This window comes from Lissotriton vulgaris, chromosome 7, assembly GCF_964263255.1.
Source record: "Lissotriton vulgaris chromosome 7, aLisVul1.2, whole genome shotgun sequence".
Classification (NCBI taxonomy): Eukaryota; Metazoa; Chordata; class Amphibia; order Caudata; family Salamandridae; genus Lissotriton; species Lissotriton vulgaris.
Window position 1 is genome coordinate 1528819844 of NC_141695.1, and position 941471 is coordinate 1529761314.

At 45.5% G+C, this 941471-nt stretch overlaps 1 protein-coding gene across 1 annotated transcript; it reads right to left on the reverse strand.

Annotated features, from left to right (window-relative positions):
• Positions 1–141720: 141720 nt before the first annotated feature.
• On the reverse strand, positions 141721–640285 carry LOC147705940 (uncharacterized). The gene is made up of 5 exons (XM_086929000.1): positions 640157–640285; positions 474549–474690; positions 309889–309934; positions 142312–142398; positions 141721–142099 (listed from the first exon to the last, which is right to left on the reverse strand). Exons 1-5 carry the CDS (start codon positions 640274–640276, stop codon positions 142009–142011), a joined length of 486 nt encoding a protein of 161 aa, XP_086785126.1. The 5' UTR covers positions 640277–640285; the 3' UTR covers positions 141721–142008.
• Between the last annotated feature and the right edge of the window lie 301186 nt (positions 640286–941471).

The window sequence follows — 941471 nt, forward strand, 5'->3', positions numbered from 1 at the left end:
GTGGCATATCTCCCCTGTGTGTCCGTCCAAGTATGGTCTATTGCCAGGGGAAAGGTGCAGCGTATAAGTATTCCCACCCCTCTAGAGCTGGCCGTGAACCCAGAATGGGCCACTAATCTATATCGGCAATGATTTAGGGCTTTGCATGTGCTACCCACTAGATGTGTCTCCTGTAGTAGGATGACGTCTGGGGAAAGTTGTTTTATAAAATGTAGAACAATCTGTTGCTTACATTTGTACCCCATCTGATACACATTCCAGGACAGGAGCCTCAGTCTCATATCTTTCATCTTCACCATTTTGCCATGTGTTGGGTCTGTGTAATAATTCCCTCATTTTGTCCCTAGATTCCACTGTGGTAAGTTTGCTCCTCAGTGTTCTAACTGTCAGCCCTAAGACCTGTTTTGCAAGGCGAGTTACAACTCTTGTATTTTGTGCTTAATTTACCCTTAGTGCCATCAGACATATAAACTATACTAACAACAAGCAAATAACCCTCCTTCCTGCTTCCATGCAATCTGGGTTCAGAACTACCCGGTTCCCCAACTATGCAGAGCGCCTGTCGCCCCATCCCAAACTAGTCTACAGGAAGAAAAAGAAAAGGAGGGGTAGTTCCTACACCATTACATCACCGGCCCCCATCCTCCTACGCTGTATCACAGTGTGTGCAAAAATTGGTCCAGTATGAAAAAAGTATATTGTCCCGAAGCCGCTGCTTTAGTTTCGCCATCCAGGATACTTTGGGTCTGACTCTATCTGGCCTCCCAAGGGCAGTGACCCAACTCCTGATTGTTCCGTTTTGGAGAGTCAGTGTTCTGTATCCTCCAAGTGCACTGGTTCAGCTTTGGTTGCTCCACGACCATAATGGTCAAGTGCCTTTTTGTAGGGTTTCTCCCTACGTGTTCTGGGGCTGCATCCCACAACTAATCTTTAGCCATCGAGCCACTCTTGAACCATCTCAGGAGTTTAAAAAAAACAGATATTTTCTTTCCCCTAACCCCTGAGTCTCGCTGGAAATAGCATGGAGTATTTCACTCCTTTATCTCAGAGTATTTTCTTGACCTACAGAAAGGATCTGTGCTGTTTTTGATCCTTAAGTATGTGAAGTCCGAAAAGAATGTGATTGTACTGTTTTCATACTGAACCGGAGGGCCGCCTGTAGTATAGCATACCAATCCCTGAAATGTAACAGTCTGGCCAACAAAGGCCACGGAGGAAGCCCAGGTTGCGTATTGCCTCGCAGGGCCCTGTGTGCCATTTCAATCAAGAAAAAGTTAGACAGGCGCCCTTCGCTGCAGGTGGCACATCACAACTTCCTCCACAATGAAGTCTGCTGCTGGCCCCTTGACCTGCTATGGTACAACTATGATTCTGATATTGTTGCAGCGTGATCTCCCTTCATAGTCATCAAACTTCATCTCCAGAGCATGACTGGTGGCCTGCAATGTTGCAACTTGCTGTTTCAACATTTGGGATACAGGGATTTCCTTATACTCACCCACCAGGCATCCCCTAGCCACCTGGAGCTTGCCCTATATTACCCTGAAGACAACAGCTATGGTATTCTCTCTGTGGGGCTGTTCTTAGAGGCCCACCTGTGGGGTGACGGTGGCCTGACTCATTGACGTGTGCCGTGGTATGGATAGTTGTTCTCATCCCCGGAGGTGCAGCCGGACGTCTGCCGGCACTTAGACCTTGAGTTACACTGCTAGTCTACGGAGCGGGATCAAGAGAGGTGACTAAGTTGTGGACCTTAGACCCAGAAGTAACTTATCAACTGACTAGTCCAGATAGCCCTGCGCTTCCTGAACTCAAGTCAGGCCATCTGAATTACCTGGTCCCCCCATTACAGGTCATCATTAGGTAGATAGCTGATGTGGGCCTATACCTGCAACAGCTTAATCTACATAGGAGGGGCCACTTAGGCTAAACCAACCATCACATGTTGCCTCTTCCGCAGTGCTCTGATGTCCCCCAACAAGATGTGGTGAGCAAGCCTACCTCTGATGTGGGGTCTTGGGCTCTTCTCCCCACTTCGGCTGGAGGGTCTGGTCTGTGACCTCCACACCTTAGTCCTGCTCTGCATCCACCACCCCCACAGCCTGCCACACCCCTTGCTGCTGAAGTGCAACTTTCTGGTGAGGCCTGTGGTCTGCTGGGATCACCCCCTGAATATGCCTCACCCTAAGATAGGCAAAGTCCCGTCTCCCACCCCGGTAAAAGATAACCCTGTAACCTCTTTGTGTTTGAAGTCCAACTCCCCAAAGCTAATTGCACCTGACCCTCTAAGACCAGTGGCTGGTGGGGAACCATTCACAGGTCTGATCATGCAGGCTTTTTTGAGCTCATTCCTCCAGGAAATCAAGGCAGAAATTGAATCTCTCAAACAAGACTCAAAATCCTGCATACGGAAAATCTGATGAGATGTTACGGGGATCGGAGGTCATGTAGACGATCTTGAGTGCACAATGGTTGCGAAGGCATAGGATCACGAGAATCTGTGGCGCAGAATGGCAGAACCTGAAGACCAGCATATCAACCCACAGCTTAAGCCGGAGGACCTCGAAAATCGAAGACAATGTAATAACCTACAAATCAAGAGGGGGCCCTGCAGAGCAGGAGGTCAAGAAATTAGTTCCTCTACAGCTGATCTCCTGCAAACAGTTTGGGCAGATGATGACACCACTTCCCCAGCCCTCGACAGAGCCCATTGAGTTCCCCGACCCAGAGGGTGCCCTGACTTTGTCCCAGACATTCACACGCTAGTCCACTTTTTTTGTGGAGAAAGAAGCCATTCTACAGAAGGTGCTTGGAGTCACAGATCTATCCTACAACGGCTATTCAAACCAGATCTTCCAGGACAGGACATAGTCCCCATCTCCCTTCGAAGGCTAAAGGACAAACCAGTCAATAATAAGCTACGTAAACTCAAAATTAAATATCAATGTGGCTGTCCCTTCGTGCTGAACTTCACTGTGGATGGTAAGCATCAAGTTCTTTGCTCGCTGCGAGATGCAAATCAGCTTCTGCGCCTCTTGATGGACACTGGGGATGCAGAATTCCCCTTCCTGTAGGCCCGACGCACGGAGATTGTGCGGCCGGAATGATCCACTGTTGCACCTCCTAAACACAAGACACACGTCAATGGCCAGGCTTCTTTTAAGTAAAAGAGGATATCATCAATCATATCCGTACCCTGTTCAACTCTCACTGACCCACTCTCCTGCGCTAGGGGACTGAACCGTGCGACGCATATCGATGCCTACTCCCTTCTATCCCTATGGAGGCCTGGGCAAACTCAACGTCTTTGGACGCCCTATCTCACTGAGTTCCTACTACCCCGTGCACTCTGGTCCACTTGGTGTCCTCTTTACGTGATGTACCTTCAGACGAACTCCCAGACATCATCCACATGTTTCTTTCAATATATATAAGTGGCTGACAGCTGGTCATCCTTTTCATAATTCCTAGTGACTGGCTGCTGGAGGCAGAGACTACCTCATGGCTGCCTTTGACTGTTGCGTCCCCCCACAACTATAGTGTCTTCTAGAAGAGTGACTTCTTCATAATGGCTCTAGTTTTGACCTATGAGCTGTTCCAAGACGACATTGAACTATGCTGTCTCTGTTGGCCGCCTCTTGTTGATACTACAATTTCCCTCCCCTTCTCCCTCTCCTCCTCCCCTACGGTTCCCCAGAAGCAAGTGTAGTTCAGGAGATCCTTCAGAACTCCCTTGGCCCATTGTACATCTCAAAAGTGTCCCACCCAGCTAGACGTATGTGGTATACATCTAAAAACCTGTCCTCACCATTCACAATTCATCCACTCTTTAGTCCATTCACATTCTTCCCCACTGAGGCTTCTTCATTGCTGCCCCCATCATGATGACTGTGGCGCCTTCCATTACATTTCTCTCCCTTAATGTTAAGGGTCTCAACTCCCCTAATGAGAGACAACAGGTCTGTCGCTACCTATTCCTACAGGACCCTGACATTATATTTCTTTAAGAAAGCCACCTAGTCTCTGCTGACACGTGCCTCATGACACACCCCAAGTACCCAGGTCAATACTGGGCTTGTTCGCCATCTAAAACCACAGGGGTTGCGATATTGATGAAGGCTGGTCTGGGAGGGCGACCTCTTGGGTGGTCCGGGATGCTTAGGGCTGAAACCTGAAGATCCAAGTGCATCGGATCACACAGACCCGGACTCTCCTCAATCTCTACGTTAAGCAGTAAAAAATGTTATCTTGTTAAATTAGCCTCTACACTCATGCCATTTTGTATACCAGCCTTAATTTGTTTTTGTGCGGGTACTCTGGTGAAGTTAGAAGTTACGTGTTTACTGAAAGCTGGTTGTATTAATAAGGCTTGCGTGTCAGAATCAGCAGCCCTGCCCTACCGAAGGGCCTATTTGCACAGATGTCTAATTTGTTAGCCAACCAACGCCTGTTACCTCCCCTGCCTATCTACAAAGATGACGTGGGTAGGGGTTTATCAGGATTCAACAGTTCAGCATGTAAGTGTTGTGTAAGCATTATGTAAAAGATGCTAAATAGGGTTATGTAAAGTGTGATGTAACCATGACAAAGGGGTTTTTGGTGAAATCCTATGGTACCAAAAATGTATAAAAGGCAAGTCTCAGACTGTTCTAGTTTGTTCCCTCCCAGGCACTTGCAGTGTCTGAATGACGGAACCATCTCATGAGATATAGTAAACTTGTGTTTTGTCCCACTCCAGGGTCGGACCTCATTTATTGAACCCGTAGACAAGAGGGTGTCCCTGCACCAGTGAGATTGATAAGAATCTCGCTTCTACAATTGGTGCTCAATGTGGGGCCACATTGGGGGACATAGCTGACCAGAAGGAAGCGTTTCAATGGTACAGAAACACTATGGGACGCCCCACAGACTGAGACTTGTTCTCGCTGCCAACGTGGTTTGCAGCTTATTGACCTGACCTTTGTGGCTGCTGTGTGTTTCAACTGAGACTCTTTGGTTGGCATTTTGGAGGTGATCTATTGAGCCGAGGATCAGCAGGTGGGCGTTGGAGTACTGCGATCACGTAGGATCGAATTGGTTGTCTTTTTGGATTTCCGCCGCTGGGATCTTGTACGGATCTCGCTGCTTGGAGACGTGTGGGTGGGAGACCACATCCGATCCTTTGCTGACCTACAGCAACGTCATGCCCTTCTTCATTCCCAATTCTATAAATACCTACAACTCAGACATGCTCTCCGTGCACACATTCCATCCCCAACCACTCTGCCAGAATTCAGTCCCCTGGAAGCTCAGGTGATGATGGGAAACCTGAGGAGGGGGGGGGTGTCCCTAATATACCAGTCACTAGTGAACAACGGTCCTGCATCCCTGGACTGACTTCGGGAGTGATGGTAGGGGTGGGTGGGCCCTCTGGAGGAGGCGGACTGGCGCGGCGCCCTAATGGCACCTAAAACCCTTACTACGTCCTCTAAGTTATGCCTGGTCCAACTTTACTACCTCCACGTGGCGTATCTCACCCCCGGCGCGCCTCTTCCACGCCCGTATGTGATCCTCCACGGCATGTGCGCGATGCGATTCTGCTCCAGCAGATTTCAACTGAGACTCTTTGGTTGGCATTTTGGAGGTGATCTATTGAGCCGAGGATCGGCAGGTGGGCGTTGGAGTACTGCGATCACGTAGGATCGAATTGGTTGTCTTTTTGGATTTCCGCCGCTGGGATCTTGTACGGATCTCGCTGCTTGGAGACGTGTTGGTGGGAGACCACATCCGATCCTTTGCTGACCTACAGCAACGTCATGCCCTTCTTCATTCCCAATTCTATAAAAACCTACAACTCAGACATGCTCTCCGTGCACACATTCCATCCCCAACCACTCTGCCAGAATTCAGTCCCCTGGAAGCTCAAGTGATGATGGGAAACATGAGGATGGGGGGGGGTGTCCCTAATATACCAGTCACTAGTGAACAACGGTCCTGCATCCCTGGACCGACTTCGGGAGCGATGGGAGGGGTGGGTGGGCCCTCTGGAGGAGGCGGACTGGCGCGGCGCCCTAATGGCACCTAAAACCCTGACTACGTCCTCTAAGTTATGCCTGGTCCAACTTTACTACCTCCACGCGACGTATCTCACCCCCGGCGCATCTCTTCCACGACCGTATGTGATCCTCCACGGCATGTGCGCGATGCGATTCTGCTCCAGCAGATTTCTACCACATGGTGTGGCAATGCTCGGCTCTGGCGTCGTTCTGGCAGGGGGTGGAACTCGAGCTCACGCAGGCCCTGGGGTATGAGGTCCCCTAAGATCAGAGTTGTTTGCTGTTGGGGTTGTTCGACATCCTGGATGGCTCAAGGGCAGACAAGCGCATCCTGGGGACAGCTGTGGCGGTGGCAAAAAGAGACATAGCTGCGCTCTGGTCCCGGGCGGCGGCACCAACTGTGTAGTGATGGAGGAGGAAGGGTGGATTGGTGTGGTGTACAGGAGGAATCTCTCTTCGAGCCCCGGGGTTGCCCCCGAACTATTATGTAAAGTGTGGTACAAATGGTTCGGTTTACTACCAGTGTGAAGGCCCAAGTCTTATTGTGCAGTTATAATGTATGGGGATTATCAAACCCAATCAGGAGGGGACATCTTTGCCTTAGTCGATTGTGTATGAAGAGCTGTGTTTTAACTGTGATGCTTGCTTTGATGCCAATGAATTTGATTGTTCTTAAAAATTTCAATAAAATTGATGATCAAAAAAAAATTCATTTGCACAAATGCCTTTGACAGGTAGTGTGAGAATTTTTTCTCATATTTTGGTTTTGGTATAAGAGTCTCTTAATGCTATTGTTAAGAAGTATTTGGTAAACATGCCTGTTTTGAGCACTCTTCGTGCACTATGTTGTTGTTGCAACAGAAATAATGGTTTAGAAGAAAGACAGCCAGCACCTTTAGAAGGCACTCCGAATTATGTAATGTAAATCAAACATGGTATTTCTTCTATACTGTTCAGTGCATTGTGGAATAAATATACAGAAGCAGATGCTAGTTTACAGTGGCCACTTCATGGTACCTTTGATTCAAATAAATTTAAATTATAGGAGAGCAACTTTTTAAAAAGAAAAGTAGGCAGAGTATGTTCAATGCTTTAGCATTATGGAAAACATATATTAAACAGAAACAGATTAAAGAAGACAAAGAGAGGAAGAAAGCTGAAGAGCAGACTGTTGTGCAGAAGATTAAAGAGTTACAATTAAAAATACAAGAAGAAAGTGTAGAAAGTGATGGGAGATGATTTAAACTTCAATTGAGGAAGCCATATGTAGCTAAGGAAGAATCAGTGCCTAGGAGTTTAGAGGAGGAGGATTCAGAACTAGAAGAAATACTTTGCAGGCCAACCCCACCTCCTTATGTGCTAAACCCTGTTGGAAATAATGCAGTCCAGACGGCGCCTCCTCAGTTACCCCCAGTAGTTCAAATGTATCCTCCATTGCCTGCTGTCTCTGCTGCAAGCCCTCTCCTTGAAAGAAAGATTGGAGCCCGAGCACCTACAACTCCTAAACGATGCCATAGATCTACCCTTATGGAATTTGACTTAGTGGTATTATTGGTTAGGGCTTCTGAATGGGTTCGGGATGACGATGCACGATTGGATGAGGTTTTCACGACTTTAACACAATACCCACAAATGTAGGGAAAATAGCTAATGCACTGATAGAGGACTGGAGGACTAATATGGATGAGGAAGCCCCTCGTGAATTAATTAGGATATGTAAAAGGACAAATGAGGGAGCGCTGACCGCTGCTCCTATAAAACTAGCGGTAGAAGAGATATTCACTCAGAAAAGAAAGCTTAAGAGGCGCATGTCGCCCTCAGCTAAAGCTTTTCCTATGCAAGAAGCGACCCCTGTGCTTCAAGCATCCGTAGGTGACGGTCAGGGTGGAAATGCAGCTGGGTTCCTGATCCAATTGATTTATTCCCCTTGGAAGCAATCAGACGTATTAACCCTTAAAAATCCTTTACCTGACCCTAGAAAAAACCCCGAGTGCATTTTATGAGGAATTGAATGCTGCAGTGACTTCTTGTGTTATGACTTTAGTTGATATTGATATGTTATTCGGATTAATATTGCGTATGGTCCGCAAACAGGACCATGCAGCTTTTGGTGGTACTTGGGTGTAATTACAAGCGGCGTATATTGATAGGAAAGCGGGGGAGAAACCACCACAGCTTATATTAGATTTATCGAGTCACATCATTATTTATTTGTAAGAGATAGTGCCACTAAAGAAAATATCATGGGCAAAATTGGTAGCTTGCAAACAAGGGAAAGATGAGTCGGTCCCCAACTTTTTCACAAGGTTTGAAACGACATTTCATGATTACAGTGGTCAAGACACAACTTCTGATACAGGTCAACATTTATTTGTGGACAAATTTGTAGCCAACTTGTTACCTGAGATTTCGCAGAAATTACGAATAGCTGACAGTACGTGGGCTTCCTCTACTCCGCCAAAGATTTTGGACATGGCCCAGTATAATGAGAATGAAGTAAATGATGAAAAAGAAAAGAAAGAGGGTAAAACTAAGGAATTAAAAACTAAAATGTTGTTGCAACAGGTTTATGGGACACAGAGAGGTAGAGGTCGGGGAGTATTTAGGGCTGACCTACCAAGGAGGACTAATCAAGACTCTTGGACGTTTCGTTTGTTGGCACGGAATCAATGTGCATATTGTAAACTGGCCAGACATTGGCCATCCAACTACCCATAGCTTCACAAACAAGGTAGAGGTACGGGACGGGGAGTGACAAGGGGCCCTCAGCAGCATCCTGGTCCTAGTAAAAGACAGAATTATTTTGACAATCCTGCCCCAATGAAAGCCTATTATACTGATGATTTTAATGCATATGAAATCACAGGTGTGCATTTTAACTAGAACAACGTAGAACGAGGGGAGGGATCGGTTTCCATACCGATAGATCAGACAGTCCCATATGTTACTGCTGAAATATTGGGGAACTCGCAGAAGTTTCTAGTGGATACTGGGGCTACACGAAGTGTGCTTTCTAAAAAAACTGATCCCTGGCACTTCCTCGTCTGGCCATAATAACCTGTCCATAGGCTTTGCTGGAAAGCCTATTCCTAGTCCAGTGTCTAAACCCCTGGATCTTACTATTGGACCTCTTACTGTTGGTTCACTGTTTCTTATTGCACCAAATTGTCTTGACAATTTGCTGGGTCTCAACTTACTCAAGCATTTCCATGCATGCATCTATTGTTCACCAGATGGTGTATATGTTACGTTTAGTAAGCCGATGCGTAGTAAGCAGTATGTTATTGATGAAGTCTCACATGCATTATCCAATGTCCCGCCGTCTGTGTGGGCGAAGGGGGCGATACTGACGTGGGTTTATTATCTATTGAACCGGTGCATATTTGGGTTAAACAAAATGCTGTTTTGCCCCGCATACCACAGTATAAAATATCTTAGGAAGGTGAAAGCGCCTTAGTTCAGATCATAGAGGATCTAATTGTAAAAAGGGTAGTGGAAGAGACTGATAGCAATGTTTGTAACAGCCCTATTTTGCCTGTTTTAAAGTGTTTCATTTCTGAAGATCAAGAAAATGTTTATTGTTTTGTAATCGATTTGCATGAAATTAATAAAATAGTTTTGCCCCAGTTTCCTGCAGTTCCAGATATTACTACTTTATTGACAATGATTCAGCCCACGGCTTGTGTTTTCTCGGTAATTGACATCAAGATGCGTTCTTTTTCATTCCATTGCTCCCTTTAGCAGGTATTTCTTTCGTTTCTTTATTAAGGGGCAATCATTCCAATTCTGTCATGCTCCCCTGGGGTATACAGAAAGTCCAAGCATTTATAGTAAGGCCCTTAAACGTCAATTTGATACCTTGCAGTTACCCCCAGGCACTTCTTTGTTACAATATGTGGATGATCGACTGATCGCAGCTGACATCACTGAACTTTGTATTGAGGCTACCCTGCTTTTACTGACTCACCTTGCGAAATTGGGCCACAAAGTATTGAAAAATAAATTGCAGTTTTGTCGACCAGAGGTTACCTATATAAGGAGGGAAGGACACTGACTAAAGACAGAATTCAGGCTATCATACATACACCTATTCCTCAAACGCAAAAGGACGTTAGGGCATTGATTGTTATGGCGTCCTATTATCGTCATTGGTCCAAAATTTCTCATTATTAAACCCTTCTTGCCCTTACGACCAAATATACTTAGTTTCCCTTGCCTTGGTCTTTTGAGTGTCAGGATGCTTATCAGCAACTTTGAACAGCGTTATGTTCTGCACCTGTATTGGGAACACCGGATTATAAGAAACCATTTTCTCTTTAGGTACACGAACGAAAAGGTTGTGCATTGTCTGTCCTAACACAGCCACACGGGGACAAAAAAAGCCCATGTGCATACTTTTCTGCAGTTCTGGAGCCTGTGGTCACAGCACTCCCTGGTTGTCTGAAAGCTGTGGCTGCAACTGGAATTTCGATCAGACAATCAGCAGGACTTGTATTGGACCACAAATTGATTGTTTTTGTTCCCCACTCAGTCGATGCATTATTGAATCAAACTAAGACACACCATTTGATGAGTGCTCGTCCTACTGGATACAAACTCACTGTGTTAGCACCACACATTACTCTTAAACGATGACTAACCCTAAATCCTGCCACTTTGTTACCATTGCCTTCGAAAAGCCTAGTGATATACACAATTGTATTTTCACCACTGAAGAACAAACTAAGGGTGGAGTGAATCTTACTGATACTCCTTTGTCTGATGCCCAGGGTGAATTGTATAAAGAAGGGTCGTGCTTTAAATTGCCTGATAGCACCACAACAGCAGCCTACGCTATTACTACGCTGCACACAATTGTGGAGACGGCTCGAATCCCCTACAAGTCTGCACAAGCTGCCGAACTTATTGCACTCCTGAGAGCTTGTGAGGTTAGCCAAGGGTTGCTGTAAATATCTATACAGACAGTTAGTATGCCTTTGGAGTTGCAAATAACTTTGGACGCTTGTGGCAGGAAAGGAGGTTTCTGACGTCACACGGAACAAAGATCCAACATGGAGAATTAATTCAGAATTTATTGACTGCATTAACGTTACCAAAGCAGGTGGCTGTTGTTATGTGTGCCAGAAACCGGTCCCCGGGAGCTTGTTTCCTTCCCAGTGTAAGAATTGGCTTTTGTAGTTTGGTTTGCCCTGTTCCCATCATGCACTGGGACAGGAACAGACTAATTTGCATACAGCCAGGTTCTGAAACTGGGATGGTGCAGTGAGCTAAAAAACGGTGTTGGATCTAGCCCTGATCTCTTGACTGGGTGAGAGCTTTCTGCTTAATTCAGAGACTCTGTCCCTCACCACCCCTTGTTGTAAATATTTTTGTCCACCCTAAGCGTGGAAGGGTATTCTCAGATGTGAGACCCTTGCTCATTGCACCATCAGGATTCAAGCAAACCGGGCCGAAGACGGCTGTAATGCCAGAAACCGGTCCCCGGGAGCTTGTTTCCTTCCCAGTGTAAGAATTGGCTTTTGTAGTTTGGTTTGCCCTGTTCCCATCATGCACTGGGACAGGAACAGACTAATTTGCATACAGCCAGGTTCTGAAACTGGGATGGTGCAGTGAGCTAAAAAACGGTGTTGGATCTAGCCCTGATCTCTTGACTGGGTGAGAGCTTTCTGCTTAATTCAGAGACTCTGTCCCTCACCACCCCTTGTTGTAAATATTTTTGTCCACCCTAAGCGTGGAAGGGTATTCTCAGATGTGAGACCCTTGCTCATTGCACCATCAGGATTCAAGCAAACCGGGCCGAAGACGGCTGTAATGCCAGAAACCGGTCCCCGGGAGCTTGTTTCCTTCCCAGTGTAAGAATTGGCTTTTGTAGTTTGGTTTGCCATGTTCCCATCATGCACTGGGACAGGAACAGACTAATTTGCATACAGCCAGGTTTTGAAACTGGGATGGTGCAGTGAGCTAAAAAACGGTGTTGGATCTAGCCCTGATCTCTTGACTGGGTGAGAGCTTTCTGCTTAATTCAGAGACTCTGTCCCTCACCACCCCTTGTTGTAAATATTGTTGTTATGTGTAGCACACACCAGAAATTAGTAGATGATGTGGGAAGAGGCAATGCTTTTGCAGACAGTACTGCAAAAGAAACAGCAGGAAGCCAACAAGGAAAAATATATGTAATGTATTCCTCTGCAGAAAAATTTAGGGATATCAACAAAGAGATTTGAGAGATTCCACAGATGGCAACAAAGGAGGAAAAAGAACAATGGGAAAAGACAGGAATATTGGAAAGTGAAAATTGTTGGCGAAAAAAGCCGGATTGGGACAGGTGAAAATTGCCCAGTTCTTATGTATTAACGTTTGTCACTATAGCACATGGCCTAGCACATGTTAGCGCAAAAAGTATACCCACATAGTTAGAGCAAGTATGGGAACACCCAGATATAAGAAAAACAGCTGAGCATCATGTTAGACACTACATTATCTGTTTGCAACACAATCCAGGGAAGGGAGTGGCTACCCCAAGAGGAGGGTTCTCTCCACCTAGTGCACCATTTGAAGTCCTGCAGATGGATTTCATCGACCTAGAAAGCTGCAATAACCTTAGGTATGCCCTGATTATCATAAGTTCCTTCAGTAAGTGGGTGGAAGCATATCCTACATAAGATAATACTGCACTTACCAAAGCTAAGGTTCTTTTAAAAGAGTATTACCCTAGGTTTGGGATTTGTCGAATTTTATGGAGTGATAATGGACCTAATTTTATTGCACATGTTATTAAATTAATTACTGAGAGTTTGGGCATACGTCAGAAATTTCATGCTGCTAATCATCCACAATCTGCTGGGTTGGTGGAATGTTATAATGAGACTTTAAAGCTTAAATTAGCTAAAGTGCAGGACTTTATGGGGCTTTAGTGGCCTGCTGCTTTGCCATTAGCCCTCGTGTCCACACGAGCAATGGCACATAGCAAGTCCTGCCTTACACCTTATGAGGTGGTATTTAGAAGGCCAATGAATTTATTGGGTCCCCTACGTCCTAAGAAAATGAGAGAACTTGAGTACCCTATTTTGTTAGAGTACATGAAGGAGCTTACAGACAATGTCTCTTTGATTCATCAACAGGTGCGAGACTCACTTCCTGACAATTCTGAAGGTCCTGGGCACTTGTCACAACCCGGTGATTGGGTCCTGACCCGCAATTTCCAGCTTTTGAAGAACTTGGAGCCTCATTGGTGGGGGCCAGAACAAGTCCTCTTGGCAACGCGAACAGCAGTCCAAGTTACGAACAGAAAGAGTTGGATACACAGCTCACACTACAAAAAGTGCCAGCCAATCTGACTCAGATTACAGAAAACGAGAACGCAGGAATTGCATACAATATTCTCAGCAAAGAAGAAAAGACGGATCATTACTTTACCACACCTAAAGAATTGCTTTTTACTGATACAACGATAAGTGGAAGAGAGAGGTACAATATGAGACCTCGTGTTACCCACTAAACAGAGTGCTTTTAAAAAAAGGGTGCGGCGAGTCTGGTCCAGTTAGAGGGCCTACTTGGCAGGAGACTCTGTGCTGCAGAGGCGGCCGAACTAGGTTCAATGCAGTTTGTGGCGTGGATATTCTGAATCCGTGGAAGAACCCACATTTTTGAACTATGAATTGAGTGTGGCAAAATCATCTGTCTTGCAGTATTCGAATGGTGAGAATTCGAGGGTTTATGGTGCAGAAAACCCCTGACACTATTCGAGTGATTATCAATCTGCTCTGCTCAGGACTGGATGTGGAGTCAGAACTTTCCGCTTCTTGGCCAAGGAATCCGGTCAAGGGTAATATAGCCTTGGTCCAGAGCTTCAGTTCGCTGACATTTCCCCGACAGGATTTTATAGGGGACCTGAATTGCATCCTTTGAAAGAGGAAGTATATTTAACAATCCTTGAAGCTATAGGGGATGAATTAGTGGGCAATCTTTCTTGAGTACTTGTAATTTACTATAATGGCACTGCAAGCCTTCAACAAATGTTTGCTTTTCTCTTTATTTTTTAATTTGGACTTTGTTGAGGTGAATAAGTGTTGTTTAATTCAAATGTTTGTTTATCCTCTAAAATTCCCCATTGACTGGTACATGCATTGGACATAAACCATAGACTCTTTTTTTTAGAAGAAGAAAGAACATTTTGTGCAGCCTAGTTGAGGTACATTGTTGGTTTTTAGTCGCTTAATATGGAGGAAGAATGCAAGGATATTCAACACCTCAGGTCGTCGAGTGAGAAAAAACAAAAACGAATGTCCATCTGTTTAGCAACAAGTGTAATTAGTGTTATAGGAATTTGTGCATTAGCTTGGTTTGAACATGTGAAATTCCTTTGCATACGCTTGTACCCCCGACATCGTACCGTCCGAACATTACCATTTCACACTGTCACTGAAAGATGAAAAACATAGACTCTCCTAGAAGAACAATTAATTTATTCGAATGTTGCATTACACTCATAGCATTACTAACGTTTCTAATTGTTGGGTTTGCGGATTGTTACCTGCACACCAGGGTGCAGGGGGAACTCCTCTCGTTCCGCTCTCATTTTCCCACAATGGTTCTTGTTGTGCTTGGTTTGCACTTTTGTAGGTGGCAAAAACTAGGAATATTCTAGTACTGATGTAGGGGGTCTTAATAAGAAACTGAATACAGTATGTTATCCAGATGATGATGGTAATCTGAAAGCAAAGGGATCAGAATGAAAAACTGAGGAATATGCTAGAGGTACCGCTGCCACAAGATATGTCTTCACAGGGACACAAAGCAAATTAGAGAAAGGATTCCCTATTATAACAGTAACAGACACACGAGCTCCCCTATGTGTAAAAAGTTTTGGTCCCATTTTTGTAGGCAATAGTGATTGTAAGATTGTATTGACTATAACAGGTCCGGCTCTTAGTAGTTTTCTAGCATCCCATAATACATATTTTATTTGTGGGAATAAGGGTTATTTTTATCAAACTCCAGGATGGTAAGGGATATGTTATGTATTTTTCCTCCTCCCTTCTGTTTATTTAGCTCCAGCTTCTTATCATAAGACCGGTCTATTGCCTCTCAATCCTTTATTAACATGGACCAAGAGAATGATAGATATCAAAGCAGTGGATCAGACTGACACCTCACTGCAAGAATATGTTGACATAAACTTGGTATGTTTTTCTTCGTTGGGCCACCCCTTAACAGTAGGAACATACGAAGACTCACTGGAGTAGTTGAGGCAGTAGTTAATCAGACTACGACAGCTCTAGGTAACATCACTGAGCAACTCCAGGCGGCAAGGCTTGTAGTTTTGCAGAACCGTATGGTTCTAGATGTTATTCTTGTAGATCATGGAGGTGCATGCTGAATTGCTGTGTTTATATAGCAGATAACGCACCTTCAGTTTATCAGGCCATTTCTAAATTGCATAAGATAGCGGCCAAGATATACCAAGACACTGGAACAAGGACCTGGTCTAGTTGGTTTTGGGGCATTGTTATATCGTGGGGATGGAAATTACTTATTATTGCTGCATGTATAGTAGGTGCTATTCTAGGACTTGGCCCCTGTATTCAATGTATGCCTATCATATGTCTCCGCTGTACATCTTTGTGCATGTCCTGTATCCCTAAGAAAGTGGACATTCGTGATGCTAATAAGCAGCTTATGCTTCAGCAACAAATAGATGAATTTATGAAAAAAGATACAGAAAGCTTGTACGATGCAGATAGAACACCTTCGACTGTTGCAGTATAATGTTGATTTGGTTCTTTATTTTTTATGTATTCTGTATTTCCGAAGGTTTTTTTATGCATATGTTTAAAGAACATTCTTGATTGGACAAAATGTATTTAGCAGAGGTTAAAAGGAGGGACAGTTAAGCGGTAAAAAATTGTATCATGTTAAATTAGCCTCTGCTCCCATGCCATTTTGTATACCAGCCATATTTTGTGTTTCTGCTGGGAGTCTGATGAAGTTAGAAGTTACGTGTTCACTGAAAGCTGGTTGTATTGATAAGGCTCGCGTGTCAGAGTGAGCAGCCCTGCTCTACCGAAGTGTCTATGTCCACAGATGTCTAATCTGTTAGCCCACCAACGCCTGTATCCTCCCTTGACTACCTACAAAGATGACGTGGGTAGGTGTTTTTCAGGATTGAACAGTTCAGCATGTAAGCGTTTTGTAAGGAGTTGTGTAAGCCTTATGTAAACATGCTAAAGAGGGTTATGTAAAGTGTGATGTAACCATGACAATGGGGTTTTTGGTGAAATCCAATGGTACCCAAAATGTATACAGGGCAGGTCTCAGACTATTCTAGTTTGTTCCCTCTCAGGCACTTGCAGTGTCTGTATGACAGAGTTATCTCATGCGATATAATAAACTTGTGTTTGTCCCACTCCACTGTCAATCCTCATTTATTGAAATCATAGACAAGAGGGTGTCCCTGCACCAGTGAGATTGATAAGAATCTTGCTCCTACATCTATGCACCTAATCAAGCTCAGGGCCATCTCTGAGATCTCACCTAGGCGACCTGCTACGTGCCCTAGAAGAGGCAATTATCCTCTGGGGTGACTTCAATTTGGTATGGGACCCAAACTGGGATTGCAGTGCGCTTGAGTATCAGGGTACTGGTGCTGTGTTGGCGGCCCTCAAGAAAGCTATCACTGACCTGGAGATATTTCTACCCTGACACTAGGGACTACTCCGTCTCACATGTCCATTGCTCATACGTACGAATCAACTTGTTTTCTTTCTCTCTTTCTGATTTGCTCCTTAAAAACAGCTGAGATCTCTGCCATCTCTTTTTCGGGCCACGCCCATGTCGCTATAACCTTTCAGCTTCTAAACAGACACCATAGCACTCACCCTCATTGGCGTCTTCCACCCCACATCCTGCAAGACCCAGTGGATGTAGCGGGTATCCGAAGGGAGACTGAGGCCTTTTTTTATCACAAATGGCACTCCTGAACCACCACAATCCATTATATGGGATGCCTTCAAGGCAACCATTTGTGGAATTATCTCATCCATCTCCATAACCCGATCTCTGGAAGCCTGTCTTATTGAAACAAATCTATCTAAGGACATTAAGGCCCTGGAGCATAAAGATCACCAACAGCCCTCGAGTCAAAATAAAAAGCGCCTTGCTATGCTTCGGGCACTGTTGCGCCTACATCGCACTAACAAAGCGGAACGCTCCCTGCTGGCCCTTAAACAGAAACTCTATGTAGGGGGAACAAAGTGGGTCCCTGCCTGGCACGTCGCCTGTGGGCACAAGACACAAGAGCGCATATATCTAAAATTGAGGGGGCTGACAGCTCCTGGGCCTCCTCTGAACACGACCAGGGATCAGAATTTGTGAACTTCTACAAAGATCTATATGCTGATAACCCTCACACCCCAGAGGAGATCCTCTCTTTCCTTAACTCCTACCCCTGGAAATCACTTCGTTCTTACCATGCGCAACTTCTGGATGAGCCAATATCGCTGGATGAGCTGACAAGGGCATATAAAACAACTTCCAACAGGGAAAACCCCTGGACCGGATGGACTTACTGTTGCCTTCTATCGTACATTTCTCCTCAACTTCAAAGCTATCTCTTACACCTCTTCAAGGGCTCCTCTGAAGCCACAGCCTCACTCCCACTTTGTAATTGGCACGTGTGGTACTCATCCCAAATCCGGGAAAGGACCCCTCTCTCTGCACATCATACCAACCCATTGCGCTCCTGAACACTGCTGCGAAGATCTTCACTAAGATCCTTGCAAATCACCTTGAACCCTATCTACCTGGCATTATAGACCCAGATCAAGTGGGATTTATCTGTCACCGCCAAGGGGCGGACAACATATGCCGCATAGTCCATCTCATTGCAAAGGTTCAGCATAGAAACATTTCTGTTTGCCTGGTGTCACTGGATGCAGAGAAGGCGTTCGATTGGGTGGACTGGTACTTTTTAACGGGATGTGCTTCATAAGATCGGCCTGGGCCCGGCCATGATCTCTAAACTGATGGCCGCTTACACTTGACCATGCACGCAAATCAGTGTCAATGGGCGTCTCGCTCCCCCTATTTCTATGCAAAGGGGCACCCGGCAAGGTTGTCTGCTCTCTCCACTCTTCTTTGCCCTGGCATCGGAGCCTTTAGCAATCACAATACACCAATCGCCAGCCATTTCGGGTAACTCCTTTGGAGGCTATGGATACAATATATTCCTATTTGCTGACGATCTTCTCCTCTCGGCACTGACCTCGCTTCTCCACTCCTTCGAAGGAGCCTCGGGCTTCAAGATTAACATAGCCAAATCCCACGCCATAAAACTTACCCTACCTACTCTACAGGCCATGCTCCCTCTACACTGGGCTGTGCGATTGATAAGGTATCTAGGCCTCATCCTGACCCCCTCCCAGTCCTCCTGGAACCAAGCCAACTGGCCGGCCTGTAGACGTGACGTACGGGAAGATATACACTGGTGGAAAAATCTCCCTCTTTCGTGGTTGGGGGCGACTCTACACAGTTAAAATGTCCCTTCTTCCAAAAGTGCTCTATTTATTTCAAACCCTTCCCACCCCAATACCTCAAATGGATATTCAAGCTCTCCAACAAGATCTAACTGCCTTCATATGGGGCAAAGATCGCCTGCGCTTTTCAGAAATACTGCTTATGCTTCCCCGTGATCGTGGAGGACTGGCACATCCTAAACTGCTTGAATAATATTGGTCATGCCATCTCCACTATATTTCAGAATGAGTTGTTTGCAAGAGCAAAAAACATTGGTTTCACATGGACAGCGCGGTATACTGTAGGCCTCCATGAGACCTAGCTTGGCTTCCCAGAGCGGTCCGCCCCCTGTAGTGCATACATAGCTAGTCCCACGAAAACAGTTCTCGACATATGGGACAAACTCACGGTTTCTCGAGGCCTGATTATTCCCGTCTCCCAGAGGGAGAGTGCTGCACATTTGAAGCCTTATTTCATGGAAATATATTGAAAACTTTTGAGCAGTGTAAAAATTTGTTTCATATTGCAGGCACTTTGAGGATGCAATGCTACCAACTCCGTCACCGGCTGCTCTCCCCCAATTATGTGTAACTGCAACAAATGATGGACGGAATGCTGAACGATTCAACGCAATGTACAAATCAAAACGTGCCTGGGATGAAAAGAGGTGGCAAGAGCTCAAGGAAGCTAGTGCCCCTAAAAACTCTAAGTGTTTCTGGAGTATAATCAAGTGGGGTTGTGAAGGGCAACCAGAAAAGCCACAAAACTGGGTAGCCCAGGATGACTGAGTGGCTTATTTTAAACCCCAATACAAACTTACACACACACCCTTTTTGGAAGATGCATTTAACATTGGGGATGTAAATCTTGCTCTGGAATCTGTGCTTGCTGGTAGGGCACTGGGTATAGACGGTGGCCTGAGGTAGGTATATACTGCTATTAGCAAATGCAGTGGCCAAATGAGCACCTATCCCAGACTCATGGAATGTTGCGGAAATAATACCCGTTTACAAAAAGGGGGACAAGTCAGTCCCTGGTAATTACCGCCCAATCAGTCTGATAGACACAATGCAAAATATTCTAGGCAGAATGATCCTAAATAAAATACAGGAATGGGAGCTTGAGCAGAATATCCAATCGCATCTCCAGGCAGGATTCAGGGCTTGTATTAGCACTGTCGATCAAGTATTGCATTTTGCAATGCTTCATTGGAAGACATTGCAATTAGATAGGGGTAGTTTATACGCTGCCTTCATTGATTTAAGGGCAGCCTTTGACCTTGTTCCACGCTCCACACTGTGGTCGGTTTTACATGATTTGGGCATGCCCTGTGCCCTTCTTACACTAATTATGAGACTTCATGAGCACAATTTTGCACAGATTTGATGGGGTTCTCCAGGAAACGTTACCAGCCAGTTTCCAGTAGAGAGAGGGGTACGACGGGGCTTTTTTCCTAGCTCCCACCTTGTTTTCTCTATACATTAACGACGTAGCCAAATTAATGATTACAGCCAATATTGACGCCCTAATTTTAGCTGGGGCGAAAGTACCTATTTTAATGTTTGCAGATGATTGGCTAATTATTTCAAAGACCCCAAGTGGATTACAGAAAGCACTAGTCATCTTTGAAGAATTCTGTACCACACGAGGCCTTGAAGTAAATGTGTTAAAATCCAAATTCATGACTTTTAACCAGCATAAATCATTTAAGGGAAACCTTTCCATGAATAATTTACCACTTGAACAAGTGAGGGCATTTAGCAACCTGGGTGTTAATATTCAACATGATTTGCATTGGAACCAGCAGACTGAGTTGGCAACGCTTAAACATCACCAATTGGCTGGAGCATTGTGCTCTGAACATGCGAAATCATTAACCAAGCCAATTGCTCCTGTCCTCCGAGTCTATGATGCAAAGGTGGTTAGTTCAGCCCTCTATGACGTAGAGATCTGGGGATTTGAGAATCTAATAAAAATGGCTGTATCTGAGAACAGGTTTCTAGGGCTTGTATTAGCACTGTCGATCAAGTATTGCATTTTGCAATGCTTCATTGGAAGACATTGCAATTAGATAGGGGTAGTTTATACGCTGCCTTCATTGATTTAAGGGCAGCCTTTGACCTTGTTCCACGCTCCACACTGTGGTCGGTTTTACATGATTTGGGCCAAATGAGCACCTATCCCAGACTCATGGAATGTTGCGGAAATAATACCCGTTTACAAAAAGGGGGACAAGTCAGTCCCTGGTAATTACCGCCCAATCAGTCTGATAGACACAATGCAAAATATTCTAGGCAGAATGATCCTAAATAAAATACAGGAATGGGAGCTTGAGCAGAATATCCAATCGCATCTCCAGGCAGGATTCAGGGCTTGTATTAGCACTGTCGATCAAGTATTGCATTTTGCAATGCTTCATTGGAAGACATTGCAATTAGATAGGGGTAGTTTATACGCTGCCTTCATTGATTTAAGGGCAGCCTTTGACCTTGTTCCACGCTCCACACTGTGGTCGGTTTTACATGATTTGGGCATGCCCTGTGCCCTTCTTACACTAATTATGAGACTTCATGAGCACAATTTTGCACAGATTTGATGGGGTTCTCCAGGAAACGTTACCAGCCAGTTTCCAGTAGAGAGAGGGGTACGACGGGGCTTTTTTCCTAGCTCCCACCTTGTTTTCTCTATACATTAACGACGTAGCCAAATTAATGATTACAGCCAATATTGACGCCCTAATTTTAGCTGGGGCGAAAGTACCTATTTTAATGTTTGCAGATGATTGGCTAATTATTTCAAAGACCCCAAGTGGATTACAGAAAGCACTAGTCATCTTTGAAGAATTCTGTACCACACGAGGCCTTGAAGTAAATGTGTTAAAATCCAAATTCATGACTTTTAACCAGCATAAATCATTTAAGGGAAACCTTTCCATGAATAATTTACCACTTGAACAAGTGAGGGCATTTAGCAACCTGGGTGTTAATATTCAACATGATTTGCATTGGAACCAGCAGACTGAGTTGGCAACGCTTAAACATCACCAATTGGCTGGAGCATTGTGCTCTGAACATGCGAAATCATTAACCAAGCCAATTGCTCCTGTCCTCCGAGTCTATGATGCAAAGGTGGTTAGTTCAGCCCTCTATGACGTAGAGATCTGGGGATTTGAGAATCTAATAAAAATGGCTGTATCTGAGAACAGGTTTCTACGCAATCTTAATTTACCACAGAGTACTCCCTTCTGTCCCGATTTCTTTGATTTAGGAATGAGGCCAATTAAATCTATTGCAAATTTGCGTCCAGTATTATACTGGAGGCGCCTGTGGACAACTCCTGAATTAAGAATATTTGCCAGCGGCCTTACGGATATTATTAAATGTGATTCCTTTCATAAAATTAAATGGTTATCTGGTATTAGGGGGATTCTTGGAGAATTAGGAATGCAGGCGCTATGGGAGGATCCTCTTAATGCTAGGTTTTCATCCAAAACGTTTCTCGAAGACAAATACTGGGAGATGGTAGCATCCAAAACTTTTAGGACAAGTACCCCACTCTCGCTTACAGGGATCTTTCTTGATTTTAAAGATGTGACCGCCCTAGAAGCATACTGGGACGACATACCCAAGCCACTTGATAGAAAGCTCTATTTTCAGCTTAGAATTGGAAGCTTGCCAATTAGAGCATTTACATCGAGATGGTCCCATGGTGGAATGGTTACTTGTCCATGTTGTCCAGCTTCTATGGAATCAGTCACTCACATGTTATTTGGGTGTCCAGCATACTCTGCCCCACGCAGGGCATGGCTGTGACCAATGTGTAAGCTACTAGGCACCAGGAGTGGAATGGCAGCAGTTAGAATTATTTGTACAAGTACCAATCCTTTGGTTTACATATCAGTGGCAAAGTTTCTAGGGTGGTCCTGGACTCTAAGAAGTAAAATGATTAGTGGTTGACTTGGAAAGACTTGGGGGCATATTATCGAGACAGGCGATAAAATTATCGCAGTTTTAGCGGCAGAAAACTGCAGCTAAAACGGCGATAATGGGCTTGATAATATGCTCTATGGAATTCCAATTGAAGCCCATGTTAGATGTCCTTCACATCTAACATGGGCTTCAATTGGAATTCCATAGAGCATATTATCAAGCCCATTATGGCCGTTTTAGCTGCAGTTTTCTGCCGCTAAAACGGCGATAATTTTATCGCCTGTCTTGATAATATGCCCCTTGGTTTTTAATTATGTTTTGTAATAAATTAGGAATCATATATATCATGAAATTATCGTATCTGCAATTTTAAATCATGTAATTTTATACTGTATAATAGTATAAATGTATTTTTAATGTGTGCTTAAAAAATTATTTTTATCTTTTTATGACAAAATGTATGCATTCTGCTTTTATGACAATTGTCGAATAAAGCTTGCTTGACTGACTGACTGACTGACTGACTGACTGACTGGCTGAATGATTCAAACATTTTCCCCAGTCAAGAGATCTGGGTTAAATCCATTGTTCTTTTGCCCTCTACGCCACCCCAGTTTGGACCCAGCCATAATCAAATCAGTCTTGACCCTGTGCCTCATGGAACAGTCCAGACCGAACTGCCAAGCCAGGTCCTCCCTGGACTGGAAACAAGCATCCTGGGACCGGTTTTGGGGTATGTCACCCTTCATCAGCCAGGCTAGCTTGAATCCAGTGGCACAGTGAGCAAGGGACCCATGTCTGGGCATACCCATCCCACTTAGGGCAAAACGTGTAACTGCAACAAATGATGGACAGAATGCTGAATGATTCATACATTCTCCCCCAGTCAAGAGATCTATGTTCAATCCATCGTTCTTTTGCCCACTACGCCACCCCAGTTTGGAGCCAGCCATATGCACATCATTCTTGACCCAGTGCCTCATGGGAGCACTCCAGACCGAACTGCAAAGCCAGGTCCTCACCGGATCGGAAACAAGCATCTTGGGACCGGTTTCAGGGTATGTCACCCTTCATCAGCCAGGCTAGCTTGAATCCAGTGGCACAGTGAGCAAGAGACCCACGTCTAGGCATACCCATCCCACTTAGGGCGAAAAGTGTAACTGCAACAATTGATGGACCGAATGCTGAATGATTCAAAATTCTCCCCCAGTCAAGATATATGGGTTAAATCAATCGTTCTTTTGCCCACTATGCCAACCCAGTTTGGACACAGCTATATGCAAATCAGTCTTGACCTTGTGCCTCATGGGAACTGGAATGGCATGGTGAGCAAAACAAACAATGGATTTAGGCCCAGATCTGGGGTGAACGTATGACATTGTTCTGCATTCTGTCCATCAATTGTTCTTTTTGCATTTGTCACCCCAAGTGGGACGGGTTTGTCCAGACGTGGCTCCCTTGCTCTCCATGCCACTGGAGTCAAGCTATCCTGGCTGGTGAGTGCTGAAAGCCTGAAAACGGTCCTAGGATGCTTGTTTCCAGTCCAGGGAGGACCTGACCCGGCAGTTCGGCTGGACTGTTCCTATTGGACGCAGGGTCAAGACTGATTTGCATATGGCTAGTTCCAAACTGGAATGGCATGGTGAGCATAAAAACAATGGATTTAGGCCCCGGTCTCTGTACCGGGGTGAATATATGACATTGTTCTGCATTCTGTCCATCAATTGTTCTTTTTGCAGTTGTTACCCTGAGTGGGATGGTATGCCCAGACGTAGGTCCCGTGCTCTCGATGCCACTGGAGTCAAGCTATCGTGGCTGATATGGGCTTAACTCCTGAAACCGGTCCTAGGATGCTTGTTTCCAGTCCAGGGAGGACCTGGCATTGTAGTTCGGGCCGGACTGTTCCCATTGGGTGCAGGGTCAAGAATGATTTGCATACTGCTGGGTCCAAACGAAATGGCATGGTGAGCAAAAAAACAATGGATTTAGGCCCAGATCTCTGTACTGGGGTGAAAGTATGACATTGTTCTGCATTCTGTCCATCAATTGTTCTTTTTGCAGTTGTTACCCTGAGTGGGATGGTATGCCCAGACGTGGGTCCCGTGCTCTCGATGCCACTGGAGTCAAGCTATCCAGGCTGATGAGGACTGAAAGCCTGAAAACGGTCCAAGGATGCTTGTTTCCAGTCCAGGGATGACCTGGGCTGGCAGTTCGGGCTCGACCGTTCCCATTGGGTGCAGGGTCAAGACTGATTTGCATATGGCAGGGTCCAAACTGGAATTGCACGGTGAGCAAGAAAACAACGGATTTAGGCCCATATCTCTGTACTTGGGTGAATGTATGACATTGTTCTGCATTCTGTCCATCAATTGTTCTTTTTGCACTCCCTCCATTATGGGCAGGGAACGATCAGATGTCTCATCCATTTTAAAATCCTAGTTTGGGCCTTTGAGGGTTCACGAGGTCCAATCCCTCGCACTTATAAGGTTTTATAACACTTGCACCAGATCCAACCCCACACATACCAAAGGCAATGGAACACAGTTACTGGGGTGGACATGCCCCAACCTGGTGATTTTCTGGAAAGAAGTCCTCAGTCATATTAACGACACCTTGGGGTTTAGCATACTAAGCACCCCCATGGTGACCTTGCTAGGCATTAGGCCTTTGTGGTTGGTTGCCATGACCCATTCAGACTGGCGCCTCATTGCGCAGATGCTGGGGGCAGCAAAACAATCTATAGCCCTATAATGGAAAAACCCTCACCCATACCTATCTCAAAATGGTTTCTCCTTCTCTGGCATGTCATTGCTCTAGAAATACTACCTACCTGCCTTAATCTCACAGTCACGAAATTCACCCATACTTGGCAGCCGCTTATTCAGCATTTTTCTCGGATCGAGAATTCTCACTTTGCTCCCCTCGGCTGCGGCCTCTCCAGCTGTTTGAAGACTCTCTCCTGCCTTACATTAGAGGGGCTACCCAACTATCTCCACTGAATCATGACTCCGATGTGGCCTCTTATTCCTCCTAACCGTTCCACCTGACTCCCCTAACTATATTCTGAGCATACCCCACTTCCCCCCCACCCTATATCCCATGTTTTCGCTTTCCTTCCCTTAGATACCTGGTTTGCCAGATTGTTTTTCAAATTTGGCTCTCATCAGCAGACTTTCATAACTTTCCGCGTATGTTCAATCTGCCACACTGGTTTATAGCTGGATTCTCTGCCCAACTACACATCATGGCTTCCCTCACCCAAAGTCTTTATATGTCATATCTACCATATATTGTATACTTCCTACACAAAGGTATTGGATGAACTCCTACCCATACCCATAGCTCCATTCCCTTTGCCACTGTAGTGAACTGTCAATGCTGTAAGATTCAACCAGTGCGTTTTGCTATCTGTGATGACTATTGTTTGAAAAGTTTCTTTCTAATAAACATGTTTGAAATAAAAAGGTTTGTTGCAGCGGTGGCCGGCATGGCTCGCAGGTGGGGGGGCGGTGGGGGTCTTCGCGAGGTGGGGCCGCAGGGGAGGTCGCGGTGGTGCCACTCAGGGGGGCAAAATTTTAAAAAGATATAAACTTACCTCAAAGCCGGGTCCCGCATCGTCTCTGCTCCTGCTCTCCTGCCTCTGACAGGAACAGGAAGCAGGCAACCAGGCTCCTTCCCCTAAGCCAATCACAACGCTGCAGTGTGACACAGTGCTCAGTCAAGGGCTGGAGTGGTGGGGATGTTCTCCATGCATGCTGTATTGCAGCCTGCATGGAGAACAGTAAAGTGCCCATGACTGGTTTTGACTGCCCGAGATGGCCGACCAAACAGTCTTTGCGCACTTTGGAGTGGGCAAACCACTCCTCCCCTGCTCGGAGAGTAGAGCTTACCCGCTCACCCGCCCACTGCAAAGCAGCAGGACACGTCAGGAAGCATAAAATGACAATAACTTAAAGTTATTATCATTTTATGTTTCTATTCTTTACACTACTTGAAAGCAGTGAGGCTACGCTCCTCCGCCATAGCGGATGAGCCGACCCTGGTTGTAGTTTCCTTGGAATATAGATATTCAATTCCTGAAAATTGGCTGTTATGGCAAGATAGTATGTTCTTGTAGTGTAGCTGCCCTTAAGTGTTCCCAAAGGCCTGTAGGGGGCAGTTTTGTACAAAAGAAATGACTGATGATGTGATGACAGAACAGGGAGAAGAAATAGCCAGCATTCGTTGAAGGTGGCTGGTGAGGTTATTTATGGTACAGATTGCATGTAAGACAAACTGGTTAGTGCAGCACGGTAAACTTGTTTTCAAGGCCATATGGCTCTTAGGCAGAGCACAGTGACTTGTATGATGAGATGCATATTGTTCAAGCGTGTGCAATAATAGGAGCCTGCTGAATACTTAATTGAAATCTGTTTACAATACATTATTTCCTTTAGTAAAGATAAGTTATACTTCTCAGGCACAATGCAGTTGGAGCACAGGCCAACAAAACAAACATGGGACACAAAATGCTACTTCCTAAAGATGTGCTACAGATTCAGACGGGCAATAGAAAAGTCACTAGCCTCAAGAATACGTGTCTTACATGCATACGATTACCCCCATAAAGCTAAAAATTATATTTTCCTTTTAGAATGGATACTCTTCCTTCTAATTCACTGACTGCAAAATGGAAAATGGTAAATGGTCAAATGCGTGAGTGTCCTTTCTATCCTCCAGTTAAGGAAACTGAGGCTCACTTTTTAGGTCAAGCCTATTGGCAGCGCGCATGCGCTGCTTGCTCTGCGAGGCTGCTGTAGTAGAGTATGGTAGAGAAGCAGCGCCCACTCCCCACCCATACTTTTTATTGGCTTGTGTCATTGTCTTTCGCAAATTCTGCCTTTGGATTCGTTAATTGGCTGAGTAGTCCCTCCTTAGTACGGCCTTGTCATCATTTGTAACCTCCCATGGCATCTGGCCCTTTTACTTTGGTTGTTACACGGGACCTGTTATATAGTCTGTAAGCACTATTTACTTGATTGAGTTTCTCTTATTGCAGGCCGGACAGGCGCTGCTTCAGCTGAAACCGCTTGTGTTTTTTAAGCAGCACAGCTAAAACCTTAAGACAGGCGCCTGCTTTTAATCACTTTAATCCGGCATTAGCTTGTATTTGTTTCAAACCCTTCCCCAAGTAAATTGGATTTAGAAATGATTAGCAAATTAAGTCATGTGAATACCAGGTAGCAGCTAATCTTGTTCTAATGGGCTGAAGCTGAAAACAGCACAACTCTGTTACATGTCATCTGTACTAAAGCCACCTGACTGGTTGTTTTCAAAAGCCTGTTTTATTAATTCCACCAATAGCACCACCACCAATACCACCGCCACCAATACCACCGCCACAATACCACCACCAATACCACCACCACTATTACCACCACCATACTATCACCTATACCACCACCACCAATACCACCACCACCAATATCACTGCCACCAATCCCACCACCAATACCACCACCAATACTATCAACAATACCACCACCACCACCAATACCAACACCACCAATACCACCACCACCAATACACCCACCACCACCACTACCAATACCACCATCCATACCCACCACCACCACCAATACCACCACCACCAATTCCACCACCACCACCACCAATACCACCATTAATACCACCATCAATACCACCAATACCAATACCACCACCACCAATATAACTACCACCAATACCACCACGAATACCACACTACCAATACCACCACCACCAATACCACTACCACCACCAATACCACTAGCATCACCAACTCCACAACTAATACCACCAATGCCACCACCAATACCGTCACTACCAATACCACCACCAATACCACTGCTAATACCAATACCACCACCAATACCGCCAATATCACTAGGTAGCACATAATCCTAGTCTAATGGGCTTCAGATGACAACAGCACATCTGTGTTGCATGTCATCTGTAGTAAAGCCACCTGATGGGTTGTTTTCAAAAGCCTGTTTTATTAACACCACCAATACCATCGCCACCAATACCACCGCTACCAGCACCACCACCTCCACCACCACCAATGCCACCTCCACCAATATCACCACCATACTATTACCAATACAATTGGTATTGGTAATAGTATTACCATTTAAAAGTTGAACTGTGAAAGGCAACGGCCGTGCAGTGCAATATATTCTTACGTGACCCATAAATGAAAAATCAGTACAAGAAAATTGTAGCGAGAGGTGAGGATATACAACAGCCACATAGCTGGGACTATGGTGATAGGTAATGTAAGTGCAATAAGTAATGCTGATCGGAGCCAAAGTGAGTCCAAAAAGGGAGATACCGTCATGTCAGCTTAGTCAAATACTATACGAAACTACTCAAATGGTAGTCATAGGCATATTACTGCAGTGATGGATAAACATCAGGTAAAGAAACGGAGGCAATAGTGCTATACGGTTCATGCTATGTGGTTTACATAAATGCTGATGTACATATATGTTTTAAAATTGTAAAAATTGTGAATGCATGATAAAATATGGAATAACCAGAGGCAAGAGGGCGGACAGAAAACAAAGTGAATATGAAGGATGAAAATCGGTGCCGTGTGAAGGGAAGTGCTTAAACTAAGCCCATGGATGTTCCTGTGAGCTGAAGGTGCCATTCATTTTGCCACTGAAAATAACTTTGATCCATGGGCAATTGTACAGCGCCGGCGTACGCTAATCTAGTAATGCAGAGATATGAAGAGGAACACATATTGACTAACCCCCAATGGAAACCACACATAAAAGCTTACTTTAGATATATTGACGATATATTTATGTTGTGGAAAGGCACCCGTGAAGAAGTAGAAACGGCCCTTTCAAGATGGAATTTGATAGACGGGCGAATACAGTTCACCAGTGAAATTTTGGATACCCACATAGCCTTCTTGGATGTACTAGTTACTAGAACTGAGAATGGATTAAGAACAGATATCTATCAGAAAAAAACTGATGGGAACAACATGTTGCATTATAGCAGCTATCACCAATTATCATTGAAAACTCACTTACCGACATCACAGATGATGAGTGTGAAAAGGATTGTCTCAAACCCGATGATATCAAAACAGAGAATTACACAAATGGAAGAAAGGTTCAAACAGAGAGGGTATCCTCCAACAATCTTAGAGAATGCAAGAAAAAGATGTGAATCAAAGACACGGGATGAACTGCTAAAGACCAGACAAAAAACAGAGAACACCAGATCGGTGATAGTTTTGAAATTTTCAACAGCTAGCAAAATGTTCAAAAAGATCATCACCAAATACTGGCCCATGTTAGCCACAGAACCTGACTTTAAGAACTTGTTTGCACAACCACCGATTTTTGCATATACCAGAAATAGAAACTTAGGCGAAATACTTAAACAGAAGCCTAGAACGATAATAAATCCAAGGGGTACAATACCTTGCATGAACTACAATAACTTCAATGGTCTCATACGAGGGATCAAAATAAATCACCCAATGAAAGGACATACAATTAAGATTTACGTGACAGCTACACGCAATACAGAAAATGTAATTTATCTGTTAAAGTGCCCATGTGGCAAAGTATATGTGGGAAAAACTGAGAGAAAATTTAAGACAAGAATCAACAAACACAAGTCTAACATCAGAACCAAAAACACGAAGTCGACGGTTGCAACCCACTTCATGGAGGCAAAACATAACATATCCCAGTTAAGATTCCTCATATTAGAGGTAATTGGGATGGTTGAAGGAAGAGATAACAACAAATACCTGCTAAAACGAGAAAATTACTGGATGATGAGAATGCAATCGTGCAGCCCGAATGGTCTCAACAATAGCATAAAATATGCATGTTACTTATAAACAATTTCAGAATCGCTCTGTTCTGAGGAACTGTATAGTTGCAAAAAGAATTGTATTGTAATACTGGTTTCCATGATGAAATATTGATTTACAATGTACCCCAGGTGCCATATCAACATGTTCCTATCACATAATGATTATGAACTTGCACACATACAAACGTGTTTACGCTCTAATTCGGATGAATCAAGACTATGGGTATACAGGGGCGATTATTCACACCTAAGATGGCCGCCGTATAACACACACACATTAGTCCTTTCTCTAATCATGTGATTCTAGACATCGGGTAATTACGCTTAAATCGCGAGTGAAACATAGCTTCTACATAATAGTAACCAGAGCCACACTGAGACGCTGCCAGAAACTGCCAACAGTAATCAACATTGATGTTTTAGTACGTGCTTCTTTAGCGCATACGAGCGCGGGTACAAGATCGCGGTGAAAACTTTATTTTAAAAAAACACAAGCAGGATTGAGCATCACATTCTGATTTAAGTTGTGAGTCTAATGTTTATCCATCACACAGATTTTTTCCGGTTAATTTTCAACACGAGTAAAAGAACAGAAGACAATGAACTGGTGAGTATAACGTTCGAGTTCGTAACATGGACTAAGTAACACATACGCGTCGCGTTCATCACGTACAGATCAAACACATCATCAAGCTGGCACACAAATTTGATCACATGGGTTTTTGTTTATTCACTAAATGCACAAATTAAATACAATACAATTGAATGATTGAATGTATGTATAAAACAATGTGTAAATAATTGATAGTGTATATAAATAGTGTGTAATGATTCTATTGTAGAATTGCTCCTTGATGAAGAGCGACTAAGCTCGAAATGCATTGGAGTCTCATGAATAACTCAATGAATAATAATGCAAAAGAGGGAGAATCGAAATGAAAATAATTTCAATAAAATAAATCAATCAAAGAAATAATCAAATTTGATGTGATTCATTTTATAACCTCCACGGAGGCCAAGGAGAGTGCCCAAAGGGGGATGCAACCAAACAGTATTGGAAGCACAATTGTTCAAATCCAGGGAATAAGACATCAACGTACCCAATTTGTGGAATTCCAGGATAGCATAAACAGTGCAGTATCTGCAATACAGAGATGTATGGCCGGCATAAGAGCCCCCTCAAACAGTGCTGTCTCCCACCCACTAGCACCTGACCCTTCCTCTCTGCACCCTTCCTCTTTCCAAGACCATCCTCAAACCTCCATTTTCCACCAACCTCCTCCGGGCAAACAACCCCAACACCAGACTCCAGCAACATACTCACATCTCCACACAAAAATGCACACAAGCACACAGCTATGCATACAGACCCTCAAAACAAACAACAAAACCACCATCACCACAGACCCATCCAACACACAGAGACTCGCATACACCCAAGTTCAAGTTAGTTTTTATTGTTTGATTAATTAAAATCATTAGAATACCCCCCTGGTACAGTTAAAAGAGATACATAGGCGATAGCATTATCATTCTATAAAAATACACATAAATCTTTTGTTATAAAAATACACATCCATTTTTTGTTATAAAAATCCATAGCAATAAAATTCAAATATAAAGGGCCTTGCGTTAGCGTCTTTATAAAATTGGAACAACAGAGTTAACAAAATGTGAACCCCTTAAAGAGGGTGTTAATGTCATTTTACACAAATTTATTTTGGGTCTCCGTCTGCTTGCCGTAGAAGTCTACTAACTTCTTTCATGTATTTAACTCCTCGGCATGCCAGGCTGTATGACGTGCCCTCTAACCAGCGTATCACCGCTTGCCTGCTTGACCGAATGTTCTGGTCATTAAAAATTAATTTCAGGTACTGCTTCCTTTGGTTTTGGATGGCTGGACAGGCACATATTAGATGAATTAGGGTTTCTTTTTTGAAGCCACATAGACGGCAGGACTCTGAATTAAAGGCATTTTTCCACAGAGGGTATAAGTCCTTTGAGTCATGCACGCCCATTCAAAACTTTATAAAGCTCATTTTTAGCTGTGAGCTAAAATGGGTGGATAAGTATGCTTGTGGCTTTGAGAGACGGTAGGAGTTAATGACTGTCCACACATGCCGCCTCTTGTTGAGCGCCTTTTTGTTCTCCCACGAGGATTTCTTTTTGGCTGCGATGTTTACTATTTTGCCAAAGCTTCTTCTGTCCACCCCTTTATTCCATGCTATATGTAGATCCATCTGGTATACAACCGTTACAACGCAACTTTTACAACTACCTACCATTACAACGCAACTTTTACAACGCAAACTATTACAACACATTGCGCTGGGGGGCGCTCTAGGATAGGGAATAGGTTAATTTACTATCCAATAACCTTCCCTACTATCCACGGGGACTGGAGTTGGAATAGTAAATTAAACTATTCACTATCCAGCGCCTAAAAGCATTATGCGTTGTAATGGTATGCGTTGTAAAAACCGCGTTGTAAAGGTAGGCGTTGTAAAAGTATGCGTTGTAACGTCATACATCCATCCATCTCGGCCAGCGAGTCACTCAAAAAGCTTCCCCAGGAGTTATGAGTTTCCAACACCCCCTGGCGCTTAATTTTGTCCCAGCATAAGCTGTTCAGAGTGCCCGGGTCTGAGGAGCGAAATGTGTGACAAAGTTTGATAAAGCTGCTCATTCCCCGGAACTTCTGATGCTGGAGACCGAATTCCAATCTATCCTGGGAGGGCGAGAAACATTTTGGCAAGTCAAAGACTGCTTTGTAGATCTTTGTCTGCAGCTCGTTTATTAAGTGCGCTTCTTTGTCGCACGAAGGGGCCAAGCCATAGGATAAACTGGGCTGGATTTGGGCGGCCATTACTTTTAGCAAATGACAGTAGTTCGCGCAGTCAATTTATTTCCGTAATTTTTATTTTTTTAATTTATTTTGAAAGTTTTATAAAGCGCGAACAAGATCCTAGCGGATATCAGAGTGCTGTACATACAGTAAATGTTACTTAAACAGAAAACCAAAGCAGATCAGAAACATATGTACAAGGGAAATAGTAAAAGCAGCCTAGTTAGGTGTAACATCAAAGGAAAGAAAGTGTCTTGAGGGTTGGGGGCACATGTGCGGTTCGTCACAGTACTTCAGTAGGTTCAGTAGCATCATGTGAACTTGGCCATGAGGATGGCTTTAACTTCCTTTTTAAAAAAGGTAGTGGATGGGTTGAGTCTGGTTTCTGGGGGTAGGGCATTCCAAATTCTGGGTGCCATCCCAGAGAAGTATCTGTTATACGTTTTTTTCTTATGGAATTTTTGTGGTTTTAGTAGTAGTTTTGCTGCACTTCTTGAGGATCTGGGACCACCCAAGATCGTCAATTTATGTGCCAAATAGCTGAGTGACTTGTGATGCAAGGCTCTGTGTGTCATGCAGGCAATTTTCAGCTGGATTCTCGCCTCCAGGGGTAGCCAGTTCAAGGATTAAAGATCCGGGATATGTGGGAGGTACGTTTAGATCCAGTTATGAGTCTTGCTGCAGCGTTGATGGATGCTCTGAGTGGTGCAGTTGATGTTTTGGGTAGGCCACAGAGAGAGACACTCTGGGTATAACCAGGGCTTGTACTGCCTGTTTGAATTCATTGTGTGGTAAGTAGGGTTTCATTTTCTTCAAGGCGTTTATCTGAAAGTTGGCTCCCTTTGTAGCATTGCTGATATGTTTTTGCATGTTGAGGTAACTGTCCAGAGTGATTCCTAGTGATTTCACAGAGTCTACAATGGTAGGTTTAACGTTAAAAGCCGTAATATGTTTGATCCAATGTTGCATTTTGGGGATTTGAGCCGGGGGCGCTATTAGTAGGAATTCAGTCTTTAGGGCGTTCAGTTTGAGATGATTTTCTGCAAGCCAAGTTTGGGTGCTCCTAAGCGCTGTATTAAGTAGTTTGACGTCCTCTAGGGTGTGTATCTTGAGGTAGAGTTGAGTATCGTCGGCGTACATGTGGAATTGCCCGTTAGAGGCTTGTAGGATTTCAGTGAGCGGTTCTAGGAAGAGATTAAATAGTGTTGGGGATAGTGCGGATCCTTGTGGGACACCTAAAGATACTGGGACGGGTTTGGAGAGAGTGTTATTTACTTTGAATTGTTGTGTCCGATTTTGGAGAAATGAAGTGAACCAACTAAGTACTGTCCCAGACAAACCCATTCTGTGTTTCAAGAGGTCTAACAAGTTCTCATGTTTGACCGTATCAAAGGCAGATGAGAGATCCAGTAGGATGAGTAGGCAGGAGCTATTTTGGTCGAGTATTTGCAGTGCGTCGTCAATGATGTGTGTCATGGCTGATTCTGTGCTGTGGCCTGCACGGAAGCCTGATTGGTGATTGTTGAGAAGATAGAAGTGATCAATATGTTTCGTTAGCTGTAGGTGCACACATTTTTCCAGCAGCTTGGCTAAGGTGGGGATATTGGAGATAGGGCGATAGTTGGAAAAGTCCGTGGGGTCTGCCGTGGGCTTCTTTAGAATCGGTGAAACCTGACCTACTTTGAGGGTATCTGGAATGCATCCTTGTTGAAGAGAGCTGTTATGATCTTGGACCAAAGAGGTAAAAGCAGTGGAATAAGGTCTTTAACTGCGTTTGCTGAAAGCGGGTCAGAGAGGTGGTTGGCTGGTTTTTGCCTATGGCTTCTTCAGAGTAGGAGATAAATGATGACCAGGCTGCATTATTTTTTGGGTTGGGCTTTGAAAGGAGTTGGCATGGAGCGGTTTGGGGAACAGGGGGGGTTTGTGTATTGGGTCTTGCGTATAAGGATAGATCGTTTAGGAGGTCTTTCTTGATGGTGTCTGATTTCAAGGTAAAGAAGGTGGAGAATTCTTCACAGTTTGGCTGCCGGGATTGTAACTCTTGTGGACGATGAGGGGCCTCCTTAGTTTGAGTTTTGATCAGATCAAAGAGTTTTTTGGGACGATTTCTTGCCTGGTCAAGTTGAAGGCTGAAAAAGTTGGCTTTGGTGCGCTTGATCTTTCGGAAATATGTGTTTCTTTTTGTCCTGAAGATCTTGAGGTGGTTGGCGGATGGTATAGATCTCCAGTCCCGTTCCAATGTTCTGAGCGAACGCCTGTCCTCGTTGAGTATACCGTTGTACCAAGGTTTTGAGTCTTTCAAAGAGGTTCTTTTTAGTTGAAGAGGTGCCACCTCTTCTATTATCGATGTCATGGTAGAGAGGTAGTGGTTGGTGAGATCGTGTACTTTGGATGATCCTACGGGCGGCAGCAGAAGGTTGGGGCAGGAGGAAGGCAGGGAGTTGAGGTTGAGTTTTTTCAGGTCTCTTTTCCACACTTTAGGTCTTGTGGATTGCACTGAGTTCAATTTCACCTGTTCCTTAATGGTGAAAGTGATGATATGGTGGTCTGACCAGTCACATGGTTGGATCGATTCTAGCTGAATGGAGTCAAGTTTAGAGATTACCAAGTCCAGAATAGAACCTTTGTCGTGCGTTGGGCTGTTGCAGAATTGCGTTAAGACAAGGTCAATAAGGAAATTCTTGAGACTGTTTACTGCTGTATCATTAGGGTCGTCCCAATGGAGATTGAGGTCTCCAAGGAATATTTGGGTATTTTGTCGCCCTGTGTTTGCAGATACCATGTCCATGAAATGTTCAATGAAGGTGAGGTTTTCACCTGGTGGGTGATAGAGGATGTGCAGAGAACAGACAGGTTTGCCCTTGCTAGTGATGTTGAGGTACATGTATTCGCATGACTGGAAAGAAGGGGAAATGGCTCTGTTTACTGAGATACTCATATGATGTATGCAGGCTATACCTCCCCCGGACTTATCAGATCTGTCTCTATCTAGCCTGATGATGTTGTAATTAGGTGGGACTAAAATGTCAATGATTGGTGTGGAGGATTCTTTTAGCCAGGTTTCGGTTAACATTACCAGGTCTGGCTCATGTGTGAGGATGAGGTCAGCTATGTCTGCTGCGTGTCTGGCAGCCGATCTGCAGTTTAGGAGTATACATTTGAGTTTGGGCGTACTGATGGTTGAGGAAGGTTCCTGAGTCATAGAAATTCTTCTAAGTTTGTTGTTAATGACGCCTCTAGAGTTTGGTTTGCTGGTTCTATGGGGATTGGTGGCGATAGTAGGAATCAGCGATGAAGCCGGTGTGGTAGGCTTCATGGGGGCAGAGGCATATGAGTTCAACAGGGCGAGTAAATCACTCTCTGAAAGCGGATTGGTGCTTCCAATTGGCTGACATGAATTGTTGTAGAAAGGGATTGAGGGCCAATTGGGGTGGTAGGGATTCATGTTCGTTGTAGGTTGGATTCTGGACCAACTAGTTTTGGGATGTCTTGTTGCTCTAATTCCCCAAGGTTGTTTCGAGAGACGATCCTTGAGTTCTTGGAGTTCTTCTTTGATTTGATTCAATGAGACTATGATCTCATCAAATCTGTCATTTTGTGCAGGCAGACGAGTGGTAAGTGGCTGTGTTGTGGGTGTGGATATGGATGCGTGCAGTTGAGTCATGCCTGGTGTGAGGTTTGTTGTATGTGAGAGTGAGGATAGGAGGGGTTCAGCAAGTGGGAGTGGGAGTGTTGGGAGAGCTGTGTGAATGGCTACGAGTGAGGGATGGGTCTGTATTAAGGGTGTGGGAGTATGCTCAGGGTGCCGGCCTGGAGTGCAGGTAGGAGCCACTGTATGCAGGGGCAGTGATGGAGTTGCAGGTGTGAGTGGGTGTGTTACGGGGACAGTGGCGGAGGGTTGCAAGACTATTGGCAGTAATGGAGTTGCAGGTGTGGGTGTGTGTATTACGTGGGCTATGGGGGAGGGGGGCAAGACTGTTGGCAGTAATGGGGTTGCAGGTGTGTGTGTTACGTGGGCTATGGTGGAGGGAGGCAAGACTGTTAGGGCGTGTAGAGTTGTGAATGAGGGTAGGGGGGTTGTGGGAATGGCTGGTTGGGAGATGGGTATTGGCGTTTTGGTAGCTTCAGTTGAGATGGGTTGGGGTTCGGTGTGATAGATTGACGTGTGGAGGAGTAGGCGGGAGATAGGGGAGTATCAGAAAGGTCACAAGCGGGTAGAGATCGGGAAGGAGTAGCATTGTTGTCGGTAAGGATAGGGTGTGGGGTGTTAGCCGAGTGGGTGGCATGAGTGACTGTTTGGGGGTTAGACACTTGCTGTTTGATGAGTGGGAAGATGTTGTCTAAGAGGCTTAGATTGCGATCAGTAGATTGCAAGAGAATGGTACCATTATTATAGATGGTGACAGTTGCCGTCGCTTGGAAAAATTGGGATGGTGCGATAGAGATAACAAGACCATGGGAAATTTTTCTGGTGGCGGATACTGTAAAAAGAGTTAGAAAAGCATTTCTCCATTGCGTTCTTCGTTTCGTGTGGAAAATAATATCATTGGTTGTGTGTCCATTGCGAATTGAGAAATAGGGATCCGCTATGGGAGTCTCAGTATGACATTTTATGAGATTGTGTTTAAAGCGTTTGGCGGCATTCTTAGAGAGTTTGGAGGGGTAGGTGATGGTGTAAGTGTGTGTGCCTGTGAGCTCCATCATAGGCACTGAAAAGTTGGTGGGGTAGTGTGTGTGGGTTTCTGTTAGCAGTCTGTGTTATATTGTGTGAGGAAGGGCTAGGTGAGGGGGGTCAGGAAAAGGGTGACGGGTGGAGGTGGTGGAAGGTGTCAAATAAATAGGAGGATAGGTGCTACTCTGGGAGGGGGTATAACGGTGGAAAAATAGATGAAGAGAGAAAGGAGTATGAGTTCTATAGGTAAAAGGAGAATTGACAGCCAATGTGTGACTCAAAATCTAGTGAGCAAAAAGGATCAGCAGGCCAGGAAATAGAGAGATATTGTAGTGGTGGACTGAGACATAGAGAAATGGAAGGGGGGTCAGTAGGTGAGGCGTAGATTCAGGTATAGTAGTGGTGGACTGAGAAATAGAGTAATGGAAGGGAGGGTCAGTAGGTGAGGTGTAGATTCAGATATAGTAGTGGTAGACTGAGAAATAGAGTAATGGAAGGGGGGGTCAGTAGGTGAGGCGTGGATTAAAGGCGTAAAATGGGCAGTCTGACCTGTTATAGATCGTTAGTAGGTTCGTCTGACGTAGGGGACACGTAATATCCGTGTGTTGGAGCCCTTCCAAGATGGCCGCCTCATTTGTACCAGGACTCCTAATCAGTACAGTCCTATTTCTATTTCCATGATTCAATAATCTGTAAGCGTAAATCGGTGATTGTACCTTGGCTTTTAGTGCCAATTTATGTTTTTTATGAGTTGCCCCCTGCCCGATTATTACGGCCAGGTATTTATATGAGCTAAGTTCTTCAACATTTACCCCTCTGGCCGTCCATTTGAACTTGATTTTTTTACGGTCCACTAGGCGGACGATTTTTGTTTTCCCTTTATTTAGCTCCAGCTTTTTCTTGTACAAGTATACTACGAGATTATTTATTGATCTCTGTAAACCAATAGGGGTTTGGCTCAGCAAAACTATATCATCAGCACGTGGAATTGGACAGTTGTAGATCTCATTGAAGAGTGGGGTGAGGATGGAAGACCACAGCTCTGGGTTGTTCTTAAAAATTGCGTTGGGAATGCCGTTTGGCCCAGCCGCTCCCTCAGACTTTAGCTTCCGTATAAGTCCACCTAGCTCATTCGCATTATTCAGGGTGTTTGGCCCGTTGGTGCGTGACTCTGGTTGTGGTGAGCTACCTTCGACATGATCCGGGGGAGAGGGCTTGTATTTTTTTCTGGTCGAGATCTTGCCCGTGGTGCATTCCTTGGAGACCGTCTCTGCCTGATTATACAGGGATTGCACATGGGCAATCCATGTGTCTGCTCCAATTTCTGCTTCTGTTGCGGTGGTCCTAGACGTGAACTTCCAAACACAATATGAGTTTTGGGCCAGATGATAGTTTATTTATTATGCCCCAAGAAACGCTGCTATTGGGCTTTTTGCTAGCAGATAATAATTGCAGCCAGATGGACCCTTTATACACGGTTTTTGCTCTCCCCAGATTCCTCCTATAAGTGTGCCTTAATGCGTGGTGCTTCATTTTTTCTGCTTTTTGGCCCTTTTTTTCCGCTTGTAGTTGCAGTCGTACTTCTCTCGCAATCTCTCTTTTTTGATTCCTGAGGACTTGGTTGAACCATGGTTCGCTTCTGATAACTGTTGTTAGAGAGCGTCCTGGGGAGACTGGGAATTTTAGGACTAAAAACTGAGCCAGCTGTTCCCAGTTGTTGACGCAGTCGTGCTCTGGTAGGGGGCCTTGATTAACCAGGAAAGGCTTGACTGTCTCCTGAATGGTTTGGGGCGCCACTCCCTGCCATTTTAACTTGATCAGATTGAATTTTTCACGCGCTTGCAAAATAGAATCAATTTTTTGTGCACACTTGACTTTATTATTCACGTTCAGGATGAGCGGAAGGTGATCACTTTCCGCTCGTGGAATGATTTTAAGATTGTTGATTTGTGGAAGCAAGTTATTGCTGATAATTGTGAAATCAATCGTTGAGGAGACTTTTCTGCTTGAGTATGTTACGGCAGCTGGTATATCCCCCGGGGCGTTGCCATTCAGGATTGTCAGGTCGAGGGCTGCTAATTTGCACACTAGTTCTCTTGCTCCCTGAGTAGCTTTTCTTTTACTTCCCGGCTGAGTCTCTAGAAAGTTGCTGTTAAAGTCACCTGAGATCACTATTTGGCAGCTCTTGTGGCTTCTCTGCAATGATGTTAATAATTTAATTAGGGTTACATATTTTCCCTTCGGCTTTATTCTTTCGGGGTGGATGTAAACTTTGATTATTAGTAGTTGCCTCTTTGATTTATTGCTGCTTACTTTGGTCGCTTGGATCCAGTTGGCCTCCGTGTCTAGTTCTTCCATTGCCCAGTTCAGTTTTTGTGTAATGAATGTTGATAGGCCCCCTCTCGGATGTCCAAAACTTGAATGTCTTTCTGCCAGGCAATGATAGTCAATAAATCCTGGAATTGGGCTAGCAACGAAGTTCCAGGTTTCCTGCAGCAGGATTATGTCTTGTTGGGAGAAGAACAATACGGTTTCGTGATCCAGACCCATATCCTTAAATCCGTGCACATTCCATGAGCAGAAAAGGGGTTGGTGATGAACAGAGTGTCTGAATTAAGTAGACCACTCTTACCCAGTCCAAAGATCAGGGCTTGATCCATCACCGTTATTTAGCTCACTGCACCATCCCAGCTCAGAACCTGGCTATATGCAAATCAGTCTGTCCCTGGCCCAGTGCATCATGGGAACAGGGCAGACTAAACTACCAAGCCAATTCTTCACCAGAAAGGAGACAAGCTTCCGGGGACTGGTTTCTGGCATTTCAGCCGTCGTCGGCCCGGCTTGCTTGAATCCTGATGGTGCAGTGAGCAAGGGACTCATGTCTGAGTATACCCTGCCACACCTATAGTGGCCAAAAACGATTCAGAAAAGGGGGTGGTGATGAACAGAGTGTCTGAATTAAGCAGACCACTCTTACCCAGTCCAAAGATCAGGGCTTGATCCATCACCGTTATTTAGCTCACTGCACCATTCCAGCTCAGAACCTGGCTGTATGCAAATCAGTCTGTCCCTGGCCCAGTGCATCATGGGAACAAGGCAGACTAAACTACCAAGGCAATTCTTCACCAGAAAGGAGACAAGCTTCCGGGGACCGGTTTCTGGCATTTCAGCCGTCATCGGCCAGGCTTGCTTGAATCCTGATGGTGCAGTGAGCAAGGGACTCATGTCTGAGTATACCCTGCCACACCTATAGTGGCCAAAAACGATTCAGAAAAGGGGGTGGACATGAACAGAGTGTCTGAATTAAGCAGACCACTCTTACACAGTCCAAATATCAGGGCTTGATCCATCACCGTTGTTTAGCTCACTGCACCATCCCAGCTCAGAACCTGGCTATATGCAAATCAGTCTGTCCCTGGCCCAGTGCATCATGGGAACAGGGCAGACTAAACTACCAAGCCAATTCTTCACCAGAAAGGAGACAAGCTTCCGGGGACTGGTTTCTGGCATTTCAGCCGTCGTCGGCCCGGCTTGCTTGAATCCTGATGGTGCAGTGAGCAAGGGACTCATGTCTGAGTATACCCTGCCACACCTATAGTGGCCAAAAACGATTCAGAAAAGGGGGTGGACATGAACAGAGTGTCTGAATTAAGCAGACCACTCTTACACAGTCCAAATATCAGGGCTTGATCCATCACCGTTATTTAGCTCACTGCACCATCCCAGCTCAGAACCTGGCTATATGCAAATCAGTCTGTCCCTGGCCCAGTGCATCATGGGAACAGGGCAGACTAAACTACCAAGCCAATTCTTCACCAGAAAGGAGACAAGCTTCCGGGGACTGGTTTCTGGCATTTCAGCCGTCGTCGGCCCGGCTTGCTTGAATCCTGATGGTGCAGTGAGCAAGGGACTCATGTCTGAGTATACCCTGCCACACCTATAGTGGCCAAAAACGATTCAGAAAAGGGGGTGGTGATGAACAGAGTGTCTGAATTAAGCAGACCACTCTTACCCAGTCCAAAGATCAGGGCTTGATCCATCACCGTTATTTAGCTCACTGCACCATTCCAGCTCAGAACCTGGCTGTATGCAAATCAGTCTGTCCCTGGCCCAGTGCATCATGGGAACAAGGCAGACTAAACTACCAAGGCAATTCTTCACCAGAAAGGAGACAAGCTTCCGGGGACCGGTTTCTGGCATTTCAGCCGTCATCGGCCAGGCTTGCTTGAATCCTGATGGTGCAGTGAGCAAGGGACTCATGTCTGAGTATACCCTGCCACACCTATAGTGGCCAAAAACGATTCAGAAAAGGGGGTGGACATGAACAGAGTGTCTGAATTAAGCAGACCACTCTTACACAGTCCAAATATCAGGGCTTGATCCATCACCGTTGTTTAGCTCACTGCACCATCCCAGCTCAGAACCTGGCTATATGCAAATCAGTCTGTCCCTGGCCCAGTGCATCATGGGAACAGGGACGACTAAACTACCAAGCCAATTCTTCACCAGAAAGGAGACAAGCTTCCGGGGACCGGTTTCTGGCATTTCAGCTGTCGTCGGCCCGGCTTGCTTGAATCCTGATGGTGCAGTGAGCAAGGGACTCATGTCTGAGTATACCCTGCCACACCTATAGTGGCCAAAAACGATTCAGAAAGTGGGGTGGTGATGAACAGAGTGTCTGAATTAAGCAGACCACTCTTACCCAGTCCAAAGATCAGGGCTTGATCCATCACCGTTATTTAGCTCACTGCACCATCCCAGCTCAGAACCGGGCTATATGCAAATCAGTCTGTCCCTGGCCCAGTGCATCATGGGAACAGGGCAGACTAAACTACCAAGCCAATTCTTCACCAGAAAGGAGACAAGCTTCCGGGGACCGGTTTCTGGCATTTCAGCCGTCGACGGCCCGGCTTGCTTGAATCCTGATGGTGCAGTGAGCAAGGGACTCATGTCTGAGTATACCCTGCCACACCTATAGTGGCCAAAAACGATTCAGAAAAGGGGGTGGTGATGAACAGAGTGTCTGAATTAAGCAGACCACTTTACCCAGTCCAAAGATCGGGGCTTGATCCATCACCGTTATTTAGCTCACTGAACCATCCCAGCTCAGAACCTGGCTATATGCAAATCAGTCTGTCCCTGGCCCAGTGCATCATGGGAACAGGGCAGATTAAACTACCAAGCCAATTCTTCACCAGAAAGGAGACAAGCTTCCGGGGACCGGTTTCTGGCATTTCAGCCGTCGGTGGCCCGGCTTGCTTGAATCCTGATGGTGCAGTGAGCAAGGGACTCATGTCTGAGTATACCCTGCCACACCTATAGTGGCCAAAAACGATTCAGAAAAGGGGGTGGTGATGAACAGAGTGTCTGAATTAAGCAGACCACTCTTACCCAGTCCAAAGATCAGGGCTTGATCCATCACCGTTATTTAGCTCACTGCACCATCCCAGCTCAGAACCTGGCTATATGCAAATCAGTCTGTCCCTGGCCCAGTGCATCGTGGGAACAGGGCAGACTAAACTACCAAGCCAATTCTTCACCAGAAAGGAGACAAGCTTCCGGGGACCGGTTTCTGGCATTTCAGCCGTCGTCGGCCCGGCTTTCTTGAATCCTGATGGTGCAGTGACAAGGGACTCATGTCTGAGTATACCCTGCCACACCTATAGTGGCCAAAAACGATTCAGAAAAGGGGGTGGACATGAACAGAGTGTCTGAATTAAGCAGACCACTCTTACACAGTCCAAATATCAGGGCTTGATCCATCACCGTTGTTTAGCTCACTGCACCATCCCAGCTCAGAACCTGGCTATATGCAAATCAGTCTGTCCCTGGCCCAGTGCATCATGGGAACAGGGACGACTAAACTACCAAGCCAATTCTTCACCAGAAAGGAGACAAGCTTCCGGGGACCGGTTTCTGGCATTTCAGCTGTCGTCGGCCCGGCTTGCTTGAATCCTGATGGTGCAGTGAGCAAGGGACTCATGTCTGAGTATACCCTGCCACACCTATAGTGGCCAAAAACGATTCAGAAAGTGGGGTGGTGATGAACAGATTGTCTGAATTAAGCAGACCACTCTTACCCAGTCCAAAGATCAGGGCTTGATCCATCACCGTTATTTAGCTCACTGCACCATCCCAGCTCAGAACCGGGCTATATGCAAATCAGTCTGTCCCTGGCCCAGTGCATCATGGGAACAGGGCAGACTAAACTACCAAGCCAATTCTTCACCAGAAAGGAGACAAGCTTCCGGGGACCGGTTTCTGGCATTTCAGCCGTCGACGGCCCGGCTTGCTTGAATCCTGATGGTGCAGTGAGCAAGGGACTCATGTCTGAGTATACCCTGCCACACCTATAGTGGCCAAAAACGATTCAGAAAAGGGGGTGGTGATGAACAGAGTGTCTGAATTAAGCAGACCACTTTACCCAGTCCAAAGATCGGGGCTTGATCCATCACCGTTATTTAGCTCACTGAACCATCCCAGCTCAGAACCTGGCTATATGCAAATCAGTCTGTCCCTGGCCCAGTGCATCATGGGAACAGGGCAGATTAAACTACCAAGCCAATTCTTCACCAGAAAGGAGACAAGCTTCCGGGGACCGGTTTCTGGCATTTCAGCCGTCGGTGGCCCGGCTTGCTTGAATCCTGATGGTGCAGTGAGCAAGGGACTCATGTCTGAGTATACCCTGCCACACCTATAGTGGCCAAAAACGATTCAGAAAAGGGGGTGGTGATGAACAGAGTGTCTGAATTAAGCAGACCACTCTTACCCAGTCCAAAGATCAGGGCTTGATCCATCACCGTTATTTAGCTCACTGCACCATCCCAGCTCAGAACCTGGCTATATGCAAATCAGTCTGTCCCTGGCCCAGTGCATCGTGGGAACAGGGCAGACTAAACTACCAAGCCAATTCTTCACCAGAAAGGAGACAAGCTTCCGGGGACCGGTTTCTGGCATTTCAGCCGTCGTCGGCCCGGCTTTCTTGAATCCTGATGGTGCAGTGACAAGGGACTCATGTCTGAGTATACCCTGCCACACCTATAGTGGCCAAAAATGATTCAGAAAAGGGGGTGGTGATTAACAGAGTGTCTGAGTTAAGCAGACCACTCTTACCCAGTCCAAAGATCAGGGCTTGATCCATCTCCGTTATTTAGCTCACTGCACCATCCCAGCTCAGAACCTGGCTATATGCAAATCAGTCTGTCCCTGGCCCAGTGCATCATGGGAACAGGGCAGACTAAACTACCAAGCCAATTCTTCCCAGCTCAGAACCTGGCTATATGCAAATCAGTCTGTCCCTGGCCCAGTGCATCATGGGAACAGGGCAGATGTGAGTCCCTTGCTCATTGCACCATCAGGATTCAAGCAAGCCGGGCTGACGACGGCTGAAATGCCAGAAACCGGTCCCCGGAAGCTTGTTTCCTTCCCAGTATAAGAATTGGCTTGGTAGTTTGGTTTGCCCTGTTCCCATCATGCACTGGGACAGGAACAGACTAATTTGCATGTAGCCAGGTTCTGAGCTGGGATGGTGCAGTCAGCTAAAAACGGTGATGGATCAAGCCCTGATCTTTGGACTGGGTAAGAGTGGTCTGCTTAATTCAGACACTCTGTTCATCACCACCCCCTTTTCTGAATAATTTTGTCCACCATAAGCGTGGAAGGGTATACTCAGATGTGAGTCTCTTGCTCATTGCACCATTAGGATTCAAGCAAGCCGGGCCGACGACGGCTGAAATGTCAGAAACCGGTCCCCGGAAGCTTGTTTCCTTTCCCCCAGTATAAGAATTGGCTTGGTAGTTTGGTTTGCCCTGTTCCCATCATGCACTGGGACAGGAACAGACTAATTTGCATGTAGCCAGGTTCTGAGCTGGGATGGTGCAGTGAGCTAAAAAACGGCGATGGATCAAGCCCTGATCTTTGGACTGGGTAAGAGTGGTCTGCTTAATTCAGACACTCTGTTCATCACCACTCCCTTTTTTGAATCATTTTGTCCACCATAAGCGTGGAAGGGTATACTCAGATGTGAGTCCCTTGCTCATTGCCACATCAGGATTCAAGCAAGCCGGGCCGACGACGGCTGAAATGCCAGAAACCGGTCCCCGGAAGCTTGTTTCCTTCCCAGTATAGGAATTGGCTTGGTAGTTTTGTTTGCCCTGTTCCCATCATGCACTGGGACACGAACAGACTAATTTGCATGTAGCCAGGTTCTGAGCTGGGATGGTGCAGTGAGCTAAAAAACGGTGATGGATCAAGCCCTGATCTTTGGACTGGGTAAGAGTGGTCTGCTTAATTCAGACACTCTGTTCATCACCACCCCCTTTTCTGAATCATTTTGTCCACCATAAGCGTGGAAGGGTATACTCAGATGTGAGTCCCTTGCCGGGCCGACGACAGCTAAAATGTCAGAAACCGGTCCCCGGAAGCTTGTTTCCTTCCCAGTATTAGAATTGGCTTGGTAGTTTGGTTTGCCCTGTTCCCATCATGCACTGGGACAGGAACAGACTAATTTGCATGTAGCCAGGTTCTGAGCTGGGATCATGCAGTGAGCTAAAAAACGGTGATGGATCAAGCCCTGATCTTTGGACTGGGTAAGAGTGGTCTGCTTAATTCAGACACTCTGTTCATCACCACCCCCTTTTCTGAATCATTCCATGAGCAGAGCAAGACTGTACACGCGCCTTCCGCTGAGGGGGCCGACCCCCTTTCTGTTATTTCACTTTCCTTATCTTGGTTAGGAATGCTTATTGTTTAGTGCTCTGGGGATTCAAGACCAGTCCCTTTTTTCCTGTGAACTGCCCTCTGTTTTACCGGGGCTTCCTCTTGCGAAGTGCCTGTTCTGGCTGGAGGGAGCTACTTGTGAAGTGGAAAGTGCACCACGTACGCATGTGGGCTGACTTTTTCCCGAGCTATTCACTTCTTTTGAGTTTTTAAGGAGGGGATGCGGGTACCTAGGTTGTTGGTGAGCCTTTAACATGATTCCCCAAGCTCCAAACCTTCCAATCGTTGATAGTATTTTGTCCACCAGGTCCTTAGAGGACCAGGTTGTCAGGGTCTCTTTGACTCTCCTCCCGTTTGTTTCTATAAATGTCACTAATGTTAGGTCACACGAGTGGATTCTTTTTAATTGTGGGATTTCGTTGAACAGCCTCAGAAGGTTTCCTCTGTTTAATGTATCTTGTATTCTTTCTGTCGAATATTCCGGGATGAAGGTCAGTTTCCGTTCAAACTCGTCCGATTGAATTTGATCGTTGTACAAGAGGGGTTCAATTTCCTTTCTTCCACCTTCAAATGTTGAAATTAGTGAGATGTTTTGTCCACGTTGTGGATCATACTAGGAGATGTCTGTGGTTTGTGCCTCTGATCTCGATTTCGGTGTACCCGGGGTTTTTTGGACTGATTTCCCTATTTGCGATCCAATAGATCCTGGTTGAGGAACTTACAGTGACGATCCTTTCCCCTTATCGTTACAGCAATAGGTTTGGATACATTTTGAGGCTTTAGTGGAGTTTGTACCTCCGACGTATTCGATAGAAGAGGGTTCTGCTTTCCTGAATCTGACCCCTTGTTTATTACTTCTTGTTGAACATCGCATTGTTGCGTGCACGGGCCTTTGCGTAACCCCGGGATTCTGTTGCCCGTTGTGAGCAAGGTTTTTTTCCCTTCTCCCTCTCCTTTGTTAGATGATACTTTTCCACCTTGTTGCTGCACTACTGGGATGGCTTTTTGAGCTACTTTGTCCTCTCGGGGGAGGCTTCCTTCCCTTTGTGTGACTTGGGGAGAGTTTTGAAATGTGGCGGTTTGGCTGGAGCCCTGTTGCTTTGGGATGGGGGGCTGGATATCTTGAGGTTGGTCACTTCCATGGCGTGCCGACCAAGACGGGGGGAGTATTTTTTTTCTTTTCCCTAGGAGATTTTGCTGTAAATTTCGGAAACAGTTTTTCTGGGGCGGGGCTGGGCTGTTTTTTATATTTGTGCCGGGCCTTTCTTGCGAGCTTTCTTTCCCGTTTTGTTGGTTTAACTGCCACAACTACTGATTTGTGATTGTCCGCTGGATCATGTAGTTGAAGATCCATTGAGTTGAGTTGTGCGTCGGGCTCTGTTTTTGCTGATGCTTCGTTGGTCTCGTTTGATCCTTCCTTTATTACATTGATGTGGTTGGCTCTTGCCTTTTGATCAACGTTTTTCTTGGGGTTTGAGTACTGCTTGCTGTTTTATGGTTGTTTTACTGCCCCATGGATGTCTTTTAAAATTTCCCGGAGAGTTGCCAGTTTCTCAATTTTGGGGCCGCAGCAGCAGGTGGATAATTTATCGTTTATGTGACTTTGTTGATCCAAATTTTCTTTTTTTGTTAGTAGTGAGGTTATTAAATCTATTTTGCTGTTTACATCAGAGATTTGACTGGCGACAAGATTAATAAGATCGATTTGGACGTCCATTTTGTCTGACTGAAAGTTTAAAACCCTTATGGCTTGTTCCAGGGTATGGATCAGAGTTTGGGCCCATTGTAGGTTGGAGTAATCTTAGATGTGCTGCACCGGGACCTCCGACCCTAGGCTTGACCCACTCTCGGAGGAGATCGTTATTGGTGAGGAAAGGTTTGGTTGTTTAATTATTATGGAGCTATGACTGGCCTCCACTAGTTCTAGGAGCTTGAGATCTTTTTTGCCCCGTGGGCTTTGTGGTGTGGATGAGACCAGTTTGGATCTCCTTTGTGCCGTTCTTTTTCTTTGGCCCGGGCTTTGGAATTCATTATCCTTACAGTTAGTTTCTTGTGATTCCAGGATTTCTATCAAGTTAGAGTCGTTTATGTTAAAGAATGATTTACTGCTCGTTGCTTCCTTAGGAGCAGCGTTTGCTGCGGATTTAATTAGGTTTATTTTTTCCTCGCATACACCTATATATCCAACAGTAATCACTACATTCAGACTGACACTCACAAACACCAGCAACACACAGACACATGCAAAGTCTAACACACTTATACCAACACCCTAACCTAAAAAAAACACCCACACCCTCACCCAAACTCATACCCTCACCAAAACGCACACCATCACCCAAGCCCAAATCAAGAATCATACCCCAACCGAACCCCACCTCCTCACCCACACAACACACACCCACACATCTAAAACCACCACCAGATCTGATCCAACCAAAACAGACACATCCTCACCCTCAGAAAAACACACAACCTTCAATAAGCACAGCATGTGTCCCCGCACCCTCTACCTCCCAAATACCCACCACACCCACCCAACCTAGCCTTACTCTTCCCTCACAGACATGCATTCTTACTTTCAAAACCCTTAAAAAACCATTCCTCCTCCACAGTAAATATTTGAGGTGCCTGAGTTCTGCCAGCTCATGGAGTGAGGCAAGACCCTTTAGGAGAAGGAATTGTTTGTACTACCCATGGACATAGGAGGCAAAATTACATGGCAGGGGTGCTACTTTTTCAGAAATGTACAATAACAATTCTTAAAGAATAGTTTCAACTTAGGGCCAGTTACGACCTAGGGGCAAGATGGCAGCCGCAGCCGTGGCTGTGTGAATGACCAGTGCATTGCTTCCCCGTGGCTTCTCACCTGTAACGACCCATCCGACGTGTATGGCCTGAAAACGGGTTCTGGACTCGGTGCTGATTTCTCTCCGGTTTGAGGGGCGCTTATTTCGGGGCCCTCTTGAAGGGGATCCTGTGCTGTTCGTGTCTGGGACTGGCGTGGACTCGGTGTCCCTGGTTACTCTTCGAGGCTGCTTCTGCAAGGCAGGAGGGGAGCATAGCCGAATCCGCGTTTGGAGCGGAGCAACGTGGATCGTAGCAGCTGCAGCTGCTAAGGCTGTTTGTGAGGCTGAATAGTGGTTATGGCTCCGAAAGGGAGAGGCGCCCAAACCCGCGGCGCTGGTGCTGCCGCTGCAAGCTCAGCTGGTTGATATAATTGTTGGCCCTGGTTCCTTTGTGAGTAGGGTTTCCCTTGTTTTTCGTTGAAGCAAGCTCAGCTGGGGCAGCAACAACGGATGTCTGTGGAGCCGCCGCGGCACTCGTTTCAAATATGGATCCCTCCAAAGGCAGAGGCAGTGTAAATGGTGCTGTAAATGGCGCTGCTAGACGCCAGCAAATAGAGCAGCCTCGTGACTTCTTGGTTCCAGGTGAGCAAGTGTATATTGGGAACGTATCTAATTCCTCAATGCCTGAGATCATACATATGCAGCAAGATATGTCTGTTAAAAATCGCATTGCACCTGCAATTTTTAATGAAAGACCTGGACTAAAAGCTAAAGTATCTGTAGATCCGGGAGTGACTACTCAAAATTCCCCTCTTTTAAATCCTGTCTCCGTGGATAATACAGTATCAGATGCTGTGACAGATTAGTGCAACGCGGTAAATCCCGGGACAGGTGTGCTTGATAATAGTTTGGAGGCACTGAGTAGCTCTCCATCAACTGTGGACTCAGCGACATTTGCTAGTCTAAACATAGAAGGGATGGACTCTGCTGCGGATAAAGGATACGATAAAGCAAATGATGTTGAATCCGCTGACTCAGAGGGTACATTTTACTCTATGTCTGATCTATCAATAGTGTTTGAAAATGACAACGCTAGTACTATTGGTGACTGGAGGGATGAATGTGAAATACTGGATGATGATGATGATTTAGCGCAACCTTTGAATCAAGATACTGTGAGAAATGAACAAGAGTTTGATGAAAATTCCCCCCATGCGCTAATGACGCCTTTTGACCAGCCTAGATGGGACGGTACATCACCTGAGATGATTGGCCAGGCGGCAAAAATTCTGCTTAAATAATCCTGATGACGATGATTCAGTTACTTTGAGCATAATTTACAAGAGTATCATGGCCCATCGGGCTGAAAGAAAGGCAGAAAGCATTCGAACGTAAGGAGCAGTGCGGAAACTGTGGAATACTGTACGCCGGATGGCAAAATCCTATGCAGAAATAACCACTAGGGTAGTGGAGGCAGAAGAGCGCATCTCCGGCACAGAGGACTCTCTGGCTAAACAACAGTTGGCTATTAAAACTTTACAAAAGACCAAGGCGGATGTCGAGTGGAAGCTAACGGACTTGGAAAATTGTGCGAGACGCAATAATTTACGTGTCCTGGGTATACACGAGTCTAAAGAAGGACAGGATGTGAAAAAGTTCATTATTGAAGTATTTAAGGAGGCCTTCCCTGTAAATGTAAATGTATTGGCATTTATATAGCGCACTACTTACCCGTAGGGTCCCAAGGCGCTTCGACCGCTGCGAAACCCTTCCTGGCTTCCCTGAGAGATGGTCCCTTAATGGGTATCTCCAGGGTGAGACCAGGCATCCCCAGCGGTCTGGTGGGGCCGTTAGTGAAGATGAGGCAAGCTAATGCCCAGAGTTGCCGAGTGTGATCGCTGATCAGAGTGGGCACCGAGGCGAGAGAATGATCGAGTCCGCTGACCCTGGTCCAGAAACCTGCCGCGCCGGGAATCGAACCCTGGTCCCGGGCCGTCCTCTGCTCTCGGGTCTGCCGCCTCTAACCAGTGAGCCACACTACTTCACTTGACTTAAAAGACTGGAACTGGGAACAGGGGGATGTACAGCCTAGAGCAATTTTAATTTGCCTCGATAGTTATTTATTGCGCGAGGCAATTTACGATCTGGCGCGCCCAGACAGATGTCGCACTGGCAAAGGGTGTGAATTTTTTGTGCGTCCTGATTTCAGTCCATCCACTGTGCAACAAAGGTGGCAATTGAGGCAGCTATTTTCACCCTTTCAAGCCAAAGGTGGTCAGGCATTCCTCCCAAATACAGCCAAATTAAAAGTGATATACAAAGAACAAGTACGGCACTTTACATCAGAAATTTTGGCGCAAGACTTTCTGAAGACACTTGGCGGTCAATATTATTATTGTATCTGCTCTCTCATTGTGTAACATTCATTTTTCAAGTTTTTTTCCTTATCTTCCTGGTCTCTTCTTTGTTCTTTTTTTTTCTTTTTCCCTCTTCTGGAATGGTACCTGCTTAGTTACGAGCATAATACGAATATAATATTTGTTCGCAAGGGCAATGACCCAATCAGTTCTGAAGGCATATGAGTATAAATGTAATGCTTTGATCTTATACTTGACTGTATATATTATGTTTGCCTATTTAATTCCAGAAGAGGATTATGTCATATTTGAAGAGACTTATGGTGATGGTTGACGGGTGGTGGTCTCGTTGAGGGCCTCGGGGGGGGGGGCAATGCACAATCACTTCCATCACTGAGGACATGATCCTTATGCCCTGGTGTGGGTGGCGGGGGGGAAGGGGCAGGAGGGTGGGTTGTTGTGGGTAGGGGATGGTAGGGGGCAGGGGATAAAAATAAAATTAATACATGAGTACATTGTTCGTATTTTTTTGAAAGTTTGGCATGCTAGGCGTAGGTCTTTTTGCTATGGTGCTATGGCAGAGATGGATGGCAGTTAAGGGTTTCAGATTGGGTACACTGAATGTCAGGGGATTGAATCTTCTTAATAAAAGGCAGCAGGTTGCAAGGGAGCTGCAGATTCTTTGCTGTGATATCATTTGTCTTCAGGAGACGGATATAGTATGGGCTAAAGGGAAACTGCTAACAGAGTTGGGATATAATGTAGTGGCATGTACTAGGCAAGCTTGTACATCTCGCGGTGTTGCAATTCTGGCAAAAAACATTGGTAATACAGGCAGGATATTGACGGATGGACTAGGGATATGGGCAATAGCTGAATGTGTCATAGGGGCGTTAAAATTTACGATATGCTCCATATACGGTTCTAACTTAGATGAGGCTGCAATTCTAGTATTTCTCAATGTTGAGCTAGCGGCATGGTCAACTCCTGTAATTGTATGCAGTGTCCTAAATATACATTTGCCACCAAATTCATTGGGCAGTGACAGCTATAAGTACACTGGTAGGAAACCAAAAGTATTCAAGGCACTTCAGTTACTTACCTCTGCACATGGGTTGGCAGACTTGTGGACCTCACTCAGGGGTATTGATCCAGGATACACCTTTTTTTCCTCCCCTCACCAGAAGGTGGTGAGGCTGGATTATTTTTTCATTCCGCAACAGTTATTGAATGGTGCGTATATCTATGTCTATCCAAGGGTCACATCGGACCACGGTCCGGTCGTTTTAACAATATCTGGTATAGGGGTAGCTATTAAGCCTAGGGGGTTTTCTTTCGATCGCAAACTGCTTCTGGACCAAAAACTTCATACACATATGCAGGATTGGATCATTGATTTTTTTCGTAACAACAGGGGAAGCACTGAGACGTGATATGTTTGGGACACTTTTAAATCTGCTTTTAGGGGGGAGGTTTTTAGTTTTGGTCTGTATACTCAAAAACAGCTGGGGTTAAAACTGCAGGAATTATATCAGGGCCTTGTATTGGATGAAGAGAAGCTAGTGCAGGGTATACATGCAGGCATTGATATTGGAGATCTAACAACAGAAGTGGCCCACAGCAAGGCAAAAATAAATCTTCAATGGAGACAAGATGCTGCCCAAACATTTTTTATCAAGCGGCAGCTGAATTATGTGTATGGGGAGGCAAGTGGCAGGTGCCTGGCCCAAAAACTAAGATCTAAGGAAGCCGCCCAAAGAATTAATTCTATTATCGACTCTAACGGGCGCTCTGTTGAGAACAAGACAGGTATATTAGATGTATTTAAAGAATTCTATGAAACACTATATGATGGAGAACACTATGATAGTCAAAAAGGAGTAATACTTTTACAGCAATACTGTGAACAGGATCTTGGGGAGGAGGCCCCTATTACGATGTCTGAATTTGAGCAGGCTATAAATGGGTTAGCGATTGGAAAGGGGCCAGGGCCTGATAAACTTCTTCTAGAGATTTATAAAAGTTTTTGGGGCGTTTTAAAGGAGGATATGTTGGCGGTGTTCAGGCGAGCACAGATGGGCGTCTATTCTAAGTCATGGGATGAGGCCGGTATTGTGATGTTAAAAAAAAAAGATAAACCTGCCGATTGTGCGGCATCATACCGCCCTATATCTCTGCTGAACACGGATGGTAAAATGTATTAAAAAAATATGGCGACTAGGTTGGCGGTAGTGATTACTCCTCTGGTGTCAATAAAACAACATGGATTTATTCCTAATTGTGGAACAACAACCATGTTAACAGGGTAATAACCTTGCTCGATCATGCTAATGGTACTGGCGAAGAACTCTGCCTTCTTTTATTAGATGCCGAGAAGGCTTTTGATAGAGTTTCATGGGGCTTTTTATGGGCTGTGATGAGACGTCTTGGGTTTGGGCCACAGTTCATATTTGCTCTGCAGACGCTATAACGCCAACCAGTAGCCAGGATATGTACCATGGGGCTTGAATCTAAATTAGTGCCTATCAGGCGGGGAACTAGACAGGGGTGCCCCTGCTCCCCATTATTATTTTCACTATATATTGACCCATTTTTAAAGATGATTGAAAATAGTCCTCGGATTCAGTCAATATCTATACAGCAACAACAATACCTCGTCTTCGCATATGCTGATGATGTGGCCGTGGTATCCCCTAAACCAGCAGCAGCAATGCAGGAGATAGAACAGTTGGCAGCAGAGTACGGGGCAGTATCGGGCTATAAATTAAATACAGCCAAAACACAAATTTTATGTGTTAATGCTGGCTCATATACAGATCAAAGGGTCTCACAAGAGGTAACTTATTTGGGGGTGCGGATAAGGGCTTCTGCGTCCGCGCTGGTTGAGTCTAATTGGCGGAAGTTGATGACCGGGATCCGCAATCAACTGGATAAATGTGAATGTTTACACTTATCGCTGGTTGGTAGATGTAAAGTCTTAAAAATTATGATTTTCCACAAAATTTTGTATTTTTTTAGATGTGTACCCTTGGAGATACCTCGACCTAATTTAGTACAACTACAGTACTTGTGTAGGAGATATATATGGGCACGTGGAAAAGCGCGTAGAGCAATGCGCTACATGGTTCTACCTAGGGCTGTAGGTGGGTCGGCTGTCCCCGATTTTACCTTGTACTACTACGCGTGTATGTTACAACATATGAATATACTGCTTACTGGGGTGGGGCTGATAGACATAGCCGAATCGCCCTCTATATACTATATGTTGTTAGGCACTGAAGTAAAAAGCTGCCTGTTTTTTAATCTGGACTGGAGTTACTATAGGCGTACAAGATTTAAGGTTCTTACAGCTGCATACAAGGTGTGGAAAGCAATTAAGAGGACATACATGGGAGAAAAAGTCTCTTGGTATACCCCATTTACAGCCTCGATCTTCTTTCCTAGTGTATTTTGGGACTGGGTTGTGTATAACTGGCGGGCTAAAGGAATCACTGTGGTCGGTGACTTATTTACGGAAGATGGGCTAAAATCGTTTTATCAGCTTAGGGAGCAATATCTGCTCTCTCGTCGGATTTTATTTAAATATTTGCAAATCAGGGATTATCTGTTGAAAGCCCGCTTGAATATACAACCTAACCCTCTTATTGAAGTAAACAGAAAGGTGGCACGAATTGGTACACTATATACTCTCATGCTTGATACAATGCCTAATGATTTGGTAGTTCTTACTCATAAATGGGAGAATAGATTAGGATGCCACTGCATCTTACTGGAGACTTCAATTGAGCGAGCTGGACCACTATTTATGTCGGCAAATTTAGCTGCCCAACATTACAAGACTATTTTCTATCTGTATCTGACACCTGATAAAATTGCAAAATGGGGTGGGGATCAGGAGGGAAAATGCTTTCGCTGTGGGGCTCCAGCTGCTGATGTGGTACATATTTTTTATTCATGTGGGCAGTTACGGAGCTTATTTGAGCAGGTGGACAAGTTTTTAACTGTAATTGTGGGTGCACCTATACAGTTATCCCCCATGCAGATTTTGCTGGGGGTAGAGAGGGGTGTACTGGCGGATACAATTCCCAGTAATGCTGTCTATTTGATCTTTGAAGCCACAGCTGTGGTTAGGCTTTGTATAGCCTCTTGTTGGCTGCAAAAAGATGTACCATCATTTGATGCCTGGCGTGCAAGGTTCTTTGCTATGTTCAATATTGAGTATAGCCTATATGCTCTGAAAGGCAATCGGAAAAGAAAACTGTGGCAGCAAATCTGGGGTGCAGTTATGTCTTATTTGGATATGGACTTGTAAGTCCCTCTGATCTTTCTGTCACTAATATGATTTGTCCTATGTTTTGTCACTCTGATTGCTCATTCCATTTTTTCTTTTCTCCCTTGTACATAAATGTTGCTAAGTATTAACTGTATAGTCGGCTATGGATTTTGCTTCGATGTCATTGCTAATTTGTTTTATTTCATATGATTCTAAACCTCGCCTTTCTTCTGTTTGTTACTCATGTATTTGCAATAAAAATATTTAATAAAAAAAATAATAGTTTCAATAATGTTAATTTTAATTGTGAGAGAAGTATATCACAAATTATATTAATATTATCTATCTTTCAACATGGTTTGGTTTCTGTTTTTCACATATACAATGTAAAAATGTATTTAGTTTTATCACAGTAACAGATAAAATATATAGATATTTTGCTATGGAGTAAACATGATAATTATTAACATACTATTTTACATACCTTTAAATCTCATAAAGTGTTGATTTTAATAAATAAAGCATTTTGTAAAACACGAATATTGAAAGGTTAGATAAGTGCAAAAACAAGAAGATTTATCTCTGATAGACAATGTTTGACATTTTTTAAGATTACAATATATGTATCTATAAATATTTTTTCTATTATTTTAAATAATTAAATGGATTCAAAACTCCAACATGTGGTCACTATAACATAACTGGTGAAGCGTCCCCTCAGGGGAGTTGACCCCTCAGTGCACTGCTTCTGCTCTAAACTGGTGGAGTAATCCCAATTCAAAAATACTTTAAACCATAAGTGCTACTTGTCGAATTTATTTTATTCTTCTTAAATTCTTTTTCATTTTCCAGTTGTAGATACATAAGCTGTATTCTTTAGTTCCATAAACCAGGTATTGTACCATGGGTTGACTTGAAACTTGTGGTTCCAATTGGTCAATCCCAACGTATTTCGGGCTCTATGGGCCCTTCATCAGGAAAATATTCACAATCTGTATGAATGAAGCACGAAAACATAGCTGGGTTACCAACACTGGGCTGCCTAATATATTTGTTAATGTCTATTAGGAAAATTGAGGAAATTCCCAAGCATTCTTATGGCATGTTATTTAGTGGGAACACTGAAAAACCCCAAAAAAGAATCAAAAGAAGGGTGCGGAAATGCTGAGCTTTAAACAGAAGTGACGTTTTCCATGATGTGCCCCCTCGGGGCAATTGGAGACCGACGCTTATAATCTAGGCACTTAAAAATCTGAGAATATAAATCTTCGTGAATATGCATGCTGAAACATGCTTGTGCGTGCAAATAAAAACATGCTTTGTGGTTGTTATACTGTGCATTAAAGTTAGTACATCACTATATATAGTGTTTATTATTCCAGACCCAAACAGGTTTCCTAAGCTTTTATTTAGTGCAAGTTATACTGTATGGTGGTTCTGAGGTGACATACGAAGCGAGTGTGCCCAAGGAGAAAAACATGCTTCCTGACAATAAAAAAGGCATATACAAAAAAAACACCCGAAGGGTCGTCATGCAATGAGCCCGTACCTTGTGAAATATCGCCAACGCTTTCACTCAGATGCAAGTTGAAGGAACAATTTGTTCGGGAGATGCCGTGATTTTAACCACGTGCTCGGAGAGATGCTGAGATTTTACAAAATGCTGGTTAAGCCACTTCCGTGGTGATAGAAATGGAAAATGGACCAGCATGAAGTGTAGGTAGAGTGGCCGCCATCTTACAATGTGAAGTTAGTGCTAGACAAATGTTTATCATGTATCACAGTTCGAAAAACACCATATATAATGTGTAAAAGGGTGAATGAAGACAATAAAAACATTTTGCAATTCAAAAATGCCATATGTGAATGGATAAATAAAGACAATACGAAACATTATGCAATGCTAACCATTCTAAGTGATGGAAAGAAATGACCTGCGTGATCAGAAACGAGAGATGGGGCAAATGTAAATATACCTATGTGCTGATGAAAATGTTGGAGTGTCTGTGAGGACAATTTATGATAGAATGGTTTACAAGAGTAAAATAAAGAGTAATGGATTTTAAGTGTCTTTCCCGAAATAAGCCTGGGAAAGTTTTGTGGTGAATAGTGACACCAAGAAGAGTAAGCTGAAAAAGCTTAACTATTGAAGAGAAGAGTGTAGAACGATTGTGAAGCCTGATCAGTCTAGATGTAAAAAAACGGGAGTGTAGATTAAGACTCTAAGGTGAGACATGAAGCAAATAAAGTGGACTTGAAATTGCTCTAGCCATTTTGCAAGTCCTAGCCACTGAAAGGATAGACTATAAGCATAACGACAGCAAGGATATAATAGTAACATATCTTGGCTATGCAGTTTGAAAAAAAGGATTATAGAAGCAGCCATACTCCATCTGATCATTCAGTCCACTCGGATGTAGTGTGTCCAAAAGTTTAATCCTCTAGATTTCTCTTTGTAGAAGAGTGTTGGTGATGTTCATGCCCTCTCTGGGTGTTACAGATTCCAACACCAAGTAGCGTAGTTGTCTCACGTTGTGATGATGTGTCTGAAAGTGTGTGGCTACACGGGATTTTTGATCGGATGTCCATATGTTACATTTATGTTCATTTATTCTCACTTTGATTTTTCGTTCTGTCTTGCCTATGTAGGCTAATCCACACGGGCACTTAAGTATATAGATAATATTCACGCTGTTACATGTTGCTGTTGTGTGTAATCTGATGCTATGACCTCTTCTAGGATGAGTTATACAGTTTCCTGGAATTACATTATTGCAGTTATTGCAATTGTAGCAAGGGATGGTTCCCTTCTGGTAATTGAGTTCTGATGTTGGTTTTACAGTAGAAATGATGGCCTCAATGTTTTTGCTCCTTTCATATGCAAAAAAACGGTTGCTGACTGAATATTCTGTCAAAATCGTGTTCAGTGTGGAGCATAGGCTAATATTTTAAAATTAACTTCTTAAACGCTGTACTGGAGGTGGAGAATTTGGATACCATGACCATGCGTTCTCCTCTGTTGGGTTTGGTGTCTGGTTTTAAAAGCTGTTCACAGATCACTTGTGTCACCTCTTGTTCTGCTTCCCTTAATATTTCAGGTGGATAGTGTCTCTCCTCGAATCTTCTCATCATGGGCTGTATATTGTCAGTTAGTTTCTCTGGGTCTGATGTTATTCTTTTGACTCGCAGTAGTTGGGAGAATGGTAAATGTCATTTCAATGATGTCTGATGAGAGCTGTTGAAATGTAGTAAGTTATTATGGTCTGTAGACTTTATGTGCATGTTTGTTTCCAGCTTGTTCACTTTTCTGGTGATGTTCACATCCAAATAATGGATGGTGCTAGTGCTATACTCATGTGTAAATTAAATGCGTTCATCTACGGAGTTTAGATTTTCTACTGCCACGATTAATTCTCTTTCTGGACCCTTCCACAGTAAAAAGATTTTGTCTATAAATCTCACAAAGGTTATTTGATGTTCAGTCCAGATGGTGTTGGTTAGTATGTGGTTGATCTCAAATTTGTGCATTAAGAGATTCACATTGCTGGGAGCTGCACAATTAGCTCCGGTATAAAGTTAAATTGATCAACTCCAATAGAAAAATGTTAAGATCTTCGTCCCAATTGGTTCTGGCTATGAAGTATTCCATTGCTTCAATTCCTGCATTGTGTGGAATTGAGATGTAGAGCGCTTTCACATTAATATCCAGAGAAGAATCTCTTGTTCTGGCTCCAAGACATTTTGTTGCATTTTCTTAAGAAAGCCGGTGGTGTCTTTTAAATATGTAGTCATCTTTTGGACCAGGATTTGTAGATGTTTATCCAGATATTTTCCGATTGGGTAATGCAGGGATCCACTCATAGACACTATTGATCTGAACGGAGGTTTTGGTAAATTCTTGTGAATTTTCGGTACCATATAAAATGTTGGTGATCTCGGGAATGCTTGAATTAGATATCTCTTGTCCTTCTCAGTAATGGTGCCAGAGGTTTTTCAGAATTGAAGTGAACTCACTTGTGGTATTTACCTGTAATTTCATGTAGGTGGTAACATCATGTACATGTTATTGTACGCTTTGATAATAAAATGCTGCATCCATTATTAACAGCGCCCCTCTTTTGTCATCCATGGTGCATTTAATTGTGGAGTTGTTGGCTATTTTGGTTCGAATGCCTCTTTATTTCATGGTTAAATTATGGTGTTTTGACTTGTTTCTGTGTAAGTTGGGCAAATGGTGTTTGACGATGGCCTTAAAGGAGTCCAGAATTTTGTGGCTAACTAGAGCCATGATCATACTCTTGGGTTTCAGATCTTTCAGGGTATTTTCATCCTCAGTGGGTTGATGATTAACTACATTTGTGAAAAAATGTTTTAGGCGTAATATACACATGGACCTAAATAGGCTCACCTCCCATTCTAGAGGGTTTGTTTGGTATGTTGGAACGAACGAGGTGCCTTTCCTAAAGACCTCTTTTTTGATGTTGCTAAGTGGGGAAGCAGAGATATTGATAACCAAATCCTCAGTAATCATGTATTCTGACTGGTGACTCTCTTCTGAGATATTGGAGGGTCGCTGGGTTCCTGACTTGTGCTTACACCTCCTGGTGCGTCATTTTGTAGTGGGCCTTGCCCTAAAAAAGACCCACGTTGGGTGGTGGTAGCTATTGTGGTTTGAGTTGTTGGAGCTGGGGTGGAACCTCTCTTTCTTCTTGTAGCTATGCCACTATCGTAAGATGTTGTCTATGTATCAGAAGTCTTGTACGCTGGTCTATTTTGCCTGCGTTTCGCATATTCCTCTGCCCAACTATAAACCTCCCCGAGTTTATAATCGATAATGTCACGTTTGTATTTTCTGATCTTGCGTTCACTAATCTCTTGTGTGTGTTTATCCAATTGTTCATTGATGTCTGACTACTGTTCAGCTGACATTTTGGTCAAAAGCCCTTGTTTCAATTGATTGATTTCCCCACGGAGGTCCTCAATAGGTTGCGCTAGTTCTTCTACAATCAGCAGTATTAAATCAAGGGAGTATTTATTTAGAATAGCATACCATCTTTCTATGAGTCTTGGATTGTTCTTACATAGTGATGGTTTAAGTGCAATCCGTAATCCTTGTGGAATGTGTTGTGTCTGATGGTAATTGATCAGAGTCCTTGCATGGAGTTTCTGACTGATCTTTCTTTTTGTTAGATACAATAGTTGCTTCATGATGCTTTGGATAATTCTAGTGCTGGTTCCAGCGGTTGTGACTTCAGCTATCAGTGTTTATATTCTTTGTGCCTCATTTTCTGAGTAAGCAAATGTGTTTGCTCTGTTATCCGTTAAGTTTGAGATATCTTCATACAGCATGTTGGTTGAATGGGTGCTATGTACCTGGATCAGCTTAATGAAAATAGTGAATGCTGGTAAATGCACAACAATGTTCGAAGGCTTGGGGTGAACACACCCACATATCTAAAACCATCACCAGACCTGATCCTACCAAAACAGACACACCCTCAACCTCACAAAACACAAAAGCAACCGTTTGAGGACCGCCAGCCCTGCCACACTTTCACCTTCCACCAGCGGGGGAGAGGGGTCTACAGCCCCCACGCAGCAACACAAGCAGGGCTCCCGCAAGCCGCCATGTCACAGCCAGCGGCCGGAGGCACTTAAATCGCCACCAGGGCTCCCCCAGCGCAGGAGCCTAAAGCAGACGTTTTAGGACTGCCTGACGTGTCGCACATTTACCTTCCACCAGAGGGGGAGAGGGGACTACAGCCCCATGCTGCAACGCGAGCAGGGCTCCCACATCACAGCCAAAGCCCGGAGGCGCTTAAATCGCCGCCAGGGCTCCCGCAGCACGGGAGCCTAAAGCAGACATTTGAGGACTGCCAGACCTGCCGCACTTTCACCTTCCACCAGCGGGGGAGGGGTGACTACAGCCCCCACTCTGCAACGTGAGTAGGGCTCCCACGAACTGCCATGTCACAGCCTGTGCTCGGAGGCCCCTAAATCGCTGACAGGGCTCCCGCAGCGCGGGACGCACGCGGGCGTGCCCGGGCCACACCCGGGACAAGGGCGGGCCCGTCTGTGCCCGTTGGTGACCGAAGTAAGCCATGCTGGGCCACCCCTCTGACAGTCATCACTGTCCACAACATCCACCGGTGAGTGAGTGAGTGGAGTAAAGGCTGCAATTGCCCCTGTGTATCTTTTGTAATGGCTAAATCAATACCTAGCCCGCTTACCTCTGCCTCAGTCTCCATAGACAGTATGCTGGAGAGAGTCGTTATTATTGTCAGCACTGAAATAGAATTAACTGAGAGGCCTATGTCCCTGGGTCCACAATTCCTCAACTAACCCCCTTAGTTGCGGACGAAGACTATACCTCAGCAGATCCGGGAAGTAACCTGAGCCTCAATGTCAACAAATCAATTGAGGATCAAAGGGTGAATACAATTACTGCAAATAGCCTGCCACACATTAGCCATAAGGATATAGGTGAAAATGTGATTGACTCAGAAATTTCCGGGGCAAAAAGGAAAAGGAAGACAGCTAAGCCTATCTGCCCTAAGAGGAAACAGCCACCTCGCTTAAAACCACAGAATACCATCCTAAGTACATGGATTCAAGGCCCAGTGACTACTGCTGATATAGTGGCTGAAACAGTAACTGTTGAGTTCCCCTGTTGTTTTAAAGTCGACATCAATGCCTAACCATTTACCTCATACCCAAGCACAGACAGAGCCCACACTATCATTTTTAAAATAATTTTACTTTGGGAGACACTGCTATTGATATTATCGTAGACACTGTGTCTGAGCGTGTTAAGGAACTTGTCGACAGGAATTGTGCCTTACTGTGGAAGCGCCTGGATCGCTTAGAATCAGTTGTTAACAAGTACAGCTTGCATATTAATGTACCCAATTTGTCTGACAAATCACAGGTTCAAAAGGGACCGGTTTCCAGTATTCCTAACACTCAACAACCAATTTTAACTGCTGTGCAGCCTATGTTAACTGGGCCTCATGAGATTTGTACTTTTTCTGAGATTTCTGCCCATCATGGTAATAACTCACCTCCAGGTACTTCGAATATACCACAGCCACCTAGCCGACGAGCTGCCCCTATTCCCAGTACAGCCCCTGCAAATAATGTCAGCCAAACACAAAAGTCCCAGAATATGGTCACTGCACTGAGCAAAAATGATAGCAGGCCTGTTGACTCAAGAAAAGATGCCTTAAACTTACCAAATGAGGCCTGCCCTTATGTTTCAGCAGGGGTGCCCCATTTAAGGGAAAATCAGCCAGAGTCCTGGGATCAACTATGTAACAAGATCTTTAACTGGCTGGTAAAACATAAGGGGTTTAGTACGCAAAACATCAATGATATTCTGATGATGTGCAGGGTTGGCTGGGTTGGCCCCTCAAAAAAGAGTATTGAAGCAGACTGTGTCGTTAATTTCCGTCGGATGGCTCTGGTAAAATCTATACTAAGTGTAAGGGAGCATAATAACTCCTCACCTACTGATATTTGGTCATTGCCTCTTGGCTATTTTTACAAACCTAGTAATTTTGACAATTTACCAGTCACCTTTCCATTTTCATTACAAAACAGGTTTACCCCCCTCTCTGACCTAGACACACTGGATTGATTGCCCCCCATATCCCCACCCACTGAACTGGCTCTCACTACATTAGTATCAGCCCCCTTGGCAAGCGATGTCTCTGAGCTCTCCAATCATAACTGCAGGTATTAAGCTGGAATGTTGCCGGCTTGGCCTCTAAAGTAAACAACGAGGATTGAGTTAATGTGGTAAAAAATGTCGATATCTTAATGTTCCAGGAGACCTGGGCTACAGGGGATCTACACCTTGACGGTTTTCAGTGTTTCAACGTCTGTGCATCAGTTCCTGTACATGGGCGACCCTCGGTGGCCTATCTGTCTGGGTCAACACTTTATCAGGCGGGAGTATCAAAAATATTTCTACTAATAATCCAAACTTCCAAGCCTTGATTTATACACGGGGGTATCCATTTGTTTTATTAATTTCTATAATAATGTTTTTATAAATGTACCAAATACGATTATTGCTAGTCTTTTTAACTTTGTGACAAACATACAAATCCCACCCTAGCTGGAATTTGTCTGGGAGGAGATTTTAATGTTAAAATTTCAGGGGCGAATATATTAGATACCGTTCATGCACCACACATAAATTTGTGCAAAAGGGGGACGGAATTGTCTGATTATTTGTTAAATCATAATTTATTAAATGAATGGGCAGTTCAGCCATAAACCAAAATGATAACCATCTAATACCAATGTTTAGAGGTTGTGTCCGTGATACAAAAATCGATTATGTCTTTATATCAGCCACATTGGAAGATATTTTAGTTAGAGCGGAGGTCATACCCACTGTATTTGGGGATCATAATCTAATCTTGGCAACCTTTAGGGTTATTCCTAGAGCTAATTTTACTGTAGAATCAGGAGTACGCAATTTAATACCCTCGACTGACAATTTAAGAATTATCTGGAAAGATATCGACAATAGCACAGTGTTCATGAATATGGTAACATCCTATTGATCACTTATCGACACATGCTTGTCGCCTATGGATGTTAATCCTGAGGTAGTAGTAGCCTTTGTCCATCTATACACAGGCATTAAACAAATTATCTCAAAACCCATGACCTCTAATAATCACAATATCAAGTGGTTTAACGGCGATTGTTTGAGGGCCAATAGAGAGCTTTGTGCCGCCTTGGCATCAACACCAAGGGATGCAAGTCTTGTTAGATCACTGAGGAAATTATATAATTAAGTGGTTAAACAGAGGAAAGACGAGGTCCTAAAAGACCAATGGGATAATTTGGCCAGTGCAGCGCATCTAAATAATACAAAGGGGTTTTGGCAATCGGTCATAAATATAAAATCTATGGGCCACAATATAACCCCTCTGAGCTGTAATATAACAAGTGAAGCTTGGGTAGCTCATTTTTCCAAAATATATACAGCTCCTGCTCAAAACGAGTTTCATATAGATCTTCAAGCTGCTACACGAGTCCAGATATCCTTAATTGAAGTCGAGGATGCTATTGACCAAAGTTTAGGCAATAAGGCCCCTGGTCCAGATGGGCTCTATATCGATATTATTAAGTACAAACCAGATTTCTGGGCTCTGCTATTGCTTAATATTTTTAATAATTTAACAAACTCTCATATCCCTAGCACATGGTCATCTAGCATCATAGTTCCAATTTTTAAAAAAGGAGATAGGTCCAACCCTAGTTGCTACAGACCGATCTCCTGGATCGACAACACTTTAAAGGTACTCAGGCCGGTTTTATTTAATAAGATCAGGAGTTGGGCTGAGGACGAATGTATTTTGGATAAATGTCAGCTGGGGTTCAGAAGTAAGCTGGGAACTGTAGAACAATGCCCTAATTTAAATCTGATAATTGGTAAATATAGCATAGCTCATCAGTCCACAGTTTACCTGACCTTTATGGATCTTACCTCAGCATTCAATTTTGTAAATAGGGCACGTCTTTGGCAAAGTCTTTTAAAGTATGGGCTGGACGAGGCTTAAGTATATTTTTTGCCCTACTTACATAGGACTTGGGAGCCAGGGTAAGGATCAGTAGGGACGGGGCAGTATCAGAGAATATCTCGATTGGCAGAGGGGTCAGGCAGGGATGCGTACAGGGCCCTCTGCTTTTCATTTTATACATTAACGAGTTGAATAATGATCTGTCTAAATTGACTAAGGTCGTCCCAATGATCAATGGCAAAATGTTACCTGCTTTGTTGTACGTAGACGATGCGGTCCTAATGGGTCGCACACCCAATGCACTGCGCACTTTAGTTGGGGGCTTTGTGGATTTTATGAACATGCTGGACCTTTGCACACATTTTAAAAAATTGCTTTTAATGAGTTGCAGACCCCAAAAACATTCTGTAAATGTAATTCATTCTGGCTCTGAAAAACTGATATGCAAACGCACTTTTCCATATTCAGGCTTGATATTTTCAGATAATGGCTCCTGGGCTGCCCATCTGGCTCATAGCAGGAGTAAATTTTTAAAAACTAGCAACTCGATTTTGTGTCTAACACAACCAAGAAGAACTGAGGTAGTGCTTCCCCTGCTGAAAATATATAAAACTCAGTGCCTACCTACCGCAACATATGGAGCAGAAATCTGGGGTCATGTAAATTGTAATAATATTCAGGTAGAAGAAAACTGATTTTGTTGGAGAGTCTTGGGGGCACCAATAAGTTCTTCCTCTATTGTTTGCAACCATGAGTTAAAATTATCATTTATTGAGGATTATATTAGGGCCCGCCCAGTGATCCTCTGGATGAGAGTGTGACAAAATCCAGCAGCTATGCTAACCAGAGATATCATAGTTGATTGTCTTAACTGCAGCAAGGGTGGAGACATACCATGGTTGGCGGCTGTCAAGACCAGCCTGAGTATTGTACATTTGTCACATATTTTTACCGATCCAGGCAATATAGCAGGCATTAGTAAAAAGACTATTCAGGGGGCGTTGTACGCTTACTATGTCAACCTGAGACGTGAGCGTGAAATTCTGAAACCCTTGGTTGCCCGGTATATACGTTTGTTAGGCGGAGATGCCCCCCCCCACAAAATTTCCAGCTAGTTATCTCTTAAAGGCGATTAATCGCTGGGATCGAAGCTGGCTCTTTCGACTTAGGGCTGTCACCCTAAAATATTTACTTTGCTATCCCTTAGGCTTTAACTCTAATCTTGAGCAAATGCTTTGCCCTTGTGGTAACAGTGGCAGCCAATCCTTGTTACACTTCTTATTTTTGTGTGATTTTTATCAAGTATATAGTAAGCACCTGTTTATTCCCTATTTTAAGGAACATGATATTACCGATTTTACGGAAGCATACAGGGAGATCGTCATGCTCAATGGGGACAATTTAATATTCTGTGTCAGTACTTTCTTGAGACTGGCTGTTCGCTCCCGTGCCTCTATGAATACAGCAATAGTTTTGGTTGAATGCCTGGAATTTGAATTAATTTATATGTGGGCCGCAGAATTTTATTGTCATTATTATGTGTAAAAGTGTCCACTTTTAATATTTTTGCTGCTAAACTTGAAATATTGCACTTTTATTATCACTGAACTCTTAGCTACATTGTTGGCTTATGACTGATGTATGATTGATTTGTTGAACTGATTATTGCACTATGTATATAATTTTCTGTATCCATATTAATATGTTCATTGCACTTATTGATGTTTTTAATCTCTTATTTATGTATATATTGTCTTGGTTTTATTCTGTACTTTTATGGATATTCCTTTGTATTCGAATACAGACATTAATTGAATTGAATTGACAAAATACACAACCGTCAATAAGCACAGCATGTGTCCCCGCACCCTGTACCTCCCAAATACCCACTAAACCCACCCAATCTAGCCTTACTCTTCCCTCACAGACCTGCATTCTTACTTTCAAAACCCTTAAAAACCATCCCTCGGGCGAGGTCTCGCTACTGATGGAGTGAGACGCACGCCGTGAGAGCTCTAGGCCGCCTCCACTGCAATAAGCTATTTAAGTGGTCCTATGGCCTCGGGGTGCCTCAGCTGGGGGTTTCTGTGCAGCAGAGGCGATTACCCGGAGACCAGCTGCCCCTTTGAACCAGAATGCGGCGGGCGGTGGGTGCGGTGCCGGCGGGGAGGCGCCCTGGCCATGGAAGAAGTAGAAGCCATTTTTGAATCTTTGGCCCTGAACACTCCGGGGAGATTGGTTCTCCATCCAGGACCTGTGCCTGCCGCCAGTGAAGCTAGATAGAGAGGGACAAGATCCGCGGTGAAGGTATGAGGACATCGGCGCCGTGTTGCAGATCCTCGGAGGGGACCCCCTTCGCCGGTAGCCAGTGTGACCGCCATCTTGGGCCTACGCCATCCCCAACCTGTATGAGATATAAAAGGCGACAAGAATGCTCTGGTGAGGAGACCCCGTACCCGGCTGGGACTCAGGTGCTTTCCCGCTGACTTCACTGGAAGCCTCAAGCACCGCACTGAGGGAGACCCACAAGAGATACTCCCTGCTGGTACCCCGGCTGGCCGCCATCTTTGATTCCCACCGTACTGGCCAGTCCTGGAGCATGCACTTCATCTCCAGCACCCAGGCGACATCTACCTGCATATCACTGGACCCCAGGACCACCGGTTAACGCCGCCGGATACACTGGGCTTACCGCTGAAGAACATTAGGCGCTACCTGCTAGTGTCTCGACCGGGGACAGGACGCTGGGGGTTGCCGGATCAGACTGGGGCCTCCTAACTACTTCCACGCCACGCAGGAAAACACGCCTCTGTACTGGAGGCCTGGGGCAATGAACCGGGGATCGAAGCACATCTAGTCAACCTTTCCAAGATATCATGACCACGCGGCTCTCGCCTCTGTCTCGGACCTCTGCTGCCAGACTGTGGGATCTGTTATCCCGGCCCACTCACCCGCTGGGGCACCGCGATTGAGCTGACATAACCGGTGAGTGAAGTTGTGTGTTGTATCTGGATTGTTTCCTGGGGGAGGCAGGCTCATCATTCCTTGCCATCACAAGTGCCACTGTGGACTTGGGCAGCCCCCTGGGACACCTTAGAGGAGAGAGCCTCCGCTTGGCTCCACATCAGCTTCCGAGCCAGCTATCCAACCTGCTTGGGTGACCCTCCCTGTGTGTCCTGATGAAGGACTTGTGATCTCGAACACCTATTCTCCCAGTGGCCCATCCCTGCTCATACGTCAGTCTCTCCCAGGTGGCCTGCGGAACGCCTGGAGGGCTTGGTGGTGGTGCCCCTCAGTTGCCCACGCTTCACATAATTTTTTCTGGCCCTTGCCTCAACGGCCTTGTGTGCCTGCTCGCTAAATTAACCTGCTCGCCTCGTAATTGGATCTGAGACTACCCTTTTACATCTGGGCCCGTACACTTTGCATGACATTCTGAGGGGACATGACCCGCACGCGAACCGGGAAGAAGGACTCGGCACCCCCTAAAGATAACCCGGTCACAGCTCTGTGGAACAAGACAAGACCAGCCCCTGCAGCAGGTATGGCATCATCGACTGAGGGCCCCTCAGAGCCTGTCACTCAGACTTTCATGACCAACTTCATGCAAGAACTTAAATCCTAAATTGGCTCGCTTAGGACGGAGGTTCAGGCATGCATCAAAGAACTCAGAAGAGATGTGCCAAGGCTCGGCGGGGGAGTAGATGACATTGAGAGGGCAGTCAATGCCTGCTTGGAGGATCAGAAATGTCTATGGCAGCGCCTGACAACCCTGGAAGAACGACACAGAATTGCAGATCAAGCAAGAAGATTTGGAAAACAGTGGCTTCATCTCTTTTGGCCATATTACCACATTGTCCCCTTTATCTGAACTGCAAATAAAATATTTGTCAGTTTGATTTCACTTTCTCATCGCTCTCTGAAATTTCAAATTTCAAGGTGTATACCGTTTATTTTTTCTGGACATTTTTTTCCTCAATTTTTTGAGGTCATGAATCATGCTGTTGCAAAACGAATCCATGTTATCATGAAGCATAGTGGGAATTAATCTGGATTTGGGTCTAAAAGGTATATTTGCTCATTCTGTTCCCGCAAATACTCTCTGAATGCCGCCCTTGGTCAGATTTGTTAGCAAAGGTCTTTTAATAATTGAATATCTGAGACAACTAGATTACCAGTAGGAATATCTATTACTTGTTTCTTTTTCTTTTGCGTTTTGAAATATTTCGTCAATTTCAATTTTCGTGTAAACAAATCCAAGTCAATCCTAGTTTGTTCATAGTCAAATTCGGCCTGGGAACAGTAAGAGATGCCTGAACCAAAAATGTATTTGTCCTCAGATGTTAACGGTATATTAGATACGTGAATTACCGTTTTAGTTTTAATTATCTCTTGCTGTGGCTCTGAGTTGTTACCCCAGCCCGATTTTTACCTTCTTGCCCCTTGGCCACTGCGCCTCAACCTTTTCTTTGCTGTTGGGGTATGTGGTTTGTGTATCGTCCCAGCCTTAAAAAACGAAATTCATCTTGTACAGATGTTACTTGCCTGCCCCCGTCACCTGGGGCTTCATGGTCTGATTCATATACTATGTCTGAGCTCATATCACTGACTAATACTTCCTGTCACACTTAGTAATTTCCAATCTTTAAATATGAATGGTATCACACTTTCTGGCGAATGTGTAGAGCTTTTCTGGCTGTAATTCCCTCCTCGTACTTCTTGATGCAGACTTTCATATCCTTATGGAATTTCGCTAATACGTCTTTGTCAGTATGTAGATTCAATTTATAATTTAGTTCTTTGATTTTTGCTGCAGCTGCATCTCTATCAATAGACGCATATTTTATTGATAGTAGAATCATTCTCTTTGAGCTGTCTGTATTTAATTCAGCCCATTCTTTAATCAAATATGGGTGCGATTGTGATTCTAAGTACCCTGGGAACTCTCCCTGCTTCTACATACTAACCACCACGTTGAAATTTCAGTTTTTGTTGCTCTTTACAATTTGTTGCTCAGTTTATTGAACGATGCTTTACCCGTGTTAGTTGCAGATATTCTAGCAGAGGCAGAGTCACCTCTGTTTGCACTCCCTTCCTCTTTGATAACCCCTTTGGCTACTTGCAATCTTGCCTTAAATTCGTCATCCACCACATTAGTATTGTGCTAGATTCAAGCTAGGCCCAAACATAGCATACAGCTGAACCACCGCTCCGTGATCAGAACCCTCTGTACTTGCAGCGAGTATTTTGCGCACGCTGGCTCCCTTTAATAAGCTACATCAAACCTTGGAGGCAGGCCATGCTGCTGGAAATCTCTTCGAATTCCCTCGCAGCACGCTAACTCCAACAGCCGAAATGTCACGTTTTTTTTAAATATCTTTATTCGTTTTTTTGTTTTTTTTACATATTCAACCCCCCCACCCGACCCCTCCCCCCACCCTACAGACTTTTCCCACACCCGAACATAGACACAATATTAACTTGCATAATTCATCAAAACACCCCATAAAGTTCAAAGGTGCAGAGCAGTTCATCATATATGCAATACTGTTAAATCTACAAGTAAATAATTCTTACTAGGCAAACATTTCTCCTTGTGCAAAAGTCTACACAAAAGAAAAGGGACCATCTTTCCGTCCTAAGTGTGGCTTTGTATCCACTGCAGTAGTGGGTCCCACATCATGAAACCTCTTTTGTGTTTATTGCGCCCTTTTCTTTTATATATTGCCACCTCTAGGCTACAAGTTGCTAACAAATGGGCTCTCCATTGAGGGAATACCGGTGGATTTGGGTCTAGCCGGGCTGAAGCTATGCATAACCTTAAGACGACCATTGCCACAAAAATCAATCCTTGCATATGTTTCTGGCAGGTAATATTTGCTATGCCCAACAGTATTTCCTCTGTTGTGATACTTACTCCTGTTTTAAATATTTCTGATAAAAAACGTCGATTTCTGCTGTCAAATTTGACAATGCATTACACGAGACGAACATGTGCACAATAGCCTCCAACAGTGTGCAACGTGGACATGTTGTACCCTTTCCTGTCCCCTATTTAGCTATTTTATTCGGGGTGTAATACAATGAGAGAAAGGTTTATAAAATTGGGCTTGTAGTTTTATCGACATTAAGCAGGTCTGTGACAGTTCATAGGAGCAGAGGAGGTTTGGGGCGATACTCCTAATTTAGCCTGCCAGTTAACCATCTGTTTCTCCATATCATCCGGAAGCAGAGAGTTAAAAGACTCATATATCTCCCTGATAGTTAAGATACATTTTTTAGATAGGTTCTCTATAATTTGAATTGCTTTAAATTTTACCCTACCCCCCCTTTCTTTGTCAGAAAATCTCTCACCTGTAGGAATTTGAAAAAGTCCATGTGGTTAAGATCATAATCATTATATAATTCCTCAAAAGTCTTCAGCCCAACCAACGAATAAAAGAAACAGAAAATCTTGGAGAGATCATAATTTTTAAATATTGGAGTATAATGCGAGTATTGCCCAAGTTCCAGTAGTTTCGAGCGTTACCCCAAACCTTGTGTATGCCGGAAATGGTCTTGAATGTAACCTTCTTGAAGTAGCTGTCATTAACATGTCGCCAGAGGCATCCTTCACAGCCCCTTCCCTATTTTAGTTCTTTTGAAGTAGGTATATTATCGCTATTAGGCCTTGTAGAGAAGAGTACCACACAATATCTTAATACGGTAGCCCAGTAATATAATGAAAAAATTGGGCATTGCCAATCTCCCTCTATCTTTTGGTAGTGTAATGAATCTAAGGGCCCTACGTGGCCTCTGATATCCCCATATATACCTAGAGAACATAGACTCTATGGATTTAAACAGTTGAGTAGGACATTCCAAACAAATTGACCTAACAATATAAAAATCTAGGTAGAAAGAGCATTTTGACCACATGACACCGCCCCCTATGGTTAAATGTAAGGTATTCAGCTAGATCAGTTCTTTTTTTATGCGTTTTAATCAGTGGTTCCACATTATTACTAACTATATTTTCTACTGTTGCCATTATGCTAACCCCTAGATATGAGCTTTATCTGTGACTCTGACATCCCTCATCCTAATTTTGTCATTAAGAATAATCTGTGTTTTTCCTTGATTTAATTTATATCCGGAGACTGCTCCAAAACTCAGGGCCTCCTCTTCCTTAGCGTTTATTGCAGTAATAGGATTGCTGGGGAATAAAGGGATGCCATCCTCATATGCCAGTGTTTTTGCCTCATAGCCTTGTGCCCCAATTGGTGGTATTAGCATATTATTTTCTAGTCTGCGGATGAACGGGTCGCTATAAATTGCGAAAAGAAGAGGAGAGCAAGGGCACCCCTGCCTCGTCCCCCTAGTAATGATTATATTTTCCAATAATACCCCATTAATCATCACCCTGGCTACTGGTTCCACGTATAGCATTTGTATTGCTTTTATAAATCCATCACTAATCCCACTATGTGACATTGCAGCCCAAAGATATTTTCAGGAGACCCTATCGAAAGCTTTTTCAGCATTGAGTAATATAAGTGCCATAGGGTCTCATGTAACCTCCATAAATCAAAGATAGAAATTACCCTTTGGATGTGATCAATTGTAGAACTCCCGGGGATAAACTCGTACTGCTGGCCAGATACGATTTTATGTATGATTGGTGCCAGTCGGCTTGCTAATAGTTTGGAATATATTTTGGAATCTCCGTTTATTAACTTGATGGGGCGATAAGACCCACGTTTTATAGGATCTTTATTTTTTTTTTTTAAAAGACTACAATTTTAGCTGATGACCATGAGGCTGGTGGCCTCCCACCCTGAGAAATATGAACAAATGACTCATGTATTATTTCTTTTAGTTGGGATGAGAATTTAACATAAAACTCCGATGGGATTCCATCTATACCAGCTGCTTTCCCTATAGCTAGACTGTTCAAAGTGAGAAAGATCTCCTCCCAGTCTGGTAAATTATCTAAACTTTCTTGATCCTCTTTCTCAAATCTTGCTGCCGGAATATTTAGATTTAAATATGCCTCAGGTTTGCCCTGTTGATTCTCTACTTCTTCATACAAATCCTGATAAAATCGTTGAAATGCGGCTCTTATTTCGGAGGATTTAGTCTTTAGGCCCAATTCTGGATCCTTAATTTCTTTTACTATATTAGCTGAATTTTATTCTCGGGTGCGAACCCCCAGTTGGTGGCCCACTTGTTCATTCAGTTCATATATTTTCTCTTTATGTGTTGTTGCCTTTGCTACCGCTTTCTCCGTTAAAATATCGATAATATCATTTTTAGCAATCTCCACCTGACTTAATTCGCTATCAGTTACTCGCCCCTCCTGAGCAGCTTTAATCAGATCTCCCTCAGCCCTACCCAGATTGCGCTGTAAAGTCACCATCTTTTGTTTGGCCTCTTTGTTGGCGCTAAGAGAAAACTGCAGTGTCTCCCCTCTGAGACCCGCCTTTAGGGCATCCCAAACCACATCTATTGCTGTACTACCTAGATTATCCCCCAAGAATCCCGGGATCCATCCCTTCATATGATGACAAAATTTCTCATTACCCAACAATGCTCTTTCGAACGTCTATGAGCTTGACTTGGATTTATTTGCTCCATATTCTAGGTTCAACACTAGAGGATTGTGGTCCGATAAAAACACTTGGCAATTTTTCTATTATACTTGGAGACCTCAAGGAACTAGACATAAGCATATAGTCTAGCCGTGCATGCCGAGAATGCGGATAAGAGAAATATGTATATCCAGGATCCCCAGAGTGCTCTAATTGCCAGCCATCAATCAGCCCATATGACAGACACATGTTTTTCAGTACCTGGAAGACTTTGGTTTCCTACTTTGATATTTAAAGCCTGGGTCCGCAATCCAGTCCCCTGGCAAATTCAAATTGAGATCCCTACACACTATCAGAGGGAGAGTCCAGTGAGTCAGTTCATTAGCCACTCTAGACAGTACATCTGGGTCATCGCTAACATTACCATAGATAGTACTTTGAGTCAATTTACTTTATGCATTATCATAGTGGCATTCTGTGATTTCCCACTGTCCAAATTTATCAGCTAATGAACATGTAAATTGTAGACCACTCCCTTTTGCCAAGATTGCCGTCTCTCTGGCTCGCACCCCCTGTGTTGAAGCGGTAATGAGCCGATACCCTAGTGTTTTAAGCAGATATCGTTGCGAGCCCTCAATATGTGTCTCTTGTAGACATATGGTATTAGCCCCAGTCATCTGTAATCCAATAGCTACTTTCTGTCTTTTCTTTGTGTCGTTAAGCGCACATATATTAACAGTCAAAATTTTCAACCCAGCCATGATAGTACATGTTCACCCATCCATACTTAACTGTAATAGTATCCCTCACTTTAAGCCATGCTTGCCCTTCTCTGATATTTCTATTTTCGCTTTGACCCCAACGCTCTGCCCCTATCCAATACACCTTGTGTCTAAAAATCCCCATAGTCTTGCCATCCCTCCTTCCCACCTCCACCCCCCACCATTATCTAAGCCGCCAGGCTTAATCCTGAGCCTGTGTGATAGTGTCTGACCATCCTCACCCACTCTCCACACCCCCTTCCCTCAAATATACCCATCCTCTTCTTGAATATTCACCCGACTTACCCCTCAACCCAACTGCAACAAAAGAATAGCAAAATTACTCATCCCAATAGTACAAAATGTCAAATGGAACTATTGATTACTCTCAGGAGGTCCAGATTTCCCAGCAATGATCTCCTTCAGTGTTTGCTCAGCTTGTATCTCTGATGTAAAAAACAAGGTTCGTCCTTGCCAGATTACTTTCAGTTTTGCAGGGTTTTAGAGAAAAGCTACTGCACCTGCTTTTTGAAACAGTGTAATCAGCTGTCGGAGCCTCCAGCGACTTTCCGCTGTGGCATGCGCAAAATCCGGTTTAGCAAAAAATTAAAAGCTTTCCCAGTTTGTTTTTTAATAGGTCTTGCCAGGTCGAACACCGCCTGTCGCAGCAGAAAGTTTCCAAAATATTTCAAAATGACTCTAGGATATGACTGATCATTTCGAGGGCGCTTAGACATTGTCTTCGGGAATCTGTGCACAGGTTGAATATATTTGTCCCAGTCCCATTGTGCTAGTTCTGGAAACGCATTCTTGAACAGGTTGATGGTAAATGCACGGATATTGCTTCCTTCACTATTCTCGGGGATCCCTAGAATCCTTATATTATTCCGACGTTGGCGGTTTTCTGCCTCCTCCTCTTTCCACATAATGTCTTTTACCGAACTCTCCTGTAAGGCACCTGTGTTTTAAAGGCGTCGGCTGTGGTTCCCAGCACTTCTGTCCAATTTTCTACCATACTCGTTCTTTCCGCTATTTCAGTGCAGGTCTTCCCTATTTTGTGCACTGAGCCCTGTAGTTTTTTTGCAGCTACTGTTTTAACCTTGTTTTGAAATACACTTAACGATTGCAGGATTGTAGTTAATGTGGGTTTGGGTGTCTGCTCAGGGTCCCTATGGACCACCATGCCCCCTTGAAGTATTTTGTCTAAGCTCACTGAACCGTGTAAACCCAACAAGGAATGCGGCTGTGTGTCTGAATAGTCCCACCGAGCTCGCCCTCTTCCTCATTTCAGCCCCGCTTACAGGTGTTATTTTTCCCTTCCGAGAGCTTCTTTAATTTCCTGGACACCTTTCTGCCCCCCTGTTGGCTACAGTTACTTGTGGAGGTATCGGCACACCCGTCATCGCTGCTACCACTGTGCGATTCAATGGCATCCGAGTCGCAGGATTCTTCATTCAGCGAGAAAAAGTTCTCCATAAGATCGGGGGACAGGTAGCCCAACTCTGTGGTATCTAAAAGACCTTCATGTAACCCTTCTGCCAAAATGAGCGACAACTGACTTACTTTCTGTTCGCACCGAGGTCTTTCTCCTGTTTATCCGCCTCGATATTATCATTATTAGAATGAGTAGGCTGTGACAGGTTACTTTACTTACTTCTCTCCCTCTCTTGCTGAACAAATATGGGTGTATCATCCATACTCAGTACTGTATTCTCATTACTTGTCCCCCATGAGATTTTCATGTTGTTTGCATCAGTCAGGTTCTCTTGAGTCAACATCTGAATTTCACTAGTATTCTCAAAATTGACAAAGTCATTTGTCTATTTTTTCCTCTGTTCTCCCTCCTCCATACTCAAATCCTTTTTTGAAAACAGACTAGTAATAACAGTCTGTTTTTTCTCGATTCTCCTGCAGGTAGACTACTTGGGGCGAGGGACTTAGCATTTTTTCCATTATTAATTTTACTCTTCTTACCCATGCCTTGGCCGGACTTCTTCACTTCCATGTCCGATTTCGGGTCTGGTTCATGCCGCGCTAAAGAAGTATTCACCTGCATTGTTGCATTGTCAAATGCGTTTCGGCTTTCCCAGCCTTTATCACAAAACCAGCGTACACAAGAGCTTCCTATTTATACTCTTTGATTATCGACAACGAAAACGGGCTAATACTTAAAAAAAAAAGTGTGAACTTTAAGGTAGATACGGAACACAGGCTCATTACAACATACTCAAACAATAATGGAGCTTAGAGGGAATACGGAAAGGGTCGCCCTCCACTCACAGTCAATACTATACAATGAGACCCAATCCAAATGGCGAGTAAATCTATCAGTGACATAAGGGGGGTCCAATACATCCCACTCCCCACTACTCTCTTATCCACATTATAATGAGATAATGCACTGTGCTCTGCCTTGTTTAAAATATCTGTTCTCCAAGACAACCCAACAGAGCAAAGCTCTCAGAGTGACCCCAATCTTGGTTGTTCACAACAGTCCACACCACACATTGGACCTTACTCTAAATAGAGGAAAAATGTGCGAGAAGCAAGTGACCCCTCACGGAAACACCACCAAGCGGGGTAACTGGTATGAAATTTCCAGACAGGCCCCTGTCTCATCATCGGTGGTCACTCGCTCCTCGGGAAAATAAAGGTGATAGAAAAGAAGACGTGTCCAAAACAAACAACGTATAAAGTGCTACAGTGAAGTGCAGACAATTCTGCTAGTGACAAACACACACAAACATAATAGTAGAGTGCCTAAAACCACACACAACACACCAATCCCTTATCCACTTTTATTCGTAGGGTGGTGATTGCGTGCTCTTGAGTATTAAAAAGGCTGGTAGCTAGTCATGCATACCATTACCTACAGTGCCGACATGTTTCACTGCTGTATAGCGTAGAGCAGTTTCATCAGGGCTGCACTCAAGTGCTGCCACTTCACTCTTTTTGGACACTCAGTTCTGTAACGTGCTGTCAATGGAGAACAGGTACGTAGTTAAAAACATGTAGACTCAGGCTGGCCAGAGGTGTACTATGAAGGTATGTACCAAGAGGTAGTGTGAGGAATATTTACCCAGGAGCAGCAAAGCTTTGCATACCAGCCACTCCGGTATCAAACTGGGACCCTAGATACTCCAAGCGTGAGTGTGCCCCTTGATTTGTAAAAAATATTATATCTGCAAATTGGGAGAAACAAATACAAAGTTGTAGTTTTCCTTGTGCTGTTATGACATGTAGCACCTGATGGATATTACACCTATACTCGGGAATGAGCAACAAGTGACATACACGCTTAGCGCTGCTATTACACACTGCTGACAAGGGTTGTTCTACCTAGTGGAGTTCCATCACTAGGGTGCCAGTTGTAAATACCACAATGCAGCGCACCCACCTCAGCGGCCCCCACGTCAACAATAATGCAGCCAGAGCGAACTAGGACTTAACAATCACGATCGTGACCAACTTCCATCTGAGCATATGAGGCTACGCGGGGCCGGCGGGCTCGAGCATATAACATTTAGCCCAAGGAGCGAAAATCGAAAGCATACTTCCCTGGCGCTTGATTCAAAATCCGTCTCACCGTGACGATCTGGGAAGACGCCTTTCCTCAGCTGTGTCGGACGCCCACACCAGGAACACTGAAAAATGCAGCGCCGGTGCGACCACGCCCCTCGCGTCACATCACGTGATCGCGACTCCATGCGTGGAGGCCATCTTAGCCTAGTCAATGGGCTTGAATCACTATAGCGGTATACACTGATGCAGCCCTATTTAGGGGAAAAGATGCTATACCACTGCAACACTGCCCTGGTAAATGTACTGGGTATTAAAACTAGGAGGGTAGGGACATAATACTCCTGAATGTCAGAACTTCACCCCCATGTGTAAAAAGTGAAAAAGGACAAACTGATTACATCAACACTGCAACGCTGCCCTGGCAGCTGTATTAGGTATTAAAACTAGGAGGGCAGGGACATAATGCTCCTAAATGTCAGAACTTCACACCCATCTGTAAAAAGTGAAAAAGGACACACTGGTTACTTCAAATAGTCATTCAGCCAGTGAATTATATGCTGGATATAGACCTGTCACAATAGATCATATTGTATACAATTCACCCCCTTGAGCATATTGAAAGTAATGTAATGAGATCCAAAGTCACTCCAGAGTAACACAAAGTCAGGGAGAGTTGTGCTGGATAGGAACTAACCCTCAAGGGGCATCCAATATGGAGAGTCTAGGTTATGGGCACAGGGAGGGCAAATGTGCATGGAACCACTCCTAGATTAGACTGGGAGATAGTGAACCCAAGTTTGGCCAGGAGGCATGACCCGAAAGCATGGAGGGGGTCCCAGTGTGGAGCAACATAAGACCCAGGTTCACAGTTTAATCCTGTTCCATTCAATGATTTCGTTGAGCCCAACCCTATCAGTTTTCTCATTATAGATCCAGCGCGATTCTTTAGCCAACAAGATCTCATCAATGTTCTGGGGAGAGCCTGTGATCTTCTCAAGCACTGTCCACTGAAAGGTGTGTTTTTCAGTAGAACAGTGCTGAACAAGCTTTGTTGTTAATTTACCTGCTCTTATTGTGCTAAGATGTTCCTGTATGCGCACTTTGATCTTGCGTGAAGTCAGACCTATATACTGCAATCCACACTGGCACGTTAACCTGTATACCACTTGTGTGGAATTACAGTTACTAAACTGATTTTGAAACCACTCCTTCCCTGATTTGAGACTCATACTTTTGCTTTTCTTGGTGAGTGGACATACAGAGCATGTCCCACACGGAAAATGGCCTTTGGGTACAGAAGAATTTTGATCGGTTGGTGCCTGGGGGGCCCTTGAGTGTACCAGTTTATCCTTCAAATTGGTCGCCCTCTTAAATGCAAATCTCGGGGGTGGCATACGGAACTCGCTGTTAGACAGGATAGACCAATGCTTCCGGATGGACTGGCGAATTTTGGTGGCCATAGGGTCAAACGTCATGACCACAGGTATACAGTCGTCCCTTTTCTTGGTAGCCTTTTCTAGAAGAGCACTCCTGGGGGTGTTGAGAGCTCTCTTTTTGGCTTGTTTTACTACCTTCATAGGGTAGTTACTATTGGTCAACTTAGAGGTCAATACTTCAGATTGTTCCAAGAAGGTGCTGGTGTTAGAACAGTTACGTCTATACCTCAGGAACTGCCCTACAGGCAAGTTGTCCCTCAAAGCTCTTGGGTGAAAGGAATCGTACGAGAGCAAGGAATTCCTGTCTGTGGGTTTTTGATGTACAGAGGTGTTAATGGTGTCCATACTGTATTCAATATCACTTTTTACACATGGGGGTGAAGTTCTGACATTCAGGAGTATTATGTCCCTACCCTCCTAGTTTTAATACCCAGTACATTTACCAGGGCAGTGTTGCAGTGGTATAGCATCTTTTCCCCTAAATAGGGCTGCATCAGTGTATACCGCTATAGTGATTCAAGCCCATTGACTAGGCTAAGATGGCCGCCACGCATGGAGTCGCGATCACGTGATGTGACGCGAGGGGCGTGGTCGCACCGGCGCTGCATTCTTCAGTGTTCCTGGTGTGGGCGTCCGACACGGCTGAGGAAAGGCGTCTTCCCAGATCGTCACGGTGAGACGGATTTTGAATCAAGCGCCAGGGAAGTATGCTTTCGATTTTCGCTCCTTGGGCTAAATGTTATATGCTCGAGCCCGCCGGCCCCGCGTAGCCTCATATGCTCAGATGGAAGTTGGTCACGATCGTGATTGTTAAGTCCTAGTTCGCTCTGGCTGCATTATTGTTGACGTGGGGGACGCTGAGGTGGGTGCGCTGCATTGTGGTATTTACAACTGGCACCCTAGTGATGGAACTCCACTCGGTAGAACAACCCTTGTCAGCAGTGTGTAATAGCAGCGCTAAGCGTGTATGTCACTTGTTGCTCATTCCCGAGTATAGGTGTAATATCCATCAGGTGCTACATGTCATAACAGCACAAGGAAAACTACAACTTTGTATTTGTTTCTCCCAATTTGCAGATATAATATTTTTTACAAATCAAGGGGCACACTCACGCTTGGAGTATCTAGGGTCCCAGTTTGATACCGGAGTGGCTGGTATGCAAAGCTTTGCTGCTCCTGGGTAAATATTCCTCACACTACCTCTTGGTACATACCTTCATAGTACACCTCTGGCCAGCCTGAGTCTACATGTTTTTAACTACGTACCTGTTCTCCATTGACAGCACGTTACAGAACTGAGTGTCCAAAAAGAGTGAAGTGGCAGCACTTGAGTGCAGCCCTGATGAAACTGCTCTACGCTATACAGCAGTGAAACATGTCGGCACTGTAGGTAATGGTATGCATGACTAGCTACCAGCCTTTTTAATACTCAAGAGCACGCAATCACCACCCTACGAATAAAAGTGGATAAGGGATTGGTGTGTTGTGTGTGGTTTTAGGCACTCTACTATTATGTTTGTGTGTGTTTGTCACTAGCAGAATTGTCTGCACTTCACTGTAGCACTTTATACGTTGTTTGTTTTGGACACGTCTTCTTTTCTATCACCTTTATTTTCCCGAGGAGCGAGTGACCACCGATGATGAGACAGGGGCCTGTCTGGAAATTTCATACCAGTTACCCCGCTTGGTGGTGTTTCCGTGAGGGGTCACTTGCTTCTCGCACATTTTTCCTCTATTTAGAGTAAGGTCCAATGTGTGGTGTGGACTGTTGTGAACAACCAAGATTGGGGGCACTCTGAGAGCTTTGCTCTGTTGGGTTGTCTTGGAGAACAGATATTTTAAACAAGGCAGAGCACAGTGCATTATCTCATTATAATGTGGATAAGAGAGTAGTGGGGAGTGGGATGTATTGGACCCCCCTTATGTCACTGATAGATTTACTCGCCATTTGGATTGGGTCTCATTGTATAGTATTGACTGTGAGTGGAGGGCGACCCTTTCCGTATTCCCTCTAAGCTCCATTATTGTTTGAGTGCTTTATACGGCGGCTCAGCCGTGAGAGCTTAGCATCCCCCTACTTGGAGGATCAGCGTTTTTAAATTTACCTTACATGTGGACCCTGTGGTTGGTGAGGTGCTATACTACTGTAACAGGTTTTCTTCTGGGGAGTGTGTAGGGAATTGTGACCAAGAGTGACCTTATCTCTCTTGCCCTTCCTTATTTGGTGTAGGCCCCCACTTTTAAATGGATAAGAACTGTCTGGCCTTCACTGAGGAACAGATAGCGGCTATCCTAGCAGGCCCATCACTACTACCTGACAATCCATTACTTAGCAGCACTCCAGCTAGGGAAGAATGGGAGAAGCTTAGTACCCTGAAAAAGAGGCAGGTTAGGATTGCTTTACATGGGGCGCTTATGACTGAATACTATAATGCAGGCGCGGCCCCAGCTAGTCTCCTTGTAAGAATAGAACCCCGCATCTTCCTTGACGACAGCAGGTTTAGGCGAGATTGGAGCTTCATCGCTAACAAGTGTACTAGAGATTGGCTGATTTTGATTATCAGCACGGCCAAGCGGCTTAGTGAGGAACTATTGAAAGAAATACTGGAATTGGAAGAATCCATACAGAGGGACACCACACTGTTGGATACCAAAGAACAACTCCAAAGGATCCAGGAGGACCTTTCTGAATACAGAAACTATATGGTAACCCAAAAATTGAAAGGCCTCACTCGCAATCTTGAGAGATACACACATGAATGGGCTTTCCCCTATGTGAAGGACGAGTACTACACAGCTCCTCAGGAATCTCAGTCCTTTGGAGGAAGACAGAGGGGCCGAGGGGGCAGACAACAACCAAGACGGACCCCCAACCAGTGGACCTTCGACAACACGTCCAGTGAGGACGAGGAAGAAACACCTCAAGGCAATAGGGTGAGATTCCAACAACAGAATCAAACTAGTGAGGACTTGGGGGCACTCCTCAGGTCTTTTTTAGCCCAAGGCCAAAGAACAACCAATCGGGGAGGTGGTCAAGGAGGCGGAAGAGGCAGAGGAAATCACACCAATCAGCCGAACCAGCAACGCCAACAATGGCAGACGTTCTCGCCGAGGTTGACCCGCAGCAGAGGCAGGACCCAGAAGTAAGCGGCAACATCGTAGTGAATCTCTCCGATCATGTCCTGTCTGACAATGAAAAAAGAGTACTGAACAAAGGTTTGGGATTTATTCCTACTCCTACTCATGACGCATTCAAATGCAGAATTGAGTTTCAGGAAACTATGAGAAAAATTAAACTCAAAAAGTTTTTCAAAGATAAGCAAACATTAGAGAATACCACCTATACCTCTAATTTGAGAAATCCTTCCACTTTCTGCCCACCCACTTCTGCGGTAGGTCCAGAAATAGTGGTTTTTGAGTCCCTGGTCTTACAGGACATAGAAAAAATAGAAAACACGAAGAGACAGTTCCATCACAAAAACATGACTAAAGAAGACTGGGAAGCAGTTAAAAGCCTCCAAAATAATCACACGCTGACGATAAAATCGGCGGACAAGGGCGGTGCCATTGTCCTTCTTAATACCACTGATTACGAGGCCGAAGTACTACGCCTCCTGAGTGTCAGGACCAATTATGTACCGCTTAAAAAAGATCTGGTGGAAGAATTGTCAAAAACCATTCGCGACATGGTTGGGGTCGCTAAAGAAAGAAAATGGATTTCGGTTAAAGAGGCGGAGTTCCTTGTTAATACCAGCCCTAGGACTCCGTCATTTTACATCCTCCCAAAGATCCATAAGCCCACTCGTCCACCTCCGGGTCGCCCTATTGTGGCAGGTATTCAATCTATTCTGGAACCGCTATCTCAATACGCAGATTACTTTCTCAGAGAATCTGTAGTCACCCAGAAGTCCTTTGTCAAAGACACGACTGACATCTTAAAAGTACTTGAAGACATCCATTATGACCCTGCAAATGAATTCTTTGTCACCATTGACATCGAATCCCTGTACACTTGCATTCCCCAGGACGCGGCGCTGGTGGCAGCGGCCCGCGCCCTGGGTGACCAGGAATGGTTCTATGACACTACACAGACATTCGTGCTGCAGTGTATAGAGTTAGCCCTTACCAAGAACTATTTCTGCTACAAAGATCAGCTCTATCTTCAGGTGTCTGGCACCTCAATGGGGGCTACTATGGCACCCAGCATAGCTTGTATCTATGTGGGACAATTCGAGGAGCACGTCATCTATCATAACAACAACCCCTTCCAGAGCCAGATCCGGCTCTGGAAGAGATATATAGATGACGTGTTCTGCATCTGGTCAGGAACGGAGGAACACCTTTTGGAATTCCTTAACTGGCTGAATGCACAAGATGAGAACCTTAAGTTCACCTGGATATATGACAGACATAAAGCAGTGTACCTTGACCTCGATATTGAATACAGTATGGACACCATTAACACCTGTGTACATCAAAAACCCACAGACAGGAATTCCTTGCTCTCGTACGATTCCTTTCACCCAAGAGCTTTGAGGGACAACTTGCCTGAAGGGCAGTTCCTGAGGTATAGACGTAACTGTTCTAACACCAGCACCTTCTTGGAACAATCTGAAGTATTGACCTCTAAGTTGACCAATAGGAACTACCCTATGAAGGTAGTAAAACAAGCCAAAAAGAGAGCTCTCAACACCCCCAGGAGTGCTCTTCTAGAAAAGGCTACCAAGAAAAGGGACGACTGTATACCTGTGGTCATGACGTTTGACCCTATGGCCACCAAAATTCGCCAGTCCATCCGGAAGCATTGGTCTATCCTGTCTAACAGCGAGTTCCGTATGCCACCCCCGAGATTTGCATTTAAGAGGGCGACCAATTTGAAGGATAAACTGGTACACTCAAGGGCCCCCCAGGCACCAACCGATCAAAATTCTACTGTACCCAAAGGCCATTTTCCGTGTGGGACATGCTCTGTATGTCCACTCACCAAGAAAAGCAAAAGTGTGAGTCTCACATCAGGGAAGGAGTGGTTTCAAAATCAGTTTAGTAACTGTAATTCCACACAAGTGGTATACAGGTTAACGTGCCAGTGTGGATTGCAGTATATAGGTCTGACTTCACGCAAGATCAAAGTGCGCATACAGGAACATCTTTTTTTTTTTTTTTTTTTTTTTTTTTTTGGTGTAAGACATTTATTTCGAACAAATGAAAGAGAAGATGCACACTGCGTCACGCCAACAACCCGGAGGCAGGCCGCTATCAGGAAGTTCATACAGAGATTTCTGAGAAACAGACTAGAGTCCATCACCCAGCCGGGTGAAACATACAGATGTAAGCATGAAATACAATAAAATCTTGAGCGTATGCAGTACAACTTCAGCAAGTAAACGGTCTTACTTTTCGCACAGTGCCGCCGACATTTGAAAGATATTGAAAATCAATGAGGCCGCCCCTAAGTAAGTAGCGGTTAACCACCCGCAACAGCGGTTCATGAAAAGGATGTGTCTGTCAGCACCATTTTTCTCCCAACAGAACCCCCCAACAAGCCAAACCAAAAACTACAAACAGAGGTGCAAGTACATGGGAAAAACATCCACACAACATGTCAGTCCACAAAAAGGTCACATGGGCCAGCCTCAGGTCATGCAGATAAAGGGCCAGCTATATCCAGGGCGAGAGTGTAAAGTCATCTTGTCTGTTCACGTATAGGCGAGGGGCGGGTGGGGGGGCGGGGTCAAAGACTAGGACACAGGATTGCCAGTGGGGCGCGGGGGGCCAGGGACTCGATCCGGGTCAGTGTGGGCAGCAGTCGCATAGCGTGCGTCCGGGCAGGGCCTGTCAGTGTTAGCGCAGGACTGCGGGACCACCATAATTAACTTACGCATTGCGCACCTTCAGCCCATGTCGTCTGAAACACTCGTATCACGTGAGGTACCTGGGGTGTCTGAGCTCTTGCGCGCTGTGGTCCACTGTATAAACGGGCCCCATATGTCAGTGGGTCTGGAAGCGGTGGGCATGGTCTCCCAATAATGTGTCAATTGCGTGTGGCCGTAAGTCACGTCTCTGATCCAGCTCTCAAGAGAGGGGGGGGCCGGTCTGCCCCATTGCAGTGCGATCTGTCGCTTGGCATATAAAAGGAGTAATGCATGCAGTTTCCTGTCGCAGGGCTCAGTGTCCTTAACATACCCCAGCAGACCCAGCAGTGGGGACGGTGAGTCCTTCCTTCGGGTGATTTGATTAATGGCCGTGAAGACCTCTGACCAGTATGTAGTCAACCTGGGGCAGTTCCAGGCCATATGGATAAAGGACGCTTCTGCATCTCCAGCAAGAGGCATCCTCACGGATGCCCATTCGGTGTAATAGTGTCGGAGTGCGGTAATATCTGTGTAGGAATTTGAAGTGGATGAGCCGCAGACGATAATTTGGGGACAGGGCTGCGAGTTGCGTACAGCAATACTCCCATGCGTCGTCCGGCAGCTCGTCCCCCAGGTCCGTAGCCCAAGCGGTTTTGGCCGTGGCCACTGTCACTGGGGCCTGTTCCTGCATGCAATTATACAACCTGGATACCAGCTTTTTGGGGGAAGGCCGTGAAAGCAAGTTTTGGAGGGCGGCAAGTGTGTAGGGCTCCTCCGGGAAGCACGGCCCTATCTTCTTGCAAGACTCCCTAAGGGAATGATATAGCAATTTGTCAGTAAATGTGCAGGGTTGGTCGACTCCATCGGCAGGCATCTCGAAAAAAGTGCCATCTGGATATAAGTCAGCGAAGGTGAGAAGCCGAGTCCCAAGGATAGTGAGGACGTCACCTCTTGTTGTCAGACAAGGCAGCATCGGATTGCCCCTCAGGGGGACAGCTGGCGCATAGAGCAGGGAGAGACCGGCTCGCCTCTGAAGTTCGCGCCAGGACCAGCGGACCATTTCCACTGTGTCTACCTCACGCGACGGGCATGTAACTTTACCATACAATGCCACTCGTAATGGCAAGGGGGCGACCACGTCTAGTTCCACCGCCACATGCGGCTGGTAAGGGGTAGGAAATGCCCAGAAATGCAGGAACTGGGCTTGCGCACAGATTGCGTAGAGCTTCAAATCTGGGGCACGCAGGCCCCCTTGTCGTAGCGGAAGCGTGAGTAGGTCCCAGGAGACTCTGGCCTGACCTCCAGCCCACACCAGTTTAAGCAGCAGTGAGCGGACCCGGGCGTGGAAGTACGCTGTCATAGGCAGCGGCACGTTGACGAACAAGTACAAGAATTTGGGGAGGACCACCATTTTAGCCAATGCAATTCTCGCGACCAGGGACAGCGGTAGTCTATTCCTGGCCTCGACCTTCCCCTCCAACCAGTCCACCGCCCTACCGAAATTCAACGACCACAACTCCTGCACATCTCGGCTGATCCAGATGCCCAGATATTTGACAGCTTCCGTTTCCCATCTGAGGGGGTAGTCAGGGGCAGGGCGTTCAGTGCTCTCCGTCAGGGGGAAGGCCACTGACTTCGTCCAGTTAATGGATATCCCCGCCAGGCCCTCAAATCGTACAAATTCCCGGAGTAGCGGGCTCAGGTTATCTTTAGGATTCAGGACGTATAAGGTGACATCGTCCGCGTATAGCGAGATTAGTAAGCTTCTAGCACTAAATCCGATGCCCCTGGCGGTGTGGTGTTGTCTGACTCTGGCCGCCAGCGGCTCCATCGCAATCGCAAAAAGGAGCGGTGACAGAGGACAGCCCTGCCTAGTGCCTCGTGAAATACTGAATGGCTTGGAGACGAGACCATTAACGCTCACCCGGGCTCTTGGTTCCATGTAAAGGAGCTTTATCAGGGTCATGAAGTTCTGACTGAAGCCCATCCGCCTTAATACACTGAAGAGGTAGGGCCACTCTAATGAGTCGAAGGCTTTGGTGGCGTCCAGAAACACCACCGCCGCCTGTACTGACGGGTGTAAATAATGAAGGACCGAAAAGATCGTTCTGAGATTATGTGATGTCGCGCGGCCAGGGATGAAGCCTGATTGATCTGGGAGCGCTATCATAGGCAACATCGGCTGTAACCTATCTGCGATGACTTTCGCGTATATCTTAGCATCAACGTTTATAAGGGACAGGGGCCTATAGGAGTCTAGCTGCTGTTCATCTTTATCCGGCTTGAGGAGTGTGATAATTAGAGCTTCACGCATGGAGTCTGGAAGGGAATTCGATTCGAGAGCTTCGACAAATACAGAGTGTAGTTTCGGCGCTAGTTCAGTAATGTATGTTTTATAGAAGGAGGTGGTCAGGCCATCTGGGCCAGGAGCTTTATTGGCCGGCATACTCTTAATCACCTGGGCGATGTCTTGTACTGTGACAGTGAGGTCCATGTATTGTCTATGGTTGTTGTTGAACCATACGAGTGCTATGGAGTCAAGAAAGTCTCGCAGTGATGCCGGTGTAGTGGGTTGTCGTGAGGTGTACAGGGTAGCATAGAAGTCTGCGAAGGCGCCCAACACTGCCTCCTGGCCTATCACAAGGCGTCCGGTGGTATCATAAATAGTATGTATATAATTTGATTGTGCGCGGGGAGCAATCAGTCTGGCAAGGGTCCTGCTTGGTCTATCTCCTTCCCCATACCTGCGCGCTTCTGCTTGTTTCCCTAGAAACCTCACCTCCCGCTCCGCCTCCTCGTTAAAGGCCAGCAATTTGGTTTTTAGAGCGCCCGCAGTCTCCAACGACGGGTCAGAACTAAACGCAACATCTAGGGCTTTCAGTTCCCCCTCAATTTTAGCTAACTCATCCCTTATGGTACGCAGTACCCCTGCTTTGCGTGCTATACATTGACCCCTGATGACAGCTTTAAAGGCATCCCACACAATAGCCTCAGATGTGGCAGACCCAGCATTCTCAGCAAAGTAGTTATTGATGTCTTCTCTTATCTCTTCTACGAACACAGGGTCTGTGAGCACGTGTGGAGGAAGGCGCCATTGGAATGCCCTATGTGTAGCTCCTGGGGGGTGCAATTCCAACATACATGGAGCATGGTCTGACAATGATCTAGCCATGATATCAACATTCGATACCCATGTCGCACCTTCGGGAGACACCAACCAGAAGTCTAGCCGCGACCATGCATCCTTATGGTAGGTGTAACAGGTCCCCAATTTTGCTCCCGGGTTTCTAGCTCGCCACACATCAGACAGCAGTCCCTCACTCATAATATCAGATATCGCCTGACGCGCTCTAGTGTGCTGCGGCCTGCTTACGCCTCTGCGATCCATGTCATCATTCAACACAATGTTGAAGTCCCCTCCCAACACAACCGACTGACAGTCCAGTAACACAATTTTCGCCCAAACATTTCTGAAAAAATCAGGATCGTCCACATTGGGGCCATAGATTGCAGCTAGGACAATAGGTCGCCCCTGTAATGACCCATGAAGCAGGACATATCTACCCTCCTCATCCCGCACCTGGGAGTACTCCCGCCAATCCAACCCTGTACGAATGAGTATGGCGACTCCCCTCGCATAATTTGAATAGATGGAAGAATAAACATGCGCCCATCTGGAATTTTTCAATCGAGCTGAGGGGGCGACATTCAGATGGGTTTCTTGAAGGAAGCATACATCCACATTGTGTCTGGACAACATTCCATGCAGCAAACGGGCCTTCTTGAAGTCCCCAAGGCCCCTAATGTTCCAAGTCCAGAGTTTGATACCTCCCATTAAAGTACTCGACTGTAACCAGCCCCCACCACATATCCCCGCCCTTGAAGGCCCCTCAGGCACCCAGACGCCATAGTTGCAGACTCAGCACGCATATACACAGGCATGTGTAGTAGTACATTGCACCAAATACAAACAGAAACTCGCAACTTTTGAATATCCCCCGTCCACCCCCCTCCCTCAACAACCCCCCAATTAGGTCGTGACATATCCCAGAAGCATTCACGCAATGCGTGGAAGTACCCCAACATCAACAACAAAGGGAGGCACCCCATGAGGCGTGGTGCGCTCGGCAAACACCCCCGTATACACGGGGTGGCTACAGTCAAACTTTCAAGTTCCTGGGTCCTGACAGTGTCCCCCACCCCGTAATCCACAAGTGCCAAAGGCAACCAATGTCCCAGCGGAGGCGCGGAGGCTGCAGCAAAAGTTAGCGCAAAGGCGACTCAATGACTTACCCCAAATGAGTCAGTTCAGTAGGAGCATACCTTTGCGAGAGACCTGTCTAGGCCTTCCAACCCCAATGCAAAAAGTATATTGGCCACCGTGCAGGGTAAGCGTTGTAGAGGTTTCAGTCATTGTCACTGAGTTGCTCCGAAGCTTCCTCAAGTCTTGGCGATTTTCTCCTGGCTCCAGCACATATGTGTTTGGCGAACTTGAGGGCAGATTTGGCGTCAGTGAAGAAGTGAGAGGTGTTTTCGTGATGAACCTTCAGCTTCGCCGGGTATAGGAGAGAGTAGGGCACTCCAGCTTGCAGTAGGATCTTCTTTGCTGGTAGGAATTCCTTACGGGCCGCTTGCACCAGGGGGATGAAATCCGGGTAGAAGGAAATGTGATTTCCCTGATGCGTGATTTTACCCTTCTCTCTCGCCAAGCGTAGAATGACGTCTCTATCCTGGTAGTTGAGCAGTTTAGCCAGAATTGGGCGCGGTGGGGCGCCCACCGGGGGCTTTTTCCCAAGGGATCTGTGCGCCCTCTCCACCGTGAAAACCGGGGACAGATCCGGATCGAACAGTTCATGGAGGAGGTTCGACACAAACGATTCCATCTTCCCTGTGTTTGTAGTTTCTGGAACGCCCGTAATGCGAACGTTGGATCTTCTGGAACGTGCTTCCAAATCGTCCGATTTGGCGCGCAAGTTGTCAATTTCCCGCTCCAGCGTCGTGATGTGTCTCTTGGCCTGTTGCTGGAATTCACAACATTCAGTTTGTCTATTTTCGAGACAGTCCAGCCTCTTCTCGTGGGTGTCCACTTTCGTCTTCACGGTTTCGAGTTGCGCCGCCATATTATCAAGCTTGGCATCTATGCTCTTCAAGCTGGTTCTCACCTCCATGATGAGGGCCCCAAAATCTATGTCCGGGGCATCACCTTGCGATGACGCTGCGCCCCCATCCGGCTCCAACGTCGTGGTCTTCGGTGGTTTTCTATTGTCAAAGCTCAGTTTGGATTGTTTGGCGTCATTTTTCCCCATCTTCGCGATTAGAGTAATCCACCGGTCACGTAACGGGGCAGCACCTTACTTCGCCACAGCTACCAAGTGCCCTGCTTGCTTGTGGCTGCCCAGGCTGTGCCAGTGCGCGCTAGACGTGACTATGCCAACTCAGCATAGAATGTAATCCGCTTCAAGGACTGTTCTTGGTGCCCAGCGAGGGCCTCGGGCTGCCACGCGCGGCCAGGTCCTTCTCGTGGTTCAAAATGGCGGGCGCCTGCAGTGTAGTTGGGGACCCATCCGCACCTCCGAGAAAGAGCAGCCCAATGGTTCCAGGGGATCAGGGCGGCAAGGTGTCCCTCCAAGCGTGTGGTGCTGAGCCTTGACGAGTCTCAGAGCAGCGGGAGGGCCAGGCGCATCTATGCAACTGTATGGTCCACCTTTAAAAACCCGGCTCCGCCGCAGCACCCGCTCACCTCCGCTCCGGTCACTGCAATGTTGCAGATGGTGCAGGCGCGTCTTCTCCGTCCCCCACCGGGCTCCACTTATGTCAGCGCCGCCTCCGGCGGACGCAGGATCACTCCTCTGCGGCGCGGCAGCTCCTACCTAGCCGCGCCGGTCTCCGCCATCTCCCCGTAGCCTCACGCCAGGTGGAATCGTCGTCGGCTGCAGTGGGGGAACAGCTGCAAGACGCCTCCGGCAGTGCCTTTGGTAGTGGCGTGACAAGCTACCTCCGTAATATTTGCTCGATCTGCTGGGGCCTTTGCATCCGCGGCCCACAGTGTCTCGCGGCTCCCAGTAAGAGGCACTTCCGGTTGGGGACAGGACCGGCCCGCCGGCCGGCGAGAATGGAGTCCGTTCCCGCTTCCGAGGACAGCCGCCTCCGCGCTCCAAACTCGGGCTGGAGGATCACCCGGGTCTTAGGAGCAGAACCTCGAAGGAATGGGGGTCTGCAGTCGACAGGAACAGGATCATGTAAGGATTAATCGAAGTAGCCGGCGGAGCTCACTCAGAGAGCGGCCATCTCGCTGCTCGGCTAGCCACGCCCCCGCATACAGGAACATCTTAGCACAATAAGAGCAGGTAAATTAACAACAAAGCTTGTTCAGCACTGTTCTACTGAAAAACACACCTTTCAGTGGACAGTGCTTGAGAAGATCACAGGCTCTCCCCAGAACATTGATGAGATCTTGTTGGCTAAAGAATCGCGCTGGATCTATAATGAGAAAACTGATAGGGTTGGGCTCAACGAAATCATTGAATGGAACAGGATTAAACTGTGAACCTGGGTCTTATGTTGCTCCACACTGGGACCCCCTCCATGCTTTCGGGTCATGCCTCCTGGCCAAACTTGGGTTCACTATCTCCCAGTCTAATCTAGGAGTGGTTCCATGCACATTTGCCCTCCCTGTGCCCATAACCTAGACTCTCCATATTGGATGCCCCTTGAGGGTTAGTTCCTATCCAGCACAACTCTCCCTGACTTTGTGTTACTCTGGAGTGACTTTGGATCTCATTACATTACTTTCAATATGCTCAAGGGGGTGAATTGCATACAATATGATCTATTGTGACAGGTCTATATCCAGCATATAATTCACTGGCTGAATGACTATTTGAAGTAACCAGTGTGTCCTTTTTCACTTTTTACAGATGGGTGTGAAGTTCTGACATTTAGGAGCATTATGTCCCTGCCCTCCTAGTTTTAATACCTAATACAGCTGCCAGGGCAGCGTTGCAGTGTTGATGTAATCAGTTTGTCCTTTTTCACTTTTTACACATGGGGGTGAAGTTCTGACATTCAGGAGTATTATGTCCCTACCCTCCTAGTTTTAATACCCAGTACATTTACCAGGGCAGTGTTGCAGTGGTATAGCATCTTTTCCCCTAAATAGGGCTGCATCAGTGTATACCGCTATAGTGATTCAAGCCCATTGACTAGGCTAAGATGGCCGCCACGCATGGAGTCGCGATCACGTGATGTGACGCGAGGGGCGTGGTCGCACCGGCGCTGCATTCTTCAGTGTTCCTGGTGTGGGCGTCCGACACGGCTGAGGAAAGGCGTCTTCCCAGATCGTCACGGTGAGACGGATTTTGAATCAAGTGCCAGGGAAGTATGCTTTCGATTTTCGCTCCTTGGGCTAAATGTTATATGCTCGAGCCGGCCGGCCCCGCGTAGCCTCATATGCTCAGATGGAAGTTGGTCACGATCGTGATTGTTAAGTCCTAGTTCGCTCTGGCTGCATTATTGTTGACGTGGGGGCCGCTGAGGTGGGTGCGCTGCATTGTGGTATTTACAACTGGCACCCTAGTGATGGAACTCCACTAGGTAGAACAACCCTTGTCAGCAGTGTGTAATAGCAGCGCTAAGCGTGTATGTCACTTGTTGCTCATTCCCGAGTATAGGTGTAATATCCATCAGGTGCTACATGTCATAACAGCACAAGGAAAACTACAACTTTGTATTTGTTTCTCCCAATTTGCAGATATAATATTTTTTACAAATCAAGGGGCACACTCACGCTTGGAGTATCTAGGGTCCCAGTTTGATACCGGAGTGGCTGGTATGCAAAGCTTTGCTGCTCCTGGGTAAATATTCCTCACACTACCTCTTGGTACATACCTTCATAGTACACCTCTGGCCAGCCTGAGTCTACATGTTTTTAACTACGTACCTGTTCTCCATTGACAGCACGTTACAGAACTGAGTGTCCAAAAAGAGTGAAGTGGCAGCACTTGAGTGCAGCCCTGATGAAACTGCTCTACGCTATACAGCAGTGAAACATGTCGGCACTGTAGGTAATGGTATGCATGACTAGCTACCAGCCTTTTTAATACTCAAGAGCACGCAATCACCACCCTACGAATAAAAGTGGATAAGGGATTGGTGTGTTGTGTGTGGTTTTAGGCACTCTACTATTATGTTTGTGTGTGTTTGTCACTAGCAGAATTGTCTGCACTTCACTGTAGCACTTTATACGTTGTTTGTTTTGGACACGTCTTCTTTTCTATCACCTTTATTTTCCCGAGGAGCGAGTGACCACCGATGATGAGACAGGGGCCTGTCTGGAAATTTCATACCAGTTACCCCGCTTGGTGGTGTTTCCGTGAGGGGTCACTTGCTTCTCGCACATTTTTCCTCTATTTAGAGTAAGGTCAGGTTTTCAGGTTTTAAAGTCTTTATTTCGATTGATAAAAAATCATAAAAGACAATATTACAGCAATAATTAATGAACAATAAATACACATACATAAAAGGAATTAAATGGTTATAGACAATCCTGAAACAACAAATTCCCCAAAGGGTAATAAGAATACAGATAAATATCAAATAAATTCATTCTGTCCGGATTTAAGCTATTATTTTGCCCTGAGTATCCACGCCCAGCCCAGATATTTAGCAGTACAGACTGTGATGATTTCCAGTGTGTTAGTTTTTAGTACATGGATAGCCTCTGCTGATTTCCTTATGGGCAGGCTCTGAAAGAGAGGTTTTAGCCATTTGGCCCTTGGTTCATGATATTTGGGACAAGCAAACAGAAAATGGCCCTCGGTTTCCTTCTGGCCTGGGCACCATTTACATTGGTCCAAGGTGTTAGAGGACCAATTTTTCGTGAATGTATTCAACGGCAATGTGCCCACACGGAACTGGTGGAAAAGTTTCCTGTCTAGGGATTTGGTAATCGTGTCCCAATAATGTTCACGTATGGGATCCAGCTTGAAACAGAGAAACCTGCCAGTAAGACTAGTAGAACTGGAGGCATTTATTCTGTTTAAGCGAAGCGTGGCCCAGTACAATTCTTTGAATGCCAGTTTAGTTGGAAAAACATTAGCTGCTGGGGATAACCAAAGGTGCTCTAAACCCATATCCGTCAGGATGGTTTTAACCATTCGGAACCAGGGAATTTTTTCCGAACCACTAATTGCCCTTACTTCTACCACCCCATTTGCAAAAAGGGTAAGATCAGGCGAGGTCCAAAGGCGCCTCCAAAAGGCAACCAGTCGAAATCTGGCCAACTCATTAATTGGACGGCATCCCAAGTCCAAGCAAAGGGGGATAGAGGGGGACGACTGCGGCAAGCCAACAAGGTTGCGGAGGAACTTGCACTGTATTTTAAACAGACCCGTCAGATCCTTGTGGCCCCACAGATCTGCACCATATAGAATTGCAGGGTTGATTTTTGCGTCGTAAATTTTAAGGACTGGTGTGACTCGCTTTGTAATAGATTTCCTTTGCTCGCTGAGTAGGCAGCCAGTAAGTCGAGCAAGTTTAAGATGTTGAGCATCAACTTGTGATTTCCATTTCAGGCGACTATCTAGCATAACCCCCAAATATGTCATGTTCTCTACTTGGTCCAATTTAACTCCGCCCATACTAACTGTACTCCGGACAGGGTGGTTCTTGGTTAGCACCATGAATTTGGTTTTCCCAACATTCACCTTAAGGTCGCTGATGACACAGAACTCCTCGAAGCGGTCCAAGGCCCGCTGTAATCCGCTGCGTGTTCTGGAGAGGAGTAGAGTGTCATCAGCAAAGATGAGCATCGGGAATCGCTGTCCAGCCAGCATGGGGGCGTCAGTTGGGGTCATTTCAAAAATTTTTACGACTTGATCAATGAACAACAGGAAGAGAGTAGGTGCCAAAACACAGCCCTGGCGGACGCCACGGGTGACTGGGAAGGGTTCTGTTACCTGGCCCTGTCCACCCCATCTTACCCTGGCAAAGTTGTCCTTATGCAATTTGATTATCAGGTCAAGCAGTTCTGTTGGCATCCCTAAAGTCTTCAATACTCCCCACATTTTCTCCCTCGGTACGAGATCGAAGGCGGACTTCAGATCGATGAACGCTGCGTAGATGGTACCACCGCCAAGCAGCACCACCTTCCAGTAGATCAGACAAAATCTGAACACCTGGTCGATGGTGCTGGTTCCCGATCTGAAGCCCGCCTGCATTGGGGATAAGATGTTCTCCAACTCGATCCATCCCTGGACCCTGCCCAAGACCATGCGAGCAATGAGTTTTTGGATAGAGTCAATAAGACTAATCGGGCGATAATTACCCGGATCAGACCTATTGCCCTTTTTATAGATCGGGAGGATCTCCGCCCCCTTCCAAGATTTGGGTATGCCTGCACCTGCGGCTATGGAGTTTGCCACCATGACAATGTATGGTATACACAGGGTAGGGTTAGCTTTGAACAAGTCAGCAGGTATAAGGTCCATACCTGGCGCTTTCCCCCGCGTGGTACAATTTAGTGCAAGCTCAACCTCTCCTTCTGTGAAGATGACGATCTCACTATTTAGAGTAAGGTCCAATGTGTGGTGTGGACTGTTGTGAACAACCAAGATTGGGGTCACTCTGAGAGCTTTGCTCTGTTGGGTTGTCTTGGAGAACAGATATTTTAAACAAGGCAGAGCACAGTGCATTATCTCATTATAATGTGGATAAGAGAGTAGTGGGGAGTGGGATGTATTGGACCCCCCTTATGTCACTGATAGATTTACTCGCCATTTGGATTGGGTTCTGTTGAAACTGCCATATTTTGCAAACGATCCAGTGATTGAGTAGGACACTACTCCAAAACCCTCTATCACATAAAATAAGTCTAAAACCATGAGCGAAATATTGGTAAGAAACCAAGTCAGCACTCAAAGAAATACCAATTGGTTGAGACCTATGAAAGGTTTCAGGAAATGTTATAAATGCAAAGCCTGCTACCATGGGGTTAATCTGAAGGAATTCAACACAGAAATAAGAGAAAAATAGTGATTCCAAAAAGTTTACACTGCAAGTCAGATTATGCTGTATTATGCTTAGATGCCCATGTCCTAAGAGTTACACAGGAATACAAAACACCAGGTTCATAAACTCATCCTACAGCACATACAGGTTATAAACAATGAGGATGACCGCTATCCAGTAGCGAGACACTTTAGAGCTTATCATGATGGTAATTCTAGCCTGCTGTCATACAGTGTTCTAGACCAGGTATTGAATTCTCCCAGAGGGGGCAACAGGGAAACTAGATTGAGACAACTAGAAAGCAGATATATTGTGAAAATAGCCTGGTGGCCAGCTGAACTCCACCAATCTTGTCAGGAACCGTGCTATAACAGTGGATAAACACCTGTCTATGACATGCCAAGTTAACACTGTGGCATCCTCCTCCTTCTTTCATGCGCTATAACTCCTCAAGATCTTCAAGTGACTTCCCCTTGACACCCAGAGAACAGTCACCCCTAGCCTGATAACGAGCAAACTCAATTGTGGATGTACTCTCTATGTGGGCATCACAGCTCACCTTAGCAAGCATCTCTATGTCATTCAAAACGCTGCAGCTAGACTCACACTCACACTCCAACTCCCCCCCTGCACTCACAGCACCACATTACTCAAAAAGCTTCCCTGGCCCCTATTCACAAGCATGTGCACCTTAAATTTCTCACTCATACTTTCAAGGCTTTTCACACCCATGACCCCTTCCACCTGTAAAGCCATATCACGTTCCACACTCCGTCCAGAACTCTCTGCATGCCAGCCTTCTGCTAGTTCACAACCCCCACATCTACAGAGCCGGAGGGCGTACCTTTTTTGTACCTTGCTCCTAAAGCCCGGATCAACCCCCCTGCAAATCAGAGTTGCTAGCTCTGTCATTGAGTTTCGCAAGAAACTTAATACCTGTTTCCTCCACAAGATCACAGCAAGGTCTCGACATGTCTACTGCCACCAGGATAGACACCCACGCCCCTGGATGACATGCATCCCATACAAATACCTTTACATGACATAACAGTTGTGCACATGTACAACTGTTTATATATCATAGATCATAAGGTATTGAGTTCTTAGTCTTGTATGTGTGCCGAGGTGAACGAGCCTTGGCAGCGTTGATAGTGTTTGAGTCAGAATAGATGTCTGGATGTAATATGAATGGATCTTGGTGATTAAGGGTAATGATTGTAGTGTATTTTCTTTAGAATGTATGGTCTTCTGGACTGTGCAAATGGGTGATGGGTAGACATTGACTTAATTATATATTCTATTGGTTGTGTGGAACATTTGTGTTGAGCAAAAGTAGATGTTCCATGTCTTGTAACGAGGTATTTAGAAAGTCAATAGAGCATGCAAGAGTAGGCTTACTGGGAGCTTGCATGTGTGAGGTAGAGTGTTCTTAGTGTGTATTATTCCATCATGAGTCAATTAAGGAGCACATTAAGAGAAGTACTGAGGTTACATTAATACCTAACTCCAGGTAGGATGTTATATATATCTAATTTACTTAAGCTTGTACCCAAACTTGAACATAGTTAAATAAACATATTGAAGTGAAGCTTTCTATGTGTGGACAGTGAATACCAGTCTTTCATGCAGTTATGTAGTGAATCTGAGTATCCTGTACCCTTACAGAATATAAATCTGTGAGGCATTCAGAAACCTGTCTCCATAGAAGAGTCATTCTTATTCCTAGGTTTGTGACAGTTGACCGCAGAGCTTTGCCCTTTTTTCTCCCTTTTCTGCAGGACCACATTAATGCCTATATATTGAAGTGATCTGAAAATTGGAACATCTGGGAACATGACGAGGAAGGAGGAGCTAAAATACAGAATACTTTAATCTTCTTTCCATGTTATTTCATCTTTGTCATGCTGAAGGAAAAGAGATTGCACTTAGGGGCATGGGTAAACAATCAAAGGAGATGCTTTGTGCATGCAGTTATATCTCTGGATCATTAATAAAGTTTTTATGTCATCTAATAACTTAGATTGCAATGTTATTATTTGCTGATTTTGGTAATACCATCTCAAAGTCTCTCACAATCTAAAGGTATGTTTTCTTTTATGTATTTTAAGGTACCTAAATAACGGTAAGAAGTCAGCATTCTTTTGCATATCTTCATTATTTGTTAAGAAGGTACTGAAAGTAAAATATTCTCATCAAGCACTGCATGATGGATATGCAGAGAAATATTTGACGGAATCAGTAATATCATGCAGTTTGGTCTCCAGCATTGTTTCCAAGTATTTATATGCATAGTGTGGTGTCCTTTCCAGCTCTGTAGCATCCAAAATGAACACGCCCCATATTGAGGTCATAATTGAAGTCTTTATTCACCAGCGTACAACATTCAACTGAACTTCTCAATCTCCTAACTGTTAATGACCACACCATAACACCTTCCCAAAATGGTTACTCAATTCTCTTATTGAGTCTCCCCAGAACCACGTGGTCCTGGTGCTCATAGTCGTAAAACACTACATCCCCCCCTTGTTAAATAAAAATGTGTAAACAACAGCAGCATTTTATATTTCTTCGATACGTTGTGTAGATGCTTGCACTGTTCAGCCAGACCACATGGTTTGTGGTAGTTGAGATTCACCCTGAGTTGAGGCTGAGGGTACAGACGCTGATGTTTGATCTGGGCTGTCAGGTGTGGCAGCCTCATCTGGCATTACAGGGGACGATGAATGGCGAGATAGATGTATGAAATTTGACTAACCCCTGGTGATGGATCTTCCAGGACAATGTGCCGTTATCATATGTCCTTTGCACGTCAGAACTCTCAGATGTTTAACAGCAAATGGAGTATATGTTTTCTATTTCTGTTTCTGTTTGACAAGAACCCAGTCACCATTGTTGAAGATGACTTCCTAAGTTCTCCAACGTTGATCAGCATATGTCTTAATTTGGCATTTCCGAGCAGTGTCAGTGGCATGAACCTCGTCAGCAGTTCGAGTTCGTTCACTGGTCTACTGTGGTAGTTTGTTTCTTACAGCTCTCCCAAACAGCAAGGTGGCAGGACTCTCAAAAGTGCTGAAGTGGGGAGTCGAGCAAAAGGCAGGAAGTGCTTGACATAAAGCCTGACTCAGCTTGATTCCCTCCATCGATGTACCTTGAATGACTCTCTTTAGAGTGCCCATAAATCGTTCTACGACGTTGTTAGCTTGGGGTCACAAAGGTGTACTCTTTTAGTGCTTGACATTGAGTCTAGGTAAAAATTCCTTGAACTCCTTGCTATCGAATGGTGGGCCATTGTCAGATTGAAGGATGTTTGGGATGCCTGTGTTTCCTAGGGGCCCAAAGAAATCAATGGCTAATCTTTTCCATGCACAGAAAGATCAGACGTGTTTAGTTCATTCTGGGTCACTTTAAGGAAAGGCAGTTACTTAGGGGACACTCCGTTAGTTCCCTTTTAACTTGCTCACCCAAGCGCGCAACCAAACTCAATCTCTCAGGGCTCTTTTGGTGGTGACAATGTCACAATGTCCTTCATGAGTGAGTTCAATACCTTGCTGTCGGAGACTCTTGGGTATGACTATAAACACAATGCCTTCTTTATTGACAGACAATTCTTCATGTACATTCTTGCACTTTTGAAATTCATCACCTTCACTTAGAGGTCTAACAGTATGGGGGTCATTAGGATCGCGGACGGACTTGAGTCTGTCCCCGACCCCTGAGGAGGAGGAAACGTCCGGAGGGGCTGCAGTGTTCCCTCTGAGTAGATTAGGATGTGACCGCCAGGGTGGCGGTCACATCCTCTATCTTTAACATTGCGGCGGGTGCAGATTTGAGCTGCACCCGCCGCAAGCTTAAAAATGCATGCATTGCATTTGCATGCACAAAGCAGCAGGCACTGTGCAGTGCCTGCCGCTTTGTGCACGCAAATGCAGGGGGGTACCATAGGTACCCCCCATGTGCACCCCCCACCCCCCCTTCACCCAGGGGGCCCGCAACGGGCCCCCGAAGTGAAAGTCTGTAGGCTTTTCCACTGCGGAAAAGCCGCCATGGAAAAGCATGTATCTGATAGACACCGCCAGCCATGTTAGAGCTTTTCCGCCGCGGTCGGAAGGCGACTGCAGCGGAAAAGCTGCGGACGGAATTCCAGACTCACCAGCCATCCTAATTTGGCGGTGGGTCTTTGGAGGCTCCGCGGCGGTTTTTCCTCATGCCCCGGGCCGGCGGTGGCTTCCGCCGGCCCGGAGGATGTGGAAAAACCGCTATCATAATCGGCCCCTATGTCTCTACGACTGTGCTGAAATAATGTCTTTAAGAGCAAGCATGTCTTTATCAGCATTTGCAGGAGCAACAATCTGTTCAATGGATAAGGTTGCTGGTGTGCTGGACCTTACAATGAAGTTGATGTGCTCTTCAGCTGTTTTTGATAGCAAGCTGCACCAATGTAAGGGTACTCGTGAGCAGTAATCTGCAGGGTTTCTTGCCTGGCTTATGCACAATTATGTAGTCATACTCCTGTAAACACAAACCCCAGCTCTAAATCGAGGGGGCATCTTAGTTTTTGGGTTTCCTAATATGGTGAGCAGGGCTTGGTGGTCCATCAGAGTTGTGAAATGCTTTCCATAAAGAAACACATGAAAGTGTTCACAGGCCCACACCATTACCAGTGTCGCCTTTTCTGGCTTGGAATAGGCATGTTCTGTGTCAGATAGTCTTTTGCTAGCATACGCCGCAAAGTGTCTTGGAGCATTTGGATGTCCATTATACTGAGCAAGGTTTGCTGGTAGCCCTACAGGGCTATATGTCAATATCAAAAAGGACTAGCTATGTTGAGGGGGGGGACTCAAAGAAGTACGCGTGCCGGCAAACCAATTGGTTTGTTCATGAAGCCCTCACCCACCAACCTAGTTGGTGGCATGCTTCATCATCGGGCCCACCACAGTGACACCGAGTGTGTCCCAGGTGTGCTTCGATGCCAGTTTACTGCGGAGCTGGTATGTCCGCTGAGTGTGCAGTGTGGTGAGTGAGAAAGTGAAAGTTAAAAAGCTATACAGTGGGTCCCAGTACCCGAGGGTAAATGGATAAACTTTAATTACTGGGCCCCTGTTAGCTACTAAAAAGGCAAGCGGACGTGTTGGAGTGTGAATTATGACCTCCTGCGTCCTGTGTGGTCTACATGTTTCAGCCAGGCCTTTTTTAATTTAAAACTGGCTTTCCTCAGGACCAAGTGAGTATGTGATTAAGGTGCAAATAAATAAAGTTACTAAATTATAGTGAATGTGTTGTTTCTTGGCTATCTGTCGCACTCTCTAAGGTGCGTTATATGTTAGAGGGGGATTCCCTCTTGCTTTACTACACATAACATATACAGGACATAGACATACGTACAGGGTAGAGTCATATTAGCATGATATGATAATTTCCACATCATTTAGCCGACTTATGAGGTGGGTGACCGACCTATATACGGCTAGGGTGTGGTCATGTCAGGGACATGATGACCTGCGTGGGTTTTTATCTTAAAACCGATTGTAGTGGTGAGCTAAAACAGCGGATAGTAGCATGGTGAGGTACAGGTAAGTAAAAGTGCATTTATCCTCACACAGGCTATTTGCTGTAAAAAGCTTCCTTGGGTCACCTGGCAGTGAAAGAGACCCTGAAAAAAGGTTGTGAAAGTAATTGGTTACCTCCGACCTGTAGGGAGAAAGATATCAACAGCTTACCCCAGTCGTTGCAGTTATGAGCTGGCTTTACTCACGGAATTGCCGGTCTAGATCCTCCTTGGACCGGTCGTCCTTCTGCGGTGCCCGAAATGAGAAGAGGAGGCCCGCCGGGCGAGTTTAGGTAGCCCTGTTTATTGTTTTCACCTGGGTAAGTGTGGAAATAGAAGGAGGGATGCGCTCGCGCTAGATGCCTCGTCATTGCCATGGGGCGCATGCTCAGATGAGCAGTGTTTATCGCGCATGCGCATGGTGGGGTTCGAAAGACAAGGAGTGCCTCAGTGTCTGCGCATGTGCGCAGAAGTAATGGGAATCTTTTTGTATGTGCACAGGCGTAATAAGCGACTGTTGCTTGTAATGCTTGGGGGCACCAAGCTGTTCAAAAGGTAGCGCGGTTTGCGCTAGTAGCATTGGACAGTGGTATACCAAAGTACATTTATGTATATACAGCGAAATGGCTGTATGTTGGCTAGGGCGCAGATAAGGTCTACGAGATTATGAAGTAGCTTAGGTTGGGACACATTGTGAGAGGAAAAGGCCGGTTGGGACATATGACATAATGATCACATTTGGTGGTGGGGCCTCCGTAGGTATGGTTAGCCGATGGCTTGTACAAGGGTAGATTGTTCAGGAGTTTAGAGAATGCACAGACGCTGAGGCACTCCTTGTCTTTCGAACCCCACCATGCGCATGCACGATAAACACTGCTCATCTGAGCATGCGCCCCATGGCAATGACGAGGCATCTGGCGCGAGCGCATCCCTCCTTCTATTTCCACACTTACCCAGGTGAAAACAATAAACGGGGCTACTTAAACTTGCCCGGCGGGCCTCCTCTTCTCATTTCGGGCATCGCAGAAGGACGACAGGTCCAAGGAGGATCTAGACCGGCAATTCCGTGAGTAAAGCCAGCACACAACTGCAACGACTGGGGTAAGCTGTTGATATCTTTCTCCCTACAGGTCGGAGGTAACCAATTACTTTCACAACCTTTTTTCAGGGTCTCTTTCTCTGCCAGGTGACCCAAGGAAGCTTTTTACAGCAAATAGCCTGTGTGAGGATAAATTTACTTTTACTTACCTGTACCTCACCATGCTAATATCCGCAGTTTTAGCTCACCACTACAATCAGTTTTAAGATAAAAACCCACGCAGGTCATGTCCCTGACATGACCATACCTTAGCGGTATATAGGTCGGTCACCCACCTTATAAGTCGGCTAAATGATGTAGAAGTTATCTTATCATGCTAATATGACTCTACCCTGTACGTCTGTCTATGTCCTGTATATGTTATGTGTAGTAAAGCAAGAGGGAATCCCCCTCTAACATATAACGCACCTTAGAGAGTGCGACAGATAGCCAAGAAACAACACAATCAATATAATTTAGTAACTTTATTTATTTGCACCTTTATCACATACTCACTTGGTCCTGAGGAAAGCCAGTTTTAAATAAAAAAAGGCCTGGCTGAAAACTGTAGACCACACAGGACGCAGGAGGTCATAGTTCCCCTAAGAGTTTACCATATTTCAGATCTTCTGTTGCACGTCGTGTGAAGGGAATTGCCTGGAACTTTGCACAATTTACTTGAGGAAATCCTTAAATCTTCAGCTGCTTCAATTCACCCGAATTAATCTATTGGAAGACAATTTCTAACATCATTTCTCACTAAACATCATGTCAGAAACATCTAAAGAAGGCCTATTTCATGCCTTGTAGTACTGTTAAGCAGATGGTAGTACATTTTGAAGACACTCAACAAGGGTTGCATCTACTGCCTTCTCCCCTCTCACAGTCTAAAAAGCTGTAAAATATGATACTTTTTCTTTGAACAGAGAGGGTAGACTATTAATTTGTCTTCAGAAATTTAAAGTAAAGGAAACTCATGCTTCTGGGGATGAAAGTGAGGGTACCATAGAATCTACCAAAAAGTCTCAAAAAAAGAGACAGATCACAAGACCAACCAACAAGAACTCCCAAAAAGGTTTAAAAAAAAGTCACACCAGAGGCCCTTGAGATTTCAAAGCCCGCGACGACGGTGGCTCTGTTGATGGGGAAAAATACATTTAATATCAGAAAAAGCCAGTTAATGCCAGAAACCACCTTCAACGTCAACCACCAAGCCAATGATTGGATACTGAAGATTCAGATGGTGATGCCTGCTTTAACCCCGTCCAACGTTTCTTCATTTCAAGTATCAGGAGGAAGATGTGGACTATATGGAAGGCGAATATTCTCCTTCTCAGGCTGACACCTGAGAAACATGCAAAGTTAGATGTATTCAGTATCTCGAAAAAAAATGAGCCTTTCAAGCAAGAAGTACTGTACCACAAGGAGATGATGCAAGTCCCAAGAGCTTTTGCTAAAGACTTCAGGTTTATATTGCCTGATTATTGCAGAATGTTTCCAGAGCCTTCAAAAACCACATCACCAAAACAACCATATTTACAACAACAATCACTAGTTGTGTGGCCTCCTACTCCTCATACTGTTTCTTTTTCCCAAGTCCTAGATGGCAACTGTCACAAACTCCTAAATCAAGGACCACATTGCCACCAGCCGACAAAGATTCCCATTCTATTCTGATGATAAAAGGGAAGAGGGTGAAGGCTCAGAGTGTAACAGCTACTTATGACTTGTCTCTCCACTAGTTGCTGCCCATCCAGCTAATTCACTATGGGACAATATTGGTGGCTTTCATGAACTCTACGAAACGCATTCAAAACGTTTGACTTACCAATTCCAGTCAAAAAACCAGATGGTTTTTGTATGATTTTAAGGAGCCTTCATGAAAGTCTGTCAAAGCTTTCCTGATAGTTGATTTTAGCTAAAATGATTCAATGTAATTATTGAAAAATGCAGGTACAGTTTCTGAGGTTATCCCTCATATAAATAAAAATATAAAGCTCCTGATGATTCACATGCCTGCCTGATTATTTATCAATCAATCAATCAATCAATCAATCAAAGCATTTATATAGCGCACAACTCAACCGGAGGGCCTCAAGGCGCTTGGGGAGGGGGGGTCCACTACTGCTCGAACAGCCAGGTCTTGGGCTGTTTCCTGAAGGCGAGGTGGTCTTGGGTCAGGCGGAGGTGGGTCGGGAGGGAGTTCCAAGTCTTGGTGGCCAGGTAGGAGAAGGACCTTCCTCCTGTGGTGGCTCTTCGGATGCGGGCGACGGCGGCGAGGGCGTGCCTGGTTGATCGAAGCTGGCGTGTGGGATTGTAGAAGTTGAGGCGGCTGTTGAGGTATCTTGGGCCTTGGTTGTGTAAGGCTTTGTGTGCGTGGGTGAGGAGATGGAAGGTGATTCTCTTGTTGACCGGGAGCCAGTGCAGGTCTCTCAGGAGTCCGGAGATGTGGCTGTGTCGGGGAATGTCGAGGATGAGTCTTGCTGAGGCGTTCTGGATCCGCTGGAGTCTCTTCTGGAGTTTGGCAGTGGTTCCGGTGTAGAGGGAGTTGCCGTAGTCCAGTCGGCTGGTGACGAGGGCCTGGGTGACCGTCTTCCTGGTCTCGGTGGGGATCCATCGGAAGATCTTACGTAGCATGCGCAGGATGTTGAAGCACGACGAGGAGACGGTGTTGACTTGTCTGGTCATGGAGAGGGAGGAGTCCAGGATGAAGCCCAGGTTGCGTGCGTGGTCTGTTGGTTTGGGTGCGCTGCCCAGGGCGGAGGGCCACCAGGAGTCGTCCCAGGCGGAGGGCGAGGAGCCCAGGATGAGAACTTCTGTCTTGTCTGAGTTCAGTTTCAGGCGGCTGTTCATCATCCACATGGCTACGTCTGTCATCCCTTCGTGTAGGTTGGCTCTGGCGGTGGCGGGGTCGTTGGTGAGGGAGAGGATCAGCTGGGTGTCGTCGGCGTAGGAGATGATGTTGAGGTTGTGTTGACGTGCGATGGCCGCAAGGGGGCTCATGTAGACATTGAAGAGGGTGGGGCTGAGCGAGGAGCCTTGAGGAACGCTGCAGATGACTTTGGTGGCTTCTGATCTGAACGGGGGGAGGCGGACTCTCTGTGTCCTTCCGGCGAGGAAGGAGATGATCCATTCTAGTGCCTTCTCCTGGATTCCGACGTTGCTGAGGCGCTGCACTAGGGTGCGGTGGCAGACAGTGTCAAATGCCGCGGAGAGGTCCAGGAGGATGAGGACCGCTGTTTCACCGTTGTCGAGCAGGGCTCGGATGTCATCGGTGGCTGCGATGAGGGCGGTCTCGGTGCTGTGGTTGGCCCGGAAGCCAGACTGCGAGAGGTCGAGGGATCCGTTCGTCTCAAGGAAGGCAGCCAGCTGCTTGTTGACGGTCTTCTCAATGACTTTGGCCGGATCCTTGAATGCAGTTTTCTTGGTGGCGTGGATTAGTTGGTGGTGTTTTTGGGTGGCGAGCTTGAGGGTGGTCATGTTGTCTGGTGTTGGGTCTCTGCGCCAGGCTTTCTCGAGGGCTCGGCAGTTCTTCTTGGAGCTCTTGAGTTCGTGGATGAACCATGGGGCTTTCTTGCTGCCGGGTCTGCTAGGCGGGGTCCTCAGAGGGGCGAGGTCGTCTGCGCAGTTGCTGATCCACTTCGTGAGGTTGTTGGCAGCCTGGCTGGGGTTCGCTGCGCTGGTGGGAGGGTTCTGGCTCAGGGAAGCGGCGAGCTGGTCGGCTGTGATCTTGTTCCAGCTTCTGCATGCAACCTGTTGCTGGTGGTGGTGGATCATGGTCCTTCTGAAGCTGAAGTGAACGCAGCTGTGGTCGGTCCAGTGGAGTCCGGTGGCGTGGCTGAAGGCGATGTCCTTGCTGGATGAGAAGACGGGGTCGAGTGTGTGTCCGGCGTAGTGGGTGGGGGTGGTCACCAGCTGCTTGAGACAGAGGTTGGCGAGGTTGTCCAGAAGGGTGGTGGTGTTGCAATCGTTGTTGTTCTCCAGGTGGAAGTTGAGGTCCCCGAGGATGATGTAGTCAGCGGAGGGGAGGGCGTGTGGGCTGATGAAGTCGGCGATGTCTTCGCTGAATTGTGTGCGTGGTCCCGGGGGTCTGTAGATGAGGGTGCCTCTGAGGGTGGTCTTGGGGTCGGTGTGGATCTGGAAGTGCAGGTGTTCGGCGGTTTTGAGGGTGTCGTCGGTGTTGGTTGTGATGCGGATGGTGTTCCTGTGGATGATGGCGATGCCTCCTCCCGTCTGGTTGCAGCGGTCCCTCCGGGTGATCTTGTATCCATCCGGGATGGCGATGGCGATGTCGGGCACTGAGGAGGCATTCATCCAGGTTTCCGTGAGGAAGGCGACGTCTGGGGATGTGGTGTCGAGGAGGTTCCAGAGTTCGATGGCGTGTCTGTGGACGGAGCGGTGTTGAGCAGGATGCACTTCAGGTGGTTGCTGCTGGTGCTCGGCTTGGTGGGTGCTGGTGTAGTGCAGGTCCAGATGCAGGTGAACTTGCAGGAGTGGCAGCTGAAGGGTCCGTGGGTGCATCTCAGGGTGGCTCAGTAGCATCCTGGGAATCGGCCGGCGTTGAGTGCGTTGAGCTCGGTGGCGTCGTAGGTCTGGCGGGTGGGCTGGTGTCTGTGGGGACCAGGGGTTCGGGCGCTGGGTGCGGTCCAGGCGCGAACAGGCGCAGACGGGCTTACCTTTGGCGCACCTTCGGCGCTCAATCGGTGCTCCCGCTGCGCGCGTCCGCTGCAGAGTCGCTCTGGGGGCGTCATAAGTAAGGAGCCGGGAGGGCGGGTCAGCTGGGTGGCGGGAGCGGGGCGGCGAATGGGCTGGTGGTGGGCGGGGCCGCAGGGAGTCAGCGGCGGGAAATCTTGGCAGGCGGGCAGTTCAGCTGCGGCTGGGTCGCTCGGGAGGCAGAGGAGCGCAGCGGCGGTAAATCTGTGCAGGCGGGCGGCTCAGCTGCGGCTGGGTCGCTCGGGAGGCAGAGGAGGGCAGCGGCGGTAGATCTGTGCAGGCGGGCGGCTCAGCTGTGGCTGGGTCGCTCGGGAGGCAGAGGAAGGCTGCAGCAGGCGTCAGGAGCAGGAGGGGTGACCCGGCCTAGTAAAAGGCGCACTCCATGGCCATTGCAAGCTGGCCAGCGAAGATAGTGGAATCCATTCAACCTATACTCCACTCTGCCAGAGATGGATGGGAGGTGTTTAGACAACATAGGGTAAAGGTTTTCTGCCATGGCAGCAACCACAGTCAGACCGGCCAACTCCTTGGTGATCCCCAGGTGCTATGAGAGGCATATGTCATCAAATATCAGTACTTCTATTGGCCTTCTGCCAGAAAATGAGAAGGCTGAAGCAAAGAATAATCAGATTTGAATGATTGTGAAATGGATTTTGGCAGTGAAGCAAGCATCATCCGATTTGAATGATTGTGAAATGGATTTTGGCAAACGGCAGGTACAACTGTTCTTTTGCGCAAGGATGGTTGAAATCGACATTGTTTAAACCTGAGAAGTCCAAGGTAACATTTTAAACTTGCCGTATGATGGAGAGGCACTCTTGGGTAAGCATGTAGGTGATGCACTTCAATTGATCAATACTGACACCTAAACTGCAAGATTTCTCGGCATTCTCCAGCCTAGACTCCAGTCCTTTTGAGGTGCCAGAGGAAGAGGGCAATTGACTTTTAGACGGGGATATAAATCCTATAAAAATCAACGATATCAGCACCCTCAAAAGGGTTATTAGCAAAAATACCCTCAGCAGTAATACAGAGCTGTGCCATCAGCTGCTTATACAAAACAAGACTCACAGAAGAAATAAGGGCCTCAGAAAAAGACACTGGCGGTAGACAGTGACGTCATGGCAGCAGTCATAAAAACACCAATCTTGAACACTGTTGGGGGTCAAATTTCCAATTATTAGAAATGTGAGATTATAATTCCCACCACTGGTTCCCAGACTTTATAGCATATGGTCACATCTTGGAATTCATCAAAAAGCCTCCCCAGGCACCACCTCAAGGGAAATTCCATCTCCACCTCCTTTTTTTAAAGGGGACATTTTATCCATGCTAAACAAAGGAGCTATAGGAACAGTGCCCTTAGCACATAGAAATATGGGGTTCTATTCCCACTACTTCTAGTAAAGGAAACATCTGGAGAATGGAGACCAATTCTAGATCTGAGAAAAACTAAACAATTATCTCCTGATACAATCCTTTGCACAGTCACACTTCAAGACATCCTTCCACTTCTGAATCAGGGACGTTTTATGGCATCATTATATCTCCAAGATGTGTACTTTCATTTCCTCATACATCAAAGCACAGCACTGTCTAAGATTTGAAGTAGCTGGCAGCTATCACCAGTTCAAAGCTCTCCCATTTGGCCTACAATCACCCCTCATATTTTCACTGGCTGTCTCAACCCAGTAGCAGTGAATTTAAGAAAGGCAGGTCACCAGTTCTTTCAACCAAAGCTTGGCATTGACTCTTCATCTCTTTTTATTTAAGCCTTACTCTCAACAAACACAAATCTTCATTTAAACCATACTGGGCCATAGCACTTCTGATTGCCACTCTGTGAACTGTAAAAAAGTATCCGACTGTGCAAAGGCATTTTAAACAGATAAACATAGCAAACAGATAAAAAGAGAGAATTATGTTTATCATGCTTTCTTTTATTTCTGTTTTGCCACATATGAATGAGCCATCTTCAAGAAGAACTGGACAAACAATGGATACAAATCCAAGGCTTATTTGATGATATTGTTTATATCATTCCTCAAATAAAAACTATTCTGCCATGGTGAATTCAAGACACAAACCTTTCATCCGATATAACACTTCTTGCTCTGAATCCACCATTTTAAAAAAACTTTATTTTCAAGTTTTCAAGTTAATTTCGCAATAAGTCATATAGAACGGTGTCACAATGATACAACACCCAGCCACTGTATCTTTTTCCTCCAACAATTGCCCATGCTTAACATGCCCACCAGATAACATACAATAGAGATGTACAGTCATATGTCTACAGTGCCCCCAACTAGGATCGCAACACCAAACATCAATTAACATGTGATGTGGTCCGTACTTGACCATAGTCCAGGGCTTGCATTCTTCACAGTTATGAATGTGAAACTCCCTGATCATCACAGAACTCGTTATCTGTGTCTGCAGCATCCTGCAACCGAAGATATTCCTGCAGCGGCCCCCAAATATCTTTGGGTCTGAAGGCCAGTGGCAGCAGTTCAGGATACGTAGTAGTTTGTTCTTGACAATAGATTAAATCCGCCATCCACTCCTTAAATTTAATTGCACGACCCCTGCCCCACCTGCATGCCACCCTCTGTTTGGCTAGTAACAGTGAGATAGCAACAATCTTTCTATACTGTGTAGGTATCTGTGCCGTATAGCCCAGCTATGTTAGCAGCGGATCCTGTTCCAAGACTTGGCCAGTCATTGTGCCCAATGCTGCCATTACTTGCTCCCAGTATTCCCTTACAGTCGGACACTCCCACGCTAAATGGAGAAATCCTGCTCCTAGCTGCTTACACCGTGGTCACCTATCTGTATCTGTCATTTTGAACCGCAGTTTTTTGACCGGTTTATAATATAGTCTATGCAAATACTTATAACATATAACTCGCAACCTGCAGCTAGATGAGATTTGCCCTGTTTGCAGACAACAGTATCGCCATTGCTCATCAGAAATCTCCCGCTCTGAATCTTCACCCCAATGTGTTCGGGACTGACTCACTATTCCTGCCCTATGTGTACGGATGTTGTTGTATAACCCTGACACAAGGTGTTTCCCGTCTGAGAAGCCCAACATGTGGTGTAAGGGGAGAAGGTATACTGGTTCTTGGGGAAAATCAGGAAGAATAGACCGCATCCCCTACCTAAGCCAAATATTTAAGAATGTGTCTAAGGGCGTTGGTTGCACTCCCGACAAAAGATAGTCCAAGGAGCGGAACATTCCTTCGTGGAATAAATCCACCCAGGTGGTTACATGTGCATGCGCGCATAGACTCTGAAAGCCTTTCTTGTGTAGTAACAATAAGTCAGGATGATATGACAATGGGAGTTGAGGGGAATGAAGAAGAGGCACTTCAAGCAGCGTGGCAATCCAGCGCCAGGCATCCACCGTACCAGTGACAGTTGTAGGCGGTGTTGCCCGTGTGCTGGCAGGCCCGTGTATCACGCCAGTTAGTGGTACTGGAGCAGCAAGCCAATCTTCTACAGCTATCTGTGGCATGTAACACGGAGGGTACATCCAATAATAGGCATAGTATGCCCGTGCACTTAAAAAATAAATCTCAAAATCCGGAACATCAAACCCCCCTTGCTCATATGGCCTCGTTAGAGTCGACCAACTGAGTCTCGCCTGCCTCCCCCCGTCTGCATGGCCCTGCCGCAAGCATGGGCCAAAAATCTGTTCCGCTCGCGAAACTTACTGTTTTTCGGCTCCAAATTCACAATCCGAGAATCTTGCGAAATTGCTGAAAATTCACAAATTCTTGAGCGAAACAGATTTTTGGCCCATGCTTGCGGCAGGGCCATGCAGACGGTCAAGGCAGGCACCCCTGAGTGAAGCAACCTGATGAAGCATACCTAGGCTCTTTGACACAGACAGACAAAGCATATCTAATTGTATGCAGCAAGCAACATAGCCCCAATTTTACATGAACTGCTGTACTCTGTAATCTGCGTGGCATAACAGCACTACACTGCCTCGACCATTCAATACCACGACTAGACAGACATGTAGTTCTGCTGTAGTAGTTGTTGTAGACTGGTTTACCTGTTTGTCACACACAGATTGGCCATAGTTCTTCCCTAAACTGACGCTGATGATCCATCCATCCCAGTGAGTGACTGTAAAGAAAAAAGATAAAATATTTAATCAATCATCATGGTATATTGCCAAACAGTAAGTCCAAGGACATTTTGCATATTGGAAAATGAAACGATGTGGCCCCTGCAGTTGAAGTACTATTTGAATTAAACAAGGTAAAAAAAAGCAGAGTAGACTTGAGTTACATTTAGTGTGTGAAAGATTAAATAAGAACAGAAGACATATGATTCATTTCATGCACAACAAACAAACAGCAATTGCTTTCATCAGATCCAGACAGCCATTGATGGCCACTGCATGCCATCTTATTCTCATTATTCATTACCTCTTCTATTTTTTGTCCGCATCTTCTTCTGAAAGTGCGGGACCACAGGGCAGCCTCTCCTGTCAATTTCAGAAGTAACTGTCAGCAATCAGCAAGCATGTAGTCAGTAATTCCAGTCCCACTTGAGGGGACTCGTCTACGAGTACAAAGACAATGTTTCTTTATTCTGCGTAATCCAGCCATTTGCCTTGAGGAAAATGGATAGGGGGAGTCTGGAGGAGGAGGATAGAGGAGCATGATTGAGTTGTGAACTTGTGAACCTCAGGAATGCAGACTGCGGCACATTCAAATCAATAAGGAAAGAAGATGAAGACAGTGCTGCTGATGGACGTGTTGTAATTAGGTGATTAGAGTTTTGTTGTGGTAATAGTTGCAAAACAAAGAAAGACACACAGGAATAAAAGTGAATAAGGACGAAAAAAAAGGAAGTCATTTTCAGGCCACGGTGTCAGGGAAGTAGAGCTCGTCCTCAAACTCTATGAATTGAGACGGGAGTAGGTCAGCAAACAGAGAAGAACTTCCGTCACCTAAGTCGGTGTCCTCTTCTTCCTGCGTGCATTCACGTATTTTGTAATCTGGTGGTATGAAGTGCTGATTCATCTTGATCAGTGTTAACCTCTCCACATTTTTGGGCGAGAGGCAGGTCCTTTTAGAAGTTACAATGGCACCAGCTGCACTGAAAACATGTTCAGAAGACATGCTTGCGAGTGGGCAAGACAAATAATTTAGAGCCAGGTTGGTGATCAGTCGCCAATGAGGCCTTTTCCGATACCAATAGAGCAATAGGTTCTGATTAACAAAGACCTCTGTTGAGTCATCCAGATAGGCCTGCACCATAGACTGAAGGTTCTCCAGGGTTGCTCCTCTTTGCGTACCATATGTGGCCTTTGCATCACTGGAACAAGCAAACCCTTTATGGGTTTGCCAATCCGTTTCCGACAATATTATGGCTGGGCCTGGTGCAGGTGTGGATGATGATACGGTTGCTGGTGTCGTTAACGGCTGTGAGGGAAAGTGACTCCCTTCGGCCACAGATTCAGAAGTGGAACTTGACGCCAGATGGCCTGCTGATTCAGTTGTACTTCTGCCGGCTCCTTCAATTTTCTGCCGCTCTTTTTCAAACCGAGTGGCTGACACAGCTAGCCAATGTTTGTACTTTGAAACATCTGCTTCATCAAAAGGAATGAATGCTTTGCTGGCCACTGCCTTTTTGTACCGTGGATCCAGAATAGTGGCACAAATGTAATGTTGTTCTGTATGTATGTTTTTAAGCCTATCATTGTCAGCTAGGCGGCTTAATAACCTCTCCGCCAACTGATATGCGTCTTGCTTTTCAGCATCATCTCGGAACGTTGAAGACACCGCCTTCAGTTGGTGCTCTAGCATGCGCAACAATGGGATAGCTTTGCCCAAAGAACAGTCCTTCCTGCTGGCTTCACACGTGAAGACCTCAAAAGGATGAAGCATGTCGCCAGGCTTGCAACTACCTTCCATTCCTCCAACTCTAGCCTCATGTCTTTCATAGCAGATCCCAGTTTATAGACATACTCATTGATTACCCCCCACTGCTCAGACAGACTCTCAAGCATGTAAAAGGTTGAGTTCCAACGTGTTGCCACCTCCTGGATGAGTCCTTTGACTGGCAGTCTATGTTTATGTTGAATGCTCCTCAGCTTCTTCCGGGCCTTAAAAGAATGGCTGAAATGTGTGCAGATTCTTTGGCAGGTGGTCAGTAAATTGTTGACTGTGGTTTCTTTTTTCAAGAAATCTTGCACAACAATGTTAATACTGTGTGCCAAACACGGCACTCTGAAATAGTCACCTAGATAGACCTAGCCATCTTAACAGGGAGGGGTGTTTGTGTGCAGGAAACCATCACTACAACTCCCACCAGATCCCCTTGTCACACAGCTGAGCAGGACGGAGCACTACCCCCACCCAGAACCATGTGGAAGCCATTTAATTATACTCATCAAAATTACGGGTAGGTAGCCATCTTAACAGGGAGGGGTGTTTGTGTGCAGTGAGCCTGCACAACACCACCCCCCAGGTCTCCTTGTCCCACAGCTGAGCAGGATGGAGCACTCCCCATAAACATGTGGCTGCCATTTCATTGCATTCATCAAACTTACAGAGTTGATAGTTGGCCATCTTAACAGGGAGGGGGTTTTATAGGTGGGAAGCCTGCACTGCAATTTCCACCAGGCGTCCCTGTCCCACAGCTGAGCAAGATGGAGCACTCCCCACGCCCAGGACCATGTGGCAGCCATTTCATTGCACTCATCAAACTTACAGGTAGATAGCCATCTTAACAAGGAGGGGTGTTTGTCTGCAGGAAAGCCATCACTACAACTCCCACCAGGCCCCCTTGTCACACCTTTGAGCAGGATGGAGCACTACCCCCACCCAGAACCTTGTGGCAGCCATTTCATTGCACTCATCAAACATACAGGTAGGTAGCCATCCTAGCAGGGAGGGGTGTTTGTGTGCAAGAAGCCTGCATTACAACTTCCACCAGGCCCCCTTGTCCCACAGCTGAGCAGGATTGAGCACTCCCCACACCAAGAACCATGTGGCAACCATTTCATTGCACTCATCATATGTACAGGTAGGTAGCCATCTTAACAGGGAGGGGTGTTTGTGGGTGAGAAGCCTGCACTACAACTTCCACCAGGCCCCCTTGTCCCACAGCTGAGCAGGATGCAGCACTACTTTTGTCATAACCATTTGGCAGCCACTCTATCCACTAGCCATGTGTAACCTATTCCCTTCCTCTGCTCCACTTCACAGGGAAGTAACCTTCTGAATAGGGATGGGTGTGTGTGGGAAGGAAGCCATCATTACAACTCCTCTAGGCACCCTTGTACCACACCTAAGCAGGATGGAGCACTCCCCACACCCAGAAGCACGTGGCAGCCATTTCCTTCCACTGTGTCACCGAACATGTAGGTAGTCAGTGCATGCACCCTGCCATCCTTCTCAAAATGCATGTAGCCATATGACCACACCAGCACTCACATGTCATCCAACTTGGCATAGATCCAAAAGTCACATCAAGTGTGCAGACAGCTATGCTCACGTAACTGTCACAGAAATTAAACTTTGACTCACCAAGTCACATGTGGGAGAAATCCAGGGCCCAATCATGCACAGCACAGAATGCAATGTGTAAGTGCCATGGTGTCAGAGCATGAAAACCTATATGAACACAAAACATGCATCGTCAATGTGACAGAAAAGTAAAGTACATGATATGAAAAAGGTATGCATAACATTACAATGGCTAGGTCTTGCTTAGCTGAAATTGATTCCATGAAGAGCAAACAAAAAGGACGCATCACATAAAGTTGATGTGCCGCAAGTTGTTAGATGATGACATGTCCTTGTAATCACACAATCTGTACGAGGCACATAGTTTCAAGTTACATGTCACACAATTGACAAGTAATATATGTACCTCAACATCATGTAAAAATGCTCAGTATCTTGCAGCCATACCAAGTGATTGCAATGTAAAGTGTTTGGTGTATCAAATGTAACATCCAAAAGACTAAAACCAAGCTTGTGGAGTGCACGTCAATGACCACTGTTCAACAGGAGCTCCACAAGCAACTGCAGCAGAAAACACCACCAACCTGCAGAGCCTGTCCCTCCCCCCGGAACATGAACTCTTGAATGCAGACTCCCTACGTTTCTGGGATGAGGAGCAACAACCTGGCCCATCCAGACTGCCAGGGCGCACCATGTCTCAGGCCCTCATTGTCCCTACCACCACTATCACCACAGCAACAACAACAGCACTGAACTCTGCTACAACGACCTGTGCGGCCTCAACCACCACCACCAAATTCTCCCTGCCTCAGTGGTTACCAACACCACAACAAAATCAGAGGATGCCAGGGAGAGTATGCAGATGCGTGGAGTGCTGACGCCACAAGTACGGGTCAGCAGGGTAGGTGGATGGGCAACTTGGGGACAAATACAGGAGGACACTTAGACCGAAGCCCTGGCCACCATCACAAGAGTCCTGGGGGCATGTGAACATATGGTATCAAAGAGAGGAGTAAAGGGCTATTACTACTTGGTGATAAGTAGACCAAGTAGTCTACTTAGACCAAGTAGTCTATAAATAGACCAAGTAGTGTGCCCTTAAAGGATACGTATATGCAAAGATTGCTGTGCTGTTCCTAAAGGGAGAAGGAAGAGGAGATTAATACAGTCTGTGATGCGAATGGTAATGGAAGGGTAACGTGAGGTTAGCCGTATGGATGAAGTGCGGGTATGGGGCCAGAAAAGAATAGTAGATGTTGCGGAGTGAATTAAAATAAAGCTAGGGGTACTGGGAATGATTTATTCGGATGGTCCGCTGCTTTAATTAAAAACAGATTTCTGGAGGAGAGTGCTGGAATATTATGCTTCCAGAGATCCTCCAGATCTTATTATTGTCTGCAACGTCTACTATTCTATTCTGGCCCCATACCCGCACTTCATCCATACGGCTGTTGGAAAAAGATCTCCGCCAAAGAGCTCCTCTGTGAGGTGTTGCCCGTTGGGTATTGCACCGCCGACCCAACGAGGAGCAGGCCCAAATGATGAAGCATGACACCTGAAAGGGTGTGTGAGGGCATTAAATTCAACAAAATGGACCCCCAGGGTTAACGTCACGTTACCCTTCCATTACCATTCACATCACAGACTGTATTAATCTCCTCTCCTTCTCTCTTTAGGAACAGCACGGCAATCTTTGCATATAGGCATGTGAACATAACCAGGGTCAGGTTGTGGAAGAAGTGCATGAGCTCCGCCTGCTGCTGAGGTCCATGGACACACATATGGGCCAACTTTTGGACCTCACGGGCCAGCTTGTGGGTGTTCTGGGGGACAGACATGTGGCCCAAATGACAGCTCAACCCCCCTCCAGTGGCCAGCCTGCTGATACTCCCACAGTCTCACCTGCAGTCACGGAGAGGGGTTAGCAGCAACAAAATGACTCCTCAGACACCTCTGATCCTGCAGCAGAGGCCCCCCTGCCAAACGCACAAGGGGTGTCCAAGAAACACCAGGGAAGGAGCACGTGGCAATGCACCATCCAAACGCAAGTCGCTGAGCCAGCCATGATGGCACCTGTGTTCCCCATGACATTGACTTTGTTAACTATCCTTACCCAGTCAGTCAGTCAAAACACTTTATTCGATTAATTAAAATCATAAAAGGCACAAATTTCATGAAAGACGGTATACAATCATAATGTGAGGCAACAGTATTAAAAAACACAATTCATAAAAACTCTCAATATACAATCAGTCAGAGTTACATAAGTTTGGAAGTATCTTTGATCTAAGCCATACAGCTGCCACCAAAAAACTGGCCACACTAAACATAATGTGGGTGCTACTTAACAACTGTAAATATATAAGTGCAGGTCTAACCTGTGTAAAGCCTGCGTCTTTTAGAATTAGGAACAAATATTTTTTTTGAATGTCAGAATAAAACCCACAAAACATAATAAAGTGCAATGTGTCTTGATAAAAGGAATTATTACAATTACATGGCCTACTGCATTCTGGCTTACCCCAGGATCGGTAAAAACCCAAGGAGTAATGGATCAGGTTAAATCTAAATCTTATCAATAAAAATCTGTGATATGGTTTGGACACAATTCTTAAGTATGGTTCCAGCGAGGGGGACGATAGTAGCATAAAGTTCTCTCTAACCAGGGGTTTTGTAAGTTCCCGCTCCTCACGATCCAACTTTACCATATCTAATAAATATACTTAATCCAAATTACATCCTCCTTAGTAATGTGGGTTGGAGATGTATAAAGCTCCGGGCGCCCTATACGTAAGAACGACGTTCTTACGTACTCCATCCATGGTATCCGGGAAACATCACTTACAATGCAAGCATTACAACGCACTACCATTACATCGCAACCATTACAACGCAAACCATTACAACGCATTGCGCTGGGGGCGCTCTAGGATAGGGAATATATTTAATTTACTATCCAACACCTTCCCTACTATCCACGGGGACTGGAGTTGGAATAGTAAATTAAATAATTCACTATCCAGCGCCTAAAAGCACTATGCGTTGTAATGGTATGCGATGTAAAAACCGCGTTGTAACAGCAGGCTTTGTAATAGCCTGCGTTGTAAGGTCATAGATCCATGGTATCCTTTTGGCATTATCCATAGCAACGATGTCGTTAAGAATCAGATGATTTAGTGTGATTTCCTGGTTTAACCAGGTTTTAACCCAGCAAATCAGTGGGGCCAACTTCAATTTGTCTGTGACGTAACCCAGGCCAACCTCCGAATGTATTGAAAAAGTAGGGGTGGACTGAGGAACTGTAAGCAAATATCTCAGGAATCTATTTTCTACTGCTTAAATCTTATCCTGGGAAACATAACCCCACAATGAAGAGCCGTACGTAGCAATGGCCAAACATTTCGAGGTATAAACTCTCAACAGGGCCTCCATCGGTCGAGCCCCCAACCGTTTTGTGAAGCTCATTAGAGTTGAGGTGGACCTCGCAACGGAATTACTTTTGAGCTTAATTTGGGGGCCCCAGGTACCTTTATCGTCAAAGAGGACCCCTAGGTAACAAAAAACATTTACTCTCGATACCTCATTTCCATTACAAAAGAATGACTTAGTTTTAAGTCTTTTGCGATGTTTCCCCACCACCATGAAGTGAAATTTCTTGATGTTCACTTTCAGGTCTAATGAGATCATAAAAACTCCAAAAGAGTCCAGCCATCTCTGGAACCCCACGCCAGTGCGGGCCAGAAGGACGGCATTGTCCGCGTATAGGAGAACCGGAATAACAGATTCCCCTATACGCGGCACATCCACCCTAAGGTTTCCCAGGAACTTTTCCAGGCCATTAATGTAAATAGTGAAGAGGAGGGGGGCTAGGATACAGCCTTGCCTCACCCCCCTCTCAGACTTAAAAAGACTTGTGCGTCTCCCTTCCTGAGTGACCCTCACTGACGCTAAAAGGTCCTGATGAAGGGACGCTAACAAGCTTACTAACGGAGGGTAAATACCTAATTCCAGCAAGATCGACCATAACTTAGCCCTATTGACCAGATCGAAGGCCGAGGACAGGTCCATGAAGGCCATAAAAAGAGACCCGTCCTTCGCCGCCGTATATTTACTAATTAGAAGCTGGAGATTTAGGCACTGGTCTGAGGAAACAGAAATTTTATGTGGTCAATGTGTCCCCCCACTTGCACCCTATTCACGTACCTATGCCCCATGTATGTCCATGTTATCATGTAATTCCCTTCCCGTGCCTGTCATAATAATGCCCCTGCATTTCCGTCTAATGTTAGCATGTCAGTTGTTAGGCCTTCCATGAATGAAACATTAATTCTGCACTGAGGCCTACGTTGCCAATGCATTTACATGGTACACGTCTTTATATATCGAGAAGCACACGTTTTTGTGGCCCAGCCGAGCCAGGCCCTGAATTCAGGCTCCGAGCCTCTTCTGTCTCTGAAAGCTGCAGTTTAGGTATGCATCCCTGACCTCTCCCTCACTCCCTGCCCAGCCGAGAGGTGCCCGGCCTGGCCTGCCTGCCAAGACGGTGTTTTGCCTACAGTAATCTGCTCAGCCTCCGCAAAAACACATTCCAGTCTAGTGAAATAGGTAAACATTTTCCGCCTGCAGAGCATAGGGCCTAGCCTTCCTGTCTCCATGCAAGTGATTTACTGAACCCGTTGCCATAGTAGGCCCATGGCCCCACGCAATGCACGAAGAAATATATGCACACACTAGCATTTAGTGATGAACGGCTTCTGCTCGAGAGACCTTTACTTCAGACAATACATCCTCCAAACACAAGATATCAGATATGCCAAAGGTGCAGGTCGTTCTGACATCCCAGACTCCAGACTCCTCTACTAGTGCTAAAGTCAACCCCCCAGCTCTCCCCAGTTACACGTCAATTTCGTCATGATCAGTTGCGCGCACATGCAGGGTAAAGGTTTCTGCTGACCCTGCAGACCTCCTCTATGCTTCCACCCACCTATGACACTCCTATGACTCATCAAGTGAACACCCACGTGTACGCCTCCTTACACGTCTTCTTTTACGCCCATGTGTTCTTATCTCTCTCTTTTCACTTGCTCCGCCTGGAGTGTTCCGCCTACTGTATTCATTGCAATTATGTGGTTTTACTATATATAATGTGTGATGTTAATAAAACGTTAGATATCCCTTCCTGAACCTTAGTGGTGATGGAACCCGATTCTCATTGACTCGAGTCATTTGAATTAAAGCCCTTTTTGACTCGGACACCACGGACTCTGCCTCTCATTTTATGAGCTATCCTTATTTGTTATGAATGTATAGAAATTAAGTCCAGGTAATATTATTTACCACATAATTCTGGCGCCCGAACAGGGACGAGTCCCCTTCCCCACGCGCCGGCGATGTAAGCGCACAGCCCCCTGACCCCTTCTATAGCCGTGACGGACCCATTCTGTGCACATCCGCGGGTTTTCCTGCTAACTCCCCCAGGCCCACGGAGGAGACGGAGACTGCGACCAGGCATCCACACGAGGCGGTGAGGATTGCGGACTGTCCCGACCAGAGCCCAAGCCGAGAGAGCAAGGTCCGAGGTATCCCGAGGCCCACCTGTTTCCGAGGCGCATGCGCAGCAAGAAGCCGTAGCAGTCCAGTCCAGTATCGAGTTTCCGAGGCCTTCAGTTTTGCTTCCCGGTGAGTTCCGTTGTTGGGAACGCATATAGACGGGTTCAATTATTTGAGCCCGGTCAAGACGGGTCTGGGTACACAGATCCGATAAAGACGTGTCCATTTAGGTGGATGCGGTAATGACGTGTCTCTTTATGAGACCGGTATGACTGTACTGTTCTAACAGTGCATCCAGTATTGTATTTTGGGATTTTTAGAATTGTGTTATTCTATGTACTAGTTAGTATCTGTTCTTAATGTTTTAATGTTGTGGTATGAATGATTGTTTTCAGTCTATTATTGTGCTTATTGTGTTTTCGTTCAAACTAGTTCAAACATGCCGCTGTTTTCAAAATTACGTCAGATAGGAACCAGGAAAGGGATACTCGAAGAGGCAGTTCCCGTCCCGCCTAGGGACACTCCTGGACATTTTATGTACCACAAGCATGGCCTAGATGCCATACTGTACTTAGATTTATGGGTAGATTACACAAAGGATCTGGAAGAGAAATATAGATGGCCTGTCTCAGGGACATGGGATGCTGATTGCATCATGAGAGTAGAGGAAGCACTGTGGAAAAAGAAAGCTAGACAATCTCAGAAAGATGCCATAGAATTGTGGCGTAAAGAAGCGCATAGAAGAACAGAGAAAGAAATTCACAAAGCAGAGAGAAGTAGAGAAGCATCAGAAAAAGCCAAGGAAAAAGAGCTACAGGAGGAAGGTGAACGGGTTAAAGCAGAACAATTAGACAGACAAAGAAATGCCCTTATTAAAGGCATGTATCCCCTCCTCGCCGAGGGCCTACCTAAAGTGACCCCGGAAGTACCCAGTAACTTGCCGCCACCACTGATCCCGACTAAATTCCGTAGTCATAAACAGACCGCAGCGGACATTTTTCTTTCCTCCTATCTAGACGACGCAGCTCCAGAGTATGTAAATGAAAATGTTCCTCCTCCCAACCCTATCGTTCCTGTCAACCCTACTAATCCTCCTGCCACCATCCCTACCAATCCTTTTCGCCCAGCACCCGTAGTACAAGATCAACCCGCATTACCAGCGACAGTGCTGGCAGTAAAAGCCGATTCAAACCTAGGCGACTCAAGTTTAGGAGCCTCGGGAGGGGGGCCCTCTCGAGATATACTGCACACCCCACCACCAATAAAACTATCACTACGAGATTTAGCACTACAACACACGCCAAAACCAATGACATACGCAACCCTTAGACAGTCACTTACCGATTGTATATATGATCCAGTACCAGGCGAGGGCACAATGCTCATATACTCAATACGATTAAGACGCGTTGCAGACTATTTGATAACATTACCAGGCATGAAGGACCATTTAGACAGGATATATCACTTCATTAGAACGGGGGAGGGATCAGAAAGTATACATGAGGCCATGGCAAACAGAAAAGTGGAGCTTCAACGCATGCTCTTACAGTTTTTGGTTAATTGTTTGATCAGGGAACAAGACCAGCCAAATAAAGAAGTAACTAAAGGTATGACGAACTGGAGTGACAATATAGCTATTGGTAAACATGATACACAGAATAGAGTAGAATGCATGTACAGGAAAGTTCGTAAAGAAACTCTTGAAATACACAAGAAAGAACAGGCCGAGAAACAAGCTGAGGAAGAGGACGACGAAGTCTCAGAGGACGATGATATAGTAACAGAGGAAATAAATAAAATGAATTATGTAGGTAGGGCAAGACCGTTTGATAGACCCATACGCCTAGAATACAATAAACGTTCTCTCTCTCCCAAACTAGAACGATATTCCCTTGAACACCTATTCCAAGCTACCGAACATGCACTGAAAAAACGAGTAGGGAGTAGCGAACTTAGTACTATGCATGAACAGGAACTAGCCCGGTCAGCAGTTCAATGGGCTGGCAATTCTAACATATATAAGGATGATATAGTAGCGCAAACATTTTTGAGTCTTCCCCCAGAAGAACAGCGTTTAGCTGGTATTTACATGATTCAACATCTCATCACATTGTTCGAGAGTCCGAATTCTGATCCAGGTCCCTTGTATAAATTATTGGACGATTTACTCCTAGCAAGATGGAGAGGCCTAGGCACCGAATTAATTAATGTTATTCTAGATCAACGACATAAATACTTGACTTTCCTGACCCCACACATGATTCCTGTTCCACACCGAGAAAGAAAGACCTTTTACATAGACAGACAGAATCCCCTACGAGAGGTTCATCCCGTTAGAACTGACGCGGGTGTGCTTCAACGAGTATACGTTTACACACCCTTAACGAAAATGGAATTATTGGAAATTAAAAAATTACTGCCCTGTCATGATAAAGACCCGGCAGGGTTCCACCGTGAATTAAAGGACATGCTCCGCATGGGGGAGTACACATATGCTGATACGATTAAAATGTTGAAAGTACTGTTACCAGCAGGCATTTACGAAAAACTTAAAGAAAAAGAGTGGGAGGTGGGAGAGAAAAAGATTAACTGGGCAGAATTAGAAGACGAAGATAATACACGAACCCCTGGTACTGGTCTCGGGGATAAAGCTAAAGAATTACCCGAGCTATTGATACAGGTTTTGCCGAGATTATTGACTACTAAAAAGGAAGATTGGGATGCTATTTCAGCCTGCAAACAGAAACAAGATGAAGACACTAGTGATTTTTATTCTAGATTTGAAAAATGTTTTCTTATTAATAGTGGCCTGAAGACAAGTAGTGAATCATACCCACATCTTTTTGTGACCAAATTAGTAGAGAATTCCTTACCACAGATCAAAAATAGAGTACTGAAGGTTGAGAGTACCTGGCAAGCTAATAGCCCTTCCCAAATGTTACAAATGTTACAGTACCACCAGAACCGAATTAGAGAAGAACAGGAACACGAAAAGAGACGCATGAAAGACACGAAAATGAAAGTACTAGTTGCTCAATCAGTTCCAGCCGCTGATGGCCAGAAAAGGGGCGCTGCACCTGTCAAAGGGAACTGCAACTACTGTAAACAGCCAGGTCACTATATAAATGAATGTGCTGTCCTGAAACACAATATAGCTACAGGCAAGACGAAAGAAAGACCGCGTCCTCCTAGACAGGAACACATCCCGCAGAACACGCAAACTCCACAGAACGCTCAACAGACAGTAGCTGTACCCCAACCCATTGCTGCCACACAACATGTCACGCAACAAATGTACCAGTATGCACAGTCAGACTACCCAGATTATCAACCGTACTCATGAAACAGCCTAGAGAGGGAGGTTGGCTTGCCCCTTATTGAGGTTCCTGTAGATCAAGAGGGTCCCTATGTACATAGTCATGTATTGGGGAAAGACAGAAAATTTCTGATTGACACAGGGGCGAGCAGAACTACCATCAGTCATGACGAGGTCCCAGGGGCACCCCTCTCAGGCTCACGGAATATTTCCCTGGGATTTTCAGGAAAGCCTATTGTTAACGAAGTGTCAAAGCCAGTTTCCCTAGAAGTTGGTCCATTGTCCCGCACTACAGACTTGTTGCTTACGAAATCATGTCCAGAAAACTTGCTTGGTATAAAAACGTTGAAAGAACTAGGAGCAGTGATTTGTTGTTCTCCGGAAGGAGTGAGATTGTTTTTACGTGATTTTAAAGGACATTATGTATTGAGAGATTTTGACCCCAGACTTCAGAATGTACCACAGCATTTATGGGCGCAAGGTCCGACTGATGTAGGTTACATGCACATTACACCATACCGTGTCACACTCAAGCAAGGAGTTGTACTGCCACGAATCCGACAATACAAGTTACCACCTGAGGCTGTAGTAGCCTTACTGAAAATTGTTGACAAACTCATTGCACAAGGAGTGGTTGTAGAAACTGACTCCAATGTATGTAATTTCCCTATCATTCTGATTCTTAAACGAACTGACCCAAATGCACCACCGGTTTACAGATTAGTGATTGACCTCCGAGAATTGAACAAATGCATAATACCCCAGTACCCAGTGGTCCCAGACATTTCTTCACTATTGACTGCAATTGATTCCGAAGCGGCTGTCTTTACTGTAGTTGATCTCAAGAACGCCTTCTTTAGTGTCCCGATCCATCCGGAGAGCCAATACCTTTTCGGATTCTGTTTAAATGGCCGAAGCTTCAAATTTGCGAGAGCTCCTCAAGGGTTCACAGAAAGCCCTAGTATTTACAGTCAAGCATTGAAAAGACAACTAGACAGTATTCACATGCCTACTGACACTGCACTGCTCCAATACGTTGATGATCTTTTGATCACAGCACGGACAGAACGAGACTGCGAACGTGCATCACTGACAGTCTTATACTTCCTGGCAGAAAAGGGGCACAAAGTGTCCCCTTCAAAGCTGCAATTCTGTGCCCAGCAAGTTGTGTACCTTGGTCACTTGCTGTCCAAGGGTGGTAGACAGCTGACACCTGACCGCATTCAGTTAATTGCACATCTTCCACAGCCCAAGACACAAAAGGAAGTACGGGCCTTCATTGGCCTCACTTCTTACTGCAGACAATGGATTCCCCAGTACGCATATCTAGCCAAACCACTCATACAGTTGACATCACAGGAGGCAGCGACTTCGACTGTCCTCCCTTGGACAAGCACCTGTTTTAGCGACACCATGTTACAGCAAGCCTTTTACACTTTTTGTCACTGAACGCGATGGCACAGCATTATCTGTTCTCACACAAGATCAAGCAGGAAAACACAAGCCTTGTGCTTACTTTTCTAGTACATTGGATCCAGTGGCCCAGGCCCTGCCTGCGTGCCTAAAATCAGTTGCAGCAACAGCTCTAGCAATCAGACAAAGCGATTCCATCGTGTTAGGACATCCCCTGACAGTACATGTTCCACACTCAGTGGAAGTTCTCTTGAACAGGACACAGACACAACACTTGACCATAGCAAGACTGACAGGATATGAACTGACACTGTTCCAGCCACACATAGAGATCAGACGTTGCAATACTCTGAACCCTGCTACACTTTTACCCTTGAGCGCAGCAGACCATGCACCACATGACTGTGTGGAAGTCATTAACACAGTGACGAAACCAAGACAAGACTTGACAGACATTGCATTGCCCGACCCAGACCTGACACTTTATGTGGATGGTTCATGTATGAGAACAAGCACAGGAGAGTTAGTGGCCGCATATGCCGTGACCACTGATACTGAAGTCATAGAAACACGACAAATTGACACCTTGTCTGCCCAAGCAGCAGAGCTCATCGCTCTGACCCAAGCCTGTATACGAGCCAAGAACCTGAAAGTAAACATATATACAGATTCACAGTACGCATTCGGAGTCGTTCACGACTTTGGCGTCCCCTGGCAAGAGAGAGGTTTTCTGACCTCCCATGGAGCCAAAATACAGCATGGTCCCCTCATTCAAGCTCTGTTAGATGCAATACACTTGCCTACAGCAATAGCAATCATGAAGTGCAAAGCACATACGAAAGTCACTGACACTATTTCCCAGGGTAACGACCTGGCAGATCGAACAGCTAAACTTACAGCTCAGACTCAAACGGACATTCCAGCTGACACGACAAAGACTGATGTACCATCACTGACGAATTGCATGACAGTCAGGGATCCCTCACAAGATGTACTCGACATACAGACACATGCCACTCCAGACGAAATCAAGAAATGGACTGAACAAGGAGGGGTCCAGACAGATCAGGGATGGATGACAAAAGGCAAAGCCACATGGTTTCTCCCCAACTCCATGGTTCAAGTTATCATGAATACAGCACATAGTCCAGCACACTTAGGAGAAAAAGCCAGGTTAGACAGTATACAGAACATCTGGTTCAACAAGCATTTAAGTGCAGCAGCGAAACAGAAAGTGCGTACCTGCATGATCTGTTGTCAGTTCAATCCAAGCAAAGGCATTCCTGTGGAACAAGGTGGATTTCATCCTCCTGACCACCCTTTTGAAGTCCTCCAGATGGATTATATTCAGATGGACAGATTTCGTGGATTCAAGTATGTCCTCGTAGTTGTATGTGCCCTATCTAGATGGACAGAAGCGTACCCAGTCCCAGATTACACTGCTGTGACCACTGCCAAGCAGTTAGTCCGTGAATTCTTCCCGCGATACGGCTTGCCCCGTGTCGTGTACTCAGATAATGGACAGCCATTCTCTTCTGAATTGATGAAACAAGTATCTCTCCTGTTAGGGTACCAGTGGAAATTCCATTGCGTACGACATCCAGAGGCAGCTGGTCTCGTCGAGAGACACAATCAGACTCTCAAAACACAACTAGCGAAGGTCTGTGCAGAAAAAGGCGTGGATTGGATGGTAGCCTTGCCGGTTGCCCTCTTTTACATGCGTATGGTAGCTCATTCCAGAACCGGACTATCCCCGTACGAGGTGGTTTTTGGTAGACCGCCGAATATGTGGGGTACGCCTATGCCACGTAAAATTACCGATGTTGACAGTAATATGCTGACAGATTACCTGGCTTCCTTGATGTCTGCACTACTTTCTTGTCGTTCACAGGTTGCAGCTGCCTTCCCGGACAACACCCAGGTGAAGAGCCACAAAATCGTTCTGGGAGACCTGGTGTGTGTCCGAAATTTTGACCGTTCAAGCCCTCTGGAGCCCCGCTGGCGTGAGCCTAAATTGGTCTTGTTGACGACGAGGACTGCCGTCAAAGTCGAGGGACGCAAGGGATGGCTCCACGCCCATCATGTGAAACTTTTCCATGGACTTGGTTCGTTAAAGGATTCTGAGAACTGTTCCGACATTGACACTAAACTCCCTTTGCTAGAAAAGACTCCGCAACAGGAAAATAGACAGAAGTTACGGTCTAGTAAGTCAGACAGCGTTTAATTGTTTAAGTCCCCCTCGGGTGAAGCGGTTAGACAGGTTCCTGACATGTATAAGATCGTAGACCCAAATAGCCAGAGAGATAGACAGAAAAAAATGAAAGAAAAATACTGCAAAAACCTACGCAGTAGATGCATAGTAACTCTGATCATTATGTTTTTTTTAAGTATATCGATTATATGTATAAGCTTGACGCTACATGTTTTCTTTCCTCCTCTTGGTTCACATATGCATTCTTCTTTCAACGACACTGTAGAGCACACATTCAGTGACCTGCCACCCCATGAATTATCATATCGACTAGCACTGCGCAACAACACTTTCATCCGTATGTTACACCATTCTCACCAGACCAGCAATGTAACGAATTGCTGGGTATGCGGCCGACTCCCACCTTATCAGAAATTGAAGGGAGTTCTGCCCCACTTTCCTTATCCGTTTTCGCACAATGGTTCGTGCGGAGCATGGTTTGCTTTAATGTCATCACTAGACAGTAAGTCCACAGTTTCCCAGGGCGATTGGATATGGGGAGACCTGAATACAGTTATGAATAAAGCATGTTTTCCAGACGAAGACGGTCTTCCCCAAAGGAAAGGGACCGATCTAGAAAATGAAGTGTACGAATTAGGGAATTTTTCCCTTAACCTCATGATTCTGAACGTCCAGTCCGAGACCAATACAGATTCACCGTTTATTACAGTCTTACCAGTGAAAGGTGAATTATGCGTTAGGAAAAATGGTTCAGTGCACCTAGGACACAGTGATTGTAATACTGTGGTCGAATTCAGTGATAAAGGGAAGTCTACTTTCAAAGCTTCCCGCCATTCCTATTTCATTTGCGGTCAGACCGCTTATGTGCGTCTGCCCTTAGACTGGGGTGGAACGTGTTATATTGCGTTCCTACTGCCACCTGTTTTTCTAGCCCCATCCGATTATCATCGAAATCCCCAACTCGTACATGTAAGACACAAGAGGGAGATCGAGTCCCCAATTGTTGATCAGACTGAGACAGCGTGGGAGCAATATACAGATTTCAATAAAGGATTCTTTTTCTTCGTAGGTCCCGTCCAAAACAGTAAATTAATATGCAAATTAACCAGAACTTTGGAAGCAGTAGTGAATGAGACTACTTCTGCCTTAGGTAACCTGACCGAGGAGCAGTCTGCTATGAGACTTGTTGTTCTTCAAAACCGCCTTGGTCTTGACGTCATCCTGGCCGATAGGGGTGGAGCTTGTAGAGTGATCGGCTCCAGTTGTTGTGTTTTCATTCCTAATAACGCACCATCAGTATATGCAGCGATAACAAGGCTCCATAAGATAGCTCACCAGATACACCAGAATCCAGGCACCTGGACTTGGTCCGGTTGGCTCTGGAGTGTGATATCAGCCTGGGGATGGAAAGTGGTGTCCTTCCTAGGAATAATACTGCTCGTATTATTCAGTTGCTGTCTCTGTCTGCAATGTGGCCCAGCGATTTGCGGCTTGTGTGCCACTGCTTGTATTCCCCGTCCACGTTCACGTTCCCGTGCTCAAATGAAAAAAGACGAGCAAATGATGCTATATGAACAAATAGATGGTCTCATGAAAATAGATATATCCTAAAGGGCGCAGTAGGGGACAAGGAGGGAATGAGGAAACAGAAATTTTATGTGGTCAATGTGTCCCCCCACTCGCACCCTATTCACGTACCTATGCCCCATGTATGTCCATGTTATCATGTAATTCCCTTCCCGTGCCTGTCATAATAATGCCCCTGCATTTCCGTCTAATGTTAGCATGTCAGTTGTTAGGCCTTCCAAGAATGAAACATTAATTCTGCACTGAGGCCTACGTTGCCAATGCATTTACATGGTACACGTCTTTATATATCGAGAAGCACACGTTTTTGTGGCCCAGCCGAGCCAGGCCCTGAATTCAGGCTCCGAGCCTCTTCTGTCTCTGAAAGCTGCAGTGTAGGTATGCATCCCTGACCTCTCCCTCACTCCCTGCCCAGCCGAGAGGTGCCCGGCCTGGCCTGCCTGCCAAGACGGTGTTTTGCCTACAGTTATCTGCTCAGCCTCCGCAAAAACACATTCCAGTCTAGTGAAATAGGTAAACATTTTCCGCCTGCAGAGCATAGGGCCTAGCCTTCCTGTCTCCATGCAAGTGATTTACTGAACCCGTTGCCATAGTAGGCCCATGGCCCCACGCAATGCACGAAGAAATATATGCACACACTAGGATTTAGTGATGAACGGCTTCTGCTCGAGAGACCTTTACTTCAGACAATACATCCTCCAAACACAAGATATCAGATATGCCAAAGGTGCAGGTCGTTCTGACATCCCAGACTCCAGACTCCTCTACTAGTGCTAAAGTCAACCCCCCAGCTCTCCCCAGTTACACGTCAATTTCACGTCATGATCAGTTGCGCGCACATGCAGGGTAAAGGTTTCTGCTGACCCTGCAGACCTCCTCTATGCATCCACCCACCTATGACACTCCTATGACTCATCAAGTGAACACCCACGTGTACGCCTCCTTACACGCCTTCTTTTACGCCCATGTGTTCTTATCTCTCTCTTGTCACTTGCTCCGCCTGGAGTGTTCCGCCTACTGTATTCATTGCAATTATGTGGTTTTACTATATATAATGTGTGATGTTAATAAAACGTTAGATATCCCTTCCTGAACCTTAGTGGTGATGGAACCCGATTCTCATTGACTCAAGTCATTTGAATTAAAGCCCTTTTTGACTCGGACACCACGGACTCTGCCTCTCATTTTATGAGCTATCCTTATTTGTTATGAATGTATAGAAAATAAGTCCAGGTAATTTTATTTACCACAGGTCGAGGGTACCTCTCTTCTCTCTAAACCCAGATTGCAAGTTAGATAGGACACCACAACTATCTAAAGCTTCCCTAAGTTTATGGAGTAACACCCTGCCCAAGATCTTACCTGCAGAGTCTAACAGGGAAATGGGTTTATAACAGGAGGGATCCCCACGCTGACCCTTTTTAAAAATTGGTATAATGACTGAGGTTGCCCATGAGGCAGGGAACCTGTTGACACTAGAGGCATTAAACACATTTGTTAAAATCCTGGCCCACAATTTTGAAGAAGAGGCATATAAATCCGCCGGCACCCTGTTGAGGCCCGGAGCCTTATTTTTTGAGGATTCCTTTATTGCTCTCTCCACTTCCTCAACATCAAAGGTTAAGTGGGGCAAAGACTGCGACACAGGGAGAGTTCTAATTGGAGGACAAGATCCAGGAGAACCATAAATAATACTAAAATGGAGAAACCACTGTTCGTCACGGATGACACAATCCAGATGTGAACCATCCGAGGCCAAAAAAAATGGGTGATTAATGGTTGCCCAGAACTTCCCACTATCTCGAAGGACTTCGATTGAGAGAAGATTGTCCCACGCCTCCTTTTTTATTTCATTTTTGCGCCTGGCAATGGCTTGTTTGTAAACCCCCCTTAAATCGGCAATTACCTCCTTATCCCTGGGTCTAATTTTTAGTGCTTGGAGCAAAGACCTATGGGCCCTGGAACAGCTACCGTCAAACCATCTTACCTGATGCCTACATCTAGAGGTGTTGGTGGTAGTCAAGTCCTTAGAGATCTGTATATAGATTGCCTCAAAGGCACTGACTACCTCAGCTGTAGGTGAATTGATGTTGAGGCAAATAGCCAAGGGCACTTCGATTTTAACAAGTAAATCCTCTAAAAAGGTTGCAGGGACCACTCCTGACCACTTAAGCCTCCGTCCCTGGTCTGTCGTGATCAAAGGAGGACCGCTCTTATGGTAATGATGCTCAGAACCCAAAACCTCCCCTAGATCCAGCTCAAGGTACACCGGGTTATGGTCACTAAATGTTGACAAAACAACCTTGTAAGCACCGGCCTTAAATAAGGCCCCGGGAGACATAAAAATGTAGTCCATCCCTGACCCAGGATGACTGCCTTTAAAAGTGGCGACCCGCTCCTCTACTTCAATAAGGCTGGACTCATAGATATTAGTGGTAGCCAGGAATTCCTCTAAAGCCTCACCATGCCTTGTTTGCTCAAAATGAGAAGCCACCGCACATGTTGGCCCCTCATGTGCCTCATGGGCCCTTACGTAACACTCAGCACCACAAGGGTGAACATTAAAATCACCCATAAGATAAATCTCAAAACCAGTGTTTTGTTTTAAACTGTAATCTAAAATAAAGCTTTGCAAAGCAACCAAATGTTGGTTAAAATCGACACAATCTCTAGAATTATAAAAATGTATCAGTAATATTTTCAAAGAATTAGAGACAGTCCATTCAACAATAAGGGAATTGCGCAAACCTGATTACAACAGTCTTAGGGTTCCCTTCAGGTGTAAAGAAAAGAGGAATATTAGCCCACCTTTTGCACGTCCCACCAAGCCCTCGACAGCCGGTACAGAAAAGCTGGTATAGCCATCCATACAAGAGTTACTTGAAGAGTCCGAGGATTCCTGCATGGCAATTATATTGTGTTTGGCTATAAAGTCAAGCCAAATGGCATCTGACCTCTTGGATCTAATGCCAGCAACATTCCAGCTAATAAGTTTACAACTAACCGCAGCACCAAGGTTAGAGGGACTGGATAAAATTGGCTGAACCGGATCTACCAGTCAATCGTTTGCCTCCAGATCTGTCAGTGTGCTATAGCGATTATTCAAAATCATCATACTAGGTGCATGGGTAAAAGGACTGTTAGTGGGTAACTGACGATCAACAATTACTGGATCCTCCCTAGAAGTTTGACTCCCCGCTAAGGTGTACTGTGGGGGATTAGGATGTGATCTGGGAGTTAAGGGCATGGTTTTACAGGCAACACTTAAAGGGGTTCTATGTTTACCACAGGAATAAATATCCAGCGGCGTATAAAAATACCCCAAGGGAACTGGTCTAGTTCCTGAGTGGGCTATTTCTGACCCATCCCAAAACAGTCTATCAGCTATATCAGGGTTGTTAAAATTAACTATCACACAATCACCCACAGTCCGCTTCGGACGCCGCTCATTCCACCCTACCCTTCTCGCCATAATAATGTTGGAGGAAATATCCAGACCACCAATACTAAAATCTGAACACCAGGATCTGGCCTCCCTCATAAGGTCATCAGTTGATTCCGCCACACCAGCGCAGAGCGGAGGAACCCCTATAAAAACGGCCACCAACGGTGCAGCTTCCGGGGGAAGGTCAAGATTAACCGAACAACCCCTTACCTGCATCATGTCCGGTCGGGGGGCAGATCTAACTGACAACTAATCACCCGATGCGCGCTGCCTAGAGTAGGCCTACCAGATAGTTGCTGGTCGGTGTTGGAAAGTGGACCCAGGCTCCATTTCCTGTCCTTGGTACTACATATAGTCTGGGGACTTGTAGGATTCATAGAACCAAGTATGCCTCCTGCCCCCCCCCCACTCGCCCATGGTTGGAATGCTTAACCTGACTAGCCACCATTTGCTGTACACTACACTCCTTGATGAAAAGATCGATTTGGGTACATTTTTTAAGAAGGTCGGCGACACAAGCATTTAGAGTCTCAACATTGTCTTTGGCAATACCGACCAATATCGGTTCTAAGAGTGTGGTAAACAGTTCTTCCATTAACACCCCCAGATTATTAGCTGTTTGTCTGGCAGTATTTAATAAAACCTCTGGCATTTTTGCCGTTTAGCATTTTTCTTCTTGGCGCCCCTTGAATTCCCAGCAATGTAATGGGCGTTTGTCCCCAATTGTTCAGCGCCTTCCTGTATGGAATTGATAGGTTCAGGCACGCTAGAAGGGTTCTCCACAACCACCACAGGCTCCAAAGGAATACCGGGCACAATCGCAATGTCAGTACCATCACTGGATGGGGGAGGGGAAACCAAACCAAGTTCCTGCTCAGCGTTGTCGATCTCTTTTGTTAAAACCCCTCACTGCAGAGGACAGATAATAAATGATGGATTCCGATTTCCTTGCGACCTTAGCCTTCTTCCCCCCTTCCTCAATATTAGATAATTGTTTTTGCTTACCCATGTCGAGGCGTTAAAGGGATAGGCCGGACTCCTTCGGCCTCTGACGGCCACAGACGGCCTGCCCTTTGCCCGTGCTTAGCCCAGCGCACGCCCGCGCGCGTTCCGCGAGGCGCGGGTAAGGAAGTGATTTTATAACGCCAGTAATGAGGGGAGGCGGGGCTTTCTGCTGGTTGCAGCCCCTCGGTCTCCTGGTCCCCGAAGTCCTCTTGTGCCCCTCCACTGTGGCGATGCGTCTCCCGCGGAGCGGGAGGCGCGAGCAGTATTTGTGCAGGTACAGGTACTGGCAATGAGGGGAGGCGAGGCTGTCTGCTGGTTGCAGCCCCACGGTCTCCTGGTCCCTGAAGTCCTCTCGCGTCCCTCCACTGTGGCGATGCGTCTCCCGCGGAGCGGGAGGCACGAGTAGTATTTGTGCAGGTACAGGTGCTGGCAATGAGGGGAGGCGAGGCTGTCTGCTGGTTGCAGCCCCGCGGTTTCCTGGTCCCCGAAGTCCTCTTGTGCCCCTCCGCTGTGGCGATGCGTCTCCCAATGTTGATGGCAGTAGTCTGTTGGACTGTGTGACTACATAAATGTGATGACTACTCTATTTGTCTCCTTTACCATCACTAACAACCCTTAAATGCACTTACACAATTTTGTAAATAATCACTTCTCTGTCACAAATACGTATTGTCAATAAACACTCTTTACACACCTATGTCTTTGTGTCAGCTCCATGTTTATCACAGTATGTACAATGTCAACTCAAATTTCAATGTACCACACGCTCTGATTGTGACTAGGCATTGAGAGGGTGAATGAATCTAGAAAGCCACAAGAGAAGGACATTTACTTGTCAGATGATGCCATTACAGCTAGAACACATCACTAGTCATCAACATACAAAACCAGCACACATACCATTGAGCAACAAATCAACATAGACATGAGGTACCTGGATAAACATGCCCTGTGCCACACATATCAGCCATTAGCAGAGAGCCAACAACATCATAACAACGCACAAGGAAAAGGGGGGTCCCAGGGATATTTAGAGACCTGCCTTGGTTCGTATCCCCATACAACAGTTTTAACACACCAGAGAACCAGGGGTCTAAAAAGAGATGGATCTATTCATCCACTCAATAGGTGCTACTGTAATTGTATCAGTAGAGGATACAAAGATTCCTATGCAGCCTAAATACAAAGCACACGCTATTATCTGTGTGGTTTCTCATCACATGTAGGCATAAATAGGTTTTGATTGCATGCATGAGTAAGGTCATTGTGATATTGATTATCAGTGTTGTAGTTTTCTACACAACACAGACTGTTTATAATTGAATTCAATTCATATTTAATTGGTCACAGACTATCTTTATGTTCTGAAAGATAAACATAGCCCACAATAAAGAGGTTCCAATCTAAACTTCACTAGTGTACTGTCACAACTGAGGATGTTTCCTCCCCTCTGCTGCTTAGGGCATGAATAAATGACCAGTGAACTCTTCGCTGGTTTGTAGCTCCAGTGATGTCACCTTGGTGTTGTGTCTAGTGCTGAGCTGGAGCTAGCGCTCCCCTACTGGCACAAGAGAGCAATGTCAAAAGTTCACAGATCTAGCCTGACACCTGGAGATATGTAATAGGTTATGAATATGCTGGCAGATAGATTATGCACCAGAAACATAGTTATCAGAGGGAACCGATCCTCACCAGACCATCTCCATACCTGCAAAGAGGAATAGAGTTGGATTGACTCATTTGTTTTTTTCTGTCCCTCAATGCCAGTGATGATGTATACAGAAAATGCAGTCCATGGGCTGAGGCTCTCTGAGCCAAATAGTGAAGCAATTGCCTCCTTTCTGACCAACTATGCCACAACACTCCGCTTCTCTGCCTGGGCTATATGAGAATCAACTGGACTGCATGTTGGCCCGAGTGTGAGCATTATCACATTGAGTAATGCAGTTCCAGGGTCTCTAGAAGGACATGCACTTTTAAACTGGATTGCCATGGAAAGAGAGTTCACATGGAATAGGAGCCGACAATGAGTGTGTGGTGATGGGATTTATGATTGGTTGATCCTGGTTAACTTAATGCTGCAGACAGCAGTAAGGAGCAGTCCAGACGGGGCGTCTGTATAGTAGGCTCTAGCTATGTTTGCTCAGAAACACTCATGACCTTGATTTAATATCTGTCTAGTAGATTTAAGGCACCAGCTGTTGAGGTTGTTACCTCTGAATGGAGGAATCTCTGCTGGAAGCACCACCAAAGTGGTTTTCCTCCTCTCTTCTAATAGAATATGCAGATGGCTCTGAGGGAGAACTTTGACGATATGCTGAAGAGGGAACAATATCCGACCTCAGAGGGTCGTGAGGGCTCCAAAATTGTGAATGTCAAGACTGCTAGGCAGAGAATCACCACTATTCTGTGAGTTTCTCTGTTGGTGTTAGGATGGATTGGATGTTGACGGGAAGCAGGAAGATAGATAATACACTAGTCAATGTGTCCACCTGGGGGCGCACTGTTTGAGTAAATAATGTATGAAAGGTTCTGGACTGATTTGGATCCTAGATGTGTGAAGAGTGAGATCGCTCATTTTTTCAATCTTTAATGGGGCACATGAAAGGACTGCCTTCCACCCCTCCTGCCATTTTTCTGGTGATGTAATCATTCCCTCAACAAATTTTAGTTAGTTAGTTAGTTAGTTAATGACATTTGTTAAGCGCCTGGTTGCACAGAGAACAGTGCGTCCCCGCGCTGACACTCCCACCATCATCTCTTAAGCTTAGCTCACAGAGGATGAGCACTAGGGACAGGGGAGACTATGCAGATTATGTCTTGGGGAAGAGATGGGTTTTCAGCCTTTGTCTGAACCTGGTTTCAGACGGCTCCATCCTCAATTCGATGGGTAGGTCATTCCAGTCTTTACTGGCAAGGTGTCTAAAGGACCGTCCTCCCAACAAATCCTTGTCGAGCTGGAAATCTGTGTTGTGTGGATGCCAAAGGTGTAATCCTTCATATCTTTGTAGGCATATGATATTGTCTAGAAAATTTGCAAACCTGAAGTGTTTCCTGTAGGTAAATCTTGGGGGGTTTCAGGTCTTCTTCTGAACTGGGCCCTAAAGTCGAACAGACAATTTAGCATTATATTTATCTCAGTGAGGTGAACAATCTTAAGCACAGCATTTACATCATACTGGAGGCGTTGAAGTACAGGGTTGATCAGTGGTTACATCTTATAATATCCAGAGACGTTATAAGGCATGGTCAAAGTCGGCTCTGGCCCAGGGTCTCAGCCTTTCAGGGGGGCCCCTGATAGAGCCACTTTTGTGCTGTAGAGAGTCTTGCCCTGATAACATTGGATAATTCTTAAATTGTTTTAAATCCCTATTTCCTGTCATTTACTTGTAATATGGCTCATGTGTGAGGATTCTACTACAGGCAGTTTGCAAAGAAATGTTGTTTTTGTGTTTCGTGCAAAATCCCCTTACAAAGTTTCTTTTAGATCAAAACAGGACCTCACAAATGCGAAATGGGAGGGTGTAGCAAAGTCAAAGTCAAAGTCAAAAGATTTATATAGCGCGCTACATACCCGGAGGGTCTCAAGGCGCTTGAGGAAGGGTGGGGAGTTACTTGTCGAATATCCAAGTTTTAAGTTGCTTTCTGAATGCTAGATGGTTCTGAGTGAGACGGAGGTGAGTGGGGAGTGAGTTCCATGTTTTAGCTGCGAGATAGGAGAAGGATCTACCTCCCATGGTGGTTTTATTGATGCGAGGTACGGTAGCAAGGGCTTGGTTGGAGGATCGTAGCTGGCGGGAGGGGGTGTAGAATGATAGTCGTGTGTTGAGGCATTCGGGTCCAAGTTCGTAAAGTGCTTTGTGTGTGTGGGTTAGGAGTCGGAAAGTAATCCGCTTATTGACGGGGAGCCAGCGGAGGTTTTTCAGGTGACTAGAGATGTGGTCTTTACGCGGGATGTCTAGTATGAGTCTGGCTGATGCGTTCTGGATGCGTTGGAGTTTTTTCTGGAGCTTTGCGGTGATACCGGCGTATAGGGTGTTTCCGTAGTCCAGGCGGCTTGTAACCAGTGCATGGGTGACCGTTTTTCTGGTTTCGGTGGGGATCCAGCGAAAAAATTTTTGAGCATGCGAAGAATGTCAAAGCAAGATGATGAAACGGCGTTGACTTGTCTGTTCATAGAGAGTGAGGAGTCCAGGATGACGCCCAGGTTCCGTGCGTGGTCCGTCGGGATGGGTGCTTTTCCAAGGGCCTCTGGCCACCAAGAGTCATCCCAGGCGGGGGGAGGTACCTAAGATAAGGACTTCTGTTTTGTCTGAGTTCAGTTTCAGACGGCTGTGCTTCATCCACTCGGCTACTTCTTTCATTCCTTCATGTAGGTTGGTTTTGGCGGTGTTAGGGTCTTTGGTGAGTGATAGGATCAATTGAGTGTCATCTGCGTAGGAGATGATGTTGAGGTTGTGTTGGCGAGCGATGGCCGCAAGGGGGCTCATGTATACGTTGAAGAGGGTGGGACTGAGTGAGGACCCTTGGGGAACGCCGCAGATGACTTCAGAGGCCTCTGAGTTGAATGGTGGGAGGCGGACTCTCTGGGTTCTTCCAGTGAGGAACGAGGTGATCCATTCCAGTGCCTTTCCTTGGATTCCGATGTTTCTGAGGCGCTGTAGAAGGGTGCTATGGCAGACTGTGTCGAAGGCTGCGGAGAGGTCGAGGAGGATGAGGGCGACTGTGTCTCCATTGTCCAGAAGAGTACGAATGTCGTCTGTTGCTGCGATGAGGGCGGTTTCCGTGCTGTGTTTGGCTCGGAAGCCGGACTGTGAGGAGTCGAGGGATTTGTTGGTTTCGAGGAAGGTGGCGAGCTGGTTGTTGACGGCTTTCTTGATGACTTTGGCCGGGAATGGAAGGAGCAAGATGGGGCGGTAGTTTTTTAGTTCGGTGGGGTCCGCTGTGGGTTTTTTCAGAAGGGCGCTAAGTTCTGCGTGTTTCCAGCTTTCCGGGAAGGTGGCGGAGTTGAGGGAGCAGTTGATGACGTCTTGGAGGTGTGGTGCTATGATGGAGTCTGCTTTGTTAAAGATGTGGTGAGGGCAGGGGTCTGTGGGGGATCCTGAGTGGATGGAGTTCATCAGGCGGATGGTGTCCTCAGTGGAGATTGGGTGCCAGTCATTAAGGATGTTCAAGGGGGGGTGGGGGTCCTGCAGAAGGTTGGGTGGGTTGGTCTCCGGGTCGGTTGTCGAAGCTGTTGTGGATGTCTGCGATTTTGTTGTGGAAGAACAAAGCTAGGGAGTCGCAGAGGGCTTGAGAGGGGGTGATGTCGTTGGAGTTGGCTGAGGGGTTGGTAAATTCTTTGACGATGTTGAATAATTCCTTGCTGTTGTGGGCGTTGTTGTCTAGTCGGTCTTTGAATGCGGCTTTCTTGGCAGATCGGATTAGTTGGTGGTGTATGCGGGTGGCGTTTTTGCAGGCGTCCCTGGTGCTGGTGTTTGGGTCTTTTTTCCAGGCCTTCTCGAGGGAGCGACAGTTTCTTCGATTTCTTAAGATCATCGTTGAACCAGGAGGCGTTTTTGCTGCCTAGTTTGATTTGACGTTTTTTCAGCGGTGCTAGGATGTCGGCGGTGTTGGATAGCCATTGGGTGAGGTTAATGGCTGCTTGGTCGGGGTTTGAGGAGTGGGCAGGGGGGTTTTGAAGAAGCGATGAGGAGATCTGGTCGATGGTGATTTTGTTCCAGTTTCTTCGTAGAGTAGGTTGAGGATGGCTGTGAGTTGTGGTCTTATTGTAGATAAAGTGTACGCAGCTGTGGTCCGTCCAATGGAGAGTAGTGGTGTGACTGAAGGAGATATGTTTGCTGGAGGTGAAGATAGGGTCGAGTGTGTGACCTGCGATGTGGGTGGGCGTAGTGACAAGTTGTTTGAGTCCGAGGTTGGCGAGATTGTCCAGGAGGGAGGTGGCGTTGCTGTCATTGCTCTTTTCCAGGTGAAAGTTGAGGTCTCCCAGCAGAATGTATTCCTCGGAGGGGAGGGCGTGTGGGGTGATAAAGTCAGTGAGAACGTCGCTGAATTGTGCACGGGATCCTGGAGTCCGGTAGAGGAGGGTGCCTCTGAGTGTGGTCTTGGGGTCGGTGTGGATCTGGAAGTGGAGGTGTTCGGCGCTGGTAAGGTTGACGTCTGAGCTGGTTGAGATGCGGATGGAGTTCTTATGGACGATAGTGATGCCTCCTCCTATTTGGTCGGTGCGGTCCTTACGGATGATCTTGTATCCTTCCGGGATGGCAATGGTGATGTCTGGGGCTGATGAGGCGTTCATCCATGTTTCTGTTAGGAAGGCGACGTCGGGAGAAATGGTGTCTAGTAGGTTCCAGAGGTCGATGGCGTGTCTGTGGACTGAGCGGGTGTTGAGCAGGATGCATTTTAGGTGGTTGGGGTGAGATATCTGTTGTGTGATGGTGGATGAGGAGTTTTTCTTGGTGCCGTCGAACTTGCAGGAGAAGCATGTGAAGGGTCCATGGGTGTGTCCAGGAGCGGCTTGGGCGCAGTTGGAGAGTCGGCCGGGGTTAAGAGCTAGGAGGGTGGAGGCGTCGTAAGTAATGCGGGAGGGCTGGGCATTGCGTGGACCAGGGGGTCTGGCGCAGCGCACGGTCCAGGCGCGGACGGGCGTAGACGGGCTTACCTTTGGCGCACCTTCGGCGCGGCCGCAGCACGTGGACGCTGCGCGTTGGGACATCTGGCATTAATGGATAGTGGAGGGGGCGGAGCGTGGGAGGGGGAGCTGGGAGGCGGGAGCGAAGGGGGAGGGACGGGCTGCAGGCACAACAAAATGGACGGGGAGATAAACAACAACAGGACCGGGAAATGCGAGCTGGCGCTGGAACACGGGCACAATAGCAGTTTCAGTTAAGTGAAAGCAGTGCGCAGCTTTCCTAGATGCTATATGCAAATCAGGCTAAACAATGCGTATAAAACACAATTCACGTAGTAATCGCACTTTAAGCAGAGTAATGCTGAGCGCTACGCAGACAGAGCGGGTGCAGATCTAATTAGTGCAAAATCAATTATGCCAGAGGTGGGGGAGCAGCGCTACGATACCACAATCAGCGCTATGGATCCAGGAGGGAGGGTGGAGCGGCTGCCTCACACGGAGTCAGGCAAGTCACGGAGGTTCCTCAGCTGAGACGATCCTGGTATCTCGTGGGTGGGAGGGGGAGCTGGGAGGCGGGAGTGAAGGGGGAGGGACGGGCTGCAGGCACAACAAAATGGACGGGGAGATAAACAACAACAGGACCGGGAAATGCGAGCTGGCGATTATATGCAGTAGTATTTGTGAGATGAAGTGTTAAAATATTGAAAACATCGCTAATCCTGATTATTAGATATAAACACATTTAGAATTTAGACAAGAGGGCCTGTTCACTGTCAGTAGAGGGCATGAAAATGCTGAAACTGGAAAATACATTCAAAGCTATTCCGAACATGTCCCCCCAATAGGTTTGGCCCAGGGCACCCAAAACTCTTAGGATGTCCCTGACCATATCAATGGCTAACAAAATAAGAGCATTAGGCTGTGAATCTGGGCATTGGTGAAAGTCGGGGCTGGCTATAATGAAAGCAGCAACACAGAGATAAACACCCACTGCATATGTGGCCTAAATGGTAAATGTTGCCTCAAATAAACAAGCTTCAATACAACTGGAAACATGTTTTATTACCATCTTAAAGTAATGCATTTACTATAGTTTAAACACGGGTGCCGTACGAGTGGAAGGCTGGCTGAAACTGTGGCTGTTGCCTGTGTTCTTCAGGTTAAAAGCAAAATACCAAGAGGGATTAGGTCTCCAGGTCTAGTCAAAGCACAAACTAAAGTTCTGGGAAGGTGGGTAGGTGTGGAAAGGTGAGGGAACATGCGGGAAGCTTTGTCTCCAATTCTTGTACACAACGAAGACACAGCATTTCTTTCACCACAAAGATGGAGCTCAGACTGGTTTTCTGTTGAGTTTTCCCAACAATTCTTCAGCTTCCTGCACTCCCTGGTCCGCTGCCTGGACAAGAAGACTTTCCACTTCCCTAAAACACAAAACATGACTGGTCATGGACAATGCATGTGAGAGACTCATAATCAAAATGTTGTATCCCATGTAAGTTGGAACTGCCAGTTTGCTAGAAAAGCTGACATTATTATAGGATTTCAAAACCGTTCTGTTTTTTTGCTATTGCAAGCTAAGCATGTCAGAGGGCACTCTTCCACACTCCGTCACTGTTAGCGATTGCATACTTACATGTCGTTCTGTGGGAGAGAAGTGTTCCACAGTTTCCCCAAAGCAAGGTTGTAGGAGGCGTGTGGATGGCCCTGTTGTGAAGCCCGCCTATAATGAAAAAATGCCAGACATGTAGAGGATTATACTGTAATGGCACATGAATAGGCAAAAACGACATGGTGATTAAAAACGACGACCTCGTGCAGAAGATGAGATGGTTTTATACAATTCCAGGATAGTAATGGATAACTAGGAATACCCTAGTAATGGGCCCAGCAAAAGTTACACTATGGTTGAACAAAGGGCGGGTTAAGCTGTGTGAAGACAGCACAAGAGTCAAGTTATGTTGGAACAATAGTAGTGTTACACTGCTTTGAGGGTTTGAACCACAACATTTCTGGTGGAGCACACTGAACAATTCTCCCACATAACTACGAGTTCTTTCAAGGGATTTTGTTCTCTCAATCCCACAAACCCAAACCGCAGAATATAGACATATGAACATTATATTATCAGCCAGATCATTCAAAACATTTGCGAATCCTCCTTACAAAAGCAATGTATGAGGAATCAATATTGCAAAACGTAACAATATTGCTGGTACAAATATAACATGTTTCTCTGGCTGTCTTTTTTACCTTAATATCAATAGATAATATTATTATAATGTTGACATTATTGTGTGATAAAAAGGGTAAACTGCCATAAACGTACATACAGGGATACAAGAGAGGTGTGTTGTGTGCCTGATACTCCCTGATGGGTGGAATTTTACAGAAACATTGACAATGCCAGGATGGACATCTTACAATAGTAATTTAAAGATGGGTTTTGGAGTCATGCCAGGCAGTTCCTTTGGCCACACCTCGATATGCTCAGACATCTTATATTAACCAGCTATGTAAATGTTACAGAGTTACCTATAGCAATAATGTAGTTATGGTTACGGGGTTTCGTCCATCGGAAAAGTGTATATTTCCTCTTTAATACATTTGGCTCTATTTGACAAATCTACGGAATACTATACAAATAACACAGATAACATAAATAACATAGATGTTCCTATGGTTGACCCTGAAAGGTTTCATGTAGAGTGCCAATAACATTCCTTTTTTTATTTTATTTTTATTGTTCTTAGCCCAACAAACTGCAAACAATATCTCAAATTGATGTACATCAGATTCATCATCAAATAACAATGTCCAAATATTAGCTTTCAGGAGAGATAAGCTCATGATTCATAGTAGTCTCGAAAGGCACTCCAAATTTTAATACCCCGTCTCTTTTTCCTTGATCCTTTAATTGAAAATAAACTCCACTCCAAATTGTATAAACTCAGCATTTTAGCACGCCATTGATGAAAGTCCGGTGATTTTTCCTGTAACCATTCCCTAGCGATGCATAGACGTTCAACTGTCATCGCAAAGAAAAGAAAATGCAGATATTGAAAAAGTGTTTCCGTGTTATTGTTTTTTGAATTTTCCCTAACAACATCATTGCTGGAGAGATAACGACTGTTGTTTTAATCACTGAAGAGATACATTTTTCCAAGTGCTCAATAAATCCCTTCAACTTAACACAACTATAAAAAATATGTATCGCCCCAGCATCCTCATCACCACAACGGAAACATTTATCTTCATTTCCCGCTGCCCATTTTGCCAATCGCTTGGGCGTATAATATAAATCATATAGCGATTTAAAAAACGGAGCTTTCAGATTCGCAGACATGAGTGCCTCCTTTGACAAAATTAAAAGATCCTCTACATCAATCTCAAGATCTCCTAGAGATTCTCTCCATTTCAACAGCACTTTTTCTAGATCATCTTTCTTAGCAGAGACCAAGGATTGATAAATCACTCCAATTTTAACTGATCTACTAATTTCTTCAATGACTTAATGTTGAATTAAGTTCCCACCCCTTCGATTTAAATAATCCCGAATTTGTAGATATTTAAAGAAATACCATCTGGGCAGTGAATATTCATCCTTGATCTCTTCGAAAGATTTACACATCCCATTCTTATTAACAATATGTCCTAAAGTCTTAATGCCTTTCTGCTGACACTTATTAGGCATTACATCAGAAAAAATGCCTGGTAAGAGCCTATGCGCATTAAGCGGAGTATAATATGACACTCTTGATAAATCCATATTTTTCATGAACCATTTCCAGACCTTAAAAGCCCCCATGGTTACCTTGAACCTTGTTCGCTTGAAATAGCTCCCATCAATTTCTTTGACTAAAATATGCTTTGCATTTGTCCCTAACTGTATATCAAAAATATTTGACATGTTTGCATCATCACTTTCATTTACTCCTATTATCAGAACTTTCATTTTCAATAAAAAACAAGTTATGTAATAAAGAAAAAAATCAGGTACCCCATTCCTCCCCTTAGAGCTGGCAGCGTCATGTATTTCATTGCCCTTCTGGGTCTCCCAGGGCTCCATATAAATTTCCCACATTTAGATTGCAAGTCCTGTATTTTATCTTTAGTTATCTCTAAAGGTATAGATCTAAACAAATACAAAACCTTTGGCAGTATATTAATTTTTATCACATTTGATCGTCCAATAATGGTTAGATACAGCCTTTCCCATCTATCCAGAGATGACGTAATTTTTGCCATTAATGTATTCCAATTGACTTGCACTAGTTCCGTCACATTTGCCCTGATTAGAATTCCCAAATACATCACTTCTTTAACCACCCTACTATCTTGCCAAATAATCGTGTTAGAGCAGAGAATTTGGGTTTTTGTCTCATTCAATATATAGCCGGCTATAAGACCGAATACCTGTGCTAGTCGTTCAATTTCCTTAATTGCTGTTGCAGGATTAGTTGTTGTCACTGCAATGTCATCAGCATAAGCAAAAACTGAAAAATAATAATTCTGAACTTTGTAAGGGGGAATCAAAATGTTCTGACTCAATAGCTTGATTAAGGGGTTTATATAAAAAGCAAATAAAAGGGGGGAGCAAGGGCAACCTTGTCGTGTGCCAAGTGATATAATGACATTGTCAGAGAGTTGGCCCATAACTGATATTTTTGCGACAGGTTTTAAATACAAAGATTGTATTGCTCTAATAAATTTCACCGAATCCCATTTTTCTCATTAATTCCCAGAGGTACTCCCACTGCACACGATCAAACGCTTTTTCCGCGTCCAACAGAATCAGCGCTAGATCATTCTTATGTACTGAGGCAGTGTCAAATAAAGAAATGGCTTTGTTGACGTGTTCTACCGTCCCCTTCTGGGAATGAATCCATGTTGATGCTGTGATACTAAAGGGGTGATGCAATCAGACAGCCAATTGGCTAAGATTTTAGAGTATATTTTATTATCGGCATTTAACAGCGAGATCGGTCGATATGACCCAAAGCATTCTGGTGGTTTACCTTTTTTACAGAAGACTGCAATAGTAGTCTCTGCCCATGTTCTTGGGGGGTTTCCCACCTGAGCTTCTCTCACTGTTTTTAACAGTTATTTTTTAATATCCTGATAAAATTGTATATATATTTCACTGGGTAGTCTATCAGGGCCAGCAGCTTTACCTTTGGCTAAACTTTTAACAGCCCTATCCAGCTCCTCCTCTGTAATTGTGTCTTCTAGCCACTGTGAATCAGTTGAGTCCACCCTTGTTAAGCCTTCTGCTAGTATTGTATTCCAGTTTGGTCCCGGAACAGATGGTCCTTCATATAACTCAGAATAAAATTGTTGCAAAATCTTAAGTATCTCTTGTGGTGCCGATTGTACCACCCCTGCAGAATCTCTCATTTGAACAATATTTCTGGCCGACTCTTTAATACGTAGTTGAATCGCCAATTTTCTCCCAATTGCCTCTCCATATTCATGTTTATCCATTTTTGAAGAGAGAAATTTCCTAGCATTTTCCTCTGCCCAGATACCTGATATTTTAGCTTTATCCCTGGCAACTTTATCCTCCAATATGGTTAGACCTGCCCTCTTGTTGATTATCTCCTGCATTAGCTGTGTTTCAGAATGAATCAATTGCTCGTATAATCTATCTAACTCTTGTCTGGCTTTTTTTAAAATCCTACACGAAAAGCTGATGCATTCTCCCCGAAATCCAGCTTTAAAAGTGTCCCATATTATAGCCTGTGAACTGGATCCCTTATTCTCTTCAAAACATAATTTCATCCACTTCCTTATGTGTTCTCTAAACTCCACATTAAAGATTAATTTCCTGTCAAATGTGAAGCTAGTTTGTCTAGGTTTATTTAGCGCCATATCAATCTCTAGTAGTAACGGCGAATGATCAGATGAAATTCTAGGATATACAGAAATAGTTGCACCTGAGGTAATTGAGACAGGAGTAAAAAAATAGTCAAGTCTAACTAGTTTTTTGTGAGGGTAAGAATAAAACGTATACTCAGTGTCTTGTGGTCCTAATTGCCCCCACACATCCACCAACCCATGATCCTGCGCCAAACTTACCAACGCCTTGTATACTTTTTGGTTTATGGCCTTTATACTTAGCCAACCCTTCCTTCATAGCAGTATTAGTCAGATTTATGTTCATATCTCCACAAATCATTATAGGTTGGGCCCAAGTAGTTAACTCCATATTTATTTCCACTAAAGCCTCTGGGTCATCTAAATTTGAGCCATAAATATTACAAAGCGTTAGCTTCTTGCCTTCTACACTGATTTCCGCTATTGCCCATCTTCCCTTTTTGTCGGCCAAAGTTTTACCTATTGCTACAATGTTGCCTTTACACATAATAGCAACCCCCCTTTTCAAACTAGTTTGACCTGTAGCGATTGCAAGGGTATATCCTAGTGCTCTTAAGACGAATCTCTTAGACCAACGTAAATGCTTCTCCTGTAAGCATACTATGTGTGGTCCTATATATCTCAATTCAGCAGCAACAGTCCTGATACATTTAGAGAACAGATTTTTAATCGCCTAGTTGCCATTATCTTTTTTGAAAAAATCTGGGTAGGTACCCTTTTAATCTTATCTTTCGAGTTGTATTCAATATCCAAATCATTTCTAAACACTCACATACAACAAAAAACATAATAATCTATACCAGCGCTAAATCACAGATGGACTTCTCAATTTGCAGTTCACTGTACCCAAGAACTAATTATTCCCACGTTTCCTCCCTACACCTCCCCACTGTGCCACCCACAAACCCCTCCCCCAGCCAAGTGTCCCCTTCCCCCCTCCCCAACCCTTTATTGAGGCTTTAGGACTTATGGTCCTCTTGATGCGAGCTTGCCCCATTCTCCCTGCCTTCGCCCACGAACTTAGTACTTATTTTAAGAAAAGAAAACAACATGTGATACTCATATGCGTCGTCCTGCTGAAATGCGGCCTAAACCATAGACATCATTACCCGACTCTTAGATAATCCTCTAAAGATACAATATATTCATTATATATTCACTTCACTACATAAGCTTATACATTAACTAAGTCTAATTACATTGAGTCCAAAAAAGTCTTAGCTGCAAGTGATGTTGTAAAATAATGAGTACGCTCTTTATAAACAACTTTAATTTTTGCAGGAAACATAAGATAGACCTGAGCTCTCTTAGATTGAAAAACAGGTATAAGCTGTCGCAGTTGCCATCTCAAATCCACCGTTTGTTTACACAGATCCGGACTGACAAAATAATCACAATCAAGTGGCCTGATTTTCTTATCTGGCCTTGCATTCTTAAATACTTCCTCTCGTGCTAAGAAACTATTAAATGCCACTAATAAAGCTCTTGGTCTCTGATCGCGCTGTTCCGAATGGTTTGACTGTGTTCTGAAAGGAAACCGGTGCGCTCTTTAAACTTCCCGGTCCCAATCCCATCTGGTTGAATCTGGAAATGATTCTTTAAGAAGCTCGATTATAAAGCCTTGAGGATCTGACCCCTCTTTTCCTTCAGTAATTTGTAAAAACCGCAAATTATTTCTGCGAGCGCGATTTTCTAGGTCAATGACTTTCCAGTTAATCTCGTCTTTATGGGCCAGTTGTTCAGCTATGATCCTCTTCTGTTGCGTTACCTCGTCCTCTAAAGTCGATATGCGCGACTCAGCCTCAGTAACTCTGCCCAAAACTCTGAATGAGATTTAGCCAGACGCCTGACAGAATTTTGTAATTTTTTGCATGAGTTCTGCACTCTTAAACTATCTTGTCTATGCTCCTCTCTGTGTAGCATCATGGTCTTGTAAATAAGCTCAAGTGATATCTCTTCATCTGGCTCCTCTCCAGACAGTGAAGCAGCTCCTGTGCGATCATAGTGCCCATCCTGTGTCAGCCGCAGTCGATGTACAGTCTGTCCAGTCTGTCCAGTCTGTCCAGTCTGTCCATTCATTTGCTCAGACCCCCCCCTCTTCAGTCTCATAGCTACTATTAAAGCTTCCTTCAACCATACTCATCTGTACTGCATACTGTTGAGCAAGATCCTCAGTAGATGACATGGAGTGCTCTGAAAGAGAGTAAAAATCTGCAGAGTCTGTACTCTCAATGTATTTGACGGGGGTAGTACCAGCAGGGGGACCAGCGTTATCTACTGCCTCTTGAACCAAGCCTGTCTCTGCTGGCTCCATCGCATTCTCTTCAGGCAACCCTCCATCCTCGTCGTCATCATCATTTAACTGTGCCTCATTTAACAGCAAATTATCAGAGCCTCCTTGTGGCCCCTGCCCAGTCTCGATACGCTCTATCAAAGGCTCAACAGATTATACAGGCACAGAATCTTTACCAAAATCCTGACAGAGAATATGCTTTGTACCTTTTGAGAGCTCCTTATTTTTCATAGAATTAAAAAGTTCAGGTATACCTTTAGTCGCTTTTACAGTCTTAGACGTCTCATGTAGTACACTCTCCACCTCCTTCTCATGCAGTCGCGGATTACCTTTTCCAGCCCTTTCAAGTTCCTTGGCCGGTGCCTCCGCTCGATTAATGCCTTTGCTCGCAGTATTCCGCATAGGTGTTGCAGCAGCGTTGTCCGCTCCCGAATTCAGACGCTCTCCCTGTGTCTCAGCCCTGGGGACAGCCTGCCCCCGGCCCCTTCGGAGGCATTTCTTGAATATATGCCGATTCCGAGACACAAGCTGTGTCTCCGTTAGTGTTCTTACAGCTCAGCTCTCCGAACTCCGACACCCGCTCTGCGGCTGCCACAGGTGTGTCGTCTTACTGGGTGCGCCCACCGTAACCAGCGCAGCGCAGCCGCTGCGGTCTCCTCAATCCTGCTCCAGCCGCGTTCAACACTGATACCAAAGTTAAAATATCCGTTTGCCGTTCTTAGGTTTTCCGAGGCGGCTTTTGAATATAATCCTCCATCAATAATAGTAGCAGCGGCGATTTTATCCTTCCATCGGCTTTCTGACTCTCAGCCTCCCAGCTTTCAGCAGTCAGACGCCGAAGTTCATGAGGTCCGGCAGGAGCAGCTAGCTCACGCGACCGTTGAGGTCGCCATCTTGCCTCGAGTGCCAATAACATTCTAGTGGAAACCTATTACGGGTTCAGGCAAGGAGTCAGAAAAACTTATCAGTGTCTAAATATTTTACTGAAGATTGAAAGGTACAGTTGAAAGGTACAGCTTCTTACAGAAAGGCAGCATTCAAAGGGGGTTTATTGACCTATGCATGGCATTTGATTGCGTGAATAGAGCAAAACTGTAGAGCATCCCCAAGAAATCAGTGTAGAAGACGGCCTTCTGAGTCTACTTAAAATTATGCATAATAATCTTATGGCTGCAATAAGGAAAGGTGCCAATGATTAACACATTGATTCTTATCTCGGCTAGAAGAGCGGGACATGGTTACATTCAGGCACCTCTCCTGATCCCCTTCAACATTTTTGGACTCAGGCAACATATTCACAGTGAGTTACCTAAGAAGGGTATACCCAAAATGAGTCTCTGGGACCGGGGTGCAAGACAATACGTCGGGGCAATGGTCCCAAAAAAACAACCATACACTGTAAACAAATTCAAAACAAATATTCAAAATAGAACATAGAACACAAGGTATTTTGTTAGACAGTGTTTAATTCACACTGAGCAATGTTCTCTTGATGGAAATATTTACATATTATTATATCTGACAATGTCCCAAGTTGGGAGCACAGTGAGGGATGGGAGAAGGGAGGGTCCGGTAATGATGCTTCAGTGAGGGTAGGAAAATGATTGAAGGATAAAAGTGCCAATCAAAAGCAGTATGTTATTTACGATACACGAGGCTCATTCCTTTAGCCAATCAATCTCCCTTTCAATATAAACAATATGACGCCATGTTTACAACAGTTGCACAGTGTGAAATATCTCTTGATTGCTGGCTTGTGTAGTAAAATGTCGACGTTTCGACCCTATGGAGTTTTAGGTTGTTGCATCCCTTACGTCAGGGTCTTCCTCAGGACAAAAAATTGGGGATGGGGGGGTGATCATAATGCCTCTGCCCTCAGGCTAGGGGCGTATATGGGTGCGCTGGCTCCTGTGGCGAGAGAGTGACCAACGCACTTCCTATATTGAAAACTTTAAAAGGTATCTCCGGTTGTGCTGATGGAGCAAGGATTCGCACGTATAGCGCCTTGCTCGTATGCAAAACCCTTGTCTACACTGCATAATAATATTAACACCATTGTTCGTCATTTGTAAAGTTTTCCCCTACACGCGGGTGTCCCTAGGATGCTTGCTTGTTCGTCTTTTCACGTACTAACGAAGCTTGCACTGAAAATGGCTGCTTTGCCGCAATTCAGTCTGCGCATGCGTCGGTCATACCCATGTGATGTGACGCACTCGCATTCTGGAGGGATTCTGTGCTCATGCGCATTGATGCTAAATATGGCCGCTTGTCTCTCACCACGCTCTCTGCTTACTGCAGCAGCTTTCAGCCTATCTATTCTTTCGCATTAATCCTTAATGCTATAGTCATTATAAAAGTAAGGGTTGGTTATCTCATATCATGGTATACAGTGCGATCATTTTATGTATGATTTTAATTTGTTTTCGCTTACTTTTTATGTACCGCGTCTTTGTGGGCTGGGTATTCATGAGCGGAGCCATACTTGAAGCTCTGCTGGGCACCGTCACGTGACCGGAGAAAGTTCCAACTGCGCAGAAGCTAAACCTAGCCAGCTGGCTCCTGAAGCACAATGCGCCTGGGAACGTCGCTGGGAATACGGCGCCTCACCTTGGAAATAGCAATACTGTTGCTACCTATTGAAAACTGTCCTGTACTGCTGTATTCTATGCATGGGAACGTGAACCTGAGGGGCGGGTATTCAAAATTGCATATTAATCATGTGAAACTGAATTCTAGGAGGTGGTAAAGACCACACCACCTCTCCTGACCAATCACAATATGGGAAACTGTCACTTGCAACATTAGGGGGTGGTCTGAGGGTCCCCAAAATTGTATAATTACCCTAGTTTAGCTTAGGAAAATTGTCCGACTTGTCCGAGTAGCAGACCTGTCACTGACCCTACGATCTCAATAGGTGCTCATTCTGAAAGTGCTGCGGAGCACTTTGTCCATACTTTCCACAAACTCCCAAGGGGTGGAAAATCCTAAGTGCTGGCGAAGCACTTTGCTGGGGAATTCGAAAATCCAATCGGGGTTTCTGGCGGATTACTTGCAGGAGGGGGTAACGCAGGCGTTGCTGTCCGAAGCTGTGGGTGTTGGTCGTACCCTGGGAGGCCCAGTCCTTGATCCGAACCTGAGGGGTATCCTGTCCTTATTCTCCGTGAGCTGTACCTGCTCACAGTCTGGCATTCCTTTTCTGAGGGTCCCTGTCCCCGTCTTCCCAACTGACCCGTGGCCAGGGTTGGTCTTCAATCTGAATTAGGTAAATATAGATTGTGGGTTTGCGTATTTTTTTTCCTCTCTCTCTCTCTCTCTCTGATCTATTAAAACACTCTTACCTGTGTTATTGCCGTATTGCCATTGAACTTATATGTGCCTGAATTTTAGTTGGTTCCTTCTCTCCCCCTCTCCTTTAGAAATTCATTGATTTTATAAACCATAGCATGTTCCCGTTTTTCCCTTTCCTTTAGTGGATTGCAGTGAAAGTAGCAAGAATAATCTGAACACTTAGGTTAAGTACATGTTCTAGGTCCAATCCCATTCCTATGTTCTAGTATAACGTGGCGGTGAATAGTATGTGCTAAACTTCTCCCTGTAGTTTCCCATATATTCTAAATGGTCATATTGTTTGTGCAAGGTTACCTTTTGGTACTGATTTTGATGGTTGATATATTACTCTGTGTATCGCTTATTATTTTGGCTTCTTCAGTTTGAATTCTTATATAAAAACTCGAACTTAATCAGGTGTCTGTGGTCATTTTACAAAATTGTGGAAAGTATTTTACGGATTTCAAGGGGTATTGGATGTTAGGCCTGTCTACTTTTTCCTTAACAGCTCCAGGTCCGTCAAAGAATTGCGCCTGTGGTAAGTCGGGTGCATGGTAAGCAGAGGTAAATCCAAACCTGATTACTCCTAGCAGCGTGCAGGAGGAGAAATCCTCACCCAGTTTCACCCAAACGAAGTTAATGTGTTCTTCACGCCAAGGGCCCAGTGCGTGTTAAAGAATTGGTAACCCGGGTGACCTGGGGGAAACTGCGCGCTCTAGCAGTAATTTCTGGCTAGCAGAGGATGGTTTGGACTAGTTAGATTAGGTAGACAGGATAGTCATAAACAAACCGTGAATACAAAAACGTGCTGCTGATTGTTACTGTATTTTTACAATATTTTTGGAAATGTGTTTTTATATGTAAATGTTCATGAATTTGCATTACTGTTATAAATACTGCATGTTGAATTAACCCAGAATTGTTTGTAAATGTTCAGTGTAGTCTGAATCCCCGGGGAAGTATTTTAGCTAACGGTGAGTAGAATCCGGTTAGCTGTTGAAGTCACTAAGCTTGAGGTATTAGTGCAGGGTTAAGGATAACTGGAAGCACTAATTAGGACCTTTGTTTCTGGAGTGAATGATAGCTACGAGTCCATTATAAAACTTTCATTGCGATATCACCTAGTAAGGGTCGCATACGGAAGGAGTAGTAGGGTCTCCGAGGCTTGTCTGGTAAGTAAAATAGTTCGCTGGTGAAATCCTGGCTCAGTACATATCCCCGACTAAGGTGGATGAGCCAGAAGAATAACGGGTTCTATGTTACTAGTGTGAAGGGACAGGCAAAGAAGTCTATCCAGAGTGAATGAAAAGTAGACAGAAGTGGTTTACTAGTAGCGAAAGAAAAGTCTTTTCTCTTTTTAGAACACTCAGACATAGTGGCAAACGTTGCGTATTGTTAACTAAAACGTGCACTCGCACTTTAGAGAGAGTAAAAAGTTTCCGTTACCTTGTGAAGGCGGGAGTCGGTCGGAGAGCTGCTCTGACGTCACTTCGTGCCGCGCTGGTATTGGTCAGGACAGCGGGTGTGTAGTGAAGCTGAATTTGTGAAGGAGGGGTGAGTGCCGGAGCGTGAGACTTGTTCTCGTGAAAGGCCGCGCACCCATTGGTTAAGAATTTCTGTATTCACAGACCGGATTGGGTATTGTGAAATAAAAGTCGCGCTAGCATTGGAAGTACAAAAGTAAACAAAAGTGATCAAGCCGAGTTCAAAGAGAGTCCCGAAGATTATATGTGGTATCCAGATTTTATACCTCATCCCAAATACCTAGGATTTTATAAGGATCAGCTTAGACGAGGTAGACCGCACATGATGTATGGAATAAAGAGAAAATTGTCATTTTCGGATAAAGTAAAGAATTTTTTCAAAACTGACAAGCCCATTAGAACGAGAGAAGGTGTACTCATTCCCCCGCCAAATACCCCTGCCTCTTTTATGTTGTTTGATAAAGGGTATCATACTTGTGTCTGGCTAGAAAATTGGGCAAAGTATACTATAGATGATGGAGTCCTGGCATTCCCTGTTGAAGGTACATTTAATGGTCGGATCCTGTTTAACTTAAGGACCCGCATGAATGAATTACACCCTAGACCTAGGTTGACCCAGTACGAAGCTTTGGAGGAATGGGAGATTGAGGCTGCAGAGCGAGATAAACCCCGAATGGATAAAGGAGTGAGTAAGTGGTATCCCAGACTTCCAACGCCAACCAAAGAGCAGAAAATGAAACAGTGGAGGCAGTCTATGTTAACTGAAGGGCTATTCCCCATGATGGGAGTATTAGAGGAGAAGAGAGGAAAATGTAAAGCAAAAACCCATCACCTAGCACCTATGGGGGATGTAGAAGATGAACACCTGGAAGACTTGTTAATGAAGGATCCACCTCCCTATGTAGCGGAATCAGATTCGGTGCATTCTCAAAGTTCTGTAACCAATTACCCCCGGAGTAGGAGGGAAAGTGATACAGACAGGACAGCTACAAGCAGTAAACATAGTGAAAGGGATGAGTTTTGCAGACCTAAGTCCACAGTCCCGAATTATCAGCCGTTCGGGGAAAGTCCCCCTCGATTGGTTACCCCGACTGCTCCGAGTATTTATCCATCCTTAGTACCCCAGGTATTACATGGCAATACTGCTGAAAGGGGGTTGCAGGAAAAAGAGAGAGAAGTCCTCTGTAAACAACGAGAGGATTTAGCCAGAACCATTGCACAGATGCATCCCCATCCTGAGGCCTTGACCATTCCGGTAACTATTGGTCCAGCTATCCCAATGTATAAAAATGACCTGATTAGCCCCCTTCCTCCTGTCATCACCCCAATACTGCCTACTCCTAGCCTCCAGACCCCGAGGAAAGAAGTGTTCATAGATGAGGATCAGGAAAGTGAGTGTGAATCTGGAAGTTTAATGGATTTGCCCATAAGGGAGACGAGGACTAGTGTAGTAGGGACTAGAAGCCAGCCTAGACAAAAGGAAGTGGTGATCGAAAGTGCATCTGGAATTAGGAACGCCTCTTTAGTTTCCCCTGAAGAATTAGACAGGTGGACAAAGGAGATAGAGAAAGAGACCACTTCTCAACCTAAAACATTGGAAATATATAAATTAAGAATAGAAATAGAAGAAATGATGGCTGGGAACGTGGGAGTTGAGCGCCTGAGCTCGTATAATGAAGAAGAGTTACTATTCATCAGTAAAAATCTTACCAGGAGTGCTAGGGTGCTCCACGAAAAGATAATGGATGCCGCCACAGAAATGGGAGTTGATGTTAGTCGCTCCAAAGTTCTTCAGAAACCTTACAGAGTAGACTTCTCAGACAAAGATTTAGAAAGCCTGAATGTGCTGGGAAAACAGATCCAAGTAAAGGAATTGTTGAAAATCCTGCAGAAATGGGGCGAAGTGGGGAAATGGAGAACTAGGTGGGCAAAGAAAAAGGAAGGCAGCAGGGCTGGGTCAGTAACTTCAGAATTTGTATTAAAGGAAGTAACCCCAACAGAAAAATTGTGTCCCATGAGGGAGGTCCCGGGAGGAAAGTATGTCCATGTCCCTTGGTCCAGACAAGACATTGTGTCATTTACAAATGACTTCCCGAAATTACGTGAGAAACCAGTTGACTGGTACCGACAGGTAGAGCGTTTCATAAAAGTTCAGAAATGCCTGCTGAAAGACCTGGATGGGTTTTTCGATATTGTGGTCCCTGTAGATCTGTGGACAGAATGTAAAATAGAGATTGATTGGCCTAATGATGAATATCCCAGAGATGAGAGAACGGGAGCCCCTTCACCGGATGTAATGAGGAAATATGACCAGGTCATACAGTATCTTAAGAAAAAGGTGCCAGCCAAAGAGACAGATTGGACCCGAATAGATAGAACAACCCAAGAATGTGATGAGACAGTGCATTCATTTTACGAAAGGTTACTACAGGTATTCAAAACTTACAGTGGTATTGATAATGTAGACATGAAAGACATGACCCATTTCAGTTACAGATTTGTGCTAGGATTGAGGCCTGAAATATCACAATGGATTCGAGATAACAAAATCAGTTGGCAGGGAAAGCCCATAGATGATGTCCTGAAATATGCAAAATACTGCGAAGATGAAATCGAAAATAAAAAGAAAGCCCTCAAGGAGAAAGTGATGTGGGCACAGGTGAAATTAGCTGAACAGCAAGAAAAACAGTTAAGTAAAATGACTTCTGATAATAATGTTCAGAATACCAATTCTGGGGGGGGAGGAAAGCCCAGACCTAAAATGAGTCGTGAGGAGGCCATGAAAAAGTTTCCGTGCCATGGGTGCGGCCAGATGGGGCATTGGAGAGACGAGTGTCCACACCTACAGGCTGGTAATGCCCCTGTAAATGGTTTAAATCCGCAGGTGCCGAAAGAGGGGACAAGGAAAACCCAGCAACAGGTAAAATTACCTCCAGTACCTCGCGCTCCTAGACAGAATTTTAAGAGTCAGGGTCAGCAGAATGAGAGGGCGGAAGTATGGGAGGTTGAGAGTGAAAGAAATGCAGCCATTCCGCAGTACTTGCTAAGTGATACCTTCCTTTTTGAAGATCAAGATTGACGGGGCCTGAGAGGGGAGGATGAGGAGTGCGTGCTTGGCGCCTCCTTACCGGTAGACCAGACTGGACCATACATTGAAGGAAAGGTTGAAGGCAGAGATGTCACCTTTCTGTTGGACACTGGCGCTACCAGATCTACTGTAAGAACAGTGGATGTTCCTAACCTACCCCTCTCGGGAGAAGCAATCCAAGTAGTGGGAGTCTCAAATCAGATAATAAGTACCCCTGTAACTGAACCAATGGAGATTTCCATAGGAAATTTCAAGGAAATGCACAGATTTGTGGTCTGTGATTCCAGTCCTGTAAACCTACTGGGACGTGATTTGTTGTGCAAGATGCGTTGTACCATTTACTGCACACCAAATGGCGTTGAAATTCAGACCCCCGATGAAGATGGCCTGTACAAACTAATGTTGGTCAGACAAGATGCTGATATCAAGCCTTTGACAATTGAGGATTTACCTGAGGAACTCCAGCTAAGAGTAGTACCCGAAGTGTGGGATTTCACGGGAAAAGATGTAGGCCTGATGGCAAATGTGGACCCGGTTAAAATAGCAATAAAAACAAATGCTGTATACCCCAGAACAAGACAGTACAAAATGAGTGCAGAAGTGAAGGCAGGAGTAGCGATTGAAATAACGAGGCTGCTAGAAGCAGAAATAATAGAAGAAGTGTTGAGCAGCCCCTGTAATTCGCCTATCATTGGGATCAAAAAGCCTAGTGGGAAGTACCGGGTGGTGCAAGATTTGCGCAAGGTAAACCAAATTGTTGTGCCTTGCTGTCCTATTGTACCCAACCCTGCAGTAATACTCTACCAGATTCCTTGGAATGCCGAATGGTTCACTGTCATCGATCTGTGCCACGCATTCTTTTCCATCCCATTGCACCCTGAAAGCAAATTCCTTTTCAGTTTTGAATTCGACAGCCATATCTATGTCTGGAATCGTGTCCCCCAGGGGTACACTGAAAGTCCATCGATTTTCAACCAGATACTGAAAAAGTGCCTTGAATCCCTAGTACTGCCAAGAGAGTCTGTTTTGGTGCAGTACATAGATGACCTGTTAGTGGCATCTAAAACCCAGTCTGACTGTGTCACTGACACAATTGCCTTGCTGAATCACCTAGGAAAGGGAGGACATAAAGTGTCGCCTGACAAATTACAATTCTGTAAAAACTCAGTAAAATATCTGGGGCACCAGATAGAAAAGGGAATCAGGAAGGTCACTACCGAAAGGATCAAAATAATTAAGGCAATGGAACTGCCCACAACCCAGAAAGAGGTGAGAATGTTCTTGGGAGTTGTGGGTTACTGCAGGCAATGGATTGCAGGATTTGCGGCTCTAGCCCGACCCCTGATAAATATGACAAAGAAAGGAGTGGAAGACCCCGTCCATTGGGACAGTGAGAGTATGAATGCTTGGGTAACTCTGAGAAACTGTCTGTGTACCGCACCTGCATTGGGTATGCCTGAGTACAATAGACCCTTTGAACTGTTCTGTGACACCAGAGAAAATTGTGCTCTTTCAGTCCTGACCCAGGAGCACGGATCAGTCAGAAGGCCAGTCGCCTACTTTTCGGCCACCCTAGATCCAGTGGCGGCTGGACTGCCTGGCTGCTTAAAAGCCGTTGCTGCTACTTGCGTCAGTCTAGAACAGAGCGAGAGCATTGTCATGGGACATCCCGTCACTGTCTATGTTCCTCACTCTGTTGTCATCCTACTGACTAGAACTAGGACCCAGTACCTCACACCTAGTCGGCTGACTAAGTATGAGAGAATTTTGATTGGTGCTGAAAATATAACTATCTCCCGGTGCAATGTCCTAAATCCTGCGACACTGTTACCTGTCCCTCTGGATGCAGAATCGGATGAGGGTGGGGAACATAATTGCATTGATCTGACTGAATATAGCACCAAGCCCCGTCCTGACATTCGTGAAATAGCACTACGGGACGGGGATAAAACAATGTTTGTGGATGGCTCGTGTTTGAGACATGAGAGTGGGAGTCTGAGTGCTGCCTATGCTGTGGTTACTCTGACAGGAGTCGTCGAGGCATCTTACATGCGCGAGGTGAAATCTGCACAAGTGGCGGAGCTTATAGCGTTAACTCGAGCATGCAAGAGAGGAAAAAACAAAAGAATTACTGTTTACACCGACAGTCAGTACTGTTTCGGGGTTGTTCATGACTTCGGCCAATTGTGGTTGCAAAGAGAATTCATGACTTCCTCTGGCACACCTATCCGAAATGGGAAAGTAGTGCATAACTTACTGGAAGCTATCCAATTACCCAAAGAATTGGCTGTGGTCAAGTGTGCGGCTCACAGGTCTGGAAATGACGACGTGACTGCCGGTAATAGGTACGCTGACAAAATTGCACAGTTTTGTGCCCGACACCAGATGTCCCTACAAATTGCCCGGTGGGATGGAACCAGCTGCCAACTTATGTTGTTTGATAATGTGTCAACGTGGGAAGAATTAAGAGAGATACAACAAGCCACAGACAGGCAAGAAAAAGGCAGGTGGGCCGCAAAGGAATGCGAGTTGCGAGAAGATGGTGTGGTGGTAAATCCGGATGGGGTGCCTGTACTGCCTGATAGCTTGATCGACCCCATGGTCAGAATGATACATGAGCCAACACATATGGGAAGAGATGCGATGTGTCGGGTGTTTGAACAAGTGTTCTGCAATTCAAAGTTCAGGGACCAGGCGGACAGGTTTTGCCAGAGGTGCCTAGTGTGTCAGCAATTCAATGCAGGAAAGAAGACTGTAGTGAAACAGAGTACTATTGGAAAGGCAGTAGGTCCCTTCGTAAGAATACAGGCAGACTTCATAACCATGCCCAGATGCAACGGATACAGATATGTTTTAGTCATAGTTTGTCTATTCTCTAGGTGGGTGGAAGCATATCCAGCTAAGAAAAATGACGCTATCACCACAGCCAAGCTATTGCTCAGGGAGTTGATACCTAGGTATGGGATCCCAGAGACAATCGAAACGGACCAAGGTGGGCATTTTGCCAACGATGTCCTATTGGAACTCTGTAGGGCATTCAAAATGAAGCAAAGATTGCACTGCGCCTACCACCCAGAGGCTTCTGGGGTAGTGGAACAAATAAATGGCACTCTGAAGTCCAGACTGGGAAAAATGTGTGATTCCACAAAAATGAACTGGATAGAAGCTTTACCCCTGGTGTTGATGAGTTTGAGAAGTATCCCGAATCGAAAGACTGGCCTGAGTCCCCATGAAGTGTTGATGGGAAGAGTGATGCGCCAGGCATGGGTACCCGGAAACAAACTGCTAAGCATTTCTGATGATATGGTGCTAGAATACTGCAAGCAGTTGGGTGACCAAGTGCGTTCTCTCTCTCAGCAGATTGGAGAGACTGAAGACGAGTGGCCAAAGACTCCAGCACACAACCTGCAGCCAGGAGACTGGGTGGTGTTAAAGAAACACACCCGGAGCAGCTGCTTGAAGCCAAGGTGGGGAAAGCGACGACAAGTGATCCTCGTCACTACCACTGCTGTGAAGTGCGCTGGTGTACCGAAGTGGATCCACGCCAGCCACACAAAGCGGGTATCTGGAGAAAACGCGACTGGAGCTGAAGGCAGCACAGCTGAAGAGACCTCCGAGGAAGAGAGTCCGGAGCTAGCTGACATCGAACTGCCGAGCACAAGTCGAGACGTTGAATGGTATCCCGCCGACGAACCGGTTCATGATCCAATACGAACCCGGAAATATTCTTACTTAGACAGTGAGTGGGATAGTCCAGGTGAGTCAGAAATAGAAGAAGCAGGTCAGGTCAACGAAAGCCACAACACACCTGATCAGGACATAGGCCAAGTAGGGTCAGATCAAGATCTCGAGACTCCTCCTGAAACTCCGGAGCCGAGAAAGGGACAGTTAGAAATTAGAGCTGACGTTCATGCAGAAGAAAGCGAAGAGGTCGAAGAGCATGAACAGGAACAGATAGAACTAGATCAAAGTGCTCAGACAACGGAAACAACAGTAACAAAAAGTAAAAAGAAAGTGCGATTTGAATCTGAGCAGGGACAGATTAGCGACCAGGCAGAAGAAATAGACGAAAGACCTGGAACTAGTCAGACAGGCAGGAAAACAGAAGTGCCACAACAAAAAGTGAAAAGAGTGCACGAAGAAGGAGAAGTCTCCTCAACCACTGGGAGGCACGGAGGAAGAAGTACACCTCGATACGTCAAGAGACTAAGGCTCAGACTAAAAACAGTCGAAGAAAACGATAAAGACCGAAAAAGGGCTTTAAGTGAAAGGAGTGCAGCCCAAGGCAAATCGCTGAGAAAGAGCGACAGAATAAAGAAACAGAACCGACTGTATCGGAGCCCTGAGTGGACGTACTTTGTGTTGGAAGAGATTGACGAGCCTCACCACAGTGGCAACAGTGACCACGAGTCCATTGCTGATCGGAGTTCGGACGAAGACCCTCCTTAAGAGAGCCCGAAGTGAGCCTTTGGTGCAGAGAAACGAAGAGGGGTAGCAAAAGCCACCTGTAAGCTAAATATGTCTGATCCGAGTGTCTCTGGGAGATCCCGCTGTGGGTGTCTCAAAACCTGTTGTAAGATATGCTTGTGTAGTGTAGCTATGCTAATAGTAATGTGGATAGGACTAACAGTTTTTCTACCTTTTATGATAAGTAAGAATCCTAACTTGTCCCCTACTGAACCCGAAGTAGTAGATGTAGGGGTTGTACAGACTGCAGAAACACCACGAAGACTAGAAAGACGCGACAAAAGAGTAGGACTGACACACACACGACCTGATTTAGAAGCACCAGATGAGGATGGACTACACTTTCACAAAATGAAAAACAGGACGCATTTAAATGTTTTTGCTAACTTGTTAGTGCATTACGTAGAGGCTATGGAAATAGAGGACTGTTATGTCTGCATGAAGCTACCAACCTCAGTGGCTGAAGGCGTGACATACCACCATCTACCTTTGACCTATGGAATCTCCTGTAGTATATTAGCTAGCTTGTTCTATAGAAGCACCTTGCAGTACTATTATTCAAATGATGACGTAGTATTTTCTGAACTTCCTATTAGAGGACATTTGAACCGTGTACATACTACAAGTGACGTGACCCGCTATATGGGAGAATATTTCCTGACTATAGGTAACATAGACTTAGATCAAGCAAGAGAAGACAATCTGACCTGTTCACTGCAAGAGCAGGAAAAGATGTTTATAAAAATGGCAGACAGAAGGAGAGAAAAGTTTCAGAAGAAGGCAAATGACGAGAAGGATAGAATCCCTAGGTGGGCTGAGCACATGGATAACACCTCAGAAAGCGAAGCCAGTCCTGCCTTGTTGCTGGATTTTGAAGGAAAGGGGAAACTTTGTATTCATAGGGAAAGGACAGAGTACTATAACAATGTATTCATCGGTTCCAGCGAGTGTGAACATAATTATAAGGTAATTGGAGGTTGGGGTTTCAAAAATGGGTCAGAACCTGTGTTTCCCGGAATATATTATATATGTGGGAACAAGGCTTATTTCAAATTGCCGGATCACTGGTATGGAAGCTGCTACTTTGGCATTGTTTTCCCGAAAATATACCATGTGAACAATGCAGCTGGAAGCGATGATGAAACTAATGGCTTAGTGCGTAGTAGACGCGAAAGTGTAGGCGAAATTGTAGGTGATATTTTTAGTGCACTGATACCTGGAATGGGGGTAGTTCTGAACACCCATAGAATCTGCAAATTGTCTACAGTAGTGGACCGGTTATCAACGGACACTGCTGCTGGTTTCCTGCTGGTCAATACTGAAATGGTTGCGATCAGATCAATGGTTTTACAAAACCGTCTTGCCCTTGACACCCTATTAGCAAAAGAGGGCGGAGTCTGTAGAATGCTGAGAGCGCAACATTGTTGCACCTACATTCCTGATAAAAGTATTGAATTAAAACAATATGTGAGGAACATAACTAATTTGGAAAAGGAACTCAAACCATTGGAGGTTGACAGTGCCTGGACGAGACTGACTGGAGGTCTCTCCTCTATAGGTAGTTGGTTTACTAATCTAGGTAGAAATATTTTGTGGAAAATACTGATGCCAATAGTCATAATAGGTGTGATTGTATTGATCATTTTTATCTGCTGCAAATGTCAAAAGTGTAAAAAGAAATATACAGTCAATCCGAGGGGGGTGAAAAGAAACATTGATGAATTAGAATTAGAGGAGCTGAAGAGTGCAATTTATAAAAAGGCGAAAAATCACCACTCTCATAGGGAAGCTGAAAGAAAACTAAACAATAAGTTTATTGAAATCGAAATGGACGATATGAATGAATGAGAAAAGTTGGCATCTGTTTCCTTCATGTAGTGATGATAGTAAATATCATCAAAGAGGGGATTGATGGAGCAAGGATTCGCACGTATAGCGCCTTGCTCGTATGCAAAACCCTTGTCTACACTGCATAATAATATTAACACCATTGTTCGTCATTTGTAAAGTTTTCCCCTACACGCGGGTGTCCCTAGGATGCTTGCTTGTTCGTCTTTTCACGTACTAACGAAGCTTGCACTGAAAATGGCTGCTTTGCCGCAATTCAGTCTGCGCATGCGTCGGTCATACCCATGTGATGTGACGCACTCGCATTCTGGAGGGATTCTGTGCTCATGCGCATTGATGCTAAATATGGCCGCTTGTCTCTCACCACGCTCTCTGCTTACTGCAGCAGCTTTCAGCCTATCTATTCTTTCGCATTAATCCTTAATGCTATAGTCATTATAAAAGTAAGGGTTGGTTATCTCATATCATGGTATACAGTGCGATCATTTTATGTATGATTTTAATTTGTTTTCGCTTACTTTTTATGTACCGCGTCTTTGTGGGCTGGGTATTCATGAGCGGAGCCATACTTGAAGCTCTGCTGGGCACCGTCACGTGACCGGAGAAAGTTCCAACTGCGCAGAAGCTAAACCTAGCCAGCTGGCTCCTGAAGCACAATGCGCCTGGGAACGTCGCTGGGAATACGGCGCCTCACCTTGGAAATAGCAATACTGTTGCTACCTATTGAAAACTGTCCTGTACTGCTGTATTCTATGCATGGGAACGTGAACCTGAGGGGCGGGTATTCAAAATTGCATATTAATCATGTGAAACTGAATTCTAGGAGGTGGTAAAGACCACACCACCTCTCCTGACCAATCACAATATGGGAAACTGTCACTTGCAACATTAGGGGGTGGTCTGAGGGTCCCCAAAATTGTATAATTACCCTAGTTTAGCTTAGGAAAATTGTCCGACTTGTCCGAGTAGCAGACCTGTCACTGACCCTACGATCTCAATAGGTGCTCATTCTGAAAGTGCTGCGGAGCACTTTGTCCATACTTTCCACAAACTCCCAAGGGGTGGAAAATCCTAAGTGCTGGCGAAGCACTTTGCTGGGGAATTCGAAAATCCAATCGGGGTTTCTGGCGGATTACTTGCAGGAGGGGGTAACGCAGGCGTTGCTGTCCGAAGCTGTGGGTGTTGGTCGTACCCTGGGAGGCCCAGTCCTTGATCCGAACCTGAGGGGTATCCTGTCCTTATTCTCCGTGAGCTGTACCTGCTCACAGTCTGGCATTCCTTTTCTGAGGGTCCCTGTCCCCGTCTTCCCAACTGACCCGTGGCCAGGGTTGGTCTTCAATCTGAATTAGGTAAATATAGATTGTGGGTTTGCGTATTTTTTTTCCTCTCTCTCTCTCTCTCTCTGATCTATTAAAACACTCTTACCTGTGTTATTGCCGTATTGCCATTGAACTTATATGTGCCTGAATTTTAGTTGGTTCCTTCTCTCCCCCTCTCCTTTAGAAATTCATTGATTTTATAAACCATAGCATGTTCCCGTTTTTCCCTTTCCTTTAGTGGATTGCAGTGAAAGTAGCAAGAATAATCTGAACACTTAGGTTAAGTACATGTTCTAGGTCCAATCCCATTCCTATGTTCTAGTATAACGTGGCGGTGAATAGTATGTGCTAAACTTCTCCCTGTAGTTTCCCATATATTCTAAATGGTCATATTGTTTGTGCAAGGTTACCTTTTGGTACTGATTTTGATGGTTGATATATTACTCTGTGTATCGCTTATTATTTTGGCTTCTTCACTTTGAATTCTTATATAAAAACTCGAACTTAATCAGGTGTCTGTGGTCATTTTACAAAATTGTGGAAAGTATTTTACGGATTTCAAGGGGTATTGGATGTTAGGCCTGTCTACTTTTTCCTTAACAGCTCCAGGTCCGTCAAAGAATTGCGCCTGTGGTAAGTCGGGTGCATGGTAAGCAGAGGTAAATCCAAACCTGATTACTCCTAGCAGCGTGCAGGAGGAGAAATCCTCACCCAGTTTCACCCAAACGAAGTTAATGTGTTCTTCACGCCAAGGGCCCAGTGCGTGTTAAAGAATTGGTAACCCGGGTGACCTGGGGGAAACTGCGCGCTCTAGCAGTGCTGATAAAAGGAAGGGTCTTGGTACTCGGTAAATGAAGTATCTGATTAATGGACACGGGCCTCTCGGCTCCAATGCATCTTTATGTCCCTGCTCTTGATGAAAGCCTCCGTTCACGTAGAACTAGTTACCTCGAAATTTAAATTATGGGGTCAAATAGCGGCAGGGTGAAGAGGGCTAAGCACTTCCCCTATTAAAGGGTGGGTGACCCTCAATACCAAATTAGAAAGGGTATGGGAAGTGACTGAAAAACGTGTACGTTTTGTATGATTTACGACAATGTAGAACAGTTCATTTTTTCCCAAAGATTCCACAGAGCCATCTGGTCTTTTTGTGGAATGGACAAGTTCCTGAAGCTTGTAGTGAAGATTCAAAAGGCAAAAAAGAGAGTGATTTTGACAAAATGAATTCCTCCGATTGCTTTTTTCGAATATTAGTGTTAATGTTTCACTCTGTGATTGCTCACAATAAATTCCACTGTAATATTTGGTACTAATGTTTTATGGGGAGGGGGTCAATGTGAACTGCTATTGTTTTTAATAGCATTTGTAAATTCGAAACAATTAATTTTGCATTTTATTCTATGATATTTTATGTCGAAATAAAGTAATATAGCTTCTTCCACGAAGTACTTTTTTTTTGGTGATCCCAACATTGACCAGGTGCATGACTGAGCAGCATGCTGTTTTCTCCACAGAACCATCTGTTAGTTTCTATAGAAACAGGATTGAGTCCATGACTCATACCTATTCCATTGAAATGTGCGGCTGGAGTTCCATCCAAACAAGAAGATTGTCTTCCAACATTTTTTCTTCATTCCCATTCTATTGCAGCTGAAGCAATGTTACACTAACTTGATGCCAGGCACGAGCTGCAATTTTTTCTCCAAAAAATCATTGACCTGCATGCTATTCACCAACTATTTGAGACTTTTGGAGGCTATTAATCCAGCTAAGTAGCTCAAAAAGACCTACACAGCCAAATGCATAATGCCACGTATCTCCCATTACTAAACTTTGCATGGATTACAATTCCATCAGATGTCTGACACACTTCACCCGGGCTGAAACAGCATTTCTTTAGGCATACCTGACAGAGACTATTGTTGGTTGGATCATTGAAATATTTATATGATGGGACACCATTCTATATCATCCTTAGTTTAAAGCTGTATTCTTTATATAGGATTTCAAAAACGTGCTTAATTTGATTCTAAATATGTCCTTTAATGTCAACCCCTCTTTGATATTATAGTTATAATCTTCTCATACTCGACATGCCAATACTTTCAAACAATAAATAGATTTTTACAAGGGCTATCCAACATAAATATAGATCCATTCTTATAATGCATCTTTGCCAACATATGTTTTGAAAGACATTATGAGTTGCAGACATCACATTGATGTCTGGGGCTCGTAAGGTTATCATGCCATCATAATGATTAATATATTGTCTGAACAACAAGAACCAGTACCAGAGAGGAGTGAATGAATGAAAATATACTTGTAAGGAAAAACTGCTGCTTCATAAGAAGCGCCCTGGCACAGGAATGAAACCAGAAAGGTAAGAGAGACTCTAAGGTACACCGAACGGGGTGGTTTTCTGTTGGGTTTTGGACAGAATTTCACTTGGAATGCTGCAAAGGTACAGTGGCAATGAAGTCCAGATGTAATTGCACAACATGCTTTGAGAAAGCGGAAGGTCATATCAAGGATATTCTGTTGTCAGGAGCATAACTCTCTTTTTCTTAATTTGTTTTTTATTTTGCATAATGCTTATGATAGTGTACAAACATTAGAATTTACCGACATAGTGTTCATTTTTCCTCTTTTCCCCACCCCACTCACCCCAGGGGGCTAATATGAGTCTCTAGTTTATCTTCTTAACAGTCCTATCTAATCTCTTGAGCATTCATTCCCAATACAAACTCTGCAATATAACCAATCTTTTCTCCACTACTTTCCCCTAAGCAATTTAGCAATTTTTCTCTACCCATTTTGCTAATGGCGCCCATCTTTTTGCACCCTTTGTTTGTGTGCGGATCTCTTTTTTTGCGTAAACTGCTTTTTCTAAGTTATAGATTGCTAAAAAGCGGGAGAGCCACCGCTTAAAGGCTGGGGGGTTGGGGTCCAGGAACGCGGATGCTATACACCGTCGCAGAACCGCCATGGCTATAAACAGCAACTCTTGGCCCACATTCCCCTGTTCAGCTTCCGCTACCCCTAAAACAACCATGCTGGGAGATAGAAAGCAATCTATTCCAAGGGTTTGGTAATATCTTGTTTTATGTTTGTAAGCGTATTACAGGAAGAAGAAGTATGAATCAGAAGTGCCTGGTGTAAAGCACATTGGGGACAGTATGTCCCCTTTCCACTCCCCTATTTGGCTATCTTTTAAGTAGTGTAGTATAGTGAAAAACAGGTCTTATAATATTGTGCCCTTAACTGGGCCAGGATTAAGACCTTCCGTGCTATCTCAAATGAATGCTGAAATAAAGCCTCTGAAATACCAATTTTTTCTTTCCATTTTAATAACCACCGTTCCAGATAATCTTTCATCATAGCATTGAAAAGGTTATAGATGGTGCGTATGGAGAGATCCCTGTCTCCTAATAGTGTGTCAATTATACTATTTCTAGAAAAACCAATTGGTCCGCCTTCCGTCTTAAGTAAAAAATCCCTTACATGGAGATATTTTAAAAAAATCTCTCCACTCTACCTTAAAGATTTCTCTAAGACTTTCAAAAGAAACAACCTCTTCAACAGAAAAGAAGGACCCACATTTCAGCAGGCCCAGCTACCCCATCTTTTAATTATTTGATCCTTAAATATTCCAGGCAGATTTGGATTGTTTACTAATAGTGTGTAATAGTTCAGTCTACCAGTACCAATTGTTCTACGGACAGTTTTCTGGAATTTAAATCCCCCTGGTAATGTCTTAAATCTAATTTTTATATTGATTATCATTTAGGTAGCACCATACCCACCCCAAGCTTCTTCCCCTAATAAAATCTGAAGTTGTGTCAGGACTTCGCCAATGCGCCAACCGGAACCGGTCCGTTTCGCTTGCACTAATACCTGGTTATTTAAAGGTGTAGCAGCCCAATAGTGAAGTCTAAGGTTTGGTAAACCCCTCCCTCCTCTCTCCCTTGAAATTTAAAGGGCCTTTTTGGCTTGGCGTATGCCCATATAAATAGGGAAAAAATATCATCCATTTTTTCAGACATTTATTTGAAAATTCTAATGGGATTGCCCGCAAAAAATATAATATCTTAGAGAAAAAAAATATTTTTATAATATTGCATCTCCCAATAATAGATAAATGAAGATTATTTAACCTATACAAGTCCTGCTTGGTCCTAGCTCGTAGAGGTTCTATATTGTCTTTGACGATATCATCTATTTTTGCAGATATATGTCTCCCTAGATAAGTTGCCTTTTCTGTGATTCTGTGATCAATGATTGTTGTATTCTTATTAATCACTAACTGCTTATTGGAGTGATTAAGAGCCTATCCAGAAAGTTTCCCAAATCTATCTTTCTTTCTTTAAATTCTTTATTTGGGCTAAAATGCCATAAAAGACAGTGCATACATTACATTGCATTTCATTAGTAATTAAAAAAACATGTTACCACTTGAGTACATAAAACACGGTACATAAAAGATACAATTCAAGTCGGAGGATAATTTGAGCGGGAACATACATTCATAAAACATAGAATGGACCATCATGTCAATCCCAAGCAATCAGTTCAATTACAATTGATGCCCCATTTTTTTCCTTTGATAAAAGATAGAAAGTAAAAATCTACTGACACTAAATATTATATGTTGAGATGTGTTTGTTGTTAGGATTCTCAGAGCCTGTGAACATGACCTCAAGCCTAAAAGTAGGCATATTGGTTTAATCCACTTCTTTCTTGCCTGAACATAGAAAGGGCAGAAAAAGAGAATGTGCTGCTCGTTTTCGGTCTGGTTATGGTCACACATGGGGCAGATTTCATCCATTACTAGGGATGATGAGTCACGGTTCCTAGCCCAACGTGCCAAAGTAGTTTTAATTAATAAATTACCATACCGAAATTTTAAAAATAAAGTTTTGGCGAGTGGGGGCTCAATCTCGTCCATAAAGATCTCATAAAGGGGTTCATCCTTAAAGTTTAGAAACTTTGCAACTAAGGTACCACTGGTTGTAATACTTACAGTCCTACTTAATATGAAACTCCAAAAGGCCCTTTTTAGGATTAATTTGGGATTGGCAGGTAATTGCTCGGGATTCTCCCAAAAATGCTTCAATCCTATATTATTCAACCATGTCTTAATATGCCTTAGCCATGGGGTGGTACTCTGGCTATCGAGAGTCATGATTTCCTTCAACCCGTCTCTGTAGTCTTGAAGTTCGGGCACATGCCATAATCTCACCCACAGCATTAGAGGTCGAATCAAGACTTGGTGATCAGTCCTTTTGAAGTTTAGGTCAAGCTCCAGGGGAACTAGTGGGGTGCCTCTAGGGACCCTTACCAGACTACGCATAAAGTTATTATCTAGAACACTAAAAGTCTCCCTGGACCCAGGACCCCATATTTCAGCACCATAGAGGACGGATGATTGGACCTTAAATTTGAATAGTTCCATCACTGGGGACACCGCTTTACTAGTGCTCATACAAATCTATCTGCTTCCTCTTCTACTTCCTGAAGAGTGTTAATAGGATCAGAGGTTACAAGGGTGATATCATTAGCATATGCCAACACTTTCGTTTCCCAGCCATGTGTCACCATGGGTCTGATGGCCCTATTATTTTCTAGCCATCTTAAAAAGAAGTCGATATAAACCACAAATAGTAGGGGTGAGCTCGGACAGCCATGTTGGGTCCCTCTAGTTATGTCAAACGGCTCAGAGAGTGCGCCATTAATGCAGGCCCTGGCCACCAGCTGGTAATAGAGCCTTTTATTGGCCTGTAGTAACCCTTCTTTGATACCGACCCTTGACAGGACCCCCCATAAGAAATTCCAGGAGACCCTGCCAAAAGCCTTTTCAGTGTCAAGTAAAATTAGAGCCATTGGGTCATTAGATATTGCTGTGGCATCTATGAGTGCATTGATGCTTCTTATGTGATCAATAGTCCCACTTCCTGGAATGAATCCACGCTGATGCTCAGAACTACTTTATGTATAATAGACGCTATACGAGAAGCCAAGACTTTGGAGTAAATCTTGCTGTCGCTATTTATCAGTGTTATTGGTTTATATGAGCTGGGCTCACTCGCAGGTTTGTACTTTTTAAGAAAAATCACTATTTTTGCGGAAGACCAGGAGCTCGGTGGTCTACCCCCTCTGAATACATGGTTAAACAGCAAGGTCATGCAATCTTTGAGTTGCTGTGAACATTTTTTGAAGAATTCAGCAGGGATGCTATCCAGCCCTGTGGCTTTACCATAAGGCAGACTGTTAACACTTACTAATAATTATTATTTTTATTAGTGCTTTATTTCGATATCAAATGTCATAAAAGCATTCAATAAGAAAAAAACATCTCACAAGAGTGCAATTTCACAAAAATAATGCAAACGTAACCAAAACTTGAAGGGACACTAATTCTCAGCTAAAAAGTTAAAAGATTATCAAAATATGTGTAATAAAAACATCTTAAAAATCCATTTATAAAAAGCTGTATACAATTGCGTGAGTGACATTAAAAAATACAAAATATAGAGAATGCAAGCCCAACAGTCCAAACTTTTAAGCCCATCGGGGTGTCCAGCCCTCCTTGCTTGCCCCTAAGTGGTGCGAGGTTGGGCGAATTTCAAATGACTTGTAGGCTGATGTAAAGTGCAAGTGCAAAAATTAAGTTTAAGCAGAGAGTCAAGCTTAGATCTAAAGCTGGTGTACTACCTCTGCATCTCCTAAGGTGTAGTATTGGTCCCCCCTCGCAGGGCTATTTGTCTAACTATCCAGGCACAGCTATGAAACTTGACCACACCACACGCAAAAAGGGTTCTTGCGTCAGATTTCAAAATTCACAGAGCAACCTGATGGTTAAGCGTGCCCAGATGTTGGCAGATTGGTTTAAGCCATTTTAGCCTTACTGCTTTGTATGCTGGGCAAGCAAACTTAACATCAGCAACACATTCCAACGGGGCTCTGCAGCAGGGACAATCCTCTGTTGTCTGATAGGGTGGGTGCCATTTTTCAGTCAATGCATGGACAGGAAGCGTACTGAATCTAAAATGAGTGTACAGCATCCTATCTCTGGGTACCTGAATTGTGTCTAGGTATGACTCAAGACCTCTACTCAGTTTATGGAGGTAGAATTCCTCCGTTAATCTGCCCACAATTTGTTTGCTTCTTTCCTGGCTATCCTCCCACACACAATATATTAGTTGGAGTTCCAATTTACTGGGTGGGGTTTGCCTATCCCAGTACTCTCCAAGACCCATAGCTATCAGTGTTTTCCTGATGCTTGTTGTCCAGCTAATTCTATGGCTGATGTCTAGACTCATAACTTCGGTTAATGCTTCCGCATACTTAGAAAGTTCAGGGGCCCGTCTTAAGCGTCACCCAAAAGAGCAATGGGCGCAGATTGGCGATGTTTCTAATCAGCCTCCTGCCTATGTCTCACATCAAAGGTGATAAAGGGACATTACAAGGGAGCATGACCAAACCCCTCAAGAATTTAACAATATCTCAATCCAATCCGGGGTAGATTCTAGTTTTTGTTGATCCTCTGTCATGAATTGTTCTTCCGGAGTTGAATTCAGATAATCCTTCATTTCTCCCAGGATCTCCTTAGAAGTCGTCCTGATATAGCTTTTGATATTATAAGGAAAAAAGTGTCTCGAATACTATCTGGATCCGAAACTAGTCCTCGTATAGGATCCCTAATCTCCTTGCATTGTATTCTGTGAAGTCTTTTGTCTAACTCTCATAGTCAAGTGATGCCCCACCTGCTCACTACACACATTCCATACTGAAAGTCTATCGGCCCGTCTTTATCAATTGTTTCCATAATTCGTGATTTTGCCACTATCACCTTGGCCTGTGCCTCCTCCACCCCCCTCCCTTTTGAAGCGTTTTGACCAGATTCTATTTTGCTTGCGCTAACGCGACTTGAAAGTCGTAAGTTTGTTGTTGTTTTATTTTATTAAGATTCAGGGAGAATCTAAGGGTTTCTCCACTTATACCTGCTTACAGCGCATCCCAGACATTGTCAATTACTGCCCTGCCTAAACTTTCCCTTAAAAACAAGGGAATCCAGTTCCTCATATCTTTGCAGTAATCCTAGTTCAACAGAAGGGCTTGTTCAAAGCGGCAAAGTTTGGCCTGGGATCTAGATTCTTTTCCCTTCATTTCTATTAGTAAAGGGTTATGATCAGAGAGTATGCATGGGGCTTTTTCTATCTTACAATCATGGAGCAGGGAATAGGATACCAGCATAAAATCAATTCGGGCATGAACTTTGTGTGGATTAGAAAAAAAGTAAAGTCAAGATCGGAAGCATTTTGCCAATTCCATATATCGTTCAGCCCTTCATTTATACATATTGCCCGTAATGCTCAAAATACTTTAGGTTTCCTACCACTATATGTCCCCTTAGTTTCTGAGCTCAATTTCATACTGGGTGGTATATTTATGCTAAGTCAGCACAAAAAATTATCGGGAGCGGCCAGGCAGCAAGTTCACTATTTACCTGTTCAAATACCCCTGGGTCGTCGATGATACTATCATAGATTGAACAAATAGTTAACAATTCCCCAGTGGATACATGACAGTCTGTTATCACCCATCTTCCTGCTTGGTCAGCCACTGTTCAGGGAAATTGTAACGTAGCATTTGAGGACAAAATGGCCATCCCTCTTGTCCGTGTGTTTTGTGTTGTCCCTCCAACCACTCTATATCCTAGTGATTTCAAGAGGTACATTTGAGCCCCTTCTGTGTGAGTCTCCTGTATACACACTATGTCTGCCTTCAGTCAACGGGGCCCTATGGCAGTATGATGTCTTTTCTTAGGGTCATTCAAGCCATCAAAATTAATGGTGGCTTAATGTATCTTATCGATCAAAGGTACACAGAAAAACATAGTTATGGTCTTAGAAGATATCTCGCCCTCTTGCTGGCCCCCTTCCCTCCCTCAACCCCCCCACTGCTCCTTATACCCCCTCACACCTCCCACCACCTATAGCTGAGGTGACCTGGCTCGAACCTAGCAGTATGATGACATCTAAGCAATCGTGACCTCGTCGCTCCTCAGACCATCCCTCCTATATGCAGCAGGCATTAGCAGTACACCCTCAGCAAATCATTGTCTATTAAGAAAAGCCACAATATTAACTTTCTTCATATTGAAAGCAAACATAGCCATAAAGTGAGACGTAAACCCCTGCATTAGTGTTTGTGCTCTCTATCAGTCCTTACTCACTGAACAACTGGAAATCTCCTTCAAATAAGCTTGTGCTTGAATCTCTGACACAAACCTGAGGGTCACCCCCATAAAAACAATTTTTAGTCAGGCGGGGTTCTGTAGATAAACCTCAGCTCCAATCTGTTGAAATGAGGGGAAAAGCTGCCTCATTCTCCACCTCCTAAACATGGTGGCATGAGCGAAATCAGGCCTGGTGAAGAAGCTCACTACTTTAAATTCCTTTTTTCTGTTGGGCGGGCTAAATCATAAAGAGATATTTCTAATAAAATGTTTCCGAAGTATATCAGCATAGCTTGTGGTCATTCTGGGGAATTCGTTGGACGTTTTAAGAGCGCTAAGAGGAATCTGTGGGCTTGCTGAATCTCCTTGTCCCAGTTGTCCAATCGGGAAAGGCCCCCCTCAATAAAGAGACCATGTATCTTCTGGGATCACTTCCTTCTGCCCCATCAGGAATTCCTAGAAAGCGGAGATTGTTGCAGCGTTGCCTGTTTTCTGGTCTTCCATATTCCACATCAGGTCTTTTACTATTCCCTCATGCTCATCATTCTGGGTCTTCAAGGTGACAACATCCTTTTCAAGCATTTTGGCACTTGCTTCTACACAGGCCATTCTGTCTGCAATATCCGCACAGATTTTGCCAACTCTCCTAACAGTCCCCTGCAGTTTTTTTGCTACCAAACATGCCCTCCGGTTGTCCATCGTTACCGCCTCCTTGAAGCTTTTGATTGTTTGAAGTACCAATGATAAAGTGGGGTAATTCAGCTTTTCAGTGCTTGCCAACTCCCTGTAGTTCGTCCCTGTAGGATTCCCTTCAGATCCAATAGTTTGACCTGGTTTCGAGGATAGCTGTGAAGCTGAGTAATCCCATTTCAGATCCCAGAGACTGCCACAGTCAGATGTCTCACATAGATTTTTCCTTCTTTTTTTTGCTAGGGATTTTCTTTAGCCTTGAGCTGATGACAGAAGCTCTTATCCTGAGCTGCTATTCCAATCGCCTCCCTCTCCTTCACTAGAGGCTGATAAGCTTACATCAGAAATCTCTGAATTATCCGTTAGAGAGTAAAGTTTTTAGTGTATGTCAGGGGATCAGGTCCACGTTGGGGGGTATTCACTGTCTTGTTCACAGTTGCTCCCAAATCATTTTTGGATATTTTAACTCCATTCGGAAGCCCACAGCTAAGACATGTGTTAGCTAGATCCTCCACCACTAGAGAATGACCTGTGTCTGAGTTAGCCTGTGCACTGGAGGCAGTGGCGGTTTCTCCCCGAGGGCATCGGGGCTCCGCCCCCATTACAATCAACAAAAGTGCTCAATGCTTATATTTTATTTAATAAAGAAATACCAATTTTTGGTAGTTGTTGGACTTGGCTCTTATGGCAGGTTCACCCCTAATCTTTTTGCTTTTAATATGTGATCTGTGTTGATGATTTTTGGGTCTCTGCGCACTTTTTCCCTGTGTCCCAGAGTAAAGTGCGTGCGTGTAGTAGGCTGGCCTGCCCTCCCATAGGAATGCATGAGGAATGTCTGTGTCCATGTTAATTGCTGATGCGTGGGGAGTGCAGGCTCGAGTTTGGTATGTGCGAACTTGTGAGAGTGAATGCTTCGCAATGATGTATGTGGCATGATTGTGTCTTGTGTGAAAATGCCACTTCTATGAGTTGGCATATTAGTGTAAAATAAGCCTGGCATGTGATTGGCTGGATCTGGCTGGTGAGCCTGGCTCCAGGAAGTCTGGATGGGTCTGCCCGGTGGTGAGTGTGAGATTAGCATGCTGATGGCTTGGGAGGAGTGCACCTGGTTCCTGAATAGGGCTGGGCTTTCCCCACACAATGCTCGCTCTGCCCCCTGTGGTGCGACTGATGACCCTAGCCCTGCCAGTGAATAGAGTGAGGGGCTGAGCACATCAAGGATGCTCCAAAACCAGCTGTGACTGGTTTCTTCCCTCACCGTGTGACCAAGACAAAGGATTTAGTGTATAAAAATGGGGCTGTGTCCCCACACAAACTATTCTTTTCTGATCCTGCCAGAGGGGGCTGCTGCTGTTGCTGGGGCCAGGAGGACAACCACTTGGACTGTCTTCCTGCCTGGAGACCCAGTGAGCTGGCACTGGGCCCAGTCTTGCCCCCCTGCCTTGCTGCACTTTCCAGGAGGACTTTTGCTGGACTTGTGGCCTCTAAGCGCCTGGAAGCGCTTTATTTCTCCCCTAAGCGCTGGGAGCGCTTTATTTGTATTTCTAGCGCTGGGAGCGCTTTATTTTACTTCCATCGCTTAAGTGTGCTTTGTGTGCCCAGCCGGTGCCCACCCGGCATTTGCCCGAAAATTACGGAGCATAGCGAGTGCCTACCTCGCTTCATATTTGAATTTACGAGGGAGCCTACCCCTCGGATATTGATACCTCGCCTACAAGTGCCTGAAACGGGCCGCCACGCTGCCCTGACGACCCCGAAGTGGTTGGCCGGCCGGCCAATCCCTGCGCGGCCCGACGGGGAGACCCGCCCCGCAGCTTCGGGCGAGAAGGAGTTTCCGGCGGCCGTCCGGAGCCTAGCGAGGCTCCCCCGAGGAAGAGGAGCCCCGCCCGTGGCCCCAGCAGAGCTGCCGCCGCACAGGAGAGAGAGTCCCGGCATCCAGAGTGGAGAACTCCCGCCTACGCCCGGTGAGTGTAGGGGGCTCCATGCTGGAAGCCGCCTGGTTGGGTGAGCGGCCCGAGGGGCAGCGGGCCGCTCCCACGCTTGCAGGGGCAGTTGTTCCTTTCCGAGTCCCCGGAGGGGGGAACCCACTAAAGGCGGCATTTCTTTGTTGGAGCCAAGAGGCTCAGGGGGCACATCTTTGTGTTCGAGCCCCGAGCAGGCCTCCTACGTTGTCGGGGGCATCTTGTACTTCGAGTCCCCAGAGAGAGGACTCCAACGACGCCTGCATCTTGTAATTTAGAGCCCCGAGAGGCTCTTGGCTCATTTTGATGTTTCGAGTTCCCCGAGGAGGGACTCCACGAGTGGGATATTCTTTATTTTCAGCCTGCGAGGCTCCCAGCCCACAATTGTTTTAGAGCTCTGAAGCTCTTAACTGCCATCCTATTTGTTTTGCGCGCCCTTAGAGGCTCTCGGGGGACACAGTCAGTTGGTCACAGCCCCGCGGCTCCCACGCTGTGTTTCTCCCCATCATTGTTCTTGAGCCCACAAGGCTCCAACGTTGGCTCATCAGTATTTACAACTGCCCAGCACTTTGTGGGCAGTTGCCACGTTTAGGTTTGTGTTCTTTGCTGCCTGCTCTGCCTGCCCTGACATTTTGGACTAAGGGCATTTCAGCCCTTGCGAGGCCAGTTGGCTTGAGGGACAGTTCGAGTGTGGTGCTATGTGCACCCTGCGCATTTGTGATTTATTTGATTATGTGATTCCTGCGCAAATGTTCTACCTGCACCTCTGAATATGTTTTTAAGCCTCATGTGCAATGTGTTTTATGTTTCTTCCCCTTTGCTAAAAGTGACCTGCTTAGAGGATTGTTTTATGTTTCTTCCCCTTTGCTAAAAGTGACCTGCTTAGAGGATTGTTTATGTTTCATTACCTTTGCTAAATGTGACCTGCTTAGGGGATTGTTTTATGTTTCCTATAGGTCCGGATAATAAGGTCCTAGTTCCCTGCGTGATTTTCCTAAGGTGGTTAGGGTTGGGTAGGAGGTATTTACCCTTTACCATTGATTACTGGTTGTGTGCTACATTTACTATTTTGGTGCTACAGTCATTATATTTCTATGCCCCAAGTGTTATACCTACAAAGTATTATTACAACAAGTGCTAATTCTAAAAGTGCCTACCCCTGACAGTGGTCCATGTGGCCCTGTCCTGTACATAATCCCCTGTAAATTCTGCCCGTGTCTGTTGGCACATTGTAAAGTGTGTGCTTTATCTAATGTGTTTTTGCTATAATACAAAGGCTATTTTTTTATATAACCTTGTGTGGAGTTTCCTTTGTGGTGGTCCTTGGGTGTTGTTGCTGGGTGCGCGCGCAAATGCTTTACACATCGCCTCCGAGATTAGCCTTGCTGCTCGCGTCACATTACCTAGAGGGTGAGCAGGGGTTAACTTGTTGTGACTTAGAAATGGTGATCTCTGACTGACTTTGGTGCAAGCTTTAGCCAGCCAGGCGTCCCGTTTCTAACTGTAGTCTTCTAAATAATATATACACTTCACAGGGCACTGTCTGCCCCACTGGCACTCACCAATACCGCTGCTGTGACATTGGCCGTTGTGGAGTCTGGATGCATGTCATGTGACGTGACTGACTCCGTGCATGCTCCCAGACGGGCCCAAAGAAGCCTTGGTGTTTGCCGGCTGAGAACCTCACAGCCCTGAAGGTTGTGATGTCATCAGCTCAGCAAAGACCTGGGTTCAGGGTCCAGTCTCCACCCTCTTATGGTTAGCCAGGGCTTTTTAAAAACAAGCCCGGGATCACTAAGCCTCTACGTCAATCAAAGAGTGGAGAGCATTGACACCACACCATTTCCCAACTTGTTACAGGGCGTGGTGAAACCCACCCTGTGACGAGTTGGGAAAGGTGTTGCAGGCGGGAAGCCGAGGAGTCTTCGCAGACACGACCTATGACTGCTTTCCCTCAGTAAGTCTGCACTCTCCATTGTGATGGTGGAACTTACTGGAAGGAAGCAGGTTCAGGTTGCTGTCCGGACTAAAGTGAACTCAGGAGTTTACCAGCCCATGTAAGGCCCAATTGTTAAGAATTAAAGTATCCTATCCTCCATGTACACTACTTGTTGTTGGTTGTTCCGACAACATGGCTAGCCAGAAAAACATGTCTCTGGAGGCCTCGCCGTTTCCCGGTTTTCCTGCTGCTGAGGTATATTTAATTTACTCTGAAAAGCAGAGTCTTGCTTCTCTCTTATTCCATCTGCTGCTCTGAAGTAGTGTGCACGCTACATGTAAAGAGAATAGATGTATTTCATTATGGAGCCGAAACATCATGTTTTTGTCCAAATTAGGTCCTAGAGACACCCACTTGTTACATTAACGAGCCTCATTTTTCATGGCTGGTACACTGTTTTGTGTGAGTAACCCACTATTGCAAGGAAAGGTTTGGTATGGCGCTGCCATTTGTAAACCTACATTAAATCTCTTCTCTTGTAATGAAGCATGTCTTTATCGCCTGGTAACATTAGTGTAGCCTGCAGAAGTTGTCGCTTTTGTTGCACCAACGCAAAGAGTGTGTATCGATGTTACAGATGGCTATGCAGTCTTTCGTTGGAACACACGACCTTCCTCGGGTCCCAATGACCTGAACTACCAAAACACTGCAGTTTATATCAATAAGAATGAGGGGTGAGGTATAAAAGAGGGAGCAGGGACTGCCATTATTAACATTTAGCAAATACACGGGGATGCCAAGGCGTTTGTGACAGTAATAAAATGGTCATCTTCCTACTCATGGAGTAGATACACTACTATTGAAAGTGCTAAATAAAGGGTGAATACTAGCTGTAAAAGATTGGACGGCTAGGGTGTTGTTTTATTCTCAGGTTAAATGTTATTAGAAAGAGCATACAAATACATAAATAAATAATATAAAGTGAATTGAGGAGTCTGCATTTTAGGCCCCTCATGTGTCTTCATTACTTTTATATGTGCTTGCTTGCAATGTGCACATTATGTGCTTTGCATGTGCACTTGTGTTGCTTACCTTCACTCAGTGTGCGCACGCTTTTGTCTGTTTTTCTGAGTCTGTCTGTGAGTGACGCACATCAACCATCTGCATATTTCATTATAGGTTCGTAACTTGTCTGCGACGTACCATGTCCATTTGCAAGCAGCTTGTGTGACTTGTGTTCCGGAATAGTGAACTACTTGCCTAAAAAGCATGAATTTGCCTCGTCAGGGGTCGCAGGCGCTACATAAATACATTTACAATTTACAGTGTACAATTGTGTGCATCATGTAATGCTTGCCGCTGTGAGTGCTTAGTGGTAAGACAAAGTTATTGTAGGTAGCGTATCTGTATGTTGTATTTGCAGGGTGCATAACCTAAGACTAGGTAGAGATGGCTTGAATGTGTGCACAATTCATTTTTATGGAACAGGGCGATGGTAACTGCTTACTGTGTTTCAGTGTTTGTGTGGCCCTTTTCGAACAAGCTGTTTATACAATGTCGTTTTTACAGTACTTGGCCATTACATTTCACAGTTACGATGGCTGGGTTTGTGTATCATGCTGACAATGTTGGTGGGGTGCATATGAAGTGTGACCACAGAGTTTATTCGAAGGTGTAATATTTGTGTAAGCTTAAAAATGGCCTCGAGCGGAGTGTCCACAGGGGGAATTCTAGCTCTCCTCCTGGGTGTTATTGGTATGGACAAGGTAGCAGTTCCTTCTTCTTCATGCTGTCAGTGAATTTGTCACAAGATAAATCTATCTTTTGACTAGGTCTCGGCATGCAAAAGAGAAATATTTTTCATCTGAGGTATCACTGTATGTGCAAAAGGGAGCTCTTTCTCTCCTCGAGGGACTGAGTGTGTACTATAGACAAAGGAGCAGCGCCTATCCCAAAGAAGCTCTCTCTCTGCTCCAGACTCCACTGTGCGAAAAGTTGTAATGCCACTCCAAAGTGGAGAGTGTGACCGTGTCTGCATAAGATATCAGTTCTGGGCATAATCCTCCGTGCTCCCTATGCGTGTTTTTGCTTGCATTGCATGAGCAACTGTTTTTTATATTGCAGAAAACCATTACAAGTGTAACAGTGTGTTCACAAGTAAAAATGGGCAAATTATAACATCAGCATACGCAAAGATTGTCCTCTATAGCTCATAAAAATTGGCAATTTCTCAAATGATAAATAATTCAATTGTATTGCTTTACTAACCTTCCTGCTTAATCAAATTTGCTTTAAAATGCACCTTTTGTCCACTCTTTTTTCAAACTTTTCTCGAGGGGAGAACCCCCCCCCCGAACCCCCTGTAGGTTCTTTGGGCATCCTCGCTACGCTGGCTCACCGCAGTCAGGTACCACAATAAGTTTACGCCACACCACTTTCAAATGTCAACAGCCGCCACTGACTGGAGGTAAGTTCACCACACGGGGGTAGAAGTGATGCCAGCAACAGTTTTCTCTTCTCTCCCCTTTTTCAATTCAGCAGTCCTGATGAGAGTGTTCCACTTTGAACAGCTACACCAAAAAGGTTGAATATTAATGGTTGACAATTTGCTGTATCCCAAGAAGTTTTAAACAGACCTATTTTGATTGTTTCTATTTCATTCAGTTTATCCATGCTCTCTGTTTTTTCCCCCACTTTTTCCTTTCCTTTGCCGCCGCGCTTCTCAATCTTTTTGCGGCGATTTCAACTCGGTGCCTCTCTTTGTGCAAGGGGTTAACTTGCAGTGGCCAAGGATTGTTGGATATTCATAGCTTTGCCGGGTTTTCTATGCCGTCCTGACATGGCCCAGTCCAGGATACAATGTTTCCAATTACTTTGTTGATTCAAAAAAGGGGGTGGTGATGAACAGAGTGTCTGAATTGAGCAGACCACTCTTACCCAGTCCAAAGATCAGGGCTTGATCCATCACCGTTATTTATCTCACTGCCCCATCCCAGCTCAGAACCTGGCTATATGCAAATCAGTCTGTCCCTGGCCCAGTGCATCATGGGAACAGGGCAGACTAAACTACCAAGCAAATTCTTCACCAGAAAGGAAACAAGCTACCGGGGACCGGTTTCTGGCATTTCAGCCGTCTTCGGCCCGGCTTGCTTGAATCCTGATGGAGCAGTGAGAAAGGGACTCATGTCTGAGTATACCCTGCCACACCTATAGTGGCCAAAATCGATTCAAAAAAGGGGGTGGTGATGAACAGAGTGTCTGAATTGAGCAGACCACTCTTACCCAGTCCAAAGATCAGGGCTTGATCCATCACCGTTATTTATCTCACTGCCCCATCCCAGCTCAGAACCTGGCTATATGCAAATCAGTCTGTCCCTGGCCCAGTGCATCATGGGAACAGGGCAGACTAAACTACCAAGCCAATTCTTCACCAGAAAGGAAACAAGCTGTGAGACCCTTGCTCATTGCACCATCAGGATTCAAGCAAACCGGGCCGAAGACGGCTGTATTGCCAGAAACCGGTCCCCGGGAGCTTGTTTTCTTCCCAGTGTAAGAATTGGCTTTTGTAGTTTGGTTTGCCCTGTTCCCATCATGCACTGGGACAGGAACAGACTAATTTGCATACAGCCAGGTTCTGAAACTGGGATGGTGCAGTGAGCTAAAAAACGGTGTTGGATCTAGCCCTGATCTCTTGACTGGGTGAGAGTTTTCTGCTTAATTCAGAGACTCTGTCCCTCACCACCCCTTGTTGTAAATATTTTTGTCCACCCTAAGCGTGGAAGGGTATTCTCAGATGTGAGACCCTTGCTCATTGCACCATCAGGATTCAAGCAAACCGGGCCGAAGACGGCTGTAATGCCAGAAACCGGTCCCTGGGAGCTTGTTTCCTTCCCAGTGTAAGAATTGGCTTTTGTAGTTTGGTTTGCCCTGTTCCCATCATGCACTGGGACAGGAAGACTAATTTGCATACAGCCAGGTTCTGAAACTGGGATGGTGCAGTGAGCTAAAAAACGGTGTTGGATCTAGCCCTGATCTCTTGACTGGGTGAGAGTTTTCTGATTAATTCATAGACTCTGTCCCTCACCACCCCTTGTTGTAAATATTTTTGTCCACCCTAAGCGTGGAAGGGTATTCTCAGATGTGAGACCCTTGCTCATTGCACCATCAGGATTCAAGCAAACCGGGCCGAAGACGGCTGTAATGCCAGAAACCGGTCCCCGGGAGCTTGTTTCCTTCCCAGTGTAAGAATTGGCTTTTGTAGTTTGGTTTGCCCTGTTCCCATCATGCACTGGGACAGGAACAGACTAATTTGCATACAGCCAGGTTCTGAAACTGGGATGGTGCAGTGAGCTAAAAAACGGTGTTGGATCTAGCCCTGATCTCTTGACTGGGTGAGAGTTTTCTGCTTAATTCAGAGACTCTGTCCCTCACCACCCCTTGTTGTAAATATTTTTGTCCACCCTAAGCGTGGAAGGGTATTCTCAGATGTGAGACCCTTGCTCATTGCACCATCAGGATTCAAGCAAACCGGGCCGAAGACGGCTGTAATGCCAGAAACCGGTCCCCGGGAGCTTGTTTCCTTCCCAGTGTAAGAATTGGCTTTTGTAGTTTGGTTTGCCCTGTTCCCATCATGCACTGGGACAGGAACAGACTAATTTGCATACAGCCAGGTTCTGAAACTGGGATGGTGCAGTGAGCTAAAAAACGGTGTTGGATCTAGCCCTGATCTCTTGACTGGGTGAGAGTTTTCTGCTTAATTCAGAGACTCTGTCCCTCACCACCCCTTGTTGTAAATATTTTTGTCCACCCTAAGCGTGGAAGGGTATTCTCAGATGTGAGACCCTTGCTCATTGCACCATCAGGATTCAAGCAAACCGGGCCGAAGACGGCTGTAATGCCAGAAACCGGTCCCCGGGAGCTTGTTTCCTTCCCAGTGTAAGAATTGGCTTTTGTAGTTTGGTTTGCCCTGTTCCCATCATGCACTGGGACAGGAACAGACTAATTTGCATACAGCCAGGTTCTGAAACTGGGATGGTGCAGTGAGCTGAAAAACGGTGTTGGATCTAGCCCTGATCTCTTGACTGGGTGAGAGTTTTCTGCTTAATTCAGAGACTCTGTCCCTCACCACCCCTTGTTGTAAATATTTTTGTCCACCCTAAGCGTGGAAGGGTATTCTCAGATGTGAGACCCTTGCTCATTGCACCATCAGGATTCAAGCAAACCGGGCCGAAGATGGCTGTAATGCCAGAAACCGGTCCCCGGGAGCTTGTTTCCTTCCCAGTGTAAGAATTGGCTTTTGTAGTTTGGTTTGCCCTGTTCCCATCATGCACTGGGACAGGAACAGACTAATTTGCATACAGCCAGGTTCTGAAACTGGGATGGTGCAGTGAGCTAAAAAAACGGTGTTGGATCTAGCCCTGATCTCTTGACTGGGTGAGAGTTTTCTGCTTAATTCAGAGACTCTGTCCCTCACCACCCCTTGTTGTAAATATTTTTGTCCACCCTAAGCGTGGAAGGGTATTCTCAGATGTGAGACCCTTGCTCATTGCACCATCAGGATTCAAGCAAACCGGGCCGAAGACGGCTGTAATGCCAGAAACCGGTCCCCGGGAGCTTGTTTCCTTCCCAGTGTCCCAGTGTAAGAATTGGCTTTTGTAGTTTGGTTTGCCCTGTTCCCATCATGCATTGGGACAGGAACAGACTAATTTGCATACAGCCAGGTTCTGAAACTGGGATGGTGCAGTGAGCTAAAAAACGGTGTTGGATCTAGCCCTGATCTCTTGACTGGGTGAGAGTTTTCTGCTTAATTCAGAGACTCTGTCCCTCACCACCCCTTGTTGTAAATATTTTTGTCCACCCTAAGCGTGGAAGGGTATTCTCAGATGTGAGACCCTTGCTCAATGCACCATCAGGATTCAAGCAAACCGGGCCGAAGACGGCTGTAATGCCAGAAACCGGTCCCCGGGAGCTTGTTTCCTTCCCAGTGTTTGAATTGGCTTTTGTAGTTTGGTTTGCCCTGTTCCCATCATGCACTGGGACAGGAACAGACTAATTTGCATACAGCCAGGTTCTGAAACTGGGATGGTGCAGTGAGCTAAAAAACGGTGTTGGATCTAGCCCTGATCTCTTGACTGGGTGAGAGTTTTCTGCTTAATTCAGAGACTCTGTCCCTCACCACCCCTTGTTGTAAATATTTTTGTCCACCCTAAGCGTGGAAGGGTATTCTCAGATGTGAGACCCTTGCTCATTGCACCATCAGGATTCAAGCAAACCGGGCCGAAGACGGCTGTAATGCCAGAAACCGGTCCCCGGGAGCTTGTTTCCTTCCCAGTGTAAGAATTGGCTTTTGTAGTTTGGTTTGCCCTGTTCCCATCATGCACTGGGACAGGAACAGACTAATTTGCATACAGCCAGGTTCTGAAACTGGGATGGTGCAGTGAGCTAAAAAACGGTGTTGGATCTAGCCCTCATCTCTTGACTGGGTGAGAGTTTTCTGCTTAATTCAGAGACTCTGTCCCTCACCACCCCTTGTTGTAAATATCCAATTACTTTGTAGCAATACTAGAGAGAGTCTCCCCCTTCGTTGGTAGTGTCGGCTCCTCACTATGACTGTCAGCCGCCCCTGACCTTGTGTGTGCTCCTGCCGCAGGTCATCTGGGAGCACCAAAAACAGTGAAAGCCTGGAGCAGAAGGGGTGCCGTGTCAGGCCGCTGCAGGCCAGCAAGCACATAGAGGATCAATCAGGCTGCACAGGTGTCCGATGCTGCTTCGCCACGAAGATCCTCAGCGAGCACGGTTCAGAGACCACGGCGCCTTCAAGTCTAGGGTAAGCCAACAGAGGAATTTCCAACATTTCCAGCAATGCGTTGGGTGATTACTAGTCTGGGATTAGGAGTTCAGACCGGAGGAGCATCTCGAGCCAGAGGTTACTCGGACGCCATCTTCCTCCAGATGGTGATTAAAACCAGGGGCATGATTCTTTTCTAAACTAAATTTATGAGATGCTTACTTTGTGCTGAAAATAAAGGGAGATAATGAGTAGAAAACTGTGTTTCATATACCATTTGGGCATTTAGTATATTGTATAATTCCATTTGAGATGTGCAGTGCTCCTGCCATTTTTCACCGTTTAATGCTTTTGATATTGTCAAAAGTCTTAAATCAGCGTTCATTGCTCGATTTGGCTGACATTATGGTGTTTCAAAGACTTATGAAGAACATGTGAGTTTCATACTGATGGAGCAAGGATTTGCACGTTACGCGACTTGCTTGAATTCAAACCCCTCGCATAACATTAATATAGTAATCAACCTGTTTTGTTTATTAATTTTGCACTTTTACACTACACGCGGGTGTCCCAGAGAGGCTTGCCTATGTGTTTATTAATCCTAACTACGCTTGCAACTAATATGGTTGCTGCTATGCGGGATTTCAGTCTGCGCATGCGTCGGTCATACCCATGTGATGTGACGCACTCGTAGTTCTGGAGGGAACCTGTCGCTCATGCGCAGTACTGCTAATATGGCCGCTTTGTTCTAACATGCTCTTTGCTTGCCACCGCTGCTTTGGCTCAGCTGTTTATTTCTGCTTAACTCCTAATGCTATAGATATTATAAAGTAAAGGGTGCAGTGAAGTTAATCATGGTACACAGTGTATTGATTTTTTCTGTGTTTCTAAATTGTTTTCGCTTACTTTTCATGTAACATTCTCCGGGGGACTGGGAGGAGAGGCGCTACTCCATCTTGGAAGCCCATGTGTCACCAATCACGTGATGGGGGACAAAAGAGTCATACAGCAGTGGAACTCAGCCGAAGCTGAGATGCTCCTGTAAAGCTGACCTGTGCTCAGCGAGAAGATTCAAAGTCGTACCTGCTGTTGATACATTGTAATTGTTGTACTCTGTACGCTATTGTCTTCATATTCCTATGCCATGGGAACTGGAATGTAAGGGGTGGGTTCAAGAAACTGAATATTAATTGTGGGAACACCAAATTCTAGGAGGTGACAATGACCTAGCCACCTCTCTTGTCCAATCTGAAGTTGGGGATCATTTCACTTGCAACATTTGTGGGTGGTCTACTGACCCGAAAACAGTATAACTGGCCTAGGTTTAGCTAGGGAAATTGTCCGACTTGTCCGAATAGCCGACCTCTCACTGACCCTACGAACTCTATAGGTGATTGATACAGAGAGCTGCGGAGCACTCTGTCCGTAATTTCCACAAACTTAGTCTGGGGTGGAGGAACTTTTAAGTGCTGGCGAAGCACTTTGCTGGGAGATTCGAGAACCCAATCGGGGTTATTGGCAGATTCCTTGCAGAGAGGGCGTAGCGCAGGCGTTGCATCCAAAGCTGCAGGTGTTGGTCCTACCCTTCCGTGAGCCCAGTCTTGATCTAATCCTGGGGTGATCCTGTCCTGACTGTCCATGAGCTGTACCTGCTCGCCTACTGGCATTCCAAGTCCTTGAGGGTCCTTTCCCGCCTTTCCCAACTGACCTGTGGCCAGGGTTAGTTCTCATTCTGTCCTAGGTAAATATAAATTATATGTGGGTGTTCGTCCATCTAAATCTTTCTCTCCTATTTTTCCTAATAAAGCAATCTTGCCTGTGATTTATCTCTGACCTTTAAACTCTGACGAAAGTATTTCTTTCTAGCATGTTCCTTATCTTTCCCCTACCCTTAATTAAATGCTGAATTGTTTGCATATTTAGTTTGTTCCACTGTTACCCATCCTATAGAAATTGCATTTACTCTGAAGCATTTGTTTCCCAAAATCACTCAGTTTATTCCAATTAGCATTTAGTAGTATGTTCCCTTGTTCTTACCTATCCTTTAGAGATGAAATAGCATGTTCCTTCACATAGTATCCTTCTGAATATTAATGATTCTCACGCTCATTCATAGTTATATTGTGTTCCTGATCTTGGTTATAGATGTTCTTATCTGTGTAAATTTCATTCTCATGGCATATGACAATCTTTTATGATTTAGATAAAGCTTTTAAAAATTCCTGTGTTTGTGGTTATTACAAGGTTATACACAAAATATAAATGTATGTGGTATTAGTGTTATCTGCCTGAGCTTAAATTTAGCTCCTGATCCATTGTGGTCATAGGTACCTGTTCTCGAGGATTGGTAGGTCAGGTACACATGAAATATATAGAAAGTCAGAACCCCGAATTACTGATAGCGCTGTGAAGGTTACCTGATTCATGAAAAATTATTGATGGGCCCAATAAGCGTATATATTTGGTAAATGAAGGATCGGGTGACCTGCGCGCTCTATCAATACTATCAATACTTCAACAACACTAGATATCTGAATTTTAGAAGGAAGAAGCAGAGTATCTTTAGATTAGAATCAATGCCTCTAGTCTCTTTATGGTTCCAAAGAAAATGTCAGCCATTTTGGACTGGGCTCTACCGAATAATGTTAAGGAAACTGTAAGCATCCTTGGACTCACACATTTTTAGTATCAATTCATTATGAATTTTGCTAACAGATTACCATTGACATTGCCTTTGTTTTGAAAAAGACTGTGAAGAAATGTTAATCCTGGCCTCAGTTATCACGAAAGATTTTTATAATGTTTATACGGAGGTTTACTCAATATACAATATTACTTCATCGTACTACTTCGAAAATATTTGGGGTGAAAATAGACTCCACTGAAAAATTATGTGGGGTTGTCTTGCTGCAAGAAGATGAAGAGTAGTAACATCCTGTCTTTTATTTGTTCCATGTTTTATCAGAATCAGAAAGGAACTATTCAGTTCTTAAAAGAGAACTCTTAATTATGAAATGGCTTGTATTGAAGTGAAGCAATTGTTGATGGGAGCTTAAGAAGAATTTGAAGGGCGAGCTGTTCACTGGAATCTACAGTGTTTGTAAAGTCTTCAATGTAGTAATAGTTGTGAAGCTAATGGGCATTATTCTTTGATCAGTATGATTTCAGAGTCACCTGTATTCCTGGTTCAAAGAATGTTTTTGATGCTTTATCTTGTTATTATTGTGTACTATAAACTACTTATAATCAGCCAGTCATTTTTCTTCAACTAGAAGTTGGAATAGTTCAGTCGTTTTTAGATAAAGTCAAACTGTCTCCAGAACAAATGGATTTGCAGGAACTGGAAAGTCCTACAGCTAAAAACACCCCTGACTGACAAAATGTAATATTTGTCTTAGCCAACAGGACATTTTTGTTCCAATTAAAGAATTACAACTTGGGAGTTACGAAAGGTGTAATGACTCAGTCATTTCTGGTTATAGAAGAGTAAAGACCATTTTGGATTATGTTTTGCGATCTGCTCGGTGGCCAACTATTCAATCGGATGTTCAGGAAAATTTTCTTGCCTGTCCTATTTTTGCCCAACATAAATTTCTACATTCTAAACCCCTCGAGCAGGACCGCCCACTCTTCCTTTTTAGGTCTCGTTCGAGACCTATTGCTGCCAAGTTACTTGTCAACGGACGCAGAGAGGGTCACGAGCGGCGATTCAGGTCCGTGATCGCGCAGATTCTGGTCCGTGCACGCGCACCAGCCGCCACCACATGCACAGACGCACCAGCCGGCACCAGCCGCGCGCACACGCACCAGCTCACACACGCACCAGCTCACACACGCACCAGCCGCCCCTAGCCACGCACACACGCACCAGCTGCCCACACACGCACCAGCCGCCATGGCCGCGCACACACGCACCAGCCGCCCGAGCCTGTGCACGAGCCCCCAAGGCATTAAGTCTCACTCACCGGGTGTCATCTACTCCGCCTCCATTGACGTGGCACACACGGGGCTTCCCTCACTGGTGGGATCCCGCACTTGTATCCTTAGCCTCAGTCGCCACTTTTCTGCTGCCACCGCCGGGCTCCCCCTCCGGCATGGGAGCCCGGCGTCACCACGTCCATCTCGGCGAGTCACTTCGTGCACGAGCTTATGGCGGAAGTCCCGCCCCACAGCAAGCATGACGCTGCCGGACTTCCGGATTTCGCGCTAGTCGGGCCGGTGGCTTGCCAGGAACTCCAGCGATTTCCAGGTACTTGTTACTTTAGTGATGTGTAACCCAAGTGCATTTTAAAGATTTTGCCAAATGGGGAGTAGTTGACAGGGTTCAGATTGTGCTTTACAAACAATGCAGAAAATAAACTCTCTTGGGCGTGTCCCGCGTTTCCTTCATCCATCTGATGAACACGTAAAGCATTTAAACCCAGAATATAACAGGTCGCATTGCTCCCCGTTAATAAATAGCGTATTTCTGAGCTATCACAAGTCTATGAAGTCAGAAAGCCAGGAGTTGAAATACAATAATTCTATTCTTTTTATTGTTCATTTGTAACCCGCACATGCAGTTCGAACAACCGCCCAAAGTGCCTATGAAACGTCTCCAGGCGCTCTGCTCCGTGGCGATGGCGAAGGGTCAACATTCCATACCGTGTAATGTTCCTCTGGCTGGGATTCTTAAACCAAAGTGCAAACTGTTGCACAAGTACAGTTTTAAGGCACCAGCAACTGAAAGTAGAGACTAGAAACAGAAGCGAACTCGAATATAAGCAAAGAAACTAACGGAGTAACATATTAAAAAGGCAGAGTTAAACCTTTCTAGACAAAGGGAATCCCCATATTCCCCACAGAGGCTCTGATTCCGACTGTGTGGGGCTCCAGCTGTCTGTTGCTGCATCAGATAAATGCCAATACCGTGGGCTCTGTTATTTATCGGGTGCGATAAGTGGCACCTTTTGTCAGTTTCTTGGGAGCAACATGCAAAGTCTGGTGGTTACTGCATCAAAATCCTCATGGTACGGTACATACCGTACATTTTTCCAATGTTAAATTCCAGCAGGTGCTCCATTTGCAGCCCAGACTGACCCGAGAAAGTCAGCAGCCGGCAAGGCAGGACGGATGCGTCCCAGCTGGACTGTCGATCTGCCACGAGCCCTGCATGGCCCTATCCGCCCTCCACACACCCCCTTCTTTTTTGGAGCCAGCCTGCAGATGTGGAGTGAGCTCCTGGAGTCTGCAACCTTAAGGCTGCACGCTTCCGTCCTCGCTTCACCACTTTGTGCTACGGGCTCTGCCTGTGGACACGCAGCGTCGGATGCCTCTTCCCTCTTTCGCCTGCTCCAAAACATCATGTTAAATTTTTTTTTTTTAAACCCACACCAGCAAAACACAGCAGTGGAACAGCATTCTGCTCCACAGGACCAGACACACATTCCTAGTGTGCCTGATATGTCTGCTTACCATGGCAGTTCAGGTTTGATTTGGCCTCGCCGAGAGCAGTTTAGCCGGAGCTTCATAGGCAGTATGAGAAGTGCACTGGATGAAAGCAGGGCTCTAGGGCTCTCGTGACTCAGAGGCTTGTGGCGCTCGCTGTCTAGGAAAACGCTTTTTGAGATTTTGCTAATCACGATATTCCTTTGAAATCCGCTGAAGCACGTGATGGCTGCTATTTTTAACAAATGTGCTGCTATAAAATAAATTGTGGCCTCTAGTGTTTTTTTCTTTTACTACTGTGTGATATTAGTTGTGTGCGCCAAGGTTCAGGCACACAGCCGTCTCTTGCTGCATAAGTTGTGCACTGCACGGCAACCACGGCTTTAGCTGCCCTCATAGTCTCACATTTCCACCGGGATGTTAGGGCAGGCAGTTTTGCAAGAGGCATGCGGATACAGAACATTCGCTGACACCGTGTCCACAGGAGCAGTATGGGCATTCACTGGCTCTGTCTGATCTGGGGCTTAAAGGGTAAAGCGCTTTAGGGATGCTGGTGGTGTAGGGGTACAGCATTACATGGCCATATGCTTTAGAACTGTCCCTGATAACGTGAAACAGGTGCAGGTTGTGGAAGCTTAACATGACGTCATGGGCAGAGAACTTCGGACCCGGCCGTAGGTACAGGAGAAGGCTACAGAGGCTCGGCGTTGCACAGAGTGCCATGGGACCATGGCGAGGCTGCAGAGACTCCGCTTTTCCCAGTTAAATGGGTAGAAAGCGTTATCTGTGCATGCAAGCTGTTAGGGGAGTAATTTGGTGCGTAATTTGTGAAATAATAAGTGCCGGCCCCAGACCTTTTTGCTCGTATGCTGCTACCAGCGATGCACAGTTGTGCCGAAAATCAAAACTGCATAGTCATGATTTACCCTCATGCATATTGAATCCATCACAAGACACTCCATGCCCCATAAACACACTCCTGCACGTTCTTTTTCGCCCCTACTTTCTCACACTTTTTCTCTCTTTCTTTTGATCCCTTTAGCAGGGTGCGTGCTGTTCCAGCGAAGAGCAGTAGAGTTACTGCCGGGCACAGTGTTACATGGGCAACAAGCAGGCGCGCTACGTGTATAAAACTAGAACCACCATAGCTTCCAAGGTTTCAGATTGCTTATGGTGACATTTTCATAATTTCAGTGCACTCTTGAGTGACAATCCAATGATTTAGTGACACTTTCTCGTGAGCAAAACCAAGCAATGAAGACAGGAAAACATATAAGCCCTCAGGAGAGTAAGTATGAGGCACACATAGGTCACAGCCAGGCTGTATTATTTTAAAAAGACTTCAGCTTTCTCAACCCTATAAAAACGCTATAAAAATCATAAGCTGAGCAGTCTGCCCCGGTCCGGCACATTGCATGCTACCTGCCCAGCTCCGCAACTGGCACCAGATTACACCAGGAATAAGTCAATGCAATAGGTCTCGCATTTTCAAAATTTTGACCTATTGGTATTGTAAATTACAATGTCTTTTATCATTGCATGTTTGTTAAACACATACAAAAAAAACGTTCCCATTGCGGGCCATATTCAGATCATGCATTCATTCTATACGTACACTTACTTACACACCGCTTCACTGGCAGCCAACACATCAATTTTAAGTACACGGGAGCTGTGCTTTGTCTCAACGCAGGACCGCTTTCAAGTTAGGAAAACATGAGCCATGTTTTACGTAAAACCTCACCGAGCAGGGGCTCCCGCTGCAGGCAGACATCAGAAACAGACAATACTTTAGCCGCACTTTATTTTGAACTTTTGATCTGCACGGCTCAAACACCTTCATTTTAAAGAAATCTAACAAACTGAAATGCGAGTAACAGCCTTGAGGCACCTTTTCACAGCGTGATTTCAATACCTGGTGGGATCATTTCATGGGAGCATGTCAAGAGTCTAAAGCCCAAAGCGTGCACTGGGTAGCCATGTGTCATGCGTTGTCAGCACCTCAAGCGCTGCCCTTTGCTTTGCTAACAGGTCGTGAAAACTTGTTAACGCTGTGAACTGCAGATGACTTGTGCCTCCTTATTCTTTCTGCCATTTTTTGTTGTTCTCAATTTACTTCCGAAGTGTCTCTTAACACGTTATACAATAATAGACAACAACATAATGCTCCCTCCCACAAGTCTGCTCCTTTGCTGACCTCAGTGCCTTGACCCACGGGCCCTACGCAAGAGTGCACTTTTTAGCTGGCCTAGGTTTTATCTTGCCCAATTACAGCTGTGAAACCTCCCTAATTGACCATCATAATTATGAATTGCTTTCGGTCTTCGACAGTGACAGAAACCGACAGGGGGCAAATCACACTTCATGGTGAAAAGTGCAAACTTGTGCAGTGTTGTGTTACGAAATAGGATTTTTCTAATCATAACTGTTTTTTTCCCTCTGTGCAGGTGTGCCCTCTTAGCATGTGTCACAATTATTAGATTAAAACAGAGTTCTTAGCCGTTCTGTCCGCGCTTCATGTTTAAAAAACAACCCTATCCCAAAATGGTGAACAAAGAGAAATAACAAGAAACAAGCTCACCTCTACTTTCTTTGCGAAAGAAGGAGCTCAGCTCACACGTCTACCGAGAATGATACCTCCTCCCAGAACACAGTTTTTAAACAGTTCTGCAATATACTCAGGTAGCGTTTTCTTCTTTACTTTGTTATTCCTCTATGTATGGGGTTAAAACTCATTTGAAGTGTGTGTGCTTTGAAAACGGAGCTTATACTTGTACCTGATGAGACAATGATGGCTCTGCTTTAGTAAACAGGAAGTTGTGCCCCACCACCAGGAACGAGGGGCCAGCGTACGACATGCACATCATGGGCCAACTTTGACTTAACTGCTTCAGGTGCAGTATTATCAACTGGTCTGTGCAGATTTTATGTCACTTTTCGTCGGCAATTTTTGCATCCTTTTGGGTTTAACATCTTTTTTTGCCTACATATTGAGGGGTAGCTATTCCAGCAAGTGTTCTTCTAATATTGTTTCCCACCTAATCGCAGTGTTTGTCAAGTCCACTTTAAAAATGCTGCCTGATTCCCATTTACTCCTTCTATCTCAGTGTCAATGTTGCTGTTGCTTCTTTCTTTTTTCCTGCCTGTGCTGCTTCTTTCGTTTATCCTTCTCTCTGCTCACCTTCTCATTGTCTGTGTTAATTCTTCACCCCACCTCTCACTCAGCCATTGTTTGTGTTACCCCAACCATAAATTAAACAAGCATTTGCAATGCCTTGGGTCTTGTTGTGCCTTTCTGCCCTCTGCATCACCACAGTATCACTCAGCACCACCACAGTATCACTCAGCACCACCACAGTATCACTCAGCACCACCACATTATCACTCAGCACCACCACATTATCACTCCGCACCACCACATTATCACTCCGCACCACCACATTATCACTCCGCACCACCACATTATCACTCAGCACCACCACATTATCACTCAGCACCACCACATTATTACTCAGCACCATCACATTGTCATTCAGCACCATCACAACACCACTCAGCACCACCACAGCACCACCCAGCACCACCACAGCACCACTCAGCACCACCACAACATCACTCAGCAGCACCACTCAGCACCACCACAGCATCACTCAGCAGCACCACTCAGCACCACCACAGCACCACTGAGCACCACCACAGCATCACTCAGCACCACAACATCACCACTCAGCACTACCACAGCATCACTCAGCACTACCACAGCATCACTCAGCACCACCACAGCACCACCACAGCACCTCTCAGTACCACCACAGCCCCACTCAGCGCAACCACAGCATCACTCAGCGCAACCACAGCATCCCTCAGCACAACCACAGCATCCCTCAGCACAACCACAGCATCCCTCAGCACCACCACAGCATCACTCAGCACAACCACAGCACCACCACATTATCACTCAGCGCCACCACATTATCACTAAGCACCACCACAGCACCTCTCAGCACCACCACAGCATCACTCAGCACCACCACAGCATCACTTTTCACCACCACATCACTCAGCGCAACCACAGCATCACTCAGCGCAACCACAGCATCACTCAGCGCAACCACAGCATCACTCAGCACAACCACAGCATCACTGGTTCAAATATGTTCTCTCAACGTTTCAAGCTTTATTACAAATGTCACAAAAAGATGTTAATATTTCACTTCTGTTCTTGGATTTTCGTCACAATAAAATACAATGAACATAATCTTCACAAAAGTTATTTATAAAAGTTTAAGCTATTGCCATTATAAATTACAATCACTTTTATTTAAGTATTAATTATTTTAAAAAAATTAAAAGCCATTGTTATTTGTAATATCAATACATCTAAGTCACGTAAATAGAAAACATGTTGTATTACAAATGCTATAGGTGTCACATTTGCGAAAGTTTTAACTATTGGCATTGTAAATGACAAAGCTATTAATTTAGCTATTTTCAAAAACAACACATAAATTAAAAAATTGGCATTTACAAGACCAATAGCTCAAAATTTCCTAATGCGAGACCTATTGCATTGCAAATGCTTGTTTCTCTATGTTGGCTGCCTACATAGAGAAAATGGCCCGGGTGGTGCGCACTCCAATGTGCCTCACCAATCACAACGCTGCCATTGCAGCGTTGTGATTGGCGGAGGGGAGGGAGGGAGGCTTGCTTTCCGGATGACGAAGACGAGAGCTGCAGCCGGCCGGAATTGAAAAACGCAGGAGACAGAACCGATCCAGAATCTGGCGCGGGACGGTAAGTTTTATTTTATATTTGTTTTTCATTAAACCTCTCCCACTCCCCCCCCCCCCCCCAAGCTAGATACAATGATGTGCAGAATAATACAATTATCTCCAGGGCTGAATAGGACGGTGCCGGTGAGGCAGGGAGCAACTCGAAATGTGAAAAGGGGGTCTTTCTTTCTTTCTTCTTTTGCCGAACTTGAAGGTCAGCGTCCAGCAGCTGTGCAAGGCAAAGGGGAAAAGCAAACGCTGGACAGGCCTAAATAAAGACAACTAAAGGCGCTCAGAAGTAATGTTTCTTCCTCCCGGCCCTTCTCGTGCGCACGCACGCTCACTCACTGAGACAGCTTCTAGTAGCTATTATACAAGCACCTTTCCATAGGCAAAGCGCGGTGTGTTTTCCTTTGCCTCGCCTTGCATAGTGATCAAAACATAGATTTAGATAAAGCTATTCCCTAAAACAGCACCTTTAAGCCTTTTCTTGCTGCCGTCGGCCATTGGCTGACGGCAGCACTACCTCCCCAGTGCTGCCGTCGGCCAATGGCCGACGCGGCCCCGCCTGCGCACGAAAACGCCCGTACCGCGGCGGAATTACTGCCGCGGTTCACGGGTTAAAGGGAAAGATGAAACAGGCAGCCCAAGGTAGGAGAAAGTAAGAATTCTAATGACTGCAGCAGTTTATTTTAATGGTTGATTGATGCGGATCTGGTTTCTTTTTGCCATTGTCTCCCCCCCCCCCATTTCAACATTTTGCAGAGAAGTAAAAACCGATCTAATTATGCTTCACAGTGCTGCTGCATCGCTTAACGGGAAGCCTTTTACCAAATTGTGGTATTTGGGCCCCAGGCCCTCATACTAAGTAATAAGGTGACGCAGACACAGGTATTGTAGTTAGTTAACTGGCCACGAGCACGTGCACCCGGGCCCTTTATTAGCCGGGTCACGTCACTCGTGACGCAGGTGGTGGATGGATGTGGGGTGTGTGAGCCCACTCCCATAGGGGGAGTAGTTATTAAACCAGTGCCTGTCGAGACACTAGAACGTGTCTCGCAGGACACAGCATTCCTCCAAAACTTTAATGAAAATAAAAACACAATAGTTCAACCTGTAGGAATACCTAACAGTGAAATGTACACCACAAGGTCCCTCAGTTTCTCGAGCCCGGCATCCAGAAGACAGCAGACCAGGACTGGTGACTCAGACGGTAGCAGGACAATCTCGGTGGGCCCTCATCATTTAACCTGTGTGATTCAGGACACAATTGCTTGCTTGGAGACATCTGCTGCACTCTAGTAACATGCCGATTGAGGCATGCCCTTTGGTCCCAGGTGGGTTCCTTTTGCTGGCATTGAGGATGGTAGGTAGTGATTAACAACAGTTCATTAACTGGGTGCGCCAAGGTCATGGTAGGAGTCCATAGTGAAAGTTCAGTGGATTACTTCTGGATCTCCGGAAGTCTCTCTTAGGCTGTCTTGCTGTGTCCAGTGATGTACGTTGTTACAACGCATGTTTTTACCACGCATGCCTTTACAACACAGGTTTTTCAACGCAAGTCGTTACAACGACTTGCGTTGGGGGGTGCTGGATAGTGAATAGTTTAATTTACTATTCCAACTCCAGTCCCCGTGGATAGTAGGGAAGGTGTTGGATAGTAAATTTAACTATTACCTATCCTACAGCCCCCCAGCGCAATTCGTTGTAATGACTTGCGTGGAAAAACCTTCGTTGTAAAGGCACTGTGTGGTAAAAGTTGCGTTGTAAAGGATGTTTCCTGTGTCCAGTGACCTGTCTCCCGCCTGGCGAGGCCCTTCTTCGGGCTTGCCTCGGGACTGCTGATAAGCTGCGATTGGGGCTGCGTATGTGCCGGGTGGGGGCAGCCGCAAACCGCTGATGAGCCAGTAGCCAGTCTCTCGCACAAACCTCAAGTGTGTATGGGTCTTGGTCAGGACATGCTCTCTCTGCCGCAGTTCGGGTTAGCAGTTAGCCTCTGAGTTTTCTTGTCGGCTGGTTTGGCACTTGTGAAGGACTCCACCCCATGTGTCTTCGAGACGGTGTCAGTAGACGCACTTGATGAGGGCTGGCATGGTATAATTGCCAGCAGTGTGGTGAATCAGGACGATGGCGAGTGACGACTTGCCTTGATGGGCGTAGGCGTCTAGTCTGGAGTTGATCGCCTGAGGAAGGCATTGGCCAGGTACCTCTGTGTTCTCTGGTGAGGTACTTGCATTCGTGTACATGGACTTCTTGGACTTTGATGAGGGAGGAGTGATGAACGCGCTGAGGAACGTACGACTTGAGACTCGGTTCGCGCAGGCTGTGCAGCTTACTCTAGGACTCCAGCTGTGCAGTTGTCAGTTCCTTCTCGGGTTATCCCCCTCTTCCCTTTCTGTCGCTGTGTCAGGACTCACTCCTGTTGTAGCTTGGGTTTTCTTCATCGTCCGGCCCTGCCACTCACGACTTCCTCTTCTGACCTCAGCTGGTTGTCCGATTCTTGGTGTAGACCCTCCGGTCACACTCCCACGTTTCTTGCTGAGTGCAGTGTCATGGACTTGGCACTGATGATCTAGCTGCCATTGAACCTGGACGATAGGTGGTGATGGTTAACTAGGAGAGGAAGTTTCTGGATGGACGTCATAGCCACGTGACTGCCTCTTCTGAATCTTGTCTTGCACCTCTGGCATTTGCGGTCAGGAGCAGGGATGCCACTCGACTCCAACTGACGACCATTGGGCTGGACGGTCTCACTGTGAAGCGATGGGAGCAACGTGGTTTGCGCTTGCGGTGTCTTACGTGTGGTTCTCCCTTGGTGCTGTCGCTAGGGCCGTCGGTTCGCCGTGGTGGCTGTCTGGTGTCTTTGGAGGTGTTCTTGGCTTGTGTTTCTCTGAGTCCTTGTCCTTCTCCTTTTGTTGTCTTTGACGCACCTGCGTTTTTCCAGCTCTTCTGGGTGACACGATTTCCACTCTTCTTCTCCTCCGGGTGCAGTGACATGCACCATGTTCTAACAAGGCCAACTGGCCTATTAAGTTCAATGGTCTCCGGACCATACGGGCGAATCTTCAGTCGCTCTTCTCGGCTGCATGGCAGGCAGCCACTCATATTGGGTGCTCCTTCTTCAGGCAGTTTCTCAACGCTCCTACTCCTGGTGTTCCCTCTCCAGGGAATGACTTCCACAGGCAGTGGTGAGCTGTGGCGGCGGCTGCCCACGTGTGGTGTACGACTCTCCTCTTGTCAGCTTTGGGTCACTGACGACTCCTGCTTGCGGCATTGTGAGGGAAGATTCTGTGCTGCATTTGGCCCCTTCCGGGCTCCGTTGCTGTTGTGGAGATGTATGGAATTTCCATGCTGGTTCCAGCAGTGCTTCTTTCCTTTGGAGAGATCTCTTTCCCTCCTGGGCGTTCCCCTCTACTGACATTCTCCTGGGTGCACATGTCACGCACTTCGGACTGCGTGGCCTTTGCCTTTCCCTCTTCCGGCACTTGTCGTGCCTGCTTTTGTTCTTTGCGGTGGTGCTTGTTGACCACAGGAGCATATAATGCTCCTCTCACGTGTGGTGGTGTTGGGCCGCCGCTGATGGCACACTTTCTGCACCAGTCTTTTCTTGCACTTTTGGCAGGGGGTAGCCTCCCTTGAGCTATTGCTTGATCAGTGATTACCTTGCTGAGACGGATTCTTGTTGGCCTGGCTGCTGTGGACTTTTAGCCTCTCTTCTTTGGCTGGATGTTTCGTGGCGACGCCTGGGCAAGCTTTCTGCAGAGTGAGCAGTCTCTCTATGTCAACCTAACATGCAGTCCATGGGGCAGGTGGCACTATTCTGATCTGTCTATTGCTATGACGTCTTGACCATTGCTCAGTGTCTCCCACTCTGTCTTCTCCTTGTGAGTCTTCATGCTTCTGGTGGTCTGCGCAACCGCTCCGTTGTCTCTTCGAAGTTGCAGTGCTTCGGCGCGCTTCTGGCTGCGCTTTTTGTTTGCTTCCTTGGGCGCACTTGCTGCGCACTCTCTTGAGTCTTTTATTCCTGGATCTGTAGCCACTGTTCCTGTGCTGCTGCGCACTTGCTGGGTGCTAGGTTCCTGAATCACCGTAGTCTTTCTGGTAGTGCTCCTGCCTTTAACTGCTGCTGGCCACCAGGTACAGCTGCTCCTTCTGTCTCACTGTGTTCAGGGTTCCCTTCCAGTTGATACTCTTCTCGCTGTCGGTGGGTTCTGCAGCTTCCGAGCTGCCTTTTACCTTGGACGCTCTCCAGTGCTGTCTTGACAGGATGGGCTTGCTGCTCGTGCTCTGCTCACTGTACAGGTGCCACTGATTCTCTGTGTGCATAAATGCTTTGAATCTGCCTCCTTTGTGTATGCCTTTGTCTAGGCATCATCTGTGTGCACCATGCAATCTTGGTTGTGTGTCCAGCACTGCTGCACTTTATCCTGCAGTGCGGGTGCAGTACTGCTAAATGGCCGATAGGTGGCAGTGTAGCACCTATTTCAAAACCCCCGGCAGCTTCGTCCAGTCTGCCCTTTTTCCGCTTCAGGATGCACACGCCGTGCAGTACAGCTCCCTGAATATGCAGGCTCCATCCTTTTACACCCCCTCCATAGCAGTCCTGCTTCTCACTCTTTCAAAGGTAGGACCGCTTTCTTTTCAGTCTGTTTTGTGTTCATTGCTTTTACTCTATGACAGAGTGGGGGTCACGGAACGCCTAGATGCCACAGCAGGGGCCACATCACGACTCTGCGGTTAATGTCCACTTGCCATGTCGCTTTCATCCCCTCCTACACAGCCGACTCTCACGCCTGGTAGGCTGCGTGGGGTGTAACTTTCCTTTTGTGGCACATAAACGGCTGATGCGCTTTACCGGTGTAACTATTTTCACTGCCTGCAGCGCTCCGGTCAGCCAGAGCAGCTTCACCCACGCTCCGGGCCTGGTCGGGATGCTTACTTTGCTCGCACTTTAGGCGGGAGTGGGTGCACATCGTCCCTTGGTGCTCTCTGGCCCACGCGGCCTGCGGTAATTTGTCTACTCTCCGCCCCTCGCAGCAGGCCTTTTCCTCCCTGGGTTGCGCAGGGAGAGGGGAGGCGTTGGCGCTGCACTGATCGGCGACGGCCTCAGCACGCTCTGCCTTTCTCGCGGGCACCAGCCACGAACGCCTGTCCCTAGGGGCGGGGCACTACCACGGACAGCTGCTCCTCGGGACACGAGAACTCCAGCTTCACTACAGTGAGCGTCTCTTTTAAAACCTTCCCACCCCTAGCGGCAGGCCTTTTCTTTTGACGGCCCACGCGGGGGTGCTGGTGCCGCTCTACTCATCTCCTCCTCGTTACTCCCGCCAGCAGCAGCCTCTCCTTTCACACACTGCACGGGGTGGAGAATGGCTGCCGCTGAAGTCTGCCAGCTCCGTTCGGGGCACAGTTATTTTCTCTCGCGGGTTCGGGGAAGTGTGTGGTGGCTCTACGCTCCGTCCCTTTTGCCGCAGGCTCACCTTACACCTTCACGTTAAGGGCAGCTCCGTTGCGGCTGACACGGGTGGGCTCCGCTCGGCTTGCACTGGCGGTTATATGACGTTACCACGAATTCCGTTGCAACGCATGCCTTTTCCACGCATGCGTTACCACGGAATTCGTTTTCCCCTCATCATTTTTACCACGTCGCTCTTACGTCGTAAAGAGGAAACGGAAGTTTATTCCGCTTCCTCTCTTACGACGCTGTTTTCTTCGGCACGTCGGGCCGTTTTTTTATGGGGGGGGAGACCCCCCCAACCCCCCTTTTTAATCCTACGTTTTTTTTTTTTTCGTGGTAGAGACATCGTTGAAGGCATACGCGTTGGAAAGACGTTTACGTGGTAAGTGCCTCGTTGTAAACGTTACGCGTAGTACTGCCTTCGTTGTTAATGATGTTTCCCGCACTGGCTTGCACTTCTCCCCCGGCACTTCCTCGCAGGGGCAGCTCACAGCGGGCTCATGAGGTGCGGGATAGGCTCCCGGTCACCTCCTTATCTTCATACAGACCCAGGGCTCATCACAGGCCCCTCGGGCCTCCCGGCGGCCGGCACCGTTCACACAGGGGGGGGCGATACCACCCGGCAGCTCTCTCCCCCTTTTCATCTTCTGCTGGGCTGCAGCATGCACGGGCACAGCCCCCTCGTCGCCATTGTGGTATTTGGGCCCTAGGCCCTCATACTAAGCAATAAGGTGATGCAGACACAGGTACTGTAGTTAGTTAACTGGCCACGAGCACGTGCACCTGGGCCCATTTATTAGCCAGGTCACGTCACTCGTGACGCCGGTGGTGGATGGGTGTGGGGTGCGTGTGCCCACTCCCATAGGGGGAGTGGTTATTAAACCAGTGCCTGTTGAGACACTAGAACATGTCTCGCAGGACACAACACAAATGCAGAAAGAATATGAAAATGAATCATTTAAATGGAATCCACCCAGATGAATGGCAGCGCTGTTAATTATATGTTTAACTAACAAGCGTTTTCTGTGCGCCGGGGTTTGTAACAGAGATATGTTGCCCGGTGCTTTTAAGACAGTAAGGCACGCGTGGATGCTAGTGGTGGGTAATGGTGTCAGCCCTGTCTCCAGTCCATTTCGCAGTCGCACTTTGCAAATGACTCTTAGCGCGTGCGCATTGTGGTAGGGCCGCCTGAGGGGTAACCTGCACTGCAGAGCAACACCATAAGTGTACATGGTCAGGTCATGTGCGTACATGGGGCATTTATAGGGCTTTGGGGATGGGAGAGTGAAAGGATCTATGCAGATGGAAGACCGAAAGATAGTCTGTGGGGATGGGGCAAAAGCAGTGATGGTGACTGTGGTGACACAGTGAGTGCGTCGAAGACGGAGCAATAGAGACTTTAAGGATGGAGAGAGAGAAAGGGTATGTGAGGAAGAGGAGTGGAAAGGACTGTGAGGCTGGGAAAGGTTGTGACACGAGGATGAGAGAGAGCAGGGAGAGCTGTGGGGTTTTGAGAGTAGGTGAGTATAAGGGGTGAACTTGTGAAATAGATTTAGATGACCAGAAGTCACTTAAAGCCTGGCTTAGCATAATAAATGAGCACCCCAAGATATTAAACAAAAACACTGCAGCAGTAGAGCATGTGTGCTGTCACTGGTGTAACTGGTGCAGTGGTACCAGGGTCCATGAGTATGAGAGGTTTTGTTTTACGCCCTACTACTTTCAAAGTTCACCAGCCGCTACTGTACAAGAACAAAATCGCATCGCTTTTGACGAATTGACACTTTATGAACTCTATGTCAACTCCAGCTCAGAAATACCTATCAGGGAGGCCTTGAGACCCAGGCCCAAGATTCCTGATTGACAGGTCTCAGGTGGGGTGGCACGTAGCCGGCAGACAAATGCACAAAATCACAAGTCTATCTCAAAGATAGGTGCAGCGACACTATGGGAGATTTGCCCTAATAATTCACACATGGCAGGGGGGGGTACACACATTCCCAAACCACCATAACGTCAGATGCCAAATGAAGTTAGAAACACATAGCCAATCAGGACACAGCACACACAGTACATGCAGTGATCACGTGCACCATATGCCGGACTTCTGGACACAATACCTACTGGCCCCATTGTATCCACGCAAGGTCGAGGCCCACTTGCATTCCTCATCAAACAGTCAATTTATGGCTCCAAAGACAACATCTGACATTCCTTACCAAAAAAGGATCACCAGAACTATTTTATTGCCTTCAACAAAATGTATAAAAGCCATGGCTGATCAATTGTAAGTTGAGACAGTCCTCAGACCCTATGCCTGTACCTGTTCTCCTGGCCACACTGTTTAATTAAATGAACTGTTCCTGTTTTGCCAATCACCTCTTGTCTCTTGTTTTTCAAGGTATTTCATGTTCAAGCAACACAATGCTGTGAAGCCTAACCCTCCCTTAGGATAACATTGGAGATTCATTATTGCCCCAGTATTGGAACTTTCATAGATTCCCATGCTTTGTATCATTCCCCGTCGTCGGACTGGGAGTCTCGGTAATAAAAAATATCATAGTAGTAGGTACAAAAGAGAAAGGAAAGGCTTAGGCCTCATTCCCTTTTGTAACATATCAGCCTCTTTTTGTAAAAGAGACCAAACTCTAGGCGTCAGCCAATCAGAAGAGCCTCACCCTTAGAACCTTCCTGAAGGAACCTCAGAGCCTCAGATTTTCTACTGCACGTTGTGCTAGGGAGTCTCCATTGAGCTCTGCTCTATTTCTACTCTTTTGAACTCATTTATTTAGATATTTCTTCAGATTTTTCTTCAGATTCTTCAGGAAACACCTTTCTTCATCAAAATGGCTGAAGTTGAGAAGAAAAAAGCCCTTTTTAAACCCTGTTCCACCTGTGGTAAGAAGAGGCTGTTTGTGGAAGACAAACACAAGGATTGCATTTACTGCCTGTATCCTGATCACAAGGCAGAGGACTGTCGAATTTGCCGCACTCTCTCCACCAAGACCTTGAGAGATCGTGCTGGAAGGCTTCTGACATGGTTGCAGAGGCAGAAGGAGAGGAAACATGGAGTTTCCAGTGATGAGGAGGAATCAGTGTCCTGCGCTTCTTCTAAGAGGTCAGTGAAAAGGGGTAGAGGTTCCCCCTCTTCCTCTACTGGGCGCCCCTCTAAGGCTTCAAGGAAGACCCCCAGTGAGTCTGATGGCCGGGGTTCAGGAGGTTCCCCCCACCGCAGTGGGTCGGGCAAGACTGAATTGGTTACGCCTCCTAAGGGTGAGAAGACAGACCCAGCCTTCAAGAAACCCTCTTCACATTCTTCTGAGAGGAGTTCCAAGTCCTCTACGACGAAGACATCGTCGACGGTGGCTCCGTCGACGACGAAAATGAAGCCCAAGATCCAATTGGTTCCCTCGACGGGCTCGTCGACGGGAGCGTCGACGGCTAAGGCGCCGTCGTCGTCGAAGAAGACCTCGACGACTGCAGCGTCGACGGACAGTATGCCGACGACATCGTCGACGAAGGTGAAGACGTCGTCGACGAAGAAGCCGTCGACGGTGGTGGCGACGACGGCGATACCGACGACGACGTCGTCGACGACGGGCTCATCGACGACGACGCCGTCGACGATGGTGTCGACGACGGTGTCGACGACGGTCATGTCGTCGACGAGTGCTTCGACGACGACAACGATTTCAACATCGACGGCGAGCTCGTCGACGGTGGCGTCGACGACGACTTCCTCCATTCCTATCTCGTCGACGAGGATTTCACCGGCATCGACGGAGCAGCCTACAATATTGGCTGCAGAGAGGAGGGTGACGATTTCTCTTACAAGGATCACGCCTGAAATGACGTCCCCAAGGAGAGTGCCATCATTACCTCCCACACTGTTGCTAGATCAGGAGGACTCTGAGGGAGACGGTCAGGATGGCTTTGATTATGCGAATAGCCCTTCGCAACTACTCATTAAAAGTCAAGAAACTGACTCGGAGGAAGCATATGAACAGGGTGGCGGTTACTACCCACAAACTGATGAGCCAAGGGAATATGAATCACAGGGCATGGTTTCAGTCCCGACATCCTTCCTACATGACCTGCATAAGATGTTGCATGACTATAAATCCAAGGCTGAGCGCCCAGCTCCGAGAAGATCTATTCCATCAACTCCAGTTCGGGGCCACTCTTCAATTGTCCCACCTATGCACCCGGTGCAGTCTCCTCCTCAACCACAGCGGCCACTGCCCCAGACTCCTTCTGATCCAGCAGATGATCCGGATAGGGATCAGGATAATGACACAGATGTGTCTTCCGATAATCGTCCGGACTCAGATCAGGATGGAGATGAATACCATGATTACGTCCACCCGGATCAAGCATCGCCACACCAGGACCTAGGCGATTCTCCTCCTGCTGACATCGGTAGTTTTCACCAACTGATGGAACGGGCAGCCGGCCGATTTAAGTTGGTCTTGCCTGCGCAAACAACGGATTGTTTCTTGTATGACTTTAAAGACACTCACCGTAAGTCTACGAGGTCCATTCCGATTGTGGACCATATATGGGAGGAGGGGTTAAAGACCATGAAAAACCCAGCCACGGTAATCCCTGTGCTACCGCGCCTTGACAAGAAGTATAAAGCGCCGGAGGATGGACCGGCTGCCCTGACAGGTCATCCTAGGCCGGACTCTGTAATCTCACAGGCGGCGCAAAGGAAGTCACGGAACCCTTCGGCACCCTTAACGGCTCCTCCTGATAAGGATGGACGTCGGTTGGACAGCACAGGCAAGAGATTTTCATCCATCGCTGGCCTTCTGGTTCGCGCAGCCAATGCTTTGGCGATACTGGGACGATATGATCGCCAGTTGTGGTGCGATATAGCTCCTTATTTGGATCAACTTCCTCCAGAATCGGGACTGGAAGCCAAGAAGACCTTGCAAGAAGGTGAAGCGGTCTCCATGGAGATCATAGATTGTGCCATGGACATTGCCACTACGTCCTTCAGAGCTTTGGCAGGAGCGGCAGTGTTAAGGCGCCAGGGGTGGCTAAAAGCGACGTGGTTTAGACCAGAGATCCAAAATAAGGTCCTGGATCTTCCTTTTGATGGCGAGGCACTCTTCGGCAAACTAATCGACGACACCCTTCAGGAGATAAAAAAGGACACAGAGACGGCTAGATCGTTGGGAACGCTCCAGTACCGCAAAACTTCTTTTAGGGGCACGAGAGGCAGAGGTGGCACTTACAGGGGCGCATATCAACAACAGCGCTACTCTTCGACCAGCTCTGGATACCAACCAAATCGCCAATCCTACCAGCAGAGACAGGGCCAGTCCTCTGGTTATACACGGCCATACAATAAGGGCAAGCAGGCTGCCCGTGGACGGGACTCATCTAAACGCCAATAGCGGCCTCCTGGCTCTGCCTACTGTTCCCTCCTCCAAGAGATCATCAGTTGGAGGCAGGGTGTCAAAATTCCTTCTGAATTGGTCCCAAATTACATCGGACCGTTGGGTGCTCAACATAATCAAGCGAGGACATACTTTAGAGTTTACGGAAGTCCCTCCACCCAGACCCCCATCAGCCATACCATCGCGTCATCTTCATCTCCTACGGCTAGAGGTTCAACAGATGCTCCGCAAGGGAGCGGTAGAACCGGTCCCCTCGAGTCAACGGGGCCAGGGCTTCTACTCCAGGTTCTTCCTGGTGAGGAAAACGCGAGACAAATGGCGTCCCATCCTCGACCTCAGGGAGCTAAATGCCTATCTCATCTCCCTATCCTTCAGGATGGTATCCCTGCAGGATGTTTTGAAGATGATCAACCCGGGGGATTATATGGCCACACTCGACCTGGAGGACGCTTACTTCCATGTCCCAATTCACCCAGCGCACAGAAGGTTCCTACGCTTCACAGTAGCCAAGAGCCATTTTCAGTTCAGAGTCTTGCCATTCGGCCTTCGCTCTGCTCCAAGGATTTTTACGAAGGTGCTGGCACCTGTCGCAGCATTCCTGCGAAAACACCACTTCCAGGTCTTCCCCTACCTGGACGATTGGTTACTGAAGGCCCCAACCAAGACATTAGCGCAGGACGCGGTGCAGGCTTGCACCACTCTGTTTCACAATCTGCGTCTCACCTTGAACAGAGACAAGTCCACGCTGCTGCCGTCTCAGAGGGCTCGGTTCCTCGGAGCAATGCTGGATTCGCAGCTTTCCAAAGCCTATCCGACTCAAGAGAGGATTCAGAAACTGCAGACACTAGCAGGAAACCTTCAAAGAAAAAAGTGTCTTTCTGTACGCAGCTACAAGTCGCTGCTGGGGGTAATGTCACCCTGTATCCCCCTGATCCCGCACTGCAGGCTCCGGATGCGCCCCCTACAGGAGCAACTGGACCTTCAGTGGCAACAAGTGCACGGATCGTTCGACGACAAAGTGCTGGTCACTCGAGACATGCAAGATGCAGTGCGTTGGTGGTCAAATCAACAGAACTTATGCCGAGGTCTATCCTTCGCAAGCGTTCCATCGCCTCACGTACTGACGACGGATGCGTCACTGGAGGGATGGGGAGCCGTGATGCAGGACCTGCAGGTCAGCGGCCATTGGTCCCCAAGCGACCAAAAGTTACACATCAACCTGTTGGAGCTGAGAGCAATAAGGCTGGCCCTTCAAGCCTTTCTTCCGCGTCTCCGGGGTTCACAGGTGCTAGTCAGGACAGACAACACCACGGCTATGCATTATGTGAACAAGGAGGGAGGGACCAGATCACTTCCCTTGTCACGAGAGGCTCAACAGATTCTAGAATGGACGATTCTTCACGGAATTTCTCTGAGGGCGGAGCACTTACCAGGAGTGCTCAACGAAGGCGCAGACAGGCTGAGCAGACTCACCTCAGTCACTCACGAGTGGGAGCTGAAGCAACAGGTTCTGGATCTACTCTTTCAACAATGGGGCACACCAGAGGTGGACCTTTTTGCGACTCCAACCAACAGAAAGTGTCCAGCCTACGCCAGCAGGTTCCATCACCAAGGCTCGTTGGGCAATGCCCTGTCAATAGCCTGGACGGGGAGGTTCCTCTATGCATTTCCACCGATCCCCCTGCTTCCTCGACTCATCAGGAAGATGAAAACGGAACCATGCAAACTCATCCTAATAGCCCCGGCATGGCCAAGACAATTCTGGTACACCGAACTACATCTGCTATCGCTGGTACCTCCGATAATGCTAGAGGACGTTCCGGATCTCTTGGCAATGTCCGGAGGGCAGGTTTGGCATCCAGACCCAAGGTCGTTGCACCTGACCGCATGGCTCCTGACCAGCGAGAATACATGAATGTCCCACTTTCCACTGAGGTCAAAGACATCCTCTCTCAGGCGAGGGCTCCGTCCACGAACAAAACATACAGATTAAAGTGGAAGAGATTTTGTATTTGGTGCAATAAAGAAAAGATTGATCCTTTCATGTCACAACCTCATCAACTCCTGCCTTACCTGCTCTCGCTGGCTAAGTCTAATCTGTCCCATTCTACCATCAAGGTTCATTTAGCGGCGATTTCGAGATTCAGAAGGGCGGACTCGGGTCCTTCTTTGTGGTCTGCGAGAATTGTCAAGCAATTCCTCAAAGGTCTGTTCAGGGTTTATCCACCAGTGCGATCTCCTCCTCCAACGTGGCATCTGAACTTAGTCCTAGCTCAGCTAATGAAAAGACCTTTTGAACCAATTCACCGCTCAGACCTAAAGTTCTTATCGTGGAAGTTAGCTCTACTCTTGGCCCTCACGTCAGCGAGGCGAGTGGGGGAAATACAGGCCCTGACTATCCAAGAACCATTTTTGCAATTCAAAAAGAACACTACCATCTTAAGGACGAACCCAAAATTCATTCCAAAAGTCCCCACTGACTTTCATCTAAATGAACCAGTCATACTTAAAACATTTTTTCCGAACCCAGTCACTCCAGCAGAAAAGACATTGCACACTCTCGATTTGCAACGATGTCTGAAGTTCTACATAGACCGCACCAAGGACTTTAGGAAATCTTCGCAATTATTCATTGCCTTCGGCGGTCCAAACAAGGGTCTCCCTCTGTCCAAGCAGGGGATCTCGAGATGGATTTCAAGTGCCATTCTGCATTGCCACCAGTTAGCAGGAAAACCTCTGGTGGGCAGGATCCGCGCTCACTCGACAAGGTCGGTGGCTTCTTCTTCGGCCCTCTTTGCGGGGGTCCATGTCAAAGACATCTGCAGGGCTGCTACCTGGAGCAGCGTACACACGTTCACTAAGCATTATTGCTTAGAATCCTTGCAGCAGGATGATGCGGCTGTGGGCCAAGCTGTCCTGAGAAACCTCTTCAAGTGATGGGTGAGCTTTCCTTTCTATCCCACCTTCCAGGGGTGACACATTTTGTAATTTCTTGCTAATGTGATAATGTACTGCTTTACAAAATGTGTTTATGATGTTTTACTGCTTGCTATTCTGATACAAAGCATGGGAATCTATGAAAGTTCCAATACTGGGGCAAGAAAACAAGTTACTTACCTGTAACTTTGGTTCCCCAGTATTGGTAACTTTCATAGATTCCCATGCGCCCACCCACCTCCCCGGGGAAAGCTCAGCCTTCAGCAAGTATGGTGTCTAGCACTCTACGGCTACGAAAATCTGAGGCTCTGAGGTTCCTTCAGGAAGGTTCTAAGGGTGAGGCTCTTCTGATTGGCTGACGCCTAGAGTTTGGTCTCTTTTACAAAAAGAGGCTGATATGTTACAAAAGGGAATGAGGCCTAAGCCTTTCCTTTCTCTTTTGTACCTACTACTATGATATTTTTTATTACCGAGACTCCCAGTCCGACGACGGGGAATGATACAAAGCATGGGAATCTATGAAAGTTACCAATACTGGGGAACCAAAGTTACAGGTAAGTAACTTGTTTTCTTACATTTAATTAGCTGTAATTTCCATTCAGGATTAGGTAGCTATGTCATGTTTGGTGTCTTTGGAATTATAATGAAAAACTCCATTTAATGGTAAGGGCGGCTTTTTGATGACAATTTTGAAAATGTCACGTTTAAAAAGCTGGCCTTTTTCAGCCTTTAGCCTTTTTTGTGCCTGTAGCTTGTCTTGAGTTTCATGACTGGGCATAGCTGACAGGCCCTGATTTAGATCTTGGTGGACTGGTTACGTCACAACAACGGTGACAGATATCCCGTCGGCGGAAATATAAATCCCATTATATCCTATGGGATTTATATTTTGGCGGACGGAATGTCCGTCACCGTTATGAGAGAGTAACCTATCCACCAAGATTTAAATCAGGCCTTTAGACTTTGTAAATTCCTCACAGACAGTCACATAATAGATGGATTAAGTGTGCCTCAATGGGCCATCTGATGGCAGGATAGGGGGCAGAGCTGAGTGCAGCCCCATTTGCAACTGAATAGCGTGTGCTCTGCCGTTATACAATGAGCCAAACAACCTTGTATTGCAGCTAGCTTGGAGTCAGTGCAGGGGAAGTAGGCAATCTCCTGCACTTCAAAGGCACTGTCTAAAATCTTTTCCCACCTTCCAGTTTTAGAACACAAGGTATAAAAAAAGGGGACGTTAGACCCCAACTCTTCAGTAAACTTCTGGACCTTTTAATACTCTGCCAGGAAAAAGAACTGCTGTTCTGCTGAAGGACGGCAACTCTGCTTGACTGCTGCTCTGAAGGAATTGCTGCCCTGCTGTGCTGACCTGCTGCTCACTTGACTGGGTGAAAAGGACTGGACCTGCATCTCTTGTACCAAAACTTAGAACGGCTCCAAGGACTGGTTGGCTAGCCTTATGATCTAAAGCCTCAGGGACATAACAGACTTTTAACTACCTTGCACTTGCACCTGCACTTGGACTCTGCCATCTGTGAATCCACTCTGCCCAGGGGTGCCACCCCAATCCTGGGCCCTTGGAAGTGGGCCTAAAGTGCTTGCCAGCCAAACAGATGTATCTTCTTTGCTGCTGTGTTGCATCACCAAGCAGAACCGATGCATCTACATTGCAAAAACCTGCTTTGCCTCCACAGTCTTCAGAACTGATGCATCGCAGTGGCTGCATGGTGCATCCACAACCCAGGTCCTTGCATCTCCCATAGACGGCACCAAACTGCCTGCTGTGCACCACATCTCTGACCCCGGACTTTGCATCACACGCCCTGTCAATGGGATCCCCTGTGCTCACTACACCACTGGATTCAAGCTAGCCTGGCTGATGGAGGGTGATGCCCCGAAACTGGTCCCTGGATGCTTGTTTCCGGTCCAGGGAGGACCATAAGGAACAGGGTCAAGACTGATTTGCATATGGCTGGGCCCAAACTGGGGTGGTGTGGTGAGCAAAACAATGATGGATTAAACGCAGATCCTTGTGACTGGGGTGAATGTTTGCATTGTCCAGCATTCCGTCCATCAATTGTTTCTTTTGCACATGATGCAACAGGACCTCACATTGGAGTCACACCTCATCTCAGAACTGACACATTGCTTGAGCTGCAAGGCGCATCGTCTACGTGGATCTATGCATCGCTCCGCAACCAGGATTTAAGGTACTCTGTTCAGTGGCCTAACCAGGTCCTTGTAGTTGACCCGAGCTCCATCATGGTTGGCCTAAACTTTAGACTTTGTCTCAGTCTGGCATGACCAGATAATACCAGTTGGCGCTTTATGCTTTTTGGAGCTATTTTCACACAAAAAACTACCAAATTCAATATCCCTGGTTCTACTAATTTAATTTTTTTCACATTGCTCTTGTTTTATTAAATATGAGTTACTCTATTTTTCTAAATCTGTTATAGGCTCGTTTTGTGGCATGTCTTTTTACTGTTTTACAGTTTTAAGTGCTGCACAAATTCTTTACAGTTTAGCCTTACCGCTCTGTGCCAAGCTACTAAGGGTGTGAGCACAGGTTAACTTGGGTTTTGCTTGTGCCTTACCCTGACAAGGATTGCGGTTGATGCTTCACCAGGGCTTACATGCCAGTCAACCAACAACTAAGTTGCTTACAGTAGTGTTCATTGGACTTGTCTTCTTGCAGTGCCATACAGAAATGTTACACTACCACCCCACGTAAGAAATCTAAGACAAATTTGTGGTTAATTCTCACTGATTCCGATTTAGCTTTTTCTAATTTCTTTCTCTGACTGTTGCACATGAGACCACACCTGCAAGAATGGAGTTTGAGCTGGCAAACATGGATGTCTACAATGTGGCCAAGCTCCAGGAGTTCTGCAAGGAAAGAAAGCAGACTTCCTGCCAATAGCACCACCAGGAAGGTGGACATGGAAAAGGTGCTGAGGGCCTGGGCGAAGTCCACCAAACGCTGGTTGAACCACAGGAGAGGATTATGGGATGGAGGGCCCTGGAGAAAAAGAAAAAAATACTTGATTGCAGTGATGGAAATGCTGAGAATTTTAGAGATTACTGCATAAAGGTAGATAAAGTTCACCCGTACTGCTCTATCATTAAGCACATTTAGGAGCGGATTTGCCCTAACAAAGTAGATTGAACAGGGACCCAGCAAATTATGAAACATAAGGGCCAATTAGAGAGAGATTCATCCCACAACTAACCTGTGGAGGGGGGTAGGGAAAATGAATAAATGAAATTCTATTCAGTGGTTTTAACAAGGATCCAAATATAAGAACATAGTACACCCAAGACCATTTCCATGTAACTGCAACAACAGATTGCAGATATCTGTTGTCAAAAAAAGGGTTTGACCTGAAGAAGGTGGTATCTATCAAGTTTTATCCACGAAACGCTGCATTGACAACTCTATATTCTTATTGTGATATCTCTGTGTATTTATATGGTGGAAGTATGTAGACAACTTTACATGCTTAATGTGATATCTCTGTGTCTTTATGGTGAAACTATTTATGGAACTGTGTTAGAGCTGGCTAGTACAGCAGGTTTATCTCCAGAGATTTTGCTTTTTGGCCTTCTGTTTCTGACATGTTTTTGCTGGCTTTTATGACTCTGTTGTCCAGGCGGTCTTTGAAGGAGGCTCTTTTGGCAGATCAGATGAGGTGATGGTGTCGGCGGGTGGCGCTCTTGTGGGCTGCATAGCTGTCCGGTGTTCATTCACGGAGCCAGTTCTTCAGTTTTCGGCAGGTTCGCTTGGAGACCTGGAGGTCTTCTGTGAACCAGCTGGCTTTCTTGCTGGTGTGACTTTTGGAGGGTCTCTTGAACGGGGCGAGGGTGTTGGCGCAGTCATTGATCCATTGTCTGAAGTTGCGGGCGGCAGTGTCGGGGTCGGTGGGGTAGGTGGGTCGGCTCTGGGCGAGGGAGGTAGTTAGCTGTTTTTTGGTGACTTTGCTCCAGCACCGGCGAGGCATCTGTTGGGTGCTGTGGTGTGTGGTGGGCTTCATTAATGTGAAGAGGATGCAGCGGTGGTCGGTCCAGTAGAGTTCGGTGGTGTGGTTGAGGGAGACGTGGGGACTTGCGGAGAAGATGGGGTTGAACGTGTGGCTGGCGGTGTGGGTGGGTGTTGTGACGAGCTGTCTGAGTCCAAGGTTTGATAGGTTGTCAACCAAGGTGGTGGAGTTGGTGTCATTGTTGTTCTCAAGGTGGAAGTTCTGGTCACCGAGGAGGATGTAGTCCATTGAGGAGAGGGCGTGTGTGCTGACGAAGTTGGCGATGGAGTTGCTGAACTGTGGTCGGGGTCTGGGGGGTCTGTAGATGAGGGTTCCTCTAAGTCTGGTGTTGGGGTCGGTGTGGATCAGGAAGTGCAGGTGTTTGGCAGTGCTGAGTGTGTCATCTGTGTTGGTCGAGACTCGGAGAGTGTTCCTGTGAATGATGGCAATTCCTCCTCCTACTACATTGGTGCAGTTCCTGCAGGTGATCTTGTAGCCTTCTGGTACGGCTATGGTGATGTCGGGTGCCAAGGCGGGGCTCAGCCAGGTCTCCGTCAGGACGTCGACGTCTGGGGAGTTTGAGTCGAGTAGGTCCCAGAGTTCAACGGCGTGTTTGCGGGCAGAGCCGGTGTTGAGGAAGATGCATCTGTGGTAGTTGGGTTCTTTCCAGGTCGGCGGTTTGGCAAGGCGGATGCTGGAGAAGCTGCAGTTCTGGCAGGTAAAAGGTCCGTGGGTGCGTTTCAGGGTGGCCAGGAAGCAGGTGTGTGATTGTCCAGTGTTAAGTGCGTAGAGGGTGCTGGGGTCGTAGTGGTGATGGGCGTCTTGGCGGTGGGGGGGCCAGGGGTCTGGTGCTGGGCGCGGTCCAGGCTCTGGCGGGCACAGATGGGCTTGCCTTAGGCATGCCCGCTGCGTGCGTCCGCTGCATGGCTGCTGCGCGGCCTCCATATAAGGGGAGTTGGGAGGGAGGAGCAGCTGGGAGGCTGGAGCGGGGCGGCAAGTGGGAGAGCAGGGCGCCAGGCCACAGGGTCGTAGTGGCAAGAAGAGCGGGAAAGAACAGGTAAAAGATGGCCGGGGGGACAGAAGGCAAGTGGGGCACAAGATTAGCAGGATAGGAAAAGGGATTAGGCAGGCAACAACATCTATTTTTGGCTTTATAATAAACCTAACTTACCTTCCTAAATTGTCCTTAGATTATTATGTATCAATAATCAGGGTTTCTAAATTGACTGTGCTTTAATGATTTTCTCCCCTTTACACTTTCATCCTGCTAAAAAGATACAAAGAAGTGTGACTCTAGAGAGATTCTCCAGAGACAGGAATTGGCCCTTTCAGTGGGTAGCAGAGGAGGATTGTTAGCATATGAAGTAAGGGAAAAATCTAGGAGTAGTCTAGAATAGGTGAAGTCTAGATCGCCAAAAGCCCAAGTTAGAGCCAATGGTCTAGAACAGAAGGCGACAGAATCTGGTGGAATCCTATGAAGTCTGACGGTGTGGCGAGAGGACCGGAGGAAGGAGGAGTGAGTATTACCAGGATGTGTGTGGAATGCTATTTTGCAGTAATAGTTTGATTGGGCGAAGTCTTGTGGAGTCAGAGTGAGAGTCAAATGAATGTGGTTTTGGGTCGGACGTGACCCAATGATCCAGATTTGAGTTTTGGATTCCAGAGTGGCCTAAGATCCTGGGTTATTGAAAGGTGTAGAAGACACCGCAAATGTGATTGTCTGACAGGAGAATTGAGCAGTTGTCATGAGTTGTCAACTGTAGTGCCTCCTATGACATGGAACATTGTGTAAATGGGTCTTATGGGAATCGTTTAGTGGACCTTGTGTACAGGGGTTAACTATACTGAATCGGGTGATCCATGCTGGTTGAGGGTTACTGTGTGTGAATGTGCTTAAATGGGTGAATTCTATCAATCTTTTAGAGTGGCAGACAGTTACAGACTTAAGAGATTGTGTGAGTGAATGTGTACAGAGAGATTGTGAGGGAAGGTGAGCCGCCGTCAGGAGTGAGAGTGACATCAGGTTGTGCCACGCTCCAATATGCTGGTTGGTGTAATGCCACGTTGGGATTGGTTGGCGGTCAGCAAAAATATTCTGTGGCTGACAATACCATTTTGTTGTATAAATTAAACAAGTTTTGCTTTTTTGTGGGGAAAGTTCTGAAGAGTGTCAGAAATCATGCAATGTTTTAGGGTGTTGCTGGATTTGTTCATAGGTGATGAAGGGGTTGTTACTCAAGTGAGTGAAGAGGCACCACCCTAGGATACTCCAGCTTGTTAAATGGCAACAAAAGGTTGCCCTAATGCCATAATTTGGCTCTACAATTGGCATAAGATCACTGAAAATGAAGAGTAATTGTCTTTTCCACGCTTTGGGTCATTTAGGTAAGATGTAATACATCAACTTAGAGGGACGATGTATGCGATGCAAACCTTGCCCAGACCACACAGTTTGAGGCACTAGATGCATGGATGTGAGCAGCTCATGCTAGGCAGAGAGAGAAATACCAAGAGAGAAGGAAGAATACCATGAAGGTGTATCAGAATGCACAATGGGATGCTAGGCTTAAGAGGTGGAGAGTGATACCATCTAGGGAGAAAGGCTATATCCAGTGTTGGTTGGTTGAGGGTCACAAAAAAGTGAAACAGGGAAAAGCGCAAATGTGAGTGACAGCAGTGACAATGATGACAGCTTGTTGGATGGGTTGCTGGCTGAGCGTCCGCCACCTAACAGTTCAGAATCAGAAGAAGTTGGACGAAATCTTAAAAAGCATAGATAATGTGAGATGTGCATCAGCCCCAATGGCTCCTGATCCATGGGTCGTGCGGATGATAGCAACATAAAAAAGGGAGATAGGAGTATCTGTTTTAGGAGGTGTAGGATGGAGTGGTGACAACACTACTTCACGAGTGCCAGACACCCTTGCACTGCCAGTTACCATTGGACCTTTGGTCCTGTTTATGAACCAGGCTCAACAGGAAGCTTTAGCCAGAGACAATCTATACCTGTAGAAGGAACTCCTTTGGGTAAGACAGGGAATGTAAATGGGGGTTTTTGTCCTTTGGTACCTATGGAATCCACTTCCCCTTTAGCATCTACTGCCGACCCTTCCAGAGTACGAGTTGGTTTTAGCACTATAAGGTCTATGCCTATGGTAAGCACCAGTTCAAATCTGCAAATGTGGGAAACTCCTGTGAGAGGACGAAGTGGTTCGCCTCAAGAAGCAAGCACAAGTCAGAGAACCTCTGAGAACCAACACAAAATGGATGCTGCTGACCAGAGACACATTTCTGCCTTCCTGCTGCTGAGCCAAGCTCGAGCAGAGGAAGGCAGCACAATAGGCATCCTGTCACAGGGAGGTGTGGCCACCTCCTAGACAGGATTTAGTGTATTGCGGCAGGGTGGGTGCACTTCCAAAGTGCCTGAAAGTCCGCACCTGGGGAACATTTGGTGTCCCTGTGTATAGTCCAGCTCAAACCAGTTCTGGGAGCCGTTGGCTCTTGCTCTGGAGTGAAACTGGACAAAGGACTTCGGAGTAACCTCCCCTTCGTATTGACCCTCCCCTAGGAGGGTCCCTGAATATGTCCAACCCTCTCCTGTGGGTACGTAAGGGCTTACCTCACTGTAGGACTTTGGATTTGATGTGGACAATATTCATAAACAAGAAACCACTGACCTTCGACTGTCTGGACACTGGACTTTGCTGGGCTTCGACTGGGCCCGACTTCGTCTTCCTCCCTGTCCAAAGCATCGTCTGGGGTCTTGCACCATACAGGCTCTGTGCAGGACCTGTGGAGCATTAAGTGCAACTGAAGAATCTCCCTTGGAGTGAAGGAGTCACTCCCCTGAATTCTCAGGCACCGTAATGCAACTGACCGGTCTGCTGAACCTGAGCTCCTGCGGACTCCAAAGACTCCAGCAACACAGGAGGTGGGTTCCTGAGTTCCTATAGATTAAGCTGCCCTCTCGCCGAGGCCAATATCCCTTGTAAGGACCTCATAACCCAAACCCCTGTTCACCACTTACTTTTGCAAGTACATATACTTATTGGCGATTCCCGAGCTTGTGCACTGGGCTTCATGTAGTCCTGACCCTGAGTAGTATTTCCATCAAATAACTCCGGACTCCTCGCACAGAGTGCTCCATGGGCTGGTACTGTGTGATCTTGCTTGGGGTCTACTCGCGACTCCTGGTCATTCGACCTGTGGGTCCTCTTGAGGGTCATCTTGATTTCTACTGGGATTTCCTGGTTGCTCCAGACATGCCCTGACTCCTCATTACTTGGTGGGTCCTCTGGACCTTGCTTGTCCACATGTAACCTGCTTGACCTTCCTGCTTGGCTGGAAAATGCCAAGGCTTGTTGGTGCTCCAGCCAGACACTGACCCCTCAGCACTCAACATCCTTCGTGGAACAGCTCGTATCCGGCTTCTGGTGACATTTCCTGGACCCTGTGGCTGCAGAGTCAATCCCTTCTTCGCACCTGAAGCACCTGACATCGGTGAGCAGTCGTCTACGGAGCCCCTGGTTACCCTGAAGTGACACAGACTCTGTCCCCTCTGTTTTCAGGTTCCTTCCATCACAATTCCACACTGTCGTCCTTCCCGGCAGCAGCTCTTCTTTGAAACCCTCCATTGAAAATGACAGCGGTTTCCAACACCACTCCAGACCTATGCACCGGGCTCCTCTTGGATAGGTAACTCGGGTACTCTGGTATCCACAGGTGGGGTGGCTCTCCAACCTTCTAAGTTCCAAAGGGTCACCTCGAAGTCCACAGAGGAGGGTCCTTAAACTTTAAAATTGTAACCATGACTTCCCCATAGAATTGTACGGAGCCCCCCGGTCTTGTTAGCACACTGCACCCATCCTCCATGGGGTACCTTTCTATTCACCTTGGATGGTTCCTTTGGGTCCCAGTGATTCTATGTGTTCTAGACACAGTCTTGACACCAGTCATGGTTCTTATTCGACTATTGTAGTATATGGTTTGGTCTCCCCCTGGAGCCCACTGTACACTGTGCTACTTACATCTGTTTCTTTGCTGAAGTATTTTGTGTTTTATGTTGTGTGCTCATGTAGAGGAGACTAAGGCGTGTTATATAAATAAATACATATTTTCATAACTACTGTGTCGTTCTCCTTTCATTTGATTAAAACTAAAGGTGATATTCTGGGGAAAAAAGCTGCTTTACATTCCTTCAAGATTAAGCCTGAAGGCTGCTCTCCACAACTACCACTAGGATGGCTTTCTAAAGTTTATCTTTGGCCTCATATATCATACGGGTCGTTTGGACTGGGGCAAGGTGCCCACTTTAATTAGTGGACAGCATATACCAGGCCAACTTCTTACAATGATGAGAACCAAGACACAGTATTTGACCAATAATAGGTTGACAAGGTAGAGAAGGTGCTTCTCGTCACTAAGCGCTGTTCTATGTTTAATCTGCTACCTTGTTACCTATTCAAAGTGCTCATGGGGAAAATGTGAAAACCATGACTGCCTGGATGTTACTAAACTGTGTACGAAACCAAGGCGTGACATTGTCAATTAACTATTTTCTGATCCTGATCAAGTCCTTTTCGTTGATGGTTCATGCCTAAGAGACAATGAAGGAATTCTGAGAGCAGCGTTTGCTGTCTGTACATCTCCGGGAGTCGTTGAAGCTGCTTGGTTCAATGAGTACACTCTGCACAAGTGGCCAAAACCATTGCTTTGACATGCGCATGTCGAGTCTCTGAACAAATCCGAGTCACGATCTATACTAATAGCCAATATGGTTTTGGTGTGGTTCATAATTTCGGACAGCTATGGTCGCAGAGAGGGTTCTTAACATCAACTAGTTCTCCTAAGATAAATGGGGAGTATGTGAGAAAACTGTTGGATACATTACAACTGCTGAGGCAGTGGCTGTCATCAAGTGCGTGGCTCATGGAAGGGGGAATGATTTTGTGACTACGGGAAATCGGTATGCAGACGAAGTTGCACAGTACTGTGCCTTTAATGCATGTGTCTTTAATGAGGAATATACTTGTGAGAATACAAAGAAGACCAAACTCAACATGATGCTAGCAGCTGCTGACACATGGGATGGAGTGAGGGGTTTGCAAATTAAAGGTACAGAGGCGGAACAAGCGGGTTTGATCAGAGCAGGGTGTGAGAAGGGGAATGATGACATTTGGGTGTCAGCTGATTGCAGGGCAGTATTACCGGAATGTTTGTTGCACCCAATGGTGAAGCTCATTCATGGAGCAGCTCACATAGAAAGGGGTGCAATGGTAACATTTGTCAGGCAGACATGGTTCAATCTGAGGTTCCAAGTGATTGCAGAAGCTGTGTGTCATTGGTGCATCACTTGCCAAAAAATGAATAATGGGAAGAAGACTGTTGTTGCCTTAAGCCACATCGCAAGATCAGGGGATCATTTAATCTGATCCAAATAGATTTTGTGGAAATGCCTGAGAGTAATAGTTTGAGGTACATTTCGGTTGTCATGTCCAGGTTTTTTGGATGGGTCCAGGCTTACCCGACTCGAAGATGTGATAGCCTCACAGTAGCTACGTTTTTGCTGAGGGAACTCATCCCCAGATTTGGAATTCCAACTACATAGGAGTTGGATAGAGGCACAAATGTCCATAATGAAGTCAGGAAGTTACTGTGCATAGCTCTGAATGTGGATCAAAGACTACATTGTAGCTACAGGCCATAAGCATCTGGTTTGGTGGAGCAGATCATTGGTACCTTGAAATCGAGGTTGGCTAAAGTCTGTGCTCTGACATCTTTAAAGTGGACTGATGAGTTACCACTAGCTCTAACAAGTCTGCGCAGCAGCCCTGACAGGAGAACTGGGTTGACCTCACATGAAATACTCATAGGAGAGCAATGCGTTTTCCTGACATACCCATTAACGTGTTTGTGAACGTTTCAGATGATTTGGTACTTGACTACTGTGAAAGATTGGCTAATGTGGTGCATTCTGTATTTCATCAGGTTGAAGCAGCGACTACAGCGACATCAAAGGATCTCTGCCACGATTTGAACTTAGGAGATTTGGTCCTGATTAAGAGGCATGTGAGGAAAAGCTGTCTTGATTCTCCTTGGCTTGGTTCCCTACCAAGTGATACTGGTGACCATGACTGCCGTGAAGTGTGGCAGAGTGCCAAACTGGATCTATGCCTCTCATACATACAGAGTTTTAGGTCCCTCTGATGAAACATTTCCTCTACGAGAAGAGTTTTCAGCTGTGACTGAAAGGTCACAGAAGGGGACAAGCTAAGCTATAGAGGTATCTAAAGAGGCTGGGCACACATCCGGTGGATCTGAGGGGGTCGAGCTACACAAGACCATGGCATAGACTCTCAGGGAGACAGTATTGTTGAGAGTGACAAAGAGTCTTACTCAGTGGAAGGGACTGGTGTGACGAGAAGTTAGGTGTAGTTGAGGAATAAAGATGCTGCAAGTGAGACCTGGCCTGTGAGACACAGGAGGAAGAATCTGAGTCTCGCACCTGAGAGAGAGCTTGCACTGATAAGTGAGACTTTGGAGTCAGACTTGAGTGAGACCGAGCAGAACACAGAAAGTTCAAGGAGATTCAGGAGAGCTTGAGTGCCTTGCCAGAGGTATTCCTCTTCTGAGTGGACGTATCTGGTTGCAAATGCCAGGGATTTTGCTGCTGGCTGTCGAGACACTGCTGAGAGTTCCTGGGATTGAAGCAAATGGACTTCTATAGTTGACTGTTCCTTTCTCACCAAGGCTAAGTGATCTGCAGACTATGATTTTAGAAGACATCGTATTCTGAAGATTCGGTGCACCACAGTCTCATCAAGAGATCGCACCATTAAGTGCTGAAAAGTTACAAGTTATTGAGGAGATTGACTCTTACCAGAGAAGGAATGTGAATAGAGTTGTGAACTGAATTTAATCGTTTTGAAGAAGATAACCCAAGAGGGAGTGGAAGAAGAATACATTTAGGAATTCAATCTAGAGGAAAAAAAGAAAAAAAGAGCCAGGGACGTCTTCTGAACTTTGTAAATACTGCAAAGAAAGATTGTTGAGTAATAACTGTCCATGGCTTGAAAAGTTGCTCTAAGATTTTGTCACACATGGAGAGAAAATGAGAAAAGAGACTCTGTGCTATTCTACTCCTTGAAAAATGATCTCAGACATTCTAAAATGGAGTCTGGGAATTTTAATCGTAGGCACAAATGTTTTGTAGGTGTACTCATTGTATGGGTGATTGTAGTGATATCTGTAGTCATTATAGAGTCAGTTTTAAGTACACACGAAATTGAGCAGCAGGGAGTAGGAGTACATGGGACATCCACACTTACTACTGCCGTTCCAAAGGAGGGTATATCAGGATCAGAGAAAGGCTTAATAGAGCAAACTGGGTGCCACCTGCATGCAGATTTATCCATGGGAGATTATACCTTAAATGCTTATGCTAGATTGTTGTACAAATATGTAGACACTATAGATGTTAGAGATTGTTACATGTGCATGCAATTACCCACACCAGTAGAAGAGGGAATAACCTACCACCACTTACCCTTGATTTATGGCATTAATATGTTCTATGGAAAAGATCATTATGAGTACTACTTCTCAAACTATGACATGGTACTTTCAAAAATACCTGTATAAACATTTGAATAATGCCCAAAGGAGAGTAGAAAGATTGGAAAATTATTTCACACCAATCATGACATTAGACACTACTTATGAGCATAGACATAATTTAACTTGTATACTAACAGACATAGAAAATAAATGTATAGACCAGGTAAAAGATAGACGTAGGGCATTAGGTACTAACATTGATAACGAGGATAAGGACTTAGATTGGACCAAGGAGGAGATATCTCAAAAAGCTAAGGGAAGTTCTAGTCCAATATATTTAGATCGGCAACAGCAAGGAAAGCTTTGAATACGACAAGCTGAGAGTAGTTACAATTCGCTATTTGTAGGACACAGTGTGTGATCATATATATATATATATTTTTTTAAATTTATTTTATTATGAAAAAGCACCTCACAAAGTACAAATAATCGCTCGCCTACAACCCATCTCGGGCCGGCAATAGGTCTTCGTACATCAACAATGACATGTACCATGATACATTAACATCATAGAGTCCAATGTAAGCGCTCGCCGGAGGTCAGTTGAGGGAAACCCTCCTCTGTAGGCTTGTACCATCTGCAAAGTAGCGTGCATTTTGAATAAATGAACAAAGCAGTACATTTTTAGTTTTTCTCCCAACCAATCCCCAACCCCGTAAACACCCCCCTCCCCTTAACTGGTCCCTCATTTGTGCTCCCCGAGTAAGTCCTCAGGCGTCGCTATCACCTGTTGTATCTAGTGCGGCTTACCACTCCCCCTCAATCCAGAGTGCCTCCCCCCCATCTCACATCTTTAGGGATGGGGTATCTCCTACCGCCTATAGAGCGCTAGTTGTGCGGGAGAACACCCCGGGCAGGAGAATCAGGTGGCTCTTGCATGACACTCCCTCGTTCCTCCCCTTCTCCCTCCTCCGAGATATCCCCGTCCGGCTTGGAGGACAAGTAGGTCTGGTACAGCCCCCAAAAGTTCTTGGGGCGACTTCTGGGCGGAAGGAGCTCACTGTATGTTTCCGCCTGCGTGTTACAGTACATCATATCGCTAGCCCACTGCTTGAGTGTAGGTAATGGCCCCCTCATCCAGCATAATGCAACTACCCGCTTCGCAAGGAGCATCCCCATGCCCACCAGTTTCCTAACCGAAACGGGGATCGATTTCGTGTAACCCATTAGAGCAAGGGCTGGGTCCATTGCCAGGTCCAACTCCACTATAGTGCTCATTTCAGCGAATACGCCGGTCCAATACCTCTGGACCCCCGGACAGTTCCAGGCTAAGTGCAGGAAGTCCGCAACCTGTGCCCGGCACCTCTCGCAGTGTGGGGTGTCGCGAAGTCCGTACCTGTGGAGCCGTTCCGGTGTATGGTATACCCTTTGCAAAAATTTAAAGTGGACCAAACGGTGCCTCCCGTTCAGGGAAATGCGCCTAGTGGCCGCACAGCAGTAGGCCCACATGTCGTCATCGACGTGGGTGTCCAGGTCAGTCTGCCAGGCTAATCGCGCCCTCGTGTAGAGCAGGGCCGTGTGCTCGTGTCCTATCCCGTACAGCCTAGAGATCAGCTTCTTCGGAGATACGGTGTCTATAACATACATCAGTTCCGGGACTGCGGGGGGTTCCTCCATGTCAGGGCCCAGTAGTTCCAAGAGGGCGCTACGGACCCGATGGTACTGAAAGCATTAAAGCAATGTGGAGCTCTCCCTCCGATGCGAGATCTGTGCCCACGTCTTCACCTTGCCATTCACAAATAGGTCCCCCAAAGTGTGTGCACCTAGTTCGTGGAGGGCCCTATGGACACCCGGTTCCGCCAAGGTCGGCAGCCAGAGCGCCCATTGTATAGGCATGTTGGGAGCGTACATCAGCTCTTTGTTTTGCCTCTGCAAAATGGAATGCCATGCGTGGTTGGTGGACAGTAGGGAGTCCAGTACGCCAACCCTGCGGTCTTTGGGGCCACAAATGGTAGCAGGAAGTGGAGTAGGGTCTGCGAACAACCGTTCCAGGATCACGTGCGGAATGTCTTGGTTGCCATGAATCCAAGTGTGGAGGTGGGAGGCCTGCGCAATCCTGTAGTAGCGCTCCAGATCCGGGGCCGCTAATCCCCCCTGCTCATACGGTAATTGCAGTACCTTCCATTGCACCCTAGGTTGTTTCCCGGCCCACGCCAATCTCACCAGGAGTTTGTTTAGAGTTGCAAAGAAGGCTTTCGAGAGGACAATTGGAAGATTATTAAATAGGAATAGAAACCTCGGGAGAATGACCATTTTCATTAAGGCAACCCGTCCCATCAGAGACAACGGGAGCGTAATCCAGAGCTCAACATCATCCACGAGTTTGCTGTATGCAACCCCGTAGTTTTCCCTCAGCATGACGTCCGGGTCCGTGTGAAGCATAATGCCCAGATATCTTATCGGCTCAGTGGACCATTGGAGCGGGTAGTCCATCTCGAAGGGGACAGTGATTGGGGTCAGTGGGAAGGCGACTGACTTCGCCCAGTTAACCTTCAGTCCGGATAGCGCGCCAAACCTCACAACCTCCCTCAGTACCGATGCAAGATTATTGGCCGGGTCCCTGACATAAAGCAGGGTGTCGTCCGCATAAGTGGAAATACCTATCTTGTAGGTGGGGTAATTGATGGCTTCATACGAGTGGTATTCCCGAATCGCACACGCCAGTGGCTCCGCCACTAGGGCGTAGAGTAGCGGGGAAAGGGGGCACCCCTGTCTCGTGCCTCTGCTGATGGAGATCGGCTCCGAGACTGCATCACCCAGTCTGACTCTGGCTGTGGGCTGGTGATAAAGGGCGCCCAGCAGTTATGTTATGTTATGTTATGTTATTGGTTCTTGTAACACGCACAGCTGCCCCAGCAAAGGGGCGTCCTGGCGCCAGGAGAGATAAACACAACATCACAGAACGCAGCAAAGTCAGGAAAAATTAGTTAAAAAGAAAAGTTTTGATGGCACGTCTGAATAGCAGTAATAGCAGTTGGAGGAAGAGCTCTCCCAGCCCCAGCTTCTGCAGTACTTTGCGCATGAAGGGCCACTCCACAGAGTGAAAGGCCTTCTCCATGTCTAGAAAGACCGCAATGGCTTTGGTATCATGCCTATTATGCTGCTTGGCTCCCGTGACCGTGCGAATATTGTAAGTGAGGTTCCTAGCCGGGATGAACCCAGCCTGCTCCGGGGCTACCAACTCAGGCGCCACCAGTGCCAGCCTGGTCGCCAGCACTTTTGCGTAGAGTTTAGCGTCCACATTAAGAAGGGACAATGGGCGGTATGAGCCTGGCAGGTCGCTGGGCTTGCCAGGTTTAAGTATAGTGACAATAAGCGCCTCCCGCATAGAGAGTGGCATAGCGCCGTTTTCGCAAATTTCGTCAAAGAGGGTGGAGAGGTGGGGGAGCAACTTATCTTTGTACGCCTTGTAAAAGGCCACCGTCAGACCATCTATCCCGGGGGCACTGTCCGCTCTCATGGTGGCCAACGCATCAGATATCTCCTCGCAGTGGATAGGGGTCATCAGGAATTCCCTCTGCCAATTCTCAAGGAATGGCATCTTGATATAGCTAAGGTAATTGTCAATTTGATCCTCCACCCCCGAAATTTTAGTGGTGTATAGCTCCTCATAGAAACTCCTGAATTCCGCCAGAATGCGTGCCTCCTCCGTAAGTATCTCCCCTCCTGTGGTGCGCATTTCCGCAATTGTCTGTTTGCGCCTAGTGCCTTTCATAATCCTGGCAAGCAGTGCACCCGGGCGGTCACCCTCCCCATACGAGCGCGCCGTCGCATACTTTCCTAAATGTCGTACCTCCCTGTCCGCTTCCTCGTGGAACTCTTTCAAAAGTTCTTGCAAGGTGCCATCCCCAGGCAGGCTCGGGTCAAGGAGCTGTCGGCGTTCATAGTCTGCTATCTGCCCCTCCAAGAATTTCAGCCTGTTCCTAATTGCCTTGAGGACCCCGGAGTGCTTCGCCATGACCACCCCCCGTACATACACCTTGAATGTCTCCCAGATCGTCCCGAAGCTGTCCACTGAGCCCAGATTGGTGGCAAAGAAATTGTCTATGTCCTCTCCCAGGTCAGCCCTGAAAGCCTCATCCAGCAACGAGTAAGGTGGAAAACGCCACGTGAACGGCGGGATTCTCTGCTGGGGAGTGTGCAACTCCAACAGCACCGGTGAGTGGTCCGACAGAGTGCGGGGAAGCACACTGCAGCTCCTGACCATGGAAAACAGGGAGTGTGAGGCCAGCCAGTAGTCAATCCTGGTATGGATGTTGTGGTACGCTGAGTAGTGCGTGTACCCCCCCTTGGCGCTATGCCTTTCTCTCCATACATCTACCAGACCCAGCCTCAACATTTCTGCCTGCATGCGCTGCGCCGCCGCTGCAGGGCGCCTGGCAGGGCCCGCAGACCTATCTAGATCAGGGCTAAAGGTGAAATTGAAGTCCCCACCCCAAACCATATTACCAGCGGACCATTCAGTACAATGTTCCGCAACCGTTGCATAAAAGTCAGGGGAGTCATAGTTCGGGCCATAGACATTCATGACCAGTAGGTTGTGTCCCTTGCCTGTGCACTTGCTCAATACAAACCTCCCCTCCGGGTCCGCCTTCACCAGGGCAAGGGATAACTTAGTTTTCGGGTTAAGCCAGGTGAGGACCCCTCTGGCGTGTGTGGTAAAACCTGCGTAAGTGGAGTGTCCCTGGAGCCCCCTGTGTGTTAGCATCTTGCTGGTGTTGGGCAGATGTGTTTCCTGCAGCAGCGCCAAGTCTATGTGGTGTCTCTGTAGGTAGTGCAGCACCTTGCGGAGTTTCCGGTAATCATTTAATCCCCTCACATTCCAGGTGATAGCCCGGAGGGACTCCGAATCACGTAGTGAGTCTGCCTGTGTCGTGTCAGCCATTAACATTGAAAGAGGACATCAATTGTAGTGTGGTGACGGGGGCCACCCCCCTCCAGTAGCGGCAGCCGCCCACCCACCCCGCAGCACATAACATTTTAGAGCACATGTCGGACCTTTCCCCAAACATCCAAACATCCCCGAAGTCAGAACCCCCGTTGCCCCCCTCCGCCCACAGTCAACCAACCCCAACCTGGTGTGACCGAGATCCCTGCATTCACCCCCCCACCCATCTTCAAACTTCCCCAAGCAGTCTCAAGAAGAGCCGCAAGCACTATAAGCGCCAGGGCAGAGGTAGCCCACTCGATGTCCTAATCGACCACAGTCCGGTCGTTCCTTCTGCGCAATATCAATAGGCCGCCCCCACGCCAGCGCCCCCAATTGCTAGTGCGGCTGTAAGAAATGAGAGCAGTATAGTACCCGCCTTAACGGGCGTCCCCCCCCCCCTCCCGGCTCGCACCGACCCTCCCATGCGGCAGGGCCCCAGCAACACCACCCCGGGTCAGTCTAACAGTGTCATGGCAATCGCCGCCCTCCACCATAACCCGTGTGGCTTGTGCAGATCTCACCCGCAGCACCATGTCCAGAAGTCCGTTCACAGTAGTGATGCGCCCCGAGTGGGCTCCCCCCGGTCCAACCGACAAGGATTATCGCAGGGGCTAGAGTAGCCGAGCCTCCAGAGGACACCACTGCGCCCCCTCTCCTCGCTAGTCCTGCTCATCCAGGTCTTCATTGCCAGCACGCTCCTCCGCAGGCGCCGACCGGTCCTCTCGATGCTCCTTGATCCATTGCTTCAGGGATTTTTGCAGCTCCTTGGGGTCAGTGAAAAAATGCGAGTGGCCCTGCCTGTTGATGCGCAGCCGCGCCGGGTACAACATGGCATAGTCCAAGCCCAGGTCTCTGAGTTGCTGCTTGTAGGGGACGAATCGCCGTCTTTCCTCCTGTACCTTGGAGGTGAAGTCGGGGTATAACGAAATGTTCATCCCCTCGTACTGCAAATCCCCCTTCTCTCTAGCGGCACGGAGGGCAGTGTCCCTGTCCCTGTAGTTAAGGAGTTTTGCTATTATCGGTCTAGGGTTCGCACCCGGTGGAGGCCTCGGTCCCAGGGTGCGGTGAGCTCGTTCCACTATAAACATGGGGGAGAAGGTATCGTCCCCCAATAAAGTTTTAAGTAGTTTCTCAACAAATAGTTCCATTTTACCCGTTTGGGTCGACTCCGCCACACCCGTGACGCGGATGTTGGATCGCCTGGAGCGGGCCTCTAAGTCTTCGGATTTTTCCTGGATCACCTGGAGCAGCCTTCCAAACTGCTTGCGGTCAGCGTCCCATGTTGTTTGCGCCTCGTCCGCCTCCGTTAGCCTGCGCTCTGCCATGTCCAGCCTCTCTGCAGGCTTATCCACCCTCTCCGTCATTCGATCCATCCGGTACGCCAGGGCGTCAATCTTGGTGCCAATGGCCGCCATGCCCTCCTGTAGGCCCTTCTCCATCGTGTTGAGCATACCTTTAATCTCTGCGCACAGTGCGGAGCTCGGGTCTGCAGCTGCTCCCGGGGACTGGGCCGCCGGAGGGTCCGGCACCTTCTGTCTCCTCTGGTCAAACGATAGTTTCGTTTGCGTCCTGTCGCCCTTGCCCATCACTGCAGCGGATAGGGAGGCCAGTGTCCTCAGGCCTTATAGTGCCGATGGTCCCCCAATGGGACGGTGTGGGATCCTTCCCCGTGTGCAGGCCGGTACTGGAGGCCGTCCGCCCAGGTCCCTGTCGTGTTCAGGTCTGCCTGCCCAGCACTGCCACTGGCCGAGGCAGGCGCTCGTCTCTTTCACTCCCCCACAGGGTGCCTCGGTGCCAGGACACCCCCAGCCAGATTAAGGGTGCAAGGCTCGTGTAGGGGGTACACTATCACGAAGCCGCCCGCCGCTCCTCCAGGCTCCCTCCAAGCGGTCAGGCTGCCAGGCAGGTCTCTCCGGTAGGAGGTAATGGCGCCCGTGCCAATGCAGGGCCCCGCCGGCGCCACGTGTGCCCTCCCGGCGGGTCCGCCTTGCCGCCGGCGCTCGCTCGAGTCCCCCAAGTCCTTCGGGGTGTGCAGCTGCCGCAGCGGGAGTCCGCCGTGTGGTCCTGGTGCGCCGAAGGGGTCGCGGCTGCTGCCGGCCTCAGTGCACGCTCCTTAGCGGGACGTCTTCACCCAGGGGCCGCACGTCGGGTGACGCAGCCCGGCCTCGCGTCTCAGGACAGTGCGGGGATCCCGGCCTGGTCCGCAACTCTCCGGCCGGTAGTTTTTCTCCCAACCAATCCCCAACCCCGTAAACACCCCCCTCCCCTTAACTGGTCCCTCATTTGTGCTCCCCGAGTAAGTCCTCAGGCGTCGCTATCACCTGTTGTATCTAGTGCGGCTTACCACTCCCCCTCAATCCAGAGTGCCTCCCCCCCCCATCTCACATCTTTAGGGATGGGGTATCTCCTACCGCCTATAGAGCGCTAGTTGTGCGGGAGAACACCCCGGGCAGGAGAATCAGGTGGCTCTTGCATGACACTCCCTCGTTCCTCCCCTTCTCCCTCCTCCGAGATATCCCCGTCCGGCTTGGAGGACAAGTAGGTCTGGTACAGCCCCCAAAAGTTCTTGGGGCGACTTCTGGGCGGAAGGAGCTCACTGTATGTTTCCGCCTGCGTGTTACAGTACATCATATCGCTAGCCCACTGCTTGAGTGTAGGTAATGGCCCCCTCATCCAGCATAATGCAACTACCCGCTTCGCAAGGAGCATCCCCATGCCCACCAGTTTCCTAACCGAAACGGGGATCGATTTCGTGTAACCCATTAGAGCAAGGGCTGGGTCCATTGCCAGGTCCAACTCCACTATAGTGCTCATTTCAGCGAATACGCCGGTCCAATACCTCTGGACCCCCGGACAGTTCCAGGCTAAGTGCAGGAAGTCCGCAACCTGTGCCCGGCACCTCTCGCAGTGTGGGGTGTCGCGAAGTCCGTACCTGTGGAGCCGTTCCGGTGTATGGTATACCCTTTGCAAAAATTTAAAGTGGACCAAACGGTGCCTCCCGTTCAGGGAAATGCGCCTAGTGGCCGCACAGCAGTAGGCCCACATGTCGTCATCGACGTGGGTGTCCAGGTCAGTCTGCCAGGCTAATCGCGCCCTCGTGTAGAGCAGGGCCGTGTGCTCGTGTCCTATCCCGTACAGCTTAGAGATCAGCTTCTTCGGAGATACGGTGTCTATAACATACATCAGTTCCGGGACTGCGGGGGGTTCCTCCATGTCAGGGCCCAGTAGTTCCAAGAGGGCGCTACGGACCCGATGGTACTGAAAGCGTTGAAGCAATGTGGAGCTCTCCCTCCGATGCGAGATCTGTGCCCACGTCTTCACCTTGCCATTCACAAATAGGTCCCCCAAAGTGTGTGCACCTAGTTCGTGGAGGGCCCTATGGACACCCGGTTCCGCCAAGGTCGGCAGCCAGAGCGCCCATTGTATAGGCATGTTGGGAGCGTACATCAGCTCTTTGTTTTGCCTCTGCAAAATGGAATGCCATGCGTGGTTGGTGGACAGTAGGGAGTCCAGTACGCCAACCCTGCGGTCTTTGGGGCCACAAATGGTAGCAGGAAGTGGAGTAGGGTCTGCGAACAACCGTTCCAGGATCACGTGCGGAATGTCTTGGTTGCCATGAATCCAAGTGTGGAGGTAGGAGGCCTGCGCAATCCTGTAGTAGCGCTCCAGATCCGGGGCCGCTAATCCCCCTGCTCATACGGTAATTGCAGTACCTTCCATTGCACCCTAGGTTGTTTCCCGGCCCACGCCAATCTCACCAGGAGTTTGTTTAGAGTTGCAAAGAAGGCTTTCGAGAGGACAATTGGAAGATTATTAAATAGGAATAGAAACCTCGGGAGAATGACCATTTTCATTAAGGCAACCCGTCCCATCAGAGACAACGGGAGCTTAATCCAGAGCTCAACATCATCCACGAGTTTGCTGTATGCAACCCCGTAGTTTTCCCTCAGCATGACGTCCGGGTCCGTGTGAAGCATAATGCCCAGATATCTTATCGGCTCAGTGGACCATTGGAGCGGGTAGTCCATCTCGAAGGGGACAGTGATTGGGGTCAGTGGGAAGGCGACTGACTTCGCCCAGTTAACCTTCAGTCCGGATAGCGCGCCAAACCTCACAACCTCCCTCAGTACCGATGCAAGATTATTGGCCGGGTCCCTGACATAAAGCAGGGTGTTGTCCGCATAAGTGGAAATACCTATCTTGTAGGTGGGGTAATTGATGGCTTCATACGAGTGGTATTCCCGAATCGCACACGCCAGTGGCTCCGCCACTAGGGCGTAGAGTAGCGGGGAAAGGGGGCACCCCTGTCTCGTGCCTCTGCTGATGGAGATCGGCTCCGAGACTGCATCACCCAGTCTGACTCTGGCTGTGGGCTGGTGATAAAGGGCGCCCAGCAGTTGGAGGAAGAGCTCTCCCAGCCCCAGCTTCTGCAGTACTTTGCGCATGAAGGGCCACTCCACAGAGTCAAAGGCCTTCTCCATGTCTAGAAAGACCGCAATGGCTTTGGTATCATGCCTATTATGCTGCTTGGCTCCCTTGACCGAGCGAATATTGTAAGTGAGGTTCCTAGCCGGGATGAACCCAGCCTGCTCCGGGGCTACCAACTCAGGCGCCACCAGTGCCAGCCTGGTCGCCAGCACTTTTGCGTAGAGTTTAGCGTCCACATTAAGAAGGGACAATGGGCGGTATGAGCCTGGCAGGTCGCTGGGCTTGCCAGGTTTAAGTATAGTGACAATAAGCGCCTCCCGCATAGAGAGTGGCATAGCGCCGTTTTCGCAAATTTCGTCAAAGAGGGTGGAGAGGTGGGGGAGCAACTTATCTTTGTACGCCTTGTAAAAGGCCACCGTCAGACCATCTATCCCGGGGGCACTGTCCGCTCTCATGGTGGCCAACGCATCAGATATCTCCTCGCAGTGGATAGGGGTCATCAGGAATTCCCTCTGCCAATTCTCAAGGAATGGCATCTTGATATAGCTAAGGTAATTGTCAATTTGATCCTCCACCCCCGAAATTTTAGTGGTGTATAGCTCCTCATAGAAACTCCTGAATTCCGCCAGAATGCGTGCCTCCTCCGTAAGTATCTCCCCTCCTGTGGTGCGCATTTCCGCAATTGTCTGTTTGCGCCTAGTGCCTTTCATAATCCTGGCAAGCAGTGCACCCGGGCGGTCACCCTCCCCATACGAGCGCGCCGTCGCATACTTTCCTAAATGTCGTACCTCCCTGTCCGCTTCCTCGTGGAACTCTTTCAAAAGTTCTTGCAGGGTGCCATCCCCAGGCAGGCTCGGGTCAAGGAGCTGTCGGCGTTCATAGTCTGCTATCTGCCCCTCCAAGAATTTCAGCCTGTTCCTAATTGCCTTGAGGACCCCGGAGTGCTTCGCCATGACCACCCCCCGTACATACACCTTGAATGTCTCCCAGATCGTCCCGAAGCTGTCCACTGAGCCCAGATTGGTGGCAAAGAAATTGTCTATGTCCTCTCCCAGGTCAGCCCTGAAAGCCTCATCCAGCAACGAGTAAGGTGGAAAACGCCACGTGAACGGCGGGATTCTCTGCTGGGGAGTGTGCAACTCCAACAGCACCGGTGAGTGGTCCGACAGAGTGCGGGGAAGCACACTGCAGCTCCTGACCATGGAAAACAGGGAGTGTGAGGCCAGCCAGTAGTCAATCCTGGTATGGATGTTGTGGTACGCTGAGTAGTGCGTGTACCCCCCCTTGGCGCTATGCCTTTCTCTCCATACATCTACCAGACCCAGCCTCAACATTTCTGCCTGCATGCGCTGCGCCGCCGCTGCAGGGCGCCTGGCAGGGCCCGCAGACCTATCTAGATCAGGGCTAAAGGTGAAATTGAAGTCCCCACCCCAAACCATATTACCAGCGGACCATTCAGTACAATGTTCCGCAACCGTTGCATAAAAGTCAGGGGAGTCATAGTTCGGGCCATAGACATTCATGACCAGTAGGTTGTGTCCCTTGCCTGTGCACTTGCTCAATACAAACCTCCCCTCCGGGTCCGCCTTCACCAGGGCAAGGGATAACTTAGTTTTCGGGTTAAGCCAGGTGAGGACCCCTCTGGCGTGTGTGGTAAAACCTGCGTAAGTGGAGTGTCCCTGGAGCCCCCTGTGTGTTAGCATCTTGCTGGTGTTGGGCAGATGTGTTTCCTGCAGCAGCGCCAAGTCTATGTGGTGTCTCTGTAGGTAGTGCAGCACCTTGCGGAGTTTCCGGTAATCATTTAATCCCCTCACATTCCAGGTGATAGCCCGGAGGGACTCCGAATCACGTAGTGAGTCTGCCTGTGTCGTGTCAGCCATTAACATTGAAAGAGGACATCAATTGTAGTGTGGTGACGGGGGCCACCCCCCTCCAGTAGCGGCAGCCGCCCACCCACCCCGCAGCACATAACATTTTAGAGCACATGTCGGACCTTTCCCCAAACATCCCAAACATCCCCGAAGTCAGAACCCCCGTTGCCCCCCTCCGCCCACAGTCAACCAACCCCAACCTGGTGTGACCGAGATCCCTGCATTCACCCCCCCCACCCATCTTCAAACTTCCCCAAGCAGTCTCAAGAAGAGCCGCAAGCACTATAAGCGCCAGGGCAGAGGTAGCCCACTCGATGTCCTAATCGACCACAGTCCGGTCGTTCCTTCTGCGCAATATCAATAGGCCGCCCCCACGCCAGCGCCCCCAATTGCTAGTGCGGCTGTTAGAAATGAGAGCAGTATAGTACCCGCCTTAACGGGCGTCCCCCCCCCCCCCTCCCGGCTCGCACCGACCCTCCCATGCGGCAGGGCCCCAGCAACACCACCCCGGGTCAGTCTAACAGTGTCATGGCAATCGCCGCCCTCCACCATAACCCGTGTGGCTTGTGCAGATCTCACCCGCAGCACCATGTCCAGAAGTCCGTTCACAGTAGTGATGCGCCCCGAGTGGGCTCCCCCCGGTCCAACCGACAAGGATTATCGCAGGGGCTAGAGTAGCCGAGCCTCCAGAGGACACCACTGCGCCCCCTCTCCTCGCTAGTCCTGCTCATCCAGGTCTTCATTGCCAGAACGCTCCTCCGCAGGCGCCGACCGGTCCTCTCGATGCTCCTTGATCCATTGCTTCAGGGATTTTTGCAGCTCCTTGGGGTCAGTGAAAAAATGCGAGTGGCCCTGCCTGTTGATGCGCAGCCGCGCCGGGTACAACATGGCATAGTCCAAGCCCAGGTCTCTGAGTTGCTGCTTGTAGGGGACGAATCGCCGTCTTTCCTCCTGTACCTTGGAGGTGAAGTCAGGGTATAACGAAATGTTCATCCCCTCGTACTGCAAATCCCCCTTCTCTCTAGCGGCACGGAGGGCAGCGTCCCTGTCCCTGTAGTTAAGGAGTTTTGCTATTATCGGTCTAGGGTTCGCACCCGGTGGAGGCCTCGGTCCCAGGGTGCGGTGAGCTCGTTCCACTATAAACATGGGGGAGAAGGTATCGTCCCCCAATAAAGTTTTAAGTAGTTTCTCAACAAATAGTTCCATTTTACCCGTTTGGGTCGACTCCGCCACACCCGTGACGCGGATGTTGGATCGCCTGGAGCGGGCCTCTAAGTCTTCGGATTTTTCCTGGATCACCTGGAGCAGCCTTCCAAACTGCTTGCGGTCAGCGTCCCATGTTGTTTGCGCCTCCTCCGCCTCCGTTAGCCTGCGCTCTGCCATGTCCAGCCTCTCTGCAGGCTTATCCACCCTCTCCGTCATTCGATCCATCCGGTACGCGAGGGCGTCAATCTTGGTGCCAATGGCCGCCATGCCCTCCTGTAGGCCCTTCTCCATCGTGTTGAGCATACCTTTAATCTCTGCGCACAGTGCGGAGCTCGGGTCTGCAGCTGCTCCCGGGGACTGGGCCGCCGGAGGGTCCGGCACCTTCTGTCTCCTCTGGTCAAACGATAGTTTCGTTTGCGTCCTGTCGCCCTTGCCCATCACTGCAGCGGATAGGGAGGCCAGTGTCCTCAGGCCTTATAGTGCCGATGGTCCCCCAATGGGACGGTGTGGGATCCTTCCCCGTGTGCAGGCCGGTACTGGAGGCCGTCCGCCCAGGTCCCTGTCGTGTTCAGGTCTGCCTGCCCAGCACTGCCACTGGCCGAGGCAGGCGCTCGTCTCTTTCACTCCCCCACAGGGTGCCTCGGTGCCAGGACACCCCCAGCCAGATTAAGGGTGCAAGGCTCGTGTAGGGGGTACACTATCACGAAGCCGCCCGCCGCTCCTCCAGGCTCCCTCCAAGCGGTCAGGCTGCCAGGCAGGTCTCTCCGGTAGGAGGTAATGGCGCCCGTGCCAATGCAGGGCCCCGCCGGCGCCACGTGTGCCCTCCCGGCGGGTCCGCCTTGCCGCCGGCGCTCGCTCGAGTCCCCCAAGTCCTTCGGGGTGTGCAGCTGCCGCAGCGGGAGTCCGCCGTGTGGTCCTGGTGCGCCGAAGGGGTCGCGGCTGCTGCCGGCCTCAGTGCACGCTCCTTAGCGGGACGTCTTCACCCAGGGGCCGCACGTCGGGTGACGCAGCCCGGCCTCGCGTCTCAGGACAGTGCGGGGATCCCGGCCTGGTCCGCAACTCTCCGGCCGGTAGTTTTTCTCCCAACCAATCCCCAACCCCGTAAACACCCCCCTCCCCTTAACTGGTCCCTCATTTGTGCTCCCCGAGTAAGTCCTCAGGCGTCGCTATCACCTGTTGTATCTAGTGCGGCTTACCACTCCCCCTCAATCCAGAGTGCCTCCCCCCCCCATCTCACATCTTTAGGGATGGGGTATCTCCTACCGCCTATAGAGCGCTAGTTGTGCGGGAGAACACCCCGGGCAGGAGAATCAGGTGGCTCTTGCATGACACTCCCTCGTTCCTCCCCTTCTCCCTCCTCCGAGATATCCCCGTCCGGCTTGGAGGACAAGTAGGTCTGGTACAGCCCCCAAAAGTTCTTGGGGCGACTTCTGGGCAGAAGGAGCTCACTGTATGTTTCCGCCTGCGTGTTACAGTACATCATATCGCTAGCCCACTGCTTGAGTGTAGGTAATGGCCCCCTCATCCAGCATAATGCAACTACCCGCTTCGCAAGGAGCATCCCCATGCCCACCAGTTTCCTAACCGAAACGGGGATCGATTTCGTGTAACCCATTAGAGCAAGGGCTGGGTCCATTGCCAGGTCCAACTCCACTATAGTGCTCATTTCAGCGAATACGCCGGTCCAATACCTCTGGACCCCCGGACAGTTCCAGGCTAAGTGCAGGAAGTCCGCAACCTGTGCCCGGCACCTCTCGCAGTGTGGGGTGTCGCGAAGTCCGTACCTGTGGAGCCGTTCCGGTGTATGGTATACCCTTTGCAAAAATTTAAAGTGGACCAAACGGTGCCTCCCGTTCAGGGAAATGCGCCTAGTGGCCGCACAGCAGTAGGCCCACATGTCGTCATCGACGTGGGTGTCCAGGTCAGTCTGCCAGGCTAATCGCGCCCTCGTGTAGAGCAGGGCCGTGTGCTCGTGTCCTATCCCGTACAGCCTAGAGATCAGCTTCTTCGGAGATACGGTGTCTATAACATACATCAGTTCCGGGACTGCGGGGGGTTCCTCCATGTCAGGGCCCAGTAGTTCCAAGAGGGCGCTACGGACCCGATGGTACTGAAAGCGTTGAAGCAATGTGGAGCTCTCCCTCCGATGCGAGATCTGTGCCCACGTCTTCACCTTGCCATTCACAAATAGGTCCCCCAAAGTGTGTGCACCTAGTTCGTGGAGGGCCCTATGGACACCCGGTTCCGCCAAGGTCGGCAGCCAGAGCGCCCATTGTATAGGCATGTTGGGAGCGTACATCAGCTCTTTGTTTTGCCTCTGCAAAATGGAATGCCATGCGTGGTTGGTGGACAGTAGGGAGTCCAGTACGCCAACCCTGCGGTCTTTGGGGCCACAAATGGTAGCAGGAAGTGGAGTAGGGTCTGCGAACAACCGTTCCAGGATCACGTGCGGAATGTCTTGGTTGCCATGAATCCAAGTGTGGAGGTAGGAGGCCTGCGCAATCCTGTAGTAGCGCTCCAGATCCGGGGCCGCTAATCCCCCCTGCTCATACGGTAATTGCAGTACCTTCCATTGCACCCTAGGTTGTTTCCCGGCCCACGCCAATCTCACCAGGAGTTTGTTTAGAGTTGCAAAGAAGGCTTTCGAGAGGACAATTGGAAGATTATTAAATAGGAATAGAAACCTCGGGAGAATGACCATTTTCATTAAGGCAACCCGTCCCATCAGAGACAACGGGAGCTTAATCCAGAGCTCAACATCATCCACGAGTTTGCTGTATGCAACCCCGTAGTTTTCCCTCAGCATGACGTCCGGGTCCGTGTGAAGCATAATGCCCAGATATCTTATCGGCTCAGTGGACCATTGGAGCGGGTAGTCCATCTCGAAGGGGACAGTGATTGGGGTCAGTGGAAAGGCGACTGACTTCGCCCAGTTAACCTTCAGTCCGGATAGCGCGCCAAACCTCACAACCTCCCTCAGTACCGATGCAAGATTATTGGCCGGGTCCCTGACATAAAGCAGGGTGTTGTCCGCATAAGTGGAAATACCTATCTTGTAGGTGGGGTAATTGATGGCTTCATACGAGTGGTATTCCCGAATCGCACACGCCAGTGGCTCCGCCACTAGGGCGTAGAGTAGCGGTGAAAGGGGGCACCCCTGTCTCGTGCCTCTGCTGATGGAGATCGGCTCCGAGACTGCATCACCCAGTCTGACTCTGGCTGTGGGCTGGTGATAAAGGGCGCCCAGCAGTTGGAGGAAGAGCTCTCCCAGCCCCAGCTTCTGCAGTACTTTGCGCATGAAGGGCCACTCCACAGAGTCAAAGGCCTTCTCCATGTCTAGAAAGACCGCAATGGCTTTGGTATCATGCCTATTATGCTGCTTGGCTCCCGTGACCGAGCGAATATTGTAAGTGAGGTTCCTAGCCGGGATGAACCCAGCCTGCTCCGGGGCTACCAACTCAGGCGCCACCAGTGCCAGCCTGGTCGCCAGCACTTTTGCGTAGAGTTTAGCGTCCACATTAAGAAGGGACAATGGGCGGTATGAGCCTGGCAGGTCGCTGGGCTTGCCAGGTTTAAGTATAGTGACAATAAGCGCCTCCCGCATAGAGAGTGGCATAGCGCCGTTTTCGCAAATTTCGTCAAAGAGGGTGGAGAGGTGGGGGAGCAACTTATCTTTGTACGCCTTGTAAAAGGCCACCGTCAGACCATCTATCCCGGGGGCACTGTCCGCTCTCATGGTGGCCAACGCATCAGATATCTCCTCGCAGTGGATAGGGGTCATCAGGAATTCCCTCTGCCAATTCTCAAGGAATGGCATCTTGATATAGCTAAGGTAATTGTCAATTTGATCCTCCACCCCCGAAATTTTAGTGGTGTATAGCTCCTCATAGAAACTCCTGAATTCCGCCAGAATGCGTGCCTCCTCCGTAAGTATCTCCCCTCCTGTGGTGCGCATTTCCGCAATTGTCTGTTTGCGCCTAGTGCCTTTCATAATCCTGGCAAGCAGTGCACCCGGGCGGTCACCCTCCCCATACGAGCGCGCCGTCGCATACTTTCCTAAATGTCGTACCTCCCTGTCCGCTTCCTCGTGGAACTCTTTCAAAAGTTCTTGCAAGGTGCCATCCCCAGGCAGGCTCGGGTCAAGGAGCTGTCGGCGTTCATAGTCTGCTATCTGCCCCTCCAAGAATTTCAGCCTGTTCCTAATTGCCTTGAGGACCCCGGAGTGCTTCGCCATGACCACCCCCCGTACATACACCTTGAATGTCTCCCAGATCGTCCCGAAGCTGTCCACTGAGCCCAGATTGGTGGCAAAGAAATTGTCTATGTCCTCTCCCAGGTCAGCCCTGAAAGCCTCATCCAGCAACGAGTAAGGTGGAAAACGCCACGTGAACGGCGGGATTCTCTGCTGGGGAGTGTGCAACTCCAACAGCACCGGTGAGTGGTCCGACAGAGTGCGGGGAAGCACACTGCAGCTCCTGACCATGGAAAACAGGGAGTGTGAGGCCAGCCAGTAGTCAATCCTGGTATGGATGTTGTGGTACGCTGAGTAGTGCGTGTACCCCCCCTTGGCGCTATGCCTTTCTCTCCATACATCTACCAGACCCAGCCTCAACATTTCTGCCTGCATGCGCTGCGCCGCCGCTGCAGGGCGCCTGGCAGGGCCCGCAGACCTATCTAGATCAGGGCTAAAGGTGAAATTGAAGTCCCCACCCCAAACCATATTACCAGCGGACCATTCAGTACAATGTTCCGCAACCGTTGCATAAAAGTCAGGGGAGTCATAGTTCGGGCCATAGACATTCATGACCAGTAGGTTGTGTCCCTTGCCTGTGCACTTGCTCAATACAAACCTCCCCTCCGGGTCCGCCTTCACCAGGGCAAGGGATAACTTAGTTTTCGGGTTAAGCCAGGTGAGGACCCCTCTGGCGTGTGTGGTAAAACCTGCGTAAGTGGAGTGTCCCTGGAGCCCCCTGTGTGTTAGCATCTTGCTGGTGTTGGGCAGATGTGTTTCCTGCAGCAGCGCCAAGTCTATGTGGTGTCTCTGTAGGTAGTGCAGCACCTTGCGGAGTTTCCGGTAATCATTTAATCCCCTCACATTCCAGGTGATAGCCCGGAGGGACTCCGAATCACGTAGTGAGTCTGCCTGTGTCGTGTCAGCCATTAACATTGAAAGAGGACATCAATTGTAGTGTGGTGACGGGGGCCACCCCCCTCCAGTAGCGGCAGCCGCCCACCCACCCCGCAGCACATAACATTTTAGAGCACATGTCGGACCTTTCCCCAAACATCCAAACATCCCCGAAGTCAGAACCCCCGTTGCCCCCCTCCGCCCACAGTCAACCAACCCCAACCTGGTGTGACCGAGATCCCTGCATTCACCCCCCCACCCATCTTCAAACTTCCCCAAGCAGTCTCAAGAAGAGCCGCAAGCACTATAAGCGCCAGGGCAGAGGTAGCCCACTCGATGTCCTAATCGACCACAGTCCGGTCGTTCCTTCTGCGCAATATCAATAGGCCGCCCCCACGCCAGCGCCCCCAATTGCTAGTGCGGCTGTAAGAAATGAGAGCAGTATAGTACCCGCCTTAACGGGCGTCCCCCCCCCCCTCCCGGCTCGCACCGACCCTCCCATGCGGCAGGGCCCCAGCAACACCACCCCGGGTCAGTCTAACAGTGTCATGGCAATCGCCGCCCTCCACCATAACCCGTGTGGCTTGTGCAGATCTCACCCGCAGCACCATGTCCAGAAGTCCGTTCACAGTAGTGATGCGCCCCGAGTGGGCTCCCCCCGGTCCAACCGACAAGGATTATCGCAGGGGCTAGAGTAGCCGAGCCTCCAGAGGACACCACTGCGCCCCCTCTCCTCGCTAGTCCTGCTCATCCAGGTCTTCATTGCCAGCACGCTCCTCCGCAGGCGCCGACCGGTCCTCTCGATGCTCCTTGATCCATTGCTTCAGGGATTTTTGCAGCTCCTTGGGGTCAGTGAAAAAATGCGAGTGGCCCTGCCTGTTGATGCGCAGCCGCGCCGGGTACAACATGGCATAGTCCAAGCCCAGGTCTCTGAGTTGCTGCTTGTAGGGGACGAATCGCCGTCTTTCCTCCTGTACCTTGGAGGTGAAGTCGGGGTATAACGAAATGTTCATCCCCTCGTACTGCAAATCCCCCTTCTCTCTAGCGGCACGGAGGGCAGTGTCCCTGTCCCTGTAGTTAAGGAGTTTTGCTATTATCGGTCTAGGGTTCGCACCCGGTGGAGGCCTCGGTCCCAGGGTGCGGTGAGCTCGTTCCACTATAAACATGGGGGAGAAGGTATCGTCCCCCAATAAAGTTTTAAGTAGTTTCTCAACAAATAGTTCCATTTTACCCGTTTGGGTCGACTCCGCCACACCCGTGACGCGGATGTTGGATCGCCTGGAGCGGGCCTCTAAGTCTTCGGATTTTTCCTGGATCACCTGGAGCAGCCTTCCAAACTGCTTGCGGTCAGCGTCCCATGTTGTTTGCGCCTCGTCCGCCTCCGTTAGCCTGCGCTCTGCCATGTCCAGCCTCTCTGCAGGCTTATCCACCCTCTCCGTCATTCGATCCATCCGGTACGCCAGGGCGTCAATCTTGGTGCCAATGGCCGCCATGCCCTCCTGTAGGCCCTTCTCCATCGTGTTGAGCATACCTTTAATCTCTGCGCACAGTGCGGAGCTCGGGTCTGCAGCTGCTCCCGGGGACTGGGCCGCCGGAGGGTCCGGCACCTTCTGTCTCCTCTGGTCAAACGATAGTTTCGTTTGCGTCCTGTCGCCCTTGCCCATCACTGCAGCGGATAGGGAGGCCAGTGTCCTCAGGCCTTATAGTGCCGATGGTCCCCCAATGGGACGGTGTGGGATCCTTCCCCGTGTGCAGGCCGGTACTGGAGGCCGTCCGCCCAGGTCCCTGTCGTGTTCAGGTCTGCCTGCCCAGCACTGCCACTGGCCGAGGCAGGCGCTCGTCTCTTTCACTCCCCCACAGGGTGCCTCGGTGCCAGGACACCCCCAGCCAGATTAAGGGTGCAAGGCTCGTGTAGGGGGTACACTATCACGAAGCCGCCCGCCGCTCCTCCAGGCTCCCTCCAAGCGGTCAGGCTGCCAGGCAGGTCTCTCCGGTAGGAGGTAATGGCGCCCGTGCCAATGCAGGGCCCCGCCGGCGCCACGTGTGCCCTCCCGGCGGGTCCGCCTTGCCGCCGGCGCTCGCTCGAGTCCCCCAAGTCCTTCGGGGTGTGCAGCTGCCGCAGCGGGAGTCCGCCGTGTGGTCCTGGTGCGCCGAAGGGGTCGCGGCTGCTGCCGGCCTCAGTGCACGCTCCTTAGCGGGACGTCTTCACCCAGGGGCCGCACGTCGGGTGACGCAGCCCGGCCTCGCGTCTCAGGACAGTGCGGGGATCCCGGCCTGGTCCGCAACTCTCCGGCCGGTAGTTTTTCTCCCAACCAATCCCCAACCCCGTAAACACCCCCCTCCCCTTAACTGGTCCCTCATTTGTGCTCCCCGAGTAAGTCCTCAGGCGTCGCTATCACCTGTTGTATCTAGTGCGGCTTACCACTCCCCCTCAATCCAGAGTGCCTCCCCCCCCCATCTCACATCTTTAGGGATGGGGTATCTCCTACCGCCTATAGAGCGCTAGTTGTGCGGGAGAACACCCCGGGCAGGAGAATCAGGTGGCTCTTGCATGACACTCCCTCGTTCCTCCCCTTCTCCCTCCTCCGAGATATCCCCGTCCGGCTTGGAGGACAAGTAGGTCTGGTACAGCCCCCAAAAGTTCTTGGGGCGACTTCTGGGCGGAAGGAGCTCACTGTATGTTTCCGCCTGCGTGTTACAGTACATCATATCGCTAGCCCACTGCTTGAGTGTAGGTAATGGCCCCCTCATCCAGCATAATGCAACTACCCGCTTCGCAAGGAGCATCCCCATGCCCACCAGTTTCCTAACCGAAACGGGGATCGATTTCGTGTAACCCATTAGAGCAAGGGCTGGGTCCATTGCCAGGTCCAACTCCACTATAGTGCTCATTTCAGCGAATACGCCGGTCCAATACCTCTGGACCCCCGGACAGTTCCAGGCTAAGTGCAGGAAGTCCGCAACCTGTGCCCGGCACCTCTCGCAGTGTGGGGTGTCGCGAAGTCCGTACCTGTGGAGCCGTTCCGGTGTATGGTATACCCTTTGCAAAAATTTAAAGTGGACCAAACGGTGCCTCCCGTTCAGGGAAATGCGCCTAGTGGCCGCACAGCAGTAGGCCCACATGTCGTCATCGACGTGGGTGTCCAGGTCAGTCTGCCAGGCTAATCGCGCCCTCGTGTAGAGCAGGGCCGTGTGCTCGTGTCCTATCCCGTACAGCTTAGAGATCAGCTTCTTCGGAGATACGGTGTCTATAACATACATCAGTTCCGGGACTGCGGGGGGTTCCTCCATGTCAGGGCCCAGTAGTTCCAAGAGGGCGCTACGGACCCGATGGTACTGAAAGCGTTGAAGCAATGTGGAGCTCTCCCTCCGATGCGAGATCTGTGCCCACGTCTTCACCTTGCCATTCACAAATAGGTCCCCCAAAGTGTGTGCACCTAGTTCGTGGAGGGCCCTATGGACACCCGGTTCCGCCAAGGTCGGCAGCCAGAGCGCCCATTGTATAGGCATGTTGGGAGCGTACATCAGCTCTTTGTTTTGCCTCTGCAAAATGGAATGCCATGCGTGGTTGGTGGACAGTAGGGAGTCCAGTACGCCAACCCTGCGGTCTTTGGGGCCACAAATGGTAGCAGGAAGTGGAGTAGGGTCTGCGAACAACCGTTCCAGGATCACGTGCGGAATGTCTTGGTTGCCATGAATCCAAGTGTGGAGGTAGGAGGCCTGCGCAATCCTGTAGTAGCGCTCCAGATCCGGGGCCGCTAATCCCCCTGCTCATACGGTAATTGCAGTACCTTCCATTGCACCCTAGGTTGTTTCCCGGCCCACGCCAATCTCACCAGGAGTTTGTTTAGAGTTGCAAAGAAGGCTTTCGAGAGGACAATTGGAAGATTATTAAATAGGAATAGAAACCTCGGGAGAATGACCATTTTCATTAAGGCAACCCGTCCCATCAGAGACAACGGGAGCTTAATCCAGAGCTCAACATCATCCACGAGTTTGCTGTATGCAACCCCGTAGTTTTCCCTCAGCATGACGTCCGGGTCCGTGTGAAGCATAATGCCCAGATATCTTATCGGCTCAGTGGACCATTGGAGCGGGTAGTCCATCTCGAAGGGGACAGTGATTGGGGTCAGTGGGAAGGCGACTGACTTCGCCCAGTTAACCTTCAGTCCGGATAGCGCGCCAAACCTCACAACCTCCCTCAGTACCGATGCAAGATTATTGGCCGGGTCCCTGACATAAAGCAGGGTGTTGTCCGCATAAGTGGAAATACCTATCTTGTAGGTGGGGTAATTGATGGCTTCATACGAGTGGTATTCCCGAATCGCACACGCCAGTGGCTCCGCCACTAGGGCGTAGAGTAGCGGGGAAAGGGGGCACCCCTGTCTCGTGCCTCTGCTGATGGAGATCGGCTCCGAGACTGCATCACCCAGTCTGACTCTGGCTGTGGGCTGGTGATAAAGGGCGCCCAGCAGTTGGAGGAAGAGCTCTCCCAGCCCCAGCTTCTGCAGTACTTTGCGCATGAAGGGCCACTCCACAGAGTCAAAGGCCTTCTCCATGTCTAGAAAGACCGCAATGGCTTTGGTATCATGCCTATTATGCTGCTTGGCTCCCTTGACCGAGCGAATATTGTAAGTGAGGTTCCTAGCCGGGATGAACCCAGCCTGCTCCGGGGCTACCAACTCAGGCGCCACCAGTGCCAGCCTGGTCGCCAGCACTTTTGCGTAGAGTTTAGCGTCCACATTAAGAAGGGACAATGGGCGGTATGAGCCTGGCAGGTCGCTGGGCTTGCCAGGTTTAAGTATAGTGACAATAAGCGCCTCCCGCATAGAGAGTGGCATAGCGCCGTTTTCGCAAATTTCGTCAAAGAGGGTGGAGAGGTGGGGGAGCAACTTATCTTTGTACGCCTTGTAAAAGGCCACCGTCAGACCATCTATCCCGGGGGCACTGTCCGCTCTCATGGTGGCCAACGCATCAGATATCTCCTCGCAGTGGATAGGGGTCATCAGGAATTCCCTCTGCCAATTCTCAAGGAATGGCATCTTGATATAGCTAAGGTAATTGTCAATTTGATCCTCCACCCCCGAAATTTTAGTGGTGTATAGCTCCTCATAGAAACTCCTGAATTCCGCCAGAATGCGTGCCTCCTCCGTAAGTATCTCCCCTCCTGTGGTGCGCATTTCCGCAATTGTCTGTTTGCGCCTAGTGCCTTTCATAATCCTGGCAAGCAGTGCACCCGGGCGGTCACCCTCCCCATACGAGCGCGCCGTCGCATACTTTCCTAAATGTCGTACCTCCCTGTCCGCTTCCTCGTGGAACTCTTTCAAAAGTTCTTGCAGGGTGCCATCCCCAGGCAGGCTCGGGTCAAGGAGCTGTCGGCGTTCATAGTCTGCTATCTGCCCCTCCAAGAATTTCAGCCTGTTCCTAATTGCCTTGAGGACCCCGGAGTGCTTCGCCATGACCACCCCCCGTACATACACCTTGAATGTCTCCCAGATCGTCCCGAAGCTGTCCACTGAGCCCAGATTGGTGGCAAAGAAATTGTCTATGTCCTCTCCCAGGTCAGCCCTGAAAGCCTCATCCAGCAACGAGTAAGGTGGAAAACGCCACGTGAACGGCGGGATTCTCTGCTGGGGAGTGTGCAACTCCAACAGCACCGGTGAGTGGTCCGACAGAGTGCGGGGAAGCACACTGCAGCTCCTGACCATGGAAAACAGGGAGTGTGAGGCCAGCCAGTAGTCAATCCTGGTATGGATGTTGTGGTACGCTGAGTAGTGCGTGTACCCCCCCTTGGCGCTATGCCTTTCTCTCCATACATCTACCAGACCCAGCCTCAACATTTCTGCCTGCATGCGCTGCGCCGCCGCTGCAGGGCGCCTGGCAGGGCCCGCAGACCTATCTAGATCAGGGCTAAAGGTGAAATTGAAGTCCCCACCCCAAACCATATTACCAGCGGACCATTCAGTACAATGTTCCGCAACCGTTGCATAAAAGTCAGGGGAGTCATAGTTCGGGCCATAGACATTCATGACCAGTAGGTTGTGTCCCTTGCCTGTGCACTTGCTCAATACAAACCTCCCCTCCGGGTCCGCCTTCACCAGGGCAAGGGATAACTTAGTTTTCGGGTTAAGCCAGGTGAGGACCCCTCTGGCGTGTGTGGTAAAACCTGCGTAAGTGGAGTGTCCCTGGAGCCCCCTGTGTGTTAGCATCTTGCTGGTGTTGGGCAGATGTGTTTCCTGCAGCAGCGCCAAGTCTATGTGGTGTCTCTGTAGGTAGTGCAGCACCTTGCGGAGTTTCCGGTAATCATTTAATCCCCTCACATTCCAGGTGATAGCCCGGAGGGACTCCGAATCACGTAGTGAGTCTGCCTGTGTCGTGTCAGCCATTAACATTGAAAGAGGACATCAATTGTAGTGTGGTGACGGGGGCCACCCCCCTCCAGTAGCGGCAGCCGCCCACCCACCCCGCAGCACATAACATTTTAGAGCACATGTCGGACCTTTCCCCAAACATCCCAAACATCCCCGAAGTCAGAACCCCCGTTGCCCCCCTCCGCCCACAGTCAACCAACCCCAACCTGGTGTGACCGAGATCCCTGCATTCACCCCCCCCACCCATCTTCAAACTTCCCCAAGCAGTCTCAAGAAGAGCCGCAAGCACTATAAGCGCCAGGGCAGAGGTAGCCCACTCGATGTCCTAATCGACCACAGTCCGGTCGTTCCTTCTGCGCAATATCAATAGGCCGCCCCCACGCCAGCGCCCCCAATTGCTAGTGCGGCTGTTAGAAATGAGAGCAGTATAGTACCCGCCTTAACGGGCGTCCCCCCCCCCCCCTCCCGGCTCGCACCGACCCTCCCATGCGGCAGGGCCCCAGCAACACCACCCCGGGTCAGTCTAACAGTGTCATGGCAATCGCCGCCCTCCACCATAACCCGTGTGGCTTGTGCAGATCTCACCCGCAGCACCATGTCCAGAAGTCCGTTCACAGTAGTGATGCGCCCCGAGTGGGCTCCCCCCGGTCCAACCGACAAGGATTATCGCAGGGGCTAGAGTAGCCGAGCCTCCAGAGGACACCACTGCGCCCCCTCTCCTCGCTAGTCCTGCTCATCCAGGTCTTCATTGCCAGAACGCTCCTCCGCAGGCGCCGACCGGTCCTCTCGATGCTCCTTGATCCATTGCTTCAGGGATTTTTGCAGCTCCTTGGGGTCAGTGAAAAAATGCGAGTGGCCCTGCCTGTTGATGCGCAGCCGCGCCGGGTACAACATGGCATAGTCCAAGCCCAGGTCTCTGAGTTGCTGCTTGTAGGGGACGAATCGCCGTCTTTCCTCCTGTACCTTGGAGGTGAAGTCAGGGTATAACGAAATGTTCATCCCCTCGTACTGCAAATCCCCCTTCTCTCTAGCGGCACGGAGGGCAGCGTCCCTGTCCCTGTAGTTAAGGAGTTTTGCTATTATCGGTCTAGGGTTCGCACCCGGTGGAGGCCTCGGTCCCAGGGTGCGGTGAGCTCGTTCCACTATAAACATGGGGGAGAAGGTATCGTCCCCCAATAAAGTTTTAAGTAGTTTCTCAACAAATAGTTCCATTTTACCCGTTTGGGTCGACTCCGCCACACCCGTGACGCGGATGTTGGATCGCCTGGAGCGGGCCTCTAAGTCTTCGGATTTTTCCTGGATCACCTGGAGCAGCCTTCCAAACTGCTTGCGGTCAGCGTCCCATGTTGTTTGCGCCTCCTCCGCCTCCGTTAGCCTGCGCTCTGCCATGTCCAGCCTCTCTGCAGGCTTATCCACCCTCTCCGTCATTCGATCCATCCGGTACGCGAGGGCGTCAATCTTGGTGCCAATGGCCGCCATGCCCTCCTGTAGGCCCTTCTCCATCGTGTTGAGCATACCTTTAATCTCTGCGCACAGTGCGGAGCTCGGGTCTGCAGCTGCTCCCGGGGACTGGGCCGCCGGAGGGTCCGGCACCTTCTGTCTCCTCTGGTCAAACGATAGTTTCGTTTGCGTCCTGTCGCCCTTGCCCATCACTGCAGCGGATAGGGAGGCCAGTGTCCTCAGGCCTTATAGTGCCGATGGTCCCCCAATGGGACGGTGTGGGATCCTTCCCCGTGTGCAGGCCGGTACTGGAGGCCGTCCGCCCAGGTCCCTGTCGTGTTCAGGTCTGCCTGCCCAGCACTGCCACTGGCCGAGGCAGGCGCTCGTCTCTTTCACTCCCCCACAGGGTGCCTCGGTGCCAGGACACCCCCAGCCAGATTAAGGGTGCAAGGCTCGTGTAGGGGGTACACTATCACGAAGCCGCCCGCCGCTCCTCCAGGCTCCCTCCAAGCGGTCAGGCTGCCAGGCAGGTCTCTCCGGTAGGAGGTAATGGCGCCCGTGCCAATGCAGGGCCCCGCCGGCGCCACGTGTGCCCTCCCGGCGGGTCCGCCTTGCCGCCGGCGCTCGCTCGAGTCCCCCAAGTCCTTCGGGGTGTGCAGCTGCCGCAGCGGGAGTCCGCCGTGTGGTCCTGGTGCGCCGAAGGGGTCGCGGCTGCTGCCGGCCTCAGTGCACGCTCCTTAGCGGGACGTCTTCACCCAGGGGCCGCACGTCGGGTGACGCAGCCCGGCCTCGCGTCTCAGGACAGTGCGGGGATCCCGGCCTGGTCCGCAACTCTCCGGCCGGTAGTTTTTCTCCCAACCAATCCCCAACCCCGTAAACACCCCCCTCCCCTTAACTGGTCCCTCATTTGTGCTCCCCGAGTAAGTCCTCAGGCGTCGCTATCACCTGTTGTATCTAGTGCGGCTTACCACTCCCCCTCAATCCAGAGTGCCTCCCCCCCCCATCTCACATCTTTAGGGATGGGGTATCTCCTACCGCCTATAGAGCGCTAGTTGTGCGGGAGAACACCCCGGGCAGGAGAATCAGGTGGCTCTTGCATGACACTCCCTCGTTCCTCCCCTTCTCCCTCCTCCGAGATATCCCCGTCCGGCTTGGAGGACAAGTAGGTCTGGTACAGCCCCCAAAAGTTCTTGGGGCGACTTCTGGGCAGAAGGAGCTCACTGTATGTTTCCGCCTGCGTGTTACAGTACATCATATCGCTAGCCCACTGCTTGAGTGTAGGTAATGGCCCCCTCATCCAGCATAATGCAACTACCCGCTTCGCAAGGAGCATCCCCATGCCCACCAGTTTCCTAACCGAAACGGGGATCGATTTCGTGTAACCCATTAGAGCAAGGGCTGGGTCCATTGCCAGGTCCAACTCCACTATAGTGCTCATTTCAGCGAATACGCCGGTCCAATACCTCTGGACCCCCGGACAGTTCCAGGCTAAGTGCAGGAAGTCCGCAACCTGTGCCCGGCACCTCTCGCAGTGTGGGGTGTCGCGAAGTCCGTACCTGTGGAGCCGTTCCGGTGTATGGTATACCCTTTGCAAAAATTTAAAGTGGACCAAACGGTGCCTCCCGTTCAGGGAAATGCGCCTAGTGGCCGCACAGCAGTAGGCCCACATGTCGTCATCGACGTGGGTGTCCAGGTCAGTCTGCCAGGCTAATCGCGCCCTCGTGTAGAGCAGGGCCGTGTGCTCGTGTCCTATCCCGTACAGCCTAGAGATCAGCTTCTTCGGAGATACGGTGTCTATAACATACATCAGTTCCGGGACTGCGGGGGGTTCCTCCATGTCAGGGCCCAGTAGTTCCAAGAGGGCGCTACGGACCCGATGGTACTGAAAGCGTTGAAGCAATGTGGAGCTCTCCCTCCGATGCGAGATCTGTGCCCACGTCTTCACCTTGCCATTCACAAATAGGTCCCCCAAAGTGTGTGCACCTAGTTCGTGGAGGGCCCTATGGACACCCGGTTCCGCCAAGGTCGGCAGCCAGAGCGCCCATTGTATAGGCATGTTGGGAGCGTACATCAGCTCTTTGTTTTGCCTCTGCAAAATGGAATGCCATGCGTGGTTGGTGGACAGTAGGGAGTCCAGTACGCCAACCCTGCGGTCTTTGGGGCCACAAATGGTAGCAGGAAGTGGAGTAGGGTCTGCGAACAACCGTTCCAGGATCACGTGCGGAATGTCTTGGTTGCCATGAATCCAAGTGTGGAGGTAGGAGGCCTGCGCAATCCTGTAGTAGCGCTCCAGATCCGGGGCCGCTAATCCCCCCTGCTCATACGGTAATTGCAGTACCTTCCATTGCACCCTAGGTTGTTTCCCGGCCCACGCCAATCTCACCAGGAGTTTGTTTAGAGTTGCAAAGAAGGCTTTCGAGAGGACAATTGGAAGATTATTAAATAGGAATAGAAACCTCGGGAGAATGACCATTTTCATTAAGGCAACCCGTCCCATCAGAGACAACGGGAGCTTAATCCAGAGCTCAACATCATCCACGAGTTTGCTGTATGCAACCCCGTAGTTTTCCCTCAGCATGACGTCCGGGTCCGTGTGAAGCATAATGCCCAGATATCTTATCGGCTCAGTGGACCATTGGAGCGGGTAGTCCATCTCGAAGGGGACAGTGATTGGGGTCAGTGGAAAGGCGACTGACTTCGCCCAGTTAACCTTCAGTCCGGATAGCGCGCCAAACCTCACAACCTCCCTCAGTACCGATGCAAGATTATTGGCCGGGTCCCTGACATAAAGCAGGGTGTTGTCCGCATAAGTGGAAATACCTATCTTGTAGGTGGGGTAATTGATGGCTTCATACGAGTGGTATTCCCGAATCGCACACGCCAGTGGCTCCGCCACTAGGGCGTAGAGTAGCGGTGAAAGGGGGCACCCCTGTCTCGTGCCTCTGCTGATGGAGATCGGCTCCGAGACTGCATCACCCAGTCTGACTCTGGCTGTGGGCTGGTGATAAAGGGCGCCCAGCAGTTGGAGGAAGAGCTCTCCCAGCCCCAGCTTCTGCAGTACTTTGCGCATGAAGGGCCACTCCACAGAGTCAAAGGCCTTCTCCATGTCTAGAAAGACCGCAATGGCTTTGGTATCATGCCTATTATGCTGCTTGGCTCCCGTGACCGAGCGAATATTGTAAGTGAGGTTCCTAGCCGGGATGAACCCAGCCTGCTCCGGGGCTACCAACTCAGGCGCCACCAGTGCCAGCCTGGTCGCCAGCACTTTTGCGTAGAGTTTAGCGTCCACATTAAGAAGGGACAATGGGCGGTATGAGCCTGGCAGGTCGCTGGGCTTGCCAGGTTTAAGTATAGTGACAATAAGCGCCTCCCGCATAGAGAGTGGCATAGCGCCGTTTTCGCAAATTTCGTCAAAGAGGGTGGAGAGGTGGGGGAGCAACTTATCTTTGTACGCCTTGTAAAAGGCCACCGTCAGACCATCTATCCCGGGGGCACTGTCCGCTCTCATGGTGGCCAACGCATCAGATATCTCCTCGCAGTGGATAGGGGTCATCAGGAATTCCCTCTGCCAATTCTCAAGGAATGGCATCTTGATATAGCTAAGGTAATTGTCAATTTGATCCTCCACCCCCGAAATTTTAGTGGTGTATAGCTCCTCATAGAAACTCCTGAATTCCGCCAGAATGCGTGCCTCCTCCGTAAGTATCTCCCCTCCTGTGGTGCGCATTTCCGCAATTGTCTGTTTGCGCCTAGTGCCTTTCATAATCCTGGCAAGCAGTGCACCCGGGCGGTCACCCTCCCCATACGAGCGCGCCGTCGCATACTTTCCTAAATGTCGTACCTCCCTGTCCGCTTCCTCGTGGAACTCTTTCAAAAGTTCTTGCAGGGTGCCATCCCCAGGCAGGCTCGGGTCAAGGAGCTGTCGGCGTTCATAGTCTGCTATCTGCCCCTCCAAGAATTTCAGCCTGTTCCTAATTGCCTTGAGGACCCCGGAGTGCTTCGCCATGACCACCCCCCGTACATACACCTTGAATGTCTCCCAGATCGTCCCGAAGCTGTCCACTGAGCCCAGATTGGTGGCAAAGAAATTGTCTATGTCCTCTCCCAGGTCAGCCCTGAAAGCCTCATCCAGCAACGAGTAAGGTGGAAAACGCCACGTGAACGGCGGGATTCTCTGCTGGGGAGTGTGCAACTCCAACAGCACCGGTGAGTGGTCCGACAGAGTGCGGGGAAGCACACTGCAGCTCCTGACCATGGAAAACAGGGAGTGTGAGGCCAGCCAGTAGTCAATCCTGGTATGGATGTTGTGGTACGCTGAGTAGTGCGTGTACCCCCCCTTGGCGCTATGCCTTTCTCTCCATACATCTACCAGACCCAGCCTCAACATTTCTGCCTGCATGCGCTGCGCCGCCGCTGCAGGGCGCCTGGCAGGGCCCGCAGACCTATCTAGATCAGGGCTAAAGGTGAAATTGAAGTCCCCACCCCAAACCATATTACCAGCGGACCATTCAGTACAATGTTCCGCAACCGTTGCATAAAAGTCAGGGGAGTCATAGTTCGGGCCATAGACATTCATGACCAGTAGGTTGTGTCCCTTGCCTGTGCACTTGCTCAATACAAACCTCCCCTCCGGGTCCGCCTTCACCAGGGCAAGGGATAACTTAGTTTTCGGGTTAAGCCAGGTGATGACCCCTCTGGCGTGTGTGGTAAAACCTGCGTAAGTGGAGTGTCCCTGGAGCCCCCTGTGTGTTAGCATCTTGCTGGTGTTGGGCAGATGTGTTTCCTGCAGCAGCGCCAAGTCTATGTGGTGTCTCTGTAGGTAGTGCAGCACCTTGCGGAGTTTCCGGTAATCATTTAATCCCCTCACATTCCAGGTGATAGCCCGGAGGGACTCCGAATCACGTAGTGAGTCTGCCTGTGTCGTGTCAGCCATTAACATTGAAAGAGGACATCAATTGTAGTGTGGTGACGGGGGCCACCCCCCTCCAGTAGCGGCAGCCGCCCACCCACCCCGCAGCACATAACATTTTAGAGCACATGTCGGACCTTTCCCCAAACATCCCAAACATCCCCGAAGTCAGAACCCCCGTTGCCCCCCTCCGCCCACAGTCAACCAACCCCAACCTGGTGTGACCGAGATCCCTGCATTCACCCCCCCCCACCCATCTTCAAACTTCCCCAAGCAGTCTCAAGAAGAGCCGCAAGCACTATAAGCGCCAGGGCAGAGGTAGCCCACTCGATGTCCTAATCGACCACAGTCCGGTCGTTCCTTCTGCGCAATATCAATAGGCCGCCCCCACGCCAGCGCCCCCAATTGCTAGTGCGGCTGTTAGAAATGAGAGCAGTATAGTACCCGCCTTAACGGGCGTCCCCCCCCCCTCCCGGCTCGCACCGACCCTCCCATGCGGCAGGGCCCCAGCAACACCACCCCGGGTCAGTCTAACAGTGTCATGGCAATCGCCGCCCTCCACCATAACCCGTGTGGCTTGTGCAGATCTCACCCGCAGCACCATGTCCAGAAGTCCGTTCACAGTAGTGATGCGCCCCGAGTGGGCTCCCCCCGGTCCAACCGACAAGGATTATCGCAGGGGCTAGAGTAGCCGAGCCTCCAGAGGACACCACTGCGCCCCCTCTCCTCGCTAGTCCTGCTCATCCAGGTCTTCATTGCCAGAACGCTCCTCCGCAGGCGCCGACCGGTCCTCTCGATGCTCCTTGATCCATTGCTTCAGGGATTTTTGCAGCTCCTTGGGGTCAGTGAAAAAATGCGAGTGGCCCTGCCTGTTGATGCGCAGCCGCGCCGGGTACAACATGGCATAGTCCAAGCCCAGGTCTCTGAGTTGCTGCTTGTAGGGGACGAATCGCCGTCTTTCCTCCTGTACCTTGGAGGTGAAGTCAGGGTATAACGAAATGTTCATCCCCTCGTACTGCAAATCCCCCTTCTCTCTAGCGGCACGGAGGGCAGCGTCCCTGTCCCTGTAGTTAAGGAGTTTTGCTATTATCGGTCTAGGGTTCGCACCCGGTGGAGGCCTCGGTCCCAGGGTGCGGTGAGCTCGTTCCACTATAAACATGGGGGAGAAGGTATCGTCCCCCAATAAAGTTTTAAGTAGTTTCTCAACAAATAGTTCCATTTTACCCGTTTGGGTCGACTCCGCCACACCCGTGACGCGGATGTTGGATCGCCTGGAGCGGGCCTCTAAGTCTTCGGATTTTTCCTGGATCACCTGGAGCAGCCTTCCAAACTGCTTGCGGTCAGCGTCCCATGTTGTTTGCGCCTCCTCCGCCTCCGTTAGCCTGCGCTCTGCCATGTCCAGCCTCTCTGCAGGCTTATCCACCCTCTCCGTCATTCGATCCATCCGGTACGCCAGGGCGTCAATCTTGGTGCCAATGGCCGCCATGCCCTCCTGTAGGCCCTTCTCCATCGTGTTGAGCATACCTTTAATCTCTGCGCACAGTGCGGAGCTCGGGTCTGCAGCTGCTCCCGGGGACTGGGCCGCCGGAGGGTCCGGCACCTTCTGTCTCCTCTGGTCAAACGATAGTTTCGTTTGCGTCCTGTCGCCCTTGCCCATCACTGCAGCGGATAGGGAGGCCAGTGTCCTCAGGCCTTATAGTGCCGATGGTCCCCCAATGGGACGGTGTGGGATCCTTCCCCGTGTGCAGGCCGGTACTGGAGGCCGTCCGCCCAGGTCCCTGTCGTGTTCAGGTCTGCCTGCCCAGCACTGCCACTGGCCGAGGCAGGCGCTCGTCTCTTTCACTCCCCCACAGGGTGCCTCGGTGCCAGGACACCCCCAGCCAGATTAAGGGTGCAAGGCTCGTGTAGGGGGTACACTATCACGAAGCCGCCCGCCGCTCCTCCAGGCTCCCTCCAAGCGGTCAGGCTGCCAGGCAGGTCTCTCCGGTAGGAGGTAATGGCGCCCGTGCCAATGCAGGGCCCCGCCGGCGCCACGTGTGCCCTCCCGGCGGGTCCGCCTTGCCGCCGGCGCTCGCTCGAGTCCCCCAAGTCCTTCGGGGTGTGCAGCTGCCGCAGCGGGAGTCCGCCGTGTGGCCCTGGTGCGCCGAAGGGGTCGCGGCTGCTGCCGGCCTCAGTGCACGCTCCTTAGCGGGACGTCTTCACCCAGGGGCCGCACGTCGGGTGACGCAGCCCGGCCTCGCGTCTCAGGACAGTGCGGGGATCCCGGCCTGGTCCGCAACTCTCCGGTCGGTGGCGTCGCCGGGGGAACCCGCACACGCAGCCCTCCCAAAGTCGCGTCGGAGGTCCGCGGGGGGGTAGGGGAGGCAGCCCCCGCCGGAATTCCACAATTATCGCCGCTCTATGAGGATAATTAACGAATGTTCAGCAGCGCTAGCGCGGAGCTCCGCACTTAAGCGTCCACCATGAACGCCGGCTAGCTCCGCCCCCCGTGTGATCATATATTTTTGGTCAATGGTCCTTGCAAGACATTTTGGAAGAGTTAGTTCATATGGTTCTGGAAGCATAATTTGTGTGTGGGAAGAATGCATATGTGTGTCTGCCAAGCAAATGGTATGGTACGTGTAACTTGGCGGTTGTGTTTCCAAAAATATACCCTGTGGATGACTTGAAAAGTCTAGAAGGGAGGTCAACGAGAAGGGAAAAACATGGATTGAGTGCCAGAGAGGTTGTGGGAGATAATTTTGAAGCCATAATTCCTATTCTGGGAGTAGTGCTTAATGATATCAAGATTAGAAGGCTGTGCTACTCATTGATGTAGAGATGGTTTTGATAAGTGCGATGGCGATGCAGAACAGGCTTGAGTTAGATGTCTTACTTGCAAAAGAGGGCGGATTCTGTTGAATGATGAAGGTCCAACAGTGTTGTAATTATATCCATGATAAAAGTAAAGATTTGAATGGATACATTAGTACTATCATTGGTATACATCAGGAAATACAGGATATGGCAGGAGAAGGAATTAGGGATAAGATAAGAAAAAGATTTGGCGCAGTTGGAAAGTGGTTTGCAAGTTTGGAAAGTGGAATCTTTGGTTACATCTTGAAACCAATACTGATTTTCATCATCTGTACCACTGTTTTAGTTGGAATGCTGAGGGCATATGAATGGCCCAAGGCGAGGCAGTCAGAGAACTCTTTAGGAGAAAGAAAAAGAAGGGTGGAGAGACTGCAGGACTGTTGCTATGAGAAATTGAAGTGAATGGAGGAGTTCAGTCAAAGGAGACTTACTACTATATATGTTTATATCGGTCTACTTTACAAGGAATGTTATAGATTTTTATGATGACTCAATAAAATCAGAGGGGGAACTGATAGAGTGGAGATCTCGTAATTACATTTTACGCAATTGTAGAAGGTGCATCATAATCGCGAGTAGAGCGCACCTGCAAATAATCATTTTAAAAAAAAAATATTTGTATTCATCCAGTCAATCCCAGACCCATAATAACAATTCAAGATTTGAGAGAAGAAAACAAAAGAAAAAAAAAGGGTAGTTTACAAATGCATTCTTCAGCTTATTAACATATTTTTCGAAAAGTTATCGTTATTGCCAACTATCCATGACCATATATTCACCTTTTACTTGTATTGTAGTGTCTGTAAAATATAAAATGATAATCTATCCCTTATATTTGTGTAAATTTCTGGATAACACCCACTTTAAGGGAATATAATGTATCTCATTATTTTGTACTTCCCATTTTAGCTACTCATTGTGTACATTTTGGTGGATCTGGTGTATTCAATTTTTGTAAGCTTAAAAATCAAGCTATTAGGGACGCATTAAAAACAAATTGTTTTTGTCAGACTATTAAAGTTTGAGTCGGGATCCCAAATAGGATAGTTATAGAGTTTGGGTCTATATTCTGTTTGAGTCGCCTGTTGATCAACTGAAAGAGCCTAGTCCAATAGTCAGTTAGTTTGGGACAAGAGCCCTCCTGATGATTACATCTAGGACAGGCTGATGATATTTCTGGGAATATTTTATGGAGTTTCTCAGGAGTGTGGTAAAGTGCCATTTGGAGAAGAATGACATACGTTTAAAATATGCTCCACGTATGGCTTTATTGGACCATTTGTTATATTTCTTCCATTGAGGTGCTTCCATATGACAGCCTGTTATTGCCTGAATTTTTGTCAGTCAGTCAAATAGGCTTTATTTCGATATGTTACATATCCTAAAAAGCATAACAAATAGATAAAAACAGTTAAAACGCCAATGCATAAATAGAAAGCATACAGTTCATATTACAATAGCGCAAATAAATTGCATAAGAACAGTCTAAAAATACATATTAAACAAGGTGCAAAAGCCTAGTGGATCTAATACGCCATGCCCAACCTAGAAATTTCGCCATTCCACATGCAAACAGGGGCCGCGGGTCCGTTTTCAAAATTCGTAGGGCCTCCTTGTGGGATCTAGTCCCAAGCTCTCTACAGAGTGGTTTCAACCATTTGCGGTGAGGAACTGCATAGGCCGGGCATTCAAACAACAGGTGGGGAACTGACTCTATCCTGGTCTCACAGAAGGGGCAGAAGGGAATTGTCTGTGCCAGGACCTTCCACCTGGAGGTCAGATTCCCAACTGGGAGTAGGCCTACCCTAAATTTAAAGTATAGATCCCTGTCCCAGGGTTTTAGAATAATATCCAGATACGGCTTGCAAAAGTGCATCTCCTTGACCAAGAGGAAATCCATAGTCGACCTACACAAATTAGCGTTACTATGTATGCCATCAAACACCCAACTCCAGTATAACTTCTTCAAAGCTGGCTTGGGCGGGGCAGTTCTGGTAGTCCAAGCGTCTTCAAGGCCCAGGTCTGTAAGAAGGTGCTTGACTTCCCTTAACCAGCGGATCTTAGACCAGCCAGGCGTTGAAAGAACTTCTTTTAGACCTTCTGCATAGCTGGACATTTCAGGGACTCTCCAAATACGCGCCCACAAGAGAAGAGGGCGCAACCTCCCCTGGTCGCTAATAGGCCGAGTACCCATATCTAAGAGGAGTGGTAGGGTTGGCGTACTGTAGGAGAGCCCCATTAAGTTCTTGTGGAATTTGTTTTCTGACCGGGACACCTGGTCCACATTCTCCACACCCCAGAGTTCCGCCCCATAAAGAGCTGCACTGACACCTCTTGCCCTATAGATGTCAAGTACCGGTGCAATGGGTTTGAGGGTTGAGGTACGCTGTTCGTTAAGGAGGGTCACTACCACCCTCTTGTGGGTCAGCAGCATCTTTTGGTGATGACATTTCCAACTCATGGAGTCGCAGAGACGAATACCGAGGTAATCAAACTCCTTGACCCTCTCGAGTGGAACTGAGTCAAGGGTAGGTGGTTTGACGGTCTTCTTCGGGGGGTTTAGGACTAGGTATTTGGTCTTCCCTGTGTTGATAACTAGTCCCCTAGAATCACAGAAGGGCTTAAAGCTTGTTAGAAGATTCTGCAGGCCTGCTGGGGTTTTGGAGATCAGGAGGGTATCATCTGCAAATAAGAGGGTAGGTATTCTCCTGCCTGAATTTTTAAAATAGCTCTCAGGACTATTTGGTTGTAGATTTGTTGCTGGAGAATGTGATACCAATTCCCGATTCCTGTAGTTTGTGTGATAAATAGTGCATGAGTAGCAATTGTGGGAAGTAAGCCCTCTGGAAGTCATAATTTTTGGACTAGATTCGAAATTTGGAGGTAGGAAAATACTAGGGTCAAGACAACTTCTGTTTTGTCTTGTCTGATTTGTTCCCATGACTTCATCACCCCCTGTATTACTAGATCTCTTATTTGATAGATTCCCAGCCTTTTCCATCTTTTTAGAGTTGGTGTATCCATTGCAGCTCCTAGTTCCCTACAGTGTATTAATAGAGTTTCTAAATGTAAAGGTGTAAATAAATATTCTTCTTTCAATTGTTTAGGTCTATCATGAATTATACGTGGTGTCTTATATCTATAGCGTTTGGGTAGCTTGGGGATTTCGATAACAGAGTTTAGATCTATATTTTTTTCCAAAAGCATTTGGTGAAGATAGAAATTGGACCCATGATCATGGGCTGATATTGCATGTCCACACCAATCTAGAAGAGCAGCTTGAAAATATTTTTGAATGTGAGGAAGCCCTAAGCCACCTTCTTCAGGACTCAATTGTAATGTTACCAATTTTGTACATGGTTTCTTCCCTGCCCAGATGAATTTCTGCACTAGCTGATCTATTTCCAGGAAGGAATTATGTGGGATCTTAGAAACATTAGAAAAGATAAAAATGAATAGCGGAAGTACCATCATGTTTATTAGTGCTACTCTTCCAATTATAGATAGCAAGAGGTTCTGCCAGCTATTTATCATAACTTTTACCTTATTGAACGTTGTAGTATAATTTAGTGTGAAGAGCTGCAAAACATTGCGCATAACCCAATGCCTAGGTATCGGACCAGAATGTTTTTTACCACTCGAATCTAGAGAACTTGAAGTAGAATCCAATCGAATAATAGGATATTGGATTTGCTGTCATTGATTGTACACACGCCTAGGTTTGAAAATGTTTTGATTGTGTCAAATGTTTGCTTAGTATTTGTTTTTTCTGCCTTGAGATAAAGAAATAGAGCATTCACGAATAATTTCAAATTGGGGGCCCTTGCTATTGGTGGCTTAATTGAATGGTTTTGGCGTATCAAGTTTGCCATTGGCTCCATGTATAAAGCAAATGGAATGGGCCACATTGGACAACCCTGTTGAGTTCCTCTTTGGAACTCGGCTATACCCGCAGTGTTGGAGTTAATTACTATTTTGGCCTGGGCTTTATCATATAACTTGAATAGCTCTACAAGATCTAGGGGAATATTGATTTTTTTCAATATAGCAAATAGAATATTTCAATTGACCAGATCGAAAGCTTTTTCCGCGTCAATCATGATAATCGCTGCTCGCGTATTGCTATTTGAGAAGAAGTTGTTTGCCTGAACTAGAAAGTTTGTATTATTATTGATTGTTAGACCTGGCACCTTTGGCGTGGGTTTCCCTTCCAATTTTGCTGTTGCCTCATGCATTTTTGCTGGTGATAGATGCTTTGGACACTGTGCCACTGCTGTCCAGTGCCACAGTGCGATTGTTCCCTGTTGTAAATTGATGTATTGATTAGTGATTCCATGATTGGCTGTTTGGTTCACTTGTCAGGCCCTAGTACAGTGCACTGAGTGTGCCCAGGGCGTGTAAATCCAAATGCTGCTGGTGGGCGTGCAGCACTGGTTGTATTTCCCACAGAAGCAGCCTTGTAAAATGTGTCTAAGGTCTGCCATTGCAGAGCTTGCGTGCAGTCTGGTACTGTCATGCTGACTGAGCAAGTGCACACATTTGCCAGTCCCTAAACCTTCCCTTTTCTTCATATCAGACACCCCTATGGTAGGCCCAAGGGCAGGGTGCATTGTAAGTATAAGGTAGGACAAGCCCTGAAGTGTGTGGCATGTCCTGATAGTGAATTACAGCCTTTTTCGTTTTTCACTATTGCAAGGCTACCTGTTCTCCATAGGCCAGAATGGGCTGTTAGATTATTACATTTTATAATCCTAACAGACTCAGAGAACATGGTAGAAATTCGAGTTTAGTGTGCCTGGAATCAGAATGATAAAATACATATTTTAGTGAAGTTGGTTTTAACATTCTGTGTTTGAAAATACCACTTTTAGAAAGTAGGTGTTTTCTTGTCTAACTATCCAAAGCCTGCCTCTGCTAGGTTGTATATTCCTTTGTCTGGCTTTGTGAGTGACAGGGCAGGGGATTCCAAGAGACAGGATGAGTCAGCCCAGTGGTGAATAGAGAGATCTGCATCTAGATGGGATGGACGAGTTGCACTTGAACCTTGAATAGGGCTGTGCCTGCCTTCCACAATGCTGGCTCTACCTCCTGGGGTGCGGATGATGTCTCTGACCTGCACACTGAAAGAAGAGAAGGAGTCCTGTCAACAAAGTGTTTCAGGACTGTACTTGCCTTCCACAATTCTGGCTCCACCTCTTGTGGGGCGTCTGATTTTTCTGCCCTGCACTGTGAAAGGAAATGAGAAGTCTGGTAAACAGAGTGCTTCAGAACTGGTAAAGACACCCTTTACTGAGGTGAGGAACTTGAAGAAACTGAAGAGAGACTATTCCTAAGCTGAAGTGCTGTTTAGGGGACTGGCCTGCAGTGGTTGCCTGACTGCCAAAGGAAGAAGAAAGGAACTTTGTGTACTTTGCTTTCAACTTGTAAAGGATCTCCAAGGGCTTGGAAAAGAGTGTGCCTCCTGCTGAAGTCTCAGGGACAACAGACTTCAACCCCCAGCTCTCCAGAGTTCTTTTGGAAGTGCCTGCTGCTGTTATGGGCCTTCTCAGGGACTGCGTGTCGCAAGGAGCTGGAAGTGCGACTGAAGCGTGTCGCCGTCGCTGCTGCCTGCTGTCGCACTTCTGAACAAGGGTGTCGCCGCTGGAGTTGTCGCATTGCCAGAACAGAAAGAAAGCTTTATATATTATCAGGTAAATATACAACAACATATATATGCGCAGAATAGCAGGATAGCACATCACTTGGGAGATCATATTATGAATCCCATAGGTCTCCAACTGCTGATTTTTTCTCTGTTAATTCAGTGATTTATCTCAGTATTCCTGTAGTATATGCACTTTTCTTATAACCGATCTAGAGTCATGCGGTCAGGTTACTCCTTCCGTGACATATGATATGCCTTTAGCCCTTAAGGTAAATATTTATAAATGTATATATTGCTGTATCGATTGTCTCGGTAAGAGGCAGCATTCGATTTGTGATGCCAGAAATATTCCCATACCCATGCTCCTATCAGGATTTGATATGCATAAATTTTCAACCATATCGTTCTTTAAATAGTTTGATGCAGTAATTACATCATCGACCATGAATTGCGAGGGTGAAGAATATATTATATACATCTGCAGATATACTCTTCACCAATATTAGGTTTGCCTTTTTGTGCCTTATATAATATTAATACGAATCCATCTAATGTCTATTCGCTTTGTGGATCGCTTAGACCACCTTGTACCTATACATAGTCTCATATATCCTTGTTTTCAGAGACACTAACATTTATTGGGTCTCACTTATCTTCTTTTTCGTGAAGCTCTACCATTATGTCATGTATTCGTGTGGCGCATTATGTTCAAAGAGAAAATAGTATGTAAGAAACATTATAACACATATTTGTGTTTTTTTATTGACCAGGATAAACCTCTATCAAGCGATTGTTTGTTTATTCATAAATGAAGATATCAGCTATTGTGACATACTGCTATGAAATACAGCTTTGAATGTAAGTCTAAATCAATGTACCGATATATGCCTATTCTGGATGTACCATTCAGTGTTTTGCTTTAACTATTCCTTGCCAGTGCGGACAATAATTTGCATTGAATAGCCACAGGTTATACTGTATATTATCATTCAAGTACTGCACAATTGTTTGAAAAGACCTGTCCATTTTATGACACCTAGTGAACAAATTAGTAGATCTGACCGGTTAAGTGTTGAGGACTTTCTAGTTAGAGTTATGTAATGTTAACCTTCCTTCCATCAATGTTATATTGGGAGAACACTGTAATACATTTCTCTGTATATTTGCTTGTTCATAATGTATAAATTCGTATCTGATACCTGTCTCTTTCTTGTAAATACATTTCCAGATTATCGTCTGTGACTCCTGGGGAAGGCGTTTTCTGCCGAAACGCGCGTCGAGTTTTTATGTTTTCCAGCACTCTAGGCATTAATTACAATTCAGAATGTATTTTTAATGGAACTATGTATAATTCCTATGTAATGTATATATTTTTATAACAATTGTAGATGTTTTTGTATGCTCTATGGCATTTGTCTATCCTTATCATATAGTCTGACTTTTGTTCAGTTTCTATATGATTTTTACTATGCTAATTAAAAACATGTTTTTTATATCATTTTATTTTTGATTGTTCCTTTCACCACTGGGTCAGGTTAATTGTTCACTTATTTAGTAGACGGCCTAGGATACTTTACTCACATACGTTGTCGCATTGCACCGCATCGAGGAAAGCGCCTCGCATCCCCCGAGAAGCGCGCTGCCGCCGGAGCTGCTGCCATCGCATTTCTGAACAAGGATGTCGCCGCTGAAGTTGTCGCATTGTGTGAAAGCTTCACGTAAATGAGGGAGAAGAGTGTCGCAGCTGAAGCTGTTGCTGTCGCACTTCTGAACAAGTGTCGCCTCTGCAGTCCACGCATCGAACCGAGAACTGCTCGCATCCCTGGAGAAGGGTGCCGCATCTGGAAGATCTTCACATCTTTATTTCTTTGCACCTGAACTTTGCTGCATTTCCCTCGCTGCGACATTGCTTGTCGTGGAAGCGCAATGCATCGTAAGGTACATTGACGCAAAGTGTTGCATCTTAAGAACTGAACTGAAGTAAGCTAAATCTACCATCTAAAAGTAACAGTATTGTGTATTTTTGTTGTTTATTGTTTTGTGGTAAATCTATATAAAGTCTACATATTTTTGATATAAAACCTGTGTGGTGTCCATCTGTAGTGTTGTCACTGGGTTAATGTATGTGGTCACAAATGCTTTACACACTGCCTCTGAGATAAGCCTGTCTGCTCGTGCCAAGCTACCTAGGGGGTGAGCAGGGGTTATTTTAGGAGTGTAATCCCCTTATCCTGACTAGAGGCAAGGGTCCCTATTTGTCACAAGTACCTACCTGTGCCAACTAGAGACCCCCTAATCTAACATTGGTGGTCAGCAGTGAGGATTCTGGGCTTGCATTTGTGACTCGTGTACAGTGATTGGTGAACACTACTTCGTGAGTGCAACCACATACTTTTTGGTAGATACCTTTTTTTGGATTTTCTATTTTTGAAAGATGCCTGATTCAGTTATCATGGGAGATACAGAATCCGTAGCATCCATTGATTGTGAATGGGAGGAAGAGAGGCTAGAAAGCTACAAAGTGAGACAGCTGAAGTACTTCTGCAAGAAATTCAAGGTTTCCACTATTGGGTGCATCAAGAAAGAAGAGTTCTACAAGGCGCTGAGGGCCTGGGTAGAAGCAAGGAAAACCTCTGAAATTGAGGAGGGGGATGACCATGCAGAGGTACAACAGGAAGATCCATTGGGCTCAGGAGGAAGGAAGGTACCTTCCCCCGCTGGTAGCAGTGCTTCTGGCAAGAGTCTGTCTCCAAAGGAGTTGGAGGACAGAGAGAGATCTAGGAGGCATGAAATGGAGATGACCAAGTTTAAGGTGAATAGGCAACTGGAAATAGAAAATAGGATATTAGTTATAGAGGAAAAGAAAATACAGTTTGAGCATGAAAAGGTTTTGAGGGAGTTGCAGTTTAAAAACAAAAGTTTAGAGGTTACTCCCTCTGGTAGCAGTGTACCGTCAGTGCCTGTGGAAGCTAGAGTATATATTCCCAAGGATGTGGTGAAAGAGTTTTATAAAAATGATGATATTGGTCAGTGGTTCAGAACCTATGAGGTAGTCATGTCTTTCCACTGGGTCCCTGAGAGAGATTGGGGAGCGGGGTTGTGGGGAAGGTTCCTTAGCGAGGGGCGGGACACACTGTTAGACTTGCCTTCTGAAGTCCACAATTCATACAGCCACATGAAGGATGCATTAATGTCTAGATATGGTTTGACCCCTGAACTCTATAGACAGAGGTTCAGGAAATGCAAGAAGTTAGAAAACAGTACCTGGGTTGAATATGTCACTTTCCTTTGCAGAGCATTGGATGGTTGGGTGAAGGGCAGCACGGTTAATTATTTTCAAAGTCTCTTTGATTTGATTGAGTTGGAGCACTTGTCTGATAATTGTTTTCCAGAGCTGCGCCAGCATCTGATAGATAGCAAGCTGATTAACCCTAGGAAGCTTGCTGAGGAGGCGGACTGCTGGGTCAGTACCAGGGTCCACAAGGGTCACATGGGAGACTCAGCCAAAGGTGGACAGGGTCCCAAGCAGAAGAGTTGGGGGGCAAGGATAAACAGAAGGAGTTCCGTAAAGGGCCCCAAAGGAGTCCCCAAGGGAACCAAGGGAAAGGTTCCCAGCCTCCCGCTGAGAGAAACCACGGGCCCGACAGGTAGTCCTGTTCCCCAAGGGCCCCTGAAATGTTACAAGTGTGGTGACCTGGGTCAAAAGGCGAATGATACCAGGTGCCGCCTGTTTGGTAAACCAGCACCCACTGGTGCTCCGCCCCGGCAGATGGCTAGAGTAGACTTAGGGGAAGAGATTGATGTCCAAGGTGGGCGGGGTCCCGCACAGATGACCCTTGTCTCTTTAGGAGACTGTGAGATGGTCTCAGAAACTCAGCTCCCCAGGAACAGGTTGCCTGCGTGTCGCATGGAGCTGGAAGCGTGACTCAACGAGAAGGAAGCGTGTCACAGTCGCTGCTGCTACCGTCGCACTTCTGAGCAAGGGTGTCGCCGCTGGAGTTGTCGCACTGCACTGCATCGAGAGAAGGGTCTCGCAATGAGGAAGAAGCGTGTCGCTGTTACTGCCGTTACACTACTGAACAAGGGTGTCGCCGCTGGAACTGTCACATTGCACCCCATAGAGGAAAGCGCCCCACATCCCCCGAGAGGCATACCACCGTCGGAGCTGCTGCAGTCGCATTTCTGAACAAGGATGTCGCCGCTGTAGTTGTCGCATTGTGCGGAAGCTTCACGCAAATGAGGGAGAAGAGTTTCGTAGCTGAAGCTGTTGCCGTCGCACTACTGAACAAGGGTGTGGTCGCTGCAGTCCACACGTCGAACCGAGAACTTCTCGCATCCCCGGAGAAGCGTGCCGCATCCGGAAGATCTTCATGTCTTTATTTCTTTGCACCTGAACTTTGACGCATTTCCCTCACTGCGACATTGCTTGTCGTGGAAGCGCAATGCATCGTAATGTTATTTGGCATTTATTAAGCGCTCGTACGCCCGGGGGCTTCATGGCGCTGTAGGGAGGAACAAGGCGCGACCGTCAATTGGTGGAGATGAAGCAGCTCAGTGATGCGCCTGAGAGAAGAGCCAGGTCTTCAGGGAGTGTCTGAAGCTGAGGATGTTATCACTAAGTTTTAGATGAAGGGGGAGAGAGTTCCAGAAGGCAGCTGCAAGGTGGTCGAAGCAGCTGCCTCCGAGACGCTTCTTCTTATACGGAGGGACAGTCAGGAGGGATTTATGGGTGGACCGGAGGTTGCGGGAGGGGCTGTATCTTTTAAATAAGTCTCTAATGAATAGGGGACCAGTGTCATGTAAAGACTTGAAAAGGATGCACCCGGCTTTAAAGGCCACGCGTTGCTCAACCGGTAGCCAGTGAAGCTGTTTCAGGCCAGGTCTGACTGATTGCCTCCTGGGGATGTTCAAAAGAAGTCTGGCTGCCTGGTTTTGAACCAGCTGGAGGCGTTTGAGCTCTCCAGTTTGGAGCCCAAGGTATAGACTGTTGGAAAAGTCCAATCTGGACAAAATCAGGGAGATGACGATCTGAGTGAGGGCAGCTGAGGAGAAGAAGCATGCAATTTTTTTTATTTTCTTCAGCTGAAAAAAGCTGGAAGAAACAACTGCTCCCACCTGTTTTTTTCAGGGAGAGATCCTCGCTGATGAAGATACCAAGGCTCTTAACCGAGGATGACTTAGATGGGGGGGGCGCCCATACAGGAGGGCCAGAAACTGGGATTCCAACTGAGTGTGCTCTGTCCAGGCAAGACCAGTTCGGTCTTGCCTGGGTTAAGTTTCAAATGATTGCAGCTCATCCAGCTCAGAATGTGGGACATGGTGTTTTGAAATTCTACCACAGAGTCCTTGGTGTTCAAAGGAAAGATGAGCTGCAAATCATCGGCGTAATTGAAAATGGTTACCTTAGCATTCCTGAGGGAGTACAAAAGAGGGCGTAGGTACAAATTAAAAAGCAGGGGAGATAACGAGGAGCCTTGAGGTACTCCACAGATGGTAGATATGGTAGGAGCCGTGAAGGAACCCAGTCTGACCGATTGAGTTCGATCAGTGATAAATGAGCGGATCCAGCTCAGCGCAGGGCCCCTGAGGCCTGCCTGCTCGACACGGTCGACCAAAATGGTATAGTCGACCGTGTCGAACGCAGCAGAGAGGTCCAGTAGCACCAGAGCCTGATGGATCCCTTCATCCGTGTTCCGCCTCAGAGTATTCTGCACCGAGAGAATGACCGCCTCAGTAGAATGGCAAGGGCGGAAACCAGCCTGATTAGGTGCAAGGTACTCTGATTTTTCCAGAATTGTGGTGATGCTGTCACAAACATGAGACTCCAGAAGTTTGGCACAGTATGGCAACAGAGATATAGGTCTGTAATTGAGCGGGTCTAGTGGGTTGGCTCCTGCCTTTTTTATAAGGGGAATAAGGAGGGCTTTTTTAAAGTTCTTTGGGACTTTACCCTGAATAAGTGATCCGTTCAGCATGGAAAGTAGGCCCCCGGGGATGCTGGTACCCACTTCTTTCAGAATGTGAGGGGGGCAGATGTCGTCAGGGGAACCGGATTTAACCTTAGTAAGGAGTTTGGATAGGTTGGCACTTTCGATAGGGGGATAGGAGTCCAGGGTAGCAGGGTTATAAAAGGTGTCTGCAAAAAAAAGGGGAGGCTGTGTGGTAGGAATATTTTGTTTAATGGTACAGATTTTATCAAAGAAAAAGGAGTTTAGTGAATTACAAAGTTCCTGAGTGGGGACTGTCGGAAGAGAGGTTCTGTCACTGGTGCTAAGATCTTCCACAATATTGAACAATTCTCTGGATTTATTGTGGGCCTTGAGAATTTTTTCCGAAAAGTAGTCGGTTTTGTGTTTTAAAATAAGCTTTTGGTAGTCCTTACGAGCCTTGCAATAGTTAGCCCTATCTTGTTCTAAATAGGCTATTCGCCACTTTCGCTCCAATTGACGGACTTCGAGTTTAAGGGTTTTCAAAAGAGGTGTAAACCACCTATGAGCGTCATTGGGGCGAGAGCGGGGAAAGTTGGTACAGGGGGCATGTGCATCCGCTGCCTGGAGTAGCCACCCTGAGAAGGCTTCTTCCATTTCTTCGATGTCCTGATCAAGTGAGGGAAGGGAGGAGGTTAAGGAACCAATAAAAGCGGGGATATCAACGTTCTTCCACATTCTAGTTTTTCCTCCTAGCTTGGGCAAGGGATTTCTACTTCTCTCAGTGGTCATAGTGAAGTTGATCAGAAAATGATCCGACCAAATGCAGGGCGTGATAGACTTAATAGCCAGGGAAATGTTTTGAGACCAAATTTGATCTAGGCTATGCCCTTTGTCATGAGTTGGAAGGTGAATATGTTGGGTGAGGTTCATGTCCAGGAGGATTACTTTCAGCGTAGCTGCCTGAGAGTCAGACTCAGCAGAGTCCAACCAAAGGTTGAAATCTCCCAGCAGCATGGTTTTATTATGGGAAATTATCAGGGGGGCAAGTTGTTCAGCTAGGGATGCCGTGAAGGAGGGCATATTTTGAGGGGCGATATATGAGGATGAGAAGTAGTGATCCAGCGTTAGTGTCCAATTTAAAGATCAGGTTGTCTGTTCCTAATATGTCGAAGGATGGTAAAGAAGAAACTTTATGGGTGCTGCGAATAATCGCAGCGACCCCTCCGCCTCTTTTGCTGGCTGGTCTGTCGACATGTAGAATGTAGTAGTTTCGAGGGAACTGCCGCTAAAATATCGGGTAGGGAACCCTCATTAAGCCAAGTCTCTGAGAGAAACAAAAAATCAGGTTGTTCGGCCTGTAGCAGGAGAAAGATATCCAAGTGGTGTTTAACCATGGATCTGGTGTTTAAATATAGACATTTGAGAATGGCCTCAGAGTCATTAGGGGACAAATGAGGTACAAAGGACCTAGGCTTGGGAGCTTTGCCAAGAGAGAATTCAGGCTTCAAAATGCCATGAGTGGCGGCACGCTTTAAGACATAAGCGGGTGGGGCGAGTCCGGCGCTATCAGAGGGCCTAAGTGACAGCAATGAGGAGGAGGAATATGTGTAATTTTGGCCAGGGGTTATAGCCCCAGGCCCCGGACTGCCGCGGACGGGCGCAGACGGGGCTTGACTTATGCGCGACTTCGGCGCGCATTCGTCGCGCCCGCTGCGCTCGTCCGCTGCGCTCCGGTATACACATTGGTTTTGTAGTCTCTGTCTCGGGGGAGCTAGACCGCTAGATCCGGTCCAGCCCTACCCAAGATGGCGGCTCGCCTCACCCTCCACGCACACGGCACCAGCCGCGATGGAACAGGGCGGGCTGCAGTAAATAAATCAGTGCGTTTAGGTAAGTAAATGATAAACAGTAAATGTCACTATAAAATCAGTTTTTAAAATTTAAGGTACGCAAAGTGTTGCATCTTAAGAACTTAACTGAACTAAGCTAAATCTACCATCTTAAAGTACCAGTATTGTGTATTTTTGTCATTTATGGTCTTGTGCTAAATCTATATAAAGTCTACTTATTTTTTTATATAAAACCGGTGTTGTGTCCATCTGTAGTGATGTCACTGGGTTACTGTATGTGGTCACAAATGCTTTTCACACTGCCTCTGAGATAAGCCTGTCTGCTCGTGCCAAGCTACCAAGGGGGTGAGCAGGGGTTATTTTAGGAGTGTAATCCTCTTATCCTGACTAGAGGCAAGGGTCCCTATTTGTCACAAGTACCTAGCTGTGCCAACTAGAGACTCCCAAATCTAACATTGGTGGTCAGCAGTGAGGATTCTGGGCTTGCATTTGTGACTCATGTACAGTGATTGGTGAACACTACTTAGTGAGTGCAACCACATACTTTTTGGAAGATGAATTTTTCTGGAAAAAAGCCACATTGGTCCTCATGGACCAAACTAGTAGCGACTGGGGTAATTCTTGTTGCCATGATTTTTGTGAATAATTTGTAGTCATTTTTTAATAAACTAATAGACTGATAAGATCCAGGTATATCCGGGGCCTTCCCCTTTTTTAAAAAGTTGACTATAACTGTTTCGACAAATGTCTTTGGTATACGGCAAACTTCCAGAATTGCATTATATAAAGAAATTGAAAGGTTTGGTATTTATGGCAGAAATATTTTATAGAATTCAACGGCTATTCTATCGATGTCACAGGCTTTCCCACCGAGTGTGTTTTTTATAGCCGCATAGATCTCGATCTCGGAGATTGGTGCTATTAATTGGGTTTTCTGTAGGAATATTAGTTGGTGTAGTGAAATTGACTTCAAGAATTTGTCTATTTCCTCTGATGGTGCAGGTATCAAAGCGGTGTAGAGTTTAAGGTAGTGTGATAATAAAACTTTATTAATCTCGTCTGTCTGATTGACATATTGACCTGACTCGTCATCAAAAATGCATTTTATCCGGGCATTATTAAGCTTTTTCTATACTGACCATGCCAAAAATTTGTATGAAACAGGGGAAAGTGCTGGTAAGGCTTTAGCTCTGCGGATAAGACAGGTTGCCTCAAGGAATACCATAACTGAAATAAAGGAAGGTGATCAAACTTATAAAAAGTCAGATGAAATCCTTGATGTCTTCAAGAGATTTTACCAAGAGCTTTATAAGGAAGAGTCAGAAAATGATGATCCGGGTATAAATTGGCCGGAAATGGGTACCAAACTCACCGCTAACCAGAGAGAAAAATTGGAATGTAGTATAACTATGGATGAATTATCCGAGGCATTACAGGATTTAGCATCTGGTAAGGCGGCAGGACCTGACGCCATTCCTTTGGAAATATATAAATGTCTAAGGGAAGCAATAACACCCTTACTATTGGATCTATTTAACGGGGTTATCAATACCGGGGCTATCCCGGAATCCTGGACCGAAACAAATATTGTGGTCTTCCATAAGAAGGGGAAACCGAAAGAGAGCCCTGGTTCATACAGACCTATATCATTAATAAACAGTGATAATAAACTGTATGCTAAAATCATGGCGACACGGCTGGCCGAGATCATTGGGACCCTGGTTTCTCCCTGGCAGCATGGTTTTATTCCAGGCAGAGGCACGACCGATCATATAAGGAGAGTCATCACATTATTTGATATACAAGCTGCCGATGGGGGGAGGGCCGCTATGACCCTTCTAGACGCAGAAAAAGCCTTCGACCGTGTCAGGTGGGGGTTCCTGTGGAGGGTAATGAGAGACAGAGGTTTTGGTCCGAAATTCCTACAGGCAATTTGTGCTATGTATGTCAATCCAACGGCTAGGATCCATCTTATGGGTGAGCAGTCAGGGAAGATCTATATATCAAGGGGCACGCGACAAGGGTGCCCGTGCTCACCCATTCTTTTTGCTCTGTATATAGATCCTCTAATAAATCTATTAATGGACAGCAAAATTAAGCCAGTTGTCACCAATGGATTTCGGACTAAAGTACTCGCCTATGCGGACGACGTTGCTATTTTAACCACGGATCCTGATGGTGCCCTGAATGAAATTGTTAGAATCACTTCTGAATTCGGGAGACTATCTGGATATCGTCTTAATGTAGCTAAGACGCAGGTATTATGCACCGGTAATATAAATAAAACGGATAATAGATATCTGGACTCAGTTGTTTATTTAGGAATTATAATCAATGCCCAGCCAAAGGACATCATCAAAGACAATTTCGAGCCATTACTGATCAAAATTAAACAGGATTTAAGGAGAATAGACAAACTTCATCTATCAGTTATAGGAAGGGTCAATGTCATTAAAATGTCTATCTTCCCCAAAATTTTATATAAATTTAGGTCTATCCCTTTCAAAATTGAAGATGCGTTGATAAAGGAAATGGAGTCTATATTCATGAACTTTGTATGGCAGTATGGCAAGGTTAGGAGATCTAGTAGGCTCATGTCCCTTCCCCAAGAAAAGGGGGGGCTGGGAATACCCAATCTCAGGTATTACAACTGGGCCTGCTTTCTTACAGGGATGTCCGTGCTTTTCTTCCCAGATGATGCTAGATACAGACAGGGAGCCATCCCTACTATTTATCACCTGGCACTGGGGGGGGAAGTACATGGGATATTGTCAAGGAAACATGACAAACGTTTCTTTAAAGCCTCGGGTTATAAGACTATTGGAGATATTTGGGGGATATGGTCATCTATTTGTAAAGATCAGGACATCCCAAAGTATAATCAGCATACCCTATTATGGAATTCAGATTTATTTCCGCATCTAAGTGATGATGGCCCATGGAAACATTGGGAAAGACAAGGGATCATTTCATTAGGCCAAGTAATGATTAAAGATGTCTGCAGGCCTCTAGAATTGCTGAGGACACGGTTTTCATTGCAGGGTGTTCAAGAATTTAAGTATATGCAGCTGGTTAATATCATTAAGTCGAAAAGACCGGGTCTGAATATATCTAATGACTGTGCTCTATTAGATTATCTGAAAGGTGGAGGTCATAGAATCAAAGATTTGTACAGGTTACTTATGGAGAGCCTCCCTGATGATATGATCAAGGTGGAGGAGAGCTGGGCCTCCAAACTGCAGGATCCTGACATTGATCTTGACAGAGCACTGGTAATGGACAAAAGGTTTCTGAGATCATCAAATCTAAGAGCACAGCATTTTAAGACTCTTTTTAATTTATACTATACACCGGCTAAACTGTTTAAATGGGGCAAGAGACTAGACCATAATTGTCCTAGGTGTGGCAATGGGCCAGCAGACTTATTACATATGTTCTGTAATTGTGTAAACTTGGGACCAATTAAAAATGAAATTGAAAAGTTTTTAGAGGGGCTGCTAGCTGTTAAAATTGACCTATCCCCTACACTTTTAATATTTGGTTGTGATGTAAAACTAGGTTTGAGCATAGAGATAGAGGCGCTGGTTTTTATCTCGACAGCTGTTCTCAGGATATTATTGGCTGCGGCATGGAAGGATGTGGAGCCTCCAACCTTCCAAATGTGGTTGTGTAGGCTGTTAGGGATCCACAATATTGAATCAGAACTTTATGCCCTTAAAGGAATTAAATCCAGAGAAATGGGTTTACGTGTATGGGCACCAGTGGCTAGCTGGAGGAAGGCAAGATGTGCGGCCCTTTAGATTATATTGAGAGATGCCATGGTCAATGCTTTGTATGATTGGTTTTATCCGGTTATTTGTTCCTGTCTCTCCTATCAAATATTGTTAATGGTTAGCGCTGTTCATATCGTATTTATTATATTATCAAGTGTATTTATATATGATTATATTTTTCGTTTATATATTTATGTATACTGATGTATCTAATGTACATTTGGCTGCTGTGAACTTTCAATAAAAAAAATTAAAAAAAAAAAAGAATTCAACGGCTATTCTATCGATGTCACAGGCTTTCCCACCGAGTGTGTTTTTTATAGCCGCATAGATCTCGATCTCGGAGATTGGTGCTATTAATTGGGTTTTCTGTAGGAATATTAGTTGGTGTAGTGAAATTGACTTCAAGAATTTGTCTATTTCCTCTGATGGTGCAGGTATCAAAGCGGTGTAGAGTTTAAGGTAGTGTGATAATAAAACTTTATTAATCTCGTCTGTCTGATTGACATATTGACCTGACTCGTCATCAAAAATGCATTTTATCCGGGCATTATTAAGCTTTTTCTATACTGACCATGCCAAAAATTTGCCTCTGTGTTTGCTGTCCTCATACCAATTTTGAAAACAGGTTTTTTGATTAATTATTTCCTGGTGTTCGTAAAAGTCTCACATTTTTTGGTGAGCCTGGTTTAAATTAAGGAGCTTTGTTTCTGAGTGGAATCGAGAATTAATTTGTCCAGCTTGATCGATATTTTGATGGAGATGTTTAGCTAACTCTTTTTTCCCTTTAATAATTACAGCTTTACGAGAAATTGTCTCCCCTCTGCTGAAGGCCTGACAAGCATGCCATCCTGCAAAGGGGCTAGCTGTTCCAATGTTTATAGTGGCAAACTCAATAGGTAATGTCTGCAGTTTTTTAATCCAGCCCTCTTCGATTAGTAGGGTTTTATCTAAAATCCATCTTGGTCATTCCCTTAAGTTGGTTTTTGCCTTGATCTCTATGACTGGGACCGAATGATCGGAAAAGTGATTGGGAATTATCCAGGACTCCCCTTTTTCACACTGATGGGAGAAGCAAGTAAATTCTTTGCAAGCAATATGACTTGCCCTCCATTGATCAACTAGCGCAAAGTCGCGAGTCATATTGTCCAAGTATCTGCGGTTAATAGTTTATTTTGGGATTTTTTTTTTTTTAAATGAATCTAGTCCGACATTCTGGGAGAAATTAAAGACTACTCCCATAATAATAGCGCCTTGTAAAGGGATTAATAGATCAGTTATTTTTTCCAATGCTTGGATTTCGTCTTGTGTAGGACAGTAATAGCTAATTATATGGAAAGTTTGCTCCCCCAATTTTAGATCACCCATTACCTATCTGGCAAGGGGATCATTCATTATCTGGAGAGCTTCTCTTTAATGGTAGCAGGTTTCAAGAATTGCGACCCCTCTAACAGCGGCCTCTGCTGAGGCCAAGAAAGCCTGTTTTATAAATTTTGGCCATTTGGGTACAGGCATGCTTCTTTTAAAATGTGTCTCTTGGAGTAGGATTACACGAGGATGGTTAACCATTATCTAGTATTTTCACACATACAGATAGGAAAGCTACCCTTAATTGGGGCTGTGATCGTTTTTTTGGGTTTTTTTCCTGCTGCCCTCCGCCCACCCCAAAGTGCCTCCCACCCTTTGTTCTCCCTTGAATTTGTGTCTTACCCGCCATTGACCCTTGTTTCCCCTGTGCCCTGGATCCCTCCCGCCATTGAACCCCCTCACCCCTACCCCATCTTGTACCTTGTCAAGGTACTAAGAGCTTCAGCCCTCTCCTGGAGGAGATGATAGTAATTTCCATATAGATAGGGAAAAAAAAGGATATCAGCTTCAAATCAGAGCAAAGTGAGTGGATAAACATAACGTGTATATGAACATTCTTTTAGCATACAAGAATGTTCTTTTGTACTTCTATGTGTTTATGTCTGTCACTCTTATTGGTCTGAATGTTACTTGCTGCTTCCTCTTTCTCCTCCCCCATTGATCGAAAGAAGCAGTTCCTGAGCTTGTTCAACGGACTGAAATATATGCGATTTCCCTTTAAACAATACTTTGAGTTTGGATTGTTGTATTATCCCAGCTGGTGTGTTATGGCGATTGAAGTCATCAATCATGCCTACAAATTCTTTACCCCGTCGTGCTGCAGAGATGGACATATCAGAACAAGTTTTCCGCCACGGAAAGGCGTGCGGTCTTCACTCTGGGGGTCCCCTGCGGGCCCCCAGAGTGAAGGAGGGGTGGGTGTTGCACGCGGGGAGTACCCCCTTCATTTGCATAAACAAAGCGGCAGGCACCGCGCGGTGCCTGCCGCTTTGTTTATGCAAATGCATTTAAGCATTTATAGTATTGTGGCGGGCAATGCAGAGAGCACCACCCGCCACAATGCTATAAATGCAGGATGTGCACGCCACTGTGGCGGGCACATCCTAATACCCCCCACGGGACCCCTGCCCTAATGGCGGGCGGTCCTGATTTCCAACAGGATGGCGGGCGGACTAAGTCTGCCCGTCATCCTAATGAGCCCCTTGGAGTCTAGAGAGAGGAGGGGAGTGTTTTCTGGGTAACTAAATATTTGTCAATTAGACATTAGACATTTAGACAATCAACTGTGCCCTTTTCCACAAGACTCACCAGAGCTGAAACCGCGATGTCGAGATGTCTGTCCTGGGCCTTTTCTTGAGCGTTAAGCTTTCCCTGTGGTCGCCTCTGTGTGTGTGTGCAGCTCAATTCCTCCTCCTCTCTCCTCCTTCCTTTTCCTTCTTTTTTATCTTTTCCCCTTTTCACGTCCTAGCACAGCTCAGATGGTGAAGGAAAGGAAAGTGAAAGCAAATTCTTCTCTCGGTCACTCCTCCCTCCTCTCTTCTCTCTCTCTCTCTCTGACTCCGTTTGGCTGCGTGTCAAGTCTGATGCGCCTGTGGCAGCCTTTCCCCCAGCACCCTACCTCGATCGGCACCAGCCTCTGTCTACCCCCTGCCGCGCTGCTACTCGTAATTAGCTCCACTCTAGCGGTCTAGCTTGAGGCAGTGTCAATGTGTGCATCTATTTCGTCTAAAAATACCGAGACGTGGAAACGCTGTGATGGAGTTGCTGCCCCTCCTCCATAAGCGAAGCTCCACTCAGCCGCGGAGCATGACGGGCGCTTTAAGCGGCTCCCACTTCACCTGCATATAATCATGTCTTGTGCAAATGTGAGTGTTAGAATTGTGAACCTTGTTGATGTATTTATGTGACATATTTAGTTTTGAGAGATAGTATGAGGAGTTAATGTAGGAATGAAATGTAACTATCAAAAATGCTAACATGACGAATCTGTATTGTGCAGACTGATTTCACTTGTGTTAGAAGTGTTTAACAAAAATGATATTTTTCATAATTAGGTAAACGTGTTAGTTGAAATGCAAATCTAGTGATGCAACTTGTAATGTTTAAATGCTGTATGCTTATTTTAGCTAAAGTCATATGCATGAATTGCAGACCCCTGATAACTCTCGCTTTAGAATTAAGACACTGAATTTCATGTGCATTGTGTTTTTCTTACGTTTTTGTATTGCAGGTGGAAGGGCGTTCTTTTATGCAAAGTAATGACTTTGTTTTAGAAGCTAGGCAAGGAGAGAAGAAGTTACAATTGTGCTACTTGGGTCAATAAAGGAGAAGGCATGGGAATCAAGGACAAATAGTTTCAAAGGCTGTACAGGGAGAACACAGTGGAAAAGTACGCTTGTTACTGTACCCATTGTGGAATACGTGCAAAGTGGTGCATCATGGAAAAACTACCTGTGGATTACTGATTGTTGGAACTAGGGAAAGTGCCCACATCTTTCTTGCCTTTGGAGAGGGAGCATCCCAGTCAAGCTTTTTCTTGTGATGGGGGCTTCATGCTACTTCGCCCATCTTGACGGTGGAGAGACTTCTTAGGAAGACTCCTTGACTGATACCTTTTTCCTCTTGGCCTTAATTGCATATCCATTACAGTAGGGATGTCATCTTAGTGATAGTGTAGGGATAGATTTAAGGCTTTTCATTCACCAACCCTATGTGCAGGGGAATTTGGACTCTTGCTTCCTAATCATCTGTATTCTCCTTCTAGAAAAAATATGTTGCACCATCTGAATTTGTTATATAGACTCAGCTTTATGCTGTTTCCTTTGTATTTCTATAATCTTGTGTTGAGGTGTGTTCATGCTCATTTATTTTCGGCTTTGTAATAAACCAAACTAGCCTTCCTAAATTGTCATTTGGTTATTGTGTATCAGTAGTCAATGTTTCTAAATTGACTGTGCTTTAATGTTTTAATGCTTTTCTCCCCTTCACACTTTCATGCTGCTGAAGAAATACAAAGAATTATGACTCAAGAGATTCTAGAGCAACAGGAATTTGGCCCTTTCAAATGTGTGGTATGGAATGAGCTGGATGAGAGTGGCGCAGGAGCTCGAAGGTTACGAGCCGCAATCCTCGAGAAGAGTGCTAAGTTGTAAAGACTGAGCCTGAATAAAGTATTCAACCTACTTAAGTGTCTCTGTCGTTATTGCGATACTAGCACAATCAAATACCCTCAGTTTGCACTTTCTGCTGCCTGGCGCTATTTTTACTTAAGCCTTTAAAATTGCATATCTCGGGTTCTACTAATTTAATTTTTGTTGGTGTAATTTTATTGATAAAATACTCTAATTCTTTTTAAATGTGTTTGCTAATGAGTCAATTTAGCGCCTTTTGCGGTTCCTTGACAGGGATTGTGGTTGTTGCTTGACAAAGGTCTCCACCTAACCCAATTAAAAACTCACTTCTCTAAACATTCAGTAAAATGACTGGAATACGGGCCCCAACAAATATAGGGCAACCTTCTTCAAACCCCTTTTCCTAAAATGGGGGACTTTGTGAGGGGAGCAGTATTAGTAGGAGACTTTAACATGAGGCTCGACAATATTTGGGACAGATCAGCAGCCAGAAATGGAACTCACCTGACCCAGAATCCAAGCGGCACAACAGATATGGGAAGGTATGATGTTTGAAGCACACAACATCCCCAAGAACGTGACTACACATTTTATTCGCATGACTATAAATTGCTCTCTTGGATTGATTATTTTTGTCTGGTCCCAAGAGAGTTGCTTCCCCTTGTAAAAGGCAATACAGTAGGAGTTGAAGGGTTGTTGGACTATTCCCCATTTTTCAGACTATGGAAATACCAGTAACCCTGGCTCCTGCAGACAGACAGTGGGCACTCAATGAGATAGAATTTAGGGATAAAATCTAATAAAGTCTGTAGTAAAACTGATCGAAGAATATTTTGAGGAGAATGAAACTGAAGAATTCACTTATGGTAACATTTGAGAAACTTCCAAAGATGTAATTTGAGGGGAACTGATTTCTCACACTCAAGCCTATAAGAAGAGAAGGAAGGGCATAATAAATTAACCTGATATTGCAGTACAGTCACTGGAGGCACAAAATAATGCTAATAGCAGTCCCTAAACATAATTGTCTCTACACAGAGAGAAGGGAGCTAAAACACTAATTAAAAAGAACGACTATGAAACAAATATCATATTCAGGCCAAATTTACTATGAAAAAGGAATCACTGACATAATATCGAAGAACACAATATCGTCCTACAAAAATATCGACACAAAAATATTGACAACAATAATATCGACATCCTATACATATCTAAAAGCATACAAAAATATTGGAAACACAATATCGATCTACATAAACATCGATCTCACAAAAATCTACAACATACATATCGAAATGTTAAAATATCAAAAACTCAAAAATACACAAACTAAGTAAAAAATATCGAGAGTAAAATTATCGACAACATTAACATCGTTAATTTATAAATATCGAAAAATATTATAAATGTATAATAATACTTTTAAACATTTAAAAATCAAATTAACACAAAAATACACACCTCTTATAACATACAATAAATACAATTACATTTCACAATTACAACACATTAAAAACTATAGAAATGTAACGAAAACTATTTAAATAAATAATATAAAATTAACTAAACTAAATATTAATTAGCGTTTGCCTTATACGGAAAGTAATTACCCAAACATATATTCAAAAATACAAACTAACCAATAAAAACACTACAAATAAAAATTGACCAATAGCAAATGAATTACTAACTCTAAACCACTATATAAACAATTAAACACTAAACACAAACCACAAGAACAAAAATCAATGACAGGAGGAAATACTGTGGATAACTTCAACTACAGCTACAAGAAGATCAAGATTCAACCTAAAATTCAGTGGATTAAAAGTAAGTAACTAAACTAAACTAAATAAAACTAACTGTAAAAATGTAAAAAATAACAAACATGATCCAATTACTATTGCATATCTACTTTTTATTTTATCCTACCACTGCAGAATACTGTACTGAAAAAGAACAGAGAACAACACTCAGAAAACCAATATACAACTAACAAAGTAAGTATCTCCAAAGAATTTTATTAAAACATTTAATACGTCTAAGGTAAAACTTATAGCAAAAACTGTAACTGCAACCTAAAAAATATATCAGAACAATTAACACAAATAAATGCATTTGTTTTCTCAGATAAACAAAACACAGAAAGTACAGGCCACAACTGAACAGTTAAGTACATCAAAATCAAATACAGAATATTTAACAATGTTAAGTATATACTATAGAAATGTTTGTTTTTTTTTGTCCTCATATCCACCATGGTTTAAGAAAGCCATTTAGAATATGCTCTAGTACAGTTGACACAGTGATTTTAACTGGGAGGGATCATTTCATTTCGAGTGGGAAGGCCATTAATCCCGCAACTGTCACAGCTTGATATTCCTTTAGGCTACCAATGGGGAGGCCTACTGCTGGGCCTGGGCCGGACTGGGACCGGACAACATTAGTATTTGGCACCATAGTAGTATAATCATTGGACCCGGGGGGAAAAAAAAAACACAAAAAAAAAAACCCCGGATCTTTATTGTGCCCATACAAACAAATGCCAAAAGGCCCTTTTATTTTGGTTTCCCGATCTGGCTAAATCCATACGTGCCGTCTGTAAAGTTGATATCAACCAATCCGCATGGGAAGGGGGCATAGGATCCTTCCACCTCCTGCAGATCTCTCTCCTTGCCAAGAGGACCGTATAGAAGACCAGGCTTTTAACTGTAATTTGAGTTGTCTTCAGGAGACCAAAAATCACTAATGGTAAATCTATAGTTATTGGGATACCTAACTATGCCATAAGAGTCTTACCTATGGCCTCCCAATATGGTGCAATTCGAGGACACTCAAAGAACATATGAATATCTGAAGCTGCAATCAGCCCGCACCTCGCACATGCCACTGAATTTCCTGCGACAAATTTGGATAGTCTTTGGGGAGAGTAATACGCCCTATGAAGGGTAAAAAGATGGTTCCTACGTAGCCATGAGGGTTTCACCAAACTTTTTAAAAGCTCAAATGAGGAGGACCAAAGTTCTTGTAAATCTTGAGTCGATATTACGTCCCCCCAAAGTTGAGCTGGTAACTTAAATTCCCCATCAGATTCATCTAAAAGAAGTTTATACCATAGTGAAATCTCACGTTTGGTTGAAGGGGTACCAACCAAGCTAGTTATTAATTGACTATGCCCTCCGAGAGGAAACTTGCTACGTTTTGTTAGTGGATCGTTATATGCCACTGTCCAGCTTCTGATTTGAATGTATTTGAACCTTGAAAGGGTTGGACCTATTTTATTCTGTAGGTATTCACATGAAAGCAGGTCCCCCTCATAGAAAAGATCCCCCCATTCTTTAAGTCCTGCTTCTCTCAAAGGAGTGGCTAGGGAATCTTCCAACCAGGCTGGACTATCAGGTAACCCCCAAAGCGGCGTTTTTTCGCAATAATACCCCTGTTTAATAGATTTTATTACCTCAGTCCATGTTTTCGCCAAGCCATGCAGGACCTTCAATTTGATTTTTTTGAAGAATTTTGGATTGCCAAATTTAAATAAGAATCCCGACTGGCTAAGACCTTCCCCTTTCAACATGGCCGAAAACATTAATCCTATCCCATAGTCAGTAGGTGTTTTTAGGAGCATTCGTATGTGAGATAGCTGAAAAGCCCACAAATATAATTTTAAGTCTGGTGCGGCTAATCCTCCCTTCTCCCATCGCCGTCTAAGCTTCTTCCAAGCTATTCTTGGTAATTTTTTGTTCCAAATAAAAGAAGTGATATCTGATTGTATTTTAATTATGTGAGTCTGATCAAAGTAGAGGGGAATGGTATTAAAAAGAAAAGAAAGTTTAGGCAAAATGGCCATTTTTACGAGGTTGACCCTCCCTATCAAAGATAATTGAAGGTGAGACCATGCCTGCATTAACTTCCTCGATTCCTTGATAATTGCTGTAATATTTACTGAGGCAAGCTTGTTAATGTCTTTTATGATATTTAGGCCCAGATATCGTAATGATTCGCCTTCCTGTATTACCAAGGAACTCGGATTGTCATTCCAGACCAACATCTCTATTTTTAATGTGTTGATCTGGTAGCCTGATATTTTCCCAAACCCCTTAGCCGTTTCAAGTATAACCGGGAGTGCAGTTGTTACGTCTGATGTAAAAACGAGCAGGTCCTCAGCGTATAACGCAACCTTCTTTTCCCACCCTTTGTGACAAAAAGGAATAATAGCATTCTCTCTCCTCAGTTGTTGTGCGAGAGGTTCAATATAAAAGTCAAACAAAAGTGGGGAAAGCGGGCAACCCTGCCTAGTCCCCCTAGTAATATCAAAGGGGTCTGACAACTCACCGTTAATTAAAAGGTTTGCAGATGGACTGGCATACAATAGACTAACTGCACGACAAAATCTCTTCCCTACTCCAAATTTAGCCAGGGCCCCCGACAGGTACACCCAATTAACCCTGTCGAAGGCCTTGGTCGCATCCAGGGTGAGAACAGTCAATGGTAAATTCTGTGCCACCGCGATATCTATAGCCCCTATTAAGTCGTATGTTAATTCATATAGTTGTCGGCCCTTTACGAATCCTTTTTGATCTGCGTGGAGGACTGCCGGGGCTACTAAGGCTAACCTAGAGGCTAAAATTGTGGTGAAAATCTTATAATCCACATTTAAGATTGATATGGGCCTGTATGATTCGCAAGCGTCCTTGGGTTTTCCAGGCTTCAGTATGAGTGTAATCGATGCATTATCCCATGTTGATGGGGGAATTTGGCCATCAATAAGGATCTGATTGAACATCTTAGTAAGGAAGGGGCCTATCTCATCTTCTAACATTCTATAAGTTTCTGCTGGTAGCCCATCTGGCCCCGCTGCCTTTCCCTTCTTGCTTTTCTTTATAGCTGCCCTTTCTTCTCCTTCGGTGATAATGTCATCCAGTGCTTGAGACTGAGCTTGTGTAAGACTAGGGAGATTCATATGACTTAACCAATCGTCAACCTCCTCAGATCGGGTTTCAACGTCCTCCTTATAGATTGACTCAAAGAAGATCTTAAAGGCCCTTCTAATTTCAATATCCGATGAAAAGGAATCGTTGCCCATCTTGATTTTTACAATGTTGTTCCGGACCTGATCTGATTTAGTCTTCCACGCAAGCATTTTACCCGCTCCTTCACTGTACTCAAAATGGGCTAATTTGCTTGCTTCCCATCTCTGCTGCAATCTACGATTCAATACTGAACCCAGGTCTGCTTTCAAAGTCGCCATTTATTTCCTGTAATTATATATAATGGGCTCATCTACCCCAGTATTACTATCAATAACTGCTTGGAGGTTTATTATCTTTCCTTCAATTGAGCAAATTTGTTCTTTATATTGCTTCCTTTTATAAGACCCCTTAGAAATGCTTTAAACAAGTCCCAGATGATCCTTGTAGATGCTGAGTCATTATTTATCAAAAAAAAATTGTGTGCTTCTCTATTGAGATATAGTATGTCATCAGGTAAGGTAAAAAGTGAACGATCAAAGGACCATCTAGAGGGCAATCTCTCCGTTACATAGGTTAGGTCCATTAATACTGCAGAGTGATCTGAGAGATGGAGAGGTAAATATTCAATGGATCTTACATGATCAGTCAGCCTTCGGCTGATCAAGATGAAGTCAATCCTTTACTGGTGTTTATATTTATAATTCCGGAAAGACACTCCTTGTTGGTCCCCAGACCTCTCCCTCCATATGTCAGAATACCCATATGTTTTCATTGCAGATTGTAGAACTAACCTAGATTTGGACAAAGCTAAGGGTCGACTATTGGGGGATTTATCCAAAACTGGATTTAAGACAATATTAAAATCACCAGCTATAATAGTTGGCTCGGGAAAGGAGAGCAAGTGTGAAAACATAGTCTCCATAGTAGTAGAATCGTCCTGATTCGGCCCATAGTAGCCCAAGACTGTGGTTTGAGAGCCCGCTATTACTACAGAGGCTATGGCCCATCTTCCGCCTGGATCGACCTGTTGAGATATCAGCCTAGCTTTAGCTCCTTTCTTGAAAATTATAGATACCTCTCTGGTGTTACTAGCCTGAGTAGTGGAGACCGCAAAGTCTATCCACTTATTTCTTTTAATTAAGTCCATCATCTCAGAGTTTGTTAAATGAGTCTCCTGGAGAACAATGACCTGCGCATCCAGATCTCGTAAATATTGCATGATTTTATTTGCCCTAGGTTTGGTGCGCAGGCCATTAATATTCCAGGAGAAGTATTTTATGTTAATCATTTTTGGCATATATTCCCGACAAAAAAGAGAGACAGAAAAATACGACTAGACCAACCCATACTTGTCTAAAACTCTTTTGATGAGATTGTGATACCACTTTCTTATTATCACGACTATTATATCTTGGCTTTTTGAGGACATTTTTACTTTTTTTTTTCCACCCCCCACCACCTACCCTAGCTACGTGCCACCCTCCCTCCCCCCTCCCATTCCCTGGAAAACCCTTGCGATATCCAACCGGTGCAATGTCCGGTAGATAGCGCCCCTCCGTGAACTCCTGGAGAGAAACCACACCTATATAAATGCAAAAAGTATGAAGGAAAAACTAAACTAATTATGACACTAAACTAATTATATTGTTTAATGTCCCTTGTGAAGGCATTATTTTTACACTTTGTACATAAGAACTCGGGGAAGTCAAGGGATAACCATGAACGCTGACTCTACTCACCAAATCCTATAATTAAACTTCTTAAACTTCTTATTGTTTCTTATTGCTTCCCATCTGCATCAGGAGTTCATCCGCTGCTTGTACTGATCTAATGTTAGTCATCTTATTATTATACATTATTTTCATACCAGCAGGGAATGTTAATTGAGCTGTAGCACCCGCTGCTCTAAACGCTTCCAGTCGCCTCCCAAACTCCCATTGCTTTTCCAAGGTAATTCTTGAAAGATCTGATCTTATTAAGAATGTAAACCCCTTTGCAACCAGCGCTTTTTGTTTTAATGCAAGATTAAGTATTTGTTCTTTCAGAACATATGTATGGAAGTTTACTAGAATTTTACGGGGTTTAAATCTCTGGGGGTTTCGTCTAAAGGGATCCCTGTGAATTCTTTGGATGTCCAATGCTATTTCTTCTAGGGAGAGGTCTAGACTCAGGGACTCTTTTAGCAAGCCCGTTATGTATTGTTTTAAATCTGAGCCCTCTGAGCCTTCAGGCACATTCAAAATTCGAAGATTCCCCCTCCTCGCATTGTTTTCCAAGGTTTCCATCCTTTCACTAAGTGCTTGCTCCTCTCTAGAAAGCTTCTGAATATCTTCTTTCGCCTGGTCCAAATTAATAGAAATTATTCCTGTGGTCTCCTCCAGGACTCCCGTTCTTATAGCTAGTCCCTCAATTTTGTTTTCAAGAGATTCACAGTAGCTCCTTATTTCAGCTTGATGCGCAGCTTGATTTGCTGAAGCCTCTGCAAAGCCCTTCCTTATTTCCTGCGTAAGAGCTGAAAACATGCCTAGTATAGCCGCTGGAGTTATTTCGTCATCGGCTGCAAACTTGGATTGATCCGCGAGGGAGTCTATAGAATATTCGATTTGATCGAAATGATCTCCCCCAATTGCACCGGCTTCTTCTTCATTCGAGCTGCTAGGGGGAGCAATAACAGACATCTCTTATAAATCTTGTGACACGGGAGCTGGTGCTGGTAATGATACTGACTCCTCCCGAGCTAGAGGAGATTGTGATCCTGAGTTTTTTTCGTTATCCCCGTCTACTTCTCCTAGACTTAATTCACTAGCCTCTGGTTCTATGACCCCTTCTTCTGTTCCATAATCAGTAGCCTTTATTGACTCTATTGTCGTTGAGACCTGTACAGGAGAAATCTTATCCATTAGGAGAGAAGGTTCCACTTCAGAACCAGAACCAGCTGACATGGCGTGATCCCCTGGCAGATGTAGTATTTGGGGTATAACTTTAAAGTAAGAGTGTAATGAGGGGTGATCTTGGCTTTTTTCTCAGATATGATATTCTGCGTTTTAGTTTTTGTCTTAATTTTAGACTTTGAGCCGTATTTAGTGCCTCTTCCTTTGACCTCTGTATTTAAGTAGGAGGAAGGTTTTTTATCATCACCTACTACGGTGTGGTCACCAGCCCCACAAGGTGAGCCTCCTATCTCAGCCTTATCCTCTAGCAGTGCCCCTTTCTTCTTCCGCCCTCTTTTGCCAGTAGCTTTAGTTTTACTGAGGGGGGGGCTGTGTTTTTATGGTAGACTCGGAAGCGACCACCACCTTTGTTAGTCCCTCTTGACTTAACAAAGTTGAAGTTTGAGGATCAGATGTAGTTAGAAGCCCCTTGTCTCCCCCCTCCTCAATTTCCGCCACCGCAGTTGATAAAGATGAAGGTGCTGATGTAGATATTGACTGAATGCACGGCAAATTAGAAACAAGTTCTGGGGCACTACGCTGGCTTTTATCAGAAGAGACTGCGTGGTATGGCTGCCCCAGTGTTCTAAGTAACCTCCCTCTCCTCAGCTCCAGCGCGGCTGACTGTAAACGGAGTAGCTGTGGTTGTGATAACTGAAGATGTTTTAGCTCACTCGTGGGCTCCTGTGGATGAGACTGCAAAACCCTCTCAGGGAAGTCTAAATAATGGATAGGGGACTGTTTCCCAAAATAAAGGCTTACTGTTCCTTTAAGGACTTCTTCGAGAAATATTAAAGACAGTTCACTTATCTCATTTGGTGAATTCTGCCAGAGCTCCAACAGGGAATCCGCTGAATTCTTCAGAGTCCCTCCGCACGCTCCCAAACGATTACAGGTGGAACCAGAGCAGAGTCCAGGGCTGCGAAACATCCGCAACACTTGCCGCCAACAGCAACCCGCGTTCTCCCCGCCCACAGCTGCCGTCCTGCACTCAGAAAACTATAGAAATGTTTTTAAATGTAACTTAAAATACATACAGCTATATTTTAAATAACTATAAAATATATTTCTTATAAAATAACAAACAACAAAATGACAGAAGGAGCTGAATTTGTTACCAGCCAGAAAGGAAAACTATTACTCTGCTACATGGGTTACACTTATACCCAAGAAAAACTATTTGGGAGGAAAGTTAATTGGAAATGTTGTAAATATTACTCCAACAAATGTTACGGAAGGGCAACAAGTAGGGAAGCAACAGTACTTTATACTAGGGAACACAACCACCCACCAAATGTAACAGAAATCGAAGTTAGAACAGCATTAGAAAACATAAAAGAAGCGAGTACAGGTTCCCAAAAACCAACAAGCGTAATTTTAAAAGAACAGATTCCCCAAATACCTAAAACAGCCACCACCCAAATGCCAAATATAGTTTCCATAAAAAGAACAATATCGCATACCAAAATAACAACTACCACTACCACTCCACCTCCTAGAACATATAGCGAAATATTTTAAATCCTGACCAAATTATAACTTTTAACAAACAACAATTTATTATTTACGACAACGAAAACAATGACAAAAGACTGATAATTTTTGGCACAGCTATTAACCTAATAAAACTCCAGCAAAGCCAATATTGGATGATGGATGGGACTTTTAACATCTGTCCCAAACCTTTTTTCCAATTATACACGATACATGGCCTATAACAAAACTGCAACATACCTCTACTCTATGCACTTCTACCAAATAAAACTAATTCCACATATATGGAATTATTAAACACAATCAAACAAAAAACTAATGACTATTCCCCTGAAAAAATAATACTTGATTTTGAACAAGCAATGCTTTCAAGTATTTTTAAAATACATCCCCATACCTGTATCCAAGGCTGCTATTATCACTTTAACCAGTGCCTATGGAGACATTTACAAAAGACAACCCTAAACATAGAATATGCAACAAATTCATCTTTTGCATATCAAATAAAAAAACTAACAGCACTAGCTTACGTCCCAGAAACAGACGTGGCAGAACACTACAGCATTTTAATTGATAGCACCTTTTACAAACAAAATGAAGCTAAATTAAGTCCACTCTTAGACTACTGTGAGGACACATGGGTAGGTAGACTCCATAGATCTGGCCACAGGAGCAATCCAAAATTCTTAATACCCTGGTGGAACGTTTACTGAAGCACCTTAAATGGAGAATCAAAAACAAACAACACTGTTGAAGGCTGGCACAATGCCTTCCTCCAATCAACAGGCAGAACTAAACCAAGTTTAGAAACATTTATTAAATGCCTACAAAAGGAACGAAGCTATCAAGAGTTCTGAATGGAACAATCCATTACTGAACTAACTCCTAAAACATCTAAACAAACCAAACAAATGCGCAAATACCTAGAACAACAAGTAAAGTTGTACCCTAGCACAAAAGGCATTGAATATCTCAACATAATAGCCAAAACACTACTCTAAATTACTTTAAACAACAAAGCAGTACAAAAAAACAAACAATGTAAATAACAATAATATATTTTATCTCAAAAATAATTAATTTGTGCAATATATGTAATATTTTATAAAATATATATACACACATTAATAATATTTAAAATAAAAAAACATAACATTAATAATAATATTACCCACCCACAATAAATAAAATTTAAAAAACTTACCAAGCATGTCCCAAAGGCTGTAGAATCCATTCTCACCAAAACAACCAATTTTAGAAAGAAGTTTGCCCCCAAAAAAATGAAAAAATACAACTGTCCCAAAACTGAATAATCCATTCAACGAAGGTCCTTCGAAAAGCCATAAAAACCCGAAAAATGATAAAATATAGAACAAACGCGCCAGGAAAACCGAAAAATGTAAAGAAGTGTTAAAAATCCATTAGTTTATAAAACTAACAAACATTTCTTTAAAAAAAAAATTACTCCTTCCGATATCACAAACTCCTGAAATAAAAATACAGAAAACATACATTCCCACCCACATAAAACAACACATAAACACCTACTAACAGTAATACTAACATTAGATTTCACCTAAATATACTTTCAACATCTAAACACTAACCCTACAAACAAGCCTAAACAACACTAAAAATATGTACATCCACCACATGTAAATACAACATATCAAAACGCCTAATACAACTAACTTACTTCTACCTACACTAAATAGTACCAAACTATTATCAAAATTAATATAAAACACACTAAGAACATATAAAACAAACCTTACCTTCAGCGACGTGAAGTGTCTCCCAACCGCGAGCTCGTCTTCATCCAAATGACACAAAACGACCTAAAGCAGTTTACAAAATAAATGACACAAAACTAAACAAAAAGATTAACATTACAAACATAATATTTAATCTATTAAAATATTTCTTTACAGAAAAAAAATCAATACTATGTCAAAAAAATGTGTTATTTTTTACTTGTATGAAAATACTTAACAAAATATATATTTTGTAAAATTATAAAAATAAATATTATAAAATACATAATATTTATTATTATTATTCATAAAATCTGGAAAAATGTAACAACATCTGTACAAATGTTTTTCTAAATGTATATAAATACATCTGTGTTTTCTTCATTTAAATATATTGTTTAAAAAATGTATATTATTAGTTTTAATATTAATATTAATTAAAAAATACTATGTACAATCAACATGTATAACAATATAAAAATTTTATATATGTGAAAAACTGTACCTGTTTTTTATAATTTCAAACAATACTTACAACTGTATTAAATATTTTTTTAATAAAATTTACAATTTCAATGAAAAAAATGACCATAAAATATATTGCCAAATATATGACTCAATATATTTGTATAAAATAAAAATTTAATACTAATGATCTTTGTTTCATTTTTGTCATGTTAATTAAAAAATAAAATATTACAACTCTACAAAAATTGTATGAAATGTATTTATTCACATAAGTAATTTACTATTCCCACTCCAGTCTACATTAATTTGGGGTAGGTGTTGGGAACTAATTAAATATAATTTAATATTCCCACTCCAGTCTACATTAATTTGGGGTACGTGCTGGACACTAATTGAATATATTTTACTATTCCCACTCCAGTCTACATTAATTTGGGGTAGGTGCTGGACACTAATTAAAATTAATTTACTAGTCCCACTCTAGTTTACATTAATTTGGGGTAGGTGCTGGACACTAATTAAAATTATTTTACTTTTCCCACTCAAGTTTCTAGTTTCAAAATTATTTTATTTATGATTTTAGAACTCAAATGAGATCCACATACAAATTTAAACAGTTAAATACATTTACATACAATCATTATTCAAGTACAAAATAGCAATATTCATTTCCGACCTTAATTAATATAAAGCTAAAAAAGTGTTGAATAAGTTAAACATTTTAAAACAAAACCTTTCGTCAGGGGGATTGTGGATGGCATCTAAAAAAGAGATAGCAGAGGAAATACCCAATTGAAGACAGATCGGTCTCAGCCACTTGCGCCTAGATGTAAGTAAAGCCGGGCACACAAAAAGGACATGATTAATATCCTGATTAGAATTATTACAAAGATCACATAAAGCTGAAGAGCCGTACCATCTAGATGTCAAAGAGTTCAACGGAAGTACACCCTGCCTTAATAAAAGGAAGAATCGCCGTACCCCATGATGGAGATTCCAGGTGACATATGGTTGGGCAATTCTCATTTGGCAGGAATCTACGGCCAGATGGGCGCCTTTTTTCAAGGTACATGATTCCCTGTCCAGCCTGAAGCTTAGTTCCCAAGAGGCCGATTTCAGGATAGATTTCAACTGTTGTGTGGTTAAGGTAAATAAAACCGATTCGTCAAGTTCAAGAAGGTCAACTGCAGTTCTAAATTTGTTTATAATTGTTGAATATTCTTTGAGATTTCCAAGCAACTCGATTTTTATGATATGCCTTAGAGTGCCTTGGTCCCCCTGTGCAATATTAAATACCCAGCGCACTATTCCAGCTAAACCTTGAACCCAACTGCTGCGTAGGCCGAATTCCAGTCTGAGTGCGGCTGTGGAGCACGCAGTATTAACTATGATGAGTCTACGCAGAATTTTGCCTTCTGTAGAGTTTAGGAAACCCCAAGTTTTTATATCTACTATTTCCATGCCATATAATAAGGATGCAGAAATGTTTGCGCGATATACTTCCAACAAGATAGCAAAGTGCCGTCTACCAGTAGCCTTATGCAAAGAAACTAGACTTTTACCTTGAATAATTGTTTTCCGAGTATTATTGGCTATATGAGCTTTCTCGCTTAAATTACCCGTAACAATTTTTCTGAGGAAGACATAAGATTGAACCACTTCCAATCTCTGTCCCCCTACGGACCATGGGAAATTCGCGTATTTCAACTTTTTTCTTCCCGTCATGCACATTACTTTACTTTTTTGAAACATTTATCGTCAAGTGGTGTGCTTCGGCATATTTATGAAGAGCGTGTAGACGGTTATTTAGACCTTTAGGTGTTAGGTCTAGAATCAGTATATCATCTGCATACGTTAGACAAACAATTGGGACACCCCCCAACATTGGAGCTATTCCATCACTTACAGACAACGCGTGGGGTAGACGGTTATATAAAGGGAAAACAATAAAGGGGCCAATAGGCAGCCTTGTTTTAACCAATTTGCTGTTTTGATTTTGTTTGATAGACCTCTTTCCCCACCTAACAAAACTCTACACCAGGTTTCAGAATGTAATGCTCGTGTTAGCTCCAGGAGAGTAAATGGCATGCCAAGATTTGACAACTTCCTCCACAGCAAAGATCGGTCTACTTTATCAAATGCTGTGGAGAAATCTATGAAGGTGCCATAAACTCTTCCTCCACGAATCTTAACATATTTCTCTGTTATAACCTGCAATGCTGTCAAATGTCTAAGGTGCTATGTCTCTGCCTAATCCCAGTCTGCTCAAAGGGCAAAATTTCATCCCTTGACACCCACTCATGAATTAATTTAAGAATACATTTTGAAAAAACCTTACCTATGGCATCCAGGAGGGCGATTTGGCGATAATTTTGAGGCATATTACGTGCTCCCTTCTTAAATAGGGGGATTAATATGCTTCCCCTCCATGAGGGGGGAACAGTTTTACTAGAGAAGCAGAAGTTAAAAACCGGAAACAGAATTTTGCTCCACATCTTACTATGTTGTTTTATAACAGAGATGGGGAGCTCATCCGGACCCATTGCTCCAGAGGATCGCAAGCCCTTAATCGCTGATTCAATGTCCTTTTCGGACGGAGGGCCGTAAGGAAGGTTGTCCACTAGTAATCTACTGTCTTCGTGAGCCCTACCATTACTAGCGTATAACTTCTCGATGTATTCAACCCAAATAAGCTCTTCAATGGGGCTTGGTAGAGGTCTAGATCTTAATCCACAGCCCTCCCCAAATATTGACCAAAATGTCCTAGCTTGACCTTTATAAACTGCCTCACGAAGTCTAATCCAGAGTGCATCTTCTTTCCCCCTTTTTAATTTAGCCTTCATCCAATTCCTTCGTCTTCTCAATAGGACGATCCTGTGATATCTTTCGGGGGTATATATAAGGTATTGCTCCCTTACCAATTTATTTATTTCAATATTAAGATAACGAAGACAGCTAGGGACTGCTTTAGGCTTTTTTACAGGAGAGGGTTTCTTTGCAGTTGAAATTACTGTATACAAGAAGTCAGAAAAGCATTTTAATACACAGCCATCCCAGTGAACCAAATTCTCTACAGCAGTCTCGAAAATGCTCGTCAAACCCTCTATTACCTTAAAATTCCAATAACATCTCCCGGAATTAACTCCAGAATTTACCTGATCACTATTTAAGAACCACGAATCCACCGCTGGTGGATTTACATTTACAGAGATTGTAAGTACCTTATGGTCACTAAATTCTGTATCAGTTACTAACAGATCTTTTAAAAGATAAAAGGAAGTACTATCCACTACTACATAATCAAGAATGGATTCGATATTAACAGATTTACTATTATTAAATTTATGTGTAAAATGAGCCGGAATATCAGAGGGAAGCCTTCCATTTATTATGATACAATCTACCTCTAATGATTCCTCCAGTAATAATTTCCCTCTCTTGTTGGTCTTGATATTACTGGGGTATAAAGCTTGTGGTATGTGTAGTGATTCTTCCTTAAGTATGTTCCTAAACAACTCTAGGCTGTAATTGGAAATTTTACAGTTGAGATCCCCTAATAACAATATGTGAGGGGGAAAATCAGAATCTAAAAGATTCTGAATAAAGGAAAAAACCTTTTTTAAACCAACATTAAAACAAGCATCTGGAGTAATATAGGTATTTATCAATACCAATGATTTTTGTTTATCTTCAGTGACGAGATTTAACAGAGTTATTGCTTGGAACAATCTATCAGGGCCCAAATAATGAGCAAAATTCCATCTTATCTTATTCGAGAGTAGACAAGCTATTCCACCCTTAACATGACCTCTCCTAGAAGGGATGGCATTGCCCTCCAGCACATAATAGTCCTTTACCATAGGAAATCTTTCATCGACCCAAGTCTCCTGGAGACAGATCTCGTCTGCCTCTAATGTATATAGATATGTTAGTTTTTCAGAGTTGTTTTTTATTCCTGCCGTGTTCCATGAAATTATTTTTAAATTAGTGTTAAAGACAGGAATACGGTTTTGGAAAAGAGATAGATTTGCTTGACAGAACACCTGGCAACCAATTTCATTTGTGACTTTCTTCTACTAGGTTTGATTGACAAGAGACAGGGTTTTTGTAAGTTACATGCCTTTCATTCTTTGAAATACACATTTTTAATTCGTCAGTTTTTAGAGACCGGTCTGTGTTGCCTATAATTGCAACAGAGAATGTTGGGAGGTTTATGCGACTGTCATTACAAGATTTTATGAAATAAGGAATAACATCAATCCCCTTACATTGTAATCCTTCAGACCATTGAAGAATATGATTACTTTAATTTTGGAGTGAAATTTAACCCTTGCTACTTTCCCAACCTCAGATTTTAAAATAGAGACTACATCTATATCATTAGTTTGGATAAATTTTAAACTTTCGATCTCCTGAAGACAATTCAAGAGGACAGATCTATTTATGATAAGATCCTTATCAAATAAAGGAATGAAATCTAGGAAAGCGGAATCAACACTTTCCTTTTCAACGACCATATTTGATCGATTAGATGACCTTTTATTTTCCGTCATATCGGGGAAAGGCTCGGCTAAAGGGTTAAGTTCCGGAAATAGGATGTTAAGGGGATTTCTCTCATCGGCAGATCCTAGAGTATTCACTGTCCCTGTTGGTTCAATTGCCAAAGTTATTTGGTCAGATTTAGTTTGCCTAGTGTTATCTTGAAATAAGTTAGGCAAGGGTTCTTGTGGAATTCTTTTTTCAATAGGAGTATCTGGGTTTTTGTCGAAATAAATGTTCCTCTGCCTCTTTTTAGCATATCTACGAATAGGTTTCCTCTTTTTCCCTCTATGCTTTTTTTGTTTTCCTATTACTTCCTTTTTTTCGTCGTTAGAGGATTCCAAAATATCCTCTTTTTTTCTTCGTTTATGTGAGGTTTGAGTATAGGAAATATTTCCTTATCACTCCTTTTTTCAGGGTCGGACAGTATTTCTATTTCTTGTTCCTGTTCAGAAATACAGTTAGCTGCGGCTGTTTTTATTTTTTTATCTTCCGGGGGATTCCCCGGGATAGCTGTTACTTTCCTTCCAGTGATGACAGGACATGTATTATTTTGTTCATTTGGAATTAAATCTAAAATTTGAGAGATACTTCCAAGATCTTTTTCAGACAACTTCTCTAAATTTTCATTCGCTACTATTATAGGTAGCTTGTATTGTGGACTGGAATCAGTCTCTTGTCTACTATTTAATAGTACCCTGAGTATCTGTGTTACCATCTCCAATACACAATCCGAACCCCAACAAATTTTTCTAGCAATAATAAGATAGAGGATAGTAGATGTTCTAGAGAAACCAAAGAGTCAGAAATTGGCTTATCCATCCTAGCAGGGGGATTGGGCTGAGAATTAATCATATTAAGAACAGGACTTGCTGAAAAATTTACTTGAGAAAGGGAAAAATGTGAATCAGTGGATGGGGTACTACTAAACAGTTGAAGGCCTGGGGTTGCTAATACATTTGGAATATTAGTTTGATCCGAGACTGATTTATGTTCAGGGTCAGATTGTCTCTTTTGGTGCGCTATATCTATGTCAGGTAAGGTAAAATCATTTCCAGTAGAAGCCATAGGAAGAGGTAAACCAAGAGAAACAGTTAAGCCTTCCTCTACTGAGGGAGACTATGGACTAACCCCTCAATTGGTTTGGTGGTGGGTTCATGAGGAGATACAATATTATTTTTACTTAGGACACCTGAAGTTTACTTTAATTGCCTCTGTAAATTTGGGGAATCGAGAGGGCCAACCATCTCGGTTTTACATACAGATATATCCGAATGTAGAGCGCCAACCAGCTTACTACATCCATTGGTTATAGGTTGACCTTCCTCTTCCCCCTTATAATTAGTTTCTTCTGGTTTCAAACCCCCAGACGGAGCATTATCCTTTCCCCTTTCCCATAAACTATACAATTGACCTTTACCCTTTAGCAATAGAGCAGGAGTATCTTTGTTTCGTAAAGGATTTGATTTAGTCTTAGAACAGATCCTGCCCACTAACACACGCCCAGATCTTAATTTTTTTGCCGTCATTTTAGAACAACTAAATCTCAGCAAAAGGAACCATACAAATTTAAGACAGTACAATGACCGTATATCGAATGAGAGATCCCAGCCCACTATAGTGATTTAAGAAAAATATAGACACAGGTTACTTCAAGTCCGTCCCTATTGTAGAGGGGCTGTGGGATAGAATTGATGCATATATCAAATACAGTAGTATATCCGAGGATACAGACCTAAGGGGTATGCCCAGCCCAACCTACTCCAGCCTCGGAGGGCCTCAGAGGGCCCGCCCTTTGCCCGGGCTTAGCCCCGGGCTGAGTCCCGCACGAGTCCCACGATGCACGATGGGAGTTTGATTAAATACGGAAAAGTAGGCGGGCACGCCCGGGAAGAGGCACCAGCTGTGGGTGTTAGGTAGAATGCTGGTCCTCGCAGTCCCGGGCTTCTGTTCTCACTCCTCCAAACTAGGCAAGTCCGTGTATTTCACAGTCTCCCAGTGGCCCTCAATGTCCAGCCAACAAGGGATTCCAAACAGCAGCGATCAGGCAGAGAAAGCGCCAAGGTTCACAATCCTGCTAGCGGCGGCTCCCGCGAAGCGGGGGCCGTGAGCGGTGATGAAGCGGTGAGAGGAGGCGGGGCACGCCCGGGAAGAGGCACCAGCTGTGGGTGTTAGGCAGAATGCTGGTCCTCGCAATCCCGGGCTCCCGTTCTCACTCCTCCAAACTAGGCAAGCCCCTGTAGTTCACAGCCTCCCAGTGGCCCTCAATGTCCAGCCAACAAGGGATTCCAAACAGCAGCGATCAGGCAGAGAAAGCGCCAAGGTCCACAGTCCTGCTAAGAGCGGCTCCCGCGAAGCGGGGGCCGCGAGCGGTGATAAAGCGGTGAGAGGAGGCGGGGCACGCCCGGGAAGAGGCACCAGCTGTGGGTGTTAGGCAGAATGCTGGTCCTCGCAGTCCCGGGCTCCCATTCTCACTCCTCCAAACTAGGCAAGTCCCTGTAGTTCACAGCCTCCCAGTGGCCCTCAATGTCTAGCCAACAAGGGATTCCAAACAGCAGCGATCAGGCAGAGAAAGCGCCACGGTCCACAATCCTGCTACAAGCGGCTCCCGCGAAGCGGGGGTCGCGAGCGGTGATGAAGCGGTGAGAGGAGGCAGGGCACGCCCGGGAAGAGGCACCAGCGGTAGGTGTTAGGCAGAATGCTGGTCCTCGCAATCCCGGGCTCCCGTTCTCACTCCTCCAAACTAGGCAAGTCCGTGTAGTTCACAGCCTCCCAGGGGCCCTCAATGTCCAGCCAAGAAGGGATTCCAAACAGAAGCGATCAGGCAGAGAAAGTGCCAAGGTCCACAATCCTGCTACGAGCGGCTCCCGCGAAGCGGGGGCCGCGAGCGGTGATGAAGCGGTGAGAGGAGGCGGGGCACTACCGGGAAGAGGCACCAGCTGTGGGTGTTAGGCAGAATGCTGGTCCTCGCAGTCCTGGGCTCCCGTCCTCATAACTAGGCAAGTCCGTGTAGTTCACAGCCTCCCAGTGGCCCTCAATGTCCAGCCAACAAGGGATTCCAAACAGCAGCGATCAGGCAGAGAAAGCGCCAAGGTCCACAATCCTGCTACGAGCGGCTCCCGCGAAGCGGGGGCCGCGAGCGGTGATAGGAGACGGGGCATGCCCGGGAAGAGGCACCAGCTGTGGGTGTTAGGCAGAATGCTGATCCTCGCAAATCCCGGGCTCCCGTTCTCACTCCTCCAAACTAGGCAGGTCCGTGTAGTTCACAGCCTCCCAGTGGCCCTCAATGTCCAGCCAACAAGGGATTCCAAACAGCAGCGATCAGGCAGAGAAAGCGCCATGGGCCACAATCCTGCTACGAGCGGCTCCCGCGAAGCAGGGGCCGCAAGCGGTGATGAAGCGGTGAGAGGAGGCGGGGCACGCCCGGGAAGAGGCACCAGCTGTGGGTGTTAGGCAGAATGCTGGTCCTCGCAGTCCCGGGCTCCCGTTCTCACTCCTCCAAACTAGGCAAGTCTGTGTAGTTCACAGCCTCCCAGTGGCCCTCAATGTCCAGCCAACAAGGGATTTCAAACAGCAGTGATCAGGCAGAGAAAGCGCCAAAGTCCACAATCCTACTACGAGCGGCTCCCGCGAATTGGGGGCCGCGAGCGGTGATGAAGCGGTGAGAGGAGGCGGGGCACGCCCGGGAAGAGGCACCAGCTGTGGGTGTTAGGCAGAATGCTGGTCCTCACAATCCCGGGCTCCCGTTCTCACTCCTCCAAACTAGGCAAGTCCGTGTAGTTCACAGCCTCCCAGTGGCCCTCAATGTCCAGCCAACAAGGGATTCCAAACAGCAGCGATCAGGCAGAGAAAGCGCCAAGGTCCACAATCCTGCTACGAGCTGCTCCTGTGAAGCGGGGGCCGCGAGCGGTGATGAAGCGGTGAGAGGAGGCGGGGCACGCCCGGGAAGAGGCACCAGCTGTGGGTGTTAGGCAGAATGCTGGTCCTCGCAGTCCCGGGCTCCCATTCTTACTCCTCCAAACTAGGCAAGTCTGTGTAGTTCACAGCCTCCCAGTGGCCCTCAATGTCCAGCCAACAAGGGATTCCAAACAGCAGCGATCAGGCAGAGAAAGCGCCAAGGTCCACAATCCTGCTACGAGCGGCACCCCACTTCAGTCTACATTAATTTGAGGTAGGTGCTGGACACTAATCGAAATTAATTTACTATTCCCACTCCAGTCTACATTAATTTGGGGTAGGTGCTGGACACTAATGAAATATAATTTACTATTCCCACTCCAGTCTACAATAATTTGGGGTAGGTGCTGGACACTAATTAAATATAATTTACTATTCCCACTCCAGTCTACATTAATTTGTGGTAGGTGCTGGACACTAATTAAAATTAATGTACTATTCCCACTCCAGTCTACATTAATTTGGGCTAGGTGCTGGACACTAATTAAATATAATTTACTATTCCCACTCCAGTCTACATTAATTTGGGGTAGGTGCTGGACACTAATTAAATATAATTTACTATTCCCACTCCAGTCTACATTAATTTGGGGTAGGTACTGGACACTAATTAAATATATTTTACTATTCCCACTCCAGTCTACATTAATTTGTGGTAGGTGCTGGACACTAATTAAAGTTAATTTACTATTCCCACTCCATTTTACATTAATTTGGGGTAGGTGCTGGACACTAATTAAATATAATTTACTATTCCCACTCCAGTCTACAATAATTTGGGGTAGGGGCTGGACACTAATTAAATATAATTTACTATTCCCACTCCAGTCTACATTAATTTGAGGTAGGTGTTGGAAACTAATTGAAATTAATTTACTATTCCCACTCCAGTCTACATTAATTAGGGGTAGGTTCTGGGCACTAATTTAATATAATTTACTATTCCCACTCCAGTCTACATTAAATTGGGGTAGGTGCTGGACACTAATTAAAATTAATTTTCTATTCCTACTCCAGTCTACAATAATTTGAGGTAGGTGCTGGACACTAATTAAATATAATTTAATATTCCCACTGTAGTCTACATTAATTTGGGGTATGTGCTGGACACTAATTAAATATAATTTACTATTCCCACTCCAGTCTTCATTAATTTGGGGTAGGTGCTGGACACTAATTAAATATAATTTACTATTCCCACTCCATTCTACATTAATTTGGGGTAGGTGCTGGACACTATTAAAAAATAAATATTTCCCAATCCAATCTGTACAATAAAAATTAATAAAATACTAAAATAATATATAAAAAAATTTTTAGTCAACATTTTAAAAATTAACATTTTTAAACAATTTGTTAAAAAAATAATATTTTTTTTAAATGTTTTAATATTTAAATAAATATTAGATTTTTCCAAAACACTTCCCACCATTATCCCCTATAACTAGCACAACTCACTCCTAAATTATTATATACATTTTTGAAATGTTAACTTTTTATTAAAAAAAAATTTACATTTAAATTTTGTAAAATTATATATATTTTTTTTATAAAATTGGCTAACAAATTTTAAATGTTTAAAAACTCGGGGGGCGCTAGAGGGCGCACTGCGGGATGGTTGGCTAGTCAGTCAGCTCCGCCGGACGGGTGCAAACAAAAGCAGATATGCACCTCTGAAAATACCCCCAGGGCGAAGATAAGGATACCATTGGCAATCGGAACATGACCCACATCCACTAGCAGTGTCAAAATTCCTACCTGATGGTTGATGTTGGTCGAACAGGTGAAAAAACGGAGCGGAGGCGAAGGGCGAACTAAGATAGCCGCTCCCGGTGATCGACTCTGCTGGACATAAGCCTGCAACCACAAACGGGACTGAGAGACGCGCTGACTAAATTGCGACCTCACAGTAGTCAGACCGCAGGATGCCAAAACGGTAATGTGCAGCATTGAAGGGAACGTAAGCAGAGAAACTTAAGCAGTTGCGCTCCACGGCGGTCAAAATGGCGGCGACAATGGAACGCAAAATGTACACGGCGATGGTGAGCTGCTGCGGGGACGCATGAGGGCAGAGAGACTCAGGGTGATCCAGCCAGCAAAGCGACTGAAGCGGCATGAAAGGGTAGAACCTCACGGACTCATGCACAACTCCTGCTCGATCGGGGGAAGAGCTGCCAACCTACGGAATCAGAAGAGATATGAAAAAATGGCGCCTATCACTCAGTGACGGAGCCGAGTTAACAACCCAGCGGATTGACTGCCAAAAGGAACCGTGAGTGACCCGCTAAAGCCTGCACATCAGACACGGGGGAAAACGTGAGGATAAGGCAGGCTGCACGACAAAACCTCACAGGCTACTAGCGAGGTGGGTGATGCACAGGGGACTGCATGCGTGCCATCAGCGGGCTGTGGGTGAGCGTTCAGTATGGTGGTGCAGATAGGCAATAAACATAGTCCTAACGCTCCCGGGAAACGAATCTTCCACAAGGCGCTGGGGACATAATCAGAGCCAACATAGTGAAGCGCAGTGCAACTAACAAGGAGCCCTACAGCTGCCATCTCAGCCCCTGAATTCCTGTTGTACGACTATAAGGCGACCATGCGGATGAACAGATTAGCAGATGCATAACTCTACATCGCAGCGGACGGCGAAAACACCCCAAAGACGCACTCTCGCCACCACGCGAGCAGCAACACCAGTAAACCCAGGGAACCCGCGACAAAGCCCCCTAAAGTACACCACTACCATGGGAAAACCGGATATGCAGCAAACTAAACTGCCCTTTGAGGCCAGGAAGCAAAACAAAACCAATGTGACCACATCAGATGCAGAAGGGGAGCAAGACACCAATGAGAGGACCGGCATGGAGGCAGTCCTAAGGGCGATCCAACAAAGTCTGCAGGAGATGAATAACAAGCTAGACAATGTGGTGCAACTGGTAGACAGTATGGCGGCGAAAATAGAAAAGCACGACGAGCGGATAGTGGAGGCGAAACAAAGGATCTCCAGAGTAGAGGACGACTCCAGAACCACGACGAAGGTGTGCGACGGCATGGAAAAAACGTTGGAGGTCCTCAAAGCTAAGGTGGAGGACCAAGAAGCGAGATTGAGACGAAATAACGTCCGCATATCAGGCCTGCCGGAATCCACAAACACTGGCAGAATGGAAAGCTACATTGAGACATTGCTGACAGAACTATTTGGAGCTGAAAACCTATCTTCTGTGTGCCTCGTCGAACGTGCGCACCGCTCCCTGGCGCAAACTCCAAAACCAGAGCAACTCCGTGCATGATAATTGCCCGCCTACTCAACTACCGAGACAGGGTCACAGCCCTCAGACTGGCCAGAGAAAAGGGTAAAATCACTTATCAAGGCAATACCCTGGAATTCTACCCTGACCATACAATGGCGGTGCAGCTGGCATGCAAGGAATTCGCACCAGTTAAAAAGAAGCTGCGAGAGCTGGGTGTTGAATATGCAATGTTATATCCAGCGAAGCTCAAAATCACAAACGCGGGCAAACCCGTGGTTCTTCCAACGGTACAAGCAGCGCAGGAATATGTCAAGAAGATGGGCAAACGGCGCAAGACACAAGACAGAGATGACCGGACCAGCGATAACGATTGAGCCGCTGAAAAAAACATGTGTCACCGATGTATACAGAACTACATGATACAGGTGACGCCTCTGAACTCACACCACGCTGAAATTTTGCGGGTATAAGTTGCGGCAATTAGAGACTTACAGACGTCACCCAAAGAGTGAGATAACAACACCTGTGAAGGTGCACGAACAGGAACTGTTGACATTTTGGTTGTGAACCAGAGTTCTGCTTAGTGAGTAATCTGACAGTCCGGACAGGCTATGGGACAAGTAAGGAACCACGGTGCTGGAGCATGTGCGCGAGGCCGCATGGGGGTGGCAAAATGTTGCGGCGCCGTACATGCTGGCTGGTGAACACTGGGCCCAACTTGCGCAACTGAGAAGGTGAGGACCACTATGAAATCAGTGGGGAGGGAACTGCTGTGAACTCAAGTACCATATCAGATCTCAGACATACCAATGTAAAGTGGGACACTGTACACTTGTAGTTGTGATGCATTCGATTGCTAACTGACTATGGCGGGGGAAGAGAGGTGAAAACAAAGTAGAATAGTATGACATTAGCGAACGCACCCGTCCACATCCACTATGTGGATGGAGACGTGTGCACCTGGTGACACCCCCAAGCGGGTGCGCCCCAATTCAAGTTTTGCTACTAGTTTTGTTACCACATGGAGATGGCTTTGGCAAAGTTGGGGTGCTAAAGTGGGAGGGGGAAGGAGGGGGGAATTGGGAATTGTTCGGATTAATTCACTGTGTCTGAGAAGCATTGCGACCTCTTTATCTACTGAATGCACTGTAATTAACGTTATGCTCGTGGCCAGAGCAGGTACACTCACATGCAGGATGGAAAACACGGCTACCCTACTGTGTGGGGAGGGGAGCTCAAGCAATAGCCAGCGGAATCCACAATTGCAGACGTGATGCACGCCTCCACGTTGAAATTTATCACGTGGAATGTCAGGGGCCTGGGCAATCCGAAGAAAATTCGGCAGATGTTTGCATATTTTGACAGATTGCATGTGGATATAGCCTTCCTGCAGGAAACGCACATAGCGGCCGCCAACACATCCACATTGGGAGCCAGATGGGCAGAATCGGTCACCAACTCTAACTACTCTTCCTACTCTCGAGGGGTTAGCATCTTAATCAGAAAGGGGGAGCATTTCGATATCTCGGTCACACACAGGGACTCCGGGGGCAGGAGTGTAGTGGTGGTGGGCACTGTGAGGCAACACAAGATGGCATTGGTGAACACATATGGCCCGAACATAGATGACCCGGGTTTCTTTGAGAAAGTATGGAACACATTGGCAGATATCCAGGTCGAACATATTTTATGGGGAGGGGACCTCAACATAGCACTAAAGGAGGGGCTTGACAGATCGCCAAACACACTGGAACCACACGTACAGGCGAGGGCGACACTCCAAAACATTCTGCAAGACCTACAAATGGGGGACATATGGAGAGTCCAACACCCTGGAGAGCTAGCGGCAACGCACATTAATGCTGCACATAAAAGTTGGTCCAGGCTAGACTACTGGCTAGGTACACAGGAAGTGATGTCATGGGCCATCCGCATAAAACATCTCCCACAAACACTTTCGGATCACAGCCCTGTAATGTTGGAGATAGACATACCGCGCTATGTGCCCCCACCCTTCACATGGAGATTTAATGCTACAGCCTTACGAGACCCATTATACGTCGACACTATACATAAAGCAATACTAGACTACTTTGAATTAAACAGCCCCACGACAGAAGACCCTTGCCTACTGTGGGAAGCCTTCAAGGCTACATTGCGGGGGGTGTGCATTAGCACGACCACAGGCATATTAAAAGATATAAGACAACAGCTGAAAACACACGAAAACGCCATACACACACTGGAACACAGATATACACAAACGAAAGACACAGCACTATTAGGGGAAATACAGGTTCTCCTAACAGAACATAGACAATTTGCAGAAGATGAGCTTAAATATATCTCCAAACGAAAAACGGGTAGGAGGTATGGAGAGGGGGGGGGTAAACCAGGTAGAGCTCTAGCTGAGAAAATATGCACTGGGCGACAGCCACAAAACATTACGGCTATCAAAACCAAAGAGGGTAACGTGACACACGATATAAAAGGGATACTGGGTGAATTCATGAACACATACGGCACACTCTATGAGGCACGCCCCTCACTACCACAAGAGGAATTACTAGAGTACATGGCGGATGTAGAAATAGCGTGGCTGTCTGATGGGCACAGAGAATACCTGTCTCGCCCTATCACGGTAGAAGAGGTAGTAGACACCATCAAACGTCTCCCAAATGGCAAAGCACCAGGGCCAGACGGCTTCACGATAGAATTCTATAAAACATTTGCGGACCTGCTCGCCCCACACTTAGTGAGGCTATATGGGGAGGCGCACGAGGTGCAAGAGCTTCCGACATCTATGAGGGAAGCCTTGCTAATAGCTTTACTAAACCCAGGCAAAGATGGGGAACATTGCGACTCATACCACCCACTATCTCTCATAAACGTGGACACCAAAATTATAGCCAGTTTATTGGCAGACAGACTAAAGCCACTCATGCCACTACTAATAAGGCCCGACCAATCTGGCTTCATACCAGACAGGTCAACGACACATAACACACGCACCTTATTTGCGCTGGCACATTATCTGGCCCCGGAAGTAAAGGCAGTGGCGGTTCTGTTAGACGCGGCCAAAGCGTTTGACACGATAGATTGGCCATTTCTACACGCAGTCCTAATACGTATGGGGTTTCCTCCAATCTTCATAGGCTGGATCACGATGATCTACACAAATTTGACATCACGCATTAGGGTGAACAGACATATCTCGGACCCTATTGCTATATGTCGTGGCACTAGGCAGGGGTGTCCACTCTCCCCGATGCTTTTTGCTTTAGTACTAAAGCCCCTAGCTTGTAAAATTCGACAACACCACCACTACTCAGCCATACAGCTACCGACACGCCCGATACACATCTCCCTGTACGCGGACGATATGGTGCTCTACGTAAAAAATCCGGAGCAGCATCTTAACCCACTACTACGCGAATAAATCAATTTTGGCCAGCACTCAGGTCTCCAGATCAACTGGGCTAAGTCCCTCGTCCTGGCGTTAACGGACGGCACACACCCAACGGCCATGGACTATCCACTAGAGTGGCAGGATGAGCCGACCAGATACTTGGGAGTATGGTTTCACAGGGACCCGGAACTAGTTATCCGGACCAACTATGAGAGAGCAATCTCATCATTAGATGAGAAGATTCAACGATGGAATAAGCTACCGTTATCACTGGCGGACAGGGTGGCAATTGTGAAAATGGTGCTCCTACCCAAGTTCCTGTACTTGTTTAATAACATCCCAATTAAACCTCCTGTGGAGGTATTCCGAAATATCAAAAAATTGGTACTAAATCTGATTTGGGCTGGAAAACAAGCCAGTTTGGAGTTACAGATGATGACAATACCATATGCTGCGGGGGGTTTCAAAGTGCCAGATCTATATCTGTATTATTTATGCGCACAAGCGCAATTCGCGCACTACTGGTACCACGAGATTCCTTTCCTGTCACATGTGGCGGTGGAAGCTGGTGATGCCGACCCGGTTCCGTTGTCCAGCATACTGCCGCATAAACGAGCTAGATTACACGAACGGGACATAAATTCAGTAAACACCACCGTGGAAGCGTGGAGGCTGATGGGCAAGGTGACTAATCGCCTCCCGCTCTATGCACCAGCACTCCCACTGGCACATCACCCGGCGCTTTCGGTTACACAAGAGCAGATTGGGATGGAGTTACTGAGACGAGCAGGCATTGATAGGATGGGAGACTAGTATAAAGATGGGGTCTTTCAATCCCTGGACAAACTGGACTACATTAGCAATCCGACACTACTATTCAGCTTTAACTATTACAGGTTACAGAGGGCGGTAAAAGAGTACTTTCCTACGTTCCCTGAAGAACCCCAGACCTTGACTTCCTTGCAACTAGTTCTCACCACACCCACCGCCTCCCACCTAGTGTCGAAACTATACACAACCATGCAGAATGACATTGGCAGAGACACAGAAGGGATGAGAGGTAAATGGAGCGAGGTCTTGGATGATACGTTGTCAGAGGAAGACTGGGCAACTACATGCCTACTCACTGGCATGTTAACTGCAAATGATAACCTGAGGATCATCCATTATAAATATGTGCACCAAATGTACTACACGCCTCAGAGGCTTCAGAGATACGGGTTGAGGGAAGACTCTAGATGTGTAAGATGCGGGAAGGAAGATGCAGACTTCATGGATTTAGCTTGGCATTGTCGCTCTGTGGCGAGATACTGAGAGCAGGTGACAAAGGCCATAGGTGACATGCTAGGGATAACTCTGGAATGTAAGGCCAAGATATGTTTGTTGGGTATTGTCCCGCAACTAAGGGCGATGCGGCGTAGGTTCTGCGTGGTAGCACTTTTGATGGCGAAAAGAAGGGTTTCCTTACATTGGAACAGAAAGATAGGGCCGAAAATGAAAACTTGGCTGGAAGATCTGACGTACTGCTGTGACACACTGGCCACTTATGAAGAGGAACTGCTGTTAGGTTCACGCCCCAAGGACTATTGGATGTACCTTCGTGACTACTTATTGAAGCACACACCAGAACAAACAGTATAGAGGGACCGTAGATGAACTGCGACATAGTGCATAGGGATAAATCATACACAGTTCTTAATGGAGAGGAAGAATGCTGTGACACAGTGACTGTTGATATTAAATGTCAGGTTGTTTTATTATAGTTAAAGGTGTCTGAACTATTTAAAAAAAAAAGAATATAAAATTGTAAGAACATGGACATACTTTGCAGCGTGTATAGCACTGTTTCACAGTACAAATGCTTTTACATATTGCGCCGCCGGTCCCAACGATGTCGGCTGATGGGCTGTGTACAGAAATCAAAGTTGTATGTGAATTGGACAAATGTATAGGCGGCCTAATAAGGTTGTAGGCGCACATATGTATTTTACCTCTGTGAAATGTGCAATAAACATCTTACACCCAAAAAAAAAATGTTTAAAAACTTCCCACCTGTTAGGCTCCTGCCCAACCCACACACTGCAGGAACGAGGCGTATCCCAACCACTTCCCCGACTCACCGGTCACTCACTAGATGGTACAGATGAGTAAACCAATGAACCAGAAAAGGGGGTGGAAATAAAGGCACCAAACCTTCCACCCCTGTAGAGCGTAGATCAAAATAACACCCTCCTCCTCGCTTCCGCACCTGCATAGACAGGGAAACAAAAAGATACACCACAAAATAACCTTCAGTCCCCAATCCTACCTTTGTAACCAGAAGACCATATCCAGCAGTTCACCACACATGCACTTACCAGAAACAAATGCAGGGTTTGCTCCGAGGGGGTTTATCTTGCAAAAATAAGACTAGTTATTCGGGTGTTTAGGTTTGGGGCGTGATGGGATTTCACAGGGTAAAAAACATGCCAAAATAACGTGCATGAACGAAAAACCCCTGTGTCTCAAAAAAGGGAAGTGAGGGGGATAACCTAGGGTGTTGAGAAACGATAACAACTCGTCTCTCGGGAAAATGACCGAAAGGCAATCCCAGCCGGGATACGGCTCAAACATCATATCCGCCCATAACAAGGCGGAACGGTTACCACAAGACTTGTATACCACCTAAACGCCTAGCGTCTGTTGCTTTTTGATCTTACAACGTCTCGGGTACAAAAGAAAAAAGACACCAAGTAGTGTCTGACAAACAGGAGCCCCTGGATGTCGTTGGCGAATCTCTAATAAGAGACGGGGGAAACAAAAACAAGTAAACTAACTAACTAACTACAGGGACACGGGAAGGGGAAACAGGAGGGAGGAAACAGGTAGTTAACAACAGCGGGAATCAGGGCAAGGGGTAGGGAAAAAAGGCAATACTCTAACGATTCTCACGAGCCCGTGAGAACCAGCAACAACCAACAGCTTCACAGGAACCAAGATAGCGGGAACCCACACGTTAGCAATAACAAGCAACAACACTATGATAGGACTCCCTTTTATACAGCTGGCGTGTCATGTGACGGCGAAGATATGGTCATCAAAAGAGGACTGGGGACCGAATCCTAACACCACCCTTATCCCCTATAAACAATACAAATCAATAACAAGTTTTTTTTTTTAAATCTACATTTTTATAATTTTTTTTATTTTAAAATATTAAAAAATTACCTATAATATCTTCTTTTTAAAAACTATCCCCACCCTTATCCACTATAAACACTTCAACTCAATCCTACATTTTGTAAAAATGTTTCAAAATGTAAAAATGTTTTAAATAATTTTTTTAAAAAAAATTAATACATTTTAAAATTAAAACTATAATATCTACATTTTTAAAACACTCCCCACCCTTATCCCCTATAAACCCAACATCCTGCTCCTAAAATATTTTCTATAAATATATTAAATATTTTTTAAAAATTCTAAAATAAAGTCTAATTTTTACTATATAACTTTTCATTTATATATTTTTAAAACACTCCCCACACTTATCCCCTATAAACCCAACATCCCGCTCCTAAACCTATATATACATTTTAAACAAACATGAAAAATTTCATTTTATAAACACATTAAAATGACAAAATTACTATACAAACAACAAATTCACATAAATAAACAAATATTACTAAAAACTACACTTTATCGATATTTTAACACAACGATATATTCACATTCGATATTTTTAACATCAATATAAAAATACACCTACAACAAAACGATATTTTTGAAGTCGATATTAGATAATTCGATATATATTACCATCGATATTAAAACATCGAAAGTTTGTCACATCGATATTAAAATTCGATATTATGTCTACTTACCATGAAAAAGGTGGAAGGCTTTCTGCCTTCTGGCAAATAAATTAAAAGTAATACAGAGGTGTAATTTTATATGGGAGGAATTAGGAGAATCATACAATTCAGGAAATATGTGGAATTTTCTTTGACTACTATACTACACTCTATGCTGCAGTGCCAGGAGAGGAGGAGCTTCAGGACAAATACCTGGATTGTCCCCCCCCCCCTGCTTCCACAAGAGTTGCATGAAGTTCTACAATCTCCTGTAATTTCACAGGAAGTCAGCACACAAAACACAAGGTTCCACATAATAATAAAGCATAAGGCCCGAAGGGATTCATTGCTTCCTACTACCGGGCGTTTCAAGACCTACTCTATGGTCTCTTGAATAAGCCTATTTTTTTTAATTATATTGGATTGGCAGGCTCTGTAATGGTGACCATGACTGAGTCCACAATAATGGTTATACCCAAAGCAGGAAAAGACCCTCAGTTAGGCACATTGTATTTTCCGACTCAGCTCATTAATCAGAATGCAAAAATGTTTACGAAAATCTTAACCCCCTGCCTGCATTCAATCTGACCCAAGACTATTTCACCACTACCATCGGGCTTCATTGAAGGATACCAGATTAATGACAAAATTAGATTAGCTATGAACGTAGCCAGTATAGCTGTGAAAAAAAAATACATATGGCTGGTCCTTTTCTTGCTTGATGTGAAGAAGGCCTTCAATTGAGTTGAGTTATCTAAAAAAGTGCTGGCAAAATATGACTCATATTTGGCCCAAATTTTACTCTTTAATTTTGGCTAATGTTGGCCACCTAGTAGTGTGAATTAAGATCCATTATGAGCCTTCTCAAAAGATCTATCTTGGAAGAGGCACTAGACAAGGGTGTACTGTTTCCCCTTTGATATTTGCTTTTAATTATGGAACTCCTAATTGCGAAAATAAATGCAAATTTGTCAATACAAGTTTAACTACTAAAATGGGAACTTATAAACTGTCCCTCTTTTCTGATGACATTATATGCCTTGTGACAAACCCAGGCACCTCCTTAGCAGCATTATTCAGACTAGAGAAGTTCCTACAAGTGAATAGGAGTTTAAGATCAACTATTCTAAATATTTTGCTATGTCAGTAGCATGCCCCCACACTTACTAGATGACCACAAAACAAGAAATGGCTTCCGACACACCTTTATTCGCTATATTACTTGAGAATTCAAATTTCTAGAACATATGACAGAATATATAGCTGCAACATTTAGTCATTACTGGAAATTTGGTTCAAAGATCTGTATAAGTGAGGTTGCCTGCAATTATCCTGGTTGAGTAAAACCAATTCAATAAAGATGAATTTTCTGCAAAGAATGTTTTACCAGGGCATGGCTTTGCAACGTAAACTCCATAGGTCAGTCACGAAAGATGGTCAGGAACAACATTCCATAACTTGTCTGGGCTAATAAGCAATGCAAGGGCCACACTATTTTGAAACCCCCCGGAGAAAAGAATGGGCTTGCCAGATATCTCTTATGTTACAGTTGCCCTTGATTGGATGAACACTAAAAAGACAAAACTTTGGCTGTTGGTGGAAGTAGTCTACGTCCAGCTCCCTTGGATCATCTGCTGTGGGCTTCTCCCATATCACAGGACATGGCTGGTAGAGGCAATCCCAGCTACGAGTGTTCTCCTGTATCACTTACTGTAATGCTCTGACTTGCAATGAGAAAGTGACACCATTCCCCTCCCCTCTCACACCATTATCTGCTAACATAGGGCCTGATTCACAAAGGGAAACATAGTTGTTTGGTCTAAACTTAGACCAAACATCTAAGTTTAAGACTTTGGAAATTCACAAAGGGCATTTACGGGTGCTATCTTCATGTCCGCACTCTGGGTATAGTAAAAATATTATTATTTACATTCTCAAAGGGTAAGGGGTCCCTTGGATACCCCTTTCCCTATATAAATGGGTTAGGACCACTTTTAAACTAGTGGTAAAGTATTACTGTTTTGCGATTGGAATTTGGCTGCAAAATAGTAATGCATGCCAAACCCACTTCAGTGTATGGGAAGGACGCCCTAAACACACCACTTCCATATACTGAATCACATTTTGCATTTTGTACATTTGAAAATGCATTTTTCTGGTTGCAAATGGCCTGACTAACAGGAAAATGCATTGTACATCTGGCCCAAAGTTACATATTAGCAAAAGTAAGCCATGCCTACTCGATTCAGACATGTTTATGCAGGTTTTTGCTGGTTGCCCATATTCTTACTATATGCGAGTTTGAAATAAAAAAAAATCTTTTTTAATGATTGAACATTACTGATTTCATGGATCTTACCTGCTATTGATATACTCATGATATTATGATGCACTGAAAACTCTACTCAACCTTTATGTCTTGCTATTGGTTATTTGCTATTTGTTCTTTTCATTTTTTGTCTTGATAAGAATACTACTAAAATGTGATCATAGACAGTGCGGTTGGCTGACCCCAAGAGGAAACCATCCCTGTAATGGCATCTAATCGTAGTGAGTCACAATTTCCGACCTACCTCATGAATAATAATGAGATTGTTGGATTGTGACCTACTAAAATTCAGAAATTGTGAATCGTACATAGGTCCGTTTGCAAAATTCCTTTCCATTCACAGAAAGTCTGTGCACAATTTGCGACCACTGTTTCAAATGGAAATTTCATACATAAGGCCCCTAATTTGGTATAAGGCATGAAATCAAACTTCTTCATCTGGAAAAGGAAACGGTAGGAGGGATGTCATCGAAAAGTCACCTGAACCAGTGCATGGCCATCCTGTCGTTCTTCTCAACGCCAACACCTAGGTGAGAGAGAGAATGGGTGAGGTTAGAGCACTTGAGATAGAAAAAGGCCACACAGCCTTGCAAATAGCTGCGCACGTTAATGTGCAGAGAATGACTTGCCTACCAGCAAATCCAGATTTCCTTCATAATTCCTCCATCATTCTCCATTCCCACATGTCCCTTGCAAATAAAATTGCCTGTCAAAACAAGTGCCTTTCATTAAGTGGCAGCTGTAAAACCACACTAGTTATTTATACGCTTCAGAGTACAGATATGATGTCTGTTGATAGGTGATCAAGACACAGCTGCCCTTCACCTCCAGCTGGGGAGGTGGCACAGTACCAGCACTAACAAGCATTGGCATTGCCATCAGGTCTCGCCTTTGGGACCTTATAAGTGTTTAGCCAAAGCTATTGACTTTGCCAATGTCTTTAAGATATGTTGTAGAGCAGTGTGGCTGCTGTGTAGCATGTTGAAAAGTTATAATAAAAAAGTGTTATAAGCATTTTTGTTACCTCATATATAACCAAGAAGACATTATGTACAACTGAACGACCCTATTAAAAAAAAGGTGTTGTAAATGAATCTAGGACCCTAGTGTAATTTTCCCGATTCATGCCCTTATATAGGTATAAATTACCCGATCCTTATATAGGCATAGAAATCATTACCATACTTGGGCTGATCCTATGCAGCCCAAATACGGCATGGCTACTTCCACTAAGTTCCAAGAATCAACAACGATTTCTTAGAAAAACCCGGCTTCAGCAGCTAGGGACTTCCCCTCGACTGAATACTAATTTATCTAGGAAATCATGGAGTTTTCAAAGAACTGAGTCTTTGAGTGACGGTATTAAGTCCAATCATACGTCAAACTCGTCACCTTTAAAGTATAAATATGCCTACATTTGCCCAGACAAACACACAGTGGTTTGGAGCAGATCGACTAACTACTTGCCGACGCCTGCAGCAGCAAGTGCCGAAGGAAGCCGACCCTCCAGCTGACGCACTGAGAGACGCTGTCTTTTCTCCTGACGAGAAATCCAGCTCCAGTGTTTCCAGGCTACCCTTGCGGGTTGCTGGGAAATCGGGAGAGAGAGAGATACAAGACCTCCTTCATTCTAAAACCAAGGTACGGAGCTGATTAGACCCTTAGAGAATTCTTGGATAGATCCTTGGCAGAGAAATACTAAACTTAAGCTACTCCTCACTTACTTTTTCCCTTGTGCTAGACTTAGGTTAGGTACACCGGGGTAGGCGTATTTTAGAAGCACCAGTTGAGTACTTTTAGTCATTATTTTATTACTGTATGTATTTTATATGTTTTAAGGCAATTGATGGCTTAGAAACCATATCATGCTTTTACAGTACCACTTTATAATACTTTTCGTATTATATGCCCTGTACTTTATAACCAGTATTACTATTGTAGCAGTACATTTCTTATGCTTGAGAAAGAAGACTGTTCAATAAATACCTTTTATTGAAAGTGCCCGTCTCTCTATTTTCTCAGCACCTCTGGTGAAACGAAGCATGCACGATTGACTGAGTAAAATAGTTATCTATTGTTTCCGCAACTCTAGAGATTGATTTCTTATTCTTGGGAAACAAAGTTGTCATGTTTATGCGGTTGTCAGAAACTAATCCCTTCTTGTGAATTCAAGAAAGTTTCTGGTGACCTCTGAGCTAGCTGGCACTCACAATTAAGTTTGATATATATACGATAGAGACCTAGTCGACCACAGTCCTACGTCTCATCTATAGTATATGTTATTCCAATGCGCAGAGCCTATTGGGAATATAGGAACTACACTACATGGCGCCCAACGTTTGGTAAGGCAATAATTTAACGCTAGATACTAGAGTAACTCAGTCGTGCTTTTCACACAGACTCCTTTTTTCCCATAAAATACTCCAATAGACGTCTGGAGTGGGTAAAAGGTTAATATCCGCCAAAAGTGAGTAGGACGAAAATCCTATGTATTAGTTTTTGGTTTGTTCAACGTTGAAGGATACAGTGTTCCAAAATATTGTGCACCTAATCTTTGTTTCCTTGAAACTATTCTGAAAAACTCTTCAGTCAGAAAAATAATAATGTCTGACGAAGAATTAGCTGCAGCTCAAGCGGTTTTAGATTACAGAAAAAGGCCGGATAATGACCCGGATGCTATAAACATCCCGGTAAATGTAAGAAAAACTATAACTTATGAACTCATAAATAATGGGGTATCATCGAGAGGTGGTAAAGTAACCTTTGTTATAGAGGCACATAAATATCGGCAAACAGAGGTATTCTATTAATGGATTAATTTTCCTCCGGCAGACGGAGGGACACACGAGTTCCACTACTACAAAGTAAAGGATCCTCCAGAAGAATTTGTTCCTTACAAGGACATTGAAATTCCATTAACTTACCAAGAGCATCATCTCTGGTTTAAAGGCGCCTTACAACATCAAAATCACATTACCAGGCTTGGTCCACTAGGTAGACCAGGAGCTACATGGCCGGTACTAGCCAGATATACACCACATCCTGACATAGAAAATTTGACAGAGCGATACAAAGGGAATGATGGACGGAGCGTTTGAGCAAATCAAACACTCACCCCAGTCATCTTCTCCTTTGATATCATGGAAAATATGACAGGTCGAGAACTGTTAGCCCAGCTTAAACAGTTAATTAAAATACATAGACAATTGGTTCAATATGTCATGCGGACCTTAACAGTCCAACCTACTGTAAGGATTCCACAACACACCCCTCACCAGGGGAACACAAATAAAATCACACCACAGACTATACAATCAGTCACTGGTAAATTACCTGCAAAGATGGAACAAATTCCGTTCCGGTTAGCTCAGAAAATTACTCAAATAGAGGCAGTATTCCCTGATAGTACACCTCATGAGAAACACAGAATTCTGACAATCTTTTTACCAATGGGGATAGCACCACATGTGGAGGACTGTGACACTTGGGGTACAGGCTTTGCTTCAATCTACACATAAACACATGGTGTTCCGTCCATGGTGTTAATACCAGATGTTCTGAGGCAGATTCAAAATTAATACGGTCCAGAACTGGCCTTAAATCTGGGTATGAAATTACTGAAAGATTTCAAACAGATCTCAGCTATATTATTAGCTAACATTAAAGGTGAAGCAGCATCCGTGGCAATCCGCCAAAAGTTAAAAGAAACAGATATAACAGACCGACCATATGAGCTTGCTAGAATCATTGAAAAATCTTATGAAGAATTAGGAAGAGATAGTTTGGGTGGGAAACCAGTAAAACCTGAATTAATAGAAAATCCTGAAAAGGTGTTTATTAAAAATGATCTCACTACTCCTAAAAAGAAGTGGGAAAATACTAAACAGACACTTCGGGCCCGATTCACAGAACTAACTTAAGACAAAATCCTAAACTTACTACTTTTGGTATTCACAGAAGTTAGGATTTTGTCTTAAGTTTGTCTTAAGACAAACTTAAGACAGACTTAAGACAAAATCCTAACTCAAGTCTGTCTTAAGTCTGTCTTAAGACAAACTTAAGACAAAATACTAACTTCTGTGAATACCAAAAGTGGTAAGTTCAGGATTTTGTCTTAAGTTAGTTCTGTGAATTGGGCCCCTACTAAAGAGAAATGTTCTCAGTCCAGAGGAAGATCTCCCCAACGGGGAGGTAGATCTCCCCAACGGGAGCCCTTTGAAAAAAGGTATAACCTTAGGAATAGAGATACTTTAAGAAAACCTGATAGATATCAAGATACTGATACACGTTCCTCTCGTACCTTTCAGACTTCCTCGCAGAAATCCGAGAGGAGAAGACGATCAGAACAGAAAGAGGAACGCGTGAAGTCCAAAGAAGAACAGCACGTTCCAAAAAATAAGAAAACTCAATTCACAAAAAAAAAGGTAGCAAGCATAAAAATCAGACATGCTGAGGATCTTGAGGACACAACTCAAGAACGGCGAGTGGGCACAGACAATGCTAGACAGTTCAGCAGAAGTCACCATAGTTCACATGATCCTGAAGGATCATATGGAGACAGTGGACTTGAATGAATCCATTCAAGTTGAAACAGCTGACATCAGGGTTAGTGTGCCCCCCAAGTTATATGAAGTAACACTCTGGATGGAGGGGGACATAACTAGAAAAATAAGAGCACCCTTTTGGGAGAAGCGCTCTAAGGGCTATGACATTCTTCTAGCTGAACAAGACTGGCCATCTGAATTTGTCAGGGAGTACCCACATGGCGAAGAGATAATTATGCCAGCCTTCTCGAATCACATTCCAATTCACAAAAAATACACATATGCCAGAAAATGGGCAGTAGTAAAAATCATGTAGGATGGGATGAGGACTCTCCTCACCATAAAATCCAGTTACAAAAACAGCCCACTGCACAAAGACTGTATCCAGTTAAGCAAGAAGCTAAGAAACAGGTCAGGGAGATTTTAAATCAACTTGAATACCAAGGAGTGATTGAAACATGCACCTCGTCAATGAACAATCCTTTGTTTCTTGTCTCCAAACCAGACAATTCATTTTGTCTAGTTTTGGATTACAGACATTTAAACTCCTGTTGCAAAACTTTTGCAGTACAAAATGCACATAGTGCAGCATTGATGAATAAGATCGTGCGGAAAAAATATAAAACCACATTAGGGGCCCCATTAGGATGGCGGGCGGGCTTTGCCCGCCCGCCATCCTATCCGACATCGGTACCGCCCGCCCTAAGGGCGGGGGTCCCGCACGCAGCATTAGGATGTGCCCGCCACTGTGGCGGGCACATCCTGTATTTTTAGTATTGTGGCGGGCGGAGCTCTGTGCTCCGCCCGCCACAATACTAAAAATGCTGTGCAGCATTTACATAATCAAAGCGGCAGGCACCGCGCGGTGCCTACCGCTTTGGTTATGTAAATGCAGGGGGGTACCACAGGTACCCCCTGTGTGCTACCCCCCTTTGGCCTTCACTCTGGGGGCCCACAGGGGGCCCCCAGAGTGAACACCGCATGCCTTTCCGTGGCGGCAAGGCATTGTAAAATGCCCATTGTAATGATGCGGGCGGTGTCTGACAGACACCTCCTGCATGTTACTCGTTTTCCGGCCCGGCCGCAAGGCGGCCGGGGCGGAAAAGTGGCGGGCGGTGTTTTGCTCCGCCGTGGTCCCCCCCGCCATTCTAATATGGCGGGGGGAATACAGAGAAGGATGGCGGGCGGATTTCCCCCGCCAGGCTGGCGGTGGCTACCGCCAGCCTGGCGGGGGCAATCCGCCCGCCATCCTAATGGGGCCCTAGATATTTCAAATAAGTTTTTCTGTCAATATATTGCACCTGAAAGTAGGCATTTGGCCGCTTTCTCAATTATGGGGACACAGCGACAATTTTGCCGTCTCCCCCAGGGATTCAAGAATAGTCCAGGGTTATTTTCAACCAGAGTAACAGAGTTACTACAAATGTATTATGATGAGGCATTATCTTATGTCGATGACATCTATCTTACAGACGATGATTTAGACGTACACACGAAAAGAGTGAAAACCATAATACTTGGTTTCGCCTCTGAAGGGTATTCAACTTTAAGAAATCACGAATTGCCCACCTCAACGTCCTATTTCTAGGCTACAAGTTATCAAGTGAAGGAAAAAGTCTGGCAGCTAACTTTCTAGAGAAATGTGTGCTACTCCAACCTCCAAAAATGCTGAAGAACTTACAGTCAATTAAAGGTTTCCTGAATTTTGGAAGAACTTATGTTCTGAACTACGCAGAAAGGGTTAAACCTCTCTACGAACTAATCAAACCTGATTTCAATCCAACTAATTGGACTCAAACACACACAGAAATTCTGCATTCAGTGCAAACAGACATGTTAGCAAAAACACAGTTAGAAACATGCCACAACGTGCGTAACCTTCTGATCTGAATCATCCCAGGGAGATGCGGTTTCACATACCTGACCTTTAATGAAGGTGAAAAAGTACCAATTGCTTACAAATCGCACTTGTACACACAAGCTGAAGTGAAATTCACTTCTACAGAGAAAATTCTGACAGCGGTTCAAACTGCAGTAGCAAAGGAGAGAGCTCTTGCACTGGGAAAATGAATAATGATCGTTACACCTGTACCTACTTTAGAAGCAGTGACAAAAGCAAGCATTCCAAATGCAAAAGCTTTACATCCGAGATGGATACAATGGGTTAACTCTCTTGCTGCGACAGACGTTGAATACGTTTTTGACCCCTATCTGATGACACAAGAATTCCTACAATACGAATACGAATGTCCTCTGCCACCGAGATTCTGCCTCTAGAACATTATGGATGTATAATTTATACAGACGGATCAGCACAGCCCACAATTCGGGGTAAACAAGCCTATAGTGCCGCGTGCGCGATTGTTAAAGGTCCCTGGCGCAAAGGTAAATTCAGACCTATGGTCACTAAAACTCAATCACTCGGAGACTGTACAGCTCAGCGAGCTGAACTACAGGCTTTCAAGATGGCGCTTGAAAATACCGATCGCGAATTCTTCACACTAATAGTGTGCGATTCGTATTACTCCGTCCAGTCTTACAATGAATATCTGCAGAACTGGGTTCAAAACGGTTTCAAAGGCGCAAAAGGTGGCACAATCAAGCATAAAATGCTTTGGGAACAAATAGTTCTTTTACAGCAAGAACTACAAAAGACTCACGTGATTCATACACTGAGTCATCAGCGTGATGGCGTTCACGTTGCAGGGAATTCATTGGCTGATCAAGTCGCGAAAGCAGCTGTGCAACCGGCTTCCGTAGCAGCAATAACTCGGTCAAAAAAAAAAAATAGACAGCGAAATAACGCTGCTTCAGTCAAAGACAGTGGTAAGTACTCATATATAACTGATGCGAATAATGTTCCTTTTGCTCAAATCCCTGGAGTGGGGGATAGGGCAACTCCAAACATTGAACATAGGTTTGGACTAATCTTAGCAGCACATGAAGGACTGGCCTCCGCATATGCAGGAGTTTCCGCCACAATATCATTATTAAAACAAAGATATTGGTGGCTACGCAAGAGGAAACAAACTAGAAACTATGTTCTAGAATGTGAAATCTGTCAAAAAATGAAAGTTTCTACAGTTAAGCGACCTGCTTAGACGCCCCTTCTGATTTCAGATAAACCACTAGCGTGCGTTTACCTGGACCACTGTGGTCCCTTAACAAGGGATGGCAACTATAAATATTTCATGGTCGCAATGGATTCCTGCACAAGATTTATTTGGATGTGGCCCCAGCCCTCGGCTGATGCCAGAACTGTTTTAAAGGATTTGCGAGTCTTTATCGGCTCATACGCAATCGGCACGCTACATTCTGACCAGGGTCCTGCATTTAGCTCTCGAGCTTACAAAGAGGCCATGGCTAGCTTGGGCGTTGCATTGCGGTATTCTAGTCCCTTCCATCCTGAGGGTAATGTGGTAGTGGAAAGAAAAAACCGTGACATAAAGCAATCCATACCAGCTAAGGTATTAGGTTTGGGTGATGGGTGGGTCAAACATCTAATAAGTGGCCAACGTAGTCTTAATAATCTGCCAAGAAATTCTCTGGGTGGAATCACTCCATATGAATTACTATTTGGTGCTAGAATGACAATCAAAGACCTTGATTGTAAAATTTCAGTGGTGGAACAAAAACCCTTTGTTGTCAAAGATCGTTTGGGTGTTTTACAAGACTTAAATGAAACAAGAAGAAGTCTGAGTTACACAACACAGAAGTCAACGTCCACTGAAGAAAAACCACCTGTCCCAGCAAGACCTGTCTGGATTCTAAAGATTGGGGAACTAGTCAGGGAAAAGATCGCCGTGAATGAGGTATCTGGGCCTTCTTACAGAAAAACAGTACCTGTCTTGGCAATCCAAGGAACACGATCAGTAGTACTACCGCCCCTTGCTGGTAAAAGGGAGAGCAGAGTTGTATCGATCGACCTGGTCAAACCACAACATGTGGCCAATAATAAGTAGTAGGCCCAGTGGACTCCCAAGATGTAGCAGAAGACCAAATCTTGCTACTATCCAAGAGGTTCAAACTGAAAGACTTATCACCTTTGATAAACCTGCAGTAAGAAAAGGACTATGTAACAAAGCCATGGAACTCGTGCCTCTTGAGACCCAAATAGCAGTTCGCCAAGAAACACCTGTCTACAATGATGTAGCCTCTGACTATACCAATATGACAAAGGAAGAAGCAACTCTGAGGATTAATAACAATCCTGTTGCAATTCCAACAATTGACAGAACTGCTTCTGTCTATTTTATCAACTCTGATAAATTTTCGGAGGATCCAAGTGAACCTTAAGAAACGTCAGCAAATAGAACTTTCAAAGAAAAAATAACAGAACTCTTTCATCAACTTGACGAAACATATCTGGTTTCACCAAGGATTGAATTTTGGATTGTGTTAGGTGTACTTTTCCTCCTGCTCTTGCTCATTCTGGTTTTAAGCTTGGGAAAATGCTAGATGGAAAATACAGTACAATGGACACAGCAAGTCAGAAAATCAACTTGGTCCTGAAACCTCACAAATCATTACATTGTGAAAAAAGAGACCTCCCATTAGTGAACATCATAGCCGTTCCTATACTTGGTGGAATAGCATGGGACAAAACTGATAATGACATCTATGGCCCGGTGGAGCTGCTGAAGATTCCACACCAGTTCAAGATTTCTTTAAGTGACTTTGTATCACCCAGCACATTCTCTGATGATTGGGGCTTTGAAACTGTTAATAACATGATGACAGACTTAGAAATGTCAGCTAAATTTACAGAACATGAATATTTACAAGGTTCATCAGATTTTGAACAAATGTATTGCTTTAATCATTATGGTCACCATTATTTGCATAAATCTGCAAGCCCTAGGAATGTTTTTACTCAATGGGAACATTGTCCAACGCCACCAAAGGGTAGCTCAAAAACATCTCTTGAAAAGTTTCAGTACTTCTCAGGGTTTAAGGTTACAAATCCAGAAATGTTTTATTTCAAAAATATGAATAAGACAGGAATGAAAACAATGTTGACCAATACTAAACAAATTTATTCTGCAAACTTTTATGCTCAGCTGTCTACATTAGGTTTTGACTTTTGGAAAGACAAAATTGAGACAAAAACTGTCTGGGGTATGAAAGACTGGCAGGTGCAAGGTTTAGAAGCCCTGTTCAGAGCCTGCATTATACCAGAACAAATAATGTTTTTAAATGAGACTGTTCAACAGACCTCTTGTCTTGTCCTGGCTTAGATAAAAGATTTAAATAAACACAACTTGGTAGTGAGATGGTTGGGTTTAGGCCTGTTTACTACAAAGATAACTCTTTTAGTAATAATGAAGTAATGACGGCCCTCAGCTCAGTGACCAGTGGTAGAGCCCCAGGCTTGGACGGGGTCCCGGCGGAGTTCTTTATTAATGACAAAGAGCGCTGGTGTAAGTACATCTTTCTCCTTGTTAATTCAGTGGCCCAGGGAGCATCTGTACCATCAGATTGGCAAGGTGCTATCATAATACCTGTGTTTAAGAAGGGAGATCGATCCAATCCCGGGAACTATAGACCTATAAGCTTAATTGACACCATCCAAAAGGTGGTGGGGAGGATAGTTGTCAACAAGCTTCTGGACTGGATTGAGGAGAACAATGCCCTGTCTCCATTCCAAGCTGGGTTTTGGAAGTCCACCAGTACGGTGGACCAGGTTTTCTGATTTACCCTATTGCAGTGGCGAACTGTGTTACTGGGCGAGGGCAGCCTGTACGAGGCATTGGTCGATTTGCAGGCTGCCTTCGACCTGGTTCCAAGGTCTAAGCTGTGGTCGGTACTGAGGAACCTGGGTCTACCAGAAGAACTACTGTCAATGATAATGCGGCTGCAAGGAAGCAAATTTTGCCAAGATTCAATGGGGGGAAAGGGAGGGGTTACCGTAGACTTCCCGTTGGAGCGGGGAGTTCGGCAAGGATGTTCGATGGCCCCCACGCTCTTCTCCATTTATTAATGGAGTCGTGGCTCGCATGCTATCTGCTAATGTGGACGCTCCTTTTCTGGCTGATACTAAGATACCGATTTTAATGTTCGCAGACGATACCCTGATTTTATCAAGGACTCCGAGCGGCCTACAGCTAGCATTACATATTTTTGACAATTTCTGTGGGGAGCATGGCTTAGAAGTCAATGTGGTTAAAACTAAGCTTATGGCTTTTAATCCCCATCGAAGTTTTAGGTCTAAGCTGATCATGAATGACCGCCCGCTAGAGATAGTTAAAGCGTTCATGTATTTGGGTATCCATGTAACAAATGATATTAGATGGTCCCAGCATATAGATATTGCAGTCCTAAGGCATATACAATTGGCTGGCGCTCTTGGTTCAGAGCATAGAAAATCTAGGACTAAACCAATTAAGCCAGCATTGCAGGTCTACAAGGCCAAGGCCCTCGGCTCTGCACTATATGGTGCCGAGTTGTGGGGCTTTGAGAAGCTCCAGTCCTTACAAATATCAGAAAATAATTTTTTAAGGGCAATTACTGGCCTTCCCAAAAGTACTCCATTGCTCCCACTCAGGTACGATCTGGGCAGGAAGGCTGTAGTAGACCTGGCGAGGCTCTGTCCTATTCTATATTGGAGGAGGCTCTGGACCACACCCGAGCTTTACCATTATGCCGAGGGGTTTCTAGCCATAATCAAAGCGGATGTGTTCCACAAAATAGGCTGGCTGAATGCTCTTAGAACCATGTTGGGTGTTCTTGGTCTCCAACCGCTCTGGGATAATCCGACAGGAGCCTCATTCCCGAGTAAAAAAGTCCTAAAGGAAATCTATTGGGAAAATGTGGCTCCTTGGAATTGGAGAGATACCAATGCTGGTTCTATGGCTGGAGGTTTCTTAGAAGCTAAACTGTATCCCAGCTTAGAATCCTATTGGGATGGTATAACCACGCCTAGGGACAGGAAGCGCCTTTTCCAAATTAGAGCAGGCGCCCTCCCCCTTAGGTCTCTAATAGGCCGGTGGGGGGGTTTATCTAATAGTAATTGTCCAGCCTGTGGAGCACATAAGGAAACAATTGGTCACTATTTATTTGCTTGTAGGACCTATGCAGAACCTAGGCGTATTTGGCTAACTCCAGTGTGCAAAAATTTAGGTGCCAATAGAAGTGCTGTAGCTTTACGAATTATCTGTACTAGCACTGCATTGCCTCTAGCTATAGCAACAACCAAATACCTTGGATGGGCATGGACTATAAGACAGAGGGTTTTAGGCAGCTGTTTGTCTTTTATTGGATTCAGGGTATGTCCCTATTTTACTTTTCTTGAATATTTTTATGTAATTTTTATCTGTGAATGAATGTCTTCCAAAATGTTTACACGTTTTAAATTTGATTGACATTTATAACTGAGGTGCTTTTTTAATGATGTTTTTATATCTGTGATTGTATGCGCTTTTATGAGAAAAAACTCGAATAAAGCATTCTTGAATGAAAAGATTTAAATAAACCGTCAATACCAAAGCCCACATCTGTCAGTAATAATACTACAGAAGAGGAGGTAGACATAATTTATATATTACAACAAAACAGAACTAATCCTGATTTGAGAAAATGGTTAATCTGGCCCACAGACACTAATAACTGCCCTCACGCTGACCAATAACAGAAGGAGGGTTAAGTGGCCCCACCTTGTAGATTCAACCTCGAAGCTTGCCAAAGTCTACCAACTCGCTATCCCTTTTATAGCGCAGATGGGTGACTCCCCTGGCTGGCAGCAGGCACTAGATACGCATAAACAGCAGGCACTAGATACGCATAAACAGCTAGTTGAGGTACTAGGGGATGTGTTTTACCCCATAAGTAGAATTAAGAAGCATGTTCCAAAAACTCACCCCTGGTTTAATGATGCATGCAGGAACTCAAAAAAGGAGCTCCTTGCGGCAATTAAGGCAAAAGATAGAGAGAACATTAGGGCAGCTAGACTGATTTACAAAAAGGAGCTGACCAGGGGCAAAAGAGAGTGGGAAGAAGCCAGGTGGGAAGAACTCAGAGGTGCCCTTGTGACAAAAGATGCCAAACTATTCTGGACATTAGTAAATTCCGGTGCAAATGGTGGTGGGGAGACCCCTCTACCAAATATCCCTCCCTCAGTGTGGGAGGCGCATTTCTCAGCACTCTACACTATCCCTGTGACCGGCTACAGTGACCATTTAGATAGGTCTGGGATGCCAGAGTTAGAAGGTCCCTCCTGGATCTCTCCTGCCCAAGACCCCCCGCACGAGTGTCGACTGCGGGGGGTCTCGGGCATGGGACACCAGATAGACCATATGGACACCGAGGTGAGGATGGCCCCGAGAAGTGGTGAGAGTATCTCAGCAAAGGAGGTGGAGACTGCAATCATTAGACAACTCCCTAACAAAGCACCAGGCCTCGATTGGGTACCGGGTGACCTTTTCCGTTCTCAGCCAAAGATCTGGGCTCCGTACCTAACCGTATTGTTTAATGCGGTCCTACTGGGGGCAAAGATACCTGACACCTGGGCGGGGGCCGAGATCGTCCCCATTTTCAAGAAGGGGTGCCCTTTGGAGCCGTCAAATTATAGACCAATCAGTCTCTTGGACACTACCCAGAAACTGATGGACCGGATACTCCTGGATAGAATACTGGGATGGGCGGAGGAGCATGAAGTAATGACTACCCTTCAGGCCGGCTTTAGATCAGGGATCTCGACCATGGACCAACTCTTTAGGCTGCAGGTCCTTTTTTGGAAGACCGTAAGTGTCGAGGGTGGCAGCCTCTACCTGGTCTTCGTAGACCTGCGGGCCGCTTTCGACCTTGTGCCGAGGGAGAGTTTATGGAGGGTCATAAAAAAGACCTTGGCCTTCCTCCCTATCTATTGGAGGCCTTGAAGCGGTTTCATGCAGGGAACTTTGCCCGGGTGAGGTGCGGGAAGAACGGGGAACTATCTGCACGTTTCCCTGTAACTAGAGGCGTACGCCAGGGCTGCGCCCTGGCTCCTACACTCTTTAGTCTCTATATAAATGGCCTGGTGGGGGAACTAGATAGAGTCAGGGATAGCAATGCCCCTTGGTTGGCGTCAGGTCGGGTGCCTGCTCTGATGTTCGCAGACGACACCCTATTGTTGTCGCGAACATCAACAGGCATCCAGCGGGTGCTGGACGGTTTTGTCTCATTCTGCCCCTCGCGGGGTCTCGAGATTAATTTAGAGAAAACAACATTTATGATCTGCGGTCCCCCGAAACGCACTCGCCCTAGCCCTACATTAAACGGCAACCCGCTCGGAAGGGTGAGAACCTTTGTATACCTGGGGGTCACTTTGACTGAGGACTATGGTTGGGACCCTCAGGTAGCCAAATCTACCCTAAAGCTCTCACAGATTCTAGGGGGCCTAGGTAAATTCCAGCGGACAACGCAATTTAATCCAGTCTCCCCAGCACTTGAAATCTACAGTGTTCAAGTTAGACCTGCTGTAACTTACGATGCAGAACTTTGGGGACATTCGAGTACAGCAAGCCTTCTCAGGGTTGAACGGGCCTTTATGAGGAATCTGATTGGTCTACCCCAAAGCACCCCCTCATACCCTTGAGATTTGACCTAGGTGTGGAGCCCATCTCTGAACTATTAGCGGCCCGACCCCTCCTGTACTGGAGAAGGCTCTGGACAGTACCTGAGCTTGCGGATTACAGAGCTGAGTTTGCTGCTGTCTGGGGGTCGTTGAAGAGTAAGAAAATACCCTGGTTGCTCCACATTAAAACTATTGCCTATCGAATAGGAATGCCCCAAATATGGGAGACCCCGGCGGAGAGTTGTCCAGTGGTGAGGAGAACTGTGCTGCTGGCCTCTCTGAGGCACTACAACCTAAGTCTGCTGCACCGTTCGCCAGGTATGGGCAGGTTGTCCTCTGAATTTTTGCAGGTAAAACTCGTGCCCAGGAGGGAGGAATTTCTGGACCAAATAGAACCTCCCCCTGCAAGAAAACTATATACACAATTAAGGCACGGTTGCCTGCCACTTGGGACACTGACCTGCAAATGGGCAGGTCAAGAGGAGGGAATCTGCCCTGTCTGCAACAATAGCAAAGAACACATTGCCCATGTTTTGTTTTTTTGCCCTGCTTATAGCGCAATCCGGAGAGCTTGGCTGGTACCACTATGTAGAAATCTGGGACTAAAACATTGTGCTCAAGCCGTTAGAATTTTAAAATATGATACATCCCTCCTCATTGTGTTCTCGGTCTCCCGCTTTTTGTACGGCATGTGGCGCAGAAGGTCCACTTTGATTAATTGTGACTAATTATAATGATGGCCATTTTTCGTTTGATAACTGATTGTATAATAATGTTTTAACCGCTGGTTCTTAATTATTTATGTTTTTTATTGTATGTACATACTTTGCCTGTGCTTTTATGGTCGTTGACCGAAATAAAGTTATCACAAACTAAAAACTGCCATGATAGATTCCTGAACAAAACACAGGGGTTCAATATGAACAGACCAGATCCAAGATATTTCCAGAGACAACATCCAGAGATAGTAACAACATACAGTGTAGGAAAACTATACCTTGAGTGGCTACAGACATCCACACTTCCGGAAATCAAACAACACTTATCTTTACTTAAAGAAAGCAATGATTTTCCGAGATTTCTTAATGGGGCTTTGCAAACCACAGCAAAAACGTTTCATATACGCCGGTATATATGCTGCGTACAACAAAGCTTGGAAAATAACGCAAATGGAAACTGCAGAAAGAATACGAGAAATTGATCGTATTCATTTAGAGAAAACTCTCTCTGTAGTGGACAATGGGTTAAAGACTCTGTCCTCCAGAATATATTCTTTGGACAGCATTGTATCCTCTGCAATTGACACAATAGAGCAGGACTTGCTAATGTTACAACATGGCCAGTCTCAATTACGTTCTATAATGCAGTTAGGCTGGACATTGCAAAATCTTCGTTCAGGCTATGTGCCATGGTGTCTAATCAACACAACGTCATTGTTTGCTATATTTAACCTTACAGATAAACAAATCTCTTTGGCACAAAGAGGAGCAGACTATATGGTGCTGAGCATTGAAAAACTGGAAAGATTACCATTGGCAGTTTCTGAGAAGCCTGTCATTGAATGGATACTACATGGAACCATCACGATACCAGTGACGATTTTCCAATTTCAGTATTGTCTACAGCATATACCAGCGGGCCTGTATGAAAGGTTGGGTAAAGAATACATTAAGTCGACCTGGACTTTACCTTACACACACAAATGTTGGAATAAGGGGAAGGAGGTATTCCTTAGTGGTAAAAATTGTAAGAACTCACTAAGTGGTACACTTCAGTGCCAAGGTATTAATTTACACGGAGCCTGCAACGGTTCTGCAAATAACCTCTCTTGCCATCTGCACGGCACACCCTCCACAGTAATAGAACCAATTTTCAGGCAGCTATCCGATGGCAGCTACATTATGCTCAATGATCACAGCTGTTGTGGCATGTTGCCAGGAAAACTTTATATCGTTAGTGTGTCATCCAGGGTCACTTGTTGTATGCAAATATTGTATCCAAAGAGCAAGACAGACAGTGGGACGGCATTATGGCCTTCACTCAATATCTCTTCTATATGAATTGATACTTTAAGCAGAATGAAAGTCATTCTTTTGCAAAAGACTGTGCCACTGACCTCGTCTAAAGAAACGTATGATCTGCAAGTTGCAAGGACTTCTGCAGAGATACATTCATTATTATCAACAAACTGCCCAGTACATATTGCAGAAATGTTAAGTCAAATCTTAAACATGTCTGATACCAGTGGCATCGCACATGTATTTAAGACGATTTTTTCGGGACTGTTAACACCATTTGAAGCAGTACTCAACATTTTTCCAAATTTCGTGCACTCTGTGTTCGGTGGTCTGCCTCTCATTTTGGGACTCCTAGCGGGAATTCTATTTTTATTCCTCCTGCTCCGATATGGCAAGTCTGGTCACCAGCGATACCATGGAACAATGCCTCCTTGCCATGAGGTATCGTGAGAGGATTACACAGATTCTTGGCTTGGCTTGTTTAAGAGATCTGAACACAACCTGGTTTCTATCGTTCAGACCAATCTGGCAAGATTGCATCTTACCTGTTCTACAAAGCATTCTGCTTTGCAGAGAGGAATGAGTGTTGGACATTTGTCTTACACTTCCATCAGTCCTGCCATCGGATGTTGACGCCTTGCTAGGTCCGGTAACGACTCATGCATTGTGTTGTCCCCAACTGCTGCCAGTTCTGGTGATGGCATTCATTGAGGTCTCACCAGTAAGCCTAACTGAGGGTGAGACACGAGGATCAACAGGCACACAGGTACCATCTAATATGAACATTGCTAACGCGGCACTTGGCGCTGACGGCAATACTTCTCATCTGTGCACATTTGATCTACTTGATGAATAGTTCCACTTTTACTTACTGTGGTAAATGATTTCTTTGTCAGCCTAGACGATCTGATGTTTTCTCCTGACACCGAGAATAACTTTTGATTCATGCACACAGCGTTCCCAGAACTCTGAAATTCGGCCTTCACGTTTTCAAAACAAAGACTTCTAACTTTGGAACTCTAATTTTCTCTAACGATTGCATTTTTTTGTTTCTCTCCCCCAAAACATTTAACCTTTTGGCAGAGACTAATCTGCTTAAAGTAGAACTATTCTTAGAGAACAAGAAATTCTTTTTGAACACTTCCTAGAGGAAATATTTGGCCTTGTCCTCCATACTATAAATATATTGACATGCTATATTGTATTATGAAATGGTCTCGGCCTTTTTTCTGTATTAAAAGAGCCATTTTCATAAATGTAATTAGATAGTTTAGAATGACATAATTTTCCTAAAAATGCGTTCAGTAGAAATGCTCAAATTTTCATGTACAAACCATTTCACGTGCAGTTCATGTATTTTGGGGTGGGATTGTAAACACATGCCTTAGATATGTTCAGTGCTTATACATTTAGTTATTGAACTTAATATCGTGGAGTGGGTGTTGTAAATGAATCTAGGACCCTAGTGTAATTTTCCCGATTCCTGCCCTTATATAGGTATAAATTACCCGATCCTTATATAGGCATAGAAATCATTACCATACTTGGACTGAGCCTATGCAGCCCAAATACGGCATGGCTACTTCCACTAAGTTCCAAGAATCAACAACGATTTCTTAGAAAAACCCACCTTCAGCAGCTACGGACTTCCTCTCGCCTGAATACTAATTTATCTAGGAAATCATGGAGTTTTCAAAGAACTGAGTCTTTGAGTGACGTATTAAGTCCAATCATACATCAAACTCGGCACCTTCAAAGTATAAATATGCCTACATTTGCCCAGACAAACACACAGTGGTTTGGAGCAGATTGACTAACTACTTGCCCGACACCTGCAGCAGCAAGTGCCGAAGGAAGCCGACCCTCCAGCTGACGCACTGAGAGACGCTGTCTTTTCTCCTGACGAGAAATCCAGCTCCAGTGTTTCCAGGCTACCCTTGCGGGTTGCTGGGAAATCGATTCCTGAGAGAGAGATACAAGACCTCCTTCATTCTAAAACCAAGGTACGGAGCTGATTAGACCCTTAGAGAATTCTTGGATAGATCCTTGGCAGAGAAATACTAAACTTAAGCTACTCCTCACTTACTTCTTCCCTTGTACTAGACTTAGGTTAGATACACCGGGGTAGGCGTATTTTAGACACACCAGTTGAGTACTTTTAGTCATTATTTTATTACTGTATGTATTTTATATGTTTTAAGGCAAGTTATGGCTTAGAAACCATATCATGCTTTTACAGTACTACTTTATAATACTTTTCGTATTATATGCCCTGTACTTTATAACCAGTATTACTATTGTAGCAGTACATTTCTTATGCTTGAGAAAGAAGACTGTTCAATAAATACCTTTTATTGAAAACGCTCGTCTCTCTATTTTCTCAGCACCTCTGGTGAAACGAACCATGCACGATTGACTGAGTAAAATAGTTATCTATTGTTTCCGCGACTCTAGAGATTGATTTCTTATTCTTAGGAAACAAAGTTGTCATGTTTATGCGGTTGTCAGAAACTAATCCCTTCTTGTGAATTCGAGAAAGTTTCTAGTGACCTCTGAGCTAGCTGGCACTCACAATTAAGTTTAATATATACGATAGAGACCTAGTTGACCTGAGTCCTACATCTAATCTATAGTATATGTTATTTCAATGCGCAGAACCTATTGGGAATATAGGAACAACACTACAAAGGCTTAACATAATTTTGTTTTAGTGTTTCTGTCCTTGCAGCGCTAGCAACTTCTTCCTGGCTGTTTAAATGCTTGTTTGTTATAGCTTTTTTTTGTAATGGGAGATATAAACAATGGGAGGGTGGAGGTTGGGAAATAGTACCTGAAGTACAACATGAGCAGCGGAGGAACACTAGGAAAGAATGAACGGAAGCCAGATTCCGAGGGCAGACTGTGGTGATGCTTAGGTTGTGGTGTGCTGATGCAGAGGTGATGCTTAGGTAATGCTGAATGATACTCAGGTTGTGTTGAGTGAGGCTGATTTTTAGAATTGGGGGTCTTTAGTTGACAGTGGTATACACCCTGACCAAGTATGGACCCTTCCATGTAGTCAGGATGAGTAAAGTACACACCTAAGGTGGCCTGTGCTCACTCTCTTGTAGCTTGGCACAGAGCACAATGGCTAAACTACAGAGGCAGCATGTAAAGCATTTGTCTAAAATCAATAGTAACACGGCGGAACACCTCAAATGGACACTATACCAGTTTTGAGAAATAAAGTACCTTCATCTAAAGACCAAAATGACAAAACTACAACATACAGATATCAAGATATGACTTTTCAAAAGTAAAAACAGTTCTGTCCATAGAAAACAGTGGATTTATCACTTACAGCACAAAGTACCTGGTACGTGTCATAATCTAAGCGAAAATACCCGCAGGGAAGATGATGCGCTGGTTCCTTACACGCAGGGAATGTGATGCTTTGGTTCCTTGCTCCAGGGGATGTGATCCATTGGTTCCTTACTCCCACACAGGGGAGGTCAGGCGTTGGTTCCTTACTGGAGAGAAGGTGATGCATCAATTTCTTACTGCGGCCCGAGCATTGTTGTTGGATCGGTTCACAGGTGTGATGTCTAGAAAATCCAAATGCGCTGGAGGCGATGCAGCAATGGCGAACCAGGTGCTGCGTCAACTTCTCCAGCCATGGACTGTCAATGTGTCCGTTCTTTTTGCCACCCCAGGGCCTGCGCCAGAGTCAGTGTGGTGATCTTCGATATCGGAGATCAGGGCACAGACTCAGCGTGCAGTGGTTACTTGGGCCGCTGGCAGACATCGATTTTTCAGCCGCATGGGGCTGTGGGTCAGGAATTTCTTCCACACGGGGGTGCCGTGTCAGAAAATTTACCAGCAAAGAGGACAAAGCATCGATTTTCTTCCAATCTTTAGTTCTTGGTAGCTTCCTGTAGCAGGAACAACCTCCAGAGGCCCAGGAATAGAATAGGCACCTCCTAGCAGGTCAGAACTTTCAGCTGTGGGGTTCAAGGAAGCTGTGAATGAAGTCATTGTGTCCCTGAGACTTCAGATCCGGAGGCAAGCACACACAAACCCTTGGAGATTCTTCTCAAGCATGTTCACAGCAAAGTCCAGTCTTTGTCATCTCCTTGGCAGAAGCAGCAATTGCAGGCAAAACCATGAACGCAATACATAGCAAATGGGACAGTCCTACTCACAGATCTTCAGCTATTCTCCTTGGCAAAGGTTCCTCTTTGTTCCAGAAATGATCTACAGTTCTGGGGTTTTAGGTTCAATATTTTTCCCCCCTTATTTTCTTTGCAACCTTTGTTCTAAGACTCTCTGAGCTCAGTAAAACCAGTTCTGTTCTCCCTGGTCCAGCTTCACTACAGGAGGTGGATACAGCATTGTGCAGAGCAGACACAGCCTGTTCAGGTGCTAGTGAAAACTCCTTTCACCACTCTAAATGCAGACGGGTCTATTCAGCCTGGCTGTGAGTCACCCAAGAAAGGCAGGACACACCTCAATCCCCCTTATGACTGTCTAGAGTGAATGCACACCCCTATCTCATGTCACTACAAAACCAGGTGGTGAATACACAGAGCACACAGGATGGTTAAACCCTTCCCTGTCAGCCTTTTTCCTCGTGCCATCCCTTTTTTTTGGCTATTTGGGGTAATTTACACTTAGCTCCCCATAACGTTTTGTCTATATAATGTATCTACACCAAATTTGTGTCCTTTTATTCCAATATCCTGAGGATTCTAGGCTTTGTGGATTCCCTCTAGAGGGGACCTAGAAATTAGACAAAATACAGCTAAATTTGTGTCTTTTGGAGAAAAAATGCTGTAGAAAAAAGCGTCTGTTTTTTTCCCCGCAAATTGTATCAATAAAATGTTTACAGTGCTGAAATCCCCACCATCTCAGCTTTCAAGAACAGGCAGTCGTTTGTTAGAAAACCATCATTTTCCACACAATTTTGGCATTTTACTGGGACTTAGTCTATATTTTCTATTTTTTGTGCTTTCAGTCTCCTTCTCATTAGTGGTAGAAATGGGAGTAAAACCAATAATGGATGGAAGAAAGCTATACTACCCTTTTTTCCAAAAAGTAGACAAAATTCAGAATTCAGCCAGGTGTCATTTGTATCGATCCTTCAAGATTTTCCTATGAAAGTAACAGTCGAAATTCCAAAATATTGAAATGAAATTGAAACAAATTGCCATGTGTGCCTTCATTTTTACCTGTAACTTCTTCTAACAATGGCAAGATTTTTGAAAGCAATATACCGTTACATCCACAGGACCATTCTGGTTGCGGGGATATATAGGGCTTGTAGGTTCACCAGGGACCCTAGATGCCAAGAGCCAATAACTGAGCTGCACCTTGCAATGGTTTTTCATTGCGTACCGGGTATACAGCAATTCCTGTGGTATAATTTAGACAATGGAAAATAGGTAACAAGTAAACCTAGAAACAACAAACTGGTAAACGGAGGGTCCCAGGGAACATTTAATGACCACACAGATATAGCCCCCTAACCAAAAGCACAATTAAACAACAAAATAACTGTGGGTCAGCAGAAGTGTGTCTTTTTTGAAGTGTGTCTGGGTGACTAAGTGCGTGTTGATCGAGTTGTTAGAACAGCACACAACAAAGTATCGCACTATGTGGAAAGATATCCATCAGTTAGTCGCCCTTTGCTGCCCTGTCATCATTTTAAACCTTTCCCAAAGCGTGGAAGCTCAGTTGTTGCCACTTCAACAAGGGAAGGATGGTATGCGGTAAAGGGGATGTTGTTTGGTAACTGAGGAGCAGTGCAAGAGAGAGTTGGTGAAAATGTATTTCTTTATTTATTTTATTTTATTCGATTTATATAGCGCATTATAACCCCGGGGTCTCTAAGCGCTTGTCAGGTAAGCACAGCAGGAGTTCCTAAAAAAGCCCAACGAGGAATTATAGCCCAACCCACACCTTCTGAAAAAGAACCGTTTTCAGCTTCCTCCGGAAAGACATCAGATTAGATTCCTTCCTCAGATCAGCCGATAGATTGTTCCAGGCTGCTGGGAGAGAATTGGAAATGGCGCGGCCACCCACTGTAGCCAGTCTGAAGCGTGGTTGGGTAAGAAGAGTTGCTTCAGCAGATCTTAACAACCTACCCGGTTTGTAAGGAATCAGGCGGGTCTTAATATATTTTGGCGCCTTACCGTAGAGCGATTTATGTGTGATGCAAAGCCCTTTAAAGAGCACCCTCTGCCTTATTGGCAGCCAATGTAGCTCGCGCATAAGTGGGGACGCATACGAGCTCCTTGGTTTCTTAAAAATGAGCCTAGCAGCATCGTTCATCACCACTTGAAGTTTGTCCAAGAGTTTTTGGGGAAGACTAAGATAGAGCGAGTTGCCATAGTCCAACCTTGATAGTATCATTGCGGACACCGCCCGTCTCAAGGTGGAAAAAGACAATAGTGGCGCAATTTTTCTGAGTTGTCGGAGAAGGCCGACACAGGTACCTACCACCGTGATGACTTGCTTCCGCACAGAAAGCTTATCATCCACATAGATGCCTAGGCTTTTTACCTCCACTGCAGGTTCTGGGGGTGGCCCAAGTTCCCTTGGCCACAGCCCGTCGTGCCATGGATTACCAGCAATGGTGATCGGTAGAACCTCCGTCTTATCCGGGTTGATTTTTAAGGAGTTCAACGACATCCAATTCGCTGTATGTTTAAGAATGTTATGCAGCCTTGCTGATGCCCCAGGAGCGTTATCCAACTGGATAATGATTTGGGTGTCATCAGCGTGGTTATATACCTGACAATCCATTTGATTAAGGAGTGAAATCAATGGTTGGAGATATATATTAAATAGGAGAGGCGACAGGGAAGATCCCTGTGGTACTCCACAAGAAATTGGTGTTGCAGTGGAGAGCAGTTCTCCCAGTTGTACTCTTTGCGTCCTCCCTTGCAGGAAAGATGCAAACCAGGCATGAGCTGTGCCCTGAATGTTGAAGTCCCTCAACCGCGACAGAAGTTGTTTGTGACACACGGTGTCAATCGCCGCGGAGAGGTGTAGCAGCACCAGGGCACCGGGTAGCTTCTTATCTGCCCTAATCCTGAGCTCATCAAGGATGGACAGCATGACCAATTCCGTGCTGTGATTCGCACGGAACCCCGATTGATTTGGTTCCAACAGTCCATTCCTTTCCAGATGGTCGGAAAGATCGGACAAAACATGCTGTTCTAGCACTTTGGCAAGGAAAGGAATCTGAGAGATAGGCCTGAAATTTTTCAGGCTCTTCACGTCTGCCCCAGTTTTTTTTAGCAGCGGAATCAATCGTGCTTCCTTGAATGCTGTTGGAACCTTGCCTAGTGCTAAAGATGAGTTCAGGAGAGCCAGGCCCTCTTCTTCTACTCCTGGCATGACCAGTTTGAAGACTTCAGGAGGGCAGGGATCAGCCTGGGAGCCAGACTTGAATCGCCCCATAAGCAGGGACAGTTCTTCCTTCGTAATCAAGGGTAGGGTTGCCAGAGGTCTATCCACCGGCTTCTTAGCCGGGGTGGTCTGTAGGGGGCAGGCATGCATAGGAGTACGAGCAATATCCGAAATGAGGTCTGTGATTTTGCTAGTAAAGAAGTCCTGAAACCTCTGACAGTCCTCTAACGTGAACTCCGGCCTCTGCTCTTTTGTTTTCCTGAGTTCATTTAGGACTCGAAAGATTTCTTTTTGTGGATCTTTAGCTGTAACGATCCTTTCCTCATAGAACTCAGCCTTCCTGGCTATTATTGCCCGTTTATAGGTCGCCAGTTCTATCATATAGAGACTTCGCACATTAGTGTCATAGGCTCTGCGCCAAGCTCTCTCCGCCTTGCGTAAAGCCCTCTTCTTCTCCCTTAGAGAGTCATTATACCACAGGGATCCCGAGCCTCTGTTTACCAGGTTGACTCTTCGTGCTGGCGCCACATAATCTGCTGCCCTACGAAGTCTATCATCCAAGTAGCAACAAAGAGCATCCGGATTCTCATCCATAAATTTCTGAGGTGGATTCGCTATGAGGTGTGCTACCATTCTGTCTCCATTGATGTTCTTCCATTTCCTCACTAGCCTCTGACCTTCAACAGGTTTAGTTTTGTGTGGATTCATCAGGAGGTCTCCTTTCACTAGATGATGATCCGACCAAACACAAGGCCTCGCAATCGTCAATCCCTGTACCGGAAGTGACGTCCACACCAGGTCAAGCGTGTGACCTTTCACTTGTGTCGGCCCCTTTACTTGCTGGGTTAAACCTAGCGATGATAGTGCCTCATCAATCTGGCTAGCTTGCCCTTCTCTCTGGATAATTTCCCAGTGATAATTAAAATCTCCCAAGATAACCATGTTGTCATACCTCGAGCGCAGATCCTGCACTAATTTCAAAAACAGGTCTGGAAACTCCGGCATGGCCCATGGAGGACGATACACTAACAGGACTATCAGGCACTCTATCCCCAACCGCAGTTTGGGGATAGAGTGCGAGGCCTCCGGGCAGTTATGCGCTATATAAGTGGAATTTTTCATTTCAGTTTAACACCGAGGACCTCCGCCCCTCCCAGATTTTCTGCCAAAATGGTTTCGCCTCGCATATGATCAGCGAAGAAAAGTGCCACCCCTCCGCCTCTCTTCTCACCCGCTCTATTGCAGTAAAGGACCAAAAAATTAGCCGGTAAGGCAGCCACAAGATCCGGTAGCGAGGAGTCCTCCAGCCACGTTTCCGTGACCCCTAACACGTCAAATTCCCCGTCCTCCAGTAATGAAAACACCTCTCCATTGTGTTTTTGGAGGGAACGGGTGTTTAACAGCCCGTAATGCACGACCCCAGCTTTATGCGCATGAGGCCAGCCAGACCCTTTCTCCTGAGCCCTCCACAATCCTACCTGTCGAAGTAGGGCCGCGCTCCCCTCCTCCAGAGATGTGGGGATCAGATTGACTTCCAAAAGCTCACCTCTGTCATATGTGATGCGCGAACCAGGGGTCTGGCCCCGGGCCCCGTCTGGTCATCGATGGACATAGCTGCGCGCGTACGCTGCACGCTTGCATGTGGCAGGTTTAAATGGGCTCCTGTGAGCCTATCGCGTCAGACAGCAGCTAGCCTGCTAACCAAGATGTCTGCCGCAGCCAAGATGTCCCCTACCGACAGAAGCAGCTAAAGGGCCGCTGTAACAGCGGTGACTTCTCCAATTAGGGTGCGAGCAATGTCCTAGTAAGCCCCGTTACCCCCACAGAAAACACAGCGGAATTAGAGCGCAATTAAAAACGGCTGAAAAGCCGAGTAGATAAAAGTGGTGAAAACATAAAGTAAAAGCACGACCAGGTTGCGCAGGTCAAACATTAAACAGCGTTATTTTAAAAAGGAAAGTTATCCTTCAGGAACGACAGCGCTTACCTTCCAGGAAGAACGCCCTGACCGAACTGTCTTAAATGGGCTCCTGTGAGCCTATCGCGTCAGACAGCAGCTAGCCTGCTAACCAAGATGTCTGCCGCAGCCGGCACTACCTCACCCAAGATGTCCCCTACCGGCAGAAGCAGCTAAAGGGCCGCTGTAACAGCGGTGACTTCTCCAATTAGGGTGCGAGCAATGTCCTAGTAAGCCCCGTTACCCCCACAGAAAACACAGCGGAATTAGAGCGCAATTAAAAACGGCTGAAAAGCCGAGTAGATAAAAGTGGTGAAAATATAAAGTAAAAGCGCGACCAGGTTGCACAGGTCAAACATTAAACAGCGTTATTTTAAAAAAGGAAAGTTATCCTTCAGGAACCACAGCCCTTACCTTCCAGGAAGAACGCCCTGACCGAACTGTCTTAAATGGGCTCCTGTGAGCCTATCGCGTCAGACAGCAGCTAGCCTGCTAACCAAGATGTCTGCCGCAGCCGGCACTACCTCACCCAAGATGTCCCCTACCGGCAGAAGCAGCTAAAGGGCCGCTGTAACAGCGGTGACTTCTCCAATTAGGGTGCGAGCAATGTCCTAGTAAGCCCCGTTACCCCCACAGAAAACACAGCGGAATTAGAGCGCAATTAAAAACGGCTGAAAAGCCGAGTAGATAAAAGTGGTGAAAATATAAAGTAAAAGCGCGACCAGGTTGCGCAGGTCAAACATTAAACAGCGTTATTTTAAAAAGGAAAGTTATCCCTCAGCGCTCATTATCCAATTTTAGTATAGAGCACCTTTTCTCCTTCCTTTTTTGATTTTCACTAACTCTCTCTTGCACTGCTCCTCAGTTACCAAACAACATCCCCTTTACCGCATACCATCCTTCCCTTGTTGAAGTGGCAACAACTGAGCTTCCACGCTTTGGGAAAGGTTTCAAATGATGACAGGGCGGCAAAGGGCGACTAACTGATGGATATCTTTCCACATAGTGCGATACTTTGTTGTGTGCTGTTCTAACAACTCGATCAACACGCACTTAGTCACCCAGACACACTTCAAAAAAGACACACTTCTGCTGACCCACAGTTATTTTGTTGTTAACAAGTAAACCTATGCATCTCCGAAATGGAGTTTAGAAGCAGTGGTTATTTTCACATCTCTGAATTTGTGGGTACACATACTAGCATGTGAATTAGTGGGCATTTTTAAAAATGTCTTCTTTTTTACACACTGTCTTACATTTGGAAGGTAGAAATGCATAGAAAGACAACTGGTAACAACACTTTTTCTACCGTTCTGTGTTCCCTTAAGACTCTCAATAAAAACAATACCGTACTTGTGTGGGTAGGCCTAGTGCTTGCTAAAGGAAATAGGCCAAAACGCAAAGCGGACACATCACATTTGTCCACTGAAACTGACCCTTTTTTGCAATGTGCCAATCTGTGGATTTGGGGCCCTAGCTCAGCTGGCATCTAGGGAAACCTGGACATTTTCTAAAAACTAGCAACCAGGGAAATCCAGGATGGGGTGACTTGTGTGGCTTTCCCCAGTTTATGTTACCCAGAATCCCTTGCAAACCTCAAAATTTGTAAAAATAAATCCACATTTTCCTCACATTTGTGTGATAGAAATTTCTGGAATCTGTGGGGAGCCACGAACGTCCACCTGCCCAGCATTTCCCCAAGTCTCTTGATATAAATGGTACCTCCCTTCTATGGGTAGGCCTAGTGCCCACAACTGGAAATGTCCTAAAACGCAACATGGACCCTTAACATTTTTCCATAGAAAACTGACCCTTTTTTGCAATGTGCTTAGTTGTGGATTTTGGGCCTTAAATCAGCCAGCACCTAGGGAAACCAGGCAAAACTGCCAGTGACAGGAAACGACCAAAAATGAAATGTGGACACATCACATTTGTTCACAGAAAACTGGCCCTTATTTTGAAATGTGCCTAGTTGTGGATTTCGGGCCCTAGCTCAGCTGGAACCCAGGGAAACCTTTTAAACCTGTATATTTTTTAAAACTATACAACCAGGAGGAATCCAGGATGTGGTGACTTGTGTGGCTCTCACCAGGTACTGTTATCCAGAATCCCTTGCAGACCGTAAACTTGTTAAACCAAAATAAATTTTCCTCACATTTCTGTGATGGAAAGGTCTGGAAACTGTAGGGAGACACAAAATGCTACCCACCTAGCATTGCCCAAAGTCCCCCAATAATAATGGTACCTCACTTGTGTAGGTAGGCCTAATGCCAGTGACAAGAAATCGCACATGACCCAATATAGACACATCACATTTTTCCACAGAAAACAGACCCTTTTTTGCAATGTGCCTATTTGTGGATTTTAGGCCCTAGCTCAAATGACACATAGGGAAACCTATTAAACCTGTATATTTTTTAAAACTAGACACTCATAGAACTGCAGGATGGGATGAGTTGTGTGGCTCTCACCATTTATTTATTTTATTTATAAAGTTTTATATAGCGCGAACAAGATCCCGAAGGATATCAGAGCGCTTTACAAAAAGGATGGAAGGAAGGACATAAAAGCAATGTCAACATCGAGTAAGAATACAAAAACAGGAAAAATCACATAATTAAAAGGCAAATTAGACAGGAAGAGTAATACAGTACACAGGTATACAGCAGGCTACGCAGGCAGGCACACTATTCGGTAAGGAAGAGCAGCATTAAGTGTTGGTAAAATGAATGTAGGATCAGTGGCTTCGAGCAGGTGAACCTAGCCCAATTAGGGTAAGAATTTATTCATAAGGAATCTTTTGGCTTCCAGTTTGAAAGCAGTCATTGGGGAGATTATGCGTACTTCCGGTGGAAGAGAGTTCCATATCTTTGGGGCAGCGCCAGAGATGGCTCAGTGACAAGTTCTCTTTTTGCTAAAGATGAGTGGTTTCAGGAGGAAAGTTTTAGCACTTCTTGAGGCTCTACCACCACAGAATAATTCAAGCTTTTGCGCTAGGTACCTGGGAGTTTTGAGATGAAGAGCTTTGTGTGCCAGAACGACAATCTTTAACTGAATTTGAGCTTTGTAGGGCAACCATTTAAGGGATTTTAGGACTGGGGATATGTGCTCATTTTGTTTGGTACCTGTCACCAATCTAGCCACAGCGTTCAGTGATGTCCTTAGTGGAGCCAGGGTGTATTTAGGAAGGCCACAGAGCGTAGCACTGCTGTAGTCAAGCCTCGGCAAGACAAGCACTTGGACCACCTGCTTGAAATCGGTTTGTGGAAGGCATGGTTTGATATTCCTAAGTGTTCTCATCTAGTGGTTAGCTCCCTTACACACATTGCTGATGTGATTTTTCATATTCAGGTGCTTCTCCAGGGTGATTCCGAGGGATGTGGCAGAGTTTCAGATGTGAGGGGTGCAGTTGAAAGCAGTGAGGTGATTTAGCCAAAGGTCTAGCTTGGGGACGTGGTTCGGAGGCGAGATGAGAAGGAATTCAGTTTTGGAGGTGTTGAGCAGGAGATGGTTCTCTTTAACCAATTTTGCGTAGATTTTAGGGTAGAGTTGAGTGAGATGATGTCACCTGGGGATGAGATTTTCAGATAAAGTTGCGTACCGTCTGTATAAATATGGAAAAGAATGTTCGTGGAATTTAGAGAATTAGCGAATGGTTCCAAGAAAAGGTTGATGAGGATAGTAGATAGGGATGACCCTTGGAGAATACCCATGAGTACTAGAGAGGGCTGGGAGAGGGAGTGGTTTGCCTTGACTCTTTGTGATCTGTGGTGGAGGAAGTACGAGAACCATTGTAGCACCCGACCAGAGAAACCCATCCTATTCTTCAGAATGGATAGCAAGTTGTCATGATTAACCGTGTCGAAAGCGGAGGAAAGGTCAAGGAGGATTAGGAGGCATGAATCATTTTGGTCAAGCATTTTTAAGATGTCATCCATAACGTGATTGAGAGCAAACTTGGTACTGTGCCCCTTCCGAAAGCCTGATTGATGCTGGTCTAGGAGTTGGAAGTTTTCTATGTGAGCACAATGTTGGGAATATACGCCTTTTTCTAGGAGTTTGGCTAGGGTGGGGATGTTGGAGATAGGGGGGAAGGTTCTGTTAGCCAGAATCTCTTTCAAACTTCACATTTTTTAAAACAATACACATTTTCCTCACATTTCTGTGATGCAAAGTTCTGGAATCTGTGGGAAGCCACAAACGTCTACCCACCCAGCATTGCCTCAAGTCTTCCAATAAAAATGGTACCTCACTTGTGTGGGTAGACCTTGTGCCTGTAACAGGAACTGGCCCAAAACGTACTGTGGAGACTTGAACATTATCAATTATGAAAATACCCTAATTTTGCAAGGCATTCACCTGCGTTTTTGGTCCCAGGCTCGGCGGCCAAGTAGGGAAACCTACCAAACCCAGACATTTATGAAAACTAGACTGGTGGGTGAGTCCAGGCAGGTGTAGCTTGCATGGAACCCCCAACCTTTTCTCCCTGTAAACTTCAATATTTGCAGAAAAAAACTCATATTTTCCTCACATTTCTGTGTGGGGAAAGTTGTGGAATCACTAGACCAACACAAATTTCCTACCACCCAGCATTCCCCCAGGTCTCCAGCTACAAATGTTACCTCACTTGTGTGAGCCAAGTGCCTGATTACAGGGAAGGGCCCAAAACTTATTTTGGAGACATCAAAATTATCAATCATAAAACGATCTGGTTTTGAAGGAGGGCCCCTGCTGGGAGGCCATCTAGGGAAGCCTACAAAACCAACTCATTTCTGAAAACTAGACATCAATGGGAGTCAAAGGTTGTATGGCTTACGTGGAACCCCTAATGTTTTCTACCCAGATTCCCCTGCAAACCTTAAATTTATCTAAAAACAAAATCCCTTTTGGTTGGTGGGAAATTTGTGCAGGCCCAGTGATTTCACAACTTTCCCACTCAGAAAATTGGGGAAAACGTGATTTTCTTAAGCTAAAATTGAGGTTGCAGAGGACTCTGGGTAAAAAACTTTGGGGATCCATGCAAGCCACACCTCCCTGGACTCACCCCAATGTCTATTTTTCAGACATATCTAGTTTTGGTAGGTTTCAACAGAGGGCCACTGAGCTCCAGACCAAAAACACAGATGCACCCCTTTGCAAAAACAGATTGTTTTGTGATAAGAGATAGGGGGCACCTGTGTTTTTGGTCCCAGACTTGGTGGCCCTCTACAGAAACCTTCCCAGCATGCGCACAAAAAAGAACCATCTAATTCGTTTAATGAAAATCATGCGTGGCCTGGCTGTGGACCAACCTCATGCTGACTGCATAGTCGGAGGGGACTTTAACACCAACCTCTGCCAGGGTAATACGGAAGATTACGAAGGGCTAATTCCACTCTCACTCACAGAGGTAGCTGCAGAGTCCAGACCATCAAACCAATCCCATTGCGGTCTGGGAGAACTTTGTGTGTTACAACTTCACAGTGCCAGATTTTTGATAATGAACGGAAGATCTACAAATGACACTCCACCAAACTGGTCCTGGACGAATGGCCGCAAGAAATCCTACTTAGACTACACAATCTGTAATTCGGATCTGCTGAACCACCTGGGCAACTTTAGTATTCTTCCGCGAACTGAAAGCGACCATCTTCCTCAGTCCCTAACTCTCAATGTAAAGCCAGAGTCTCATAAACCATCCCTAATAACATGCACAGGAACGTACTGCGATAACTTGAAACGCCTAAGATGGAGCGATGACATAAGATCTTCTGTCATGGAGGCAAGCCTGGCTCTCATTTCAGACTGCTCCGACTCAGGGTGCTCTCCAGCTGCAGCATGGTCGACGCTTTGCGTTCAACTGATAACCCTCTTCCCAACAAAACAGCATTCAAACTTGGATTTTGTCAGTCACCAGCGCACAATCTCAAGCGAGACAAGTGCACTGAAGAAATCAAGAAACACTGCTTTGCGGGCTCTAATGAAAATCCCTGGAAATAACGAGCTCCTAAACGCGTACAAAATCCATCAAAAATCGTGTAGGCAGGCAATACAAAAAGAAAAGCAACTCCAGCAAAGTGAATTTTGGTGCAAACTAATATGGGAGAGTAAAAATCGCAACGCAAGAAAATGTTGGTCTTTAATTAATTGTCAAAGTTCAACTCAATCCAGCTCCGGGTCAGCCACAATCCAAGAAGCCAGTTGGTTTGCTTTTCTGTTGGAACACTTTAGGTCCCCGGATGGAACAATGCCCACAGACGACCGGGCCATAAGGTTGATCGCAAACAAGTCTGAGCAAGAGCCGAAGTAGGTCCATTGCCTGTCTGGACCCTTGTACCGACGATCTGCAGACCACTCAAGAAATGGTTACTAAAGTACTGTTAAAAGCAAGATCGGACGGAGCTCCGGGTCCCAATGGCCTGCCACAGAACCTATTTAAATCAAATATAGCACTCTGGTCGGGCCATCTAACCAATCTTTTTAACTACGCCCTTAAAACCTCAATCATTCCGGATTCTTGGCGCGGAGCAATAATTCATCCCATCTACAAATCAGGCTTCCATTCATCACCAAACAGCTACAGACTAATTGAGGCCAAGCATTATGCAGGCATTCTCCTAAAGGAACTGAGAGCTTGGGTGGACGAGAACAACTTGATTCCAATGAACCAAACAGGCTTCACTGCCAAATCCGGGACCATGACCAACTTATTGACACTGTCTATAATTATTGACAAAGTTCGACTCACAACCAGGGCCGTTTTTTGCTGCTTTGTTGACTTTAAAGCCGCCTTCGACCAGGTTCCTAGGGCAGCGTTATGGGAAAAGTTATAGAAATGGGGGATCCCACGAAAACTTCTGGAGGCAATCATTCAGTTACACTCAAGCACATGGGTCCAGGTGAAGTTGGGGTCGGCACACATCTCTCCCGGAAAATCATGACCACCAGGGGTGTCAAACAGGGCTGTGTGCTGACCCCTCTTCTCTTTAATCTCTTTATAGCAGACCTGCCGAAAGTCTTAGAAGAAACTAATTGTCACCCACCTAAGATTGGTGGTGCTCCCATAAGCAACCTGCTGTACGCCGACGACTTAGTTCATTTTAGTCTTACGCGCGTAGGGTTGCAAAGGCTTCTGGTCGAACTACAGAATTACACCACTGAGAATCATTTAGAGGTTAACCTAAAGGAAACACAAGTGGTTACTTTTGGAAGAAAAAGCAAAGCCGGGGGAGGATGGTGGTACACAATATGAGCATTGCAGTAGGAAGCACATACAAATACTTAGGAGTCAATTTTGACTCGAGGGGCAATTTCGCTAAACAGGCAAGGAGATATTAGTCAAAGCCGTGACCTTACAGGTGACCTTCTCCAAGCTCCCAAAAAAATTGTATGGCCCAAGCTTAGCACCCTTATTAGAGGTTATGAGAGCAAAAATCGGTCCTACACTGTCATACGGTATCAATACTTTTAGGGGCAGCCTAAATACAAACCTGAACCAACATGTGACCAAAATCTATAAAAAAGTTTTCCATCTGCCCAAAAATGCTTCTGCTGCCCAGAGTTGCGGTAGGACGGCTGAAACCTTGGAGCCTGTGGTCTGCCTTTGCCCGGTACTCATGGCACAGTGTAGACGTAAACTGAAACCTGAGTGGAACAGGCTGGGCATCCGGTCTTGCAGACAGGCAATCATTGCTGCCCTGAGCCCAGAAAACACAGTCTTAGATATAGGCACAACAACCATTATAAGTCTTGCTTACCGCAATTTTATGCATGCACCTTTTTTGTCGGCAACAGTCTAAATGAAATTGTATTATTTTTCTTTAGCTGCTTAAAAAGAGTCTTTTACTTCTCTGTATTTTATTACAAATTGCTGCTATTGAACTGCTGCTGTTACTTTTATCTGACCTCAGTTTTTAAACCTTGCAATTAACTATCGAACACTAGATTGTTTTACAAGCCTAACACTGCTAATCAACAGTAACACAACCTTTCTATCTCTTAAAGCTCTGTGTAACGTTATAGGAACTATTCACAATAGGATGCTGTATAACGTAATGTGGAAAACCTGTATCTACTTACTGTTGTTCATTTGATGTTAGTTTTTAGCCTTCACAATGTGTATTGTTGTTGGTGCTCGTTTTAAGGATTTTTTTGTATATATCCAAATAAAGAGATTATTATTATTATTATTACAGAAACCTACCAATCCCAGGCATTTCTGAAAACTAAACACCTGGGGGAGTCCAGGTATGTGTGGCTTGCGTGGATCCCCCAATGTTTTCCTCCCCAGAATCCCCTGCAAAAAGTGAACATTTCCTCAAATTTTGTGTGCCAAGGTTGTGAGATCACCGCGTCAAAAAAGTTTCCCACCACCCAGCGTTACGCTTTGTCTCCTGATAAAAATCATACCTCACTTCATGGGTGTACTCAAAGCAGAATCAGCCTAAAAAAATATGGAAAAAACTGTCCTTTTAGGCCCACTTTGGTCCCCTTCAGTTTTTTTATTTTAGATGTATTTAGGTTCTCTGCTTAGGGCACATACACAAGTAAGGTATCATTTTTATCAGGAGACTGAGAGGAACGCTGAGTGGCTGTAAATATGTGCCGGCACAGTGATACCACAACTTTTCCACACAGAAAGGTGAGGGAAGTGTCACTTTTTAGCTAAATTTGAGGTTTACTGGGGATTCTGGGTAATGAAATGCTGGAGGATCCACAAAGCCACACCACCAACCAAGCACTATCCATGCACGCCACCAGCCAAGCGACATTCCACGCACAGTGACAGACATGTGCCATCCACACAGACCGCTAGCCAAGTGACAGTCCAATCACACTTTTAGCCAAACGCTAGTCCACACAAACTGCCAGCTAAGCGCAAGTCCACACACTCTGCCAGCAAAATGCAGGTTCACACATAACGAGCCAAATGCCTGTACACACAGAACGTTAGCCGAACTCTAGTTCACACATACACAGAAACATTTGCTAGTGTCTAGTGGTTTTCTGCCCCCCCTTGTGGGCAGATAAGGCTAAAATAATCTCTGATCTGCTCCTGAAAGAAGGGGGTGGGGGGGAGAGGCAGCCAATATGTGTGCAGAAAAAAAGGGACTCAACCCTTATCTAAGGGGCCACTCCCTGATATATCTCTGGTGCCTAGTGGGCTTTCTGCTCCTCGGGGCAGGTCGGGAGCTATTGCCCCATCTGTCCCTGGGGGGGGGGGGGGCAAAAAAACTGTGTCTATTTTGGGGGTGGGATGGGGGGCATTGGCCTCTCATTCTGGGCAGCCCCACCCATACTCTGTCTAAAAAAGTACTCCCTGGTGCTTAGTTGGCTTTCTGCCACCCGGGGTCCGAAAGACTGTGTTTTTTTTGGGTGGTGGGAGCATTGGCATGGCCACAGCGGATGGGCGGGACAGGTTACACGACCGGGAGAGGATATTAATTACAGTGCTCACCCCCTACATATGATGAAGCCGCTAACGCCCCCCCTGGGAGAGCCAAAATAGACATCAGCTTTTTGTCGAGCATGAAAGCTGGGTGGAGACCTGGGGATTTGTTTTAACACCCCTCCAGCTAATGACACGGGTGGACTGTGGTGCCCAGTACAGGAGCATGGGAGCATTTAGACCAGTTATCATGTGTGTGCAGCAGTGGTGAAAGGAGGTGCAAATACTGAAAATGCTCCTCCTTTTGACTGTCTGGCTCCTTTTCCCCTCTTGTTCTTCCTACGTTGAGTTGGCTCCCTGGTTTTCTTTGGACTTGGCCCTCGTTACTTTTGGACTGGAACTCGTGTGCACCCCGCCATTTTGGGACCCTCTCCTGTTGTCGCTCTTGCCCTGGGTGCATCTTGCCATGTTGAGATGGTTTCCATTGATGCCCACGACCCGGGTCCGCCATTTTGTTGATTCTTGTCCTTTCCTTTGGTCCCTTGGATTCCATCCTGCTGACCTTCAGACATTTCACTTACGCTGGACTGCCTTATCTCTTTATCCCCCTCAGACCCCCCTCTCTCCTCTCACCAATCTCAGCCACCAACTCTTCTCCCCCACATACCGCTCTCTACCCCTTTTTATTTTAATTTTTTATTTTTTTTTACATTTTTATTTCTCTTTTTACTCAAATATGTGATATATACTTGTCCAAGCCGAATCGCTGGTAAAATTCTGGAATTCTGAGAAAATCTACTATTTGTATATATATATGTATATAGAGATAACTCTAACCACTAGTATATGTAGTAGACCTTTGTACTCATTACCATTCCTATGTGATTCTTAGAGTTTATCCATTTGAATCTCTTCCTTGAGTGACTTTACAACTTGTACATTTGCAAAAAAAATTCTGTTTGTATCTTTTATGTAACTCATGTAATTCTAAGTCCTTATATATTGCAACTGGTTCTTTTGTAAAGTGATCTGACACCTTCGGGTAATGTTTGCGCGATAGAAAATCACATTAAATAAATAAATAAAATTCTGGGCACACATAAATGTATATAAAATGTAATCCCTGATTTCTAGTGGGCTTTCTGTCCCCCCTAGGGTCAGATCGGGGGCTATTGCCGCCATCTGCCCCCAATGGGGGCAGAAAGACTGTGCCTATTTCTTGGTGGAGTGGGTACATTACAATTTCCATTCAGGGCAGCCCTTCCTAAATTTACAATCAAAACATTTATAATGGGCGTTCTGCCACACTGGGAGAAGCAGCAAGACTGTGACTATTTTTTTGGGTGGAATGAAGGCAGTCTCCACCATCTATTAGTAAAATAAAATCTCTGGTGTCTAGTGGGTGTTCTGCCTCTTGGGGCCAGATCGGGATAATAAACCCATCTGCCCCCTAGGGCAGGCAGAAAGACTGTCTCTTTTTTGTTGTGTGGCTGCATTGGCATACCCATTTTGGGCAGCCCCACCCCTACATATTCCCAAAACAATTCCTGATGCCTAGTGAGCTTTATGCCCCCCCAGGGGGGCAGATCGGGGGCTAGTGCCCTTATTTGCCTCCCAGGGGGACAGAAACACTTCAGTTTTTATTATTGTGGTTGGGGACATGGTCTTGCCCATTGTGGCCAGCTCCCATCCGTCTTTTATAATAAAAAAACAAATAATCCTTAGTGTCTAGTGGGGTTTCTGCCCCCGGGGGTAGATCGCAGTAATAAGGGCAGAAAGACTGTCCTTTTGTTTTGGCGGGCATTGGCATGCCCATTTTGGGTGACCTCCCCACCCCAATATTTTGCAAACACAAATTCCTGGTGCCTAGTGTAGTGCCCAGGGGGGCAGAAAGGCTGAATTTGGCCATATAATAATTGGGGGAGTAAAGGCCCTTGCCCAAGGGGACGCTCCCCCATCCCTGGTGTCTAGTGGTGGATCCCTGCTTGGAGATCACCCTCCTGCAGTGATCATGAAGCAGGGATCCACTAGGGTACCATTGAAAAGGGGAGATCGCCCCTTTCCAAAGATACCCCTCCTGTCGGCCTACATTGCTCGGGGGACTGAGATTGCCCCATGAGCATGTAGGCACTGAAATGAGCCGATCTGCTCATTTCACTTTAATTTTCAGTGTAATGATGTCAGTGTGCCCTGCACTCCAATTGTCATCACAGTGAAAAAAAATGCCTCAGGCAGCTGGGGAAGGTTTTCCCTAGCTCCAGAGGATGAAAAAGTAAAAAGGAAATCCCTCAGCTGCTCACAACAGAGGAATTTCTAAATGTGTGCCTTGGACGTAACAGATACGTCCTCGGCACCAGAGCGCCACAGCCGAGGACGTAACAGTTACGTCCAAGGCACTGAAAGGGTTAAGCAAGAAAAGGCTCTCTTCCTAACAATACTGACAGAAAAATAGGCAACCCAATAAACCCTCGCAGGCTTGGGTAAATCTAGATCAGGATAGAGTAAAGATGCCATTATGGAAATTCTTGATGATTCAATTAACTGTATAAGTGAAGCCCTAAAAAGTGACTTCAGGCAAAACAATTGTCAAAAACAGCCTCTGATCTTCATTAAAAACCAACATATCAACAGAAAAGCAAGCCAGGTGCATACCTTCAGAGTACAATTTATATAGAAAAATCCATTTCATAAATAAGGGCACAAATCATATAGCTACAAGAGTGGCTGCAATAGATTGTTCAGAAACCAACTGACTTCTCATGAACACTTTTGTTAGAGGGAAAAAGTCAGGGAAAACCATGCCAAGGATGCCAGGTAAAACACTGAGGTGGTGGTGTTTTGGTGTGGAGGTGATGCTCAGGTGATGCTCAGGTGATGCTGAGTGATACTGAGGTGGTGCTGAGTTGCTGAGTCATTTTGAGATGGTGATGCTGCACTGGTGCTCAGTGGTGCTAAGCTGGTGCTCTTGTGGTGCTCAGTGAAGCTGAGTTAGTGCTGTGCTGAGGTGATGCTGCTCTGATGCTAAGGTTGTGCTGCACTAATTCTGAGTTGGTGATGCACTGTGTTGGTTCACTGATGAGTAGGTGGTGCTGTGCTGATGCTGAGATGGTGCTGTGCTGATGCTAAGATGGTGCTCTGCTGATGCTCAGGTTGTACTGTGCTGATGCTGGGGTGGTGCTGTACTGGTGCTGAGGGATGCTGAGGTGGTGCTGCACTAATGCTGAAGTGGTGCTGGGTTGGTGCTGGGTTGGTACTGAGTTGCTGCTGATGTGGTGCTGCACTTGTGCCGAGGTGGTGCTGCACTAGTTCTGTGGTGGGGCTGCACTGGTGGTTCTGACTTGTTGCTGCTCTGGTTGTTACATACTGATGCGGAGGTGGTACTGTGCTGATGTGGAGGTGGTGTTGTGAACCGGCATGAAACCTATGGAAGAAAAAGACATTTACCTTTGGTAGTAGAAAGCTCCAAGGTGGAGAGTGGCAGTTCAATGGTAAAAGCACTGAAAGTACAGCTACTTACATATAGCTGGGGTTTTATATGCACTCAAGGGGCACCTTCTCTAAACAGAAGGAAGTGGTCAGGGCTAAAGCTCAGACAATCGAGGTAGCACTAACGAAGCTTGCGAGACAGCTATCCTTCCCAAGTCTGACCCCTCTATTAACTGTCATGAAAGCTAAAACCTTCAACTACTTATCTTATGGTCACAAGATTCTGCGAGGGAAAGACTCCTACATGGTGAACAAGATAACAACAAGAATCTTCAAGAGAGTTTGGAGCTTACCAAAAACTTCATCCCAGCTCTGACAAGACTTGAGTTCGGCCTTTTAGATCATCAAGGGATTGGGGCTGGTACTTTTATCAAGCTGTACAATAAGCTGCGCATCTAAAGCGAAGGACGTTTGGAGGCTATGCTGGCAAGAAATATCAACTTGTCAGCTGGGACGAAAACACTGTTGCCACCTACAACACTCCTTGCAAATGTTGGAAGCAAATGAAATCTGGGGAACCAATCCATCCCAGCAGGCCCACAAAACATATATTAAAAAAAGAGTCTGGTCCTGGTCTTTCCATTCTGACAGGGCACAACTGGCAAAACGTAAACACGCCTGGGTGGTTTTATCGGGGTTTAAGCCAGAGACTGTGGTGCCATACCTATCATGCACCTATGCAGCAGTATGGAACAAAAGATTTTTGGTCTTTAGGATGGGGGAATGGTTTTTTGCACCACTTACCTAACTGGCGTGGTTCAAATGACAATACAACGTGTGCGGGTTCGGGTGCAACCTGGAGTTGATTGAGCATGTGGAGTGTGTTTGTCCTGCCCTACTTAATGATCTAAGGACGCTGCAAGGGGGCGAATGGAACAGACTTGGTGTTCGCTCCTGCCATCAAGCCATCTTAGCATTTATGAGCCCAGAGAACCTGATGCTTAACATCCGGTTCACCAAATTTGTCACAAGAGAAGCAAAAAGGCTTATGCAGTGGGAGTGTCAGTATCCCAATAACCACAATATTGTACCGGGCTGCTCTCCATTCAACAAGTAGTCAATTGTCGCCTTTTTTCTGGATTAATCATTTGCGGGCCTGTGTGCACACAGGCTGCCTTTCTCAAGGCTCCGAGTTCTCCTGTGACTTTTGAGTTTTCTTTTCTCTATATAGGGATTACTCTCCCTTTAAACACAGCCTCAAAGTGAGTGGCATTGATAGTCAGACTATTTTTTTTGCTTGAGCCCAGTCCATTTCCTTCAGCTGGAAGTTAAAATGTTGTCCATTGCTGTATTTTTACTGTGCTCTAACCTAAAGGGTTTCTTTTGCAACAAATTAACTCTGCGACCCTGTCGGTACACAGCACTTACATACATTGCGCGCTATTGAGAAAATCATGAAAGCTAAAATCGGGTGCCCTCGTGATTTTATGTAATTATGCATTGTTAAATATTTTAATTTTTTTAATTAACTGTTATCTTTTTTTTATACATTTTATTATCGGAGTGTTTCTACTGTAAAGATTTTAATTAATCGAATTAATAATCGAATAATAAAGTCTTGACACACACTCAGAATCTACTAAAATGAATTGTGGTGTTGTGTTGAGTGATGCTTAGGAGATGCTGCACTGGTGCTGAGATGGTGCTGAGTGATGTTGTAGTGGCACTGAGTGATGCTGTCCTGGTGCTGAGTGATGCATTGGTGGTGGTGAGTCATGCTAAGGTGGTGGTGCTGAGCTGGTGCTTAGGTGGTGCTGAGTTGGTGCTGTGCTGAGGGGATGCTGCCCTTATGCTAAGGTGGAGCTCAGAGAGTCTGTGGAAGTGTTGTGCAGCCTCTGTAGCGATCCCCATCTTCCCGGCACTAGGCACCTGGGCCATTTGGTAGGCCGTACAGCACAGGGACACACAGTGGCGAACGGAGCAGTGCATGGTGTAGTGCTGGGCGGTGATTTCTGCTTCCTGGCTCCCCCAGTGGCCCTCCAGCGGGAGTCATGGTGTGTGGTGGAACACGCTCTCAGGAGTAGGGAAGAGGCTGTGGGACAGTGAGTGAGTTACCCCCAACCTCACTGCCGTCTCAGTCCCAGCAGTTGTCTATTATGGAGTCAGCTGTGGAGAGAGAGGCAGTGAGGCCCTTGTGTGTGGTCTGTGACTCAACTGCCCAGCAGTCAGGTAGTTTGGTTAGCTGAGATCAGCTTGGAGGCTTTGATGAAGAAAAGCTAATCAGTACAGAGCATAGCTGGTATAGAGAAAAGCTGGCATGAGTGAGTCCCTCATGGCATGCCTCGATTTCTGATGGTAACAGTGACGAGAGGGGTATCTCACCTGTTTTTCTTCTTTTTTACTATCAGACTTTTGTCTGTTTTTGTTGCCAGTGTCTCCTAGGCACCTAGCATAATAAGCATGGCTGCCTTGCCTCCAACCTTTGTAACCTTTGTGCTAACAGTGGAATATACTACACATCTATTTTTTTTTGGGATGGTCCCAGAGGTAGTGTGCAGGGGTGGCCTATGCTGTAGGCCCCCTCGGTGGTGTGGAGGTGGCCGGCATTAGGCTGGTGCAGCTTATGCCGCTGGGAGGTGGGCTCAGCTCCCTGCACACATCATTCATTTTCAAAGAGCAGATGAGTTAGTCTCTGCAGCTTTTGTGTTTGGGCATCCTAGGAGAATGCCATCAAGGTGTTTGAGCTCAGGTCATACAATTTCTACTTCTGGACCATCTTCTACTAATACTTCTACACCTTTAAAAACTAAAAAGAAATCAGGTGAAAGAAGACCCCGCCCTACCTATCTCTCCTTGAGTCTAATCCCTCCATGCTCTCTCTGTTCTCAAAAGGGGGAAGTGGAGTAGGAAACAAGGGTCTGAAGATTCCAGGTATAATTAATGATGATGTCTTAAGACTAGTTACTGTGTTGCCACAGGGTACTGCTTTGTATTATATTGGTTGATTTACTAACAGCCCAGTTCTGGCTGACCCCTTAAGCCAATCCAAATATTCTAGTAATCTATTAAAAGTAATGGAGAAAATGGACACTGATCTGCTCCCAAGATGGATACTGACAGAACTAATGGCAGTAAGTTGAATTTTGAGACCAGCTCAACACCATCATGGTCCCATCTGGGATCCGGCCGTTAAAATGTGGCTCCTGGGTTGGAAACCTTGTCACTTGCCACCAGGCAGAATCTGGACTTCAGAAGGTATATGATGGTGGTTTTGTGGTCACTACTTGTGGGAAACCCAATTGTAATTAGGAGGCTATAAAGGAGATTTACAACTTGCTCAGTTCTCCCCTTCTAAATTCTTCTTTTGAGGTATGGTGTAATGTAACCCAAAGTGCAAATGCACCTTAAATTGAGAATCCTTACAGTTTTTCAGATATTTATATAAATGGACCATAGTACCTCAGGGATTGAAGTTTAGTAAAATGCAGATCCTTGTAGTGCTAATTTATTAAACGTCCACCATGATGATGATTCTCCTGTTGAAGGGTTACCCCCATAGTTGCAATAAGGCAAAACACCGGAAGAGGATAAAGAAAAAGGTCCAGCATATTATGAAATGTAAGAAAAACTCAAGTTCTCTGATGTTTTAGAAGAACCCACTTCTATTACCAAGCATTGAAAAGCAGAAGGGCCAGAGAATTCTGTCGTCCATCCTGGACCGGAGCCCGATTCTTTAGATGTAAGCAGTACATCCGCGTCTTCTCATATATTAGAAGTACTAATTAGAGATTGTCACTCGTTGGGGAGGGGAACCAAGGATATGGAAGCAATTATCCATAATAAAAGGGGTGTAGCGAATGGATGTATAGTGAAGGATGAGGACGAGGATGGGCTTAATAAACTAGTGAGACCCATTTTAGAAGGCCGTGGCGTCCCCCAAGAGGCAAGAGAAAACATAAATATTAATAAATGACTCTTAGGATGTACATTTCAATTGTGAAGAGCCGAGGGACTAGCCAGTTAGAAGCAATTTCATTCGCTCCAATGACTCATTGTAGAAATGTTCAGAGTAAAAGATGTCATAAAATGATATTACGCAATCAAATCGTACACCATTCATCTCATAAGGTTATTTACTTATGGAGATTCCACCCGCAGGTTTTTCCTAATTCTCAATACCTGTCATAAGAAAGAAGAAATTCCACATAACACATATGAAGTATGTAATGGTTGCAAATATAAAAGGGCTGGTCCGCACTGTCTAAAATTAAGTGTTTAATTATAGATAAAATAAATTTAGTCCTAGGGCTTTCACACATTTTAGAACAAGATACAATGTGCAAATTGGTTATAGGCGACACACTGTCACACGGGCACAATGTTAACTCTGACAGGGAGTGACAATTATTTGGAAACCCTGCCATCAGCAGCAATTATAATGGGACCCCCTCAGAGTTAAAGTACGGCCAGGGAACAGAGGGGAAGAAATAGGACACAACAATGAGAAAAGTGTTCCCTCAATGGCCACAATTTTTCAATATAGGTATACATCCCATTCTTGATATAACATAGGTGACAGACACACAGCAAACTATTTTATTTTCTTCAAAAAATATATTACATTTCATAAAGAGTATCATGGTTCATACAATGAAAAAAAGTATAAGATGACAATAACTATATACACAAAAAAACAATTTATACAAATTCATGTACCCCTGTTATCACACTATCAATCACATCATACTAACACATTCATACCCTCACTACATACAAACCCACAGCATCTGAAAAAGGAAACCTAATTCTAATTGGCAGGGAGCTCCCGCCAACTAGTAGGTCTCAAAGCTCAGTGTGAGACCCCGCACTTGGTCGACGCGCATTGTATGAACCATGACACTATTTATGAAATGTAATATATGTGATAAAATGTCTCTTATGAATTGAAATATTATGAAAAACTTGAAAGCAATGCTCAATAGAAAATAAAAAGCTTCATATATTTTTTGAAGAAAATAAAATAGTTTGTTGTGTGTCTGTCACCTATGTTATATCAAGAATGGGATGTATACCTATATTGAAAAATTGTGGCCAATGAGGGAACACTTTTCTCATTGTTGAACCCTGCCATCAGCAGCAGCATATTTACCCTGAATCGGCTCAAAATAAACCTTTGCTGGTCATTCCATACAAAGATCAGATATGGGTTCAAACCCTCCTGTGGGGCCATTCTGTTGTAAACGAGTACAGATGGTTTTCCTCTTTCGCCCACTCATCACTCTCCGTTAGCCTTATTCCAGGCACAGTATTTACATTTTTCTTGATTTAATAATTTACAGGTGTCTGGTTTAATAAAAAGATCCGCTAGGCCAATCTCATCGCATGCGGATTTGACGTATCTCAGCCACTGGATCTCCATCGCATAATCTAGATTCATTGCATCCCTAAGAATTAATCTATTCAATCCCATTTCTTCTCACTACCAAATTGTGTGTCAATGCAATATCAAAGCCAACTTTAACCTATCAGATATTTACAGAGTTCCCAATAAAGCATGGGCTACATAATTCGATCACCTTGGTGGAAGCGCTATAAGGAAAGAATCCTCAACTGTTTGGATACTCTATGGGGTATATTCACAAGAACTTGTGATAACTACTGCAAAAGTAGCGTAACGCAACTTTCAACATCGCAGCCCATCACGGGAAAATAACCCTGTGTCAACATGCAATTCACAACGCGGAGGTAGATAGACACCAGATAAAGCGTCAAATGTCCGCGTGAAAATTAACGCCACACTGCAAAAATGCGAAACGCGAACACTAAAAAAAATGCGATGAGGCCAATCGCGGTACAAAAAGTAGCGAAAACCAGCCACAGGAGGCCTGTAAATCCCACGCGTCTTGCAGGACAATACACCATAAAAACCACAGAAACAACACCCCAGAAACAAGACAAAGCACGAAACAACATGGATGCTACCTGACCCAGCGCAGAGGCCACTCGAACCCCACAACCCCCACAGACCACCATCAAGGAACAACGGGGTCGAGGAAGGCCAAGGAGAAGAGGGAGAGGAAGAAGCGGTGCAGACCACAGGAAAACAAGACCAGCATCACGGAGGTGACAGAACACTACCAGCAACTGACCCACAATCACACCACCTGGAATGCAGTCTGAGTGCAGTGGAGGCTAATGGGGGCCAATGGAGGAGGCCAATAGACGCCGGCATGACGTGACAACCTAAACCAGGCATAAACCTGCTGCCAACATTAAGGCAGCAACGGAGACAGAAGGTCGCAGTCCAGCGCCACAGAAAGAGCTGGTGGAAACCCAGGCATCAGTGTGGAGACGGTGAAAGGAGTAGGGAGTATGGGCACAGCTCGAGAGGACCTGACACAACATGAACAGGGAGTGCAACAAACAGAGACGGGGGACGGATGGAGATGGGCACAATGGCACACATGAACAATGAGGTGTAGCACACCGCACACCAACAATTACCCAAGATAATGTCCTAGATCCCCTTTGCACACTGCAGCACACACACATAGCAAGAACAGCACACCCACATTGACGATAACGTGGTACCAGCGCTAAACAAGTGCAAGTCTCCATGGCTAAAAAATTAAGCTGGGGAGGCAGGAGTTTTACTCATTGCGCTGCTAAAGCCTGGAATGAGCTTCCTCTTTCCCTCAAAACTGCCCGAGTCGCCTTATGTTCAGGAAGGGCCTGAAAACATGGCTATTTTTCACAGTAGCACTCCATTCAGCTTCCCAGGAAGACCAGCATTAAGCGCCAGGACACCCAAGGGTAATCGTGCGCTCTACAAGTGCATATAACATAACATAACATAACAATGTGCATAGCGGACACTGCAGAACAGAGGACACCACTGGTTCTGCACATGAACAGAAACATGCCTACTACATCTGACAGAGCCGGAAACTGTGAAATGGAAATGTAAGCTTACGTCCTTACATCCGTCATGTAGTCCAAATGTAAACTGTCCCGCAGAAGAATCCAGCACCTCTCAAACAGTCACAATGTACATTGCCGTACAGTCTGCATGCAAAGCAGCACAACGCGCCAACATACATGTCAACACAATGTCAACATGCATCTCCCCTTCACATTGCAGAGGGCACACAACACCTTCTGCAGACCACAGAATACAACACATCTGTGATGCCAGAGAGGACCACTATACCTTCGACACCGATGCACTACAACAGTCCATGGATATCCCATGCAACCCCCCACCAAGACCCTGCCAGCCAAGCTACTCAGAGGAGAACACCGAGCCTGAAACAGACCACACAGCAGGAAGCACCCGCAAGAACAGCTGGCTCACGACACTTCACCCACCCACACATGGCACCCCAATGCCATGTGTCAGCATGCCAAAAGGAGGTGGCCCAACAGGTGTGGGTGGGGGCCGAACCCATGGAATGCGAACTAGAACACATACATAGGTGTCTATCACCCTTCAGGGACCACCAACACCCCACTAAGGAGACCCACACTGCCATAGAGACACATGCAGATGCACATTCACAGTACAGAACCACGCCCAGGGGAGCTCAAATAGCAGTCACACACCCATGTTGGCTCTGCGTATGACAGCCCAGCCCACTCCCCTTATGAATTGAGTGGGTGATGACAAAGCTACAGGTCCAAGCTCCAACCCGCTGCCTGCGGTGACATGTCTGCATCCGATGTATACAGCACAATGTAATGTCGCAGGGCCCTCATGCATACAAGACCACAGGGACACACGCATATATCATGTTAAACTGGCTATGGGCACATGCGCCTGGCCCCTTTATTGGCAGGGCCACATGTACAGTGATGCCTGTGCTGAATGTGTGTGGGGTGAGTGTAAGCCATGCCGCACCAAATGTCTGGTGCCGGCAACCACTTGAACATTGGACACCAGTGCACCGGAAACAGAAAACTCATTGCATGACAGAGTCAACTGCTGAGGAACATGGAATGAGCCGGAGAAAGTCCACAGGACAGCCAACATGCAAACAGAAGTTTCCGTGAGTTGCATTGCACTAGGGTCGGACACTAGAGATGAGCGCGCTCATGTGAAGAAAAAGTCTCGGATTGTGTCCCTTGGATATATTCCTGAGGCAGATGCAGTGGGGTGTGTTAGACCTGCATCATCTTCCCAATCAACGTCTCAGGGCACCCACACTGTTTGAAGTGACATGGGAAACATCCTTTACCACGCAACTTTTACCACGCAGTGCTTTTACAACTCAGGTTTTAAAACGAAAACCATTACAACGCATTGCACTGGGGGGAGCTCTAGGATAAGTAATAGTTTAATTTACTATCCAACACCTTCCCTACTATCCACGGGGACTGGAGTTGGAATAGTAAATTAAACTATTCACTATCCAGCACCCACCAAAAGCAATGTGTTGTAATGGCTTGCGTTGTAAAACTTGCGTTGTAACAGCATGCGTGGTAAAAGCATGCGTTGTAACAACGTACATCCAGTGACATAGATGCGCAACCGCTCCACAGCACAAAACTCAATCAGCAACAGACAATGGCCTATGGTGCACTGAGTCAGGGTACCAAGCCGATGATGGCATCCACAACAGGTCTGAGCAACTCCGTAAGTCTGTCAGGACCACTGCTTCGACTTTGGCAGATGGTGGTTGGAGGTGGTCCTTGCAGTGTCTTTATGTGCCTCCTGTGGTTATGCGACATCGGGCCGGTCAGGACTCCCTTTGGTGTGTGAGCCCTGGTGAGACGAAGTTGGGCCCGGAGGCTGCGTACAGTGCAGGGCCACAGAGTAATGGCGTTGATGACTCCAAGGCCAAAGCTTCAGGAGCCATCCAATATCTCAGAAGAAGGGGTCCAAGCACAGAGTTAGTGTCCCCGGATGCACTGCAGTCGGCACAGGCACCCAGCTACGGGACGGTGACTTGTGGTGCAGTTCAGATGGGCCATGCGACCTGAGCGGGTCCTCATCAATGTCCGAGGTGTATGTTGCGGAGCGTTGCGGGGGACAGTGGAAGGTGTCCTCCAGGGCATGATGCGGAAGGTCTGATGATATCCAGAAGAAGCAAACTGAGGAGTGGAAAGTGCAAGCCTCGTTTTCACCGCCAATTCTGTGGTGGTGAAAATTCACAGATCTGCTACCATCCGCACCAGAGGGGTGGTCAACAGCAACCTAGGTAAAATTCCCACTGCCGTTGCTACCCTTGACATTCACTCCTAACCCTCCCTAGCCGGCCTCCTAATAAACTGCAGGTCAGCTGTAAAGCATGCATCTGATGTAGCCGACCTCATTCTAAGTCATAAGTCGGAGCTAGTAATCTTGACTGAATTATGGCTCAAGGATTCCTCATCGCCCTACCTAAACCTCTTATTCCAGCCCAACTATAACATCGTAACGTTGGATAGGCACCCAAAGAAAAAAGGGGGTGGCATTGCCTGTATCCACCGCTCCAACCTCATTGTTACGGAACTGCAAGTGGACCCCACAGACTCCTGTGAATACCTCATGCTCTCCATCTCCAACAACAAGTCTCTGCTGTGCAAACTTCACATCTTTTACCACCCCTCAGGCAAGAACAACTCCTTTATGGACCTCCTCATGGAAATCATCACAGCCAAGGTTTCTCCAAACTCTAATGACATTTTCCTTGGCTACTTTAAACTACATTGGAACGATCCTAAGGACCCTCAGGTCAATGTCATCAGAGACTTCTTGGCCGATCAAGCCCTTACTGAAGCCTGTTCCCTCCCTACTTATTCAAAAGGTGCCACTCTAGACTGGATTATTGCTAAGAAATCAGTGGTCATACTTCTCCCTATTGACCCCTGCAATTGGTCTGATCACCACGCCATCACCTTCCTCCTGCATAGCACCCACAAAACATGGACACCTCAACCCGTGATTCCCAAAAGATGCATTAGAGACACTAAGAACCTTGATCATGAGAAACTGGCAGCGTGCTGTGTGTCTGACCTCCCCCGCCCCCTCAGTGCATCTCGGTTGACAACCTAGCGACTCATTACACCTCAACCATATCCGACATTCTCGATGACCTAGCAGCACTAAAACTAAAAAGAACCCAGGTCAAAGACCAAAACCCCTGGTTCAGCGGATCCCTCAACGAGGAGAGGAGATCCTTTCGACAGACTGAACGAAACTGGAAACAACACCCTTCAGCAGCACATCTAAAACTTCTCTGCCAGGCCAGAAATGCCTACTATAAGAAAATCCTCAACACTAAAAAATAATTCTTCAGATCTGAACTAGAGAATACCAAAAATTGACCTCGCAAGCTGTTCGACTTAGTCAAACACCAATCAAACAAACTAGCGAAAACCACCCAAGAAACACCTAAACCCCTAATATCAAGCAAGGAAATCTCTTCCTTCTTCAGCGACAACATCACTGCCCTTGGAAATTTACTTAAATTCGCTACTCACAACCATAACAAAAATCTGCCTGCTCCACCTTCTCTCTCCGTGCTGTCCTCCCAAACCACACCCAAAAACCTAGCGCACTGGTCCAAATTTAAAACCTATGATGAACATTCTGTCTCGAAAACTCTAGCTTCCTTAAAACCGAACAATCACTTCAATGATCCTCTCCCCTCTAACTGCCTAGCTGTTGCCTCTCAGGCCATCATCCCTTCCTGGACCTCAATAATCAACGCCTCTTCCCTACAGGGCTCAATTCCCGACTCGCTCAAAGCTGGCAAAGGTATCCCCATCCTAAAAAAAACATTGCTGGACCCTGCCTCTGCCGAGAACTATAGGCCCATATCCAACATCCCTCTTCTTGCCAAAGTTCTGGAAAAATGTGTGCAACAGCAGCTAAGCCTACACATCAACAACGTTCACCTGCTTGATGACTTCCAATCAGGGTTCATACCTGATCACAGCACGGAAACCACCCTCCTCCACATAGTGGATGACGCCCTCTAAGCACTGGACCTAGGCAAAACGTGTCTCCTAATCCTCCTAGACCTGTCTTCTGCCTTTGATACGGTTAACCACAAAATTCTCTTAGAGCGTCTCAAATTAGGATGGGGTTGGATGGCACGGTCCTTGAATGGTTTAGATCCTTCCTCCAGAACCACTCACAGAGAGTCCTCATCAACGGTAATCTATCCGCCCCCTCACCAGTTACGGTTGGAGTCCCCCAAGGATCAACCCTCTCCCCTACCCTCTTCAACCTTTACCTTGAACCTCTCACCGAGGTGCTATGTGCCGCCAACATCTCGTACCTTATGTACGCTGAGGATACTCAGATCTACATAAAAATCTCTTCCCCGGAGGACATTCTCTCCCTGAACGAGGCCTTAAAGCTGACAGTCCACTGGCTCACCGCCAACCAGCTAAAACTCTTTTTTTTTTTTTTAATATATTTTTATTCAGTTTCCCCCCCCCCAACAATTTTTCTGTTAATTGCAATACCGTTTTTTCAGTACAGATTTGTTTACCAAGTTTACCAAGTTATACATATAAAGTTCAATCATCTTCATATCTGACAAAACAAAAGCTAATATAGCCCATAGAGAGCCATAAACAACAAACAAAAAAAGCATATCATCTCCTGTACTTTTAATTCTTTCTGCTCTTTCATTGCTCGATGGGTAGCCAAATCCTACCCCCAATGCCCTTGCCCTTCTGCCTTTCCTATCATAGATAGCTTTCTCCAGATTATATGTGGAAAGTAGTCTTGCTATCCATGTCTGAAACGTCGGTGCCGTTTTATCAATCCAGGCTTTCGCAATAATGATCCTAAAAACTGCTGTAACCATAAACAAGAATTCTGGATGTGTGTTATTATCTCCTATACTTATACCTAATATTATCATCTCATCCGATAATTTAGATTTTAACCCCAAAGAGTTCTCCAAAAATTCCTCTATTGCCAATTTTAGAGTATAAAGTTGTGGACATTGTGAAAACATGTGAGTAATGTTGGCGCTTGATGAATTGCAGCGTGGACAAGTTATTCCAGTGCTTCCCCCCCACTGGGCAATTCTAGCTGGTGTATGGAATAACGAGTAGACTGTCTTGTAATGTGGAGTTTGCAGTGTTGCTGAGCGCAGAACGGTTCGGGCTAGGTCTAATGAGGCTTGAAGAGCTTCAGGATGAGCCCTTACTTGTTCCACCCATTTTTTGCCATATTTCTCTCTGTCATCTATTTTGTATTCCTGTAGTTCTGCATACAATTGTCTGATTGAGCACTGTAGGCTACTTCCCAGATAGTCCATTATCCTGCAGCTTGTCATTCCTACTGTTCCCCCCTGTTTTGTATGAAAGTAGCTCCTCACTTGTAAATATTTAAAGAAGTTAATTCCAGATATTTTAAATCTGTATTGAATCTCTTGGAACAGTAAAAACCCTCATTTTACATCCAATAAGTCTCCTAGTTTCTTAATCCCTCTGCCATCCCACTCTTTCATGACTGCATCCCTAAAAATCTCTGCCGGGAGTTCGTTATTCGTGTACAGCCTCAGGTATCTATTATACCTTCCCAACCCTAGCTTTTTCTTAATTGTTCTCCAGATTTTATATACCACGCTCAGGGTCTTGAACCTCGTGTGTTTGAAGTAGGCAAAATCTACAGTTGTGACTAAGGCATTCTCTGCCACCTTTCCCAAGAGTGCTTCATATAGGTTTGCTGGACATTCTCTCTCATCCTGTTGGTCACTCCCTCCTAATAACCCCTTAGAATATTGGAGAGCTGCCGCCCAGTAATAAAATCTAAATCCGGTGTCCCCCAGCCTCCCTTCTCTCTTGAAAGTGTCAAAAAACGGTATGCCCTACGTGTCTTCCCCTGTGCCCAAATTAATCTATTCACTGTTGATTCTATTTTATTAAACCATGTGTCATCAAAATATAAGGGAATTGCTCTAAAAAGATATAGAAATTTTGGGAAAGTGACCATTTTAATAAAATTAATACGGCCCATTAGTGTCAAATGTAAATTGTTGACTCTGTCCATGTTCCTTTTAACCTTCCCTAACAAAGGTTCCATGTTAATCTCTACTAGTTTCTCTAAGTCCGCAGTCACCCTGACTCCCAAGTACATTGCTTCTGAAACCACTCTTGTATCTACAAATGTCGTATATCTATTCTGTACTACTTGTGTCTTCCCTCTATTTATTAGATACCCTGAGACCGCACCGAAATTCCTTGCCTCCTGTTCTATTTCAATCAGCGCTCCCTCCGGTGCTGGTGTTGTAATAGCCACGTCGTCCGCATAAGCGAATAGCTTGTAATCCTTCTCGTGTAATGTAACTGGGGGGATTCTAATATTATGAGAGAGCCTTCTTAAAAACGGGTCCAAATATATGGCAAAAAGTAAAGGCGAGGCTGGACATCCCTGCCTAGTCCCTCGTCTAATCTGTACCGCCTTTTAATAGGATTTATTAATTCTTATCCTGGCATTAGGTTGTTTATAAAGTGCCTTGATTGCTGTTATATACCTATTGCCTCTGCCTACCCATTCCATGGCTTTCCATAGATAAGCCCAGGAGACCCTGTCAAAAGCCTTCTCAGCATCCAAAAAGATAGCCGCGACAGGGTCTCCTGCAGCCTCCACTGCGTCTAAGATGGTAATCATCTGCCTAGTATGTTGGGTGGTCCCTTTACCAGGTATAAATCCATGTTGCGCTGGGGATACTACCCCCTCTATCACCTTGCTCAACCTATTAGCTAAAGATTTGGAGAATATCTTAGCATCGGCATTTAACAATGTAATTGGCCTATATGAGCCCGGTTCTGTCGGAGGTTTATCTTTTTTTAATATCACTATAATATCCGCGCCGGCCCAAGATTGTGGGACTATTCTGCCCCCCTGTGCCAAACAACAGATTGCCCACATGTCCTTAGCTAACACATCCCAAAAGGTTTTGTAAAACTCTGCAGGTATTTTGTCTTGGAGGCAAGATGGCCGCCGAAGCGCTGTAGGAGTAAGTCGCATTTCGACCCCTCTCCGACCCATGCTTAGTCCCAGGCGTCAGATGGAATCGTAATAAGCAGGATGCAACTTATCTTTTGGAGCCAGTAAGAGAGCAATAACAGATCGAGATTGAAGAAATATAACTGCGGATTTTGCAGCTTTTTACGTATTTTGGGAAAAGTGAAGTCAGTGTCTGTTGCACTCTATAAAGCACTTCAGGCGGAGATGGCGTCTTGTGGGAAGGACAAACAGCAGCCCATGCAACAGCCCATGCCTAGCGGTTTAAACAAAGACACATGCCAGAAAGAAGTGGGGAAATCGGGCACCATCCCGAAAACTAAAATGCCACCTCCTGTCAAACGATCTACTCCCACAATATCCACAGCAACTAAAGCCCAACAGCGCAAGTTGGAGAGAGCCAGCGAAAAGGAGAAAGAGCTCAAGCAAGAGCACAAGCAGAGCAAAAATATACGAAGCAGTAACAACAATCAAGCGGCAAGGGATCCCCCAGAAAAGAAGAAGAATGAGAAAGACCCCATTTACCGTCAGCCTTCGGTATCAGAAGTTTTTAGCGTCAAGGCTCCTCCGGGGGCCTCAGGATCAGTCACAGCAACCTTGCCGAGCACGGCAACCCTGGCGCCCGAGGGATCAGGCAGCAACGTCCTCGAGGACGCAAGTGGAAGCGTTGCTGGGCAACCGGGACACACAGAACTCACGCTTCCTGCGGAGCTCCCGCTGGCGAGTTGGTCGGATGACGCTGGGCGAGAGCTGGAGCAGGGGAGCCAGGACGAGCGGAGCGATGCTGAACGAGAGGTGAGAGAGGCTGCTGGTGGGGCTGGCGGTGCAGAGGTTTTGAAACGGGTCAAATGCTAGAAGCCCTCAACGAGGTGGAGGATGAGATGCGCGAGGAGCAAGCTCAACAGAAAAGGGATAGCGCTTCAAAGAGTGGGGGCGCTGCTAGCTCCAGACCACAGAAAGAGCAGGCAGAGGCTGATGCCGCGGAGGGAGCTGAGGGGGACAGGTTCTTCTCAGTTCCTGAAGATTCGGAATTAATGATGGCAAGTAGCAGTGAAGAAAGAGATTCTTCAGAATCATGCTCGAGCTCTGGTGACAGTGGCGGCTCCAGGGGAAGAGGCACTCAAAAAAGGTGCAAAATGGCATCAAGAAAAGCAGGCTCCCCCCTGAGTTCATATAAGAGTACACATAAGAAGCTGCTATGGGACTACTCTGCTACCTCTAATATGTATAAAGAGGATGGTCAAGATGTTCAAAATGAAGGAGGGAAATTGGATATAATGTTTGCCACACTAAAACAGATGCAAACAGAAGCTAGAGCTGAAAGTCGGAGAGCTAGGCACGACACCAAAAAAATCCAAGCTTCAATAAGGACAGTAAATAAGAAATTTGAGGAAGTGGAGGAGAGAGTTATAGGAGTTGAAGAGAGAACTGGCAGACTAGAGGATGAAGTGACAGACTGGCAGACATCTAGAGAAGAGCAGACAAAGATCGTGGAGGATCTACAATGGAAGGTGGAGGATTTGGAAAACCGCCAAAGGCGCAATAACGCCAGACTCCTTGGAATTGAGGAAGGGGTGGAGGGGCAGGACCCCAGAGGCTTCGTTATCAAGCTGCTAAAAGGGGCTTTTCCGGTGGTGCCATGGCACTGGGAGCAAGAAGTACAGAGAGCCCATAGGTTCCCGCTCACGGTAAAGAAAAGACGTGAAGAGGGTACAGGGGTACTTCCAAGAGCCATGCTAGTATTTTTTGGAAATTTTTTAGCAAGACAAGAACTGATGGAGAAAGCTAGACCTGATGCTAGGAAGACTGTCGATGGAATAACATTTTTCGCTAGACCAGACTTTTGCCACGTAACAGTGGAGAGGCGATGGAGACTTAGACAATTGATCGGAGCATTTCAGAGCCAAGGAGCAGAGGCCTACTTAATGTTCCCAGCAAAGTTAAAAGTCATCTCCGCAGGTCGAACAAGAATGTTCTTCTTATGTTCTTCTTGGAGATTAAAGCAGGAGAATTTTTGGCGAAACTTACAGAAGCTAGAAGGAAGTAAAAAAGAAATTACAAAATGAAGGGGGGGAAAATGAAAAGGGCAATGGGAAAAGATGAGCTTGGTAGATAGGAATTTCAATGGGTGAAGGTGTGCTGAGGGGAGGAGAGGGGGGCGACGCTACAACGCTCAGTGGACACGCATAGGTCAGGAGTGACCTATTTGCCTGTCGCAGGGGGGGGTGGGTCAGCAGTGTGGGAGGGGGGTGATAAAAGGGGGGGGGTGGGGGGGCAGGGGCACTGGTGATGGTTGGTGTAGGTATACAGTACAGATTTGTAGAATATATAAGGAAGAGAGAAAATGTGTGGATAACCTTAAGAGCTCAGTTGAAGGGATGGTAAAAGTAAAACATGAGTTATGGCAATCAGGATAATTACGATTAATATTTGTGGTTTAAATAACGGGGAGAAAAGACAAAAGCTCTCTGCATTGTTAAGATTCTGGAGAATTGATATAATTTGTTTACAGGAAACGCATGTAGCCGCTAAAGACAAGTTTATGCTGGATCAAATGAGATTCGAGGTTCTCGCTTATACAGGTCAGGAAGGGAGAAGTAAGGGAGTGGCAGTTCTGGCTAGGAAAAACACTGTAAAAATTAAAAAGAAAAAGGAGGATTGTAACGGGAGATGGGTAATGCTAGATATGGAAACTATTGCAGGAAGATTTACACTTACCTCATTGTATGGCCCAAATGAGGATGAACCGGAATTAATTGAATTTATGGATGGTGAATTAGCATTGTGGCCAGAACCTGTGATATGCTGTGGGGACTTTAATATCAATGGTTTGGATGGCCTAACAGTTAAGAATGGGGGTAGATGCCAAGGGAGGAAAAAAAAGATATATAAGGCCGTACAAAATCTTGTTCGACATAATGCGTTGGTGGATATGTGGGCGGAAATGAACCCTATAGGTACAGGAAGTACTTTCTATTCAGCCCCACACAAAACAATAGCCAGACTGGATTACTTCTTCATATCTAGTTCACTTGTAGGTGGAGCCAGAATAGAACGTCTTCCCAGAATAGTGTCAGACCATAATCCGCTGGTCCTAAGTATATTAGTGCCTAAAAATAAGGAAATACCAAGATCTACCTGGACATTTGAACCAGGGCTGCTGAAGGAGAAGGAGTACATTACAAGAATGCAAGATTGGATAACACAATTCTGGGACATGAATAGGTATTCGGCCTCAGCGGATATGGTATGGGACAGCTTTAAAGCAGGAGTGAGAGGGGAGACACTAAGTTACACACTAGTAAGAAGTAAGAGGGAAAAGGAGAAAATGGAAGAAGAGATTAGAGATCTGGTGGAATTAGAAGAGGCTCTAGTGGATGCAATAGGTAGACAAGAACCTATTGAACAGATTCTGTTAGCTTTGGAAGTACAGAAGGCAGAAGCAGGCACTACACTGGCGCAGAAAACTGCAAGGAACTATCTAGCAAAAAAAGAGAAATGTTATGAATTTAATGAGAGGGTCGGTCATCTGCTGGCAATTAGGACCAGACAAACCTTAGCAGCAGGGGAGATAAAGGAAATTAAGGATAGCACTGGGACGATTGTCAATAAGGTGGAGGAGGTTCAGGAGGTGTTTAGAAGGTTCTACGAGGTCTTATACGAACAAGACACAAACAGTGGAAATCTGGAGGCTGAAAGCATGGAATATTTGTCACAAGTGCCACAGGTAGGGTTAAGCACAGAGGAGAGGGATAAGCTAGATGGGCAGTTATCAGTACAGGAGGTAAGAGATGCGGTATTTAGTCTCCCATCTGGCAAAGCAACAGGGCCAACCAGCTAAAACTCAACGCAAGTAAAACTGAATTTCTCCTGATCTCCCCACTCAATCCCAATCCAGACATCCAGGAATGGATCAAGACCATCACAGCGTTAAACTGCCCTCCGACTATTGTTGACTCAGCGAAATCTCTTGGAATAACCCTTGACGGCAGCCTGAACATGCCCGGCCATATCAACTCGATGGCCAAAACGGCCAGATTCCACCTGAGTTACCTAAGAAACCTAAAACCCTTCCTCGATGTGGCAGACCTTAAAACAGCAACTCTGGTACTAGTCCTTTCCAGACTAGAATATGGATGCTCTACTCTTGCAGGGCTACCCAAGAACTCCCTGGGCCCTTTCAAAGCCTGCCTTAACACTGCCGCCAGACTCCTTACTGGCTCAAGGAAATTCGACCACATCTCCTCCCACCTCAAAGCTCTGCAATGGCTTCCCCTAGAGGCCAGAATCCAAATTAAACTGGCCTGCATCACTCACAAAGCCCTTTTCTCCAATTCCACTACATTCTTGAACAAAAACATGTGTTATCCAGAGGAGCCAGAAACTCTCGATCTGCCAAAGACCTGCTGCTGCAACCAGCACGCTTCCGGAAGAACAAAACCTACAATCGGGCCTTTTCTGGGGCCACCCCAAGAATCTGGAACTCTCTCCCACCCACCATCAGAAGACTTGAATCCTTGGCACACTTTAAGAAGGAAATCAAAACCTTCTTAATGGGAAAATACCTTGCCTAACGAATACTTTACAATTACTGCATTGACTTACCCACTCTCCACCTCGGCAATATCCATGGCTTAGACGGAGGATACCTTTTCTGCACTCCTGGACATCCCACCTAGAGCTAAGACTGCATGCCTTCTTGTATATTGAATCTACTTGTATTGATTTTTATATCACACGTAGCCTGGACTTTAAACGTGCAGCGTGCTTTTCTTGTACAATGCACCCCCTAGCTTTCCCAATTTATCCCCCCATTCCCTATGCTTGTATACTACCCCTTAATCCTGTAAAGCCCTCTGATACCCTCACAGGTATGGTTCGCGCTCTATAAAACTATAAAATAAATAAATAAATGAGGATGTAAACTAGTCCCTAGTCCATAGACGCAGCCGCCACCAATGCAGGTGCAGAGAGTCGATGCTGTCTACGATGATGCCTGTACACTGATATGAACTCCGCCATCGCTAAATCAACATTCATTGACCTACTGGACCGCAGTGTAGGCCGGAGGCAGCGGTCAGCAGGGGCCATTCACCGAATGTCACCGGCATAGGTTATTGAACCCACCGGCCCGCGAAGTTCAGGTTCAGTGGCACCACGTGTTTGGTCACCTCCGTGACTGTGACCCGGCTTTCGTCGGGACTGAGCTGCATCTTCCTCTTACTCCTCTCCGTGCGACCACTGGTGTGGACTCTGCCATTCGTGATTCGCGACTAGGTGCTGGATGTGAGACCTACTGGTCCGCAGGATAGTCCTGGTCCCTCATCCACGTGTCGCCGGCTGGCATTGAACAGGGTTAGTGGCACCATGTGTAGCCGGCTGGAGTTGAACAGGGTTAGTGGCACCACGTGTAGCCGGCTGGCATTGAACAGGGTTAGTGGCACCACGTGTAGCCGGCTGGTGTTGAACAGGGTTAGTGGCACCACGTGTAGCCGGCTGGTGTTGAACAGGGTTAGTGGCACCACATGTCGCAAGATGCCCATATGGAACTATGCCTCACTGATCAGGGGTCTGGTGCTGTGGCCGCTGGCCTGGATTTGGGGGTCACTGCCATTCAGGACCCAGTACACACTTTCACATATGGGACCTACTGGGTCAAAGAGGACACCAGTGTAGTATGTGAATGAGGAAGGAGTAATGTGGGCCAGCGTCGGGGGCCAGCAATGGTCTGAATGGCTGGCAGGGTCGTGGGCCTCGGGCTTGGAGCTTGCACAGGTACGTGGTGGGCCCTCCTTGACACACGCCGGTATCGGCAGGTGATCAGTGTGGCTTGGCTGCGCAGGGGCCTGGCCTGACGGGTTTGTGGTCCAGCGGGCCGGGAAACGGCAGGTGCACAGGATCACAGGCAACTCTACTCCCAAGGACGGCAGTAGCCTCGTGGCGGGGTGAGAGGCCCTGCACTGGCAGAGACTTTGGGCTTTCTGGAAGAGGACCACGCACAGGGCTACGTGCTTTTTAATCACGCCTCTACGCTGGCCTGGCGTACACCAGGCCATCCCACTCTGCTCACACTTACCGGGGGACATAACAGGCAACATTTCTGCGAGGTCCCCCACTGGCTGGGGTGACATGGTTGCGCGCACTACAGACCATACACCAGAGGTGTATGTCGCCGTGGATATGGGTGTGTTATGCATACTTTGGTCTGTCTAGCATATCTCCGCCACTCTTGGCATTGTGTACTTTCCCAATCATGGTTCTAATGCATCCTTCACACATGCCTGGTTGCTACCTCTCCCCACATTTGGCTATTGTGTGGCTGAGGTGCCATGCCTTTGATGGCTCATGTTCACGGCTTGCCCAGGTTACCATTGTAAGTTGTTCTGTCGTGTCTGATAGGTGGGCATGATGCTGTGCATGTTGGGTGTGATTTTGTGACGTGTGCATTGCCAGAGTTGTGCATTGCATGGTTGTGGAGTTGAGGCGAGTGGGGTGTTAATTTAAAACTTGCCAAGGGGTTGTACATTTCCCTTGGTGCCATCCTTGGAACGCTGGTTGCTGATGGACTGTCGGAGGGTGAAGGAATCATGCACACTGGCTGGCTCTGTATTTGGAGGCGACATTGGTGAAGGTCCCATGGGGTTCCGATGTTGCCTGCCCATTGAAGTGTGACATGTGCTTCCTGTTGTGGTGATTGTGTGCTGTGTCACCAGGGGGCACAGTTAGGACATGTGTGCTGTTGATTGCCCCCAACACGTGCATGCATCCGGCTATGGCGTATGGTCCTTGCTTGGTCTCCAGTGGATCCTGTGCATTGTGTTGGACGTATGGGGACTGGGATACCAGGGTGATGGTGATGTCCAGGACAGGCGTGGGGGACTTGGATGTGGCTGGCTGTGAGACTCCTCCGACTCTGGGTGGTGTTGGTTGGGGTGTGCCAGGGGCTAACACATGCAGCACAGCCAGCCGCTTGGTGTGATGTGGGATGTTGGTTGTCCGCTGTGTTGGTGCCAAAGGCCTGTTAGGCGATGATGTGTAGGATGATTGTCCCTTTCAGTCTGTATTGGATAGTGACATTGTCAGATGTTGGGTCTGTGAGGCAGGTGCGTTTCCTAGAGGGCCACTGTCTTTGTCTGTGCTGCCTCTGTGGTGGTCCAGGGGTGTTCCAGGTGGGGGTTGGGGTCCTGGGGTGGCGGCGTGGTTGTTGTGGCCCTCTTGGGTGTCCAGGCTGCATGATAAGTGGCTCCATGGCATCTGTTGCCCTTCCGATATCACCCTGGGCTGGGCTCCTTTTGTGGTGCAGGCTTCCGTCCAACTTTACACCAGGTCAGAGCAGGAGTTAATTTCCTGCTGCTAACACGCCTTATCGCCTGTTTTGTGTTCTTATCGCAGATCTGGCTGGTCGCTGAGAATGTTGAGGTGTTGTCGCCGCTTTTTGCATGGGTACACCTACTCTGCATCTCATTAGCGATAGTTGCGGGGGTCCTCTGTTGCAATGTTTTCTGCGGCTGCTATTGTGGGTAAACTGGTGCTGTGGGCTGTTATCACCAGCTTGTGAATTGGGAGGTAAATGTATCATGACTTTGGCTGCAATAAAGTGCAGGTAATTTGGCGACAGCTCCTTGTGAATATGCTCCTATGTGTTGATAATTGCCCAAACCCCCGCACCATATGAGGCCACTGCCACTGTTTTACTTGCATATATAGTAAGGAGGGAGTTCCCTTATTCCCTTAAAGCCCAGCTTCTTTGTGAACGAAAATATCCAATTGATGGATTTCTCCATGTGTGAACACCTGTTTGTTACCATAGGGGATCATGAGTTCTTTCTATCAGAGTATCCCTAAATACCAGAAGGTCGTATGTAGGTAGAACAGGAAGGGGGCTAGAACACACCCCTGCCTGACCCTTTTTTGATATTAAAAGTAGCTGAGCATTAACCATCCCTTCCAAAATGCAAGCAGTCGTTTGCATGCATATACAGTTATATAGTTGGTAATTCCTACCTCGATCCCCAAATCCTCCATGATTGTTCACAGCTTTGAGTGTGAAATGCAGTCAAAAGCTCATGTCCATGAAGGATAAATATTAACACCCCTTTTTAGCCACTGTGTTCTTTGCCATGATGGTACTTCGATTCCAACACTGATGGGCTGCGCTCAGCCTCTTTTTAAAACCAAGTTTGGTGTCCACCAGTATATTATTTGCTGCTACCCAGTCTTCCAGCCAGTTGAGCAATATACACCCCATAACTTTCGTGGTGGCATCCAACAAAGATATGGGCCGATAATTTTGTGGCAGGGATTTATCACCTTTTTAAAAAAAATCAGAATGATAATCGAAGTTTTCCATGACGGGGGAGGGCCTACCACAGCGCTAGCACTGTAAAAATTTGTAAGCAGCAGGGCCCAGAGTTCTTGCTGTTCCCTATACATATTCAAAAGTGTCATATCTGGGTGTGGAGCCTTCCCTTTACTACTTTCATCTAAGGCACTTATGACTTCGGCCTGACTCACGGACTGGAGGGGATTGTAGTGTGAGGGTATACTGAAGTGTGTGTATACCGTGAGTCTCTAGGTTCCTAGCGCTGTTATGTGTCACTTGGTCTACTCGTGTGTGAGGATGATCTTCATATGTGGCTGAGGAATGGTTGACTCAAGCCTCCTCTGCAATGTGCACCTCGGTTGATGGTTCATGAGGACCCATAAAATAATTATAGTAGCAGTTGTATAAATGGGAACTCAAAGGTGTTTTGTCATCCCTTAAAACTGTGTATTTGCTTAAAGTTAGCTTTGTGTAATATGACTGGAAGTCCCTATACGTCCTTCCTTCTGGTAAATATCTACATCCCCCGGGAGGTCACGTGACAGCTTAGCTTAGTTATGTCCATCTTTGCTTTTGTACACAATATTAGCGTTTCGGAGAAATGCACATTGGCAAATATTGTGGGGAATTTTAATGCTAAAATCTCGAACTGTTCCTCTTTGATTTTTGGAAATACAGAGTTGGAAGGGGTGTGGAATATTCCAGAGGCTGTTTTGACTAGTAATCTTAGATCAGACAGGCAAACTTTGCTTCCTGGAATGCCTGAGATCTAATGACCTTATTACTTTAAATGGTAGATTTCTGGAGGACTCACCAGCCTCTTTTACCTTTCATTCTTCTCTGGGTCAATCATTAATTGATTTTATGGTGGTATATTAAAAAATGTTTGGTTCTTGCTCTCATTTTGAGGTATTAAGAACGGATCTAAGTGATCAAAGTATTTTTTCGGTGTTTTTTGATCTAGAGCTTAAGGCATTTGAGAACTGGAAGTCAAGAACTGACACCATTGTCTACAGTAAAACAAATGGGGTACATCCTAGTCAGAAAATAATTTGATGAACTTGGCTGTTCATGTTAAAATAGTGACTCCAGCCCCTTCCATTATTTTTTTAGGGAACCCTATCGCCTGGTTTGAAGAGCAGCTGTCTCTATTTCAATCTGGTGGGAGGAAAAAAGTACTATTAGGGTTAAATCCTCTGTAGCTATATCTTGGGAGGTAAAGAAGGTAAACCGTGATATAAACTCACTAGTAAGAAAACAATGTAAGCAGTCATCATTATTGAGGCAAAGGGTAATCAATCGACTGAAGCAGGTGAGAACTAGACTGCAGGTGCCTGAACAGAAGAGGACCAGTAATGGACCAATTTGAGGGAAGCTGTTTTTTTCTAGTGACTCTAGTAAATACTGGTCATTGAAAGCAGAATACTGTGTTACTTGAATAAAGGCAGAGACCATTCCAGTTTACGATGCAGAATGGTCCTGATACATCTTGCAGTTATATGCCATCAATTCCAGTTGCAGGGTGGTGTTGGAGTTGAGTGATGAACCTCTTTCTTTAGACAAATATGGCCCACCCTCCTGTGAGGAGATAGAGGGGCATATTATCAAGGGGGTTTATCTCCGCTTTTTTGGCTTTAAAAGCCAAGAAAGCCGAGATACAATTATCTCCCTATTACCTAGCTGTCGCTAACACCAGTTAGCGACAGCTAGTAGGAGATAGCGACCATCTTGGGCGCCACTTTGCATGTCAGTGATATTTATCACTAATGACATGCAAAGTGGGCGTGCCAAGATGTTAGCGACTGGAAACAGTCGCTAACATCGCTATCTCCTATTACCAACTTTTGGAGATATTTGCGTAAGCGCGAATATCTCCAAAAGCGAACACCTGCCCTGAGCAGTTCTTAGCCATGTTATCCAATGGGAGGTGGATAACATGGCTAAGCGCATTAGCTCGGTAATGCATGAATATCGCTGACTTTTCAGCGATATTCATGCATTGCGGCCGATTTTTATCGCATTTGCGATAAACCTTGGTAATACCAAGGTTTATTTGCGATAAAAATCGCCGCAGCTTAGCGGTAAATTTTTGTCTCTAACCAAGCAATAGCGATAATTATCGCTATTGCTTGGTAATATGCCCCAGAGTTTTTTATTGAAGGTGTAAGATTCTCTGGGGCGATGGGCCTATATGTTCCAACATGTGTCATAAAAATGAAAGGTCTCTGCATGGGCCTCCCAGCTGTGTCCAGTGTTCCAATATTTTTATCGCTATGGGGTTATTACGTCATCCTGGAAAAGGTAGTGTTGTTGGACCGCTATATAAAAAGGGTCCAAAAACCTCTCCTTCTAGTTTTAGGCAGAATGCATTGTTGGACACAATATATTCTCCTTCACCTTCAGGATTAGGAATTTTGTAATAATCTTTTTCCTGCGGTGCAACTGGTATTTGTAAGTATTAAAGAACCTTAGATAATATTATGGTCCTCCAAACACTGAAAGATAATTATCCTGTGGGCAAGGAAATGGCCTTATATTCTTCCTTTATTAATGTCTCTACAGCATTCGATAAGTCCCAGGTTAGCACATAGACCACATCACCAGTGGTGCAGGGGTGCCTGGGTGAAGGGCGAATTGGAGGTGTCCGGAGCCCAAAGTTTATCTTTCCCACACAAGACCCACCGAACGAAAGGGGATGAGACTAACCTTTACCAAGAGAGTCTTCATCGTTAAAGTGGAAGAACCTGGAAAGTCCATCCACATTGTCATGGGCAGTCCCAGGTCTGTGTTCCGCTGTAAAGTCGATTCCCTGCACAGAGATGGACCACCTCAACAGTTTGAGAAGTTCACCTTTCATTTGCATTAGCAATCTGAGAGGTCTGTGGTCAGTTTGAATTAGGAAGTGAGTCCCAAACAGGTATGGTCTCAGCTTCTTCAGGGATCAAACCACTGCAAAGGCCTAGCGCTCAATGCACTCCAATCATGTTCCCTGGGGAGTATCCCCCTGCTTATAAAAGCAAAAGGTTAGCCCTGTCCATCATCATTGGTCTGGGATAGGACCACTCCTATCCTCAGCTCAGAGGCATCAGTCTGTACAGTGGATTTCTTTGAGTAGTCTGGATATGAGAATAGGTGCTGGGCGCATTGCCTCTTTCAGGGTGTCAAAAGTCTTTTGCCAGTTCACTGTTCAGTTCACTTTCTTTGGAACTTTCTTGGAGGTAAGTTCTGTGAGGGGGTAACACTGGACCCAAATTCCTTTGCAAACCTCCTGTAATTTCCAGTCAAGCCAATGAAGGTAACCCACAAGAAGAGAAGGAATGGCAACAAAAGAGGCCTGGTTATGTGTCTCTGGCCCAAATATGGCAATTCTTATAGCAAAGCGCGCAATTACTCTAAGATGGAAATCAGCCCTCTTCCCCACATTACTTACCTGGCATGCAGAAACGACCCGCTGGGGTAGCGCAGAGAATGCTATACTACGCTAAGAAGAATCCAGAGGATTAAGTAAATACCCATATCGATGGATTGGGATCACATGTTAGAATCATTAAAAGCTATTGATCCATTGGAACACCCAGTCTTCCAAAGTACAAACACAATCTCTCCAACAACACCTGACAATACGAATGTGCCCGATTAAGATTATATACTGGGAGAATCCGCAAAGCTCAATGACATTCAAAGAAACATTATTCTCAAATCTTATAGTTATTCACGAGATTACATACCTTATTAAGAAACTAGCAGCCCGCGCCAGCGTTGCCTGGGGCAGAAGGGGGCTTGGGACAGCATTTCTGGATTGGGGCAGCGTTGCCCGGGGCAGAAGGGGGCTTCGGGCAACATTTCAGGCTTGGGTGCACTCCCGCCCCGGCCCCCGCCCGCCCGACATTGCCCAGACCGCCTCCCACCTCCCGCCTGCCTCCCGCCTCGCCTTTGCCTTACCCCGCCCGCCCCGACATTGCCCAGACCGCCTCCCGCCTTCCGGCCGCCTCCCGGCCGCCTTTCCGCTCCCGGCAGCCTCCCGCCTCACGCCTCGCCTTTGCCTCACCTAAGCCACCGCTCTTCCCCTTGCTCCGGACTTCACCGCCACTCCTCGCTGCTCGTCACCGCTCCTCCCTGCCTGTCGTCATCATGCACGTTGCAGACATCGCTAGGTTGCGGCCAGCGATACGTCGCGGCCGGCGCTACTTTTAGGGTACTACTTTGTTTTTAAATGTAATTTTTTAATTTACGTTTTTATTTTATTTTATGCAGCCTATGTTCATCTACACACCCTGAGGATTACAACAATGTATTGGGTGTGTGGATTGGCGCTGTGGTTCCCGAGTTTACCTTGCCAAAAGGTTTCTGTTCTCTCTTTATAATAGTAGAATAGATATAGATTGCTTACATGGGTGGAAGCCAGAAAAATGGGTGGTGGTATTTTTAGAAGTAGGATTGTTATGTTGCAATGTTATGAGTAGAAATGTATCATATACAACGTGGCCATATGTAAAATAGGATGATCATCTTGCATGGAATAAGATGTATAATTTGAGCACTGATGAATATTGTGATATTGTAGCGAAGAAGTATCCATTTGTATACCTGTCATCAAATGAAAATGCCATGTATGTATCATGTGTTTGTAATAAAATCAATAAAAATTGTGTTTAAAAAGAAATGTGCCTCTGGCCCAAAAAGTAAGATAAAGCAGGGTAATAACAGCAAAACTCTGAGTTTTGAGAAAATCAATGTTAGTGGAATGCTTCATAATCGGGCCGCTTCTACGCCCAGGTGCAGACTAGCACACTGGATGGAGCGCTGTTTTTTTGGGACGATAAGTGAGGTAAAGAAAAAAAGGAGAAGTATCCCTCTTAAGGGATCACTAGTGCAGAAAAGTGATTTAAAACTGCCTCAGGGTGTTCCCCCTATGTTTCCTTTATTATTGGACCGCCTAGGAAGGATTAAAAAGCAAAAGGTGGGAGGTACCAGGGAGGAGCTACCAAACCCTCCTCTACATCTACCAACATGTTTCGGTAATCTATTTAAGGCCTTTAGGTCTCTGGCCTTCTTCAGAGTAAAGATCCTTTTCACAGTATGGTCTATATCACTCCATGATCAATTTTTATCAAGTGGTTAATTTAACCTTACTTGTTTTCTCCAAAACACATTTGTCTTTGTTATCTGTGAACAAATAAATATTGTCTAAACCCCAAATGCCCCCTTATTTCAATCTATGTGGTCAAATCAAATCATAAGCATATGTAAATTATTACCTCTCCCCAAAGACTTGCAGCAAAGTCTTTTTTACAGTTTAGGAAAGGTTTATGAGCCATAAAATGCACCCATCACCGTGTGAAGTTAGGGAGCAATCCATCATGAGCCACATTTTGTGATAATTTTTGCCATTATGCCTTACCCGAGTATCGTGTTTAAATCTCCGAACCGGGCACCTGTGCGGAACACCGCCCTGTAGTGATACACTGCAGGACAAAGGACCTACTCAGCCCGAGCGTTTTTATTGGGCACATGTCTGAACCTGCGAACACCTCCAGTTCTGTACTACTCGAGCCCTCAGTTTGTTCCCAAAAGTGGTAGTTCCCTCATATTGATATTTACATAGATGTGAAAGCGGAAGCAATTCATATGCCTGTATTCCTCTTCTGTCACCTGCCTTCCGGACTACCTAGTGTCAGATACAAATACAAGTAAGCACTATATTCTCTTTACTTTCTATCCTTAATTCCGTCAGTGCTCTATTGCTTCAAGTATTTCAAACTAGTGGTGCCTTGCTCCCAAGTGAGGAATGTAGTATACACAAGGTTAATCATGCAAAATTATGCCAAAGTCCCAATTAAAATGTTAAACTTTCAGTCAATATTACTAATCAGAACAAAGTGTCTTCTAGATAGCTCCCCAGTACTAGATGTAGAATACTCGAGTTTGAGTCATGCAAGATATGCCAAAAGTCCCTATTAAAATTCCAAACGTTCAGCCAGTATTACTAATCAGGACTAGATCTCTGCTAGAAAGCCCCGTTTTATACCGCCCCACCAGTAGCCTACTTACTTCGTCAAGGGTCGGTGTTGGCTTATCACGCCACTCCGTGTCCTCCGTCGTTGACGGGCACGATTGTCTCTTCTGCATTAAATGCGCATCGCCCCGAAAGCAAAACATCCTTCCAGCCTATGACGCTCCCATCTCGACACGCAACTACAGTCATTGTCGGGCAAGCAGCGGAGGCCGTTTTTCTTTAATCCCACAAGCTATACGCTGCATCACGAAGGAAAAGAGGATACTAACGAAATGATTGGCCCATGTACCGGGGATTATTGCTTTTCATGGAAACAATCTCTCCCAACAGGGCTTATTAAGGATTCTCACAGTGTAAATCTTCTATACTCAGGTTTTGTTACAGGTGTTAACCAACACTAACTCCCTTGCCATCTAAGGTGATCAATGATAATCAATGTAGAAAAAAAAATCTATAGGCTTAATATTAATCCATCCTTAAATGCCTCTTGCCTTTTATATTCTTTTCACAATCAATATAAGGCCTATAGCCTTTCTCATAACTTTTCATAACAATCACTCATATAGCCATCATCATTGGCTTGTCACTATAACTAACAAAGCCCAGTTTATTTTTTTAGGTTAAGCTTTCCATATGTCAAACCTCCGGGATACAGTCATGAAAGTACAAGTGCATACAAACTTTCAGTTTTACAAAGTAAAATACTATCTCTCCTAAGAGCCTAACAAGGATTGCAATAGTGCATATCTTCTATCCCCACAGTTAGTTCGGGTGGCACACCAACACCAATAGCTTTGCCTACTATGGTAGGCTGTGAATTTTCATGAAACCAAACACCTGCCTACAGGCTTTAGAAGTGTAAAAACAATCCATCATTAAAAGTCTATTGTTTGTAATGCATTTTTTTTCACAATAAGAAGGTCAGGCCTATTGAGTTTGTTATAACGTTTCATAATATACAGATCAAATCTATGAAATCTGCCATGGCTTAACCCAATGAGCCCTTGAAATCATTACCCTTTACTATTGGCTTTCCACCTTACCCAACACTAGCCCAATCAAGTGTGCGTAAACTGGCAACATTCATTTATACAGCTATAAAATGACACATAAGTAGAAAAATACAGGGTGCAAAACAATATACAACCCCTCTCAACAGGGCCTAGCAAGAAATACCTCAGTGAAAACATCCAGAGTTTGACAGAGTGGGGGACCAATGCCAAAGCTCTTGCCTACTGTGGTAATCTGGAATAACAAAATGTCTGTTTACAGCCTGTAACACAATGTGATAACAACCATCATAGGCACTGTGGCATTAACATATCTTTTCACACTTAATAATCTAGACCAACTGTCTTTGTCATTATGTTTCATAATAAGCAGACCTGATCTTTGGAATAAGACACAACATTTCAAGTGCACCTTATAGGCATATAGCTTATCACCTTAACCAACTCAGGCTTACAGTTTTGAGGGTAAGCTTTTCTACAAAGCAATCATCAAACACACAGTCATTAAACTAGAAAGGTGTAAAAAGAAATACAGTTTGCTAAGCAAAATGCTATCTATCTCCTAAGCCAGTCTTGCAGAGCAAACCTTCTACATTCACGGTTTGTCACGATGGGTGGCCAACACCAAAACCATTACCTATTACGGTAATCTGTGAGATTCCATGTACCAAATCACCTATCCGCAGCTTTAATATAGAGAAATAATAATCCACAGTTAGATGGCTATCAGCTTTATCTTATGCTTTTTGTAATAAATACATCAAGATTACTGCCTTTATAATACTATTTCATAATCAACAGATCAGGCTTATAGCCAAGATCATTGCCTTGCCACCATAACTGATTCAGTCCTGCTATATTGAGTATGAACTTTTAGTGGAAGCACACAAACTTGGTCCAATCAAATCCTGTACTCAAGGGCACCAACATTTAGTTGGAGCCTAAGCACCTCTCTCAGTAGGACTCTGAAAGCTCTGTTTTTTGATGATCTCATAAGGTTAGGCAGCAGTTACACTGTCAAGTCAGACCTAAAATTCCATGTAGATTAATGAGGCCCTGAGGTCTCAAACAAAAAACTGTATTGTATGTTCCCGATATAGCCCATTTATGTTTTCCCTATGTTAGCCTAATAATGCACATTATAGGACACTTTAGGTTTGCACACGTTACCAAATATCATGCATGTTTTTCTGCCAGATTGTAGCTTCCCACAAAGCATGTTTAGTATTTTGTTCTTTTCCTCGGATGTATTCGGAATAGCCCATGCAAGATCAAACAACATCGCTCCATGTTATTCTCTGTGGCAGAACACTACCACCTAGACATTATAGAGAAACCCAGCTGTTGTTTTTAAACACACATGTTTTGTCATATAAATCTGGAAGTGTTGTTTTAAAAACACACAAAGCAAAAAGTTGCAGTCAGAGCAAAGGTCCTGAGATGAGAGAACTGTGTCGGCTGAGATGTAAAACAACTATCTATGTATGCTAAGGTATGAGGTTCGCCACTAATCCTAGAGATCTAAGATCTATCATCTATAATCACCTACCTTCTGTAGTGAGGGTGGGTTTAGGCAAATCTGCCAGCTAATATTACACAGCTTTTTATTGTATATGATTTTTTAAACATGCTAATGACATTACTGACCTGCATTTGTTTTTTAATTGCGGCACGGGTATTGCATATTAGAGCACACTCGCTTAAATGAATATTGTAAGCTTCCTTCATGTATCTGTTCTATTTATTGTGGACAAGTATGAGTGAGAGAACAAAAGGGGATTACCTGCTACCGCGATGCCTGAGAGAGTATGGGGTGCCAAATGACTTGTCTCTATGGGAAGCTTAGAAGGGCAAGTGAGGCACTATAGGAAAGTCAGATTCGAGCTCATATGTTCTAATGTTGTATGGTGACTCAGTCCCTACATGCTGATGTTCCATGGTTCAAAGCATGGTTCTCTTCCTGAGCAGAGCCTCAGCAACATGGTGCCGCCAACGTTTGGCCTAGTATTTATTTGTGGGTCTCCTGAGTAGTATGCATGCCCACAATACCCTTGCACATTTTACCGGAGACATTAGCGGTGTAGTGGATTATTACTCTGCAGTGTTTAGGAAGTACCTAACTCCATTGTTTTTTTAAGCTAGAATATCAAAAGTTTAGAACTTAGTTTATGTTCCCCTTTCAATCCATTTCTATTTTGCTGATGTCTGCGCAGGCTGTAGCGATTCGAGTTAACTGAAGACCAGGATTTTATACACATTTAGAGCAACATGGGCTACCTAATGCAGGTGGTATTATTATCTTTATAGTGGAAGTGGATGCAGCATACCGCATTATAGTTTTTTATTCTTGGGTCAAGTTTCCAGATGTAGATGGAAATAACAATACATCCCATACATACACTACCCCTGCAGCGCCTAATCAATATGAACCTTGTGCGCTTGTTGAGATTCCTCTCACCTACTGGGAACACCAAAAGTGGTTCCTTGGCACATCCCCTACTTAACTACACCTGCACACTTGGGTCCCTTTAGTAATGAAGGGGTGACTTGGCCAGCATGAGCTAGATATACACCCTACCCTGGTATGGCAAATCAAAATCACGTGCATTCACAAGCTTTATACACTGGTCTAGTTACCTTGTACAGACACTTGAGTCAATTTGTTTTGCGCACCTAGTTGGAAGGGCCAGCAAGGATTGGCCTGCAAGGATAAGCCCAGTTGTCCACAGCGCCTACCATAAATCCTATAATTGTTCATTCTGTTATGGGCAAACGACCCACTAATCGTGAAGAAATTCCATTTTGAATTGCCCAATAATGTATCAAACTAAAGCTGTATTTCTACTTACAGGACTACAAGACAAGCACAGAATTTTCACTACGTGCTTACCCAATGGGATGTCTCCTGGCATTGGAGACTTTAAAACCTGGGGGACAGTTTTTGCTGATGTCTACACTATCTACTATGTCACTCGGCAACTGCTGCCCAAGATCTGGGGATGGAACTAATGGGGAATTTTCCCATAGTGTCCTCAATGAGTCAGTCTAATGGTAAAGGTGAAGCAGCTTCTGTGGCTATACGCCACAGGCTCACATTAGATGCACAAGACAACTGTGAACGTGAGTTGCCTATAATTATTGACGCTATGTATACATCCTTAGGACACAATGATTAGGGAACCAGACCTAGCAAAACACCACTTGGAAAACCTAGTACAAACAAGGAAACCATGCTGGCCGATGAGTTTCTTAATAAACCATGGGATGAATCTAAAATTCCAGCAGAAAGGTAAAACTCATGGAGGTTCCCCCCTCCCGAAGCCCTCTGAGAGATGGTTCAATTTTAGGGATCACACTAAACTCAGAGCTCCAGACAGGTATAAGGTACCAGATACTCATTCCCCTCATTCCTTTCAGAAATTGTCTGACCAGCAGTATGACAGAGGAGGGTGATCTTAATGCAGAGAAGAAGAGTACGTGAAACTGTAAAGGGAGACTCAACACTCAAGTGACGTGAAGATAAAGAAGGAGGATACACCTCCACAATATAAAGCCCTGTTTCAGAAAATGAATGTTTCGGCTTCAACCACTAAATATGCCACAGACCAGGAGAACCCTCCTTCCAAACAAGAATTGGGCAGTGACTCTCCTGGGCAGCGTTTCAGAAGCCATCATAGTGCGCCGGAATCTCCAACAGTTACTGATAACGAGAGCAATTGATACCTTTATTACAATTGAAACCGTGGATAGAGGTGTAGTCTGTAGATAGATTGTATTTAGATATTCAAATTCAAGGTGACATACAATGCACCATTAAAGTAATATTCTGGTAAAATTTGACTATGTCCTCTGACATCCTGTAGGTGGAGGTCGAATGGCCCCCACTGCTTATCCGCTCATCCCACCTGAGAGAGAATATTATCCTTCTTCTTTTTCTGAATTTGTCCCTGACCAAGTCAAACAAGCTCTTGCACTAGTCTCTGGACTCTATTGCAATCATGTGGGCTGGGATAAGGACTCTCTTTATCATGCTATACGTTTAAGGTCCAGTCCGTAAGTGCAACCACAATATCCTATAAAATAGGATGCAAAATCACCTGATAAAAGAAATACTTTCCGTATTGGAGTACCAGGGAGTAATTGAACCTTGTGTCTCTTAAATGAATACTGCTCTTTTACCTGTTTTATAACCTGATTATTCATATTGCATTGTCTTAGACTACAGACATTTAAACAGTCTTACACACACATTTGCAGTGCAAAACACACATAGTATGGAACTAATAAACAATGTAGTCTGTAAAAAACACAAAAACATGTTGGACATTTTCAATGATTTTTTTCAGCCACAATCTAGCACCTGAAGCCAAGATTAGACAGCTTTTAGAGCACTTGGTTTTCAAGTGCGATATGGATGACTCCCAATGGGCTAATGAATAGCCCAGGTCAATTTGCTGCACGCATTATGTCAATTCTTCAAGATATTGACCCTGGCACACTGTTCTACATATATGATATCTATCTGGGAGACACCGTTTACAACGCTAGTAATACCACGCAGGTTGATAACAACGCGGACGTTACATTGTCCGCGTTGTTACCACGTTTCAATGACTTGCTCTAGGTGGCGTGCAACACCAGGGAATGTGTTCCCTTCCCTGCCGTTGCGCTAACTGGAGTAGGAATAGTAATTTATACTATTCCTAAATCCAGCACGCCATTGAAGCGACTTGCAATGTAATGCCATGCGTGGTAACAACGCAGACGATGTAACAACCGCGTTGTTACCCACCGCGTGGTAACACTATGCGTTGTAACATCACATATTCTATCTATTTATTGGCTGACAAATTGAATACCTACCTGGTCAGAGTAGATCGCATAATTTGGGGATTTGCTGAATTTGGCTATAAGTTCAGCTTCAGGAAGTCTAATATAACATTCTTGAGTGTCCTTTTCTTAGGTTACAAACTTACACATGAGGGAAAAAGCCTTGTACTTCATTTTTTGGAGAAGTGTGCATAGTTGCAACCTCTAAACACGCTGATATAATTTCATTTCCAGCTAGGATTTTCAAGTGATTATGGACGATGCATTAAAGCACTTTATGAAATAATAAGCCCTATTTTTTCCACTGCACAGTGGAAATCAGAATATACAGATACACTCAGATCATTGCAATCTAACTTGCTTGAAAAATGTCATTTGCATACACATGTCAATACCATGAACCTGGTCATCCCAGGGGAGCCGGGTGCAATTGGATTTACATACAGCGCTTTTAATGAAGGTGAAAGAGTACCTATTATATATAAATTACATTTATATTCCATTGCGGAAATGTGTTTTGCTTCCAATGAGAAAATACTGACTGCAATGCATATGGCTATCCTTAAATAACATCCACTTGTACATGGGAAACGCATTATTGTTGTTACTCCCGTACTGACCATAGAGGCTGTTACAATAGCTAATGCTCCAAGCACTAAATCCCTCCATCCCAGATGGATATATGAGCAACATCCTCAACAGCTGTTGATGTAGACTTTGTCTTCGATCCCTCATTACAGACACAAGAGTTTCTACAGTATGAGCATGTTTATCCCATATCCTCTTCTGTTTTGCCCCTTGATCAGTATAAATATATTAGTTACACTGATGGTTCAGCTCAACCTGCTGTAGGGTATGAGCAACAATATTCAATGGCATGCGCTACTGTAATTGGTGTTATGTTGGACAGCAGATTACAACCTCAAACAACTCGCATCCAGTGTTTAGGTGACTGACTGCACATTGGTAAACTGAAGACTTTACTTCTTGCACTTGAACATACAGATCCTGAATTCCCCATAATTATAGGGTCATTCGTTTTACTGTGCACAGTCCTTTAATGATAATTTACATTATCAGCATCAGCATAGATTCAAAGATTCTAAATGTAACAAAATAAAGAATAAAACTCTTTGGGTCAAAATGGCAGACCTCAAAGACAGGTTGCCACCGACTCATGTAACACATACGCATCATCATGTGGTAACACACGTTGTAGGGAATTCCTTGACTGATGAATCAGCCAAATCTGCAGTCACCACAGCTACTGATGCTGCAATTACTCATTCTAAAACAAGATTAGACAGTGATATCTAGGCTGCCGCTAATGCCAAATAAAGATAACATCCCTTCATCTAAGGGCTTTCCTTCTAAATATTCTTATCACTGAATTATTAAAATATCTTTTTTGTAACAATTCCAGGGGTTGGTGATCATTTGATTCCAAACCAAGACCGCAGACCTGCTTTAGGGATGGTGGCACATGAAGGTGTTGCTCCGGCACATGCTGGTGTGGAGGCCACAACTTTCTTGTGACACCAACGTTATGATGGCACAACTTATGAATTGAATTGAATATAAAGCTTTATTCTATAACAATTTTTTTATCATAAAAGCAAACTACAATTGATATGTCTAAGAGAAGATTACAATAAACATGATTCATAAAATAATTCATCTTTAAAAACCATTTTGACATGTTAAAATTGAAATAGTTAAAAAGTATAAAACAGGTATATAAAAATACAATTGCACAATTAGAGCGCCTAGGCTATGTCTACCCGAAGCTGGCACTGTAAACCCTTCTGGATGTTTTTTGCCGTGCAGACCAGGCACGTCCCAAGAATTTTGCCACTCCGCAGACAAGAAACGGGGTAGTATCTGTTCTTAGCATGGGGAGGGCCACTAAACATCTTGGGGTGCCAATGCTCCTGCATAATGGTTTGAGCCACATGGCCCTCGCCTCCTTATATCCTGGACATGAAAAGAGAAAGTGAGCTATACTTTCTTCGGATGTGGCACAGCATGGGCAAGAGGGTGTTGTTTGCTTTGAAGATTTCCATTTGGCAGTTAAAGAGTGTAGTGGAAGCGTCCCTAGCCTAAACTGTATGTATAATGTTCTGTCCCTTGGGACTTGGATAAAGTCCAAGTATGGTTCAAGAAGGCTATTTTGTATATGTAATAGGAACTCTTCAGTTAATCTGCCTACATGGGGATTTCTTAATGCCAAGACTCCCACCCACTGCCAATACAATGATTTAAGTTCAGCCTTGGTTGGGGGGTTCTGACTTGCCCAAGCGTCAGATAACCACAAGTCAAAGAGTCGTTTTTTTAGATTTGTCAGCCAGTTGACTTTGTGCGCTAAATCTAATAGCATTACCTCTGTAAGTGCCACTGCATACCCGGACAGCTCTGGGGTCCGCCGTATGCGTGCCCAGAAGAGCAAAGGCCGAAGCCTAGCTATATCACCAAAAGGGCGTATACCCATATTATGAAAAAGTGGTCTCAAAGGAGTGCTAATAGGCAAGGACACTAATTCCCTTATAAATGTATGTTCTGAGGTAGAGATTTCATCCATACATTCAAAACCCCAGAGCTCTGCTCCATATAGGGCACAACTTATATCAACAGGCCAAAAATGATGTCCTGTGTTTTGACATTTGTCAAGAAATTAAATATTCCACTATGGCTCATCCATCGCAGACACACCTGTTGATCTTCAAAAGCCATTTGGCTACATTTACTTGGATCACTGTGGTCCAATGATTTTGGAAACTTTACATTTATTTTAGTTGCAGTTGATTCTTGCTTAATATTTCTCTGGGCTTAGCCACAGCATTCAGCCGATGCTCCAACTGTTATTAAAGACATGCAAGTTTTTGTTAGGACATATGCATGCTGTGCATTCCACTCGGACAAAGGCCAGACTTTCCGTCAAAAGTGTACAAAGATTCTATGACATCTCTGGGTGTACAGGTGCATTATTCTCTCTCCATACCAGCCTGAGGGCAATTGTGTTGTGGAGAGGATGAACAGTGATATAAAGCAGTCCATAACAGCTAGGCTATTATGCACTAGGTGTAGTTGGATCCATCACCTCTACAGGGTTCAGAGGGCTCTATATAACCTCCCTAAAAGATCTCTGGGTGGGTAGACTCCATACAAAGTACATTTATTTTAGCATCAAAATGTATGTTCCAGGCCTTGACAGTCCAGACAGTCCAGACATTTATGTAGATAATCACTGTGCTGTCTTAGAGGATCAGGATCTACAAACGTTCTGTGAAGCCCAATCAAGCGAACAATCCCTCTTTGAGTTCTGACGTGAAACCCAAACTTTCCAGCTGGATTCCAAATATTGGACATCTCAATTGAGAAAAGTGGGTGATTAAAAAGGAATTCGGGCCAACATACTGAGCACCAGCGCCTGTCCTTGATGTCCAAGGCACAAAGACTGTTATGCTGCCACGCTTACCGGTTCTAAAGACAAACGCTAAGCCTCCATTGAACATGTCAAGCTACACCATTTGGCCGATTCGACAGAGTAGGCCACGGGGTGTTCATGTTACTATACAAGACATTCCTCTGCAACTAGTGAACACCCCTGAAGCTATTACTTCCAGGCTGGGGGGAGGGAGAATGAGTCCGCAACCAGCAACACCACCAAAGTGAATACCGGTCTTACTAAATAGTCTTCTGCAGCTCATGTTATTTATACTGATCCAAAATTGCTGAAACAGAGGCTTCTATTTTTTATTAAGTGCTTCTGGGTATTATATGGATCAAAGTGATTTTACCTCAGACAGTTGTTCTGTTTTAAACACTACTCCAGCATGAATCTTTGTTTTCTTTTCATGCTTGAAATGCACTTATCTAGTCCCGCTTTGGATATAAGTTTGGATTACACTTTCCTTGGTTTTTCTTTTCTGTGGATTGGATTTGTGACAGTTTTTTCCTGTTGATTAATGGCTAATACCTCCCAGAATGTTCTCCTACAGAACTGGTCAATGGCGTGTTTGCCCCACATTTTCCTCCCCATTAACTGAAAGAGGCTTGTCCCATGTGAACATTTCAGCCGTACCAGTAACTGATCCAATTTTTTGGGATAAAGTTCCTTTAGAAATATTTGGTCCTACAGAGATCCTGTAGAAACCATATTTATTCAAAGTTTCTATAAATGACATAATAGTACCTGGGTTACATTCAGATGATTGGGATGTTGAAACTGTAAATTCCATGCTCTTGGAGCTGGAATATTATACTGTTTTCAAGTCAGACGCCCTGTACCTTAATTTTGCTAATTATGCTGATATGTTCTGTTATCACCATTACAGCCATCATTTCATACATATGGCCACTGTTAACCATACCCCTGTTAATTACTCACAATAGGAACATTGTCCAACTTCCCCACAAGAGAGTTCCAAAACATAAAAAGATAAATTAACGTATTTTTCAGGCTATGACACTTTAGATTCTACATCATATTATTTCAAATAAGTCCCTACCCCACCAAAACAATATATGCTTACACAGCCAAAGCTAATATACATAGCTACATTTATCACCGAGATAGCCATTAAAGGCTTTGATTATTGGAAGGACACAATTAAACTGAAATCAATTTGGGGAACCAAACTTTTGCAAGTTCAGGGGACGAAACCTTGTTTCAAGCATGATTAATTTCCAGCAGGCTACATGTCTGAGACTGGCAAAAATTAACAAAATGAATGCCCTAGATATTCCCTCCATTGCCTGCTTCAACAATTGGCAAAGTTTGACACATTATACTGAAGAATAACTCTATAGTATGGTGCAGAATGTTACATTTAATTCCACAATTTCAGGTCCACACAATTGGTTATTGTAGCCAGTAGACACAAATGGTTATCATGCCCATTTCCCTAATTCTACACCTGGGTTTAAATCATCCAGACCCGACCACCATTATTCCCACTCACAAAATTCAGGTATTAATACCACCTATTCAGTGGAGAAATTGGGTGAACAATGGTTGGAACATTCACTCTGTCTGCAGAGAAACAACACTTTGCTCCTCTGACTGAAGACATCGATATTTTATTAGGCCCTAAATCTCCCCGTTCCAAAAGATGTATTTATGCTACATTTGATGAAATTTGGAAATTGTCCCAAATGGAAGCTGCAGGACATTTATGATAAATTAATCAGGATAATTTGGTAAAGTGATTGCTGTTGTTGATAATAGTATTAATACACCGTCTTCTTGCATTTATAATTTAATTTAATTAACAATGTGTTGTCTGTTATGGATATTATGCAAAGTGACCTCTGAACATTATATCATAGGAAAAGTCAGCCTAGATCTATCAGGAACTTTAGCTGGTCACTTCAAACCCTTACGAAAGTGCAGGTACCATGGGGCTATCTGAATTCCAGTAGCTTATTGTTGCTTTTTAATGTAACACGCAAACAATTGACTGCAAAGAAACATGCCACCCATAGTTTCAAGTTTATTTATTTGTGCTCAGCTAATAAAAGCCATTGCAAGTTTATAATAAAAGCCATTGCAAAATGTATAAAACATGTATAGCTAAGAAAGAGTGAAAAACCACTTAGGCCTGGTGCCCAAGCCATAACTTAGCATTCAGTTCAGTAATGAAGTACACATTTCAGATGGATATCACAATAAAGTATTGCTTGATAGTATAAAGAAGGTGGCTGGCACTGCAGTTGCATCAGGTATAAAAACTTTAAAATCGCAATTTCATCATTGTTAAAAGACGTTCATTTAGAGTTGAGTAAATATGTTGCTCTAAACGTTTTCATAATTTTGATATAATAAACTGAGAATTGTTTCATGCATTTAGATCTCAATCAGCCTTTTCTCCCATTATGATGAGACTTAAAGTGTCGGTGCATCGAGAAGTGAGCTCGTTCCATACTGAGAAAATTTTGCCCTGGCCTTTCTTAAGTTTTTAGCTAGAAGCCCTAAAGTCAAGTTTGAAGCCTTTAGGTGGTAAAGTACACTTTTAGTGGGTGTTCGTCTTTGTTACATATAGAATGGTACATCATGCATTTATACATAATCAGAATGCAGATGCCGCTAGAGAGTGGAGTTTTAGATTCCAGAAGTAATCGATGGAGTGACGGCTCTTAGCATTTTATCATCTTTGCTCTGAAATGTAGCCAAAGTGCAGATGGCTTGAGGGTAAGGTTTGTTGAGTAGAAAATCTACAGCTGCTTAAATTGTAAGGGTCCCTTGTTTGATCCATGCTTGACGGAAGAGCTTCCGGCGATGGTCGATTAAAGCTGGGCAGATGCAGAGAAGATTAGCTGAATTCTCCCAGAAGTGACCACATAGATGACACTCGCTGGACGCTGGGCGGAGTGACCAAGGCAGTAATTGATCCAAGGATGAGAAATTTTCCATCCTAATGTGGAAATGCCCTGCGAAAGTGTCAGTGAGATATTTTTGCATCTTGCTTTTTTTTAATAACTTCTATGAATGAAGCGGGTATGCTTTCTAGCCATCAGGTTCCTGCGGTTTTGCAGAAATTATGCTTTTTCAGTTGCTCTGTTTAACGCCTTCTTGAAATTTTGGAGTGAGAGATTTTGGTTACAGGGAGCGGTGGCTGTTTTCAGTTTTAGCGCCCTGTGCAGGACGACGGAACACAGGTTTTTAAGGTCTAGATGATTTGTTTTGGATGCCCCTTGCCAGATTAGATTTCTTAGGTTTCCTACCAAAGCAGCATGGGTGTGCCAAGACTTGATGGTGTAACATGAATTCCAGTCAAATCTGGGTAATTTTGGAGTGGTTTGGGAGTTTAACTAACGCCCGGAACACCTGACTCTGGGTTTTGCACCGAAAGGAACCCAGCTTACGAGCCATGGGCTAATATGGGAATTTGTTTGGCTTTTACTATCTTCAGCAAGGGCTCTAGGGTTGGAGCCTTCATGTTTTCAAAGATGATTGGAATGCAAATAGTAGCGCTGTAGGTTTTGGTTCAGGTGAATGCCTTCTCCTTAATCGCACCAGCATCCAAGGTACTTGTAACTGGGGGCCCTGGACAGTTGATGTTTGTTGAAGTTCCATTTTCCAGTTTTTTTCCTTTTCAATCCAAATGTGTATGGGCCACTGTAATAGTGTGAGATGGGAATTGATCCCTGATCAGGTATTGACCTCGCACTGGATCACACCGCAGTGCCAGTTCTCGATTCCCACCCTGTGGATTAGGGGGGGATGTGGTCAATGCTGTGAAAACAGATTTTGCAGTCCCCCCCATGGTGCGCACCCATTTGGAAAGACATAGGGTATTTTAGATCATTGTCCTTGATAGCACAGACATGCTCTTGTATGTGTTGCTTGAGTGGCCTCACTGTGCTCCCCACATATATTTTTTCACAGTCACAGCCTAACAGGTAGACCACAAATATTTAGTTTTAAACTTTATAAACTGTCGTATTTCATAGTCCTTGTTCAAGTTGTAACTAACCTTCTTGATCTTTTTTTTCCCAATTGGACTGACACTGCTCCCCAGACACATGAAATGACCTTGTGATGCAGGTGGTTATCAAGTGACACTTGAGATATAACTGGGACAGAGCGTCTTCCTTATCGTTTTCCCCCTTTGATAAGTAACCTTGGGGCTGGTTGTGATAGACTCCTTCAGACTAGATACCTCGCATAGTAAGCCCCAGTGTTTCTTTAAAATTCTGTAAAGCCTGTCGCTTTTGGTAGTGTATTATGAAATAAAAGCCATACGTGTATTTGTTCCTTCCTTGTTGTTCCTATTGGGTTTTTTGACTAATGTGCTCTCTCAGGTGATATTCATGATTCTGTTTTCAGGCAATGTCAGGGTCTCCTTTTTGTATCCCTTACTTTTGAATCTATTTTCTATGTTGTGATTTTGTCTCTAAATGTGGTTACAGAGCTACAATTGTGTGTCATAAACAGAGGGTCCAGGAATTCGATTTTAATATTGCTGTGCTGAATGGTAAGATTCACGTTATAAGGATTACTATTCAAGAAGGAGTGGGATTCCATCAATTGGTTTAGGGTTCCTTTCCATAATAAGAAAATGCTGTCTATATACCTCCTCCAATAGACAATGAAGTCCATCCAAGGGGAAGCATATCTGTCCCTGGCGTGCTTTCTCTCCCACCAGCCCATAAAGAGGCTGGCGTAAGAAGGAGCAAACCTGGAGCCCATGATGGTTCCCTTTTTCTGGCGGTACCAGTTTCCGTTATGCAGACAATTTTTGGGAAACGTGGGTCCTTAACAGCTTAACAGTGAGATAGGCATATGTCTGGCATTTTCACACCAGTCTACTAGTCTAGAGTTGATGTGAGTGACTTGGGCTGTGATGGGATTGTAAGCTATTTGCTCATAACAGTTGGTATCTGCAAGTTGCTTGTTGATGTCCCCCTTGTAATCGCTGGAGTTCATTATAACCACGTTCCCCCCCTTGTCCACCTCCCAAATTACAATGGCATTGCCCTTGCTGAGGTCAATTAAGGCAGCCCTCTCCTTTCTTTTGAGATTCTGGTTGTAATTAGTTTTTTTTGGTACTATCAATGAGAGCATAAATGTTCTTGGTTACCTTGTCCTTGAATATGTCTATGTTGCCATGCGTTTCACCCTGTGTGAATTTGGACCGAGATTTGAGACTGCTGTATCTGTAAATCCTCTTTGATGTTATGTTCCTCTTTAAGTGTGTGTATACTGACATGCTTCTTCCCTGAGATCTACATAGCCATTTGCAAATCCTGTAAGTCAGATACTGTGTGTGTCACTGATGGTACAAATGGAACTGTAGAACACACATTGGCAGGATTAATAGGGAAAAAGATCTTTTCATTTGAGCAAGCATGTGAATTTGTACAAATCAATCAGAAGATTGTTTTGAGAAAAAGGCTGGTAAAAAAGTGTCCCAAGTATAGAACCCGGAACAATGTACGACTGTTACATAAGAGATATGTTCCAACTCAAAATATCTGAAAAGAATCATTACATCATAAACGATGTGCCACCCAAAGTAGCAGAGGCCATTTGAGACGGGAATTGCATGACCCTGATAGCAATATACCTACAAGGTCAAAAAGTACAACAGCTGTAAAAGAGCCCCATGCCACAAGTAAGAAGGAGAGGAGAATGACGAAGTCCAGCGTACGTGTTAAAGAATCATGTATATAAGACAAGGACCAAAAAAGATATAAAGCGTCAGTTCCATACCATCCAGTGGTCGAAAAACATTCATCAATGTATGGGCCTAAATGAAGCATCTATTGATAAAGAACACAAGATTTGTAAGAACAAAGCATAAGGTGATTATTGCAGAAATGCCCAGTATGAGGGGTAATGCAATCCCCTACTGCTCAGTTTTATGAGAACTGCGATGGTGTTGTTTTGCATCGTGTATTTTGGAATAAGAAATTCGTTCTGCATGGGTGAAAATTGGGGTGTTCATCAATGGTGTTTTCTGTTTTGTATGGTGCATGAGTAGAAATGCCCAGTATGAGGGGTAATGCAATCCCCTACTGCTCAGTTTTATGAGAACTGCGATGGTGTTGTTTTGCATCGTGTATTTTGGAGTAAGAAATTCGTTCTGCATGGGTGAAAATTGGGGTGTTCATCAATGGTGTTTTCTGTTTTGTATGGTGCATGAGTAGAAATTTGCATTGCATTCTGATGTTTTTCGCAAACTGCTGAACATGTTTTAAATTGTACTTTCAATTAAAATATTGTAATTTCATATGATTAATGTTTTAAGATTTTAGGATTACCTGTGAAAGATTTTTGAATTCATAAGTAGGGTTAGGGGATTAATGGAAATCCTAGCTATTGAGATTAAACAAACATAAGGTTGTCTGCTGAATAGGCATGTAGTATCAAGTCAGATTATAGGTCGAAGTCCTATAGGTTAATATCCTATGAAGCCCTTAGCATTCTACTTGAATATGAACTCGGCAGGGTGCTGTTGTTTATTTCTTTGTGTACAGGAAATAGACACACTGACTCAAACATGGACTACCACTGGTTGGAAACCTATCTTAGAGTGATGGAAAGGACTTAACGTCCATTTCCACCACGCCTAACTTGCATCGCTAATGAGATGCAAAGTAGGCGTGGCTGTGAAACCAACGAGGAAAAATATCGCGAAGGCTGCTTCGTGATAATAGTAAGGAAGGGTAGCGAGTATTTAAATCGCGTTCTATGCCTTAACGCAGGAATTTAACGTCTGTTAAATTTCTGACTAAGGCATACTTAACATGGGGGGGTGGGTTCTGTGGCTAAGACCAGAGGCCCTATCATCTAGGATGTCACCATTTTCCACCATGGAAAATGGCAATATCCACACTATCTGTGGAATTTTTATTGCCTCTGCGATGCGGGTTGTTGATTACGCGCTAACCGGGCGATACATTCCAGAGATAGCCGGCGATAAATATGCAAGCGCTAAGCGCACTTCGCGATATTTATTGCCGGCCGCTTAGTGCTTGCGATATTTATCGCCGGTCCTTGTTGATATGCCCCTTGATTTCCTGAGTATGGTACGCTTGGATGAAAAAAGATAGAGAATTTCAGGCATGCTATGTTTGAGATAATTCACATAATCCAGTCTGGAGACTACCAAGGCCTGGACAACAGTTTTCCTATAGGGGATGGAGAGCAAGGAAAGGAAATTACGTAGCATTCTTAATAGTCCAAAACATACCCCAGCCACATTCTGAACTTGGACTTTCATAGAGAGGGTTGCATTCAACTTGACTCCTAGGTTTTTCACGGTGGTGACAGATGACACGGGGGACATGTCCTGTGGCCACCATGTATGCCAGGCTTCAGAGGGACGAGGCCCAAAAAGAACAATCTCAGATTTACATTTTAACTAATTGTGACTAAACCAGGAGAAAACTTTTGAAAGACAGGAATTAATTAGAGTACCATTAAAATCAGCACCCTTCTCACAAGGAAACAGCAACTGGGCGTCGTCAGCATAAGACATTATTTTAGCCCCTGATTCCTCGACGAGAGGGGCAAGCGGGGCCATGTACAAATTAAATAGTGTTGGGCTCAGTATAGAGCCCTGGGGGACACCCACATTCATAGAAGGGATCTCTGCAGCAAATGGAGGAGACCAGATGGTTTGGAAGCGGTTGGCCAGAAAAGATGTAAACCATCTCAATACCATGCCACTGATACCGCTCTCCCTGCGTCTTCGCAGCAATATATTGTGGGGCACGGTATCGAAGGCTGCAGAGAGATCCAGTAAAACCAAGACTGCATTACCGCCTCTGTCCAGCGTAGCTTCAATTGTTTCGACCACCTCTAGCTAAGCTGTGTCAGTGCTAAAATTAGCTCTGAAACCTGACTGGCTAGGGTGCAGCAAGTAATTGGTTTTCAGAAAGTTCGTTAAAATTCCATTAGCATATTTCTCTATGACCTTCAAGAAAAAAGGCAGGAGTGAGATAGGCCGATAGTTGCTGGCTACCTCAGGGTATGCCGTAGGTTTCTTTAGTAGCAGAAGGATTTTGGCTTGTTTCCACGCTTGAGGCATGGAGCCTTCCCACAAAAAGGTGTTCAAAATTGGGTTCACTATAGGATTGATCACTTCCACTAAGGCAGATAGGACTTTGGCAGGGCAAGGGTCGGAGGAGGAGCCAGATTTCAGAGATTCCAGAAGCACTAGGGATTGCTCCTGGGAAATTGCGGGGAACTTGGTAAGGGAGGAAGTATGGTGGGGATGCGCATCTAAGAGAGGTCCTCCCACATCCTCCTGATTGGGCAATGGGACAGAGAAGGTATCCTGGATGATTTACATTTTTTTAAAAAGAAACAGGCCATATGCTCAGTCAAATCACTACAAGGAGCAAACGGACGACAAGTAGACATGGGGGAGGAAAAACGTTTTACAATGTTAAAGAGAGATTTACTTTTGTTGGCCGCAGAGTCAATTTTGTTACTAGAAACAGTTTCTTTTCCTCGCGTACTTTTTTATAGTGTTTTTCAAAGCAATTTTATAGCATAATTTATCAGAGGAGCTGTAGTTCCTCTGCCACTCTCTTTCGAGATGTTTACAGGTCCTCTTGCTGACCCTTAGAGCTTCCGTGAACCAAGGTGCAGAGTCACGGGTAAGTTTAGCATTCCTGAGGGAAGGAGGGGCCAGTTCCAATGCCTGCCATCGAAGCCAGCCTTCTAAGGCCTGAACATCATGTTCCAAGTTGCCACTTAAGGTAATCGAATGGTGACTCAAGGCACACTGAATCACCTCAGGTGTCATTAGATGGAATGGCCTGGAACTGCAGCTTGTTCTAGCAGTGTCTAAAAATTGGGATCTAACATTGTCTCGATGAATATTAAATAAGACCAAATGATGATCGGACCAAGTTAGGACACGAGGGGCCTCGGCGTAAATCGGGTAAGAAGAGAAGACCTGATCCAGAAGGTGCCCACTATCATGGGTAGGGCGACGGACAGAGGGCGTCAGGTTAAAAATGTCGAATGATTCGCGCAGTATCGTGGAATCAGGATCAAGTGGCTTATCCATGTGGATATTAAAGTCCCCGAGGCCACGCAGTGGCTGTATTTAGCCGCAATAGGGGAAATAATAGGGCTTATAGAGTCTAGGAAACTCTTTGCTGGTCAAGGCGGCGATAAATAACTATTCCTGCCATGGATTGGTGGGCAGAGATCGTTAGGAGAAAACCCAGGCTCTCAGCCCCCTCTATTTCCGAAATGGCTAAAGGAATACAGGACATGGAACTCCTATATATTACAGCTAACCCCCCACCTCTCCCCACTGGGCGATCTTTCCTCATCAATTGGTAGCCTTGTGGAACCGCATTGGCTATGGTGGGATTAGAGGTGTCCGTTAGCCAAGTTGCTGTAAGGAATACCAAGTCAGTAGAGGAATCAGCTAACAAATCATGAATTTCAAATTCATGTTTCTTTAAGGAGCGAACATTCAGTAAAAAAGCCCTTAGGCCGCTCCCAGAGACCGCAGGACTAATGTTAGGGGAACTCAAGTCCTTGGTAAGAATATGCTGAATGAGAGAAGTGCAGACAGTCCAGTTACATTCTTTGCACCTCTGGGAAAGATTCTTCCCCGTCATGGCAAGGTGAGGTCTATAGACCAAGTGTTTGTTAAGGTCTAACAGGGAGTTCCTGTCATAACTGATGATTTTGGGAGGCTCCAGGACTAAACTGGCAGCATGCCCGGCCCCCTCCGGGACGCTGACGGGCGCAGACAGGCTTGTTGAAATATAATCGACAGACGTGAACATCACCGGCGCCATCTTGCCTAACAAGAGCCATCGTATGCACGTAAACGGCACCCATTTTAGATACCACGGCCATTTCGTGCGTTACCGATCACCAGCGCGTCACCCTGACCTCACAGTCATCCCCCGCGCTCTGCCAACCCCCAAGCACACATGCTAGAGTCATAAAGCATCCTCAGCGTGACACAGCCCCGGAGCCACTTCCCGTGCCTAATGCCCATGTCCTTTCATCCCCCTCGCACGAACAGGCCCATCGATAACCTCCTCCCCTGCACCTGGCTGTTGGATCCGGTCCCAGGCAATAACTAGCCCCTGCGGATACAGTTTATTACCCCCGTACAGTAGAAACTCGCTCCCCATCAAAGGGGTCGGAATGAATCAATGACACAACCCTCTTAGATCTGACCGATTCCGCATACTTCAGACCCTGCCGGAATGCCCAGCTGGCGATAACAATCACCTGCTGAGACCGGGGTGGGGGACATTTGCTGTTGGGTATGTGTGGGAACAAGTTGGAAGCAGGGATTCCGGGGATGTAATAAATCACTGTCAGGAATGTGTTACCCTGCAATAAACAGTCAAGATTGTGTATAAAAGGCTATGCCACAGAGGTACAGTGAGAGCACCTCGAGAAGACATTTCGTTTGTCCGAATTGACGTGTTCTCCTCCGGAGAAATAAACCTGTTCATCGCTTTCCAGTTTTCCAGTGCCTGCCTCTTTATTTGATTTGCTAATAATCGAGTAGATCAGAGGCGATTAACGCCAAAGCAGTGATTGATGATAACTAGAGAAAATCAGCTTTTCTACAGGCTTGCCTTAGGCGCCCCTTTGGTGCGCCAGCTGCAAGCGTCCCCTGCGCACTAGCGCAATGTCCCGTTTGAGAGGGGCAGCATTGAACAAGTAGACCGCACCGTTGTGAAGAAAATGGAGGTGGCGGTCGGGAGCGTCCAAAAGTCAGGGTTCGATTTCTCCTCCCTTCAACAAAATTCCCAAATTAAAATTCCCACAGAGCAAGATTGAAATAATGTTCCCACACAATAATGTCATATCAACACAGATTAAAACAGCAATGAGGCTTTAACATTTCTAATGAAGTGCAAAGTGTGCAGAATGAGCAGCAAAATGGAGCGAGCTAGAGGGAGGAATGAAAAGTTACGGGGTCGCTCACACTAGCGCAGCGTCCTGTTTTAAGAGGGCCAGCTTTGAACAACTAGACCGCACCGTCATGAAGAAAAATGACGGTGGCGGTCGGGAGCGTCAAAAAGTCAGGGTTCGAATCCCCCTTCCTCCAACAAAATTCCCAAATTAAAATTCTGTGACGACCGGATTTTCGGACCAGATAGAATCAGCTCACAAAACACCATCAATCCAGCCGAAACGTAACCATCTCCCTCCTCAGGACCCATTTATCAAGGCACCTGGGTACCTACCTGAGGATGGGGAATTAGCAATATACAAGCTCATATCATCACCACTAAATCTATAGGGTTACTAGGAATACTCATTGATTACTAAGGACGTCCATGCTCTACACCACACTCATACCTTATAGTCTTGCGGCAACTCAGACCCAGACAATGCTACCCTCCTACTCATAGTGAAGGGGGCAGTTCCGATAACTTACCATTACACACTGACCACAATCAGTGCTCGCGCAAGCTACAATCCTGTGGGTATACGCACTGTGTCCTCCCAGTGCTCTCACTATTTCATACATACACAAGCCACAATCTTGTGGGTATACACATTGACCACAATCAATGCCACTTTCCCTAGCGGCGATCTCATTACACACTGACCACAATCAGTGCTCTCACTATTTCATACATACACAAGCCACAATCTGCTGAGTATAACGCCGCTACACTACGACGATCACTTTCCTATGAATACCTTCAGCTCTCTCTCTCTCTGTTGGGAAGTTTCTCTCATACATCTAATATCTACTGGGGATGTAATTGTTATATTTTATGTGGTACACAAGAATGGCCAAATCACAATATGCAAAGGTTATTATCAAATACAAGTGCTCCTCTACTCCCTTGCTCAGTTACCATTTACCTGGACGAGAGTCGCATCCGTTCACATAGCAGCATCTGACTAAAAGAAAGGTTAACTTTATTATGAATAATAAAGATTGCACAATGGTTCACTAAGAACTGGGGTTCCTTTATTCATTAATAACATCAACAATAACTAGCAATCTAGACATAGCCTGAAAAGTAAAAGGGGTATAGACACATACACAGATCTGCGGGTCTCTTTATTATAATGGAAAGCTTTATTACTAATTATAACAGGCTGCACACCGCTGAAAGAAAAAGGATTAGCAATACAGTAGGGAATCTAGCCTAGGAAATAAAGGACAAGATTAATGTATATGGGCACTAATATAACAGGACAGATATCACCTGATTAGTATGAAGTCTTGTTCTAGCTGTCATCTGGGTTCCTCTCTCGTTTGTGCCTTGGCTCATCTCAGATTCCCCCTGCACTCTTGGACACACATCTGCGCTGATCACTCTGCACTGGATTCCTCTCCCCCACGAACTGTCTTCACCTTCCAGCTTCAGTCTAATGATATAGTTTCTGCCACTCTGATAACCGTTTGCTCCACTAGCTTATTCACTCTGTCTGATTATCCCAGCTCCAATGTCCAACTCACTCCAGCTGCTCCCACAGACTAATCCACAATATAACTTCAGTCTCTTCCAAAAGGCATCACTCCAGACTCCAGCTGTTAACTGCCTGCTCCAACTGATCACAACTACTTCTGATAAGTAACTGCTTCTGACTGCTCTCTTCAGCTCCAAACACCATCTGCCTTCTCTCTCCAGCTCCAAACACCATCTGCACTCTAACTACTCCAGCAACCAACTGACTTGAACCATCCCAAAAACCAACTGACTGCTCTCTCTGGTTCCAACTCACTGACTGACTTCTCTCTCTGGTTCCAACTCACTGACTGACTCCTCCGCCTCTTCTGCACTTCGCCAATATGGAATGCTCTCTCCTTATGGAAATTTCCAACAGAGAACTGCCTCCCACCGAATTCCTGTGCCAGCTCCGAGGCTCCCTGCGCAGCCTGCAGTGACCATCTGCATGTTACGTCTAGGCCCAAGAGACAAACACATTCTTTCCGATAAGATCAAGTCTCTGCTGGTTTTCCCCTAGCAAAAAACAGGATTAACTATAAACATCACCTTTACCCTGCAAGCATCCCAGTCTGCAAAGGCAGAAAGCAAAATGGAGTCTCTCTAGTTCTGGGCCTTGTAGGCCCAAAAAGGATTTAACTCTATCAGAGTACATACACAAACCATACCAATATGTAATATAAAGTCAGGACTACAGGATCCACCCTCTACTATAGGTAGGATGATGAAAGGACACATAATTATGTCAAAGCCAACAGGCAATAGATGGATTAGAGTCAAGAATAAGGAATCTATCATCATGTAAAGCAGCTATCCTCTAGTTTATGCTTCTAGTTCTGAAAAGGGGCCTAAAAGGACCAAAGCAAGCTAAGAATAGGGGTCCAGGATGGTAGCAAGCTTAAAGTCACCATCACTCAGAAATAGAGCCAAAAACCCGGTCACTACAAATTCCCAAAGAGCAAGATTGAAATAATGTTCCCACACAATAATGTCACATCAACACAGATTAAAACAGCAATGAGGCTCTAAAATTTCGAATAAAGTGCAAAGCGTGCAGAATCAGCAGCAAAATGGAGCGAGGTAGGGGCAGGAATGAAAGGTTACGGGGTTGTTTGCGCTAGCGCACCGTCCCGTTTTGAGAGGGTCAGCGTTGAACAACTAGACTACACTATCATGAAGAAAAATGGCGGTGGAGGTCAGGAACGTCAAAAAGTCAGGGTTTGATTACCCCTCCCTCAAACAAAATTCTCAAATTAAATTCCCAAAGAGCAAGATTGAAATAATTTTCCCATACAATGATGTCACATCAACAAAGATTAAAACAGCAATAAGGCTTTAAAATTTCTAATAAAGTGCAAAGTGTGCAGAATGAGCAGCAAAATGGAGCGAGGTAGAGGCGGGAATGAAAAGTTATGGGGTCGTTCCCGCTAGCGCAGCGTCCCGTTTTGAGAGTGCCAGCGTTGAACAACTAGACTTAGCCATCGTGAAGAAAATGGTGGTGGCGGTCAGGGGCGTCCAAATGTCAGGGTTCGATTCCCCCTCCCTCCAACAAAATTCCCAAATTAAAATTACCAAAGAGCAAGATTGAAATATTGTTCCCACACAATAACCTCACTTCAACACAGATTAAAACAGCAATGAGGCTTTAAAATTTCTAATAAAGTTCAAAGCGTGCAGAATGAGCAGCAAAATGGAGCGAGGTAGAGGCAGGAATGAAAAGTTACGGGGTCGCTCACGCTAGCGCAGCGTCCTGTTTTGAGCGGGCCAGCGTTGAGCCACTAGACCGCACCGTCATGAAGAAAAATGTTGGTGGTGGTCGGGAGCGTCAAAAAGTCAGGGTTTCGATTCCCCCTCCTTCCAACAAAATTACCAAATTAAAATTCCCAAAGAGCAAGATTGAAATAATCTTCCCACACAATAATGTCACATCATCACAGATTAAAACAGCAATGAGGCTTTAAAATTTCTAATAAAGTGCAGAGCGTGCAGAATGAGGAGCAAAATGGAGCGAGGTAGAGGCAGGAATGAAAGGTTACGGGGTCGTTCGTGCTAGCGCAGCGTCCCGTTTTGAGAGGGCCAGCGTTGAACAACTAGACTGCACCGTCATGAAGAAAATGGCGGTGGCAGTCAGGAGTGCCCAAAAGTCAGGGTTCGATTCCCCCTCCCTCCAACAAAATTCCCAAATTAAAATTCCCACAGAGCAAGATTGAAATAATGTTCCCACACAATAATATCATATAAACACAGATTAAAACAGCAATGAGGCTTCAAAATTTCTAAAGAAGTGCAAAGTGTGCAGAATGAGCAGCAAAATGGAGCGAGCTAGAGGCAGGGATGAAAAGTTAAGGGGTCGCTCACGCTAGCGCAGCGTCCTGTTTTGAGCGGGCCAGCGTTGAACCACTAGACCGCACCGTCATGAAGAAAAATGTTGGTGGCGGTCGGGAGCGTAAAAAAGTCAGGGTTTCGATTCCCCCTCCTTCCAACAAAATTCCCAAATTAAAATTCCCAAAGAGCAAGATTGAAATAATGTTCCCACACAATAATGTCACATCAACACAGATTAAAACAGCAACGAGGCCTTAAAATTTCTAATAAAGTGCAAAGCGTGCAGAATCAGAAGCAAAATGGAGCGAGGTAGAGGCAGGAATGAAAAGTTACGGGGTCGTTTGCGCTAGCGCAGCGTCCCGTTTTGAGAGGGCCAGCGTTGAACAACTAGACCGCACCATCGTGAAGAAAATGGTGGTGGCGGTCAGGGGCGTCCAAAAGTCATGGTTCGATTCCCCCTCCCTCCAACAAAATTCCCGAATTAAAATTACCAAAGAGCAAGATTGAAATAATGTTCCCACACAATAATCTCACTTCAACACAGATTAAAACAGCAATGAGGCTTTAAAATTTCGAATAAAGTTCAAAACGTGCAGAATGAGCAGCAAAATGGAGCGAGCTAGAGTCAGGAATGAAAAGTTATGGGGTCGCTCACGCTAGCGCAGCGTCCTATTTTGAGAGGGCCAGCTTTGAACAACTAGACCGCACCGTCATGAAGAAAAATGGCGCTGGCGGTCAGGAGCGTCAAAAAGTCAGGGTTCGATTCCCCCTCCCTCCAACGAAATTCCCAAATTAAAATTCCCAAAGAGCAAGATTGAAATAATGTTCCCAAATAATAATGTCACATCAACACAGATTAAAACAGCAATGAGGCTTTAAAGTTTCTAATAAAGTGCAAAGCGTGCAGAATCAGCAGCACAATGGAGCGAGGTAGAGGCAGGAAGGAAAAGTTACGGGGTCGTTTGCGCTAGCGCAGCGTCCCGTTTTGAGAGGGTCAGCGCTGAACAACTAGACTACACCATTGTGAAGAAAAATGGCGGTGGTGGCCGGGAACGTCAAAAAGTCAGGGTTTGATTCCCCCTCCCTCCAACAAAATTCCCAAATTAAAATTCCCAAAGAGCAAGATTGAAATAATGTTCCCACACAATATTGTCACATCAACACAGATTAAAACAGCAATGAGGCTTTAACATTTCTAATAAAGTGCAAAGTGTGCAGAATCAGCAGCAAAATGGAGCGAGGTAGAGGCAGGAATGAAAAGTTACGGGGTCGTTTGCGCTAGCGCAGCGTCCTGTTTTGAGAGTGTCAGCGTTGAACAACTAGACTACACCATTGTGAAGAAAAATGCTGGTGGCGGTCGGGAACGTCAAAAAGTCAGGGTTTTATTCCCCCTCCCTCCAACAAAATTCCCAAATTAAAATTCCCAAAGAGCAAGATTGAAATAATGTTCCCACACAATAATGTCACATCAACACAGATTAAAACAGCAATGAGGCTTTAAAATTTCGAATAAAGTGCAAAGCGTGCAGAATCAGCAGCAAAATGGAGCGAGGTAGAGGCAGGAATGAAAAGTTACGGGGTTGTTTGCGCTAGCGCAGCGTCCCGATTTGAGAGGGTCAGCGTTGAACAGCTAGACTACACTATCATGAAGAAAAATGGAGGTGGCGGTCAGGAACGTCAAAAAGTCAGGGTTTGATTACCCCTCCCTCAAACACAATTCTCAAATTAAATTCCCAAAGAGCAAGATTGAAATAATGTTCCCACACAATGATGTCACATCAACAAAGATTAAAACAGCAATAAGCCTTTAAAATTTCTAATAAAGTGCAAAGTGTGCAGAATGAGCAGCAAAATGGAGCGAGGTAGAGGCGGGAATGAAAAGTTACGGGGTCGTTCCCGCTAGCGCAGCGTCCCGTTTTGAGAGTGCCAGCGTTGAACAACTAGACTGCGCCATCGTGAAGAAAATGGTGGTGGCGGTCAGGGGCGTCCAAATGTCAGGGTTCGATTCCCCCTCCCTCCAACAAAATTCCCAAATTAAAATTACCAAAGAGCAAGATTGAAATATTGTTCCCACACAATAACCTCACTTCAACACAGATTAAAACAGCAATGAGGCTTTAAAATTTCTAATAAAGTTCAAAGCGTGCAGAATGAGCAGCAAAATGGAGCGAGGTAGAGGCAGGAATGAAAAGTTACGGGGTCGTTCACGCTAGCGCAGCGTCCTGTTTTGAGTGGGCCAGCGTTGAACCACTAGACCGCACCGTCATGAAGAAAAATGTTGGTGGCGGTCGGGAGCGTCAAAAAGTCAGGGTTTCGATTCCCCCTCCTTCCAACAAAATTACCAAATTAAAATTCCCAAAGAGCAAGATTGAAATATTCTTCCCACACAATAATGTCACATCAACACAGATTAAAACAGCAATGAGGCTTTAAAATTTCTAATAAAGTGCAGAGCGTGCAGAATGAGGAGCAAATTGGAGCGACGTAGAGGCAGGAATGAAAGGTTACGGGGTCGTTTGTGATAGCGCAGCGTCCCGTTTTGAGAGGGCCAGCGTTGAACAACTAGACCGCACCGTCATGAAGAAAATGGCGGTGGCAGTCAGGAGCGCCCAAAAGTCAGGGTTCGATTCCCCCTCCCTCCAACAAAATTCCCAAATTAAAATTCCCACAGAGCAAGATTGAAATAATGTTCCCACACAATAATATCATATAAACACAGATTAAAACAGCAATGAGGCTTCAACATTTCTAAAAAAGTGCAAAGTGTGCAGAATGAGCAGAAAAATGGAGCGAGCTAGAGGCAGGAATGAAAAGTTACGGGGTCGCTCATGCTAGCGCAGCGTCCTGTTTTGAGCGGGCCAGCGTTCAACCACTAGACCGCACTGTCATGAAGAAAAATGTTGGTGGCGGTCGGGAGCGTCAAAAAGTCAGGGTTTCGATTCCCCCTCCTTTCAACAAAATTACCAAATTAAAATTACCAAAGAGCAAGATTGAAATAATGTTCCCACACAATAATGTCACATCAACACAGATTAAAACAGCAATAAGGCTTTAAAATTTCTAATAAAGTGCAAAGCGTGCAGAATCAGCAGCAAAATGGAGCGAGGTAGAGGCAGGAATGAAAAGTTATGGGGTCGTTTGCGCTAGCGCAGCTTCCCGTTTTGAGAGGGCCAGCGTTGAACAACTAGACCGCACCATCGTGAAGAAAATGGTGGTGGCGGTCAGGGGCATTGAAAAGTCGGGGTTCGATTCCCCCTCCCTCCAACAAAATTCCCAAATTAAAATTCCCAAAGAGCAAGATTGAAATATTGTTCCCACACAATAATCTCACTTCAACACAGATTAAAACAGCAATGAGGCTTTAAAATTTCGAATAAAGTTCAAAGCGTGCAGAATGAGCAGCAAAATGGAGCGAGCTAGAGTCAGGAATGAAAAGTTACGGGGTCGCTCACGCTAGCGCAGCGTCCTATTTTGAGAGGGCCAGCTTTGAACAACTAGACCGCACCGTCATGAAGAAAAATGGCGCTGGCGGTCAGGAGCGTCAAAAAGTCAGGGTTCGATTCCCCCTCCCTCCAACAAAATTCCCAAATTAAAATTCCCAAAGAGCAAGATTGAAATAATGTTCCCACACAATAATGTCACATCAACACAGATTAAAACAGCAATGAGGCTTTAAAGTTTCTAATAAAGTGCAAAGCGTGCAGAATCAGCAGCACAATGGAGTGAGGTAGAGGCAGGAATGAAAAGTTACGGGGTCGTTTGCGCTAGCGCAGCGTCACGTTTTGAGAGGGTCAGCGCTGAACAACTAGACTACACCATGGTGAAGAAAAATAGCGGTGGTGGCCGGGAACGTCAAAAAGTCAGGGGTTGATTCCCCCTCCCTCCAACAAAATTCCCAAAGAGCAAGATTGAAATAATGTTCCCACACAATATTGTCACATCAACACAGATTAAAACAGCAATGAGGCTTTAACATTTCTAATAAAGTGCAAAGTGTGCAGAATCAGCAGCAAAATGGAGCGAGGTAGAGGCAGGAATGAAAAGTTACGGGGTCGCTCACCCTAGCGCAGCGTCCTGTTTTGAGCGTGCCAGCGTTGAACCACTAGACTGCACCGTCATGAAGAAAAATGTTGGTGGCGGTCGGGAGCGTCAAAAAGTCAGGGTTTCGATTCCCCCTTCTTCCAACAAAATTACCAAATTAAAATTCCCAAAGAGCAAGATTGAAATAATGTTCCCACACAATAATGTCACATCAACACAGATTAAAACAGCAATGAGGCTTTAAAATTTCTAATAAAGTGCAAAGCGTGCAGAATCAGCAGCAAAATGGAGCGAGGTAGAGGCAGGAATGAAAAGTTACGGGGTCGTTTGCGCTAGCGCAGCGTCCCATTTTGAGACGGCCAGCGTTGAACAACTAGACCGCACCATCGTGAAGAAAATGGTGGTGGCGGTCAGGGGCGTCCAAAAGTCAGGGTTCGATTCCCCCTCCCTCCAACAAAATTCCCAAATTAAAATTACCAAAGAGCAAGATTGAAATATTGTTCCCACACAATAATCTCACTTCAACACAGATTAAAACAGCAATGAGGCTTTAAAATTTCGAATAAAGTTCAAAGCGTGCAGAATGAGCAGCAAAATGGAGCGAGGTAGAGGCAGGAATGAAAAGTTACGGGGTCGCTCACGCTAGCGCAGCGTCCTATTTTGAGAGGGCCAGCTTTGAACAACTAGACCGCACCGTCATGAGGAAAAATGGCGCTGGCGGTCAGGAGCGTCAAAAAGTCAGGGTTCGATTCCCCCGCCCTCCAACAAAATTCCCAAATTAAAATTCCCAAAGAGCAAGATTGAAATAATGTTACCACACAATAATGTCACATCAACACAGATTAAAACAGCAATGAGGCTTTAAAGTTTCTAATAAAGTGCAAAGCGTGCAGAATCAACAGCACAATGGAGCGAGGTAGAGGCAGGAATGAAAAGTTACGGGGTCGTTTGCGCTAGCGCAGCGTCCCGTTTTGAGAGGGTCAGCGCTGAACAACTAGACTACACCATTGTGAAGAAAAATGGCGACGGTGGCCGGGAACATCAAAAAGTCAGGGTTTGATTCCCCCTCCCTCCAACAAAATTCCCAAATTAAAATTCCCAAAAAGCAAGATTGAAATAATGTTCCCACACAATATTGTCACATCAACACAGATTAAAACAGCAATGAGGCATTAACATTTCTAATAAAGTGCAAAGTGTGCAGAATCAGCAGCAAAATGGAGCGAGGTAAAGGCAGGAATGAAAAGTTACGGGGTCGTTTGCGCTAGCGCAGCGTCCCGTTTTGAGAGTGTCAGCGTTGAACAACTAGACTACACCATTGTGAAGAAAAATGGCGGTGGGGGTCGGGAACGTCAAAAAGTCAGGGTTTGTATTCCCCCTCCCTCCAACAAAATTCCCAAATTAAAATTCCCAAAGAGCAAGATTGAAATAATGTTCCCACACAATAATGTCACATCAACACAGATTAAAACAGCAATGAGGCTTTAAAATTTCTAATAAAGTGCAAAGTGTGCAGAATCAGCAGCAAAATGGAGCGAGGTAGAGGCAGGAATGAAAAGTTACGGGGTCGTTTGCGCTAGCGCAGCTTCCCATTTCGAGAGGGCCAGCGTTGAACAACTAGACCGCACCATCGTGAAGAAAATGGTGGTGGCGGTCAGGGGCGTCCGAAAGTCAGGGTTCGATTCCCCCTCCCTCCAACAAAATTAACAAATTAAAATTACCAAAGAGCAAGATTGAAATAATGTTCCCACACAAAAATCTCATTTCAACACAGATTAAAACAGCAATGAGGCTTTACAATTTCTAATAAAGTTCAAAGCGTGCAGAATGAGCAGCAAAATGGAGCGAGGTAGAGGCAGGAATGAAAAGTTACGGGGTCGCTCACGCTAGCGCAGCGTCCTGTTTTGAGCGGGCCAGCGTTGAACCACTAGACCGCACCGTCATGAAGAAAAATGTTGGTGGCGGTCCGGAGTGTCAAAAAGTCAGGGTTCGATTCCCCCTCCTTCCAACAAAATTCCCAAATTAAAATCCCCAAAGAGCAAGATTGAAATAATCCTCCCACACAATAATGTCACATCAACCCAGATTAAAACCGCAATGAGGCTTTAAAATTTCTAATAAAGTGCAGAGCATGCAGAATGAGGAGCAAAATGGAGCGAGGTAGAGGCAGGAATGAAAAGTTACGGGGTCGTTCGTGCTAGCGCAGCGTCCCGTTTTGAGAGGGCCAGCGTTGAACAACTAGACCGCACCGTCGTGAAGAAAATGGCGGTGGCAGTCGGGAGCGTCCAAAAGTCAGGAATCGATTCCCCCTCCCTCCAATAAAATTCCCAAATTAAAATTCCCACAGAGCAATATTGAAATAATGTTCCCACACAATAATGTCATATCAACACAGATTAAAAGAGCAATGAGGCTTCAAAATTTCTAAAAAAAGTGCAAAGCGTGCAGAATGAGCAGCAAAATGGAGCGAGCTAGAGTCAGGAATGAAAGGTTACGGGTCGCTCACGCTAGCGCAGCGTCCTGTTTTGAGAGGGCCAGCTTTGAACTACTAGACCGCACCGTCATGAAGAAAAATGGCGCTGGCGGTCGGGAACGTCAAAAAGTCAGGGTTTTATTCCCCCTCCCTCCAACAAAATTCCCAAATTAAAATTCCCAAAGAGCAAGATTGAAATAATGTTCCCACACAATAATGTCACATCAACACAGATTAAAACAGCAATGAGGCTTTAAAATTTCGAATAAAGTGCAAAGCGTGCAGAATCAGCAGCAAAATGGAGCGAGGTAGAGGCAGGAATGAAAAGTTACGGGGTTGTTTGCGCTAGCGCAGCGTCCCGATTTGAGAGGGTCAGCGTTGAACAGCTAGACTACACTATCATGAAGAAAAATGGAGGTGGCGGTCAGGAACGTCAAAAAGTCAGGGTTTGATTACCCCTCCCTCAAACACAATTCTCAAATTAAATTCCCAAAGAGCAAGATTGAAATAATGTTCCCACACAATGATGTCACATCAACAAAGATTAAAACAGCAATAAGCCTTTAAAATTTCTAATAAAGTGCAAAGTGTGCAGAATGAGCAGCAAAATGGAGCGAGGTAGAGGCGGGAATGAAAAGTTACGGGGTCGTTCCCGCTAGCGCAGCGTCCCGTTTTGAGAGTGCCAGCGTTGAACAACTAGACTGCGCCATCGTGAAGAAAATGGTGGTGGCGGTCAGGGGCGTCCAAATGTCAGGGTTCGATTCCCCCTCCCTCCAACAAAATTCCCAAATTAAAATTACCAAAGAGCAAGATTGAAATATTGTTCCCACACAATAACCTCACTTCAACACAGATTAAAACAGCAATGAGGCTTTAAAATTTCTAATAAAGTTCAAAGCGTGCAGAATGAGCAGCAAAATGGAGCGAGGTAGAGGCAGGAATGAAAAGTTACGGGGTCGTTCACGCTAGCGCAGCGTCCTGTTTTGAGTGGGCCAGCGTTGAACCACTAGACCGCACCGTCATGAAGAAAAATGTTGGTGGCGGTCGGGAGCGTCAAAAAGTCAGGGTTTCGATTCCCCCTCCTTCCAACAAAATTACCAAATTAAAATTCCCAAAGAGCAAGATTGAAATATTCTTCCCACACAATAATGTCACATCAACACAGATTAAAACAGCAATGAGGCTTTAAAATTTCTAATAAAGTGCAGAGCGTGCAGAATGAGGAGCAAATTGGAGCGACGTAGAGGCAGGAATGAAAGGTTACGGGGTCGTTCGTGATAGCGCAGCGTCCCGTTTTGAGAGGGCCAGCGTTGAACAACTAGACCGCACCGTCATGAAGAAAATGGCGGTGGCAGTCAGGAGCGCCCAAAAGTCAGGGTTCGATTCCCCCTCCCTCCAACAAAATTCCCAAATTAAAATTCCCACAGAGCAAGATTGAAATAATGTTCCCACACAATAATATCATATAAACACAGATTAAAACAGCAATGAGGCTTCAACATTTCTAAAAAAGTGCAAAGTGTGCAGAATGAGCAGAAAAATGGAGCGAGCTAGAGGCAGGAATGAAAAGTTACGGGGTCGCTCATGCTAGCGCAGCGTCCTGTTTTGAGCGGGCCAGCGTTCAACCACTAGACCGCACTGTCATGAAGAAAAATGTTGGTGGCGGTCGGGAGCGTCAAAAAGTCAGGGTTTCGATTCCCCCTCCTTTCAACAAAATTACCAAATTAAAATTACCAAAGAGCAAGATTGAAATAATGTTCCCACACAATAATGTCACATCAACACAGATTAAAACAGCAATAAGGCTTTAAAATTTCTAATAAAGTGCAAAGCGTGCAGAATCAGCAGCAAAATGGAGCGAGGTAGAGGCAGGAATGAAAAGTTATGGGGTCGTTTGCGCTAGCGCAGCTTCCCGTTTTGAGAGGGCCAGCGTTGAACAACTAGACCGCACCATCGTGAAGAAAATGGTGGTGGCGGTCAGGGGCATTGAAAAGTCGGGGTTCGATTCCCCCTCCCTCCAACAAAATTCCCAAATTAAAATTCCCAAAGAGCAAGATTGAAATATTGTTCCCACACAATAATCTCACTTCAACACAGATTAAAACAGCAATGAGGCTTTAAAATTTCGAATAAAGTTCAAAGCGTGCAGAATGAGCAGCAAAATGGAGCGAGCTAGAGTCAGGAATGAAAAGTTACGGGGTCGCTCACGCTAGCGCAGCGTCCTATTTTGAGAGGGCCAGCTTTGAACAACTAGACCGCACCGTCATGAAGAAAAATGGCGCTGGCGGTCAGGAGCGTCAAAAAGTCAGGGTTCGATTCCCCCTCCCTCCAACAAAATTCCCAAATTAAAATTCCCAAAGAGCAAGATTGAAATAATGTTCCCACACAATAATGTCACATCAACACAGATTAAAACAGCAATGAGGCTTTAAAGTTTCTAATAAAGTGCAAAGCGTGCAGAATCAGCAGCACAATGGAGTGAGGTAGAGGCAGGAATGAAAAGTTACGGGGTCGTTTGCGCTAGCGCAGCGTCACGTTTTGAGAGGGTCAGCGCTGAACAACTAGACTACACCATGGTGAAGAAAAATAGCGGTGGTGGCCGGGAACGTCAAAAAGTCAGGGGTTGATTCCCCCTCCCTCCAACAAAATTCCCAAAGAGCAAGATTGAAATAATGTTCCCACACAATATTGTCACATCAACACAGATTAAAACAGCAATGAGGCTTTAACATTTCTAATAAAGTGCAAAGTGTGCAGAATCAGCAGCAAAATGGAGCGAGGTAGAGGCAGGAATGAAAAGTTACGGGGTCGCTCACCCTAGCGCAGCGTCCTGTTTTGAGCGTGCCAGCGTTGAACCACTAGACTGCACCGTCATGAAGAAAAATGTTGGTGGCGGTCGGGAGCGTCAAAAAGTCAGGGTTTCGATTCCCCCTCCTTCCAACAAAATTACCAAATTAAAATTCCCAAAGAGCAAGATTGAAATAATGTTCCCACACAATAATGTCACATCAACACAGATTAAAACAGCAATGAGGCTTTAAAATTTCTAATAAAGTGCAAAGCGTGCAGAATCAGCAGCAAAATGGAGCGAGGTAGAGGCAGGAATGAAAAGTTACGGGGTCGTTTGCGCTAGCGCAGCGTCCCATTTTGAGACGGCCAGCGTTGAACAACTAGACCGCACCATCGTGAAGAAAATGGTGGTGGCGGTCAGGGGCGTCCAAAAGTCAGGGTTCGATTCCCCCTCCCTCCAACAAAATTCCCAAATTAAAATTACCAAAGAGCAAGATTGAAATATTGTTCCCACACAATAATCTCACTTCAACACAGATTAAAACAGCAATGAGGCTTTAAAATTTCGAATAAAGTTCAAAGCATGCAGAATGAGCAGCAAAATGGAGCGAGGTAGAGGCAGGAATGAAAAGTTACGGGGTCGCTCACGCTAGCGCAGCGTCCTATTTTGAGAGGGCCAGCTTTGAACAACTAGACCGCACCGTCATGAGGAAAAATGGCGCTGGCGGTCAGGAGCGTCAAAAAGTCAGGGTTCGATTCCCCCGCCCTCCAACAAAATTCCCAAATTAAAATTCCCAAAGAGCAAGATTGAAATAATGTTACCACACAATAATGTCACATCAACACAGATTAAAACAGCAATGAGGCTTTAAAGTTTCTAATAAAGTGCAAAGCGTGCAGAATCAACAGCACAATGGAGCGAGGTAGAGGCAGGAATGAAAAGTTACGGGGTCGTTTGCGCTAGCGCAGCGTCCCGTTTTGAGAGGGTCAGCGCTGAACAACTAGACTACACCATTGTGAAGAAAAATGGCGGTGGTGGCCGGGAACATCAAAAAGTCAGGGTTTGATTCCCCCTCCCTCCAACAAAATTCCCAAATTAAAATTCCCAAAAAGCAAGATTGAAATAATGTTCCCACACAATATTGTCACATCAACACAGATTAAAACAGCAATGAGGCATTAACATTTCTAATAAAGTGCAAAGTGTGCAGAATCAGCAGCAAAATGGAGCGAGGTAGAGGCAGGAATGAAAAGTTACGGGGTCGTTTGCGCTAGCGCAGCGTCCCGTTTTGAGAGTGTCAGCGTTGAACAACTAGACTACACCATTGTGAAGAAAAATGGCGGTGGGGGTCGGGAACGTCAAAAAGTCAGGGTTTGTATTCCCCCTCCCTCCAACAAAATTCCCAAATTAAAATTCCCAAAGAGCAAGATTGAAATAATGTTCCCACACAATAATGTCACATCAACACAGATTAAAACAGCAATGAGGCTTTAAAATTTCTAATAAAGTGCAAAGTGTGCAGAATCAGCAGCAAAATGGAGCGAGGTAGAGGCAGGAATGAAAAGTTACGGGGTCGTTTGCGCTAGCGCAGCGTCCCATTTCGAGAGGGCCAGCGTTGAACAACTAGACCGCACCATCGTGAAGAAAATGGTGGTGGCGGTCAGGGGCGTCCGAAAGTCAGGGTTCGATTCCCCCTCCCTCCAACAAAATTAACAAATTAAAATTACCAAAGAGCAAGATTGAAATAATGTTCCCACACAAAAATCTCATTTCAACACAGATTAAAACAGCAATGAGGCTTTACAATTTCTAATAAAGTTCAAAGCGTGCAGAATGAGCAGCAAAATGGAGCGAGGTAGAGGCAGGAATGAAAAGTTACGGGGTCGCTCACGCTAGCGCAGCGTCCTGTTTTGAGCGGGCCAGCGTTGAACCACTAGACCGCACCGTCATGAAGAAAAATGTTGGTGGCGGTCCGGAGTGTCAAAAAGTCAGGGTTCGATTCCCCCTCCTTCCAACAAAATTCCCAAATTAAAATCCCCAAAGAGCAAGATTGAAATAATCCTCCCACACAATAATGTCACATCAACCCAGATTAAAACCGCAATGAGGCTTTAAAATTTCTAATAAAGTGCAGAGCATGCAGAATGAGGAGCAAAATGGAGCGAGGTAGAGGCAGGAATGAAAAGTTACGGGGTCGTTCGTGCTAGCGCAGCGTCCCGTTTTGAGAGGGCCAGCGTTGAACAACTAGACCGCACCGTCGTGAAGAAAATGGCGGTGGCAGTCGGGAGCGTCCAAAAGTCAGGAATCGATTCCCCCTCCCTCCAATAAAATTCCCAAATTAAAATTCCCACAGAGCAATATTGAAATAATGTTCCCACACAATAATGTCATATCAACACAGATTAAAAGAGCAATGAGGCTTCAAAATTTCTAAAAAAAGTGCAAAGCGTGCAGAATGAGCAGCAAAATGGAGCGAGCTAGAGTCAGGAATGAAAGGTTACGGGTCGCTCACGCTAGCGCAGCGTCCTGTTTTGAGAGGGCCAGCTTTGAACTACTAGACCGCACCGTCATGAAGAAAAATGGCGCTGGCGGTCGGGAGCGTCAAAAAGTCAGGGTTTGATTCCTCCTCCCTCCAACAAAATTCCCAAATTAAAATTCCCAAAGAGCAAGATTGAAATAATGTTCCCACACAATAATGTCACATCAACACAGATTAAAACAGCAATGAGGCTTTAAAATGTCTAATAAAGTGCAAAGCGTGCAGAATCAGCAGCACAATGGAGCAAGGTAGAGGCAGGAATGAAAAGTTACGGGGTCGTTTGCGCTAGCGCAGCGTCCCATTTTGAGAGGGTCAGCGCTGAACAACTAGACTACACCCTTGTGAAGAAAAATGGCGGTGGTGGTCGGGAACATCAAAAAGTCAGGGTTTGATTCCCCCTCCCTCCAACAAAATTCCCAAATTAAAATTCCCACAGAGCAAGATTGAAATAATGTTCCCACACAATAATGTCATATCAACACAGATTAAAACAGCAATGAGGCTTCAAAATTTCTAAAAAAGTGCAAAGCGTGCAGAATGAGCAGCAAAATGGAGCGAGCTAGAGTCAGGAATGAAAAGTTACGGGTCGCTCACGCTAGCGCAGCGTCCCGTTTTGAGAGGGTCAGCGCTGAACAACTAGACTACACCATTGTGAAGAAAAATGGCGGTGGTGGTCGGGAACATCAAAAAGTCAGGGTTTGATTCCCCCTCCCTCCAACAAAATTCCCAAATTAAAATTCCCAAAGAGCAAGATTGAAATAATGTTCCCACACAATAATGTCACATCAACACAGATTAAAACAGCAATGAGGCTTTAAAATGTCTAATAAAGTGCAAAGTGTGCAGAATCAGCAGCAAAATGGAGCGAGGTAGAGGCAGGAATGAAAAGTTACGGGGTCGTTTGCGCTAGCGCAGCGTCCCGTTTTGAGAGTGTCAGCGTTGAACAACTAGACTACACCATCGTGAAGAAAAATGGCAGTGGTGGTCGGGAGCGTCAAAAAGTCAGGGTTCGATTCCCCCTCCCTCCAACAAAATTCCCATTTTAAAATTCCCAAAGAGCAAGATTGAAATAATGTTCTCACACAATAATGTCACATCAACACAGATTAAAACAGCAATGAGGCTTTAAAATTTCTAATAAAGTGCAGAGCGTGCAGAATGAGCAGCAAAATGGAGCGAGGTAGAGGCAGGAATGAAAAGTTACGGGGTCGTTCGCGCTAGCGCAGCGTCCCGTTTCGAGAGGGCCGGCGATGAACAACTAGACCGCACAAAAGAGCAAGATTGAAATAATATTCCCACACAATAATGTCATATCAACACAGATTAAAACAGCAATGAGGCTATAACATGTCTTAAACAGTGCAAAGCATGCAGAATGAGCAGCAAAATGGAGTGAAGTAGAGGCAGGAATGAAAAGTTACTGACTGACACTCACACTCCTTCCCCAGTGTGTCTGTCGGCCATTGGCCGACGTTAGGGAGGGTTTTAAAGGGCCCCTTTGGTGCTCGTACCAGAGAGAAGAAGAAATGTTATTTTTCAGTTAATTAAAAAAACGTACAATATGTCACATTTGCACACTATTCATACATAATATCAACATTGGACAATTTTTTAAAAAGCACAATTAAAAAAGGAAGCTTCCTGTGATAAAACACTCAATTCATCAAATTAAAAAGAAGCCAGCTTAGAGACTTACTGGTAAATTGCGTTCACCTACTATTTATGCTTTGCCTAAAGTGCCCTATTTTCTCTATCCATTACCAAACATGCTACACTATATGAGTGATCCCATTCAGTTCTACAGTGTGGCCTGCTGGGAGTTTTAACCAGCTTATTATTAGCCACTGACATAAAATAAATTAAGCTTACCACTTCTAAAGTTTTGAAAATACAATGTGCATTTTGAAGATTCATCTTTAAGCTTAACGGTGCAAAGCCCTAATTATTTCACGATATTACAGTTGTTCATATGAGAAGGACACAGCTTATCTCTTGCAGTGTTTGTCTGCCCTTCCAGGTGGTTTGTTTCTAAATTAATAGGAGAATTGGACAATTAAAAGTGAAAGCCCTTTACTATGCTCGTACCAGAGGGTTTCATTTTATATTATTGACGCTCGACAGATCGGGACGAGCCTTCTCAGAGCCAGTCTTTTTTTTCTTTTAAAATGATGATCAGTGTGTGTGGCACACTGACATAATTTCACTGAAAAAGAAAGTTAAATGAGCTGATAGGCTCATTTCCCTTTCAATAAATTGGTGCTTGGGGGAATATCTCAACCTCTTGAGCACCAATTTGCTTGGGGGAGGCATGGCTGGAGAGGAAATCATTTTTGCTGGCCTCAGGACTAAAGTGAATGCGCTCACTCCTTAAAACATGGTAGTGTATGCTTTTCTTAAACTGGCATATTTAATTTAATTACAAGCCCCTAGTAAAATGGTACATCGGGAGGACATGGTTGTTACTCGTGTTTGAACTAAGTTCGATTCTTGGACATGCTTTATTCTACAAAGAAGGTCTTTGATATTTACTGTTTAAATCTACGTAATAGTAAATTGTCTCCAGGTCACTGGATGTATTTGGTCCTCGGGCTCCTAGGAGTAAGCTTTTTAACACAAACATAGATTGGATGTGCTACTTGTACTTCTACACTGATATTCCATGAGAGCCTTGAAAAAGTAATCGAAAACGGCAAAACACGTGTTGGCTGTTACTTAATATCAGACTGTACAAGAAAGTGAAAAAAATTAATTAAGCAACTGGAACCATTGGTCTCTCAAAGTGACTTCGCTTTATTTTGGATTCCTGCTATACAAATTTGGACCTGTTAAACAGACAGACTGCTTACAATTAATCGGTGGTGCTCTGCATAATCAATATATATTTCTTGTATATTGGGAAGCTGTTTACTTTATACTTTACACCATTTAGGTGACATGGTGGTATCTGTTCCATTGAGCACACTTTACTCTTTGTTTGACTAACTTATTTTCAGAATATTGTGGCTGTGCTAGCATTTATTTTAGGCTACTGTCACCTTCATAGTTTTGTAACATTGGAGTTACCTCATTACATTTAATAAGCTGTGATTTCGAAATAGGAACAGGTAACCAGTTCATGTTTGGTGTCTTTGGATTTGTAATGAAAAATCCTGAAATATTGTAACGTTGGATTTTAAATTACAATTCTGAAAATGCCACTTTTAGATTGTTGCCATTTTTTCAGCCTTAGTCATTAGTGTTACTAGTTTGTCACTGGATTAAAACGAAATAAGGAAGACTCACTATGGATCCAACTTAGGGAAGCTTCTTATAACGGCCAATCCAAGACTTTCTGGTCTTTAATTGGCAAAGGCTGTGGTACTAGAGTTTGTCCTACGCCTATTGCCATTGAGGAACAGATTTGGGTCCAATATATTGAGAATTTGTACAGTAATAACAATCTGCAATTACATAATGTTGAAACTTATGTTGACTCGCGTGTATTTGATTCTCCATCCGAAGAGGAAATTGAATTTGCTATTAAGAACATGCGCTCCTCTGGTGCGATGGGACCAGATGAAGTTCCCATCTCTGTATTAAAACAACAGAGTGAACTATGGAGCAAAATCCTTTTTCCGGTGTTTAAATTTTGCTTTTCTAGCGGAATAGTCCCCCCTTCCTGGAAAGGGAGTATCCTCGTTCCTTTATATAAAAAAGGGGCAAGAGACCTTCCTCAAAATTATCGTCAAATTGCTTTACTTGATGCCATCGGTAAGGTTTTCGCAAAATGTATTCTCACCTTAATTAACGAATGGGTAACTGAGTTCAAAATTCTGCCTCTTGAACAAACGGGTTTCAGGCAAAAGCACGGAACTTTAGACAACTTGACGGCACTTCAGGTTATCACGGAAAAATATGTGAAAGTTCGTGGTGGGCACGTATATGGTGCTTTTATTGACTTCTCCACCGCATTTGATAAAGTGGATAGAACATTGCTGTGGAGAAAGCTATTTGATTTAGGGATGCCTCCTTTTCTCATTAAATTAATCCGTGCCCTTTACTCAGATACCTGGTGCAGAGTTCTGCTGGGAGGTGAAAGAGGCTTATCTAGAATAATACCCACATCCAACGGGTTAAAGCAAGGTTGCCTTTTGGCTCCTTTGCTTTTTTCTCTTTACACAGTTGATCTTCCTCTAGCGCTCTCAGCTTGCTCCGGTATTGCCCCGACGTTGGGGGGCGTTCCGATTGCATGCCTCATGTATGCAGATGATATTTTGATTCTCGATCTTACCCCGAAAGGCCTGAATAATCGCCTGCAAGCTCTTTGTGAATACGCTGAAAACCATTATCTGTTGATAAACACTGCAAAAAGTAAAGTGATGTGTATGGCTGGAAGGAAGAAACCTAAATTTCCTAACTTTCCATGGGTAGTAGGGGGTCAAAAATTGGAAATTGTGAAGTCCTATACCTTCCTTGGTAAAATTGTCACGAGTAATCTAAGTGAGAAAGCGCATATGGACAATAACTCCCGGAAGGCTATCTCACAGGGAAAGAGTCTGGTATCCTTGTATAAAGCCACAGGTAGAAGGCATTTTTCTATTTTACTGGATGTATTCAGAGCTAAAGTACCTGCCTCCCTATTATACGGAATAGAGTTAATTGACCCAAAAAATTGGAGCTTCTTAGATTCCTCGGAAGGAAAAATTTTGCGTAGTTTATTATCTGTTAGCACAGCAAATTCTACTGCTTCCTTGAGACAGGAACTCGGCTTACGCAGCAGCTGGGTTCAAGGTTTGGCCAGCATCATACGCTGGGTGGTAAGTCTTGCAAAGAGTGAGCCCAATACCTTAAGACATCTCATAAAAAATGAATTGCTGGGAAACTTTAATGACTACTCTTCGATTGTAAAAAATTTCAGATATGCTGTGGGCCTATTGCAATTAGATAAAGAGGCTTTATTTTCTTTATCCTCCTATCAGTTAAAAACCCTTTTGAAGTCCTCCACGTGGGAACTTGGGTTTAGACGGGATAGAGATTTCCGGTTGTTGAAAAAAGGCTGTACCCCTGTTATTGAGTCCTGTATTCTAAGGAAAGCTCAACTCTACACTCAATGGAACATTCCTCATTGCGTTAGACGCTTAGTGTTTTTAGTAAGACAGGACCTGCTTCCGTTGAAATCTCTTTATGCCAGATGGTATGGCCACTCAGCGGTCTGTGATTTTTGTCAGATGTATGACCAGGATTTGGTTCATGTCATTTTTGTTTGTCCAGCCCTGATGTCTTTTAGGCGAAGATGGTTAAGACCAATTTGCCTACAACTCAACATTTTATCAGCCTCTGCTTTTCAGGCGGCCATGATTAATCCACCAAATGAAATGTTTTGTTTTAAACTGTACAATTTCTTCAAATGTTTTTTGGATCTGTATTAAGATGGTAATTTTTATATGGTTGTCTATCTGATACTATTGCATAATCGACATTTTATGTTTATTGTTTTTTGTATGTATATTTTTGTCTTTTATGTGGACCTCGTAAAGAGTTCCGTTATCATAATAAATAAAACTTGAACTTGAACTTGTCACTGGATCACATGACTGGCTGTAGCTGACTGTTGGGCTTTGTGTATTCCCCCTAGACAGGCACATACAATAGTGAGCTTAGGTGTGCCTGGATGGGCCATGACTGGGAAGATGGGAGAGAGCAGCTGGACCCATGTGTACTTACACTATAGGCTGTGTCCTGACTCATACAAAGAACTGCATGCCCTCTGTAGTTTGTATGGAGCCAGGGCAGGGAAGGCAGGATGCCTACAGACTTCAAAGGGAAACATCTAGAAGCTTCTGCCACACTGGGTAAAATAACTGGACCTCAAACACCAACTCTTCAGTACACTTCTTGATCTCTGGATCAGTAGAGACAGCCTGGAAGAAGGACAGCTGTGCTGCAAGCACTGCCACTCTGCTGAACTGCTGCCCTGCTGGCCCAATGCATTGCTACTCTCCTGCTGAGTCAAAAAGATTGGACTTGGGCCTGAACCCAGGATTTCCAGAGTGACTCCAAGGGCTAGTCCGAAGGCCTCCTGTTCAAGGCCACAGGGTCATAACAGGCTCACAACCACATGAACCATCACCCAGATTCAGCTGGAGCATATCACTGACCCTCAAGTGGTGCCCCTCAGGTCTTAGACCCTTGGTGAGGCCCTTGGTGAGGCCTCAGAGAGGCTGAATTGAAGTGTTGGGGCTCTATATAAACCGCAAATATACCTGTTGGCACCAAAAACGTATTACTCAATACACCATACCTGATCGCGCCGCATTATTTTAAACAAGTCAAAGCGTTGGTCTCCACTTTACTGTGGAGTAATGGTCCGGCAAGCATTGCACATGACAAATTGACCAGAAGTTGGTACGAGGGGGGTATCGCCTTACCGGACATACAATTATACTATTGGGTGGCCAACTCAAAATTGTAAACCAGTGGATACACGCGCCGAGAGATGACCCTGCATATAGAGCCGATTGGGCACAGCTAGGAACAGACTGCATGCTGTCAACGCTGTACAATAAACAACAAATCAGGCGACTGGTAGGACCCGCAAAACACACGACCACTTTATGGCACGCAGCACAGGCGAAGCTGGGATGAAAGGGAAAGATCACCATTCTAACCCCCCTTTGGGACACGAGAGCCCTAGGGCGCCTGAGACACAGTAAGGGATTTGCGCAGTGGGATAGTATTGGTATCTCCATGGTGGGAGATCTGTGGGAGAAAGACACTGTGATCGCGTTCGCCCAGCTTCAGCAACAATATGGATTAGGCCCGAAAGAAACCTATAGGTACATTCAAATTAGACATGCGCTACAGCAGGCGATACCGTTAGGCACCGAAGTACCAGATTCCTCACCACTGGAAGACAGACTGCGTACTCATTACATGCAGCAGGGTGCAACCTCACTCACATACAAGAAATTGCTCAATAATCTGACAGACCCCACGCTGGCGTTGCGAGAGAAGTGGGTGGGAGATGTAGGCGATATTGATGACTCAGAGTGGAATGAGGCGCTGGCATCCCCGAAAGAAGTGGGCATCTCGGCAAAATTTAGATTAGTACAACTCAAAATCCTACATCGCATTTATTACACACGGTGCATGCTCCACAAGATACACAGAGCGCCACACCCCTTTTGTCTTCGCAGCTGCGGGGAAGTGGGTACGCTGTTCCATACACTTTGGGACTGCCCCCACATAATGGAATTTTGGCGGAAAGTTATGCGCACTGTCTCACAAACACTTCAAATTTCCCTCCTACCTGAACCGCGCAAGTGCCTTTTAAATATTTGGGAACCGAACGATCTGACTAGGTATGGACTCATTTGGGCCACTTTGGCTGTCATGGTGGCCAAAAGAGACATTGCACAAAAGTGGGGCGCCTCAGAACTACCCACAGTGTCCATGTGGAGTAGGAACATGGACTTATTAATGTTCACGGAGAGGTCGGTGTATGTGCTTAGGGCCTGCCCCCATAAATGGAACAAAGTGTGGTCCGCCTGGAATGTGTACAGAGGAGAGTTTTGTGACCCCTTGGCGGAAGATGACAATTTGTGCTCAGATGAAGAAGAGGAGGGTGTCTAGAGGGCGTGGGTGGGTGGAATAGCTCAAAAGAGGGACTAAGTGTTGCACCAGACTTGTGACACAGCTCTTGGTTACATCACTATACGCGAATGGCATTAACAAGTGGGAAGAAGCATACATGGAAATAGCTAATGAGTGTGAATGTTCATCTTGACCACAGTTTCGAGTTATGGTTCATGACACAGAAAAAATAAAATAATAGACCTAACAACTGTTAAACACGGTTTGGAGTATGATATATAGGATACGATTTTAGGGTACACCGCCGGACCCCAGGGATGTCGGCCATAAGGCTGTGTACAAGCGAACAATTTTGATGGCGAGTATGTCTGAAGCGGCCGGCCCGGTGGGTTGTAGGCCCTGCACTGTATTTATCACCTCTGCAGCTACTCTCAATAAAGGGCTTATAAAAAAAACAACAACAAAAAAAACGTATTACTCACACAGCCCGACAACGCAGAGCTCCATCAACCCAACCTACAGCATCGACCACTCATGGAGAGTATCATCGTGGAGCACCAGCCGACCCTTTGTTACGACAACTGTGTCTTCGTGCTACAGTATCACTGTCTGCAGTGCAAGGCCTGTTGTTCGCAGTACATGGACGCTCATCAGTGATGGCTTCCCAGCTCCTCGCGGCCCACTCTACTGCGAACAGGGCTAACCTGGTCCCTGTATCCGTCTAGTGTTCCGTCATGGCGGACCTGAACTTGTGACTTCCTCCCAGTCCTGCTTCACCAGATAGCCGTGAATGGCTCTTTGAGCTTTTTGACACTATTTTCACTGAAATCTTTAAAATTGCATATCTCCAAATCTACTGATTGGACTTTTGTAGTTTTGGCCTTGTTTTATTTATTATAAGTGAATCTATTTTTATAAATTTGCGTGGGATCCTGTGGTATGTTTTCACAGTGTTACTGTTTGAAGTGCTGCACAAATACTTTACACATTGCCTGTGAGTAAAGTCTCACTGCTCTGTGCAAAGCTACCCGAGAGTTGAGCACAGGTTAATTTGGGGATTGCTTGTGACTTCACCCTGAGGAAAATTGCGGTTGTTGCATGAGAAGAATTCCTCCCACTCAACCAGTAACATGATATCTTACAGTACAGGTTTTGTAGGTTTCACTGGGTGATGGCTGAGGCACTGGCAAATTCCAAAGGCATTAACATTGTAGAAAAGGGTTAGTATTGTGGTGGAAAACGTTGATCTGTTGTAGGCACTAGGTCCACCCACACAAGCAAGATACACTTTTACTGTGAGGCTTAGGCGGGTGCTGGGTGGTTGGAAATGTGTGGCTCCCTGCAGATTGCAAAACTGTCAGTCACAGAAATGTGAGGAAAATGTGCTCATGTCGACAACGTTTTAGGTTTTCTAGGGCTTCTGGGGGAAACAAAATCTGGTGAGTGTCAAGCAAGGCACACCACCCTGGACTCTCCCAGGTCTCTATTTTTCAGATATGTACAGGTTAGGTAGATTTTCTGGTGTGCCAGCTGAGCAAGTGTCACATTTCTGCAGCCACCAACATTGCAGAAAAGGGTCGGTTTGGGGGTAAAAAAATGTGATCTGTCCATGTTGTGTTTTTGACCCTTTCCTGTTGTCAACACTAGGCCCACCCACACAAACAAAATACCATTTTTATAAGGGGATTTGAGGGAGCGCTTAGTAGTAGGAAAGTTGTAACTCTCAGCATATTCCAGAACTTGTTCTCCCAGAAATATAAGGAAAATATATGTTTTTAGGCATAGTGAGGTTTGCATGGGCTTCTGTGTAAAAATGCCTTGTTAGAACCAAAGTAGTCACAACACCCTGGACTCTAATTTTCAGAAATGTCTGGGTATGGTAGGTTTTTATGGCTGGCGGCTGAGCTAGGGCCTTATATCCACAGCTACACATGTTGTATAAAAAAAGATTAGATACTCCTCGGTAAATATGTTGTCCCCAGGTTGAATGTTGTGGTGTACTGTGTCACAAGCGGTAGGGCCAGCCACACAAGTGAGATACCATGTTAATGGGAGTTGTGTGGGAATGCAGAATAGTAGAGCATTTATATTACCACTTCGATTCCCATGCATGTAGGCCTTCCAAATGCAAACCAGTGTGCAAGAAAAAAGGCATTTTGCAAAATGCTATCTGAATCACATGCTAGAATGCGTACCCATAAATTCAGAGATGTACAAATAACCACTTTTCCTAAACTCAATTTCTAGTGTACATTTCAGAAATATATAGATTTTCTTCATACCCATTTTTCCCTCTTTATATTTTACCATATGAATTGCTCTATACTCAGGACACTATGAAAACTATTGTGAAGTGTAGATCAGTTGTTAGCTTTTGGTATCTTGGGCTCTTGGAAATCCTACAAACCCTATATGTACACACAAGCAGATAAGGCTAGCGGACTCAATTATATATTGCTTTTGTAAATCAGCCATTGTGACAAGTAGTTACAGATGAAAATGCTGTCACAAATGGCTGTTTTTTTTCTTCTCATTTTCAATATTTTTTATTTCAACATTTTTTTTGTTTGTGAAATCCTTGAGGGAGCTACACAACTGACTGCTTGCTGAATGATGCAGGGTGTTGTCAATTTCCAGAAATGTATAGCTTTCCAGGACAAACTGTCATTAAAAAATATTTTTGAGTCAGCTCAGCTTGTTCCTGATAGTTCAGAACATGATAGGGCCGATTCACAGAACTAATCTGAGACAAAATCCTAAGCTTACTACTCACACTTCACAGAAGGCATTTAGTAGTAGTAAAGTTAGGATTCCTAATTTTACTACTACTAAACTGAGACAAAATGCTAACTTTACGACTTTCTAACTTTACTACTACTAAATGCCTTTTTTGAATACCAAAAGTAGTAAGTTTAGGATTTTGTCCCAGAATGCTTCTGTGAATCGGGCCCGATGAGTTTAGCAAATTGCACCTTTCATTGAAGGCATTTTAAGGGGGAAAATACACACTTTCTTGTGCAACACTTTGTGACCATCCAAAAAAAGAATACAACTATATTTTTGCTATTTCTTGGTCCCTTCCAGTGGAATCTACACACCCTGGGTACCCTTAGAATCCCCGGGAGGTTAGAGACAAAGGACGCAAATTTGGCGTGGTTACATTATGTGAAAAAAAGCTACTGAGGCACAGGCGCAAAGTACCCCAAATATCCAAAAAGGGCTCAGCACTGGGGTGGAAAAGCATCAGCAGTTAAGGGATTAATAGAAACAAATATTAAATAGGAAGATTTTGTACATTTTCAAGATTAACGGAGAGAACTAGAAACACCGGATAAGCCTAGGAGGTTGAGAAAGAGTAACAAGCATTTACAATGCAACCGTCTCGCCTTTGCAAAAGTTGGAGCTATTGGCATTGCAAATGACAATTTTTTTATTTATGTGTTGGTTTTGAAAACAGATAAATAAATGGCATTGTCATTTACAATGACAATAGCTGAACAGTAGAGAGTAGTCGAGAGTAGTAGTAGTGAGTAGTAGTTAGTAGAGAGTGAGTAGTAGAGTTGTAGAGAGTAGAGTAGTAGTGAGTTGTAGGCAGTAATAGAGAGTGAGTAGTATAGATTAGTATAGAGTAGTATAGAGTGAGCAGGAGATAGTGTGTAGGAGATAGTGAGTAGTAGAGAGTGAATAGTGGAGAGTAATGAAGAGTACTAGATAGTAATAGAGAATAGTAGAGTGATAGTTGATAGTAGAGTGAGTAGTAGATAGATTTAGTAGAGTGAGTAGCAGCGAATGAGTAGTACAATTGAGTAGAGATTAGAGAGCAGCAGTTAGTGAGTACTAGAGTACTAGAGTGGAGAGAGTAATTGAGTGAGTTGTGAGTAGTGTAAGTAGTAGCTAGTAGAGAGTAGTTACAGTGTGTAGTAGAGTGTGAGTAGCAGAGAGCACTAGAGAGTGAATAGACAGTACTAGAGAGTTGTAGAGAGGAGTAGAGTGTGAGTAGCAGAGTAGTAGAGAGTGAGTAAGAGAGAGTATTAGAGTGAGTAGTAGAGGGTAGTATAGAGTGAGTAGTATAGAGTTGTAGTAGAGTTAGTAGTGGAGAGTGAGTAGTAATGTAGTTTGAGAGTAGAGAGTAGTAGAGAGTGAGTAGTAGAGAATGAGTAGTAATAAGTAGAGTAGTAGAGGACTTTTTATAGTTTTTTCACAGTCTGATCATTTGAGAACTGAGGAATTTTCAATATATTCAACGAAGCTGTAGTTGTTGCTTATTTATCCTATGCAACTATGCAATTTACAACCATTGACAAAGTCGATAGTCCTTGCTTGTTGTAGGCATAATGTTACTTATTGAATTGTGTATCTGGATGTAATGACATGTAATGACAATGATGTAATGATAGAGGCAGCACAAAGCGGTCGGGCGGCACACTATGCTAAGCGCAGATTTTTAGCTTACGTGTTTTTACGCAATGCCCTTAATTATTTCAGGCACGCCCCTTTGAGAGACCCCCCAGTTATTTCATCCCACTTAATGCCCTGAGCAAGCCTAAAAGCACCATGTGTGCTTTCAGAATCGCTAACATATATTAGTGACTCTGAATGCACACATGGTGGACTTCTATGTACATTCCCCCGCGTATCCTAGAAACCATCTTCAGAGCGGATAAGTGAACTCATGATTATCCATTTTAAAGAGTGGAGTAACACCCGCCTTGGTAGAGCCAGCTCTGTTCTGCAGAGTCTTGCCCTGATGACCTTGAATAATTCTTAAACAGATTATTGCAAACAGCATTCTCCTTCCATTTATTTTTAATCTGGGTAATGTGTGATATTGTATTATAGTCATTTTTAAAAGTGACAGAATATAGAGCTCTGGGTAGCAAAGGTGACACACACCTCAGGGACAGATTTGCCGCTGGGTCTAAGGCACCCATCAGCTACTTGCACCCACACCCCAAAATCTAAGACTTAAAGGGCACCTCTGGCACCAGAACCTAGGTTCTGATTCGAATTGCAGCAGAGGACAAAGAAGAGACTCGAATCTGCGACCTCAGGACCTTCACAAATCAAAGGTGCAATAATCTACACCATGGCAACCACACTGCAACTGCACAACTGTGACTCGTTTCAGACCGAAGACCGTCTTCCCCCAGACAAAGGGACTCCGTGGAGATCCAAAACCAACTTCAGACTCCATAGAACTAGTGGCACTAGTCTGCTGCAGCCCGCAATAAAATGCTTGCTCCCAGAACCAAATAATCGCTGGCAATCGGTCCCTCTGAGGATTTGCCCAAAAGTAGATGATCCAGAGCAATGTGGAAAATGTAGTTCTGGCTGCCAGCAAGTTACAGGTGGCTACTGTTTTGCCTCGACTCTGCACTCCGAAATATCTACACACTGACCTTACCGCTGACCTAACCCTTCAGTGATAACAAGGCTCCCCAAACCTCATGTCAAAACATGAACCACAAAGCATCAAACTGGAAATCACAACCTTCGTGACAGCCCCAAACCCAAATTCCTTGTAGCCACCTAAACACATGGGCTAGTACAACCTCACGTTTTCATACTTACAAATATGCCACACACAGAAACACAGGACAAGTAACCAAAGATACAGAACACTGTAGCAGACCAAGATATAGAACTCTGTAGCCCTCAACATGGGTGTTCTCTGTCAACCTAATGTCTGCACATACAATTACACACCACAACACATAAATGGAGAATGTAACACAATATAAGAAAAACTTACAAGGAACCAGATTTTAGCACAGCAAAACCCTCTCCCCCCAACATACATTGGCCAACTAAGAACTTGTTTCATATTCACAAAGGCAGTTCTGTACATGAAAGTGAAAAAGAACACCCTTTTAATTTACATCACTTAAACCTACACAAAATGTGAAAGATATCAATCCCAACACATCAATGAATATCAAAGTATACGAACAAAACTAAGACTGCCCCACGCAAGAACCCACTATCAGGTACATGCACCATTGTTGGCTTTTGCGATTTCTTAATTGCGATTTTTAAGGAATCGCAATTAAGAAATCGCAAAAGCCTATGCATGAAGAAATCGCTGAAAAATTTACGATTTCTTAAAATTCCTTCATTGCGACTCGCAAATTTCGAATCGCAATTAAGGAATACCACCCCATTCATTCCTATGGGCCCAGGCCCATAGGAATGAATGGGAAGACATTCTCAATTTGCGATTAGCAATTAGCGAATCGCAAATTGAGAATGCGATTTCAAGGGTGCAGGGGTGTCCAAAGGACACCCTGTTGCACCCCTGAAATCAATCTGTGCACATATGTTGTACACACACATGCCCTTAGGGCAGGTGTGTGCACAACATCAAACTTTAAAAAATGCACAAAAGTGCATTTTTCAAAGTTTTTGCAAATTACCATGAGGTTCAACCTCATGGTAATTTGTTCCCCTTATTTGCGAATTCGCAGATTTTTTAAGTTTGATGCATTGCAATTAAGGAATCTCAATTTGAGATTCCTTAAATGCAATCGCAATTTAAGAAATCACAATTTTGCCGTCCATGAGTCATAGTAGGTGTGAACGCGTTTGGGGGGAGCCCCCTCTTCAACAAGTTCCAGAACCCCAGCCCTGTTATAACACTACCCACCTCAGCAGATCTGTACAGTCCCTCTGCAAGCCTCCTCCCAGAGAGGTGTCATCCCCACCTAAACTGCAGAAAGAATGAACCCCCCAAGCACAGGGCATGTTATTACAAATACCTCCCTTTACAGCAGGACGCGCCCTCAGTCCTGTTCCTCCATGGGGTCACCAGCCTCCTCCACGGCATCTTGCTCTCTGTGCGTGGACCTCACATTCTTACGCCAGTCTTTCATGGCTTTCTGAAGCGCTCTCGGGTCAGTAAAGATAGTGGATCTTCCTTGCCTGTTGACTCTTAATTTTGCAGGGTACAGCATCGCGTAGTCTATCCCAAGATCTCGTAGTTTTCGCTTCATGGGGACAAATTGACGCCTCGCCTCCTGTACTCGCGCAATGAAATCCGGGAACAAGGACAGTGTAGATCCCTCGTAGTTGAGTGGTTGTTTATCTCGAGCCAGCCGCAGTGCGGTATCTCTGTCCCTGTAATTAAGGAGTTTGGCCACTATAGGACGCGGTGGGGCCCCTGGCTTCGGTCTAGGGCCGAGGGTGCGATGAGCTCTCTCTATGACAAACATTTCGGAGAAGGCGTCATCTCCCAGCAGCTTTTTCAGAAGTGACTCCACGAACAATCCCATATTACCGGTTTGGGTGTTTTCTGGAAGTGCAGTAATACGTATATTGCATCTGCAGGAGCGCGCCTCCAAATCCTCAGCCTTGTCCTGCAAAACTTGGATCACTTTGCCTAGCTGTTTATGCTCTGTATCCAAAGTCGTTTGCGCTTCCTCCACCTCTCCAATTCTGCGTTCCGACATATCTATGCGTTCGGCATGCTTGTCTAGCATTTCTCCTATTCGGCCCATGCGATACGTGAGCGCGTCCATCTTAGTACCTAGGGAAGCAATACCGCTCTGCAAGTTCTTCTCCATAGCCATTAATATGCCTCGGATGTCAGACTCTGCTGACTCTCCTTCTCCAGAATGACCAGCTTCTTCGTTCACCTCATTAGGTGGAGGGTCCACGGCTTTAGTCTTCTTGGCGTTATCAAAAGTTAGCTTAGGTTGTGTACGGTCTGGTCGGCCCATGACATCGGGATTCAACCTCACTGTAATCTACAGTAGGGTCTCCACTCCAGTATCGCTCACTCCGCTTGCTGTGCCAAACTGTGTCCCACTGTGTGCCGGGGTTCGGCTCTGTCCTCACCGTAGAGCAGGAATGGGCGTGCTCATTATAGCGAGGTAAATCCGCTCTCCCGGATAGAGAACGTATAGGGAAGCAGGCCAAACCCACGTCCAGCCCCGTCGCCACCCCCGGTGAAGTGCAATCTTCTAAGGGAAAGTGGCCAACTTTGACCAAGTAGTAGCGATCACCAGCACCCTGTAAACTATAGATAGTGCCAATCCATATGTTCTTCCGCAGCAACTGCGTAGTAGTAATTTGTCTGACCTGATCCGCCTTGCAAGGGCCTTAGCTCCAAGTAATATCTGAGTGTCCAGTCCCCAAATAGCCCCCGTCGGCACCTTGCTCCTAACCAGGGGCAGTACGGTGAGGGGGAGAACGGAAGGTCTCTCCGTGCAGGTCACTCACTCATTAGCTCCCATCAATGGTGCGTGGCCCAGCAGTGCAGACTCATCGATGGATGCATTACGGCAGATGCTCTAATCATCGATGCCAGGCAGTAGATCTCACCACCCCGGGGTGCACAGCATCAAAGTAGAGTAAAGCTCTCCCGCCGCCCCATCCGCCCCAGATCTCAGGATGGCGCTGTCTCTGGTGCTGTTGCAGGTGATTGTGTCCATATTAGCACTTGCGGGTGCACCTAGACCCTGAGCGCGGCACCTCCTGTCAATTGGTAATAGCGCGATGGGGCCTATCTCCGCTGCACTCACCGCCTCACCAGGGCACTACGTCCACGTTTCTTCGTCCCACTTCAGGCAAAGTCAGAGCAGGTATAGAGGTCGCACGAATGTAGGGGAGGCCTGCGAGGCAGCTCATCCTCAAACTTTCACTTCTTTCGGCTCTCTGTGGTGATTGAGGCCCAGAGGCCTAGTGTTCCCTCCAAAGCCGGGACCTCGAGTAGCGAGCCGTATCCGCCTTAGGTATGCCTCTCGTCGCGTCTCATCCAGATCTGTGCAGCGGCTCTACGCGGCTGCACCTGGCAGTGCTCTGTCGTTCCCCGCGATGTGCATGGGCCGCACCTCACTCCCTTAGCTTCACCGGAGAGTCGCAGGCTGCAAACTATCTCCGGTCCGGCGTCCCTCTGTGCCGCAGCGTTGCGTAGGTCGCGTCTCCCCCAGTCTGCGCTGCCAGCAGAGAAGTTCGATCATCAGCTTTTCCACGCCGCGTAAGTCATTAGAAAGTTTCCAGCTTGTTCCCACACTACTCCGGTTGTGGATTTTGATCTCTCAAGGCATGAAGGCCACTGCTACCCTCAGGATATTTGCACGGATGGGCTATTAGACGGAGGAGCTGACGGATCAGGCGGCCATTTCCGTTGCCAGCTAGCTCCGCCCCCCAGCTATTGTATTTATGAGGTAGTTTTCCATGCTTTATTATGCATGTTATTAACCTAGATCTAAGACATACCACCCATCCCCCCTGCACCCCTTCCACACTAAAATATATTTACCAAATATAAAAAAATCCCTAGGCATCACTGAGCACGGCTACACAGCTGAATGTGTAAGTGTTGCAAAATGAAATATCTGAAATGAAAAAAACTACAACTACATTAAGATTTACAACCACACCTTCCAATTTCGAGTCATAGGAAGACAAGTCGCTCGAGTAAGAACTTTGCTTGATTTTTTTTACAAAAATAGTCTTTTTCGAAAGGCAGTTGGGAAACCATATTAATTATTAATGTCTTATAATAAATTATGGTTAAAGCCGCTGAGTATACTCCACAGCCGTGTACTTTTTCCAATCAGTGTCAATAAGAGTTGCAAGACAAATCAATCTCTACGGTGAGAATAGCGAGAAAGTAGACGAAAATTATGCAAAGGAACAGCCAGGCAGCGAGTGCTGATGGGTAGCACGCACGGTTCAACCTTTAAATAATGCATGTAGTCAGAAGCGCGGGAAGTACAAACTGAAGGCTGCTGTTGCGGAGACACATGCAATCAGCAAAGAACATCTCTCCTGGATGGAGAAACCAAACGTTGCACATTGATGTTTTTTTAAAAAACAATTTTTTTGTCTTGTCCTCTTCCCTAACCTCTACTCCAACCCGCAACTTTTTCTGCCGCAGTCATCACTTAAAATCACTAAATTGTGACGGAGAGAAGCCGCAGTGGCAGAGCAGCGTCGCGCCTGGGACAAGGGCAGGGGGTAACACGGAAGGGAATAGAGAAAAAAACGGTTACAATGAGAACCCTGCGCACGTTTATCCAGAAGGCACTTGAGAGTTATGCAGGGTGGCACCAGCCAACCCGGGGGTCACGCGGGGAAGGCAAATGAGGCTCATCTGCATGCTGAGGTGTGGAGTGCAAAAAAACAATGGATTTAGGCCCAGATCTCTGTACTGGGGTGAATGTATGACATTGTTCTGCATTCTGTCCATCAACTGTTGTTTTTGCATTTGTCACCCCGAGTGGGATGGGTATGCTCAGACGTGAGTCCCATGCTCTCCACACCACTGGAGTCAAGCTATCCTGGCTGAAGACGGCTGATAGCCAGAAACCGGTCCTAGGATGCTTGATTCCGGTCCAGGAAGGACATGGCTTTGCAGTTCAGGCTGGACTGTTCCCATGAGGCACAGGGTCAAGGCTGATTTGATTATGGCCATGTCTGAACTGGGGTGGTGTGGAGTGCAAAAAAACGATGGATTTAGGCCCAGATCTCTGTACTGGGGTGAATGGATGACATTGTTCTGCATTCTGTCCATCAACTGTTGTTTTTGCATTTGTCACCCGAGTGGGATGGGTATGCTCAGACGTGAGTCCCATGCTCTCCACACCACTAGAGTCAAGCTATCCTGGCTGAAGACGGTTGATAGCCAGGAACCGGTCCTAGGATGCTTGATTCCGGTCCAGGAAAGACATGGCTTGGCAGTTTGGGCTGGACTGTTCCCATGAGGCTCAGGGTCAAGGCTGATTTGCATATGGTCATGTCTGAACTGGGGTGGTGAGGAGTGCAAAAAAACAATGGATTTAGGACAAATCTCTGTACTGGGGTGAATGTATGACATTGTTCTGCATTCTGTCCATCAACTGTTGTTTTTGATTTTTTCACCCCGAGTGGGACGGGTATGCTCAGACGTGAGTCCGGTGCCCTCCACACCACTGGAGTCAAGCTATCCTGGCTGATGACGGCTGATAGCCAGAAACCGGTCCTAGGATGCTTTATTCCGGTCCAGGGAAGACATGGCTTGGCAGTTCAGGCTGGTCTGTTCCCTTGAGGCACAGGGTCAAGGCTGATTTGCATATGGCCATGTCTGAACTGGGGTGGTGGGGAGTGCAAAAAAAACATGGATTTAGGCCCAGATCTCTGTACGGGGGGTGAATGTATGACATTGTTCTGCATTCTGTCCATCAACTGTTGTTTTTGCATTTGTCACCCCGAGTGTAATAGGTATGCTCAGACGTGAGTCCCATGCTCTCCACACCACTGGAGTCAAGCTATCCTGGCTGATGACGGCTGATAGCCAGAAACCAGTCCTAGGATGCTTGATTCCGGTCCAGGGAAGACATGGCTTGGCAGTTCAGGCTGGTCTGTTCCCATGAGGCACAGGGTCAAGGCTGATTTGCATATGGCCATGTCTGAACTGGGGTGGTGTGGAGTGCTAAAAATCGATGGATTTAGGCCTAGATCTCTGTCCTGGGGTGAACGTATGACATTGTTCTGCATTCTGTCCATCAACTGTTGTTTTTGCATTTGTCACCCGGATTAGAACGGGTATGCTCAGACGTGAGTCCTGTGCTCTCCACACCATTGGAGTCAAGCTATCCTGGCTGATGACGGCTGATAGCCAGAAACCGGTCCTAGGATGCTTGATTCCGGTCCAGGGAAGACATGGCTTGGCAGTTCGGGAAGATGGCCGACGACTTATGAGAAGAAGCACTCAACGCCGTAGTGTAGGCAAAGAGTGGGAGCAAGTTGCTGGCTCTGTTGTGCCTTACTGCCGCTGTGAACCGTGACCCCGTGACCCAACGCGACGCGTGACGCGTGATTCAGTGCGCGAGGAGCGCGAAAGGAGCAAGCTGAATCGGAAGCTGCTGGAGCCGAGCGGAGGACCGTAAGAACTCGCAAATTGGAGCGCGAGTCGAATGCGGACATAATATTACCCCGCAAGGAGGTGCGAGGAGTAAGTGGAGTGGGGGAGCGAGGCAACCAGCGCCTGTGGGACCCGTGTGTCCAGGCTGTGCTTCAGACCCCACCCTCGCAGTATAGATCCCGGAGCCCTGGGCCAAAACCGGGCGGCCAGGAGTGGCAAATCAAGCCCCGGTAAAGCCAGGGAAACAAGCACTGGCGTTGCCAATAGGTCTCGCAATAGGAAAGTTTGAGCTATTGGTTTTCTAAATGACATTTTATTTTTTGTTTTGTGATTTACAATGCCCATACTTTTAACTTTTCGCATTAGGAAAGTTTGAGCGATTGGTATTCTAAATGAATTTTTTTTAATTTATGTGTGGTTTTGAAAATAGCAAAATTAATAGCTTTGTCAGTTACAATGTCAATAGTTTTAACTTTCGCAAATGTGACACCTATAGCATTTGTAATGTAATGTGTGTTGTATTTACGTGACTTAGATGTATTGATATTACAAATAACAATGGCTTTTAATTGTGTAAATAATTAATACTGAAATAAAAGTTATTGTAATTTATAATGGCAATAGCTTAAACGTTTGTAAATACATTTTGTGAAGATTATGTTCAGTGTATTTTATTGTGACGAAAATCCAAGAACTTTGCATTTGCACCTACACACACATATGTGTTGTAGCACTGAGTGGTGTGAGGGGGTGAGGGGGTGTGAGGGTGAGGGTGAGGGTGAGTGGGTGTGTGAGTGTGTGAGGGTGAGTGAGGGGGTGTGAGTGTGTGAGGGTGTGAGGCTGAGTGAGGGTGAGAGGGTTGTGAGCGGGGGTGAGGATGAGGGGGTGAGTGAGGGTGTGAGGGTGAGGGGGTGTGAGAGTGGGTGAGGGTGTGACGGTGGTTGAGGGTGAGGGTTTGTGAGGGTGAGAGGATGTGAGGGTGTGTGATGAATAAAAAATATATAAAATAAAATACATTTGTATGCGCTTGCACAATGGCAATACAAAAATGCTCAATGCATAATGGCACGTTTGCATAAAGCAGAAAGTAAAGTCAGACATCAGCGAAGTAGCCATCTTTAAAGACAAAAGTATAGCCTTCTGATAAACGTAGTAACAACCAAAACATGCAGTTTTAGGAGGAGGCCTGTAGGTCTACCCAACCTGAGCACAGTATGGACACACATAGCAGAGAATTTTGAATCTGTCAGCGAACGGAAAAGATGGACATACGGGGCAAAGCGAGGCTCCCTGCTAAACCAGGAAGTAGCGTACGGGACAATATGGCGGAGGTAAACAAACCCCAGTCCGAGGGGGCTGCGCCGTGGGAAAGTTTAGCAGCAGCGCGCACACAGCTCAGTTGAAAGTTTAGCTCAGCCCCTGCGAGCCAGAGGAACATAAAACAAGAGCGGGGGGCTGCGCAGCGGCGAGGCACTCACTGTTCTGGCCGTCGGAGAGAGGGAGCCGTTGGGGAGGTATGGGTTGCCCAGGTCTGGGATCATGATGAAGGGGTAGCCCGGGTACGGCGGGCCCTTAAACAGGCCTCCATCTTGCCTCTTCGCGGCTGTAACATGGCGGGGAGGAAAGGGAGAACACGGGTAAGCAAGCTTTATTTTAAAACAGTGTCCCCGAAAAGGACACACAAAAACAACACACTAGGATCTCCCATTTTTACAGCAGGGTAGAGAAAGGTCCGATCTTGGATGTTTAGCAGCGCAATCAATGTTATAATAAATTAACAACATACTACGGTTTTAGGGATTATATTATATGTGTATTCTGTTAGAAAGGCATTTGAATGGGGGCTTGATTATGCTTTGTATTATGACATAAGGAAAGGGTTGAATAATAAACATACGGGTCAATGGTAGGGTTAAGGAGTGGGCCCATTACCCGCAATAGACAACAAGCAATGTCCTGAGCAAATGGTGGGGGCCTGAAGGAGGAGGGGGTGCGAGGGATTAGTGAGGATGGGGTAGCAGGGGAGGGAACACGGCCTGGGGGAAGCTGGCTGGGGAGGGGGAGGAGAAATCCAAGTAAGGCTGTGCGCGGGGAGAGAGAGGGGAGGTGCTGGAGCTGGGCAACAGATGGCCGTGAGTAAAGCAGAAGTTACAGAATTTTAGAAGTACGATGGGTGAAAACCCTTCGTTCTTGTCAGATCTTAAAAGGCTACTGACACGAGACAGGAAAGATGGAATATGCGATATGGTTGAACGGAGGTATAAAGGAATAGGCGAACTACAAGAATATAGCGGTACTCTAGAAACGGCACACGGTTTCCACTGCCAGCGGCATGATCGAACTCGTGCCCTGTTGTGTTTAATTTGAGGTTTAAAAAAAAAAGATTTTGTGCTAACATTTGAGAAACTAATTTCGGGCAATGTATGAAGCAGTACAAGATGCCTGACCATGCTCACACCAGTGTGAGGTTCCGTGAGAATCGTAACGATGTTTTGGGCTTGTTCGGATATGGACGAGTGTGGTATCTATGAACCGCAAAAGATGAGTTTAGTAGGTGTACGCGTTTTCGCTACTCTACTTTGCAGGGTTCGTCGTATTCGTGGGTTTCTCCATCTGAACCCTTGGGTTCCATTTTAGATACGGCATCCATTTTGTTTCTTGCCCTCGCGTAGCCAGCGAACGGACAATGTCCGCTTCATGACCCTGGGTTTCCCAAGCTCTTGCGGAGGATGCACATCCCTTTGAGTGTGTCTTTATGACTAGGGGAATGACACGGCGAAGGCAGATGGCCCCGTTTGAGGCTCATCTTGCCGTGCCAGTCTATTGTTTCAGCCTTGCATGCATTAGGCTCGAATCCTTTGATCCTGCGATCACGCTTCCGATATTGCCCCTACACTCTTTTCAATCTGTTGTCTGTCTTTGTCTTCCTTGCACCTGTTTTTGTCTCTTCTCTTAGCTCGTTTACAGCTAGAATGGAATGTGCCTAATGGTGGGATAATGTGCTTTTACAGTTGGGAACCGGCGATGTTACTGTAATCATGTTCCGGGCTTCTGAAACATGAATGCAACCCTTTTGAAGTTTTACTGTGGGAACTGGGTTGTAACCTTTTGTTCGCCATGTTGGGCAATGACGAAAATATGTATAAAAGGAGCGATCCACTTTTGCAATTCGAAGCAGACTCTCTGAACCTACACTCTGTGTACTTCTAGCGATCTCTGTATCCCTGCAGTAAATAAACGCTGATCTTTGACGCCGAAGGAAGTGTCCCGTGTCTCTGTGATTTGTACGCCGGAACAGGTAACCCACGAAGGTTTCAGGTGTTGTCCCCTGGCACCGCTGGGCCTTAGAATAGCCCAGTCCTTCAGTTGGCGCCCAACGTGGGGCGACATCAGCGGTACCGGTCCAAAGCCTGACGATCGTGAGGAACTTCGTGTGAAATCTCCGAGGGAAGGTGCACCCCGCTTCATCGATCCTGTTGTCGGAATAAGTGGTCCGAGGATTTTTCCCGCGAAGATTCCCGCTTCCTGACGGCTGCGACGGACTGATGCCCTGACTGTCGACCTGTTTTGGCGCCTGGCGAAGTCCTTTGTACGGCGAGACGATTGACGGGCCTTCCTGGTGACGCCATTGTTCTTTCAGTTAAGTATTTGTGGGTCGCTCCCAGTCCTTAGTTTAATTCTTTGGTTCCCTTTTGGGACATTTGCCTCGTACTTTGTTGTTGTTGAAACTTGGTTGATTGCATGGTTCCATTGCATTTGTGGTTCTTAGTTGTTGATTCTTAGTTGTTGGGTTTTTATTTGACGATTGCAATTGCCAAAACCGAGGGTCTCGTATTTTTGCGAGGATATCGTAATTCGATAACCCTTGAAGTTTGTAAACTCGGTTAGTGTGCACGATGCCTGGCCGTAGTACTTTGTTTGGTTTCCTTAAATGTTGCAGCACGGATTCCCGGTTGGAGGACTCGTGTCCGATACCTCCAGTTGGAACTCCGATTTATGAGCTCTATAGTCGACACGGAGTGGGCCCTATTGTTTATAATGAATATTGGATTCGTTATACTAAAAACTATGGTGTCCTTAGTTGGCAACCTCATGGTAGTTTTGAAACTGAGATTTTAGATAATCTCGAAGCAAAATTGTTTAAAAAGAAGGCTAGGCCAGCAATGTTTGATTCCTTTCGGTTATGGCGTAAAGAGGCCAAACAGAAAGAAATCAAGCAGATTAAGAAAAATAAGAGAGAGGGTATCATTCGATGATGCAAGAAGCAGAGCAGTATCAGCGAGATAAAGCAGAGACAGTAAAGGAAGTTTCTACCAGACTGCATCGCATGGCGGTGGATAAATGTTATCCTGTTTTACCGTCAGGTTCTGATAAAAGGGAAGAAGAATCGAAGGAGGATCCTTTGTTATCCTATTTATTAAAATCACCACCTCCTTATGTACAGGGTACTGCAGCCCCTGTTGTTCCTCCTGTTCATCCACCTGTTGTTCCGGCGGCTGCTGGTCAGCCTGTCGTTGGTCCTGTTCCTCCGAATCCTCTTGTTCCTCAAGTGGGCCCTGCTCCTTTACCTGCTCCTTTACCTGCTCTTCTTCCTACTGCTCCTTTGCCTGTACCTTCTCAGTCTATTGTTCCTACTACTCCTGCTATCTTGGCTACTCCTACTGCTCCTACGTTCAGTTCTCATGTTTTTGCTCCTGTACTTCTTTCCTCTTCTCCTTCTGTTCGTAGTCGTATACCCAATACTGTTGCTAATCTCTATTCTCCACTTTTCGGATCGATACTTGGGTCCGATGTCTCTGACATCTCTCAGAGACGGAGTCAAATTCCAGGTGGACGAGAGAGTGCGACGTTAGTAACTATGGCGCGCAGGTGGATTAGACACCCTGCTAAGTACACTTCGCGCATAGTTTTCGATACGTTCTCTCAATTTAATGAGCCCACGCAGAGATTCGTGTTTGAGGAAATGTGCAAATCGTTGAGAAAATAGTGGGATAATGATGAGTTAGACAACGTACCGGCCGATATGACTGAACTTCAGAATCAGTTCTCGAACTGCATGATTAACGGTGGTGATGTACGACGTGCATTAGACCGATTGTTAGCCTTTAGGACTACAGTGCCTTCTCGAGTGTCGTTTAACGACGACTCCGACGATCCGAAAGCGGAATCTGGACAGTATCCTATGCGAGAAGTTCCCCCAGTGTGGATGCCAGGTGATGCTGCTGCTAATCCTGCAATTTTGCCACACTTCCCGAGAGTGTGGATACACCTCCCATGGAAGCGATCGGAAGTTTTACAGGTGAAACAATCCTTGCCTGACCCCCGGAAAAATCCGGCAGGTTATTATATGGAGTTATCCCAACTTGTGGATGCTACTATTATGAACCTTGCTGATATTGACATGTTGTTCGGTAATGTTGTACCGCAACCGATTTGGGCAACAATTCGTCAGGAGAATCATGTAGCTGAGTTGGGTGGTGATTGGCCTGCACTTGTAGCGGCTGATGGACGGCAAGTTGATGGGGCTAAGCCTGAGCAGTTAATCACGGATCTGCCCCAAAGAATCATTACGCTCATGAAAACACTTATGCCAGCGATGAGGGTGAACTGGGATAAATTGTCTGCTTGCAAACAAAAGAAAGATGAGAGTGTCTCCGATTTCTTTACTAGATTTGAGGAGGCATTTATCGATCATAGTGGTCAGGATATGAGCACTGAGGGAGGACAGCGGTTGTTTGTTGATAAGTTTGTGTTGAATTTGTTACCTGAGCTATGCAACAAATTGAAAAATTCAGAAAGTGCGTGGGCTGTTTCAACCACGGCTCAAATATTAGCAACGGCTCAATACTATGAGAATAGGGAGAAAGAAGAGACTGATCGTGCAGACAAGAAAACGAAGGAGCTTAAAACTAAGGTTTTGTTGCAGCAAGCATATCCTCCGCGCTTGAATCAAAATGACTCGCAACAGCAATATTGACCACAGGCGCAGTCTTCTAGGATGCAGTCACGCTCTGACTCTTCCGCGTCCAGATCTATGCTTGGGTATAACCAGTGTGCATATTCTAGGGGTGAGGGCCATCTGAAGTTTAATTGTCCGGTTTTACGTGACCGACATAATGGTGTTTCGACCCGAGGTGGTCGTAGTGGTCCTCAACAGGCATCTCGAGGTAGAGGTCGTGGCACCTCTCAAATTCAAAATGGGCGTTCTACTCCTTCATTGGACTCGAACAATTGTTTTGATCAGCGAAATACATCGTCTGATAGATCTGCACAGTATCATGTGGATGACTATTATGTTGAGCATGACATTGATGCAGACGGCAATTACTAGGACAGCCATAGACAAAGAGAGGGAGTAGTATCAGTTCCGGTTGATCAGAGAGGGCCTTACGTCGCAGTTGCCACATCAGGCGTAGTTGAGCCTTTTCTGTTGGACACTGGTGCAGCGAAAAGTTCCGTCATGCATTCGAAACTCCCTGGCGCACCTTTGTCTGGCTTAACGAATGTTTCTGTTGGATTCTCTGGCGCCCCGGTTAGCAATCCAGTTTCTAGCCCTTTATCCCTTACGATCGGGCCATGTGAGCTAGAGGCTCCTTTGATTTTAACTACTGGTTGTGGTGAGAATCTCTTGGGTCTGGATTTGTTGAAGCGGTTATATGCGACTCTGTATTGCTCTCCTACGGGAGCGGAGCTTACATTAGGTCAGAGAGTGATCTCTCCTATGTACTTGTCAACTGATAAGCTCCCACCGGCATTGAGTTCCCTTCCTGAGTCTTTGTGGGCAACGGGTCCCAATGATGTGGGCCTGCTGGACATACCACCTTATGTAGTCCAATAGAAATCAAATGTGCGATTACCACGTATTCCCCAGTATCGTATCTCTCTTGATGGCGAGCGAGCGCTCTTAGCAATCATTTATGACTTGATCGACAAAGATGTCATCGAAGAAACTAGGGGAAATGTGTGTAATAGTCCGGTGTTACCTATTTTGAAACGAACTGACCCATCCAAGCCTCCTGTGTACCGTTTTGTTATTGATTTGAGAGAAGTGAATAAAATTGTGATCCCACAGTTTCCCATGGTGCCTGACATTACAGCTTTGCTGACCCTGATTCCAGCCTCTGCCTCCTGGTTTTCGGTGATCGATCTAAAGAACGCTTTCTTTAGCATTCCGATTGCTGAGGAAAGTAGAGATCTATTCGGCTTTTCATTAGGTGGTCGCAGCTTTAGGTTTAAACGCACACCTCAGGGCTACTGTGAGAGTCCATCGATCTACAGTCAAGCCCTTAAGAGTCAACTTGATGCGTTTGTGCTACCGGCTGGTGCGGCCTTGATTCAATACTTTGATGACCTATTAGTGGCTGCTGACACTGAGCAAATTTGCAAAACCGCTACAGTATCGCTATTAAAGCATTTATGTGACTTACATCACAAGGTGTCACCTTCTAAGCTACAGTATTGTTGTCAAGAAGTAACCTATTTAGGTCACTTATTGTCAAAGGAGGGAAGAAGGTTGACCCCAGAAAGAATTGCAGTGATTGCTCGAATGACTGTGCCAACAACTCAGAGAGATGTACGTGCCTTTCTAGGTATTACGTCATACTGCAGACAATGGATTCCAAACTTTTCATTGTTAGCGAAGCCATTGTTAGCTCTCACATGCAAGGATGTTTCGACTCCTTTGCCATGGACTGAAGAATGTCAGAAAAGTTTTTCTGAATTGTGTGATGCGTTGTGTTCGGCCCCTGTGTTAGGCACTCCTGATTACAGTAAGTCGTTTACACTATACGTTCACGAGAGAGAAGGTTGTGCGTTGAGCGTTTTGACGCAACAATTTGGTGGTAAGCAGCCTCTATGTGCATATTTTTCCTCGACCTTAGACCCAGTAGCTAGAGCATTGCCGAGTTGTCTAAGAGCGACAGCGGCAGCTGCGGTGTCTATTCGACAGTCCGCAGGTCTGGTCATGGATAATATGCTTACAGTGATGGTTCCGCATGCAGTTGACACTCTCTTGAATCGAACAAAGACTCAGCACTTGACAAGCGCAAGGTTGTCCGGTTATGAGTTGACACTTTTGGCAAGTCATATACAGATAAAACGTTGTAATGTGCTGAATCCGGCGACATTGTTGCCGATTAATGTGGAATCAGGTGATGTAGCACCACATGACTGTTACTTAAGAACTGAAGAAGAAACAAAGGGTCGTATTGACCTGAAAAATACTCCATTGGTAGATCCCGATGGTACTTTGTATGTTGATGGTTCATGCTTCAAGTTGCCGAATGGTGATGTGACGACTGCGTATGCTGTAGTGACGCTGAGTACGGTTGTGGAAACTGCGAGATTGAGCCAGAATTCAGCGCAAGCGGCAGAGTTGATTGCGTTAACGAGAGCGTGTGTTTTGTCTAAAGGGAAGCGAGTGAATGTGTTTACTGACAGTCAGTATGCATTTGGCGTAGCGCATAGTTTTGGTCGATTGTGGAGAGAAAGAGGATTTATGACATCGCATGGTACGAAAATCCAACACGGACAGCTCGTGAACGATTTTCTAGATGCACTTACATTGCCTAAGCAGGTGGCAATCATTAAATGCAGCGCGCATCGAAAGATTACGGATGATGTTGGTCGTGGTAACGCGTTTGCGGATAAGATTGCTAAGAAAACGGCTAAGAATCTGACAACCTGAATGTATGTTATGAGTTCAGTGAGATGGCCGGCGGAGACTGGTATGTGTGAGGACACAGTTGAGAGTGTGAAAGTCATTCAGAATGAGGCCACCGAAGCTGAAAAGACTAAGTGGAAAGAAAGCACGGGGAAGTTAGACGTGAATGGATGTTGGGTTGATTTGTCGGAATATCAGAGATGGATGTTGCCGGATGCGTATGTGCTTGCCGTTGTTACTATGGCTCACGGCATGTCACATATTAGAGCGAAAGGTATATGTAAGTTGTTGTCTCCTGTATGGAAGAATGATGGGATTGCTAAGTGTGCTGAGGGAGTGGTTAAGAATTGTATGGTATGCCTGATGTATAATCCTGGCAAGGGCACCCCCACTCCACCTGGTCATTTTGCTCCTCCTACATGTCCCTTTGAAGTTATCCAGTTGGACTTCATCCATATGGAGAGATGCAATAACCTGAAATATGTCTTGGTTGTGGTTTGTGCGTTCTCTAGATGGATCGAGGCCTACCCTCTTAAGAATAATACTGCCCTGTCCACAGCGAAAGTCCTACTCAAGGAATATTTTCCCAGGTATGGAATGCCACGGATCGTATGGTCAGATAATGGAAGTGAGTTTGTGGGAAGTGTGATGAAGAGTGTGTGTAAGGGCCTGGCAATACGTCAAAAATTTCATAGTGCTAACCATCCCCAGTCGGCGGGTTTAGTGGAAGGGTACAATGGTTCTCTGAAACTGAAACTTGCCAAGATCCAAGCGACGACTGGTTTGTCATGGCCTGATGCATTGCCTTTGGCTCTCTTATCGACCAGGGCGACTGTGCACTCTCGAGTAGGGCTTAGCCCATATGAGATTGTGTTCGGCCGTCCTGCTAACATTTGGGGAGTTCCAAGGCCCAGGGAATTTGACAGTCTTGAATATCCAATGTTGATTGACTATCTTTACGATCTGACTGCTAAATTGGGTTTGATTCATCAACAGGTTTTTGAAGCTTTACCGGCACAAACAGAGGGTCCTGGACATCGGCTCCAACCTGGTGATTGGGTTGTCACCCGCAACTTTGGAAGAAAACGTAATCTCGAGCCAAGGTTTGTGGGACCTTACCAAGTTTTGCTGGCAACAAGGACTGCAGTTCGGTTGGACGGCAGGAAACACTGGGTGCATGCCACCCATGTGAAAAAAGTTCCACTTCCTTTGCCAGCAGATAACTGGGTAAAGACAGGAGTTGCCCCAACGGAGACCGAGGCCCTTCCACGCTATGTGCTAATCAGTGATGCTCAACCTGTAGAGAACGATTCAGTTCAGTCAGATACACCTGTTGAATCATCTGGAACTGTACCTTCGTCTTCAGCATTGGAGAATTCAAGTTCTGAACTGTCGCCTGAACAATCGAACACTGTTTGGCCATCTGAACGGCTAAGAATCTGACAACCCGAATGTATGTTATGAGTTCAGTGAGATGGCCGGCGGAGACTGGTATGTGTGAGGACACAGTTGAGAGTGTGAAAGTGATTCAGAATGAGGCCACCGAAGCTGAAAAGACTAAGTGGAAAGAAAGCACGGGGAAGTTAGACGTGAATGGATGTTGGGTTGATTTGTCGGAATATCAGAGATGGATGTTGCCGGATGCGTATGTGCTTGCCGTTGTTACTATGGCTCACGGCATGTCACATATTAGCGCGAAAGGTATATGTAAGTTGTTGTCTCCTGTATGGAAGAATGATGGGATTGCTAAGTGTGCTGAGAGAGTGGTTAAGAATTGTATGGTATGCCTGATGTATAATCCTGGCAAGGGCACCCCCACTCCACCTGGTCATTTTGCTCCTCCTACCTGTCCCTTTGAAGTTATCCAGTTGGACTTCATCCATATGGAGAGATGCAATAACCTGAAATATGTCTTGGTTGTGGTTTGTGCGTTCTCTAGATGGATCGAGGCCTACCCTCTTAAGAATAATACTGCCCTGTCCACAGCGAAAGTCCTACTCAAGGAATATTTTCCCAGGTATGGAATGCCACGGATCGTATGGTCAGATAATGGAAGTGAGTTTGTGGGAAGTGTGATGAAGAGTGTGTGTAAGGGCCTGGCAATACGTCAAAAATTTCATAGTGCTAACCATCCCCAGTCGGCGGGTTTAGTGGAAGGGTACAATGGTACTCTGAAACTGAAACTTGCCAAGATCCAAGCGACGACTGGTTTGTCATGGCCTGATGCATTGCCTTTGGCTCTCTTATCGACCAGGGTGACTGTGCACTCTCGAGTAGGGCTTAGCCCATATGAGATTGTGTTCGGCCGTCCTGCTAACATTTGGGGAGTTCCAAGGCCCAGGGAATTTGACAGTCTTGAATATCCAATGTTGATTGACTATCTTTACGATCTGACTGCTAAATTGGGTTTGATTCATCAACAGGTTTTTGAAGCTTTACCGGCACAAACAGAGGGTCCTGGACATCGGCTCCAACCTGGTGATTGGGTTGTCACCCGCAGCTTTGGAAGAAAACGTAATCTCGAGCCAAGGTTTGTGGGACCTTACCAAGTTTTGCTGGCAACAAGGACTGCAGTTCGGTTGGACGGCAGGAAACACTGGGTGCATGCCACCCATGTGAAAAAAGTTCCACTTCCTTTGCCAGCAGATAACTGGGTAAAGACAGGAGTTGCCCCAACGGAGACCGAGGCCCTTCCACGCTACGTGCTATTCAGTGATGCTCAACCTGTAGAGAACGATTCAGTTCAGTCAGATACACCTGTTGAATCATCTGGAACTGTACCTTCGTCTTCAGCATTGGAGAATTCAAGTTCTGAACTGTCGCCTGAACAATCGAACACTGTTTGGCCATCTGAACCGTTGTTTGAAGAGCAAACTCGACCTGGAAGAAGTCGATATTTTCTCCGATCGCGTGACAAGGACTAATAAAATTCCCTTTTGTTTTTGAAATCACATTACCCCCTTCACTGTTGCTATGAACATTGTGAACTATTGCATTTTTTCTTTATTTTCGAGTTCTTTTTATATATCACGTGTGTTCCTCTTCTGTGCAGCTAGGAGACTTATATTGAATTGAATATTCCATTGATTAAAACCTACCATCTGGGTTGACCGTAGGGCCGTGCGGGTACCTCCTTCTGTTTAGCAGGTTTCTGACACTAGGTTGGTTACTTTTGTCGATTCCTGGGAACTCCTGGGAATTGATAATCGCTACTCAGAACGAAGTGCGTCAAGAACGTTACGGACGGTCTTTAGAGGATGGAGTTCTCTAAGCTGTCGGAAATAGAGAGGATGTCGGCGCAAAGATCCAAATTGCATACGATTTTGCGAACAAAATGTTTTCTGTTTCAAGTATTCATGTTGTTCTTGACCGTTTCTATGTTACTGGTGGGTGGAGTGTATTTTGGGCTTCAGTCGTTATTACCTTCCACGTCGCCTACTTCTTCTTCTCATGATTTGAATTCTGTTCCCACTATTTCTCCACATTCCTTTCATCTTCTGCCCCAACATGAACAGGTTAGACGTGCGGAATTTATGAACAACTCCTTTGTCCAACTTCTGCATCAATTGGTGATGAACACTACCAACTGTTGGGTATGTGGGTTAATGCCACATACCATGGATAAGGGTATCCCGTATTTGGTTCTTCCTTACAGCTCCCAGGGGTCAGCTCGAGCATTTTAAACCATGTTCCGTAGTGCACTAGATTCCTACCCCCGTCGAGAGCCACGCTCTGCAGACCTTGGTCCCGGCCCGTACCACAAGTCTTTGGCGATAGCAATTGCTGATTTAGATAGAGATATTTTTGATGCATCGCTTATTCCAGAGGAAGAGATGCGAGCATACAAGGATCTGAGTGAGGCTGAGTATAGTATGTCAGTGGTTGATAGACAGCTTAAGAGCTCGTCTCCGATCTGGATCGTACCCCACCTTGGTCATTTCTGCCTGCAAGGTCTTGGTCGTAATCCGAGAGCTCAGCTTCGGAAGAGTGCTTGTACTGAGACGTACGTTTTACCGATGCTCTCTTCCCCTGTCTTCCTGACTGCCAAGGGTACCTATTTTGTGTGTTATGATCACGCTTATACGGGGTTGCCTCCTGATTTCTCTGGCACCTGTTATATCGCGAATCTTTTGCCACCGACTTTTACAGTTGCCTCAGACTATCACAAGACTAGAGTTGTGAAAGGCGTTATTAGCAAAGAGGACACTGCCGGTCAAGAAGCAGGAGATTTCTTTAAGGGTTTCCTGCCATTTTGGGGACCTATGGTTAATAGTAGGAACCTGAGACAGTTGACTTGTGTGGTAGAATCGACTGCTAATATAACTGCAAGTGCTCTTGGTAACCTGACAGCAGAGCTTCAAGCGGATAGACTTATGACGTTGCAGAACCGTATGGTTCTAGACGTTGTACTCGCAGATAGAGGTGGTGTGTGCAAGGTGATCCATTCGAGCTGCTGTATTTTTATACCTGATAACGCTCCAACTGTTTATCAAGCCATCTCGAAGTTGCATAAAATCTCCGAGTCCATACACGTGGGCGAAGGTGATTGGACACTTCTAGGATGGTTTTGGGGTCTGATGTCGACTTGGGGTTGGAAGATTCTGATGATCGTAGGGGTCGTTGTGATGTTCCTGTTCACGTGTTGTCTTTGTGTGCAGTGTGGTCCAGCCTTATGTGGCCTCGGTGCTACAACGTGTATAAGACAGCCATCTGTTACCAAAGAGACATTGATGGATAGAATAATGTTCCAGCAACAACTGAACGATCTGATGAATATCGAAATTGATTCTGATATCGACTAGTGCTTGCCTACATGAGGGCAAAAGGAGCGTTTGAGGTTCCGTGAGAATCGTAACAATGTTTTGGGCTTGTTCGGATATGGACGAGTTTGGTATCTATGAACCGCAAATGATGAGTTTAGTAGGTGTACGCGTTTTCGCTACTCTACTTTGCAGGGTTCGTCGTATTCATGGGTTTCTCCATCTGAACCCTTGGGTTCCATTTTAGATACGCATCCATTTTGTTTCTTGCCCTCAAGTAGCCAGCGAACGGACAATGTCCGCTTCATGACCCTGGGTTTCCCAAGCTCTTGCGTAGGATGCACATCCCTTTGAGTGTGTCTCTATGACTAGGGGAATGACACGGCGAAGGCAGATGGCCCCGTTTGAGGCTCATCTTGCCGTGCCAGTCCATTGTTTCAGCCTTGCATGCATTAGGCTCGAATCCTTTGATCCTGCGATCATGCTTCCGATATTGCCCCTACACTCTTTTCAATCTGTTGTCTGTCTATGTCTTCCTTGCACCTGTTTTTGTCTCTTCTCTTAGCTCGTTTACAGCTAGAATGGAATGTGCCTAATGGTGGGATAACGTGCTTTTACAGTTGGGAACCGGCGATGTTACTGTAATCATGTTCCGGGCTTCTGAAACATGAATGCAACCCTTTTGAAGTTTTACTGTGGGAACTGGGTTGTAACCTTTTGTTCGCCATGTTGGGCAATGACGAAAATATGTATAAAAGGAGCGATCCACTTTTGCAATTCGAAGCAGACTCTCAGAACCTACACTCTGTGTACTTCTAGCGATCTCTGTATCCCTGCAGTAAGTAAATGCTGATCTTTGACGCCGAAGGAAGTGTCCCGTGTCTCTGTGATTTGTACGCCGGAACAGGTAACCCACAAAGGTTTCAGGTGTTGTCCCCTGGCACCGCTGGGCCTTAGAATAGCCCAGTCCTTCAAGTGTCGTGCTTGCTTGTTTGGTGCGAGTGAAGGTTTACAGATTCTGTAAGCCTGTTGGTTTGGATTTATTAACGTACTTTAAAATCAGGAAATGATATGTGCACACGCTTGCCTTGAAGTACGGAAAACTGTTATCAATTGCCTTGAAGTACGGGAAACTGCTGTCAATATCAGCGCTCGGATATGATATGTGCACACGCTTGCCTTGAAGTACGGGAAACTGTTGTAAATTGCCTTGAAGTACTCTAGAAACGGCACACGGTTTCCACTGCCAGCGGCATGATCGAACTCGTGCCCTGTTGTGTTGTGCACACGCTTGCCTTGAAGTACGGGAAACTGTTGTCAATTGCCTTGAAGTACGGGAAACTGTTGTCAATATCAGCGCTCGGAAATGATATGTGCACACGCTTGCCTTGAAGTACGGGAAACTGTTGTCAAATGCCTTGAAGTACGGGAAACTGTTGTCAATATCAGCGCTCGGAAAACAAGAGCGGCCCGGAAAGTGAAAGTACGGCCAGCCATGAATAATTAGGGGAGAGGAGGGGAGGAGAAGCCGCAGAGCGCACGCTGGGCGAAGCCCTTTGATGTGGTGAGGGGGGAGGCTGATGCGCGTGCTTGTTTGGTCACGTGATTCACGTGAACTCAAACAAAACCGCAGCAAGAAGCCCTTGGTTTGACGAGGATTTTGAGGACATGAATTCTCGCTCCGCTCAATGCGCTTGCGCGCATTGATAGGTCGCGAGACCTAAAAAGGATAAGTGAAGGCTGAAGAGTATCTCCGTAAAAATAGAGAAGGAGGAACTCTATCTAGCTACATCCCCCGCAAGTGAGGAGGCAGTAGAAAAATTTGGACTACTTGGCAGAATAACCTACTTAGCCCAGGACATACATTGTTTTAAGGAAAAAGTGGAGAAGGTCACGGGTCACGAGCGCAAGGGCAAGGCACAACAGAGGTAAGTGGAAAGAATTTTTCATTTAATTCAATTAAATTGTTTTTAAATTTAAATTGAAGCACGAAAGGGAAACTGATTAAGGACTAAAATGGCCCCACAGAGAAATAAGAGCACTCTAGGAACAACAAGGAAAGCAAAGGCTAACAGCGAAAATAGGCAGGATGACCAAGAGAGCCAGACATCACCTGTGGTCAAGGAAAAAACAAAACGTCCCCAAAAGAACAAAGAGAAAACTCCCAAAAAAGTCCAACAGGGAGGAAGTAAGGGGAATGTAGCAACCCATACAATCAAAGAATTTGTGGGAAAGCATTTCAAAATGGTTTTTTCACCGGCTAAAACTAATGCTACTGAAGAGGAGGAGGACCCATGGAAAGGGGGCACGTCTCTAATCTTTGATGACCGCTTAGCAGACTCAATAGATCTAGTTGACCGATCAGTACAGTCTCTGCCAGGCCAAAAGGGGACAATAATGTCACAGCGACTTTCTTCCTCACCGCGACTTTCTTCCTCCCCGCGATTCTTACGACAGACGCTGGAGGAGGTAGTTAGCCTGTGTTCGAGGCACAGTGATGAAAAAACCCCAAACTTAGATAGAAGTTCTGATGGTTCAGGAAAAATGGCATTTTCAAGCAGCAATGACCCTGTGGGCTTGGTCAAAAATGGCGACACAAATGGGGAAAACCAGCATCCTGAGATAAACTTGGAGTCATCAGAATCCCCAGCATCTTCAATCTTGGAATTGATGTTAATGGTGCAAAAATCGTTACAAGGCCTGCTAGAAGTAACAATGTTAAATCATGACATTTTGAAAAGTAAAAAAATGCACCTGTCTAAAATTGAGGTAGAATTACACGGGATTAGGGAGCAAATGCCCTCAATATTAAGACCCGTCGCAGACTCGGTGGTGATGAGTCAAGGGAGGAAGGGGAAGAGGAAGGTGGAACAACTAAACCCCGATCAGCAAGTCAGATTGACATAGCCCTTTCCATGGAAAACCAAGTTTATGTGTCAAGATGGCCAATGCTGGTAAAAAGAAGAAGTGAATTTATGAGTCACAGCATACCAAAAAGAGTCAGAGTGGCAAGAAGGAGGGTGAAAGCGAAGCTAAGTAAATGAGTGATAAAAAACCACAAAGAAAGGCGTGAGTCAATAGAAGCAGTAGTGCATGATCCCAAGCCCCAGCCGCACAAGATAGCGAGTGAATCTAGTTCAATGAGAATAAGATCTGAGAATTGGGACAGGGGCCCAGCAAAAGAGGAAAGCAGTTGTAGAAAGCAAACCCTCCAGGAAAAGGTGACAAAACATAAGAGACAGGTGGCTTTAGAGCAAGTGATTGCACCCGCCCGGAAGGCCACAGCGAAAAAGAAGGTATACTGGGAAACTAGCCTAGAGGAAGGTTGTAGAATTAATACAGAACTACACCAGGGTGAGGGTAAATTTGGAGAGGAGATGAATAAAGGGAATAAGCTACTCTATTTGGAACGAGTAAAATTAGGAAGGGGCGGAAAAAAAGCAAAAAAGTGAGCTCGTTTAAATAGGTCGTACCTTCTTAACATGTTCGCACTTTGCCCAAACCTAAAAAGCATAGGTACAGAAGACTTGAAACAGGTGGGCTTCCAGGCAAATGACAATGGCAAGGAGTTTACTAAGGTACAGTTCTATTCCACCCTGGCCATAACAGCAATAATAAACGCAGAACAGGAGATCCAAAAAGAGGGGATTAGACTAGTGCCCAAAGAAGAGCTAGTACTAGGCCGGATGGTGCCCCGACAGAGAACCTTTTTAAAGTACCATGCAGGGCTAGGAAAGAGACAAGTGAAATTACCTGGAAGAGAAATGGAACAAGGGCGGGAAAATATCAATATATTGATAAATATAGTGATAAATAATTCAGACCTAGTAGAGTCCTGGAAAAATTGGAGTAATATTGAAAGCCCGGCAGGCCCCCTCACAAAGCTATAGGGAAGAATCAGAAATAAATGATCCCCTAAGCGATGTAGAATAGGTAAGGGGGCAACCACGGAGCACAAATATGGTCTCTTGGAATATAAATGGGATGGGTACCCAAGTAAAACAGGAAACTCTGAAGGACCTTGCAAAAAAGTGTGAAATCATTTGTATTCAAGAGACCTGGCTCTGTGGGGAACCCCCAGTAGTCGAAGGGTTTAAACAAATCTACCGCCCAGCAGAAAAATCTACCTCTGGCCGCCCTGACTTTGATTTCAACATGCATATTAATAACTGAGTGTAGTGGGGGATACCAACCTAATATGGGCGCACTACCTTTAACTTCAGGGTACAAACCGTAATTATTAGCAGTAATCCAGAGGTGCTTCTAGAGGAAAGATGCGTATCCTACATCCACAGCTTCAAATGAAGCAACAATACATACTGTAAACTCTGAGCACACCCACAATTCATATATATAATTCAAACATAAGTATGGCAAGCAACTCCAATCTCCAGGAGCAGGAGTAATGTGTATATACTCCAAAGTCAATGCGCAAAGGAATCCACTTTCAGAATATGAAGTCCATGTAATTTATTTCACAAGTTGATCAAACCAGCCAACACGTGTTTCGTCGTGCATTAAATAATACTTCGACTTCTTCAGGGCTGTAATCAAACAAAACATTTTCCATAATCAATAATAACATTTACGTTATGACTGATTATAGATGTGGGATAGTACCAACCACCATCTAGTAAAGTAAAAGCCTGCAGTGTGAAGGGTATGGAGTATGAAAATAAGTATTCAGAGAAACCCATCCAGTTTCAGTAGCCACCATTTGTGAAAAGAAAAGAGGAACCCTATCACCAAGATGTATAAACAAGGTCAGGGTAAATATATCACCTCTGTATCTATCAGTATTCTCTCAATCTAATGTGATCCTCACAACGTCCACAAACTAATTAATCTGAAAAAACAAACATATATCAAAATAGTGTACACCATAAGTACTGTCTCTACTATCAAGCAAACCACTAAATATTCTACACTGGGATCCAAACAGAAATTATTTGCCAGCTTCTAGTTAAGCATCCACCCCCTATGTTCCTAATAAATTAGGTTTACCTTCCAATTCTCCTCACAATTCGTCCAGCAGTATACCAATTATCTGTTGCTCCATTCACCTATAATTGCCACTGGAATCAAAATCAATATATTATATTCAGAGTTTACTGCTGGTTAGAATTGGTACGTAACGTGCATCCTATAACACTCACCCAGTAAGTATCATCTGGTGAGTGTTCTTATTGAGCAATCTTCAAAACTTCATGTATCGTCTGTATCCAGAACAACAAAATTAGCACATATCACTCCCTAGATTATGGTCCATGTACCAAAACTGGTATAATTACCTTCAAGGCGAGTAAACGAGTCTCACTCAGTATACAAATCTAATAAAGAAGCTGGGAATACCCACATTATTATATTAAACAGCTTATACATAAGTTTTTGAATATCTGCAATCCTAATATAAAAATACATCGCTATTCAGAAACGGAAATAATCTCTTAACTGTAACTAAGTAACACGTCTAAAGGACAATAAAATATGCATTTCCGCAGTCAATCATGACAGACTACTTCTACTCACCAATGGTAAGTATTCAAATAAATTGTACACAGGATCGTCGTCTTCTTTTAGTTCAAAATACGGTTATCTGTGTCGAAATAATATCTCAATGAGATAACCCATAAGAATAATAATATTACTCTAAGTGAGCAATGTTATACCACACTCACCACTTGTCGATATCTCCAAATCTCTCGACTCCCTAGAATATATACGTAAAAAAAACGGCAATTATTATCTTACTCCGTTTAAATTACGTCTCAATACGACCCCAGTCAGCGTAACTACAAGTTTACCTGTGTCAAGTTCATTCTTCGTGTATCCTACTATCGTCCGATCTGTCCAAATCTTGGCGTCTAGCATGGGCGCCATCTTAAAGCATCCTTAAATATGCTTTTATGTGTGCGCCATCTTGTAATATGTTCATATTATTTCTTTAGCATATAAACATCTTCCTGCCCATGCAAACGGGCAAACAACTATCCGCATACCGATATCAACATCGTTATATACGTGATGGATTTCATATTATAGAACATTAGCTTTACACAAATTCCTAGTATCGGCGACTGGCATAGGCGCCATGTTGGAGCGTCTTGAAATGCGCTTGAATATACGCGCCATCTTGTAATATCTAAGTACCAGTTCTAAACGTATGGACATGCTGACACCCGTGTGAATGGGCAGTACGTATACCAGCAGTCCATTGTTAAGCATCCTCACATAAGTGATGCATCTAGCTGACAAGCACGTTGACTGTCTCAAATAAATTCAAATTGCTTATTATATCTATCCAATTATCCTATTCCAACCGTGTCACCGACATCATCCCTAGTTCAATATCTGACCCTGTGCTCCACCATAAGTCCCGGGATAATGCACCAATTAGTTAGTATATATTTATGTACACACGTCACATAAAAAAAAAAAGAAATCGGTGTGTTTATATATCTCATGCCATAGGAATGGTTGAGTAGGGTTCATGAAGGGCGAGTGTTAAGCCAGTTAGCCAGAAGAGAAGCACCGAGAGTGCAAAGTTATCTCAATCTTACAGTATCATTCCATCATCAAACATATAATAATCAGATGGGAAGCGTGATCACATCCTAGGGAACAAGAGTCCCTGTACAGTCTAGTATCAGAAATCTGCCAGAGATCCACAGTAGGCATATCATAATTGCAGTTTAAACTCAGTGATAAGCTCTATATTGTTCAGAGATCAGCTCAATTATTACTCATTGCCCAAGAAGTACTGGTACTCATTATCAATGTTAAGCCCCTGTTGGACCGATTTCAATCTCATTATCCAAAGTACTTCCCTGCGCCTGAGTTTCAAAGTTCTGTTACCTCCCCTGGGATCCTGAGGTACATGTTCCAATGCATGGTAACAGAATTGATGATCTCCCTGATTGTCCATGTTCTGTACAAAGTGAGCAGCTATTGGGTACCTGGTGTCCCCATTCTTCCAGGCCCTAATATGCTCCATCATCCTATCTCTAAGTCTTCTTATCGTGCTGCCCACATAGATCTGTCCGCATGTGCAGACAATGGTATATACAACAAAGGAGGTTTCGCAATTAATGAAAGTATCTATTTCATACACTGCTGAGTTGTTGTAGCTGAAACTCACAATCTTTTTACAAGCCCATCTGCAACAGTTGCATCGCCCACATTTATGGAATCCTTTAGTTAAGTACCTGGGCCAGATCTCTCTATTCCTAATAGGATAGCTCGGGCTTAAGTCACTTGCTAAGGTTCTACCTTTCCTGAAGGTCACAGCCGGTCTCTGTCCAATATGTGCCGTTAAGTCCTTATCCGCTAACAGCAAATGCCAGTGTCGATTCAAAATAGAGTATAATTTATTAGACTCTGTATTGTAATTGGTAACTAGGCGGACCTGTCTTTCTTCCTTCTCTATGGTCTCCTTATCCTTTAATGTATAAGACCGTTCAAGTTTACAAACACGTTTTTTTGCCTTTTCAATGTCTGCCCGTTGGTAACCCCTAGCTAGAAATCTGCATGACATATCCTGTACTGTATCTTTAAATTCATCATTCTCCGAACAATTTCTCCTTGCGCGGACCATCTCTCCATATGGGATGGATTTTATCTGAAAATTAGGGTGGCAACTCTTCGCATGTAATAATGAGTTACAACTAGTTTCCTTTCTGTACATCTTGGAACACAACTTATTTCCCTTGATATATAGCTCAACATCCAGAAAATAAATTTTTTCTTTGTCATATTGTGTCGTGAACCTCAAGTTAACATCATTGCTGTTAAGGTATTCAAAAAAACACAGAAGGTCCTCAAGGCTGCCGGTCCAGATCATGAGACAGTCGTCTATGAAACGACCCCAATATTGAATATATTCAATCCACCTGACCCCACGACGACCCCAGATCCACTCCGCCTCGAACCACCCCATGAATAGGTTGGCAAAAGACGGAGCAAACCTGGAGCCCATCGCGGTCCCAAGGCGCTGTCTGTACCAATTTCGATTGAACACAAATACATTGTTATTAAGTACTGTCTGTGTCATATCAAGTATCATCTTTGTGTGCTCAAAGTATTCAGCCGGCCTCCTCTTGAAAAAAGTCTCTACTGCATGAATTCCAAGTGTGTGGTCTATATTTGAGTACAATGAAACCACATCTAGTGTTACGAGATACATATCACTTTGCCAGGTCACATCTGACATCATGTTTAAAACATGCTTGGTGTCTCGAATATAGGAGGGTAAGCTTTCAACAAACGGTCTCATGAATATATCAATGAATTCAGATATCTTTTCAGTCGGACCACCAATACCCGAGATAATTGGTCGTCCGGGTGGGTTCTCTCTGTTCTTATGTACCTTAGGTAAGGTGTATAGACAAGGAGCTTTAGGTACTGAAATTGTCAAATAATTATACTCATCAAAATCCAATAACGATAGATCATACCAATTCTTGAGTTTCTCATTAATCAATGTGATTAAAGATGGCAATGGATTGCTAGATAGGGGTTCATAATATTTACGATCTTCTAACTGTGACATAATTTCTGCATTATATTTAGTAGTGTCCATTACAACCACATTGCCACCCTTATCTGCCATTCGAATTGTAACGTCTTCATTGGATTTAAGGAGTTTAAGTGCTTTTCTTTCTCCCTGTGTGAGATTGTCTGGTTTTCTGTAGAAGCCACCTTTTGACCGCTTATCAATGAGTCTATCAATTTCAAATTCCACAGACTTGTGGAAAGCATCAATGGTATTGCCTGTACCCAATTGAGGGGTCCACTTAGATTTTAGTTTTAGACCGCTGCTTTGGCTGAGATGCCTATTAATCTCTAAGTCCTCAAGAACTCTAGACAATGTAATCGGGTCCTCCTCGTTCTCTGTTAAAGAAAGCAATAATTTTGTAGCATTAGCCCCTTCTATGGTCAAGTCACTCAGTTGGTTATGTAAAGTGACACTCTTGTCTTTACATGGTGCATGCACAAAGTATTTTTTAATCTTCAAAAGTCTCACAAATTTGTATACATCAATTTTGGTCATGTACCAATCCGAAATGACATTAGGGCAAAATCCTAGTCCCTTTTTCAACAATTTAATCATATCATTGGTCAGTACAAATTCAGATATATTGATGATCTCAATCTCATTCCCAGTACTATTCTGCAAATCCATCAGTCCTTCCATGACCTCAGCCTCATTCCCCTTCTTGCTCCCTGTTGACCTCCTGCCCCTAGATCCTCTCCTAGTCTTGTGTTTCCGCCACCTCTGCCCCTGATCGTGGAATCCCGATTCCCAATTCTGTGACGCTTCACCTCTTCTAAAAAAGCCTTCTCTCGTGTGCCTAACTCGGCCACAGGCCCTCCGCTCACCTCTTCATTCTTACTACTGACAATAGATGAGGCATCAGTTTCACTAGCTGCTACGCTAGGTGTGGCAGTTGTCTTCTGTTTGGAACCACGGGGTTGTCTAACCAAGTAATCAAAGCGCTTAGCAAAGGTGAAAACGCGACCTGCTTTATAATCATTCTCATCTCTTTGCAATTTTCTTGCTTTCCTACGCTTAATGTCAGCCTGGAGATCTGTTAAGAAATTATCCAAAATAGTGTAGTTTCTAATGGTGACTTCTGGTTGATTAAGCTCTTTAATCTCCTCTTCTAATTTAAGTATTTCTTCAAGTAATTTTTTAATCTTCCTCTCTGCATTCTCTATAAGAATATTAATAAGATTTCTAGAGGAGTTATTGAGCTCCTGCTCCCAGTTTGCTAACAAATCCGGTTCCAGGTCTTCATATGTAGGCATGATTTGTGATCTCAAACCCCTGGGTATTCTATTAAGAGAGAGATATTGCTTCAATGTAGCAGCGTCCCACCATTTATTAAGCTCTTGTCTTTTCAAATTCTCCAATCTTTTGAATTTCTCCTTCATACCCTCCGTCTTAGCAGGTGTAGGTGCATTGACTGTCTTGCCCTGTTTATTCCCTGTCTTGAGATTGTTAAATAACTCTTGTGCTTCCTGATCCCTATTCATCATGAAGGCAAGTCTAACGTACCCTCCAGGTGGCAGCTCCAAGTTGCAAAAAACTAAGTGTAGTGGGGGATACCAACCTAATATGGGCGCACTACCTTTAACTTCAGGGTACAAACCGTAATTATTAGCAGTAATCCAGAGGTGCTTCTAGAGGAAAGATGCGTATCCTACATCCACAGCTTCAAATGAAGCAACAATACATACTGTAAACTCTGAGCACACCCACAATTCATATATATAATTCAAACATAAGTATGGCAAGCAACTCCAATCTCCAGGAGCAGGAGTAATGTGTATATACTCCAAAGTCAATGCGCAAAGGAATCCACTTTCAGAATATGAAGTCCATGTAATTTATTTCACAAGTTGATCAAACCAGCCAACACGTGTTTCGTCGTGCATTAAATAATACTTCGACTTCTTCAGGGCTGTAATCAAACAAAACATTTTCCATAATCAATAATAACATTTACCTTATGACTGATTATAGATGTGGGATAGTACCAACCACCATCTAGTAAAGTAAAAGCCTGCAGTGTGAAGGGTATGGAGTATGAAAATAAGTATTCAGAGAAACGCATCCAGTTTCAGTAGCCACCATTTGTGAAAAGAAAAGAGGAACCCTATCACCAAGATGTATAAACAAGGTCAGGGTAAATATATCACCTCTGTATCTATCAGTATTCTCTCAATCTAATGTGATCCTCACAACGTCCACAAACTAATCAATCTGAAAAAACAAACATATATCAAAATAGTGTACACCATAAGTACTGTCTCTACTATCAAGCAAACCACTAAATATTCTACACTGGGATCCAAACAGAAATTATTTGCCAGCTTCTAGTTAAGCATCCACCCCCTATGTTCCTAATAAATTAGGTTTACCTTCCAATTCTCCTCACAATTCGTCCAGCAGTATACCAATTATCTGTTGCTCCATTCACCTATAATTGCCACTGGAATCAAAATCAATATATTATATTCAGAGTTTACTGCTGGTTAGAATTGGTACGTAACGTGCATCCTATAACACTCACCCAGTAAGTATCATCTGGTGAGTGTTCTTATTGAGCAATCTTCAAAACTTCATGTATCGTCTGTATCCAGAACAACAAAATTAGCACATATCACTCCCTAGATTATGGTCCATGTACCAAAACTGGTATAATTACCTTCAAGGCGAGTAAACGAGTCTCACTCAGTATACAAATCTAATAAAGAAGCTGGGAATACCCACATTATTATATTAAACAGCTTATACATAAGTTTTTGAATATCTGCAATCCTAATATAAAAATACATCGCTATTCAGAAACGGAAATAATCTCTTAACTGTAACTAAGTAACACGTCTAAAGGACAATAAAATATGCATTTCCGCAGTCAATCATGACAGACTACTTCTACTCACCAATGGTAAGTATTCAAATAAATTGTACACAGGATCGTCGTCTTCTTTTAGTTCAAAATACGGTTATCTGTGTCGAAATAATATCTCAATGAGATAACCCATAAGAATAATAATATTACTCTAAGTGAGCAATGTTATACCACACTCACCACTTGTCGATATCTCCAAATCTCTCGACTCCCTAGAATATATACGTAAAAAAAACGGCAATTATTATCTTACTCCGTTTAAATTACGTCTCAATACGACCCCAGTCAGCGTAACTACAAGTTTACCTGTGTCAAGTTCATTCTTCGTGTATCCTACTATCGTCCGATCTGTCCAAATCTTGGCGTCTAGCATGGGCGCCATCTTAAAGCATCCTTAAATATGCTTTTATGTGTGCGCCATCTTGTAATATGTTCATATTATTTCTTTAGCATATAAACATCTTCCTGCCCATGCAAACGGGCAAACAACTATCCGCATACCGATATCAACATCGTTATATACGTGATGGATTTCATATTATAGAACATTAGCTTTACACAAATTCCTAGTATCGGCGACTGGCATAGGCGCCATGTTGGAGCGTCTTGAAATGCGCTTGAATATACGCGCCATCTTGTAATATCTAAGTACCAGTTCTAAACGTATGGACATGCTGACACCCGTGTGAATGGGCAGTACGTATACCAGCAGTCCATTGTTAAGCATCCTCACATAAGTGATGCATCTAGCTGACAAGCACGTTGACTGTCTCAAATAAATTCAAATTGCTTATTATATCTATCCAATTATCCTATTCCAACCGTGTCACCGACATCATCCCTAGTTCAATATCTGACCCTGTGCTCCACCATAAGTCCCGGGATAATGCACCAATTAGTTAGTATATATTTATGTACACACGTCACATAAAAAAAAAAAAAAAAAATCGGTGTGTTTATATATCTCATGCCATAGGAATGGTTGAGTAGGGTTCATGAAGGGCGAGTGTTAAGCCAGTTAGCCAGAAGAGAAGCACCGAGAGTGCAAAGTTATCTCAATCTTACAGTATCATTCCATCATCAAACATATAATAAGCAGATGGGAAGCGTGATCACATCCTAGGGAACAAGAGTCCCTGTACAGTCTAGTATCAGAAATCTGCCAGAGATCCACAGTAGGCATATCATAATTGCAGTTTAAACTCAGTGATAAGCTCTATATTGTTCAGAGATCAGCTCAATTATTACTCATTGCCCAAGAAGTACTGGTACTCATTATCAATGTTAAGCCCCTGTTGGACCGATTTCAATCTCATTATCCAAAGTACTTCCCTGCGCCTGAGTTTCAAAGTTCTGTTACCTCCCCTGGGATCCTGAGGTACATGTTCCAATGCATGGTAACAGAATTGATGATCTCCCTGATTGTCCATGTTCTGTACAAAGTGAGCAGCTATTGGGTACCTGGTGTCCCCATTCTTCCAGGCCCTAATATGCTCCATCATCCTATCTCTAAGTCTTCTTATCGTGCTGCCCACATAGATCTGTCCGCATGTGCAGACAATGGTATATACAACAAAGGAGGTTTCGCAATTAATGAAAGTATCTATTTCATACACTGCTGAGTTGTTGTAGCTGAAACTCACAATCTTTTTACAAGCCCATCTGCAACAGTTGCATCGCCCACATTTATGGAATCCTTTAGTTAAGTACCTGGGCCAGATCTCTCTATTCCTAATAGGATAGCTCGGGCTTAAGTCACTTGCTAAGGTTCTACCTTTCCTGAAGGTCACAGCCGGTCTCTGTCCAATATGTGCCGTTAAGTCCTTATCCGCTAACAGCAAATGCCAGTGTCGATTCAAAATAGAGTATAATTTATTAGACTCTGTATTGTAATTGGTAACTAGGCGGACCTGTCTTTCTTCCTTCTCTATGGTCTCCTTATCCTTTAATGTATAAGACCGTTCAAGTTTACAAACACGTTTTTTTGCCTTTTCAATGTCTGCCCGTTGGTAACCCCTAGCTAGAAATCTGCATGACATATCCTGTACTGTATCTTTAAATTCATCATTCTCCGAACAATTTCTCCTTGCGCGGACCATCTCTCCATATGGGATGGATTTTATCTGAAAATTAGGGTGGCAACTCTTCGCATGTAATAATGAGTTACAACTAGTTTCCTTTCTGTACATCTTGGAACACAACTTATTTCCCTTGATATATAGCTCAACATCCAGAAAATAAATTTTTTCTTTGTTTGATGATGGAATGATACTGTAAGATTGAGATAACTTTGCACTCTCGGTGCTTCTCTTCTGGCTAACTGGCTTAACACTCGCCCTTCATGAACCCTACTCAACCATTCCTATGGCATGAGATATATAAACACACCGATTTTTTTTTTTTTTTATGTGACGTGTGTACATAAATATATACTAACTAATTGATGCATTATCCCGGGACTTATGGTGGAGCACAGGGTCAGATATTGAACTAGGGATGATGTCGGTGACACGGTTGGAATAGGATAATTGGATAGATATAATAAGCAATTTGAATTTATTTGAGACAGTCAACGTGCTTGTCAGCTAGATGCATCACTTATGTGAGGATGCTTAACAATGGACTGCTGGTATACGTACTGCCCATTCACACGGGTGTCAGCATGTCCATACGTTTAGAACTGGTACTTAGATATTACAAGATGGCGCGTATATTCAAGCGCATTTCAAGACGCTCCAACATGGCGCCTATGCCAGTCGCCGATACTAGGAATTTGTGTAAAGCTAATGTTCTATAATATGAAATCCATCACGTATATAACGATGTTGATATCGGTATGCGGATAGTTGTTTGCCCGTTTGCATGGGCAGGAAGATGTTTATATGCTAAAGAAATAATATGAACATATTACAAGATGGCGCACACATAAAAGCATATTTAAGGATGCTTTAAGATGGCGCCCATGCTAGACGCCAAGATTTGGACAGATCGGACGATAGTAGGATACACGAAGAATGAACTTGACACAGGTAAACTTGTAGTTACGCTGACTGGGGTCGTATTGAGACGTAATTTAAACGGAGTAAGATAATAATTGCCGTTTTTTTTACGTATATATTCTAGGGAGTCGAGAGATTTGGAGATATCGACAAGTGGTGAGTGTGGTATAACATTGCTCACTTAGAGTAATATTATTATTCTTATGGGTTATCTCATTGAGATATTATTTCGACACAGATAACCGTATTTTGAACTAAAAGAAGACGACGATCCTGTGTACAATTTATTTGAATACTTACCATTGGTGAGTAGAAGTAGTCTGTCATGATTGACTGCGGAAATGCATATTTTATTGTCCTTTAGACGTGTTACTTAGTTACAGTTAAGAGATTATTTCCGTTTCTGAATAGCGATGTATTTTTATATTAGGATTGCAGATATTCAAAAACTTATGTATAAGCTGTTTAATATAATAATGTGGGTATTCCCAGCTTCTTTATTAGATTTGTATACTGAGTGAGACTCGTTTACTCGCCTTGAAGGTAATTATACCAGTTTTGGTACATGGACCATAATCTAGGGAGTGATATGTGCTAATTTTGTTGTTCTGGATACAGACGATACATGAAGTTTTGAAGATTGCTCAATAAGAACACTCACCAGATGATACTTACTGGGTGAGTGTTATAGGATGCACGTTACGTACCAATTCTAACCAGCAGTAAACTCTGAATATAATATATTGATTTTGATTCCAGTGGCAATTATAGGTGAATGGAGCAACAGATAATTGGTATACTGCTGGACGAATTGTGAGGAGAATTGGAAGGTAAACCTAATTTATTAGGAACATAGGGGGTGGATGCTTAACTAGAAGCTGGCAAATAATTTCTGTTTGGATCCCAGTGTAGAATATTTAGTGGTTTGCTTGATAGTAGAGACAGTACTTATGGTGTACACTATTTTGATATATGTTTGTTTTTTCAGATTGATTAGTTTGTGGACGTTGTGAGGATCACATTAGATTGAGAGAATACTGATAGATACAGAGGTGATATATTTACCCTGACCTTGTTTATACATCTTGGTGATAGGGTTCCTCTTTTCTTTTCACAAATGGTGGCTACTGAAACTGGATGGGTTTCTCTGAATACTTATTTTCATACTCCATACCCTTCACACTGCAGGCTTTTACTTTACTAGATGGTGGTTGGTACTATCCCACATCTATAATCAGTCATAAGGTAAATGTTATTATTGATTATGGAAAATGTTTTGTTTGATTACAGCCCTGAAGAAGTCGAAGTATTATTTAATGCACGACGAAACACGTGTTGGCTGGTTTGATCAACTTGTGAAATAAATTACATGGACTTCATATTCTGAAAGTGGATTCCTTTGCGCATTGACTTTGGAGTATATACACATTACTCCTGCTCCTGGAGATTGGAGTTGCTTGCCATACTTATGTTTGAATTATATATATGAATTGTGGGTGTGCTCAGAGTTTACAGTATGTATTGTTGCTTCATTTGAAGCTGTGGATGTAGGATACGCATCTTTCCTCTAGAAGCACCTCTGGATTACTGCTAATAATTACGGTTTGTACCCTGAAGTTAAAGGTAGTGCGCCCATATTAGGTTGGTATCCCCCACTACACTTAGTTTTTTGCAACTTGGAGCTGCCACCTGGAGGGTACGTTAGACTTGCCTTCATGATGAATAGGGATCAGGAAGCACAAGAGTTATTTAACAATCTCAAGACAGGGAATAAACAGGGCAAGACAGTCAATGCACCTACACCTGCTAAGACGGAGGGTATGAAGGAGAAATTCAAAAGATTGGAGAATTTGAAAAGACAAGAGCTTAGTAAATGGTGGGACGCTGCTACATTGAAGCAATATCTCTCTCTTAATAGAATACCCAGGGGTTTGAGATCACAAATCATGCCTACATACGAAGACCTGGAACCGGATTTGTTAGCAAACTGGGAGCAGGAGCTCAATAACTCCTCTAGAAATCTTATTAATATTCTTATAGAGAATGCAGAGAGGAAGATTAAAAAATTACTTGAAGAAATACTTAAATTAGAAGAGGAGATTAAAGAGCTTAATCAACCAGAAGTCACCATTAGAAACTACACTATTTTGGATAATTTCTTAACAGATCTCCAGGCTGACATTAAGCGTAGGAAAGCAAGAAAATTGCAAAGAGATGAGAATGATTATAAAGCAGGTCGCGTTTTCACCTTTGCTAAGCGCTTTGATTACTTGGTTAGACAACCCCGTGGTTCCAAACAGAAGACAACTGCCACACCTAGCGTAGCAGCTAGTGAAACTGATGCCTCATCTATTGTCAGTAGTGAGAATGAAGAGGTGAGCGGAGGGCCTGTGGCCGAGTTAGGCACACGAGAGAAGGCTTTTTTAGAAGAGGTGAAGCGTCACAGAATTGGGAATCGGGATTCCACGATCAGGGGCAGAGGTGGCGGAAACACAAGACTAGGAGAGGATCTAGGGGCAGGAGGTCAACAGGGAGCAAGAAGGGGAATGAGGCTGAGGTCATGGAAGGACTGATGGATTTGCAGAATAGTACTGGGAATGAGATTGAGATCATCAATATATCTGAATTTGTACTGACCAATGATATGATTAAATTGTTGAAAAAGGGACTAGGATTTTGCCCTAATGTCATTTCGGATTGGTACATGACCAAAATTGATGTATACAAATTTGTGAGACTTTTGAAGATTAAAAAATACTTTGTGCATGCACCATGTAAAGACAAGAGTGTCACTTTACATAACCAACTGTGTGACTTGACCATAGAAGGGGCTAATGCTACAAAATTATTGCTTTCTTTAACAGAGAACGAGGAGGACCCGATTACATTGTCTAGAGTTCTTGAGGACTTAGAGATTAATAGGCATCTCAGCCAAAGCAGCGGTCTAAAACTAAAATCTAAGTGGACCCCTCAATTGGGTACAGGCAATACCATTGATGCTTTCCACAAGTCTGTGGAATTTGAAATTGATAGACTCATTGATAAGCGGTCAAAAGGTGGCTTCTACAGAAAACCAGACAATCTCACACAGGGAGAAAGAAAAGCACTTAAACTCCTTAAATCCAATGAAGACGTTACAATTCGAATGGCAGATAAGGGTGGCAATGTGGTTGTAATGGACACTACTAAATATAATGCAGAAATTATGTCACAGTTAGAAGATCGTAAATATTATGAACCCCTATCTAGCAATCCATTGCCATCTTTAATCACATTGATTAATGAGAAACTCAAGAATTGGTATGATCTATCGTTATTGGATTTTGATGAGTATAATTATTTGACAATTTCAGTACCTAAAGCTCCTTGTCTATACACCTTACCTAAGGTACATAAGAACAGAGAGAACCCACCCGGACGACCAATTATCTCGGGTATTGGTGGTCCGACTGAAAAGATATCTGAATTCATTGATATATTCATGAGACCGTTTGTTGAAAGCTTACCCTCCTATATTCGAGACACCAAGCATGTTTTAAACATGATGTCAGATGTGACCTGGCAAAGTGATATGTATCTCGTAACACTAGATGTGGTTTCATTGTACTCAAATATAGACCACACACTTGGAATTCATGCAGTAGAGACTTTTTTCAACAGGAGGCCGGCTGAATACTTTGAGCACACAAAGATGATACTTGATATGACACAGACAGTACTTAATAACAATGTATTTGTGTTCAATCGAAATTGGTACAGACAGCGCCTTGGGACCGCGATGGGCTCCAGGTTTGCTCCGTCTTTTGCCAACCTATTCATGGGGTGGTTCGAGGCGGAGTGGATCTGGGGTCGTCGTGGGGTCAGGTGGATTGAATATATTCAATATTGGGGTCGTTTCATAGACGACTGTCTCATGATCTGGACCGGCAGCCTTGAGCACCTTCTGTGTTTTTTTGAATACCTTAACAGCAATGATGTTAACTTGAGGTTCACGACACAATATGACAAAGAAAAAATTTATTTTCTGGATGTTGAGCTATATATCAAGGGAAATAAGTTGTGTTCCAAGATGTACAGAAAGGAAACTAGTTGTAACTCATTATTACATGCGAAGAGTTGCCACCCTAATTTTCAGATAAAATCCATCCCATATGGAGAGATGGTCCGCGCAAGGAGAAATTGTTCGGAGAATGATGAATTTAAAGATACAGTACAGGATATGTCATGCAGATTTCTAGCTAGGGGTTACCAACGGGCAGACATTGAAAAGGCAAAAAAACGTGTTTGTAAACTTGAACGGTCTTATACATTAAAGGATAAGGAGACCATAGAGAAGGAAGAAAGACAGGTCCGCCTAGTTACCAATTACAATACAGAGTCTAATAAATTATACTCTATTTTGAATCGACACTGGCATTTGCTGTTAGCGGATAAGGACTTAACGGCACATATTGGACAGAGACCGGCTGTGACCTTCAGGAAAGGTAAAACCTTAGCAAGTGACTTAAGCCCGAGCTATCCTATTAGGAATAGAGAGATCTGGCCCAGGTACTTAACTAAAGGATTCCATAAATGTGGGCGATGCAACTGTTGCAGATGGGCTTGTAAAAAGATTGTGAGTTTCAGCTACAACAACTCAGCAGTGTATGAAATAGATACTTTCATTAATTGCGAAACCTCCTTTGTTGTATATACCATTGTCTGCACATGCGGACAGATCTATGTGGGCAGCACGATAAGAAGACTTAGAGATAGGATGATGGAGCATATTAGGGCCTGGAAGAATGGGGACACCAGGTACCCAATAGCTGCTCACTTTGTACAGAACATGGACAATCAGGGAGATCATCAATTCTGTTACCATGCATTGGAACATGTACCTCAGGATCCCAGGGGAGGTAACAGAACTTTGAAACTCAGGCGCAGGGAAGTACTTTGGATAATGAGATTGAAATCGGTCCAACAGGGGCTTAACATTGATAATGAGTACCAGTACTTCTTGGGCAATGAGTAATAATTGAGCTGATCTCTGAACAATATAGAGCTTATCACTGAGTTTAAACTGCAATTATGATATGCCTACTGTGGATCTCTGGCAGATTTCTGATACTAGACTGTACAGGGACTCTTGTTCCCTAGGATGTGATCACGCTTCCCATCTGATTATTATATGTTTGATGATGGAATGATACTGTAAGATTGAGATAACTTTGCACTCTCGGTGCTTCTCTTCTGGCTAACTGGCTTAACACTCGCCCTTCATGAACCCTACTCAACCATTCCTATGGCATGAGATATATAAACACACCGATTTTTTTTTTTTTTTTTTATGTGACGTGTGTACATAAATATATACTAACTAATTGGTGCATTATCCCGGGACTTATGGTGGAGCACAGGGTCAGATATTGAACTAGGGATGATGTCGGTGACACGGTTGGAATAGGATAATTGGATAGATATAATAAGCAATTTGAATTTATTTGAGACAGTCAACGTGCTTGTCAGCTAGATGCATCACTTATGTGAGGATGCTTAACAATGGACTGCTGGTATACGTACTGCCCATTCACACGGGTGTCAGCATGTCCATACGTTTAGAACTGGTACTTAGATATTACAAGATGGCGCGTATATTCAAGCGCATTTCAAGACGCTCCAACATGGCGCCTATGCCAGTCGCCGATACTAGGAATTTGTGTAAAGCTAATGTTCTATAATATGAAATCCATCACGTATATAACGATGTTGATATCGGTATGCGGATAGTTGTTTGCCCGTTTGCATGGGCAGGAAGATGTTTATATGCTAAAGAAATAATATGAACATATTACAAGATGGCGCACACATAAAAGCATATTTAAGGATGCTTTAAGATGGCGCCCATGCTAGACGCCAAGATTTGGACAGATCGGACGATAGTAGGATACACGAAGAATGAACTTGACACAGGTAAACTTGTAGTTACGCTGACTGGGGTCGTATTGAGACGTAATTTAAACGGAGTAAGATAATAATTGCCGTTTTTTTTACGTATATATTCTAGGGAGTCGAGAGATTTGGAGATATCGACAAGTGGTGAGTGTGGTATAACATTGCTCACTTAGAGTAATATTATTATTCTTATGGGTTATCTCATTGAGATATTATTTCGACACAGATAACCGTATTTTGAACTAAAAGAAGACGACGATCCTGTGTACAATTTATTTGAATACTTACCATTGGTGAGTAGAAGTAGTCTGTCATGATTGACTGCGGAAATGCATATTTTATTGTCCTTTAGACGTGTTACTTAGTTACAGTTAAGAGATTATTTCCGTTTCTGAATAGCGATGTATTTTTATATTAGGATTGCAGATATTCAAAAACTTATGTATAAGCTGTTTAATATAATAATGTGGGTATTCCCAGCTTCTTTATTAGATTTGTATACTGAGTGAGACTCGTTTACTCGCCTTGAAGGTAATTATACCAGTTTTGGTACATGGACCATAATCTAGGGAGTGATATGTGCTAATTTTGTTGTTCTGGATACAGACGATACATGAAGTTTTGAAGATTGCTCAATAAGAACACTCACCAGATGATACTTACTGGGTGAGTGTTATAGGATGCACGTTACGTACCAATTCTAACCAGCAGTAAACTCTGAATATAATATATTGATTTTGATTCCAGTGGCAATTATAGGTGAATGGAGCAACAGATAATTGGTATACTGCTGGACGAATTGTGAGGAGAATTGGAAGGTAAACCTAATTTATTAGGAACATAGGGGGTGGATGCTTAACTAGAAGCTGGCAAATAATTTCTGTTTGGATCCCAGTGTAGAATATTTAGGGGTTTGCTTGATAGTAGAGACAGTACTTATGGTGTACACTATTTTGATATATGTTTGTTTTTTCAGATTGATTAGTTTGTGGACGTTGTGAGGATCACATTAGATTGAGAGAATACTGATAGATACAGAGGTGATATATTTACCCTGACCTTGTTTATACATCTTGGTGATAGGGTTCCTCTTTTCTTTTCACAAATGGTGGCTACTGAAACTGGATGGGTTTCTCTGAATACTTATTTTCATACTCCATACCCTTCACACTGCAGGCTTTTACTTTACTAGATGGTGGTTGGTACTATCCCACATCTATAATCAGTCATAAGGTAAATGTTATTATTGATTATGGAAAATGTTTTGTTTGATTACAGCCCTGAAGAAGTCGAAGTATTATTTAATGCACGACGAAACACGTGTTGGCTGGTTTGATCAACTTGTGAAATAAATTACATGGACTTCATATTCTGAAAGTGGATTCCTTTGCGCATTGACTTTGGAGTATATACACATTACTCCTGCTCCTGGAGATTGGAGTTGCTTGCCATACTTATGTTTGAATTATATATATGAATTGTGGGTGTGCTCAGAGTTTACAGTACATATTAATAACTGCTTTTCAGATACCTGTGACATCTAAGTGGCTTTTGGCTTGCAGAATACAAACATCATTTGCTGATAAAAAATATGAAAGCATGTTGATCCTAAATGTGTATATGCAGTGGAGCTCAAGGAAGGAATATGGGGATGAACTGTTACATTTTAAAGATGATATGGATATGCTGTGTGATAAGTATGGAAATGATTTAATGTTGTTACTGGGAGATTTTAACCACAAATTAAACCCAAAACTGACCGATCAGTTGTATATTGAAATTCTAGATGCTTGTGATGTGAAAAAAGCAGAATTCCTGGAAACTAAAATAACAACTGATGCGGCCAACTTGGGCAACTTCTTGGCGACAAAAAGTTTATTTTGTCTAAATGGGAGGATAACGCAGGATTGTCCTGCAAAGAAAACTTTTAATTATGGAACGCAAATATGCCAGATAGATTATATTTTTATGTTGGCTTGGAATTTTGAGTTGATAAAAGATTTTAGGATTGTCCCCGCGGAATGTAGTGATCATAAAATGTTAAAACTAGAGCTTGTAATCGCCCAACATTTAGGATTGGTGTCACTACAACGCGGATTATTACAACGCATTCCGTTACAACGGAGATTTTACAACGCAGGATCCATTACATCGGATGCCATTACAACGCATGGCATTACATAGCAGATGGTATTACAACGCATGGCATTACATCGTAAGTATAGGTAAGTATACCTTTTTTTAAAAATGTTATTAAGTGAATTTAATTAATTTTATTTAAACAATTTAATTAAATACATTTTAAAATAGTCATTAATTTAATTTAATAAAATAATATCTATATAATAAATGTAATTTTAATAAAAATTGTAATTAATTTAAATAAATTAAAATAATGAAATTAGTTTAATGTACATATTTTTTAAAATTGTAATTAAATTAAATTAATATTACTAATTTATTTAATTTTATTATTTTAATTTAAAAATGTAATTAATGTAATATAATTAATTTAATTTATTAAATATATTTAAATTAATGTAATTTATTAAATATATTTTAATTAATTTAAAAATGGTCAATATAATTTAATTATCCCTAAACACAAACCTACCCCTGAACCCTAAAACACCCCTGCACCCCAAAACCCAAACCCTGCCCTAAAACCTAAAAACACCCCTGTACCCCAAAAACCCAAACTCTGCCCTAAAACCTAAAAACACCCCTGTACCCCAAAACCCAAACCCTGCCCTAAAACCTAAAAACACCCCTGTACCCCAAAACCCAAACCCTGCCCTAAAACCTAAAAACACCCCTGTACCCCAAAACCCAAACCCTGCCCTAAAACCTAAAAACACCACTGTACCCCAAAACCCAAACCCTGCCCTAAAACCTAAAAACACCCCTGTACCCCAAAACCCAAACCCTGCCCTAAAACCTAAAAACACCCCTGTACCCCAAAACCCAAACCCTGCCCTAAAACCTAAAAACACCCCTGTACCCCAAAACCCAAACCCTGCCCTAAAACCTAAAAACACCCCTGTACCCCAAAACCCAAACTCTGCCCTAAAACCTAAAAACACCCCTGTACCCCAAAAACCCAAACTCTGCCCTAAAACCTAAAAACACCCCTGTACCCCAAAACCCAAACCCTGCCCTAAAACCTAAAAACACCCCTGTACCCCAAAACCCAAACCATGCCCTAAAACCTAAAAATACCCAAACACCCCAAAACATATACCTCAGTACCCCAAAACATATACTCCTATTCTCATACTTATTTAAAAAATACTTAAATTAATATATTTAATTTATAATATTTTAAAACAAAAATAAATATTTTTTTTATAATTAATAATAATTAAATAAATTATATAATATTAAATAAAATTAAAAAAAATTATATACTTACCAATACTTACGATGTAATGGTATGCGTTGTAATACCATCTGCTATGTAATGCCATGCGTTGTAATGGCATCCGATGTAATGGATCCTGCGTTGTAATAGCTGCGTTGTAACAGCATTACGTTGTAATAGTTGCGTTGTAAGAGTAACACACCAACATTTAGCATGAACATTTTGAAAGAATTACATAGTGGTAATTGGGCCCAGGTTATTAGAGATATAAAGGGTTCCCTAACCTAAAAAATTCCAGTAAAAAATGGCTTGAGACAAGGGTGCGTTTTGGCACCCTTGCTTTTCTCAATCTTCTTGGCAGACCTCCCAGCGACTCTGGAAGTTGAAAAAAATGAATAATAATAAAGTGTCATGTCTCTTATACGCCGATGATCTTGTGATCTTGGATCAAACAGAAATGGGACTACAAAGGAAACTAAATGTGTTCAATAAGTACTGTGAAAAAAAGCTCTTAACAGTGAATATGGAAAAAACAAAGATCCTATGTTTTGGAAAGAGGGTAAACAATTTTAATTGGTTTTTAGGACAGGATAAATTAGACATAGTAAATAAATATAAATATTTTGGCCTCTGGTTTAATGGCGCATTAAAGTGGAATACCCACTTGGAGGCACAGAAGGCAAAAGCCTACTCGTCTGTCTGTGGGCTGAAAAAATGTAACAAAGATTATGGCGATATGTCACACAAACCGCTTTTGAAGGCTTTTGAATCTATGATCCCCCCACAAGTGGGGGGATCATAGATTCAAAAGGAGCAGAGGTGCTTTTTCTGAGCGGTAAAAAAGGGTGGGACCGGGAAGAAGGAAAAATTGTGAAAATGTTGTTGTCCTTACCAAATAGCTCCATGATTCAAGCAATTAGAATGGAGGTGGGTCTAACATCATGGGAAGTAAAGTCCCAATTGTCTCTAATAAGAATTTGGAACCGACTGGAGCCTGGTGGTGATGAGAAGGTTTCAATTTGGTGTAGAGAGGAAATTCGAGTAAGCAGCTTACGCTGGGCGCTAGATGTGAAGAAAACCCTCCAGACGGTAGCTGCGAACTTGAAATTGAGCCTTTCCCCACCACTGTTGAATATAGTGTGCACTAAAAAGATGCTTAGAGACCAAGGGCTTGAATACTCTAGATCAAAAGATATGGACTAGCTGAGGCTAAAAAAATCAGTGAATTGGGTAAAAAATTATTGGGAAAAGAAGGTCCGGTTCCCATACCTGGATTTACTGTCTAGTAGATGGCTAAGACATGAAATTTTGAAGATTCGGGTGGGACTAAATGCATGGAAGATTGAAAGTCCTGATCCATCCGGATGGAATTTGCAAATGTGGTCTAGGTGTAAGAAATGAAATTTTACATATATTGTGTGATTGTACGTATATTTTAGCAATTCGGAAAAAAATTTACGTCCAATTTTTTAAAAATATGAGGTGTCTTCACGGGCTGGTGCTATTGACCTCCTCACAGAAATGTCTTCTTTGGATACTACAATTGCGTTGGGGCAATTTCTGAAAGCAACACAAGAATATGTAATGGAGGCAACAAAGGAGAATGGGAGAGTTTGAAATTATAGAGTATCCCAATTTTATGTGTATGGTTCTCATAAGTGTTGTAATTGTATAACATGAACTGTGGTTTTAAATATTGTATGCTTATCGTTTTACAAGTGCTGTAAATGTGTAAAAGGAATTGTGGTTTTAAATGTCTTATCACGATATGCGATCCATTGCTCTATGTATGGTTTATAGACTATGGTCTAAATAAACTTTGTGTGTCACTGTCAGTTCGGGCTGAACTGTTCCTATGAGGCACAGGGTCAAGGCTGATTTGCATATGGCCATGTCTGAACTGGGGTGGTGTGGATTGCAGAAAAACGATGGATTTAGGCCCAGATCTCTGTACTGGGGTGAATGTATGACATTGTTCTGCATTCTGTCCATCAACTGTTGTTTTTGCTTTTTTCACCCCGAGTGGGATGGGTATGCTCAGACGTCAGTCCCATGCTCTCCACACCACTGGAGTCAAGCTATCCTGGCTGATGACGGCTGATAGCCAGAAACCGGTCCTAGGATGCTTGATTCTGGTCCAGGGAAGACATGGCTTGGCAGTTCAGGCTGGTCTGTTCCCATGAGGCACAGGGTCAAGGCTGATTTGCATATGGCCATGTCTGAACTGGGGTGATGTGGAGTGCTAAAAATCGATGGATTTAGGCCTAGATCTCTGTCCTGGGGTGAACGTATGACATTGTTCTGCATTCTGTCCATCAACTGTTGTTTTTGCATTTGTCACCCCGATTGGAACGGGTATGCTCAGACGTGAGTCCTGTGCTCTCCACACCATTGGAGTAAAGCTATCCTGGCTGATGACGGCTGATAGCCAGAAACCGGTCCTAGGATGCTTGATTCCGGTCCAGGGAAGACATGGCTTAGCAGGTCGGGCTGGACTGTTCCCATGAGGCACAGGGTCAAGGCTGATTTGCATATGGCCATGTCTGAACTGGGGTGGTGTGGATTGCAGAAAAACAATGGATTTAGGCCCAGATCTCTGTACTGGGGTGAATGTATGACATTGTTCTGCATTCTGTCCATCAACTGTTTTTGCATTTTTCACCCCGAGTGGGTATGCTCAGACGTGAGTCCGGTGCTCTCCACACCACTGGAGTCAAGCTATCCTGGCTGATGACAGCTGATAGCCAGAAACCGGTCCTAGGATGCTTGATTCCGGTCCAGGGAAGACATTGCTTGGCAGTTTGGGCTGGACTGTTCCCATGAGGCACAGGGTCAAGGCTGATTTGCATATGGCCATGTCTGAACTGGGGGGGTGTGGAGTGCAAAAAAAGATGGATTTATGTCCAGATCTCTGTATTGGGGTGAATGTATGACATTGTTCTGTATTCTGTCCATCAACTGTTGTTTTTGCATTGGTCACCCCGAGTGGGACGGGTATGCTCAGACGTGAGTCCCGTGCTCTCCACACCACTAGAGTCAAGCTATCCTGGTTGATGACGGCTGATAGCCAGAAACCGGTCTTAGGATGCTTGATTCCGGTCCAGGGAAGACATGGCTTGGCAGTTCGGGCTGAACGGTTCCTATGAGGCACAGGTTCAAGGCTGATTTGAATATGGCCATGTCTGGACTGGGGTGGTGTGGAGTGCAAAAAAACGAGTGATTTAGGACCAGATCTCTGTACTGGGGTGAATGTATGACATTGTTCTGCATTCTGTCCATCAACTGTTGTTTTTGCTTTTTTCACCCCGAGTGGGATGGGTATGCTCAGACGTCAGTCCCATGCTCTCCACACCACTGGAGTCAAGCTATCCTGGCTGATGACGGCTGATAGCCAGAAACCGGTCCTAGGATGCTTGATTCTGGTCCAGGGAAGACATGGCTTGGCAGTTCAGGCTGGTCTGTTCCCATGAGGCACAGGGTCAAGGCTGATTTGCATATGGCCATGTCTGAACTGGGGTGATGTGGAGTGCTAAAAATCGATGGATTTAGGCCTAGGTCTCTGTCCTGGGGTGAACGTATGACATTGTTCTGCATTCTGTCCATCAACTGTTGTTTTTGCATTTGTCACCCCGATTGGAACGGGTATGCTCAGACGTGAGTCCTGTGCTCTCCACACCATTGGAGTAAAGCTATCCTGGCTGATGACGGCTGATAGCCAGAAACCGGTCCTAGGATGCTTGATTCCGGTCCAGGGAAGACATGGCTTAGCAGGTCGGGCTGGACTGTTCCCATGAGGCACAGGGTCAAGGCTGATTTGCATATGGCCATGTCTGAACTGGGGTGGTGTGGATTGCAGAAAAACAATGGATTTAGGCCCGGATCTCTGTACTGGGGTGAATGTATGACATTGTTCTGCATTCTGTCCATCAACTGTTTTTGCATTTTTCACCCCGAGTGGGTATGCTCAGACGTGAGTCCGGTGCTCTCCACACCACTGGAGTCAAGCTATCCTGGCTGATGACAGCTGATAGCCAGAAACCGGTCCTAGGATGCTTGATTCCGGTCCAGGGAAGACATTGCTTGGCAGTTTGGGCTGGACTGTTCCCATGAGGCACAGGGTCAAGGCTGATTTGCATATGGCCATGTCTGAACTGGGGGGGTGTGGAGTGCAAAAAAAGATGGATTTATGTCCAGATCTCTGTACTGGGGTGAATGTATGACATTGTTCTGTATTCTGTCCATCAACTGTTGTTTTTGCATTGGTCACCCCGAGTGGGACGGGTATGCTCAGACGTGAGTCCCGTGCTCTCCACACCACTAGAGTCAAGCTATCCTGGTTGATGACGGCTGATAGCCAGAAACCGGTCTTAGGATGCTTGATTCCGGTCCAGGGAAGACATGGCTTGGCAGTTCGGGCTGAACTGTTCCTATGAGGCACAGGTTCAAGGCTGATTTGAATATGGCCATGTCTGGACTGGGGTGGTGTGGAGTGCAAAAAAACGAGTGATTTAGGACCAGATCTCTGTACTGGGGTGAATGTATGACATTGTTCTGCATTCTGTCCATCAACTGTTGTTTTTGCATTTGTCACCCCGAGTGGGACGGGTATGCTCAGACGTGAGTCCGGTGCTCTCCACACCACTGGAGTCAAGCTATCCTGGCTGATGACGGCTGATAGCCAGAAACCGGTCCCAGGATGCTTGATTCCGGTCCAGGGAAGTCATGGCTTGGCAGTTCGGGCTGGACTGTTCCCATGAGGCACAGGGTCAAGGCTGATTTTTATATGGCCATGTCTGAACTGGGGTGGTGTGGAGTGCAAAGAAAGATGGATTTAGGCCCAGATCTCTGTACTGGGGTGAATGTATGACATTGTTCTGCATTGTGTTCATCAACTGTTGTTTTTGCACAGCATGAGGCCCGGCAGGGCCTTTCTGAACACCGCCTCGATGTGCGAGGACTCGTAGAGCTCCTGCAGCCAGCAGTCCATGAGCAGCAGCCGCTCGCTGCCCTGCTCCATTTTCTCCTTTAGCAAGGCCGCCGTCTTGGGGGAAGAGAGCCCGCAGCGGCAGCTTCCCACCTCTCAGGATCTGCAGCATGAGGCCTGGCAGGACCACTCTGAGCGCCGCCTCCATGTGCGAGGACTTGTCCTTCAGCCAGGCTGCCGTCTTAGGGGAAGCGAGCCCGCAGCAGCAGCTTCCCACCCCTCAAATACAGCAGCTTGAGGCTCAGCAGGGCCAGGCTGAGCGCCACCTCTATGTGCGAGGACTTGTCCTTTAGGCAGGCCGCCGTCTTGGGGGAAGAGAGCCCACAGCATGAGGCCTGGCAGGGCCACGCTGAGTGCCGTCTGCAAGTGCGAGGGCTTGTAGAGCTCCTGCGGCCAGCAGTCTATGAGCAGCAGCTGCTCGCTGCCCTGCTCCATCTGCTCCTTCAGCCAGGCCGCTGCCTTGCTGTGGCAGCTCGTCATGCCAGGGATGTCACTTCCGGTACACTACAGCTTCGTCGGCCATGCGTGTAAATAAATGCGCACTACTTTAAAACAAGCCTTTGCAATGCAATCCCACTCGCATTTCCGCGAGCCGTATTGCATTACAAATGGGAGTGCAGCTTTTAAGAAGGCACGAACGGGAGTGGAGATATTTAAGGGGCTAAAAGTCACGAACTGCGGAAGGAGGCGGGGGGACACAGGGCAGAAAATAGTGTTGGAGTAAAGGGGCCAATAGCCAGGGAAGGATACAAATGACAACATGGCTGTCAGGAGGAGGTACTAACAAGCTGAAAACCAATCAGAATGCAGCATTTAGGATGTAAGCCAATCCAAAAGATGGGCCGAGAGTGGGCAGAGCTTAAACAAAGCTTCCCTGCTATTTTATATCCTGCATGTCTCAACGAGACAGCGCAAGCGCAGCCTAGGCGAGACCTAAATATAGAGTAGCACAACACAAAAAAGCCTAACATGCATGGATTACAGGTATGTTTACCGACAACCACGGTATAGTGCAGCTGGGGTGACCATAATTGAGCTGCCCCTTGTAAAAGTGACTGCAATTTACATACAATAACAATAACTAACACCCCTCTTACCAGGCATATTAGCAGCTTACCAGTGAGGTACCTCTGGCCCATGAGGTGTTGAGCGCTGGCATAGCCCAGGTGAGCGTACAGGTGAGTAACATTGGCATGGAAGCTCTCACAGCACAGGCTAATGTAGAGTAGCAGGAGGACAGAGCACATCCCAGTACACAGCTGTATGAAAAGACATTGAGGTGGGTGTTATTAGTTGAAAAAATATGTCTACACTTTGACATGAGTCCCCAATAAAACACCCACAGCTAACATAGATCTCTTGAACAGTTAGAACAGCAGACACTTTACTTTGAGAACAAAAAATGCATTTAAGGAATGAAGCAGAGCACAAACATAAACCTCCTGCTCAACAAGTCAATAAACTTACAAAGGGACCCCCAAATCACAGGAGTCCTTGTTTTCTTCACGGTTGTCAAAACAATGACTGACACTCCCAAAGGAGATCGCAACTCCTTCGAGGGAGAGGTAAGGCGCAGCGGCCAGGGTGGCTGACTCCGGAGTGTGGGGCTCACCGTTCGATCTTTGGCGGAAGCTCAGCTCAGCATCATGTGACTCTGGACAATAGCTTATTTAATCTCCCTCACAGCCCCCAGCAACTGGATATCCTCAGTGGGGCTTTACACATTTGGAATTAAAAATTAAATTAAGTGGTAAGTAATATAGTCACCAATATTTCTTGTTATCTATTTTTGGACCCCAGGAAATTGGGCTCAACAGCAGAGCTAACTGCCAATGATTTCTTTTTGGGACTTTAAGTAGTAGTAGATGTAGACTGCTAGTATTTTAGCACAATGTGGGTTTAGAAACTCAGACACAATTTAACATGAATGTTCAGTCAGTGCTACATCCTTTAAACAGAATAGAAAAACAAAGAGGTGAACAATGCAGGACAGCGCTAGCCTTAGCTAGGGATTTGGGAGACAGAGTTTTTCCGAGGCACGTCCATTCACCCCCTTGCTAGAGCACAGATCTGATCAAAGTGTAGGTATATATTTTTCAGTATTAAATGTAGGAGGGTGAGAGACACTGGAAAATGAGGAATACTCACTATATAATGGGAGGGGTTAATGGAGGAGTTAGGAGGGGTTTAAGGAGATTTAAGGAGGGGTTTAGTGAGGGATATTCATACACCCACAAAAAAAGTATGTTGTTTGATGTTCAGAAACTGCCATTTTATAGTTACTACAGCTGCAAAGTACCCAGAAAACTAGTAAATTTTCTCCAGCTCAGACAAGTCTAGCACTACACATGACCAAACACTATTGAAAAAACACCTTCCCATAGAAAATAATGGATGCAATAAAATAAAAGCACATCGTAATTAATGTTAAGTTCAATTATTTTATTTTAACATTTAAATAAATAAGTAAATAAAAAAGAATCATTATTATGATATGATATGTGTACTTGTAAAGCACACATGTCACCCGGGAGGGGATCCTGGCGCTGATGAAAAGGGAGTGTTGCTTCCATGCTTGCTGCCCGTGCTGGGTCCTATGTGAAGAACTTGACTTCTAAGACTGAGCTGGTGGCTATGATGTGAAGGGGTAGTACATTTCAAACTTTAGAAGCCAGGTATGTGAAAGCATGTGTGCCAGCTCTAGTTCTTCGAATGCAATGGACCGAAGCAAGGCGTAGGGTTGCAGAGCGGAGGAGTCCGGTGGGCTGTGGAAGATACAGTTTTTAAGGCAGGTGGGGCCTACAATGTGTAGTGCTTTATGTGTGTGACTGAATCATTTGAACTGTGTATGTTACTGTATGGGGAGCAAGTGGAGGATTCTGAGGGGGTAAGATGTGGGTGCTAGGTGCAAGGAGGGATGTTGAGTATGAGTCTGGATGGTGTATTCTGAATGGCCTGGAGCAACTTGATGAGTTGTGGTGCGATTCCAACATAGGGTGCATTTCCATAATCTACGTGCTGGTGATGAGTGCTTAGCTGATTGTTTGGCATGTGTTGAGAGGAAGCCACTCGAAGATTTTCCTGAGGAACTTGAAGGTGTGAAAGCAGTAGAATTGATTGTGTTGAGTTGCCTGGACATCAATAGTTTGCTGTTGACTAGGATTCCCAAGTACCTGGCTGGTTAGAAGAGATTGGACTGGGTCCAGGTTATGATGGCCACCTTGCTGAGAACCATATAGTCAGGTCTTTCTTGAAGAGTTCTACCTCTGTCCTGTCTGAGTTTGGTTTGAGGCCGTTGAAGTACATCCAGAGGGCAGCTTCTGACATGCACTCAATGAACTTTGCTTGTGTATTAGTGATTTCCCTGAAGAGGGAGAAGATGAGTTATGTGTTGTGAGTGTAAGAAATTGTTTATTCCTGCTACACTTAAATAAAACTTGCTACTTTTATAGCGGTATATGCTGCAGGCAACATGTTTACAGATAGCTTACTTAGAAAGGCACTCTTCATGGTAGCTTGCAAGTCGCAATCTACGTCGCCAAGGAGAAATACCACGATACCCAGCAGCCCTTGTTTACACACAAGTGATGAAACCGTGACCCGGATGATAAAGAAGCTGTTCAGGTGTCAGTCACTTGCTGTGTATTTTGTGCTTACACGATTCTGCCCAGGGCCGTGCGAAACATTCAGAGAGAGACCAAAAATACGGTAAGGGTGATTCGGTCACCGTTTCATATTCCTCAAGTTCGGAACATTAATCTTTGGCGCCGTTCAACGGGAGTGTTGACAGACCCAGGATGGCCTTACAGAAAAAGTTGGGGATGCGCGTAGTGGGGGCTTGCCCAAAAATCCCTAATACATAGCGTAAAGAGTTCTTTGACATACCAAAGACCGAAAGCTATAAGGATACTATTTCTTACACGGCGGCATACGTACAAGCTGTGAATAGGATTCAAGTCTCATATAAATGTGAATTACATTTAATTTCAAAACGAGCTAGGGTATTGGATTTTCAGTTTGTGCAAAATTTCGCACTGATGTGAAAAATAACCTCAGTCACCTTGCATGATTCCTATGGAAAGGACATGAGTACAGTAACGCCTTAAATCGGAAATTCGTTGATGTTTTGTAGCATGCCGAATAATCTTTTCCTTTCTCTTAGCAGGGGTATTTGGTGGTGTGAATTGAGTCAACGCCCCCGTGATGCAAATGTGTATGGTTTATGTGGTGGGCGAGAAAGTAAGCATATGTGTGAATGACTAGGAAACAACCTACCGACATGTCACTAATTGTATTTCCTAATTTCAGAAAATATATTATTTGGAGAGGAACTTCCAGATGAAGGAAGGCATTCTTCTTTTCTAGTGAAGCTCAGAACAGCCGTTATTTTCATTTACAGATATTTAGAGACCCATAAAACAATAATAAGGTGATAGCTATAGTGTGAGATTGAGTGGAGAATTGTGGCTCAATGGTTAGAGCGGCAGACCCTGATGCAGAAGTCTAGCCCGGGACTAGGGTTCAATTTCCCGCCTCGGCGGGTCTTGGGCTCAAAATTCCACGGACCTGATAATTCTCGCCTCGGTGCCTATTCCAATCATGGAGTTCCACTCTGCAACTCTGGGTAATAGCTTGCTTAATCTCCACAAAGGCCCCCACAAAGCTAAGGATGCCTGGCCTCCACCTTGGGGGTGCCCAGGAGTGGACGCCTCACAGGGAAAGCCAGGATGGGTTCCACAGCAGTATTCGTACAAGCGCCTTGAGACCCTGGCGGGTGAGTAGTAGTGAATGCGCTATACAAGTATCAATTTACAATTGTTTATTCTTATGTTGTCTTTTGCCTTATAAGTCTACCTCCCAGCTGTCCTCTTCCTTTCCTTACCTCGCTTAATCCCTTCAACCATTATAGCCTTCAGAGTGTGGGGCGATTGAGGGGTGGACCCACTTGAGCATCGCATCAATCCTGGGACTTTGAAATAGAATCTTGACAATTCCAAAAGATCCCACAATGTTAGTGAGCGGGTCCTTGTAGATATTGAAGAGTGTGGTGCTGAGTGTTTACTCCTGGGGGATTCCTCAGACCATCTTGGTGGGCTCAGAGGTGTAAGAAGGTAGGCTGACTTTCTGTGTGCATACTCTGAGGAAGGCAGGAATTCTATCCCACAAATTCTTGCCTGGTGGAAGCGTGTGTGAGGATCCGGTGGGAGACGGTATCAAATGCAGCAGAGAGGTCAATGAGGATGAGGGTCGCAGTGCCGCCTTAGTTACTGTCCAAATATAGCCAGTTGCTGCAAAGAAGCCGGTTTTGGTGCTATGATCAAGTCTGAAGCCTGATTGGAATGGGTCCAAGAGGTGGTTGTCATCCAGGTGGTAAGCTAGTCAATTGTTAATCAGTTTCTCTACGACATTTACTGGGTAGGAATGCAGTGAAATGGGTCTGTAGATGGTAGGGGAGAATAAGCAGGCAGCAGGTTTCATCAGTAGTGGTAAGATGGTGGATGGTTTCATGGGGTCAGGGAAGGTAGTGATGGTTAGGAAGTGATTAAGGATCGGGTGAGTGCAGTGCAGATGGGCTTCAGTCCTCTTGTCAAGATGAAGAACTGGCAAGGTGCCGATGGGCTCCTGACTGGATAGGTTTCATGACAGTGGCAGTTTTAATGATGGTAAAGGTAGACCAACAGATCAGTTCCTGAAAAGCTGCCATCATCTTTGAGGAGGGCTGCTGAGATGAAAGGGTTCAGAAGAAAAGTATGAGCTGGGTGCAGAGTTCTTGAGAGGGGGTGATGGTGGTGGAGGTGGCAGATGGCAAGGTGAATGTCTTTGTAATGGAAAAAGTAGCTCAGCACTATAAATGCTGTTGTATATCTGTTCTGTTGGGGCTGAGCACTTGGTAGCTTACAATTGCTGGTGGCATTGTTGGAGGGCTGAGTTGCAGGTTTGTTTGTTGCTGTCATTTTGGGTGCATCACCATGGACACTTGAGCTGCTTGCAGTGGTGCTTGGTGCATCAAAGTTCCTCATTGTACCAGCTAGCTTGTAGCCTGGTCCTAGTATAATTCCTGGCTTTGAGAGGTGCCAGGTCCTTGGCGCAGGCACCGATCCAGAGACTGTAGTTGTCAGTAGAGCATGCAAGGTTATCTTGGTGTGGTGGGAAGTAGTTTTGCTGTTCTGTGGAGCAGGTTTCTTCGCAGATGGTGCTTTAGTTGCTGTGGATGGTCTGGTGGTGGGGGCAGTTCTTCACTGGTGGCTGAAGTGAAGGCCAAAGCAGACAAGTGAATGGTTGGCCCAGGTGAGAGGGGTGGGTTTGTCCACTAAGATGTGGTCACAGTTGGTAAAGATGGAATCAAGCAGATGGCCAGTAATATGGGCAGGCCTGTCATCAGTTGTGTGAGTCTGAATGTGTTTAAGCTGTCCAGAAGGTTGGTAGTGCTCAGATCGGTGAGATCCTAAAGGTGGAAATGGAGATTGCCAAGTAGGATGAATGAGCTGGTGTTAAGTACCAGGGCAACAATGATGTCTGTGATGGAGATTCCAAAACCAGCTCTTGGTCCTGGTGGTTGGTAGAGCATGGCTCCTCCCAGGGTAGTGTTGTTTGAGATGCTGAATTTGAACACAATTTATGACAGAGTTGAGGTAAGGTAGTATCAAGGGCTATGCTGAGGAGGGTAATACCTGGTTTTTGGCACAAGCCAAGCATGGGCAGGTGCAGACAGGCTTGCCTTTAGCACTCCTTCTACATGTCAGTGGTGCACCTGCTGCCCCCATTCACTACTCAGCCATACACAGTCCACAATTAAGAAGGTGTGAGAGGGTTGAATCCAGCACATGGGCAGTCAACCCCAAGCCATGCTCAGCCTTCATCCGTGCACAGGGTGGGATTGGACACAGGGCCTGGTCATGGCCAACCACAAGGGGGCTTTGCACCATCGCTGAAAATCATAGAGCTCCAGCCAGGAGTACTTCAAATAAATATGGTAGGCTCTACTATTCACAAGTAAATTAGTGTGCTGTTCTACTATATGACCCAAGGATAGTCTTAGACTTAAGTCCAATAGTATTACACAGATTTTAAGGATTCTTATTTCCTAGGTGGCACGCTTCACAGTCAGGCTTGCTTCTCCTTTGGTGGGCACTGCAATACCTAGTGGGCTTCCAGTAACTGAGGCTCTTTAACAGACATCTTTTTTCTCAACCCTTGGGCCCGTTGATTTTTAAAGCTCAGGCCACTGCCCTAATGATGGATGTTTGTAATAGGTGGTGGATTAGGTAAGTGAGTGAATTAAAAAAAGTTTTAAAATCTTTATTTATAGGAGTTTATAATGGTGTATTTATACAAAAGGAAATCAGAAAGAGAGGTACGAGGGAATCAAAAGAAATAATCATAAAAATACAAATTACGGTTCACGCCACTGCATGGTATCATATGAAGAAAATTGCACCTATTAAAGACAGTTTAGAACATTTAGAGATCTGGGAAGTATAAGTAGGGGCGAGAAGAACATATATAAGGGATAAGGTTGTGCAGGCCATGGTAACATGCATAATGGGGACATCACAGAAATACCTTAATGCTCCGGGTCTCATATCAAGTCCTGTGGATATGCATTAGTCATCCTTGGCACTATCTATATCAATAGGGAAGAGCAGTAAGTAGTCTTGCAGTCGTTACCATATGCTTTTAGGTCTAGGGGATTGCGGTTGCAATGTTGCATATAAGTCACTTGTGGTATCACTGTATATCAAATAATGGATCCAGGCCTCCACCGGGGCGGTGATAGAAGAAAGTACTCCCTGTAATAAAGTATCAGTGCCCAGTTCCACGCCAGATGCAAAAAATTGGCATGTTCCGCCGCGCATATGGAACAGCAGTGCGATCTAGTGGGGTCAATCGTAGCCATGAGGTATGGGGAAGTGTAAGCCAGGTCTAAGTATTTTAAAATGTTGTCATTTATGCCGATGGATATTGGAAACCAACCATGTCTGCTCTCAGCAGTAATATATAACACGTTGTGTTTAATAATGGGTTCCCCAAATCTTTCTCACACACGGCTCAAGCCCTCTCCACCGCAAGAGGTTTCAAAAGGAGAGATGCATGGGATAGATGGGAAACCAGCTGGGCATTGTCCGGGGCCTTGATCACCATGGTAAGTGGTTAAAAATCCATAGGTTCTGCAAGAGAGAAAAGGAGTGTAGTGTGAATAGTGTTGTATAGTCGATACAGATTGAATCTGTCTATGTGGGACACATTATGCCCCTCTGTTACTGAGGTCACAGAACGTAGCATAGCATCAGAGAGGAGATCACCCAGTGAGCAGTACTGGCACGTGGCCAATGCCCATTTCAATAATGCCTCCTGGGTCACCAAGAGCCAAGGGTTATTGGGAAGGGCAATATGTGGAGACTATAACTGGTCAAAGCCCAAATAATGCTGGAATCTGGTCGAGGCCCAGTACGTGGTAGGAAGCGTCTGTATTTCCAAAAGAGTCGCGGCATAATGGCTGAGAGGGGATAAGGGCGGGCCTGGGTCCATTCCTATTTAATGAATTGAAAGCGAGCATCTGGGTGATACCAATACTATGCAAAATGTGCCTGCGCTATAAGACACTAGAGGTAGAAGTCAAGGTCCCCAAATCCCCTGCGAGCATAAGGCAAGGTCAAAGTTTGCCAGCTGACTCTTGGGTGTTTACCCACCCAGATCAGCCGTAGGAGCAAGCTATGTAAGGTGTCAATGAAATTGCCAGTCAGGACTGTAGGAATATTGAGACATAAATGTAAGAACCAGGGCAGTAACACAGTTTTGATAATGGCAATTCTGCTGGCAATGGAGAGGGGATCTTAATTTACTAGTCAGTTTGGCATGATAGTCTGTCAATATCAGGACCATAATTGAGGTGAGTGATCTCCTCACTACTCAAAGGAGATCGATGCCCAGATATTCCGGGGACTCAGTACACCATTGCAAAGGGAATTCAAGGAGACAGGGGACAACTGCCCGAAGAAGAGTCAAAGATTTGACTCGGGGTCCCTAACAAAGAGAATCACATCATTGGTATATAGAGAAGCCAAAGGGGGGCCTGTATGAAATTGCAACCGGCGTGCCAGATGGTTCCCCTGGAAAAAAAGCACACCAGGGAATCGATAGCAATGATAAATAGGAGGGGTGAGAGAAGGCACCTCTGCCTAGTACCTGCAATAGCTTAATTTGTTCCGTCAAAGCGCCATTCACTTTAGGTCGGGCCACTGGGGCAGTGTATAGCAGTCAGATTAAGTCCCCGTAAACCACTGGGTATACCCAGCTTCCGCAATGTGGCATGTAGAAAAGACAATTCAAGTGAATCAAACACTTTTCAGCGTCCAGTAGGACAGCAGCAGCAGGGACAACAGGAGGTATCTGGTTATGAACAGCGAATACAGTGTGGAGGTTTACCAAAGTTGAGCGATTTGGAATGAACCTAGATTGTAGCGGGGAGAATATGCTGTCCACGAAGAGGAAGAGACTGGTAGCAAGGACCTTAGCTACAATTTTACATGGTTCAAAAGTGACAAGGGCCTATTGAAGTTGCTAAGTTGTGGAGATTTTCCGGGTTTAAGTAAAAGAGTCATCACCGCCTCTTGCAGTGTGGTAGGAAGGACTTCCTGTGCCAGGGATTCTGCATATACCTACAGCAAATGAGGAACAGATAAAGACGTATAGGCCTTATAAAACTCACCTGTGAGGTCATCCAGTACTGGGGCACGAGTGTCGCTTAGGGCATCAGTGGCCTGCGAGAATTCTTCACAGGAGATGGGCGAGGTGAGGAACTGTTGGTGTCCCCCATCAAGCCACACCATAGCCACCTCTACTAGATCATCAGCAAGCACCTCATCTGCAACAGCGCTCCAGGATGTATAAAAGCGTGTATAGTAGGAAAGGAAAGCAGCAGAGATGTCTGCACTATGGGTAACTAAAGAACCATCTTCTAGTTGCAAGTCACTGATGAAGGAGGCATGATACGATGGGCGGAGCAGCCTGGCCAGTGTGTGCCCTGGCCTCTGACCCTCCAAGTAAACGGCACCCACGCCTGTTTGCCTTGGTACCTCACCTCGTGAGCCACTAGGTCGCGAAATTTGTGTAATAGAAAGGCGGTGCAACAGAAAGGAACAGTCGAATCCCACAGTCTGTTTGTCAATATCCCCCAGTGCACGTTCAATAGTCGGTAGTTCTCTTCTTATGGATCGAAGCACTCCTGCATGCTTGGTGATGCAGACTACTCTGATGTAGGCCTTAAATATCTCCGAGAGCACTGAGTATTGCGAGACGGATCCGGTATTAATTGCCAAGTATTTCACAATAGCGACTCGAAATTCCACTTGGAACACCTCATCTAGTAAAGTGTTCATTGGGAATGGCCAGATTGCAAGGGATAAAGCAAAGTTGGGGAATTGCATAGTTAATGGGACTGGTGAGTTCTCTGATAAGGTTTGAGGGAGATGTTCAATATTAGCGACCACGATCAATAGGTCAGAGTAAGCTACCAATGTTCGTTTTGTGACAATGTACCATGAGGGGCGGAGTAAAAAGTGTATCCTTTATTGAGCAGATATCTGGAGCGCCAGGCATCTGTGAGATTAATGGACCTCAAAGCGGTAGATAGTACCTGCATCGCTCTGGGTTTCGTCTCGTGACCAGTGCCAGACGAGTTCACGGAAGTTGAAGTCACCTCCCCTAATTTACAGTCAGCATGTAAATGAGTAATGTGTGTGGAAATGTACAAAAGAAATTGGGTACATCAACTCTGGGGGCGTAGTTTTATCAGTAGAAGGGATGGGGAGACTAAAGTGCTGGAAACTAGTAGGCTGTTGCCCTCTAGATCGGCTATTACCTCCCGCATCTTGAAAGGGACTGTTCTATGGACCAGAATGCAGACACCTATGGAATACGTGCTATAATTAGCAAAGAAGAGGTTACTACCCCAGGTGGATGCATAGTGGTTGGGAGAATTCGGAGCACAGTGGGTCTCTTGCTGGATGGCAAATTGGATTCCATGTCTGGCCAGGTAGGACAATACCTGTTGTCCCTTTCAGGGGTTAGTAAGTTTAAAATCAGCTCTGCTGGGCTATAATAGTGGGCCTGAGGTCGGGTGTGTGGTGTCACTGCAGTGGGTGGCACATTGTGTGCTGCAGCCCACTGGTGACATTTAACTTACAGGCCTTGGATACACATTGTACTATATACTAATGACTTATAGGTACCAACCAGATGCATACCAATTAATCATGTTTAAAGGGGAGCACAAACATGTTACCCCTGTTAGCAGGGTAAAGTGTACAGAGTTCTAGGGCCCAGAAAATAGTCAAGCCAAAAATCTGTGAGAATACCATGCAAAGGATAGTCATTTCAAACACATACAATATTACAGTTAATAGAAAACTTTCTTTTGTAAGGGGTAGACTTGAGCTACAAAGTCAAGACTACTGCACCAGTTGATACCCCAGCCACCAAGTCATTCATGAACAAAGTTAGAAGCATGCAAAGATACTGATGAGGAGAGACTGACATATCTCCACTTGAAATACCAATAATGTCAGGTTGCAAGTAAAGTCTCTGCACTGCTGTCAGCAATATGGGACCAATTGCACTTTAATCGGGAAGATAAGCCCACGATATTGTGGCTAACCTCGTACTGTTAGGGGTTATTTTAATATTTACTAGTTGGAAGTACAAGGCATAAATTCACTTTCTAATGCCAATTAAAGTAGGTTGCAGATCATATCTTAGCAATGCAAAGGTCAACAGTGTGGGACCAAGTACCCAGGACTCAGGATGGCTAGCCTCAGACATCGCAATCAGCCTTGAAGTTTGAGGTTTTTTTTCATTTTTCTAAATTGTTGAGTGCCAATAACCTACATTTTCAGTCATATCTTTGGAATGGAAAGGCTTAGCAGTTTGGTAGTAAAAGCCCAGTGTAGGAAATGGGGTTACTTGTTGAGTGGGGTGAAACCCTTCTCAAGCAGCAACCAAAATTTTTCTCAAGGTGAAGTTGCATGCAAACCCTAAGTTAACCTGTGCTCAACCCTTGATAGCTTGGCACAAAGCAGTCAAACTTAACTCAGAGGCAATGTGTAAAGTATTTGTGCAACATTCAAACAGTAACACAATGAAACCACACCATAAAAGGATCCCACACCAGTTTTAGAAAAATATAGTAATGTTTAATAAATAGAACAAGACCCCAAAAAAAAAAATCCAATTAGTAGAACCAAGGATATTCAATTTTAAAGATGTGTTTGTGAAAACATAGCCAAAAAGCATCAAGTGGCAACTAGATATCTGATCGTGCTCGACAGGGGCAAAGTCACAAGTTCAGGCTGTTCGCTATAAAGTTCTTGCCGGCAACAGGGACCCAGTTACTCTCACTGAACAAAGTACGTTAAATCCTGGTCTGCGTAGCGCTGCAAGGATCTGTGTCAAAATACGTCGCACAGCCAAAGCGATGCGTCACTTCTGAGATGGGGCAAGGCTGCAGTGCGAGATCCTGCACTGTGGTAAAGGATTTCTTCGACCAGGGCCTGTGTTGAGGATGTGCCATGCAATATGGGGGATGCATTTGTTTTAACGAGCTGCGAGGCTGCAATGCTGAGTCTGGTGCTATTGTCGTAATTTGACAATGGCCGGGTTAGCGCTTAGCTTTGCTACACGTTATTTCCCTTAACTTGGCCTTACTCGAAAACGCCATTTTGTATGTCACGGCGGCCATTTTAGGGAATGAGCGGCCTCGTGGTCAGCATGCCCTCTAGTCCGTTGTCCGTACCACTGACCACTCGAGTTTGCCCAGCAACAGGCTATTTTTAGTAACGGTCAAGCCTGTACATGCGCAGTTCCAACTGACCAGTCATCCCTCAGGAATGTTCCGCCAAAACTGACCAGTGGAGTTGTAACCCCTCCCATGAGTTGGCTGTGCTCCAAAAATGACCATATATGTACATAAACTCTGTAACCTTGTACGCCTATCTTTTTATTACCTGTAAAGTGTATAAAAGAAGGACTCACACCAACGTTCGGTGTGATACTTCTTGCATTGCCGAAGGGTGCTGTAGGAATGTAACACTACCCCATGGGGTCTTAATAAACTTGTCTTTTGTACTTTTCAGTTTCCGTGCCAACAGTTCTTTCGGTGTAAGTGGGTTATCTGCGGAGCATGTAGGCCTTGGGAACCCAATACCACAAATTGGCGACCACGAAGGGACTCATCGGCGACTCGGATGCCCGAAGGAGAGGTCGTGACGAAGGATTGGAAACTCGCCATGGACGCGTACGCTGCCTCTGAGTGACCCGAGTCTTGGCACGCACGGTGTTTTCTTCCTTTCCTTCTGATCTGACCTTCCAGGTGGCGCCGGTCTCCGACTGAGATCCTGATCATCTGCGTTGCTGTACAGTGCCTGTTTGGCTGATTCGATTAAAGACCTTGGCAGTTGGAATCTGGATATTTGAGATTGGGTAAGATTTGTGATCGGTAAGGTAGTCTACGGACGCTTACTGAAGTTCTATGATTGTGACTATGATTTGAGTTAGCTAACATTTTGACTTTGTGAACTTTGAATATATGTGTAGTGCACTTCACATAGGCAGGCATGTAGAGATGTTTCTCTAACTTTGTTTTGCATTCTGAGCGGCACATTTGTGTGAAGTACTGTAAGTGCCATTTATATGGTATCACGCTTTCGTGATACTTTTTGAACATGCCTGTTTTAAGCACACTCCGAGGGATGTGCTGTCTTGGAAATGGTACCACAATTAGGTTAGCGGAATCTCAGCCGGCTCCTCCAGAGGGAACTCCCAATCGTGAGATGTATGTGAAATTTGGCCTTCCCCCTATACTGTACGGTAAATTATGGCATAAATACACTAGAACTGATCCCGAGTTGCAATAGCCACTATATGGGTCGTTTGATTTGCGAAAGGTTCAATTTGTGGAGCAATGTTTGTTTCAGCGCAGGTCTAGACAGAATATGTTTGATTGTGTGCGAATGTGGGAGAAAGCTGTGCGTGAACGTATGAAGCGTGAAGTTGCCTTGGCGGACAAAGAGCAGCGCAAGGCTGCTCGAGATAAAGCTTTACAGCTTGAGGAAAAGGAAGCGCAGGAAAAGAAAGAGAGGGAGGCACGGGAACGTAATTTGCAAACGACCGGTCAATTTCCTATTCGACGACCGCTTTATCCTGTCCTTAATAATGAAACTGATGATTTTTCGTTATTAGATCGATCTCCGCCTCCGTAAGTTCCTCCTACGGCTCCGACTGAGGATTCCGGTGATGAAGAGCGGGGTAAGTCGGATAAGGCGGATAAGTCGAGTGTCAGGTTATCGGCGGAGAGATCCGCGGAGTTGCGTAGTCGTGCTCGAAAATTAAATTTAAATCATATAACTGTGTCAGACGTTGTCTCCGAAAGGAGTAAATGGACAGAACGAGAATTGATGTGTTGTTTGAATACCTTTGCAGATGAAGTTGTTAATCGATTTCGTAAATATTCAGAGACTTTAGAACCTAAGGCTGTGTCGGTTCATCGTGAGAATTTGGATAAAGGTTTATTTGTCCTTTCAGATGTCGATACCTTTTTCAAGCAACTGATCCAGCTGCGGGATGAGACGTCCAGGTTGCGGGAAGAACAGAAAAAGAATAAGGAGTCCGTGCCGGGGTCCACTGAGCAGTCTAACGAGTGTTCTCTCCGGGGTTCAGATAAGAATTCTAAAGTGCATGTTATGCCTATGCGTGAAGCTGCACCTTTGAATGTTCCCCCTAAGGGGGATGGTACAGATGAGGATAAAACGTCGAAGGATGCGAAGGGGTACTTTATATATAATTGGGTGTATACGCCTTGGAATAGAGCAGATGTTATGGCATTAAAAAATTCTTTGCCTGATCTTCGAAAAAATCCAGCCGCATTCTATGAAGGGGTGGAGGGGGCCATTTCCTCTTGTGTTATGACTCTTGTTGATATAGATCTCTTTTTTGGGTTAATTCTACCGCCTGATATGTGGAGGTCGATTAGAAAAACTAATGATCAAGCGATGCTTGGGGGAACTTGGAAAGAAATAAACCAGGCTGATTTAGACAGGGAGCCTGCATGTAAACCATGTGATTTGATTTTAGATCTCCCAGCGGCTATTTTAACTAAACTAAAAACGCTTGTTCCTTCTAAAAAGATCGATTGGACTGTGTTAGCTTCGTGCAAACAAAAGTTAGACGAATCAGTATCAGATTTCTTTACACGTTTCGAAGAAGCGTTTCATGATTACAGTGGTCAATCGTTAACAGATGATACGGGTAGGCATCTGTTTGTTGATAAGTACGTGGCTAATCTCCTACCGGAGATTGCGAAGCGGTTAAAAGCGAGTGAAAGTTCCTGGACCACGGCGACCCCTGCGTCTTTGTTAACAATGGCTCAGTATTACGAGCGGCAGGAATTAGAGGCTAAAGAAAGTGCAGATAAGAAAACGAAGGAATTGAAAACGAAGGTGATGTTGGCGCAGGTTCGCGGGACGCAGTCTAGAGGGAATGAAAGAGGTAGACGAGGAGGGAGTAATGCGTTGTACGGTCGTACTGACATAGCAGAGGACCAATGTGCATATTGTAAAGAGTTTGGGCATTGGGCCGATGAGTGTCCGGTGCTTCGTGAACAGAGTAGTCAGCGTGGTCGAGGAGGTGGTAGAGCGAGGAATGATTATTCAGGGGTGAGAGGTGGCGGAAGTGATCGTGGTAGGTTTGAAACGAGGGGCCGTGGTCAGGATGAACGAAATACTTTTGATAGACAAAATCAATATCAGATCTCGGAGGGAGAGAATGTGGAGCATCAGGATTATGTGCACGCATAGGATTGCGTAGGATGGGGTACGGAATCAGTTGAAGTGCCAGTAGATCAAAGAGGTCCATATGTATCAGCGGGCATTTTGGGTTCTACTGATCAGTTTTTAGTTGACACAGGAGCTACTCGTAGTGCTTTGTCCAAAAACTTGGTTCCAAGGGCTCCCCTGTCTGGCGAAACAATAACATGTATAGGGTTTGATGGCACACCCTCTCCTAGCCCATTATCACAACCTCTTGCACTTTGCATTGACAAATTTTTTAGTTTTGGTCCATTTTTGTTGTCACCTCACACTCCAGATAACATTATGGGCATTGATTTGCTCAAGTATTTTCGAGCAACGATACGTTGCGCTCCTGAAGGAGTGCGGGTTATTCTGAATAACAATTACCCAGATTCAGACAGATTTTGTACCATACAGGAAATTGAAGCATTAGCCTCTCTCCCTCACACGTTGTGGGCGACCTCAGATACGGATGTGGGACGGATGCTTATTCCACCTATTCGAATTACTGTCAAGGAGGGAGTACTTTTGCCACGTGTACCACAGTATAAGATTTCTAGGGAAGGTGAAATTGCCCTGACGCACATCGTTCAGGATTGGATCATTGCAGGAGTAGTGGAGGAAGTTCCTTACAATGTTTGTAACAGCCCTATTCTCCCGATTCTTAAGAAAGACACTGACGACAAAGTCTATCGATTTATTATTGATTTGAGAGAAATTAACAAAATTGTCATCCCTCAATACCCAGTGGTGTCTGATATCACGACATTGCTTACATTGGTCCCTCCAACAGCGACGACATTTACTGTCATAGATCTTAAAAATGCATTATTTTCTATTCCCATTCATCCCGACAGCAGATACCTGTTTGGCTTCACGTTAAATAATAAATCATATAGATTTTGTCGTGTTCCTCAAGGTTACACTGAAAGTCCTAGCATCTATAGCCAGGCTTTGAAAAGACAGCTTGATACTTTTGAATTGCAATCCGGAGTAGCCCTTATACAGTATGTTGATGACCTCCTGTTGGCTGCAGACACTTACGCACAATGTGAATAAAGTACACTTGCGCTGCTTTCCTTTCTAGCCCAGAACAACCATAAAGTCTCTAAGAAAAAGCTTCAATATTGTAGACCCAAGGTGACCTACCTCGGTCATCTTTTGTCTAAGGAGGGGCGTGCATTAACATCAGATCGAATTCAGGCGATTCTAGACACACCAGTCCCCCGCACTCAGAGAGATGTACGTGCCTTCATAGGATTAACGATTTAGAAAAGGGGGTGGTGATGAACAGAGTGTCTGAGTTAAACAGACCACTCTTACCCAGTCCAAAGATCAGGGCTTGATCCATCACCGTTATTTATCTCACTGCCCCATCCCAGCTCAGAACCTGGCTATATGCAAATTAGTCTGTCCCTGGCCCAGTGCATCATGGGAACAGGGCAGACCAAACTACCAAGCCAATTCTTCACCAGAAAGGAGACAAGCTACCGGGGACCGGTTTCTGGCATTTCAGCCTTCTTCGGCCCGGCTTGCTTGAATCCTGATGGAGCAGTGAGAAAGGGACTCATGTCTGAGTATACCCTGCCACACCTATAGTGGCAAAAAACGATTTAGAAAAGGGGGTGGTGATGAACAGAGTGTCTGAGTTAAACAGACCACTCTTACCCAGTCCAAAGATCAGGGCTTGATCCATCACCGTTATTTATCTCACTGCCCCATCCCAGCTCAGAACCTGGCTATATGCAAATTAGTCTGTCCCTGGCCCAGTGCATCATGGGAACAGGGCAGACCAAACTACCAAGCCAATTCTTCACCAGAAAGGAGACAAGCTACCGGGGACCGGTTTCTGGCATTTCAGCCTTCTTCGGCCCGGCTTGCTTGAATCCTGATGGAGCAGTGAGAAAGGGACTCATGTCTGAGTATACCCTGCCACACCTATAGTGGCCAAAAACGATTTAGAAAAGGGGGTGGTGATGAACAGAGTGTCTGAGTTAAACAGACCACTCTTACCCAGTCCAAAGATCAGGGCTTGATCCATCACCGTTATTTATCTCACTGCCCCATCCCAGCTCAGAACGTCCTTTTGTAGACATTGGATCATGGGGTTTTCGCACATTATAAAACCTTTGCTAGCGTTACTGTCCAAAACTACACCAATGCCCCTTGAATGGACAGATGAATGTCAAAATGCTTTTGAACAATTGAGACAGGCCCTTTGCTCTGCACCAGTGCTAGGTACACCAGACTACTCAAAGATTTTCACATTGTACGTGCACGAGAAAGATGGGTGCGCGTTATCAGTGTTAGTGCAAGCACACGGGGACAAGTAGAGGCCATGCGCGTATTTTTCAGCCATTCTTGATCCTGTAGCACGAGGGTTACCTGGGTGTTTTCGAGCAGTGGCAGCAACAGCAGTAGCTATACGGCAGAGTGAGGGAATAGTGTTATCGCACAAACTGTTGGTGCTAGTTCCCCATGCAGTAGATGCCCTGTTAAATCAAACAAAGACTCAATATCTTACCAGTGCACGTTTAACAGGATATGAGCTCACACTTTTGGCGCCACATATCACACTGAAAAGATGTGCTACCCTGAACCCTGCCACTTTATTGCCTTATCCGGTTGAAGAGGGTCAGGAAGAAAAACATCACGATTGTGTTTTCCTGACTGAGGAACAGACAAAGGGTCGTGTCGACTTACAGGATATGCCACTTCCAGATGTGGATGGGGAACTGTGGGTTGATGGATCGTGTTTGAGGCTGCCAGATGGCACGACTTCTGCAGCATATGCGATCACGACACTTAAGACAGTGGTAGAAACAGCACGAATACCTCAAAAATCGGCTCAAGCAGCGGAGCTGATAGCCTTGACAAGAGCCTGCGAACTGAGCGCTGGCCTATGTGTGAACATCTACACAGACAGCCGGTACGCCTTCGGAGTAGCGCATGACTTTGGCTTACTCTGGAGAGAGCGTGGGTTTTTGACCTCTCATGGAGTACACATTATGCACGGAGAACTAGTGCGTGATCTCCTAAATGCGTTGCTTTGCCCAAAGAAAGTAGCGATAATTAAATGCAGTGCACATAAAAAGATCACTGATGAAGTAGGACAGGGCAATGCTTTTGCAGACAGTATAGCAAGACAAACAGCTATGTCTCGAAATGACTCCCCCATGTATGTAGCGAAGTCGCAGGCCGAGCGATGGCATGATGCTAGAGCAGAGATACTAGATATCCAAAAATCAGCGACTGAAGCAGAACTTGTAACATGGGCAGCCGAAGGGATACTGGATGACGAGGGTTGTTGGAGGAGTAAGGACATGGAGAGATGGAAATTGCCGGCAGCTTACTTGCAGGCGATGGTCCAGATGACACACGGGTTAGCGCATGTGGGAGCTCTCGCAATTACTCGATTGTTAACGCGAGTTTGGGAGCATCCTGAGATTGCTAATACTGCTAAGAGAGTAGTGCAGACCTGTTTGATATGTTTACAACACAATCCTGCGAAAGGGACGCATACTCCGAAAGGAGGTTTCGTTCCACCTTCTGCACCATTCGAGGTACTTCAAATGGATTATATCCAGCTTGAGCGCTGCAATAACCTTAAGTATGTCTTAGTGGTGGTGTGTGCCTTTAGCAAATGGGTCGAGGCCTTCCCCACGAAAGATAATACAGCTTTGACAACAGCTAAGGTTTTGCTCAAAGAGTATTTCCCTCGATTTGGAGTTTGCAAATTTTTGTGGAGCGATAATGGTCCTCATTTTGTTGGGAAAATTGTGGAGTATGTACTAAAGGGGCTGGGGATCCAGCAGAAGTTTCATGCTGTGTTCCACCCTCAGTCAGCAGGTCTTGTCGAGCGGTATAATGCCACGTTGAAGTTGAAACTGGCTAAGATTGTGGGGTCCACGTCATTGAAGTGGCCGGATGCCTTGCCGCTAGCATTGCTTTCTCTTAGATCAGTGCCCCACTCTCGAACTGGCCTCACACCGTATGAAGTGGTGTTTGGAAGGCCTATGAACATATGGGGAGTTCCTAAACCGCGATTGTTACATGATGTGCCTTGTATAATGATGAACGATTATTTGGCACGATTAACAAATGATTTGCTTTCTATTCATCAACAGGTTCGAGAAGCGCTCCCTGACAATTCTATTGGAGAGGCCCATAGTCTCCGTCCTGGGGACTATGTGATGGTGAAGTCGTTTGAGAGGGCGAATAGCTTGGAACCGAGGTGGCGTGGCCCCGAGCAAGTCCTCCTGGCAACTCGAACGGCTGTGCGAGTGACCAACAGAAAACGGTGGGTGCATTCAACTCACTGCCGTCGCGTCTCTCCGGACCTGGTGAATCCTACCGTGCTGTCCGACTACAAAGAGATTTTGGATAAAGAAAAGAGCCCAGCTGTGACATCGGCCGAATCTGAGGGAGCCTTCCCGGACCACACTGTTTCTGGACGACAGTGCTACGATCTGCGGCCAAGATAGGAAGAAGATTTTTGTGCGAGACTGGTTGGTTACCGCTCTGGGGTTTGTGAAACGGAAGCCGGGAATCTCAAGGGGGGGGGATCAGTTCTGCCAAGAGTAGCGACACCCGTCTTGACCCCGGAGAAGAAAACAACGGCTACCTCGGAGCTCAGCACCACTGTTTTTTGTTTTTAATTTTTGTAGTTGTATATTTGAGACTATTTGAGACATTGTGAACTTTGAACTATGGCTTCTTCTACATCACGAGACAAGAGAATTCTTGGTGCCATTTTGTTCGTATTGACAATTGTGGTGATAGCAGTATTAGCCTGGGTAGTAGAACTTGTGGTGCCTGTACGAGAACATTTGCTGCCGACTACCCCGGCTCCCTCTGAACATTTTCACTTACCCTACCATGAAGAACGGCACCGACAGACTTACTTGAACAATAGTTTTATTCAGATTTTGCATCATACTCATAATATGACGAACACTTCCAATTGCTGGGTGTGTGGGATGTTGCCTGGTCATCAGAAGAAAGGGGGCACTCCGCTCATCCCACTCCCATTCTCTCACAATGGTTCCTGTAATGCCTGGTACACTCTTCTGTTCACTTTGCGATGGCCGACAAAAGGAGGGGTGCTTTTCCGTTTAAATAAAATATGCTATCATGACCGGGATGGGTATCCACGAGCTGAGGGTTCTCGATTTGAATGGGAAGAGTACCGCCCCGATAATGTGTCTGCACCTCGCATTTACAGCAATCAAAGGAACATTAATATGTCCATTTCACATGTTATTAATGTTATAAATACTAAGGCTGATCTCTGCATACTTAATAAAGGTACAATCCCGGTTGGAAAAAGTGAATGTAACACCACACTTACAGTCCGAATGGCATATCATTTGTGGCCTCTTGAAATACATACTTTATCTGCGGTAATAAAGGTTATCATCAGCTCCCTCTAGGATGGTTAGGCACATGTTATGTATCTTTTGTATTGCCCCCTGTATTCATTGCCCCACCAATGTATCATAACGACTATGTGCTCTATCACGATTTTGTGCTAAATCGAGTTAAACGTGCTGTGGTCTTGGACGACATTGACCAGACCGATACTGCCTTACAACAGTATGTAGACTTTAATCTGGGATTGTTTTCTTTTGTGGGGGCTGCTTTGAACAGTCGGAAAATACGACGACTGACTCGTGTAGTTGAGGCTGTAGCTAATGACACTGCTATTGCACTAGGGAATATCACGGAAGAACTGCAAATTTCTAGAATTGTTACGCTCCAAAATCGCATGGTTCTTGATGTGGTTCTAGCTGATCGAGGGGGGGCATGTAGAATTATCGGAAGTAGCTGCTGCGTATACGTACCAGATAATTCGCCTTCTGTTTATGATGCAATTTCAAAACTTCACAAAATCGCTGCTGAAATACACCCGGACAATGGAACTTGGACTCTTTCGGGGTGGTTCTGGTCAATGCTTAGCACATGGGGCTGGAAACTGCTGACAATTTTATGTATTGTAGTTGGGATACTATTCTTTGTATGTTTATGTATACAATGTGGCCCTGCCTTATGTTCTATGTGTTTATCAGCATGTATTCCATCTAGACGAGCTCTTGCCCAAAAAGAAATGATGCTTCATACAGAAGTAGCTCAAATAATGTCAATTGATATTGAAGATGAGTATCCTGACTATGTCCACTATGAGGTAGCTTCAGCTAAACGCTAAAAGGGTCGTCTGTCGTAATTTGACAATGGGCGGGTTAGCGCTTAGCTTTGCTACACGTTATTTCCCTTAACTTAGCCTTACTCGAAAACGCCATTTTGTATGTCACGGCGGCCATTTTAGGGAATGAGCGGCCTCGTGGTCAGCATGCCCTCTAGTCCGTTGTCCGTACCGCTGACCACTCGAGTTTGCCCAGCAACAGGCTATTTTTAGTAACGGTCAAGCCTGTGCATGCGCAGTTCCAACTGACCAGTCACCCCTCAGGAATGTTCTGCCAAAACTGACCAGTGGAGTTGTAACCCCTCCCATGAGTTGGCTGTGCTCCAAAAATGACCATATATGTACATAAACTCTGTAACCTTGTACCGCCTATCTTTTTATTACCTGTAAAGTGTATAAAAGAAGGACTCACACCAACGTTCGGTGTGATACTTCTTGCATTGCCGAAGGGTGCTGTAGGAATGTACCACCACCCCATGGGGTCTTAATAAACTTGTCTTTTGTACTTTTCAGTTTCCGTGCCAACAGTTCTTTCGGTGTAAGTGGGTTATCTGCGGAGCATGTAGGCCTTGGGAACCCAATACCACACTATCATTAAGGCTGATGATGATGAGGGATGTGAGGGTCTGCGCTGAGGATGCATTGCGCAGCAGTGGTTTTGATGCAGTGGCGGACTGTCATGCGATGCTGGTCCTTGTGATAGTTCTGATCCATGCAGTAGCAGTGATGCCTTGGTTCTGCTTGGGGTTGCACCACACAGCAGAGATGCATACTTTCTGCTTAATCTACAGAGGCTGGGCGAGCACTTTAGATCCACTTCCAAGTGTCCAGGACTGGGGTAGAACCACTTGGTATGATAGACTATCAGATGGCTCAGTCCAGGTAATGGGTCATGGTTGTTGAAGCCTTCCGTCCCTAAGGCTCAAGTCAAGAGACCAGCCAACTAGCCTTTGGAGTCACTCTGGGCTTCAGGATTCATGAGATTCAGGTCCAGTCCTTCTCACCCACATAAAATAGCAGCAAGTCAGTCCAGTAGTCCAGCAGGGCATCAGTCCAACAGAGTACCAGTCCTTAAGCAGCACAGCAGTCCTTCTTCCTGGCAGAGTATGCACAGGTCCTGAAGTGTACTGAAGATTTGGTGTCTGAAGTCTAGTTTGTATACCCAGTTGTGCCTTTGAAGTGGGGGGAGCTTCTACAGGTCCCCAGGCATCCTGCCTTTCCTGTCCTGGCTCCAAACTAACTACAGGGGGCATGCAGCCTTTTATGTGTAGGCAGGACACAACCTATTCAAGTATAAGTGGGACAATGCCCATCTCCTCCCTCCCTTCCTGCCAGTGATGGCCTATCCAGAAACATCTAAGCTCAACTCTCAGCCACACCCAGTCGTGTGACACAGGTACAGGCAATGGTTACAGGTAATGGCTAAGGCAGGAAAATGCCAACTTTCTAAAAGTGGTACAAAAGGGGGTGGTGATGGACGGAGCATCTTATTCAATCAAACACTCACACCCAGTCAAAAGATCTGGGTTTAATCCATCACCGTTCTTTAGCCCACTCTGCCACCCCAGTTCAGACATGGCTATATGCAAATCAGTCTGACCCTGTGCCTCATGGGAACAGTCCAGCCCAAACTGCCAAGCCATGTCTTCCCTGGACCGGAAACAAGCTTCCGAGGACCGGTTTCTGGCCTTCCAGTCGTCTTCAGCCCGGCTTGCTTGAATCCAGTGGCAAAGTGAGCAAGGGACTCACGTCTGAGCATACCCTGCCACACTTATGGCGGCCAAAAGCTGTACAAAAGGGGGTGGTGATGGACAGAGCATCTGAATCAATCAAACACTCACACCCAGTCAAAAGATCTGGGTTTAATCCATCACAGTCTTTAGCCCACTCTGCCACCCCAGTTCAGACATGGCTATATGCAAATCAGTCTGACCCTGTGCTTCAGGGGAACAGTCCAGCCCGAACTGCCAAGCCCGAACTGAGCGATTTAGGAGCTACTAGAATTTATTTTCCTGTTTGAGACTTCGGAGCCGCTATATGGACTACTTTTCCAGGCCCACTTGCCATCACTTGTAAGCATGCTTTCCATTAGCACTGACAAAGGATCCTCTGCAGTTTGAGAATATAGAGCCACAATTGAAGCATCCTTCCAGGTTTATCTGCTACTATCACAAGCCTTGTGGAAGTCACGGTGGTGACGAAACGTGCGTTGGCTGTTTCTGTGCTACCAAGTCAAGAAACCGAAATTCTAACTACATCAAAGAATTTGTGTTTTTTCTAATACTAAGACTGTTTGAAATATAATTTATGTGTCTTTGATGCAATAAATTCCTGTTGAATCATTCGATTCTATTCTGCTTACTAAATCCCTGTGTTAGAAGATTTTTCTCATTATCACATGGTGTTTCCTTTGCTATAAAAACTCATTTTCAAATTGTACTTACAACATTTAGAGTGGGTTCAGTCTCTTAAGCCATGTTGATGAACTGGTCGAACGAAAAAAGGGTATTGGTATTGCCAGACCTGTTTCGCCAGAAGTCATCTCGAAATGTTCCAAGGGCAGTATTGGCAGTACCATTGATAGTATAGGCCTCCTGCATCAACATCCACCATGCAAGACAGGACCCAGAAATGGAAAAAGGATAAGGAAAGAATGTGACAGGTTGTGTCATAGCATGCAGCATCAGTCCACATACCCAACAGTTGGAAGTATTTACGATCTGCTGATGATGATGTAACATCTGGACTAAGGTTTATTGAAAAATTCTGCATGGCGGGTTAATTCGTGGGTGGGTAACGTGAAATACTGATGCTCTACAGGAGTCGGGGTACGAGTTGGTGGGGTAACAGGATAGTAGATCAGTAACATGCAACCGATGATAGACAAGATGATTGAGACAAACAGTGTCACCACAGGGGCCACAAAGCACTTGCTATATAGGAGACTGACATATCGTTTCTGGACTTGGGTATATTGGTTGGCTGCCATTGTACTAAGCCAGGGACCACTAGCGGCTGTCTATGAGTGGTGGTTGCTTCACTGGAGGCAGGTGCCAAGAGCCCTAGCGACGTACCTTAGTCTGACACACCAGCACCATTCTTAGCCGGGAGATCACAGCCCTACAGCCTATAGGTACCTGAGTGAAGTCAAGGGCAAGCCTTCCTTCTGGAAAGCAAGTTATATCGGGTAGAAGTAGGAACACTGTGGTCGGGGAATAATTGTTCCTGATGCTGAGCAGAGTGAGGGGAATGTTCCACCTTTCTCTTCAGTATACTGTCAGTCTCTGCTTCCGTAGATGTGAAATGTAATCTGGCGTCGCTGAATGGAACAAACGTCAGGACTATTTCGGTCTCTGAGTCTCCTCGTCCTTCTCTCACCCACTGATCTTAGGGCAGAGGCAGAGGCACTCGTCTTCAGTGGGTCGCGTGGATCCAGTTATTCCGACGTTCAACTATCACAGCAGTGCGGTGGCCAGCAACACCTGGGGTGGCTGTGTCCAGCAGAGCTCGAAGCTCTTAGTACGTTAAAAGTTGCGAATCAGAACCCAGTCGCCAGGTTGGATAACGTGTCTTGGCCCCTCGCTTTTATCAGGTATGGCCTCATGCACCTGGTGGTAAAGAATACGAAAGGTGTTAGTCAAACTGTACAGATAATCAGTCAACACAGGGTATTCAACATCAGACAGTTTCTGGGGCCGTGGAACACCCCACACATTGGCAGGCCTCCCAAACACAATTGCATAGGGAGATAGTCATATCCTGGTATGGGATGTTGTCCTGACAGACAGCAGAGCCAGGGGCAGAGCATCAACCCAAGTGACACCTGTCTCTGCTCCAATCTTGGCCATTTTAGTTTTTAGGATGCCATTATACACCTCCACTAGACCTGCTGATTGGGGGTGGTTAGCTGCATGACATTTTTGTTTCATACCCAGTGCTGAACAGACATACTCCAATATTTGAGCTGTAAAGTGTGTCCCGTTGTCACTCCAGACCAAACGGGGCAAACCAAATCGTGGGAAGTATTCTTTCAATAGTATTTTGGCGGTAGTGATAGTGGTGCAGTCTTTGACAGTGTAGGCCTCCACCCATCGGCTGAAGGTACAGACCACCACCAGGACGTATTTTAAATTGTTACATCTGTCCATCTGGATATAATCCATCTGGGGGGCTTCGAAAGGAAAGGTAGGGGGAGAGAATCCTCCTCCAGGGGTTACTGTACCTTTTCCCGGGTTGTACATAAGGCAAATCATGCATGTTTTGACCGTCCTCTCAGCATATGCTGGTATCTTTGAGGTATACCAGGTGGGTTCCAGCAACTTACATATCCCTTTCGCACTAATGTGAGCAGGGCAATGGGCCATCGTTACTACTGGTAGCACATGACTGTCGGGCAACATGCATTGTCTCTCCATAGTGATACGGGCCCAACAACCATCTATTTCCTTTATCGCCAAATGCTCCGTCCACATCCTCAGCTCCTCAGGGGTAGCATGGGACTGAATATCGATCACACTCTGTACAATATCTTCAACCATGCCCCCCTCTGCCACCCACCTGGCGGGATCTCCCACAGACATTCCTTCCTTTTTCTTAAGAGCTGTCTGTCTGGCTGTCTGGTCAGCCAGAGCATTGCCTTTTCCAACATCATCCGTCACTTTCTTATGCGCTTTACATTTTATAATAGCTACCTTTCTGGGAAATGTCAAGGAGTCTAATAATCGGTGTATTATGGGGCCATGTTGAATTTTCGTCCTATGTGAAGTAAGGAAATTCCTTTCTTTCCATAGTCTCCCAAAGTTGTGAGCCACCCCAAAGGCATACTGACTGTCAGTGTAGATATTAACCGTTATTCCTTTGCTTACCTCACAGGCTCTGGTTAGGGCCACTAATTCTGCAGCCTGAGCAGAGCACTGCGGAATCTGAGCTGTTTCTACTACTTGCTTCAATGTCGTGAGGGCGTAGGTGGCTGATGTGTTACCATCTGGCCCTCTTTGACATGATCCATCCACATACAGTGTACCTTCTGGGTCTGCTATCGGGGTATCCTGTTAGTCAACCCGTCCCTTCGTCTCCTCCTCTGTCCTCAATATAAAGTCATGTGGATCTAAACAGGCATCCTAAGTATCCAGTGGGAGTAAGGTGGCAGGATTTAGTACAGTGCATCTCTTGATGTTAATGTGGCTGGAAAAGAGTGTCAATTCATATACTGTGAGTCATGCGCTAGTGAGGTACTGTGTCTTGGTGTTATTAAGGAGGGTATCCACAGAATGGGGAACCATCAGAGTCAAGGGGGAGTTCATGACGATCCCCGTACTCTGACGGACCATGAGTGTGGCCGCAGCTGTCGCCCGTAGGCATCCTGGGAGAGCCCTCGCAACAGGATCTAAGGTAGCTGAAAAATAGGCACATGGCCGATGGTGACCTCAGAATATCTGGGTCAAGACAGTGCATGCACAGCCGTCTGTCTCATGTACAAAAATAAAAAATTGTTTGTTATAATCAGGAGTACCGAGGACTGGAGCAGTACACCGAGCATTTTTTAAATCCTGGAAGACCTGCGTATGCTCTCTAGTCCATTGAAAGGAACTGCCTGATATGTCTTTAGTGGTGAGGGCAAGAAGAGGTTTGACCATGGCCGATAAATTAGAAATCCACTGCCTGCAGTATGAGGTTAGACCTATGAAGGCTCGCACCTGCTTTTGTGTCCGTGGGGCTTCCATAGCATTGATAACGGCTACACGATAAGCAGTGAGCTGCCTTCCCTCCTTCGAGAGGAGATGACCTAAATAACTCACCTTCTCTTGACAAAACTGAAGCTTTTTTAAAGAGACCTTGTGTTTATGGAGGGCAAGGTGGCGTAACAAACAGAGAGTAGCCTCTTTACATGTCGGGGCAGAATTTGCAGTCATGAGGAGATCATCAACATACTGCAGCAGTGTGGGTTCTCGGTGAAGCCTTGAGGGGCACGGCAAAATCTAAAACTCCGCCCACCAAGGGAGAAACCAAAAAAATGTCTGCTGTCAGGATGTATAGGAATACTGAAAAAGGCATTCTTCAGGTCTATGACAAAAAAATGTGTGGCGTCAGAAGGGACCATTGCCAAGAGGGCGGTAATGTCGGGGACAACAGAGTATTGGGAGATTGTTATTTTGTTAAGGGCTCTCGGGTCAATCATGCATCGGTATATTTTATGGGAGAGAGCATCTCCATTGGTCTTTTTTAAGAACCGGAATAATGGGACTGTTACAATTATTACCACGTGTCTCCTCCACTACGCCCTTGACCATCAATTCAGATATTATTGTTCAAAGGGCCGCTTCTCCTTCCGCGGGCAGTCGATACTTTCGAAGGCGGAGAAGGATGGCACCGGGCTGAATACATACTAAATGAGGGGGTATATTGAGACAGCCGACATCAGTGTCTGATGATGCTCAGAGAAAGGAAGGTAAAGACTGCAACTCTGGTGGGAGGGGACCGGACAGATACATGTAGGTGGCTGCGGTGGGGGAAATTGTTAGTGATACACCTTGGGGACTACATGATATGGTCGCATACAGAGCTTTCAGTAAATCCAGGCCTAATAAGTTTTCACGGCAACCTGTAGTGAGGACCAAGGGAGCATCAACATGTGCGGCGCCAAATTCGAGTGGGAGGGGTTCAGAGACAGGGCTGGTCACGGGTGTTATTGAAAACCCACAGAGACATTCATGTTGCCATAAAGGGGTGCCTCCGGGACTGACAGACGTGCAATAGAAGATCTGGTGGCCCCAGTATCCAGAAGAAAATTCTGATCGTTCCCCACAACTGACATTTGAACATACAGGCCTCATTGATCCACTGGAATTTGCACTCTAATAATACTCCTTTCCTGGCTGTCCTATGATTGATAGAACCCTGTCTCATCAACTTTGTCATAATCATCATTGTAATAAGTGCGTGTTGCTTCGTATCCATCAAACCTATTTGCCGGGCGTTGCCGGACAGGGGCATCATCCCTGGACCTATGCTCTTTGTCCTGCGGATAGGGCCGGCCTTGGTACCTAGATGGCCTCCCCTCCCTAGGAGCACGAAGCCGAGCCTTCCCTGTTCGGATGTTTTCAGCTAATACGGAACACTCATCTATCCAATGGCCGTACCCTTTACAATAAGCACACTGATCTGTTTGGAGGGCTCCTGTGTGTTGAGGACCTGAGGGGGTAGACTGGCGAGCCCTCGGAGGGGGTTGTATCTGTGGTCTAAAATTCCCGCGGGCATTGGGACCTCGGGGAGGGTAAGCCTGTTGCAGAAGTACCTTAGCCTTAAGATCCCTAGCCTTCTTACTTTCCTTCTCTCTATCTTCATTATGGTGATACTGTGCCATAGTCAAGATACCAGTCGTAGTCTGGGCAGACCATGTACTTTCAACTTTCTTGAGCCTGGCGGAAATCTCAGGAAGCAAGTTGCTGACAAACTTATTGACAAATACTGGGCTAGAGCCTGGGATACGGGGGTCCAAGCCACTATGTCCCTTGTATTCTGTTTCAAAACGGGTAAAGAAGTCAGCCACACTTTCATCTTTTCGCTGCCTACAGGCATTTATCTTATCCCAGTTAATGACTGTTTCTAGCAAAAATGTTTTCATAAGCGTTATTATCTTACCGGGCAAACTCAGGATGGCAGCTTCTGGCTTCGTTCCTCCTGCCCTTGCGTCTTCCATAGCTTCCAGATTAGCCCATTTACCTCCCAGCTCTACTTCATGGTCAGTATGTCGAATTTTATCCCAAATTTCAGTAGGAACGACCGTACCAAAGAGCAAGTCGATGTCTTGAAGAATAAGTGTACCAGCAGATATTATCTGGCCTTATTCTTTGTAAAAGGCAGCCAGATTTTTTCGAGGATCTGGTAACTGCCCTTTTCAACTGCATTACCTCTGACCATTTCCAAGGGACATGAACCTATAGCCTACACCATTGGGCTTCAACAGGCCCTCGGCCATTATTTTGGGCATCGGTGAGTGCGTTGACAAAGACAGGGCCTCCCTCATTGGCATAGCTGTCTCTAGGGGGGGTTTGGGGAAGGCAGTCATATCACGGTAAGCTTTCAAAGCAGACATAGCGCCAAACCCCCCCTCTCCTTGCACAATGCCTCTTTTTATTTGTGACCTGAGGTCCACTAATCCGGCAGGTATCTGCATGAATGAATTCTCGAATCTCTGCATAACCAAGGTACACATGTATTCAGCCCCGGTGGGCTGTTCCATAACCGTCCACTGGGAAAAGGTGGACCATATTTCTTTAAATGGGTAAATATTCACGCTATCTATCCAATATTCACACTGTTTCTTTTACAGGTCATCTTCTAGAAGGGACGAAAAGCTGACTGCAGAGCGCAAGGAAGCCAGTCGGGGGGAATTCAATAATCTATATAAATCCTGCTTAACCGTAGACCACGGTTAAGAAGGGAAGGGGCGGGCAGGGCTAAGGCTGCAGGGATTGGGCGGATGGGGACTCGTTGTCATTCCCGTGGCGAGGACAGGGGTAGTGTGAGCAGTCGGTGTCATAGGAGTCAAAATAGGGGGGGTCGTTGTGACGGGGAAACAGTAGGAGGGGCAGTGGGGGCAGGAGTGTGCAGCACGGCTGGTGCAGCTGCATGCGATGCAGGGGGTGTCAGCGCAGGGTACATGGGGGCATAAGCAGGAGGACTTTCCAACATGGTATCGAGCAGGGAATCGCCCTCTTCTCCCCCTTCCATAAAGCCTTTTCCTTTCTCTTCACGGGCCGGGTAGCACTTCTGCACCCGCGCCCTATGTTCCCTATCAGCTATCTCTACAGATTTTTCTATTTGGTCCTGTAAGTGCTCCCAGCATGGTCAGCCATTGACATCCGCTCCCGCTTCCTTTCTAGTGCCTTTTCACTTTTTGCTCTCTGCTCAATTTCTTTCCTCCACAACCTGACAGACTCAAACATTGAGGGACAAATCTTCCATTTTAATAGCTGTTCCTCTAGATTTGCCAGAACTTATGTATCAAAAGACCCATAAGGCGGCCATTGTAATTCTGAGTTACTTTGTTTAGTGTATTTGGTCCAAAAAGGGGAAAGCATTATAGCAGAAGGACCATGTTTAGTATACATGGTGTGACCAGGGGTCCTCTCTGAAGGAAGCGGACAGGCCGCCTCCAGCTGGGAGTCCTGCTCACACATACAACATAATTTCTTAAAGTTACCCTTGGCCGGCATGTTTGGAAACAGATAACAGACAACAGCGGGTTTAAAAAAACTCACCTTGCTGGCTTGGCTTTTGCAAAAGTTAATAAAAGCAGAATCATACAGACTCGGTGGGTGATCAGCCGACCCTTACCCGACAGGGGTAGTTCTCTTCTGCAGATGTAGGGCTGTGTCCTGTTCCAGAAATCACTTTGTTAGGGGACCCCAACGAGGATACGGTTATGTGGTCCAGACTGGGCGGGGAGGAACAGCGAGCGAGTCGTTCTGCTACCGGACTGCAAGAATCCCTCGGTTAGGATACCTCCGTCGGAGTCTCTCCATGCACCTCCTCACATCCACCGGGCCTGACCTTCGTGCTCGTGGGGTCCCTATTCGGGCGCCATTTGAAGAACCGTGTATACCCACTTACTTGGTCTCTGTGGGGGGGAACCGCTCAAGTCCTCCATACCCTCCTTATATAGAAAATAGGAGACACAGGAGCCTTCATCTGCAGGAGGAACCAAGTTTTATTCGAATAGCCCTGGTTGTGGAACAGAGTCCCAAGCTCGTCGGAGACAAGACAGAGGAGGCTGCTACTTCACTCCGCAGCTTACAGGCCTTATATAAACATTTCCCACCTTAAGAAACCAGTTCGGATGGGAGGCCTGGCGCCCCCGAGTCAGAATGCAGTTAGGCCATCCTTTGTTCAGGCAGGACTGTGCTGCAACAGATGGTGCAAAAGATTACAGACAGGTCTTGCAAAACAGGATATGTACGTGAGAGAACAGACATATCTTGAACAGCAGAATATGTGAAAGAAACAAGTTCTGGGACGGTGGTGTGACCAAGTCATGCGAAACAGGGTCGGTGTGTGCAGGAGTTCAGTCCGAGGGTGGTGAGGCCAATTCTTTGTTCCCATTTTCGAAATTGGCTCAACCACAAGGAACAGGAAGGGTATGGTGGTCGTGACAGTTAGAGTTTCATCAGACATCAGCAGAAACGACCAGGAGGGTCGTGCAGAGGTGTTTGACACGAAATGGCAATTCAAAAAATAATGGAGTCCTGACACAAAATAAATGTCGACAAGAAGGACACTTTTCCTCACCACGTTGCCTGAGAAAATCCATCTTATTATTGGCGGGGACTTTAATTGCCACTTTGAACCCCTTGATGGCTTATCATCTTCCATTACCAGTGATGAGGATTCTATTTGGGTAATTCCAGAGTGTAATGCTTACCCGATAAGGGGGTGGACCCCATTAGTATAACAGCTGACCTCACTTACCCTCAGCCACTCGCTGATGGCATGTCATGGTCGGTTGTCTGCTGACAATCTGGGGAATCACACCTTTGAAAGGAATGGACAGGCATCCACAATTGATTATGTCTTGGTAAATGTGGAAATCTGGCATAGGATTTGTAACTTTTTGGTCCTACCCCGTGGCGAAAGCGATCATAACCCGTTGGTAGTAACTTTAGATAGTTACCAACTGGAAGTAGGGCAGGGTGTGGTCAACCCACCACCTTCTAATTTAACAGTGGTTGATGGATGTAGAAGAATTAGCTGGGGAACAATCGCACAATCTCCAGAAGAGATGGCCTCTATGTATAATCTTATCATTCCCTAGTTAGAAAGGGCATGTTCTGTCTCTGAAAGTAGTGGTGTCTTAGAATCCCAAGAGGTGCTAGGAAAAATCATCTGGATATGGTTGCAACCCTGGTGGAGTTTCTTTATAGTAGTAAAATCAACAAAGGTTCACAATGCAGAGGAAAAAAACCCTGGTATACTAGAGCATGTAGGGACGCAAAGAGCGCCCTGTTGTCTAGACCCAGAGAGGGGGATAGCACGTGTATTAGGGAAGCAAGGGCATTTAAAAAAAAAAACCTTTTAGCAGCTAAGTCAGAATGGGAGATTGACAGATGGCAGGCCATTAAGAAAGCTCTGGATGATAAAGACACAAGAGGCTTTTGGAACCTGGTTAAGATGGGAAAAACCGAGGGCAGATCTGCCATTGAGCCAAACCTCGGTGAAGAAGCTTGGCGAGCCCATTTTAAAATCTTACATTCTAGGCCACAAATTGGTTTTAATGATACATGGACACTTGTTAGTGATCAAACTTTACACTCCTTTAGTGACTTTCCCCCCTGTTCATTGGCTGAGGTATTAGCAGCTTTGGCCAAAGTACTACCAAATAAAGTACTTGGTCTGGATCAGATCTCTGGGGACTTGTTTAGAAAAGAACAGGTAGTGCGGGAACCATACCTGCAGACTTTTTTTAATGCAATCCTCCACGATATGCCACACCCGCCAACATGGGCAGGTGCCGAGATTATTCCTATTTATACAAAAGGCTCCTTCCTAGAACCGGAAAATGATAGGCTGACTAGGCTTATTGATGTTATACAAAAGATCTTTGCCTGTGTTCTACTGGGATGATTGCAGGTCTGGATGGATGACCTTAACATATTAACTCCATTACGAGCAGGCTTCAGGTCTAAAGCCTCGACCGTAGATCTTTTTTTAGACTACAACTGATCTATTGCAAAACCGTAACATTGGAGGGAGGTAGTCTCTACCTGACATTCGTGGACCTTAAATCCGCGTTTGACATGGTAGTCCGAGATCAGCTGTGGGACCTATTGTTTGATATGGGAGCTCCAGTCTATCTCTGTCAACAGCTGAAACGCCTCCACAAAGCTAATTTTGCCAGGATAAGATTTGGCAGAAACGGGGAATTAACAGCTCCCTTCCCCGCTGAGAAGGTAGTGAGACAGGGCTTTATGCTTACGCCAACCCTTTTCTCACTCTTTCTAAATGGGTTAGCTGCGGATCTCCTTGCTATCAAGGATATTGACTCTCCCAGGATTGCCAACCGCAAAATACCAGCCCAAATGTTTGCGGATGACAGGCGGCTCCTATCTAAAACACCTATGTGGATGCAGTGTGTCCTAGAGGAATTTAGCCTGTTTTGTAAGAAAAGGAATCTGGAGATAAATATACAGAAAACAAAGTACATGGTCTTCCATGCCGATTCTACCAACTATCCACACCCCAAAATGGACCACAGGCCCCTAGAGAGGGTGCCTATTTTTGATTATTTGGGTCTCACCCTAAATGACAAAATGGAGTGGGGGCCACAAATCACTAAAACAAACCAGAAATTAATCCAGGCTACTGGAAGGATTTTAACAGTATATAGAAGTTGTGCTGTAAAGGCTATAGGTCCCCCTGCAGAAATGTATAAGATCCAAGCGAGGGGGGCCTCAATGTAGGGTGCTGAACTCTGGGGCCACTGTTCATCTAATATTCTAACAGTGACAGAGAACAACTTTATAAGACAACTTGTGGCCCGCCCAAAAAGCACCCCCTTAATGCCCCTAAGGATGGACTTGGGTATTACTCCCATTACGGATCTGATTGTTTCTCGCCCGCTTTTATATTGGCGAAGGCTATAGAGTACGCCAGAGCTAGGAAACTATAGGGAGGAATTAAAATCTGTTTTATGTCTATTTTGGGGGTGGGGAATATACCATGGTTGTCTTTTATTAGGAACTCACTTCGGGCTATCGGGAGGGATGACCTATGGTCAGCCCCGTAGGAGACATGCTCAGCCATTTCTAAAAAATCACTAACAATTGCTCTGAAAGAACACAAATTGGCCCATATGCTGCAGACAGTAGACTCATCCAGTCTGACTTCTAGGTTTTTCGATATAAAACAGCACTACAATTTGGAGCTGGTGTTGGACTGTATTCAACCCCATGCAGCAAAAAAACTGTTTCTACAATTTAGGACGCTCCAGCTGTATGCTTTTACTAATAATTGGGCGGGTGCTACTGAACAACTCTGTCCCGGGTGCACAGGAATGGAAGAAACATAAATGCATGTGATATTTTTTTGCCCGGCCTATAGAAGGGCAAGATCTAAAGAGGGTGCTGCAACTCTGTAGAAACCTGGGTATAAGACATTATAGAGAAGTCTTCAGGATACTAAAATATGACACTCACCCAGTTTTTGTTTCTATTTGCAATGTGGGGCAAACGTAGATACCTATTGAAAGATTGAGTCGTGAATCTGGGTAATATTGCCTTCTTATGACTAATCTTGTGACCTAAACTTGTACAAAGTTAGGGTATGAACTCTTTTTTAATACCTTTTGTTTAACTTATATTTTTAAAGAGTTTGTTTTAATTGTGTATATTATTTTAAATGTGGACAATGATGTCCTGGTTTTCAGCAATTTGTTCATGTTTGCTTCCCCTCTTGTGATAATTGACCCTAGGAGGCGGGACCCTCTACATATTGATATTTTCTAACTGTCAGGGAGTGCTAATGACAATCTGTATTTTTTAGCTTTTAAATTATTATTTTTTTTTAATGTTTATTTGAAATGTCATATAATGTGCTTTTATGGCTGTAATAGCCCAAATAAAGTTTTTTGACTAACTAACTGGTACCGGTTAACAGTCCCAAAGTTTGCAGAGTCCCAAGGCCTGCAAAAACAAGATCGGCAAAAATGGAGAAGGGATGCAAAAGGTTTGGGGGGAAAACCACCCTAAGGCTGATAACTCATTCAGATGTTGTATCAGTGAGAGTTTGTGTCTGGTGCTTACGCCTGTCTTCTTGGCACAGCGTGCCGGTCTACACTGTTTTATAGCTCTACACCATGCTTAGACTGGTAGAAAGGTTATTGCTCTGAGTTCTCTCCCAGGGTCAGTGGTTAATGTAATTATCTCAGCAGCGACAATGTAGACAAAGCGGTCGGAGAGACGCCGCAGCAGCACAGACCCAGCAGCGAGAACCCGGAATCGAGCCTGAAGCTTGTATCAGAGCGTTACCAGGAATGCAGGACCCTGACCCGGACATCGAGCAAGCAAGGCATCGCACCAACCTGCTTCCCCCTGCCCCAGCTTCCTCTTGTCTGCGGGGCCCAGATGTGGCTGCTGAGTGCGTAGCGGGACTCCAGAGACTGAGCCTGGGAGGAGAGATGAGCACGCCTGGTTAAAGCCCAGAGCTGCATTCCACCATCTTTCGCGGAGGTGGCTGGCGCCTGGTCGGTGTGGCTTGTGACTTGGCTGCTGGCTCAATTTGTCTCCTCTCCACATTGCTCGACCACCACTCACTCTACTCCGCCCCCTCCGCCTTCCAGGTGTCTGGCATCGGTGGTGGCGACACGCTCATCGATCGAGCCTCAGCCTACTCCTCTCGCTGCCTCTCTTCCCCTAGGCCCAGTGAGGGGGAGTCTCTGCAGCTCTGGAGATTGGCCAAGAGCATTGTGTTGGTGAACACAAGAGAGTACAGGGGGAGTAAGGCTGGAGCAGACCAGAGTGTTGTCACAGTGACCTGTCGCAAGGAGCCTTGAGATCCCTTTATCAGACACTAAGGGACCAGAATCCAGTCCCAGTATTCATTCCCCGAAGGCAGAGCCTGAAGAGCCTATGGTGTAGAAATGGCATTCAGAAAATTAAGAAGTAGAACAGTCTTTATGAAAAGACTGGGCACAGCCGAATCACAGAGAAGAAGCAAACCCCGTTCAGCACAGGGGCTCTCTCAGGAACACTTACTATACCAGAATATTTCCCCTTGCGCCCTACATCAGCAACCAAGGCTTATGAAATACCAAAACAAGAAGATCAAAGGGGCCTTAAGGTAATTACAAAGAAGTCCTTTGATCAGCCTCTAGTTCCTCAGTCCGAGGGGGCCGAACCCCCACCTAACTCTTGTTCAGAGAAATTGACTCCGCAATATCAATACAAACCTCCTCTTACAATCGCGGCAACTGAGTTGGACTTCACTCTTCCAGAATTAAATACGAGGTAGGAAATTACAGTCCCACGCTTAAAAACACCATGGGAGACACAACAACTGTTTAAAAGTACACCTACTAACCACCTAGTCGCTGATGACATCCTATCCTCATCCCCAGATTTTTCGCTGGTATTTTCACCGGATCTCAAAAAAGATAGAGCATCGGTCACAGAATCGCTGTGTTCCTTGCAAACTGTTCTGGAAACAATCATGGCATTACTAGGCAAATGTCACGGTTACACACTGTGCACAGGAAAATCAGGCACACACACACACTATAAAACAGTCCCTTGTATGCATGGATGCTGCTTTGCCTGGAACAGGAGCCCTAAGCACTACACTTCCCAGAAAGCTACAGGGCATAGCAGAGGAAAACGGAGTCACCGATATTAAGGAACCGCCCTCCCCTATATAAGCACCTCCTCAACAGGAAGAAGGTGCTTGACAATTTGGCCCGTATCCTGTAAAAGCGGAAGTTATTCCCCGCTGAGGAACCATTTTTGTTTTGGCCATAATTATGCGCTGAGTTTCCCGAGGATTCCAGGACATTGTGGAGCACTTGTGTGCTAGTTGCGGACTTCCGTTTCTTGTGTGCCAAACTCCCGGCTCGGAAGTTTCAGGTAACGGGATTCCTGCAGAGACAGGCGCTAGAGTGCTTTTCTCTCAAACGCAACATTTATTTCATTTGGTTTCTACCGCGCGCTGGTAAACTCATCAGCGCTTCTCCCTGACATTAAATGACCATGGTTTTAGGAAACCGCTTCCGGATGCCGTGAGTTGCTCTCTCGCAGAATGTGCAGCCGCAATTGGGCCCTTTTGGGATCATAGAACACATGCTGTGAAGTGAACAGCGATGGAGCGCCCTTCATAGTTTTGGTGTTTCGACATTGCTTGTTTTATTGGTACATTTCCCTGTTGGAGTTTGCAGGGTCCTGACATTTCCGCTGTTGAGTCCCGCGAAGTCTTGGTGTCTGGAAGATTTATATGACCTGACCAATTTCAAGTGTCTTGCTGCTGGGCTCCTTGTGAGTGCATGATATATAATTTAAACCCTGTTTGAGTGAGTCTGCATGTGCTTACCTGTGTTGCCTTTCATACCTGTTTCTTTCTTTGTATCCATGCCATGCTAATACATTAGTGGAAGAAGTTCTGAGACCTAGAACAGACCTAGGGGACACAAGCTATCTCTGCAGCATTATTTGTTATTTTATCCCCTTCCCTTTTCCCAGGCGTGCTCCCTTCGATAGTGCTGTTTATTTTATCAACATTGTGGGAGATTGTGCTCAGGGGAGTAGAGAGGCTCCTCTACAAGCCATCGTCCCCGCTGTACGCAGAGGTTAGTGGCGTTTTCCCTTTCTTGTGCTACTGACTTCCTGACAGATAATTGGCAGCAACTTCAGATCATAATTTGAAAACTTAATCAGTAGTTTTTCAATTTCTGACAGACACGAAAAGCTCCTAAAGCCCTGTATCTACAATTAAAAATCATACCAAGAAATTAGCTCAACTAAGTACCAACTATACTCAGACAAAAGAAAATGGTTTCGACTTACTAAGCACAAAAACAAGAGGTACTCAAACAAAAAGTGGAAATAATAAATCTCAAAATCTAATCCGGGATCAAGTCAATAACACTTATTCTATAAAAATGCTTTTTGAGACACCAAAGGGAAGCAGCTCACAAATTGCAATACCTAAATTCTTTTCTATCTTTACTTGCAAAGAAACGCAGGTGACAAACCAAAATTTTCAACAACACCCGTGGAACTTACTCCCTCTCTACCTCAGTTGAAAACCGGAGAAACTCTAGAAATAAGGAAAGTTTCCCCAAAAAATCTCAAAAAACCCAACTGCAGGAAACAAGAATCAGAAACTGCAAAAACACAAACCAAAAGCACAAAATAAGGAAAATAAATAATCACACATTTAAGAAAACAAAGCCCAGGAAATTAAAGTTTTCCCAAGGACTCCAGGCAGGCACCGGGGTACAGTTAGAAGTTGCAACCTTATCTCAGGATATCTTAAGTAACACTGAAAATGACAATGACAAGGGATTATCTCCTGAATCCCCTCAGTCAGGTGCCTTAAGTCAATTGAATCCCCTGGCAACCACCTTCATAACAAAAGGTTCTCGGCAGAATATATGCTTATCTGACCAGGATGCCACTTCTTTCAATTCAAGTGCAATGAGAAAAGAGCACAGCCAAACTTTAGGACGTCTATCTAACCTTAGAATTATCCGTCTATTCCCAGTAGGAAATGACCCCTTAAATCAGAAAAGGGTACTTAACCTGATTCATACCCTTAACCCTTTGAAAATGCTCTCTTCTTCTCATCTAAAACTGATCTTCTTCCCAGTTAAGGGTAATGTATTTACAGTTCTAGTGGACTTTTGGTCTGGTGTTATCCCAGAGTTTGTCCTAAATGAGAGAGAAACCCTTCACAAGTATGGATTCAACGTGATTGGAATTAGGCAAAAGTTTCCACAAGCTTTATCGAAGGCCCCATTACTGCGCCTAAGGAAACCTCCACATCTTCTCCTGTCTCTACGAAACTATAAATTAAAAAACGGAAAAATCTTGGTCCTGGCTTGTGGATAATCTAAAAGCAAACAGGCAGGAACAAGACACAAAACTACCTTTTTAGCGAAGGCTCCATCTCTACTATCGACTTTCTCTCTTGGAGTATTGCTGGCTTGAATCCCCAAACACTATCCAGTCTTCTTAAAAGCTCGCCAGCAATTGTTTGCCTCCAGGAAACCTGGCTACTTGGACACTTTAGTCAAAAGGACTATTTTTCTTTCGAAATTCCAGCAAAAAAGTCAAAAAGAGACCATGCAAACGGGGGTTTGTTGATCCTGCTGAAGAAAGATATAAACTGGAACTTTGAGAGAATTGACATGAGGAGCAATACTGTGCAATTCATAAGGATACATACAGGTAATAAAAACTCTCGAATTAAGGAAACTTCATTTCTTTTTAACCTTTATATACCTCCTGGACAGGAATTCAATCTAATGCTTGCAAAAATATTCGATCAGATAGATTCAATACTAGAGTCATGCGGCAGACATCAAATCCTCATCACAGGAGACTTCAACGTAAGAATCTCCAACCACGTGATAAAAACTTGCAGTATAATAGATGAAGAACTGGCCTGGGCAATACATCCCCAATTTTTCCTGATGCCATAAAAACAGAGAGAAGAGGAAAAATGCTACTCAAACTAACAATCAGTAGTAGTGGAGTGATCTTAAATGGAAAGCTGGATGGGGATTTACTGGCAAGCTATTCAAGAAAAGGAGTCCATGGCAATTCCATATCAGACCATATAATATGCAGCTCATCGCTATATCAAAAATGCAATTATTTAGACTCCCAGTTCTCACTTGATAGCGACCACGCAATACCTCATCTGAATCTTAGTTAAAATTTCTCGTTGTCTGCTTTATGTTCGCTATCTTGGATGGGTGGTGAGTTGGTTTTGGATTCCAAGCAGGGACGTATAATCTGGAATACGGCAACCATAAATATAATCAATAAAGAAATATCCACTCATCAGCATTGGGTGGTAGGTCATACTCTCACCCCTATCAAGAATTCTGAGCAAACTTTGACTGCCATTGATAACAAACTACCTAAGAAGGCTCTTACGTACAATATCTCTCATAAGAACACAAAGATCACAGGAGGAGAGTTTATCTCTAAAAGACAAAATCAATTATTCAGGCGTCAATTTATCACCCTTTCAAGTTCAAGAAAAGTAGTAATAGAAAAGTAGTAATAGCTACCTTGAAGAAATAATTGCATCGACTTGCTAAGGAAAAAAACAAAGAAGAGTCTTCCAAACATTGGATAGAACTGCACATGGCTGCCACTAAGAAGAACTCCAAACAATTCTGGCACTTGATTGCTAAAGGAATGGGTAATTTTAATTCTCTAAAAGCAACACTGATATCTGAGACCGAGTGGCAAAACTACCTTCTAGATCTTTATAAGTCAAACCCAGAGTATACCCCCACCAGGGATGCATTACCTACTCCGAGCCCTTCCGGTGGGAAGTTGGGAGCTCGGGCTGTACACGAAGAGCGGGCTGGTGCCCGCAGGCAGAGCTGGGGAGTAGTGTGAGACGTGCCCAAGGTGAGATGAGTGCCACAGGTGTCTCTGGGTCCTGCCCGGGGGCGGTGTCTGCTTTTTTGGTGCCACCCGGTCATCTGCGAACTGTGGCAGTGATCGAGGAGTGGATCGGACCCTGGAGCCCTAGCGGTGGCGTTGGAGAGCAGCAAGTGGGGAGAGGTGCAGCGGCTGTCTGGGGCCGGGCCGGTGAGTGGCGGAGCACCGGAGCGGCGGCTAGCAGTGAAGCCTCCTGACGTATGGGGCGCTCCCATGGAGGTGACGGTGTGAGGGGCATCCTGCAGCGTTCCCCCCTGGATCGGAGCCCCATCCCGGGCTCGGCGGCTAGATCGGGCCGCAGAGGTGGACATCTGGCAGCATTAGTTTGTCCTGGCCTCTGTGCCCACCGCCTTGTTCCTTCTTTCCTCCAGCAAGGGCGCCCTGGGGGGCAGCTGTGGAGTAGCGGCCTTGCCTGTGCCTGCGGATATGAGCCTGAGGCTACCTGAGCATCTACCGCTCCAACCTCCTTGTTACAGGACTGCCGGTGGACCCTACAGACGAATACCTCGCACTCTCCATCTCCAACAACACCTCACAGCTGTGCAAACTGCACATCTTTTACCACCCCCCAGGCAAGAATGACACCTTTACGGACCTCCTCATGGAAATCATCACAGCCAATGATTCTCCAAACTCTAATGACATTTTCCTTGGCGACTTCAACTTGCATTGGAACGACCCTAAGGATCATCAGGTAATTGCCATTAGAGACTTCTTGGCTGATCAAGCTCTTACCCAATCCTGCTCCCTCCCTACTCATTCAAAAGGTGCAACCCAAGACTGGATCATTGCTAAAGAAGCAGCGGTCAAACTTATCTCTATTGACCCTTGTGATTGGTCTGATCACCACGCCATCACCTTCCTCCTGCCCAGCACCCACAAGATATGGACACTTCAACCCCTGATTCCCAAACGATGGGTTAGAGACACCAAGAACCTTGATCACAAGAAACTGGCAGCGCGTTGTGAGACCCACCTCCCACCCCCCCAGTGCACTTCAGTCGACAAAATATCGGATCATTACTCCTCAACCATATACGACATTCTAGACGACCTGACACCACTCAGAGATCAAAATCCCTGGTTCAGCGGATCCCTCAACAAGAAGAGGAGATCTGGAAACAACACCCTTCAGCAGCACATCTAAAGCTTCTCCGCCAGGCCAGGAATGCCTACAACAAGAAAATCCTCAACACAAAAAAATAATTCTTCAAAACGGAACTGGAGAACGCCAAAAACCGACCTTGCAAGCTGTTCGACTTGGTCAAACATCATTCCAAAAAACTAGCGAAGACCTCCAAAGAAATTCCTAAACCCCTAATAACAAGTGAGGAATTCTCTTCCTTCTTCTGCAATAAAATCTCTGCCCTAGGTAACAAACTCAAATCCGCAACTCAACAGCGAATTCAAAATCTTCCTGTTCTACCTCTTCTCCCCGCGTTGTCATTCCAAACCTCACCCAAAAACCAAGCATACTGGTCCAATTTTAAAATCTATGACGAACACTATATCTCCAAAATGATTGCCCCCTTAAACCCGAGCAACCACTTCAATGATCCTCTCCCATCTAACTGCCTAGCTGCAGCCTCACAAGCTATCCTCCCTTCCTGGACCTCAATAATCAACGCCTCCCTCCACCAGGGCTCAATTTCTGATTCGCTCAAGGCTGGCCAAGTTGTCCCCATCCTAAAAAAACCTGCACTGGACCCTGCTTCCGCTGAGAACTATAGACCCTTATCTAACATCCCATTCCTGGCCAAAGTTCTGGAAAAATATCTGCAACAGCAACTGAGCCTACACATCAACAAATTTCACCTGTTAGTTGACTTCCAATCTGAGTTCAGATCAGGACACAGCACGGAAACCGCCCTCCTCCACATTGTAGATGACGCTCTCCAAGCCCTCGACCAAGGCAAAACCTGTCTCCTAATCCTCCTAGACTTTTTCTCTGCCTTCGACACGGTTAACCATCAATTTCTCTTTGAACGCCTCATACTCAGGATGGGGTTGGAGGGCACCATCCTTGAATGGTTTAGATCCTTCCTCCAAAACTGCTCACAGAGAGTCCTCATCAACGGTAATCTATCTGCCCCCTCTCTGGTTACGGTTGGAGTCCCCCGAGGATCAACCCTCTCCCCTACCCTCTTCATCCTTTACCTTGAACCCCTCACCGAGATTCTACGTGCCGCCAATATCTTCTACCATATGTACACCGACTATACACAAATCTACATAAATATTTCTTCCCCTGAGGACATTTTCTCCCTGAATGAGGCCTTTAAGCTGACAGTCCACTGGCTCAATGCTAACCAGCTTAAACTCAATGAAAATAAAATTAATTCCTTCCGATCTCTCCACCCAAACCCAATCCAGACATCCAGGGATGATCAAGACTAAGCATGGGCGGAAAATCCGTTCCGCTCGCGGATTTTGCGGATTTTCGGGAAACTCGCAATCCGCGAGATTTGCGAATCTCCCGCAAAATCCGCAAATCCGCGAGCAGCGGATTTTGCTCGCACTGTTCGCGTGAGTTCGCGTGAGTTCGCGCCCCGCGAATAAGTGCAAAATTGCAGAAATACGATTTTAGCAAAACTGAAAGTAACTACTTACCAGGTTCAAAAGTTCAGGCTCATCATTAGTAGCCATTTCCTGTAGTGCTTCCTGAGGGGCCCCTCCAGAGTTCAGTTGCCAGTTGAAACTATTATGTGACCCTGCTCTGAACCTCAGAATAGTTACACATATGCCACAAAGGTCCTGAATTACAGCTAAGGGAGACAAGCAGGAGCCAGGCTAGAAGTTAAAATCCATTAATCAGCCCCTAATTCATTATTGTCAGTTGGGGCAGGGCAGGTGTTGTAACTAATTTTGCAACAATGAAAGCACTTAGCAAGTGCAAAAGATCACTAATCAGGGCGCACTAAGGAAGCAGGTGCCAGCTAAAAAAATATTCTGTGACACATTAATCAGCCCCAAATTAATTCAGGTCACTTGAGGCAGGGAAGGTGTGCTTTGCTTTGCCGAAAATAATGTACACTGGACAACCAGAGGGTGTGGTGATGAAACAGAGGGTGGCATGGGTGGGCCAGAGGGTGGCATGAGTAGTCAGAGAGTGGCAGTGGTGACAGAGAGTGGCAGTGATGAAGAAGAGTGTCCCAAACAGGCTGGACACGTAGAAACAACAAGTTCGCAAAACTTGCGACCCGACAGGTAAGTTCGCAAATTGCGAAATTGTAAAAACCCTCGCGAACTGGCAGAAACACGGGCGAACACAAAAAAAAAAAATCCGCAAATTCGCGGGAATTCGCGGATTTTGCGGATTGCGAATCTGCAAATCCACAAAATTCGCGAACGCGAGATCCGCAAAATTCGCCCATGCTTAATCAAGACCATCTCAACACTAAACTGCCCTCCTACCATTGTTGACTCTGCGAAATCCCTTGGAATAACCCTGGACGGCAGCCTGAACATGCGTGGCCATATAAACTCGATGGCCAAAACGGTTAGATTCCACCTGAGTTACCTAAGAAACCTAAAACCCTTCCTCAATGTGTCTGACCTTAAAACGGCAGTACAGGCACTAGTCATTTCCAGATTACAATACGGATGCTCTACTCTTGCAGGGCTACCCAAGAAATCTCTGCCCCCATTGAAAGCCTGCTTCACACCGCCGCCAGACCACTAACCGGCTCAAAGAAATTTGAACATATCTCTCCCCACCTCAAATCGCTGAATTGGCTTCCCCTAGAGGACAGAATCCAATTTAAACTGGCCTGCATTACTCACAAAGCTCTTTATAACAACTCCCCTACATTCCTGGCACAAAAACTTGTGATATCAGGAGGTTCCAGAAACTCCCGCTCTGCCAAAGACCTACTGCTTCAACCTGCACGTTTCCGAAAAAAATAAACCTACAATCGGGCCTTCACTGGAGCTGCGCCAAGGATCTGGAACTCTCTCCCACCCGCCATCAGAAGACTTCCTTCCTTTAAGAAGGAGACCAAAGCCTTCTTAATGGGTAAATACCTCGCCTAATGAACACGTTTCATTATTATCTTTCTATGGACGATACCGATTCCTGCACTCCTGGTCATTCCTCCAAGAGTTGAGACTATGTACCTTCCCTCCCTTCCCCTGCATTGTACACCACCCTTAATACTGTAAAGTGCTCTGATACCATCACGGGTCTGGTTTGCGCTCTATAAAACTATAAAATAAATAAATAAATAAACCTACTAACGGAGGCAGCGGCGGCGATGAGGGAGGGGCACAGTGAGCGCTGGGGGGCCTCCTGTAGCGCTCCCCCCCCCCCATCATAATACTATTCAGGGTTCGGCGGCCAAGCTGGGCTGCAAGGGGAGTATCTGGAGGCCCTGGTTTGTTTCTGCCTCTGCGCCTGACGCCTTGCTCTTTTTCCCCTCCCCTGTGAAAACCCTGGGTGGTGACTGTGCAGTGACGGCCTTGATCGCAGATACGGATGCTGGCCTGAGGCATCCTGGCAGCATAGTGGGTGGACATCAGTGATAACTGCGATCTGCGGCGCCCTGCAGCCCTGACACTATCAGCACAGGCCTGGGGGAGGAGACGCAATGGCTGGGCAGAGCAGCGTGAGAGTGGTGGGCTGCTAAGCGGCTGGCACAGGGACATACGGCTGCACACCAGAGAATCCTTTGCAGGAGGCAGGTGCCACGAGTGTGGAGAGGCCTGGGTGGCAAGGACCAGGCGGTCTGTTGGCCTGGGGGGAAAACCCCTCTCCCTGCTTTCCCCGTGCCCCTGAGCAAAAAGGTGGCATTTCTGGATCTTCGCCCTTGGAATGCCCGGGCCACCGGTTGGTGGGACCATTGTTCCCTGAAGATATCTGTCTCTGCTGATCTACACGGCCAAATGTCTGCTCAACGGTGATCGGTCAAGCCATATACACGGCGACGGGGGATCCCACTGGCGGTGAGCTCCGTGGGTGGCCCTGGGTCAGTGGCGACCCTTAGCCAGTAACAGTTGGCAGCCTGGTCAATTCGGAGTGTACCTGCGCCAGAGGGGCTGAAGCACCGGTGACTGGTCTGCCCCGGCTCGAATCTCCGGGGTACCTGCGGAAAGCGGAGATGACGAGAGACAAGGACGGTGGCGGCACGGCCAAGCATGGGCCCATTGATAAGCTCACTGGCCCGGGAGCAACTGCTGGGGCCACGGGGGCCAACAAGACTCTGTTCCAGATAACGCGGCCCTTATGGCAGCCCTTACTCAATCTCGGGACATGTTGGATACCAAAATTGGGGCGGTGGGCTCCGATGTCATGTTGCTGCGTCAGGACCTGCGGAACGCAATGTCCCTTATCACGGAAGCCGAGACTCGCTTCTCTGGAGTGCAGGATGATGTTGCGGCTCTGAAGCAAAAGGTGGCGAGCATGGAGAAAATACAGAAGGGACTTTCTCTCCGGGCTGAGGATGCCGAAGGATGAGCCCGAGAAACAATCTATGATTCATGGGATTTCCAGAGGGATGCGAAAACGTCAACATGGAACGCTTCCTCACCCAATGGCTTGAAAGCTGGCTCCCCCGGAGGCCATGTCCAGGTGCTTCGTTGTGGAACGGGCCTATGGAGCACTGATCCAAAAATCCCCGTCAGGGGCCCGCCCACGGCCGGTGATAGCGAAACTCCTGAAATATTTGGATCGTGATGCTATCCTGAAGGAGGCCCGTGCTGATGAACTTCTGTTCTATGAAAATACACGTATACCTATATTTGTGGACTATACGCGGCAGGTACAGCAGCAGCGCCAATCATTCATGACTGTGAAAGCCAGGCTCCGAGACCTTAAGCTTCCATATGCCCTCTTGTTCCCGGCTCGCCTGCCAGTGATGTACCGCTACCCAACACACTTTGTTGAAACTCAGGAGGAGGTGTTCAAATGGACGGATGAAACGGTTCACATAAGGGTGCACACGTTGCCAGGGATAAAGTCGGATTCTTCGTCAAATGAGGTGGCGCCAAAGGGATCCCGTGGCCAGCAACGAAGGGAAGATCGAAGATCTAGATCCCGGAGGCGCTCCGTGTCCTGTGGAGCCTCCACCCGAGAGGGCCCTACTCCTGGGCAAAAGACATTGAAAGCTTAAACCTCTATTGTAACGGTGGTGCGGAGGTGTTCTTCCAGCGGATTTGGCGAACGTTTTGTTCTATATGTTCTGGGGGTGTCACGGTGTGGGCTGAATCCCTACCTGTCTGGTACTAGTGGGAGACATGCCCGGAAGGTATGGGCTGTAAGTTGGGGATCCATTGGCTGGGCCGGCCCTCGTCCCCCGGTTGGGGACTGGGAGCCAACCCTGCCGCAACAGGTACTTCAGAGTTTTTGAGGTATGGGGTGGGGGGTTTGTTAAGGTGGGTCACTGTAGGGTACGAGTTGAACGTTCACAGGGGGTTCATTACGCTACACACATGCACCGCAGCAGCCCTACGCCCCTGCTATGGGTCTGTCCACTCCCTTATCCCTGAGAGGTCGGAGCGAGATCAAGTTCTCTCCGCATAATCAGCTGGAATGTGCGTGAAGCCCTGGACAAAATTAAACGGGGCGATACTCCGCCATGCAAAGAAGGCCAGGGCCGATGTCCTCTGGTTGCAGGAAACCCACTTGATGAGTACGAACGGTATGGATTCTAACAGGTCTTTCATGCTGGGTTTACACGGGGCTCGAGAGGAGTGGCGGTTTTGGTTTATCGCAGGGTCCCATACGTACATGTCAAGCACTGGGCATATACACCAGGGCGCTACATGTTTCTCTATGGCTCAGTGGGGGATGATCCTCTGATACTTGGCTGTGTGTATGCCCCCCTCCTTTAAAATGGTAATTCGTGGAAAGGCTGCTTACCCTATGGGGCAATATGCCAGATGGGATATCTGTGATAGGTGGGGACTGGAATGATGTCATGGATGGGGTCAGGGACAGGAGCAGGGCGGGGGAGAGTTTGGGCGGTGGTCAGCCCACGAAAGTGCAATCTTTGGTGATGAGCCTTGACTGGGCGGACACATGGCGGTATGTACATGAAGACAGGCGGAAATACACCCATCTCTTGGCGGTACACAAGTTCATCTCCAGGATCGATTATATATTTGTTCTCTGAGCAATGTTTGGGAGGGTGGTGTTGGCTGAGATGCTTACCCGCGGTCTCTCACATCACTCCCCGGTGTCGGTTGAGTTCCATATAGGGAGGAGTGGACAGCCTTTTTGTTGGCGCCTCTGGGTGTGGCATCTACAGAATGATGAATACAGAAAGCATATTCGTGAGGCGATCGCACACTATCTCACCACCAATGATGGGTCTGTCTCTAGTAAAGGGATACTGTGGGAGGTACTGAAACCCACACTGAGGGAATGTGGACATTGCCTGGTGCGTGGCGGCCCGTTGGAAGCGCAGAGAGGAATTAGTACCGGCAGAGGCAGAGGTGGAGAGGCTTGAGCGCCTGGGTTGGGAGGCCGGGGACGAGCGGGTGGTGCGACGCCTACTACTGGCGCAACAGTCATGTGCTACATTTATGCTGGATGAGGACCAACAGGCCTGGCTGGTGAAGTGGAGCAGGGTATGCCAATGGGGGGACAAGTCCAGCAAGATGCTACATTGGCTCTGCCAGGGCGCCTTCCATTCCCAGGTTCTCACAGGTGTTCTGGATGAGGTTGGAGTACCGATGATGGAACCTCAGGCCATAGCGGAGAGTTTTGCAACATACTATGCGGGTCTCTATGCCCTCCAAGAGTGCTTGCCGGAATCTACAGAGGACAAATGTATTGCAGACCTGCCACCAAAAGCAGTATTGGATGAAGTACGGGATAGGCTGAAGCACCCTCTGACAAACGAGGAGCTGGGCGCGACCCTGGGTGAACTCAACTCTGGGAAGGCTCTTGGACCCAATGGGTTCCCTAGCAAATTCTTTAAACGGTATAATGTACAGCTGGCTCCATTCTACCGGGTGGCTCTGGAGGAAGCTAGGGAGGTGGCCCGGCTCCCCTGGACTGGAGGCATGCGGAGGTGGTGGTGTTCCACAAGCCTGGGCGGCCCCCAGAGCAGCACGCCTCCTACCGCCCTATTTCCCTTCTGAATGTGGAGGCCAAGGTCCTGGGAAAGGCATTGGCTAACTGCCCCCTACACCATATATCGGCACTTGTACATCCAGATCAGGCCGGGTTTATGCCCCAAAGGGCAACCAGATATAACATACAATGGGCGCATGTGGCGATGGCGGCGATTCGGCAGACTGGAGAGCCGGCGGAGCTCCTTCTGGCAGACATGGATAGGGCGTTTGATTCCCTGAGTTGGGTATACTTGTTTACACTGTTACATAGACTTAACTTTGGCCCACCCTTCATGTCATACCTGATGCACTAATACACATATTTAGCGGCCTCTGTGCGGGTGGCAGGGGCGGTCTCTTCCAGCTTTTGTATCGGACGAGACACCAGGCAGGGGTGCCCCCTGTCGCCGTATCTATTTGCCTTGGCTATGGAGCCGCTGGCGGCATGGGTGCGCATCAACTCACAGCTCTGGGGCTTTGAGTGGGCTCCGGGTATGTCTGATAGGATTGCGCTATATGCAGATTATATCCTCTTTTTCCTCACAGCCCTTGATAGATTGGGACCGGGGCTTAAGAAATCAGGCAGATCTTTGGGGAACGTCGGGCTCTATATGAACCCCCGCAAATCTACTGGGTTCTGGGAGATGGGGGAAAGAGTGGGCGCGTGGGCATCTATGCTTCAGGTGGCAATGGGGGGCCTTAAAGATCTGGGGGTGTTCCTATAGGAGGTGCCCCCCATCTCCTGGGAGCGGAACCTGGTGCCAATATTGGAGCGGGTCCGAGTAGATATCAAACTCTGGTCGCGCATGCCTTTGACAATATATGGCAGATCAGCAATTTTTAAAATGGTAGCGCTTCCTTGGCGATAAGCTTCACTGGATTATGAAGATGTCTCTCTGTTTAGCAAGTTATTGATCATGCCGGTATTTCGATCGGCATACAGGAGGGGAAGGAAGGCGTGATAAGGCGGCAGAATATATCTGATTCGGAACCGCGGAAAAACACACACAACAGCCACCCCCTGTAGCCAGTGAAAAGTGCGGGGAATCATCTTTAAACTAAAGAGAAGACACCCGCTAAGTAGATAAACGTGGACACTGAAGAGCCGATGATACCACAAGAATAACTCTAAATATATGGAATAAATGAAATCGCTGAACTCACCAACAAAAGAGAAGAATGATCAATAACTTGCCACACAGAGAGACATCTTCATAATCCAGTGAAGCTTATCGCTAAGGGATACTTTTAGTACCTTATTGTGCCATCTGGTCTAGATCCTTAAAGAAGGATATCTCTTCTATGAAACTGAGGACACCATTATTAATTGTCCTGAGGAAGGTGTGACCGTATCCATGGTAGCAACACCGAAACGCGTCGACGCACGGAGAAGATAGAGAATCCAACAAAGCCTAGAAGATACCAACTATATACAAATTTAATAACTGTGATATTAATATGCGAATTCAGTACAGCTATTGGATCCCATTAATAGGTTGAAATAACATTCGAGCGAGTATTACTACTGGGGTGTTTTTGTTCTGTATATCTTGTGTTATTGATACCATTATACTGTACTGCATTTACTTTGCATTTAGGTCCATATGTAGTTTCCTTTTTAATTGAGAAAATGTCATTTATGTGTTTTAAAAAAAAAAAAAATATTAGTATGAAATGGTAATTTACATTGTTGACACTGTATGTTTTCAGAAGAATTAATTGTTTTTTTCTGAAAATTTAACATCATTTTCTTGTTTTAATAAAAGACTGTAAACGTTGTACTTTGGTTTTTGGTGTGTCCCTTAATAATATGTCCAAGGGTGTTTTGAACACAAAATAGTAATTGTCCCTGGCACACTGTAATCTCTAGTACCATTCCAGGGATTTTCTCTAGACTTACGTGGTCACATAGTACCCTGTTCCCTGGAACCTGAGGGGTCTTCTCTCTTACCTTGACTGAAACTAGTCAACCACACTGGACATGGGAGACCATAAGTCAACCCCTACACGTCCCAAGCATTTGTTTTTAACCTCTGCCTGTGTCCTATCAATAAAGTAACCTTTAGGGACCCCAAGGACAGAATTTTAAAACCTCACCCAACACACCTGCACAGCACACACACCTTCCAAAAAACCCGCTCCGCAGTAATCTGGCATCGCAGCACACCTGAGGCGCACTCGGTGCCTCGGGTGGGGCCCGATGATGAAGCATGCCACCAACTAGGTTGGTGGGTGAGGGCCTTCATACTAAACCAAATGGTTTCCCATGTAGACACATAGCACACAGACATAGCTAGTTCTCTTTGATTAACCACTATATCCCAGGGGAATCGAACTAGCTACTCTAGTTCCTCTCTCTCTCCTTGATTAACAGAAATCCTCAGATATGTACCTTAGTAGCAATGTTGAAAAGTTGATTGCTATCCTATTGTTGTAAATTGATACTGCAGATGTCTCTTGGGTAAAGAGCCCTGCAATGTATGTAAATCTGATAATAAAATATGTTTTCAAAAAAACTTCCTCAGTATACCTTGTTCCCAAAATTCTAAATTAGAAAACCCTTTGTCATGTGTGTAGAGTCTGTGTGCCGACCCAGAGGTGTGGCCAGGGTAATGAGCTTTCCCCTCCTCAAAGGTCACTCAAACCTGGCTCTGGTAGTACCCTTACTCCCACCGGGTTTGGTGTTATCTTGACTATGGGGACAAAGGTTGGGCCTTTCCAGCTATCCACAAACCATAGAGAGGAAAAGCATAGACTGAATTATTGTTTGTCCCTACGAATGAGAAGTGAGCATCCCTAATTGATTAAAAGGGCTCACATCCAGAAGGTTCCAGTGACATGCTTCATCATCGAATCCTCACCCTGTTACAAGCTGTATCAGGTACGGCTCAACCTTGAACCTCAAGTGAGCTCTTTATCTTTTGAGGGAATGTGTATTCAAAACTGAGTACAGGTATCTTAACTATCTATTTAAGGTGTGTTTTTTTCACCATCCCTTTAGCAAGATTAAAATAAAGCTGATGGTATCTGGAGTAATTTTGGGACTCTGAGTCAATGATGAAGAATGCAACTAGGAATCTTAGTGGGTGAGAGCCCTTTTAATTAAAAAATGGCTTTTACTTGGGACCGGGAAGGTCCCTTTGCAGTTAAATAAGTTCCTGGACCTACCCCAACTGGTCTTCCTGCCAGGGGAAGAACACACCTCTTCACTCTCAGACCATTGTCCCTGGTCTGGGAGCAGTTTTCACCCTTCAATAAGGTCAAGCACTTCATTGACAGCTGTTAGACATCTAATTCAAATTAGCATCCAGGAGCTAAAGGCAGAGAAAAGGTAACTTTTTTAAAGTTATTTTTGTGAAATGTTTATTAAATATTCAAATTCACCATTGAATTGAACTTTTAATAAATATTAAAAAGTATGGGTGGTTTATTTTCTAGCTGGTCCCTAACTCAAGATAGCAAAATAAATATTTTTATCTGTTCTCTTGTTTTCTCACAGGAGAGACACATTCTTCCAAAGTGAAAATAGGTTTTGGAACCTTGCCTCTGTAGGGACATGATAACTTTACATTTCTACATGTTCCATTTTTAAATACTATTGCCTTTACCTTGTGCGCTAAAAGGCCTCCATAGGGGTGACTTATTAATGTTTATCAGTTATTTTTGACGGTTTTGGCCGCAGGTTTGAATGCAGCAACAAGGCTACCTTGGTAGGCCTGAAGCTATGTTTTCTTTGTCCTACTAGTGAACAGAATAGTAAGTGCTGTTGTCTACTGGTGACATTTAACTTTCCATTTCTATGTTGTATTTTGTGCACCATATATTAAGGTCTTATAAGAAAGTTAAATAAGCCAATCTATGATTAGCTAATCTTTAAATGTTTTAGGGACCCAAGTACATACTCTGGATACTGAACACCAGTGTCCCAATGTACAGAGTCTAAAGCTGGCTACCAATGAGGGTGACCATGCAAAAAGGGATATTTTATCCTAAAGGGGTTTTTAGGTTGGTTGGGAAAATCCTAGTTCAAGGTCTTGTATAATATGCTTCAACCTACTGCCTCTACACAGGTTGTGTGAAGGATATCTTTGAAGATATATTATGATAAGGTGGCTCGGTCTGAAGGTGATCCTAAAGGCCTGCTTGGTTGATAATGTCATACAATTATTTATCAGATATGGTGATGAAAGGTGGTAGGAGAGGAAAGATTGGTGGTGTCATTATTGCAGTAGTGTTGTCATGCATAGGAGGAGGGCTTGCTGCTTTGCCTTTTTTAAATTGTTCTTTATTAATTTAACATTTTCATATGACATTTCAGAGTTCAGGTCACAGTACACTTACATATGACAAACATTCTGCATCTCTCACTCATAATCACTTAATCGTGTGAGCACGTGGAACAGTGCAATGCCATAAACTAATCATCCCACTACCTAAAGTAAACATGGACCAAAAACCAGTAATGTTCAGCACGAAATTCAGTTTAGCAAGTAATATCCCTTTCATTGCATTGATGACTCCCTCCACTTCACCCCTTAGCTACTCGAGGGGGTGGGCATATCACTTCTAAAGAGCTACCTGTCAGCCCTTCCCCAGATAACATTCTGTTCTACTTTCACTTTGTGCATACTATTTTATACAGGAGACAGCACTTTGGTTTGCTCCATCTGTCGTATTGATGGAGCAAGGATTCAATAAAACAAAACTAGCTCAGAGAAATCCCTCATTAACAGTACTAATTGTTAGAAATAGTAGAGTAAAAAAAATAATATACATGCACAATATTTACATATGGGCAAAAGAGCTTAACGCATGCTTAACCCCTCGTGTGCGCACGTCGGCTAACGGCTGTTGCGAGCACTACCTGGGTAGTGCTGCGCACTTCCGTTGGCCGACGCGGCCCCGCCTGTGCAATAAATCACCCACACCGCGGCAGAATTTACGGCGCGGTTAACCGGTTAATTAATGAAAAATAGAATGCAACACGACTAAAACCCACTTTAAACTGGAAAACGCTTTTGCGCATGTGCGAATTAGAATTACGTAGATAGTAACATGAATAACCCATTTTGAGAGGGAAAACTCTCACACAGGCGCAGAAATTACTAACATTAGGTCTTGAGGCACCACATGCCTGGCACATGCTTGCCTGAGTTTAAAGAAAGCTGTTGCTGCTAATGCTTTTGCTAAACGAAAGAGATAATAACATGGGATGGAGTAGAAGTGGGTGGTGAATAGTGAAAATCACTATTTGAGTAATTAACATCTGTTTATGATTCCTTTATTAATAGTATACGTTTGCGCCTAAAGTGGCATGCAAGAGAAAAAGATGGCGACGAAAAGGGAGGCAAGCCAAGCCTGCGCAGTGGAATCATTATGTGACCCGCTGACTGTGTCGCTGACAGACAGCCAAGAGTCAAGGAAGACAGCTGTGTAAAACCTCTTCTCGAATGTGAAACAGCATACAATATGTGTCTGATTTGCAACATTAAATATATGAGAAAGGAAATGAGACAGAATAATGAATGAGCTAAAGGGGCAGGGTTTGTAAGACAAAAGAGCTTATTACAAAATTAAACATGTCAGCGTTGAGGTGATGACAACTCCCCTGTCCCTGCCAAATCAGAGTTTGTATTTCATCAAGATTTGTAACTTTTGAGGGTGGGACATGCAGAAATGAAGACTATAACTAGAGTGACTTAAAATTTCAGAGTTGTCATGCATGTAAGCGAGGCAAGGCAAGGACGAGTGCATGAGAGAGGCAAGAACTACTGCTGCTGAGGAAGGAGAGAACAGACTGGGAAGAATTACCTCTGAAAGACACTTGATTAGATTGAAGATTTCCGGAAGAATATCAAGGAGGGAGAGAGTGTAAGTAAGGGATAAGCCCTGGTACGACGGGTCTGTAGAGAAGTTTAGTAAGTATTGACCTGCCCTGAGCCTGTCCTATAGTCTTTGTCTCCTGATTCTTAATTAGGAGACCCCCACCAGCCCTGTTGGCCAGAGAGTTGGTTTACTGTTATCACCTTTGGATAATTATTATTCTGTCTCAAATTTGCATACCTTTGCAGATGTATGAATTATTATGGCTTTTGCCTCTTCATCTATCCACTCTTAATGCATTGATTTGTTGAATGAGTCTGTGAATTGAATATATATTGCTAAATGAATTTTTCTCTCCCATGAAAATGTGATGGTGTTTGCACTGTGAATTTGAATTAATGAGCGTTCATTCATGACTGAGATTTAGATAAACTTTATTGAATCTTACCCAGAGTCTGTGGTTATTTCACTAAGATCTGTAAGTTAGTTAGTTAATTGTTCATATCACCATCAACTACTCAACTAATGGTCCCTCAACCAAAGGAAGAGTGTTGATCTGTGAAGATTAGTTAGACATTGAATACATTTTTCAGGAGTAAAACTGAATTTCTAGTGAGTTAACTAATCAGGATCAAAGTGAATTACAAAACTTGACCAACAGCAAAACAGCCAGGAAACTTGAATGGGTATATGGGCCCGTTGAGTTTTTCATTTAATTGTGATGTGTTCATCTCTGGCTTTTTCACTGGATCAGTTTTTCTGGTAGCAGAGCGATGGTTATTATTTATTATTTTAGTGATTATTGATTATTGAATAAGGATTTCTTAATATTAACTATATGTTTAACACCAAGAGTTAGTGTTGTGTTGTATGTTGTCTGGAAGTACAGGTACAGAGATATCTGAGAATCCTGTCAAAGGAATTTACAAGAGTGTGGTAAGGAAATCACACTGCAGAAGGTTACTTGTCTGTTGTCATAATACCTAAAAGCTACGCAGGGCTGTAGGTGTTCTATTAGGGACTATAACGTATATAAGTAGAGTGTGAGTGATAGCAAAGGATCCGCAGGTGAAACTTTGGCCTTACCCAAAGGAGGAGTATCCCTAGAGGAGAATCAGGTCCTCCCCGAGCTTAAGTGAAGGGTAAACAGTGGTTTTTACTAGTGAAAGGATGAATTTTCTCTTTGAAACGAGTGAAGAAACTATCTTTGGTTTAGCGGAGCTGACAGAGTAGTGCTGTTTTTGCATTGTTACTAACAGAAATTTAATGAAAAAATTAAGAAAATACATTCTTGTATTACCTTCTGAAGGGAGGGTCAGTAGCAGGAGTCATACTGACGTCACAGAGAGCCGCCCTGATATTGGTTGATACAGCGGCGTGTGAAAAGTGCGGATTGTAAAGGGAGGGTCAGTAGTAGAAGCAATACTGACGTCACAAAGAACTGCGCTGGCATTTGTCAGACGAGTGGGTGTGTTTTAAGCCTTGATTGGTCAGTAGACAAAAACTGTGCTAGTATTGGTTGTGGAAAAAGTAACGTAGTGAAACCTGATTGGACTGTTGGTGTGAGTCGCACTGGTATAGGACGAGTGTTAGCAAACAGGATTCGTTAAAATATGGAAGAGTTTTGGGGATTTTTACCAAGTAAATTAGTTAGTTACAAGAATTGAGAGAATGAAGTTGATTAGTAAGATCAAGAATTTCTTTAGGAAGGACAAGCATATAGTAACTAGGCAGGGAATTCTTTTACCACCTCCTAATACGCCAGCTTCCTATATGATGATGGAAAGTGGAAATCATACGTGTGTATGGTTGGAAAATTGGGTGGAGTATACGAAAGATGATGGTGTTTTAGCTTTTCCAGAACATGGCACATTTACTGTAAGGATTCTTCAGAATTTGAGAAACAGGATGAATTTGTTAGAACCAAATCCTAGGTTAACACAGTATGAAGCTTTGGAAGAATGGGAAGTTTAGGCATTTGAAGGTGAGAAATACAGAGGAGGCAGAAGAATAAATAGAGGATTTTTACCCAGATACCCATTTGACACACGAGGAGATCAAATGAAAAGATGGAGAAGGGCTATAGTAACGAAAGGTTTATATCCAGTATTAATGGCTGAGGATCAAGAAGGGAGTAAATTTAAGGAAAACACGAAACTCATAGGTGTGACAGGAATAGGGTGTGATGAATCTGATGATGAGCTGTTGGAAGATATTCTAGTTAAAAGACCTCCGCCTTATCAAGAAAGTGCTAGAGATACAACTCTAAGTGACCCTATGATGGGAACACCTTTGGTTCCGCAAGTTCTATATGATCCAACAGTCATCCGAGCGTTACAAGAAAAGGAAAGGGATGCATTGAATAAAACAAAAGAAGAGATCCTTCAGAAAATAAATCAGTTAGGTTTGAATGCTGAAGCATTGACAGTACTAGTAACTATTGGTCCTGTTATTCCATTGTATGGTGATAAACGTGGTGCACCAAAACCACAAAATGTGACAGTTTCACAGAATGGTGTTAGAAAAGAGATAATGATGTTAGAAGATCAAACTAGTGAGAGTGGTTTGAATGTTTCATTATTATAGCTCCCAAATTTTGAGACTGTGACCGAAACCCCAAAAAGAATTTCACCCAGAGATACAAGGAGGAAAGTAACAACTGTTACCCCAGTAACAGGAAATTCTACTGGATTTTCACCTGAAGATCTAGAAGAATGGGCAAAAGGATTAGAAAAGAAGAAACCCTAACCAAAAACTATAGATGTAAGCAAGTTGAGAGTGGGTTTGGAGGAAATTATTAGTTGTACGATAAGTCCAGATACATTAGGTTCATATGGAGATGAACAATTGTTGTTTTTGTGTAAAAGTATAACACGGAGAACAAAGAATCTTCAAGAGAAGATAGTGGAAGCAGCTTTAGAATTTGGAATAGATGTGAAAAAGTCAAAAATATTTCAAAAACCTCATAGATCTGAATTTACTGAGAAGGACATAGAAAATTTGATCAGGAAGGAGATTGCAAATAAAGGAACTAATGCACATTTTCAAGAAATGGAGAGATGTAGATCGTGAAGAAGTAGATGGACAAAAAAGAGGGATGAACCAGCTACAAAAGAAGCATCTGCATTTCCGTTGAGGGAAGTGGAAAATAGAAAAAGGATGTGTCCAATGAGAGAAGTTCCAGGTGGTGGATATGTTCATGTTCCATGGAGTAGACAGGATATTTTGTGTATGAATTAAGGTCAGAAATTAGTCAGATGATTCAGCAGTAATTGCTTTGCTGGCAAATCAAGCTGATTGATGATATATTAAAATATGCAAAGTATTGGAGTGATGACATTGATGCAAAGCACAAAAAGTTAAAAGAGAAAATGATGTGGGCACAAGTAAAGTTAGTAGACCACCAAGAGGCAACTTCTGGTTCTCAAATTGATAACCAGATAAATGGGCAGAATCAGAATAGTCAAGTGTTGAATGGAAATAAGGGAAAAGGATGAATGAGTAGAGAAGAAGCGAAAAAGAAATATCCTGGTCATGGATGTGGAAAGCTTGGACTTTGGAAGTACGAGTGTAGACATATTCTACAGAATAATGGGGAAAATCACATTTTAAATCCACAGATACAGAATGAGGTGGTTGTGTATCAACAACAACAGCAATAGGTAGTTACTCCTCATTTGCAGGCGCCACAGGCCCCTCTGCCCACCAATGTGAGCGTTCAGGTGCAGAGGGACAGTGTTAAAGCCGGATTTTGTGGATAAAGTGATAAGAATACACAGACGTTTTAACAATATTGGATGCAAAGTAATGAGAGTGATTCGGAAATGTCCCAATGACAGTGCCTGAGGGGGAGAAAGAGTGTGTGCTTGGCGCATCCTTGGCGGTAGATCAGTCAGGTCCATTTGTTGATGGAAAAGTTGAAGGAAATTACATCACTTTTCCAATGGATGCTGGGGCTACCCGTTCTACTGTGAGAGCAGCAGAAATTCTAAACCTACCCCTTTCGGGAAAAACTATCCAAGTTGTAGGGGTCTCAAATAAACAAATAAGGATCCCAGGCACAAAACCAATTGAAGTAAATATTGGTAATTTCAGAGGCATGCATCAGTTTGTGGTATGTGATTCCACTCCAGTGAATTTGTTAGATAGGGACTTATGGTGTAAGATATATTGTACCATCTTCTGTACGCTTGAAGGTGTTGCTTTCTAAACACCTGATAAAGATGTCGCTTTCAAAATGTTGTTAGCAAAGCAGGGAACAGAAGTGTATGAGATGTTTTCACTTTTTACTAAAAACGATTTGCCCGATGAATTGAGAACCACAGTGAGGTCAGATGTGTGGGATTTTACAGGAAAAGAAATTGGTCTAATGGCAAAGGTAGATACAGGTAAAATTGTGGTAAAAGAAGGTGCGATATAGCCAAACACACCACAATACAGAATGAGTCCTGAAGTAAAGGCAGGAGTTGCCCCAGTAATTGATCAAATGATTGAACAGAGTATTCTGTATTCTAAAAGAAATATTGAGCAGTCCTTGTAATTCGCCAATCATGGGACTTAAAAAGCCTTGTGGAACATATAGAATAGTGCAAGATTTGAGGAAAATCAATAAAATAGTAGTACCCTGCTGTCCAGTAGTACCGAATCCAGCAGTGATTCTTTATCAGATACCGTGGGATGCTCATTGGTGCACTGTGATTGATTTGTGCTAAGCATTCCTTTCAATTCCATTGCATCTGGATAGCCAATATTTATTTGCATTCCGGTTTGGAGACCGTGTTTTGGCATGGTGCCGAGTTCCTCAAGGGTAAACAGAGAGTCCCTCGATTTTTAATCAGATTCTGAAAAAATAATTGGAGACTTTGGTTATGCCAGGAAATTCGGTCTTGGTTCAGTATGTTGATGACCTATTGGTGTCATCAAAGACACGCCAAGCTTGTGTCATTGACACAATAGCTTTACTGGACAAATTAGCAGAAAGAGGACACAAGGTGTCGCCAGAAAAATTACAGTTTTGCCAACAAGAAGTTCAATATTTAGGACACAAGCTAGAAAGAGGACTCAGAAAGGTGACGCCAGAAAGAATAAAAGTGATTCTACAAACGAGTCTGCCTAAAACCAAGAAAGAAGTGCAAATGTTTTCAGGTGTGGTTGGATACTGTCATCAATGGATCAGTGGATTCTCACTGGTTGCAAAACCTTTGATACGGTTGACAAGAAAGGATGTGATGAAAGTGAAGAAGCATTTGTAAAACTGAAAAGTTGTTTGTGTCAAGCACCAGCATTGGAATGCCAGATTATACGAAAGAGTTTGCTTTGTTCTGTTGTGTAAGGGAAGGTTGTGTACTTTCAGTGTTAACACAAAGACACAGATTCTCCCTACGTCCAGTAGCATACTTTTATGCTACTCTGGATCCAGTGGCTGCGGCATTACCTGGCAGCTTAAAAGCAGTAGCAGCTACTTGTGTGAGTCTGGAACAGAGTGAATCGATTTGTGCAACATTGAGTCGAGATCCTTTAAACAAGGACTTGTGCTCAACCTGAAGGACTGGGTTCTTTTGGACCCAGCGGTGCCAGGGCACAACACCTGAAACCTTCGTGGGTAACCTGTTCCGGCGTACAAGTCACAGAGACACGGGACACTTCCTTCGGCGTCAAAGAGTCAAGGTTTATTTACTGCAGGGAACACAGAAGTCACAGGAAGTACATCGAGTGTAGTTCGGGGAGACTGCTTCAAATTGGTTATGTGGATCGCTCCTTTTATACAGTTTTTACCCATAGGCTAACATTGAATACAAAGGTTTACAACTCAGTTCCCACATCGAGCTCCCAGAGGGGTCGCTTTGGTCGCTTTGAAAACACATAAGGTCCGGAACATAACTGCGGAAACATTTGGCGGTTCCCAACTGTAAAAACCCATCTTCTCACCATTAGCAAATTCCAATCAACAATCAAGTAGATCGAAACAGGAACGAAGACAGGTGCAGAGGAAGACGGAGACAGTGGGGAGATCGGAAAGGGTGTAAAAAGGGGAGGTGTCGGGAAGCACGAGATACAGGCATCAAAGGGACGTGCCTAATGAGATGCACGGCTGAGACAATAAGTCCGTGCGGCAAGATGAGCCTTGAGCAGCGCCACCTGCCTTACAGCAGCAACCCCCTCGTCATAAAGACACTTTCAAAGGACATGTGTCTTCCGCAAATATCTTGGAAGTCCCAGGGTCGCGAAGCGGACAGCGTCCGTTCGCTGACTACTTGAGGGCAAGAGACAAAATGGATGCCGTATCTAAGATGGAACCCGTGGGTACAGATAAAAAGCCCACGTAACAAACGAACGGCTTAAGTTAGCACAGCGAAACTGCGCACACTTACTAAACTCGTCATTTGGTTCATAGATACCAGACTCGACCATATTCGTACGAGTCGGAAACACCACTTACAATTGTCACGGAACCTCAGACGCTCCTTTTGCCCTCATGTAGGCAAGCACTAGTCGGAATCATATTCGATATTCATCAGACCATCAAGATGTCGTTGTAGCATAACTCTGTCCGACCGAGTCCCCTTGGTAACAGGTGGTTGTCTCATACACGTTGTAGCACAAAGGCCACATAAGGCAGGGCCACACTGCACACAAAGGCAACACGTGAACAGGAACACTACCACAACTCCAATGATCATCAGAATCTTCCAACCCCAAGTCGACATCAGGCCCCAAAACCAACCGAGTAACGTCCAATCCCCTACATCCACGTGTATGGATTCGGAGATCTTATGCAACTTCGAGATGGCTTGATAGACAGTAGGAGCATTATCTGGAATGAAAATGCAACAGCTCGAATGGATCACTTTACATACCCCACCGCGATCTGCCAAAACGACATCTAAAACCATACGGTTTTGTAACGTCATAAGTCTCTCCGCCTGAAGTTCTGTGGTGATATTACCAAGGGCACTGGCAGTAACATTAGCTGTCGATTCTACCACTCGAGTCAAATGTCTCAGGTTCCTACTATTAACCATAGGTCCCCAAAACGGGAGGAAACCCTTGAAAAAGTCTCCTGCCTCTTGACCGGCAGTATCCTCTTCGCTAATTACGCCTCGTACAACTCTAGTCTTATGGTAATCGGCATCTACAGTGAACGTCGGAGGCAACAGATTTGCAACAAAACATGAGCCCATGAAGTCTGAGGGCAACCATGTATATGCACGATCATGACAGATGAAGTACGTACCCTTGGCAGCCAGAAACACAGGGGTCGGGGACATTGGCAGAACGTAACTTTCAATGCAAGCACTTACTCCAAGTGAGGCTTGCGAACCACGACCCACAAGACAAAGATTACCAGTGTGGGGTACGACCCATATTGGAGGCGAGCTTTTAAGCTGCTTTTCATTGGTGAACATACTATATTCCCCTCTACTCAGGACCCTATAGGCTTGTACCTCTTCCTTAGGGATGAGAAAAGCATCATGGATCTCATCTTCCAAATCCTGTATTGCCATCGATAGCACCCACTGGTACGAGGCAGGTCCAGGTTTGGGGGAACGTTCTGGAGAGGGGTGGAAACCTAGTGCGCTTCGAAGCATTGTTTGGAATGCTCGAGCTGACCCTTGGGAATTATACGGTAACACCAGATATGGAATTCCCTTACCCGTAGTATGTGGCATCAACCCACACACCCAACAATTAGTAGTGTTAACCACTAACTGATGCTGGTGGAGGAGCTGGATAAAGGAATTGTTGCGGAATTCTACACGTCTAGCCTGTTCGTGTTCCGGTAGGATGTGAAAGGAATGGGGAGAAACAGTAGTAGCAGTAAAAGTAAGATTAGGGTAAGAAGTAGGAGTAGGGGTAGGAAGTAAAAAGTAAGACATAGCGTAATACACCCCACCCGCCAAGAATGCAGAAGCAGTTAAAAACAATACAAACAATTGGAATACAAAACATTTAGTACGACTGAGTTTCTGCAGTTTGACTCTATACGCCTGAGCTCCTTCCAAATCGTTCAGCTTCGAAAATGCCATTTCCCTACGACCGTCCGCAACGTTTCTTGACGCACTTCGTTCTGTGCAGCAATGGTCAATCCCCAGGAGTTCCTAGGAACCGACGGCCTTTAACCTAGCGTCAAGGCCTACTGTCCAGAAGGAAGTACGCGCGCGGCCCTACGGCCCTCAATACACAATATGTATTTATTTAGCACAATAATTCAGCTGTGGAAGGAAAAAGATACAAAAAATCTTAATACATGTACAAACAATTTTTCAATGATACGAAATGTTCAAAGTTGATCAGGGGAAACGAGGATATTGCAGCTATCAATTTCAGCAAAGCAAGAAATTTTATTAGTCCTTAATGCGAGAACGCAAAGAATATCGATGTTTCCCGGGACGTATCTGCTCGTCGAACAAAGGATCCGTTGAAGAGACAACGTTTTGCTGATCAGTTTGTTGATTTGGTCTTGAGTCTTTTGCTGACAATGTTTCAACAATGGCTTTCTGCTGCGCTGAGTGTTCACCAACAAGCTGTGCGTCGCTAAAAGGTACAAACGCCGGCAATGTTTCTGTTTCTGTCGACGCAATGCCTTTCCTTACCCACGGGTCTGCCGGCAAAGGAATAGGGACTCTCTTACAATGGGTAGCATGTACCCAATTCTTCCGCCCCTCAAGACGAACGGCAGTCCTCGTGGCCAGGAGCACCTGGTAAGGTCCAACAAAGCGGGGGTCCAGATTCTTCTTGCGTGAGAAATTACGGGTGACAACCCAATCACCGGGCTGGAGCTGGTGGCCTGGACCCTCCGTCTGCGTCGGCAAGGCGTCGTAAACCTGTTGATGAATTAACCTCAGTTTAGCAGTCAAGTCATGTAAGTAGTCAATCAACATCGGATACTCAAGATCAACAAATATTCCTGGCCTAGGAACCCCCCACACATTCGCAGGACGGCCGAACACTATTTCATAGGGACTCAGCCCTATTCGGGAGTGTACAGTCGCCCTAGTTGACAGTAATGCTAGAGGCAAAGCGTCAGGCCACGAAAGTCCAGTCGTAGCCTGAATCTTCGCTAGCTTTAGTTTAAGGGTGCCATTGTACCCTTCAACCAATCCAGCTGACTGGGGATGATTGGCACTATGGAATTTCTGATTAATTCCAAGGCCCTTACACACACTCTTCATCACACTTCCAACAAACTCACTTCCGTTATCTGACCACACGACTCTAGGCATTCCATACCGAGGAAAGTATTCCTTCAGTAGGATTTTCGCAGTAGACAAAGCAGTATTGTCTTTGAGGGGATAGGCCTCAATCCATCGGGAGAATGCGCAAACCACAACCAAAACATATTTCAAGTTATTGCATCGCTCCATATGGATGAAGTCCAATTGGATCACCTCAAAGGGATACGAAGAAGGAGCAAAACTGCCAGGGGGAGTTGGGGTTCCTTTGCCAGGATTGTACATTATACACACCATACAATTCTTCACCAGACGTTCAGCACACTTTGTAATGCCATCATTCTTCCACACATCATCCAACAACTTGCAAATACCTTTCGCGCTAATATGTGCTAACCCATGTGCCATTGTCACAACGGCCAGCACATACGCATCAGGCAACATCCATCTTTTCTTATCTGACAAATCAATCCAACAACCATTCGCATCCAACTTTCCCGTACTTTCTTTCCACTTCGTCTTTTCCGTATCGGTGGCCTCATTCTGAATTGCTTTCACGCTCTCTATAGTATTCTCACACATACTCGATTCTGTAGGCCACCTAACCGAACTCGTCACATACATTCGAGTGCTAAGGTTCCGGGCAGTCTCCTTAGCAATCTCATCTGCAAACGCGTTACCACGACCAACATCATCCGTCACTTTACGATGCGCACTACACTTAACAATCGCAACTTGAGCAGGCAAAGTCAATGCATCCAAAAGATCGTTCACGAGCTGGCCATGCTGTATTTTCGTGCCATGCGACGTGAAGAAACCACGCTCTCGCCACAATCGTCCAAAGCTATGCGCTACACCGAAAGCGTACTGGCTATCGGTGTACACATTCACACGTTTCCCTTTCGCTAATACACATGCTCTAGTAAGAGCAATCAGCTCTGCAGCTTGGGCAGAATTCTGATTCAATCTCGCAGTCTCAACAACAGTATTCAACGTCACAACAGCATAAGCAGTAGTTACATCACCATTCGGCAATTTAAAACATGACCCATCCACATACAGGGTGCCGTCAGGGTCTTCCAATGGGGTGTTTTTAAGGTCCACTCGACCTTTTGTTTCCTCTTCTGTACGCAAGTAGCAGTCATGTTCTGCTACTTCTTCTGACTCTGCACTAATTGGTAACAAAGTTGCCGGATTTAGGACATTACAACGTTTTATGTGAATGTGGCTTGCCCAGAGCGTCAATTCGTACCCAGACAACCTCGCACTCGTTAAGTGCTGAGTTTTCGTACGATTCAAAAGAGTATCGACTGCATGCGGAACCATCACCGTAAGCATATTATCCATGACCAATCCTGCTGATTGTCGGATTGAGACCGCAGCTGCCGCAGTTGCTCTCAAACAACTCGGCAATGCTCTAGCTACCGGGTCTAAGGTCGAGGAAAAATATGCACATGGACGTTGCTTACCACCAAAAGGTTGCGTTAAGACACTCAACGCACAGCCTTCTCTCTCGTGAACATATAACGTGAACGGTTTGCTGTAATCAGGGGTACCTAACACAGGAGCCGAACACAATGAATCACGTAATTCAGAAAAACTTTTCTGACATTCTTCCGTCCATGGTAAAGGAGTTGAAACATCCTTGCACGTAAGAGCCACCAATGGTTTCGCTAGCAATGAAAAATTAGGAATCCATTGCCTGCAATACGATGTGATACCTAGAAAGGCACGTACATCTCTTTGGGTTTGTGGCACAGCCATTTGCGCAATCGCTGCAATTCTCTCTGGGGTCAATCTCCTTCCCTCCTTTGACAATAAGTGACCTAGATAGGTTACTTCTTGACAACAATATTGGAGTTTAGAAGGTGACACCTTGTGATTTAGCTCACAGAGATGTTGCAGCAACGACACCGTAGCAATTTTGCAAATGTCCTGAGTATCAGCAGCCACCAATAAGTCGTCGACATATTGGATTAAGGCCGCACCAACCGGCAACCGAAACGCATCCAGTTGTCCCTTCAAGGCTTGACTGTAAATCGATGGACTTTCACAGTAGCCTTGAGGAGCGCGTTTAAACCGGAAGCTACGTCCACCAAGAGAGAAACCGAAAAGGTCCCTGCTCTCTTCGGCGATCGGGATGCTGAAAAACGCATTTTTCAAATCAATCACCGAAAACCATGATGCAGTAGCTGGAATCAGAGTCAGTAGCGCCGTGATGTCAGGCACAACAGGGAATTGAGGAACCACAATTTTATTTACCTCCCGTAAATCGATAACAAAACGATAAACAGGCGGTTTGGTAGGATCAGTACGTTTAAGAATGGGCAGTACAGGGCTATTGCACACGTTTCCCCGAGTCTCCTCAATAACATCTTTCTCGATCAAATCATAGATGATCGCTAACAAGGCTCGTTCACCATCAAGGGAGATACGGTATTGGGGAATACGTGGCAATCGTACATTCGATTTCAACTGAACAACATAAGGGGAGATATCAAGTAGGCCCACATCGTTTGGACCCGTCGCCCACAAAGACGCAGGAAGAGAATCCAATTCCGGTGGAAGCTTATCGAGGGACAAATACATGGGAGAGACCACTCTCTCTCCTAACGTAAGCTTTACACCCGCAGGAGAACAATACAAAGTCGCATACAAACGTTTAAGCAAATCCAGACCCAAAAGATTTTCACCACAACCAGTGGTCAAAATCAACGGAGCTTCGAACTCACGAGGCCCAATCTTAAGGGACAAAGGGCGTGAAACTGGATTGCTAACGGGGGCGCCAGAGAATCCAACGGATACATTTGTTAAGCCAGACAAAGGTGCGCCAGGGAGTTTCGAATGCATAATGGAACTTTTCGCTGCACCAGTGTCCAACAGAAAAGGCTCAACGACGCCCAATGTAGCAACTGCGACGTAAGGCCCTCTCTGATCAACCGGAACTGATACCACTCCCTCTCCTTGTCTTCGGCTGTCCTAGTAATTACTGTCGTCAGTCCCCTGATCGACGTAATAATCGTCTACATTGTACTGCGCAGATCGTCCTTGCGATGATCCACGCTGATCGAAACAATTATTAGAATTCGACGAGTTGTCAGAACGGTCGTTCTGAGTACCACGACCTCTACCGCGTGATGCATTCTGGGAACCACCACGGCCTCCTCTAGACGAATTACCGCTATTACGATCGTTTAAAGCAGGACAATCAAATTTAATGTGTCCCTCCTGTCTACAATAAGCACATTGATTGTACCCCAACGAAGATCTGTTGAAAGAGGAATCATTACGCGACTGCGATCTATTCGATTGCAACTGAGATCTATTCTGCTGAGACGCATTCTGATTAGAACGCGACGGATACGCTTGTTGTAACAACACTTTAGTTTTCAGCTCTTTTGTCTTTTTATCAGCTCGGTCATTCTCTTCTTTCTCTCTATTTTCATAATATTGTGCCGTAGCCAGAATCTGAGCTGAGGTAGAAACGGCCCACGCACTTTCTGAATTCTTCAATTTATTGCACAAGTCGGGCAATAAGTTCGATACAAATTTATCCACAAACAACCTTTGTCCACCCTCAGTACCCATATCCTGTCCACTATGATCAACAAATGTTTCCTCAAACCTCGTAAAGAAGTCTGAAACACTCTCATCTTTCTTTTGCTTACAGGCTGACAACTTATCCCAATTTACCTTCATAGCTGGCATAAGCGTTTTCATTAACGTAATGATTCGCTGGGGAAGAAGTTCAATCAACTGGTCGGGTTTAGCAGCAGCCACTTGTCCAGCGTCTGCCGCTGTAATGGCAGCCCAATCACCACCTAATTCATTTGTGTGATCTTGGTGACGAATCTTAGCCCATACCGGTTGCGGTACGACATTGCCAAACAACATGTCGATATCGGCAAGATTCATTACCGTAGCATCCACAAGCTGCGACAATTCTTTGTAATACCCCGCAGGATTTTTGCGAGGATCAGGCAAAGTTTGTTTCACCTGAAGCACTTCCGATCGTTTCCATGGGAGATGTATCCATACTCTCTGGAAATGTGCCGCTATTATGTTATTAACATCAGTATTATCAGCAGGTACCCAAACCGGCGGAACTTCACGCATAGGGTATTGGCCAGACTCAGCTTGTTGGCGTTCAAGATCCTCAACAAACAGTGCGTGAGGAATAGGAGCGAGGCGAAAAGACAGCAACTGCTCAAGAGCACGTCGGACATTAGTATCGACTATCAGTCCAGTTGCGAACTGAAGCCGAAGATTAGACAGGGCGGTCAGCACCTCGTCAGGCGCAACAGCCGCTATCTGATCATGCAGGAGTTTACACATTTCGTCAAACACATATCTCTGAGTCGGTATGTTGAATTGACTAAATGTTTCAAGAACAACTCGGGGTGGATTTCTCTGCGGATTGTCTATCCAACCCATCGCCATATTGTATAGCGCAGCGCGTTCCCTATTACCAGGAAGCTGACTACGCCTCTGAGGTGGACCATCAGAACCAGCGGACCCAAAAACAGGTCCGAGCGACTGAAAGAAGCCAGCCGCAACGGGAGAACTGCGATTACGAGTAGAGGGACAAGAGTAAGACACAGGACTAACAAGAGGAGGAATAGAAACGTTAGCAACAACAGGGGTTAACAACACAGGAGCAGTAGCGTGGGTAGGAGTATGTGGAAGCGGAGGAGCAGTAGGAATAGAAACAGACACAGGAGCAGGAACAGTCGGAAGAGCGGGTGCAGGTTGAGGAACGGGTGGAGGAATAACAGGTGGAAGAACAGGTACGGCAGGGACCACAGGAGCTGCGGTACCCTGTACGTACGGAGGTGGCGACTTCATAAGATAGGACATTAAAGGATCCTCAACTGCCTCTTCCTTCTTATCCGACTCCGTAGGCAAAGCAGGATAGCATTTATCTATGGTCATACGTTGTAGCCTCTCAAACACTTCCTTATCCTTATCCTCCTTATCACGCTGAAACTGCTCAGCTTTCTTCACAATGGTAGCAACATTATCTCGCTCGCTACGTTTATTCTGTCTGATTTCTTTCTGTCGGGCTTCTTTGCGCCACAACCGAAAGGCATCAAACATGGCCGGCCTAGATTTACGTTCGAACAACTTTATTTCCAAATTATCTAAGATCGACGCTTCGAAGCTACCGTGAGGTGGCCAACGAAGATCGCCGTCTTTCTTTGTATATTTTATCCAATAATCGTTAAAAGCAATCGGGCCTAGCCCATGTTTGCTATATAAGTCATAAGTAGGAGTTCCAACCGGAGGTATCGGACACAAGTCCTCCAGCAGGGAATCCGCACCACAAGGTCTACAACAACTGAACAAAGTACTGCGACCAGGCATCTTGCACACTAGCCGAGTTTCACAAACTTCAAGGGTTACGGGATTTACCAAGTCCCAGCAAGAACAAAACCCTCGGTCTTTGGCGGCTGCAGTCGTCAAACAAATACAACAACAAAGTACGCTTAGCAAAGTGTCACCGACAAAAACACTCACACAGCGTGTACAACAAAGCCACTAGTGTTTACAACAAAGACACTCGCTAAAGTGTCTACAACAAAAGACTCTGGGAGCGACCCACAAATACTTAACTCAAAGATCAATGGCGTCCTCAGGAAGGCCCGTCAATCGTCTCGCTATACCAAGGTCTACGCCAGGCGCCAAAACAGGTCTACAGTCAGGGCAGCAGTCCGTCGCAGCCGTCAGGAGGCGGGAATCTTCGCGGGAAAAGTCTTCGGGCCACTTATTTCGACAACAGGATCGATGAAGCGGGGTGCACCTTCCCTCGGAGATTTCACACGAAGTTCCTCACGATCGTCGGGCTTGGACCGGTACCACTGATGCAGCCCCACGTTGGGCGCCAACTGAAGGACTGGGTTCTTTTGGACCCAGCGGTGCCAGGGCACAACACCTGAAACCTTCGTGGGTAACCTGTTCCGGCGTACAAGTCACAGAGACACGGGACACTTCCTTCGGCGTCAAAGAGTCAAGGTTTATTTACTGCAGGGAACACAGAAGTCACAGGAAGTACATCGAGTGTAGTTCGGGGAGACTGCTTCAAATTGGTTATGTGGATCGCTCCTTTTATACAGTTTTTACCCATAGGCTAACATTGAATACAAAGGTTTACAACTCAGTTCCCACATCGAGCTCCCAGAGGGGTCGCTTTGGTCGCTTTGAAAACACATAAGGTCCGGAACATAACTGCGGAAACATTTGGCGGTTCCCAACTGTAAAAACCCATCTTCTCACCATTAGCAAATTCCAATCAACAATCAAGTAGATCGAAACAGGAACGAAGACAGGTGCAGAGGAAGACGGAGACAGTGGGGAGATCGGAAAGGGTGTAAAAAGGGGAGGTGTCGGGAAGCACGAGATACAGGCATCAAAGGGACGTGCCTAATGAGATGCACGGCTGAGACAATAAGTCCGTGCGGCAAGATGAGCCTTGAGCAGCGCCACCTGCCTTACAGCAGCAACCCCCTCGTCATAAAGACACTTTCAAAGGACATGTGTCTTCCGCAAATATCTTGGAAGTCCCAGGGTCGCGAAGCGGACAGCGTCCGTTCGCTGACTACTTGAGGGCAAGAGACAAAATGGATGCCGTATCTAAGATGGAACCCGTGGGTACAGATAAAAAGCCCACGTAACAAACGAACGGCTTAAGTTAGCACAGCGAAACTGCGCACACTTACTAAACTCGTCATTTGGTTCATAGATACCAGACTCGACCATATTCGTACGAGTCGGAAACACCACTTACAATTGTCACGGAACCTCAAACCTTTGACCCCTAGTCCGATGATTAAGTATGAAACAGTAATATTGGGTGCTGAAAATGTAAGTGTGACAAGATGCACAATGACGAATCAAGCAACTTTGTTGCCTGATTCATACCGTGAAGAAGTGAAAGAGGAAGTTGATCATGATTGTTTGGATGTGACAGAAATGTGTACAAAGCCCAGGCCTGACATCCATGACGTCCCCTTGGAAGAGTCAGACTTTGTAATGTTTGTTGATGGGTCATGCTTGAGGAGGAAAAATGGAGAGTTGAGTTCTGCCTATGCTGTATGTACTGTGTCAGGTACTCTAGAAAATTCCTGTTTAAGAAGAGTCAAGCCTGCACAAATAGCCGAATTGTTCGCTCTAACCAAAGCATGTAAAATTAGAAGGAAATTGAGAGTAACCATATTACAGATAGTCAATATGGTTTTGGGATTGTGCACGACTTTGGCCAAATGTGGCTACAGAGGAGATTTCTAACTTGTACAGGATCCCCCATCTGAAATGTCAAGGAACTATCAGAAGCATTGCAATTACCAAAATAAATTGCTGTGGTCAAATGTGCCGCACAAAAGTCAGAAAATGATTATGTGACACTGGGTAATCAGTACACTGACCAAATTGCACAATTTTGTGCTCGACATACAATGTCTTTGAACAGAGGGTTGGAAAAAGAAGTTACCATTTGCCAACTAATGTTTATCTCTGCTTTTGAAACATGGGACGAAGTTAGGCAGTTACAGTATGAGGCAGACGCAAAAGAAAAGGAACATTGGATCAAATCAGGTTGTACAAGAAGAGCAGATGATGAAGTGTGAGTGTGTCCAGATGGTAGGCCAATAATGCTGGATAGCTTGTTGTCACAACTGGCTAGGGTATATCATGGCACTACACACATTGGGTGGGACGCCATGATTAGACTTTTCAGACAGCATGGTATAATCCCAAGTTTTGGGTAGTTGCAGAGGTGTTTGACCTGCCAACAGCAAAGCCCAGGTAGGAAGCCGGTTGTCAGTTGGGGACAATTGGAAGAGCAGGGGGACCATTCACAAGATTGCAACTTGACTTCATGCAACGGTTTGAAGTATGTCCTTGTCATTGTATGTCTATTTTCTCGATGGGTAGAAGCCTATCCCACGAGGAGGAATGACAGTCTCACAGTTTCCAAACTATTATTGAGAGAGCTCATACCGAGATCTGGATTTCCAGTCAGTTTGGAGTCAGATAGAGGACCTCATTTTAATAATGAGGTAATCAAACTAATTTGTACAGCTTTCAAAATTGAGCAGAAATTACATTGTGCGTATCGACCAAAAGCCTCAAAAGTGGCTGAGCAGCTCAATGGTACAGTAAAATCCAGGTGAGGAAAGGTGGATGCATTTACTTCACTGAAATGGCCTGATGCTTTGCCCCTTGTATTTATGAGCCTTAGAAGCAATCCTGACTGAAGAACAGGATTGAGTCCACATGAGATCCTCATGGGAAGAGCAACGAGTCAAGCATTTGTACCTGCAAACAAATTGATGAATATAACTGATGATCTAGCGTTGGACTATTGTAAAGGACTAGCTGATCTGGTACGTTCTGTGTCTCATCAGGTTGGAGAAGGTGCAACCACAGCACAGCCGAATCAAGCTCATGATTTGTGCCCTGGTGACTGTGACGTGATAAAGAAGCACACAGGAAATCTTGTTTAGAACCCAGGTGGAAAGGACCTTGTCAAATAATATTGGTCACGACAACAGTAGTGAAGTGTGCTGGCTTGCCAAATTGAAACCATGCCAGTCATACCCAAAACATCCCAAGTCCACCTGAACGACAAGAGCAGCAACTGGTAGAACAAGGAAAAGAAGCAGAAGCTGAGAGTTGTGAAGTTGAACTAATCAGAGAAACAGACTCTGAAGAACACATTGATGAAGAACAACCAAGTACAAGTCAAGTAGAGTGGGCACCAGTTACTGGGACTGAAGATACTGCTATAGAGACAGAGGAAGAGCCAGTGCTTGAAAGATCAGAACAAAGTGAACAAAGAATAGAAGAATCTTCTATAGAAAATCCAGATCAAGCTCAGTCAGGAGAAGACAAAGAAAGACCGGAGGGGCCAGAACAAATATAAACAACAGAAGGAGAAGAAGCAGAAAATACAGAACAAGTCCAATCAAAAGAATGAGAAAATAAAAGGACACTTGAAATAGGTGAAGAAGGTGAAAAGGCAGTACAGACAAAAAGGGTTAGAAAAGGAGATCACTGGCCGAGGGGAGTAAAAAGACTGAGATACTTTCTAAGAAGAAAAACAGGGAAAGAACCAGAACAAGTAAATGAGGTGTCAAATCAGGTTGAGCAAGAACAATCAAGAAGAAGATTGTTAAGGTTGTCAGAAAGAGTGAGGGTTCCAAGTAGAAAATATAAGGCTCCAGAGGGGACGTACATCATCCTTAAAGATTTTGAAAATCTTGATCTAAATGAACAACAAAAAAGTGACACTGTTCCAAGAAAGGGAATTGAGACCACCTTAAAGAAATACTTTTTTGCACAAGAAGTGGATTTATTGAGAAATGTATCAAACAAAGATTGGAACCAAGCATAATTAACCTACTGACCATGAAAGACCTGACTCTAAGGTTGTGCTGACATGACTATGTAATTCTGTTGGATTTTGTGTCTCAACTGGCTGGGTTTTCAAATAACACTCTAAACTACCCGGACCAGTCTAGTAGTAAACGACAGTTCCACACCTTACCCACTTCTCAATTCTTTTGCTCTGAGAATTTGAAGAATTCACCACTAATATGTGTACATCTTGTTGCCAAAGGATAAATTACATGATAGAGTTCAGAAGATCAAGCCCAATATGAAGGCATCTATCACATGAAGAATATATTGGACCCTGCTAGATGCACATTATGCACCTCTCTGGCATATGCACAACCTGTAACTGATTTATGTACATCATTCAATCCTGTCATATGCCCAATATAGACATCTAAAACCTCTGATTATATGCATATATCAGGTCTCCAAAATGTGCATATAACATAGGCTCATGAAAAATGCATAGTCAAAAATATGTCTAGAGTATACAATGAAGACCCTTATTATGCACAGTATGTAATGCTGTGGTATCTGAAAATGGCACTTTTCAGAGGTGCAAATTACTCAGGCATTATAGTGAAAATAAAGTTCTGTAAACTGCACATGCCTGAGTCAGAAATGTCCTTCTTTGCAGGCTTCTTTTTGGACCACTCGCCCTGTATTCACATAGCCCCTGTGCTCACTCTGCACTCATACAGGCACAGTCCTCATCCTGCAGTCTTGAAGGCGCACTGCTCAGCCTGTAGTCATACAGGCACATTGCTCACCCTGCACTCACACAAGCACCACTGGCTCACACTTCACTCATAAAGGCACAGTGCTCACCCTGCACACATACAGGCAAACCGCTCACCCTGCACTAATACAGATACAATGCTAATCCTGCACTCATACAGGCACAGTGCTCACCCTGCACTCATGCAGGTACATTGCTCACCCTGCATACATACAGGCACAGTCCACCCCGTGCACTCATACAGACACAGTCCTCACCCTGCACTCATACAGGCACAGTGCTCACCCTGCACTCATACAGGCACACCACTCACCCTGCACTCATACAGGCACAGTGCTCACCCCGCACTCATACAGGCACAGTGCTCACCCTGCACTCATACAGGCACACCCCTCACCCTGCACATATACACGCACATCACTCACCCTGCAAACATACAGGCAAACTGCTCACCCTGCACTTATACAGACACACTGCTCACCCTGCACACATACAGGCATCTACTCACCCTGCACTCATACAGGCACCGTGCTCACCCTGCACTCATACTGGCACACCCCTCACCCTGCACATATACATGCACACCACCCACCCTGCACAGATAAAGGCATACTGTTCACCCTGCAATCATACAGGCACAGTGCTCCCCCTGCACAGATACACATACACCCACCACACACCACTCACTCTGCACACATACAGGCAAACCGCTCACCCTGCACTCATACAGGCACAGTGCTCACCTTGCACTCATACAACTCACCATGCATTCATACAGGCACACTGTTCACCCTGCACTCATACAGGCACAGTGTTCACCCTGCACTTATACTGGCACAGTGCTCACCTGGCATTCTAAGAGACACACCGCTCATCCTACACTCATGCAGGCACACCACTCAGCATGCATACAGGCACACCACTCAGACTGCAGTCATACAGGCACATCACACACCCTGCACTCACACAGGCACACGAGTTAAACTGCACTCATACAGGCACACCACTCACCCTGCACTCATACATGTACACCACTCACCCAGAACTCATACAAGCAAACCACTCACCCTGCACTCATACATGCACAGAAGTCAACCTGCACTTATACAGGCACACTGCTCACATACTATACTATACAATGACAAGCCATACCATACAATACTATGGAATGTCAGGCCATTGCATACCACACCACAATACAACACACCACTAAAAAAACATTGACAAAGCCGATAGATCCCACGTGCGCAAGACCTATGAGTGTCAGTTTCTCTCAGTTAGCGTGCATTGACTCATAGAAGCTGCAAGGCCTGTGACCATCTATGCAAGGGGGGTGCTGTGATAGAATTAATGGTGCTCAAATTCACTGTCACATTTCATTTTCTTGCCAATTCCCTTGTGGAAAAAGATTAAAAATAAAATGAATGTATGAATTGACCAGTCAGGATGCTTTTTGAACCGGCCCCGTTTTCGTTGCCACACCTCAACCACCCCAATTTATGGTTTCAAGGAATAACGTTTTTTCAATTTCAACACTTGTTAAATTGTTGTTACATTTTCCAGGGCCAGCAGCTTTTCGGGCTCTGCCTTTAATTATGTTTGACAATTTTGACAAACAATGTGACCGCTGCTGGAAATCTGACAGCTTTTGCACTTTGCAAAATTGTTCTCTTCGGCAGACAATAACGATTTTGGTCGGAAAAGTTTACTTCTAAAATTTTGTTTGCAACAACCATTTCTGAAACAAAACAACCTTTTGTTATAGATTTATTTATTTGAAAGGTTTTTTATAGCGCTGGCTAGACCTGGAGGTATCAGAGTGCTTTCCATGAGTATATATATGTACCCACGTCGGTTCAAAAGGATCTGGGAATCGCAGCGCTCACCATGAGGGCAGCTCCCTGCGCCGGAACCACTCCGCTTTCACATCCATTCACAATCCTTCGCACTAAGGAAAAACGAGGTGCCCAGCCAGTGATTTCCACAACTGCTTGATTTTAATCAAAAGACCATTCCACAGGATTCAAAGCGAGCGATCTACGCGTTTCGGTGTTACAAACACCTTGGTCACGAACGGCGGGTTGGGGGAAAGTGTTCATGGCACACTCGAGATGGACAAACGTGGACATTTATGCACTTGAATGCCAGCAGCCCACATGGGTGTTACTATGCAGGACTTCCAGTCCCAGGATTCATTGCACTGATACTCACCTGAGATGCATTAGACTCTCATTAAAGGGATAAAAACTGGGAGCCAGCGTGTTGGTGTTTCATTGTGTAGGAGCAAGCCTTTGAAGAAGGGAGCAATCCTGATACGTGTTGGTCGCTGCAGACGCCATGTGTGCCTTTCCCTTCCCTGACCCAGAGAACGCCGCCAGTGAGTGCACCCCGCCTTTGGGGGCAATTGTGGTTTTGAAAAAGGCGGACGGCCGGCCCGGCCGTGGGGAGCACCGCCGCATATGATAGCGGCCCGCAGCTTTTCTTTGGAGAGCATAGCGGAACGAACAGGCGAGTGGCAGTATGGGGGAAGGTGTTCATGGCATACTCGAGATGGACAAACATGGACATTTATGCACTTGAATGCCAGCAGTCCACATGGGTGTTATTATGCAGGACTTCCAGTCCCAGGATTCATTGCACTGATACTCACCTGAGATGCATTAGACTTTCATTAAAGGGATAAAAACTGGGAGCCAGCGTGTTGGTGTTTCATTGTGTAGCATCAAGCCTTTGAAGGAGGGAGCAATCCTGAAACGCGTCGGTCGCTGCAGACGCCAGGTGTGCCTTTCCCTTTCCTGAGCCGGAATACGCCGCCAGTGAGTGCACCCCGCCTTTGGGGGCAATTGAGGTTTTGAAAAATTTGGACGGCCGGCCTGACTGTGGGGAGCACTGCCGCATATGATAGTGGCTCCGCAGCTTTTCTTTGGAGAGCACAGCGGAACGAACAGGCGAGTGGCAGTATGGGGGAAGGTGTTCATGGCACACTCGAGATGGACAAACGTGGACATTTATGCACTTGATTGCCAGCAGCCCACATGGGTTTTATTATGCAGGACTTCCAGTCCCAGGATTCATTGCACTGATACTCACCTGAGATGCATTAGACTCTCATTAAAGGGATAAAAGTTGGGAGCCAGCGTGTTGGTGTTTCATTGTGTAGCAGCAAGCCTTTGAAGAAGGGAGCAATCCTGAAACGCGTCGGTCGCTGCAGAAGCCAGGTGTGCCTTTCCCTTCCCTGACCCGGAGAACGCCGCCAGTGAGTGCACCCCACCTTTGGGGGCAATTGTGGTTTTGAAAAATGCGGACAGCCGGCCCGGCCGTAGGGAGCACCGCCGCGTATGATAGCGGCTCCGCAGCTTTTCTTTGGAGAGCACAGCGGAACGAACAGGCGAGTGGCAGTATGGGGGAAGGTGTTCATGGCACACTCAAGATGGACAAACGTGGACATTTATGCACTTGAATGCCAGCAGCCCACATGGGTGTTATTATGCAGGACTTCCAGTCCCAGGATTCATTGCACTGATACTCACCTGAGATGCATTAGACTTTCATTAAAGGGATAAAAACAGAAAAACTGGGAGCCAGCGTGTTGGTGTTTCATTGTGTAGCAGCAAGCCTTTGAAGAAGGGAGCAATCCTGAAAAGCGTCGGTCGCTGCAGACGCCAAGTGTGCCTTTCCCTTCCCTGACCCGGAGAACGCCGCCAGGGAGTGCGCCCCGCCTTTGGGGGCAATTGTGGCTTTGAAAAATGCGGACGGCCGGCCCGGCCGTAGGGAGCACCGCCGCATATGATAGCAGCTCCGCAGCTTTTCTTTGGAGAGCACAGCGGAACGAACAGGCGAGCGGCAGTATGGGGGAAGGTGTTCATGGCATACTCGAGATGGACAAACGTGGACAATTATGCACTTGAATGCCAGCAGCCCACATGGGTGTTATTATGCAGGACTTCCAGTCCCAGAATTCATTGCACTGATACTCACCTGAGATGCATTAGACTCTCATTAAAGGGATAAAAACTGGGAGCCAGCGTGTTGGTGTTTCATTGTGTAGCAGCAAGCCTTTGAAGAAGGGAGCAATCATGAAACGCGTCGGTCGCTGCAGACGCCAGGTGTGCCTTTCCCTTCCCTGATCCGGATAACACCGCCAGTGAGTGCGCCCCGCCTTTGGGGGCAATTGTGGTTTCGAAAAAAAAAAAATATATATATATATATATATACACATACAGATATTTTCTCCTACGGTTTTTAATATAAGCAGTGTATTTCTCCACAACTGGGTTCCATTTTCTTGCACTTTTTTGGCTCTGGCGGGAACACACAATAGCAGCTAGAGCTAGGTGACCCCTACTGCCCACTGTAAATGACAACCCTGCCCACCCCCACTTATCTAATGCTTGTAAACAAAGGTTCCACTCGCTCACCCCAGACTCTCAGTCGGTGCAGTGGCTCACCTCTACTCACAATCAGCAGCCACGGCCTCCAGGTCCTTCCACCTCTGTAGCGCCTCACTCCGCACTAGGGTCATGTAGTGCCCCCTGCGAGCCTCGGGCATCGGCCACAGCACCTGTGCCTTCTGCTCCGTTTGAGTTTCCGTCTCCTTGGGGAGAGGGCTGGCTGGTCCTGGGGATCGGGTCCAGGGCCCCTCAGCACAGCCTTGCAGGTCGCAGTACTCTGTGCCTCACAGTGAAGGCCACGCCCAGAACTGAAAGTGAAAGCAGTCCCGGAGAGTCAGGTGGGAGCTGCCACCCCACCCCAGCAGCCATGGCAGCCCCGGAGAATGGAGCAGAGCTCGGGCAGCCAAGGCCTGGGGAGGGCCTGCGCGTCCAGGAGAACGTAGCACAGCAGGGGCCTCGGATTGGAAGGGCCCAGAACCGGGGTGCACGAGGTGTCCAGTTTTGTCGCCATCCTGTTGACATAACGCTGCCTAATACACTGGGTGGCTGCCTCACTATCAGTAAATAAAAGAAAAAAAATACGGAGTTACTTTCATGGAAGGCTTAGTTTCCGGCAGCATGTAACCTGAAATTAGTTTTTTTGGCACTGTGAAAGTGGGTGCAGCTGCGCATATGTCAACCTGGGCGAGAGTGTACACAGTGCTAAAAAAACAAATTTCAGGTTACATGCTTCCCCGTGTAGTAGACCCGGCCCTGAGAAATAAGTGCTGATGCTTAGCACCAGCTCAAATTAAGCACTGGCTCCCGTAGATGGTTTGAAAATCAGTCCAGCTGGAATTTGTATTCATTTGTAATTGAATTTGGGAATTAACAAGCAGAAATGTAAATATTTCTCCTCGTTACTCCTAGGTCTGGGAGGCGTACCATAATGATGCACGCCCAGGTTCCGGGGAATGTGCTAAAACCCATGGGTGAATGTGTGTTAATGCCCATATTCCCACATGCCACTGATGGAATGCCTCCCTGCTGCAAGGAAATGCAAGGCAGCTAAATATGCTGTCTTGCGTCTCCTTGGATTTACTAAATCATGTAAGGATACTTTGCGTGGCTTAGTAAATACCAGTTAAGGGCTTGTGTTGGCTTATGTCAATTTGCGTAACACAAAGGCAACACAAGCCCTTAGTAAATCTGGCCAAAGATCTTTCCCTATGGTGTGTTGGAGACTTCCAAGATATCAATGGCAAAGTTAAGGATAGATTTGGTGAGGCAATTAAGAGGAGAGCATTTGACTCCTTATTTCATTGTATTGGTTGACATATATTTGAGGTTGGTTGAATAATCTAGTGTGTGATATTTCTTCTAGCAGTGTGATCACATTTTTGGAGGAATTTTTCAAAAGACAAAGTTACCCAGTTAGCATGTTATCCAAAAATGGTCCACAATTTTGTTTGCATGAGATAGAAGAATTCTTGAAGGAGTGTGGTATTGATATATCATCCAAAAAAGGTGTGGTGAAGAGAATGAATAAGAAATTTAAAGAATGCATACAGCTAACTAAAGCAAACATTTTGGATTAGCGAAAGATGTTACAGGACCTCATTACATTTTACCATTTATCACCGCATTCTACCACGGGCAAATCTCTGTTTGTTATATTTAAAGGAAAGTCTCCAGGCACCAAGCTGTGTCCAGGTTGGATAATGGGGAGTAAATGAGTAGAAAGGATGATGTGGAAGAATGGATGAGGAATGAGAAAGAGAAGCAGTAAAAAACAACATATTTTGATAATAGAAACAGTGTGAAAGATGTGCAGGTGCAAGTTGGTGACTGGTTTAACCTGAAAGATGTTATAGGAATTGGTTTAAATTCATAAGGCCCATGAAAGTTGTAAGAATATTTAAGAATGCTGTTAAAACAAGTGATGAAACATTCTGGAATAAAGGACATGTGGTTAGAGTTTCTTCCCCTAGATTTAATGGTGGAAATAAGAGAGCAAAAAAAGAAGGGAGGAGAAGTAGTTAAAGTGGAAGGAATGTTGGGAATGATACCGAAAGTTTGATATCTACAAGAAGTAATGAGAGTGTCATAAGGATGCCACTAATTAAGTAGGACTGTGCTTCTGGACAACGTATATGTCAAAATAAGACTGCCCATATTGGACCATCATTGCTTAGTGGGTGTGGTAGGGTATCTTGGAACCAATTTGTATGTTTCTGAAATGTTAAAGATAATTCTAAATTTAATAGGCTCTGCTTTAGCCTGATATTACAGCTGCTGTACTTTCATGAAATATTTGTGCAGTGGCATCTGCGCCAGGAAAAGTGACCTATGAATGGTATACCTCTGTTTTATACACTTCATGGGCCTCTATCACGAAGGTACCATCTCTTCCTTGTAGTAACAACTGTGTTTCTGTTTACCTGGAACTTAGTGGATTGATCACTGGTACTGCATTCGCCATTTTAATGAACATTTTCAGAAAACAGAAAAACTATAGGGGTGATCTTTTAACCCCTTCCATGCTCATGACGGAACGGTTCCGTCATGAGCATAAGGTGGCCTGTGCTTATGACGGAACCGTTCCGTCATGGTTCCATAGACCCAATGGAACGTTCAGCACCGGGGGAAAATCCGCGCAGCACAGAAGAGGTTAAAGGTTCAAGATTGAACATTCTACAGACAAAAATATGGGTTTTTTAATTAGCTGAGGAGGATTTTTCCATACCACCACAAATGAATCCGCATAGCGTGACTAGGGGCTGTGGGCGCATGTACAAACTACTCAGGAACCCATTAAATAAATATCTGGCCTATAACATTGGCAGCACCATGTTGTATGGCACCGACTAATTAAGTAGGACTGTGCTTCTGGACAACATAAATGTCAGAATAAGTGAAATGAGTCCACTCATATAATCAGAGTATGTTGGCCCAATTCCTGACTATCTCACAGTGTGCCATCTGGACCTCTAACATGGCAGGGTACCAGGTGGTGTCTGCAACCTCAGACCAAAAGGAGACACAAGACCTACATGAATTGGCATTTCCACCTTTATTGAAGCACTTGGATTCTTCTGTGAAAACATTAGCTGCAATTATTAGTACAATAATACAAAGCATTGTAACCAGTATTACAAGAATGGTGAAAAAAGATGAATATTTCAACCATCATAACTTTGAAGTGAATATGAATATATATCATAATGATACTCCAACCTCACACTACCTATATTATAGCAAACATACTCAGAAAGCCTTCTGCTACATTGCTTAGAGAAACCTTTCAAACAAAAAGAAGCCTGAACAGCACACCCTTATGTTAATTAATCAGTTCACGTCTCATTTTGCCGCAAGCCTGCATTGCCACTGGATGTTCCAGAGAACTGTTTAAGAAGAGTTAGTACACTCGTATCATGGAGGTGTATTTCCATTTTTGAGAGCGTGCTGGAAGACTGCAGTATATTAATCAGACTGCACTCGTACTAGAAGCTACTCATTATTTATAGATTCACTCTGGTGCTGCACCGCACGGGTTACTTTTGATGCCCGTTAACAGAATTATTAAGACACCTGCTCAGTGGACAATCTGTTTGTAGATTTGCATTTGTCCCGGTCATTCTACTTCTGGCTTGACTGGAGGCTCCTTCCTTTATTGTTCGGACCAGTAATCATTATTTATTTAATTTTTATTTAATTTAATTTTTATTTATTTATTTAAACTTATAAGGCGCACGGCTACCCGCAGTGGGTTTCCCGGCGCCAAGGGATAGACTGAAGAAGAATGAACTACCAGGCATCTGTAAATGAAGCTGCTGAAGAAAACTGCTCAAAATTACTGCTGAAAGAGCCAAGTTTTTAAACCCCTGCGGAAGCAAAGAAGATCTGTCTCCAACTTCAGGGTCACAGGCAGGGCATTCCAGGATTTGGTGCCTAGATGAGAAAAGGAGCGGCCGCCCATCTTCACAAACCTAAATCTAGGGACGATAAAATCTCCTTTTACTGAGGATCTCAGACTGCGACTGGGCTTATAAGCATGAATGAGATTTGTAGGTACCTCGGGGCAGAGCCCTGTTTTATCTTAAAGATATAACATAAGGCCTTGAATTTAATTCTACACGTTATTCTCAGCTAATGTAGATCGCGAAGGGCTTAAGAGGCAGATGTTCTCGGAGGAACATTACGTAACAGCCGTGCGGCTGCATTTTGAACAACCTGAAGTTTATTCACTGTTGTTACATCGGCACCAAGATAGAGGACATTCCCGTAGTCCAGGCGAGATATTACCAATGCCTGGACCACAGTCCTCTGTGTAGAGGTCGGAAGCATTCACAAGATTTTTTGAAGCCATCTTAAGGTGGCAAAGCAGATGGAAGCCACCCTGACGGCCTGTTGCCGCATTGTGAGCTTTTCGTCAATGAGGAATCCGAGATTGTGAACCTGAGCAACGGGCTGAGGGGTAGGACCCATACTCCAGGGCCAATGTTGAGGACCCCAGAGATCTTTACCCTTGCCCATCATTGATGCCCACAAATTTTTGATCACCTTTAAAAAGTCTGAGAAGAGACGAAGCACTTGTCAGCTAGATCGTGTGCTGGAAATTCTTTTCAAAATAATAAAGACGAGAATCCACAAAATTGATTTGGTTTGGATTTTCTGTTGGACATGAAGACTACTTATTGATTTAATTGGACTCTGTAGCTCTCATATGTACCAATCAGTACATGTTTGCTTTTGCATGTGTTAATCGGCATATAATAATGTTGGACTGACAAATTAACATAAGGGTGTGCTGTTCAGGCTTCTTTTTGTTTGAAATATTTGCATGTTATGTACTTAATGTTCTGGTGATGTCTCTGGGTAGTAGATATCAATAGCTGCTTTGAGCACCCTGATTAAAATTTTGATAATATTACAGTACCCGCCAAAAGACTCCTTTTGGATCATACACATTGTCATATTCAGATGTGAGTTTTCCTTTTTAAGGAACACTACTACCTTTCTTTTTGCTTTTGCTTAGAGAAACCTAACTACCCATTACCTATGTGTAATGTATCAGGATGCCAGTCTGGTGCAGAATAGACTACCATCCTTTGCAGGATAGGGATCGGAGTCAGCAGGGTTACATCTCGTTCACAGGTGAACGTTCCAAGATAATCCATCGAAGTGCTCCTCTGAGGAACTTGGTTCAGAGGCAGTTTATATAATAAAAGCCTGGTTGCATTTACTTAATCCACGAGGTCCGGTTTTGAGGGAGAACCCAGGTGCCGAGCGGGTGCCAAGCGTTGCGGGCGGTGTGCCATTTTCGCCTCCACGCCCCTCCCGAGACCTATGGGGCGTGGATCTTTTAGCTGACAAACTATACAGGCTCCTCTGATTTTGAAGGAAACCCCACAACTTGTTGGTTTGTTCTCATTTTTCTTGCACCTACTAGTTTTTACACTATTTTTAACTTTCACGTCCTCAGGTTAGGGTGGGCCTTAGCGCACCCACACCGGCGAGGTACACTCCCCATGGTCCTGAAGAATGCCCAGTAAATTACACATAAAGGGCAGAAACATGTCGACCCCACTTTAAGTGGAAATACCCAAACAATTTATTTGGCGAATTTCCCAACACATACTTTTAATATGTCAGGTTGACCACTAAATAAAGTTTTTGTGTGGGGCACACCCTGACATTTTAAACCCACTTTTTCACACTACTGCCACAAAAACCAGCTCCGCAGTATCCTGGCGTTGTAGCACACCAGAGAGGCATTCAGCTTCTCCTGATGGGCCAAATGTTGAAGCATGTCACCAACCTGGGTGGAGAGTGAGGGCTTCCTGTAAAAATCTAATGAGGTTTACTACTTTTACCGTTCTCCCTTATTTGTGCTTACACACATATAATGACCAAAACTCTTTTGTTGTTTGATATGCATTTGCACTGTGTCAGAGGTGCAAAGCTGATATGTGTGTTTGTCGTTCCGATTCAGACCTGTCTCCAAACAGACACAAAACTGCAAAGGCAGCAGGCCCAGTGTTCTTGTAGCCTTGAACAAGAGTGTACACGTGTTATGATAAAATGCTAACGGAGAAATATGCTTACAAGCAGAACACTTTCTGAGTATGTTATCATGTGAGTGCAAAGCATGTAAAAAGTAATTGTCTAAAAACATGTTCATTTTAAACGTGGAACTCAAAATGGATGAGTTTGTGCACAGGCCCTGTTGAACCCCACAACAAGAGAGTTAGAAGACGTCAAGGTTATTTAGATGATAATATTAGTTAGAAGATTTTGATGCCTGTACTTTGTTTGGATTTGTAAACCAGGGCTTGAGAGCCCCAACAATGCCTGTTTTCGCCCCAGAGGTGGCTAAGGAGCTGCAGCAGGAGGAGCAGGACCCAGGAGCCAGCAACACAGATGGGGTGGGACTTGGTCCCCCAGCAGGCCCCTGTGTGTGCACGGCGCGGGAGGTGACGTCACCCTCCTGGTGCTGTTTCAAGTCTTGCCGGCCCTCCCGCAGTGCAGGATTTGTAAACCAAGGCTTGAGAGCCCCAACGACACCTGTTTTCACCCCAGGGGGGCTAAGGGGCTGCAGCAGGAGGAGCAGGACCAGGGAGCCAGCAAAACAGCTGGGGTAGGACTTGGTCTCCCAGCAGCCACTTGTGCGTGCACGGCACAGGAGGTGACGTCAGCCTCACAGCACAGTTTTAAAACTTGCCGGCACTCCGGCAGCCCAAGTGTGTAAACCAGGGCTTGAGAGCCCCAACAACGCCCGTTTTTGCCCCGAGGAGGCGCTAAGGAGCCTCAGCAGGAGGAGCAGGACCTGGGGGCCAGGCACACAGCTGGGGTCGGACTCGGTCCCCCAGCAGGATCCTGTGCGGGCATGGCATGGGAGGTGAGGGATCTCCCTCCCAGCACCGTTTTAAATCTTGCCAGCACTTCTGCAGTGCGGAATGCGTTCGGGCATGCCCGGGAGAAGCCCTGGTCAAGGGCGGACCCATCTGTGCCCGTCCGCGGCCGGACAATGTAGTGCAGGGCTACCCCTTTTGGCTTATGACTCAGGGGCCCGGGTGTGGAACATTGGCCCAAATCTTAATTTCCATACTATGGACTGAACTCAAGCTGGAAAACACCTCCAAACCTCAAACTGAGCAGTAAGACTGTGTGCCTCAACGTATAATTAACTATTTTCCCTACGGTGCCCGACTTTAAATACTGTTGTGATCTTTTATTTGGCTTTGCAGCAGGGAGGTTTTATAAGTGGCATGTGCTACTAGTAGTAGTAGTCGTTAGGATCTAAGGTTAGGTTCAGCCAAATTGCACTTAATTTTATTTATGTTTAGTGTATTGTATATTGTTGTCCCAAACCCATTGTGAATACCTTATGGTGACTAGTGCTATTTAACTTGTTTTTTTACTATTTAAATTTCGAGGGTCAGAAACCTGTTGGATCTAGCCCTCTGTATTGCACTCAGCACTTTTACCAACCCCTATTCCTTAAAATTAACACACTCAGCACTTTTTTCTTGCATTCTGCACACTGCACTCCACACTTTGTGGCTGAAGGAGGGCACGTTTTTGTGTTAAAGAAGATAAACTAAAATGGCAATGCGTAAACTACAAAAACTAGTAGTTGACCCTCCATGTACTATTATTGATTCCTATTCAGCGCGTGCGATTAGTTCAATCAACGTTGAAATTGATAGAGCAGAACGCAGCCTTTCTTTAGGAGTAGGTATGGCGACAAAAGATATGGTCAGGGAGGTTGGTGGGAAAACCCATCAAGAGAATACTCAGGGAGTTCCCTGTAATGAGCAACAAGGTACCTCACTGATAATAGAAAGTAAGGGGAATCCAGGTACAGATCCATACATCCAGACTGGTGCACCACGATTACACTCACCAAATGGATCACCTACTCCAAAAAGAGAAAGAGGCTGCAAAAAGAGCCAAGCAAAGATAGGGAACAACAAACACAAGAAAGGACCATCCCAGAATATGACAGACGAGGTCCATGAAGATCTTCCTCACCAAGGGCCCTTAATGGATTTACAAACCACACAAATTGTAACCCTTGTAGCACTAAAGATAGAAGAATTATTAAAACAAATGTATAATAAATTAGACAAACTGAACGGATAAATAGCTAAGTTTAGTGGCATACTAAAGAATATTAATGATAGTGCCCGGGAAAAGACGAATGCAACTCTGGGGGGACTTGCTGAACAGCCACCACAGGAAACAACCACCACCAACGTGGTAACAAGTACATTAGTAATAGGGACTGTGGGGCCCGAGGAAGAACAACCCTAGGGAGTAAAAATAGTCCCAATGTGGTTGTAACTCACCCTCACCAGAGCAACACCCCAAACAACCAACTATGTCCTTATTAGAGGGGACAGGACTGTGAGGATTCAACAAACTAGGAGAGAAGAGGGATTATGAGGGAAGAACTGGCATCTCTATAAATGTACCCCCTGAATGCTGTCCATATGTGGCAGTTTCGGTGAATGTACTTCAGTTAAAGCCAGGTCAAAGGGAATCGGACCATACTTAAAAAAATAAAGTGGTTCATTGGCTAAATAAAAACTATGGTTATCCAGTGGACTGTGCATACCAGATACTCTTAACCAGAAGAGTAAGCTGGATTGGCCCCCTCGATAAGGATTTTCATGGAGACTGTATTATCATCAACTTTAGAAGCCTTAATTGGGCAAGGAATACTTTGAAAAGAACGTTGCACCATCATACCATGACCCCAATGTGTCTTTATTACCCCTTGGCTTTTTCTATAGACACTTAAGGCCTACATATAACAGGGTAGGTGAACGAGGCTCCCTAGTGTGAATTCTGAAGTATTAACTCATCCACTATAAGCATTATCAGTGTCTAACAGATTCCAATCCCTTAGCACACTCCATGAAAATGATTGACATAGTATTGCCCGTCTACCCAGTGTGGAGGTTCGCCACGATGGAGAAGGGATGACGGGAGAAGGGTTGACGGGAGACAGAGTAATAAAGGCTGATAACCCGTCAATAACTATACTTAACCCCTCCTTAAATTTAATAAACCCACCTGTAATGCCCCCATATACAAGTGGGGATGATGAAAGAATATGTGAACACCTTGACGATAATACAGGGAACTTGCCAGTAAGTGGTTACACAATTGTCACATGGCATATAGCCGAGCTGGCAAGTAAAAAGGATTCACTAGGTTGGACAGATTTTATCAATATATATGACATAATTTGTATGCAAGAAACGTGGAGCACAGATCAAGTACATTTTGAAGGGTTTACCTCTTATTTTGTCAAATAAACTCCTGGTGGTGGCTAAAAGAGTAATTAAAATAGGAGAACACTCTCAGATTCTGTGGTTGCGTTGCAAAGATGGATGGGATGTCCTCTGGTCAATTTTTATAACAATGTTTTCGATTCAACTCGCCACACAATATAGTCCTTGAATTAGAAAAAGGGCTCTATAATTTGGTCAAAGCGATGAACACCAATTTTGCAATTGTGTGGGTAAGGGATTTCAATACACAAATATACCCATTGTCTCTGGCCAAAGTCTGCGAGCATAAGAGCGATGAATGGGACGACTGTATACTAGGGGTTGGCGGACATTTCCGTTCCGCCCACGTAATGTGCGGAAATTTGCCCCTTTCACCTTCCGCAAAGAAGGCGGAAAAACGGGGCAAATTTCCGCACACTCGGGGGCGGAACGGAAGTTGGCTACCCGCCGCCCACCCGGCTCCCGCCTGCAATATTAAACAGATTAAAGCTGATTAAAGCCGAGGAATGCGCATGCACAGGCTCCTGCGCATGCGCAGTTTCAAGAAGAAGGCGCGATAGACCAAGTAGAGATGTCCCTGCGGTAAGGTAAGAGTTTTAAATCTTATTTCAAGCTTTAATCTGTTTAATATTGCGGGCGGAAGGCGGGTGGGAGGCGGGCGGGCTGCGGGCGGGTGTCATGTAACGGAAATTTGCAGAGAGGCGCGGAAATTGGTTCAATTTCCGTGCCTCTCCCCGAAAGTCCATTACGCGACTTCCGCCCAACCCTACTGTATACATTTCCCACATAGTAATTATGGAGGTACCTCAAACACAATGATGGCAAAATACGACCTTGATTTAGTACAATGTGCACATGATAGCAATGGCGGGGTGATACCAACCTACATTGGAAGAAATGCTAACACAAAGATTGATCATGTTTTAATATCCATGAGTATTGCATATTTATGTTCTATGCTGAGGATTACACAATTGTTACTTAGTGATCATAATTGTATTATAATGCCAATATTGATATGGTACACAAAAGTGAGCAACCCAATATACCCTTGAGGGTTTGGGCAATAGATATGTTATGGTAATTGAACCTTCAAGGGTTTTAATTGTCTTAATGTTTCGAATATTATTTTAAATATCTACAATTGTACGACCTGATATATTTGATGCCGTTAATGCACAACAACTGTGACAAATGTCTTTTTAAGTTAATCGTCAGACGATTGCTTTTTCTACCGGATAATAAATTAGATTGTAAATAGGTAGAAAAGCTTTTGCAATTGTTGTATAGAGAATTTTTATAGATCAATTTATTTGTATGTTCTCTTACAACGTTGTTTATCTATCATGTACCCTTGTAACAAATATTAAATCCGAATACTCTTTCATATACACCCTTTCTCTTGCTCTCTTTTGTCTCAAAAAGATCACTGTTCAGTGACAAACAGAAATTAACTTAAAAAGACATTTGTCACAGTTGTTGTGCATTAACGGCATCAAATATATCAGGTCGTACAATTGTAGATATTTAAAATAATATTCGAAACATTAAGACAATTAAAACCCTTGAAGGTTCAATTACCATAACAATATTGATATGGGGCAACAACAATTTGTGTTTCAACAAACTGTCATCGGTAGTATTACCCCGATCAGACCAAATGGTACAAGAATTAAATGGAAGGGGGTTGACCCAAAAAAAGTTTTAAATAATATTGTTATAAAAAATGGGATGGAGATCTTCGATTCTCTTAAAGTAGATGTTAACCCTACAATATTGCTAACTAATTTTTGTAAAATCAATGAAATTATTTAAAATACAATGACCGCGCCCTGTAGAGATAAACCTACCCAAAGTAGGGGATGGTTCAAACATACATGCACCCAGGTTCTGAATCAATTCAAACAGGCCCTTACTGGTAGACCTAGGAATAATGTATTCATCCAAGGGAGCTTCAGGAGCACGCATGGGAAAAATTATCCCTGGCAGCGGATACATCCAATAACAAGCTTTTCTGGGAAACTGTTAATTCACCATTTCTAAAAAAATAATCTTTCCCGGAATTACTGTCCCATGTTAGCAGTGAAGAATGGGTGTAACATTTCTCCAGTATTTTTTCCATCCATCTGATCAGGATGTTTTTAGACCTCCTAGCCTAATAGATTGCAAGTGGCCAACAATTCCCCTAAATATCACGCTTGATGAGGTTAAGTTAGGAATAAGAGGTAGTAATGGAGGAAAAGCCCTGGGCCCTGACGAGGTTCCAATAGATGTCTATATAATAGTACTGGATGTATGGGGACCAATACTCACTAGAGTTTATAACTCTGCAGTAACTGAGGGCACACCACTCACATGGGGTCAATCGGTTATCATTCCCACTTATAAAAAAGGTAATAAATCGGAAGTAAAAAATTATCGCCCTATTTCTCTCTCTGACTCTTCAGTAAAAGTTAACGAGATTTTATCACAGGCACAATATGATTTTAGAAGAGGGCTAGGTACGACAGAGCAATGTATTAATTCAGAGCTTTTAATAGGTAAATATATGTGAGCAAAACAAGAGAGTCTATATTTATGTTTTTAAGACCTCAGCAGTGATTGTGACCTTGTTGACCATGCCATCCTTTGGCCAGTCCTACTTAGTCTTGGAGCCACAGAAACATCTATTTTCTCGCAAGGTTGTACGAGAGATTAACAACCAGAGTCCGGTATGGTCAACGGGGTGAATACACACCAAATTTTAGGGTTAAACAAGGCATCCGCCAAGACTGTGTTTTAGCTACATTGCTTTTATCTTTATATATAAATGAAGTTGACACAGCCCTTAAGTTAGTGCAGGCGGACGCACCGCATGCAGGCGGTCATGCTATACCAGTTCTGCTTTATGCAGATGATGCTGTGCTTTTTTCTAGAACTCTGGTTGGTCTACAGCCTTTAATAGATAAGTTCAAAGATTTTATCAGTAGAAGGAAGTTGTTAATAAACAAAGCAAAAACATTTACTATGGTATGTGGCTTAAAACCAAACAAACTAAAAACATTTTTTATGGATGGCACAAGAGTGGAAACTGTTAATAATTTTTGTCACATGAATTATCTAATGTCCAATCAAAGATGCAAATGAGTGTACATGGGGTCTTTCAATTTGCATCCAAATTGGGAGAACGCCGTTTAAGGACATGATAGATATCTATAAACCTAGATGCGCTTTAATTGTATTACATGGTGCTGGGGTGTGGGGTCATAATACTAGCCAGGCACTGCAAATAGAAGAAAATTCTTTCCTAAAGCATCTCTTATGCCTCCCAGCGTCCGCATCCTCTGAGATAGTACACCGAGAAGTGGGAATAAGATATTTGTCAGATTTGATTGCTATGTGACCTTTAATGCTCTGGAGATCTATCTGGGCCAAGGACAAGACGAAATTTTCCCAAACAATTATTATGGATTGCCTGTAATTAGACAATAGTTAATCTATTCCTTGGTTAAAATATATCACAGATGTAAACAACAAGTTATTTAAGATTAAGATCCAGGAAAACCCAGCTATGTAACAGGCCTTTTAAAGCAGGAAATAAAGGGCAAGTTCCTGGTACTTAAAAACGAGATCCGTATGAGAACTGTTGGGAAGCAAACTACATACCTGTATTACAAAACAATTGTAGATAGTGATGGCTTTCAAAGTTATTTGCCTTTAGTTACAAAGCCTTCGAATCGTTTTGTACAAAGCTGAGACTAGGAATTGCTCATCATCTAGTTGCGTTCCCTGAAATGAAAACACGGCCTATAACCTTAGGCTCATGTGGGGAGTATTCCAAACAGAGCACCATGTAATTTCTATTTTTCTGTGATTTTTACCTGCATCTCAGATGCACTTATTTAAAACTATTGCTCAAAAATACAATGTAAGAACAACTAATGCTGCTATGAACTTAATAATTGCACTAAACAACCTAGAGATGTTTTTATGTTGCATCATTTATTTTAAAATCAATTTATGTGAGAAAAGATATCATGATTTTTAACCGATTTTTAACTGATTTTAATGTAATTAATGAATTGGATTATTTCTGTGTAATTGGATTTACCTGCTTGTATACATATATTTGTTGCTTTTCTGGTTGTAATACATACCAAATAAAGTTTTGATAGAACCAGTTTTCACGCAGCTTTCCAATGGCAGCTACGTTATGCTCAATGATCACAGCTGTTGTGGCATGTTGCCAGGAAGAGCGTATCTAGTTAGTGTGTCAGCCAGGGTTGCTTGTTGTAAGCAAGTATTGTATCCAAAAAGCAAGAGAGACAGGGAGACAGCGTTATTGCCTTCACTGAATATCTCTTCTATACGAATTGATACTTTAAGCAGAATGAAAGCCATTCTTTTGCAAAAGACTGTGCCACTGACCTCGTCCAGAGAAACGTATGATCTGCAAGTTGCAAGGACTTCTGCAGAGATACATGCATTATTATCAACAAACTGCCCAGTACATTTCGCAGAAATGTTAGGTCAAATCTTAAACATGTCTGATACCGGCGGCATCGCACATCTATTTAAGACGATTTTTTCGGGACTGTTAGCACCATTTGAAGCGGTCCTCAGCATTTTTCAAAATTTCATGCACTCTGTGTTCGGCGGCCTGCCTCTCAATTTGGGACTCGTAGCAGGAATTCTATTTTTTTTCCTTCTGCTCCGATATGGCAAGTCCAGTCACCAGCGATATTCAGACTGCCATGGAACAAGCCCTCCTAGCCATGCAGTATCATGAGAGAATTACACAGATTATTGGCTTGGCTTGTTTAAGAGATCTGAATACCACTTGGTTCCTTTCATTCAGACCAATCTGGCAAGATTGCATCTTACCTGCTCTACGATGCCTGCTTTGCGTAGAAGAATGCGTGTTGGACATCTGTCTTACACTTCCATCAGTTCTGCCATCGGGTGTTGACGTCTTGCTAGGTCCGGTAACAACTCATGCATCGTGTTGCCCCCAACGGCTACCAATCCTGATGACGGCATTCATTGAAGTCTCACCGGCAAGTGTAACTGAGGGTGAGGGTGAGATAAATGTACCTACAGGCACACAGATACCGGCTACTGCGAACATTGCTAATGCGACAAACGCCGACGGCGATGATCCTCATTTGTGCACTTTTGATCTACTTGATGAAGTAGTTCCACACCCACCTACTGTGGTAGATGATTTCTTTGCCAGCCTAGACGATTTGATGTTTTCTCCTGACACCAAGAATAACTCTTGAAATCTGCACACAGTGTTCCATGAACACTGAATTCAGCCTCACTTTTCAAAAACAAACATTCTAACTTGAGAACTCTATTTTTCTACGAGTAAAATTTGAACTTTTTCTAAAAATAGAACCTTTTTGTGGCACAGAGTAATCTGCTTAAAGTAGAACTATTCTTAGAGAACAAGAATTCTTTTGAACACTTCCTAGAGACAATATTTGGCCTTGTACTCTAAAACAATAACAGTTTATATATTCTGCTATGGAATGGTCTCAACCTTTTTTTTCTCTGTATTTAAGAGCCATTTTCATTAATGTAATTTCATGATTCATTCAGCTTAAATTAGCAGTATCATGTTTTGTGCTTAGAATGACATAATTTCCTTTAAATGCGTACTACAGACATACTCATTTTTTCATAAACAGCCATTTTAAATGCATTTTTATGTATATTAGTTGGTTTTGTAAACACATGTTTTAGATATGTTTAGATGCTTATCATTTAGTAATGTTGAACATATTAAAGTGGAGTTGGTGTTGTGTATGAATTCAGGACCCCAGTATAAATTTCCCGATTCATGCCCATATATAGGTATAAATCACCATATCCTTATATAGGCATAAAAATCATAACCATATTTAGACTTATCCTATGCAGTCCAAATACGGCATGGCTACTTCCACTAGTTCAGAGAATCCACAACGATTTCTTGGAAAAACCCGCCTTCAGCAGTCAGGGACTTCCCCCTGCTTGAATATTGATTTATCCAAGAACTCCTGGAGTTTTCAAAGAACTGAGTCTTTGATGATGTTATTATGTGCAACCTTACGTCAAACTCGGCACCTTTGAGGTATAAATATGGCCACACTTGCCAAGACAAACACACAGTGGTTTGGAGCAGTTAGACTATCTACTTGCCCGACGCGCCCTGCAGCAGCAAGTGCCGAAGGAAGTCGACCCTCCAGCTGACGCACTGAGAGACGCTGTCTTTTTTCCTGCCGAGAAATCCAGCTCCAGTGTTTCCAGGCTACCCTTGCGGTTTGCTGGGAACCAAAGGTACGGAGCAGATTAGACCCTTAGAGAATTCTTGAAATAAGATTCTTGGCAAATAATACTAAACTTAAGCTACACCTCACTTACTTCTTCCCTTGTACTAGACCTAGGTTAGGTACACCGGGGTAGACGTATTTTAGAAGCACCAGTTGAGTACAAGTAGTCAATATTTCTCACTGTATGTATTTTATGTGTCTTAGGTATTTTATGGCTTAGAAACCATTTCATGCTTTTACAGTATTATTTTATAATACTTTTCGTACTATACGGATTGTACTTTATAACAAGTATTATGATTTTAGCAGTACATTTCTTATGCTTGAGAAAGAAGACTGTTCAATAAATACCTTTTATTGAAAACACCCGTCTCTCTATTTTCTCAGCACCTCTGGTGAAACGAAGCATGCACAATTGACTGAGTAAAATAGCTATCTATTGTTTCCGCGACTCTAGAGATTGATTTCTTATTCTTGGGAAACAAAGTTGTCATGTTTATGCGGTTGTCAGAAACTAATCCCTTCTTGTGAATTCGAGAAAGTTTCTAGTGACCTCCGAGCTAGCTGGCACACACAATTAAGTTTAATATATTCGGTAGAGAGCTAGTCGACCTCAGTCTTACGTCTAAACTACAGGATATATTATTCCAATGCGCAGAGCCTATTGGGAATATAGGAACTACACTACAGCTGAACCGAGCCGCCTGTACTTTGTTTTTGGATCTTTTATCATGCGTATATAATTCCTTTTTAGATTATCACACGAACAAGATGCCCAATGTTCATATTTTATTTCTGCTGTTCTTTTTTATGATGTCTATATATTTATTGTCTTGTAATTAAAAATGTAATTTTGATAAGAAAGTTATACTTTTTTTGTTCGATTACAATTTATATTGATTAACGCTGGGATGAAATAGGAAGTTTGTAAGTTTGTCTTCACAGCTTGCAAGGTTTCAGATTGCTATGCGTGACATTTTCATAATTTCAGTGTGATTATGAGTGACATTTCAGTGATTATGAGTGACACTGTCTCTATCACCACTGGCCAGAGTCACCCGACCGTCAGCTGTGATGCCCATACTTCTGATGCAGATAGATAAAAAGTGTGTATTTGGACGAGATATTTCTTGAGACCAGTTTTGAGTAGACCCGTATCTTGTCCTTTTTCTCCTAAGTGAATTGTTTTCTCTATGTTTCCTCCTGTTTTCTACCTTTGAATCACCTGGTATAATTCGGTCACAGCCTTACATTCATTGACCAACATGCTGGTGGGCTTACTGGTGGTCTTTTAGTGGGATGTTTGGGATCCTGAACAAATACCTCAATTTTTGGAAATGAGCAGAGCAACATGTTGTCTTGTGTCTTAACAGAGCCCTCATAGTTCCACAAAGGCACACACAGCTCCTTAAGGACCTGGATACACTTTGGTGATGTACGATACTTGCGCCACCAAGGAAGCCGGGAAAGGTTGTTTTAAGTAGCAGTACAGCGGAGCGAGCATGTGAAAACAAGTGTGAATTACCTTACAAACTAATGCGAGGCTTGTAGAAGCACAAAAGAAATTAAATAGGTCAGAACAGTTAAAACAGCACAGTTAACAAGCACAGTAATGGTAAAGGATGAAGCGACAGGTGGATGTTGGGCAAAACAGGGCCGCAGCATCTTAACGGCTCTCCTTCAACCCAATGGAGTGCCCGAATTTCTTTCCCGTGCTGTACCCTGCAACATGCCTGCATGCCACCAAGGGATTGTGTTTCATAGTTTAAAATGAGAATACGCATCGGCAAGGGTGGGGATGGCGCATTACGTCACAGGGACACGTAGCGGTAAGAACTAGACTGCCTACACGTATGGGCCTGTCTAAATAGCAGACAGCTGAGGTGCTATAAATGTGCGACAATGCATTTCGGTGCGGTGATGTGGACAACTACACTGAAATGCATTAGTCAAAAGCCTGATGCTTGGTACTTGGCAGGTCTATGTCTTTCTAATGAAATGGAGGAGAAGTGTGGTATGTCTCCTTAACTAGCTGATGCGTTGTTCAGGCTTCTGTGTTCAGTCCAGAATGTTAGGCGCCTGAATAGAATGTTTAGATACAAAGGTGAGTAAACACTTGTATGGGTGAGGTGCTTAGTTAGATGAAGAGCTCCTGTTCCCTAACAAAGATTGAGAAACCTAAATGTTAGGTTATGCCTACACAGCACTTGTGCTGTATTTGTGAAATCTATTGTATTTAATGTAATATCTTAGGGACTAATATCCTGCCTCCTTGCTTTTCATTGTCTCCTGTGCTTGCCACTTACTTTTCCTCCCTTTCTATTGGCTGTAGCATGCTGTTACCTGCACTTACCAATGCGTGTTCCTCTTGTGTTTCTCTTATCAGTTTCCACTTGTCGAAGTAGTGTTTCCATCTGCGGATCTGGACCTATTTTCTTTGCCATCGAGTCATCAGCCCCCTTCCTCTATCGCTCTTGCACTGGTTTTCCTTTCTCCCATTTCTATTTCATTAGTTGTCAGCGCATTTACGTAATTTTTCTTACCCTGGCTGCAGCATTTCAAGTATACATATCGGCTGTTTTTTTCCCTTTCATTTATTATTACATCAGGCTTGGAATGCATCGCGCTCCAAGCCTCGTTTTCAGTCCTCCCACCCTCCGCAAAGCCACAGTCATTTGTTATATACTTATTTATTTAGTCTGAATAGAGCAAACTTGACCGTGAACTGAGGTAGCAGAGCGTTTTACATGAGCATCAGTTGTCACAGATGGACACATTCATTTTGTTAGGCACGGGGAGATTAAGGGCCCGATGTAGGTAAATTCATTTTACCACTTCATAAATACCGAATCATACCGATTCGGTATTTAAGAAGTGGCAAAATGGAGGGGGGGGGGGGTGATGTAGGTATTTCAGATTTGGTAAATACTGAATCGTTCTGATTCGGTATTTACCGATTCTGTAAATACCGAATCGGTAATGCCCATTGATTCCTATGGGCATTGAAGCCCATAGGAATCAATGGGCATTACCGAATCGGTATTTACCGATTCGGTAAATACCGAAAGTTGCAAGGGTGCAGAGGGTGTCACTTTGACACCCTCTAGCACCCCGAATTAAGGCATGTGTGACATGTGGCACACAGACATGCCCTAATGGCATGTCTGTCTGTCACATGGCACAGGTGTGCATGCAAACATGTGCATGCACACCTGGATTCGGTATTTTACCACCCAATTGGATTGGGTGGTAAAATACCGATTCTGTAAGGACTGTGGGACTCAGAAGAGTCCCACCTACATCTCCAAGTTACCGAATCGGTAAAAATACTGATTCGGTATTTTACCGATTCGGTAAATTTACCGATTCGGTAAATTTACCAAATCGGTAAAATAGGGCCCCTACATCACAAATGACCATTTACCGGTCAGTAACGGCCGAAACCGGCCGTTACCGGTCGGTAACGGCCGAAATCGGTCGTTACCGGTCGGTAAATGGCCACCTACATCTGGCCCTAAGTGATTGCCCTGAATCACAGGATGTTGGACCGTCCCTGCCGAGACTCAAACCCGGTTTCCCAGCTTCCAGGTTGATTGCTCTTTCAACCCCGCTTGTTTCTCTTCCTGCTTAAAAAAAAACCCACTAGAGTGATGTATTCAAAATACCAAGGAGACAACCATCCTGGTTTATACTGCAGGCACTTAGCTTTTTTACCAAACAAATTGTGTTTTAACCCTTTAAATGCAGGCAAAATATTCCCACAGTGCAGTAAAATTTCACGCTCGCGCAAATCAGACTGCTCCTGGCCGTCCGACGCACATGCCACCCATGACGTCTGATGGCCAGGGGCCGTCCAACGCATCCAAAGGGTTAAAACATGCTTTCTACTTCTTAGAGTTTTATACAATCCACGTTGACATTAACCTACTAAATTGTACCCGGTTACCATCCTAACAAAGACAACATGATGCCACAGATCGCTTCAGTGCATGATTTTTACAACCAGTTTTATAGGCCATTGGAGTTGTTTTGGGACACTTATTTGTATTCACTTTACAAACTTAAAATGCAGTAATAGAATTTTTGGCTACACCTGAAGTAAGATCTTTGGTCCGTTCAAGCAAATAAGCTGTAAATTATAGCCAGGGCCACTGGAATTATGCAGCAAGGGAGGGCCAAATTATGTGGCATGGTTGAGAAATTATACAGCAAGAACAGGCAAAATATGTGACGTGATGAGGTACATTTTTTGATAGTATCACTTAATTATTTTGTACTTTTTAGGGTTCGTCATACTGGTGAAATGTCTTGTTTTTAATATATCTTAAAAAGTTGCTGAATTATTCTGTCCATCCGGTGTTGTGTAAAGCTTTGTTTTTTTCTTACTTTCCCTGGCTGCACACATTGAAACAGCTGTGCTTCATTCATGATTTTTTCATCATGACACCATTGAGGAGTATTCATTTGATCTCATTTGATCTCACTATACATTTTATGTGGGCTTAAGTTCTTGAACTAGAATTTGTGACTTTGTTGTGGGTAATTATATTAGTGTGCTTGCATGAGCCTGTGTGAAGATATCACGTCACTCTCTCCCCATAATGGAAGAACTTTTATTTTTTAATTGAATATAAAAATTGCTCATGGATTTTCTCTTTCGGTTTTATGTTTATCGGGTACTGAACCGAGTACTGGTAGTCAACTTTGATATCAAGTCGGATATCTTTGTTTTTAAGTTTCGTCTACACAAACAACGTATTTTTAATCACATAGGAGAAACCTAAGGCATTTACCAATACTTGTTATTCAAGATACCACAATATGAGCCCCACTTACTGTTTCTAGACCATCATGTGGCATTGTGCTGCCTCCCACATCTGGTTGCCCATGGTTTCAACAACTGTGTGGTTCAGGGTAGATGATGTATCCACATGTTTTATCTTGAGCCCCTCCTCAGGTCATACCCAGTTTTGGGAGGATACTTCTCACATTAAGCTCTTTATTTAGCGGAGGTCATTACCTCCTCTACCCTGGAGGAGGGCCACCTGACATCGGGCCCCATTAGGATGGTGGGCAGGTTAGCCACGCCGGGCTGGCGGTAGTCGCCGCCGGCCCAGTGGGGGCGATCCGCCCGCCATCCACACTTCAAAGACCCTCCGCCATATTAGGATGGCTGGGGGTAAGTTGGCGGATAGTCTTTCCATCAGCCGCTTTTCCGCCAGCCGACTCGTTGATCGGCAGAAAACACAGTGAATATGGTGGCGTGTCTGCAAGACCCCGCCATCCATATTAGCATGCGGGCGGAGATGTGCCTTTCCATAGGGGCATTGCCACCATGGAAAGGCATGTGGGGAGGTGGGGGGGAGCACACGGGGGGGTACCTATGGTCCCCCCATGCATTGTCATTGACAAAGTGGCAGGCATCGCGCGGTGCCTACCAATGCACAACGTCTACTCCCAGCATTGTGGCGGGCGGTGCTGTGTGCACTGCCTGTCACAATGCTGGGAAGCGGGCTTGCCACCGCCATAGTGGCAGTGGCATCCTAATCTCAGGTGCGGGACCTCTGCACCCCTTGTGGGTGATCCCGCATTCCGTTACATCGTAATGGAGCCCATAGTAAGAGATCTCCTCCTGCCTATAGGTGATCTGACTGCTGTGAAGGAAGAAGCCACCAAGGTAACTTCTTTCACAGCATTAATGTTTGCCAAGAAGGCAACATGTTTAAAACACCAGTACGTTAAGCATTCTTATTTTCAAGAAACAACTTCCCAAAGTTGGAGTCTGTTTCCTGAAAACAAAAAACAAACAAGCAAGAAGCTTTACACTGCGCCTAAAAGCCAATAATAATTTGAAGGTTGCCCTGCTCTAGACAGGATGGGTCAATCGTCACTGTAAATCCAGTGATCCTTTCGGTGACGGACTGCTGTGCTAAGGGCTGGAGCTGGTAGAAATAGTGGAGACTCCACTGGCAGTTACTCAGTGGTTCTCTGCCTCTAAATAGAGAAGAGAGACCCACTGGGCTTGTTAGGACGACCGAGAGCCCCACTGCGAGTGAAACCATTTACCTATCTATCAAAACGTCCATCAAGTTCACTCATTTCATGCATGTCTGTAGTGCTGTGCTCAACCGGTTCTGATCAGTTAAACAAAAGCTTCGGGTAAAATCATACTCTTATGCAGGGTCGGCTACTCTGCTAAGGTGGAGGAGTGTTGTCCCACTGCCTTTCAACACGGCAAAAAATGATAATAACACAATATTATTATCATTTGATTTTTTTCTGTGCTTGGGCAGTTTTGTAGGACAGGGCTAGGCTGTGAAGAGGGAAGAGTAGTGGCACCCTCCTAAGTGTTCATTAATGTTTGCCTGGACCTCGGGGGCCGGCCAAACATTCATATGCACTTTGCTTGTTCTCCACCCAGGCTGCATTACAGCATGGGTGGAGAACAAGCGCAGGCTGCCGTTCTCCAGCTGAGAACCGGACCACGGTGCTCAGACCAATCCAGTGGTGTAGCGGGGGGAGCGGTCCGTCCTGGGTGGCATGAGTTTTTGGGGCGGCAGACTTCCCCGCTATCACCTGTCGTCTCGGAAACCAATAGGGCGAGCTACGCCTCTGGACCAATCACAACGCTACATTGCAGCCTCGTGATTGACTTAGGGGAGCTTATCCACCTGCTTCCTGTTCAAACAGAAGCCAGAAAGAGAACGGAGAGGACAGAAGAGAGGCGGTGGCTGTCCAGCTGGCAGGTATGTGTTCTTTGTTCATTTCTTTTCTCTCCCCATTTCCCCCTCTCCCCCCTCCCCACTACTGCTTCACAGGAGCAGCTGCAACTTCTCTCATGACAAAAACAGCAGACTTCAGTGTGGCAGGGTGGGGAAGAGAAAAACAGCAGCAAGAGGAAGAGGACAGGTGGCACTAGGTTCTCAGTCACTGCCTCTGAGCTTGGAACCTACTGCCTTAGGATCACCATTAACTATCTTAAATTTAAATTCAGACAGCTGCTGAAGACATGGCTCTTTAGGCAAGCCTACCAATAAAACTTTTAGCTGTGCTGACTCAGTTGCCTAGCACCAAGTGAATGTGCTCTCTAAAAATTGCAGTAACATAACATTTTAGTGGATATGGACCAGTTTTACTCTCTCAAAAAAAAATCACAAAAAAAACAGCTTTATTCGGTGCAACAACACCATAAAAGCATACTAATCTAAGAAAACATTCCTACATTACATCATAATTAAAAATGTATAAGAAATAACAATTTAAAATTCATCAACTAGGAAAATGGTAGGATAGGACGAAATACTAGTACATATAAAATACTTAAAGTACAAGGTGCCATTATCAAGTAGGCATAGAAAATTGGAAAAAGTCAATAATATACTTCAGGCTATTCAAAATGCATTACATCCAAGCATAGGATGTAAAGTGCTAATGCATAAAAGTGCATAACAGTACATAAAGTGCAAAGTGCCACAACTTAACAAGGTACATGATTAAAAATAGGACTAACGATACTCATCTAAATTTTCATGTGTCAATACATCCAGATGTCAGTAGTCTTTCCTTTTCCTAATTGTAAGTTGAACAAATCGAATAACAGCATTTCCAGACTACATACAAAGTTAAAAGCATATTTATAATTAAAAAGAAAGTTTGAAAGAAAAAGGGGTTTTAAACCAAATTTCCGGATATCCTTATAAAAACTACAAAACAGAATAAGATGCAAAGTGGATTGTATGGATTTTCCATCACATGGGCAATTTGGTAATTTATAACACCACTTTTACATTCTAGGAAAAGCTACTAAATAATGTAGGGTACCCACATCCTTAGCCTAGTTAAATAAAATCTCTGTTGAATATTTCTCACCAATATTAGATATAGCTGTGTGCTCCTCATAAGCGGTCGTTCGCAATAAGAAACAACACTATGTTTTTGGCTGGCAATCCTTTCTCTTTCGTTTTCCATGACATTTAGATATCTCAACTTCAAGTCATTTTTACTGAACTCCTGTATAAGTATTGGGTTCTTCCTGTCAATATCGACATTACAGCATGTTAAGAGAACAAAAATATACTCCAGCCATGGTAATGTCCTACTAAAGTCAAGGGCTAGGCAATCCATAATTAATTCTTTTGTAAATGCACAGAAAGTAAGGCAGAATGCAAAAACAACAGTTGATGGACAGAATCAATCAATCAATCAATCAATCAGTGACACTTATAAAGCGCGCTACATACCCGTAGGGTCTCAAGGCGCTGGGGGGGGGGGGGTGCTGCTACTGCTCGAACAGCCAGGTCTTCAGCTTCTTCCTGAAGGAGAGGTGGTCTTGGGTCAGGCGCAGATCGGACGGGAGGGAGTTCCAGGTCTTGGCGGCCAGGTAGGAGAAGGACCTTCCTCCTGTGGTTGCTCTTCGGATGCGGGGGACGGCGGCGAGGGCGTGGTTGGCTGATCGGAGGTGGCGTTTGGGAGCGTAGAAGTTGACTCGGCTGTTGAGGTAGCTCGGGCCTTGGTCGTGTAGGGCTTTGTGTGCGTGGGTGAGGAGGCGGAAGGTGATTCTCTTGTTGATGGGGAGCCAGTGAAGGTCTCTCAGATGTCCGGAGATGTGGCTGGATCGTGGGATGTCGAGGATGAGTCTGGCTGAGGCGTTTTGGATCCGCTGGAGTCTCTTCTGGAGCTTGGCGGTGGTCCCGGCGTAGAGGGCGTTGCCGTAGTCCAGTCGGCTGGTGACGAGGGCCTGGGTGACGGTCTTCCTGGTCTCTGTGGGGATCCACCAGAAGATCTTCCGTAGCATGCGTAGGATGTTGAAGCACGCCGAGGAGACGCTGTTGACTTGCCTGGTCATGGAGAGGGAGGAGTCCAGGATGAAGCCCAGGTTACGTGCATGGTCTGTCGGTTTGGGTGCGGTGCCCAGGGCGGGAGGCCACCAGGAGTCGTCCCAGGCGGAGGGAGAGGAGCCCAGGATGAGGACCTCCGTCTTGTCCGAGTTCAGTTTCAGGCGGCTGGTCGTCATCCATTCGGCTACCTCTTTCATCCCTTCATGTAGGTTGGCTCTGGCGGCGGCGGGGTTGTTGGTCAGGGAGAGGATCAGCTGGGTGTCGTCGGCGTAGGAGATGATGCTGAGGTGGTGTTTGCGTACGATGGCCGCGAGGGGGCTCATGTAGACGTTGAAGAGGGTGGGGCTCAGGGATGATCCTTGGGGGACGCCGCAGATGACTTCGGAGGCCTCTGACTTGTACGGTGGTAGGCGGACTCGCTGTGTTCTTCCGTCGAGGAAGGAGATGATCCATTCCAGCGCCTTGTCCTGGATGCCGATGTTGCTGAGGCGCTGTATTAGGGTGCGGTGGCAGACCGTGTCGAATGCCGCGGAGAGGTCTAGGAGGATGAGGGCCGCTGTTTCTCCATTGTCCATCAGGGCTCGGATGTCATCGGTGGCGGCGATGAGGGCGGTCTCGGTGCTGTGGTTGGCTCGGAAGCCGGACTGTGAGGGGTCGAGGGATCCGTTCGTCTCGAGGAAGGCGGCCATCTGCTTGTTGACGGTCTTCTCGATGACTTTGGCTGGAAACGGGAGAAGCGAGATGGGGCGGTAATTCTTGAGGTCGGTGGGGTCCGCTGTTGGTTTCTTGAGTAGAGCGCTGAGTTCGGCGTGTTTCCAGCTCTCGGGGAAGATGGCGGTGTCGAAGGATGTGTTGATGATGTCTCGCAGGTGGGGTGCGATGACAGCGTCGGCCTTGTTGAAGATGTGGTGGGGGCAGGGGTCGGTCGGTGATCCGGAGTGGATTGAGTTCATCGTGCGGATGGTGTCTTCTGTGCTGATCGGGGTCCAGGCGTGGAGGGTGGTGGTGGGGGGGGGTGGCTGGTCGGTCGTGGTGTGCGTTGGTTGGTTGTTGAAACTGCTGTGTATGTCTGTGATCTTGTTGTGGAAGTAGGAGGCGAGGGAGTTGCAGAGGTCTTGCGATGGGGTGATGTCGTTGTTTCCTGCGTTGGGGTTGGAAAGCTCTTTCACGATGTTGAAGAGTTCCTTGCTGTTGTGTGCGTTGTTGTCCAGCCGGTCCTTGAATGCTGTTCTCTTGGCGGCGCGGATCAGCTGGTGGTGTTTCCGGGTGGCAAGTTTGTAGGAGGTCCTGTTGTCAGGTGTCGGATCCCTTTTCCAGGCTTTCTCGAGGGCTCGGCAGTTCTTCTTGGAGCTCTTGAGTTCATCGGTGAACCATGGGGCCTTCTTGCTGCCGGGTCTGCTAGGCGGGGTCCTCAGCGGGGCGAGTTCGTCCGCGCAGTTGCTGATCCACTTCGTGATGTTATCGGCGGCCTGGCTGGGGTTCGCTGAGCTGGCAGGAGGGTGTTGGCTCAGGGAGGTGGCGAGCTGGTCTGCTGTGATCTTGTTCCAGCTTCTGCGGGCGGTGTGTTGCTGGTGTTGGTGGGTCGTTGTTCTCTTGAAGGTGAAGTGGACGCAGCTGTGGTCCGTCCATTGAAGCTCTGTGGTGTGGCTGAAGTCGATGTCTGTGCTGGATGAGAAGACGGCGTCGAGTGTGTGTCCGGCGAGGTGGGTGGGGGTGGACACCAGTTGCTTGAGTCCCAGGTTGGCGAGGTTGTCGAGCAGGGTGCTGGTGTTGCGGTCGTTGTTGTTCTCCAGATGGAAGTTGAGGTCTCCCAGGAGGATGTAGTCAGCGGAGGGGAGGGCATGCGGGCTGACGAAGTCGGCGATGTCCTCGCTGAATTGCGTGCGTGGTCCCGGGGGTCGGTAGATCAGGGTGCCTCTGAGGGTGGTGTTCGGGTTGGTGTGGATCAGGAAATGCAGGTGTTCGGCGCTGGTCAGGGTGTTGTCGGTGCTGGTCGTGAGGCGGATGGTGTTCCTGTGGATGATGGCGATGCCTCCTCCCATCTGGTTGGCGTTTCGGTCCCTCCGGACGATCTTGTAGCCCTCTGGGATAGCGATGGCGATGTCGGGAGCTGAAGAGGTGTTCATCCAGGTCTCCGTGAGGAAGGCAACGTCAGGGGCTGTGGCGTCTAGGAGGTTCCAGAGTTCGATGGCGTGTCTGTGGACGGAGCGAGTGTTGAGCAGGATGCACTTGAGGTGGGTGCTGCTGGAGTTCGACTTGGCGGGTGCTGGTGCGGGGCTGGGGCAGAACAATGTCATACATTCACCCCAGTACAGAGATCTGGGTCTAAATCCATCGTTGTTTTGCTCGCCATGCCAATCCAGTTTGAACACAGCCATATGCAAATCAGTCTTGACCCTGTGCCACATGGGAACAGTCCAGCCCGAGCTGCCAAACCAGGTCCTCCATGGACTGGAAACAAGCATCCTAGGACCGGTTTCAGGCTTTCAGCCCTCATCAGCCAGGATAGCTTGATTCCAATGGCATGGAGAGCACGGGACTCACGTTTGAGCATACCCATCCTACTTGTGTGACAAATGCAAAAACAACAGTTGATGGACAGAATGCAGAACAATGTCATACATTCACCCAACTACAGAGATCTGGGCCTAAATCCATCTTTTTTTTGCTCACCATGCCATTTCAGTTTGAACCCAGCCTTATGCAAATCAGTCTTGACCATGTGCCCCATGGGAACAGTCGAGCCCGAACTGCCAAGCAAGGTCCCCCCTGGACTGGAAACAAGCATCCTAGGACCGGTTTCAGGCTTTCGGCCCTCATCAGCCAGGATAGCTTGATTCCAGTGGCATGGAGAGCACGGGACTCACGTCTTAGCATACCCGTCCCACTCGGGGTGACAAATGCAAAAACAACAGTTGATGGACAGAATGCAGAACAATGTCATACATTCACCCCAGTACAGAGATCTGGGCCTAAATCCATCGTTGTTTTGCTCACCATGCCAATCCAGTTTGAACCCAGCCATTTGCAAATCAGTCTTGACCCTGTGCCCCATGGGAACAGTCCAGCCCAAACTGCCAAGCCAGGTCCTCCCTGGACTGGGAACAAGCATCCTAGGACCGGTTTTGGGCTTTCAGCCCTCGTCAGCCAGGATTGCTTGATCACAGTGGCATGGAGAGCACGGGACTCACGTCTGAGTATACCCGTCCCACTCGGGGTGACAAATGCAAAAACAACAGTTGATGGACAGAATGCGGAACAATGTCATACATTCACCCTAGTACAGAGGTCTGGGCCTAAATCCATCGTTTTTTTGCTCACCATGCCATTCCAGTTTGAACCCAGCCATATGCAAATTAGTCTTGACCCTCTGCCGCATGGGAACAGTCCAGCCTGAACTGCCAAACCAGGTCCTCCCTGGACTGGAAACAAGCATCCTAGGACCGGTTTCGGGCTTTCAGCCCTCATCAGCCAGGATAGCTTGATTCCAGTGGCATGGAGAGCACGGGACTCGCGTCTGAGCATACCCGTCCCACTCGGGGTGACAAATGCAAAAACAATAGTTGATGGACAAAATGCAGAACAATGTCATACATTCACCCCAGTACAGAGATCTGGGCCTAAATCCATCATTTTCTTCCTCACCATGCTATTCCAGTTTGAACCCAGCCATATGCAAATCAGTCATGACCCTGTGCCCCATGGGAACAGCACAAAACAAATGGGAGATACCCTTGGATCCAATTGGGACAGGGTGAAGAATTAACAAAGCAATAACAGTCCCCACTCCGTATATACAATGTCTCTCACCCTATTTTTGTGGTTCTTAGTTGAAAAACAATATATAGCTAAACAAAAATGCAATAAACAATAATATAATTCTAAGTATGTCAGTAGAGCACTGCACAAAGACAGGAATTAGTAAAAAACAGCAAAATGTATTATAAAAAAGAGGGATTAGCCACCACATATTAAAAACAATATACATTTCATGTTAAAAGAAAACCAAAGGGTCGACGGAGCGTTTCGGTGCTTTCAAGATGTAACACTTTCTTCAGGGCGGTTTTCTAAACAAAACAAATTTTACAATTAATTACAGGCTCCACATAATAATGACGAACAACTGCATTGTGGTTTTACTAATAATATTAAAACAAATTGGCAATCACAGAAAGCCCTGCACATACTTCTTGATCTGATGATTGGTTAACTTTACAGAAAAACAGAGAGGTACGGATATACTCTATACATCAACATCAACAGTATTCAGGGATGAACGATCTAATTATCATTCCACCTTTATACTGGAAAACCCAGAATTACCAACATGCTCTATACATCAATTGTTTTAAGGATGAACATTCTACATCTCATTCCACCTCCATATTCCTCATTGCTCGATGAGATTATCCTAACATTAATTTCCAAATGTGTTCTCCAAACTATAAGGACCAATAGAAAACATACCTCTAGTCTTTACTTGAAGAAAAGTACTCAGGTTTTAGATCAAAATCCCTGAAATCAGCTTTATAATTAGCGTTGTTTCCGGTTCCGTATTGAATAAAATGCAGTAACCTATCAAAAACAAAGGTGAACAGCACCACCTCTTGTAATGACCTTCTTAATAATGTTCATTAGTCATAGAACTGTACATTTTAGCATCTATTTTTCATATCACATACCTGCTATTTAATAGTCAGAAGCGATATCTATCTGTACATGGGTTGGCCACCGTTTTTAATACAATCTGGGTCTGCACATCGCAACTAAATAAACAGAAGTAAAAAAAATGTTTTATAAGTATTAACAGGGCACTCCCTGTATCAATCTAGATCCATACACAATGACAGGTATCTTAGTGAAAATCAAAAATAATCATGTATTCCTTACTTTTGTCATTAAGTTATTATCCAAGTATGTCGTATTGATCTTCTTCTTGGTAATAGTGATTATACTTCTTTAAAACCTTCCACACTGTAGTTGGACCTCTCTTTTAATCATTTTGGGTCTATAGGAAAATATGTAAAAAGGTATTTAATTATTTAAAAAATCTAAACCTATCTGCCTATGTTTATTGAGTCATTTTGGTCTCTGTTTGGTATAAATTTATCCTCAAATTGCAAATATCAAGGTTTGAAATTATCCTATGCGCTATACTAATAGAACCCAAATTAAGGTAAGAGGCATGCTTAATCAAATTTACCGCAGTTTCTCATACCTGTGAAAACGTCTGTCTATTTATTAAGCATTCAATGCGTGTAGGGCACATGGCATGTAAAGCGCATGGTATCCTTAATCTCAATAACCACCGCGGTAAAGATGTCCCTCCGGTCTAGTCAGGGATTACTGTCATTATTGTATAGATCCCTGTATCACCATGTTACCTGTTAGTTTTGGTATATGTCGGACTCAAACCTCCCGCTAGGGCCTTTACAAATTTCATTTATTCTCATATCTATAGTCCTGAAAGCCCACTATATAGTGGGCGTTAGATATCCTAAAGCGGTTTACACGGACAATGGCAAGACGTTCATTGTTTAAATAAGTAACAGTAAAAAATATAAAAACTGCCGCTCATTATCGTTTGTTCGGGCATAAGGCCTCACTTCTCAGGACTAGAGTTAGAAAAGGCGATAATAAAAACGGTAAAGGACGTTTCTCTTCCGTACCTTCAAGTGAATTGACGGCCTCCCTGCCAACGTCCACGTGCAGCTTCCGGATTCAGGATATCAAGCCATGGCTAATACGAGCCTCTTTATGGATGAATGCATCCGGGGTCAAGGGTCGGGAATATCATATTTTAATTTAAATAAAATTATTTGTTATTCGCCATGCATATATTTATGTCAGCAGAAGTAATTGTTTGTTTATTGAGAGTTTTGTCTCTGTACTTCCCTGAGCCAGCACAGCGAACCCCAGCCAGGCCGCCGACAACCTCACGTAATGGATCAGCAACTGCGCGGACGAACTCGCCCCACTGAGGACCCCGCCCAGCAGACCCGGCAGCAAGAAAGCCCCATGGTTCACCGACGAACTCAAGAGCTCCAAGAAGAACTGCCGAGCCCTCGAGAAAGTCTGGAGAAGGGAGCCAACACCGGACAACATGACCACCCTCAAGCTTGCCACCCGGAAGCACCACCAACTGATCCGCGCCACCAAGAAAACTGCATTCAAGGACCGGCTGGACAACAACGCACACAACTGCAAGGAACTCTTCAACATCGTGAAAGAGCTCTCCAACCCCAACGCCGGAAACAACGACATCACCCCATCGCAAGACCTCTGCAACTCCCTCGCCTCCTACTTCCACAACAAGATCGCGGACATACACAACAGCTTCAGCATTCAACCGACGCACGCCATGACCGCAGCAACGCCGCCCACCACCACCCTCCGCGCCTGGACTCCGATCAGCACCGAAGACACCGTCCGCATGATGAACTCCATCCACTCCGGATCTCCGACCGACCCCTGCCCTCACCACGTCTTCAACAAGTCCGACAGTGTCATCGCACCCCACCTGCGGGACATCATCAACACCTCCTTCGACACTGCCACCTTCCCGGAGAGCTGGAAGCACGCCGAACTCAGCGCTCTACTGAAGAAACCACCAGCGGACCCCACCGAACTCAAGAATTACCGCCCCATCTCGCTCCTCCCGTTTCCAGCCAAAGTCATCGAGAAGACCGTCAACAAACAGCTGGCCGCCTTCCTCGAGACGAATGGATCCCTCGACCCCTCACAGTCTTGCTTCCGAGCCAACCACAGCACCGAGACCGCCCTCATCGCTACCACCGATGACATCCGAGCCCTGATGGACAACGGAGAAACAGCGGCCCTCATCCTCCTAGACCTCTCCGCGGCATTCGACACTGTCTGCCACCGCACCCTAGTGCAGCGCCTCAGCAACGTCGGAATCCAGGAGAAGGCACTGGAATGGATCATCTCATTCCTCGACGGAAGAACACAGAGAGTCCGTCTACCACCGTACAAGTCAGAGGCCACCGAAGTCATCTGCGGCGTCCCTCAAGGATCCTCGCTGAGCCCCACCCTCTTCAACGTCTACATGAGCCCCCTCGCGGCCATCGCACGCCAACACAACCTCAACATCATCTCCTACGCCGACGACAGCCAGCTGATCCTCTCCCTGACCAACGACCCCGCCGCCGCCAGAGCCAACCTTCACGAAGGGATGAAAGATGTAGCCGAGTGGATGACGACCAGCCGCCTGAAACTGAACTCAGAGAAGACGGAAGTCCTCATCCTGGGCTCCTCGCCCTCCGCCTGGGACGACTCCTGGTGGCCCCCCGCCCTGGGCACCGCACCCAAACCGACAGACCACGCACGCAACCTGGGCTTCATCCTGGACTCCTCCCTCTCCATGACCAGACAAGTCAACGCCGTCTCCTTGTCGTGCTTCAACATCCTGCGCATGCTACGGAAGATCTTCCGGTGGATCCCCACCGAGACCAGGAAGACGGTCACCCAGGCCCTCGTCACCAGCCGACTGGACTACGGCAACGCCCTCTACGCCGGAACCACCGCCAAGCTCCAGAAGAGACTCCAGCGGATCCAGAACGCCTCAGCCAGACTCATCCTCGACATCCCACGAAACAGCCACATATCCGGACATCTGAGAGACCTGCATTGGCTCCCCGTCAATAAAAGAATCACCTTCCGTCTCCTCACCCACGCACAAAAAGCCCTACACGATCAAGGCCCGAGCTACCTCAACAACCGCATCAACTTCTACGCTCCCAAACGCCACCTCCGATCAGCCAGTCACGCCCTCGCCGCCGTCCCCCGCATCCGAAGAACGACAACAGGAGGAAGGCCCTTCTCCTACCTGGCCGCCAAGACCTGGAACTCCCTCCCGACCGACTTGCGCCTGACCCAAGACCACCTCTCCTTCAGGAAGAAGCTCAAGACCTGGCTGTTCGAGCAGTAGCAGCACCCCCCCCCAAGCGCCTTGAGACCCTCCGGGTAAGTAGTGCACTCTATAAATGTCTTTGATTGATTGATTGATTGTACTACTAGTGACTTTATTATGTCGAATTTTATTTTGTTGAAAGCACACGAGGTCAAGGGTCGGGCATATCGTATTTTACTTTAAATAAAGGTACTTATTATTCGCCAAGCATTAATTTGTATCAGCAAAAGGGATTATTTATTTATTAAGTGTTGTTGTCACTATACTTCTATTGGCATTATTTTATCGAATTCGGCATATCATGAATTGCCACTGGGGTCACGTGACTTTAGATATCGGCCATCTTAGAGTGGAATACCCTCTTCGTTACTCTATACTCGGAAATGTTGCCGATGTCTGCGTTTTATTTGCGGCCGTATCTCGGTCCTGTTAAGAACATGTAACCATTTAATTTTTGTATCTATAATTATATTCACTACTTTAAACAGTATATCCACGACCTATGTATATATATCGGTCCTGTTTCTGACATACGGTCATAATGTGTCGACCATTTTAGAACAGGATAATTACTCCTAGCTAGTGCCGACTTGTTTAGATAAATTATACAATATCTTAACAAGTCTTATTTGAGTATTTATTCTCAATATTTCAGGGGTCAGAAAATATTTTGATACAATTATCCGACTCCCATCTGGGGCGTGGCTAAGCACGCAATGGTGGCAGATGTGTCCGGGTAGAGCTCCGTGCAAAGCTCCCCTACCACAGGCCGTTTCTCCGCAAAAATTGCCCGCTCTTGGCCCATAACATCAACGAGGACGCCTGAGACGATCCTCGACACTCCTGTGGCATTTGGGGTCGATCGGACGGCGCTAACTGCTGTGACGGCGGTGGAGAACAAGTACCCCTCCGACAGGCTCCCCCGGCCGGCGAGCGTGTTCACGCGAGACCGGGGTTGAGCCTCGCCCACAGGGCCCGAACGCCAAGAGCTGCAGCGCGGTGCCTCCAGCCCTCGAGCACTGAGACACTGCCCAAATCATCGTAGTGTCTACGCCGGATCAGAAGCGGGGCCCCAGCTGCCGCTGGGACACGACGGGGAAAACGGATGCTCCTGGAGGAAGCAACGCTGTGTACACCTGCAGTCAGTCCCCCCACGGTAAGCGTAGGGATTGTGCTGTGATTAAGGGGTTTGGCGGTGAGTCAACCGCGGCGTGGGATCCGTTGACCTGGCCGCATCATTAAAATCTTTAGCCTCCTCCGACGCTAGCGTTCCTGGGGGCTGCCTTTCACGATCGGCCACCCCCAGAGGGAGACGCACTGCCCGCTTGATCCGGGGCGAAGTGGGCCGCGCTCCAGATTCCCGCCTCTGGCTGGCGGGCCCACTGGTGCGGGAACAAAGATGAGTGGAGCTGTGGGACTTCCGAGGGACCCTGCTGCCGTCACTCTACCCTAGGGTCTCTTGGTCCGGGCACTGGAGCGGAGGCCCACGGGTGTCCAATACCGTTCGCCCCACTGGGCTTCTAGACCTGCCTGCTCCGCTATTTAGAGGGCCACCCCCATTTTTGGGAGAAAACTGGAGGAAAGAATGTGAGACACGGAGGTGACCTGCAGCAGCTGCTGTCTGCCCTGGTCCACGTGTTAGGGAGACTTGCACCGGTCACGCTGGCGGCTGTCCGGAGGGGGCCACTGTTGTCGAGCTGCGCCTCCCCATCCTACACCCCCACAACTGCCACTTGGACACGCGGACAGACATTGACATCGAGTGGGATCTGTGCATTTCACTCCTTTTTTTAAAGAAATTGGCGAGACAATCGTCTTATGCCCTCTGACCTCACAACACACTATACCCTACTTGAAACTTTAGGGGCATTTTCTGACTGCGCTGACGCTTCAACCATATTGCGCCGCCCAAGTCTGGGGGACCCAAGACGAGAGCTGGTGCTAGTAGCGCACAGGTGGGAAAGATGGCAAAATCAACTGAGTCGGACCAGTCTGCCTCCAAGCTGGATAAGGTGCTGACAGCAATGGAACGTTTGGAGGAGTCGATGCAATTGACTCGCACCTCTTTAGCAACGAAAACATACAGTGTGGCCATAGACCTAACGCAACTCCGAGCTGACCATAAAAAACTGTCAGAGCGGACAACTCCTCTAGAAACCGCCATAAATGATGTCACGCCCAGGATCACACAGATGGATAGATATGTTCAGGATCTCCTCAACAGAGTGGAGTTCCTAGAAGATCGTGCAGAGGATGCAGAAGGGCGGGCGAGAAGAAATAACGTCCGCATCGTAGGACTGCTGCAACGATGGGAGGGAAGAGAGCCTACGGTACGGATGGAGCGCTGGCTCATGGACCTACTTCCAGACGGAACCCTCTCGCAACACTTTGTAGTGGAACGGGCCCACCGGTAGCCTGCGGGCTCTAATCCGAGACCCATGCTAATTTGTGTCTTGAACTACCGGGACCGCAATGCCATATTGTGAGAAGCTAGGAAACTGTCAGACATTAGAGTCGAGAACACCAAGATCATGTTATTCCCCGATTACACAGTGCAAGTTCAACGTCAACGCCACTCTTTCCTGGCGGTGAAACAGCGACTCCGCCGCCTGGCTCTGAAATATTCTCTTCTTTTCCCAGCTTGCCTTCGTGGGGTGGCCCAGGACAAAACGCACTTTTTCAACACCCCTGAGGCGGTGGAGGCCAGGCTCGACTCGGGCATCGATACTGCACCCAATAAGATGCCACAGATGATGCGACGCGACCGGGGGCCCCGGAGCCGCCATCGGCGGAGACCCTCACCAGCAAATTCGACACACACGGAAACAGAGGTGGGCCCCACACCCGAACTCATACATAGCAAACAACAGGAGGCCCTTCGGATGGTGGCGGAGATCAGCGGCTCGCTGGAAGCGGATTCGGAAATGGAGGCTAGCCCCCGAGCCATCACCAGTGATGACGAACACCTCTATGGTTTGACAGATTCCCAAATATCGACGGATCTACCGGATGTTACCCCGCAGACTGCCGATTTTATCCAGTGAATACGTCCTGGGGCAGCTGGCCCTCTTGTCTGACACTGAGAACTTTTGAATCCAACTGAACTTTGCTTCACAGAGACATGACTGTGACGCTGGAGAGTCTACCCAGACGATGGGGAGATACCTGGTTCTGGGCGCTACGCTGTTGGGGACCTGGCCCATTGCTCCAGGTGTGACATGAGGGTATCTGGTGCTGGTGAGTCGTGAGACAGCACAACAGGGGTGGACGGACCCCCGGAGGTGAGTGATGCAATGGGACCTGTCCCGAGGCGCTGCCAGGTGGCCGTGCCCCAGACTTGAGGGACCCGGGGCCCTGTGCTGCAGCCATCTCCGCTAGAACTGGGCCAAAAGACACTCTGACTGCCTGTGGAGGGGATGGCACCCTCGCCCAGATCGCATGACATCCCCTTAAGGGCAGGGCCAAGTGCTCAGCGACCCCCCCCCTTGAACTTATGGATTGTTTTTTGAGCTCGTTAGAGCGTTTGGACGACAACATGTTCTGCTGTCGACCTTTTGGTATTATGTTTTTGTTTCCCTTGCTTACAGGGTTGGTTAACTTTCCTCCTTCCCCTCATATATTCTTACGAGACCACGGGTGTGTGCGAAAAACTTTCAGAAATGCAAGTGGGTGTACATTCTACGGCGCGACAGTGTTGGTTGCGGGTGGCAGCTGGTTGGGTGGAGCCATGAGAAACCAGATGTGTAATGACTACGGTCAGATTCTGCACCTGGAACATGCATGGTATGCACACACCTTCACGCCATTACCAGATTTATTCATATCTTAAGCGACACCAGGTACACATAGCATTATTGCAAGAGAATCATTTGACTGGCCCAGAGGTGATCACGCTGCGCCGCAGGTGGAGAGGACAACTACACGCTACAGGCTTCTCGTCATATGCGCGAGGGGCTTTGATTTGGGTACATCCTGGGGTCCCCTTTGCACTCACTCATTGTAAGATAGACACGGAGGGTAGGTATGTAGTGCTCTATGGACAATTGGATGGACAGCACATTGTCCTTGCTTCAATATATGCCCCTAATACTTAAGGCCAAGGGCTCTCAGAGGATTTTGGGAAGTGCACGCCGCCTCGTGCACGAGCTTGCCTGAGCCTTCTGCCTATCAGCCTGCCAGTTCTCCTCCCCAAATAATTCACTTCACAAGCTTGCCTGATCCTTCCCCCTGCCACAGGCCGTGCCTCTCTTCAGCATTTCTCCATGGCCGCAAGGCCACATCAAAGGCTTCCGCTGCCCCTCGATTAATTGGATTCACACTAATCTGTGAACAGATGCGTTCGTTTTCACCCCTTTGATTCACTGCTTGAGTGCATTCAGTTTTGAAAATGTCCCTTTTGTTCACGTAAGCCCCGCGTTTTTTGTACTTGATCTCTTTTTTGTTTTCACATTTCAAGAATCATCCTGGTGCTGTCATAGCGCTTATTATAGAGTCTGCAAATTATGAACCTACTGGGCACGAGTGTGTGGGCTACGCTTTCAGAGGAGGTCTTGTGTTGAGAAGACTGCTTTCTTTGTTCGCGGGCTTGATGTCAGGGCACGTAAATGCACGCCTGTTTATTTCTACTTCAGCCAAGGAAGGTTTGCTGAAGCGAGCACAGGGCATTATTGCTTTTTCCCCAAAATATTACAGTTAATTCACCTGGTTGACCTTTTCATTTTGTATTGTTAGTGGCTAGCAGGCCTAGCCCACTTAACACAATATCTTGTCACTTGTTTAGGCTTTCGTCAGTGCGTCGTTGTGATGCAAAGACCCCCTTCATTCGCTTCCTAACAGAGATTTAACAGATCATCACTCAGTAACTAGTTTCATTCCCGTTTTTCTGTGATTTTTGAGTTTATGGAATCATTATTTAAAAAGATGTTTGCATTTCCTATTTCTAGATAATATTTTGATCTTCTCTTGACCATCGGTGTATTTTTGATCTTCTCTTGACCATGTTGTGTATTTAACACGGTGTTAGGTCGCGGGCTCTACAACCTTTTTTTGTCTTTCTGTCCTGCACTGATATGCAATCTGTGTCCACCCTCTTTGGCCAGCCTACATGTTGCACTTGTCTTACATGTCACATTTACAGGCCCTGCTTTGATTCTCACAGGCAGTATAATTTCCTATGGACGAGCCATGTGTCCCATTTAATGATTGAAAAGTGTAAGTGCCTCGCTCACCTTTGTTTTATAAGAAACTCATCACTGGGTGTGCAAACAATGCTTAGAATATCAGTTTTGTGTGAGAGATGCGTGTTTGTTATTTGTTATAGTTAGTCATTTGTTCAACTGTGTTTATTTTGTGTCCTTTCTATGGTGCATGCCTTTCCGATAGCCACGCCTCGCTGTTCTATGCGGGCGGGAGTCACTGCTGAATATCCTCGTGCACAGAAGCCCCTTATCCTACGGAATTTGCCCACCCGGCATCCCTCACGCACTGCTTTTCACATCTCTATCTCTACTCCTCATTTTCTCATTCGTCCTCCAGCTGTGCATTTTACGCTCTCTGCTGGGCAGCTCAAAACGCCTGGGCAGAAGGATTGTGTTTACCCGGCTCGAAGACACACCGCTGACGAAGAGAATTTGAGTAATGGAACGAAGGTGACTGCTGCATGTGCCTTAACTTTTTTGACTTGATTTATTTCTTAGCTTTCAGCAGAAGTCTTTTACTGTAAAACCAAAACACATTACTTCCCGGAGCAGAAAACTTCTCTAAGTATCTGAGGCTCAAGGTTGGAAGAGTGTGATGCGGCTGACTTGGCTTAGATTTTTCTGCAGGCTGCCGATGAGTGCTTAAAATAGGAGGGTTTTCAGGTTCTTTCTGAACACGGCTAATTAGGGTTGTTACAAATAAATACATGTTGTTCTTCACTTTAGTTCCCGTGCCTTGGGAGTTATTTCGATTAACTCTTTTCTGGTTGCATACATTCCCCAGATCCTTGTGCACTAACTGGAACTACTTAATTTTAGTATAACATATTTAATCTTTCACAGACTAAAAAAATCCCAGATTATTGAGAATTGGGTAAACGAAATCTGAAACCAATGTATCTTTATATACATAATTTCTTCCTTGAAGAGTTTAAAAAAATCAGTAATGTCTTTCTTCCATTTGTTATAATTATCATGAGGTTCTTTTATGGTATTCGTCTTGCCACCCAGAGAATATCTCTTTCAAATAATCCCTTCAAGTAATACAGTCCCATTATGGAAATAGATGACGCCAGATGTTGTATGTTACACTGATCTTGTCCTTTGGATAAATTGTAACTGACTCACAAAAGCATTTTAGGAGAAGGAGTACTACACGAGCACTCTTTTACGTATTTTTGTGTGCCATCGTGAATCTGCCCCAAAACGTTCAACTCCCTGTTAGCAAAAGTGCATAGGGCACAGTCCTTTCTATTTGCACAAATTGTATACGAATATTCCTATTTTAGTCAGGTTGTAGATTTTTTGGGTTAGAACGTGCGCAGCAGCGCTGCTTACTGCCTGCTAACTTGTTGTTGATATGTTCATCTCGAACCCCCGAACCATTCAAATCTTTCTGTATTCTTTTATCATTAAGGCTTGCCTCCTACCAGTCTATACTATATTGTAAAAATTATTATGTCACAAACCTCATATGGCAATTTTTCACAGGACCGTTGTCTGAATCTTTATTTATTTACTTTTTAGATATCAGGTGCTCATATACCACTCTCCCCTCTCACCACTCTCCTCCCACCACTATCCCCTCTCACCACTCTACCCTCTCTCCCCCTCACTCCCCTTTCCCCTCCCTCTCCCCTCTCCTCACTCTCCTCTCTCCTCACTCTCCAATCCCTATCTCCCCTCCCTCTCTTTCCCCTCTCTCCCCACTCCCCTCTCTCCCCACTCCCCTCTCTCCTCATTCCCCTCTCTCCTCACTCCCCTTCCTCTCCATCTCACCTCCCTCTCCATCTCACCTCTCCTCACTCTCACCTCTCCTCACTCTCACCTCTCCTCACTCTCTCCTCTCCTCACTCTCCCCTCTCCTCACTCTCCCCTCTCCTCACTCTCCCCTCTCCTCACTCTCCCCTCTCCTCACTCTCCCCTCTCCTCACTCTCCCCTCTCCTCACTCTCCCCTCTCCTCACTCCTCACTCTCATATCTCCTCAATCACCCCTATCCTCACTCTCTCCAGGCCTGACTCTCTCCTCCCCTCTCACCACTCTCCCCTCTCACCACCACTCTCCCCTCTCAACACCACTCTCCTCACCACTCTCCCCTCTCCTAATTGCATTTTTTCACGGCCGCGCGGCCGTGACACCACATCAAAGGGCTTCTCCTTCCCTCATTATTTTTTTACAGCCGGCTGTACTTTAAGTTTCACGCCCGCCATACAACATACAACCACACATACAACCACATCAGTGCGCGCTTTCACCAGTCACACACACACACACCCAGCCGTCGGTGCAGGCTTTCACCAGGCACACACCACCAGCGTCAGTGCAAGCTTTCACCAGGCACACACACCACCAGCCGTCACTGCACGCTTCCACCAGGCACACACACCACCAGCCGGAAGTGCACACTTCCACCCCAGCACCACTCAGCACCACTCAGCACCACTACAGCATCACTACAGCATCACTCAGGGGCACCACAACATCAATATGTGCTACCAGAGCATCACTGAACGCCACAGCATCACTCGGCACACCCACAACATCATTCTGAGCCAACAAAGCATCAATATGTGCAACAATTCAACAACAACTGATTCAAATATGTTCTCTCAATTTTTCAAAATGTATTAAAAATGTCACCCAAAAAATTTAATCTTTCACTTCTGTTCTTGTATTTTCATCACTATAAAAAACAATAAACATAATCCCTGCAATCAATACTGGTCCAAGAGTATAGAAAAGTTAACTGCTTTCAACACAAATACCGATCTTCTGATATTTGGTGGTAGAACAAGCCACAAACAAGCTCCTGGCATTGCTGTGGGGAGGGGGGAAGAGAAATGCATGGCCGTGAAAGTGGCTCTCGGGCGCATTCCATTGAAGCGTCGGGTCTGATGCAATTATGCGAGGCAGGCTGGTTAGGAAGCAAATGGCAAGGGAGGGAGGCTGAGGCTTTGATGTGGGGAAATGCTTGTGCTTGTGGTCACGTGATTTCGCGTGAACTGTTGAAAATCCTCTTTTTAAGAGAGCTTACTTTAAGTCTTGGTTTCACCGCTATAGGTCTCTCTACGAGACCTAACAATGTGCAGGGTAAACCTTCAAGTAACGCTCCAAACGAAAGCTACCTACTATTTACAATATCTTTCTCCCTACTTGCCTCTCTCTTAATTCCCAATTTCTTTGTCTCTGAGGCCTTTCTCTCTCGCTCTTCTCTTCTTTTAAAGCCCCGATTCTGTCTCTTTTTCATCCCTCTGCGCCTGCCCTTCCCTCTTATGAGTTTCAAACGTTTCACAATAAGCATGATTTTGAATATAAGGGGATGTCATTCACTGCGCTGTGCCAATCTGCAAAAGCTGAAGCTTCCAGCCTGGGGAGTCGAGTGGGTATTTCTAAAGGGGTGGGCATACTCGAGGCCTCTGTCTACATAGCTGAACAAATTAGGAATAGAAAAAAACGTTAGCCCTGGATTGGCCCTTTTGTATTAGTTAATCACCCCTTTCTTGCAGCCCAAGGTGTTTTTTTTTACTGACAAGTTAGTGTAAGGTCCCTATGCTAACAGATTACATAATTAGGGAATACACAAGAGGCTTTGATTAAACGTCTCATAGGCCTGTCCTAAACGGTATTACTTGGGAAATCTTGGCACATCAAAGTGCTTGGAAATCTATTGAACACAATACTGCCTTGACTTTTATATAGTGTGCTTTCACACATCTCGGGATTCCACTGTGTTCTGCAGGCCACAAAATAATTTCTGCAGTTGTACATGAACCCACTTATGTACTGTGCCTTTTTAAGCATAGCAAAGGCAGTTTAATATACAAGGCACTAGGGTGATGATTTATTTGACCCTGCTTTCAAGGTACCTAATAACTTACTCACTGTGCTATTAATTGTTTTTCCTGATACAGCACTAAGCCCTTAAAAACAGTTGGTCTCAGGCATGGGCGTGGCGGCCAACATGGCGGCCGCTTCCTAGGGTAGCTTTGTTTTGACCCCTGCTATCTGGTGTAAATCCGGACTTCCTGCTGCCTTCAAGCATCCATTCCCTACACTTCATAAGCGTGACTGCGGTGCTGAAGTTTTTCAGCTAACAGTAGCCGCCACAGTGGACTGTGAGCCCGTGGGATAGAGAGACATGACTGCTGGAGAGCCGAGACCGATGTGTGACTCACCATCCTCGTTCCATCTTGATTGCTCTGGTAGTGCTGGTGGGGGGCCCCCATGAGTGTCTTCCTGCTGCTGCAGCAGTCCACCGAGGGTAGGGGCCCTTCCTGGTGGTGGAGCTGCCATTGGCACCCTCTGGTGATGTGATATTGGCGCATGTGAAGGCTGGCTGGCGAAGGAGGCCCACCCGCACAGCTGGTGGAGATTCTTCACTGCCCAGTCAGTGAAGACCTCTGAGGTGAGCCCCCCTCCTCCAGGGACTTGAGGACCTCCGGCTGTTCCCCTTGTGCTCGGCAACCCTCCTTGTGTGGAGGCTCGGGCCTGTGTGCTGTGCACCCATCTAGTGGCTGACGTGGGCTGATAGGGGATTTTAGGCCTGGGGTGGAGTCATGGGGACTTGTGTTGGCACCCATCCCGCCGCCCAGATCGCACCTCGAGCCTGGAGCATGGCTCCGCAGTGATCCCGCGCTGCCGCTGAAAATTCAGACTATTTCCGGGAAGGAGTGCCATAGCGCTGAAGGCTCTCATCAGTGGTGGCGCTGCAGGAGTGGTTACGGGGGGGCCTGGTGCCCAGTTCCTGGATATATCTGCTTTGGAAGGCCGGGCCCGAGGAGAGGGCCCAAGTGTGACTTGTTTGATGCGTCATCATTTACCCACCCTGTGTTGTGGATCGGAACAGACACCACATTTGCCGACGGGGTCCGCGCTACCCCTCTGTAATGTCATCCGGCAGGGTAGCGGTTTAGCTTACTCACGCCCGGAGGTTATGCATCAGTGCTGGCGCATGACGTCATGTGCCAGTACAAAATATAGAGGCGTGGCCCCGGAGTGTTAGTCGGGACCACGCGAGTAAACTAATAACTTGTGTTGAGTTGTAATTGCGCCTGCCGCTGTGCTCTATGATCCCTATGCGCGACGGCCCCATTACACTGGCGACGAGGCGGTAGAGAGCTCAGGCCGCATCACTAACCCTAGTCCAGCACTCCATGAAGGTGATCAACCAGAGCCACTTGGCAAGGCCCTGCAGCCCTCTTTTAACAGCCAGCCTGCTACCACTGAGGTGAGCCCTGCAGCCCCATAATGGACCAGCCTGCTGCCATTGTTAAACGCCTTGCAGCACTGTGAATGGCCTGTGCCTCGGGAGAAAGCCCTGCAGCCTCCCAAACAGCCAGCCTGCTGCCACCAAATAAGACCCTGCAGCCTCATACACTGCCAGCCTGCTGCTGCTAGTGGAGGCCCCACAGCCCAGAATAAAGCCAGTGTTGGGACAAGTGACTAACCTTCAGCATTCTGGCCTGCATTCACACACGTGCCAGGACCCCCAGCGCGCCCTGGTAGACGTCGACAGTGGTGGCAGGCAGAGAAACCCCATGGAACACCATTCTACGGCCCAACTGCGTTGCAAACAGCCTCAGCCAGGTGGCTGCCACCCCACTCCGGTAGAGAGACGGTGCACGTGCCGCGAGTTTCAACCTCAACTGTACCAGGATGGCGACGATCCTGGCCATTGAGCCCTTCGTGGTGGATGGTGCGCCATCCACCCTTGCTCCAAAATGGAAGGACTGGACTGAACGTCTCCAATTCTATTTTTAAGGGGCAGGAATAGCCTGCGACAGGCGCAGAGCACTGCTCCTCCACTTAGGAGGCAAGGACATACATCGCATCTACAAAACGCTGGTTGAGGCCACCCCCAAGACGTATGTGACACTGCTAAATGCTCTGAATGCACACTTCAAACCTATGGCCAACAAAGACTACAAGAGATGTATCTTTCGCCAGGCCAAACAGGAAGCGGAGGAGTCGTTAGAAGCATTCCATGGGCGTCTGCAGAGCTTTCCAGCACGTGCGGTTTTCAAGACAAACAAGAGGAAATCAGGGGCCAGGTAAAACAGGGCTGTTACTCCTCGAAGCTCAGGGAAAACATCCTCCAAGAATCTGGCAAAACCTTGGCGGACATCCTCACCATGGGGAGGTCAAAAGAACTAGCGAAGGCCAGAGCATCCCACATGGAGACCGCCATCCACCATCCCATCAAGACGGAGCAGGTGAAGGTGGTAAAAGCCAAGTCGTGCCAAAGTCCTGGGCAGCGCCCGCAAGCAAAGAAGAACAAATGCGGCTAATGCAGGGGCACGCCCCACCGCATGCAGGACTGCCCGGTGAAAGGGAAGAGGTGCACGGCCTGCGGATGGATGAATCACTTCGCGGCGGTGTGCAGATCGTCAAGGGCTCAGAAAGAAACGGCCCAGACCGTAGCCAAAACGTAAGAAAGCGAAGACATGGACGACGACACGGGTGATTACCCCGTCCATTATGTGTTCACAGTGGATCAACTGCTACAGAAAAGACGCAGGCTCCCGAAATGATGAATCCAGATTCACTACCAAGACGTGCAGGCCACCATTGACACAGGGGCCTCAATCGAACTGATGGCCGCCAACGTATACAACAAATTGAGTCCACGTCCATCATTGCACAAAGCAAGGATTCAGGTATTTGCCTACAGACAGAAGACACCCATCCCACTCTCAGGATGCTTCAAAACCGAACTTAGGCATCAGGATCTCAAGGTCCCCACCACAGAGTATGTGACCAAAGAAGGAAGTGGAATGCTGGTAAGCGGTCAGACAGCAGAAGAACTGAGGCTGATCTCTTTTGCTCCAGCCATCATGGAGGAATTCGATGACATCTTCAAAGGAATCCAATGCCGAAAAGGGAAAGAGGTCTCTCTCCACATAGACCAGTCAGTTCAACCGGTGGCACTGAGGCACAGGTGCATAGACTACCACCTACGACAAAAAGTTGAAGACGAGCTGGAGGCGTTGGAGCAGCAAGGGATCATAGAGAAGGTCAGCGGGCCTCCTCCACATGTGTCCCCGATCATGGTGGTGGGAAAACCAAAACAGCCAGGGCAGATCCCCATCTGTGTCAACATGTGCCTCCCAAATGCAGTCATAAAAAGAGAACGTCAGAGAACCCCCACCATTGATGACATTCTGTGCGAGCTAAACAGCGCTGTGTGGTTTTCAAAGATGGACCTGCCGTCAGGGTATCACCAACTGCCCCACATCTGGGCTCCCGATATATTACCACCTTCCCTACCCACGTCGGCCTCAGGTGATACAATCGCCTCAACTTTGGAATCTCGAGTGCCGCAGGGGTGTTCCAGAACACCATTAGAGAAGTCCTCCGTGGACTTCCAGGAGTTTTGAATGTGAGTGATGACCTGTTGGTGTACGCCTCGTCAGTGGAGGATCACCACCGATGGCTCCGCAGGGTACTCCAGCGTATCAAAGAGTCTGGCCTCACCCTGCACAAAGAAAAGTGCCAGTTCTTGCAGCTTCTTTGGCTACACGTTCTCGGCCAAAGGAGTGGCCCCAGACACCGACAAGGTGCGAGACATTCAGGAAGCCCCGGCGCCCTCCAACATCTCGGAAGTGCGGAGTTTCCTAGGGATGGTAAAATTCTGTGGGCGTTTCATCCCTGATCTAACCAACAGCACGAAGCACCTCAGGGAGTTGACGAAGTCCACCACCACGTGAAAGAACAAGTTTTCAGGGACACTAAAGCGCCCCTCTCGGCAGACACCCTGCTGTCGTACTTTGACCCAGCCCGGCCTACCAACGTCGCTGTTGATGACAGCCCCTATGGGCTGGGGGCAGTGCTCACGCAACAACAACGCAATGAAGAATGGGCTCCGATTGCCTATTCAAGCCACTCCCTGACAGAAACTGAGCTGCGCTATCCTCAGATAGAGAGGGAGGCAATTGCCATCCACTGGGCCTGTCGGCATTGCTATATTTACGTATATGGACACCCCTTTACAGTTTTCACTGACCACTAGCCCCTAATACCCCTGTTCCAAGGATCCGCATCAAAGCCCCCCAGGATAGAAAAATTGATCCTTCAACTGCAAGGATATGACTACCGGGTAGAGTACAAACAAGGCTCGTCCAACCCAGCAGACTACCTCTCTAGACATCCAAGGGCCACAACCAGAGTAGAGGAAGAGGATGCCGAAGACACCGAGGAATACGTCGGGTTCATAGCGGAAAGGTCCCGACCGCTTCAGATAAGCCTGGAAGCAATAGCGGAAGCCACTCAGAATGATGAGTGCCTGCAATTTGCCATCACCGCAGTTCGGACGAATGACTGGCACTCCATTCAGACCACGATGACCCGACGAACATCCCAGGCGAAGACTACGCTGGAGTCAATCATGAGGATCAAGGACGAACTCTCTGTCGACGGCAGTGGGTGCCTGCTTAGAGGCCCGCGGCTAGTAATCCCATCAAGGCTTGCTCAACAGGCAGTGGATCTTGCACATCGGGGGCACCAGGACGTGGTGAAGACAAAAAGTCGGCTGAGAGTGAAAGTGTGGTTTCTGGGGATGGACCCGATGGTCGAGCAGACAGTCAGAACATGCCAATGGTGTCAAGTGTCAGGCCAACCTGATCGTCCTCACCCCGTCATCACTGAAGACAACCCCCAATGACCATAGGAGTGCATCAGTATAAACTTTTGGGCATCTTTCCGGATGGGCGCTATGCCCTTGTGGTCATCGATGACTACACGAAATACCCCGAGGTAGAAATCGCTGAAGGCCAAACAGCCACGGAAGTGATCACCAAAGTGGAGAAGATCATTGCAACTCACAGAATCTTTGAGGTGGTGAAGACAGACAATGGCCCACCCTTTCAAGGACAAGAGCTTGCCGACTATCTCAAGTCTTGGGGTATCCACCATCGGAAAGTAACTCCGCGCTGGCCCCAGGCAAAGTAGAGAGGTTCATGCACACTCTCAACAAAGTAATTTGCATTGCGCATGCCAAGGAAGCACCCCTGGAAAGAGTCATCTACAGTTTCCTGAGGGAATACAGATTATTATTATTATTATTATTATTATTATTATTATTTATTTTTGTAGAGCGCGTAGTCACCCGGAGGTATCCCAGCGCTAAAAAAAAATCCTATCTCCTGAGTGCAGTGGACCAAGGGAGGGGAAAAGGAAAGGAGGGGCAAGAAAGAGAACAGGGAGGGCGGAACAAAGGAACGAGATAAGGGCCAGGAATGATTCACTGTGGGAAGAGGTGGGTTTTAAGCAGTTTCCTAAACCGGAGGTATTGAGGTTCGAGACGCAGGACTCGGGGGAGGGTGTTCCAAAGTCGTGCAGTCTGGACTGAGAAACGCCTTCCTCCCGATCGGGCTCTCTTAAATTTGGGGGCAACAATGAGGTTTTCGGTGTCGGAACGGAGAGGTCTTGAGGATTTATAAGGGGCAATGAATTTCTTGAGAGCAGGGGGGCCTTGATTTCGTCGTAGTTTGTAGGCCAGACACAGGGCCTTAAATTTGACCCGCTCTCTTATAGGGAGCCAGTGGAGGAATTTTAAGGCCGGTTTGGCCGACACTCTGGCAGGAGTATTCGTGAGGATACGGGCCGCGGTATTCTGAATTCTTTGCAGTTTATTCAGAGTCATCTCCGGGGCGCCCAGATATATCACGTTGCTATAATCAAGCCTCGAGATTATTAGGCCTTGAATAAGCAACTTTTGGGAGTTGGGGGGTAGGATGGGTAGGACTTTCCTCAATGACTTCAAGAGACCAAAGCAGGTCCCGGCCACTTTCTTTGCCTGCACATTGAACGAGAGGTCGGTGTCAAGCCACACTCCCAGGCTCTTTACTTCCTCTTTGGGTTCTGGAGGAGGGCCCAAACATGCTGGCCAAATGTTCGGGGGCAGTGTAAGTCCTTTTGGGCCCAGGAGCAGAACCTCCGTTTTTGATCCATTTAATTTTAGGGCAGAAGTGTTCATCCAGTGGTGGACCTGCGCAAGACAATTAAATAGATCTGCTGGTTGTTGTTTGGGGTGGGATAGTGACACAACCAATTGTGTGTCGTCAGCGTAACTGACGACACTCACTCCGAATGGAATGATAACCTCCTCCAATGTGGACATATAGATATTAAATAAAGTGGGGCTCAGGGAGGAGCCCTGAGGCACGCCACATTGGAGGGGAATTTCGGAGGAGCGGGCGTTGTTCTCCCAGATTTGGTAAGTCCTTTGAGCCAAAAAAGATGTAAGCCAGGCTAAGGCGGAGCCCTCTACACCGGCTCCCTTGAGTCTTTTGATAAGGAGTCGGTGGTCAACGGTGTCGAAGGCCGCGCTTAGGTCGAGGAGGATCACTGCCACTGATCCTCCTCCGTCCAGTAGCGTTCTGGCCTCTTCAACCGCTGCTAGGAGGGCGATGTCTGTGCCCTGCCCTGGGCGAAAGCCCGTCTGAGAGCTTTTTAGTATGTTATTACTCTCCAGGAACTGGGAAAGTTTTCTATTCACCAGTTTTTCAGCGATCTTGCTGATTCCTGGGAGTAGGGAGATGGGCCTATAGTTCGCCAGATTTTCGGGGTCGAGGGAGGGTTTTTTTAACAGGGCTTTCACGACCGCTGCCTTCCAGCTTAGGGGTACGACTCCCTGTTGGAATGAGGTGTTAATCAGGTGAGTCACAGGAGGGATGATCGTGGGGGCTACCTTTTTGAGAAATCGGAGTGGGGCGGGATCCTTAGGTGAGCCGCTTTTTATGGATGTTAATGTGTCTTCTACTTCTTCAGTCGTGACTTGGCCCCAAGAAGAGAGACGGCAGGATGTTGACGGTTGCAGGAGATCTTGTTCCTCGTCCGGAATCGCGGAGGGAATCGCCTCGAGGATTTTTAGGATTTTCCCGTGAAAGAAATCCGCCAATTGTTGGCATTTGGTCTGGTCAGCTATAGGGTCAATGGGATGTTTAGGTGCGGGTGCTGGGGGTTTCAGAAGGTCTTTTAGGATAGCATAGGATTCCTTGCTGGAGCATACTGCTTTCTCTATTCTCTCCTGAAAAAACACTATTTTGGTTTTACGGATGGTGGTTTTGTAATTAAGGAGAGAAGCCGAATAGATCTCTTTGTTTGATTCTGTTTTAACTTTCCTCCAGGATCGTTCCGTTTTCTTGCATTCCTGACGCAGGGCTTTAAGCTCTGGTGTATACCATGGAGCCGAGGCTACTCTTTTGAGGTGTTTAAGAGAGGAGGTTTTAGGGATGAGTGCATCAAGAGAGGAGGTTATCCATTCATTAACCTGCCCGTCAGCCATAGCTGGATCGCTGGAGAGCTCAGGAGTGGACTCTGCTAGCACGGCGGCCCATTCCCCAGGTGCAAGTTTGTGCCACCGCCTGTCAGTGGTCTGAATTTTAGAGGTTTGAGGGTTGGTGAGGGATGTTTCCCAGGAAATTGGGACAAGAAAGTGATCTGTCCAAGGGAGGATCAAGGGAGGCTTGGTGGTGATGGCTATCGCATTAGTGAGAACGGGATCCAATAAATGTCCCTTCTCATGAGTGGGTTCATTGTTTACCAGTCGGATGTTGAGTGACGACAGGTCTTGGAGAAGGTCAGCGGCTATCCGATCTGTCGGGTCATTCAAATGTAAGTTGAGATCGCCTAAAATGAGAAAATTGCTGACAGAGAATGCTAATTGGGCGGCTGATTCAATAAGGGCGTTAAGGAATTTTCCCGGGGGGCCTGGGGGGCGGTAGATCAGTAAGCCCGACAGGGAGTGGGCTGGGGGAAGTAGAATGGAGAATTGGCAGCTTTCGCAGTCCTCGATTTGGGCATCAGTGGTTCTGCAGGTAAGATGATCCTTAAAAATTATGGCTACCCCCCCTCCCCTCCCTTTGGGTCTATGAAGTGCTTGACAGAGATACCCTGGGGGCAAGGCCACGACAATGTCCGAGTCGGTGCTGTCTGATAGCCACGTTTCCGTAAGAAAGAGCAGATCGAAGTCATGGTCTAGAATTAATAAATTAGTTTCAATTGCGTGTTTGGGGAGGGAACGGCAATTAAGAAGTCCAATCTTAAGTCCGAGTTTAGTAGGTGCGGTAGGGGGTGGAGCGCAGCGCATACAGTAGTAGAAAGGTTTACCTACGGAATGCGTATGGTAACAGGTCAATATTGTTTTCGGTTGAAGTGCACGGAGCATGTCTCCGGTGTATACCATGCGCGCGCGTGGGGTATCCGGCAGCGTTTCTGGGCCTGGGTCCGTCTGGGCCCGGACGGGCCCAGACGGGCTTGCCTTTGGCGCGCCTTCGGCGCGCTGACGGCGCGCCCGCTGCGCCCGTCCGCTGCGCGTACGGATGTTGCACATATTTAAAACTCAGATTGGGCGTGGCCTCAAGAAGTGGGCGTGGCCTGACTGCAGGCTCGCTCGCTGCTGTCGGGAATGGCGTTTTTCTAACCCGTGGCGGTGTTAATATCGACTGCCAGGGAGTCAAGAGGTAAGAGTAAGTGCCCCAGCTGCTGTGCAGGTGAGGGGAAGTGCGCAGTTTTAAAATCACAATCACACACAATTTCGAAAATGACACACGTTTTAAAAGCAAAACTAACCCTGGGCGAAGAACTACGCTCCGTTTGCGGAGTTTGCGGAGTTTTGGCAACTCCGCGTTCCGCGGAGTTCGCGTAGCTGCCGATAACTCCGCTATCCGGTGCGGAGCGTAGTTGTCGCGCGCTAAATAACATTGTCGCGCGCTAAATAACATTATCGCGTGCGCGGCAATGGCTTACCTTGGTTCTGCGTTCGCTTTTTCCCGGTCGCGTCGGCCACCATGTTTGTAAACCCTTCCGTGCAGCTGTGCGAACGCGATAACGTCATTGGAAGCGCGATAAAGCCATAAGGACGCGCGAGTATGTTTGTTGGTAAGATCGAGTTGCCGAACACGCAGAACCTGCAATCTTGCACAGAATAACTCGCGAGCATGTTAAAAGTTAAACCATAATAATAAATTACCATTTTGGTTAGCAAACAAGTGAGAAACCCCTCAAAGTTGTACCTTTGGATGTATTTTTTGGGGGGAAGGAGTCCTCTTTCTGTTTCTACTGTATTTTTGAATATTAAGGAGGAAGGGCTCTGGAGTTTACAACTTCCTGTTCCTGTCCACCAGGCTCCTCCCAGTGCTTTGTCCATGAGGTGGTCACTTTCATTTGGATTTTGAGCTGGCAGGATCACTTTCTGTGTGTGTTGGCTGCATTACTGCTTTTTTTGAATCTTACTGAGGACTTTTGGATTTTGAATTCTCTTTTTCAAGTAAGTTCAGTAATGTATGAGTGAGTATGATGTTGTAGACTTGTGTTTGTTTGATTTAAAATGTTTTAACTACATTATTCATTCCTTGATTTAAATTATTGATGGGTGCCTACTTTTATGAGGTCCCAACTTGTATTTCTTTTTAAATTTCATCCAGGCTACATAGAGAGGTACCCATGGGTAAAATCATAATTCTGTGTTTAAATTTTTATTCAAGTTTGTAAACAAACATCATGGCTGGCATTGGATTATGGTCATCATTATGCAATAGCAATGTCTGCTGTGGAATTTCTGTTTGTGTAATGAAAAAGTTTTTTTATTTTTTTAAGCCAATAGCTGACCCTAGTACTCCATGTAGTTAGTGTGTAGGCATGTTTGAGTTCATTGTAATAACTTTCTGTGGTTGGCCTGGCCATGTGTTGTTGGCGGCCATTTTATGTTTCCCAGCCACTTTGGTCTTGCCATAGGCCTCCAAACTTGTGGCCTACTCTTCCAGTAGGCCAGAGGTACTAGTCATAGGGTCATGAAAGGTAATCAACTGTTTTTCTGGTGTACCTCTAATTAGGAAATCATGGATGGACTGGATTGATTTAGAAAATCTTATGTTCATGTGTGGGGTATGTCAGGTTTCGGGTGTCTGTCAATTTCTGCCATTAGGTAACCCTAGGAATACAGCTCGGGTAGTTTTGGTAACGTCGCGCCGTGTGAGAACGCGACCGTACCTTTTTTGTCTTTTTCGCGCGCTCAATGTACTGGCTCGGGAACGCGATAACGACTTTTTACTCGATTCGCGTTGCCGAACACGCCGATTTTGCATTCTCGCGAACAATATGTCCCGAGTTGCATAAAAGTTCCTCGAAAATGTTTAATGTGTCCCCTGTGCTACCAAAAAGTCCTCATTTTTTGTGTTATTTACTTCTTTGGTTGTAGCTTTGTCTTCCTGGAGCATGGGCCACTCCCAGTTCCTTTCTGTCCTCTATGTAATGATTTCTTGTTTATGGTTGGGGTGACCAATTTGGGGGGTGGTGTCTGGTGTGTTCATTTTGTGAAGCAAAGCATTGTCCCTTTGGCATAGGCATTTATTGTCTGTCCTCTCTTTCTTTTCATGTAGTGGTGAGGGCCATTTTGTGTGTACTTACTTCCTTTGTGATGATTCTGCTATGTTGTTGTTGGTGGGCAGGCTATGTGGTGGCGGCCATTTTGTGTATGCTTCCTTTGTGACTGATTTTGCCATGTGGTGGAGGCCATTTTGGGTGCATCCCCTTTCCATGTTGTCTTTGGGTGTCCCTGTCCTCCTGGCCCTATGGAGGCGGCCATTTTCTGTGTCCTTCCCTGGTCCTCTTCTTTTGCCATAGCCATCCAAGGCTTTTGTAGGTACTACCACTCAAAGCCATAGGTGCATTCAAGTTAATCAACTATTTTTGTGGTGTAACTTTAATTACACCGTGTATGGCTTTGGATTGCTTCACATTTTTTTGTAATGGTGGTACTTTTAGTTTTTTGGTTGCTTGTGTGTAGCTATTATGGCACTCCCTGCCATTAGGTAACCCTAGGAATACAGCTCGGGTAGTTTTGGTAACGTCGCGCCGTGTGAGAACGCGACCTTACCTTTTTTGTCTTTTTCGCGCGCTCAATGTACTGGCTCGGGAACGCGATAACGACTTTTTACTCGATTCGCGTTGCCGAACACGCCGATTTTGCATTCTTGCGAACAATATGTCCCGAGTTGCATAAAAGTTCCTCGAAAATGTTTAATGTGTCCCCTGTGCTACCAAAAAGTCCTCATTTTTTGTGTTATTTACTTCTTTGGTTGTAGCTTTGTCTTCCTGGAGCATGGGCCACTCCCAGTTCCTTTCTGTCCTCTATGTAATGATTTCTTGTTTATGGTTGGGGTGACCAATTTGGGGGGTGGTGTCTGGTGTGTTCATTTTGTGAAGCAAAGCATTGTCCCTTTGGCATAGGCATTTATTGTCTGTCCTCTCTTTCTTTTCATGTAGTGGTGAGGGCCATTTTGTGTGTACTTACTTCCTTTGTGATGATTCTGCTATGTTGTTGTTGGTGGGCAGGCTATGTGGTGGCGGCCATTTTGTGTATGCTTCCTTTGTGACTGATTTTGCCATGTGGTGGAGGCCATTTTGGGTGCATCCCCTTTCCATGTTGTCTTTGGGTGTCCCTGTCCTCCTGGCCCTATGGAGGCGGCCATTTTCTGTGTCCTTCCCTGGTCCTCTTCTTTTGCCATAGCCATCCAAGGCTTTTGTAGGTACTACCACTCAAAGCCATAGGTGCATTCAAGTTAATCAACTATTTTTGTGGTGTAACTTTAATTACACCGTGTATGGCTTTGGATTGCTTCACATTTTTTTGTAATGGTGGTACTTTTAGTTTTTTTGGTTGCTTGTGTGTAGCTATTATGGCACTCCCTGCCATTAGGTAACCCTAGGAATACAGCTCGGGTAGTTTTGGTAACGTCGCGCCGTGTGAGAACGCGACCTTACCTTTTTTGTCTTTTTCGCGCGCTCAATGTACTGGCTCAGGAACGCGATAACGACTTTTTACTCGATTCGCGTTGCCGAACACGCCGATTTTGCATTCTCGCGAACAATATGTCCCGAGTTGCATAAAAGTTCCTCGAAAATGTTTAATGTGTCCCCTGTGCTACCAAAAAGTCCTCATTTTTTGTGTTATTTACTTCTTTGGTTGTAGCTTTGTCTTCCTGGAGCATGGGCCACTCCCAGTTCCTTTCTGTCCTCTATGTAATGATTTCTTGTTTATGGTTGGGGTGACCAATTTGGGGGGTGGTGTCTGGTGTGTTCATTTTGTGAAGCAAAGCATTGTCCCTTTGGCATAGGCATTTATTGTCTGTCCTCTCTTTCTTTTCATGTAGTGGTGAGGGCCATTTTGTGTGTACTTACTTCCTTTGTGATGATTCTGCTATGTTGTTGTTGGTGGGCAGGCTATGTGGTGGCGGCCATTTTGTGTATGCTTCCTTTGTGACTGATTTTGCCATGTGGTGGAGGCCATTTTGGGTGCATCCCCTTTCCATGTTGTCTTTGGGTGTCCCTGTCCTCCTGGCCCTATGGAGGCGGCCATTTTCTGTGTCCTTCCCTGGTCCTCTTCTTTTGCCATAGCCATCCAAGGCTTTTGTAGGTACTACCACTCAAAGCCATAGGTGCATTCAAGTTAATCAACTATTTTTGTGGTGTAACTTTAATTACACCGTGTATGGCTTTGGATTGCTTCACATTTTTTTGTAATGGTGGTACTTTTAGTTTTTTGGTTGCTTGTGTGTAGCTATTATGGCACTCCCTGCCATTAGGTAACCCTAGGAATACAGCTCGGGTAGTTTTGGTAACGTCGCGCCGTGTGAGAACGCGACCTTACCTTTTTTGTCTTTTTCGCGCGCTCAATGTACTGGCTCGGGAACGCGATAACGACTTTTTACTCGATTCGCGTTGCCGAACACGCCGATTTTGCATTCTTGCGAACAATATGTCCCGAGTTGCATAAAAGTTCCTCGAAAATGTTTAATGTGTCCCCTGTGCTACCAAAAAGTCCTCATTTTTTGTGTTATTTACTTCTTTGGTTGTAGCTTTGTCTTCCTGGAGCATGGGCCACTCCCAGTTCCTTTCTGTCCTCTATGTAATGATTTCTTGTTTATGGTTGGGGTGACCAATTTGGGGGGTGGTGTCTGGTGTGTTCATTTTGTGAAGCAAAGCATTGTCCCTTTGGCATAGGCATTTATTGTCTGTCCTCTCTTTCTTTTCATGTAGTGGTGAGGGCCATTTTGTGTGTACTTACTTCCTTTGTGATGATTCTGCTATGTGGTTGTTGGTGGGCAGGCTATGTGGTGGCGGCCATTTTGTGTATGCTTCCTTTGTGACTGATTTTGCCATGTGGTGGAGGCCATTTTGGGTGCATCCCCTTTCCATGTTGTCTTTGGGTGTCCCTGTCCTCCTGGCCCTATGGAGGCGGCCATTTTCTGTGTCCTTCCCTGGTCCTCTTCTTTTGCCATAGCCATCCAAGGCTTTTGTAGGTACTACCACTCAAAGCCATAGGTGCATTCAAGTTAATCAACTATTTTTGTGGTGTAACTTTAATTACACCGTGTATGGCTTTGGATTGCTTCACATTTTTTTGTAATGGTGGTACTTTTAGTTTTTTGGTTGCTTGTGTGTAGCTATTATGGCACTCCCTGCCATTAGGTAACCCTAGGAATACAGCTCGGGTAGTTTTGGTAACGTCGCGCCGTGTGAGAACGCGACCTTACCTTTTTTGTCTTTTTCGCGCGCTCAATGTACTGGCTCGGGAACGCGATAACGACTTTTTACTCGATTCGCGTTGCCGAACACGCCGATTTTGCATTCTCGCGAACAATATGTCCCGAGTTGCATAAAAGTTCCTCGAAAATGTTTAATGTGTCCCCTGTGCTACCAAAAAGTCCTCATTTTTTGTGTTATTTACTTCTTTGGTTGTAGCTTTGTCTTCCTGGACAGGCCATGTGGTGGCGGCCATTTTGTAGGTACTTCCTTTGTGCATTTATCATTGGCCTCCCTGCTTTTGGTCTGATCTGATAGTAGGACAGACTCCCAGAGGTGGTAGTTAGTTACTAGTTAGCGGGGCTGCTTTATGTAGCTGTTTCTATTTGGTCTATTTAATTACCATCATTACGGCATGTGTGTATGCCATTGCATTTCCAAGTTGGTTGTCTGGGCAGGGGGGTAGGTAACTTTTTTGTGTGTGTAATAATTTTATGACTTGTATGTGTTTTTGCCGTGAAGTTTTACAAACTCTTAGCCATGGTGTATTTTGATTTTCCTTGCATTAACCTGTCATGACTCATGTGTAGCAGGCAACCTCCTTTTTCTGTCCATATTGGTATATGATAGGCCTGCTTGACTTTATTATTGGTTATTTCTAGCTGGGAGCTGTGGTGCTCGTACTATTAGTCTTCTTTTTTGTGTTTTATACATTGCCCTGTGTGTCTTTCAATTGTTCATGTGTTGTTGGCTTACTGCTTGTTTGACTGACGTTTTCTGTCTTCTTTGCTTGTAGGTGCACAGAAAAAGACTGAGGAGGTGCTGGCTGTTTTCATCCATCGCCCGTTCAACTGCCAGACGGACGTCCTTCAATTGTACGCCACGTGTGGGGTGTGACTCATCTGACCACACATCTCTGCAATTTGTGCTACTGAGTGCTGCTGTGTGCTGCTGACATCAGAAGAAGATGGGTCCTAAGAGAGCAGTTACCAGGTCCTCCACCACCAAGAAAGTTGCTGAGAAGAAGGTACAGAAAAAGGAAGTGTCACTTAAGGCTGGTATGGACCCCCAAACCTTTTTTGGGCCCCCAAAACGTACGCCTGCAGCAGCGGTGTCCATGGTGCAAGCTGGAGCCAGCACATCCGCATTAGCGGGGGCAAGCCACCAACCCAGGGCCAAGCACATGAGGGTCGAAGAGGTAGCCGACCTAGTGTTACAAAGCAGTGATACTGAGCCTGAACTTAACTTATCGCTGTCTCAAAGTAGCACACAATCCACGCAAGCTGAAAGTGCTGAACAACCGCCGCCAGCAGTAGATGTTCAACAACCACAACCACTTCCCGCAATAGTTGTTGAAAAACCACAACCACCGCCCGCAATAGTTGTTCAACAACAACAACCAAATCCCACAGTAGTAGTTGTTGAAGAACCACAGCACGCTATAGTACTTCCTCAAGAACAACAACCACCGTCTCCGCACGCAATAGTGGAAGTTGTTCCTCCCGATGTCGGGGCAGTTCAGGAAGTAGAGCCTCATTCCGAGCAAGAAGAAGAGGAAGCCACTTCTGGAGGTGATCTACTGTCTTTAAATTTACGAAAGGAAAGGAGGGTTAGTGGCAGTGCATCGAGTTCTTCGCATAGCATCCCTTCAGATGACCTTGATAAGGAATGGCATCCACGACGAAGAACTGAGCATTCAAAGGAGAGGCATCAAAAGACCAGGCTGGGAAAAAGGAAGGATCCGTCAAGGCTTGAACTTCCGGAGTTCGATGTAGGTGAACAGGATACTGATGGTGATAAAGACGGGTCTGACACTGACAATGTCATCATCACAAGCGTTATTCCTGGTGCAGAGGATGTAGAGACCAGCATTTTCACCCTATCTAGAAGGGCTGCGATTAGTGATGAGCAGGTAGCACGTGTAACTCCTACACACTCAGCGCCCAAAGTAACACCAGCTCCCATTTTTGCATCAGCGAAGGCCCGGCAGCGTGCGACATCCAGCGCAAGCGCCACCTCAACAGAAGGAGGTAGTGGCAGTACTAGTACTGAACTGTCACATAGGGAAATGCAACAAAAAGGCTCCAGTTCATCCGGGATTGGAAGTGGGTCCTCCTCTTCCTATGGCAGGAGACAAAAGTTTAGCTCCCCAGTCTGGGATTTTTTTACGGTTCACCCACATCAGGAGAACATTGCTATATGCTCCATTTGTCACACCAATGTTAGTCGTGGTAAGATTGGTACAAACTATGGTACTGGAGGCCCAACGACCCATATGAAAAAAACACACACAATTGTATGGGAGAACCACCTTGCAAGCTTACAAAAAGATGTAAGCACTGGTGTTGGTGGGGAGGATACAGTACTACAAGGTCCACTCATGGAAGAAGAGGGAGACGATGACCTTCTATCTGGGAGTGGTACACCAATGAGCCCTGTCGCCAGCACTGGAGTGGTGCAGTCCAAATCCTCAGCATCAGCAACTTCTCAGTGGCACCAGAGTCAGCCGGAGACACCAAGGGCAAGGAGTGAAAAGTCTGCGTTGAAAGGTGGTCCGTCTAGCAGAACAGACAGAATTACCAAGCAGCTTACCATTACTGGCATGTTTAGGCAGGAGGGAAAGTACGAGCGGAACCACCCAACAGCACGTTTGTACAATGCGAAACTTGCAAAAATGTTGGCACTGGACCTTCTCCCATTTTCATTTGTTGAGGCAGTGGGATTTCGGCAATTAGTGGCAACACTCGCCCCAAAATGGGACGTTCCCAGTCGCTACTATTTTGCAAGAGTTGCTATTCCAGCACTACACCACGACGTGCTGGGATTGATTGGGAAAGCCTTACAACAGAGTGTTGTCCATTGTATCCACCTGACAACCGACATGTGGAGCAGTCGCGAAGCCACAGCAGATTACATGTGCATCACCGCACACTGGATCTCTTTTGCAGGTGTGAAAGACAAGTTAACATCAGGCCTTCTTGATGTTGCTGGGATTTTCAATGACACTCGCAAACATGCAACTGTAGCCATGTTTGGTATGGAGAAAAATCATACTGCTGACAACATTTTGTCTGACTTTAACAGCAAGGTCTTTGAATGGCTGAAACCAAGAGGCCTTAAGATTGGTTTTGTTGCCACCGACAATGGCAGTAATGTAGTGAGGGCAATGAAAGATGGACAGTATTTCAGGGTACCCTGTTTGGCACACTGCATTAACTTAGTCGTGCAAGACTTTCTGAAACATGAACAACAAGTCAGCAACATACTGACCATCTGCAGAAGAATATGCACGCATTTTAACCATTCTTTCAAAGCGCGGAAGCTGCTACGCGTCATTCAGCGGGAGCATAATTTGCCAGTCAAAGCACTGATCCAGGAGGTCCCAACACGTTGGAACTCGACTTATTTCATGCTTGAGCGTCTCTTTGAGCAGTACATACCACTGAATGCTTATGTAATGTCAAGAAGATTTGTGGATCCTACTGTTAATCTTAAAAGCCTGACCGTTGAGATGTGGCAGTGGGACATCATTAAATGCTTGACAGAGATGCTACAACCTTTTGAGGTGTTCACACGTGCAGTTAGCAGGGAGGACTGTACTATGGGCCAAGCCATCCCATTGTTGTACATGCTCGAGCAACAGCTGAAGGAGGTCTGTGAAACATACGAAGGTGACGAAGAAAAAGTTGATGCATGTACCTTGGCCAAGGCCTTACGCAACCGCTTATCTGTAAATGCAAGGCTTAAAATGATTGTGTCAGATCCAAATTACATAACTGCAACAATCTTGGATCCACGGTACAAATTGTTTGTCAGCAGTAGCGCAGTCATTCCTTTTTCAGATGGGGATGTTGCCAATTACAAAAGTTCCATAGCTGTGGAAGCTAATGATTTCGAAACTGAACGGCTGTTACTTAAAGGCCTGACAGTGCCAGCCCAGGACAGTCAAAGTACTCCAGGCCATCCTCCTGAGGCAACTCTGGCAAGTTCATCACAGCATGAGAGCGGTGCGTCCGCTTCCCAGCAGGCACCAACAGTACCAAAAGCAGCACCTACACGATCTGATTCAGCAGACACAACCAAAAGCATAACTGCTTTTTTTCTACAGAAGGGAATGGGTAAGTCCGTTGCTGTTGCAAAGGGGAAAGAGGAGCAGCAAAGCCGAGCACCATTGAACACTGAGCGGATGGTTCAGGCCTATCTGGATGACACAACAGAGGTGTTCATGGAGCAAAGCCCATTGGTCTATTGGTATGAAAGAAGGAGACAGTGGCCAGTGCTGAGCAGGCTGGCGATAAAGTATTTGGCTTGTCCTGTAGCCAGTGTCGCCTCTGAGCGGGTTTTCAGTGCTGCTGGTGCCATTGTGACATCGAAAAGGACCAGTCTCTCCCCCAAAAGCGTCGAGAGGCTGACAATGATAAAAATGAATCAACACTTCATACCACCAGACTATACTGTACGTGAATCAGAGCAGGATGAAGAAAGCGAGCCCGAAGAATTTATCACTGCTGGGTTACATGACCTACTGCTGTCCGGACCCGCAGAGTTTGAGGACGAGCACCTCTTCCCTGACCAATAGGCTGTTAAATTGTGACTTTTTCCCTTCTTTTATTTGTGTTATTTATTTTCTTATTAAAAATGACTTTCTGGTGCATAACTGCTAATCTTAAAATAAAAAGCTCAACCAAATCCATCCCCACCACTCATTCTTTCAATGTACCTACTGGAGTTGCACACCTGTGCATTTTATTTTCGCTGTATCTTTTTTAGTTACCTCCTGGAGTTGCACGCCTGTGCATTTATGTTCCATGTTGACTGCACTCCTCAGAGTCTTGCTGCATCTTCTTGACTCCCACTCAAGTCAATACAATTCCATCTTGGCAGCCATACATTTGATGTTGTAGATGGAGTATAGTACAATAACAATAATGTAGCCTCTAACAGTCCCTCCATAATAAGTGAACCGTACATGACTACAGCCATCCTCTATTTCATTTGAAATCTGCAACTCATAATAACTGCCTTGCTGAGTCTTACTGTTAAGGCTACCACCTCTGTCTGCAGGCATTCAGAGACGACTCTTCTGTGTCAAAAGAAACTTGAGCAGGCATCCACAACTGAAGTCAACTTGTTGTGATGACTCGCATTACAAAGGCTCGGCAGCATCTGTGATCAATCTTCTGACAGTGAAAGAGAAGAAGAGCAAAACAGGTATAAAAATGAATGATGCCATGCATTGCATTGGATGTATTTTTTGGCTGACTCTGAGCTAATGTGCATGGAGTTGAAGTATACTAGTAACTTCAGTTCAGACTCACGTGATAGCCAATTCTTCCATGTTATTTACTAATAATAGAAATTATTTACGCACTTGTGTTCCTACTACTACAGATGCAGTCAGGACTTAATTTATCTTTGCTGTCCGGCGGTTGGATCTGAGCTGATTGATGCACGATGTTTCTTGGAGTGGAATACAAGGTAATAAATAAATACAAATAAGAGTCACAGCACAGTAGACCCAGGCTACTACATGTTTGTGCACAGTGCTGTGGTAGAGTACAATAGTGGTATGATTGATGACTGAGAATGACGCATTGATTTTGTTGATTAATTTTGTAAATGCTAGGTTGCTTTTTCAATTTCATTCACCTTTCTGTGGGTCTGAAATTTTTAGGGAAATGCAGTTTGTATAACGGCCAAACCTGTGTCGTCGTGGGCCTGTTGTTGTGTGCTTGCTCCTGTCTTTTTTTGTACTTCTACATTAAAAATGATATGCAACTAGTAGACTTATACAAATTGTATCCAAGCCGCCTCAGTCTGAAAGTCCTCTCATACGACTACTCCTCTTCTTTTGTATTGTTTTTTTATCTTCACTGTATTACAATTTGTTTAGGTCATTCACATTCTTTTGTATTTGCCTTTTCTTTTTCAGGCTGGACATCTTTCACGGTTCACCCACTGCTTTATAGTATGAGCATCAACTCTCATCCTTACCACAGATCCTCATCATCAAGCAATTGGATTGCGGGAAACCAAGAATCATATTCAGCGTGTCCTTTTCTTACGTCCATTGCTTACAATCATTAGCTAGCTGATCAACATCATAAATCATCGTCTTCATTGTTTTGCTTTTGTTGTCTCCAATCTCCATGCGTACTGTTTTTCTTTCTCAAACCTTTCCCAAAACCCCCGTACCCATCCATTAAACAATCCCTAACCCTCTTCCCCCGGGCTGCGTGGTTACATTGAGGTGTGATGTTTCTTACATTAAATATACACCAACAATTTGATCACGCGCTTGCTGGGGCAGATGTGGTCAAAGCAACAATAGTGAAATGTCAACAAGGCATGGCCAGGATCTTCTGCGGCTTCCCAACTCAAGCTCTGTGTATAACGCCAAATAATTTACCATTAACATCAAACAACGAATGCATCTAATGAATTGGCGTAATTTTTTGGGTTTAAAGTGTAAAGCATTATGATTTAGAAAAGTTTGACGTTGCCGTGAGTACTACAAGTAAAGTTGAACTTCTTATCTTCTCTTGCACTTTGTTTCCAGTCCCCAAAACCATTGCTTTGTTTCAGTTTAGCAGTTGCAATATTGGGTCACCCATGCAATGTACTGTACTTACTTATACTACCCCCACATTGTCTGTCACGCAAATGACTGTCTCTTTCTTTTTGTCGCTACTGGCAGGGTCTGTCTACTACTATCACAGAAGTTCTGATTCTGAACCACAGATTCTTCGCCATTGTCTTGGAAATCAAATGCAGCCCTTGCAGTGCCACACTTCATGATAAATCATCATCATCTCATCAGCAATCACAGGTAAGATAAGTTTGCAGTGAGGTATAACGCAAGACAGACTGGTCGTTCTTCTAATACTACAAATATAACTCGGTGAGGGTTTACTGCATCTATCTGTTTGCATGTTAAAGAAAGATGTGGGCAATATATTTAATTATTAAAAAGCACTGTCCGCCGACCTGCATGGCCAAATTAAACCTTGCGAGGTTGCACAACGTACATTATTTGGTGAAACACTCCCCCCTCCAACCCCACAAGAAACGCAAATGAACTTCAAATGTTTTCTTTTTAACATAACTTTGTGTCTCGTTTATTTTAACATAATGTAATATATAACTAAAGATGATACAAAAATAAAATATATATAAATCCTACACCAAGCTGTCCCCCTACCCGCCTCCCCTAACCCCAACCAAATTCCCACGCTCAATGTCATGTAAAAAAAAAGTTAAAACCCAACAACCAATTCCCACCCACCAACAAAAGGATTGAAAAAGGGGCAAACAGGGTCCATCTCATAGCCGGCGGGCTTTTAAGTGTTGATCCACCAGGATCTTTACACGCTCCTCTATCTGTTTTTTAGTCTGACTGCTTTGAGCCTCCAGCCTGGCTACCCGGAGGAGAATTTTTCGCTGGAACTGGCGGCACCTACATTGGCAGCCATGTTGTTGTGGGGGGGTGGACGATGCGGGGAAAATCTGGCGGCGGGCGGCTGCCTGAGCACGCCGACGTACTCCTGCAGGCTTGGGGGCCGGGGCATTGGAAGAGGCAGCAGCTGCTGCCGCCGCCTCCTCCTCCTCCTCCTCGGCCTGAGCCACCAGCCGGCGGTAGGCCTCAACGATGGCCTGCAGTTTCCGCTGACGGGCCCGGACTGCCAGCTCCTTCCTCGTTGGTTTAGAAGGAGTAACTATAAAGAAAGAGACAGAATTGTTGTAATCAAAAATCCCAGCAAATAAAGAACGCAAAATGGATCCAACACATAGTGGGCGGCACAGTACAGTAGCAATAGCAAGCAAGTTGAGTACCTAAAATGTTGTTTTATCTATCTTGAACATTCTACGCCTTATATACTTCATTTGTCTGCCTTTTTGGCACTGCATTATGCCTGCCCTAGTAACATAGTATGGGTGTACTTGAACGGTCACATACGAACACCTGTCTTTTTCATATCTCGTTCTTTTATATCATATACTCTGTGCTTCCGGGAAAAGTGACAGTCTCAAACTAACATTAAATTAACAGTGGCCAGCTAGTACTAATAAATGTCTACTCTAGAGACTATCATTCTTTATATCGCCAACAAACGTTAGGTGGTTTGTGTTTCGCCAGCAACGACCCGGAATGCATCCAGTCATCCCCTCCTTCCCTTGCCTTTGTGTTTAACCAAAACACCGCTGCCAACACTAGTATCCACTATCCACTAACCACCAATATTGGATGTGTCTCCCACCCACGCAGGCAGCTGTGTTTTCCACTTTCTATGCTTCCACAACAACCCACGCATCCAACTGCTCTCAAACACCTGCATTGCTGATTCCAAAGTATCCTTCTATATTATATGATTAGAGCTTTTTCCTTGCACCTTTCATCATACTTTAGTTAAAATCAATCTCATGTTAATCCATCGCGGTCATGTAATGTTGTGGATAAGACTTTTTTAGTCTGCCACCAACCTTTCACAGCTGAGTTGTAGTCACATAGAAGAGGCATGTATAACTAATTTTATCAATTCTGGCCGGTGGTAATGCTTTTGCTAAGCTTGGTAATGAGAACAGTGGCGTCATATATTGTCCAGTAGAACTTCAAGTTCACTATAAATATCAGAGTACAGTGAGGAAGTTTTCCCCACCCACCAAGTAATGCGGATCACTATTGAATGTAACTTACCATCGCCCACCGTTGTTGTCTCCTCCCCCGCTGCTGCCGGTGCTGCTGTAGGTGCCTCTGGTGGTCCTCCATTCCCCTCCGGGATCGCCTCTGCTGACGGCGTTGCAGCGCCGCTGCCCCCGTCGGCACTGGTGGATGGTACCGGTTCTGCAAAAATAAAAATAAGTAATTAAGTACACCTTTTTAGATGGATGCACAGCCCCCATTGTACTTGTTCACCAAGAACGGAGTTCTGCAAAACAGTTAAGTACAACGTAATCACTAGTAGTCCACATTGCCTAGTACAGCAGAGTAAGTAACACACTACACATATCAGCATTTATTTGGTATGGTATGGTACCCAAGCTCATATCATCTATTCTATACTGGTACTCTAGTCCTTGGAAAGTTAGACTGAACCATGTAACCTAACCAGTTTACTTTGTACATCAATGACATGTCTACAGTTTTGCGCATGCTACCTCACAGCTTGTTGCGCAGTACGAGGAGACGCCTTTGAGGCCACATGATAGTTCAAAGCATACACCTGAAGAGTTTGGAAAATAGAGGCCCGTATTTACTTTTTGAATGTGGATTGTGGAGTCCAGTTTCCTTACAGCCTCAGGTTACACCTTCTTTTTTGCATGACAGCTAAAAAGTTGAATAAATGTATGTAATGTTTTCATACTGTCTAACGTGCACCACTTTTGTCATTATCTTTCGGCAGATGAGAAGATTTACTTCTACGAAGCAAAGATTTGCAGAGCTTACCAACAAGAGGCATATGCAACCAGTATACGTTCAATGGTGAGGGGTCTCGGACATTTCCCACATTTCCCTATCGTGCACTGGTAGCTGTACAAATGTAGGATACTTTTTATTGAGCCTTTTTTAACTCTGGATTTCTTCTGGTGGCCCTGCCCTTGACGTATTTGACAGAACAACTTAAAAACATTGATGTTACTTACTTAGTTACTTCTAACAAAATAAAGGTTTTGAAGTACCACATTGACTCGGGAGTATATTTTCAGTGTCTGTTGTCTTGTAGACTTACACGAGAGAGTGAGAAAAAGGGGGTTACTTAGGTTATGGATTGTGTAATAAAAAAAGCATTTGGCATCTTCATATTGGGGTTCAGGAAAGGGGTAATTGAATAATTGACCAATGACTGAGCCCATATAGGTTGTCGTTCATTGAATTGTGGGTTCCTCTGAGTTCTGTGACTGAGGTGTAAGACTGTAAGTAAGTAAGGTCCAACCTGCCTATCAACAACAACATCCAATTTTGGGGTGCATACATAGTTATGTATGTCACTGCATAGAAGAATACCCGCAAGAGTAGTAGTGGTATTCATTACTAACGCTTACAAAATAGTAGACCAATATCTGCATGCATACTTGGTTGGTGTCAATTGCCAAAGAAGAGACATTATAGAGGAAAAAGCATAAGACAGGAGTGGACCCTGTGCCTTCCGCTATTCGATCACAGATTTTTTGAAAAGATTGATACCTTAACTAAACAGTTAGGTGAAATGTCATTAATCGGTTGGAAAAAAAGCTCCGTTAGAAAGTTAGGGAAATATCATTGTTCCAAAAGAAAACACTGTTGGACTTACTAGGGACAGCAGCAGGATCCTCAGTAGAGGAGCTCTGTGCCTGTGGTTCACAATCACGTTCACCCGCCGACTCGGTCCCAGCCTTCTGCTTGCCCCTGGGTTCTGTGGTTCATGTAAGAAATAATAAAGAAAGAGAAAACATTGAGTGCTGTGAAACATAGACAGCAAGCATTTCAAAAACCACTGCTACAACATTAAAAGAAACAAACATTGGTCTACCAAATGACTACTGCCTTGCATGATTCACTGACTAGTGTACTTGGTGAAAACAAATCAAATGTTCCATAAACATTCTGATTGCAGATTACTAAGTAACACAGAGGCAGTAAGACCTGAACAACACCACAGATTCAAGAATGTAAGTAGCCATTTCTTTTTCATTTTTTGCCAGCAAAATACATAGATCGCAAGGAGGAGACAAGCTTAACTTTGTGCATACTAACTAACACGAAATTGTACGTTCATGGCATCATATTTTGTTTTGCTACTGACTGAATGCTACTGCTGCCCTACCCACTCAATAAACAAACTACATCAGTTCTATGGAGGGCTGAGGCAGGGGCGGCTATAGGCTCATGGTGGTCCTGGACTCCTGGCCAGGGAGCGTAGGTGGGGGGCCCGGAAGAGGAGGTCGGGGCGGAGCACGGAGGCCAGTGAAGAGGGGGGAGTCAGGGTGTTTGGAAGTGGAACAGAGCCGGAGGCACCAAATCCCTGCCAGGGGCCGCCACGCAAATATGTATCCATCCTCTGAGGATTATTAAATTAAGGATATATATTGGTGGGGTGGCCCCTGGCGTTTGGTGGCCCTGTGCAGTTGCACAGCTTGAACATGCCTAAATCCGGCCCTGGCTGAGGTAAGAAGAACAAAGTAACTTTTGCATTCATTGCCAGAGGAGTATTATTCATGCAGAAGAGAAGGCCGTGAAAAAAAGATACAATATGCATTGCAAACACGTACAATTATCCATCAACGGCTATTTCACTGACGGACAAAGGAAGGACAAGACTCTATTAATAGCATTAACTAACTTCAGTTCTCTACAATAAAGAAAATCTCACACCAATAAACAGCAAAAGCTAGCGCCAAATTGAACACGCAAGAGTCAGTGAAGATGAAGAAGCGCAGCATAGACCAGTGTCATACAATTACAGTAGATATAATAACGGAATACATCGGAAATGTAACTAGGAGCACCAGTCATTGCGTTACTTATTCAGCCAAGATTTACAAAGATACAACAACAATACTTATACTACTATAGAGATATATTATACACACTTTTTTTTTTGGGTAGCCACTCACCAAGACCCACGACCTCGACGCCAAGCAGGTCCAACAGGTCCTGCTCCCGGTCCAAAATGTCTGCCCAACGGTGGGTCAGCTGGTGGTGGGTACGCCGGATACCGGAGCAGCGGAAGACTGCCCGGCGCACCTTCACCCACCGCCGGAGACGCTCCTCAATATGCTGGTAGCCGGAGCCGGGCCTGCCACCTGCTGCCAACATCAAGGGGAGGTAGCGCTGGATAAAAAAAACAAGGGCAGCCACCTCCTCCTCCCCAAAAAGTTGGCGGGGCCTCACCCCTTGGGGGCGCATTCTGCCGCAAGGCAGCCTAGTTTTTTGGGGCACTGGCGCCTTGCCCTTTGAGCCGCCGCTGCTGCTGGCGCCCTTGACCATGGTTCTGGGTGGAGGGTAGAAGAAAACTAAAAGTTCAAGACAAAAAGGTAGGGGAAAGAAGAAGCAAGGTAAAAGAACAAGAAGGAAGTAAAAAGCAATAGAAAAGTTGTAAAAGTAGAAATAAAATGAAAAATATAAACCTAGGCACAGAGAGAAATAGGTAATAACTAAAGAAAGTTAGAAAAAGTGGGTAAAAAGACAAGGATTAAAGAGATTTTAACAGGATGCAAAAGTAGGCCCAAAACCATAGCCAGAGTGTGTGATCCACAAGATGGCTGCGCCTATCGCGACCGCATGGGTAGGTTCGCGCGATATTTAGCGCGATCACGCACTTTTGTAGTGCGAACGAGAAGATGAGTTCCCGAACATGTCTTGCACAACGCGACCACGTTAATTGTGACCCGGAACAGGAAATAAGGGAACGCAAGCAGGCGGGACAAACCTCTGTGGTAATTTAGCGCGCTAGCCATCCCGAGCATGCAGGCAACGCCCCGAACACGCGCACCGCGCTCCCGAAGACGAAAAACGGCGCGCGAACGGGCCCAGCAAGCAACTCCGCATGCTTGCGGAGCTACGCGTAGTTCGCGGAGTGCAACTACGTCTTCGCGTAGCTCCGCGGAGTCCGACTCCGCGAACTACGCCCAGGGTTAAGCAAAACCTCCCGGCTGAGCCTCAGGAGTACAGATTTCAATGAGGGCGGGAAAGCGGCGCTTTAAGTAGTCTTAGGGGCGTGGCCTCAAGAAGTGGGCGTGGCCTGACTGCAGGCTCGCTCGCTGCTGTCGGGAATGGCGTTTTTCTAACCCGTGGCGGTGTTAATATCGACTGCCAGGGAGTCAAGAGGTAAGAGTAAGTGCCCCAGCTGTTGTGCAGGTGAGGGGAAGTGCGCAGTTTTAAAATCACAATCACACACAATTTCGGAAATGACACACGTTTTAAAAGCAAAACCTCCCGGCTGAGCCTCAGGAGTATGACGCCTCATCTCACAACTGAGAGGGCACCGGGACCTGCAAGCATGGGTCGAGTAGTGCAAGACACTATTCCCCATCACCCAAACTGGCCCCTTCCCAGATTAACACTACGAGGGTCCTAGCCAAAAAGACCAGTACAAACAACCATGCCAGCTTCAACCGAGGAGCAAAGGCGTCGACCGTCCGAGAGAGAGACATGGTCTATGCCAAAGACAGGCACCCAGGGAGAAAATTCTGTCTCCCGTTTGAGCAGTGTCCATGGACAGTAACTCGTTGGACAGGCATGATGGTAACAGCCAGGAGAGGAACAGGAGAACTCACACAGAATGTATCGTTCTTCAAAAAGGTCCATGCTGGAACTCCAAATCTTCCCATACTGGATAGTATGGAAGCTGGCCACAGTCAGAGAGTGGCTGACAAGGAAGAAGATGGCCCAGGAACTATCCCCATGGATGATCCGGACAGATCTGACCAAGGACCACCATTACTGCTCGGAGCGCCGGACGGAGGACTGTACAGCTCCCCAATGAGATCTCCTGACTGGAAGTGGCCCCGTCCCTATCGTCATCACGTGGAGAGCATTCCAGATACTGCCTGAGGAGCAATCCGGCTCTCTAATCCCGGCTGGCGGGATTCATGGTGTGAAGAACCAAAGACTGGCAGTCGACTGTGACCTGTGGCTGTGTGGGAGCTGATAGCAGACGGCACGACCAGAACTGGTAACAGATCAACATGTTGATATTTTGTTAATGTTTAATAAAGGTTGGAAGGAATGTAATGTCCTCAAGCGGTGTAGCGGTTTAGCTTACTCACTCCCGGAGGTTATGCATTGGCGCTGGCGCATGACATCATGCGCCAGTACAAAATAAAGACGCGTGGCCCCGGAGTGTTAGTCGGGACAACGCGAGTAAACTTATAACTCGTGATTAGTCATAATTGCTGTGCGCTATGTTCCCTATGCGCGGCGGCCCCTTTACACCCCTCATCTGGACTGATGGACTGATAGGTACACAGCCTTTTGTGATTGCTTTCTGTGAAACACTGGGGTCTAGTGCGATAGAGGTATAATGCCTTTGTTGCTTCCACTGGCCCTTCTTTTCACCTGCCCCTGAGTTCTGTGTTTAATTGGCTGGGTCCCTATTAGTGTGTGGCTTTGTGGTCCATGATCATCGTGGGGACCAGTACTGCGGCCACTGCGCCCTTTGCCACCCTGCCATCATGAACAAGGATAAATCCTCTATCTCTGCCTCCACACAGAGGCGCATGGACCAATATATTATGGGCTCCACTGGTGGCTCTCCAGACCTACCTTTTTGTCCAATGAGCTCGCTGTTATTATGCAAGATATCGCAGGTGGCAGTGGAGGCTAGGATCGGTGAGGTGAGGAAGTACGTTGCATTGCTGTGTCAGGATCTCTGTAATGCCACTGCTGAATAACCGAGGCTGAATCTCAGATTTCTTTGGTCGAAGACGAGGTCTCCACTCGTAAGACTCCGGTCTCCACTCTACTTACCCGCACGTCGTAACTTCATAGATGTGCCAAAGATGCAGAAAATCACTCATGGCATAATAATATTTGTAATATTGGGGCTCTGGAAAATGTTGCGGGTGTGGATCCCCAGCAGATTGCGTTCTTCATGGAAAGCTGGATTAAATCCTGGATGCCAGCACTCGCCTCTTCTCTTGGTTTGCCATCAAGAGTGCACACCAGGCCCTGGCCCTTAAACCTGCTCCTGGAGCTAACTCTCGACTGATCATAGCTCGTATTCTAAATTAATACGATAGGTATGCAATCCTTTGAGAAGCCCGGTTGCACCCAGGCCTTAGATGTGTTGATACTAAGGTTCTCCTTTTCCAGATTACACTCGAGAGGTGCAACAATAAAGGTGTTCTTATTTGGAGGTCAAACAGAAGCTAAGAGCTATGGGGCTTCAATATTGTCTGTTGTTTCAGTCTAAGCTTTGTGTCATTCATCTTGATAAATCTTAAATCTTTGCCAAACTCGGAATCTGCATGGCAGTAGCTCACGGGGGATCGCCTGCTACCCGGGCACACTCCTACCTCTTCCAACCGGCGAGGGACTGCTGCTGCCTCGACCTCTCAGTCACTGCCCAAACCCCACGGGTGGCAAACTCGCGCCTGGAGGGGGTGTGGAACTTCCCCATTGATCTCCCCTTCACGCTCCCGGAGAAGCACAACTAACGTCACCATCCAGAGCTGCTTTAAGACCTGCCTCTGGGTGGAAAATGAGGGGCTGGGGGCTGAAGGGCATGCGCCCTCGCCATCTGCTGACCCAGCTGCTCCTTGTGCAGACTCAGATCTCTCCAGCAGTCCTATTATTTGCCTAGGTTAGCATTCTAATGATTATATGATCTCATGTTTTCTGAATTACCCTGTTCTTTCTAGAAATATTTATTTCAACAATTATCAATTTGCTCCATAGATAATTGTTTGGATGTTGCTTGGCGGCTGCTGCCTCAACATTGCTTTTTCTATGATGTGGTTTATTCCCCCCTTTTTGATGGTTTCACAATGTTATGTATTTTGCTCTTCTCACTTTACCTTTTCTTCAGTGCAACAGATGCTTCTAGGGTAAAAGTGTAGGGAGGGGCGGGAGTTGGGGACTGGGTTTTCTGTGCAAAAGGTTGTTTATTGTTTCCTTCTTTCCTTACCTTTTAGATTTTGGCACACACTTTTGTACTGATTGTAACTATAGTTTTGAGGCATTGAATATTTGTATTGCACTGCTGTTACAGTATTTGCTGCACCATCTTAACAGCCTGCTTCTTTGTCTGCTTGTCTTAGGTACCTCCTGAGGCTTCTTTCACACCTTCCACAGGGACTTACAATATATGGGGGGATTTTAACACATTACTAGACTCGACCAAGATAGTACTGGAACTTCAACTTCTTCTAGACTGGCTGAGACTCACCCTCTTGCTAACAGGGTCATTGCTCTGGGCCTTTGCATTCCCTGGAAGACTTGGCATCCTAGGATCCATCAATTCACTCATACATCTGCAGCCCACCACACCCATTCTCCGATAGATCTCATTCTACTGCCCGCCTCTGATTATCAGTGATTGATCCAAATACAAATTTGGCCACAAGGAATCTCAGATCATTCACCCTTACTCCTTCACCTTGGACATCCTCCTCCTGGTATGTGCCCCATGTGGTATTTTCAGGAAAGACTTTTTTTCAATCATTGACTACTTAACTTCATTGAAGTTTTCAAAACAATGACGGACCAGTTTCACCCATTGGTACTCTGTCACAGGCTAGTAAGGTGACAGTATGGGGGTTTGCCAAAACCTACATTAGGACTAGAGAGCCTGAATGCTCTGCCCTCATTACTTAGCTAGAATCCTGCACCATTTACCTGGAAAAATGCTTAGCATCGAATCCCCAAGAAGAGGTCTCCCGAAGCTAGGTCTCACCTGTGAAGATATTCGTTTTCATTCCTTTGAGATGGCCAAACATCTTTGGAAGGCCAATACGTCCAGGATTAATGGCTTGGGTGACAAGAATGGGAAGTTGCTCTATTGACTGGCCTTTCATCAACAAGCAAACAGGATCGTCCCTAAGAATATAGATGACACAGGTTGCTCACAACAGTCTTTTTTTGAGATAGCACAGACCTTTGCTCAATAATATAAGATGCTATACTCAGTAAAGATAGACAGAGATCTGGCTGTGTCTAGTTCCTTCTTCGACTTGGCCCCTCTTCCTAGCCTATCTCTCACTGACTCTCGCCTACTTGAACGACCTTTCACAGCAGAGGAGATCGGGACGCATTGTCCACTCTGGCTTCTGGTAAAACCCCCAGTCCAGATGGCTTTCTTAAGGAGTACTATGCCACGTTTCGGGAAATCCTTCTCCCCTATCACTTGCTACTGCATAGGGAGGTCTGCCAGGCCGGCTCCTTTCCAGTAGAACTGAGCTCGGCCACTAGAGTAGTAATATCTAAGACGTAACCTCGCTCCATGTCCTGCGCCAGTTATCGGCCTAAACCTCTCTTAATTGCGAGGTCAAAGTTTATGCCACGGTGTTGGCTAACAGGCGCAAAAAGGTACTAACTAAATTGGTACAGAGGGAACAATATGGCGTTATGCCCTTCCGGGGCACAAGACACTGTATTTGTCTCCTTCACATGGCTCTGGCCCCCATCATCGATTGCCCCAAGATCTAGGATTGCTCCTAATTGATTTCGAGACGGCATTAAACACAGTGGACTGAAGCTATCTTCAATTGGTTTTGGCTCACACTAGCTTTGGATCGCGCTTTCAGAATATGGTCCTTGTTCATTATTCTAATCCCATGACTCGAGTGCACATCAACAGGGTCCTCTCCGCTCCCTTCCCTATAGAGCGGGGATCAGGCTGGGTTTCCTCCTCCCCCCTTCACTCTGCTTTAGCTATGAAGCCTTTGGCTCAGATCATCTGTACGGATCCCCAGTACTCTGGATGGGCTAGGAGTTCTGGTCATGAAGACTGATTCACTTTATTCACGGAAGATGGACCTCACTGTCTTCAATTGCTTAAGAACTTTGAAGTGGCCTCAGGTCTGAGGGTGAACCCCTCTAAATCTGTGCTGGTTCCCTTGGCATCATCTAGGGACTGTTTTGATCGGCAGACTTCTATCCTGCTTCCCAGGCTTAGTTTTACATATTCAGATATATGGATTGCCTTGCACCTGAAAATCACTTGGGCCTTTAATCTTCAGCCTCTCGTCCGGAAGGTAAAGATGGATCTGGCTAGATTGCAGACTCTTCCTCCTAATGTCCTGGCACATATTGCATTATAGTGGCTATGCAGGGTTTAGTGTGACAGGCTATTGGCGCTCAAACAGGTAGCTAGTGAGGGTGACTGAATAAAGGAAGTTATTTAGGAGTATGGTGCTGCCAGGAAAGGGGAGAACCCAAAACGCCTAGGATGATCAGGAGCTAGGCCCTGACCTATACAATGAGACACAAAACCTGGGCACACATATGATTATTAACAATACATAAAGTAATAAGTAAATGCAGTCCCCATCTGCTGACCCAGCGTCATTCTGGTATCGGAGATCCGGTTATAATTCCAACCCGGAAGCGGGTAAAATAAATGAGGAAAGCAAGTATTAAGGAAGTAGTCAATCGGGCGGGTACATCCGGGACCGCGGAGGAATCTGTAAAAGCAGAGCTCCTCCTGTCAACGTCCTGTCAACATCTCGACGAGACGTTGACAGGAGGAGCTCTGCTTTTACAGATTCCTCTGTGGTCCCGGACGAACCCGCCCGATTGACTACTTCCGTAATACTTGATTTCCTCATTTATTTTACCCGCTTCCAGGTTGGAATTATCACTGAATCTCCGATACCAGAATGACGCTTTTAAGCCCTGAAGAGTCATAGGCACTCTCCTTTGACGAAACACGTATCGGCTGGCGTTTGTCTTTTTGAGATCACTTACGCGTATAAAAATCTGCAAAATATATATCCGGTGTCGACTGCATTTACTTATTACTTTATGTATTGTTAATAATCATATGTGTGCCCAGGTTTTGTGTCACATACTGCATTATAAAAGGTGATGATCCATCCTCGATTTCTGTATACCTTTCAGAACTTACCACTTCACCTGTTGCGGACGTGGTTTCGCAAGTTGGATGGAACCGCAAAGGCATTCCTGTGACGGGGTTCTCGGCCACGCTTGACTTTCTCACATTGTCAATGAGGCTCCTTTGATGGTGGCCTGGTTATTTCTAATCTCAACCTTTATTATTTGTCTTCTTATTTTCTTTTTATCCACGATTGGTTCAACTAGGGATGGTCTGATCCTGCCTATCATCTAGAACTTGATGGGCTTTCCTCCCTTGCAAGCTATTCTCGATGGCTCGCCGGTCTTGATTTCTTTGCCCTTGGTCACTAGAGTGGTGTTCCTTGTATGGAGATGCACTTTGCCATGTACAATGGGTGGCCAGACTCACACAGCAAACCCTCTTTGGCACGGTAAGTGGCTGGGAGAGGTGGCAGTACTCTGTGGTTTTAGATCTTGGGACCTTATTCGTATCTCACAACTGGGAGATGTATGGTCAGGAACACACATATGCTCTTTTCAGGATTTTCAGCAGATGTATACTCTTAAGCACACCCAATTCTAAAAATATCTCCAACTCAGACATGCTCTCCACACTCGTGTCCAGCCAGCTGAAGCCCTCCCAGAGTTTGACCCCCTCGAAGCAAAGCTTCTGATGGGTAAGCTGGACCACAACAGTGTTTTTCAGATATACTGCACCCTCATAATTAATTCCCCCGGCTCATTAGACCACCTTAGAACCCGTTGGGAGGGTTAGATGGGTCCCATGGTGGACGAGGACTGGCGGGATGCCCTGAAGGCCCTCGTGACTATTGTGAATCTGTACTCCTTGACAATGCTTGTGCTCTATTTGATGTACCATGTGTGTGTTATTGTCCTGTATGGTCATGATATTTTCTCTTGTATTGTACTGATTGTGTGCAATGTTTTCTCCCTTTTTGCCAATTTCGATGGCTTAAAATTCAATAAAATCTGTTTAAAAAAAAAAAAAAAGAGAACAGTTGGTCCCAATCAATCAACCAATGACAGCAGTCTTAGGCTATAATGGAAAGGGAGGTAAGAGAAAAGTCTCAAAAGCTCTTGTGAAACACGTCAAGAAAATCATAATTAAGAGTTAGTAAAGCTCAATTTGTGTAGTAATTGCAAATTCCCCCAGACGAGGGATTGAGCACTTTAAATCATGAAGCATTTTCCTACATAATCCAAAGTTAATGGTTAATACAATGGTTATTGGTAATTCTTGGCTACAGAGATTAATCTTGTGCTTGCAAAGAGATGATTCCATGCATTCACTCCACTGGGTTTGTTGTAGATTACATGATTAGGAGTTATGTGTGATCATTAGTTAGTATACAAAACAAGGGGACCCGTAAAGGTAGCGAGGGACCTCGGGTAGTTTATATGTTTTTAGAGCTAACAAAGGTCCTAGCTTTTGGTAGATATCACATATAATGATAAACACAGACTTAATATAAAGACTATGTATCTTTTCTCCAATGTCCAGCCGGACAAGGAGATTTTTATTTCAAAGATTTGGTGAATATATACAAGATTTGGGAAGTGGAGCAAGCCACAATTAACTGGGCACAAGCCTGTACTGAGTCAGAGGGAAAAGAGAGACAATACATGGGTGAAAAAAGGATAGAGTAGCAGGCAAACAAAGTGGAGAAAAACAGTGGCTTATAGTACAATGAAGTATTACATAAGCTCAAAACCGGCAGTAACTGCAACACGTATTACAAAATTGAAAAGGGAAGCAGAACTGCACAAACTGTCGATGTTACGTTTCGATCCCTGTCGCCAAAAATTAAATCGGGATCATCTTCAGGACTACAGTGAACATTTTGCCTGTGTATATTTTAAAAACAAGCCGGTACACTTAATGGAAGTGCATTCACGGCGTTGGGGAACCAGGCGACTGGACGCAACAGTCCATCTGAGGCGCCTAGCGGGTAAGTGAGGGCAGCCTCCCGGTGCTTCTGAGGTATTGAGGTTCAGGTGAGGCACTGGCAAGTAATCTTGGTAATATAAATTGTTGGCGTACTTGGACACCTGGCGTTGCGTGGTCCCGCACAATGGAGGGAGCGTTCCTGCGTTCCGTAATAGGAGCGCCGTCGGGCAGCGAATGGGTCCCCTCTGGAGTCCCAGATGGCGGATGTGTCCAAGTATGCCCCAACGCCGTGAATGCACTTCCATTAAGTGTACCGGCTTGTTTTTAAAATATACTCAGGCAAAATGTTCACTGTTGGGCTGAAGATGATCCCGATTTAATTTTTGGAGACAGGGATCGAAACGTAACGTCGACAGTTTGTGCAGTTCTGCTTCCCTTTTCAATTTTGTAATACGTGTTGCAGTTACTGTCGGTTTTGAGCTTATGTAATACTTCATTGTACTATAAGCCACCGTTTTTCTCCACTTTGCCTGCTACTCTATCCTTTTTTCCCCCATGTATTGTCTCTCTTTTCGCTCTGACTCCGTACAGGCTTGTGCCCAGTTAATTGTGGCTTGCTCCACTTCCCAAATCTTGTATATATTCACCAAATCTTTGAAATAAAAATCTCCTTGTCCGGCTGGACATTGGAGAAAAGATACATAGTCTTTATCTTAAGTCTTTGTTTATCATTATATGTGATATCTACCAAAAGCTTAGGACCTTTGTTAGCTCTAAAAACATTAGTTAGGGGAGGTACATGAGTACTTGCACCTGATTGGTAGGATGAGTAAATAGGATAGCGAAGATTAAGTATTATTAGTGTGCAAAGACATGGTTTCACGGAATGAGAGGTGATCTGTAAATGAGGTGTGGGAAATTTGCAGAAATACAATAATATAGATTAAGGCAGACAGGCATGTAATTTAGAGTAGGTTATATTCTAAGAATGAGAAGGCCTGCAGAGCATGGAATGTAGGTTGAGGGCCAGTTCCGTTGAAGGAAAGAAAGGAGATTGAACTATAGAACGTTTGCTGATGCACTCATCATGCCCAGTCTCTGCCGTCATGCTGGTATCCACTCTCCTGGACTAGTCCATCTGTCCATGGTGAAGCCTACTCTTCTACCCCATCATTGTGTCCTCACTAGTGATTCCCTTTTTCTTAGCTTCCATGCTGGCACGCACTCTACCAGCCTTTATGCTCCATGCATATCTACATGGGGGATCCTTCTTTAAAAAGTTTTGTCAAGCAGCAAGGCTGAAAGAGTTCACCCATGCCACTATCTCCATTGTCAGATTGCATCATAATTCAACCTTGTTGCAAGATAATCAACAAGTATTCCCCGACCCTCTATGCCCATTGTGTCTTTCCTAGTGATGTGTAGTGTTCTGGCACAAAGAGAGTAGCCAGAATGCTCAGAGGGTGTTCTTGTGCACTTCTAGTTCCTATGTATCAATCAATCAATCAATCAATCATTTATGTAAGTGCAGAGACAAGAGTGCTTAAGCCACTGGGTGGCATTGCCAGGCAGTTGTGCCAAACTTTCCTTGATATTGTCAAAAGACCTGCATCTAGCACATCACAATACAAATGCCATCTAAAGTGAACAAATGTGGAAGTCCTGCTTGAGTCACCGATCCGAAAGTTGAACCTCACACTCAACACAAAGAGAAAAGAAAAAAGTCCTTCCGGCACTGGATAATATATCGAATGGTTCCAACTCTGGTGAGGGCAATGGGTTTGTAATAGAGACACAACATGATAAGAGTGGTTTCAATGGCCGTGTAAAGAGTACTGTTCATCATCAAAACAGTGCAGCTCTGTTTGGGGGGCTGTTTGGCATCTAATACGTTGTTGTCCTGGTCCAGTACTGCGCATTCCAGTGCAGGCTGGTTTCTTTCTACTACCACAGAAGAGTTAAAGGGATAGCTCTAAAGAGACAAGCACTAGACCTTGTAGGTTAGACAAGCATTGGCAATGCCACTTGGTTTCGCCATATTGATAAGTTTAGTGTTGTAGTTTTTAATAAAGAGCATTATTATAATGCTAATCTATGCTAACCTGCCTATTTGGTCACATTAGACTTACTCCAGCTCTTTCTGCCTAGATGCTTCCCGAAAAGCATGCGACCTTTGGGCTTTTATTTAGGACTTATGTGGCTGCATAGAGTGCTAGAGCTTCGAACTTGCTGCTTGTTTGTTCTTTGATAGGCAAGTCTGGATTGTGTGCTTTTCTCTTAATCTGCATTTACACTTATTTTGTTTGTATCAAAGCAGTTCTTAATTTGTAAATCATAAAGTGCTGGGGCTAAAAGTGAACTTTTAAAAATGCCGAAAAACACCTCAACAACTCTATAAAAAAACTAAACTCTAAATACTCCTTCTCTTGAATGAATTATCTCCAAACAATTTCCAATTAATGCAAATCCAGCCGGAGGGCTTCTTACCGGAGGGCACATGCTGGCACAGTCGCTCCTGGGTCCCTGACGCTGCAGTCTCGCCGCCGCCGCTTTCCACCTCGCGGCTTGAGACTACAGCTCCCAGGGAGCTTAGCGGCCACTTCCTGATTCCGGCCACAGCGGGCCTGGAGGCGCTACTTGAAGAGGACGCTCCCTCGGTGGAGCGGGGGTGCAAATCCAGCGGAGGGCTTCTTACCGGAGGGCACACGCTGGCACAGTCGCTCCTGGGTCCCTGACGCTGCAGTCTCGCCGCCGCCGCTTTCCACCTCGCGGCTTGAGACTACAGCTCCCAGGGAGCTTAGCGGCCACTTCCTGATTCCGGCCACAGCACGCCCGGAGGCGCTACTTGAAGAGGACGCTCCCTCGGTGGAGCGGGGGTGCAAATCCAGCCGGAGGGCTTCTTACCGGAGGGCACACGCTGGCACAGTCGCTCCTGGGTCCCTGACGCTGCAGTCTCGCCGCCGCCGCTTTCCACCTCGCGGCTTGAGACTACAGCTCCCAGGGAGCTTAGCGGCCACTTCCTGATTCCGGCCACAGCGCGCCCGGAGGCGCTACTTGAAGAGGACGCTCCCTCGGTGGAGCGGGGGTGCAAATCCAGCCGGAGGGCTTCTTACCGGAGGGCACACGCTGGCACAGTCGCTCCTGGGTCCCTGACGCTGCAGTCTCGCCGCCGCCGTTTCCACCTCGCGGCTTGAGACTACAGCTCCCAGGGAGCTTAGCGGCCACTTCCTGATTCCGGCCACAGCGCGCCCGGAGGCGCTACTTGAAGAGGACGCTCCCTCCGCGTCGCGGGACGCGCGCGGGCGGGCGCCGGGCTAAGCCCGGGCAAAGGGCGGGCCCTCTGTGGCCCTCAGAGGCACGAGGAGGACGGGACGGGGCCACCCCCCATCGCCAATTCTATAAGGTACTTTCTTATGACCCACTGGCCAACCCCCATTTGGGAACTGTGGATACTGAAAACACTGCTGGGACTATTTGCTCGCTGTCATTAACAATTGTGTCTGTTGTTCCGCGTAGCAACCCATTTCTTTGAATAAGGGTAAGCAATTGTCAGCATGTCTCCAAGGGGTACCCGCAGCAAAACAGCTGCCACTGGGGCTGGCCCTGTGACCGGCCCCATTGACCTTTTTATAACTAAGGCCAATGATGCCATCAATCAGGGCATTAGCCTTTTAGAACGCAGGGTATCACAAGATCTGGCACATGCCAAACGTTCTTCACTTGGCCTTATTGCCACCGCTACTACACCTGCAGAGGCTATGCCAAACAACATCAGACCCCTACTTAATGTATGTGCTGACATTCACACCATTCCTAGCGAGGTTAACCTCTCAGCCTCCATTCCCCTGTTAGATTCAGACACCGATATCAGCACAGACTTGGAAAAAACTCCTGATCTACCCATCAACCCCTCTCCCAAAGTAAAATCTGCTGACAACACCAGGCAACTGAGAGGTAGACAAGAGGGTGCAGTCCAAAAACAGAAATCACACGCACCAAAGCCCCGGATTACCATGGTCAGGAAATATGGCCGGGCACAAAGAAAGTCTGGGAAAAATACCAACTCTGTCCCTAACCACAATGCGTCCAGGGTTACGGTAATATCTCAAGGGTATGAAAGTGAAATGGTTCAGCAGGGCAGAACAATGGATACTAATGATAACACCGACAAGGCATACGACCCTATGTTGGAAAGACTGGGGGAACTATTAAGTATTTATTTATCCCCCATTGAAAACAGGCTTACTCGAATAGAAAAACAACTAGCTGAATTGAGTATCCCTATTAAGAATTTCCTGAAGGAAGGTCCTGCAAAAAGCACAAATAATAGTAACACCACCAAAATAGCAGGCACCAAAATCAATATTCCTCAGGCACCTCCAACAAACCCAAATAATGCACACAAAGCTCCACCTGCCGCACTGGCTAATGGTCCAACCATTAATCAAAAAGCACCAACATTGCATATTAATAGCGCACCCCCAGACAAAAGGAAGGACCCTGGCACTAATACCAACATTAACACTAAACCCCCAAATGTGAGTACCACAGGTCACTCTGCAATTTCAACAAGCAGCCCTACCACGGCCCAACCTATACCAAAAACATCTAGACAAGTTCCTGCCCGCATTAACCTCCCACCGGAATGCGGTGCATATGTATTAGTGTTAGTAAATGTCACCAAGCTAAGGAAGGATCAGGATGAAAATCCCACATCCCTCAAAAACAAAACCCTGCACTGGCTAATTGCTAACTGCAATTACCCTATTGATGGTGCAAGGGAGATTATTAACACACAGCGAGTGGGTTGGATTGGCCCACTCAGGAAAAAATTTGAGGGCGACTGTGTCACCATAAGCTTTAGAAATCCACAATGGGCAGAGAAAACCCTTGCCAATGCCCCTTTACCATCGCCCTGGGAATTCAACACCACGCTCCTTCCCTTAGGATACTTTTACAGACATCTGATACCCCCCGAACAAGCCACGGCTAATCTCCCCACAAATTCTTATCAGGATCTGAACTTTGGAGCAAGGATTAAATCACCCCTTTTTATCCAGAATCAGAACCCTAATGCCGTCCACTCTAATAGCCGTAACTGGCACCCACAACCCCCAATGCCAATCCCAACCCCCAACCCTCCGCAGTTCTTTCAAGCCCCAACCATGCATCAAAGCAATTATAGAGATAGGCCTTACCCAATCTCTAATCCGTTCCAGTTTGCACAGATGACTGAAGTTAGGCCAATGTACAACTTCCCCACTTACAATCGGTTCGATTACTTATCATCTCTAGACGAACAGGATTGACTGAGTATATCCCCCAACAAAGAAATGTACAACGATGTAAAAGCCTGCAACTCAGAGGGTCTCATAACCCCAGCTGTATTGCACCACGTCCAAACTGCTTTTACAGAATCTATAATGTCGGACAGTATCCTGGCCATTTCTAACGAACTACCTCACCATGATAATGGGAATACTGGGAATACACTTGCCAAACATGGAACCAAACATGGCTTATCAATTCTAAGCTGGAACGTTGCAGGTTTGGAATCTAAGCTCTCGGACCCTGCATGGATTGAACTAATTAATGATGCAGACATACTTATGTTCCAAGAAACTTGGGCTGTTGATAATCTGTACATTGAAGGCTACCACTGCTTTAGCTTGACATCAGTAAAACCTAGCCTCGGCCGAGCAGTGGGTGGTCTTTTTATGGGGATCAGAATTCTGGCAGGCGGTACAATTAGAGATCTGAAGCTAGATAACCTTGCCAATCCCAATATTCAAATTCTGGAATACAAACCGAAATCAAAGACCACAATTTATTTAATTAATTTTTATAATAATGATTTTTATGGTGTACCGAACAAAAACTTTGTTGCATTATCCAAGGTTTTAAACACGATTGATTGTTCCTTGTCTGTAGATACCAAGACTAGCATTCTGATTGGGGGTGATTTTAACGTGAAACTTATAGAGAACTATGGATCTACTAACCTTGATTACTGTAATGACCGCAGGGGTTTGGAACTGATCAGCATACTTTCTGATTTTGATCTTGTTGATGTAATGAGTGTAGGGTATGATATGAATTTTCCATATGCCCCCACGTTTAAGGGCAGGGATAACGGTTCAATTATCGATTACATATTTACATCACCTCTGCTAACAGATTGTTTAATTAAAACTTCTGTGGTGCAAACGTCTTTCAGTGATCACAATCCATTGTTAGCTATTTTTAATTTCGTACCCAGTCCAATTTTTAAGAATCTAAACGGGGCAAGGGATATTACACCCTCAATTGATGGCCTTCGCCTAAAATGGAGGGGAATTGATTGTGGGGCCATCATAGATACGGTTCAGGAGACACATCCCGATTTGTTGAAATCCCTCTCTTCCCCAAGCACAAACTATGAAAAATTGATCATAGACTTTGAAGCTTTATGCTCAAATATAAAAATCCTCCTGTCAGTCCCACTCCCTAATGAACACAAAGAGCCACGGTGGTTTGATACATCTTGCTCCGTGGCCAACAGAGATTTAAGAAAGGCTCTCTCTGCCAAACCCAGATGTAAAGATGTAGTTCGAGCTGCCAGGAAAAACTACAAAGATAAAATATCGGAAAGGAAGGCAAACTTGCTCTCCGAACACTGGGATAAGCTGGTCATTAGTGCCAATCTGGGTGGCAGCGCCCCATTTTGGTCGGCTGTCAGGGGAACGAGGGAAATGGGCAAAGAGCTTACACAAATCAGCTGCAATATAACCAGTGCAGCCTGGGAGACCCATTTTTCTAATATTTATGCTGCCCCCTCTGACGAGCACCTTTTCCCTAATATGGGCCAAACAGAAGGCTTAGAGATTTCGGACCAAGAAGTCAGGAAAGCCATAAAAGAGAGTCTAGGTAACAAGGCGCCCGGACCAGACGGTTTCCCTATCGATATTATTAAACACAACGCTGCGCTATGGACACCAATACTCCTTAACATCTTTAAGAGTCTCCCACAAGTAGCCATGCCTGTCACCTGGGCTACTAGTATCATCGTTCCCATTTATAAAAAGGGAGACAGATCAGACCCAGCAAATTACCGTCCCATTTCCCTTTTGGATAACACTTTAAAAATACTAGGACGTATAATTTATAATAGGGTACTGGAATGGGCGTCTGATACTGACTTTTTAGATCCTTGTCAGATGGGGTTCAGGAGCGGGGTAGGAACAGTCGAGCAATGTCTAAATCTAAAATTGATAATCGATAAATATTGCATTGCCCGCTCATCCCCTGCCTACCTAGCTTTTATGGATCTTTCATCCGCATTTGATCTTGTGAACAGATCTAAGCTTTGGTTAATTCTCCTGTCGAATGGCCTTGATGCCACTCTTGTTAGATTTTTAGCCTATCTCCATACTGACCTGAAAGCACGGGTACGTATCGGGATGGGCGGAGAGGTATCGGGAGCCATTGAGATAGGGAGGGGGGTGAGACAGGGGTGCGTTCTAGCACCCCTGCTGTTCATCATTTATATTAACGGCCTGTCCAATTGTCTAAAGAAAGCTACCCCTGATGTCCCAATAATTCTAGGCAACCCCCTACCCGTGCTTTTATATGCAGACGACGCTGTCCTTATGGCACGTACACCTAACGCCTTACGTCTGCTTGTACATAGTTTTGTAAATTTTATGGAGGGACTGGACTTGAAAGTTAATTTTAAAAAGTCTTTTATCATGTCCTGTGGGGCGGGCAAAAGGAAACTCAGCACAATTCGAATCGGAACAGATAAACTAGAATCTGTCCATAAGTTTCCTTATCTGGGGTTGGTTTTCGCTGCGAACAGCTCGTGGAGTGGGCATGTGGCCCACGCCACGAGCAAGTTCTCGAAAGCCAACAATTCTGTTCTGAGTCTCCCCCGCCCAAAGAAAATCGGCGCCACAAAGGCTATTGTTAAGATTTTTAAATTACAGTGTTCTCCTGTTGCCACGTATGGAGCTGAAGTTTGGGGATCGGTCAGCAGCATTAGTATCCAAAGAGAGGAAAACCGTTTCTGCAGAAAAGTGCTGGGTGTACCGATCTCCTCTTCTGATTTTATCTGCCATAATGAACTTAACCTCCCCTTCATAAGTGATTTTATCAAAGCAAGACCAGTTCTCTTCTGGATTAGAATCTGGAGGAATGATGCTGCTGTCCTTACACAAAACATCATTAAGGATTGCCTAAATTGTGAAAATGGCATGCAGATCCCCTGGTTCAAAGAAGTTTTTAAAACACTTAATGAAATTGGTAGAGGTATCTTGTTCACTGATCCAACGGCAATCGAACTAAAGGATAAATTCGAGGTCCAAAAGGCACTTTATGCACTTTATCGTAATGAACGGTTTGGAAGAGAATCTCAGAAATCAAGGGTCAAGAAATACATAGGAAATGGTCTCTGTATGCAAATTATGCCGCCCTACCTCTCACTCCCCATGTCAAACTGGGAGCGATCTTTATTATTTCGTCTAAGGGCAGGAACTGTGAAATTTTTGCTGTCTTTTCCTTTGGGGTACCGACATTGTACAGATCTTACCCCTTGCCCTTGCGATGGTATAAGCACTCAAGATGATTTGCACTTTCTGTTTTTCTGTAAATTTTATGTGAGATATATCAAATGGCTTTTAACCCCATATTTTAGAAAACTTAGACCTCTCACACTTCAGGAATCCTATATGTTGGTGCTTACCTTGGACACTGATGAACTGACCTTTCGCACCAGCACTTTTTTAAGACTAGCCATACGTGCACGCAAGACAATGGAAAGTCCCTGAAATTAGAATCAGTCATAATGATACTACTGTAAAATTTTATAAGATAACGAAATTTACTGCTCAATCACTGTATGAATTACTTTGTTATTATGGAATGTTATTTATATAATTGTTTTGTATTATATGTATATGTGTGTTTTTGCTGTGTTCGGTACTTTTATGAATTTTATCAAATTCGAATAAAGGTCTTTTGAACTTGAACTTGACTCACCTTTATAGGGACACAAACACAATAAGTGTAAATTCAGCTGGAGAGAAAACCCCAAACCAGACCTGCATATGCAAAATCAAACAAGCTGAAAGTTCCACGCTTCAATACACTGCAGCTATATAGGTCCCAAATAAAAGCCTAGAATGCTTAGTTTATAAAATACAACGTGCCAGGGCTGAAAGCAAAATACAGGTCCAAGACATATATTTCTTTGGTTCGATCTGAACTTAATAGGATACTAGTTTCAGCAATTGTCAAATGCCTCGCTAAGCTACAACTCTAAATTCATAAACCAAATGTGTACGAAGCTTGACACAAAGAACTACCACCCCTACATATTAAAAAAATACCATGAACTTAAACACAATATATTTTATTTTGGAATAGTAGTAATATTAAAGATTTACAATGTTAATATTGGTGAGCAGCCTTTACGACGCGGGCATTACCACACACTGCCATTACTACGCTGCTTTTACAATGCAAGTCGTTACAACGACTTGCACTGGAGGGCGCTGTTGGATAGGGAATAGTTTAATTTTCTATTCCAACACCTTCCCTACTGTAACGTGGGCTGGAGTTGGAATTGAAAATCATACTATTCCACTATCCAGCGCTTACAGTGCAAGTCGTTATAACGACTTGCGTTGTAAAAACAGCGTTGTAATGGCACGCGTGGTAATAGCCCGCGTTGTAGTGTCATACAACCGTTAATATCACAAACTACACTACGTGATCTGTCCCCCAAAAAGCTACATTTAACAGAAAAGTATTTCAAATGCATGATGGAGGTTGACTTAATTAAACGGAGATGGATGTTAAATAAACCAGGCATGGGAACACATGGAGAGAAATATTGCCTTTCAGCGGTAAATGGTATAGTCCAAAGCTCTGTTTTTAATATAAAATCAGGGCCTTCAGTGGTCATATCACTAAAAAATAATAGATTTGAAAAGAATATTATTGTCTACAGGTGCTCGTGGAAGACAATTTCTATGGCCTGGAATCTAGAGAATGCTAAAGCGATTCTGGTAATTTACTGACCTCTGCTGGTCGTTTTCTATCAAGACAGTTAAATAGAGGTAGTTCCCAGAAACATTTAAAAAAGAAAGTCCCTAAGCAGAAAGTAATTCTGGTATTTTACTGACATCTTCTGGTCGTTTTCTATCAAGACATTTAAATAGAGGCAGTTGAACAAGCAGAAAGCAATTCTGGTATTTTACTGACCTCTGCTGGTCGTTACTATCAAGACAGTTGAATAGAGGCAGCTGAACAGAAAAAAAAGTCCCTAAGCGGAAGCAGACAAGTCCAAGGGATGATCTCCAGAGCTCACAAAGTACATTCTGATATAAGTATGTACTAAAGTATGTACAAGAGAAGTATATACAAGAGCTTTTGAATGCTCGACCTGAAAAACCAATTCAATTATTTAGTAGCCACAAATGTATGACTACTCACTAAGTTTCATGACGAGACAACAAATCAGGATGCAGGTTATGCGATACCACACACTCCAGTTCTTTCATCAGATATCATTGCTCTTGTGGCGTGAAGGAGAGAAAATGCTCACAGAAAAAATATGGGCTTTTTAAAGGGTTCTGGTGGTCACAAGCAGTGCTATCATTATTGTTGGCATGTGTTCAAATCACATGTTACTGGCTTTTAAGTGAAAAAACATCACATAGTTAGACGTTTCTAAGACTCGTTTTGCGTCCCACCATATCGCAGGTGTAATGCCCTGCTGTATCCCAAGCTGAGGGATCAAAGAGAGTGAACAGATACAGGCAGAAAAACTAGGAGAAAGGGGAGCTCATATCAGGTAGAAAATAATGCATTATGGCATATACATATTTTGTAAATCAGAAGTATTGGGCCTGGCCCCATGCATTGTAATATTGTAACTGAAACCATTGGAGAAATTTGTTCCACTCAATATTATTAACGATTTAGGACAGTGCAGTCATGGACCAAACTACCCAATCAGGCTTAAAAAATATATACAGGGAAGAAAAATGGCTATTCACCAGCGAGATGGCTTCCCCCTTCATAGCCAATGATTCCCCTAATTTCCAAGTGCTCAAACGGTGTCCCACCCTGTTATTCTGATATGATGAATGATGAATTATGATGGCAATGTAACCATAACAAAAGTATTACATTGCCTTTTAATTAACAGAGTGAAAGCATAATTCTACAACCTACTTGGTCCACTTACACCGGCCTAAACGCTTTGACTTACACAAGCTCACGTTCAGATCACCTTAATAAACAAATAGGAGAACATTTGAAACCCCTCATTCCACTAACTGAACTTTATTTGTAAGTGTACTCTGGTACATTGGCAACTTTGCATACTACAAACTAGCAGGGATGCCATGATAGCTTTAAGCGCTTAATCTTGCAGCCCACACATCCCTGAAAGTAATTCCTCTAGAACACATCAGAAGTGCCGGTTCCTAATAAGGTTCGCCTCGATTCCGACTCTACTATGACAATCACCCTTTCAGGTAATGTCACTTTGCATGAACCTGTCAATGAGGCTGGACACTTTCTGCTTAGTGTGTATGTTTGCTAGTTTATTCATCCTTAAATAAATCCAGTGGCATGTGACTGCTCACTGCTGCTAAGTATTATACAAGCCAAACTCGGAAACCAATTTTGACTTGTATTTGTGTTGCCGGCTTATTTACCTACATTTATATTATTGCGTGACTTCATCAGATGTGTCTGTAAAATTGGCTCTTTGTCCCGAGCAGCAGTTTGTGCCCAGAATTCGCCTCCATGATAGGTGGTCACCCTAGGGTAAGTAGAAAGCTATGTCTGCGGGATAGACGGAGCAGGATCGATGTAGCACACAGGTTATCCCTTCACCCCTGTGGCTGTCTATAGAGCCTATAGAGCCAAAGGCAACCTTTTTTTGCAGCGGTGGCCCTTCCCTGGCCGAGATATTTCAGGGCTGTGCCCTCCCCCCCACCCCACCCCTTCGCTTAAATTAGTGCCTGTACTTTTCACCAGGGACTGTGGTCTGTATGTTTATGGATACTGCTGAGACCCTCCTCCTGAGGGCTGGGCCGAAATTCCCTAGCCAAGTTTATTGGCCTGGCCATACCGGGTGGTGCTACAGTCTTACCCCCTAGGCTGATTCTCAGTCCTGCAGGGCCTGGCCTCATTTAATAAAACAAAATGTTGTACGTTCATGCCCAATACAATGTTGCTAAATAACAATTTAGCAGTAAACCCTGAGCACACGCAACTCAATCCGTGCAGTGAGAATCTCGCAGCACACATGCCCATAAAAAATATAATAAAAAAAACAGGAGTGTCGATTGTTAAAATAGGCCCTTGTACCCAATGCCCAAACTCTGTCGCCCTGTCCGAACGCTGCCCTCTTTTTGGCTAGTGTGACACCCACACCCTCTGTATCCCGCCGTCGCCGATGTGTTGAGCATTTTACCTCCCATCTGCTCCATGGTGATGGAGATGGCTTCTTCCTCGGTGAGGGGTGACTTCTCCGCGGAACATGTGTCCTGGTCTGGACCCTGACTCGCCTCTTCCGAAAAACCGCAGACTTCATGGCCGTCACAAGCAGCTACTCAGCAGGCATTGCAGACATCAGCCCAGAGCCACTTCTGAAGAACAGCCAGCCCCCCCCGCAGCAAAGACGATCGTCCAGTGCGCCTCCAATCGGCCACTGGCACGCTTCCTTTCCTATTGTCTCACTTGAGGCCCATCTGGCTTCTGTTTTGGGGAGATAAGCAAGCCGCATACGGTGTGCACCGACACCAAGGAAACCAGAGGCCAGTGATTAATGGGGTTCACGTCAAAACCGCTCATTTCAGGGCGCGATAGTCTCACATGAATAGGTGGTTTAAACGTGTGGACGAGGACGTAAAATTCTACATCTAAACATTGTGCAAGTCTTTCAGATTTTTGGTAAGTGTTAATACTCCATGTTAACATGTGAGGTTTAAATGATTGCCATGACGAAAATATGAAAGCCAGTAATCGGGGCACAGACCAGCCAGTGCATCACCCGTTCACTTCATGTTTCCTTCACACACTACACCGCACCACACAAACGTCCGCACATAACCACATAGGGGTCGAAACACGCAATGCATTGTGAACAATATTTTAACAAAGAGAAGTAATATGTTCAACACTCCCAGAGTAAACAAACAACGAGAATGATATGGCCAAATATTTAATTATCCTTAACTTTAAAAAAAAGTCCGCCATTGCTGCCAAGCATCCCAGTTTTCAAATTGGCAGCTTATAATTCCCAGATTCACAGGCGCGTAGATGTAGTGCAGAGAAAGAGTAAGGGAGGGCCAGATGTACATAGACTTCCGTTTGCGATTTCCTAATAGCACATTTTTGGGATTTGCTATTAGGAAATCTCCAACAGCTATGTACAACAGTGTGTTTTACACTGTTTGCGATTCTCACTGGGTTGCAAGGGACCTACCTCATTAATATTCATGAGGCAGGTTACCTGTCACTCACAGAGATGGTGGCCTGCTGGGGTCAGTAAACCACCATGTCTTTGACTGCTTTTTAAAATATTTTGAAATGAAGCCTGCTTTCCTTAAAGGAAAGTTAGAGCTATTGGCATTGTACATTACAATGTCTTTTACCTATGTGTTTTGGTTTGGGGTGTATGTATGTTGTGTGGAGTGGAATTATGTGGGTTGGACTGGAATTGGTGGGGTGGAATTGAGTGGTGTGTAGTGTATTTCTGCAGTAAAATTATGTGCTATGGTGAATAGATGGGGGAGAGCTGCACAGACTAGATAGAAAGGAAGATAGAGCGGATATGTAGTTTGTGCACGAAGTGGTGAACAAACCCCATATAGAGGAGCAGAAAGAGATTGTGAGAAAGACCGAAAGAAGGAGAGAGCAGGCCACAGATGCATAAAGAGGGAGCCCCTGTGTATGCAGAAAACACCCCAACAAGAGGAGGAGAGCGTGGGTTTGAGGGACAGAAACCTTGAAAAGGCATGGGAAAGTAACTGTGCTCAAAGACCTGAAGACAACCATATGAGAGAGGCGGGAAGAGGTTGTGTGAGAAAACGAGAGAGAGGGGTGCAACAGAGTAAGAGAGAGAGGGACGAGTGGGAGTGACACCTAGAGGTGGGGTAGGTGAGAAGTGGACCTGTGCACAGCACCAGGAGGTACAGGAAGGGTGCATGTGTGACCAGGCAGTATAGGTGGGAGAGAGGGATTTGAGGGAGGTTTGAGAAGGAGCAGGGGCTTGCGAAATGAGAGGGGCAGTGATAGTATGAGGAGGAGATGAGAGAGGCAGTGGTTGTGTAGGGAAGAGATGACAGGGTTGGTGAAAGTGCAAGGGAAGATGGGTTGCATTGGAATTATTTGTTATGGAATTGTGTGGAGTGGAGTTGTGTAGTGGAAATATATGGCATGGTATGCTGTGGAAGTATGTGGATAGTAATTAAAAGGTATTAAGTGTACTGGAATTATGTAGAGCGAGATAGTGAGTTGTGGAGTTTATTATGTGGAACAGTATTGGTCTTGTGAAGTAGCATGTTGTGGAGTTGAGTTTGTGGTGTGCTGTTACAGTCTGTGCCATGATGTGGAAATCTGTGGTATGGGTTGGAGGTATGTGGTGTGTTGTGGAATTGTGTTGTGTATTTGAAATATGTAGTTTGGTGTGGAATTATGTGGTGGGTATTGTAAATGTGTGGAGTTGAATTGTGTGACCTGGAGCTGTGTGGCTTTGAGTAAATTATACTTATTGGAATTATATGTCATGGTGTGGAGTGCATTTATGTGGATTAGAAGTATGTGGCATAGATTGCTTTTATATGGGGTGCATTTATGTTGTTTTGAGTAGAGTGTAATTATGTGGAGGGTAAATATGCAGCACTGAGTGGTATTGTGTGGAGTGTAATTATGTTGCATGGTGTAGTATTGTGTGTCAACAACATTTAAAAAAAGGTAAATCGAAAGGCAACTGCAGAATGCTTTAAGTGTATTGGCAGTAGGAATGTGTAAACGCTTTCAGGACAAAACCTGACATTTTGAAACAAGCATTTTCAATGCAATGGGTCTCGCATTTGGGAGAGTTAGAGGTATTGGCGTTGTAAATGACAATGTCTTTTACCTATGTGTTTTGGTTTGGTGAGTAGTGGATTTATGTGGTGCGGAGTGGAATTATGTGGGTTGTACTGGAATTGTTAGCTGTGGAATTGGTGGGGTGGAATTGTGCGGTGAAGAGTATATTCGCGTGGTGGAATTTAGATTCTCCTATCACCATGACTAGAGAATCTGGATTTCATTAAAGACACGGAGGCTCACATTATGCATGTTCTTTTAATGTAGTCTCTAAGCAGCCGCATACATCATAGTTAAAAGGTTCCATAAAAGAACATTCAGAATAGATAAAGGGCATGAGCCAACATGAATCAACCTATTAGAGATCTCCAGGGCTTTGAAATCAGAGACTCTACGACAAAAAATAAGACAAAGAAGAGTTGCTAGTTTGATGGAGAGGAATTTTCTATTCAAAAAGGGATTTTCAGGCCACAACTTGAAAAGATCCATAATCAAGTTCACATCCCATAGTGTATCATATTTGGGTTTTGGGGGTCTCTTCAAACGAATACTCTTCATTACTCTGCAAATAATAACATTTTTACCCACAGCCTCTTCTGAAACCGCGTGATCTTGAGAAGGGCCTTTGGTTAAATCGGCCGGAAGAGAGGCCCCTTCTTCCGGTCCAACCAAAAAGGTTATTATTAAAAACCTTACGCATGTTTTGTTGGGCTTTATCCAAAGCCGTAAAGGTAGAAACTTACTTGCCGAGAGATTTTATGAGATCCTCACCAAACAGTAAGCCTTTAGGATTCTGAGAGGTCTCCTTGTCAGCCATGTCAGAGAGTTTAGGATTTATCTTGGTTAACACAACTCTACGTCTCTCTGCATTCAAGCTGGCATTAGCATTTCCAAGGAGGATTAAGGCTCTCTGGCTCCAGCCTCTGATTAAGTCAGTATTAAGGGGAGTGCCATTAATATGGCTCTCTTCCGCTGCGTCGATAATTCTAGTCAAAGGACCAAGGACGTCTAGAACATGCTCCTGACATCCCTTAAGGGATCTCTCCATGCCTCTGCATGGATCACGGCCAAGCTTAAAAATAAATTTTATAAATTCTGGGTCTAAATTAGTAGTTTGGCACGCTTTTTCATCAATTGTAGGTCTGGAGCACTCAGCTCTCAGAATATTGCGAGTGTTACGCTCAAGTGGGTATCTCAATCATTTTTTATTAAATTTAGCCATGTGGTCCTGAGGCCACCATTCAGAGCTTCTAGGGTGTTTAAGGTTGAGGGGAGAGAATATTTTTTCTCCCAGAGGGTCAAGAATGGTATCCTTTAAAGAAGAAGAGGGCTCTGGAGGGTTAAAAAGGTCTTGATTGTAGTCCTTGTTTAAATCAAGGATGTATTCGTCTGGGGTATCTGAGGAATTATCATCCCTGAAATTATTCCCTCCCATAAGGTCATGATGTGGTACTGAAAATTCCGGACCCCGCAATTGTGTGGTACTGAATCTCTGCACTTGTGTCATAAACATCATCGTATCTTGACGATTTTGGTATTGGCACACCGGTAATGATTGAGTTACTATACATAAGCATTTGCGTCATGATCAAATAACGAAATCACCCCGAAATCGTAGTTTTCGTCTCGAACCCTCGGGTTCCATTTTGTAAGCGGCATCCATTTTGTGATTGCCCTTACATAGTCAAATAACTAAAGCCGAATTCGATCTGAAAGGACACGTACACCTTTGCTGAACTCCCCTGTGACCTGGGCGAGCTGACTCCATTGCCTCGAGCCAAACCTGTTCGGGCAGTGCCTCTCCCAGTGGCCGAGCGAGATTAGTATCAAGGCACAACATGTCATAAACCGTTCATCGCATACAAGCTATGTTTAATCTCACACACACCTGTCCCTGTTTCTTCTTTATGACCTGTTTTACAAGGAGGAGGTTCCCGGTTTTATTAGGGGTCTGTCGATATCTGAGGGAAGTTCTGGGCCTTGCCGGGTAATCTATCATGAACTGGACAAACTGAAATGGGGGCTTGCCATCATGACCCTGCTTTTTCTTTGTAGTAGAAATATTTGTATGACCAACTGTAAAACAAAGAATTCTTGCCTGAAGCTTATTATTTAGTATAAAAAGAGAAGGCTGGTTCTGTAAAAACGAGCAGTCTCCTGAGAACCTACATGCCATTGTACTTCTAGGATACCTGTTACTGGTTGCAGCCAATAAATTCGATCTCTGACATCACCTAGAAGACTCTGTGTTTCTGTGGTCCGAAACAGGAAGGACTCGAGGTCTTTGGGTGTTCTCCCTGGCACCGCCGGGTCCATAGAAAAACCCGGTACCTCAGTTGGCGCCCAACTCGGGGCGGTATCAAGCGGTACCGGTCCAAGCCAGAGGTTTGTGAGGAGCTTCGTGTGAAAATTCCGGAGGACGGCCAGCCACTTCAGCGACCCCTGTATGTCGACGTGGTTCCGAAGGTCTTTGCTGCGAGGTTCCCCGCGTCCCGACGGCTACGAAGGACTGCTGCCCTGACTATCGCCCTGTTTTGGACCCTTGATGATTGGTAGAGCGAAACGATAGACGAGTCTTCTGGTGACGTCATTGATTATCGATACTTCAGTTAAGTATAAGTGGAGCGTCTCCCAGTCCTTAGTTTGGTTCTTAGTTTGGTATCCCCTTTGGGATAGCTTTGATTTGGAACTTGCAAGCGCCAAAGCCGAAGGACTCGTGTATTCACGAGACTATCGTATTCGATAATCCTTTGAAGTTTGAAGCTAGACTAGAGAGCGAAGATGCCTGGTCTTAGCAGACTTGGGAATTTGTTTTGTCTTGGTTGTAGTAGGGACTCCCGGTTGGAGGACTCGTGTCCGGTTCCTCCGATTGGAACTCCAACATATGAGCTCTATGTGAAGCATGGCGTAGGCCCTATCACATATAACGAAGTATGGATCCGATACACCAGAAAAGATGGTGTTTTAAAATGGCCCCAATATGGTAGTTTTGACACAGAAATTTTGGATAATTTAGAGGTTAAACTTTTTAAGAAGAAAGCCCGGCCGGCGATGTTTGACTCTTTTCGCCTATGGCGCAAAGAAGCCAAACAAAAGGAAATGAAATTAGCCAAGAAGAATAAACGAGGTATGTCAATGGTACAAGCTGCCGTTGCGTTCAGGGATAATGAGGAAGAGCAAGAGTATGAACAAATGCTTAGAAGTAGGAAGTTAGTGGTAGATAAGTGCTACTCGGTTTTGCCACGTAAAGGACAAGGATCCAAGGAGAAACTTGATAACGATCCTTTAATGTCTCACTTACTGAGTTCACCACCTCCTTATGCGCAGAGTGCTACAGCACCACAGCAACCCTAGGTTGTGCAACATCCTATTGTTGGACCACAGGTTCTACCACAATCACCAGCTCCTCTTCAGCTGGTTCCTACTCCTCCGGCGCAGCCCTCTCAAGGGCAGCCGCCTTTGCTACCTACTCCATCTGCGTTCCCTGCAACTTTGCCTACTGCTCCGACTGTTTACCCTGGTACACCTTCTGTGTCTATCTCGACTTCTGCATCACCTCACCCCGTCTTTTCTCCTGTCCTTCCGTCAGCCTCTCCTTCTGTTCGACAGAGAGTAACCAACACTGTTGCTGGTCTTCTCTCACCTTTCTTTGGGTCGCCTAATACGACCCCTAGCACTGAACGAAGACAGTTGCAAAGTCAGCTGCCTGACTATCGAGAGAGAGAGAATTACTGAATAGGTTAGCGCGTAAATGGGTTATCGATACTGCAAGATATGACGCAGAATCTATCATGGAAGTCTTCCGTCAATGGGAAGCATCGAAGCAGAGATATGTTTTCGAGCAAATGTGTGTACTTCTCCATGAAGATCTGGAAGGAAATGATCCAGAGCACGACCTGTCTGAGTTGTGCCGTGTATGGTTTAAGTTTGCGGAAGGTATAATTGTAGGCGCCGATGTTGAAAAAGCGGTCGCGATGTTGTTGTCGTATCGGAGTAAAGGGGGCACTTCTCAATCACTGTCTGAATGTGACGCATCTGGTAGGAAGAAGGCGCGACAGTATCCCATGAGAGAGGTTCCACAGTTTGGAGGGAAGGGGACGCAAATGCAAATCCAGCCATTCCGCCACACTTTCAGCGTGTATGGGTATATGTTCCTTGGAAAAGGTCTGAAGTTTTGGCTCTTAAACAGACATTGCCTGATCCCCGTAAAAATCCTGCAGGGTATTATAAAGAACTATCACAGACTGCAAGCTCCTGCATCATGAATTTAGCCGATGTAGACATGTTGTTTGGAAATGTTGTTCCACAGCCTTTATGGGGAAAGATTTGTCATGCGGATCATGATCAAGAGTTAGGCGACACATGGGCGAATATTGCCGCTGCTGATGCTAGACAAGTTGGTGGTGCTAAACCTGAGCCCTTGGTAGCAGAACTTCCTGGTAGAATTATTACGTATATGAAGACCCTGATGCCCGAATTGTGTGTTAATTGGGACAAGTTGTCTGCATGCAACCAGAAGAAAGATGAGACTGTGTCTGACTTCTTCACAAGGTTCGAGGAGACTTTTGTAGATCATAGTGGTCAGGATATATCTACGGAGGGTGGCCAGAGATTATTTGTTGACAAATTTGTACATAATTTGCTTTCAGAACTATGTAACAAGTTGAAGGATTCTGAAAGTGCTTGGGCTGTTTCCACATCAGCACAGATTCTAGCTATGGCCCAGTACTACGAAAATAGGCGCAAAGACGAGTTAGAGAAAGCGGATAAAAAGACTTAGGAATTGAAAACTAAAGTCCTTCTACAGCAAGCTTATCCACCTGGTACTAATGGTCAGCGCGATTATCAGCCACCCCAACAATATTCAAAGAACTCGCAAAGAAGCGAGTTTTCTCAGCAGCGTTTACCGTATGGAACCAATCAGTGTGCGTATTGTAAGGAAGAGGGTCATTTCAAGAGTAGTTGTCCGGTTTTGTTACAGCGTACGAATGGTGCTTCTAGTGCAAGAGGTCGAGGCGTTCAACAAGCTCCTAGAGGTAGGGGACGTGGAAATCTGCCCCAGAGCGCTCGTTCCTTCCTGCCACAGAATTCCATGAATAGTTTTGACCAGCAGAATAACGCGTTTTCTAGGACAGCTCAGTACTATGCTGATGACTACTATGCAGAAAACAAGAATATGGAGGGTAATGATTGCTAGGACAGCCATGGACAAAGAGAGGGAGTTGTTTCAGTTCCAGTAGATCAGAATGGACCTTATGTTGAGGTGATTACATCAGGTGTGTCAGAGCCTTTTCTGTTGGATACTGGTGCTACAAAGAGTTCTATTATGCACTCAAAACTCCCTGGCGGACCTTTGTCTGGCGAAATGAATGTTTCAGTAGGTTTTTCTGGCGCCCCGGTTAGGAACCCGATTTCTAGTCCTATGTCTCTTTCTGTTGGGCCATGTGAATTAGAAGCACCCCCGATCCTTACAACAGGTTGTGGTGAAAACTTGTTGGGATTGGATTTGTTAAAGAGATAATATGCGACTTTGTACTGTTCTCCTTCGGGAGTACAACTTACACTGGGTAAGAAAGTGGTTTCACCCATGTACATGTCTAGGGAAAAGATTCCAACAGAATTGTCTTCTCTTCCAGATATACTTTGGGCTACTGGCTCCAATGATGTGGGTCTCTTGGAAATAGCGCCATACGTTGTAACGCTGAAAACAAATGTTAGAATGCCACGCATTCCCCAATACAAGACTTCTAGTGCAGGTGAAAAGGCGTTGTTGGCGATCATTTATGATTTGATTGAGAAAAATGTAATAGAGGAGACAAGAGGCAACATCTGTAATAGTCCTGTTCTGCCGGTTCTGAAGCATACTGATCCTTCCCAGCCACCTGTGTACAGATTTGTGATTGATCTTAGAGAGGTCAATAAGATTGTTGTACCACAGTTTCCTGTTGTCCCCGATATCACTGCCCTATTGACTATGATTCCAGCTTCAGCCAGTTGGTTCTCAGTGATTGACTTGAAGAATGCTTTCTTCAGCATCCCGATTGCTGAGGAGAGCAGGGATATTTTTGGCTTCAATTTAGGAGGTCAAAGTTTCCGCTTCAAACGCGCTCCTCAGGGCTACTGTGAAAGTCCATCAATATTCAGTCCGGTCTGAAATCACAGCTTGACACGATTATTTTACCTGACGGCGCTAGGCGGTGGAGAAGTGTGGCTCACTTGTTAGAGGAGGCAGACATGGAAGCAGAGGTCAGCCCGGGACCAGGGTTCAATTCCCGGCTCGGCGGGGTCTTGAGTCCTAAAATGTCCATGGACTCGACAATTCTCGCTCCGGTGCCTACTCGATTCACAAGTTCACACTCTGTGACTCTGGGCAATAGCTTGCTTAATCTCCACAACGGCCCCTCGTGGCGGGATGCCTGGCTTTCACCTTGCGGATACCCTGCCGGGGTTATCTCACACGGGAATACCAGGAGGGGTTCCCTAAGCAAGAGCTTAGAAACCGCTCGGTGATTTGCGCTATATAAATTCCTGTACATTTACATTTACATTTACCCTTATTCAGTACGTCGATGATTTGCTAATAGCTGCAGATACTGAGGATATTTGTAAAGAAGCCACATTGTCGTTGTTGCGTCATTTGTGTGATATGCGCCACATCGTTTCTCTTTCAAAGTTGCAATATTGTCGACAAGAAGTGACCTACATAGGTCACCTCTTATCGAAGGAGGGAAGGAAACTGACCCCAGAAGGAATTCAGGCAATTGCAAAATTGAGTGTCCCAAGGACACAGAGAGAAGTGCGTGCTTTCTTGGGCATTACATCATATTGCAGACAATGGATACCGAATTTTTCCTTGTTGGCCAAATCTTTGGTGGCCTTAACTTGTAAAGATACACCGAATCCCATCCCATGGTCTGAAGAGTGTCAGAAAAGTTTTTCCGAATTGCTTGAGGCATTGTGTTCGGCTCCTGTATTGGGTACCCCCGACTACAGTAAGCCTTTTACATTATACGTCCATGAGAAAGAAGGTTGCGCATTGTCAGTTCTGACACAGTCTTTTGGGGACAAACAGCGTCCATGCGCGTATTTTTCGGCGACTCTAGATCCGGTAGTTAAGGCGTTGCCAAGTTGTTCGAGGGCCACTGCGGCAGCAGCTGTTTCTATTCGACAGTCTGCTGGATTAGTAATGAATAATATGCTGATTGTCATGGTCCCACATGCAGTAGACATTTTGTTAAACAGAACAAGGACACAGCACTTAACTAGTGCTCGATTGTCAAGTTATGAGCTGACACTGTTAGCAAGTCATGTACACATAAAAAGGTGCGATACGCTAAACCCAGCCACATTATTGCCGATTTTAGCTGAGACAGATGATGATAATGGAGATCAGCATGACTGTTTTCTGAGAACAGAGGAAGAGACGAAAGGGAGAATAGACCTTAGGGACACTCCTTTTTCTGAATGTGATGGTACTTTGTGGACTGATGGTTCGTGTTTCAAGTTGCCGAATGGTGATACTACTGCAGCATATGCTGTGAAGACTTTGCATACTATTGTTGAAGCTGCACGTATTCCCCATAACTCAGCGCAAGCAGCAGAGTTGATTGCACTCACAAGAGCATGTGTTTGGCGAAAGGAAAGCGAGTGAATGTGTACACGGACAGCCAATACGCCTTTGGTGTGGCGCACAGTTTTGGACGATTGTGGAGAGAACGTGGGTTCCTGACGTCGCATGGTGCTAAGATCCAGCATGGTCAGTTAGTGAATGAGCTTCTCGAGTCACTGACCTTGCCATTACAAGTTGCGATTGTGAAATGCAGTGCACACAAAAAGGTCACCGATGATGTTGGTCGTGGAAACGCGTTTGCGGATGAAGTTGCAAAAGAAACTGCAAGGAATGTAATGAGTCGGATGTATGTTGCAGGCCCTGGGAGACGGATTGGTGACGTTGGTATGTGTGAAGATACGATCGAGAGTGTGAAGTCCATTCAAACTGAAGCCACAGAACAAGAGTTGAATGAATGGAGAGAAAGTAAGGGTAAATTGGATGCGAATGGTTGTTGGATTGAATTGTCAGAGCATCAGAGATGGCTGTTACCCAATGCGTATGTGCTTGCAGTGGTGACAATGGGTCATGGAATGGCTCACATCAGAGTGAAAGGGATCTGTAAGTTGCTAGCTCCAGTATGGCAAAACTCTGGGATCCCTAAGTGTGCGGAGAATGTGGTCAAGAATTGTATGGTGTGTCTAAAATACAATCCTGGTAGGGGAACCCCAACTCCAGCTGGTCATTTTGCGCCTCCAACATATCCGTTCGAGGTTTTGCAGCTAGATTTCATCCACATGGAAAGGTGCAACAATTTGAAATACGTACTCGTTGTTGTTTGTGCCTTTTCCAGGTGGGTGGAAGCATATCCCCTTAAGGACAACACAGCCTTGTACACAGCTAGAGCCCTTGTCAAGGAATTCTTCCCCAGATTCGGAATGCCTAGAATGGTCTGGTGTGATAATGGGAGTGAATTTGTAGGTCGAGTGATGAAGAAAGTGTGTATGGGGCTAGGCATACAACAGAAGTTTCATGCTGCAAATCATCCCCAATCAGCTGGACTAGTTGAGTGCTATAATGGCATGTTAAAATTGAAACTGGCCAAGATTCAAGCGAGCACAGGTCTTAAGTGGCCTGACGCCCTGCCCTTGGCACTCCTGTCAGCAAGAATGACTGTTCACTCTAGAATGGGACTTAGTCCCTATGAAATTGTGTTTGGCCGCCCGGCCAATATATGGGGAGTGCCAAGGCCCACCAGGTTTAGCGAAATAGAACACCCTGTACTGCTTGATTATCTGTATGAATTGACGGCTAAATTGCGTGTTTTACACCAACAGGTCCACGACACTCTACCTCAGGCCTCTGAAGCTCCAGGGCATCCAATCGATCCTGGATCCTGGGTGCTGGTTAAAAACTTCCAGCGAACAAAGAACGACCAGCCCCGGTGGACCGGCCCTCATCTAGTTCTTCTCTTGACGAGATCTGCTGTTCGAGTAGAAGGAAAGAGACATTGGGTCCACGGCAATCATTGTAAGAGGGTCCCACTGCCTCTTCCGTATGACCGGTGGGTGTAGGAGGGAATTGCTGTCTCTGAAGCTGAGACTGTGCCTCGTTTTCTACCTTTCAGCAACGTACGCATAAAAGGAACAATTTCTGAGAAGGAAAGCGACAACATTTTGCAAGAAGCTGTGCCTCCATCAAGTCGATTGAACACTGCAGAGCCTGAACTCTTATTTCAAGACCATACAGCACCTGGTAGAAATCGTTACAATCTGAGGCCAAGACCTATGACTATGGACAAATAAATTATTTTTCTTTTTGATTGAGCAGCTCTCTCATCCAAGAAACTTGCTCATTTTTGTTTTTTGAACCGCCATCCGGTTCTGCTGCTAGGGTCGCGGTTGCCACAGTCTTTGGAGTGCAGCTGGAGACGGTTAGGTCGACAGTTCTGGTTGGTTCAAGGGAGTTACCCTGGACTGACAGAAGCACTCTTCAGCAGAAACAACCTACCACTGTGGGCAGCAAATTAGAGAGGATGGAGTTTTCTGAATTGGAGAGACCTGCCAGATCCGCGAACTTTGAAACCAGAATATGCACTGTGATGGCAAAAACACGATTTTTAATAATATGCATTTTCATGTTGTGTAGTATAATGATGTTTTTAATGGGCTATGCTTTATACACCTTTCGAGTTTCACTTGCACCCACTGCACAGCCTATACCTCCTCCTACTGTTTCCTCGCACTCTTTTCACCCCTTGCCCGAACATGAGTCCTCTAGGAGATTGGAATTCATAAATAACTCATTCGTTCAGCTCCTACACCAACACCAGTTTGTAATGAACACGACAAATTGTTGGGTAAGTGGACTTATGCCACACACGACAGATAAGGGTATCCCGTATTTTGTGTTGCCATTTAGCTACCATGGTTCTTTGTGGGCATTTCAAACAATGTTCCTATTTGCCCTCGAACCATATTCCCCACGTTCCACAGGAAGCAACTCGAGCAACAAGGCACTAGTGGCAGGAATCAGAAATATGAGCAGAGATATCGACACATATAGAACGATTCCCAGAGATGAATTGAAGGCTTACAGTAGATGGAATGTAACAAAATATGGAGTTTCCTTGAGTGAGAGCCAGCGAGCAAAGAAGTCCTCCCCAATTTGGATAGTACCCAATCAGGGTCACCTATGTCTGCAGGGATATGGAAAAAACCCCAGAGCTCAGCTAGGGATGAGCGTATGTACCGAAACATATGTTTTCACGTCTCAAACCTCCCCTTCATTTTTAGCAGCTAAGGGACATATTTCATCTGCCATGATAGAGCATATACATAGTTGCCCCCTGACTTTTCGGGCACATGTTTCATCTCGTTCCTGTTGCCACCCACCTACACGGCCGATGCAGATTACCATAGGACAAGGACAGTTAGGGGTGTTGTGAGTAAAGACGACACTGTGGAACAGGAGTTTGGGGATTTTGCAAAAGGTTTTCTGCCGTTTTGGGGGCCTATGGTGAATAGCAGGAACATTCGCCAATTGACGAGGGTAGTTGAATCGGCCGTGATCGAAACGGCTGGTGCCCTTAGTAACTTGACTGCGGAGCTCCAGTCGGACCGCCTTATGACTCTTCAGAACAGGGTCGCCCTAGATGTCATACTTGCAGACCGTGGTGGGGTATGTAAGGTGATCCAATCCAGTTGCTGCATCTTCATCCCAGATAACGCCCGACAGTATACCAGGCCATCTCCAAACTGCATAAGATCTCTGAGTCCATTCACGTGGATGAAGGAGACTGGTCCTTAATGGGGTGGTTCTGGAAACTGATATCTGCCTGGGGATGGAAGATTCTGATAGTCATTGGGATGATCTTAGCCATCCTTTTCCTGTTTTGTCTGTGCGTGCAGTGTGCTCCTGCAATATGTGGCCTCTGTGCTACATCATGTATAAGGAAACATGTATCAAGAGACGAACTAAGTAACAGGATGATGCTACAGCAGCATCTTAATGACTTTATGAATACGGACCTAGACTCAGATTAGCATGAGTATAGGTTATTGCCTATGCAAGGGCAAAAGGAGGGTCTGTGGTACTGAAAATTCCGGACCCCGCCATTGTGTGGTACTGAATCTCTGCACTTGTGTCATAAACATCATCGTATCTTGACGATTTTGGTATTGGCAGACCGGTAATGATTGAGATACTATACATAAGCATTTGCGTCATGATCAAATGACGAAATCACCCGAAATTGTAGTTTTCGTTTCGAACCCTCGGGTTCCATTTTGTAAGCGGCATCCATTTTGTGATTGCCCTTACATAGTCAAATGACTAAAGCCGAATTCGATCTGAAAGGACACGTACACCTTTGATGAACTCCCCTGTGACCTGGGCGAGCTGACTCCATTGCCTCGAGCCAAACCTGTTCGGGCAGTGCCTCTCCCAGTGGCCGAGCGAGATTAGTATCAAGGCACAACATGTCATAAACCGTTCATCGCATACAAGCTATGTTTAATCTCACACACACCTGTCCCTGTTTCTTCTTTATGACCTGTTTTACAAGGAGGAGGTTCCCGGTTTTATTAGGGGTCTGTCAATATCTGATGGAAGTTCTGGGCCTTGCCGAGTAATCTATCATGAACTGGACAAACTGAAATGTGGGCTTGCCATCATGACCCTGCTTTTTCTTTGTAGTAGAAATATTTGTATGACCAACTGTAAAACAAAGAATTCTTGCCTGAAGCTTATTATTTAGTATAAAAAGAGAAGGCTGGTTCTGTAAAAACGAGCAGTCTCCTGAGAACCTACATGCCATTGTACTTCTAGGATACCTGTTACTTGTTGCAGCCAATAAATTCGATCTCTGACATCACCTAGAAGACTCTGTGTTTCTGTGGTCCGAAACAGGAAGGACTCGAGGTCTTTGGGTGTTCTCCCTGGCACCGCCGGGTCCATAGAAAAACCCGGTACCTCAATGAGGTCATGAGCACTTAGATTTTGGGTGCCGCTAAGGACACCCGGATATTGTGTGCCGCGAGGGACACCTTGATAAGTCGTGCCACGGGGGAAACCAAATGGTTTTGAGGTGCGAGGACCTCCAATTGTATTTGAGGTGCGAGGACCTCCTAGAGTGCTCTTAGGGGGTAATTATTCAATGTTCTTTACTTTTTTTGATCTTTTGCCCCTCAAATCATCAACATTTTGCGTTTCAGTAAATTCATCTTCATCAGATGAGAAAGACCTCTTAGAGGACCTGACCTTCTTTAAGGTATTAAACATGCAGGATTGCATCTCATCTGAGTCAGACATGGCTATTCTTAGCGGAATTACAATGCTAGAGAGCGTTATAGACCTTTAGAAGGCTAAATGAACAATAAAGGTAAAGGCAGGGAAAGAGCCTTCCTTTGGTTCAATCTCAAAACGTTAATATTAAAATGATTATATCTTAAAATTCATTAGATGAATATATATGGCATAAAAAAATGATTTAAGCACTTGCGGTGGGGAGGCACAGCTGATCGCGAAGGTCGAATAACGAACTCGAAATCGCTCGCGATCAGCTGTGCCATGCATTACTATGGAAACCGCCGGGAAGAACAAGGGAGAAATGCTCTTCTTTAGGGGAAGAGGAAAGGACCTTGGGAACGCGCCTACGCGACGTCGCCGCCGCCAAGGTTCATTCCTCTAATTTGCGAGCGTTACACACTCGCGCTAGAAGAGCAGTGTGAGCGCGTGAAAACCAAGGCGTGAAAAGCTCGTATTAAAGCAGTACCAGGATTAAAACCAATGCGGTAATAGGCAGAGGGGGTATGGGCCCTGAAGCGGAGTAGGAAAAAGCAGCAAAGTAGAAAAAATGGTAAGGGTCATGAAACAAGTTGAAGAAATAAGTTAAATGAAGCAGATACTTACATATGCTGTAATGAGAAACCGTTAGGAAAAAGACACAAGATACACAATAAACGATGTGAGAATTACTGAATTAGGCACAAAGGGTAGGCCAAAAGGAAGGAGAGGAAGGTGATTTTCATGAATTGGAAATCAGTGTGGAGGCAGATGGGAAGGGGGGGGAATACCCCAAACCCTTAAACATCGTCAATAAAAATCAAGATAATGAAAGAAAGTAAGAGAACTTATCTGCTCAGAGCCACATTTAAAAGAGGCAGATTCATGTTGGCTCATGCCCTTTCTCTATTCTGACTGTTCTTTTATGGAACCTTTTTAACTATGATGTATGCGGCTGCTTAGAGACTGCATTAAAAGAACATGCATAATGTAGCCTCCGGTCTTGTAATGAAATTATGTGGCATGGTGGCTAGATAGCGAGAGGACTATACAGAATAGATAGAAAGGAAGATAGAGAGGGGTAGGTAGTTTGTGCAGACAGTGTGATTGAACTTGAGACATAGGAGCAGAACGGTTGTGAGAAAGAGAGAAAGAAGGGGTGAACAAGCCAGAGACGCATAAAGAGGGAGGGCCCGTGTACACAGAAGACATCCTAAGAGAAGGGAAAGCATGGGTTTGAGGGTAGGAAATCCCCTAGGCATGCACGCTGCCTAGGCTTGACTTAAAAATGACAGTTAACCTGTACTGGCTTAATTGGTTACAAAGGCTGCAAGTGCTGTGGTTTATGTGCTGTGGTGTTTATGTTGTAAGTAGTTATGTAGTTAAGTGCTTATGTGTATAAAGCACCTGCTGCAGTGATATTTTTCTTCCTAGCAAATTACAGGGGATAATGATAATGGTAAGAAACCCAGAACACTTTTTCAGCAGCAGCCTTATAGCTCACAGTGAGCTATAAACCAGCATGAAGGAGCTGCATGCAAACTACAAAGCATCTGTTTAGAATCTTCTTGTTTGTTTCCTCATTCTGACATTGTTATAAGGCTACTTTGAGTAGCAATAAGGGCTACTGAAATTAAGCTGGAATACACAATAAGGTTATGCAAAACTTCTAATTTGGTGAAGTCGGAAAACCTTTCTCAAAAGATAAAATTTGTGGATTTCAGCACACAACACAAGCATCATTATTAACATATCTCTAAATTGTACTCACAAGATCCCACATTTTTCAAAGCTGGAAGCCAAGCACACGATCCTAAAGGTGCTGTGAGACTGATGGAGCGAGGTGGCAAAGCAACATTTTGTGTACCCCTCGTGAAATCAATGTTCCATAACGTTAACATTTATTAATGATGTGTTGTGGTGAAATAATCAACCATAGTATAAGAATGCACACAGATATACACGTGGGAATACTAATTTTGCCTGCATGAAGCAATATAATTAACTAATTTGTATTGTTATTGTGATGTGAGCTAATGCACAGCTTAAATATAAACAATCGTAACATGGATGTGCTTATTGTATACGTTTTGAGCTAGAAAGTCGTCGGATATGTAAGTATGAAACGCATTTATGTGGCTTACCTGCTAGGTAATAACTAATGGCGAAACGTTAGTATGGTGGGAGGTAAACAGAAGGGCTTTAGTTCCATACTTAACACAAATTTGTGTTTGTTTCTATGATAGTTCCAAAAGTGGCCTCTGAGGCCTAGTAAAAACATGGATGCTCTGGTAAACTGCGAGTAAATGCTGGACTGCACAGGCGCGCCCAAAGCCTGCAACTGAGAATGAACTGCCTGTGCTCGGACGGACGTTTAAGGCTACAATGCCCTGGAAATCAGGATGATTGCCAGCCAAACCTGGACATTCGAGTGTTCTGAACGTGAGAAAAAGTGATGAAGTAACAAGTCAAGAATGTGACCTGGCCAGAGACTGTTTAAAACAAAGACTCTTTATTAATTTGCTGATTCACCGTGAATAGGATGCTGTAATGATGAGGAAATGCTCATCTACCCCAAATTTGTCCAATCAGAACCCGAGTTGGAGATGTTAGATACTTTTTAGATAGATTAAGTTAGGAAAATAGTGTATAAAACCCCCTGCTTTTGCTTAGAGGTAGTCGCTCCTTTCGATTTCATCTCGAAGTGCTGCCAGATTGCAGATCGATACCTGGATGTAAGATTCTTTGATTTAATTCTTGTTTTCTTTGCAGAATTGAAGGATAAGATGAGGGCGTTCGTTAGGGATGTTAGGAGAGAATGAATTTGGAACTATCTGTTCTTAGCTAAACTTTACTTAATTCTGAAATAAATGTTTATTTCCGAGCTCTAAAATAAAATGATCATTCTGAATTTTACTCAATATAGAATTAATTAAATGCCTAAATGTCAGACATACTAAAAGTTTGCTCTTAATAAAAATTAGGAAAATGGAAGATTAAAAGTAAGCGTGAGCGTAAAATCCGTTTTGCGGGCGAATTTGCGGATTATTGACGATTTCGCGAATCGCGCAAATTTACCCAAGAATCCGCAAATTCGCAAGCTGCGAATTATTTTGCTTGGTCGCGCTTGAAAAATACAATATCACGCGCACGGCGTTGACTCTGAGCTTGCCATATTGTTTTTCTCCCGGTTTTGCGTGTGCTGCGCCATTTTCGATCTTGCTGCGTGATCGCGCGAGAGTTTTTCGAACGCATTTACGTCATCACGGCTTGCCATCTTGCAGGGCGAGAGTTTGATAACGCGAGTACGTCATAAAGACCCGCGACGGCGCGCAGCTGACTTCCGGTGGGAGATTTGAACAGCTTGCGTTCCCGAAATTGCAAAAATTGAAATTCTGCACAAGAAATCCACCGCAGGAAGCATAAACCTTGTGAAAATGATGATTTTGATCAGAATAACTCCTCAGATTGACATTTGGCTGCACTTTTTGGTGCAGGAGTCTATTTTGGGGGGGGGGGGGGGGGTGGGAGGAAGGAAGTGCCCCATAGTCTCCAACTTCCAGTTCCTGTCCAGCAGGCTCCTCCCAGAGCTTTGTTCATGTTCTGATCACTTTTCATTTGGCTGTTGAGCTGGAAGGATTACTTTTTCTGGCTGATGGTGGATATTTGTATTTGAGAACTTTTTGGACTTTGGAGTTTAGATCACTTTTGGACTTGAGATTTTACAAGTAAGTTGGTGTTGTTTGTTTGGGGCATTGCAGTTGAGGCAACTCCAGTTCTAAAACTTTTTTCACAACTTTAAGAAAATATATATTGTGGAGGGTAGCTAGCCACAGTATCCTGTAGGCCCAGGGTTAGTCAAGGGTGCATGATACAACTGTTTCTGTGATTTTTTTTAAACTTAATTCTCATTTATGCCATGGACTTTTAGCTCACTGTTATATGTTGTTTTTTGTTTTAATTTTGGGGTGCCTGTAAAGCCTCACTAGCCAGTAGGCCCAGGGGTACTCAGTGGTGCATGGACCAAGTCTTTCTGTGGGGTGTCTTGAATTCAAACATCATTGAGAGCATGGATGGCATGAAATTGTGGTTATTTTTATGTGTTTTTCGATTTTTGGGGATGTTGTTGGTGCCTGGCTGTAAGAAATGGGACCACCAGCTCTCCAGGGGGTAGCATGGCTCGAACAGGAAGGCAGCCAGGGGCTTGCGTGTAAAGCAGCTACTTAACACACTCATCCAATGAGACACACAGTGGGCGCAATAATGGAGACCACACCATGAGTTGTATTTGTAAATCAAGATCTTTTATATAGATTTTAGATTAGAGCAAATCATGCATTAGCAACTCATTAGCATTGCAATAAAGTACCACATTAAAACCTCTCATGAACGCCTTCCCAATTGCACTTCCTGGAAAGCGCTAAAACATTTCATCAAGTACTTTCAGTACAACAGAAAAACTTCAAAGAACACAGCCTGTCACGGTATGCTACTCAGCAGGCAAAAAGGTAATTTCATAGATCCTAGATTAACCTGTAGGAAACAACCACAAGCATTTCTTCTTGTGAATACTGATCATTTTGCGACCCAGAATCAGATCATCAGAATACCATTAGAATGAATCAATAAGTGTCACCGTTTGATCCCCTCAGGAACTGTAGAAGCCCACCCCTGCAAGAAATTCAGTACAGGGAAAAGGTCATTCCCTCATGGCAGGCATGAAAACATTTCAGTAAACATGAACTTAATATCCCGTCAGGATTCCTTGAAGCCCGCCCCTGCAAGGTAATTCAAGACACAGTGCAAATCCCCATTTCAATTAACAGGCTTGTAGATATGGTATAAACAGAAGCCCTACAGGCCGGATACCGGCAATATAGCAATTCACCATAGGGGTAGTGTCTGTCTCCCAAGCCTCCAAACTCTCGAGGCACAATAGGAGGGGGGCCAATGGGGCCCAGTCCTAGTTCACCCCGGGGGAGGGGTGACCTCGGGCCTACTCGGGATTACCTGCTGCGTCAGGCAGGAGGGGCTTCGTCCCTCCCGTGGCCTCACTCGGCCCGGTGCAGGGAAAGCAGACAGCTGTGGGGCACCGGCGCTCGGGGCGGCAGGTCAGAGGGGGGCTTCAGGGCTCCACCGCCCCCTCCGTGAAGAGTCGGCGCTTCCCCGGGTGCCGAGCCTCGATGCCGAAGGCTCAATCTGGGCAGCCAATGGCTGCGCGGCTTGGCGGGGGCGGGGACAATGACGAGGCCGGAGTCCCCCGTCACGTGCTGCAGGCAGGGAGAGGCTTCAGGCCTATCGCGACCCGGTGTACCAAATGCGGCGGCCCTCTCCTGGCATATGGGGGCCGCCGAGGAAGTTCGATGACGGCGCAGGGCCCGCCGGGGCAGAGAGGGGCAGGGTGACTTCGGCCCAGCACGGCCTGTGGAGAATTCCGGCGGCCCTCTTCTGGCACACGGGGGCCGCAGAGGAGGGGATGCAATACTGGCGCTAGCGCCGCGGCCACCAGAGGGGACTCCTAAGCGCTACAGGAGGGCCCCAACAGCTCCGGGCCGCAGCGGTGAGTCACCCCAGGCCAGCACGCTCAGATTCCAAAGCGCTAGGGGGCAGTTTCGGTCAGCGCTCACGCGGGGGCTTCAGCGTGAGGGTGGTCAAGCGCTTGAGGGGTACTTTGAAAGCAGGACTTGACAGGCGGCAGTCTCTGACACAGTGCTTGAGAGGGAGGAAGGTCAGGCTACAGCGCCGATGAAGAATTCCAGTCAGGTATGCCACTTGCTCAGTCAGCACAGCACTGGGGCACAAAGGGAGCAGATTATAGTGCTTTCCACACGGCTTAGCAAGGACTGCAGGTAAGGGGGGTGCGCAGGGCAGCACAGTCCAGTACCTGGTCGATCCCCCAGCAGTCTCTGGTCAAGGAAAAGTAGACTTCTTGGCGCTTGGATGGTTCTGCGCCCTTGGATGCTGGTTACTTGAAGTTGCTGAGAGGGGGGGGGGGGGTTTGAGTTGAAGGCTTGATGAGTTTTTCCTCAGTAACTGCAGATGGACCCTGGGGTTCCCTACCACCGGGCCAGATCAGGGGGCTAGCTTAGGACACTTCACCCAGCTTAAGAGGCAGCACCTAAATCCTGTCACTCCCAGTAGTATAAGTTCCTAATTAGGCCCTCCCGCCTAAAACTCCTGTGTGGGTTCCCCAGGTCAGTGATGCCCCAACTGACTAGAAAGTTTCCCTCCCTTTCCTTATATAGCGTCAGTTGGCAGTTGGCGGTGGCAGTTGGCTTCACCTCCCCTGTTCTGGAAGGGTCCAGGAGCTTCCCTCATTCAAGCTATGAGCAGGCTGGCAGGCTGGTACGGCAACATTGTTTAAGGGTTCCAGCAAGCTCCTGGCTACTAGAGTGCGCCTGCACAGACCACGCTGCAATAGCAGGGGACAGTGGCAGCCATGTTGGGGGAAGAGAGCACCTGCACCCTGGCATTGATTAGCAATGGTAGGGTGCCCAGAGTCCTAAAGCCAACAAAAAGTAGGTGGGAAAAATGAGGCAAGCATGAAAATGTGGCTGGTTAACATACAGTTAACACAGGCTCAGTAGCGCACAACTAAATGAAATTTATTGATCAAACCTGTTTAAACCTTTTCTTTAAAGAAACATATTCTTTAATCATATGTTTTACTCATCAGTTGAACTCATTTCAGCACAACATTTTGTTTTTATACATAAACATTTTTTAAGAAATCAAAATCATGCAACTTTATACATTGACAATACATTGAGTTTTGTTGTATGCATCATAATTCGCCCGCCCAATGCATTTCGGGACAAATGTAGAGTCCCTTCGTCAGGGGAAATGCTGCAAAATAACATAAACAGGCACATCAGTCTATGTTGTACATATTTCACTTCAGTTAAAATCATACCTCCACCAACAGAAATTCAAAAAGAAAAAACACCCAAAGTGTAGTGATCAGCAAGCATCTAGACCCTAAAAGAAACATAACCAGCTACTCACTTTAATACACTATATTGAATTCACTTATAGCGAGCTTCGGTCTGCTTCGGTCCAATAAACTATAAAGGAGCAAAAATGACAAAATCAGCCTGCCTCCTCTGTGTACAAGCGAGAAAGAACTACCAACCAAACAGTCACTCAAGCGTACCTGTTTTTTCTTACGAAATCCCGTGTTATGAAAACCTTTTTGCCTCTTAATATGTTTCTCAGGAATTCGATGTTCCTCTGTAAAAAAATATATATAGAGGGCCTCAATACACGATCCGGTACCAGAAATTATTCAACTAAGAATTCTACAGCCTTGCTTAGATAGATAAATCCTTACCGCGTCCACCAGCAACTTCAACTCGACAAACAATCTTCGCGTACTCCTTACGACCTTCAAAGTCTCCCGCGCTTGCGTTCAACACAATCGAAACGGGGTTAAACTATAGTAACCTTCCTCCCCATTGGTTACGACAACACTCTGTTTAGCCAATCAGATTCAAGATATCATGGCAATCTCACCTACGTCATCCGTAACTACGGTAACCGGGCTCTGCTGTAGAATGTCTACTATTCTGTTTATCAGCTCAAAACCGGACGGGACAACTTGAAATATTACCGTTTCCTCGAGTCTGCATAGTTAATGTACTACGCGAAAGCCCTCACTGCACGGGTCCCCATATATATCAGAGTTATGTAACGAAGCCACAAGTATGGGTTTCAACCTAAGATATTTCAAGCCGCAATAAAACTTTATTGAAAGCGGAAAGCACACAGATGTTGCGCGACCAGCTAATAACTTATCCAAAAATACGTGAAACTAAATACAGTGAACAATAAATGAAAATAAGGAAAAATAGTTGAAAGGAATCAAATATACGTGAAGAGTATGCACTTGAAAACATGCAAAACATAACGCCAGATTGAACAACATGTCATAAATCTCAACACATCAGAATTAATGTTTGCAAAGTGTAATACTAGAACACATCTTTACAGAAAGCTGCTTAGCTCTATCCGGTCATTTAAGCCCCCAGGGGTCAGTGTCCCCAACATTTTTATCCAGAAAGATTCTCTTTGTAACAATTTCCTGTTCTTATCACAACCCTCTGTGATTGTTACTGTCTCTAGAATGGTGAATCTCAATTGGGCAATAGTGTGGTGTTTCTCTAGCCAGTGTGTTGCTAAGGATGATGTCGTGGATTTATTTCGTATTCTGCTTTTGTGCTCTGAGATACGAATTTTCAATTTCCGCTCGGTTTTACCCACATATAAAAGGCCGCAAGGGCATTTAATAGTGTATATAACCTGATTGGTGTTGCAGTCTCCTACAAATTTCAATTTGATGTTTCTTCCTGATTGTGGATGCGTGATCACATTACCGACCATCACATTATTGCAATGCACACAATTTGTGCATTTCCTCATTCCTTTGTACTCCTTATTTTTTGTGGACTCCGAATCCTTTAGCAATTCTTTAAGGTTTTTGGACCTTGTGTAGGCAAACAAGGGTTTATCCCTAAAACTGTCGTGAAAGTCATTTTCTTGCTGAAGGAGTTCCCATCTTTTTTGTATGATGTTTTTTAATTTCTGTGAATTGATGGAGTATTTTGAGACAAACACATTCCGTTTTTGTACTTCTTTTTGTTTTTGCACTAATAGGTCAGTGCGATTTTTCTCAATTGCTTTGTTTTGTGCTATATCCAGTATATCCAACGGGTAGCCTCTTTTGATGTAATTTTCCTTGTATTCATTGATGTACTTCAGGCATTCATCTTGTCCTGTGACTATTCTCCGGATCCTCAAAAATTGGGAATATGGTAAATTCTTCAAAAGATTAGGGGGATGAAAGCTGTGATAGAGCAACATACTGTTCTTGTCAGTTGGTTTACGATATAAGGAAGTGTTAATCTTATCTCCTTCGAGTTCTACCATCACATCCAAGTATGCTATCTTTGATCTACTGACAGTGTGTGTTACCTGAATACGTGGATTCCTTGAATTTAATAGTGTGATGTTGTGATGTAGCTGTGCTTCTGTTCCAGACCATATTAGAAATATGTCGTCTATGAAACGACAAAATAATTTTAGATGTTCCGTCCATTCTTTGTGTGCAAAAACATGTTCCTGCTCGAATTTCGCCATATAAGTATTGGCAAATACAGGAGCCCCGGTAAAGCCCATTGATGTCCCATTGAGCTGCATGTAAAATCTTTCTGCCCATAGAAAATAGCTGTTCTTTAAACAAAAATTTGTTAGCTGTAATAAGAACACAGGGTTGATATCAATTTCCGGGTGTTGCAACAACATCCATTCTTCAGCTTCCAGTCCGTCTGTGTGTCCAATTGATGTGTACAACGACACGACATCTATGGTACATAGAATATATTCTTTGCCTGTTTGTAGATTGACAGATGTTAGTTTAACCAGGAAATCGGTTGTATCCTGTATGTATGTGTGCCATTTTTGAATGAAAGGTTGCAAAAAATAATCAATGATTTGCCCAGCTGGTTCAAAAATTGAGTTGCAGCCTGCCACTATTGGTCGAAAAGGTGGATCTTCTAGTGACTTGTGTACTTTAGGCAACATGTAGATCTTTGGTTTGCTAGGATTTTGTGGCATAAGAAATTTAGCCATATTCGGTGTGATCCAATCTTCGTCAATGGCTTTGTCTATCAAAGATTGTAGTATCTTTTGAATTTCAATTGTGGGGTCTTGTTGCAGCAATAAATATGTGTTGGTGTCATTAACATGTTCTTCCACCTTACGTAGATAAAACTCAGTATCCATGAGTACCAATGCACCCCCTTTGTCCGCTTTTTGGAATGTCAGGTCTGTCTTTTTTGACAATTGAACTAGTATACTTCTTTCCAATCTGGTCAGATTATTCGATGTTTTCTTATTTTGTCTGTAGTTCAATTTCTTCATATCCTTTGTGACTAATGTCTCAAAAAGATCAAGTGTCTTGTGTGAGGTAGGTGCCTCAAACGTGCTCTTTGGTCGAAAGACTTCAATTATCTTTTCCTCTTGATTTTCATCTGTAGGAACCACGTTGTCGAAAAAATTCCTCAACTTCAATCTTCTCATAAATTTATAGAGAGCTACTTCATCCTCAAACTTAGAGCCCATGTAGGTGGGAACAAATGTTATTCCTTTGTTCAAAACTCTCTCTTCATGTTTAGTCAAGGAATATGATGAAATATTTATTATGAGGGTTTCCCCTGACTCCGCAATCCTTTTTTCAGTTGTTTTTCTTTTTCCTTTTCTTTGTCCTCTCCTTGTCTTTTTGTTTGTTCTTGTTCTGGTGGACGGTCTATTTCCACAACCTCGGCTAAAAAAGACACCTGTGGACTTGAAGTGCTTGCTTTATCAGTTTGAATTGTATTTGATGACTGTGTTGTTTTTAGAGGAGCACGGGATGAATCTATGTCGCGATCTGTGGCTAAACTTTCTTCAGATGAAGTAGTAGTTGGCCGTCGATTAAAACGTCTCTGGGCATACACCTCTGCCCAGGTGTATGCCTCATTCAACTTATAATCGATCGTATCCCTCTTGAATTTTCTTAACTTAGTTTCCTGCAACTCCTTTCCATATTCATCCAATTTAATGTTTAAGTCACTCAAGAATCTCCCAAGTTCATCTTCTGTCATTCGTTCAGAGAGATCTGATTTGATGGAAAAGATTTCAGTCTTCAATTCATCAATGGTTTTTGCCAATTCTTCAATGATGAGAAGAATCAAATCCAGTGAGCACTTATTCAAAATTTCGTACCACTTCTGCATGAATTGGGAATTGTTCTTCAAGCGATATAACATAGGTTTGATTGATAACCTGAGTCCCCTCGGGATTCGTTTGACCTTATGGTATTGCACCAACGTGGATGCATGCAATCTCTGGTTTAGTTCACGTCTCGATGCAAATTCTAGTTGTTTCAATTGATGACTGATAGATGTGCTGTGTGCCTGTAGATTGGTGACTTCACCAATTAGACCATATACTTCAGTTGCTTGTTCTGCTGTATATCCTCTTGTTGTTGCTCTATTGTCCGTTAAGGACGCTATTGCATCAAAAGACATTTTAAACTGATTATGATGACTGTGGGTGCTCTGGAGCTAAAGGTGGGTAACGTTTAAAAAATGAACAATTGTGCGCCGAGCACTCCTTTTTGGTTCCAAATTTACCAAATTTAAACCTGATATTGTGATCTGTGTGCAGCGACTGAATGAGTGTACCCTAACACTCTACAGACTAGCATGAAAATGTGGCTGGTTAACATACAGTTAACACAGGCTCAGTAGCGCACAACTAAATGAAATTTATTGATCAAACCTGTTTAAACCTTTTCTTTAAAGAAACATATTCTTTAATCATATGTTTTACTCATCAGTTGAACTCATTTCAGCACAACATTTTGTTTTTATACATAAACATTTTTTAAGAAATCAAAATCATGCAACTTTATACATTGACAATACATTGAGTTTTGTTGTATGCATCATAATTCGCCCGCCCAATGCATTTCGGGACAAATGTAGAGTCCCTTCGTCAGGGGCAATGCTGCAAAATAACATAAACAGGCACATCAGTCTATGTTGTACATATTTCACTTCAGTTAAAATCATACCTCCACCAACAGAAATTCAAAAAGAAAAAACACCCAAAGTGTAGTGATCAGCAAGCATCTAGACCCTAAAAGAAACATAACCAGCTACTCACTTTAATACACTATATTGAATTCACTTATAGCGAGCTTCGGTCTGCTTCGGTCCAATAAACTATAAAGGAGCACCCGGAAATTGATATCAACCCTGTGTTCTTATTACAGCTAACAAATTTTTGTTTAAAGAACAGCTATTTTCTATGGGCAGAAAGATTTTACATGCAGCTCAATGGGACATCAATGGGCTTTACCGGGGCTCCTGTATTTGCCAATACTTATATGGCGAAATTCGAGCAGGAACATGTTTTTGCACACAAAGAATGGACGGAACATCTAAAATTTTTTTGTCGTTTCATAGACGACATATTTCTAATATGGTCTGGAACAGAAGCACAGCTACATCACAACATCACACTATTAAATTCAAGGAATCCACGTATTCAGGTAACACACACTGTCAGTAGATCAAAGATAGCATACTTGGATGTGATGGTAGAACTCGAAGGAGATAAGATTAACACTTCCTTATATCGTAAACCAACTGACAAGAACAGTATGTTGCTCTATCACAGCTTTCATCCCCCTAATCTTTTGAAGAATTTACCATATTCCCAATTTTTGAGGATCCGGAGAATAGTCACAGGACAAGATGAATGCCTGAAGTACATCAATGAATACAAGGAAAATTACATCAAAAGAGGCTACCCGTTGGATATACTGGATATAGCACAAAACAAAGCAATTGAGAAAAATCGCACTGACCTATTAGTGCAAAAACAAAAAGAAGTACAAAAACGGAATGTGTTTGTCTCAAAATACTCCATCAATTCACAGAAATTAAAAAACATCATACAAAAAAGATGGGAACTCCTTCAGCAAGAAAATGACTTTCACGACAGTTTTAGGGATAAACCCTTGTTTGCCTACACAAGGTCCAAAAACCTTAAAGAATTGCTAAAGGATTCGGAGTCCACAAAAAATAAGGAGTACAAAGGAATGAGGAAATGCACAAATTGTGTGCATTGCAATAATGTGATGGTCGGTAATGTGATCACGCATCCACAATCAGGAAGAAACATCAAATTGAAATTTGTAGGAGACTGCAACACCAATCAGGTTATATACACTATTAAATGCCCTTGCGGCCTTTTATATGTGGGTAAAACCGAGCGGAAATTGAAAATTCGTATCTCAGAGCACAAAAGCAGAATACGAAATAAATCCACGACATCATCCTTAGCAACACACTGGCTAGAGAAACACCACACTATTGCCCAATTGAGATTCACCATTCTAGAGACAGTAACAATCACAGAGGGTTGTGATAAGAACAGGAAATTGTTACAAAGAGAATCTTTCTGGATAAAAATGTTGGGGACACTGACCCCTGGGGGCTTAAATGACCGGATAGAGCTAAGCAGCTTTCTGTAAAGATGTGTTCTAGTATTACACTTTGCAAACATTAATTCTGATGTGTTGAGATTTATGACATGTTGTTCAATCTGGCGTTATGTTTTGCATGTTTTCAAGTGCATACTCTTCACGTATATTTGATTCCTTTCAACTATTTTTCCTTATTTTCATTTATTGTTCACTGTATTTAGTTTCACGTATTTTTGGATAAGTTATTAGCTGGTCGCGCAACATCTGTGTGCTTTCCGCTTTCAATAAAGTTTTATTGCGGCTTGAAATATCTTAGGTTGAAACCCATACTTGTGGCTTCGTTACATAACTCTGATATATATGGGGACCCGTGCAGTGAGGGCTTTCGCGTAGTACATTAACTATGCAGACTCGAGGAAACGGTAATATTTCAAGTTGTCCCGTCCGGTTTTGAGCTGATAAACAGAATAGTAGACATTCTACAGCAGAGCCCGGTTACCGTAGTTACGGATGACGTAGGTGAGATTGCCATGATATCTTGAATCTGATTGGCTAAACAGAGTGTTGTCGTAACCAATGGGGAGGAAGGTTACTATAGTTTAACCCCGTTTCGATTGTGTTGAACGCAAGCGCGGGAGACTTTGAAGGTCGTAAGGAGTACGCGAAGATTGTTTGTCGAGTTGAAGTTGCTGGTGGACGCGGTAAGGATTTATCTATCTAAGCAAGGCTGTAGAATTCTTAGTTGAATAATTTCTGGTACCGGATCGTGTATTGAGGCCCTCTATATATATTTTTTTACAGAGGAACATCGAATTCCTGAGAAACATATTAAGAGGCAAAAAGGTTTTCATAACACGGGATTTCGTAAGAAAAAACAGGTACGCTTGAGTGACTGTTTGGTTGGTAGTTCTTTCTCGCTTGTACACAGAGGAGGCAGGCTGATTTTGTCATTTTTGCTCCTTTATAGTTTATTGGACCGAAGCAGACCGAAGCTCGCTATAAGTGAATTCAATATAGTGTATTAAAGTGAGTAGCTGGTTATGTTTCTTTTAGGGTCTAGATGCTTGCTGATCACTACACTTTGGGTGTTTTTTCTTTTTGAATTTCTGTTGGTGGAGGTATGATTTTAACTGAAGTGAAATATGTACAACATAGACTGATGTGCCTGTTTATGTTATTTTGCAGCATTGCCCCTGACGAAGGGACTCTACATTTGTCCCGAAATGCATTGGGCGGGCGAATTATGATGCATACAACAAAACTCAATGTATTGTCAATGTATAAAGTTGCATGATTTTGATTTCTTAAAAAATGTTTATGTATAAAAACAAAATGTTGTGCTGAAATGAGTTCAACTGATGAGTAAAACATATGATTAAAGAATATGTTTCTTTAAAGAAAAGGTTTAAACAGGTTTGATCAATAAATTTCATTTAGTTGTGCGCTACTGAGCCTGTGTTAACTGTATGTTAACCAGCCACATTTTCATGCTAGTCTGTAGAGTGTTAGGGTACACTCATTCAGTCGCTGCACACAGATCACAATATCAGGTTTAAATTTGGTAAATTTGGAACCAAAAAGGAGTGCTCGGCGCACAATTGTTCATTTTTTAAAAATGAGGCAAGGGCAAAAAAAACACAGGGAAAGACCACCCTAGGGCTGACAGGTCTAACATGCGTCCCTCCCAGCTGAAAGTGGGGAGAGCTACCCAACCTCTAGGGAGTTCTCGTCACTAAGGCGGAAAAACCGGGAGAGACCGTCAGCATTGGCGTGGTCAGCTCCGGGCCGATGTTCCACCCTAAAGTCCATCCCCTGTAGGGAAATGGACCACCTTAGCAACTTTGGGTTTTCGCCTCTCATCTGCATGAGCCAGCGAAGGGGACGGTGGTAGGTTTGAACTAGGAAGTGAGAGCCAAAAAGATATGGCCTCAACTTCTTCAAAGCCCCGACCACCGCGAAGGCTTCTCGCTCGATGGTACTCCATCGCCGTTCCCGAGGGAGGAGTCTTCTGGAGATGAAGGCCACAGGTTGGTCTTAGCCAATATCGTTGAGTTGCGACAGCACAGCACCTACGCCATGCTCTGAGGCATCTGTCTGCACGATGAACTCTTTTTGGAAGTTCGGAGTGGCCAGCACCGGAGCGGTGCACATTGCGCGCTTCAGTGTTTCAAATGCCTCCTGGCAAGCAGCCGTCCAGATGACCTTGCATGGCTGCTTCTTGGATGTCAACTCGGTCAAGGGGGCCACGATGGTGCCATAACCCTTGACGAACCTGCGGTAATAGCCACTGAGGCAGAGAAAAGCTCGGACCTCAGTCTGAGTATTGGGGGGCTCCCAGGCCATGATGGTTTCAATTTTGGCCTGGAGGGGTTGCACCTTACCCCCGCCCACCAAGTGCCCCAGGTACACGACAGAGCCCTGTCCAATCTGGCACTTGCTAGCCTTGATGGTGAGGCCAGCGCGTTGCAATGCCTGCAGCACCTCCTGGAGATGCTGCAGATGGTCCTCCCAGGTGCTACTGAAGACAGCTATGTCATCCAGGTACGCCGCTGAGAAGGACTCCAGGCCAGATAGCACCTCGTTCACCAACCGCTGGAACGTGGCCGGAGCATTCTTGAGCCCGAAGGGCATCACTCGGAATTGGAAGTGACCCTCGGGGGTGGAGAACGCTGTCATACTACAACAGACAACAAATATTTTTGTAACTGGATCACAGCTCTAAGTAACCATCATCCCCAACTCCCAAACCCTTGTCATCCAGCTCCGCTCAACTACTACCTCCCTCATCTGTGTTCTCATGTACAGACCCCCCACCTACATGCCTTCCTTTGCTCTATCAGTTGGGGAACTTCTTTCCCAGCTTCTTATAAATCATTCCAGAATTCTCATCCTGGGCGATTTTAATTACTGGCCCTCCGACCCCCAAGAAAGCCGACTGTCTGAACTGTTCTCTGAAACCCTTAATAGCTTGATCTGTCAGCAACTGATTTCTACTTCCACTCACTGCAAGGGTCATATACTTGACCAGGTCTGGGTGGCCAACCTCGACTTTTCGCCTCCACTGATCACCCCTTGTACCTGGTCAGACCACTACCTTATCTCCCTCTCTGTCGACCTTCCCAGTTTTCACCGCCCTTCGCGCCCTGCTGGCATCACGGCCCGCAACTGGAAGAACGCCAATATGACTACACTTCATTCTCTTCTGGCAGCCTCAATTCCACCAGCTTCTGAATCTGTCTCTCACCAAGCCTCCTCTCTTGAGCTTTGGTTGAAGGCAGCTGCCGACGCTGTAGCTCCTCTAAAGACTATCAAAATCTCACGCCCCCATGACGCCCAGCGATGGTTTACTGACCAGCTGAAACTTGACAAGCTAGCCCTCAGCCAGGCTGAACGTCGCTGGCGCCATAAGTACGATCCCGTACTCAAGATTGAATTTACGACCTTACTAAATAAATATAAATCTTCCATACTAGAGGCAAAGACTTCCTACTTTTCACGCAAAATCCTGGAGTCGGCTTCAAAAGCCAAGGACATCTTTTTAATTGTCAATGAGCTCTCCCTCCCCGATCGCATTACCCTCCCGCCCGTTCCCACCCAGGCTTTGTGTGATGAGCTCAATGCCTTCTTTCAGGACAAGATTACCACAATTAAAAACAATATCTCTCCACCTTCCCCTTCCAAATCATTTCCCCTCCCTTCTGAAAACGCCCAGAAATTCCATACTTTCCCTCCCATTTCCATCACTGAATTTCACAGCCTTCTCCATAAAGTCAGTTCTGGCTCCCCTAGGGACTGCTGCCCTCCACATATCTTCAAAGAAATCTTTAGGCTCTGCCCCGACCCCGCCCTGGCCCTTCTCAACTCCTCCTTAACATCAGGAGCTGTTCCAGAGGCTTTTAAGCAGGCCATAGTGCTACCTATCTTGAAAAAACCCAGCGCAGACCCTCTTGTGATGAGTAATTACAGACCTATTTCTCTCCTCCCTTTCTTAGGAAAGATCTTGGAGACTTACGTAACCAAGTGTCTGAGTACCTTTATGGAAACTTCCTCTTTCCTCGACCCCCATCAGGCTGGTTTTCGCCCACTACATTCCACAGAGATGGTGATTGCGGCTGTAATGGACACACTTAGAACTGGCGCCGACAACAATATCCCCCAAGCCCTTGTACTGTTAGATCTGTCGGCGGCTTTTGACACGGTCGATCATACCATCTTGATCGACCGTGTCAGCAATGCCGGCATCCGAGGCGTCGCCCTTGATTGGGTTCGATCCTTCTTGCAAGGTCGTTCCCAGGCAGTCCACCTCTCCACCTTCTCTGCTCCTTTTACCCCCTCACCTGTGGTGTTCCCCAGGGTTCAGCTCTCTCCCCTCTTCTCTTCAATCTATATATGCAACCACTCATGGCTTCCCTTCGTCATTCCCCAGCTACAATATATAATTATGCAGACGATCTGCAATTGATTTTCCCTCTGGACACTTCACCTTCTTCTCGCCTTAACACCCAAACCACAATGCTACTCATCTCTGATTGGATGGCTCACAGCCAACTCAAGTTGAATCCGTCTAAAACGGAACTTGTTCTGGTGGGCGGCCCCACCAACCCTTGGGATGACAACTACTGGCCCCCTTCCCTTGGCTCCCCCCCTCGCCCGGTCAGCTCTGGGAAAAGCCTAGGAGTGATCATCTCTGAGGATCTATCTATGAAACCTCAGATCTCAGCAGTAACATCATCCTGCTATTTCCAGCTGCGCAGGATCCGCAAGATCTGTAGATTTCTAACCAGAGAGGCACTCATACTAGCTATATTGGCTTTGGTCATCTCCAGGGTTGACTTTGCTAACATTTTGTATGCGGGGATCCCTGCCTACCAGCTTCAAAAACTTCAGTTAATTCAGAACCAGGCTGCCCGCCTGGTGTTTCACCAACCCAAACACCAGCATGTTTCCCACCTCCTGAGGAGCCTTCATTGGCTCCCTGTGGCTAAACGGGGCTCCTTCAAACTCGGATGCACCTTATTCAAATCCCTTCACAATCACGCCCCTGAGTTCATTTCCTCTAAACTCAAGCGATACCTCCCTACTCGCAATCTACGATCCTCTGCTGACAATCTTCTATGCATCCCATTGAACCGCCGCAAAAAACACGGCAGCCTTCGTTTTTCTTTTTTAGGCCCCACCTTCTGGAATTCCCTCCCTTCTTCCTTTCGCCATTGTCCCTCTTACGAACTGTTCCGAAAAACCTTGAAAACTTACCTCTTTAAGGCGGCCTTTGAGTAATACTTCCTGTCCTGGTTCGTCATGTCTGTTATGAGCGCCAAGAAACCGTCTCGGTGTACTTGCGCGGTACAAATTTTTTAACATAACATTTAACATAACCAACCAGATTCGTTGAAGGTAAAAATTTCAGGTGGCACTAAAAATAAAAGGAGCGCCCCCTGGTTCTCGCCCACCCTGAAGATTGAATTAGGTAGTTCAAGTTCAAGTTCAGGCATTTGTATGGCGCACTACTCACCCAGAGGGTCTCAAGGCGCTAGGGGAAGGGGTTCAATTATTTGTCGAATAGCCAGGTTTTCAGTTCTTTTCTGAAGGAGATGTGGTTCTGATTAAGGCGGAGGTGGGTGGGGAGTGAGTTCCAGGTCTTGGCAGCCAGGAAGAAGAAGGATCTGCCACCCATGGGGGATTTCCGGATGCGCGGGACTGCGGCGAGGGCTTGATTGGACGATCTTAGTTGGCGGGTGGGTTTGTAGAAGGACAATCGAGTGTTGAGGCATTCGGGTCCTAGATTGTAGAGGGCCTTGTGTGCGTGGGTGAGAAGGCGGAAAGTAATTCTTTTGTTGACGGGAAGCCAGTGGAGGTCTTTTAGATGTCCGGTGATGTGATCTTGGCGTGGGATGTCTAATATGAGTCTCGCTGACGCGTTTTGGATGCGCTGGAGTTTTTTCTGTAATTTTGTTGTGATTCCGGCGTAAAGTGTGTTACCATAATCCAGTCGACTCGTGACCAGTGCGTGGGTGACAGTCTTTCTTGTCTCGAGGGGGATCCAGCGGAAGATCTTTTTGAGGATGTGAAGTACGTTGAGGCAGGAGGACGAGACGGCGATGACTTGTCTGGACATCGAGAGAGAGGAGTCTAGGATGAAGCCAAGGTTACGTGCATGGTCTGTGGGTGTGGGTGCTGTGCCCAGAGCTGAAGGCCACCAAGAGTCGTCCCAAGCTGAGGGGGAAGATCCTAGGATGAGCACCTCCGTTTTGTTGAGGTTTAGGCGGCTCTGTTTCATCCATTCGGCTACTTCTTTCATGCCTTCGTGAAGATTGGTTTTGGCGGTGTTAGAGTCTTTGGTGAGGGAAAGGATTAGCTGGGTGTCGTCGGCGTAAGAGATGATGTTGAGGTTGTGTTGACGCGCGATGGAGGCGAGAGGACTCATGTAGGCGTTGAAGAGGGTGGGACTGAGTGAGGATCCTTGAGGTACGCCGCAGATGACTTTGGTGGCCTCTGAGTAGAATGGGGGAAGTCGGACTCTTTGAGTTCTCCCAGCGAGGAACAAGATGATCCAGTCCAAGGCTTTTCCTTGTATGCCGATGTTGCTGAGTCGATGTATAAGGGTGTTGTGGCAGACAGTGTCGAAAGCGGCGGAAAGGTCTAGTAGGATGAGGGCCACTGTTTCTCCGTTGTCCAGGAGTGCTCGGATGTCGTCGGTCGCTGCAATGAGGGCGGTTTCGGTGCTGTGTTTGGCTCGAAACCTGGATTGAGATGGATCAAGGGAGTTGTTGGATTCAAGGAAGGCGGCGAGCTGGCTGTTGACGGCTTTCTCGATGACTTTGGCCGGGAAAGGGAGGAGGGATATGGGTCGGTAGTTTTTCAGTTCAGAGGGGTCCGCTGTGGTTTTCTTCAGAAGGGCGCTGAGTTCGGCGTGTTTCCAGCTTTCTGGAAAGGTGGCAGAGTTGAAAGAGCAGTTGATGACATCACGGAGTTGGGGTGCGATGATGGAGACAGCTTTGTTGAAGATGTGGTGGGGACAAGGGTCAGAAGGCGAGCCAGAGTGGATTGAGTTCATGAGGTGAATGGTGTCTTCAGTGGTGATTGGGTTCCAGGCGCTGAGGTTGTTAGTTGGAGGAGTAGGATCTGAAAGGGGTGGGGCGGGTTGATCGCTGGGAGAATTCTTGAAGCTGTTGTGGATGTCGGCAATTTTGTTGTAGAAGAAGGAGGATAGCGCATTGCAGAGGTCTTGGGAGGGGGTGATGTCGTTAGCTGCTGCGGTGGGGTTGGTGAATTCTTCGACGATATTGAAGAGTTCCTTGCTGTTATGAGTGTTGTTGTCAAGACGATCCTTGAATGCTGATTTCTTGGCGGATCGAATCAGTTGGTGGTGTTTGCGGGTGGCTGTCTTGAAGGAGGCCATGTTGTCTGAGGTTGGGTTTTTTCTCCAATTCTTCTCTATGGTGCGGCATAGCTTCTTGGATTTTTTAAGTTCGTCATTGAACCAGGGAGCCTTTTTGCTGGCTGATTTCATCTGGTGCTTTTTCAGGGGTGCTAATTCGTCCGCACTGAGGGTAATCCAATGCCTGAGGTTGGTGGCCGCTTGGTCTGGGTCCATAGATAAGGTGGGAGGGTTTTGGCTGAGTGATGTGAGGAGTTGGTCGGTGGTGATTTTGTTCCAGTTTCTCCGAGGAATAGGTTGTGGACGGTTGTGGGTCAGGGTGGTTTTGTAGCTGAAGTGAACACAACTGTGATCCGTCCAGTGGAGAGCTGTAGTGCGGTCGAAGGAGATGTGCTTGCTGGAGGTGAAGATAGGGTCGAGCGTGTGTCCGACTGTGTGAGTGGGGGTGTCAACAAGTTGTTTGAGTCCGAGATTTGCCAGGTTGTCCAGAAGGGTGGTGGTGTTGTTGTCGTGTTTGTTTTCAAGGTGGTAGTTGAGGTCTCCTAGAAGAATGTAGTTCTCAGAGGCGAGGGCGTGTGGGCTGACGAAGTCCGTGATGTCATTGCTGAATTGAGTGCGGGTGCCTGGAGGCCTGTAAATGAGGGTGCCTCTAAGTGTGGTCCTGGGGTCGGTGTGGATCTGGAAGTGGAGATGTTCGGCGGTTGCAAGATTGTCGTCGGAGCTGGTTGTGATTTTGATGGTGTTTCTGTGGACGATGGCGATGCCTCCTCCTGTTTGATTGGTGCGATCTTTTTGGATAATTTTGTAAGCGTCAGGTATGGCTATGGCGATGTCGGGAGCAGATGATGTGTTCATCCATGTTTCAGTAAGGAAGGCGATGTCAGGTGACGCAGTGTCGATTAGGTCCCAGAGTTCTGTTGCGTGTCTGTGGACCGAGCGGGTGTTGAGCAGGATGCAATTTAGGCAGTTAGAGTCGGAGTTGTGTTTGGAGGACGTGGATTTGGTGAGGGTCCTGAAGCAGTTGAACCTGCAGGAGAGGCAGGCGAATGGGCCGTGGGTACGTCCTGGAGTGGCTACGCAGCATAGTGGAGTACGTCCGGGCTTGAGGGCGAGGAGAGTAGCGGCATCATATGTGACTCTAGAGGGTTGGGAGCGGCGGGGACCAGGGGGTCTGGCACTGGGCGCGGTCCAGGCGCAGACGGGCGTAGACGGGCTTACCTTTGGCGCACCTTCGGCGTGGCCGCAGCGCGTGGACGCTGCGCGTAGGTCCATCTGTCCATAAATGGATAGTGGGGGGGGCGGAGCGTGGGAGGGTCAGCTGGGAGGCGGGAGCGGGGAGGAGACACGGGAACAAGGTAAACACCAACAACCACAGCAAAATGGCGGTAGGGTAGCGCGAGCCAAAGCAGGGGCACAGTCGTCCTTCAAAATGCCTAAATACAGTACACGCGCAAATTAATAAATTATGTTACCGCTATGCAGGAGCACTGAGCACAAATAAATAAATTAATCAGAGCAAACGATACCAGGCGCTATGCAGGAGCACTGAGCACAAATAAATAAATTATTCAGAGCAAACGATACCAGGTGCTATGCAGGAGCACTGAGCACAAATAAATAAATTATTCAGTGCGAACGATACCAGGCGCTATGAAATCTCCGAGGCACTTTCTCTGGACAGGCAGGGCTCGAGGAGGAGCGAGTGGGAGTGACCGCTGAGTGCAAGATCCAGACGGTCACAGAGGCAGAGGAGGATGGGGCCTGCAGAGCGATACTAGTGTGTGGGAGTGTCAGCTGGTAGGCGGGAGCGGGGAAGAGACACGGGGACAAGATAAACACCAACAACAACAGCAAAATGGCGGTAGGGTAGCGCGAGCCAAAGTAGGGGCACAGTCGTCCTTCAAAATGCCTAAATACAGTACACGCGAAAATTAATAAATTATGTTACCGCTATGCAGGAGCACTGAGCACAAATTAATAAATTAATCAGAGCAAACGATACCAGGCGCTATGCAGGAGCACTGAGCACAAATAAATAAATTAATCAGAGCAAACAATACCAGGCGCTATGCAGGAGCACTGAGCACAAATAAATAAATTATTCAGTGCGAACGATACCAGGCGCTATGAAATCTCCGAGGCACTTTCTCTGGACAGGCAGGGCTCGAGGAGGAGCGAGTGGGAGTAGATGGCGTAGAAGGTATGCGGAAGAAGACCGTAGGATTTATAAAGTAGCACGCAGGCAGTACCACGCCTCAATTAAACTAGCAAAAAAAGTCCAGTTCCCAGAGGCCATTGCTTCTTCGGGAAATGGTCAAAAAGAAATATTCAAGATTATAAATAGCTTTACTAATCCTAGGGCACTTGCACAAGACATCCCTCCCTCGCTACCCCTCTGCAATTCTATAGCTGATTTTTTTGAAAATAAAATTCAAGCTATTGTTAAGGACTTTACACCTCCATCCTTGGCCTCCATTGACAACAAAATGATAGAAGCAAATGGAAAGAGCGACCCTAATAAGCCCCATCTAAATGTTTTCACTCCTATATTTCTCTGGAGAAATCACGCCAGGCCATTCTATCTAGTAAGTCAGGATCACCATTTGATACTTGCCCCCCCATGTTCTTAAGAGCCTTGGTCAATGAGGTTAATCCCATAGTCAATGGTATCATCAACTCATCATTGGCGACTGCAGAGATTCCACCCGAATGGAAATTAGCCGCGGTCAAACCCCTTCAGAAGAAACCCCTACCTGACCCCACGACTCTTTCTAACTTGAGGCCTATCTCACTGTTGCCTTTGTTGTCTAAACTGACTGAGTCATTCGTCAATAGTCAACTTACAACATTCTTGGAAGATAATAACATCTTGCATTCTAATCAGTCGGGCTTTAGGTCCAAACATTCGACCGAATCTGCACTCCTGTTCTCTGCTGAATCCCTGCGCTCCGCCATGGATCAAGGGAAGAAGGCCGTCTTGATATTACTTGATCTATCGGGGGCCTTCGATACGGTCTCCCACACCATCCTAATTGACCGTCTTCCTAGTTCAGGGATAGGAGGAGTAGTGCTAGACTGGTTTAAAAACTTCCTTAACCTAAGACGACAAATCACGGTGTTAGGTGATTTTAGCTCTGATGAAAAATCGATCAGCACAGGGGTACCTCAGGGCTCTACTTTGAGCCCTGTACTTTTCAATCATTATATGGTACCCCTGATCGAGCTTATTTCCTCGTATCAGATCAGCACCATATCCTACGCTGACGATACGCAGCACATCCTGGTACTCGACAGGGAGTTACCAGAAGCAGAAGAAAACCTTAAAACTTGCTTGACTGCGACATTTGAATGGATGAAGATCAACCATTTGAAGTGCAAATCTGGGAAAACTGAAATCTTACCATTTGATCCGCAAAATCTGTTCTCCCCCAAGCAGTGGTGGCCCGAAGGTGCTGAAGCTCCTCCAAACACCATCTCTTCTGCCCGTAACCTGGGTGTTAAGTTTGATGATGCTTTATCTTTCAAGCAACAAGCCATTGGGGTAGCCAGCACATGCTTCTATATTATTAGAATGCTTAGGAAATTTTTTGACCTCCTCCCATTGTCCACGAGGAAAACGGTAGCAGTGGCACTCATTACATCAAGGCTGGACTACTGCAACAGCCTGTATGCGGGAGCTAATAAGTCCGTGCTCCACAGGCTGCAGATGGTCCAGCATGCCACCGCCCGCCTGGTTTTGGGTTGGCCCAGGAAATCATCTGCTTCAGCTGCACTTCATGCCCTCCATTGGCTTCCCATTCATAAGCGTATCCTATTCAAAATCTTGATCATCACTTTCAGAGCTTATCACGCACAAGGACCTAGGTATCTCTCACAAAACTTTAAACGGCACCTCCCGAATCAGAATCTGAGATCCTCCCACCTCAATTTGCTAATTGTTCCAAAAATTCAGACTAGCCACCAAAGGTGGAAAATCCATTGTGGTGCTAGGCTCCTGAGCATGGAACAAACTTCCTCCTGCGCTCCGGCAAATTTCCTCAGAATCTCTTTTTAGGAAAGCCTTAAAGACCTGGGTCTTTACGCTTACTGATGCTGCCTGTAGAGCTTTAGTGTAAGGTGTACGTTCTCAGGAATTGCTCCAGCTAACCACCTTTTTCATTCTGGGTTGGTACTAAGCACCAAGATGCTCCTTGGAGTGATAGAATGCGCTATAGAAGAGCTATTTTACATTTACATTTACATCTTCTCCTTCGCTCCATCGGCCATGGCAATCTGGCAGTACCCTGATGTCAAGTTGATGGTGCTGAGGTACTTGGCTGCTCCCAGCCGGTCAATCAGCTCGTCGGCCCGTGGTATCGGGTGAGCATCTGTCTTGGTGACAGAGTTCAACCCCCGATAGTCCACACAGAACCGAAGTTCTGGTGTGGTGCCCGGTGGAGCCGCTTTCGGCACCAGCACAACCGGACTAGCCCACGGGCTGCTGGAGGGCTCGATCACTCCCAGCTCCAGTATCTTGGTCACCTCACCCTGGATGCTGTTCTTTACTTTATCGGACAGCCGGTAAGACTTGTTTTTCACTGGCGGGCTGTCCCCTGTGTCCACATCATGGGTACACAGATGGGTGATTCCAGGTGTGAGGGAGAACAATGAGGCGTGCTGCGCCAATACCTGGCGGCAGTCCCTCTATTGTTCTGATGTCAAGGATGGGGAGAGGACAACTCCCTCCACTGAACCATCCTTTTCCTGTGCCGCTAGAAGGTCAGGAAGAGGCTCACTTTCCTCCTCCTCGCTCCCATCCGTCACCATGAGGAGAGCAAGCTCCGATCGCTCATGGTGAGGCTTCAGGCGGTTGACGTGGAGCACCCGATGGGGTTGACGGGGGGTCTTCAAGTCAACTAGGTAGGTGGTCTGGCCTCGACGCTCCACAATCTCGTACGGACCAGTCCACCGATCTTGGAGGGCACTAAGCTCCCCAGGCTCCATGACCCACACCTTCTGTCCAGCGTCCAACTCTACTGTCCGAGCGTTGCGGTCATACCACTCCTTCATGACGGCTTGGCTAGCCTCTAAGTTGTCTGAGGCTTCCTTCCACAGCTTGGCCATCTGGCTGCGGAACGCCAGCATGTAGCTGACAACATCACGGGGAAGCTTCTTCGAAGTCTTCTCCCACCCCTCTTTGACCAGACTGAGGGGTCCCCTAACGGGATGGCCATAGAGCAATTTGAAGGGGCTGAACCCGACTCCCTTTTGTGGTACCTCGCGGTATGAAAACAGCAGGCAAGGGAGGAGGATGTCCCATTTCCGCCTCAGGTCTTCTGGCAGACTCCGGATCATCCCCTTCAAGGTCTTGTTGAAGCGCTCTACGAGCCCGTTAGTCTGGGGGTGGTAAGGAGTGGAGAACCGATAGGTCACTCTGCACTCCTTCCATATGGCCTGCATGTAGGCCGACATGAAATTTGTGCCTCTGTCCAACACCACGACTTTGGGGAATCCCACTCGGGTGAATATCCCCATCAGGGCCCGCGCCACCACAGGTGCAGTAACGGTCCTCAGAGGGATGGCCTCCTGGTACCGAGTGGCGTGGTCCACCAATACCAAGATGAACCGATGCCCCGCAGCGGTCGGAGGATCCAACGGCCCAACGATGACGATTCCACCCGCTCGAAAGGGGTCCCGACCACTGGGAGTGGTTCCAATGGGGCCTTTACTTTGGTCCCCGTCTTGCCACTGGCCTGGCAAGTCTTGCAGGTCTTGCAGTAGGTGTCAGAGGCAACCCTCATCCTAGGCCAATAAAAATGTGGGACGAGCCTTGCAAAGGTCTTGTCCTGGCCCAGGTGTCCATTAAGGGTATTTCATGCGCCAGTTCCACTAAAAAGGCCCGGTAGCACTGGGGGACCACTAAGGCCCTCGATGATCCATGCACCGGAACCCTTGGCTCACTGTACAGGAGGTCTTCCTCCCAATACACATGGTAACTGCCGGTCTCTTGGTTGACCGCTTGGGCTTTGGCCTGTCGTCGCATGCCTTCAAGCATGGGGCACTCTTTCTGCCCCCGACAGAATTCCTCCGAGGTAGGCCCTCCTTCCAAATGCCACTCGGCAAGGGTCGGCAGGTCCCCCACGGGAACGACATCCACCTCGACGGACTCCGGGGTTACCTCCGCGGGCTCCCCATCCATCACACGGGGTGTGTCCTCCACAACACTCTCCTTTGGACTGGCATTGGGTTGGGCCATTGTTTCAGGCTCCAACCCGGGTTGAGCTTCTTGCCGGGCAGCCATGGACAGCCTGACTACGCACGTCCACCCTGGTAATCCCAGCATCTCAGTGTGGGCCTTAAACTCCACTTCCTTCCAGGCGTTATGTTCGAGGTCATTACCGAGCAGACAGTCCACAGGCAAGGCAGGGCTGATCGCAACTCTCAAGGGGCCTGACACTCCTCCCCACTCAAAGGGAACTTGAGCCACCAGATAGTAGCTCAGACTGCCGTCAGCCAACACGGCCGGATGGTACACATCAAGAACAACCTGCTCAGGGGACACCAGCCGCCTCACTACGGTGGTCATGCTGGCTCCTGTGTTCCTCAGAGCGTCCACCTCCTCCCCATTGACCTTCACCCTCTGCTGGTACTTAGCAGTATTCGATGGTAAGGGCGTCACTGGGACCATCTCTCTATCCCCAAGTAAAACCAGGGTCAGGCCTGTCCACTCCCCTTCCCTATCTAGGGGCAGCTCCAACCCAAGCGCTACACTAGCCACCCCGGGACTCTTGCCACCAGTGGGGGCTGGGGGTCGTTTGCGACACTGGGCATCTCCCTTGTAGTGTCCGACCTCTCTGCATTCATAGCACCAGACCACTTTTGGCTGCTGACTCTTGTCAGGGTAAGTGGGTTTTGGGGAACGGTTCTGAGGTGGGGTACCTACTCCTTTCCCAAACTGTCTAGTTTGTGGGCCTCGTGAGAACTCCGGTCTTTTATCTCCACCCTCTTTCTTCTGAGGGGCGCCCTGTCCGCCTTTTGGGCCATCTCCCCCGGGGCCCTTGTGTGACACCTGGATGCTAACCCAAGTATCAGCCTCCTTCACAAGCTCATGGGGATCAGTAAGCTTGCGGTCCACCAGATGTTGGCGTAACTCCGGAAAACACTTATCCAAGAGGTGCTCTCTCAAAAAAAGGTTATACAGACCCTCCATCCAGAGCCTTACGGGCATACTCAAAAAAATCCACCCAATTCTGCGTGGACAGCTTATGGCTGCCACGGAACCTCTGGCGATACCTTTCGGGGTTGAGGCCAAAATGTTGGATAAGCGCCTCCTTCATGGGGGTATACCTAAACTGATCTGCCTTTTCCAGATTCAGGAGGGTGTTCCTGACATCAGGAGGTATATACCGGTACAAGCCACCTCCCCAATGTTTCTCGGGCACCCCATGGGCAGTCAAGGCCACTTCATACGCCTCCAACCACCTGGCAATGTCATCCCCCTTCTTGTAGCTCGCTATCACCTCCTTGGGTAACCAGAACCTGGGCTCTTGCTGAGCCTCTGGTACGCTGCCACCATTAGGACTTCCTGGCGCACCTATCTGTAATGCTCTCAGCTCCATTTCCTTGAGCTGAAGCTCGTGCCCCAATTTCCTTTCCTCCATAGCAAACTGCTTATCTTCTCTCTCTCTCTCCCTTTCGTGCTCTAGCTTGGCAAGCTCCCACCCCAATCGCCTCTCCTCCTTCCTGTCCTTATATTCCTGCGATGATGCACTCCCCCTAGATACACTACTCCCCGCCCCGGAACGTCTTCCTGGCAACACAATGTTGAGTAGGCCTGGGTCTTCCTGAGTGTCCGCCTCCCCGTGTGTGACCTGTTCCTCATCCTCTCTCTCCCCTGGGTGGGCCCTTACCCATGCCCTCAAGGCGGTACGGAGCTCTTCTTTGACAGCTCTCGTCCCCACAGGCACCCCCATCCCCTGACAAAACTCCCTTAACTGCACTACCATGTACTTATCAAGGTCAGCCAGCTGGATCTCCATTTTGTCAGGTGGGGACCCAGACAACCTGAAATAAAAATTCTAGGACATAGGCAACAATGCTGGGTCAACACAGGATCCTACACACTTTGCAGAATTAGACAGTGGTGGGCAATTGGGTTAGCTTGTAGCACGATAGGTGTCCAATTAATTGCAGCGCACTCTGTCCCACTGGAGGGTGTTAGGTAGCTACAGGTCCTGGATCCCACCGCTCGCCACCAATGTAAGAACTGGGACCACCATCTCTCCAGGGGGTAGCATGGCTCAAGCAGGAAGGCAGCCAGGGTCTTGCGTGTAAAGCAGCTACTTAACACACTCATCCAATGAGACACACAGTGGGCGCAATAATGGAGACCACACCATGAGTTGTATTTGTAAATCAAGATCATTTATATAGATTTTAGATTAGAGCAAATCATGCATTTGCAACTCATTAGCATTGCATTAAAGTACCACATTAAAACCTCTCATGAACGCCTTCCCAATTGCACTTCCTGGAAAGCGCTAAAACATTTCATCAAGTACTTTCAGTACAACAGAAAAACTTCAAAGAACACAGCCTGTCACGGTATGCTACTCAGCAGGCAAAAAGGTAATTTCATAGATCCTAGATTAACCTGTAGGAAACAACCACAAGCAGTTCTTCTTGTGAATACTGATCGTTTTGCGACCCAGAATCAGATCATCAGAATACCATTAGAATGAATCAATAAGTGTCACCGTTTGATCCCCTCAGGAACTGTAGAAGCCCACCCCTGCAATAAATTCAGTACAGGGAAAAGGTCATTCCCTCATGGCAGGCATGAAAACATTTCAGTAAACATGAACTTAATATCCTGTCAGGATTCCTTGAAGCCCGCCTCTGCAAGGGAATTCAAGACACAGTGCAAATCCCCATTTCACTTAACAGGCTTGTAAATATGGTATAAACAGAAGCCCTACAGGCCGGATACTGGCAATATAGCAATTCACCATAGGGGTAGTGTCTGTCTCCCAAGCCTCCAAACTCTCGAGGCACAATAGGAGGGGGGCCAATGGGGCCCAGTCTTAGTTCACCCCGGGGGAGGGGTGACCTCGGGCCTACTCGGGCCTACCGCCCTCCTCCCCGGGGGTTACCTGGTGCTCTTCGGCCCGATCAGGGCCCTTGCGGAGGTGCTGCGTCAGGCAGGAGGGGCTTCGTCCCTCCCGTGGCCTCACTCGGCCCGGCGCAGGGAAAGCAGACAGCTGTGGGGAACCGGCGCTCAGGGCGGCAGGTCGGAGGGGGGCATCAGGGCTCCACGGCCCCCTCCGTGAAGAGTCGGCGCTTTCCCGGGTGCCGGGCCTCGATGCCGAAGGCTGGATCTGTGCAGCCTATGGCTGCGCGGCTTGGCGGGGGCGGGGCCAATGACGAGGCCGGAGTCCCCCGTCACGTGCTGCAGGCAGGGAGAGGCTTCAGGTCTATCGCGGCCTGGTGGAGAAGTGTGGCTCACTGGTTAGAGGAAGCAGACCTGGAAGCAGAGGTCAGCCCGGGACCAGGGCTCAATTCCTGGCTCGGCGGGGTCTTGAGTCCTAAAAATGTCCATGGACTCGACAATTCTCGCTCAGGTGCCTACTCGATTCACGGGTTCACACTCTGCGACTCTGGGCAATAGCTTGCTTAATCTCCACAACGGCCCCTCGCGGCGGGATGCCTGGCTTTCACCTTGCGGATACCCTGCCGGGGTTATCTCACAGGGGAATACTAGGACGGGTTCCCTAAGCAAGCGCTTAGAAACCGCTCGGTGATTTGCGCTATATAAGTTCCTGTACATTTACATTTACATTTTGTACTCAATGCGGCGGCCCTCTCCTGGCATATGGGGGCCGCCGAGGAAGTTCGATGACGGCGCAGGGCCCGCTGGGGCACAGAGGGGCAGGGTGACTTCGGCCCAGCACGGCCTGTGGAGAATTCCGTCGGCCCTCTTCTGGCACACAGGGCCGCGGAGGAGGGGATGCAATACTGGCGCTAGCGCCGCAGCCACCAGAGGGGACTCCTAGGCGCTACAGGAGGGCGCCAACGGCTCCGGGCCACAGCGGTGAGTCACCCCAGGCCAGCACGCTCAGATTCCAAAGCGCTAAGGGGCAGTTTCGGTCAACGCTCACGAGGGGGCTTCAGCGTGAGGGCGGTCATGCGCTTGAGGGGTACTTTGAAAGCAGGACTTGACAGGCGGCAGTCTCTGACACAGCGCTTGAGAGTGAGGGAGGTCAGGCTACAGCGCCGATGAAGAATTCCAGTCAGGTATGCCACTTGCTCAGTCAGGACAGCGCTGGGGCACAAAGGGAGCAGATTATAGCGCTTTCCACACGGCTTAGCAAGGACTGCAGGTAAGGGGGGTGCGCAGGGCAGCACAGTCCAGTACCTGGTCGATCCCCCAGCAGTCTCTTGTCAAGGAAAAGTAGACTTCTTGGCGCTTGGATGGTTCTGCGCCCTTGGATGCTGGTCTACGAATCTGCCATAGTCGCTGCAAAAAACAAACAAAAATGTATTTGTAACATTGTAAATGATTTTAATTAACCAACATTCTTAACACAGGAAATTCCATCCTCAAAAGACCTCTGCGAAAATATAGCTGATTATTTTGAGGGCTAAGTACAGGGTCTAACCAAAGATTTTGAAATTCCCTCTCTGGAACCCAGTAGAGAATGTGGAAGTGCTGATGAAATTATGAACCAGTTAGCAACCTTCCACCCAATTAGTCTGGAAGAAACAAGGCAGACAATCTTAACCACAAAATCTGGGTCCCCATTTGACCCCTGTCCCATAAGACTCCTGCATCTCATGGTAGATGAAGTAAACCCTATGATTAACGAAATCGTAAATCATTCACTTTCCAAGGCCAATGTGCCACTGGAATGGAAACTTGCGGCAGTGAAACCCTTACAGAAAAAACCCCTCCCGGACCCTGCGACCCTTTCCAATCTGCGACCTATCTCACTTCTCCCAGCATTATGTAAGATCCCTGAATCACTGGTTAACAAACAGCTGACCAGGTTCTTAGAAGTCAACGAGATATGGCATCCCAATCAGGCGGGGTTTAGAGCCCAGCATTCAACAGAATCGGCTCTACTGTATACGACAGACACCATTCGTACTGCCCTAGACCAAGGAAAGAAGGCCGTGCTGATTTTATTAGATCTGTCGGCGGCCTTCGACACGGTCTCCCATGCCATCCTATTAGATCGGCTAAAAACATCTGGCGTGAAGGGGACGGTACTAGAGTGGTTGGAAAACTACCTAAGGGACAGGAGACAGGTGGTAACCCTGGGGGAATTTACCTCCACGGAAAAACATCAGACGATGGGGGTCCAGCCTTAGCCCGACATTATTCAATGTCTACACTGCGCCCCTGATTAAACTAATATCATCCTTTGGCATAGATGTAGTAGCATATGCCGATGATACTCAGTTAATACTGGTTACGGATAGGGACAACCAGTCATGGGAAGATACATTCAAGGAATGTTTAACTGCCACCTTCGATTGGATGCGGAAGAATCACCTAAAATGTAATACAGGAAAAACAGAGATCATTCCGCTAGGCCCTAATAATGACTTTATTCCCAGGCAATGGTGGCCAGAAAGGGCAGAAATACCGCCTCATACCACCATAGTTGCTCGGAACCTGGGGGTCACTTTTGATTCCAATCTTGCCTTCAAGCAGCAGGCAATAAAAGTGGCAGGAATGTGCTTTGGCTTAATTAAAAGCCTGAGGAAATTCTTTGATATACTCCCATTGGAGGCGAGGAAAACTGTTGCAGTAGCGCTGGTAACGTCGCGCTTAGATTATTGTATGCTGGCACAAATAAAGAAGTAACTTACAGGCTTCAGTTAGTGCATAGCGCCGCTGCCAGATTGGTGCTAAAATGGCCAAAAAGATTGTCAGCCTGAGGGGCATAAAAAGCTCTTCATTGGCTTCCCATTGTAAAAAGGATCCTGTTCAAAGTTCTGATTATAACATTTCGAGCAATTCACAAAATAGGACCACTATATCTACAGAAAAAATTCAAGAGATACTGCCCAACCAGAAGCCTACGATCATCAAATTCTAATACTTTGGTGGTTCCTAGGTTTCGTTTAAAAACCTGTGGAGGAAAGTCCCTGGCAGTACTGGGTGCAAAGGCCTGGAATACTCTGCCTCCTGCCCTGAGAACTCTGGATAAAGAAACAGAATTCCGCAAAGAATTAAAAACTTGGATATTTAAACTGCAAGATAGCATGGCCAGAACTCTAGTTTGATGCATGCCTTTGTTTTTGGTCCAACTCTGAGTCACTTTGCCATCTGGAAATTTGCCGGAGGTAGCGCCTAGATGCTCCATTGGAGCGATTGCTGCGCGATATAAATAAAATTTTACATTACATTACATTACTTGAAGTTGCTGAGAGGGGGGGGGGTTTGAGTTGAAGGCTTGATGAGTTTTTCCTCAGTCACTGCAGATGGACCCTGCGGTTCCCTACCACTGGGCCAGATCAGGGGCTAGCTTAGGACACTTCACCCAGCTTAAGAGGCAGCACCTAAATCCTGTCACTCCCAGTAGTATAAGTTCCTAACTAGGCCCTCCCGCCTAAAACTCCTGTGTGGGTTCCCCAGGTCAGTGATGCCCCAACTGACTAGAAAGTTTCCCTCCCTTTCCTTATATAGAGTCAGTTGGCAGTTGGGAGTGGCAGTTGGTGTCACTTCCCCTGTTCTGGAAGGTTCCAGGAGCTTCCCTCATTCTAGCTATGGGCAGGTTGGCAGGCAGGTATGGCAACATTGTTTAAGGGTTCCAGCCAGCTCCTGGCTACTAGAGTGCGCCTATACAGACCACGCTGCAGTAGCAGGGGTCAGTGGCAGCCATGTTGGGGGAAGAGAGCACCTGCACCCTGGCATTGATTAGCAATGGGAGGGTGCCCAGAGTCCTAAAGCCAACAAAAAGTAGGTGTGAAAAATGAGGCCTGGGGTACTTTTTGTGGCGATTTTGAGTGTTTTTCGACTTTTGGGGGTGGGGTTGGGGCCTGGCCACGTGGGTGGGGGCCATTTTGAGGCCTGGGACAGGCAGGGCCTGGCCATGTGGTGGGGGTCAAGGGGCCATTTTTAAGCCAGGCAGTGTGCTCAGGCCTGCACCCAGTTTGCCTTGCTTTCAACCATTATGCCCAGGGGTACTCAGTGGTGCATGGGCCTAGTCTTTCTCTGGGGTGTCTTGAGTTTAAACATCATTGAGGGCATGGATGGCATGGGATTGTGGTGATTTTTGAGTGCTTTACGACTTTTGGGGGTGGTGTTGGGGCCTGGCTATGTGGGTGGGGCCCATTTTGAGGCCTGGGACCGGCAGGGCCTGGCCATGTGGAGGGGGTCAAGGGGCCATTTTAAAGCCAGGCAGTGTGCTCAGGCCTGCACCCAGTTTGCCTTGCTTTCAACCATTATGACCAGGGGTACTCAGCGGTGAATGGGCCTAGTCTTTCTCTGGGGTGTCTTGAATTGAAAGATCATTGAGGGCATGGATGGCATGGGATTGTGGGGATCATTGAGTGTTTTTCGACTTTTTGGGGTGTATAACTGATGTTCCTCTGGCTTCCATTGCTTTTAGGTGCAAAAGAGAACCACCAGTGCCAGGAGGAAGTCCTGCAGCGGTGTGTGCAGCACAACGTCACGTGTGGCCACAGACAAGACAACTCTGCAACTCGTGCAACTGCGGCCTGCTGTTCTGACATCTCAAGAAGATGGCCCCAAAGAAAGTTGGCCGTAGCGCCTCTCTGAAAAAAGTCACCAGTGCCACTGCCAGTAAGAAGGAGCACAAGAAGCAAGTGGCACCACCCAGCAAGGAGACTGGTGTGCCCACCGACACCTTTTTGGGGAAAAAAAACTACGCCTGCAGCAGCAGCGGTGTCTGCCGGGGACCAAGCTGGAAGCAGCACCTCCGCTTCATTGGGTTCAGTGCCACCAAGCCAAGTTAGGTCCACGACCACCATGAGTGCTGCTGCGGCAGCCACTTTGGTTGTTGAATCACCATCGACCAGTGTTCTTGGCTCATCACAAGAAAGTACCATCCAATCAACGCCGGGTGTAACTCAGCTGACGAATGTTCAACAACCACAGCCACAAACACAGGTGCAAGTAGTACAAGCGCAAGTACATGAGCAAGGAGAGGCGCAAGTACAGCCCAATGAGAGGCGCAAGTAGAGGCGCAAGTACAGCCACAAGGAGAGGCGCAAGTACAGCCGCAAGGGGAGCCGCAAGGAGAGGTCGCATGGACAGGTGCATGGAGAGGTGCGACTAGAGGTTCATGGAGCGGCACAACTGCCAACAACGCTTGTTCCTCCAGAAGTAGGGGCACATCAGGAAATTGCTATTCAAGAGGAGGTATCCGACGAAGCCACTCCTCCTGATGATGATTATCCATTGTCTTCCAGATCCCCAGCAAGAAAAAGGTCAAGGAGGGATACTAGAAGTTCTTCTTCAAGCCCCCTTCCTTCCGATGATGCTGATGTTGATTGGAACCCACCAATGCAGTCTGAGAGTGAGTCACCCCATAATGAGCCGACAAAGGTAGCTAAGCCTAAAAAGAAGGCTCCCGCAAAGCTTCCACTTATGGGTGATAACGAGGAACAAGAAGTGGTATGTTCTGCTGCTGTGAACAGTCTGACGATGACCCAGTCATCACAGTCGTCACTCCAGCCCCAGCAGGCATGCAGCAGACAGACATTTTAACCCTAGCCCGGATGGCTGCTGAGCGGGATATGGGCGGCGTGGCACTGGTACCACCAGCGTTAACTACAACACCAACACGACCTACAGCTTCCATCTTTTTTAGTCAGAAGGGCCGGCATGGACCTCCATCCAGCTCGACCTCAAGTAGTGGTGCTGTAAGTGAACAACAGAAACAAATTCAGCCACGCCCATCCTCCACTTCATCTGGCATTGAAAGTCAAAGTAGCACCTCCACCACCAGCAGACATCACCAGTCCGCAGTTTGGGACTTCTTTACTGTTAGCGCAAAGGCGGAAAACGTGGTCGTTTGTTCGATTTATAAAACATCAGTTAGTCGGGGTAAGCTTGGTACCAACTATGGTACCGGAGGCCAGAGAGGTCATCTCAAGTTACACCACCCTATCCAGTGGGAAGTGTCAACAGAGATCTTTTATGGAAAAAGTTACAAGCACAAGGGATTCCTCAGCCTTTATTACACCTGATCAGTCTCCTGTATACAAAAACCTGGGCCAAAGTTCGTATTGGGAATGGCAGATCATTAACTGAGGAAATACCAACGCTTGGCGGTGTGAAGCAAGGCTGCGTATTGGCACCTTTATTATTTAATCTGTTTTTAACTGATCTAACCGAAGCATTGAACAAGATAAATGCCCATCCACCGAAACTTGCAGATAAGCACATATCAAATTTGCTATATGCAGATGATGTTATTCTTTTTAGCAGAACAAAGGTAGGCTTACAAAGGTTAATTACACGTATACAGGAGTACGCAATAAAAATAAAATGGTAATAAATGAATCCAAATCTAAAGTTATGGTTGTCTCAAAAAATCCAAGAAGGAAATACAATATGAAATGGTACTTAGGCAACGAAAAACCGGAGCAAACTAAAACCTATAGATACCTAGGACTGGTTTTTGATGACAATGGTGGCTTTAAACCCCGGAAATTGGACATCGCCCGGAAGATGAACTCCCTAACAGGTGCATTTGGTATGATAAAAAAATCCACCAGCAATTTAACCTACCAGCCGCTACTCAAAGTCATATCTGCAAAATTGTTACCTTCCCTAACCTATGGCAGTGAAGCATTGAACGGAAAGGACGCAATAACAATAAACAAAGAAATCTCGAAAACTTTTCGATCCCTTTTCTTTTCCTAAAAATGCCTCACAGTCCCAAATTAGACTAGAATTTGGCTTGAACAACCAACTACATGCTCGGATGGGTAACACAATTAAAGTATGGTATAGGGTAAAAAATGACAAGGACAATTTAATCTCGAAGCTTTTATGGAAAGAAGTAGAGGGCAATATTAAATTATCTGTCTGGAAGTATCTCGAGAAGGCTTTGGATGAATTTGGGGTTAAGGAGATTTGGATGACCACTATTCCTCAAGAAGCTTTTAAAAGAATTGTAAATAAGACAACTGATATTTTATCTGTAATAAGTGACAAAGAGTCCTTCGTCAAAAGGAAACATGCTTGGCCTATAATAAACAGTTACAAAAAAAAGAGTCCGCAACAATATTTGAATACAGCTTGGAGTTGGAAATATTAAAATATATTCATGAAAGCCCGGTTCGGAATCCTGCCTGGAGAATCTCATGCACTGCCATGGAAAAAGCTTAAAAATAATATATCATGTCGGCTGTGTAACACAGGAGAAGAAAATATCCTACATCTATTGTGCCTCTGCCCAGAACAAAAAAATGAAAGATTAACACTTTTAAAAAGGCACTTCAATGAAAGATCAATAAGGACATGTAGACAAGCACTAATCCAATGTCTTTGCTTGGAAGATATACATATTAACTCTGCCCTCTCAAAATTCTTAACAAGTGCATGGAAAAAACTGGAATTTTTAAAACATTAACTATTATACTGTTTATATTTCTGAATTTTTAACATTATGAAATTATCGCTTTTTTTTTTAATTATCGCCCTTTTACTGTATTACTATAACTGAAATTTTAAATAGTGCTTTCTCTTTTGGTAAAGATTTTAAATATTCAATCAATAAACATATCAACCAACCAACCAACCAGTGGGAAGCACACATGAGGAAGATTGAGGAAGCCAAAAGAAAAAAAAATCCAAATGTATCCCTTGATATTGAATCTGATGATGACGAGAATCTGATTGTGCAGGGGGGAAGTGAAGAAGCGACAGACATTTTTTCTGGTACACCCAGTACCCCTGGCAGCAGCACTGCAGTGGTATCGCCCACACCCTCTACCCCTGCAACATCTAGGAGTGTTGGAGAGACACCAATGTGGAAAACTACATCAATGGGCCTAACTGGTTTGAAGAGGTCATCATCATCATCATCACGTGAAATGATCCAGCCCACCATTAGAAGCATGCTTTGGTTGGAGGCGCCATTTGAACGCAACCACCCAATGGTACGTCTGTATAACGCAAAGCTGGCTAAAATGCTAGCGCTGGACCTTCTCCCTTTTTCTTTCGTGGAAGGGGTGGGGTTTCTAGAATTAGTGGCAACAGTCTGCCCTAAATGGAAGGTTCCTAGCCGGTCCTATTTTGCCAGAGTTGCGGTTCCAGCACTACATCAAGATGTGCTGGAGGTGATTGGGGCAGCTTTGCAGAAGAGTACTGTTCACACTATCCATTTGACAACAGACATGTGGACCAGTTGCCAAGCCCTTGATTACATGTGCATCACTGCACACTGGGTCTCTTTTGCAGGGTCTTTTGCAGGGGTTAGAGACAAGTCAAGTGCAGTTGCTGACCTGGACACAGTTTTTCAAGCTTCTTGGAAACATGCAACATTAGCCATGTTTGCCATGGAGAAAAGTCATACTGCAAAAAACATTTTGGATGAGTTTAAAAGTAAGGTCTCTGAATGGCTGGAACCAAGAAATCGCATCGTTGGTTATGTTTCCACGGATAATGGCAGTAATATAGTTATGTAGTGTAGTTCCTATATTCCCAATAGGCTCGCCCCATTGGAATAATATAAACAGCAGTGTAGACGTAGGACTGAGGTCGACTAGGTCTCTACTGACTATATTAGACTTAATTAGTTTCGCCAGCTGGCTCAGAGGTCACTAGAAACTTTCTCGAATGTTCAGGAAAGAGTTAACTCTCCGGATTAGACAAGAAGGGATTCGCTTCTGACAACTATACAAACATGACAACTTTGCTCCCTCAGAATAGAGTGTATCTCTAGAGTCGTGTGAAAACAATAGGCAGCTATTTCACTCAGTCAATCGTGCATACTTAGTTTCACCAGAGTGCAGAGAAATAGAGAGACGGGCGTTTTTCAATAAAAGTTGTTATTTTATTGAGCAGTCTTCTTTCTCATGCAAGAGAAATGCATTGCCACAATTGCAATACTTATAATGAAGTAAAGTGCGTACAGTAAAAGTAGTACTATGAAATAATACTGTAAAAGCATAGATATGGTTTCTTAGCCATATGATACTTTAAAATACATAAAATATATATACATACATAAAACCATTGACTAACGTACTCAACTGGTGCTTCTAACTACGCCTACCCCGATGTACCTGACCTAAGCCTAATACTTGGGAAGGAGTAAGTGAGTAGCAGTTTAAGTTAAGTTGGTTAAGATTGTTTTTGCCAAGGATCTGAATCAAGAATTCCCTTTAAGGGTTTAGTCAGCTCCGTACCTTAGTAATATAATGTGGGAGGTCTGGTATCTCTTTCTTCAGGACTCAATCTCCCAGCAACCCGCAAGGGTGACTCGGAAACACCGGAGCTGGATTTTCTCGGCGTGAGAAGAAGTAGCTTCTCCAGCGCTTCAAAGGGGAGGGGCGGCTTCCGTGGGCTATCGCATCAGCTGGGCTCTCGGGCAAGTAGATAGCCGCTCTGCTCCAAACCACCGTGTGTTTGCTTAAGGCAACTGTTGGTATTTTATACCTGAAAGGTGGCGGGTTTGACGTAAGGTTGGACATAAGACGTCACTAAGAACTAACAGTTCTTTCTGGACTCCAGGAGTTCTTGTTAAAATCAAAACAAAAGCAGGGGGGATTTCCCGCGCTGCTGGAGGCTTGGTTTGTTTAAAGAACGCGTTGTACTTTCTAGGAGTCAATGGGAGTAGCCGTGCTGTGCTTTGGACTGCATGGGCTATTACTGAATATGGATATGATTCTTATGCCTTTATAAGGATATTATTGATTATAACCGCACAAGGGCATGAATCGGGAATATCGAATTAGGGTCCTAGATAGAAATACAACACCCACTCCATGGATTAATGTCCATCATTACTAAAAAACTAAGCAATAATAAACATATAACAATGCATGTGTGTTTTCCAACCCACCCCAAAATACATATTTCGCATTTGAAATGGTATATGGTAAATACACGAAAATGAGTATTGGTACTGTACGCTTTTCAAACAGTGTCATCATTCATTTAAATGCATATATATATATCAACTGAATGATTTGCGAAAATTACACATGAAATGGCTCTGAATACAGAAAAGAAGGTCGAGACCATTTCATCACATATTTATACAAAATGCTATATATGTGCTAGAGGCTGAGGTAAAATATTGTCGCTAGTATCCTAAAAATAGAAGCTCTGTTCTCTAAGAATAGTTCTACTTTAAGCAGAATACCATGTGCCAAAAAAAGTTATATATTTTGGAAATGGAAAAAAATAATTTCGCTTTCAGGGGAAAAAATAGTTCCAAATGTTTTCAGTAGCATTGTTTATCAAAACTGAAGGCCGAATTCAGAGTTCAGGGAACGCTGTGTGATCATTGTTTTTTTAAGAGTAATTCACGTTGAATGGAGAGAACATCATATCAGACAGACTCGCAAAAAAGTGGTCTACAACATGAGGTGAAAGTTTGTCCAAGTTCGAAAATGCTGCAGCTGTGCAGTTTGGAGCGTGATTGCTATCATCGATGTTTGGATCAGCAATGCTCACAGAAGGTTGTACCTGTTTGGTGCTGCTTTCCTCTCATACCTCACCGCCACCTACTTGTAGTGGTGAAGTCTCAAAGAATGCCGTCATCAGAATAGGTAGCCGCTGGGGACAACACCATGCATGAGTCGTTACAAGCTGTACAATAGAACGTAATTGAGAATGACCATGTTGTAACATTAGTAAGTCCTGTTTTATTATATCAACAGCAGATGATACAATGCTGTCCAATGAATATATTCTGGAGGACAGAGTCGTTAACCCATTGTCCACTACAGAAAGTGATTTTTCCAAATTAATACGATCAATTTCTCGTACTTTTTCTGCTGTTTCAATTTGCATTACTTTCCAAGCTTCGTTGTATGCAGCGTATATACCGGCCGCTATGAAACGTTTTTGACACTGTTAGCGTGGTCCCATTATGAAATCACGCAAGTCAGCACCGTCTTTAAGTAAAGTCAAGTGTTGCTTAATTTCAGCCAGTGTGGATTTCTGTTGCCACTCAAGGCATAGTTTCCCTACACTGTATGTTGTAACTATCCCTGGATGTTGTCTCTGGGAGAATCTTGGGTCTGGCCTGGTCATTTTGAACCCTTGTGTTTTGTTCAGGAATCTATCTTGACAGTTATTTGTGTCTGTTGGCCAGATCAACCACTTTTTCCAATCAGGATGTGTTCTGTTTTGGTGAAAAATATGGGATATGTCTATCTCCACATCTGTAGTGCTATCACTATCAGTTATGGGTTTTGGAATAGACGGTGTATTTAAATCTTTTATCTTAGCTAAGCCAAGACAAGTAGTTTGTTGAATTGTGTCATTCAAAAATATAATTTGTTCTGGGATCATGCAGGCCCTAAATAATGCTTCTAGGCCTTGTACTTGCCATTCTTTGGTACCCCATATCGTTTTTGTTTCAATGTTGTTTTTCCAAAATTCGAAACCGAATGTAGACATTTTGTCATAACATTTTTCAGAATAAATCAATTTAGTATTTGTCAACATTGTTTTCATTCCTGTCCTAGTTTAACATTTTACAATAAAACGTTTTTGGATCACTGTTGTTAAACCCTGAGAAGTTCTGGAATTTCTCATAAAATGTTTTCGAGCTGCCTTTTGGCGGTGTTGGACACTGTTCCCATTGGTTATAAGATAAAACATTTCTAGGTTGTGCAGTTTTATGCAAATAGTGATTACCAAAGTGGTTATAACAGTGTAACTCTTCATAATTCCATGAACCCTGTAAGTAATCATGTTCAGTAAATTTGGCTGACATTGCTAAATCTGACATCATATTATTAATGTTTTCAAAGCCCCAATCATCAGAGAAAGTACTTGGTGTCACAAAGACACTTAATGAAACCTTGAACTGATGTGGATATTTCAAGAGTTCAACCGGGCCAAAAATGTCATAATCAGTTCTGTCCCATGCTACCCCACCGGGTATTGGATTGGCTGAGATGTTTACCGATGATAGTTCTCTTTTCTCGATGTGGGAGGATGTGTGAGGCTTTAGGACCAAGTTGATGTTCTGACTTGCTGTGTCCATTGTACTATATTTTCCATCAATCAATTTTCCCAAACATAGAACCATGATGAGCCAAAGCTGGAGAGTAAGTACACCTAACAAAAACCAAAATTCAATCCTTGGTGAAATCAGATATGTTTCTTTTAGTTGGAGAGACAGTTCAATTATTTTGTCTTTGAAAGTTTTTGTTGCCGGCGTTTCTTCATGCTCACTTGGATCTTCCGAAAAGTCGTCGAAGTTGATGAAGTAGCCAGATGCAGTTCTGTCAATTGTTGGGATTTTTTCCAGATTTTCATTTGCTTTTGCTTTTTTCTTTGTTTCATTAGAATAGTCAGAGGCTACATCATTGTAGGGTAATCAGACAAAATATCGAGAAAAAAAATATCGGAAAGACAAAATATCGAAGTAAAAATATCGAAGGTCAAAAATATAGGTAAGCAAAAATATCGGATACAAAAATATCGGAATAGGTAAGTATTCAAAAATATCGAGAAAAAAAAATATTGTGTGACAAAATATCGTTAAAAAAAATATCGTGTAGTAATGGAAATAATCAATAGTATAGGAAAAAGTAAAATAATTGTATATAAAATGTATTAAAAAAGGTGTATTATTATAAATAAAACAATTATAAATAAATTATTTAAAAAAACATATCTAGGTTTAGGAGCGGGTTATTGGGTTTATAGGGGATAAGGGTGGGAAGTAATTTATTAATAATTAATTAATATATGTCATTAAATAATACTAAATTATACCTAATTGTTAATTATTTATAATTAATTAGTTAATTAATTAAGATCATATAGTCTATATTATTAATTACTAATTAATTGGTAATTAATTAATATTAATTAAGAAATTATAATTATATACTTAAATAATTTAATGTAGATACATGTTTATTTTGTATTTATAAATTTAGAAAAAATATTTTTTTTTAAAAAACTATTCAAGGTTTAGGAGCGGGTTATTGAGTTTATAGGGGATAAGGGTGGGAAGTAATTTAATAATTAATTAATTAAATAATAAATGTTATAAAATATTCCAATATTATACCTAATTGGTAATTATTTATAATTAATTAGTTAATTAATTAAGATTATATAGTCCAAATTATTAATTAATAATTAATTGGTAATTAATTATTTTTAAATAATAATTTATAGTAATGTACTTAGTTTTTTTGACAGATATACATTTTTGTTTAGGATTTTAACAATGTTGTAAAAAATTTTTATATTAAAACATTTCATGGTTTATGAGCGGGTTATTGGGTTTATAGGGGATAAGTGTGGGAAGTAATTTTAAAATAAATATATAAATAATATATGTTAAGCTATATTCTTAAATTATACATAATTGGGATATAAATAAATTTAAATAATGAATTTATTAAGAACACATAGTCTATATTATGAATAACTAAATAATTGGCAATTAAATGATAATAATTAGTTTATTATAATAATTACTTTAATTAATTTTACATATATTAAGTTTTGGCTTATTTTTAATTTAATTATAAAGACATTTTTTACATTAATATATAGGTTTAGGAGTTGTTTTTGGTGTTTATAGGGGATAAAGGTGTGAAGTAATGTCATAATAATTAATTTATTTTTTAATGTTTAGGTATATTTTTATATTTTAGTTTATTGGTAATTAATGAGAACTAATTTATTAATGAATGAAGATCATATACTACATATAATTATTTACTGATCAATTGTTTTTAGGTTAAGGGGTATTAGTTGGGTTCAGGGTCAGTTTTCAGTTTTTGGGAAAAGGGGTATTTATTGGGTTCAGGGTCAGTTTTAAGTTTTTGGTTAAAGGGGTATTTGTTGGGTTCAGGGTCAGTTTTCAGTTTTTGGTTAAAGGGGTATTTGTTGGGTTCAGGGTCAGTTTTCAGTTTTTGGGTAAAGGGGTAGTTTGTTGGGTTCAGGGTCAGTTTTCAGTTTTTGGGTAAAGGGGTATTTTTTGGGTTCAGGGTCAGTTTTTAGTTTTTTGGTAAAGGGCTGTTTGTTGGGTTCAGGGTCAGTTTTTAGTTTTTGGGTAAAGGGGTATTTGTTGGGTTCTGGGTCAGTTTTCAGTTTTTGGATAAAGGGGTTTTTGTTGGGTTCAGGGTCAGTTTTCAGTTTTTGGGTAAAGGGCTATTTTTAGGGTTCAGGGTTAGTTTTTAGTTTTTGGGTAAAGGGCTATTTTTAGAGTTCTGGGTAAGTTTTTAGTTTTGGGCTAAAGGGGTATTTTTTAGGGTTCAGGGTCAGTTTTCAGTTTTTGGGTAAAGGGGTATTTGTTGGGTTCTGGGTCAGTTTTCAGTTTTTGGGTAAAGGGGTATTTGTTGAGTTAAGGGTCAGTTTTTAGTTTTTGGGTAAAGGGGTATTTGTTGGGTTCAGGGTCAGTTTTCAGTTTTTGGGTAAAGGGGGTATTTGTTGGGTTCAGGGTCAGTTTTCAGTTTTTGGGTAAAGGTGTATTTGTTGAGTTAAGGGTCAGTTTTTAGTTTTTGGGTAAAGGGGTATTTGTTGGGTTCAGGGTCAGTTTTCAGTTTTTGGGTAAAGGGGTATTTGTTGGGTTCAGGGTCAGTTTTCAGTTTTTGGGTAAAGTCATATTTTTAGGGTTCTGGGTCAGTTTTTAGTTTTTGGGTAAAGGGGTATTTGTTGGGTTCAGGGTCAGTTTTCAGTTTGTGGGTAAAGTCATATTTTTAGGGTTCTGGGTCAGTTTTTAGTTTTTGGGTAAAGGGGTAGTTTTTTAGGGTTCAGGGTCAGTTTTTATGTTTTTGGGTAAAGGGTTATTTGTTGGGTTCAGGGTCAGTTTTTAGTTTTTGGGTAAAGGGGTATTTGTTGGGTTCAGGGTCAGTTTTTAGTTTTTGGGTAAAGGGGTATTTGTTGTGTTCAGGGTCAGTTTTCAGTTTGTGGGTAAAGGGGTCATTGTTGGGTTCTGAGTCAGTGTTCTGATTTTGGGTAAAGGAGTATTTGTAGGGTTCAGGGTCAATTTTGAGTTTTTGGTACCTAGTTCTACAGGATAAAAATATCACTATTTTACATTTAATCAATTAAAGGAAATTATACATATATAACATTACACCAACTCAAATTTACTGCAGAGTACAGTTGGAATAATCTATTCTAATTAATTAGTGTACAGCACATATTAACATTTTATGTAGAATGCAGTAGGAATATTAATTCTTATGTTATTAGTGTGCAACACCTACTCTAATTTAATGTACACTGGATTTGGTATATGAATCATTACATTATTAGAGTACAACATATACTCACATTTAATATACAGTTAAAAATTTTTATAAACATTGATACTTTTTAGTAAGATAATAATACAAATTATTCATCATGATTGTATAAACTTTTATTTTATTAAAGTTTTTACAAATAAAATACATTCATAATAACATTTTTTTTTACATTTCTTTTGAAAAATAATTTTATAAACACACTTAAAAACAAACATACAGAACCATTATTATTTTTCAATTTTTTATATGAAATTAACATTCTTTATTATCTCTTTTACATATTGTTATGTCAGAAAAGAAATATAAATATCACAAATATTTTTCTGTTAAGCTTTTTTCTGCTTCATTTGTGAAGATCAAATTTTTATAATATAAAAAAAACATTTGTTCCACTTTTTTACATTTTTTCATTTTGTGACAATGTACTTACATTTTTTTACATTGTTACCATAAACATTATTGTTTTCATTATATTTAATTATTACATTCATGTACATTTTTGTTTATGATTTCTTTGTAGGATTAAATTTTTTTTTTAACAATAACAGAAATTAATACATTTTTTTAACACATTTGGTTCTGTATAGATATTATATTTTACACTTGGGACTATTTTATTGCTTTTTGGTGCTTTCTTTTGTAACCGGGTTAGGTCGTTTTGGGTTATTTGGAAGAAGGGCTGATCGCGGTTGGGAGAGACTTCACGTCGCTGCAGGTAAGGTTCATTTTATATGTTCTATGTGTATTATTATGATGTTTTTAGACTAGTGACCTTATATTTAGTGTTGTTGAATGTGAGGGAGTTATGTTTTAGATTTAGAAAACAGATATTTACGTATGGTATATACACGTCGTGTTAGTTAGTTAAATAATTATTTATAGAGTTAATTTAAGTCTTTTAGGGTATACCTAACATTAAATCATCAATGTTAATATGTTGGTATGTAATTATTAGCTAATTATTGTGGGTGGGAATGTCTGTTTTCTATGTTTTTTTCATAGGTGTACGCTACATCGGAAGTTCCGTTTTTTTTTAAGGAAGTGTTTGTTTTTTTCATCCTACACTGATTTACAAACACTTCTTTACATTTTTCGGGTTTTCCGGAGCGATTCTTTCGTTTTTTTCTACTTTTTCGGGTTTTTTATGGTAGTTCGATGGCTAAGGACCGTGTGGATTTCTTAATTTTGGAAAAGTTGTATTTTTACATTTTTTTTGGGTTACTTTTGCACTACCTGGATTACTTTGGTGGTGAAGGACGTTATTGGATTGACAAGATAATTGGTAAGTCTTTGCTTTCAATTATTTTTGTGGGTGGGTAATGTTATATTTATTATGGAATGGTTTTTAACTTGTTATTTTGTTTTAATGTGTGCATATATTAAAATAATAACATTATATATTGCATACATTAAATACTTTAGAAGCTCACATTACTTTTTTTTGCATACTTAGGTGCTACTTTTGGTGTTTTATAACAGTTTCAGAATTATTTACAGTAGTGTTTTGGCTATGATGTTTAGGTATTCTATGCCTTTCGTATTAGGGTAAAGTTTAACTTGTTCTTCCAGGTACTTGTGCATTTGTTTATTTTGCTTGGATGTTTTAGGGACAAGTTTGGTTACAGATTGGTCCATTCTAAATTCTTGATAGCTCTGTTCTTTCTGTAGGCATTTTATGAATTTTTCGAGAGTAGGTTTGGTTCTGCCAGTTGATTGGACAAATGCATTGTGCCAACCTTCCACGGCATTGTTAGTTTTTGACTCCCCGTTAAGGGTACTATTGTACACGTTCCACCAGGGAATGAGGAATTTTGGATTTCTTCTGTGGCCAGATCTGTGGAGTCTGCCTACCCAGGTGTCTTCAAAGTAATCGAGAAAAGGAGTTAATCTAGCTTCGTTTTGTTTGTAGAATGGACTGTCTATAATAATGTTGTAATGTTCAGCTACATCTGTTTTAGGGACATAGGCAAGTGCAATTAGTTTTTTGATTTGAAAAGCAAATGAAGAATTTGTAGCATATTCGACACTTAGGGTAGTTTTTTGAAGGTGTCGCCATAAACACTGGTTGAAATGATAATAGCAGCCTTGAATGGAGGTATGGGGGTGGATTTTTAGAATAGTTGAGAGCATTGCATGCTCAAAATCAAGAATGATTTTTTCAGGAGAGAAATCATTCGTTTTTTGTTTTATGACATTTAATAATTCCATATATGTAGAATTGTTTTTGTTAGGCAATAGTGCATATAACAAAGGGATGTTGCAGTTGTGGTAGAGGCCATGTATTGTGTATAATTGGAAGAATGGTTTGGGACAGATGTTAAATGTCCCATCCATCATCCAATATTGGCTTTGTTGCAGTTTCACTAAATTCATACTGGTACCAAAAATTATAAGCCTATTCTCATTGCTTTCGTTGTCATAAACTATAAATGGTTGTTTATTTAAAGTAATTATTTCGTTTGCAGTAAAATGTATATCCTGATATGTTCTGGGAGATGGTGTTGAAGAAGTTGTAGCTTTTTTGGTTCGTGCTATAGTTCTTTTTAATGATAGGATATTTGGCATTTGGGTTGTGGCTGTTTTGGGAATTTTAGGAATGGCTTCTTTTAAAATGACATTTGTTTGCTTTTGGGATCCGGTACTAGCTTCTTTTATACTTTCCATAGCTGTTCTAACTTCTATTTCTGTAATATTAGGTGGATGATTATGTTCCCTAGTATATAGTATATATATATATAAATCTTTATTCGGTTTATTCACAGTGGAAAAAAACCATAAAAGAGTACAGTATATCATACATTGTAAAAATACACAAGTTAAAACCAATTCAAATAAAATTCATTTCATAATTAAGAAAAAAGAGAATTATTCTAAGTATACAGGGTGCCGGTTGTGATAGATAAGACCTAGTTTTTTTACAGGTTTTTTCTATGTTTTATAATACACTTTAAGAAACTGCTGACAAAGTAACAGACATTCACTGTTTCTAGCATTTGCAATCTTAAGAAAGCAGGTCGACACTGTCTCAGTCCCCATGATTTGAGTATCGGTAAAAGCCAGATCTTCCTATGGGCTTGATGGTATTTACAAAGCAGGATCACATGCAGATTTGACTGTGCTGATAATCCGTCACAGGGACAGGGGGGCAATATGGGGTCCCAACAATTTTGTGATGGAAACGTGACCATCCTAAAAAAGATGTTTAACCTAAATCTAGTAATTAACATTCTTTCGTAAGTTGTTAGCTGTAATTCAAGATACGGGTGAATGTCAAAGGCCACTTGGATCATATTTGCATGGATCACTGCCGTTTTCGTAGAATTGGATACAAGTCTTAACAGTTCGAGATGACTTAATGCTTTCTGTTTCAAATCTTTTTTGGAGATGTCCATGATGGAAGACGGGTCAAGATAATAGTTCTCAAGGCCTAAATCATTGAAGAAGTTCCTAACATATAAAAGCCACTTTATTTTCAAAGAATTATCCAGGCTCATTGAGTCTGCAATGATAGCTTGTGACAAGGCATTTTTCTTTGACAGCCAAATGCGACGCCACAGCATCAGGGGCTCTATTTTAATTAGATCCTCCAGGTATGGAATAGCTAATTCAAGGTGCATTGCGTAAATTGAGGTGCCTTTGGGGGTGGCTAACAAAAATCTTAAGAAAGTGTTTTCTGCCTTCTGGATGGTACTGATGTCTGAATACCCCCAGACTCCTGCACCATATGTTGCAATAGCCTGGCATTTGGCTTTATATATCTTAAGGAGCTCTACTATGGGTCTTTTGCCTAATCTCTGAGAGAAAGATATTAAGGCAGCTATGGATCTCCTGAATGAAAGTGCCCTAGTATTGATTGCTTGCTTCCAGCTAAGTTGATCATCAATCATAACCCCCAAGTATGGATAATGGGGGGTACGCTCTAACTTTTCGTTATTCAGGAAGGTAGGGTGTGGTCGTTTTTGTCCTCTGCCAGCTGTCATGACGAACGTTTTTTTCACGTTCACCTTTAAATCCAGGTTGCCCATAAATGACGTGTATCTGCTCACTGATTTCTGGAGTTCTCTGGGGGTTCGGGCTAAAATAACCGCATCGTCAGCGTAGAGCAGAGCGGGGATCAGGCGGCGGTTTATGCGTGGGAGGTCCTGGGCCCCCCTCAACATCTCCTCCTCCAAACCATTAGTGTAGAGCGAGAAGAGGAAGGGGGCCAGGACACATCCCTGCCTCACCCCGCGCTCTACGCCAAATGCTGAAGTCAGCTCTCCATTAATCCCAAAACGAACTCTCGCTGTGGCCCCAGTGTAGAGTTCTCTGAGGAAATCTAACAGAGGTGGATCTACTCCTAATTGGGCTAAGACCCTCCACAGCTTTGCGTGAGAAACACAGTCGAAAGCTGCGGAGAGGTCTACAAAGACCATATATATTTTCGTGGGGGTGGCCTGTGTGTATTTCCCCATTATTAGGGTAAGATTGAGGACTTGCTCCAGGGTACCAAAACCTTCTCGAAAACCGAATTGTATATCCGAGATTATGCCCCTTTCCTCAGTCCACTGCTGGAGACGCTCGAGTATCACTCTTCCCACTACCTTTCCGAGCGAGTCCAGCAGCGAAATGGGCCGGTAGCATTTTACGTCTTGCCGGTCCCCCTTTTTAAAGATGGGGACCATTATTGACTTTGTCCAGGAGGTAAGGATTCCCTCGCTCGCTGCTGCAATACATACTCTAGTTAAAATTGGGGCCCATAAATCTTGATTGCTTTTAAAAAGGTCCACCGGGACCCCATCGGGTCCTGGTGCCTTGCCTGATTTGCTGCTCTGCAAGGCGTCTATGAGGTCTGGGATAGCGAAGGGCACCAAAATGGGATAGTTCACGTTGGGGAGCAAGGATTCTGTTGGTTGGGTGTTTTTAAAAATTTCCCCAAAGTGAGAGACCCATGTATTTTCATCAATGGCGACCTCGATTTTAGGGGTGTCATTTTCTGTAAGGAACGGGGATCTGACTGTACGCCAGAACAGATCACTGTTTTTTGAAACTGCGCCTAGATGGAGATCATCCCATAGTTTTTGTTTTAATTGGGCCGTTCTCAGCTTTCTTTCTCCTATATATTGGCGCCTCAAGAACTGGATCTGGGCCAGATCACGTGGGTTATTTTTAAGTGCGGATTTTAGCTTTGATAGAGCCGCTGTGCAGTTACTATTAAACCACTTTGGTTTATTGTCGCTGTTTACCTTAGGTTTAGAAGTGAGTAGGTCCTTTATAACATCTAATATTAGGTTAAAATTCCTAAGGACTTCCTTATGGGTAGTTGTGAGATCCAGGCATTTCACTATGTTAGGATAGGACCGAGTTATTAGTTTTTCCATTATGTGTGCTGGATTGATTTTGGCCCATTTAATGGTCAGTCCATTGTGTTTACCAACCTGGATCCTATTCTGCTTGAGAGTGATCGCCATCTCCAGTTTATGGGAGGCCTTAGCTGGGACAAATAATGTTATTTTTAGAGCCGCGTGGTCGCTAAGGGGGGTGACTATGACCTCGAATTCCTTCAGTTTAGTCATTATATTTTGAGAAAGGAATATAAAATCTACTGTAGTCTTATGTCCTCTGCCTACATAAGTCGGGATAAATTCATTCGGATCTGCATTTGGATGATTAACAATCTGGAGGTCCAAATCAGATAAAGCAATATTAATTATATTGCCTAGTTTAGTGTGGGCGAAGTGAGATAGTGGGGCGTTAGATTCGTCGACTATCCCACAGCACGCCAGATCAGGAACTGTACAGGGGTGGAGATTAAAATCACCTCCCCAGATTATATTGGTTGCCTTGTTTACAGGGGACCGGTGTTGGGTTTGTTTCAGTTTGTCAGTTAAATAGGTAAGGAGGGTTATAAAATTTGCGTCAAGTAAGTTGTTATATATATTAACCAGGATTATTATGTCCTTATTGAGAAGGGTTAGTGCTAAGATTTGATAGTTGGGATCCTGGGAGAGTGAATCCACCTTACTAAGAAGTAGAGAGTTTGAAATGTAGGTGGTAAGACCACCTTTTGGTCTGCCCATGGTACTGGTTATAGCTGGGACATTATAGGTTTTGTAGCCTTGAATGTGCGATTCTTCTAGAGACCATGTCTCCTGGAGACAGATTATTTGATTTGGGTTTAAGAATTCCTGTGCGGAGCCATCGTTGATTTTATTACGTAGGCCCGCAATATTCCAGTAAGTTACTGTAATTTGTAAGGAATCATTTCCAGAATCAGCTTCTAGGATTATGGGATCTTCATTACCTATAGGTTGAACAGTGATATCGGGTTGTGGCGAGGAAGATAATTGGGTATTAGTGGGGAAAATTTCTGCTAGTGGTCAGTCAACCAGATCTAACCCGCTATACCTGTTGTTTAGCGGGATGTTATGCCATGGATCCCATCGTGGTTGTTCTCTGTGTGGGGGCCATTGCGTATAGGGTTTTCTATCATCCCACCTTCCTCCCTGATAACGATGTCTCACTGTATGCCATGAGTAGTCTGGCTCATACAGATTGGGGGGACCATGATATCGGATGTTTGATTGGTCATCCTGCCTAGGGAAGGGGACGGACCAGGGAGGTTCCTGCTCCTGTACGTATCCGTCCACTTGCCTAAAGGGATAAAAGAAGGAGAGTGACTTGATCTTAATTCCTCCGTTTGGGGTGATATCTTCCCAGGCACATACATAATCCGCTATTTGGGGATCCTCGAAGGTGATTGTTAAGCAGTCCCCAGGAATAGTTTTTCTGGTATTTCCCACCCACGGAACCCTAGCTACAGATCTAATTCTACCACGCCAGGAGGATGGAATTGGGCGGTTGGTCTGGAGCCAATGCTGGACCTTGTTTTTTAGGGACCAGACCGGTTCTGAGGTAAGATCTGTTAATTCTGGAACTCCAACCATAACCACCACATGGGGTGAGGCCTCAGGGGGGAACTCTGCCGGGAATCTTGGAGGGCCAGGATTCCTTGCAGTATTCCTCTTGGACCTATCTATAGGTGTTTTTGGCGGTACAGGTGGAGGGAGTTGGGTTTTCGTCGCTGTTTTATTCGAATTTTTCGCTGGGGTTTTATTAGCTGTGCTGGTATTGGGCTTCTGAGTCTTATCAGTATTCACGGCCGCAACTGGGGCGGTCGCAGTACTTATCTGTTGTGAATTACTAACAGAAGTTTGGGCTGATACTGTTTTTGTTGTTTTAATCGGATTAGTGGTATTTTTACTTAGGGGGGGGTTTGGAGTTATTGTTCGAAGGGTCTTTTGTTGTTGATTGGGAGCAGATTGATTGACGTTTGTTACGTTAGTATTGGTTAATTTTTTATTATTATTTCCAGGGAGTTTTTGAGGACATGGCGGAAGAGATGGCTGTTGGTTTTTTAGTAAGTTGGAGATTTGTGATTCAATGACTGCTAACCGATGTTCTAGGGGTAGTAAAGCATGTTTGACTACATTAGCTATGCTAGGAAGAGTTAGTTCCTGGGCCTCCACCAAGTTCAAATCAACTGCAATTTGTTTACTAGATTGGGGAACCGGCACTGTCAAGCAAAGTGGTTCCTTCTCTATCTGATGAAATGATACTAGAGTCTCGATATGTGGCCCCCTATCATTTTGAATTAGTGGAGTGTTTGGTGATGTTCTATGAATTATGGGTGTATTTGAGTTTCCGGAAGCCCTGTTCTTACTAATTGCTCCCTCCCTCCTACCCCTTTCTATTCTTTTTTCTAATGAGGAGATTTGCGCCGGTGTTGTTGGAAGCAGTTCTGGGGTTTTCTCTAGGTCATAGCTGAGTTGGGAATCCGCTAGTTGTGAGACTGATAGATCCACTGTATTTGGTAAGCTACGTCTCTCCCTAGTCGGCACCAATTCAGCGTTTGAGGCAACTAGTATTGGTGATCTGGCTTCCGCTAGGGTGCCTAATGAGGATCTTTTTGCGAATGCCAGATCTAGGGAGACCCTCTCTTCAATTATAGATATACTTTCGTCTATAAGTATATTGGCCTTCGCTAGAAAGTCGTCCATGGGGCCGAGCAGTTTACCCGCTGCTGTGGGGAGTTTGGTTTTATTCCCTCTCGTTAAAACCATTTCTATTACTGTTGGGTTTGGGAAACACAGAGGATGCGTAAAATGGTACAATAGAGGAAAATCAGATTAAAAGATAGATGTTAGGGGGGTTGCCCAGTCCAGTCTCTACCGGCCTCTAACGGCCTAAAACGGCCCGGTCTTTGCCCGGGTCTTCGCCCCGGGCTGCGACCCGCGGCGCGACCCGCGGCGCGTCAGAGGCTATGTAGAAATAGAGGAAGGAGAGGGGGCGTGGCCGCCGGGGGAAGAGGCGCCGGCTGCAAGGAGCGGTGGTTTCTGGGCCTCGCAGTCCCCCGGTAGGCTTTTCCTGGGCACAAAGCAGCGCACTACCACCTGGGCGGGTCGCGCTGAGAGCGAGATGACAGACTGCCGATTGCAGTCACGCTCCCACCAGCCGACCACCGCCTCAGGGAATGCAAGTTCAAAGGAGAGTAAAAGAGCAGTTCCTCGGACACAAAGCAGGTCAGTGAGCGGCACCCGCGCAGCGGGTGGCGCGAAAGGTATTTAAAGGGCGTTCAAATCAATGGGCGTGGCCGCCGGGGGAAGAGGCGCCGGCTGCAAGGAGCGGTGGTTTCTGGGCCTCGCAGTCCCCCGGTAGGCTTTTCCTGGGCACAAAGCAGCGCACTACCACCTGGGCGGGTCGCGCTGAGAGCGAGATGACAGACTGCCGATTGCAGTCACGCTCCCACCAGCCGACCACCGCCTCAGGGAATGCAAGTTCAAAGGAGAGTAAAAGAGCAGTTCCTCGGACACAAAGCAGGTCAGTGAGCGGCACCCGCGCAGCGGGTGGCGCGAAAGGTATTTAAAGGGCGTTCAAATCAATGGGCGTGGCCGCCGGGGGAAGAGGCGCCGGCTGCAAGGAGCGGTGGTTTCTGGGCCTCGCAGTCCCCCGGTAGGCTTTTCCTGGGCACAAAGCAGCGCACTACCACCTGGGCGGGTCGCGCTGAGAGCGAGATGACAGACTGCCGATTGCAGTCACGCTCCCACCAGCCGACCACCGCCTCAGGGAATGCAAGTTCAAAGGAGAGTAAAAGAGCAGTTCCTCGGACACAAAGCAGGTCAGTGAGCGGCACCCGCGCAGCGGGTGGCGCGAAAGGTATTTAAAGGGCGTTCAAATCAATGGGCGTGGCCGCCGGGGGAAGAGGCGCCGGCTGCAAGGAGCGGTGGTTTCTGGGCCTCGCAGTCCCCCGGTAGGCTTTTCCTGGGCACAAAGCAGCGCACTACCACCTGGGCGGGTCGCGCTGAGAGCGAGATGACAGACTGCCGATTGCAGTCACGCTCCCACCAGCCGACCACCGCCTCAGGGAATGCAAGTTCAAAGGAGAGTAAAAGAGCAGTTCCTCGGACACAAAGCAGGTCAGTGAGCGGCACCCGCGCAGCGGGTGGCGCGAAAGATATTTAAAGGGCGTTCAAATCAATGGGCGTGGCCGCCGGGGGAAGAGGCGCCGGCTGCAAGGAGCGGTGGTTTCTGGGCCTCGCAGTCCCCCGGTAGGCTTTTCCTGGGCACAAAGCAGCGCACTACCACCTGGGCGGGTCGCGCTGAGAGCGAGATGACAGACTGCCGATTGCAGTCACGCTCCCACCAGCCGACCACCGCCTCAGGGAATGCAAGTTCAAAGGAGAGTAAAAGAGCAGTTCCTCGGACACAAAGCAGGTCAGTGAGCGGCACCCGCGCAGCGGGTGGCGCGAAAGGTATTTAAAGGGCGTTCAAATCAATGGGCGTGGCCGCCGGGGGAAGAGGCGCCGGCTGCAAGGAGCGGTGGTTTCTGGGCCTCGCAGTCCCCCGGTAGGCTTTTCCTGGGCACAAAGCAGCGCACTACCACCTGGGCGGGTCGCGCTGAGAGCGAGATGACAGACTGCCGATTGCAGTCACGCTCCCACCAGCCGACCACCGCCTCAGGGAATGCAAGTTCAAAGGAGAGTAAAAGAGCAGTTCCTCGGACACAAAGCAGGTCAGTGAGCGGCACCCGCGCAGCGGGTGGCGCGAAAGGTATTTAAAGGGCGTTCAAATCAATGGGCGTGGCCGCCGGGGGAAGAGGCGCCGGCTGCAAGGAGCGGTGGTTTCTGGGCCTCGCAGTCCCCCGGTAGGCTTTTCCTGGGCACAAAGCAGCGCACTACCACCTGGGCGGGTCGCGCTGAGAGCGAGATGACAGACTGCCGATTGCAGTCACGCTCCCACCAGCCGACCACCGCCTCAGGGAATGCAAGTTCAAAGGAGAGTAAAAGAGCAGTTCCTCGGACACAAAGCAGGTCAGTGAGCGGCACTATATAGTACTGTAGCTTCTCTTGTTGTTGCTCTGCCATAGCACTTGTTCGAATAATATTTACAACATTTCCAATTCACTTTCATGCCATATTGTTTTTCCTGTGTGTACGTGTAACCCATGTAGCATAGTAATAATTTTCCTTTTTGGCTGGTCACAAAATCGGCTCCTTCGGTCATTTTGTACTTTGTATATCTATAAAATATATATATAATAGTTAATGTCAATTTAAATGTGATACATAATCTATGTTAGTGATAAGTAGGAATGTTTATACTTACGTGTTTTAGAATGTACAGCAAAACTTAGGAGTTTCTTGCTTCTTTAGTTGAGGATAAATGGTTGTGATGTTGTTGTAGCTGTTATGAGAAACATGAAAGTAGTATATTATTAATTTATGTTTAGGTAAATTTGCAATTTTAGAGCTCATTTTTACTACAAAAGTGTATCTTCATGATTCACATTGTGAAGATACTTACATATTTTTTGTGGTTGGTATTTGGCAGTATAATTGTTTCTTCAGCTTCTGGAGAATAGTTTGTAGTGTTATCTTTAAAAAATAAGGAACATATGAGTTAGTTTAATCACCATGTTGGTAGGTTTTGTTAAACATGTGGTAAATATGTTATTTAATATACTTACTTAGTGATTTGTATTACTATTGTTTAGAATGTGAAGTTCTGTATGTTGTCTGTATATCTATTCACCGTGTTTGCTCTGTAAATAAACAATATATCATTGAAATTTATTAGAACAGTTATAAATGTTTGTATTGTTTTTCCACATTTATTGCAGTTGCATAATACTTACTTACTAAAATGTATTTTAGAAATAGTACTGAGGTCCTTAGTTAATTAGTAGTGCAGTTTTCAGTAGTCGAATCTACAGAGAGAAAAAAATATGTTGAGCACAACTTATTATTTTTGTGTGTTTAGATTTTTGCGCACATAATTAAACAATGTGACCTAACTTACATAGTTATTCGATTCGGTATTCCTATGCTTTGTTCACAGTTAGTTTGAGCAGAATATTCAGTTGTCGTAGTATCTAAAAAAATAATATTATTGTATTATTTAGCATGTTAAGTAGTATGAATAGCAAAGGGCCCCTGGGTAGTTAGCAGGTTAATAATTAGTAGTACCAAATTATGCAGTTTCTATTTTATGTACTTACTTAGCAAAAAGTATTGTAGAAATAGTTCTGATGTTCTTAGTTCAGTAGTAGTGCAGATTTTAGTAGTATAATCTATAGAAAAAAAAAATATGTGGGGGACAAATGATTATTTCTGTGTGTTTAGATTTTTGTGCACATAATGAAACAATGTGAAATTACTTACATATATTTTTGAATCTGTATTCCTATGCTTTGTTCACAGTTATTTTGAGTAGAATATTCAGTTCTCGTAGTATCTTAAACAAATAGTTGTAGATAATTATTTAGCATGTTAACTGCAATAAATAGCAAAGGGGTACTGGGTATTTAGCAGGAAATTAATTATTACTAGCAAATAAAGCAGTTTCTATTTTATTTACTTACTTAGTAAAAAGTATTGTAGATATAGTACTGATGTCCTTAGTTCAGTAGTAGTGCAGTTTTCAGTAGTAGAATCTACAGAAAAATAACAAGATGGTGTGCAAAAGTCATTATTTCTGTGTGCTTAGATTAATGTGCATATAATGAAACAATGTCAAATTACTTACATAGTTTTCAGAATCTGTATTCCTATGTTTTGTTCACAATTATTTGGAGTAGAATTATCAGTAGTGGTAGTATCTAAAAAAAATATTTTTATATCATTATTTAGCATGTTAAGTAGTATGAATAGCAAAGGGGCACTAGGTATTTAGCAGGTAAGTAAATACAATTAGCAAATAATGCACTATCTATTTAATTTACTTACTTAGAAGATGTAATAGTAGGTTGATAGTCTGGTTCTTCTAGTTGTTGTGCAGCAATTCGGATAGAGATGAATCTCCTTCTGTGACTTTTGGCAAGTAGTTTGTGCTTACGTTTTCATTGCTTATATAGGGGAGTGTCAGTAGTAATTACTTTACTATTGGTTCATTTAAAAAATCAGGGTTGTGATTGGTTAGTTAGTAGATTTGAATTTCAGTTGTGATTAATTAGTATTAGAATTGAAAAACCAACAATAATTATAAAAGTATACAAAGTAGCATAGAATATTTTTATATGTGTAGGTGACATAATTATACCAATATTAAATATTATATGAATTTATAGTGTGTCTATAGTATAAATTAAAGTGTTGTATGTTTTTTTTAATATAAAGCGTTAATTAATTATGTAAAGAAATGTTTTTGAAAAGTCGATATAGTTTATAATCCGATATTTATGTGCACAATATATTTGATGTCGATATTTTTGTAAATGTCATTATTTTTTGCAGATTGCGATATTTTTGTATTCCGATATTAATGTAGTCGATATCATAGTAAACGATGTTTTTGTATATCGATATTAAAAAATCGATATTTGTGTAGATATATAGTTAAGTATAGGATCCCGATATTTTTGACATCGATAATTTTGTTACGATATTTTTGTACATCGATATTCTAGTTTTCGATATTTTGTCAGACATTCCATTGTAGATTGGTGTTTCTTGATGAACTCTTGCAATTTGGGTTTCAAGAGGCACAAGCTCCATGGCATGATTGCATAGTCCTTTTTTATTCACTGCAGGTTTATCAAATGTGATTAGTCTCTCAGTATGAGCCTCTTGGATTGTAGCAAATTTTGGTATTCTGCTATTTCTTGGGAGTCCACTGGGCCTACTACTTATTATTGGCCACATGATTGTGGTTTTACCAGGTCGATGGATATCACTCGGTACTCCTTTTTATAACCAAGGGGCGGTAGTACAACTGATCTCGTTCCGCTGATAGCTAAGACAGGTACAGCTTTTCTGTAAGGCGGCCCAAATTCCTTCTTCACCGCGATCTTCTCTCTGACCAGATCCCCAATCTTTGGAATCCAGACAGGTCTTGCTGGGAAAGGTGGTTTTTCTTCAGTGGTTGTCGGCTGTTGTTTCAACTTTATGTTACTCAGGCTTTTTCTTGTTTCATTTAAATCCTGTAAAACAGCCAAACGGTCTTTGATATCAAAGGATTTTTCTTCTACCACTGAAGTGTGACAGTTGTAGTACTGAGAATTCTGGGCCCGTGCCATAAACATCGTCATACCATGATGATTTTGGTATCGGCAGACCGGAAATGACGAATATACTATGCACAAGCATTTTCGTCATATTGGAGTAACAAAATCACCGTTAAATCAGCGTTTCCGTGATGAACCCTCGGGTTTGATTTTGTGAACGGCATCCATTTTGTGATTGCCCTCACATAGCCAAATGACTGAAACCAAAACCCAGTCCGAAGGACACGTACACCCTTGCTGACTCCCCTGTGACCTGGGCAAGCTGACTCCCCTGCCCGAAGCCAAACCTGTTCGGCCAGGTCCTTTCCCAGTGGCCGAGCGAGATTAGTATCAAGGCACAACATATCATAAACCTTTCATCGCACGCAAACCATGCCTAATCTTACACACACCTTTCCCTGTTTCTTGCTTTATGACTTGCTTTACGAGGAGCAGGTGCCCGATTTTACTGGGGGTCCGCCGATATCTGATGGAAATACTGGGCCTTGCCGGATAATTAATTACGAACTGGACCAAGTGAAATATGGGCTTGTCATCATGACTCTGCTTTTTCTTTGTAGTGAAAATATGCGAATGGTCAATTGTAAAATAAGGAATGTTTGCCTAAAGCATATTATTTTGTATAAAAGAAGAAGGCTGGCTTCGTAAAAGAGAGCAGTCTCCTGAGAACATACATGCCATTGTACTTCTAGGACGCCTGTTACTGGCTGCAGCCAATAAATACGATCCTTGACTTCAGACTACAGAAACAGGAAGGATTTAGAGTTTTCAGGTGTGTTCCTTGGCACCGCCGGGTTCCTTAAAAACCCGGTACTCCAGTTGGCGCCCAACGTAGGGCGGTATCAGCGGTACCGGTCCAAGCCAGAGGTTTGTGAGGAGCTTCGTGTTAAAATTCTGGAGGAAGGCCGCCACTTCATCGACCCCTGCATGTCGACGTGGTCCGAAAGTCTTTGCTGCGAGGTTCCCCACGTCCCAACAGCTACGAAGGACTGCTGCCCTGACTATCGCCCTGTTTTGGACCCTTGATGATTGGTAGAGCGAAACAATAGACGAGTCTTTTGGTGACGTCATCGATACCTCAGTTAAGTATAAGTGGAGCGTCTCCCAGACCTTAGTTTGATTCTTAGTTTTTGATATCCTTTCGGATTACTTTGTTTGGAACTTGCAAGTGCCAAAACCAAAGGACTTGTGTATTCATGAGACTATCGTATTCGATAATCCTTTGAAGTTTGAAGCTAGACTAGTGAGCGAAGATGCCTGGTCTTAGCAGACTTGGAAATTTGTTTTGTCTTGGTTGTAATAGGGATTTCCGATTGGAGGACTCATGTCCGGTTCCTCCGATTGGAACTCCGACCTATGAACTTTATGTGAAACACGGCGTAGGCCCCATCACATATAATGAAGTATGGATCCGATACACCAGAAACGATGGTGTTTTAAAATGGCCCCAATATGGTAGTTTTGACACAGAGATTTTAGATAATTTAGAGGTGAAACTTTTTAAGAAGAAAGCCCGGCCGGCAATGTTTGACTCTTTTTGCCTATGGCGCAAAGAAGCCAAACAGAAAGAAATGAAATTAGCGAAGAAAAATAAACAAGGTATGTCAATGGTACAAGCTGCCGTTGCGTTCAGGGATAATGAGGAAGAGCGAGAGAGTGAAGAAACGCTTAGAAGTAGGAAGTTAGCGGTAGATAAGTGCTACCCAGTTTTGCCGCGTAAAGGACAAGAGTCAAAGGAAAAACTTGATTAAGACCCTTTAATGTCTCATTTACTGAGTTCACCACCTCCTTATGCGCAGAGTGCTACAGCACCTCAGCAACCTTTGGTTGTGCAAAATCCGATCGTCGGACAACAGGTTCTACAACAACAACCAGCTCCTCTTCAGCTGGTTCCTACTCCTCCGGCGCAGCCCCCTCAAGGGCCGCCGCCTTTGCTACCTACTCCATCTGTGTTCCCTACGACTTCGCCTACTGTTCCGACTGTTTATCCTAATACTCCCTCTGCTACTGCCTCAACCTCTGCTTTACCTCAGCATGTCTTTCCTGGTGTTTCTGTCCTTCCGTCAGTTTCTCTTTCTGTTCGGCAGAGAATGGCCAACACTGTTAGTGGTCTTTTCTCACCTTTCTTTGGGTCGCTTAATACGACCCCTAACACAGAACAAAGACAGTTGCGGAGTCAACTGCCTGACTATCAAGAGAGAGAATTACTGAATGATTTAGCGCGTAAATGGGTTGTCGATACGGTAAGATATGATGTACAGTCTATCATGGAAGTCTTCCGTCAATGGGAAGCATCGAAGCAGAGATATGTTTTTGAGCAAATGTGTGTAATTATCCGTGAAGATTTGGAGGGAAATGATCCGGAACACGACCTGTCTGAATTGTGCCGTGTGCAGTTCAAGTTCTCGGAGGGCATGATCGTAGGCACCGATGTTGGAAGAGCGGTTGCGACATTGTTGTCATATCGGAGTAAGGGGGGCACTTCTCGATCACTATCTGAGCGTGACGCATCCGGTAGGAAAAAGGCGCGACAGTATCCCATGAGAGAGGTTCCGCCAGTTTGGAGGGAAGGGGACACAAATGCTAATCCAGCCATTCCGCCGCATTTTCAGCGTGTATGGGTACATGTTCCTTGGAAGAGATCTGAAGTTTTGGCTCTCAAACAGACATTGCCTGACCCCCGTAAAAATCCTGCAGGGTATTACAAGGAATTATCACAGACTGTAAGCTCATGCATTATGAACTTAGCTGATATAGACATGTTGTTCGGGAACGTTGTTCCACAGCCTTTATGGGGAAAGATTCGCCACACCGATCATGATCAGGAGTTAGGGGATACATGGGTTAACATCGCTGCAACAGATAACAGACAAGTTGGTGGTGCTAAACCCAAGCCTTTAATTGCGGAACTCCATGGTAGAATAATTACTTATATGAAGACATTGATGCCTGAATTGCGTGTCAATTGGGACAAGTTGTCTGCTTGTAAGCAGAAGAAAGATGAAATGGTGTCCGATTTTTTCACTCGGTTTGAAGAGACTTTTGTAGATCATAGTGGTCAGGATATGGCTACTGAGGGTGGCCAGAGATAATTCGTCGACAAACTTGTACATAATCTGCTTCCCGAATTGTGTGCTAAATTGAAGGATTCTGGGAGTGCTTGGGCTGTTTCGACGTCGGCACAGATTTTAGCTACTGCCCAGTACTATGAGAATAGGCGAAAAAGATGAGTTAGAGAAAGCAGATAAGAAGACTAAGGAATTAAAAACTAAAGTTCTTCTGCAACAAGCTTATCCACCCCGCACTAATAATCAGCATGGTTATCAGCAGCCTCAGCAATATTCGGGAAACTCGCAAAGAAATGAGTTTCCTCAACAACGTTTACCATATGGGCCCAATCAGTGTGCATATTGCAAAGAAGAAGTTCATTTTAAGAGTAGTTGCCAGGCTTTGTTACAATGCACAAATGGGTATGGTGCGAGAGGCCGTGGAGCTCAACAAACGCCTAGAGGTAGGGGACCCGGAGCCTCCCCTCAGAACGTGCGTTCCTTTCCGCCCCATAATTCAATGAATAGTTTCGATCAGCAGAATAACGCATCTGGTAGGACGACTCAGTTCTATGCTGACGACTACTATGCAGAAGATGAGAATATGGAAGGTAATGATTGCTAGGACAGCCATAGACAAAGGGGAGTTGTTTCAGTTCCAGTAGATTAGAATGGACCGTATGTCGAGGTGATTACATCAGGTGTGTCCGAGCCTTTTCTGTTGGATACTGGTGCTACAAAGAGTTCTATTATGCACTCAAAACTCCCTGGCGCACCTTTGTCTGGCGAAATGAATGTTTCAGTAGGTTTTTCTGGCGCCCCGGTTAGGAACCCGATATCTAGTCCTATGTCTCTTTCTGTTGGACCTTGTGAATTGGAAGCACCCATTATTCTTACAACAGGTTGTGGTGAAAACTTGTTAGGATTGGATCTGTTGAAAAGACTATATGCGACGTTGTATTGTTCTGCCTCGGGAGTACAACTTACACTGGGTAAGAGAGTGGTTTCTCCAATGTATTTGTCGAGGGATAAACTTCCGACAGAATTGTTTTCTCTTCCGGATATTCTTTGGGCTACTGGTCCTAATGATGTGGGTCTTTTGGAAATACCGCCATATGTTGTGACATTGAAAGTCAATGTTAGAATGCCGCGCATTCCCCAGTACAAAATCTCTAGCGAAGGTGAAAAGGCATTGTTAGCGATCATTTATGATCTGATTGAAAAAGATGTAATTGAAGAGACAAGAGGCAACGTCTGCAATAGTCCCGTTCTGCCTGTTTTGAAGCGTACTGATCCTTCCCAGCCACCTGTTTACAGGTTCGTGATTGATCTTAGAGGGGTCAATAAAATGGTCGTGCCTCAGTTTCCAGTTGTCCCTGATATCACTACCCTTTTGACTATCATTCCAGCTTCCGCCACTTGGTTCTCGGTGATTGACTTGAAGAATGCTTTCTTCAGCATCCCGATTGCCGAGGAGAGCAGGGATATTTTTGGCTTCAGTTTAGGGCGAAGCTTCCACTTCAAACGCGCTCCTCAAGGCTACTGTGAAAGTCCATCAATATATAGTCAGGCTTTGAAAACGCAGCTTGATACGATTAGTCTATCAGATGGTGCTACCCTTATTCAGTACGTTGATGATTTGTTAGTTGCCGCGGATACTGAGGAGATTTGTAAAGAAGCCACGTTGTCGTTGTTACGTCATCTCTCTGATTTTCATCACAAAGTGTCTCTGTCTAAGTTGCAATATTGTCGACAAGAAGTGACCTACTTAGGTCACCTCTTATCGAAGGAGGGAAGGAAACTGACCCCAGAAAGAATTCAGGCAATTCCAAAATTGAGTGTGCCAAGGACACAGAGAGAAGTGCATGCTTTCTTGGGCATTACATCATATTGTAGGCAATGGATACCGAATTTTTCCTTATTGGCCAAACCTTTGGTGGCATTAACTTGTAAAGATACACCGAATCCCATTCCGTGGTCTGAAGAGTGTCAGAAAAGTTTTTCCGAATTGCGCGATGCATTGTGTTCGGCTCCTGTGTTGGGTACCCCCGACTACAGTAAGCCCTTTACACTGTATGTCAACGAGAAAGAAGGTTGTGCATTGTCAGTGTTGACACAGTCTTTTGGGGACAAGCAACGTCCATGCGCGTATTTTTCATCAACTTTAGATTCGGTAGCTAGAGCGTTGCCGAGTTGTTTGAGAGCCAAAGCAGCAGCAGCTGTTTCTATCCGACAATCTGCTGGTTTAGTGATGAATAACATGTTAGTGGTAATGGTTCCACACGGGGTGGACACTTTGTTAAATAGAACCAAGACACAGCACTTAACTAGTGCTCGATTGTCAGGTTATGAAATAACCTTGTTAGCGAGTCATGTCCACATTAAAAGATGCAGCGCATTAAACCCAGCCACGTTGTTGCCAATTCCAGTTGAGACAGAGGATGCTGAAAAGCAGCACAACTGTTTCTTTAGGACAGAAGAAGAAACGAAAGGGAGAGTAGATCTTAGGGACACTCCTCTTACTGAATGTGAGGATACTTTGTGGGTTGATGGTTCGTGTTTCAAACTTCCGAATGGTGATACGACTGCAGCCTATGCCGTTACGACTTTGCATACGATTTTCGAAGCTGCACGTATCCCACATAACTCAGCGCAAGCAGCAGAGTTGATTGCACTTACTAGAGCATGCGTGTTGGCGAAAGGAAAACGAGTGAATGTGTACACTGACAGTCAGTATGCATTTGGTGTGGCTCACAGTTTTGGACGTTTGTGGCGTGAACGTGGGTTCCTGACTTCGCATGGTGCTAAGATCCAGCATGGACAATTGGTGAATGAGCTTCTCGAGTCGCTGACCCTGCCGTTACAAATAGCGATTGTGAAATGCAGTGCCCATAAAAAAGTGACTGATGATGTTGGTCGTGGAAATGCATTTGCTGATGAGGTCGCAAAAGAAACAGCGAAAGATGTGATGAGCCGAATGTATGTTGCAGGCCCTGCAAGATGGGCTGGTGACGTTGGAATGTGTGAAGATACGATTGAGAGTGTGAAGTCCATCCAAGCTGAAGCTACAGAGAAAGAGTTGAGTGTGTGGAGAGAGAGTACGGGGAAATTGGATGCAAATGGTTGTTGGGTTGAGTTGTCAGAGCATCAGCGGTGGTTGCTACCCGATGCTTATGTGCTTGCAGTGGTTACAATGGCGCATGGAATGGCTCACATCAGCATGAAAGGGATTTGTAAGTTGTTGGCTCCAGTATGGCAGAACACTAGAATTCCTAAGTGTGCAGAGAATGTAGTTAAGAACTGTATGGTGTGTCTGAAATACAATCCTGGTAGGGGAACCCCAACTCCAGCTGGTCATTTTGCGCCTCCAACGTATCCGTTCGAGGTTTTACAGCTAGATTTCATCCACATGGAAAGGTGCAACAATCTGAAATACGTACTCGTTGTTATTTGCGCCTTTTCAAGATGGATAGAAGCCTACCCCCTTAAAGACAACACTGCCTTATCCATAGCTAAATCCCTTGTCAAAGAATTCTTCCCTAGATTTGGAATGCCGAGAATGGTCTGGAGTGATAATGGGAGTGAATTTGTGGGTCGAGTGATGAAGAAAGTATGCGAAGGGCTAGGCATTCAGCAAAAATTCCATGCTGCTAATCACCCCCAATCAGCTGGACTAGTAGAGTGCTATAACGGCACCCTAAAATTGAAACTAGCCAAAATTCAAGCAAGCTCTGGTCTTAAATGGCCTGACGCCCTGCCCTTGGCACTCCTGTCAACGAGAATGACTGTGCACTCAAGAGTGGGACATAGTCCGTACGAAATAGTGTTCGGCCGTCGGGCCAACATATGGGGAGTGCCAAGGCCCACAAAGTTCAGCGAGATAGAACATCCTGTACTGCTTGATTATTTGTACGAATTGACGGCTAAATTGTGTGTTTTACACCAACAGGTACATGATACTCTACCTCAAGCTACCGAAGCTCCAGGACACCCTATCGATCCTGGAACCTATGTGCCCGTGAAGAATTTTCAGCGGACAAAGAATGATGAGCCCCGCTGGACCGGTCCCCACCTAGTACTTCTATCCACAAGATCAGCTGTTCGAGTGGAAGGAAAGAAACACTGGATCCACGGGATCCATTGCAAGAGGGTCCCTTTACCTCTGCCTCACGACCGGTGGGTCCAGGAGGGGATTGCTGACTCTGAGACTGAAACTTTGCCTCGCTTCCTGCTCTTTAGTGATGGTAAAAGGAACAAACTCTGTACGCGAGAGTGACGACATTCTGCAAGGATCTGTGCCACCGTCAATGCGATTGAACACTACAGAGCCTGAACCTTTGTTCCAGGACCAGACAATACCCGGAAAACACCGTTATAATTTAAGGCCAAGAACTATGACTATGGACAAATAAAAACACTTTTTTCCTATTTTTGAAAGTGCAGCTCTCTCTCCTCTGAAAAACTTGCTTATTTTTGTTTTTCGAACTGCCATCCGGGTTCTGCTGCTAGGGTCGCGGTTGCCCAAGTCTTTGGGGTGCAGCCGAAGACGTTAGGTCGACGGTTCTGGTTGGTCTAAGGGAGTTGCCCTGGACTGACAGAAGCATTCCTTAGCATAGAACACCCTACCGCCGCAGGCAGCAATTATAGAGGATGGAGTTTTTCAAGATGGAGAGACCTGCCAAATCGATGATCTTTAAAACCAGAATGTGCACAGTGATGACAAGAACACGATTTTTGATAATATGCATTTTCATGTTGCTCAGTGTAATGACGTTTTTAATAGGTTATGATTTATTCACTTTTCAAGTGACATTTGCACCCACTACTCAGCCCACACCTCCTTCTCCTGTTTCCTCAAATTCTTTTCACCCTTTGCCTGAACACGAGTCTGCTAGAAGATTGGAGTTTGTCAATAATTCATTCGTTCAGCTTTTACACCAACACCAGTTAGTAATAAACACGACTAATTGTTGGGTGTGTGGACTTATGCCACATACAACAGATAAAGGTATCCCATATTTTGTCCTGCCATTCAGCTACTATGGTTCCTTGTGGGCGTTTCAGACGATGTTCCTATTTGCCATCGAACCATATCCCCCACGTTCCACGAGAAGTAACTCGAGCAACAAGGCAATGGTAGTGGGAATAACAAATATGAGCAGAGATATTGACTTGTACAGAACGATTCCCCGAGATGAGTTGAAGGCTTACAGTAGATGGAACGTAACAGAGTATGGAGTTACCTTGAGAGAAAACAAGCGAGCAAAGAGATCCTCCCCAATTTGGATTGTACCCCATCAGGGTCACCTATGTCTGCAGGGAAATGGCAAAAACCCCGGAGCTCCGTTAGGGAAGAGTGTCTGTACTGAAACGTATGTCTTTTCGTCCCAGACCTCCCCTTCATTCCTAGCAGCTAAGGGTACCTACTTCATCTGCCATGATAGAGCGTATACATGGCTGCCCCCTGACTTCTCAGGCACATGTTTCATCTCGTTCCTGTTGCCTCCCACCTACACGGCCGCAGCAGATTACCATAGGACAAGGACAGTTAGAGGTGTTGTGAGTAAAGACGACACTGCGGGACAAGAATTTGGAGACTTCGTAAAAGGTTTTCTGCCATTTTGGGGGCCTAAGGTGAACAGCAGGAACATCCGCCAATTGACAAGGGTGGTTGAATCTACCATAGTTGAAACTACCGGTGCCCTTAGTAACTTGACTGCTGAGCTCAAGTCGGATCATATTATGACTATCCAGAACAGGGTCGCATTAGACGTCATACTTGCAGACCGAGGTGGGGTATGTAAAGTGATCCAATCAAGTTGCTGCATTTTCATCCCAGACAATGCTCCGACAGTATACCAGGCCATCTCCAAACTGCATAAGATCTCTGAATCTATTCACATGGATAAAGGAGACTGGTCACTGATGGGGTGGTTCTGGGAACTGATATCTGCCTGGGGATGGAAGATTCTGATAGCCATTGGGATGATCTTAGCCATTCTTTTCCTGTTCTGTCTATGTGTACAGTGTGCTCCTGCAATATGTGGCCTCTGTGCTACATCGTGTGTAAGGAAACCTGTATCAAGAAACAAGCTAAGTAATAGGATGATGCTACAGCAACATCTCAATGACTTTATGAATATAGAACTGGACTCAGATTAGCGTGAGTATAGGTTGTTTGCCTATGTAAGGGCAAAAGGAGGGTCTGTGGTACTGAGAATTCTGGACCCATGTCATAAACATCGTCGTATCATGACGATTTTGGTATCAGCAGACCGGAAATGACGAGTATACTATGCACAAGCATTTTCGTCATATTCGAGTAACGAAATCACTGTTAAATCAGCGTTTCCGTCATGAACCCTCGGGTTCCATTTTGTGATTGCCCTCACATAGCCAAATGACTGAAGCCAAAACCCAGTCCGAAGGACACGTACACCCTTGCTGACTCCCCTGTGACCTGGGCAAGCTGACTTCCCTGCCCGAAGCCAAACCTGTTCGGCCAGGTCCTTTCCCAGTGGCCGAGCGAGATTAGTATCAAGGCACAACATATCATAAACCTTTCATCGCACACAAACCATGCCTAATCTTACACACACCTGTCCCTGTTTCTTGCTTTATAACTTGCTTTACGAGGAGGAGGTGCCCGATTTTATTGGGGGTCCACCGATATCTGATGGAAATACTGGGCCTTGCCGGATAATTAATTACGAACTGGACGAACTGAAATATGGGCTTGTCATCATGACTCTGCTTTTTCTTTGTAGTGAAAATATGCGAATGGTCAATTGTAAAATAAGGAATGTTTGCCTAAAGCATATTATTTTGTATAAAAGAAGAAGGCTGACTTCGGAAAAGAGAGCAGTCTCCTGAGAACATACATGCCATTGTACTTCTAGGACGCCTGTTACTGTCTGCAGCCAATAAATATGATCCTTGACTTCACCTAGAAGACTCTGTGTTTCTGTAGTCTGAAACAGGAAGGACTCGGAGTTTTCAGGTGTGTTCCTTGGCACCGCCGGGTTCTTAAAAACCCGGTACTCCACAGTCAAGATCCTGAATGTGCATTCTAGTAACGTACAATAGTTCGTATGGAGTGAGACCTTTTAGAGAATTTCTTGGCAGATTATTAAGACTACGTTGGACACTTGTTAAATGTTTGACCCACCCATCACCCGAACCTAATACCCTCGCCGTTATAGATTGCTTTATGTCCCGGTTTTTTCTTTCCACTACCGCATTTCACTCAGGATGGAAGGGAGAAGAGTACCGCAATGCAATGCCCATGCTGCTCATGGCCTCTTTGTAAACTCGAGAGCTAAACGCAGGACCCTGATCAGAATGTAGCATGCCAATTGCGTATATGCCGATAAAGTCTCAAAAATCTTTTTATAACAGTTCTGGCGTCAGCCGAGTGCTGCTGGTCTACATATTCAAGTGAATTTGTCTAAAAAATTATTGGGACGCATTTCTCTGGTTGGATTTCTGTATTATAGATAGCCTGAAGCTATGAACAAAGATGTCCGGGCAATAGTCTGGTCCGGTTCACAGCTGCGATCTCTGTTGCAGTCTAGACAATCCATAGCAAATTTGTAAATTTGCACGCTCGTTCCCGGCCACCAGTACTCTGATTGTAATTCTATTAAAGATTTCAAGATCTGTTGGTGCCTCGGACCCAGTCCCATGTGTGCGCTTTCAATCAAGAAATCTCTCTGGTTCGTGTTTGGAAATACTCTATCCCCCACTCCAGGGATTTGAGCAATATGAACGGAGTTTGAATCAATTATGTATGTATTACTGAGTGGATAGTTGAGAGGTAATGCTGCATAATTGCCTTTTAATGAGGCTTTTACTGCCAGCATGCTTTCCCCATCTATGTGTTTTTCTGAACGCTTTTCAGTGGCTACGAAAGCCGGTTGAACAATTCCGCTGTGGCTGTGTTAACCAATGAATTTCCTGCAACGTGAACGCCATCACGTTGATGACTCAGTGCGTGTATCACGTGAGTCTTCTGTAGTTCTTTCTTTAAAAGAACTACTTGTTCCCAAAGCGTTTTATGCTCTATTGTGTCACCTGTGTCATCTTTGTGACCGTTTTTACTCCATGTCTGCATGTCACTGTTGTAAAACTTGACACAGAAATGCGAACCGCACACTATTAGTGTCGGGAAATCACGATCGGCATTTTCAAGCGCCATCTTTAAAGATCTTATTTCAGCTCGCTGAGCTGAACAGTTTCTGAGTGATTCAGTTTTGGTAATCATCGGTTTGAATTTACCAGAGCGCCAGCGACCATTTTTCCTCTACATCGTAGTGTTGTGCATATCTGTCCATGTAGATTACACATGTATACTGTTCGAGAGGCAGAATTTCGATTGGCTGAGGATATTCTTGTTCGTATTCTAGATCATCTAGTTTCTTCAGTTTCGGGTCAAAATAGTATTTCACCTCTTCTCTAGCAAGGGAAGTTTCCCGTTGTACCCATTTTGGATCTAATGCCACTGTATTCAGATTGCGTGGACGTGTTAATGCCTCAAGGGCTGATTCTGCAGTATAAACAGTTATTCTCTTGCCTTGGGCCAGGGCTCTTTCTTTTGCTACAGTAGTTTGAACCGCTGTCAGAATTTTTTCTGTAGAGCTGAATTTCATTTCAGCTTTAGTGTACAAATGTGATTTGTAAGCTATAGGCACCGTTTCTCCCTTATTAGAGGTTAGGTATGTGAATCCGCATCTTCCTGGGATTACTTGGATTACAAGATTGCGTGTGTTTTCGCGTGTTTGCAGTTTTGTTTTGTTTAACATGTCTGTTTGTAGTGATCTTAAAATTTCTGTGTGTTTCTGAGTCCAATTTATTGGTTTGAAATCAGGTCTTATTAATTCATAGAGAGGTTTAATTCTCTCAGCATAATTTAGTATGTATGTTCTTCCGAAATTCAGGAAACCTAGTATTGATTGTAAATTCTTCAGCGTTTTTGGTGCTTGGAGTACAGCACATTTCTCTAAGAAATTGTCAGCTAGGCTCTTGCCTTCACTTGATAATTCATATTCTAAAAACAGGACAGTTAGATGGGCAATTCGTGACTTTTAAAGTTGAATTTGCAACCCTCTGAAGCGAACCCAAGTATTATGGTGTTCAATCATTTAAGTGAGTCTCCAGGTCAGATAGATGTCATCGGCATAGGATAATGCCTCATCGTCGTATATTTGTAGTAACTCTGTTACCCTTGCTGAGAATAATCCTGGGATATTCTTGAATCCCTGTAGGAGTCGACAGAAGTGTTTCTGTGACCCCATTATTGAGAAAGCGGTCAAATACCTGCTTTCAGGTGCAATGTTTTGACAAAAGAATCCATTAGAGATATCTAATGTCGTTTTATATTTTTTGCGCACAATGTTATTCATTAGTGCTGCACTGTGTGAGTTTTGTACTTCAAATGTTTTGCAACAGGAGTTAAGGTGTCTGTAGTCCAAAATTAGACGATATGAATCGTCTGGTTTGGAGACAGGAAACAAAGGATTGTTCATTTGTGAGGTGCATGTTTCAATCACCCCTTGATATTCAAGCTGATCTAAAATCTCCTTGACTTGCTTTTTAGCTTCTTGTTTAACTGGGTACTGTCTTTGTGCAGTGGGTTGATTTTTTAACTGGATTTTGTGGTGAGGCGAATCCTCATCCCATCCTACATGATTTTTATATAATGCAGGAGCTTGGGCTACTGCCCATTTTCTTGCAAGTGTATATTTTTTATGAATTGGTATATGATTTGAGAAGGCAGGCATAATGATTTCTTTGCCATGAGGGCACTCCCTTACAAACTCTGGTGGCCAGTCTTTTTCAGCTAACAGGATGTCATAGCCTTTCGAAAGGTTATCCCAAAAGAGACCCCTTACTTTCCTCGTCTTGTCCCCCTCTATTTTATTTATTTATTTATTTATTTTTAAGACCAATGGTCCCAAATTTTATTTAGTTTCACAAGTAACAAGTCAATTGATCACACAATGTCATAAAAAATAACTACTACAAACGTTACCCAGCTAGTAGCATGCTTTGACATGTCGGTCATACATAAGTGAAAATAAACAGTAGCCAGGGGAGATGCATTAGTCCGCAAACATCAGTGCCAGGAAAAGTCTCGGGGTGCAGTGCTTGTAGCACGCAGCACTGCAAAAGGACCAAGGTGGTCATGAAAGCCAACGACCATTGTCCTAGGCCGCGCTCCCTGGTCGGCACAGATGTAGTCAAAGGCAGGAATCGTCTCCCATATTGTCATATGGGCCGCTGGGTTACAGTCTCCTGATCTTGGCAGTGTCCAATAAGCATTGTGTGAAGAGTAAACGGGGAGGGGAAATCGAACATCATCATGAGTACTGCAGAAACAAACTCACTGTCTACCAAGAGACACAACAGGGAAATAATGAAAGAAGAATAAAAAAATGGAAAAAAGGGGGGGGGCGGAGAAACATTTCAACAACAGTTGGACTAGTATTAGCGTGTACAGTAATGTATCAGTGATCCTAGCTGTGTATGTTGCGCCCTATATGGGCCGTGCGGGGGTGGGGACGGCTGTGGATTTAGGGTTGCCGTGACTGCAGGGGGGGGCAACAGGGGACAGCTCTTGTTGGGTATGACCTCGGAGGCCGGGGGGAGGGGGGGGGGGAGAAGGGGAGGGGGGGGGGCTTGCGCCGCGACAGGACGGTGTATGGCAGGTCCCTCACTGTTCCGTGTCAGGGTAGGCACGCTATACCGGCCTGGGTGCACGCCCGGTGGTACGCAGTCAGGGTAGTGTCCCAGTCTTGGGCAATCGGGTACTTCCGGAGACCCGCTGTCTCTTCCCTGTGTAGAGACACACTCTCCGCGCAAGCCCAGTTGTCAAATGAGCGACGCCAGTCAGCAGGGCGCGGGGGGGCGACACTCTTCCATCGTTTTGTGATGAGTCGCTCAGCCGTAATGAGCCCTAGGTCCCAGAAACGTGCCCTTAGTTTGGTCTGTTTGGTTCTCTTGTAGAGTCCCTGCAGGCATGCTTCCCACGTCTTGGGGAGGGTATCACTCCAGAGTGCGTGCAGGATGTCCGAGTTCAGGAGGCCGCACCTGGGGCACGCTGACGATGTGAGTCCGAAGTAGCGGTTCAGTTTGTCTGGGGACAAATATGCACAGTGTATTATGTAATATTGGATGATCTTAAATCGCGCGTTGCGAGGAATATTTCTGGCGCCCGCCAACACCGCGGCCCACTGTTTCTCCGTCCATTCACTACCCCGGTCGGTCGTCCACTTCTCCCTCAACCTTTGGGAGGAGAATTGAGTATGGCTGTTCAGCGCCTGTGCTAACCAATGCACTATATGGGAACCATCGCCCATCACATGTAGGTACTGAATAAGCATATGTGTGGTCGGCTCGTGGGTCAGGTCACCCCATGCCTCCGTGCGCCAGAAATTGGCCTGCTGGCAGACCGGTGTCAGCGGCCAGAGTCTCGAAGGGCAACAGCTCTCCGTCGCTATACAGGCCGCCCAGGTCGTCCAAGTCTGCCGCAGTCCAACTGCGTAGCTCGGTTGAAGACAGCGCGCCAGTTCCCAGGGGGGTCCCCTGCAGAGGTAGGTTCGGGGCATAGGGTACCGTGCTCTTGGTGAGTCTGAGGCTCCGCATAAAGCACTGCCTTGCGACTGCCACATGGACCTGAATGGGGGGCCGGCCCCGCGTCAGGGGATGGAAGAGCGTCAGCACCTGTATGGGGGACAGGGTAGTGTCTACCGTGGCCGTATCCATCAGGTTCTTACCACTCAGCCAGTAGGCAACCCATTGTAGCTGGGCCACTAGGTAATATAGCTCCTGATTGGGAACCGCTAAGCCTCCAGAGTCCGAGGCCGCGTAGAGGGTCCTCATTGCTACCCGGGGGCGCCCTTTATTCCAGATGAGGCGCCTGGTGAGGGCTTCCAACCCCTTGAATATGCATGTCGGTACATACACTGGTAGGTTAGCATAAAAATAGAGGAGCCGGGGGAGCATTATCATCTTAGTCAGCGCCACTCGGGCCGGCACATTCAGTGGGAGGGAGTTCCAGAACGTGACCTGGGCTGACAGCGAGGATATGGCTCTCACGAGGTTGCCCTCCAGGAGATCAATGGGGTCTCGATATATGAGGATCCCTAGATACCTGAATACCGTCGGGTGCCATCGGAGCCTCTCTCCCATCATGCGCACATCACATTGTGGCATTGTGTCACTGAATGCATAAGCTCCCGATTTAGCCCAGTTAACACAGAGCCCTGACATGTCCCCGAACGTTTGGAAGATGTCCGTGATTGCCGCGGGTATATGGGCGAGGTCTCTGATATATAACAATAAGTTGTCGGCATACAGAGACACCGAGTGGATGCCATCTGCCAGTGGGATACCCCAGGTGACGCCGGAGGCACGGAGCAGTTCTGCCAATGGCTCCATCACAAGGGCGAATAAGAGAGGGGAGAGGGGACAGCCCTGCCTGGTGCCCCTCCCAATCCGAATTCTGTCAGAGAACAATCGCCCAGTCCGGACTCGTACCTCGGGTGCCTGGTAGAGGAGCCCCACCATCTGGACATAGGCGTCGCCCAGCTCGTACTTCTCGAGGACTCCGAGGAGATAGGGCCACTCCACTGAGTCAAACGCCTTTTCCAGATCAAGTACTTTGCATCCTGAACGTGGCCAGGTGGAAGTCACATATCGTTGGACTCTGAAGAAGCGGCGTAAATTGTAAGACGTGCTTCGGGTGGGCACAAAGCCGTTCTGGTCAGAGTGCACCAGTGTGGGGACTAGGGGTGCAAGCCTCCGAGCCATCGTCGCTGCTAAGATTTTGTAATCGGTGTTGAGGAGTGCCAGTGACAGTTTTCCGGTGGCGCTAGAGAGCAACCGCAAGCAGCAAGCAGCGAAGCAGAAGCCGCAGGTGCCGGAGGAGCCGTGAGGAGCCTGCAGGCGCCGGAGGAGCCGCGAGGAGCCCGCAGAGCCCGAATCCAAGCTAGCGCAAGCAGGGGCGGAACAGCGGTAGCGGCCCCCTGGCACCCAGCACCCGGCATCTGCATCTAGCGTGGCGGCGGTCACTAGCGGCGGAGGAGAGGTGAGCAGTGGCAAGAGGTGAAGGCGGAGGCGGGCGGGCGGGAAGAGGGGAGAGAGGAGAGAGCGCAGCCCTACGGCCCTACGGCCCTGCCTCGCCTGTCGCCTTGCATCGCCTAGCATTGCTCATACTGCAGCCAGAAGCAGCGTTTAGCGTGGTAGCGGTGGTAGCGGTGTCCGCGGGAGAGACAAGGCAGCTGCGGGGTGCATCAGCCGAGCCCGAGCTCGTACAAGGAGCTTGAAAATAAATAAAGGTTCAATGCACAAGTGACCGCGCCAAATGCAAATGTGAAGGTCAAACAAGGCCTATTTAAAAGAAATCCGCTAGACGCTACTGCCTCAGCAATCTGCCACGAAGTCCGTCGCCCGCCAGAGTTGCAGTCGGAGACCCCTGACCGGCCCGAACGGCGAGAACGGCCTGAGTGAGGCGGGTGTGGCAGGAGCCATAGCAAGCCGTAGCAAGCTGTCCAGGGGGCCAGGGGGAACAATCTCGGCGGAACTGCGGGACAGCCCGAAGGAAGCAGGAGAGGGACTGCCCAAACCACCGGTAAATACTAGAAACATCAGAAATACCCGAACATTTGCCCGCATAGCAGCAGAGGAGCCGCTAACTGCACCTGGGGACAAGAGAGCAGGTGCTAGCAAGGCCAGCAAGGTAAGAGGCGGCGGCCGGAGGGGGGAGACGAAAGCAAGCGCGGCAGCCGTTAGAGGCTGCCGCAAAGTAAGAGCCGGGGGCGGACACAGAGGCCGGTAGACTAGGTCCTCCCAGCTCGAGTGCCCCCCATGTGCTCCGCTTGCTACCGCGTGCAACCCCTGCGTGCCTCACTCGCAAACAGCTGCCTGCCTGCCATTTGCTGTACACCATCACTCAATCCCCCCCTATTACAGCTGGCAAAAATATAAACACTATAACTCTGAGGGTTCAGCCAGGCCCCCACTTTGTTCATAGGCCAAGCCTACAACACTGCCCTTCACATACTGGTGGCCACAGTTTGCCGGGAGGGAGGCACAACGCCACATAGCGGTAAACACCAATAACACAAAGAGCGCTGCACCACGTCGTGGAAAATTACCAAGCTCAGCCACAACAATCAAACTCCCTCAAACCACTAACTAAAAGTCACTTATCCACGCATCCCAGTCTAAAGTCAAAGGACTTACGAGGAAAACCACGACCAGGCACTAACACAGCTCTGCTCACTCCCGACTCATTTACCCTGTCCATTGAGAACAAACCTGGTTTACCTGACCAACTGGTAACATCAATTTGCCAAGAAGCTCGGCCACGACCCAACTTAACATTAATAATATAAGAGCCTGAGAAACGGAGTTCTCCAAAAAAGGGCGAAGACATCAGATCAGGCTCTAGATCAGACCTTGGGTCGTCCAAATGAGATCGGGAACAGTCCGCCAAGCGGCAATAGGCAAAAAAACAAACAAAAAAACGAAATCAAAAAAATCTATTGAGGAAATTTCACACCTCAACAAAACAACAAAGGAAACAAGTCTAAGGGAGAGGCTGGTCTCAGTTCCAACCCCAACAACATTAACGCCAAGCCCGAAAAACAAAACAGGGATCCGCAAATTCTTTTTCTTAAAGGATCCAATGGCGGCAATATACGCTCCTACCGCTGAAATTGCTCAGCTACCAAGCCCAATTCTCCCTGGTAATCCAAGAGCTCCCCCCTTACAGTCACAAGTAAACCCGAACAATGCACCACAAGGGGATCACCTTCAGCAAAAAAACATGGCAAGTTTATACGCGGGAAAGCTTGTAACTACAGCAGCTCAGGTGCATCAGACAACGCCCATTACGCTCGCCCCAACACTCAAATACAAACTTGAAGTGACAGCCAAAATTTCCAACTGCCATACACCTGAGCAAGACATCAACATCACTCCAGAGCGGGGGCATGACACCCCCAAGGAGAAAATGGGAGAATGTAATAAACTCAACGACAGTATTGTAGATCTCAACGCAGCTTCGGATGGCCAGATTATAGCCACGGGATCAAAGAAGGAAAAACCCTTAGCAGACCCAAACGAAGAAGGTCCCTCAAGCAAAAAAGGGGCAAAGGACGAAACATCACTTCCAATACCCCCGGCTGTGTTAACGAAAGAAGCTCCTGCCAAATCATTTTCTATGTTAAATGACTCAAACTTGATGGAAATCCTGAAAAAATTGGAACCCAATAGCCAGGAAAAAATACTCCCAGGAAAGGATCCACAACCAGATCCAAGTAAAAAAACGCCACGGAACAGATCCAAAATATCGGCATCCACCCCTCTAAGCTCACTATGCAAGTCATTCCTCCAGTATTCTATACTAGTTGAGGACACGCATAGCTCAATAAGAGCCAAGCACCCAAATCTTTCACCACCAATAACCATTTCATCAGTCAGTAGGATAGACCTTAGGGTTGGAGGACTCGGCAAAGCCAAACGAAGACTATTCCCACACACACTGGACCCAAACTTTGATAACCACCTTGGAACAAGCAATAAGGGTTCTGAATTTCCAGTCAGACAAAATGGATGTCCAAATAGACCTTGTAAATCTTATTGCCAGCCATATATCTGGCATAAACAACAAAATGGACCTAATAACATCCCTACTAACACACAGGGGAGACATGGACCAGCGAACAGAATACAATAAACAACTTTCGAATTGCGGCTGCGGCCCAATTATAGAGAAATTGGTAACCCTCCCTGAAATCCTAAACGATATCCTGGGGGCAGTAAAACAATCCTGTAACAGCAAGCAACAAAAACAACCGCAAAAAATAGCTGATCCAGAGGAAAAAACAAATGTTACTAACCCAGTAATTGAGGAACCAAGCAACGTTAATAACCATATAAAGAAAGTGGACCCCCAAGTCCAACTGGAGAAAACAGACCTCCAATCAGAAGCCTCGCTGCTCACACCGAAGCAAGAGGTGGTTGCAAAACCTACAAAACGGGAAAGAAAGCGTGCAAGGAAGGCCCGGCTAAAATATAACAAACAGCCAAGTCCAGCTCTGAAAAAAATATTCCCGCTCTTTACTACAAAAACACTGCAAGGGAAAAAAAATAACAACACTCCCCGAGACGCCGCACACTTGGAAACAGATTGCACTAAAACCCCTCAGGCCTCAAACGAATCACAACAAAGTACAAAGCCCCCTCAGATACTTCAAACGTCAGATGAAATCATCAACATAGATACAGGATCCTCCCCGGAGGGCAAAGTAGGCCAGAAATCTACTCAGGAAGCACTGCAACTAGAAAGCAACGAAGCAAGTGAAAAAGGAGAAGAGCGAAGGAAATCAATTCACTTGTCAGGCAAAGGAGAATCCAGGTGTAATAGAGATCCAAGCACAGATACACAGGAGCTCCCTAAAGAGGAAAGGAAAAAAGGACCAGATCCGGTAAATCGAAAAGCCTCCCCAGCTAAGAAACTTCAGGCAATACCATCTTCTCAGGCTGAAACCCTCATCAACCCAATAGAGATCACAATAACCAGCACTACTCGTTATTGCAAACTCCAACATCAGGATTTAGAGCCGGAGCAATCAGGGAAGAAAGCAATCAAAAAATCGGGAACGAGGGAACGGAACTCGAGGGAATGGAATACGAGGGAGATATATCCCGCAGCTAAAGAGCACGAACCACGACCCGAAAAGGCCCCCCCATCAACAACAACACCTGAAACCGGAAGTAAGGAATTTTTATCCCCCAGCCATAGTGACCATAACCAGTCTGAGGGATTCGAATTAAAACTGACATTCGTTCCTGAATATATGACTAAAGGAAAACAAGATATCCTAAATAGAGGGAATCTGTTGAGGCTATTTAAGGAAATCTCGGAACTTAAAGGAATCCGTTCTCAAGATCTAATAGCCGTAGAATTCAAACAATCCTCAAGGACGGCAATCGAAGAGACCCTGACAACCTGGTCCTCAAAGGATGTGGTGGACAAAATATACTCAAAGAGCGCTAGGTTTTTAGCCTGGGGAATAACGTTGAAGGTCCATGAGCGCCCCAGGTACCCGCACCCCCTCCTTAAAAATCTAAAAGATGTGGACTTACCAGGGAAAAATTATAATACATGCGTGCGCGGCGCACGCTCCAATTCGCCCCCGATCCCTTTCAATGAGAACAGGTTGAACAAAAAGGGAAGTCCTGGAAAAACAGAGGGAAGTTCTCAGGAGAATATGGATTGGTCCTGGGTCTCAAAAACATTAAATAACAAGTATACCTAATGTAGAAGCGAAAAGTGCTGCGGGCTAATGGAGGCGGGCCCCCAAAACGGAAGAAGTGCGACCAGCTTATGTAACGTTCTGCTCATGGAACGTTCATGGGTTTAAAGACATGGGGCAGGACCACGAAACATCAGCGTTTCTTATTCATCACGATATAATCCTGCTCCAGGAAACGTGGAATCTGTCTCCAACCTCAATTCCTGGATTTATAGAATTCCACATTCTGGCGGAAAATTTTTCGAGCTTCGGGCACCCAAGAGGGGGCCTTTCAACCTATGTAAAACAAAATCTGGACTGGTCAACCGAGGAACTGGACACGGGGACTAATTGGGTCCAAGTGACCAAACTAAACGGCAAACATTCGTTTGATGAAAATAAGAGGCAACTATTAGTAATCAACGTTTATATCCATCCCGAAAGAAAAAAGCAGAATGAAAAATACGCAACTTTAACAAATTTAATAAAATCTTTGCAGAAAAGTCATCAACATTGCCAACTGGTTATTTCGGGTGACTTTAATTGCAACCTCATAGCGAATTCCCTGCACAAAAGTAAAAGGCAAGTTAATCTGGGAGCCAGAACCCTATTGGACGAATTAGAACCTCTCGGTCTGACAATCTTGAACGGGAAAATCTCGGGTGATATCCCAGCGGCTGCTACATTTCTGAGCGGAAAAGTGTCTTCAACAATAGACTTTTTCATTATCAGCAACAATCTGCTTTCACAAATCGACACTTTTAAATTACATCACGAGTCGAAAGTGATCATCTGCCGCTTACTGCAAGAATGGCCATCAAAGTAAAGCTTGCCCAAAAAATTAAGTCCATAGCACAGTACCCAGAAAAATTCAGCCTCCAAAAAATAAAATGGCAGGGAGCAGTGCCACAAGCCATCCAGGAGACAGTCAGGGAACATTTGGGCAAACAGGGCCCACAAGCCGTGGCTGATCGCATCAAAGCATGGGAACAGCTGGCCCAGCTATTAGTCCAAAGGTTCCCAGCCACTTTAAGTCGGACTTCTAGGACGGCGACCAAAAGAGAGCCCTGGTTTAATAATGAGCTGCGTGATCAAAAAAGAGGGCTTGCAAGAGAGGTACGACAACAATCACGAGCGGCAAACAAAGGAAGTAAAATAAAAAATTGGAAGCTGTGCCAACTAAGGATCAATTATAGGAGGAACCTGAGCAGAGCAAAAATAGCGTACAAGGGGGCAATCTGGACACAATTACTGTCCGCAAGCAATAAGCCCAATAGCAGCGACTTCTGGGCATAATAAACAAACTGGCAGCTGGCCCAAAATCACAGCAAGAAGCGGGAATCGGTCAAGAAACGTGGGTTTACCATGTGAAAACTCTGTACAGCAACATAGCATCAGGCCCGGCAGAACGGCCTGGAGGGCAGCATCCAGAGCAAGAGGAAACGCAATTAGTCCCCAATTCGCACCATCTGGGAGGCAGAGAAACAAGTCCGGAGGCAGCTAGTAAAGAGCTGATTAACTTGACCACCGAAAAGGAACTAAGAGGTCATATTTTAAAACTCAAGCCCAAGGGCGCGGCAGGCCCAAACGGCCTCCCCAATGCCATCTTCAAGAACGACCTGGATTTCTGGTCCTCCTACTTTACACCCATCTTCAATGCGATCTACACACAGTCCAAAGTCCCGGATTCCTGGAAAGGGAACATTATCCACCCTATATACAAAAAGGGTGACCATCGTAAGCCGGGCAATTACAGATTGATCTCACTGATCGACGTGGAGGCCAAGCTGTACGCTTCTTGTCTGCTAGCCCAGCTCCAAGATTGGATGGAGGAGAAGAACATAATCCCCAAGTTCCAGACGGGCTTCAGGCAAGGGATGGGCACCTCAACCAATCTGGCCACCCTAGCACTCTTAACTGAAAAAGCGTCAAGAAAAAAATCCCGACTCTTTGCATGTTTCGTCGACATCAAAGCCGCATTCGACCGAGTAAGCAGGAGTCTTCTCTGGAACAAACTCAAGGGCATGGGTCTGTCAACAGAAATGCTTAACGCCATAATAGCCCTTTACACGGAAACCTGGGCTAGAGTAAAGCTGGGCGACGGGTGTAGCACAACCCCGAGCATCTTTACCCAGCGAGGATTGAAACAAGGATGCGTGCTAGCTCCCAGCCTCTTTAATTTGTTTCTTTCAGATATCGCACAGCACATTGAAAAAGCCGATTGTCACCCTCCAAACTTGGCCAACGAGTCAGTCGCCATCCTACAATATGCAGACGACATTGTCTTGCTGAGCCAGACTCCCATTGGCTTGCAGAGAGCAATAAATCATTTAGCATCCTACTTGGATCAGGTGCAACTGGAGCTAAACAAAGAAAAAACAAAAATCGTTCGCTTAGTGGATTCTAAAAAGACAAAGTTTAAATGGTCGGTAAAAGGGGCAATCGTGGAAGAGCAGCATTCATATAAATATCTTGGCATAATAATTGAACAGGGCATATCTCACAAGGAACAAAAATTGGCTTTAAAAGCTAAAGCCCAATCACTAATCTACGCTTACAGACTCCTACGTAAAAAACTAGACTGCCCGAACTACACTCATCTGCTGAAAGTCATGGCCGCACAAATCCAGCCCAGCCTATTGTATGGCTTAGTCACCTGGTGTGGAAAAGAAGCAAATCTACTGAACGAGCTCCAGACCAGGATCTACAAGACCGTTTTTGAGCTGCCAAAATATGCCTCTCCTTCTCAGGTTCGACTGGAATTCGGCCTACAGCACCAGAAATTCCGGGCAATGAGTAGCTTTGTCAAACTTTGTCATACATTCCGCTGTTCTAACCCGGACACCCTGAACAAATTATGCTGGGACGAAATTAAGCTCCAGATGAACTTAGAAATACCGAGCTCATGGGGAAGCTTTTTGAGAACAGCTTTGACCGAGCTGGAATTACAAACAGCGTGGGAAAACGGGGAAGACAGAGCAAGCTTCGGCAAAGTCGTAAACGCCGCAGCTAAAAAGAAATCCTTGCTGGCTGACAAAAAATCAATCTCTAAGCGCCGGCATGGGTGGATAGTCATCAACTCATACAGAACCCTAAAGCCCCAAAATTATCTATCCGCTCATTTCAGCTTGCATTTAAAAAAGAGCTTTACAAACTACCGCATGGGCTTGCACGACTCAAAAGACCTGTATCCAACTTGGAAAAAGCCCTATCTCTCCGCAAACTGTCGATTATGTGGTTTTATATCAGAATCCGTAACTCACTTATTATGTGCTTGTCCAGCAGTCCTGGAACAGAGGAGACAGTATTTAAAATTAATTTTTAATGAGTTGAACATCCGTTCATGCAGACAAGCAGTGATAAGCTGGCTGGAAGGCGCTTCCATTATCTTGGTCTGCAGGGGCCTCAAATTCATGACAACGGTCAGAAACCTCCTACGGCAAGCAGATGGAGAGTAAACAAAACAAGCAGGACCAAAGTCACCTTCAATAGCCGACCAACAACATTAACGAATGGACAGCATGCTTACTAGCGACTAGCTGCAGGTCGCAACAGTGGTGTATGAACATTAAAATTTGGAACACTGGGGTATACACTATGCAATTATCTTTTCTAAAAGGTCCCCAAATTTTTAAAAAGAAATATACACCCCTTTATATAATTATGGAACCATGTTAAAATTCAGGTGTACTTATAAATGTAATGAAATTTTTACTACGTTTTTATGGATATGGGGCGGTTTGTAATGATTTTAATTAATCAAACAATAAACTTATCTTAGAGTGCCAACGGTCTGTATGAGCCAAGCTCGTTCGCCTCTCTACCCGGTTTTAGCAGGGAGATCACGTTGGCTTCATTCAAGGACGCCGGAAGTTCAGCATCCTCGGATGCCGCCTTATACACCTTTAACAGTTCCGGTATTAATACCAAGGAATAGGCCTTGTAGAATTCAGCCGGGAGCCCGTCTGGGCCCGGTGCCTTGCCATTAGAGAGGGAAAAAATCACCTCCCGTAGTTCCTCACTGGTAAGCTCAGCTCCTAGCTCCGCCTGGTGGGCGGGAGTGGCTGCCGGAAGTTGTAGTGTCGCCAGATAGTCCGTGATCTCCACCTCGGTGGCCCGCAGTCGTGAGCTGTATAAGGACCTGTAATGCGACGTGAACGCTTCGTGTATCTGTTTCTGGGTGAAGACTTAAACGCCCTGAGTCGTACGGATCGACAGCACCGACACGGACTGAGTGTCTTGTCGTATCAGCCACGACAGGAGCCTGCCAGGTTTATCACCTGTGTTGTGGGTGCGTGCGGAGTGTGCTGCGAAATTAATGTTCTTCAGCCTCTCCATCAAAAGAGCGTGATCTGCCCTGGCCGAGACTAGTTGGGAGTCATCGCCCTCCTCCGCCTCTCATTCTTTGTCTAGTAGCGCCACTTCCGCTTGTATCAGATCTCTCTCCACCTGTCCCCGTAAGCCCACTTGCACGCCGAGGCAGCTCCCCCGGGTCAATGCCTTGAAGGCGTCCCACTCAATTTTCGGGGACGAGGTCGAGTCGCTATTGTCCTCGAAATACTGTATTATCCTCCTAGATATCTCCTCTCGGAATGGGGTATCGAGTAGGAGATCCGGTTGTAGGCGCCATGTGGGTACAGGTGGGCGTGGGCGTCTCCATCCATAAACTAGAGTGTGTGGGTTGCAGTCTGAGTGTGTCCGCCCCAGGTAGTCAGTGTCTGTTACGGAAGGAATCAGGTCGCGGGACATCATATATCTATCTAGTCTGACGTGCAACGAGTGGGCTCCAGAGTAGTAGGAATACACCCGGGCGGTGGGGTTTCTGACTCGCCAGGCATCCTGTAGGTTCCACTGTGTCGCCCAATCAAGTAGGGCCCTGGAGGCTGCCTGCGCTGGGGCTATGGTCGCAGGGGGAGACGAGCGGTCAAGGGAGACATCCAGCACACTGTTGTAATCACCACCCAACAGTAGGGGTACATCAGGCCAAGGTGCAATCACCGCTGATAATCGTGTTAGGAATTTCCCCTGTTCGACATTAGGTGCATAGATGTAGGCTATAACTATCTGCTGCCCGTCTAGTCTGCCCTGTATGAAGACATAGCGCCCCTCAGTGTCAACGTTGCTGTGTGTCAGTGCAAATGGAACCCCCGGCCGTACCCAGATCAGAGTCCCTCGTGCAAACGCTGAAAAGGTTGTGGCCAATATTTGCCCCCTCCACCTACGGCGAAGTGTGGCTACCTCTGCGGCTACCAGGTGGGTCTCCTGCAGCAGTGCAATCTGTATCTGATGTCTTTTAAGATAGGAGTACACCTGATATCTACGTGAGGGTGTGTGCATGCCCCTGACATTCCAGGTACAAAATGTAACCGTAGTCATCACAGTATCTATCTCGCCCAAGCACTCGCCCCTCCCCCTCCAACCCCCAGCCCGTCCCGCCCACACATGCACAGCAGCAGATATCAATGACCATTTTTCCAACCCGCCATCCCACACAGACCCAGGAATGTGCGCTGTAACACTTCAGTGCCAACACTAGTCTCAAAAAGAACAGTAACAGAACCATAATACCAAAAGGGCAACAACAAAACAAGTCGCCGCCCAAACGCTCTAACGAGCTCAATCAATCCGTGAGGTCAGTGGGGGGATGACAAAGTACGTTGCTTAGGTAATACAAGATAGGTCACTAGGCCAAGAGAGCCGTGGTGGCTCCCCTCCACGGGCAGTGGGCCAAAGGGCATCAGAAGTCAATGGCAGTGCCCACAATCAGGGCCAGAGTGTCTAATGTCACAGGACCTGGATGCTTAGTTCCGGGGGGACCTCTTCTGCTTTCCCCCGAGGGGACACTCACCTCTAGGGGTCCGTCCACCCCTTCAACACAATGTTTCCGGTGTTACTCAAGCGGAACGGCTCCGACCCCCTTCCCGGTGGCAGGGGCAGCTCAGAGTCCATCCGGGAGGTGGGGGGGGGGGGCGGAAGCAGAGCACAGGCCCCGGGGACGGAGCCGGTTGTGGCCACCGGAGTCTCTAGAAGTGCCGGTGGGGACCCCCCAGTGGGTCAACCATTGTAGTGTATAGACTGCTAAATGTCGCCAGCTGCAGCAGTCCAGCCAGAACTAGGGTGAGGAGGGTTGCTATGCTATTAGGTCCGCCGTTTGGGGTGTGACATCTGGTAGGCCCTCTGTATTTGGGTCATCCGGCAGTCGGTACAAGTATTCGTCGTCTTCTCTCCCGCGTGATCGTGGGCTGGCGTTGGAGATCAGGATGGGTGACTGCGATCCACTGATCTCAGCCGCTATCCGGAGGGCCTCTTGCTGTTCACTTTGAATTTGCTCTGGTGTGGGGCCTATTTCCGTGTCCGCGGCGGGCGACCCGGCCATCGAGGTGAGCCGGTGTCTTCGCCTGCGGGTGCCGCGATTTCTACGTTGCTCCGTCAGTGCGGATCCGTGGCCCGTATCTATCCCAGAATCCAGCCAGGACGCCGCTGCCTCAGGAGTATCAAAGAAGTGAGTCTTGTCCTGTGCCACCACCCGGAGGCGTGCCGGGAACAGTAGTGAGTACTTGAGAGCCAGACGCCTGAGTCGCTGTTTCACCGCTAAGAACGATTGACGTTGTCGTTGGACTTGCACGGTGTAGTCGGGGAAGAACATCACCTTGGCGTTGTCCACCTTTATGTCTGATAGTTTCCGAGTTTCGCGTAGGATGGCGTCCCGATCACGGTAGTTCAGCACCCGCATAAGCATTGGTCTAGGATTGGAGCCCTCCGGGGGTGGACGGGACGGCACTCTGTGTGCTCTTTCCACCACAAAATGTGGTGACAGAGTGCCCTCCGGCAATAGTTCTCGGAGCCAGGTCTCCAAGTGTTCCGCTGTCTCCCTCCGCTCCCATCGTTCCGGCAGGCCTACTATGCGCACATTGTTCCTTCTGGCCCGCCCTTCCGCATCCTCCACTCTGTCCTCGAGGTCACGTATGTGCTTATCTGTCTGTACCAGCTTGGGCGAGGCCTTCGCCATTGTTTGTTCCAGGACCGTGGTGCGTTCGGACAGTTTCTTGTGGTCCGCTCGGAGATGTGTCAGGTCCACCGCTACCTTATCGATCTTGGTCTCCAGCGATGTACGGGTCAACTGCATGGATTCCTCCAGGCGCTCCATGGCCGCCAGCATAGTGTCTAGTTTGGAGGCAGTCTGGTCAGCCTCGGAGTTCTTCACCATCTTTCCTTTGTTCAGTGTCCCACCGGTGCCGGTCTTCGCTCTAGTCCCCCCTGACATGGGGCTGGTCGACGCTGCAAAGCAGCCGGGTGGGTAGGCCCCCGCGATCAACACTGTTGAGTCCCGTGCATGATGGCCACAAGGTCAGGCACTCTGCTCTACTCGTTCCGGGCGGTGCGTGGTCAGCGAGGGGACCGCTATACTGCTAGGGCCCTCAGGATCCTGCTCTAGGACACCGTCTGGGGAGAGCGAGATGGCGGCGTCGTGACTGATGCGGGAGCTCCTATGCGCCACCGGGTGTCACTGCGAGTGTCTCAATGGCGAACCGCCTCCTGGCAGTGCCACGTGTAGGTCGGCTAGGCCGGACCGCGAGGTCTCTCTGGTCGGTCCCGTCCCTCGGGTCTGGAAGGTTACGCCTGTCCGGGCGACCCTGGACACCACCCAGCGCTGTGCAGGGCTCCGTGCGTCTCAGCGCGGGGTAAGCAGTGGTGATGAGTGCGGGGCCGCACTGGTTCCGTACCCGCGTGGGCAAAGGCCAGTCCCTCCAGTGTAGGGCCGGCCGCCGGTGGGGTTGCTCAGGTGCGGTCGTAGTCTGCATAGAGCATAGGCCGGGTCTCCGAGGGTGGGCCAGGTCCGATGCTGGTTAGTGCCTGCTGCAGGGTGGAAGGTGGGAGCAGGGGCCCAGGATATGGGACTTCGCAGCCTCCGTTGGTGGTCGCCAGGGCCCAGGGGCAATATGGTCAGTGAGGGCCCCCAACCGGTAGAATGCGATCTCCCTCCGGAGACCACGAGGCTCGGCTGGGTGGTCCCGGCATCGTCAGGCAGGAGGGCCGGTGTCACAGCCTTCGGTGGGCGAGGGTGTCGTCTCCGCTTTCAGTATCTGGGGCCCCCGAGTAGTGGGGCCGCTGGGGGCACCAGGCGCCGTGACGCGATCCCGTTCCCCACTCTCTGTTGCGTAGGGGAGGGTGCACGCGTCGCGGCCTACCTCGTAGGGCCAGATCCCCGGCCTCTGGTGGTCAGGTTTGCCGGCCGGAAGTGAGCCCAGGGCGGGTAGGTGCCGGGGTTGCCGTCGGTCGGAAGGTCCGTCGCTCCGATCTGCCTCAAAATCGCACTGGCGGTGGATTAGGCTCCGGGGTGCACTCGGTCCAAGTCTGGGCCCGCCACAGCTGAAAATGACGGAGAAATGGCCCGTGGTAGGGGAGCTTCACTCGGAGCTCAGCCCAGGCACGTCCGTTCACATCGCGCGCTTAGCCACGCCCCCCCTTGTCCCCCTCTATATGTAATGTTATTTCGTATATTTTATGGGGCTTGCTAACCCTGGTATCTGTAGTTTCCACCTGAATGTATTCATTCGTGTCCACTGTCTCCAGATGATTCATCAGGATCTTGCGAGCTATGGTCACTTCTGCTGCGCTGTCTAGCATTGTCTGGGCCCACTCTCCGTTTTTCAGTTGTGTCCTCAGAATCCTCAGCATGTTTAATCTTAATACTTGCTTCCTTCTTTCTGGGATATTGTGATTTATTACTTTGATGAGCAGGTTCCTTGTCTTTGGACTTGGCGTGCTCTTCTCTGTGTTCTGATCGTCCTCTCCTTTCCGATTTCTGTGAGGAAGATCGAGAAAGATTGAGTGAGAGGGATCGAGAGAGACGTGTATCAATATCTTGATATCTATCAGGTTTTCTCAATTTATCCCTATCTCTAAAGTTGTATCTTTTTTCAGAGGGTTCCCTTTGGGGAGACTTGTTTCCTCTGTCTGGAGATTTTTCTCTCCGTTGAGGAGACCTTCCTCTGGACTGGAATCGTTTTTCCCTGGGAGTGGACTGTTTATTACCCTCCCAGCTCCTTTTTGGATTATTCAGATTATTTTTAATAAAGGTTTTTTCAGAATTTTCAGTTAGTTGGTGTTTTACAGGTTTCCCACCCAAACTACCTCTTCCTAGTTCTTCATAGGATTTTTCTATGATTCTGGCAAGTTCAAATGGTTGGTCTCCTATATCTGTCTCCTTCAATTTCTGGTGGATCGCCACAGATGCTGCTTCTCCTTTTATGTTGGCTAATAATATAGCCGAAAACTGCTTGAAGTCTTTCAGTAATTTCATACCCAGAGTTAAAGCAGGTTCTGGACCGTATTCATTTTGAATCTGTCTTAGTACATCTGGTATAACCGCCATAGACGGAACACCATGTGTTTTTGTGTATATTGAAGCGAAGACTGTGCCTCAAGTGTCACAGTCTTCCACATATGGTGCGATCCCCATTGGAAGACAGGTAGTCCGAATTCTGTGTTTCTGGAAATACTGGTTCTATTGGAGTAATTTTCTGTGCCAACCAGAATGGAATGTGTTCCCGTTTTGTGAGTACTTTACCAAGACATGATTGTATGTTCTGTGGTGTGATTTTGTTTATGTTCCCCTGATGAGGGGTCAGCTGTGGAATCTTAATTGTGGGTTGGACTGTTGAAGTCCGCATGACATATTGGACCAATTGTCTATGTATTTTAATTAATAGTTTTAGTTGAACTAAAAGTTCCCGGGCTGGCATTTGATCAATGTCTGGATGTGGTGTGTAGCTGGCTAGAACTGGTCACGTTGCTCCTGGTCTACCTAGTGGACCGTGCCTGGTGATGTGATTTTGATGTTTTAGGGCGCCATTAAACCAGAGCAGATGCTCTTGGCAATTTAGTGGGATTTCAAGCTCCTCGAAAGGAGTGTATATATCCGGAAGTTCCTCTATTTTGTAATAGTGGAATTCTTTTGTTATAGCGTTTGCTGCTGGAAAGTGTATCCATGAATGGAATACCTCTGTCTGCCGATATTCATGGGCCTCTACCACGAATATGACTGTACCACCTCGTGATGTCAGTCCATTTTCTATAAGTTTAAGAGTTATAGTTCTCCTTACGTTGACCGGAATGAGTATAACACTCGGGTCATTTTCTTGGATGGTTGTGTCATCCTCTATGAGTTGAGCTGCTATTCTAGCTCTCTCTGCTTCATCGTCACTTTCCACCATTTTTACTGACAGAAAGCTCTTTGTTGCAGATCAAGTTTCAAGGAAACAAAGATTAGTGGCACAATATTTTGGAACACTGTATCCTTCAACGTTGACTAAACCAAAAACTAATACATAGGAATCTCTTCCTACTAAGTTCCGTCGGATATTAACCTTTCACCCACTACAGACGTCTTTTGGAGTTTTTACGGGAAAAAGGGTTCTGTGTGAAAAAGCACGACTGAGTTACTCTAGTGTCTTGCGTTAGATTATCGCCTTACCAAACGTTGGGCGCCATGCAGTGTAGTTCCTATATTCCCAATAGGCTCTGCGCATTGGAATAATATAAACAGCAGTGTAGACGTAGGACTGAGGTCGACTAGGTCTCTGCTGACTATATTAAACTTAATTAGTTTCGCCAGCTAGCTCAGAGGTCACTAGAAACTTTCTCGAATGTTCAGGAAAGAGTTAACTCTCCGGATTAGACAACAAGGGATTAGCTTCTGACAACCATACAAACATGACAACTTTGCTCCCTCAGAATAGAGTGCATCTCTAGAGTCGTGTGAAAACAATAGGCAGCTATTTCACTCAGTCAATCATGCATACTTAGTTTCACCAGAGTGCAGAGAAATAGAGAGACTGGCGTTTTTCAATCAAAGGTGTTATTTTATTGAGCAGTCTTCTTTCTCATGCAAGAGAAATGAATTGCCACAATTGCAATACTTATTATGAAGTAAAGTGCATACAGTAAAAGTAGTATTATGAAATAATACTGTAAAAGCATAGATATGGTTTCTTAGCCATATGATACTTTAAAATAGATAAAATATATATACATACATAAAACCATTGACTAACGTACTCAACTGGTGCTTCTAACTACGCCTACCCCGATGTACCTGACCTAAGCCTAATACTTGCGAAGGAGTAAGTGAGTAGCAGTTTAAGTTAAGTTGGTTAAGATTGTTTTTGCCAAGGATCTAAATCAAGAATTCTCTTTAAGGGTTTAGTCAGCTCCGTACCTTAGTAATAGAATGTGGGAGGTCTGGTATCTCTTTCTTCAGGACTCGATCTCCCAGCAACCCGCAAGGGTGACTCGGGAACACCGGAGCTGGATTTTCTCGGCGTGAGAAAAAGTAGCTTCTCCAGCGCGTCAAAGGGGAGGGGCGGCTTCCGTGGGCTCTCGCATCAGCTAGGCTCTCGGGCAAGTAGATAGCCGCTCTGCTCCAAACCACTGTGTGTTTGCTTAAGGCAGCTGTTGGTATTTTATACATGAAAGGTGCCGGGTTTGACGTAAGGTTGGACATAAGACGTCACTAAGAACTAACAGTTCTTTCTGGACTCCAGGAGTTCTTGTTCAAATCAAAACAAAAGCAGGGGCGATTTCCCGGGCTGCTGGAGGCTTGGTTTGTTTAAAGAACACGTTGTGCTTTCTAGGAGTCGATGGGAGTAGCCGTGCTGTGCTTTGGACTGCATGGGCTATTACTGAATATGGATATGATTCTTATGCCTTTATAAGGATATTATTGATTATAACCGCACAAGGGCATGATTCGGGAATATCGATTTAGGGTCCTAGATAGAAATACAACAGTTAGGGCCATGCAGGACGGTGACTATTTCAGAGTGCCGTGTTTGGCGCACTGTATAAACCTGGTTGTTCAAGATTTCTTGAAAACTGAACCCCAAGTCAAGAAGTTACTGTCTATGTGCCGAAGAATCTGCACACATTTCAGCCATTCTTTTAAGGCCCGGAAGCAGCTAAGGAGCATTCAACATGTACGTAAAGTGCCAGTCAAAGGACTCATTCAGGAGGTGGCAACACGTTGGAACTCAACCTTTTACATGCTTGAGCATCTGTATGAGCAGTGCATGGTAATCAATGACTATATCTTTACAGTAGGTTCTATTGACCTGAGGCTAGAGTTGGAGGAATTGCAGCTAGTTAAAAGCCTGACAGACATGCTTAGTTCTTTTGAGGTCTTCACGCGTGAAGTCAGCAAGGAGGACTGTTCTTTGAGCAAAGCTATCCCATTGTTGTGCATGCTAGAGCACCAACTGAAGGCGGTGTCTTCAACGTTGAGAGATGATGGTGGAAAGCAAGCTGCATATCTGTTTCCGGAGAACTTATTAAGCCACCTAGTTGCCAATGAAAGGCTTCAAAAGATACTTACAGAATAACATTACATTTGTGCCACTATTCTGGATCCACGTTGCAAAAAGGCAGTGGCCAGCAAAGCATTCATTGCTTTTGATGAGGCAGATGTTTCAAAGTACAAACAATGGATAGCTATGTCAGCCAGACGGTTCGAAAAAGATCGGCAGAGAATTCAAGGAGCCGTCAGAAGTCCAACTCAATCAGCAGGCGATCCAGCGTCAAGTTCCACTTCTGAATCTGTGGCCGAAGGGAGTCACTTTATCTCACAGCCGTTAACGACACCAGCAGCAACCCTATCATCATCCTCACCTGCACCAGGCCCAGCCATAATATTGTCGGAAGCGGATTGGCTAACTCATCAAGGGTTTGTTCGTTCCAGTGCTGAGAAGGCCACAGATAGTACGCAAAGTGGAGCAACTGTGGAGAACCTTGAGTTGATGGTGCAGGCCTATCTGGATGAGCCAACACAGGTCTTTGTTCATACGAACCCATTTCTGTATTGGTACAGGAAAATGGCTCTACGGCCACTGATCGCCAACCTGGCTCTAAATTATTTGTCTTGCCCACTCGCAAGCGTGTCTTCTGAACGTGTTTTCAGTGCTGCTGGTGCCATTGTAACTTCAAAAAGGTCCCGGCTCTCTGCCAAAAATGTGGAGAGGTTAACACTGATTAAGATGAATCAGCACTTGATACCACCAGATTACAAAGTACGTGAATGCACGCAGGAAGAAGAGGACACCGACTTAGGTGACGGAAGTTCTTCTCTGTTACCTGACCTACTCCCGTCTCAAATCATGGAGTTGGAGGATGAGCTCTACTTCCCTGACACCGAGCCCTGAAAATGACTTCCTTTTTTTCGTCCTTATTCACTTTTATTCCTGTGTGTCTTTCTTTGTTTTGCAACTTTTACCACAACAAAACTATAATCACCTAATCACAACAAGTCCTTCAGCAGGACTGTCTTCATCTTATATTCCTTATTGATTTGAAGGTGCCTCAGTCTGCATTCCTGAGGTTCACAAGTTCACAACTCAATCATGCTCCTTTATACTCCTCCTCCAGACTCCTCCTATCCATTTCCCTCAGCGTTTAGGCCCTGTTCTGTCCCTGTCCTCAGCTGCCCAGCAAGTAGTGGCCAACTGCTACGTTTAGGTTTTGGTGCAGTGGCGCAACCTGGACTTTGATGTAAGTTCTGTGCTAAGGTAATTTCTGCGAATTCTCCTGTGCTGCACCTCCGAATGTGTTTTGATGCATCATGTGCCTTGTTCTTACACCTCTGAATGTGTTGTTTATGCATCATGTGTTCTCCTGTGCTGCACCTCTGAATGTGTTTCATGCATCATGTGCCTTGTTCTTACACCGCTGAATGTATGTTTATGCATCATGTGTTTTGTTCCCAGGCCTATACCCCTAAATGTACGGTCATATTTAGTTGGTTGTTTTCTCCTACTACAGGTGTTCTCTGTGAGGTCCTGGTTCCCTGCATAATATTCTCCTAAGGATGGTTAGGGTTGCGTAGGTGGTACTTACCGGTTACCAGTAGTTACTGGTTGTGTGCTAAAGTGATTTATACTCTATGTCGTAAGTGCTAATTCTAACAGTATTTCTAGTTATAAAAGTGCTGATTCTTGACAGTGGTACAGGTGGCCCTGTCTTGTACATATCCCCTGTAAATTCTGCCCGTGCCTGTTGGCACATTGTGAAGTGTGTGTTTTTATCTAATGTGTTTTGGTGTAATACAAAGGCTATTTTTATACATAACCTTGTGTGGAGTTTCCTTTGTGGTGGGCCTTGGGTGTTGTTGCTAGGGGTGCATGCGCAAACACTTAACTCACATTGCCTTCGAGTTTAGCCTTACTGCTCGTGCTACGTTACCAAGGGGGTGAGCAGGGGTTATCTTGGCGCGGAACTCCCTTGCCCTGACGTGAAAGTGGTGGTCTCTGACTGATTTTGGCGCAAGCCCTGGCCGGCCAGGGATCCCATTTCTAACATTGTCTCATTCATAATGATGTTGCCAATGTTTTAGGGGGGTTTGGTGTTCTTTGGTCCAGAATTGGCAGAATTTTGGCCTTTTTGGGTGTTTTGCAGGCACGTGTGTTTGGGTGAAAAGTAAGTGAAAACTAGTCATAGACCTTCCATCTTCTACTTCTTCTTCAAAGAGCGCAGTGGTTCGATTTTGTTCTGCCTTGCTGAGATTCTTGTGAATCGCTGGAACAAGTGACTGTCCATGTGAGTTTGAAGAGGATCGAAGTAGTGGAAGTGCTGAAAACAGCAATGTTTTGTAAACAGCGCAATTTGCCATGTTTTGAATATACCAGTATTGCATGTGTTTGGGGGGCTTCTATATTTCTGTGGGTGGGCTTTGGGGTCTGGGAGCACTGCTGGCACAGTCTAATGTTGGATGCATTTGTTTTTCATGCCATCCATGGTGAAAAAGGGGAGGTAGGGCCTAGCTGCAAAGCGTATTTGGACTGAATTGAAGGTAGGTCCATTTTTGCTTTTTGCCGGTTTGGGGGTGTTCTGCTTTTGGGTGGGTGGCTGCAGGGGTCTGGGGGCATTGCTCGGAAGGTCTAATATCGGAATCAAGTGTTTTGGACCAAATCGGAGGTGAAAACGTTTTTGCGTTTTTGCTCACTTGCCTGTCTTTGGGGTGCTGTTTAGGGGGCTTCTAGGTTATTGTGGGTAGGTTTTGGGGTCTGGGAGCACTGCTGGCAAAGTCTAATGTTGATTGCATTTGTTTTTCAGGAAATCCATGGTGGAAAAGTGGAGTTATGACCTAGCTGCACAGCGTATTTGGACTGAATTGAAGGTTGGCCCATTTTTGCTTTTTGCCTGTTTGTGGGGTGTTCTGCTTTTGGGCGGGTGGCTGCAGGGTTCTGGGGGCAAAGCTCGGAAGGTCTAATATCGGAATCAAGTGTTTTGGACCAAATCGGAGGTGAAAAAGTTTTTCCATTATCAGGAATTTCGCTCACTTTAGGGTTTTCGGGGGCCTGCTTGGGGGGTTCATGGTGTTTGGGGGGGGGGTTGGGGGATATTGGAGCAACGCTGGGTATGGATACTTTTGATTGCAAGGGGTTTGAAGAAAATCCATGGTGGCAAAGGGGAGTTAGGGCCTAGCTGCAGAGCTCGCATGGAGTGATTTTGGAATGAGGGCAAAATCAAAATAATTCTAAGTGCCCATTTTTGTATTTTTGCTTTTTGGCTGTTTGGGGGTCTTCTACTTGTTTTCGCCTGGGTTGACGGGTCTGGGGGCATTGCTGGGAAGGTCTAATACCGGATAAAAGTGGTTTGGAGAAAATCGGAGGTGAAAAAGTTTTTGCATTTTCAGGAATTTCGCTCACTTTAGCTTTTTCGGGGTGCTGTTTGGGGGGTTCTTGGTTTTTGTGGGTGGGTTTTGGGGTCTTGGAGCAATGCTGGGTATGGATACTTTTGATTGCAAGAGGTTTGAAGCAAATCCATGGTGGCAAAGGGGAGTTAGGGCCTAGCTGCATAGCTCGCATGGAGTGATTTTGGAATGAGGGCAAAATCAAAATAATTCTAAGTGGCCATTTTTGTATTTTTGCTTTTTGGCTGTTTGGTTGTATTCTACTTGTTTTCTCCTGGGTTGACGGGTCTGGGGGCATTGCTGGGAAGGTCTAATACCGGATAAAAGTGTTTTGGAGAAAATCGGAGGTGAAAAAGTTTTACACTTTTCAGAGTTTTCGCTCACTTTCGTGTTTTTGGGGGCCTGCTTGGGGGGTTCCTGGTGTTTGTTTGCGAGTCTAGGAGCAATGCTGGCTATTGATACTTTGGATTGCAAGTGGTTTGAAGAAAATCCATGGTGGGGAAGGGTGGATTCGGCCTACTTGCAGAAAGTGTCTTTTGAAGTATTTTTCACTTAGGGCTCGTTAGGGTTAGCACTTAGCAGCACTACAGTATTGCATGTGTTTGGGGGTGTTCAACATTTTTCAACTTTTTTTCAACTGATTTCTGGGGTCGTGTGGAGCACTCTTGGAAATGTATAAATTTGGTTGCAAGTGATTTAAAGGGAATCCATGGAGGAAAAGGTGGGATTCATTTGGGCCTACTTTAATTACAAAGTACGTTTTAGAACCATTTTCCACTAGGCCTCAGACAGGGAGCAGTATCGCACGTTTATTGGGATGGTATTGTGGGTCTTCTATATTTTTGAAACTGGGTTTAAAGGGTTTGGATTGGAAGCACTGCTGCGAAGGTCTACTTTTGTTGTAAAATCTCAGTTAACACTACACCTAGCTGGAGGAGAAAGATCCACAAAATTTGCCCATACTTAATAATCCTTCAAAAGGAAACTGAGAGTACGCACTTTCAAGAGTATTGTACTGTCGATTCTGGAATGGATTGTGTGACTTTTTGCACTACACAGCGGACGTACCTTTTTTTTTCTCCATGGTGTTAACACTTCCTGTTTTTCAATCAACAATTACAGGCCGCCTTTCAAATTGTGCGATGGGAAAAAGGATGAACTCAGGCTCGACTAGAGGCTTCACATTAGCGACCCGCAATTAAGCATCCGACAGGCAGGCAGTGGACAAGGTGTCTTGTGGTCACCAACGTTGATTGGCGGAGCGTCAGATGGAATGGAGGAGTACCGCAAAGAAGAGGAATGGCTGCATGCATGCAACTTCACAAATTCAACAGGACAACTTCACCAAAACACAGTATCAGTAACTATTTGCATGCTCTTATACTTTTCTTTTAAGTTATGTTATTGCTGTGAACTTCTATGAGTGTAAGTAACTATATCAATTTGTTTGCTTTCTTCTTCAATTCATCCCTCCAGCAATTATATAGTAATGTACTAAGTTGTTCTTCCATCTGAGGGGCAGATAGACTAGTGAAATTGCGTAATTATTGCATGCCCTATATCTTTGACATTATTTCTTCATAGTTACTATTATAAAGTAACACTTACTTTTCTGTAAACTCTTACCAAACAACTTCATGCATGCAGTAGTGCATGCAATAACTTTATGTCCCTTAAAAGATTTCTAGATAGGTTCGTTTCTAAAGATTTGTTCATCTCCTTTGACTTGTTTGTCCATGCTGCATTTTTTTTTCTCTCTCAACAAACCTTTCCCCACAAACCCAGTTCCCATCCAATTTTCAAACCCTAACCCTCTTCCCCCGGGCTGTGTGGTATTCATTGAGGTGTTACACTACATCACAACAATTATCCCACACACTTGCTGGGGAGGATAAGGTGCAAGCAACCTCCTCAAATCAATTTTTCAGTCAGCTACATGTAGAATAGGATCTTTCAATTATGTTGAAAAATAATATTTTTCAATACATTGTGAATGTCATGCAGCACCACCATCGTCAACAATCAACATCATCCTAAAAAATGTCTTACACACTGTTACGCTGATGTCTTACTCTTCTTGCTGTAGCCATAATCATCCATGCAAATCTTTTTTCCCAAAACTTATTAGACTACTGTTCATTAAGTTCTTCTAATAATCCGCTCAGGCCATTATATGTCTCATTTCTTTGCTTTGTTTTACATATGCTGCTACTGCTGCTAGTGTGGTAACACTCATACACTAACGCCACAACAAAGGAAATTCTGTCCTGGATGATGCAATCACCAATTGGCATGCAGCCAAGCTGAATTCGCAAAAATTAAACACAGGTAAGATAAGCATTTTGGGGAGGTAGAATAATGGACGAGGACTCGGAGGAGAGAATGACAGTAATACTGATAAAGTACTAGTAGGCCAATTGAATTCACTAAGTCTGTTACTGCCACTTTTGAAAAATGTTGGACGGTTTAGATAATTCTTGCTGTTCTCTGGAACGGAATGGGTAAGTTGGAGGAAAGTACCAAACGTGCCGTAACCCCCGCCCAACACCACCCTAAACAAATGACATCAACAAGTACACTAGGTAAGTAAAATACATAATTATATATTGCCCTAACAAAACTAGTCCCACCCCTCCCTAACCCAAACAATTTTCCATGAGTCCTTTTTCAAATAAAAGAAACCCAACTTCCGGATCCCACCCTCCAAACAGTCTTTAAAAAAGGGGCAAGAGAGAGACACAGAGTCACTTCCGGCGGTGTGGGCGGTCCCGTCGGTCCTTGCGGAGGTCCCGGACATCTTTACCGAGCTTTTCAACTGTGCGCTCCAGGTGGTCCACTCGGAGGTGCAGGCGGCGCATGCATCTCAAATAGGCTCTGAGGGGGCCAGCTGCTCTTGGTCTTGCAGCTGAGTGGCGGCGGCGGGAGGCTGACCGAGCCCGGCCCCGTGCTGGAGGCTGTTGGCTGGTGGGCAAGGGGGCAATGGAAGAGGTTGTGGAGGTAGATGCCCCCTCCTCCAGTTCCCGAGCACACAGGCAGTGATATTCAACAACTATAGCCTCCACCTTGCGGGCCCTGGCCCGGACAGCCATCTCCTTCCTTGTGAGCTTTGGTGGAGCATCTATATGAAGAAGTAAATAAAAATAATGTAACCAAGACTCTGTAACAATAACACAAATGAAAATTCAACTGAAAGTTGTCTCACATTAATACTAGCAATTTGCAAGCACACTATAACATTTGGCATGTACTGTATCTTTACGCCGTCTTTTTAGGCCAGTAACAGTGGCAGTTTCAGGAATTCTACTACGATGCAGCACTATGGACTCAATACATAGTCAGAGAGTCAGAGAGTACAGCAGCATGATTGGTTTTTTCAATACTTTGAGCAAAAAAATTACTTATAGCTGAAGTTGTGGTAGCGGGCATAATTCCCGCTCAGTCAGCTTGCACCCAAGAAAAAGAAACACAACCCATGATGACTCAGACTTGCATTACTTTAAGCAGTACATACAGTTGGGGATAGGGAAGCTCTTACTTTTGTAATAGGGATGGCCGTGGCCATACTCGGTTACTTGAAGGGCTACTGTTCAATTAAATTTATATTTCACACTGGCCCCACTGGCCCTTCAGTACTACAAGGAACATGAAAATTATTGTTTTCTGATTGTATCCAGCCAAGCACATGATGTCTTCAGTGCTTATATGATGGATGAGGATGAGTTTAGGTGGATAGTTGTGATAGATTGAGTGAACAACAGCGATAGTCCACCCATGATTAACAAAGCAGAAAGAAAAAAATGAACATAGGGAGTGAGTGTGGTAACCATAATTGACACTGGAAGGGACTTGACTTGATATAATTGTCAACTGCACAAACCATACACAATATATGCTGTGCTTGTAAAGTACTGTATTGTTACTTTAGGCAAGGGCGAGTTTCAGAACATTCATAACTTGAACTTTTTTGATTTCCTCTGGTTTGCAATTCTGGCACGGACATGCTGTTTGAAAAAAGTAACACTCTGCATGCACTGAGCGTCTGCTCTACTTACTTACACCTCAGCTATGTCTGTGGAAGTACAAGATGACATACAGGCTTCAAAATTAAACGTCTATCATTCTACTTAATGTCTCTACTATAACAACTTTATTTTTTCTTAAGAAGAAAGTAAGCACCTTTTCAATTTCTTTGGTAAAGCACCCTCTTGAATTGCATTTGAGGTTGACCACAATGATACATATTGTAATGCTCACCACACATGGATTTTCTGATTCACCCACACAGGCAGTCACTTTACCATTTCTCCTCCAACAGTCCTTCCTTTCATTGACCCTAAGTTCTTTCCCTTTTCGATCATCACATCCCTGCAATTTCATCTGAGATTACTTGGCTTCACAATGAAAGTTTCACAGTTGATTTGAAGTCAAATTGAGGGGGCCATTGCTTACTCGAGAACTCCCACTACTAATGCAATTGATAATTCTACGGTGACTGTCTTATTCGTGATTGCCTAAAATGTAGTTCTAAATCAGTAACTGTTCTTAACAGTACAGTGTTCTTGTTGTACTGAAATGTCTATTGTGCAGTACATCATACACTCCTTTGCGATCATACTCTAAAATGTCAAGATCTAAGGAGTATAATAACTTACCACCGTCCGCCGCTGCTGCGCCATCCCCCTCAGTTCCTCCAGGTGGCACTTGTGACACCGCCGCATCTGCCCCTTGAACAGACCCCTCCTTGCTGCTCCTCGCCCCGGCACTGGTGGTGGTAGCTGCCGCATCTGATGTTGTGACGCCTATGAAATACAAGTCACATTTTTAGGTGCCATACACCACCACATATTCAGATTCATAATGGAAGAGAAATAGTGAAACAAGAAGCCACAGTTTGGGGAGGAGGTTGACGCTTCATTAGCCGTATGATACCATGCAACTATTTTTGGCACAACTGATGAATGCTTCATCGTGAAAGAGCAACATGATTCTTTGCAGACAGAACCAACTACTCCTCAAAGTCACACCACCACGAGGACTTGAAGTTCCAACAAGGTGATGGCTCCCGAGTCACGCACAGTTACTTAGGAGTTAGGAACGAGGTATGTGGAAAAGATCGAACTGCACCTATCTATCATAAACCATGTCCTATTTCTCTTCTCCATACTTCTGTATGTACAGAATAGTTCATGAAACACTAGCGGTATGGACTACGTGGTATGTACTACTATCATATCGCCAACTAATAGCTTCTTCTTGCTGAACATTGACATTTTCTTGATATAAATTGTCAAAGCACTAACATTAAAAACACTAGCATATACAACAAGGGCAACACAGAGGACTGCACTGCATGACTCTACAGCTCTTGCATGATCAGAGTTTTGTTTAACACCGTTTGTCGAATGGGCAAGCTTAGCTACCTACACTGAACCACTCCGAAATTAATAATAATAAATAGTAGTAGCACGTACAGTGATGGTAGAGAGGCGGGATAAGAATGTAGAAACACAGTGTACAAGAAGATAAAAGACTAAGGGGCAGATTTACAAGGCCCTTGCGCCTCTTTTGCGCCGCCAAATCACTTTTGTGATGCAGCGGCGGCGCAAAAGATGCACCATGGTGCGGGGTATTTACAAAGTGAGTCATCTGGGAGATGCGTGACTTTGTAAAGCCCTGCGCCTTAAGGAGGCGTGCCACCGCAGGGGTGGCCGTTCCTGCGCTGGAACGCATGCTAAAAGTGGCTGAGTGAAATCTTCAAGATTTTAATGAGTCACTTTTAGGCCAATGGTACGTCAAACCCCTGCGCCTGCTTGAAGAAGCCGTAAGGCTTGATGCAGCATTAGCAAAATGGGCCCCACCTAGAGCATTGCTGGTGCTGCCTCGCGCTTGCGCTGCAACTCCAGCAATGTGACGCCTTTAGGGTACAGAATTTGTCACCCATCTGTGCCGTTTTTGAACCATGGTGCATCGCATTGTAAATGCCGCGCATCATGGGTGGCGGAGGCATGGCGCACACTTACTGCTGGCGACCCCTGGTGATACCAGGGATGCTCAAGTCATTCAAAATATGCCACATAGTATTTTGTAAAAGATTTTATTGGGAAACAGTTTGGAATGAGTAGAAGCTAAAAAGTAAGGGAAGTATAAGTAAATTAAAAACACAAGAACTTACTGGGGCCAGCAGAGGACCGTTCCTGGACTTCCTGCCCACTCTGTTCCGCCGGAGTCTGGGTGGTTTTCCTGCCCCTGGGAGGTGCTGATGATCATGAAAAAAAAAAAATAAACCATGGATGAAGTCCCGTGAAATATTTGATTTCTTTGAACACAGTCTTAAATTATCTCGGGGAAACAAATTAGCAACAATTGCCCTACATGTATTGACCTATCTGATCTGGTCAACTAGGAGGATAGTAGTACAATATTGCTTGATTCGCAGACCGTCTACTTGGAAAGTTAGGTACATCACTAGCTAAACCAACAACAAAACGGTTCTAGTATGACTGCCAGCACTCAGCAGCAGGTGGCGCACGTGACAGACACAGTCCGTCATAATGATTGCAGAGTGCAGACCACTAAAACATTTCCTACTACGTACTAATAACAAATCATACTATACTAAACCTATGAATCCACCCCTATCTCTTCTTCTTAATGGCAGCAGGAGTACAAAGGACCGGCTAGACTTGAGTCTCTAGTCTCACTAGCATTACGCAGTTCTTTAAAGCACTACACTCATATATATTCAGAAAAAATGTGCACAAAGTTGCAATCAAGTAAGCATAGGAGCAACGCCACTGAGCAGGCAAGCAACTGCAAAGCGGCAGCATTCTTGATCTTCGTGAAAAAGACATATTAGCAACATAACACAGACCAGGAGAAAAAAATGGAGTTCATAAATAGCTACTAGTACTCACCTAAGCCAGGGATCCCCACGTGAAGCAGGTCCTGCTCCCGGTCGAGGATGTCAGTCCATCGGTGCGTGGCTTGGCCGTAGGTGCGCCGGACCCTCGACTCCCTGTGCATGGCCCGGCACACCTTATCCCAACGCTGGCGACGCTCCCGGAGGCCATACCCTTGACCGGGCCTGCCCCCTGCTGCCACGGTCTTAGGGAGGTGGCGCAGAACAAAGAATATCAATGCGGCCACCTCCACCGCAGAGAAGATCTCCCTGGGCGTCACATCCTCCCCCCTCAAACGGCCGCAAGGTAGCCGGCTACGGGGTGCTGGCACCTTCTCCTTGTCCTTGCCGGCTCCCTTTGCCATGGTCCTGGGCACAAGAGAAGAAGGAAAGAAATAGGTGTGAAAAAATGGAGAAAGAAAAAGTAAGAGAGAGTTAAACAAATAAAGTAGGTAAAAAAGTAACAAAAAGTTAAAAAAAAAACACAAAATATAGATGCAGGAAAATAGAAAGATAGCTAAAAAGCAAAAAAGAGCAAAAAAAAGATCGGAAAAACAAAGGATTGCAAAGATTCAAGACAGCTTGAAAGTATAGCATGCCCAAAACCATAGCAATGACTGAAAAACAAGATGGCCGCGCCCGTAGAGGACAGCATGGGTAAGTTTGCGCGATATTTCCCCTGCTAGCACGCGCAAACGCAAGCGAACACGTAATCGTGGAAAGCGCACAACGCGACCATGCACCTCGCGCCCGGAAACGGAAATATGCAACGCGCACAAGTTGGCCTCGCCCAAGTACGACCCCATGGGTAACTTCGTGGTCGGTGCGCTGCAAGCGGCTTGCCAAGACGCAAAAAACCCCGCGAACACGCAAAAAAAAATCCGCTATTTTGCACGAATTCGCGGATTGAGAGTTCGATTTAGCGCAAATTCGAGCCCCGCGAATCTCGCGAAATTGCAGAAAAACGAATTTTGCAAAACTGAAAGCACTTAAGGTGCAAAAGTTCAAGATAATTTGTAACCATTCCCTGTAGTGCTTCCTGAGGGGCCCCTCCAAAGTTCAGTTGCCTACTTGCAACTATTCTCTGACCCTGCTCTGACCCTCAAAGCAGGGTCAGAGAATAGTTACAAGTATGTCACAATGCTCCTATAAAAAAACATTAAACTGCAACATTAAGCACTTACAGCTAAGGAAGCAGGTGCCAGACTTGAAGCTCAAATCCAGTGACACATTAACCAGCCCCAAATGAATTCATCTCAGTTGAGGCTGGGAAGGTGTGCTTTGATTTCCCCCCATAATCTACAGTGGTGAATAAGAGGGTGGTAGTGGTGAACCAGAGGGTGCTGTAATAAACTAGAGGGGGACAGTGAGAATCCAGAGAGTGGCAAACCAGAGGGTGGCAGTGATAAACCAGAGGGTGGCAGGGATGAACCAGAGGATGGCAATGATCAACCAGAGGGTGGCAGTGATGAACCAGAGGGTGGCAGGGATGAACCAGAGGATGGCAGTGATCAACCAGAGGGTGGCATTCTTGAACCAGAGGGTGGCAGTGATCAACCAGAAGGTGGCAGTGATGAACCAGAGGGTGGCACTGGTGAAGCAGAGGGTGGCAGTGATGATCCAGAGGGTGGCAGTGGCAAACCAGAGGGTGGCAGTGATTAACCAGAGGGTGGCAGGGATGAACCAGAGGCTGGCAGTGATCAACCAGAGGGTGGCAGTGATGAACCAGAGGGTGCTGTGATGAACCAGATGGGGCAAAAGAGGGGGGTTTCCTTTCTGTGGTTATTCCTTGAACATTGTACAATATATTAACTCAATAGAATAAGACACCTGTGAGACGGTTTTAAATTGAATTACAGTTTCCTCAAAACCACATATACCTTACGACAAAAAGGTTGTATCAAAAAAAGTCACATTTATTAAAAAAGACACAAATATAAGTATTCAAGAGTGCAAACACTTTCACATAAACATTATTATGTCAGAAAACACATGTATATTTTACATCCGAATATTACAATATAAAACCATATAAAGGCGATTAAAAAACTGTTGTCGACGCGTTTCGGTGCTTGGTTGGGTACAACACCTTCCTCAGGACTAATGGTTAAAAGCTTCATAAATCTAAAAGAAATATATGTGACATGAAATTAATACAAGGTATACGGGAATTTTGTTTTTACAGAAACATTTAGGTCTCACTTAGTACAGGGTCGTAACTATTGGTGATTAAAGTGTCTTACTCTTTAAAGCATTTTCAATGTGCTGTACCAGTCTTGATCCTGGAGTGGAAACTTCCTTTAATTTGTGTATACACTTCAGTTCGACAATCTAGAAAATCTGAAGTAACAGTGATATTTAGTTTTTCACGATGATCTCTATGTGATGCAAATATTATTGTTTCACATACGCCAATGCTTACTTGGTAGCGATGTGCAGAATCTCAGTTTTTAGATGAGTATTCCTTCAGGCCCCTGCATTTTGTCTAGGTCGCCTTCTGGTTATCTGGAGCCGCTTACAGAAGTAAGTTCCAAATTCTTGTTGTAAATTTGGTCCAGCTTCACATCTATATATAGATATTAATAAGAGAAATCTCTTATCATATTTATATTGTGCGCGCATATAGTTACATAGGGCATGGCAAGCACTATAGTTCGTATTGGTCTCTGATATATCCTTGCTGTGCTCCACTTATGGTTACTCTTATGGTTACTCTTATCGCCCTCATTAGGATTAAAGCACCCTGATTGGTTATATTGTAAGGTGCACATTAAGTAATCGCTGTGCCTTTTCTAGGAATAAACATGCAGCGCGCCCATCATTGGCTCATTATTCAAGAATCTGGACAAGTTTTAGATCTCAGGTGCATGTTGGATTTTATTTTGCTGAGTATCTGCTTGGATTCATATTTTGCAAAATATTCGTGCTATTGCCGAGTTTTATTAATACACTCGGCCGACCAGTAGATAAAGTGATTTCTAAATAATGGCAGTGTTCAGCGAGAGACTGGATGTCCGCTTAAACTGTATGCATAACACGAGTGACGAGCGCCGCGTATATAGACAGCCTCTTACCCAAATTCAGTCTTGTCTGCGTGGTCTGCCTTGGATCCCTTGTCTCCCCAGTCATTAAGGACGACGGGCGCGTATTGGTTAAAACGCTTTTATGGCTCTGTTGAGTTAATGTTAACAGAGCTTTAGAATAATAAGATTGCGCACAGAACCAGTTAGTTAATGCTGTTATTTTTAGTTAGGGCAGCCCTGGTATTTATTTAAGAAAATAGGGCTAGAGGTCCGTATAGCTAAGCTATGGACACGAGTATAAATTATCCTATCCACGGGTAGAGTCTTACCTCGAGTTGATTTCCTCCGCGCGGTCTGCCTGGTCTCCCCGGTCTCCAGAGTCAGTCTGGATAATGGGGCGTGGAGGCGTTATTTATATGTTTGTTAATTGCAGATATATTGATTAACTTAATTCACCTGTTGTTAATTTGATTAAACAGTTTTTCAAGGTCGCGCCATTTTGGTAGTTTTTAGGGAAAGGTTACGGCGCCTTCAAGACTAAAGGTGGACTTACATCGATGCCTGCAGGTAGTCATGGTGACACATACACTCCTAATGTGATTCAAAAGTGAAAACGGACTTCAATTTTTATATTAGTTCCGTTGTTACGGTAACCCGATATCAGGTTTACACGAAAACTGCCGCAATGGTATCTTTTAAAGTGAAAAATTGCAGTATTTATGATTGCAGCCGTATTAATAAACGGGTCCGTAATGCGGACTATAATGTGTTCCTTTAGGTAGTTATGGTGATGCATACACTATGCATGTAGTCCGAAAATGATAACGGGCTTTGGATATTGTGTTGGTTCCGTTATTTTGGTAAACAGGAACCCAATGTTATTAAAGAATTCGCAGGAACGGTTCCTTTTCAGATGAATACATGCAATGTTTGTTATTGCAGCGACCGTTATACGGGCTAAGGTGCAAAAGAATCTTTCTTATAGTGCGAGGCATTCGGTGGGTCCATGCCTGTAATGCAGGAGTCTTACACTATTCCTCCCAGATTGCTAATATGTAAGCATAGATCTCATGTTATACAGCTATGGCGTTGATATTCACATAAACTATATGGTTCTTTTACATATCAATATTGTAAGAACGCTACTGTTATGCAGCCTTATATTTACAGAGATCAAAATAAAGGAGAATTTATAAACAGCCAATTTTTCTTAATGAAGGGCGTAAGTTGGTATGTATATATATATATATATATATATGGACATTTCCATATATGTGGCTTTTCATAACGGAACGTCCTTTTACATCATTGAGATCAATTTTGTACAACATCTATTTATTGATGATTCCATAACAATTATACATTTATACATTTACCACATTGTGTGACGTAGTATCTTACATGGTGCAGTGTTTTGAGATACAGATAAGTTTCTTAAGTTCAGCACAAAATCATGTATCTATTTTATTTTATAAATTAAGTTCTCATGATCAGCTATCATGGGAAGAATGATCTACATACACTGTGATTTTCATAAGGGGACCTCAATTTATAACAACGGAGCTGGGGTTTTGATTCACTGTACTAGTGAGGTGACTATCTTATCAGTCTCTCCCACTCTTCTCTGCTATTAAGACCATGGTGGTAGGTACGAAACTTTGACATAAAGAACTGCTCCCTTTGTTTACGTTTGAGGTCGGTGTTACCTCCTCTAGCCGATATTTTAATTTTTTCTATTATGAACCATTTAATTTCATCCTCCCTATGGTTTTCCATTGCCCAGTGTTCAACCAGAGGGGCATTCTTTTTCTTATTCTTGAGCGCCGATCTATGCTCATTCAATCGCAATCTCATTTCACGGCCTGTTTCACCAATATACCCCTTTTGGCAAGGACAGATTAGGAGGTATACCACATTGGACGTTCTACAGTTAACGTGGTCATTCATCCAGTGTGATGTCCCATTCAGTTCCACCTTATCTGTTTGGATGATAGATTTACAGTGAGAGCATGATCCACATGGGTGGTTCCCCCTTACTGGTCTTCCTTGGTCTATGCTCAATTGCCTACCGTTTTTTGGTTCTCTGTAGGTATGCACAATGCAGTTGCATATTGTCCTATTTCTCCTGTAGGAAAAGATGGGTTTAGGGAGTGGTGTTTTACCTTGTTTGTTAAGAATGAACCAGTTTTTATTAATAAGATTTTTTATTTTGAGGCTCATACCATTATAGTTTGAAACCACAACTATGGTATTTTCTGATTCCTGTTTTTTATCTTTAGGTTCAAATAAGGACGCTCTATTTTGGTATTTTGCTCTTTTATAGCTGTCCCGTATTAGCCTTTTTGGGTATCCTCGCTGGAGTAGTTTGATTTTAAGATTATCTGCATGTTTTTCAAAGGAATTTTTGTCCGTACAATTACGTCTTATCCTTATGAACTGGCTGTAAGGTATGCCTTCTTTTTGGTTCTTAGGGTGGTAACTATTATGGTGGAGCAAGGTATTACGGTCAGATGGTTTGACAAAAAGCTCCACGCATAACTTACCCTTTTCTGCTTTGATTTTTATGTCAAGAAAGTCAACCGCCACTTGACTTTTATTGCTAGTAAATTTGAGATTGGCATCCCCACAGTTAAGCCACTCAATGAAGGTTGTGAGCTCATCTTCACTACCTTCCCATACAAAGAAACATCGTCTATGAATCTAGACCAATGTTTTACATTTTCATAGAATGGGCTCAGTTCGTTGTATATATGATGTTTCTCAAACTTGCCTACGTATAGGCAGGCAAGGCTCGGTGCGCAAGTAGCACCCATACTTGTCCCTTTTATTTGGCAGAAGAAGTCATTGTTGAATAGAAAGATGTTATTCAGTAGAACAATTTCTATGCAGTCAACAATGAACGTGTTCTGGGAAGAGAGCTAGCCTTCTTCGTCACTTAAGATCTCTCTCATCATGTTGATAGTATCTTGTTGAGGTATGTTGGTGTACAAGGACTCAATGTCCAAGCACACCAACCATTGGGTTTCGCTGTTAAAGGTTAAGCCTTCCACTTTTGTAATTATATCTTTCGTGTCTTTTATGTAGGACGGCAATGTCTCTACTAAGGGGCGGATAAAACAGTCAGCATATTTGCTAAGTGGCTCAGTAATTGAGTCGATGCCTGAAACTATTGGTCGCATGGGGGGTTTTTAATATCCTTGTGGACTTTCGGGAGTCCATAAAGGGCTGGTATTTTTGGGTGATTATTAATTAAGAATTTGTATTCATCCTCACAGATGATACAATCCTCTTTTGCTAAGGTCACTGTGTTTTTCACTTTCTTTTTGAGGTTGTTCCACTCACCTATGTTGGATTTTCTGTAATGGGATTTATTGCTGAGTAAGCCATACATTTTTTGATTGTAGTCTTGGGTACTCAGGATCACAATACTACCACCCTTATCACCAGGTTTTATAGGGATGTATGTCGTTACAACGCATACTTTTACTCCGCATACCATTACAACGCGGTATTTACAACGCATACCGCTACAACGCATAGCGCTTTGGGGTGCTGGATAGTGGTAAGTATAATTTACTATTCTAACTCCAGTCCCCGTGGACCCTAGGGAAGGTGTTGGATAGTAAATTAAACTTACCTCTTATCCTAGAGCGCCCCCCAGCGCCATGCGTTGTAACGGTATGCGTTGTAATGCCTGCGTTGTAGTGTTAGTGCGGAGTAAAAAATGCGTTGTAACAGGTGCATACCGTTTTATAGTGATATCTTCATATGTTTGGAGATTAATCAAAGCTGCTCTTTCAGTTTTAGATAGGTTGTTAGTAGTCCATAGTTTTTCATCTAGCAGCTTTTCAAGGCCAATAGTAATGACCTTTTCAAAAGTATCTATTTCTTGGCTCACCATCGAGATATCAGGGGTCCAGGTTGAGGGAGGTTTAAGTCCAGACTTATTATTATTGGGTCTATTCTCCTTGTTCTCAAAGAACCGTTTAATCCTAATTTTCCGGAATAAATCCCTTATGTCCTTCTCTATTGAGTATCTACAGATGCCTCTACTTGGGGCGAAACCTAAACCTTTTTCAAGTATCTTAATCTCATCCACTGTTAAAATCTTATTGGAGAGGTTAATGATTGGGGCCTTTTGGGTGTGGCTATCTATTCCCAATCCTTGTGGCTCCGAGTCCTCATGTAGGGTCTCCTTATCGTTCCCTCTTTTTGGCGGAAGCCCTGACGGCCCCTCCCCCGGGTCCTAAAGCCACGGGTCTGTCTCTTCTGGCCTAAAAAATTCTTTTGATAATCAGGGAATTCATCACCACTTTCATCTCTTGATTCTTTCCGTTTACTAGAATCTTGTGCCCTTTCAGCCTCGGAGTCACTTGTATGATACGAGGTGTCTGAAAATGTCACATTTTTCTTGTAAAATTTATTTTTGTTGTACCTGTATGGACGGTTGTTAAACTCATTAGGGATGGGTTGGTCAAAGTAGTCCTTCTGTAGATACGGGTATACCTGTTCCAAATTAAAATTAGCTATATCTTTGCATAATTTGTTAGTTTTTTTGTTTATCATATATTCTTGATACCCTGTAATGTCTTCTTTTATTTCTGCTAATTTTTTGGTGGCTTCGTCTAGTGCAGTGGACTCATTGAGTTCCTTCTCCAACTTATCTATTTCCTCTTTTTCTATTATTAGAAGTCCCTGTGCTGTGTCTATAATGAGCAACATCCAGTCGCGACTACACCTATTTGCTATTAGTGTCCAACTATCTTTAAACTTATCATCTGTGACAAATAGCCCGGGTTCATTAGTAATTTGTAGACCCTTAGGTATGACTCCCTTTTTGCAGTATTGGATGATAAATTCTGCATGGAGCTCGGTCCGGATCAGTTTTTTCTTTAGATTCCAGAGTTTATTCCATTTGTCTTCATCACTGCTAGATAATGTAACAGTACTAATGCTTTTTGAAGACCCTCCTAAGAGCTTTTTACATTGGTCTTCTGAGAACCCAAAGGTTCGTAATGTATCCATGTTGTAAATTTGGACTCTCTGGCTACTGGAGCCTGAGTATAGCGAAAACAGGAGAGAGTTTTCCCGAGTGGACCCAGAAAGGACTGGGAAAAAGAAACAGCAAAAGAGGGGGGTTTCCTTTCTGTGGTTATTCCTTGAACATTGTACAATATATTAACTCAATAGAATAAGACACCTGTGAGACGGTTTTAAATTGAATTACAGTTTCCTCAAAACCACATATACCTTACGACAAAAAGGTTGTATCAAAAAAAGTCACATTTATTAAAAAAGACACAAATATAAGTATTCAAGAGTGCAAACACTTTCACATAAACATTATTATGTCAGAAAACACATGTATATTTTACATCCGAATATTACAATATAAAACCATATAAAGGCGATTAAAAAACTGTTGTCGACGCGTTTCGGTGCTTGGTTGGGTACAACACCTTCCTCAGGACTAAGGGTTAAAAGCTTCATAAATCTAAAAGAAATATATGTGACATGAAATTAATACAAGGTATACGGGAATTTTGTTTTTACAGAAACATTTAGGTCTCACTTAGTACAGGGTCGTAACTATTGGTGATTAAAGTGTCTTACTCTTTAAAGCATTTTCAATGTGCTGTATCAGTCTTGATCCTGGAGTGGAAACTTCCTTTAATTTGTGTATACACTTCAGTTCGACAATCTAGAAAATCTGAAGTAACAGTGACATTTAGTTTTTCACGATGATCTCTATGTGATGCAAATATTATTGTTTCACATACGCCAATGCTTACTTGGTAGCGATGTGTATTGGTCTAGATTCATAGACGATGTTTTCTTTGTATGGGAAGGTAGTGAAGATGAGCTCACAACCTTCATTGAGTGGCTTAACTGTGGGGATGCCAACCTCAAATTTACTAGCAATAAAAGTCAAGTGGCGGTTGACTTTCTTGACATAAAAATCAAAGCAGAAAAGGGTAAGTTATGCGTGGAGCTTTTTGTCAAACCATCTGACCGTAATACCTTGCTCCACCATAATAGTTACCACCCTAAGAACCAAAAAGAAGGCATACCTTACAGCCAGTTCATAAGGATAAGACGTAATTGTACGGACAAAAATTCCTTTGAAAAACATGCAGATAATCTTAAAATCAAACTACTCCAGCGAGGATACCCAAAAAGGCTAATACGGGACAGCTATAAAAGAGCAAAATACCAAAATAGAGCGTCCTTATTTGAACCTAAAGATAAAAAACAGGAATCAGAAAATACCATAGTTATGGCTTCAAACTATAATGGTATGAGCCTCAAAATAAAAAATCTTATTAATAAAAACTGGTTCATTCTTAACAAACAAGGTAAAACACCACTCCCTAAACCCATCTTTTCCTACAGGAGAAATAGGACAATACGCAACTGCATTGTGCATACCTACAGAGAACCAAAAAACGGTAGGCAATTGAGCATAGACCAAGGAAGACCAGTAAGGGGGAACCACCCATGTGGATCATGCTCTCACTGTATATCTATCATCCAAACAGATAAGGTGGAACTGAATGGGACATCACACTGGATGAATGACCACGTTAACTGTAGAACGTCCAATGTGGTATACCTCCTAATCTGTCCTTGCCAAAAGGGGTATATTGGTGAAACAGGCCGTGAAATGAGATTGCGATTGAATGAGCATAGATCGGCGCTCAAGAATAAGAAAAAGAATGCCCCTCTGGTTGAACACTGGGCAATGGAAAACCATAGGGAGGATGAAATTAAATGGTTCATAATAGAAAAAATTAAAATATCGGCTAGAGGAGGTAACACCGACCTCAAACGTAAACAAAGGGAGCAGTTCTTTATGTCAATGTTTCGTACCTACCACCATGGTCTTAATAGCAGAGAAGAGTGGGAGAGACTGATAAGATAGTCACCTCACTAGTACAGTGAATCAAAACCCCAGCTCCGTTGTTATAAATTGAGGTCCCCTTATGAAAATCACAGTGTATGTAGATCATTCTTCCCATGATAGCTGATCATGAGAACTTAATTTATAAAATAAAATAGATACATGATTTTGTGCTGAACTTAAGAAACTTATCTGTATCTCAAAACACTGCACCATGTAAGATACTACGTCACACAATGTGGTAAATGTATAAATATATAATTGTTATGGAATCATCAATAAATAGATGTTGTACAAAATTGATCTCAATGATGTAAAAGGACGTTCCGTTATGAAAAGCCACATATATGGAAATGTCCATATTACCTACTGGCTATCGCCAGTAGGTATATATAGTTAGGATTAATTCCCTATGGGATTTCTGAAAATTCTATGTCTAATAACTTTGGCGTTTGTGGACGGAATCGGCTGAAATTTTCAGGAAAATGGCACATTTTGTTTCTGAGCAGCCCCTGAAAATTTGGTGGGGTTTCGTCAAGGGGGGGCTGAGAAAAAAGGGGGGTCCCAAAACGCGTTTTTTGCATTGAGTTTTCCATAGGGCGGTTGGACTCACTTTTAGCTCGAACGGCTGAATGGATTTGCACGAAACTTGGCAAAATTGTAGGGACTGTTAGCCCGACGTGCCTTTGCTAGGTCTCAATATATGTGCTTCAGTGGATTTTGAGAAATTAACGTTTAAATCAAGATATATATCTGTAACAGCGCTCCGGGCAGCGGTCCGGTCCGCTTACTTTTCGCGTTTCGGAACTTTGCGTGCAGAAAGCTGATTGGCTCTCTGGTGTCTGTCAACATTCTAAACAGTCCGGAGCGGCCGCCATCTTGTCTCTCGGTAGGATCGAGAGAGAAGAAGAGGTGAAAAACGAAAGGGGAATTTAATGAAAGGGGGCAAGGTATCCCCCTCTTGACCCCCTAGGAATGTTGTTGGGGTTATTAAAGGGTCCCGTGGGGAAAAGAAAAAAAAATGATTTTTCACGGTAGAAGCCTTTCTCGGGCCGCGAACTGGGCCGCAAACTGGTAGCGAAACGGGAATTCGCCATTTTGTGCTTCGTTTTAATTGTTTTGAGACAAAAATTATCGCCGCACATCGGCCACAATGCATGAATATCGTTGAAAAGTCAGCGATATTCATGCATTATCCAGCAAATGCTCTTAGCCATGTTATCCACCTTCCATTGGATAACATGGCTAAAAACTGCTCTGTGCGTGACGTTTGTTAACGTTCGATTCGATGGAAATCAGGAAGTGTTGAACACCATTTTGTCACTGCGAGTAAATATTTTGTTATAAATGAATCCTTATTGATAAACATTGTCTGCGCCATCTTGCGTTTTTGTCCAATGCCACAATTTTGTCGTGCACGGCAGCCATTTTAGATGCCTTGACCAGGGCCACTCTCTGCACGCCGCCGATTCTCAGCATGGCTCCCCACCCTCGCACGCATCTCCGCCACGCAATGGTCACCCCCGCTCTCTCTCTCATGCATGGGACATATACTTCCCCCATCTGCGCTGCTCTTCTCTGAGAATCACACCCTGTGCCCGCTCGACACCTCCCTTTCACCCTATTCACTACCGCACCCTCTGACACTCCTCTTCCTCTGTGTCCGATTGTCCAGGCCGGACCTAGGCTATCACCTAGCCCCGCTGAATATCGTTGAAAAGTCAGCGATATTCATGCATTATCCAGCAAATGCTCTTAGCCATGTTATCCACCTTCCATTGGATAACATGGCTAAAAACTGCTCTGTGCGTGACGTTTGTTATCGTTCGATTCGATGGAAATCAGGAAGTGTTGAACACCATTTTGTCACTGCGAGTAAATATTTTGTTATAAATGAATCCTTATTGATAAACATTGTCTGCGCCATCTTGCGTTTTTGTCCAATGCCACAATTTTGTCGTGCACAGCAGCCATTTTAGATGCCTTGACCAGGGCCACTCTCTGCACGCCGCCGATTCTCAGCATGGCTCCCCACCCTCGCACGCATCTCCCCCACGCAATGGTCACCCCCGCTCTCTCTCTCATGCATGGGACATATACTTCCCCCATCTGCGCTGCTCTTCTCTGAGAATCACACCCTGTGCGCGCTCGACACCTCCCTTTCACCCTATTCACTACCGCACCCTCTGACACTCCTCTTCCTCTGTGTCCGATTGTCCAGGCCGGACCTAGGCTATCACCTAGCCCTGCGGATGTAGTTTATGGCCCCAGCTGTAGAGTATCCAGACATGCCAACCCTCCCGATTCAGGCGTGAGACTACTTATTTCAGTGGTAGTCTTTCGCTTCCCGTTTCCTGCAAGGAAAAACCCGGGGGCATATTACCAAAAACTAGCGGTAATTTTTGTCTCTAACTTGTTTAGAGACAAAAATTATCGCCGCACTTCGGCGAATTTTATCGCACATAAACCTTGCTATTAGCAAGGTTTATCGCAAATGCGATAAAAAACGGCCGCAATGCATGAATATCGTTGAAAAGTCAGCGATATTCATGCATTATCCAGCAAATGCTCTTAGCCATGTTATCCACTTCCCATTGAACAAGCGCATGGTCTTTTAAAGATTTGTGAAGTACTCGGGGCGGCGGTGTGTGTGTGCCCTCTTTCAGGAGCGGGCGGGGGGGCACTGCCAGCAATTTGCAGGCCAGGCAGTGTTCAACACGTGCATCACCCTTTCTCTGCCTGCTATTGCGCTCCATGCTTCGGAAAGGTAAGAAAAAGAACGTGCATTTGAGTTTGAAATGTCCGATCTTGTAGCAGTACACTTGCAAAGCCCACACATGACAATAACCCGATTCAAGGCCCCATTCACCCGATTTTTTAAAAAAATATAGTACTCCAAGACAGTTACATTTTAAAATTTTATTAACATTTAAATATAACGAACGCAACAAAAACTGTAAATATATTTAACCATTTTTTGAAATTAACCAGAACTATAACGATAACAACAACAACAACAATAATATAACTTTTATGCCTAAATTACGCAAACATTTAGCTAATCTGCTAAAGGGGGGAGTCGCCATTTCTTTACAATAATCAATAATGAAAAATCCACATCAATAGGGTTGCCCGTTTTCTCGATGCAGCGCTATAGTGCAATATACACAGCACCTGGGGTGTCAAGAGTGAACAGGTCTTTCTTTGTTCCTTAAGATGTTATCTCCGAGAATGCTGATGCATTGGTGTCTGTACACTTCTTTGTCAATTCTGTCAAGATGATAACTGCTTTATAAACAGACGATATCTTTGTTTAGTCATTATTGTTAAGTGTGTCTGAAACTACAGTGCCCTTCTGTTTTTTTTTCTTCAGGCTCTACAGAGTTTTGTGTGTTGTTCTTTTGAGCGACAATTATTCCAGAGGTTTCAGGTTCACTTGTTTTGTCCTGCAGTGAGTTAACAGCTTTAGAGAGTTCATGTTTATTTGCTATGTCCTGCTGTTCGTCAACTGCTTCAGAGACGTCAGCCTCATTTTTTATGTTTCAGTAGATCCTGGACCTGCCCGGCCGCGCCCAAAATGGCGCCGGTGTAAATGGGACTCGTAACTGCTTGTTCTGTACTGGTTGCCCAACCTTGATATCACGAGATACATATGCAGTTTTGAAGCACATGGCGGAGGCTTGTCTGCTGTAGTGGGGCGCCCCTTTATCGTTTCAGTCGCCATTCCGCCCGCTTTTGCTACACTGTGCCTTTTCCGCCATTCAGCTGTTTAGCGCCCGCTCTTACGGCTACAGCGTCTCGCTTACCATGTAGTTGAGTTGTTCCCACTGTTGCGGTGCAGCGATAGGCGGCTGCCACAGGACTCTTAAAATGGCGGCCGGCTCTTCGGATTTGGGCCTGGTCCAGTAAAATGGCCCTGGGACACCTTGGAACTCGGACGCTTGTCTGCCAGGGCTTGGGTTCCATTCTCGAAAGCGTCCCCTCAGCCTTGAAGATTGTACAAAAGTCTTGGGGGCCCTCGACTCCCGCAGGCTTCCGGTGGGGAGCGGCTGCCATGATTGCTTGCGGAATGGCCACGACGGAGCTACGAGATGGTGGTGCTCTCATGGTGACGCCAGCTTCAGTCTGAAACATCCAGAAACAAGGTGGGGCTTTCATCGTTTGGGGAAAAAAAATGTTTTAATCCAATGAAAAGTGTTATTTTTAGGTCACATGACCTAGTCTTACATAATTAGGAAAAGAAAAGTAAAATGAACCAATGAAAAGTTTTATTAACAAGTCACATGACCTGTTATGCTTACGTTACGCGCTGCGCGGCGCGCTCTGGATCGTTTCCGGGAAGCTGCGCCTTGCGCACCGGAGCACTTCCGGGTGCGCTAACGCGTCGCGTCATATGACGCATTACGCGACAATGCAGGTGCAGAATATAGTCAAAATGTCTCCACCAACCAGCGGTCGGAATACAACCGCTTTCAGCAGTCCAAAAAGTTCGGTAAAATCTTAAGAGCGGGAGCAACTCAACTACATGGTGAGCGAGACGTTGTAGTCGCAAGAGCGAGCGGTAAACAGCTGAATGGCGGAAGAGGCACAGAGTACCAAAAGCGGGCGGAATGGCAACTAAAACGGTAAAGGGGCGCCCTACGACAGCGTGTCTTCAGGTGAAACGGATTGTGGGACAAGGTCCAGAATGAAAGATTCTTCAAAAGGGAAAAAATTCCGCTGGACCCCGGGAGCCGGCCGCCTATGCCGGGGGCGATCTCAGGCCTCACCAGGGCAACACGACTTGGGGAGGGGGCAGGAGCCAAGCGCCCCCTCTCAGTCCGCGCCATCTCACCGCCCCTCGGGGGCCTCCGTCAAGCGGTTTAGGGAGGCACCGTATCACATTGTTTTCCAATGCAGTCAGGTCCACAAATGGACCCCACTTACTTTGAATAGTGAAGCTGCAGCAGGTGCAAATAAGGTTTAAACAGTGTTACAAGAGCTGCTTAGAACTCTGAAGTATGGCACTCAACAACCAGGACTTATGCCATTTATGTAAGGCAGTGACATGGAAGCAACTCAGGGACAAAAAGCATGAACGAACATTCACGTATGAAAATCTTATTTGGAGAAGGGGTAGAATCCAAACGCCCCCTGCCAGTTCGCGCCACTATACCGTATGTGGAAAATCTGAAGCCATCATTCTACAAACTCTCAACGCTTGTTATCAGTGCATGAGTTTCATGCTCGATCGATTGAGCTAGCCGGATCGGGCAATAAAAAGTATAAAATAGTTATGTAAATAGTTATTTAATAAAATGTTTTACTCTGTTTCTTTGGTGGTGTGTTGTGTATATTTATAATATTTGCATAGGGTTTGCCGTTATTTTGGGCGGTGTGGGTGGCGGAGTCGAGCTGTTTTGCAGCCCTCATGGTGTGGAGCTCAGTTCATTTCACTATTTTCGTATTTCTCATGAAGGGTTATTCCTAATGTTTGTATTTTACCGAGGTCAAAAAGAGATCGAATTAGTGGTCTACTGATTTTGCTCGATTACTTATATTTTTTTACACGATTTTTCACTATCTGCAAAGACTAAACAGAGTATTGCGACTTTGTGCTTGTTTGTAAATAGAGAATGATCCAAAGAGAACCAATTGTAAAATAGTAAATGCTTGGATAATAATCAATCAAATGGAGAGACAAGCAGGTACGACGGATTACAACAGGGGTAAAGGTCTGAGTTAACTACCGTTCACTATCTGCAAAGAGAGAGTACTACTAAGAGAAAAGAGGGGAGTGGGGGGGGTCAGCGTTCAAAGCAGATCAGCGTGCATAAACACGAAAACGTTTTTACCTATCACGTACTTGACATTTGACAGCTTTTGATACTTGCTATTAAAAAACCATTGAAATTCACAGAAAAAACCATAGGTTATACTCCATATATAGTTAGGAATTTGCATTTACAAAACCTTGAAAATTCAATGAAAAAACCATTGGTTTTAGGCCATATATAGTTAGGGATTTGCATTTAGAAAACCTTATTTTACTCGCATAAAACCATTGAAATTCCATATATAGTTATAAGCGCTAACTATATATCGCGCACCCGCAATCCACTGCTGATGATGTCACATATTACATCATTCATGACATGGTTAGTGACATCACTGATGACATCACTGATGACATCTCAAATGACATCACTGATGACATCACTGATAACATCTCATTTGACATGACTGATCACATCACTGATGATATCATTCATGTGATAATACCATGAACCTCTTCAGACTCTAATATAACCTTAGATACAATCAGTGTAAACAGACAGTCACTCATCCATGGAGTTACTCACACACCTAGTCAGTTATGCCAAAAATCAATCACACCTCCATTTTCTGATCTATACAGTTATACACATTTTACTTATTCAAACATATACTAACACATATTTACTTTACTCTCTTATACAATCTCTGATACATGTTCACAATGATCCATACAGCCACTCACACATTCACTAGCTCTTATGCACAGTTATTTATAGATGTCAACTCTCACATGTACTGTGTTTTACATATGTACTTAATTTGACATGTAGCACTGAGATATCCATTCACTCACTAATACACTCATGCACAGTCAACCGCCCATACAGCTGTTTCCACATGCAGTTTTGAATCTATACATATAGTGAATCAACTACTCACACATCTATGTACAGAGTCACACACCTCCCAGCCACCCATACACACACACTCAGTTTCCCATACAAATACTTGGACAACCAATCAATAACCCATACAGTTACTCATATAGCTACTGAACAACATATGCAGCAGTTTGTGGAACAACAGATATAATGATGCACAAATTAAAACAGTTTAGTCACTAACCCATGCACTCAGTGAGACACATTTAATCACTCACTCAATCAGTCAGTCATGCACCTAGTAAATCCTTCATCCAGACACTTATACATCCACTCATTCTTCAATATGTAAGACATATTTTAACTTTACAGAAACATACAGTCACTGGATGTTGTAATCAGTGATGTCATCAGTGATGTCATTTGAGATGTCATCAGTGATGTCATCAGTGATGTCACTAACCATGTCATGAATGATGTAATATGTGACATCATCAGCAGTGGATTGCGGGTGCGCGATATATAGTTAGCGCTTATAACTATATATGGAATTTCAATGGTTTTATGCGAGTAAAATAAGGTTTTCTAAATGCAAATCCCTAACTATATATGGCCTAAAACCAATGGTTTTTTCATTGAATATATATATATACATACCAACTTACGCCCTTCATTAAGAAAAATTGGCTGTTTATAAATTCTCCTTTATTTTGATCTCTGTAAATATAAGGCTGCATAACAGTAGCGTTCTTACAATATTGATATGTAAAAGAACCATATAGTTTATGTGAATATCAACGCCATAGCTGTATAACATGAGATCTATGCTTACATATTAGCAATCTGGGAGGAATAGTGTAAGACTCCTGCATTACAGGCATGGACCCACCGAATGCCTCGCACTATAAGAAAGATTCTTTTGCACCTTAGCCCGTATAACGGTCGCTACAATAACAAACATTGCATGTATTCATCTGAAAAGGAACCGTTCCTGCGAATTCTTTAATAACATCGGGTTCTGTTTACCAAAATACCGGAACCAACACAATATCCAAAGCCCGTTATCATTTTCGGACTACATGCATAGTGTATGCATCACCATAACTACCTAAAGGAACACATTATAGTCCGCATTACGGACCCGTTTATTAATACGGCTGCAATCATAAATACTGCAATTTTTCACTTTAAAAGATACCATTGCGGCAGTTTTCGTGTAAACCTGATATCGGGTTACCGTAACAACGGAACTAATATAAAAATTGAAGTCCGTTTTCACTTTTGAATCACATTAGGAGTGTATGTGTCACCATGACTACCTGCAGGCATCGATGTAAGTCCACCTTTAGTCTTGAAGGCGCCGTAACCTTTCCCTAAAAACTACCAAAATGGCGCGACCTTGAAAAACTGTTTAATCAAATTAACAACAGGTGAATTAAGTTAATCAATATATCTGCAATTAACAAACATATAAATAACGCCTCCACGCCCCATTATCCAGACTGACTCTGGAGACCGGGGAGACCAGGCAGACCGCGCGGAGGAAATCAACTCGAGGTAAGACTCTACCCGTGGATAGGATAATTTATACTCGTGTCCATTGCTTAGCTATACGGACCTCTAGCCCTATTTTCTTAAATAAATACCAGGGCTGCCCTAACTAAAAATAACTGCATTAACTAACTGGTTCTGTGTGCAATCTTATTATTCTAAAGCTCTGTTAACATTAACTCAACAGAGCCATAAAAGCGTTTTAACCAATACGCGCCCGTCGTCCTTAATGACTGGGGAGACAAGGGATCCAAGGCAGACCGCGCAGACAAGACTGAATTTGGGTAAGAGGCTGTCTATATACGCGGCGCTCGTCACTCGTGTTATGCATACAGTTTAAGCGGACATCCAGTCTCTCGCTGAACACTGCCATTATTTAGAAATCACTTTATCTACTGGTCAGCCGAGTGTATTAATAAAACTCGGCAATAGCACGAATATTTTGCAAAATATGAATCCAAGCAGATACTCAGCAAAATAAAATCCAACATGCACCTGAGATCTAAAACTTGTCCAGATTCTTGAATAATGAGCCAATGATGGGCGCGCTGCATGTTTATTCCTAGAAAAGGCACAGCGATTACTTAATGTGCACCTTACAATATAACCAATCAGGGTGCTTTAATCCTAATGAGGGCGATAAGAGTAACCATAAGAGTAACCATAAGTGGAGCACAGCAAGGATATATCAGAGACCAATACAAACTATAGTGCTTGCCATGCCCTATGTAACTATATGCGCGCACAATATAAATATGATAAGAGATTTCTCTTATTAATATCTATATATAGATGTGAAGCTGGACCAAATTTACAACAAGAATTTGGAACTTACTTCTGTAAGCGGCTCCAGATAACCAGAAGGCGACCTAGACAAAATGCAGGGGCCTGAAGGAATACTCATCTAAAAACTGAGATTCTGCACATCGCTACCAAGTAAGCATTGGCGTATGTGAAACAATAATATTTGCATCACATAGAGATCATCGTGAAAAACTAAATATCACTGTTACTTCAGATTTTCTAGATTGTCGAACTGAAGTGTATACACAAATTAAAGGAAGTTTCCACTCCAGGATCAAGACTGGTACAGCACATTGAAAATGCTTTAAAGAGTAAGACACTTTAATCACCAATAGTTACGACCCTGTACTAAGTGAGACCTAAATGTTTCTGTAAAAACAAAATTCCCGTAAACCTTGTATTAATTTCATGTCACATATATTTCTTTTAGATTTATGAAGCTTTTAACCATTAGTCCTGAGGAAGGTGTTGTACCCAACCAAGCACCGAAACGCGCCGACAACAGTTTTTTAATCGCCTTTATATGGTTTTATATTGTAATATTCGGATGTAAAATATACATGTGTTTTCTGACATAATAATGTTTATGTGAAAGTGTTTGCACTCTTGAATACTTATATTTGTGTCTTTTTTAATAAATGTGACTTTTTTTGATACAACCTTTTTGTCGTAAGGTATATGTGGTTTTGAGGAAACTGTAATTCAATTTAAAACCGTCTCACAGGTGTCTTATTCTATTGAGTTAATATATTGTACAATGTTCAAGGAATAACCACAGAAAGGAAACCCCCCTCTTTTGCTGTTTCTTTTTCCCAGTCCTTTCTGGGTCCACGCGGGAAAACTCTCTCCTCTTTTCGCTATACTCAGGCTCCAGTAGCCAGAGAGTCCAAATTTACAACATGGATACATTACGAACCTTTGGGTTCTCAGAAGACCAATGTAAAAAGCTCTTAGGAGGGTCTTCAAAAAGCATTAGTACTGTTACATTATCTAGCAGTGATGAAGACAAATGGAATATGAACAATGAAAGGGTTTGGCTAAAGCGCAGTAAGGCCGCGCCACTTAAAGTGTAAACAAAACAAGATGCCAATACTGCAAAACAAGTACACCTAATTTCAATACTCAACGAAATTAAACTGTTGATGTATATAAAGACAAACAAATGTCAAATTCAATCGATTTTTTATTTTTAAATTTTTCAAAAAGCGTGTCTAATTTTGAATTCTGAAATTTTTTAATAGAAATTAATTTATTGTGAACAGGGAGAGAAGCTAAAAGGAACACTTTTTCAAAAAAGATAAACACACAAAAGATGTGGGTATAGCAAGTGAATGTTCTCAACACAATCAAGCTTTCAACATACAGATTCTTTATTCATATTTTCAGTGCACATAACACACACCCAACATTCATACTAAAAATCTTACACACTGTGGCAAACTTACAAGTGAGATGGAAATGTGAAGAAGGAAAAGAGACTTTTTGATACTACCCTCACCTACAGTCAGAACGACTATTATTCTTTTTATCTTGGTTTGCGGGATAATATTCAAATGCAGCACCAGTCAACTGTTAAAACCAAGGGAGTTGTGTTTGCATTATGAATTCCGCACTATACATTTGTCATTCGGCGTGTTATATGTACTCTACCACTCGATTGAACATGTATTACCTTGGCAGCTGTACCGGGTCCAAGGTCTACTCGAGTGTTCACTGTTCGATATGCTCAGTGGAATATTAGCCGTTCCGTGTGTCCTAAATGACGGAATATTCTTCGAGGAAAAACCACTTTGCTGTAAAGACCAAGGGAATTGTATTATAACTTCCATGCTCCGCTTTTATCGTATTTGTTACAATCGAGTGGTAGAGTACATATAACACGCCGAATGACAAATGTATAGTGCGGAATTCATAACGCAAACCAAGATAAATGGAACGTTGGACCTCACTATTCCCCGTTTCCAACCCGGAAGAGGTTAAGGTAATTGTAAAAGCTCGAGCTGGTTCTATTTGAAGTTGAAGGGTGTCTTAAGGAGGTTGATGATAATTAGGATTGTTGTCATTTCTTCCACAGGATTCAATCCTTCAAGGTCCTGAGGAGATTCCCCGACATTAAGGGGCATCGAAACGCGTCGACCCTTGTTTCTGTTGTTCAGGCTAATCGCATGTGTAAATCACTCATAATGGTTTATTGATTAAGAAATATTATGGATAGCCTGGTTGTTTGTTGTATATTTATTGTCGTAATCTAATTCAAAAAGTGTAGGAATACCCTCCCCTCCCCTAAAAAGAATAATAGTCGTTCTGACTGTAGGTGAGGGTAGTATCAAAAAGTCTCTTTTCCTTCTTCACATTTCCATCTCACTTGTAAGTTTGCCACAGTGTGTAAGATTTTTAGTATGAATGTTGGGTGTGTGTTATGTGCACTGAAAATATGAATAAAGAATCTGTATGTTGAAAGCTTGATTGTGTTGAGAACATTCACTTGCTATACCCACATCTTTTGTGTGTTTATCTTTTTTGAAAAAGTGTTCCTTTTAGCTTCTCTCCCTGTTCACAATAAATTAATTTCTATTAAAAAATTTCAGAATTCAAAATTAGACACGCTTTTTGAAAAATTTAAAAATAAAAAATCGATTGAATTTGACATTTGTTTGTCTTTATATACATCAACAGTTTAATTTCGTTGAGTATTGAAATTAGGTGTACTTGTTTTGCAGTATTGGCATCTTGTTTTGTTTACAAGACAAATGGAATAAACTCTGGAATCTAAAGAAAAAACTGATCCGGACCGAGTTCCATGCAGAATTTATCATCCAATACTGCAAAAAGGGAGTCATACCTAAGGGTCTACAAATTACTAATGAACCCGGGCTATTTGTCACAGATGATAAGTTTAAAGATAGTTGGACACTAATAGCAAATAGGTGTAGTCGCGACTGGATGTTGCTCATTATAGACACAGCACAGGGACTTCTAATAATAGAAAAAGAGGAAATAGATAAGTTGGAGAAGGAACTCAATGAGTCCACTGCACTAGACGAAGCCACCAAAAAATTAGCAGAAATAAAAGAAGACATTACAGGGTATCAAGAATATATGATAAACAAAAAAACTAACAAATTATGCAAAGATATAGCTAATTTTAATTTGGAACAGGTATACCCGTATCTACAGAAGGACTACTTTGACCAACCCATCCCTAATGAGTTTAACAACCGTCCATACAGGTACAACAAAAATAAATTTTACAAGAAAAATGTGACATTTTCAGACACCTCGTATCATACAAGTGACTCCGAGGCTGAAAGGGCACAAGATTCTAGTAAACGGAAAGAATCAAGAGATGAAAGTGGTGATGAATTCCCTGATTATCAAAAGAATTTTTTAGGCCAGAAGAGACAGACCCGTGGCTTCAGGACCCGGGGGAGGGGCCGTCAGGGCTTCCGCCAAAAAGAGGGAACGATAAGGAGACCCTACATGAGGACTCGGAGCCACAAGGATTGGGAATAGATAGCCACACCCAAAAGGCCCCAATCATTAACCTCTCCAATAAGATTTTAACAGTGGATGAGATTAAGATACTTGAAAAAGGTTTAGGTTTCGCCCCAAGTAGAGGCATCTGTAGATACTCAATAGAGAAGGACATAAGGGATTTATTCCGGAAAATTAGGATTAAACGGTTCTTTGAGAACAAGGAGAATAAACCCAATAATAATAAGTCTGGACTTAAACCTCCCTCAACCTGGACCCCTGATATCTCGATGGTGAGCCAAGAAATAGATACTTTTGAAAAGGTCATTACTATTGGCCTTGAAAAGCTGCTAGATGAAAAAATATGGACTACTAACAACCTATCTAAAACTGAAAGAGCAGCTTTGATTAATCTCCAAACATATGAAGATATCACTATAAAACCTGGTGATAAGGGTGGTAGTATTGTGATCCTGAGTACCCAAGACTACAATCAAAAAATGTATGGCTTACTCAGCAATAAATCCCATTACATAAAATCCAACATAGGTGAGTGGAACAACCTCAAAAAGAAAGTGAAAAACACAGTGACCTTAGCAAAAGAGGATTGTATCATCTGTGAGGATTAATACAAATTCTTAATTAATAATCACCCAAAAATACCAGCCCTTTATGGACTCCCGAAAGTCCACAAGGATATTAAAACCCCCCCCATGCGACCAATAGTTTCAGGCATCGACTCAATTACTGAGCCACTTAGCAAATATGCTGACTGTTTTATCCGCCCCTTAGTAGAGACATTGCCGTCCTACATAAAAGACACGAAAGATATGATTACAAAAGTGGAAGGCTTAACCTTTAACAGCGAAACCCAATGGTTGGTGTGCTTGGACATTGAGTCCTTGTACACCAAGATACCTCAACAAGATACTATCAACATGATGAGAGAGATCTTAAGTGACGAAGAAGGCTATCTCTCTGCCCAGAACACGTTCATTGTTGACTGCATAGAAATTGTTCTACTGAATAACATCTTTCTATTCAACAATGACTTCTTCTGCCAAATAAAAGGGACAAGTATGGGTGCTACTTGCGCACCGAGCCTTGCCTGCCTATACGTAGGCAAGTTTGAGAAACATCATATATACAACGAACTGAGCCCATTCTATGAAAATGTAAAACATTGGTCTAGATCCATAGACGATGTTTTCTTTGTATGGGAAGGTAGTGAAGATGAGCTCACAACCTTCATTGAGTGGCTTAACTGTGGGGATGCCAACCTCAAATTTACTAGCAATAAAAGTCAAGTGGCGGTTGACTTTCTTGACATAAAAATCAAAGCAGAAAAGGGTAAGTTATGCGTGGAGCTTTTTGTCAAACCATCTGACCGTAATACCTTGCTCCACCATAATAGTTACCACCCTAAGAACCAAAAAGAAGGCATACCTTACAGCCAGTTCATAAGGATAAGACGTAATTGTACGGACAAAAATTCCTTTGAAAAACATGCAGATAATCTTAAAATCAAACTACTCCAGCGAGGATACCCAAAAAGGCTAATACGGGACAGCTATAAAAGAGCAAAATACCAAAATAGAGCGTCCTTATTTGAACCTAAAGATAAAAAACAGGAATCAGAAAATACCATAGTTATGGTTTCAAACTATAATGGTATGAGCCTCAAAATAAAAAATCTTATTAATAAAAACTGGTTCATTCTTAACAAACAAGGTAAAACACCACTCCCTAAACCCATCTTTTCCTACAGGAGAAATAGGACAATACGCAACTGCATTGTGCATACCTACAGAGAACCAAAAAACGGTAGGCAATTGAGCATAGACCAAGGAAGACCAGTAAGGGGGAACCACCCATGTGGATCATGCTCTCACTGTAAATCTATCATCCAAACAGATAAGGTGGAACTGAATGGGACATCACACTGGATGAATGACCACGTTAACTGTAGAACGTCCAATGTGGTATACCTCCTAATCTGTCCTTGCCAAAAGGGGTATATTGGTGAAACAGGCCGTGAAATGAGATTGCGATTGAATGAGCATAGATCGGCGCTCAAGAATAAGAAAAAGAATGCCCCTCTGGTTGAACACTGGGCAATGGAAAACCATAGGGAGGATGACATTAAATGGTTCATAATAGAAAAAATTAAAATATCGGCTAGAGGAGGTAACACCGACCTCAAACGTAAACAAAGGGAGCAGTTCTTTATGTCAAAGTTTCGTACCTACCACCATGGTCTTAATAGCAGAGAAGAGTGGGAGAGACTGATAAGATAGTCACCTCACTAGTACAGTGAATCAAAACCCCAGCTCCGTTGTTATAAATTGAGGTCCCCTTATGAAAATCACAGTGTATGTAGATCATTCTTCCCATGATAGCTGATCATGAGAACTTAATTTATAAAATAAAATAGATACATGATTTTGTGCTGAACTTAAGAAACTTATCTGTATCTCAAAACACTGCACCATGTAAGATACTACGTCACACAATGTGGTAAATGTATAAATATATAATTGTTATGGAATCATCAATAAATAGATGTTGTACAAAATTGATCTCAATGATGTAAAAGGACGTTCCGTTATGAAAAGCCACATATATGGAAATGTCCATATATATATATATACATACCAACTTACGCCCTTCATTAAGAAAAATTGGCTGTTTATAAATTCTCCTTTATTTTGATCTCTGTAAATATAAGGCTGCATAACAGTAGCGTTCTTACAATATTGATATGTAAAAGAACCATATAGTTTATGTGAATATCAACGCCATAGCTGTATAACATGAGATCTATGCTTACATATTAGCAATCTGGGAGGAATAGTGTAAGACTCCTGCATTACAGGCATGGACCCACCGAATGCCTCGCACTATAAGAAAGATTATTTTGCACCTTAGCCCGTATAACGGTCGCTGCAATAACAAACATTGCATGTATTCATCTGAAAAGGAACCGTTCCTGTGAATTCTTTAATAACATCGGGTTCCTGTTTACCAAAATAACGGAACCAACCCAATATCCAAAGCCCGTTATCATTTTCGGACTACATGCATAGTGTATGCATCACCATAACTACCTAAAGGAACACATTATAGTCCGCATTACGGACCCGTTTATTAATACAGCTGCAATCATAAATACTGCTATTTTTCACTTTAAAAGATACCATTGCGGCAGTTTTCGTGTAAACCTGATATCGGGTTACCGTAACAACGGAACTAATATAAAAATTGAAGTCCGTTTTCACTTTTGAATCACATTAGGAGTGTATGTGTCACCATGACTACCTGCAGGCATCGATGTAAGTCCACCTTTAGTCTTGAAGGCGCCGTAACCTTTCCCTAAAAACTACCAAAATGGCGCGACCTTGAAAAACTGTTTAATCAAATTAACAACAGGTGAATTAAGTTAATCAATATATCTGCAATTAACAAACATATAAATAACGCCTCCACGCCCCATTATCCAGACTGACTCTGGAGACCGGGGAGACCAGGCAGACCGCGTGGAGGAAATCAACTCGAGGTAAGACTCTACCCGTGGATAGGATAATTTATACTCGTGTCCATAGCTTAGCTATACGGACCTCTAGCCCTATTTTCTTAAATAAATACCAGGGCTGCCCTAACTAAAAATAACTGCATTAACTAACTGGTTCTGCGCGCAATCTTATTATTCTAAAGCTCTGTTAACATTAACTCAACAGAGCCATAAAAGCGTTTTAACCAATACGCGCCTGTCGTCCTTAATGACTGGGGAGACAAGGGATCCAAGGCAGACCGCGCAGACAAGACTGAATTTGGGTAAGAGGCTGTCTATATACGCGGCGCTCGTCACTCGTGTTATGCATACAGTTTAAGCAGACATCCAGTCTCTCGCTGAACACTGCCATTATTTAGAAATCACTTTATCTACTGGTCGGCCGAGTGTATTAATAAAACTCGGCAATAGCACGAATATTTTGCAAAATATGAATCCAAGCAGATACTCAGCAAAATAAAATCCAACATGCACCTGAGATCTAAAACTTGTCCAGATTCTTGAATAATGAGCCAATGATGGGCGCGCTGCATGTTTATTCCTAGAAAAGGCACAGCGATTACTTAATGTGCACCTTACAATATAACCAATCAGGGTGCTTTAATCCTAATGAGGGCGATAAGAGTAACCATAAGAGTAACCATAAGTGGAGCACAGCAAGGATATATCAGAGACCAATACGAACTATAGTGCTTGCCATGCCCTATGTAACTATATGCGCGCACAATATAAATATGATAAGAGATTTCTCTTATTAATATCTATATATAGATGTGAAGCTGGACCAAATTTACAACAAGAATTTGGAACTTACTTCTGTAAGCGGCTCCAGATAACCAGAAGGCGACCTAGACAAAATGCAGGGGCCTGAAGGAATACTCATCTAAAAACTGAGATTCTGCACATCGCTACCAAGTAAGCATTGGCGTATGTGAAACAATAATATTTGCATCACATAGAGATCATCGTGAAAAACTAAATATCACTGTTACTTCAGATTTTCTAGATTGTCGAACTGAAGTGTATACACAAATTAAAGGAAGTTTCCACTCCAGGATCAAGACTGGTACAGCACATTGAAAATGCTTTAAAGAGTAAGACACTTTAATCACCAATAGTTACGACCCTGTACTAAGTGAGACCTAAATGTTTCTGTAAAAACAAAATTCCCGTATACCTTGTATTAATTTCATGTCACATATATTTCTTTTAGATTTATGAAGCTTTTAACCATTAGTCCTGAGGAAGGTGTTGTACCCAACCAAGCACCGAAACGCGTCGACAACAGTTTTTTAATCGCCTTTATATGGTTTTATATTGTAATATTTGGATGTAAAATATACATGTGTTTTCTGACATAATAATGTTTATGTGAAAGTGTTTGCACTCTTGAATACTTATATTTGTGTCTTTTTTAATAAATGTGACTTTTTTTGATACAACCTTTTTGTCGTAAGGTATATGTGGTTTTGAGGAAACTGTAATTCAATTTAAAACCGTCTCACAGGTGTCTTATTCTATTGAGTTAATATATTGTACAATGTTCAAGGAATAACCACAGAAAGGAAACCCCCCTCTTTTGCTGTTTCTTTTTCCCAGTCCTTTCTGGGTCCACTCGGGAAAACTCTCTCCTGTTTTCGCATGAACCAGATGGGGACAGTGATGATCCAGAGGGTGGCAGTGGCACACCAGAGGGTGGCAGTGATAAACCAGAGGGTGGCAGTGATGAACCAGAGGGTGGCAGTGATGATCCAGAGGGTGGCAGTGGCGAACCAGAGGGTGCTGTATGTGAGAAGTTGGCCTGGTATATGATGATCACTATTCTAGTGAGCACCTTGCACCAGTCCAAATGACCCTCATGGTGATTGGTTGTAGCATGGACAAAAGCAGTCTTAGGCTAAACTCAAGAGGGCATGTGAAGCCAGCTGTTTTACCATATGCAATCCTTTAAATACCAAATAAAAGGACACCACACAAGTTATATATTATAAAATATATGTTTTTTTTTCTAGAATAATCCCCTTGACTCTTTATGAGCACAGGAGCACAAGCGTTAAACAAAGAACACAGTATAACATACAATAAGATGCACAATTATGGATAGGCCGGGTGGCCACTCAAACCATATATTAAGAAAGTGGTATAAGTACCACGTCACACACAATGAACAGGCCTAGGGCCTAGGGAATTGCTGGGCCTACACTGGACTAACGAAGGTTAGGACATAGGAGGCCCACAGAATGTGGGTGCAGTGTCTATAGGCAACCGCGTTTACCATACAAGTCAATGGTGCGTAAAAATCAGAAAGTTATAGGTTTAGGAGTCTTCCGACTGGACTAGAACTTAGCCACTAAAAACTAGGACACTAGAGGTGTAAACCACTATAGGAGCACCAGTGTAATCTCGTTACCTCACCCACAGGAAGCGGGTGCATAGGTGCCAAAGTGCGTCAGGTTTCTTCGTGGAGTTCTATGGAGCCTGGAGGTAAAGATGCTGCAGGCGGCCAGGAGAGAAGAGTCCGGTTGGATCCAAGGGTGGATCGAAGATGTAGAGTACCTGAAAGAAGAGGGGACAGAGTCTAGGTCACTAGCCAGTGACCAGGATGGAACCTGGACGGAACCAGGCAGTGTCGGGTTGCGATCAGGTGCTGTTGAGTAGTTTGTCTCCGCTGCCACGTGGACCAGGAAAGATGGAAGATGACCATCTGGAGGACACAAGCTGTCCCACAAAGGGTCTTCCTGTAAACGGTGTTGGTTCTCGAATTGGAGTCACCAAACCTTGGCAAATACAATCCAAGCAGGACTCAAAGATGTCTTCTGGATCGTACCGGGAAGGTCAGATTGATGGCTCCTTTTCAGGGGAGCTAGGGCCAGTCTGGGGCAACCAGACCAGCAGTGTAGTTTTGATGGATCGTTGTCACAGAGGCCACTAGCCAACGGGCAAGCGACCAGACAACGCGTCGAGCAGGAAAAGTGCAAAAGAGCCCAACGCAGCACTCGGTGAGTGTGGAGGGGTGATCTTTGGAGCACAGGCTGCTTGGGGCTGGGGCTTCTCAAACCCCAAAGCACAGCATCGAGGGTGCCTCAGGAGCTGCACAGGAAGCACTTTGTTGACTTTTCAAGATGGCCGGTCCCACATCTCTCGTCGCCTCCACGGGTCTCAGCTTTGCCAGGACTGTGGATTGGGCTGTTGGATGTTTGGGCGTCTGGGTCTTGTTCATCTCTGTCGTTTGAGCTCCAGCAGGAGCAACGGCAAAGAAAGTCTTGATGCGCTGATGGTGCCTGCTTGCACAGGGTGGCCACTCCTTGACCACAAAGGAGATTCTTCAGTCTTCCACGTCGAGTGGGATGTCGAAGGGTCCAGAGTTTTGTTTCAAAGTTTCAGTCAGGATGATCTGGTTTGCATTGGCACAGCTCCTACCTTTATTCCAAATCTAGGGGCTGGGTCTCCTGCTAGGTCCCTCCTATGGGTGGGACCCAGGAAGAGAGTGGTTACACCCCTTTCCCTTTGTCCAGTTTCACGCCAGAGCTGGGGCTGGAGAGCCCCAGCACCGGTTTGAACTGGACTTTGCATGGGACACCTTGTGTGCCCCAGGCAGTGCCTAGTTTCATTCAGCCCTCCCTACCCCAATCCACTATCTCCTGTCTGGGGAGGTGTAACTCCTCCCTGCGACAGGAAACCTATTGTCCAGGCCTCCCCTGCCGGAGTTTCGGTCAGCAGCAGGAGGCCAGACTTGTGTCTGTGGCAGCAGCATTCATTTTGTGATGCTGAGGCTCTGGTTAGATTTAACCGCGTTTAAAGCAAACTAACATGTCTTCTCCCTCTAGAAGGGTGAAATGCTACCCCCATCGCCAGAACTGGCGAGAGTGTAGTATTCCAAAGCATATGACACCTTACACGACATGTTTCGATAAAGCCAAACCAAAGTTAGCAAGTTACCACGCGGATTATAATTCCACTTAAGAGTATATGGTATGGCAATATCCCAGAACAGCTAAAGGACATGGTTCCAAAAGCTGCAGACAGGCTCAGCTCATGCTAGAGCACCATCTCACATAAAACCAAGCACTCTGCCTCCAGGATTGTTAAGGCCTGCCATAGGAGTGACTTATAGGTGCATATGTGTCCAGATATAGCTTTAGATATAGGTATACTATATCTAAGCAAGGGGTGATTATACCATCTTGCCCCAGCTGAGTGATCAGCAAGTTGTGTCAGTTAAGATAGCCAGCCAGGGGTGGCAAAAGATATGCTGCAGCCCCTGGTAGGCCTTGGATGCACCTATGCCCTAGGTACCTATAGTACTCTGTAAAGGGGCTGATAAGGTGATCCAATCCAAATTGGTAATGTACCTAAAGTACATGGATATGAATTTTACAGAGAGAGCAGATGGCCTGGGGCCCTGATTAGCAGGATCCCAGGCCAACTAAGTCGAAAACCAGCTGAACACTAGGCACAAAAATCTGGGGGAACCATAGTCAGGTATCCACCTTCCTACACTGTGATGAACCAGAGAATTGCAGTAATCAACCAGAGGGTGGCAGGGATGAACCAGAGGATGGCAGTGATCAACCAGAGGGTGGCAGTGATGAACCAGAGGGTGCTGTGATAAACCATAGGGGGACAGTGATGATCCAGAGGGTGGCAGTGGCAAACCAGAGGGTGGCAGTGATGAACCAGAGGGTGGCAGTGAGGAACCAGAGGGTGGCAGTGATGAACCAGAGGGTGGCAGTGAGGAACCAGAGGGTGGAAGTGAGGAGCCAGAGGGTGGCAGGGATGAACCAGAGGGTGGCAGTGATGATCCAGAGGGTGGCACTGGCAAACCAGAGGGTGGCAGTGATGAACCAGAGGGTGGCAGTGATGATCCAGAGGGTGGCAGTAGCAAACCAGAGGGTGGCAGTAATGAACCAGAGGGTGGCAGTGATGAACCAGAGGGTGGCAGTGGTGAACCACAAGGTGATGAACCAGAGGATAGCAGTGATGAACCAGAGGGTGGCAGTGGTGAACCAGAGGGTGGCAGTGATGATCCAGAGGGTGGCAGTGGCAAACCAGAGGGTGGCATTGGTGAACCAGAGGGTGGCAGTGATGAACCAGAGGGTGACCGCGATGAACCACAGGGTCGCACACAGGCTGGACACGTAGAAACAACATGGTCGCGACCGTTGCAACCATACAAGTAAGTTTGCGTTCCCGAACTTGTACAAAACCCTTGCAAACTGGCAAAAACAGCAAATTCGCAAATTCACACGAATTTGCACATTTTGCGAATTGCGAGTTCTCTTTCGCACCAATTTGCGGATCGCGAATTCTCAAATCTCGCCCATACTTAATTAAAAGCTGGTCTTGTAATTTTTCCTACGCCTATTTTTCTTTCTAGCAGATCCATTGCCACTATAGTGGTGTGTTTGAATAAAATGCATGTTTGTTAAAACCATGGTAAATTGTTTAAACTATAGGTGTAAATAAAACTAGTTAAATAGGTTTAGACCCTCCGCCAATGTTACAGCATTACTCCTTTGTGTTTACCCAATCCCTGAAGTCGAGTTAAATGAACAGAGAAAGTGTGCAGTGTTATGTGCCCCACTGGTGAATAAATGCGTGTTCGGAGGTTTCAGGGAAATGGCGATGCTGATTTAGAAATTATTTTTGGAGTCCCGCTTTATCAGTTATATCTTGGTAGCAGAGTAGTGGTTGCTAAGAAAATTAGCTAGGGTTATGTATAAAGTACTATATAGAATTTAATGTACAAAATTATGAACTAACATCTGTTGAGTTCGTATTACGTTATATGTAGTTCTGAAAAGGCTTCCAAGTGTTGCATGAAGCTAGTGCCTCTGTCTGCAGGCAGAGGAAGTGTGGCAAGTAAAGTCGCACAGTGCATTGGTCTGTTTCAAAGAAGTAGTATTGTTGTATACTGCAGTGGTATTGTCATATATCACTGTTTAGGGACATTAGGTATGAAAGGATAAATGTATAGTGAGGACAGTCTATAAAATCTTAGCCTTCAAGTATAGGGATCATTGCGTATCCTGACTAAAACTTATTGCTGGGAGAGTAGTAGGACTTAACCCGAGCTTGATAGAAGGGTAAAGGAGTTGTGCCTACTTTACTAACGAAAGAGGAATTCTGTGGTGGGCTAGAGGTAAGCGCTGTCTACTGGAGATACAGAGTTCATGTGTGTATGAGTAGGGATTTCTGTATGAACGTGTGTAAATGAAAATGCAATATGCGTTCTGGTGAAACACTGGGATCGTCTCTGAGGTGAAAAAGATCTCTGTACGTGCCTTCTTGGAGAAACGAGTTTGTTATTGCCTGATAGAAGGGTAAGGTAGAGGGTAGTGCTATTTTATCGGCGAGTCTAAAATTCTGTGGAGATAAGCGTCGTCTAATACATATAAAGAATACTTGAGTGATTGAGAAAATTCTATCATGTTATTAGCGAAACAGGCAAATGGTATTGTTTTCTGTAAGTTACTAACTGATTTTGCAAAATATCTTGTAAATATGGCTTCTTGAAAAAACCCTGTAAAGGAAGGGTCAGTGGGCGCTGCCAAGCCGGAGCGCTGGTGACGTCAAAAGTGTCGCGCTGGGATTGGTCCTCATGACCAAGACAGAGTAGGAGCTGATAGGTCCATCACGGAAAAGCAGCAAAGTGATTGGTTAAGCACTAAAAAGACGTATCTTGTTCTAATTGGTACGCTAGTGTGAACCGCGCTGTGATAGGTTGGTGTTACGGAACAGCAAACAGGGTAGAGAGCGATCTTTTGAAAGGCAGAGAACTACCGGAAAAATGTTTTACTATTATGAAGAAGAAAAGAAGAAACCTTCATGGTTTAAGAAATTAAAGAATGTATTTGCAAAGGATAAAGAAATTGTGAAAAGGGAGGGAAAAATACTTCCTCCACCAAAAACGCCTGCTTCTTACATGTTGTAAAAATATGGTTACCATACGTGCGTTTGATTAGAGAATTGGGCAAGGTATACCAAGGATGAAGGTGTGTTAGCTTTTCCCGAAGGCGGATCTTTTGACTTGGCAGTTTTGAGAAATTTGAGAGACAAAATGTTGAAGCTTGAGCCGAGACCTAGACCGACCCAATTTGAGGCACTGGTTGAGTGGGAAGATGAGATGCATCAATTGGAGAGCGAGAGGTTAAGCAGGCATATCAGACCAAGAGGTAGAGGTCGAGATTTATGGGGAGAAACACATGAGAGTAGAATGCGTAGATGGAGAAATGGTAATATGTGTGATGGCATGTATCCAGTTAGATTAATGGATGTATATGAGGGTCGGAAATGCACAGAAAAGAAAAAGAATGTGGAGAAAGGGAACCAAAGATATGGTGAAAGTGAACCAGAGGATGCTGTATTAGAAGAAATATTAAATAGGAGACCACCACCATCTCAACCAGGTTCTTTATGGACTACTCCGAATGCTCCAATAGCAGATGAAAGAATCAGTGAGACTCGGAGACAGCCATCACATTTTTGAGAGTTCCCTGAAAGAGTAGAAACAGGATATATTCCAAGTACACCAATTGGTGAAGCCAGAATTATGGGTACTCCTGTACAAATTAATGACTCACACAAAACTGTACTAAGTGCCAAAAAACGAAATGATGTGCAACCAGATATTTCTGATTATGAACGTTCTGCACATGAACTGATCCAGAACCTTACCAAAAACATGAAAGCAGTAACTGTCCCAGTGACAATAGGACCTGTAATTCCAGTATTCAAAAATCAAAGAATAAAAGAGCCAAGCTTGACAATTCCATTGCAACAGAGTTTACAGAAAGTAAAAGAAAATATTTATCCTGATTTGTCAGAACTAAGGCGGAATATCAATGTGAATCCACCTGAATTGACTTTTAATCATAGTTCATCATATAAATACCCAACTGGAGCAGAATCTGACTCTGCAACACAAGAGAAAAGTGTGTAGATAAAATAGATTTAACACAAACCCCTATAGGACCATCAGATAGAGAGTTGAGTGATTGGATTAAAACTTTAAAATTAAAAGAGAATGAATCAAAAGTGCTGGATGTGGCAAAACTAAAAGTAGATATGGAAGAATTAATTATTGGAACTATTGGAACATATAGACTAAAAACGTACCAGGATGATGAACTTATGTTTATGTGTAAAAGCATAACATGGAAGGCCAAAACGGTGTATGATCAGTTGAAAGAATTAGCAAGTGAATTAGGAGTGGAATTTTCAAAATGTAAATCATTGCAGAAATATAGAGTGGATTTTGCAGAAAAAGACATTGAGAACATGAATACTGCTGGGAGGTTAGTACAAATAAAATAATTGATTGTGCTGTTGCAAAAATGGGGAGATGTGAGTAAATGGAGGATTAAGTGGGCAAAGAAGAAAGAAGAAAATAGTGATAAATCCACATTAGCTTTTCCAATCAGGGATAAAGAGGCAGTGATAACTGAGTTCCCCATGAGAGAGATACCTGGAGGGGATATGTATATGTTCCTGGGAGTTGACAAGACATATTGTCATTTACGAATGATTTCCCTAGGTTGAGAGGGGAAACCAGTGGAATGGTATCGACAGGTAGACAGATTTGTAAAAGTGTCAAAAGTCTTATGGATCGATTTGGATGGATTGTTTGACATAGTGGTGCCAGCAGATTTATGGACAGAATGCAAAATAGCTGTAGATTGGCCAAGGGAAGAGTTTCCTAGAGACAAAGTAACAGGAGCTCCATCACCAGATGTAATGCGGAAGTACGAGCAAGTGATAGTATGGCTGAAAAATAAGATACCCCCCCAAAAAAATGATTGGGTAAAAATAGACAGGAACATACAAGAACCGAAAGAATCTGTACATTCATTCTATGAAAGATTGCTGTTAGTTTTTAAGCAGTATAGCGGTTATGAGGAACTAAATGAGAAGGATATGAGTCACTTTATATATACATTTGTATATGGTTTGAGACCAGAAATTTCAGATATGATTAGACACAGCATGATAGGATGGTAGTCGAGCTCAGTAGACAAAGTACTAAGACAAGCGAAATATTGCAGTGAAGAGATTGATGCGAAACAGAAAAAGCTGAAAGAGAAAGCCATGTGGGCACAAGTGAAGGTAGCGGAACAACAAGTGGTGCAAATGGAGAGTAAGAGTGTAGGGAATCAAGGAAACTTTAAGGGTAAGCCTAAATTAGTAGGGAATATTGATGAATTGAAGAAGAAATTCCCTTGTTTTAATTACAGCAAATTAGGACATTGGAAGAAAGAGTGTAAATGTCCGCCAAGAGTTAATGCGGAAAAGACATCATTGAATTTGCGGGGGCAGTTTGAGGTAAACCACCAACAACCGCAACAACAGCAGATAGTAAATCAGCAAAGTCAGGTGCCGCAACCGCCACTGCCAAACAGTGTAAACCAGCAGAGATACAGTGCAGAGACAGGATTCAGTGGAGGTGAGCAGGTAAAAAGACCGCAAAGAGTGAATGCGTGTCCTCAGTATTGGTTACAAGAAGAGGGTGGCAGTGAGTTGGATGAAAGTTTCTGACGGTGCCTGAGAGAGGAAGAAGAGTGTGTGCTTGGAGCCACTCTTGAAGTAGATCAGTCTGGTCCATTTGTGAGCGGGAAGGTGAATGATGTAGAAATAACTTTCCTAGTGGACACTGGTGCTACCCGTTCTACTGTTAGATCAGTGGAAGTTCAAAATCTTCCTCTCTCTGGAGAGTCGATCCAAGTTGTAGGTGTAGCTAATAGACAGATAAAAACTCCCCTGACAAAACCAGTTGAAATAGAAATTGGAACTTTCAAGGATATGCATCGATTTGTGGTGTGCGATAGTAGTCCTGTTAATTTGTTAGGAAGGGATATTTTGTGCAAGATGAATTGTGCCATATATTGTTCACCAGATGGCATAGAATTGCAAACCCCAGATGAGGATAGTTTGTATAAAATGACAATGCTCATGATTGAGGCAGAGCAGAACAAGCTATTTCCTGTTTTTGACTGAGAAAAGATTCCTGCTGAACTGAAAGAGGTAGTTAAACACATTTTATTTAGATATATAAAAACATATCTTTAAAAGATTCTTCCAGCACATTAATACAATCTTACAGCTTAAAAGAGATTAAGAAATGAAGAAAATAAAAAAAATAAAAAAAATGTGGCCATTCTTATCAGTGCTTACTGCAACGTGTCAATTTAGAAGTTAGCACTCCCGGACAATGCAGATGGAGTTAAATACATATTATTCTGCACAGTGGTCCAATTTTTCTAAAAGCCTATAAACATACTGAACGAATTTGGCCAATTTTATGTTTAAAACAGTGTTCTCTGAGGACAGAGCAGCAGTAATGGCGTGTCTGCAAGTCCGAACTCCCAGCCTGTTCCATTCCGGCCTGAGTAGGCGTCTGCGTTGGAGAATAAAGGAAGGGCATATACAAAGCACGTGCAAAAAAGTTTCGTTTGCTGACCCACACCCTCTGCACGTTTGATCAACCCTTTTTTGACGCCATACAGGGAGATTTTGAAGGAAGCGCCAGTCTCCCAGTCTTAGGGCGATCAGGCATCACTTTAGATGATAGGAGAATGTTATCGAAAGATAAATTGCCGGGGATAGTGGTTTATAGGACATGGCTACTGCCCAAGCCTGGCTACGTTTCGCAAGGAGAGCTTTGTCCATGATCAGGGATTTCAGTCTTATAACTTTTTTAATTGTGTTTTTAAAGGCAGTCTGGCTTGGGTTAAGGGCCCAGAGATCCGCAGCAGACATTCGTTGGATGTAGTCATTTAGGAGGCAGCCGTACGTTCCCCCCGGATTGCTCATACTGATTTCGTTCCAGACCAGGAGGTCCAGGGTACCAGCTTCTGCCTGTCTTAGTTTGTGGATCAGGTTAAGATATGAGCCAACATTAGAGGATTCATAGTTAGTTAAGCCCAGCTCTAGTCTGACCTGTGCAGGCGAGGAGGAACTTGGCAGGTGAAGCAATTTCTTATAGAGTTTAGTTGTCAGTTTATTTAAGGAATTATTCATTTTTCCCTTAAAGATCTCTATACCATATGAAAGTGTGGGCCCGATCTTTGCTCTAAGCACTTCCAGTAAGGGCAAAACCGTGGGGCCTGAGAGTCTCCTCGATAGCTTAGCCAATGATATCATTAACGCTGTAGCCTTGGCTGCAATCACAGTGCTCTGTTTGGTGAAACTGCCCCTGGAGTCCAAATGGACCCCTAAGTATTTGTACGATTGGCCGATTGAGATGCTTTCTTTGTTTATTGTCCAGCCTCCACCTCTGTAGCGTTTTTTGCCAAACGGAACAACCATAGTTTTTTTCATGTTAATTTCTAACTGGTTGTTGACCGTGTATTGTATTAAGGCATCCATGAGTCTCTGTAGCCCCACTCTGGTGAGACTGAACAGTGCCAAGTCGTCGGCATATAAGAGATTGCTTAATGCTGTGCCTCCTACTTTTGGTGGATGGCTAATTACTTTCTCTAGAGAGCTTGATAGGTCCGCAATGAATAGATTGAAGAGAAGGGGAGCCAGCACGCATCCCTGTTTGACACCACGAAAGGTCCAGATTTTCCGGGAGAGATGCGCGCCAGACCCTAACTTCACTCGAACCCATGTGTTGGAATACAGCAGGATGATGGGATTCAGGATGTTATCTGGGATTCCCCACTGCTTCAGTTTTTGCCACAGAGCAGCCCTAGGCACCCTGTCAAATGCTGCTTTGAAGTCGACAAAGCAGCAAAAAATCGACCTGGAATTTGTAAGGGCTTTGTCAATGATGGTGGAGATTGCCAATAAGTTTGTCATTGTTCCTGATTTGGCAACGAACCCTGTTTGATTTAAAGGAATCAGATTTTTGTCCTTTGCCCATTGTCTGAGATCCTCCAAAATGAGGCCTGCAAAGTGCTTTGCCTCTATATCCAACAAGGCAATTAATCTGTAGTTGTTCGGGTTGCCTCGTGCTCCGGCTTTATAGATGGGATGGATAATAGCACCTCTCCAAGAATCCGGAATGGTTTGGTAGCTCAGGGTGTAGTTAAAAAGATTTAATAGCACCTTGGACCAAAAAGGGACGTCGGACTTGAATAGCCTCTGGGCCTGGTGCTCCGTCTTGTCTCCCTTTCTTCAGTGCTTTGGCTACTCTTTCTTCAGACAATTCCTCGAGTGAGGAAGGCCCCTGCATTTGATCGGGTGGAAGGTTCGATGTTATGCCCGTGCCAATGTCAGAGACCCATGTTAATCCAGGGCGGTCAGGGTTATCTTGTGCCTGGAAATGCTCTGTTAAGTACGAGGCCCAGTCTGCTTCCTGGATGTTCGCTGATCCAAAGGATGTTGTGTTTCGATCGATGTTGTTGACAAGTGACCAAAATGTCTTTGAGTTCTGTTGTTTGCTTTCCCATACCAGTTTAACCCAGAATTGAGATTCCTGGTCCTTTCTCTCTTGGGTAACTGCCCTCCTAAATGCCTTTTGGGCATGACGGTATGTGTCGAGGAAGCTGCTGTTCTCTGGAGATTTTAAAAGCAACCTCAGTGCGTTGTTTCTCGTTCTTTTTAATGTTTTTATCATGGGGAGTGCTGTTGCTCCTACTGGTGGTGTGTGGTTTGGGCCCTGCCTTGTCGCTGGATAAATTCTGATCAAATGTGCGCATAACTGCGACCATATTGCTGTTGGGGAAGCCATTTGGTCTAGAGCACACATGATAAAATCCTTGCTTGCTATTAGGATGCACTGACAGTTAGACTCACTCCATTTCAGGCATTTTAGGTTATCGGAATGTATTCCTTTGTATGTGAATGGTGCCTTTTATGGAGAGCTAAATTTGTGGCAAAGGAAACGATCAATGGCCTGTGGTCGCTTTCGAGCCTTGGCAGGACGGAGAAGCTAGCCAGATTGGACAGGAATTCCGAATTACAAATAGTGAAGTCCAGGTAGGATTTTGTTCTTCCATTTGACCAGGTCCAGTTTGGGGGGGAGTCGCTTGCTGATCTTCCATTCACCACCAGATACCCTGCGTTGTAAAGTCTCAACACGGTGGCCTCGCCTAATGTATTGGAAGTTTGCATGGGGGGTTTAGATTGGGGGACAGCCTCAATAATGCTGGTCAGGTTGGGTCCTTCTGAGTCTGCTATGTTCCCCTGGAAAAGGTTCGTGTTAAAGTCCCCTGTGATGATGCGGTCCGAGTTGGGATATTCTGTGGCTATATCGTTCATCGTTTCGCAAAATCTGGCCAGGTGGTCTTTTTTTGTGCGGGTGTTAGGATTAATATACACATTTATAAGTAGGAGCAATCGCTGTCTGCTCCGTAGTTTAATTTTGACCCCCAGTAGCCAGGCTTCTTTCAGGTTAAGTTGACTGAATTCGCCTTTTAGATTGTTGGATATGTATGTGGAGAGCCCGCCTTTAGGGTGGCCGAAGCGGCTGTTCCTCTGTTCCTGCTTCCGATATTGAATGAATCCTTCAATGGGGCGGCCCTCAAGTTCCCAAGTTTCCTGCAGGGCAATTGCCACATGTTCCCCCAGGAAAGACATAGTGTCTTCATTTAAGATTTTTTGGTGTAGGCCGCAGATGTTCCATGAGCACAGTGAGAAAAGTGGCTCCCCCTTGCTGCTGACCACACTGTGCTGTTGTACCCCTGACAGAAGGAGTGATTTTAGTGAATTGTATGTTTTTACTGGTGGACCTGTCGCAGATGGTCAGTTTCTGCTTTTTGTGGCCAATACTGCTGGCAGCCATCCCCAGGCATGGTCTGGTTCATTATTTCTCACTGCTGTTTCAGGGCATTTAAGTTCTATATCCGGCCCTGAGGCATTTTTTAGAACAGAGAACGGCCTCCCATGCTCTGTATTTTTGGTGAAGGCCGGCTTGTTGGGTGTAGTTGCTCCTGATAGCAGCGTGATTGGATACCCTGGCGTTGAATAAGGGTGCACTCTAATCCCCCAATTCCGCAGTGTAGCCTTGTGTTCGAGAAAGGCTCCTGCCCAGCCTGCCTGCGTGAAAGTTACAACAGTGACCTCAGAGGGTTGATTTCCTCGTGGGGGAAGAAATTCAATGGATTCAATGTTATTCGTATCCAGACCCACTAGCCCCGGTATGCCTTCCGCTAATTTCAGCAGATTTGATCTGTTGAGAATATCGTGCCGCCCCTTAGATTTGTACTCGGGGGCTAATAAAATCCGATGACACGATTGGTTGTCGTTTCGCGGCTCTGGTGCAATTGTGGGTTTGAGGATCAGTTTTTCGATTGTTGCATCAGATCTATTTTTATGTAACTTCTGTGGTGGTTGGAGGGGAGCCTGTTTTGATTGTGGAGTATGTCTGATCCGAGCAGCTATGTCATTGCAAATGGTTTTAGTAAAACTCAGTTTTGACGTTATTTTTTTTGTTCCCAGAAAGGGGACGATCCATTAAAAGCCGAAATTTTCCTGCCGCTGTCTCTTGCTCAGTGTTACTTGACCTAACTGGACTCACCCTTGTGCTTGTTGCAGGATCACTACCCTCTGTTTTCGTTGCCGAGGCAATTGTTGATGTTCTTAGTCTCTGAGGGCTCCTCGCCAGTTCTTGAATGGGTAAGTCCACAGTTGGACCATTCGAGGTTGTTGTTGGATTTGTTGTCGGTACCACTGTGCTGGGCTCTAAAGAGGATTTTTTGTTTTCGGCCATCGAAAAAATGGGGAAGAGGTTCTGATGGGCCAAGTTGGAGTTAGCCCTGAGTTTATTCCTCGCTCTTCGTTGACGTTTACGCTCTCTTTTGCTGCAAGGGGGAATAGGCCTGGGAGAGACCAGGACTGATGCAGCGGGCGAAGAAACAAGACTATTAATTCGTCCGTCCTCAGATTTGGCATGCTGGTTTGTAGGCCCGGTTGATGATGGTAGAGTGCAGTTTTTAACCGTCGGGGTCGGTTTTGTTGGAGCACTATGGGGGTGACCATTCATCGATGGAAGGCGGTTAATTGATCCTGTGATATCCGCTTCTTCTTCCTTTGTTTTTGTATTTTTATTTCCACAGTCCTTCAGTGGTTTGTCCTGTTCTTGATGGTTAGTGGGTTGCAGTATGGCTGACACGTATCCCCCCCTCAGCTGCTTTACTTCCCTGATAACTGTGGAAAGGCAATCTGGGAGCAGGGAGAGGGAGTCAATGATTGGAGAGAAGCAGCATGTTGGTTGAACAAAGTTTGCAGATGCTTGCGCCCTTAGGATTAACGAATTCAATTGATCTAATTTGCCGTCGATCCCTGACGTAAAAAGTGCCAGGGTGTTTAGTAAATCCACTTGGACCTCTAATTTTATTGAATGATAATTAAGTGCGGTCACGATTTGTTGGAGGGTCTGCAATAGTTGAGGCCAAACACTGGTCGTAGTGTCCTCTTCTGTGTTAGGTTTGTCATCCGGAGTGAGACTCTGGCTTGGGGGATTTGAGGTGGTTTTAAAGATAAGGGACAGATTCGGCGTGGATTGGTCGTTTGCTGCCATCTGCGCTGATTGACTTTGACATAGAGTTCTTATTTGGCCAAGAGGTGGAGATAACTTGTGTAAAGGACTTGAGTCTGTTGATACTGTTAATTTTTTTGTTATTGGTGAAGTTAGCGAGTTTAGAGGTGGGCAACTACCATTGAATTGCGGTGGCCCGGCTTGCCCGTGGATTTGGGCCGTCGTTGTTTGCTGTGGGGTGCCCGTGAGTGGCTTAATCGGGAAATGTGGAAGTTGTAGCAGCAAAGGGGAGGCCTCTATTGAACACATGATATCTTCCAGCTGTGATTGCGGTGGAGGGGCAACCCCGTTATCGTCTGCCAGAGAGGTGGAGGGCTTCTCCGGTTTGAGAGGAACTGTTTGGGTGTTTTCCCTATTTTGGTTGATACAGGTAGACCCAAAAATATAAATCTCTGGCGGCTCTTTTGCTGGCATTGTGTTGAATGCCCAATTTTGTGGTGGTGCTTTAAGGTCAAACCCTAAGTGGTCAGAGGTTGTAAAGGTGATTGCCTCCAAGGCTTGCGGGTGTTGCTCTAATTGTTGTATTAGTTCTGCAGTTTTTGATGGGGTCTTTCTAAAATAATCCCGTAGGGTTAGGCTCTTGAGTTTCTGAGGTTTTGGAGTGTGCTTGACGTGGCCCTGAACCCCTGCTGTGTCTAGTTGCTTGGACTTCCTTCGCTTGGGTGCAGTGTACTTTCTTTCTTTACCGGATCTCATTGCTCCAGAAAGGTCTTGGCTTGAACTCTTTTTCACCACTGCATGTGAATAAAAGAGAATAAGGACTATTTCCCAGTGGAGGTTTGTTTAGTTTATTTAATAGGTGGATGATAGTAGGTGTGGGCCACTTAAGATTGTAATATCATTAAAGGTAAAAATGGTCAGTTAGATGTTTATATGCTCCATGCAATTAATTTGCAGTTGATTGGCAGTGTTCTTTAACAGTTTCGTGGAGAGCAGGAATTACTATCCTACTGGGATAGCTTTGTCGTATAGCCACGTACCTGGGTCAGTTAGTGTGTTCTTCGTGTCCCAGGTTCTCTTACAGACAGCTGTCCCAGCTGGTCGATTCAGGCCAAGCCTCTGCCTCCCGTGAGTCCCACTGTGTCACTGTGTCACGTCAGCGTTTCAATCTGGGAACTCTGGACGGCGTCCTCCTCGTCTTCCTCATTTCGCTTGACAGCTCGCGGGTCCTGCCACACTGGAATGCACTGGAAGGTAATTTGTGACTCCCGCCGCACTATGGGTCAACTCGCGGCTCTCCGCCGTGCTCAGACGTGCCCGGTGTTCAATAGGGCAAATTGCAGCTCTCCGCCGCACTGTGGGGCAGATTGCGGCTCTCCGCCGCGCTGTGGGGCGACTCGCGGCTCACCGCGGCTCTCTGCCACGCACAAACGTGCCCAGGGGTTTTGCCGGGTTGAAAAGTAATTTGCGGCTCCTTTGAAGGGGATTGTGAAGCCCGGCGCGGGGCACATGGAGCTCACAAGAGAGCACTCCACCTCCAACAGCAGCGGCGCTGGCTTCTGGCGTTCTGGTCTGTGGGAGTAGCGAGTAGAGGTGGGTACAGTGGAGGTAAGGGTGGATATCCCAGCCGCTAATGCCAGCGCTCGCGGTCCATGCAACCCTCTCACGGCCCCCCCTCGCCACTCCCCGCGGCACAGCTGCTCCCTCCTCGCGGCTCCTCACAGGCGGCAGCTCACTCCGCTATCTCGTTGCGGCTCGCGGCTCGCGGCTCGTTCCACTGTAGCCGCTGCCGCCGCCGCTTACCGCTGTCAGACTGTGTCTTCACGAGGGAGGGAGGGAGGAGAAGGGGATAAAAATGCCAGCAGTGTCCACCGCGGCCCCCGCAGTTCGTGGCTTCGTAGTGCCTCGGTGGCGGCTTACACTCCTCTCTCCTCTCCTCTCACCTCTCTCCTCGGACACCTCGGCTCAGACTCGTCTCAGCAGCACCACCTTCAGTCAGAAGGGGCTCCAATTAGTGCAACAACAAGAAAAAAACGAGAAAGAGGTAGTGAAAGAAGAAGTATGAGATTTCACTGGAAAGGATATAGGATTGATGAAAGTTGTTGATCCTGTAAAAGTCACAATCAAGGAAGGTGCAAGTTACCCAAATATTCCTCAGCATAAAATAACTGCAGAAGTAATTGAGGGAATAATTCCAGTGATTGACAAAATGATTGAGCAGGGAATACTGAGAGAAATAGAAAGCAGTCCTTGTAATTCACCAATCATGGGATTGAAAAAGCCCAACGGAACATTTAAAATTGTACAGGACCTTAGCAAAGGTTAATAAGATTGTTGTCCATGTTGCCCAATTGTCCCGAATCCAGAAGTGATTTTGTACCAAATTCCACATGATGCAAAATGGTACACTGTGATTGACCTGTGCAATGCGTCCTTTACAGTTCCATTGCACCCAGAAAGCCAGCGGATTTTTGCGTTCCGGTTCCAGAATCGTATTCTAGCATGGTGTAGAATTCCACAAGGGTACACTGAGAGTCCATCAATTTTTAATCAGCTGCTAAAGAAATCATTAGAAAGCTTGAACATGCCTGGAGAGTCGGTGTTAGTACAATACATTGATGACCTTTTGGTTGCATCGAAAACAAAGGATGCGTGTGTAACTGACACTGTAGCATTATTGAATCATTTGGCAGAGGAGGGACATAAAGTGTCGCCATAAAAATTGCAGTTTTGTCAGAATGAAGTACAATATTTAGGCCACAAGATTGCTAAAGGAATCAGACAAGTCACAATAGAAAGAATCAAAATGATACAAGGAATGCAGCCACCTAAAACTCAAAGACAGGTAAGAATGTTCTTGGGAATGGTAGGTTATTGTAGACAGTGGATTTTCATTGATTGCCAAACCATTACAGAGATTGACAAGAGCAGGCATCAGAGACCCCATAGTTTTGACTAAAACAGAAATGGAAGCTTTTGAACAGCTGAAAACGAAACTGTGTGAAGCACCAGATTTAGGAATGCCTGATATGAGAAAGAATTTGAACTGTACTTCAGTGAGCGAGAAGGATGTGCACTGTCAGTATTGGTTCAGAGACATGGAAAACTGAGAAAACCAACTGCGTATTTCTCAGCTGTTTTGGACCCTGTTACAAAAGCTTTGCCAGGTTGCCTGAAAGCAGTAGCAGCTACTAGTGTAAGTTTGGAGCAAAGTGAAGGAATTGTGATGGGATTTCCTGTGAGGGTGTATGTACCTCATTCTGTGGAGATTCTCGTCACCAGAGCCAAAACACAGTATATGACTAATAGCAGAATGACTTGATATAAGAAAATAATTTTGGGAGCTGAAAATGTGACAATTACCAGATGTGTAAACGTAAATCCATCCACATTATTACCTGACACCATTGAAGCAGAAGTGAAAGGTGAGCTTGATCACAAATGTTTGGATGTTCTTGAATATTGCACAAAACCCAGACCAGATATCAGAGATGAACCTTTGCCTGAATCAGATTTTGTGATGTTTGTGGACGGATCATGCCTGAGAACGGAGAGTGGTATTTTAAGTGCTGCTTATGCCATTTGTACTGTGGCAGAAGTGTTGGAAGCATCTTGTCTGAAAGGAATTCGTTCTTCTCAAGTAGCGGAGCTGATTGCTTTGATACGAGCATGTGAATTGGGAAAAGAGGTGAAAGTAACCATAGTGACTGATAGTCAATATGGTTATGGAGTTGTTCATGATTATGGACAGCTTTGGTCTTAAAGAGGTTATTTGACTTCTGCAGGAACACCTATCCAGAATGCTGTATTTGTGAAAACATTAATAGATGTGATTCATCTACCTGAAAAATTAGCAGTTGTAAAATGTTCAGCCCATAAAAAGAGTCAGAATGACATTACCAGAGGAAATAATTATGTGGATGCAATTGCAAAGCAATGTGCGAAAAATCTAATTTCAATCAATCGAGAAAAGCGTAAAGAACATGTCCCGAGTCCTTTATTGCTAACCACAGTAGTTGAGACATGGCAGGAAGTGAAACAAATGCAGGAAGAAACAGAAGAAAAAGATATTTGGCTAAAAGCAGGTTGCAGACAGAGAGAGGAAGATGAAATTTGGGTTTATAAAGATGAAAGACCAGTAATGCCCGATAGCATGATCTCAGACATGGCCCGAATGTACCATGGTCAGGCCCACATTGGTAGAGATGCCATGATTCGTCTCTTTAGACAGACTTGGTACAATCCCAAGTTCAGGATGATTGCTGAAAGCTTGTGCCAATAATGCTTGGTATGTCCGCAATTCAATCCAAATAGGAGAACTGTTGTAAGCTTGGGACCATAGGACGGGAGGGTGGTCCATTTACAAGGGTTCAGATGGATTTTGTGGAATTGCCCCCATGCAATAGTCTTAGGTATATTCTTGTAATTATCTGTTTGTTCTCCCGATGGGTGGAAGCTTTCCCCACGAGGAGGAACGATGGATTGACTGTTGCTAAACTGTTTCTACGTGAGCTAATACCACTTTTCGGTTTCCCAGTGACATTTGAGTCAGATCGCGGACCTCATTTTCAAAACGAGCTCATGCAAATGATCTGTGAAGCTCTGGACATTCGCCAGAAGCTGCATTGTGCCTACAGACCTGAGGCTTTAGGGGTAGTGGAGCAGGTGAATGGGACAATTAAGAACAGAATTGCAAAGATGTGTTTGGCAACAGGACTTAAGTGGCCAGACGCTTTACCGCTTGTCCTGATGACATTAAGAAGTATTCCTGACAAGAAAACTGGACTAAGTCCACATGAGATTTTAACGGGCAGGGTGATGAGGCAAGCCTATGTACATGTTGATGAGTTATTGACAATTAATGATGACATCATACAGGATTACTGCAAAAATCTGTCTGATGTGGTAACATCTGTGCTCCACCAGGGGGGAACTGAGTCAAATTCCAAAGAGAAAAATCCAACTCATGATCTAGTCCCTGGAGACTGGGTTCGAGTGAAAGTGCATTGCAGGAGAAATTGCTTGGTACCTCGATGGCAGAAACCACGCCAGGTGATCTTGATCAGTACTACTGCAGTTAAGTGTGCTGGACTAAAGAGGTGGGTGCATGCGAGCCACACCATTTGTGTGCCTGCACCTGAATACCCGTACGACGGTGAAAGTACAACTGACTCTGACTCTAAAGCTGAACCAGAAAAAACTCCAGATACTGAAGATCGACAGGAATGTCAACATCTGGAAGTATCAGAAGCCAGTTCTGCGTCTGAAGGTGAAGGTGAAAGGGAGGTTGTGGAGATACCAGATTCTGAAGATCAATCTGAAGATCGAGAATTGGTAAAGACAGACACCAGTAGAGACGCAAAGGGAGGTGAAGACAAAGTTATTGAAGAGGAGAAAACTGAAGAACAATCTGAAAACTCTGAAAGCAGGAACTGAAATCCTGAGACTGGGGAAGAGGAAGTAACTCATGATAAGGATGAGATTCCAAGTACCAGCTATGAAGGTGTTCCTAACAGAGTAACAGAAAAGAAAGTTGAACCTGATGAAGACAAAGACATTGTGAAAATTATAATCAATGATACAGTCGAGAATACTGAAAGTGAAACTGATGACAGTGCAGATGAAACTGCATTAGGAAGAAGTCCAAGGAAAAGAGCTTGGAGGGTGGGGCATAACACAGTAGAGCCAAAGACAAAGAAAGTCTGTAAAGGAAATAATTGGCCTAAAGAAACTGATGGATTGAGATTTAAACTAGTAAACAAAGCCAAAGAGCCAGAAGAGCAAGTGAATAAGAACACTAGCCAGAAAGAAACACTAGGAAAGAAAATAGAAATTATTCAAAGGCCAAAAAGAGTAAGACGACCAAACCAGAAGTATAAATCACCCGAGCGGGCATACATTGTATTGCCACCCATTGTTGAAGTTAATAGCAGTCAAGAAAACCTGTCCTACCCAAAGATGATTGGGAAAAGTGGGTAGAGAAGTCAATTTAGAGAAAAGAGATAGTTGCTCAAAGTATATGATAACAAATAAAAATTCTGAAGTCCTGTGAGACGGATATTGTAAATATATTAGAGATCAGAGTTGGCATAAGGTCGAAGAAAACCTGTTAGAAAATTAACTATAGTAGGACAAACTAAGGACCAGAGGCAAGAAGGCCGCTGGTGGGTTGTGGTGAGTAGTCGCATATACCCTAGCTCCCACCTAGTCCCAAGGATGCGGTAACAGAGGATTATGTTCCAGCCCGTTCCCCCTGATGGCCCTGCAGAAATGGCTACATAACGAATTAGGAGATACTACTATCCTAAGCTATAATGCTAACTGTGTAGAAAGGCTTTTTCATGACTGCGGCAGGCTAAAGGGGAGATTCAGAATCCGGATGAACGCCTACGGGCTCAGGAAAAAGCAGCAGCAGCAACACCCAATCAAAATGCCCATACGTAATGGAAAGCTGGAGAAGGGGCAGGAGAGTGTGAAGGCACCGGGGAAGGACATAGCGCCGGTAGTAGCACCACCTGGAGACAGTGCGAACGCGACCGGGCCGATAGCAAGATCCCTGGGCGCTACACGCAAAATGACGGCCCCCCAATTAAAAAAGAAAACAGATTCACGGGGGAAAGTAGCCGGGACCGCTGGGACAGCGCAAGAGAACCTTACAGACAGCCGAGCCTCAAGTACAGGCAAACTGGGGAAAGTCAGTGAAAGATCGAAATACAAAGAGAACTCTCTCCGGCAACCCACCTTAACGGAGGCTATTTCGGCAAAATCCCCGGGCTCTCCGGCTGTAAACGCCGACATAAGTGCAGGAATGGTGACTCAGAGGAGCGTCCTCGAGGACGCTGGAAACGCTGAAAATGCTGGGAGCGCCGAGGACGCCAAATCTCCGGTTGCTAAGCAACCGCCCACAGCAGTCAGCAACACCGCCGCTTCTGCCGAAACTCTCAATACAGCTCAAACCTTCACGGCAGAATCTACAGTTTGCAGTGCTAGAGGAGTAGTGGATCAAGTGGAGGGCATGGTAAGCGATGTGGCGCTGGCGAGTGAGATTGGGAAAGCAGACATGTTGGGGGCTATTATGTTGCTCGAGGCAGAGCTTAAAACCCCGCTCTCAAAAAACACATGGGGCAGCTTTGCGAACTTGACTAGTCTGACAAACCAGAAGGATCTGGGGGTAGGCTTGGCGCCTGAGGGGCTGGCAAGGGCTGAACGCCCTTCAGTTGAGGGGGAATGTTTTTATTCTCTTACCGAGGACTCTGATTCTGAGATTGTAACAGAAGCAAGCTCAGCTGAGCATTCAGACGCAGGGTCCAGCATATCAGGCATATCACTCATATCAGGCAAAGATACCACACAGAGGAAAAAATCGACAAAAAAGAGAAAGCAGATTGATGAGTCACCGGGAGGCCCGGAGAGAAGGCTGGTATGGGACTACGCGGCTACCTCGCTGACATACCAAGAAGATGACAACACTCTAGAAGCATCTCTGGAGCCCGCAGCACAACAGGCCCCTTTTGAACTTATCTTTTCTATGCTCAGGCAAATGCAGGCAGAAGCCAGATCAGAAAGCCGCAGAGCAAGACAGGCCTCGAAAAAAAATCAGAATACTATGAGGAAAGTCAATAAATTATACGATGAAACGGCGGACAGAGTAACAGAAGTGGAGGAGCGGACAGGCAAGCTGGAGGATGAGGTTACCAGTTGGCAAACATTCAGGACAGCACAGGAAAAACTCTCTCAAGATCTTCAATGGAAAATGGAAGATTTTGAAAATCGCCAGAGGCGGAACAACATTAAACTTTTGGGTGTGGCAGAAGGGCAGGAAGGGCAAGATATCATGCGTTTTGTGGGGAATTTACTGAAGGGGGCTTTTCCAGAATCTGAGTGGCAGTGGGAGAAGGAGATACAACGGGCACATAGGTTTCCCTTTATGCAGAAGAAAGGACAAGGAACAGGTGCGGTTGGCCAGGGGTCTTTTCCCAGGGCTATCCTTGTGAATGTGGGGAACTTTCTACTAAGAGAAGAAATTATCCAGAAGGCTAGACCAGATTGCAAGCGAACATATGAGGGTATCACCTTCTTTGCCAGACCAGACTTCTGCCATGTCACAGTAGAGAGAAGGTGGAGTCTTAGACAGATGATTTCTCCATTCCAGGCTGTGGGGTCAGAAGCGTATCTACTATTTCCTGCTAGACTAAAGGTGGTCACTAAAGGGGGAGTTAGAATGTTCTTGTCAGAAGTTAAAGCCCAACAATACCTAAAAGAGCTCAAGAGCCAGAAGGGAGGGTAACATCGCTATGGATCGGTGTGAGTCTCCAGCGCACTAGAAGGGGGAACATCGGGGTTTGGGATATTTAGTAATACAGTAGAAGGGTAGGGGGGTGGGGGTGCGATGATCACGACCCTTAAAGCAGCCACACATAGGTAATTCTTGACCTATCTCCCAGTAGTGGGAGGGGGGGCAGCAGAGGGGGGGGGGTTCCAGGAGGGTGAGGGGGGTAACGCAGCACAAATGGTTAGTCTTCTTTGTTTATTTCAGCACATTGTAAAATGGTTTAGAACACATAGTATATGTTTAAGATGGTTTGACGACTTTAAAGTTCACTTATATATTTGGTACTATGCTACAAGGTCTCCAATTTCATATGTATGGCGTGTAGGATAGCCTCAATTAATGTATGTCGTCCCAATGAGGTAAATAAGAGGATGAGAGTGGCGGCATATCTTAAAACCTTACACTTAGACCTGATATGTCTACAAGAGATTTGAAAATGTGAGGCTAGAGAACCTCTAGTCTCATCCCTTCGCAGGCACACACATGCTTGTCATTCCTTAAATCAAGAAAACGACTTTCATTCAATGTTCTTTGTGGTTCTTTAATTTATTTGATGATTCATTTTATCAATTTTATCTTGATTAGTCAGATTTCTTCAAAATCAGTTTCAACAATTTAGTTCAGGCATTGTCTTTTTAAATATGTCCAATGCATTTCGGGCATTAAAGGTATGCCCTTCATCAGGGAATAGACAATGCCAGTTGGGAAAAGATCGTTTGATATCTGGCTATACTCGGCAAGTTGGATCGGTCCGGTCCTAATCTCCGCGGAACGCCGGCATTGTCTATTCCCTGATGAAGGGCATACCTTTAATGCCCGAAATGCATTGGACATATTTAAAAAGACAATGCCTGAACTAAATTGTGAAGAAATCTAAATTTGAAGAAATCTGACTAATCAAGATAAATTTGATAAAATGAATCATCAAATAAATTAAAGAACCACAAAGAACATTGAATGAAAGTCGTTTTCTTGATTTAAGGAATGACAAGCATGTGTGTGCCTGCGAAGGGATGAGACTAGAGGTTCTCTAGCCTCACATTTTCAAATATTCAGTCCGACGTCGGTGGGCCCTCGACGCCTCCTTGCGGAGCACCATAAAATAACCAAAAAACGCTTCTCAACCCAAATTCAACTCTGATCAAAAATATTGCTGTGCATCTATCCAATATCAGTTGCATGTCTACAAGAGACCCACATAGAAGGGAGCAATGCATATCTTCTTGAGCAATTAGGGTTCACTGTTCTAGCAAGTACTAAACAGGGGACCAGAACTAGAGGGGTAGCAGTTTTGGGTAAAGGCAGGGATGTGGTAGTAGGGAGGAAAAAGGAAGACCAATGGGGTAGGTGGGTGATCTTGGAAGTAAATCTTAAGGGTCAGAAATTAACACTTGCTACAATCTACGGTTCCACAGATGATGATCCAGACGTCTTCCAATTCCTCGACACAGAGTTAACTCAGTTGCCTGAGCCTATTGCTTGTTGTGGGGATTTTAATATACACGATTTAAAGAGCACATTTGCACAGACAGGTGGGATATATCAGGGAAGGAAGAAGAAGGTGTATAGGGCACTAGCATCCATGGTGTCCCATAACGCTTTGGTGGATCCTTGGGTAAAGCTACATCCATACCTGGACGGGAGTACTTTTTTCTCTGCCCCTCATAAAGTCATGGTCTGGCTCAATTATTTTTTAATTTCTAATTCCTTGTTCTCTGGGTCTCAGATAGAGAAACATCCTCGGATTATATCCGACCGCAGCCCGCTGATTTTAACACTTAAAATTGGTCAGGCCCAAAGAACATCCTTGCAGTGGTCCTTTGAGAGGGCCCTGTTAAAGGATCCCGCATATAGGGACATATGACAACATGGATACAATACTTTTGGGATATTAATAGAGGGACAGCAGCTCCGGGGGTGGTATGGGACACTTTCAAGGCAGGGGCAAGGGGAGAGACAATGAGTTTTGTGTTAGCAAGACAAAAAAGGGAAAGGGATAAGAGAGAGGAAGTGCAACAAAGATTATTAAGAGAGGAAGAAGGTTTGACTTTTGCAATTTCACGAAATTTACCTCTCGAACAATATCTCTTTAGAATTATAGCGTTGAAAGTCGAAGCTATGGAAGGTCTTACCAGGAAAGCAGCAGATAATTACCTAACGAAAAAGGAAAGAACATATGAGTTCGGCGAGAGAGTAGGGCAGGTCTTGGCCATTAGAACTAGGCAGAGAACAGCCGCAGCCGAAATTAAAGAAATTAGGACTCCACACGGTAATTTGATCTCAGATCCTAATTTAATAAGGGAAGTGTTTAGGAGTTTCTACACAGATCTATATACCCCCGAGGCTTCAGGGAGGCTGGTAGATATAGAAACTTATCTTGGGAATATATCTCCTCCCAATATGTCTGAAGAAGACCGGGAGACTCTGGAGGGACCTTTGCCGTTGGAGGAATTCATAGCAGCTCTCGGCAGTCTACCAGCAGGAAAGGCAGCTGGGCCGGACCAAATCCCGGTCGAATTTTATCAAGTATTTAAAGATGTACTTTTGGTAGATATGTTCAACATAATGCTACAGGCGCAATCAGGGGAATCCAGCCCGGACTCATGGGGAAGAGCTGATATTGTTGTAATTTTAAAAAAGGGGAAGCCACCAGAGGTACCTGGATCTTACAGACCAATCACTCTGATGAACTCATACGTTAAAATATACTCTAAAATGCTGGCAAAAAGATTGGCAGGGATTATCGAGCAACTGGTAATCCCAGCACAGCATGGGTTCATACCTGGTAAAGGGACAACACAGCATGTTAGGACAGTCGTTACGATGTTTGATTCGGCAGGTGTCCTAGGAGACCCCCATCGCAGCTCTCTTTCTAGACGCCGAGAAAGCGTTCAACAGGGTCTCCTGGGACTACCTATGGCTGGTCATGAGGTGGTGTGGGATAGGGGAGGTGTTCTTAAAAGCTATACAGGCCCTTTATAAAGACCCTACCGCTAGGATCAGAGTTAATGGAGGGTTGTCAGCTGCAGTAAAAATTGGTAGGGGGACCAGGCAGGGGTGCCCTTCCTCCCCTCTGCTCTTTCCGCTGTATCTGGAGCCATTACTGCGGCGACTTGAAAGTAACCCTGAGATTCCTCCGATGAGGGCAAATAATAGCATTGTGAAGTCTCTGGCCTACGCAGATGATGTAGCCATATTGACCTCGAATCCTTCCCAAGCTATAAAGGAGGTGGAAGCGGAGGCCCAGGTGTTTGGGCAGATGTCTGGGTATAGTTTGAACAGATCCAAGACCCAGATAATAAAGAACGTACACACTGTCTGTGATGAAAGGAGGGTGGTTAGCTCTGCAGTATACCTAGGGGTGTCACTATCTGCTGATTTGGATGAGGTGGTCGGGAGTAATCTGACCCCATTAATTTCTAGGGTAAAGAGAGACTTGGAAAGGATGAACAATCTCCACCTCTCTCTCATGGGCTGCACTAACGTGATAAAAATGTTGATCCTGCCTAAATTTCTTTGTTTTTTTAGATCCATCCCCTTAGTTTTTGAAGCTAAATGGTTTAATATAATAGAGGGAGTATTGAATAGGTTTATTTGGGCCCATGGGAAAACTTGGCGGGCTTACAGATTCATGTCTCTCCCTAGAGAAAGAGGGGGTTGGGGGGCTCCTGACTTCAGGCTCTATCAAATGGCAGCTGCATTACAATACATGCAGGGATTAATTGGGGGAGGAGGTTTCGAGCAAAGAGTTACGAGCATGTCCACAGAGGTATATTCAGTAATCTTGGGGGCTGAGGCAGAAAACAGTTTTTTAAATAGAATGGACTTTGGGTACTATAAAAGGACAACATTTAAGACTGTTACGGCAGCAGTGAAAATCTGGAATGCTCTACTAAAAAGGGCAGGACTAGGAAGATATAACAGGTATGTCCGGCTCTATAAGAACAGATCCTTCCCTGCGGCAGTGTTTTCTGATTTAACAATGGCTGGCTGGGCACAAAAAGGGATCATACAGATTGGGGACTTAATGGATGAAGAGGGGATAGTTCAGTTTTTAGCCCTTACCTCCAAGTATGGCATTGATAAAAGAGATTTTTAAAAATTTCTGCAGGTAAGGAGCTTCCTTAGTAACAAACAGGGTGGTACAGCTGGGTTTGGTAGGAATGAGATATTGGAGAAGATAAAATTAGCTGGGGATTGCATGATCAGATCCTTTTACGCATGCCTCGCAATAGGAAAGAGCGATGATATTGACAAATTTATTAACAAGTGGGCTGAAAAACTGGGTGGAGAGCCTGAATGTTTTCCGGAATCTCTGGACTTGGGACGCACCATCTTGTGCTCAGCTCCCCTTCAGTCTCAGCACTATAAAACTTTGGGGCATATTATCAAGCCTGTGCGCTAAAATTATCGCCGCTTTATCGGCCGAAAACGGCCGATAAAGCGGCGATAATGGGCTTGATAATATGCTCTATGGAATTCCAATCGAAGCACATGTTAGATGTGAAGACATCTAACATGGGCTTCGATTGGAATTCCACAGAGCATATTATCAAGCCCATTATCGCCGCTTTATCGGCCGTTTTCGGCCGATAAAGCGGCGATAATTTTAGCGCACAGGCTTGATAATATGCCCCTTTGTTTTCATTATACCACACTCCAGCCAGGATAGCTAAGTGGGGAGGAACCACTGGTATCAATTGTCCTCGATGCAATTCAGCAGAGGCAGATATTGTGCATATGTTTGCTCTCTGCCCACAACTATTTACTTTGATTAAAGATTTGGAGGACTTTCTTGGTAGGACATTACGGTTACAAGTACGTTTGACACCTATGCTGATAATGTTGGGGAGAGTTCCAGAGGGAGATACTGCACAAAATGAATTCATGTTTATGGCTATGGCAGTGTTTAGGATGACAATAGCAAGAGCATGGTTGGATAAGAATTCCCCGGTTATGCAAACCTGGCTGGCGAATTTATTAGCCACGTATAACCTTGAGAAGGCAATTTATGCACGAAAGGGAAAAAGGGGAAGAAGGCTAGGCTTAAAAATTTGGGAACCAATAGCGAAATGGAAGGAGACCTTGGCATTATAGGGTACATTATAGGGTAGTTTATGTGAAATGTAACATGAATTATAAGGTATATGAAGGATATGAAAATGTTGGTTGTTCCAAAAAAAGAGGTTAAAGTTTGTGAAAAGTCGACAAACCGGATATTGTAATAAGATAAATGCAAATGTAAATGATTAAATGTATGATATATACAATGCGTGTATTTGGGAGAAAAAATATATATATTTAAAAAAAAAAAGAAAATTAACTATAATATAATTTAGAATAGAATTGACACAAGGTCAACGAAATCTTGTTAGTAAATTGTGTATTGTGTAATTCGTAGGTGACGCTAGGTCGAAGAAATTGTGTTAGAGAAATATGGCTATCAGTAACCACAAAACAAAATGTTCTATTTTTAGAAAATGGTGTAGATGCTGTTCTATATGTATGGGATTATTGATAATATTATGGATAATTTTAGCTATTGTTATTCTTTTCCAAGAAAGTTTAACGAAATTAAAACCAAATGTAAGCTTAAGTAAGCCAAATGAGAAAGAAAACGTTCATGAGATTGATGTGTACAAACCAGAGATGCATCAAGATAAGTCCATCAGTGACTCTACAAAAAAAACCTATTACTTGAGTATATTAAAACTATGAATGTTGATGATTGCTATGTTTGTGTAAAATTGCCAGCGTCAGTATCAGAAGGGGTGACCTATCACCACCTTCCTCTTACATATGGAGTGACTTTTAGTGCAATTGCAAGCTTGTTTTATCAGACAGGGAAACTGGAATACCATTATTCCAATGTGGATGAAATGTTTGCTAAACTAAAAATTGATAGTGCATTGAACAAAAAGAAACCTGCAAAAGAGATGGGAGAGTATTTTTTAGAATTAGATGAACTGACACATGCTTTTAATAATAATTTGACATGTAAAATGAGAGTTGAAGAGAAGACGTTCTTGAATATGGTTGAGGAAAGAAGGGTTGCTTACAAACGAAGTGAGAAAATAAAACATTCGAAATCTAAATACTGGACATTTAATGATGAGAGTCTTGATGATAAAAATGTGAATGTGGCTATAAATATAGATACACCAATGTTAGGGAAATTTTGTATTAGGAGAGACAATACTATGTATGATAATTATTTTGTGGGTGCGAGTCAATGTAAAGAAACTTATAGAATTATAGGGGGCTGGGGATTTAAAGGAGGAGATGATCCTGTCTTTCCAGGAATTTACTTCATCTGTGGGAATAGAGCTTACTATAGGTTACCTGACCATTGGTATGGGACCTGTTATGTGGGCTTGGTTTTTCCTAAAATCTTTCATGTAGATAGAGGTACTGATGGAAAGCATGAGATAGGCAACGTCTTAAGTCGAAAAAAAGAGAGAGTTTGATGGAAATAATAGGTGATGTTTTTGGAGCACTGATATCAGCAGTGGGAATTTTGTTTAATGAAAATAGAATCCGAAAATTGTCCACAATAGTTTATCGTTGTCAACAGACACTGCACGAGGTTTCCTGAAGGTGGATACTGAAATAGTTGCTATGAGAGCTATGGTAATGCAAAATCGACTTGCCCTTGATATAATTTTAGCAAAAGAGGGAGGAGTCTGTGGAATATTGAAAGTGCAACATTGTTGTATTTATATTCCAGATAAAAGTCGAAATATTGAGAGATATATTACAAATATTACAGATTTACATAGAGAAATTGAACCACTGGAGGCTGAAGGTGTTCTTGAAAAGTTAGGTAGAAGTTTCACAGCAGTTAAGCATTGGTTCCAAGAAATAGGTAGTTCAATTATAGGTAAAATAATAATTCCAATAACAATTTTGGTGATAGTGATTTTCATAATAAGATTATGCTGTATATGCAAAGGTAGGAGAGATTTCAGAAAGGCAATAAAGAAGACAATTCAAGAACTAAATGCAAGGGAAAGAGAAAAGAATGAAATAGAAATGGAAGAAATTAGAGAGAAGATTTTTAAAGAAACAAAGGAGAAAGTTACTAGAGTATAGATAATACTAATATGAAGAATTCGAAACACGTTCTGCTAAATTTTTCAAACTTTTGAGAGATGTTTGGTGATAGAATCACCAGATGAGGGAATTGATGGAGCGAGGTGGCAAAGCAAAATTTTGTGTACCCCTCGTGAAATCAATGTTCCATAACGTTAACATTTATTAATGATGTGTTGTGGTGAAATAATCAACCATAGTATAAGAATGCACACAGATATACATGTGGGAATACTAATTTTGCCTGCATGAAGCAATATAATTAACTAATTTGTATTGTAATTGTGATGTGAACAGCTTAAATATAAACAAACGCAGAATGAATGTGCTTATTGTACACGTTTTTGTGCTAGAAAGTAATTGGATATGTAAGTATGAAACGCATTTATGTGGCTTACCTGCTAGGTAATACCTAAGGGGGAAATGTTAGTATGGTGGGAGGTAAACAGAAGGGCTTTACCATGAATTTCTGTTTGTTTCTATGATAATTCCAAAAGTAGCCTCTGAGGCCTAGTAAAAACATGGATGCTCTGGTAAACTGCGAGTAAATGCTGGACTGCGCAGCCGCGCCCAAAGCCTGCAAGTGAGAATGATTTGCCTGTGCTCGGATGGAGGTTCAAGGCTACAATGCCTTGGAAATCAGGATGATTGCCAAACCTGGACATTCGAGTGTTCTGAACGTGAGAAAAAGTTATGAAATATCAAGTCGAGGATGTGACTAGGCCAGAGACTGTTTAAAACAAAGACTCTTTATTAATTTGCTGATTCACCGTGAATATGATGCTATAATGATGAGGAAATGCTCATCTACCCCAAATTTGTCCAATCAGAACCCGAGTTGGCGATGTTAGATACTTTTTAGATAGATTAAGTTAGGAAAATAGTGTATAAAATCCCCTGATTTTGCTTAGAGGTAGTCGCTCCTTTCGATTTCATCTCAAAGTGCTGTCAGATTGCAGATCGATTCCTGGATGTGAGATTCTTTGATTTAATTCTTGTTTTCTTTGCAGTATTGAAGGATAAGATGAGGGCGTTAGTAGGGATGTTAGGAGAGAATGAATTTGGAACTATCTGTTCTTTGCTAAACTTTACTTAATTCTGAAATAAATGTTTATTTCTGAGCTCTAAAATAAAATTATCATTCTGAAATAAAGTTTAAGATTTTTACTGAATAAAGAATTAATTAAATGCCAAAATGTCAGACATACTAAAAGTTTGCTCCTAATAAAAATTAGGAAAATGGAAGATTAAAAGCTGGTCTTGTAATTTTTCCTACGCCTAGTTTTCTTTCTAGCAAATTGTTAGAACCGGCTGTCTCTAGTTGGCAGAGGTCTACACTTCTGACAAATAGGGACACTCCTTTTCTAGTCAGGGCAAGGGGATCACACCCTTCGATAACCCCTGCTCACCCCCTTGGTAGCTTGGCAGAGCAGAACAGGCTTATCTCAGAGGCTGTGTGTTAAGCAATTATGACCACATACAGTAATAAAGTGAATACACTACAAATGGACACGACACCGTAGTATTATAAAAATAAGTATTTTTATATAAGACTTAGCACAAGACCAAATAACGGCAAAACTGTACACAATCGGAATAAATACGTTCGGGAAGGAAAAAGGATAGTTCAAAGGTAGTTTCTTCTTTAGCACAAGAGTCTTTTAGTATCAAGCAAATCTTCTTCTTGGAAACAAAGTTCGTAGCAACAGGGTAACTCACACGGGAGCTACACAACGCTGGGGCAAAGATAATCCACAGGTTCGGCGTCGACCGCGAGGAGCGCTGCGCCGGGCCTGGAGTCACACGGACCCCCAACAACACAGTACCTTAGGAAATTGAAGCACACGATGATCAGCGGCGTCGAGCACTCCGGCGTCGCGTCTTCGGTGTCGATCAGGCCACAGCAGGCGTTGTCGATGATGCAGTTGCACAGAGTGAGCAGCGCTCACGGCGTCGAAGGGCACACGGTTGATGCGATCAGCAACGGGGCAGACACGAGGTCCTCTGGAGTTAGAGCCGTACTCCTACTCACTGGCGTTGCTGCTGGCGTCGGTTGGGCCCAGCGTCCGATCGTCGTGATTGCTGGTCCTTTCAGAGAGGCTGGATTCACACTTCCAGCAAATAGCACTTTTAGCAGATGAAGTCCTTTAGCCCTGTGACTTCAGCAGGAGACTGGCACTCTTCCAGTCCTTGGAGATTTTCTTAGCAAGCGTGAGAGTACACACACAGTTCCTCTCTCCTGGTTCCTTGGCAAAAATAAAGAAGCACTGCAGGATTCCCCCAACAACAGCACACTGGCAGAAGGGGTAGGCAGTCCTTTAGATCAGAAGGCTTCTTGTCCTTGGTTACAGGGTTCCTTGTCAGAAGTGATCTGATTTCCTAGTTCAGGGGTCCTTCTCTTATACCCCTTTTCGTCTTTGATCCCTTTGTCTATGCCGGGGGTTTCCCAACATCCTGGGTCTGCGGTGGGTGGAGCTAGGTAGTCGCACCTGGTCTATTCATTGAGCCGGGCCGGGTCCTCAGACGCCCCGCAGGAGGTGGAGCCAGCATTGATACTGGCAGGAGCAGAGCTATCGCCCTCCTGGCAGGAGGTGGGGCTAGGATCGTCCATGGCAGGCACAGAGCCATCAGTCGCTTGGCAGGAGGTGGAGCCAGCATTGTATCAGGCAAGGCAGGCTATCAACAACTACTCTCCCCCTACTCTCAACGTAAATGTCCCACTCATCCCACACTGACTCATCCAGACCTCGTGGAGCCACCCAGCTCCTGTCACACACACGTAAGACCAGCAGAGACCAGATATGGTTAGACAAGAAAATAGACACTTTCTAAAAGTACTACTTTCGAACCCAGAGTCCAAAAACCATCCACACCAACGGATGCGTAATTAAACCCCGAGTTCAGGGATACCAAACTCGACATTGCACCGTACTCTCCGAGCCAGCTAGGATCATAGCATTAATAATCCCGGCGGCCCATTCTATCCAACGGAGAGCAGGCTACCTCGCAATAGTGAAGCACTAAGATGGCCGCACTTCACTATCAGGACATGCCAACCTGGTCAGGCTTGTCCTACCTTACACTTACAATGCACCTTGCCCGGGGGCCTACCATAGGGGTGACTAACATGAAGTTAAGGGAAGGTTGGAGGGGCTGGCAGGTAGGTATACCTGCGCAGCTGACGTGACAGTGCAAGACTGCACGTGGGTCTCGCAATGACCGACCCGTAGACATTCTTTTCCAAGGCCGCTCCTGTGGGTGGCACAACACGTGCTGCAAGCCCACGAGCGGCATTTGTATTTACAAGCCTCCTAGTGCACTAGACTAGGGACTGACAGTAAACCAAATAAGCCAAACATGGATACAATAGATACATCATTTTAACAGAGGGAGCACTTGCGCTATGGCACTGATCAGCAGTGACACGGCGCCCAAAGCATATACCAGCAAAACATCGTAAAAACAGTAGAGGCAAACAGAAAAATGGAGGAGAGACTCAAGCCAATGATGTCAGGTCTAACACGTGTCCTCTCCAGCTGAAATGTGGGGAGAACTACCCTTAACCTAGGGAGTCCTCATCACTAAGGCGGAAAAATCTGGACAGACCATCAGCATTGGCGTGATCTGTGCCAGGGCGGTGTTCCACCGTAAAGTCCATCCCCTGTAGAGCAATGGACCACCTCAACAGTTTTGGATTCTCACCCCTCATTTGCATCAACCATCTGAGGGGCCTGTGGTCTGTCTGAACCCGGAAGTGAGTCCCAAACAGGTAGGGTCTTAGCTTCTTCAGCGCCCAGACCACAGCAAATGCTTCTCTCTCTATCGCACTCCACCTCGTTTCCCTGGGAAGTAACCTCCTACTGATGAAGGCTACCGGCAAGTCTCGGCCCTCTTCATTCACCTGAGCTAGAACAGCCCCCACGCCATGCTCTGAAGCGTCCGTCTGAACAATGAACTCTTTCGAAAAGTCGGGTGCCTGGAGTATAGGTGCGGTGCACATTGCAGTTTTCAGGGTGTCAAAGGCCGTTTGACAGGCATCAGTCCAGATCACGCTTCGTGGCTGCTTCCTGGAAGTCAGCGAAGTCAAGGGGTGCACAATGTTACCGTAATCCTTGACAAACCTCCTGTAATAACCCGTGAGTCCTAAGAAGGCTCTCACCTGCGTTTGGGTTTTGGGCGGTGCCCAAGCCAGGATGGTATCGATCTTGGGTTGCAGGGGGGCCACCTTACCACTCCCTACTTGGTGCCCCAAGTACACCACAGAACCCTGCCCAATCTGGCACTTACTGGCTTTGATTGTGAGGCCTGCTCCGCGCAGGGCCAACAACACTTCCTGGAGGTGGCGCAAGTGTTCCTCCCAGCTGGCGCTGAACACTGCGATGTCGTCCAGGTAGGCGGCGCTGAATTCCTCCAGTCCAGCCAAGACCTGGTTGACCAACCTCTGGAAGGTGGCGGGGGCATTCTTCATCCCAAAGGGCATCACCCGGAACTGGTATAGCCCATCTGGTGTGGAGAACGCTGACCTCTCTTTTGCCCCATCGGTCAAGGCGATCTGCCAGTACCCAGACGTTAAGTCAAACGTACTAAGGTACCGGGCAGCTCCCAACCGATCGATGAGCTCATCAGCTCTGGGGATGGGGTGCGCGTCAGTCTTCGTGACCGAATTGAGCCCTCGGTAGTCCACGCAGAACCGGAGTTCTGGTGAAGCACCAGGCGCTGCAGCCTTCGGGACCAAGACCACTGGGCTGGCCCAAGGACTGCTAGAGGACTCAATCACCCCTAACGCGAACATTTTGGAGACCTCCTCCTTAATGTACGCTCTGACCTTGTCAGTCACCCTGTAAGCCTTGTGCTTCACAGGAGGGCTGTCTCCGGTGTCAACGTCATGGACACACCAATGCGTGACACCCGGAACCAAGGAAAACAGATCCGGGAATTGTCCCAACAGGTGGCGACAATCCTGTTTCTGCTCAAGGGTCAGTGTGTCAGAGAGGACCACACCATCCACTGACCCGTCTTGCTCTTTAGCATACAGGAGGTCAGGAAGAGGCTCACTCTCCTCCTCCGTTCCAGCATCTGTAGCTAAGAGCATGCCCACTTCGGACCTTTCTAAGTGGGGCTTTAAACGGTTGACATGCAGGACCCGCAAGGGGTTCCTGGGAGATTTCAAGTCCACCAAGTAGGTGACATCGCTCTTCTTCTCCACAACCTTAAACGGTCCAGTCCACCTGTCCTTGAGCGCACAAGGTTCCACAGGGGACATGACCCACACTTCCTGACCAGGCTGAAGTTCTACCAGAGTGGCATTCCGGTCGTACCATCGCTTCATCTCCTCCTGGCTGGCCTCCAGATTCGCCTGAGCAAGTTCTCTGAAGCGCCGAGTCTGGTTCCGAAAGGCCAGCATGTAACTGTATACATCCTGGGGAGGTTTCCTGGGAGATTGCTCCCAGCCTTCCTTGACCAGACTCAAAGGCCCTCTTACCGGGTGACCGTATAAGAGCTCAAAGGGGCTGAACCCTAGAGCCTTCTGCGGTACCTCACGGTAAGCAAACAACAGGCATGGCAAGAGGACGTCCCATTTCCGCCTCATTGGTTCTTCAAGACCCATGATCATGCCTTTCAGGGTCCGGTTGAATCTCTCAACCAGCCCATTTCCTTGAGGGTGGTAAGGAGTGGTGAACTTGTAGGTTACCCCACACTCCTTCCACAGAGACTTCATATAGTTCGAAATGAAGTTGGTGCCTCGGTCGGACACCACCTCTCTGGGGAACCCCATCCGGGAGAAAACCCCCATCAGTGCCCGTCTTACCACAGGGGGCCGTCACTGTCCTGAGAGGGATGGCTTCCGGGTACCTCGTGGCATGCTTCCTTCCGCTTTTCCCACTTGCCTGGCAAGTGCGACAAGTCTTGCAATGGATGTCTACATCCCTACGCATCTGAGGCCAATAGAAATGGGTGACAAGCCTGTCATAGGTCTTGTCCTGCCCCAGATGTCCAGCTAACGGTACGTCATGAGCCAACCCCAGTAGGAAGGCTCTGAAGCGCTGGGGTACCACCAGCACACGGGCTGACCCAGGCTCAGCAGCCTTAGGCTCGCTATACAGGAGGTCGTTCTCCCAGTACACAAAATGTGACCCTGACTGATCACCTGAGGATTGGGCTGAGGCCTGCTGCCTCATGCCCACAAGAGAAGGGCACACCTTCTGTTCCGCACAGAATTCCTCCCTGGAGGGACCACCATCCTGCTGCCAGTGGGTCAGCTCGGGCAGATCTCCCAGTTCGGCAATTTGTTCCCCTGTGGGCTCCAGGGCATCCCCCTCAGGGTCTACCTCCTTCTGGACCACGGGAACGACGGGGGCCGGTTTCCCGCGCCTCCTGCCTCTTCTCTTCACAGCTGGGTCCTGGGCCGTACTTTCAGGCTCCGGGACCCCATCAACACCCTTACTCGCTGTCATGGATCGAGTGGTTGCACACACCCACTCTGGCACACCCGACATTTTCAAGTGCGCCGCTCTCTCCACCTTAGCCCAAGGGGAGTCTTCCAAATCATTGCCCAGGAGACAGTCGACAGGCATGGCGGGCCTCACAGCAACCTGAAGAGTACCTGAAACTCCCCCCCATTCAAAGGAAACCTGAGCCACCTCACACTCTTTCTGGGAGTTATCGGCAGCTATCACGGGGTAGAATGCGTGGGGAACCACCTGCTCTCTGGACACCAAGTGACATTTGACAGCTGTCACACTCGCTCCGGTGTCTCTGAGAGCTTCCACTCTATGGCCATTAATGGTCACCCACTGCCTATATTTACTAGTGTTACTAGGCAGAGGGGGTGGAGGGACCATTTGCATGTCTCCTAGCGAGACCAGGGACATTTCTGCGGGACCCCTCCCACCATGGACAACCATCTCCTCCCCTCCCAAGGCTACACTTGCCAACTGACGAGGGGGCGCACGCGGCGGTGCATTTGAATCCTTCTTGGGACACTGGGGGTCATAAAACCGGTGTCCCACCTGCCCACAACCGTAGCAGGTTAGGGGGCCCCTATGAACAGGTTTACCCGTTGGAGCCCCTGGCTTCTTCTCAGGGGGAGGCTGGGAACCTTTCCCTTGGTTCCCTTGGGGATTACTTTGGGGCCCTTTCTGAGACTCCTTCTGTTTACCCTTGTCCCCCCCACTCTTCTGCTGGGGACCCTGCCCACCTTTGGCTGAGTCTCCCACTGGACCCTTGTGGACCCTGGTACTGACCCAGCGGTCCGCCTCCTCAGCAAGTTTTCTAGGGTTAGATATCTTGCTATCAATCAGGTGCTGGCGCAGCTCTGGAAAACAGTTATTAGACAAGTGCTCCCACGCAAACAAATCATAGAGAGCTTCATAACTTTCCACTTTGCTGCCCTTTACCCAACCATCCATGGCTCTGCAAAAATAAGACACATATTCAACCCACGTCGTACCAGGCAACTTCTTGCATTCTCTAAAAGCTTGTCTGTACTGCTCGGGGGTTAAACCATATCGCAACATTAAAGCATCTTTCATATGAGCATACGACATCCTATCCGCAACAGGCATGTCTAACAGGGTATCTCTTCCCTCATTCACAAAGCGACCCCACAACCCCGCTCCCCAATTCTTCTCAGGGACCTGGTGGGCCAACAATGCTAACTCATATGCTTTAAACCACTGACCAATATCTTCATTCTTATTGTAATCTTTGATCACATCTTTCGGGAAGTAAAACTTACTTTCTGCAGGCTCGGATGAAATGCTGCCACCAGAGGGATTCAACTCTAACTTTTTAGCTTGGATATCCAGTTCCCTCAACCTGGCTTCACGCTCCAAAGCTAACTTCTCTCGTTCAAACTCCAACTTTTTGATCTCTAAGTCAGCTTCCCTTCTACCTCTTGCATTTTCTAACTCCAACTGCCCATTTATCTTTAGCCTTGCCATCTCCATGTTGTAAGCTCGCTCTTTCGCCCTTTCTTCTCTTTCTTCAGGGGAAAGACCTTTGGAGGAAACACTGCTTCCGGGAGAGGGCACAGGTCCATTCACTGGCACCTCCTCATCCCCTTCCTCTGTGGGTACCACCACCACATCAGAGGGATTTCTGGATTCCCACCAGGCCTGTAATGCTTTATAAAAATCATCTTTTCTCGAGAGGCCGGTGGTAGGAACTTCAAACTGGTTGCAAAAGTGTTTCAGCTCATCTTTCTTGTATCTCTTTAGCTTACTCCTCTCGAACTCTTCAACAACAACGATAGCAGGGGCAGTGACTCCGTTGTCACTCATGGTTACAACTGGCAGTGTTCAGAAAATCAAGTTTCAGAAAAGCGGAGAACAAAAATAGGATCCTTCCGAATCAGATTGTGACTGCGCTATGGTCTGCTTTCACTACGTAGCGCACACTAATCACTGTACATGGGTCATAAATGCAAGGTCCAGATCCTCACCGCTGCATCCAATGTTAGAACCGGCTGTCTCTAGTTGGCAGAGGTCTACACTTCTGACAAATAGGGACACTCCTTTTCTAGTCAGGGCAAGGGGATCACACCCTTCGATAACCCCTGCTCACCCCCTTGGTAGCTTGGCAGAGCAGAACAGGCTTATCTCAGAGGCTGTGTGTTAAGCAATTATGACCACATACAGTAATAAAGTGAATACACTACAAATGGACACGACACCGTAGTATTATAAAAATAAGTATTTTTATATAAGACTTAGCACAAGACCAAATAACGGCAAAACTGTACACAATCGGAATAAATACGTTCGGGAAGGAAAAAGGATAGTTCAAAGGTAGTTTCTTCTTTAGCACAAGAGTCTTTTAGTATCAAGCAAATCTTCTTCTTGGAAACAAAGTTCGTAGCAACAGGGTAACTCACACGGGAGCTACACAACGCTGGGGCAAAGATAATCCACAGGTTCGGCGTCGACCGCGAGGAGCGCTGCGCCGGGCCTGGAGTCACACGGACCCCCAACAACACAGTACCTTAGGAAATTGAAGCACACGATGATCAGCGGCGTCGAGCACTCCGGCGTCGCGTCTTCGGTGTCGATCAGGCCACAGCAGGCGTTGTCGATGATGCAGTTGCACAGAGTGAGCAGCGCTCACGGCGTCGAAGGGCACACGGTTGATGCGATCAGCAGCGGGGCAGACACGAGGTCCTCTGGAGTTAGAGCCGTACTCCTACTCACTGGCGTTGCTGCTGGCGTCGGTTGGGCCCAGCGTCCGATCGTCGTGATTGCTGGTCCTTTCAGAGAGGCTGGATTCACACTTCCAGCAAATAGCACTTTTAGCAGATGAAGTCCTTTAGCCCTGTGACTTCAGCAGGAGACTGGCACTCTTCCAGTCCTTGGAGATTTTCTTAGCAAGCGTGAGAGTACACACACAGTTCCTCTCTCCTGGTTCCTTGGCAAAAATAAAGAAGCACTGCAGGATTCCCCCAACAACAGCACACTGGCAGAAGGGGTAGGCAGTCCTTTAGATCAGCAGGCTTCTTGTCCTTGGTTACAGGGTTCCTTGTCAGAAGTGATCTGATTTCCTAGTTCAGGGGTCCTTCTCTTATACCCCTTTTCGTCTTTGATCCCTTTGTCTATGCCGGGGGTTTCCCAACATCCTGGGTCTGCGGTGGGTGGAGCTAGGTAGTCGCACCTGGTCTATTCATTGAGCCGGGCCGGGTCCTCAGACGCCCCGCAGGAGGTGGAGCCAGCATTGATACTGGCAGGAGCAGAGCTATCGCCCTCCTGGCAGGAGGTGGGGCTAGGATCGTCCATGGCAGGCACAGAGCCATCAGTCGCTTGGCAGGAGGTGGAGCCAGCATTGTATCAGGCAAGGCAGGCTATCAACAACTACTCTCCCCCTACTCTCAACGTAAATGTCCCACTCATCCCACACTGACTCATCCAGACCTCGTGGAGCCACCCAGCTCCTGTCACACACACGTAAGACCAGCAGAGACCAGATATGGTTAGACAAGAAAATAGACACTTTCTAAAAGTACTACTTTCAAACCCAGAGTCCAAAAACCATCCACACCAACGGATGCGTAATTAAACCCCGAGTTCAGGGATACCAAACTCGACATTGCACCGTACTCTCCGAGCCAGCTAGGATCATAGCATTAATAATCCCGGCGGCCCATTCTATCCAACGGAGAGCAGGCTACCTCGCAATAGTGAAGCACTAAGATGGCGGCACTTCACTATCAGGACATGCCAACCTGGTCAGGCTTGTCCTACCTTACACTTACAATGCACCCTGCCCGGGGGCCTACCATAGGGGTGACTAACATGAAGTTAAGGGAAGGTTGGAGGGGCTGGCAGGTAGGTATACCTGCGCAGCTGACGTGACAGTGCAAGACTGCACGTGGGTCTCGCAATGACCGACCCGTAGACATTCTTTTCCAAGGCCGCTCCTGTGGGTGGCACAACACGTGCTGCAAGCCCACGAGCGGCATTTGTATTTACAAGCCCCGGCACTCCTGGTGCACTAGACTAGGGACTGACAGTAAACCAAATAAGCCAAACATGGATACAATAGATACATCATTTTAACAGAGGGAGCACTTGCGCTATGGCACTGATCAGCAGTGACACGGCGCCCAAAGCATATACCAGCAAAACATCGTAAAAACAGTAGAGGCAAACAGAAAAATGGAGGAGAGACTCAAGCCAATGATGTAAGGTCTAACACAAATCCATTGCCACTATGGTAGTGTGTCTGAATAAAATGCATGTTTGTTAAAACCATGGTAAATTGTTTAAACTATAGGTGTAAAAAAACTAGTTAAATAGGTTTAGAAACTCCCCCAATGTTACAGCATTACTCCTTTGTGTTTCACCAATCCCTGAAGTCTAGTTAAATGAACAGAGAAAGTGTGCAGTGTTATGGGCCCCACTGGTGAATGAATGCGTGTTTGGAGGTTTCAGGGAAATGGCGATGCTGATTTAGAAATTATTTTTGGAGTCCCGCTGTAGCAAGACAACAGATGCATTAAGAACGACAGACTAATAAAAGTGTCTGCTAAGTTCAGAAGCTTAAATAAAAACCTATTCAAACAACATTAGCAAAGCCAATAGGTCTAGGGCGCTCCTGACCTTTTGGCTCCGTCAATGCCTATCAAGCACTGTATGAAAACAAGCATTGTCTAAAACCCTTGGCATGGCACCAGGCATGGCTTGGCAGTTTGGGCTGGACTGTTCCCATGAGGCACAGGGTCAGACTGATTTGCATATGGCCATGTCTGAACTGGGGTGGCAGAGTGGGCTAAAGAACGGTGATGGATTGAACCCAGATCAGTTGACTGGGGATGAGTGCTTGTATTGTCAACGCTCCGTCCATCATTTCCTTTGGTTTTTCTTTGTTCGCCGTAAGTTGGCAGGGTATGCTCAGACATGAGTCCCTTGCTCACTTTGCCACTGGATTCAAGCAAGCTGGGCTGAAGACGGCTGAAATACCAGAAACCGGTCCTCGGTAGCTTGTTTCCGGTCCAGGGAAGGCATGGCTTGGCAGTTCGGGCTGGACTGTTCCCATGAGGCACAGGGTCAGACTGATTTGCATATGGCCATGTCTGAACTGGGGTGGCAGAGTGGGCTAAAGAACGGTGATGGATTAAACCCAGATCAGTTGACTGGGGATGAGTGCTTGTATTGTCAACGCTCCGTTTATAATTTCCTTTGGTTTTTCTTTGTTCGCCATAAGTTGGCAGGGTATGCTCAGACGTGAGTACCTTGCTCACTTTGCCACTGGGCTCAAGCAAGCCGGGCTGAAGACGACTGAAATTTCAGAAACCGGTCCTCTCTAGCTTGTTTCCGGTACGGGGAAGACTTGGCTTGGCAGTTCGGGCTGGACTGTTCTCATTAGGCATAGGGTCAGACTGATTTGCGTATGACCATGTCTGAACTGGGGTGGCAGAGTGGGCTAAAGAACGGTGATGGATTAAACCCAGATCAGTTGACTGGGGATGAGTGCTTGTATTGTCAATGCTCCGTCCATCATTTCCTTTGGTTTTTCTTTGCTCGCCATAAGTTGGCAGGATATGCTCAGACGTGAGTCCCTTGCTCACTTTGCCTCTGGATTCAAGCAAGCCGGGCTGAAGACGGCTGAAATGCCAGAAACCGGTCCTCGGTAGCTTGTTTACGGTCCAGGGAAGGCATGGCTTGGCAGTTCGGGCTGGACTGTTCCCATGAGGCACAGGGTCAGATTGATTTGCATATGGCCATGTCTGAACTGGGGTGGCAGAGTGGGCTAAAGAACGGTGATGGATTAAACCCAGATCAGTTGACTGGAGATGAGTGCTTGTAATGTCAACACTCCGTCCATCATTTCCTTTGGTTTTTCATTGTTAAATTCAAACCAAGAGAAATGTGAGTAAATGATTTTGAAAGCCACCTTTTCAAAAGGTAATTTTTGAAAACGAAAGGGGGTACGGAACCAATATTCCCTCTAATTTTTTTCCTCTGTGCGCTGCAGCCATGGATATGTGCGCCAGGAACCAGACCGCACGTGCCTGCAGTGCCAAATATCACTCCAACCATTTGCTTAAAACCCTAGCAGCCCAGCTCTGTTAAGAAGAGACATTTTATTCCTATGTCTGATGTAACATTTCCTATACATTGATTTACACACTATGATTCAGTGTCTCTGTGTAATGTGTATGCGATGTAAAGTGCTTAACACCTTACACGGATGTAGGTTGTTACAACTCATGCTTTTACCACGCATATTTTTACAGCGCAGGTTTTTCAACGCAAGTCATTACAATGACTTGCGTTGAAGGGTGCTGGATAGTGAGTAGTTTAATTTACTATTCCAACTCCAGTCCGCGTGGATAGTAGGGAAGGTGTTGGATAGTAAATTAAACTATTACCTATCCTAGAGCGCCCCCCAGCGCAATTCGTTGTAATGACTTGCGTTGAAAAACCTGTGTTATAAAGGCACTGCGTGGTAAAAGTTGCCTCGTAAAGGATGTTTCCCCCTTACACTGGTATGAGTGGCGCTTTTAAACAAAATAAATATGAAAGCGAAAGGGGTTATGGAGACTTGAGGGGCACTGTTAAAGGTTGGTAATGAGAGTATCCATGGCAGAGGTGGTCATTGGGGTGCCAACAAACCCTGTCAACAGCACTAAAGCCGACCCTGTTCAAATGGCACTAATAATTACAGTGAAATTATGAAAACATCCCACATTTCAATTTGAAACCTTGGCAGTTCTTGAAACCTTGGCAGTTCTGTTGCTGCATTTCTTTTCTTAAAAGGGTTGGTCTGTGGGGTGATTGTGTACATTTGTTAAGGTTTTCGTGTTAATTGCAGCTCATGATGCGTGCTGCGATTAACATGAAAACTTTAACAAATGCACAGGGAAATCTTAAGGATTTTGAGTGCCCTGGGCCAAACTTATTTCTGGGGCCCCTGATTAGAACAGCTTTGGATTTATGATCCAATTTCAGCTTTTTCATGTCCTTTTTAGCCCGGTCACCGACACTGCAGAGGCACACTGGTCCAAATTCTAAAGGGGCTTCCATCTAATATTCAGGGATAGTGGTAGGGATTTTCAAAATTGTAACATAGCTTGAAGGAAAAGGAGAGGAGACTAGTGAGAAATAAAATTTAGTGGCGGAGAAAGGGGGAGAGAGGAACGAAGTAGAATAAAAGTCAGGACGCAAAGACAAGAAATGGGGAAGGGGTAATGGAGAAATTGGCAAGAGAGGGACGGAAAGAGAAAGGCAGCCAGAGGATTTGGAGAACTGGGAGGAAGAATGGAGAATGGAATACCAGTAAGAGAGAAAGCAAAGAACAGGCAGTGAGAGGGAAATGGAGACAAGAATGGGATGGGGAGAAGGAGAAAGAGGATAAATGTGGAGCGGGACTGATATGAGGAAGAAGAAAAAGAAGAGATGGAGATGGTGAGAGCAGCTGGGGAGTGGAAGAAAAAAGGACAAAAGATATGTCAGAGAAGACAGGAAGTGTGGTATGGCAATACTTCAGAAGTAGTGTCTCTGCATATCGGCATTGGGGTTCTATAAGGAACCTTTTTCACCATCTTGTCATTTCTAAAAGCTTGCTCTATATAACCGTGCTCACCTGAACGAACTAAGAAGGGTGGAAAGATGGTTAGACCTTGCCAAGATGTTTAATCTTGCTGAGATGCAGGTCTGAGCAGATGGCGGCTGCAAGTGTGTAAATGACTGATCCATCTGTCTGGAGTATTCTCTTCACTAACACTTGCTTCTCTTCTCTTTTTGAAACTCAGGGGCAGCAACATTGTTGTGGTCTCACCAGGGCTTTGAGTGGAATCTTTTTCAATATCATATTAAAGCCATAGTTGCTGCCTATTTATCTTATGCAACTAATGACCACTGACAAAGCCAATAGTCTAACTTGTTGTAGGTATGATGTTACTTGTTGTATCATATATCTGGATGCAATGTCAGAAACAGGAAAATACAAGTTGGGGAGCACACTATGCCAAGCACAGAAAAGTTTAAAAAGTCACACAATCACCCCGCAGCCCAGCTCTATTAAGAAGAGAAATACAGCAAGTCTATCAACATGGGTTGTGCTTTACACGCCATGTTTGTGGAGTTGCTGCATTTCTTTTCTTAATAGAGAGCAGCTGCAGGATGATTGTGTGTCTTTGTTAAAGTTTTCAGGTTAATCGCAGCGCCCGCTGGAGCTGCAATTAACAAGACAACTTTCAGATGAAGAGAAAAAAGATGACTGGGAGCGGGCAGTGTACTAAGAGGCTTTTATAGGTGAGAAAAGAGATCACTGAACTGCTATGCAACTTTCAAATCCTTGAGAAAATACTAACTTAGACCAACATTACAACACTGACAAGAGATCTGTGAAAACCTGTACCATCACTGCACTGGTACATCACCTAGTCCCGTGGTTGCTCGGGTCAAAGATCATCATGCATAAAAAAACAGACTCTTTCTAGATGTCAGTTTCTCAAGACAATAATAGAACAATAATTAAGACCCTAAAAAAGACTCTGCTCCTCCACTGCTCGAAACTACTGTTACCATCATCAGTGTCTCATTGGGTCAAGGTTCATCTAGTCTATTCTTCAGACTTGCCATAATGAGCACCTACATTAAAAGAAAATAGAGAAATACCACAAACATTACCCCTTTCTTCCTTCTTCTGACCCCATTAAACCTGGAAAGAAAAAAACACCCTACAATTTGAAAAATATTTAGAAGCAAGTCAACTGTTGAATTCCCATTGGTCACTTTTCTGTCCCAACCACAGTACAGAAGCTGCACTACTAGATGTATGGCAAGCTCTTATCACAAGACAGTCTGCTTAACCTGATGAATTTCAGAGCGGGGTTTTGTACAGAAGATCACCTCCTTTCACCCTAATATATGCAAGTACAAAAAAGGGAATCTAATTAACAATCAAACTGCTTCTTGTTAAAATGTCACATTTTGTCTAAAGGGGTTGTTAAAACTGTTCTACCAACGTGACCATAACAGACAATCAAGCAAGTCTCTGTCATTGGCAGCCTCATCACAACTAGAAAGATGGCTGGAGAGTTTTGCTGGTTTCAAATTCAGATGGATTTAATTTATACAAGCCATTGTTGCTGCGTGTTTATCTCATGCAACTAGCAACCACTTACAAAGTCAATAGTCTAACTTGTAGGTCTGAGCAGGGCTTTAAGTGGGCTGGGTCCCACCAGTGCTAAGCACCAGCAGTTTTTTGAAGGGGGCCTCGAAACTGGTCTCAACCGGGATCTGTTTTGCGCCCTGGCACAGGCGGTCCGTTTTTTTCCAGACTGCAGTGACAGTAGGCACATCGATGTATGGGTGCTCACACTGCTCACTTCTCACTAGTAGAGAAGTTAGGGCATGACATCATGCCAGGTGAGCCTTGTAGGTAGGATGACCAGGAGTCCCGAATTTGCAGGGACATTCCTGGTTTTTCAACAGTTGTCCCGGCAGATTTCTGTTAAAGTGGCTCATGTCCCGGTTTTTTGAGAGGGTGAACTAAAAACAGTGAGAGGCATTTTTTAGGAGTTCCAAAGCAGGGCTAGTAAGCAGCTGTTATAAGTAAGCAGTTTAATTACCAGGCATGATGCGGGTTTTAAAAATTACATTTTGTTTCTTTTCTTAGTGCCTGTTCTGTATTTCTATGAGGATGAGGAATGTCATTATTTGCCACTTTATTGATGAAAATTTGTAGTTATTCCTCTGGTCACCCTACTTGTAGGGGTTGGGAAATCCATTAAAGAGACTCATTTTCTCTCTGGATTTCCCTTCTCTTTTTGAAACTCAGAAGCAGCAACATTGTCGTGGTGTCACTGGGGCTTTAAGTTGAAGCTTTTTCAATAATACATACACGCCATAGTTGCTGCTTATTTATCTTATGCAACTAACAACCATTGACAAAGCCAATAGTCCTGACTTGTAGGTATGATGTTACTTGTTGCATCATATATCTGGATTCAATGACAGACACAGCAAAATACACGTCGGGCGGTACACTATGCTAAGTACAGATTTTTAGCTTATGTGTCTTTAAGCCACGGCCTTAATCACACTGGCCACACCCCTTTGTGAGAGCCCCCAGGTTTTAGCATCCCACTTAAAGCCCTCAGTATGATGTTACTTGTTGTATCATATATCTGGATGCAGTGACAGAAACAGGAAAATACTAGTAGGGTGCCACACTATGCAAAGCACAGAAAAGTGTCAATCACCACACAGCTGAAATTCAGCAAGTCTACAAACGCGATGTGTGCTTTTCACGCTGTGTTTGTAGATTTGCTGCATTTCTTTTCTTAATAGAGCTGGGCTGCGGTGTGATTGTGGACCTTTGTTAATTATTTCAGGTTAATTGCAGTGCCCGTCTGGAGCAGCAAATAAACTGAAAACTTTAACAAAGTCACACAATCACCCCACAGCCCAGCTCTGTTAAGAAGAGAAATTCAGTAAGTCTACAAACACAACGTGTGCTTTTCACGCCATGTTTGTAGACTTGCTGAAGTTCTTTTGTTACCTAAGCGCAGCTGTGGGCAGATTGTGTGCTTTTGTTTATAGTATTCATGTTAATCGTAGCACGTGACGGCGTTGCAATTAACATGAATACTGTTGGACTTGTCCCTCTTGGCAGGGTCATCCCTGAACTTTTTGCCTTCCTCCAATATACTCTCTGACCTGTTTTTGTTGGTTTAATGACTCTGGGCACCTTACCACTGCTGACCAGTGCTAAAGTGCATATGCTCTCCCTACTGAAAAGTGCACCAGGACTGCCAGGGCGTGTAAATACAAATGCAGCTGGTGGGCTTGCAGCACTGGTTGTGCCACCCACAGTAGCGGCCTAGTAAAATGTGCCTAAGGTCTGCCATTGCAGAACCTGCGTGCAGTCTGGTACTGTCATGCTGAGTGCGCAAGTGCACCTACTTGCCAGTCCCTAAACCTTCCCTTAACTTCATATTAGTCACCCCTATGGTAGGCCCAAGGGCAGGGTGCATTGTACGCATAAGGTAGGACTAGCCCTGATGTGTGTGGCATGTCCTAATAGTGAATTACAGCCAATTTAGTTTTTCAATATTGTAAGGCTACCTACTCTCCATAGGCCAGAATGGGCTGCTGGAATTATTACACTCTATAATCCCAGCAGGGTCAGAGAGCGTGGTAGAAAGTCAAGTTTAGTATGCCTGAACTCTGAATGATAAAATACTTCTTTTAGTAAAGTTTATTTTGGTAGCCGGTATTTGCAAATACTACTTTTAGAAAGTTAGTATTTGCTTGCCTAACCATTTCAGCCCGCCTCTGCTCTGATGTGTGTCTGCTGTCTGGTTTCTGTGTGTCACAGGGCTGGGGAATTCCAGGGGACAGGCTGGGGTTGACAGGTGGTGAATAGAGAGATTACACCAGGATGGGTGGGGGTAGTGCCCCTTGACTCTGAATAGGGCTGTGCTCTGCCACCACAATGCTGGCTCCGCCCCCTGGGGAGCGACTGATGACTCTGCCCTGCACGTGGTCCAGAAAGAGGGAAGACTGTCAACAGAGTGCTCCTGACTGTACTTATCATGACAATGCTGGCTCCACCTCCTGCGGAGTGTCTGATGTCCCTGCCCTGCACACTGAAAGAAGAAGCCAGGGCCTGAAAAACAAAGTGCTCAGAGACTGACTGGATTAGGCAAATGCCCCCCTAGCCTGCGAGAACAAAAGAAATGGTGTATAAAAGTAGGAGCCCTGCTCCTAAGAAATCAGATCCTGTTTACGCCAAGAAGAAACTCTGCCTGAAGAGAAGGACCTGGGAAAGCTGCATGGAGTACTACTGTCTCTAATCCTGAGAACCTGGCCTGTGGTGGGTGCCTTGCTGCAAGAAGGAGAGAGGAAAAAAAGACTAAGAGACTTTTGAAATTCAACTTGTGTATTTGAACAATCTCCAAGGGCTTGCTGGTGAACTTGCCCCCTGAACTGCGCCCCAGGAACATTGAGCGCTACCCCCCCCCTGAAAAGAGAAGCTGCTGTGCGTGTGCATCGTCCCCGCAGCCCTACCAAGGAGAAGTTGAACGCACTGTGGGGAAATCGCTGTGCCCTTTGAAAGGCCCTGGGCACCCCCGTCCGGCCGAGCAAAGCAACTACTACGTGACAAGCCCAGCTTACATCGAAAAGACCAGCCCCGCTGGCCCAAGCATAGTGACTGCCGCCTGCCTAACTGTGGTCTGCACCGCAAGAACGGACCCCGCCTTGTGCCTGTCTTTCCCGAGGTGAAACTAGCCTGAAATCTGCAGCCACCGCCGTTCGTGAACAGCAGCGGCGCATGGAGAGAAGGAGTACGAGCTGTACTCCTGGAGACCTTTGTTCACCCATCGCGCTGCTTCCCGGGACCCGCCCCCTCTTCTCAGGACCGGAATGCACTGCAGGAAAGACCCGGCCCGTTACGCAACGCGGCCCTCCCGAGCCGCGAGCCTACGCTCGCCAACAAAGGAAGACCGCATAGCGACGTGGGACGACCCCCCTACGCCTGCTTGTGTCCGCCCGCACCCCTACAATCAAAAGGTACTGTACGCCATAACCAGGTGCGAGCCTCACTCATGGCCAACGACTCGCCCCGCCCCGCCTCGCTCTGCGCATATTAGTCCCCAGTACGCCTCGCCGTACCCCGTGCTCCGGACTGCAGTGTCCATGCGGCGTGTGTGCTCAGAACTGCAATAGAACGAGTTGCACGAGTCTGGTACGACTCGTACACCAAGTTTGGTTCGCTGGCAGCGTACGCGTCTCATGCGGGATGCGTGAGGTTCAGTAGGGCCTTTTGGCGATAATCGTACGAGGTGCACAGGAGCGCTGCGAGGCGTACAGCCTTAACGAACATTGCCAAAAAGCACTGCATCTTAATCTAAATATTGTGGAATCCTTTTTTAACCCTAAGCTGGAACTGTTTAAGTACCGTGAAGTCGTTTTCAAGTAATTGAAGCCATTTTTAGGACTGTCCATTATATTTAGGCACTGTGGCAACATTTTAAAGAGTAACTGGAATCATGTCTCAAACCTAAAGACTGTATTTACAAGCCTGCTTAAGAATTTATATATAAAGTATATATTTTTACAAAACTACAGTCTTGTGTCCCTGTGTGGTAGGTTGATGATTGATTGTGTGTGTTGCACTAAGTGCTTAACCCTGTGTACTCTGTAGTTGAGCCTTGTCTGCTCGCGCCACGCCAACTAGAGGGTGAGCAGGGGTTATCTCTGAGAGTAAGTCCCTTGTCCTGACTTTGAGGAGAGGGTCCCTGCTTGTCACAAGTGAATACTTGCGCCAACCAGGGACCCCCAATTCTAACATTAGAGGCGGCGGTGAGGATCATGAATTTGCATTTGTGTAATATATACAGTGATTGGTGACCATTGCACAGTGATTACAGTCCAGTACCTTAGCCACAGACATTTTTTAAGTTTTGCTTTGCTGGAAGAGATCCATGTTTTTGTAAAAAGTCATGCCTGGTTCAGTTAGAATGGAAAAGGCAGCACCCACTTCATCTATTGACTGTGATTGGGAGAAACTAGAGAACTACACCAAGAAACAGCTCAGGAGCTTCTGCAAAAATTTGAAAATTTCCAAGACCGGACTCTCTAGAAGGGAGCAGTTCCAAAAGGCGCTGAGGGCCTGGGTCAAGGCAAGGAATGCCCCTGGAAAGGATATTGAATTTGAGGATGCAGAACAGCAGCTGGAGGGACCCCTGACTCCAGAGTGGAGGGGTGTAACCTCCCCGTTGAATAGCAGTGTTTCTGCTCGATGTCTGTCGCCAGAGGAGCTGGCGGACAGACAGGCAACCCAAGATCATGAAATAAAGTTGGCAGAGCTTGAAATAAATGGGCAACTGGAGATAGAAACTAGGAAGTTAGCCCTGGAAGAAATGAAAATGCAGCTTGCGCATGACTTGAGAATGAGGAAGCTTGACTTGGAGCTCGAGGGGCCTGAGCAGCCGCGGTGCGTCCATTGGGGCGTAGGGGCGTAGAGTTGGAGGTGGAGTCCAGCTCAGATGGTGGCAGCAACATTCAGGTATCTAGTGCTGAGAGAGTAGTACACACACCCAGAGATGAGGCACCTGACCTGGAGGGGGTTAACATACACCAAGAGGTTCAAGGGCATGAGGTAGCTCCAGTAGTGCGCAGCGTGCCTGAAGGGAATAGGGTAGCTGGCGTAGGGGTTCATGGTCCTAGTAGTGGGAGGGACACTCTACTGACTCTAGATAAGAGGTACAGGGAGAGGGGATCCCCCAAAGTTGAGGTACTGGAATGTGAGTATGGAGACCGCCCAGAAGAGTGTGGGTTGTGTGACAGAGACAGTCTGATACTGTCTTGCCAGTCTCAGGAGAATGGTGTGGACTATGTATGTGAGGCACTGGATGGTGAGGTGAAGAATAGTTTGGTTGACCCTTGTAGGGGGCTGTGTGATCCAATTCTGGGAGAGTATATTTTAAGTCCCTGTTTTCCAGAGCTATGCCAACACCTGTTTGAGAGTGAGTTCTCGGACCCCAGGGAGCTCACATTGGAGGCTGACCTTTTGGTGGATTCCAGAGGGTCTGAAGAAGCATTGGGGAGTGATTCCGACAAGAGTGGCTCAGATAACTGCCAGTCTTGTGGGATGGAAGAGGTTTGGTGTAGCCCAGCTAGGTCCCAGTATAGCGGGAAGGGTGTAGGGTCTCACGTCCTGTCTCAGAGGAGAAGGAGTGTGTGTGGGTTCTGTCCCAAGGTACCCGAAACCCAATATCAGGGCCTGGATGGTTTCTTAAGGGGACATCAGGTCGTGGACCTAGGCTGTACTTGTAGGCCAATTTAGGAGGATCTACCAGAGGTTAGAGAACGTGTAGACTCTGTAAGCAGAGCTCCAGTAGTTCTGGTGTCTGGCAGTACTGCTCCAGTTGGGAGTGTGCAGAGGTTCAGATGGAGGGTGAGAGGGGGAAAGAGTCCCCAGTGGAAGAACCAGTGGGTCAGAGGCCAGTCAGAAGGACTGCGTTCCCAGGGAATGGCCATGGTGACACCACTTCTGTCCTGGGGGATCTTCACGCACTGTCAGATGGACAGGGTACAGGAGATCTGCGACAGGCAGACTGTCACACAACACAGGAGTTATGTGTTACCCTTAGGGAGTGCATGCGTGCTCCCAAGGAAGTCCTGGTACGCCAGGCAAGTGTTCAACTGCAGGGTTGGGTACCTGAGTTGGGAAGTCAGGTTCAGGTGTTGTCTGAACTGGAGGAAGGGGCGACTGTAATCAGTGTCCTGACCAAAGTAGCTTATTGGTATACCGCTCCAGTTGGGGGTGTTCAGTGCTCTGGAAGGGGGTGCAGAGAGAGGGAGTCCTCGCACCTGACCCCTGTTCAACTAGGGGGTTTAGACCCTCGGTTTGAGGGCCAGGTGCAGGGTGTCACCCCCGACCTGGTTCCCCAGTTGCAGGATAGCACCCCTGAACTGGTGGGCGAATTTTGCAGGTCACCTGCCACAGGTGCCCTGACAATTCTGGAAGGGGGTACCACTCCAGGTGGGAGGGTACAGAGCCCCAAGGAGGAGCACCGGGTGTGGGAGAGCCCACCCCAGTCTTTGGTCCAACTGCCGAGTACAGGCCTGGGGCTGGTGGGTCAGGGCCAGGATGTCATACCTGACCTGACAGGAGGGAGAGTGGACAAGGGTTGCCAAGCACTTGGGGCTACTGCCCTCACTCTCTAACGCCACAGAGGTTTGAGAGCCCTGAGAGGCATAAGGCCTGGGTCTCATCCCTGACTACTGTCAGTGGCCACTGTGACTTGATATCTGTCTGTTGGGACACACCTGTCAGCAAGTTAAGGTTAGGTGCTACACAGGTGGTGTCCACAGGTGTAGAGAAGGGCTTCCCAGGGATTGGCTTGGTGGACCCTGAGAGTATGGCCAGAGGATTTGAAATAGGTTCAGGTTGGCGTAGAACTGGAATAAGCCCCTGCTGTTGCGGGCCAGGTCCATGTTCTGTCGCCCTAAGCGGGGAAGCCCATCACGGTAGTGATTGGTCTACCCTGCGTTTTGGATGGAAGTGGGTTGTGTTGGACTTGGCCCTCTTGGCAGGGTCATCCCTGAACTTTTTGCCTTCCTCCAATATTCTCTCTAACCTGTTTTTGTTGGTTTAATGACTCTGGGCACTTGACCACTGCTGACCAGTGCTAAAGTGCATAAGCTCTCCCTACTGAAAAGTGTATATGTGATTGGATTCCATGATTGGTTTATTTGGTTTACTGTCAGACCCCAGTAAAGTGCACCCGGAGTGCCGGGGCTTGTAAATACAAATGCTGTTGGTGGGCTTGCAGCACTGGTTGTGCCACCCACAGAAGCGGCCTAGTAAAGTTTTAGTTTTCAGTTTTAAACGTCTTTATTTCGAACATTTCTTCATAAAAGACAACAAATAAAATATATACAAAAATACAGCATAATAAGTACAATTCTTTAAAAATACAATCCATTCATTCATTACTCACTAAAAATTCAATTAAATAGTATCAAAAGACGTTTCAAGAATCAATAAGAATTTACAGTTCGATCATAAAACCACAATAATATAATATAATGCGTTCCTACACTTATCTCATTTTTCACCTAGTAGGTATCTGGCTCTGATGATCCAAGCCCATCCGAGGAATTTCGCCATACCTATGGACATCCACTCTGCAGTATTAGATCTTAACACTATCAAAGCTTCCTCAAACACCCGTATATTAATCCTTCTGCAGATGGGTTTAAGCCATTTCCGTCGTGGTGCGCAGTAAGCTGGACATGCAAAGAGAAGGTGGCCAATGGTTTCCTTTTGCTCACTACACCAGGGACAGCACATAGACGATTGGTTGCGCCATTTATGTGTAAACTCCCTTACTAGTAGCGTGCCAACTCTAAATTGGTGGTAGAGTTTCCTCTCTGCACTTTTGGTGATATTATCCCAATAGGTCTCAATGTGGGGAACTACTTTGTGGAGCAAATAAAGACCTGTCAGGTTGGGGGTCTGTGAAAGCAAAACAACATCTTCTTTTACAGTAGCCCAAAACAGTAGTTTGAATTCCTTTTTCAACGGGAATACCTGATTTCCCGGATCTGACCACTGCAAATGAAGACCCATTTTAAAAAGTGTGGCCTTCACAGTTTTAAACCAAGATAGATTACCTGACCCTAATATCGATCTCACATCCAGAATCTCGTTAGCAAACATAGATAGTTCCGGAGTGGACCAGATGCGTCTCCACAAGGCTACCATCCTATATTGAGCCTGATTTTTAATAGAATGACAGCCCATATCTAGCATAAGGGGAAGTGACGGTGTTGATTGTGGGAGTCCTACCAGGCTACGGAAAAACTTATTTTGGATTTTATCTAATGGGGCGAGGTCTACACTACCCCATAGATCCGAGCCATAAAGGATGGCTGAGCTGATTTTTGCATTGTAGATCTTTAGTGTTGGCAGAACTCTTTTAGTTTGGGAGCATTGCTGTTCTTTAACTAGGCATCCTGATATGCGGGCAAATTTTAAACAAAGTGCTCGATCTGCTCCTTCCAGCACAGCCTACAGTCTATAACCGCCCCTAGGTAGGTCATCACCCCTACTTGCTCCAAGATGGTACCATTTATTGTTACTTGACCCCTTAATGGTTTATTCTTAGTTAGGACCATAAATTTGGTTTTTGATACATTAATTTCAAGGTCATTTATTTTAAAAAACTCCACAAATTTGTTTATTGCAGTCTGGAGTCCCACCTGTGTTTTTGCCAAAATCAGAGTGTCGTAAGCAAAAATTAGAAGGGGGAACCTTGTCCCACCCAAAACTGGCGCATCGGTCGGGGTAGATGAAAGGAACTGCACTACTTGATTTATAAAAAGTAAGAACAAAGTTGGTGCCAAGACACACCCTTGTCTTACACCACGAGTCACTGGGAAAGGGTCCGTCACCTGGCCCTGACTACCCCATCTAACTCTAGCAAAGTTTTGGTCATGCAGCCTGACAGTTAGCTCAAGCAGTTCGGGCGGCATTCCCATTCTCCTTACGGCCATCCACATCTTCTCTCTAGGGACCAGGTCGAACGTGGATTTGAGGTCCACGAACGCTGCGTATATAGTGCCTTCACCTAAATGCACTGTCTTCCAATATATCAGAATAAATCTGAGCACTTGGTCGACAGTGCTTGTACTTGCCCTGAAGCCAGCTTGCAGCGGGGACAGGATATTTTCTTCGCTCATCCAAATCTGAATTCTACCCAACAGCATTCTAACATTAACTTCCTGCAGGGCATCTATAAGGCTTATAGGGCGGTAGTTCCCCGCAAGAGTCTTATCACCTTTTTTATATACGGGAAGGATTTCGGCCCCTTTCCAGGAATCTGGTACCCTGGCACCTCTGGCGATAGCATTAGCCAAGGTAGTTATATAAGGAGCCCAATTATCCAGATCGTACTTAAAGAGATCCGCAGGGACGCAGTCCATACCGGTGCTTTACCAGCTTGGACCAACCTTAATGCATTTACTGCCTCGATTTCTTTAAAAACTAGGGTCCCACTAATAGCTTCAGGAGTGGGAAGCAAGTTACTCTCCCCTACATTATTTCTTCCCGTCACCATGCCGCAGAACTGGGCCGATAAATGCTCAACCCAGTCCTTGGCAGAGACGTGGTTTGCTGGGGTTTGCAGGTCCCATGGCCCTCCCCACTTCACTACCTGCCAAAATTTAAGCTGGTTAGTGGACATGCTGGCCTCATAAAGCTCCAGCCAGCGATGATCATCCCATAATGTCCTCGCATGCTTTAAAACCTTCTTGTATTTCACCCTTTCCACTTGGATATCCGATGTTACCCTAGTTTTAATAGCAGCAATCAGGGAGCTATGAGCCTTACGGCAGGTCTTATCATACAAGTTGGCACCCAAAGGTTTTCTACCTGTTTTCACCAAAATTCCTGGTTTTGTAAAAAAAGATTTGAGTTTAACAAAAAGAGACTCATGGATTGTGCTAATTTGCTCCAGTGACCCCACTTCATCCAGTAGGGACTTAGCTTTCTTAGCCGCTGCTGATACTTCTAACGATATTTTTCCGATGGTGGCTGGGTCATCCAGGACCCTACCCCAGCAAACCCTACGACAATCATTTGTGAGGACTGCCTCGGCTGTAATACAATTTGTTGCATTTTTTCTAAGCAAGCCACCATCAACTTTCAGGTTTATTGACAGGGGGTTATGGTCACTTTCTGGTCTCCCAAATATTTCCATATCCCCTAATAGAGTCCAAACTCCATTTTAATTAAGAAATAATCAATGCGGCTAGTACTATAGCCATTATCAAAGGTGGCATTTCCCGCCAAATCAGACATCGACCTCCCATTTGCTGCCCTTAAACCCCACTCCAAACACAAACCAAGCCACTGCAGAACGGCCTCAGTAACCTTTTTGACTGGTGCTATGGCAAGGCTGGGGATATTCCATTACTGATCTACCTCACCATAACAACCGTCATCCAAACTGGGTAGTGGTTCGAACGTGCAGTTTAAATCCCCTGCCACTGTTATGCACTTGTCTCTGCCAATATTATTCATTAAGAGGTCTAAGTCCTCAATGATTGCGGGACTCTTTCCTCCTGTAAGCCCCCTTGCGTATATATTAATTATATACAAATCCTGGTGATTTGCTCTGCTAAGTTTTAGCCCCTGTATATCGACATTTTGGGTAGGCAACTCAAGGTGCCTATAGCATAACAATTGTCTAATCCAAATAACAAGCCCACCTGACTGTCGTCCCTTTGTCCCTTTATGTGCAGGTTTAAAAAAATGTAAATAACCAAGACGAAAAACTGCATCAGTTGACCAACTTTCTTGGAATATTAAGATGTCATGTTGCTCTATGAAAGCCCCCCCATTCTGCCCCATCCATTTTCTCTTTCAGACCCGCAATGTTCCAGGATACTATCCTAAGAGTGTGTGCAAGAACTACTGATTCATTTACAATATATACAACGTGCCCCCGCTTCTTTCTTGTGATAGGAAACTACTTTCACATCCATCTACCAGATTTGTGCCAATAGGGCAGTCTCCTACCAGATCACCCGATAAAGCTTCTGCAACGATTCTTGGGCTTTGGGTGCTACTATCCACCTCCAGTGTGTGTAGGGAATGGGGGGACATTTGTCCGTATGTCAATCTAGGCGCCCTATTGTTGTGTTCCACTAACCCCCTATTTAGTCAGTCAACTCCGTCCAGCCCACTTAACGGTGCAAATCGATTCGAGGGGTGGGGCAAGAACATAGGGTAGGTAGCCACTTCGGGAGGATATCTTCCTCTAAGTCTATTGTTATGATAGAATTGCTTTTGGCGGGGATAATCTCTCGATAAATTAAGTTTAGGGTAGAAATAATGCAGGGACAGTGTTTGGACATCACCCACCCTTCCAAATCTTGGTTCCCTGCAGATAAAATCCACCACCCATGGCTCCCTGAAGCTAATGACTAAACAGTCCCCCTCAAGATCTTTTTTACTATAACCCACCCAGTCCACTCTCCTAACATTAAGGATTTCTATTTTGGAAGTTGGTGGAAGAGGTCGGTTTGTGTTTAGCCAGAAATGTACTTTATTATGTAAATCTCTATGTGTTTCCACCTTTCCCTCCCCTAAGGGGGCCACTCCTGTTAAAATTATAGTGTAGGGCAGTGACTCAGGAGGGAGATTCACACATTGCTATCTAGATGGAACTATCTTCCTAGCCTGGTTATTATGATCTGTTGGACGGTTAGGTTTGGGTGATCCTCTAGAGGTAGGCTGTGATTTATTAACTAAGTCTGCCTTATGAGATATAGGCTTTGCAGGTATATGCTTTGTTTTATCAGTAGCCAGCTTCTGCTGGGGAACTCTCAAGAGTGAAGATACAGATTTGGCCATTTGCCCCGTACTCCCATTATTGGATGGTTTTTGCTGGGCACACATTAGTGTGGGCCCTGTAGGGGCAGTAGATTGTTGTATCTTTTTCAGAGTGCCCACATTTTCTCTTACTAATGCCTCCATGAGGTCCATGTTGTCGTGTAGTAACCTAGTCCGTTCAAATAGGGGCAAAGAAGAGATTTAATCAGCAGCTCGATTTTATCCAAGAGAATACCTTCAACATCATTTGTGGGGCATTTAGTGTTCGCTGGGGGGTTTAACAGCGGGGCTGCTATGATATTTGTAGAAAGAGCAGTATTATTTGTTCTCAAACCCTTTTTAGTGGCCCCCTTCTGTGATGACTCTTCCAGTTTCCTTTTACTGGATATATGTGTGGTCCTATTGTCCAGGGTTGGGGATCGAGTTTTGGGCTCTGGGCTTAGTACAATACTAGAACTAGCCATAATATCGGTCTCAATATTTACTAGATTGTGGTATAAAGAACTGCCTTCCGATGAATCTAAAGCAATAGCAGTAGCGCCCCCCTCCAACTCTTGGTCTATTGATACAGTATCTGTATCCATTACATTACTATCGGTACAACCCATTTAGGTTAGGGGAACCGGGGAAACAACCTCACGAATTTTCCCTAGTGAAGAACGCTTTCCAGTGACCAGGTCAATAGATAAGCGTTTTTCAGCAAGGGCTATTTCTTTTTCCAGAATGCAGGTAGTACGTTTAAAAAATTGATCGATGGTACCTGTAAACACCCCATTTGATGTAGATACCTGGACCTGCCTTTCCTTACCAGAACGTAGGGTCATTATGTTAGTGTACACGTGGCCACCCTTCTGGCAGACCATTTCAACAATGATAGAAAGAGAACAAACAAGCACTATTTACCCAGGTGTCTGCCGAGTCCAATAAGCCAGGTCAGAATGACAGAGAGGTAGCCCAACCCGACCTCAATCGGCCTCGGATGGCCGCAGACGGCCCCGCCCTTGCCCCGGGCTTCTCCCGGGCGCTCCCGCTCGCTCACGCGCAGCGGGACTGGCAGAATACAAAAATAGGGACTAAGCCAGAGGGGAGGGGCAAGCAGGGAGAGCGGCCCAGGTGCTGGTAATTCAGGCTGGCGGGCGCTCCTGGGAGTTGTAGTCCCGGACCCGCTGCACGCTCGCAGCCCTGCCTGCAAATCTTACGCTCACAGTCAATGTCCGATGTCCACCACAACCAGTGGCCTCAGGTCCGGCAGAAGACCCCCCACGAAGCGGGACCCGCGAAGTGGGTAAAGCGAGGAGTAGCAGGAAGAACCCAAAAGCACTGGGTCCCGGCAATTAAAAAGTGAGTTGCAGCAAAGCAACTGCCTAAGATCTGCCATTGCAGAACCTGCGTGCCGTCTGGTACTGTCATGCTGACTGCGCAAGTGCACCTACTTGCCAGTCCCTAAACGTTCCCTTAACTTCATATTAGTCACCCTTATGGTAGGCCCAAGGGCAGGGTACATTGTACGCATAAGGAAGGACTAGCCCTGATGTGTGTGGCATGTCCTAATAGTGAATTACAGCCAATTTTGTTTTTCACTATTGTAAGGCTACCTACTCTCCATAGGCCAGAATGGGCTGCTGGAATTATTACACTCTATAATCCCAACAGGCTCAGAGAGCATGGTAAAAAGTCAAGTTTAGTATGCCTGAACTCAGAATGATAAAATACTTCTTTTAGTAAAGTTTATCTTGGTATCCTGTGTTTGCAAATACTACTTTTAGAAAGTTAGTATGTGCTTGCCTAACCATTTCAGCCCACCTCTACTCTGATGTGGGTCTGCTGTCTGGTTTCTGTGTGTGACAGGGCTGGGGAATTCCAGGGGACAGGCTGGGGTTGACAGGTGGTGAATAGAGAGATTACACCAGGATGGGTGGGGGGAGTGCCCCTTGACTCTGAATAGGGCTGTGCTCTGCCACCACAATGCTGGCTCCGCCCCCTGGGGAGCGACTGATGACTCTGCCCTGCACCTGGTCCAGGAAGAGGGAAGACTGTCAACAGAGTGCTCCTGACTGTACTTATCATGACAATGCTGGCTCCACCTCCTGAGGAGCGTCTGATGTCCCTGCCGGAACACTGAAATAATATCTACTACCAAAATATCGAGTTCCCATAATATCGATGAAAAAATATCGAGGGACATAATATCGACTTTCTATCTTCACTAAGGTAAGTACAAAAATATCGACTTTAAAATATCGAGTGTTAAAAATATAGACTGTCAAAATATCGATTTTTTTATGTCTTTAAAATAAGTTAAAACTATTATATTACATATATTTAATATAAACATTTTTAAAATTTTTAAATAAATGTAACATTATTACATAATTAATGTAAATTAAAAAATTAATAATAATAATACATATATATATAAATACATGTTATTAATAAAACATATAGAATATATTTACCGTAGCATAGCAAAAGGTTTAAATTTAATGTAACCACTCCAATGGGTGCTACATTAAAGAGATCGTTGGATAGCGTAGGGGTAAAAATTACTATTCCCACTCCAGTGGGTGCAACAGTAGGGAAAGCGTTGGATAGCGTAGAGGTAAAAATTACTATTCCCACTCCAAAGAGTGCAACAGTAGGGAAAGCGCTGGATAGCGTAGCGGTAAAAATTACTATTCCCACTCCAGTGGGTGCAACAGTAGGGAAAGCGTTGGATAGCGTAGGGGTAAAAATTACTATTCCCACTCCAGTGGGTGCAACAGTAGGGAAAGCGTTGGATAGCATAGAGGTAAAAATTACTATTCCCACTCCAAACAGTGCAACAGTAGGGAAAGCGTTGGATAGCGTAGGGGTAAAAATTACTATTCCCACTCCAGTGGGTGCAACAGTAGGGAAAGCGTTGGATAGCGTAGAGGTAAAAATTACTATTCCCACTCCAAAGAGTGCAACAGTAGGGAAAGCGCTGGATAGCGTAGCGGTAAAAATTACTATTCCCACTCCAGTGGGTGCAACAGTAGGGAAAGCGTTGGATAGCGTAGGGGTAAAAATTACTATTCCCACTCCAGTGGGTGCAACAGTAGGGAAAGCGTTGGATTCGTAGGGGTAAAAATTACTATTCCCACTCCAGTGGGTGCTACAGTAGGGAAAGCTTTGGATAGCGTAGGGGTAAAAATTACTATTCCCACTCCAGTGGGTGCTACAGTAGGGAAAGCGTTGGATAGCGTAGGGGTAAAAATTACTATTCCCACTCCAGTGGGTGCTACAGTAGGGAAAGTGTTGGATAGCGTAGGGGTAAAAATTACTATTCCCACTCCAGTGGGTGCTACAGTACGAAAAGCGTTGGATAGCGTAGGGGTAAAAATTACTATTCCCACTCCAGTGGGTGCAACAGTAGGGAAAGCGTTGGATAGTGTAGGGGTAAAAATTACTATTCCCACTCCAGTGGGTGCTACAGTAGGGAAAGCTTTGGATAGCATAGGGGTAAAAATTACTATTCCCACTCCAGTGGGTGCTACAGTAGGGAAAGCGTTGGATAGCGTAGGGGTAAAAATTACTATTCCCACTCCAGTGGGTGCAACTGTAGGGAAAGCGTTGGATAGCGTAGGGGTAAAAATTACTATTCCAACTCCAGTGGGTGCAACAGTAGGGAAAGGTTTGGATAGCGTAGGGGTGAAAATTACTATTCCCAATTAATTATTTTAAATTAATTACCAATTATATTTTATTTAATTACCAATTAATAATTAATTTATAAATATAATTAATTTACATAATTATTTAATTAAAATTAAATTACTTCCCACCCTATTCCCCTATAAACACACAGCCCGCTACAAAAAATAAATTACTAAAAATTCATTATTTATCAATTATTTATTTTAAATTAATTACCAATTATATTTTAATTATTTACCAATTATTATTTAATTAATAATTAGATTAAATGTACATAATTAATTAATTATAATTAAATTACTTCCCACCCTATTCCCCTATAAACACACAACCCGCTACAGAAAATAAATTACTAAAAATTAATTATTTATCAATTAATCATTTTTAAATAATTAACTATTATATTTTAATTAATTACCAATTATTATTTAAGTAACAATTACATTAAATTTACATAATTAATTATTTATAATTAAATTACTTCCCACCCTATTCCCCTATAAACCCACAACCCGCTACAGATTTATATTACACAAATATTATTAAATATTAATAACTTACCTTATTTTCAATATTTTTGTTGTCTATATTTTTTCTAGTCTATATTATGTCTAGTCTATATTTTTGATTCGATATTTTGGCTATTCTAGTCGATATTACTCGATATTTTTGTTGTCTATATTTTGTCTTGTCTATATTTTGTCCAGTCTATATTTTTTACTCGATATTTTGTCCAATCGATATTTTGGACTCAATATTATGTCTGTTTACCGTCCCTGCCCTGCACACTGAAAGAAGAAGCCAGGGCCTGAAAAACAAAGTGCTCAGAGACTGACTGGATTAGGCAAAGGCCCCCTAGCCTGCGAGAACAAAAGAAGTGGTGTATAAAAGTAGGAGCCCTGCTCCTAAGAAATCATATCCTGTTTACGCCAAGAAGAAACTCTGCCTGGAGAGAAGGACCTGGGAAAGCTGCATAGAGGACTACTGTCTCTAATCCTGAGAGACTGGCCTGTGGTGGGTGCCTTGCTGCAAGAAGGAGAGAGGAAGAAAAGACTGAGAGACTTTTGAAATTCAACTTGTGCATTTGAACAATCTCCAAGGGCTTGCTGGTGAACTTGCCCCCTGAACTGCGCCCCAGGAACATTGGGCGCTAACCCCCCCCCCCTGAAAAGAGAAGCTGCTGTGAGTGTGCATCGTCCCCGCAGCCCTACCAAGGAGAAGCTGAGCACACTGTGGGGAAATCGCTGTGCACTCTGAAAGGCCCTGAAAGGCCCTGGGCACCCCCGTCCTGCCGAGCAAAGCAACTACAGCTTACAAAGCAAAGACCACCCGCTGGCCCAAGCACAGTGACTGCCGCCTGCCTAACTGTGGTCTGCACCGCAAGAACGGACCCCGCCTTGTGCCCGTCTTCCCCGAGGTGAAACTGGCCAGAAATCTGCAGCCGCCGCCGTTCGTGAACAGCAGCGGCGCATGGGGAGAAGGAGTACGCGCTGTACTGCTGGAGACCTTTGTTCACCCATCGCTCTGCTTCCCGGGGCCCGCCCCCTCTTCTGAGGACCGGAGCGCACTGCAGGAAAGACCCGGCCCGCTACGCAACGCAGCCCTCCCGAGCCGCGAGCCGTCGCTCGCCAACAAAGGAAGACAGCACAGCGATGTGGGACGACCCCCCTACGCCTGCTTGTTTCCGCCCCGCACCCCTACGATCAAAAGGTACTGTACGCCATAACCAGGTGCGAGCCTCACTCATTGCCAACGACTCGCCCTGCCTTGCTCTGTAAAAAATTAGTACCCAGTACGCCTGGCCGTACCCCGTGCTCCGGACTGCAGTGTCCGTGCGGCGCGTGTGCTCAGAACTGCAATAGAAGGAGTCGCACGAGTCTGGTACGACTCGTACACCCAGTTTGGTTCGCTGGCAGCGTATGCGTCTCACGCGGGATGCGTGAGGTTCAGTAGGGCCTTTTGGCGGTAATCGTACGAGGCGCACAGGAGCGCTGCGAGGCGAACAGCCTTAACGAACATTGCCAAAAAGCACCGCATCTTGATCTAAATATTGTGGAATCCTTTTTGAACCCTAAGCTGGAACTGTTTAAGTACCGTGAAGTCGTTTTCAAGTAATTGAAGCCATTTTTAGTACTGTCCATTGTATTTAGGCACTGTGGCAACATTTTAAAGAGTAACTGGAATCGTGTCTGAAACCTAAAGACTGTATTTACAAGCCTGCTCAAAAATTTATATATAAAGTATATATTTTAACAAAACTACAGTCTTGTGTCCCTGTGTGGTGGGTTGATGATTGATTGTGTGTGTTGCACTAAGTGCTTAACCCTGTGTACTCTGTAGTTTAGCCTTGTCTGCTCGCCCCACGCCGCCTAGAGGGTGAGCAGGGGTTATCTATGAGAGTAAGTCCCTTGTTGTGACTTTGAGGAGAGGGTCCCTGCTAGTCACAAGTGAATACTTGCGCCAACCAGGGACCCCCAATTCTAACATTAGAGGCGGCGGTGAGGATCACAAATTTGCATTTGTGTAATATATACAGTGATTGTTGACCATTACACAGTGATTACAGTCCAGTAACTTAGCCACAGACATTTTTTTAAAGTTTTGCTTTGCTGGAAGAGATCCATGTTTTTGTAAAAAGTCATGACTGGTTCAGTGAGAATGGAAAAGGCAGCACCCACTTCATCTATTGACTGTGATTGGGAGAAACTAGAAAACTACACCAAGAAACAGCTCAGGAGCTTCTGCAAAAATTTGAAAATTTCCATGACCGGACTCTCTAGAAGGGAGCAGTTCCAAAAGGCGCTGAGGGCCTGGGTCAAGGCAAGGAATTCCCCTGGAAAGGATATTGAATTTGAGGATGCAGAACAGCAGCTGGAGGGACCCCTGACTCCAGAGTGGAGGGGTGTAACCTCCCCGTTGAATAGCAGTGTTTCTGCTCGATGTCTGTCGCCAGAGGAGCTGGCGGACAGACAGGCAACCCAAGATCATGAAATAAAGTTGGCAGAGCTGGAAATAAATGGGCAACTGGAGATAGAAACTAGGAAGTTAGCCCTGGAAGAAATGAAAATGCAGCTTGCGCATGACTTGAGAATGAGGAAACTTGACTTGGAGCTCGAGGGGCTTGAGGCCAGTAGGGCTTCAGCCCAGCAACAAGAAATATGTGTAGCTCAGAGATTGAGCATTGCTGAGTTGGAGTTGGAGTCCAGCTCAGATGGTGGCAGCAACATTCAGGTATCTAGTGCTGGGAGAGTAGTACACACACCCAGAGATGTGGCACCTGACTTGGAGGGGGTTAACATACACCAGGAGGTTCAAGGACATGAGGTAGCTCCAGTAGTGCGCAGCGTCCCTGAAGGGAATAGGGTAGCTGGCGTAGAGCTTCATGGTCCTAGTAGTGGGAGGGACACTCTACTGACTCTAGATGAGAGGTACAGGGAGAGGGGATCCCCCAAAGTTGAGGTACTGGAATGTGAGTATGGAGACCGTCCAGAAGAGTGTGGGTTGAGTGACAGAGACAGTCTGATACTGTCTTGCCAGTCCCAGAAGAATGGTGTGGAGTATGTATGTGAGGCACTGGATGGTGAGGTGAAGGATAGTTTGGTTGACCCTTGTAGGTGGCTGTGAGATCCAATTCTGGGAGAGCATATTTTAAGTCCCTGTTTTCCAGAGCTATGCCAACACCTGTTTGAGAGCGAGTTCTCTGACCCCAGGGAGCTCACATTGAAGACTGACCCTTTGGTGGATTCCAGAGGGTCTGAAGAAGCATTGGGGAGTGATTCCAACAAGAGTGGCTCAGGTAACTTCCAGTCCTGTGGGATGGAAGAGGTTCTGTGTAGCCCAGCTAGGTCCCAGTATAGCGGGAAGGGTGTAGGGGCTCACGTCCTGTCTCAGAGGAGAAGGAGTGAGTGTGGGTTATGTCCCAAGGTACACGAAACCCAGTCTCAGGGCCTGGATGGTTTCTTAAGGGAAAATCAGGTTGGGGGCCTAGGCTGTACTTGTAGGCCATTTGAGGAGGATCTACCAGTGGTTAGAGAACGTGGAGACTCTGTAAGCAGAGCTCCAGTAGTTCTGGTGTATGGCAGTACCGCTCCAGTTGGGAGGGTGCAGAGGTCCAGATGGAGGGGTGAGAGGGGGAAAGAGTCCCCAGTGGAAGAACAAGTGGGTCAGAGGCCAGTCAGAAGGACTGCGCCCCCAGGGAATGGCCATGGTGACACCACTTCTGTCCTGGGGGATCTTCACGCACTGTCAGATGGACAGGGGACGGAAGATCTGCGCCAGGCAGACTGTCACACAACACAGGAGTTATGTGTTACCCTCAGGGGGGATTGCGTGCTCCCAAGGAAGTCCTGGTGTGCCAGGGAAGTGTTCAACTGCAGGGTTGGGTCCCTGAGTTGCAACAAAGGAAGACCGCACCGCGACGTGGGACGACCCCCCTATGCCTGCTTGTGTCCCCCCCGCACCCCTACCATCAAAAGGTACTGTACGCCATAACCAGGTGCGAGTCTCACTCATTGCCAACGACTCGCCCTGCCTCGCTCTGTGTAAATTAGTCCCCAGAACGCCTGGCCGTACCCCGCGCTCCGGACTGCAGTGTCCGTGCGGCGCGTGTCCTCAGAACTGCCATAGAACGAATCGCACGAGTCTGGTGCGACTCGTACACCCAGTTTAGTTCGCTGGCAGCGTACGCATCTCACGCGAGATGCGTGAGGTTCAGTAGGGCATTTTGCCGGTAATCGTACGAGGTGCACAGGAGCGCTGCGAGGCGTACAGCCTTTAAGAACATTGCCAAAAAGCACCGCATCTTGATCTAAATATTGTGGAATCCTTTTCTAACCCTAAGCTGGAACTGATTAAGTACAGTGAAGTCGTTTTCATGTAATTTAAGCCATTTTTAGTACTGTCCATTATATTTAGGCACTCTGGCAACATTTTAAAGAGTAACTGGAATCGTGTCTGAAACCTAAAGACTGTATTTACAAGCCTGCTTAAGAATTTATATATAAAGTATATAATTTTTTTTCTAAAATTTTTAATTTGCATAGAACAAAAGGAAACACAGGAAAGGAGCACCTAGGTGCCTTACAGTTCCCCACGCAGGAGGAGCAATTCAAATCAAGACGATGGTGTTGTCACGCCGCAAAGATAAATCTAGTCCAGTCAAACTAGGTACCTGCAGGGAGTAAGAGCACTAGTTCAAGCAATCAACCATCGGTGCTATACATTGTAGAGAGAATAAGTCCCAACAGTACAGAGGTTATAGAGTCCTCTATAGGATATTGGAGGATATCCTTGATATGTGAGAGGATTTCCTCCCAATAGGGCCGAATCACTGGGCATTCCCACCAGATATGGCGGAAGTCCCCTAGGAGTCCACATCCTCTCCAGCATTTATCAGAAGTCGCTGGGTAAATGCGGTGGAGCCTGGTTGGGCATAAGTACCATTGCGTGAGAGTCTTTAGATGTGCCTCCCTCAGATGTAGAGAGTGGTTAAATTGGGTCATATCCCGCCAAAGCGCCGACCATTCATTATCGGTGACATCTCTTCCCACCATCTCTTCCCACTGTTCCATATAACGTGGCCTAGGTGGAATTTGGAATTTGGAAGTGGATTTGTAGAGCGCATAGCTACCCTTGGGCATCCCAGCGCTGAGAGGACCTAGTTATTCCATGGGGAAGGACAGAAAGCGGGAAGGTTAGGTGAAGAGCCAAGTTTTTAATTGTTTTCGGAAGGAGAGGAGGTTATGATCTCTCCTCATGGCTAATGGGAGGGTGTTCCAGAGCTTTGGCGCGTTGTAGGCGAACAAGCGGCCGCCGGATCTTGCCTTTTTTATTCTTGGGATGTAAGCCAGGGGAAGTGTGTCAGATCTTAGATGTTTGGTAGACTGGTGTGGTTTCATCAGCGATCTGAGTATTGGGGGACCCTTGTTGTGCAAGATTTTGTGCGAAATGCAGAGCGTCTTGAAAGTGATGCGCTCTTTCACTGGGAGCCAGTGCAGGCTTTTGAGAGCTGGTTTCGCCGAGCTTCTTGCTTTGGTTCCTGTGAGGACTCTAGCTGACGCGTTTTGGGCGACCTGAAGTTTCTGGATGACTGAAGCAGGGGCTCCCAGGTACAAGACGTTACCGTAGTCTAACCTGGAGTTGACCAGTCCCTGCATCAGTAACTTCCTTGACTGGAAGGGGATCAGGTGGAGGATCTTTCGGGCCATGCGGATAAGGCCGAAGCAGGTTCCTGGGGTTTTTCTGGCCTGGGTTTTAAAATTAAGGTCCTGGTCGAGCCAGATGCCTAGGCTTTTGACCTCGGTTTTTGGGGTTGGGTAGGTACCCATGCAGGGTGGCCAGGAAAGGTTTGTAGGTAGTTTGTTCTGGTTGCCAAGGAGAAGGATCTCCGATTTGTCGCCGTTGAGCCTAAGTCGTGAGTCAGACATCCATTGTGAGATGCCTTCGAGACATCTGGCGAGATTTTCAAGGCTAGTGTTTGATTGATTGATGGACACCACCAGCTGGGTGTCGTCAGCGTACATCACTGTCTTGACGCCAAAAGGAGTGATAACGTCTTCGAGGGGGGACATATAAATGTTAAAAAGTGTGGGGCTCAGGGAGGAGCCCTGGGGGACCCCACACTGCATGGTCAAGGCTTCAGACGTGGAGAAACCATCTGACACCTGAAAGGATCTACCCTCAAGAAAGGATTTAATCCAGGCAAGGGCTGAGTCGGTGATTCCCACTTGACTTAGCCGTTGGACCAGGATGGCGTGGTCCACCGTGTCGAAGGCGGCGCTTAGATCGAGGAGGATCACTGCCACTGATCCTCCTGCGTCGATGATGCCTCTCGCCTCTTCGACAACTGCTAGTAGGGCGGTGTCGGTGCCTTGCCCCGGTCTGAAGCCGGTCTGGGAGTCGCGTAGTAAGTGATTTGACTCCAGAAAGATGGATAGCTGCTGGTTAGCTATTCGTTCAGCCACTTTGCTGATCCCTGGGAGGAGCGAAATGGGCCTGAAGTTGGAGGGGTCCGTGGGGTCCAGGTGGGGCTTTTTCAGGAGGGCTTTGACAGTAGCTTTCTTCCAATTGGCTGGGACAGTGCCCTTTCTGAAGGAGGCATTTATGAGGTTGGTGAAGGGTTGGGCTACTATGGGGGCGACCAGTTTTAGCTTACTAATGGGGGCTGGATCAGATGGCGAGCCACTTTTCACAGTTTGCAGGGTGGCTAGGAAGGTCTCCATAGAGATCTGGTCGAAGGCTCGTACGTATGGAGCCTCAGGATGAAGGGGAGGAGAGGTGGTGTGATGAGGGGTGTGATGAGGGGCAGAGGGTAAAGGGAGAGAAGTAAGTATATTGTCGATTTTTGCGGAGAAGAAGTTGGCCATTTGATTGCATCTAGTACCCTCAGGGTCTGGCGGGGAGGGGGGGTCCTGGATTTTTGTAAGTAGACGGACTATGCGGTATGTTTCCTTCGTGGAATTTGCCGCTGCTGCAATCTTTCCTTCGAAGAAGGTTGCTTGAGTAGTTTTTATGGCGTTCTTATAGAGCTTGATGGAGGCTCTGTATTCATTTTTGGAATCTGTTGACCAGGTTTTCCTCCATGCGCGTTCAAGTTTTTTGCAACTCTTTTTTAGATTGCGAAGTTCCTGAGTGAACCAGGGAGATTTGGCCATTTTATTCCTGCTGGGCAGTTGTTTGAGTGGCAGGGTGGTTTCTAGGGATTGATGGATCCAATCATGTAGTTGGACGTCTGCATTAGAAGGATCATGGTCCAGATCAGGTGAAGTGGAGGATAGGGCCCAGGCGTTTTTGTCCAGTTTTTTCCACGGGCGATCGGGGGGTTGGGGGAGGGGGGGTCTGCCGAGGGGTTTGGTTAATAGCTGTAATTTGAAAGGAACCAAAAAGTGGTCTGACCAAGGATGTGGAGTGGGGGGTTGAGTTGTTAGACGCGGGAGGTTGGAGAAAACGGGATCCAACAGATGCCCTTTGATGTGAGTTGGAAGGTTAATAAGCAATTCGAGACTAAGTGAGCTCAGGTCTGCTTTGAGGTCCATAGCAGGTTTGCTGGAGGAATCATCGAGGTGGAGATTTAGATCTCCCAGTATCGTGAAATTCGGTGATAGGCACGCAAGGGAGGAGACAGAGTCAATAAGTGACTCATTGAAGCGTCGAATTGGTCCGGGAGGGCGGTATACTAACAGTCCCGAAAGGGTGAACGAGGGTGGTCGATGGACGGAGAAGAAGTCGTTTTCGCAGTCTAGAATAGGACTGTCTTTGAATTGACATGAGAGGTAGTCTCTGTATACGACAGCTATTACACCGCCAATACCTTCGGGTCTATTGTGGAACTTAATCAGGTATTCCGGTGGGAGTGATTGAATGATGTCTGGTTCTGAGCCTGCTGTGAGCCATGTTTCCGTTAGGAAAAGAACTTCTATGTCGGAGTCCTTAAGGAGTAAGTTAATTTCAGTTTGATGCTTTGGGAGGGATCTGCAGTTTAGCAGGGCCATGTTAAGGGCGCTGGGTTTCAGCGGTGGCTCCGGGCTGAAACTGTAAGGGCATTTAAGGCAGCGGGAATGCCCTTCAACGAGTGAGATCGAGTTGCTGCAGGGGGGTGCTGGGGGGATTCTATGTCCATGCAGGGTATCACTAGAGTAATTGATGATGGCGTGAGTAGGGCGAACCAGGGGTCTGGGCTCTGGGCGCGGACGGGCGCAGACGGGCTTGCCTTAGGCGCTCCCGCTGCGCTCGTCCGCTGCGCTTCCTGTAAGAGCACATTTTAGTAGTGTTTGGGGGCGTGGCCTGCGAAGTGGGCGTGGCCTGAGTGCTCGACCAGGTGGCGGCAATTAGGCAGGTTTCCCTACGTCAGAGCTAAGGTCCGCTGCTTGGGAGTGCTCAGGGGGAGAGGCGAGTGAGTTAAAAAACACAGTATCACAAGTATTCAAAGTTTTAAAAATATGAACAAGCAGTCTCCCGGCTTTCGCCTCAGGAGTAAACAGTCCTCTGGGCGCGTTCTTAGTCAGCGCGCCTTTTGTACTGGATGCGGGGGCGTGGCCTGCGAAGTGGGCGTGGCCTGAGTGCTCGACCAGGTGGCGGCAATTAGGCAGGTTTCCCTATGTCAGCGCTAAGGTCCGCTGCGTGGGAGTGCTCAGGGGGAGAGGCGAGTGAGTTAAAAAACACAGTATCACAAGTATTCAAAGTTTTAAAAATATGAACAAGCAGTCTCCCGGCTTCCGCCTCAGAAGTAAACAGTCCTCTGGGCGCGTTCTTAGTCAGCGCACCTTTTGTACTGGATGCGGGGGGCGTGGCCTGCGAAGTGGGCGTGGTCTGAGTGCTCGATCAGGTGGCGGCAATTAGGCAGGTTTCCCTATGTCAGCGCTAAGGTCCGCTGCGTGGGAGTGCTCAGGGGGGGAAGGCGAGTGAGTTAAAAAACACAGTATCACAAGTATTCAAAGTTTTAAAAATATGAACAAGCAGTCTCCCGGCTTCCGCCTCAGGAGTAAACAGTCCTCTGGGCGCGTTCTTAGTCAGCGCGCCTTTTGCACTGGATGCGGGGGGCGTGGCCTGCGAAGTGGGCGTGGCCTGAGTGCTCGACCAGGTGGCGGCAATTAGGCAGGTTTCCCTACGTCAGCGCTAAGGTCCGCTGCGTGGACGTGCTCAGGGGGAGAGGCGAGTGAGTTAAAAAAACACAGTATCACAAGTATTCAAAGTTTTAAAAATATGAACAAGCAGTCTCCCGGCTTCCGCCTCAGGAGTAAACAGTCCTCTGGGCGCGTTCTTAGTCAGCGCGCCTTTTGTACTGGATGCGGGGGGCGTGGCCTGCGAAGTGGGCGTGGCCTGAGTGCTCGACCAGGTGGCGGCAATTAGGCAGGTTTCCCTATGTCAGCGCTAAGGTCCGCTGCGTGGGAGTGGTCAGGGGGAGAGGCGAGTGAGTTAAAAAAACACAGTATCACAAGTATTCAAAGTTTTAAAAATATGAACAAGCAGTCTCCCGGCTTCAGCCTCAGGAGTAAACAGGTGACATTTCGGATTTATGCAACAATTGATAGAGGAAGGAGATAACGCCCTTCATGGCAGATGTCCGTAGCAAAAAAGCTTCGAACGGCGAGGGGGGTCTCGTGGCTGCCTGCAGCACCCCCGGTGACGTGGCCCAGTGCAACAATTGTGCGAGCCGATACCGATTGGATTGCGGTACCTGATAGTCCTGCACACAATTAGCGAAGGTCAGGGGATCCGGACCATGAAACAGGTGGGTTAGTGCCCTACAGCCACCCTCCCTCCAGGCGTCAAAGGTTCCCTCTCTAAGCGCTGGCGGAAATGCCGGATTAAAATGCAAGGGTGTAAACGGGGATGGGAAAGTCGTCCACCGCTCGTCAGCAGCCAAGGTATCCCAGACCTTCAATGTGGTACCTGTGGGGGTGCTGATATAAGCGTTCAGGGGACGGTCCCTCTTCGGCTTCCAGGCCAGATCCCATATCGACCGGCCAGCCACACTCCGGTCCATGTGCAGCCAGTGTTTTTCTGAAAGCTGCTCCGACCATTCCACCAGTACCCTCAATTGGGCTGCTTTGTAATAAAGGTGCAGGTCCGAAAGACACACTTCGCCCTCCGATCTAGGCCGGCGTAATACTGCAAAGGATAGGCGAGCTCGGCCCCCCTGCCAAACAAATCGCAGTATCTGCGTCTTAAGCTGCCGAAAATAATTGCTATCTAGCGGAATGGGTAAGGCCTGGAATAAATACAAATATTTAGGGAGAAGGACCATCTTAATTGCGTGTATCCTGCCCAACCATGACAGGAATTTGGGTTTCCATTTCTCCAATTCGGCTCGGGTCTTCGCCAGGAGGGGTGGGAAGTTGGCCGAAAACAATTTGCCCACTGTCGGGGTCAAGTGGACTCCCAGGTAGACAATCGACCCGGTGGCCCAGGCTAGAGGTGTCAGTGTCCGCACGTGAGCCACGTCAGCCTGCGAGAGAGTCAAATTTAGAATATATGATTTGCTATAATTCACCTTAAATCCCGCCACTTCCTCAAATTCCAGTAGGAGCTCCCTAACGCAGGGCAAGGAACATGCCGGGTCCGCTACCGAAAACAAGATGTCGTCCGCGAAGAGCGAGATCTTATGTTGCTCTCCTGTAAACGGTATGCCTCGCACCCCCTCATGTTCCCTCACCGCCACCGCTAAAGGTTCAATGCTAAGCGCGAACAGCAAGGGAGAGAGGGGGCAACCCTGTCTGGTGCCCCTCGAGTGCGGGAAGAAGGCCGACATCTGGCCATTCACTACTACTCTCGACCTGGGACTGCAGAAATTTGCCCTCACCATAGTGATACATTTTTCAGAGAATCCAAAAGCCGACAGCGTATTAAACAGGAAGCCCCAATCCACCCGGTCAAAAGCCTTTTCCGCGTCCAGGCCCACAAGCACCGCCGGAATGCGGAACCTGTCTGCTTTTTCAATTAAGTGAACCACTCTACGAGTGTTATCGTGGGTCTGGCGTCCTTTGATAAAACCTGACTGATCAGGGTGTATGATTGCCGGCATCAAATCCTGTAGGCGGCACGCCAGGATCGCTGAATACAATTTAGCGTCAATGTTAAGTAGAGCTATGGGGCGAAAAGACGCACAGTGCGCTAGATCCTTCCCCGGCTTCGGCAGGACCGTGATCACCGCCTCTGCCAGAGATCCTGTAGAGGACCCGAATACTGCCATCTCGTTAAAAAGAGACACTAGGAAGTCGCATAACTCTGCAGCATACGCCTTATAAAAAACAGCGGTATAACCATCCGGTCCCGTTGCCTTGTGCAACTTCAAATTCTTAATGGCCGAAAGGACCTCCTCCCTGGAGATTGGCGCCTCCAATAACTCATTCCACTCCTTAGATATCTGGGGTAGGGGCAGGCGTCACAGATACTCCTTTTGGGCTTCTACTCCCAAATTATCTCCCGTGTACAGGTCAGCATAGAAGCGTCCAAAAATGTCTGCCTTCGTTTCGTCCCGATCTTGCAATACACCAGCTGCATCTCTGATGTCTCCACTATACTCTCGCTCTCTCCTATCCCGTAAGTGACGCGCCAAATGCCTGCCCACCTTGTTCCCACAGGAATAGGATTGTCGCCCCAGTCTCAAGAGCGTGAGTTCGGCCCTGTTGGTGTAGTGGGCCCTCAATTTCCCCCTCACCGCTGTTAATGGTCGGAGGGTCACCCTCGAGGGGTTGAGCTTGTGGGCCCGTTCGAGCTCGACCCCCTCAGCTTCTAGGGCCTCGCGGTCTTTCCTCCGCAGACTATTGAGTTGCGAGTTGAGGCCTAGACACGTGCCCCTGATTGAGGCCTTAAAGGCGTCCCACGTGTTCGAGAGCGAGGTATCCGACGGAGGATTGAGCTCAAAAAATTCTTTAATGGCAAGCCGCAACGCTTTATTGGAGGTATCGTCCCTGAGCACCGATGCCGGGAAGTACCACTTCCGCTGTCTTGTACCGGGCGGCGACCAACGAAGGCTAAGCACCAGCAAGCTGTGATCCGAATCGGATATTGGAAGAATGACGCATCCACGGTGTCCCCGCGCAATGATTGGCCGAGAAAAATGTAATCTAGGCGGGAGTAGGAGTGGTGTACGTGGGAGAAAAACGTGTAATCCTTTGTGGTAGGATGAAAAAATCGCCAACCATCAACCAGCCCCAGTTCCCCCACCACCTGTTGCGTGGAAGTAGAGAACACTCCCGTGCCTGCCCTGTGACCCCCCCGAGCTGTCCATCTCCTTATCCCACACCAGTTAAAATCCCCCACCAGAAACAGATTCCCCTCCGCAAATTCCCCAACCTTCTGCAACAAGCTTTGTAAATACTTATTCTGACCAGAGTTGGGAAGGTACACAACCACAAAGGTGCATAGTCGCCCCTGAATGAGCCCCTTGACCATCAACCAACGGCCGTCCTTATCATTGCGCACCTCTACAGGTTGGAAGTGAAGTGCAGCGCGGAAAAGGAGAGCCACCCCCCTATGTTTCGTGGTAGCAGAGGACCTATATATAATGGGATATGCCCTATGCCGGAGACGCAACTCATCCTTCCGTGCCAAATGAGTTTCTTGTAACCCCACTATATCTAGCTGGTGATCCACTACATACTTCCATACCTTCTGCCTCTTCTGTGGTGAGTTCATACCCTTGACGTTCCAAGTCCCTATGCTAATCGGCATAATACAAAAGAACCCCGGGACTCTCCGCTGCCACCCCATGAGTCCCCTCCCCCGTACTCAGGAGCCCTCCATTCAGAGGCAACTTCAGTGGGCCAACCATGTTTCCCCCAATGCAACCCCAAGCCTCCCACCAGCCTGCAACAGTCCTGACTGCAACTCCAATCTGTCCACACCAACCCAGAGCATTCACACACAACATCATCCGTCCTTGTACCAAAACCCCCCTCGTCACCGTCATGGAACCCCCCCCCACCCTTCACCCCAAACCCCCCAACTCCCAACCCTCCCCACAAAGGGAAAAACAATAGGAAAAAAAGACTAAAAACAGTAAAGTTGAAGAAAATACTCATCAATTCCAGTAGTCCAAAGTTTGTGAGGGGCCTTCCAAACCAGAAGTGAGGTAGGGGGACCAACTTGGTAACCCCCATGGCCATGGTCAGGGGTGTCTCCTCCAAAAGTACATCCATACCCCCAGACCAAAAGGCTGACGCCCCTCCAGCGCCGATCCGTCTTTAGAGCAGAGGTCATGCCGCTCCGGAGCTTTGTTGTGAATCTGCCAGGGTAGCCGAGGCCACCGAAGCCACCGCGTTGCCCCTTTCCTGCAGGCTGGTATTGCGATCCGGGGATGCGCCCACTCTGTGCCAGGAAGAAGAGCGGTGGCGCCTCAGAGACGGGGAAGCGGTCGCTCCTTGAGAAGGTGGTACATCATCCAAGCCCAAGAGGTCCTTCGCCACTTGGAGAGAGCGAATCTGTGCAAGCCGATTCTGCCATCGGAAGATAATCCTGAAGGGATGACCCCATGAGTAGGCGATGTTACGTTCCCGCAAGAAGGCAGTCACTGGACGGAACTCCCTTCTTTTCCGTAGCGTAGAAGCTGCTAAGTCCAGATAAAGCTGAGGGCGGTGGTCCCTGAATTGCAATGATGTGATGGCCCTGGCTTTGCGGAGGATGCGTTCTTTCAGCTGGAAATCATGTACACAGACGAGAATGTCAGGAGGGGGGCCCCCTCCTCGCTTGGGCAACCCCACTCTATGTACTCTGTCCATCCTAATTTCCCGCACATCCTCCTCATCCAAAATCTGTAGAAACAACTCCTGAACGTAGCCACGCAGGTCGCCTGCCTCACCATCCCATGGCAATGCTCGAATGCGGATGTTGTTCCTGCGGGAACGGTTTTCCAGGTCCTCCGCGTGCGTCTGCATGTCCAAGTTCTGTTCTGTGAGACGGATGATATCTTGCTGCAACAGGTGTACATCATTGGCCACACTCAAATCATGGTCCTCTAGGGTCGCCACCCTCTCGCCGATTCCATCCACATCTCTCCGTACATCCCGCAGGTCGGACGCTAATTGTGCGCGGAGCTCGGAAATATCTTCCTTGATGGAGGCAAAAAGCACCGACATGAAGGCCTTGGTCACAGGTGCCTCATCGTCCGACTGCTTCGACGAGCCACTGGCCCCTGGAGATGCCGGTTGCTGTGAGGACTTCGAAGCGCCATCCTTCCCTGGACGCCCCTTGCGTAGTGTGTTGGACATCGTGGCGTGCAGCACTCAGTCCGGACTATGCAAAAACAACAGGTGATGGACCGAATGTGGATCAATGTCACACACTCACCCCAGTCCAAAGATCTGGGCCCAAATCCATCGTTTTTTTGCACTCCACACCACCCTGGGTTAGACAATGGCGATATGCAAATCAGCTCTGACCCTGTGCCCCATGGGAACAGTCCAGTCCGAACTACAAAAGCCATGTCCTTCCCAGAACGGAATCAAGCATCCGAGGACCGGACCGGTTTCGAGGTAACACCTCTCATCAGCCCGGCTAGCTTGACTCCAGTGGTGTGGAGTGCCTGGGACCCACGTCTGGGCATCCCCAGCGCACTTAGGGCGGAATAAGCAAAAACAACAGGTGATGGACCGAATGTGGATCAATGTCACACACTCACCCCAGTCCAAAGATCTGGGCCCAAATCCATCATTTTTTTGCACTCCACACCACCCTGGGTTTGACAATGGCGATATGCAAATCAGCTCTGACCCTGTGCCCCATGGGAACAGTCCAGTCCGAACTACAAAAGCCATGTCCTTCCCAGAACGGAATCAAGCATCCGAGGGGCACAGGGTCAGAGCTGATTTGCATATCGCCATTGTCTAACCCAGGGTGGTGTGGAGTGCAAAAAAACGATGGATTTGGGCCCAGATCTTTTGACTGGGGTGAATGTGTGACATTGATCCACATTCGGTCCATCACCTGTATTGTTTGCAATACCGCCATAAGTGCGCTGGGGATGCTCAGACGTGGGTCCCAGGCACTCCACACCACTGGAGTCAAGCTAGCCGGGCTGATGAGAGGTGTTACCTCGAAACCGGTCCGGTCCTCGGATGCTTGATTCCGTTCTGGGAAGGACATGGCTTTTGTAGTTCGGACTGGACTGTTCCCATGGGGCACAGGGTCAGAGCTGATTTGCATATCGCCATTGTCTAACCCAGGGTGGTGTGGAGTGCAAAAAAACGATGGATTTGGGCCCAGATCTTTTGACTGGGGTGAATGTGTGACATTGATCCACATTCGGTCCATCACCTGTTTTGTTTGCAATACCGCCATAAGTGCGCTGGGGATGCTCAGACGTGGGTCCCAGGCACTCCACACCACTGGAGTCAAGCTAGCCGGGCTGATGAGAGGTGTTACCTCGAAACCGGTCCGGTCCTCGGATGCTTGATTCCGTTCTGGGAAGGACATGGCTTTTGTAGTTCGGACTGGACTGTTCCCATGGGGCACAGGGTCAGAGCTGATTTGCATATCGCCATTGTCTAACCCAGGGTGGTGTGGAGTGCAAAAAAACGATGGATTTGGGCCCAGATCTTTTGACTGGGGTGAATGTGTGACATTGATCCACATTCGGTCCATCACCTGTTTTGTTTGCAATACCGCCATAAGTGCGCTGGGGATGCTCAGACGTGGGTCCCAGGCACTCCACACCACTGGAGTCAAGCTAGCCGGGCTGATGGGAGGTGTTACCTCGAAACCAGTCCGGTCCTCGGATGCTTGATTCCGTTCTGGGAAGGACATGGCTTTTGTAGTTCGGACTGGACTGTTCCCATGGGGCACAGGGTCAGAGCTGATTTGCATATCGCCATTGTCTAACCCAGGGTGGTGTGGAGTGCAAAAAAACGATGGATTTGGGCCCAGATCTTTTGACTGGGGTGAATGTGTGACATTGATCCACATTCGGTCCATCACCTGTTTTGTTTGCACTCAGTCCGGACGGCACTGGCGATAGCCAACCAGTTACACCAAGAGGCCAAACAAAATGGCCCCGCAACGTGCCCCGCCAAGGTGCGCTTCCAGAACAATCGATGCAGGGCTCGAGCAGCTTACTCCCCCTCCGGCCCAAATTCGGGGTCCGCGTTCTCAACGTCCCAGCAACGCGCCTTCCAGGCCGCAAACTGTACGCCGAGGCGCTTCCGGCCCGCTCACGTGGCCCACATGGCAGTACAGGCGCCCAGCCTGCACGTGCCCGTATGCTTTACCGTTCCCGATGGCCGGCGTACTTAGCACATCGCGGGCCTGCAGACTTATGGCGGCCAGTTAAGGTTGCTGCTGCTATCACGTAGGCCGCGTCCACCACGCGGGCAAATCCGTGCTCGTCTGGGCCCACCCGCAGGCCTCCACCGCTGGCACCGGCTCCACACTCCTCCTCCAGTCCAGTACGGGGCCCCACCTGTTGTTGACTCACCACAGCGGCCCTCGGCGTGCGGAGCCCCGTCAGCACCCGGGCGTCTCCGGGCCCCCCCTCGGTGGTCACTGCTGGGCGTCATTGCTCCTCCGCCTCGTCGCCTCGTGGTCCCGCTCCACGCCTCAGGCCAGTATCACCGATCACCCCCAAGGCGTACCGGTGACCAGATCGGCCGCTTCGCTGGCAAGGAGCGCTCCTCCTTCCCTCCGGTCAGCGCAGGGGGGATAGTGGGCGGGATCGTAGGCGAGCCCGTCCTCCTCAACAGCGGGTGCCGCGGAAAACGCGAGGACGGGGCTTCTTAGGCCTCAAAGCTCAGCCGCTCCTGCGGCCACCACAGATGCCGCACCGCCCCACCGACGGCACCGGACCACTCCGCTATGCTAGGGGGACTTCCGCCACACTTTTGAAGCTAGTCCGCTCCCCCAGGACCGCGCTATAAGAAGCTATGTCGGATCGGCGCCGGAGCGGCTCGGTGAAGCGTCCTACTCCGACGCCATCTTGGCCACGCCCCCAAAGTATATATTTTTACGAAACTACAGTCTTGTGTCCCTGTGTGGTGGGTTGATGATTGATTGTGTGTTGCACTAAGTGCTTAACCCTGTGTACTCTGTAGTTTAGCCTTGTCTGCTCGCGCCACGCCGCCTAGAGGGTGAGCAGGGGTTATCTCTGAGAGTAAGTCCCTTGCCCTGACTTAGAGGAGAGGGTCCCTGCTTTTCACAAGTGAATACTTCCGCCAACCAGGGACCCCAATTCTAACAAATAATTAAACAAAAGCACACAGTATGCACCGCAGCTGGGCTCTACATGAAAGAACATCTGTTTTTCGCGCCGCCTGCTTTTTAAAAGCAGCGGCGCGAACGTTGTCGTTTGATGTGCTGTGTGTGCGTGCTCCACACACAGCAGTGCGCGCTACAGGTAACAGAAGTGTGCGCGCGCATGTGCGCATTTATTGGGAATAGTGGACGGAACCCTCTCCTAAACAGGAGTTGCAACAAGCTCTTTGCTGTAACCCTGTACTATCTAGAGAACCCTTGGATCTGAGGTTAACCTGCTACAGGCCACCCCCCACTGGAAGAGGGGCAGACACAAGATCGCTCACCTGAGTTCTGAAATCCTTTGTTTCGGAAACCACGCTGTCTGAAACCTCTGTTCTTCTGTGGATAAAATTGAGGTTTGTAGTCTTGTTGCTATCCGAAAGAGTCTCTGATTTGGTTAAATGAACCCATTGAGAAGTTGCAGCCGGCAAAGCGACTCCTGCCTTTGCAAAAACCAGATGGCTAAAATGTCTCTGTAAGGAATATTGAGCTTTATCGATGGAATTGAAAGTTGCCACATATTTGCGGAGGTCTTTGATGGAACAATCGCCAAGGAGCCATTAGCCTCCAAACCTGCTTCTTTGGATGCCAAATTACTCAGCCTAGGGTCAATTTTCAGAAGTAAGCTTTTTCGTCTTTCATGGGACATTGCCAAATTAGCATTACATAGAAGACATATCGCCCTCTCTGACCAATTAGTCAGAGTTATGGGATCCACCTTAGTACCCTCAATCCTAGCTTCCTTTGCCTAGTCTAGAATTCTGGTTAGAGGAACGGTAACATCCAACAATTTGTTTTAGAAGTTAGTCCAGGCTCTATCCACTCCCTTTTTTGGATCCTTTTCAAACTTAGTGAAAAATACAAACATGTTTTTGATCAATAGAGAGAGTAACTGCAATGATATTAGGCAGGGAAGGCCTAGGACATTTAGAAAGAAGACGACTGCTGGAAAGTTTGTCTAAAGGCTGTTGTAATTTGTCAGAAACTGTAGTATCGGGTTCCCAAGGCCTACATGCTCCGTAGATAACCCACTTACACTGAAAGAACTGTTGGCACGGAAACTGAAAAGTACCAAGAACAAGTTTATTAAGACCCCATGGGGTGGTGGTACATTCCTACAGCACCCTTCGGTAATGCAAGAAGTATCACACCGAACGTTGGTGTGATTCGATCTTTTATACAGTTTACAGGTAATAAAAAGATAGGCGGTACAAGTTACAGAGCTATATGTACATATATGGTCATTTTTGGAACACAGCCAACTCATGGGAGGGGTTACAATCTCACTGGTCAGTTGGGCGGCACATTCCTGAGGGGTGACTGGTCAATTGGGACTGCGCATGTACAGGCTTGACCATTACTAAAAATAGCCTGTTGCTGGGCAAATTCGAGTGGTCAGTGGCACGGACAACGGACTAAAGGGCACGCTCGCCACGAGGCCGCTCATGATCTAAAATGGCCGCCGTAACAGACAAGATGGCGTTTTCTAATATAGCCAAGTTAAGGAGAATAACGTGTAGCAAAGCCAAACGCTAACCCAGCCATCGTCAAATTACGACAGACGACCCTTTTAGCGTTTAGCTGAAGCTACCTCATAGTGGACATAGTCCGGGTATTCATCCTCGATATCAATTAACATTATTTGAGCCACTTCTTTATGAAGCATCATTTTGTTTTGAGCAAGAGCTCGCCGTGATGGAATGCAAGCTGATAAACACATGGAACATAAGGCTGGGCCACATTGTATACATAAGCATATAGAGAACAATATCCCAACAATGATACATAAAATTGTCAACAGTTTCCAACCCCAAGTGGTAAGCATAGACCAGAATCCCCCTGAAAGAGTCCAAGTTCCATTGTCTGGGTGTATTTCGGCAGCTATTTTGTGCAACTTCGAAATGGCATCATAAACAGATGGCGAATTATCAGGTACGTATACACAGCAGCTGCTTCCAATGATTCTACATGCCCCCCCACGGTCAGCTAGAACCACATCTAGAACCATTCTGTTCTGAAGTGTAACAATCCTAGAAATCTGAAGTTCTTCGGTAATATTTCCTAATGCAATAGCAGTATCATTGGCTACAGCTTCAACAACACGGGTCAATCGTCGTATTTTCCGGCTATTCAATGCAGCCCCCACAAAGGAAAATAGTCCCAAATTAAAGTCCACGTACTGCTGCAAGGCAGTATCAGTCTGATCTATGTCATCTAAGACCACAGCACGCTTAACACGATTCAGTACGAAATCATGGTACAGGATATAATCATTATGGTACATTGGTGGGGCAATGAATACAGGGGGCAATACAAAGGATACGTAACAAGTGCCTAACCATCCCAACGGGAGCTGATGATAACCCTTAGTTCCACAGATAAAATAAGTATTACGAGATGCCACAAACGATATGCCATTCAGACTGTCAAATGTAAGTGTAGTGTTGCATTCACTTTTTCCAACCGGGATTGTACCTTTATTACGTATACACAAATCAGCTTTAGTCGCAATAACATTAATAACATGTGAACTGGATACGTTAATGTTCCTTTGGTTGCTGTAAATACGGGGTGCAGATGCATTGTCAGGGCGGTATTCCTCCCATTCAAATCGAGTACCCTCAGCTCGTGGATACCCATCCCGATCATGATAGCAAATTTTATTCAAACGAAAAAGCACCCCCCCCTTTCGTTGGCCATCGCAAAGTGAATAGAAGAGTGTACCAGGCATTACAGGATCCATTATGTGAAAACGGGAGCGGAATGAGTGGAGTTCCCCCTTTCTTCTGATGACCAGGCAACATCCCACACACCCAACAATTGGACGTATTGGTCATGTTATGAGTATGATGCAGAATCTGAATAAAACTATTGTTCAAATAAGTCTGTCGGTGTCGTTCTTCATGGTATGGTAAGGTGAAGTGAAAATGTTCAGATGGAGCCGGGGTAGTCGGCAGCAAATGTTCACGTACAGGCACCACGAGTTCAACTACCCAAGCTATCACTGCTATTACCACAATTGTCAAGACGAATAAAATGGCACCAAGTATTCTTTTGTCTCGCGATGCAGTGGACGCCATAGTTCAAAGAGTTCACAAAGTCTCAAATGTACATATATATGTATACCTAAAAAAGAAAAATACGGTGCTGAGCTCCGAGGTAGCCGCTGTTTTCTTCTCCGGGGTCAAGACGGGTGTCGCTACTCTTGGCAGAACTGATCCCCCCCCCTTGAGATTCCCGGTCTCCGTTTCACAAACCCCAGAGCGGTAACCAACCAGTCTCGAAAACCAAAAAAACCTTCTTATCGTGGCCGCAGATTGTAACGCTGTCGTCCAGAAACAGTGTGGTCCGGGAAGGCTCCCTCGACTTCGGCCGACGTCACAGCTGGGCTCTTTTCTTTATCCAGAATCTCCTTGTAGTCAGTCAACACGGCAGGATTCACCAGGTCCGGAGAGACACGCCGGCAGTGAGTTGAGTGTATCCACCGCTTTCTGTTGGTCACCCGTACAGCTGTTCGGGTAGCCAGGAGAACCTGCTCGGGGCCACGCCACCTCGGTTCCAAGCTGTTCGCCCTCTCAAACGACTTCAACATTACAAAGTCACCAGGACGAAGATTGTGAGCCTCTCCAGTAGAATTGTCAGGGAGCGCTTCTCGAACCTGTTGATGAATAGAAAGCAAATCATTTGTTAATCGTGCCAAATAGTCGTTCATCATTATACAAGGCACATCATGTATCAATCGCGGCTTAGGCACTCCCCAAATATTCATAGGCCTTCGGAACACCACTTCATATGATGTGAGGCCTGTTCGAGAGTGGGGCACTGATCTGAGAGAGAGTAATGCTAGCGGTAAAGCATCCGGCCACTTCAATGACGTAGATGCGACAATCTTAGCCAGTTTTAGCTTCAACGTAGCGTTGTACCGCTCAACAAGACCTGCTGACTGAGGATGGAACACAGCATGAAACTTCTGCTGGATCCCTAACCCCTTCAGCACATACTCCACAATTTTCCCAACAAAGTGAGGCCCATTATCGCTCCACAAAAATTTGCAAACTCCGAAGCGAGGAAAATACTCCTTAAGCAACACCTTAGCTGTTGTCAAAGCTGTATTATCTTTCGTGGGGAAGGCCTCAACCCATTTGCTAAAGGCGCATACCACCACTAGGATATACTTAAGGTTATTGCAACGCTCAAGCTGGATATAATCCATTTGAAGTACCTCGAATGGTGCAGAAGGTGGAACGAACCCTCCTTTCGGAGTATGGGTCCCTTTCGCAGGGTTGTGGTGTAAACATATCAGACAGGTCTGCACTACTCTCTTGGCTGTATTGGCAATCTCGGGATGCTCCCAAACTCGTGATAACAATCGAGTGATCGCAAGAGCTCCCACATGTGCTAATCCGTGAGTCATCTGAACCATCGCTTGCAAGTAAGCTGCAGGCAATTTCCATTTCTCCATGTCTTTACTTCTCCAACAACCCTCATCATCTAGCACCCCATCTGCTGCCCATGCCGCGAGTTCTGATTCAGTAGCTGATTTTTGAATATCTAGTATCTCTGCTCTAGCATCATACCATCGCTCAGCCTGTGATTGTGTCACGTACATGGGGGAGTCAGTTCGAGACATAGCCGTTTGTCTCGCTATGCTGTCCGCAAAAGCATTTCCTTGGCCCACTTTATCAGTGATCTTTTTGTGGGCACTGCATTTAATAATCGCTACTTTCTTTGGGCAAAGCAACGCGTTTAGGAGATCACGCACCAGTTCTCCGTGCATGATGTGTACTCCATGCGAAGTCAAAAACCCACGTTCTCTCCAGAGTAGCCCGAAGTCATGCGCTACTCCGAAGGCGTACCGGCTGTCTGTGTATATGTTCACACATAGGCCAGCACTCAATTCACAGGCTCTTGTCAAGGCTATCAGTTCTGCTGCTTGAGCCGATTTCTGTGGTATTCTAGCTGTTTCTACCACTGTCTTGAGTGTTGTGATCGCGTATGCTGCGGAAGTCGTACCATCTGGCAGCCTCAAACACGATCCATCAACCCACAGTTCCCCATCCACATCTGGAAGTGGCATATCCTGTAAGTCGACACGACCCTTTGTCTGTTCCTCGGTCAGGAAAACACAATCATGATGTTTTTCTTCCTGGCCCTCCTCAACCGGATAGGGCAATAAAGTGGCAGGGTTCAGGGTAGCACATCTTTTCAGTGTGATATGTGGCGCCAAAAGTGTAAGCTCATATCCTGTCAAACGTGCACTCGTGAGATACTGGGTTTTCGTCTGATTCAACAGGGCATCAACTGCATGGGGAACTAACACCAACAATTTGTGTGATAAAACTATTCCCTCACTCTGTCGTATAGCTACCGCTGTTGCTGCAACTGCTCGAAAACACCCAGGTAACCCTCGTGCTACAGGGTCAAGAACCGCCGAGAAGTATGCGCATGGCCTTTGTTTGTCCCCGTGTGCTTGCACTAACACTGATAACGCGCACCCATCTTTCTCGTGCACGTACAACGTGAAAATCTTCGCATAGTCTGGTGTACCTAACACGGGTGCAGAACAAAGGGCTTGTCTCAATTGTTCAAAGGCATTTTGACATTCATCTGTCCATTCAAGGGGCATTGGTGTGGTTTTGGACAGCAAAGCTAACAAAGGTTTGATAATATGTGAAGACCCCATGATCCACTGTCTACAGAAGGACGTTAATCCTATAAAAGCACGTACATCTCTCTGTGTGAGGGGGACTGGTGTATCTAAAATCGCCTGGATTCGATCTGATGTTAATGCACGCCCCTCCTTAGACAAAAGATGACCGAGGTAGGTCACCTTGGGTCTACAGTATTGGAGCTTCTTCTTCGAGACTTTATGATTATGCTGAGCCAAAAAGGAAAGTAAAGCAAGCGTACTCTCCTCACATTGTGCATAAGTGTCAGCAGCCAACAAAATGTCGTCGACATACTGAATAAGGGCAACTCCAGATTGCAACTGAAAGGATTCAAGCTGTCTTTTCAAAGCCTGGCTATAGATACTCGGACTCTCTGTGTAACCTTGAAGAACACGACAAAATCTATACGATTTATTATTTAACGTAAAGCCAAACAAATATCTGCTGTCAGGGTGAACAGGGATAGAAAAGAACGCATTTTTCAAGTCAATAACACTAAATGTTGTTGCCGTTGGTGGCACCAGTGTAAGCAATGTTGTGATGTCAGACACCACTGGGTATTGGGGAATGACAATTTTGTTAATTTCTCTCAAATCAATAATAAAACGATAGACTTTGTCGTCAGTATCTTTCTTAAGGATCGGGAGAATAGGACTGTTACAAACATTATAGGGAACCTCCTCCACCACTCCTGCAGTGATCAAATCTTGGACAATCCGTGTCAGGGCAATTTCACCTTCCCTGGAAATCTTATACTGTGGCACACGTGGAAAAGAGACTCCCTCCTTTACAGTAATTTGAATAGGTGGAATACGTATCTCTCCCACATGCGTGTCTGAGGTCGCCCATAACGTATGCGGGAGAGAGGCCAAGGCTGCAATGTCTTGTATAGTACAAAACCTGTCCGATTCAGGGTAATTGTCATTTAAAATAACCCGCACTCCCTCGTGAGCGCAGCGTATAGTTGCTCGAAGTATTTAAGCAAGTCAATGCCCAGGATGTTATCTGGTGTATGGGGAGATAGCAAAAATTGACCACAACTAAAAAATTTATCGAGACAAAGTGCAAGAGGCTTTGATAATGGGCTGGGAGTGGGTGTGCCGTCAAACCCAATACATGTAATCATATCGCCAGACAGGGGAGCCCTCGGAACCAAGTTTTTAGACAAACCGCTACGAGTAGCCCCTGTGTCGACTAGAAACTGATCAGTAGAACCCAAGATGCCCGCTGATACGTATGGACCACTCTGATCTACTGGCACTTCAACTGATTCCTTACCCCATCCTACGCAATCCTATGCATGTACATAATCCTGATGCTCCACATTCTCGCCTTCCGATATCTGGTACTGGTTCTGTCTATCAAAGGTGTTACGCTCATCCTGGCCACGGCCCCTCTCCTCAAATCTGCTACGATCACCTCCACTACCTCTCGCCCCCGAATAACTTCCCCTCGACCGTCCACCTCCACGACCACGCTGACTACGTTGCTCACGAAGTACCGGGCAATCATCAGCCCAATGCCCAAACTCCTTACAATAGGCACATTGGTCCTCCGCTATATCCGTACGCCCGTACGACACATTACCCCCTCCTTGTCTGCCTCTATCATTCCCTCTAGATTGCGTTCCCCGAACCTGCGCCAACATCACCTTTGTTTTCAATTCCTTCGCTTTCTTATCAACACTTTCCTTAGCCTCCAATTCCTGTCGCTCATAATACTGAGCCATAGTTAACAAAGAAGCAGGGGTCGCCGTGGCCCAGGAACTTTCACTCGAATGTAATCGTTTTGCAATCTCCGGTAGGAGATTAGCCACATACTTATCTACAAACAAATGCCTACCCGTATCGTCTGTTAACGATTGACCACTGTAATCGTGAAACGCCTCTTCGAAGCGTGTAAAGAAATCTGAAACCGTTTCATCTGACTTTTGTTTACACGAAGCTAACATGGTCCAATCAATCTTTTTGGAAGGAACAAGCGTTTTTAATTTAATCAAAATAGCCGCCGGGAGGTTTAGAATCAACTCACATGGCTTGCATGCAGGTTCCCTATCTAAATCAGCTGCATTTATTTCTTTCCATGTTCCCCCAAGTATTGTTTCATCATTATTTTTACGAATTAGTCTCCACATGTCAGGCGGAAGAATTAACCCAAAAAACAAATCTATATCAACCAGAGTCATGACACAGGACGAAATAGCCCCTTCAACCCCTTCATAAAATGCTGCCGGGTTTTTACGAAGGTCAGGTAAAGAATTTTTCAACGCCATAACATCCGCTCTATTCCAAGGCGTATACACCCAATTATATATAAAATATCCCTTCGCATTCTTTGACATTTTATCATCATCTGTACCCTCCCCTTTAGGCGGAACATACAAAGGTGCGGCTTCACGCATAGGCATAACATGCACGTTAGAATTCTTATCTGAACCCCGGAGAGAACACTCCTTAGCCTGTCCAGTGGTCTCCGACCCGGACTCCTTATTCTTTTTCCGCTCGTCCCGCAATTTGGACGTCTCGTCCCGCAGCTGGATCAGTTGCTTGTAAAAGGCATCGACATCTGAAAGATCAAATACACCTTTATCCAAATTCTCACGGTGAACAGACACAGCCTTAGATTCTAACGTATCCGAAAATTTACGGTACGTAGTAACAACTTTATCTGCCAAAGTAGCCAAAAAATACAGTAATTCTTGTTCCGTCCATTTACCCCTTTCAGTAACAACTTCGGCCAGAGTAACGAAATTTGTATTCACTTTACGGGCCCAACTACGCAAGTTCGCGGATTTCTCCGCAGAAAACCTGACACCCGACTTACTCCCTTTCCCCGACTTATCCTGTCCGTCATCATCCGAGTCCACAGTCGGAGCCGTAGGTGGAACGTACGGAGGCGGCGATCGATCTAGTAACGAAAAATCATCAATTTCATTATTAAGGACAGGATAAAGTGGTCGACGAATAGGGAATTGGCCAGTCGTTTGCAATTTACGCTCCCGTTCCTCTCTCTCTCTCTTTTCCTGAGCCTCCTTTTCCTCAAGCTGTAAAGCCTTATCACGAGCAGCCTTGCGCTGCTCTTTTTCCGCCAAGGCAACCTCACGTTTCATTCGCTCACGCACCGCTTTCTCCCACATTCGCACACAATCAAACATATTTTGTCTAGACCTTCGTTGAAACAAACACTGCTCCACAAACTGAACCTTTCGCAAATCGAACGACCCATGTAGTAGCCATTGCAATTCAGGATCGGTTCTGGTGTATTTATGCCATAATTTACTGTACATTATAGGGGGAAGACCAAATTTGATGTACATTTCACGGTTTGGAGTTCCTTCTGGGGGAGCAGGCTGTGATTCCGCTAACCTAATTGTGGTACCATTCCCAAGACAGCACATCCCTCGGAGTGTGCTTAAAACAGGCATGTTCAAAAAGTATCACGAAAGCGTGATACCGTATAAAATGGCACTTACAGTACTTCACACAAATGTGCCGCTCACAGTAAAAAAAAAAACAAGATTAGAGAAACATCTCTACATGCCTGCCTATGTGAAGTGCACTACACATATGAATTCAAAGTTCACAAATTCAGAAATGTTAGCTAACTCAAATCAAAGTCACAGTCACAGAACTTCGGCAAGCGTCCGTAGACTACCTTACCGATCACAAATCATAGAACTTCAGTAAGCGTCCGCAGACTACCTTACCGATCACAAATCTTACCCAAATCTCAAAGGTCCAGATTCCAACTGCCAAGGACTTTAATCGAATCAGCCAAACGGCACTTATCCAGCAACGCAGACGATCAAGAACTCAGTCGGAGACCGGCGCCACCTGGAAGGTCAGATCGGAAGGAAAGGAAGAAACACCGTGGGTGCCAAGACTCGGGTCACTCAGTGGCAGCGTACGCGTCCATGGCGAGTGTCCAAACCTTCATCACGACCTCTCCTTCGGACATCCGAGTCACCGATGAGTCCCTTCGTGGTCGCCAATTTGTAGTATCGGGTTCCCAAGGCCTACATGCTCCGTAGATAACCCACTTACACTGAAAGAACTGTTGGCACGGAAACTGAAAAATACAAAGAACAAGTTTATTAAGACCCCATGGGGTGGTGGTACATTCCTACAGCACCCTTCGGTAATGCAAGAAGTATCACACCGAACGTTGGTGTGATTCGATCTTTTATACAGTTTACAGGTAATAAAAAGATAGGCGGTACAAGTTACAGAGCTATATGTACATATATGGTCATTTTTGGAACACAGCCAACTCATGGGAGGGGTTACAATCTCACTGGTCAGTTGAGCGGCACATTCCTGAGGGGTGACTGGTCAATTGGGACTGCGCATGTACAGGCTTGACCATTACTAAAAATAGCCTGTTGCTGGGCAAATTCGAGTGGTCAGTGGCACGGACAACGGACTAAAGGGCACGCTGGCCACGAGGCCGCTCATGATCTAAAATGGCCGCCGTAACAGACAAGATGGCGTTTTCTAATATAGCCAAGTTAAGGAGAATAACGTGTAGCAAAGCCAAACGCTAACCCAGCCATCGTCAAATTACGACAAAACGTAAAGAGATACATGCTCATAAGGAGACTACTCAGTAAAATAAGGGCGATGGATAACCGTAGGATCAAACATCGGTTGACAAAAAAAAAGTTGTGCGTTAGATTTACCAACAGACTTGAATGACTCTCCCAGTCCATTAAGAGAAATGTTATGCCTCTTCTCCGCAGGCCCAGACCAAATCATTATGCCTGGATCATCCTTATACATGTCATCATCAGTGTCACCCATATCATCATCAGTGTCTCTCAACTGAACAATCTTAATTGGCAATTTAGTATTTTTAGAAATAACACTTTCCTCGGAAAGAGGTTGAATTACAAGAGAGACTTTAGCTGAAACCTTGTGTAATAAAAAGGTTGTTGCTTTCTTAATATTATCAGTGTTTTTGGCCAATATTTTCGACATAGAGGCTTCTATTTTTTTTTTAAATACTAGCCATTGAGCTGGAAGCAGCTTGCTGTACTGAATATTTTATAAATAAATTCAGATTATCCTTAAAAATCTGAGCCTCCTCATCATCAGAATATGTCTCCATTATAGGCAAATGAATACTGTCCCTTTCTTTTTCTTTTTTTTATGATATATACAATATTACGATCTATATAAATGGCCTGGAAAAATCTTTAGCTAAGGCTGGTGCGGACATCCCTAGTGGAGGTGGAACGGGTATCCCGGTCCTCCTGTACGCTGATGATGCTGTACTCATCGCCCGTACAGGTCTGGGTCTACAAAGGCTGTTGGACAGCTTTGGAAAATTTATGGAAGCCCTTGACCTCAAAATCAATAGTAAAAAATCCCATGTCATGATTGCAGGGGCCGGCAGGAAGCCCAGGAATGTTAATATCTTTAGATGCCTGGGTGCGGAAGTTGCAAGGGTACCAGTCTTTACGTATCTGGGGGTATTATTCGATGAGAAAGGTAATTGGGGTCCCCAGATGAAGCACAAAAGCAACATAGTGGCTAGATCCACCACAGGGCTTCTCAATTTTGCTAAAAGACTGGGAGCGAAACCCATGGAACCCATGCTCAAAATCTATAAGGCTAAGTGTTGGGCCATTGCGTCCTATGGGGCTTCGATTTGGGGATATGCCAATGTGGATAAAATTCAATTGGTAGAAAATAAGTTTTTTAGATCACTGCTGGCGGTACAACATTCATCGTCAACCATGGCAGTACACTGTGAACTAGGAATGGGATATATCACAGACCATCTCAAGGCAGCGCCATTGATTTGCTGGGCTAAGACATGGCTGAATGAGGACATTACCCTTAATCATCTCATCCTTAAAGACTGTCTGGCTCTTGACAAGGCACTTAGCATCCCATGGCTGGCATACGATAGAGCGGCGTGTGTCAGGCTGGGACGTCTGGACGTGTTTTCCACCCCAGAGGGTATCAAGAAAGAGGACTTGGGATGGATTAAGCAGAACTTCCGAATCATGGCTGAGGCAGATAGGGAGGAGATAGAACTAAAAAAATCAGGAGTAAGAAGTATTTATGCTCTGCAGTCCTCGCCCCACATAGAACCCTACTTCAGGATTGTAACAAAGCCATACCATCGCTTCTTGCTTACAAGGTTTAGATTTAACCTTATTCATCTTGTGTTGGGAGATCAACAACATTGGGGTAAGCCAGCTGATTCTCCACCATGTTCTTGCGACAACTTCTCGACACAAGACACTCTTCACCTTATTATGTTTTGTGACAAATTTGCGGTGGCACAAAATAAATTCTTGTTGCCCATATTACGAGAAGCGGGTTTCCTGCAGGTGAGGCCTGCACTACTGTATTTGCAATTATTGAACAGTGTACGAGTTATCTTCAGCGTAGCTATTTTTTCTGGTGGCTGCAGCCAGAGTTAAAAACAAAAGAACCCTACAGATAAATTGATCTAAACCACTTCCCCATAATCATGGAACAGAAATTTTTAAACATTTTATACCGTTTTAATAGTGGTTTTTAATTACAATAGGAGATATTTTGTATTAATTAACACCCCATGAACGTTGCAATATATAATTTGTATTGAATGTATGTACATAGATGTCTGTTTTTTAAATGTATATATATTTTTACTCTGTATGTATGTAATGTTGCTTCTTTTATGATTTTAATTAATCGAATAAAGAGTTTTTGACTGACTGACTGACTGATATACAATATAGGGGCTGTCACTTCATATCCTACCGTCAGGGCCAAATATGTTCAATGCGGCTGAAAGCTGTGGAGCAAAGCGTACAAGGGTGGGTCCAGAAGAGGAGGTCCTGCCACCAAAGAGGAGTGCAAAGCCTGACGCTGAACGCCTTGGAAGAAACCCCACAAGCGACCATTACCGCGACCATCTGCACAATTAACAGTGCTGATAAGAAGCAGAGGGAGCAATGAATGTGCGACGGACAGAGGGAACAACAAAAACTATGAGGTCAGAAAAATGGCCTTAGAATTTGCCAGGAAAACAGTCACCACAGACCCAAAGACGTTAGGACACCGAAAGGTGGCCAGAAGGCGGGTGATAGGATCCCAATATCGCAAACCAGGATAAATATTAAAACAGTAATACAGCCTTAATTGTCAATAAACAAAATAACGTACATTATAAAAAGAGGATAAATATGTGAAACACTTATCTTGACAGTGAGCAGCAAGAAAAGAGGACTTGTTGCTCCCAGTCAAGATATACATAGGTCTACTTTATTGTATTGTATTGAAATTGCATTTATGTAGTGCTTACTACCCCTGACGCGGCGTGAAGCGCTTTTTAGGCGAGTAGTACGCTACTCCGGAACCCATAAAGGATTAGTGTTGAATTGGTATAGTGAAATATGAAAGTAATTTGAGTGGTGAACACAGATTGAGGTGGTACTGGTAATTAGGACAGCCCTGAAGAAGTCGACTGTGCATTATACTGCATGACGAAACACGTGTTGGCGTTTTCAGCATTTCAGAACATAAAGAACAACCTTTGTTTAGAGAAAAAATGAACTGGATGGATTATGATGTGATAAATGAAAACTGAAGCTGGACCTGGATCAAGAGGCTGTTTGATACTACTAAATATTGGAAGTGTGCTCAGGGGGACTTTATATTTATATTAATTAAGTTCTGACTGGCACCCTACAGCCGCAGCGAGGGGGGACTACATTGCCCACGAGCTTTTGCGGCAGGACCCGGAAGCTGCCCACGACATCTCGTGCACGGAGGCGCTTTAAAAACTAGGAGAGCCCCGGTGGAGCGGGTTCTCTCTGCAGCTTACTGGGACCCACCTGAGTTATTTCTTTACTGCCACAGGACTCCCGCTCTTGCTCCCGGTCCCCAGTCTCCCCCGCCGCCGCAGCCTCCTGGCATCTTGGCGCGGCCGCAGCGAGGCGGGACTACATTGCCCACGAGCCTTTGCGGCAGGACCCGGAAGCCGCCCACGACATCTCGCGCACGGAGGCGCTTAAAAAACGAGGAGAGCCTCCGCGTCGCGGGACGCGCGCTGGACTCACAGGGCTAAGCCCGGGCAAAGGGCGGGCCGTCTGTGGCCGTCCGAGACCAAAAGAGGCTGGGCTGGGCATTTAGGACATCTGCAGTAAGATCTTATCTCCCTAGTAGTGACTTTAATGAATTGACTTGTATAAGTCTGGACTCCGCTAATATATTGTTAATACGATTTCTGGTGTGTCCTATATGATCTTATAATTGGTTATTACTCTTGGAATACACGATACAGGGAGAGGAATTCACGATCTGGTAAAGGCAGGAAGTCAGCAGTGGGAGGGAGCATCACAGGGACACTAGATCAGTTCATAACCAGGGCTACCACAGTTTTAGAATGTGAGATAGCAATCACGGAGCGCCGCCTGTCGTTAGAACCCCTTTATAACAAATGCTCCTCCTTGGGATCTATCCAGTTAGCCATTACCCCGCCGAAAGAAGGCCCAGAGAAAGATCCAAATGGAGTAATTAGCGTTCCCTCACTGCAACAAGCTCTAGTGGTATCCCTAGAGCTAAGTAGGGAGTCCAAAAGAGATGATTTAAGTACTGAATCCGTATTAGAAATTATTCCTGAGGAGTCCGCATCGCACACCTCTCCAAAGCCTATCCCTAAGAATAAAGTGCAAAAATAAACCACTAGGGCAAGGTCCTATATTAAAAAGAAAGCGTGGGGGGGGGGGATAGCCATAAGGGCAGGTGTGCAAAAACAGCTAAAATACACTTAAGCCCCTCAAAGGGTTCACTAAGAGTAGCAAAGAAAAATCTGCCAGAGCCCTTACCTCCATTGCCCAATCTACCCAAGGCCTAATGGAAAAAATTGAGCACTTAGTGAAATCCTTATTATTACCACTTGTGGAAAGAGTGAAAAGGATTGGTGAAAAATTGGGGTCAATAGAGGAAGTGACAGTCTCGAATACTGAACTAATAAAGAAACTGGTAGATTACAAACAGAACCAGAACACATTTGGGCAAACCACTGGGATAGAAACAACTAACAAACCTAGCAGAGTGGACCCCCTATTACTATCCACCTTGAACATACTGGCCTCCCCCGAAAATTGCGACTGGCCCCCAATAGATAGGGAGCAAAGAACTGTAGGACAGGCTAATAAATCGGTTAACAAACTGGGATTCACAGATAGGGAACGCCCAATTGATATAAAACCAAAAAGAACCCTACAACATATAGATTTGCCGCCGGAAGCGGCTTCATACGTTGTAGTCTTAGCTGGGTTCCCTGAATTGGCAGATAGGAAAACATAAGGATACCTGATACTAAAAAACAAAGTCGTTTACTGGTTAAGAAAGAACAGGCCACTCCCCCCAAACATAGATGGCGAAATTTTGCACGTGAGAAGATTAAGTTGGGTGGGGCACAGAGCAAAAGATATACAGGGGGATTCCATTATTGTTAATGTCAGGGATAGCAGAGTAACTGCCTATATTCGAGACTGGTATAATGAGAGAGGTGTTGGAGGTATATTTACACGCGACTTAAGCTATTTTTACCCCCGATCAATACTGACACCACCGTTAAGACATCGGAATCCATATGCAAGTAATGCAGTTGGTTCTAGTTTTAACATCCCAACTTCCAGCCGATTTGCCATGCTATCAGGTTTAGAAGTGGTAGATTGACTTACTAAAGAGGTGCTTAAGGACCACTATGCACCTAAACATTCTGAAAAACTAGTGGCCCCTGAGGGAGTTTTTGATGGTGCATCGCTTGTAATGATGGGGCCCAGAGAAGACATAGTTGAATTAAAACTTATTGAACAGGACACTTCAAAGAGAGAGTGCTTCGGAGGGAATGGATATGGCAAACATATAGAGAAGGCCAGATCAACTAACCCCATTGCGGCAGTCGCTGAAGGCGACACCGGTGAACCCGACGCCCTCAGGAGATATCCCATAGTGGAGGACCCTCAAAGGGAATCCTTGGAGAAGAATGGCCCTGTTAACCTAAATGCTCAATCACCCAATGGGGAAGGAAGGCTATTAATGTTTTGGAACGTAGCGGGTTTAAAAACTAAATTGTCGAACAGCACATGGATTAGTACCATAAATAAATACTATATTATATGCCTCCAAGAAACCTGGATAACAGAGCTCTGCCATCTATCCGGATTTAAAACACTAATTACCCCAGCAATAGCCTCAACACATGGTAGGGCAAAAGGGGGTTGTGTACTTATGTGTCAAACCAGCTTAAGTGTGAGAGAGTTTATCTACTGTTCAATAACAGACACTATCATATGGTTAAGATACGTATAAATAACTCACTGTCTCTGATAATTGTTAATTTCCATAACAATATCACCGCAGAGGCAATTAGAGCAACACTAAAAAAACTGGGTGCTGATGTAAAACATAGGATGGAAGGAAACATTAAAGAAGTAATTGTCATGTGGGGAGGGGACTATAATTGCTCCATCTGTAAAAGGGGTCAGCAAGGCACTTGTGGTATTATGCTGGATCAGAATACCAGTCTAACCCACTTTGAACATAGTATATGTGGGGAACTGTTAAATGAAATCGCTTTTTCCTGTGATTTGGGATATGCAAATGAAATCTGCCAAACGGAGTCTTCCTTTGCGCCGACATTTATTGGTAGGGTGCTTCCACGACAATTGATTTTATTTTGTTTCCTGTTAGATATGGACGGCAGATCAAAACCTGTAAGACCCTCAACATTGCACTTAGTGATCACGACCCTCTAACTATGGAGATTTTGAACCCATAGTCTGGCTTTGTGGGAGATAACACTAGGAGGCTGACCATCTCTGATGTAATTATGGGTGGACAAAACGGATACTCCCTCAAATGGAGCAAGGTGGTTCCGGAAGATTTTATTCATAAGTTGATTTCTAAATGCTTGATTAGTATTATGGCTTGTCTGGATGAAAATTCAGATAGCCAGAGTATTATTAAACATTTTTTAATTATTGCATCACACATCAAGGATAGTTTATGGGTGGAATTGAAAAACCGTAAAGAAAAATCTGTGAGCTGGTTCGATTCTGCATGCACAAAGGCCCACTCTAGACTTAAGCATGAATTAAATGTTGTGCCCCTTCACTGGTTAGGGAGCTGCGGAAAGCTTATAATGAGACGCTAAAAAAAGGAAAGCTGACATTAAAAGCAATGCCTGGGATTTGCTATGTGTGGCCTCTCAGAGCAAGGACACAGCCGGTTTTTGGAAAGTGGTCAATGCCCCATTTTTTTAGTAATAACACCAAGGCACGAATTGAAATAGCGATCTCAGAAGAGGAATGGGTAAATCACTATGTCCAAGTGTACAGTGTACCATGGAGCTCAGCAAACACAACCTATAACGACAGTGGCACAAAGGGTACAGGGCAAGACTCTGAATTCCAAATTGGATATCACCGTGGAAGAGGTGAACTTAAGCCTAAAAGCAAGCCAAGGTGGGAAAGCTGCGGGCCCAGATGGTGTAACATCTGACCTGTTCAAAAATAATATTGATTTATGGGGGCCCATTTAAGCGCAGTTATTTAACGCAACCACCGAGGGAGGTTTGAACCCATCATCGTTTACATCTATCATTGTTCCCATTTTAAAAAAGGGAGATAGACAATGTTGTGCATGCTACCGACCAATCTCACTACTGGATTCATCCATAAAAATCTTTGGTCGAGTCATTTTAAGTAGGTTACAAAGCTGGGCGGACGGAAATTCTATTATTAGCGACCTTCAATATGGGTTCAGGAAGGGCGTAGGGACTGTAGACCAGGGCCTTAACCTATTCATTTTACAAGAAAAATATACCAGGGCTAGGAGTGAACGCAATCTTTTCGCTTTTGTTGACTTGACGTCAGCATTTGACTGCGTTACACATAGTAAATTGTGGCTGATATTAGGAAATATGGGGGTGGATGAAAAAATAATTCACTTCCTCAAGGACCTCGATTCAGGTGCTACGGCATCAGTGCGTTATGGAAGAAACGGGGAATGCACAAGATCGTTTGGCATAGGGAGAGGGGTGCGCCAGGGGTGCGTCCTTGCTCCATTTTTATTTTTGGTTTACATTAATGACCTAGAAAACATCTTGCTTCAGGAGTGCAGGGATATGCCTATGGTAGCAAAAAGAGCAATCCTAGCACTCCTGTACGCTGACGATGCGGTCATAATGGCTCGGACGCCCCTTGCGCTGCAAAGGATGATAACCTCTTTTAATACCTATATGTCCAATTTGGATTTGAAAATTAATTGCACAAAAACGTTCTGTATGAACTGCGGCCCAGGGGCTAATAAATGAAAAACAAACATGTACATCAATTCTAGTGCCCTGGATTTCACCCCCACTTTTCCCTACTTAGGCATATTGTTCCACGAACATGGTCTGTGGACAAGTGCAGTAAGAGCAAGAAGACTCATGTTCTGTAAAGCCATAATGACCTTAAAAAATTTCACCCAACAAAATGGGGAAAAAGCCAATTAGGGAACTTTTACAAATCTATAATGCCACTTGCATAGCAATTGCTGTCTATGGCGCAGGTATATGGGGATATGCCAATGTAAAATGCATCCAGTTAGCGAAAAACATGTTCTTGAGATATCTCCTAGCAGTACCCGAGAGTGTTTCAACCTACACGTGCCACACGGAACTCGGCCAACCGTATATAGAAGACACTATCAAGGTCCAGCCGATACTTCTGGGGCATAGGGTGTGGACCACCAAGAAGTGTGCTCTGAATCGCACTATTTTAAAGGATGCAACAAGTTTAGATCATGCAAGCAAGATAGAATGGCTGACATATGTAAAAAACGTTTTCATAAAATTGGGCTGTCGAAAATACTATGATGATCCACTCTTAGGGCCCGATTAGGATCGCAGACGGACTTGAGTCCGGCCGCAACCCCTGAGGAGGAGGGAACGTCCGCAGGGGCTGCACAAAGCGGCAGGCACCGCGCGGTGCCTGCTGCTTTGTGCACGCAAATGCAGGGGGGTACCATAGGTACCCCCCATGGGCACCCCCAGCCCCCTTCACCCAGGGGGCCCACAACGGGCCCCCGAAGTGAAAGTCTGTATGCTTTTCCACGGCGGGAAAGCGGCCGTGGAAAAGCATGTCTTTCACACCATCCTAATATGGCTGGCAGTGTCTGAAAGACACCGCCACCATATTGGAGCTTTTCCGCCGCATTCGGAATGCGACCGCGGCGGAAAAGCAGCGGATGGACTTCTCGTTCCCCCAGCCATCCTAATCTGGCGGGGGGACAATGAAGGCTCCGCTGCGGAGAATCTGCATCCTCCGGGCCGGCGGTGGCTTCCGCCGGCCCGGAGGATGCGGATTCTCCGCGATCCTAATCAGACCCTTAATGTGCCATATCCCCAGGAAAAAGCTGAAAAATCAATGTATGAAGTACCTGGAAGAGACAAGAACTATTGAGGAACTGAAAAAAAAGACAGTAATAGCACACCAATTAATAATGACGTCTAGCAAATTACAACCATACATAACTAAATGTATGAGTGATCGCGAAAAGTTCTTATTAACACGTTTTAGGTTAAACATCCTTTTTAGAGTTTTCAGTTTCTCTGAGATGAATACCTGGTCACGACATATGATTAAATGCCCTTGTGATGATTTATCGGAACAATCAAACATTCACATTTCATTTTTCAGTAAACTTTACACATTTCCACGGAAGAGATTGATTGTTCCTATATTGAAGGAGATGGAAGTAAATCGGTACCGCCCAGCTTTTTTAGCAATACAGAACTTAGACGCTATATTAACAGTTGCATCTATTTCTGAATTTTTTAGAAATGTTTTTAGATTACGGAAGTCAATTTGTATATGAGAATCTCTCTTTAAGCAATGATTGGCTGATGTCCAACTTTTATTCTGTAATCTTTGACTTTAGTTTTTATTCCTTGTAATTCTAATTGTACTTTTATAGTTGTTTTTACTGATAATAACCGAATAAAGTTTCTAATGAAATGCATGAGGGGTGGATGGGTTAGTCAGTTATTTGGATTCAGACGGATAGCGGAGGAATAGAAGAGGGAAAAAGGTTTTCATTAATATAGCGCTTGTTACCCCTGATGGGGTGTTGAAGGGCTTTTTTGTCGAGTAGCACGGTACTTGGCTGCTGTTTATTAAAGGCAAGGAAATAATAGGAGCCTCCAGTCTTGTAATAAAATAATAGCTCATATGATTGAGAAGTCTAACCAATGATGCGTGGTACTTGTCAGAGCTGCATCCTCCTGGATGCAAGACTGAGTCTGATTTACAATAGCCTCACAGCTCCAGATCTCAGAGGAACTGAAAGTTACTAGGGTTTTTAGGTCTCGCCTAGCCTGGCAGCGCATGAGTTGCTCCCTCAGCGAGATTTATTGTTAAGTTGGACTTTCAGAAGAGGGCTTGAAGCCCTGCCCCTCATTTTGATTGACTGGCGTCACCGTTTATGCTAAACGGTGGCCTGCCATTGGAAATTAGGGTTTTTGGTTGACCCCCTTTGGCCTCCGATCTGGACTCGGTGGCCTGCTTTGCCGCTGTCGCAAAGCACTTTCTTATCTTTATGGGACCATGTGTTTCTAATTAGAAACAAATGGCCCCATAAAGGCAAGATATCCCCATGCTCCGGCTGCAGTGTGGTTCTCTTTCACTTTCGGGACTGCGCTTGTAGAAAAATAAGAAAAACCACTTCCTTTAAAGACAGGCTGAAACACATTTTTGCACATTGTCAAAATGCAGTAAACTGAAGTTGTCATCATCTATGACATACTTGCATGCCACAAAGAGGAGCAAATTCGTTTCACCGGTCTTCAAATGTGAAAATGTACAGTTTAGGAAAATCCAATCAGTTTCATTTACTGTTCTTTAAATTGCCAAACGTAGCGCAAAACAAATTTGCTCAATTTCCAATTTTTCTAAATCATATTTAAAAAAAATAAGATTTCTTTGTTTCAACCGTTTTTGGCAAGTAAAATGATGCATTACAATCAAAGGCCATAATATATAATTTAAGTATGGTCTAAAATATGTTTCCTGCACTGTTACCAAAAACATTTGGGTAATTATATATGGCCACTCGACATAAATAGTGCAAATGCATTTGTCCCTTTTGTTTCAGCTAGACTAGCGCTAGTGTCTCGAAATCCGGAATCAGGGTAATGATACCGCTCTCCTCACACTAAAAAATTGTGTATTCCTGAGCGGACCCCTTTATGTTCCATTTTACCTTATTCACCATAGCTGTCCAAAGGACAAGCACCTAGACTAGAATGCAGCAATAATTTTACCCTAGACATGCCACTAGGAGGTTTTCTTCACAGAGGAGTCTCCTAAAACACACCCTCCTCAGTTGTTCTGTCAACCAAAAGGCGAGTTCCAGAATTTCGTTTAGGCCCTAAATTGTATTCATCGCTGCTATCAATACAACGTGCGTGACCCAGAGATGCCTCATCGAGTATTCTTGGTGCAAGTCACTGAAAGTCCCACACCTCCTCCTCCACCCCATTTCATACTGCTGCCCATCCGGCAGTGCGACATATCTTGCTGTTGGCTTGCACTTGAGATCTCCTGGGTGCGGGGTACGTCTGCACGCGTGCCAGCTGTATGGCTACCCGCACCACTCTGCATACACCAGAAACGAGTAACAAAGTTAGAATCAAGGGCGGAGGAGCTTAACAGTGCGAGCCGGACTAGAGCAGTTAACTGCAACTTTAGAACTGGAGAACCAGGTTTGAGTCCTGGCGTCGCTCAACATCCTGTGATTGTGGGCACATCACTTATTTTCCCCATGTTTAACAAATACATGAATCCGAACTTGTGTAATGTGACTTGTGCTCATTTAAAGCGCTACGATGCTTTAAGACCAAGTTTGCGCTATATAATCATGCAAGTTACCCCCTCATCTCCGAACCCGCAATAAAATACTCTACCCGTCTGTACCACGCCCACCAGAAGCACGTCACACAAGATAGATACGCAATAGATAACCAGTCCAACAATACAACTCGAAGTTTACCGGGACCAGTTCAGTCAAAAACCGCATGTAACTTATCCACTGAACCAGGCGGTGGCTCTTTTAATGAGACTGGGTTTTGGCTACCATGATGCTGTGACTCTATACAGTTTGGGGTGCAGAGTACAATGTAGATTGAAGTTGTGAATATAGTTGTGTTAGGTTATTGGCCCAAGAGTCCCCTATTGTGGCAGCTCGCCATAAGACCACAGAAGTTCAGTAGAGCCCACATGCCTTCTATTGCTTTTTAGGTCTCGCCTGTCAATGTGCGTGCGCATTGAGCTTGCGAGAGATATTGGGGCTTAACCAGAGCTTAACCATTGGGCGATTTCATGCAGTTCACGTGAACACAAGGACACGCATTCTTGCCACATGCACTTTTTTAAGTTCTTTCATTGGCTCTTCACTTTAAGTCCTCCCACCCTCTCCCTGTCCAGCGGGCGCCTCTCCCAGCGTGCGCTCGGCCTCAGGCAGGCATTTCTCCTCCCCTAATTATTCACTTCACTTCGCGTTTTTCCTCCCCCCTACCAACTTTCACTTTCAAGGCCGCCAAGCCGTGTATCACGTTTCTCCTTTTATTTTTTTGAACTTGTTCCTATTAACCTGGCTGTTGACATGGGGGTGATCCGGTTTGCTTGTCGATTCGCTTGTGTGTTCATAGTCAAGCCCATCCACGAAACATGCAATTTGGCAGCGGACAAGGATCACAATTCTGTCCATTCCCTTAACCTTTCAAGACAAACATACTTCACTTGGGCTTGCTTTCTTACTTCTATTCCTCCCATTTATATGTCCCATGTGTATTTAATTCATATACTCTATTTGCTTTCATCAAAGTGGTTATTCTCGCCACATGCACTTTTTTTAAGTTCTTTCATTGGCTCTTCACTTTAAGTCCTCCACCCTCTCCCTGTCCAGCGCACGCCTCCCCCAGCGTGCGCTCGGCCTCAGGCAGGCATTTCTCCTCCCCTAATTATTCCCTTCACTTCGCGTTTCTCCTCCCCCCTCCCAACTTTCACTTTCTCGCATTTCTCCTTTTATTTTTTAGGTCTTGCAGAGAGACATATTGCAACCAAACCACAAAGCTGACTTTTTACGATCCGGATTTGTAGAAGTGCACGTGCTCGTGAACGCGCTTCTATCCCCCTGCCTTGCTCTTCAAAGGCTCCCCTTACCATTTGCTTGATGGCCGTGACTTGCATTTCTGCCCAGCCATCTGTTCCACAGCCTTACTCGGATTTCTCCTCCCCCTCCCCAGCCAGCTTCCCCCAGGCCGTGTTCCCTCCCACCTTTCCTCCTCTGTCCCTCTCTTCATGTAATATATATGAGACACATCTCGGCAGGGACACTCACCATCCTGTGATTCTTGGCAAATCACGCAATCTCCCTGTGCCTAGAAATGAATGTGTCCCTCTCTAATACAACTGCCTGGTGCTCATGAAAAGTGCTCAGATATATTTGGGTCAAGCTCTTCCTGCCTTTCACTCGCGGAAACACGCACACCAAACTCAAACAGCCCACAAACTCTCTCTCCCACCCCCCACACTCCCAGTCTCTCTTCCATTCACGCACGGCAACACGCACACCATAGCTTCTCTCTCATTCATCTGCACGTTCTCCCCCCCCTCCCAGACTCTCTCCCATTCACACATGGCAACACGCACACCATAGCTTCTCTCTCATTCATCTGCACATTCTCCCACCCCCCTTCTACTTTTATGCCCGCTTTTCTCTCAAAACCTTTTAGAACACAACCAACAGCCCCCAGACTCTTTCACATTCACGCACACCATCTGCTTCTTACTTCTACCCTCTCTAAGGTCCAGCGCGCGCCTTTTGCTGAACCCACCCCTTTCCTCTGTAGCACGACAACATTCAGACCTGCACTCTTTCCAAGCATACCACTTCCTGCCTTTCAGCTCGCGGCAACACGCACACGCACTTCTCTCACATTCATCTGCCCGTTCCCCCCCCCTTCTCTAGCACGACAACATTTAGCTGTAGTAATTAAGAACGGTAAAATTAGCAAAGCACCAAAAGACAATTTTTTTATCAATTTCCTTTGTTTTCCAACACTTTACATCATCTAACAATTCTAAAACATGGAGAATATCTCTTTTTAGAAATTGTTAGGAGATACTTACTTAGGGTAAAAATACAAGGATACTGCAGTTGGTTAATCTCAGTTGTAAAGATTCTAATCTGTTGTCGGACATCCGCTGTGAAATGTAAATGTGGTGCGAAAATGCAGACCACTGCCTCTCTCACATCCAGCTGCACGTTCTTTTACTCCCCACACCCCCTCCGTCTCATGCGCGCTCTACGCTCTCCTTTTTTATTCTCGAAACTCAAGTGAGGCCACAGACTTGCTACATAACTTGCGTACTATTTCTTAATTTTAAAGTGACAGAAGACTTACTCACTCTGGCCGCTGCAACACAACCACAGTACCAACACAGCCTAACTCACCAACAGCACAAACCACAAATAACTGCTTTTGAATTTGATGAAAAATAAAAACATATGCGTGCTATTCTTTTCGGTGATACAAGACGACATTTAATACAAAAATGTGATACAAGTCACACAAGTACAAAGTGTGGCGCAAAACTTTTATTTTGCAGTTTCGGTCATTGCATATAAATATATGAAACAAGTTTCATGCTTTAACGCAAACACGCAGACCACAGCCTATCTCTCTCACATGCACGTTCGTCCATTCACCCCCCCCCCCTTCCTCTCATCTCTCATGCACGCTCTTGGAGCTCCATTTTTTTTCTCAAACTACATTGCTCAGGCCACACACACACACACACACACACACACACACCACCAGCCATCAGTACACGCTTTCATCAGGCATACACACACACCACCAGCCATCAGTGCACGATTTCATCAGGCATACACACACACCACCAGCCATCAGTGCACACTTGCAACAGACACACACATATCACCAGCCATAAGTGCACTATTTCACCCGGCACACACAGATACACCACCAGGCATCACTGCACGCTTTCACAAGGCATACACACCACTGCCCATCAGTGCACATTTACACCATGCACACACACACACCACCAGCCATCAGTGCACACTTGCAACAGGCACACACACACACACATCACCAGCCATAAGTGCACTATTTCACCCAGCACACACAGATACATCACCAGGCATCACTGCACGCTTTCACCAGGCATACACACCACCCCCCATCAGTGCACATTTACACCATGCATGCACACACACTACCAGACATCAGTGCACGCTTTCAACAGGCATACACAACACCGGACGTCACTGCACGCTTTCATCAAGCAAACACACACACGCGCACACTTGCACTAGGCACACTCACACACACATCACCAGCCATCAGTGCACAATTTCACCCGACACACACAGATACACCACCAGCCATCACTGCACGATTTAAACAGGCATACACACCACTGCCAGTCAGTGCACATTCACACCATGCACACACACACACCACCAGCCATCAGTACACGCTTTCATGAGGCATACACACACACACACCACCAGCCATCAGTGCACAATTTCATCAGGCATACACACACACCACCAGCCATCAGTGCACACTTGCAACAGACACACACATATCACCAGCCATAAGTGTACTATTTCACCCGGCACACACAGATACACCACCAGGCATCACTGCACGCTTTCACAAGGCATACACACCACCGCCCATCAGTGCACATTTACACCATGCACACACACACACCACCAGCCATCAGTGCACACTTCCAACAGGCACTCACACATACACACATCACCAGCCCTAAGTGCACTATTTCACCCAGCACAAACAGATACATCACCAGGCATCACTGCACGCTTTCACCAGGCATACACACCACCGCCCATCAGTGCACATTTACACCATGCACGCACACACACTACCAGACATCAGTGCACGCTTTCACCAGGCATACACAACACCGGCCGTCAATGCAAGTTTTCATCGTGCGCACACACACACACACACACACACACTTGCAACAGCCACACACACACACATCACCAGCCATCAGTGCACAATTTCACCCGCCACACACAGATAACACCACCAGGCATCACTGCAAGATTTAAACAGGCATCCACACCACCGCCCGTCAGTGCACATTTTCACCATGAACACACACACAACACCAGACATCAGTGCACGCTTTCACCAGGCATACACAACACCGGCCGTCAATGCAGGCTTTCATCAGGCGCACGCACACACACATGCACACTTGCAACAGGCACACACACACACACATCACCAGCCATCAGTGCACAATTTCACACAACACACACAGATACACCACCAGCCATCACTGCACGATTTAAACAGGCATACACACCACCGCCTGTCAGTGCACATTCACACCATGCGCACACACACACAACAACAGACATCAGTGCACGCTTTCAACTGGCATACCAACACCTGATGAAGGTGGAGCACACAACATGCGCATGTGGGGCACGCTAGTCACGAGTACATTCGCAATAATGCACACAGCTGACAGGAAAACAACACTGTGACTAGCAATTAGGAGTTAGAGAGAGGCTGAGGAAAAAGCTTACAGGAAAGCAGAGAACCATACCTTGGCAAAAAATATAAACCATTGCAGCAATAAAACACTATGACAATGCAGATAACATCCGGCACATATTTTGTACAGCAGAAACATGCAAATAAGGCTAAAAAGAGTCCTGAAGGCAGCAAAAAACAGAAGTTAGCAAAACCTAACTAGCAGGTACATAGAGAAAGGAGCGGTGGCCACTCGTAATGGGAATGGCTGTCTGCAAATCACTGTCTGAACTGGAGATTTCTTTTCAACAAGGTAGGGTATTATTCTAACTTGCTTACTGTCTCTTAGCAACGTATCAGGATAATAGAATTATGATATTAATACCTACCTTTACAGAAAGAAAAAAAAGCATAGCAAAGTAAACTAGGGTTTTGCATGGTAGTTACATGGGCACTCCACAAACTTCTATAAATGAACAACCAGCAAAAATAAGTGGCCTGTGTCACAAATTGACCATAGTATTGTCATCAGGGCTCTAGGAATTGAGACAAATAGGTCACACTGCAGATGTCCATGGCAGGCATATAAGCATTTGTCTTTCATATTGCACATGAAGACAGCCCTAGTCGTTAACGTACAGATCACAATATATGCCAGTGGCACTCCTATGACACTATGATCCATACTGTGGCATGACATACCCAAAGATGCTGTAAAAAAATGAACATTGCTAAAGATATGCCTATCAGAAACACACGCCACAAAGTAGAAACTAAATGGTCCGTGTTTGATGAAATCTTGTCAAATCATTGGCTGCTAAGCTTCTGTGGAAGCAGGGCAATTATAAATACAGCACTAACGTTCATGTAGGGCTACTTTGAAAAGATTTTTAGGAACATCACAGTTTGTGTCCCAGTGTGCAGGGTTCTCTTAAATTGTTCTATAGGTAGTAGGCATTAATGACAGTGCATTGGCATACCTTTAGCTTTGCTTTGCAGCTGGTAGGTCCATGTAAAATCCTGGAAAATATGGCTGCTAGACAAGTTTAATTGGCACTTACAATAACTGTATTTCAAAGTGCAATGTATTATGTGAGCAGGATCTTGTGGAAACTTACATTCTGTAGCACATAGTTTCACATACAAAAACGAGGTTGCATTAAATCTACCATCCATCGAAAAAAACGCTTCAAAGGACTTTGGTAAACTTGCACTGTCCAACGAGTTGGACTTGCATGGCATAGGACTGTGACTGCAGGCATGTATGACTTTTTAAGTAATTGTTTATACTCTACGTTACAGTGACATGAGGATGCTCTAAAAAAAACTACGGAAGCCCATCAATATTTACAATTTTGCAACTTATAGACACACCCCTGCACATCTCCCTCACAATAATATGTGCCACTTCATTGCTTCATAATGCTATTTTACAATCTTATCGTCTCCCTCTATCTGCTACGTTCCCAGTGTGTCCCAGTCAACCTCCATGTTAGGTATTCTCAAACGTATATCCTTTCTACAACTGTCCATCTTCGGCCTCTAACATAGCCAAGTATACCTCAAGGTCCGGGAATGTACTGGCTGTGATCTAAGGCACCTTGATCAACAGCAGTTTAACTACAGTCCCAGTGATATGTCTAGAGAGTAAAATGAGTATGAGCTATCACAATACGTTCTGGAAATGTGAATTCCCAGAAAGACGAAAATCATATGATCTACACCTGCACAGCCATCAGTGTATGCACAACTCTCAAAAACTCTCCATAAACATTTTTTACTTTTAATAATACATTTTACATTTCACCAAAAAAAAAAGTTGTTTTCATGCTTCTCCTATTGTGGTAAATATTTGATTTACCGTCCTAATTTCTATGCAGGTAAGTACTTAATCAATAATAACTCAATCGGATAGAAAAAGGCAGAGTCCGTGGTGTTAGAGTTCTTAGGGGTTTTATTCCTTAAAAAGGAATGGTCATGACCGGATATCTTGTTCCTGCCCCCACTGGGGTGCAGGAAGGGATAGAGCAATATTTTATTGACAATACATAGCTTATATACTTGAGTTACATTATAGAAACCAATATAGTAGGCGTAACAGCTGAGAGAAACAAGATAAAACACACACGTGGTAATAATACGTAATTAGAAGGCGTGAACTAGGCGTGAACATAGAGGTGTGTGCTAGAAACGTCATAAGTAGGTGTCATAAGTGGGTGGTAACAAAAAGCAGAATCTTGCAATGTCAGCAGAAATCTGAGGCCTGGATGCGCGCGCAGCTGCATGACGTGTGATTGACGTGAAACTGGAGGGTGCAGGGGACTTGACATTTACAATGGCGGAAAGAGACAGAAGTCTGGCATGTCAGATCAACTCGTACCTCTATCATATCTGATATCTGATGTTTGGGAACCATACTATCTGGGCGGATAAGGTCTCTGGGGCAGAAGCTATTCTATACTGACTGTGAGTGCGTGTATAAGCGTCTAAGTGTCTGCATGAGATGCGAGGGGGGCATGGGCCTTCCATGGTAACAGAGGCTATGAATCACTTGCACGGAGACAGTAAGGCCAGGCCCTTCGCTCTGCAGCTGGGGGGATGTTTACTTAAACTAGTAGGCAGGAATGCATTTTCGGAGAGGGAAACAGATAACTCGAAGGTTGAATTCAGTCTTGGCAGGCAGCAGGCTGAGCTAAACGCGGTGAGCCGCGCAAGGAGTAAGGCAGAGGTCACGGGTACAGAGACAGCCTGGGCTGAGGCTTTCAGAGTCAGAAAGCAGAAAAAGGCTTGATGGCAGAATTCAGGGCCTGCTTCGCCAGAGCTGAAAAACGTGTAAAGTACACCACAAAAAGACGTTGGCATGGCATACTTAGGAACGGACTATTCAACCCATTCTGGGTGGGTCTGAAAGAGGACATGTTAACGTTGGACGCAAATGTATTTGCGTCTTCATAGCTGGCACAGGAGGGAAGTTACATGCACTTTAAGCTCGTACATGGAGACGGTGGGGTACACGATAGGGAACATAACTTGACCAAAAATTTATATTTCCTCATTCCCTCCTTGTTCCCTACGGACCCTTCATGATATCTCGATCCTCATGAATCGATCAGTCTGTTCTTGTAACATCATTTGCTCGTCTCTCTTCCGTTGTCGGTTTGAGAGAAAACTGGAATGTTCAATGCACGATGTGGCGCACAGTCCACAAATCGCTGGCCCACACTGTAGGCACAGGCAACAACTGAATACTAGGACAAGGGCAATGCCTAGGAAGGATAGTATCTTCCATCCCCAAGCGGTTAACGTTGTCCAGAACCAACCGGACCAAGTCCAGGTGCCTGGATTCTGATGTATCGAACTTGCAATCTTATGAAGACGTGTAATAGCTTTGTAGACAGTTGGCGCGTTTTCTGGAATGAAAACACAGCAACTTGACCCGATGACCTTACAGGCTCCACCTCTATCTGCCAAGATGACGTCAATAACAAGACGATTCTGAAGAACAACAATCCGCATAGCAGACTGTTCCTCTGTTAAGTTACCTAGAGCGGAGGCAGTTTCATTTACTACTGCTTCGAGTGTTCTGGTTAATCTACGTATCAATTTACTGTTTTGGACGGGGCCTGTGAAGAAAAAGAATCCTTTATTGAAATCTGTGTATTGCTCCCATGCCGTTTCAGTATAGTCGACAATCGGGAGATCTCTTCTGAGTCTACTCTTTACTAGGTTTGTATTTCTGTGATAATCAGGAGGGGCTAGGAAAACAGGTGGCAGAAGGAAGGCAATGTAACAGGTACCATCCCAATCTGGAGGTAAGCGTATATATGCGGTATGGCCACAAACAAAGTAGGAATGACGAGTAGCTTTAAAGGAGGACTTGCCATGATCACTGAATTCGACCACGGTAGTACATTTACTATGACCTAAGTGTACTGAACCCTTCTTCCTGACACATAAGTCACCTGTGACTGGTAGTACTGACATAGCAGGGAGAACTGGTGCGGCTTCGGATTCAACAGTGAGAATCATAAGGTTAATTGTATAATTACCTAATCCATATACTTCATTTTCTAGATCAGTTCCTACTCTAGTGGGGAGTCCCTTCTTGTCAGGGTAACAGGCATTAAGCAGAACTAAGTTCAAGTTTCCCCAAACCCAGCTCCCTTTAAAAATAGCAACATCAGGATCTAAAGAATTAATTATTCTAAACCATGCACCACAGGAGCCATTATGAGTGAACGGGTACGGAAAGAGGGGCAGAACTCCCTTGTATTTCTGGTAGGGAGGGAGTCGGCCACATATCCAACAGTTTGTAGCATTGTTAGTCTGATGGGAATGGTGTAACATACTAATGAATGTGTTGTTGCGCAGCGCAAGTCTGTAAGAAAGTTCGTGGGGAGGTAATTCGCTAAAAGAATGTTCAGCAGAAACATTGAAAGCAGATTGTTCACGTTTGAAGATAGGGTAGTATATGAGAAGCAATATGCTAGCAACAATAATCAGGAGACTTAAAAAGAACACAATCAATAAAGTCACTATACAGTGACTACGAAGTGATTTGCAATATGCACGTTTCTTGAATTGTCTCTCTCTCTCTCTATCTCGATCTAGGGGATACATGTCAGAAACTATTTAACCGATTCACCTAGGGGAGGACTTAAACAATTAAACTGTCTGACTTGCTAGATCGGAGTTTCAATCTATACTCCTCTTGGGGAGTTTTCTCTCGTTCGGGAACCTTAAAGTCACTAGGTTCGATACAGTCTTTGGAGGGGGTGGACGAGTCAGGGTCTGGTTTCAGTTCGTTGCACTTTTTAATATGACTCGTATGGATCCACCCCTTTCTGCCTTCCACCTTGATCGCGGTCTTCGTAGTAAGAAGGACGGTCTTCGGCTCTTTCCAGCGGGGCTCCAGCGGACTTTTCCTGTCGAAGTTCCTAATCAGGACAATGTCTCCTGGTCGGACATCGTGTGGCTTTACATCAGTGTTGTCAGGGAAGGCTGCAGCAACCTGTGAACGACATGATTGGAGTGCAGACATCAAGGAGGCAAGGTAATCTGTCAGCATATTACAATCGACATCAGTAATTTTCTTAGGCATGGGCGTCCCCCACATATTCGGCGGTCTACCAAAGTCCACTTCGTACGTGGATAGTCCTGATCTCGAATGGGCAACCATTCTCATGTAGAATAATGCAACTGGCAGGGCGACTATCCAGTCGACCCCTTTCTCTTTACAAACTTTGACAAGGCGGGTCTTTAGTGTCTGATTATGCCTTTCTACAAGGCCTGCGGCTTCGGGATGTCGGACACAATGGAATCTCCACTGATATCCTAACAGAAGGGAAACATGCTTCATAAGTTCGGATGAGAACGGCTGTCCGTTATCTGAGTACATGACACGAGGCAAGCCGTACCGTGGGAAGAATTCTCGAACCAGCTGCTTGGCAGTGGTCGGGGCAGTGTAATCTGGGACTGGATATGCTTCGGTCCAACGGGAAAGTGCACAAACAACTACGAGGACATATTTGAATCCTCGACAACGGTCCATCTGGATATAATCCATCTGGAGGACTTCAAAAGGGTGATCGGGAGGATGGAATCCACCTTGCTCTACAGGAACGCTTTTACCGGGATTGAACTGACAACAGATCATGCAAGTACGCACTTTCTGTTTTGCTGCTGCTCGTAAGTGTTTGTTGTACCAGAGATTCTGTAAACTGTCTAACATAGCTTTCTCTCCTAGATGTGCTGGACTATGTGCTGTATTTATCATGATTTGAACCATTGAGTCGGGGAGAAACCATGTAGATTTTCCCTTCGTGACCCATCCTTGATCTGTCTGGATCCCTCCTAGTTCAGTCCATTTCTTTATTTCATCTGAAGTAGCATGTGTCTGGATATCGATTACATCTAGGGTGGGATCCCTGACTGACATACACTGTGTTGGTACTATTGTCTTTGTCACATCGGTAGTCTGGGTGTGAGTCAATGCTGTATGTTTTGCTGTCTGGTCTGCCAGGTCATTACCCTGGGAAACAGAATCCGTAACTTTAGTATGTGCTTTACACTTCATGACGGATATGCCTAAGGGCAGATGTATTGCTTCTAACAGTGCTTGAATGAAGGGACCGTGTTGTATCTTGGCACCATGAGAGGTCAAGAAACCTCGTTCTTGCCATAACATTCCGAAGTCGTGTACGACTCCGAACGCATAACGGGAATCAGTGTATATGTTAACATTTCTGTTCTTGGCTAGTATACAAGCTCGGGTCAGAGCGATGAGCTCCGCCGCTTGAGCAGACAGTGTGTCAATACGATGTGTTTCTTTAACTTCAGTTTCAGTGGTCACTGCATACGCGGCCACTAATTCTCCTGTACTTGTTCTCATGCATGAACCATCCACGTAAAGTGTCAGGTCTGGATTTGTCAGTGAGACATCTGTTAAGTCTCGTCGAGGCTTTGTTACTGCATTAATGATCTCTATACAATCATGCGGGGCTGGATCTGTCATAATTGTAGGTAACAATGTTGCGGGATTCAGAATGCTGCAGCGTCTGATTTCTATGTGTGGCTGGAATAGTGTCAATTCATAACCTGTCAATCGTGCTATAGTCAAGTGCTGAGTCTGAGTTCTGTTTAAAAGAACCTCTACAGAATGTGGAACTTGTACTGTTAATTGATGTCCTAAAACAATTGAGTCGCTCTGTCTTATTGCTAGTGCTGTTGCTGCTACTGACTTCAAGCACGCAGGGAGTGCCTGGGCTACTGAATCCAATGTACTTGAAAAATAAGCACAAGGCTTATGTGAACCTGCTTGGTCTTGAGTGAGGACAGACAATGCTGTACCATCACGTTCTGTAACAAAAAGTGTGAACGGTTTGCTGTAACATGGTGTCGCTAGAACTGGTGCTTGACATAAAGCTTTCTTTAATTCCTCAAAAGCCTGTGTATGTTCCTGAGTCCAAGGGAGGGCAGTCGAAGTCGCTGCCTCCTGTGTTGTTAACTGAATCAGTGGTTTAGCTAGAAATGCATACTGAGGAATCCATTGTCTGCAGTACGAGGTGAGGCCTATAAAGGCCCGCACTTCCTTTTGTGTCTGGGGTTGTGGCATATTTATAATTAACTGAATGCGATCAGGAGTGAGCTGTCTCCCCACTTTGGACAGCAAGTGACCCAAGTACACAACTTGCTGAACACAGAATTGTAGCTTCGAAGGAGACACCTTGTGTCCCTAGTCTGCCAGAAAATGTAAAACTGTCAGTGACGCTTGTTCACATTCGGGCTCACTTCGTGCGGTGATCAGCAGATCATCGACGTATTGCAGTAAGGCAGTGTTAACTGGCATTATGATACAATCAAGTTGTCTTTTCAGTGCTTGGCTATAGATGCTGGGGCTTTCTGTGAATCCTTGAGGTGCGCGTGAAAATTTGAAACTTCGTCCATTTAAACTGAATCCGAAGAGATATTGGCTCTCCGGGTCAATAGGTACACTGAAGAAGGCGTTCTTGAGGTCAATTACAGTAAAGAACGTTGCTTCTGAATCAATAGCAGTCAATAGGGAAGAGATGTCGGGAACCACAGGGTACTGTGGAACAATACATTTATTTAGTTCTCTTAAATCAATCACCAGCCGATATACTGGCGGTGCATTAGGATCAGTACGTTTAAGAATCGGAATGATAGGAGAATTACAGATATTGGAGTCGGTCTCTACGACCACTCCTTGGGCAATGAGCTCTTCAATGATTTCCAGTAAAGCCACTACAGCATCGGGTGGTAACTTGTATTGTCTGATTCTGGGTAGAACAACACCTTGTTTGAGTGTAACACGGTATGGTGTAATGTGCATACAACCTACGTCAGTTGGGCCTTTTGCCCATAAGTGATCCGGTACATTTTTCAATCTGACATCAAACTCTCGTAATACATAATGACCCTTAAAGTCTCTCAAGAAAAGTCTAACTCCTTCCGGAGAACAACAGATCACTGCTCCTAGAGCCTTCAATGTTTTTATTCCTAACAGATTTTCTGGACAAGATTTCGTAAGTAACAAGTCTGTAACACGTGATAATGGACCCACAGCCAGGGGGACTGGTTTCGATACCTCATTTACAATAGGCTGTCCTGAAAAACCAAGGGAAACATTCTGTGAGCCTGAGAGGGGTGCCCCTGGGACTTCATCATGGCTGATTGTGGTGCGACTTGCCCCTGTGTCAATTAAAAACTTTCTGTCTTTTCCCAATACTTGACTGTGTACATAAGGACCCTCTTGATCTACAGGAATTTCAATAAGAGGCAAGCCACCCTCCCTCTCTAGGCTGTTTCATGTGTATCGTGGATAATCGGGGTAATCCGATTGGGCATACTGGTACATCTGCTGCGAGACTTGTTGAGTCGCGGCAATGGGCTGTGGCTGTGACTGTCTCTGTGGTACCGCTACTGTCTGTGCTGCATGTGGTGAAACATGCATAGGCTGTGTATTCTGCATGGGCTGTATATTCTGTGAAGTCTGTTGCTGACCCTGATTTTGTCTAGGTGGATGCGGTCTTTCTTTAGTTTTACCTGTGGATATATTATGTTTCAGAACTGGGCATTCATGTACGTAGTGACCTGGCTGCTTGCAATAATTGCATGTCCCTTTAACGGGAGCTGTGGCGTGACCTGTCTGGGTCGTACCCTTTCTCTGACCGTCGGCTGGAACCGACTGGGCCACTAACATTTTCATTTTCGTGTCTTTCATACGTTTCTGTTCCTGATCCTGTTCTTCTCTAATTCTGTTCTGATGGTATTGTAACATCTGTAACATCTGAGATGGCGTATTTGCTTGCCAAGTACTTTCAACTTTGTACACGCGGTTCTTGACTAGTGGCAGGGAATTCTCGACTAATTTTGATACAAAAAGATGCGGGTATGACTCGCTACTTGGCTTAAGGCCACTATTGATAATAAAACATTTCTCGAATCTTGAATAGAAGTCGCTAGTATCTTCATCGTGTTTCTGTTTACAGGCCGAAATTGCGTCCCAGTCTTCCTTTCTAGTTGTCAGTAATCTTGGCAGAACCTGTACTATTAAACCTGGTAATGCTTTAGTTTTCTCCCCAAGGCCTAGCCCGGGGGTACGAAGTTTCTCCTCGTCCTCTATTTCTGTCCACACAATCTTTTTATCTCCCACCTCCCATTCTCTTTCCTTCAGTTTCTCGTAGATGCCCGTGGGCAGCAGTACCTTTAACATTTTCATAATATCTTCATATGTGTAATCTCCCATCAGTAACATGTCTTTAAGTTCTCTGTGAAAACCTGCAGGGTCTTTATCGTGACACGGTACTAGTTTTTTCATTTCCAATAGTTCTAACTTGGTCAGAGGTGTGTGTACATACACACGTTTCAGGTTGTTATCAGTACCCATGACTGGGTGTACTTCTCGTAAGGGGTTCTGACTTTCAATGCCATGCAGACGCTCCATATGATACATTTTTCTTTCTGGGGGCGGAGCGGGAACGTATTCGGAACTTAAGAACGTGTTATATCTGTGCCGTTGTTCTAGAATTATTTGAATTAACTTGGTACTTAGGCCTCTCCATCTATCCATGAGTAGTGCTTCTAATGTATCGTGTAAGGGACCTGGGTCAGAATGTTGATGTCTGAATAACGTGAGGAGGTGCTGAATCATGTATACACCTGCTAATTTCTGCTCGTCTGGGGAAAGGTTCAGGAATGTCTGCGCTACTGTGTCATCATGGTATATGTTCGGATTGTCAGCCCATAGTACAGCTGACCGGGCTAGTTCTTGTTCATCCATAGAATTTAGTACATGGTACCCCATTCGTTCTTGAAGCATTTTATCAGTCTCTTGAGACTGATGTTCAGGAGAATTCGGTTTTGTTATGCCAGAGAGGAAGACTCTCTTGCTTTCTGGACGAATGCCTTTCCTAAGATAAGTTCCTTTACCTACATACGCTATCATGTCTGTAGTCTTTTCTGGTTCTCCAGATCCTTCCTCCTCTTCAGAGGAAGCTTCTTCTTTCTCATTCTCGTGTACTTCTATTACTGCACTTCTTATTTTCCTGTACATACTGGCTATGCAATTCTGTTTATCATGCTTTCCTTCGGCTATATTTTGACCCCACTTTGTTAGGGCATCCATTTCATCCTGTTCTGTCTCAGGCCTGTCTCGTTCTCTTATAAAGCAATTTATGAAAAAACGTAGTATATATGCTTGAGTGTCGACTTTCTGATGTGCCATGGCTTCCTTAATACTTTCAGGGTTTCCCCCGTCCGGACAAAATGATATATCCTATCTAGGTGCTCTTTCATTCCTGAGAATAACACTAGGTAATCTGTAGCTTGTCGTAAACGTAGCGATGCCATCAACATCCTATCGTCTTTACCGGGTACTGGATCGTATCTGCAAACTTGAAGCGGTTCTTTGAGTATGTCGAGACGGGGTGATTGGAATGAAAAGGGCTTCTGCATGTCCCTAAGGTTTAATCTGTGTGTTGCTGGCGGGGTCTGGTAACCCCTGGTCGCACCTCCTGAGGCGGAGGCTTGAGCATTATCTCTCTGTGGAGTCTGTATTTGTACTTGAACTTGTCTTTTAGTAGGGTCAGGCGCAAACGGATTCGGTATCTTAACCTTAGGTGAGGGAAGTGGTGGAGGTGGGGGAACGACAGGCTGTCGGTCAGGGGGAACTTGTTGCGGTAATGGCGGGGTGCGATCTGGAGGCGTGTTGCCATCTCCGTCACCGTCAGTAGGCGGGACGAGGGCACGTGGATTTGTGTAAGCGGGTGCTACATCATTTAGATAGGAATTCAGAAAGATGTCTTTAGTAGTCTTGTGTTTTACTTTAATTGGAACTAATGGTAGTGGCAGATTTTTCGGTATTTCTGAAGTGGCCTCAGGCGTACCTTCGGCTACTAAGTACATACCATTTACAAGATTGTTTCGTGCGCGGTCTACTTGTTCTGATTTTACTCGAATCCCTTCAGTAACTAATTCGTTTTCTCGGGCTTTATCTGATTCTTCTCTATGTCTGTCTTCTCTACGGAGTGCTTTTTCTTTTTTTTTAATTTCAAATCGTTTTTATTGAAGTAAGAAAACAAAGCAAAAGACATTACATTAAATCTTCCATCAAAAGTGAATTAATACAGATGTTGTCAGACCAATACAGAAACTACAAATGATAGAAATAAAGAGAATAAAGAGAAGAATCACTCTTGCTTGTCACATGGTTATTGATCAAGTTGTGAAACACTTGACGTGTGGATGAATGGGGATAGTTCTGACATAGCTACTAGGATCACACCCATATATCCAAGGTACTACTACAAGGTCATATTGCTTCAAGGCGGTTCAAAGTGGAGGGATGAACTGTCTAGTGTCTTCCATAATTTCTTATTGGATGGACACCACGTAGAGGACTGTAACGCCTGATTCGTGGCACCTCTGAGGAAAGACAGCCATTCCTGCCAAATTTTGAAATGTACTTCCTTAGTACATTTCCACTTGCACAAAATAACCTTACATGCCAGTGTCAACATTAAATCCAAAAGCTGGCGATCATGCTCATTTGTTAAACGCGGTTCCAACCCCCCTAGAATGACATATACAAATTCCTTTATTGGCTTTATCTTAAACACATGATGAATGCATACAAATATTTTCTCCCAGTATTCTTCCAGCAGGGGACAGTTGAATAGCATGTGAGGAAGATCACCAGTCCCTGATTGGCAATTCCAGCACTCCGGAGAATCACGTAATTTGCATTTAAATAGCTTTTCCGGAGTCCAGAACGACCTATTTATGAGCATATACTTCGTCTGGAATAGGATGGGTGATACTTTGTGGGCAAGTGCTGACTTATGAATCAATTCCCAATCCCACTCTATTCCTGTGGAGTTAGGTTCCGATTCCCATTTCGCTTCCACTTTTTTGTGAGATTTGCTGGGCAGTGGTAGCAACAGTTTATACACCTTGGAAACGAAGTGACCTGAGTGGATGATGCGTGGGAGATGTGTTATCAGCCACGGATTGTAGGGTGTGAAATTACGGTTGGTTAATGTCGCCTTAACTTTTAGAAAATTATAGAAGTCTATCGGGGCTAGGTCAAACTTCGTTTGTAGGCTTGAGAACGGGATTGGTTCGCTGTTGTCATATAAGTCTCCAGCCAGGTTAATACCTTTTTCGGACCATGACTCCCAGAAGAGTTCCACACCCGTGTGTTTAAGGTAGGGGTTTCTCCATAATGACATGCATGATGATTTAGAGAATGTCAATTTGGTTTTATGCGTTTGGTCAAGTCTAAGTAGGGCCCTTCTGGTATTTAACAATATGTATCTGGAGTGAGGGAGGTGTGACAGATCCATGGTGATTAAAGACTCAAGAGGAGCCTTGCCCACTATTGATCTCTCAATGTCAATCCACACAGGAGTGTAAGTTGGTGATTTCATTAACCATTGAGCACCTTGCTTACACAGAAAGGCTGTCTGATAGTTTCTGAACGATGGTAGCCCAGGCCACCTTTATCTTTTGCCAGTTGTAATTTCTTTAGAGATATCCTGGCTTTCTTGCCCCGCCACAGGAAGTTACCAAACAGCTGGTCTATTTTTAAGACAAAATTATTAGAGAACGTCATAGGGAGCATACTGGCCATGTAGTTAACTAATGGTGTTGACATCATTTTGAGAGTTTCTGCCCTGCCCCACCATGAGAGAAACTTTGGGGACCAACTTTCTAGAAGAGTAGATACTTTTTTCAAAGTCGATTCTTCATTTACTTTTAGAGTGGAGACTAAATCCTTATCGAAGTCCAACCCCAGGTATTTAAAGCATTTGGGCTGCCATGTAAGACCAGAATCCCCCAAGATCCCCTTATCCCCTATGTTATTTAGCAGCTTGACCTCCGTCTTGTCTTTATTGAGCTTATAGCCCGAAACCCTCGAAAAGTCTTCAATGTCCGACATGAGTGCAGACACTGCCTCATCCGCCCTTTCAGACAGGACAAGCACATCATCTGCATATGCTGTCAATTTAACCGTGCAGTCTCCAAAGGGTATACCTGCAATTTTAGGATCTTCCCTTATATGATGTAAGAATGGTTCAATTGCCAACAAAAATAACGAGGATGATAAAGGGCACCCCTGCCTCGTACCTTGCTTTAAGCAAAAGGAAGATGAGAACGATCCACCAGCTCTAACTCGCGCCGAGGGGCAGCAATAAAGTGACATCACTAGCCGTGTAAATGTTTCCCCCAAATTAAATTTATTGAGGACTGCTTTGAGAAAGACCCAATCCACCTTATCGAAGGCCTTTTCGGCGTCTAACGTTATCGCTACTGTAGGGGTTTCTAGAAGTTTAGATTTTTCCAACACATGCGCCAAAATCCGTGTGTTATCACTGGACAACCTATGCTTTAGGAAGCCCGCTTGAGATGGATGGACTAATTGTGGGAGCACCTTTTGAAGACGTGCGGAAAGTATCATTGCTAGAATCTTACAGTCAATATTAATTAGCGAAATTGGCCTGTAGTTTTTTGGGAGCGATGGGTCTTTCCCTTCCTTCGGGAGTACTGCAATTGTTGCCTCCGCCAGGGTGCCTTTTACTTCACCAGAGCTATTTATTTCTTGGAATAGGTTTATCAAGGGCCCAGTTAACATAGTTGGGAATGTTTTATAGAATTTTGCTGTAAAGCCATCTGGGCCTGGTGCCTTCCCTGTTTTCAATTTTTTAATCGCGCTTTCCACTTCTTCAGTACTGATTGGACCATTTAGACTAATCTGGTCTTCAGCGGTCAGCCTTGGGAGGTCACACTCATCCAAATATCTCTTAATTTTATCTTCCTCCACCTTTGTATTTTTTGCATACAGGTCCTCATAGAACACTCTAAATACCTCAGCTATCTTGTCTGGATCAGAATGTGAGTTCCCTGAGGCGTCCTTAAGGATGTTAATACAGTTTTTTTGCACTTTAAATTTCAAATATGAAGCGAGACACTTTCCCGCTTTATTGGATTCGCAAATCTTAAACCTCTTTCCTTTGTCTAGCCAAACTCCCGCCCTTTCACTTATTAATTATTGTGTTCATATTTCTTATTTGCCAGAGCATAAAGAGTCATATCGTCTCTTAACCTTAAATGCTTACTTTCAAGATCTCTAATTTCACTTTCAAGGGATTCTAATTTCGCGTTATAATTTTTATTCATGGCAGACCTAATCTTGATACATACTCCCCGTAATGTACTTTTCATAGCATCCCATCTAATAAGATCAGATGTGTCCCCTTCTTTATTAATTTGCAGGTAAGAGACAATGGCAGCTTGTATTGTAGATCTGTGTTGAGCGTCGCTTAATATCTCATCATTCAGGCGCCAAGACGTCTGACGGGGAGATGATTTGGCATTTGCAATGGACAGGGATATACAAGAATGATCCGACATCACACGAGGTTCTATGGTGGTAGATTCTATTCTGGGTACCCCGTTCTGTGTTATAAGGATGTAGTCAATCCTGGAGTATGAGTCGTGTGGTGTAGAATAAAAAGTGTAATCCCTCCCTGTAGGGTTCTGGAGCCTCCAAGCATCCACTAAATGAAAGCGTTCACACAGATTATTGAAGGCTCTGTGAGATTTGTTTGGTTTGAAAGGGCAGTGGGAGTCCCTATCTAGTGTTGCGTCCTTTGGAAGATTAAAGTCACCACCTACTATATGAACAGCACTATCTGGGATATTTTCCATATGTTTATTTAACTCCTCCCAAAACTTGAGGTCACTGATGTTAGGAGCATATATGTTCGTAACATAAAACTCCGTATTATCCTTACTTAGTTTGGCCGTAACCCACCTCCCATCTAAACTAGCCTCAGAGGATAAAACCTCCACCCTTGATTTCTTCGCAACAAGGATCAACACCCCATTCTTCTTGTGTACAGATTCTGCACCCACAACCTCGCTGTAAAACTTATTCCGCATGTGAAAAAACAGCTTAGCTTCCAGTTTTGTCTCTTGTAGCAATACAATATCACCTTTTAACCTACGCACATAGTCTAAGATTTTTTGTCTTTTGATAGGTTGGTTCAAACCTTTAACATTGAGTGACAATATCTTCATTTTGTCCATATTACATACCCCCATCGGAGTATTCACAGTATTATTTGTGAACAGGTAAACAGTGTTTCCTCCAGAGAGAGACAGTCACCTCACCTGACCAACTACAAAATGTTAATCTTTCATCTCTCCGAGACTTAGAAACGACATATGAGTGAACATAGAGTCTATAACCCACACCACCATCAAGTGTCATCGCAATAGTGAAAATGCAAGCAAGAAGAAGAAGAATCAAACATAAAAGACATGTAACACATACCCAACCCCCCAATCCCCTCAACCCTCCACCCTCCCCTCCCCACCTGTATTCAGTAGGCATGGCGATTGGAGAGAGAGTACGGTGCAGCCTCCCCGCGCCAAAAAACATATCCATATTAATTTTAATCTGGAGCATACAAGACTTAACATTTACTGCAAAAACTCGTGAGTCGTTGTTAACTATCACAGCTATAATAAGCCATGTATCTAGCGACCTTGCCTGTATTAAAGAATTCAAAAACTCCAGGATAAAAGACAAGCAAAACAAGGTATTACCTTCGTTGAATGAGTAACAGAACCCCCAACATTACCAGCTGATAAAGGTATAAAGTCATGTAATCAGGCATGCGAAAAATGCATTAAACGTATTAAACAGCTCAAGGTAGAAGAATGTCAATGTGCAGACATGAACGCTTTAAACGCTTTAAAACGCTTTAAAAGTGCTTTTTCAGCACGTTTATGTGATTCTTTACGCCAAAATTCTATGGCGTCTTTCTGAGATTGTCTGGCTTTCTTTTTCCATAATGCTTCTTCTACCTTCATGATGCACTCGGCATCCCATGTTCCGGTAACAGGCCATCTGTGTCTTTCGTCTAGATGCTTAGTATAATCGGCCCATAAATCTAGATACAATATGGCGTCTATGCCATGTTTCTGATACATGAAGTTTCCAGGAGTGTCCCTAGGGGGAATAGGAATTTCTTCCTCTAGTATCCCTTTTCTAGTTCCTATCTGTTTTAACTTATTGAAAAACGGCATCTTGTCTATTTAGTACTGAATGCTCAATCCTAGCTGTTTAATTCTGACTCTGAACACAATTAATTACACAAGAACACAGTAATGCACATTAGAAACAGTCACTCATACCACGACATCAAACACATAAAAAGAGACATTTGAAACATATATGACTACCCCCTATACTGGATGTACTGCTAAACAGCACAGATACACTGTTGAGAACAGTGCAAGAACTAGGATAACTGATATACTGCTAAACAGTACAGATACACTGTCTAAAACAGTGCAGACCGAATTTGTGTACCCAAACCCGTCTAGATACGTCCCAGCAATGGTACTCACCGGGAAGCATGGACAACAGAAGGCCTCGGAGAACTCGACTGGACTGGACCGGACTCGACTCCACTCGACACGTTGATACTCCGGAAAACTGGTGGGCCTCTTGACACCTCGGACCTTGCTTCTTTCGGCTAGGCTCTGGTCGGGATCCTCCGCGCTCCTCACCGCCTCGTCTGGGTGCTGATTGCAGTCTTCGTCGCCTCCGTGGGCCAGAGGGAGATACAGGAAATCCTGCCAGTACGCGTAGTTTCCGTCTAACTGATGGCAGGGGACAGAGCTTGCAACGCACCAACCGGCGCGTGAGGTGGGGGAGGGGTTCCTATTCGGGCGCCAAAATAATGTGGTAAATATTTGATTTACCGTCCTAATTTCTATGCAGGTAAGTACTTAATCAATAATAACTCAATCGGAAAGAAAAAGGCAGAGTCCGTGGTGTTAGAGTTCTTAGGGGTTTTATTCCTTAAAAAGGAATGGTCATGACCGGATATCTTGTTCCTGCCACCACTGGGGTGCAGGAAGGGATAGAGCAATATTTTATTGACAATACATAGCTTATATACTTGAGTTACATTATAGAAACCAATATAGTAGGCGTGACAGCTGAGAGAAACAAGATAAAACACACACGTGGTAATAATACGTAATTAGAAGGCGTGAACTAGGCGTGAACATAGAGGTGTGTGCTAGAAACGTCATAAGTAGGTGTCATAAGTGGGTGGTAACAAAAAGCAGAATCTTGCAATGTCAGCAGAAATCTGAGGCCTGGATGCGCGCGCAGCTGCATGACGTGTGATTGACGTGAAACTGGAGGGTGCAGGGGACTTGACATTTACAATGGCGGAAAGAGACAGAAGTCTGGCATGTCAGATCAACTCGTACCTCTATCATATCTGATATCTGATGTTTGGGAACCATACTATCTGGGCGGAAAAGGTCTCTGGGGCAGAAGCTATTCTATACTGACTGTGAGTGCGTGTATAAGCGTCTAAGTGTCTGCATGAGATGCGAGGGGGGCATGGGCCTTCCATGGTAACAGAGGCTATGAATCACTTGCACGGAGACAGTAAGGCCAGGCCCTTCGCTCTGCAGCTGGGGGGATGTTTACTTAAACTAGTAGGCAGGAATGCATTTTCAGAGAGGGAAACAGATAACTCGAAGGTTGAATTCAGTCTTGGCAGGCAGCAGGCTGAGCTAAACGCGGTGAGCCGCGCAAGGAGTAAGGCAGAGGTCACGGGTACAGAGACAGCCTGGGCTGAGGCTTTCAGAGTCAGAAAGCAGAAAAAGGCTCGATGGCAGAATTCAGGGCCTGCTTCGCCAGAGCTGAAAAACGTGTAAAGTACACCACAAAAAGACGTTGGCATGGCATACTTAGGAACGGACTATTCAACCCATTCTGGGTGGGTCTGAAAGAGGACATGTTAACGTTGGACGCAAATGTATTTGCGTCTTCATAGCTGGCACAGGAGGGAAGTTACATGCACTTTAAGCTCGTACATGGAGACGGTGGGGTACACGATAGGGAACATAACTTGACCAAAAATTTATATTTCCTCACTATTACCTTGGTATAACAACGCTACCATTTAATCACAAATTAGAACATATTTTTTAGCTAAATAGAATCGGAATGATATGGAAGACACATTTTAATAAGAAAGGAAAAAATAAGTTTGTTGATTAAACAGCTCGCTTTCTTCTATTACATGTAGCAATATTTCTCAACACGTTTCTACAAATTGGACATCATTAACATTTAAAGCTATGGTCAACGTTATCATTTTTGAGCCAATGCAAACAACAACAAACAACAAAAAAGCCAAACAACAAACACAACATTACTTGGCGAATGTCGCAAGTAACCTTCTATAAAACACTAAATACATCATAATCTTTGACTCACAAAGTAAATCAAAACTACACTAGCAAAAAATCCAAAAAAAAACCAATACTACGTACATACATGTCACCTTTAAGTAACACTCACCAACAATTAAAATCTTCGCTAAACAAACTACACAAAAAGATTGCAGGATAAATAGAAAAAAAAGTGAACATACAACGAAAACGGAAATGCAAACTCAAAGGAACAACAACATTTGCGCATTTAAAATATGTTGCCTAAAATTATTCTCAAATTTCTATTCACAGTAAAATAAGAACATTATACATTCTATAAAATAAACATTGCACACCTTCATATAAATAAATATCACAATAAAAAAATCATTACATACGCAAAATCAATACATGTCACAATATGGATCAAATACAATGCCAACAATTACAATAAGGTAATAAACTCATTATAAAATTCATTACAAAAGAGCACATCCAAATCAAATATAAATAAATTCAAAGTACATACTGAATCGAAGGGAAAATACAAAATGTGTACGGAAATATACAGTCACAAACAAAAAAATAAGAATTTTTCAGAAAAAAACAAAAAACATTACTTCCTTTGTACACAATAGCAACAGTACATTAGATTAACTTAAAAATACACATAGAAATAAACTCTTACCTGTCAAACGACGCAGCAACAGCACAGGAACACAAACACGTCTTCCGCGCACCACGATTCTCGATCAACTGGGAAATTCCCCGATGACGCACGCCAATCGCAACGCTACGTCAAAAACGTAGCGCTACGATTGAATAAACCAAATGTCAATCTAAACGTGTGCACGGAAGTACCAGCAGAAAATAAATAACTAGACCGCTAACTTAATAAACGTAAGTAGTGTCCGCCATTTTTTTTTATAACAAAATAATAAGAAAAATATATTACACAAATTTACACAACATTAGCACACACGCCACACTCAAAACAATAAAACACACACACAAATACACACACATATTAACATACACTATACATTTATAACACACTACTAAAAAAACTAACACAACATCGCATCAGCAAAAAGACACATAACACACTAACAATAGCAACACTACAATACACTCATACGCCAGCAGCAAAGCATCATTAACAAACATCACAAGACCACTCAACACCACTACTGAAACACTATACATCAGGGAGACTCCGCCACAACACAACTGTACAACACCACAGCATCAATAAGCACAACACATTCATCACTAAGCGCAAATACAGCAGCATTCATCCCAACACCTGCAACACTCATCACAACACATACAACACTCAGCGCAACGCAGCAAAAAAAAGCACCACACTTGCATCACTCCACACAACACTTGTCGTTTTTGTGTTTTTAAATCAATGGGATAAAGTAAGGTTTTGGAGTTTCTTTTCTGGCTTGAAACCCTAAATCACGTATCACAATGTCCAACAGTGCTATGTCACATTTAAAACCAATAACGTGTTTGTACTTATTCAAAATTTGGCCCTTCTTTCCTAATATTCACAGTGAAGCACAGCTTTTCAGAGTGCTTTAGCAATAAAAACTCAAACACTTTCGCTAATGCACCCTGGAGATGCCTACAGCAGTCTGCGCATGCTCAAGTGACTTCAGCATACAGGCGATCTACTTAACTGTTCTCTAAACAAGCTCCACATCACTCATGAAATGCTTCAGACATCTCTTCGTTTGTTCGGATGTCAAACGTCCCCAGAGTCAAAGAGGACTTTTGTCCCATTATAATGCCCCACACTAGCGTGAAATGACTTGCAGTACATCTAAAGTACACTGGTCATTCTGGTATTCTTCTCTCTGTCAAAGTAACACAGTGGCTGCATTCATTAACAAAACTCAATTACTAGTCATGTGGCCAGGGCTTTAAGTGGGATGAAAACACAGGGGGTCTCTCAAAGGGCATGGCCAATGTAATTAGGGATGTGGCTAAAAAACGCATGAGCTACAATCTGTGCTCAGCATAGTGTGCCGCCTGACTTGTATTTTGCTGTTTGTGTAATTGCATCCAGATATATGATACAACAAGTACATCATAACAACAAGTCACACCTATTGGCGTTGTCAGCTGCCTGTGTTTGTAATTTACTGAAAGGTTGCTTGGAGAGTGTGTCTGGCTGCTCTATTGAGGTCTGCTCTCCACCCACGGCATCAGAAGAAGCTCGCTGCAGATTGGGGTCTGGCAAAAAAAAGGTCAAACTTGGGACAAGTGATCGGCTTTACAGCGCACATGTACAACATAGCGGGAAAAAGCCATTGGTTCAATGCAGCTCAACACACAATCTGCCCCTGCTCCACAGTCTATCGTCCATCCTCTGCTGCTCCCCCCTAACGCACACACAGCTCACACCACTTCGCCACACCTCACAGACCCCCTTCCCTGCAGCTCAACACACAATCTGACCCTGCTTTACTTTCTACATACTTTTAGGACAGCCTATTTACTCTTTAATACATATTATCAACCAACACATCACTCAAGGGCGCAAACACATCACTCAGGGACACCACATCACTCACTGAGGCACACCATCAAAACCACGAGACTCCGGTACACAACCACCCCAATAATGCACACACAGCTCACAACACTTCGCCACACCTCACAGACCCACTACCATGCAGCTCAACACACAATCTGCCCATGCTCAGCAGCCTCTCGTCCCTCCTCCGCTGCTACCCGCCAACGCACCCACAGGTCACACCACTTCGCCACACCTCACAGACCCCCTTCCCTTCAGACAAAATAAAGAAAGTCTAAACAGGTACGTAATCACAAGAGCACTAGAATTCACAGCCTAATTAGAATTATTCAAAAACTACAAATGTGTATTTAGGTCAAACACTAAGACAAAAATTAATTATATAATAAAGGTTGTTTCATATGTATACTTTGTAAATTCCATATCATACATACTACTTAATAACCATTCTAATGGTATGGAGAACCTCATGTTTCGTTTACTTTAATAAATAATTTTTTTAACACATATAAGATGCTACTACATAAGTCTCGCATTTCAAAAACAAAATTTTGCAAACCAGACAATTAAGGGATTTCAGCTCAAACGCATTTAAACATGTAGGTTTACAACTTTAAGGGAAAAATTAGGTTCTACGTACCATTACAATAAGTAATAATATTTAATAATGAAATAAAATAAGAAAGTATACGTATAAAACAACTAGCAAACACAGGAGCAAAAAGAGTTAAGGAACACAAAAACACAGTGACTAATACAAAACAGTACCATCGAAATAAAACATTGTCCAGTAAAAATATTTAGCAACATAAGGAAAAGGTACCTCAAATACAAAAAAAACCCCTATCTTAGTTAAAAAACAACACTACAACTACACCCTCCAAATCCATCCTCCAAATCCACACATAAATAGCGTTAGGCGACATTTATTTCAATGACTGACCAACACATTACACACTTGTATGTATTAAAAAATGCTAAATTAATGCATCGCAAGAACAGTGCAGCAATTAATACATTAACATGCGGGAAGGAGTTGTCAAATCGAAAATTTTAAAAGAAGAAAACAATAACTGCAAACAAAATAGGAGAAATACAAAATACACAGCGAGTAATAAACAATTTAAAGAAGGACAAAGCCATCTAAAGAACACAGGTTCAACTATAAGCTTAAACTCCATAAGTATGGGTTTTGAATTTTAATTCATTTCTAACAACATAAGGAAGGGATTGCTGCTCATACGCATCAAAACCTGTAGGTTTCAAACTATACAGAAAATATAGCTTCTAGGTTCCATTACTATAATTATTAATATTTAAATATGGTATAAAATTACAAAGTAGATGAAAGAAAAACAACAAGAACAGCAGAAATAAGATTTAAGCAACACTAAAGCACAAGGTTTAATACAAACGAGTACAGTTACAATAACACATTTTCAACAAAACTAATATAGCAACAAGTGGGAAGAGTACCGCAAAAACAAAAAAAATATTAGCCATATATTACATAAAATTAATGAAAAATACAATACACATAGAAATTTAGAAACATTCCATGGCAATACAATATATACATACAACAGACAAGTACGATCGCAAAAAATAACTTACAAACACATTACAAAACATTACAAAATATATCTATACTAAAGAAACTCTAGGTAAACTAAAAATAAGATAAAAATAAAAAACGTACCTGTCAACGACGCAGCTACAGCACACGAAGCACGACACGCCTTCAACAAACGACGGCTCTCGAAGATATGGGAATTTCACTATTGACGTGACGCAATTGCAACGCTACGCAAGACAACGTTGCAATTTGATTGTACGGAATAGACGTCAATCAAAATGCAAGGGAAATAAGAAAAAAAAACTAGAACACTAACCTAAAAACTTCGGTACCATTATGGCCCAGGCTACCTGCCACCATTTTTACGCACAGGGAAACACTCAAAAATAGAGAACATGGACTAATTCTAATACTAGGCATATATACGTACTCAGAGCGCACACACATACAAACACACACAAAAACTCACAACAAAACACACTTACAACACACTTACACTCACACCCATTCACTCACACTCACCCCCTCACCCTCACAACCCTTCACCCTCACACCCCCTCACCCTCACACACCATCACACCCTCATCCTCACACACCCTCACTCACCCTCACACCCTCACCATCATAACCCTCACACTCACTCACCCTCACCCTCACACATCATGACAACACACTTACACTCACACCCACTCAAACACCCTCACCCCCTCACACACCCTCACACCATCACCCTCACACACCCTCAATCACACTAACCCACTCACCCTCACACACCATCATTCACCATCACCCCCTCACCCTCACACCCCATCACCCTCACATACCATCACTCACCCTCACACACCCTCAACCCCTCACAACACCTCACACACCTACACTTACCCTCACACCCTAACAACTCTCACACACCCTCACCCCCTCACCCTCACACCTCCTCAACATCACACACCCTCACATCCTCACACCCTCACCCTCAAACGCCCTCACACACCCACAATCACCTTCACACCCTCACACCCCCTCATCCATCCTCACACACCTTCAATCACCCTCACACCCTCACAACACTCACACCCTCACACACCCTAACACCCTCACCCACCATCACAAACTCTAACACCCCCTCATACAACCAATCAGCATCACACACCCTCACACAACCTCACTCACCCTATCACCCTCACACACACTCACATCCTCACACCTCACCCCCTCACCCTCACACTCCATCACTCACCATCACACTCACATCCTCACACACCCTCACTCACCCTCACACCCTTACCCCTCTCACAACACTCACACCCTCACTCACCCTCACACCCTCACCCTCAGTCACCCTCACACACCCACACACCCTAAAACCTCTTCACCCTCACACCCCTTCACCCACACATCCCCGCACTCTCACACACCGTCACACCCTCATTCTTACACGCCCTCACTCACCCTCACACCCACAATACTCAAACTCCACCCTATAACTCAACCCTCTAACTCCACCCTACAAATACAACATCCAAATCCACGCTCCAACTACAACATCCAAATCCACCCTACAAATCCAACCTCCAACTACAACTCCTGCCTCCAAATCCACCCTCCAAATCCACCCGCAAAACAACTACAGAACTCAAGTCCAACCTCAAAATTAAACTCCACCCTACAACTCCAACATACAACTCCACTCTCCAACTCCACCCTCCAACTCCACCCTCCAACTCCACCCTCCAACTCCACCCTCCTACTCCACCCTCCAACTCCACCCTCCGACCATACCCTCCTACTCCACCCTCCAACTACACATTCCAAATAAACGCACCAACTCAACGCTCCAACTCAACGCTCCAACTCAACGCTCCAACTCAACGCGCCAACTCAACGCGCCAACTCAACGCTCCAACTCAACGCTCCAACTCAACTCTCCAACTCCACATTCCAACTCCACATTAAAACTCCACATTCAAACTCCACATTCAAACTCCACATTCCAACTCTACATTCAAACTCCACATTCCAACTCCACAGTCCAACTCCACATTCCAACTTCACATTCAAACTCCACATTTCAACTCCACATTCCAAATCCACCCTCCAACTCCACCCTCCAACTCCACCCTCCAACGCCACCCTCCAACTCCACCCTCCAACGCCACCCTCCAACTCCACATTCCAACTCCAACCTCCAACTCCAACCTCCAACTCCAACCTCCAACTCCACCCCTCAATGCCACTTCACCAATCAATGCCACAACACCACTTAATGCCACAGCACCACTCAATGACACAGCACCCCTCAACACAACAGCACCACTCAACGCCACAGCACCACTCAACGCCACAGCACCACTCAACACCACAGCACCACTCAACGCCACAGCACCACTCAACACTACAGCACCACTCAACGCCACAGCACCACTCAACACCACAGCACCACTCAACACCACAGCACCACTCAACGCAACAGCACCACTCTACAACAGCACCGCTCAATGCCACAGCACCACTCAACGCCACACCACCACTCAACGCCACAACACCACTCAACGCCACAGCTCCACTCAAAGCCACAGCAACACTCAACACTACAGCACCACTCATCACCACCACATCATTCAACGCCACTGCATCACTCAACACCACTCAACGCCACAGCAACACTCAACGCCACAGCACCACTCAACGCAACAGCAATACTTAATGCCACAGCATCACTCCGCAACACTGAAGGCCACAGCATCACTCAGCAGCACTGAAGACCACAGCATCACTCAGCACCACTGAAGGCCACAGCATCACTCAGCACCACTAAAAGCCACAGCATCACTCAGCACCACTGAAGGCCACAGCATCACTGAACGCCGCAGCATCACTCTTTGCAACCAATCAACAACAACTGGTTCTAATATGTTCTCTCAATGTTTTAAGCTTTATTAGAAATGTTACAAAATAATTTTAATATTTCACTTCTGTTCTTGGATATTCATCACAGTAAAATACACTGAACATAATCTTCCCATAAGTTATTTACAAAACTTTAAGCTATTGCCACTATACATTACAATAACTTTTATTTAAGTATTAATTATTAAAAAAAATAATAACCATTGTTATTTGTAATATTAATACTTCAAAGTCATGTAAATACAACACATATTGCATTACAATGCTATAGGTGTCACGTTTGCAAAAGTTAAAAATATTGGCATTGTAAATGACAAAGCTAATAATTTCCCTACTTTCAATACCAACACATAAATAAAATATTTGTCATTTGCAATACCAATACCTCAAACTTTCCTAATGCGAGACCTATTGCATTGCAAATGCTTGTTTTAACTTGTTCCTATTAACCTGGCTGTTGACATGGGGATGATCCGGTTTGCTTGTCGATTCGCTTGTGTGCTCAATGTCAAGCCCATCCATGAAACATGCAATTTGGCAGCGGAAAAGGATCACAATTCTGTCCATTCCCTTAACCTTTCAAGACAAACATACTTCACTTGGGCTTGCTTTCTTACTTCTATTCCTCCCATTTGTATGTCCAGTGTGTATTTAATTCATATACTCTATTTGCTTTCATCAAAGTGGTTGGGTGCTTTTTCTCTACTTTTGTATCTCATTCGTGCCATATTGTGAGTTCTGGTCCCTGGAACCCTTTTGTGTTGTTAACTTTCTGTGTGCTGTACGCACACGCTTTCCCCCCCACAGGCACCATCTGCGTCCACATCAAAACAATCAGCCTCCCTCCCACTGGCTTCTGAAGCTTCCCCAGCATGCGCTCGCTCGGCCTCGGGCATTTCTCCTCCCCTAATTATTCACTGCCCACGGCCGGCAAGCTGCACTTTCCGTCTCGCATTTCTCCCCAACCCCCCCCTCCCCTGCTTCACATGAGCGCTTGTTCTCAAGGCTGTTTCTTGGTTGTCCAATAATATGTCCATGTCAGTAATGAAGGATGAACATAGAGAAGTGTGTTCCCGAAATCCATGCCATGCATCTTTGGCCTTAATGTTTCTTTAAAATATTTACACTGTTTTACGTACACTGCTTCTCGTATTCTGCAATGTACTGCATCAAGGATATAAAGTAAAAATGTTCCCAAATTGTATCCGTTCTACACGTTTGCACTGTACCAATCTCTTCAACAAAAGCCAAACCTCTCGGCTTTGCTTGTTTGAAATGACCCCCCTCCTGACTGGATACTAAAATAAGTCCTTGTTCTGCATTTTCAAATCACTTGTTGTTCGGAAGACATCGGTTGCAGCGCTCGCCTTTTGTATAAATCATTGTTATAATGTTTCTTACTTAAGTTGGTTCAATTTAAGCGAACAAAAACTGCAAGTCCCAGAATTCATTGATTTGTTTAATGCAACTCAGAGCACGTGGTGTTATGCCCCTGTCATATTTTTCAGGCACCTTGCCATGGTTGGATTCCTGTGAATCCCGCACCTTTGAATGGGGGCAAGGGCTCTCCTTGTGTAAAGCCTCTCTCCATGCTTCCACACTTGCCTTGCAAACATCAGATGACGTGTTAGACATCCACAGCAACGAGCATGTTCTCTAGTAGCAGCACGCAAGAGTAATTAACATCTAGGGAATCCCAGCTGATATCAGCCTGGACTTACATTTGCTTCTCTTTTTACCATCTGCTTACATCACTGTGCACCTTGCCAGGGATTCTATTTTAGCCCTAAAATACTGGCTTCTGAGTAGAGTATTCATGTTTCCTATTAACCTGGCTGTTGACATGGGGGTGATCCGGTTTGCTTGTCGATTCGCTTGTGTGCTCATAGTCAAGCCCATCCACGAAACATGCAATTTGGCAGCGGACAGGATCACAATTCTGTCCATTCCCTTAACCTTTCAAGACAAACATACTTCACTTGGGCTTGCTTTCTTACTTCTATTCCTCCGATTTGTATGTCCCGTGTGTATTTAATTCATATACTCTATTTGCTTTCATCAAAGTGGTTGGGTGCTTTTTCTATACTTTTATATCTCATTCGTGCCATATTGTGAGTTCTGGTACCTGGAACCCTTATGTGTTGTTAACTTTCTGTGTGCTGTACTATGAGTCCATATGCCACCTGGAAAGTCCTCATTGAATTTCCATGCCCTCTGTTAGACTCATTTTTTGTGCCTTTCTTCCCCTGTTAGACTCGTTTTTTGTGCCCTTCTGCCCTCTGTTAGACTCGTTTTTCCCTTGTTTTTCTGCCCTTCTGCCCTCTGTTAGACTCGTTTTTTGTGCCTTTCTACCCTCTGCATCACCACATCATCACTCAGAGCAACCACAGCATCACTCATCACAACCACATCACCACTCAACACCACCACTTCACCACTCAGCACCACCACAGCATCACTCAGCACCACCACATTATCACTCAGCACCACCACTGCACCACTTGTTCAAATATGTTCTCTCAATGTTTCAAGCTTTATTACAAATGTCACAAAAAGATGTTAAATAATGCTATAGGTGTCACATTTGCAAATTCTATAAATATTGGCATTTACAATAACAAAATGAATACATTTGCTATTATAAAAACATAAACATAGCTTAAAAAAATTATTACATTTACAAGACCAATAGCTCCAACTTTTCTAATGCGAGACCTATTGCATTTCCAATGCTTGTTTAGTATTTCAGGCTGGAGGACCTATAGACCCTACCACACACTATCCACTTGTGACGTACGTCTGTGAATTGGGGTAACAATCCCCGTTGATTACATTTCCCTCAGGGGTGGTAGGGAGTCTTTTCGCTTGGCTACTGTTGTGTCCTGTAGAGGGGAAGTGATTGCCCTAGGGGTAACAATCTAGGGCCTACACTCCTGGGCATCTAGTGCTAACTAGGCCTAACACGTGGCCCTAGAATAAACTCAGTCGGACACTGGGAATAACTTTGTTGCTCGGTCTGCGTGCATCAGAATGCCTGCGTGCGTGCGAGACCTCTTTTTATTATCGGGAGTCACATGACTAGCGCGCCCCACGCCCGGGGCTTCAGGGGCGGGTCTCCAGGAACATAACATTCCTCCTAAAATAAGGAAAAACCAGAACACAGCAACAATCAAATTCAAACATGTTCAACTAGTCTCAGTAAACATTAGGACCAATGATTTCAGCGTCCGTTAACTTCAGCACCACCTTATTATCTGGTGTACTTGGATCAGATACATATTCAAATGAGAACAGTCTTACGTGAAGTAGTCTCGTAACCAGCCGGAGGGGGTGGGATTGTTTCTTAGTCGACGCTGCGACCCCCTGTGACTCAGCAATTCCGCTCCAGCCTCTGACTCGGGCCTTGGCGCCTCTCTGTCGGCCCCCTCCGGATCTAGGGCCTCCTCGAGGGCCTCCGCGTCGCCTCCCACTTCTTCACTGGCTGCTTGCAGATCGTTACTTTGGCTGACCTCGTGACTGGGTGTTGATTCCACATGGGGTGTGTTAGTTGCGGTTTCAGTTTGTTCAACACCCTGCCGGTGCTCGGACTCTGTGGCTGCAGAGTGAAACAGTTTAAAGTGAGACACATTGCGAGTCACCATCTCTCGTCCTCGGATCACTGTAAGGCGAGTGCCTTTCACCCCAATCACTCGCCACGGCCTTTTCTCATAATTGAGTCTGAACTTGCCACTAGTTATGCGATTGCGAAGAAGCACCACATCTCCTCGTCTGAATTGTGGAGGAACCGCCCGTCGTTTTTGGCTGATCTTGGCAAATGTGGTTGTTCTTTTCCTTGCGACTGCTTCTTCATTGACCACCTCAGGCGACCACTGGGGATGATGAGGAATGGAGTCCGTCACCACTCGCCCTAGGAGAAGATGTGCCGGAGCAACCCCCGTTGTGGAGTGTGGGGTCTGGCGATAGCTTCGAAGAAAAGTGAAAATGGCCATTTCCACGGACTGTCCCTTGTCATGAGCAATGCGGATAACTTTGTTCATTGTCCTCATGAACCTCTCGGCTTCCCCATTGGCTTGAGGCCATCGAGGTGTTATACGCCTGTGGCGTGTCCCAAGGGATGACAGATAGGTGGCAAAATCCTGCCCTTGGAATGGTGGTCCATTGTCCGTTCGGAGTTCCTTCATGGCACCATGAGTTGCAACAATCTTTTCCATTTTGGGGATCTCACAGTCCGCACTGGTGCTTGACACAATTTCCACTTCGGGGTACTTTGAATGGTCATCTATCATCACCAGTGTGTGTCTTCCGTCCGGGAGACTGCCAAAGTCCATACTGACCCTCTCCCAGGGTCCTTGTGGTCGAGGCTCTATGATGATGGGGGCTTCCCGGGATACTTCTCCCGTAACTTGGCAGGCAGTGCACAACCTCACCACGCTCTCCACCATGTCGTCCATGAGGGGGAACCATACTTTGGTTCGCAGCCGGGCCTTGGTCTTGACCATCCCCTGGTGACTTACATGGGCTAGCTGTATGACTTGGCCCGTGAGAGCCGTGGGTATCACTAGACGATGCCCTCGCAGCAAGCACCCCGCCGTGTCTTCATTAAGTTCAGCTCTGACATGGTACAGACTCTCCATAATTTTCTGAGCCTCCGGGGTAAGCGCTTTCCAGCTCTCCTTAGCTTTCTGCCAATTGGCAGTTCGAAGGAGGTCCTTGGCCCGCTGTATGCAGGCGTCTTGAGCCGTGGCGCTCACAACGTCTTCCAGGGATATAGGGCGCGGGCATGACCTAGCCACCACCCACTTCACATACGCTTCTGTTTCTTCCGCCTCATCCATCTCTTCCGGAGTTGCGGGCCTGGGATGGGCGACAGATAATCTGATGGGTTCTTCGCTCCCGGTTGATACTCGATATTGCAGTTATATTCTTGCAGCTGTAGTAGCCATTTCTCAATTCTTGGGGGTGGTTTCGATGAAGTCCCGGAGAACAAAGCCACCAGAGGCTTGTGGTCAGTCACCACCGTGAATGGTTTCCCATAGACATACAGGTGGAAGTGTCGACATCCCCAGTGAATCGCAATTGCTTCTTTTTCAATCTGTGAGTATCTTTGTTCAGTCTCTGTGAGGGACCTACTGGCGAAGGCAACTGGAGTCCAGTCTATCTCATCCCTTGGCTTTTGCATCAGTACAGCCCCCAGCCCCGCCGGTCCAGCATCTACCGCGATTAGTGTGGTGTTTCGCGGGTCAAAGAAAGCCAGCTTGGTGTTACTGGAGAGGGAGCTCTTGATGTCTTGAAACGCCTTCTCCTGCTCCGGTCCCCAGCTCCACGGAGTGGAGTCCTTAGTAAGCTCACGCAGCGGGAGGGTTAGGTTGGCTAGATCCTTGATGAAACGGCCACAATAGTTTACCATGCCAAGAAAACTCCTGACTTCCGTGACCGTCGTGAGTGGTGGCGCATCCTTGATGTCTTTAACTTTGTCAGGATCGGGGTTCACCCCATCAGCTGAGAAAACGTATCCAAAGAACCCTATTTTGGTCCGCAAGAATTCACACTTGTCTCGGTGTAGTGTGAGCCCCGCACTGCGGAACACCTGCGCCAACCGGTGATTGTGTTCTGGAATTGTTCGGGCATGCACCATGATGTCATCACTGACATTTATTACTCCAGGTATGCCGGCAATCAGCTCCTGAATGACATTTTGGAAGACTTCAGCCGCACTGGATATTCCAAAACTAAGTCTGGTGTATCTGCGGAGTCCAATGTGGGTGGAGAAGGTTGTGATGTTCCTTGATTCTTTATCGAGCACCAGCTGATGGTACCCCGCACGGAGGTCAAGTTTGGATAACCAGCAGGCTCCAGCCATCTCCCCGATTAAGTCGTCTATTGTGGGGGTGATGTGGCGTTCCCGTTTGATGGCAGCATTTGGGAGACGCATATCTACGCAGATCCGGACTGCTCCCGGCTGTTTTGGTTTCCGCGTGACCACAATGGGCGAAACCCAGGGGGTGGGGCCTGACACCTTCTCGATTATTCCGGCTGCTTCCAGCTTGTGTAGTTCTTCTTCCACTAGTGGCCGAAGGTGGAATGCAATGCGACGGTGTCGCAGGGCCACAGGTTGCACTGTGGGGTCCACGTGCAGATGTATCTCACAACCTTTGAGACACCCAATTCCCTCAAACAGATCTGGAAAGTTCATGATGAGTTGTTGCACCGACTCTTCATGCACTCCAAAGGCAAATGTGACCACCCCCAGGTCTTCGGCTGTCCTGCAGCTCAAAAGCATGCCTTGGCCTTCTTCCGATACGAAGATGTTGGTTCTTGTGACCTTGTCCCCATGGCGGACTGCCGCCCTGAACTTCCCACGGATCCGGAGCAGGACGTCTTGACCATAGGCGAACACAGTGATGGGGGTGGAGCTGAGGTTAGGAGGTGTAGGCATGGTTCTGTAGAGAGACGCACTCATAAGATTTATGGACGCACCGGTGTCCACTACCGCCATGATCTCCTGATCCGCCACCTGGATGGAGCATTGGGGCAGTGTCCTGGTGCGTCTGGTGGCGGTGCCGATCATGTGCACCTTGTGTACTGACTGCTCCTCCTCATCGTCGTCATCCATATCGCTGTTGTTGGGCACACCTTCCACGACCGTTTGCACCGTCTGGCGTGGCTTGCGGAATCTCTTCGACCGGCATACTTTTTCAAAGTGGTTCATCTTGCCACATCCTGAACATCTCTTGCTCCGTGCTGGACATTCTGGTGCCGGGTGTCTCGGGCCTCCGCAGTAGCCGCATGCCTGCCCTGATGCCCCGCCTTCGGTGGGTGTCGTTCTTTTGGGCCATTTGGACGGTGTTTGGACCTGTATCTTATTGATCGGTTCCACCTTCACGTTGGCTTGTAGCGCAGCCTCCATGTGTGCCACCCTGGCCTTGGACAGCTCTTTCGTGCGGCCAAGGGTGAGAATGTCGGGCAGAGGCTTCCCCGATTCCTCCAGGATTCTCTCTCGCAGCTTTGCAGAAGTGCACCCCTGTATTATCTGTCCCCTGATCTCCTCCGTCACATCCTGGAACCCACAGGTGAGTGCCAGTTTCTTAAGTCTGGTGTGATATGCATCCAGTGACTCTTCCGGCAGTTGCCGTGCTTGACGGAAGATGAACCGTTCGTAATCCTGGTTCGCCATGGGCTCAAAGTGTGCATTAAGAGCGTTGATCAGGGTATGATGAGCCTTGGGGGTCGCCTCTGTGAGGGTCCGAGCAATGGAATGAATGTCCTTGCCACCAAGGTGGAGGACCATGGCCCGCTTCTGTTCCTTATGGACCTTTGTGGCTTCAAAGAATATCAGGAGCCTGTCCACCCACTCCTTCCATTTCGGCGCGAGAGTGGAGGGCGCACCCTCCACCACAAACGGTTCAATGGGCGGCATGGTAGCCATCGCCCAGGACGCGTGTGGTCAGGCCCGTGGCCGGCCGAGGGGAGGTCCGATGTGACACTTCGAGGATGTCGCTGACGGCTGGGGTCAGGCACGGAGGCGTCGATGCCCACTGGCAGTGCGGGTAATGACCGCGGAGTGCCTTTCAGCAAAGGCAGCGGAGCGCGTGCGACCGGCGCTCCGGGGTCGGATGGCACTGGAGCGCCTCGGGACAGGCAGGCGCCACGTCCTCTCAAACAGCCAGGCAGTACTGGACGCCGCCCAAATCGTCTCGCCAGACGGGCCGAAGTGCACTTCACACAGGTGCCACCGAGCTCGGTGCGGCACCGGATGGGGATATCCTGCGGGGGAAAACCCGCACACGACCAACCGTGCCTCGATGCGCAGCAGGGTAGCATTGGGCAGCGCCGCTCACCTCCAAAATGCCAGGGGTGGAAGTCGTCGTCTCTCCAGGCACACTGTGCGGGGGCGTGTGGGACAGGAAGTCACGAGCACCACGAGCGATAGGCAACGCTCGCAGCCGCCTCACCCAAAGAAGGGCACACACACACCCCACGCGAGGGGACGGCAACCACCCTCGTCCCCAATTGTTGTGTCCTGTAGAGGGGAAGTGATTGCCCTAGGGGTAACAATCTAGGGCCTACACTCCGGGGCATCTAGTGCTAACTAGGCCTAACACGTGGCCCTAGAATAAACTCAGTCGGACACTGGGAATAACTTTGTTGCTCGGTCTGCGTGCATCAGAATGCCTGCGTGCGTGCGAGACCTCTTTTTATTATCGGGAGTCACATGACTAGCGCGCCCCACGCCCGGGGCGTCAGGGTCAGGTCTCCAGGAACATAACAGCTACTACATTAATGTAAAATGTTTAAATAGAAACAAATTGCTCCGACGAAGTACAATGGGGAAGAAAAAGCACTGAACTAATCACAATAGATTATACGGATCTGAATACAAACAATGTTTAAGGAAAGACAAAGTACATTTCAGAACGAAATGGATTCTTAATTGGACAATGATTAAACATGGCTTAGAGATTAATAATGAGCGTCCTTCTATGCGCCTGTGCCAGAGACATTAGAGAAAACATTTCTTTCCCAGGTCTGACATGCTGGGTGGGTTTCATTGTATGACGTCCCGAGGAGGCTGGAGGGAGGATGGGAGGGGGCATCTCGCACTGCACACGTTCACACCTGATTTCACTCAATGTATAAACCAACAAATATGTAGAAGACACTGTGCTGCATTTAGCAGTGGTTTTCAAGCTGAGAGGTGCCTCCATGTTATCGGAAGAAGCTACATTCTATCTTTTAACTTAATGCACATCATAATATGGACTTGTGTTTATGTTTCTGCCCCTCCCGCTTCCCAGGGTGATTCTGAAGGTGCATTAGTAAACAAGCATTTGCAATGCAATAGGTCTTGCATTTGCCAGAGTTTAAGCAGTTATTGGCATTGTAAATAACAATGCCTTTTATTTATGTTTAAAAACCAACACATCAATAAAAGGCATTGTCATTTACAATGCCAATAGCTCAAACTCTCAAAATGCGAGACCTATTGCATTGCAAATTCTTGTTTTCGTAGCATCCTGCATACCATTGTAACCCTGCTGCTGCCAAAAAAGTGCCTCTGGAGCAATTCTTCACAGATTAAGTCACATTGACAACGCCAAAAGGGCAGAGCTCGGCTATTGCTTTTGCAAATGCTTGTTAGTATCACATCCAGCTTTTGCAGACTCTCCAAACAACAACAAATGCGCTGACTGTATATTTTTTTCTTTTAAGGTGACAACACTTTAGTCGCTGTCCTTCCGTTGCTTGTCGCTGTTTCTGGGTGTCAAACAAATACTGTTGAGGCGAAACCTTTGCCGAGTGTTAACATGTAAAAATAATAACAAGAAGGTAGCAGGAATCACAAAATGTACTACTTTATGCTGCACAATTCCAGTTGCTCCGCCTAGCAGTCATCAATAATCTGTTACCAACGGCGTGCAAGCGGTGTTCTAACTATATTACCACCCCCGTCGTTTTGTACACCCCCTACGTCAGAGGGGTGCCGATTCATGCAGGTTCTGCCTGTCTATTCGTGCTCCCCCGTCTGGCTGTGCACACCCTACGCGTGTCACTCACTTTGGGCATGCGTAGGACTCTGTGTGTAAGAAATGTTATGTTTTGACAATCCATTGCATAATGACGTCATACCAATACTGCTGTGCAGACTCGCAGCAGACCAGCGTTCGGGCAAAATACACCGGCTACTCTCGGGGTGATTCTTGAGATCAGTTCTTGCCACAAAATCTCATAAAAAACATATAGTTAGACTATGTGGGCGATGTGCCAAAAGCTTTTTTACTGGTAAAAACTCTTTGGATTGAAAAAGAGGAAAAAAATCCAACAATTAACTTGCTCGGCTATCAACATTGCAGTATGTGAGCCTGGCCTGGATGCAGTTATGGTATTTGGTTAAGGTGTGGGCTTCCACATGATCTCTTTAGGCGTAAAGTTGCAGTAGCGTAAAATTTATAATCATGGGATTCCAGACACTGTATCATTGTTTTTTTAAACTGATTAGTTCAATCCGTGGGCCAGCTTTCGAAGTGCAATAAACAAGCATTTGCATAGTGTTAGGTCCAGGGATGATATCCAGTCGAGTAGATGATATAAAGATGAGTTTATTCCAGATAAAAGAGTACAGCACCAAGGAGCCTCTCCAAAGCGTCTCTCTTCCCCATCCTATAGCATATAACTGCTAAACTGGAGCTTACAAGATGATAACATTCTGAAGTGCTGTGCAACAGTACAGTTGAAGGATACACGCTAAGTTACATGCATAAAATGTGAGGGAGAAGAACATAACACACCTTCTCCCCTAAACAAAAACAAGCATTGGCATAGCCAATAGGTCTCGCTTTTGGGACCTTATAAGTGTTTAGTTATGCAGCACAATATCCTTGGTGCAACAACATCAACTGCTTAAACACTTATAAGGTCCCAAAGGCGAGACCTATTGGCTATGTCAACGATTGTTTTCTCTCTCATCTGCCTTCTCATGCTCTCTTCACTTGCTGCCCTCATTTCCAACATTCAGAAATCAAATTAAAAAAGTGGATTTGCTTGCATAGCATTCATTATGGAAAAGCACACTTTAAAATCAATGTGTTAAAAGTAAAACAGATACTTCAGGATAAGAAAAAGCGTTCCCAATGTCCCTAAAATGCCACTTTCCAAATGAAGCCTTTCAGATCAAACCTCATTTGTTTGTAACGCCATCCTGAACATCTCACCCGTATCTATGAAGAAAAACGCACTGATTCCGTTAAGTGGGAGCTCTTCTTCTGCAGCACAGGGGTGGCCGGCTGCCAACCTGTCAGTGGGCAAAGTTTGAATGGAATCTGAACATAATGCTACGGTTCATATTTGGATTCAAAATATTCACCAAGCGCCTAGTATTGCCACGTGGCACAAGCAGAAAAGCTCAAATGTAATTTAAGTAAACTTTTATTAATTGGATCCTATTAAAGTTAAAGTTACCATTGGTGATTTTCACGTCATAAATATTTCCCCACCTCGTCACCTCAGCTTTGTTCTTGCTGAGTTGCACAGAATGTTTCCATGTTGAGTTGGCGACCAGGAAAGTGTCTTGGGATGATAAAGTTGGAGAGCGCGCAATATAAGAATTATGATCACATGTGTCCCGCCCGCATTCACAGTACACTTCATGTGCCCCAAAAGAGTGATAGGGATGTGCAAGCAGGAAGCCTGTTTCACAAAATGACAGCAAGCCTGACCCTGTTTTTCACAGTACGGAGGCCAATTAAAGAAACAAACAATTTTGAAAGTATGTCAAGCGCTGTGACTGAAAAAGCTTATTTTCCACCAAGAGTTCTTATTCGTACATTGTACCGTGTTGTGGTACATGCAACGTGTATAATACCATAATAAATATTTCACGTCTTGTAGAAGGGCGGGTGGAATCACATAAAAGTATTACTGTCACGGTTACAGGAGTTTGTTTTTTCACTTGTGTGATAATGTTATGTTCCAAATAACAAATTGAGGTGGGGCCTGCATAGCTGCATTCTTCCCAGACAATCAGCGTAGGAGTACAAGGAAAGAAGAAACACAAGCAGAGAGGCAGGGCGAAGGGCTAGGTGAGGAGGAGGAGGAGAGAGGAAGGAGAGTGAAGGGGAGAGCAGAAGCGAGAATCGATAGGCGGAAGATGAAAGAAAGGAGCAAAAAGAAGGCAAAGAGGGCAGGTTGAAAGCAAAAGAGAGTTAAAGTGTGACAGAGGGCAGAAAATGCAGAGAGAGGAAGAAGGGTGGCAGGAGCGAAAGGAGCTGAAGAACAAACAGGGCGAGGCAATCGGAGAGGCAGAAGGGCATAGGAATGGAGAAGAAAGGAGACGAAGTAGACGGGAAAGACGTGACGGGTCAAGATAAGAAAAGGACAAAGAAAAGATTATGATGAAACTGACTAAGAGGGAAGGGGAGAAGGGAGGGGGAGTGTGAGCAGCGGAGCATTCACAGCAATAGAAGACACAATTGAAACTGACAAAGAGGGAGGGGGAGAAGGGAGGTGGGAGTGTGAGCAGAGCAGCATTCACAGCGATAGAAGACACAAATGAAACTGACGAAGAGGAAGGGGGAGATGGGAGGGGGATGCAAGCAGAGGAGCCTGATTACAGCAATAAAACACAGATGGCAGCTGTGCATGTGCACACTCTCGTGAACGCAAGCTGGAGGCTAGCAAAAGCCTCTGGTGGCACTTTTAAAACCCACTTACTAAATGTCTCGAAGAGACAGCATGCGCTGTCTCAGGCAAGACCTAACAAGGAGAAAGAATAAAGAGAACAAAAACTACATGGAAAGAAAACTGAAATAAGAAACCAAAGTTAAGTAATATAAGTTTCGAGATACTTAGGTTTAAACTTTTGTCTGGGGGTCAGATCTACTCACCGGACTTGGTTCCCATTAAGCTTCTGCCGTGAGGGAAACGGCCGCGGGGCTTACTTCGTCATTACAAGTGCCGTGAGGGCAACGGCTGGGGAGGGGACTCCATCCCCCAGGTGCCCCTGGCACCACCGGCGCACTACTGACGTGCCTGGCTGCGCCCGGAGGCGCTACAAAGCAGAGGAACGCTGAGCGCTCAGTGGGGGTCAGATCTACTCACCGGACTTGGTTCCCGTTAAGCTCCTGCCGTGAGGGAAACGGCCACGGGGCTTACTTCGCCATTACAAGCGCCATGAGGGCAATGGCTGGGGACTCCATCCCCCAGGTGCCCCTGGGACCACCGGCGCACCGCTGATGTGCCTGGCTGCGCCCGGAGGCGCTACAAAGCGGAGGAGCGCCAAGCGCTCAGTTGGGGTCAGATCTACTCACCGGACTTGGTTCCCGTTAAGCTCCTGCCATGAGGGAAACGGCCGCAGGGCTCACTTCACCATTACAAGCGCTGTGAGGGTAACGGCTGGGAGCTCCATCCCCCAGGTGCCCCTGGGACCACCGGCGCACCGCTGACGTGCCTGGCTGCACCTGGAGGTGCTACAAAGTGGAGGATCGCCGAGCGCTCAGTGGTGGTCAGATCTACTCACTGGACTTGGTTCCCGTTGAGCTCCTGCCGTGAGGGAAATGGCCACGGGGCTTACTTCGCCATTACAAGCGCCGTGAGGGCAACGGCTGGGGACTCCATCCCCCAGGTGCCCCTGGGACCACCGGCGCACCACTGACGTGCCTGGCTGCGCCCGGAGGTGCTACAAAGCGGAGGAATGCCTCACGGGATGCGCGTGGGTGGCACAGGGCTAAGCTCGGGCAAAGGACGGGCCGTCTGTGGCGGTCAGGGGCCAGAAGAGGCCGGACTGGGCCACCTCCCTTAATCCCAGTTTTGTGGCAAGATAAGCGCCTGTATGTGAGTAGTCATATGTACTGTGAACATTATATATTACAAAGAGACTTCCTACACAGCCGCACTTGGAACCTTGCATCCGTGGCTCTTTTATATAATATTGAACAATCCTTTGATGTCTTAAAGTATGATTTGCAATTTAACATTATACTGGTAAGAATCTTATAGTTATCTAATTAGGGACATATCTCTAGCCTCTTTGCTATATTTTATTCTCTCTTTTATCGTTAGTTACAGCATCCATTTATACAAAGGTACAAATTTATGTATAGTTGATCTCTTTATGTATTGAAGTGAAGTTCTGAATAGATGATTTCAACTCTTTTCGTGAGATCAGATTTGTATATCGCTATTAACCAGTGAGTACTGGGCTTTTGCTGGAGTTGATAGTGGTCTGGGCTGCCAGTATTTCATCAATATCACTCTATACTATAAGATCCATGTATAGCACACTAGAAAATACCCAATAATAAACCCCCTATAAATATGGCATTTAACATATCAGCCGATTAGAGCGTGGTCAGACGCGCGATAAGTGAGACTCGATCTATAACACTGCCATGTCACTATGTAATTTTAACAAAATGATGTTACTCTTTCCATCACATTCAACTCGTTAATCCTAATCCACTACCTAACTAATACCCTTCCAACCAGCACTTTAGCGATAAAAAACGCTGTCAGTGAAAGGATGATACAAACCCTCCCCCTTTCTCCTCCCCCCAAGAAATCAATCAGACAGTCAAATGAATTTTGTGTACTGTTGTTTGTCTCTCTCTTTATATTACAGATTACTGAGAGCACGTTTTCATAACTAAGTGCCAAAAAGCGAACACTTATATGTACTACACAAGTCGTGAGTATAAATATTCATGTATGTTAGTCCTGACGAAAGCTCCATAGACCCGCTGGGCCAAAAGGTGCTGAAACATGTTGACAAGCTTATTATAATACTAATAGATCCAGTAACTCGATCTTTTTGAAGTATCTGTATATTTTAAGATAGCAGAATCTCACCTCACATTAAAGCGTTAGGGTGACTTTCTCTTTTTAACATATCTCTTTTTCAAGAATTCTTGTTTTTGTTTACACCTTTCTTTGGGGGTACCCTCAATCTCTGGACACTGCATTCTATACCAGAGGTGCCTCTGGATGAGGCTGGCATTGAGCACGTATTGGAACATCCAATGATAAATGCCACAACATCAATGTGGGGCGGATGAAAAATATATACCGCTGTTTCGAATAACATTGAGTTTTTGAGGGTGTTTCATTTACTCTAACCAATGGTTTAGAAATGTTACAAGTGTCCCTTTTCTTTTTCTGATTATCTTCATACTCACCATGGGGAAATAAACGGACACACCTTTTCCTCCTCCCTACCACTTGATTAATTACTATATAAGCAGCGTGCAGCTGCGGGATTTTCCTAAACTAAAGAGATAATTTGTTTCTACGAACAATTGAAAACTTGGAAAGAAGGGACTATGGAAGGTAATGTCGGATTGAGTTTTGATGTGAGTGACATTGATGAAATACTGGCAGCCTAGCCACTTCTACAAAACACGGATTTGACAGAAGCCTTGGCCCAGACAGATGATTGGGACACACTAACTGAGAAAAAACAGAGATCAAATACGCACTGCTATTCATGGTATCATCATGACGGAATATCTAAGATCAAAGACAGCACCAAGAGGCCTATGGGTAAACAATGCACCTAGAATTTTTTTACATGATCTCGCGTTTCGCAGAGACTGGTCTTCCATCTCCTGGAAATGTACCCTAGACTACCTTGTATTAATTATCAAGACAGCCAAGAGACTCTCAGAAGCTTTATTAGTTGAGATCCAAGCTTGCGAGAACGAACTAAAGAAAGGCATCAACCCACTCGTATATAAAAAGAAGCTAGAAGAAATTACAAAGGAGATGGAAGAGACACAAGAATTCATAATGCAAAGTAAACTACAAAAACTTGGAAAAGACTTTAAAAATTTTAGCCAAGAAAGGATGCGTCCTTACACAAAGAAAGACTATGTCTTCCCAGACCCAGGTTCGGATAATGAATCGACAGGGAAGAACTCCTCTAATAATTCCGTCAGCAGTTCAGAAGACTACACCCCAAAAAGAGGCCACAATAACTATCGATACCAACGCCCCAGGAGGGGAAACAGATGGCAACGACCGTATTATCCCGGTTTTAATGTACCGTATTATCAACCATTCATTCCACAATATGGAGGGTGGATGGACCCATATAATCAAGGGATGCAACAGATGCCTCAAATGGGAAATCAACAAATGGCTGGACAACAAAACTTACAACAACAAGAACAGCCTTTTTTATCCAGTGGCCAAAATCAACCCTGAGGAAGAAAAAAGTCCTTAACTTGGCAAGATCAACAGAGGAATATATTGACAAGGAGCATGTCAGCAGCCCAGCCCACAACCAGCAAGAGCAATCACTGATAGTTAATCTTTCAGACACAGAACTATCTGAAGACCAAATCAAGATCCTTAACAGAGGTTTAGGATTCGTACCTACTCCACCACTGGACACCTTCAAACTCAAATGTGAATTAGCTGAGTTCTGTAGAGTACTAAAATTGAAACCTTTCTTTTCAAATACTTCTGCCCCAACACAAGAAGGAGACACTTACCTTAGAATAAAGTCAACGTTCAATCCTCCAACAGGCAGTGTCCCCCCAGAACTACAGACTTTAGAACAAGCACTCTTGAAAGGTGTAGACAACATGGAAAAAAATAAGAAAAAAACCTTTCAAAACTTAAGCAAGAAAGAACGCTTGGCATTAGAGGCTCTACAATCAAATGAAGAAATAGTAATCAAACCAGCTGACAAGGGGGGAGGCATAGTAATCCTAAGTAAGGCTGGTTGCAATCAACAATGCCTCGCCCTCTTGTCAGATTCTAAATTTTATGAAAAGATCACTGCAGACCCGACAGAGAGACTCCTAAACACCATAGCAATAATGGTTTATGAAGCAGAGACAAATATGTGGATTTCAAAGAAAGAAGCTGATTACTTATTAACAAAAGAACCTAAGACTCCTTATTTTTATTCGCTTCCAAAAATCCACAAAAATAGGTCCCCCCACCAGGACGACCAATAGTTTGGGCGACGTGCACCGCATTGAATGTTTTCCGGCAGAGCACGATTTGGAGGAACCCGCGCCGTGCTTAGGAGACGGCCGACCTCGGCGCGAATGAATCCACGCTGCACGTCAATTGAAAATCTCTGAACAACCTTGGCGCAGGCGGCTCCACTGAAAGAGCCCCACAGCAAAAACATCCTAAAGGAGTCTTCCCACTTCCTGTGTATCGACCCACGTACTCTCGCTAACAGCAGACTTACAGACGTTCACGCTTCAGATCAATTCGCTTGAAGCCTCTCTTTGAACCACTCAGATTTTCTGTTGGTCCTGATGAGAATCGGACAAAGGGTCCGGTTCGAAACGCGTCAACCTTTTTCTTGTGGCCCTATGTCAAAAAATGTTTGCATTTTCTTATGCTTTTGAATAGAAATGTACACACTTCACTAGGGAGGAATTGATTTCAGATGTACTGATTCATGTCATGACATAGGCCCTTATTTGTCTTCCTGTGTTCTTTGTTTTACGTTTGTTGTGTTAGCAAGTTTGAAGGCGCGACTGTTTGAGATGAGGTATATTTGAGTTTGGTTATGCAAGAGAGTGTATGAATGCCTCACATTTGTTGTCTATCATATTGTGCATGTCTGTCTTTAAAAACTTTTAGGTGTTTTCACATATTTATAAATAGCTTTTGTATTATGTGTTCATTAGAATTGTTGATCAAAAAGAAATAAACAATGATGGATTAAATCCAATCACATGGCTAATAATTCATTGGTTATCAGCCTATTGAACTAGCTGTTGTTCAGAGTAGAGCTCAGTATTTGCTTTTGCTTTCTGTTGGTGTTCATTTGGACCAATAGTTTCCGGCATTGGGTCGATTTTAGAACCTCTGTCCAAATTTGCAGATGAGTACCTCAAGCCTCTGGTCCAAAAAATACAAACGTACCTAAAGGATACCCGGGACCTACTAACACAGATCTCAGACAAAATCTTCGACCCTGACACAATGCTCTTGGTTGGTCTAGACGTGGAATCACTGTATACCAGTTTACCCCAAGATGAGACCATCCAGATGTTAGAGGACGTCCTTTTCATGGAAGACTGGCAGCACAATACCCCCAGACACTTCATCCTTGAGTGCTGCAAATTAGCACTAAAAGAAAATTTCTTTGAATATAATGGAGAGCTGTACCTTCAAATCCATGGCACTTCCATGGGCAGTGCATTCGCGCCTTCTGTGGCAGGTCTGTACGTAAGTCATTTTGAAAGTCAACATGCCCTAAATGAATCAAACCCTTTCTCTTCCAGTATTTTATACTGGAAGAGATACATTGACGATATTCTTTTAATTTGGAATATCGAACAGGACCTAAAACTCTTTATGGATTGGCTAAATAGACTTGATCCCTGGCTAAAATTTACCTACACAGCTAACAACACACAAGTAGATTTGCTGGACCTTACAATTTTTACTGAAAACAACACCTTACAAACCAGAACCTACACTAAGCCACCGGCTAAAAATAGCCTATTATCTTATAAGAGCTTCCACCTGAAGCCACTGAGAGACAATCTCCCATACAGCCAATTTCTACGGCTCAAAAGAAATTGTAGCAAAGACAAAGACTATAAAATGCAGGCCCAAGAACTAAGTGAGAAACTAAAAGATAGAGACTACACCCAGAGAACCATCTCTAAATGCAGAAAAAGAGCGAACAACCAGCCGAGAGACTGTCTCCTGCAAATCCATTTAAAAGAACAAGTGCCAGATTTAACCACCTGTGTAACAACTTTCTGCCCATCCACCTATGAAGTGCAAAAATTGGTAAATAAGAATTGGCACATACTGAACACAGGGAGATTTGATTGGCCAAAACCAAGATTTGCCAATAGAAGAACAAAAAATCTGAAGGACGCATTGGTACACACTCGGCCTACAAAAAAGAAACCACTGGCCCAAACAAGAGATGTCTCGATGACACCTATTACTGGACATTATCCTTGTGGCACATGTGTAGCATGCAAAACAATCACAGCATCAAAAACATTACAACTATCAGAGACCCTACTATGGACGCAAAGACAGCATACAAATTGTAATTCAACCCACGTCATCTACATGGAAAGCTGTCCATGTAAGAAGAAATACATAGGGATGACTTGCCGAAAAGTCAAAACAAGAATTGGGGAACATAGAAGCAACATTAGATTGAAAAAGAACACCACGAAATTATGTTCGCACTTTGTAGAAATGAACCACTCTTCTGACGATCTCCGCTGGACTGTGATAGAAATGTTAACAGATAAGTCACAGAATTCAGAGAAAATACTCTACGAAAAGGAACAGAGGTGGGTGAACCGTCTTCGAACCTACCAACAGGGTCTAAATGATAATGTACCATGGCACCGATTTGTCAAATAATAACATTTGCTGATTAACATATGCTTATTGGAGCCAAAAAGTCCCATAAGATAACCCATCTGAAAAGAGAATAAAATTCCCGCAATCAATCTAACACTTGTCCCTATACTTGTGCAAAATTACAGAATAGTAAGCTTTGTCCAATTAATTTGACAATGTAACCAGCTTGTTCGCTGTTCTAAATAGCTATTGTCCATCAGAGCCTAAATTGTGATACATAAAGTTATTTTTTTAAAATAACATCCTCCCATTACCACACATGGCCCTTTAAATATGAGCTAAACACGCAGACCTGACGTCCGGGGCAGAGTCAGCACAAGCCACGGAATTATACACCACGCGGGTAATGGCGGCTCCACTTCAATTCCAGGAAAACTGGTAAGACGCAAGAGCAGCGATTCTAATGATTCACCTCCTTTCTCCAGCTCTGTGCTTAACAAGCGGCATCCCCCTGATGAAGTAACAGGCTCTTCGCAAACAGGTAGGATTTATTATGAAAATATCTTTAGCCCGAAGCATAAACAACCCGTAATGACTACCATCTCTCCGCAAACATTTTTCAAATGTGGGAGCGTACTAGAGATACGGAGGCCCGGACAACTTGGGAAACCAGTACCTTATTACAGAAGTGCAACGGCACTAATTATTCATCGAGTAGAACAACTAGAATAGAATAAAGTAATGGGCAATAGTTTTTCAAACTAGAGGTTTTGCGAGAGGTTGTTAGAATAAAATTTGGACTAATAAAACAATTGTTTGAGACATTCGAAGTCACTGTGTATCCCACTATATACTATAAGATCCATGTATAGCACACTAGAAAATACCCAATAATAAACCCCCTATGAATATGGCATTTAACATATCAGTCGATTAGAGCGTGGTCAGACGCGCGATAAGTGAGACTCGATCTATAACACTGCCATGTCACTATGTAATTTTAACAAAATGATGTTACTCTTTCCATCACATTCAACTCGTTAATCCTAATCCACTACCTAACTAATCCCCTTCCAACCAGCACTTTAGCGATAAAAAACGCTGTCAGTGAAAGGATGATACAAACCCTCCCCTTTCTCCTCCCCCCCCAAGAAATCAATCAGACAGTCAAATGAATTTTGTGTACTGTTGTTTGTCTCTCTCTTTATATTACAGATTACTGAGAGCACGTTTTCATAACTAAGTGCCAAAAAGCGAACACTTATATGTACTACACAAGTCGTGTGAGTATAAATATTCATGTATGTTAGTCCTGACGAAAGCTCCATAGACCCGCTGGGCCAAAAGGAGCTGAAACATGTTGACAAGCTTATTATAATACTAATAGATCCAGTAACTCGATCTTTTTGAAATATCTGTATATTTTAAGATAGCAGAATCTCACCTCACATTAAAGCATTAGGGTGACTTTCTCTTTTTAACATATCTCTTTTTCAAGAATTCTTGTTTTTGTTTACACCTTTTTTTGGGGGTAACCCTCAATCTCTGGACACTGCATTCTATACCAGAGGTGCCTCTGGATGAGGCTGGCATTGAGCACGTCTTGGAACATCCAATGATAAATGCCACAACATCAATGTGGGGCGGATGAAAAATATATACCGCTGTTTCGAATAACATTGAGTTTTTGAGGGTGTTTCATTTACTCTTCTAACCAATGGTTTAGAAATGTTACAAGTGTCCCTTTTCTTTTTCTGATTATCTTCATATTTTAGAAGCACCAGTTGAGTATTGTAGCCTGTGTTATTTATGTATGTATTTTTATATGGCTTAGAAACCATACAATGCTTTTACAGTATTATTTTATATTACTGTTCACGCTGTACGCATTATACTTTGCAATCTGTCTAACGATTGTAGTAGTTCACCTCTCTTGCATCAGAAAGAAGACTGTTCAATAAACCCTTTTATTGAAAACGCCTGTCTCTCTATTTCTCTGCAACTCTGTAGAAACGAAGCATGCACAATTGCCTGAGTAAATTAGTAATCTATTGTTTCCACGACTCTGAAGATACTGTTCCAGTTCTAGGGGAAACAAAGTTGTCATGTTTATGCGGTTGTCAGAAACTAATCCCTTCTTGTGTATTTGAGAAAGTTTCTAGTGACCTCTGAGCTAGCTGGCACTCACAATTAAGTTTAGTATATTCGATAGAGACCTACTGACCTAAGTACTATGTCATATCTATAGGATATATCATTTCAATGCGCGGAGCCTATTGGGAATAAAGGAACTACACTACAGTAGCAGCTGTGAATCTCACGATAGGCATGGGTCCTCACTGGGACTCCTGTCATAAAAAGGCTGGTTCAAAAATAGGTTATTCATTCAAAAATAGTCTTTAGCAACAGATAACGGCGACCAGAGTTATCACAACGTCAAGGTCAAAGAAATCCCAAAGTACGGCACCGAACGCGAGGTGCTCGGCGTCGAACCCGGAGTCAAAACTGACCCACAAAGAGCAGTACCTTGGAAAAGCGAAAACAAAGACAGCTCATGGTGTCGGGGAGATGCGGCATCGTAGGCGCGTTGCGGTGTTGGTTCCTTGCTTCGGGCGAGATGAGACGTCGGGATCTGCATGCTTGTGCAGGCAGGGGATTCGTCGGTTCCAGACTGGAGAGGAGGTGACGTCACGATGGCCCCGAAACCTTGGTTCCGTACGATGTCACGATGGCGATGGATTTTTGACCCCCCACGTCGACGACAGGCTCCGCCATCTCGTCGTCTTCAGAGTCGATGCGGCACAGCAACAGGCGTCGGGCCGGCGTCACACGTCGGAGCAGCGCTCACAGCTATGGCAGGCTTACGTAGTCATCACTGGTGTCAATGTGGCACGGCGGCCAGCGTCCAAGTCGCAAGTCGGAGCAGCGCTCACGACTTGGTTGCAGATTACGGCGTCGCTCGCTGGCGTCGTGTTGCAGATTCCCTCTGTAGCACTAGAACAGCAAGTTCCAGATGCAGGCAAACAGAAGGGGGTGAAGTCTGGTATCCCTGAGACTTTGGACAGGAGACAAGCTCAAATCAAGCCCTTGGAGTAATATTCTGCAAGATGATGAAGTTCTTTAAAAAGTTCCTTCTCCTTTCCTTGGCAATGAAGAGACCACTGTAGGCCAACCAAGCAAACAGGACACTGGCAGAAGGCTAGTCCAAACTCCTGCAGCTTCCTTGGTTCTTCTCTGTAGGAGAGTAGGAGTTGCTTCCTATGGTTACCCCCACTTTTTGCTGTGTTTCACTGGTTTTTCGGCTTTAGTATGGCTATGGTCCTGCTAATCAGGCCCACAGCCTAGCTGTTCTCTCTATAAATTGATACCATGTACTTTAGGTACATACCAGATTGGGTACTGGGTCACCCTTGTGAGTCCCTGTATAGCGTATTATAGGTACCCAGGGCATAGGTGCACCCAAGGCCTACCAGGGGCTGCAGCATGTATTATGCCACTCCTGGTTGGGCCTCCAGACTGACACCACAGGTCTGTGATTGCAACCTGGGTAAGGTGGTGTAATCACCCCTTACTTCGATATAGTATACCTATATCTCTCTCTCTATATATATGGATACATATGCACCTAAAAATCACTTCTATGGCAGGCCTTAACAATCCTGGATGCAGAGTGCTTGGTTTTATGTGAGAGGGTGCCCTAGCATGAGCTGAGCCCCTCTGCAGCTTTCGGAACCATCTCCTTATAGCTGTTCTATATAGCCATACCATATACTCTTAAGTGCATTATAATCCTTGCGGTTAATGCTAACTTTGGTTTGGCTTTATCAAAACATGTCGTGTAAGTTGTCAAACACTTTCGAATACTACCCTCCCGCCAAGTCCGGGCAGCGGGGGTAGCATTCCACCCTTATAGAGGGAGAAGACATGTAGTTACTGGTACACCCGGTTAAAGTTAAACAGAGCCTCAGCATCACAAAATTGATGCTGCTGCCACAGACACGAGTCTGCCCTCCTGCTGCTGGATGAAACTCTGGCAGGGGAGGCCTGGACAATAGGTTTCCTGTCCAGGGAGGTCCAGCACCTCCCCAGACAGGCTCTAGTGTATTGGGGCAGGGCGGGCTGCATTCAGTGAATGCTTTTCAGACACTGCCTGGGGCACATAAGGTGCTCCATGCATTTCCCAGTTCAAACCGGTTGCTGGGGCACTCAGCCCCAGCTCTTGCACGAAGCTGGACAAAGGGGAAGGGGTGTAACTACCCCTTCCCCTGGCCCTCCCATAGGCGGGGCCATAGAGTTAGTCCATCCCCTATTCTTAGTATAAGTATAGGAAACCAGTCCCTAGGACTTTAGATTACCCTGGACGAAACTCTGCATCATAAATCTTGGACCTGCGACATTCGATTTTGACTGGAAGACGGAAGAAATCTCCCTTGTGGTCAAGGAGTGACCACCCTGTTCAAACAGGCAACAAAAGCATATTTGCCAGTCTGCATTGTCGAGGCTCCCGCCGGATCCCGAAGACTCTGTGTGACTCAGGACACAGACTTCCAGACATCTCTGATGCTGACCTGAGATCCCAGCAAGGCTGAGACCTGTGGCGGACACGAGAGACGTGAGGCCGGAACTCCTGGACATCCTGCATTTTGCACTCTGCACCTACTTTCCGAAGTTTCCCGAAGTTGTGCATTAGGGTATTTGAAGCCCAGACCCGAGCACCATTTGCACCAAAGATCAGCGGCCCACACTTCACGAGGGTCCCGTGGGCCCCCTTTGTGCATTTCGGCTTGACGCGTCTTCGCAGTTCCTAGTCTGTTGGCTAGTGAGCCCCCAAGAAGACAATCCTTTGTTTCAACTTGCTTTCCTGGTTGCTCCAGGCTTGCTCCAACTTCTCCCCTAAAGAGAAGTTCCTCAGACCTTGCTGGTCTGCACCAAAGCCAATCTCGACATCTTGCATGGATTGGGTTTGCCAAGGCTTGTTGGGTCCAATCCGGATACGTACACCGCAGTCAACTAAATCCTTTGTGGGACAGCTCGAATCCAGCTCCTGGTTGTCTTCGACACCTCCTGGTCCTCGTGGTTGAAGAGACAAACTTCACCTTTTCACCTGAAATCGCCCATCATCTGGTGGCATCTTCCTGGCGCCACCCTGGTCACTGGCAAGTGACCCAGACTCTGTCTCCTCTGCTTTCAGGTTCTTCAGATCTTCGATCCACCCGGACACTTTTCCTCTGGTCGCCTGCAGCATTTCTTTGCAACTCTCCATTGGAATCGACGACGAAACCCGATGCCAAAAGACACCTTTGCACCCGGCTTCCGTGGGTGAGGTAACACAAGTACTCTGGTAGTGCCGAGGTAATTGGCCCTCCAAGCGTCCTAGTCTAAAAGGGTTTCATCGTAGTTAAGTGTCCTTAATCTTTAAAATTGTAACTTGTTTGTTTCCCATAGTCACTGCACGCGTCTCCCGTGGGCCTCCTGCACCCTATCCTTTAATGGTTCTAGGTAGCCCCAGCGATTCCACATGCCCTAGACCTGCTTTCTATCTCTCATGTGGTTCTTATACCACTATTTTAGTATATGGTTTGGGAGGCCCCTAGGGCAAAACGTATACTGTGCAACTTATCGTATGCTAATTAAGTTCCTTGTATTGTACTTTTACCACTGACCTCATAAAGAGTCCAGAGGGGTTGTGTTTAGAATAAATACATATACATTTGATATATACCTTGTGTGGTGTGCTTTCATTTGGTACTCAAGAGATTATAAATGGTAAAACAACTTGCTTAACTCGCCTCTAAGTCTTAGCCTGAATTCTGCTCTCCACTGCTACCAGTAGGATAGCTTTCTATAAGGTTGACTTTACATCTTGTCTCTATTTAATGTAAGAAGTGCTGCTTTGCATGATACCCACTTATATGTACTGTATTGCGAAGAACGGATTGGGTACTAGGTACAAGGAATTATGTATTATACCAGTGGACAAAGATATTGAGATTTTGGTTTATATTTTCTCTAGGTTCCATGTTGATAAAGTGATTGGAACGAGTCCACAGTGAGAGGCCACACACCTCATCCTATAGTACATCGTAGCACAAGTGAGTTTTAATTGTACTATTAATTTTTAGCTGTATATAAGAGGACATGCATTGGGTTTTTGCTACTTTTTGATATAAATATGGTTTTGGTTCACAGATACGTGATAATTGAGAGATTCCCCTTTTAACAATTATAAAGACTGACTACGGGTCAAAAACTATATTCCTCTGTTAGAATTAGGTGAGTCTGCAGGGGTGACGATCTCTCTCTGTTAGTTGGGCATGACGGCAACACACGTTTTGCTTGCCTGTTATGCGATCGTTACTACCCAGTTAATAATGTGTGGTAGGCTGTGAAATCTATTTCTTCACCTCCTTTCTTCAAGGTTTTTCCCTCCTCGGCTCAACTATGAGAAAACTATTTGGTGGCGTTTTTTCTATTTTTGTCATGTCAAATGAAATGATAACTTGGTCTCGAATCTGCTTTACCTTATTTGCCTCACTGTCGGTGTCTTAGCTATTATTGGTGGTGGTTGGCTGTGGTTTTTTCTTGAGGCACCTTGGCTTTTTGGTTTGGACTTGGTAAAAAGATCAAAGTATGTCAAAACCCGTCGAGGTTTATGATGAGGTATATTAATTATGTGTATTATAATATTCTAGCCCTGATGAAGTCTGTGGTTACACCACGAAAGACGAAACACATGTTGTTTAGGATCAAGTGTGATGAACATCAGTGAAAAATAAATGGAGAATAAAAGAAGATCGTCCGACTTTGATTTACTGAGGACATTTATTAATGTGAAATTTAGCTCAGGATATACTCAAGTGTTGGCATCAATAAGGGCCGTTTGGACTGGTGCAAGGTGCCCACTATAATAGTGGACAGCATATGCCAGGCCAATTTCTCACATTCGCCTTGGCAAAAGGATTGCCTTGTTCCCAGAAGTGCTCTCTAGAGGTGAAGGGGAAATGCAGGGCCCAGGGAGGCAAGCCCTCATGGCAACCCCCCTAGGCCCCAGCAGCAGCACGCTCCGGCAGGAACAGCACACCAAGACTGCACTAATCAACTTCATGGGGTCTCAGACCCTATATTTATACTACATTTTCCTTTGTGTAAAAGTGCAGGGAATAGGGGAACCCGATGCAACTGGTTCAGGGGGGATTTGAAGCACTTTGTTTTGCCCAGCTCCTCTCCCCTATGTCAGGTGTGGCTCAGTGATCAGACACACCACAGGGGGATGAGCAAGCATTGTACAAGGGAAGCTCCAGCCTATTCGGAGTCAGGGGATCTCTCCTCCCACCACTCTCAGCTCAGGTGTCCCATTCAGCCTAGCACTGACTCATCCCGCCCCTCATGGAGCCACCCATGCCCCTCAGCTCCTGTCAACCACAAGCCAGACATGCAATTCACATCAGGCAGGTAGGCAGACACATAGCACAAGTGGCATTTTAAAATAACCACAATAAATCTGCGCACACCATTGCGCAGCATTTATTCACACAATTTTAAACATACCAGACTTGACCATGCTGCTCCTCTCATAACAGGATTTACCACTGACACACACTGATCAGGGCCACAGTGCTAAAGTGCGCAGAGGCCAAAAATCACCAATATCACGTTACAGAAAAGGCAAAACGTTTAGGGGTGAATCTGCCAAAAAGGGCCATGTCCAACAACGATGGATTGAACCCAGATCTTTGTGACTGGGGGTGAATGTTTGCATTGTTCAGCATTCCGTCCATCAATTGTTCCTTTTGCTTTTGTCACCCTAAGTTGGAAGGGAATGCCCAGACGTGGGTCCCCTGCTCATTGTGCCACTGGATTCAAGCTAGCCTGGCTCATATGAGGTGATGCCCCAAAACCGGTCCCAGGATGCTTGTTTCCAGTCCCGGGACGAACTAGCTTGGCAGATTAGATTGGATTGATCCCATGAGGAACAGGGTCAAGACTGATTTGCTTATGGCTGGGTCCAAACTGGGGTTGCGCGTTGAGCAAAGGAACAATGGATTTAACCCAGATCACTTGACTGGAGGTAAATGTTTGATTTGCTCTGCATTCCGGCCATCCTCTGTATGTCTTTGGCTTATTCGAACAGCCATTTCTTGAGGGCCATTCGAAATTCCGGCAGTGAGATGATGGGCTGGAGGTGCATAGGGAGGCTGTTCCAGGTCTTTGAGGCGGGTTGCAGGCTGCAGCACTGCCTTCTTAGCACTGAAAAGCATCAGGTCATTGCTTAGCTGATGTCAGGTTGTTGGCAAGGACAAATCATGGAGGCTTAGCAAGAGTGAACGAGGGTTGACATGGGACACTTTGCAGTAAGACAATATACCCCACATAGCAGATGTAGCTAGAGGAGAAGTGGTAAGGCGGGAGAATAGGCATAGGATAAAGGGGCAAGAGGAGAATGGCTAAGGCATGATGAAATTTATAGGAGGGACAATGCCCCTAGGACGATACAATTTCTTTCGGGTTTGGGGACACAGTCTATTTAGATGCTTGGAGATGAAGGCCATAGTATCCTCAATTTAGCAGTTACACAAAGCATGCAGCATGCCATTTTTTTCTATCAAAGCGCTACACAGTGGTGACACTGAAAAGCAGCAACAAATGGCTTGGCAAATAGTGGGTGGGAAAAAGAGATTGAAAGTTACCAGTCTGGAACAGAAATGTTTGAAAGGGACACGACGAGAATGGCAAAACATTAAAGAAGATTGAAGTCAAGGAGGGATGTAGGAGAACAAATGGGAGAATAGGAACTAGCATGGGTTGATGCATTCAAGACAGGCATACAGTGAAGCAGGTCATAGGACTGTATTATAAACAATGCAGGCAATCGTGTATGAATTGGGGAGGTGACACAAGCAGAAAGAAAAGATATGAAAAGGAGAACTTTTAAACAGATACTCCAAGGAGAAATGCGGTACACGTGGAATTTGGCAACATCAAGCAAACAGAGTAAGGAAGAGCGTGCGGGGCACGTTCTTTGTTAGATGAGCGGCGACAAGAAGAGACTGGGGGGGGGGGGGGGGGGCTGATCCAGACGCTCAACAGCGGGAAACTGCCTGCAGACACAAGTGGGGGCAAT

Excerpts from the sequence above, each read along its gene's own strand:
- LOC147705940 (XM_086929000.1), bottom strand. The coding sequence starts at position 640,276 with ATGAAGTCTGCGGTTTTTCGGAAGAGGCGAGTCAGGGTCCAGACCAGG. Across the intron at positions 309,935-474,548 it reads GGGCCAGAGGTACCTCACTG|GTGTTGGCGTTGAGAAGAAC; the intron begins GTAAGCTGCTAA and ends TCTCTCACCTAG. Across the intron at positions 142,399-309,888 it reads ATGGCCATGCACTGGTTCAG|GCGGGCTTCACAACAGGGCC; the intron begins GTGACTTTTCGA and ends TTTTCATTATAG.